This window comes from Balaenoptera physalus, assembly GCF_965194825.1.
Source record: "Balaenoptera physalus genome assembly, chromosome: 4".
Classification (NCBI taxonomy): Eukaryota; Metazoa; Chordata; class Mammalia; order Artiodactyla; family Balaenopteridae; genus Balaenoptera; species Balaenoptera physalus.
Window position 1 is genome coordinate 109541470 of NC_138891.1, and position 1153433 is coordinate 110694902.

Here is a 1153433-nt window from a genome sequence, read left to right on the forward strand (position 1 = left end):
AATTTATTCTTTTTAAAAGTCCGTTCCAGTAGTTTACAAATAATAATGAAAAGAGTAACATTAATACTACTGCATTAATCATAGTAGGTTAAATGGGTTGTTTGCAGGAGTGTGGTTTGCCATAGATTTTTTGTTTCATATTCATATGTTCATTCAAAATTTTTCCAACAGGTATTTTTTGAGAACCTACTACATGCCAGACACTGCCCTAAGAATTAGATATTGAGGAATGAACAACAGAAGAAACTATTCTGCCATCATGAAGTTTACATTCAGGTGAGAGACGACATATTTTTGTGTGTTTGTTTTTCAAAGACTATATAGGTTTTCACAGATTCTTAACAAAGTCACTAAATGGATATAGATTCTGCTTTTTCTTTTCCTTTTTTTAATCTGCTGCATTCACTCCCACAAATTTTTTATCACCTTAGTGTAATTTAGAATATGATTTCACTTTCATAACCTCCAAAATTTTTATAATAACTGGTCATCTTTTAATATCTTCGTTGAATTAATTTGTACTTAAGACTTTATCCTTCAGTTATTTCTTTTTTTGTCCCATGCTCTCCACGTTCTGAAAATAACTGGACTCCTTTTGAAATTCAAAATAGTTCACATATTCTAAAAACTATCCAAATGAAACAAACAACAATAAATGTAGATCAATGGAAGTTTTATAAGTTGGCTTTAAAAATGCCTTGTAGTGTATCTTTGGTAGAATTTTCTAGACAAAAAAAGCGTCTTCCTTGTTCTGCATATATATTAATATGTATTATTTGAAAGCCCTCATGAAGATCTCTCTCAGACAACACAAGAATGTAGTTGAATAATGAACTCTTGTCCCTGGGTACATTCTAAGTCCCCTTCTTGAGTCAAAGACAAAGAAGACATAACAGTAAGTTTACTCCTCAGACATGGTTTTCATTTTACAAGTCCTGTGTAGTCACTGAAGTCAAATGTCTTAGGATATACAGAAAATGAGGTTTTCTCACACTGAAGTGTTTTGTTATACATAGAGGGAAAAAACATATGGCTGTTTCTGGAAAATCCAATTTTAGAACATCAAGTAAGGATGCTTTGGGCATTACTTTTCTTTTTACAATATTCTGCAATCAATATAAATAGATTTTGCTTTGTTATATATGAGCAGAAATTTCAACAATGGTGCAATGAGTTGGACACACCAGTGTAGCTGATTTATTCCATCACAGAGGAAGATTTGAAAATGGATATGTGACATGTCATTGACACCAATGTTATGTTTTTGTGACTGAAGAAAACTAAATCCTCCCAAGTCAGTAAGATTTTTGCTTCTAATTGCTTATTTGAATGTAATCCCAAAAGTCACTACATAGTGTCAATTATTATGGAAAATGACCACAAATTCTTTGACATTTCTGCCATTGAGAGAGAATTTATGTCACTTCACTTTGAAATCAAGCAAATTTCATGACTGCTCAATGCAACAGAATATTGAGGTAACCATCTGCATGTATCTGTCCAAATTCTTAAGAGAGTGGCAGCTATGTGTCCCTTAGAATACTTACTTTGTGACAATCCCTTTTAGAACAGCTGCCATATTGTCAATAAACAAAATCCCATGGAGAAGTCATATAAGTGCTCTGGTAGACAGCACCATAATGGTTTCCAGACAATAATAAGCATCAACTGCTACCATATTAATTAGTAAGTTCTCTTTAGTGTCTACTCCTGAGAACCCGTCAGATGACTACTGTCTCTGGCCACAACCACTTGATGTAACCCAAGGGAGAACCATGTAGTTGAGTTCAGTTAACACACAGAAGGATGAAAGATAACACATTATTGTTTTAAGCCACTCTATTTAGTGGGATTTCTTTGCAGAACAAGATAACCAAAACTGATCCCTTCATATTTTAAAATCTTCCCAGTAAGAATCTCTACTGTGTTGCTGAAACTATTAAATTGTCACAATAAAGCAAGAAACAGGAGAGTTTTCTTCTTTTCTGGTGCTTTTTAGTTTCACTTTTCTAAGGTTCTAGGGCAGTTGTTTTTTGTTTTGTTTTGTTTTTTTATTGGTTGCACTGCGCAGCATGCTGGATATTAGTTCCCCGACCAGGGGACTTAGTCCCCCTCAAGTGGAAGCACGGAGTCTTAACCACTGGACCACCAGGGAAGTCCCTCTGGGACAGTATTTATATCCAGCAGCAATTTTTCAAATATGAGAAATTTGTTATTGCACATTTAATTCTTCAGAATAACAAAAGGCAGTTGATCTTTTCTCATATTCTTTAGTGCTATGGCTCTAATTTCCCAAGGTTAAAAGAAGTAAAAAAAAAAAAAAGAAACATAGGCAACACCTTGGATTTCACCATTAAATTGTATGATTGCTCATCAAATTCTTCCACATTCTCATTTTGAATATCCAACCTAAGCATAGAATATTTACCAGATTGCCTTTGCTTCTCTGTAACTAGTGTTCATAGATTATTTTTTTTCAACATTGAATAATTGAAAATAGGACCTTTTCCATTAACTCTAAAGTTTCACTATATTTGCTCACCTTGTAAAAGTCTTCTTCTAAACCACAGTCCCCATGGCCCAAAATCATTTATCCCTTAGTCATTGTTTTTGTTGTTCCATTTTTTTCCCCCAAGCTGTGAACATTACTGGAGACCTTTTCACCTTCATTTGGATTAGTAGTTAGGAATTTGATATGGAGCTCATCCATGCTCTCTACTTTCCCTGCACAGAAAATGAAAACCTCAAGCTGTCATGTACTGTGGCCAAAGAATTATCACGTCTTGAACCACAGAGCACATCAAATGCTTGGCCCTTGAAATCATCCAGCAGCTGCCTATGTCATTCTGTATTGACACTGTTATAGCTGTAATATTAAAGAGGATTAATTCAGCCAGTTTTTAAATGTTTCTCCACTGATATGGGGAAAATAACCATACACAAATTTATTTTCAGTATTAGCATTTTATACTCTTCAAACTTGTGCAAAACATGAATTTGCGTACCGGGGGATATCATACTCTTTAAGAAATGAGAAACACCCTCATCCTCTATAAAGCTCTAGAAAATCTTTCATAATTCTCCTTTATTTCTGGAATGGAAGAAAAGTTTTAAACTTTTTAAGTTTCAGGCAAGTGATCTAGTCTCATGATTTCTAAAAGGTGAAGCATCATGCATTCATCTAATCACAAATAATTTATGAGAATGTGTTATATACCATGTACCATCTACATTGGGACCAAAAAAAGCTACAACACTCATGTCATTATCAGGTCAAGCAATAAACAAGTAAATACAGAAACAAACAAAATAATTTTATGTTATGAAAAGAGCTAACCGGAAAATAAACAGGGAGTTTTACCTATAGCAATGCAATGATAAAGGGGTGAGCAGAGAATCCTAAATGTTGAGAAGGAGGCAAACGTATAAGGGGTAAGAGGAAGTGCATTTTAGTAAGAACGAAAACAAGCTTTACCTATCTGAGCACTGAAATAGTGGATAGTATGGGTGTAGTTTAGTGTAAAAAGGGGAGAGTGTTTTGAAAGCTGAAGTACAAAGAAGTTCAGCCATATCAGGGATTATATTCCATGAGGATATATTTATATTTCATTCTCTAGGCATCTTGATAATTTAAGAAAATAGGCATTTTTTAAAACAAGTCTCACAAGTACATCTAGATCTTATTGTGTATATATGTCAGGCTGGAGCATCCCCTTTGTTTCCTTTATGTAGATAATGGATAGAGATTATGATGATAGATGATAGATATTTACAGAGATAGATAGAAAGATAGATAGGGAACTAATGTCACCCTTTTATAGTCAACAAGATAGTAGGATTACTTAGGTAAGAGCCAAAATTTTATATTGCTGGTATGGTCCCTAGAGTACTAGCACAGTGCTGAATATCTAATTTGTGCTTAATGTTATTGACCAATTGACTAAATTGTATACATTTTTGCCAGTTTTATAAACATCTTTATTTAAAAAAAATATTTTTGACTGTCAGGCATTTAACTCTTCTTCCAATTAACTAAAGATGTATTTTGTAGAAAATTCCTTGTTGGTATATTCTTGGAAAACGTTTTATGCTGCCTTTTCCCACATAGGTAGAACCAGCTAATAGTCATGTGATTTGGGTTCAGCCAATTGGATGCTCTCTTCAAAATCTTTAAGGACTCTAGCATATGAAACAGTGAATAGGGACAGTAGGGCTCAAATTCATAACACCAACAGCTTTGGCATGCTGGCCATTTCTGCCCTTCATTTTGGCTTACATTCGGTCACTCCTAGGAGTGCTACCTGTCTTTCCTGTAGCATTGATTTTGCAGTATTGTGATTCCCCAATATCCTAACAATAAATGTCCTTGTTGCTTAAGATAGCAAGTCGCTTTCTATGATACTGGTTTACATCCATAAAGAGACTAAATATATTTATATTTTTATATAATATTATATATTATATTAATATTTATATTAATATATAAAAATATTACATATTGTATTTACACAGGGGATCGTTTCCAATGTTTCTGAGGAAAAATACCAATTTCAGTATTGCAGTATATTGGCAAAATAGGTTAATTAATGGCTCCTAGTATATTTTTACCAATACAGAATTCTGTAGTTCTAAAAAGATATATGTTAATTGTATAAAAGAAAACTGTTGAATAGGCATTTAAGCTAAACATTTACTTAAATAGATATTTCAAAAATTTAAAGAAACAAACCTAGATCCTAAATTAATAAAATATATATTTCTAGTTAAATATTTGCATGTATTTTGTTTATATTTATACTTAGTGAAGTGTATAGGAACCATCAGTTGTTTGTTAGTCAACTAAAAGACTGCATATCAATGGTGAGATAGAGAAAGTATGGGCCTCTCATTCCATCCATACTGATCTAATTCTTTTCTCTGACATAACGTATTTTTCACCCTATGAATTTCTTCATGCAAATTTCTATCTCTCCTGTCTCTACAATTCCTCTTAAAACCAGCTAGGAGCAGATGAATTCTCATCTTCTCCTGTAGAATTTCTTTGACAGTTAGAAGTGAGCACTCTACAGTCAGAACTCATTTGGCACTTTTAATTTTGCATGTCAATTTGCAAGTATGATAAGCCTGGTGTTTCTGAGTCACCAGATAGAATACAAGCCCAATTGAAGGAGACATTATGCCTAATATTTTTTGGTTTCCATTGCATAGTTTTATCAAAAATTTAACATGACTGTTGGAAACATGCCTACAGACCTAGAAAAACAATAAGACATAAGGCTAGGTGGAGAATATGAAATATATTGGGTGATGTTGTTATATAAAGCAGGACACACCATTCACAAGACCCATTTTCTCTGACCTTCAAGTCTCCACAGATTTGCCCAGGGCTTCTAATAATCCCTGAGCAGAAAGAGAATCTTGTTATGTCCATTAAGAAGTTTGCTTTTATTCTCCTCCCAGGGATTTTTATACAGTTCTCTCCCTCTCCTCGCTGTTTCAAATACTGACAACATACTTGCACATTTCTAAGTTTAAGTAACTGATCACCGGTCCTGTTCAGTCCTGATTAATTACTTAAAAACTGAGTGAATCAAAGGTAATTTCACTGGTTTTCCAGGCTTCAGTAGAACCAAGTTTCAGCCTTGCCTGAGGCCATTTCTAGACAAGGAAAATTTAGCACAGTATCTTTTCCATATTAGGAGCTGAAATATTTGTAGGCTAGTTCAAAGATAATATGTATTGACAGTGATTTCTGAAAGTTTGTTTCACAGTGTATTACTGCATACTTTCCAATTTACCTTGACAATATCAAGTTGGTTTTCCACAACATAATAAGAAGCAGACTGCAAATTAGGGTCCCCATTTTTCACTTCCTACCTTTTTTCACTCCTGAGCAGAACTTAACTTTCTCTGGTTAGGCTCTGAATTTTTATTGTAGATAATAATTTTAAAAATGTGTATGTATGTGCAAGTGGCAAGGACCTGACTATGCTGTGGTGGACTTTAGGTAATAAATAGCTCCAAAGATGCAAAAAATATGTGTATTATTTTCCTAGGCTTCTGTAACAAATTACCATATATTGGCTGGTTTTAAAACAACATAAGTTTGTTTTCTCACAGTTCAGGAGACTATAAAGCTGAAATTAAGGTGTTGGTGGGGCCATGTTCTCTCTAAAGGCTCTAAGGGAGGCTTTTTCCTTGCCTCTTCTCAGGTTCTGGTAATCGCCAACAACTGGCATTCCTTAGTTTATAGACACAACACTCCAATCTCTGCCTTCCTTGTCACATGATGCTCCTCCCAGTGTGTCTCTTTGCCTCTTTTTATGAGGACATAGTCATATTAGACTTAAGGACTACCCTAATCCAGTATGATCTCATCTTAACTAAATCCATCTACAAAGACTCTATGCCCAAATAAGGTCACATTAACAGGTAGAGGGGTTGGGATTTAACATATGCTTTTTGGGGACACAATTCAACAAGGAATGATAAGAAAGAAAGGAAGGAAGGAAGGGGGCGGAGGGAAAAATTACTGCAGAAGAAAAATGTAGACGAAAATGTACTAGCCTTAGAGTTTCAATTGTTGGGAATAGTTTTTAGCTTGAATTGGTTTTGTTTGATGTTTTGGAGTGGGAGAAGTCTTTTTAAGCAGTTAGGGTATATTACAGATTCAGAAAAAGGAGGTTGTAAATTCCTATCCTGATGGTGCTCTTCTAGAGAACTCTTCTTGAGTTTTCACTGCTCAATCCCTCAGGACCTTGATTATCACCAAGATCATACTTAGATTTCAGAAAATATATTTTAAATAACAAAAATTCATGAGTTAACTAATACACAGTTTATGAATATGTGCTATATGTTATAAGTGGTATTCTCTGAGTAAAACTGGATTTTTTTTCAATTTTCAGAAATAAATTATTTCTTTTAATGTTAACTTCATAAAATATTAGATTGGAAAACACCAAGAATTTTTTAAAAATTATATTAGCTTGATGGTAGTAGAGAAAATTTCCACAATAGAGAATTAAAATAATACCATCTGCATTTCTATCACTTAAACACAAATACTGTCTCCATTATATGATATTTGGTATCATTTCATGAAGTATACACAAATTTTAAAGTAGTGGTCTCAAGCTTATTATTTTGTTGATTTCTGAGTGTAACTATAAATTTTAAATTAAATGTCAGATTATTTTATGGCCATACATATAATTTTATGTTTATACTGTTAAAATCTAGGGAAAAAAACAGATTGGACTTCAAATTTATTCAGTTTGCTTCTATTCTGGTTTTAAAAGTTTCCAATTTTCAAGATTTTTCTGTATCATATTTATGTTTTAGTCATCAAATGAAGGAATGACATTTGTAAGTAATTTGAAATTCTGATATTTTGTTCTCCCTTATAGGGCATTTCCACAACAAAGATATTTACTTTCTTTAACCATATGGCATTCTATTTTTTATCTTCTTATATAAAACAAGTAAGTTAAGAATGCTCAACTGATCTTATTTTCATGTTGAAAAATATTTCTACTTTTATAGTTTTCAATAGATGACATCTTACTCTCTACTTCAAACATTCAGTTGTTCTTGAAATTAAACTGTTTATTTGAGATAATAGATCATCATGCAGTTTCAAGAAATAATACAGAGAGATCCCTTGCACTTTTTACCTAGTTCCCTCCAATGGTATTATCTTGCAAAACTATAGTGCAATATCACAACCAGGATAATGATATTGCGATAAATCAAGACACAAAATATTTCTATCACCAAAAGGATCTCTCATGTCCCCCTTTATAACCACACTCACTTCCCACCTAACCCCACTCACTCTAAACACTGGAACCACTAACAAGTTTTCCACTTCTATAATTTTTTCAAGTCAACAATATTCTATAAATAGAATTATACACAATGAAACCTTTAAGGATTGTCTTTTATCATTCAGTAAAATTCCCTGACGCTCTGTCAGGTTATCAAAACACGAGCTGTATTTTCCCCATGGAAGGGGGAAAATGTTTGTAAATAACTTATTTGATAAGGATTGATATCCAGAAAATATTAAGAACTCCTATTACTAAAAAAAAAAAAAAAATCCCAGTAAAAAATTAGGCAAAGAATTTGAATAGACATTTCTACAAAGAAGATATGTAAATGACCAACAATGACATGAAATGATACTCAACATCACTGATCATTAGGGCAATGCAAATCAAAACCACAAGGAGATACCACTTAACATCATTAAGGTGGTTATTATTAAAATAAAAAAGAAAAGAAAAGAAAGAAAAATAAAATGTTAACAAGGATGTGGAGAAATTGGAACTCTCATGTATTGTTGATAGGAAGATAAAATGGTACAGATCCTACGGAAAACAATATGGTAGTTCCTCAAAAAGTTAAAATGAAAGTTACCAATGACCCAGGAGTTCCATACCTGGGTGTATATCCAAGAGAATTGAAATCAGGTACTCAAGCAGATGTGTACACCCATCACTATAGCAGCATTATTTACATTAGCCAAAAAAGGGGAAGCAACTCAAATCACTTCCATTCATTAAAGGATGAACAGATAAAAGGTGTTACATACATGCAATGGAATATCACTCAGTCTTAAAAAGGAAGGAAATTCTGACACAGGCTACAACATGGATGAACCTTGAAGAGATTATGCTAAGAGAATTAAACAGTTACAAAAGGACAAATTTCATATGATTCTATTTATATGATGTATTACTCAGGATTTTCCAGAAACACATAACAATAGAATGTCTGGTAGTCTGAAGACTCAGGGAAGAGCTTATATTGCAGCTCAAATCAAAAGGCAGTCTGGAAGGCAGAATCCCCTCTCCCTGGGGGGAACTCAGTCTTTTTTCTCTTACAGCCTTCGACTGATTGGATTAGTCCCATCCCCATTATGAAGAGTAATCAGCTTTACTCAAAGTCTAATGATTTAAATGTTAATCTCATCTAAAAAATACCTTCAGAGAGGTATTTAGACTATTATTTGATCTGGATACTGTGCCTTAGCCACACTGACACATAAAATTAACCATAAAAAATTCATCACTTGTCAATTTGACATCCATATACAGCTCCTTGTAATAATCTCCAAATAAAGACAATAACAAGGTCATGCTTCCACCTAAGATGATACAACTATCCTGCATATAACTAAAGCACATTAAGACTTTCCCCAGAAGAGAATGCGAGTGATTTTTTTCACTCTTTATCCTGATGTCTGGTAACTTAAATTCAATGAAATAAAATTTAAAATATTTAACAATATTTAATAAAATTAACAATATTTAACAATATTTAACTATGATGCAAAGTAGTGGTTCTTTACCTGGTAATATGACCCAAACCTTCATTCCTGAAGAGTCTGGGCCATTAGTAATTCTGCTTGTATTTGTTTGTTTTATTTTTCCATTGCCTTTATTCACAGGGCTTAGTGATACTAAGAGACAGCACAAGGTATCTCCTGTATCCATGGATAGTTTTCCTTACCTCCATTGCAGAGTAGCAGTCTATTTTCCAGTGGTAATCAGGATCAAGTCGCCTAGCCAGCATAGTAACTTGCATCTTTGCCTGTTGTTTCAGAGTTATGAGGAGCCCAAAGTGACCAGGTAGGATTCTTAACATACAGTTCAATGGAATTCTTGTGTTTCCAACTGGAAGTGTCCCTCCCTTTCGAACTAAGACCTCTAGACCAGTAGAGCATAAAGTCATGAATACAGGAGGCTAAATATTTTCTAGGGGGTTATTAGGGGAATAGGAGTGGTGCCATTCCCATTCTACCCCTTAATTCCTGGACCCATGAGTCCTAGATATTACAGAAACAGTACCATGTATTGGAAGCTTATTCAAAGCATTTACCATCTCCTGGAGAACCTTGCCCCAGCCTCACAAGATTTGCCACTTAGCTGGCACTGTAATTGAGTCTTCAAAAGGCCATTCCATAGTTCTGTCAAGCCAGCTGCTTCAGGATACTTTGGAACATGGTAAGGCCAGTTAATTCCATGAGCATGGGCCCATTATTGCACTTCATTTGCTATGAACAGAATTTCTTCTTTTTTTTCTTCAATTTTTATTTTATATTGGAGTATAGTTGTTTAACAGTGCTGTATTAGTTTCAGGTGTACAGCAAAGTGTTTCAATTATACATATATACATGTATAATGTATTATTATACATGTATATATGTATAATTATACATTATACATGTATCTATTCTTGTTCAAATTCTTTTCCTTTTTAGGTTATTACAGAATATTGAGCAGAGTTCCCTGTGCTATACAGTAGGTCCTTCTTGGTTATCTTTTTAAAATATAGTATTCTGTATATGAACAGAATTCCTTGATCAGAAGCAATGCTGAGTGGAACACCATGACAGTGATAAGGCATTCTGTAAGTACACAGATGGTAGCTTTTGCAGAAACATTGCTTGCAGGAAATGCAAATCTCTATTCAGATTAAGTGTTTATTCCATTAAAAACAAAGTTCTGCCCATTCCATAATTGAAGTAGTCCAATGTAGTCAACCTCCTTAGGTTCTTGAATCTGTAGCTTTATGACTCTTGTCAAAATAGGAAATTCTCAGTTCTCAGTTACTTTTTCTTCAAATACTTTTGATCCCACCATCTTTTTCACTTTCTGGAACTCTAACTTTCTACATGTTCTGTTTTTATTTTTATTTTGTTGTTGTTGCTGTTATAACCCCACATGTTCCTGAGTCTCTGTTCATTATTTAAATTTAATTTTCTCTCTGTTGTTTACATTGGTTAATTTCTGTTTCTCTATCTTTCAGTTTATCGATTCTCTCCTCTTTCCTTCTTCCTTCTCTTGTTAAGGCCATCACTGAGCTTTTTATCTTTGCTGTTATATTTTCCAGTTCTAAAATATGCATTTGGTTCTCCTTTATATCTTCCTTTTTCTGATGAAACTTTCTGTTTTTACATTTGTTTCAAACATGTTCGTAATTACTGAAGCATTTTTAATCATGGCTGCTTTAAAATAGAGGTGAAGTAATTATAGCATTTCAGTCACTTCAATGGTGGCATCTATTGATTGTCTTTTTTGCATTCAGTTTGAGATCTTCCTGTTTCTTCATATAACAGGTTATTTTTTATTGAAATCAGGTCATTTTGGATATTATAAGACTGTATTTTATCTAATTTTTTTCTGTGTTATTTTAGTTAGCTATTTGACACTAATTCAGCAGGAGGGAGGGTAACACCACCTTGATATTTTCAGGTGGACGTAGAAGTCCAGGTTCACTGCTTGGCCTCTGCTAATACCCCAAATGGTAGATCTCCTCATTGCTGCTTGGCAGGAATGGAATTTCTGTCTTCCCATGTATTCTCCACTGATACCACATAGGGGTTGTCATTGTTACCTCTGGGTAATGATGAAAGAGCATACTCTCACTGAGCCTTCTCTGACACCATCCTGGTGGGGGAGTTCAGGTACCTCATTATATCCCTGTAAGGGTGGAAATCTAAGCTCCCCATTTGGCCTTTGCTGGAATGGGTGGTGGGGGTATCTGGTTTTATGGTGTTCAGCAGGAGTATATTGTTTATTGTCTAAAAGTTTTCTTTCTTGCTAAGCTGCCCTTTTCTTCATCCTTTGGTTATAGAGAACAGGCTTTCATTGGGGATTTTTTTCTAGGTCCATTAGTATTTCTAAATTGCTGGTTTCTTTAGCTCCATGCCTGGGGTATATGAGGCAAAAATAACATCCAAGGAACTCCTTATTATGTTGTTTTTCTGGTCTCAGAATCCTTAGTTGATCTGGCTGCTTTTCTCCACTTTCAGAATCTTCTTCTGTTTGTTTTGTAGGTAATATTAAGGATTTTTTGTGGTCCTTGGTGTAAAAAATAGAGGGAAGTGTGTCTATGCCATCTTGTTAGAAGCAAAAGTCCTCCAACTGATTTAAGCTTTTACATTTAATGGTATCCTCAGTTATATTATAAATATTTCTTTGTAATTTCTTTGTTTTTCTTGTAATAGCTTGTTATGTAAATAATAATACCATTTTCTTTAATAAGTTAAAATCTTTGCAAATATTAATATTATATATTTCAAAGTCATGATGATATATATGGTTAAATTTACTTCATTTTAACAAGGAGATTCTAATAAAATCACATTAATGAATTTTTATTTATATCAAAATAGCCAGCTTAACAGTTGGAGTAATTAAAATTTAAATATGTCATCTGCTTGTTTTGTTTATTTGTTATAATTTGACCAACTAAACATTTTTTTTAGTTAGATTAATTTTATATTTGACTGAATTTACAGGCTGTTTTGATTTTTAAAATTTTACAGTCTATCAGAAAAAAAGGTTATATGTCCTAGTTTTTCTTTTTTATAAGAGAACTTTTACCTGTTATATGCTGCATGTTTGTTGTGAAATAATAAAGACAAGGGCCACAAAAACAGACCAAAGCCTACTCACTTTCTAATGGATATTGGTGACAATATGAAGATTACCAATCTGTACTTATTTTCCAGACCCAAAAACTAACATAAGAAAAATTCATATTTGATTATGGTCTTGGTGTGCTCAACTTTGTCATAAAAACCTGAGGTTTTAAAATTTTCTTGGAAAATAATTAGGACTTCTATTTCCAGTGACCACATCTCAGGAAGGTTGCAGGAGTTTTAAAAGACATTCTACAACAAAAAAAGGGTATAAATGCCATGAAAAAATATCTGTTTAAAGGGATAAAAAACGGGAGGATGTCTCAAGAGCATCAAAGTGATTGTTAAGTGCTGCTGTACAGATAGGCATAGAATTGGAGAAGGAAGTTTCCAGGTGTTACATCTTGGAAACAACAGTGTTTATAAAGTGTTAGTGTTTGAGCTTTGACATTTTAAACAGCAGGTATGTTGGTTCCATCTTTTTCTTCTATGACCTGAAGTCTCTATGGACTTTTAGATGCCTATTATTTCTAAAAGAACTGAGTCTGAGATGGTTATCTCCTTTGCGTGCCCCATATCTGCTGTGTAGTTTGTACTCAAAACATATGCTAGGAAAACTATGAATGAGAACGACATGTCATTCTTTTATTCATTATTTTATCCCATTACTTCTACCCTTATCTTTTCCCTAATTAACTCTGATATATTGTTAACTTATTTTGTTTACTGTTGCCAAATTCATCTTGTAAAAACCCAATTTTTGTTGTCACATTTCTATTGAAAACATTTTAATGCCTACCCAATTACCTTTAAAAGATAATTTAAATTAATTAATTTGTTATTCCAGTCCCTCTATTAAGTTAAAATATATCTTCTGATTTTACTTTCACAAATTAGCTATTTGTAATAATCGTGATGATTATGATGATGATGATGATAGTAATAATAATGTCCAACCATGTATAACAGATAACATTTGTCAGGCATTATTGTGAGCTCCTTACACATATTTAAATTTTAATCCTCATTTAAATTTAATCCTCATTCAAACAATTTAATTCTCATTTAATTTAATCCTTATTCAAATACACATAGGCAGATACTATTTATATCCTCCATTTCATGCAAGAGGAAACTGAGGCAAAGATTAGTTAAGTAACTTGCTCAAAGTCACAGAGATAACATTTCATTGAGTTGGATTTGAAGAGAGTGTCTCTTCAGAATCTGTGCTACTAACTTCTACATTCAAATGTCTGTCTAAACATTTGCTGCATCCTATTACTATTTTAAAATTTACTATTTTTTTAATCATGGATTCTCAGTCTTTAATGTTTTAAAGTGAAAAGTCCTATGAAATTTTCAAAGTCTTGTTAAATTTCATATTTTCCATAAAACTTTCGATGGTCCAAGTTTGAAGTAGTCTCTCCTTGCCAGTGATCATGTATCCTTTACCATATGAGACATATTGCTTTCTAGCTTGTATTTTAGTGATTTATAAATATATATTCAATAGATTGTAATCTATTTAAAAGTTGATATGTTGTGTTGTATGCATTAATTTTCTTAGCCCTACACAACTAGCAGTTACTAATTCTCCATCCCTATCCTAAATCTACCTTTTTTATCTTGTTGATGGGTTAGCACATTATTGTGATAAAATTTTGTCCCTATTTTTAATATTATATATATATTTTCCATATTCTATAAACTATAAAATATTATTTCTTAATAAAAATTTTTAATGTTGGTAGGAATGCAATTAATTTGATGAAGGGACTATAAACTGGTAACACTTACTAGGAAAGTATTTTAGCAATATGCATTGCCTCCCCCCCATGTGTTATGCCCTTTATCTTGCTAATTTTAAATTTTGGTAATGTTCTTAATCCTATTCTGGAACATTAACACAAAGAAATGGGATATTCAGAAGAGTTTATGCATAGACATATAAATTATAGTATTATTTCTTAGTGGAAAATTGAAAACAATCAGAATATTGAGCTGAAAACAAATAACTGAGGTACTCCTCATTCTTGTTAATATTCTGCCATTAAAAACATTGCTAACAAAGCATCATTAATATACAGAAATTAACTGTGCTTTCTAAATGAAATTATGCAAAAACGATGTACTCAAATTTTTTCCACTGTTCACAAATACTTATGCAACAATTATTAAAGCCAAACTCACAATAAATTGTGTTTTCTTCAGGATTCTAGCTCTTGACTTGAATCTTGACTTGATGCTCTCTGAATGAGGTGATATACCTTTTCCTTGTGGATGCATGCTGTAGTATTTATAGAAATATATTGTATTTTTTAAAAATTCATTTCTCAAGCTTCTCTTAAATATTATCTGTGATACTGGGGGAAGGGAGAAGGAATCATTGTTTTTCATTGATATCTTTGGTTCCCAGTAAGAATTCTTCATACGAAAGTTATCAAATGAATATATTTTGAATGAAATTAATTTAGTTATCTGCTATAGGACTTCGGTAAAGAGATATCTCGGGCTGCCTCAGGTTTCTGGAAAGTGTTGAACATTTCTCATGATAACTAATCTAATAACCACCAACAATAGAATGAAAAATTTCTTCACAACCTATTAGTTCCCCTTCCTTTCACACATTTATTCTGCTCAAAGTTATAAAAGGTAGCTATCAGATAGGTATATCTCTCAAAAATAACAGTAAATACAAAATACAGGACAATGTATAATGCAGACTACAGTTAATACTTCTAAATGTGTCTTATTACAACAAATATCAGAAAAATACCTGCTTCTAAAACCATGATAAGATATTTCATTTAAGCAGAAACATCATGTTCATCATCTCACATGCTTATTCTTATTCTTTGTGGATGAAAAGGACACAGTTGTATTTGTAATAAACTTCTGATCCTTCCCCTTCTATATCCTGAAAGAGCTTTTATAAAATTTGAACTATTTCTCCCTTAAAAATTTGATATAGTTTATAACCATCTGGATCAGTTATTTTCTTTGTGGGAAAATTTTGGTTATGAATTCATTTTTTAATGTATATAGCTATATAGATTTTCCATTTCTTAAATTTTAGTAAACTGTGTTTTGTAGGAATTGTCTGTTTTATTCGTTATTGAATTTATTTGCAGAAAGGTGTTCATAATATTTCTCACTGTATCTTTTTAATGTCTGTAGGGTCTAAAGTAATATCTACCCCCTCATACATTTTCTATTTTCTCTTTCCCTGAGTCTCTTTAACAAGTTATTTTTGTTAAACTTTCAAATTACTACAATTTTTGTTCTTACACATTCTCTTCAACAGTTGGTATCATCAGGTTCTAGAAAATTTTAGCCATACTAGTGAGTAACAGTAACTAATTGTACTGAACAATTTTTATATGTTTGTTTGCAATCTGTACGTCTTATTAGCAACAAGTAATGTTCAGTTAGAAGACAACAGGAGTACACAAGCATGCTGATTTATTTAAACACAAGAAATTATTTATTTTAAAAAGTAGAAGGACAAATATTTAATACAGAAATATTATTTTTAAAAATTATCAACAGTTAAAGCAATGAATTGCATTATTTGAGAGAGGGAGAGAGAGAGAGGAAGAAAGAGAAAGATTAGATATGTAATAGATTTGTTGCTTTATTTAATGCTAAAGAGAGGCTGTCTAAATTACCTTGATATGTTTTATTTGTATATTTATATGCTAAGATATATTTTATTAATGGTTTTATACATTTCCATGACTAATTTACTATTTTTCTACTTTTCAGAATATTTCACCTGTGAAATCTTGACTATAATGAGAATACACTGACCTTGTTAATTTTTTTCTCCCCCCTTCCAAATTGTTTCTTGTGCATATCTGTTTCTTTATAAATTACTTCCCTAAAACTCTTAATTCATTTATTTATAAAATATCACACTTTTTACAACTGAAGTGAATTTCAGATGCTTGTAACTTAAAAACACTAGTGTTTGTGTGTATGTGAAAGACAAGGTTAATTAAGGCATTTTTTCCTCTTTGGCCAGGATTGATTGTTCAGCAAACTACTTTTAGAGTTTTACCTTAGAATAGACATTTTCAGGACCACTGACAACTGCATTCCCTGTGGAGGTGAGAGGTAAGTCTCTGAATCCAGAAAATATGGCTTCATCTCTGAACTGTGCTTCTGAGCCAAGGTGAGGAAGATGACCCACTGACTGGCCATGTGCCTTGTTGCTAGTAGGACTCACTTGGTCTTCCATTGTTCTCCACTGAGCTCTTAAATCTCATTTATTCTGAAAGAATGAGGAGAAATGATTAAGCCTGGCTGAGAGTAGCAGTGATAATCAAAGGGCAAAAGAGAAAAGTCATGTATTCTTGCATTGTTCATACTTATTTCCTGAAATATTGATGAATTGACTCAAATTAATTGACTAATAAATATATTTTCTTATGTCTTTAGACCTTATACCTTCTTGATACATTTTCTCATTCGATTCACTGTCTGCTCAGTTCCTAGGCTGTCCATAGATCTAATTAGATCTTAGATAATAGGTTGTCCTCTCCTTCCTCTAAAATGTAATTGTATGTTGATATTAATGTCTCATCTATTACCCTCTAAAGCAACAGAAAATAAGTCTAGTCTCTTATTCATGTTGAACACCATGTAATGATCAAATTGCCCTCTAGGTCTTCTTTTCAGACTAAGTATGACCAGTTCCTTCAAATCTGCTTACCTGGACATGATTTCCTACAATCAGGGTTACCTTACCTGGGAGTATGCCACTTGGACACTGTCTCAAAGTATATTTGAAAGGTCTCTTTTCACCACATTTTTGCCAACACTTGCTATCTCTTGTTTTTTTGACGACAGCCATTTTAACAGGTGTGAGATAGTATCTCACTGTGGTTTTGATTTGCATTTCCCCAATGATTAGTGATGTTGAGCATCTTTTCATGTGCTTCTTGGCCATTTGTATGCCTCCTTTGGAAAAATGTTTATTCAGTTCCTCTGCTTATTTTTTATTTATCAGATTGTTTGGGTTCTTTTATTGATTTGTATGAGTTCTTTACATATTTTGAATATTAGCCCCTTATCAAACTATACACTTTGGAAATATTTCTACTATTCTATTGTTTACATTTTTTAAAACTTTTTTTTTTTTTATTTTTGGCTGTGTTGGGTTTTTGTTGCTGCACACAGGCTTTTCCTAGTTGTGGCGAGTGGGGGTTATTCTTCGTTGTGGTGCGTGGGCGTCTCATTGTGGTGGCTTCTTTTGTTGTGGAGCAGGGGCTCTAGGCATGCGGGTTTCAGTAGTTGTGGCATGTGGGCTCCGTAGTTGTGGCTCGTGGGCTCTAGAGCAAGGCTCAGTAGCTGTGGCACACGGGCTTCGTTGCTCCATGGCATGTGGGATCTTCCCAGACCAGGGATCGAACCTGTGTCCCCTGCATTGGCAGGCTGATTCTTAACCACTGTGCCACCAGGGAAGTCCTTGTTTTCATTTTGTTGATTGTTTCTTTTGCTCTGTAGAAGTATTTGAATTTGATGTGTACCACCTAGTGAGTTTTGCTTCTGTTGCTTGTGCTTTTGGTGTCATATTCAAAAAAATCATTGCCAAGACCAAAGTCAAGATTTTTCCCTATGCTTTCTTCAGGAGTTTTACAGTTTCAAATTTTATTTTTAAATCTTTAATCCACTTTAAGTTAATTTTTGTGACTGGTGTAAGATAGGGGTCCAATAGCATTTTTCGGCATGTGGTTACCCAGTTTTCCTAATACTATATGTTGATAAGACTATCCTTTCCCCATTGAGTATTCTTGGGCCCTTGTCAAATATAAGTTAACTGTGTATGTGGGGGGTTATTTCTGGGCTTTCTATTCTGTTCCATTGACCAATGTGTCTATTTATATGCTAGTCCTGTACTCTTTTGAATTACTATAAATTTGTAGTATAGTTAGAAATCAGTAAGTGTGATACTTCCAGCTTTATTCTTTTTTCTCAGGTGGTTCCATACAAATTTTAGTGCACTGTTGGTGGGAATGTAATTTGGTATAGCCACTATGGAAAACAGTATGGACGTTTCTCAAAACATTAAAAATAGAACTATCATATGATTCAGTAATTCCACTTTTGGGTATATATCCAAAGGGAATGAAAACAGGATCTCAAAGAAATATCTGCATTTCCATGTTTATTGCTCCATTATTCACTTAGCCAAGATATGGAATAACCTTAGTGACTATCAACAGGTGAGTGTATAATGAAGATGTGAGATATAGATAAATTTATATTTACATAGATTTATATAAAATAGAATATTATTCAGCCATGAGAAAAAAGGAAATCCTGACATTTAAAAGAACATGGATGAAACTTGAGGGCATTATGTTAAACGAAATAAGTCAGGGAAAGAAAAACACTCTGATATCATTTATGTGCAGCATCTTTAAACAGCTGAATTTGTAGAAGCAGAGAGTAGAATGATGGTTACCAGGGGCTGTGGGGTGAAGGAAATGAACAGATATTAGTCAAAAGTTACAAACTGCCATTTAGAAGACTAATAAATTCTGGGGATCTAATTAATGCACAGTATGGTGACTATAATTAACAATATTGTTTATATACCTGAAAGTTACTGAGAGACTAGATTTTAAATATTCTCACCACAAAAAAGAAATGGTAATTATGTGATGAATGAAGGTGTTAGCTAAGCCTAAGGCAGTAATCATTTTGCAATATACATGTGTATCAAATCAACACGTTGTACACCCTAAACTTACACAATATATGTCAATTATATCTCAATAAAACTGGAAAAAAGTGTATGTGAAGTAGTCAAGAAACACTTCAGATAAGTTCTTCAAAATACCAGATAAAAAGAACTGATATGACCAGAGTCAACATTTTAGAATTAAACAATCAAAAAAGACACCGAAGGACAATTAAGGATTGACACATATGGAGGGCTTACTGATTCTTGAAAACATTGCATTTCTGAGAAAGGAAACCTGAATAGGGATTATCAATATCTGGGAATGCTCCGTCAAGAAAGTGGGAGATGAGCTAAAGCTAGAAATCTGAGTAGGTTTTATAAATGACTTACAATGCTGTTAAGTCATAAGGAAATTATTCCAAATGAAATCATCCTACTCAATGTCCCTTCTGTGTGATGTTTGTGCAAGTGAAGGGTGATGACGAGAGCATGGATTGGCATGTGGCAGCACAGCAGTTGCTAAAATAACACAACACATTGTACTCTTGCACTAAATATCATGAAAAAAACACCTTCTCCTACTTCCCATATGCATACGAATGTATTAAATTATAGATTAGCTCCTTAAACAATATAATAAATTAAGTCTTCATTTACAAGTATAAGTATACATACATATCTACATACATGTATAGATTTATATTTTTAATAAAATGGTTAACGTGGAATTCACAGGCTTGTAGGAGATTTTATAGTAGGTTTTAGAGTAGTTAGGCAGTTAGACAAACCTTCAAAGTTATTGTATACTATAAAGTTTCCTGTGAAACAAAAAAGTGAAAGAAGATATATCAATGAATACTTGAATTTTCAAAGAATAGATGTAGTATATACAATATACAAAAATGCTAGCATTTTACTCAAGAAAAATCAATGAACCCAAGAAAATTTAATGATAAAATATAAAAATAGTTTTCACTATTCTTGAATTAGGACAAAAGTTTGAGAGACATAACTTACTGGTTAAGTGATAAGGAAACTCTTTGGCTTATTTGGGAAATCTTGGAATGAAAGGAGTGTACTACACATAATACAAGCAGTCATCTTTTGTCTACAGAGAAGCTAACTAATGTTCTTAATATGTAAGGTTGAATTATCCACATAAAAACTATCAGAATGATCCAAGAAAACTCTTTAAATTATTCCTATGAATTAATGCTGGAGTTTATTTTGTTTAAGACACTGCTTGAAACACATTGAGGATTTCATATCTCTGGAATGAAAGAAGCCTCTAGCACTTTAATCCTCTATTGCTAGTTCATGTGTGCACACATTTCCAGAAGAAAAGTGCCAAAATCTGGTCAAACGGCTGAAAGTGATGGAGACAAGAATGAAAGTGCATGATCACTATCCCAAAGAGTTAAATCTCTTCCTCACTGACATTTAGTCAATATGAACTTCAATATACTCTGTGGAAAAAAAATGACAGTTTCTTGATTGATGAGAAATGTGGTGATGTGGATTATAATATTGGTATAATAATACCAATAACCAAATATATTGGTATTATTGGCGATCTCTGGCCAATAATACCGATATATTTTTTTCACAGCTAATAAAACTTCAAAATTTGAGATGTCATAGTAAAGCAGTTGTAGCATGCTTCTTGGGTGATGGGAAGAACTTTAGTGAATATCTTTTAATATGTGCATTTTTTTTTGCCAAATTTCTTTGTCTTTTAACTTATGGATATTCGCTGATAAGTAAAATGCAATATCCCTTCATTCTTTAATGGTTTATGGATTGACTCATCCTCCTCACTAGTTGTATTTTAATGATTTATGTTATTTGTTGTGTTATTTTCAGTAAATTAAATATAGACATCATAGAAAATCTGGTTAAATTGTTTCGGTGTTTCAGATTTTCCCCTTCAATATTTTAGCCAATACTCATACAATAATATTTGATGTATTTCATTCTTCCTGTGTTTTTTTTTTAATTAAAAAAAATTTTTAACATCTTTATTGGAGTATAATTGCTTTACAATGGTGTGTTAGTTTCTGCTTTATAACAAAGTTAATCAGCTATACATATACATATATCCCTATATCTCCTCCCTCTCACCCTCCCTATCCCACCCCTCTAGGTGGTCATAAAGCACTGAGCTGATCTCACTGTGCTATGTGGCTGCTTCCCACTAGCTATCTATTTTACATTTGGTAGTATATATAAGTCCATGCCACTCTCTCACTCCGTCTCAGCTTACCCTTCCCCCTCCCCATGTCCTCAAGTCCATTCTCTACGGCTGCGTCTTTATTCCTATCCTGCATCTAGGTTCTTCAGAACCGTTTTTTTTTTAGATTCCATATATATGTGTTAGCATACAGTATTTGTTTTTCTCTTTCTGACTTACTTCACTCTGTATGACAGACTCTAGGTCCATCCACCTCATTACAAATAACTCAATTTTGTTTCTTTTTATGACTGAGTAATATTCGACTGTATATATGTGCCACATCTTCTTTATCCATTCATCTGTCGATGGACACAGGTTGCTTCCATGTCCTGGTTATTGTAAATAGTTCTGCAATGAACATTGTGGTACATGACTCTTTTTGAATTATGGTTTTCTTAGGGTATATGCCCAGTAGTGGGATTGCTGGGTCATATGGTAATTCTATTTTTAGTTTTTTAAGGAACCTCCATACTGTTCTCCATAGTGGCTGTATGAATTTACATTCCTACCAACAGTGCAAGAGGGTTCCCTTTTCTCCACACCCTCTCCAGCATTTATTCTTTGTAGATTTTTTGATGATGGCCATTCTGACTGGTGTGAGGTGATACCTCATTGTAGTTTTGATTTGCATTTTTCTAATAATTAGTGATGTTGAACATTCTTTCATGTGTTTGTTGGCAATCTGTATATCTTCTTTGGAGAGGGACTAATCAGAAATTAAAAGCTGTTGTAAACACTCAGGCTCAATAATTTTCTCAGTTACTGAATTCAGTGCAGTTAAAGCTAACAAATAGTTTACTGCATTGTGGTCAATATTATACTGTGGTGAAAACTTCTAATTATTGCATGTAAATTTAGAAATATTCCCTGACTTACATTTTTGCTATATTCCAAAAGCTGCAGCCTAAGAAGTTTAATGCTTTTAAATGCAGATTTTCTTTTTCATTCCTCTTAGAAATCACACCATAAAAGGTGATTTGTTCTCAAGGTTTGTTCACAAATACTATTTACCATCATGTTAAAAAGAATATTATTGATTGCAACATTTGCATTATTATTAACCACGGCTCATAAAACTGGTTTCTATGGAAAGTATATTATGAATCCTAACAGGGAATGTAAGTCTATTTTCCCCAGTGAAGCAGTGGGAATGGGAACCCCATGGGTTGCTTTGGCAGTAGGAAAGGGATTCCAAAATGAGCTTCCCCAAGGTGACACCTTTAGGTAAACAGAGATTGGCCAGCATAGTATTGGGGCTGCAAGAAACTAATATAGCTTATTCATTAATTACACTTTTAAAAAGGAAAATAAATGTCTAAATGAGAAATTCTTAAATGTTAATATGTATTGATGCTTCCTGCTGCTCTCTGGCTACCTGGAACCACACTGATGGGACTCAGCCTATGCTAGAAAATGCCTCACACTCAAAATATTTATTCATTATCCATCTTATTATAATAAAGGCTGTCATTCTTTTAGATAAGATGCTTTAGGATAATGTTTTGAGAAAAGATTGGTAAAATAAACTCACAAAAATATTTGAAGACCTCTAGGTATAATACACTTTAGGTTCTATCTGCATCATAATTTTTTCACAGTGGAGTTCTTACTTGTAGAAGGACTTTTATAAACACCACTAAAATTGTATCATTAATATATGTAGCTTAGTTATGTACAGGGTGCCTTCTGATCCCAAAGTAATATTGGGTTATTTCTTATAAAATAAAGAATGAGAAAGAATTCAACACTATTATTTTAATGGAAATTGATAGAAATCTATATATCCTTTAGTTACAGGATACCATTGTAGTTTGCTTATCTTGAATAAGAATGCAACCAATTATAAAAATTATAGAAATAAATTGCTTATGTTTATTTTCTAAACAAGGTGATGGAATTGATGAAAATTAAAAACTTTTTATTTATTATAGTGTATTTATAGCATGGAATCCTTACTGACATTGTGTACTTAACTTTTTTTGATAACAATTCTGCATATAGAATTCCATCATATCCTCTAGCTTTTGGGTGGAAAGTAATATCTATTGCTTCATTTAACAATCATTTTGAGTTTATTCATGAATTAATTAACTTATTAATTATAGATATATTCTTTAACATATAACAATTTAGCATAAACTCTAAGAAATACTGTCTTAGGTAATGATGAGTAAAAAAACTTTTGTTTTCATATACTACTTAAGAAATAATAGCTATTATTGATATAGTGCTTAATGTGCTTCTGGCACTATTCTATGTGCTTTAACATATTATTGTATGCAATCTTTAATCTACCTTAAGAAGGTAGTGTATCTTAAGGGATCATTTTCTTAAATACCTAAACAAACACAGAGAAAATAAATATACAAAGACAATGTTTTTCATAAGTTACATGGTGAATTAAATAAGATGTCAGTGGAGCAAATAAAAGAAATGTGGTAATTTGGTAAGAATGACATTGTTGAATATTTTCAAGGAGGGGGAATGACATAATTTGACTAAAAGGTAGAGAACAGTGGCTTGTCAGGCAACAATGATAACTCGCAGAAATTCAGAGAAGAATTAATGATAGCATGACCAAATTAGTGGCAATTGGTAGGAGAAAAATTAGGAGGCATTTAAAAAATAGAATCCATATGTGGTTTCTGGGAGCGAGGGAGGGAATGGGGCAGTGAATAATGACACAGAATCTAGAGTGGGCAGTAGGGTAGTTGCTGTTTGTAATCACTCATTTAGATAAACTGATGGGAAAAACACGAGCACTAGCAATTTTGGGTTGACTTCAGATAAAGGCACACTGTTTTGAATTATAATGTAGGGGATTTTGTATATGTGAAGGCGTGGAGATCGGTTGGGTTTCACTATGAATACTATACTATAATTCATTATTTAATTAAATTGGAATTTTAAAAAATCTGAATTTAAATTAAAGTATTAAAGGTATACGTAATTTTATGAAACACATGATTTATATAACAAAATGATGGTTTATTGGTTATGAAGTTCAAAGATAAGTCTATTTTTAAATATTTTTAAAAATGAATGTGTAGTGTGTGGTATTTTTAAAAACAAAAATACCTCCACCTATTTAACTGTATTAAGCAGTCATATTTATGGAAAATAGCCATGCAAATAAATTAATATATTAGAAAATAGAGATTAGAGTTAGAAATTAGAAAATAAAGCATTTTCTCCTGCTGTGTTATTCACTGATTACTTGTTGCTAATAAGAATTTTCCCTGCTATTGAATCAGCCTGATTGTGCCTGTACAGATTATACAAACGAATACATCAGTGCCCTTTCCCCCTAAAAAATAAGAGTAAAAATCTCTGAGATGACGAACATGCTATTGCTACTTAAATCAAATTTCTTCTCATGGTTTTAAAATTATGTACTTTTCTGATATGTATGCAACACATGTAGAAATATCAACTGTGGTCTGCATTTTACTTTGGCCTGTATTTTGTATTTACTGTTAGCTTAAGAAAGGATAGAGACTTACGCATATCTGATAGTTGTCCCTTGATAACTGTGAACAGAATGAATTGTGGTAAAGGAAGGGGAACTAATAGGTTATGATGAGATATTTCATTCTATTATTGGGTGGTTATTAGATTAGTTATGAGAAATGTTTAACACTTTCCAGTAGCCTGAGGCAGCTCATAGATATCTCTTTAGTGAAGTCCTGTAACATATATCTAAATTAATTTTATTCAACACCTTTTTTATGACCAATTTTTATCAGGAGCTAAAAATATCCTTGAAAAAGAGTGTTTCCCTCCCTTCGAGATAAATATTCAACACAATACTCTTTTAAAAATAGACTTTGGCTTAATAATCAGAAATTATAGTTTATGAGTTTAGCCAAAGAATTTGGGCACACAACGACCTCTGGGTAATATTCGCTCCTGGGAGACATGTTATGAGACACCTCTGAAAAATAAATGTATTTTAAATGGATGTTCAATGTGCAAAATAGAAAATATAAAATAAAGTGTGCATTATTTACTATGAATCTGTTAATAAAAAATGGGAAAGTTGATTAATGACATTATAAATATGACCTCAATGAAACTTGTATTAAATAAAATATCCAATTAGTTGGATTTCATTAGCTTGCCCAAAGAAATTTTCTTGTGTGCTATAGAAAATGTTACAAAAAATTGGAAACCTTTGAATGATGTATTATGTTCTCTTATAGGTTTAAATTTTAGTGGTGGAAGAGGGAGAGCGTAATCTGATTTGTGTGTTTGGTCAGATCAGTCTATTGATCTTGTACATGATAACATTCTACTTGGGAGATGAAATTGAAAATGAATGTCCAAAAATGATGCATTTTATTTTCAGTGCAGGTAGTCATTATAACTAGAAGTCAGAATGCCAGCAGCTACTATATCCTAATAGCTGTACTGCAAATTTTGAAAGGTAATTCCACATTACCACATTCTGAATAGTGTCCAAAACAAAGTATCTGATTTACGCATGTTCATACTATAACACAAATAGGCATATTTCTTTACTGATACATGGAGTTTACCATGTTTAGTTCAGCGTAGTAAGCTTATTTAAAGGTATATTTACTTTTCAATTTCAACTCATAAAGCCAGGGAACAAATATTTATGTAAAGTATTTCAAATTGTGCCAAACAGTTTAGCTACACTGCACTGTAGGTTCCCTACTTCGTCATTCTTGTACCTTGTGTTGACTACAAAGTAAGGGTTTATACTTGTCCTTTACAACTTTCTGAATGTCTTGGCAATAAGAGTTTGATTCATAATTAGGGAAAAGTATAATTTCCCAAGACATGAAATTGCAGCATACTTAGTTGTTACTGTATTTTAGGCTATGTCTTTCTTAGAAATTTCTTACATCCATGACAAGAGGGGAACAAATTATAATAAACATTTTCAGTATGTATTTCCTTACCAAAGATATTTTCCATTTGTCAGGTGAAGGAAAATATGCAGGATACTTTTGAAGTCATATAATAATAATTTGAAAGGGATTTTAGTGTGCCATTTAGAGAAGTAGCATATTTGGATAAGATGGAATGTACAACTAGATATATTTTTGTGTTTATCATTTAGTTACAGTACAATTTCCTTTAATAAATATCTGAAAAAGGTATTTTCTCTGTACCTTCCATATTTATGTGAACATAAAGAGCTCAATCAAGGTAAAGTAAAGCTATAGACTAGTGTACTTAAAGAATTAACTTTACTCAAAAAGAGTTTTGGTCTTTGCCTTCATTTTCTGGGAGCTAATCTCTAATCCCTTGGAATATCCTACCTGAAAAAATGACTTTGTTTTCCAGGGGGCCTTGGGACATGCCTGATAGTCTATACTGACAATACTTTATCATGGGAGCTTTGAACCAGATGGTATCAGCTAGATCTCTGCAGAGGCTAGAGGCTGAGGTCAGCCACATGGGCAGTCAGCCATGTCCACATGACCAAACCCCACTAAAATTCTGGATACCAGGGCTTGGGTGACTTCTCTGGTTGCCCATACTCTATGTATATTGTTATAAATTATTGCTGAGAACTATCAGTGTTGTTCACAGTTCCACTGGAAGAGTACACTGGAATCTTCAAATTTGGAAATCTTCTAGACTCTACCCCAGGCATCTGTTCCTGTGGATGATTTTAATCCATATCTTTTTACTCTATTAAACAGTGACTGTGATATTACAGCTTTCAGTGAGTTCTGTGAGTCTTGAGTGAATTATTGAACTGAAAGGTGGTCCTGGGGACCCCTGGACTTGTAGTTTGTGTGAGAAGTGGGGATGGTCTTAGGGACCTCTAAACTTTGTAGAACTCAATATTTTCTCTTTAAAATTTGCTTTTGTGGTAGAACAGGAGTTAAGAACAGGTTTCTAGGACAGTTAATGTGAGTCTGTGGATATAGAGAAGCTATCTTGTGAAGATTACATAAATTAATGTTTTAAAGCACTTAAAACAGTGCCTGAAGCAGATTGAGCACTACATAAACATTAGTTCTTATTGTCTTCTTTATTTGATGTACAGGTAAGATCTTAAGAATGACTTTAATATAGCAAGTACTAGTTAAAGAAATGTGTGTACAGTCAGTCATTGCTATGATCTTAAGTGATTTTTGGTTGACTTGTGGCCAATTTCTATAGTTTCTACTCACCAGTTTTCATTCACTCTCTTAATGAAGGGACTGCGTTTTCAGTCCAGGATTCTTTGTTCTAGGATCTCCCTTCCTGTTGATGTGATAAAGTTTCTGTCCTTGTACCTGCCAAGCACAGATATTAATTCATCTATTTTCCCAGATCTTTTCCTGACATAATTAGCCAAACATTTGTTTCTTCAACAGTTATTTCTGTCCTACTTTTGGACAGTCTCAGGAACATTTTATCCTTTACTCATACAAAATGATACATTGATTTAATTTGTAATTGATTTGCATATAACTTGTGCATTGGACTCTCTCTCTTAATACCTTTAAAATACTTGATAATATTTATGTGATGATTAAATTCAGTGCCTAGAAATCTAGTGATGCCTCCTGAATTCTTATTTATAAGAATATCTTATGTATTTTCACTTTGATTTATTTTGAAACAATACCTTGCATAATTTTTTTTAGTGATAGGATCATTAATGCCCATTAGCTTTTGCTTTAGGAAAAGTATTTTTATAAATCTTTTATATATATTTACTATATAACCAAAATTTAATTTTTAATGGGCATTAGTCCAGATAATAGACTAGTGACAAGTATTAGTATATTCCCTGACTTCTTGTCAGGTTATTATAAAATATATTTTTTCTTCTTTAAGCAACAATGAGAACTTATGAATTTCACTAGATTGATTTTCAATTAATTACTATGTCATTAGTATCAGTGATGATTTTCTTTACATATATGAAAAAAATGTTGCTAATATGTTTTGTATTCAAAACCAGATAATGAATAAATCATTCTTTGCTTCTCAGTGGGGACATATTTATTCATTAGATATGTTATTAATGAATTATCCACAAAAGATTCTCACAAAAATGGCTTATAACTTGCTACTAATAATAAAACCTAATCTCTTAAGTTCATTAATATAGAGATATTTTGCTGTATTTTTTAAATTATCTACATTCAATATCAGGAGTTTAATTTGCTACTACTAATAAAACCTAATCTCTTAAGCTCATTAATATAGAGATATTTTGCTGTATTTTTAAGTTATCTATATTCAATATCAGGAGTTCTCAAACTTATTCTTTAAAAGTCCAGATAGTCATATTTTAGACATCTGGTTCTTATGATATCTGTTGCAATTACTTAATTCTGGTATTGTAGTACAAAAGAAGTCTTAGAAAATATGTAAATAAAAGGAAGTATCTGTAAGCCAGTAAAAATTTATTTAGAAAAACAGATGACCAGAGCATGGGCCACAGTTTACCAACCTCTGTTGTAGATTATTGACATATAAATGGATAAATCAGTAGGCAGGATGAAGCTATTTGAATATACTAACACACTATAATAAACTTCACCATTTTTATTGCTAAATCTTAACGTTTAAAACATAATACTGTCCTACCAAAAACGACATTTGATTCTTTAATACTTACTTACATAAACCTAGACTAATAAAGTATTTTTCTGTGCAAATTCAAGAAGAGATAAAAGATTGAACAATAAAGGAACAGATCTTTAGGGTCATGTGGAACAATACCAAAAACTCTAAGATATCTGCAATTGGAGTCTCAAAAAGAGACACAATATTTGAAGAAATAATGGCTGAAATTTTTGCAAACGTAGTGGTAGATACAAATTTACAGATTCAAGAAGCTCAGCAAAACCCACATAGGATAAGAACAAAGAAAATTACCAAGACTTCTCATCAAGCCACTGAAGACAAAAAATAAAGGGAAAATCAACATTAATCTTATAAGAACAGCCAAGAGAAAACAGCATGTTAAGCACAGAGGAATAATGATTTAAATGATCATGGACTTCTTTTCAGAAACAATGGAGGTCTGAAGACAATGGAACACAGTATTTTTAAAGTGTGACCAAAATTAATTTCTACATCCACTAAGAATATATTTTAAAAATGAAATTGATATAAAGATGTTTTCAGAAAAAAGAAACAAAGAGAATCTTTTGCCAGAAAACCCGAACTTTAAGAAATGCAGAAAGAATTTCTTTGAAGTGAAGGATAATGTTATGAAATGGTATTAGAAGATATTAAATTTGGAAGAGGAATCAAAGAAAAGAAAAAAATGATGAATAAAAGGATATTTTCCTTTTTAATATTCTTAACAATGTATAATTATTTTAAAGGAAAATTATATCATTGTCTCTGGGGTTTTAAAACATATGTAGTCATAATGTAGTATCTATGGCAACTATAGTATGAAGGACTTGCGGTGGACAAATTGTTATATGCAGTCACAAGGTTTCTACGTTTTATGTCAGGTGTAAATATGTTATTTTTAGAAGACTATGAAAACTTATGGAGGTGTATTTTAATCTCTAGAGCAAGCAATGAGAATGTGTACAAATAGTCTTATTGAAAATGTCATTAAATAAACTAAAATAAAAGTCTAGAAATATTCCAGTAATCCAAAAGAGACAAGAAAAGAGAGACAGAAAAAAAAAGAGAAAGATAAACAATAAATTAAAATAAAATTCTAGAATTCAATTTTAAAAATAATTGCACTAGATATTAATCATTGCACTAAATATGCCAATTAAATGAACGATATTGACAGAATGGAGAAAACTAATTCTAAAAATGATATTTTTAAATAAAGTGTTATGTTGAAAGTAATTGAACAGAAAAATACCAACTCAAAGCATAAGAAGCATAAGTGGACTGTGTGTGGTAAATTTATATGGGAAAAAAGTAAATTTTAAGACAAATATAAATGCAAGAGATGAAGGGTAGTATTTCATAATTATGAAAGATGAATTATTCAGAAAAATCAAACAATCGAAAATATATATGTTAAAAAATATATGTTCATTTTTTGAACATATATTAAAAACATATGTAAAATTTATATATGATCAAATAACAGCTTCTAAATTTATGAAACAAGAATTGATAGACATAAAGAAATAGACTATATCATAAGCTGAATGTGTAACATTAAACTTGTCTTTCAGAAATTGATAAAAACAACTAGGAAAAAAGTTAGTAAATATATAGATGTTCTAAAAAACACTGTCAATCACCTGGAATTGATTATGATGTATAAAACACTGAACCTAAAAACTTCACAATATGCATTCTTTTCAATTGCACATGGGACATTCAGCAAGATAAAGCATTTGATGAAATTTAAACAAATGTCAAATAATTTAAAAGACTCAAACAAACCCACAGCTAACATTATACTCAGGAATTCTAAATTCAGGAAGAAGACAAGGATATCCATTTTCACCACTTCTATTTAACATAGTATTGGAAGTCCTAGTCACAACAATCAGACAAGGAAAGGGAATAAAAAGAATCCAAATTTGAAGGAAGAAGTAAAACTGCCACTATTTGCAGATGACATGATACTTTATGTAGAAAACACTGAAGTCTCCACTAAAAAACTATTCAAACTAGTAAGCGAATTCAGTAAAATTGCAGGATAGTAGATTAATATATAGAAATGTGTTGCTTTTCTATACACTAATAATGAACTATTCAGAAAAAGAAAGTTAAAAACATGTTTAAGATCATATCAAAAATAGTGAAATACCTAGGAAAAAATGTAACCAAGGAGGTGAAATACCTATATTCTGAAAGATATAAAACACTGATGAAGAAAATTTAAGGTGATACAAAGAAATGAAAGCTATCTCATACTATTGGGTTGGAAGAATTAATATTGTTAAAATGGCCATGATACCCAAAACAATCTACAGATTTAAGGCAATCCCTATCAAAATAACCATGACATTTTTCACAGAACTAGAACAAATAATTCTAAAATTTATATGGAACCACAAAAGCCCCTAATTTCCAAAGCAATCTTGAGAAAAATCAACAAAGCTGGAGGTATCACCTTCCCAAATTTCAGACTATGCTACAAAGCTACAGTAATCAAAACAGCATCGTACTGGCACAAAAACAGACACAGATCAATGGAACAGAATAGATGCCCCAGAAAAAAACCCACACAACTATGGTCAATTAATCTATGACAAAGGAGGAAAGAATGGAGAAAAGGCAGTCTCTTCAATAAGTGGTACTGGGAAAACTAGACAGCTACATGTGAAAGAATGAGATTAGAACATTTCCTCACACCATATACAAAAAATAAACTCAAAATGGATTAAAGACCTAAATTTAAGACCTGAAACCATAAAACCCCTAGAAGAGAACATAGGCAGAACACTCTTTCACATAAATTGCAGCAGCATTTTTTTTTTGGATCTGTCTCCTAAGGCAAAATAAATAAATCAAAAATAAACAAATGGGAACTAATTAAACTTAAAAACTTTTGCATAGCAAAGGAAACCACTGACAAAAGGAAAAGACAACCTACTGAGTGAGAGAAAATATTTGCAAATGATATGACCAACAAGGGGTTAATATCCAAAAAAATATAAACAGCTAATACAACTCAATATCAAAAAAAAAACCCAGATCAAAACATGGGCAGAAGACCTGAATAGACATTTTTGCAAAGAAGACATACTGATGGCTAACAGGCACATGAAAAGATGCTCAACATCACTAATTATTAGAGAAATGCAAATCAAAGCAACAAAGAAATATCTCACAACCGTCAAAAGAGCTTTCATCAAAAAGTCTACAAATCAGAAAAAACCACAGTTACAGAAAGATAGACAAGATGAAAAGGCAGAGGGCTATGTACCAGATGAAGGAACAAGAAAAAACCCCAGAAAAACAACTAAATGAAGTGGAGATAGGCAACCTTCCAGAAAAAGAATTCAGAATAATGATAGTGAAGATGATCCAGGACCTCGGAATAAGAATGGAGGCAAAGATTGAGAAGATGCAAGAAATGATTAACAAAGACCTAGAAGAATTAAAGAACAAACAAACAGAGATGACCAATACAATAACTGAAATGAAAACTACACTAGAAGGAATCAATAGCAGAATAACTGAGGCAGAAGAACGGATAAGTGACCTGGAAGACAGAATGGTGGAATTCACTGCTGCGGAACAGACTAAAGAAAAAAGAATGAAAAGAAATGAAGACAGCCTAAGAGACCTCTGGGACAACATTAAACGCAACAACATTCGCATTATAGGGGTCCCAGAAGGAGAAGAGAGAGAGAAAGGACCAGAGAAAATATTTGAAGAGATTATAGTCGAAAACTTCCCTAACATGGGAAAGGAAATAGCCACCCAAGTCCAGGAAGCGCAGAGAGTCCCATACAGAATAAACCCAAGGAGAAACACGCCGAGACACATAGTAATCAAAGTGGCAAAAATTAAAGACAAAGAAAAATTATTGAAAAAGTCTACAAATCAATATTGGCAAGGATGTGGAGAAAAGGGAACACTTGTACATTGTCGGTGGGAAGGTAAATTGGTGCAGCCACTGTGGAAAACAGTATGGAGGTTCCTCAAAAAACTAAAAATAAAACTACCATATGATCTAGCAATTCCACTCCTGGGTATATATCCAGAAAAAGCAGAAACAATAATTTGAAAAGATAACATGCATCACAATGTTCATAGTAACATGATTTACAATATCCAAGATACAGAAGCAACCCAAGTGTCCATCAACAGATGAAAGGATAAAGAAGATGTGATATTATATATATATATATATATATATATATATATATATATATATATATACAATGGAATATTACTCAGCCATAAAAAATAATGAAATTCTGCTATTTGCAACAAAGTGGATTGACCTAGAGAATATTAGGCTTAGTGAAATAAATCAGACAGAGAAAGACAAATACTGCATGATGTCATTTACATGTGGAATCTAAAAACTAAAACAAACTAATGTATATAGCAAAACAGAAACAGACTCAGGGATGCAGAAAACATATTATTGTTTACCAGTAGGGAGAGGGAAGGGAGGATGGGAAAGATAGGTACATGGGATTAAGAGATATAAACTACTATGTATAAAATAGATAAGCAAAAAAATATGTTACACAGCACAGGGAGTTATGGTGGTTATTTTACTATAACTTGGAATGTAGTCTGTAAAATTACTGAATCACCATGCTGTACACCTGAAACTAATATAATATTGTAAATCGACTATACTTAAGTAAATACATGAATGAATAATTAAAAGACTCAGTATTATACAGAGTTAGATTTTTGATTAAAATATAATTATGGTAATAAATTATGTATCTCTGAAACCATAAATTCTGTGAAGATTAACAATACACATAAATAATTCAGAGATCAAGGGAGAATCTCTTTCTCATACACACACATACACACCATATGCACACACATGCACAACATGAAAATATTTTGAACTAGAAAGAATAACATATCAAACAATGTGATACAGCTATAAAAATAGTTGGGGGATAAATTTATAGTCTTAAATTTTATATTAGAAAAAAATGGAAGGTAATTGTATCCTTAAACGAAAGACTCTTCCTGTCCGATTCATTTAGGTGAATTTCTAAAAGAAGCTTGATTAACATGTGCTGGAAAATAATTAGAATTGTTGTTTTCTCTAGGTAAATGAGTGAAATAATTAAAAAAGGAGGAACCATGAAGGAAATTTCTGTAAGGATGATGTTCTCTCTTGTTTGGGAACTTGATTACAAGTGGCATATGCATGAAGCTTGACTACCCCTAGGGCAACCAAAAAAGATTCATAGTAATAATTTAAAAATATTAAAAAGAGCATTCTCTGACCAAAATACAATAAAATTAGAACTCCATGACAAAATCAATAATTAAAAACACATTCTTCTTGGAAATTTCAAAATTTTATTAATCAACTATTGGGTCTAAGGGAAACTACAGACTGAAATTTCAGAACATCTTGGAAATAATAATGAAAACAAAACAACTGGAATTATGGAATAATAGTTAAGAGAAAGATTTATAGTAAATAAATTTATACTAAAGAGATCAACAAAAACACAAAATATTATTTATACATTTTTATCTTGCATATTTTAGTCATATTAAAGATATAAATAACAAAAAATGAAAAGAAATTAAATATATAATGAATAATGCTAGAAAAAGCAACAATTTAAACCAATAGTCAGACTGTTTTTAATCCAGATATCCTTCAATTAATCAAGGGGTTAGTAAATATGAGTAAACTATAATACATGCACTCAGTGTGACACTATGGAGCTTAAAAAGGAACAAAGACATGCTATATACACTGATATTCATAGCTTCCTTGGATATATTCTTAAGTAAAAAATAAGTTGGATGATACTGTGAGTAGTATGCTTCTGTTTAAGAAAGACTGGATTATACAGGCACAAACGTGCGGATATATTTTATATTAAAAAACAAACACACAAACATGAAATAAACCAGTAAATTAAAATGGTATGGTTATCTATGTATATATATATATATGTATATATATATAGAGAGAGAGAGAGAGAAAGAGAGAGAGAGAGAGAGAGAGAGAGAGAGAAACAGGGTAGAGAGCACATGAAGAAAAGTCACAGTTCTCTGTTTTGTACAATTAGCTTTGGATGCATGTTTTTGTAATTATAAAACAAAGTTATATTAGAAAAGCAAATCTGAAAAAATGAAAGTAAGATAAAACAAATGAATATAATTATATTAAGCTGCTTGCATAGCTCATATAGAGCAAATATCTTAATTGATTTTAAAATGTAGTAATATGACTGATGGGATATGTCTTAAAGAGAAAAAAAACTGCAAAGAAAAAAATGAACTTTTCACTATTCAATTGTTGATAGTAATATTGGTATTTTTTTTCAGAAAATGGCCTACAGGATAAAGCAAATTATTAATTATGACAATGTATTTATGAATCAAGTTTTTAAGATAAACACATTAGTATAAAATCAAAGAAGTAAAAATCCAGAATCCTACAAATGATTTGGAAATATCAGAATGAACTTATGATTTATTTTCTTATTAATATATATATATATATATATATATATATATATATATATATATATATATATATATATATATATATATATATATAATGTGTGTATATGTACTTTCTGGCTTTATCCCTTGAAAAGGAAAAGATAAGACCAATGAATATCACTACTGACAGATTATTGTCTCAATATCATTCTCACTAATATGAATGAGGAGAAATAACTGATTCCAGTTCTATGACAAGAAATACGCAAATACTTTGTCAGGAAAGAAGGAAACTGTTAAAGACAGAGGTAATGTCAAGAAGGTGTAGAAGTTGTCCTGAATTTGCTCCCACTGGCCAAAGATATGACAATTTTGAGCATCAATAAGCATGATAATTGTGAAGTATTGAAACATATCCAATAATTTGAATCCAGAATATTATGTTACTCAGAAATGTATATTAATAACACATAGGTCACCTTTGAATGATTCTGGAAAGCAACTCCATATTCTGAATATTGGCAAATGAAGAGAAATAAACTTTTAATCTCTCTACCAGGGACAAGCTCTGCCTCAGAGTAGCAAACAAACTTTAAGGGAAAATTGTTCTGTGTAGTATTACAGCTAAACGTGAAGAAGGGCTGATAGAATCTGAACATTTTGCAATCCATGTCAAAATAATGGAACTGGGTAGATAAATTTTTCATTCATTATGGAATAGGAAAAATAGTGATTATCATTTATATGTTTCCTGCTGGAAGAGTATACCACCTATGAAGTATTCTTGGAAAAAACAAAGTAAACAAGCAAACAAAACAGAATCAGACCAAGATTCTAGAATTAACATTCAGTTGAAGGAAAATACAAGTGACACAGCAATATGTTCAAAGACACTGCATGGAGATATTCAGCAAAATCATAAAACAAGATGAATGGCCCCGTTTCTTAAAAAAAATTGTTAAGTAATCAATATAGAGGCAGGGACAATTATAAATTAAGGGACTTTCAAAAGAAATATAAATGACAAGTTACTGGCTTTCTTGTTGTGTTTCCTGATTGAAACAAATTGTAAAAGCAATTATAAGGCATAAGAAATCTGAGAAAATGCAAACACTGACAGGTTATTTAATATTAGAATTATTATTAATTTTTAGTTGTTACAGTGGCTTGGGGTATGTGCATATTTTAATGAAAGAACTTCTGTCTTAGAAATAAAGTAGTAACTGATGATACACACTGATGCATAATTTTGACAGCTTCCAGTCAAGTCCCATATTTAAGCAAATTTCCAACTTAAAGTGGAAATCAGCTTTGATTTATTAACCAAGGTTTCTGATGATGCTGTACTGAAATAATAATTTCCAGATATATATAGATTAGATGGATAGATAGATGATAGATATATATATATATAAATACATATGTGTGTATGTGTGTATGTATATATATATATATACATACATACATATGCGGATGGATGGATGGATTGGAAGGAGAGAGAGTGTGTCAGATGAGGTGGAGGAAAGGAAGGCAGGGGAAAGGAGAGAAGGGAAAAGGAGGGGAGAGGAAGGAAGAGGAAAGGAGGGGAGAAGAGAAAAGAGCATGTGCACTATGTGAGTGCAATTGCACAAACACTGTCTCATAAACTTGCTAGTCATCACAAGATATTTTCCTATTTTACTGTGATTTAATTCCTCTCAACCCCTTTATTCCTTTCCAGTATTTCTACAAACATAATCCCAAAGGGGAAACTGCAAAAACTTAGATCTCTAGTAAAATTGTTCTTGCATTATTATCTAAGTTAAATGATTGTAGAGGCTTTATGAATAATCAAGCATTTATGTGTAAGTATATTTGATAGGCAAATAGAATGATCTTTATTGAATTTGAAACAATGCACAGATGAATAGCTATTTAACATAGAAATTTTAAAAAAATTATATGGGATATTGTTAATTGAATGATGGGGAATAGTGGCAAAATATTACTTATATAAAATATATTCAAAACCAGTTAGAGCTAGGCAATTAATTTAATAAGAACATAGCTGTTGTGTGCTCTGAGAGGATTCTCTGGAATCATTAAATGAGGTAATCTAACTTCACTGCTACGTAAAAATGTACCAGAATTATCATTAGTCACTTCTACATTTGGTTTATTACATGTAGTATATTATCTTGGAACAACAAAATTCAATCAAGAATTCCTTAAGTAAAATGATTTAAGCAACATATAATTTATTTGGTCATTTTGTTCAGCTAAATATTAAATCTGGCAGGAAATTCTGCCTTGGCTATCATTAAGTTATTGGCAAAAGAATTATGCAAAATAAATTAGTTCTTAAAAAGCAAAACCTGAAAATTATTTAATGAACAACAACAAAAGGAGTGTGTATTACTTTGCTGTATTAAAAATCACTCTTTGTAAGAATTGTGATGATATGGTTCAAGAAAAGATACAAGGTTCAAGAATAAATCCTTTCTTTATACCTATTTTTGCTCTTCAGCTACCCAGCATGTGTTTCAACTTAAAAAAAATGTATCCACCAAGTATATATAATAGCTGTAGACTCCTATGATCCTGTTTAACAAAATAAAACAATAAGTGCAAATTCAATTAAATATCATTTGTTGATTTTTTAAATATCCAACACTGTAATACCCTTTCTCTGTTTATATACACTGTCCTGCTGCCTTCTAAAAAATGCATCATAATGTATTATTTCTTTCAATTAAAATGAATTATATTTTGAGAATTTTTGGCATCTTCATGGCACCTCATAGCTAACTATTCATGTAGAGTGAAAGCCATAGGCCAATTTATTATTCCTTTTATAATTCTTATTGCCATTTTCTCTGAAGAAAACTTAGTTGTACCTCAGTGAGTTAATTCTGCTATTCATCCTTTATATAATGTAAATAAATGTCTATAATTTTTCCCTTTTTCAAATCTAAAGGGTGTTCAAACTGCTTATAATTAGAATCATGTATCAAGATTATGTTTTACTTTGTATAACATTTCCAGTATGAAATGTGGAATCTGTGCAATTTAATCTTTATCCTTACATTATTTATTCTATTGTGGAAAATAGCAATTTTTTAAGGTTTATAGAAGTTAGCACTCTAAGCTTGATTCCACTGCAAAATAAATAGTAACTCTTACTGAAAAACATTGTACTTTAATTTTTTTTCATCTTTATTGGAGTAAAATTGCTTTACAATGTTATGTTAAGTTTCTGCTGTACAACAAAGTGAATCAGCTATATGTATACATATATTCCCATATCTCCTCCCTCTTGAGCCTCCCTCCCACCCTTCCCATCCTACCCCTCTAGGTCATCACAAAGCATTGAGCTGATCTTCCTGTGCTTTGGAGCAGCTTCCGCTAGACATCCATTTTACATTTGGCAGTGTATACATGTCAATGCTACTCTCTCACTTCATCTCAGCTTCCCCTTCCCCTTCCGGCTGTGTCCTCAAGTCTGTTCTCTATGTCTGTGTCTTTATTCCTGCCCTGCCACTAGGTTCATTAGTACTGCTTTTCTTAGATTCCACATATATGTGTTAGCATACGGTATTTGTTTTTCTCTTTCTGACTTACTTTACTCTGTATGACAGGCTCTAGGTCCATCCACCTCATTACAAATAACTCAGTTTCGTTCCTTTTCATGGCTGAGTAATATTCCATTGTATATATGTGCCATATCTTCTTTATCCATTCATCTGTCGATGGACATTTAGGTTGCTTCCATATCCTGGCTATTGTAAATAGTTCTGCAATGAACACTGTGGTACATGACTCTTTTTGAATTATGGTTTTCTCAGGTTATATGCCCAGTAGTGGGATTGCTGGGTCATATGGTAATTCTATTTTTAGGGTTAGCTTTTGCACAACAAAAGAAACCATAAACAAGACGAAAAGACCACCCTCAGAACGGGAGAAAATATTTGCAAATGAAGCAACTGGCAAAGGATTAATCTCCAAAATATACAAGCAGCTCATGCAGCTCAATATCTAAAAATCAAACAACCCAATCCAAAAATGGGCAGAAGACCTAAATAGACATTTCTCCACAGAAGACATACAGATGGTCAAGAAGCACATGAAAGGATGCTCAATATCACTAATCATTAGAGAAATGCAAATCAAAACCACAATGAGGATCACCTCACACACCGGTCAGAATGGCCATCATCAAAAATTCTAGGAACAATAAATGCTGGAGAGGGTTTGCAGAAAAGGGAGCCCTCCTGCACTATTGGTAGGAATGTAAATTGATTCAGCCACTATGGAGAACAGTATGGAGGTTCCTTAAAAAACTAAAAATAGATGTACCTTAATTTTTGTTGAATATTCATGACAAAACAATACTTATGGACTGGATAAGTTGGAAATTTAAACTGGCCACTCTTAAAATACTAAAATATGCCTGTAGAATAAGTTTGAGAGAATATAAGAATACTTTTTAAATTTTATACTATTAATATCCTTTTTGAAGTACAGATTTTTATTTGTAGGAGATCTGCCATATTACTTTCTGCTCATCACCAGATACCCATATCAATCTCTGATGATATCCTCTCTCTCTCTCTCTCTCTCTCACACACACACACACACACATACACACACACACACACACACTCACACACACATATTCTTTTTCAATGCCAAGTGTAAATCTTCAACTTTTTAAACAATGGGAATTCTGTAAATTTAGAAAAGGGATGCATTCTTTTATACTTTTTAAAGTAGAGACAGACAATATTCCCTAGAGTTTTACTAAATCTTATCTCTGCATGTCTATCTTTATCCACCTACATTAAAATAGGTCTGTTTTTATAGATTCCCTAGTGGTTCCTAGTCTGAATTTTTCAAATAAATGGATCATACAATTTAGATATTTCAATCATGTTCCTTTAGTGTTGCAAAAATCATGCCTTGCTTGTTTGTTTTTGTTCTTATTTTCCATTTTTTAGGTTCCATGAATTTCAAGGCATTGTTAGGCCTGGGAAAGGAGCAGGATATAATATTTATCGATTAGAAAGAGCTTCTTACTAGTTTGGAATTTCAAGAGTGTGGTTTGCCTTTCAATCCTATAGAGTATTACTATGTAGCTCTAATTATGAAATAAATCTTGGTATAGCTGTAAGAACCTTCCTCAGCCTCAGTAGTTTTGTTTTTTTCTAGAAGACTTAGCTTAATAAAGTGGCTCTTTCTTTCTACTTAACTATTTAAACATTAGTGTTCTAAGAAAACTTCCAAGGTGGTAAGTTGGGTCAGTGTGCAGTAGAGAGATCTTTCAGACTGTTTTATCTCTGTTTTATGAACATTTCCACATTTGGCAGTCTTATGCCCTCTGGGAGATCAACCAACCTCAGAGTATTTTCTTAAAGCTGTTTCTGAACTTCTTCTACCTTTATTATGAGAATCGTGAAGTCTTTTCTCTGAACCTTTTCCAGTTGATTAATGTGGTCAGTGCTGTGTCTTTGTGTGAGCCACTTTGATTCCTCTCCCTGGGACTGTATTCACAATATTTTACACTTTTTTGTTCCTTATTGATTCTCCTGCTAAGAACTTCTCTTTTTTTCCCCAGGATATTGAGAGTCCACATTGCACATCCAGTTCTTTTAGCTTTTAAGGTTCTTACTGAGTTGTTCATTCTACAGTAGGACTGGGAGAAACCAGTAGAGCAGAGAGGATTCCATGTCTTCAGGCACTTTCAAAAGGAAACCAAAACTAAAATAAAAATCAATAAATAAATGAACCCCAATAAATTATTTAAATCCAAGTATGGAATGTTGAGAGAAATTTCATGCTATGGAATGTTGGAGACATAGATGTTTGTATTTGTAAATATCAGTGAGTCCAGCACTTCATTTTACAAATTTTGTGCTATAGAATGTTGGAGACATAAATGTTTGTAAATATCACTGAGTCCAACACTTCATTTTCACAATGCCAAGCAATGTGCTAAATACGATCTGAAATAGGAAGGTAATTCTGGTAACAAAGTCAAAGGAAATAGATCACAATCTCTCCTTTCCAAACTTTTGCAAACTTTCAGACTTCAAATGTAATTCTAGGGTCTTTGATATGCGTTAAGTTAAATGGTTAACTATTCCAATTCATTCAACAAATGTATATCAAATGCCTACTACATATCTGACTATAATCTTTGAAATGAGTATACAATTTTGAATGAGACATGCTCCTATCATTTATTGAATTACAGTAAAAAGTATGGGGTACATAAAAAGATACAACACAAAGTTGTGCATGCATTGATTCAAGAATGAGAGATCTATTGCTTGAATATTAGTGTCAGCCAATGTCTTTGGTGATAAAGTTAATAATAAAGCATTATTTTAATTGCCATCATGTTTTAAACTTCAGATTTTCTTTTGGCAGACACCAGAACTTTCTGTGAAATAGACAAAAGAAATCCTTATATATTTTAATAAGCTGGGATTTTTGATATTAATTTTGTAAAATATTCAGCTCATCACACATTTAAAAGCATTAATATTTTTTCACATACATAGAATATATAGAAATCCTTGAGATGTCTGCTTAAAGCAACATCTAATAAGAATTATTAATCTGTATATTCAAATGCATCTTATGCATAGAACATGTAAAATGTTTGAAGAGATTTGAGAATAGTTTAAGTAATTTAACTACTTTTTCTTAACATGCATTGAAACAGTAGAGAGTATCTTAGTGAATGTCCACCTAACACTTTTCTGGATTAGCTAATGTTCTTCTTTCCTAGGTAAATTATACACTTATGTCTCTGACAACATAAATATTTGTCATTAGGAAGCTTTTCTCATGTGTACTTTGATTCTTATCAGGTGAAAAGCATGTTGTTCTCAAACTCTATCTTGGGTTCCTGGATGCATATCCAAAGTGTGTGTTGGGAGGAGAGGCTCCCCACACCAAAAAGCAATTATTGGACACCAGCAGGGTGTCTGGGAATTCAAATCAATTATGACACTGTCTACCCAGAGTAAGCATCAGATTCCACATGTTTAGGGTCCAGTCCCGCAAGACTGTCCAAACATATATATGAAGTGAAATAAATAAAATATTGAAGTATGTATGTACTGTGATTTTGCTTGAAGACCTTTATTCCACATGTATGATGTGTGTTAAATTTCCGTACAGCCAATGACTTTCATTTCTGTTTAAGTCCATTTGTTTGTTTAGAGACAATAGCAAAGACTATGTTGCTATTGCTAAGAGCAAGAAACTTGGCTTTTTATTTCCTATAATTTTCTAAAAGCTTAAGTAGTTTTTGAAATTCACTATCACTCTCCTTCCAATAATTATGACTTTAACAAACTTTTGTGGAACCAAAAGTAAAGGGTAAAAAAAAAATTACACTCTTGTCTCTACTTTTACTAGGAAGATCAATCTCTGCGTCAATTGATTTCTTTTGTGGAATTCAGGATAATTTTACATTAACTATTGCTAGTGCCAAATGTAGTTAGAAAAAATAATATTCTCATCAAAAAATAAAAAACCAGAAAGAAAGTAAGTGTGCCAAAGACATCTTTTTTTTTTTTTTTTTAATTTTATAGCTACTTTATTTATTTATTTATTATTTATTTTTGGCTGTGTTGGGTCTTCGGTTCGCGCGAGGGCCTTCTCTATTGCGGCAAGCGGGGGCCACTCTTCATCGCAGTGTGCGGGCCTCTCACTATCGTGGCCTCTCGTTGCGGAGCACAGGCTCCAGACGCGCAGGCTCAGTAGTTGTGGCTCACGGGCCCAGCTGCTCTGTGGCATGTGGGATCCTCCCAGACCAGGACTCGAACCCGTGTCCCCTGCATTAACAGGCAGACTCTCAACCACTGCACCACCAGGGAAGCCCCAAAGACATCTTTTTTATATTTCAAATTTTGGATAATGTTTTCAGTGACCATAAAAAATCTCTCCTATACTTTAGAGACAACACTCTTGAAGGGAAAAATCTCTGATGATTTTCCTCCAAATTTTCCCTTTTTTATAATATAGGTTTATATATTTATGTTTCAAAAAGAAAGGAAAATGATGTGAGCAAAATAAAAGAGCTATGATCCCTGATTATCATTAACTCAGAAAATATCAAAGATTAATGATGATTGATGAGTGTGAAGGCAGAACAATACTCAGATACATTATCCTCTATTTCAATGTTACATTGAACAGATAGGTTAAGTCAGGAAATTAAAAGTATAATTACTGTATATCCCTCCATGAAACGTGTTAACCATAGGTTGGAATAAAGATGAAAATAATTTCATTAAAACATTCTAACTTCTTACTAATATTAAGTTAACTTTATTAACTACACATACTACAGGTCAAATTCAGTTCTGGATATGAAATGCAAAGGCATAAATATTATGGGTTCTCAATGAGCTTCCAGATTAATTGGGGAGAGAGACCTGTTATGGTAATTCTTCCTTCCACAAATAGAAGGGAGTAACTTCTAAACTGAGCTATGAATGATGAATCAGAATATCCACAGAGTTTGGAGGAGGGGTGGGACAATAAAACAAGGGTAACAGCAGTGAAGTATTCTAAGACAGTGTAACTCATGAGCTAATTCTCTGAGGCAAAAGAAAGAATGTCACATTAGGAGAAATAAAATAATTATATTATAGTTGGAGCGTGGGGTGGTAGTGTGTATGTGCACACACAGGTGCACCATCATTTATATTGGAGGTCTCACCGGATGGACGGGTTTAGGAGCAGCAATCTGTTTAGAAGGAGAAGCTTGAGAATGCATTCGTTTCACCCTTTTCATAAAATGAGTAAATGCCAGTTTTCTATATCAGAGTGTTGGCTCCGTTAGGATGATGATGTAGAGCCTTTCCAGCTTGCCTTCTTCCAAATCTGTTGATAAATAGGCTGGGCCAAGGCACTGAGGAGGCTTCTAATCTTTGTTAAGGAGGTTGGCCTTCGTGCTGAAGGCAGAGAAATGTCATTGAATGGGTTATGAGCAGAGACATGTTCACAATGGTTTTTTTTTAGATCACTATAAATACTGGATGAGGAAAGAGTAAAATTAAAAGCAGAAAATAAGTTAGGAGACTGACAATGGAGAGGGATATATAAATTGTTGAGAGAAATTTTATGCACATTAGTAAGAAAGATAAAAGCAATCTCTGACATCTGGGGACAGACAGTTAGGTCTTGTTCTTCTGTTGAACATAAACAATTTCATAGAATATCAACATCAGTAAAGTCATTCTGACCAGCATCGTTCAAAATAAAAACAAGACCACTTTGTACTCAGGTCTGAATACAGACATTGAACATTGGCTAAAGCTTAAAAATGACCAAACATCTCGCTATCCTTACTAAAATAAATTACTACTGCCTCTTTACCAATTATGGTTTAACCCTCACTCTAGTCTTCCGTCTTCTTAAATAAGAAGGTACAGTCACAGAATTACCTCCACTTCCTGACAGTAAAACCAATCCAGTCCAAGAGCAAAGCCCCACCAGATAAACTGTCCCTAAAATCACAGAACACAAGTCTAAAACCTATAATGAGGCCTTTCTAATACGTTCTTTCTAGGGTGTCCAACAGTTGCTCCTATGCTGTGTGTGTCTTTCCTTATTGTAAACCAAGTATGTTCCTAGCAGAATTTGCTAGACACAATAGTGAGGTAAGGTAGTTATGAAAATATTCAATTACTTGTTTGGTTTCTAAATTCAGGTTTAATACATGAACAAATATCTTATTTGTACTCTCTTAGAGCAAAAGTAAAGGGATAATTTATGACATGGAAATTAGGAAGTTCTTTATATGAATCATTAGTCTCTTTCTCTCTACTTCTTTTAAAAGGATTGCATCTCATAATGGCAGATATTTGATTAAAAATCAAAATGATTTCTATTATGTTAATCACCATGAATGCTACAGCACTCTTAGTTTATAAGTACTTTCCAACTATCTTACTCATTAGGCTCTTTCAAGAATGTCCTCTAAAAGAACAAATTTTTCTTTCAACATATTTGGTTATATATATTGTGAGTCCTGTTAAATTTCCATAGTAGTACTAAGAAACATAATTTTTAAAAATTATTCTTTTTTTATTCTTTAATACCAATAATTTTTATGCTTTAAATAGTAAAGAGATGCATCTCCCTATCAAATTGTGCTTGAGACTAGGTAACTGGTGTGAAATACAATTTAAAAATTTTTCATATTTATTAAATACAAATGCAGTTTCATTCATTGATAGTTAATACTGACATAAGTTTTGCAGTTCATCATAGATAAATAACCGTATTATATTTTTGAAATATAAAGATAGAAAAACTTGTATAGTTTTTAATTAGTTCTGAATTTATGAATGTATCTGTTAATATTCTTCTACCTCAAAAAAAAAAAAACTGAGAAAATACCAGGTTTGTTGTTTATTTTGTTGAATTCCTATGGCTAAATATTCATTGTTTTATTATATTTTTATGTAGCAAAGTATATGGATGTTGTGTCACATCAAAGTGAGTAATATACAACAATTTGATATAGAAGAGTATCTAAAAATATTTAAGCCATAAAATACATAACTGATATGAAAAATAATAATGGGGATTTTTTTGAATTTATCATTTGAAATGCTTATCTAGACCTCTGATTTTTATTTTACTATTTTTTGAATTTTGAATTTACCAGATGAATTTCTTGGGCATAACGTGCGAGGGTATTTGTGTTTTAGAGTTCTTCAGAGAAACAGGGCCAATAGAATGTGTGTATATACATAAAAGATTTATTGTGAAGAATTGACTCACATGAATAAGGAGACTGGCAAATGCAAAATCTTCAGGGTAAGGCTGAAGGGTTGATGGAGACCTAGGGAAGGGTTGATGTTGGAGCTCAAACCTGAAGGCCATCTAGAGGCAGAACTGCCTCTTCCTCAAGGGACTTCATTCTTTTCTGCTGATTGGATGAGACACACCAACATTATGGAGGGTAATCTGCTTTACTCAAAGTCTACCAATTTAAGTGTTAATCTCATCTAAAAATAACTTCATAACAACATCTAGACTGGTGTTTGAAATATATGAGTATTGTAACCTAAGTAAGTTGACACATAAAATTAGCCATTCACAATTTCTAATATCATTTATATGTCATTGGCATGTTGAATATTTACTCCTCAAACTATAAGTGGAGTTGCAGTACATTACTCATGCTTTCCCACAGAACTTTACTAGCTTTAGAAAAGAAAGGAATATTCTCTTCCATCTTGAGGCAAACCCTGAGTTAATTACATTAGAGTAGTACCATGAATTTCTTGTGAGAAGGATGTGATAGAAATATGTTTTACCATGAATATTTGTTAGTTGGGCTGGTAGTGTGACTGTGTGTGTTAAGCAGGTAGGAGTTTAAAAAATCCTGAGGCATTTAAACCATAAATACCTGATTACAGGCTAAATAATGAAAGATTAAGCCGTTCTCAATCTAATACTTGTTTTCTTGAATGAATACAAATTTTAAAGTGAAAAAAAATGAAAAGACTTGGAAAAATAAAAACTGTTTTCTTCATGAAAATCTATTATAGCAAAAAATGCAAATACTTGTTTTCTAAATAGTTGCATATTCATAAAAGAAACCATTAATTTTGAGGAAAAGTCTAAACATCCTGAATCTTTGAACGTAATGATCTTCCGTGGGACATCAACTAACTGGTAGAATTAAGGCCTGACCTATTTTGTCCCCTGTTTTCTTCTTTTTTCCACCCTCCCTCCCTCCCTCCCTTCCTTCCTTCTTGTCTCCTCCTTCTTTTTTCAAGCACTGTGTATTAATTTTCATTTAAGGAGATACAGAAAGGTAAATTAAAAAAGAATGTTCAAAATTTTAAATGAGGATTTTTTTTCATTATACCTATGCATATGTGGGGAGAGTATCTAATACTTTTAACAAGGTTTTATTGCATTCATAACTGAGTGAAATATTTAAGCACTTTGAATTGTTTCAGAGGCATGATCTGCTTTATGAGCAGTACATTTTATTTTATTCCTAAATGCTTATGATCTAAAGAATGAAAACAATTTAATTGTTTAAATGTTTAGGTGACTTTGAATTTAGCGTTTAATTAGTTAGAAATCGCTCTGTTGCTATGACATATACAATTAGTAGCATAGCATACATATAATGAAAGTTCCAACTTTGGCTAGCTTTAACTCAGGAAGCATCTACTCTGTTATTGCTGATGTTGGTAAGTCCAACACAGAAAATAGCACAACAGAAACTTCAAATACAAGGCAATGGCACTTTCATAACTCATTACATTTAATGGGAAGCTTGCACACATGTAACAAAAAGCAGAAAATTTAGCTAATAAATCTCTAAGACATTTTCTTTTTTTTTTTCTCTACACAGACATTATTCTATATTTCAGCATCTTAGATTGTTAATAGATGGAGGTAAAAAAAAAAATCTGCAAAAGTTGTTGTTATCCAAACACACATACACACACACAAATACAGAGTGAGAAAGGGACCATAGCTCATTAAAATTACTTATTAAAAAAGCTTTTACTGTTTTTCCCAGCAGTATTGGTGCTATGAAGATATTTTGCTAAGAATTCCTTGAATCTTTCAATGTTCTAGTGGATCCAAATGTTTGTGGATATTTTGTGATAGTTTCATACTTTAGATTGGCTTTGTGTGTGTATGTTAATGTTTGAGGGTATAAAAAAGGAACAGAAACAGCAAAAATATTTTCAGTCATATAAAAAACTTCATATAAAATAGTGAAGACAGATATATATTTTTATTCTCACAAAGTCTCTATTTCTAGATAGACCTATAGTACTGAAACTTACCTTGAGGTCCATACATAAACATCAAGAATATTTTAATTCCTAAATCTATGTAGAAAATTTTGTTTTGTTTTGATGCATATTTTTAATTTTTTTCTGGGGTTTGAGAATAAAAAGCTTATATTCAGATGAGGCACCTAGTTTTGTGTCTAGCCAAGCCAGGTACCCTTTATGATTTGGTGAAGGTTTTTACATATATCAAATATCACCCTGACATTTCCAAGAATCATAGTTCTAACTATATTCTTAAGGAGAAGTCAAGTCCCCCTCAAAAAGTTATCACTAATTCATTTGGCGTTTTCTGGAGGATATCTGATTTTTATTTTTTTGAGACAGCAAATTGCTGATATTTACATCATTTCCACAAAAATATAGAAGACCCAGTAGTAATATAAATCATCCCAGATGCTTAATATAACATTATTTCAACACAAGACAATGGCATCTCCTGAAATTCAATTCTTAAAGTCTAGGCTTTGAATAAAACAAATCTCTTTAATAGTAAACAATGCTGTTTCCTTCCTTCCTTCCTTCCTTCCTGATGCACAAAGTAGATCAATTTGTCACTTTTAATAAACATACAAAAGTGATCACCATACTCCTTTATGCCAAAACAAAAATATCATGACCAACTCAATAAAATATGTCCAGAAAATAGGGCAAGAGGAACTATGTTAAATATCATTAATTGTTTTCCAAAATCCCCAAGAATACAAGACTTACAGTGAAGCATCATACTAAGAATTTGATACTGCAGACTGAGCTTCTAACTTTGTTTTAGTGAGAAATACTAAATCTTGACAGACAGCTTTGCCCAGACAGCTTCATAAGAAATTGAATACAAGGAATGTGCAATATGAAAAATGTATAATATATTCCAATAAAATAGAGGTCCAAACAATCAAGCAGCACATGTCATTCTAAAGTGATCTGTATTGTTCAGTTAGGGTATGACTCCCTCCCTTGATTTAGGACAAAATATTCGCAGAGGATATTTACAAAAAATTCAAGAACCAAAACTTAGTTAGAACCACATTCCATGGCGGAAGTAGAGGAAGAATAACATACATTGTATTTGTGATCATGTGGGAGAAGAGGCATGAAACATATTAAGACTCTTTGGCAGCATCACTAAATAGAAGACTGGAGGTGGAATGATCATTAAATTTTGGATAAAAAGGTGGGGAAATATTTTCCCTCAACTTTTTATTACTGTGACACTATGCCTTGTTATGAAGCTTGTTTGTTTTGTTTTTATATTTTCTTATAGACATTTTCCTGATTTCCCCACAAAAGCATTATAAATTCAACAGACAGTTTTCCTTTCCATTCCTCTCTGCTCTGAAGTCTCTAACTCAGTCTTTCTCATAAAATCAAGACTAGAAGTTACTAGACAGTGTAGAGAATAAGAGAGTTGAAAAAAAGAATCAAATAAGCAAGGAGGAAATAGCATCCTTCCTCTCAGAGGTAGACTAAGACTCATTCTGAAACTCAGAATCATGCTGTTATTTAGTCTCTCTCTATGTCCAGGAAATAATAATGAGAGAAAGGTCTGCATTTGCCAAGTTGTGGGATATTTTTTAGGCAGTGTTTCCTACACTGTGTCTGCTGATGCCACTTGAATTTTACTCCCTGTTGTGTATTAAAAGTTTGTGTCTGTCCCGCCAGATTCATATGTTGAAGCCCTTACCCCCAGTGTGACTGTATTTGGAGGTGGAGTCTCGAAGTAAGTAATTAAGGTTAAATAAGGTCATAATGAGGGACCCTGATACCATAGGATTAGTGTTTTATAAGAGATACCAGAGAGCTTGCGCTCTCTCTACATGTATATGTGCCTAGGAAAGGTCACTTGGGAGAAAACAGCCGCTGGCAAACCAGGAAAAGAGCATTTTTCAGAAGCCAAACCCTGCTGGAACCTTGATCTTTGACTTTCCAGCCTCCTGAAGTTTGAGAAAATAAATTTCTTTTGTTTAAGCCACCCAGTCTATGGTATTTTGTTACGGCAGGCTGAGCAGACTAATACACTCCCCCTACTCCAGACTGCAACTCCAAAAACTCCCTTAATATGTAGATTTACTGCAGCTTACTGAGTTTCCTGGCTAAGTTTTATTACTACTGAGGCAGCCCTTCTACATCAGATCATTTACAGTTCTATTCCTACTTCTTCAATTGTCCAGATATCTACTGCCCACTCTGTACACGTACTAACTACCACCATGAACTGTTATATTCAAAAGGGGAACTATAAAAGCTGGGGACTAACTCTGGTGATATAGCAAAAAATTCTTGCCCCACAGAGATGGATAAGGGGAACAATGACCAAAGATAAGAAATAGTAGAGCGCTTTTATTCTGTGGGGCAATAGGCAAAAGAGAGGGCTGTGGGAGGGCTAATATCTCCTTTATATGTACATGTATGAATCCTACCATATGCATTTTTTTGCTCTTTTTGTAAATGTTTTCTCTCCTGCAGTGAATATGATGGCATTTAACAGCAGAGTTCAGTATCCCTTTTACCTTGTGAACAATGAAGCCCTGAAGAAAGCAAATTTATTTTAATTCTGAATATCTGGTGCATTTAAAACAACAGTGGACTTTGATAGCATTTATTTTAAGGCACTCTGAATTCTGACCCAATTCTGTCACTCGGTTATTTGTTTTGTATGTTTGCTTTATATTTACAATTTTACATATTTAGAGATTGTATCAAAGTTTATTTTCGTTCCTTTAACATCTTTATTATATTACAAATTTAAATTATTGTCATCTAAACTAGAATGTTCACACAATTCCTCCTTTTTTTTCTACAGAGTGGTAACTTTATTGCTTAATAAAAATAACAATACAACATAATGAGGTTTCTAGAAGTCCACTGCAATCTGGGAGCCCTGAGTTTTCTTTTTTTCTTTTTTTTTAACATCTTTATTGGAGTATAACTGCTCTACATTGCTGTGTTTGTTGCTGCTGTATAATAAAGTGAATCAGCTATATGTATACATATATCACCATATCCCCTCTCTGTTGCATCTCCCTCTCACTCTTCCTATCCCACTTCTCTAGGTGGTCACAAAGCACCATGCTGATCTCCCTGTGCTATGCGGCTGCTTCCCACTAGATATTTATTTTACATTTGGTAGTGTATATATGTCAATGTCACTCTCTCACTTCGTCTCAGCTTACCCTTCCCCCTCCCCTTGTCCTCAAGTCCATTCTCTAGGTCTGCGTCTTTATTCCTGTCCTGCCCCTAGGTTATTCAGAACCATTTTGGTTTTTTTTAGATTCCATATATATGCATTAGAATACGGTATTTGTTTTTCTCTTTTGGACTTACTTCACTCTGTATGACAGACTCTAGGTCCATCCACCTCACTACAAATAACTCAATTTCATTTCTTTTTATGGCTGATTAATATTCCATTGTATTATGTGCCTCATCTTCTTTATCCATTCGTCTGTCGATGGACACTTAGGTTGCTTCCATGTCCTGACTATTGTAAATAGTGCTGCAATGAACATCATTGTACATGACTTTTTTTGAATTATAGTTTTCTCAGGGTATATGCCCAACAGTGGGATTGCTCTGTCATATGGTAGTTCTGTTTTTTAGTTTTTTAAGGAACCTCCATACTGTTCTTCATAGTGGCTGTATCAATTTACATTCCCACCAACCGTGCAAGAAGGTTCCCTTTTCTCCTTTTCTCCACACCCTCTCCAGCATTTATTGTTTGTAGATTTTTTGATGATGGCCATTTTGACTGGTGTGAGATGATACCTCATTGTAGTTTTGATTTGCATTTCTCTAATGATTAGTGATGTTGAGCATCCTTTCACGTGTTTGTTGGCAATCTGCATATCTTCTTTGGAGAAATCTCTATTTAGGTCTTCTGCCCATTTTTTGATTTTTTTGTTTTTTGTTTTTTTGATATTGAACTGCATTAGCTGCTTATATATTTTGGAGATTAATCCTTTGTCAGTTGTTTCATTTGCAAATATTGTCTCCCATTCTGAGGGTTGGGTTTTTGTCTGGGTAATGGTTTCCTTTGTTGTGAAAAAGCTTTTAAGTTTCATTAGGTCCTATTTGTTTATTTTTGGTTTTATTTCCATTTCTCTAGGAGGTGGATGAAAGAGGATCTTGCTGTGATTTATGTCATAGTGTATTCTGCCTGCTTTCCTCTACGAGTATTATAGTGTCTGGCCTTACATTTAGGTCTTTAATCCATTTTGAGATTATTTTTGTGTATGGTCTTAGGTAGTGTTCTAATTTCATTCTTTTACATGTAACTGTCCAGTTTTCTCAGCACCACTTATTGAAGACACTGTCTTTTCTGCATTGTATATTCTTACCTCCTTTATCAAAGTTAAGGTGACCATATGTGCGTGGGTTTACCTCTGGGCTTTCTATCCTGTTCCATTGATCTATATTTCTGTTTTTGTACCAGTACCATACTGTCTTGAATACTGTAGCTTTGTAGTATATTCTGAAGCCCAGGAGCCTTATTCCTCCAGCTCCTTTTTTCTTTCTCAAGATTGCTTTGGCTCTTCTGGGTCTTTTGTGTTTCCATACAAATTGTGAAATGTTTGTTCTAGTTCTGTGAAAAATGCCATTGGTAGTTTGATAGGGATTGCATTGAATCTGTAGATTGCTTTGGGTAGTATAGTCATTTTCACAATGTTGATTCTTCCAGTCCAAGAACATGGTATATCTCTCCATCTGATTGTATCATCTTTAATTTCTTTCATCAGTGTCTTATAGTTTTCTGCATATAGGTCTTTTGTCTCCTTAGGTAGGTTTATTCCTAGGCATTTTATTCCTTCTGTTGCAATGGTAAATAGGAGTGTTTCTTTAATTTCTCTTTCAGATTTTTCATCATTAGTGTATAAGAATGCAAGAGATTTCTGTGCATTAATTTTGTATCCTGCTACTTTACCAAATTCATTGATTAGCTCTAGTAGATTTCTGGAAGCATCTTTAGGATTCTCTATGTATAGTATCATGTCATCTTCAAACAATGACAGTTTTACTTCTTCTTTTCCAATTTGGATTCCTTTTATTTCTCTTTCTTCTCTGATTGCTGTGGCTAAAACTTCCAAAACTATGTTGAAGAACAGTGGTGAGAGTGGGCAACCTTGTCTTATTCCTGATCTTAGTGGAAATGACTTCAGTTTTTAACCATTGAGAACGAGGTTGGCTGTTGATTTGTCATATATGGCCTTTATTATGTTGAGGTAAGTTCCCTCCATGCATACTTTCTGTAGGGTTTTTGTCATAAATGGGTGTTGAATTTTGTCAAAAGCTTTTTCTGCATCTATTGATATTATCATATGCTTTTTATCCTTCAGTTTGTTAATATGGTATATCACATTGATTGATTTACGTATATTAAAGAATCCTTGCATTCTTGGGATAAACCCAACTTGATCATGGTGTACGATCCCTTTAATGTGCTGCTGGATTCTTTTGGCTAGTCTTTTGCTGAGCAGTTTTGCATCTAAGTTCATCACTGATATGGGCCTGTAGTTTTCTTTTTTGTGACATCTTTGTCAGGTTTTGGTATCAGGGTGATGTTGGCCTTGTAGAATGAGTTTGGGAGTTTTCCTCCCTCTCCTGTATTTTTGAAGAGTTTGAGAAGGATAAGTGTTACTTCTTCTCTAAATGTCTGATAGGATTTGCCTGTGAAACCATCTAGTCCTGCACTTTTGTTTGTTGGAAGATTTTTAATCACAGTCTCAATTTCAGTGTTTGTGATTGGTCTGTTTATATTTTCTATTTCTTCCTGGTTCAGTCTCAGAAGGTTGTGCTTTTCTAAGAATTTGTCTATTTCTTCCAGGTTGTCCATTTTATTGGCATATAGTTACTTGTAGTAAACTCTCATAATCCTTTGTATTTCTTGAGTGTCAGTTGTTACTTCTCCTTTTACATTTCTAATTCTGTTGATTTAAGTTTTCTCCTTTTTTTTTTTTTTTTGATGAGTCTGGCTAATGGTTTATTAATTTTGTTTATCTTCTCAAAGAACCACATTTTAGTTTTATTTATTTTTGCTATTGTTTCCTTCATTTCTTTTTCATTTATTTCTGATGTGATCTTTATGATTTATCTCCTTCTGCTAACTTTGGTGTTTTTTTGTTCTTCCTTCTCTGATTGCTTTAGGTGTAAGGTTAAGTTGTTTATTTGAGATGTTTCTTGTTTCTTGAAGTAGGATTGTTTGCTATATACTTCCCTTTTAGAACTGGTTTTGCTGCATCCCATAGGTTTCGGGTCGTTGTGTTTTCATTGTCATTTGTTTCTAGGTATTTTTTGATTTCCTCTTTGATTTCTTCAGTGATCTCTTGGTTATTTAGTAATGTATTGTTTAACCTCCATGTGTTTGTATTTTTTACAGTTTCTTTCCTGTAATTGATATCTAGTCTCATAGTGTTGTGGTTGGAAAAGATACTTGATATGATTTCAATTTTCTTAAATTTATCAAGGCTTGATTTGTGACCCAAGTTATGATCTATCCTGGAGAATGTGCCATGAGCACTTGAGAAAAAAGTGTATTCTGTTGTTTTTGTATGGAATGTCCTATAAATATCAATTAAGTCCATCTTGTTTAGTGTATCATTTAAAGCTTGTGTTTCCTTATTTATTTTCATTTTTGTTGATCTGTCCATTGGTGAAAGTGGGGTCTTAAAGTCCCTTACTATGATTGTGTTGCTGTCGATTTCCTCTTTTATGGCTGTTAGCATTTGCCTTATGTATTGAGGTGCTTGTATTTTGGGTGCATAAATATTTACAATTGCTATATCTTCTTCTTGGATTGACCCTTTGATCATTATGTAGTGCCCTTCTTTGTCTCTTGTAATAGTCTTTATTTTAAAGTCTATTTTGTCTGATATGAGAATTGTTACTCCAGCTTTCTTTTGATTTCCATTTGCATGGAATATCTTTTTCCATCCCCTCACTTTCAGTCTGTATGTGTCCCTATGTCTGACATGGGTCTTTTTTTGACAGCATATATATGGGTCTTGTTTTTGTGCCCATTCATCCAGTCTATGTATTTTGATTGGAGCATTTAATCCATTTACATTTAAGGTAATTATCAATGTGTATGTTCTTATCACCATTTTCTTACTTGTTTTTGGTTTGTTTTTGTAGGTCTCTTCTTTGTCTTGTGTTTCCTGCCTAGAGAAGATCCTATAGTGTTTGTTGTAAAGCTGGTTTGCTGGTGCTGTATTCTCTTAACTTTTGCTTTTCTGTAAGGGTTTTAATTTCTCTGTTGAATCTGAACAAGATCCTCGCTGGGTAAAGTAATCTTGGTTGTAGGTTTTTCCCCTTCTTCACTTTAAATATGTCCTGCCATTCCCTTCTGGCTTGCAGAGTTTCTGCTGAAAGATCAGCTGTTAAACTTTTGGGGGTTCCCTTGTAGGTTATCTGTTGCTTTTCCCTTGTTGCTTTTAATATTTTTTCTTTGTATTTAATTTTTGATTGTTTGACTAATGTGTGTCTTGGCATGTTTCTCCTTGGATTTATCCTGTATGGTACTCTCTGCACTTCCTGGACTTCACTGAATATATCCTTTCCCATATTATGGAAGTTTTCAACTATAATCTCTTCAGATATTTTCTCAGTCCCTTTCTTTTTCTCTTTTTCTTCTGGGACCCCTATAATTCGAATGTTAGTGCGCTTAATGTTGTCCCAGAATTCTCTGAGACTGTCCTCATTTCTTTTCATTCTTTTTTCTTTATTCTGCTCTGCAATGGTTATTTTCACTGTTTTGTCTTCCAGGTCACTTACCCATTTTTCTGCCTCAGTTATTCTGCTATTGATTCTTTCTAGAGAATTTTTAATTTCATTTATTGTGTTGTTCATCATTGTTTGTTTGCTCTTCAGTTCTTCCAGGCCTTTGTTAAACATTTACTTTATTTTCTCCATTCTATTTCCAAGATTTTGGGTCATGTTTACTATCATTACTCTGAATTCTTTTTCAAGTAGATTGCTTATTTCTTCTTCATTTGTTTGGTGTGGTGGATTTTTACCTTGTTCCTTCATCTGCTGCATGTTTCTCTGTCATCTCATTTTGCTTAGCTTACTGTGTTTGTGGTCTGCTTTTCGCAGGCTACATGTTTGTAGTTCCCATTGTTTTTGGTGTCTTCCTCCAGTGGGTAAGGTTGGCTCAGTGGGTCGTGTAGGCTTCCTAGTGGAGGGGACAGGTGCCTGTGTTCTGGTGGATGAAGCTGATCTTGTCTTTCTGGTGGGCAGGACTGCGTTGGTAGTGTGTTTTAGGGTGTCTATGAATTTAGTATTATTTTAGTCAGCTTCTCTTCTAATGGGTGGGGTTGTGTTCTTGTTTGTTAGTTGTTTGGCATGGGGTTTCCAGCACTGGAGCTTAGTGGTCATTGAATGGAGCTGGGTCTTAGTGTTGAGATGGAGATCTCTGGGAGAACTCTTGCTGATTAATATTACGTGGAGTCAGGAGATCTCTGGTGGTCCAGTGTCCTGAACTCGGCTCTCCCACCTCATAGGCTCAGTCCTGATACCCAGCCAGAGCACCAAGACCCTGTCAGCCACATGGCCAGGTACCTGGGGAGTTTCTTTCCTTTTGGGAAGTCTGAGGTTTTCTGCCAGCGTTCAGTGGGGGTTCTGTAGAAGTTGTTCCACATGTAGATGTATTTTTGATGTATTTATGGGGAGGAAGGTGATCTCCATGTCTTACTCCTTCACCATCTTGAAGGTCCTCCCACTCAATTCCTCTTTAAGTGATCTTGGAGAAGCCCAAAACAAAGCCATTGATAATTTCAGTGATGTATACTTCCTTTGAAATTTAATGAATATTTGAATGATAAGTTAAAGAGAAGTTACATAATGTGTTGGTTTTGTGAAGTGGAAAATTACAGTAGAAATTTCTACTTTAGTTTTGTTTTAACTCTGACTTTGGCATCAGCCACTCCTCTACTTGTCTATATGTGGTTGTATAGGTGACAAGTGTCTGGACATAAACATTTAATATAAATGATCACATTAAATTGGTTTGCATGACTACTTTAAAAATTCAGACTCTTTGTACTTTTCACAGTTAAAAAACAAAAACAAAACCAAAAGAATAGCTGACACATCTAGCCTGTCTCAGCAGTAAATAATTATTTTTGGTTGAGAAAACTATAAACATATTTTTCAGGACGGAAAGAGTCTGATAAACTTAGGATTTAGGAAAGTAGAGAGTGCCCTGTTGTAACTCTGTAAGGGGATAAATCTGCAAGAGAAGCAGCCTTCAGTGTGTACTCTGAATCTTACTCTACAACTTCATGTTACTCCAAAGATCTGTTTGACACAACTATATATGTGATCAAATTAATTTTACATTCATTTAGTAATTTACTTTGTAGTTAATTTTTATTATATTGTCTTAAAATTAGGCATATCTTTTGGGCAGATTGGTGAATAAAATGCAGTTTGATTGAACTGTGTTTTCTAATATTATCCTTCAGTTTGCTTTTCAAGTCACTTTTACCAAAGAAAATAGTGCAACTAATGAAATAAGACAGTATAAATCTATACTGGATACTTCTATTCAAGTCACCATCAGCCCAGAATTATGAGTCTTAAAAGACTGTGAAATTTCACTCCTTACATATGCCACCCTGTTTTACATAGTGATTGAAGGGATGAAGTATATTTGTTGGACTAAATTTATTTACCTCATTCCCTGAGAAATTACACCATACTGAATCCAGGTTTATATCACATTTTAGAAAAGAGTACCTTAGGGTTAATCTTGTGTAATTTCTGTAAGACCTGAAGATACAAAAAACTAAAACAATCATCTATCTGACATCTATAAAGGTGAATGACATTTTTCTCAAAAGTACTCACTGAAGATAATGTCTGGGACTGTTTGCTGTTTCCTAGTCCTGAGACATACACATATAGCTTTGTAGAGTTGTTCATGCCATTCTTTATTAAAAATTGCAGTTTTAATTTTTTCCCAGTGCGCAGCAGAAGATAAGAGACTAACCTTTATGTTTTTCTTAAATTCACTTGGGCGCATATCGTATTATATATTTTCTGCTGTTTCTGTTTTGCTGAAAACTTAGAATCCTACTTTGTCCTTTGAGACCATTTTTCATCACATGTTCTGCAAACAGACAATGTAAAAAAATAGGCATCCTATGCAATTATTACAGTTCTTGCCTGTCTCCTATGTTTCTCTTAACTGTGAATTATTTGGGTTCCTAAGAATATTTCCAGTTCTTTCCTTTAGGGAATCTCACCCCATTTTTAATTGTGATGAAGCAATGACCATATATATCATTTTTGACAGCTGAGATGAAATTGGCTTGTCAACATCACAACTAATATACTTTTGGCCTTCTGAAACTACACAGATCTATCACAGGAATTAAGTAAAATTTTGCCTTAATTATAGCACAATATTCAATTCAAAACAAAAGGAAAAGTAATTTGAAGTCAATCAACTTGTGTGTTGATAAATTCAACTAAAAAAATATTTTATAGGAAAAGAGAAAAATCAGTTCTATCAATTTGAAAAAACTCTAAGCAAAACATCTTGGATTTCATAGCATTTTAGACTAAGAACAATAATGTGAGCTAATAACTTTTGAATATTCTAGATAACAGACATTTTTGTACAACAATATTGATTATAATAAACTTCCACAAATGGACTTAGACTGTACACAGATAACCTATTTTCTTCTTTAGAGTATGAATGAATTTTTAAATATTTCTCTAGTACTTTGCCTTGGGCTTTCTTTTGAAAGAAAGCTAAGCAGACATTTCCTGAATAGTTTTATAGTGAGATGGAAGAATGGAAACGACACTGAATAAAGCTAATGCAAACAAAACTTTGATCCACTATTTAAAGCTTCATGGAATCTAACCTTTTAAACTTGTATTTTGCAAGCACACAAATGACCTTTAAAACTAAGTGGTAAAGTCTGTTGTTAGATTCATTGTGGTTTGCTAGTGGTGGTGGGTGTTGGATTTTTTTTTCTTGACATATCTTTAGAAATGCTTCTGTGTTCCAATAAATAGTGATTAAGTAGCATAAAAAGGAAAAGAAAACCTGGTCAGAAGAAAATTTCCTGTCTATGCACATCTTAATTTAAGGAGAAGATTGGAGGAATTTTCCAGGGATGCATTAACAAAGTTTGTCGAAGCAGTGGTTCACCTCTTGCTATTTAGGCTGTTTAGCATAGAAGTTAAGGGGGCAAGAGCTAAACTCTGAGATTATATGTGCCTCTTTCCCAACATGTGGCCTTGAAAAATTTAATTAGCCTTTCTAAATATTTTTTGTAATCTAGAAAGTGAAGCTAAAACCTGACATTCCTCATAGGGTCTCACTGAGGATCAAATGAGGCAGTGTTTGTAAATCAATTATTCTGGTACCTGGTTTATGCTCAGAACTCAATATATTTGAGTAATTATTACGGTATTATCCAGAAAAACTCTTATATACATTGTTTTATAATTTAAAATTTTATAATTTCTGATATTTATGAAATTGTTGACATTTTTACGTTTCTGTATTTTCTTCTTTAAGTATATTGTGAACATTGCCTCTGGACTGCAGTCCTTTTGAGTGGACCAACATAATGCACATAGTATATATTCATTTTTTGACAAATATCATAACTTTGATAATAATGAAAATCATTGCTAGTAAACAATTCAGTTAATGGTTACAAACAACATGAATTTCCCAGTACTCTTACTGATGTATTTTTTTGTCTTTTTTTCCCATAGTCTGGTTATTCATAAGAAGAAGCTGAGCTCTTGATGTCTGTCTTCCAATTCATGTGGTAAGTAATTTTTCAGAATTTTTTCTCTCCTGCCATTTCCCCTTTGTTTCTAAAAGCTAACTTTATTCTGATAGAAGTACTTTTACTATTATTCTTCTTTACTGACATCCTGGGATGATTGTACCAATGCTACTCTTTGCTCTGTGCTTAAACTCAGTGACTTTCTCCCACAGAAATAAAAACTATTTTAGAAGAAAAATTATATGAGGTGCATTACTACATTATATAGTTTATTTTATTTGGAGTCAACCCTTTTGAAGTGGAGTTCTCACATAGTGTAACTTATTAACCTCTAGAATTTCAAAGAAATTATACATAAGCATTTTTCTTTCTCCATTGTCAAATATTATTTATCCATGGTCATAACAACATTCATATAGGATTATCGAATTTTGTATATTTTAATCATATCCTATATCTTCCAAAGACTGTTACATAAAGCAATATATAAATATGTGTATGCACATATATAGTACGTGTGTGTATATATATGTATGTATTTATATGCCAAAATAATGTTTTGAATGAATATTCTTGAAAGAATCAGATAGAGTTTAAACAATCAAATATGAGTAGGCCATATTGGACACCCATGGCTGTATTTAGGGATTGGTAGATGTAAAATTTCCGAAAAGAACTATTTAATTTAGTAATGGAAGTGAATGCTTCCCGTATTGTGAATCACAGGACAATGATAAGAAGTATATTGATTTCTACTTTAATATGATCTCTGCTTTACTGGAAATTTGAAAAACAATGGAACCAGACAAAGTATGCAAGGTAGGGGAACTAATTATAGTTATGGTTGGGAAGGATCTTCAGATGTTGTAGCTCAAGAATAACAAGAGAGGAAATTAACATGGGCGAGCACAGACACGTATTTTGGGGACTGCAGGAAGAGGAGGTCAGGAGAACTGAAATTCCAAAAGGTAAAAATTAGTAAGCAAAACCTGAAGATTCACAGAGGAAAATTTAGATATCATGTATATATATTGAATGGAGGAGCAAAGTAAGTCTATTAACACAGATATTGCACAATTTTGAGAAAATAGTTCCTAACATTGAAGTATTTGATTATGTCCTATATCTGTGATCCTCACTGGGCATGGGGAGTTCTGAATAAAAAGATATTAATTATAGCTGAAAAGAAACATAAAAATATTAGTATGTTCTTCTGGATAAAGAAAATTAGAGCTTCTTCCTGTGTCTCACGTGTTTCTTCAGAGACAAAAGATCATGAGTTAGAAATTGACAGCCACAGCACATGAGATGTATTTCTCATGGGCTTGTCCATAACAAGAAGAATATCCTAGATAACACTGTGAAGTAAAGGGTTAGGATAAGACCTGAATTATACACTTCATGAGAAACAGGAAGGAACACAGAAACTTTTCAATAGACATACTGTATTTCCCACATACAATCTACTGAAAAGTCAGAATAGCTTACGGCTATTTTATCACCAAAGCTATTTGTTTCTTCAGGAGTTATTTGAACTGCAGAGGATATATAACTCTAAAGTTCATTAGAAAGTTTGGACTCAAAGGAAAGGAGAAGGATTGTGTCAAGTTTACAGATAACACAGCATTTATTAATAAAGCATGTTTAATATTCCATGGGGACTAACGGAGAAAATATTAGCAAGAATGTGTACAGAATATTAATGGTACTCTTTTGAAGCAAATGTCATTATAATTACTTTGAGAATATTCTAAAATGTTGTTTCTTTTTAAAATATTTTGAGGAAAAAATTTAAAGATTAAAAAATTGAAATTTTCTTAAATGGTAATTTAATGATTATAATAAACTATTATGCACATGTGGCAAAATATGAATTAATGGAACTTCTTAAAAGTTTGCAGAAATATTAAGGCTTATGAGTTCAATGTCATCCAGATTCTCTCAGGATCAACACTACTTGGAAACTTAATAGAAATCCAAATTCTTGAGTTTCTCCCCAAATTTAGTGCATCAGATACTCTAGGGGTGGGTCTCAGCAATCTGTGTTTTATCAAGCTCTGCAGGTCATTCTTATACATGCTAAATTTGTAGAGCCACTAATCTACTACTATTGTACTTGAATTAGGGTTGCAAGAAAAAAATAATAACTGAGAACATAGCAACAATAACAAAAAACACTTAGATTAGATTTTCAGAATAACAGCAAATAATGTTCAACATAAGCATGTCCCACATAGGGCATGGGTGATGTTAATACTAAAGCTCATTAATTATTTATCTGAAATTCAAATTTAACTGAGTGTCTTATGTTTTATCTGGCAACCCTTACTTGAATGGCTAAGACTAGTGATAGGTCAGATAATGTAACCCTTTCATTTTGAACATGGAAATACTAAGGTTTAAAAAGATGTTATAAATGACTATGTTCCAGAGTTGGTTTATTTCAAAGGGTGGTCTGTGTGCAAGAAATATGTCGAATCCTTGCTCAGTGCTCTTTCCACTACTTCTTCCACTACTTCTTCTATATACCTTAAACTCAATGAACAGTTGTCTTAGTCTGATTGGGCTACCATTAAAAAAATACTATAGGTTGGGTGACTTAAACAGAAGTTGGTTTCTTCACAATTCTGGAGACTGAAAGTCTGTGATCAGGTTTCCAATATGGTCAGTTTGTGGTGAAATATCTCCTCTTGATTGGCACAAGGCCTTCTTGCTATGTTCCCATGTGGCAGAGAGAGAGAAAACAATCTCTCTAGGGTCTCTTCTCATCATGAGAGTTCCACTTTCATGATCTCCTCTAAGCCTCTAAACTTGATTACATCCCAGAAGTCCCATCTCCAAATACCATCTCATTGAGGGTCAGGGCTTCAACATATAAATTTTTGAGGGACACAGTTTAGTCCACAGCAAGTGTTAATCTGTATCTTATAAATGTATAAGAATTTCAACTTTGCCTTAAAACATTATATCTAGAAATTTGATATAAAGAAAATAAGTGCAGAAATAGCTAATAAAATATAGTATTTCTGAGAAAAATTCTGGAGTGTTTTTGATCTGAATTGCCCACATTCATGAAGTTCTAAACTGTACAACAGTCAATGAAGCCACATAATCCAGAGTATATATTGAATCTGCCTGTATCGTGTAGACCAAAGTGCATATCAACTAACAAGGATTAATTTTTTAAATTAATAGGCTTTATTTTTTTGAGCAGTTTTAGGTTTGCAGAAAGTAGAGTTCCAGTATACCACCCTCTATTTTCCCAGTATTATTAACATCTTTTTAAATCAATGGACATATTTGTTACAATTGATAAGACAATATTGATACATAATTATTAACTAAGGTTCCTGGTTTATTAATGTTCAGTCTTTGCAGTTTATATTCTATGAGTTTTGGCAAATGTATAATGCCACATATCCATCATTATGTTATTGCTCTAAACTCCCCTGTGCTCAAGGATTCATTTCTAAACTAGATGTTTTCAGTGATTGCAAAGTGAAGTCTTTACTGCAGATATCTAAAAAGAGTTACTTGAATAGAGGAAGAGAAACAGCTTTAATTCTTATTCCCACAGAAACAATTTCTAGAGTTGTACATTTGTTACTGCATTCTTATTTCCTTTTTATTTTCAGTAAGTTCATGGTCCTAAATTATATGAACTTTAGAGATGAAATTTTTCATCTCCCAAAATTCACCCTGAGTACCACCAAATAAAATCAAACACAGAAAATAAGAATAATTAAAAGGACTCAAGTAAAATCAGAATCTTTCTCTCTGAGTCTCTTGGCTGTACTAAGTGACGTAGAGGAGAAATTTATGCTACCTTTCTAATAGTAAAGCAATCTTTTTTATTTGCTGTATTCAAGCACTAGCATCTGGTTGGTTACATTTCAGCTAAATTTCATGTTGTTAATAGTCTGTTCAAAACAGCCACTTCAAAGATTTCTTTCTGCAGCCGTGTTTGATATTGGTACTTGTTCTTAGTCCTTTGTGGGGTGCATTAATTGGATCATTTTACACTAATCGAAACTGTTTGCCAAACAGTTACTTTGACAATTTGGAATGGAGTTTCTATGTTTGCCTTGCATGCAGGTTCAGTCTGGATCAGGGTAGATACCAGAAAACTGATAGATATGCATTCTTCTCTTACCACTCTTCAACATTTTAACTTCATGGTTAATTATGTTCAATCTGCATACCTTTGTAGATAATGGGAAATTTTAATTACAAAACTTCTTTTTATTTTTGTACCTTTCTAGTTCTGCTGGCTAGAAAACTATACCTATTTGGGTCACTGTACTTTTTTCTTTTACATTTTATTGGTTATTTAAGTTCTAAAAGAAAAAAAAAACAAAAAAAACAAAAAAAACTCATCTCTTCTGTTTAATAAAAACATTGTCAAATAAAACTGAGCTAACTTTGAGACACACTAATTACTTTCAAACATTGAAATCTAACATATATTTTCGAAGGAAAATTTGAGCTGTGATTTAGATTATTTAAAAGCATTCTAGTTAAGCTACATACAAGCTGATATTGAGGAAACAATTCACGGACATTCAACAAAGAAAAAGTATATAGTCATAGAATATTAAATATTACAAAACATAACATGTTAAAAATTCATTAGGGTTGCTTTTAGGGGAGTACATTGTGAAATTTGAGAGTTCAGGATATTAGCATTGAAGGGGACTATTATTATTTTTAAATGACACTCTCTTAAATCACATTAGTTTTATTTATTTATTTATTTATTTATTTATTTATTGCTGTGTTGGGTCTTCGTTTCTGTGCTCCAGTTGCAGCAAGCGGGGGCCACGTTCATCGCGGTGCGCGGGCCTCTCACTATCGCGGCCTCTCTTGTTGCGGAGCAGAGGCTCCAGACGCGCAGGCTCAGTAATTGTGGCTCACAGGGCTAGTTGCTTCGCGGCATGTGGGATCTTCCCAGACCAGGGCTCGAACCCGTGTCCCCTGCATTGGCAGGCAGATTCTCAACCACTGCGCCACCAGGGAAGCCCCTCACATTAGTTTTTACTCACCAATATACAGTTAGTATTATATAAGTTTTGCTTGACAAATGAGGTTAACCTTTGACAAAATTAACAGACAGGGAAATTTGTCAGCAACAATTACAGGTGCTTTTAATTAGATTTTAGATCTATATTTATTTTGAATGTCTCTTTGCTTATCACCAGTGCACTCATTTCTTCTATCTGACTAATTTTAATCAATGTAGAATGCTTATAATACACAGACATTTTCTCAAATAACTTACCAGTTTGGTTGATATGATTGAGTCAGCTGTCTTCTCTCTCAATGCACAGACATTATATATTTCTCTATACCATTAAGTATCACAGTCTAATCCGGAAATCAGACCATCATGGCTATACTGTCTTCGATTTTCACTCTCACTTTTTAAATTTATTTTAAAATCTAATTTGTATTTGTTCATTTCAAACCCAAAAAAATTCCTGCTTTCTTTGGAACATGACTTATACCACATTTATTTTTAGAATAGAAGAAGGAATGGGTCTACCCTTTTCTCTAAAACAGCATGTCCCTAGTGTATTCAGTAGAATGTGGTCAAACATACTATGGACACATATCATGTGTTTTTCATCTCTTCCATGTCCACTGTTAACATAGTAAAGATTCTGATTAAAATGCAAAAAAAGAAATTGTGATTAGTACGTAATTTACGGAACACATTTACTTTCCAACATTCCTCTGTCCCATCTCTTTAAGGAGACATTAACATTATGCAGCATCCATGGATCATGCTGCTATTAATATTGACAGAGTAGAGAGTAAAGAACACAGGATTCTGCTTTCTAACTGGATGTTGATATTCTTAAGTCATTAAACTACCTAGTTAACATGAAACATGGTTTAATCTTTCTTAGGGTGCTCTGCAAACCAAAGTATGCCTATATGCTTTGTAAGTAATTAATTCTGAAAAACACTGAATAAAAACCATGGGATAAGTTCAGTGGACAACCACTGCCCCCCACCCTAACATCTATTTAAACACTCACCTATTGCTTTCATAAAGATAAAAGCACTTTCCCTAAAGCCCTTAATATTTAAAATAGAACAATACTAAATGAAACACTAAAAACATAAGAATAAAATTACTCTTAGACACAAAGACTAGAAGATAAGAAAGATGAATACATATACCCAATTCCCAGAAAAACTGTGAACTTCTTAAAAGTACTCCACTCAGAAATGAGTAAACAAAAGCTAGAGAACCGGCAGGAGAAATCCTAAATCCAAAATCCAGCTCTAAAACTTGATAGTTTGTTTCCATTGGATAACTAGCTGACACCTCTAACTTTGAGCTGTAAAATGCGCACACAAATAGAAATCAAATCATCAGTTAATTTGGACTTTAGCTGAGATTATTGATGTAAAATCTTAGCACAGTACCTGGCACATGGTAATCACACATATTATTAGTTATCATAATGAAAATCCATTGTAGCAGTATGTCAGCAATATAAATATTCTTTGCTCTTAAGGAGGCAGGTTTCCAAGACTCTCTCTGGCAAGAAATTGGAAGAGAGAGATAATTCTTTCAAATACTTGAGAAGTTTTTCTGCACATTTGCTGTTTGCTATTGGAGGCTTGGGTAAATTTTATAAGTGATAATTTGCCAATAATGAAATGATTGTGCCACACCCTACACTAAATATACTTCTTAAGAGCAGAAAATAGGTGCTCAAGTCACATCTCTCTAGAACCAAGGCAACCTAAACCTAGGGTGGTTTCTGTGGCACTTATTAAAATGAAATTACCAAGGGAAGTACAAAAAGACAGCTATTGGTTTCATTTTTGTACACTACCTAAGAGCTGTAGGGGTCACTTTGGACTAAAATATGTTTGTAAAGTATGGCTTCTAAAGAGAAATAAGAAGTTATGAATTCCGATAATTAAAGTGTTCTCTATGCTCACACAGAATATGAAAAAGCTCTGAAATATGTTTTACCAGAGAGAATAAAGTGTTGCAAAACAGAATGAAAAAAAATGAAAAAGGTACCACAGTTATATATTAATAAAGTATACAGTTATAAAAAGTATTAATAAATTACTGATCAGAAAGAAAGGAAATTTTATTGATTTGAGTCCTCCCCCTTTTTTTCTTGATGAGTCTGGCTAAAGGTTTATCAATTTTGTTTATCTTCTCAAAGAAGCAGCTTTTAGTTTTATTGATCTTTCATATTGTTTTCTTCATCTCTATTTCATTTATTATTGCCCTGATCTTTATGATTTCTTTCCTTCTACTAACTGTGGGTTTTATTTGTTCTTCTTTCTCTAGTTGCTTTCGGGGTAAGTTTAAGTTGCTTATTTGAGAGTTTTCTTGTTTCTTGAGGTAAGATTGTATTGCTATAAACTTCCTTCTTAGAACAGTTTTTGTTGAATCCCATAGGTTTTGGGTCATTGTGTTTTTGTTGTCATTTGTTTCTATGTATTTTTTTATTTCCACTTTGATTTATTCAGTGATCCATTGGTTATTTAGTAGCCTATTGTTTTGTCTCATGTGTTTGTGTTTTTTACAGTTTTTTTTTTTTTTTTTTTTTTTTCCGTAATTGGTTTCTAATCTCATAGTGTTGTGGTTGGAAACGATGCTTGACATGATTTCAATTTTCTTAAATTTACCGAGGATTGATTTGTGACACAAGATGTGATCTGTCCTGGAGAATGTTCCATGTGCACTTGAGAAGAAAGTGTATTCTGCTGCTTTTGGATGGAATGTCTTATAAGTATCAATTAAGTATATCTGGTCTAATGTGTCATGTAAGGCTTGTGTTTCTTTCTTAATTTTCTGTCTGGATGATCTGTCCATTGGTGTAAGTGGGATGTTAAAGTCCCCCACTATTATTGTGCTACTGTTGCTTTCCCCTGTTATGGCTGTTAGCATTTGCCTTATGTATTGAGGTGCTTCTATGTTGCTATGCACCTGAAAATAACACAACATTGTAAATCAATTATACTCCAATAAATTTTTTTTAAAAAGATAGAGAGGAAAAAGAAATATGAAATATTTAAAATGTACAATAATTATAAGCATGTAACAGTATTTCAAGTTCTTTGAATCAGTGATGACATAGCCAGAGAGAATCAAAACCATGAATTGATGACTAATGTGTGTAATAGAGAAAAGAGCAAATATAAAACAATCATGGGCTCCTAGAGACACATGAATGCTCCAGTGCCTCATAGTAAAGGACCAGGCTATGATAAAACACTGAACAATGAGTAGAATCCAAGTTCTAGTGGATTGAAAAATCATGGAACTGACTTTAGGAAGAAAAAAGAAAAGTGAATCTAGCCACTATCCTTCTGGATGAGAAAGGTATGTTGGTATAGAGTTTTAACCCATTCCATTAGGAGGAAAATGTTTAATAACTTGGTAAAAGTCTGTGCCCTTTCCCCTCCCCTGTTCCACATTTTACCAATAATTCATTAAAGACATACAAAGCACACTCATGATTTTTTACATAGTTATTGACTATATTACCCACTGTGTACATTTCACACCCATGACTCATTTATTTTGAAACTTCAAGTTTGTATCTCTTAATCTCCTCACCTATTTCTTTTTTCCTCCACCCCCATCCCTTCTGGCAACCACCTATTCGTTCTTTGTATCTATAAGTCTGTTTCTGTTTTGTTATGTTTGTTCATTTGTTTTGTTTGTTAGATTCCACATGTATGTGAAGTCATGCAATATTTGTGTTTCTCTCACTTATTTCACATATCATAATTCCCTCTAGATCCATTCTTGTTGTTATAAATGGCAGGATTTTATTCTTTTTATGGCTAATATTCCATTGTGCGTGTGTGTGTGTGTGTGTGTGTGTGTGTGTGTGTATGATATGTTCTTTATCCATTCATCTGTTGATGGACCCTTAGGTTACTTCCATATCTTGGGTATTGTAAATAATGCTGCAATGAACAGAGAGGTTCATTGCATATATCTGTTCACTGCATATATCTCTTCTAATTAGTGTTTTCATTTTCTTTGGATAAATATCCAGGTGTGGAAATGCTGGGTCATATGGTAGTTCTATTTTTAATTTTTTGAGAAATATCCATACCTTTTTTTCCATTGTGGCCACACCAGTTTACATTCCCACCAACAGTGCATGAGGGTCCCCTTTTCTCAATGCTTCTTATTTGTTGTCGTTTTGATAATAGCCATTCTGACAAGTGTGGTTTTGATCTGCCTTTCCCTGATGATGAGCGATGGTGAGCATCTTTGTCTGTGCCTGTTGACCATTTATATGTCTTCCTTGGAAAAATGCCTATTCAGATTCTCTGCCCATTTTTTAAATTGGGTTGATTGTTTTTTTGCTGATGAGTTGTATGAGTTCTTTGTGTGTTTTGGGTATTAACCCCTTATCAGAGATATCATTTGCAAATATATTCTTCCATTCAGTAGGTGATCTTTTTGTTTTATTGATAATTCCCTTCACTGTGCAAAAGCTTTTTAGTTTGATGTAGTCCCATTTGTTTATTTTGTTTTTGTTTCTCCTGACTGAAGAGACATATCCAAAAAAATATTACTAAGACCAACACCAATCAGCTTACTGCCCATGTTTTCTTCTAGATGTTTTATGGTTTCAGGTCTTAAATTTATGTCTTTAATCCATTTTGAATATATTTTTGTTTATAGTGTGAGAGCTGAGTACAGTTTGATTCCTTTTCATGTAGCTGTTCATTTTTCCAAGCACCATTTATTGAAGAGGCTGTCTTTTCCCCGCTGTTTATTTTTGCCTCCTTTGTCATAGATTAATTGGCCATATCATTAATTGGGCTGTCTGTTCTGTTCCATTAATCTATGTGTCTGTTTTGGTGCCAATACCATATTGTTTTGGTTACTGTAGCTTTGTAGTATAGTTTGATATCAGGGCACATGATACATCCAGGTTTGTTCTTTTTCAGATTGTTTTGGCTATTTGAGGTCTTATGTGTTTCCATACAAATTTTAGAATTATTTGTTTTAGTTCTGTGGACAAAGCCATTGGCATTTTTGAATTATGCTAATCAAGAATGGGAGAAATGCATTAATATCAGTACCAATAACCAAAAGATCATAACTAATTAGAAACAATGGTCAAAATATAACAAGATTAAATTTCACAAAGATAAGTACAATTTTTCCTACTTGAGGAGGAGGGAAGCTGTTCTTCATTTATAGTAGCTATTTGTAGCAAACTTTCAATTAATCATAAATTTTGTGTGATTTAAAAGTGAAATATAACCATGAAATAAGCTATTTTTATCTACCTTGACATATATATCCTGAATGAGAAAGCTGATAGGCCTGCCTTCTGAGAATGCCATTAACCTTATTTGAAGAATTATGTTACATTTTTGGTAGGAAATTTTAAGAAGAATGTAGAAAATTCAAATGCATTCACACAGTAACAAGGGTGGTAATGCAACTCAAAAGCATGCCTTATTAATAAAAATAAACTAAAGGTAAGATTTGGGGAAGGAAAGCCAACACAGGAATACTCAGATATTGAGGAATGTCAAGTAAAATTATTACATTTGTTTTCCTTTACCAAGGATAGGAAGTAGAAATGACAAATGGAATGTAGAAACAAATTGTCACTCAACATCAAAAATAGTTCTCTATTACAGTTGTGTAAATGGGGAATTTTCTACTTAGAAGATACCCAAGAGTAGTTTGTAAAACAATTCTGCAATTAAATAGAGAAGATAGAAGGTGGTGAGAGAAGATAATCTGCATTTTTCCTTCTTGTCCTAAAAGTCTATGAGTCTGTGTTAATCCGATAAAGTAGACCAGAAGATGCTGAAAGATTTAGCTCAGGACCTTACACTAGGAAGGTAAACCCTGAAGAAAGACATTATAAAATGTCTTCACTGAAAACAATAGCCTGTGTCTGAGAATAAATGAATTACTATAATTTCTGAGAAGAAAAATTTGTCATACTAAATCAAAACTTTTAATAGGTGTGAAATAAAAAATGCTGAGTGAAAAATTTACTTGATTGTAATGAATGTTACTAAGTTCAGTAGGTATGGAGATATTAAAATCACAATCCTTTATGTCCAAAGTAGACACTGCATTTCCCTAGTGGTCTTTTAAATTTACACTATGAATCAATGATCTCTGAAGGCCTTGTCATTTTTAATGTTTTATGCTTCTGTGATCTGTTGTCATTCTGTAATGTAATGACTTAAAATAGACTTAACTTAGAAGAGTTCTTTTCTCAGTTATGGTTTATCGAAGACTTTCTTGTTCCCTACCTGTTACTGATGACCCAACATAACAACCAACTGAACATTTTGACTTCTCATGTTTCAAGCAAATATTTGACATCGTACTGGTAAAGTTTTAATCCCTTTGAATTAGTTTTCTTATCTTTAAGATTGCTGTTACCTATATGTCTTTTGGAAAGTTTCTAAGTACTAAAAAATATCTCTTATGAAGTCTTTTGGAACAAGGAAGCATATAGAAGATTCTATTAATGACTTTTTTATTAATCCTCATACTTCTGTGAGAAGTATACCCTTGATATGCAGGTGAAAGAGGATTATATAGCCAAGTAGTAAGCCAGAGTATTTCAATATAGCTTAGGAAACTACAGCAAGAGTTTCTTCTCTGATTAGGTTTACTATTTGCTGAGAACTGCTCTTGTTAGAAATAATCTCACAAACAGTTTTAAGAATTCTTTTTAGGAAATATAATAATAAAAAAAAATAAAAGTAAAAATAAGGTAGTCCTCACATAAACCTATGAAACCAAGTTACAGAGAATCAACATCCATGTAATAGACTAGCCTTAAATAATATTTGATTGGAAAAATGGGATACAAATAATTTTAACTTTTGAATGATTAGTTTTAATTTGATGTATATATCATGAATATTGACTAAAATATTCTAGGCAGCCATATGCCTTTTTAATATAAAATTAATATAAATTTACCATTAGATATTTGCAATTATTTTTGAAGATAATTTTTCATTCACGTTTTTTTTCTCTATGCTTATTTAACATAAATGATGTGTATAACACTTCTAGAGTTTTGAGACCAGCATAAAATTTATTGGTCATCCTCAAAGTGCTTCATATTTATTGAGAAATAAATTTGAACTCTGAAATATTTAAAATGAAGGAATTGATTATGTTCACAGTGCCTGACGTATATATACTTAGGTGTTCAGGTTGAACATCATGCATTATGTAGTAATTTGATTTATAAGAATATCAATTTTCTTTGTTAAGGAATCTTACTTAAAACAGAATTGATAATATAATAATATTTTTAGTAAATTTTACATTTTAAATTATCCCATTGTTTTACTTGACATTAGTGAATAATACTATGAGATATTGCATTTAAATCTAAAATTAGAAAATCATTTTAAAAGAATTTAAGTGGCTTGTCAATATTCACATAGGTAACAAATACCCAATTCAGTATTTTTTATTCCAAATACAGTGTTTCATCCTCATATCTAACTCTCTGTGCTTTCTTCTTTGCTACAGCAGCACTGAGTGAAGTCATAACATTTGTACAGTTTTACAAACGGACACATAAGGGGGACCAGACAGATGAATGATGGCAGATAACTTCAAACCACAACTAATTGTGGAAGTAAGTCAGTAGTTATGCCTTAATAATGATGGCCGCTGCTGTATTTCTTCAAATAATTTTTGGCTTCTTAGATTATATTTCTTTTTTAAAAAATTTTATTGAAATGTAGTTGAATTACAATGCTGTGTTATTTTTCTGCTGTACAGCAAAGTGATTCAGTTATACACACACACACATATATATACTTTTTCATATTCTTTCCCATTATGGTTTATCACAGGATATTGAATATTCTTCATTGTGCTATATAGTAGGACCTTATTGTTTATCCATATATATATATTATAAACTATATATAATATATATAAACTATATTATATTTTAATATATTATATATTATATTATATAAACTATATATATTATATATATATATATATATATATATATATATATATATATATATATATATATATATATACTATATATAATAGTTTGCATCTGCTAATCCCAAACTCCCAATCCTTCTCTCTCCCACCCTTCTTTCCACTTGGCAATCAGAAATCTGTTCTCTACGTCTGTGAGTTTGATTAGGTCCATTTATTTATTTTTGCTTTTACTTCTATTGCCTTGGGAGATTGACCTAAGAAAACACTGGTATGATTTATGTCATAGAATGTTTTGCCTATGTTCTCTTATAGGAGTTTTATAGTGTCATGTTTTCTATTTAAGTCTTTAAGCCATTTTGAGTTTATTTTTGTGTATGGTGTGAGGGTGTGTTCTAACTTTATTGATTTGCACGAGACTGTCCAACTTTCCCAACATCATTTGCTGAAGAGACTGTCCTTTCCCCATTGTATGTTCTTGCCTCCTTTGTCGAAGATTAATTGACCATAAGTGTATGGTTTATTTCTGGGCTCTCTCTTCTGTTCCACTGATCCATATGTCTGTTTTTGTGCCAATACCACAGTCTTTTGATTACTGTAGCTTTGTAGTACTGTCTGAAGTCTGGGAGGGTTAGATTATATTTCTTAATAAATTTTCTTTTCCAGCTTTCATTTACATTTTTAAGTTGGAAAGCCATCCTTGAAGAAGTTGCCTTGAATTTGACGGGAAAAGAAAACTGCCTGGATTTAGTTTAACCATGCATGTACTGTGCCCCTAGTCTGAAGCCCTTAAATAATTATCCCATAAAACATGAAAATAATTTTAAACATTAGTTAAAAAAAGTATTTAAATAAAGTTTTTGCAGAATCTTTAATACAGGTTATATATATCACTATAAATATAAATCCATAACTATAGACTGATTTCACAATATAACACAAATATTTCTTTATTGTTAATTCTTGCTGTCTGAATTGTTTTATAATTCTCTTTTTACAAGTTATGCTAGAGATCTCTCCCTGTATATTCTATTCTCATCCCAGGATCTATATTCAGAACACCAAACTTTCTGCTTCAGTACATTTGGCATGTGTCTATCAGTCTTATGGTCTTAATTATCAAATGTCAAGAACATACACAGTTTCAATATTGTTTTTAGAGGGAGTTTTTGGCCAGTATTCCAGATGCCTTTAGCAATCTGAGTACTATTCTATGGGAGAAAGAAGACAAGCTTCTGATTAATACCTACCATTTCAAAGTAGTATCCTAGGAATATTTGCTTAAATTAACTGAATATTCTCAATGCTACAAGTTAGGTAAGCTGAAGAATCAGGCTTTATATGTTAGAAAATAAATTGAGGCCTTTTTTTTTTTTTTTTTACCAATTCTTCACTCCCAATAATACCATGGCCTTCTTTTCTCTTTCCACAACTTTCCTTGTAACCAGGATGCTTTATAAGTCTTCTAAATATTCAAATCATGTCTCTACTTCACAGTTTGGCTTATATCCCATTTGTTCCATAAGATGTTAATAATACAAAAAAAAGAGCAAATTTATTATCTGAAATTATATTAAAATTAAAATTTAAACTTTATAAAGATTTATAAAAACTTTATAAAATTAAAACTTTATAAAATGTAAGTAAGGTGTTTTGTTTCCAGAAGTGTCAAATTATGCTCTGAGACTGAGATTGTCTTTGTCAATTAATCTGTTTAATGCAGGTTCACTGTGAGAATTATAATAATTTCACAAGCCAATAGCATACATGATAATGTCTCTTATAAACCAATAAAGAAATAACATATTCCAAACCAGTAATAGATTAATTACACCATTGTTCCAGGCAAGGAGATGAAAAGAATAAAGTACAAATTTAGTTGAGATGAACCTTTCTATGAGTTGGTTGTCTGGAGATTTGGCTTAGCCACCGAGAAGCTGATGTCCAGCTGCTGGGGTAAAAGTTCTTTGTTGCTAGAGCATGTTGCTAGGGAAGGAGGACACAGGTGTTAGCCAGCAAGATGAGCTTCTCTGGGCAGCTGCATGGTTTTCACCACTACCTTGCAGAGTCGCTTTGCCCAGGCAGGAGCTAATGTCCTAAGGTCTCTGGAGAGCTATTTAGATCAACAAACAGTCTTCTTCCCCAGACCCAACACTCTTAAGTTGTAGGTCAAACCTATTGGTATTTAAAACTTAAACATCCCCTAACCATAGTTGCTCCTCCACACATTCTTATCAGTAACCCCAGCAGTGTTCATCAATATCTGAGCTACTGAGTGCTTATTGACAACCACAGATGTGGATGAGGGCATCCTGACACAGCTTCCTCAAGGTAAACAACTTCACCCTTAGAACAAAACAACTTCATTCTTAGATTAAAGCAATGGCAACAAAAAAGTGGATTTGAAATCATATCAGACCAATACAAAACATAAGGTGAGGACATGTAAATTGTTGTGTTCTTTATTGAATCTCTCAATCCTAGTACATAGTTGGTATGTGAAGAGTGAGTAATGAACATGTGCTGATGAAAGAGTTATTGTGCTTATAACATTCCGGCATTCCTATAAGTGTTAATAATCTTTGCAAAACATATATCATACATCATGATAGTATCATGTTTTAGTGTCATGTTTCTAAATATAATAAAGTAAACCTAACTTAGGAGGCAACCCAAATGCTGAGAGATAATGAACAGAACGTGACATATGTGGTAAATCAACCTTTTCTCCACTCAGAAGTGCATCTTAAGCAAATACTAGGAAAGACATAGACAGGTTTCACTTTCTTTTAATATTTTGTTCTTGTTTCTATTTTTATTTTTCTAAAAGTATCCCATATCTTCTTACTCAGAACTTGAAGAAAAGGCCATTTAAGGCAGGGATGATACCATTGCTTTATTTATTATTGAATAAAGTGTCCCATCAGTTTATTGGTGAGAACTGATATATATATATATATATATATATATATATATATATAATCTGAATTTCCTAATTATTGAATATGAGTACAATGAAAAACTGCTTCTGAGATTTATATACTTGGATTAATGCACATATACATGTAAAGTTTAGTCATTCCTTTGAACCTATGTTAAAGAATCCTTGGAAGACAACATTTTAAATGGATATCTGAACAGGCTGGATCTTCATAAATGATAGTTTTAAAATTCTCATATTATTCTCCTGACAAAATTCTGTACAAGTAAGGTTTATTTTTGTTTAGTTGAACAATATATTAATGTTATCCCTATTTCCAGTTCTTTCAAATTTTCTTACAAGTTTAATTGTTCATACTCAACTCTGAAATTTCTTTTCATTTCTAAAAGCCAGGAGCTTCTACAGTTTTGTAGAAATCAGGATGTAGCACACTCAGAGAATTATGTTGGGTCATTTCAGCAAAGTGGTAAAGGCCATGAGTTTTGGATTCAAGTAAATCAGGTTTGAGGTGATTTCACAATGTATCAATAATATAACCATGGGCACATTAGTTAACCTTTCTGATTATCAATTTTGGTACAATTATTTTAAAATGCCTTTTTGTTTAAAAAATTGAGTACAGTACCTAATATCTTATTATGGAGAGTAAAAGAGGTAATTAATTTAAAGTAGTGACTAGGACCCAATTAGTGTTTATTAATATTAGATTTAGTATATTATTTGCTATAACATCTTGTGCAAGAAAAGGTTTTAATACATGCAAATTTGAGACCATTCCATTTATTTTCAATTTTCTCATAATTGTTACTATTTCCTTAGAATATTAAATTACCGTTGATACAAAAGCCAAAATACTTGCCCATCATTTACATTTCTATTTACAAATTATTTTGAGCATTACTATTATTTTGACATTCACAATATATTCAAAATCTAGATTCTTAAATGTAAGTTTTATATAATTTAAAAAATGAATTTCTAACTAGTTTCTCAGAGAAACACACATCAAGTGATAGAAAAACAGGGGGGAAATAAGATCCTATATTCAGAAGTTGGTTTTACAAAAATATTTTAGATATATATCAAGTGAAATACATGTCAAGTGATACAATGAAACTGGTGGGAAAATGAGATTCTATATTCTAAAATTGATTTTCAAAAATATTTTAGGGATACATCAGTTTCTTAAAAATATTCAACTCTATTAAAGGCATGCATACATGTAAAAGTCTGCACAAAATATCCAATTTTATGAGATTTAATGTTCTCAAAAATTTAAAATACACAGATAGCCAAAGTACACATGATCTTTGGGAAGTCTTGCTCCCTAATGCCTCTGGGTGTGCTGTGCTTTGTTTGTCAAAACGGTGTCAAGTCTGTTAGGACAGCTTGGCCAGTTTTGACAGAATTCCTTCCTAAATTAAAGATAGCAAGATGAAGCTTATAAATTAATGGGGGAAACTTGAGTTCTATCACCAGCTCTCCATGAACAAAACTTATTTCTCACTTCACAATTTATACTTCCTTTTTTATTTGAAAGAATGTAATTAATTCAGTGTTTCATTTACAACCTTAACCATGCATTTTATTTAACTTTTTAAAAAGTTGTATCATAAACATACAGTAAAAACAATGTGACTAAATTTAGTATTTCATCAGACATAGGCTTGACATCAGAGAAAAGTAGATTTGAATTTTGCTTATCACTTCACACCTGCATGACTATATTTTTTGGAAATAGTTTTCAATTAAAATCAAAATATTATGAGATTTTTGTCAATATTGCATAACACAACTAAAAATATTTAACAGAGTACTTGGCAGGTGCTTGACAAGTGTGCCTCTGTTTGGACGAGTTGTTGTTGTTTCTGTTATTGTCATCATGGATAAGCTGAAGCCTTGAATGAGATTCCTATGTATTGTATTTTGTTCATAGAGAACTGATGATGGCCTGGATATTATACAGGAAAAAAAATAATAATAACAATGTTATATTAAATCGATACTAAAAGAAAATCTACTATATGCACACTCAGTGTTAACCATTGTGTACATATTGCATCATCAAAATGGTCACCTTTTTACATATGGGAACCATAAGCTGAAAAATTAAATGTCTTTTTGAATTTTTATACTCATAGAAAATAGTTGACCGAACATTTAAAACTAGGTCTATCTGTGTCCAAAACCCTTGCTCATGCTCTTGTATAAGGCTGCCTCCCATTGTATTTGGATTCAGAATTGTATCAAGACTTCTGTATTTTGGGAAATTTTACTCCAAGAGCATATCAGATATGATTAATTTTTAGTCAAAATTAATTTCTTGAAAATGTCAATAGTTGACATTTTTGTTCTTAGGTCAATACTATAGGAGGGATTAATTCTCCTAGCATTAATGACTTTGGTGCTATGATTATTTACTGATAAATTTATCTCCTATATAACCTTGTATGAGACATTTTTTTTCACATATTGTTAATCATTTTACCAAGTTTGTTTCATAATTAAATGTAAATCACATTTAAATCTCTGTTTTTATGATAAACGGTAGTTTGAATAATTCCCAAGACATATAAATTACTAAAAATACAACAATAATACAATTACTAAAATAATATGCAACTGACACTAGTGATTTCAAGTCATTTGTGTGAAATAGTTGATTTTCTAAATCTGATACTTAATAAAAAGTGATACTTTATGTATAATAACATGGCATTATGTATAATAAAACAAGTGACATCAGTTTCCTATTTTATATCCACTAATGAGAATTAAGAATAAAAAATATGCTATGAAAAATTCCATACTATGCTATATTCTTACCTTATGAGTAAATGATCCATAGATCAGATAAGATAAAAAATTAAGTTAATTAACTTTTGCAGTCATCAGTTAATTAAGCTAGGTAATGAAGAACCACATGCCAAGCAAAGAAATCATTGATCCAGAATCAAAGAATAAAATAAAGGCTTTTAGAATCTATGTATTTATTCAGTATTTTACATTCTTCTTGTATCTTAAAGCACACTTATTTTTTAGCTTGTGTGTGTGTGCAGCTGTAAAATAGGTTAAGAATATCCCTATACTCTCATTATTAATGCTACTTTTTATTCATTTTGTATATGGCTTTTGCATTCCATACAAAGTATCTAGTTATATGGATACAATTTGCAGGAGTTTTACAATGTTTAAAGTTAACATGCAACAGTGTAAATAAACTTGTCTGATGAAATCACATTGTAAGTGAACATATCTGGATTTTCCTTAAAAGGAAACTATTTATATGGTGTCCTAGATTTTTTACAAACCAAAAGATACTTTAAATGAATGGGAGGGAAAGGGCAAAAATTCTTAAGTTTTTGCTGCCTCAACTGAATTTGCTCCACACTGAATGGGAGTTCCCTGGTCTTTTTTTGCACCTAGCTGTGAGCAGTTAGGAAAAACAGAGTCAGGAGATGAGGCATAGATTAATATATTATATATCCTTATTTTGCCTTGTTTGAAATTCATAAGATTTAAGTCACTTTGGGTATATAACTATAACCGTCTAGAAAAATCTTTATTCATTTCAACTAACTCATGATCACATTCACTTATGATCATATTAAAGACAACCCAGGAGTAGGAATCAAGATACCTGCTAAGCAGAACCAGTGCTACACACAGGGCTTCAGTCAAGTTGAGGGATATGTTTCCATTGAGAGGAAAGAACAAGAAAGAGAAACAGGGAAAAAGTGGCACAGAAACAGGAACCAGAAAGAAGATGGCATTGACACTTAAGGAATTCCTATGGTGACGTCCATCTCTTTCATGGTTCTTTTCTAAGGCTGATCCTGGTTATAACACCACTTATGACTTCGATCAATGTAAGAAGAAAAGGATGAATTTTTCAGACAGAGACTTTTTTTTAACTTATCTGGGTGACTGACACATGCTTTTGTTTTCTTTTATGAATGATATGTTGATTTGAAGATATTTTTTTTTCTTTCCCCAGTGATTTCACTAACAATTTTGTTCAAGGATCTCATATTAGACTTGTAGATAAGGTGAAGGAATATAAAATTTTCTTTGCCAGAAAGAACAGGAACTTCATATTTCTTTTTTTTAATGAAAGGGACACTGAAATAGGATTGAAGTAATTGAAAAATGATCTTTGTGAGTAGGATGAGCATACTGAGAAAGGAGATGGTACTTGTGTCATAAAAGAATGGCCTGTTAGGACTCTCAACCAGATAATGCTATTATTAAAGAATAAGCTTGTCTGAATTCTCTGTGTGTATGTATTTTCTAGCCAAAATCACACTATTGAAGTTTTTGAAACAGTTGACAGTTTTCTACTGCCTTTGTCAAAGGAATGAAGCTCTGGCATAAACATTTGGCCACTGTTTCAAATCCTTACATGAGAGGGAAGTCTTAAATAACTGAAGGACTAATGTAGTAATGAATGGTGCAAAAACAATGTTCCTGTGCAATTGAAGGCAGTTATTAATTTGTTTCAGTTGGATGCATATGCCAGAAAGCTCAATTTATGCAGGCCATTCAAGGAGAGAGAGAAAGAGATCGCTCAGCCTGAGGGAACATAACAGTGAAACATTTCTTAAACAAGATCTGTTCTTGCGTACAACACAATGTCACTTCACAAACTGATATTCAGGAAAAAAAGAAGAAAATTGTAACAAATTTCCTTAAGCTTTTCTCCAAGTATTTTAAATTAGAGAGTAGCAATGAGAGAAAGTTTCCACCTCCCCACCTTATTTCTCCTCGTGTCCGCAAAGTACTTGGAAATATGTATCACTGCTACACAAGGTGGCATTTATACTTCCATGCTGAGACTCCTTATATGACTTTGAGCTTTTAAGTACTGAATAATTAAAATATGCATTGCCATTTTCTGACATTTAAATGTCTATTTAAAACTCATAGCTTTATTGGTTTTCAATTGTCTAGATAAGAATCATTCGTGATTAAAGAATTATTCTACCCCTGATCTGCCCTATTTTACTCTAATTTGAATATAGGGAAACTTATTTTCTGTGCCATAAACTGTTTTCAAGTAAAGTTACATATTTAGAATAACATTTTGGAAAACTACTGTACTTTTACTGTAATTGAATAATGAATCATACCTAAATCTGTGTCTTAACCATGCCAATTTTACAGTCTCTCATGCTGTTTTGGCTTTTTGTTTTATTTTGTTTTGTTTTTAAGTATTCACAGTGAATTTAGGCAAAATTCTCAGAGATGTTACATTATTATATATCAATGTTTTTATTTCCATATTGGTTATATTACATCTTGGATATGTATCTCTTCTAATTGAGAGATGATGGTGATATTTTCAAGAAAATTTGAAAATTGCATAAATTTTTCAGAGTATTCTTCAGAGGAATATGTGTTTCATTATGCATTACTATATATTCTTAATTTTTTCATGTTAGGTTCCATAGAATTAATAGTCACAAAATTCTGTTGCAGTAAAATCTATATGAGCAAATCTATCGATATGTGTTAAGATAATACGATTATAAAAAAGTCAAGCTTATCCTATTTACAATGGAAAAACACTGAGTCATTGGAAATCAACTGAAAATCATTTTTTTTCAAAGTTCTAAATCTAATAAAATGTGAGAATATTAGTTGCAACTTGCCATAAGTTGTAATCATCTAAAAACCATTAGATCACTTTTACAATTTTGCTTTAAATAATTAGGAATAACTAGGAAAATCCCAAACCAGTTTCTACATGCACAAAAGCATTTGTATTCTAGCTATTGGAGCAATGGCATATGTTTTTAATGAGATGTAATTTCTACATGTGGGTCAAAATGTAAATAATGTTGAAATTTTACATATAGCGCTTGATGTAACTAATTAAAATTCAACAGAATTGCCTTAGGGCAGATGGTTTGCTTTGTGTTGAGCAGGAATACCCTCTAAAATTGATCCAGGTAAAAGAATTTGTCCCCTAATAAATAAAGTTATCTGAAATGTGAGCCAAGTGAAATAACTTGTTGATTCACAGTAATTTGATTTGAAAAGGCAAACTTTCTTTCAAAATTGATAACTAGCAGAAACTTAATTAAAATATTAGTTTTAAGGACTTTTAAAATTCAACAAGGACAAAATGATCTGAGAAAATTAAGGAATCTAATTTCCAAGAAGGGGGAAGTGGAAGAAATGATGTGAAGAGTATGAACATAACAAAGAGTAAGATTGAATATTGGAAGGATAAGGTAGCAAACGAGGCAGTGTTTTAAGGAAGAGAGGCAGGTATTGATGCCCCCTAAAAGTTGCATATTATTTTCCCATTTTTCTCCTTGATAATCAATCCCTTAAGCTTAAGTCCTTCCTTCTGGACCATTTTACCAGTAAATTAAGTTCTCTGTGACTTTAAAAAAATTTTTGAGGACATTCCTGTGGGAAAGGAAGGGACTTGGAAGCAGAAAAAGTTCTGCTGGTAACAACAGTGTACCTGGAGCCAGAAAAAGAAGGGCAAGGGAAGTTGAGAGAGCATAAAACCCAGCAGAGACAAGGAGGCGAGCCATTTGCATAATCTTCCCAGTGCTTTCCATTTTAGAGTGAACATATCATGAGACAACCAAAGAGTCTGTAATTGGATACAGTGAGGAGACATTTCGAAGTACGTGTGTTACCTGAAGCTATATTGCTATTATTTTACTCAAGCTTAAGAGGTTCATTCAAGTTAGTAGCAGTGTAGGAAAGGTGTTGAAGAGTTGATCTTAGGAGGAAAAAGGGGAAAATCGGCATGACTGAAACTGAGGCTGTGGCTGATCACACACACTGCTGCTGTGGCTGTTGGGGGATTATGTCTCCTATGCCGCAGGTGATGGAATTTGGCTATATTTAAAGATCAAACATAAGGCATTGCTTTAAAATTTGTCCTTAAGAAGGACCTTATTTCCAAGTTGCATGCTAAAATGGCTCTATTGGCAAGGCAGAACAGAATATAAGATTCAAAAAAATCTTAAGTCACATTTGTATTTGCATGTTTTTTCAACAAAGTTATGTAAAACACTCTGTGAAACCCTCCTGCATTAGCTCAGTAAGGAATTAAGAAAAATTTGAACATACAGAAAATATCGTGGATTGAAATACTTTTTGCCTCTGGTGTACAAATGTAATAAATACAAAAATTACAGAGCCAACATAATGCTAGCTTTTTTCTCTCAGAATGTGAGAAGGCAAGTTTCTAAAAAAATACTTTTGTTCTAATCCCACTCAGTCAGGTCAGGTCAAGGTGAGATAAAAAGTAATGAAACTATTTTTTACATTTAATTTTAATGTGCTCTATCTTTTATTTCTCTTTTTTTTCCTTTTGGCTATTTCTTTGTCCTTGTAGAGGTCTTCTTGGTCAGGTAATGAATTTTTAGTACTAGTATTTTCACAAAGGTGTAAAGTTCTTTGCTTTGTTCTCTCTGATCTCTGAATGCTCACCTTGCATTAAAAATCTGCCCTATTTATTTGGAGTCAATAATGCAACTCCATGAGTTGTGAGCACAAGAATATTACCTTTGTGCACTAATTAATTGAATATGGTAATGAGGGCATGCCTACAAAGTCAAAGCAGGAGAAAATGAGAAATAAGGTAATTTATTTACCTATGCAGAAACAGTGAAAGCAGGTTTTACTGTCCCTAAAACAATAGTTTTAAGTTATATTTTACACATGTAGTTCTGTGTTCATATTTGAACAGATATATCAGAAGAGTCCATTTTATTTTAGCTTTCTAAAATTTAAAAATAGTCACAATGCCTTAAATCTCAGATATCAAGCTAGACTATTAAAACTACTGTGTTAATTCTTCTTTCAAATTACAGTTAAAAATGCTTAGTTTCTCCCTTATATTTTTAAGCTTACATTTTTTTCTTGAACATATATTGCTGTATATTTTATATCCAAATCGTTATATTATAAACTAGAGTTTCTTGATCACTTGCATTTTAATTTAAAAGCAAAAATAAAATTTTATTATTAAGAAATAGTTGTTAATAATTATTACAATTAATGTAATAATTTATTACAATGATTTTAGCAGACAACAGCAATGTTTCCAAAAATGCTCTTAAACAATAGTCAGTTGCAAATGAAACATTTTATTTTTATTTTTCATGAAATAGATATTGTCTGCTTAACTAGCAAGGTCAGTGCTCACCCTACCCAACCCACAACAATAAAATTGGTGACACTTTAATTAAAAATAAATAAATGAATAAATTTTAATTTATCTTTGTTTGATGCTTAAAGTATTTCCCTCATATTTTAGGACATTCTTCATGCAAAAGCTCATAAGATACATAAACTATTTGTGAATGTATCTATATGTATATGTCACTATATTGACAAAATATGCATCATTAGTGTCTCTGAACAAAATAGATTAAGAAAGAAAGGTTAGAGTTTACAGAGTTAGAGTTCACTACCAGTGTCACATCTAAAAAAAACTGCTATAGTTTTCAAAGATGTGATCATGCAGGGTAACTACCATGCTTGTCTATAAAATGTCACTTCGGTCACTGTCAAGGAGAGAATATTACATTAGCTAGACAACTGAACTGAGGAAGTGTGGCATTTTCTCTGGGGTATTGTTAACAGAATTTGTTGGCATTTGCATGTCAATTTGTAGAGTTTTATCTATAAAGACAATATTCTTTCATCAAGGGTAGCTATTCCCAATGTAAGGAGGGAAAATTGAATAAATTTATATTTAAATTTAATTCCCTGATAATTCTTGATAAGATCATAATGGGAACAGTAGTTAAATCTAGAAATATCCCTGTGAGAGGTAAATATATTATATCATTTTGTGTTCTCGCCAAAAATACTTGTTATATAATGATGAATCTATCTGTCCAACCCCTTTACGATACCACACAATCAATATACTTCTCTACTTTTCTAAATATAGCTATTGCTGAAAATAATCTCTTGTGTAACTTAAGTATCTTTAAGTACATTGATTAATATGACTCATTTTCTCTATTTTCTTATTTATTTTTCTCCCAAATATTGGCCAACTCAGGTTACTTTCCATTTCAAAATTCATCCGTGATTATTGTCAATCTCATTGTTGTGATTTAAAATGCAAGTGGCAATCACTGTGGCAAGGTTTTTTGTTTTAATAACCAATATATTTTAAAAAAACAGTTAATTTTTACTTTTTCTTAACTCAGATGTACCTGATATTAAGAAGAAATAATCTAAGAATGTTTTCTTTATGTATTTTTCTTAGTCAAAAGTGTGTAAAATAACTTTTCAGAAAATCAGTTCATAATATTAATATTTCAGAGCAAGCTTAGCCTAATGCAGTAACTTGGGGATTCTCCATCTAAAGCAGTGATTCATAAAATGTAATGTACATCTGAATCACCTGGGGGTGCTTGTTAAACATGCAGATTCTTGGACCACCTCCACATCCATTGAAGCAGAATTTCTGGGGAGAAATTTTTATGCAGATAAATATGGATCATGCTCTGGCAAAGTCTTAACTTGCTGAATGAAACTAGCTAGTGTCTTAAAAACTACAGATTTAAACTCCTTCTGTGCTCTTTGCAACTCATCTTAAAATTCACAGAGTGCAACAAAATTAACCAGTTTTCTCTTTTATAAAAAGGGAACTAACATTTGTCAAGAAGCTGGAAATTGGAAGAGTAAGATTCAAATGCAGATCTCTCTGGCTCCCAAATTTGTGCACTTTCTCCAACAATATGGACATCAATTCTAGTTTAAGAGTTTCTTGCATGAATATATGAATTACTTTGGTATGTTGTTGTATAATCATGTAGGGAAAAATGTGGAGTTACATTTTGCCTCTGTTTAAGTTGCAGCTCTCACAGGAACATTAGTTTACAATTTTGAAACTAATGTGAATGAAAATCTTACCTTCTAAACCTCCAAAACCTCTATGACTTTTATATTTCAATTTTCTTTACTTATTATTTTCCACTAATTAATCCATTACCCATTTTTCTTAATGTTTTACTGTTTAAAACTCATTTTGGGCTTTAAATCCTGTATTGATTTTGCATGCTTTTGTTCTCGAACTTTCATCTCTTATCTCTATGACCCTCTGCTTCAAAAAAAATGAATAGAAAGAAATAAAATTGAAAAAAATATTGCAATGCACTTTTAAAATTTTTATTTTGAAGTACATATTTTACAGAAGAGTTGTGAAAAAAATATGAAAACTTCCCATATGACCTTAACCTACATTTCACATATGTTAGCATTTTTATTACATTGGCTTTAACATTCTCTGTCTCCCTCTTTCGTTCTTCATCTCACCATGTATGCTTTGGAATGAGTAAGTTACACATGCCTTATACAGTCACAGTGTAATTGTCAACTCAGAAAATTAATATCAATACAAAATAATTATGTTATCTATTGACAATTTCATCAGTTGTCCCACTAGAAATGAACTAATTTACTAGAATCCAATCATGGGTCACCTGATGTATTAGTTATATATTTTTCAGCTCCCTAATATGGAAACATTTCTTGTTTTTTCTTTGCCTTTTAGGAGCTTGGTATTTCAAGGAGGAAAGGACAATTATTACACAGAATGTCCCATAATATGTATTTATCTGGTAATCCATCATGCTTATACATTCATCATATGATTTTCTGGCAGGAATTCCATAGAATTACTGTTGTTTACAAAGATTCATTAAAAAACATCATGATGAAGATTTGTTCTATTACTGATGATGTTAACCTTCATAACTTGGGTTAGGTAGATTTCTGCTAGATTTCTCCATTGTAAAGTTATTATTTTTCCCTTTAGGTATCTTGTTGGGAGATAATTTGTGACAATATATTCTCATGTTTATCATTCTTTTGCCCACAATACACAGATGATTAATGCTTGAAATATTTATGAATATTCATTATGATATTGCCTAAAAAATTATTATGACAGTTGCCAAATGGTAATTTAATAATTCCATATTTTTTTTACATTTATTACTGGAAATTAGTCATAAGTTAGTCTTTCCTTCTATCCTACCCAACTATTTATCTATCTAATATATCTATCAACAATTTATTATTCATAATAGTATGATTACATTTGTTCTTATTTTAGTCAGTGGGTTATAAAATATTTTGAGTCATATAGTAAGACTATAGAAGAACTCATTGAATTTTCTCTTTATTTAATATTTCACTTTTTACATTAGGTACCTCATACATTTGGAATATATTCTTATAGACGGTGAGATATATGGTTTTTTTTTTTGAGATATATGGTTTTATTAATTATCTCCTATTTGTCCAGAACACTGTCCAGTTGTCTCAGCATCAATATTTAAAAGTTTATGTTTCTCACAGTGATTATATATTCCACTTTTAAGGTACTTTCTCTGTTATGAAAGCATAATATTGTCTCTATATTCATAAGACCTGACATTATTTATGTTGTGTATGTCTTCTATGTTTTATTTATATTTTGTCTACTTAAGCAGTCTTGTAGTGAGAGTCCTTGAATTTCCTTTTGCTTAGTAGAGGTGGATTCTGTGTCATTTGGTGGAAGGATATCCATCTAAATTGTGAATTATTACTCTTAGCATTAAAATACCTATCCTAAAAAAAAAAAAAATACCTATCCTTTGCATGAGTAAGCTATTTCCATTTGAATTACACTTTGTCTGGCACAAGATAACTAACCCTGCATCTTTATTGTTTCCATTTCCATGGTATGTCTTTGGCAGTCTTTTTGTTCTTAGCCTTCTCTTAATCACTTTAAGTGTATCTCTTGTATAAAGCAGATAGTTGCATCTTTTTTCTCAACCAAATTTGAAATATTTGTCTTAAAATGGATGACTTGCACATTTATTATGTCTGCTATGTTTAGTCTCAATTTTGTCATATAATTTTCTTTTACTAATTGAATTGTAGTTGATTTACAATGTTGTGTTAGTTTCAGGTATACAGCAAAGTGATTCAGATATGTATATATGTAACGTATATATTCTTTTTCAGATCCTCTTCCATTATAGATTATTACAAGATATTGAATATAGTTCCCTGTGCTATACAGTAGGTCCTTGTTGTTTATCTATTTATATATAGTAGTTTGTATCTGCTAATCCCAAACTCCTAATTTATCCTTCCCCCTCTTTCTCCTTTGGTAACCATAAGTATGTTTTCTATGTCTGTGGATCTGTTTCTGTTTTGTATATAAGTTATATAAGTTTATCTGTATCATTTTTTAGATCCCACATATAAGTGATATCATATGACATTTGTCTTTGTCTGACTTACTTTGCTTAGTATGATAATCTCTAGGTCCATCCATATTGCTGCAAATGGCATTATTTCATTCTTTGTATGGCTGAGTAATATTCCATTGTATATATGTACCACATCTTCTTTATCCATTCATCTGTCAATGGACATTTAAGTTGCTTCCATGTCTTGGCTATTGTAAACAGTGCTGTTATGAGCATTGGGGTCCATGTATCTTCTCAAATTAGAGTTTTCTCTAGATATATGTCCAGGAGTGGGATTGAAGAATCACAGGATAACTCTATTTTTAGTTTTTTAAGGAACCTCCATACTGTTTTCCATAGTGGCTGCAGCAATTTACATTCCCACCAACAGTGTATGAGGGTTCCTTTTTCTCTAAACCCTCTCCGGCATTTATTATTTGTAGACTTTTTGGTGATGGCCATTCTGACTGGTGTGAGGTGATACTTCATTGTAGTTTTGATCTGCATCTCTCTAATAATTAGTGATATTGAGTACCTTTTTCATGTACCTCTTGGCCATCTGTATGTATTCTTTGGAGAAATGTCTATTTAGATCTTCAGTTCATTTTTTGAATGGGTGGTTTATGTTTTTGATATTATAAGCTGTATGAACTGTTAGTGTATTTTGGAAATTAATCCTTTGTTGGTAGTTTCATTTGCAAATATTTTCTTCCATTCTGTAGGTTGTCTCTTCATTTTGTTTATGGTTTCCTAAAGCAAAAGCTTTTAAGTTTAAGTCCCATTTCTTTGTTTTTGTTTTTATTTCCATTACTCTAGGAGATGGATCCCAAAGATATTGCTGCAACTTGTATCAAAGAGTGTTCTGCCTATGTTTTCCTCTAAGACACTTAGGGTATCAGGTGTTACATTTAGGTCTTTAATCCATTCTGAGTTTACTTTTGTGCATGGTGTTAGAGAATGTTCTAATTTCATTCTTTTACATGTAGCTGCCCAGTTTTCTCAGAACCACTTATTGAAGAGACTGTCTTTTCTCCATTGTATATTCTTGCCTCCTTTGTCAAGATTAATTGACCACAAGTGCTTGAGTTTATTTGTTACCTTTCTCTCCTCTTCTGTTGATCTATGTGTCTGGTTTTTGTGCCGTACCATACTGTTTTGATTACTGTAGCTTTGTAGTATAGTCTGAAGTCAGGGAACATGATTCTTCCAGCTCTGTTCTTCTTTCTCAAGATTGTTTTTGCTGTTCATGGTCTTTTGTGTTTCCATACAAATTTAAGAATTTTTTGTTCTTGTTCTGTGAAAAATGCCATTGGTGATTTGATAGGGATTGCAATGAATCAGTAGACTGTCTTGTGTGGGATGGCCATTTTAACAATATTGATTCTTCCAATCCAAGAACACGATATATCTTTCCATCTGTTTGGTTTGTCTTCTATTTATTTAATCAGTGTCTTACAGTTTTCTGAGTACAGGTCTTTTACCTTCTTAGGTAGGTTTATTCCTAGGTATTTTATTCCAACAATACATTAAAAGGATCATACACTATGATCAAGTGAGATTTATCCCAGGGATGCAAGGATTTTTCAATATTTGCAAATCAATCAATATGTTAACCAACATTCACAAATTGAAGAATAAAAACCATATAATCATCCCAATAGATGCAGAAAAAGCTTTTGATAAAATTCAACATCCATTTATGGTAGAAACTCCCCAGAGAGTGGGCATAGAGGGAACATACCTCAACATAATAAAGGCCATATATGACACACTCACAGCTAACATCATACTCAATGAATGGAGAAAAGCTGAAGGCTTTCCTCTAAGATCTAAGAGGATCTTAGATCCTAAGATCCTAAAGCTTTCCTCTTAGATCTAAGAGGATGCCCACTCTCTCCACTTTTACTCAACATAATTTTGGAAGGCCTAGACACAACAATCAGAGAAGAAAAAAGAAATAAAAGGAATACAAACTGGAAAAGAAGTAAAACTGTCACTGTTTGCATGATACTATACACAGAAAGTCCTAAAAATGCTACCAGAAAACTATTAGAGATCAATGAATTCAGTAAAGTTACAGGATCAAAATTAATATACAGAAATATGTTGCATTTCTATATACTAACAATGAAATATCAGAAAAAGTAATGAAGGAAACAATCTCATTTACTATTACATCAAAAAGAATAAAATATCTAGGAGTTAACCTGCCATATAATTTTAATCATATGTGATATATTATATTTTCTACTTTTTCTTGCCCCCATGATGTATTTTCATTTTTCTTTAGCTTTATTTTACTTTTTTTTACTGCAATAATTACCTTTATTTTTTTCATTTTTTAAGTTGAAGTATGGTTGATTTACAACTGTATTTTACTTTGTAAGGAGTACTTGCATTTTATTTTACTATTTACCTTTGTACTCATTCCTTTTTCTGTGCAATTACTTTCCTATTTTCTTGTTTAACATTTTACTATCTGGTTTACTAGCTTTCTGTGGTATCATCTGACTCCCATATTTTACCTATTCAACAGTCAGTAAATGAATTCTACTTTCCCATTTCCTTCTCCCATCTGTTCTCATATCTAATTAAATTTTCTACTTTGTCAGAATATACAAATTTTTTTTTTTAATAAATTTATTTATTTATTTATTTATTTATTTATTTATTTATTTATTTATTTTTGGCTGTGTTGGGTCTTCGTTTCTGTGCAAGGGCTTTCTCCAGTTGCGGCGAGCGGGGGCCACCCTTCATCGCGGTGCGCGGGCCCCCCACCGTCGTGGCCTCTCCCGTTGCGGAGCACAGGCTCCAGATGCGCAGGCCCAGTAGCTGTGGCTCACGGGCCCAGCCGCTCCGCGGCATGTGGGATCCTCCCAGACCAGGGCACGAACCCGCGTCCCCTGCATTGGCAGGCGGACTCCCAACCACTGCGCCACCAGGGAAGCCCCAGAATATACAAATTTGCATACCATTCTTCCACTTGTGTCCTCAGTTTGTTTAGTCTTAGGTAGAAAATTAAAAATATTAAATGGTCCCCATAATTTATTTACTCATATTTCCCCTGTCATTTTCTTTTTGGATGAAGAGTGTCCTCTAGTGAACTCCTCAAGGAGGACTCAAAAGTAGTGAATTTCTGGAGAACTTATATGTTTAACATTGTTTTCCTATAGCTTTGATACTTAATGAACAGCTTGGAGGGATATAAAATCTTTGTTTCACACTTCCTTTTTTTGAATCTTTTGAAAATGCTATTCAACTTTTTCTTGTTTTTTATGTTGTTTTTGAGAACTCTGATATTAGTGAAATTCTTCTATCCCTATAAAATACTGTTTCTTTTTTGCCTGGAAGCAAATTAAGGAATTTCTTTCTCTTTGAAGCAAAATAATTTTACTAGAATTTGTCTTACATTTGGTCATTCTGTGTCAAAGTCAAGAACCTTTTGTTTAGCTTCAATATATAGATTTTCTGCCTTTTACTTAGAGAAAGCTTTTAAAATATATATATTTTAAAATTAATTGTTTCATACTTTTAAAAATATTTTTCAGGAGCTCAAAGTTTTTCACTTATTTCCTCTTTGCCTATCTTCTCTTTCAGCAGTTTTCTTTCTGATACATTTTCAATGTTATCTCATTGTCATTGCCTTCATTCTTTTTCTGCTTTTTCTTTTCTTTAATGCTCCTTACTAAATAACATTCTTGTTAGTAAAACCCTGAGAACTTTGTAAGTCAGTCTTCATTTCTGAGAAAACATTGTAATATTTTTCACTTATTTTCTCATTTCAATAAAATCCCTTTTCATTTTATATTTTTGTCCATTTGTTTCAATTTTAGAGCATATGCAACACTTTTTTTTTTACTATCTATCTCCACTTGTGTGAATGAGGTTATGTATTTTATTTTGGAATATCGTATTACATTTTTCTTTTAATTCATTATTTTGAAGTGAAAAGAAATATCATCAGCTAATGTGTTTTCAGTGTTATATTCTGTCTTCTTATAGTAGCATTGTATAAACTTATTGTGTGTGGGTGTGTGTGTATGTGTGGCATTACAGCAGTTGATCACATTCCTAGTTGAATGGCACTCTGTTCTTTGAGTAGCAAGATACAATGTCTTCAGTGCCTCAGTGTGTATGTATGTTGTTTGTTTTTTGTTTTTTTTTCTGTGGAGGGAGAGGCTTTGTGTCCTCTGACTTTTTGAATCCTATTTCTTACAAAGGGAATATCTTTTTTCATTTGCTACTTAATTTCTAAAGGTAGTCTCATCCTTCCTGGTTAAAGTCTACTCTTACAGAAGTAATGGCTTTAGAAGATGCAACCTTGGACTGTGCTTAGCTTTAAGTTACTTCAGTGTGGTCAGTATATGTACCATAATGTTTTTTGGTATGGACTTTCTCTTTTGGGAAATAACTTTAAAGTAATTTTTCAAAGGCTACTGTCTTCCTTCTGCTCTCTTCTGTGCATTTTTCCCCAAAACTATCCTTACTTGGCACTCACTACAAATGTTTGTCATGGAAATGTAATAGAGAGCTCACTAATATTTGTTCTTTATAGATTTCAATATATTTTAATTTTTACTTAAAGGTAATTTGAAGTATGGGCATTTTCTATGTTCAGGTTATGATGAGGAAATGTTTTTGTATGATTTCATTGTTTTTCTTTTTTCTTATTTTTCTCTATTGTTTTTAGAGTTTATATGGGTATAAATGATTTTAGGCAGCAATCATTTTCCTCAGCTATGTGGAAGATCTTGGCACTGCATTTTTACTCTCTAATCTTTATCTTGGTCATGGTGCTTGAAATTATCCAAGACTCCTCTTTTAACCTGAGCAATCATCCATGGCCTTATTTTATATAGTTTTATTATTTCAATCACATTGTTTCATTTTAAAATATTTTATATAATGGTGTTTTATAATGACTTATGAGACATTTTCATGAAAGACAATGGTTCAAATATACAAATAAGTATTTGAAGAAGTAAAATATATCTCAGTGAACATGTTTTTGATATGTGATTTAATATGTATTTTCTGCTAAAGTAATAAAATATTATGAGTACATATTTGACTATTTTATCTCTGAACATTTAAATAATAGTTAGCTAAAGGTGTCTCTCAGTGGGTATTCACCTTAGTAAAATGGAAGATTATCTTCTCTTCAGGCTTTCGGAATATTTACTATGTATGATACATATGATTCTCATGTATAGCTAAAAAGAACTGACATGGTACATAAGTTGCAATCCTACTGTAACCATTCTTAAAGACTATTACATTTTTTCCTAGTATACATTTGCTTTATTATCAATGACTGTGTTTGAATACGTGATGTTTTTTAGGAAGAGAGAATTTATGTAAGAAAAAGCCAGTCCATTCCAGTGGTTGAGAATTTCAGAAATATGTCATTGGAATGAATAATTCTTGAGTGAAATGGGATAGTTTAGTACTTTGGTGACAACTATTTAAAATAAATGAAAAGAGAATGGATAAATACATACAGAAGACAGAGGATAAAATGTTGATGGGAATTACAGCCCTGTTATTGGAAGTGAAGGATCTGAGGAGGGATCATAGCTGGTAGCTACACAGTCATGTCTATATACCCACAGGACTGTCATGTTGAACATTAGATTAGGTACATATGCGAGTAAAGGTTGTAAAAGGTTAATTGGTGAAGACCTAAAAGAAAATCACTGTCTAATTAAAAAACAAACTCAAAATGTGATAGATTCAAAAACAAGGCTACAGTATTTTGTAGTTCCTTATGAAGTGTTGAACTCTGTTTCCCAACACTATGAAACTATGCTGGCCTTGTGATTTACATTGACCATAGTATATAGTAGAGATTATGTTGTGCAAGTTCCAGAGCTTAGGTTTAAGAAGGCCTTATAGCTTCCACACCTGATTTTCATGTGATATTGTCCTGAGACTGACAAAGTAAAGGAGCTAGTCTTGTTTACTGCAGATTAAGAGGTCACTGGGGATTTGGATTAGAACAAACATGTCACAACTGACAGCCACTCTCTCTGCACATTTATGAGTGGGGCCATCTCAGATATTCTAGACCAGCTGTTCCTCTTGCTGACTGCAGCCACATGAGTGAGTCTAAGCACATTCAATAGTGGATCCAGCCAGCCAGCCAACCCACAGAATTTTGAGAAATATTTCACTGTTCTTGTTTTAAGACACCAGTTTTGAGGGAATCTGTATGTCAGCAATAGTTAATTCATGCAAAAAATTTGAGATAGTCACAGACAAAATGAAGCATTAAACATTCAAATAATATTCTCTAGTCTTAAATTAGATACATGCATAGAGAATATAGTTGGATTAAATTACTGTAAGATCACTTCCAAATCTGTAATTCTTTCATAGTGTGAAGAATAGCTTCAAATCATAAGGATTACTTTCTGTAAGTGTTAGCATCAGCTGAAACTGAAAACATTAAGATTTTACCCCAAATAATACTTTTTTTGGTCTCAAACACCTCGCTTGTCAGAGGGAAGTCTACCTTAGTGATATGAGTAGTGGCCAGTATGGAAAGTGCCAACTTGTGAAGTAATTAAAACCATGTGCTACTCAGGCCAGAACTTTTCTGCAAATATTGTTTCTTTGACAGGAATTGTCTCTCTGGCATAAACTGCAGCCTAAAATGCATTATTTCTTGATTTCTAGTTTAGGTTTCTTTAAAGTGGAGGTAGGTCTTCATGGTTCTTGACACTTACAAAGCAAATTTAGTGGAAAAAATATCTGAATTATAATATTTACCTTCCCAAACACTTAGTGTTTGCACTCACACTCAGTATGTCAGAATATTATCCAACTTCTCAACTTTGTAAATCATTTCTAAGAACTCAACTAAGTTTGCATAAAACCAATGTTCTCCTTCTTTTCACACTCATATTTAATGGATTTACATAATATTTATTTGAATTAAGTAATTACAGTAACAGTATGCCTGATAAAATCATTTTTTTGGAATAGATACAACTATTAGTATGTAACAACTAATAGGTGTGAGTAGAAGTGTGGATTATAGTACAGCGTAGTCTAACTCCCATCAGTGTGTTTAGCTTACATTTCAGTTAGTAGTTTAAATAGGGAATGTAATAATCAGTTAACAGGAGGGCTTCCCTGGTGGCGCAGTGGTTAAGAATCCGCTTGCCAATGCAGAGGACACGGGTTCGAGCCCTGGTCTGGGAAGATCTCACATGCCGCAGAGCAACTAAGCCTGGGCGCCAGAACAACTAAGCCTGTGCGCCACAGCTACTGAGGCTGCGTGCCACAACTACTGAAGTCCACACGCTTAGAGCCCGTGATCTGCAACAAGAGAAGTCTCAGTGATGAGAAGCCTGTGCACCGCAACGAAGAGTAACCCCTGCTTGCCGCAACTGGAGAAAGCTCGCACACAGCAACGAAGACCCAAAGCAGCCAAAAATAAATAAATTAAATAAATAAATTAAAAACCAATTCAGTTAATAGGGCAAAACATTTAAGTGGAGGCCAGGTAAGAAACCTATTGTATTTTTGTGAAATAGAATAATGTAATTTTTAAAATATAATGTTAATGCTTATAAAGATATAATGTTAAGAACTAAAAAATTGGAGGGAGAACTTAGTGTAAATAGTAATTACATACTAACAAGATTCTTACGTTGACTTAAACTACAAGAAACTTAAAAAATTGACTCCAAATCAGCAAAACACTTTATTTTAATAAAGGAAACTATTATAAATGTAGTTAAATAGAAATTGAAAGAACAGTATTTAAAACACTCTGCAAATTGATCAAAGGGAATCTGCCATGGAACATATTAAATTATTGGTTCAATAACTTCTTAAAATTCATTTAGGAAAAAATATTTGAAAATTAATATGCATTATTCTAAAACTTGACTGGGGGAATGCATAAGAACTAACAATAGATATATCTCTAAACAATAGGTTCGGATCATTTATAGATGATATTGTATTAACACTTTACTAATTATATAGTTTAAAAGCTAAATGGGATGTTAATGAAATGTATAGTTGTAACAAAACCTGGAAAATGTTTTATTTTAAAAAGATAGAGCAATAAATTTTAATATAATTGAAAAACACAAAATTACCTTCTTGGAAGGAAAAAAAGAAATGAAAGCCATTCAAAAATATATAATCTTGAAGTAGATGTGTTTAATCATGTGGGGAGTTTAGATTGAGATTAGGCACAAATCAAGTCAGTATTTACAATTCTTCTGTTTGATGAGACCCACCACCACAATCACACACACACACACACACAAACACACACTTACACACACATCACAGATGTCACAAATTTCCATTTAACATACTGGTATTAGGACACTGAAAGACAAACCCAATTATCTGCATTACTACATTTTCCTAAACTTAGGAACTATAAAATTCTACTATTTTTTCACAAATTTTATTATCTTGCACCCTTAAATATATTATCACAAGATTCCTTTAAAAGAGTATTTTTATTTTAATTATAGCTACAATTTAGAGATTATGTAACATGTGAAATCTCAATAATACACTTAAACAGTGTAGAAATAGAAAAATTAACTGACATGATGATGGGTATAGGAAGAAATCTAAGAGATATGAAATGAAATGGAACGAATAAAATTAAAGGCAAAGTACCAAACAGCATTAAAACTTATCACTAATCTATTATTAAAGTTCTCCTTTGAGAAGAAATAGAACTTTTATTACTGGCTAGATATCTAAAGGCTGACAGGTATAAAGAAATGTACTGACAGGACTAGGTTGTCTCTGGTCCAATCATTTGCAGTAAAAAGGGAACTTTATAATCTGAAGCATATTTTGCATTTCTGATTTGGGCAATTATTGGCTACAAATGACTTGATTACAATTTTCATATAAAATGTAATATGATATACAAATGCAGGCATGCTGTGACAAAGTGTCTTAAATATCTGAATATGTCAGAAGGTAGGCTGAGTCATTTTGTGAGAAAAGAATTCCACATTATTCATCTGTTAAAGAAAACCATGTATTACAAAAATTTATAGGGCTTCTTGATTATGATACTCCCTTACTTATATATCACCATAATATATATTATTTGTATCCAGTTTAACATAAGAACAAACTCAAAGAATGGAAACATGGCAAATTCAGGTAATAAAAAATACAGCTTGAACAAAAAAGTTATCCTCAAAGGAATTATACAAATTAATTTACCTGGAATATCATAGTGAGCAGATAAAGAACTTAGTCTTTAAGTAAAAAATAAATTATAAAACTTCTAGAGAGAAAAAGAACTACAAAGATCTGAATGAAAATTATGAAAATTACAGAGTTAAAAAGATAAGGAACAATGCTCTAAAACTGAACCAGTGATGTTTTATAAAAAAAAAAATTATTGAACAAGGTTATTTTGTGAAGATGTCACCTCTTTAGAAGTCAAATTTTTTACCATATTTAAATGTCAGTTAAAATATATACTTTAAGGAATGAAACAGAAGATGAAAACTTCATCACAACATCCAAAATATAGCCTGTTAATGAATCCATTTGAAATACTGATGATGAATTTTTACTGATAAAAATAAATTCAAATTTGAATCTCCCATGGCATCTGACACTAGCATATGCTGTTAATGATGTTCCTTTCTAACAACTCACTCCTCTTTTTGTTGTTTACTATATTTAGTTCTGTGACTCTGAATCTAATTACTTATTGACCCGATCTAGCTATTCAATCTTTTGTATGTACCACTTTTCACTCTTCCTCGTGCTCCTCAAATCCCTGCTTTTTTTCTTAACTGGTTTAGATTCCACTGTCCATCATTATAATCACCCAATCAACAGCTTTTTTGTCTGTTAGTCCAAACATTTTACTTAACTGTCAAAAAACCCAACCTAATTAAATAAATTACTCCTCTTAATCCAAGTCTAGAGAAAAAATATAAATCCCTATTGACTGTCTACTAGAAATTTATGCTTATATATCCCCAAGTAGGCTAAGAGAGTAGAAGTCTGTGCATATTTCTACTTCCTAGGCTCTTTTACTCCTTTATCTGACTCTTGAACAAGTCCTCATTCTCCTTCAGCCTCCAATATATATCCTCCCTGATAATTCTCAAGTATTTACCTTTATTCTTGATTCACTAAAAGAGTAGAAAGAATAAAGCATAAAAGAGTAGAAATGATCATTATTCCTATATTGTCATCATTTTAAGTCTACCAACATACCTGTGCCTGCCACCCATATACTTGTCTTATGTTAAAGCAATGAATGTTCCTTATTTTAACCAAAACCTACTCCTCAGTGTTTCCCCCTTTTCTGTACTATTCCCATAAGCTTATACAACATGGTATCAGTCACATTTAAACAAAAACATTCCTTGAAACTACTTCCTCCCCCAAAATCTGTCCTCTTCCTCTGTTCAACTTAGCACTAAAATTCTTCAAAAGAATAGTATCAACAGATGATTGTTCTCTCCATTTTCTTTATTCTCATTCTTTTATCAATGAATACCCATCAGGCTTTCACCCCACCATTCTATCAAAACAGCTTTTGTCAATATCACTAGTGAACTTCAGAAGCTAAATTTATGATAAAATCTTCATTTGTTGGCAGCATTTGATACTGTTGACGTACCTTAAAAAAATATCTCTTCTTTCTTTGAATGCTGAGATTGTCACTCAATCTTGTACCTCCTTCAACCTCATTTGCCTCTTCTTCTCAGATATATGGCTTATTTATAGTCAAATCTTTATGTGTCAAAGCCGTCATGCAGCCCGTGACTCAATACTTTGTTCTCTTCTGTATCTAAATACACTCTCTAAATGATATCATCTAGCTTTGTGGCATTAAATGAACTCTATATGAATGGCTCTTGCACTTTTATCTCCAGCTCAGACCTCTCCACTGAACTCCTAACTTATATGTTTAAACCCCTACTCAACATTTTATCTAGGTGTTGTATAATTTTGAATAAAGGCCAAACTTTTGTAATAGTTGATACCTCAAAATGGAGTTGTGTAAGTATATAAAGTTTATTGTTACTCACATTGCAGTCTAAAGGTGAACAATCAGACTATGCTCCACAATTAAATAAGGACCCTGTTTCCTTCAAAATCATCTGGAGTGTAATTCCCATATGCATGGTCAAAGCTCTGTTTCTGCCGTGTATAACTTCCAGCATGCAAGATATAAAAAAAGGAAGGACTATGATGAGAACATCTGTATTTTAATACACAGCCTGGAAGTCCCACAAATCATTTCTTCATACATCTCTGTGCTTATGTGATATCACCTATACTGAAGAGAGGATGGGAAAATTAGCTAAAGTATGTGTGTTTCAGGAATTCTGTTACCTCATAATCGTATTAGTTAATTTGAATAAAACTCCCACTGACAACAACTGGAAAAACTAATAAAGATTTTGAAAATATCTAACCAAAGGAATCAGAAAGTCAAGAAGGCAGTGAAGAATATTATGTCAGGATTTGGAAAAAATATATAGGCTCACAAAGGTGAATTTGTAACATTGAGTGTGTGTTTCTTATATGGGGGTATAACAATTCAAAAATAAGGTGACCAGATGCTAAGAAGATATTTGAAACTTTTGAGAGTCTTGTAGGAATAGGAGGAATACAATTAACTGGAATACAGTAACAGCAAATGTAGAAAATTATGAAACTCTCCATGTCTAGTAGAGAACTTAAGTCTAAAACTTAGTATCAAGGGCAAAGAAAACGTAGAGAAGTTCATGGAGAGACCAATACCTCGTTTCAATTAATTTCAATCCTGAAACTGCTTTCACGTGATGTTGAATACCAGTGCTTAAGCAACTTGCAACATAAAAATGTAAATTTTTAAAATAAAAATATCATAAAAACCTCTATTTTATCTGTAATTTTAACACCATAACTGGTAAGGATCAAACCAGGCCCAAGAAGAGAAAGATCATATGAATAAAAAACAGAGAGATTTCACAGATAAAAGAGATTCAGAGACAGAGGCTTTAGGAAATGGTGTTAGTATGTTCAAGGATATAAAAGATTGAGAAAGTTGGTAGAGTACTAAAATCTATGAAAGAGTAAAACAGAATTCTAGAACTGAAAATATAAGAATTCAGTGAACATGTTTGACAGCCAGGCAGAGCTGGCTGAAAAGAATATTGTTGAACTCGACAAAATCAGGAGGAAATAATCATAATAAAATCTAGAAACACAAAAAGATGAAAAGTACAAATCAGAATATAATAAATGGAAAATATGTGAATAATAGACTCAGAGAACATGTGGACTAAAAGAAAGATGAGAGAATAAAACTGTTCAAAGACATAATAGTTGAGAATTTTCAAAAAAATATGAAAAACTTAAAGCCATAAACTCAGAGGCACAGTGAGGAAATAAAATGAGAATTAGAAAATATTTTGGCCTAATGAAAGTTAAATATTTTCTTAAAGGCTGATGTTACCTTCTAAAGTTAAGCTTGGAGGAAAATTGATACCCTTAAATGTACATATTTTTTTTTAAAATGTTGAAAGAATGAAATAAACTAATGATTCTCTCAAGAAGAATTAAACGCAAATTTAACCTAAATAAAAAATAGTAGAATAATATAAGAAAGAGAATAATACAAAAAGTTAATGAAAGAGAATATGACAATATAATAAAGTCAAAAAACCCCAAAAGTTAGTACTTTCAAAACGCTAATAAAATTGGTGAGTGAGACTGCCGACAAACAGAGTGGGAATAAATGAAAAACATCAAAAACAAAAAAGGTGACTTTCTACACATTTTTCTGATATTAAGAAGACCACATGAAAATACTAAAGGAAAATTGTGTAAATATCAATGAAAATTCAGATTAAATGAATGTATTACTGGAGAAATACCAAAACCAACACAAAAGTATAAATATGTCTGTGTATTTCAAAATTTCAAAATGAAACATTAAATTGAAAATATTTCACAAAGAAAACATAAGGCCTAGGTGGTTTCACTGATGAATTCTATAAAGGAGTAAAAATTCATTATTGTCAATGTTATGCAAATATATCCAAATAAGGAAAAAAATATGGAACCCTCCCCTGTTTCCTTTATGAGGCCAGAACAGCATTGATTTAAAAAATTGACAGGAATATTTGGAAAAAAGAATTATATATGAGTCTCATGAAAAAATAGTAGATAATATTTAATACATTATAATTTTTATAATATTTAACTATATGTCTATAATACCTCATGACTAGGTTGGATTTATTCTATTAAAATATTTTAAATTATCAATAGATCTAATTTATCACATTTACAGAATAAAGCAAAAATAGCATATATTCATGTTTATTTTTAAAAATTATATATAGGAAAGATGGACGTGAACTGGGATTAAATAAGGACAAACTGGAATCAATGGTGGCAAACTGGAACTCACCATGGTCTCCCACCACATGAAATATCCAATTTTGACAATATGAGTAACCTTCAGGAGATAGTGGTGCTCTTCATCATGGAGCTAAAAATGCACTGGACAAAAAAGTAAGGCTTGTTATATGCCATGGTGCTCATTTGCACCTGAGGTCAATATCCACATACTAGAGCTGTCATTGACTATTGCTTTTGAATTCATATATTCCATTTTTATTTTCTCTAATGGTACTTAATCCCAGACTCATCATCTTCCCTAGTTTCCACACTAAGTTTGGTTATCAAAGCATTCTTGGTTTTTAGTAGAATTTATTGAAGATGAGAAGGATATACTGGGAGGACATATGCGGAACAAATTGATTTAGAGTTGTACCGTCTTATACTTAATTTTAAAATAAGGAGATTAAAATGATAAAACCTACCTGGAAAAGACAACAGGAACATATATTAACAACCTAATGTAAAATAGAAAACAGAAGGAGTAGGTAAAAGTTGAAATAGGATTGAGAAATCTACAGCTCAGCATATACTGAGATAAAAATACTATTAAACATGAAGTTATTCTGACTGATGTATCTGAACTAAAATACCAACTATGAGGAGTGATACATGGGAATGAAAAAAGTAGAATTAATTTAAAATCTACATTAATATCAGTCAAACCCCAAACTGCTTTCTCTCCTCTACACACAGTGCAACTATATATTTTTCTCCAAGCCAGAACTTTTAAAAAATTTTATTTGTTCAAGAGAAAAGCCTGCACTGTGCTGAAAACCAGGGGCTCTCCAGTGTTAAGAATAATTTCCTGTCTCGTCACTTGAAAGAGATTTCAGAACAAGGTTAGGGCTCGACTGAGGCAATGAAGCACCTAAGGTACAAAATTTAGTAAGATAATCACTTTCAGGTTCACACAAGTGCAACTTTCTTATGATTAGTATTTACATGTTATTACTTTTTACATCCTTTTGTTTATGTCATATGCTTGGGTGTTCCTTATTTATTCAGTATTACTGTCTCTCCCTTTTATTATTATTATTATTTTAATTAATTAATTAATTAATTTTTGGCTGCATCGGGTCTTCGCTGCTGTGCACAAGCTTTCTCTAGTTGCAGTGAGCAGGGGCTACTCTTCATTGTGGTGTGTGGACTTCTCATTGTGGAGTAAAGACTCTAGGCGCATGGGCTTCAGTAGTTGTGATGCACGGGCTTCACTAGTTGTGGTGCATAGGCCTAGTTGCTCCGTGGCATGTGGCATCTTGCCAGACCAGGGGTCAAACCTGTGTCCCCTGCACTTGCAGGCGGATTCTTAACCACTGCACCAACAGGGAAGCCCTGTCTCTCCCTTTTAATTGAAGTATTTAGTATGTAATTATTGATGGTTGGATTTAATATACAATTGCTCTCTTCTGTCTTTTGTTGTTTTTTTGTGCTTTCTCTCCTTCTTTTGACTAATAGAATATTTTTAAAGTATCCAATATATATTCATAGGTTGTTAAAATTCTGACAGGCATTTTTCTGGATAAGTAGAAAGGGAAATATAGTCAAAATATGGTCTCTACAATTGAAAAGTTTTCAGACTATATCAGCAGTGTAATTCATAGAGTGGTATGCCACTATAGGAAGGAGGCATGTTTGCATGGAAGGAGTGAAATGTAAGAAGAACAAAAACAAAACAAACAGAAAAATGTTGCAGAGTGATGTCTGACGGGAATCTTGAAGTTGAATGCAAATAGTTAGAAAAAGATCCTTAAAAGTATAACAACCCACATGAGTAAGCATTGCTTATTTTTTGTCCTTCTTTATGCTTTCAGAGGTTTTTTTTTTTCTGAATGAGTTTCCATGGTTTTAATATTGAATATTTTCTGATCTCAGGCACATAAACCATGCACCTTGTAATTTATCATTTGACCAATCTCTTATACTTTCTAATTATTAAGGTAAAATCCATCATTCTTTTTCTTCTTGTTGGAATTCTGTGCCTATTTAGACTTATTTTTTAGAGAAGTTTTAGATTCACAGCAAAACTGAGCAGAAGATACAGGGATTTTCCATATGCCCTCTGCCTCCACATATGTATAACTTTCTATATGATCAACATCCTCCACCAGAATGGTACATTTGTTTCAATTCATGAACCTGTATCAGCATATCATTATCACCCAAAATCCATAGTTTACATTAGTGTTCACTCTCTGTGTTGTACTTTCTATAAGTTTGGACAGATTTATAATATGTATCCACCATTATAGAAAAATATAGAGTAGTTTCCTTGCTCCCACTTAAAAATCTTTATTTGCCAATTACTTTGTTCTCAGTTTATACCCTTTGTACTTGCCATTCTTTCTCCCTAAAATATCATTTTACTAGATCTGGACAGTCAGGTCTCAGCTTAAATGTGAATATAAGCTGTGAATTTAAATACTGTTTAATCCGGCCATTCTTTTTTCAAATTACCTTCAGTGCATATGTTATTATTCAATATCCTTGTCTTTGGTTTGCTTCTTTACTGTCTATCTCTGCACACACACACACACACACAAACACACACACAAGAGGTCCATAACAGCAGGTACATTGCACGAATTGTTCAGTGCATCTATTCAAACCTTAGATCCCTGACGCCCCCCAGGATCTGAAAGAATGCTCTATTCAATTATATATATTGTTAGTCCAAAGACTTGGCTTAAATTTTCTGAACTTTATCCATTGGAAATAAATCTAAAAATTATTCTATAATTTGGCTTGCATTTGCTTAGCTCCAAACAAAATTTCCAATAATTTTATATGTAAATATAATTATTGTGTTAATATTTTCTGAGAGCTTATGCTATACATGACACTATACCCCAGTTCTAGCAAGCATATATAGTACATACTACTCTTAGCTCTTACATAACTGCTTTTGAAAAGATTTGCATTATAATGGCATTTAAAGAAACAAAACAGAATTATTTGAATATGTATGTATATAAGAAAATATTTCTCAGGAACTGTACAACATACTACTTCATAGTTCCACACAAAATGTTTCCAGTCATTATAATATATTATATTTATACAATTTCAACTTCATAAAGATTACAATGAAGCAGAGACTCATCACCACAGAACATATTGGAGGTATGTACTCTCCTCATCACTGGGAAGATACTACATATGTTAAAGCACAGGGAACCAATGTGCTTCTTCACAGACTTTTTAAAACCTATTTTTATAAAGTTAAGAAAGATTAGAGAAAATTTTAATTAAGTTATGTAGGTTTGTGAATTGCCATTTTAAAAACAGTTTTTCTCATTGGGCTGGTGTTTTCTATTTCTGATAACTTTAATTACAAGAAGACTTCTTGTTTTTCTTTAATTTTATATAATTTATAATTTTATACAGCCGGTTCTTATTAGTTATCCATTTTATACACATTAGTATATATATGTCAATCCCAATCTCCCAGTTCATCACACCACCCATCCCCCCACCACTTTCCCTCCTTGGTGTCCATACGTTTGTTCTCTACATCTGTGTCTCTAATTCTGCCCTGCAAACTGGTTCATCTGTACCATTTTTCTAGGTTCCACATAAATGCATTACTATACGATATTTGTTTTTCTCTTTCTGACATACTTCACTCTATATGACAGTCTCTAGATCCAACCACATCTCTACAAATAACCCAATTTCGTTCCATTTTACGGCTGAGTAATATTCCATTGTATATATGTACCACTACTTCTTTATCCATTCGTCTGTCGATGGGCATTTAGGTTGTTTCCATGACCTCGCTATTGTAAATAGTGTTGCAATGAACATTGGGTGCATGTGTCTTTTTTTTTTTTTTTTTTTTAATTTTACTTGTTTATTTATTTATTTATTTATTTTTGGCTGTGTTGGGTCTTCGTTTCTGTACGAGGGCTTTCTCTAGTTGCGGCGAGTGGGGGCCACTCTTCATCACTGTGCGCAGGCCTCTCACTGTCGCGGCCTCTCGTGTTGCGGAGCGCAGGCTCCAGACGTGCAGGCTCAGTAGTTGTGGCTCACGGGCCCAGTTGCTCCGCGGCATGTGGGATCCTCCCAGACCAGGGCTCGAACCCATGTCCCCTGCATTAGCAGGCAGACTCCCAACCACTGTGCCACCAGGGAAGCCCGCATGTGTCTTTTTGAATTATGGTTTTCTCTGGGTATATGCCCAGTAGTGGGATTGCTGGGTCATATGGTAATTCTATATTTAGTTTTTTAAGGAACCTCCATTCTGTTCTCCATAGTGGCTGTATCAATTTACATTTCCACGAACAGTGCAAGAGGGTTCCCTTTTCTCCACACCCTCTCCAGCATTTGTTGTTTTTAGATTTTTTGATGATGTCTATTCTAACTGGTTTGAGGCGATACCTCATTGTAGTTTTGATTTGCATTTCTCTAATAATTAGTGATGTTGAGCAGCTTTTCATGTGCTTCTTGGCCATCTGTATGTCTTCTTTGGAAAAATGTCTATTTAGGTCTTCTGCCCATTTTTTGATTGGGTTGTTTGTTTTTTTAATATTGAGCTGCATGAGCTGTTTATATATTTTGGAGATTAATCCTTTGTCCATTGATTCATTTGCAAATATTTTCTCCCATTCTGAGGGTTGTCTTTTCGTCTTGTTTATGGTTTCCTTTGCTGTGCAAAAGCTTTTAAGTTTCATTAGGTCCCATTTGTTAATTTTTGTTTTTATTTCCATTACTCTAGGAGGTGGATCAAAAAAGATCTTGCTGTGATTTATGTCAGAGTGTTCTTCCTAGGTTTTCCACTAAGAGATTTTTAGTGTCTGGTCTTACATTTAGGTCTTTAATCCATTTTGCGTTTATTTTTTGTGTATGGTGTTAGGGAGAGTTCTAATTTCATTCTTTTACATGTATCTGTCCAGTTTTCCCAGCACCACTTATTGAAGAGACTGTCTTTTCTCCACTGTATATCCTTGCCTCCTTTGTCATAGATTAGTTGACCATGGTGCGTGGGTTTATCTCTGGACTTCCTATCCTGTTCCATTGATCTATATTTCTGTTTTTGTGCTAATACCATATTGTCTTCATTACTGCAACTTTGTAGTATAGTCTGAAGTCAGGGAGTCTGATTCCTCCTTCTCTGTTTTTTTCCCTCAAGACTGCTTTGGCTCTTCAGAGTCTTTTGTGTCTCCATAAAAATTTTAAGATTTTTTGTTCTAGTTCTGTAAAATATGTCATTGGTAATTTGATAGGGATTACATTGAATCTGTAGATTGCTTTGGGTACTATAGTCATTCTCACAATATTGATTCTTCCAATCCAAGAACATGGTATATCTCTCCATATGTTGGTATCATCTTTAATTTCTTTCATTAGTATCTTATAGTTTTCTGCATACAGGTCTTTTGTCTCCCTAGGTAGGTTTATTCTTAGGTATTTTATTCTTTTTGTTGCAATGGTAAATGGGAGTGTTTCCTTAATTTCTCTTTCAGATTTTTCATCATTAGTGTATAGGAATGCAAGAGATTTCTGTGCATTAATTTCATATCCTGCTACTTTACCAAATTCATTGATTAGCTCTAGTGTTTTCTTGTGGCGTCTTTAGGATTCTCTATGTATAGTATCATGTCATCTTCAAAGTGATGATACTTCTGATGATAAAAGTGACAGTTTTACTTCTTCTATTCCAATTTGAATTCTTTTTATTTCTTTTTATTTTCTGATCGCTGTGACTAGGACTTCCAAAACTATGTTGAATAATAGTGGTGAGAGTGGACATCCTTGTCTTGTTCCTGATCTTAGAGGAAATGCTTTCAGTTTTTCACCATTGAGAATGATGTTTGCTGTGGGTTTGTCGTATATGACCTTTATTATGTTCAGGTAGGTTCCCTCTATGCCCACTTTCTGGAGGGCTTTTATCATAAATCGGTGTTGAATTTTGTCAAAAGCTTTTTCTGCATCTATTGAGATGATCATATGGTTTTTATTCTTCAATTTGTTAATGTGGTGTGTCACATTAATTGCTTTCAATATATTGAAGAATCCTTGCATCCCTGGGATAAATTCCACTTGATCATGTGTATGATCCTTTTAATGTATTGTTGGATTCTGATTGCTAGTATTTTGTTGAGGAATTTTGCATCTATATTCATCAGTGATATTGGTTTGTAATTTTCTTTTTTTTGTAGTATCTTTGTCTCGTTTTGGTATCAAGGTGATGGTGGCCTCATAGAATGAGTTTGGGGGTGTTCCTTCCTCTGCAATTCTTTGGAAGAGTTTGAGAAAGGTGGGTGTTGGCTCTTCTCTAAATGTGTGATAGAATTCGCCTGTGAAGCCATCTGGTCCTAGACTTCTGTTTGTTGGAAGATTATTAATCACAGTTTCAATTTCATTAGTTGCAATTTGTCTGTTCATATTTTCTATTTCTTCCTGGTTCAGTCTTGGAAGGTTACACCTTTCTAAGAATTTGTCCATTTCTTCCAGGTTGTCCATTTTATTGGCACAGAGGTGCTTGTAGCAGTCTCTTAGGATGCTTTGTATTTCTGAGGTGTCTGCTGTAACTTCTCCTTTTTCATTAATAATTTTTTGATTTGTGTCCTCTCCCTCTTTTTCTTGATGAGTCTGGCTAAAGGTTTATCTCTTTTGTTTATCTTCTCAAAGAACCAGCTTTTAGATTTATTGATATTTGCTATTGTTTTCTTTGTTTCTGTTTCATTTATTTCTGCTCTTATCTTTATGATTTCTTTCCTCCTACTAACTTTGGGTTTTGTTTGTTCTTCTTTCTCTAGTTCCTTTAGGTTTAAGGTTAGATTGTTTATTTGAAATTTTTCTTTTTACTTGAGGTAGACTCGTATTGCTATAAACCTCCCTCTTAGACCTGCTTTTGCTGCATCCCATAGGTTTTAGATCATCATGTTTTCATTGTCATTTGTCTCTAGGTATTTTTTGATTTCTTCAGTGATCTCTTGGTTATTTAGTAACGTATTGTTTAGCCTCCATGTGTTTGTATTTTTTACGGTTTTTTCCTGTAATTGATTTCAAATCTCATAACGTTGTTGTCGGAAAAGATGCTTGATATGATTTCAATTTTCTTAAATTTACTAAGGCTTGATTTGTGACCCAGGATGTGATCTATCCTGGAGAATGGTCCATGTGCACTTGAGAAGAAAGTGTAATCTGCTGTTTTCGGATGGAATGCCCTATAAATATCAATTAAATCTCTCTGGTCTATTGTGTCATTTCAAGCTTGTGTTTCCTTATTAATGTTCTTTCTGGATGATCTGTCCATTGGTGTACGTGAGGTGTTAAAATCCCCCATTATTATTGTCTAACTGTCGATTTCCTATTTTATAGCTGCTGGTATTTGTTTTATGTAGTGTCATGCTCCTATGTTCTGTGCATATATATTTATAATTGTTACATCTTCTTCTTGGATTGATCCCTTGATCATTATGTAGTGTCCTTCCTTGTCTCTTGTAACATCCTTTATTTTAAAGTCTATTTTATCTGATATGAGTATTGCTACTCCAGCTTTCTCTTGTTTTCCATTTGCATGGAAAATCTTTCTCCATCCCCTCACTTTCAGTCTCTATGTGTCCCTAGGTCTGCAGTGTGTCTCTTGTAGACAGCATATATATGGGTCTTGTTTTTGTATCCATTCAGCAAGCCTGTGTCTTTTGGTTGGAGCAAATGGTTTAATCCATTCACATTTAAGGTAATTATCAATATGTATGTTCCTGTTACCATTTTTTAAATTGTTATGGGTTTCTTTTTGTAGGTCCTTTTCTTCTCTTGTGTTTCCCACTTAGAGAAGTTCCTTTAGCTATTTTTGGAGAGCTGGTTTGGTGGTGCTGAATTCTCTAAGCTTTTGCTTGTCTGTAAAGCTTTTGATTTCTCTGTCAAATCTGAATGAGATCCTTGCCGGGTAGAGTAATCTTGGTTGTAGGTTCTTCCCTTTCATTACTTTGAATATATCATGCCATCATATCTCTACTGGCTTGTAGAGTTTCTGTTGAGAAATCAGCTGTTAACCTTGTGGGAGTTTCATTGTATGGTATTTGTCATTTTTCCCTTGTTGCTTTCAATAATTTTTCTTTGTCTTTAATTTTTGTCAATTTGATTACTATGTGTCTCGGCATGTTTCTTCTTGGGTTTATCCTGCCTGGGACTCTCTGCACTTCCTCGACTTGGGTGGCTATTTCCTCTCCCATGTTAGGGAAGTTTTTAACTATAATCTCTTCAAATATTTTCTCGGATCCTTTCTCTCTCTCTTCTCCTTCTGGAACCCCTATAATGAGAATGTTGCTGCCTTTAATGTTGTCCCAGAGGTCTCTTAGGCTGTCTTCGTTTCTTTTCATTCTTTTTTCTTTATTCAGTTCCATGGCAGTGAATTCCACCTTTCTGTCTTCCAGGTCACTTATCCGTTTTCCTGCATCAATTATTCTACTATTGATTCCTCCTAGTGTATTTTTCATTTCAGTTATTGTACTGTTCATCTCTGTTTGTTTGTTCTTTAATTCTTCTAGGTGTTTGTTCTTTAATTTGTCTAGGTCTTTGTTAAACATTTCTTGTATCTTCTCAGTCTTTGCCTCAATTCTTTTTCCAAGCTCCTGGATCATCTTCTCTATCATTATTCTGAATTCTTTTTCTGGAGCGTTACCTATCTCCACTTCATTTAGTTGTTTCTCTGGGGTTTTATCTTGTTCCTTCATCTGGTATATAGCCCTCTGCCTTTTCATCGTGTCTATCTTTCTGTGAATGTAGTTTTTGTTCCACAGGGTGCAGGATTATAGTTTTCCTTGCTTCTGATGTCTGTCCTCTGGTGGATGAAGCTATCTAAGAGGCTTGTGCATGTTTCCTGATTTGAGGGACTGGTGGAGGGTAGAGCATGGTGTTGCTCTAGTGGGCAGAGCTCAGTAAAAGTTTAATCCACTTGTGTGCTGATGGGTGGGGCTGGGTTCCCTCCCTGTTGGTTGTTCGGCCTGAGGTGACCAACACTGGAGCCTACCTGGCTCTTTGCTGGGGCTAATGGTGGACTGTGGGAGGACTCACACCAAGGAGTACTTCCCAGAACTTCTGCTGCCAGTGTCCTTGTCCTCATGGTGAGACACAGCCACCCTCTGCTTCTGCAGGAGACCCTCCAACACTAGCAGGTAGGTCTGGTTCAGTCTCCTATGGGGTCACTGCTCCTTCCCCTGGGTCCCGATGCACACACTACTTTGTGTGTGCCCTCCAAGAGTGGTGTCTCTGTTTCCCCCAGTCCTGTCGAAGTCCTGCAATCAAACCCCACTAGCCTTCAAAGTCTGACTCTGTAGAAATTCCTCCTCCTATTGCCAGACCCCCAGGTTGGGAAGCCTGATGTGGGGCTCAGAACCTTCACTCCAGTGGGTGGACTTCTGTGGTATAAGTGTTCTCCAGTTTTGTGAGTCACCCACCCAGCAGTTATGGGATTTGATTTTATTGTGATTGCGCCCCTCCTACCATCTCATTGTGGCTTCTTCTTTGTCTTTGGATGTGGGGCATCTTTTTTGGTGATTTCCAGTGTCTTCCTGTTGATAACTGTTCAGCAGTTAGGTGTGATTCTGGTGCTCTCGCAAGAGGGAGTCAGGATCACTTCTAAGCACCGAACATTTTCATTACAATACTCTAAAGAGATGTTTTTAATGGCACATTAATTAGAAAAGTATTCACCTAACTTGAATTTGGAGATGAAATATAATATCCTCAAGGAATACAAATTTTTAAAATATATGGTATTCTCATTTATGACTATGAAACTTTCTAAACACTGAAATCAATATATGCCTGCTTAATGAAATATTTTATGTTTACCAAAATCAATTTGAAGAAAGAGTGAGAAATACAAAAGTATCTCCATATTTCAATCTAAAAATTTGAGTACGCCCTTTAAAAGATTTATCTAAGATATAAATCTTATTCCACAGAGTTCTAACTTACTGCCCAAATATTAAATGCTCGCTTATCTTTGTAATAACCAAAAACTATAAGTAACCAAAATCATGCCACCTATTGAATGGATGAACCAATTTTTTTAAATGTCCATACACTGAAATAGTACTCAGCAAGGAAAAGAAACAGACAACTGATATAGGCAACAATGTAAATGAATATCTGCACCTTTGTACCTCTGAAAGAAACCATCAATAGTAGAATACCTACTAGATGACTACATTTAAATCAATCTCTAGAAAAGAAAAATTTTATCTGTAGTGATACAAAGCAGATCAGACATTGCCTGGCCCTGAGATTTGGGTGTAAGAATTGATTGGAATGCATCATGAGAAAACTTTGCAGATACCCGAAATATACAAAATCTTTCTTGTGAGAGTAATTACATGGATATATGCATTTTTTCAAAACTAATTCAACTAGAAAATTAAAATTGTGCATTTTATTGTATATAAATCAAAAAGTTGATTAAAAAAGCATAATAACATAACATACACACACATCAAAATAGTTAAATAGAATTAAAATACCAGACAAATGAGATTCTTGCAGATTGATGGTGAGAGTATAAATTAATACAGCCACCGTAGAACTATTTGGCTATGTGTAAAGCTGAATATGACTTAAAATTTACATTCCTTAATATATGCCTAATAAGATTGAGTTCATATGTTCACCAAAGGACATGTAAAAGGATGTTTACTGCACCACTAATTTGCCAAAATGTAGATATACAGACCAAATCTACATGAACTTTGAATGAATAAATGCATTGTGATATAGTCAATGGAAATTAATATCATATTACAATTAGAATAAACAAACTGCAATGCTACCCAACAGGATATAAGAATATCACAAACATAATGGGGACTGATAAAAGTCAGATACAAAGTTATAAGTAGCATATTGAATATGTTCAACTTATATAAAGCTCAAAAACTATTTCATAGTCTTTTGAATCATTGTTATGCACAGTACAGAGCTAGTGACTAAAGGTGGTCACAAGAGCAGTTGCTGGATGTTGTTCTGAGTAGAATTAAACAATGCATTTATTTTGTGAAGATTCATAGATATGTACATGTATTAACTATACACTTTTATATGTATGTTATACTTCATACTTCAATAAAAAGTTTACTATACAATGGAATATTACTCAGCCATAAAAAAGAATGAAATTGGGTCATTTGTAGAGACGTGGATGAACCTAGAGACTGTCATACATAGCAAAGTAAGTGAGAAAGAGAAAAGCAAATATCATATATCAATGCATATATGTGGAATCTAAAAATATGGTATAGATTATCTTATTTGCAAAGCAGAAATAGAGACACAGATGTAGAGAACAAACATATGGACACCAAGGGGGGGAAGGGGGGTTGGGATGAATTGGGAGACTGTGATTGACATATATACACTATTGATACTATGTATAAAATAGATAACTAATGAGAAAAAAAATTACTTCAAACAGCAGTGCTTCAAATATTCAAAACAAAGTCACTTTACTTCACTGTGTTTTAGAAAGATAATCTTAGAATGTGCTAAGTCCACTAGAATGTGCTAAGTCCACATTCTAGTGGACTTTATTTTCCGAAGTATTTGAAGAAAAATTAGTAAATGTCACTCCAGAAAATTATTTTATTGCATATTATTTGGGAACATTCTAAGTTAAACTTACATTTGTTTATTTACTGCAGAATTTTAACATGCTTAATCGTTAATATCCATTTAGATATTAAGTAGGAAATGCATTTATTCATGAAAAATATTTTCTAAAGAAGCCTTCAATTAGTGTAAATATACACTATACATTGCTGTTCTAGTCTTTTTCTATATCTGGTCTTAAATGACTTAAATAGATATAACACTATAAATTTAATTTAAAATTTAGTCTGTCACATAATTCTCCAAATTCAGTGATAAATTTTGTTTTATTATTATTATTGTTGACAATAATGAGAGCTAAATAACCTTTTATACACATTGTTTGCATTAGCTATCAGAAAACTCTATGTTAAAGAAATCACAAATCATTAAAATTTAAAAATTTAAAAATACATTTTAAAAAAGGGCTTAATCCTTGCATGGACAAGTAAGGGATACAAGCATTTTTCTAATTATTTACTGTTGAAAATATATGATATTTTAGATAGAACACTTGTACCATGAGCAGTCCCTTGGAATTTTACTGCTGTGTTAAATGTTAACTGTATCTGATAAGGTATTTTTGGACTATAGTTGATTTACAACGTTGTGTTAGTTTCAGGTGTACAACAAAGTGAATCAGTTATACATATACATATATCCACTTTTGTTTTAGATTCTGTTCCCATATAGTTCATTACAGATTATTAAGTAGAGTTCCGTGTGCTATATAGTAGGTTCTTATTAGTTATCTATTTTTTATATAGTAGTGTGTGTATATCAATCCCAATCTCCTAATTTATCCCTCCCCCCCTTTCCCTCTTGGTAACCATAAGTTTGTTTTCTACATCTGTGACTCTATTTCTGTTTTGTAAATAAGTTCATTTGTACCATTTTTTATACCATTTTTTAGATTCTACATATAAGCGATATCATATGATATTTGTCTTTCTCTGTCTGACTTACTTCACTCAGTATGAGACAATCTCTAGGTTCATCCATGTCTCTGCAAATGGCATTATTTCGTTCTTTTTTATGGCTAAGTAATAAATGAGTTTCAAATGTAGACTTCCCCAGTAACCTGTTTCTAAGATCACACAGAAAATGATGATGTTTCTGGCAAAGGAAGGTCAAATATTCCTGTTGGTTATAATACTGAACAGCTCTAACTAAATTTTTTTTCTTGTATAGAATAAGGAATGAAGAAACTGGAATCTTTTATTCAGTTACAATGGAAATTTAATCTGTAAGAATCTAGTAAAATGTTATCTTGGAAACCTTCAGGGCCATTTGGTTTATGCTATTAAATGAGCAACAATTGTTTCTAACTGAAAAGAATTTGAAAGCTGGAAACAAAATCAATGTGTTAACCATCATTATGCCAGTTTTTGCCACAAACCTCTTCTAAAACTGAAAAAACACATAATTATTGAAACAATTTCTATCAGTAAAAGTACTTTGAATAACAAACCATATCTATTTCAATATATCAGGTAATTTTCATAATTTTCACAAAAAGTATCCTCATAATAGTTTGGAGATAATTGAAATCTGGAGAATTCCAAACAAACTTAATTGTTTCTATTACTTTTTTGCATAGGGTGAGGTGATAAATATTTTATGTTACTCAATTACTTTCCAGAAAACCTGAATGTATTTTGAAAGTAAATGAGATTTTAACTGTTTTGTCAGAATTCAGATTTAAATCTGAAAAGACAAATTAAATACAAATCATTAGAATAGACTTTTTAAAGGAATAACAAAGATTAGTTACCTTGGCTACTTCATAGTCAATGTGGCAGTGTAACATTCAACAGAAATAAAGAGAAGATAACACAATAATCATTAAGAATTTTTTCCTTCCTGAAGTAAATAATCCTGGTAATTTTATTTCAAACATTGTAAAAGACAAACATTAAACAATGACATGAGAATTGAAAATATTTATCTAGACAAATAGCATTTTTGTTCTTTGAACTGTTTTTCAGAACTCTAAAGATTAACACTAAAATACTCTAATTTATAATAGCATCAAAAATAATTAAATTTGACTTGAATAAATTTAACAAAAGATTTGCAAGGCAAGTATACTGAAAAACACAAAACATTATTGAACAAAATTAAAGATCTAAGTGAGTGGAAAGATATCTTGAATGGAAAACTTAATATTGTTTAAATGGAAATATTCCTCTTCTTACATAAAACACAATTTATATATCATATCTGAAAGTGTGAAAAAATAAGAGTAAGTATGTCTTAGCTTTTTTAGTTACAAAACTATCAGCGAAATCTAATTTGTCCAGTGATTATATTAAGTAGGACTAGAACCCCTCAGTTTTCTCTTTATCTGTAAACTCAATTTTAAAGACTTAAACTTTTTTAAAGAAGTGCTGAGATTGCTGTTCTCCTTTTTATTTTGTAACTTAGTAACCAAAACCACAAACTTAACTTAGAGATTCAGCTACAACAGAAGATTTTTTTGGAAGAGCCAAATCATTTAACACATATTGGGTGTTGCTGCAACCTGGTGGTATTTTTGATTTTTTAATTTAAAATTTATGGAAATGCAGCCTCTATGAAAAACAGCATGGAATTTCCTCAAAACATTAAAAATAGAACTACCATATAATCCAGCAATTCCACTTCTGGGTGTTTTTGCAAAGAAAATAAAAACACTAATTGAAAAAGATATGTGCACCCTTATGTTCATTGCAGCATTATTTACAATAGCCAAGATATGGAAGCAGTCTAAATACCCATCAAGAGATAAACGGATAAAGAAGATGTGAGATACATACATCTCACAGCCGTAAAAAAGAATGAAATTTTACCATTTGTAACAACATGGATGAACTAAGTGAAATGAGTCAGACAGAGAAAGACAGATACCATATGATTTCACTTATATGTGGAATGTAAAAAACAAAACAAATAAACAAACATAACAAAATGGAAACAGCGTCATAGATACAGAACAAACAGGTGGTTGCCAGAGGGGAAGGGGATGGAGAGATGAGCTAAATATGTGAAAGAGATTAAAAGGTATAAACTTTTGGTTACAGAATAAAAGAGTCATGGGGATGAAATGTCCAGAGTAGGAAATATGGTCAATAATCATGTTATATCTTTGTATGGTAACTAGAATTATTTTACTGATCATTTTGTAATGTATGGAAATATCTAATAACTGTTGTGCACCAGGAGTTTACATAGTGTTGTAGGTCAGTTATACTTCAAAAAAAAAAAAAAAAAAAAAGAGAGAGAGAGAGAGAGAAGGAAACAAAGGAACAAACTATAGAAAAATAGATTTGTGATTACTAGAGGCAGGGATAGGGAGGGTGGGGGTTCAAAAGGTACAAACTTCCAGCTATAAGGTAAATATGTACTAGGGATGTAATGTACAACATGATTAATATAATTACCACTGTGTATGTTATATATAAAATTTGTTAAGAGAGTAAATCCTAAGAGCTCTCATAATAAGGAAAATATGTTTTTAAATTTTATTTTGTATCTATATGGGATGAAGGATGCTCACTAAACTTACTGTGGTAAACATTTCATGTTGTATGTAAATCAAATCATTATGTTGCATACCTTAAACCCATACACTGCTCTATGTCAATTATATCTCAATAAAACTAGAAGGAAAATTCTTTTTAAATAAAATAAAATTTAGGGAAATGCTTGTTAATAGTTACTATATATAAACTAGCACATAATCTGACTACCTTAAGATATTTTTATAATGTGAAAGATTATTTTATGTTGGGTATAATTATCTTGACTAGATATTGCTATATGGGCACATGACGACATATATATTTCTTATAAGCAATTACTCTCCAAGTTTCCAAAGAGAAAGAGTAACAGAGGAAGCTGGTTATAAACAGATTTTCAAAAAGCCAAAGCCCACTGTATAGACCATCCCCAACTTAAGATGAGTTGACTTATAGTTTTTGGACGTCATGACAGTGTGAAAACAATATGAATTCACTAGAAACTGTACTTTGAATCTTGAATATTGATCTTTTCCTGGGCTATGGATTTGCAGTTGAATACTTTCTCTTGATGCTGGACAGCAGCAGCTGAGCTGCATCTCAGGAAATCACAAGGGTAAGCAACCAATACACTTACAATCATTCTGTACCCATACGACTATTCTGTCACTTTCAGTACAGCATTCAATAAATTACATGAAGTGTTTAACACTTTATTATAAAATAAGCTTTGTGTTAGATGCCTTTGCCCAACTGCAGACTAATATAAGTGTTCTATGCATGTCTGGGGTAGGCTAGGCTAAGCTATGATATTTGATAGGTTAGATGTATTAAATGCATTTTTGACCTAGGGTATTTTCAACTTTGGATGGGTTTATCAAGAGGTCACCCTATTGTAAGTCGAGGAAGATCTGTAAAAGGCTAATTATATTTCCTTTGCAAGAAGGGGAGAAAGCTTAGCTGCAGAAAATTTTTTTACACAAAGTTGAGAGTCACTGTAGCCAGTTTCTAGTGGCACTTGACACTAGAAGAGTGTCTTAGGCTCTTGACAATTCCATAAAAGCCAACAAATAACCCTAACTATATTAACCACTGAAATATGGAAACAAAGATTTCCTATGTTAGTCACACTAACGGTCTCTCTTTTAGGCAGTCAGAATAGAATTGTCCACATGGACTCAGGGTAAAGTGGTTGCCTCAGACAGTACATGCTACTCTCACAAAACCCATATACCTGCTATATCACTGAGAATAGCAGAATGGTGATATAGATTTAATGGTATTGTCTAAGCCCTATTAAGATTATGACAATCAGGACAAAAAATAGAACAAAAAGATACTTAATAGTATAAAATGAACATAAAGGAAGATAAAAAGTGTTAGTAAAGCAGAAGCTCATCTATTGAGCTCTCTAAAGAGTCAAATCAGAGAAATAATCTCAGAAGTGTCTTCTTAATTCTCAGTGAACAAAATTAGTTCTGCTAAATTTAGTATTTGGAGGTGTAAATATTGATTGGTATTCAAATTATTTGACATGAAGGGACAAAGGGAAGTTGAACCATGAATAAAAAAGGCTTCTAGAATATACACCATCATGTAGGAGGTCCCAAGGTTCTATTTGGCAAAGATTTCCAAGTTAATATCTACATAGACTCTTCAAACTGTCAATTCATAAGTCAACCCACTCTTAAAAACAAAAACTGGATTGAATTCTTTTTTTTTTTAATAAATTTTATTTATTTATTTTTGGCTGTGTTGGGTCTTCGTTTCTGTGCGAGGGCTTTCTCTAGTTGCGGCAAGCGGGGGCCACTCTTCATCGCGGTGCGCGGGCCTCTCACTGTCGCGGCCTCTCTTGTTGCGGAGCACAGGCTCTAGAGCGCAGGCTCAGTAGTTGTGGCTCACGGGCCCAGTTGTTCCGCGGCATGTGGGATCTTCCCAGACCAGGGCTCGAACCCGTGTCCCCTGCATTGGCAGGCAGATTCTCAACCACTGTGCCACCAGGGAAGCCCTGGATTGAATTCTTGCTTGGACAAGGGAGAGACACAAACAAAAGTGCAGCCTCTACCCAAACAAAGGAAGAAACAAGATTTTGGATTTGGGAAAAAGGGGGGTTTAGGCAAAATTGAAATGAAGCAGTGTTTTAATTGGGTCAAAGCAAAGCAGGACTGTGTATAAAGAGGGTAGTCTTCGTCCTGGGCTATGAAGTGTACTGGAATCCTAATTATTGGAACCATGGAGTTAAGATAAATGTGGGTCTCATGTTGAGTTTCAAAATTCCTTATCTGAATCTTTTCACCTGCTTGGATTCAAAGTTCCTTCCCTGTAATCAAAGTGATTGATTTTAGATCAGAAGGTTTTTAGGACTAGGTCCATGATGTTAATTAATCAAAGTCATTTTTACTGGTTGACATATGCTTATTCTAAGTTCAATGATTGGAACTAAGTTCATCAAAATCTTTGTATTTTGTTGGCATGTTTTCTTGATGTACTGCTTGATACTGACCTCTTGCTGTGTGTTTGAACATTTTCATAACATCTGCAGAAATTCTGAGGGTACCTGTGCTCAGGGGCAGTCATTTAGATTGCCATTGGATACATAATGATCTTACCTACCTACGTTTTTTTCTCCGCAAAGGCAGATCTCAAGGAAAATTCAATACAAATAAGATTTTAACATTTTAGGGTTGTTTACACTGCAGCAATGACCACCTTGAGTCTGGACAGTGAAGTATCATTTTCCACAGCAGCTCAGGTTTGTAGGCATAATTTTTTATTTTTTATCTGTTTGATCATCATTTTATTAAAATGTCCTTAGCAGGTAAACAATCCTTTCTCCTCCTCCCTTTTTCTGCCTTCTGTATCACACTTTCTTTTTTTCTCTTGAAAGGCTCATACTTATTTAGTATTAGCTCATTGTAGGGAGGTCTTTCTCATTAAAATTATTATTTATTTATCGCAATGGAAACCTTTTCTTTGATGGGACATGATAACATTTGCTTACTGAATCAATAAAATAGAAATATTTGGATCCAGTTCAGTGAGCATCTGCTCTATCCCTAAGAGCTATTAAAGAAATTATCGATTATAATCCTGTTTAACTCCTGCTGTTTTTTAATCGGTGAAAGAATGTAGAGGTAAGTCAAAAGGGGCCCATAGCAACTCATTAGTGAGAAAAGTTCCATCATTTATTTCTTCAAGTTTTTATTATTTTAGATACTTACTTTCATAAATCATCATCATCATCATTCCACACGCTTGTCTTCCTCACTGAGTCCCTTTTCATTCCATTTACTTCCATTTTTCAAGTGGTTTTTTATTCTTTTATTTGTTCATTTGTGTCTCTTTGTTTACTGTTATATGCTGAGAGTTTAGGACCATTTGAAACACTTGGTAGGTGTTTGTTATTCAAAAGACAGTTATGTATTTTAATAGAACCAATAAGGAATATGTGGTAAATAAAGGAAAGGTAAAAGCACCAGAGATGAAGAGTAGAAAAGGCATGGGTTTTGAAGTTAGATAAATGTAAGATTAAAATATTTTTCAATCCTTCTGTTTCTCATTTTCAAAACAGGGAATGATATATATCATGCATGGAATTTATGAAAATCAAATGAAATTATTTTCAAAAATAGCTGACAAACTGGTATACTGTTCTTAGTAAATCTGGTAATGAACAACACAAGAATTACAATAACAGCAAGATACAATGTGATTTACCATAATTCCAGTACTTAGATATGACATTTGAATATTTCCGTTTCTATTACTTTTTTCTCTATCTATATTTTTTGGCTTGGCAAAGAGCATTCCATAAGCAAATATATTCTTCACTTAAAATTTTAAGTATAGACTCAAGATTTTTTTTTTTTAAGCTTTTTTTTTTTTTTAATTTTTATTTATTTATATTTATTTTTGGCTGTGTTGGGTCTTCGTTTCTGTGCGAGGGCTTTCTCTAGTTGCGGCAAGCGGGGGCCACTCTTCATCGCGGTGCACGGGCCTCTCACTGTCGTGGCCTCTCTTGTTGCGGAACACAAGCTCCAGACGCGCAGGCTCACTAATTGTGGCTCACGGGCCTAGTTGCTCCGCGGCATGTGGGATCTTCCCAGCCCAGGGCTCGAACCCGTGTCCCCTGCATTGGCAGGCAGATTCTCAACCGCTGCGCCACCAGGGAAGCCCAAGATATTTTTTAATACTCAAGATATGTACTATAAAATCTTGTTGAAAATCTTGGAGATTTCTAATTTTTATTATGAAAGAGGAAATACTTTTATGAAATGTTTTATTCTGACAGAAATATACAAGAATGCCTGTTTTGTGCAATATGTACAGTTTTAACTATCAGTTGAAAAAGTTTTCCTAATAAGCAAACTTGCATTACTATTTTTTTTAGTATTTTGAATATATTTCAAATATTATTACTCATCTATATTGTTTTTTTAGTTAATAGGCTGTTCATGACTTTTGCCGAAATGCTTTTTCTAATTTATTTGTATGTACCCATTGTATTAAAAATATCAACCTTTTATCTTAATTTGATTAAAATAATTTTTTATTTTATTGGATGTAGTTTAATTATATTTTCAATATTTAGAAAAAAATTATATGCAGTTTCATCTATTCATAATTGTTATTCTTCTTTGTTATGTATCCCATGGCATTAAATGTCCAAAGCTCATACCAATTCAAAAAAAGTTCAGGTTTACTGATGTGTAACATGAAGAAAAGATCTGATTGGTTTACCTACTTTTTTCTTTAAAAATACTTTCATGTCAATGTTGATGCATCATATGTCAAATGTCATTCCTTTTATTACAGTTTTCTGTAATAGTTTGAAGTTTAATTTTATATTACAATTAAATGTTTAATCATAGGATTTATTTTGATTGTTAGAATAAGGTGAGGACTTATTTTTGTTATCTTTATAATCAGTTTTTCCATGTCACCATGTTATTCATTCTTTTTTTTTAAATCATATGTGGAAAATGATATAGATATTTCATGCATTTTTATATTCACTTTTTAGTTCAGTATTCAGAGATTGTAACTAATAATTAAAATAACTAAGCAGTGTGGGATAATAACAGTTTTGCCTACTTCAACTGGGAAAATGTCTAATTAGACTCCCTAGAAAATATACAGCCATTATCCTAATCAGAAAGGCTCAAAATGTAGGGGACACTTTTGACTCATATTTTTTGCTCATTATCTACATTCACACAGTTTAAAATTTTTTAAGTCCTTCATAAGCAATATTTTTCAAACTGATCAATAAATTCCATCCATTCTCTTTGTCACCTCTGATTTAGATTTCCTTATGTTTTACCAGAATAGGGATAATATAGCCTCTTACTATTTTCCTGATATCTTTTCCCTCCATACTCCCATCTTTTATTCTCAATGCTGCTACCTTTTGCTTTTAACATAGATTTCTGATTATATTCTTTCTTCACTGAAATGTACGTACCAGTGCTGCATTGTTCATTGAATTTATTTGAAGTTTTAAAAGTTGGACCATACACACCTCAATCCCCATTCTAGATGGCTACATAATATTGATCCATTTTTAACTTCCATTGTGCCCTAGGTCAAACTGATTTTTTTCTCTTTTTGTTCTTCATTTTTCTAAAATGTTTATACCTTCCCATTTTCCTCTTCTATGAAATCCCTTTCTAAACTCTCATTATCTGTTTAATCACAGTTTGACATCTCCTATAATTTTTCCTAACTCAGTTATAATAATCTCTCTTAGCTTCCTCCAGAGCACATATTTTTAAAAATTTTATTGTGACACTGTTATTTCAGCTTGTTTTATGGGCACTTGATATTTTCTTTTTGTTTATCTTCAATTGTAAGTAATTTGGGTATAATGCTGAACATTAGCTTTTTATTCTAAAACTTTTTTATAATTTCATTATAATATGTTTAGCAAAAAATAAATATTGAATGTATGCATTCCATAATCATATTTTTCTTGTTTAAATTTAATTAGAATCTTTATTTTTCCTAAAAATCAAAATTTTGAAAATTCCGTTACACTCCTAGTGTTCTAATTTTAAGAAAAAAAATCAAATAAATGAAATAGTAATGATTACAAAATTTTTAAATTTATACTAATGCAGCAAAAATGTTTATACAAATAAATAAGGAAAAGTAAACAGTAGGTCAAAGTGTTCTAATAAATATTTAATAAAATGTGTAACCTATCTGAGGATTATTTGAACTCATAGTATAAAAGTTGCATGCACATTTTCAGGATAAAGAGCAAAGCATTTGATTGTTTTAGCCCTTATTAGTTGTAGTAGAGCTCATTTAAACAAAGCCGTTTCAATAAGGAAAATGAAGACGATAATTAAAGAACAGGGACTTTTAAAGATATGTCAGGGGAGGGGAGAGATAAATCAGCAGAGCATACAGGATTTTTAGGGGAGTGAAAATACTCTTTATGTTATTATAATGATGGATATATGTCATTATAACATTTGTCCAAACCCATAGAATGTACAACACCAGGAGTTAACCCTAAGGTAAACTATGAGCTTTGAGTGATTATGATGTGTCAATGTAGGTTCATCCATGCTAAAAAAAACAATCTACTAATTCTGGTGAGTGATGCTGATAATAGGGGAGGTTATGTATGTGCAGGGGCAGGGAATATATGGGAAATTTCTGTCCCTCCCTCTCAATTTTGTTGTAAACCTAAAACTGCTCTCAAAAAAACTTTAATGACGGGCTTCCCTGGTGGTGCAGTGGTTGAGAATCTGCCTGCCAATGCAGGGGACATGGGTTCGAGCCCTGGTCTGGGAAGATCCCACATGCCGCGGAGCAACTAGTCCCGTGAGCCACAACTACTGAGCCTGCGCATCTAGAGCCTGTGCTCCGCAACGAGAGGCCGCGATAGTGAGAGGCCCGTGCACCGCGATGAAGAGTGGCCCCCGCTTGCCCCAACTAGAGAAAGCCCTGGCGCAGAAACGAAGACCCAACACAGCCATAAATAAATAAATAAAAATTAAAAAAAAAAAATTTAGTGAAAAAAACAAGTATGCCATAATAAAGCATTTCAAAAGCCAAATATCTCGCAAGCTCTCTTAGTAAAATATTATTAATTACAGTGAATCAGAGAAGAAACATTTATTTATAAATATATAAACATTTGTAAATTGCATTGGAATTTTAATTAATAAAACTAATTTTTTTTATAATTTACATATGGTCAAATATATTTTTGAAATTTTCTACTATGAATATTCTCATTCTGATTTTCCCAAAAGTTGAGATAAATAAGCAAATAAATCTTGATATTATTTCAACTTAATTACAAGGTCATCATCAAATATGTGTATTGCTACCCTTCTAGGTCTATACATTTAAAGTAGTTTCTGCTTCACTTTTGTTAGAAATGTTATATGCATCACATATGCTATCAACATCTGGTTTTCAAATCTCAAATAGTTCAAGTATGTTTACCATGCAATATATCAAGGAAAACTGATTCATACACATGATTATTCATTTCCATTTAATAGTGCTGTGGTTATATAAAATATGTGGTTCAAGTTAAATGTCATATATTTTTCAGCTTCTTATCTCTAAAACAATTCTATTGAAATAATAGTGAAAAGGAATTATGTTTTCAAAAGCTCAGAGTAAGAAATTTATATCAATACAACGATTTTCAATAATTCAATATCCACACAAAAAGAGAGTCTTGGGCTGCAACCTAGAGAGGAAGGCATTATAATCCAGATATGTCCCTGGAGTGTTTGCAATGGAAATGAAAGCAGAGTCATAGAGAGACTGAGTACAGAGTCTTGAGGAAGAAATCATGAAAAGTAAGACAGATATAAAGGTGAGTAATCGAAGATGAACTGAATAAAACAACCTCTTCAATCCTCATCTAGTTTTTTACCCTGAAACTCACACCATGTATCCACTGACTCTTCTAAAACTAATTCATCAATATTCCTCAGAAGGGTCAACATTTCCATTGTTTGCTGATATCCTACAATTCAAGACCCCTTATTTAGGCTTCTATCTGTCAACACAACCTAAAGTCAAGTGTGTTCATTAATATTGCCCAGTTCGTGGCACAGATACCTCTGCAATTCAGTGAAAAATTATTGCTCTTGAAATACATTGATGCTGTATTACTTAGACATAAGCAAGTTAAAAGCAAAAACAAAAAAACATGACCCCTACATTAAACTACACATGCAAATAAGTAGTTTGAGATTATTGATAAGTCTAGTATAAATGTTGAGATAACAAAGCTAGAGAAAGAAAAGAAAGAATAATATCTTTATGACTTGTGTCTTCAACAAGACACAAAAATCACTATTGATTCATTGACCTATATTACAATTATGGAGTTCTGTTCATCAAAAGATACATTAAGAGTGTGAAACTATAAGCAGTGCACTGGGAGAAGGTATGTGTAATATTAATAACCAATCAAAACTCACATCCAGAGTACACATTGTATACATGTTTCTTTATCTTATGCCAAAACCATATTGTCTTAATTGTTGTATCTTTATATTATGTATTGATCTCTGATACCATGAGTTCTCAAATTTGTTTTTCTTTATGATTGTTAGGCTTTTATGGGTCTTTTATATTTTCCACATTAATTTTAGGATCAACTTATTTCTAAAAAACATTCTGAGATTCTACTTGGACTTATATTAACTCTGTATAGCAATCTGAGGTGAGTTGACATCTTGTTACTGAGAGTGGTACTAGAGGAACAGAATCTTAGGATGAGTTTTCTGAATTGATTCTGGGTCCCTGGAATTGTTCTCTAATCTGTTTAGACTTAAATTCAGTAATGACTCTATTTCCACTATTAAGGAGAGTACTGATAGTCCATGATGTCGTGTGCAATAGAAAAATGCAAAATATTACCATTGGACACTCCTAATCAAATCTTATAAGAGGAAATTCTCCCTCCAGACTGCCATCAGACTTGAGCTGCGGCATCATCTCTTCTTGGATCTCTAGCCTGCCGAACTGCTCTGCAGATTTCAGACTTGCCAATTCCCATAATCATGTGAGTCAGTTCCTTAAAATCTCTCTCTCTCTCTCAAATTGTGTATAACATATACAAATATACATATTATGTATCATATATAAATTCATATATCTTATTGTTTCGATTTCTCTGGAGAACCCTTATTAATAGAGATTTTTAATCTTCCAGTGCATAAATATATAAATCCAATATCTCTCCATTTCTGTAGGCCTTCTTTAATTTTTCTCCAATACTTTGTAGTTTTAATGTAGAGATCTAGCACATTTTTGTTAGTTTTATAAATTAATGATCCTTTTCTAATTGTTAGCTCTTAATATAAAGAAAGGCAAATATTTTTGTATATTACTCAGTGACTTAGCTAAATTGACATTAATTTTAAAAGTTTGTAGATTCTATTGAATTCTTTTATTACAAAATCATTTCATTTGTAATGGAAGCTTAAATACTCATTCTTCTTTTACAGTTTTTATACGTGTTTTTCTTCTTCCTTTATGGAATTCAGTATAATTTGAATAGAAGTAATAATAATCAACATCTTGTCTTGTTCATGAACTCAGGGGGATAGTGTTCAGTATTTCACAACTAAGTATGATATTTGCTATAAGCTACTTTTATATTTATTCTCTTTATTAAATTAAGGATGTACCACTTTATTCTTACATTTTCTTTATGAACAAGTGTTTACTTTGGTCAGCTGTTTATCTGCCTATTGAAATGTGCATTTTTTTTCATTTATCTATTGATGGGATTAATTGCCTTGATTCATTTTTATTATTATTCTGCATGTCTGCATTTAATTTTTAAATTATTTTGTTCTGAACTTTTATGACTCATTTATGGAAGATATTGCCCTATAATTTTACTTTTTTGTAATGTCCTTTTTCAAGTTTGATTTATGAGGCCTGAATTATGTGTGGTCTCATAAGATAAAGTAGAAACTACTCTCTTTTTATTTATTATCTAGAAGAGATTGTATAAAATTGATAATATTTAGTCCTCAAAGGTTAAGGAAAAATTGCCCCTTCTGTGCCTGTAATTGCTTTGCAGAAAGTTTTTACATGTAGATAAAATTTTTATAAAAGATATGTAACAATTCAGTTTTTCTATTTCTTTACGTGCTATTTTGGTAAGTTGGAATTTTAAGGACTTAGTTCTTTTCATGTAAAATGTGAAATTTATTGGACGGAGTTGCTTATCAGATATTCTTACCATCTTTTTAACATGAGACTCTATTTTGATGGTTCTTTTTTCATTCCTGATATTGATAGCCTGTGTTTTCTTTCTTTTTTTTAACTTGAACAATCTTCTAGGGGTTTATTATTTTATTAATTTTTTTAAGAACAAACTTTTTAATTTCTGAGATTTTTCTTATAGGTTTACTTTCCTTTTCTTCCTCCTACCTTCTTTGATTTTAACGTGCTATTTTATTTCACCTTTTTACATTGATTTTCTACTGGAAATCTTGTATTTTAAATACTGGAATCAAAGCTCTAAATTTACTTATAAATACTTCTTTAGCTACATTGCACTAGTTGAAACTATTTTCTCATTTCCATTGCAAATCCTTCTTTATTCTTATATCATTTATGTTCCCAGGAAATAAATATTAAATGATTATTGGGCAGTGTTCACATTTTATACACACACACACACACACACACACACACACACACACTTAAATATAGTGCTGCTGTTTAGGAGTTTGCAATTTTAGAACAGTCAAAATCATATCCTGGATTAGTTCCACAGAGTAAATAAAGACATATATTTACACTTATACTTGCATTATAGGGAAACAGAATTATATGTATATTGAGAAGACGTTACAATAGATATAAAAAACACTTTTTCATAACAATCATTATCAATTTTTCTTAATACTTAATTCACACTAAAAGAAATGTGCTTTTTTCCCCATTTAAAAATATTAGGAACAGTTTTAGTGTCTTAAATTAATAAAAAAGTCTGTGTAATAAGGGATTTAAAATGTTGTTTTACCATTGACTGGAATTGTCGATCACTTCTGGTAAATTGAGACAACTATAAGTTGATTTCTCCTCTCCCCTACCTTTGTTTTCTGGATATTTAGAGACCAGAACAGATTGACAGGTGTGCCACTGTACTGAGAAAAACTGTGATATTTGTGCAGTAAGTTTTGGAACCCAGGAAGTATGACTATGCAAATACTAGCAGATGGCTATGTAAATGTAAATGTAGTTGTTCTACTAAAGCTTGACAAAGTGACACATTTAATTAATTTTAAGTATATTAATAATTTTTCCTGAAAATTTATATTAAGAAATGTTTTAGAGACTTTTCATCCATTGCAGAATTCTTCTTACCTGTTAGTTGGGCTGATAGGCATTGTGAAATCTTGGCAGAACATTTTATAGTTGAAAGATTTCAATCTCTGAGAGGATTACATGACAGATGGCAATGTAAAGGAACTACTCAACTATCTGAGTGCTGTGTTTACATAGCCATCTGCTGGATATTCCTTCCCCTGGACTTCACAATTTACTTGGAGGCTAGGAAGGATGCTTACAGATTCAAAGTGTTTTAGGATCCAAGTACTAATAGATATATATATATGATATATATATATATATATATATATATATATATATATATATATATATATGAAATATTTAGGAAAGTATTTTTGTTGCTATGTAGCTGGTTCCTAATTTTAAATGGTTGCATAAGACATTTTATTGAATTTTCTAAATACATGTCCAGTGTCTCATTTAGTCTTTCAACTGAAAAACTTGAACTGGAATCTACCATTATTAAATCTTAGTCCAGTAAATTTCCCTGCAATGTATTTAAGATTACATTTGGAAAATTAATGTTTTATAGATGAATATATTAGATGCATATTTTGTAGAGGAGTATATTTAATTAATAAAATAATAAAAATAATTTATAAGGAGAAATTAAACCAATAGGTTGAGACATAATTGAAATATTGTTTCAGAAATTTTTTTGATTTACCATATGCTTATTTTCTTTTTCTGTATCTCCTTCTCTTATTGAGTTTTTGAGTAAAATACAAATTCAGTTATCAATCACTCACATGGGAACTGTTACTTAAATTGGAAAATATTTATTCAAATACACATATTCTTGGAAATAGAAAATCCATAACTGTGTATTGACCTTATACTAAAATAATACTCTAAAATACCTTTGACCTTTTTAAAAAGTTTACAAACTCTTATCTGTGGTAATTGAGTTAGCGTTTTCTGTTATTACTGTAGTGATTAAAAGTTTTTGATATATAATTTTCCCTTCTTCATGATTGAAAGTTTTCTGATATTAATAAAATTCTGGAAAATTACTTCAAACTGTAAAAATTACTTTAAAAGTTTTATGTCTTAAATTATCATATTACTAAAGTAAAACAGAATTTTGTGGGATATATTTGAGATAGACATTTTCACCAATAATAAATATGGAGAACAACAAACACTCACTGAAGAAAAGACAGTATGTTTTCTGTAAAGTTCAGGATGGTACTCCTCCAAATCTCCAGGGTCATGGTCAATTGAGATGCCCAAGGAATTAGTCCAGCCTTATTTCTAGGGCAATAGATGACTTATTTAAAGGGGAGCATGTAAGATTAATAGTTTGTAGGAAAGTTAATTTGTAAATGTGAAAGTAGCCTGCTCCTCTGTAGACCAGTTTGAGAAATACCATCGTAGAAAATTTTTACTTGAATACTTTGTGTTAGCAATTATTGATGTACTCAATGTCTAAGGTTGTTTTCTGATAGAGAATCATCTTACTGAAGCTCCTGAAATGCTTTGATGGGTTTAATTCCCAGGACATCTCTGAAGACTGAAATCCTCTAGTTTAGACATTTTTGCCAAGTAATTAATACTCTTCTGATCTTTGGTAAAGAATTAGTTCCAGTTAGGAACTTGAGGCATCCAAAAGGAATGTCTTAATATTAATTTGTCTGATTTCATAAAGTAATGCTGCTTGGGGAAATAAGATTGTTTATGTGCCATAAGAAAAAAAAAACAGTAAATATTTTAACAAGTAACAAATGTAAATAGTCTTCTTTATTCCAGCTGTACTTGAAATTCAGGTAATAAATGTGCTTTAAAATAGAGTAAATAGTCTTATTGTTCATTAAATTGTGAAGTAAGAAAGACATGAAGATGTCATTCTTAATTAGATATCTAGTGTGTTCATTTAGAAAACTCTATTGGTCTTTAGCATTCCTTGGTTAGTATATGTGATCAATGCTTCAGAAATGTTTTCTGGGAAATTTATGTGTTTCTCACCTTATATAAGCTGCACTGTGTTTAAATAGTTTTGTAATACATTTTATGCAATATTATTTATAGGTGTCCTAATCAACTCAAGTGACTTCTTTAGTTATTCCACTGGAAAGTTGCAACTGGAAATCAGCAATATTTAACCTTAGTTAATTTCCCTGCAAGTGCATTTAAATGTTTGAATGTGCATTTTGAAAAGGGGCATTTCAGAGATGAATATATGTAAATTATATATATATTTATATATATAATAATAATTTAGAAGATAACATTAAGCCAGAAGAGATGAAGCACATAATATTGTCTCAACTTTTTGTTCACTTCTTTAATTTTTGGTTCTTTTTATTTTACCCCCATCTCAGGTTGATTTTTTCCAATAACTCAAAGTGTTGTTGTCATCTACTCAGATGCTAACTACATTATGAATATTGTGTATGCTCATATTATTAGTATTGTGTGTTAATATTTTAATATTGTATATAGTTTATTAATAATAATGATATACTTCACTTTCTTGGCTACAGTCAAAACTTCTAGAGATGCCCACTCAATGTTTTTTCTTAATCTTCACTGCACATCTAGAGATACAGTATGTGTTTAATAATGTATTTATTGAATTGAACTGTTTGAGATGGTAAGTAATACAAGGTTTCTTCATTAGCCATTCCCCACAAGAATTTGAAAATTCCACAGTTGCTTAAGCAATTATATCAAGGAAGAAAACAACAACAAAAACCAGGTTTAACAGTACAGTCATAATTATAGCTAATCTTAGTCAGGGGGATGTTCGAGACTACAGGTACTCTAAGTAATACACACTGTTCCAGTGGCATCCATGAGGTGAAAATTTCCTACATCCCTGTTCATTCTATTTATTTTCATCAAATGTTGAAATACCCAGGGACCCTATGAGGGTATCCTCCTTTTTTTGGTAATTTTTTGGCTAATCTGAATATATAGTGATTCCTGAGTATCAAAATAACTGTCTTAATTGAAAGATGACACTATAAATATGCAATGTTTTGGGAAGGCAAATAAAGTAAAGGAACTAAGTTACTGAGGACCCACAGACATCAGACGCTACCTCCTTATTTTCTAGGACTCCGTTAGAGGAAGCAAAGGAGACCCCTGATTTAAGTGAACTAACAATCCATTAATTTCCTAACATCCTAATTCAATATTAAAACAGAAAAATGATTACAGTTTGTCGTAGAACTCTTAGATAAACAATGACTGACAGTTTGCTGTTAATCTCAAATTCAAATTGTTGTGTAGTCAGTCGTTTTTATACTTAATTTTCAACCGAAAGTTTATATTAAAGAAGAAAAAACATGTCCATGTATTTTAAATGATGATTCTCTGAATAAATTTCTCCCATATTGATGAATTCCATGTATTGTCTTTCTATGTTATTCTTCTGAAATTTATACAGTATTATATGCCTTTTCAGTGATGATTTAAAAACCAGAACTGTTTATAATTCTATTATGTGAATTTCACTACTATAGATTGCCAGTTTATCGAAATCTCTTTTCAGAGATAATTGAACCTAACTTTGATATTTGACATTTTCATTTCTGAGAGGATATAACCTTTATCCTTTATGCTAAGGCAGGTTGAAGGTGATATATATGACAGCCCTATTCCTTATCTTAGATGAAATAGGAAACTACAGGTTCAATTTCAAGGTGACTGTGCATTAAGAGATATTGCATTCTGTTGGGAAACAGAGAGATTAAAAAGATATTGAATAAAATATAATGTGTCCATCTGGCCTTGTTTACTGATATTTGACTCGGGTTAACAAAGAGAAGTTTTGTTAAATGCAAATTAGAAACAATTTTAGCTATAGATGTACTGAAATCATTATTTTTAAAACTCTTCAATAACAGGGAAAACCCGTTTTGGGGAGGTTCTCTTTAAGAAAAATAAATACAGAATTTAAATTACAAAAGTATATATAAATATGAATATTTAAAATGAAGTGACATAAATTACAAATGGTAAAAAGGTAACAAATACCACAAACCTCACAAAATCCCTAAAAGTAAGATATATGGATTATTTAATAGCTTTCTATATCTCTAAAATACTTTTTTACTATTTTGACAAAATGTTATTAGATATTATATTATCTATAGAGAAAAGAGACACATAACTTATATTTTCCTCTAGCATGGATGATCAAAAAAAATTTTTTTATTAGTAGTAAATTAGAAAAGTATTTTTCATCCTCACAACACGTTATTAATAATTTAATGCAAATTGTTAAGACTTATGCAGGTTTGGAAAAAAATCTATAAAGTTTCTTTCATACATAGACTGTAATATTTGGAAAAAATTCCCAATTCTATTTTCTGACTCCCTCTATTTCAAATCTCATCTATCTTTCACAACCTGCATTATCTGTGTCCTGGGTAGTAACATCTACTGATTTTATGTTTTACTGAGTGATAAGGATTAATTTCTCTAAAATTCATCCTCTGTAGGAAAGGAGCAAGTCGCTTAAAAACACCAAGGCAACCATCTAGTCCTTGCCAACCATGACACATGAATGTTGGTACCTCTACCATACACTTTATCTCTAACTTTACCAGGAGATAAGGAGATGTGGCAAATTCTACCACTATATTGTCAGAATATCTGCAAGGCACCAGCCCCTGATCACAACACAAGAGTGGTGTTATTGCAAATCACGTACTGAGTAGGCAGGGTGGGGGAAAACCAAGTTTCTATCAGGCCATATTTCTCTTGCATTCTTACCCATGCTCTCAACAGCAAGAAAAGCCAATGCTTCCCAATCACGCCACTTAAGATGCATATATCTCAATGTTTGAGATCACTCTCCCAGAGTCCTATTTTGATTTGCCAGATTGTTATGGTCGAGAGTGGGTTAACTGCTACTGATCCTGTGTCCATAAGTTTTCTCCAGTGAATGCCACTCCAATTGGCAAGGTGTGTGCGCTGCTTGGCCATCTGTTTTATTTGGGTCATACCTATTATTTCAGCATTGTCTTTGATGACTTGGAAAGGGAAAAGAATCTTCAAAGTTAGCAGTAAATAACAGTTTTACATAAAAAATTAACTTTTGGGGCTTCCCTGGTGGAGCAGTGGTTGGGAATCTGCCTGTCAATGCAGGGGACACGGGTTCGAGCCCTGGTCTGGGAAGATCCCACATGCTGCAGAGCAACTAGGCCCGTGAGCCACAACTACTGAGCCTGCGTGTCTGGAGCCTGTGCTCTGCAACGAGAGAGGCCGCGACAGTGAGAGGCCCGCGCACCGCGATGAAGAGTGGCCCCCGCTCGCCACAGCTGGAGAAAGCCCTCGCACAGAAACGAAGACCCAACACAGCCAAAAATAAATAAATAAATTAATTAATTTAAAAAATTAACTTTAAAAATAAAGAGCCCATCATTTTTGTACAAAAGTAATATAATATGAAATAATTGTAATACTGACTTCTGAATGAATTGCTTCCACCAGAGAATCTATATATTCATTCAAATATTATTATTCCCAGGGCACCATGATACACACAGTAATTATCAACAAATTGCCTGCTTTCTTGAACTTTGATTCTATTGGAGGGATACAGAAAATAAATATATGTAATGTAATATATGTTGATATGAAGTTAAATGAAGCAGGATAAGGAGATATAGCAGGGCAGAATAGGTAATGGAGTATATATGAACTGACAGTGATATTGAAGGTAACTCATATGTTAAAGTGAATAGTCAAATGGTAAATAAATAATTTACAGTTCCGTTCAAAGTTGCTAGTTTTTCTGCTGGCAAAATTAGAGTGTTTCATGAGGTAAACCTTTACTTTCCTAAATTGTGTTTTTGTTTTATTTTTTACATGCCTTCTGTTTTATTTTTTATTGAGGTATAATTGACAAATTACATTAGTTACAGTTGTACAACATAATGTTTTGATCGCCAAAAAATGTCTAGTTAACAGTACTGCAGTCTAATAGTTAACAATGTCTTGTTAACATCTGTCAGTGAACATATTTACAATTTTTTGGCCTAATTTGTTTGTTTGTTTGTTTATAAATTTTATTTATTTATTTATTTATTTGGCTGTGTTGGGTCTTCGTTTCTGTGCGAGGGCTTTCTCTAGTTGCGGCGAGCGGGGGCCACTCTTCATCACGGTGCGCGGGCCTCTCACTATTGCGGCCTCTCTTGTTGCAGAGCACAGGCTCCAGACGCGCAGGCTCAGTAGTTGTGGCTCACGGGCCTAGTTGCTCCGCGGCATGTGGGATCTGCCCAGACCAGGGCTCGAATCCGTGTCCCCTGCATTGGCAGGCAGATTCTCAACCACTGCGCCACCATGGAAGCCCCGCCTAATTTGTTTTTAATTGTATATTCAGACCAGCAGCTTTGGAAGATAGAAATACATTTTTGGAAATGCACCTTTGATATTAAGAATAGGAAGTATGATTCCATATATATTTGTTTGCTAAACACACTTCTAAATAATAATTCATATATAATTTTAAAATATCTGTAAAGAAGCAGTGAAAATATCAGAATACTTTTGAAAGGTATTTCAAAGTCCATAATAGAAGACTTCTATTATTTGGTCTTTTTCTATTTTATCCCAAAGTGGCTTCAAGTAGTTTCTGCATACTCTATGTCTTTCTCACATCATTAGTCTAGAGCTACTGCTGAGAAGTAGCATTATAATATCAGTTTCCACTGAGAGGCTATTTACACCACTGGAAATTATGGAAATTTGGAAGTAGTGACAGGTGTTTCTAAAAACTCTTCTGAATTATCATGTTTTCCTGCTTGGTGATGTTGTTCAAAGTTAGTGCCGTTAGTTTTCATAATATGTTAAGAACAGTATTTATTGGTTTATTAGACACATGATATCAATTCAAATATAGTCTACCAAATGTCAATATAAGTAAATACTAAGATAAGAGTAGAGGAATAAGTATTGGGAGAAAATGTGGGGAATGGGTACAGGAGAATGAGTTTCTAACACATTAAAATTGCAGTTTCAGAAATGAGGTTGATGAAACAGTGAGGGTAATAACCTGAGAATTCCTATAAAAGTTTAAAAAAAAAAGGAAAAAAAAAGCATAGTTAAAAACGAGTCTTTGAAAAACAAGTGCCCAATGACTCAGAAACATTGCTTTTTGTATATCTGCCTGGGGTCGTAATTATAAAACTCTCGTATGTATCAGTGAGTGCTATGGTACTATTTTAATTGGAAAATGGTCTGTTTACTTCACTTTAGATTATTAATTTCAAGTCCTTATATATCTATTCTAGAAGAAGGTAAACAGCAATAATTATAGCTGAATAAAAGTAATTCTTAGAAGCAACTGTCTATTATCACAAAGATAAAAATCCCCTCAATAGAAATGAATTTGGCCAATGTGAGGAATATCAATCTATTTAAAGGCCCTTGGGAGGTCACAGAAAGAAGACTGCACCCTAATGATTTTTATTTTGACTAAATAAACAGAATATAAAAACATGACCAGTATAAAGCTCAAACCACTGACATGTTAATTACAATATGCAGATCACAAACACAGCTAAGGTCCTATTTCACTAAGAATTGTAATATTTGTTATATTGTTCAATGTGGGTAAAAAACTTATAAAAACCCACAAGAGAGTGTAAGTGGCTTAAACTTCACAATCTATACAAGTGGGGGTGTTGCTACATAAATTATAATCCTCTGCAATTTGTCCTTTTTAAAAATTACATCATGAAATGACTAATATGTAAAATGCTTGGCAAAACTTTGTAATCAGTAATACCTAGTTGTCCAAATGTGACATTTTCAGTGTTGCATGAATTGAAGCATAAGCCCTCAAAGTTCCTGAGATCATGAGATTTATCAAATGGGTAAACTGAGTCAGCATTATCGAGATGCTCTGTACAGAAATTACACAGGTCAGCTTAGATATCAAGCTCAAAAGGGTCGAATCAACCTATATTTTCCCAGATTCATAGATTCTCCACATTCAGTAAGAGAACACGAATGACCTTGAGAGGCTTAGTAGTTCCAAACTGATTAGGATGAAGTCCAGGAATTACTGTAAAAGTTCTTAGGATCTTACATCAGCTGTGCTTGAGTATTCACCTCTGGGACAAGGAGATTGTTAAATTGGATTTGAAAATTCAAAAATTAATCAGATAAATTTAGGCTAATGGTAGTCTATCTAATTTCCTGTGCTGTTTGGTTTTGTTGAGGGAGGCATTGGCTTTTTGACCTCGACAAACTTTCTTATATTTCATCATATGCTTGTCAGAAAAAATTTGTCAGGCTCTGCAAATGTTTATTTGCCTCTCAGGCTGTATTGCAGATGCCCTAATTCCCTAGGAGAATATGTATTCATTTCTCTTTTGTTATCAATCTTATGTCTAACAAATGCTATATTTCTAGAAGATGTTATACTGGACATTCTGTGACTTGCACTTAGCATGAAGCAAAGTAATACACTGTTCAGAACACTATCCTTTGCACACTTTGACAGAAACATAATTATTGCAACTCTAAGTATATTAGATTCCTTGATGGAAGAACTTTTCCAAAGTCAACAGCAGCATATTTAAAATTGAATAAGAAAAACTGCTTAAATGCCTGAATATGTGAAAAACTTCAGTTTTTTTCTAAGGAAGTCTTGAATTTAACTAAAATTTTTATTTTAAGTGTTTATATTTTTAGAAAACCAAAATTGATTGACTAGTCCTACATTTCACAATGAATATCTTAGGGATGTGCATTCTTTTATTGCTTATTAGGTTTTATTTTTAGACTTTAACAGCTCTCGCTCCCTTGTTTTTCAGAGTTACAATTAACTCTCATTTGTATCAGCAAACCTGCTCTCTCATTGGCCTTATACTTCATTCTTTCCAAATATGATCATGATCTATCTAATCATGGGATGCTACAGAGACCTGTGAGAATATCCTTAAACTCTGTGTCTGAAAATACTGGTCAGTTGATTTATTATTGTCCCTTTGTGCTAGGAATAGAAGAGATTATATGAAGAGCTGAGTTAAAATATGGTTTTTGGCTATCCATGCTTTCACCTGAAATTTGTATGAAAATCTCCCTTCTTGACAGTGGTAGATAATGTATGTAAAGTTAAAGTGGACTGTGCCCTGTCCTTTGGGTCATTATATTTAAATCTTTTTTCCTTAAAAATATCCAAAAGCATACAATTAATATTTCTTGCTTTTGAAAGCTCCTTGGCACAAAACAGAAACAACTTTGGAAAAGTGTTGCCAGTGCTTAGACTATGGCGATAAAGATGAGTTCAAGGACTAACTCACAAGGACTACCTTCTAAATACAGTTACCTGCTCCCCAAGCTCAAGCCTTCATAATAGCATCACAAATTTAAATGGTACTCTTTTATTTTTCAAAGAACTCAAGGAATTTTTACAAAGATTATTGAGAATATTCTTATTCAATCTCCCAGCATCTCTATGGGTATGAGTTCTCTTATTATTCCTATTTTGCAAATAGCTAAGGTGGTTGTAGCCTGTATGTTTAAATAAAGTCTTTCTCTGAGCTTTTAGGAATGTTCGAGGGATAACTATACAATGGAGACCTTAGAGTTTAGTTTCCTGGGGTCTTGTCCTTCCTATGCATTCCTCATTTCTTTTTGAAGAATTGAGTAGATTCTATTACAAAAGCATTTGAAAATAGAATGTTTCTACCACAATACAGCCTTCTTGAGTGCAACATATTATTCAACCTTATTCAATAAAATACAACATAATATGGGACTGTTGTGAAACCAGTAACTATGCTAAGAATAGCTTTTAGGGGGGGAAAAAAAGAGAAAATTTTCCTCAACTTAAACCTGCTTAAAAAATAACAATAAAAAACCCAACCACCTTGAAAGCTAGTGTCAGAGCCTGCATTTAAGAAACTAAAAGGCAGCTTATTTCATTGATAAAGAACAATAGCAATTTATATCTGTCACGCAGCATTCAATAGACAGGAAGGTTGGCTTCCAGACAGTGGAGTTATAGATCTTAGCAACATAGTCGCATGAAGTAAAAGGGACCATAAAGGGACTTTAATGTCATTTATATAAAGCTGTGACTACTGTCAACTCTACTGAAAGATGCTCAGATTCTCTCAGATACAAGTGGCTTTTTAGCAACATTGACAAATTTTTATTCACCTCTTTGACAAAGATGGTAAATTGTTTAGTGTGATGAAGAGCACAGTATACCCATTGCTACCATTCCTGTTATTCTTTACAAATAATTTCATGATGAAATAAAGCAGTTGTAAGGGGAGGGAAGTAAGCTTAGGCTAGAGTGATGCTACCAAGCTAGTTCATTCTGACTAAAAATTTCAAGCTGGACAAAAGGAGTGTATTACCTGAGGAAAATACATAATATTCTAATATATTAATTTTAAACTGAGGCTTTTCACAAAAAAAAGTGAAAGTGTTTTTGCTTTTTCCTACCTTACAAAGGGATTCTGACTATTATAACATTCAAGTGAGAAAGCAACAAATACAAACACATCCACACTCATGAAGTTGAAATATTTAATTTTTTGCAATTTGTCAAACATAACAGTGTGTAGTATCTGAAAAATAAGTAAAATTTAAGACCCAGATCAAATAATTTTAGTTAATTAAACCAAGTTCAAAGACATATACTTTAAATTAAGGTCAGGCTTTGGAAAGAGACAGATAAACACACACACACACTCGTGCACATATTCACAGGTACACATATGTAAACACACAGAAAAATATTTCAGAACTAGAATAAAAATAAAGACTGACAAAATAAATAGGGCCACAGATTGAAAGAAGCCTGTAATATCAACTCCAGAAGAGCAGGGTCTTTGTTCTGTTCTTTGCTATATGCCCGGAATCTAAAACAAGCACATATTTAATATACATTTGGTGAATGAAAGAAAAAGGGTAGAAAGCAGAAACCAGCCCATATTTCTATACAATGAGATAATGCCTGTAAATACTGCCAGTAACGGGGCTCAGTACTATGCATGGTCCATATTACTCTTGTTTTGAGAAATCATAGAAAATACTACAGGTTTTCAGAAAGAAATAAGGAAATGCAATACCTCAGAAAACTAAACTCTGAACTTTACATGATAGGCAGTTCTGAAAACCTTCAGAAAGGTTTTACTTAAATACACCAACCACAGCAACCTTAAACATTTGCAAAACAAAAATAATCAACAATACTACAATTTTTAATGAAATAAATAATGAATATTTTATTAATTTATTTTGTTTTCAAACGAACAGGCAAGCAAAAAGTCTTTCATTTATCAGGTTTGTTAATGTCCTCAACATACACATGACATTATAATATTAACAAAGATATTAGGGAATTTTTAAATTTGAAACTATGTCATTAGATTCAACATGTGGGTAACACTTTGCTAAGTTGAGATGGAGGAAAAGTTTATTTTTATCAATTTATGTGTCATGCATTAATAGTAAAATAAGTATCATGGAATTCTGTGTAGATTGTATAGCAGTAAAAGACTTCTTTTGCTTGTTCTTGTAAAACATTTCCTTGAATATTTGCTTTATAAAAATTCCTACTTGTATGAATTGATTAAAGCAAATATTCAAATTTGTATAATCAATTATTTTTGGATTTGAGATATCCTATGTTAACTTAATTAGTGACCTGTAACTTTGTTGCATTCTCCCACTCTGACTCCAGGTCTAATCTTGAGACTTGCTTTGGAAATTGAATATTAGCAGACTCAATGTCAGAAAAGTCTTGGAAGAGTACTTGCACGGTCCTGCTTGCTCTCTTGTGCCTCTGCAGTCACCTTGAGAACACACTCAGTCTAGTCTGCTGGAGGGCAAGGTAGAAAATATCAGAGTCAAGCTGCCCCAGTTGTCCCAGCCAATGCCAGCTTAGATCCACTGACAGCCAGACACATTGTTCAATCACAGCTAAGACTAGCACCTAGATAACTGCACTAGATAAGTAGCCAATTTATTGTTTATGCCACTGTGGTCTTACGAGGGCTTGTTTTTGCTGTTCTTGTTATTTTTACGTTGCTCTGTAGTGTCAACTGATAATGGATATCAAAGTAATCACACAGAAAAAGTTTGGTGTTGATTTTATTTTATTTGTATGTTCCTTCTATTTTATTTGCATGTTTCTTCCTTCTTTCAGGAATTTGCTAACCTTACACTATTAAATTATGAATACAGCATTTTTCGAAAGAACTTGGCAATAATTAATTCAAGCTCGATTCACCTCTATTAAACTATCTGAAAAAAACACTGGCTATGAGAGAATCGGTAGTGTCCTTTCTGTGTGTCCTCATTGTGAACCAAAATTTGACCTCATCAGCTATTCTGTTGATATCCCAGATGAATTCTCTGAAGTATTTTCCCTATGGCTTTCTCTTCAGTTTGTTCTCGAAGAGTTTTTAGGAATTCATTAGCAAAGAATAGAGAAAAATCTGCCTATTTTCACTTGTGGTCCCTGACTTTATCCTGGTAATTCCTGACCCCTCAAACTTGAAATTCATTGAAAAAATAAAAAAACATAAATAAAAGCTTCCCCCCTCCTTTTCCAAGGTTGTGTAATATAAAAATGTATCTGCTAGCTCTAGCAGTATGCTAGGTCACTATAATTTCCTCCTAAAATATATACACATCTTTCTGAATTTCATGATTAATGCCATTTTCTAATCTTGAAATTTTGAAAATATGTATGCATTTTTCCTCAAAAAGTCAGGTTCAATGCAATGGCCTAGTAAGTAATATAACTAAATTCTGAAATTGCAACAAGTTATTAAATTATATGAACTTGAGAATCTGCTAGTGTATATATGCTTGTTCTATATACTGGGGTGTTGCAGGCAGTGGAAAAATGGTCACAAAATATGTGCACATCATAATCCCGTGAACCTGTGAGTGTTATCTATTATGGCATGAAAAGGACTTTGCAAATGTGATTAAGGCAAGCATCTTGAAATAAGGAGATAATCTATTACTGATGTAATCACAAAGGTCCATTTTGGAGCGAGGCAAGAGAGTCAAGAGTCAGAGGTGAAAGTATGCAATGTCAGAAACAGAGATTAGACTGATGCACTTCGAAGATGGAAGATGGGACTACCAGCCAAGGAATACAGAGAGTGACTAGAAGCTAAAAAAAAGCAAGGAAACAGCTTCTCTAATTAAAGCCTCCAGCACAAACCAACCTTGTTGACCCTTGGATTTTACCCCAATAAAACCAATTTGGTACTTCTGACCTATAGTACAGTAAGAGAATACATTTGTGATGTTTTAGTTCACTAAATTTGTAGTACTTTAATTTGTTACAGCATCAATAAAGAAGTAATACATGGATCTAGTGAGTTTATAAGTGTATCACCTGCTGTTTTAAGGCAGTGTTTAATTTTGTTTCTTTATTATTCTTCCAGGCCTTGTTTGCCTCTGCATCTAACATTCCATGTTGAGTTCACAAATGTTTGGACTTGAAATCGATTCTTTTTTAATCCTTATGTTTATAAACTGATAAATATAATTTAGCATCTCCTCACATGGCTGGATCATGGAGTTGTAACAATTGAGTCTGATCTAAATATGGTTCTTGAATCTGCAAATAGTATTGCTGTAGCAGAAACTACCCTCATTATGTTAGCCCTTATTCAGCCCATTCAACTGGTATTCTTTCCACCCATTCAACTGGTCTCCTATAGATGTTTCCCCCCCCACCCCTGCTCTTTCTTGCTTAATTGCACTCTGAAAATGATTGCCCTCTAGTTAAAGTTGTACTATGCACCTGATATTTACGTCTCCAAGACAACACTTCCTAACACTCATTTCCTTTGTGAGCATTCTTCATTCCAGAAAGAAGATCATGGAACGATAACCTTGAGGACCACCAGAACCTGTTCCGGAACCACCTAATGCCAGCCCTAATGATCTCAATGTCTCTAGGAGGAAAGAAGAATGCAAGACTATATCAGTCTGGATCCTTACCTACAGCTCTATTTTCCATCGTGAAACTATAAGACCCCTTCCTATTTCCCAGGAAGGGAGGCAAAGTCTTGAGGGTGTTAGCCTGCTGTGGCCTCCTTTGCTTGGCAAGGTAATAAAGCTACTCTGTTCTGCTCCTCCAAAACTCTGTTTCCACGTTTCTATTCAGCACCAGTGAACAGAGGCCGGGTTTTCAGTAACTATTTCTTAGAGTTCTCCTAAGAAGCAGGGTGATGGAGCTTCGTTAGCCTCCTTGGAAGTAACCTTAAGGTTTAGGTTTGTTACATATTATAGTAGTTAAAAGATTATTGCCCTATTATTCATAGTTTTATTCCAATTCTTTGATGTAAAAGAAATTTCCTGTCCACATTTGCCATGAATTTGCTATTCCTACACATTTTATGCAGCAAAATTTTCTTTTGTCTTGAATGTACTTTAATCTTTCTTCAGATCACTCATCTTGATGTTATTATGCTGTTATTTAGCAAAGAAGACGTGTTCTTCTACAGTATAAAATATTTTATGCATATTGACCATTTGTCTTCTCATCCTTATCTTTACTAAACCAGAGTTATAAGATTTCTGACTGAAATCATAAGCTTCTGTTTTTCCATACTTTTGTAGAGCCCTTTGTCACAAAACTTTCAAACTTGATTGCTTCCTTTTTTTGAGCAGAGCAAATTTTGGACAAAATGTTTTTATCAGCTTTCCAGCAAGATATGAGTTGATCTTCTAAAAAACTATGCTATTGGCAGAAAACCAGAGGGGGTCTCCCAGGGAGTCATTAGAGTTTAAAAAGAAATATTCAGTCATAAACTTTTTCAAATTTGAAATAATAAAACTTCACAACTAATCACATGTGATAAAGAGGTTATTTTGGGTAAATTTTCCCAGTCTCAAAACCTTAAACCTCTTCAAAAGTTCATATAACTGAAATTGTTCCTTTTTTGGTAGCCTAAAATAATTTGAGTCCATGGAAATTCTCCAAGAATTAGCTGCATGTATATAGTGAAAGAAGATTTTCACCACACACAATGATTAATTCAAAGTCACTGCATGAAAATGCCTTTAGGTGAAAACAAAACATCGTCCTTTATTTTATGTGTAGTACTAAACATGAATGCAGAAAGAAATGCCCTGCTTATACACTTATTTTATATGTTTTCCCTTGAATTATCTTTTAGTGCTTTGTTAACTTTCTAATTCAATGAATGCAGATAAATTTATCAGTGTTTCTAATATTCTTATTAATTATTCACACAAATATTCCAGATAAAGGTTAAAATTAATAACTAGTATTGCCACTTTGCATTTTTGAAGTGTTTTATAATTTCTAACAAGACACTACCACCCCTTGGTTACCATGAATGTCAATATCACCACATTTCAAGTTTGCTGATGGAGTGGGGAAACCATTCTTGACACATTCTAGTTCTTAAAACAACGATACTGTGTCTCACTATCTGTTTTTCTGGGGCTTTCCATTTCTTGATATTAGTTAACTAGATTTTGCTGCCAGTCAAATCACATAGGTGATGACATCAACAGAGTAGCAGTTCTCAGAGATACTACAGTTCCAACTTTGGCAGACATAAAGAACATTGATGTTCTGAATCAGAAAATTTTCTATGGTTAGAAATCAACAGTCAAATTCTAATAAAACAGGAGTTTAGAGATTGTATGTAACACATTCTAAGTTGCATTTAAAATTTGCTCAGAAGATATATGCATGGCATGAATATATGTGTGTGTGTATGTGTATATATATGCATTTTTTTCATGATATGTCTTGTCCCACCACACTTATTATCCTAAAATGTAAGCATTTATGTTTATGTAACTTATATGCAAGGTTGACATTTCATGAAGCTTGGAATATTCTCTTATATGTACTGACATCCAATAACTACTTCTGTTTATCAATTCCTCTAAGCCTTTGTTTTGCTTAAACAAGTGTAATCTTTTAACAGTTTGTTTACAGTTCCATCATTTGGAGCAAAGGTCCTTACAACAGGATGGCTTTTCAAAAAGGCAAAGAAGAAAGGGGAAATTGTAGATAGAGTAAGGATCTAGTTTTCATTGTTGTTGTTTCTGTTATTCTTGTTATTGTTAAAGAAATATTAAGTTGGTTCAATGGAGTAGAGAGAAAAGATTTATGACTAAAAATAAAATCCAGATATCTCTTAGGCCATCCCTCTTTTGTTTTCTTTTGGCCCAAATTCCTACAGGATGTGATATTGCTAGTCAGAGGTCTTCCTGCTGAATGTGGAGTTAGGTGAAACTGGAAATGAATAAAGTTAGGGTCAATAATAAAGGTGAGTTAAAGAGGAAGTATATTATTGTGGGTGGGGATTACTGAGAGGGAGACTTGGAACTATATTTTATTTATTGCAGAATAATGTTTCACAGTTTAGCAATGTGTAATTCTTCTTCCATATTAAATGATTCTGAAGTGCATACACTTTCAAAGATACATCAAAATGTGTCTTTGGCCTTTTGATATATTAATGTTATAATAATGTAAATTAGAACATTGTAAATTCATGGCCCTATGGCTTTAAACTTTATAAGTAAGCAACTATCTACCTTTTCAGACACTCATGTAATCATGCAGTCTTAGGCAATAAATTACACATATTTTTACTTTGAAAATTCCTACTGACAATTATTCTTCATTGCTCTTATCAATTTGCACATTCTTAGTGTGCTTAGAATTTAATAGTCATACACATAGAATATTCTCAATATATTATTGCTCATAAAATACATTAAAATTATAGATCATTCATAATATATGCATTGACTGATAATGGCACCTAAAGAGTAAATTATGTTTATTTATATTGGAATAAATTACCTAATCTTATCTAATGAAATATCCTTAAGGATATCCTTTAAGATATCTTGTTAAAACAACTTAACGTGTAAAATATATGACCTAGAAAATCTGTGTTTTACATTGCTTCAGTTTCCAAAGCTACGTAATAACTGCTGGCTTAATAATTAACACTTACATATTTCTTTTTCACAAAGCGTTAAATAAAACAGAAATTTGCACTAACTCTACTTAACATATATTGAACTGATTACCTATGTGAATATTTCACATATAATCCTAGAAACATGACACAAAGAAGCAATTTAGTGTCATAGTTTAAAGCACCATCTTTGACACCAGGCTACTTGGGTTGAAGTCCTGGTACTGTCACTTACTACTAGCATGACTTTGTAAATGTGGATAATAATGTAACCTAAGCCAAAGTTTATTACAAGAAAGGGATTATATGTAAAGTTCTTGGAAATAGTGATCAAGGAAAAAACTCAGAGTGTTTACTATTATTTTGCACTACTTTATTTGTAACATTTTTTTGTCCTGTTTTCATTTTTATGTTTTCTTTCCGTGTTTTTATTTTAAATTTTCATCTTAGATTACCTGAAGATCTTACCTATGTTGCTGAGATATGTTGTTAACTATTGCTTGTTAACAATTCTCAAAACTCAAATAATACCAGTTGAGATTGTAATGTGTCACCACTGGCTGGCTAGAGAGCTGTCTGAATGGAGCATTTAAAATACCATTGCTCATGAACAATTGTTCATAAACATAAACAGTAGCACCCTACTCTAGCTTCAGCTGTTAACATACCAAGACTGAATTATCTCTCACATTAACAGACCATGAATGCTTACTGATCCATTATAATGAAGGCTCTACCTTCATTATTTCAAATAGAAAACGGATAAGACATAATAGCATCCATAGCTTAAGATTACATTTTAAATTCTTGATAAATCTAATTATTATCAATGAAAACTATATTGATTTGTTGAATATAACTAGACGATACATGAGTATGACATGGATTATAAACCTCAAAAGCCCATTTGTTTCTCTTTTTGTTCCTTTTTAATAACCATTATATTATTTCTACTGTCATGTATTTTTTTATGTTTCCATTTCTTTTCAGTTTTATTTTAATTTTTATATTGGCGTATAGTTGGTTAACAACATTGTGTTAGTTTTAGGTGTACAGCAAAGTGATTCAGCTATACATAAACATGTATCTATTCTTTTTCAAATTCTTTTCTTATTGTTACTATACATATATTAAATCTTAATGGGTCATTTATATACAGTTAAAAAGAGACACTGCTTTCCAATTAAAGTGTCACGTTGGATGGAGAGCAGAATACTATTATAGATTTTGTTTTGTATATTTCCATCCATGATAATTGGTAAAAATAACTTGTAGGTTTTTAAATAGCCCATTTAACTTTTACTAAAATTCTATCGGTCCAATTACTGTGATCTTTGCTTTGTTATTCATGCTTATAGATTTTTTAAATTGTATTTGTTCCTCGTTTTCTAGTAAAACATTTTAAGATCAGGTGGCTTATTTGTGTGCCCTAAGATTTAACATAAAATGATGTCTTAGAGATAATCTTATACTAGTCCTCTCCCCAAATGAGAAAAAACACCACATAATAGTAGATTTTTATAATACTATTTTTAAATCTATATATTTGTTTCATCAGTGTCTTATAGTTTTTGGAGTACGGGTCTTTTGTCTCCATAGGTAGGTTTATTCCTAGGTATTTTATTCTTTTTGAAGCAATGGTAAATGGGATTGTTTCCTTAATTTCTTTCTGATAGTTTGTTGTTAGTGTATAGAAATGCAACATATTTCTGTACATTAATTTTGTATCCTGCAACTTTACTGTATCCATTGATGTGTAGTATCATGTCATCTGCAAACAGCGACAGTTTGACTTTTTCCTTTCCAATTTGGATTCCTTTTATTTCTTTTTCTTCTCTGATTGCTGTGGCTAGGACTTCCAAAACTATGTTGAGTGAAAGTGGAAAGAGTGGGCATCTTTGTCTTTTTCCTGATCTTAGAGGAAATGCTTTCAAATTTTCAGCATTGAGTATGATGTTAGCTGTGTGTTTGTCATATATGGCCTTTATTATGTTGAAGTATGTTCCCTCTATGCTGCTTACAGGAGAATTTTTATCATAAATGGATGTTGAATTTTATTAAAAGTTTTTTCTGCATCTATTGAGATGATCATATGATTTTTATTCTTCCATTTGTTAAATTTGCAGCAACATGGATGGTTGGTATTATGCTGAGTGAAAGAAGTCAGGAAGAGAAAGCAAATACTGTATGATATCACTTATATGTGGAAGCTAAAAAATACAACAAACTAGTGAATATAACAAAAAAGAAACAGACTGACTGATATAGAGAATAAACTAGTGGTTACCAGTGGGGAGGAGGGGCAATATAGGGGTGGGGCAGGTGGAGGTACAAACTATTGGGTGTGAGATAGGCTACAAGGTTGTATTGAACAACGTGGGGAATATCGCCAATTTTTTTAATAACTGTAAATGGACTGTGACCTTTAAAAATTGTATAAAAATAAAAGGTAAAATAAAATTTGGCATATATTTTAAAAAGCTATACATTTAGTTCACAGATGTGTCCTTTATTCTTAGATTATATCTATACTTTTATTGTTGTAGTAAATGTGACATGAGACATTAGATAATAAATAAAAACAAAAGCCCTAACAATTATACAGGTAAGTTTTCTCATTTTTTTATTTGTACAAATTTATCATTGCTCTAGATGAAGTAGAAAATTATGAAGTCTTTGCATGTTGTGAATATTCTCAGTTGGTGCTAAAGTTCACTCACGTATCAAAACAATTCCCTGGCGTCCAACAGCTTTTACTATTATGGTGACATCTGAAAAACAGAATATTAAACTGAGGAAACCAAGACGTGCATTTGTAGTGATATTTTAAAATTGTTCCAAGTATGAGTCTAGAGGTGCATAATCACCAGAAGCTGGCTCCAAATAATTACCAGGTCTCTTTAGTATGTGTGCAATAGCAATGCATCATGAGCACATGTTGGAATGTGTGATCAAGGCAGTAAACCATTCAATTCTAGTAGTGACTTAATATTGAAGTGATCAAATAAAGAGTGCAATATCTGTAGAATATTTATAAAAACTGAAAGATATTGCTATAATGAGTCATCAATTAAATTATAATAATTTTTGGCTTCTTGTACATTAATTCCTCCAAAAATACCTAATTCCTATAGTGATTTAAAAATCTCAAAAGGTGTCAGTTATACAAAAGATTTAGGTGCCACTTCTCTAGTCCATGGTGTGTGCATGTGAACGTGTTTATTAAGCCAACTGCAGGGTAACTCTAAACACAACACACAAACACACACATATAGACTAATTACTATAAATATATTAGGGGACTGAAACACAGATATGCAGGAAGTTAGGTGAAAAGATAAGTACTGGTCAGAAAGCATGATACCATAAGGCACTCACCTTGTTCTGTAGGTATTGATGGACACAATAAAAATATTGCTGGGTGTGCATTAAAGAGATTATAGTTTTTTTTCAAAACATGGGCAAAGGTCATTCTCTAGCTTGGGAGAAGAGATATAAATCACCCATTGAAATATGTCAGGTTCTAACTGTCATGGGAAAATAGAGGAAATGATAACTTTTGTTTTGCTTTTAAAGTAAATAAATAAGTAAATAAATCTGTCTGTAATCCTATGTATAAAATAGGTTATAAATAAATATGTATGAAGAAGCAGAATCTGGCAGTTTTACTTTCCATTCTCTACTATTCCCCCAAACACACACACATACACACGTGCACTTGAAAAGATAGACAAACAGAAAAATCCATGAAAACTGGTCCAGAACTGTATAAAGAGTCTCAAAGCTATGAGACGAGAAAGAGTTGGAAGGTAAGTGGAAAAGATCCTGGTGAAGATCATTGTGAAATAGACATACAATTCCTACCCCAGTCCCTGGATTAAAATCCACAAAGGTATTAAATAATTCTTTAGGAAGTTTGGGGATTTGGGGACTGAGGAGACTTGTTATCTTATTTCTTTTCTGGAATTCTGGACAAAAGCAGCCTCCCAGGCCTTCCTCACATCGCTATGGTTTGGAATCAATAGAGGAAGTACGGCTGTGTGGCATGTAATTGTGACAGAGTGGCAATTCCTCCCTCTGAGGAAGCACTACTGAGTTTCTGGTATTTCCCTAAGGAGAGAAGAGAGTGACCATATTTTCATGTGCTACCATGGGTAGCACCCAAAAATAACTTGGGAGAGATAGCTTGCTGATTTGACAGGTATTCAGACTGTGTAAGCATGTGCTGCCAGGAGATGCAGAATGGAAGGTAAAATTTGATGATAAGATGAGGATAAGATTTTTTCAGTGCTTGATTGTGCAGTGAGGTGAGGAGAGATAAGAATTATAAATAATCTTGTGTTTAGCTCTGGTGATGTAAGTTTGTAAATTTGTTGACTTTCCAAAGACCAGACACATCTGCCTGATCTTATAATGCCATCTCAGACAGAAGGATGAGAAGGAAAAAAGCCGTAGACTTTGAACTTCAGATTGATTGTTTCACATTGAGGAAAAGTTCTGTTGTTTCTATTTAAGGAATCATACCTAGGAGAATTCAATTTAATTTAATTTAATTTTTTTTTTTTTTTACATCTTTATTGGAGTAAAATTGCTTTACAATGGTGTGTTAGTTTCTGTTTTATAACAAATTTAATCAGCTATACATATACATATATCCTCATATCTCTTCCCTCTTGCATCTCCCTCCCTCCCACCCTCCCTATCCCACCGCTCTAGGTGGTCACAAAGCACCGAGCTGATCTCCCTGTGCTATGCGGCTGCTTCCCACTAGCTATTGGTTTTACTTTTGGTAGTGTATATATGTCCATGCTATTCTCTCACTTTGTCCCAGCTTACCCTTCCCCCTCCCCGTGTCCTCAAGTCCATTCTCTAGTAGGTCTGCGTCTTTATTCCCGTCCTGCCCCTAGGTTCTTCATGACCTTTTTTTTTTAGATTCCATATATATGTGTTAGCATACAGTATTTGTTTTCCTCTTTCTGACTTACTTCACTCTGTATGACAGACTCTAGGTCCATCCACTTCACTACAAATAACTCAATTTCATTTCTTTTTATGGCTGAGTGATATTGCATTGTATATATGTACCACATCTTCTTTCTACACTCATCTGTTGATGGACACTTAGGTTGCTTCCATGTCCTGGCTATTGTAAATAGAGCTGCAATGAACATTTTGGTACATGACTCTTCTTGAATTATGGTTTTCTCAGGGTATAGGCCCAGTAGTGGGATTGCTGGGTCGTATGGTAGTTCTATTTTTAGTTTTTTAAGGAACCTCCATAGTGGCCGTATCAATTTACATTCCCACGAACAGTGCAAGAGGGTTCCCTTTTCTCCACACCCTCTCCAGCATTTATTCTTGGTAGATTTTTTTGATGATGGCCATTCTGACTGGTGTGAGGTGATATCTCATTGTAGTTTTGATTTGCATTTCTCTAATGATTAATGATGTTGAGCATTCTTTCATGAGTTTGTTGATGATCTGTACATCTTCTTTGGAGAAATGTCTATTTAGGTCTCTGCCCATTTTTGGATTGGGTTTTTTTTTTTGTTTTGTTTTGATATTGAGCTGCATGAGCTGCTTGTAAATTTTGGAGATTAATCCTTTGTCAGTTGCTTCATTTGCAAATATTTTCTCCCATTTTGAGGGTTGTCTTTTTGTCTTGTTTATGGTTTCCTTTGCTGTGCATAACCTTTTAAGTTTCATTAGGTCCCATTTGTTTATTTTTATTTCCATTTCTCTAGGAGGTGGGTCAAAAAGGATCTTGCTGTGATTTATGTCATAGACTGTTCTGCCTATGTTTTCCTCTAAGAGTTTGATAGTTTCTGGCCTTACAGTTAGGTCTTTAACCCATTTTGAGTTTATTTTTGTGTATGGTGTTAGGGAGTGATCTAATTTCATTCTTTTACATGTAGCTGTCCAGTTTTCCCAGCACCACGTATTGAAGAGGCTGTCTTTTCTCAATTGTATATTCTTGCCTCCTTTATCAAAAATAAGGTGACCATATGTGCACAGGTTTATCTCTGGGCTTTCTGTCCTGTTCCATTGATCTATATTTCTGTTTTTGTGCCAGTACCATACTGTCTTGATTACTGCAGCTTTGTAGTAGAGTCTGAAGTCAGGGAGCCTGATTCCTCCAGCTCCGTTTCTCATTCTCAAGATTGCTTTGGCTACTCGGGGTCTTTTGTGTTTCCATACAAATTATGAAAGTTTTTGGTCTAGTTCTGCAAAAAATGCCAGTGGTAGTTTGATAGGGATTGCATTGAATCTGTAGATTGCTTTGGGTAATAGAGTCATTTTCACAATGTTGATTCTTCAAATCCAAGAACATGGTATATCTCTCCATCTATTTGTAACATCTTTAATTTCTTTCATCAGTGTCATAGTTTTCTGCATACAAGTCTTTTGTCTCCTTAGGTAGTTTTATTCCTAGGTATTTTATTCTTTTTGTTGCAGTGGTAAATGGAAGTGTTTCCTTAATTTCACTTTCAGATTTTTCATCATTCGTGTATAGGAATGCAAGAGATTTCTGTGCATTAATTTCGTATCCTGCTACATTGCCAAATTCATTGATTAGCTCTAGTAGTTTTCTGGTAGCATCTTTAGGATTCCCTACGTATAGTATCATGTCATCTGCAAACAGTGACAGCTTTACATCTTCTTTTCCGATTTGGACTCCTTTTATTAATTTTTCTTCTCTGATTGCTGTGGCTAAGACTTCCAAAACTATGTTGAATAATAGTGGTGAGAGTGGGCAACCTTGTCTTGTTCCTGACCTTAGTGGAAATGGTTTCAGTTTTTCACCATTGAGGACGATGTTGGCTGTGGTTTTGTCATATATGGCCTTTATTATGTTGAGTTACGTTCCCTCTATGCCTACTTTCTCGAGGGTTTTTATCATAAATGGGTGTTGAATTTTGTCGAAAGCTTTTTCTGTGTCTATTGAGATGATCATATAGTTTTTATTCTTCAATTTGTTAATATGGTGTATCACATTGACTGATTTGCATATATTGAAGAATCCTTGCACTCCTGAGATAAACCCCACTTGATCATGGTGTATGATCCTTTTAATGTGCTGTTGGATTCTGCTTGCTAGTATTTTGTTGAGGATTTTTACATCTATTTTCATCAGTGATATTGGTCTATAGTATTCTTTCTTTGTGACATCTTTGTCTGGTTTTGGTATCAGGGTGTTAGTAGTCTCGTAGAATGAGTTTGGGAGTGTTCCTCCCTCTGCTATATTTTGGAAGAGTTTGAGAAGGATAGTTGTTAGCACTTCTCTAAATTTTTGATAGAATTCGCCTGTGAAGCCATCTGGTCATGGGCTTTTGTTTGTTGGAAGATTTTTAATCACAGTTTCAATTTCAGTGCTTCTGATTGGTCTGCTTATATTTTTTATTTCTTCCTTGTTCAGTCTGAGAAGGTTGTGCTTTTCTAAGAATTTGTCCATTTCTTCCAGGTTGTCCATTTTATTGGCATAGTGTTGCTTGTAGCAGTCTCTCAGGATCCTTTGCATTTGTGCAGTGTCAGTTGTTACTTCTCCTTTTTCATTTCTAATTCTATTGATTTGAGTCTTCTCTCTTTTTTTCTTGATGAGCCTGGTTAATGGTTTATCAATTTTGTTTATCTTCTCAAAGGACCAGCTTTTAGTTTTATTGATCTTTGCTATTGTTTCCTTCATTTCTTTTTCATTTATTTCTGATCTGATCTTTATGATTTCTTTCCTTCTGCTAACTTTGTGGTTTTTTTGTTCTTCTTTCTCTAATTGCTATAGATGTAAGTTTAGTTTGTTTATTTGAGATGTTTCTTGTTTCTTAAGGTAAGATTGTATTGCTATAAATTTCCCTCTTAGAACTGGTTTTGTTGTATCCCATAGGTTTTGGGTCATAGTGTTTTCCTTGTCATTTGTTTCTAGGTATTTTTTGACTTCCTCTTTGATTTCTTCAGTGCTCTTAGTTATTAAGTAGTGTATTGTTAGCCTCCATGTGTTTGTATTTTTTACAGATTTTTTTCCTGTAATTGATATCTAGTCTCACAGTGCTGTGGTCAGAAAAGATACTTGATATGATTTCAATTTTCTTAAATTTATCAAGGCTTGATTTGTGACCTATGATATGATATATTCTTGAGAGTGTTCAATGAGCACTTGAGAAGAAACTGTGTTCTGTTGTTTTTGGATGGAATGTCCTATAAATATCAATTAAGTCCATCTTGTTTAATGTATCATTTAAAGCTTATGTTTCCTTATTTATTTACATTTTGGATGATCTGTCCATTGGTGAAAGTGGGGTGTTAAAGTCCCCTACTATGATTGTATTACTGTCGATTTCCCCTTTTATGGCTGTTAGTATTTGCCTTATGTATTGAGGTACTCCTATGTTGGGTGCATAAATATTTACAATTGTTATATCTTCTTCTTGGATTGATCCCTTGATCATTATGTAGTGTCCTCTGTCTCATGTAATAGTCTTTGTTTTAAAATCTATTTTGTCTGATATGAGAATTGCCACTCCAGCTTTCTTTTGATGTCCATTTGCATGGAATATCTTTTTCCATCCCCTCACTCTCAGTCTGTATGTGTCCATAGGTCTCAAGTGGGTCTCTTGTAGACAGTATATGTAGAGGTCTTGTTTTTATATCCATTCAGCCAGTCTATGTCTTTTGGTTGGAGCATTTAATCCACTTACATTTAAGGTAATTATTGATGTGTTTGTTCCTATTACCATTTTCTAAATTTTGGGGGTTTGTAATTGTAGGTTTTTTCCTTCTCTTGTGTTTCCTCACTAGAGAAGTTCCTTTAGCATTTGTTGTAAAGCTGGTTTAGTGGTGCTGAATTCTCTTAGGTTTTGTTTGTCTGTAAAGGTTTTAATTTCTCCGTCAAGTCTGAATGAGATCTTTGCTGGGTAGAGTAATCTTGGTTGTAGGTTTTTCCCTTTCATCACTTTAAATATGTCCTGCCACTCCCTTCTGGCTTGCAGGGTTTCTGCTGACATATCAGCTGGTAACCTTATGGGGATTCCTGTGTATGTTATTTGTTGTTTTTCCCTTGCTGCTTTTAATATTTTTTCTTTGTATTTAACTTTTGATAGTTTGATCAATATGTGACTTGGCATGTTTCTCCTTGGATTTATCCTGTATGGGACTCTCTGCACTTCCTGAACTTAATTAACTATTTCCTGTCCCATATTAGGGAACTTTTCAACTATAATCTCTTCAAATATTTTCTCAGTCCCTTTCTTTTTCTCTTCTTCTTCTGGGACCCCTATAATTCGAATGTTGGTGTGTTTAGTGTTGTCCCAGAGGTCTCTGAGACTGTCCTCAATTCTTTTCATTCTTTTTTCTTTATTCTGCTCTGCAGTAGTTATTTCCACTCTTTTATCTTCCAGGTCACTTATCCGTTCTTCTGCCTCAGTTATTCTGCTACTGATTCCTTCTAAAGAATTTTTAATTTCATTTATTGTGTTGTTCATCATTGTTTCTTTGCTCTTTAGTTCTTCTAGGTCCTAGGTCTAGGTGTAACGTTTCTTGTATTTTCTCCATTCTATTTCCAAGATTTTGGATCATCTTTACTAGCATTATTCTGAATTCTTTTTCAAGTAGACTGCCTATTTCCTCTTCATTTGTTTGGTCTGGTGGGTTTTTACCTTGCTCCTTCATCTGCTGTGTGGTTCTCTGTCTTCTCATTTTGCTTAACTTACTGTGTCTGAGGTCTCCTTTTTGCACGTTGCAGGTTCGTAGTTTCCGTTGTTTTTGGTGTCTGCCCCCAGTGGGTAAGTTTGGTTCAGTGGGTTGTGTAGGCCTCCTGGTGGAGGGGACTAGTGTCTGTGTTCTGGTGGATGAGGCTGGATCTTGTCTTTCTGGTGGGCAGGTCCGTGTTTGGTGGTGTGTTTTGGGGTGTGTATGACCTTATTATGATTTTAGGCAGCCTGTCTGCTAATGGGTGGGGTTGTGTTCCTGTCTTGCTAGTTGTTTGGCATAGGGTGTACATCACTGTAGTTTGTTGGTCATTGAGTGGAGCTGGGTCTTGGCATTGAGATGGAGAACTCTGGGAGATTTTTGCCATTTGATATTATGTGGAGCTGGGAGGCCTCTGGTGGACCAGTATTCTGAACTCAGCTCTCCCACCTCAGAGGCACAGGCCTGACACCCAGCTGGAGCACCACGACCCTGTCATCCACACAGCTCAGAATAAAAGGAGAAAAGGAAAGAAAGAAAGAAAGAAAGAAAGAAAGAAAGAAAGAAAGAAAGAAAAAAGAAGGAAAGAAAGAAAGGAAATAAAGTTATTGAAATAAAAAATAATTATTAAAAATAAAAAAATTAAGTATTAAAAAAAAAAAAGAAATAAAGAAAAGAGCAACCAAACCAAAAAACAAATCCACCAATGATAACAGGCTCTAAAAACTATACTAAAAAAAAATGGACAGACAGAGCCCTAGGACAAGTGGTAAAAGAAAAGCTATACAGTCAAAATCACACACAGAAGTATACACATACACTCACAAAAAGAGAAAAAGGAAAAAAATATATATATCGTTGCTCCCAAAGTCCACCCCCTCAATTTGGGATGATTCGTTGTCTACTCAGGTATTCCACAGATGCATGTACATCAAGTTGATTGAGGATATTTAATCCGCCGCTCCTGAGGCTGCTGGGAGAGATTTCCCTTTCTCTTCTTTGTTTGCACAGCTCCCAGGGTTCTGCTTTGGATTTGGCCCTGCCTTTGTGTGTAGGTCACCTGAGAGTGTCTGTTCTTTGCTTAGACAGGATGGGGTTAAAGGAGCAGTTGATTCGGGGGCTCTGGCTCACTCAGGCCGGGGGGAGGGAGGGGTACGGATGCTGGGCAAGCCTGCGGCATCAGAGGCCGGTGTGACGTTGCAGCAGCCTGAGGCGTGCCGTGCGTTCTCCCGGTGAAGTTGTTCCTGGATCATGGGAGCCTGGCGGTGGCGGGCTGCACAGGCTCCCCGGAGGGGCGGTGTGGAGAGTGACCTGTGCTCGCACACAGGCTTCTTGGTGGCGGCAGCAGCAGCCTTAGCGTCTCCTGCCCGTCTCTGGGGTCCGTGCTGACAGCCGTGGCTCACGCTCGTCTCTGGAGCTCCTTGAAGCAGCGCTCTTAATCCCCTCTCTTTGCGCACCGTGAAACAAAGAGGCAAGAAAAAATCTCTTGCCTCTTTGGCAGCTCTGGACTTTTTCCCAGACTCTCTCCCAGCTAGCTGTGGCGCAATAGCCCCCCTCAGGCTGTGTTCACGCATCCAACCCCAGTTCTCTCCCTGGGATCCAACCTCCGAAGCCCGAGCCTCAGCTCCCAGCCCCCGCCCGCCCCGGCGGGGGAGCAGACAAGCCTCTTGGGCTGGTGAGTGCTGGTCGGCGCCGAGCCTCTGTGCGGGAATCTCTCTGCTTTGCCCTCCGCACCCCTGTGGCTGCGCTCTCCTCCGTGGCTCCGAAGCTTCCCCCCTCTGCCACCCGCAGTCTCCGCCCGCGAAGGGGCTTCCTGGTGTGTGGAAACCTTTCCTCCTTCACAGCTCCTTCCCACTGGTGCAGGTCCCGTCCCTATTCTTTTGTCTCTGTTTTTTCTTTTTTCTTTTGCCCTACCCAGGTAGTGGGGAGTTTCTTGCCTTTTGGGAGATCTGAGGTCTTCTGCCAGCGTCCAGCAGGTGTTCTGTAGCGGTTGTTCCACATGTAGATGTATTTCTGATGTATTTGTGGGGAGGAAGGTGATCTCCAGGTCTTACTCTTCCGCCATCTTGAGGTTCAAGGTCAATTTAATTCTAAAATATAGAAGAGAAATCAAAAGATGTTATTTTTTAGATATTTAAGTTTTTTAAGGAGAACTGGAATTGGGAGAAAAAGTCAATATTATAGCTCTTAAAAAAGGTTACTCAGCAAAAAACCTGTAAGAGTATAAGTTAAATATATTTAAATGCAGATGGGTCTAGTTAATAGTTAATTGTTATATCTCATGCTGTTTCACTTATAAATCATAAGCAAAACAATATTAATAGAGCCATTAGAAATCAAGTACAAATAACACGACAATATTTATTTTAACATTATCTTATTGAAAATTAACTTGTATGGCCTGCATAATATGGAAAAGATATGAGTCTAGAAGCTATTCTATTGGACTCTATTCTTAATTCTCATATTCCCTTTTAGTAATTTTCTACAGGGGTTACAGAATATACTATTTATTTCCATGATCCATCCACCCTACTCTTGTTTTAGTTGTTACTTATCACATTGATAATTATTTGAGTTTCAACATGTACTATGTCTTCTAATTTTTCTACTGCATGATTGTTTTTGTGACTTTTAGTCAGAGACCAGCTACCGAGCAGGATATAAAACTCTGGAGATCCTATGTTTGAGCATTGTAGGAATAGGATTATCTCCAGACTTTTGTCACCCACTGCTAAACAAGGAGCTAAGCATGCGTAGATTATGTCAAGAGAAAAGCTGCCAATCCTCACTTGAAGAGCTTGAAGAACCAGATATAGGGATTATAACTGAATAATCTGTTTTTTCCATGATATTTTTCATCATATAAAAGGCAGAAGATATATATATATAAGCAATATATTCTTTTTTGAGAAGGGAATATGTGAATCCAGTGATATTCCTTATAGTCTGACTATAGTTACAGTGGTCAGTAAGACATAATAAGGCTTTTTCCATCATGGTTCAAGAGCTAATTTCGTCTGGTCTTACAGGAGAACAAAGAACAGTTATCCAGATTATAGCTCATGAAGTGGTTGCTTGAGCAGATGTTACAGAAAAGATACTACATACACATTGATAATAAGCCCAACTGTATGATTCAGTCTCTTGCAGTCATAACCTATATCTGCTTATAACAGATTCTGAGACTGATTTGATGTCTCTCAATTAATAGGAAAGTCATCACTATCTCCGAAAAGGAGAGTCTGTGGACCCCACATGGGGAAGAAAATAAAGCCAGAGGAGAATCTTTTGTTCAAGGTAGTACAAATATATCTGAAGTTTAGCTAGTTTTAAAATTAGAATCCTATTGGTTTTCCCATCTTCCTAGAAGATTTAAGATAATATCAGCAGTGACGGGCATGTATGTATGATAAGGCAGAGTAAAAAAAGGAGATTTTTGGTATAATCATGCAACAAAGTTATTTTATAAAAAGCAGTCAAATTTAGTGAAGGAAAATTTTATTTCCTTGATTTTTCACTTTGAAAATTAGAATTATTCTATCACTAAGCTATGAATACACTTTTGCCTCCCCAGATTGGGATAATAGTTTGTGATACTGCCACAATTCACTCCTTGGTATTTGCAAGGCTTCCATTAACAGAGGACTGTCACCTTGTTGGAAGTTCAGAAGTAGAGGAACAAATTTATATCACCCTAATGACAAGACTCGTAGGGAGTATTGTGTGGTTGTATAATGATTATACTGCAAAATAGCAAAATGAATAGCTCTGGAGGTCTAACAAAGAGTCAGGTGGTTACAATCAAGATGAAAACTTAATTTGGAAGCATTTACTGCTTTGAGCATTAAAGAGACTGTGGTGTCCTGGCCATCATAAGTACTAAGTCTTTCTGGTACCAAAGGTAAAGGAGAAAAAATTAGGTGGCAAGCATATTATCTATTGGACTTCTTTATTCCAGTAAGTGAATTCTGTTATAAGATTCTTTTTGTCAGAAGTGCTAAATATTATTTATAAGTCAGGGATGAAAAGTGGAAGTTTTAAGGGTTTTATGTTCTATGATTTAGAACTACCGTGCTTTACAACTTCAAATTTAAAAAGTTAATTTTGTAAGAGTATATATCTGCTTGTTTTAGGAATAATTATACATCTGCTGAAAATAAATCATACACACATAATAACTAAGCTTGTTGCCATAGTAAATACAGTAAAACTGACAGTTGCTTTTAGAAACAGTTGATATTCTTCTAATAGAGGATAAAATAAAATGTTTTTCCTCCAATATTTAGAAATAAGTCATTAAATTGAACTTAATATCATAAGTAAAATTTAGATTACCACAAATAATTATTTATCATTCTAATATGAGAAGGTATTACAGATATTTTATTGGAGTAATTATAAAAATCAAGGTGAATAAAACCTTGTTGTAGGGACTTCCCTGGCAGTCCAGTGGTTAGCACTCCGTGCTTCCAATGCAGGGGGCATGGGTTCGATCCCTGGTCGGGGAAGTAGGAGCCCACATGCTGCACGGGGCAGCGAAAAAATAATAAAGAAAAAAAAAAGAAACCTTGTTGTAAACAGGAAGATAGTACTCCTGGTATACATGAAGCATAATTTTTCTAATTTGAGAATTACTTTTTGGACAATCACTAAACCTAGTTAAAATAAAGTGCATTGCATTGGGCTTATTTTATCTTTTTTTTTTCTCATTTAAAAACATGATTTTAATTTACAAAAGACAAAGTAGGTATATATTTGTAAACATTTATTCTCTTGAACTGAAAAAGGCTTGCATCAGCACACATTGTACAGCCTTGTAAATTGAAAAACAGGTTCCTTGTTCATAAGTGCAATGAATCTTTGATGTCCAGTGATCTGCTGCAAACAATGAAAACACATTTTAAACCACTTAAGAAGTTTCCAGCACTCATCAAATGCATTTCCTCAGGTGACAAAAAAATCCACAAGGAAGGGAATGAAAATAAGTGGCATTTAATTATTGGAGGGAGACTTAAAAAAAAAAATGGAAGTATTTTCCTGCTAGAATGATTCCTATTCCCCTTTGAACCTAAGTGGTTTGATTAAGATGTGTTAAGAACATAATTTACTTTACGCTTAATGTTTATACGACCTAAGTGAATAAGGAAAAGACCCTATGAGGGAGTTCTATATTTTCTGGAAATTGTTTCTGTGTCTAGAGATACAGGGGAAGAGTAGTCTTCTATTTGTGGGGTCTCCTTAGTTACCCTTCAGCCCCCCAAAGACAGTATATGGCTGTGACTTGGTTATTACACTCTTGCATTCTTTTTCCCCCAAATTCTATGTTGTGTCACACTGTGCTGGCTGCAAAAAAAGAAATACAGGTTGCAACTGGTTGTAATCATTTTGAAGAAAAATTTGCAGTACAATAGAGCTGATACAAGAATTCAGAAATATAAAATAAAATAACTATAAAAGTTAGGAGGCAGTTGAACAGCATTTCGTCAGAAAAATCTGCTAACTCTGTATCATTCCGATGTGGATTCCTACAGTCATCTGGGATGAAATGTGTATTTTCCGCCCCTTTGCTGGATCACTGGCCTGTCTTCAGAAGTTGTAATGCCACGACCACACACCCTAGGAGTCTCATGTTAACAGAAGCTCCAAATACCAAGCCAGTTAAAGATGGGTGAGGACAGGGGAATCACAAAGGCCATGGGTCCAAAGTGGCTGTTACTGAGAACTTGCCCTTTCCAAAATGTGAAAGTCATAGTGCTTCTTGCTCGTTCTCAGCTTAAACTCGTTGACTGAGTTAATTTGTTTCTTCAGAGCATTTTGTGCAGTGGAGATGGAAGGGAATGTGGCTAAGACAGTGTACGTGGAGGCCAAGTCACTAGGTTTAGAGCTTTCGGGGTTGACAGTACTGTCCCCGCTGCTACAGCAGAGGGGGTGACAACGCAGCTGGGGCTGGGACTGGGGGTTCTGGAGCCACCAGATCTTGGCGCCAATTTTAAAGAATTCCCCCAAAAGCTTCTCAGCTTCCACACGAGTTATTCCATCTAGTAGTTCAGTAATTTCCAAGACCTTCCCAACAACTGCTTCTCCTGCATCAAGGTCGGTAGATGCAGCTTTTTTAGCTTGCTTCCTTCCTCGGTTTCCATGCCTGTTGCCAGGCTGAACCTGTTGGGCTGGAATGTGTCCGTGCAGAACAGCAGGAGGGTTGTACTGCAGTGGCTGAACAAGTAACGGGTATCTGGCATCTCCTGAACAATATTGTCTCTACTGTTAAATCCCACATACTTCTGTCCTCTCTGGTGATCACCGTAATATTTGTTTTGTTGCCACTGTGGGGGTGAATGGGCACGAGATTGTGGATTGTTTCATACACTGAGCTGCATCGTCACCATTCCACCACCAGGTGGTGGAGGTGGCACAGCCGCACACTGGTGGCCTTGGAGCTGCTGGGAATTGCATGGGGAAGTAGTTCGAGGCAACTGTACTTGTTCTGATCCTGGATGTTGCAAGTAACCTACTGAGGAGCTTAAATTATTTTGTTGGCCAGGTGGAATGATGCTGTAATAAACTGGCATTCCTGCTGTAGGCATAGATCCTTGATTAGACTGATTAGGGAACATAGCAAGCTGTTGATAAGTCTGATGGGCATTCCTTGAGAACCTTGAGGCAGTGAAACCTGATATGATGGCACTGAAGGATAGGCAATGACCACTCCTTGAATCTGATTTCCAATGCTGTTGGGCTGGCCACCAACTAGGCTCTGACTCTGGGGTTGCTGAACTCCAACTGTCCCCTGGTAGTTTTGCTGCTGGTTGGGCATAACTTGATAACCTGTCCACCGGGCAGGCTGGGGTAGTGGCTGGTTTAGATGTGAATTGTAATGTACAGAAGGGACGGGGCGATACTGAGGTTGACTGGAGTGGTCGTGGCCTGGAGCACAGTAACAGGCTGGCATCTGTGGAGAGGGCTGCTGTATATATCCTTGCTGCTGGAGCACAGGCTGGCTGACAGGATGACCAGAGGCAGAATAGCCAGCAGTAGGGACTTGCTGCCCAGGTGGTAGGGGAGGAAGAGGAGGCGGTGGTGGTGGTGGGGCTGCTGTCGTGATGTAACCAGACTGCTGTACTGAAGAACAACAGAGGACTGAAACATGGTGGCGAGAGGATCAGAGCCATCCGCCGATGGCCGGCGGGCAAGACTCAGGCGGCTACACTGAGACCCATGGTTGTCCTGCTGGGAGAAAATGTGCTGAGCTGCTTGCTGTTGAGGTGATGGGGGTGGCAGAGGTGGCTGTGGAGGTCCAGACCCTTGGGTTCTAACTGGTTGTTGAGTCATAGGAGGATTATACACAACTGGACTCCCATCTGGTTTTATGAAGGGCTGACCTGTTTTTGAAAGCCTGCCTATGCTTTTGCTGCTTCCAGAACTATCACCTCTTGTCAGAACTGAAATTCCCCTGAAGCGGCTGGCTTTGGTTTACAGCAGGCTTGAAGTTTCAGAGAGAGCTGTCTGAATCTGTGCTGCTCCAGGGTCGTGATTCAGAGTACTTCAACTTGTTCTCACTGCTGCTTTGATGACTATTTGTTGATCTCCCTGATGAATCTTTATTAACTCTAAATATCTAGCACCTCTGCTGGGTGCTACTGGCACCTCTGCTGGGTGCTACTACTGGGTCTTGGATTCTTTTGTCAATAATATAATTCTCTTGGGAACACAGGGGATCTTGGGAAAATACTTGGTCTCTAGCTCTCTGGTACTCTTCTTCTCTTTCTTCTATAGATTTGCTTCTTCTGTCAGCTTTCAAACGTATTCTCATCTGGTTATCATCTTTGTCAAAGGTAGAGTTATCTCTCTTGAGGATATATCATTTCTGAAAGTCTTCACCTTTATCATCCTTAATATGTTCATTAAATTTCTGATCAGGTATTCTTGTATTGCTAGTTTTGTTTACTCTGACAGACTTCTCACTCTGATCAACATTGTGGTTTAATCCAAAGTAAGCAGCGACTCTGTGTAATAGCATCCTATGGTAAGATGTCACTGGGTGGAATTTTTTACGTGGAGACTCATTATTACCAATGAAATCTAAAATTTCTTGTTCCGATTTCAACGGCATCATACTGTCCCTGGGATTGTTTTTTAATGTATTTACTAAAAATTCATGTAGACCTATGCCAGTTGAATCAGTGTATTTTTGACCTACAATCTCTTGATAACATTTTTCTGGGCAACTTATCACTGGCCTTTTCTTCTTCTGCTTCCTCTTTTGAGGGCTTCTCCTCTTTTTCAAATGATTGTGTTACCTGGATCTGAATTTTCTCCTGCAAATCAATATTGTTGTCAATGCAGTGTTCATTCTTCTCTGCCAAAATCTTCCCATAGTTTTCTGATTTGATAAGATTTACAACTCCGGTTGTATCTTTCACTTCTGCCTCCAAATCCTTCATTGCTTCAGTTTCATTTTTTACCGTAACAGTATCAGACATCCTCATTAACAAAGGTTATTTTAGAATTCTACAGGGAACTTGAAGCCTGATGTGTCCTATGGATGTGGAATTGTGGTGTCCCAAAAAAATAAAATATAATCCAAGGTTCTTTCTCACAGTTGTCAGCCAGGATGTCAATTGTCTTGACCAATTTGGAATCTGGCAGGAGGAGTCCCATGTCCTTGTCACCACTGTAGATTCCTGGACTGAAATGGACTGTCTTGGATCAAATATATCATACTTTCAGGGGCCCGTGTTACTGAGGAGGAGGAGACGGTTGGAGCGCGGCGCAGCAGGGCGACGGAGGGGCTGGGTGGGTGCAAGTTAAGAGTCTTATGAAAGGGAATTAGGGAATCTAAGGAAAAAAAAAAAAAAAAGGTCATGAAGAACCTAGTGGCAAGACGGGAATAAAGACACAGACCTACTAGAGAATGGACTTGAGGCTATGGGGAGGGGGAAGGGTAAGATGTGACAAAGTGAGAGAGTGGCATGGACATTATACACTACCAAATGTAAAATAGATAGCTAGTGGGAAGCAACCGCATAGCACAGGGAGATCAGCTCTGTGCTTTGTGACCACCTAGAGGGGTGGGATAGGGAGGGAGATGCAAGAGGGAAGAGATATAGGAACATATGTATATGTATAACTGATTCACTTTGTTATAAAGCAGAAACTAACACACCATTGTAAAGCAATTATACTCCAATAAAGATGTTAAAAAAAAAAAAAAAAGAAAGAAAGGGAATTAACCCCATCACCAGCCTGGACACCGGCTCCAGCGGCAGCCACGGCTGGCAAAATCCCGCCCCTTCCCACCACCACGCTTATTTTATCTTGAACACAGGCTTTGATTACTTATTATAAGAATATCATTATATTTTAAAATATCTTATTGCCAATCTTTACATTTTTATTTATTGAATACATCAATATTAGACATTAGTTTGAACATTTTATGTAATACTAATCTATAATATAAAATCCCTTTTATTCATGTAAAATAATTATCTTGGTCTTATATAATGTGGTGATTAATGAGTCAAAGTATAACAGTTTAAACAGAATTAAAACGCATGTTTTGTATACTTTCAAGTAGTTCTTTTTATTCAGTTTTTTAAAAATTGAAGAATTACTTAATATTACATTTTAAGAGTGAATGTATAATTCTCTTGTTTTGTTTTGTTTTTACAGAGAAGCACTGTCCTTTCTGTTCCCAGAATTTAGACCTCCCTTAGCTCACTGTTATGGACTGAATGCTGGGTCTCCCCCAAAATCATATGTTAATATTTCAGACCACCATGTGATAGTATTAGGAAGTGGGGTCTTTGGGAAGTAATTAGGTCATAAGGGTGGAGCCCTCATGAATATGATGAGTGTCCTCATAAGAGAAGACCAGAGCGCTTTCTTTCCCTCTTTCTTGCTCTCTGCCATGTGAGGACACACCTAGAAGTCAGCTGATTGCAAACCAAGAAGAGTGCCCTCACTATAATACTGGATCTACTGTCCCCTTGATCTCGGACTTACCAATCTGTAGAACTGTGAGAAATAAATTCTTGCTGTTTAAGCCGCCTATCTATGGTATTCTGTTAGAGCAGCCTAAACTGACTTAGACACCGACATAATAGAATTTACATTTGTACAGATCAATGGGGTGGAAAAGTTTTGTTCAGCCTTCTAGAATATCTTCAATATGAAAGAGATTATTATTTTTTTCATTTTATAAAATCATATCACATAAAACCTACCCTTTTAAGTTATACTCAAGCACTATTAAAACCACTAATCAAGAATATGACTTTGAACATTTTCTTATATAAAGTGAAAGTTTACATTTGATATTGGACAGATGGATCTTTATAATTAGGAGTTTAAAATTGTATGTGTGTGTATGTGTGTGTGTGTGTGTGTGTGTGTGTGTTTTCTAGATTTCTTTGATAGAGCAGAAGTACACAATCCTGGCTATTTCTTAGGACCACCTGGTGGTCTTACAAAAAAAATTACCTTTGCTGGCAACCTACCTCCAGAGATTTGATGGGGAGAGATGGGGGTTGAGAACTGATGTAATTTACTAGGACTCCAAAAGAGTTTATTGTGCAGTGAGGGTTAAGAACCGCTTGCCTAAGTACAGGTAGATAGTAGCACAGGATTCCTCAATAATTCCTGCTGCCTCTGGTAAGGAGAGAGAGAAACAGAGAGAGAGAGAGAGGGGAAATTGGTATTCATTGAGGAAAACTGATCTCCCTCCTTTGACAAAATGGCAAAAACATATTTGCTCTTTGCCCTAGTCAGTAAACAAATGTTGAGAGTGAGGAAAATCATTTGGGAGCCCAAACTTATTGTTGGCATCCTTTTCTTCCTATCTATGTAAAACCTTGTGACCTATCACTTCCAAAATCTTTTGGTAACTTTGAGGTGCTTTAAACAAGGGGCTGCCACACTTGTTTTATATAATCTCTGTTTCCAGTGTGAACACATTTAGATTCTTTCTTCAAGTCCTTCTGCCGTTAGCCAGAAAAGTAATAAAGATTTGGCATCTGCAATAAATTGTGTTTCTCTTTACAGGGAGTGCTAACATGTTTGTTTTAAAGTATCGTAATAGTTGTTGAGCCATTTTATTTAATGTGAAATTCATGACCATGCAATACTAGGACAAAAGTGAACAATCAGAAATATGCAATTATTAAGTATGCCACAGTGAGACTGTATTTATTTTTTATACGTGTTCCACATTATTACTTTATACAGATGCTCTGACAAGATTCATCAGTATTTACATGTACAATTCAATACTAGCTTCAAATTTGTATATACTGCATTTGAAGGCGTGAAAATGTACTTGATGGATCTTTCAACAAATATTGATATCATCTATCAACAAATACCAGTACCAACAATATATCTAATCATAACCTATCACTAAAAACAAAGTCTTAATAACTATTTTAACAAATTCATCTTGCTCCTAGATGGAGAATATGTGATTCTTGTTTTGATTTAATACATCTTACTTTGGGGAAGATGGTATGTATATATCGTGGCCCTTAAGAATAAATGAATCAGACTGGGCTGTCATTTTCCTTTTTCTAAGTTTTCTTTTAGGAAAAGAGAATAACTTTAATTCTGTAGGAGTTGTTCCTCAAGCAAACATATTTAGAGAAACAGAGCTGAGTAATGACATAGGTGGAATGTGGTAGACATGGGGATGTATCTCCCAAATCTTCTTTTCAGGAGAGGTTGGCTACCCTGCTATATGTGTGCTTGTGGGAGGGATGCTCATCAGACAGCCTCCAACATTTTCACCTCCTCCCATATTGATGCTAGCAGGGACCTAAACTATAGCTAAAAAGGGAGAAGAGTAAAAGAGCTGACTTGAGAAAGAGAGAGGAGTGCTAATGACTGATTTTGATCTGCCAAAGTCTTTTATTTATGGAGGGGACAAGATGCCAGCATCTGCCCTCGGATGGTACACGATTCTGAGCTTAAATGTCATTTCTGTGGGTAAGGAGAAGTTTTACAATTGAATATGTTGGAAAGGTTGAATAGAAAAATGATGCTATATTTGTAATCTAAATAGTTTTATAAACTTATATGTAAAAGACTACCAGAATAAGTCATGCACCTGAGAAATCTTTATTTAGTGAAAGGGAAAAAACACTCCCTACTGAATATATTTCAAAAGGATGGTAGGAAAGAAAAGTACATGTGTGCTTTGATTATGTCATGAATCATGCTTCAATATATTCATTATTTGTATTATACAGATTATATATAAAGGTAAACTTTATATATGAGCCCATGTTACCTTTTGGTAATTGTAAAGTTTTACATAAATGTCAAATATGGAAACAGCTTGAAGGCTAGGGCTTTTCACTGTTCCATTCAATGATATAAAGCTGGTGTCTGAAACAGTGTCTAACACATATTAGACATTTAATAGCTATTATTTTGAGTGACTGAATGAGTGAACCAAATAATTATTATTGACAGGCTACCTAGCAATCTTTCTACCTTAAAATCAAAACACTATTTTCCATCCAGTATATTCTTCTTAGCTATTGCAAAACATGCTATAATATGTATAATCATAGTTTTTAAAATTTTGCTTGTATTGTTTTCTCTATCTTCACAAACCTTTCTTCTTTTTGTCTATCCAAACTCTTTTTTGCCAGTCTATAGGTCTGCAACTCAACCTACATTTCAGACCAAACTCATTGCTCCTCTAACTCCATTTTAAAAATACTTTCTTGCAATAATGTATATTTGTTTCAAACCATGTAATGCATTATTATGCATTATTGCTCTCTATTTCAACCGTGTAGTTTCATATACTACATTATATTGCAAGACTTTTGAATGCCTTGGGTGTGTCCTGTAATGTCTTATTATTGTTGCCATCTGGACCAGATACTATTGTTGTTTTAAAAATTATCTGGTCAACCTCCTCAGTTCCCAGTGTACTCATGAAGAGCTGACATCCTCCCACATCAAGCACCATTGCTTCTCCTCTTCTGGTTTCTCTGCTATTCTGCCTAAAAGTTTTCTTGATAATTTTGTGAGCTTGCTTAGCCATTGTGCTCAGCAGCATAGTAGGGATTTCATGTCCCTCAACTGATGAGAGATTCGAATGTCAGGCACAACTCCCAGGCTTTCCATGTCCCATTGGTACAGGTTTGATACGTGCTGCTCAAAGAGTACCCGGGAAGATTAAGCTCCAGTTACTCATATTTATAATTTTTTTCATTAGCACATCCTTTATCAGCTAGTTTCTCTTCACTGTTTCAATTCTCTATTCTCACTTGTACTTCCTGGTATCACTTCCCAAATAAACCACCTGCCCTCAAGTACTAGACTGAGCATGTGCTCTCCAAGGAATCCAAACTAGGACAAGGTCTTTTCCAGTTTTTGTGTCACTGACTGATTTTCCTTCAGAATTCAGCTTAAATATTAGGCTTAATAATGATCCCTCAAAAAAGTCCATGTCCTAATTCCTGGAATCTGTGAATGTTGCCTTACACGGTGAAAGGGACTTTTCACACTCAACTAACTTCAGGTTCTTGAGATGAGATTATCCTAGCATACTTAGGCTGGTCCAATGTAATTACAGGATCCTTATAAAAATTCAGAGAGAGAATAAGAGAGAATGGAAACAGAAGTCAGAGAGGAGAAAATATGGTACACTACTGGTTCCAAAGATGGAAGAAGGACCACAAAACAAGGAAGCTAGGCAACATCTAGAAGCTGGAAAGAGGCAAGGAAACAGATTCTCCCATAAATCCTCCAGAAGGAATACAACCTTGCAGACCTATTTTTAGACTTCTGATCTCCAGACTTCTAACATAAATTTGTGTTTTAGCCACTGAATTTGTGGTAATGGGTTATAGCAGCAGTAAGAAACTAATACAAATATCACTTCTTCAAAAGCTTTCCATGGGGGCTTCCCTGGTGGCGCAGTGGTTGAGAATCTGCCGGCCAGTGCAGGGGACATGGGTTCGAGCCCTGGTCTGGGAAGATCCCACATGCCGCGGAGCAACTAGGCCCGTGAGCCACAATTACTGAGCCTGCGCGTCTGGAGCGTGTGCTCCGCAACAAGAGAGGCCGCAGTAATGAAAGGCCCGCGCACCGCGATGAAGAGTGGCCCCTACTTGCCGCAACTAGAGAAAGCCCTCGCACAGAAACGAAGACCCAACACAGCCATAAATAAATAAATAAATAATAAAAATTGTATAACTTAAAAAAAAAAAAAAAAAAGGTTTCCATGGTCATATTATCTATGGGAAGTTTCCCTTAAACAAACATATGGAAAATATGACATGGTTTTGTTTTCACATAGTAAGTGCTCCACATTTAGTCAAAAACAAGGATCTGTGCACTCTTTTTAAATATTATTATCTTTATAGTATTATTGTTACTCAATATTACATAAAAATGTATGTTCCCTTTTCTAACTTATAAGTTAAAGATCTTTTCCAAGATGGTGTCCTACCACTAAGAACTCTTTCTTGGGGTTTGTTTCCTCAGTCTATTAGAGTGGAAAGCCACACTTGTTATTTCTCTGCTTCCTCACTCCATGGGACTGTCATATGCTTTATAGTTCAGAGATGTGTGACTTGCCAGGCCTACAGTGATTTTGCACTTGGGTTGTTTAACTAAAGTGTTTAAGCTTCACAACTAATAATAAAAGTGAATATCTTCCTATTATAATGCTTTATTAGACATGTCTCTAATCTCTTGACAAATAGAATGCTTATTTGATATGTCTTCTTGTCTCCCAATGTACATAAAACACCCTTGATCTCCTGAGTCAAAACAAAACAAAACCATTAACAAAGGACACAAAAATCTCAACCTGAAATACCCAGGTTGCCAGGTGAGGCAACCATTGCTGCTTGTTCGTCATCATCATGCTTTAGACTATACACGAAACCCTACTTTTTCCTAGTAGCAGAGGCTCAAATTTGTGGAGCTTATTAATAACGAGTTCATAAGTTGTTTTACGGATCTGTATTATAACTTCAAGTGTTTTTATTATTTTAATGTACTCGTACATACCTTCCTATCTTCATAATTGATTTTGGATATTATGCTATTAGTTATATTTTATAATATTTTTCATTAGCTCAATATTTTAGCTTACTATATTCCACATTTAGTTGATTGCAAAATGTCATGATTAGTAGAAACCCCAAATATTTTATTTAAATAAGATCTCTGAAAGCAAAGAAGATTTTGAGGGCTAGATATGAACCAGAAAAATATACAGTCTATTAGATTGTTTGGTTTCAGTATTAATCACTAGAAAAGTGCCTCAGGGTTGATGCTTCTCAAATTATCAATAAATTAAGGCATACATTCAATCATTCACTCTAGAAATATTTATTGAGTACTGAAGATACTGTATTACTAGCTAGAATACAGCAAATAAAACATGTATGGTCCTGCACTCAGGAAGCAACCTAGTGAAGCATAGATAAAAAAAAAATTAAGCAAACAAACAAACAAAAAAACCCCTTAATTGTGGTGAGTTCTCTAAAAGAAAATGATAGTAGGGTGTAAGAGAAAAAATGAGAGGGGGTATCCTCTTTTTATGTAGTTCAAACAGTGAGAATCTCTTAGAGGAATGTAATGTATAAATTGAGAGTGATAACTGAATAAATGAAAAGATCAAGCCTATGGAGGAGGAAGGAAGAGGCCTCCCAGAAAGAAGGCACACCATATGTAACTTTCCTTACTCAGGAAAACGTGTGTTCACAAAACAAAAGTAAACTAGGACAAAGTGTAGGGAGAATGGGGATGGCAGGATTAGATAAAGTCTGACAGGTGGTGTGAACTTGTACATTTTTTTGAGGTTGTCATAGAATCTGGATTCTCTTACCATGTCGGAGGAGGTCATTGAATGGAGGTGACAGCTGGTTGAACTGCAAGCTGGCCCCAGGGAATCAAAGACTCCGCACCTCCTCCCCATCCTTGGAATATACATTCTGCCCACCGGTCCCACAGTGGGGGCCATTTTTAAAGACACAGCCTTGAGAAAACAATGTGACGTTGAGACCATCTGGATGGTATATGTGACTGAATCCAGTTAAGGCCTCTACATAAACTTTTAAGGTTCTGGCAGGTGGGCCTATTGGCCACCCAAGACAAGCTTAATGTGTAAGTTCCCTTGCTTATTAAAACTGCCACCTAACACTCTGGAGTGATCTGCTTCTTTCTTCAGTCTCTCCTTGTCCTGCATGAGCATGGGGGCCAGTTTGTGAACCAACACACCAATGCAATGTGATGTAATTTTTTAACAGAGAATGAAGCAACCTAATTTATCTTCTTAGAGATCTACGATCTCTTAGAAGTTAGTTCTTAATATGTTAGTTCTCTTAGAGAACTAGGATGGGAAAATAGATTGCAGCCAGGTATTCCCATTTTAGTGCCAAAAGAGCAGCACTGATGTTGTCATTTCATTCTTATAGTTAATAAAGTTGATAATTTAAATTTAAGCCTGTAACTATTTTTCATGGAATCAATAGTAAGTTTTTTTTTTTTTCAAATTTGGATGATAACAATACCACCCAAATATTTTGACTTGTCTTCAATTGACTTTTTCATAAAATATTACTTAACCCCAAGTAATGAAAGCATGTAAAACATCATTTCTCAATTATACTGTTTCCCCTTTTAGGAACGTTGTTTGGTTATTTTCAATATAGAATATTCTCAGTAGAGATTACTTTATTTTTCTCTTTTATATTTTTCCTTTTATAAAATTTCCTTTTTAGCCTCAGTCTTAAATTGATGATTTTTCTATGGGTAATGTGTTTCTTAACAGAAAAAAGGATCTCATTTCAGTTACTTTGACTTCTATGTGGCCCCTCCCCTCATCACATGAATTTAACCATAAAAATTAAAATACGTAAGTGTGATTCTTCTTTAATCGAGATGTTAACACTATCTACATCTAATATGAGGACCCTAGAGAGCTAGATTTAAGAGGAGAGATAGGACTCTAGATAAATAGATATCTCCAATGTAATGATTAGAGCTGATTAAGATAATGAACATCATCTTGTTTAATATAAATAAATAATCCAAAGCCAGTTAGCAAGTAATACTCAACACAAGGATCAGCATACTCTATGCAGATAGATCTGAAACATGAATTGTTTGCTAAGACTCTGCAGTAGCAGTAATTACAATATCTCTAGCAGCAACAACACTAATATGAAGAGTAGCAATACCATCAGGAGGAAGAGGATAAAGTAGAAAAGGAAGAGGTAGATGGGCATGAGTGGGAATAATAGCAACAGAAGCATTGTTAATCGTAATTTAATTCAAGTAAAATGTGAGCACAAGTGGAATTCTAGCCAAAAGTCATAGCTGATCGGTCTTAATTAGCTTGGATACTACATGGGTAATTTCTTTAATTCCTTTTATTGGCTTCACTTTGGTTTCATCAATTTGGATAATTCAAAATAGTTATTGCTAAGAAGGCTTGTACTGGCCACTTGTAAATTCAGTCGGAATTACTCTCGGTGACAGCTTCAGTGGTTTTATTCGGGTCGGAGGCAGCGAAGTTTAAATAAGTGATTAATTCATTAAAATTATATCATGAGAAATACAGTAACAAGTTGAATACATTTCTCACCTATAAAATTAATTAATCTGAAGTAGATTTGTCTTGTAAACACTGTCATAAAATAAAATTGACTTAAAGAATGAGAGCAGATGGTATTTTTGGTTGCCTAATAATCTTTTTAGTGGAATGACTTATTAATGGAGGACCATGAAACAGTTGCAACCAAACTTTGTTGTGTTTACATAAAGTGATATGCAGATTTGTGTAAATTATCTTCATTTCAGTTGAATAGACTCTTTTTGGCTAAAAGTATTATGTAACCATGGACATAATGTAATTTTTCTTTGGATTTACTGGGTAAATGTTATATAAGATGCAGTGTTAATTATTTAAGGAAGTAAGCAGATGGTATCCCCATTTTACAGAGTTCTTCCAAGAAATTATGCACTGTTGCTCCAAGTATTAATTCCAGGTATGAAAGCTGAACAAACATCAACATACCAATCATGTAGTTTCTTTAATATTTATTAGGGTCTATCAAAATATAATTGTATGTTTAGTTTTCTTTAAGTTGCCTGGCATTAATTTGAGAGCACTACTCTTGCAATTTTCATATTGATTTTCATTATCAAAATAAAAGGATATTTTTATGGTTGTTTCCTCCTCTTGCATTTGTTGCTAAAAATCACAATACTTTAATTATACTTTTGTGTTAATGGGTTTAGGACTAGTTTCCACCTCAATAAATCAGAACTACCAAATCTGTTCAGTTACTCAAACTGCAATCAATGCTAATTTCCTTTTGGTTCAGCAGTTTCATTTACTTGTGTATTGGAAGTTCAATTATTTGCAATTACAGTTTCAATGTATTGAGATAAATGTGATATAACATCTAAATTGTAAATTACAGAAGCTCAATTTTTATTATTTTGTGTATTGGAACCTATTTAGAAATAATCTTAGAGAGTAACTGTTATTAATTCTAATATTTGTGTGTTTTCCTGGACATTATTTACGCAAGTATACACATAAACACATTCACTGTCAACATACACATTTTAAATGATGAAACAGCAAAATTACCTAGCAAAAGTTGGAGTGATTCCAACCATCCAAGAACTCTTCTGTAGCATGAGTATTGTAACAGTTGTTATTCTATGCTCCATTTCCAATAACTTATTTCATAATATTTTAGATTTCAAACTGCATTAATGTTGAAGGACAATCAGCAATTTTATTTAATGCCAATACATTTTCCACAATTGTATAAGATTGACTCACATCTTGGCTGTATATCTAAAGTAAACTTGATTTTCACATTTTATTTTCATAAGAAAAATCTGTATTTTTGGTCACATTTATTATACCAAAAAATGCTTATATGTAAGTAAGAAATTTAAAATTCCAGGTTTTCTGAAAAAAATTAAAATGTTATAGAGTAAGAGTAACAAAAACTTTAGAGTGCTATTGTAGTAAATATTTTAAAGATTGCATATATTTTTTTTTCTACTATAAAGTATATTATTTATGAGAAGCAACTAACCCTGAATATTCTGAATAATTTTATACTAAACACTTAGGTATATTTTCTTCCATATGGAGTGAAAAATATATGCTGGCCTTACCTTTAAAATCAGTGAAATCCTTTTCTAATGTGTGTTTAATATACTGATGAAATTATTAAGAGCTCCTAAAATAATTTGATTAAGAAATTCTTGCCATAGAAAGATAATTTTTAAATATTATTTTCTTTTACAAGCTCCCTTTTTTTCTTATATTTCTAAAGAAAAATTTTCAATCTCTTGAGATTTTGGTTAAAAAACCCCATAAAATTTAGGTTTCTGTTAAGAAACCAGATCTTTGTAATAGGAAGTATAGCCAATTCTGAAAATAATACTTGGGAAGATTTTTAATATATTCTGATGCTCTGTATTGTCTTCTAATATTTTCACATTTATTTTAAAACCTTCAAGCTTGTTATGCTTCTAACATTCAAAAATTTGACCAAGTATTTATATTCACACGATTCACAATTTTAACCCCTGTGAGATTTGTTACCCACACAATAAGTGGTTAAAATAATAAATACGTAACTTCAAGGACATGTAAATATGAATTCTAATATCTGTGCCAATTTTTTTGGAAAAAAAACTCACTATATCCCACGTTGAATCGATCGAAAGCCAGAGAACTCAAGAAGAAAATTTCTACTAATGTTTTTTTAAGGGAATTGTAACATTTGGGCACTTGAACTACTGGTAAACTGAAAGTTTGCTGGTTAACAGTAATTAATTCACTTATCTTAAAGCTCTATCTTGGCCTCTGTTTAAATGCACATTAATGTGAAAAATATTTGTCATACTCTATCTAATGTTACAAAAAATTCACTCAGATTTGTATTTTCCTTCAAGACAGTTTCCCACACAATCTTAATTTAGATATTTTAAAAAATACTGGAAAACCTAAATGTAACATGAAGTTTACAGTTGTTATTAGTTTTAAGATGTAATATTTATAAATAATTAAGATATTTAATTTATTAACCTTAATATGTTATGAATAGAAAAAAATTCTTTTTTGTTGTAAGGGGCATTTTTAAAATCCCTAGGCATTTTATAAGTACTCAACTTAAAGATAAACTTATTTTATTTTGAAGGAAATACCCATTAATAATTATCTAAGAGATTATGATTACACTTGAAAATATTCAGCAAGATAGCTGGATGTAATGTAAAGCATAAATGAAGAATGCCCAGGGTTAATTAAATTGCATTTCTTGAGCAAAGCAGAAAGTATGCAATCAGATATGAGGTTCCTACTCTATCTCCTTGCTAAGCAGTTAAAACTTTGAAAAAAATCAAGGAATAAGTTGGGTTTAGCACTGTTATAGATGTGAGCCACATCACTAAGAGATAATACCATATTATTTTTCTGGAATGACAATGAGGACATTCACCTTAAGAACTTCTTTTTGATGCAGTATTGAAAATCTCAAGTGAGGAATGAATTAGGAATAAAATAGAACTACAGGTGGTGTTTTGGTTCTCAAGTCCCTAATGCTTCAAATAGAAAGAGTGAATTAACAGATGAAATACAGAATCTGTATGAAGTCTGGAAGAAACTGTTCAAATATTTAATTTGCCTGTTTAGATCTTATTAATAACAACAAAACACTTCATCACAAAAGCAAGCAGAGTTCAGATAATTACTAGTTAGTGAATCATTATCATTTGTGTGCTATTATTTTAAATCTGAGTTTTGTTTTATAGGATGAGTAATTTGTTTTTCTTGAGAATTTACCAGTGAATGTATTTAAAATGCTTTTAATCATACTTTCTCTAGACTTTTTTTTTTAATCCACCACTAGGGGAAAACTCAACTATGAAAGGGATATTTTTGTTTCTCTTTTCCTCACTGTATAAGCTAATGTAGCTCCTGTTATGTACAAAAGACTACTGTTCAGTTTCCTAAGATTTGCAAAAATCACTTTTTTTTTCTTAAAGATTACCTCGCCTTTGAATGGGACACTGCCTACCTATACATGAGAAATACCGTAACTTATAGAAAAGTGGTCTGAGAGTTTAGAAGAGAGATCATAGTGTTTTGTGCACACTGAAAAAGTTTCCCTGAAAGAGGTAGAATTTGAATTTGAACTTGAATATTTAACATGAATATAGCATTTGAACTTGAATAGTCTCTTTTATTTTAGATAAACAATTTAGCTTTAACTAATACTACGGCATAATTAAAATAAATGGTTTAATGCTAATAATATTGGAGCAAGATTCATACTTTTGTTTTTTAGTTAGTGGTAAGACTGTTAGAGTGTGAATATTTATAAATTATTATTTTGAGGTATACTAGCTTGAGCACTGATTATTTCTATTAAGCATTTGTACGTATTCAAATTTCTCACATGCTGCTTCTTCTATTCACTAAATGTTATCCTAGCCTCGCAAATTCTAATGAATTTTTAATTGTGAAATGATGATATGGCTTTCTGCTAACACTCAAAAGCCATCCATCATCATATATATTTTACAAATCGATTCCCTTCAGCTCCTGATCACCTGAAGCTTACCTACTCTTTTGACAACTTATCATTTGACTTGTTTGAAATAAAACAATATGTTATTTTGCTTTTGGATTTCTTCCTTTTTGTGGTAACTTAAATAACAATTTCTCATTTACATACAGTAACGACTTAATTAGATTCTTTGTTTCTCCCGGGAAATCCTCTCTGCATAAGAAACTACATTTTAGACTCAGTCATGTTGATCCTGTTTATTTGCAAACATATATCTATTTATTATTCATTGAAAAAATGTTCATATTTTGCAGACTCTCATCTTTTAAGCTAAGAGAATCTTTGCAAATCATTTAAATATGTTTAAGATTCTGTCACTTTCCCAATTAAAAGTTGCTGTTAGCTTATCTAAAAGATACCATAAGATTATGAATATAATTTTCCCACTTCTACATTTGAATAGTCTGCTTTATAAATGAGCATAGCTAGCAATGAAATCTACTTTGACAATCAGAGAATATATGCAGTGTATAACTAAGATCAAAGTATTTTATTAATATGGTGTTTTGGAGCACGTGATTCTCAGATTTTAATTTAGAACATTATTATAGGAAAAGAAAAAAGGGTGATTTAAGAAAAGGTAAAAAGTGAGAGAAATATTAAAATGAGAACGGTTTCAGGCATTGAAAGAGGCACAAGTAGAGGTTCCTAAATTCAATAAATTGCTCTGCATCTTGGAGTTAGATGACTCAGCTTTTTAATGTAAATTTCAGTTTAACAAATAACTACTCCTTAGAAATAATTTCAATTAAAATTAACAAATTTTTGTATATCTTTAACCCTAAAAATGTATTAAATCTTAAATATATAATTAAAGTGGACAACAGAATTTTCCTATTTCATGTGGATATTTATTAATCTCTTACTTTAGTTAGATATGACCCTTATTCAGGCACTGCACTAGAGACAGGAAGTACTCCATAGAGCAATTACTCTGAAAATAGGTGTAAACAGCACAAAACAAGAAAAAGTCTTACCCTTTTATTTTATCTATACTTTCAACTCTGTTTCAAAGCTAATCCTGTGGACATCTTTACCACTGTTTTGCAGTAAAAGCTTCTTCATGAGTTGAGACCATGATCCATCCTGAATAATCATTTACTGTCTCCAGACCGAAGTTAGACTTCTGATTATATAGTTTCTGAGTCTCTATAATTTCTCCCCCATATGCTTGCCAAAGTACTGGAAATTCTAACAATCCTATATCCATTCCTCTGGGTTAAGACTTTGCCTACTGTTAGAGAGCAAATTAAGCCATATTAGTCATTAGTGCGAATTAGTGCCAATTCCTACAGCTTGAGTTATGATTCCCAAGCATGTGTCGGTTCCACTATCATTTCAAAAAATAATGTAGAAAACATTAAATCAGTAGAAAATAATATAACCTAGTATTTTAGAAAGCCACAAGTTTTGGGGGAGAAGGATGTATTTAATTTTAACTATCAGGTCTCCTATCTATGTGTAACTTACTTAACTATCTAACCATCAGCGACTCATCTGTAAATCTAGGAGTGCTACAGCAGCGGTTCCCAAACATTCTGGCACCAGGGACCGGTTTCGTGAAAGACAATTTTGCCATGGACAGGGTGGGGGAGGGGGAGGGTTGGTTCAGGCGGTAATGCGAGCGATGGGGAGCAGCAAATGAAGCTTCGCTAGCTAGCCCGCCGCTCACCTCCTGCTGTGCCCCGTTCCTAACAGGTCAATCTGGCCCCGGGGGTTGGCGACCCCTGTGCTAGAGGATTGTGGAACTGAAATGGAACTGAAATGGAACAGTATAGCCATCATGGGATCTGTCCTAAATCAGTCGTCTCTCTGATTACTGATGTTGAAGGAAAAGCTTAGGCCATGTAGAGAACAGCGGATATGGTGTGGAAATGGAAGGAGGTATGAATACAGGCAAAAAAAAGGCAGACCTAATAAGTACGGCAGATAAGTATGTAGAGATAAGATCATTTCTATCTTTTTCTACCTTCAATATTCTATTGCACTGGAAATGGAAATCTATCCTCCATTCTCTGATATTCTTTAGCAATGTGTCTATTCTTTCCTTATAAAAGTAATACTGCCTAAAATTTTAAATCTTTCCTAAAATTTTAATCTTTCCTAAATATTTGTAACATAACAAAATAGAGGAGACATATTACTAATTTCCCAAGTATCCATTCTCAAAGAAAATGAAGGCTGAACACCACATGAAAAATTACTTTGGAGGTGTTTTTATGTGGCCACAAATACCTTGGCCACAAATATCCCCAAATGTATATTAATAAAACAAGTAATTTGCCCAAAGGAGAAGGAGATAAAAACTTACTGGGTTCTAGGCTACAAAATTCATAGTATTCAAGGAAAGAAGCTGTTTTATAATAAGCACGGTCCTTTTTTGTCCTGGGCTCATCAGCCAATTATTTAAAGTCTGTGACCTTCAGTAACTCAAAGAGTGGTTTAAAAGTGATAATGCCGTAAAATACTTATGGTAGAGTTGAGCATATGAAATAGTTAATATTGACTGAGTGCTTACTTCATACCACTCAAAGTTTTAAATGCTTTCATGGATTAGCTCATTCAATCCCCCACCAATCCTATGAAGCACTTTTTATAATTATGCCCAGTTTTCAGATTAAAATATTATGACATAGGCAGATAAAAGAACCTGCCTAAGATCACAGTGACAGGAAGGGGTGAACAAAGGATTCAAATCTGGGTAGTCTAATTTCAGAGTTTGCTTTCTTAATGATTGAACTATACATTTTCTTACTCAGGAAGCCATAAGGGTTTTTATTATTATCAGTAATATTTATTTTATCACAATGTTATTTTTATCTGAATAAAAGGGGTTTTAACATTACCAATATATATCGATTTTAGACACAAGATGACAATACATGCTTATTTGAGTTTACTGCATGTCATGTGGCCTGGGACAAAATTCAGCATACCAAAAGATGTTCTACTTTTCATATTTGTTTAAGTGCATAAGTGCATGATTAATTTTTGTGGTAATACTTCAGCAAAATAAAGTTGTGTCTTTTCAAGTTAAAACATTCATATATTGTTGAATAACCAAAACATTGTTTGCTGTTAAGATCTGAGATCTGTTCATATGCAAATATGAACAAATAGGTTGTCCTAAACCTAATAAATGAATAGATTCTCTGAATTTTTCATTGAATGGGATTGTTCTTGAGTTAACAATTTCTCTACTCATGCATGGATCAGTTGTTTACAAGGAAGGTCTCTATTGTTGGCACTAAACCAGGTGGCTTCTACCCATAATTCTAGTAAAAATGACTCATGTCTCTTAAACACAATAAAGATATTTTTAGTCATTATTTTATTTAACCACTGGGAACATGAAAATGTACTATGCTTTGCTTCACTAAACTTTTCTCCTCATTTGGAGTCACGCTATTAATTTCCTTAGCCTCTCTCTGCTTCTGTCGCCAGCTCATCCTCCTCCATCTACCTTGATACATTTCATTTCATCAAAGCCAGGCTCTTGGCTATTTTCCCTGTTCAGTGTCTCTCTCCCCATGAAGGATTTCATTCATGCCTAGTTTCAGAAGCTATTGAATGGTCTATATATTTCCATTTATATTTCTTAAAAATACTGGAAAACCATGACAAAACCAGTTTTCCTTATGTTTTCTTTTCTTACTTGGGTTATTCCTAAAGCAGAGCCTAAGACAGGGATTTGAGTGCAAATAGTTTATTGGGAGTTGGCTTCAAGCAGCAGAGTGAAGAACTAGAGAGAGTGAAATGGAGAACAAAAGACGTTGAAGCATATGCTATTGGGCTGGTCCTGAGTGGGCATATAGGACTTAGTTCCCCTGGTGACCCTCTTAGGCACTGTGTAGAACTCATCAGAATAGTTCCTGTGCAGGATGAGGTGTTGAAAAGGGGATAGAAAAAATTTCTGAAATGAAGTTATAATTCCATCTTTTTAAAAAACCATGAAAAACTAAAGAATAGGAAAAAAATTAAGGACTAAATAATTGGTTGTTTTTTCATCAGGTTGGCTGATGAAGGATTACACGACTTCTTCTGGGGTAGATTTATGCTTGTGGCCCCATGGAGGCTCCTTTCAACCTTGAAAATATACCTTATGGCAATTCACCTCTGTAAACATTGGGTGATAATGTGCTTGCCACAGTGGCTTTGACAAGTGGCCATCATCTTCCCTTGTGCACAAACAAAATATTCATAGTTGCTTGATCAGTGAATAATGAAAAATTGTTGAACATTAGGTCATGATCCCCTGTGTTATGTAATAATTTGCTTATTCTTTTATTATGAGAGGGAGATATTATTTTCTCATATCTCTCTTTTGTAAACCCATTAATAAATTAAAAATGAAACAAGGTTATATTTATTTATTTATTTATTTATTTTTAATTCTTTTTTTAACATCTTTATTAGAGTATAATTGCTTTACATTGTTGTGTTAGTTTCTGCTGTATAACAAAGCAAATCAGCTATAAGTACACATATATCCCCATATCCCCTCCCTCTTGCATCTCCCTCCCACCCTCCCTATCCCACCCCTCTAGGTGGTCACAAAGCACCAAGCTGTTCACCCTGTGCTATGCGGCTGCTTCCCACTAGCTATCTATTTTACATTTGGTAGTGTATATATGTCAGTGCCACTCTTTTGCTTCTTCCCAACTAAAAAACTAAAAATAGAACTACCATATGACCCAGCAATCCCACTACTGGGCATATACCCTGAGAAAACCATAATTCAAAAAGAGTCATGTACCACAGTGTTCATTGCAGCTCTATTTACAATAGCCAGGACATGGAAGCAACCCAAGTGTCCATCAACAGATGAATGGATAAAGAAGATGTGGCACATATGTACAATGGAATGTTACTCAGCCATAAAAAGAAACGAAATTGAGTTATTTGTAGTAAGGTGGATAGACCTAGAGTCTGTCATACAGAGTGAAGTAAGTCAGAAAGAGAAAAATACTGTTTGCTAACACATATATATGGAATCTAAAAAAATTACTGTTTACTAACACATATGTATGGAATCTAAGAAAAAAAAAAAGGTCATGATGAACCTAGGGGCAGGACAAGAATAAAGACACAGACATAGAGAATGGACTTGAGGATACAGGGGGTGTTATATTTATTTAGATGCAGAAAAGTGTTTCTTAAAACTACTTTTTGATTCACCATTTCCCTAAAAACATTGCTGCTCCAAAAAATAACCTTCTCCATGATTAATTCTTATTGATGCACTTTTTAATGTTAAAATAAATAGAATGTAAAAATAAAGTCAAACATTTTATTATTTTTGCTAAAACAGAAAATATCTGATGTGATTAGAATCAAACTTATTAAAATGAATTAAAGTGAATATAATAGTTCTTACTTCATGTCTTTTTTAACATCACTGATTTAAAATAAAAGAGGCGATAAGTCTTTTTGACTTAGTGGAGAATATTCAGTACCTTTGGCATCAAAAATCTATAGAAACGAGTTTTAAAGCTACATATCTATAGCTTTCTATTAACTAATATCCTCATTTTATAGGATGCTACATATACCTCTGATGAAATTAAAACAAACAAAAAATAGGTCATGCAAATTCATCTTCTCTATTACATATAATAATAATAAATAATAATAATATAAAAAGATACAGAGAAGTCTTAGATTCTTAATAAAGAAAGCAGAAAGTGTGTATTCAAGCAAAACAGAAGGCCTCAGCAGGAATATTTTCCAGTATGGAGATGAGTTTCTTAATGCAATACTTATCTTGTATGACATTTTTAGACATAATTATTAACAAAACTTACCAAAAGAAAGCACAACCAGGCATTTGTGTATATTATTAGAATGAATACATAATGTTGTATAAGGGAAGTATGATCATTATTGGTCAGATATTTGAACCCTGTTAGGTTTGCCCTTTAACTTCTCTTCCCATGAAGGAGTGATTTTGACCAAACAAGATCACAATTGCACTTACGGATATATATTCAAAAGAATTGAAGTCAGGATCTTGAAGAGATATCTGCACTCCCAGGTTCATTTCAGGTTTATTCATAAGAGCCAAGATATGGAAACAACCCAAAAGCCCATCAATAAATAAATGGATGAAGATAACATATTTTTTTCAGCCTCAAAAAAGAAGGAAATTCTGCAGTTTGTGACAACATGAATGACCCTGAAGGACATTATATTAAGTGAGATAAGCCAGTCACATAAGCACAAATACTGCATAATTCTACTTATATAAAATATCTAAAATAGTCAAACTCATAGAAGATGAAAATATAATATAAAGTTTCAGTTATGCTAAAGATTTTCTGTACAACATAGTCTCTATAGTTAGCAAGACAATATTGTCCAATTAAAAAATTTTAAGAGGGTAGAGCTCATGCTAAGTGATCATATCACATAAAAGCAAACAAAATAAAGGGACACAGGAAACTGTGGAAGGTGTTGGATATGTCTATTATCTTGATTGTGGTGATGGTATCATGGGTGTTTGCATATGTCCAAGCTCATCTTATTGTACACATTAAATATGTGCAGTTCTTATTTATTTATTTATTTATTTTTTGGTCACTCCACATGACTTGTGGGATCGTAGATCCCTGACTAGGGATTGAAACTGTGCCCTTGGTAGTAAACGTGCGGAGTCTTAACCACTGGACCACCAGGGAATTCCCTGTGCAGTTCTTAATGTATCAATTTTACCTTAACAAATATGTTGAAATTTTTTGAGATAAATGGAAGATGAAGATCAGATTTGTGTGTCTCCACTTTATTACAATGGATAATGTAGGTAGTGTCCCTACATCATATTTCCAATATTTTAGGTAAATTATTTTTTATAATATTTATTACTGTATTGCATATGTACAGTACAATAAAACCATCCTGGTCAGCATGGTTCAATGAACTTTCTGTGATGATAGAAATATTCTATACCTGTGCTATCCAATAAGGTAGCCACTAGCCAAATATGATATTGAGTACTTGAAATAAAGCTAGAACAACAGAGGTACTTAATTTTTAATTTTTAATTTAATTTAATTAATTTATATTTAAATATCCACATGTGCTAGAGTATACTGTATTGGATAGCACAGATCTACACCCTTCTTTTCATCAGTATAAAATAGGCTTAGGTCGCCAATAAATGCCTCTATTGTTGTAAATTATATCTTTTATGTGAATAAGCAATAAAAATTTACAAACTGAAAAAGTTAGAATGGGATGATTTGAATTACATCTATTTTGAGAGATTATACATTTGTAGTTTTCTTGGAAAATAGAAATATTAAGACACTCTAACAAAATACTTGTTGAAAGAGATATTTTAACATCTTATAAAGAGTAAGAAATTATTAATAATTTATAGAAAATTATATTTTCATACTCTTCAAGATTGATTGTTAACTGACAAATTCTCATGTCTACTAAAATACTTTATATTAATCCTTTTCTTAGAAAATAGTTTTATGAAAGAGATAGCTATTACTTTGACAATTTCATGCCAAGTTTTAAATGAGAAAATCAAAAGTATGATGATAATAATTAACGATACTGTACTGTATATTTGAAAGTTACTAAGAGAGTAGATATTGAAAGTTTGCACCACAAGGGGAAAAAAATGTAACTATGTGAGGTGATGGATGTTAAGGAAACGTATTGTGGTAATCGTTTGACAATATATACATACATCAAATCATTATGTTGTACACTTTAAACTTATGCAATGCACTATGTCAATAAAACTGGAAAAAAGTAAGAAATCATGTTAGACAAAATGTTTAAAGTTTTAAAGTCATTCTATTATCATTAGGTATTACAATAAATGAAATACATCTTTCAACAATATCTATTTTAAAAATTCAGGATCACTATTATTTGAGAATTTTGTATGGCATAATTACTTTTTTCTTGTTTTAATTGTTTCATTCACAGTACAGTTAGTCTAATACGAGTCTTAGTTGTTGTTGTGATTAATAATTTGAAGCTTGTTTGTTACATTTTTAGAGTAGTAGGTAGTTGAAATGTTACGTGCTCTCTTGAAGAAATTATTTTATCCAGTGAGGCATAGCATCTGTGAATCTAGATCTACATCTGGTTTCCTGTTTAAAATAAAATTCATCTTATTATATATTCTTGTAACAATATAGGGATAAAATCAAAGGACATTAAATCTACATAACAACATACTGATGCATTAAATTGCACCTTAGAAATGTTTTAGGGACCTTTGAAATGATAACATAAAAAGGGGTGTCACTTTGAGCAGAGTCTATTTTCCAAATTCAATTAAAATTAAAAATAATTCTGCATGTAGTACAATATATGATGCATAGGAATATTTCTCTAACCTCTCCTTTTTTTTTTCTTAACAATTTCTTGAATCTCCAGTTATTCATTCTGTAACTGTAAAATGTAAGTCCTGACAAGACAGAATGTCCAGTGCCCATCTGTGTCTGGTGCTATAAAGTGTCCACTTATTTTTTGTTTTTTTGCTTTTGTTTTTTTATTTTTATTTATTTTTTTAATTATTTTTTTAAGTTCTTATATTTTCCTTTTTTCAGTTTAAACATAGTTTTTTTTTTTATTTACCTACTTTAAAAGTAGGTTACTGATATTTTGTCGTTCCATCTGACAAAGGGAATTTTTTAATGAGAATATAAATTTGCTTTTCCTTTCATATTAAGTGATGGTTCTGAGTGATTTCTCAACTGACACTGAGGTGACAATGTCAAAGAAAATGTGGCTTGTTGGAAGTAATAGTGGCCTGGCAAGTCATTCTAACATCACAATAAACAATATATGTAAGATTTAGTGAGCTATTAAAATTTTCTGAGTTTAGTTTATCACCCATAAATGGAGATAATTGTCACTATGCCTATCTTATAGGATTGTTATAACGATGATACAGATGAACGCAGAAAATTTTTTTCTATATTATTAACTATTATGAAAATATAAGGAAAGGAACAGATTAAGAAAATCCCACTTCAAAATGTTTATGAAGAACCTAGGGGCAGGACAGGAATAAAGACGCAGACGGAGAGAGTGGACTTGAGGACACGGGGAGGGGGAAGGGTAAGCTGGGACGAAGTGAGAGAGTGGCATGGACTTATATATACCACCAAATGTAAAATAGATAGCTAGTGGGAAGCAGCCGCATAGCACAGGGAGATCAGCGCAGTGCTTTGTGACCACTTAGAGGGGTGGGATAGGGAGGGTTGGAGGGAGACGCAAGAGGGAGGAGATATGGGGATATATGTATATGTATAGCTGGTTCACTTTGTTATAAAGCAGAAACTAACCCACCATAAATCACTTATACTCCAGTAAAGATGCTAAAAAAAAAAAAAAAAGAAAATCTCACTACACTGAGACTCAGTTTGCTCATTAAAATATTAAATTTATCATTAATATTTAACAGTTAACAATTATTATCTTAAAATTATATTGCTAATCATTTAACTAAACTTTGTGTCACTATTAAATCATTTAATCAAACTATTAATTTAAATTTAATATTATGAAATTATTAAAGTAATCAATATATTAATTAATTAATATTTATAAATAACATTATTAAAGTATTTATTTAAACTAGTTGTCACTATTAAAAATCTGAGAATAAAATATTAGGTTTATTATTATTCATCTAAATGCAAAATGTGTAAAAGTAGTAATATATTAATTGTGAATCAAAACAAAACAATTTAACTTCTAAAATATAAATAACACTTCAGTATTGAACAGAAGGCTAACGTATATTGAAGGTTCATGGAAAGATAAAATAGAATGGATAAATTTATTTTACAGATATTAAAATATCTGAATTTCAATGAGTATCATCTATATGAATTATATATATGTAACAAAATATTTTTTAAAGATTTAATTGAAATTTTAGTAGTAGTGGTTTTAGCTTTCTTTAATGTTATTTTAAGGTTTTCAATTTTGTTTCTATTGATGCTTTTTTTTTTAGTCACAATTCGATGGTTTAAATTCTATGTTCAAATATCCTAGACTCCAGTTCTTAGAATTAAATCATAGGGCATCAATTTTAGGGAGTTATAGCTTTCAATTCTCATAGACGCCTAAACTCCCTTGATGCTGAACATGTACTCAGTAGTTTGCGCTCCCTCAGTTAAACCAAATATGAAGAGAAGTTCTAGGAAAAGCAAAGCAATCAGTCCAACATTGTGGGCAAAATTGGTGTTCATGGAAATTTCTGCTTTAAGATATTCTGAGAAATAAAATTAGACACTGCTATATATTTCCAAGTCTCTATAAGATAAAGTATATTACAAAATATAATTGTAATGAGTTAATCACAATATATGTCTTAATATATCATGCATCAAATGAAAATTTGCATTCATAGTTGTTTTTGTTATTAAGTCTTGTTTTTCCACAAATATTATTTAAAGCATAAAATGCCTTATTTTGCTTTTTATTTTTTTTCCTTCTTGGCTTTACTTAAACTACTTTCTTTTCCCAAGTAACAACGTTAATACCTTATAAAGTGTTACTATGTTATTAACATCTCCTCTCTTTTCTTGGGAATCTTGATGCTTCTGTTCCCTAAGGTTTTCCATCACTTCTGTTAATTGTCTGCACTTCTAACTTGAAGAAATAAATTGCCACATAGTCTTCTCTGTATAATTCTACTATTTTTGGTTTCTTACACAGTAGAATCAAAAACAGCAATTCTGTCTTCAGACTATAAATTTTGTCAGTCTTAGAAAGGATAATTTTCTGGTATAGAACAAACTTATGAGGTTTCCACTTTTTCTTTGGGGCAACATGCTTTAGCTTACAACAAAGGACTGAAAAGACTAACGTGTTGAACCAAATTCATTGGTAATATAAAGTATATTGATTATTGTTTTTAAAGAAATTTTAATAAAATCATAATTTTCAATAGCCACCTTAATTTGTTCCATCCTAGGAGACTTCAATTCCCAGAGCTACACTATGCGTTGACAAGATTAACCTAATTTATCTTGACCAAGACTCTGGGGAAGTGGTTCATGGAGTGAGGTAACTTAGTGGGGATTGAGCTAGAAGAGAGAAATCTTATATACCAAGAAAAATAAAAGAGGGCTTCCCTGGTGGCGCAGTGGTTGAGAATCTGCCTGCCAAAGCAGGGCACATGGGTTCGAGCCCTGGTCTGGGAGGACCCCACATGCCACGGAGCAACTGGGCCCGTGAGCCACAACTACTGAGCCTGCGCGTCTGGAGCCTGTGCTCCGCAACAAGAGAGGCCACGATAGTGAGAGGCCCGCGCACCACGATGAAGAGTGGTCCCCGCTCGCCGCAACTAGAGAAAGCCCTCGCACAGAAACGAAGACCCAACACAGCCAAAAATAAATATAAATAAATTTATTTAAAAAAAGAAAGAAAAAGAAAAGAGAAGGGGTCACCTGTAGTCTAATAAAACAAAATATATGTAAACAAAAGGAATATTTTCTCATAGTATTTCTCCATCTTTATTCGTACATATACATCTTTTTCTAAAACAATTCCATATATTACCCTGATTTCTACCACCATACATGATTAAATACTTCCCGTGCTCCATTCATTCTTATAAAACATGGTTTTTAATGATGATAGTTACAAAGGTTACTTAATTAAACAATTGTGTATAACACATTTAGCTTGTTTCAAAATACCTGCTATCACAGAAAATACTATAAGGAACTACCGTTCATGTTTATTTTGGAAACATTTAAAATAATTTACTTAGTAAAATTGCCTTGCTTTAGAATTATAGACTCAAAGGGCAAATATACATTTAAGGATGTTGATAACTTACCATATTGACTCTGTGGAGTTTGTAGTAGGAGTGGAGATTAACTGGTAGAGTGAAAGAGGGAATTTAAGATGTAATGGAAATGTTCTATATCTCTGCATAATTTTGGTGCACACAGATGTATACATTTGTAACAACTCAGTATACACTCAATATTTTGCATTTCATTTTATGTAAACTTTGCCTCAAATATACAAGTTTAAACAAATGTTGAAATATAGCTAATGATATGCATGATTAAGAATTTAGGGGGAAGTATGTTGACATTTACTGAAATTCTTCCCAAAATATATTAATGGATAAATAGAAGAATGACTCCTTTAACAGATATGTGATAAAGCAAGTACAGTATGGTGATATATTAATGACAGAATTTAATGTGTTGTTCACTGTACAATTCCATAACTTATATAGGTTGGTGTGATAATTAATTTTATGTGTCCGTTGGGCTGGGCTACCGTACCCAGAGATTTGATCAAACATGGGTGTTGCTATGAAGGTATTTTTTAAAATAAGATTAATATTTAACACAGTAGACTTTGAGTAAAGCAGATTACCCTCCTTAAAATGGATGGACTTCATCCAATAAGTTGAAGACATTAAGAAAAAGACTGACCTCCCTTGAGGAAGAGGGGATTCTGCAAGCCCACTGCCTTCAGACGTGAACTGCAACAAATCTCTTTCCAGACTGTACAGTCTGCAGACTTAACCTGCAGATTTTAGACTTGCCAGCCTCCACAATCATGTGGGCCAATTCCTTAAAAGTAAATCTCTCTCTCTCTCCCCACTCCTCACCCTTAGAACTATATAGTTCCCGGGCAACCCTCTGAGAATAAGGTGCATTGCTCACAGCTCTGAGTTTTCTAATTTTAGTGGTGAGATATTGACATAATTTATTGTTTGTTTTAATTTTTACTAAAATATTTTACAGAAATTACCCAACAGAAATTTCTGCACAGTCATTGGTCATCAATGTATTTATGAAGTTTGGTCCATAGTAACAAATTCACATATTGTTAGTTTGTAAAGTAATATAAGATTAAAATAAAGAAAATAATAAAATGAAATGTTACTAAAATGCAATTTAAAATTCCTATTGCTGGAAAGGAAGGGAATTCTCCTGGATCTCTGCAAAAAAAGCTGCAGGAAAATTCAAAGCCCAAGAACAAAACACGCCCTATGGAAAAGTTTCCATCAGGAAACAGATGTAAATACCACAGGAAGTTTGTTCAACATGTCCAGAAATTTAAGACAAGTATTAGATATTTGAATCTTGAAGAACTGATAAATATAAAAAGGAGTTGAAAAGACTTAGGGACATATATATCAAGCAGTGGAGATGTTGCTTCCAAAGTTTGCATAAATTCAATTCTGCAAGATACTGTAAGAGTTTACAAAATCTGTATAACCAATTTACATTCCCACCAGCAGTGTATGAGGGCTCCTCATTATGGTATGAATTTGGATTTGTGTGAAGACTAAAAACGTACAGCATCTTATCATATACTTATAGTCTGCTTGGGTATCTTTTTTCACATAGTGACTCCCTACTTGGTCACTGACTGGAACAAGCAGGCCAAGGATTATCAGCTGGTCTATGGGCCACATTTTAAGTAGAAATGTTCTAAGGACTAAGTGATCCCAAATGCTAGCCTCACTTGTCTCCTTTCTCTTCTCTCAGGTACTGACTCTGTCATTCTTCACTGCTTTGTAATTTCTCTGATACCATCAAAAAGTTTTTTTTAATCACTTGACAAGTTTTTCTAATTTTTAGTAGGAGTGTGTTAGTCCAATTTATGTAGACTTCCTTTAATAGAAACAGAACATATAATTCACTTTTCAAGAGTGTCCAGTATTTTTGTTATTTCTAGAATCAATTATCTAGCCTAAAATTTTCACTCATCAACTTGCATGACTTGGCAGGGAAGAAACATGTCTTGGAAATTATTTTCTAATCTCCAGATTTCAGGATTCTGGACCTAGCATCATCTCTGTTTTACTCATGCAGTAGAATAATGTTTTTCCATCATTTTAAAATTTATAATTTTTGTTTATTCCTTAGAGAAAGATAGAGTTAAATCAAATTTTAATTTATCAAGATGTAGTTTTCTTTAATATTAACTTAGAAATGTTAATGCTTTTAGACTAACTCCAACAACTAGAAAAGTTAATCAGTTTAGGAGGTTAAATAAGAACAAAAACAAAATGAAATATTGATTATTGATTGGGCTAGAATTTTATCAGATAAATTAACCATGACAATAAACCATATTCTGTGCTAAGAAGAAAATATCAGTCTAAACAAGTATTGACACTAGATTTTATATCATAGTAGTACAGAATTTGTTTCATTACACTATAATCATAGAACATTATTGAACAAAGAGTAGATTAATTATCCAGAATGAACATATACATTGTTTGCAAGAAAGATCTCTGAATAACTTCTAGCTATCTTCAAATATCAAAAAGACTATCAGAGAATGACCAAATGCCATTTTTAACTAAAGTAAACGAGTAATAGGCATTCTTACAGAGTATTGGAGTAATTAATTGTAATAAGTATTCCATATTTATGATTTTTAAAAATCTCATAAACTAATGAAATACTAGCCAAACTGACATAATTGTTATGAGCATCAGAGTAGTAATTAACTGTTTGCTACTTTTGTTACAGCGTTCTCATTTGATTATGCATGGTTTGAGAATTGATTTAATGTTTTCCTCCTGTTTGTAATTTATGTCATAACATTATTCTCTATACATTCAACACTGGGTTAAAATTTTATTTTCTAAATGGGAAATAATCTTTCCATCAATTGGAAGTTCAGGTTGAACTCTTATTTTAGCTATGGTTGCATAATTTAAAAGGTTCTAAGATCTAGTCCACAGAGCATATTACTTAGCATAATATTTTTGCCTATTATCTCTTTAGTACAGACTGATTTATAAACTTTATTATTTCCCTTATTAGTATAATGCTTTGCTGCAGTACTTTATAAAAGTGTCACTTACACATTATTAGCAGATTTCATCCATTATAAAAATAATTCACACTATAATGAACATACACATTTTTAAATGTTTTCATCTTTGACAACAATTCCTAAAATATTGATTTGTTTTTAAAACACTTAAATATACTGGCATTTTTCAAACCTTTAGTTTCTTTTGCTTTGAACTGTCCCATTTATGTGACCTTCTGTTAGCCTTTGAAAATACCTGTTGACACTCAGTTCACCACTGAGTTCCAATTTGTGATACACAGAGAGAACTCTAGGAGTCCATTTAGATGACAGATAGAAACATGTTCCTTTTTTTTTTCATTGAATGTCACTTTAAGAACATAATAGGAGGAATGTAGTTTTCACAATGTCCCTGGGTTCTTAAGAATTCTGTGTTCAGCTAAATCTATCGAAAATCATAAGACTGTAGATAGCTCATTTCTCCAACTTTACTCGAATGTACCAAGTAAATTTTGCATATTACATTTCTTCAGTACAAACTGGTAGCTTTCTAAAGTGTGCAATTATTGAGTGCATGTGTTTTAGATAAACTGTAATTAACCTCTTTTAAGATCCCTATTTTCTTATTTTTATTTCCATAATAGTCTATTGAAATAAAGTCTGTAGTTAGAGATAGCTTTTTAACCTAACCAAAATAATTAAGAAACAATCACATATATACACTTCATTCCTCAAGAACCAACTATATGTTGAAATGTTTGGCCAAGAAAATATTTTAAATAATCTTCATGCTTTCTATAATTAATGAAGTTAATTGAACCTCTCTTCTCCAGTTTGGGCCAGTTTGCAATCACAGTGGACTTAAAACAGCCTTCTATAATCAACCACTTTATAGTATCTGACCTAAAGTGTCCTTGTGAATAAAGTGCTTATGAACAACAGTTTTGAGATTACATCTGGTCAATATGCAATCTTTGTAGCACTAAGAGAAAGGTTCTTCCTCAGCAGTGAACTGGTGAGGTGAATAATTCAAATAAGAATTGACATTGCTGGAGGCCAAATTGCTGAAATATTTCTCGATTAGAATTATAAGAACATGAGATATTTTTGGAGAGAGAATAAAGGTCATTTGGTCCATCAAGGCATATCCTTTTTAGTACTCCATTTCCCCAAGGATGGCATCTAATTGTTTCTTGAATGACATTCCTGCTTTTTGACTCAACAACTTTGCCTGCAGGCTCTTCTAAGCATTTATCATTCTGTATGTGAAAAGGTGCTTTCTGAAATATGTGCTGAGTTTATTTTTTGATTTCCATTTATGTCTTCCTGTCCTATAATCTGTGTTGAAATGGAAATAATAATTCGGGGTGACATTATCTGTGACAGTTAAGACTTTATATGCTTCAAATCAGACAGCTCCAACCCTGTCCTTAATATTATATGCCAAGACTTATGGTCCTAACAACCAGCACTGCATAGCAAAGAGTGGTAGGGGTTCCAGTTAGAGCATTTAATATGTCTAAAATTCATAATCCCTCAAGTATATATTTTTTCTCTGCAAAATAGAGACTGACACTTACTGAAAATGACTAAAAAGTAATGAATTCATTGGTGTGTATTCCCTGTCACTTGCTTATATATATTAATATGTATATGCATACACATATATATATGCATACCTACACATATACATATGTTTGTGTGTATATGTGTGCATGATATACACATACATATATATACATAATTGTGTGTATATATATACATAATTTTGTGTGTGTGTGTGTGTGTGTGTGTATATATATATATATGTATATTTTTTTACCCAAGATCTATAATGATTTTATTGCCTTTGACTAAATATTTACAAAATATAAATTATAGTAATTAAAACTCCCACAATTTTAGAAATACACATGTAAAATGCATTATACTTTAAAGTAAATTAAGTGTAAATTACAGTAATAACTATTTTATAGGCACAAAGAAGTTAAATCTGAAAACTCACATTTAGTGTGTTTCTAAACATTAACTAACACCCTTTTTGTTTTTGTTTTTGTAAATGTTAGGGAGAGAAAATCATCACTTACCCAATATACACCTCCCTCTTCACATTAACCAAATTTTAGAAAATCAACCATTCTGTTCCACTGATACTATTAGTTAGGTCAAGCATTATAAATCAAACCTCCATTACAATGATGGTTATATCTGGAGTGAGCAGTAATCCAGGTTAAGTCATTTAATTAAACCAATCATCTCCTGATATTACACTGGCTGCAATGATTGGTTTCAGTTGATCGAATAAGATCAAGGTTCAGGATTTTGTTCTGACTTGTAGAAAACAATTATTTGTTTGCCCATAGGCATGAAGGAGGAAGCATGTAGCTTGTAACTGGTGACAGCATATTGCCAATCCTTAAGGAACCCAGGACACAGCTCAAATTTGAGTGAGACAGAGACTCTCTCAAAGTGGGAACTGGAGCCCTGAAGCCCAATCTAAATGTCCATTTTCAGTTACATGACCAGTAAAACTTTATATTGTTTAAAAAAGTTTAGTTGGGGTTTTGTTAACTGCAAAGGAAAGCATTGGAGCTGATAATTTAAATTTTATCTTTAAATTAAACTATGCCACTTTTGCCCCTCTGGTTTTCACATATTTTTTATGTACTTCCTATCTGTGTGTGCCTGGATATCATTAGGTGCCATCGCTCTATTCATGAAATGTTTTTAAAGTTCACTATAAAATCATTAGGAATAATTAAGATACTACACTTACAATGATCTATAGGTAGGCAAAACACACACACACACACACACACACACACACTCACACACAAATCATGCACTAAAAAAGAGGTAGTTGGACTAAGGAGTCAATGAACACGGTCTACTGGCTGTGCCTGGCAGCACATTGCCCTCAACAACAGTTAGTAGAAACATCAAATCTAATCTTGGCCAAGTTTTTTAAATTGTACAGGATGTTCAATATCAGCCTAGTTACCCCAAATAAACTTATCTGTGGGATTGACAGTTCTTTTAGAACATACTGAAACAGAATGTCGGTTTAGACTTATCACTTATGTGTTAACTTCTGAAGAAGGACGTAGGTGAAGAAAAATTTTCTCTTTTTATTATCAGGGAACTTGTCATTAGTTTTTATTGTCACAAGGGGAGGAGAAACTTTTCTATGATCATAAGAGATGCTTTAATCACAAAGGAAGAGGAAAGTTATGAAAAGTTTTTTTTTTTCTTTTATCACAAGAGCAGCAGGATTCTCCCTTTATCGTGAGCAATGTGAATTTCTTTTCCCATATGTCCTTTTGAAACAACTTTTGGAATAAGAAGGTCATGAAATTTAGGAAGGAAGACTATGATTCTGAGAATATTTAGAACTTCTAGGCCTATTTTCTAAGATGGAAAAGTGGTTTGAATCTCTAAGATTGCTTTTTTCAACTATAAAAATCTACTTAATGTCTTAATCCCCAATGGTCAAGTCATTAAAAGAAATAAAATAAAAAAGACAGTGATTCATAAATTCATTTATCCACTCCTGTATTCCTTGAGTTCAGCAGGGTACTCTAAGGAGACTTGGATACTGGAGATAAGACATTAAAAGTATGTGATATGTGCAATGTAAACTAATGTAGGGCATCAGAGTAAAGGGAGGTGCTTTTGAAATTTAATCAACAGTCATTGGTCTGAAATGACAAGCAAAAATTGACTACCTCGGAGATAAACTATAATTTTTATCACACTACACACACTTTGCAAACTATCCAACTGCAATTAATTTTACTCTGCCCCTTGATATGGTGCATCAATATTTTTTTCAAAACTAAAAATAACTAAAAATAAATAAATAAATAAATACTAATATGACTTGTTTGAGTACATTGTCAAACTTGCATACTCCACCTTTTCATAATAAATTATACTATTTTTCTAAATGAATTTAATAAGAAAAGAACTGTGAATTCAGTAAATTTTCATCATGCCAATTATTCTAACACATAATAGCTTTAACCTTCCACTTTCAAAATATTTTAAAATACATTTTTGCTGTAGAAATAAAGCATAGAGTAGGAATAAACATGCACACTTCTAAACGTTTAAATATTGCATATATTATTCAGCCATTTTTCAATGGCTAACAATTTCATATACTTAATAGAGTATCACCAGAAAGGCACTTTATTTGCTAATATGTTTGTAAATGCCCCAAATCAGAGAATTATATAAATCCCTGCTTTTAATAATTCAATCTAAACAGTAAGTTTATATTATTTGAAGTAAATGAAGATATATTTGCTCTTTAGGTGTTGATTAGTTCTCACAGTTACAAATTCCTAGTTTACAGTGAAATATAAAGAACACTGTTATAACATGAGGTTTCTGCTCACCACATACCACAGTTATTCTCATAAATGACACTGGATTTCTAAAGCAAATAATTATCTGTGAACAAATTGCATATTGACTTGACACTGCCTTCCACAGAAGCTGGCATATCTCTAGCCAATCTCTTTCTTTTCCCTGGTCTATCGCTTTTCAGCAAACACATTTAACAGCTGTGGATACAAACAAGGCACATTTGGCAAAAGTAGGAACCAGATGCCAAAGTCTGAATGTATGTTCGATTCAAAGCATCGGGGCCCATGGCTAACTCCTTGGTGTCACCTCTGTTGGCTCCCTTTCTCAATTGAATACTGGCAGGCAGCAGAGGTGCATCTGGAGATATTGTTGAGGTCATGCAACTGTGGCCTGGTCTTGGCTACCTTATGAGATTGCAACCATTTTGAGGTGGTTTCCTATTTCTAAGAATCGGTTGGTAGAAAGTCCTTTTCAGATCAGTATATACACTGTTTTGAAATATTACCAGTGCTCATTGAAAATAAAATCCCCACATTTAAGAATTTCAAAATCTTGCTGAGAATTGACTTGAGGACATGGGGAGGGGGAAGCGTAAGCTGGGACAAAGTGAGAGAGTGGCATGTACATATATACACTACCAAATGTAAAACCGATAGCTAGTGGGAAGCAACCACATAGCACAGGGAGATCAGCTCAGTGGGTGCTTTGTGACCCCCTAGAGGGGTGGGATAGGGAGGGTGGGAGGGAGGGAGACGCAAGAGATATGGGGATATATGTATATGTATAGCTGATTCACTTTGTTATAAAGCAGAAACTAACACACCATTGTAAAGCAATTATACTCCAATAAAGATGCTAAAAAAAAAAATCTTGCTGAGAACAAAACATTGCTATCTGAAACATTAAAACATCATTACAAAGGGTGTTTAAATAGTGTAAGGTACAAATTAATATTAGAATCTGTACGATAAATTATTTCAGTTACCTAGGCAGGGGTTTAGCAGCTTGTCATAGCTCAGATTTACTTACACCTAAGGCCATCTTGCATGTATAGAGTTTATTTGGAGGTTGATCCCAGAGAGCAGAAGGGAGGACCAAGAGTTGTGTGTGTAGGTGCCAGGGATAGTAAAATAAGGAAGGTGGGAAATCCAACAATAGGGTAGGCAACTCCTGACTAGTGCTGGATCCCACTAATTCCCAGTAATTTCTGGGGACCTTTTTGAAATATTTATTTCAGAGGTGCTTATCTGAGAGGGGAAAGGGAGAAGCATTGGTTTTCATTCCCCAGTGACCAAAAGTTATTTCCCACCCTCCCCTAGCATCCTGGAACTTAGGGGTTTGCATGTGAGAGTGTTGATCAGATTCTTACGGCCTTCCCTATTTTGTGGAATAAAAGAAGAAAGCAGTATTTCACATGGCATGGACTTACATGAAGGCACTGTCAAATCACAACCAAAAGAAAAGTACCTGGATTCTGGACTCAAAAGCGGGGTGTATGGGATTTAAAGTGGTAAATAAGCAGTAAAACACACAGCTCTTAATTTAATGTTCATTTGGGGAAAAATAGGCACCAGAAATTATACAGAAATAGTTAATTGTTGAAAAAAATATTTCTTTAAAAATGTTATTGGGGCTTCCCTGGTGGCGCAGTGGTTGGGAGTCTGCCTGCCAATGCGGGGGACACGGGTTCAAGCCCTGGTCTGGGAGGATCCCACGTGCCACGGAGCAACTGGGCCCGTGAGCCACAATTGCTGAGCCTGCGCGTCTGGAGCCTGTGCTCCGCAACAACAGAGGCCGCTATGGTGAGAGGCTCGCGCACCGTGATGAAGAGTGGTCCCCACTTGCCGCGGCTGGAGAGAGCCCTCGCGCAGAAACGAAGACTCAACACAGTCATAAATAAATAAATAAATAAATAAATAAATAAATAAATAAATAAATAAATAAATAAATAAAAGAACGTGAATTTCTAAAAAAAAAAAAGTAATTAATCAAAGCACATTTAGATTGCCTTAATTTATTTAAGACTGTGTATCAAGAATTTACCTTAGCTCTTTAAGTATATCATCACTTTATTTCTCACAATAACTCTAAGAGTAGACATTCTTATCATTATTGTTCTATTTTACAGTTGAGGAAACTAAGAATACAGAAAAGTAAGGCAATTTTCTCAGGATCATTCAGATAGGCCCCAAACTAGAATTTGACTTTTCCTGTATGATGCACCAAATTCAGTCCCTTTTAAGGAGCCCTAATCCATCAGTGACTTAAATATCTGTTCCTCAGGGCAGATAAAATAGGCTGTTTATTTCAGTGGATAGGTGGTCCACCAGGGTTGCTCCACACACAAGCAACTCCCTTCTGCTGGTCTTAGATGGTGTTCATCCCTCACGTTCATTTCCTCCCCCCATCCCACCGCACTGCAGTAGGTGGCCTTCACATGGTCTCTCCTAGCTCCTGCCTCCCCACCCTTGCAAATATCCACTCACACGATCAATTTCTTATGGTTTTCCAAAGAAGACTTGGAAAATAAACAAACAGAAAAGATTAAATATTCATTTGTTTTTACATTACTGATATAAAATCTTACTTCTCTTTAAAGGAATGATGGGTGCTGCTAACTCATTGGAAAAGGAAGAGTGAAGAAAAAACAGACAAAAATAAAGGAATTAGATCATCAATATTACAACCTGCCATAATTTTATATGTAAGAGAATAACCAATTTCTACAAATTATATCTTTAGTGTTTCACTACATGTATGTTTGGAAGCAAGAAAAGAACACGAGTGAAATTAAATGTTATTGGTTTAATGTAAATAATTTGATTTATCTAGTGGGGTGGCATGTAATATAAATTAAATTAAGGAGGAGTATATAGAAGAGGGCTAACAGTTATCTTGAGTCCAAGAGAAAAAAGAATTTGCAGAGAGGAAATCAATCTAGCTCCTCAAGGGAAAGTGAGGGAGTACATAGCATTTGAGAAAGAAAATCCTAGCTAGCTATATTAGGGTTTGGTGTGAAATGAAAAATTAAATGATAGAAATAAGAGAAACAAGATAGCTAATGTCAAATATGAGTTGCTGAGAGATCAAGATTTATCAAAGACATGATTGCTAAGATTTATTGATGGAAGAACTTATAAAATATATGAATATACATGATTCTAGGACAAATCTTAGAGAGCCAAGACTTATTTAGAATTATAGAGACAATATATGAGAGTGAAAATTTCAGAGAAAATATGTGATGCAGACTACTTTTATTATTTTAAATTTGCATTGCTCTAATTCAATTCATTTTGGATTTGTAAATGAATGAATAAATGAATTAACAAAACAATTAATGGGGAAAAAATGAATGACTCTTAGAAGACAGGGGAGGATATTGTGTATTAACTAAGCCCCCTATCCCCTGAAAAAAAGATAATAAAAAGGGTTCAGAATAATGTTCACTATACTACAAGCCTTCTGATGCTTTTCAAGTTAATGGTTAAAGAAACAATAGTAATGCTGAAAGAGACGATATGTAGCCAGAAATGGCATAGGAGAATCAGAGAAGATGTTATTGATATAGAAAAAATAATGGCATTGATATGTAATCCTGCAGAAAACATCCAAAAAATTATGGAAAAAATTTCTTGGTGTGAAGTATCTTGACCTTGTAAAATGATTCCAGTGACACAGAAAGAAGGAGCACTGGAATGTAAGAGATGAAGCAGGCATACTGACAAATATAATGGCATGCTATATCAAGTTGATTTTATGCTAACTTAGGAAAGGTGTTTTGCATGATTCATCTTCGAGTCTCCCCAAATTAACTGCAGGGATACTTGAATAAAGCAAATTCTTAATTAAAGCAAAATACGTTTACTGCAACATTATAAAGTGAGAAAAATAAATGAAACATTTAGATGTACTTCTGAGAGATGACCATAAAATAGTAACACACTGAGACAAAGAATAAACTTAAATAAGATTAATATACAATACTAAATTATAAAACAATCTGTTAAGAACTTGTGGAAGTTTGCCAGGTAAAACATGCAAAGTCCTTCAGTTGTGAACTTCAAAATTTTAATTTCTAAACCAATAAAGATAAGACATATAATCACTCGTGTAATCCATTCTGCTAGGTAACATGACTACATGCATTTCAGTAGAGTTTTATTCAGTTAAGGGGTTAATAAAGAGGCAGATATTCTGTCTCCTGTTGGAAAAATGGTTTCGATGTTCTAAGATGTATTTTTTCAATGTTGTTCAGTCAGAACTTAAAAATACTAAGGATTCCAGGCCTCTGAGAAGTGTTAATAGGGAGGCAGGAGTTATTATTTTATTTGAAACAACTAATAAAAATGTTTATCCTAAACTTGCTTTCGGGTTAATTAATATGCTGATAATGGCAGTACTAAGTCATCATTTCTACTTTTTGATCATGAAAGAATTATTTTGAATATGAAGCTACATTTTATTGATTGAGAAAGTTAATATGTGGAAATTAAAGATGTTGTTACATGTAAAAAATAAGATTGTTCATCAGTTCAAACCAATTATTCTTATAATATGCTTAAAATTCCATTTTTTATACATGTAGGTAATATACTGAATAAGCATGGCATTCAAAAAATGTTTCCACACTAAATACCTTATTTAAGACTTGAATTATAACCATGAAATGCCGTTGTTATTTTAAAAAGTAAAGTTATTCAAACACTAGTGCATAATGGAGCAATGTCTTCTGGTTGAACAGTTTTTTATATTTTAATGATAAAGTTGTAGGTGGTTGCAAGCAATATTTTGGCAATTTTAAAATATAAAACTTTTATGAATACTAAATGGTCAAGAACTAAACACGAAGGGATGAAAAAAGGGGCAGCAGATGGGGAGGATGTGAAGCCAACCATATTTAAAGAGCTAAAACCAATTAGAGAGGTATCACTGTTATTCTACAGCAGACCTAAAATGGAGAGCAGGTATAATAATAAAATGCCATGGTCAATAGCTCCGAAGGCCTCTGGAATATGAGGAAGCAGTAACAGTGTAATGTTAGCACCTTAATAAGCAATTTATGAGTAATTCAGTGCAAGACTGTTTCTGTTTTGGACTCTAGAACACTGGTTGAAATGGAAAACAGTTGGGCAATGCTATTAATCTGTGCACTAACTACATGTTCAGATGGCTTCTGCAGGGCTGATAATTGGCAACAGGTTAAAAATGGAAGATCATTACATCTTAAAGACTTAGAAAATATAATGGTGTCTTCCTCCAGGGAAAGGAAAAAATGAACCTGTGGATAAACTAAAGATTGCTGAACAAGTAGTGTATCATTTCCACACTTTCTCTATCAGTTTACTGTGTTAGACTTTGGATTTGTATTCAAAATTAAAGAATCAAATATATAGTTGTGTACTTTACAAGATACTTTGAAGGAAAGGAAATAAATTTCATCTAATAAAAACCCCAAAACCACATTCCAAATAATTTCTCAGTATTTATGTCTGATGTAAAATTGTTCATATATTGTTTCAGTTTTAAAATATGCATAACGTGATTTGCTTTCAATTTGAGTTCTAGTGTATTTTTGAGGATGATATGGTAGCTTATGCAGTGGTTTCAGTTATATGATATGGCTGATCTCATTGTTTAAGATAATCTTTTAAATAGGTAACAATTCAAATATTTCTCTTTGTTAATTATTTGAAATAATTTTAGCATATTTAATATAATAGCATTCACTTTAAGTTCTTCTGGGAAAAAAATCATTCTAAAGTCATTCATTATTCAAACTGGTTACACATCAGATGTTTTGAAGTACATTTTTTCAAGCTATTTAAAATAATGTTACACATTCATATTCATCTACATAGATTGAACATTCATATATGGAAATAAAACAATGTAATTAAAATTTAAACATCGTGATTGAAATAAACTTTGGGGAAAGTTAATTAGGAAAGCGTGTTCTGCCTTCTTTGACTTCATACGTGCTAAACCTACAATATGTTAACTAAAGATTCTCTTGCAGTGGAATATTTGTCTGTATATGAAGATTTAAAACCCTAAGTTTATCTGGTCACTCTTTTCATGTTGAGTACAAAAGTAATCACAAATGAATGTCAATTTTAAGCCTGGAAACTTGTCAATACTTTTAGGTTAATCAGAAACTGTATAATATTTTTAAACATTCTAGATTATAATGAAAATAAAATGATCACTATCTCCTAAGTAAATATTGATATGTGAGAACATCTATGTTTCTGAAACCTGTATTGAATATTGTCTATGAAATATGAAAATTTTCTAGTTTCCTGTACATTCTTTAGAATTGTAGTTAAATATTGGAAAATATCTATGTATGACCTGTAAGGTTATGAACAATGTTATCTTCACCATATTAATCCAAACATTACTATTAATGCTTTCAATAGGAGAAAAAAAAAAATGGGTGCAAATAACAGAGTTTCATATATAGTCTTTCCAGTCCTCCGTAGTTTTTCCTCACAGAGGAAAAAATAAGTAGAGACAAAAAGTCCATTATTTGTCTTGGTTCTGTTAATAATATGCAGTATCTACGTATGAGAATTTAGATAGCCTCATTGGACCTCACTTTTCCCATTGGATTATCTAGATTTTTGAAAAATTTGTAAAGCATAGACAAACTGGTTAACCAGCTATGCTGGAGACAACTGCACGAATCTTAAAGGGGCACTATAGTATCACAGGAATTTAAATGAGATAGAGAAAGTTCTTTTTAGTTAACCGCCTATCAGAAAAAATGGAACATGTAGCTAGAAGTAAAGTTTTGTTCTCTCTTTTACTATTTAACATAAAAGTGTAAAAAATAATCCCTCATTTATGAGTGCTAATTCCCATGCTACTCTGCATATTCCCTTGAATTACTAGCACTAAATATGTACTTGTCCCTTCTTCAGAAACTGTATTTTTCTTTTCACAATGATTGTGGAGAGCAGGTACTAGTGGTATTTAATGGTCTGCATTTAGAAACAACAGGTATAATTTGACTTCATAGCTACCTGTGACATTCAAGATATCCATAAATTTGTACCTTAACTATCTTTCACATATAAATATAAGGAACTTTGTATGTTTTCAATATCCTATAATTTGTTTTGCAGGATTTAACCATGCAAATCAAGGGAAGACTGCATTTTTAAAAACATGGAATTTCACCACAACTGTTCACCATATTGGAAAATTGGTTCAGCAATTGCCTGTCATGGTGTTTGAGTTGTCAGTGCAGTGTACCACTAGCCGTCCGCATTTTCATTCTCTTCAGGATAATTCTAAGTAGAAATGCAAGCTTCTGACTATGTTAATATATCTCTCAGTAGTCATGTTTGAATATATATTGACACACATTATTTAATATATATCATTTCCTTTTATTTATCCATATTAAACCTAGGACACTGCCTTGATTTTTTTAAAGTGTGTTTTAAGTTGTTTATATTTTCTTTGAATTTCATTTCACAATATTAAAATGGAGTTATGTAATATTTATTATAAATGGGACTTTGACACTAATATGAATTATGGGAAACATTGCCCTGAATTGGTCCCATTCCCATTTCTCCCCAACTTCCAAATTGTTCCACTGTATCATTTCTAAATAAACTCTCCTTCTGCTGCCCAATAATGTTTTTGCTCTAATTTAAATCTAGTTCTCCCTGAATACGCTATTTCTTCTACAACATTCTTAAGTAGAGACTGTTAATTTCTTCCTCTCATATGTACCAAATGACATTAAGGAAATATAAATAAAACCCTTGTTTCACATTGCTGCTTGCCAGTTGCCTCACTTCCTTCCTTCTTAATGTATAGTCCATGTTAAGCGAAGGTCATTGAAGTTCACTGCATTTCATCCCTTTATTGTCATTTACTGACTTTCACTGATAACTTCACTACATCACTCAGCTTGTCTTTCTCCTCCACTACTCTTCTCAGTATAATTGATGATTTAAACCATCACATGGATGATCCATCTAACCTCCTAACTTCCTGTTTCTTTACCTCCTTATCCAGGACAATGATCTTTCTTTAATAAAGTCATAAACCCCTAAAACACTTGTTCATATTTATGATTTATCATTACTATGAATGTCCAAAATTATTGATTTTGAATATTTCTTTTTCTATCCATAGTAGTCAAAAAGTGGAACTAGCCCAAATATCCATCAGCTGGTAGATGGATAAACAAAATTTGGTATATCCATACAATGGAATACTATTTAACATATAAAAGAAATAAAGTACTGTTACATGCTACAACCTGGTGGAACTTTGAAAGCATTATGCTAAGTTAAAATAGCAAGACCCCAAAGACCACAGATTATATTATTTCATTTATAAGAAAAGTTCAAAAGAAGTAAATCTTTAGATATGGATATCAGATTAGTGGTTGCCTGGGGATGGAGGTGGGAATGAGGATTAACTGTAAAGGGGCAGTTAGAATCTTATTGGAGTTATAGGAATGTTCTAAAACTGGTGGTGATGGTTGCACAAATTGGTAAATTTACAAAAAATTATTGAATTGTACACTTAGAGTGGGTGAATCTGTGTTATGTAAAGTATACTTCACCAGCATTATGTGCCCCTTCCTTCTGGACCCAGCATCGATCTAATTTTCATCCTCTATAACTGACTGGAAAATAAAGTTAACTCCATTACCCTTCTCCTCTCTGACATATTAATCTGTCTTTTTAAAGCCATGGAATGTTCTTGGAGACAATCACACAAAGTGTTAAGTATTTAAAAATTATGATGAAAATGTCAAATAGTTATTACCACTGCCAGACAATCATACTATATACTTCTTTCGTAAAATCACTTTCTGAATTTCTGTTTTGTAACATCCCCTGTGGGTCACATCTCCTCCAAGTCAACTCCCCCATTACTCTCTGCTGTTACCCTTGTCAATTCACTTACCTTCCTGTATGTACCTGAAATGACACACTATGCTTTCACTCCTAGTAGGATACAATAATAAGTGCTTGTCCCAATTTGAAGAAAACCTCTCTCTTTATACGCTAGATCCCATCCCATATGGCCAGTAAAAGGAAAATAAAACAAAAGCAAAAGCAATCAAACAAAAATTCCTCAATCCCACACTTGTATCAATTTTCTCCTTTAGCACCACTTTCTTTCCTTCTACAGAATCATTACCATCATTATTGCCATAAAATTACCATTTCATATAACATTCTTTAGTGACCTTCACCCACCTAAGGAAAATTCTATAACCCCACATACTCATTTCTATTCCTCTCCCCAGGGCCTCAAAAAGTTGTGCCTGCCGATTGTCTCCATTTCAGTTTCTAATTTTAATTCAGTACTCTATAATTAGGTTGCCAGGACATTCTAAATCATCTAACATTGAAATGTACAGCTCTTATGAAGGCCACCATTAACCCATTTTTTGGTCAAATCAGTGGCTGGTTTTCTGTCTTCTTCTTATTTAGCTTCTCAACAGTATTTGACATTATTGGAAATTCCCTGCTCTATGAAATTCTGCATTTGGCTTTCAGAATACCACATGCACTTTATTTTACTCTTATATCTCTAGTGCCCTATTTGAAATTCCAGTGCTGGTTCCTCCTTTTCTTCTTAAATCATCTACAAATTTGTTGATGTGATAATTTTAAAAGTTACAAAATAAATAGCACTTTACTTTATTTTAAATTTTTATTGATATATAGTTGATTTACAATATGTTAGTTTCAGGTGTATAGTAAAGTGATTCAGGTATAAATATATATAAATATATATATTCTTTTTTTACATTCTTTTCCATTATAGGTTATTATAAGATACTGAGTATAGTTCCCTGTGCTATATATATAGGACCTTGTTGGTTGTCTATTTTAAATATAGAAGTGTGTATATTTTAATCCCAAACTCCTAATTTATCCCTCCCCAGCTCTCCCCTTTGGTAATCATAAGTTTGTTTTCTATGTCTGTGAGTCTATTTCTATTTTGTTAATAAGTTCATTCATATCCTTTTTTTAGATTCCACATATAAGTGATATCATATGATATTTGCCTTTCTCTGTCTGGCTTACGTCACTTAGTATGATCATCTCTAGGTCCATCTGTGTTGCTGCAAATGACATCATTTCATTCTTGTTTATGGCTGAGTAATACTCCATTGTATAGTAAATAGTATGTTAAATATTAACCTTTAAAAATAATCTAGTACTTCAAAAATATATCCTTTGGAGTCTAAATGCCATACACATTCAATATTTACCATCATCCCTTGAAAAAATACATCACTAAACATTTTTTTTACAAGTAAAAAGTAATTAAATGTTTTTCTCCTCTTTCTTTCTATTCCACTTCCTGAACAAAATTTTATCCTAATCTAATATATTACTTACTTACTTACTCTGGAAAGTCTTTTATTGATTATCCTATTATAATTCTCAGCCATAGATATGTAGATAAATTAAAAATCATTTTTGAAAGTTTAAGTTAAACATAAGTTCCTACATATTAAAATATTTTTCTGGAAAAATTATTAGAGTTACTCAAAACAATATAAATATATTTCATACTTTGATATGCAGTTTTGAAGTATAAAGTCTTGTATTTAAAATCACTTCTTAATGAGATGATGAATCTCTTTACTACATTGTCTCATCTATCCATGGATTAATTTCAATTATGACAGAGTGACATAGGATACTATTTCTATGTTCATCTTATTGATTTAAACACTGGGAAATTTTTATTTTATTAAAAAGTATATGGGAATTTGAAGAGTTTTTAATAGGACACTCAATATTTTGGATTTCCTCAGAATTATGATAAAAGTCACATCATGACCAATATTAAAAATAACTTTCAATCATTTGTGCTAACAATATATTTAGGCATTATTTTAGCTTTGTCAAAATTAAAGAATTGGAAACCAAATAAATCACAAAATATTTGAAAACACAATCATTTGAGTCACTCGCTTTCACAGTTTCTGGGAAGTATAACAAAACAGGCTTTACTTAGACTTATCAAGTGACTATTAATTTTGTTTGTTACCCTTTCATTTACAGGCACATTTTTAAAGCTGTCATACACAAGAAGGTTTCTGCAAATTGAAAAAAAAATTGTTGATTTTAAAATATCTTTAAGAATATCATGTTTGATGAAAATATGTTTATCTTTTTATGTCCTTTCTGTATATTTTTGACTAAATTCAGAAAAGCAGATTTAGCTCTTTCGAGTTATGGAAAGTGTTTGTCATATAACCTAATTTGCATTAATAAGTAAACAAACCAGACTTATTTTTGCTATTTTTCCCCTTGAAATATACCCATTTAGGTATAATTAGGGAAGATGATTTGATCACACATTACATTATTTACAACTGAAACTACATTTCTAGATTACTAGGTCTTCAGATTCCTTTTTTAATACTATACAGGATAATTGTTATTTTGTTTTTTTAATCTTGTATCATTAGGACACAAAAGGCAAGGTGAGAATCTTAACTTCCAATTTAATAGAAAATTTCTTATACCCCCTGGTAGAGGGATTATTCCCTTGGTTACCAGTAAAACCTCTTAAACTAAGAAAGCTCAGATTCGAGGTCAGACTTCTTAAACGCACAGAGCCTCTTAAACCAGCAGAGTCCAGTCTTTGAGGTCAGAGAATAAGCATTTTACAAGTAGTTTTTGGTTGCAATAGTGATATAGACCACCTCCAATTCTACTCTTTAGTTCCTGGACTCATGTATTCTGGCTCTGGGGGAAACAGCATATCATCCACTGGTTCTTAGGATATAGGACTGAAAATCCAACTCCTGAGGTTATGCCCACAGTAAGCACAGTAACTAAGTACTGAATAGGCTATTGAATAACTCTATAACATAGTTTCTATGGAAAACATCCAATGAAATCACTATACCACTAGATGTAATCCTGGAGACGCTAGTTACTGTATTATTTCTAATGCACAACATTGCTCACTGTTGCTGTCAAGAAAGGCACCCAGTGATGGTGGTAACCATGACAGAGATCTGGTGAAAAGAGACTATGTTCTTGAATTCTTGCCTAACCTATACGCTTGTCACCATGGCTACTTTGTCCTTGAATTCATAGCTGCATGTTTTGAGCTAATTTGTGTCTCCCCAAAACTTATATGTTGAAGTCCTACCTCACAGCATCCTCAGAATGTGACTTTATTTGGAGATAGGACCTACAGAGAGGTAATTAACGTAAAAGAAGGTCATATAGGTAGGCCGTAATCTAATATGATGAGTCCTTATAAGAAAAGGAGATTTGGATATAGATAAGCACAGAGAGAAAACCACAGGAAGACAGAGAAAACAGCCATTTCCAAGCCAAGGAAAAGCCCTAAGAAGAAATGAACCCTGCTGACATCTTGATCTTGGACTTCCAGCGTCCAGAATTTTGAGAAAATGAATTTCTGCTGTTACTCCTCCAAGTCTGTGGTACTTTGTTATGTCAGCCCTAGATGACTATTACACTGTGGGAAGAGGTGACTGATATCCACAGGTCAAGTCATTGTCCATTTGACTTTAAAAGCCATCTCCTTAGGGGGCTTCTCTTGTATGCCACCACATTCTCATACTCCGGGCTTGTTTTCAAAGGTCTATCATTGTATCAGAACCTCTGAGTCCATAAACAGAGATTGTTTTTTAGTTTCTTTGTTTCCTCTACCAGGGCACAGTAGTGAATCAAGATTTATTTGACATAAAAGGAAGGGTCTTGCTCTGGAGTCCTAGGGAACATTAATTTTCCTATTCATCATTTATTTTGGTTATACAGGTAAATCACACATCTGACTCATTCCTAGAGAAAGGATGATCAATAAGCCACTGGATCAGACCTTTCTGAACACCATTCTGACCTGATACATATTAGAGTAACCCTGCCCTTCTTGCTCTTGTTAAATTAGCTTCTGCCTTCATAAGAGCTTATTCCAATGGCTGCATCTCTCATTTTATTACTAACATATGGAAAAGATCCATTACAGTGGTTTTCCAGAAATACTTGTACAATCCTAACCAATATATTTCTCCAGTATATTTATCCTAATGAAGTGAAGTATTTTCTCTAAACTTTATTTGAATACATGTGTGATGCTATATATTTTATGGGATAAAAACATGACTGTATTTATATTGTCTGAAGTCTTTAAACTTTTTCTGCTACATCACGCCAAGACAGGATCAGTTTCAGAAAAACTTGACTTGTGTAATCACACAGGGACATGTACTCAGAAGGCCCCCACAATTGGCTTAATGTTCTGCTGCCCAAGAAACAATGCAGCATACACATAAGCAAAGGATATATGTACCATATTCATATTCTCTGTTCCTTGCCTCCCCATTTGCATATAGCATTTACAATGGTCCATGAGCACAGAATTCCAGGTGACCCACAATCCATGGGATTCTACAAGACGCAAAGCAAGTATAAGGTAAGTTTGCTACATCTGTGATTAAGTAAGCAGAGGTTCTGACAGCCCTGAGAGGTAATCCTTTCTGTTCAAACTAGAACTTAATCCAAATGTAGAAAGAAGGCAGTGGCATTCTAAAAAGTAGGAATGACCAAAGAGCCTTACCCCTTCCTTCCTTACGTGTGTTACTTCCCTGTGTTTGCCAACCACTCACACTGAAAATTATGTCATTAAAGAAAAGGGAAATATAGTACCATTCAGTCTTTCCTTACCCATCAGTAATCTAAAGGTAGAGAGTGTTGGTAGAATGTGCAAGTGTCAAGAAATGAAATAAAAGCAGTTGAGTTAGTATTGTACAGTATATCCATTGTTGTGGGAAAAGGAAATGCATATGCATGATGAACTAAGAAATATAAATTTCAATGATTCTGCATGAGTTGAGTACCCTTATATTTGCATTTAAAGCTGGCATTTCACAATAAAAATAAACTGTAAAGTCTATGCTAATAATTAAAAATTTCAAATAGCAAAAAAAAAAACCAAACAAACAAAAGCAAAAAACAAAACAAAGCAAAAAAACCACTACAAGTTGAGAGCCCACAGAGAAAGGGAAAAGTTTTATATTTTAGTGCCCTTAACAGGACAGTTTTCCTAATTTTTGAACAAGGGGAATTCACATTTTAATTTTGTACTGTGTTCCACAAATTGTGTAGCCGGCACTGCCTTGAGGCATTGCTGGGATCTCAACCCTAATAGGCCATTTTTGGGTCCAGGTTTCAGTCAGCCAACCAGCAACTAATTAGAAACACACTCAGGCAGTTGCAAAAAGCATATGAAGGGGTTCCGAGCATGACACCCCAAACTGTGTCACTTTGACATAAAAATTATTTTGAGCTGAAGGTAAGTGGGAAGATGCAGACACAGGATGAACTCTCTGCCCTGTCCTTATCTGCATGAAAGCAGAACATGCATTTCTCCTGTGAAGCTGTCCCTCCCCCATTTCTCTACCAGGATGGAGATAACATCCTTATCACCAGAGAAATGGTGGAACTGAGAAAAAGTCTACACAAACAAACCTTACTAACTAGCCCTTATCTTCCATTAGTTTCCCCATATATTTAACGTCCCGCAGTTTACTGCCCCTGAAAGCCTAAAATCCCTTTTCCTTTGTCTTGTCCCTTCTGTACAAATTTATTGTCCTTTGTTAAAATGCCATTATAAGCCCATGTTATAACCACCCTTTTTAGTTACTCGTCACTGAGGTTTTTCCACTAATGAGCACTGCATAAGTTAATAAAGTGTTTGCTTTTATTTTGTTGACCTGTCTCTTGTCAGTCTAATTTGCAGTCCTATCTGGAGAACCTAGGAGGGCAGAGTGAAGAAGTATGTCCTCCCCTACGCATGTGAGTAAGATTAACTGTTAAATATATCACAATTTTAAGTTCAAAATAGTCATGTTTTCCTTTCTTGGTATAATAGAGTTAGTATTTATTTCCACATTTATTTCCTAGAATTTTATTGGTGGTTATAGATATAGATATAGATACTGATATCTATATAGATATCTGTATGTCATATCTATCTACCTATCTGTCAAGTTTTTGATGCAGTTTTCCTGGATTTGACTTTGTGATCAACTATTCAAAGAATGATAAAATCTGGTTCTAGTTCTAAATCTAAACATTTCAGTGAAGTCATTACAATGTGTTCCCCCAAAAGACCAAAATAACTTCATCAGATTGAAAAGAGCTGCTTCCCTCAACATGAAGGGTGTTTGGGAGTTTGAGATACTAGAGTCATTTGGATCTTCCTTATATGACCATTCCAATTCTACTGTCCAGATGTTTCTCAGTCAATACTCTACTTCTACTGCCTTCACATCTTGGCCTCCACATTCAGGAGATTGTCAGTGAGTTACCATAGTGACATGGGTTATTAATCCTGACCATCATGAAGATGTAGGGCTACTACTATATAACAGAGGCAGGAAAGAATATGTTTAATTAATTAATTAATTAATTTAGGCCAGGCTGTGCAGCTTGTGAGATCTTAGTTCCCTGACCTAGACCTTACCGGGCCCTCGGCAGTAGAGCTCAGAGCCTTAACCACTGGACCACCAGGGAATTCCCAAGAATATGTTTTAAATACAGGTGATCCACTGGAGTTTCTCTTGGCCAGCTGTAAGTGCAAACGGTCTCACAGTAGCCATGGCCTGTGGCCTGCTAAAAATTTAGGAATTAGTGTATGGTAGGTATGTTGCTGTGGCACCAAGTTCTCCCTTTAAGGAAGGATGTTCTGCCGGGTTTTAGAAGATGTAGTTAACAGACAGCCTTTAGTTGTCAGTTCCTTCAGTGCTGGCTCAAAAGTGTAGTCACTTCTCTTAAGGTTCCACTCTTCCGGGGGAAAGCCTTTCTCTGATGGTATGAGGCACATGTATAGAGGCCTGGCCAATTTGTCCTGACAAATAATAACTCCAACAGGCAACCTTTGCCCCAGAATGCATTACAGGATTGGCCAAGACTTTATCAAGCTTATATAGTGCTCTCCCTCTGCTTAATCCTGCTTCTTCTTCCTTCTTTCACAAGTATTGATCCTTAATATAAATCCTAGACCCCAAACTCTTTAACTTCTTTTCTGAAGAACTTAACCTGTGACACAGAATCCCCGATCCTTTGTTGATGAGAGGCTGGGTCACTCCAACAGGCAAGTTACTTAGACCAGAGGAATTACTAGCTGGGGGTCTAGAATGGGTGGTTTAGGAAGACAATGATGAATGTCAGTTATGGCCTTGGGACCAACTGCAGCATTAAAAGGACTTCAGATCATCTCACTAACGCTCCTCTTATGCTGTTTGTTTTCCACTATTGTAAAAAAAAGGTGACAATAAAATTCCTTTTATACATATTCCCTCATGTGATCATTGATGAGAAAAATAAAATCCAAGAAAAATTATTGGGTCAACTTGAAAACTATTTATAACAGCTTAACATTATGAGAGGAAAAACCAGTGGGTTTTTCACTGTACTTAACCATGACATTTTTGTAGTTTATAAATATTTAGTTTCATTTTGTAGTACATTTATTAAATCAGTTTTATTTTTTACAAGTTAATGCAGTTTGAATGGCTCTAGAAATTAAATTTCTCAAATGGTGCCCAAAGTCATTTGTAACACTAGAGAAAATGGAAGAATGAAAAACGTTTGGCAAATTAATAGAGTCTTGATAGGAGGGTTCTTGTGGACAATTCTCAAATTAGTAAGGTATTTCCAACTTTATGCTGAGAAATAATTTTTATTTTTTTTAAATTGCTGTTTAGAAAGAACAAAAGAGACATAACATGTGCATTTGTTTCTGAAGAGAAAACACATTCGGTAATTTCCTAGTGTTAACACATGTCCAGAGAACACATTGATTATCTTTCAAGGGTGTTACACTTCAAATGGCATGACCTTTAGCCTCCGAACCTGAAATAATCACTCTTTTGAGCAGCATGGGCATCGATATCATGCTCTCCCACTTGGAGGCATATTAACCAGCATGATTCATCCATTCATTTGGTTTTTATTTATGCATGCATGTATTCAAGCATTTGTCAATTGTTTGCTTACCTTTGACTATGACCTGGGCAATGTTGTCAGTGTGGAAATATTTTGGTGAACCAAACAAAACGAAATAAAATCATTTTGTTTCTGTTTTAAATAAAGTCATTCTTGGCTTTCTTTTGTTATTTTGTCAATAAAATGATTAAATATGGGATTTACAAACAGGAAATTGATCCAATATCTTCATGGATTAATTCTGTACAAGAGCCTGTTTCAGTCTCAACCCATGCTTATCCAAACATTAAACTCTAAGTCTCTGTACTTATCACTATGAATCATGAAATTATTTCATACTATAAACATCAGGAGGATGAAACCAGAAAACAACAGGTGCATTTGTACATCTAGTACACAGCCAGGGCAGTAAATCCAGATACACATGTAGGAAGAAAGAGCACCCAAAGACAAAGACAGAAAGCAGGAGTGTGACAGACAGACTTTAAAATGGCCCCATGATCTCTACCTCTTGCTGTTAATGCTCTTATATAATCACCACCTCTCCCAATGCCACCCTTGACCTCCAATTTGGACAGGACTGTGATTAACCAATACTATGGCAAAGGGGATGGGACTTTCATAATTAGGCTACCTTAAATAAGATTCTGTCTTGCTAGCAGGCTCTTTCTAGTTCCCCCCCTCTTCCTTTATTGGAAAGAAGAAAGCTGCCATGAATCTTAAAATCACAATGAACTGAATGCTGTCAAGAGCCACAAGTGTGGCAAAGCAGAAGCTTTCCTAGTCAACCCTCCAGATGAGAAGCTAGACCTTGATGACACCTCCATTTCAGTCATGTGAGATCCTCTGCAGAGAACACAGCTAAGCCATGCCTGAACACTGACCCAAAGAAACTGTGAGATAATATATGTTATTTTAAGCTGCTAATTTTGTGGTAGTTTGTTACACAGTATAGAAAACTAAGATAACATATATGACAGTTTCTGCTCTCTCACCAGACTAGCCACAAGGAAGAGAGAAAGGAAAGAATGAATGAGACCTATTAAATGCACTGAAATCTGAAATATAAATAATGATTGGTAATAAGAAATAAACAAGTTCCTACTCTCCAGGTCAATGGTTTGCCCAAGGAAGCAGTCTCTCATGATTATAAACCTAAGTAGGCCATTCATATTACTTCAAATGCTTCGATGGTTTTCCCTGTATGGAGCTCTCATCCTACCTTATCAAGCACCCTTTGTGCTTCAGCCACATTTCTGAGAAAAAAATATTACTCATCTCTCCACAAGCTCTCACGCTTCTAACATCTTGAACTGGGTTCTCTTCACTTTGCCTAATACATTTTTACTCACTTTCTATACCTTTATAACCAACCATGGCTTTCTCATGGATACTTTTTTGACTCTTAAGACTAGGTCAGATCCTCTATTTTAACTCTTATTACCTCATATATCTCTACATGTCTCTACATGAGATTTTGCTCTATAAAGTATATATTTCATCACACATCACAGAGGGTGAGTATGTGAGTGGAGAAGTTTGAAAACATAAAAAAGAAGTAAGGGTTTGAAGACTATTTGCTTACAGAATTTAAGTATCCACGTATGATTGTTCATATTGGCTAAATATTCATTCTCAAGTACTAAATAATGACAAGGAGACTGCTTTTCAGAATGACAAACACATCTGAAGTCATTGGGAGATTTGTAAAAGGTAAACTTCCAAAGACTTCTGTTGGCAACTCAAATATATTGATGCTTCACAGTTCATTTAATGTGGCAATCCATATAGGCATGTCTGCAGAAAAACTTCTTACCTAAGTCATTCAAAATATTTAGGGTTGTTTTAACATATGTCAAGGACATTAAATTCAAGGAAATATAAAACACATATTACAATAGGCTGATTTTCTTCTAGCACAGTGAATTACATGCTTAATATACAGCATTTTTAGATAGTTGCAGATTAGAATGATTCAATGAAACAGTCTTTCTCTGAGACTTGTGTTTTTCTTTTTTTTAATATTTAATTAATTAATTAATTAATTAACTTTGTTGCACAGGGTCTTAGTTGCAGCAGACGGGATCCTTAGTTGTGGCTTACCAGCTCCTTAGTTGAGGCACGTGTGCTCCTTAGTTGCAGCTTGCTGGCTCCTTAGTAATGGCGTGCAAACTCTTAGTTGTGGAATGCGTGTGGAATCTAGTTCCCTGACCAGGGATCGAACCTGGGCCGCCTGCATTGGGAGCTCGGAGTTTTAATCACTGCACCACCAGGGAAGTCCTTTCTTTTGTTTTTCTTAAATGTATTTAATAAAAATTGCTCTCTCCTTCATCTCCCAAATATTTTTCAATAGGTACTATGTTCAAAGAATTGTGTTTTTAATTTAATTTTGGGTAATGTTTTCACAATAATAGTATACCTGCTGCGGTGAATGCCAAGTGTTAAGAAAACTCACTGACAACTGTGACTTAAGAATATCACCACTGACAAGTCCTATTTCTCTGGACAGTGTATTCATTTTATAAAACCTATTGACTAGCTACTATTTGCTATCTTTTTATACTGGAAAGAGTAGCTATTCCAACAGTTGTGCCTTAAATAATTCTCTTTCCTTTTATACTCAGTTTAGGCTGAACCGTATCGTTCTTCCTGACTTGATCTTGAAATATGCTGAAACAGCAGAAGTCAGCATTTATTGAACATTTTCTCATCTGACCATGCAAGAAAAGCATTCTTTTTAAATGGACTACTATATGTATTATTGATTTTTATATTTTATACTACCTTCCCAGAAAATAAAAATCCCCAAACATTTGTACATGAAATTTTAAACAGGTAAAATACAAAAACAGCAAGTAAAAACCAAGATGGGATGACGAATAAGAAAAACGTAGGTACTCAGGGAGAAAAATGGAGAAGAAATAAGATTAAAAGGAGAAAAAAGTAATCTTGAAAGAAATGAGTGAATAATGCTTAGATTTTGTTCAAAAGCACTTGTTAATTTAGCCCACAATTTGGCATTTTAGCAGAGCAAGTATATGACTATTCTTAGATAATATATATATATTAAAATTCCAAACTAATCAGCATTTTTATAGGCTATTCAAAAATCCTTCCAAGACTTTGTAATACTTCTTCTCTTTAGATTTATATTGTCCACATTTAAAAAATGTGTGTACCGTTCCCAAAGTTCATAATCAGTTATGCTGCCTTAGGCAGTCATAGAATCTTACAATCCCTGAAGTTTTAAGTTCATGATAAGAAAACAGAGATTAAGAATGTCATAACTGTATTTATAAGTGCTATAAAAATATTTGGCTCTAAATCTAAAAGATGTTTTCTATTGCTGCCATAACAAATTACCACAGGTTTAGTGGCTTAAACAACACCCTTTTAGTATCTCACAGTTTTCAGAAGTCCAGTGAACTCAAGCTGGGACCTGGCTTAGAGTCTCCCAAGACTGAAATGAAGGGATCCACAGGGCTGTGTTCCTTTCTGGAGGGTCTGGGGAAGAAAACGCTTCCAGGTTAATGAAGGTTATTGACAGATTTCAGTTCTATGCAGTTGTAAGACCGAGGTTCTCTTTCCTTACTGGCCATTGGCTGGGTCTCCTCAGTTTCTGGAGGCTGCTTGCATTCCCTGTGTGACAGCCCTCTTCATCTCAGAACTGCAAAGGTGTGTCAGGTGCTTTTATACCAGCCATCCCCAACCTTTATGGCACCAGGGACCGGTTTCGTGGAAGACAATTTTTCCACGGACCAGGGGGTTGGGGGCAAGGGATGGTTTCAGGATGATACAAGCATATTACATTTATTGTGAACTTTATCTCTACTATTCTTACATTGTAATATATAATGAAATAATTATACAACTCATCATAATGCTTACAGGGGGCGGAGTTCAGGCGGTAATGCGAGCGATGGGGAGCGGCTGTAAATACAGATGAAGCTTAGCTTGCTCACCTCTCACCCACTGCTCACCTCCTGCTGTGCGGCCCGGGAGCCGTCTGCGGGCCGGGGTTGGGGACCCCTGTTTTATACTTCACATTTAACTGACCTTCCTTTCAGTTTCATCCGACCTCTGTCTCCTCTCCTGTAGCATCTCTCACACTGACTCTTCTGCCTCTCTTCCATCTTTTAAGGACCCCTGTGATTACTTAGGGACTATGGAAAATCCAAAATAACCTATTTAAAGGTCAGCTGATTTGCAAATTTTATTCCAAATGCAAAATCCCTTTTGTCATGTAACTAACTTGTTCCAGGGATTAGGGTGTGAAATCTTCAAGGTGGGGCATTATTTGGCCTACACACATAAACAAATTACACACATAAACAAATTATCCACATGTATACCATCTGTGTATATAGTATCAATATATCTATACAGATTTATAGGTATATATAATATTTTACACATCAGGCAAACTTAGTCAACATTATTAGGCTTTATTTTTAAACAATGAGCAAATGTCACTGATTTTAATGAAAATATTTTAAAATGAAAATAGTTGCCGTTTTTAAAAATTACTTAGCTATTATTTATTATAGTTTACTCCTGATCTTAAATCTAATTTTAGTTCAGTGCTTTCCTTTGCAGCTATGCAGAATCTTAATTATTGTGCCAAATATCTTAGACTACTTGTATCAGCAACATGACTCCTTCCCAGAAAAATTTGCACCTGTTCTCTAATAGCTACTTTATTCACTTTTAAATAATTTCACATTGAATTTCTTGAAAATATTACTCTAGATTACTAGACCGGTATGCAATCTAGTTAATGTTATAGTCAATTTAATTTTAATAAACATTTAATATTCAAAAATTTAATCATTGAATGTAAACAAAGTACACATAAAATATACATTTGTGATACTAAGTATTGGAGACAACACAATAAAAAAATCCTCTCGATGAGCTTACATTTTAGAATTACTATCAAAAACTATAAATTAAAATACTAACAAAGGTTAATGGCTGAGAATTTTCAGAAACATTAATGAATATAATGTTATCTGATATAGGTCTTAAATAATAGATACAAGGAAAAATACACAAATGATACAAATGGACATTCTTGAGGGAAGAAAAATCATAATCTAAAATGAGGAGCTGCCAGATTGAGATGTCTAAATTTGCTAAAGATTAGAAAGTAGATTCAAGTAATATTTGAAGATTGAAGTTTTAACCTCAGATCAGAGCATATAAACATTCTCTGTACATTGTCACTGTCACTCCTCTTCATAAAGTCTACCTACCAAGTGGAAATATCTCCTCTGCCTCAGAAACTTATCTCTGTGTTCTTCCTTCTACCCTTACTGTTACATTCAAGACCTTGGTCTTACAACTTGCCCTCCTTTTTATCTGGGTCATTGATTATTCTCTGCACAATACTCTTTTCCCTTTGTTTTTCAAAAATTTGGGAATCCAGTATCTACTTGTACCATCATTATCATCTGCATATAAAAAAACCTTATTCTTCACTGAGATCAAGACTATTTGATTTAAATTCTTTGATTCTCCTAATTTCCATCACAATTTTAATTGGTCACTCTCTAATCTTTCTATACATTTAATTGTTTCAATCCCATACTGCAGTAATTTCTACAAATCTAGAATGACACTTGAAATCATTGCAACTCACTTTTGAACAATAAGCCAAGGGTGCAAGGGTGCAAATTCAACTGATAGAAAATATCTTTGCCTAAACCATCCAACACAGCATGGTTTGCAGGTGTGATATTGCCCATAAAGGAGGCTTGCAAGTGGAGGCAAGTGGTTGAAATTTACGATATAACAAATAAACATTTCACCAGCTTGGCAATTAACAGTGTACTTGATAAATGTTTAGTGATGATGACTATTGGGATCTAGATTTTTTTTTTCACTATCCATCACTACACTGAATTGTTTGAGAGTGGAGCAGAGAAATTTTTTTCAAGAGTGGGAAGAAAACAGTTGAAAATAATAACATCCCTTTTTCAAAGGAGCCTCTTCTGACTAACCAGACTGGAATTAATTCCACACCAAGTAACGAGTGATGAGATAATTTTTTAAATATAATTTCACTTTTATATGATGGGTCTATGATATGTCAGACTTACTTACGGATTTTAATTTCTGAAACTGATCCTTCCCAGAACTGAGGTTTTTATATTTGCATTCACAGTAGTACCTGACCCATTGTGCTATATATATGATATATTAACCTGATCTGTTTTTTTAAATGCTTTATTATAATTAGAAATATCATCTAGGCTCTCCTAGGGAATTGGAGCTTATCTGTGGAGTTATCTTTCTTCTAGGCACTGGTTATTTTATTATTTTTAACTATTTATTGGACTCTCTCTGCTTCTTCCTACATAGTAATGATACGTGGTCACCAAAGCCAATGGAAGCTGCAGATCTTGGCACATTACCTTTTTATTTAAGAGCTTACTAGGCTTACTAATATTTAACACTGTTCCTCTTTCATGTTTGCAAAGTCTAAAATCCATAGATATATTTAAGCAGGTTCTTCAGTCATTTAGAGCTCTCTCTTGATGTTCTTACAGGAATACTTGCTTTCTGGCAACAACAAGATGTCCCAGATACATCTAGTGTCTTTTCTGCCTCAAGTCATGGAACTACTCTCCAAAGATTAGCATTAGTGGTTTACAAATTGACATTGACTGATTTTTTTAAGGTTTTATTCCTAGCTCATAGTAAGGGCAAAAATAATGTTTGCCAACTTATATAATAATTATTATAGTTATAAGCAAGAAAAATATAAGTATTCCTTTCAGTGTTCTTATTGTGCATTAGGCACTATCTAAATGCTTTTAAGATACCTTCATATTTAGATCTCAAAACAACCAATGAGGTAGTTTAAAAAAGAAGCTCAAGAACAACCAGAAAAAAATTATTCAGGTTAATTAAGGAAGAAACATCACAATATTTATTGACCAGAATTTCTGAAATTCCTAAAGTTTAGGAAGACTAAAGTTAGTAATTACATTAAAAAAAAAAACAATTTTAAAAAAAGAATTTAAAATTCTACATTGGTTGTGTTTGAATGGGTTTGGAGAAGCTGATTCATTTAGGGCCTGAAATTAATTAAATGTTGATATTTGAAAATTAAGAGACTTGCAACTGTTTTTCCCTTTGCAAGTCTCCAAACACCCCACAAGTTATCATTACTTCATCAACTAAATTATTATTTTTACCTGAATACCATTTACACTTTTCAAAATATGAGCTACTATTGGCAATTTTAGTCAACCCACCATACACAACACAAACACATCTATATACACAGGGTTCCAAATTTTACTCTTCCTTCATATTGAGAAGAAGAAAAAACTACTAGATTCAGAAAGAAAGAAAGGAGGGAGGGGCAGAATTTGATATTAATGTCAACTGTGGGAGAAAAAAAAGAACAAAATAGTTAGATGTGGTAAAACATATACTCCATACGTTGTAAAGTTCACCCAGAGAAGTCTTTGGATGACTAGCATCATACCAATTCAGACAAAATATGAGAGATAGCGAGAGAGAGGGAGAGAGAGAGAAAAAAAAAGGAATAGGAGGAGGACTAAATTTTTGTATAAAGCAAGTGGAAAGCTGCCGATAATGAACAAGATAAGAAGAAAGAATAAAAGGTCACTGTGGTGCTGGCAGCAGCCGAGATTATTAGTGACAATAGAATGAGAAACAACAAACACTATGACAGAGTAGAAGATAGTTCAGAATGATGAGACAATACTCGAAACAGTTTCTCCGCCTGGGGATGAGGACACAGTGCTGTTTTCTCAAGAGCACCCAGAGCCCATCCTGTCAATCAGAGGAGAGGGATGAGGGAGGGACCAGCAGTTACTTGAGCCTTAACATTCAGTTAGGGTGCAAACTTTTCTTACTAGATAGATGTTGTTTAGTGATGCCCAGTCAGGAGTCATTTCCTGTGCAAATTATCTCAATGGCCAGCAGATTATTCTATTCTATATTACATATCATCTCCATCTATCTTAATATTACATTGACAAATGTGGCACAAGACAAAATGAGGCCAATGCACTATAGTTTTGATTAATATTTTAGTGTGAAATATTAAAATATTTTAAAAGTTTTAGAAAATAACATGCTAACACTCAAAGTTGTCAACTTCTAAAATTTTGTAAATTGTCAAATTTTTCTTTTTTTGAAGCTACTTTTAATTGAAACATTGTATTCACACAGGAAAGTACATCAGACAGAAGAATGCAGCTCCAAGAAATTTTACACAGTTGAGTAACACCTGCATCTTGTCCCATACACTGTGCCCCCAAAGGTAAAAACCATCCTGACTTCTAAAATCATAGGTTAGTTTGAATTGCTTATGAATATCAAAAAATGCAATCACATAGTGTAGACAATTTTCTCTCGCTTACTTTGCTCAACATGTTTGAGGGATCACCCTTGCTGTTGAACCTATCAATACTTTGCTCATTCTCATTGTTGTATTGAAATTTGATAGTCTTATTTAAGCTTCCCCATATGTGGTGATAATAGCTGAATCTAGTACCACGGATGTGGTTCTATAATGTGAAAGTATAGTTATACCGTTGCCCACTGGCAAATTTATATAATACATTTTTCAATCGAATGGAAGATTTTGGAAATATCCCTTTATAGTTCATGTATTTTAAAATAAGCCTTGGGTCTCATATTATTAGTTGTTTATTCAATATATCTTTAACTTAAAAAATGTGTAAAATTTTTGAGAAGAGAAACAGATGAACAGAATAATTAGTATACTTTTTATGAGTAAGATATTTGGATCTGAAATAGATCCAATGAACCCGTATTCTATAACATGTCTTTGGAATGGTTGCTGTAAAAAATGGAAACAGTTGAAGCAGGATTATGGAGAATGGACTGCAAAACCTAGATTGGCCTGATGAGTGTGGAGAGGCCAAGGGATTTAGCAATTTATAATGGTTAAAAAGAGTAGAATTTAACTAAAAAATGAGGAAGCATTAAACAATCAGAGGCTGAAGTCATAATAGAGAAGAAGAAATCAAACAGTTAAGGATGCACATAGTAAACTCATTGAAGTCAGAGATGGGTAAATAACACAAAATCGTTCCTAAATATTGAAATTTCCCATGGTAACTGAAATGGTCTCAGAGGATGAATACATACACACTCACATACACACATATGTGCATATGTGTACACGTGAATACCTACGCACATACGCTCTTATATGCAGTGATTCAGGAGGTGAGATCTGGAATTGGAACAGGGTTGAATCCCAGCACAACCACTTTAGCAACAATACTTCTAACCTCATCCTGCTTGATCTGCTTAAAACATAATAAACAGTCAATAAACGGTTAACGATTTTTGTTTTGTTATCATTTATTATTTCATAATTAGCAAAATTATAAATAATTATATCAAGGAATTTTGATTCTAGGATTTTTAAAAAATGAAAACCTTGGTGTTAATGTCATTAGTGATGACAGCCCGGGTGAGGGTGGAGACTAAAATTCATCTGATAACCATGGCAAAGTTAAAACGCTTTGCTGCACAAATATAGTCCAGAACCAGCAGCAAGGGCATCAGTTAGAAGTTTGCTAGAAATGCAGAATCTCAGGACCACGCTATATTCAGAATATGCACTCAGAATCTGCATTATGACAAGAATTCCAAGTAACTCTTTTGCACATTAGATTGAGAAGTACTGGAATAGGTTACTCAGTATATTTAACTTTGTAACATGTAAAGTTCCCTAAAAAATTACAAAGCATAGAGTTTATAATGAAAAAGATCCATAGAGATCTTTAATTCAAAGACTATGTAACACATTATGAGAAAATTGTGGCCCAGAAGTGTTAAGCTATTGCTCCAAAGCCACATGGCTATTTAGTTATAACTGCTTTAATAATAATGTGTTGTCCCAAGGTAGTTTCAGAATTTTAGCTTTTAACATTTGGAAGGCATTGTAATATTAGGCATAAAACTTAGTTTTACACTAATTATATGTCATCTCACTTACATATAAATAGAAAAGAGAAGCCATGTCAAAATTTATAACATAGAGGAAACCAGAAGAAACACTGACTAATATTTTTAAACTAATATACAAATGTATTAAATATATATATCTAGATGAATTAGTTTTCTAGGTCTGCCATAACAAACTGGGTAGAATAAACAAGAGAAATGCATTGTCTCACAACTCTGGAGGCTAGAAGTCTGAGATCAAAGTGTCAGCAGGGTTGGCTTGTTCTGAGACTCTGAGGAAGAGTGTATTCCATACCTCACTGCTAGGTTCTGGTGGTTTACTGGCAGTTTTTTGTGCTCCTTGACTTATAGAAGTATCAGCTCCATTTCTGGCTTCATGTTCACATGGTTCTCCCTGTGTATGTATGTCTCTGTCTCTAAATTTCCTCTTTTTATAAGGACACCAGTCACAGAGGATAAGGATCCACCTTAAAGACCTTATCTTAACTAATTAAGTCTGCAACAATGTTATTTCCAAATAAGGTTACATTCTGTGGTACTCAGGGTTAGGCTTCAACATGTGAATTTCAAGGGGACTCAACCCATAACACCAGGTTTTAAATCTCCTTAAGAAAATGAGAGGACCTGTAACTGAACTTAAAATTTGAAATAGTTTATCAGTGGCTGCTAAATTAAACTGGAATCATGAAAATTTTTTAAAATGACTATCTTTCATTCTTATTTAAAAATAAATATATTCAGAATAAGAAAATTATTATTATGGCAACTTTTGAAAATATGTCTCTTAATTTTCCCTTAAAATATCTTTATTTATGTATGTAAAAGAACAATATATAATCAAGCAAGTGAAAAGCAATTGTCACATAATTATTTAAAATTCAAGTTTTTATAATAATTTTAGCATATTTTTAATCTGAAACCTCAAAACTGATTACTCTATAATGTCTTCTTTCTACAATAAATATGATTGTAAGGACATTCATTTCTCTGGCTTATACTTTACTAAATCAAAGTTCATATATTTGGGGAGGAGCAGAGGAAAACACCTGCTAACTAATAATCGATGAATAGATTGTATTATGATGTACACATTTTCTGAAGGGATTTTAAAAGGCCAAACCCACTCTCTTCTCTCTTCCTCTCCACCAATGTCTAATCAGTATCTAAATCCATATTAATTCTACTTCTTCCCTAATTCTCCACACAACCACTCCTTCAAGGGTCTATGGCACACCTTTAAGAATGTAGGCTATGACATGGAACTGCCATTATTGGAATCTCGGCTTTAATGATAATTAGTTGAGTGAACCTGACTTCATAGAAATTTATTTATATTTATCATGTATCAATTTCCTCACCTGTGAAGCAGTGATAATTAAAAGGGTCACCTTCTGGATGGGTTTATTATTGGGGGTAAAACATGTAATATATATGAAAAACATTAAAGAACTACATAAATGCCATCAGTCATTATTGTCATTACTGAAATCTTCATGTAAAAGTTGCCTAAAAAAAGGATGTAATCAAGGAATTTTTGGCTCTTAAAGCAACAAATTTAACATCACACCTGGTTCTGAGGGTACAATTTCCCTATTTATTGAAGATGGTCCTAGAATCACCATTCTTTAGTCCTAATTATTACTAACACCCACTTTCACTCTAAAAGTGTTCCAGTTTGGGCAATAAGGCATATGGTGACCTTATCTACATACTCAATTGTTCTTTCCACAAGGATTTAATATACATGTATTTAAGTATTTAAACACAAAACTCATTAGATAGGGATGATATATGATAAACAGTTTTAAAGCGAGTCCACTTCTTCTACTCTGTTCATCCTCAGATCCATCCCCGTACTCCAGTACGGAGTACTGCTACTGATCTCCGTACTCCACATACTGTTTTTGCAGATGTCAATTAATTTAATTATCATGATAATCCTAAGACGTGATAGTACTATTTTTATCTCCAACTTACAGAAAAGAGCACTGAGAGTTTAAATAACTTAGGTCTCCCCAGTAGTCTTTTGCAAAGTCAGCATCTGATCTCAGACAGTTAACTTCTGAGTCCATGAAGACAGTATTCTACTTCACTACACTGCCTCTGAAAATAGCATACCAGTTAATGTTCTGTACCTAAAAGTGGTGGTCATGGATGTCAGGATAGATGCTCTACAGTGACCTTGGCCTCTCCAAGCTTTTCTCTTTCTTGACCTTAGTTCAAAAGATTTACTCAGGTGTCAAGTAAATTCTGGAAGATTTATCTCTTCAGTTGCTAGAAATTGTTTATTTTCATCCTCTTTTTAAAATTTAGGAATTACTTTTAAAATTCCTTAGCAATATAAAATAAGCATATAATGTAATGACATTAATAAATGTCGCTTTTCTATGTTTCTCTGTAAATGACTCATCTGGTACGTGTGTCATCTCTTTGACTGCTTTAGAATATCTAAGACCTGATTGTCCTTGCCAACTTGCATCATGCATAGCTTTTTCCAGAAGCAAGAAAAGGTCTATAAACCAGTAAACTGAGACTAAAATGCAAACTATTTACATGATTTCCACAATCATTTTTGTCCTGTTCCTGCTTACACGTTCACCGTCTTTTCTCACAACTACTTCTCTGCATGTCCCCACAGAGATTTCTTTTCAGTTCCTTGATGGTGATGCTCTTTCTCTAGCCTCTGACAGCTTGAACCTCCTGTTTTCTATCCCAGCAAAACTTCCACCTTCTTTGCCTGGCTAACTCCTTTTTTATCTTAAGAGTTTAGTGTATGTGTAATTTATTTTGTGAATCCTTTAGGTGACTGCGAACTGCATCCTTCCCTGCTATGTAAGTGAAAGGGTCCACAGGACATGACTCTTCTATGTGATCTCTACTTCCCGGACACTTAGAGTAATTGCCTACTAACTTGTTTTACCCTCTTTTATGCATGCTATGCTTCACTGGGAAATAACCATGCCATGTTTACCACTGAAATAACTCCTTTTGGTATATTAACTAGTGGTCAACAAATATATACATCGCTTATTCTAATTCTTTATCTGTCATACAGAAATATAGGCCAATGATCCCTGTATTTATTAAGTTATTTATACACAACAATATAGTATAACAATAATCAATGGAAAAGATATTCAAGTGAAATTTGAGGGTAAGATAAAATACAATATTAATTTAAGCTAAAATATCACCATGAAAATGATTAATAGTGTGACTCATGATGGTCATGCTAACATAAAAAGGGTCGATAGCTGTTACTTTCATTTAGCTATAGAAAGGGGAGAAGATAGCTGATTAAGAAGATGTTCTGAAGATTCCTAGTTTACTTATTCCATCTCACGGGTCCTCCCCTAATCTAAAACTGCCAGTTTTGTTTGGCTTACAATTAAGACAACTCAAAAAGTGGCACTGAGGAATAGAAGTAAGAAACACATTATTCTAAATCTAGGAAGAATTAGAAAAGAAAACTGTGATGTAGAAACAGCAGGGAATAGCTCAAGAATCAGCTTCTTGTGATATCTGTGCTTTTAATCCAGTTTTAATTTTAATCAAAAAGTGAACATTCAGAGAATTGGAGTGGATAGGAAGAAAGAAGTAAGGCTTTTGCTTTTGGACAAAACTAATTCATATTACAAGAATGACAAATTGATAGTAAATAATCTCTGTTTGAAAAATATAATGTAATAAAATATAATCTTCTACTTCCTAATTTTATACAGCTTGGAAAATATTTGTTATATAATTAGTTTGAAAGCCATTATACAATAATAATAATAATAATTAATTATCTCATTAATTACACATAATAACTCTACTTGTTATTCATTAATATCAACATTATAATGTTTTTTATATTATATAAAAATATCTACTAATCTCACTCTTAAAAAGAAGCACAATCCTTGCGGTTTAAGTCATTCTCTGGACAGGTTTAGAAATAGATAATAAATATTATCTATTTGTTTTATTCTTATTAGTGTTATCTTTTTAAAATTGAGTATTCTGAGGCTTAGGGTAATTATGTAAAAGGTAAAAAACAAAAACAGATAGTATAGTCAAGATTTAAATTCTCTGTTCTCTTAACCATTAAATTATAAGGTTTTTGGAGTTCTTCAAAACTGAATTAAAAAATGGATGCATAAATATTTCCTTTAGCATATTTCTTACTAACAAGGCTTCCCATTTTACTTATCACAATATGTACAGATTAGACGACATTTTTTTCTCACCAATTAATTACAGTAATTTGGCTTACTCTATGTTTTTTCAAATATAAAATATTAAATGCAAAGGTAAAATATAAGGTCTATCAGGCAATATTGAAATGATTTATCTCATAAGATAAAATTAATGTTGAGACGTAGAATCATAGCAATATTAAATATCTGGGACCTTTATTTTCAGTAATTGTTTAAAGTGTAACACCTACTTTTGAAATATTTTAAAAAGTAGATCAATACATCAGGTTATGATAATACCCCACACCCAGCTGTGACAAGAGGACAAAGGGGAAGTCCTTTGTGGCTATCTTATTTTCTTGAAGAAACTTTCAAATTTCCAAAGACAAATAAAAATTAAATCAAAATAAATGATTACTGGAGAAGTTCATAATAAAATTCTTAAACAAAGATTTCCTTTTCAATCAGACTTCAAGTTTAGTGATAAGCATATATGATGCACTATAGAAAAGTTCAACCTATTCTTATTAATATCTACATAATTTTTTGATGACTGCAACTTTACTGGTGTGTTCCCAACAGTAGAAATATTTAATAATGGTTTTGGTATTTAAATTCAAATGCTTCCAAAATAAGAATATTAGCCACTGGCACAAAATTAAATTATTTTAACATTACTTAATTACAGATTACACATATCCCCAGCCCCCATCTCACTTTCCTCTAGAATAATATGTAAAGAAAGATTTGCCTTACTAGTTCCTAGCTCAGTTGTAGAGAAAGGGATTGGTTTCTATTGTGAGAATATCCTCAAGCAAGTCTCTTTTGATCTTCTCACTAAAGGAATAGCTGTGAGACAAAACCAACCCAGAGGAGCACAGTCTCTAGGGATTATGATCACTTCTGCCAATCTGCTCTAACTCTGAGTTATCATTCAATTATGTATATATCGATTGTCACAAATTAACTTGCAAAGCCAGAAAAAAAAAAAAAAGAAAAGAAAGAGAGGAAAAAGGAATATATTCATCAACTTTTCACTTTCTTTTTTTCTGTCTCCCTTCCTTCTTTCCTTTTTCCTTTTCTAATTTTTTCTTCTTTCATTTTCCCTTCTCTCTTTCTCTTTCCTCTTACAGTTATCTTTGGCCTGTAAGTGGCCAGTTTCTCTTGTTGCTTTACATTGGTTGGTCAGAGATCTAATTATGAACTACATTTCTACTAGATATTATGTCAAATGAGAGGAGAAAGAAAATGGAGATTTAAACTAAAACACACATACACACACATACACACACACACACAGTCGCTGCATTTGGTTTTTTTTTTCTTTCTTTTCCACATATGTATTCCCATACTGCAAACAGACCAAAAAAATCAATGTTTTGGTCATGAGGCATATAGAGCCTCTATTAATCTTTCTATCATGCTAATCACAGAACCGACTCTGAGGCCACAGAATTTTGGGGTGCCTCCCCCCCAAAATACAAAAGATAATATTGTTGACATTCTAGGTTTTGTGACCAGAATGTGTATTGTTATTTTAAAATTATTTGAAATTGGTAGATCAAGTTTAATTTACATATGATTAAAAATATTTTTTTTAATTCATGGGTTACAAGTAACAATAAAATAGATATTAAGTGAACTTCTATAGAATGTCTTTTATTTCAATTCATCAGTTAATAGGGTGATACATATGCTTTCCAATAATATTTTATTATTATCTTTATGCTGAAAAGTGCATTTCTTTATAAGATAGTGCTGTTTTTCTAGTAAATGTGTTGAGATTAATATAATGCACTCTGGGAGAAGCCTTATACAAATCTATTTCTTAGAAAAATATTCTAGGTACACTGCAAAGGGTGTTTTTCAGTGAAGAAATGAAGAAGCAAATCTGTTCCTGTACCTACCTGAGAACAGATTTTTTTTGTTATTGTTTTGGTTTTAATGTAGGTCCTTGCACTCATTAAAAAAAAAAAAATCTTGAGAGACAGAGAAAGAGAGCACATAATATATTAAAAAATAACTCAATACAAAAAGACATTGGTTTTTAATTCACACAGGAGACAGCATTTTTGCCAAATAAAAGTGTAACATCAAATGCCTTCTATAGCTCTTTTCAGAAATTTCTTCTACCAGGACATTGAAACAAAATATTCATAATGGCAAAGTTAAAGTGAATGTAGATGAATCTTTATAATAATTAGAAAATAAATACAATCTCTTTTAGAGGGTTGCCAAAAATTTGTGATATGCTTTATTTGTGAAACTTTTAGAGATAATTTTTTATTAATACCTTTCTAAATACTATATTATACATATTTCAAATTTTGAAAATACTGTAGTAGATCTTTTTCAAAAAAGGATCTAGCCTGAAATTATAATTATAGATGAATGTCTCTACAATCTTAATTTAATAAAAAATAACTCTCCCTTTCTGGTTTTAAACAATTTAAAATCAATTTCCTCTAGTATTTACTGACTCATTTTTTAAAAATATATTGCTTTGTTTTACTAGCTTAATTTTTCAAATAATTTCATTATCATTTCCATATGGTAACAAAGTCATCTTTTAGAAGCTATGGATTTAGTCTACTGACTCCTAAATAATGAGCATACATTTATTTTATTCTTGGAAAAAAAATAAAATCAAACTGAGTTTCTATTTTAACAATATTAGCTTAGTCAAGAGTATTAAACAAATTGATAGTGTTTTAGGAGGTTATGATCTAAAATTTATAATTAACTGAGATCTTGTAGAAAAGAATTATTAAATTTTATTGCTTTAGTAATTAGGCCTTTATGTAAAGTAATTACATATATGATATGATATATGGGCTATGTATATGTGTATTATATCCTCAGATCTTTTTCATCTTATTGCTGAAAGTTCGTATGCTTTAACCAACTTCTCTCTATTTTCCCAAAACCTCTGGCAACAACTTTTCTACTCTCTGTTTCTATGCATTTGACATTAAAAAAAAAAAAAAATTCCATGTATAAGCAATACCAAGAAGTAATTGTCTTTTAGGTTCTGATAATTCTGTAGGGTTCCCTCAGCCCTAGAATGTTAGATGCTTCCTACAGTTATCTTTCTGTTACCCCAGTGTTCCATGCTAATATTAATCTTCTAACAAACACTTAAAGTCTAAGGAATTTAATTTCCTATAATTAATGTCCCTCAGTTAAAATAGCATAGCTTCTGTTTTCCTGAGTAACTCTGACACAGTCAATGTGCTTTAAGTTATATTCTACTATTGTCCACTTGTATAAAATGTTTAGTAATAAATTAAAGGTAAACATTTCTACATACATTTTGATATAAACATATCAGAGAAAACATTTAAAGTGGCCATGTCACACAATGGAGATAACTTTCAATGATGGAAGAATCTCTGTAGAGGTTATACATTTTACAGTTATTTAGAATCATAGTGCCAATCAATCACTCATTACATTAGACATTAGAGTTGCATTAAACTTATACTTTGTGAAGGTTTCACTAAATACTCTCTTATCTATTGAAAGAGAAAACGTCTTTTACTTTTGTGTCTCTGTTTTCTACTGGATCAGAGGTACGAGATTAGGGAGACATATATGCTGCCATGATATGTTAAATGTGGACTGAACTAAATGCCTTTAGTTTCTCTTTCTGTAAGTCATTTGCATTTATGCCACTAAAATGAATCTTCACCATGTCATTTTCTATTCCCAAATCTAGTTAATAAATATAGTTCAAAGGGTATTTGATTACATATTTCTAGAGGCCAAGGGGTTTATTAGTTTGCTAGGGCTGCCATAACAAAATACCACAGACTGCGTGCCTTAAACACAGAAATTTATTTCCCCACAGTTCTAGAGGCTAGAACTGCAAGACCCAGGTGTCAACAGGTATGATTTCTTCTGAGTTCCCTCTCCTTGTCTTCCAGATGCTCCCTTCTTGTGGTATGGTCACACATTTTTCTCTCTGCATACATGTGTCTGGCTTCTCTCTGTCTCTTTCTTTCCTTCTCCCCCTGCTAATCTCCTCTTCTCATAAAGACACCAGTCATATTGGATTAGGACCCACTCTAATGACTCATTTCATCTTAGTTCACTCTTTAAATGCCTTGTCTCCAAACACAGTCACACTGTGAAATACTGAGGGTTAGGGCACGGGCATATGAATTTTGAGGAAATACAATTCAGGCTATAATCAGAGAAATTATCCATGAAATGGTTTGACCAATTTTTAAAGATGAAGAACCTATGAGATTAAGTGACTTGCTTAAATTCACTGAGATCATTAGTGACAGATCTCAGCCCAGAACACAGATTCCCCACACACCAATTTCAAGATCCTTTCCATCTCACCAGTCTTCAGCCATCATTGTATCAAATGCACTACTGTGAATTAGGAAATTATACATAATATACATGGTTGGTGCCCTAAAATTCTTTTCTTTTTTTTTTTCTATTATTTTCCTTGTTATTGTTTACCATTATTGTCAACTTTGTAAAATTCCACTTTTATTGGAGATTTATTGAACTGGTATAAGCTTATGATGACACTAACATATCGGTGTTCAATAAACATTTTATCCTCCATGATTCCTAAAGATTCCTGTGCATTCTCAAAGAATTCCACAGGTATTCTAGAAACTTTCACATTAGAATATTGCCCAAAGTCTCTAGAACTGTATCTATGATCAGGTAACATGAAAAATAAGAAAACTCATCTATATTTTACAAGCATATTTATAAACCATTTACAGTTCACACCATATTTGTAATATTATAAGTATGGAGCAGAAAACAAGTGTGATTTCTTTAAAAAGTGGTTATATGAGATAGAGTCTAAATCATGCTATTTTCTAGTAAATCATGCAAATGACAAACTACTTAAATATAAATACAATCAAGAGTAAATTAAAAGTGCTTAAAGCCAAAATGGAGGGAGCCAATAAATACGAATCCAAATTAACTACGTATGTTTTTGGTCTTGCGTTGGAAATGGTAGCGTGCTGTGATTCAGAATATTTATGAATAATGTCATCCCACATCACAGTAAATTATGCTAGTCATGTTCTTAGTTGTCCTTTCTTTTGATCACAGATGCCATTTTAATATCCTGGTAATCTCTACAATACAGACTTCCTGATCTACAAACCAATCTCTTTCCAATTTAATGTTACTGAATCTGTGGTGCTATTATTCTGTAAATGGGTAAGTAGTCCTCTCAGTAAACACATGCTGAAACAAAGATATATAAACCAATTACTTGCCTAGTTTTCTACAGATCCTTCATCTTTCATGAAATGTTTGTCTCTTCACTTGGAACAGCCTCTTGAATTAATAAACATTAGGAAACCATATGTCAAATCTGCTTGAATATAAAGCACAAGGTTTTATGGCAGTTGGCAGATGGAGTAAAACAGGAATGAGTGTATAACCAGGGGTCTGATTTGGGAATAGGGTCAAGGCTTTAGCAGCAGGTAGGGGAGCATGCTTCCAAATAGAGTTTTGGGACTAAAAGTGATTTACAGGTATAAAAACAGACCTGCCATTATTACCATAAGTGAATGTTCCAAACCAAAATCAAATACCCATATGTCTTTATGACCAGGGACATGGAAGGCAAGCAGGAAAAGTCTAAAAGATTGAGTAATAATTCCAGAATGTCAACTAGCATCACAGAAGTCAGGTAATCTGTATTGTGGTGTGGTTAAAGTGAGAATGGAATTTCAATGGAGAAACATAAACAGTAAAACTTAAGGACAGATAAATGTTTTTTCAGGACTTGAGTGTCAAGACAGAGCTCAGTTACAATCAGAACTATGATATGTTCGTTTATTATCTGACAATGTGAAATTGTGTCTCATTGAATGTGCATGGTTTTATTGCACACAGACCTTCTTGGGCACTCTGCTGACGAGATGTCACAGATTCTCTAAAGGTTCAGAAATTTGACCATGGACATTGATCTTTTAATAAGTTCTTTTGACCTTATCACCATGAAGGGAACCAAACAAATTATCTCTCTTGTTTGTGAGACCAAAAGTGGTATTAAACCAAGCTGTTACAGGGTCAGAAATTTCTTTCCAACAAGGAATACTTTGAAGGTATACTTTTAGGTTTTCTTAACTTTTCAAAGATGATTAAAAAGAGCATATCAGAACAATGCAGGACAATGGCCAGCCACTTCCAGTTAGTATATCCAGATATGTCTACCTCCTGCATAATCCTGATCACATGACTAAATCTCTTTGTTATAGATTCCATAGCTGGGGAATTAAGTGTATCTAGTTGTTCTCTAAGTTAAATTCTTATTCTAGCAAATCCTGATACCACACAATTCTCCTATTGCCTACACATGTAGATAACTGAAGTAAGGATTAAATTCTGATCTATAATTTATTGAGATTCCTAACTATACACATTGCTATAACTTCTGTAGACTGTAAAATATAAGTAAAGCAAAACCCTTGATTTCACAAAGTTTAAGCTCTAGTGAATAATAAGATAGGCATTCTTCACAGGGGAACTAAGGAAACACATGAGGGATTCAAGCATCGAGAAAAATAAACATGTGAGATATCAGAAAGGGTTATTTCTAGCTGTCTCCTTTATCCCCTACCACTTAATCCTCACTTTTTTTTTTTTAATTTTTATTTATTTATTTATTTATTTGGCTGTGTTGGGTCTTCGTTTCTGCGTGAGGGCTTTCTCTAGTTGCGGCAAGCGGGAGTCACTCTTCATCACGGTGAGCGGGCCTCTCACCATCGCGGCCTCTCTTGTTGCGGAGCACAGGCTCCAGACGCGCAGGCTCAGTAGTTGTGGCTCACGAGCCTAGTTGCTCTGCGGCATGTGGGATCTTCCCAGACCAAGGCTCGAACCTGTGTCCCCTGCATTAGCAGGCAGATTCTCAACCACTGCGCCACCAGGGAAGCCCAATCCTCACTTTTTTCAATTCAATCTATATGTTTTCTTCGACCAGTTTGTGTTACACAATTTTAGGAAAGTGGGAAGAATCAGAGATGGAAAACTTTATTTTGAGCTCTTGCTAGACATCTTTACTCAAATGAAACATAAATACAAATTCAGTGTGTCCCAAACTGAATTAATCACTACGTTTTCTTTCCATTCCTCAAATCAGTTTTTCTTCTTACATTCTCCCATCTCAGTCAATTCCATATGTCTTTCCACTTGAAACCTTCGCGGCACCTTAGATACATCCAGGTGCCTCATTTTTCAAATATTGCCACCCAGATTTTTTTTCCATTTAAAATGTTGTTCTGTTCATTCTCTATTCTACATCTTTTGTTTTCTAAAATGCAATATTCTTCCAGAATTTCTCATTTATAAACATATAAAGTCCTTCATATATGATTCATTGTGATATAGCTTGGTCCAGCTGTCCAATCTGATCTATCCCAATACCTCCATTATATTTATTTGGCAATATTTAACCACAAACTTGTCCTGAGCTCATACATTGTCAGGCCTTTGCATATTCCCTTTGTCTAGAATATGCTCAGACTTTGTGTTCAGTCACCAAATTTACTCTTCTCTGCAAAGTTTTCCTTAACTCCCTCAAGCAGGGATGTGATTTCTTTCTGTCTGCTTTCACTCTTTTTGTATGTATTTCCACTAATTCAATGATCATACTGTATTGAACCGATTCATTTGTATTTCTGTCTGCCTTCTCTCTAGAACATATCTTCCTGTAGAACAAGGACCAATCTTATCATTATTGTGAATAAATAACTTAGGAGTAAGCCTGTTACTTAAATGGTATTTACCAAAGCACTAAATGCAGCTAAATGTTTCTGATAGATTTTAAATGAATGCCTTTTATATCTCTTCTCTATAGAAATAGAATACTTTTAAACATGTGAAGTTCGTGGAGTGGGCTACTCAGTTGTGGGAATTGGGAAAAGAAAATTATATGAATCAGGATAAGCTAGGTTATAAGGTTATACGATGCTGACAACCCCCGCCCTCCAATTTCTGTAGTTTAATAATTAATGTTTACATTTCAGTCCTCAAGTTAGCTGTGAACATGAGTGTCCTTCTAGGGCAACTCTCCTCTGTGAAACAACTCAGCAATCCATATTGATGGAACCTCCACTATACAGAACTCTCTATTTCCACAATCAGCATGACGAAGAAAAGAGCATGGAGAATTGCCTATTAATTCTTTTGTATTTCTGCCAAGAACTGATTCACTTTTCATTGCCTTATTTTTCATCAGCAAAAGTAAGTCCTATAACTACCCTAAACTTCAAGGGGACAGAGAAATGTAATCATCCCGTATGCCTAGGAGGAGAGAAAGCAAGAAATATTGATACAGGAGCTAAGTAAGCGACAACAGTTATTTTTTAAAGAGGCTTTAATATTAAATATTTGCATGCCAATTTCATGTATTACAGTGAAACCATTTCAAAATCGACCAAATATCAGCAGTGGTACAATGAAAAAAAATATGGTTGACTCTTTTGTGCTTCTAATTAGATAATATCTGTTAAGGCTAGCTAAGATTAAAGATGAAATATTGTGATTTAACATGACAGGAGAGCTGCCTTTTTAAAGATGGTAGTAAAAATATGTGACTGTGCACCCTAAAACATCTGAGCATTATGAAAACTATGTCTGAACATTATAAAATGTATTAAATATTTGTATCAGTTTATACAATCATTAAGTATACAATTACATATACATTATTTTTTTTTCCAATTTCTAAAACTGAGTTTGAATATGTACCTGTACAGTTGGATCATATAATTGTTATTTAGAAGGGAGGGTTTAATCATTGTAAAATATTAAGCCTTGCAAACATCATTTTATTCTACAAACCTTATATGGATGTTTCTATACTAAAGATACTGGATTTTAAAGCAGTTATTATTGCTACATAAATGAATATGCAAATAGTGTATAATTTCTCATAAGTGGAGTTCTGTTTTTTTTTTTATAAATTTATTTATTTATTTTTGGCTGCATTGGGTCTTCATTGCAGTGAGTGGGCTTCTCATTGTGGTGGCTTCTCTTGTTGCAGAGCACAGACTCTAGGTATGTGGGCTTCAGTAGTTGTGTCATGTGGGCTCAGTAGTTGTGGCTCCCTGTCTCTGAGCACAGGCTCAGTAATTGTGGTGCATGCCACCAGGGAAGCCCTCTATCTATTTTTTTTGTGTGTGCTCTTAGTGATTATGCCTTAAGAACTGCTTCAACCCTCTTTGTGACTATAATGAAACTGCCCTTTTGTATCACCAATAAAAAAAACAAACAAAAAACCAATGTTCTTTTTGTCAATATCACTCTAGATTGCCCAGCAGTCAATCTTTTGGTGATTTTCTATTTGGTATTAATTCATTTGAATAACTACTAAACCATCCATGTCCCCAAATACTTTGATTTGTTAGGATGATAGCAGATCTCCTGTTGAGTAGAAAATCCCTCCAGTTTTGTTTCTGCCTTTCCTCCCTTTATCAGTCACACATCAAATACTCACGACAGTTAACCTGCTTTCTCGGAAGGTGACTTGAGTTTTCTCTTGCCAGCTGCTTTTAAACAATTCTTTATTTCTTCCTAAAGATGAGGGGATTAACAATTTTCTCTTTCTCTGCTCTCTATCTTCCAATTCAGGATATTCATAGGTAAGTGCCATCATACATCATAATTCAACTCTGCATTTCAAGCTGAGGGAGAACTAAAGTAAGAGTTGGAAGAATCTCTCCTTTAGGGCTACTGAGAATTTGAAGAGTCTTTAGAGACACAAGATCATAAAATTATTTTGGAGGGATTCTCTGCATGCTTTCTTATACTGCCTATTATTTATCTTTTGCAATTTTCTCCTTAGTTAGCATTTAATTATGAACATGTTACTAGGCTACAAAGTGATAACTTTATAGGCCCGTAGCCAGCCCTAAATTTAGTAAAATCTTTAATGTGTGATAGATCTAGCTCCTATCTAATATTGGTAGACTCTAGTGGCACCTTGGAGACATCTGAGGGAGATGTGCAATGTGGACTCTTAACAGATTCCATCATGGCGTTTTCACATGGCATTGTAGAAGGATCTCTTGTTTTGAAACATTGTTATTTTTAAAAAAAACAAAAGCTTAGAGCCATAAAATACCTGCTTAGAGATTTATTTAATTTGTAATAATTTTCCTTTTATTTCATGTGTTGCCTAAGCATGCATTAGATATAAGTTGCTTATTCTTAAATTTGCCCTGATACTTTAAAAGGAGATGCTGCAATATTTCTGTATGCTCACTTTTTCATTAAATACGTTTACATATATATTAGAAGATACAGAGTAGAAATAGATTTTATTTGAAAAAATTAATATGAACATGAGTACATTGTATATACTTTTGTATTCATAAATTTATTATCTTTATTGAAGATATGATTTTTTTCTATTTTTTTGTTAATATTTTCCAAGAAAAATGTTCAAATCATGGGTGCCATGACTATCCTCCAAATTAATATTAAATTCTCTCAAGTGAATTTCCGAAGGGATGCTGGAAAACGTAGACCTAATTATTAAAAGTATCAACAGAAAAATTGCCATCAATAATATCTGCCTAATGATGTAATTTTACTTATTGCAAGCTATCATGTCAATGATTATTGTAAAACACTAGTAAAAGGAAAACCAAAGGGGGAATATGCTTACATATGTATAAATAAAATTTAAAATTTTCATTTACCATTCAGAAAATCTTCCAGATTCCCACTTTACCTGTGAATTTTGAGTGGTTAAGGTGACCTGGATTAAATTTTACACCAGTGATCTGTGTTCACTATCAAAAGTTGATATCTCACTGCAACCAATTTAACTAGTGAAAGAAAACATTCATTTTAATGAAGTTCAATGGTAATTTTAGAAATATTAACAATAATTACAATTTATTCAACATTTACTCTGAACCACAACATATGCTAACACTTTATTTACATTAACTTTATATGATAATTACAGTTATACACAATTTTTATATACAGAAATATTTAAAAATTAATTTCACATTGTCTGTCTGAAAAGGGCTATGAATAAATACTTCAGTATAGACAAAATTCAATAATTAAGTCTCCACTGAGAGCAGAGGAGGGGATGCATTCTCTTCTGTAATAATTTCTTTCTTTTATCATCACAGCACACTAATAGCTAACATGGCACAATGTGAGTAGTATAATACTTGGCATTTTTCAATTCTGAAATATTTCATGCTTACTACAGAATCAAATTTATATTTTGATTTTCTATTTTCTTCATGGTTAACTTTTTAAACTTTTGAAGTATTCTTTCAATTAAAGTTTTCAACTTTATTTTTGTGTTGTTGGTAGTGATAACATCAGACTATGGATAGTACACTTTTTGTGATGAATGCTGGTTCTATTTTTATAGTTTGTTCATTTTCCCAAGAAATCTATCATGATGTGGATGGCAATGATTGCAAGTAAAGTTTTCTTATGATTACTTCAAGACAAGACACATTTTATAAGGCACCCACAGAGTATCTTTGTTGTTGTTGATCTTTTGACTTTCATTGTGATCTCCTTAAATTTATTTAGGAAATCACAAGATCTAATATATCATGGGCTTTAATTTATTACACTTACTATGTATTCTGACACTTGCTACAATTCTCATTGAAGCTGCATCTATATAGATCACTGGCTTGACTGGGATGACTGAATTCAGTGACTATTATTCAGCTAATAATTGTTCAATAACTCAGAATGTTTGTATTGCTTGCATGTGTGCAAATTAAGCTACTATGCACTGTAGTCTTTTGCCAAAAAAAGTTTGATAAATAATTATGTTTGAATGGATGAGATCCAATTTTCCAGACATTATGAGATTTTTGTAGTCTGGAAGCTGCAAAATGGCAAATATGATTTCAGAAACGACACTCATTTTGTGATTCTTATTCTAGACAGTTTATATTATTTCAAAAGTGATATTATAAAGAAAAAGAAGAAAGGAATGTATGGTTTTCTTCCTAAAATAAAAATGTACTGATTTTAGAGTTTTTAAAAACAATTCCAACTGGATCTGAGTCAGCATCAGGCAACTCCCCCAGAGACTGGCACAGGCCAGCAGAGTTGGCACCCTGTGTGCTGCTAAGGCCCAGAGCTTGACAAGTGGTTTTGGACAGAGGTGTAGTGGCACAGCTGTTTAGGGGGACCTGATGGGGACTGTGTCTAAAATATTTTTCGAGCCAATATTAGCTACTACTTCTCTTTTTCTTTTTCATAAATATTTATCAAATTAGAAACACATATAAAACAATAAAGTGATATTGCTGGAATTAATTACATTTATTATCATTACAATTAAAAAATACTGTTATACATATCAATATCAGAAAAAGGATAAAATGTGATATCAATACGAAATCATGTAAAATAAAGAGAAAGGTGTGTGTGTGTGTGTATATGTGTGTGTGTGTTTGAAACATTAATTACTTTTTCTAGCATTCAATTTTTTCACCTGCATTCCTGGTTAAAGTTAAGGTCACTCTCAAAATATTTCTATTCACTTTGTACAAAACCAAAGTAAAATGGCTGAGTAATGCTCACTCTATACTCACCATTCCAGAGTTACTAAAAGAGTTGAAAACAATCAAACCAGTTACAACATATTAATCATTTTTAACAGGAGTATCAGGTACCTGAACATATTTGTTCAACAATAGGTAAATGTTTAAATGGATATACGTGAGCAAAAATAACTTTATAGTGTTTTCAACCTGTTTCCTAAAGTTTCTTGGGAAAATAAATTGAAGAATGATAGAAAATATAAACTGAAAAGAAAATTTTAATATTAGTAATTTTGTCCAGTTTGAATATAATCACATGGCAATTAGTGCTGCCTTACTTTTTAAATGGTAGTTAAAATTTTTCCACTTTGATTTTAACACATTTCACACACATTTATCACATCCCAGCATTCCCAAATGTCATAATTGATTACAACATCAAGTCAATTTCAAAATCTCTCAAAATATCATCAGTTCAAAAGTCTCAAATCTCATGATCTGTATCATTTAAATCATATATGTGTGAGACTGTGTATGATTCATCAAGGAGAAAAATCCCTCCCTATCTGTGGACATGTGAAACTAGAAAACAAATTGATGTTCCAAAATACAAAGTGAGAGGAGCAGGCGTAGGATAAAAATTATAGACATTTCTATTCCAAAAGGGAGAAAATGGAAGGAAGAAGGAGATCACCAATCCCGAGAAACTTAAATTTGCTAGCAGGGCAAATTCCATTAGGTTCAAGGCCTCAGAATAAACTTCTGAGGCTGGGTGTTCCAGCCTCTGGCTCAAGGCTCTGCCCCGCCAGGCCTATGGCTCTGCCTTCTCTTTTATAAGGACATATAAGATTACATTTTAGGCCCACCCAGATAATCCAGGATGATCCCCCCATCTCAAGATTCTTAGTCATATCAAGATCCTTAACTTAATTGTATTTGCAAAGACTCTCTTTCTTAATACAATGATTTACAAATGTCAGGGATTAGGACCTGATATTTTGGGGGGGGGGGTCATTTTTCAGTCCACCATATGCAGTCATCTCAGCCAAGGCCAGTGTAGATCAATAAGTGTATCCAACTAAGACCAGCCTAAATCACAGACTCACAGACTCAAGCACCAAAGAAATGTTTAGCATGGAGACCATAAAGAGTTGTTTTCTCAGTTGCTCTACTGGCTGCTCAGAAAGAAAAGTTAAAACACTGTGATGATCTGTGCAGTGTGGAGTTCTCAGTCTGCAAACTACAGTCCCTCAGGCGCTACCCTGTGACTTCTCTGTTTGACTTCAGAAGGATACCAAGTACTTGTTTTTCTAGAGCTATGAGTCTGTGAGATTTGGCTAGTGTTGAATCCAATCTGGTTTGTGCAAGGACATCTGAATGCTTCTTCTGCTTCAAATGCCTCAATGCTTTCCCATTGTCCTTGTAATAATTATAAATTTTAAATGCCTTAACATGACTGAACTGAGAAACAAATTTCCTTCAGAAAGCAGTGCTTTTGGTGGGAAGAAGAAATCTTTTCATACTTGAACATTTTCTAATTACTTATTTATTGTATACTGAGGTATGGCATAATTACAAGGAAGTCAGCATCTCAAATGACAGCTTTTAAAAGTTTTTTTTTTTTTTTTTTGCCCCCTCAGCATCGCGAGGAAAAATATGTTTTCAGCATTCATGAAAAGGCCAAGGCATCTGACGAAATAAACCTTGAGTGAGATCTATAGGCGGTCTGGATAATGTTAACTGAAAGGAGTGCAGAGATTGTATGGCTGGCCGTGGCTGGTGTGGTACAGACAAGCCAGTTTTTTACATGCTTACTCCATGACTGCTTGCCTGAAGAAGAAGATGCCTTTCAGGATCTATTTTTGAGGGTTTTTTTTGTTTTTGTTTTTGTTTTAACTTGTCTCACTCTCAGTTTCAACAGTTTAATGAAGATCTAATAAAATGATAGGTTTTAACTTAAAAAAAAACAGAAACTGATGGGACAAAAATGATTCAAGTTAGGGAAACCAATTTGCAGGGTTTTGAAATAATACAGGTCAGGCACATTGGAGGCCATAAAGAAGGGTATATTAGATGGATTCAAGTATTTTTTAGGCTATCGAGTTAACAACATTAAAAGGAAATTATAGAGAAATATCTTCATTTCAAAATCAAAATAACCTAATCCATGGAATGCACTATTAAAGAGGAGAGGAACAAATTTTTCAAAACAAGACAAAAAAAAAAAAAAAACACAACAAAGAGTTAAATTTTGTGTATGCTGGGTTTGGGGCACCTATGAGATTTCTAAGTCAGAACTGATCAATAGACTACTAGTTATATAGCCATATGTTTGAGAAAGAGACTTGGGATGCAAAGAGTTTGGGAATTCATCAGTAGATGGAGGGTAAGTGATATATAGGAATAGATGAGTCTATTCAAGAAAATGTGTGAAGTGAATCCAGACGGATTCTAATAAACATTAAATTTAACAGGATAAGGAAAAGAAAATGGATTATTGGAAGAGAGTGAAAAGAAGTATGAGACAGATGGAAAGAAAGCCATACATATGTTTCCAAAATAGCTGAGAGAAGATATTTTTAAAAAAAGAAGTGTCCACAGTTGTCTTGATCTATGACCCGTTTTTGGTTGCCAAGCCAGCCCAGTGATTCTTCTGTTTTCTTAGACTATTCTTAGCCCCTTTTTTCCCTAACAACTAGTTCAAACATTTACTACCATTTTGAACTTATTATTTCTATACCTATATGCATGTCATACCTCATTCTCAAAAAGGCATTGTCTCCTAACAGGAAAAAATTTATCAGAGAACTGTTTTCAGTTTTCTGTCACCTATTAGGTTCTTAGTGTCAGTTTGTCTTGCTGGGTATTTATTAGAGATCAACATCTGTTGAAGGAAGGGGTTGAAAGCAGGACTGAGCAGAGAGAGAATTAGAACTGTCATTTTAGACAATCCCGTGGAGAACTCTGGAACATATATGCCACATCAGAGTATGTTGAGGGAATATATCTCAGCCTCAGTCAGTCATTGATGTGGGCTGTCCAGGGAAGGCCACTCCCTTGAGCAAGGTGAGGTGGCTCTCTGTAGCTGAGACCAACGCGGAACCAGAAAGCTATGTCAATCAATGCTGCCTTGAAGACAGATCTGCATCTTCAAGTGCATATTAACAAACATACCATAACTGTTGCATATACATCCCTCTTTCTTTTCTTCGCATTATATAGACCTCCTCTCCTAGGCTAATTTACTTTTTGTCAACTTTGAACTTTCAAGTTTCTTTAAGCTCTCCTTTTGTATAGGCTCTTTCCTAAACATATTTAGTAGGTGTCATATATGAAAAAAATTAAAAAGAAAACCTCACTTTTCTACATTTCCTATCCTAGTCACACCCCTCCATTTTACCTAGAATAAAATACAAAACCCTTACATGACTCACAAAATTGTATGTGATCATTTTTCAGGGTTCTCTCTCCAACCCTACCTTCCCCTTTTACTAGTGCTCATCTATGTGCTGAAAAATGATGACTCTTAAACTTCATTTTTTGAAAATAATATGCATTAAAATTTATTGAAATCACATTTCCATTTCATTTTAAGATTTTTATTTATTTATTTATTTATTTATTTATTTTTGGCTGTGTTGGGTCTTCGTTTCTGTGTGTGGGCTTTCTCAAGTTGTGGCAAGTGGGGGCCACTCTTCATCGCAGTGCGCGGGCCTCTCACTGTCGCGGCCTCTCTTGTTGAGGAGCACAAGCTCCAGACGCGCAGGCTCAGTGGTTGTGGCTCACGGGCCCAGCTGCTCCGCAGCACGCGGGATCCTCCCAGACCAGGGCTCGAACCCGTGTCCCCTGCATTGGCAGGCAGACTCTCAACCACTGCGCCACCAGGGAAGCCCCCATTTCATTTTAAAACATTTTGCCATAAAGCTAAAACATGTTGATTAGCAACTGTTACAGATATTTACTCAAGCCTCTTCAACTTGGGCAAATGAATAAGTCCCTCGTGGAAGTGTGAACTTTTCTAATAAAGCTGCTTTTCTTCTATTCTACCCTGGTTGCTTAAGAATCATTCTTATGATTTGACCTCCAAGACCACAGAAGAATATTTCTTTATACATCCTTATAAATAACTTGTAAAAATGATTTTAATTTTGCACTTAATGTTAGAAATCATTAAAAAGGAAAATACAGGAAGAAATCACATTTTATAGAAATCCAGACAGAATAAGGTATAATAATTCCTCTAACCTACCTTCCAAAATTCAAGTCATAACAACCTATAATAACTGACAATGATAGCCAGATGTGCTATTTGAGAATTAGATACCAAAATATAAAGTAGAAAACACTTACTCTTAAAAACCTGTTCAGAAGAATGTTAGGAACCTTTGAAAAATGAAAACTAAAAGTTTGAGGCAAGAGAAATTGAACAGCTGGGAACAGGCCAGAGAACAGTACATGGAATTAGCAGCATGGAGAAACATTTGCCTAGACAGCAGCCCAAGATTGCCTGAAGGCTTGGTTGTCAAAATGCAAATGAACAATTGCGATGAATATTTCTGAGGAAGATGAGGGAAAAAAATAGTTTATCAGTCTATAGCAGTACAACTTTAAATGATATATATTTGTGAAACATGATATATCTTCCATCCAATATCTGACACCAACTATACCTACATCCAAATAAAAGAGCAAGGCAGTAAAAACAGCAAAGCAAAACAAATAAAATAGCACATATTTTAATGTGTCAAAGTTCTTAAACACTGAAACACATTTTCTTGAGCTATGTTTCTACTTTTCAAGGCATTTTTGGTTCCAAAGTTGTCATACTTTCTTTCATCTTTTTCAGGAAAATCTTTTTCAAATGAAACTTAGCAGGAGTGATAAAAGGAAAAAAAAAAAAAGGCTTTGCTACATGTTGGCTTTCTGTGAAAGATTTTCACTCTGTTCTTGAGCTGAAAGAACAATTTTGAATAACCCAGGGTTCATAAAAAAGGTAAAAAAAAAAAATCTTGGAACTATCAGTATGGTTCTATATTCAAATATGTGAAAGGAAAGAAAAGAATATGGCCATGACTGAAAGACCTCAGAGTAGAGCACTTAAGGAAATCAGCATGAAAAATAAAGTGCCCATTACCAAATGATGATTTACTGTATAATTTATGGGAGGGTAGAGTAAGCTTGAAACTGCACTTAGCACCTGGATGCCATGAAATATAAATTGAGATGAAATGTGTTCATGAAAGTCCATTAATAAGAGGTATGATGTTGGTTTCCTTTCTATTTTGTTTCTAGTTTAACAGAGAGCAGCGGTAAGCCTAGGCAAAATTCAATGGCTTCTACTTGGTTGTTTCTTAGACTCATAAGATCTTGGCTTATCTGGTATAATCTCTCTCTCTTTTTTTCTATGTGCATATTTGTAGCTCTCTCTTTCTGTTTCTATCTCTATTTGTTGTCTGTCTCTCTCATCATTCAACATTCTTGACAGATGCAAACCTCAGGCACCAAACTGTACATTTTAGAAAGATTGATGCCTCATTTATTCAACAATTCTACATTGTCTACCTACTATGTGCCAAGCATAAGTTTTGGCACTTGAGATATGTCAGTAACTGACCCAAAGCCTTCCTTCATGGAGCTTACATTCCAAAATGGCAAGTTGTAGGGTGGTTGCTTCAGTGTATTAATCAAGGTTCTCCAGGGAAACAGAATCAATAGCATGTGTACACATATAGAGAGATTTATTTTATGGAATTGGCTCATGTGCTTATGGAGGCTGGCAAGCCCAGAATCATCAGAGTAGGCTGGCCCTGAAAACCCTGGGAAGAGTCAGTGTTGCAGTTCAAGTCTGAACGTTGTCTACTGGCAGAATTCTTTCTTGCTGCGGGAGGTGAGTTTTTGTTCTATTAAAGCCTTAAACTAATTGGATGAGGCCCACCCATATTATGGAGAGTAATCTGCTTCACTTGAGGTCCACCAATTTTAATTTTAACTTTATTCAAAAAACACCCTCACAGATATATCCAAAATAATATTTGACCAAATATCCAGGCACTGTGGACCAGCCACACTGACACATGAAGTTAACCATCATATTCAGAAAGCAAGGGGATTTGGGGTGAGAATACTGTAGAAATAAAGTAAGAACCAAATGAGACAAAGACTATTTATTCAGAGCTTGCTCATGGCAAGGGTCAGCCACTGTCCCCTGTGTTTTAACAGAAACTCAATGGCAGGCAAAAGAGTGGGGAAGTATTATAGTGGAAAAAAGGGAAGTCTTCACACATGCCCTGATTTGAGGCTGTTGGGATGGGGGAGCTGTAGAAGTGGAGCATCCTATGTAATTGGTTAGGGCTGCGTATTTGGTTTTCTTTAGTTGGCTCTAAGTTGGAAAGAGGGACAAAAATTAAGGAAGTTGTCTGCTACTAATCAAGTCTTGACCATTTGGGGCCAATTGTAACAGATGTTGTTGTTTGGTTTTCTGGAGATGGAAGTTACAGTCTGACTTCCTACAAGCCTAACTTACAGAAGGCTGGCTTCTGGGCTGTTTATTGTAAATATGGGGGTTGGTTTCCTGGACAGGTTGCTGCAGGTTGTAAGTCAGATGTATTTTTATTACGGTCTTGTCGTTGTCTGTTTGTATTTTTGGCCTCCCAGTACAGATCATAAACAATATAACAAGTAAGTAAACTGCATAGTGGGTAAGAAGGTGATAAATATTGTGGAGGAAATTTAGAACCATGTATGAAAGTTTGGAATACAAAATGGGGGAAGGTATGGGAAAGTTTGCTTTATTAAATTGACTATTAGAGCAATATTCATTTAGAAGGTGAGATTTAAGCAAAAACTTGAAGAAGACAGTGGATTAACCAACAAATTTCTAAAGGAAGATAATCTGAAACATATAGAACAGCTGATGCTGAGCCCCTCTAGTGGGTTGATACCCAGTGTTTATATATATAAGATAATCACAGTGCCTCTCTCCAATTTTCTTGAATTTATCCTCTTGGCTTATCTTTCACAATAAGACAGCTACACATTGAATCGTTCATTATCTTAGGAAGGGGATATTAGAAGAAAAAGCAGGAAAATAAAAAAAGAAGAAAGAGAGAAAGAGAACCAGCATAGAAGTAAAGTCATCACTAGAGATCACTGGTTTACACGCAAATAAAGCTCGTCTTTGAAATCTAAGTCATTTTAACTTAAAAATAATAGAGGGATACTTTTTAGATATTTTGAGTATCTCCCACATCATGAGATTAAGGCAGTGGATATCTCCACCCAAACCAAATATGTTAGGATAAAGTGGTTTTCATAGATGTTTTGATCTGGGCTTCAAAATGAATAAATAGTACATGAGTAGACTTAATGCACAATTTCATAAAACTTTCTTCCATGTACACTAAAGAAATTGAGTCTGTAAAATAGTCCAGAATGGGAAAAGGGAGAGGAGACTCTGTGGAGACTTTGGAGGGTGTCTATAGCATGTTGTCAATCCAAGCAAGATTAATCTCCCAAAGGGTAGAAATGGTTTTTTACTCTTTCCCTCAAGTCCAGCAAGGGGTGCTTCAAGATACTTACTCAGAGCACTTCAGAAGTTTTCTCTGGGGTCTGAGTTCCATTCAGGATGTCTGAAGGGCAACATCAGAAAGATGAACAGTTTTCCCATTAAAGAAATAACTACATTCATCTTATAAGATAATAGGCGAAAGAATGTGTGTGAGTTTCGTGTGGAATAGATTTGGACCATACAAGACAGGGAGCTGGTCTGAGCTATTTTAAGTCCTACACAAGAGGCTTTCATGGGAGAGTTGATGGGACTCCTTTGGGGAGATCATACCAGCTTTAATAAGAGACAGAGTCAGACTTTTCTCCCCATCTTGCAACAGGGCTGGTTCAGGAAAGAACATCTCTTCTTTCATACCATTCAACCTTACTGAGCTCCAACTGCAAATGGATGGGTAACAACAGCTAATAATCAGAGAAGGGGATATGATAGTAAGAAAGGCTTTTTTGTCCACATCTACCTCCCCCTACCCCAGATGCCACAGCAAGCAAACTGCACTGGCCGCTAACTAAGGAAGAGAAAAAGATCCTGTTTGCCATTTAAGGTTAATGTAAAACCATCTATGACTTAGAAGTTATCTGAAAAGTCATGGAGACTGACCAGGTTTTTAGCCACAGGAAGATTAATGCAACCCTCTAAGGGATAAATTTTAAAGGGATAATGGGAAATAAAAGTAAGCTTATATTTTGACTAGGATTCATAAGTTGTGCTCATTGATTTTACTAAGTATTTTTGCTTTTTTAAATTGCTTCCGCCTGAACACCTCAGGGTTAGTGGCTTAGAATCATTTTCTGTTTCAGTGATGTCTGTTGGCTGGAACAGACACAGATAATTCCAGTTTAGGTCTCATATCTGTCCAGAACAATGAAAAAGGTTGGGGTCTGTGTTGGTCAGCCCCCAAGATGGCCCATGAAGGTCCTTGCCCCTTTTCATTTCCATTGCACCCTTGTGTAAATCTCCTCCCACCCTGAATAGGGCTCACCCTGAATAATGCCCAAAAGGATATTGTGGGAAAGAGTGTGTGTGACCTCCAATGATAGGTCATAAAGTACATTCTGGCTTCTACTTTTTTATATTCTTGTTTCACTTGCTTGGGAGGAAAATGGCCACCATGTCAAAAGGCCTGGGTGAGAGAGTGGCATGGACATATATACACTACTAAATGTAAAATAGATAGCTAGTGGGAAGCAGTCGCATAGCACAGGGAGATCAGGTCAGTGCTTTGTGACCACCTAGAGGGGTGGGATAGGGAGGGTGGGAGGGAGGGAGACGCAAGAGGGAAGAGATATGGGAACATATGTATATGTATAACTGATTCACTTTGTTATAAAGCAGAAACTAACACACCATTGTAAAGCAATTATACTCCAATAAAGATGTTAAAAAAAAGAAAAAAAATAAGGCCTATGGAGACATCCACAATGTAAGGAAGTGAGGCTTCCTGCCAGTAACCAGCTCAGCTTGCCAGGCATGTGTGTGAGCCACACTGGAATGGATTGTTTTGCCCCAGTCATGCCTTGGGATGACTGCCCCCTGTACAATATCTGAGTTTTACTTACCACATGTGATGTTTAGTTTCACGTGTCACTTGACTGAGCTAAGCAATACCCAAATAGCTGGTAAAACGTTATTTCTAAGTGTGTCTTTGAGAGTGTTTCCAGAAGAAATTAGCATTCAAATTGGTGAACTGAGTGAAGCAGATTGTCCTCCCCAATGCAGGTGACATCATCTACTCCGTTGAGGGTCCAAATAGAACAAAAAGGTAGAAGAGGGGTGAATTCATTCACTCTCTGTTTGAGTTGAGGCATACATTTATCCTACCCTCAGACATTGGTGCTTTTGGTTTTTGGGCTTTTGGACTCAGTTCAGGACCTACACCATCAGTTACAACCCTCTCCTCCCAAGCCCCCACTCTGATTATCAGGCCTTTGGTCTCAAGCTGAATTGTCCCATTAACTTTCCTAGTTCCCCAGCTTGTAGATGGCAGATCATGGGACTTGTTAGATTCCGTAACCACATGAGCCAGTTCCTATAATAAATATTTCTATTTATTTAGTTATCTCTTATTGGTTCTGTTTCTGGAGAGCCTTAATACATTGGCATAAGAAACCTAGGGCCAGTATCACCCACCTAAACTACTTGTAAGTTCCTGACCCTCAGAAGCTGTGAGATGTTTAAGCCACTAAGTTTTGAGGTAATTTATTACACAGCTATAGAAAAATAATATAGGTTTTAATCTTATCTTTCAAGTTTTACAGTCAAAGATGGGTTCCCATTTACAGATGATGGAGCAATGTATTTCAAATCCTTGCTTTATGCAAATAAACTTCCCTAGTTCCCTGCCTCATGTTAAACCTATGTTCTCATCCCTTGTTTGCATGGGTTTTTAAAATCTAGTCCCTATGATCTAGAACTTCTAGTAGTTCATGCTTGCTTCATTAACAGCAGTTTCCTTTTTATTTCTGGAATGCAGTAATATTCCATTTTTGTACAAAACAAAACAGTCTGGCATCCTGGGAAAAGAGGTTATATTTTATCAGAGTATTATAAAATTTTTAATTTTCCCATCAGGCCAAACATAAGCAGAGGATTAAAACTATGAATCCACTTTCTGTTAATACAAATCTTACACGTTTGAATCTTTTTAGTGACAAAGGAATGTCACCTAACATCACATATAACATTCTACCAACACCAGCCTTATCACTTCATGAAGGCCACTTTCCAAAATTACTTTTTCATTTCCAAATTTAAGATTCTGATTCTGTCAGTCTTCCTGATTGTAACAGAGGGTGTTAGGAAAGTGTCTGCGGAAAGAATAACTCCATTAAAATAAGTGAATGTTTGTTTGTAATGCAGGTTCATGGGGCTCCAGTCCAGGTCTACTAGATGAGTTATTAAATTTCTGTGTGTCAAAATCAATGGGGTTTTAGCTAAAATTTTAATATATTCTGTGTGTATTCTTAGAGAATCTAATTTAATAGACTTAAGAGACTGGAAATCTGTGTTTCAATAATCAAGAGAGAAATTTTTGATAAAAGTGGAGCTAATGTCCACTCTTTGAGAAATATTGTCAATATTGTTTCTCATATTCATTGACATATTTTCCTTTCACTTCTTACCACTGATTCTTTAAAAGTCTCTTTTTTGTGTGTGTGGTTGGTTTTTCTTTGCTCATTAGTTTGGTCTGCTTCTATATGGCTTCCATGATTGTGATAGAAGGTGCTATTGTCTTGAAGAGTATAGAGAAGGATAAGAGACAGCAGCAATGATTTATGGATTTATGGGTCAATAGAGACATTTGTAAATCATGTTTTTGTAAGTCAGAAGCAGCTATATAGTATTTCTGTGAAAATGCAATTAAAATAAATAAGGAACAAGAATGCAAATATATTCTAATGTAAATAGTAATATAAACAGTAGCAGACTTTTATTCTTGTCTTTGATTAACTACCAAATGCTAACTTTATTATAAATATTAACATTAGAAAATTGATATCAGGATTGGGAGTATTGGGAATGTTTCAGGTAAAGATGAAGTTTTTTTTTTTTAATTAATTTATTTATTTTTGGCTGTGTTGGGTCTTCGTTTCTGTGCGAGGGCTTTCTCTAGTTGTGGCAAGCGGGGGCCAGTCTTCATCGCGGTGCGCGGGCCTCTCACTATCGCGGCCTCTCTTGTGGCGGAGCACAGGCTCCAGACGCGCAGGCTCAGTAGTTGTGGCTCACGGGCCTAGTTGCTCCGCGGCATGTGGGATCTTCCCAGACCAGGGCTCGAACCCGTGTCCCCTGCATTAGCAGGCAGATTCTCAACCACTGTGCCACCAGGGAAGCCCAAGATGAAGATTTTTGATTGAGGCTTGGAGTTGGAAATATCTGTTACTTTATAAAAGCAATTATGCTTCTTACTGCACAGCAGGTACATCACGTTCATTGTAAGAAACCTACCTGTTTGATAGGCAACCACAAGTCCATTGCAGCCAATTTGATATGAAGCTCTTAAAGAGACATATGGTTTTGTTTTTGTTTTATCTTATCCATATAAATCAGTTTATGGTCATCATAAAAAGAGAGAAGACTTATATTCAGGGTAAGAGAATGTCTATGCTTGTTTCCAGAGAAATATTCAGAAAAAAATAAGAAAAGGATACACACTCTCACATGTATATTTTTAAAAAATATATTTGAATACCTTGATATAGGTAAATCTTAGGGAAAATTATAATAGAAGAAAACAATGAATATATTGATGTTCTTGTCATTTTTATATGAAATACAATGAAATTCTTAATATTAGTTTTGATATTGGATAGTCTGCTTGTGCATTAATATTTTGAGATACCAAATAATTAATAAAATTAGATTGCTTATTATACTGAGAAGATAGAATTTGGAATGTAAGATTGTCATTTCAAGTTTGCACAATTATAGTTTCAGCTATCTGTGGGTAACCTGGAAGGTTTCTGAGTTTTCGTAGCGGTTTGTAATTTTGCTGAGGTGAGGTAAAAAAACTTGATTGCCTGTGTTTCAAAGCTGATGTACAGGAGAAAACCTCATAGGAAGTGAGCAAACATATTCCGCAGGGTCTGTCACCATCTGCATCCACTCTTTTGGCCTCTATTAATTGTGAAGTATACATTACATTGAGGTAATGAATTTGAATAGTCTCAAAGGTTTTAAGAACCTATCTTATTCTGTAAGAATCTGTCTGAGACTCAGTTTCTTGTTATGAAACAATCTGAATATTAGTAAGATCTAACTTCAGAATATTCATGTCAGCTGAAAAAAGATAATACATATGAAATAATAACCCATAATCTCTAATTGCTTTACAAATCCTTATAACTGTATCATATAATATCACTTATATGTGGAATCTAGAAAAATGGTACAGATGAACTCATTTGCAAAGCAGAAATAGAGACACAGATGTAGAGAACAAACATATGGATACCAAGGGAGAAAGGGAAGGTTGGGTGAATGGGGAGATTGGGATTGACATATATACACTACTATGTATAAAATAGATAACTAATGAGAACCTACTGTATAGCACAGGGAACTCTACTCCATACTCTGTGGTGACCTAAATGGGAAGGAAATCCAAAAAAAAAAGGAATATAGCGGATTCACTTTGCTGTACAGCAGAAAGTCACACAACATTGTAAAGCAACTATACTCTAATAAAATTAATGAAAAATCTTTATAATCATACTATGATTTAGAAACATCATAATAACTTACCAGTAATGCAATTGCAAAATACATCTTAAATTCTTTTATAAAGTATTTGTAAATAAATGTTGATTCTAAGTAATAGAAAAAAAATTTTAATTAATTAAAATGTCCTTATAGAGTACTAATGCAGTAGCAAGGTGGGAAGTTGAAATTAGATAAAATAAGACTGTATAATAAAGTGTTATTTTATTAAAGCTAGACTCTATTATAAATATGCTTTGGAAATATTTTTCCATATAAGCCTGATTTAAGATGCCAGTAGCAATAATGTCTCAATTATCTTACAAATTAACACATTTATAATTTTATAGAATAAAATCTTCAAAGTAGTAGTTACAAATATAAATCAATCTCAGAGTAGCAAACACCTTTTTTTTTTTTTTTTTTTTACTTACAGATTATTTATTTATTATTGGTGTTCATCACACGTATAGTGACATCCTTTCCCCTCACTTGGCGGCACTATATCATGTTTCTATGCAAAAAATCAATTAATATGTAAGATCAATGAAGACAGGGACTCAGAAATTAGGATAATACTTGCCATATAATATTCATTCAATGACTATTTGTTGACTGATTGAATGAATCTGTGGGTTTGAACAGTGGCTATATTGCTAACTAGGGATAATAGTATCCGTCTTGTCAGAATGCTTTAAGAAGATCTTGATTAACAAATGTGGGTTTAAAGGAATGAGTTTGAGGCTGGTGGCAGAAGTATAAGTTAACAAGCTGTGGCTAGAAAACATGGGAGAAATATAGAGTGCAATGTGGATGAAAGGGAGGGGATAACTTCCAGAAAAATATGAGAATTGGTGCTCAATCAGATTGGGCTGATAAAAAAGAGGGAGAATGTTAGGATGAACTGCAGGTTTAGGGTTTGAAGTATAAGACCCCCTAGTCAACCATTAATGCCTGAAGTCTCATCCACATATATACATTTCTCAGTGAAACTCATTCTCCAGTCCTTGTTGTCTTTTCAAATCCTCGTGCAGTGGCTCTGAAACTCCTGGTATGTGAGCAACTAATTTTCTTGTATCTTAAATCTTTTAACCTCTTCACCTTAATTAATTTTGATTGCTCCCTAAAGTCACTGCTTCCTTTTCAGACAAATCAAGTAGATGATCTTCTTTTTCTTACACTTTATGTTGTTTGGGACCAGAGACTGGATGACGATCCTTCTCGCTTCATCTCCCACCATCATCGATAATCACCTGTAGGTCACAGCTATTTAAACCTATTTCAGAGACCCTTGCTCACACATTCAGAGGTCATGCCATCCAGACATATCCCCAAGCCCACCTTCTCACTTTTGTCTTCCTATGACTCTTTGGACATTTATTCATTCATTGGAGACTTTGGCTGTTGGTTCTCTGTCTCCTCCTCCAACCCATTTCCCGTCAACATTCATGATGATGCCAATCTTACATTTTGTCCTTCCAGTTTCTTGACCTCAATTCCAGTGTATTTTCCTTCCATGGTCATGCACTTGGCTTTTTTTTTTTTTTATTAACATCTTTATTGAAGTATAATTGCCTTACAATGGTGTGTTAGCTTCTGCTTTATAACAAAGTGAATCAGTTATACATATACAATATGTTCCCATTTCTCTTCCCTCTTGCATCTCCCTCCCTCCCACCTTCCCCATCCCACCCCTCTAGGTGGTCACAAAGCACCGAGCTGATCTCCCTGTGCTATGCGGCTGCTTCCCACTAGTTATCTATTTTACATTTGGTAGTGTATATATGTCCACGACACTCTCTTACCCTGTCACATCTCACCCCACCCCCTCCCCATATCCTCAAGTCCATTCTCTAGTAGGTCTGTGTCTTTATTCCCGTCTTGCCACTAGGTTCTTCATGGCCTTTTTTTTTTTTTTTTCCCTTAGATTCCGTATATATGTGTTAGCATACTGTATTTGTTTTTCTCTTTCTGACTTACTTCACTCTGTATGACAGACTCTAACTCCATCCACCTCATTACAAATACCTCCATTTCATTTCTTTTTATGGCTGAGTAATATTCCATTGTATATATGTGCCACATCTTCTTTATCCATTCATCTGTCGATGGACATTTAGGTTGCTTCCATGTCCTGGCTATTGTAAATAGAGCTGCAATGAACATTTTGGTACATGACTCTTTTTGACCTATGGTTTTCTCAGGGTATATGCCCAGTATTGGGATTGCTGGGCCGTATGGTAGTTCTATTTGTAGTTTTTTAAGGAACCTCCATACTGTTCTCCATAGTGGCTGTATCAATTTACATTCCCACCAACAGTGCAAGAGTGTTCCCTTTCCTCCACACCCTCTCCAGCATTTATTGTTTCTAGATTTTTTGATGATGGCCATTCTGACCAGTGTGAGATGATATCTCATTGTAGTTTTGATTTGCATTTCTCTAATGATTAATGATGTTGAGCATTCTTTCATGTGTCTGTAGGCCATCTGTATATCTTCTTTGGAGAAATGTCTATTTAGGTCTTCGGCCCATTTTTGGATTGGGTTGTTCGTTTTTTTGTTATTGAGCTGCATGAGGTGCTTGTAAATCTTGGAGATTAATCCTTTGTCAGTTGCTTCATTTGCAAATATTTTCTCCCATTCTGATGGTTGTCTTTTGGTCTTGTTTATGGTTTCCTTTGCTGTGCAAAAACTTTTAAGTTTCATTAGGTCCCACTTGTTTATTTGTGTTCTTATTTCCATTTCTCTGGGAGCTGGGTCAAAAAGAATCTTGCTGTGATGTATGTCATAGAGTGTTCTGCCTATGTTTTCCTCTAAGAGTTTGATAGTGTCTGCCCTTACACTTAGGTCTTTAATCCATTTTGAGTTTATTTTTGTGCATGGTGTCAGGGAGTGTTCTAATTTCATACTTTTACATGTACCTGTCCAATTTTCCCAGCACCACTTATTGAAGAGGCTCTCTTTTCTCCACTGTATATGCTTGCCTCCTTTATCAAAGATAAGGTGACCATATGTGTGTGGGTTTATCTCTGGGCTTTCTATCCTGTTCCATTGATCTATATTTCTGTTTTTGTGCCAGTACCAAACTGTCTTGATTACTGAAGCTTTGTAATATAGTCTGAAGTCAGGGAGCCTGATTCCCCCAGCTCCATTTTTCGTTCTCAAGATTGCTTTGGCTATTCGGGGTCTTTTGTGTTTCCATACAAATTGTGAAATTTTTTGTTCTAGTTCTGTGAAAAATGCCATTGGTAGTTTTATAGGGATTTCATTGAATCTGTAGATTGCTTTGGGTAGTAGAGTCATTTTCACAATGTTGATTCTTCCAATCCAGGAACATGGTATATCTCTCCATCTATTTGTATCATCTTTAATTTCTTTCATCAGTGTCTTATAATTTTCTGCATACAGGTCTTTTGTCTCCTTAGGTAGGTTTATTCCTAGATATTTTATTCTTTTTGTTGCAATGGTAAATGGGAGTGTTTTCTTAATTTCACTTTCAGATTTTTCGTCATTAGTGTATAGAAATGCAAGAGATTTCTGTGCATTAATTTTGTATCCTGCTACTTTACTAAATTCATTGATTAGCTCTAGGAGTTTTCTGGTAGCATCTTTAGGATTCTCTATGTATAGTATCATGTCATCTGCAAATAGTGACAGCTTTACTTCTTCTTTTCCGATTTGGATTCCTTTTATTTCTTTGTCTTCTCTGATTGCTGTGGCTAACACTTCCAAATCTATGTTGAATAATAGTGGTGAGAGTGGGCAACCTTGTCTTGTTCCTGATCTTAGTGGAAATGGTTTCAGTTTTTCACCATTGAGGACAATGTTGCCTGTGGGTTTGTCATATATGGCCTTTATTATGTGGAGGAAAGTTCCTTCTATGCCTACTTTCTGCAGGGCTTTTATCATAAATGGGTGTTGAATTTTGTCGAAAGCTTTCTCTGCATCTATTGAGATGATCATATGGTTTTTCTCCTTCAATTTGTTAATATGGTGTATCACATTGATTGATTTGCGTATATTGAAGAATCCTTGCATTCCTGGGGTAAACCCCACTTGATCATGGTGTATGATCCTTTTAATGTGCTGTTGGATTCTGTTTGCTAGTATTTTGTTGAGGATTTTTGCATCTATGTTCATCAGTGATATTGGCCTGTAGTTTTCTTTCTTTGTGACATCTTTGTCTGGTTTTGGTATCAGGGTGATGGTGGCCTCGTAGAATGAGTTTGGGAGTGTTCCTCCCTCTGCAATATTTTGGAAGAGTTTGAGAAGGATAGGTGTTAGCTCTTGTCTAAATGTTTCATAGAATTCACCTGTGAAGCCATCTGGTCCTGGGCTTTTGTTTGTTGGGAGGTTTTTAATCACAGTTTCAATTTCAGTGCTTGTGATTGGTCTGTTCATATTTTCTATTTCTTCCTGGTTCAGTCTCGGCAGTTTGTGCATTTCTAAGAATCTGTCCATTTCTTCCAGGTTGTCCATTTTATTGGCATAGAGTTGCTTGTAGTAATCTCTCATGATCTTTTGTATTTCTGCAGTGTCAGTGGTTACTTCTCCTTTTTCATTTCTAATTCTATTGATCTGAGTCTTCTCCCTTTTTCTCTTGATGAGTCTGGCTAATGGTTTATCAATTTTGTTTATCTTCTCAAAGAACCAGCTTTTAGTTTCATTGATTTTTGCTATTGTTTCCTTCATTTCTTTTTCATTTATTTCTGACCTGATCTTTATAATTTCTTTCCTTCTGCTGGCTTTGGGGTTTTTTTGTTCTTCTTTCTCTAATTGCTTTAGGTGCAAGGTTAGGTTGTTTATTCGAGATGTTTCCCTTGAGGTAGGCTTGTATTGCTATAAACTTCCCTCTTAGCACTGCTTTTGCTGCGTCCCATAGGTTTTGGGCCGTCGTATCTCCATTGTCATTTGTTTCTAGGTATTTTTTGATTTCCCCTTTGATTTCTTCAGTAATCACTTCGTTATTAAGTAATGTATTGGCAAACACCTTTTAACATATATTTTTGGCTTCTATCCATTTCTTAGAAAACTGTTGTTATATCTGGAACAAATCAAGTATTTTTTAAAAACTTCAGATTAATACATATCAGTACCTTTCTGAGTAAAATCAACATTTTTGAAGTACATACTATGTGTTAAATGCTAAACAGATAATGGAGATATTGTGAACAACTTTACCAAATAATCTCAGATGGAAAAAAATTTTCATATATAAACACAATTTACCAAATCTGACACAATAATAAATAGAAATCCAGTATAATGCTATACCCAATACAGAAAAAAATAAACTTTAGTTGAAAAAATTCTCACATAGCAATTGCCAAACCCAGATGGTTTTGTTGGTTGAACTTATCCCTTCACGTAGGAAAGAAAGTATACTTGTTTGTAATAATTCTTCCATATATTAACATTTCTTAACTATTTTATGAGATCAGCACAATCTTGATACCAAACCCTAATAAGAGCACAGCAAGGAAGAATGATTGCAGGATCATCTCGCTTGTAAACATAAAATATGAAAATTAAAAAATAATAATAAAGATTCAAATCTAGCACATTATAAAATTTCTAATACTTCATAAACAAGTTGGACTTATTTGAGAAATGCAATATTCTTTTCAGTAAAATCAATCAAGTAAATCTAAACATCCGTAGAATAAATGAAAAACTCTCTCTCAATAGATGCTGCAGGGACTTCCCTGGTGGTCCAGTGGTTTAGACTTCATGCTTCCTCTGCAGAGGGTGCAGGTTCCATCCCTGGTTGGGGAACTAAGATCCCTGCATGCCATGTGGCGCAGCCAAAAAATAGAAATAAATAAAAATAAAAAAGTAACTATTAAAAATGCTGCAAAAGCATTTTTATAAAGTTCATAAGAGAACTATATGTTATATAATATATGCATATATATTATGTTATACATAATATGTGTTGTAAAATTCGTAACATAAAATTTGAAGACCAAGATAATGTATATACAAACTAGGAAGTGAAGTGGGCATTCTTAATCTGATAAAAATCTATTTAATCCTTCCCTCCTAAGAATAGGGATGAGACAAAGATACGTTCTCTCATTATTTCAATGCAAAATTTTACTTGAGATCTTAAAGGATACAGAAGGCAAAAAAAAAAAAAAAAAAAAGAAGAAAGAAAGGTAAAACTTATAAGACTGGAAAGAATGTAATCAGTTTGTCATTATTTATGGTCAAATGATTTTGCATTTATACAATCCAGAAAACCTGGGAGAAATCTTAGAAGAAATATAATTAAAAAGGGAATTCAACAACTTCCCTTGATATAACTTAAAATCAACGGCATTCTTAAATAGCATTCGCATTAAGTAAGTAAAAAAAAAATTTTAATGATATAATTTAAAGTAACATCAGACACACCAAATAGACTTTTGATTTCCAGCTATAGTAGAGTGAAGAGTTTAGCAAATTATCTCTTCTAAATACAAGAATAAAAGTTAAAAACTGAAAATATGCCCCATAATATCCCATCTCTGGAAATTGAACAAGGTAAAACTATAATAAGTGTTTTTTCGAGAAAAACTACTAAATGATGGGTAAGAACAGTGGAAGTCTGTAGCCTTCTTTCCTGGAGACTTACACAACCTCTGCCCTGTCAAGCTTGATTTTGTAATATTACTATATTTGGGCTGGAAAAGGGAAAAAAATGCCAGCTTCACTGCCTAGGGGCAGACTTGATTTGGAGCAGAAGACGAATACCCAGGCTTGACTGTATGTATCACCAGTAGATGTAGCAAACTCTGTAGGCAACAATGGGGAAAACTTACGACTCTGTTACTCTGGGATTAGCATCCCTGTTGATTCAGTGAATAATCTAGCCAGAAATTTAGTGTGGAATCTTTGAAATTAGAGAGATATAGAAGGCTATGTATGTGTTTCACACATTCGTGGCTGATTGGGAAGCTATGTACATGTGCAGGGGAGATCGGAGATGGTCCAGGGAAAAGTAAATGCTGAGCAAGTGTTGAAAATGTCCTCCACTTTGAATATGGTTTTTAACTCACACACAGATTTATTGGCAGAGATTAGAAGCCTTATAAATTCAAGTTGTTTAGGTACACCTTCTTTCCAGTTCTGAATTAACCACTAAGCTGTGTAGACAAAGCAGACACACCAAGGAAGTCAGGATAAAAAATACAAAAAGAGAAAACAGAAACGATATCACCAGCCATACACAGCAGGGAGACAAATTCCACAGATTAAGTCCAAGCACGTTACTGAAATAGATAAATAAACACATAAATAAACTAATAAAATAAAACTAAACAAAAATTTAAAAAGCAGCAACAACTACCCTCAAGGGAGAGGGGTAGCAAAATTCAGAGTTGCTACAAAGTAATATATGAAGTGTCCAGTTTTCAATAAAGCATAAGATATGTAAAGAAATAAAAATTATGGCACATACTCAGGAGAAATGTATTGAATAAGAACTCTGAGTGGATCCATATGTTAGATTTATCAAACAAAGCCTGAGACTCAGATATTGTAAATAAATTCAAAAAATTTAAAAAAACTGTTTAAGTAAATAATGAAAATTAAGATTATAATACTTCAAAATAAGATATATTAAGAGAAAAATAGAAACTATAGAAAATAACCAAATGAAACATATAGAATTTAAAAGTACGTGTAATAATAACAATGTATAATGAGGTTTATAAAATATGTAGAATTAGAATGTATTAAAAATTCAAAGCACTGGAAGAAATGGAAGTACACTTAAAATGAAAGTAGATTCTAATTAGCTAAAGTTGAGTAAGTAAAATGAAACAAAAGATGCACTTTGTAAAATTAGACATATACACCTAGTAAGCCAATCTAAGAGACAAAATGGAATACTACAAAGTATACATTTAATCAAAGAAAAAGGGAAGAAAACTCACACACACAAGAAACAGAAGGATGGTAAGCCTAAAACCAAATGATATTAGTTTCCTAGAGCTGCTGGAACAAATTAGAGCAAAATAGGTAGCTTAAAACAACAGAAATTTATTCTTCAACAATTACAGTTCTAGACACTTGGAAGTCCAATATCAAGCAGGGCCATGCTCCCTCCAAAGTCTCTAGGGAAGCATCCTTCCTTGCCTCTCCTGGGTTCTGGTGGTTGCCAGCAATTCCTGGCATTCACTGGCTTGTGGAAGAATAACTACGATCTCCTTCTGCATCTGCACAAGGCAGTTTTCCCTTTGTGTGTCCTGTCTCTGTGTCCAAATTTCCCTCTTCTTATAAGAACATCAGTCATACTAGATTTAGGGCCACCCTAACCCTGTATGAATTCATCTTAACACAATTACATCTGCAAAGACTCTATTTCCAAAACAGTTATATACATAGGTTGCAGGTGGGTATTAATTTTGGAGGGAAACTATTCAGCCCAGCACACCAACTATACCTATAATTACATTACATAAAAATGATTCAAATACTCCAAGTAGAAAACTAAAAATGCAAGAAAGGGTAAAAAAGCAAAGCCTAACTTCCAGCTGTCCTTAGGTAACACAGTATAAAATTATATTAAAATACTAATCATAAGAAAACTGAATTAGCTTTGTTAATATTAGACAAAGTTGACTTCAGAATAAGGAATATTACTAAAGATAAAAGGAACATTTTTAATAATAAAAGTTTTAATTCATTAAGCAGACATAGTAATTCAAAATGTATATGTTCATAACAACAAACCTTAAAAATATATGAATCAAAAGATGACAGATCTGAAAGGAGAAATGGACAAGCCCACAAACATAACTGGATATTTTGGTACTCTTCTATTAGCATTGATAGAAAAAGCAACATACAAAATTCACTAAGGGTATAGAAAACTTGAACAATATTAATGACACTTGACTTAATTGATATTTTAGAGCATTAAAAACCAAAATGCTATAATACACATTCTTTTGAAATGCACATGCAATATTCATCAACATAGTCAATAGAAGGCCATGAAACCAATCTGCAAAAATGTAAGTGCATTGAAATCAAAGAATATGCTTCCTGACCACCAAATAATTAAATTAGAAATCCATAAAAATCATATAAAAAACCACAAATATTGGGAAATTAAGCCAAAGACCTAAAACAACTCATGTGTTGCAGTAGGCAAAGATACCTTAGGAGATAAAAAGCTTAAATTACTTTAAAAAAGTGCTTTTTAAAATTTAATAAAATAAAAATGCTTTTTAAAAATGTTAAGAAAGTGATAAAATATGCTTCAGACTGGCTGAAAATATTTGTGAAACAAATATATGAAAAGGGAGCTGTTTGTAAAAATAATATGAAAACCCCTTAAAATACAATAATGAGAAGATAAACATTTCCCTTTAAAAACATGCAAAAGACTTGAACAGGCACTTCATGAAAGATACATGAATAGTCACTAGGCACATGAAAGATGGTAAATGTCATTACACATCAAGAAAATTAAAACGATAATAATATGCAACTACACCCCAACTAGAATTTCTAAAATTATCAAGTATTGCTGAGCGTGTGGAGAAACTGGAAATCTCATATAATGTTGGTGTGAATGTGAAATGATGGGACTACTTGGAGAACTTTATGGTAATTTCTATAAATATAAAAATACATTTATTGCATTTTCCATCTCTTCCATTCCTTCGTTAACCAAGAGTAATGAAATATATGCCCATCCCAATATTTGCTGACATATTTATAGCAGGCTTATTTTTAATAATAATAATAGCAGGTTTATTACTAACAGCTATGAATTTACAACTACCTCCACCACTCCTTTTTGTTTTGTTTTGTTTTCTTATTGTGCTTATTTATAGTAAGTATTGTCAACACAAATAATAAATAATCTATATTAGGAATAGAAAAGAGTCTTATTTGAGCTAAACTGAGGATTATAGCCTGGGAGACAAAGTTTCAAGAAGCACTTGAATTGTATTCTGCCAGACTACAAAATGGAGGAGGCTTATATAGACAAAACCCACAAAGTTACATAAATTGTTTGTCAAGAATTAGTACTGGAGCTGGCAAGAAGTAAGGGTGCTTGTTAAACAAGAATTGATTAGCGTCTGAAATGGTTGCATGGTTACAAGACTTTAAGACCACAGGTTGCAGCTGGCAGCTGCTAGCAGATATTGTTTTGAGAATGGCTCATGCTGTCCTTGAGTCTCATACAGTTCAGAAGATTCAAGTTCTCAGTGATGCAATAACGTGTCTGAAACCACAACCACAATGGCCACCTGGTTCCATTTTGAATGCTTGAACCACAGTTACTCCATTTTGATTTTTAAATGCATTCTTTTCTTTAATGGTCAAAGCAGATATACAATGCATGTTTGACAGGCCATAAGACAGGTTTTTCAAGTTAGCATAAAGTTCAATACAAATCATGTATAAGCCAGAATGACTTCCCCATACCTCAACATGTGACAATTTCTTTCATCAGCACCCTCAGAATTTTTAATTGTATTATGCATGGATTTATCTTTTTCTGTGAAGACCATAAACTCCTTATGGGAAAAATAAATAAATAAAACCAAACAAATGTTTGTTCCTCATTGTTTATAGAGTTAAAAAAAGTAAATGCCTATATTTGTTGAAAAAATGCTTCTATGTATGAATAAGTACACTTTAGGACATATTTGTATAATACTATCTAATTAACAAAGATTTGGTTCAACAAAGAGCAAATGAATTAATAGATTATTAATCCACCTCGTTTAACAGGACATACAAAGCTGACTATAGGATCAGTTTGCAATAGGGATGAGGGAGTAAGTAGTTTTCATTGTGCTAAGTTCAAGATACTGTTAGTCATTCAGATGATGCTACAAAAAATCATCTTCTTTGAAGCATCTTATCTCTGTTTCTCTGTTTCCCTTCATGCACTTATCTTTTTACTTCTTTAAAAAATGTTTTTTCCATATCTTCATTGCTTTCTAATCACAATTCCTGAGGCTACAAAGTTATAGATTAAGTTTTCCATTTCCGATAATGTATTACTTAGTAACTCATCAAAGAGTATCTTTCAAGCAATGAGTAAAATGAGTTTCAACAAATACACAAATAGCATAAGATCATCACCCTAAATCTAGATGAATTACATGAATAAGGATGATGTGCTTGTATTATAGACAGAGTATAGAAACACTGAGAAGCATATTTCAATGGATATTATGACTATGACACTTAAATACAGGAAGCTGAATGTCATTTTAGAATGAGCATAGATTTTGATGATCATTGGAAAATAATATCAAGCATTTACTGAGGAATTAAGAAACACTAAATATTTTTCTAAGCAATCAATAGAGAAGTCTTATTTGAATATTAAATCTCTGTCATGTGAGCACCGGCTATGTTTTGCAGATGAGGAAACAAAGGCACAAAAAAAATTGATAAAACTTGTCCAATTTCTCTTGGCTGGGAAGTGGTCGGGACAAATTTTGAAACCAAGTCTCAGGATCCCAGAGGCCACATTTTTCATCCCTGTGTTTTAATTGCTGCTTCACTTCACATTATCAGATTTTTCCCCCCACAACCACTCATTTACTAGATGACTGAAGGTACGTTATTTATAAACTCCACAATTATGCCTGATGTTTTGGGAAATTAAATGAAAGTATGTGTTTAACACACTCTGGTTTATCAGAGACACTCAGAATTCTTAGTCCCCTCTCCTCTTTCTTAAACTCAAGGATGAGAGCTCCTGTTATTTCACATTCAGTTTCTGTCTGGATCAAGTTTCCTGTGGGCTGTCAGAGCTGCTAAATCAGATATCCCTTTATACATGCCACTTAGAAGAGGCAGGAACACTGTCTTCCTGCAGCTCTCGGGCCCTTTAAATACAGAGTGAGAGCCTCTCACTGGTCTCTCTGTGCAGCAGCTCACTGTCAGCATTTCTCTGTGGTCTGACCGGCACAGGAGCCTGGAGCTCAGGGATAATACAAAGAGAGAAATGTCTGCTCCCTGACAGACACTGATGGCAGGGGCTGCCACTCCCAGCGGGCTGTGACTTGGGCCACAACTAAACACAGCATGCCACAGGCTGAATCCACTTTGATGAAATAGGATTCTTTCCTCCATAGGAGGGTTCATCGGACTCATTTAAATTAGGTTGTAATTCTCACTGGAACAGACAGATCTTGGTAACTAACGATAATTTACATTATTCTTTTGAAATGTAGGAGGTTGTATAGGAATCTTATCCACAGCTACTACTGCAATGTGACTTCAGTCAGAACTGCATTCTGCAGTATTTTATTCTGGTTTCTAAAACCATTGTTTTACCTGGAGTCGTATTGCTAATTAAAAGAACTATTTCAAAATCTCAGTCTCTTCGTTATCTTATCATTTCATACTTCTCTATACTGAGCTTCCGTAAAGAGACTTTGGTTTCACCAACATGTAATTCTATTGATTTTTTTTTTTTTTTCTTTTTTCCTTAGAAGCTCTAGGTCGGTTTAGGGATACACAGAGCACATGGAACAGAAATATACAAATCATATTTGATGTGGTAGCTCATTTTGTATATAAGAAAATGGAGAGTAGCACTAGTTAGCCCTCTTTGTTAGTTAAGGGTGAAAACAAGAACTTAAAATTCTTTCCTTCCAGTCTAGCACACTTAGAAATTTGTCACACACTCACATTCAAGTGAAATGAAAGGTAGAATTTCTGAAGGTAAATTAGCATATTAAACTCTACTTATGTAGTATCATACATATTTATGTAATCATAACTTTTTATAATATACTGGTCAGGTTTTGTAATAGATTTAAAAATTAATATTCACTAAGCTTTGTGTAACAGGAATTTATTCTCTTTCATTAAAGGAAATGTTGAATTATGGAGCCAAAGAAAAATAGGATAGATATGTATTATCAATATCTTTCATTTTAATTTCAAAGTTTTTTTTTTCATTTTCAAATATGTAATGGAGCTTGTGAAATGCTATTTTAACATGTATCAAGATATAAACTGATATTATAAGTTGGAGGGTAGTTTCCCAGGTAAGCAAAGTGAAACTTCAAAAGTAAATATATTAATTTCTGTGCAGTGAAGTGAACAATTAATGATTTCATGTAGTATTATAATGAAAAAAGTTCAAACATCTATATTTGCCTTTAAAACCTTGTGTCTAAATTTACATATTTCATATCCCTTTTAATCAATAAGCTAAGTTCACACTGTACATCATTACTTATCTGAGGATCTTGGAATAGATCTCAAGTCACTATAAACCTTATAATATTGGCTTTTCCACTATGAAATTTAATCTAAGAATTATGATAACTGCCATAATATTCAAGAATAAAATTATCATGTAAGAGGCAGTGTAGTATTAAAATATTTGAAGAATTGGAGACATGAGAAGATGTTAGATTCCTTTTATATTCTTTAGATTCAAATGAATTCCCCCTATTTTCACTGAAATTTTTCTAGGTTCCTACCATAAATCTCTAAGATTAGATATGCCTGATAAAAATAAAATAATGGAGATATCTTTTAATATATGAAAATCAATCAAGACAAAAATGTAGCTTAGATATATATTTAAGAATCTTTCTAAGGTGTCAGTTGAGAATTACTAAAAAACTGCATTCTAGGCAGTCTGTGAAATAAAGTCATATCTTAGATTTTAGATTCTGCTCATGTCATTATTTAAATTTCAGGCTTTTCATATAAACTTTAGCAAAACCCAAAACTTTTTTATGTGTTAGTAGTAGAAGCTCTCTAACATAACATAATCATGACTTACAGTACACAGTCCTTCAAAATTTGGCTGAAGAATAATGCTATGAAAATGATACCAAAAAATTCTCACACAAAAGGATCAGCAATTTCAAATCCTGCCATACTCTGTTTGTTCTAAATCCACATAAATAAAAATGCATAGTTAGGTTAAAAAAGAATTCAAACATCAGTGTAGACCTGAGAAAACTGTCAATGCGAAAAACACAAAAACAAATAGCAGAAGACAAACCAACAGCAATACCATAGGGGCAGTTGTGTTGAAACTTCTAGGTCTAGAAGCAGGGACTGTGGCCTTGGACTTCAGCTCTTTTTGGACATTGGGCCACCATGTGTTTCATGAAAGATGGGTTGCTGAAACCAGGCTTGAGTCTTAGAGCCCGATTAAGGGGTAAGACTTTCCTGCTTATGAAAGGAGGTAGGGCTACAGCTTATAGCAAATGCTGGCCCAGATGAGAGGAAGCAGAAACTCAGGCTTCTGACCAGAAGCTGAGACACACTGCCTTCTGCTATGGTGTCCCAACACCATATCTCAGTATTCCTGCAAAGGACGGGAACTCCCACTAACAGATGTTGTCATAAACAGAGGACATGGAGGAGATGGAAGCCTGGATTGTAGGGACCCTCAAAATTATAGAGAGGGAGGAATGAGGAAGAAGCAAAGGGAGATTTGAAACAAACTCTAAACATAAAATAAGAGAGCGCACAAAAATTTCCCTTCAAAATCAATGTAAATTTCTGAATACAGGGAGGAGTTTGCTCAATAAATCATTGTTGAATGAATGCTAAAATTGTCATCAAAGAAAATAAAATTGGGCACATGAATTCTCAACAGATATATGCACATGAAATAGTTTAAATAATCACTAAACTTTTTGAAATGATCAAAAAGTAAATTATTAAAGAGTACATATAGTACAGCTCACATATTCTGATTAGAATACCATTACTTTTAATTAATGACAAATATAGTGTAGAGAAAATCCTCTATACTTGAGAATTTAGAATACAATGTTTCATTATTTCTGGGTTGTAAAAAACATTTCAGCTAAAAGACTGAGGATGCTACATATCAAAAATAGTGGGATGTAGCTAAATCAGTACTAATTGGGGTTTACACTTTGTATAGTTTCCACTCTTAAACAGTGGAAACAAAATTCTGAGAATACAATATATGCATGGTGTGGAAAGCTGCTCAACCTTATCAATTTTCAAAAAAGTTCATATTGAATCAAGGAGATGACATTTTATATACAACAGACTAGCCAGGCATTAAAATATCAATATTGGCAAGGATGTGGAAAAACCCAAACTCTTTGTCATTCGTGTAAGCACCCTGGTAAGCAACTTAGCATCAAGTAATTTGTTTTATGTTAAGCACACATGGCCATGGAAATTTGTATCAGAGCATTAATTAAGTATACTGTGTTCAAAAAATGAAGTTGGAGTTTCAGCAACACTTTCCTTAGGGAAACACATATACCTACCGAATGCCCTCTAATTTTATTCCTTATTCCTATCTGGAAATGTGGGATCGCCTAGCATGATGAAGTTGATGATTATTAATAATAGGCATAAAATGATAATAAGCTAAATGCAAACATTCTCTTGTATTTTAAAAACATTCACTTTCTTTTAAAATACAGAAAAAAATGGGGAATGTAAGAAGTATTATCTGTACTTTTACAAGTCAAAAGAATGCCAACTATTTTTTCATTTGTATTAAACTGACATCTTTTCAATATCAAAAACTTTGAGATATATAGCACTGTTCTTAAATGTTCATAAATTTTGAGTGAGGTATTGTGTTTGTAAAATCAATTGCATCTGGTCCAGAACTCCTTCCTCTCCTTTATTAAACGTAGAAATAGGTTGAATTTCCTCTTTATCCTGAAAGATTATCTATCAGATATATGGTTATAATAGTTGTGGGAAAATATGTTTTAGAATTTCATTTAACACGTAACATCTTACCATTTTAGGAATTTTAAATTGTTCTTCCATTTAAGCTCAATAATTTTTTCTTGAAAATCAGATGTTCCTTTGAAAATACAAATGGAAGAAGTATAATTTTGTGTTTTGTATTAACCTCAAATATTAAACATTTCCTAAAACATGATCAAAACCTAGTAAAACACCTATATGTTATAATAAAGAATCATATTAAGATTATTAAAATCTCACCTTTATAATTATAAAATTACTGTGCTTAGTAAAGTACGCATGTTTTGTAACAAGACTCAGCCTAGTAAGATCTGAGAGATACATTGCTTTGTTAACAGTTGGCAAACTTTTCAAAATATCTGATTCCTACTAGTTATGTCTGAAATATAATTTGAAAATTTTCTCACATAATATTTTGTTAAAAATTTTGTACTATATTTTTATGTATGTAAATACTGCATACAGTTTTTTTCTATGTAAACAACAGGGAAACACATTATATTGATAATGGTCTGCTATTGGCAGATTTCCTTTCGATGATACTGTCTATACACTGGAATTTTGCTTTAGAATCCAAAATGCTTTTGAATGTATTATTCAGTAGTTCTGCAAGAAGAATTAGTTCTAGAAATCTGCTGTACAACGTAGTGACTCTAGTCAACAATACTGTACTATGCACTTAATTTATTAAAAGGATTTAGGTCTCATGTTAAGTCTTGTTATCTCTCTCTCTCTCTCACATACACACACAAACACACACACACAAGGTTCACAAAGACACAAGAAAACTTTTGAGATGATGCATATGTCTCTTACCTTGATTGAAGTAATGGTTTTATCAACTTGGATACATTAAATAAACACAGTTTTTGTCTATCACTTATACCTCAGAGAAGCCGTTTTTAAAAAAAGACTTAGAAAAAACTGTGTATGCATATGAGTGTTTTAGACTTTTCATTAGGAGATGTTTTAATAACATTTAAAAACTTTAGAACGTACATGAACTTCCTGTGATACTGTGTAAGTGGACTAAAGTAAGAATATAAAGTTTATCTTCATTATTAAAATTAGAAAAATATTTAGTTACAGTAAGCAGTGATAAAGTCAGCTTCTTCAAATTTATATACAATATTTTAATTACTATTATTTAATCCAAATGACTATCCTTTAAAAAGTATGTTATATGCTCAGTGCAGTGCTAAGTTATCAAAATAGATTACCTATTTTAATCCACACAACAACCATATGAATTAATACTCAACTATTCTTGCTTTACAGATAAAGAAATTGGGATTTAAAGACGTTTGTATCTTTCCCAGTTCACACAGTCAAAAATTCAACAGCCATTCTTGCCACAAAACACTCTGCTCTGCCTGAGCTTTTAACTACCAGGCTGCATCTTTACTGGTGAAAGAACAGGTGATGTAGATCTACTGTTTCACATAGTTATTAAGAAGTAAAGTGTGTCATACAACATCTTTGAAAATGCTCGAAACATTATATTTAATTCCACAGTTTTACAAAGTCAGCTAAAAAGCAAATGATATGTAAATTTAGAAATGTAACATGCAACAATCTGGAAAAATATATAATATTTTTGTAGATTATTAGCATAAATGACATAGAACATTTGGTATTGATAACATTTAGAAAGTCCTTTTAAACAAAGGTAACCAAAAAAAAAAAAAAAAAACGGCAGCATTTCATCCATAACCAGATGGCCAGGCATAGCAAATCAGTAGTATGTAAATAACTGCACTGCAAGGACACATAAAAAATGACTAGCTACTCCACATCTACTTTATACATAGGCGATCCCCATGTAGACAAGACAAAAATATGTACTTTTTATTGTGACTAATGCAGTCCCCAGAGTTGCTAGTATCATTTTGAAGTTCATTTATATACAGGTACGAAAAAAGATGTGTCAGGAACATCTGGATCCTGTGCTAAAATCAACTGTGAAGTATAGTGCATATGCAATTCAAAATGCACATAAAATAAAATGGAAAAATATAGTCAACAGTTAAGGTACTGAAAAGTCAGCACCATTATTCTCCATCTTGATGTATATAGTAAACATCTTTTCCTGTAATACTGTATTAGCAAACATTACATAGAAAATAATTTATATCCTCCAAGTCAGCCAATGTCATATAACAACAAACAAATACTTTTGGAAAGAATACAAGAACATGTTCTGATATGGACATAAGTTTATTAGTGACAGTTATATCTATCCTAAGAAAAATTTTATCAAAATATTTGCTTCAATATAACCCTTCTGATGTATTGCAGAGAGGTTACCAGCCAAAACAGGTCATCCACAGCTAATGATATGGCTTTTATCTTTGTGCATACATTATGATTGGCAAGCTTCCAGTAGATATGTGTAAATAATGAACAAAGTGATGAATTTAAAAATTCTAAACCATTGGACCAGGCTGCTGTCTTAACGGCAGAATATTAACTTCCATACCTGGTCCCCATTCTGATAATCCTGAAGTACCTTCATCACATTTATTTACATTGACTGCTCTCAAATATTAACATGAGTAATATAAAAGAGGATTACAATCTTTTGGAAAAAATAAAAAGGTTACTTTGCCTGAAGAGTTATTTGCTTTAATAAATTTCTGCTTTTTTAAATTGCTGCTAGTATTGCTCACTTTAACCTATGTTTTTGAAGCACTTTATCTCAACCCTCACTCATGCCATCTATGTCTAGTTTATTTCCACTGGCTTATCCTACCTTTAGCTCCTCCATTTTTAAGTTAGGAGCCATGTTGTCTCTTCCTTTGTATGATCCCTAAAAGCAGCTAGTTTAGTGGTATGCTCACAGTGAGTATTCAGATATCTCCTTTATTTGATCACCTGGTTATTGCATAACTTAAGACAGAAACAACTGTTCAATATTCCTTCTGTAATAACCTTTCATGCACTTTTAAGTCATCAACTCACTCTGTAGAATTCTTTTTTTTCCAAGATGAGTAATTTTACTCAAATTAGTTGTGCTTTTAAAATGTAATTTAAAGACAGGTGTAGTTGCATTTTGCCAACATTTATTAATTCTAGGAGTTAATTCCTTGCCAAAAAGTCACATTTCTATTTTTCTATTAAAAAAGAACTTCTAAATACTGAAGGAATTTAATTTTCATAGTTTCTTGTATTATTCAAAAAATATCCCCTATTATTTAACCTCTATTATATTCTTGATCTTTTTTCTTCTTATGTATAATAAAACTTTAGATACATTTGACATTTATAGAATATTTGGTTTAGCTTTTGCTATAAATGATCACAATAGATTTCAAACTTGTAAAATTTACTTTTAAGTAAACTTTAAAAAACTTGAAAGACAAATCATATTCAGTTAGAGGAGCATATTGCAGATATGAATATTATACCTCTCCTTTTTTAAAGTTTTAACAAGGATGACACACAAATGCCATATCTGCCATCACTCTAACTTTTTATGTCCATACTAGGGTCTCCTGCTCAGGTACAGTACATTCAAGATAGAGTCAAGCTTGGTCTTAAAATCTTTCCTATAATGTGACTAAAAACGACTACCAATGAATTGGATTTTGTGTTTTAAACCAACTGTTTTTACATTGGTTTTCTTAATCATTCAGGGAACTTTGTCATAATATATGCTTCTAGGTCTGCTCCCTGAAGATTTTGATCCAGCGAATCTGGGATCTGCATTTTGATAAAAATCCCCAATTAATCCTTAAAGAGTCAGATTGACACACGTTTAAGGTCAACATTTAGGAATATATGGCTTAAGACACTCAATTCAATGATCTTCTCTTTGAATTTTTACTTATTTACTTATTTATTTATACATTTGTTTGGTTTATCATTTGTTTTTATTTGCTTAAGTAACATTATGGACTGAATGTTTGTTTACCAACAAAATCCATATGTTGAAGCCCTAATCTCCAGTGTGGTTTATTTGGAGATGGGGATTCAAAGGAAATAAGTTGGGGACCTGATATGATCGTTGTAGTGTTCTTATAGGAAGATTACCCGAATGCTCACTCTCTTTCTCAGGGTGTATGCACCTAGAAAAGACCAAGCGAGGACATGACAATAAGATGGTCATTTGCAACCAGGAAGAGAATGCTCACCAGAAACAAATTATGCTGGCACCTTGATCTTGGACTTCCAGTCTCAGGCACTGTGAGAAAATAAATTTCTGTTACTTAAATCACCTAGTATGTGGTATTTTATTATGGCAGACTAATACAAGTAACAAATGAGATGGTGATTTCTATTATCTTTTGTTTTTTAATCATCCTACTTGTAGTAAAGCTTTTTCTCATTTCCAAAAAGAAGGCTTCCCTTTTCCTTCATTTAGTAATCTAGAGGGGTGAAGCATAAAAAATGAAAAAAAACAAAACATATCTTGCAGATGTCAACCAAACAAATGGCTATTGGACAAAGGTGGTCAAAAGTTATAAATAGATAGTGTGGATGTAATGTGCAACATGATGGCTATAATTAACAATGCTATGGTATATTTAAAGTTGCTAAGAGGGTAGATTCTAAGAATTTTCATCACAAGGAAAAAAATTGTAACTATATGAGGCAATAGAGGTTAACTGAACTTACTGTGGTAATCATTTCACAATATAATATCAAGTCATTGAGCTGTACACATTTAACTTATACAGTGTTGTATGTCACTTATGTCTCAATAAAACTGGAAGAAAAAAAAGAAAATAAATGTATTAAGAAGTATGAAAATCAGAGATTTGTTATATGAATTAGATCTCATCCAAATCGACAGGAGTTGGGAGATGATAGTATGAGGAAAAAAAAAAAATGTCTGGAATCGAGAAGTCAGTGAATCAAAGAAAAAGTCTGTACTGATGAACAACTCAGAGCTACAAGAAATCAAGCATATCTGGCAACTGAAGAAAAATGGAGGGGGAGGGAAGGAATGTCTGAGCAAGGTCTATGGAAATTTCCAGCTCTTGGAAAGCTTTTTTTTTTTTTTTTTAACCTTCCATATCTCATGTAAGTTTTACTCTTGGCCATTTATAATCCAAAACCCTGGGGAGGGGATTCATGGAAACAACACACAGCCTTAGCTAAATTGACAAAACATAAACCAGCACAGGAACAAACAAAGAAAATTACAATTCAGGATTCTTTCCAGGTACAGGTTAATTTTCTCTTCTGATTCTTCACAGTAAAATAGAGTATAATAATAAAGCACTGACTTGGGAGTCAGAAAAATGGGGGATAATGCTATTTATTCCTTGAATAGCTGTATACCACAATGCAAGTCTTTCAACATTTTCAAATTAAACATTTTCTTATATGAAATGAAGTTATTAAATTAATGATGGCTGAGGTTCTTTCCTGGGCTAAAATTGTATTATTCTCTTTATCATCGTTCTTTGTCTCTTTGTTGACCATAGCAAAGGAAATCTAAAAATACGGTTAGCTGTTGGAGTCTTCAATAGATTAAGGAGGCCTGAGTCAATCAAATGCAATGTGCGTTGTTTATCCTTGACACTTGTGTATTACATGCTCATCAAAGCCTTACATTATCCTGCTTTATCCCGGAGAAGGTTTGCTTTACTAACTCATTCAGGCTTGTGCTTCTTCCTCTGCAATATCTAGATCATTCCTAATTGTGATATTTCATTAGTACACACCCAGTTTTAAAAGCCACATTTGTAAAAGGTGTTACAGGGTATGAGAATTTAGAAAGTAATATTTTACTTCCATTAGAATAAAAACAAAAATACTCTACTTACTTTTAAAATGTCATATTATGTTAAAATGCTTTCTCATTAATTTTTTATTAAAATTATTTTAATTAAAATTTTATTGTTATGACGAGAATAGACAAATCTTTTACAAGTGAATCCAAGATAATTCATGAAGACACCCCACCCTCAAGAAGGTGGAACTGTTCTTCCTCTTTTGAATGTTGGTTCTACTTTGTGACTTGTTTTGAAACTGTAGATTGTAAAATAGGGGGCAGGGGGTAACTTTCCAGTGGAGAAAACTGGCAAACACTGCTTCCGGCGAGTAATTGTTAACATCATCAACGATGAGCCCTTTTGGTAGCTTGTACTTCCAGGATATGTGGTGAGCATGGTACTTTACCTCTGTGGTCTTCCTCCCAATCATACAACCCTAGTTTAAACCCCATTGGGAAACATCAGGTGAACCCTGATTAAACCACGTGTACAGAATACCTTACCAGTACAGCTTAAAACTGTTGAGTTATAAAAAAACAAGAAAACTCTGAGAAATGTCACAGCCAGAAAAAGCCGAAGGAGACATATGATTAAATATAATCTGTCCTGGGTGAGATCCTGGAACAAAATAAGAACATTAGAGAAAAACTAGTGAAGTCTGAATTAATTGTGGAGTTTAGTTAATAGCAATATACCAACTTTGACTCCAGAGTTGTAACAAATATATCATGAAAATATAAAATGTTAAAAATAAAAGTGATTAAGGGCATGTGAGAATTCTGTACTGTCTTTGTAATTTAAAACTAAAGTTTATGAAAACAGATTATTAGATAAGATGTGTAATTATTTTATTTTTATTCACTGAACAAACATTAAAGGCTTGCACTTATACCTCTACACACATTTAGATTTGATTCTTAAAACAAACAAACAAATAAAACTCATCACTTGCAAGTATCGGGTCCATATTGTTTTACAGTAGTAGTTAATTGAAGAGGATTGTGTTTTTCCTTTATTTATTTATTTTTTTAACATCTTTATTGGAGTATAATTGCTTTACAACGTTGTGTTAGTTTCTGCTGTATAACAAAGTGCATCAGCTATATGTATACATATATCCCCATATTCCCTCCCTCTTGCGCCTCCCTCCCATCCTGTATTTTTCCTTTAGACATGACATAGGCCATGCAGTTCACCAGAGTTTCCATCCAACACATCCATCTCATTTAGTTTGTCTTCCTAGTCCTTGAGGCATTTACATTTTAGCTATAATCAGGGTAGAGAGATTGTATGTTATACCAAAGTTGGAATATAGTTTCATAAAAACTGTAAAAGTGTTTTATATCATGTGAAGAAAAAAGTAATTAACTCCTTCAAATTCTAATTTTTTGATTGTGCTGAATTATGCTTCACAGAAATATCATTCTTACATATAAATGAGAGTGTGTCAGGAAGAAATGTAGGACTAGAGCAGGATAGGCTGAGATGATAGAAGATAAAAAATGTTGGTTATAAAGAGCTTACCTAGAGCTCTGTCATAGAATAATGCTTCCTAATTTTAGCTAATCACCATATCACCTGAGAATTTGTTAAAAACACAGATTCCCTAGAACAGTATTTCTCAAAATGAAGTCCAATTAATAGTATAGCATTACTGGGAATTTTTGAGAAATTCAAATTCTTGAGCCCTACCTCAATCAACTGAATCACCAACTCTGGAGACAAAACTCAGAAATCTGTCTTCCCAAATCCTTCAGGTAATTCTGATTTCTGGCTTAAGTTTGAGAACCACTTCCCAAAAGATTTGACTTAGTTATCTTAGGCAGAATAACATTTTATCTAGCATTTATTTAGGGTAAATGTGATAAAGAGTGTGGGAAATATTGCCTGTGTAAAGATGCAAATTCTGTGGAGAGAGAACTGTGGATCCGTCATCCTATTGGTTAACTCATAGAATACAATAAATTTACTTTGGCACAGAATAGTGAAAGATTAATGATTAAAGAACAAGAAAATATATCTACATATAGTGCTTATCAGTTGATATTCAATCTAGATTACTCTAGTCAGCAGCTACTTCTATATCATCTTTTTAAAACTACCTTCGAGCCATTATACAGTAAGTGTGAAGAAGTATCTGTCCATTTCTTATGTCATCTTATGTCTGTGAACAGAAAAAAATGTATTTGGGCAAATTTACACAGAAGTTTTGGAAAATCTGTATTGTCATTAATATGTACCTTTTAAATTTACAGATATTCAGCTGCTGTATTTATGACAGGATAATCGATATATATTAAGCCTAGAACTACATCATGAATTCTGACCTAGGAGCATTGTACAAAGTTAATTCCTCCTTCTAATGAGTATGATTTCAACAACTAAAATATTCATTAACAATTTATGATGGAGTACAATTTAAATCTATTCTAAATTTAAGTATAATTGTAGTTGTAATTTAAAAAAATCAAAATTAAGAATATTTTTTGTTCTTTAGAAATTTTGTAATAATTACATGGATTGTTTTAAAAGAGTGATTTGAATTAAGTGATTTCTGTTAAATGATAGATTTTTCTGGAATAATTTAACTTATAGTGGTGGTTTGATTTATTCATTTTTCTCTATTTAGAGATGAAAATAGATCTTTGAGATACTACCATGGGCAGCTGCATTTGGATGCTGCTGATGCAAACTTTGGCAGCTGGAGAAGCCGTGGTTGCAGTGGGCTTCCCAGCGCTGTCTCCTCCCTGTCCTGGTATTTCAAAGGAGACTTAAACCACTTTACATTAGACTGTACAGGAGACACAAGCCAAGATGCTTTGGGCAAAGCTGTGAGGTGACAAGGAAGATGAGACAACTTTCTGCTAATGAGGATCTGGGTCTAATGCAATTCCTTAATAAAAATTAAAAGACAGAGGGGTGACAATATATTTTACTTAAAGCTAAAGGGAAGAGTTATTCTGGTTGTAATTCTACTACACAAGTGCTGTTTGCTCAACATGGAACTTAAGGAACAAGGTGGGTTTTCTCTACCTTTTTAAAAATAATACCTCCCGCTCCCACACATGTACACAAACACTTAATTTAGGATCAAAATATAATTAAATTAGTAGTGTTCTTTGTATTTGTTTATATCTTTTTGGTGGTAAAATCCTGGTATATTTATTATCCAAACAGAATATACTTTTAAAAACTAATCTGAAAAGTATCCTGTCCATGGATTTTTATTTGGGGAATAATAATCATTCCTGTTTTCAAAATAAGGAAAGCAGTTTAATTGACAATATAACCATATATGGGAGACAAACAGTATCAGACAGCACCATGCAGGATTATCAATCACTTCATATCCATAGCCTTAGTATCTTCTTTGACCCTCAGTTTTTTTGAGTTTTTCTTTATTTCTTTCAGACCAAAACTGCATTTGTTTTCATCCTCCCTGTATTGATAAACATTTTCCCTTTTTTCTTTTTTTGGAGGTCCTACAGATTGTCTTGTTACAATGTTTAACAGCAGTGGAGCTTTTTTGCATTCGTCTTTGCCTTTGTGTCATTGTGAAGGTCAAAATCTGTTGGGCTACAGCACGTGTACTCTTAATAAGGCTTTCTTTTACTTCTTTCACCCTCAGGCGCAGCGCATAATTCCTCATGAATGTCTTCTGTCACAAAGAAATACCAGGTCTCAAAAGTACTTTAAATGAGAAGTTTGGTGGCTTAGTGGATAAAACCCGTGACCCTTTACCTCAGAGAACATGGCTTAAATTCAAACTTTCAGTGTCAGTGAAAAGAGATTTATGGAGTTACTGATATTACCTGTGCAGAATGTTCTAGAGTAAGACACAAAACATCTGTAATAAAAAATCTCAAGACTAAATTTTCTTGAATCACCACTCATCTCTAGAACATATAGCTTCGGAATTTAAAATTAGGGTTGCTTTGTAATCCTGAGTTATTTCTTATTGATTCTGCTTTTCAGAGTCTTCATCTCTGCGCCCTTGTTAATTTCTTCAGTCTCACTAGAAAATATGAGATCTGTAATTAAAACCAAGGTCTCTATGTATTTTAAAAAGGAAACCACCTTTTCAGAGAACAGTATTTGTCAAGCGTGCCACTCTTAGAGTGCTCTCTTTTGTCCAAGGTAAAGAGAAGAGGTGCATTCCTCATAGGAACTGGACATCTGCCAGGTCCTATGAGGAATACATGTTTTCTCACAGGAATATGTAAAAGTTTTCCTGTGAGAGAAGCATCTATAACTGATTTGTTTGGTGGTGCCTGGGTTTTCTCAATTTCATCTAGGCTATGCACGTGTTAAGATAGAGATGAAAAATAATTATATTAGAGTACAATGCATAGTGCAACCTCTTCAGTTCTGTGTGAAAGAATCTATATGTAGGCATTTGCAGATCCTGAACATAATACAGCAAAGAGGACATTTGCATATGCAATCTGTAGTGGAGCCTTGAAAATAGGTCAGACCTCTCTTTACATGAGAATGATAACAAAGAAACCAGGAATGATGTTAAAAGGTAGGTTAAAATGGTGATGTCATGTGCTGTATTAAAAACCAAGTATTCATCACATTATTTTCTTGTGACTGTATTAATGCTATCATACTAATGTTATATGTTGGCTACAAATGAAGTATATACATTCTATTACTGAATAATTGGTGTAAAATTTTATGACATATAATTGTGTAAATAATTTTTGAAAATTAAGGTCTCACAGAGCTTGGAGTCACCTTCATGAGATTAAGCAAAAGATTTTTGTCTTGTAGTTTCTCACTTAAAGCCTCTTGTTTTAGCATGAAAAAAGCAAGACATAGCCATGAAGATGGAAATATGTATTTTATTTACCTTTCTTTTTGAGGGAGAAATGTTATATTTATCCAGAAAATACTTAGCTGAAAACTGGGGACTTGGTAAAGAGGGAAATAATAAAAATAGAAAATGTTTTTAATAGGCAATGTTGTAAGAAACAGTTTCATAGGTTAATAAATTAATAATATTGAAAAACATATTTCAAGTTGGAAGAACACATTCATTGAAAAAGTCACTCAGGTAAGTTGAAGGTTATTTGATGCAAATCATCCCAAATTAGAACTCTCTTATAATCAATTCTACATCTGTCTATTAAAAGCAACAACCATCATCCTTTGAAACTTTCACTTTATTTTTTTCAGTTGTGGGCATAATGTTTTCACGTGTGTTTCACTGATGGTGTGCTAGACAGAGCTGGCTTACACTTTCTAAAAAGTTTGCATTTTATGATGTTACACTGCTACATGAAACAACCTTGGTGGAAGTTTTAACACCATGGAAATTGGCAAAAACTTCAAACCAGCCCCTTTACATTCTTTGGAGAGCTGGATGTTAAACATTTACCAGCACACCATTTCTTTGACTTCAACATCTGTGTCAAATATTTTTTATATCTGTGTGTCATTTTTAGGAAACTGCAGACTTTGTAGAATGAATGCATTTTTCACATGCTGAAATACTCTGAATAAGGTGGGGAGTACAGATGGCTCACATGATTCTGGAGTCTTAGAAGTCCCAAGATTTGTATTCAAAAAGCTAGAGACCCAGAAAAGCCTGTGGTGTAGTTCCCATCTGAGTCCAAAGGCCTGAGAACCAGGAGAGTTGATGGTGTAACTTCTAGTTTGAGGGTAGAAGACCAATGCCCTAGCTCAAGCACTTAGGCAGGAGGGGTTCCCTCTTACCCATCCATTTGTTCTATTAAGGACCTCAGTTGGTTGAATGAGACTCATCCATGCTAAGGAGAGCAACTTGCTTTACTCAGTCTACCTATTCAATTATAAATCTTGTCTAGAAACATCCTCATGGACACACCCAGAATAATATTTAACAAAATGTCTGAGCATCCAACAGTTCAGTCAAGGTGACACAGAAAATTAAGTATCAAGAGAATTTATAAATAATAATGTTTCCCTCACACATTTGATTTGGTAATTATGAACTAATTTTCACTATGAGATGATGAATGTCTTTCCACAAGTTCAAATTCCTTTTTCTCAGAGATCTATATGTTCTTTCCCTAGAATTTTGCTTAAATCCAGAGTCAGTTAAAATACTATGTATTTTTCATTATTGGCAAATATTAATGCAGATAGTCTTTCTCCTTATAAGAATAAAATTTCATTAATATCTCAACCTCTTTAAAGATTCAATAAAAAAACCCAGCAAACTCAAATCATTTATTGCTAATAGAGAAACAATGAGATTAAAAAATAGTTTCATAAAATTGGTAATGTATTGCTCTATAGCTATTCTCTTTTCTGACATCCCTTTTTATCTACATAACTGTTTTAAAATGATTGAATATGTTATAATTTTCTGCATCTTGATTATATGTAAGTCATTGTATCTGTCTGGATATCACCTGCTTCAGCACAGCTAACCACTGCTTCCACTATTTTCCTATAGATCTTCTTAGTACATTTTCCACATGGAGAAACAATTGATTGTTTTCTCATTTAAAGCCATAACTTCTGAGTGAATTTCATGCTATATTTTCCCATCCATGTCTTGTATCAAGTAGAGCACTGGTAACTAGAATGTTCTTAATTGACATTTGAAGAGAAAAACAAAGGGATGAGTTTTTAAATTTGAAAAAATGATTTATTTTAAGTTAATTCAGTAGTTATCATATTCTTTTCAAAGTAACACTGCTGCTTAATCAATTAATAAGTAGGATACTGCTGAGACAGGAGGGAAGGGAGCAGAGCACAACTGTTAAAAGACTGACACAACCGTTGAGAAAAACAGGATATGACAAAAACTGGTTGGAACCAACTAGACTCAAAATGATAGAAGATTGGACTTCCCATAGACCTTGAGCCTCATTATATGCTCATTGTAATACATTAGCATGCTAAATGACACTCCCACAGGTGCCATGACAGTTCAGAGGCTGACCATAGTAGGTCAAAAAGTGGGTGGTGGCCCAATTCCTTGAAATTTCCATCCCTTTCCTAAAATAGTTGGAATAATCCTCCCATTTGTTAGCCTATGAAATTACCCAGCCCATAAAAACCAAAAACTCCCACGCCCCAGGGCAGCTCTCACCTCCTGAGACAGTCCTGATTCTGCTATGAAATGTGTATCTCTCTAAATAAACTTGCTTTCCCTTTAATTTGGCTTGCTCTTGAATTCTTTCCTGCTCAAAGCCAAGGATCTTCACTTGGCAGCCGGTCTTGGGAACTCGCCCAAGACCTGGGACATGACCATTCTCTCACTGCCTCCTTCTCCTGCAATATTACTGCTGAGATCACATATTTGAGGTCTGTAACATGTATACCGTGTAAGAAAACAATCAGCTACTCCATGGAATTTTTTTAGTTTTTTTTTTGCTTTACTTGTGTTTGTTATAACATTGTATTAAAGTTTATGTATACTTGAAAAATGATCACAGTTTTCTGCTAAAAAAAATACTTCTTATTTATATTTTGGAATTAACTATATATTTTAACTGACACGGAGCAACACCCTGTAGGGCCTTCCTGGGTACAAAAGCCTCTCAGTGTCCCCTGTTTCTACTTTGCAGGAAAAAGGCTTTATCCTCCTAGGCCTTCCATGAGTACCAAAGGGAAGATTCAAACAGTTGCTAATCAGAGAAATGAAGGAATGTTTGAGAAACAAAAGAGGAGTAGCCAAGAAACAACAGTGCAGCTGTGGGCCAGGGTCCTGGCTCCTTCTCTGGGAATATACACAGCAATATACCTTTGAGTTCTATAGAAACTAAGGCTTCCCTCAGTGGAAGTTGAACACAGGAGTCCTGGAACACCACCCTGTTACTTTACCACCAATCAGAAGAAAGTCACACACCCTGTAGTACTTAACCCAAATGTTGCCTAATCTTCTCCTCAGGGAGTTTGGGTCTTTTGAGCATAAGCCACTTGTTCTCCATTCTTGGCCCTGCAATAAACTTTTCTCTGCTCCAAACTCCAATTTTTTGGTTTGTTTGGCCTCACAGTGCATCGGGCACAGGAACTTGCATTCAATAACATAGCTTCAAAGTATTCTGAAGGATTAGTTGATTCTCTGAGAAACTGGCTTCACAGTATTTTCCCTATGTTAATAGAAGTCCAGAGTTTCCTACACAAAGCCATTTCCCACTACAACTTTATCAAAACATTCTACCATATTTAATCACTTGAGATTCTAATTCTCACATTTTCTAAAAATAATTTGCTTCCCAATGCTGTCTATCAATGTTTTTTAGATTATTTCTCTCTCTCTCTCTCTCTCCCTCCCCCTTGGGGCTTTTTCATAACATCTGGCTGAATCCCAAATCTTGATTCTTCCCTGAACATTGCTTTGCAGATTCCCCAGGGTTCTTTGGATGGGTGTCAAGACACACTGCCCAGGAACTCCTTTCAGGATCAAGGCACTCCTCCCAGCTGCTGAAAGTGTGCTTGCTGCTAATGACTGTCAAGAACTATGATGGATCTGAGACTTTACTTGCAAGCTACCAAGTTAGCCTGTCAAAGTGTCATGGATACTAGTAGAAGACACAAGACTCCTGATTCAGATCCAAAGGATATTTTATTATTCAGTGCAATTGTAGTAGTTAACATATCAACACCATTTCCCAGAGCATGGCATAAAGAGAGAAAGATGATATGTATAAATGTGTTGAGTTGCATCACATAAGAGGGACCCTTAACAAAGTGAAGTTGAATCTTTTCTAATATGCAGTAACATGCCTGCCCTTCGCTCTAGCTAGAGGCATTGTCTTTCTTCTACTGAACAGTAAGCATTCCTTTGCTCCAGAAGGACATACTCTCTGGATCTTCCAAGGGTGTTCACTATGGAAACACCCTTGCAAAGATAGTCAGGAACAAAGAAGAATTAGTGCGTCACTCACCAACATATGCAGAAACACCAATGACCAATAGAATGTTGAATTGCACATAGAGGAAAATAGCTGCTTCACCCACCATTACACTCCTCACCAGGGGCAGCCTGCGCTCAAAGTGTGGTGATGTGGGAATTCAAAGACATAGCTCTGGCTCTCTTAACTCCAATTGGAACAATTCTGCAGTGATCCCAAGAGGATTTCCTGAACCCTCAGTTGCTGCTACAGCAAGGTAAACTTTCTCTCTGCCTAATCCCTATTCCACAAATCCCTTACACGTTTTCCCCCAGAGAGCACTCCCCCCATTAACTTCCTGCATGAAAATCTCCATTTTAAAGTATATTTTCTACCTAAGATAGTTTCTCACTTTGCAGCTCATGAACTATCCCTACCCTACTCATGCAGAGGCATGGCTCTCAGAATCACAGTGGGAAGGGTTGTAAGCATTCAGCTTCCCCAGAACTAATGTTTGAACTTGAATTATTTCAGAAAATATTTTTATTTTGTTTTAACAGCACTTTTAGGTTTGGAAGTTACAGAAATATTCCAGATACCTTGTGCTCACGTGTGCATAGCCTTCCTTACTTATAAACATTGCCCACCAGAGTGATATTTGTTATAATTAATGAACCTATATTGACACACCATTATCATCCGAAGTCCATAGATTAAATTAGGCTTTACTCTTAGTGTTGTACATTCAGTGGGTTTAGACAAATTTATAATGGCATGTATCCCTTATTACTGTATCATACAGAGCATTTTCACTGCCTTAAAATCCTTTGTGCTCCATTAATTCATCCTTTCGTTCCCCACCTCTAGCAACCATAATTTTAGTGTCTCCAAAATTTTGTCTTTTACAGAATGATGTATAGTTGAAATCACACAGTATGTAGTCTTTTCAGATTGGCTTCTTTCACTTAGTAATATGTGTTTAAGAGTCTTCCATGGCTTTTCATAGCTTGAAGTCACTTCTTTTTAGTGCTGAATAAAATTCCATTGTCTGGAGGTACTACAATTTATCCATTCATATTCATTCAAGATAAAGGACATCTTTTCTGCTTCCAAGTTTTGATAATTATGAATAGAGTTGGTAAAACTATCCACGTGCAGGTTTTTGTGTGGACATAATTTTCAGCTCCCATGGCTGGATCTTATAAAAAGAGTAGGTTTAGTTTTGTAAGAAACCACCAAACTGACTTCCAAAGTGGCTGAACCATTTTGTACTCCCACCAGTAATGAAAGAGAGTTCCCATTGTTCAACATCTTCTCCAGCATTTGATGTCAGTGTTCTGGATTTTGGTTATTCTAATAAGTGTGTAGTGGTATCTCACTGTTGTTTTAATCTGCATTTCCCTAATGATACATTATGTGGATTATCTTTTCATGGGCTTATTTGCCATCTGTATATCTTCTTAGGTGAAGTGTCTGTTAGGTCTTTGGCCTATTTTTAATCGAGTTCTTTGCTTTCCTATTTTTGTGTTTTAAGTGCTTTTTTTTTTTTGTTACATTATGTATAACAGTTTTTATCAAATATGTCTCTTGCACATTTTTTTCTCTGTCTACGGGTCATTTTTTCATTCTCTTGAAAATGTATTTTGCAGACTAAAAATTTGCAATTTTAATGAAGCCCAGTTTATCAATTCTTTCTTTCATGGATCATGCCTTTGATGTCATATCTAAAAGGTAATTATCAAATTCAAGATGATCTAGATTTTCTCTTATGTTATCATCTAGGAGTTTTATAGTTTTGTGTTTTACATTTAGGTCTATGATCCATTTTGAGTTAATTTTTGTGAATGATGTGAAGTCTGTAAGCAGATCCATTGTTTTGCACATAGATGTCTTGTTGTTCTGGTGCCATTTATTGAAAAGGCTACCTTTGCTTCAGTGTATTGTCTTTCTCTTTTGTCAAAGATCAGTTCATATATTTACATGGGTCTATTTCTGAGCTTTCAATTCTTTTCCATTGGTCTCTTTGTCTGTTCTTTCACAATTAACACACCGTCTGGACTATTGTAGCTTTATAGTAAGTCTTGAATTCAGGTAGTGTCAGTCCTCCAACTTTGTTCTTCAATATCATTGGCTATTCTTGGTCTTCTGCTTCTCCATGTAAACTTGGGATGAGTTGATCAAAATCTGCAAAATAACTTTCTAGAATTTTGATTAGAATTGCATTGAATCTATGGATCAAATTAGGAAGATCTGACATCTTGACAATATTGAGTCTTCTTGTCCATGAACATGGATTATTTCTCCATCTATTTGGTTCTTTGATTTCTTTAAATATATCAGTTTTTTTTCATATAGATTTTGTACATATTTTGTTTAATTTAACCTATTTCATTTTGGTATGTGCTAATATAAATGGTACTGTGTTTTCAATTTCAAATTCTACTTGTTCATTGATGGTATATAGGAAAATAAATGACTTTTGTATATTAATCTTTTGCAATATTGCTATAATTTCATATAAGTTCCTGGATTCTTTGGTCGATTCTTTCTGATTTTATACATAATAAATCATGTCATTTGCAAAGAAAGACTGTTTCATTACTTTCTTTCTAATTAATATATTTTTATTTTATTTTTTCTCTTATTGAATTATCTAGATCTTCCAGTATGATTTGGAATAGGAGTAGTGAAAGGGGACATCATTGCTGTGTCCTTATCTTAGTGGGAAATTTTAATATTGTCTCACAACAAAGTTTGATATTAGCCATTAGGTGTTTTTTAAATCTTTTTTTTTAACGTCTTTATTGGAGTATAATTTCTTTACAATGTTGTGTTAGTTTCTGCTATATAACAAAGTGAATCAGCTACATGTATACATATATCCACATATCCCCTCCTTCTTGCACCTCCCTGCCACCCTCCCTATCCCACCCCTCTAGGTGGTCACAAAGCACCGAGCTGATCTCCCTGTGCTATGCAGCTGCTTCCCACTAGCTATCTATTTAACATTTGGTAGTGTATATATGTCAATGCCACTCTCTCACTTCATCCCAGCTTACCCGTCCCCCTCCCCATGTCCTCAAGTCCATTCTCTATGTCTGTGTCTTTATTTCTGTCCTGCCCTTAGGTTCATCAGAACCATTTTTTTTTTAGATTCCATATATATGTGTTAGCATACGGGATTTGTTTTTCTCTTTCTGACTTACACCTCCTGGAGAACTGGAAATAAAAACAAAAATAAACAAATGGGACCTAATGAAACTTAAAAGCTTTTGCACAGCAAAGGAAACCATAAACAAGACAAAAAGACAACCCTCAGAATGGGAGAAAATATTTGCAAACGAAGCAACTGACAAGTATTAATCTCTGAAATATACAAGGAGCTCATGCAGCTCAATATCAGAAAAACAAACAACCCAATCCAAAAATAGCCATTAGTTTTTGTAAACATTCTTTATCAGTTGAGATAGTTTTGTACTATTTCTTGTTTACTGAGAGTCTTTATCATAAATGGTAGTTGGATTTTGTAAAATGATTTTCTGGCTTCTATTTATATGATTGTATGATTATTCTTTTTTAGCCAGTTGATGTGGTGGATTACATTAATTGATTTTTGAATGTACCAACCTTGCATAACTGGGATAAATCCCACTGTCATGGTGTATAATTCTTTTTATATATTGTTGGATTCAATTTGCTAATATTTTATTGAGGATTTGGCATCTAGGTTCATTAGAGATATTATTCTATAGTTTTCTTTTCTTGAAATACCTTTGGTTTTGTTATCAGCAGATGATGCTGCTTGATAGAATGAGTTAGGAAGGACTCCCTTCTGTATTCTCTGGAACAGATTGTAGAGAATTAGCATAATTTCATTCTTAAATGTTTGTTAGAACTCACCAGTGAACCCATCTAAACCTGTTGTTTTCTGTTTTGGAAGGTTATTGACTGTTGATTTGATTACTTGAATAGATATAAACCTATTCAGATTGTCTATTTTTCTGTGAGTTTGGGGGTGTTCTGTCTTTCAAGGAATTGGTCTATTTCATCAAAGTTATCAAATATGTGGGCATAGAGTTGTTATTTATAATTACTTATTATTCTTTTAATGTCCATGAGATCTGTAGTCATGTCTCCTTTTTCATTTCTGATATTAGTTGTTTATACCCTCTCTCTGTTCTCTTAGAATGGCTAGAGACTTACTGATTTTATTGAACTTTTCAAAGAACTTTTGAAAACAGCTTCTGGTTTCATTGATTTTCTCTATTGATTTCCTGGTTTCAATATTGTTGATTTATGCTCTAATTTTTATTATTTCTTTTATTCTGCTTACTTTGCATTTAATTTGCTCTTGTTTTTTTAGTTTCCTAAGGTAGAAACTTAGATAATTGGTTTCAGGTCTTTTCTTTTGTAATATTTGCATTCAGTGCTAAAAATTTCCCACAATACTGATTTTTCTGTATCCCACACATTTTGAAAAGTTTTATTTTCATTTAGTGCAAAACATTTTAAGATTTTTCTTAATGATTCTTCTTTGACCCATGTGTTATTTAAAGTGAGTTGCTTAAAATTCATGTATTTGGGGATTTTCCAGGTATCTTTCTCTTATTGTTTTCTAGTTTAATTCCATGTGGTCTGAGAGCAGACATTGTATGATTTCTATTCTTGAAAAATGTTTGCAGTGTATTTATGGCCCAGAATTTGATATACATTGGTGAATGTTCCAAATGATCTTGAGGAGAATGTATATTCTGCTGTTGGATGAAGTAGTCTATAGATGTCAATTTTATCCAGTTCATTGATCATGTTCTTGAGTTATTCTATTTTTTTACTGATTTTCTGCCTATGGAATTATCCCTTTCTGAAAGATGGGTGCTGAAGTATCCAACTATAATAGTAGATTCATCTATTTCTACTTTCAATTTTTCACAACATGTAGTTTGACTCTCTGTTTTTAGGCACATGCTGTTTAATAGTTGGTATATCCTCTAGGAGAATTAACCCCTTTATTATTATGTAATGTCCCTCTGTATCCCTGATAATTTTCCTCATTTTCAGTCTGTTCTGTCTCAAATCAATATAGTTACTCCTGGTTTTTTGTTTGTTTGTTTGTTTTTGTTTTGTTTTCTAATTAGTGTTAACATGGTATATTTTTCTCCATCTTTTTACCTTTAACCTATATTTATCTTTATATTTAAAGTAGGTTTTTTGTATACGATACATATTTGGGTTTTGTCTCTTCATCCACTTTGACATTCTGTCTTTTAATTGATGTTTATTGATGTTCAAAATGATTGATGAACATTGATGTTCAAAATGATTATTTATATACTCGGATTAATATTTGCCGTATTTGTTACTGTTTCCTAATTTGTTGCATTGTTCTTTACTCCTATTTTTGTCTTCCTCTCTTTCTGCTTTTTGTGATTTTAATGGAGGATTTTATATAATCCCATTTTCTATGCTTTCTTGGCATACCAGTTATGTTACTTTGTTTTACCTTTTTTAGTGGTTCTTTTAGATTTTGGAATACATTTACAAGTATTCCAAGCCCATTTTCAAATAATACTATACTGCTTCACAGTTACTGTGAGTACTTTATAATTACAAAATAATTCTAATTCTTTCCTCCCAACCCTTATATTGTTGCTGACTTTTATTTCACTTATATATAAACATATATGTGGGGCTTCCCTGGTGGCACAGTGGTTAAGAATCTGCCTGCCAATGCAGGGGACACGGGTTCGAGCCCTGGTGCGGGAAGATCCCACATGCCACGGAGCAACTAAGCCCGTGTGCCACAGCTACTGAGCCTGTGCTCTAGAGCCTGCGAGCCACAACTACTGAGCCCACGTGCTACAACCGCAGAAGCCCGCGTGCCTAGAGCCCATGCTCCACAACAAGAGAAGCCACCACAATGAGAAGCCTGCACGCCGCAACGAAGAGTGGCCCCTGCTCGCCACAACTAGAGAAAGCCTGTGCACAGCAACGAAGACCCAACACAGCCAAAATAAATAAATAAATAAATTTATTTTAAAAAAAACCATATATGTGTATATATACACATAATTGAACACAGTTAGTATTGTTATTTTGAAGAAACTGTTGTTTGTTAGGTGAATTATAAATAAGAAAAATAAAGTTTTTATTTTACTTTCACTTATTCCTTTTTTGATGTTTCTCCATTCTTTATGTAATCTGAGTTTCTGACCTATGCTATTTTCCCACAGTCTGAAAAACTTTTTTTTAACATTTCTTTCAAGGCAGCTCTTCTGGCAAAAAATCCCCTTAGTTTTTCTTTGCCTGAGTAAGTCTTTATTTCTCCTTCACTTTTGAAGGATAATTATACAGGGTACAGAATTCTAAGCTGGTGGTTTTTCTCTCTCAGAAGTTTAAACATTTCACTCCATTCTTTTCTTGTTTGCATGGTTTCTGAGGGGAAGTCATGTAATTCTTATCTTTGATTTTCTATAGGTGTTACCCTCTCCCTGGGTTGTTTCAGATTTTCTTTCCTATAGTTTCAAAACTGTATACCTAGGTAAATTTTTGTTTGTTTGTTTGTCTTGCTTGGTGCCTTCTGAGTTTTCTGGATCTGTGGTTTCATGGCTGACATTAATTTGGGAAAATTATAAGTCATGGTTATTTCAAATATTTTTTCTGTTTGTTTCTCTCTTCTCTTTCTAGTATTTCCATTACATGTATGTTATATGTTTTGTAGTTGTAGTGTAGTTCTTGGATATTCTTTTCTGTTTTTCAAAAATTTAAAAGAAAATTTTTTACAGTCTTTCTTGTTCTTGTTTTCCAGTCTTGGAAGTTTCTATGCTATACACTCAAGCTCAGAAATTGAAAGAAAGGTTTTCAAAAATCTCCTTTCAAGCTTATAATAAGGTGGTGGAAATACTGGGGTTAGCCCATCACACCACTTTTCCTCCCTTACCAAATATTTATCCTTCCTAGTTAAGAAGATAGTCTTGAGAATATGAATCATGAGATACTGTAAAATAAATGCTTTTTAATTGTTAGGAAAATACATATAAATGTTACATTATTCTGAGGAGAAATTTTAAAAACTTCTATTTTCAAAAATATTTATTTTAAAATCCAAAACATTTCATAGGAAAATCACACCTAATGTAATTATGTGATTACTCTAATGCATAGATGATTAAATTTTGTTTAATTTACCTTATATACTTACATAATTCATTTTATGTTTGTGTAAAATAAATTTTAAGTTCTAAAGATGTGTATATATGTGTATATACACATTAAATAATTAAGTGCTTAAAAATGTTTAATTCAAGCCTGTCTAATTATAAACTGCTTCTGAATTTTCATTAAACACATAAAGATAAAACAAAAGATTTACAGTTTTAAATTGATTTTGTCTGATAGAAAATATTGATGTGCTTTTGAAAAGTGAAGGTTTTATCTCAGAGTAGCTACAAGGAAAAAATAATGAGATAAAGTGCAGAAATTTTCCAACTCTACACAAATTGATAGCATGTCATGTTTATCAGATAAGAGAATATTAGAACCACCATATTCCAATGAAATCACACCTTGTATTTCAACCTCAGAGGAAAATCTAAGGAGTAGGAAGTTACTAGTAAAGCTGTTCATATTTAATGACTTTACAGATAGTACTGGACACATTTCTAACTTAAAAAATGTTTTGGCTGATATTGCCAAATATCACTGTCTCCATGGAAATAGTCACTTTAAAAAATGATTTAAAATAAGAATGGTAAAAGAGAAAGCAATCCTCCAACATGTAAAATATGAATTTCATAAAATCTTCTGCTGGTTTATTGAAGAAAAAGTTTACAGCTAAAAACACTTTTCTAAAATTAGATCTAACAGAATCCTGAACACTTCAAATTCAGTTTAATCAAATATGTGACAAATTTAATGCTTGGTGTTCAGAAGCATGTTATTGATTAAATGTATGTTAAATTATCTTCATGTGTGAGAGGAGCTTTATTCATGAAGTAATTTTCAGATGAAATTCTTCATATTGCTAAACTAAAACTCCAGAGTAGAAGTTGTATTTCTTTTACTTAAAAAAAAACCCCACTATTTTGTCCCCTGGAAAATTGCAAATGATGTGATGAGGAGATGTCATGATAAGTGAAGAAGAAAGTATTAATTTAGTTTAAATGTAGGGTGCATTGCTTTCATTTTATTGAAAAAACTTGAGGAAAGCTTGCTCAGCTAGGTAGCCAAGAGGAGCAACCTTCAGCAGTTACATTCAAATGAGGTCAGGTTCTGTCCACTTGGTGGCTTGTGCACTCTTGTCCACTGAATGAAGTTTTAGGCCTGCGTGTTGGTGAGTATGGAAAATCCCACAACAAACTTGCTCCTGTTAAGTGTCAGGTGAAACCCTTAAGCATGTATTTCTCATACTTCATTGAATCTCTAGGAACCTTGAGCATTTGTACACTGCACAGTAAGAATGAATCAAAAGAAATGCAATCTAGCAATAATAGTACAAAATATTAACCAGAATTTCTTTGTTTCATTTTATAAATAAAAAATCTGAATGCATATGTAATAATGGACAGTTAATCCCAAGAATTATGTCAGTTGGCTTCATTTGTTTGTGTTTTTTATTAAACACAAATGCCCAATTTTTAATGTCTCAGTGTATCCCTACTTCATTAAGGCCCATTAGCTACTATCAGGTAAACTTTTTTTTTATGTCTTTGTTTTTAATATTTCTGTTGAAAATTAAATTTTTTCACACTTTATATAATTTTTTATGTGTCAAGATTTTATTTTCATAGCTATATTTTAGGATACTTATGAGAAAATTTATAGTTTCTATTTATTAGGTACTGCCATAGGTGCTTGGTATAATATTTGGGATATAATAGATGATTAGCCAATATCTGTTGGATCATTTATTTGGGTTTTATCCTGTAGTCTACATATTTTTCTAAAATGGATAACCACTAAAGCTAAATAAGTCTAAGTTTACTATTATAAGTTTAAAAATCTTGTTGCTTAAAAAATGCATATAGTTAGTATTTCAGTAACATATACTATAATTATTAAAATAAACTTTCAAGACTTTGGGGTCATTTAAGAATATTAAACACTAAAATTCTTAACTAAAAATGTGTTTTTGTAAAAAAACCTATGGAACAAAATATATATGTTAGATAAGAATTATACTACTGCTGATGTCACATGATTAACATCAAACTAATAATTTTAGACACAGATTTTCTATTGAAAATGAGAGACAAGTTAAATAATTTCACCAAAGTTATATAAATTACAGTGTTACTTTAAATTATTTTTTTGAAATTATCGTTTGCTAAAAAATGATTAAAGAAAACAATTTAGGTTATATAAACAAATTTTAACACTTCACGAAGGGGACAGTGTCCTTTGGGAGAACTGCAAAATGGGGCAGAAGGCAGGAAGCTATTATAGGATACAGAATAAATGCCAAGGAAGAGGAAAGTATAAAATATTTGATTGGCTGTGGCCACATAGTCAATCTTGTTGGGGGTGAAAAAAGAGAAGGAAATAAAGATACGGCCCAGGGATGGCTTGTGGTTTGGGGATTATCTGACTGTATATGCTGCATTTCTGGTCAAGTAGAGCATTTACAGGGAAAGGAAAATTATCTAAGTTTCTGCTGACATGGCCCCTGGGCAGAATCGACTCCATCTTGGGCCTAGAAATTATTTCAACACATTTGTAAGAAATTTTTTTCATTCTGTACCTTATTACATATTTTTTAAAGTATTTTTAAAAGTATATTTCTAAAGTGAAATTACTACATGTAAAGTTAGGAAATGCATTGCTGTGACAAATACGGGAATATTTATAGTTTTACAATGAAAGACATAACAATAGAACAAAAATAAACCAGGAATTTTTTGTTTTTAGCCAAAAGGTAACATTCCACTGATAAAATAACATGTATCCAAAAAAATGTAGAAAAAAAATTTCACTCAGAATGTGAGATTGTATCACTGCCTAATAATTGTCCTCTTCACAGTCATTAGAATGCCTACATTAGGTCTGATTTGTTCTTTTTTTTTCCATTTTTATCCTTATTTTTAAATTTTGCTAATACATGTATATTACATTTTTACTTATGGGTTATCATACAATTGAAAACATTTATATATTTTTTTTATTTTTAAATGTATGTATATAACTTTTTCTGTGGTCTTTCTTAATTATGCCTCATACAAAATATTGTACTTGAGATAAATTAACATTCCACTAATATAGAGTATAATAATGAAGTTTAATAGATATGTTATTGTGAATTTTTCTATATGTTTTCACAATTTCCCATATATGTGAATGAGAAAGATATTCTGGTTTGGAGTTAATAAAACACAGTAGAGGGACTTCCCTGGTGGTCCAGTGGTAAAGAATCCGCCTTGCAATGCAAGGGATGCGGGTGCAATCCCTGGTCAGGGAACTAAGATCCCACATGCCACGGGGCAACTAAGCCCTCGTGCCACAACTACTGTGCTCGCGTGCCTCAACTAGAGCCCACATGACACAGACTACAGAGCCTGCATGCTCTGGAACCCGTGCACCACAACTACAGAGCCCAGGCGCCCTGGAGCCTGTGCACCACAGCTAGAGAGAAGCCCGCGCACCACAACAAAGAGCGCACACGCCACCGGGAAAGATCCCGCATGCCTCAACAAAGATCCCACGTGCCGCAACTAAGACCTAACGCAGCCAAAACTAAAACACAGTAGAGTAAAATGTTAATCATATTTAACTAGTCTTTTTCAAGTTTTAAGTATTTTCCCTACATTTTATGGCTTTGGTATTTATGCTTCGTGTTGAGATAGAGATGAATATAGTTTACGGATATTTACCATCCCTTCACACTACTTTTTATATTCCTTCCCTTATAATGGGACAAATATATTAAAAATTCACATTTGTTATATCCCTATGTAGCTAAGAGTAATCTAAGTTAAATTAAGTTTTGAAAATGAGAAGCACTGAAATGAATTATGAAAAGTGAAAGTGATGTAGAGGCCATCTTCCCATGGCTTTCAAGACTGGAATGAAAGATGTCAGATCTAGTTGTTTGTGGCTGCCAGCCTCCATATGCCAGGACCTGGTTTCCAGATTCCTGGCTATCAGGCAGCTGAAGGTGAGAGACGTGGTTGTAAAAGTAATGACAGATGCTTTCTGACCTTTGGAATTCAGCTACAGTAGATTTATCTTGAAATTAATAGTCACACATTAGTTCACAGACTTCCATTCCTTGTAGCCTGTTCATGATATAAGAAGCTTATGATCTGTATTAAATAATTTCCTGCCTAAAACACCAAGACTTATTTCTGTTTCTTTTACTGAACCTCAGCTCATGCAGACATTGTCTGGCATCATTTATACCTAAGATACAGTCTCCTGATGATAGAGTCAAACTTTTCTTTAACTAGAGTCTGAATTATTATTTTTTCCAACCAAGATTTATTTCCACTTGATGTTGAATCACTTTTTCTTTCTGTAATCAAGTTATCTATACTGAGCAAGAGTCTCTAGGGAGTTTTACATTGAAAATATGTGATTATGTAAGAAGTCAATACTGTAAAGAATATTGAAGCTAAAATATCAAATTTTTGCTCCTAGTCATTTCTTCAATTAAGTATGACTTAAACATATCTTCCCCTGTATTGGCTTCTAGCTCCTCACATACAAATAAAATGACTAGAATAGTTACTGCTTATGGTCATGGTTTGCTCTAGCATTCCATATACTGTCTAGCTTCTGGTTGAAAGATATAAGGCTTAAGGTTAAAGAGATTACAGGTTCAGATAACAATTGGACAAAGAAAGGAAATATACTTCTCTCATGTTTTGTTTCTTTTATTATAAATTTATTCAACTCCAATCCAACATTACCCCTAACAATTTAAGTGTGGGTGAACTATTACAAAATTTGCTATATAAGATTACTATAAAATCATCATCAAATGATGAAATCAACATTAAATGAAAGGTGACTTTAAAATGTTTTAAAAGCAAAGAACTTTTTAAATGTATATATATTGTTAATCAAAATATGTTAAAATGATGAAAGAACTTGTCAGAATTTTTTGTGTTAGTAATGTTGGTATAGGTATGGAATAGATGAAGAGGGTTAGCATTTAGAAGATCTAGGTAGCAGAGATTAAAAATCACTGATTTAGTGAAGAAAGCATAGACACAGCTACATTTGAATTACAGTTTTAGCCCCAGTGTTTAATTAGCTGTTTAATTTTGGGTATATTACTTAATCCTTCTGAATCTGTTTCTTCATGTAAAAACTGGCACTAATAAAATCATCTTGCAGGTATGTTGTGAAAGTCAAATGAAAAAAAAGTACATTGGTATATGCTACAAACATTAAAGTATTATAATATTAAGATGATGCAGTTTTATCTATGTTGTGATTATTTCATTTTTCAAAAATATTCAGTAAAGATTTACTGTTATCAGAAATTCTATTTTGAGTTCTCCTGTAAATAGAGTCAGACTGTGAGCCATTGGTAAAAGGCAACACTTTCTGTCCCACAGAATGGAGATTTGCTAGTTTACTGGAAAAGATGTCTAATATATATTGCTGATTAAGTATTGAGGATCTTCTCACTTAAAATGATAGATCGCACTCACATCTTTCATCCCTCTCTTGGGATACTAATAGGAGAGGTTGAGAACAAGTATGCTCTTGATCTACCACCTTTAAACTAGATTTTTAAAAAAAAGCAGAGAAAGCTTAACCACAGAATTATGTAGGAGGAGCCTACACCTGAGAAGAGATCAATTATGCAAAGAAGAGATGCAGAAACGCTTGCTGTTAGGAGACACCAAGAATATAAATAAGAATTTGATCAAAATCAGTAGGCAATGAAGGGACATTTATTAGTTTTCTATTGCCACATAACAAGTTAGCACAAACTAAGTGGCTTAAAACAACACAGATGTCACAGTTTCTTTGGGTCATGAGTCAGCTATGACTTAGTTTGGTTCTTTCTTTCAAGGTCACATCAAGCTGCAGTAAACTTGTCAGTTAGCCAGGCTGCATTCTCATCTGCGGATTTAACAAGAGGAGAATCCACTCCAAAGGCATTCAAGTCATTGAAGAATTCAGTTCTTTTTCAGGCTGTTGGCCCAATTAGGGCCTCAGTTCCTGGGCTCAGCCCACATTCCCTGCCATGCAATCTCTACCATAAGTGGTTCACACAACAGCAGCTTGTTTCTCTGGGGCCAGTAGGGAAGCAAGAGAGACTCCAGGGTGAGTCTGCTCTAAATTTAATTTTCCTTAACCTTCTTATTCTTATTAATATATTTTTATTCTTGTATGTTATGGATAATTCTGTATGATGAAGACTTTCAAAATTTAATCAGGTATAATAAAGAAAACAACTAATAAAATAAAACTATACCTGTGTGTTCATTGAATATGTTGTCATATACCAATATTTCAATAATTTTATCCTAAATACTGCAATTTATATCTTTATATTAAAAATTACTTAGTAAATACCTATTAGATAGCAATCATTCAGTTAAATATTTTATAGATGCTATTTCATATGTGTTATTTTATTTAATTCTCATAGCCACTCTATGATTTAAGGTTTTTTTTTTCCCACTTAGAACACATTAGAAAACAGGCTCAAGGCACTAATCAAATTAGTTCAGACAAAAGCTCTTGGTAAGTGAAAGATCTTGGATTCAAACTCACATGTTTCTTTCCAAGGTTTATTCTTATAATGACTTTGTGGCCCTTCTAACTCTATGAATATTCAAACAACTGATTGTTTTAATCAAATTTACTTTATTTAATAAATAATTGCAAAGGCCTTTTCTACCAATTCTTGCAATTTCTCTTGTGTCAAATTGCTTCAAAAACAGCAGTGTCATCGAAACATTACTTTAAATTCCACTCTACCTCACCACATGCCACCTATCAACATACATCTCCCATTATTGGAGCCACCACAATGAGCAGAAACTCTAAATTCTGGACATATATTTTGTTCACAGAAACATTGAGGTATGGGCCTTTTCTTAGTACTCAACACTCTACCAACCCTATTAAGCATATCCAGTGGCTAGAATTTGCTATTCTCTTTTGCCAGAAGAAAAACCAGAATCAATTTTTAAAAACAGGCCTATAAACAACTGAAGGGGTTGAGAAAGATTCCTAACAACAGAAGCTCCAGTACTGCACATTTTGACACGGCAATATTACGTCCATGTGTAGATTATCATATCTTTTCCTATAGTGCTAATTTTTCTTGAAAACCTTGCCTTTTAATTTCCTTTTTCTAACAGTTTATTCTCTTTGATACCAGGCATCCACTTTATGATCTTTGTCAATTTCCATGTTTATGGCAAGTCAATTCAAAGTTGATATTATTTTCTACATCTGTGACTCTATTTCTGTTTTGTAAATAAGTTCATTTGGACCATTTTTTAAAGATTCTACATATAAGCGATATCATGTGATATTTGTCTTTCTCTAACTTACTTCACTCAGTATGACAATCCCTAGGTCTATCCATGTTGCTGCAAATGGCATTATTTTGTTCTTTTTCATGGCTGAGTAATATTCCATAGTATATATGTGCCACTCTTCTTTATCCATTCCTCTGTTAAAATAGATAACTAAAAAGGACATACTGTATAGCACAGGGAATTCTATTCAATACTCTGTAATGACCTATATGAGAAAAGAATCTAAAAAAGAATGGATATATGTATATATATAACTGATTCACTTTGCTATACACCTGAAACTAGCACAACATTGTAAATCAACTATACTCTAATAAAAAATCTTTAAAAATCCAAAATAATAAAAATGTTGATATTGTTATTATTATTGCCCTTTGTTGAAAATTTGGGGGAAGATCAGCTTTCTGATACAACACTTTATAAAGACTAGAAAATAGTTCTCAATTGATAAGTTAAAAAAGAGAAATGTTTATGAAAGTTAGGACAGAGACTGAGGCAGTCAAGCTCTATTAATTAATGAGAAAGTATTGTTTCTATTATTATTGATTGAAAGGAGAAAAAAATTCTTTCTTTTTCTCCTTTTGAATATATTCTCTGGTATAGTGAAACCATACAGATATGAATATGAACATCTACTTTGAATATTTTTATTTATAGAGTGCAGAAACATTTTCTCCAGTCAAATCATTGTTATATTTATTTTAATGAGAGTAGTACCTGTTCTTTGAAAGAGAAATAATTATCAGCTATAATTTTTAAATGTGCTGCTTCTTATTTAAAATGTGACAGGCACATTGGTCCATGTTATCTGCAGAAGATTCTTAAAGTAGTTACAAATATTTTTTCTTTCCCACGTATCACCTGGGTATGCATACAGAATTTTCACTCAGTAATAGTAATTAGTAAAACAATATTTTGGAATATGTGCTATATTTCAGGAACATTATGAAGTGCTTTATAATCTATATATGGAAATATATATTTCAATAAACAACAAATAGTCTCTATGGATGACAATCAATATCTATTCAAAAATAAATATCTAAACCTCAATTCTTTATTATTGTTGTTGTTTATATTCTAGTTTTACATTAGTTCTCTATGAGATATTTTTTTACCTTAGGCAAATTTATGTTGTTTATATAAAAGCCACAGATGTTTTTCTAGTATGCATGTAAATATGAAATATGAATTGTTCACAGTGTAGTTATTTGTAGTACAAACAACTATTTATAATTTATGTTTGATCACAGTCCTTTTTCTATTGAATGGAATATTGCAACAGTTTAACATTGCTAGTCTTTGGGTACAAAAGATTTCCTGTATTATTCATTCTAGTAATATTCCTAAGCAAGCTGGAAATGTTGGGAAAGATGGAAATTGGCTGATAAACATAATGGTCACTGTAGAAACATGATACAATCTATCTTCTTGCAGTCCTAATGAATATGGAAGCCTGCCCAGTGTGATTGGACTAAAAGGTCAGAGGTTTTGTAAGGTACAAATCTTCTAGCAAGGTCACTAGTGGAAACTAGAATACAGATCTAAAGGAAAAAAAAAAAATACAGCAACAAAACACTGTGTATGTATGTTATGTGTGTCTGTATATACATACATTTATATGGAAAATACAAAGTAAACTGTTAATAGAATATTGCAATATTACATTCAAAACTAAGTATGAACTCTAAGTCCCTATGCATTAGCTTTCACTATGCATAACACAAGAACTGTAAATTAGATGGCTATGTAACATGCAGGAACTGTTTGGTTATAATAGGCTGTTAGGTTATACAAAACCTTGCATTGCCATTGTATAAACCATTCCTTTTAATCAAAGTACACTCAAAGCATATATCCATTGAAAAAGAACAGGAGAAATTATCTGGTCCAAATTATTTTGGTGCCTCCAAAAAACGTGCTAGTACTAGGTAAACAAATGTGTTAAAAACTCATCAAATTAAAAATGAGGGATTGTTAGTTACACTCTTTTTTAGTGCATGGGCCATGTTCAGTTGTAGAATATTAGGGATCTCATATATTTTTTCATTTACTCAGCATTTATTCTCAAATGAAATTTGACTTATTATTTGTTTTTTCACGAATATGTAAGGAAAACAAATAATATGTTAATTAAAAGAAAGGTAGAATTTAAAAATACGTCCTATTCTAAATTTTATGATTTAGGAAAAAAATCATTCACTGAGAATTCAACAAGACATATTGGCTGTGCTGTTTTATTTAGTCTTCGTTCATCTCTCTAGTACATGAATTCTTTAAGAAGCTTGCATCTTTAATTTTCATGATGCTATTTACATTAAGAAAATGACTTGGTGTTTAATGGAAAGAAGACAGGTCAGTGTTAAATAGTAATTATCTAATTACTAGAGTAAGAGAACTTGATAGTTGTTTTCTGCAAATAGTGTTGAATGGAAATAACATTTTAAATGATAAACTAAACTGGATATACAACACTAGAATAGTACCAAAAAATTCTGCAAAATAATATTCTAATGTTTCATAACTAAAAATGCATAGACAGCATATTCAGAAAATAATCCTGATCCATGAAACCCAGTCAGTATATGTTCTTTTATATTTTATTAAAAAGTAGTTTGTAGATAAAATGATTATTCAATTCCCATTTTATATCCCAAATCCTTTTAACTTTTAATGTTTTAGAGAATCTACAACTAAGATAAAAACACATCAAGTAAACACCTATATTTAAATAAGGAAAAAAAGTATTAAACTATATAAGAGATGAAAAAGAAGACAGCCTCTTGAACTTTAATTTTATTAATTAATGGCCACTTATAACTTATTGAATGCATGTGTAATATTTGTATTCAATATCATTTTTATACATAACTACTAAAACTTCTTCCAAAAGTATTATATTATGAATATGAGTTTCCAGCATCTCTTTCAATATTTGGCAAAATGCATAAAGATAAACATGTATGAGAGGGAAATATCACACTTGCATCAGCCCTGAAGTGATGGGAGGAAGCCAAAGTCATGATATCAATTTTGAAGAACTTTCACCAGGAAAAAAAAAAAAGACTGATGAAATGTGGTTGAAGGAAGCACCCCAGAGAGAAGTGTCTTCCAGAGAAGGCAGGTAGAAGACATCCTGGCAAAATCTACACAAAAACCCTTAATCTGGAGGGATAAGAGTTGGAAGGTAAATTGGCCCATGTAAAAGAAAGGAACCAAGTCAACAACAGTCATTTTTGTCTGTGATCAAACTCATTACTGGTGCAGAAAGGGAATCTGTAGAGCCAATGGAAACACACCAAAAGGAAAGTCTGTGGATAACAGAGTGTTCCTCTGACTTAAAATCTTACCTATATTGAAGATTTTACATTAATGCATTTGCAAAGTGGGTGAAATGGGTAATGTGTACAATAATATGTTATGAAATTGATCAACAAAAATAGAATTGAACCTGTGGAAAAACTGGTGAAAAAAAATAACATACATAAGCACTCAATCTGTTGGTGTGGAGATTTTCTTTTAACATTTCACATGGGAGTATATTCTAATTTTATATAAAAGCTTGCCCATTTTAAAAGGAGCAAATATTCAATTAAATATATAGAGAGCAGCCCAAATAATACTTTAATTTATTTTATGAATATACTATAAATTATGTTTTTTTAAACAGGAAATACATAAAAATTGTTTTTTAAGTAAGAAACAAAATTAATGTGGCATATAAGATTATTACTAGTGGTAACTATAACTAAATAGAAGGTAGTACCTCAACTCAATAAACAAAAGGATGGGTTATTCAATAAATGATTTAAAAAAAATGACATTAAAATGGAAAATGGACTTGGTTAATTTCCTTAATATCAAAATATGTTCCAAATGGATTTGATATATAATTATCAAAGAATCCCTAAAATATCAAATAAAAGGTAAATATGCATAATTTAGGATGAGTGAAACTTTTCTGAGAAAAATATCACAGACAAAACACTTAAAGGTAAATATTGATCTTCTACTATAATGAAAGTAATAAATTCTGTTTTCAATAAATGCAATAAAATTTAAATGATAATTGAGATATACCAAGCTATAGAAACAAGTTTAATTTGATTGACTTGAATAAATTAAAGACGGACAAAATGTCGTAAGTGGACACTGCAAAACATGTAATACAATTGATCGATTTGAAATCAATGAATCAATCAACCTCATTATTTCAATCAGAGAGTATAATCGATTGTTTTGGTTTTAAAACAATCAAATGGTTATTTGAGGGTTCAAATAATTTACATATGTTAATTCTTTCATTCTTACTGTGCAAATGAAGAAACAAAAACACAAGAACTTCAATTCTATGTATTTAAACACTGGTACATTAAAATGGAGTGGAATATTATAGATTTAGGTAAGACATCCCTTCTTTTATTGGCTAGAGGAAAAAAAAAAGCAGTTATTTTTATGCATAAGGTAAATCTGGACCTGGGATGCCTTGCCAAACAATTCCAAAACATTTGTTCACAAACTTATTCTCTTTATCTCTTTGGATTTCTTTATCTCTTGTTTAGTTTCACAGTTTCTCACTTGTTTCTTCCTAAAATGCTAAAAGAAAAAAAGGTCTTATTTATCCTGAAATACAAATATTCTCTATTCTATCCCTGATGAAAATAACATTACTGTTTCTTCCTGAATGCACAGGTCAGGTTTATTTTTATCAAAACCTGTTTTTTGTTTTTTGTTTTTTTCTTAATTCTGGAGAAGTTAGTAACTTCTTCTGTAAAACTAAGGGGATCTGGTAAGTTAATTTTCTAAACATGAGAATAGTAAATGCTCTTCTTGGAAAGTCACAATCCACAAAAGTATGAAAATACTGGAAGTAACTACTGGGAAAAAAGGGCACCTAAATAACAGAAGGTCCTAAAACTCTTCCAACATTGTAAGCTTAGGATGGGCATGAAACTCAACCAGAGCGTATGGAAGTCGAATTGTTTGCTGAAATATCTGATAAATTTGTTTGATACTTTAAATCTCTTTCTCCTTACACCACATTATATCACTTGTTCAGCTCAAATTCTGTTTTCTAAACATCTCCCTAACTAGTGTGTTCACTAGTTGTAGCATTTTATTGTTTAAACACTGCTTGATTGCACACCCGTGAAAGATACTGCAGTTGATCACTATTGCTCTTAACTGTAATTTAGCTTTGAAATGTTTGCTCTGCAGTATGTCCCATAAATTGGGGGTTATTTCATCAATATTGTCAATTAGTATGTAATATCTTCTTGAATGTTTTCATTTAAAAACAGTGTATCTAGATTTCTTTTCCTTTACATATTTATGCAAAAGTAAAAATTGAGTTGATAGTGAAAATTAATATCATGAGAGAGTCTCTAATCTTTCATGTTCTGTAATCTAGGGATTTTTAGAAATTTACATGGAGGAAGTGACAGTTATAAGTAAAAATGTTTTGTTTAAATGAATGAAAATAACTATCCAAACACATTTAATTTCATTTGTAATTACGTTTTATGTTCTTATTAGTAGAAGAGACATTGAAACATTATTGTTAGGAGGAAAAATAGACTCCTATCTGTTTTTTCTCACATCAAGGATCATGATCTTGCATATGGTAGAAGGATCCAGGTTTAAGCGTGGAGTACATATTAACTCCAACATCCCAGGTTATTTCAATTCCCACATCTCATTTCAAATTATTAGCATAAACTAGAACATCAAGCTTTTTAATTTACTAACAACAAATCTAGGGACTTGGGTCTTTTTATTATAACTCTGAATATGCAATAGCAAAAAGCCTGCTAATATTAAAGATATGGTCCTTTATGTTTAACTCATCAACTGTTTCTCACCAGATAAATAAAATAATTTTGGCAGTCAAACAGTTTTTACAATAAAAAAAGTTATATATTTCATATTATTCTGTTTAATTTGCATAAGTTTTGTGTCAACCTAAAAAACAAGAGTACAGTTCCAAAGAGAAGCCTTTACTTGGGATCAAAGAATTGCAATTCGGGATACACAAATTTAGGTAGAAACCCAAACCCAACCTCTCCATTACAGGAGATGGGCTGAGGGTTTTTATGGAAAAAAGAGAGGAAGATGAAGTGACTTGTTTTTTTAAGAAGAATAAATTGGTGCAAGATGAGGTAATCCATCAGATGAAGTGTTCATTGGTAAAAGATGAGGTAAAGCTAGATTTGTACTTCACTGATTGGTCAGGTGAAGTGGTCACTAGGTAAATGTTCATTTATCAGTCCTTTCAACAGGATATTGTAGTGGAATGTAAGTGGTCTGGTCCAGTTCAAAGGTACAGAAAACAGGACATGCAAGGCAGTTCCTCTGGAATGGCTGCTCTGGCTCTATTTTAAATGGCTCCACTCACCTCATCTTTCACATTTGCTTTGAATTTATATATTTTTTCATATTTCCTTTAAACACTAGACAAATAGGATTACTCTGAAGATAAGACTTTAATAAGCTTCTAGTTATATCTACCTTTCCTTTCATTTAATTCTTAGAAGTACTGAAAACACACCTTATGGGGAAAAGAGAAAGGGTAAAATTCTCAGTTAATTTCTGTCGATTTTCATAAGTGAAGCAAAGAGGATTTTCAAAAAAATGAATTATTTCTTTATTCCACCCACAACTTGTAAATAATTGTTGGAGTAGCACTGTAGGTAACTTTATCATAGACTGTTATGACTTGCTTTGTACTACATTATTAACTTTTTGTTAAATTTTAGATTTGTAGGAAATAGATTAATATTTCTGCTTATATGGTAATAGTACCCATATATACTTATATTCTTATTGTTGGGGGTATAATCCCAACAATGGATTTGAGATGGAAAGGAGCCTTGTCAACTTCTTCCCAATTTTAACAGCACCACTTCTATTTTTTTTTTTTGAAATTGAAGTGTAGTTGATTTACAATATTAGTTTCAGAAGTACAACATAGTGACGCAATATTTTTTATAGTTTATACTCCATTTAAAGTTATTATAAAATAATTGCTATATTTCCCTGTGCTGTACAACATTTCATTGTTGCTTATTTATTATATATATATATATAGTAGTTTGTATCTGTTAATTCCATAACCTTATCTCACCCTTCTCCCCTCCCTTCTCCCCATTGGTAACCACTAGCTTGGTCTCTATATCTATGAATCTGTTTCTGTTATTTTATATACCTTCATTTGTTTTACTTTTTAGATTCCACCTATTAGTGATAACATAGATGTTTGATGAGAACCATTGACAACAGCTCTCAATAGTTCATAAAATGCTTGGCAAACTCAGGTTAACACCCTCCTCTGATTTTGCAACCTGATTGCTTCTCCTAAATTCCACTTAAATAACAATCTGCCAACCACCCAAAATATTTTTTCCCAGAATTATACATTAGAATCAAGGCAAATTCTAGAGACATTTACACCTGCAAAGGGTATTCTGAGTATAATCACATGGATGCATTAAAAAGGACAGTTTTAATTTATATATATGTAAAACATATACATTTTGTTTTCACTGTCAATTGGGAAAAAATAATCCTGGTTACCTCAGTATATACTATGTAATTAATGAAATATTTTTATTACAGAAGACAAGAAGCAGATGCTGTCATAAATTGACAGACTGTTAAAATAATTTTGTATAGTGCATGAATCTAGCCAATAGAAAACTAACAACAGGCAAAAACACTACTCATAAGAATTGTATTTTCATATTTTTAAGAAGTTACAGTTTATAATATCATTGATTTGATAATAGTTTTTATTAGCTTTATTAACATGAGGTGTGAAGAAGATAATGCTAAGACAGTAAACCAATTTTAAATAAATACATTGATTGCACAATACCTTCTAATTCTTGAGAAATTAATAAGTGAAAAAAATATGTATATAAGAGACAATCTGTTATCCCAAACTCAATGTAGGGGCTCATCATAATATTTGTTAAAAAATCCATCTGTCATTTAAAGAAATATTGAAGTAGATATTTGTATGAATATGAGAACACAATGAAGAGGAAGTGATAATAAATAATAAACTTATTCCCTTTAGCAGACACTGAGTTATATTTTTATTATTAATAATCATCATTACTAATAATCAACAGTAAATACTACTCTAAATGTGGCCTAGTCATTGATAAAAGCAGGGAAATGAGAATTATAAAGCTAGGCTTTCAGCTCTAGACAGTTTGATACACAAGGAAGTCATTACCATTTTCTCATTCTTAGTCTGCAGATCTCAAAATTAGTGCAATGGTACCTGTGTGATCTATCCGAGGCTGTTGTTAACATTAAATAATAATGACAAACATGCTTTACAATGTAAAATTTTTATCCAAATAATGTTTTATGCTATCATTATACCATTAAAAAAAGAAACAATAATACATACTTCATCAAGTTATTGAAACACAAAAAAGAGGCAACGCTTGTGAAATTTCTAGCACAATGACTCATATAAGTATTCAATAAGTATCCTAAGCCCGTATGTTTGTGCTTTTGTTGTGATTTTAAATGTAGAACAACTTCATATATTGGACTATTTGATCTGCAAGGGCATTTCTAGACAAGAGCTATATTTTATTATTCCTTTAACAAAAGTATTTTACAGTGCTATACTATTTAATTGCTTAGGTTTTTAGTTGTGTCATATTATCCCTGTGCCTTTCACTTTGCAAGCAATAAAATAAATTATAAAATTATCAACTAATGTATTAACTTTGCATAAACAAAGTACTGTTTACTTAATATTTGTAAAGTTGACATACTTCTTGAGCTTCAAATGAGTAACTTTTCAAATTTTAGTCCAAATATTTTTAAGCTCCAGGCTGCTAGAGGACATCTTTTTTTAAATGCTACATTCAAAATTGCAAGTAATTTTTCTACCCCTTTGAGCACATTTAAGTCTGAATTTGTTACTTTAATTAAACTGAATAATTCAAATATTAAATGAAACTGTGTAACATCAACTAATTGAAAAACGAGTGGGCTGATTACTGAATCTGATGACAGACTTGAGAGTGTAGAGCTCCATATTAAATTCATATTTATTTTAAAATATCCTTAAATAGTACATCCTTATGAATCTTAACTAAAAGGGAAAATCTCACTTTTGCGGTAGGGGTGTGTGTGTGTGTGTGTGTGTGTGTGTGTGTGTGTGTGTGCGTGTTAAACAAAGTTAGAATATTCTGTCAGGTTACTTTCACGGATCTCCAATAAAAATATTCCTCTGATATATTCTACTCTTCTTGGTCAAAATTTATAATTTTCAGTCTTGATAAGCATCATTGATTAAAATATTTTAATAATAAAGCCAAATTTGATTAAGTTAGGACTTTTGCATTTGACAAATCTTAACTGAATTAAATGAACATATACAGAGGAGGAAGATGCCAGGAAAATATCTCTATTGTTTTTGTTTTTAATTTTATTATAATAGTTTGCCTAAATATGAATATCTCTAATTGAGAAACTGTTTTCTAAAGTAGATATATATATAAATATATAGAGGGAGAGAGAGAAAGAGAGAGAGAGAGAGAAAGAACAATAGACACAGATAATTATTATAGTTCCAGTAATATAAAGACTTTAAATAATACAAAAGCATTTGCTTTTTAGCCTTCTTAATAAGCAAAGCAATACATGTTAATTACTTACAATTTCAATAACAACAACATAGGGAATCTTGTTCTCAATGAAAGTAGACCTTACTTTAATTTTTTTTAACTTACTTGTAACTAGCAATATATCACCTTAACTAGTTCTTTTTCTAAAAAAAATTATTGGAGTATAGTTGATTTACAATGTTGTGTAAATTTCAGGTGTACAGAAAGTGATTCAGTTATACATATACATATATTCATTCTTTTTCAGATTCTTTTCCCATATCGGTTATTACAGAATATTGAGTAGAGTTCCCTGTGCTATACAGTAGGTACTTGTTCGTTATCTATTTTATATATAGTAGTGTGTATATGTTAACCCCAAGCTCCTAAATTATCCCTCCCTCCCCCCTTAGCTAGTTCTATTAATATTTATTTGTTCCTCTGTCAGATTAAAATGATTTGTTTTAATACAAACTCATCTTTAAATGACCAAGTCCATTTGAAGACTACCTGAGAATTTTTAAATTCCTTTTTGTTCCGTTATGTTTCCAATTCCTTTTCATGTTACTAATTAGATCAAAGGGAGAAGTATCCATGTACTATGCCTATTTGTAGAACTACTATAGGTCTTATAAAGCTCAATTATTTACCACTTTTACATTTTGATGATTGTTCAAATCTAATTATAAATGCAAGCCAGCTGTTCCTGAGTATGATTTTTGAGTACTGTGTACCTTTCTCTATGCATCAGAATTACCTTGTAATCTCCAGCAAAATTCACCCATCTTACAAGTTTTTCTTAATTATTGGGACAATACTAATGGATGGCCAAATATCAACTCTTCATTTTGGTCCTATAATCAGTGAAAGCCAGTCAGTCCTTAATAGTAATATGACAACTGTTTTTCATGCTCTACTGAAAAAGGAAAAAGAAAAATTAAATGACCTGAATAGAATTAGTATGCTCTATTAATTTAAGGAGTCTTTAATAAAACATTGAATAGGAGATTTTTTTTTTTAATTTTATTTATTTATTTATTTTTATTTTTTTGGCTGTGCTGGGTCTTCGTTTCTGTGCGTGGGCTTTCTCCAGTTGTGGCAAGTGGGGGCCACTCTTCATCGCGGTGCGTGGGCCTCTCACTGTCGCGGCCTCTCTTGTTGTGGAGCACAGGCTCCAGACGCGCAGGCTCAGTAGTTGTGGCTCACGGGCCCAGTTGTTCCGCGGCATGTGGGATCTTCCCAGACCAGGGCTCGAACCCGTGTCCCTTGCATTGGCAGGCAGATTCTCAACCACTGCGCCGCCAGGGAAGCCCGAATAGGAGATTATTGAAGACCACTTTAAACAATGGGAAAATAAATTTTTATTCAGATTGATGAAATCTATTAATTAGCACCTCGATATTAGTTTTTTTAAATGTTACACAGCACTTTCCAAAATTTTTCATGTTTTTCTTTTTTTAAATATTTATTTATTTATTTATTTATTTATTTAATTTTTTGGCTGCGTTGGGTCTTCGTTGCTGCTCACGGGCTTTCTCTAATTGCGGTGAGTGGGGCTACTCTTCACTGCTGTGCAAGGGCTTCTCCTTGCGGTGGCTTCTCTTGTTGCAGAGCATGGGCTCTAGGCGCACGGGCTTCAGTAGCTGTGGCACGTGGGCTCAATAGTTGTGGCTCACGGGCTCTAGAGCAGTAGTTGTGGCACACGGCCTTATTTGCTTTGCAGAATATGGGATCTTCCTGATCCAGAGCTCGAACCCATGTCCCCTGCATTGGCAGGCGGATTCTTAACCACTGTGTCACCAGGGAGGTTCACATTTATTTTCTTAATTGAAAAATCTTGACACTCTCTTGATATAGCTAAAAACAGATATTATTGGCATAGAGATTAGAAAACTAAGAAGATATGCTTAAGATTACTAAATAGTATCTAACAGGGAAAAATTCATTCTAAATTTCCAGACCTAAAATCTAATGTTTCCTGAACTATGTACATGGCAATTAAAGTTATCCTCAAGGCATTAATAAAATACAAAGTATCCCATTGTCACACTAAGAGATAATATGAATTATCAATAATACCTAAAGGTACAATTTATACACAGAGACAGGATCTCATCTTAAGGCATTATTTTTGTGTGAACCCTTGTCCAGTTTCTGGTCTTTAGCTTTTCACATGTAAAAAATTCAACATTTTGGGTAAAATTAGACATAATCTGTCTGTTATGTCCTTACCCATTCTTAATGAGCACAATTTTCACTCTTCCACATCTTTCCCCCGATAAAATAATTGAAAGAAATATAAATTTATACTTAGGAGGTTGTTGATGAGCATTGAATCACATCAAGGGAAATCAGTTGGATGATATTGATGTCTCGTGGTGAACAATTATGATGGCTTCATGTAATCATCTCCAATTTTCAGAGAGCTTTGGAAGGTATTAAAATCTTTCTTTATGGAATTATCTTCCCAACCAGTGCCGGCCAAACACAGGTGCATTCTGCTTCTCCATGTTTTCTCTTAGTAATTTTATTATCCTAACATTAGTAGTCTCTTTAATCATTTAACAACAAAATTGTTTGATTTATAATTCTGCCTCATTTCTATCTTCATGAAAGTTCATCTCTGTTACTTTCATTGAATTTTACAATACATGCATAACAAGTTTATACATATTGTCTTGGTCTGTTCTCATAGTGAGCTAATAATTTTAGCCATTTTTTGTTAGATTTTTCTATAATACCACAATAATGGTATTTCTACCACAAAGGGGAAATCAGTTATTTCACTAATATTTCCTTTGCAGTATCATGGAGTGGGTTGTAACATTGCAGAAATGAAGTAGTAAATTGTTCCAAAAGAAATAGCATGTCATTGTGACTATATATGTTTTGAAATAGCAGTGATTAAAGAATTACAATATTTTGCCTTTTAAAATAATGTAATTCATTTTATATCCTATTTTTAAATCTTTCATATTTTAGAGACAACCAATATGCCTCTTGAGATTTTATTACTATTGTTTTCCATAATAATTATCAATCAAATAGAGATTAATTTCAGTGGCTGAGAGCCTGAGAACTCTCCAGAAAGGAAAACTTAACGTCATTGGGTTTTCACTTTTAATTACCTAGAAGTTCAATTCTAACTTTGATAAAATACAATAAGAGTTTATTTTGATGAACAAAAATGACTGAGAGTTCACCATGTGCAAGTACTTCACAAAACACTAAAGTTGAAGCAAGAAATTAGAGAGAAAACTGCTTTTAAGCAGTTTAAAATATAAGAGAGGGTTGATACATGAAGGTACATTTCAACTTTATTTATAGCAGTTTTAGCTTGAATTGACTAAAAGCTAGTGATGTATAGTTGACTTCACAAAATATTTCTTTGAAGGTTTATGAAAACAAAATTAGAGATGCAAAGATCCAATAGTCCTAAAAGAAAGAAATTTTAACTATCTGCTTGTCAATATGAGGAATTCTCAGGAGTAACCACAGAAATCTATGTCAGTTCACCGGGGGGAAAATCAGTATGCAATTTCTGTCAATTCATGCATTTCTTCTTGTAAAGACTATCTCACAGAAAGGATAAAGCTGAGAAAGAAAATACCCTTGTATGTGCTTTCCCAATTAGTCAGGAGTAGTTCACTCTCAAATCTGGTGCATTAATATCTTTTTACTTGAACCAATTCTTACACTATATTTCCATCTATTCAATGTATATTATAGCAAAACTGATTTAAAGAAAGTTATATTTCTGAAGAAAATAAAGTGTTAAGGAGAAAATGTTGGGCCTATAAGAACTATGGATAGGACTTACTGGCTAAAAAAATTATTCAGAGTTCCTTACAAAGTATTGTTTTGCATGTTCTCAGAATATCCTCATAAATATATTAACAGATTATGTTAATTGATGGTAATTAACATCTGTTAATAATCTATCTCTTATGAGGGACAAAGATATTCCCTCTTAAGCCAATAGAATGTTTAAAATTTAGGACTACAAAATATCAAAGGGATAGATGGAAGCTATATATACCAATGAGACTTCTGACTTAAAACAATGGAATATCTAGCAGCAATCAGGAGCCTAGAAAATAAAAACAAGAGCAATCTAAATTACATGTGCTTCCCACTTACAAAAATATGGATTATTTAGTTATCTTCTCATTTAAATATGAATAAACAGGAAAAAACTACCAAAAAGCAGCTATGAAGATATTCTATAACTCAAAAAACAAAAAGCATAATATTAAGAATGCAAAGGAAAGATATACTTTAGATGAAGAAAATCTATAAAACATATAAATTAATTTTATATAGAACTACTTTATAATACTATTTATGATTAAGAAGGATTCACTTTTTAAAAAGACATAAGATGAGACAAAGAAATAGCAAAAGGAAAAGAGTTAGTGGACACTACAATTGTCCTGGACCAAAAAAATAATAATCTAAATCGACTTATAAAAAAGCCCATCAAGTACCAGGTAAAACTTATGTAAAGATTTACCTCCGTGTACATCAAGATGAAATTTTTGAATTTTAGCTTTAAAGAATGAATTTTGTACCCCTTGGGACAATACAAAAGGCAACATTCTATGCACTAAACAGAGTTAGTGCCACAGTCCTCCACAATATAATAGCTATTAATATAATTAAGCAACATATAAAGAATTTTGGAGAGAAAAAAACTGTGACAATTATTCTCTACTAAGCCAAGTTGTCAGTTTTTATTTGTGAAGGAAAGATGGTCATTTTCAAAAACTCAAAGATTCAGGATATATACATCACAAAAGTCCATTCTTTTGTTCTTTTCATTTAAAATGAATAAACAGATATTTAACATATAAAATTTTGGAAAAAAATGTAGACATCCACATAATCACTGTTTAGTTGAAACAAATCTTACACATTTGCCATATATGTAAGCAAAAACTGTAAAATCAAATTCAAATTCTATCATCAACTCTGCCTTTTCCAGATAACCTTACTGCTCACAAACAAAAGTCATCCTGTTTTGCTTTCTGTTAGTCCCATGAACTTATTTGTAATAAATAAGGCATATTATTTTTTGCATTGTTTTAAATTTTATTTAACTATTATCAATTTACGTATCTCTTTGCAATTTTTTCTTCACTTTTTGAGTTTTATCCATGATGACTTATGTAGAATTATTTCATTACTTTTAATTCTGTCTAATACATAGTTTATTCGTTTTCCTATGAGGAACAGTTCAGTTTTCACATGCTTTTTTGAAATATAAACAGTTGCTACAATGAACAATCTTTTATATAAATTTCCCAATGGGCATATGCAAGAAGGTATCTCAGATATATAGCTAGGAGTGAAATTTTTGCAGTAATACAGTATTAACATTTGTCATACAGTATGATGGTTATTGCAAAACAGTTCTGCATACTTGTTCATGTATATCATGATTTCCTTTTAAAAATCTTTGAGTGTTTTTAAAATTCAAAAAAAAAGTATTCTTTACTTCTTGTCATTTATTTCAGTATGAGTACACTACAAAGAACTTATATTCTCTAACTTTTAGATTACTAATGTATAGGCATCACTGTGTCCAGCTTGTTAATGATTTTCTTTAAATCCTCCCTATCTGTATTAATCTCTCTGCTTGATATAGACTTTACACATCAATTTTTTAGTGACATGCTTAAAATTTATAAGTACGATTGTCATGTTTTCTTGTAATTTTTACAACTATTATTCCACGTATGTTTAGACTGTTTTGCTAAGTGCATTCAAGTTCAATTTCCTTCTTCTTGTCATTATAATGGTATCTTCTTTATCCTAACTAATGTCTTTAGACCTTACAATTTACTTTTCTTGAGGTTAACATAACTATAAAATTGTATCTTAATTTTTGATTGCCTGAAATGTATTTCCATCACTTTACATTCAAGCTGTCTCTTTCATATTTTACTATGAAAATATGTTCTTTAATAACCATAAGTGCTATTTCATTTCATTAGAATGTTCCAGTAAGCACAGGGAATTGGAATGGATGATAGGAGTACATAAGCAATGAATTAAATCTATTAAAATATTTTAGTATTCCACTGATTTGGAAATGCAATTAAGTATAAATTGGAACTCTTTCCAATTTTTCCTCCACATGAAAAACTTAAATAACAAATAAAAAAGAGTATATGGCTACTGTAACAAAATTACCATGAATCAAATGGCTTAAAACAGCAGATGTCTTTCTTTACAGTTCTGGAGCTGAGAAGTCTAAATACAATGTGTCAATAGGCCATACACCTACCAGAGACTTTGGAGGAGAGTTTGTTTCATGATGTTTTCCTAGCTTCTTGTGGCAGCAGGAAATCTTTGGTGTTTCATAGCTGGTAGCTGCATGACTCCAATCTCCACCTCTTGCTTCATATCACTTTCTCCTGCATGGATGTGTCCTTTCCTCTAATCTCCCTCTGCTTCACTCTTATGAAGACACATGTCATTCGATTTAAGAGTCCATCAACATAATTCAAGATTATCTCATTGTGTCCAAATCCTTAACTAATTACAGATATAAATACTTTTGTTCACATGATATAACATTCATAGGTCACAGATATGAGGACTTGGGCATACCTTTTGTGGCCCAGCATTCAACTTACTACAAAGTTTATGTCATAAACCCTTAAAAACACTGTTAGTCTGTTTTTTGTTAAGAATGTTTATGATGTCATCTTTATATTAAAATTTGAAAGTAATGTTTCAGTAGGATTTACACAGAAATATAAAGTCAATACTACTGAGAAATATTGTAGATGTCATAGGAAAAATTAGCTAGCAAAATTTTCATGGAATTTTCTTCCTAAAAATAGCCAATTTTTATTGAACTTTTTTATTTAAGTAATTTAATAAATATATTTAATCTATCCTTCATTTTAATTACAAATCTATTTATGAAGATTACTACTTTTAATTCATATATAATTTGATAGATGAGTATTTCATATTTCACCATATTCTTTAAGCAACATAAATACACCGTAAGATCAACTGCACTTCTTTTGCTGAAAATACATATCTATCTTCCAATGCTGAACTTCTGCAGATAGACTATCACTGGAATTTAACCAATTTCTTGATAAAGCAAGCATTATATCAGAATGGCCTTTTACTGAAACTCTCTTGCTTATATTTCCCATATATGCCATTCCCCTTAGTATTTATTTCTTCTAGTCAGGTGGTACATTCAGTTTAAGTGTTGCAATTTATGTTCTGTACACTGTGCTACTGGCTTTGGGCAATGTGTACATTTTAAATAAACTAAATAAATAAAACAGTTTTGCTGTTCTAACTGCCTCTTACCTCCAGTATTTCTCAGAAAACACATTGCCTAAAGGAATATCTGAAGTCCTATTTAGCAATTTTTAGTAAACAATGGGAGGCAATTGCAAAATATTTATGATATATAAATATTTAGATTTAAAGTACTTGTCATAATTTATTTTACATTTACTGACATTTCAAATATATAAAGCTGAGGCACTATATAAGGGGAAAAAAAAGAATACAACTCTGAAAGCCAGTATGCCTGGAACAGGAGTTAAGACAAAATGTAATAATTTGTAGAAAAAAATTTCTTTCCTTTATATTTCGTGTCACTATAACTGTTTGAAGTACAGCTATGGAGAATCAGGAAGTTAAGATACCTTAAAGATTGCAGCTAAAAATCTTATTGCATTATATTTTATCCATTGTTTTCAACATAATAAAAATTAAGTAATTTTTATAAAAGTTAATTTAGACATTAATAGCATTCCAGTAACATATTATTCCCAAAACATTATTTTCTTATGGCTTATAAATTATTTTCCTTATTATTTGATTATAATTAAGAGTTTTAAGGTAGCTATCAGTCCATTTATCAAATGGCTATTGAAGATCTCCAAAATGAAAGACACTGAATGCACAGTTGGAAAAGGTAGAGTCCTGCTTTCTTTTTCAGTTACATAATATATTTAAGGATACAAAAAGATTTTTTTTCTTTTGGTGGGGGGATTCTTATGTTTTGTTGGTTTTTAATCATGGAAGCAAATGTGATTAATTCTGAATTAAATATTACAGAGGTATTCAAAGGAAAGGTATCATCTGACTTGGGTCATCAAGAATTTCTGTCCTCAATCTTTTAGCAAAAACAATGAACTGAATGCTGTTATAATATGGCAAACGGACACAAATACAGTGGTAGTGAAACATGAGATTATTATTGCATTAGCAGATATTATTCATATAAATGTGCCACAGCTTATTTATCCATTCTCTTGTTGAAGTGCAGTTTTTAATTGTTAAAAAAAACTTCCATAATCATTCAGTTATGGGTTTTAGTGTGAACATACATTTTGAATTCACTTGGGTAAACACCTAAAAATGCTATTTCTGAGTCATATAACAAGTCTGTGTGTAACTTTAAGAGGAAATGATAAACTTCCTTCCTAAGTGCCTTTACCATCAGGAGCTTCAAACTTTCATGCTAGCCCAGCAATTTGTCAACATTAGTTCTCTAATACTGTATCAGATTATATTGTGTCTGGTGACATTTGTCTCATTTAAGTAAATGTTCATGTTCTATGTCTCTAGATTTTAGTATGACTCTATCGTGGGCCTTGAATTTTCTGATGAGTTCATGAATAGCCATTAATTTGTAATTTCCTACTTTTTTTTTTTTTTTTCTCCTGTAGGGATAGGAGCTACTTCTTTCCAGCTCTTTCATCTGTGAACTAAAACTTGAAGTCGTTTTGTTTTTTTGTTTTGTTGAGGTTTTTTTGTTTTAAATGCAGAGACAATCTTTTGTATATTTACACATTCCTGGAGCCTTGTAAAAAAGGTTCACAAAATTAGATGCACATCAGAACAGGTGATGTATATTACGCATTTGGTGATGTGGCCTAAAATAATGCCCAAATCTGATGGATTTATAAATTTTGTGTTTTGATACATGCAAAGACACAACTGAGTGGATCACTGTTAGAGTAAGTAATAATAAGAAAATGTATCTCTTAAAATAGATAATAATTGCTGCTAAAATTCAATGACTAAACTTTTTTTTTTAAGGCAGGTATGTACTATGCAAGGTGGTGCAAGGCAAGAGCTATAATTTGAACATTATTTCTGATTTCTTTTGAAAATGCTACCATTGTAAAGATCTTCATTTTTTTCCTGACAGTTTGAGAAATATAAATAACAAGGGATTGTAGGACTAGTTCATGGTTTTTAGAACCTAATCCCAGAGATCTACTTGTGAATGGAGTTTAGATACCAGGATGAAGACGTTGTAATATTGGCACAATTTGCATTAAAGTGTGATAATTTTAAAATCCCTTTATCTTTTTTTTTGTAGTAATTTTTAATCTGTTGCCTATTATTTTTTCAAGGTTGTACATTTTAGAGTAAATAAAAGTTATTAATTATAGGCTTGATTAATTTTTAAGTAATAAAGCATTTGAATCATCATATTATAATATATAATTCTAACCTATATATATTTGTGTTTGTGAATCCTTTTGTTAAAGGGGGAACCATTAACTATCAGCAGGTTCTAACACTCATTAAAATCTTTCTCTCCATATTGTTTATAATGCAAACACATTGCAAAGATCTGTTTGAAAATAAAAGCCCACTACAAGATCAAGATAAAGTGTTGAACACTTGACTTAATTTATTCTTGTTGCTGTTAATACCAGGTAATGTTTTAAACAAAGATATCATGTATATTTTGTTAAGACATCCCCTTGGTTTCAAAGAGAATTATTCTTTATTCTTTTATGCACTTTATTATGTTTATCATTTGATTACAGAAAAACAGTACTAAAAACAAAAACTCTAAAATTCCAATCTAGGAACATAAAAAAAAAAATCATCTTCAAAGCCAACATTTTGTGAAGCAGATTTGAAAACAAACTATCATCCCTATGGAGCCATTAAACATGCCTCCTTTTTTTCATGCTTAAAGAGCAAAGAAAATCTTTTCCTTGGTAAGCACTATTGAGAGTAATGACCGTCTGGCAACTTATTTCATTAAAAAATCTGTAATTCATTTTTCTTTAATTTTACAGATGCCCAAGCAGCTTCAACGAACTATAGCACTTAGATATGTTGATGTGAGAAATTAAGGTTTATTTTTATTTCAAAAATATAAAAGACATTTTAATTTTAATTTTAGAAGGTAGAGATTTCTTTTTCTCTTCCTTTTATGCCATTTCATTTAGTGGTCAAACTTCTACCCCGGTCACCATTCTTTTTGAATTAAAACTAAGAGATATAGGTAGGTAGTTTTACATTATTATCTTTTGTGTTCACTGGATTAGTTGCATTTGCTGCTTTTGCCTCAGACATGAAAGTTTCTTGTTCTGAAACTTCACATTTCCATTACATAATTTTAAACCCTCTATATTAACTTGCTTTTAAATTTAAAAATAGTGATTATTTCTCACATAATATATATGCATGTATGTACATATATATACAAATATAAATACATATGCAATCAATTATATATATTCATTTTACATACATACATGTACATATATGAATACATATGGAATCATACTGGAAGCAGTGACTTGAGTTGCCACTGTTAACTCTTGTAGTAATTCAAATTTTTTGCAATACCTTATGAACCTTCTAAGCAACTCTGAAATTAAAGATACTTTTTACTAGCTAATTAGAATTTGTTTCTTTTTTTTTTTTGAAGGAGTTTTTTTTTTTCAATAGGCAGTTGTGTTTTTGTTTGTTAGGATTTTTAAAAAGAATGTTAAAAGAACTAAAACATTTATTTACACTCCTTTATTTAGAGATATAAAGAGTTTTCCAAGTCAGGGAATTGATTTTCATTAAGTTTAATGAAAACAAATACCTGAATGCATAACCATAACACTAAAATCATTTTAAAACACATTTTTACAGGTTATTATTTTTATAAAATATTTCCAGTTAGCTTATTTATTTTTTCCAAAACAGTGCAGAATATCCAAAATTCAGAAGAGATACATATACTTAAAATTTATAGCAAAACATTCAGTTAATGTAGCTGATGAGTGCACTTCATTAAAAATTAGTCTAGACAGAAAAGAAAAACCCTGGGTTATTATATTTTTCATGCATTTTTCATTTGCTAACTTTCTCACCCTGTCTCTGTCCAGGGCTCTTCTGAGAAACAAGGGCTTTATTCTCCTTGAAGCAGACCTCATTGTCCACCAAGATGCATCTCCAGTGTACCTGCACTGGCATTGGTTGTTTTCTCCTTGTGTACTATTGGCTCTCATGTTGCTCACAGCTACTTTCAGGTATCCAGTACTTAACCTATAATGAAGGTTAATATGTCCCCAGGTCAAAATCATGTGAAATATGACAAAGGAGGGGAATGGTATTTACTTAAATCTATTCAGGTAAATGAAGAGAGGTATTGGAAACCCTTTGGAATAGTGTGAGAACAATGCCTAACGCCCATCAAGGTCTGGGCTTCAGTATGGTTAGATGGTCTCTAAACTGCCTTCTAAAGAGAAAGGATCTGGGTAATGGTAAATTTATGATTATCTGAGTGTGATAGTCAATTTAGGATCAGCCCTGACATCAGTCATTTTCTTTCCCTTGGTGTCTTCCATTAATTAATTACTAGTATTAATTTCTTCTCTTACAAGTAAACAAATATGCAAGGAACACATTCATGAAGGGGAGAAAAATCACATATACTGTACACTAGCATGTTCTGCCTGACACGTTCCCAAGAACCCCCAGAAGAAAGAGCATTGGCACTTATAATCTCTTCCAAGAAGTATTTATTCTTAGCCTTCCCTTCTCACAATATCTACTGAAGAAAATAAAATGACTTCAGATTCATATGTGCCTATAGTACTATAGAACTTAACAGTCTCTATTGACTGATGCAATGTATCCTACATTAAATGTACATATGCCAGTTGGTGTCACAATTACACAAATGGAAGAGAACACAGAGGAAAAAAACATGTTTTATAGTTCTATATATTAAATGCTTTTTTCTGAAATAAGAACTGTATTGCTACTAAGGAGTCAACATTTACCTTATGAATATATTTATAATTAAATATTTCTCTTTTTGTTAATGTGATGGCTACTCTAGCTCTATTTTTCTTTTTAAATTATAGACTTTGTTAATTTCACTTCTCATTTTATACATAGTCTTTAATGTTAACATTTTGATAATATAAAAAATTTCTTTAGAAGAACTACATATTCATGGCACTTATTATTTGTATAGTACAATTAATAATATGTAGAGTTAATAGTTCTTGGTGCTAAATTTGAAAAAAAAGTGCAAAGAAATTTTTAAAAAGTAAAATGCTATGACTCATTCAGAAATCAGATTTAAAATAAATTTTTGTTCCTTTGTAGAACACTAGATATTGAATGTCCTTTTTCCCAATTGTTCATTTAATTTTGTTTTCATTCTTTTAAAATGCAATAGCATAAATACTTAGTCAAAAGTCTGACATATATTCTGTTAATGTATATCAGCTGTTATTTAAATAACATTATTATAATTATTAAACATGATTAAATATTATTCATAATATTGTAAGCATATTTCAAATATGTATTTATATTAATATTGTACTTAACATTATATTTTAAATATTTCTTATTAATCTCATCCAATTATATCATTTTATTGAATACAAAACACTCTATTGTATTGGATACAAAACACTCTATTGTATTGACATACACTATATTGTATACTCTATGTACAGTTACTATTAAAAATATATTAAAATTGAGGAAATGTTTTTTATTTTATGTGACAAAAAAATATACATACCTATAAAAATACATGTAAAAGATGTTTTGGCAGAATTATCTTTGGAATTCCCTCTTATTTGTTTCATAAATATTTCCACAAACTATCATTTACCCCCAAGTATCCAGATAGTTCTCTCTTGGCTCATATAAAGTTCCATGCTTATTTTGGTAGAACTCAGTTGAATTCTCTATGCTTCAATTATGTATACATTAGCACTACATTATTCCTCAACTATGAGAATAAGCAAGCTTTTCATGTTTAAACCTGAAAAACACTTTATGATGAATATAGGCAGAGTGTGACTATAGGAAAGAAATTTCCAAGCAAATAGGTGTTGTTTCCAATTTCATTTCTCCTTTTGTATGCGTTCTAAAATATAAGTAAGGCAAATCTGAAATAAGCATATCAAACTTAATTTTGAAGGAGTGAGGTATTTGAATTTACACTAAAGTCACACTTAATAACTTTCATGGAGCTACATGCCTTTTTGGAATGTATTTTAAAGAGGTCATTCAATACTTTTAGATTACAATTTGTTTGATATGGATCCCAGAAACTCAAACTATTAAGTAAAAACATTTTGGATACTTGCAAGATCTTTAAGAATATTAGATATAAAATAATTGCAAATGACATACTAAATATCCAAATCAGATCACCACCGTTAACATTTTTTATTTACTTCCTAACATTCCTCTGAATTCACCATACCAGTCAGTAGATTTTAACCTATTACTTCTTCACTCTATTGAATAATATTTTGTTCAATATCTTTAAGAGTGATGAGTTGCATAATACTTTGGTAAAATTTAAGGTATTTAAAATTTTCTATTTTAGATATGACACTCTGAAAGTATAGGACTAAATTTTTCTTAAAATTCTGTTGACTATTTTTGCTTCGTGACTGAGGAGCGCAATTAATTTGTTTATTTGTACATTTGATAACTATTAATAAATATTAACAAACTACTTATAATTTGCCATCACACTAGACATTCTTCTGCAAAATGACCTTGGGTAGCTTTCTTTATAGCAGGGGGAAATACATGATTAAATAAACACCAGCAGAACAACATAATTGCTGATGTAAGACATCTATGATATGCTCTAGGAAAAAAAAAAATAAGAGGAGTATCAAGTCTGGAATGGGAGTGAGTTGTGGGGAAGAAAGTTCTCAAAGAGGAAATGACATTTCAGATTAAAAAGAGGTAGGAGCAGTAGGTGTTACCAGATATGGATAATTACTATTCACTGTGACTTGGTAATTTAGCCTCCTCTTCCAGCATAAACAGGGATGATACTGTTCTGCCTTTTGGCCAATGGATTTTGAGAAGAGTTATATGTTTCTTCCCAGTACATGTATATAAATGCCAGGACTTATCTCTCTATGCCTTTCTTCCCCTGCCCCGGCAATCATGGCAGCACATGCTGATGTGAAGACTTTCAGCACATGGAGGCTGGTCTACCTGGGAAGTTTCCTCAACCAGCAGTACAATTAGCATGAGAATATTTTAAACCTCCGGTGTTTTAAGATACTCTAAATGGAGGGTTGTCTGTTCACACATTATAATCCAGAATATCTTAAATAATATACCATGCTAATAAAATATGAGGGATTGTATGAAGAGGAGACAGGGATAAGAGAGAACTTTATGTTCAAATGTCAGGGATGAAAGAGGAAACATGGTATACTGTTGGAAAAGAGAGAAGTTCAATATAGCTTGATTTTATAGAAAATATGAAGGTGGAGCTGAAAAATTAGGTTTACGTGTCTTGTACACTACATTAAGAAATGAAAGTTGTTGAGAGAGTAAATCCTAGGAGCTCTCATCACAAGGACATTTTTTTTTTTCCTTTTTCTTTTACTTTGTACCTGTATGTTCACTAAACTTATTGTGGTAATCATTTTGTCATGTATGTAAGTCAAATCATTATGTTGTACACCTTAAACTTATACAGTGCTGTGAAAATGATGTTTAGATTTTATCATCAGGAAAAATGGCAGCTAGTGAATAATTAGAAACAAGGGTGTCATTTACATATTAGAAAGCATCTTCTCCTATAGATACACCAAATCCATGGCTACATATGGAGCAAGTTCCTCTGAAAAAGCCCTAAAAATTGAGCACTCCTATGCATCTGACAAATGAGAGAAGGCCCACAGCAAGTGGGTATAAGAAGCTGGGCCACAGTCTCACCAGAAACCCCACCCTCATAGTCAGAAATAAACTCAAAACCCAGAGCTTCTCTCTGAGGAGCAAAGGGTTGGAACACACCAGGCATCCCCAACTTTTAAGACCTGCACCTGAGAGAAGTCCCAGGTGAAGTCCCAGAGAAGTCCCCAAAACATCTAGCTTTGAAAACCAACAGGTTTTGTGTCCACAGGACTCACAAGGGTTATAAGATCTGAGAAATGGTTCTCAAATGGCTTGTGCACTGACACTCACCTGCATCAGGGCCCAGGGAGGAAGCAGCCAATTGAGGGCACTTGGACTTTGTGCGGAAGAGGCTCATTTGCTTGTCTTGAAATGTCAGGCTGAGAGGCAGGTATCTGATGTGATCAACATTTGGGGGAGTGCTAAGTAGTTCTCTGGGGATAGAGACTGGTGGGCGCCATCTTTTTTTCCTTTTTTCTTTCCTGGTAAGCGCCATCTTCCTGCTCTCCCTCTGCCTCCCTACAGCTTGCTGGTATCTCCCGGACGCTTATACACTAGTCTGGAGTCTGGATTTTTGCAATTGCCACCCAAGGGACAACGCTAGATCACCTGGCACTGCTGATCAGTAGGGCTTACACTTGGTGTTGCCACAGGACTATATATATTTGCACACTTTAAAAGCTTCTGTTTGAGGGTGTGGCTCCCAATCAGCAAGAATCTAAGTGCTGACTAAGATCCCTCTCTTTGGGACCCTGACAGGTCTCAGCAAACCCTCAACTACTGGAAGCCGTTAAAAATACGATAGGCTGCTTATAGAATCACAAAATTTTGAGAGATGACAAAGAGTCAAGGCAGGGTTGAAAGATAAGCTTCATCTCCTATAGGACTGGGAGAGGTAGCTGCTTTATCTAATGAAGAGAAACCAACACAGAGAGTCAAGCAAAATGAAGAAACAGAGGAATACGTTCCAAATGAAAGAATGAGATAAAACCTCAGAAAAATCAACATCATGTTCAACCTTGTCATAAAAAAGGCCTTGTCAAGTAGAATATATGTATTTGTTCTTCTTTCTTCTATAAAATTGTATCGTGTTTGTTTTTGGTTTTTAAAAAGAAAGCATCTTGGCTCTACTAAGGAAAATGTATTGGATTAATCAATTAAGTACATGAGGGAATTAGTAAGGAATCTGAGTTGATGGAGGAAAGTGTTTTATTTTGTTTTCCCTCTTCAGCATTTTAAAACTGTAAAACCATTATCTCTATTCTCCATTGTCTTTGAAGAATAATCAGCCAATCTGCATATTTGGTTTCCTCTCTATGTTATATCTTGTCACTGTGACAGCTTTTAACATTTTCTCTTTATCTTCAGTTTTTATGAATTTTATTATGATTTGAGTAGGTATGGTTTTCTTTGCATTTATCCTGCTAAGGGACAACTAAATTCTTGAATCTGTATATTAGTGGTTTTTCTCCCTAATTTTAGAAAAACTCAACTATTTTATCTTCAAATATTTTTTCTACTTTACTCTCATTTTATTCTCCTTCTAAGATTCCAGTTAAAGTTATGTTTGACATATGGTATCGTATCACAGTTTCCCTGAGTCTCTGCTAATTTTCTTCATTTTTTTTCTCTGTTCCTCAGATTTGAGCTTTTCTGTTGTTAACTCCTCAAGTTCTCTAAGTCTGTATTCTGTCAATATTTATCCAGTGAATTGTTCATTTACATTACTATACCCTTCAATTATAGAATGTCCATTTGGTTCTTTATTTATAGTATCTGCTCCTTTGCTGAGTTCACCTATCTGTTCATTCATTAAGATATTATTTTTAAAGTTTGTGAACATGTTTATAAACAGCTGCTTTTAAATCATTGTCTTCTAAGTTCAATATTTGTGTCATCTCAAAGCCTTTTTTTCAACTGCTTGAATTTTTTTTTTTCTGGATATTTCTTCATGAAATGTATTCAGTATAAATGCTAAGCTGTACACCTGAAACCAACACAATGTTGTAAATCAACTATACTTCAATTTAAGAAAATTGACTTCTTGAACTCTTGATTTTGGATCACCTTTTTATGTTTCTTCACATGTCTAATAATTTTTATTAAATGCTTTATGTTACAGATTACCTATAGTAAAGACTCTGGGTTCTGCTATCTTCCTGTGACATGTGTTGATTTTAGTTCTAGCAGATAGTTAAATTACTGGCTAATCATCTTGATCTTGTGTATATTTAAATTTAGGATGTGTTAGGGTAGATGCGTAAAAAAACCCAAGGTGTTTCCAAGGCCCTTCTAGCTTGGCATGACTTAAACTCTAATGTCTGTATATGTGAAGATCTTGTAAGGCCTTGGTTTTTGGTTTTGTTAAGCAGTTCTGGAAGATAAATTCTTGTCATGTGTGGTCATTGTGATTCTTACATATAATCCTGGTGTTTCAGCCAGATGCCTTTTATGATGAACATATTATTCTGATATTATGATGAACTGAAAATTTAAAATCTCCCAGTACTGACTTGCTTGCTTCTCAAACCTGTAGTAGGTTTGATAAATGGGTGCACTCTCTGACAAGCCTTGAGCTTTTGCTCTGGGCATATACAGCCCAGCTGTCATATAAGGATTCATCGGGGAAATTCTCACAATGATTTCTGAGGTCCCGCACTTGCACAGCTACTTTCCCTCTAAGGATTTGTCCTGTAGATTCCAAATTCTTCAGCTGATCTGATCATTTTGCTCAGGGAACCGCCATGATTTTTTGGACTCTAGCTCAGTGAAGCTTGTAGCAAGGCTGATCACGTGGTTCACCTCAAGAGTTTCCCTTCTATCATGAATTATAAACTTGAACTTCCTGCTGTCCAGCGCCTGAAAAGAACTGTCTCATATATTTTGTCTATTTTAAGTATTGTTTACAATGGTAGAACCGATCAAATAGCACTTAATATGTTATAGCTAGAAGTGGAGTTCTACATATTTTATTTTTGAAAAACAGATTAAGTAAGAAAACAATAGTCTATTAAAGTAGACTACTAATTTTCCCCCTAATTAACTCATCACTATTATATTTCAGCAATGACTCTCTGTATGCCCAGACAGTTCACAGATGGGATTGAAACAGCTAAGGTCCATTTATAGGTAGAGGAACTCATAACAAATTTTGTTAACAACCTCTAAGCTTTCCCTAGAGTTCTTGCTCTTTTTTTGAACACAGCACTGTTCTCCGTTAGCTTAGCTGGGCTTCTAACCTCGCTGAGTCTTGTCTCAGCATCATTTTGTTTGGCTCCAATGCTTGCCCAGCTCAGTTTATTTCCTTTAGTGCTCTCCAAGCTTAGCTCTCTTCTCTGACCTTTCTGAATTTGTGCATTTATGCTAAAGACATGATTTAATGTTACTTTTTCAGTAGATTTTGTTTAAGGTACTTAAGCTGACCTGGAAAATGGCTTAGCCCACCAGATTGTTGAGACAAATGTCGTCATTAAACTAAGGAATTGTGGCAAATGTACAAAATTAAGCTTTATAATTTCTTTAGTAATCTGTACAACTGATAATTTAGTTTTGGAAATATAATGCTGAATGGAATATGAGAATAAGTGTTTCTAATAGTATAGGGAATAATAACGATTTAGGTGAACATTATGGGAATGTAAATTCTAAGCAATTGCTGTGAACTACTTTGAATATGATCTCACAAAATAATTTGTACACATTTTACTCACTGAATACTACTTTACAGTGAAATACTCTCTTCTGGTCAGTTTTACTGATGCATAAGGGGTTATAAATGTGAGGTATTGTGGGAGTAGATTAGAATCATCTACTGATTCATGATATCCTAGCAACAGATGATAATCCTCACAGCAGGAATATGCTAGCAAAGAAGCATATGGAGAACAGTAGGTCCAAAGAAAACATCTATCCAGGCTACCTATTCACACTGCTCAGGCGCAATAAAAGGCTCTCAGATGTAAATTCTCATTTGAGGTTTTTAAGATCAAACTGGTAATTCTGATTTGAGCAGGAAACTATGAAGAATCAAGAATGTACACTATTACTCCTATATGGTTTTGGTAACCTACTTTGAAGACATTGATTATTTATTTGAAGTAAACTAATATTTAATGCATATAATAGTGAAATTAACTTTACCTTATTAACATGAATATTCTGGCTTTTCAAAAAATATTTATGAGCAAAATGAAGATATTTATAAACTTTTTGAAACATACTTTTTACTGTGTGAAACAATTCTTTCACTTCAAACAGTAAAGTCTTACATGTTATAAATCTCTCAATCACACACTTTCAAAAAAAATACTTTTTTTCCTCTATTTCAGGTTATAAATCAAGTTCAAAGTAAATAAAGGCTCAATTTATTCTTCAGTTTGCTTTAGAAATGTTTTCTTTGTATTTTAAATCCGTGTCTATCTGGGATTTTCAGTGCTAGCCAGGCCCATAGTAAAAGTAGTAATGGGTATACGACTACAACTGTTATCTTACTGTCTGGCATAATGAAAAACATGAACAGTGGAAACAAACAAAAAAAAATAATTCTGGCCTGGGTCTGTTACTAACTAGATTATATTATATTTTTTTATTTGCAGAAAATTAGGTGTATGATTGCATATTAAAATTGTTTCTATAAGTTATACAGTACCACCAAATATTGGCCCAGTATGACACCAAAAAGATGTGTTACAATTATACAGCGTTTGAAGAATTCATAATTCCAGATGAAAGTGATGAATCTCTACCACTGAAATCATTCAATCAGGCAAATACAGTGGTATCCATTTATCAGAAATACTGCAAAGGAGTTTCCCACGTAGTATGGAATCCCTGCTGTTCACAAACTACTAATTAAACAGAACTGAATGTATTTATTCCCCTGAATAAATTCATTATGGACATTTTCTGTTGTCAAATGCTAAAGTACAATAAATGCCCTTTATTAATTTATCTCTAAATATAATAACTGGTCTGCTTTCCAAAATACCATCATGGACCCACTATTAACATCATTTCCTTCTTAAGCCTAAGTCTACTAGGATGAAATTCTCAGGAGAATGCAGAAAGGATAACTAAAATTAAACTGCTTTCCATCTAGACATAAATATCTTATGTTTTAAGAAAAAAATAACATTTTAAAATTTTCCAAAAGTGGGCAGTGGGATGGCGACCCAAAATGAAACTTTAGATGAGTTATAGAATTCTGTAAAGTTATATTTCTGCCACACTCAAGCGTAAATTAAGATTAATACTTTCTGGAGAAGGATATTATATCTAAATTAGATTTTAGTTTATGAAGCTGAAGGAAGAATTTCATGGGGTTCTACATTTATATTTTTGTGCTTGAAAATAATTGTTTTTAAACAATGAAGGTGAAAATATGTCTCTAAGGCAAGAGTGGTAGATGCTGCTACTCACACAGGTTTGGACAGCAGATTTACATCTTTATCCTTCTGCTATAGGATTACTATGTACAGTTAGAGCTATAGATTTAGTTATAAATCCTACCCAGCTTTCTCCCTCTTATGCCCCTTGTAGAAGACCCCCAGTTGTGGTTTTACCATTCTAAGGCATTTTTGATCATGGTTATACTTTTTCAATATTGATGTCAAACACAGAAAAGTGATGGTCTGAAAAGAACTTTTCTGTGTTTGTGCTTGTATAAGTGCACACCGTCGGGAAAATAGAGACAGTGGTTCCCACTGAAGCAGATTTACTTACATTCCAAGATAGCAAAGACAGAGACATTTCCCTCTTTTCCCAAGGAAGGTTCAATTGCATTCCAGGATATTAAGATAACATCTTTCTCTAGAGTAGGATAAATAGTCAAGTTTATGGGCAGCCCCCATATAAAATCAGGGTTTCTTAATCTCAAGGTTCAACTTTTGTAATACTCTGACTGTATACACAGGCAATTCACAGTCTTTAATGTGTCACATGAGAGAATTGGGACTTGAGGAATTGATGCAATATGTTATTCACACCTGTTGCTATGATTAATACTGTCCTTTGTCTCTAACCCAAAAGCCTTGTGTTTATCTGCCAGGGTATGTGCAACCATGAGAGGCTAACTAAGTTTCGAGTGTACAATTAGGGTAAAATCTCAGACCCTTCAAAACTCCTAACTTGACATTTTAACATGTGAAAATATTACATACCAAAAATGGTCTATTTTAAAAAGAATGATATTAATGGGCATTATCTCATAATTATAACATACATATATATGTATATGTGTGTATACATGTATACACACACACATATCCTGGATAATTTATATATATTTTTAACGTAATGATGAAATATAAAATGTAAATTATCCACAATGATATAATGTTTGATTTAAATGTGTAAGAAAATATATTTCTCCTTATATTTTTTAAAAGGCACAACATATTACAGATATCTAGGGAACATGGTAAATTTCCATTTTCTTCTATTCTTTCACCTATTTCTACTAACCTTTGTTATTTTTTGGTGTCATTTGATTGAGGTATGAATGGCCACAGATTCCCAATGACTGATAGTTACTATGCAGTTCATATACAAATATTCCTAACAAAATATTTGGCTAAAGTTGAAGCTATAAAAATGAATATCATAATTCTTTAATATCCATGATAAAATCTGATAATAATTTCCAGTGTAGTATTTCCTAACAGACTAGTGTAATATTGATCAAAAATGCCTTAGAATGGTAAAACCACAACTGGGGGTCTTCTAGAAGGGGCATAAGAGGGAGAAAGCTGGGTAGGGTTTATAACTAAATCTATAACTCTAACTGTACATAGTAATCCTATAGCAGAAGGATAAAGATGTAAATCTGCTGTCCAAACCTGTGAGTAGCAGCATCTACCACTCCTGCCTTAGAGACATATTTTCACCTTCATTGTTTAAAAACAAATATTTTCAAGCACAAAAATATAAATGTAGAATCCCATGAAATTCTTCCTTCAGCTTCATAAACTAAAATCTAATTTAGATATAATATACTTCTCCAGAAAGTATTAATCTTAATTTACACTTGAGTGTGGCAGAAATATAATTTTACAGAATTCTATAACTCATCTAAAGTTTCATTTTGGGTCACCATCCCACTGAACTGGTGAAAAGCCTTAACCTGAACCTTACTTGTCTTTTCATAGGTCCCCAAGGGTGGTTTTAAGGTTACAAGAAACTCATGTAGTGTAAAAACTTTGGGAAAGGAAGTACGGTTGCTTCTTCTTCTTGAATAATCTTTAAAACTTTAAAATACCTTAAGTTATCATAAAACTTTAGCTTCAGTGACTTGCTGCCCATACTCCCATCCACCTATGGGAATCTGCATGCATCTCTTATTAGTTTCTCCTGGTGTATTACTGTCACCAGTTATTCTGTCTGAGAAGTGGGTTGGTCCTTCTATGTTCAGGGAACCACAAAACACTCTATTCTCATCCATTCTCCCTAAATGGGAGACTCATTGATACAAATAATAGTTTTAATCATAAAATAGTTAAGTTATGAATTAACTAATTTATTAAAAGGATTTTTTTGAGATAAATGACTTCAAATAATTGACGCATCCCCATTCAACAGCTGAGTACGATTTAGAAAAATTTCTTAAATCCCCTCCCCTCATATTATACTCTTCCTTCTGTTGCTGGAGCTGTAAGACTAGGAACTGTGTTTCCTAGACTCCCTTGCATACAGAGCCACTTCATTTCTGTTACATCAATGAGATGAAATCATGTGAGATCTTGAAGTTAGAAGAGAGATAAAAGAAATATTCTTCTTCTGCCAGCATCATCAGACAGATGGATGAGCTTGGGAATTTCTGCAATGGTTTCTAAGCATTCCCTTCTGATTCATCTACCTGAATATGGCAGGAAGTTGTACACATCAGTAGTGAAATCCTGAAATTCCTTACCTGAATGAGAGGAACACCTTTCTCATTCTCTGAAAGCTATAGTTAAAGCTGAGAGTTAGTGGCTTCCATGTTTGACTTTGCTCCTCCAGCCTGTTCAATAATTTTAAAGCACAACATTCCTATGCTAAATCTCACACTAATTAAAAAGAAAGGAATTCTATAATGGTCTCTGTGTTCCTCATGAAACCTTAACTATGTATCTGGTATCTGGTACCATGTCCATGATCAAAAATAATTGTATCTGGTACCATGTTCATGGTAAAAAATTATTTATAATCTACTTGGGGAGACATTATTTATACACACAAACTGCAGAAAAAAATAAAATAATCCTGAACAAATGCTGATATGATAAGTGTGCCAAATTTATACTAATAACATTAGGGAACATGGCAGTAAGCTACAATTCACATTCCAGATAGTCATTTAATAGGGTTGCTCATTATAGGGAACCATCATTAGGGAAACATTCCTGAGGAAGTCAGACTTGAAGAAATGCTGAATGAGGCTAAACAGAGAAAAAGACATTGTACAGAGTAGAGGTAGCTTCTTCTACATGTGAGCAAAGCAAAATAAATGAACAAAAATTCGATTAGTTGTAATAGAAATTTCACTTTAGAGTTTAGTGAAAGATATAACTGAACACACAAAATAATACCAGATTTTGAAAAAATATACAAACCTCATAATGTAATTTATATTTAATGTTATCGCTTTAAGTTTCTGAAGTGCCATTTCTGCACTGTGATGTGGTACCATCACTGCAAGAAGACTCTCCTATAATTATACTAAATCACTGGAATGTGGAAATTATACTTTATTAAGTTATATAGCTTATATCTTTCTCTGGTATTTTTAATTTCCACCATTCGGTTGACCACATTTCCTCCAATTATTCTTTGTATGTTATCTACTACTAAGGATAGCTACAGCACCTTTTTTGAAAAGCATTTTTCAATTACCCAGTGAAAATTATGGTAGAGTAAATCAGGATCATGAATTCTACTTTTATTAATACCTGCCATGATTAACACCAACTAAAGTGTGAAGACGAACAAACCAAATCATCACACTTGCATCAACAGCATGCGTGAGACACAGCTCTCAGCAAAAATTCCTCCTTTTCAAACAATATTGATTTGTGTGTTGGAAGACAGCTTGGTTTTCATCCAAGTGTTATTTTTACAGTGTTAGTTTACTTCTTAAAGTACAGCAGACTAAAGAATGCAGCAGTGGGGCTTCCAACCTAGATTATCAACTCTAACTTCCCTTTGACTCCAATTTCTCTCTTAGCTATCTGTACTTCATGGGGAATGACCACTCAGGTCCTTTGTTTATATCTCTTGTCACAGTTGGAAACCTTTCTCTTTTTTAGTGGACTCTCCCCACTGATATCACACCACTGATTTTCCCACCAGTCATTCACTGCTCTAACACTTGTGTACCAGATGGTTTAAATGGCTAAGCATGTATTTGCTGAGTGAACATAAGGAAAGCTGTCACTTGGCTTATTTCTCTTTTATCACTAACATTCTGCTATTAATGATTAGACAAGGCTATGCTTGATGGAAATAAAAAGTCCTGAACCTTTTGTGCTTTCTAATATAAGGTAATTAACTTTTTGTTCCTGTTTTTTGGAAAGACTTTTTAAAGAAATCAGTAATTTAGTAATAGTGACATCTTTGCATTCTCTTTTTAAAATTTTTTATTAAGCTAATAATACTCAGGTTTCTTTTGTTCATCAGGTTTACCTGTCTCTCTCCCTCCCTCCTTCCCTCCTTCCTTCCTTTCTTCCTTCCCTCCTTCCTTCTTTCCTTCCTTCCTTCCTTCTTTCCTTCCTTCCTTCCTTTTTTCCCTTTCCTGACTTTGTGCATAATAATTATACAATTTTAGTGATCGTTATCACCACAAAATATTTTGGTAATTTCCTAGTTATCTTGCATATAATTGGTGAAGGGAAATTTCTCTTTATCTTGTCAATAAAAAATGTGCCAGGATGCTTGTCAGAACTGAAAAAGTAAGGAGCAAATGTGATTTTCAAAAATGTCCCCTGAGTAAATGGATTATTGCTTTCTACAACCAAACCTCCTACATTTAAGTTCCAACCACAATGCTGTAGAGGCTCCATTAAAAGCCAGAGATAATATACATACTTCTTCACTATCAAATTTCTTCACCAGTAAATTTACATGTTCTCTAAATGACTGCACTTCTGTTTCTCAGACCTGCTATTATTAAAATAGTTTATGTTTGATGTGTTTTCCTATGTATCTTATACTCTTTTCAGATCATTTAGTTCAGAGAATTAGTTTTTTTTTTAATGTTCTAGCTCCTCATTAGAGTGGTCAACCAGAAAAAGTATTTACATTTAACCTGTAAGAATATCAACAAAAAGACAAGAAAACAAAATGTTATATTACAGGAGCTTATTGATAGCATACTGAGGTAGCTGAAGTATCAGTGTTGTAGCAGAAAAAGTGTTTAAGTGAAATATGAGTACAATGTGAACAGGCAATAATTTTTCCTAAAAAACATATTTTCTTGGGATATTATGTGCTGAATGGAAATAAAATGTTGTTTTCATGAACAGTTGGAAAAGAAAATATAAATTAAGTGTTCCCTTAAAACTTTACTCTGAATTATCATCTCATTATTTTTTAAATGACATTTATTTAAATTCTTTGAAGTGAAAATTTGTTTAAAATTATTTTTCCTTTCTTTAGTGCATTGACACTTGAGGAAGGGTTGTGTCCAAAGATAGTAGTGTGCCTTTTTTTTCAGTGCTTTCTCCCAACTCTGCCTTGTAATACTGGAACTAATAAAAACTTCCCAAAGGTTCTCTCTCAGGCTTTCATTTAGTGAACTGCCTTCTCTTGGCTAGTTCAGCCTCTGCCTTACCTTTGTCAGCTCCATCTCTAAGGAAGGTACTCTTTCCAATTTCCGGGTCCGTTTTCCCCTGGGGTAGTACTCTTCTCTAATTTTAAACTACTGAGTTGGTTCTGTTGACATTTTCCCACAACTCATTCTTGTCAGTTATCAATAACTTTGGCTAAATCTTTTGTTTATTGTGTTTGTTGTTAAATTTGGTTGTTATTGAGGATGACATTTTAAAGTTATTATAATCTCAACTATAAATCAAATGTTTTTAACCCTCCTAAAGTTTGTGACTATATCAGTTTTTAACTCTACATCGTATGTATAAGTTATCAAACACATATAAACAATTTGGTAAATGTGTGTGCAATTTAATAGCTTGTTAGTTATAATTGACTTATTTTATTTAAGGTGTGTGCTCCTGCTTAAGATTGTAAAGAAGAATACTAAAGAAAACAAAAATTGTTTATGACATATTCTAAGATAAATACACAATATTATAAATGCTGCACTTATAAAATTAAACCGATAAGAAACATATCTATCTTGCATACATTTAAACCACTAAAGAGGAGATGATCATATCAGTAATTGTTAAAAATCATTCAGGACTAATAATTTGAGAGTGGAGATACTGTCATTCAGCATACAACAATTTTTATTTTTTATTTGTCTGATTCATCTTGGCTTTTATTGCTTTTACTCATGTCTTCCTGCTTTTTCTTTGTGCCCAGTGTTCATTGCCTTGAATTTATTTTCCATCATAATGTTGTTAGTTGACATAACCAGTGTGATTAGGAAATATAGTTATATTACTTCAGTTGCTGTTTTTTTCTTCCAGTTTTATGAAGATGCAATTGGCATACAGCACTGTATATGTTTAAAGTATACAGCATATTTAAAGTATACAGCATAATGATTTGACTTACATACATCAGGAAATGGTTATCACAGTAAGTCTAGTGAATATTCAGCATCTCATATAGACACAAAATTAAAGAAAAAGAAATAAAACAAGCTTTCCTTGTGATGAGAACACATAGAATTTACTCTCCGAACTTTCATATATAACATACAGCAATGTTATCATATTGTACATTACATTCCTAGTATTTATTTATCTCACAACTGGAAGTTTGTACCTTTTGACTGCCTTCATTCAAGTCCCGTCTCCCACCCTCATCTCTGATAACCACAAATCTGATCACTTTTTCTCTGTTTGTTTGTTTATTTTTAAAATACAATTGACCTACAATACTACGTTAGCTCTTGTTATACATTACTGTGATTCAATATTTCTATACATTTCGAAACGATCACCACAATAAGTCTACTTATGATACCAAAGATATTACATAGTTATTGACTATATTCCCCAGGCTGTACTATTCAAAACCATGACATTTATTTTGCACCTGGAAGTTTGTACTTCTTAAATTCCTTTACCTATTTCCTTCCACCCCATGCCCACTTCCCCTCTGGCAACCATCTGTTTGTTCTCTGTTTGTATAACTCTGTTTCTGTTTTATTATGTTTGTTAATTTCTTATGTTTTTTTAGATTCCACATATAAGTGAAGTCATATGGTATTTGTTTTTCTCTGTCTGACTAATTTCATTTAGCATGATACCCTCTAGGTACATCATTTTGCTGCAAGTGGCAAGATTTCATTCTTTTTATGGCTGGTTAATATTCATTGCATATATATATACATATATATATACCACATCTTCTTTATGCATTCATCTATTGATGGCCATTTAGATTGCTTCCATATTTTGGCTATTGTAAATGATGTTACAAAGAACATATGGGTGCATATATCTTTTCTAATTAGTGTTTTTGTTTTCTTTGTATAAATGCCCAGGAATGAAATTGCTGGATCATATGATAGTTCAACCTCTAATTTTTTGAGGAATCTTCCTACTGTTTTCCATAGTGCCTGTACCAATGTACATTCCTGCCAACACTGCAAGAGGGTTCCCTTTTCTCTACATCCTCCCTCACACTTGTTGTTTGTTGTCTTTTTGATAATAGGCATTGTGACAGGTGTGAGATGATATTTCATTGTGGTTTTGTTTGCATTTCCCTGATGATTAGTGATGTTGAGCATCATTTCATGTGCCTGTTGGTAATCTGAATATCTTCTTTGGAAAAATGTCTATTCAGATTCTCTGTCCTTTTTTTAATTTGGTGGGTTTTTTGATGCTGAGTTGCTTGCGTTCTTTGTATATTTTGACTATCAACTCACTATCAGAAATATCCTTTGCAAATATCTTCTCCCATTCAGTAGGTGGTCTTTTGGTTTTGTAGATAGTTTCCTTCACTGTGCAAAAACATTTTAGTTTGATGCAGTCCCATTTTTTGCTTTTGTTTCCCTTGCCTGAGAAGACATATCCAAAAAATATGTCACTAAGACTGATGTCAAAGAGCTTACTCCCTTCACCTAGAAGTCTTATGGTTCCAGGTTTTACATTTAAGTCTTTAATCCATTTTCAATTTATTTTTGTGTATGATGTGAAAGAGTAGTCCAGTTTGATTATTTTGCATGTAGCTGTCCAGTTTTCCCAACACCATATATTGGCTGTCTTTTGGGGCTGTCTTTTCCCCATTGTATATTTTGGCCTCTTCTGTCATAGATTAATAGTCATGTAAGTGTGCGTTCATTTCTGAGCTCTATATTCCGTTCCATTGGTCTATGTTTCTGTTTTTGTGTGAGTAGCATAGTTTTGTCTTTTAACCTTCCTACTAGCTTTGTGCATGGATGATTTCCTGCCTTTACTATATGTTTGCCTTTATTGATGAGCTTTTTCCTTTTATAATCTTCATTTTCCAGTTGTGGCCTTTTCTTTTTTGCTTAGAGAAGTTCCTCTAATGTTTCTTATAAAGCTGGTTTTGTGGTGCTGAACTCTTTTAGCTTTGTGTTGTATGTAAAGCTTTTGATCTCTCCATTGAATCTGAACAAGAGCCATGCTGGGTAGAATATTCTTGTTTGTAGGTGTTTCCTTTTCATCACTTTAGATATATTGTGCTACTCCCTTCTGGCCTGCAGGGTTTCTTCTGAAAAGTCAGCTGATAGCCTTATGGGAGTTCCTTTGTATATAACATGTTTCTTTTCCCTTGCTGCTTTTAATATTCTCTCTTTATCTTTAATTTTTGCCATTTTAATTACAATGTGTCTTGGTGTGCTTCTCTTTAGGTTGATCCAGTTTGGGACACTCTGTTTCTTGGACCTATATGTCTGTTTCCTTTCCCACATTAGGGAAGTTTTCAGCTATTATGTCTTTAAATATGTTCTTTGCCCCTTTCTGTTTCTCTTTTCTTTCTGGGACCCTAAAATGCAAATATTAGTACACTTGATGTTGTTTTAAAGGTCTCTTAACCTTTCCTCATTTCTTCTTCTTCTTTTTTTTTTGTTCAGTTTCAGTGATTTCCACTACTCTGTTTTCCAGTTTGCTGATCCATTCCTCTGTATCATCCAGTCTACTGTTGATTCCTTCTAGTGTATTTTTAAAATTTTGGTTATTGTATTCTTCATCTCTGTTTGATTCATCTTTATATTTTTAAATTCTTTGTTAAAAACTGTTAACTTCTCACTCTATTCATCCACTCTCCTCCCATGAATTTTGAGCATCTTTAGGATGATTACCTTGAATTCTTTCTTAGGTAGGTTGCTTATGTCCACTTCACTTAGTTTTTCTTTTGGAGTTTTATCTTGTTTCTTCATTTGAAACATATTTCTTTGTTGCCTCACTTTGCCTAATTTGCTGTTTTTATTTCTATGTATTTGGTAGGTTGGTTATATTTCCCAACCTTGGAGAAATGACCTTTTGTAGGAGATGTCCTGTGCATTCCAGCAGTCCACTCCCCTCTGGTCACTGGAGCTACATGCTCTAGGGATGCCCCTATGTAGGCTGTGTGCATTCTTCCATTGAGGTGGGCTGACTGTGGGTGGCCTGGTAGATGTGGCTAGACCCTATTCAGGTTGATTGTCAGGCTCTTGTGCAGAGGCTGCTGGCCACTGCTGGGTGGGGCTGGGTCATGAGACAGATGGCTAAGGAGTCCCAGGGGGTCCTGGGACTAATGCTAGCCCAATGGTGGATGGAGTCAGGTTCTGGGGCGAGTGATTGTGGGGCTAGGGGTCTTGGATCTAGTTTTGGCCTGCTGTGTGTAGGCTCATTCCTGACATGGCTGGGTGTAGTGTCTGGGCCATCCCCAAGGTGATGCTGACCCACTGGTGGGCGGGGCTGGATCCCATGGCAGCTGGCTAAGGGCGTTCAAGTTGTCTCATAGCTGGTGTTGTCCTGCTGGTGGTAGCAGCTGGGGCACAGGTGGTCTGGCTACAGGGCCCTAGGAGTTCCAGGGCTCATGTCAGCCCACTGGTGCATGGGGTCAGTTCTGACGAGGCTGGCTGTGGGTCCCAGTATCACAAAGCTGGTGTCTGCCTGCTGGTAGGTGGGGCCAGATCCTGGGGAAGCTGGCTGAGAGCCCCAAGGACTCCCAGCGCTAGTATTGGCCTGCTGATGGTCAGGACTGGTTCTCTGGGGGTCCCAGAGCTGTTGCCAGCTGCTAGTGGGTGGTACCTATAACAATTTTAAAATATTATTATTCATTACTTTAAGAACATTAGTTTATAACTAAAAAATATTAGCTATAATAACTAATATTTTCTGAGTACTTAATTAGAGTCTGGTGTTAAGTGTTTTATATAAGTTTTCAAATTTTTGCTTATAAAAATATTCGTGAGATGGAAAATTAATATTTATTTTACAGATGAGTAAGTTGAGGTTTAGAGAGTTCACCTAGGAAAGGGCTTGTAATGATAACTACTACAATACACTGGGTTTTTTACTTCAATCAAATAGAAAATAGTGTACTCCCAAAACAGGTAAGGCTGAAAGTTCTAGGAATTTTGTTTGATAATTAAAGCCACATTTAACAGACACTATACTCTTATTTACCAACTGTAGGTAATGTTATGCACAATTTCCTATAATGGCTCAAGAATAAATATGTCTACAGTCAAAAGAAGCATTATTATAATACAAAAAAATGTCAACAGTATAGTATTTCTAAGAGACAAAACAATTTCCTTTGGATTATTTCTGATTTTCCAAGGTAAATCAGTGGGATTCAGTCAATTAGTATAAGAGTTTAACTTATTTCAAAAGTAAACACAAAATCTTGTCAGTGTAAAATTCTTTGAAAGCTATAGATCCTTCATGGAGGTTTGAAGACACTGAATTCTCCTGGGGGCTTAGAATAAGAGAGAACAACTGAAGGGATGGTAGGACATTGGCAGAGAAGCTGTGGTCTGTGAAATTACCTAGTGTACTACTTTGCTTAGGTCTGGCCATATTCAAGACTGTGTGATGAAAATAAGATTAGGACCCTGCATTTATCTTCTCTTCCTCTTTAGAGTGTAACCATCACATAAACAGTTTCCAACTTCTGTTGGCTGTATGTTAACAAAGATTTTTTTTTTTTCCTGAATATTGTCCTCAATATGACAGAACAGACTGGTTCAAAGCAAAGTTTTGATGAAATGTTTTCTCAGGAAAATCTGTTTCTGCTGCTAGGAGACTGCCACCTACAACCATCTGTGGTTTTGTGTTCCCTGCCAAACTTTTCTGTTGTCTTTATGTAGATACCGCCTTTGTCGTTTTTGTGGTATCCAAACATGGCAAGCCCTTCTATCAGCTGCATTCTTTTGTTAAAAGTGTTTTACTGTCCTACTAAATATTATAAGGCACATTCACACACATATAAATACATTACATACTTTAATATATTAGTCACTATATCACTCTAGCTAACTTATCCAAATAGAAGCATAAACGTGTCTCAAGTGTTCTTATCCCCAACATTGGCAACAGTGATTTATATAAGCATTATGGATCATAAAAGAAATTAAGAAGCATAAACAAGAGATTGATAAACTATACAATTGGTCCAAATATAGTTCTAATGGAACAAAATACATAACATAACAGATAAGAAATACTGGAAATGATAATTACTAAGTTTCCAGGACTGAAGAAAGACATGTGTTCTTCAGTAACAAGCACATGCTGATTTCCAAGCAAGATAAATAAAAATAAATTCTCATCTTGATGCACTGTAGTGAAAAGACAGTACATTTAGAAAAAGTGACAAAAACCTTTAGCCACGGGAAGGGAGTAAAGATTACCTAAAAAAAAAAAAAATACTGTTTTCAGATATAATAAGGTAGCTCATATCAAACTAATACTTCTGCTCAGAACAGCTAAAGAGCTAGATTTATTGTTGTTATTATTATTATTTTTGTCACAACAGCAAGAAGAACCCTCTTTGAGGTATTGGAGGGTAACAAAATCAGAGAGAACTTAAGAGACCAAAATATAAAGAAAATTAAATGAGATGAGCCTTACATTTTTCTGCTGATTTTTTCTTTTTTGAGGTTGCTGATTATTGGTGTAGACCACACTGTCTAAATTTAAAAAACAATCTAAATTTAAGGCAGTTACAAAGGCCTGGGGAGACATAAATTGAAATTTAGAACTATCACGATAGCCAGGGATTGGAGGACCAAGATCCTAGAGGAAAGAGAGCTGCAGGCCAACGGATCCATCACTCAGAACACAATTTTCCTGAGGCATTTGTCATCTCCAAGGCTGTGTCTGTTTGTGTGTGTGTGTTTGGGGGGGCGAGGGGCAGTGCTAAAAGAAATCCAGAATAAAGAAACAGTTGTAAATTAAGAAGAGAGAGAGAAGGATAGGGAGAGAGAGCTTGTTTTTTGTTTGTTTTTGTTTTGTTTTTTCTTGGCAAGAAGACAACAATTAGCTAGGTATAATGAGCCTTAAGAAAAATATATAGCTTTCAGATAAGATTGTGAAATATTATAATTTAAAAGTGCTGGATTGAGGTAATATACCCATTCTCTATCAGCCTTCCAAAAGAAACATAAATACTCTGTAGAGAAAGTTAACAGTTTGGAGTTACTATTATTATTTTTTTCTTACATATGCTTGCTGCAATAGCCAGCTATTGCTATCACAAGATTGTATAATAAAGCACACTAAAATTTACTGCTTGAAATAATCACTTATTCTTATATTCATAGGTTCCAATGTTTATACTTTTGTCTTCTATAGGCTTGGTTCAGCTGGGCCTGACTCCTGATCACTGTTGGGATCAAGTCTGATCCACATTCTTTTGTGGCTAGTGGCCCTTTTAGGGTGCATTCATAATAATGGTAGAAGCAAAAGATGGTGAATTACATGCAAAATGACTTTAAACTTGTACTTGTGCCATATCCACTAATGTTTCTCAGCCAAATTAGTAACATGATTAATTCCAATTTCAATGTCAGAGAAATACGCTCTGCCTCTAGTGGGAGGAACTAAAAGCCATTTATATATGCTGAAAAATAATGTAATTTACCAATTCTTACACTTATTTAATACTTTAAAGCATGCAGGGAAACAGAACCATATGTTAGAAAACCAAAAAACACATTTAAGTGATCCAAAATATAGAGTTAACAGATATTGACAAAATATAATTATGATTAATATTTTGAGAAAATAAAAAAGAGAAAAAGATGAAGAATATCACAGGGATATCCCAGCACTGACAAAAAAACACTGAAATTAGCATTCAAGTAGTATTAATAGCATACTGTACAAAGCAAAAGGGAAGACAAGTGAATATGCTGTATTCAAACAGAAGTAAAAAGAAAAAGAAAAAGGTACAAATAGAAGCATGGAAGGGACATGTGGGACATGGTCTAACTTATATTTAATTAGCACACAGAAAACAAACAAACAAAATATGAGAAGGTATGGAAGTAAAATTTAAAGACATAATAACTGCAAATTTTCAAAAAATGATGAAAGATATAAAGCCACAAATACAGGAATATCAACCATCTCTAAGCAAAATAAATACAAAGAAAATTAATCATAGGTACATCACAGTAACATTGAAATTTAAAGGCAAAGAGAAAGCTTACAATAAGTCAGAGCTTATTCCACTTCTGTTTAGGGTTTATAAAACTTGAAAGGGTGATGCTCCCACCATAATAAAAGAAAAATATGAATAAAGTAAATCATAATTTTTCTTGAATACATCAGAGTTGCAGGGCAATTAAGTAGACTGAAATCTAAGGAATGACAAGCCCTTCTATAAGAAACAGGACACAAGCAGTTATTCACCTGTAGCAAAACATAGAGGGAAGAGGTACTGGGTGCTATAAAAATGGGTCAAAATAATCCAGTTAAAATTTTTATAAATTGCTATAGGCCAAGTGTAGGCTAGAATAAGTGTATGGAAGGACTTGGAACCAGAGATACAGTCATCCATCTTCTGTGTGAACTTCCATGTGATGCACAAAAGAACAGGAGAACAGGGTGTAGATTGGGGAGGTTTTCCAAGGTAGTGCAATCCTAAAGAAAGGAATCAACTTTTTTTTTTTTAACATCTTTATTGGAGTATAATTGCTTTACAATGGTGTGTTAGTTTCTACTTTATAACAAAGTAAATCAGCTATACATATACATATATCCTCATATCTCCTCCCTCTTGGGTCTCCCTCCCAACCTCCCTATTCCACCTCTCTAGGTGGTCACAAAGCACAGAATCAACTTTTACTACAGGAAATACACAGAGCCCCACACAAACCCTTATCCATTATGAATTAAAAGCTTTATGCCACTGGAGAAGGGCGAGAAATACTGTCACTGCCAGAGCCAGGAAGAAGACAAACTGTAGCTAGAAAAGTTCCTGGAAAACAAACTTCTACTCATAGAAGTGAGCTAAGAAAGAATACTGGACCAGAGATCCTATGTTAATAGCATTCAAAGTCTCTTACCACTGAGGGAGGAGCAGGAAATACTTTCTCTTATAATAACTACCAAAGCTACAAAATTAGATGTTAGCTGCCAGTAGAAAAAAGAGATAGTACCACTGAGAATGGCCCTCTCCTGAGACCTGAGCACAAGTTTGAACCCAGTATATAGAGAAAACATGCCTTAGGCTCATCAGTAGATCTAATTTACATTTACAGAAAAACCTACCCAACGACAGCAGAACACACATTTTCTTTAAGTGTGTATGATTCGCCCAGGTAGATCATATTCAATGTGAGAAACACATCTCAACAAATTTAAAAGACTTTAAATTATGCAGAGAATTGTCCTTGTCTACATGGAATTAAGCTAGAAAACAATACTAAAAAGATAACTTTGATAATCACAAATATTTGGAAATTAATTATACTTTCATATGACCTTTGGGTCAAATACAAAGTTACAAATGAAATGTAAAAGTATTTTCAATTGAATGACAATGAAAAAAAATCAGTATTTGGGAGACACTTGTAAAAAGCAATAGATGCAGAAAAAGCCCTTGCAAGACTCAGCATTCATAGTCACTTAAAAAGGTGCAGCAAATTCAGAATTAAATGAAACTTTAATAAAATGAGGCATTTACAAACAATCAATCTCTACAGATAACATTATGTATGTATGATGAAAGACTAATTATTTGTCCCTAAATTAGGAACAAAGCCAGAATGTCCATTGTTAGTCCTCAAAATCAATAGCTTTATATCCCCATGAATACAATAAGGTAAACAAAGAAAAGAGATGTAGAGAATTAAAAAAAACAAAAAAAAAGAGCTGCAATGGAAGAAAAATCTACATTTAAAATTTCCAATGAATATACACAACTTTTTAAAATTAGTAAGTGAATTTAGCAATGTCAGAGAATATGTCAATACATAAAAGGTGATTTCATTTCACAATACTAATAATGAATAATTGGGAATTAAAATTGAAAATGTATCATTTATTAAGCTCAAAAAATCATTTAAAAGCTAGGTATAAAGCTAAAAAACATATGCAAGTTCTGTATGCTAAAAAGTAAAAAAAGAAAACTGATGAGAGTAGTCAAGAAGATATAAATTAATGGAACTTAGAATTTTTAAAATGTCAATTATCTCCAAAGAGATTTACAAATTCAATACAACATTAATCAAAACTCCAGCAAGATATTTTGTAGAAACCAGGTTAAGGTATTAGTTTAACTGTAAATTAATTCATACAAATGAACTCAAAATAAATTACGTAAGAAGCGTATTTTTATTATGGTACTTATTTTCCATTTACTTATCCTGAAAAGACCCATCTATGCTCATATACTACACTATACATGTAGATTTTAATATTTTTGTATATTTAATACATTTTAGGAGAATATAATATCCTTATACAGTTCCAAAAATCTATACTTATATTTTAATATTCTAAAATTGCATATTTTGTTTCTTGAATAAAATTTTTAGACATCAGTAAGACTTGATAATCAGATAATATCCTTGAAGCTTGTGCTTTAAGAGTGGCTAGCAAGTACAGTTGCTTTATTTTTGGAATTTTTTCTTGATAATTCATAAAGAAAATATGTTCAGTTAGAATGTGTGTAATATTGAAGTCCAGTGAGTAAAGGACAGTGAAATACATACATACAAAATATTCACTGTAAGCCAGTGAAAACCTGACCAAAAGAGCTAAACATTAGGTAATTCTTCTTGCTTGTTAGTGCATTAGATATTTCATAAAGCCCAGAGATGAAAGAGAAACATTTCATTTCCTCCATTGGGTTTATTGAAGATAAGTATCTTCTTTACTTACAGGGAAGTTTATGAAGCAGAAGAGTAAGGAATCAGTGGCCAGTGTGCTTTGGCTGTATACTGCAACATTGTACCATCCTAACAGCCACTATTTAATAGTATCATAGGCAATTCTGAAAGAGGGATTAGGAAAATCTATGAAACCAAAACCATTCCTATTATTTAACATGAAAGCAGTATATCACCAATCTATGCTAACATTTATGTAAGAAAAAGTATATTTTAAAGGCAAGAGTTATGATTTTTGTATCTGTATTTGTAAAACTCAGTTGATCATTTAGGATAGTGTCTCTCAACTAGTCTGAGTCCTATGGGGAGCCTCTACACATCAGGATTGATTGAATGTACAGAGGTGTGTGAGAGTTCAAAATGCTTGCCATGTGATTTTAAAGATATATCTGAATGACATCTACAAAAGACTCTTTCAGAAAGTGTAGTGCTTATGGTGGAAAGCATAGAAACTGTTGGACTAAATAAATCCATTTCATGATAACATATTTAATGAGCTCTAGAAATATCACTTGCTTTACATGAAATTTGATGTCAGGTATGGTAATGAATTGTTGTCTTGCTAATTTACAACTAATGATGAACTCTTGATCATATAAACATGATTTGCTGATGTATTTTTAATATGTCCACATTGATTTTTAAAAATTAATTAAGGACATATGTTATTTTTTTTTTGTTCTCTCATAATATTCACATATTTGTTGAAAGTCCTAATTTGGCTCCTCAAAAAGGATGGTAGTCATCATCCAGCTGAAACTGAGGATCTAAGAATGGACTGAAAGACTCTTCGTGGCAAGTGACATATCACCTGTATTCTGTTGCCAAGGCAAGAAGATATACATATTAGTTTCAAAATGAGCCTTAGTCAGAAGAGGATAGAGCCTTTCTTTATAAAAGATATTTGCTTATCAGTTGGTTCTAAACCTGGCAAAACAAAGCACTGTGGTCTTAGGGCAGGAATGTTTTATGCCATAATGATTATATGATTGTGACAAGCAACCCAAAAGATCGAGCTGTTAGTATTATGTGATTGCTGATATACATCAAGTTTTCTTAAATGTATTTAATATAAAAAGTGTATGTACTAAAAATATAATGTAATAGTAAAATACTAAAAGATAAATTAAGCCTTAAAAATATGTTTATATATAAGATGTAAAAGAAATAATAGCTATAATATCTTTATGACATTTCTATGTGAATAGAAATAAATGTTCTCCTATAAAATAATGAAATAATTGAGAAATTAAATATACGACACATAAAGAGCAAAAAGTACAATATTAATTTTTATCAAAAATGGTAAGGTGAAGAATGTTTTAAAGACTAAAAAATATTTTAAAAATTATTTTAAAGACGTGAAACCTAAAACTCAGAAGAGAACATAGAGCCCTTTTTGACATAAACTGTAGCAATATGTTTTTTGGCTCTGTTTCCTAAGACAAGAGAAAAAAAAACAAAAATAAACAAATGAGAGCTAATTAAAGTTAAAAGCATTTGCATAGCAGAGGAAACCATTGACAAAATGAAAAGACAACCTACTGAATGGGAGAAAATATTTGCAAATGATACAACCAATAAGGGATTAATATCCAAAACATATAAACAGCTCATGTAACTCGATATCTAAAAAACAAACAACCCAGCTCACATGATAATGTACTTACCACGCAGATTCTTATTGGTCTTAGGCATCTGGGATTTCATCTGGGAAGACTGGAGGCAGGTGGCAAGCTTCTTCTTGTGGTTCAAAAGCATATGGAACAAAAAAAAAAAAAAAAAAAAAAAAAAAAAAAAAAAAAGCATATGGAACAGCTCCTGCAAACTGATATCAGTTTTGGCAAATGTCTTCACGAAGGTGCAATTTTATTCCATTGCACAAACAGCACCATCCCTCAGTGCCAGCTCCTTGTGGTTCTCATGGCACATTTTACTTACCAGCATGATAGGGTACTTATGCAGGTTGTTGCCTTTGGTCTCACACATCAGCTTATAGACAGGCTCCAGCTCCTCCAGGGTTTGCTTCTTGGTTCACATATTTATTGAGTAAAGAGTAAACCAGGATGAGTAAATCAGGATGAAGATGTGGCCCCTGGCAATGGCAAGGTGCTGCAGGGCACCCAGTGGTGTCAGTGATGTGCAGGGTGTCCAGACTCTGGTTGCAGCTCAACACTTGGTGGTAGGTATCTTCAATAGTTAGCAGGTGTGCATCACAGAAAGGGCCAGTACACCTGCCTCTGCACCAATGTGTTCTTGCCCAGGCCAGCCAGACTTGAGCGTCACTGTGAGGTAGTCTTTGGTCCTCTTCTGAGGCATGAAGGCAGATATGATAATCAGGGTGGGCAGAGGCCAGAGCCATTGCATCAACTGTTTCTTAAAGCCAGAGCAAGCAGGAGTTGCCCATTGTTGGGAACTGACAAGGAGACCTGTGCACAGCTCTCTGGCACTTAGCCATCACTAAGGGAAGCCTAGTGAAGAAAGAATACTACCAGACAAAATTCTAACAGTTCCTGGATCACACACATCCTGCAGCATTTTCTCTTTCCTCCATCATCAGCAATTAATTTCTTTCTGTCTGTGCTTCAAAAATGTGTGCACAGAAAACTACATTTAATACGATTTGTCTTATTGTAGAATGGGTTTTACTTCATTAGTTAACAAATAGTTTATGTCAGTTACTGTTTCAGGTGCTAAGAATACAAATTATAAACAAAATAGACACAGAGCCCTGCTCCCTCTTAGAACTTACATTCCAATGTTATGAGCTACAAAATTTTTTTAAAAATTACAGAAATCTATGTATTGTACCATCAGATGCTATGAGAAAGATGAAGCTATCTTGATAATGGCAATTTGGGGACAGATCTAAATCTCCCGTAGATGTGCAAACCTCCTCTTTTTCTTTACTTCTGTTGAAAAGTTTGAGAAGCACTTCTATGTGACACTTAATGGAACAAAGAGTTCTGTTGCATTTTACTACTTTGATGGATTAGTTTCCTATATAAGTCACTCCATCATTAAGGAGTAACTTACTCCATATCATTTTCTAAGTTTTATATTCAAAATCATCTAATTTATAGTTCAAACAGTTTGAAGTAATTGTTTTATACATAAATATCCAAATAAATTCACATGCATTGCCTAGTATTATGAGAATGACAAGATTTATAGAAGGTGAGACATAGTTAACTTTAGATGGTACAAGGTTTATATATTTTTTAAAAAGGTCAAGGAGACTTCCAATATTAGTAACGTTTTATAACCAAACATTTTCTGTTAGAAAAAAAAAAACCTAAAAGCGACAAGAAAAATGAAATCAAAACAAAGCAAAAATCCATGTAAAATCCATTTGTAATAAACTCTAGAACAGACAAAAAGATCTGAAGTGTTAGTAGTGCTATACCACTCAAATCAAATGGAGGCAATCTTCTCTAGCTTCTTAGAGTGTTGGCTGCTCAGCCAACAACTCAGCCTTCCTAGAATTGGCTTCTGCCAAAGGGAGTTGCCTTACCCAAGTTTTTAATTCACTTTATGGCAGTTCAACTTTTCTGTCTGCCAAATCCTGCTACTCTGACATCTTTACAGATCTTATTCCCCAAAGCACTTTATATTTCCTGCATACAAATCTATGTATTTCAGAGTGTGCTACCCAGGGAACAAAACTAAGACAGTTGGAACAAAAGGTAGCCCTATGATGCAGGTTTTAAAAATGAGATTCAGGAACTTCACTGTAAGTTTCCTACTTGGTAATGGTGTAGATCCTCACCACTGATGGATGGTCGAATCCTGATAGCCTATGGCAAGCTATAGTGGTACAATTGCTATACTTTAGCCTGGAGTGACCTGAGACAGGATACTGATGAAAGGAAATGCTGTGGAAGGTACAATATCTCGGGCATTTGAGAGGTTTATGGGAAGAAATAATGGCTGTGAAATTGGATGACTATTGCTGAAGGTTATTAAATCATTGGCAAAGGAAAATATAAGGCTGAGGGAGATTTAATACCTATTTTAAGTAAAATATAAAAACCAGAGGATTTCCTTGGTATCATATAAAGAATCATTCATCTCCATCAGGAAGAAGTCTGTTCATGCTGATGATCAGGATTAAGATTTAAGTTTTTTGAAGAAAAGCTCCAGAGAAAGTTGAATGATCAACCTCAGCAAATGTGCTATGTTGATTGGGGAGGAATGGGACACTGAAATTTAGGATTGGTTTCTTCGAAGTCTATGAGAAAAAAATTGTTCACTGTTGTTCACCTAGCTTCTGGCAGTCTGCTAGAAATCTTTGGCATTCCTTAGTTTGTAGAAGCACGACTCCAATTTCTACCTTCTTCTTCATATGTAATTCCCGTTGTATGCATGCCTATTTCCAAATTTCTCTTTTTTATAAGAATACCAGTTATATTGGATTAGAGGGCCACCCTTCTCCTATATGACCTTATTTTAGCATAACTAATTATTTGTGCAACAACCCATTTTAAATGAGGTCACATTCTGAGGTACGTGGGGTGAAGAATTCAACATATGCACTTTGGGGGGACATAATTCAACCCATAACACCTACTATCTGACTGTATACACTGTGGGAGGACCTGAAAAACCATTTTGAATGTGATAAGAGAGATATTGTAGAACAGGGCTTCCCTTATTCAATGGAGATCATAGGTTCCCAACATAATAAAGATCAAGCTGGAGCACTTAACCATTAGAATCAAGGTAGACACAAATATTGTACTGAATTTCAAAGTCAGAGTGTCAGCCAAGGTGCGCTAACTCCTGTAGAGCTTTGTAGATAATTAATATATCTCATAATTTTTAGGAACAATATTGATGGATAGTCAACAAGTCCATTGGTTTATTTATTTAACTAATCAAGGAAAGAGTATCAGAAGGCTGTGGGCAACATCCGCAATTCAATAGTTCACAATCCTTGGCCTAGTTTTAGGACATAAGAAAATTTTCAGACTTGTTATTCTTTGAAAGGGATGCCCATTCTCCATGAAGAAAGACCTTATAGCACCATAGCAGATTTATATGCTTCCTCGAAGCACACTAGAGACATTTATTCCAATAGCCATACATTGGGAAAGGGATAATACACAGATATTTTAGGATAATTTTACACATGGTTAAAATTGACATCAAGACTCAGGTGTGTAAATTGTCCCATTGGCTGCTCTGGGAGCACATAGAGTTCTAGTCAAGATTCAGTTTATAAAACACAAATCTACCCAGTGATCACTTCCCTTGCCCGGAAAACACAATTAGAATGGATATACTTAGTAGTTGGCAGAACACACACGTTTGTTCCTAATCTTGTAAGAAAAGAAAACAATCTACAGAGAAGGCCAAATAGAGGACTTTGAACACTTTCCTCACCCCCATCCCCACCCAAGATAATACATCAAAAACAATGCCATATACAAAGAATGGCAGGGATTAGTGAATGGCAGAGGTTAGTTAAAAACCTAAAGAATTCCAGGGTGGTGGTCCCCATCTTAACCCAAGTAATTTACCAGACTGGCCCTTGCAAAAAACTAGTGGATCCTAGATATTGACAGCAGATTACTGCAAACTAAACCGAGTAGTAACCTCAATTGAAACTCATGTGACATCTTACTCAATTGAAACAGATGTGATATCTTACAAAAACCTTACAACACAGATTGTGATATCTTACTAGAGTATATTAACATAAATCCAGGTACAATATTTATATATATTACTTTTTAGTATCATTTCTAATTTGCACTGATGTAGGATGGGTAACAGTATACATTTAGGGTTTTGTACTAGGGCTATGTCCACCTTCATGACCTCTGTTATAACTCTAAAGAATGTGGACCATCTGGACAATCCACAGAATATCACATTGTCCAACTATGTTGATAGCGTCATGTTAATCATACTGAATGAGCAAGAATTGGTAAGTATTTTGATAGAGCATGTTGGACAGTCTAAGGTAAAGGGCAAATTATTGCCTCTTGCAATTTTCATTACTAAAAAAGGAAGCACATTGCCTGGTAAGCCCCTTTAGGTTCCAGAAGTAGCATATCCATATTTGATAACTGTCAAGAGTTTAGCTAAGCTACTCCTTGGTATTTCTGCCTCAGCAACATTTTGTTTGGCCAAGCAGACTACATTGATTTTACACTGACACTAGTCCCCTCATGCAAGCTCAGTGCCCTAGAGAGCAGCCTGCAGTCACAAGCAAATATGAATTCCTGATATGACTCCCTCAACAACCCTTGATCAAAAGTCTCCCCTGTCTCCCAGTTCCTTCCCTTTCTCTTCCCCTTAGATACAGCCCACATGTGGTTTAGCGAAACCCAGCTCTTTTGATTTGAATTGACCAATCCAGCCTTGGTCTGAGAACCCTAAAGCACTCCACGCACAGACTCTAATAAGGGTGTGTGCCCCAGTTCCTGTCTATGACTGAACTCTGTTTTGACCTTCCCTGTGTAGTCCCTTGAGGCATGCCATGTACTTCCTCCAGGATCTGTGAGTAATAAACTTCTCTATTTCTGTTCTTCTTGTGGTCTGTTGTTGAACCATGGCTCACCATCTGGCACCATGTGCTTCACTTAATAAGTATTAATTTGACCAATTCATAACAATAATATTGCTAAGTCCTATTTACTGAATGGTATAAAAGTCTCTCAGAGTTGAGTGGAATCAAAAATAGGAAAGAACTCTGCATCAGATATAGCCCTGTCAATGGAGACATGTGAGCCTGCAGACCACATATCATTAGAGATGTCTATGGTAGCAAAACACAGGCTGTGCAGAGTTTTTATCAGGTCCAACAGAAGAAGCAGGAGGTAGACCCCTAGAGGTATAGAGGAAAGCCATACTACGTATAGCAGAAAAATATACATCTTTCTAAATTTAGCAGCTAGCCTGCTATTAGGTCCTGGCAGATATGGCACCTAAACATGAAACCAGAAAGGCCCACATGGCCAGAGCTGCCCTCATGAGCTAGAGCTTCTGAGTCACGCTATGTTAAAAAGTTGAGTTTTTTTCAATAGCAATCTGTATGGAAGCTATACATCCAGGTTCAGTCATGAATAGAATCAGAGATCATAGATAAATTTCTTATATATATCTCCACTACCTCCTAAGAAAGATGTTGATGCTTACCAGAATTAAGAGTTGAGATAGGTTCTGTCAGAGCAATGATAATATGAATTCTGCAGTCAAACTGAATGGGATAAATTCCTGATAACTTCAAGCTTTGTAAGTAACTTGGTTTCTTATGTTACCTAATTTAACCTTAATTTCTTTGTGTGTAAAATGAATATTTAAATTGCCAACTCACATATTATGAAGATAAAATAACATAATCCAAGCAAAGTATGGTGCCTAACATAAATAAATCACACATTAAATACTATTAGTAGTTTATAATAGTAAATTAGACTGAGAGATTAAAATCATTTACATTTGCTTTAATTAGACTTCTCAACTCTTAAGAATTCTAGATAATTGGGTAATTAGGGAGAAAAAAATAAGGAAAACAAAACTTTCAAGTAGCTAGAATGTTGCCGATGTAATAAAATATATTCTTTCTCTTTTTCTCTCTCTCTGCAAAGCAATATTTAGCAAGAACAGTGTCTCTAGTCTTTTTATGAAATATTTACTTTATAAAAAAAGTCAATGGACTTGAGGATATGGGGTGGGGGAAGGGTAAGATGTGACAAAGTGAAAGAGTGGCATGGACATATGTACACTACCAAATGTAAAATAGATAGCTAGTGGAAAGCAGCCGCATAGCACAGGAAGATCAGCTCGGTGCTTTGTGACCACCTAGAGGGGTGGGATAGGGAGGGTGGGAGGGAGGGAGATGCAAGAGGGAAGAGATATGGGAACATATGTATATGTATAACTGATTCACTTTGTTATAAAGCAGAAACTAACACACCATTGTAAAGCAATTATACTCCAATAAAGATGTTTAAAAAAGAAAAAAAAAAAGAATTATTATGGAAACAACCCTGAAAGCATTAAATAGAGAGAAACTAAAAAAAAAAAAAGTCAACATACTCTCCTTCATTAAAAATTTCAAGCACAAAAATTTCCATTAATTTTAAGTACTAATTTATGTCTGACTCTCACTCCTTTATTTTTCTATTTTATATATTTATTTTGTTTTTTATTTATATATTAATTTTGTATTCATTTTTATAGTATAACTTACACTCATGAACCTACCACCTACACAAGAAGAACTAGAACATTCATTGCCAAAATCCTTCAGTTCTCAATTTCTATGCTCCTCTCCAATTTACTTTCCTGCCTCCCTTCCAGAGGTAACCACCAGCCAGGATTAGATGTGTGTTTCTTCTATGATTCTAAAGTATGTTTCTTTTTTGGTTGCTGCTTTTTGCGTTGTTGTTGTTGTTTAAATGGTTAACATCTTTAATGTGATTTTTTTCTTCCTGTTTCAGGGTTGTTTGAAGGACGTTAAACCCTAGTCAAGTTTCTTTGGAATCATCTAAAGGTATGTATCTATTTGGAGAGTTTAGCTGGGATTTCTATGCACTAATTAATGAGTACTGAAACACCTTAGGATGTTGTTTTTGGGATTATTTATTGTACGATTGTGGACTTCAGGTACATTAAAGAATGGGAGCACAGTACACACCCCTCCAGGTGCTAGTGACTGGCAAGTTTAGCAGAGGAAACCTGTAATTTTCAGCTTCCTTGTGCTCCTGATTTTTGTGTCAGCTCTTGTCATCATCCTGCTCAAGAGCATCTTGAGCAACAAAGGGCATCTCATGTGTCTGGGGACATCAGAAGTTATAACTGCGTAATTAAAGCTTCCAAGATCCTGCTTCTGTGAATGATGCTCTATCCCTTCCTAAAGATAACTATAAACTTTGTGCTGGGTCACCTACTGTCTCTAGTTTTTTATTAACAATCTAATCTAGAAACTCACTCTAGTGACCATGTAATTCCTTACATTATTATTATTATTATTATCATTATTATTATTTTGACTGCTGTTAAACATTAGAAAAATAATTTACATTGTTCTGTCAGAATTTTATTACTACAACTTATATAGGTTAATACATATTCTACAATACATTCATTCCTATTGTTTTATAATACCAGCGCGTGCACATGCGCGCATGTGTGTGTGTGTGTGTGTGTGTGTGTGTGTGTGTGTGTGTGTGTATATAAATAAATAATTAATTACTTAATATATATAGACATACGTATGTGTATATTATATATGTATTACATTCTAACCAGCATTGTATGAGAGTTACAATTCCTCCAAATCCTTGCCAATAATACAATCAGTGTTGTTTGTTTGTTTGTTTGTTCGTTTGTTTTAGTTTTAGGCATTCTAATAGGTAAAAAGGGATATCTCATTATGTCTTTAGTGTGCATTAATGTCCATTTTTCTATTACTAAAAATAGCATATTTTCTTGTGAATATTCACATTCATATATCTTTTATAGTAAAGTGTCTATTCAAGTCTTTTGTTCAATTTTTTACTTGGGTGATTTACTTCTTTTCACTGAGTAGAATCAGGTGTTTATATATTTTAAGTCCATGTCCGTTATCAGATATATAATTTACAAACATATTCTCCCAGTTTGTAGCTTGCTTTTCATTGTCTTAACAGATTTTTGAGGAGCCAAGATTTTATTTATGTTTTTATGAAGTGTATTTTATCAATTTGGTCTTTTACAAATTATGCTTTTGTTGTCATATCTGAAAGCTTTGCCTAGCTAAAATCACAAAGGTTTTTCTCTATGTTTTGTTCTAGAAGTTTTATAGTTTTAAGTTTTTCATTTAGATATATGATAAAATTTCAGGCAGTATCTATGTATGATACAACATGTGGATCCAGGCTTCATTTATTTTGCATATGGATATCCAGTTCTCACAAAACCATTTATTAAAAAAAAATTATCCAATCTCCACTGAATTGGCTTTGCACCTTGTTAAAAAATCAGTTTTCCATTATGTGTTTTTCTATTACCTGATTCTCTGTTCTATTCCATTGGACTATTTGTCTAACTTGACAGCGGTACCACAGTATTTTGATTACTTAGGTTTTATAATAAGTCTTAAAATTAGATAGTGTTGGTGCTCCAACTTTGTTAAATCAATGTGTAATAGGAAATACGTACCTAGAATAGTCAAAACAACTTTTTTCTGTTGCTGCTTTTAAAACTCATGTTTTACCTTTGACTTTTAAGAGCTTGACTCTTAAATTTTGAGTTGGCACAGCTTTTAAAAATGTTTATCTTTCTTGGTGTTTATTGAACATCTAAATATATAAATTTATACCTTATATCAAATTTGTTAATTTTTCAGTATTTAATAAATGATTATCTTCCTTATTCTCTTTCTTCTTTTCTTCTAAAACTCTAATAACATTTGTTTCACTCTTTCATAATACCTAACACTTCTGTGATTCTGTTTATATTTTTCAATTCTTTTTCTCTATTTCTCAGATTGGGTAGCATCTATTGAAATATTGTTATGCCCATTAGCCATCCTTAAATCGCAATGCTATTGTTAAGTCTATGCAATATTTTTTTTCATATATTTTATTTCAAGAATTCTCATTTGGTTAGTTTTGTAGTTTTGTTTTTCTATCTTTTCACTCTTTAAGAGCAAAATTTTAAAAATATTTTTATTTTATATTATACTTCTCATTTAGATCATCATCAGGTTGTTCATATTAACTGTCTTTTCTCTTTAGGAAAGACTCTATTTACCTCATTCTTTAAATGCCAAATTATTTTGGATTGTATCGCCAACATTTAAAATTTTATGTTGTGGAGACTCCAAATTCTGTTATTTTCTTCTAATTAGTGATGTTTCTTTTGTTTTAGTAGCAATTAACTTAGTTGGACATGAACTACAAACTGTTTCTTGAGAAGGAAGATCAAGCTTCAGATTGTTTACTTTTACCTGAGGTTTACTGAGTCTTTTTTGCACATGTGTACTTCAGGGATTAGCCAACATGTTGGCAGACAGTACTTAAGATCTCCTCTTTAACTCTTTCTATTTTTGTATGCTCTTCCATTGCCAGTGGCCATTAATGCTCTAAATCAGTACTCTGATTGACATGGACAGAAAGCTTGTCGTTGCTTTTTTTTTTTTTAATCCCATCACTTTGCAATTTCTTCAACTTCTCCCATCCTACAAGTGATGAAAAGGGGCACTTCCTTTTTATAGATCTCCTGCTCTGAAAGTGAAATCTCTATAGAATAAAACTCCTCCTCTTCATTCTCTACTACTTTCAGATAGTTGCTTTTTCTATTATGTTTAGATGTTACAGATGATATTTTCCATAACAGGAAAGTCACAGTATCCTACCATAGATATTTAACTTACAAAAGTGACTAAACTCCAATCCCTCCCACCCCCCAACACATACACACACACACACACACACACACACTAGTGGAATCTTATGATTTTGACCTTTTTTTCTTTTTTTTACCATCAACAGTTAGATTACTTTCATCAGTAAGTTACCCTCAACTCCTAATACAATTTAAAAACAAAAATTAAAAAACAACCAAGAAACAACCAAATAAATACATTTAAAATTTCAACTTTTTGAATATTACACCATTTGGGGACTATTTCTTTTTTCTTGATGTATGTCCTTTAACAGTCCATTTAGAGCAGAATTTTCAGTGGTAAGCTTTATGTATTATAAATATTTTATATTACATTTATTTTTATTGTGATAAGAACACAACATTAGCTTTATCCTCTTAACAAATTTTTAAATGGACAGTACAATATTGTTAACTATAGCTACAATGTTGTATAATAGATTTCTAGATCTTATTCATCTTATATAACTGAATATTTCTATCTATCCACAATGAAATATCAATACAGTTATTTTTGAAAGATGATTTTGCTGGATACACAAAACAACATTTTAAACTTTTTTTTTAACGTTTTATTTTATATTGGAGTATAACTGATTAACAATGTTGTGATAGTTTCATATGCATAGCAAAACGACTCAACCATACATGTACGTGTATCCATTCTCCCCCAAACTCCCCTCCCATCCAGGTTTCCACATAATATTGAGAAGAGTTCCCTGTGCTATACAGTAGGTCTTTATGGTTATCCATTTTAAATATAGCAGTGTGTACATGTCAATCCCAAACTCCCTAACTCCCTTTCCCCCCACCCTTCCCTACAATGAGGTATCACCTCACACCAGTCGAAATGACTATCATTGGACTTCCCTGGTGACACAGTGGTTAATAATCCACTTGCCAATGCAGGGGACACGGGTTCAATCCCTGGTCAAGGAAGATCCCACATGCCGAGGAGAAACTAAGCCTGGGCGCCACAACTACTGAACCTGTTCTCTAGAGCCCACAAACCACAACTACTGAGACCGCATGCCTAGAGTCCATGCTCTGCAACAAGAGAAGCCACCGCAATGAGAAGCCTGCACACCGCAATGAAGAGTAGCCCCCACTCACCACAACTAGAGAAAACCTCAACGCAGCCAAAAATAATAAACAAATAAATTACTTAATTAATTAAAAAAAAAAAGAAATGACTATTGTCAAAAAAATCCACAAACAATAAATGCTGGAGAGGGTGTGGAGAGAAGAGAACCCTCCTACACTGTTGGTGGGAATGTAAATTGGTACAGGCACTATGGAGAACAGTATGGAGGTTCCTTAAAAAAACTAAAAATAAAGCTACCATATGACCCTGCAATCCCACTTCTGGACATATATCCAAAAACAAAACATGGTCCAAAAGGATACATGCACCCCAATGTTCATTGCAGCACTGTTTACAATAGCCAAGACATGGAACAAACTAAATGTCCATCAACAGAGGAATTGATAAAGAAGATGGGTACATATATACAGTGGAATATTACTCAGCCATACAAAGAATGAAATAATGCCATTTGCAGCAACATGGATGGACCTACAGATTGTCATACTGAGTGAAGAAAGTCCGACAGAGAAAGAGAAATATCATATGATATCACTTATACGTAGAATCTAAAAAGAAATGACACAAATGAACTTATTTACAAAACAGAAACAGACTCACAGACTTAGAGAATGAACTTATGGATACACAATTATAAGTTAAATGTTTTTATGTTCTCACTGTGTAAATATTATTCCACTACCTTTTGGCTTCCATTTGTTGTTTTAGTTGTTATTGCCACACATTCTGTTACTGTAGTGATAATTTTTCTAATTGTGTCTTTCCCTCTGATTGATTTCAAAATCTTTTCTGTCTCAAATGAGCTTTAGTTTCAGAAGACTCAGAAAACAGGGATATACAATGATTATTTATTTGATTCTGCCTTTGATATGATATTTTCCTTGGATCAGTAGAGTCATGTCTTTTTTTAATCAGTTCTGGAAAATCCATAACTGTTTTTTCTTTAGTTTTTCTTACCATTTTCTCACCATTTTTACCTTTGGGCCCCCAGTCAGATATTTGATGAAACTTCTAATTTTTTCTTTATTTTTAACTTCTCTTTTTTGTTTTTGATATTCTCATATCTTTATGCTGCTTTATGAATGAATTTTTCATATATTTCTCCAGGTCATTAATTCTCTTTTCAGCGTTTTCACCCATACATCAACTTTTTTTTTTTTTTTTTGGCTGTGTCATGTGGCCTGTGGGATCTTTGTTCCCCGACCAGGGATCGAACCTGTGTCCTCTGCAGTGGTAGTGCAGAGTTCCAACCATTGGACCACCAGGGAAGTCCCTGCATCCATCAACTTTTTCAACAGCTATATAATACACTTCTAGAAATTTGTTTGATTTTTCAAGTCTGACTCTTCATTGGAGACCGTTTACCAACTTGGATTTGTAATTTCATTCATTATTTTTAAAAACATTTTATAAATAACAATTCTACTTTATGCAACTGACACCTACAGCATCCATCTACTGTCTTTGGAGTTTAGATTTCTTGTAACTGCTTCTGTGTCTCTTATTCATAGTGGCTTGATTTCACTAAAGTCTGTTGGTATTTGGCAAATTATAGGTGGTAGATTGCATTTTTATACCAATTCTTTCCCTGTGTTTAAGTTATTTTTCATGTGATCACAGTGCCTTTTATATGACACAGAATGTGTATCCTTATATCTTTGTTATAAAGCTTGGCCATTTGTCTTACTTTGTCCAGTTGCCTGTGGGTGAAGTGACAGAGTATTAGTTCTGAGCTATGTCTTTAAAGATCATCTTATGTTTCTATTTGTTTCTTACATGTTAACATTACCATGATAAGAACATTCCTCCTATATTGTACTGATTCCAGAGAGTGAGAGTCACACAGAACAAGGATGCCCCAACTTATTATCAGAACTGATGCTCATGGCAAAGCCATGCTTGTGAACATGTAGACCCAAATTCTGAAGTAGAGATTTATCAGTTGTTCTACTTTCCAGTAAGCATAATAATAAATGTCTATTGTTATGCTGAGATTTGGATTGCCTTTGCTTGCATCATTAGTAACTGATACTCATGATACCCAAAATAATGTCTTCTCTATAGTGACCTCAATCTTTTTTCCTAAAACAATGGCCACCAAATCTATAATAAGGATTATCATGTGCACTTAAGGTGGTCTCTGATATGTGATGCACTTCTCATAGGCACTGGTGGAATAAAAATATTTTTCCCAACTTGACTGTAGTTTAACACCTAACCTCATCTTTGAAATTTAGGAAATACTACTTTTTTCCCCCTGAGATTATATATATTAATTCATATGGTATTTTTATACAAGAGTAAATTTGAGGATCATTTGTGTTTTTAGCATGTAGTTGTCTTTCTCAAGTTTTCTGGAGGGATTGGATTTCATTAATCATTCCTCGTCTTTTTAATATTCCTTCTTGCAAGTTAAGTAGAAATAGGGGAGCTAGGAAAAATGCAGATAAGCTTCTCCACTAAAGTTGCCTTGCCTTCTTACCTGAGTGTTGCTCAGTAGTACTATTTTAAAAGAACTTTGTGATGACTTGAATAAAAATATAACTCCAAAATATCTGACAAAAAGAATGTATTTGAATGGCTATGTATATACACACAGATATATAATTTTATTTTCTTCTTATTTACATATACTTTCATAATTATTTACTTGAGCTTACAAAAACAGAAATAATTTACTTTATTTTAACATAAATGGTAGTGTAAAGTTTTTGTTGTCTTCAGAATTTTATGTTTGATAACATCTTTTTATAAGTACACATCAACTTTAATTCCAAGATATTATTCTGATATGAGTATTCTAATTTCACAGTTTGCATGTTGAGGAGAGTCCATCTTTATCATAGCAGGAATCATCTCAGTTTTATTCTTTATTTATATTTAATTTAGTATGCTCTTACCAGGAGTCTTGATTTTATTTCAACATTTTCAAATGCAACAATACTAAGTACCACAGCTAATGACTTGAAATGGATGGAACTTTATCTTTCTTATACATGATTTGAAGGCAATTCAGTCACTTAAGACAGAATTTCTTTATGAAAAAAAAATGCTACAATAAAAAGTTTGTAGAAAGTGTTTTAGTTTTCTTCACCAAAATTAATTTTGATATTCAATTTAAAGTCCCCTGACAGTTAATAGAATTATAATCAATGAGAAAAGATAATAAAAAGAAAGCTGTACTGTGTTTTACTTAACTATAACAATGGGACAATCAAATTGTAAATATTTCTCTATGGTTATGTCAAAAATCTAAATGTCCCATTTAGAAAATAGGCATGTGTAATATTCTAATGAGCTTAGGATAACACCAAACATACCTAGTTGTATGTAGATCTTCCTAATTACTTAGGAGGAGATTGTCTTCATCATGAACATAAACATTCAGAATCCACAAATTATAATACCAATGCCATTTAAATATACGTGTCTCTGTAACATGCCTGTGGGTTAATTTTTGCTGATTAGTTTATTACTCTGATTTCATTGCATTGCAATGAATTCCTATAGGCAAGCACCTGGAAGTAATTACCTGAAAAAAATTAACTATATGCACAGGTATGGCTTAGGAGAGCAAAAATATGCTTTAGCTCATGCAAAATTCATTAGCTTGCCTACTGCGTTACATTTCTGAGTTAAGTGAAAATCATCACGCTGAACTTTTAGGATCTAACTAAGGCAGATCTATAAAATTCAAGCTGGTTTCCTTGCCCATATTTTAGTCTTCATGGCTCTGTCTATATAACTAAGACCAGTTTAGAAGATGAAGCATTATTTTAGAAAGGGGAAATAAGGACCTCTACCCTGTGTTGTGGAATTAAATTCTGGTAAGACTTTATGATTTTCTGGCCTGTGTTTAATTTCTCCAAAAAATGGATTTCCATCTTGTAGCAATTTTACAATAATTAAATAATATTAAACACAGAAATGACTTAGAAGAGTTCAAGTACATTGTTAAAACTGTCAATAATTTCAACAAAAGTCATCATGGCCATCATTCGCATCATTATATATCCACCATAAACATTATTATCATCAAAGTTCTTCTTACTCTAGGATAGGTTTCTATCCATGAAATGCATTCTCCTCACTTAAACCTACACGTGTAGTCTACTTTCCAGATTTGTTTAGAATATAAGAACATTAATTCTTTAAAAAATGCTATTGAAATAATTCAAATTGTAAATCACCTTGCAGTTCTTTTAAGTGTTATATACCAACATTGTGTTTGAGAAAAAAAAATTATTTTATGAGATAACCTTCATTTGATGAAGCTGATGCCAATATTTCAACATTATTATGGCATGTTGATAACTGTATGTCAATGGTTTATTCATTTTTTTAAAAAAAATTTTATTTATTTTTTTATTGGGGTATAGTTTTTTTACAATGTTGTGTTAGTTTCTACTGTACAGTGAAGTGGAGTTCCCTGTGCTGTACAGCAGGTTCTCATTAGTTATCTATTTTATATACAGAGTGAAGTAAGTCAGAAAGAGAAAAAAACAAATACTGTATATTAATGCTTATATGTGGAATCTAGAAAAATGGTACAGATGAACCTGTTTGCAAGGCAGAAATAGAGACACAGATGTAGATAACAAATGCATGGACACCAAGGGGGGAAACGGGGGTGGGATGAATTGGGTGATTGTGTTTACTCATTTTTAATCACAGTTTTTGAGCTCTGATTTGGCTTACTTTGAAATCAGGTATGAAAATTGTACACATAAATATAAAAATAATATATTAGGAGTTATAATAAAAGATGACTACAATCTCAGTTAATATTTTAACTGTAGAAATTTCTCTCTATTCCTGAACCTTTGTTGTGATTATAGTTCATTAACCCTTATTTAATGTTCAATAAAATATAATATTAAATCTGTGCTTCCATGAAAATCTATATTTTATTTTTCCTTATTATTTTTCTCTTTAGGTTTATGTTACCAGGATTCTTCAATCTCAAACAACAAAAATGTTTGCTCACTAAATGAAACATGAATAAGTAGTTTATCAAAAGGACATTGAATAGCAAAGAGAGTTGAATAAAGATCTGGTATATATCTCTTCTCAGGAAGAGTGGGAACTAAGACAGGTCCATTGATCTCAGCCAAAAATATGTGTGGAAAGTCTTTTTAGTGCTGTGCCATCAGAAAGCCCAGTATTAGTTGACTACTGTTTTTGAAGTCTTAACACATGGTTAAAGTTTTCAGGAAAGAGGATGTAATTGTACTATCTTGTATCACATGTTACTTCCTATGGTCAGTGAGTTGATGATATTTAGATAAGATCTTGGACTTAAAGTTGATGCTGGAATGATTAAGACTTTTGCTGATTCTTATGAGTTAAATTGTTTTCTCCCAAAATTATATGTTGGAGTCCTGACCCCCAGTACCTTAGAGTGTAACCTTCTTTAGAAATAGGGTTATTTTGTATTTAATTAATTAGGATGGGGTCATTCTGGAGTAGCGTGAGCCCCTTATCCAATATGACTACTGTCCTTATACAAAGCAGAAATTTGGGTCAGACTTGCACACAGGGAAAATGTCATGTGAAGATGAAAGCAGAAGTGGGGATGATGCTTTTGTATGACATAGAACACCTAAGATTCCTAAAAATAAGCTACATGAAAAGCATGGAAAAGATTCTTTCTCCCTGACCTCAGAAAGAACCAAACTTGCCAATACCTTCAAGTGGCACGAGTAGCCTCCAGAACTGTAAGACAATAGACTTCTATTGTATTAGCCACCCAGTTTATGGTACTTTTGTTATGGAAGTCATAGCATCTACTACAATTACGACTTTGCCTGTTAGAAAGTAATTCCAGTGACAATTCAGAAAATCTCATCCTTGAATATGATGTTAGCTGTGAGGTTTTTTAAAAAGCTTTTATTATGTTAAGGAAGATCCCTTCCACTCCTAGTTTTCTGAGCATTTTTATCTTGAAAGTAGATTTTCGTCAAATGACTTTTTGGTATCAACTGAGATGATGTAGGTCTTTTTTTTTCTTTTTTTTTTTGTATTCTATTAATTGATTTTCTTATGTTGAACTACTATTCTATTCCTGTAATAAATTTCATGTTATAATGATGCAAAATCCTTTTAATATAGTATTGGACTCAGTTTGCTGAATTTTGTTGATGATTTTTGCATCTATATTCATTAGGGATAAGGTCTGTAATTTTTTTCTTGTGTTGTCTTTCCTCACAGAATGTGTTAAGAAGTGGTCCACTCTTTTCACTTTTTTTGGAAGAGTTTGAGAGATATTCGGATTAACTAACATTTAATGTTTGAAAAAATTCACCAGGGAGGGCCTCTAATACTGAAGTTTTCATTGTTGGGAGTTTTTTGTTTACTAATCCAATCTCTTTATTTGTTATAATTCTGCTGAGAGATTTCTTCTTAAGTCAGTTTAGTAACTTGTGTATTTCAAGGGATTTGTACATTTCTTATGAATTATCTAATTTGTTATTGCACAATTGTTTAGTGACTGTTCTAAACTATTTTATCAGAGATTATATTTCTTATTGAATGTGGTCTCTGAAGTGTCTATTCCTTAGCTTGTGTTCAGTTACTGTTTTGACAAAGATTTCCTTGAACACCAGGGACTAAACAAACAAACTTATCTCAGTCTTTGCAAATTGAGTCTGCACTGGAGATCTCCTTCAACACTTAGCCAGGCTTGCCCCCAGCCTAAGGATCAGCTTGAGGTGAAAAATTAGGGTCTTAGGACTTTTCTGTACATGTGTCTTGCTCTGAGAATGTGTGTGGTTTTCTCTATTCTTCCATAAGCATGGGTTCTTTTGAATGCTCTAATTTCCCAAATAAACTCTCTCTAGTTGTTCCTTCCAGATCTTAGGGTATCTATTGTATGTCTCATGTGTTTGTATGTGATCTTTTACTCCAGGTCTCTTCAGGTTGACCATCTGCCTTATGTTGTGTTTGAGTAATGCTCACTGTTTCTCTGGGTTGAGTGAGTTCTGCGGTAAGCAAAACATAAATGAACATCTGTAATCAATCCTTCAGGCAGACCGTAGATAGGTTAAAATAGACATACACAATAATATGGGAATAAGGTTTACTTTGCTTTCTCCAGAAGCAGGGATCTTGTTCCCATACTGGAAACATGAGTTGCCATCTTCAAGACTTCCAACAAGCCAAGGAAGTGGGTGGGCAGAGAGCATCTAAATATGCCACAAAGCTTTCTTACAGTACTTAAGTTGACTTTCTTTTGATGACCTATAACCTTTGACATTAAATCTTTGATTGTTTTCCAAAGTTCTGATAAAGTTGGTTCCAACAGTTTGCACTAGTTTTTCAATGTTTCTGTGGAGGAATATAAACTTGTTGCAGCCTATTCTCTTTTCTAGCTGATATCACTTCCAGATATAGTCATTTTTGAAGGTCTTTGCCTATGTGAAAGTTTAAATTGATAGTTTTAACATTTTTGTCAAATTGTATTTTAGTTTTTTGCATTTTATTCTTAATTAGTGCTTATGTCCCTAAATATTTTGCTCCATCACCTCATTGTTTAAACTCTATTAACAATTCACATTTTCTTGAACTTTATTGGTGCAAATGATGTCAAAAATATAGTTCAAGAATCAAGTAAATTTTTTAGATATGCTTTTTCTCTAACTTCTGAGTAGAAATTTAATATTATATTTGAACATAAAACTTTGTGTAAGCTTATATTGTTGTGGATTTAAGGGGGCTCCATTCATAAGATAACATAAATTGTGATTTTTTCTGTCTTAAGTTTCATGATGTTATTAAATCATTATCACAATGATAGCATAATAGGTTCTATTATTTTAATTTAGAGATTAAGAAACTATGAATATTTGGACCATGGTCACACAGCAACAATGTGACCACACTAGAACTCAACACAAGCCTGTATTTCAAAATCAAATCTGATTAAACCAGAAGCTATACCGTCTCTCAATTTTTTTGTTTCTATTTCTTTACTTATCTTTGAATGAATATTGGTTTATTCATTTGTGACATTTGCTCAAAAATCCTATGCATATATATTTCTTGTCTTCTAATATAGTATTTAAATCCTTTTTCTGGAACATAAGTTGGATGGCTGGTTGATGTGAGTTTATATTAACACTTTATTGATTTGTATGCCTAAGGGATTTGGAGAAAAGTAAAGAATCATAGACAAATCCAGTTCTATGTGGAGTTTCTTCAGATTTCATGAAGTCAACATATTCAAAGCCAAATTTCTATGTCAAGTAGTGTGTTTGACCCTCACTCCAGTACTTCTTAGGTCTGTGTCAGTTCTCCTTCCCATACTACCATTCATTATTTCATAACTGAGCCCTCTCCTAATAGCAGAAGTTCTGCAGATTTCTATTCTATTGTGGATATGCTTCTGAATCATTTGAATGGTCTCATGAATGCGCTGTCAAGTGGAATGTTCTGTTGCACAGTCACCCTTGATTCTAGAGCTCAAGCCTTGTTTCTGCTACTTATGTCATTGCTACACTGAGTTGCCTTCTCTGGAGGGAGAATTGCTGTGGACCTTCTACATTATTCTAGCAAGACTTAAAATTTCTCAATAGTGGTAGATGACTTTTCCTAATTTTTATCCGGGATGCATGTCTCTCCACATTTTTATATTTCTCTGGTGTTTTCAGTAAAGTTTTGTTGGAAGGTAGTGGTCAAATTTGCCCTATATCCCATAATTCTACATTTTATTTAAAAAATAACTTAATGGAATGAACTATTTGCATGTATGTGACTGCTGTTTCCCCATATGTTTCAGAATTAAACACAGCCCCAGTTATTTATGTATATACTTTCTAAGAAATTTTATCTACATATAGACTTTAATAAGCTGTGAATATTCAGTGAATTTCCAATATATTTCTTGTGATATTTACCTGTTCACCATCATAAATTAAGCTGATAGTCTCTGAATTTATTAATTTCTTTCAGTCATTACACTTTACATGTAAGAAGAACACCTCTTTTCAAGTGTTTCACAGAGTAGTAGAAAAATTAAACAAATATGTATGACTGCAAATATATAAACATATAAAACATATGTATATGATGCAAAGTAAGATATACCATAATAAAATTATCACATTTCTGTCAACAATAATGAAAAATTTAAAAATTTCCTTTATAACTACTGAGACTTATTGTCTGAGGAAAAATGTAGCAGGTACAGATTGTAAAATTTAATTTTTTTCAGAAGGAATATCAGCAACCATTGGGAAATTTAGTGGCCTTTGTAGTAGACAATTCATTTTAATCAAACTAACCCTCTAAACTTTACTCAATTCACTCATCCAATACAGTTTCCCTATATGGTTATGTTTGAGGCTGGCTTGAGCTGACTCTAGGGCTTATGAGCCATTCAGTCCCAATTGAAATCAGGTGGCTTTATGGTACATTGGACTTTTGTGCCTTAAAGACCTACATAATTTTAATAATAAAAACTTTTTTAAGAAAAAATTCTTAAGGTAAAAATTGCAATAATAATAAGAACCATAATATAATGATTTTAAAATAATTTATAGTGGTAAATGGAATTTGAGTTTAATAAGAAGTTTTAAAAATGTCTAGTGTGAAAATCATTTATTGCACTTGAGGAGAAAAATAAACCCAAGCATTAGTTGTATTGTAAAATTTAAAATATTTTATGTTGCATACTTACAATTTGAATAATTTAATCCTTTAAATTATATTCTTAGTAATACATACATTTTAGCCATTGTAAGGTGGACATATTAGGGATTTTTGATTCAGATAAATGCTATGGTCAGACTGAGGTTAATTTTTAATGCTTTTCTTTGGTGCTCCCTGAAATGGAAGTTCTAAGTTTCTATTTGTAATATATGAAAGTTAGAAAAAGCTGCAGGAATAAATTTTATATTTGGTAGTATAAGTTTATTTTCAAATGCATAAACATATGACACCTAAATATCATGTAGAATTTATAAATGACTATTATTAAATTGCATTATTAGAACTTTTATATTAATCAATAGCTACTTTCAAAAATGATTCAGAATTTTTAAAAAGTATCACCAGAACACACTATAGAACTCAAATGGGAACATGACTTTATGTGAATAAATGAATCTCTAAGAAATATGTATATGTATATATATTATATATATTCCATATTGTATATAAAGCAGTCCAATTTCAAATATATACATACATGTCTTTCCAGACTTATATATTCATTCAGTCACATATATAAGTGTGATATATAATTGGAAAATTTAATAAATAACATCAATAACTAATCACCATTAAAACAAAATGGTATTAGTATACTAGCTATATCTTTAATTCTCTAGCTTTAAATTAACATATAGCGCAATTATATATTTTTACTTATGCATTTTACCTGCTATTGATATGACATCCTTTAACTCATACATTACTTTTAAAATCATTAATTTTATTATGTACATTTAATGTGGAATATATTGGAATATCAAAATATATATGAACTTACGATCTTTTCAAGTTAGTTGGGTAAAGCATGCAATTCTATATTTATAATAAATCTGTTTATTAGATGGTATACATTATTTGTAAGCTTTTGGACGCATGAATACGCATGAATATGAATATAGGTGAATATTTTTATTTACAAAAAGTAAATAAGATGCTTAATACTTTACTTAGAATAGTTATTGGTCATGTTTCACATTCTCCTAACTGTAGATTTGAGAACTGAAATCAATTCCCTAGACCCTAAATAGTCATAAGATCTACCATACCATCACTTGTTATTTCCAGCCTCAAATATATTTCTCCTCTGTGGCAAAAATCATTTAAATTATCTTTTAATCTCATTGTAGGAAATCTTTTATCATGCTCCAAACTTTTATTAGTATCAGGACAGCAGATTTTTCAGGATTAAACAATTTTTTATCCAGGGCTTAGTGTCAACAAAATATGGCAAATACACATAATATTACCTGCTAATGAATTACTAAGATTTAATAACCACTTAATTTTTCCATGTTACACAAATACCCCATGAATACATACCTAGTAGAAATAAAGGAAACTTTACAATATCATTAGTATATTTTAAAATAAACTCCTTTTAAAGTCCCTTACAATGTATTAAAAGCAATTATTTTTTCCTGTAAAGGCCACCATCATTAAGAGTATAGTTACAACCCTTTCATGTTATTTATACACATTTATGTACTTGTGCCAGTGTTTTTAAATTGATACACTTGTAATTATTCTCTACATATTTTAAGCATTATTTTTTTTCTTTATTTTAAAAAATTTTTATTGGAGTATAGTTGCTTTACAATGTTGTGTTAGTTTCTGCTGTACAGCAAAGTGAATCAGTTATACATTTACACATATCCACTCTTTTTTAGGTTCTTTTCCTATATAGGCCATTACAGAGTATTGACTAGAGCTCCCTGTGCTATACAGCAGGTCCTTATTTGCTATCTTTTTTTTTTTTACTCCTATACACCAACAAAGAAAAATCAGAAAGAGAAATTAAGGAAACACTCCCATTTACCATTGCAAAAAAAAGAATAAAATACCTAGGGATAAACCGGCCTAAGGAGATGAAAGACTTGTACTCAGAAAACTATAGAACACTGATGAAAGAAATCAAAGATGACATAAACAGGTAGAGAAATATACCATGTTCTTGAACTGGAAGAATCAATATTATGCATCATGTTTAACAGTATTTCCACTGTTAGTATTGTAGATACACATCATGATTTTTACCTGATATATAATATATCATAATACCAGTACCTCATACTATAACATGTGAAGAATTTCCCATTTCTTACCATTAGAAATATTATGTAATTAATATATTTTGACAAATTACTTTATTGACTTGCACAGATTAGCACATAGAATTGCAATTATCCACTAACTTGTGCACTAAGTTTATTTAGGAAATTTAAATTTTAGTTGGTAATTCAGGTTTTGTTTTCACATTACAGAATTTCAGGTTACACATGTTTCTTTTTTTTTTTTTTTTGTAACATCTTTATTGAAGTATAATTGCCTTACAATGGTGTGTTAGCTTCTGCTTTATAACAAAGTGAATCAGTTATACATATACAATATGTTCCCATTTCTCTTCCCTCTTGCATCTCCCTCCCTCCCACCCTCCCCATCCCACCCCTCTAGGTGGTCACAAAGCACCGAGCTAATCTCCCTGTGCTATGCGGCTGCTTCCCACTAGTTATCTATTTTACATTTGGTAGTGTATATATGTCCATGACACTCTCTTACCCTGTCACATCTCACCCCACCCCCTCCCCTTATCCTCAAGTCCATTCTCTAGTAGGTCTGTGTCTTTATTCCCGTCTTGCCACTAGCTTCTTCATGGCCTTTTTTTTTTTTTTTTCCCTTAGATTCCATATATATGTGTTAGCATACTGTATTTGTTTTGCTCTTTCTGACTTACTTCACTCTGTATGACAGACTCTAACTCCATCCATCTCATTACAAATACCTCCATTTCATTTCTTTTTATGGCTGAGTAATAGTCCATTGTATATATGTGCCACATCTTCTTTATCCATTCATCTGTCGATGGACATTTAGGTTGCTTCCATGTCCTGGCTATTGTAAATAGAGCTGCAATGAACATTTTGGTACATGACTCTTTTTGACCTATGGTTTTCTCAGGGTATATGCCCAGTATTGGGATTGCTGGGTCATATGGTAGTTCTATTTGTAGTTTTTTAAGGAACCTCCATACTGTTCTCCATAGTGGCTGTATCAATTTACATTCCCACCAACAGTGCAAGAGTGTTCCCTTTCCTCCACACCCTCTCCAGCATTTATTGTTTCTAGATTTTTTGATGATGGCCATTCTGACCGGCGTGAGATGATATCTCATTGTAGTTTTGATTTGCATTTCTCAAATGATTAATGATGTTGAGCATTCTTTCATGTGTCTGTAGGCCATCTGTATATCTTCTTTGGAGAAATGTCTATTTAGGTCTTCGGCCCACTTTTGGATTGGGTTGTTCTTTTTTTTGTTATTGAGCTGCATGAGCTGCTTATAAATCTTGGAGATTAATCCTCTGTCAGTTGCTTCATTTGCAAATATTTTCTCCCATTCTGATGGTTGTCTTTTGGTCTTGTTAATGGTTTCCTTTGCTGTGCAAAAGCTTTTAAGTTTCATTAGGTCCCATTTGTTTATTTGTGTTCTTATTTCCATTTCTCGGGGAGCTGGGTCAAAAAGAATCTTGCTGTGTTGTATGTCATAGAGTGTTCTGCCTATGTTTTCCTCTAAGAGTTTGATAGTGTCTGCCCTTACACTTAGGTCTTTAATCCATTTTGAGTTTATTTTTGTGCATGGTGTCAGGGAGTGTTCTAATTTCATACTTTTACATGTACCTGTCCAATTTTCCCAGCACCACTTATTGAAGAGGCTGTCTTTTCTCCACTGTATATGCTTGCCTCCTTTATCAAAGATAAGGTGACCATATGTGTGTGGGTTTATCTCTGGGCTTTCTATCCTGTTCCATTGATCTATATTTCTGTTTTTGTGCCAGTACCAAACTGTCTTGATTATTGAAGCTTTGTAATATAGTCTGAAGTCAGGGAGCCTGATTCCCCCAGCTCCATTTTTCGTTCTCAAGATTGCTTTGGCTATTCGGGGTCTTTTGTGTTTCCATACAAATTGTGACATTGTTTGTTCTAGTTCTGTGAAAAATGCCATTGGTAGTTTGATAGGGATTGCATTGAATCTGTAGATTGCTTTGGGTAGTAGAGTCATTTTCACAATGTTGATTCTTCCAATCCAGGAACATGGTATATCTCTCCATCTATTTGTATCATCTTTAATTTCTTTCATCAGTGTCTTATAATTTTCTGCATACAGGTCTTTTGTCTCCTTAGGTAGGTTTATTCCTAGATATTTTATTCTTTTTGTTGCAATGGTAAATGGGAGTGTTTTCTTAATTTCACTTTCAGATTTTTCGTCATTAGTGTATAGAAATGCAAGAGATTTCTGTGCATTAATTTTGTATCCTGCTACTTTACCAAATTCATTGATTAGCTCTAGGAGTTTTCTGGTAGCATCTTTAGGATTCTCTATGTATAGTATCATGTCATCTGCAAATAGTGACAGCTTTACTTCTTCTTTTCCGATTTGGATTCCTTTTATTTCTTTGTCTTCTCTGATTGCTGTGGCTAACATTTCCAAATCTATGTTGAATAATAGTGGTGAGAGTGGGCAACCTTGTCTTGTTCCTGATCTTAGTGGAAATGGTTTCAGTTTTTCACCATTGAGGACAATGTTGCCTGTGGGTTTGTCATATATGGCCTTTATTATGTTGAGGAAAGTTCCCTCTATGCCTACTTTCTGCAGGGCTTTTATCATAAATGGGTGTTGAATTTTGTCGAAAGCTTTCTCTGCATCTATTGAGATGATCATATGGTTTTTCTCCTTCAGTTTGTTAATATGATGTATCACATTGATTGATTTGCGTATATTGAAGAATCCTTGCATTCCTGGGATAAACCCCACTTGATCATGGTGTATGATCCTTTTAATGTGCTGTTGGATTCTGTTTGCTAGTATTTTGTTGAGGATTTTTGCATCTATGTTCATCAGTGATATTGGCCTGTAGTTTTCTTTCTTTGTGACATCTTTGTCTGGTTTTGGTATCAGGGTGATGGTGGCCTCGTAGAATGAGTTTGGGAGTGTTCCTCCCTCTGCAATATTTTGGAAGAGTTTGAGAAGGATAGGTGTTAGCTCTTCTCTAAATGTTTGATAGAATTCACCTGTGAAGCCATCTGGTCCTGGGCTTTTGTTTGTTGGAAGGTTTTTAATCACAGTTTCAATTTCAGTGCTTGTGATTGGTCTGTTCATATTTTCTATTTCTTCCTGGTTCAGTCTCGGCAGTTTGTGCATTTCTAAGAATCTGTCCATTTCTTCCAGGTTGTCCATTTTATTGGCATAGAGTTGCTTGTAGTAATCTCTCATGATCTTTTGTATTTCTGCAGTGTCAGTGGTTACTTCTCCTTTTTCATTTCTAATTCTATTGATCTGAGTCTTCTCCCTTTTTCTCTTGATGAGTCTGGCTAATGGTTTATCAATTTTGTTTATCTTCTCAAAGAACCAGCTTTTAGTTTCATTGATTTTTGCTATTGTTTCCTTCATTTCTTTTTCATTTATTTCTGACCTGATCTTTATAATTTCTTTCCTTCTGCTGGCTTTGGGGTTTTTTTGTTCTTCTTTCTCTAATTGCTTTAGGTGCAAGGTTAGGTTGTTTATTCGAGATGTTTCCTGGTTCTTGAGGTAGGTTTTTATTGCTATAAACTTCCCTCTTAGCACTGCTTTTGCTGAGTCCCATAGGTTTTGGGTCGTCGTATCTCCATTGTCATTTGTTTCTAGGTATTTTTTGATTTCCCCTTTGATTTCTTCAGTAATCACTTCGTTATTAAGTAATGTATTGTGTAGCCTCCATGTGTTTGTATTTTTTACAGATCTTTTCCTGTAATTGTTATCTAGTCTCATAGCGTTGTGGTCGGAAAAGATACTTGATACGATTTCAATTTTCTTAAATTTACCAAGGCTTGATTTGTGACCCAAGATATGATCTATCCTGGAGAATGTTCCATGAGCACTTGAGAAAAATGTGTATTCTGTTGTTTTGGGGTGGAATGTCCTATAAATATCAATTAAGTCCATATTGTTTAATGTATCATTTAAAGCTTGTGTTTCCTTATTTATTTTCATTTTGGATGATCTGTCCATTGGTGAAAGTGGGGTGTTAAAGTCCCCTACTATGATTGTGTTGCTGTCGATTTCCCCTTTTATGGCTGTTAGTATTTGCCTTATGTATTGAGGTGCTCCTATGTTGGGTGCATAAATATTTACAATTGTTATATCTTCCTCCTGGATCGATCCCTTGATCATTATATAGTGTCCTTCTTTGTCTCTTGTAATAGTCTTTATTTTAAAGTCTATTTTGTCTGATATGAGAATTGCTACTCCAGCTTTCTTTTGATGTCCATTTGCATGGAATATCTTTTTCCATCCCCTCACTTTCAGTCTGTATGTGTCTCTAGGTCTGAAGTGGGTCTCTTGTAGACAGCATATATATGGGTCTTGTTTTTGTATCCATTCAGCCAGCCTGTGTCTTTTGGTGGGAGCATTTAATCCATTTACATTCAAGGTAATTATCGATATGTATGTTCCTATTCCCATTTTCTTAAATGTTTTGGGTTTGTTATTGTAGGTGTTTTCCTTCTCTTGTGTTTCTTGCCTAGAGAAGTTCCTTTAGCATTTGTTGTAAAGCTGGTTTGGTGGTGCTGAACTCTCTCAGCTTTTGCTTGTCTGTAAAGGTTTTAATTTCTCCATCGAATCTGAATGAGATCCCTGCTGGGTAGTGTAATCTTGGTTGTAGGTTTTTCTCCTTCATCACTTTAAGTATATCCTGCCACTCCTTTCTGGCTTGCAGAGTTTCTGCTGAAAGATCAGATGTTAACCTTATGGGGATTCCCTTGTGTGTTATTTGTTGTTTTTCCCTTGCTGCCTTTAATATGTTTTCCTTATATTTAATTTTTGACAGTTTGATTAATATTTGTCTTGGCGTGTTTCTCCTTGGGTTTATCCTGTATGGGACTCTCTGTGCTTCCAGGACTTGATTAACTATTTCCTTTCCCATATTAGGGAAGTTTTCAACTATAATCTCTTCAAATATTTTCTCAGTCCCTTTCTTTTTCTCTTCTTCTTCTGGGACCCCTATAATTCGAATGTTGGTGCGTTTAATGTTGTCCCAGAGGTCTCTGAGACTGTCCTCAGTTCTTTTCATTCTTTTTTCTTTATCCTGCTCTGTAGTAGTTATTTCCACCATTTTATCTTCCAGGTCACTTATCCTTTCTTCTGCCTCAGTTATTCTGCTATTGATCCCATCTAGAGTATTTTTAATTTCATTTATTGTGTTTTTCATCATTGCTTGGTTCCTCTTTAGTTCTTCTACGTCCTTGTTAAATGTTTCTTGCAGTTTGTCTATTCTATTTCCAAGATTTTGGATCATCCTTACTATCATTATTCTGAATTCTTTTTCAGGTAGACTTCCTATTTCCTCTTCATTTGTTAAGTCTGGTGTGTTTTGACCCTGCTCCTTCATCTGCTGTGTGTTTTTCTGTCGTCTCATTTTGCTTATCTTACTGTGTTTGGGGTCTCCTTTTCACAGGCTGCAGGTTTGTAGTTCCCGTTGTTTTTGGTATCTGTCCCCAGTGGCTAAGGTTGGTTCAGTGGGTTGTGTAGGCTTCCTGGTGTAGGGAACTAGTGCCTGAGCTCTGGTGGATGAGGCTGGATCTTGTCTTTCTGGTGGGCACGTCCATGTCTGGTGGTGTATTTTGGGGTGTCTGTGGCCTTATTATGATTTTAGGCAGCCTCTCTGCTACTGGATGGGGCTGTGTTCCTGTCTTGCTAGTTGTTTGGCATAGGGTGTCCAGCACTGTAGCTTGCTGGTCATTGAGTGAAGCTGGGTCTTGATGTTGAGATGGAGATCTCTGAGAGATTTTTGCCGTTTGGTATTACGTGGAGCTGGGAGGTCTCTTGTGGACCAGTGTCCTGAAGTTGGCTCTCCCACCTCAGAGGCACGGCCCTGATGCCTGGCTGGAGCACCAAGAGCCTTTCGTCCACATGGCTCAGAGTAAAAGGGAGAAAAAATAGAAAGAAAGAAAGAAAGAGGCTATATAATATAGTGAAGTAAAATAAAGCTATTGTAAAGCAAAGCTATACAGACAAAATCTCACCCAGAAGCATATACATATACACTCACAAAAAAAAGGAAAAGGGGAAAAATTAATATATCCTGCTCCCAAAGTCCACCTCCTGAATTTGGGATGATTCGTTGTCTATTTAGGTATTCAACAGAAGTAGGCACATCAAGTTGTTTGTGGAGTTTTAATCCGCTGCTTCTGAGGCTGTTGGGAGAGATTTCCCCTTCTCTTCCCTGTTCGCACAGCTCCTGGGGTTCAGCTTTGGATTTGGACCCGCCTCTGCGTGTAGGTCGCCTGAGGGCGTCTATTCCCCGCCCAGACAGGACGGGGTTAAAGGAGCAGCTGCTTTGGGGGCTCTGGCTCACTCAGGCCGCGGGGAGGGAGGGGTACAGCGGAGGCGGGGCGAGCCTGCGGCGGCCGAGGCCAGCGTGACGTTGCAGCAGCCTGAGGCACGCCGTGCGTTCTCCCGGGGAAGTTGTCCCCGGACCACAGGACCCTGGCAGTGGCGGGCTGCACAGGCTCCCGGGAGGGGCGGTGTGGAGAGTGACCTGTGCTCACACACAGGCTTTTTGGAGGCGGCAGCAGCAGCCCCAGCGTCTCATGCCCGTCTCTGGGGTCCGCGCTGATCGCCGCGACTCGCGCCCTTCTCTGGAGTTCATTTAGGCGGCGCTCTGAATCCCCTCTCCTTGCGCGCCGTGAAACAAAGAGGCAAGAAAAAGTCTCTTGCCTCTTCGGCAGCTGCAGACTTTTTCCCGGTCTCCCTCCCAGACAGCTGTGGTGCACTAACCCCTTCAGGCTGTGTTCACGCCGCCAGCCCCAGTCCTCTCCCTGCGATCCAACCGAAGCCGAGCCTCAGCTCCCAGCCCCGCCCGCCCCGGCGGGGGAGCAGACAAGCCTCTCGGGCTGCTGAGTGCTGCTCGGCGCCGAGCCTCTGTGTGGGAATCTCTCCGTTTTTCCCTCTGCGCCCCTGTTGCTGTGGGATCCCCGCTGATAGCTGCGGCTCGCGCCAGTCTCTGAAGTTCGTTTAGGCGGCGCTCTGAATCCCCTCTCCTCGCGCACCAGGAAACAAAGAGGGAAGAAAAAGTCTCTTGCCTCTTCGGCAGCTGCAGACTTCTTCCCCGGACTCCCTCCCGGCTAGCTGTGGTGCACTAACCCCTTCAGGCTGTGTTCACGCCGCCAACCCCAGTCCTCTCCCTGTGATCCCACCGAAGCCCAAGCCTCAGCTCCCAGCCCCGCCCGCCCCGGCGGGGGAGCAGACAAGCCTCTCGGGCTGGTGAGTGCTGCTCGGCACTGATCCTCCGTGCGGGAATCTCCCCGCTTTGTCCTCCGCACCCCTGTGGCTGCGCTCTCTTCCGTGGCTCCGAAGCTTCCCCCCTCTGCCACCCGCAGTCTCCGCCCACGAAGGGGCTTCCTAGTGCGTGGAAATCTTTCCTCCTTCACAGCTCCCTCCCACTGGTGCAGGTGCCGTCCCTATTCTTTTGTCTCTGTTATTTCTTTTTTCTTTTGCCCTACCCAAGTACGGGGGCAGTTTCTTGCCTTTTTGGAGGTCGGACGTTTTCTGCCAGAGTTCAGTGGGTGTTCTGTAGGAGCAGTTCCACGTGTAGATGTATTTCTACTGTATCTGTGGGAAGAAAGGTGATCTCCGCGTCTTACTCTTCCGCCATCTTCTCTCCTGCCTCACACATGTTTCTTAGATGGTAAAAAGAAATAGTGTTTATAGTTCTATATTAGGCAGAAGCCTTACAAATATTTAATTCAAACTTGAAGCAGTAACAAAAGCTATTTGTGTAAATATTAGACAAAACCAGCATTTGGTTATTCGTCTAACAAATGGTATGTAATATTTTCAAATATCCAGATATTTCAATGATTTTTCTTTCATTTTTAAAAATTGGTATCTGATGATTAAGATATTGTAAGTTAAAAAAAATATTATGGGGGGGCTTCCCTGGTGGCGCAGTGGTTGGGAATCCGCCTGCTAGTGCAGGGAACACGGGTTCGATCCCTGACCCGGGAAGATCCCACATGCTGCGGAGCAACTAAGCTCGTGCACCACAACTACTGAGCCTGTGCTCTACAGCCCGTGAGCCACAACTACTGAGCCCACATGCTGCAACTACTGAAGCCCACATGCCTAGAGCCCGTGCTATGCAGCAAGAGAAGCCACCGCAATGAGAAGCCTGCGCACAGCAATGAAGAGTAGCTCCCGCTTGCCACAATTAGAGAAAGCCTGCACGCAGCAACAAAGACCCAACACAGCCAAAATAAATAAATAAAATAAATTTAAAATATATATATATATTATGGGTAAAAGCAAAATGATATCCAAAGTAGGTATTTTCTTATTATGGAATTATATAACAAATTTCATTTAACCTCTCATTTTAAAGGTAAAATGAAACTACATTTTGTGATTATACAAAGTTACAAACATGATGTACTTTCTATAATACTTTGTTAAATATTAAAGGGAATATTAGTTTTATATGTTCCAAAATTCTAATGACATCAGAGATAAAGTGATGGTGACAGTAATAGCCAATAGTTTATATTGTTATACTATTAAGCTACAAAAGATGAAAATTATGAATACAAGTCTGTCTTATATAAAGTAAAATTATTTTCCAATTATTTCCAATATGACAAAATTTATCAGTATCAACATATAAATTTTGCAGTGATAAATATTTTCAAAAATAATCAATGAAAGTTTAAACAAATACATAAACACATACAATACTCTATAAATAAGAATTTTTCCCCAAATCTTCTCTTTAGCTTATATCATCTGACAGTATTTGGCATATATGAATATTGCTTACAATCGTATTTCTAGTGACCAGTTAGAAGAACCAGGGCACCATTTTTGGAGACAAGATAGGAAAAAAAACATACAAACAAACAAAACTGTCTGTGTATGAACAATAATACTCTTACTGCCTAATAGGAGATGCAGATCCTGTCTGAAAGCTGTGCTAGTCATTACTTCATGAAGTTGCAAAAGAAGAGCATTGTTTTCTACTCCATTTACAGTCTTCTCTGAATCTAAGATCAGGCTGTTGTGGTTTAATGAGAAAGAATTTGGGGAGATGTCCATATGCAAACAAATATTATTTGAAAATGTGCACATATGTCATCTAGAAAAGGTCAGATTACAGCTTGAGAAGGATTCACTTTTAGACTAAGACAAAGAGAAAATCTGCTTTCAGATATATAACCATGAATGAGAGAAAAGTGAAGTTTGCTCTTTATTTTATGGCCAATACCTCTCAGAACAATAAAGATTGCCTAATGAGATTTCTTAACTGTCAATTGCATATTTGCATTACTTTATAATCACCTTCATGTATATTAGAATTTTTAATATTTTGTGGAAATTGTTCTCTAATTACACTAAAATAAGATGAAATATTATCAACTTGACTAGAAAGAAAGACTACTGTGTCATTTCCACAAGAGATATTGCAAATTCTTTCAAAAAGACTGGTTAAGTATACAGTAAAAAATGAGCTTTTATACCAGTTGGATATTGAATTGTTTTGAAGGCATTGAGCTGTTGCATCATCTTCATTTCCACACATTTAATCTAAGCATATTGCAAGCAATTAATCATGTACTTGTTTATTGTTTTGTATTAAATATATTTTACACAATTTTTTTTTAGAATTTAATTTAATTATAAATAATTCCTATGTGAGTCAGTCATTAACTTACCAAGCTTAGAAAAAGGAAGAGAACAGAAAGAGAGAAAAGGAATGGTTTCCTGTTAAAAGGAGAACTACACTTTGTATGTCTATTTATATTTGATGAAAGAAATGGGATGTTATTGTTAATTTTATCTGAAACTGAGTGGTATTGACAAAGATTACATTTACTCTTTTATGCTTTAGAGAAATACAGAACATCCAAATAGCCTTATTCATATTGCTATTTCAAAATAGCATTTTAAGGATGACCATGGTAAAAGACTCTGTAGTTAAATTTTCAAGTTTTGAAACTAATTTATGTGATTAAAATCTGTCTGTTGACACAGGAAAACATATTTTTAAAATCTTTCAAGTAATTGAGAGCTAAATTTAGAGATATTGTATTTCATTGTTTATTTCCAATGAAACTTCAAAAATAAATATTATTCATGAGTTTCTTATTGTTCATTAGTCTGGCTATTTTTAGACAATTATTTTTTAGTTGTTCTTTTAGATACACTTTCACAAATCTAACTTAAGTTTCAAGGTGGAAAAGATAAATGATTTTGGAGCATTCTATTTTTCTAATGTTATTTTATATAAACTGGGTGTGTAAATAGATTATTATGAAATAGCAAAGTCTGTTTATGGCAACTCATTGTAGTAATGCCTTTCTCAAGTAAGTATTCTTAATAGGAATGATAATTAAATCTTCAAATTTTAGCAAATTAGTAACTTACAAAATAGAGTAGTTTGTGGCATAAGTGTTTTAGTAATTGCGAATTATGAAGACAATTCACAATAGCAAATGGTACTTCTGTTTGCAATGGAAACTTCACTATATATTTTTTTAAAATTTCTATTTATTTATTTATGGCTGCGTTGGGTCTTCCTTGTCGCGTGCAGGCTTTCTCCAGTTACAGCGAACGGGGGCTACTCTTCATCGTGGTGTGCGAGCTTCTCATTGTGGTTGCTTCTCTTGCTGCGGAGCGCAGGCTCTAGGCACACAGGCTTCAGTACCTGTGGCACGAGGGCTCAGTAGTTGTGGCTCGCAGGCTCTAGAACGCAGGCTCAATAGTTGTGGCACACGGGCTTAGTTGTTCCGCAGCATGTGGGATCTTCCCCACCAGGGATCGAATGCGTGGCTCCTGCACCGGCAGGCGGATTCTTTCCCTGGTGACACTGCATCACCAGGGAAATCCCTATTTTTTAATTTAATATTAGTTTTTTGGGTTGATATGAAATATTTATTCAATACCTGATACTATTTTTTTGTGTAAACTGCACTTCATTTTCACTGCTTGAGTTCTTACTGTTCAAAGATTTTTGAAGATGTTGCACTGTTTGCCCTATTTGGTCATAACTCTGCTTTTTCCAGATTTAACGGGATTTATTGTTTTCTGTTAATAGTGATATTTCATTGGTTTGGTTGCTCTAGAGCCATTACTGTATAACCATTGTCTCAGGGGGTCAGGGATAGGTAGGGAGGGATTTACTCATGTCTTGTCCACTAGGGAAACTAAAGGGGAGGATAGATGGAGAAGCCAATCCTATTTCATGGTTTTGCTAAAACATAACAGTACTGTAGGACTTTCTTGACTCCGTAATGTTTATTGTTCTAATAGACATGATTCATTAGTCTCTTTGAATTGTGGTGCTTCATTCAATGAGGTATCATTTACCAAATTATCCCCTTTTTGTCACTGTATTCATTAAATATTCTATTCCTGAAGTGTCAAAATAAAGAAACTTTAGATATTTCTATCTATTGTTTACATTCATATCAGTCCAAAGTCAGTAATGTTCCATTTTGAATCTCTAAAATTTCTGAAATCTAAATTATAATGAGAAAAGTACAATATTACCTTGCATTTTCAACTTAGTTTTAATATTATCAATGGGGTTTAGAACTTTGAAATGCCATAATATGTTAATATTATGCTTTCTATCAATTATTTTGCAAATATATTTGATTGATATAAGTGCCATAGATTACTCTGTTAATAAAGTTTAACTATTGTACATAGGAATTGTAATTGCCAGCAGATATTTTTAATGATCTCAATTAATTAATTTGGGTGTCTATGTTGAATAAATTAATCCCCATATTGACATTTTATTTTTAATACTGCTCTAAGATTCTATGTGTTTTATACTGCAGTAGACTTAAGTAAATTAAACCAGATGTGTGAGCAAGACAATGATGGAGGAAAAAGAAGGAAAAAGAAATTGGAAAGAATAAGAGATAAACTGACAGCCTTCTAAAAGTTCCATTTTCCTTTATTCTGGACTTATGCATAGTTTATTAAACTCCAGTGAAGACTAAACATGTACTGAGCACTGAAACTGAAGTGTTACTTTTAGTGGAAACAATAGAGACTTCAATTATATAGTACTTTCATATATATCTTTGACATCTTGTCTGAAATTGCTTCAAAAAATAAAAATAACGAATCACAGATAATAATTATCAGATGACTCAGTTAAATGTGATGATAAATTCTAGCTTTGACAGAGCAATTAAAGTTTCTATTTTATAGATTAAAAAAGAATTCCTTTTCATTTTGTAAATTAGCACAAAATGCTCCAAATTCATGTTATCAGACACCACTTAATTCAGCATACTAAAGAAAAAAAGGTGTTATAAAGGATAGCAGTAGTAAAATAGCCACTTAAAACTCTAGAATTCATAAAAATGCCTTGTTGGCCATATATTCTTTGAGAATAAATGCTGCAATGATTCAAACTACAGCAATTAATATTTATTTGATTCAGAGTCATATTGCTTGATTTTAATATGGGTTTTGAAATGAAATAGCACATAAATGAATGTGTATGGGTGTGTGTACACCCATAACATGATCATTTTTATCGTTAAAAGATAAAATGTAACATTATAGAATGATATATTTTTTAGGAAAGTATATCAAAGAAAATGTTAAATTTCAATTAGGCACATAATGGTATTCAAACATTTTATTCTCTCTTTTCAATATTCTTCTAAAGATGTACACATTTGTGTGTTTTTTAAAATCCATTTTGAAAAATTTGATCGCTGTGTTCAGAGTGAAAAATATAGCTTTGAATTTCCCTAAAGACATTTCAATATCTTCTTAATTGTTTTAATTTCATAAGTTTCAAACATAAATTATCTTTGAAAATCAGCAGTGTTTTAGAAGTATCTCAATTTTCCAAATGACTTTCTCTAGCAATCTCACTTCAATTTCTCTCTCTCTCTCTCTTTTTTTTTTCTTTTCCCCCAAATTCTCTTTCTTCTTAGATCTTCATTTCGGAAGATTATGTGAGAGGAGGTATGGGTTATAAAATCATTTCAACCTCTTATTTCTGCAACTATCAAAACAGAAGCATATATTTATCAGTCTTTTTATTTTCTTGGGCCATTTTCTCTACAAATGTACAAGATGGGTTCAAAAACTTTATCGAATTTGCATTGATTGAAAGGGTGGGAATTGTTGATAAAGATTCTGGTTAAGATAAGACTGAGAAAAGCCTTGGGGTTGGTGGGAAACTGGACTGTACTGCCCACAGTACTATCAATAACAGGCACTGCTTACATTTTAAGATGGAAAGTTTTAATAAATATAGATACATAATGTTAAACATTTATATACAAGGAATGAGATTTTAAGCAAAATTAAGACAAGACACCAACTGATGAAGCTATTTACAACATACATAACAGAAAAAGCATTAGTAGTCAGAATGTATGGGATATTCTCCATGTCAATAAGAACATTTAAAAAAAAAATCCAACTACAAGGGGAAAGGTGGGGGGGAGGGATAAATCAGGAGTTTGGTATTAACATATACACACTACTATATATAAAATATTTAGACAATCAACAGGAACCTACTGTATAGCACAGGGAACTCTACTTAATATTCTATAATAACCTATATGAGAAAAGAATCTGAAAAAAAATGGATATATACATATATGTATAATTGAACCACTTTGCTGTACACCTGAAACTAACACAACATTGTAAATCAACTATACCCCAATAAAAATAAAAATTAAATTAAAGAAATCCAACGACAAAAATTTAAAAAGATATGAATAGGCAATTTATAGAGAGGGACCAAGGATTCATTGCACATATATGCCTATTTTGACTTGCAAAAGTTTAAATGTTAACTGGGTTGGCGAGATGGGAAGTCATTAGCAACTTATATGCCTCTGGTAGAAATTTAAACTGATAAAAACATTTTTAAGGAATAATTAGGTGATATCTATTAAAGGTTAAAACATATATTCCAAAAGACAGTGGGCACAGCTAATAACTGACTATGGAAAGACTTTTAGTGCTTGTTCTCATCCTATTCTTCCATTTTTCCCAACATATGGTGGATTATATTTCCTACCCTCCTTGAATTTAGGTTGGGCCACATGACATTTTCCGGCCAATAGGTTGTGAGTAGGAATGTCATTTGTTTTTTCAATCCAAAGCATTTAATTGCTCGTATGCAGATCCAGTTTTTTCTTCCCTGACCCTGTAGATAAAAGTTGCATATTCCAGCCCTAATATTCAGCTATGGAGATATCTTGAATCACTAGTGACCACATTGTTTCAAATGCATTGTGAATTTTCTGAAACTATACTGGGCTTAGCATAAATATGTATTGTTTTAAATCAGTGATATTTGCGGTTCGTTATCATAGCACAACATGAACATTCCTGACTAATACTACTTCTTAAAACTGTCATACATATGTCAAAGCAAAACACACACTGTAACAACCTCTATAATTTTAACTAAGTAAACATCTAAATCACTTAATGGAAAACTATGCAGCAAGTAAACGAACAACCTATTTTCCACATATAAAAACATTAATTTATTGAATAATGTGGACTCACAGGCATACAAACTAGAAAAAATTTTTTTTTTCTCTTCACAGACTTCGCACATGTTCCCCTGAGCATTCAGGATCCCCTATACCTAATGACAATATGAGCGGATCTCATGCCTTGTCAGTTATTCTCAAGTAAAAGGATGGTTTCTGTTTAAAATTCTAGTCCAACCTAATGAATACTTAAAAAAATATATACAATTCAAAGCTCATGACCTGCTCCCAGCCTAGGCCTTACCAGTGAATTGAGGACTAATATTTCTTAGTTTCTGTTCCCTCGGGAACATTCCACATAGTTCTTTGCCAATGAACACTGGGAAATAGCCTGCATAGGAATGGCCTCAGTGCTGTTATTTACCTGCTAAATATTGGCAGCGCTAGTTCCATTCTGATTGGCCATTGCATTGTCAATATTTGTTAAATATTTTAAAAAATTTACCCCATCAGTGTCCCCTTTAAGAAGTGCAAGCCCAGGTGCCTTTTCTGCAAATTGTCTTTAAGAAAAATCAATTAACATTGCCACACCCAATGTTGGATATACAGCTTGACTACCTATAGCGTTAAGTACTCTATGCTTGCTTTTTCAGGCTGCTCCAACCACACACCAAATTTTAGGTGTCTCAGGTTTGGACATAGGGACATCTAGGTTGACACAGGTAGCTTTCACTGAGCAGGAAGCTAGTCTACTGCAATTATGTTTAAATATCAAATACTTTAAAATCTATATACCTGTGCAGAAAGAGTATTTCATATTTGACTCTAAAAAATTAGTATATAGAAAGATGTAATCTTGCAGGAAAACATTCTTAATATTCATCACTATTCCACACTACTCCAGACTCATGAAATACTTAGAAAAGAATATTCTTCTGTCACCTTTACCAGCAACTCTTTATGTTCTCCTTTAAACAACCAGTTTCTCCAAATCTTTTTAGAAGTTTCACTCTTCTGCATCAATGTACTGTTTTTATGTCATTAAAGTTTCACAGCATTGAACATCTGTTCTGTGTTGTTAACTAATCCTAAATTTAATCATCTCTAGCATTCATTTTGTAAACTACTCCTGATTAGTTTACCATGTTCTTTCCGTTATCTATCTACTATCTATGTATCTATCTATCTATCTATCTATGTATCTATCTATCTATCTCTCATCTACCTACCTACCTACTTACCTATCTTTATTTTTATATTGTTTTCCTGAAAGACAATGAAAATACTTTGGAGGCAAGATGTGTGTGTCCATCTTCATGTGAAGAATACCAAATGTTTATTCTTATAAAAATTTATAAAATAAAGTTATAATAAAATTGAGAGACAGAGAGTAAGACAGAAAGAATACACATTATTAACAATGAGTGCTAGGTACATAGCTACATTAAATAAATATTTGCTAAATTAAAAATTTAAAAAAAAAATTGTGAACATACTTGAAAACTTAGATGACAAATGGTATATAATTCCCAGAAAAATACTACTTATCAAAATTCCCTTAAATAGACTATGGAAAACCAATTAGTTCTAAGAACAGGAAAGACATTAAATCATATTTTAAAAAATTTCCCTTAGAAGCTATTACGTAAAAACATGCAAGTTTTTCAAACCTCAATTTGCAAATAATTCCTAGTTCCTACAAACTGTTTCAGAAAATGAAAAAAGAGTAAAACCTATTTAACTCAGTTCATAAGGCTACTAAAATCTTATGAGTAAAACTGCATAGGATATCATTAAAAAGAGATATAAAACAATTTCCCTTGACAATGTAGAAATAAAATTTCTGAGATAATTGTTAAAAAATAAATTCACTCACATGTTAAAATGTTTAAACCATCATAATCAAGAAGAACTCATACCAAGTAAGCAAAGATATCTCATTTTTGAAAACTCTCTTAATTTATTTACCTACATTAACCTATTTAAGGAGAAGAAACACGATTATTTCAATAGATGTAAACCAAAAAAATGAAATTCAAAATCGGTACATGGTATTATAACTTTAAAAATTAATAAAGGATGAGAAATTCCTTGATTTTTAGCGAACAACATAACTAATTTTCTCTCTACCTTCCCATTTCCTAATCATTACATATGTTTAGGACAAATTGTAGACTTTATATTTATTCTGTCTCAATAATCTATCTATTCTAGGACATAACGATATGTAGATATTTGATATATGGGGGTGGGTAGAGAAATAGATACTTTTCATATAACTTACAATAAAATAAATTGCTAATGAATGAGAAACCAATAGTGAAATTGGAAGTTGAAAAATAATTTGAAGTTACATAGTATTTTTTAGTAAAATAAAAAACTCAGAACTCAGAAAACAAAATAGCAATAGTACTGCATTAAATTATTAAACATACAAATGGCAGAGAAACATAAATTATATTCAAAGAAAAGATACAAAGTGGATGGAGATATTTTCAGCATTATCAATAAGGCAATAAAATTCAGAATATATATAAAGAAATTTCTATAAACTAGAAAAAATAAGAAGTGAACAATAATCAAAGGTAATGCATATGAAATTCAGGCAATGTGATACGAAAACAAAAATTTGTATATAATTGCTAGTGACATATTCATTAATGCAATTTCTTGGTAAAAATAATTGACATTTTTCAAAAAAATTGTTGGTGTATAACACACACTTAGCAATTTCTATAGAGAGATGATGAGAATCAGGGTCAAGTATTCACTGAACGTCAAATACTGAATAAGTACATGATCTCCAGAGTGAGACTGTCTGTATTTGGATCTTGAGACCATTAGTTATTAGTTCTCTGATCTTCAGGAAGTTTTTTAAACCTTCTGTACCTAAATTTTCAAATGTCCTCATCTATAAACATATTATATCTCTGTGGATACATAAATATGCATGCATGCATGCACACACATATGTGTATATGTATGCTTGAATAGATGTATGGGTGTGTGTGTATGTATGAAAATTATAGGAATATGCCCTGGTTACGTGACTAATACATAAAGGTAGTTGGTATTGGAGAAGTGGGTGATAAGTGGGATCTTAGAAGGAAAACAGAAGCAGTTTGAGATATCAACTTTATTTGTTACTTTAGGTAAAATATATAAAGCAAGTATAAATATACACAATAATATTGCGGAATGTAAAGAAAGGCATGCCCATTACATTATTTTTTTTATAGTTTATGTACACTTTTGTCAATCAAAAAAAATATTTAAATACAGAAAAAGGAAAGAAAAATGGGAGGTGTGGAAATGAAGATAATATACACAGTGGGTTTGAGTAGCATAGATCTGCTTTACTAAAGATGGGAGAATGTCTGAATGCCAAGGGAAAGAATTCACTGGAAAAGCAGCTGATGATGTAGCAGTAAGAGGATATGATTTCCAGGAATAAGCTCTTGAGTAGAGTCTGCTTGTGATTGAACACCTAGACAGAAGTGTTGGCTTTTGAATGCTGCATAACTCAACAGGCATAACGGATACGACCTTAGACACTGAAGCTAGAGGATTAAGGTGCATTTTTGCTTAACTAGCTTTGAAGGGAAAGGCATCTCTCTTGAATCATCTTTCCTTCAACAAAGTATAGGTGTTCTTTGTTTTTTTACTTATTCTTGGCATAATTGTTAAATTGATAGTAGCATCTCTGTGTATGTGTACGTATGTAAAAAGGCATATTCATTCTAACCACGAAGGAATCAAAATTATGCCTTTAATTACTTTATCATGTCCTAGGAGAATTTATCCAAAGGGCAACTTTGTGACTATGTGCAATTTAGAGTCCCTATATGAGACTTATTTGCTAACCTATATTAAAAATAGCCTCGTATCTGTGGTAGAAAACTATTCTGTCCTTTGTAATAAAGCTCAATTATTTGATCTACTTTACATTTAGTGTATTGATTTGCTGATTTGATATTAAAGGTTCAATGAATTAAATTTCACTGACTTATTTTTCTTATTCTCTTTGGTTCAGTTCGTTACATAGTCACCAACATCTTGAAATGTTTTGTGTATAAATTCCATCCTAATGTGTTAGTTTATGTTTTAAAAGCCATAAGTCCAAAATATTAAGAAAAATAAGCACACTGGTTGATGAAATGGTCTCTGATATATTACAAAAAGCAATGTTTCATTTCATGTATATATATACATATAACAAAACAGTTCCAAAAATGTTCTGGTTCTCTTATCCTTTTCATCATTAAAGTCACCCAATACAAAATAATTTGATTTCTTTCTGGTTTTTGGGGAATTACAAAATTAAAATAGTCAAACTAAAGCATTGTAGGCAGCAAGTGAGCCTAAAAGAGACCTTTGAGTACATGATAAATTAAGCATGGCTTCACCCAGAAATACTGCTTCTCAATTGCATGCAACAATCAGAATCAAGATTTCTCTAAGGGAACTAATTAAATCTTCTAATGCTAAATCATATTTCAAAATTTCTTCTTCCTTGGACCACTTAAAGGGAAATTATTTTTCAGTATCAGTAATGTAAATATGGCAATGAAAAATCCTATATTAGAGTTTTCAAAAATAGTAAGTATAGAGGTTTAAGACAAAATAAATTGTTGGTTACTATTAATGTGATCAATTTGTATTTTTCTCATTTTTTCTAGATTTCTTTCACCCTGGTTAAGGAGTCTATTTAACAGATCAGTATTTTCTCACCTACATCCTATTATTAACCTTAATTTAATTCATATTTAAGATAAAATATTAGATCTAGGTTTGCTATTTCAACTAATTAAATAAGACTCAGAATATCAATTCTTCATTATCCTCTGCAAATGCAGAGTTAAGAAATTACTTTGAAGAATTCCATGCAGTACATTCAGTGAGCATTGAAGTAATCAATAAAACTATTGTTTTTATCCATTAATTAGAATATTGTATATACATTAATGTACTTATGATTTGCACAGTATTTAAAATCATGCTTTTAAAAATGTTTAGAATTTGTAACTACTTCAGAGTATACCTGCTTAGAGGTGGATGGACAACATTAATCTCTGTATGTGCACATTTGTCAGAATTTTTAACCTGATATTAAAGTTAGTGATACAAAGCAATTTTTACTAATTTTTTTTTCTGAAGGCTTCACTGTGCTAAAGATATCATTTTAGATCTTAGATCCAAAGGTATTCATTTGAAAGGGTACTCAATATACAATATTTCTCTGTGGTCACCGCATTTTGTTCAGGTTAACCAAACGGCATCCCACTTTAAGTACTTTTTATGATATTGCCCACAATAAAAACGAACAAGATAATCTTACAAGAGCTTGAAACATGTAAATATAATTTAGTGAATTACATTACTGACTTTAATTCCAATACAAAACTAAAAATTTAGAAATATAAATGTATTTTTCATGTTTAGACTGGACTTTTGATGTTTCTAAATTAAATTTTAAAGTAATTAAATTAGAAAACTATAGTCTCATAATTAAATATTATAGCCAGGCAAATATGCAAAATGCCCCAAGGCTTGGAGAAAAACTGGATTAGTGGTTTTAATAAGGATGTGCTTCACAGAAACGTTATTATGAGTTATTTTCTTGGATTGTAACCATGCATCTAGAAAATGATTTAAATAAGATGGTAGAGACATAGCTTTCTGTAGTACCACATTATCTTGCATTATTTGTAGGTTTTTTTTTTTTTACCATTTAGAAAATAATTTCACCATCATTATTTTATCTTGGTACAGATGATCAACATGTGTAAACAATGTTCAGGAATAATTTGAGAGATATTCAAGGCAGTAGTTGACACAATATTATGCCAAAGAAGACTTTCTCTCTCTCTCTTTTTCTCTCTCTCTCTATGTAAAGCACCATTATCTCAATGTATCTAATCAATTAATATGTCGGAATGTAATAATGTCTGCCTTGAAATATTACACAAACATGTTTTGCAAATCATACAATGTTTCCCTTATTTTGAACTTAGCTGTGGCTTTTGGCTAAAGACCAATTTCTTGAGTAAGACAAATTTAATATTCTTTTCTTTAAAATTGCTGAGCATGAAATAGTATTCTAAGCCACTACTTGCATTTCAGGACAACTACAAACAAGCTTTCTAGCATGACAAAATAGTTTCCTACATTGAGAATCACCTTTGATCTTCCTCACAGACCTTTGCTATAATGTGCACAGAATTATGAAAAGGAGCTTAAAATGTCACCTTCTTTTCATAGAATAATTTTATTATAGAAAGATGTGTACTACAAAAGAGCTTTTAGAAAATTATGTAGATTCATTTTACTAAATGTTAGATGGTTACTGACATTTTTTTCCAGAGTGTATCTTTTTCAGATTTTTTTGAAACAATCACCAGTTTACGGAAACAGGTATGCAATGTTTTAACAATTATATTTTCTATAGAGTGAAATAATAATGGGCTCATGGATAAACTTAATGCACCTAATAATGGCTGTAGAGATATGATAAAAAGAAAATATTCTGTCTATACAATGTTTCCTTGGATTCCCATGACCAAATCTAGAAACATAAGTGATTGTCTCCAAAAAATAGATGTAATCTAAAACTTAAGTCTAAACTTTTGAAATAGCACAAACCATCAACATAAAGACCAAAGAACTTAATAAAATATTATGTCTAGTAACTTATAAATAAATAAATATTCAATAGATGACACAAAATTAGGATATATCTGTGACCTGAATTAATACAGATTCTTCATGTACTTCTAAAGTAAACATTTTAATAGGATTGTGGAACGAGTTATCAGAATGCTTAATAGAAGATATTCTCATCTTTGGTAAAACTTTGTGCATGGGTGTAGAGTTTCAAGAAAAGTTGTCACTTACTCAGAAAGATTTATGGACAAAATATTTCAGTATCTGTATCAATGTCTATTTTCTCTGTTATTCATATGTTTCAAAGATGTACCTTCTGTAAAAATGTTCTGCTTTTTGAAATTAGTATATACTTATGCCATATGCTCAGATAATTTTTAGAGTAAAACAGTCTTTGCATTTATTAATCAATCAGCTTGATCAAAGTATTATTCATTTAGTCAAAACTCACCCAAATCAGTTGATTAACCCAAACAGTGAACACATACTTATCGTGTTCAATCTCAAATGGGAAAATGAACTCCCTAGCTTCTGCTATGTTTCCTGGGTAACTTATTTCTTTCATGTTAATTAGATTCAATACGATTTTTCTTTCATATAAAATCTTTCTACAATTACCTACAAACTTTCTACTTTAAATCTTATGAATCAATAATAACAGTAATAATAACAAGTTGCTACTTTGCACTAGGAAAATCCTAAGCAATTCACTAAGAGCAATTTCATTTAGCCTCACAACAACCTATGAGATAGGGCCTATGTTCATCACCATTTACCTTATGTAGAAACTGAAGCATGTTCAATTCAGGGGCTTCTTAATATCACAGAGAATAAGTGGCAGTGATGAGATTTGAATTCAAGCAATCTATGTGTAAAGCCTATGTATTTAAACACTATACTTACATTTCTCCTATTTCCTATGTAATAGAAGCCTTATATTTGAAATCCATCTGTTTCCTTCCACCACAGGATAAATTTTTACCATCTGCATTTAAATTTTCCTAATTTTTCTTGTTTGAATAGAGAAGATGTTGATCTTCTAAAGCTAATTTCCCCACTTACCAGCCAGAGCTTATCCTTTCCACTCTTCTCATGGCATCTTCCATCCACTATTTTCATTCACCCCTGATCAGTGAATCTCTTCTTCATTACTAGTTTATTTTCATAAAAATTTAATCATGATCAAGTGTCTCTAAGCTTAAAACAAAGAACAGTGAAACAACAAAATCCACAAATAGAGATGTCTCTCCAGCTTCTACTCTTCTCTTTTTGCTATCAAAGCTTAATATTATACAATAATCAAAAGTGACTCTTCTCACTTTGCCTTCTATTTACTCTGAAGGCCACTGTTCTGTTGAATATCTCCTGAAAATAATTTGTCTTCCACACTCTGTGTAAAATCCATGAGACAATTTCAATTTCTTTTCACTTCTTCATTTAGCAATATTTGACTTTGTCATTAATAATTTCCTTCTTGAAATATTATTTCAAATGTGTTCATATTGCCACACTATCTGATTTCCAATACCTCTTCCTCAGATGCTTTCTCACTGAGCACCTATTTTTTTCCCTTTCTATACTCCCCTCCATATAGTCATTCCTTAAGGATCACTCTTCACCTCTCTTCTCTAGCTATATGTTATCCCTAAGCAAACACATCATGTTCTATCTCTTTATCCATTAAGCTACCCTAATATTTGTACATGGAATTCTGATCTAGACATACACTGAAGTCTAGTTGTCTTTAATACATAACATCAATTTTCCCCACACATAACCAGTTGCAATATCCTTTCGAGAAGATTTCCTAATTGTTCCTAATTTGTCTATTTGTTACCCCATTCACTGTTTTCACGTAAATAAAGGACACATCTATTTTTGTTTGAATTATTATGACTGTATTAATTTTTACACTTATAAAATTTGGCCTTCTCCAATTCCTTTAGTCACGTAAATGTAGAGTTACCTTTCTATAGCTTAAACCTGATTATGATCACTCCTTTGATCAAAACATTTCACTGAGTCTCCATTACATTTAGAATCAAGTCCACACTCATTAACATGACTCCTACATTTTCTGGTTCTTATGAGCTCTTTAGTCATATCTCATCAGCTTTGCAAATGCTAAACGCTTCTTAATGAATTTTCCTTAATACTCAGAGATGGTGTAATACATTTTAGTCAACCATTTTGTTGTTTCTGCCAGGAGCACCTTTTTCTCGCTTTACCTCACTCACATGTGAATGTATATCTAAGCTTTGCCTGGAAGGCCTTGTTCAAGTCTCCAAGACTGGGTTAGGTGTTCATCCTGCATATTTCTAGTATGTTCTCTTAACACTTAACAATATGTTTTGTAATTTCCTGTTTGCTTGTCTCTGTTATCCACTATGTTTAAGTTTCACAAAGCAGGGTCAATATCTGACTTACTATCTCCTCAATGATTAACATTTAATAGTTTCTCAATAAACATATGTAAATTAATACATTATTTAAAATATACATTAGTTTTCTCAAAATAATAAAATTGTGTTATGTATCTATTTTCATTTTGCTATAGCCCACCTTCTACTCTAGATTTCTTTCACATTATTTTCTTTTGCACATGTTCAGTTGTATCCCCAAAATTACAATATTGCCAGAATTCAACCCTATGTGGTTGAGAGAATGATGGTGATACTTATAGAAACCTGAAAGTTGAAGGGAATAAAGATTGAGACAAATGTTAGAGATGACTGAAATTGTCTCACAATTTTGAGTTTGTGGAACTAGCAAAGTATTTGGAAAGCAATTCCTGGTAGGTAATAGAATTTGAAAGCCTGAAGCTTAGGAGAGAAGCCAGAGCTGAAGATCTGAAATTAATCTGCATAGAGTTAATATATAAACCTGGGGTTTTGATGATATGGTTAAGTAAGATGACTGAGAGAAATGAGAACTGTGAACCATAACCTGAGTTTTTTTCCACCATATTTAATTATGGAAACAAGAATAGAAGCAATGGAAGCAGGTAAAAAGAAGTCACAAAATTCAAGGGAGAACTGGAAATACAGAAAACAAAAAAGGAACATTAAAAAAAAAAAAACAGTGAGTTTTTTCCCCAGTATTATGATGAAGAACTATCAGAATGGTAGTGTCTGACAAATAACTTTTGGTTGTCAGGAGGGACATCATTGACTTTCTGGCCAGAAAATATGGTTTGCAAAACAACAATTTATCTTAAATAAATAAATATGTATTTATTTATTGAGCAATGACTATTTGAAAAAAGCCTATTGAAGCACAATAAAGAAGGTTAAAAGGAAGACTTATTTTAAGTCTTATTTCCTAATTTTAAGACTTACTTCCTAATTTCTAAGGGTTTAAAATCTACTGAGAAAGGTAGGTATAATAGTGCTAAGGTTTACTGAACTATATGCCATGTACTAGGTATTGTATTGAGCACTTCCTGTATTATGTATTCTTATAACAAGCCTATGAGATAGGTACTATTTTATCCATACTTTACAGAAATATAAACTTCATAAATACTAAATACGTTTCCCAAAGTCACAAAGGTAATTAATGATAGAGGCTCTATTTGAAAATTTATTTGATTTCAACTCGATTCTTTCCATCACACTTAATTACAGAAACTATAATACATGACAGATTGCAATAAGTGTTATAACAAGGGTGTCTTCTATATTAAAAAAATTGGCCTAAGATAACTTCTATGTGTATTTGAAAAAAAAAAAAAAAAAAGTGTGTGAATACTGAGTATTTAAGAGGTTAAATATAACCAGCTATTCGTTGTTGACCTGTTATGATACAATGTCCTACCAAAACAACTATGCATGTGTTACCAGAGATGTTATTTGGTAGCCAATCTAAACAATATCAGTCTTTTTCTAGACCTTGGTCTACAGAGATAATATTATCTTATCTTAGTTAATGATACCATTCCTTACAAATTTAAACTTGGGTCTAACAAATCTCTTTCTAATCTTGTCTTTTTAATAGTGGCTATGTAAACTTTGGTGCTTTGGATAACAATTTTATTCCACATGAACAGTGAAGCAAAGAAAGCTCATTTGTAGTAAGAAAAATGAAGCAGATGTTCAGAGAAGAGAAAATACATGGAGAAAATGAGAGTCCTGAATATAAGCTCCTTAAATATTCCACTCCATTTCTTAATTATGGATGCATTCCGGATATTTTATTATATGAAACAACCTGTAACTTAGAGGAAATTTATTCTACCTATTTACATTAATGCCAGTGTGTTTGCCACGTGTAATTAACGAGTCTTAATTACTAAAATTTTAGATGTGAAATACATTGCAAAGAAAGAATCAACAATATTTGAAAATTTGTTGGCATTTGGGACTGTGAGAGATAGATAATATTTTGATTTTAGAGATTTTAATCAGATCAAGGGAAGAGAAAATATTGTGAAATGAATAAAATAGGACTATGGAATAGGGGAAAGAGATAATGATTTTGGAATCAAAGTTTTATGTTTGATTTTCTGGTAGACTACAGAAGTGGAAATTTTCAGCAAAAACCTGTATATTGGGTCCAATAACTAAAGAGTGAAATCAAGGTTAAAGACAGATTTATACATGTGATTTAATGAATGAGTGATATCTACATAGGCAGATAATATAAGGAGGGAAGACAAGAAGACTGAAGAGAAAATTTTAACCAAAATTTAACAGATGTTATCTGGTTCCAGAAGGGACAAAGTAGTGAGTATCAACATTATCCTCACACCAGAAATAATTATAAAACTTGATAGACTATATTAAATAAATTCTTCATATATTCAATGCCAAAAAGTGAAGACGCTACCATTCAAATAAGGGTAACATATGATGTCAGTTCCACAATTACCCTGGCTTTCCACCTATGGTCATTTTTCAAACCATAGTACAGGGAAGTCCATTTAAAACAGAACAAAATGAAAAAGGAGAGAGCTGCATTATAAACTGCTAATGTATCTAGAATTTTCAGGATAGAGTACCAGCAATGAGGGAACTATAAAAAGAAAGAGGTCCAGAAGTTTAAATAGGTTCCCTTGACTCTCTGTCAGATTATTAAGCTGCACATGCTCAAGGTGAGACTCCCTGAGATTTGGCAGAGAATAAATACCAGCTTGGTGGAAAACAGCCTACCGAGAGGTTGTGAGGTACATGGAAATTCTAGAGCTCTAAAAGTGATCAGAGAAATTACATTTACACCTAGTTTGAGAAGAACAAACTCACTCATTGCCCAGACAATCAGTTGAGACCCCAGAAAGATCACACCTTAATAGGAAATGCTCTACCCATTAAGGTAGTGCTCTAAAAACAGCATTATCGGAACTAAACATAAGCTTTTATAGGACAAAGTGAATCCACCAGTAAAATAATTGTGTGTCTACTAGAACAAAGCTCAAAATCTTTGGAAGAATAAAAGGAAATCCAGACTTTCAACAATTTAATATTCCCAATGCCAACATACAAGGAAAATTTTAGATATGGAAGACAACAGGAAAATGTAACACATAGCCAAGAGAAAAAAATAGTCAATAGAAGCAAATATAACAGTGAAACAGAGCACTGAAAATGTTAAGTATGTTGTTAAATGGAAATATATATTACATACCATAGATATATACATACATATGTATATATGTATACACACAAGCACACATGCTTATGTATTTTTCATTTTTTTATTTAAATGTAAAGACAGTAAGAAGATGAAAGTAAAAGGATAGAAGGATATAGTTTTAAGTATTAAGCATATTAAGCGTAAGGAAGCTGGACTGGCTTAATAATATCAGAAAAAGTAGATGTCAAGACAAAGACATTTGTGAGCAAGAAAGATACTTTATAATGACTTAATAGTCAAAGTATTTAAAATAAATAAAAATTTTAACTTCTCTGTTCTTCAAAAAACAAAATGCAAAACTGGAAAGAACCAGAGAGAGAAATAAATATAATTTTAGGTAGAGATTTAATACTTCTCAGAAACTGGTATAATCAATTATAAAAATCAGTGACTGTTCAGGAAAATTGAAATGCTCTATAAACAAAATGAACATTACACACTGCATTCCTATCAAATATAGAATAAATTTTTTTTCCCCAGAGGTACACAGAACATTCCGAGTAAGACCATGAGTCATAAGAAGCCCCTAATAGGTTTCAAAGTATTGAAATAATACAGAGAATAGTCTCTGACAACAATGGGATTAGATTGAAAATCAATAACAAAAAATTATATGGAACATCTCCACATATTGTAGATTGAGCAAAATATTTTAAATAATGGAGTCAAAGAAAAATTACGAAGAAAATTACAAAAAATATTGCACGTGGAGTAATAATGAAAACACAATATGTCACATCCAGTAAATTATTCTCCCTCTTTGCCCTCTCTTCTCTTCTGAAACTGAACAATTTACTATTAAAATTATTGGGTGCTTTACATCAAGGTAAGCATCCATGACAAAGACTGTAGGAGGAGTTAGATTGGCCAAGAGTGTGGTGTTGGAGCAGGAGCAAAGTGAGATGGGCGACTGTAGAATGGCTCTCTCGGGGTGTCAGAAAATGATCATGATTAGGAGGGTACTTGAATGATCAAGTAGGTTTAGAAGAGTGTCAAACATAAACTCATCTTGGTGAAGGATGTCAGAGTCCATAAGGAAATATTTAATCCTCATATCAGGCTTTGAAATATTTTCTCCATTTTGTGGTGAAGAAAATAAGAAACTGGAAGTTTAAATAGCTTTTCCAAGTTCATACAAAGAGTAAATGGAGGGGGCTGGAATACATGGTGGATATACTATGTGTACATAACAATACATTAATATTTATAGAAGATGTCTGAAAATCATTGTTTGCAAGATGAGGGAGATGTTTCCTTTTGTGTTGACATCAGAAAAGAAAATGTCAATGTAAGTTCAGAAATAAGCATATTTCCATGGCTAAAATTCCTTTAAAAAATCTTTTTAAGAGAAGGAGAGAAAGGTAATTATTAAAGTACAAACTGGTGAGTCATCCAAATAAATCCATGATACTAAAACAATGTGTTGAAAGAGATGAGAGAAAAACATTTAATTTAAAGCTTCTGCCAGTTCTTTGTGTTTCTAATAGTGGAAACTAAAGGTAGATGACCTTTCTGTTTAATACAATACATTAATCACCCCTTGGTTATTAAAGGAAAAGCATTGTCTGCAATGAAAAGTTTGAGATAAAAAGGAACTGGGCTACTTTGCATTAAAAAAATAAAATGGTGGATACAATATTACTAGAACCTTACATGATTGTTGGACTTCCTGTACGTGGTTTTAGAAATATTTTTTTCAAGGTTCTGAGACTCAAAAGGGAAGAGAACTTAGAAGGTACATATGGTAAAGGGTCTATCTTGCAACAGAAGAAAGAGATAGGAAGTAAGAAATGTTAAAAAAAAAATCTACTACATTTTAATAGTCTGATGTTAATAGACTAATATTCGTTTTTAATTTTTTTATTCTAAGATCCTTTTTATTCCCTTTTATTAAACATGAGTACCTCCTCCCCACTATCACTACCACCACTCTACTCCCTCCTCTTTTTCCCCTCCCATATTAAATAGTTTTAAGTAAGCACTGTCCTTACCTGTATTTGTCTCAGTGTTACCTTGGGAAATAAAAAGAAGATCATGTCCTTCCTGGAGAAAAAGAATAGAAGTAAGCAGGAAGATGAGAATACTGGCACAGATTACTACAATTTGAACCATGGATATAACTTAGTTTTTCAAATAAGGAATATATTAATAAGGCTTATAATTTTAAAAACATAAAAAGAATAATGAAAAATGTCCTTCCCAATTCTGATTGTTCTTGCCATTCTTCCACACAAGGGAACCACTCATATTTTCTGGTGTATCACCCCAGAGTTTTTCACTCACATTTATACAAATACAAATTTAGGAATTTCTAATTTCCTACAGTTAAAAACATTCCTATGCACACTGTTCTACCCTATACTTTCTAAATATAAAGATACATTTTAAGAACACTCTCTGTAACAGTATAAAGAGCTTTCTTAGAGCTTCATAATATTTGCATATAGATATATTATTTAAATCTTAATTAATATTTAGACTATCTCCAATCATTTGCTCTAAAATAAATGATGCAATGACTGATACTATAAGCATATTTCTATATAAATCTGCAAATACATCATTTGGAAAAACACTCAGAATTAGAATTGCTAGATCAAAAATTATGTGAATATTGCTACAATGCTTTTCATAGGGTTTGTGCTAGTTTATCCTCCTACCAGCAAAGTATGAGTTGCTCCTTCCCAAAAGACTTGCCAAGTGTGATCAAAGGTACCCAGATATACCAACCAGATAGAAGAAAAGAGTATATTTCATGAGGGAGGTTAAACATCTTTTCATATGTTTAAACGGTCTTTTTAAAAATTTTATCACAGTTTATGTTCTTTCCAATTTTTTGTTGGGTTTTGTTTTCTAGGATTCTTCATGTATTAAAAAGTATAGCCCATTAATCTGAGATATGAGATTAAATTTCTTTCCTGGTTGGCTTTTGTATTGTGATTTTGCTTATGATATGCATGTCTGTGTGTGTGTCTGTGTTAATACAGAAGTTTTTTATTAAAAAGTTAATTTTATTAATCTTTTATTTTATCATATTATATTTAGTTTTGTATTTGGAACCAGAGTTAGAAAGGCCTTTTTTTCCTGTGTTTTCAAAGAAATATTCCAATCTTTTATATTTTTTTATTGTTTTCTTTTTTTAACTTAAAGCTTAAACCAATTTGCAATTTATCATGGCATATGGTATGATGATCGAAGTTTACCCTTTGTTTATGGCTAGAAAGAATATGTTATGCCTATTCCACGTGCCAACTCTTATTTCGTGTCTATGGTAGTATTTTAAGTTATTTTTGGTTTATTATTATACAAGTCTTCAACATTTCTCTTTAAATTTATTCATAAGAATATTATATTTTATTTATGATTGTGATATTTCCTACATATTGGTCTTCATATGTATGAACATAGTTGTGACATATACAATTGACTTGTTATAGTTTCCTTGTAGTTTTTAATAGTTCTTTGCTTTTTCCTTTCAGATATACTGGTATATTATTTATGTGAATGATATTTTTATCTCCTCCCTTCATTCTTTATAACTATCGCACCCTTCTCTTCTATTACTGCATTGGCGAATGCATTTGTCTTGTTTCTAGCTTCAGTAAAAATTCCAGTAGTGTTTTCCCATTAAACGTGATACTCATTTTAGAATTGAGGTAGAACTATGTTATCATATAAAGAATATTTCTATCCAATCAAATAATAATTCTGATAAATGGTTTTTCAATGACTTTGTTAATGCTTTTTCATCATCTATGTAGATTACCAGGTTTTTTTATCTTTTGATCTCAAAATAAGGTGTTCAGTTAACAAATATTTATTAAGCATGCATTATTTATATCAATAGTTTTATAAATGTTTACCTAAATTTGCATTCCTAGCATAAATCCTACTTTGTCAAAATATATTTTACTTTTGATGTGTCCATATCATTAATTTACTAACTGTAGTAGTCAGTGATGATGTTCAACAAAATATCTGGCTTTCTTTCTTCTGGGCATATTGTACAAATGTATTTTCCTAGCCCTTTTGAAGTTAGTTGTCTTAACAGAGCTTGAGTGATGGGTTTACATGTAGATATTTTACTTGGGGAAGTAATTTCAGGGAATAGGAATGAGGAAACTGGGAAGAATAAAACAAACAACGATGGGAAAGTCAATCCAAGATGAATTATTGAGCTATTATTACAGTGGAAACTCGAACTCAATCTCTCTCCAAATCCTCTGAGAAGTCATGCAGGATCAAACATGGAACTGACTTCCTGGAAAGAAAAAGAGGGTTATTTTAATCGCCTATTGGTTAAAGATTGATCCAGGGGATATTACCCTTTTGCAGACATGTGTTTTTGTGTACCCTTGGATGACTGCATGAGCTCTCCTACAAATTCATTTCAATGGCTGGGTAAGAAACCTTTATGCAGAAAGAAAGATATACATCATGCCACTAAACCATGGTACTGTAAGGCCATAAGTACATAGTTGGTTCAATACAGCAAAAGTCAAAGCCAAAAGGAGGGCTAAGCCGTTTTGAGATGAGGCATAAAAGATGTCCAACACTTGAAGTGTGGTTGAGTGACTTTCTCTAGAAAATAAAATGAGTGGAGATGAAGTATGCCACTTCTAGGTGGAAACATTAAAAGCCACTGTGCAATTTTTTATATCCCTTTCCTTCTCTCAATGACTAACGATATTCTCAATGATAACTTCTTCTATAGCTTGTGTCCACAGGTGAGACAGACTTGAAAAAAACAACTGTTCCTTGATGATCATGCAGAGTAAGTGAAAAATAAACTTTTGTTGTGTTAAACTATTGAATTTGAAGGATTTATTTATTTTTATTTTCATTTTTACTTCAAGATAGTTTATTTTAGAAACATGGTCCTACTCTGTATTTCAATGTAATCACTTTCTAACTCAACACATTTGTTACAGTGATGGACAAGCTTTCTTTTGATATAAAGGAAAAATACATATAAAATCATTAAATGGGTAAAAGAGAGAGAGAAGAAATAATAGAGCCTCTATATGCTTAAAGAAAGAAGACTTCTGGCTGTGTCCAAAACTGCCACGGTTTACATCTTGAAGTGCGGCCCTGGAGCAGTATTATTGTCATCACCTGGAAACTCATCAGAAATGTAAATTCTTAGACCTCATTCAGACCTAAGAATCACAAACTCTGGTGGTGGGGCTCAGCAATCAGGTTTAACAAGCCTCCCAGGTTGTTCTAGTATACAATCAAGCTTGAAAACAGCCGTGAATGATCCCATTACAAAAGCTCGAATCTCAGACGCCAGAACTAATGCTGCAGATGTACCGAAACGGCTAGATCTTTCTGTTCCAAGAGGTTACTTCCAGATGGTAAGTCTGTGATTCCAAGATTTTACCTGTTTTTGTACAATACTTCTTGCATTTATGTATCAATTTATCACTTACTGCCTGTAGATATCAAACGTCCATTTACTTTTCAGAATGCAGCAATGCCACAAAAAACAAACGAACAAACAAACTTTCAGCAGTAATACCAAACTAGAGCTCTAGTTTTAAATCCAGAAAAGCAGTGTTTGTAGTATGAGTGTTCAGTAAGTTAGTATCACCACTGAAAAATGAATGTTCATGTGACTATTGTTGAAAAATAAAGACAATTTAGATGATACAAACAAACTTTGCTTAACACTTCATGAAATGGACAGTTTCCTGTTGGAGAACTGCAAAGTGGGGCAGAAGGCAGGCAGATTTTATAGGATAAGGAAAAAGAAAGAGAAAAATATAAAATATCTGATTGGCTGGGGCCACATAGTCAACCTTGTTTTGGGGGAGAGGAATGGAGGAAAGAAGTATAGAGTCCAGAGCTAGCATGGCACTTGGGGATTGTCGGGCTGTATGTGCTGCCTTTCTGGTCAGGCAGAGTGTTAACAAGGACACAAATGTTGATTCTAAGTTTTGGCTTGCTGACTTAGCACCCTGGACAGGAGCAGCTCCATCTTGAGCCTCGAAATTTATTTCAACATTATCAACTCCTTTGTGTGGTCTTGGACTTCTCTGGTCTCACCACCATGGAGGCAGCAGTATTGCTGAATGGTGAATTTTAAAAAACCGCCACGTAACTCATCCTTTCCTATACGCTGACATTCTACTTAAGATTTTTCTGAACATACCCATCAGTGAATTTGTTCTGTGTGTGTGTGTGTGTGTGTGTGTGTGTGTGCACACACAAGAGGTAGATATGAAGATAGAATCAGGATTGGGATTGAGGGAGAGGGGTGGAGGGAACCAGATGGAGTTTATTAAGAACATTCTTCTTTTTTTTTTAACATCTTTATTGGAGTATAATTGCTTTACAATGGTGTGTTAGTTTCTGCTTTATAACAAAGTGAATCAGCTATACGTATACATATATCCCCATATCTCTTTCCTCTTGCATCTCCCTCCCTCCCACCCTCCCTATTCCACCCCTCTAGGTGGTCACAAAGCACAGAGCTGATCTCCCTGTGCTATGCAGTTGCTTCCCACTAGCTATCTATTTTACATTTGGTAGTGTATATATGTCCATGCCACTCTCTCACTTTGTCACAGCTTACCCTTCCCCCTCCCCATATCCTCAAGTCCATTCTCTAGTAGGTCTGTGTCTTTATTCCTGTTTTGCCACTAGGTTCTTCATGACCTTTTTTTTTTTTTTCCTTAGATTCCATATATATGTGTTAGCATGCTGTATTTGTTTTTCTCTTTCTGACTTACTTCACTCTGTATGACAGACTCTAACTCCATCCACCTCACTACAAATAACTCAATTTCGTTTCTTTTTATGGCTGAGTAATATTCCATTGTATATATGTGCCACATCTTCTTTATCCATTCATCCAATGATGGACACTTAGGTTGCTTCCGTGTCCTGGCTATTGTAAATAGGGCTGCAATGAACATTTTGGTACATGACTCTCTTTTTATGATACCTTAAATAAATTAGATTTATCTTTAAACATTTGGTAGTGTTCATCTGCCAAACCATCTAAATCTACTATCTTAATTGAAATTAATCTTTAAAAAATTGTATTCATTTATTTATTAGTTGAAGAATTCTGCATTCCATCTATAGAAAGTCATTTTTTTAGTCAGTTTCTCTTTTTCTAAATTTGCTTAGATAAACTGTGTTTTCCTAGAAAATAATTTTTTAGGTTTTCAAGTATTTTTCAGAGTATTAAAAAATTTAAATGATAATACTCATAATTCCCTGTTTGTGCCAATTTTAACCTTATCATTTTTATATGCATTTTCACCTTAAATTTTTCTTGAAATAATTTGATTTAAAAAGATTTTTTAAAAGCCAAAATGTTCAGATTTTTTTCCCCTTTGAATTTTTTGTTTAGATTTCTAGTATTTTCTAGATAACATGATTTCTAATTTTAGTCTTATTAATTATGTGTTTGACCTTTCTATTATTTGTTTTGATATTTTTCTCATCTTTTAGTAGGGTGCTTAATTTAGTTGTCATTCATTCTTTTATAAATCTAAGTATTAATTCTATCACTTTGTTTCTATTTACCTCTGAGCAATACTTTATCACACAGGTTTTGGTATGTTTTGTTTGTGTTTTTAATTTGTAACTTCAAATCCCATTGTCTTTGATACAAGGAATTTTTAGCAATACTTTTTAATTAGCAGAAGTTAAAGTCTTTTTTTCATTTTATAAATTCAGGTTTCACTGCAGTGAAAGCATAAAGTAATATCTATATTTCATCTGTGTTAGTGAAATTACTGAATATAGTGAGATTAGCTTTATGGTCAATTATCGTGAATATTCTATCAACACTTTAAAAGATGATGCATTCACTATTTTAAAGAGAGACTACAACTCAACTAAATCTGAATTAATAATTTCTAACTTTTCTGTATATTTAAATATTTTTCATTAATTTGTTTAGTTAGGTATAGAGAAAGGTAAATTAAGATCTCATATTTGTCCCTAAATGGAAAGAATCTGAATATATACCAAAAGATGAATAGGCAAATAAAATATATATTTCATATAATGGAATATTATTCAGCAATTTAAAAATGTGATTTACTGATCATGTTACCACATGGATAAATCTTGAAAATATTTAAGTGAAAGAAGTAAATTGCAAAAGACCACATATTTTGTGATTCCATTTATGAAAAATGTCAAGAATAAGCAACTCCATAGAGACAGAAATTAGATTAGGGAAATGACTAGGAAAACTGCTAGAGTAGGAAGGGGGGAGTGACTACTAATGGGTGCAGAATTTCTTTTGGGGGTAATCAAAATGTTAAAAAAATTGATTATGATGATGACTACAAAACATTGTGAATCTAGAAAAAGCCATTGAACTTTATAACTTAAATAGGTCAATTATATGGTATGTCAATTATATCTCAATAAAGGTGTTAAGAAAAATATCTTGTACCATCCTATTGTGTTTCTTTTTTAATTGCCGTATAACAACATATATCATTGTACAAATTTAAGGTATACAACATTTTGATTTGCTATATTTATATATTGTTATATGATTGCAATTATAGCAATAATTAATACCTCTATCATATCACATAATTATCATTTGTTTCTAGTGATTGGAATAATTAAGATCTAATTTTCTAGCAAGTTTGATGCTTATAATAATGTTGTCTATATTCACTAAACTGTGCATTATATCTCTAGGGCTGATTTATTACTTGTTGCAAGTGCCATCTTTTGTATCCCCTCACCCTCTATCCCCTGGTAACAATCATTGTACTCTCTGATTTCATAAGTTTGCCTTTTTTATAGTCCACATATAAGTGATATCATACAGTATTTGTTTTTGTCTGACTTAAATATTTCACTAAGCATAATGTCCTCAACATCCATATATGTTGTTGTAAATGGCAGGATATCTTTCTTTCTCATGGCTAAATAATATTCCACTTTATATATACACACACACATATATATATCACATTTTCTTTATCTGTTCATCTGTTGATGGGCACTTAAGTTGTTTCCATACCTTGGCTCTTGTGAATAATAATGCAGTAAACATGGGAGTGCATATATCTCTTTGATATCCTGTTTTCATTTCCTTTGGTATATACCCAGAAGTGGAAATTCTGGATCATATAGTAGATCAATTTTCAACTTTTTGAAGAAACTCCATATTGTTTTCCATACTGGCTGAACCAATCTACATTACCTTCAACAGTGTACAAGGGTTTCTTTTTCTCCACATCCTTGCCAGTACTTGTTATCTCCTGTCTTCTTGATGATAGCCATTCTAACAAGTTTGAGGTGACATCTCATTGTGGTTTTGATTTGTATTTCCCTAATGATTAACAATGTTCCACAGTGTTTTATGTACCTGTTGGACATCTATATATCTTTTTTTGGAAAAATGTCCATTTAATTCCTCTGCCAATTTTTTCATTGTTTTTATGTTATTGAATTTTATAAGTTCTTTATATATCTTGGATCTTATATATGGTTTGCAAATATTTTCTCCCATTCTGTTGGTCACCTTTATATTTTATTGTTTCTCTTGCTGTGCAGAAGATTTTAAGTTTTTTTAATTTTAAGTAGTCCTATTTGTTTATTTGTGCTTTTTGTTGCTTGTGCTTTAGGTGTAACATCCAAAAAGTCATTACCAAGACCAATATTGAGGACTTTCTTTCCTATGTTTTCTTCTAGGAGTTTAATGGTATCAGGCCTTATGTTTAAATTTTTGATAAACTGAGGTAAATTTTGTTAATGGTGTAAGATGGAGGACCAATTTGTTTTGCATGTGTTTATTCAGTTTTCACAACACCATTTGTTGAAAAGGTTATTCTTTCTCCATTGGATGTTCTTGGCTCCCTTGTCCAATATTAGTTTACTGTGTATACATGGGCTTATTTCTGGGCTGTCTATTCTGTTTCATTGATCTCTGTGTCTGTATTCATGCCCATACCATACTGTCTTAGTTACTATAACTTTGTAATAGAGTTTGAAATCAGAACATGTAATACCTTTAGCTTTGTTCTTTCTCAAGAATATTTTGGCTATTCAGGGTCCTTGGGATTCCATGTGAATTTTAGAATTGTTTTTTCTCTTTCTGTATAGAATGCCATTGAAGTTTTGATAAGGAATGCATTGAATCTATAGATGACCTTAGGTAGTATGGACATTTTAGCAATATTATTTCTTCCAATCCATGTGCACAAGATGTCTTTCCATTTGTCTGTATCTTCTTCAATTTCTTTGATCAAAGTCTTGGAGTTCTCACTGCCAGATCTTTCTGTACAAATCTTTCACTGTACAGATATTTCACTGCATTGGTTAAGTTTATTCCTAGATATTTTAGTGCTTTTTATGCTATTGTGAATAGGATAGTTGTTGTTTTTTTTTATTTCTTGTTCAGATGTTTCATTATTAGTATGTAGAAATGCAACTGATTTCTGTATGTTGATTTTATATCTTGCAACTTTACTGAATTCATTAATTAGTTCCAACAATTTTTTGATTGAGTCTTTGGGATTCTCTATATACAAAATCATATCATCTGCAAATAATGCAATTAACTTCTTCTTTTCCAGCTCGGATGCTTTTTATTTGTCTTGCCTAATTTTTCTAACTAGGACTTCCAGTACTATATTGAATAACAGTGGTGAGAGTGGGCATCCTTGTTTTTTTCCCCAATTTTAGAGGAAATACTTTCAATTTTTCACCATCAAGTATAATGTTAACTGTGGGTTTCTCCTATAAAACCTTTACTATACTGAGGTATGTTTCTTCTATACCTGATCTGTTGAGGGTTTTTATCATGAAAGGATGTTCTTTGTCACATGCTTTTTCTACATCTATTGAGATAATATTGTGATTTTAATTTTTATTCTATTAATGTGAAGTATTATATTTATTGATTTGTGTATGTTGAACCATCCTTGCATCCCAAGAATAAATCCCACTTAGTCATGATGTACAATCCTCTTAATGTGTCCTTGAATTCAGGTTGCTAATATATTATGATTTTTGCATCTATATTCATCAGAGATATTGGTCTAGAGTTTTCTTTTCTTGCAGTGTCCTTATCTGGCTTTGGTATCAGGGTAATGTTGGCTTTGTAGAACTGAATTTGGAAGTCTTCCTTCCTCTCCAGTTTTTTTGGAAAAGTTTAAGAATGGCATTAATGCTTCTTTAAATGTTTGATAGAATTATTCTATGACGCCATTTGGTCTTGGGGTTTTCTTTGTTGGGAGGTTTTTGATTACTGACTCAGTCTCCTGTCATTGGTCTGTTTAGATTTTCTGATTCTTCCTCATTCGGTATTGGTGTGTTTTTTGTTTCTAGGAATTTACCCATTTCTTCTGAGTTATCCAGTTTCTTGGCACATATAGTTGTTCATAGTAGTCTTTTATGATCTTATGTATTTCTGTAGAATCCATTGTAAAGTTTCCTCTTTAATTTGTAATTTTAGTCTTTTTTTTTTATTAGTCTAAAGGTTTGTCAATTTTTATCTTTTAAAAATCAGTTTTTAGTTTGTTGATTATTTCTACTGCTTTTCTAGTCTCTATTTTATTTATTTCCACTCTAATCATTATTATTTGCTTCCTTCTACAGTTGGGATTAATTTGTTCTTTTTCTAGCTCCTTGAGGTATGAGGTTAGGTTTTTATTTGAGATCTTTTTCATTCTTAGTTTACAGCAAAAAATGCATATATGTTCATGACTGCTTTTTCAGCATCCTATAGGATTTGTTATGCTCTGTTTCCATTTTCATTTGTCTTGAGATACTTAAAATTTCCCATTTGATTTCTTCTTTGATGCATTGGTTGCTCAGAAGTGTGTTGTTCAGCTTCCACATATTTGTAGAATTTCCAACTTTCCTCTTGTTGATTTCTAGTGCCATACCCTTGTGATCAGAAAAGATAGTTGATATGATTTCAGCCTTCTTAAATTTGCTAAGACTTGTTTTGTGTCCTATCATATAATCTATTCTGGAGAATGTGCTATGTGCACTAGAGAAGAAAATGTATTCTATAATTGTTGGTTGGGATGTTACATATATATCTGTTAAGTCAATTTCATCTAAAGTGTGGTTCAAATCCAATGTTTCCTTGCTGTTTTTTTGTCTGGATGATCTATTCATTGCTGAAAGTGGAGTATTGAAATCCCCTACTATTTTTGTACTGTTGCTATTTTTTCCTTCAGATCTGTTAGTATTTTCTTATTATATATAGATGCTCCAGTGTCACATGTATATATATTGACAATTGTTATCTCTTCTTAAGTATTGACCCCTTTGTAATTATTTAATAATCTTCTCTGTCTCTTGTTATTATTTTTGGCTTAAGTCTATTTATCTGATATAAGTAGGGCTTCTCTACTTTATTTTGGTTTCCACTTGCATTGAATATCTTCTTCCATTCCTTTCACTTTAGACCTATAATTGTCTTTGGAGCTAAAATGAGTCTCCTGTAAACAGCACATAATTGGGTTGTATGTGTGTGTGTACGTGTGTGTATGTGTTTTGTTTGATACATTCAGCCACTCTGCCTTTTGATTAGTGAATTAGATCTATTTACATTTAGAGTGATAATTGATTTGTATGTACTTACTGCCATCTTATCATTTGCCTTCTAGTTATTTTGTATCTTCATTATTTCTGCTTAGCTCTGTTTCTGCCTACCTTTGCAAATGGGTGGCTTTCCACAATAGTATGCTCTATTTCCCCTTTATGTTTTGTGAATCTGGATTTTTGCTTTGTGGTTATGATGAAGCTTATATATAACATCTTATAAAAAAATACAATCCATTTTATGCTGATAACAGCTTATCCTCATTCACCTACAAAGGCTCTATCCTTTTATTCCTCCCCTTTTATATTTTTGATGTCATGATTTACCTCTTTTTATGCCATGTGTTCCTTAAAAAAATTATAATAGCTATAATTATTTTTAATATTCTTTTCCTTAAACCATTATACTGTGGTTATGTGGTTAACACACCATCCTAATATAAAGTTACAGTTTTCTAATTCTGACTGTCTATTATTCATCTTTATCAGTGTGTTATGTACATTCATTTATTTTCATGTAACTTATTAGCATATTTTCATCTCGGCTTGGAGAATTCCTTTCAACATTTCTTTCAAGGCTGGTCTAGTGGTGGTGAACTCCCTTAGCTTTTGTTTGTCTGAGAATGCTTTTATTCCCCCTTGATATCTGAAGGTTCACTTTGTCAGATGAAGTATTCTTGGCTGGAAATTTTTATCTTTCAACACTTCGAATGTGCCATCCACTCACTACTGGCCTGCATTTGAATGTGCCATCCACTCACTACTGGCCTGCATTATTTCTGCTGAGAAGTCTGCTGATGGCCTAATGGAGGTTCCTTTTGTAAGTTACTTTCTTTTTTTCTCTGACTGCCTTTCAGATTCTTTCTTTGTAATTGATTTTTAAATAGTTTCACTGTAACGTGTCTTGGAGAAAGTATTTGGTGTTAAGATAATAGAATGCTCAATTAGCTTCATGAAATTTTGTGTACAAGTCCTTCCTCAGGTTTGGGAAGTTCTCGGCTATTTTCTTTAAATAAACTCTGTGCCTTCTTTTCCTTCTCTTTTCCTTTTCCTTTCCTTTCCCAATTATTCTAATATTTGCCTTTCTGATTACATCCAATAGCTCTCATAGGATTTCCTAAATTTCTTAAAAGCTTAGTTTTCAAACCTCTTCTAACTGCATTATTTCCATATTCCTATTATCCAAGTTACTTATTTTTTCTTCTGTCTGCCTTGCCCTGTTACTGATGTTCTCTACTGCATTCTTAATCATGCACTGAATTCTTCAGTTCCAGAATGTTTTTTAAATTAAATTTTCAATCTCTTTGGTAAAGAACTTCTGTTTATTAATTTTATTCATGATTTCATTGACTTGGCTGAGTTTTCTTGAAGCTTGTTGGATTTCTTTATAACAGCTAGTCTGAATTCTTTTTAAGTTAGATCACACTATTCCATGCCTCTGAGTTAATTGCTAGAGAATGATCATTTTCCTTTTTGTAATAAATATTATATACCTTGTTTTTTTAAAATTGTTTATAAGTATATGCTTCTGCTTTCATATTTGAAGTAGTAGATACCTCTTTAACTGAGCCTTTATGGTGTCTTTGATTCTTACAATTCAACAGGTTGGCTATTAGAAACCTTTCTTTCATATTCCAGAAGGTGTTATTATAGCTCAAGTTTATGGGTTTTCCCTTGCCCACTGACCTTGGCTATTTTCTGATCATGCTCCCTGTCTACCTGTACTTGTTCTTGTGGATGCACTAGGGAGGACACACAAGGAACCAGCAGTAAACCAGGTGATGTGTAGATTTACCACTTGGGTCTTTGAAGGTGCCTGGGGGCCCAGTGGAGCGATCCTCTAGTGGGGTACTACCAGGGTCTTGTGGGTGGACATCCTGCTGATGTCCTGAAACAGAGAGCAGAAATATATTCCTTTAATCATCTTGGGTAATTTTATCTGCCTCTTCCTTTCTCATCCCTTCACCCAGTCATGGATATCCCTCCTTAGAAATGTAGCTACTACTGAAAAGAAACAGATTTCTCCAGCTGCAACTCACACAACTGAGATAGCTGGACAATCACCACTTTCTCTTTCTACGTCCTCTGTGGGAGGTCACAACTGCTGCTGTCAGATAGCTTAACCCCAGTGCAGTGTTTTCCTGGGAACAGAGGTGGCTCTGGTGATTTTTTCCCTCTCCTATATGTCCAAACTTATCTCTATCTTGCCCCAGTGGTGTGCTGGAATCTCAGGAAGGCTTGTCTTCTACAAATTCTCTCTAACCCTTGGGTATCTGCCTGGTTTTGTACTCTCTAAGTTGTTTTTTCCCTCAATCACAGCCAGTGGGGGTGGGGAAGTTTCACCAGCTCCCTTGGATATGACGTCTTTACTGAGATCTTGTTTGTTTATTTCCAGACACATAGGTGGGCTAGAATCCTTCCAGATTTGTTGGTGTAAGGGCCAGAGGCACTTTTGTTCGCTTATGACTGCCTAATTAGTAGTTTAGAAGAAAAGGGAGAGAAAAGAGAAACTAATTATATTGCTGTGATGCTGATGTTACTCTCCCCTATTGTATTTATATATCATCCTGTTTCTTCTCTAAATTTTGTTGTTTATATGATACATACATATTATAAATGTACTGTATTGATATAGTATAACATATTTTCTCTAATATTTTATTAACTATGTGTTACATTTTAATTTTGTGTAGTTCTTTCAACATTTAGGAAAGTTTCAATTTTTTACTCTGCCTTTTATGAAAATTACAACTTTATATAATGCTTTAGTAATCCATTATTTGGATAATATTTATTTCCTTCATAAAAAGCAAAGAAAACAGAAGAAGGTAATAAACAAATCAATTAGTGTTTTTTTCCTTCTTCCTTCACCCAAATTCTCTCCTCCAATAACAATAGCCAAAGCTGTTACATTTTCAGTGTTTGTGTAATCAAAAATTTCACTAAACTTTTTAGCTGTAAAATATTCCATGACCTTCAGCTATTATACATGAGGAAATAATCAATAAATTTACTTTATCCCCAAACTTCTTTAATTTATAAGCTACTACCAATTTTTCTTAAGGGTATTATTTTACATTGTGAAGGCTAAAATATTTAGGGTCTCTCCTCTCAGCCCAGGCTTCACATTTGTTTCTGTTTTAGTTCTTTGGTTAAACATATTCAATATTTCCTAACAATATTTTATTATTTCCTCAGAGCCTCTTAACTGTTAGTTTATTATTTAGTGGTTTATATTAAAAAGGGCTCCTATAACATTATTTTTTTGAGATTTGTATGTTAAAAACCCATTTTCATAACTTTTATAATTGAAGTTTAGTTTGCTGTGTATATATTTTATTTCTTGACAGTTTTACAAAAGTGTTTCTAGTGTTCTGAAGTTCAGTGTTTTGCATGATCTTTTTCCATTACTATCCTCATTTTCTTTATATTTAAATCTCATTAATTTTTAAGACTATATCACAGTTTAGCTAAATTTTGGATCAATTTTATTTAGTGTACAGTGGATTTTTGTCACTATCTATTTAATTTTGCTCAATCATAAATCAGACACTTATTGAATATCATCAGAATTCCAGGCTTATTGTAGGTGCTACAAAGTTGTCTTGAATCACACCTTAAATACTTTCATTTGGTTTTCTTTACCATCTCAAATCTTATTAACTCCTTTCTGTTTGCATTTCATTTTGCTTGCTTTTTTGTTGCAATCCTTGTTCCAAATTACTTTGTTTCTACAGCAGGTACTTTTCCTTGGGACTTTCCAATTTTGTCTTAATTTCCATGTTTTTTTTCTTCTACCATTTTTCTGAATCCTCCAGTTAATGAATCATCTCCTTTCATTGTCTTTCCATTTCTTTTTGTGTTTCCATTTCTAGCATTTGTTCTTTCTACACAGAAGTAAGACTTCATTCAGTAACTATATGGGGCACAATTTCTAGCTAAACTGGTGCAAATATTTTTCTGATGAATGCCTTCACCAACTTTATAATTTGTTTTTATTTTCAATATATTTTAAAATTTTATTTCTTGGCCAGTTCTGTTTTATGTTCACGGTCTTTGAATGGAGTTAAATTCCTTGGTCAACTATTTGTAGGATTCTTTGGCATGAGGAGACACATTGGAACCCAAGATATTCTCCTGCTGTATTATTACAGAAGGACTCTTTCTGCAAACATAATTTTTCTATGGATTTCTTTGTGTGGCCCTAGCTATTCTGTTTCTCTGATCCAAAAGAGATCCAGAAGTACTTCAGTCAACAAGCTTTCTTAATCCTTGTTCTAACAAGCCTTATTGCAACTACAGGATAGTTTTGCATTTCATAATAGGCTGCACTCCTTTAGTGGTTTGGCTGTTGTTTTCTGGGGACTTCAGTGGTTGATCTTTCTTGGCACTGGTGAATTTTTTTCTTATTTCCTTAAAAGCTTCTACCCAATTTCAATTCAAAAATCAATTCTGCACAACTTGCTTTTGCAAATACTGACTAAAATATGAAATCTAGATAATATCTGTCAGATTTTGTACTGATCATGTAACTTTTGGGGGTTTTCCCTATTCATTTTGAATTTTTATGATTTCCAAGAGAAAGGGAAAGATGATTCCATGCAGTTATGCTTGTACATTTGGATAAAGACTTGGATCAAGATGTTTAATTCTCCTCACTCTGTAATCCAAATAAAATATTAGAGAGATTGTTATAGTCACTACTATTGAATGAGATATTATCTGCTTTAATTATTTGTTATATAAAAATACAGACAAGTAAAAGTGACAAAATTTAGGTGTGTTTAGGTTAGAGGACAGTGGCTGAGGCACAACAGATGATATATGGTATACTAAAGGGTGAAAATGTAGATTCCAAAACTTCCAGATTTATTAAATGTTTACTGCTGAAAAAATTTTAGGTCAGCTAATATAAAAGATGATGTGGTAGCACTTTGGAAGGAAAATAATGACATCTAGAAGTCAAACAGCAAATTTAAATTCACATAATGCCAAGATTTTATTTCATTTGTATGTTTATTAGATTGTCTGATTCAGGAAATATTTCATAATATATCACTCTAGGGGGATAGATGATAGTTCATTTATGTGTAATAGTTACTGGTTGAATAATTATACCTAGAGGGCTGATAAATGGATTGTTTTAAACCTGGAGAGAGAACCCTGAGGTTATACCAAATTTAATTATTGATTTTATACTACTTAATATGTTTTTTAACGATTTGGCAGAATATAAAGAAAGTGTGCTTACTTAATTTATACAGAACAAATGATTCTGTACAGTAGATAATACATTGTTTGTTAAAAATGGAGTTCCAAATTGTTATGAAAAGCCAAGTCATGCAACATATGTTTTAAAGTGATATATAATAAATTAAAACATTTAAGTTTAAAATTCTTTCCAATTGTTATAAAGCTGAAAAACAGGTTTGAAAAAGATTTATTGTGTCAAAAATACCTGGAAACACTACTTGAAACTAAGCTCCCTACTGAATGACAAGATTTAATAATTGTTAGTGTAAAATTAGATTTAATTTTAGCGTATCCAATCTTGGTGCCCTGTGATGATACAAAGTAGCAACCTGTAAGTGGGGTATCAGCTGAATGGGAATAATCCCACAGTACCTGTGATTTATCAGACCATACTTACAGCAGTATTCAAGCATCTATGGGGGAAACATGTATATTTATTAAGAGAGAATACAGGCTTTGGATCCAGATTCCCAGGGGCTGAAACCCGGTTCTGTTTCTTCCTAACTGAGTGACTCTAGACCATTTTTTGAGCTTTGTCACTCAAATCCTCAAATGTAAACTTAAATGAATGATGATGCTATCTCAAAGAGTCGTTGTGAGAGTTAAACTAAATAATAGTACAAAAGAAATTAGACTAATCCCTTATACTTAGTAAATGCTTAATAAATGTTAGTTGCATTAATGTCTTCTTGTACCATATTTATGAGATTTGAAATCAGGAAGAATAAATATAAAGCTAACTAGTTTGGTGAGAAATCTACAAATGCCCTCATGTAGAAATCAAATATTACTAATCTTGGAAGACTGATTTTATGTTTATTGTTCAATTTATCTGATAATTTTAATAATGCTAGCGAGAATAACAACATAAGTTCATATATTCTAAAAAGTGTGAATTATAAATTTGAAGTGAAAAGACAGTTATATACTACCTATATATTATTGAAGAAGTTATTCTCTTTGGAATAAGCATGGAATTACATATAGGTCAGGCTTCATTGAAAACAAATATGTAGATACTTTGTAAGAACATTTATAATTCAGCATATTTGCTTTCTGTGTCCTACATAAAAAAAGCGATGGGCAAAATTTTTAAATTCCTTAAGTTACGGACCTATAGAAATCTAACTTTACCCATCTCCACTTTCCCTATTTATTCACTTGTGGATTTTGGTTCCCTTCTGTATTTTCTTTCTTTAACAGCTAAGTAAAAGGTTGGGGGGTATAGTTATTGTGATTAGGGAAAGGAGTTTGGGCTGAAGTTATTTGTTGTTGTTGTTCACTTAAACTGCAGTTTTGCATTGGAAGATTATATTTTATGCCATAAGGAGTTCAAATTTCTGGCGACTTTTATTGTAATGTTTCATGCACACTGTCAGCCCTCTGTATTTACAGATCCTACACTCACAAAACTCCGTTTTTTATAAGGAACTTCAGCATCCATGGAGTTTCATTCTAGGACCTCCTGTGGATACCAATCTCCTGTGGAAACCAAGGGAAGACTATATTTTCCATATGTAGGTCATTTAGTTTTTGTGTCTACAGTCATTTTTTTCCCCTTCTACTTCCCTGAACAAGAATTTATGACTCCCTCACCAAGTAGAATTAAGTTATTTAGACATTTAGTTATAGAATATATTGTAAAGCAACATCATATTTGATAATTTTTCCCCTTTAAATACATTTAAATAAAATTTGTTGCAATATTTTTGACCCAATTCACCAGTAGAAAATATTTATTTACAAAGCAAGATTTTGCCAAGGTTTAGACAAATTTTCTTGCTTTCAATAAACAGATGGTGGCTATTGTTGTTCTGTTAAGTCATGCTAATATAGCATCTTTTATTATTCAGGTGCCAGATATGTTTCTGACAGATGGAACATCAGTGTAGCTAATGTTGGGTGATATGAGCATTGCAAGCATGTTACTAATGTGTTAGCTGTGGCTTTGCCATTTGGAACCATAGAAGTCATCTTGGCAGCACCAGAGAGGCTGTAATAATGGGCTGGATGTCTATGGCCAACCAAGCACATAGCTGTCAGTCATATTATTTGAAAGGAAGGTATATTCAAAACTTTAAAACTGGCCACTGTATGTTTCTATTTAAACCCAACTCTGAATTTTGTCAAGTCCATATGCTTTATTCAGTTTGCCTTGTTGTTCATGTAACATTGAAGATAAGAGGACATCTGCTAACTTTGGCTCAGAATGCTACATGGACTTATCCTCATTCTGCTCTTGAAACAATTTTCTAACAAAAAAAAGGTTTTCAGGAAGCTGCAGGCAGAGTCAGTCATTTAATATAATTCAGTGTGTCTAAAAGATCTTTTTTTTTTTTTTTAATGATTTTTAGTGGGCTTTTCAGAATTACAATTGCAGGTTGTTTCCTCTCTGAAATCTCTGAACAAAATGGCCTTAAGCATGCTCCAAGAACAAGCTGCTCTTTGGCATAAGCCATTTGACATTCATCCTACTTCCTGAAACTTGATTCATCTGGACTGTGACATCTCACTGAATTTAGCCAGAAGCTAGAGAATTTGCCTTCTAGCATTTTTTATGCACCTCCTGGACCTGGATATAGGTTTCTTTACATTCTGACCTTCAGCTTCTGCAGAGGTCTTGTAGACTTTCTTCTGTTCCTGAGGCATATAAGAGCCATCTAACATTGTGCTGTTGAATATGCTTTGTGCTTAAGTAATATTGATTCCAACTGACATTCATAGAAAAATACTAAGTCGTGCATGCTTTATCCTGTTTAGTATGTTCATTCTATTTTTGTAAGATTAAAAGTTCAGATTACAAAAGAGGAGCTGGCATTTAAAGTTGGGAAACAAAACAAGTCCTACTTCAGCTACCATATTGAATTGTGCTGAATTCTATGCCCTATAGTGAATAGATAAATATGTTGTATTTTCATTGTCATATAGGGAAAGTTTCTTTTCAGATTTATGCTGGCTAGTCCTTTAGCAGTTTCTGGTTTAGTCTTCAATCAATGTGCTGAAAAACCCAAAGGAAAAAAAAAAAAATACACTCAGTGTTTAAGATATCAGACCTGGTTTTCTGGTGAAGTTATCTTTTTATTAGGAGGATGAAAATCTAGCAAGATGTAATGGTCATTAAATTTTCACTAATAAACCACTATTTTAAGTACTCTAGAAATTTTCCATACTATAAAAGGTTAAAAATGTTCCAAATTGGATTGGTATATATTTCATAAACCTGTTGCCTTTTATACGTATAACTAATTTTTAGATTATGTTATTGAAATATATGGTTATATATTATTTTATAGCATCTTTAGAAATTTGCTTAATTTCTTTACATTACAAAAAATATCAGCAATTTTTATTAGCAAATGTAATTTATGTCAACCCTCACTTTAGAGACGTGATAATCTGTTCTGTTCAATCTAAGTTTTCTGGAAAAGCATGCCGACAATTGTTATTTTTGGTAAACATTTGCTTGAAATAGCACAGTATCTGATTTGCGATAGGTGAAGCAGCTGTTTTAGCTTCACAGAAAATGTTGCCAGAAAGAAATTGTATCCCTAAGGCATGGACTGGGTTACAGCTTTAAAAAATTAAATTAGCCCAGCCCAAGTTTGGATCCCCAGTTACTTGACTTCCTTGTACCATGGCCCTCCACCATGGCTTCCTATTTGTTTGACCCAAACTCTTCTGTAGTTTATTGACAGTAGCATGATAAATCACAGTTTCTATGGGCACCACACCTGCTCACATGATCTTAGTCTCTGTAAGGGGGCCAATAGTCATGCCTTCTCATGTAGGATTGTGAAATTGCTCTTTTAAAAGCTTAGAAATTGATGTTCTATGAAACAAGTTGTTCTTAATCCAGGCAGTAATTCCTAGGGAGTTGTGACTTTTCTCTCAAAAATGACTACAGTTCTGAATATGAGGTTGCATCTGTTCATCTTCTTGTTAGACTCACATAGTCATAAATAATACATGCATGGAGGAGATGATAAGTATAACTATGGAAAGGTGGGATAGACTTTCTGATTTTTATTTATTAAAAATATTTTAGGAGAATGTTAATTTCTTAGACTTACATATCAATTCTTAAATGGCAACAGAAAATAACCTTTTAATCTGAAGCAATTTAATTAAATCTCATTTGATTTTCATTTATGTCATAAATTTACCTCAATTGTGAGAGGAAAAAAAATTGTTACTTGAATTATATGTCCCAATCCTTTTACATACCTTAGGCTACTGTCCAATTAAATTTTAATTATAACGTGTCTTGAATTTATGGATAAATGAAAAAAACTCTATTATTTGAGACATAACACAGTCATAGGATAAAATTAAAGTCACTGTGGCTATTTGGAGAGGAATGTCATTATATCATAATGGAATATTAATCAAAATTTGATATAAAGCAAAAGGAGAAAATGAATAATGAGATGTCTGCTAAATTGGCTTAAGTGAAAAGCCTGTGCTGTGATAAAAAATCATTATTCTATATTAACTAAGTAGAAAATATCTTGTATGTTTTTATATCTTACCTATTACTTAGTAGAAAAAGAGAATTCACCTTTGACTCCTCAAAGTATTGCTTAAGAATTGGATGCTCAAATTACATAAGCTGCATTGTTTCAAAACAGTAAGTTTTCTACTAGTTTGTGTCATATTTATTGATTCAACCTTGTTTTTAATAAGTAAAAATAGAATTGCATTTCATAGTGACAAAGGTATGATAAATATATTAAACTAAAATTTTTAGAGTTTTGTAAGGTAAGAGGTCAAATGAATTGAGTGAGGTTCATGGCTACTTTCAATGTACTTCTGTGCCTCGTGATTTTACCCAGGGCTAATAATGTTATCCAAAGGACATTTTTAGAGTGCATTTTTTGCTATTTCTTGGGTAGCTTGATTTGTTTTTTCAGTGCTGTCACTAACATAGTAAATCAATGTTACATGACACTTTTCCAGTGGTATATAACATAACTCTTCTTACTTTGTCTGGATTCAGAAGAAAGCTTATAGTAGATGAATCCCTTGCAGCCTGATTCATTTCTAGTATTGATTTTCAAAAGTCTAGAATAGAATGGCAGCATTTCAAGTTATTGAGCACTTAAAGAGTAATCTGCTTGAGTTATTTTTTTATTCAGCCTAAAACTTGTTATTGAGGCGATCTTAACTGATTTTTAGGTTATAAAGGGTTTATAAAAGCAAGAGTTAATTTTTTTCCCCAGCTTTTGGTCCTTCAGTTTGCTTAAGAACTAATGATAATTTTCTGCCTTGTATGTGGATATGGGCAATAAAAATATAATTGTGTATCTGTTGTCACAAAATGTATCCTCAAAAAAAAACTACATTAAATAAAACAAAACTTCTTAAGCCCGTTTTATTTTCATTTTGCAATGAGAGAAGGAATTCTAAGCCATTTTGCTTTGTACTGTGTAGTTTCTTTTTCTTTAAAAAAATTTAATGGCATCCTTCTCTTAATATTTATTTAACGAATATTAAAGTGTAGTAGATGTTCTTAGAATTTTAGTTTTTATAAGGGTTTTCTATATATAATCTAAGACTCAAAGGACAAAATTTTAAGAATAACAACTGGGATTAAAAATTTTTTTTCAGGTTTCTATTTGTACCATGTTTACCTTACTGATCATATTGCTTAGCTTGACATTATATTTTGAAAATATAGGTAAAATGATAATATAGCAGGGTAGTTAAATAGTTCATGCAGATCTTAAGATAAATAATTTTTCTGATCTTTTAGAGTAAATAATAAATTAAAAGTTTCATGTCCTCCACCCCGCACCCAGGAAAGCTTTTTGTTTAAAGATCAGATTGGAGTATATCATTGACATTTATTGAATGCTCACAATGGGCCAGTCTCTGTTCAGTTATTCCAAATTCCTAATTTTATTCAATTCCTGATAATTCTGTAGGGGAAGTATTATTAACCTTATTGAGCAGATGAAGAAATAGCAGTCCAGAAAGTTAACTTCACTTGCCCAAACAGTAGTATACAGCTAGTTAGTGGTAGAACTGTAATCTGAACTGTGATGTTTAGGACATTAAATTCCAAACTTTCCATTTTACCGCACAATGGAAAAAATAGATTTTCAAATTAGTTTGTTGCTGTTTTTACTTTCAAATTTTGTTGCTTATGCTCAAAAATTAAATTACTGATATTCATCTCCGTATGTATTGTCTGAAAGAAAACTGCCAGCAACATAAGGCCTATAAGTTGCATTCTGTTTTATTTTTTCCCCAATAATCTCTATGCATTGGAAAAGAAGATATTTCTGTAATGTGACTAATCATAAAATCATTAACATTAAATAAAAGCAAGACTTTTGATGACAGATGAAGAATTCATTTTTTGGAATCAGTTTAAAATATACTATTTGGGGTATTGGGTGACCTGTAATACAAATTATTGTAGTAGTTAGCAACATGGCATCCGGAGCCATGTTCGTGAGGTTTGAATCTCAGCTCTTTCACTTAATTCTTGACATTAGGCATGTGGCTTACATTTTCTATGCTTCAGTTCCCTCATTTGTAAAGTGGGGATCAAAATGTAATCTCTCTCATAGGTTTGTTTGTTTGAGTACTATCAATAAATATCTTTATAGAATTTGTATGTGAAAAAACCCTTTTCATATTGCCTCAGTAGTTGATAGCTATAATTAACTTTCAATGCTATTCTCAGGTCAATTGATCCAACTGAAATTACTTTGTATAATGTATCAGTGTGTCCATATTGGCTATATTGGATGAAATATACTTACATAAGAGATTAAATGATATGAATATATTATTATTTGATTTTATTTTAAGAAATAAAAAAAAAAAAATTTAAATAACAGAATTCTTCTTAACCTCAGTTGGAGAAATTTAGTTTCCATATGTATGACTGTATGCATCCTCAGGAATATGAAACATATTTATTCAGATATAGTTAAAGCAAACCAAGGAACAGAACAAGAATAAGGTTAAAACAAGATTTAAAAAAATCTATTCTCTGAGGTCTCAGCAGAAAACATGCATAGTTAACAATATTCTCATACAAATAAATAATTGTGCCTGACAATATTCTTGTCTTTCAAGAATGTAGAATTTAAATGCAATATATTAAGAATATGCATTGTCCCAGCATATTAAAGTATCTGGAACACTTGAAAGTAATATTTCTCAGTGCATATTAATTAATTGATGACTTCGTTTATACAGTTGTCTCTTGGTTTACATGAATCCCACCATTCTCTCGAGGACACTAAGGAGATCAGGATGAGCAAAGTAATAGTATTTCCACTCTAAATATCAACACCTTCGCTCTGGTTCTATTCTCACTTATGTTTTCCTATGAACACTTAGACTTTAGTCTTTTGAAAAACAAATTATTTCCTATCATTTTTCCTACTTTTATAATCAACTGCAGATGTCATTGTTACTCAACCTCTTAATTAAAATATTCCTGTCATAATATTTGATCATTTCAATATTTATGTTGAGATACCTGTGTCTCAAATTTTCTCAGTCCTTGAGTTTTTCAGGGGGCTTTTCCTCTACACTGCCTCACCAGTGATTTTTGTCAATACCAAGAACTGTACCAATATGCTAGCCTCAGTTTTATGCATCCCACTTTCCAAGTAACTACCTTTCCATTTCTCTCTCACAAACACCCTGACTCCAAATTTTTTAGAACTTACTAGATCTGAAAATCTATTGATCCTAACCACATTCGTACTGTTTTTTGTTACCCGATTCACATGTTCAATTCCCTTTCTCTCTCCTTCTGAAGTACATATCTGAAAAAATATCACCCTTATTAAATCCATGTTTCTACCTCTTCAATGGCTGAATATGTGGCCAGAGAAGAAGGAAACACTACATTAACTCATCTTTAAATCCATTACTACCAGTAACTGCTGGGTCCTTAATGCTGCCTGATAATCTTACTATATTTTCTCATTTTCCTAAAGACTTTGATAAACTTACATATTATACAAATTATTTTTTAAGAAACTAAGTCTTTTGGGTTTCTTATGCAGATAATCTTTCCATCTCAAAATAAAGGTAGTTTTATTTTTATTTATTTCTTTATTATTCCTTTTGGTTAACTTGATGTACTATCTAGGATCTCTAGTCCCCTGTTGCACAGAAGTGGTGAGAGAGGACATCCTTGCTTTGTACTCAATCTTAGGATCCCATCCTTTAACTAACTCACTATAATTATCTTTCCCCCATACCATTCTGCTCAAACTGTTACTCAAGATAAACCATGACCCCTATTGTCCTACTTCTAATGGTCAATGCTCGACCTTTTATTTGACCGATTTGTAGTACTTGAACACTTTAGGTACCCATTCCTCCTTTGACTTCACAATATCACACACTCCTGATTTTATTCCTTCCTTACAAGCTGCTGCTTTTTAATTCCTTTAGTTTTTCCTTCTTATCCCTTCAAATTTTTAATTTGACTTGCTTCAACACTCAGGCCTCATGATTCTTCTGTTCTCTATCTGGACCAGTTCTGTACATTTTCTCTTCTAGTTTCATGGTTTATATATCATGTAAATACCATAAAATTTTTCCTAATTTATATATCTATGGAAGATCAGTCTTGTAATGTGTAAATTAGTATATTTAACTTGCATTTTCTTTGATTTCTGTTAGGTATATCAAACTTAACAAGTCAAATTTAATCTCATAATCTTCCTTCCAAAACTGGCTATTTTGCATTCTTCTCTTCATAATAAATAGAAACTCCACTCTTCCAGTTGCTCAGACCAACAAACTTGGAGTCATTTTTTATTTTGTCCATCATATCTCATAGCAAGCTCCTCAACAAATCCTGTTTACTTTATCTTCAAAACATACCAGCATCCAATACTTTTAAACACATCTGTCTTAATAAGCTGGTCCAAGCTACCATTAACTCTTGGCCAAATTGTCCTATAGCCTGAAAATGTTATCCATATTTCTGCCTTTGATTTTCCTCCCCAATCCATTCCAAACATAGCAGCTAAGGAGATCCTTTTCAAAAGTCATTTTTCTAATCATATTTCTCAAATGGCTTCTTAGTTTCTTCAAATTGGAATTAAAAATCTCATATAAGGTTTTCAAATACTCTGGCCTCCCTCTCAAGTCTCTGCTTTCATTTCCTATTACTTCTCCCTTTGCTCATTAAATCCAGAAACACGAGTGTCCTCTCTATCCCTCTAGTGTGGCAAATACATTGCAACTTCAGTACTTTGTACTTGCTATTTCTGAGCTTAGAACATTCTTCCCTCTGATATCCATGTAGTTTGGTGTCTCATGCTTTAGGCATTTTTGTCAAATATTAGCTTATATTTGAGACCCTTCCTGATTATCCTCTTTAAAAGAGTATGCCTTTAAAATATATGCCAAACATATATTATCATCTAGAGTGCTAATTTTTAAAATTGTTGTCAAAGATCATAATTCAACTGAGTTGATTTTAAAGATCTTATTGGCTTTGTTCAGTGATTCATGAATCAAGCAGTATACAGTCTAGCAGATACAAAGAATCTCCAAGGGAGATTCTTGCAGAAGGGAGCAAGAACAAGGAAGTTATACTAGGCAAAAAGTAGATTTGTTATTGCAAAATTTCTTTATAGGTGATAAAGCATTTGGGGGGGGGGTTGGTTACCAGGTAGATTACCTAACTATTTTTGATGAGGTGATTCCTGATTGGCTGGCTAAGATTCCATTTTTGTGAGAGCCAAAACTGTAACTAAGTTAAGTTTTGGTTTGGTGACCTGGGGCTTTACATAAACAACTCCATTCTGGGCCTGTTTTCTTAACAATATTCTTCCTTCACAAGAACTGCAGCTAAGTAGGATAGCTTTTTATTGGCTCAATACTGTGTCCCAAGTGTATAGAGGTTTTAATGGCACAAAAAAAGTACCTAGCATGTGTCTTTGAATGTGTGGATGACTGAAAGAGAAACATTTTCCATTTTATTTTAAAAGCATTTTCTCTGTTATCTGAAATATCTTGTTTATAACAGATCAATGATTATTGTTATAGAAAAAGGTAACCAGACCAAAACGTAAACAATTCCAATTGTATCAGAGTGAGAAAATCTTAAAGTTTGAGAGAACTTTTATTGTGAGATGCATCACCAGATTTTTCCTTCTATTTCTAAATGGGAAATTTTCAAATGTGTAAAAATGATGATAGTAAAAGTGAGTCATTAGTCAAGAAATGCATGAATATATAAATACATAATCATGTAATATCTTTCAAGTTTTAAAAAATACATTTGAAATTGTATTGTCTTACTAAAAAAGAAAACAACTATAAATCATTGTGCTCCTATATTACTAATAGCTTGGTCAAACTTTTATGTGGATGAGTGCATGCATGGCAAAACAATTTTATTTGGACTTTGATAGCAACCATATCTTTTAAATTTTACTATGAATCTTTAATGCTAGAAACTACTACCTCAAGGTGCATAAGCCAAAAGCATGCATAATTTCTGCTGAAGTTATATGCATCCTCCTGATAGTTGAATTCACAGCCACTTTTTCAGATCTAACCCATAATGTCCTTGAGTTGTTAGTTATAAAATATTAATGGTCTTGAAGGGACCTCCAAGATGGCAGAGGAGTAAGACGTGGAGATCTCCTTCTTCTCCACAAATACATCAAAAATACATCTACATATAGAACAACTCCTACAAAACACCTACTGAGTGCTGGCAGAAGACCTCAGACTTTCCAAAAGACGCCCTCAGGCGACCTACAAGCAGAGTTGGGGCCAAAACCAAAGCTGAACAACAGGAGTTGTGCAAACAAAGAAGAGAAAGGGAAATTTCTCTGTGCACCCTCAGGAGCAGTGGATTTAATCCCCACAATCAACATGATGTACCTGTTTCTGTGGAATACCTGAGTAGACAACAAATCGTCCCAAAATTGAGGTAGTGGACTTTGGGAGCAACAGTAGACTTAGGGTTTGCTGTCTGCAACTGATTTGTTTCTGATTTTTATGTTTATCTTAGTTTAGTTTTTGGCACTTGTTATCACTGGTAGATTTGTTTATTGGTTTGGTAGCTCTCTTCTTTTATTTTTTTATTATTATTATTTTTTTTTATTTTAATAATTTGTTTTCTTTTTTTATTTGCTCCCTTTTCTTCTGAGCTATGTGGCTGAAAGGGTCTTGGTGCTTCAGCCTGGTGTCAGGCCTGAGCCTCTGAGGTGGGAGAACTGAGTTCAGGACATTGGACCACCAGAGACTTCCTGGCCCTGTGTAATATCAATTGGAGAGAGAGCTCCCAGACATCTCTGTATCAATGCTAAGACCCAGCTCTACCCAACGGTCAGCCTGCAGCAGTGTTGGATGCCCAATGCCACACAACTAACAAGACAGGAACACAACACCACCCATTAGCAGAGAGGCTGCCTAAAATCATAATAAGGTCACAGACACCCCAAAACACACCACCAGACATGGTCCTACCCAGCACAAAGACAAGATCCAGCCCCACCCACCAGAACACAGGCAAAAGTCTCCTCCACCAAGAAACGTACACAACCCACTGAACCAAACTTACCAACTTGGGGCAGACACCAAAAACAATGGGAACTACTAACCTGCAGCCTGTGAAAGGAGAACCCAAACACAGTAAGTTAAACAAAATGAGAAGAAAGAGCGAGAAATATGTGGCAGAAGAAGGAGCAAGGTAAAAACCCACCAGACCAAACAAATGAAGAGGAAATAAGCAGACTATGTGAAAAAGAATTCAGAGTAATGATAGTAAAGATGATCCAAAATCTTGGAAATAGAATGGAGAAAACTAAAAGGAATGTATAACAAAGACCTAGAAGAACTAAAGAGCAAACAAACAATCATGAACAACACAATAAATGTAATTAACAATTCTCTAGAAGGAATCAATAGCTGAATAACTGAGGCAGAAGAACGGATAAGTGACCTGGAAGATAAAAGAGTGAAAATAACTACCTCCGAGTAGAATAAACAAAAAAGGATGAAAAGAATGGAGGACAGGCTCCAAGGCGTTGGGGACAACATTAAACCCACCAACATTTGAATTATAGGGGTCCAAGAAGAAGAAGAGAAAAAGAAAGGGTCTGAGAAAATATTTGAAGACATTATAGTTGAAAACTTCGTAACATGGGAAAGAAAATAGGCAATCAAGTCCAGGAAGCACAGAGAGTCCCATACAGGATAAATCCAAGGAGAAACATGCCAAGACACATATTAATCAAACTATCAAAACTTAAATACAAGGAAAAAACATTAAAAGCAGCAAGGGAAAAACAACTAATAACATACAATGGAATCCCCATACAGTTAACAGCTAATCTTTCAGCAGAAGCTCTGAAAACCAGAAGGGAGTGGCAGGACATATTTAAAGTGATGAAAGGGAAAAACCTACAACCAAGATTACTCTACCCAGCAAGGATCTCATTCAGATTAGACGGAGAAATTAAAACCTTTACAAACAAGCAAAAGCTAAGAGAGTTCAACACCACCAAACCAGCTTTACAACAAATGCTAAAGGAACTTCTCTAGGCAGGAAACACAAGAGAAAGAAAAGACCTACAAAAACAAACCCAAAACAAGTAAGAAAATGGTAATAGGAATACACATATCAATAATTACCTTAAATGTAAATGGATCAAATGCTCCAACCAAAAGACCTAGACTGGCTGAATGGATACAAAAACAAGATACATACATATGCTGTCTAAGAGAGACACACTTCAAACCTAGGGACATATACAGACTGAAAGTGAGGGGATGGAAAAAGATATTCCATGCAAAAGAAAATCAAAAGAAAGGTGGAGTAGCAATTCTCATATCAGACAAAATAGACTTTAAAATAAAGACTATTACAAGAGACAAAGAAGGACACTACCTAATGATAAAGGGATCAATCCCAGAGAAGATATAATAATTGCAAATATTTCTGCACCAAACATAGGAGCACCTCAATACATAAGGCAAATGCTAACAGCCATAAAGGGGAAATCGACAGTAACACAATCATAGTAGGGGACTTTAACACTCCACATATACCAATGGACAGATCATCCAAAATGAAAACAAATAAGGAGACACAAACTTTAAATGGCACATTAAACAAGGATATTCCATCCAAAAACAACAGAATACACTTTCTTAAGTGCTCATGGAACTTTCTCCAGGATAGATCATACTTTGGGTCACAAATCAAGCCTTGGTAAATTTAAGAAAATTGAAATCCTATCAAGTATCTTTTCTGACAACAATGCTATGAGATGAGATATCAATTACAGGAAAAAAATCTGTATAAAATACAAAGACATGGAGGCTAAACAATACACTACTTAATAACCAAGAGATCACTGAATAAATCAAAGAGGAAATCAAAAATACCTAGAAACAAATGACAATGAACACGATGACCCAAAACCTATGGGATGCAGCAAAAACATTTCTAAGAGAGAAATTTATAACAATACAATCCTACCTCAAGAAACAAGAAAAATCTCAAATAAACAACCTAACTTTACACCTAAAGCAATTAGAGAAAGAAGAACCAAAAAAACCCCAAAGTTAACAAAAGGAAAGAAATCATAAAGATCAGATCAGATATAAATGAAAAAGAAATGAAGGAAACAATAGCAAAGATCAATAAAACTAAAAGCTGATTCTTGGAGAAGATAAACAAAATTGATAAACCTTTAGTCACACTCATCAAAAAAAAAAAAAGGGAGAAGACTCAAATCAACAGAATTACAAATGAAAAATGAGAAGTAACAACTGACACTGCAAAAATACAAAGGATCATGACAGATTACTGCAAGCAACTATATGCCAATAAAATGGACAACCTGGAAGAAATAGACAAATTCTTAAAAAACCACAACCTGCTGAGACTGAACCACGAAGAAATAGAAAATATAAACAGACCAAATTACAAGCACTGAAATTGAAACTGGGATTAAAAATCTTGCAACAAACAAAAACCCATGACCAGATGGCTTCACAGGTGAATTCTATAAAACATTTAGAGAAGAGCTAACACCTATCCTTCTCAAACTCTTCCAAAATATAGCAGAGGGAGAAACACTCACAAACTCATTCTATGAGGCCACCATGACCCTGATACCAAAAACAGACTAAGGTGTTACAAAAAAAGAAAACTATAGGCCAATATCACTGATAAACATAGATGTTAAAATCCTCAACAAAATACTAGCAAAGAGAATCCAACAGCACATTAAAAGGATCATACACCATGATCAAGTGGGGTTTATCCCAGGAATGCAAAGATTCTTCAATATATGCAAATCAATTAGTGTGATACAACATATTAACAAATTTTAGGATAAAAATCATATGATCATCACAATAGATGCAGAAAAAGATTTGACAAAATTCAACACTGATTTATGATAAAAACGCTCCAGAAAGTGGGCATAGAAGGAACCTACCTAAACATAATAAAGGCCATATATGACAAACCCACAGCCAAAATCACTCTCAATGGTGAAAAACTGAAACCATTTCCTCTAAGATCAGGAACAAGACAGTGTTGCCCACTCTCACCACTATTATTCAACATAGTTTTGGAATTTTTAGCCACAGCAATCAGAGAGGAAAAAGAAATAAGAGGAATCCAAAGCAGAAAAGAAGTAAAACTGTCACTGTTTGCAGATGAGATGATACTATACATAGAGTATCCTAAAGATGCTACTAGAAAACTACTAGAGCTAATCAATGAATTTAGTAAAGTAGCAGGATACAAAATTAATGCACAGAAATCTCTTGTGTTCCTATACACTAATGATGAAAAACCTAAAAGAGTAATTAAGGAACCACACCCATTTACCAATGCAACAAAAAGAATAAAATACCTACGAATAAACCTACCTAAGGAGACAAAAACCTATATGGGGAAAACTATCAGACACTGATGAAAGAAATTAAAGATGATACAAACAGATGGAGAGATATACCATGTTCTTGGATTGGAAGAATCAATATTGTGAAAATGACTATACTACCCAAAGCAATCTACAGATTCAATGCAATCCCTATCAATCTACCAATTGCATTTTTCACAGAACTAGAACAAAAAATTCCACAATTTGTATGGAAACACAAAAGACCAAGAATAGCCAAAGCAATCTTGAGAAAGGAAAATGGAATTGGAGGAATCAGGCTCCCTGACTTCAGACTATACTACAAAGCTACAGTAATCAAGACAATATGATACTGGCACAAAAACAGAAATATAGTTCAAAGGAACAGGATAAAAAGCCCAGAGATAAACCCACGTGCATATGGTCACCTTACTTTTGATAAAGGATGCAAGAATATACAATGGATTATAGACAGCCTCTTCAATAAGTGGTGCTAGGAAAACTGCACAGCTATATGTAAAAGAATGAAATTAGAATACTCCCTAAGACCATACACAAAAATAAACTCAAAATGGATTAAAGGGCTTCCCTGGTGGCGCAGTGGTTGAGAATCTGCCTGCTAATGCAGGGGACGTGGGTTCGAGCCCTGGTCTGGGAGGATCCCACATGCCGCAGAGCAACTGGGCCTGTGAGCCACAACTACTGAGCCTGCGTGTCTGGAGCCTGTGCTCCGCAACAAGAGACACCACGATAGTGAAGAGGCCTGTGCACCGCGATGAAGAGTGGCCCCCGCTTGAGGCCCGTGCACTGCAATGAAGAGTGGCCCCCGCTTGCCACAACTAGAGAAAGCCCTCTCACAGAAAAGAAGACCCAACACAGCCAAAAATAAAAAAAAAAATTAAAAAAAATGGATTAAAGACATAAATTTAAGGCAGACACTATAAAATTCTTATAGGAAAACATAGGCAGAACACTCTATGAGATAAATCACAGCAAGATCCTTTTTGACACATCTCCCAGAGAAATGGAAATAAAACCAAAAATAAACAAATGGGACCTAATGAAACTTAAAAGCTTTTGCACAGCAAACGAAGCCCTAAACAAGATGAAAAGACAACACTCAGAATGGGAGAAAATATTTGCAAATGAAGCAACTGACAAAGGATTAGTCTCCAAAATATATAAGCAGCTGGTTCAGCTCAATATCAAGAAAACTAAACAACCTAATCCAAAAACAGGCAGAAGACCTAAATATACGTTTCTCCATAGAAGATATACAGATTGGCAACAAACACATGAAAGGATGCTCAACATCATTAATCATTACAGAAATGTTAATCAAAGTACAATGAGGTTTCACCTCACACCGGTCAGAATGGCCATCATCGAAAATCTACAAACAATAAATGCTAGAGATGGTGTGGAGAAAAGGGAACCCTCTTGCACTGTTGATGGGAATGTAAATTGATACAGCCACTATAGGGAAAAGTATGGCGGTTCCTTAAAAAACTAAAAGTAGAACTACCATATGACCCAGCAATCCCACTACTGGGCATATACAATGAGAAAACCATAATTCAAAAAGACACATGAACCCCAATGTTCATTGCAGCGCTATTTTCAATAGCCAGGACATGGAAGCAAACTAAGTGTCCATCAACAGATGAATGGATAAAGAAGATATGGCACATATATACAATGGAATATTACTCATCCATAAAAAGAAACGAAATTGAGTTATTTGCAGTGAGGTGGATGGACCTAGAGTCTGTCATACAGAGTGAAGTAAGTCCGAAAGAGAAAAACAAATATCGTATGCTAACACATATATATGGAATCTTAAAAAAAAAATGGTTCTTATGAACCTAGGGACAGGACAGGAATAAAGACACAGATGGAGACAATGGACTTGAGGACACAGGGAGTGGGAAGTGTAAGCTGGGACGAAGTGAGAGAGTAGCATTGACATATAGACACTACCAAAAGTAAAATAGACAGCTAGTGGGAAGCAGCTGCATAGCACAGGGAGATCAGCTCAGTGCTTTGTGACCAAGAGGTCACAAAGAGAGGTGAGATAGGCTGGGTGGGAGTGAGACAGAAGAGGGAGGGGATATGGAGATTTATGTATACATATACCTGATTCACTTTGTTATACAGCAGAAACTAACATAACATTGTAAAGCAGTTATACTCCAATAAAGACATTAAAAAATATATTAATGGTCTCAATAAAAATGGAAACCAAAGACAGTTGAAAACATAAATTGTCAAATTAGAAAAGCCAATGAAAATATAAATGCTTCCATACTCCAGGTATACAATGTCTGAACATAATCTGTAGACCTTGAACAATTCATTTAACAATAAATTATTTAAAATATAGAAAATATTATTGAATTTTTATTTTTTCTTCAAATGTAAAGCACTGGACTATATATTTTCTGCTTTGTTTGCTACTCAAATGTGTTTACCTCATAAAACTTTTACGTGTTACCTTCTAGCATCTAAATTACTGTACTCACCAAAATCAACTTATAAATAGAGAGAGAAGAATTTCTAGTGTTTTTTAGGTCCTGTCCTTTAAGTAGCTTTACATTTCTGGAATGGTGATAAAACAGGGTATCTGGCAAACTATTTTGCTGTATAGGCTACTGTCATGTGGCTAATCCTGTATAAAATATTATAGAAAGAATAGCAGTGTGATTTCAGAATTTTAAAATATATTATAAACATTAGAAGACATTTGTAAGCATGATCCATAGATGGTCTTTGGTAGCAACTTGTAAAAGATTTATTTTAAGAATTTCTTTGTAGCAAAATATAAAATCTCTTATAAGTTACTTGATTTACTTGTATTTGGATTCTTGGGTTGAGTGCCATTACATGACTTATTAAAATGCTTTTTTTATCCATCATTAGTGATAGACTCACAGCACTTATTTGCTGCTCAATGTAGAAAAAGCACCCCAGGATATGGCACCTGTTATCTTGAATGGCATTTCTTACTTTCTTAGTAATTATGTGTGCACATCATATTTGCATAAGTGTCTTGATGACTTCTTCACTAATCATCAGGTTTAGATTGTTGGCCTGCTTGAGTTGTATTTCATCTTTTACCCAGAAAACTGAACACTTTATTCACAAAATGAACTTTAAAAGAAAAGCAATGTGATAGTTCTTTCTGTGCTGATCAACCAACTATTGTATAATTTCCTCAAATATTTATAGAAACCATCTGAGGAAAATCTTTAACTCAGAAATAAATGAAGGCGTAATAAGTGTAGTTCTATTTATTCCCCCTTTTTGTTATTGTTTAGAACATCAGTAAATGGCATTTTGCTCTTATGAAATACAGTCCATGGTATTGGTATTGTTAGTTTGAACACATTCACTCAAATATAATATGTCCCTTTGTCTCAAGAAAAAATAAGAAATTCTTATATGGAATATAATTTTAGCATAGCATCTCTCATGCAGTCTCTCAATATGCTGTTACTTTCTTTATCATATTATGGAAAAGAAAAGCACATTAAGAGATACCATCAAATATAATGATAGTTCAACAGATATTGATAACTAGAGTAGTGTCTGAATAAGTCTTTAGGGTGTGTCCATTTTCAGTGTGCTTTCTTTTATATTATTAATTCTTCTTGGAAAATCAGAAATTGGAGTCTTCAAGTGGTGTTTCAATGACAGTATGAAGGTCTTCTGATCTTCAATTCTAATAAGAGAATGGTCATTTTAAATCAGATCACTCAAAAACAATTATTATAATATTTATAACTATTTTACACTAGGTAATTAGCAAATGGTATCACTTAAATTTTAAGGCACAACTTTTTATAGTCATATTTATGATAAAGACACAAAGATTCAGAGAGTCTTAGAAACTTTGACAAGGTCATAGAAATCAATTCAGTAATGTGAACTCTGTTTGATATCACTATAGTTCTTACTATGAGAAATTCAGTGTCATTTTGGATATTTTTAATTTTTTTAATTTTTATTTTATATTGGAGTATAGCTGATTAACAGTACTGTGTTAGATTCCAGTGTACAGCAAAGTGATTCGATTATACATATACATGTATCTGTTCTTTCTCAAATTCTTTTCCAATTTAGGTTATTACAGAATATTGAGCAGAGTTCCCTGTGCTGTATAGTAGGTCCTTGTTATCTGTTTTAAACATAGCAGTGTGTACATGTCAATCCAAAGAATGGCAAAATAACATGTGTTAAGTACTTTTGTATGTGTAATATAATGTGTTTAGTCATGATAAACCTGAAAGTTAGGAATTATTTTTTAAATTGCATAAAGTGATATTCCAAAATATTGTTCAAATTGCACAGGATCACACTTTGATAAATGGTTGACCCAGAAATAGTACTTAGTTATTTCTGATCCCACAACAAAATCTTTTTCCTGTTCTTTACTGTCTAATTTGTAGTGTGTTGGTGCTCAAAATGGTTTACACACTAAAAGATTTTCAAGGAACATAAAATGCCTATACTCTTCTATCTTTGATTAAATAGTGAAAATTTAGCAATTTACCTTAACCATTGTTTACAGATGTTACTACAATGTAATGTAATTTTATAGAGGCTTTGTGCTCTCTTCACAAAGTATATTTGAAGTCCAAAATAGCTTAAGAAGAACAAAAGAAACTTCTGAGCTCTCTACCATGTCATTGCCAAATTAGTGGGGTACACTTAATTCTAAATTTTGACTGTTCACAACACTCATTCAGTGTGAGTAAATTAATAAAAATAATAGGGTGAGTTTTATTAGTATAAATTATCAGCATTTATATTAATACACAATGCTGAAAAACAGAGATTGGTGTTGGTGTAGGTGTTATTATATTAATATCCAGTGTACCATTTGGTAATAAAATGAATGTCTTTCTAAGTTTCCTCCATATTTTAATGGTGAATAATATATCAAATAGGTTTCTTAAGGTCAAATCAAAGAGAAATAGCTACTTTGGATACCTAAATAGGAAGGATCTGGTCTTAACAGCAATAGGTTATAAACAGAAATGGCACATTTTTTCACAATTACATGAACCATATTTATAATTATACATATATAATTTCCTTATTAACTATATCTCAGAGTGTTTTTTATAAAACTTAAAATTATCTTGAATTTTAAATCATTTTTCAACTCCTATATTAAAGAATTAAAATTAAATACTCTTTTAGTTAATTATAGTTAATTAAGGGTGACAGATCAAAAACAAGGCATCTGTTCCTAAATACTGTGTTTTCTTTAATATTTTTGTATGTCATTATCAAGAAAAGGTTACATGGAAAATGACTTAATTAGTTTAAACATTATATAAGCAAATTCATAACTGTAAATTAGAAGAAAATACTCTCATTTATATTAACATTGTATTTTCAAGTTGATTTTATAATATCTCACCACAAATCTGTTTTCAATAGGGTATTCATTTTTATGATAGTGTAAAATTGTAGCTTGGCAGCTTGGCCTCTTATGGAGCCAATCTGTGACACTTTGGGGTTTGGATGGCCTAGAACATCAAAATACACCTTGCATAAAAAGCAGATTTTCATATGTCAGAGAAAATAATATTTTTTATTGTAGAATTTTGAATGTAAATTACTTTTGTATACTGGCAAAACACAATATTTGGGACCATTTTGTTGCCCAAGTTAAGATGGTTATTTTGTTTTTCAGTGGTATATTGGCAAGGGGATGGAGATTTTTGCTTACTTGTACAATCTTTCAGATAGTAAGGTAAAGGGAAGTAAAAGAGGTTTATATAGAAAAGTGAGTATCTTTTTTTTTGTAACAAACTGGAACTTTATCAATGGCAACCTTATAATCGTTATTTGATAGCCCCAATCTGACAGTGTGTTTTAATGCACTTGATTTTTAATGGTCTCATTGATTTATGAAGACAAAGTACAGAGTGCATTGCTTACCTAATCTTTCTCTGAACCCATTCCAGACTGTTGTTCCTTAAGGAAATGGTATTTTTAACTTTACAATGAGCAGGTCTCAATTATCTGCTACCATTAAGGAAGCATTAAGTGGAATATGATTTTTGTTTGATGTAAATCTTTATATCTTCTATGATGTAACATTTTTATTAATTGTATATTTCACTAGCACATTCTTCAGAACACTGTGAAATTATAGTTAAGTACTGGAGTGTGCTTAACAAGATCCTTCAAATGTTCTTCTATATGCTTGAAGACAAGTATGAAAAAGATCATTTCAATTAATATGTAAGAGATGAAGGTGACCTCAATAAGTTGTAAAAATTCCACTTCAAACTTTTAAATGGAGTTATTTTTGAGCAATTAAAATGAGACCTTCCCACCTGCACCCCATATTTTAGACAGTCCAGCCCATGATATCTTGGTATTCAGATGAAGTTTTCTCCAGGGACAGAGGTATTATTGGTTTCCTAAGAGACAGATGTCCTTCATATATTTCATGTTAATGAGTAGGGTGAGTTGAGTGGAATCATTTTAGAAAGGGGATCAATTTTTATAAAAATTGAAGCATTATCATAAAAGCTACGTTTCCCTGACTGCAATGTGGAATATCCTTATTTGAAATACATATTTGATTTAGCTAGCAGTTGCTCTTTGCCTTCCAATATGAATGACTCCAACTTAAAGGTTAAAGCAAACTTTAAACACATTAAAATACCACATATTACATCATGATGAGAATATTGGTCAAATTCCATTATAATTTTATAACAAAATTAGTCATTTACATCAGAAAAAAGTAATATAGCTTTATTGAATTCTTACCTGTATGATACATGATGTATTCATACCAGTTTTTCATTTACAGTCAAATATATTATAATTTATAAGGAAAATAAATAAATAGTCAACATGAAATGGCCATAATTCTAAAGGATAGTAATTATGTATATTTGAAAGCAAAACTCAAAAGTTCAGCATTTTGATGTTATGGATTAGAGTAAAAAGAGTAAAATAATATAGGGTACAATAATACAAATTAGGCATTGTAAGAAATGCAAGACCAATATTGGGAAGTGTGTGGAATATTCAAAAAAATGATTTGCTAAGAGAAAACAAATTGGTTATGAGAACTTTAAAAGCTTGACATTTAAATGGTTACATCTGACTACTATTCTTCCTTCTGGGAAATTTTGTATTTTCTCTTGAATGTATCTGAGATATAAGTAAATTAGTGAAAACTTAGTTAATGGATACAGTTATCAAATTATAGAACATTAACTCCTTAGCATTCTCATGGATAAAATAATTAGCAGACAATAAAAATCATTTTATTTTTAAGCTGTACTCTATACAAAATAGAGCTAGGAAAGGGCATTCATATATTTTATATAAATTTTCCACTCACACACATTCCCATACATGTGTGTTTACAAGGATAATTTTGATGATACTACTAGAGGAAATGCAAAATTTGCCTCTTTAATAGAGGAAGATTGATTAGATTACACAGCTTCATTTTAATAGAATGATGGTTTTATAAAGTCAAATTACTGAATAGTGGAATCAGCCCTACAAATAATTAAAATATTCAAATAGATTGATATAATTATTAATTAGTCAGGTTATAATCATTCACACCTGATCAAAATTGTACAATATGTAACTAAGTCCAAGCTACATGATTCAATTCCAATGACAATAATTATAAAGCTAATCTTTTTCTGTTTTTATACACTAATACTTAACTTTTTGAAATCTTTAATTTGTGCCAAGTAGTGTTAAAAATATTTCAATAAATTCCCTCAACCTGTCTCAATATTCCTATAGATAACTTGACTAGTATCTCACAATCAGGAAATAACAGAGCTGGAATTTAATTTCAGTCTGTATTTTCAAACACTCTCATTGAATAGTATGCAACTATAATTTATATCATATTTTCTAGTCAGGTCAACAGTGACAAAAGTGTTTATAAACCTCAAGATCTACTTTAAGTGTGCACCAGGAAAGAAGCTGGATGTTTAGAAGGCCCATTCTCATTATGAGTATGAATAGAGTGCCTGTCACTAAGTTTCCCAGAGAAAATAGCCTGAAACACCTCAAAGATTTTTCTACATAGTTGGGGCACTATTTAGGGTCATAGTATAAATACTTAAATACTACATATAGAATAGCTCCCAAATATGGTGTGTAAAGAAGAACTCTACATGTAGTGAACCATATTTTTGAAATTAGCATACTAAATTAAACTGCTTTGCAACTTATTGTAAAAGAAGAGTTGTATTTAAAGAATATATATCATCATCAAATATTAGTCAAATTATCAAGAAATCATCATATTTTTGTGGAGGAAATATTAATATTTTTCACTAATTCATTTGCTATATAAACAGTTAGTGCCTAATATGCTTCAGTCATTTACTAAATATTACAGATATATACAGTGCCCCTAAAATACCCACATTTCTGCATATTCCTCCAGCCTCTTTGAAATTGGGCAGGGCCATGTATCACTTCTGAGTGAAATTACTTACAGCCACAAAGTGACAACTCTTTCATTATATTCCCTTTTGGGAGATCTAAAAGCAACCATTGATCTTACAGGACTGCAAAATGAAAGCAGTCTAGATTCATGAGTAATTGATTGGAATAATGTAGTTCTAAAGATCCTTCTAATTCTCAGAAGACCTTCATGAGTATAAAATATTTGTTATATTTAACCACTGAGTTTCACAGTCAATTTGATACTGTAGCATATTGACTAATGTTAAGTGATTAAGTGATATACATTTGGTAAGGGAAAAGACAGATATGATTTCTCCCCACATGGATCTCATAATTGGCTGTAGAAGAAAGACAATAATGAGAAAAATAAAGGATTCAAGTTATTCTTGCCCTGTGATTATATCAATCAAGTTTTGGCATAGTAGGATAAGCTATGTATGCCTGTAAAAATATTACATACACATATGGTATCTATGCACAAACATATTTAACTTTTATAAATATATATAATCCATATATATTTAAATCATTAGACGTGTTGGCTTATACAATTGTAGGGGCTGGCTAAGCAGGTCTGAAATCTATAGGTCAAGCAGTCAGAAGGAGATTACAGGGAGGCTCAAATGCCAGTCATGAGCTGAATTTGTTGTGCACAGGATTTCTTGTCTATCTCAGGGTAGCCTCAGTTTTAAGGCCTTCCAACTGATTAAGTCAGGCCCACTCAGACTGTTCTGGATAATCTCTTACTTAAATTCAACTCAGGGCCTTTAATTACATCTGAAAAATCCCTTCACGGCAACACCTAGATTTGTGTTTGATTGAATAAATGGGGAATGAAGCCTATCCAAGGTGACAAATCAAAAGTCATCACATTGATTGTGAAATTGACAGTGACTGAAATATTTAGAGGGTTTCCTGTACTAGGGTATTCAGGAAAGGTCTTTTTGTTAATTCAGTCATAGTGATCTTTCATTCTAGTCCCAAAAGATATGGTTAAATCCTAAGGCCCTGGAAATTATCTGCCAATGTTCAAAAGCTCATTATATACATGTTTCTATGTTCTCACCTTGTAGTGAGTAACAAACTTCATGAAATTAAAAAAAGCCCAGTCAAGACAGAGTACAGTGAGTGATGTCAGAATGGGAGGGGATGTATTTGGAGAGGTAGCTGGATAGGAGAAGCAGATCATTTAGGTTTTTAAAAAGTAACTGAAAGAAATTTGCCCTTTTTTCTGTAGTGTAAAATGCTGTTGGTCAGTTCTATAGGGTTTTATGAGCTGACTTGTTTTAAAATGATGGCTCTAGAAAACGTGGAGAATAGTCTGTTTGAAACAAAGATGTAGGTAGGGAGATCATTTAGGAGTGTATTCCAATATTCTAGGTAAGACACTATCATCATGGCTTGGTCTAGGATGATAATGTGGAATAGTAATAATTAGTTGCATTTTAAATATATTTTGAAGGTAGAACATATGGAATTCACTTATATTTGGATATTGTACATGAGAGAAAGAAGAGCCAACTATAACTCCAAGATTTCAATTTTAATGACTCTAGGCAAATTATTTTCAAAGATGATATTAGAGGTCAGGTCCCAGAGTGACACTATTTTTTGCTGTTTATCTGGACAAATGACTTTTTTCTAGCCTTAAACCCTGGATCATATGAGTGAGGTATGCAGTCTCTATCTAGCTTTGTTCAGCAAACTTGGTTCCAGCTTTCTGCAATGCGGTTGTGGCTCCTCTTTCTGGCCAGGCATTAACATCACATTTCAGCAACCCACATCCATACCAGGTTTCTACTCTAATTTCTTAATGTTATTGTGCACATGTGTTTTAAGGAAGAACTTTGCATTTCTGGCCTACAGTTTTTCTTTCCCTTTCTTGTTTTCAAATGAGGTTGTAACTTTTGTAATTGTTTCTATATTTTATTTACATATAACTAGAAATCAAACAGAAGGGCTTAATCAACTCCCAGGTCTTAGGATGACAAAGTTTTTTTTCCCCCCTTTAAAATTCTTTATAACTCTGAAGAGCACTTATTCTTTCCATGTTGCACTAAGGAAACTTAGGCTTTAGGAAAACAACCAGGACTATAACAATTAACTGCAAGTTTTATGTTCTACTAAGCAATGATGAGGTACACTCTTAACTTTCATCCATTCTGGTAACTGGCTGTGCTTTAGCTTTTAATGTAAACACTAAGACCATTTCATGATAGTAAAGAGAAATGAACAATTTATTCCTGGTTGCATATAGCACAATGTAAGATCATGATCTCTAAAGATCTAATAGTAAAACATGCAGAAAGATATAGTCTGCCTTATGTATTAATGATATGTTCCAACCAATATAAAAACTGTTTTATACACTTAGAAAAAAATTAAAACTTGGATTTAAAATCCTCAAAAATGTTGCATATTATTAATTTTTCACTATTCAGTTTTTTACTTAAAATATATTTTGATATTTTATGTACAAAATTTACTTACATTTATCATTATTTTATAAAATAATCATATAATATGCATATTTTTAACAAACATACCTAATTACCATGCTTATAACTGAATATACATTATTATTTTGTAACCATTATCCTATTATTGAATCAGTCTCTTCAATATTTTATATTCAAACAATACTGTGATGCAGATACCATAATATACTACAATTGACTCTTGAAAAACATGGGGGTTAATCTGAGTATATTTTATAGTCGTCCTTCTGCATCAACATCAACGGTTCCTCCACATCTTCAGATTTAACCAACCATGAACGGTGTAGTACTGTAGTATTTACTGTTGAAAAATTTCCCCATTTAAGTGATCTATTTAAGTGAATCTAGGTATTTCAAACTCACATTTTTAAGGGTCAAATATATATTCCATGAGGGAAATGGTGAGAGAATATAGAATTAAATAAATGAGATTGCTTTCAGAAAAAGAAACAAAAAACCAAATATCAGAAATAAACAAAATCAATGTGGCTTGCCATCTATAGATGTAGTCAAAGTATTACAAGAACAGTACTGAACTGCCAAAAAAAATCTTCAGGAAAAAGAAATTAGAAATGCCATGATCCCAGACTTCAAGCTATACTTAAAGCTACAGTAATCAAAACAGTGTGTTACTGGCACAAAAACAGACCCATAGATCAATGGAACAGAATAGAAAGACCAGAAATAAACCCATGTACCTGTGGCCAATTAATTATGACAAAGGAGGCAAGAATATACAATTGGGAAAAGATAGTCTCTTCAATAAGCAGTACTGGGAAAATTGAACAGCTACATGTAAAAGAATGAGATTAGGACATTTCTTCACACCATATACAAAAATAAGCTCAAAATGAATTAAAGACCTAAATGTAAGACCTGAAACCATAAAACTCCTAGAAGAGAACATATGCAGAACACTCTTTGATATAAATCATAACAATATATTTTTGGATCTGTCTTCTAAGTCAAAAGAAATAAAAACAAAAATAAACAAATGGGACCTAATTAAACTTAAAAGATTTTTCACAGGAAGGGAAAACATCAACTAGATTAAAAGACAACCTACAGAGTAGTGAAAATATTTGCAAATTATGTGACCAACAAGGAATGCTTGCATACTGTTAGTGGAAATGTAAATTGGTATAGGCACTATAGAAAACAGTATGGAGGTTCTTGAAAACATAAATATAGAAACTACCACATGATCCAGCAATTCCATTCCTGGGTATATATTTGGAAAAAACAAAAACACTAATTTGACAGTATATATGTGCCCTAGTGTTCATAGCAGCACTATTTACAATAACCAAGATAGGGAAGCAACTCAAGATTCTATCAACAGACAAATGAATAAACATGTGAAATTATCTATCTATCTATCTATCTATCTATCTATCTATCTATCTATCTATCTACCTACCTATCTAAAATGGAATATTATACCACCATAAAAAGCATGGAATTCTACCATTTACAGCAACATAGATGGACCTACAGGTTATTATGCTTAGTGAAATAAGTCAGTCAGAAAGATAAATACTGAACGGCATCACTTATAGGTGGAATCTAAAAAAATAATACAAACAAGTGTATATAAAAAAAGAAACAGAATCACAGGTATAGAAAACAAACTAGTGGCTATCAAAGGGGAGAGGGAAGTGGGGATGGGCAAATTAAGGGTATGAGATTAAGAGAATCAAACTACTATGTATAAAATATGTAAGCAACAAGGATATATTGCATAGCACAGGAAATTATAGCCATTATCTTGTAATAACTTTCAATATTGTCTTAATAAAATATGGGTAGCTTATACAAATTATTTTGTGAATGTAGTTTTAATTATTTAATTTATGTTTATTTTATAAATTAGAGTTTAATTTCTCATGTAATTCTCAGTGAATATGACTTAATTTACATTACTTTGGATTTTATTTCATGTGGTCTGAATTTCACCTTGTTGAATGTTACACAAAATAGTTCATTTTACCATTGTAGTCTTCCAAACTGTAGCCAGAATTCTCAATTTTCAACTTAAAATGCCATTTGGCCAATAAGGAACAGTTACCCTCTTCCAAAGTTGACAGGCTCAGTTTTTCCAGGACCAATATATAGAAGATGGGAGAAATTGAAAATCCAAAGAGGATTCTTTACTCTGACAACTGCTTCTCAAATAGAAGTAGATTGATGGGGGAAACTTATATTCACCCTCTGATAAGATAGTCCATCTGTCATCACAATTGGTTTATAACTATTCAGAAAGTAGTACAGAACACAGAGCTAGATGTAAATTCATCTACTATGTGATATATTTTTTATTATTTTTTGAATATGTAAAGCCTAGCATACAAGGCATTTCCTAATTAAGAAATGTAATAGCATTAAGGTAAGCCAAGTAGAGATCTTCTCTATTTCAAACGTATTTAAATGAAAACAGCATTGCAATATCAATATCAAACTAATAATATGACGTAATTTTTTGTTAACAGACTGAAGTAGGTGATCGAAAAAATAAGGCAGGAACTTTATTGTCTTTTCTTTCTTCAGTCTTCAGTAGTACTCAGTCTATTTGATTCTCCATCTATTGATTTTTCCTCTACTGTCTCTGACTCGATGAATCTTCTGATGTTGTCTCTATCTCTGGAGAATCACAGGGTTTGCATTTTTGGCCTTAGCAACTAATTCATACTAAAACTACAGTGATAATGATAAGTAGAATCTTTTGTGTTGTTCTGATTCTGATCCTAATGATGATATCAGGATAACACATAATTTTATGGTAGCATAAAATGCCAGATAACTGGGGATAAGAATATATTAATATATATTTATCTAACTTGTTCAGTTTTTAGGAAGAAAACTATTATGTTCTTCATCGAATTTTTCTTTCTCAAGTTACCTGTAAATTGAGAACCATAATTTCCAATTTGGATGATTGTGTTATACTGAAAAAAAAGGAAAGAAAGATAGAAAAGAAAAAATAGAACTAGACAATTTCAATAAAATATTGTGTTTAAATAAACTCTTGTTCCCTAGCACAGTAGGGATAGATCCAAAGAATTGAGTAAACTGGGTTATGAAAAGCATTAGCTATTTTCTGTGTGTGTGTGAAAATTATTATAGAAAATACAGTTTAGATCTACAGCCAGAGAAGTCACTAATTCTGTGATTTCTGAAGTAAATTTAATACCATCTCTTCCCCCCAAACCTCTCTCCACCTCCCCCCTATTACAATTCTTATTTGCAGACAGGGAGAACTAAAAGATAGAACTCTGAATAAGCTGATCCAGGCAAGTTCAGTTTCTTCAAACCAAAGGCACCAGCTAAACAAATCAGTTCTCTTGTCCTGGGAAAGACTGACCAAGACACTGTTCTTGTGGAGTTTATAACATAATGGAATTAAACTTCGAAAATGATGGTTAATTCTCTCTCATTCCTCATTCTGTGATTGCTTACACATGCTGGAACATTGCAATAACAATTATAGAAAGAGATGAAATAAAAGGGTTTTAAGTAAATTCCTTTTTTTTTTTTTACATCAATGAACAATATTAGTTTCTAAGTTTGGGGAATGTATTTGTTGAGTAACGTGTGAAACACGCCACAGGATTTTGTATTCTTTACTCAACATGTATCACACAATGTATTATTTTAAATAATCAATCTCCTTTTATAAACCACATGTTTTCTGCACAGGATTTGTAATCTCCCCAACAAACCTAAACAAAACTCTTGCTTTCCCCAATCTACTAATGAGATAAGGTAGGCTCCAGCAGATAAGTTATTTATTAAGAATCATCAGGCTCCATGGATCACCTGGTAGTTCTGTTTTTATTTTTTCTGGAACCTCTAAACTGTTTCCACAGTGGCTGAACCAATTTACCTTCTCACCAGCAGTGTATGAGGGTTTGCTTTTCTCCACATCCTCGCCAACATTTGTTATTTGTGTTCTTTTTTGATGATAGCCTTTTGACAGGTGTGAGGTGATATCTCATTGTGGTTTTGATTTGCATTTCCCTGATGATTAGTTATGTTGAGCACCACCTTTTCATGTGCCTGTTGGCCATCTGTATGTCCTCTTTGGAGAAATGTCTATTCAGGTCTTCTGCCTATTATTTAATCAGGATGTTTGTTTTTCATTGTTGAGCTGTTTATATATCTTGAATATTAATCCCTTATCAGTCATATCATTTGCAAATATTTTCTCCCATTCAGTAGGTTGTCTTTTTGTATTGTCAATAGTTTCCTTTGCTGTGCAAACACTTTTAAGTTTAATTAGGTTCCATTTGTTTATTTTTGCTTTTATTTCCTTTGCTTTAGGAAACAGATCCAAAAAAAGATTGCTACAATTTATGTCAAAAGTGTCTTGCCTATGTTTCCTTCCAGGAATTTTATGGTTTCAGGTCTTACATTTAGAGCTTTAATCCATTTTGAGTTTATTTTTGTGTATGGTGTTAGAGAATGTTCTAATTTCATTCTTTGACATGTAACTGTCCAGTTTTCCGAGCACCACTTATTGAAGAGGTTATCTCTTCCCTATTGTATATTCTTGCCTCCTTTGTCATAGATGAATTGACCATAAGTGCATGGGTTAATTTCTGTGCTCTCTGTCCTGTCTTTTTTTGTGCCAGTACCATAATGTTTTGATTACTGTAGCTTTGTAGTATAGTCTGAAGTCAGGGAGCATGATTCCTCCAGCTCTGTTCTTCTTTATCAAGATTGTTTTGACTATTTGCAGTCGTTTGTGTTTCCATACAAATTTTAAATTATTTGTTCTAGTTCTGTGAAAAATGCAATTGGTATTTTGTTAGGGATTGCATTGAAGCTGTCAATTGGGTAGTGTGGTCATTTTAATAATACTGATTCTTCCAGTCCAAGAACACAGTATATCTTTCCATCTGTTTGTGTTGTCTTCAATTTCTTTCATCAGTGTCCTATATTTTTTTGGAGTACAGATCTTTTGTCTCATTAGGTAGGTTTATTCCTATCCAAAATAATTTTAATTTTTTTGATGTGATGGTAAATGGGATTATTTATTTAATTTTCTTAATGATCAAAGACCAATGGTTGACAAAATTTTAAGAAAATTATTGTTTTGTTTTTACTATCAATGATTTCCAATGTGACTGTCCAGGCTAGGAGAAAAAATTTTTAAGAAAATACCAAAAATACATGAAAAACAGTAGTAACAAAACCAAACCAAAATGTAAATGAAAGTCAGGTTTTTCTGGCACTTTTGTCTTTGTACTGATAAGGCTATTATTATTCTCCTGCATACTTGATTTTGATTGGCTATTAAAAAAATTGACCTATAACAGAAATTATCTATAATAAATCATAATCATAAGGGCTAGGTTCACATAGATTAAACTCTGTTATTTTTGGAAGCCTTATCTGGAAGTCTGGGCTATCATAAGTCTTCCTCATTAGGTCGTTTTGAGAATCAAATAAGATGATTGTGCTGGTGCCATGTAAACTATGGAGCACTTACATCTCTGGGCTAACATAACAAGGGATCGGGGGGGAAATGGTGGTACTACAGTAATCATGGCCTGGAGTCTAACATTCTGGTTTATCTTTTGTCTGATATCAAATAAATCCTATAATCTAGGTGACCTCATAATAATAAATCATAGAATTTCTTCCAGTGATTTTTTTTACCATGAAGTCATATTATTTATGAGCAAGTTTGAATTCAAAGGATTAATCAGATGTGAATTGTATCTGGCAGATTTTGGCAGATATCTGGACTTGAAAATACATGCTGCAGGTGATGTACATCTACATCTAGAGAAATCATTTTTTACATCTTATATCTAATCAGTGAAAAAGAGCAGAATCATTAGTAAAATATCCTCCCGTTATAGGATAATTATTTAATTTTGGGGGGAGGCAACATGAGTTCTTTAAAGTTGGTAAGAATGAAATTACATTATTTATTAAAACTTTAAATGAATAGATATATTAATCTAATTTATTTAATATCTTTAATTTAGAATTAAAATAAATTGCCACCAAAAGAGTACCTTGCTATTGTCTCCCCTCTCGCCTCACTCTAGGCTGTTAACCAGCTATGCATGTATTTCAAAATAATCAGTTTTCTTCTAGTAACAAATAGTTACAAAATTTATTATCCTAATTAAACGAAGAACACATAAATATATATATAGTGATTTTTTTCTGAATTCCAAACTTCAAGTAACACTAAAGAGTCCTGAATTAGTTACTTACAAATAAAAATGCATTTTATTTTTGCAATATAAAGACAACTAAATTGTTGTCATTCTTTCACTTTATTCAATAAGATATTCTCTTTACTCTGAATCACATATTTAAGGTCCTATAAATAGGAGATCAATTATGTTTACCAAGAATCATCCACTAAAAATTGATAGACTTTCAAATAAATAGAAAAAGACAAATTCTTTACTATAGGAAAAAACATGATTAAAGGGAGATAAATGACAAAAATAGTTGCATTAGAGTAAGGGCAAGACCCATATTCTACTTAATCCCACCTGGAAGAGAAACATCCAAAACCAAAAGGTAATTCTTATAAGTTCCTGAACTAATATTTTCTTGTTTTGAAGACCTAACATTATGAATATTGGTACATATGTGGTTAGTATTAAAATACCCAAGTTTTATTATTAAAATCTGGAAATTAGTTACATCTAAATTTTACTGAATTTAGGCATCCACAAATACAGTAGAAAAATGTTCTTTAATAAAGTGAATAAATGATTAATTGGGTATTACAAATTAGAAAAATAAAGTTTACTTCAATAGCCAGTTTAAATTATTTTGTCATCTAAATATAGTGAGCAATTACAATAAATATAAGCACCGATGAAAAAAATTGTATTTGCAAAGTGCTCATTTGCTTAATGTGATTTTTAAATGTATGTTGTTTATATGTGCACACAGATTATACAGTGAAGACTAATTGGCAAAAGAAGATAGTAACTAAACCGTTCCTTAAAATCCACACACACAAAGATACACTCCTTAAATGGCTCTGTATCATAAGACATATCTTGAAAGTTCAATGTAGGCGTAGTATCAACTAGAGCATACTTTAAAAGCTGTAGTTGGACTTTATCTGAGAAAAGGTTAAATAAATTGAAATATGTTCTGTATAATTATGCATATTCTTCTGTGATAAAATAACCTTATATTTCTTAGAAACATGAAAAATTGTCCAACAAGGGAATATTCAAAAAAGAGGGAAAAGAGCAATCAAAAGAGAAAGGGGAAGAATTTTAGCATCCTTTAGCAAAGAAAGCAATAAATGACTTGTGTGAATAATTTCAAAGCCTTGAATAAGCTGCTTGTACCTCCCAGAAGACTTGTGGAAAAAATTAAAGAAATATTTTAAACCCTTGAAGACGACATATAAGACAATTTTCATGTTTGTTTTTTTTTTTATCTAGAACATAAAAATGTGAGAAGTACAGTATTTGCCGTACAAAGCCTTATCTGAGAAACCATTAAAAGAATATGGAAATAGCTTAATATCACAAGTCTATAGCCCGTGAAATTTCTCCAGTAAACAAAAGATCCTCCCTAACGCGTAAATTCATTTTGGTGGTGTTCAATGAAGAAATTACCTTACTATTTCTCTAAAAATTTTGTAAAGAGCTATATTTACACATTACAAAGGAGGTGGGATCTACAATTTGGCATTGTTTTCATGTTTGCTGAAGGTGAAATATGGGGTTCTACCACAGTTATGGGCTTTCAATTCCTAAATTATAAGTGCTTAACCATTCGGAGACAAAATAATGTGAATATACCATTACTGGGATCTATATGATTTTTACATCTTGTAGTATTTCTGTGTATAGGCTTAAAATAATAAACTGTAATCAGATTGATCCCAAACTTCCAACACAATATATAGGTAGAAATATTTACTTAATTACATATGGACAGTTTATATATTTGAAAATAATTTTAACATTTTGAATACTTTAAATCTCACTATTATTAAGATTTCCTTACTATAATGAATCATATTCCACTTTTTATCTTCCCATTTTCTAAACCCATTTCTTAACATTCTAACTCCAAAAGAGTGAAAATTATCTTTCTTGAGTGGATTTACAGTTTCTATTAATCAAGCGAAAGGAATAGTTGAAAGTAATTCTCTTAATCTTAGAAAAGGCTGAGTCAGAGGATTATAGAATAACTTTGAAAAATAGATCTCCCTTTTGTTTATAGAGATCTCGTCAGATCTACTGCAGCCTCATAAGTCTGTAATCTTCAAATCACTTGTGTTTTACCCTTTTCACAATTACCACTAACTCCTTGATTTCTTTGGTCACTAAGTTGTGCCCATTTTTTTTTTTTTCTTTTTATTTCTTCCTTTTTTATTTCTTTGATTTTTCTTTTTATAGTTATTGAATGAGTTTATCATTATACCTAATGTTGAATTATTAAAGTTTTTTTTTTTCCTTTGGTTGTTTGCTTCTTTTACATGTGTGGTAGTGGCCCTTGCCTCTAAGCTCCTGTTACAATAGTTTCTTCACACAAATGCAAAACTTATTTTATGCAAACACTCAATAGACATTACATTATTCTCCAGATCAAGAACATGTAATATATCTTGCTGCCAGTAATTTCATAACAAAGCTTTTCCACCTACTACATGCATATTTGGTTATAACATATGAATATACCACTTACAGAAGAATACAAGGCAACATCTAAAATAAGTAATTTAAAATAATTGTCTTTAGAAACAAAACAGATTTCATACCAATGAATTTTGGGGAAATTTAATTCAGTTTCTCAAAGTTTAGTTTAAAAAGAACATAGATTTCATTAAATTGAAATGGTTGCCTTACAAAATAAATCAGAAAATTTGAAAAGTTTTTTTAAAGCTTTTTTAAACAAAATTTGCAGAGGAATTTATCATATTATAGAAATATCCCTTCACAGTCACTTCATAAGAGAGTCATTGTAATTCTCAGAAGGCTAAAAAGTCAAAGTGCATCTGAATTAATTGTGTTGCTTGTTTTCAAAGCAGGTTCCTTGACAGATCCCAGATACTTTCATTTTTAATAATTGTCTATGTTTTTGATGAAGTCGTTTTATATTTTGCATTTTCAGAAATTTTATTATAAATGCTTAAAATCTTATGATTTTGTAAGTGAGTGAGTCCAGTTATTCCCCTTCTCATTGATGATAGGAGTTAGAGATCCTTTTGGACCAATAGTTTAGGGGAATGATTGTCCTTCACAAGATTTCCTGTGTGTTAAACCTTAGCAGAATTACTGGCTGATCCTGATTCAAGTGGCCCTAATTCACGATAACGTATATAATGTTGATAAGATGATTATATGAATTATAGACCCTTGGTTTTTTATATTTAAATTATTAGGAGTTATGAGAGGGTGTGTATTATTCAGAGACTAAAACAATTGAAAGTGTATAGAATCTGGAAGTTACATTCTCTGACTTCTACTAACTGAGGGTTATAGAAAAAAAAGTAAGTAAACCAAATACAGTCTCTTGAATATAATTATTTCTATATAAATATTTTTCTTAAATTCTTCTTGAACTTAGCATTTTGCTTCATATAATTGTTACAATTCATAGTATAATAATTAATGTAATGATAAAAATTCTGCCCTTTTATTAGACCCTGAGTCAATGAGTCTTTAGCTTAGCTCTCCATATGATTTTATATGCTTCTTCTACTTCCATTATGAAGTAAAAGTTTTCCTAATCTGTTTTGCCATTCCTTTTGGTAGTGAGGACTTGCTTATATTTTATCAACTTTTTTCAGGCAACTGAAAGGCATGCCAGATAATATACATAAATGGATGATAATTGAAGATAGTATATGCTATACTTTCCTTACTCAAAATAACTTAAAAATGCCATAACCTGAACAGAAAATGTAGTTTGAGAGAGAAAAAACAAAATGAAGTTATCATTAACTACTTTCTGCAAGTTTTCCCTTATTTGTAGATAACAATTTTTGTTTGGACTGCAATAGAGAGAACATTCAAAAGTGTTGCCTGGATATGCTTATAGCATTGCAGCTGGGCTTAAAAGAAGCAATAGCTTCCAATCCTCATAAGACCTACACACAAAAGTCCAGGAAGACTGATTTTGCTGAAGTTTGTTATCCAAAGCAAGTTGTGGTGGGCCCAGATGTAAGAAGAGTAGAAATAGCCCCCAATTCTTGATATGAGAAGCAGCATTCAGGAATAAGAATAAGAGGGACGGCTGTTGTACTATTTGAAGATTATGCATTACTTCAATCCTATAAAAATGGACCACATGTATATGGGAATTTTATGATCAAAATTTGGAAAATGTTTTATATTAAATTTCTATAATAAGTATACCTATATATGTATATATATAGGTAGATATTGATAAACCTTGTTTTTAAAACTTAAAGTAATATTTTCCAGTCTTATTTGATCAAGGTGAATTGTGGTTGAAAAAACAACTAACAACTTGCAAAACTATATCAATCACATGGTAGATATATAGTTTTGCTGTCCTAAAAATTGTAATGAATATATTGGATATTTCCGCTTCCATTATTTTAATTAACCATTGTATATTCATGAAATTTTAGCCTAGATTCAGGTGAAGATGGACTCTTGACTGCTTATAATGTAAGGAAAAGTAAAAATTTAAAAGGACTCAGGATATAGATCATAAATTATTTGATTTAGATTATAGAGAATAGCTATATTGGACACTATGGGAATATGGCATTTATTAATATATTTATTCTTCAATGAGTATTGAGATCCAAGTGGTATCAGACTCTGTATAAGACAACTAAAACTATATAAGTAGACAAAATATTCTTCTTACCTATTTCCACAAAGTTGACAATCTAATTAAATATAAACAAAAGTTTATTATAATAAAAGTAAAAAAGGATATCATAGAGGTTTAAATTGAAGGAGTACCCATGGGGTTGAGGGGAGGTGAAGAGAGGTATAGAAGGCACATAAGATAAAGTATAATAAAAACTAAATTTTGGAAAATGAATGTGAATAATTAACCAAAGAATCACTAAAGAATGACCTAAAAGGAACAATTCAAGCAAAGGTCTTGGAGTCAAGAGAAAACATTAGAAGTACTGAAATAAATTCATGCTAGTTTATAAAGTCTGAGGAAAGAGAGAATCAAAGATGCTATTGCAGAACTAATTACATCATGCTTTTAATACCTGTAAATAAATGTTCCTTTTAGTGTTAGGTTCATAAGAAAGCATTATATATGTTTTCTTGTCTGCTAGCTTCCTTATTTATGTTAATCTGGAAGTCACAATGTTGAAAACATATTTTTAGAAAAATCCTTTGTGATGTTGTAGTGAGTGGTCTGGAGGGATTCAGGTCAATCTTGGGCACAGATTATACATTTACTTTTTTGCAATATATGAAAGGACTGACAGTTAATTTTGTCACAGTACCATGAAAAAATGTCCTTATGGCTAACAACAAAGATGTGTATAAACCTCACCTTTACATTGAATTGTGATCGGATTGTTGATCTTTAAATTGTGATTTAACATCAGGCTGCACATCAACTGCAGGTATGTCCATGTGTTTTCTTCAATACAAGGTGTAGGTTGAAGGTGCAGCCCACATATAGAATAGCCAATTTATAAGAGAAGGAAAAGTGCAATAGTGCTGGTGGAATTTTGTGATATTCTTGAAGCTTCCAGTTAGTCACTTCCACTTATGTTTCATTGTCCAGAGAAAATCCATGACCAAGTATAAGTTCAATCAGCTAGAAATTACTCTTCCTCAGGAAAAGCCTTCAAATTACATGATAGTGAGTAAGGATGTATAACCCATTTTATGGTGTAAAAGGAAAAAATTAATTGATAAAAATGTACGTGGTTACTGAAAATAAGGCTTCGATGAGATTGCCCAGGGATAGATGGTAAGTAGAATAGAGGGGAACCTGACCTAGAAGAAATCCTGGAATGACACTAAGAAATAAGAGAATGGGAAAAGGGAGAGGAACCCTTGAAAGAAACAGAGTAAGTAGCCAAAGGTTTGGCTATCTCAAGAAATCATGACATCTCAGGAACCAAGGTAACACACACAACACACAAACACACAGAAATTTTCATTAGTGTCAAATTCTACTGAGTGTAGGATCAGAAAAGTATTGAGTGTCTATTAAAGTAGGCACATCTAGGCTCTATGGGAATAATTGGTTGTGACTATAACAGGGAGGGAGGATGTTATGCAGTTTTACTGCCTTAAGTCCAATTGTCACTGCTGGAATGGCAGTTTCTTTGTTCTTGTCATCTCTTGAAGAGAAAGAATTCAATCGAGAGACATAGAGCAGTTTCAAGCAGCAGGAGTTTTATTAAGCAAAGCAAGAGTATAATTCTGAGAAAGGATGAGAGTGGGCTGCCTGAAAACCAAGAGCAGCCCCACAATGGGGGGTAGGGCTGGGTTTTTTAGAGTGGTCGTCCCTCCCCATTTCCTATGTCATTTGACTGACAAGTTGATCGACAGCTTTAGGTTATATAACTTTTTATTTAGTGTGCAGGCACTTACCCATAAGCACCCAAGAGAAACCCATGGGGTGAGGGGGAGAAAAACTGCAATGCTAATTTATTATAATCATGGTATAATGAACCCCAGGTCACTCTGAGTCACCTTTTAGGTCTTGGTGCACCTGCACCAACCTGTACTGGTAGTTTTTATCTTGCTTGGTCCTGATAAGGCTAGAAGTTTAGCAGTCCTTGACCACAAAAGGGAGGATCCCTGGGCGTGTTCTGATCATGAGTGTCCAGGTGGGGGAGGGAAAGAGACCCAGTCATGTCTACCTAACACAATGAGAGGAGATTCCGAGAGAGTAACTGCAAAATACTCGGGGAGCTTGCCTAAAAAGAAAGTAGCCTCTAAACCTCAGTTAATTAAGCCCAGTTAATGTTTGCATTGTCAGTAGGCTAACTGATCTCTTCCTGTACCTATTGAGCAAGTGAAAAGCAAATTTGGAAAGATGGTAGGAGAATGAAAATATAATAATGGAGCAGACTGCACACTCACCATCTAAAGTGGTGAAGACGTGTGAGTTTTCCAAGAATCACAGTATTATTTCAGAAAATGATGGTATTTAAATTATCTTCCTTATACTCCAACCAAGGTGGAAAAGGGATCCCTTATAATAGGGAAACACAAATGGAAAAACAAATTGGAACTATGTTGAACTTGAGGCATATCTGCACATTAGAACATATGTATTCTGATCCACATGAGAAGTCAGCCGCTTTGGACCACTGTTACACACAGCACTAATTGCTGACTACTGCCTATGAAAATAGTGAATAGTTACAGAGGGTGAACTACCACACTTAAGATACTTAAGTAAAGAGTTATGTGTCCTTTTTTCTCTTCATTTTGCTAATTCTAGCACTGGAAGAACAAGATCTAGAAAAGAATAAGAAGAGGTATCTCAGAGCATGATTTAATTCTCCCTAACTTTATACCGTGGAGGAAGGAAACTAAAAATTCAGTGTGAGAATTTCAAATTACAGTGTGTTGTATTTTAATATTCAAAGTAAATATAAATGTATGGAATCTTCCACAAGTGTCATTAAGAATTAAAAACATTTAGAGAGTGCAGTTGAAAGCAGTACAAAAAATGACTTCTTGTTTATGACCCACCGCTTAGGAGCAACACATTTGTAACTCCATGGGCCTTCAATAATGGAGACTCAGGTTGTTAGGGGATTGGAGGACCTGTGAGAATACCAAGAGGACCCCAACAACTCACTATTTGGAAAACAAAACTCAAATAGGTTCACTAGGACATCCATTCTAGAGACAGGGGAAGCAGGGCCCTGTAGATCCATGAAGAAGTATTGTCCACTTAAAGTAACAATGAAGCAGACAAATATTAGTATTTTTGGTTTTTGACAGAAGCACATGATGATCTCAAATACAAAATTATCACAGAAGTCTGATTGTGCTAAATGACAGTAGGTAAAACTCAGGTCTTGATCACCTGTTTTTCTGCTTGGTTGATGATAAAGTGGTTATCTGACTAATTTGGAGAACTTCAAGACTTTGAGTCAAGAAAGGCTATGAGGGGATGTTTCGTATCATGACGTTAGACCTGAAGTACCAAATTATTCAAACTTTCATCCAAGTTGGGGTAACATATTTACACTACTTTCATACTGCTCTGTTTGGACAAAGATTATGGCACTTTCAAATACATTTTTTTTTGGACTATAGATATATAAGTTTATTTCTGAACTCTCAATTTTATTCCATTGAATATATTCTATATGTCTGTCTTTATGCCAATACAACACTGTATTGATTAATTTATTTTTGTGATAAGTTTTGAAAGTGGGAAACATGAGTCTTCCAACTTTGCTCTTTTTTTTTTTTTTTTTTAAACAACAGGTTCTTATTAGTTATATGCTTTATATATATTAGTGTATATAGGTCAATCCCAACCTCCCATTAATACCACCACCCTACCCCCATTTACCCCCCCTGGTGTCCATACGTTTGTTCTCTACATCTATATCTCTATTTCTGCCTTGCAGACTGGTTCATCTGGACCATTTTTCTAAATTCCACATATATGCATTAATATACGATATTTGTCTTTCTCTTTCTGACTTAACTCTCTGTGACAGTCTCTAGGTCCATCTACGTCTCTACAAATGACCCAATTTCATTCCTTTTTATGGCTCAGTAATATTCCATTGTATAAATGTACCACATCTTCTTTATCCATTCATCTGTCAATGGGCAATTAGGTTGCTTCCATGACCTGGCTATTGTAAGTAGTGCTGCAATGAACATAAGGGTGCATGTATATTTTTGAATTATGGTTGTCTCTGGGTATATGCCCAGTAGTGGGATTTCTGGGTCATATGGTAATTCTATTTTTAGCTTTTTAAGGACACTCCATACTATTTCCACAGTGGCTGTATCAATGTACATTCCCACCAACAATGCAAGAGGGTTCCCTTTTCTCCACACCCTCTCCAGCATTTGTTGTTTGTAGATTTTCTGATGATGCCCATTCTAACTGGTGTGAGGTGATACCTCATTGTAGTTTTGATTTGCATCTCTCTAATAATTAGTGATGTTGAGCAGATTTCCATGTGCTTCTTGGCCAACTGTATGTCTTCTTTAGAGAAATGTCTATTTAGGTTTTCAGTCCATTTTTTGATTGGGTGGTTTCTTTTTTTAATATTGAGCTGCATGAGCTGTTTTTATATTTTAAAGATTAATCCTTTGGCCATTGATTCATTTGTAAATATTTTCTCCCATTCTGAGGGTTGTTTTTTCATCTTGTTTATAGTTTCCTTTGTTGTACAAAAAACTTTTAAGTTTCATTAGGTCCCATTTGTTTATTTTTGTTTTTATTTCCACTACTCTAAGAGGTGGGTCAAAAAAGACGTGCTGTGATTTATGTCAAAGAGTGTTCTTCCTATGTTTCCTCTGAGAGTTTTATAATGTCCAGTATTACATTTCAGTCGTTAATCCATTTTGAGTTTATTTTTGTGTATGGTGTTAAGGAATGTTCTAATTTCATTCTTTTACATGTAGCTGTCCAGTTTTCCCAGCACCACTTATTGAAGACTCTGTTTTTTCACCATTGTATAACCTTGACTCCTTTGTCATAGATTAGTTGAACATATAATCTATGTGTGGGTTTATCTCTGGCTTTCTATCCTGTTCCATTGATCTATATTTCTGTATTTGTGCGAGTACCATATTGTCTTGATTACTGTAGCTTTGTAGAATAGTCTGAAGTTAGGGAGTCTGATTCATCCAGCTCTGTTTTCTTCCCCTCAAGATTGCTTTGGATATTCGGCGTCTTTTGTGTCTCCATACAAATTTTAAGATTTTTTGTTCTAGTACTGTAAAAAATGTCATTGGTAATTTGATAGGGATTGCATTGAATCTATAGATTGCTTTGGGTAAAATAGTCATTTTCACAATATTGATTCTTCCAATCCAAGAACATGGTATATCTCTCCATCTGTTTGTGTCATCTTTGATTTATTACATCAGTGTCTTATAGTTTTCTGAGTACAGGTGGTTTTTTACCTCCTTAGGTAGGTTTATTCCTAGGTATTTTATTCTTTTTGTTGCAATGGTGAATGGGATTGTTTCCTTAATTTCTCTTTCTGATGTTTTGTTGATGGTGTATAGGAATGCAAGAGATTTCTGTGCATTAATTTAGTATCCTGCAACTTTACCAAATTCATTGATTAGGTCTAGTAGTTTTCTGGTGGCATTTTTAGGATTCTCTATGTATAGTATCATGTCATCTGCAAACAGTGACACTTTTTCTTTTCCAATTTGGATTCCTTTTATTTCTTTTTCTTCTCTGATCACTGTGGCTAGCACTTCCAAAACTATATTGAATAAGAGTGGTGAGAGTGGACATCCTTGTCTTGTTCCTGATCTTAGAGGAAATGCTTTCAGTTTTTCACCATTGAGAATGATGTTTGCTGTGGGTTTGTCATATATGGCCTTTATTGTGTTGAAGTAGGTTCCCTCTATGCCTGCTTTCTGGAGAGTTTTTATCATAAATGGGTGTTGAATTTTGTCAAAAGCTTTTTCTGCATCTATTGAGATGATCATATGGTTTTTCTTCATCTTGTTAACATGATGTATCACAATGATTGATTTGCATATATTGAAGAATCCTTGCATCCCTGGGATAAATCCCACTTGATCATGGTGTATGATCCATTAAATGTGTTGTTGGATTCTGTTTGCTAGTATTTTGCTGAGGATTTTTGCATCTATATTCATCAGAGATAATGGTCTGTAATTTTCTTTTTTTGTAATATCTTTGTCTGGTGTTGGTATCAGGGTGATTGTGGCCTTGCAGAATGAGTTTGGGAGTGTTCCTTCCTCTGCAATTTATTGGAAGAGTTTGCAAAAGATGAGTGTTAGTTCTTCTCTAAATGTTTGATTGAATCCACCTGTGAAGCCATCTGGTCCTGGACTTTTGTTTGTTGGAAGATTTTTAATCACAGTTTCAATTTCATTACTTGTGATTGGTCTGTTCATATTTTCTATTATATTTTCTTTTTGGTTCAGTCTTGGAAGGTTATAATTTTCTAAGAATTTGTCCATTTCTTCCAGATTGTCCATTTTATTGACATAGAGTTGCTCATAGTAGTCTCTTATCATGCTTTGTATTTTATGGTGTCCATTGTAACTTCTCCTTTTTCATTTCTAATTTTGTTCATTTGAGTCCTCTCCCTCTTTTTCTTGATGAGTCTGGCTAAAGGTTTATCAATTTTGTTTATCTTCTTAAAGAACCAACTTTTAGTTTTATTGATCTTTGCTATTGTTGTCTTTGTTTCTATTTTATTTATTTCTGCTCTGATCTTTATGATTTCTTTTCTTCTACTAACTTTGGGTTTTGTTTGTTCTTCGTTCTCTAGTTCCTTTAGGTGTAAGGTTAGATTGTATTTGAGATGTTTCTTGTTTCTTGAGGTAGGATTGTATTGCTATAAAATTCCCTCTTAGAACAGCTTTTGCTCCATCCCATAGGTTTTGGAAAATGGTGTTTTCATTGTCATTTGTCTCTAGGTATTTTTTTTATTTCTTCAGTGATCTCTTGGTTATTTAGTAATGTATTGTTCAGCCTCCATGTGTTTGTGTTTTTTTTTTTTTTTCCTGTAATTTATTTCTAATCTCATAGCATTGTGGTTGGAAAAGATGCTTGATATGGTTTCAGTTTTCTTAAATTTACCAAGGCATGATTTATGACCCAAGATATGATCTATCATGGAGAATGTACTGTGTGCACTTGAGAAGAAAGTATAATCTGCTGTTTTTGGATGGAATGTCTTATAAACATCAATTAAATCTATCTGGTCTAATGTGTCATTTAAAGTTTGTGTTTCCTTATTAATTTTCTTTCTGAATGATCTGTCCATTGGTGTAAGTGAGGTAATAAAGTCCCACACTAATATTGTGTTACTATCAATTTCCCCTTTTATATCTGTTAGTATTTGCCTTATGTATTGAGGTTCTCCTATGTTGGGTGTATATTTATTTATTATTTATTTATTCATTTATTTTTTTTTTCCACAGACCATTTAATAAATAACCTTTTCAATCATTTTAGATAAAAAGTCAATAAAATATTCCAGGAAATAGAAAATATTGGTTTTTTTCTGTGTTAATTTTATAAATCTTTCTTACCACTGATAAACACATCTATCAGAGACCAAAATCTATCTATCTCTATAGAGATATCCAGTACCAAATAAAATATCCAGCAGTATAGTAAAAAAAAAAAAAAAAAAATCCTTTGACTAAGTAGGATTATTTATCATACATTTAAAGACTGCTTATGTTTTATGAAATGTGTCAGATTATAATTCCTGACATTCTCCCATGTGTCTTGTCTAGTCACTTTTATTTGTCTTTATTTTTTATTTTTTTAACATCTTTATTGGAGCATAATTGCTGTACAATGGTGTGTTAGTTTCTGCTTTATAAAAAAGTGAATCAGCTATACATATACATATATCCCCATATTTCCTCCCTCTTGTGTCTCTCTCCCACACTCCCTATCCCACTCCTCTACAGGGTCACAAAGCACTGAGCTGATCTCCCTGTGCTATGCAGCTGCTTCCCACTAGCTATCTATTTTACATTTGGTAGTATATATAAGTCCATGCCACTCTTTCACTTCCTCCCAGCTTACCCTTCCCCCTCCCCATGTCCTCAAGTCCATTCTGTATTCATCTTTATTCCTGTCCTGCCCCTACGTTCTTCATAATCTTTTTTTTTTCTTTTTAAGATTCCATATATATGTGTTAGCATACGGTATTTGTTTTTCTCTTTCTGACTTACTTCACTCTGTATGACAGACTCTAGGTCCATCCACCTCACTACAAATAACTCAATTTCAATTCTTTTTATGGCTGAGTAATATTCCATTGTATATACGTGCCACATCTTCTTGATTCATTCATCTGTCAATAGACACTTAGGTTGCTTCCATGTCCTGGTTATTGTAAATAGAGCTGCAATGAACATTGTGGTACATGACTCTTTTGAATTATAGTTTTCTCAGGGTATATGCCCAGTAGTGGGATTGATGGTCATATGGTAGTTCTACTTTTAGTTTTTCAAGAAACTTCCATACTGTTCTCCCTAGCAGCTGTATCAATTTACATTCCCTCCAACAATGCAAGAGAGTTCCCTTTTCTCCACAACCTCTTTAGCATTTATTGTTTGTAGATTTTTTTATGATGGCCATTCTGACTGGTGTGAGGTGATACCTCACTGTAGTTTTGATTTGCATTTCTCTAATGATTAGTGATGTTGAGTATCCTTTCATGTGTTTGTTGGCAATCTGTATCTTCTTTGGAGGAATGTCTATTTAGATCTCCTGCCCATTTTTGTATTGGGTTGTCTGTTTTTTTTAATATTGAGCTGCATGTGCTGCTTATAAATTTTGGAGATTAAAACTTTGTCAATTGCTTCTTTTGCAAATATTTTCTCCCATTCCGAGTGTTGTCTTTTCGTCTTGTCTATGGTTTACTTTGCTATGCAAAAGCTTTTAAGTTTCATTAGTTTCCATTTGTTTATTTTTGTCTTTATTTCCATCTCAAGGAGGTGGGTCAAAAAGAATCTTGTTTTGATTTATGTCATAGAGTAGTTTGCCTATGTTTTCCCCTAAGAGTTTTATAGTGTCTAGCCTTACATTTAGATCTTTAATCCATTTTGAGTTTATTTTTGTGTATGATGTTAGGGAAATTTCTAATTTCATTCTTTTACATGTATCTGTCCAGTTTTCCCTGCACCTCTTATTGAACAGACTGTTTTTTCTCCATTGCATATTCAAAGATAAGGTGACTGCATGTGTGTGGGTTTATCTCTGGGCTTTCTATCCTGTTCCTTTGATCTATATAACTGTTTTTCTGCCAGTACTGTACTCTCTTGATTACTGTAGCTTTGTAGTATAGTCTGAAGTCAGGGAGCCTGATTCCTCCAGTTCTGTTTTTCTTTCTCAAGATTGCTTTGGCTATTCTTGGTCTTTTGTGTTTCCATACAAATTTTGAAATTTTTTGTTCTAGTTCTGTGAAAAATGCCATTGGTAGTTTGATAGGGATTGCACTGAATCTGTAGATTGCTTTGGGTACTATAGTCTTTTTCACAATGTTGATTCTTCCAATCCAATAATATGGTATATCTCTCCATCTGTTTGTATCATCTTTAATTTCTTTCATCAGTGTCTTATAATTTTCTGTGTACAGGTCTTGTGTCTCCTTAGGTAGGTTTATTCCTAGGCATTTCGTTCTTATTTTTGCAGTGGTAAATGGGAGTGTTTCCTAAATTTCTCTTTCAGATTTTTCATCATTAGTGCATAGGAATGCAAGAGATTTCTGCATATTAATTTTGTATCCTGCTAATTTACCAAATTCTTTGTTTAGCTCTAGTGGTTTTCTGGTAGAGTACTTAGGATTCTCTAAGTATAGTATCATGTCATCTGCAAAGAGTGACAGCTTTACATCTTCTTTTCCATATGGATTCCTTTTCATCCCTGATTCCTGTGGCTAAAACTTCCAAAACTATGTTGCATAATAGTGGTGAGAGTGGGCAACCTTGTCTTGTTCCCGGTCTTAGTGGAAATGTTTTCATTTTTTCACCACTGAGAACAATGTTAGCTGTGGGTTTGTCATATATGGCTTTTATTATGTTGAGGTAAGTTCCCTCTGTGCCTACTTTCTGGAGGTTTTTTATCATAAATTGGTGTTGAATTTTGTCGAAAGTGTTTTCTGCATCTATTCAGATGATCATATGGTTTTCATCCTTCAATTTGTTAATATGGTTTATCATATTGATTGATTTGCATATATTGAGGAATCCTTGCATTCTTGGGATTAACCCCACTTGATCATGGTGTATGATCCTTTAATGTGCTGCTGGATTTTGTTGAGGATTTTTGCATCTATGTTCATCAGTGATATTGGCCTGTAGCTTTCTTTCTTTGTGACAACTTTGTCTTGTTTTGGTATCAGGGTGATGTTGGCCTCATAGAGTGAGATTGGGAGTGTTCCTCCCTCTGCTATATTTTGGAAGAGTTTGAGAAGGATAAGCGTTAGCTCTTCTCTAAATGATAGAATTTCCTGTGAAGCCGTCTGGTCCTGGGCTTCTGTATGCTAGAAGATTTTTAATCACAGTCTCAATTTCAGTGCTTGTGATTGGTCTGTTTATATTTTCTATTTCTTCCTCTTTCAGTCTTGGAAGGTTGTACTTTTCAAAGAATTTGTCCATTTCTTTCAGGTTGTCCATTTTATTGGCATAGTGTTGCCTGTAGTAGTCTCTTATGATGCTTTGTATTTCTGTGGTGTCCATTGTAACTTCTTTCTCATTTCTAATTTTATTGATTTGAGTCCGCTCCCTCTTTTTCTTTATGAGTATGGCTAAAGTTTTATCAATCTTGTTTATCTGCTCAAAAAATCAGCTTTTAGTTTTATTGATCTTTGCTATTGTTTCCTTCATTTCTGTTTCATTTGTTTCTGATCTGATCTTTATGATTTCTTTCCTTCTGCTAACTTAGTGGTTTTTTTGTTCTTCTTTTTCTAATTGCTTTAGATGTAAGGTTAGGTTGTTTATTTGAGATGTTTCTTGTTTCTTGAGGGCGGACTGTATTGCTATATACTTCCCTCTTAGGACTGCTTTTGCTCATCCCATAGTTTTTCGGTCATCGTGTTTTCATTGTCACTTGTTTCTAGGTATATTTTGATTTCCTCTTTGATTTCTTCAGTGATCTCTTGGTTATTAAGTAGTGTATTGTTTAACCTGCATGTGTTTGTAATTTTTACAGATTTTTTGCTGTAATTGATATCTAGTCTCATAGCATTGCGGTTGGAAAAGATACTTGATACAATTTCAGTTTTCTTAAATTTACCAAGGCTTGATTTGTGACGCAAGATATCATCTATCCTGGAAAATGCTCCATGAGCACTTGAGAAGAAAGTGTATTCTGTTGTTTCTGGATGTAATATCCTATAAATAGCAATTAAATCCATCTTGTTTAATATATCATTTAAAGCTTGTGTTTTCTTATTTATTTTCATTTTGAGTGATCTATCCCTTGGTGAATTTAGAACGTTAAAGGCCCTACTATGATTGTGTTACTGTCGATTTCCCCTTTTATGGCTGTTAGCATTTGCCTTATATTTTGAGGTACTTCTATGGTGGGTTTATATATATTTACAGCTGTTATATCTTCTTTGTGGATTGATCCCTTGATCATTATGTACTGTCCCTCTTTGTCTCTTATAATAGTCTTTATTTTAAAGTCTATTTTGTCTGATATGAGAATTGTTACTCCAGCTTTTTTTTGGTATCCATTTGCATGGAATATCTTTTTCCATCCCCTCACTTTCGGTCTATATGTGTCCCTATGTCTGAAGTGGGTCTCTTCTAGACAGCATACATATGGGTCTTGTTTTTGTATCCTTTCAGCCAGTGTATGTCTTTTGGTTGGAGCATTTAATCCATTTTCATTTAGGGTAGTTATTGATATGTTTGTTTCTATTACCATTTTCTTAATCGTTTTGGGTTTGTTTTTGTAGGCCTTTTCCTTCTCTTGTGTTTTCTGCCTAGAGAATTTCCTTTAGCATTTGTTGTAAAGCTGGTTTGGCAGTGCTGAATTCTCTTAGCTTTTGCTTGTCTGTAAGGTTTTAAATTTCTCCATCTACTGTGAATGAGATCCTTGCTGGGTGGAGTAATCTTGGTTGTAGGTTTTTCCCTTTCATCACTTTAAATATGTCCTGCCACTCCCTTCTGGTTTGAAGAATTTCTGCTGAAAGATCAGCTGTTAACCTTATGGGGATTCGGTTTTATGTTATTTGTTGTCTTTCCCTTGCCGCTTTTAATATTTTTTCTTTGTATTTAATTTTTGAGTGTTTGATTAATATGTGTCTTGGCATGTTCCTCCTTGGATTTATTCTGTATGGGACTCTCTGTGCTTCCTGGACTTGACTGACTAATTCCTTTCTCATATTAGGGAAGTTATCAACTATAATCTCTTCAAATATTTTCTTAGTCCCTTTCTTTTTCTCTGCTTCTGGGACCCCTATAATTCGAATGTTGGTGTTTTTAATGTTGTCCCTGAGGTCTCTGAGACTGTCCTCCATTCTTTTCATTCTTTTTTCTTTATTCTGCTCTGTAGTAGTTATTTCCACTCTTTTAATTTCCAGGTCACTTATCTATTCTTCCACCTCAGTTATTCTGCTATTTATTCCTTCTAGAGAATTTTTAGTTTTATTTATTATGTTGTTCATCATTGTTTGTTTGCTCTTTATTTCTTCTAGATCCTTGTTAAGTTTCTTGTATTTTCTCCATTCTATTTTGAAGATTTTGGATCAGCTTTACTGTCATTACTCTCAATTCTTTTTCAGGTAGACTACCTATTTCCTCTTCATTTGTTTGTTCTGGTGGGTTTTTACCTTGCTCCTTCATCTGCTCTGTGTTTCTCTGTCTTCTCATTCTGCTTAACTTACTGTGTTTGGTGTCTCCTTTTTGCAGGTTGCAGGTTCGTAGTTCCTGTTGTTTTTGGTGTCTGTCCCAGTGGCTAAGGATGGTTCAGTGGGTTGTAGGCTTCCTGGTGGAGGGGACTAGTGCCTGTGTTCTAGTGGATGAGGCTGGATCTTCTCTTTCTGATGGGCAGGACCGCATATGGTGGTGTGTTTTGGGGTGTCTGTGACCTTATTATGATTTTAGGCAGCTTCTCTACTAATGGGTGGGGTTGTGTTCCTGTCTTGCTAGTTGTTTTTCATAGGGTGTGCAGCAAGCACTGTTGCTTGCTGGTCATTGAACTGAGCTGGGTCTTAGTGTTGAGATGGAGATCTCTGGGAGAGTTTTTGCCATTTGATATTATATGGAACCAGGAGGTCTCTGGTGAGCCAATGTCCAGAAATTGGCTCTCCCACCTCAGAGGCACAGGCCTGATACCCGTCCAGAGCACCAAGACCTTGTCAGCCACACGGCTCTGAAGAAAAGGGAGAAAGAAAAGAAAGAAAGAAAGAGAGAGAGAGAAATAAATAAATAAATAAATAAATAAATAAATAAATAAATAAAATTACTAAAATAAAAAAAATTATTAAAAACAAAAAAAAAAAAATTAAAAAAAGAAAAGAAAGAAAGAAGAGCACAACCAAACCAAAAAACAAATCCACCAATGATAACAAGCGCTAAAACTATACTTAAAAAAAAAAAAGACAGAACACTAGGAAAATGGTAAAAGCAAAGCTATACAGACAAAATCACACAAAGAAGCATATACATACACAATCCCAAAAAGAGAAAAAGGAAAAAAATATATATATCATCGCTCCCAAAGTCCACTGCCTCAATTTTCAGATGATTCGTTGTCTATTCAGGTATTCCACAGATTCAGGGTACCTCAAGTTGATTGTGGAGATTTAATCCACTTCTCCTGAGGCTGCTGGGAGAGATTTTCCTTTCCCTTCTTTGTTCACAGAGCTCCAAGAATTCAGCTTTGGATTTGGCCTTGCCTCCGCATGTAGGTAGCCTGAGGGCGTCTGTTCTTCACTCAGACAGGACGGGGTTAAAGTCATAGCTGATTAGGGGGCTCTGACTTAATCAGGCCTGTGGGAAGGAGGGGGACGGAATGTTGGGTGAGCCTGCAACAGCAGAGGTCAGCATGATGTTGCAACAGCCTGAGGCATGCCGTGTTTCTCCTGAGGAAGTTGTCCCTGGATCACGGGACCCTGGCAGTGGTGGGCTGCACAGGTTCCTGGGCGGGGAGGTATGGATAGTGACCTATGCTTGCACACAGGCTTCTTGGTGGCTGCAGCAGCAACCTTAGCATTTCATGCCCGTCTCTGGTGTCCGTGCTGATAATAGCGGCTCTCACCCTTCTCTGGAGCTCGTTTAGGCAGTTCTCTGAATCCTCATTCCTCGTGCACCCTGAAACAATGGTCTCTTGCCTCTTACGCAGGTCCAGACTATTCCCCAGACTCCCTCCTGGCTAGCTGTGGCACACTAGCCCCCTTCAGGCTGTCTTCACGCAGCCAACCCTAGTCCTCTTTCTGGGATCTGATTTGTGAAGCCCGAGCCCCCACTCCCAGCCCCCACCCATCCCGGCAGGTGCACAGACAAGCCTCTCAGATTGGTGAGTGCTGGTCAGTACCAATCCTCTGTTCGGGAATCTCTCCGCTTTGCCCTCTGCACCCCTGTTGCTGCACTCTCCTCCGTGGCTTTGAAGCTTCCCCCCTGCCACCTCCCATCTCTGCCAATGAAGGAGCTTCCTAGGGTGTGGAAACTTTTCCTCCTTCACAGCTCCCTCCCTGAGGTGCAGGTCCTGTCCCTATTCTTTTGCCTTTTTTCTTTTGCCCTACTCAGATACGTGTGGAGTTTCTTGCTTTTTGGGAAGTCTGAGGTCTTCTGCCAGCACTTAGAAGGTGTTCTGTAGGAGTTGTTCCACATGTAGACGTATTCCTGATGTATTTGTGGGGAGGAAGGTGATCTCCACACCTTACTCTTCTGCCATCTTGAAGGTCTCTCTGCATATATATTTAAAATTGTTATATCTTCTTCTTGGATTGATCCCTTGATCATTATGTAGTGTCATTCCTTGTCTCTTGCAATATTCTTTATTTTAAAGTCTATTTTATCTGATATGAGTATTGCTACTCCAGCTTTCTTTTGATTTCCATTTGCAGAGAAAATCTTTTTCCATCCCCTCACTTTCAGTCTGTGTGTGTCTCTAGGTCTGAAGTGGGTCTCTTGTAGACAGCATATAGACGGGTCTTGTTTTGTATCCATTCAGCGAGCCTGTGTCTTTTGGTTGGAGCATTTGATCCGTTCACATTTAAGGTAATTATTGATATGTATGTTCCTAGTACCATTTTTTAAATTGATTTGTGTTTGTTTTTGCAGTCCTTTTCTTCTCTTGTGTTTCCCACTTAGAGAAGTTCCTTTAGCTATTGTTGGAGAGCTGGTTTGATGGTGTGAATTCTCTTAGCTTTTGCTTGTCTGTAAAGTTTTTGATTCCTCCATCGAATCTGAATGAAATCCTTGCTGGTTAGAGTAATCTTGGTTTAGTTTCTTCCCTTTCATCACTTTAAATATATTGTGCCCCTCTCTTCTGGCTTGTAGAATTTCTGCTGAGAAAGCATCTGTTAACCTTATGGGAGTTCCCTTGTATGTTATTTGTCATTTTCCCCTATTGCTTTTAATAATTTGTCTTTGTCTTTTATTTTTGTCAGTTTGATTACTATGTGTTTCTCCATGTTTCTCCTTGGGTTTATCCTGCCTGGGACTCTCTGTGATTCCTGGACTTGTGTGGTTATTTCCATTCCTATGATAGGGAAGTTTTTGACTATAATCTCTTCAAATATTTTCTCCAGTCCTTTCTCTCTCTCTTCTCCTTCTGGGACCCCTATAAGGTGAATGTTATTGTGTTTAATGTTGTCCTAGAGGTATCTTAGGCTGTCTTCATTTCTTTTCATTCTTTTTTCATTATTCTGTTCCACAGCAGTGAATTCCACCATTCTGTCTTCCAGGTCACTTATCCATTCTTCTGCCTCAGTTATTCTGCTATTGATTCCTTTTAGTGTATTTTTCATTTCAGTTATTTTATTGTTCATATTTGTTTGTTTGTTCTTTAATTCTTCTGTGTCTTTGTTAAACATTTCTTTCATCTTCTCGATCTTTGCCTCCATTCTTTTTCTGAGGTCCTGAATCATCTTCACTATCATTATTCTGAACTCTTTTTCTGTAAAGTTGCCTTTCTCTACTTCATTTAGTTATTTTTCTGTGGTTTTATCTTTTTCCTTCATCTGGTACATAGTCCTCTGCCTTTTCATTTTGTCTGTCTTTCTGTGAATGTGCTTTTCATTCCACAGGCTGCCGGATTGTAGTTCTTCTTGCTTCTGCTGTCTGCCCTCTGGTAGATGAGGGTATCTAAGAAGCTTGTGCAAGCTTCCTGATGGGAGGGACTTGTGGTGGGTAGAGCTTGGTGTTGCTCTGGTGGACAGAGCTCAGTAAAAATTTAATCCACTTGTCTGCTGATGGGTGGAGCTGAGTTCCCTCCCTTTTGTTTGTTTGGCTTGAGGCAACCCAGCATTGGAGCCTACAGGCTCTCTGGTGGGGCTAAAGGCAGACTCAGGGAAGGCTCATGCCAGGGAGTACTTCCCAGAACTTCTGCTGCCAGTGTCCTTTTCCCCATGGTGAGCCACAGCGACACCCTGCCTCTGCAGGAGACCCTCTGACACTAGCAGGTAGGTCTGGTTCTGTCTCCTTTGGGGTCACTGTTCCTTATCCCTGCATCCTGATGCACACACTATTCTGTGTGCCCTCCAAGAGTGGAGTCTCTGTTTCCCCCAGTCCCGTCGAAGTCTTGCAATCAAATCCTACTAGCCTTCAAAATCTGATTCTCTGGGAATTCCTCCTCCTGTTACCAGACCCCCAGGTTGAGAAGCCTGACGTGGGGCTCAGAACCTTCACTCCAGTGGGTGGACTTCTGTGGTATAGTTGTTCTCCAGTTTGTGAGTCACCCACCCTGTGGTTATAGCATTTGATTTTTTTGAGATTGTGCCCCTCCTACCATCTCATTGTGCCTTCTCCTTTGTCTTTGTATGTGGAGTATCTTTTTTGGTGAGTTCCAGTGTCTTCCTGTCAATGATTGTTCAGCAGTTAGTTGTGATACCAGTGCCCTCACAAGAGGGAGTGAGCACACATCCTTCTACTCCACCATCTTGAACCAGTCTGTTCAAATACATTTTTGGGGGAATTTACAGAAGAAATAAAATGAGCTGGAGGAACTTACAGCATTAGTTGAAGATGAAAAGATTATTATAAGTAAAACTTTAGGAAAGCTAAGTGAGAAAGGTAATTTTGCTTTAGATGATAATTGGGATAAAATTATATTTAATATAATTAGGCTAAAGACTTTTATAAGAGGACAGTTGTAAATATTGAAGCTCAAAATATTTGATGAATGATTATATATGTTATATTATTAACTCACATTGAAATATACTTGAAATATATAAATATAAATATATAAATACACAATTAAGTTTTATGATGTTTATACATGTCTGTCACTGGTTTTAATTTTCTATTATAGACCCATAGATGTTTTGGTAGAGCTACTAAAATCCTCTAATGGTAATATTATTTTTTTTAATTATAATGTTTTGGTCAACTATTAAGAACTTATTTTGCAACAAGAAGTCTTTAAAGCATAAAGTGACAAATTAAGTGTCAAAGTACTATCTGTAAAAATTTTGGAAATAGTCTTCCCGGACTATAATGAACCTTAAAAATCAGAACATTGTACAAATATCATGTCACATTGCAAAGACACTGTGACTTTTTTACTATTAAATGTGCTTTTGACATTGCTGAATCCTTATAAATTATTATTATTTTTAAACTGGATGGTGTCCAGATTGGGGGGAATCATACTGAAATATTGTAGCCAAAAAATCCTCTATGTGACTCACAGTTACATCATACAGAAGAAATGATTAAAGGAAAAAATATCACCTCCAGGTATGAAGCAATTTCCACAAGAAAATACATGAGATGCAATTACTCTCTGGTACCAGACCTGAAAAGAACTGACAGGTAGACATTAGTGCTGTAATTGTAGTCCAGAATCTTTCAGTGAAGAGGGTTGATTAAGTTGCCTTAAATTAGAGGTGTTCAAACAGTGAAATATCCTTTATTCATTTATTGCCATAGGGATCAGTACACATGAGAAAAGAAATTATCTGAAATCTAGATTAAGTATTCAGTGGCCAAATTAAATCTATACCAAATTTAGCAAACTAGTTGCTTGACTGATACTGTGAAAGACCCCAAGAAATAAATCTGTTTTAGCCATGTGATACTACTCTCTTAGAATTTTACTTGGTGCACTGTATAGGGAATGTATTCAGTATCAGGTTTTAGTAATTAAGATTATTTTAATAATATATTCTTTCCTTAGATACTGAGATAACTGAAAAATTTTCTGAGACAGTCATTTAAGCATTGTTTATACCCTACTATGGCCATTTATTTTGCTTGTAATATTCCACTTCAAATACTTCCTTTAATTTGATTTTATCCCATGTTTATTGAGATATAATTGTTAGACAATAAAATTCAACTCATTTAAGTGTATACATTAGGAAATTTGACATTCATAACCCACTTTGTAACTACCTCAAAATCAAGATATAAACATTTTACTTCTTCCAAAAATCTTTTTTCATGCTACTTTGGGGTCAATCCATTCCCCCAAATCTAGGAAGCACTGCTCTGTTTTCTGTCTCTATAAATTTATATTTTATTGAATTTCAAATAAATAGAATCATACAAGATATATACTTTTGCATTTCACTCCTTTAATATAACACAATGCTTGTGATATTTGCCCATGTTTTTGGACCTGTCAGCAATTTATTCATTTTTATTACTGAGCAGTATTCCAGACTACAGATAGATCATAATTTGGTTATCTATTGACCAGGTGATGGACATTAGGGTTGTTTCCACTTTTTGTTTATTATGAACAAAGGTGCTATGAACAACACCTTTTTTGAAACTTTTTAGAAAATTGAAGTACAGTTAATTTGCAATGTTCTGTTAGTTTCAGGTGTACAGCAAAATGATTCAGTTATATATATATGTATATATAAAACTGAATATATATATATTCTTTTTCAGATTCTTTTCCCTTACAGGTTATTATAAGATGCTTCATAGAGTTTCCTGTGCTATACAGTAGGTTCTTCTTGTTTATCTATCTTACATTGAATATATAATAGTGTGAATATGTTAATCCCAAATTCCTAATTTACCTCTCCCTGCACCCACCACTGTCCCCGTTGGTAACCACACGTTTGTTTTCTATGTCTGTGAATATTTCTGTTTTGTAATTAAGTTTATTTTTACATTTTTTTAGATTCCACTTATAAATTATATCATGATATTTGTCATTCTCTGACATTTCACTTAGTATGAACATCTCTAGGTCCATTGATATTGCTGAAATGGCATTATTTCATTCTTTTTTATGTCTGAGTAATATTTCATTGTATAAATATATAGCATATATTCTTTATCCACTCATCTGTCCATGGACATTTTGGTTGCTTCCATGTCTTGGCTATTGTAAATAGAACTGCTATGAAAAATGAGGCATATGTATCTTTTCAAATTAGAGTTTTCTCCAGATATATGCCCAGGAGTGGATTGCAGGATCATATGATAACTCTATTTTTAGTTTCTTAATGAACCTCCATACTGTTCTCCACATTGGCTGTATCAATTTACATTCCTGCCAACAGTGTATAAGGGTTCCTTTCCAGCATTTTCCACACCCTTTCCAACATTTATTATTTGTAGACTTTTTGATGATGGCCATTCTGACTGGTGTGAAGTGATACCTCATTGTAGTTTTGATTTGCATTTCTCTATTAATGATGTTGAGCATCTTTTTCTGTGCCTGTTGGCTATCTGTATGTCTTCTATGGAGAAATGTCTATTTAGATCTTCTGCCCATTTTTTGATTGGGTTGGTATTTTTGGTTGTTGTTGTTATTAAGCTGTTATTAAGGGTTTTTTTGTGTGTGAGCTGTTTTGTACATTTTGGAAATTAATCTCTTGTTGGTAGCATCATTTGCAAATATTTTCTTCCAGTCCACAGACTGTCTTTTCATGTTGTTTATATTTTCCTTTGTTGTGCAAAAGCTTTTAAGTTTAATTAGGTCTCACTTGTTTATTTTTGTTTCTATTTCCATTATTCTAGGAGATGGATCCAAAAAGTATTGCTGCGATTTATGTTCAACAGTTTTCTGCCTGTGTTTTCCTCTAAGAGTTTTATAGTATCCAGTCTTACATTCAGGGTTTTAATCCATTGTGAGTTTATTTTTATATATGGTGTTAGAGAATTTTCTAATTTCATTCTTTACATGTAGCTGTCCAGTTTTCCCAGCACCACTTATTGAAGAGACTCTTTTCTCCATTGTATATTATTGCCTCTTTTTTTTGTAGATTAACTGACCATAAATGTGAGGGTATATATCTGTTCCTTCTATCCTGTTCCAATGACCTACATGTCTGTTTTTGCGCCGGTACCATAATGTTTTGATGACTGTAGCTTTGTAGTGTAGACTGAAGTCAGGGAGTTTGATTCCTTCAGCTCCATTCTTCTTTCTCAGGATTGCTTTGGCTATCCAGGGTCTTTTGTGTATCCATACAAATTAAAATTATTTTTTGTTCTAGTTCTGTGAAAAGTGTCATTGGTAATTTGATAAAGATTGCATTGAATCTGTAGATAGCCTTGGGTAGTATGTTCATTTTAACAATGTTGATTCTTCCAAACGAAGAACATGGTATGTCTTTCCATCCATTTTATATCATCTTCAGTTTCTTTCATCTGCATCTGATAGTTTTTGGAGTACAGGTCTTTTGCCTCCTTACAAGGGTTTACTCCTAGGCATTTTAATATTTTTATGCAATGGTATGAATAACACCTTCCGATGTAGCATACAGTTTATTTCTCATGGTTAAATACCTATGATTTGGATTGCTGCGTATGTTTTACTTTTTAAAACACTGGCAACCTGGTTTTCTAAAGTGATTGTAGCATTTTTTACTCCTATCAACTATCTCTGAGAACTTCAGTTGTACCACATAATTACCAACACATGTTATTTCAGTCTTCTTAATTTTAGCCATTCTGGTATGAATGTCATGGTATCTTATTGTGATTTAAATTCCCATTTTCTTAATCATTAATGATCTTGCAGCTTAATGTGCTTACTGTCCATTCATATATCTTTGAAGTGTCAGGTCAGTTTTTCCCATTTTTAAATGATTTTGGTTTTCCTGTTTTTTGAATTTTAAAAGACCTTTGTAAATGCTGCATACAAACTTTTCCTCAGATTATGAATTCTGAATATTTTTCCTATTTTTTACTTATATTTTCATTTCCTTAATTGTATCTTTGGAAGAGGAAAAGAGTTGTTAATTTTGATGAAGTACTTTATATAACTTTTAATTTTATAACCCGTGCTTTTGTGCCTTCTTCAATTAATCTTTGTCTATTGCAAGGTAACAAATATTTTCCCCTCTTTCCTTATAGAATTATTATAATTTAGGCTTTTATATTTAGGTCTATATTGTATGATGTAAATTTCAGCATTATTAAAAAAAAAGAAAATTTAGATATCCAGTTGTTCCAGCACTTTGTGTTTAAAAAAATCTATATTTAGTCCTTTGAATTATGCTGTTAATTTCAAACATTAATTTGCCAAATAAGTTTTGCTTTATTTCTGAATTCATTTCATTGGTCTTATATGGCTACTCTCATGTCAATGCTACTGTCTTGATTATTCTAACTTAAAAATTAGTCTAAATATAAGGTCTTTCAATTGGAACTTCAATTTACTTTTTAATATTATAAATCCTTTTTTTATATAAATTTTAGAAAAACTTTATATAGGTCTTTGACATGCCTGCTAGGATTGTAATTGAAACTTCTTTGAATCTATAAATAAAACTGGGAATAATTACAATCTTAGAAATATTGAATCTTCTAATCCATAAATACAGGATATATCTCCATTTATTTAGGTATATGTTAACTTCCATTAACAATGTTTTGTCACTTACAATATAGAGGTCTTGCATATCTTCTGTAAAATTAATCCTATTAATATAGCCATTAAAATTTTTCAGAATTTTAAAATTTTAAAGTTTTTCATAACTAATGTTATAGAAAAAAATCTGACCTGACCTGACCAAATTAGATAAAAAATCTGACATGAAGTGATGTGAGCATATTTAGGGTTATTACTTATATCATGTAATATGAATATTTTTTGTTACATAAATTTTAATTAGTCTCATACAAAGTGTTGCCCTTGACCATATTGGGGATGCAGTGTAATACAGAGTATACCTACAGTATTTCCTTAATAAATTCTGTGAAATTCAGAATTTTGGAACACATTTAACCTCAAGAAAACTAAGGGGAAAGTCAATTTTATTGACATTAAATTTTTTCTCAGGAATAATAGATTAATTGAAGCAGATACACAGATAAATTGAAACTTGGTATTTACCAACTATTTACAAATCAATGATTAAAGGACTAACGCTTCACAAATAGTCCTGGGACATTCAGTTATTGTCATGTAATAAAATTAATAGTAGACCTCTACATTACATCATCTATAAAAATAAAAAAGAACTTAAATGTATTAAACAAAATAATTAAATGTTTACAAGGAAATATTAGACAATAATACCATAACCTTGGTGTTTTGTGGGATTGCCTAAATAACACTGAAACTGTACATCATAAAGCAAAATATTGGTAAATTTGGCTTTATTGAAGTTAACATTCAATACAATAAAGAACATAACCTAAGTAAAAAGAAGTTTTGGTAGTTACAAGGAGATATTTCCAAATTATTCAACCATTTGGTGTCCAGAGTATATAATAACTTTTACAAATCAATGTGTAAAAGACTACAAAAATGAATGTGACAAAGAAATGTATTTACAAAAGATGAGTTTAGAAGAGAAAACACAAAAATTGTTGTTCACCCTCACCTGGAATCTAAAAATTATAATGAAAATATCAATAGGGAAGCATTTCTAGAGAAGGAGAAAGTCTCATTCTCTTAGTGTAGGCATGAAAATATTTTGCAAAACAATTTAGAACTATCTACTAAATTTTTACTTGTGATTTCCTATCAATAGCAACTTACTGTATAAAGATGCATGATGTGGAAATGGCCATATTGTCTGTATAATAACCACATTAAAGTAGCACAGGATAAGTTGTTTAAACAGTGACATACACCTCGCTGGTTAGTTAGCATTACAAGTGCTTCAAATACTGTTACTGTTATATCTTCTAAAAGCTTTTATTTCAGCATTATATATGTAAAAAGTATTTTCCATTGATGATTAAGGTATGTGGAATTGGTTAAAAAAAAATCTTAGTAATTATGCTGCCTTCACATGAATGAGACAAAAATATCTAGCCAACCCAGTAGTCACACATATCTTGATGTGTAGCCAACAACCTTATTAGGTGATCTAGTCCCCTATTTAATAGTGAACACTCTGTCCTGAGCCAGAAAGAATGTAATTTGATCCTGCTCTCAGGATATATTGCATCTACTTCAGAAAGACCTTTGTCTGCAAGATTTATTTTAGATTATCCAATATTAGATAATGATTTCTTGGAGTTTACTACAATGACTGTATTTTATGTGATTGCCAAGAATGAAACTGCATCTTTATTTAAAAAAAAACAAACCAAATAAAATATACAAAGTAAAAAAAAAAAAAAAACCAGAATGTTAAGATTTTCATAAATTAATAGTAAGATACATTGTTTTTCATTTATAATTATCTGAGTTTTTCCTCTATATGCAAAATAATACCAAATTAAAACCCAAAAGTGTTTGTGCCAGTTTCCATTTCCACATGGAAGGAGCTTAGAAATCATGAAGGCATTCTTAAACAAGTAAAAAATTGAACAGATTGAAAAAAAAATAACTCTTCTTTGATCTGTAAGAGAGGGGAGGACACAGGGCAAACTGCTTCCCCAAGATTGGAGAGACAGAAGAATATAGGGAGTCACTGCTTACCTGAGTAGAAAATCATAAACAGAAACCTCTATGGGAACAAGTGCTTGGGTAGGAAACCATGAACTGTAATTTACAAATTGCTGGAAATTCGGTGTAAACAGTGTGAGAGTTAAAACTTGAGAAAGACCCAGTCATAGGGTGGCTCCCACAATATTGTGAGATAGGTAAAGGAGGTCTGCCAGTTTCCCACAATAAATATCAGAGAAAAATCCCCTCCAGCTTCTGGCAGGGGAGAGCAAAGTGAACCCTTTCAAAATATACAAAAGAACTCTATTCTTAACAAGGACTGCTTTCAGGGGAAACTACTTAACCACAATCTAACTTACTGGGATATTATCAGAGCCAAAGTGATCTGGGGAAAAGGAAATACCTAACTCCAGTCACTCTAACCATCCTGTCCAACCTATGGGGAAAGAAAAAAAAAAAAAAAATGCAATGCTCACAGTTCAGAGGCATAAGCTCACTAAAAGACAGATAAAATAATAGTACTACAGAACACTTTCCCTTACCCCATACTTCACCATCACTTTACTAAAGGCCTATTTATAGCAGTTTCTTTTACCTGGTAAGTTATGTCTCATTATGAAGAAAAACTTACAAGGCTTATCAAAAGAAATTTGATACTGCTTTTGGAGACAAAGATCAGGCACCAAAACCAGATATGGCAGGGGTGTTGGAATTAGTAGACTGTGAGTTTAAAATAGCTATAATTAATATGCTAAGGACTCTAATGAAGAAGGTATACAGCATGTAAAAACAGATGGTCAGTGTAAGCAGAGACATGGAAATCCTAGAAAAAAGAACAAAAGAGAAATACTAGAGGTCAAAAGCATTGTAGCAGAAATTAAGAATGTTTTTTATTTGCTTATTAGTGGACTGGAAAAGGATGGGGAAAGAATTTCTGAACTAGAGAATATACCAATAAAATCCTTGAAAACTGAAAGGCAAAGAGAACAAAGAATAAAAACAGAAAAGGATGTCTAAGGATTGTGGGACAACTGTAAAAGATGTAACATACACTTAATGAGAATATCAAGTGGAGAAAAAAGAACAGATATGGTGTTTGAAAAAATATTAGCTAATAATTTCCCCAAATTTATGTCAGACACCAAACCACAGGTCTAGGAAGCTCAGAGAAGCCAAGTTTAATAAATGTCCAGAAAGCTACATCTAGGAATATTATTTTTGAACTACAGAAAACCAAAAATACAGGAAAATTCCTGTAAAAAGGGGGATAAAACACCTTACCTATAGAAGAACAAGATAAGAATTGTTTCCAACTTCTCAGAAAATATGCAAAAGAGAGAGTAGAGTGAAATATTAAAAGTATTGACAGAAAAGAGAACCGTGAACCTAGAAATTCTGTAAAAAGCAAAATTATCTTCAAAAGTAAAGGAGACATAAAGACTTTTTCAGACAAACAAAAATTGAGGGAGTTTGTTACCAGTAGATGTGCCTTGCAAGAAATGTTAAAAGAAGTTCTTTAGAAAGAAGGAAAATAATATAGTTCAAAAACCTGACTATATATATATATATATATATATATAAGCAAAGCATTAAAGAAGGAATAAGTGAAGATTACATCTATTATTCTTACTCTTAATAAATAAGTAAGACTTAGTACAAATAGCAATACCAATAATGTATTTGATTATGTAACTTATGTATATATTTTATGTATTACACATACGATTATATATATTATATATGTGGTATATATAATAATTTATTGATATATATATGCACTTATGTATGCTTATATATAAGTGAAATGAATGGTGACAATGATACAAGGGATGGAAAGGAGGAATTAGAATTATTTTGTTATTATGAGGTACTCTCACTACCCACGAAGAAGTATAGTGTTATGGGAAGTGGATTTTGATTACATATAAGTGTATGTTAATAACCCTCGGAAAACCACTATTTTTTTTTTTTAAAGAACTAAACTGCTATGCTATAAAAGGAGAGAAATTCGAGCTATATAAAATGCTCAGTTAAAATCACAAAAGGCAGAAAACGAGTGGAAGGCAAAATAGGAACAAAGACTAAGGACACAAAAAGAAAACGTTAAGAAATATGGTAGATATTAATCGAGTTATTTCAATAATCACTTTGAATGTCAGTGGTCTAAATGCACCAATTAAAAGATAGAGATTGTCAGAGTTTGTCCAAAAAAGTACTCAACTATATTTTGTCTTTAAGAAACCCATTTTAAATATAAAGACATGTAGATTAAAAGTGAATGGATGTAGGAAAATGTATTAATACTAATCAATACTGTACTAAGACTCATCAAAAGAAATAAGGAATAGCTCTATTAATTTCAGGTTGAACTGACTTCAAAGGAAGGAAAGTTATCAGGAATAATGAAGTGTGTTAGATAACTATAAAGAGATCAGTTATCCAAAAACATAACAATGAAAAGGATATTTGCCTAACAATAGAGCATCAACTAAAGGAGATGGGAACTAACAGAACTACAAAGATAAATAGATCCACTGTCATAGTTGGAGGCTTAAACACTCCTCTATCATAAGTGGACAAATATACAACAGGAAAAATTCAGCAAGGACATATTTGACTTCAACAACACCATCAATCAACTGGAGATAATTGACATCTATAGACTACTTCATCCAATACAGCAGAATACAAATTTTTCTGAAGCTCACATGAAACTTTCACGAAAATGGATCACATTATGGGCTATAAAACTCACCTTAACAAACTGAAAATAATAGAAATCACCTGATGTTTGCTCTCAGAGCACAATGAAATTAAACTATAAATCAATGACAGAAAGATAAATGGAAAATTCCAACATACATGCAGAGTAAATGACACACATCTAAACAATATATAGATCAAAGAAGATATCTCAAGAGAAATAAAAAATATTTTGAACTAAATTAAAATAAAAACACAATTTATCAAAATATGTGAAATTAATGAAGAGCACTGATTACAGGGACACTTATAGCATTAAATGCATATGTTAGAAAAGGAGAAAGATCTAAAATCATTGTTTCCATATAGGAAACAGGAAGAACAAGAGCAAATTAAATCCAAGTAAATAGAAGAAAATAAATAAGAATTAGAACAGAAATCAATCAAATTGAAACTAGAAAATCAATATAGAAAGTAAAACAAAAAGTTTGTTCTTTAAGAGAATATGTCATTTAAAAGAGTGACAGAGGAATGGATAAAGAAGGTGTGGTACATATATGCAATGGAATATTACTCAGCCATCAAAAAATGAAATAATGCCATTTGCAGTAACATGGATGTACCTAGAGATTATCATACTAAGTGAAGTAAGTCAGACAGAGAAAGACAAATATCATATGATATCACTTATATGTAGAATCTAAAAAGGTGATGCAAATGAACTTATTTACAAAACAGACTCACAGACTTCAAAAACAACTTTATGGTTACCAAAGAGGAAAGTTGGGGGGGGGGGATATATTAGGAGTTTGGGATTAACATATACACACTACTATATATAAAACAGATAATCAACAAGGACCTACTGTATAGCACAGGGAACTCTACTCAATATTCTGTAATAAGCTACATGAGAAAAGAATCTGAAAAAGAATGGATATATGTATATGTATAACTGAACCATTTTACTGTACACCTGAAACTAACACAATATTGTAAATCATCTACACCTCAATATAAAATAAAAATAAAAATAAAGATCAATAAAATTATGTCTCTAGACAGGCTAACTAAGAAGAAAAGAGAGAGGACCCATGATAGTAATATCAGAAAGGAAAGAGAAGAAACCACTGTGGATCCTATGGACATTAAAACAATAATCAAGGAACACTATGAACTAATCTAAGCTCACAAATTTAATAACCTAGATGAAATGGCTCAATTCCTTAAAAGACACAATTTGCCAAAGTTCACACAGCAACAATTAGACAACTAATAGGACTGTATCTATTTAAAATTTAATCAATAATTAATTACCTTCCAAAACTAAAAAACAGCCACAGGTGGATAAACTAGGGAATTCTACCAAACATTTAAGGAGAAAATTATACCAATTCTCTACAATCTCTTTCAGAAGATAGAAACAGAGGGATACTTCCTAACTGATTCTATGAGGACATCACTACACTAATGGAACCAGACAAAGATATTAAAAGGAAACAAAACAAACTACAGACCAGTATCTCTCATGAACACAGATACAAAAAACTCTCGACAAAATAATAACAAATCAAATCCAACAATATACAAAACAATTATATACCATAAACACCTGGGATTTAGTCCAGGTATGCAAGGCTTGTTCAATATTCAAAAATCAATGTAATTCATCACAACAGGCTAAAGGAAAAAAAAATCATGTTCATATTAATTGATGCAAAAAAGCATTTGACATTTGACAAAATTCAACACTCATTCATGATAAAAATTATCAGCAAAGTAGGAATAAAGGGGAACTTCCTCAATTTAATGTAGAATATCTACAAAAATCCTAGTGTTAACATCATAATTAATGGTGAAAAACTTGAAGTTTTCCCACTAAAATCAGTTACAAAACAAAGATGTTCCTTCACACCATTCTTTCTCAACATCATACTGGAAGTTCTAGGTAATACAACTAGACAAGGAAAGGAAATAATAGATAAACAGATGAGAAGAAAGAAATAAAATTGTCTTATTTACAAATGACATGATCATCTATGTAGAAAGTCCAACGGAATAGACCAAAAATCTCCTTAAGCTACAAGCAATTATAGTAAGGTTGCAGGATACGAAATTAATATATAAAAGTCAATTGCTTTACTGTAAAGCAACGAGCAAGTGGAATTTGAAATTAAAGAAAAAACAATACCATTTACATTAGCGTGCTCTCAAAATGAAAAACTTATATATAAATCTAATAAAATATGTGTAAGATAAATATGAAAAAAGCTACAAAAGTCTGATGAACAAGGACAAAAATCTAAATAATGTCCCATGTTTATGGACAGGAAATCTCAATATTGTAAAGATGTCATTTCTTCCAAAATTGATGTATAGCTTCAATGTAATCTCAATCAAAATTCCAGCAAGTTATTTTGGTATATCCACAAACTCAATTCTAAAGTTTATACAGAGAGACAAAAGACCCAGTATAAATGAAAAAATATTGAAGGGAAGAACAAAGTAGGAGGAGTGATACTACCTGACTTCAAGACTTACTATAAAGCTACAGTAATCAAAATAGTGTGATACTGAAAGAATAGACAAAAATTAATGGGACAGAATAGAAAGCCTAGAAATAGATGAATATAAATATAAATGAAATTCACTGATCTTTGACGAAACAAAGGCAATACAGTGGAGCAAGGATAGTCTCTTCAACAAATGGTGCTAGAACAACTAGGGATCCACATGCTAAAATATAAATCTAGACAAATCTTATAAGTAAAATGGATCACAGATCTAAATGTAAAATGCAAAGCTAGTAAACTCCTAGAAGACAATAAGAGAGTAAAACTAGACAACCTTGGGAATGGTGATCACTTTTTTAGATACAATACCAAAAGAATGGTCCATGAAATAAATGACAATGTGGACTTCACTAAAATTAGAAATTTATGCTCTGCAAAATACAATGTCAAGAGAACAAGACAAACCACAGACTAGGAGAAAATGTTGAAAAAGACACATGTGATAAAGGACTGTTAATTCAAAATACACAAAAATCTTTTTATCTCAACAATAAAGACATACAAATGTGATTAAAACTGGGCCTAAGACCTTAACAGATACCTCACTGAAGAGGATATACAAATGGCACATAAGCATATGAAAAGATGCTCCACATCATATGTCATCAGAGAAAGGCAAATTAAAACAACAATGGGATACCACTATACACCTCTTAGAATAGCCCAAATCTAGAACACTGACAATACTAAATGCTGGTAAGATGTAGAGCAACAGAAACTCTTACACATTTCTGGCATGAAAGCAAAATTGTGTAGCAACTTTAGAAGACAGTCTGCTGGTTACTTATAAAACTAAACATAATATTATCATAGAATCCAGCAGTGATGTTTTTGGTTATTATCCAAAGGAATTGAAAAACTTATATGTTTACACAGAAACCTGTACCTGGATGTGTATATCAGCTTTATTCATAATGCTAAAAGTTGGAAGCAACAAAGATGTCCTTCAGTAGGTAAATGGATAAATAAACTGTAGTACATTCAAACAATATAATATTATTCACTAAAAATAAATGAGCAATCAAACCATGAGAAGACATGTAGGAACCCTAAATCCATAATGCTTAGTGAAAGAAGCTAGTTTGAAAAGAATACATGATTTATAATTCCAATTTATAATTCTGGAAAAGGCAAAACTGTGGAGACAGTTAAAAAATCAGTAGTTGCCAGGGCTTAGGGGGTCAGGAATGAATAGACAGAAGCAGAGGATATTTAGAGCAGTAAAGATACAGTGTATGACACCATAATGATAGATACATGTCATAGATTTATTCAAACCCGTAGAACCATAAAATGTACAACACAAACAGTGAACCATAAATGTAAACTATGGACTTCAGGTAATCTAGTTGTGTCAATGTAGGTTCATCAGTGGTAACAAATGTACCACCTCATGGTAGTCTGTTGATAATAAGGGAGACTATTAACGAGTGGGACAGAGAATATATGGGAAATCACTATATGTAATTTTCTCTCAATTTTGCTTAAAAAAATACTTAAGATATTTTTTAGAAAACAGTGTAATTAAACAAACAACATTAAATCAATAATTACCAGTGATCTAAGGATGGCCACAATTTAAAAAATTGGCTCCTAAATCACTGTTCTTTTAGAAAAGCTAAGTTATGAAAATGCTTCATATGTTACAGTTTTTATCAATTAGTTTGAATACTTGTATTGCATTAGAAATATACAAGGAACTTAAAATGGTAAAGTGAGATTTCTCTAGTTCCCCTTTCACAGTGTAGCATTTCTATTCCACACATTTCTTTATCATGCATTTCTGCGGAGGTAGGGGGATGTGGTTCTTGACAGGAAGATAAAGATAAGAAGGTCTGTTATTTAAACTTAACACAAAATATAATTTCCTCTGTTGTTATTTAAACTTAACACAAAATAACCAGCTTTTGAAGGCCTGAGAATCCTACTGTATCATGGAAATGACATTTTTAACAATTTATTGCTTTTCTGAGACCAAGTCTCTTTCTTTCCATTCAGGGAGAAATGGGTCTCAAGGTCTTTTCAGAAAGCAAGGTTAAAATGTTACTCTTAGATGCTTTCTTGTCAACTCTCACAATGTTCACTTGCAGTTCTTAGAAATGCAAGGTTGTCTAAGATGTATAAGGGCAAAAGAGAAGAAATTTTACTCCCACATCTTCCAACTCCCTAGCTCTTTTGTACATTTAAAGACCTTGCAACATTTACTGACAGCTTTGTTGCCTGATCTCCACAACAGCATATTCACTTTGGGGATATTTGGGAGGTCTAAGACCCGTCTCTGATTTTCACAGGTGCTGTAATGGAAACATGAATTCATTACCATTGTAGAAACTTGCTTCTTCCTTATTCTTTCCAGAAAGGCTTGCAAGGGTTAAACATACATGCAACTGATTAGTCAATAGAGAAAGATATGATTTATCCATAAGAAAACAGGCCTGTATTTCTTCTGCTAGACTGGTCATGGCTGTATACTTCAATCTATTGCTTTTATTCTCATACTGTCCCTTTATCTCTGAGCCCCACTCCAAGGGCATTTGAAAATATGTATGGGCATTTCTGATAGTCAGGAAAATTAAAGAGAATTATTGTGTTTAATAAGTAAATAGTTGGTTCACCAGAATGTCAATAGTCTTCCTAGTGAGAAACATTACTGAGATGGGTTATTAGGGGTTTGTATTTTAGGGGTTTGTGTTTTTCAGAGGACACATGAGTACAATTGATGACCATATGATAGAAAATAAATTTCATAAAATTTCCATTTCCTTTTCATCTTCCACAAAATTTCTATGTATAAATGTCAATTGACATTCGTTAATCTTCATATAATTTACTCCAGGATACTGTAAAAGTTATAGAAAAAAATGAAATAAAGTACGTTTTTTTTTTTTTAGTTTTCTTGAGATATAATAGACATACAGCACTTTATAAAGATAAGGTGTACAGCATAATGACTTGAAACATGTATGTTATAAAATGATTACAACAATGTTTAGTTAACAACCATCCACTCATATAGTTAACAAAAAAATGTTTTCCTTATGATGAGAATTTTAGGATTTATTCTTTCAGCAAATTTCAAATATTCAGAAGCATTAACTATAGTCATGACGTTGTACATTATATCCCCAGTATTTATTTATCTTATAACTGGTATTTTGTACCTTTTTATTCCTTCCTTCAGTTCTACCAACCTCCACTCTCACACCTCTGGTAATCACAAATATAATTTCTTTTTCTATGAGTTTGGGTTTTTCTTTGTTGTTTTTTTTTAGATTACACATATAAGTGAGATTATATAGTATATGTCTTTCTCTGTATGACTTACTTCACTTAGGACAATGCCTTTTCTTTCCTTTTAATGTTTTTCCAGAAATGGAATTGCTGGATCACATGATAGTTCTACTTTTAAAGTTTTGAGAATCTTCTATATTATTTTCCATAGTGATTGTACCAATTATAATCCCACCAACAGTGCACAAGTGTTCCCTTTTCTCCATATCATTGCCAGCATGTCTTATCTCTTGACTTTTTGATGATGGCCTTTCTAAGAGGCATGAAGTGATATCTCGTGGTTTTGATTTGCATTTCCCTCATGATTAGTGATGAACTTCTTTTCATGTACCTGCTGGCCATTTGTGTACTTTCCTTTAAAAAACTGTCCATTTAGCTCCTTTGCCTATTTTTTAATTGGATTATTTGTTTTTGTTGCTATTTGTCTTTATATTTTGTATATTAACCCTTTATCAGATATATGCTTTGAAAATATATTTCCATTCTATAGGTTGCATTTTTACTTTAATTTTTTTTTCTGTGCAGACTTTTTTAGTTGATATAGTACCACTTGTTTATTTTCTAGTTTGTTGCTTGTGCTTTAAGTGTCATATCCAAAAAATCATTGCCGAGGCCCATGTCAAGGAGTAATTTTTCTGTTTTCTTCTAACAGTTTTATGGTTTCCGGTCTTACATTTAAGTCCTTAGTTTATTTCAAGTTAATTTTTGTGAGTGGTGTAAGATAGTGGTCTTGTTTTATTCTTTTACCTGTGAATATCCAATTTTCCCAGCACCATGTATTAAAGATACTGTCTTTTCTATATTGATTATTCTTGGATCCCTTGTCAAAAATTAGTTCACCGTATATGCTTGGGTTTATTTCTCAGCTCTCAGTTCTGTCCAGTTGGTTTATCTGTCTGCTTTTATGCCAATATTGCACAGTTTTTATTACTGTAGCTTGATATAACTATTATATAGATTTAAATGAGGTAGTGCGATGTCTGATGTGTTCTTTTCTCTCAGGATTTCTTCAGCTATTCAAGGTCTTTTGTGATTGCATATAAATTTTAGAATTTTTTGTACTTCTATACAAAATGCCATTTCTATCTTGATAGGGAGTGCACTGAATCTATAGATGGCTTTTGGTAGCATTCACATTTTAACAATATTAATTCTTCCCATCTATGAACACTGGATACTTTTCCATTTTTCTTGTGTTTTCTTTGATTTTTTTAAATCAATTTCTGATAGTTTTCACAGTAAAGATTTTTAGCCTCCTTGGTTAAATTTATTCCTAAATATTTTTGGTTTTGATATTGATATTTATTTTTAATATATTCTTAATATTGCAAGTGGCATAATTTTTATTTACAAGTAATTCATTGTTGGTGTATAGAAACACTACTGGCTTTTTGGGGTTTTTTTTGTTTTTTTAAATCTTGCTTATACTGTGTCATCTATTTATTTATTTATTTATTTATTTATTTATTTATTTTTGGCTGTGTTGGGTCTTCGTTTCATGCGAGGGCTTTCTCTAGTTACGGCAAGCGGGGGCCACTCTTCATCGCGGTGCGCGGGCCTTTCACTATCGCGACCTCTCTTGTTGTGGGGCACAGGCTCCAGACGCACAGGCTCAGTAGTTGTGGCTCACTGGCCTAGTTGCTCCGTGGCATGTGGGATCCTCCTAGACCAGGGCTCGAACCCGTGTCCCCTGCATTGGCAGGCAGATTCTCAACCACTGCGCCACCAGGGAAGCCCCACACTACTGGTTTTTGTATGTTAATTTTGTGTCATACAACTTTACTGAATTTGTTGATTGGATCTAACAGTTTTTTGGTGGAGTCTTTAGCATTTTCTATGTATAAATTCATGTCATATGCAAATAGAGACAATTTTACTTCTTCCTTTCTAATTCTGATGCCTTTTTAAAAGTTATTTTATTTTTAATTTTTTTGCCTCACTGCTCTAGCTAGAACTTTCAGTAAGTGGTAAGAGTGGGCACCATTTTCTTGTTCCTGATCCTAGAGGGTAAGCTTCCAAACTTTCACCACTGAGTATGATGTTAGCTGTGGGCTTGTCATATATGACCTTTATTTTATGGAAGTACATTCCGTCTATGCCTTAATTTGTTCAGAGCTTTTATCATAAACAGATGCTGAGTTTTGTCAGATGCTTTTTCTGCATCTATTTATCTCATCATATGATTTTTTTTCTTTCATATTATTAATGTTATGTATCACATTGATTGATTTGTGTATGTTGAAGGATCCTTGCAGCCCAGGGATAAATTCCACTTGATAATGGTGAATGATCTTTCTAATGTCTTGCTAAATTTGGTTTGCTAGTATTTTATTGAGAATTTTTGCATCTATATTCATTACGGACATCAACCTGGAGTTTTCTTTTCTGGTATTGTTCTTTTCTGACTTTGGCATCAGGGTAATGCTGGCTTTGTAAAATGAGTTTGGGAATGTTCCCTCCTCTTCAATTTTTTTGAAGAATTTGGGAAGGATTGACCTTAATTCTCCTTTAAAAGTTTCACTGGTAAAATTCACCAGTGAAGTCATCTGGTCTGGGGCTTATCTTCATTGGGAGATTTTTGATTACTGATTCAGTCTACTTATTAGTAATTAGTTTTTTCAAATTTTCTGTTTCTTTCTGAGTCAATCTTGGTAGGTTATATGTTTCTAAGACTTTTTCCATTACTTCTAGGTTGTCAAGTTTGTTGGCATTTAGTTGTTCTTAGCTGTCAGTTATGAATCTTAGTATTTCTGTGGTATGAATAGAAATGTCTTCTTTTCCTTTTATTATTTGAATTAGATCCTCTCCTTTTTTTCTTGGTTAGTCTAGGTAACAGTTTGTCAATTTTGTTTACCCTTTCAAAGAACCAGTTCAGTTTGGTTACCATTTCTATTGTTTTCTTATTCTCTATTTTATTTATTTCTGCTTAAATCTTTATTTCCTTCCTTCTGATAAATTTGAGCTAAGTTTATTGGTTTTTTTCTAGGTTTTTAAGGCATAGAGTTAGGGTGTTTATTTGGAATTTTTATTGTTTCTTAATATATGATTTACTGCTTAGAACTGCTTTTGCTGCATCTCATAAGTTTTGGTATGTTGTGTTTCCATTTTTGTTCATCCCAAGATATTTTTTATTCCCCCTTTAATTTCTTCTTTGATCTATTGGCTTTTCAGGAGAGTGTTGTTTAATTTCTATATATTCATGAATTTTCCAATTTTCCTCCTGTTATTGATTTCTAGTTTCATACAGTTGTGGTCAGAAGAGATACTTGGTATGTTTCAATCTTCTTGAATTTGCTAGGTCTTGTTTTGTGGCCTAATATATTGTCTATCCTAGAAAATGGTCCCAGTGTGATTGAGAAGAATATGTATTATGCTATTGACAGATAGAATGTTCTACATATGTCTGTAGTTTGATTTGGTCTATAGCGTTTTTCAAACAGATGTTTCTTTATTGATTCTCTGTCTGGGATGATACATTTATTGTTGAGAATGGGTTATTGAAGTTCCCAACTATTATTTAGTTACTGTTATTTTCTCCTTTAGCTCTATCAATTTTTTCTTTATGTATTTAGGTGCTCTGATGTGAGGCACATAAATATTTGCAAAAGTAGGGTTTTATAATCTTAAGATGTTTTATATAAGCCTCATGGTAATCACAAGAGAAAACCCTATTATTATAACATCCTATTTTAAGCTGATAATAACTTAACTTCAATAAAATCCCTAAATTTTACACTTTTCATGTCTCCTTCCCTTCACATTGTAGGTTATTATGTTACAGTTTTCATATTTTTTTATATTATGTAACTAATAACAGATTATCATAGTTATTGTTATTTTTACAACCTTTGTTTTTTATCTTTTAAACTAGAGTTGTAAGTGAATTATTCATCACCATTACCATATTATGGAATCTAACTTTGACTATATATTTACTTTTATCAGCAAGTTTTACACTACTTTCTTATGTTTTATGATTGTTAATTAGAGTCCTTTTTTACTTCTACTCAAAGAACTCCATCATTTCTTGTAAGGCAAGTCTAGTGGTGTTGAACTTCCTCAGCTTTTGTTTGTTCAAGAAGGTCTTTATCCCTCCTTCATTTCTGAAAGACAGCTTTGCTGGGTATAGAATTTTTGCTTCACAATTCTTTCTTTTAATATTTAATATATCATGACTTTCTACACTGACCTGAACAGTTTCTATTGAGAAATCCACCAATAGTTTTATGGGGGTTATCCTATATAATTTCTCTCTTTTGCTGTTTTAAAAATTATTTTTTTGTCTTTGTCTTTTGACAATTTAATTATAATGTGTCTCAGTGTAGCCCTATTCAGGATCAAATTATTTGGTGGTCTTTGGGCCTCATGAATCTGGATGTCTATTTTTTTCCCCACATTATGTAATTTTTCAGCCAGTATTACCTTAAATATACTTTCTGTCCCTTTCTCTTTCGTTTTTCCATTTTGGAATTTCCATAACATGAATACTCTTTCTTTTAATTGTGTCCCATAAGTCCTGTAGGCTTTCTTCATTCTTTTTCATTCTTTTTGCTTTTTTCTCCTCTGACTGGGTAATTTCAAATGTCCTATCTTTCAGATCACTGATTCTTCTTCATGGTCAAGAATGCTTTTGAAGCTCTCTATTGAATTCTTCAATTCATTGTATTTTTCAACTCTAGGATTTCTGTTCATTTGTTTGGGATTTTTTTCTTTGGATGGTTTCTCTTTCTTTGTTGAACTTATTTTGTTTATGCATTGCTTTCCTAATTTTGTTGAATATTTGTCTGTATGTTCATGTAATTCACTAAACTTCTTTAAGCAGATTATTCTGAATTCTTTGTCAGACATTTCATAGATGTTGTTTTCTTTAGTATCAGTTCACGGTGTCATATTTACATGATTTTTCATGATCCTTGATTCCTTCCATTCATATATTGGCATTTGGGTATGCAGTTTCCTCTTCTCCAGACTTCATAGGTTTGCTTTGACAGATAGAATTCTCCACCAGTCAGCTCAGTTTGGGTTTCTGTATGTGTCTGCTGGTAATGTCCTTGGGCAGGTGGAGCCTGTTATCAGGGTATATTTTAGGGTGAGGCAACTGCCCAAGCCCTGAGGTTGTGGGGGGATGCCACTGGGGACTCTTGGATGGGACTTCTGGCTTGGTTCCCTGTCCAAGTAAGACTGTAAAATGGTCTCCACAGTTGCCTGGATGTTCTGGTCAGGCTTTTTATTAGCCAATCAGGACTGGATACTCTACTCAGCAGTAGGTGGGACTATGAATTATCTTCCCTGCCATGGCAGAGCAGCAGGATATGGCCCAGGGCTTGTACAGCTCATTGTTTGGGGACTTGAATCAGGCAAGAGTGTGTACCAAATTCCTTGGCAAGGTGAGGCCACCAGTTTTGCTCTGCAGATAGGGAAAGCCGTGGACTGTGCTCTCTGTTTAATTGCCATGGTAAGTTGAGCTGTTGGATGGGCTATGCAGCTTCTTGTGTACTCTGGTTAGGTTCCCAAATTAGGTGGGTTAAAGGCTGTATTCAGTAATAAACAGGGCGATGAATTAGTTTTCCTGCCCACCAGGCCCAGCATTAGAAGCAGCTCTAGGACCAGTAAGGCCCTTTGTTTGTGGTCTTGACTCAAGCTGACCCATACCCCATGTTCCCTGGCTTACAGAGTTACTGGCTTTCAGAGAGGATGGTTTGTCCTCTCTGGAAAGGATTTTGTGAACTGTTAGCTCTTCCTCCTCACCTCTCTGCTGGAGCTTGCTGGGCTATGTAGTCTCCAGGCATTCCTACCATCCTCTCATCCTCTCTGTCCAGACAGGCCAGAAGTTACATGCACAAGTGGGTAGGGCTATGGGTCAGCTCCCCTATCTGTAACATGGGAATGCCCCCTCCAGGCACCTCCAAAATTTCCCCCCAAATGCTTTCTCAGTAGGTGCTGAGAGCTACATTCAGCAACACGTGGAGCTATGAATTAACTTCCCTTCCCAGTCATTGCAAGGTAAACCTCCATGCTCAGTATTGGCTTTGCTCTGGAGATGATCAGCTCTGCTTACCATTCTGTCAGCTTGAACATTGCTGGGCTATGCAGTTTCCAGGTGTTCTTGCCAGCCCTTCTGGTCAGATGGGACCCAGAACCATGTTTAGTATTGGATGGGGTTATGGCTCAGCTCCCCTGCCTGGGCAGTGGGAACGGACAGGGCTCCAGCATTGGTGTATCTTCTTGTTTGAGGACCCAAATCAGGCAAACCTCTACTCTGCCAATTTCCCTGGTTAGACTGTACCACTTAACTTGGTTCTGCAGATGATCAAAGCCTCTGGTTTGGACTACTGCTTGTGCTCTGAAGGTAGGAACTTGGTCTGCTAAGGTCTGAATGAGGGATGTTATAAGCCCCTCTCCCTTTCTCCATCACAACCAGATTCTCAGTAGTCAAGGACCATAGACTCCCTGTAATACTCATGGGGCGAAACCAGAGTTGGGAACCAGACAAAGTGACCCACAATACTGGGGGTCTGGATGGACCCTATAGACTCTGTTTCCCCAGTGAAGGAACCATAGGTTCAGGGAAGACCTCTTTGCATGATGGTGTGTCAACCAAGAAGAGGGGTAATGTGGTCAGCAGGTAGCTGCTCTTCTTACCCCTCTAATGCAATCTGTCTTGTTCTCTGTGATGTAGGGGGTGCTTCAGCCTCACCCTCATGTTATAACATTCTTTCAGTGGTGTCTTGTCCATGAATAGTTATCAGTTATTCTTCTTATGATGGGGATCAAATCAGTAATGACTTATGTTGCCATGTTGGTGACATCCTTTTTGTAGGAGTTAAATAAATCTCAACACTTAGAACATACCTAAAGAGACAGTATTGACCAAATACCTTGACCTATTAAAAAAAAATATATATATATATGTATTTGTGTCTGTGTATATGAGTGTGTGTGTGTGTATATATGTATATATTTGTATGTATACCTATTTGTATATATATGATTACCTTTATAGAAATATTGACGTATACTAATCTCAATGTTATGGATTATCTTAAATATAAAAATGTTTTCTCAAGGACACTACTACTGTGAAAATTTCTAATAAAATAATTTGCTAAAAATAAATTACTTTGTTTAAATATTCTAAAATAGTAAAGTATGAATAGGAGTATAGAGTTGTTAGAAAAGTATAAACTGGAAAAACATGGTTTTTGGCTTATTTCCAGTAACTTGGTCATTATTTTTTTTTATAAATAATAGTGAAGGAATTACTATCACTATAAATGGTGGTGTAAGAATTTTTAGCAGATTTTTAAATGCATCTCAAGATTACTTATTATCTTTACTTGTTTTTAAAAGTTCTTACGGCTTTTTTTTTTTTGGTATCTGTTCCATTTCTACTCCAAGTAGTGTACTGCATACAATTCTGATGATAATGATATTAACTGCTATAACAATATACCCCAAACTGGGTAGCTTAAACAACACTTTATTTTCTCATAGTTTTGGAAACTGGGAGTCCAAGATCAAGTTTTGGAAACTGGTGGCAGAGTGGGGTTTCTCTGAGGCCTCTCTCCTTGGCTTTCAGACTGTTATCCTCTTCTTCCTCTTCAGATGGTATTTCCTCTGTACATACATACCTCTGGTGTATCTTCCTCTTCTAAGAACATTAGTCATATTGAATCAGTGCATCACTATAATGACTTCATTTTAACTTAATAACCTCTTTAAAGATCTTATCTTTAAGAATGGTTACATTCTGAGGTATTTGGGTTGGGGTTTCAACATATGAATTTTGTGGGGACACACTTCAGCCCATAACATTCCACCCTTTGGAATTCAATGTCCTTCTCACATGCAAAGTCTATTTCCCCCATCCCAACATCCTAAAGGTCTTAACACATTTCAACAGTAATTCTAAGTCCAAATTATCATCTAAATATTATCTAAATCAATTGTGGGTGGAACTCAGGTGTGATTCGTCCTGAAGCAAAATTCCTCTCTAGCTGAGAACCTGTAAAACTAGACAAGTTATAGGCTTCCAAAATATTACTGCGGAACAGGAACAGGACAGACATTCCCACCCAAAAAAGGAGAAATTAGAAAGAAGAAAGGGGCTGTGGGCAGGACAAATTTCATTAGATTGTAAAGCTTGAGGATAATACTCTTTGACTGGATGCTCTGTGTTGAGCCCCACATGGTTCTTGCTCCCACTTCCCTCCCACTTGAGTGGTAGCTTTGTCCAAGCATCCCTGGATGGCAATCTCACTCTTGAGGCCCCCAACAATGGCAACCTGGTCTCCTGAAAAACAAGAAGTCCTCACCCTCTGAAACCAAAGAGACAGTCTTGAGCCCAGAACTGTGATGGGAGTGGCAGCACCTGAACAGCTTTTTAGGGCCTTCTTTCTTTTTCTTGAAGGATGACGTGTTTACAGGATAGCTCTATTGACTTGTAAAATTTCAGAAATCACATCCTTCATTTTGTCCCATCTCTAGCCCCTTTATTCCAAGCTGGCAATATTTCTGCTGGTATAATCCTATCTTTATTCCTGGCTTTAGCTGAGATAGCTGATTAAATCTGTGGATGATCTCTCTATGCAGTGATAATTCAGCCATACCCTGTGTTCTCTCTAGAGCATACTTCTTCATTTTTTGCTGTACAAATAGGCTGAGAATTTTCCAAATCTTCATTTCTGGTTTCTTTTGCTTAATAATTCCTTCAAGTTATCTCTCTCATCTTGTACTTTACTATAAGTGATAAGGGGAAATCTGGCCATGCCTTCAACATGTTGCTTAAAAGTCTCCTCTCCTAAATATCAAGGTAGTCATTCACAAGCCTTCCACGTGCAAAACACTAGAACACAATTCAGCCCAGCTCTTTAGCACTTTATAACAGGGATTATATTTTCTCCTGTTTATAATAATGTGTTCCTCATTTCTGTCTGAGACCAGAAACACGTTTAACATTCCTATTTCTATCAATATTCAGTTCATTATGACATATGTATTCTCTAAGATGATACTTTCTCTACAATTCTCATCTTTTCTTTCTAAACCCTCACCAGACTTATCTTTACCATCCATATTTCTACAAACACTCCCTTCAAGACAATCTAAAATGTTCTAGTATGTGCCTCAAAGCTCTTCCAGCCTCTACTCATCACCCAGTTCCAAAGTCACTTCTACATTTGGGGGTATTTGTTATAGCAGCACCCCAGATCATGGTACCAAAATGTATATTTGTTAGCTTAAGCTTTTGTAACAAAATACCAGAGACTGGTTGGCTTAAACAACAGAAATTTGTTTAAGCCAACAAATTTGTTAAAATTCTCACAGTTCTGAAGGCTAAAAGTGCAAGGTCAAGGTCCAGCAGGGTTAGTTTCTATAAAATTCTCCTCAGTCTGCAGACAGTACCTTCTAGCTCTGTCCTCCCATGGGTGCATAGGGGTGGGGGAGATGAGGGGTGGGGAGAGAGAGAGGGTGGGGAGAGAGAGAGAGTGTGCATAAACACTCCTCTGGTATCTCTTCTAAGATATACTAGCCCTATCTAATTAGAGACCCACCATTACAACCTCATTTAACCTTAATTACCTCATTAAAGACCCTATTTTTAAACAGAATCACTTTGGGGTTAGAGCCTTCAATATATGAATTTTGGAAGGAAAACAATTTGGTCCATAACAATCAGATAAACAGCGCTTGGCATATAGTTATTGCAGATGCTGAATGGATCTTATGAATAAACACAGTTGCATTCTGTTATCAAAAGAGAAGCATGAGTCAGAAATAATTATTGCTAGAAAATTACCAGTTGCTTTTTCCATAAATTACTTTGAAATTTGACTATTATGGAGAAAAAATAATTGTATTAGTTTGCTATGGCTGCCACCACAAAATGCTACAGATTGGGTGGCTTAAACAACAGAAATTTATTTTTTCACAATTCTGGTAGCTAGAAGTGCAAAATCAAGGTACTGGCAGGTTTGGTTTCTTCTGAGGCCACTCTACTTGGTTTGGTGATGACTGCCTTTTTACTGTGTCCTCACATGGATTTTCCTTGGTGCCTGAAAACCCCTGGTGTCTCGCTATGAGTCCAAATTTCCTTTTCTTATAAAGATACCACTCACATTATATTAGAGCCCACCCATATGACCTCAGTTAACATTAATTATTCCTTTAAAGGCCTTATCTCCAAATAGTCACATTATGATGAACCAAACGTTAGGGCTTCAACACATGAATTTTGGGGAAACAATTCATCCCATAACAACTATCATTATATTTTACTGCACTGTGTTGAAAAGAAATGTTACAAATTTTAAGAAAACTATGCTATCTGCCTACTTTAAACTATGCATAGATTTTTAGGCAAAAAATCTAGTCTTGAAAAATTTGGTGTCAGAGTTTTATATGTACTTAAAAATCTCTTAGCAAAGGGAGATACATTTATAAATAATTTCTCATTTTTGAGATAAATTAGCCATTAATAAAAATGCTAATCATTGAAGAAAGGGGTGTTGGCATGAACAGCAAGGACAAAAACTAGGTAAGAACAATGTCTTTTCCATTCTGTATGGGGAAGTTGAAGAGATGTCATTATTATTGCTCTGAATTTCAGAGATGAAAAACAGAAAGAACAGCTGAAGAAGATTTAGTGATCAGTACATCTCTCCAGATACCAACTTAGGTGGTAGTCATGTGTTTAACAATTCACTGAATGTTAGTCTTTAGTTATTGGCTAAATTAGTAGAAACTAACTTATCAGGAGCAAGACTTTGTTTTAAATTTCAACATCTTTAATGGTAAAAGGCAATGATTTTTTTTTAATTAATGAATGGATTCCAAGGGTCTACAGCAGCGCCTGGCAAAAGGCACTTGATAAATATTGTTTGCATAAATATTGCCATTGCTTCATTCATTCAGAGAAATGTTCTTACAGTCAAAGCCTTCCCAAGCATAAACTTTATTCTAAGTCTAAGGTCCCACTTTGTTGTAGTTGGGAACACATGAAAAATAAGTAACAAAGAGATATGTTAAAAGGCGAGAAGTGCAGGTTAAGAGAGATAAGGAATGATCAATGCGGAAGGGAGAAGGAAATAGATTATAGTATAAAATTTTGTAGTCAGGAGAGGTCACCCTAAGAAGATGTCTGAGCAAGGACTTGAATCAGGATAAGGAGTTAACAAGAAGAAAGTTTAGAGAAAAAAACCATAAAATGAGAATATATCCAGCTTCCTGAATATCCTCAAGTCCATCAACCAGGAATAAGATGGTACATATACACATGGAGTAAGATCTTGACTTCAAGATGTATCAACATTATACTGGACCAAAGATTGAGACCATGACTCCCTGAAGACATCCAAACTATTAGCATTTAATAAGCAAAGACTTAAACAACAATCTCAGCCATCATAACTTGTGTTTTAGCAGAGTTGCAAAGGTAAACAGAAAAGTAGGAAAGCTTTAGAGTGGAGAAAAGTGAAGATTTCACATAGACCCTGATTACACGTTGTTGGTATGGGAAAGCTGTAGGCAGTCAAACTAGAAACAGGGCATCCTGTGTGATTGGTTATGGGTGCATGTTTGGTTTTCTCTGGTAGACATAGGACAAAAATTGCAGAAGCTGTTGCTTATTAATCAAGTGCTAACCATTTGAGGCCAATTATTACAGGGCTTATGGTTTGGCTTCCTAAATTGTTACTTGAGATAGTAGTCTGAATTCCTATAAGTCTGACATATAGCAGATGGCTTCCTGGGCTATTTACCATAGATAAGAGGGTTGGTTTCCTGGGAAAGTAGTTACAGGTTGTGAATCAGAATTCTACTTTTATATAGAATCTGTCCATTGTCTGCCTGTCTCACTAAAAACTAAAACCTATGCCTTCCAATCCCCTCATATTTAAACCTTTGTCACACTATCTGCCTTGAATCTACTGGAATTAGGATCAATTTACCTTTTATGCATGATTATGGTAGCCATACCAAGAACAACAAAGGCCCAAGTCGACTCTCATCTTATAGACTATAAAGACTTGTATTATACTTTCCTCATTCTTTCCCCTTCTCTCACTTTTCCCCCCTGCTCTATTATACTCTGGAATTTGTGATCCATTATCAGCAAAATCCCACATATATTTAATTTTATCCATATATTTCTTCCATCTTTACTTTCTTGTTCTAATGAGAACACTAATTCCCCTCAAGCCTTCTCCAGTGGCAACTCCAAGTAGCTCTTTTCAGGCCACTTTTTTCTCCCTCTTGAGAAAACACAGACACAGAGAGAGAGAGACACACACACACACGTAATTAGTTTGAATCTCATATAAGATTATATTACTAACTCTTGTTATTACATTCATCCATCCACCCTTGCATATTTCCCAATTTTTTTCAACATTTTTAACTCCTCGATCAATCTACTCTCTCCAATACTACTACTGTCTTGGGTGCCTTGGTAGTATAATATTCATGTGTACAATCCTTCCAAAGTCCAGCCTCTCAGTACTTTGTTAGATTTTACTATTAATTCTACAACTCTGACCATTCTTGTAATTATTATTTTTTGTCATTACCATCCTTATTAACAGAAGGACAGAAGGATCTGGAATATTCAACAAAAAACTTGAGATGGTTTGTGTTTTAGTTTGATAGAGCTGATGTAACAGAATACCACAGACTGAGTGACTTAAACAACAGAAATTTATTTTCTCACAATTCTAAAGGTCAGAAGTCCAATATCAAGGTATTGGCAGGTTTGGTTTCTTCTGAGGCCTCTCTCTTTGACTTGTAGATTGCTGTCTTCTAGCTGTGTCCTCACATGGTCCTTCCTTTGTGCACTTGCATCACTGAAGTCCCTTTGTGTGTCCAAAATTCCTTTTCTTATAAAGATGCCATCATATTGGATTAGGGCCCACCTTAACAGCCTCATAGTACCTTAATCACCCTTTTAAAGTCTATCTCCAAACACAGCAGTATTCTGCAGTTCTGGGGGTTAGGGCCTCAACGTATGAATTTCCAACTCAGCCATAACAGTTTGTATCATGCATCTCCTCAGAGCATTGTCTTCTTTAAAAATCCCAAGTAGAGTGCATACTTACTACCTTAAGCCTGATTCTTCATAAGCAGGACTGTCCTTTGTAAAAAATACCCTCATTCAAGGACACCTGAGACAGATCCTTGTCCTCTGCCCAACCAAATTCTGAAAACCTATTTGCCTACCTTACTTCTGTACACTCTAAAAATGCATCATTCCCATCATTTGTTTTTAAAGATGTCCCCTACCTTATTCTCTGGATCAGAATGTCTCTGGATCTAGGCCAATTATGCAAGGTCCCCACTGGGTCCTTTTCTGTTTATCACCACATCCTGCTTGCATTAACATATTTATTCAAATTTTCCCATCACTGTGGTAATTCTCAATGTACTTTGTACTCTGCAGTAACATGAAATTTGGTATCAACTTGCTCTGCTCTAACATCATGAAATCGAGGGTGATAACCTCCCAGTGAGACTTTTTAGAATAATATATAAAATTAGAGAATGTTAATCTTTGTTTCCCCAAAAAACAATGACTTCTTTCATTAAAATTATGACAACTAATTTTTAGAGCCTGTAAAGTATTCAAAGGAGATATGATTCATAAATACAACCCAAAATAAAATGACTGGACATATCCCAAACTTAATATTTCAGATATTTCTTGATAAATTATTTTTGAAGCAATCTGTCAAATATATACATGCTCCTGACCTCCAAATTTTCCTCTTCTTTAGAATTACTTAGCCTTATATTCCTCCTATTCAGAGGAGACACTGACCTACTTTCTAAGGCTTTGTCACATTGTTCTTGACTTTATTTGGTCTCCAATGCTGTTCCTATTGCCTGTTCAGTTTCTCCCTCAGTGTTTTTCCCTTAATCAATCCACACATTGCTCTTTCCTATGCTAAATAAATAAATAAATAAATCAATAAAAAGAAAGAAAACAGGAAAAGAAAATCCTTCCTTTGAAACTGTCTTATCCACAATGTCATGCCCTAGTTCTTTCCTTTCATGATAAAACTCATTGACTGAAAGAGTTAATGTCAATGTCTCTATTTCTACCTCATTCCCCAATGCATTAAAAACTGGTGCCTATCTCTATGACTACATAGAAAGAGCTTTTGCTACAATGACTAATGAATTCCTCATCAATAAATTCAGTCCCTGGGATTTGTTCTCATCCTACTTAATCCTACTACAGTATTTTGCACTGTTGAATACACTCTTCTTTAAATCTTCTCTTTCACTTTAGAGAATTTAATATCTATGATTCTTTTTTTTTCTTGACTGTACTTTCTTTAACTTTTAATATGGATTATGTGTTTCTAACTCCCTGAAAACTTTATATTTCCCATGGGTATGTTTTGATATTTAGGAATTTTTTACTATGCATCCTTCCAACTAGGTAATCTCATTTATTACAAAGAATTTATCATCAGTAGAAAGTCTCAATGTAAGTTCAAGCAGGTCATAGTCTCACTACTTTTACTCACTTTTATACTCCCAGTAACTACTTTGAGCCTATTAAATGGAATATTTTATTTAGTGAATAATATGTTGCTGCAAAAGGCATTATTTTGTTCTTTTTATGGTTGAGTAATATTGCACTGTATATATGTACCACATCTTCTTCATACATTCCTCTGTTGATGGGCATTTAGGTTGCTTCCATGCCCTGGCTATTGTAAATTGTGCTGCAATAAATATAGTGGTGCATGTAGCTTTTCAAATTATGGTTTTCTCCAGTTATATGCCCAGGAGTGGGATTGCTGTGTTATATGGTAGTTCTATTTTTAGTTTTCTAAGGAACCTCCATACTGTTCTCCATAGTAGCTGTACCAATTTACACTCCCACCAACAGTGTATGAGGGTTCCCTTTTCTCCACACCCTCTCCAGCATTTATTGTTTGTAGATTTTTTGATGATGGCTATTCTGACCAGTGTGAGGTGATACCTCATTGTAGTTTTGATTTGCATTTCTCTAATAAATTAGTAATGTTGAGAATCTTTTCATGTGTTTTTGTCCATCTGTATGTCTTCTTTGGAGAACTGTCTATTTAGATCTTCTGCCCATTTTTTGATTGGGTTATTTGTTTTTTGTTTTTTGTTTTTGAAATTGAGCTGTATGAGTTGTTTGTAAATTTTGGAGATTAACCCCTTGTCAGTTGCTTCATTTGCAAATATTTTCTCCCATTCTGCAGGTTGTCTTTTTGTTTTGTTTATGGTTTCCTTTGTTGTGCAAAAGCATTTAAGTTTAATTAGGTCCCATTTGTTTATTTTTGTTTTTATTTTCATTACTTTATGAGGTGGATCAAAAAAGATATTGCTGTGATTTATGTCAAAGAGTGTTCTGACTATGTTTTCCTCTAAGAGTTTTATAGTGTCCAGCCTTACATGTAGGTCTTTAATCTAAACATTTTGAGTTTATTTTTGTGTATGGTGTTAGGGAGTGTTCTAATTTCATTCTTTTACAAAACTATTGCAATGTAAGATACTGATGAAAGAAATCAAAGATGACACAAACAGATGGAGAGATATACCATGTTCATGGATTGGAAGAATCAGTATTGTGAAAATGACTCTACTACCCAAAGCAATCTACAGATTCAATGAAATCTCTATCAAACTACCAATGGCATTTTTCAAAGAACTAGAACAAAAAATTTTACAATTTGTATGGAGACAGAAAAGCCCCTGAACAGTCAAAATAATCTTGAGAAAGAAAAATGGAGATGGAGGAATCAGGCTCCCTGTCTTCAGACTATACTACAAAGCTACAGTAATCAAAACAGTATGGTACTGGCACAAAACCAGAAATATAGATCAGTGGAACACGATAGAAAACCCAGAGATAAACCCATGCACCAGTGGTCACCTAATCTATGACAAAAGATGCAAGAATATACAATGAAGAAAAGACAGTCTCTTCAATAAGTGGTGCTGGGAAAACTGGACAGTTATTATCATTATTGAAACATAATTTTTCCCATCATTGACTAGTGGTACTTTCTTCAAGTTGGCTTCAAAGACCTTTCAGCATGAACTGTATAGTCGTTCTGGATATCTTTCATGAAAAGAAGTATTTTGTCTAGGCTCATCTTTAACACCTACCCCAATTCTGGAATCAGCCATTTCTCCAAAAGCCCTTTGTTGTAAATGGTATTACAAGACCACACCAGCTACTTGGTTCTATTGGTTCCATTGTTTTGTCATGTTCAATGGATACTGTTGGGAGGATAAAAGTGTGTGTGTGTGTTTGTGTTTGAATTGGAATTACCATATATGTGTATGTATGTATCATATTCAATGAATTTATATTGATAATTCTAATCAAATTCAATAATACATGCTTACTTAAGTTTCTTTACTACATCTCTATCTCCTTTCTTCCATACTGAAAATTATGGTGGTCAAGGACATTCAATGTGATAGAATTTTTTAAAAATCCCAAATTACTTATTTACTCTGTCCTAAGGCACCCACATAAAAGTCTCAGAATAATAATAGTAACACTATCACCAATATGATTTCTTAAAACAATGAAAAAAAACTGTGCATATGCACTAACCATTCTCTCACTATTATTTTTATGACTGAACTTTTTCTATATTGTCACAGCATGTAGCCATTACAACCCATACTTTGCCTCTGTCCCTCTTATTCCATATTTTCTCTTAATTATATGGATAAGAATATATTTAATGCTCCCAAATACTTGACACCTATGTCTCTCTAGCCATGTTTATTGTCTTAAGCTCACTCCAAAGACAGTTACTGAAACAATGTTCCCCACAACCTAACATGTTGGTTAGCTTGTCTGTGCTCTTTATTTATCCTTATGCTCAGATTTGCTAGGTACAAAACGCTTGTTTCACACTTTCTGTATAGGTATATACAGAATATGTACACCTTTTATTCATCTGTTTTCTCTTTCCTGATTAATTTGAACCCACCTGTGACAGTTTCTCATTATCATGGGGCAATGTCAAAGAAAGGAGCCCAGGCATGTAAACTTTGAGAGTTAATAAGGATAGAATTCTCCAGCCCTCAGTCCTTTTTACCACGTCTCTTGAAGTCACCTGGTATTGGCCCTTTCTCATGTTTAGCTGTTGTTTTCAAATTTACCTGCTATGTTCCTTTCAGTGAATATCCTTTATTTATATTGGTGTTTTCCTGCTCACAAATCCATCAGAGTTTATCTTACATTTCTTCCCACAAAAATATTAACACAATGCAGATTTTATGATCAGTAGTAACTTATTCTCATCTTTTTGAATTTTTGGGTAGTGTATGTACTTTGCCACCTAGTTTATTGGAAATGTGTCAATACATTTCTGATTTTTCTATCTAGTTGCTCTGTCTAAAAAATTATACTGCCGTAACCATCATCTTACCATAACTCTTGTCAATGGAATTACATTTGATTCTGAGCCTCCACTTTAACTGTATTGAGTCAGCTTTTGGCATCTGAGGGCAAATTTGGAAACTCAAAAAAGTATTTGAAGTAACTTGGGTATTCAAATCATATTCAAATTTTAAAGCACCACATTTAAAATTTAGTTCCTATATAATGCATTTAATATTATCTCAAAAATCTTCACATTTTAATTAGTAAACCAATAATTTTATAAAAGAGAAATAATTGTTTTCATATGGAATTTTATTAATGCTGCTTCTAGGTGAAACATACAGACTAAATAATCCTTAAATAGATCTATTTTCAATCTTAGTCAATAAAATTTTTTAAACAGCTGGAACCATATATACAGAATTTTAATATTAATATAATTCTTGTTAATACTATAGATATCCAACTGAGCAATCTTATATACAAATAATCTACCTATACAAATAATGAACAACTCATAAATTTCCTGGGGAGATTTAAAATTCAAATAAATCAAAAAAAAAAAAAATTCAAATAAATCTAATTAAGTTATATGTAGAAACATTACAAAATTTTTCAGATGTGCTTCAAACTTAAATTATCAGATATATTTCTACATAAAACCCAGGTTTAGAATTAAACTATATTTCTTCAACTATAATCAAAATAAATATTTCTCTTTCATATATTTAATATGCCAACTTCCCTTCAAAATCATAATCATTTTAATATTAAACATATTCCTGGGATGAATTGGGAGATTGGGATTGATATATATACACTAATATGTATAAAATAGATAACTAATAAACTGCTGTATAAAAAATAAAATAAAATTCAAAAATTCAAAAAATATTAATAATAAAAAACATATTCCTAATTTTAAAACAAAATTATAAATATTAACAGACAATTTGCTTTATTTCATCTATTTTAATAATATGTCATTATAGGGTTGGAAAGATAGGTGTCTATTAAGGGAAAGATCAAAATTTGGTGTCTTAAAAGAGTTTCATTATTGAGTCAACAATTCATGACCACAAAACCTCAGGTAGGCTGAGGATGTATATTGATAAGAATTTTTTATTATAATTATCAGAATTTGAGCTAGTATATAACCAGCATGATCCATTCTGATTGAAAATATTAAATAATTTTTGCAGTCATTACTGCAAAATCTCATTACTTTATAGACTGTTAAAGAAGTTAGTTTCACAACTGGGTCTTCTGCATTCTGGTTATAACTGTATGTTAGCCTTTCTTATTTAAGTCAAAAGAAACCTAATTGTCCATCTAGGTTGCAGCTAACTATTTTACTTAGAACTTTATTACAATCATCATTTGTTTCAATAGTCTTAAAAGTATTTTCTCATTGGTTTTCTTTTCTTAGCTTCAGTTTGGCATAATTTGCATAAAGTAAAATGCCACATTTAAAATGTATAATTTAATGAGTTGACAAAAGGATGCGTATATATACATACACGCATACATCTGGGGAACCAGAGTCATCATCCAGACATAAAATGTTTCCATCAAGCACAGAATCTCCTAATGAGACATTGCAGTCAATTTTTTCCTCTAGGCCAGAGCCAGGTGACAACTGCTCAGCTCTCTGTTCTTATATATGTTTGAGTTTTTAATTATTTTATATAAATCTTATCATACAGTATATGTTCTTTTGTATCTGCTTAACTGAGCATGTTTCCGAGGGCTATCCATCTCATAGAATATGCCATTGGTTCATTCTTCTTCACCACTGTGTAGTGTCCCACTGTATACATACAACACAATGTGATTATCTATTTAACTGTTCATAGACAATTCAATTATTTGCAATTTGGGGCTATTATTTTTGTCTTTTTTTTAATTAAATTAATTTATTTTTACAACAGGTTCTTATTAGTTATCTATTTTACACATATCAGTGTATATATATATATCAATCCCAATCTCCCAATTCATCCCACCACCAATCCCCCGCCCACTGCCGCATTACCCCTTCGTGGCCATACATGTTTTCTCTACATCTGTGTCTCTATTTCTGCCTTGCAAACTGGTTCATCTGTACCATTTTTCTAGATTCCACATATATGCGTTAATATACAATATTTATTTTTCTCTTTCTGACTTACTTTACTCTGTATGACAGTCTCTAGGTCCATCCACGTCTCTACAAATGACCAAATTTTGTTCCTTTATATGGCTCAGTAATATTCCATTGTATATTAGTACCACATCTTCTTTATCCATTCGTCTGTCGATAAGCACTTAGGTTGCTTCCATGACTTGGCTATTGTAAATAGTGCTACAGTGAACATTGGGGTGCATGTGTCTTTTTGAATTATGGTTTTCTCTGGGTATATGCCCAGGAGTGGGATTGCTGGGTCATATGGTAATTTTATTTTTAGTTTTTTAAGGAAACTCCATACTATTTTCCAAGGTGGCTGTATCAATTTACATTCCCACCAACAGTGCAAGAGAGTTCCCTTTTCTCCACACCCTCTCCAGCATATGTTGTTTGTAGATTTTCTGATGATGCCCATTCTAACTGGTGTGAGGTGATACCTCATTGTAGTTTTGATTTGTATTTCTCTAATAATTGGTGATGTTGAGCAGCTTTTCATCTACCTCTTGGCCATTGGTATGTCTTCTTTGGAGAAATGTCTTTTAGGTCTTCTGCCAATTTTTTGTTTGGGTTGTTTGTTTTTTTAATATTGAGCTGCATGGGCTGTTTATATATTTTGGAGATTAATCCTTTGTCCATTGATTCATTTGCAAATATTTCCTCCCATTCTGAGGATTGTCTTTTTGTCTTGTTTACAGTTTCCTTTGCTGTGCAAAAACTTTTAAGTTTCATTAGGTAACATTTGTTTTTTTTGTTTTTTTTTTCCCATTACTCTAGAAAGTGGGTCAAAAAAGATCTTGCCGTGATTTATGTCAAAAACTGTTCTTCCTATGCTTTCCTCTAAGAGTTTTATAGTGTCTGGCCTTACATTTAGGTTTTTAATCCATTTTGAGTTTATTTTTGTGTATGGTGATAGGGAGTGTTCTAATTTCATTCTTTTACATGTAGCTGTCCAGTTTTCCCACCACCACTTATTGAACAGACTGTTTATCTCCACTGTATATCCTTGCTCATTTGTCATAAATTATTTGACATAGGTGCATGGGTTTATTTCTGGGCTCTCTATCCTGTTCCATTGAATTATATTTCAATATTTCTGTTTTTGTGCCAGTACCATATTGTCTTGATTATTGTAGCATTGTAGTATAGTCTGAAGTCAGAGGGTCTGATTCTTCCAGCACCATTTTTTTCCTTCAATATTGCTTTGGCTATTAGGGGTCTTTTGTGTATCTATACAAATTTTAAGATTTTTTTGTTCCAGTACTGTAAAAAATGCCATTAGTAGTTTGATAGGGATTGCATTGAATCTGTAGATTGCTTTGGGTATAATACTCATTTTCACAATATTGATTCTGACAATCCAAGAACATGGTATATCTCTCCATCTGTTTGTGTCATCTTTGATTTCTTTCAACTGTGTCTTATAGTTTTCTGAGTACAGGTTTTTTACCTCCTTAGGTAGGTTTATTCTTAGGTATTTTATTCTTTTTGTTACAATGGTGAATGGGATTGTTTCCTTAATTTCTCTTTCTGATCTTTTGTTGCTAGTGTATAGGAATGCAAGAGATTTCTGCGCATTAATTTAGTATCCTGCAACTTTACCAAATTCATTGATTAGGTCTAGTAGTTTTCTGGTGGCATCTTTAGGATTCTCTATGTATAGTATCATGATATCTGCAAACAGTGACAGTTTTACTTCTTTCCAATTTGGATTCCTTTTATTTCTTTTTCTTCTCTGATCACTGTGGCTAGGACTTCCAAAACTATGTTGAATAATAGTGGTGAGAGTGGACATCCTTGTCTTGTGCAAAATCTTAGAGGAAATGCTTTCAGTTTTTCACCATTGAGAATGACGTTTGCTGTGGGTTTGTCATATATGGCCTTTATTGTGTTGAGGTAGGTTCCCTCTGTGCCCACTTTCTGTAGCGTTTTTATCATAGATGGGTTTTGAATTTTGTCAAAAGCTTTTTCTGCATCTATTAAGAGCATCATATGGTTTTTATTCTTCAAATTGTTAATATGGAGTATCACAATGACTGGTTTGCATATACTGAAGAATTCTTGCATCCCTGGGATAAATCCCACTTGATCATGGTGTTTGATCCTTTTAATGTGCTGTTGGATTCTGTTTACTAGTATTATGTTGAGGATTTTTGCATCTATATTCATCAGTGCTATTGGTCTGTAATTTTCTTTTTTTGTAGTATCTTTGTCTGGTTTTGGTATCAGTGTGATGGTGGCCTTGTAGAATGAGTTTGGGTGTCTTCCTTCCTCTGCAATTTTTTGGAAGGGTTTGAGAAGGATGAGTATTAGCTCTTCTCTAAATGTTTGATAGAATTCACCTGTGAAGCCGTCTGGTCCTGGACTTTTGTTTTTTGGAAGATTTTTAATCACAGTTTCAATTTCAGTGCTTGTGATTGGTCTGTTCATATTTTCTATTTCTTCCTGGTTCAGTCTTGGAAGGTTATACCTTTCTAAGAATTTGTCCATTTCTTCCATGTTGTCCATTTTATTGGCAAAGTGTTGCTTATAGTAGTCTCTTATGATGCTTTGTATTTCTGTGGTGTCCGTTGTAACTTCTACTTTCTCATTTCTATTTTTATAGATTTGAGTCTTCTCCCTATTTTTCTTGATGAGTCTGGCTAAAGTTTCATCAATTTTGTTTATCTTCTCAAAGAACCAGCTTTTAGTTTTATTGATCTTTGCTATTGTTTTGTTTCTATTTCATTTAATTCTGCTCTGATTTTTATGATTTCTTTCCTTCTACTAACTTTGGTTTTGTTTGTTCTTATTTCTCTAGTTCCTTTACATGTAATGTTAGATTGTTTATTTGAGATTTTTCATGTTTCTTGAGGTAGGATTGCATTGCTATAAACTTCCCTCTTAGAACTGCTTTTGCTGCATGCCATAGGTTTTGGATCATTGTCTTTTTGTTGTTATTTGTCTCAAGGTGTTTCTGTTTTCCTCTTTAATTTCTTCAGTGATGTCTTGGTTATTTAGTAATGTATTGTTTAGCCTCCATGTGTTTGTGTTTTTTACTCTTTTTCCATGTATTTGATTTCTAATCTCATAGCATTGTGGTTGGAAAAGATGCTTGATATGATTTCAATTTTCTTAAATTTACCGAGGTTCAATATATGACCCAAGATGTAATCTATCCTGGAGAATGTTCTGTGTGCACTTGAGAAGAAAGTGTAATCTGCAGTTTTCAGATGGAATGTCCTATAAATATCAATTAACTCTATCTGCTCTATTGTGTCATTTCAAGCTTGTGTTTCCTTATTAATTTTCTGTCTGGATGATCTGTCTATTGGTGTACGTGAGGTGTTAAAAGTCTCCCCCTATTATTGTGTTACTGTCGATTTCCTATTTTATACCTCTTAGTATTTGTTTTATGTATTGATGTGCTCCTATGTTGGGTGCATATATATTTATAATTGTTATATCTTCTTCTTGGATTGATCCCTTGATCATTATGTAGTGTCCTTCCTTGTCTCTTCTAACATCCTTTATTTTAAAGTCTATTTTATCTGATATGAGTATTGCTACTCCAGCTTTCTTTTGATTTCCATTTGCATGGAAAATCTTTTTCCATCCCTTCACTTTCAGTCTGTATGTGTCCCTAGGTCTGAAGTGGGTCTCTCTTAGACAGCATATATGTGGGTCTTGTTTTTTATCCGTTCAGCAAGCCTGTGTCTTTTGGTTGGAGCATTTAATCCATTCACGTTTAAGGTAATTATAGACATGTATGTTCCTTTGACCATTTTCTTAATTGTTTTGGGTTTGTTTTTGTAGGTCCTTTTCTTCTCTTGTGTTTCCCACTTAGAGAAGTTCCTTTAGCATTTGTTGTAGAGCTGGTTTGGTGGTGCTGAATTCTCTTAACTTTTGCTTGTCTGTAAAGCTTTTGATTTCTCCATCAAATCTGAATGAGATCGTTGCTGGGTAGAGTAATCTATTTTGTAGGTTCTTCCCTTTCATCACTTTAAGTATATCATGCCACTCCCTTCTGGCTTGTAGAGTTTCTGCTGAGAAATCAGCTGTTAACCTTATGGGAGTTCCCTTGTATGTTATTTGTCATTTTTCCCTTGCTGCTTTCAATAATTTTTCTTTGTCTTTAACTTTTGCCAGTTTGATTACTATGTGTCTTGGCGTGTTTCTCCTTGGGTTTATCCTGTATGGGACTCTCTGCACTTCCTGGACTTGGGTGGCTATTTCCTTTCCCATGTTAGGGAAGTTTTTGACTATAATGTCTTCAAATATTTTCTCAGGTTCTTTCTCTCTCTCTTCTCCTTCTGGGACCCCTATAATGTGAATGTTGGTGTGTTTAATGTTGTCCCAGAGGTCTGTTATGCTGTCTTCATATCTTTTCATTCTTTTGTCTTTATTCTGTTCTGCAGCAGTGAATTCCACTGTTTTGTCTTCTAGGTCACTTATCCGTTCTTCTGCCTCAGTTATTCTGCTATTGATTCCATCTAGTGTATTTTTCATTTCAGTTATTTTATTGTTCATTTCTGTTTGTTTGTTCTTTAATTCTTCTAGGTGTTTGTTCTTTAATTCTTCTATGTGTTTTTTAAACATTTCCTTTATCTTCTCAATCTTTGCCTCCATTCTTTTTCTGAGGTCCTGAATCATCTTCACTATCATTATTCTGAACTCTTTTTCTGGAGGGTTGCCTATCTCCCCTTCATTTAATTGTTTTTCTGTGGTTTTATCTTGTTCCTTCATCTGGTACATAGTCCTCTGCCTTTTCATTTTGTCTATCTTTCTGTGAATGTGATTTTCGTTCCACAGGCTGCAGGACTGTAGTTCTTCTTGCTTCTGCTGTCTGCCCTCTGGTGGTTGAGACTATCTATGAGGCTTGTGCAAACTTCCTGATAGGAGGGACTGGTGGTGGGTAGAGCTGGGTTTTGCTCTGGTGGACAGAGCTCAGTAAAACTTTAATTCACTTGTCTGCTGATGTGTGGGCCTGAGTCCCCTCTCTGTCTTTTGTTTGGCCTGTGGCGACCCAGCACTGGAACCTACAGGCTCTTTGGTGGGGCTAATGGCGGACTCCAGGAGGGCTCATGCCAAGGAGTACTTCCCAGAACTTCTGCTGCCAGTGTCCTTTTCCCCATGGTGAGCCACAGTGACCCCCTGCCTCTGCAGGAGACCCTCTGACACTAGCAGGTAGGTCTGGTGGTCTGGTTCTGTCTCCTTTGGGGTCACTGTTCCTTCTCCCTGCATCTTGATGCACACACTATTCTGTGTGCCCTCCAAGAGTGGAGTCTCTGTTTCCCCAGTCCCGTTGAAGTCTTGCAATCAAATCCTACTAGCCTTCAAGTTCTGATTCTCTGGGAATTCCTCCTCCCGTTACCAGACCCCCAGGTTGAGAAGCCTGATGTGGGGCTCAGGACCTTCACTCCAGTGGGTGGACTTCTGTGGTATAATTGTTCTCCAGTTTGTGAGTTACCCACCTTGCAGTTATAGCATTTGATTTTATTGAGGTTGTGCCCCTCCTACCATCTCACTGTGCCTTCTCCTTTGTCTTTGTATGTGGGGTATCTTTTTTGGTGAGTTCCAGTGTCTTCCTGTTGATGATTGTTCAGCAGTTAGTTGTGATTCTGGTTCTCTCATAATAGGGAGTGAGTGCATGTCCTTCTACTCCGCCATCTTGAACCTGGGCTATTATAAATAAGGTTGTTATGAACATTCATGTACAAGTCCTTATGTTGATATATATTTTTTCCTTTCTTTTGGGTAAGTACATAGGAGTGAATTGTTGGGTAAATACATGGGAGTGAATTGTTGCATAGAAGGTACTATTTTGTTGCATAGTAAATGTCTTTCATACATTATGACTAAGTGGTTACAACTTGTAAGTTGTGCTCATGATTTAGCTTCTTAGATGAATATCCAAGTATGTGTCATCATTGGGACAATATACGTGCTGCTATTTAAGGGAATGCTGCCAAAATGAGACTTCTGTTGGCTGGGTACTTTTGTTTGACTAGTGAAACATAAATACCTTCAAAAAGAAATAGTAAGGCTTCTGTAAAATGTAGGGCTTTGGAAAGAGCATTTTACTTATTTATATATATACTTTTTCTGTAGCTTATGGGAGCAAACTATAAAATATCTAAAAGTTTTTCATGTTACCCTAGTGAAGTACAATAAAATATGGTTTGATAAAATAGTTATTAAATAGTGATATGCCTAAATTTAAACCTCTGTCATGAGTTAAAATTCAATCTGAATTACAGTGTATCTGAAAATTGAAGCTTGCAGGTATTTCCCTAAAGACAAAAATGACAGAAGAGTCAGTGGCCTGATAATTGCACCCCATGAAGATCAAAGACCTAAAAGATAAAAGGGATCCTCTCACAGAGCCTAACCTGGTCCTTCCGGACAATGACTGACAAAATCATTCCTCAACTCATACACACATTGGGAAGATAATGAGGTCACCAGAGAGGACTGGGCATGCTTCTTGGATTTTGTATAAAGTGTTCTGAGAATAGGATTTTCTGGGAACACTTAATCCAAACGCTTACCTAAACTGTAGTGGCTGATCATTTCACTAATAAAACTATTCTGAATTGAATATAGTTATTTTGAGATTTCTAGGTAAGTTATTTGTATATGAATAAGATCAAATATATTGCTAATTGTAGTCTTTTGCTGTCTTGAGCCTTTATACTCTGATGAAGAAACTACCATGTATCCCTAAGAAATGCATTCAGGATGTTGAGTTTAATAGTGTGAAAGGATAAGGAACTGGATAATTTTAAGTGGTGAGAGGGTCAGTGTGTGTGTGTGAAAGGACTGTGAACCAAATATTTAATGATGAGAAGTATGAAACAAAGCCAATAGTACTTTCCCCAGATATTTTCAAATCTCCCTAATCACTTTAAGGATTGAACTTCTCTGACACTTGAAGTTATATGTGACATGTTGACTTCCTTTGTAGAATACATCATGAGCATAAATGATATATATTATTTCTAGGTGGAAGTTAGAATAGGCATTTCATAATTTGCACCATTTAGGATGTAGCCTGTAGATGGCTTTTACCTCCCATTGAAATACTGAGAAAAAGAAAATCACAGCAAGTCAGCCTTCTACCAACCAATCTAATATTAAATTATAGCAGTATGGTGTGAAATCCAGAAGCCCTCTGAGGCAACATTTAAAGATAACTTCGTCTCCTGGAGGGCATAGCATGCTAAAAAATTAGCACAAGATCTTATTATAAGAATAGTGAAATTCACACCCTGGCAAGTCTTTGGGAAAAGAAAAATGTAGTACTCTATTAGAGAAGGAATGAAATTATGAAATACAGTGTGGAGATGTTTAAGTAGATGCTCTTAAAAACTTAAAAAATCCAGATTGTCTGAACTATCTGGGCGGAAAGAGTTGTTTGCTTCTATCTGGTTATAGGTAAGCAGATTCTCTTCTCTTATGACCATGAAGAAGATGCCTTTAAAAATATTACTTGCGTTCCTCCAAACCTGTGCCCACCTTCATTCCTTTTAATCAGGCAGTCCATAAAATAGACCAGCAGCAACAAATTCACCTGGAAATAAATTGGAAATGCCAATTCTTAGGTCGGTCCCAAAAGTAGTAATGGGGGAAGGGTCATCAATCTATATTTTAATAAGCCTTCTAAGTCTTTCTGTTGTATGACACAGTTTGAGAACCTCTGCTTTATTTTACTTTATTTTTAAAAAATTTTTATTGGAGTATAGTTGATTTACAATGTTGTTTTAGTTTCAGGTGTACAGCAAAGTGAATCAGTTATACATATACATATATCCACTCTTTTTTTTTTTTTTTTTAGATTCTTTTCCCATATAGGCCATTACAGAGGATTAGGTAGAGTTCCCTGTGCTATATAGCAGGTTCTTATTAGTTATCTATTTTATACATAGTAGTGTGTATATGTCAACGCCAATGTCCCATTTTATCCCCTCCCCACCCACTTATCCCCTGGTAACCATAAGTTTGTTTTCTACATCCATGACTCTACTTCTGTTTTGTAAATAAGTTCATTTGTACAGAACCTCTGTTTGAAATAGAGTAGTATTTTCCATGCTTTGAAGGAGAAGGCATTATTCCTTTAAGGATATTTAGAACCTTGCTAATATGACCTAGCAGAAAATGGGAGAAATGCCTGGGAATGAATCTTTATGGTGCTGAACTGGAGTTGAGACAGAGAATATAAAGCTGGATAGTGGATCTTTTTTTTAATATGAGGACTCTTTTATGATTTAGAAAGCCTGAAATGAGTCCTAATATTCTTCTGGAATAGTTCCTAAAAACTTGAAAAAAATGGCTTATAGTAACAGGGTGGAAATTTTGGACCTGCCTGGAATAAAGACTGAGGGAGGGTCTAAACATGCATATAGCAGAACATTTTTTTAACATAAAACCGGATAATCTACCACCTGACTATATTCCACAGGTAAGACCTATCAAAAAGAATCAGAGCTGGACAGTAGTTAAAGCATCAAAGACAGATTTTGTTTAGTAATTATTGTAACAGGGGAAAGAGATTTCAGTATAGAACTGAGCTCAATTTCAAATACAGAAAAGACATCAGGGAATTTATAGCTAAGGAACAGAGTGATGGCGTCATTGGATGGAAAATTACTAAGAGGAGACACAAGGGTAGGAGTATTTATGCTAAACCAACTTAATAGGATTCTTGCTGAAGACAGACCAAGTTGATCATATATAAAGCATGAGGGAATGACTTAGTTTGATTCTTTGCTAAGACTGGGCTGGGGAGGTCACAGACAGTACAGGGACCAAGGGTGAGATCTAGTAGAGAAGAGAGCTCAGAGGAACCTCACTAAAGTTTGGTCAGGGAGAGTATTAGTCCAGAGTATCTCTTTTTACCTAAGTGATAAAGAATTCAAAGATAGCTGTCTCTTGCAGTTCAAGGTTGATGGAATTGGGAGTGCAAACATGAAGCTGGACCCCTTCTGTCAATGGAATGGCAAGGTTCTAGAATAAAAGTAGTCACATGGTGGCACTGAACTCTTAGATACAAGGTAGAAATAATTATCATAATAGGCAGAAGGCTAGAAGAGCAATCAAGAAAGATCTGTAGTTTTTTTGTGTGTGGTGTTAGGGGGTGTTCTAATTTCATTCTTTTACATGCAGCTGTCCAGTTTTCCCAGCACCACTTATTGAAGAGACTGTCTTTTCTCCATTGTATATTCTTGCTTCCTTTATCAAACATAAGGTGACCATATGTGTGTGGGTTTATCTCTGGGCTTTCTATCCTGTTCCATTGATCTATATTTCTGTTTTTGTGCCAGTACCATACTGTCTTGATTACTGTAGCTTTGTAGTATAGTCTGAAGTCGGGGAACCTGATTCCTCCAGCTCCGTTTTTCTTTCTTAAGATTGCCTTGGCTATTAGGGGTCTTTTGTGTTTCCATACAAATTATGAAATTTTTGTTCTAGTTCTTTGAAAAATGCCATTGGTAGTTTGATAGGGATTACATTGTATCTGTAGATTGCTTTGGGTAGTATAGTCATTTTCAGAATGTTGATTCTTCCAATCCAAGAACATGGCATATCTCTCCATCTGTTTGTATCATCTTTAATTTCTTTCCTCAGTGTCCTATAGTTTTCTGCATACAGGTCTTTTATCTCCTTAGGTAGGTTTATTCCTAGGTATTTTATTCTTTTTGTTGCAATGGTAAATGGGAGTGTTTCCTTAATTTCTCTTTCAGATTTTTCATCACTACTGTATAGGAATGCAAGAGATTTCTGTGCATTAATTTTGTATCCTGCTACTTTACCAAATTCATTGATTAAGTCTAGCAGTTTTCTGGTAGCATCTTTAGGATTCTCTGTGTATAGTAACATGTCATCTGCAAACAGTGATAGTTTTACTTCTCCTTTTCTGATTTGGATTCCTTTTATTTCTTTTTCTTCTCAGATGGCTATGGCTAAAACTTCCAAAACTATGTTGAATAATAGTGGTGAGAGTGGGCAACCTTTTCTTGTTCCTGATCTTAGTGGAAATGGTTTCAGTTTTTCACCATTGAGAAGGATGTTAGCTGTGGGTTTATCATATATGACCTTTATTATGTTGAGGTGGCCAGCATTAAAAAATCTATAAACAATAAATGCTGGAGAGGGTGTGGAGAGAAGGGAACCCTCTTACACTGCTTGTGGGAATGTAAATTGACACAGCCACTATGGAGAACAGTATGGATGTTCCCTAAAAAACTAAAAATAGAACTACCATATGACCATCAATACCACTACTGGGCATATACACTGAGAAAACCATAACTCAAAAATATGTACCACAATGTTGATTGCAGCTCTATTTACAATAGCCAGTACATGGAAGCAAACTCAGTGTCCATTGACAGATGAATGGATCAAGAAGATATGGCACATATATACAATGGAATATTACTCAGCCATAAAAAGAAACGAAATTGAGTTATTTTGAGTGAGGTGGATGGATCTAGAGACTGTCATATGAGTGACGTAAGTCAGAAAGAGAAAAACAAATACTGTATGCTAACACATATATATGGAATCTAAAAAAATATATAAAGTTCTGAAGAATCTAGAGGCAGGACAGGAATAAAATACAGATGTAGAGAATGGACTCGAGGACACAGGGAAGGGGAAGGGTGAACTGGGACGAAGTGAGAGAGTGGTATGGACGTATATACACTACCAAATGTAAAATAGATAGTTAGTGGGAAGCAGCCACATAGCACAGGGAGATCAGCTCGGTGCTTTGTGTCCACCTAGAGGGGCGGGATAGGGAGGGTGGGAGGGAGACTCAAGAGGGAGGGGATAAGGGGATATATGTTTATGTATAGCTGATTCACTTTGTTATACAGCAGAAACTAACACACCATTGTAAAACAATTATGCTCCAATAAAGATGTTAAAAAAAAAAAAAAAAAAGATCTGTAGTGACGGTTAATATATCTTGGTGTGCCAAGGGACAAAATAAGTATTCAGACAATAAGAACGTTTCTTGACTTCTACAATTTAAAAAGATCAGAATTCAGCACTCAAGACTACAAGGGAAAATAAGAACTCACTTACTTTCCAAACGTGAGCCAGTCCTTAGCCATTAACTTTCACTGTGATGTTATTGATCCCAGAACTATGTCTTTAATCTTCATCAGAGATGAGCATCAGAAGCTGTCCTCATGCACTTAAATGGACAGCAGTATACCCACGTTTACCATGACTTTATTATCTTCTGCTTTCTGTCATAATATAGCATGAAGGAATATTCATTTTCTGGAAATTCTGAAGAACCTCACGCTAGGTCACTATATTGATGACATCATGTTGAGTGGACCTGAAAAATAGGGAGTTGACTGTCCTGTAGCTGGATGCCATTAGACATATTGACATCAGAGGATGAGAGAAACATCTGACAGGTCTTTACTATAATTGTAAAATTTATAGCCACCATTCGTAATGCATTATACTGGAATAATCACCCTAAGGTAAAGGAAAAGGTATTGCATTTTGACCTATCACTATGAAAGAGGAAGTGCAATTTGTAAGCCTTCTTCAGCTTGCTCAGGCTTTCTGCAGGCCAAGCAGGAATTATTAGAGAGTTAATGTTCCCAGAAGCAGCTCTCAACAAATGTCAGACATTGATTTAGTTGATAAATATCCCAGCTTCCTTGACTTTTTGGTGGAATTACTCAAAGCATATTCTATTCTATTTCCCCACACTTGTACAGTGGAATTAAGCTTTATTTTCCCACAGTGGTAACTTGGTTAATAATGTATTCCTTTAGGACTTTCCTCTCCTCCCTATCTCACATCCGCAACCTCCCATCAGTGTTGCTTGGGATTACATCCCAAATACATTGCTTGTACTCTAATGTTTGTCCCAGTGTCTGATTCTGTGGAATCCTGTATTAGACAAACTTTAGTACAGAATTTTAGCCCTGATTATGGGAAAAATATCTATATAGCAACACTAGAATTTTTAACATTTGCCTTTAGTAAAATTTATAAGGCAACTTTGTTAAAATTGTAATGATCAGTTGCTGACATCCTTTCTCCATCCCTACCTAAATACTATATTCAGTTGAAATCTCCTTGCATCTTCTCTTATTTAATTTCTCTTATATGTCCTGTTATTCCCTTTTGTACTTAACATTTAGTCTCTGCATGATAATACACTTCTTGAAGACAAAGATGTTTTCATTATTATCTTTATATTTCTCCACTACTTAGCACAATGTCTCCTACATTCTGGGGCTCTGTAGATTGGTTAAATTATAATAAGTACCTTGATTTTAATATTACTATACCAATAATGCTAACAAAAATATATTTAATATAATTTTCCCAAAAGGCATTTCTTATTTTTGTGAACATGTAACAGGAAGACAGGAATTAATTTACAAATGTCTCTATAATTGTCTCCATCTCCTCTGCCTGGATAAATGATATTGCTTTAGACAAAAGTAAAGAAATTAAAAGTCACAGTTACATGAAAAGATGATGACTATAACCAAACGTTTGGGAAATTGGGAGTGTGACATTGTACTGAGCCATGGATATGACCAAAACTAGAGTGCTGGGAGTGTGTCGGTGGCATACTTTGGATAAAAATCTAGAGGCAGGGTTATTATTGTCAAATAGTCAAATGGGGTTTGAACTAAAATTGCCTGATCTTGTTATTTATTTGCTGGAGGCCATGAACAAGTCACTTAGCACTTCAAAGCTCAATTTCTTTATTTGCCTTGATGATAATAGTGATATCTATACTTGAGGGTTTTTTTAGGAATTAAGTAAATTGTTTAAGTTATTGGAAAGGAGCAATTTAGGTCAAGAGATGATTATTTCAATTTATAATTACATAACCACTTAAGATATTATTTCATGTCCTTTTCAAAATTATTCAGAATTTACTATGATAGTCTCTAACTCATTATTTTTTAATTATTATGCAAATATTCTTTTAACAGAAGTTGCTACCACTAAAAGAGAGCTTTCCCCTATGTATTTCTGGCTTACTTATAAGCCTGGTAGGTAAATTTTTTAATGAATGACCATTACATTAAATCTTAAATCATCATATTATTTACAACTTCCATTACATCAATTTACACATTTTATTAATATAATAATAATTGGAAGGTAGTATTTTAAAAATAATTGTAATATCTAAAGTAAATGTTATATACTATGCTGATCTGGTTTTTTCCCAATGCCTTTATTCTCTTCCTAGTTATTCTTTTATACATTTAAATACATTTAAAGAAACTTCTTAACTGAGCAAAACTGCAAAGAAAAGTGCTTTTACAATATGTATGTAATGTCAAGAATAAACTAATGGTGTCTCTGGTAGTAAGATGACAAAATTTGCTTCTTAGAACCCAAAAGACATGAAAGATACTTCTTAAATATAAGCTTTAAATTTGAGTTATCACTTCTTTCTCATTCTATCTGAATGTTATATTTTAAAAATCAATTATAGTATAACATACATATTGAAAAATGCATAGATGTTAAGAAAACTATTATATAAACAACTTAATAAATTTATACATAGTCATAATTGCTCAAAATTAAGAACAATCAAATGTCCATTAATACTAGAATAAATAAAATGTGTTATGTATATATGGACTCCTAAATAGCAGTAATATTGATCTACTGCCATGCTTAAAAACCCATATTACGACAGATAAAAGTATAATAATAAGTGGAAAAAAACCACATCAAGTACTACATAATGCATAATTTCATTTATATATGCAGTTCAAATTCAGGCAAAATTACTCTATATTTCATAAAAATCAGAATAGTTATTAGCTTTACATGTGGATTATTGACTGTAAAGCAACATGAGAACTTCATATTATATGAATAGAACTATTCATAGATTAGTTCCATGGCTAATTAGATATTATGTTATTTAAATAGATGTCTTCCAATATGGGTCTCAGTATACATATTTGCAATGGTTAATGTTTACATAAGTTAATTTTTATATCCAAAAATTCAAAGAGATGTTTTTAAAAACATGGCAGAATCATAAATTATTCAATTCCATTTGTAAACTTGGGTATATTTATACCTAGCTCTAGCTAATAATGCTATAAAATTACACTGTTGATTCTAAAAAGGTATCAAAATATTTTAGTCATAACAGATTTTATTGACAGAATTTTAGGTTACATGTCCTGGTAAAAATGGACAAATAACTCTGCTTAGAGGAGGAAAAAGCTCTTCTATTTTCCAAAATTCTATTTCTAAGATCATAGGGCTGTGATGATTCAGAGAAGTAAAGTTACTATCTTAGTTTTAAAGCCAACCAGGGAGATGGAAACTGGAAATTAACATCATAATTCACAAGCAAATTCTTGTGAAATTCAGAGAAAGGTAGAATATATATGAGATTTTGTAGGACATAAATTTGGTTCAGTATTGAAAAGGCATGAAATATATTTTAGATAGTTCAATCAATATGAACAATAACATGGAAGCAAATATTCTAATGATATTAATAGATGTTCTTAATTGAGCTTAGTTACAGTTATAGATTAAGTAATCCACATTATCAGACCTTCATATTTTCATTCAAAATATTCCTTCAGTCTAAAATTCTAATCAACAAATGCATGCTTGTACAAGATACTGTGTTTTTGGCAGGTGATATGAAAATTAATATGAGTGTAAATCAAAATGTGATATCATATAATATAGCCAGCATTTCTAAGCAATAGCTAATGGATCTGCAATAAATAATGATGAAATACTTCATAAATAAAATCAAAGTAAATTCCAAATTCATATACAAAATAAATTCCAGGTTGATTATATATAGAAAATATAATTATAGACATTGTAGAAGAAAACAGAAGAGAATAATTTTATAATATGTAAGTGAAAATTACCTTCCTAAGCATATAAAAATCAAGACTATCAAGAAAAAAATGTACATATATGAATACATAATAACTAATAAATTGTGTAAAATGAAACACCATGCAAAGGTGTAAAACAATTGAGTTATTAACAAATTTCATACATTAATAACAAGAAATGGAATTCCTGGCTCATATGGTAGTTCTATTTTTTAGTTTTTTTGAGACCCTTCCATACTGTTTTCCTTAGTGACTGCACCAATTTACATCTCAACCAACAGTGTACCAGTGTTCCCTTTACATCCTTGCCAACATTTGTTATTTGTAGACTTTTTGATGATAGCCATTTTGAGAGGTGTAAGGTGATATCTCATTGTTGTTTTGATTTGCATTTCTCTAATAATTAGCGATACTGAGTATCTTTTCATGTGCCTGTTAGCCATTTTTATGTCTTCTTTGGAAAAATGTCTATTCAGGTCTTATGCCAATTTTTTGATTGGGTTGCTTGCTTTTTTCTTATTGAGTTGTATGAGCTGCTTATATATATTTTTAGTCATATTATTTGCAAATATTTTCTCCCATTCAGTAGCAAAAGCTTTTAAGTTTAATTAGGTCCCATTTATTTATTTTTGCTTTTATTCCTTTTGCCTTAGGACACAGATCCAAAAACAACCAAACAAACAAACAAACCAAAAACAAAACATTGCTGCAATTTATGTCCCAGTGTTCTGCCTGTGTTCTGTTCTAGGAGTTTTGTGGTTTCAGGTTAAGGTCTTTAATCCATTTTGAATTTATTTTTGTATATGGTGTGAGGAAATGTTCTAATCTCATTGTTTTACATGTAGCTGTCCAGTTTTCCCAGCACCACTTATTGAAGAGACTGTCTTTTCTCCATTGTATATTCTTGCCTCATTTTCTTAGAGTAAACCTATGGTCTTACCTCATTGACCATAGGTTTATTGATTTATTTCTGGGCTGTCTATTCTGTTTCATTGATCTTTGTGTCTTTTTTAGTGTTTGCCAGTACCATGCTCTTTTGAGTACTGTAGCTTTGTAGTACTATATGATCCAGCAGTTACACTCTTGAGTATATATCTGGGAAAAACAAAAACACTAATTCAGAAAGATACATGCACTCCAATGTTCAGAGCAGTACTATTTATAATAGCCAAGATATGGAATCAAACTAAGTGTCCATCAACAGATGAATGGATAACAATGTGGCACACACGCACACACACACACATACACACACACACTGGAATATTATTCAGCTATAAAAAGGAATGAAATCCTACCATTTGTAGCAAAGTGGATTGACCTAGAAATATTATGCTAAGTGAAATAAGTCAGACAGAGAAAGATAAATACTGTACAATATCACTTCTATGTGGAATCTAAAAATTAAAACAAATGAATACATATAGCAAAACAGAAACAGACTCACAGATATTCAAAACAAACTAGTAGCTATGAGTGGGAAAGGGAAAGGGGGAGGAGGTACAAGATTGGGATATGGGATTAAGAGATACAAACTACTTTGTATAAGTTAGATAAGCACAAGGATATATTGTACAGCACAGGGAATCATAACCATTTTGTAAAGCTTTTAATGGAGTATAATCTATAAAAATACTGAATCACTATGCTGTACATCTGAAACAAATATAATATTGTAAATCAAATGTACTTCAATAAAAATTAAAGAATAAAAAAAACAAGAAATGGATTACCATGCTACCATTCAATAAATAAAATAATCCCATGACAAATGGGAAAAGACATAAACTAAAAAAATTTAAAAATGACTACTAATGATATAAATTACATAGAGAATAGAGTAGGAATTAAGGAGAAGGAAATTGCAACAAAAGTAGATATTAATTTGTGAATAAACATAAAAATTATCATTATGATAATATCTTCTATTATAAGGACAGGTTTATATTTACAGTAATGGTCATTGTAGCAGTTTTTTGTTATACAGGAAAACTGGAGACAATCTTCTATTTTAATAATTTGGGCATTATTAAATAAAAGAAGGTCCAGCATTACAGTGTTCTATGGAATACTATGCCCAATGGCAAGTTGTGAGGGAAAAAGTGTTACTGAGAAAAAGAAAATGAAAATTTAAAGGGAGAAAGAAATTTCTGATATATTTTGTTAAATGCATTGTGAAAAATAGCAAATCACAAATACGAAATATAGACTATGATCTTATTTACATAAACGAAGCAACATATTTACTGTGTGTGTGTGTGTGTGTGTGTGTGTGTGAGAGAGAGTGCATGCGCACATGCCTGTGTGTAAGATACTCAAAGTAGGTTACCTACAAGTTGTAAGCATTTTTCTGGGGAGTAATTTGCTTATGAGAATGTTTCTGATGTGGCCTTTTTCATGTTACTTACACACTAATAAACAGCTACAACTGTGAAATTTGTAGGAAAGAAGGAAGGAAAGAAATTGAGGGAGTGAGCAAAGGCAGAAAGAAGAAAGGCTATTGTGAGGTGATCTGGGTTTTTATGTCTCTACCTTATTTTCCCCTTGGAATAGACAGATATAGATGAGACTATCCTGAGATTATGACTGCTATGGTACCACAACTTGATTCCTCTGGGTTCTTATCAACGTTCCTAGAAGTTGAACCTGGGTGAGCTGACAAACTCAATAGTATTATAAACTCAGAATCACATGAGTCAAATATCTTACTCAATATCAAGTTTTACTAATAATTTCATGAAGACAAGCAATTAAGAAACAGAGGAAAAGCAGAGAGAATGTCTGGGATAGTGAAGGCTGTTCCCAAAGTCTCTTGTTCTTAAACCAAACACAGGTCTCTAGACGAGAGTACTGTCATGGAATGTTTAGTTTATAAAATGTCTCTATTTTGTACATCAAATAGTAGCATAGATTATGTGGCATTTTATAGGGAATCATATCTTATAAATCAATATTTTCTAGGTTTGTTTGAAATAACTGATGTTAAACCAGTACTAAAAGCATTACATAGAAAAGCATCCTTTCTTGTACATATCATTGGTCTACTTTTCAGAAGTTCCAGTGATCATGTTTATAAAAAATGAGATCAAACCTCTCCTGGTCCTCTCTCTGAAGCCACAGTATTGAGAAGTAAATAGGTCACAGGTCAGCTGCTTTAACTTCTTTTCCCTCACTGGGTATAGGGCATGATCCAAACAAGATCCATGTCCTGGGAATAGAGAGATAAGGGTATCTCTTTTCCTGAAATTTTAACAATGTTTCATAGGAAAGTAGTATTCATGGGCCATATGATATACTGTGGTGTGGCACAGTAATTTAAATACTTTCAAACTTCAAAATTAATAAATGATTGTTCTATTATTTCAGAATGTTGCAAATGCATGCATTATCATTGGTCCATGTCAAATATTATTAGTCTATTAATATAAGTATGTCAAAATGGACAGAAAGATAAGTTCTATCAATTATTATGCCTTTTCTTTGTGTTATCACAAAACTAAGTCAAAAAAGAGTGCTTGTGTTCTTGGATGCTAGGAGAGCATTCATGTTAATTTAAATACAATTTCAATCTTTAGGTGTTTATAAAAATCATATTTGAATATAGTTCAAGATAGGAATTTATATTTACATCTTCAGTGTGACACAGATAAGATTTTTTAATGCATGAAACAGTAATAATTCACAACTCATGTCCTAAAAATAATTCTAATACAAATATGCAAATAACACAGAGGACATAATTTAAAAGATAACCTTGTGGAAAATCATAATTTACTTGAACAAGATCAAATGAATCTTTTATAATCACATAAAATTCACTGGGATAAATAAAAGAACAAATAATTAATTCAGTACCAGAGCTTACATGATGTTAGAAATGAATGCAATAAATGAAAACACTCTATGAACAACAGTCAAATAACAAGAAAGATATTTTAAACTATAGTAGAATCAAACTCAACTATTTCTTTGTCAACTCTCTCAAAATTGGGTCCTGGTCTAATAAATTTGAAGTAACTTTTTGAGCAGTGTACATAGTATTTGTAAACATATTAGAGTTTAAAAAAACAAACTTTAAATGCAGTAATATTTTTCTGAGTGCTACTTTAAAATTATTAATAACAAAGACAGCATGAAAATTCAAGGTTATAGAACAAAATACAGTATAATGGAAAACACTGATAAATCTGAATATAGAATTGTCTTTTCAAACTAGGCTAAGAAGGGCCTAGTTCAAAGGAAGAATAAAAATCTAGTAGTTTTTCTTTTAAATTCACCAATTCTTACAGTATTTACTGAGCACCTATTATGGGCCATGATATATTCTAGGTACTGGGGTATAGTGAGAAATGAGATAGAGAATGTTCCTACTCTTTCAATTTAAATTCCATTAGGGGATTATGCAAAAAAAAAAAAAAAAGAACAAAAAAACAACACTCTCAAAAATTAAAAAAAAAATCACTAAAAGTGTTTATGCAGAGATGAAACAGAGAATGATAGACGGTGATTTTAGGACTATTTTGAATAAGGAGAGGAGAAAGCCATTCTGAGATGGTAACTTAAGCTGAGGTTTGAATGCCATGAAGCTGGCAACAAAAAAAATTCCAACCAGAGGGGATACAAAAGCCCTGAGTAGAGAACACTATTAACATGTTCAAGGTGCTAAAATGAAACTAGTATGGTAGGAGCAAGGGAGACTATTTTAAAGGGACAGAAGATGAGCTCAGAAAAGTCATTAGGTTCTTCATAAGCTAGGAAGAGAATAATATTTCACTATATTCTTTAAGTGCATGAATCGTAAATATTTGTGAGGTAGTGATAGATTTTTTTAAAGATAATTCATAATTATTAATGTATTTGTTTTTCCTGATTTATTTGTCCCTTCTCAATTTTCTTTCTCTTTTAGGTATATGACTACCTATCTTGCTATATAGATGTGATGTGCATTTTTCGACTGGAAGGCTTATATTGTGTTATTTATGTTTAAGATATAATAATTGTATATAGTGAGAAACAAAAGTTGATAAGACACAATTAAAATGACATTGAGTGCCTACCTACCAGTCAGGATAAGGAAATACATTTTCTAGAGTAATTATATTGTATCCATTTCCTATTACAGCTAACAAATTAGCACACATTCAGCAGCTTAAGACTTAAAAAAACAAACATTTTTTATCTTTCAGTTTTTGAAGGTCAGAAGTTGGGGCAGAGCTTATCTGGGTTTGCTACTGAGGGTTACAGAAGGCTCTGAAGAAGGTATTTATTGGGTTGTGCTTTCACCTAGGGTCTTGACTGGGGAAGGATACCCTTCCAAGCTCCTTCAGATTATTGACAGAATTCATTTCCCTATAGTTGTAGGGACGAGTACAGGTTTTCTTGCTGGATTTCAGATGGAGGGCTTTCTCAGTCTCTGAGGACAAACACACAGCTCTTTGCTATATGACCTTCTCATGACATAGAAGCTTACTCCCTCAAAGACAGAAAGAATCCCTTGAATTCTGTTTTCTAAGATAGAGTCTTATATAACAATAATGCTAGAAACATCCCATCACCATTGTCTTAAAATATAACCTAATCAAGGGAGTAATGTCTCATTTGTCTCTGCCATAAAAATAGCTTAATCAAAGAGGGACATCCATTACTGTCACTATATTCTATTGATTAGAAGCAAGTCGCAGACCCCACCCACACTTATGGATTATAAGGGGTATAATACCAGGGTGCTATCATGGGACCATCTTAGAAATCTGCCTAGCATACTTATTTGATACTCCCAACAATTATATGTAATAGGCTCTAATATTTTCAAGGTACTGGGGATTCAAAGTCAGTATGACTACTCTCTATATAAACTATAATACACATGTTATAGGTTATCTAAAGAAAAATGTCCTTATTAGTTACTGAGAGAAGTGTGTTAATATCAACTCTGATTTGCCTATTTATTCCCTTTTAATTTTGTAAAATTTTGACTTATAGATTTTGAAATTTTATTAGGTACATACAAATTTAGAACTGCTTCACCATCTAATTGAATTGACAAGAGTCACTATAAAGCATTCTTTTTCTCTAGTAGTATGTCTTGCCTTAAGATTTAATTTGCCTGATTTTAAGGGACCTACACAAACATTTTAGAATTAGTATTTTTACGGTGTATGTTCCTCCATATTTTTACATTTCATCATTTTGTATCTTTATATTGGAAATATTTCAGATACAAATAACATAGAGATGCATTGTTATTTTATTACAGTTGATAATCTTTTCCTTCAATTGGAGTGTTTATTCCATTTACACGTAATTTAATTTCTGATGTAGTTTGGCTTATGTCTGTCATGTTTCTATTTATATTCTGTTGCCTAATATTTATTTTTTAATTCTGTTTTATTCTATTCTTTTGGCATAATTAAGCATTTTTAATTCTCCAGTTATTTTGAAATCACATTTTAAATTTTATATTTTTGTATGGTTCCTAATTGGTCACACCAGGTATTTGAATATGTATCTTGACTTACTACAGTCTGTCTTCAGTTAGTACTTAAATTGTTTTCTCCAAAAGTAAGAACTTTAAAACAGTTTTAAAACCTAATTGTATTTTTAAAGCTCCAATCTTGGCTTTGGTTATTTGTCTTTTGGTCAGTTATTTTACTTCTACATCTCACAAGATGTTTTATCGTATTTGTTTTAAATAGTCAATATCTTTCATATTTGTTCACATATTTATCCATGACACTGACTTCTTTTCTTTCTATAGTTTAATGTTTCTATCTGAGATTATCTTCTTACAGTCTGAAGACCTCCTCTAGTAATTCTTACAGTGAATGTCTACTGACAATGGATTTTCTCATCTTTTGTTTTTGGAAAACCTATTTATTTCACCTTTATTTTTAAATAATTTCCTCTGTTTAAGAATTTTTTGAGATAAAATTGTCATGATATAAAATTCACCAATTTAACAATTTCCAAGTGTACAATTTAGTGATTTTTGTATGTTCACAGCGTTGTGCAACCATCATCACTACCAAATTCAAGAACATTTCCACAACCCCAAAAAGAAACCCCAGACCTATTAACAGTCAGTTGCAATTCTCTCCTTCCTCTGTCCCTTGGAAACCTCTAGTCTATTTTTTGTCTCTGTGGTTTTTCCTATTCTGGACATTTTATATAAATGCAGTCATACCATGTGTGGCTTTTTGTGTCTGGTTTCTTTCAGTTAGCATAATGTTTTGAAGGTGCATTCATGCTATTATATGTATCATTACTTAATTTCTTTTTAAGGGTAAATATTCTATTGTATGGATATACTAGACTTGTTTATACTTTCATCAGTTGATAGACATTTTGATTTTTCCGCTTGTAGAAATAATGTTTCTATGAACATTCATGCACAATTTTTTGTATAAACATGTTTTCACTTCTCTTTGATATATACCTTGGAGTGAACATGTTGGGTCATATGGTTACTCTATGTTTAATTATGTGAGGAATAGCCAAACTATTTTTCAAAATAGCTGCACCATTTTACATTCCTGTCATTTGTAGATGAAGATTCCAATTTCTCTATATCTTCTCCAATACGATTTTTCTTTTTTTCTCTTTTTTCTTTTTTTCTTATTTTTATTTAAAATAATATTTTAAATATTATTATAGCCAAACTAGTGGATGTGAAGTGGTATCTTATTGTGGTTTTGATTTGCATTTCCCCAGTAGTAATGATATTGAGCATTTCTTCATGCGTTTACTGACCATTTGTATATCTTCTTTGAAGAAAAGTTCTATGTCCATTTATTAAATGAGTTACTGATGTTTTTATTACTGAGTTTTAAGGATTCATTATACATCCTAGATACTAAACTCTTACCTGGTAAAATATTTTTTAATAGTTTTTCTTATTAGGAGGTCCATCTTCTTTCTTGATAATGTACTTTGATATGGAAAAATTTTAATTGTGAGGAACTTCAGTTTACCAACTTTTTATTATTGCTTATGCTTTTATTTTCATATTTAAAAAACAAGTACCTACTCCAAGGTCACGAAGATTTACACCTATGTTCATGTCAAAGAACTTTATCGTTCTAACCTTTACATTTAGATACTTGATCTATTTTGACTTACCTTTTAAATGTGGTATAAAGTAGGATTCTGTCTTCATTACTTTGCATGCAAATATCTAGTTGTTGCATTGCCATTGCTGAAAAGACCATCCCAGTTGAATTGTTTTGACACCCTAGGCAAAAAGCAATTGACCAGAAATCTATGAGTTCACATCTAAAGTCTGAATTCTATTCCATTGATCAATATGTCTATCTTTACACTGGCCAAACACAGTTTTGATTATTATAGCTTTGTAGTAAATTTTGAAATTAAGTGTGAGTTCTCCAACTCTGTTCTATTTCAAGATGGCATTGGCTTTTAGGGGTTCCTTGTACATTTATTAAAATAGGCAAATGGGACTTTGATAGGAATTACAGTATGTGAATCAATCTGGGAGTATTGCTATCTTAACAACATTGTTTTCCAATCCATGAACACAGGGTACCTTTTCATTTTCAGATCTTCTTTAATTTCTTTTGACAATGTATTATAATTTTTGGTGTATAACCCATGCACTTCTTTGGTTATATTTCTTCCAAAGTATTTTATTTTTTAGATGTTATTATAAATTGAATTAATATCTTAATTTCATTTTGAACCACACATTGTTACTGTATAGAGATACAAATGATTTTCTGTATATTGTTCTTATATCCTCAGTTCAATTGTTGAACTCATTCAACATTTATTGAACTAATTTGTTAGCTACAATAGTATTTTGGAGATTCATTAGTGTTTTCTATATATAAGATGTTTTCAAAAGTGAATAGAGGTACTTTACCTTCTTCCTTTCAAATCTGGGTGATGCCTTTTCTTCCTTTTTCTTGTCTTCTTGATCTTACTAGAAATTCTAGTACGATGAACAATAGTAATAGCAAAAGTGACATTCTTGTCTTCTTCCTGTTTTTAGGGGGACATTATTCAGTCTTGCATCATTGAGTATAATGTTAACTGTGGGTTTATGATAGATGCCTTTATTGAGTTAAACATTTATTTCTTCTACCCCAAGAGTGATTTTATCATAAGAAAGTTTTGGATTTGGTCAAATGCTTTTCCTTCTTCTATTGAGATAATCATATGCCTTTATTTTTTAAATTATATTATGATGTTATATTACATTTATTGCACTTTGTATATTGAACTAACCTTTCATTCCTGGGATAAATGCCACTTCGTCATAGCGTATAATCTTTTAACTATGCTGGTGATTTCGTTTTCTAGTATATATCTTTAAGATTTTTGTATCAGTACTCATAAAGCTTTTTGGTCTGTAGTTTTGTTTTCTTGTGGTGTCTTTATCAGAGTTTGGCTTCAGGGTAATACTGGCCTCACAAAATAGTTAGGAAGTATTTTATTCTCTAGTATTTTTTTGGAAAAGTTAGAGAAGAATTAGATGGTTATTAATTCTCCATTAAGTGTTTAGTGCAATTCATAAATGAAGCCATCTTGTATTGGGGTTTTCTTTGTTGGAAGTTTTTTTGATTACTGACTAAATATTAACTTGTTATAGGTCTTTTCAGATTCTCTATTTCTTCTTGAGTCAGTTTGTTAGTTGATATGTTTAGGACTTTTCACATTTTTCATTTCATCTAGATCATCCAGTTTGTGGCATACAATTGCTCATTATAATCTCTTATAGTCCTTTGTATCTCTGTAATGTGGTGGCTTTTTCTCTTAATTTTAGTAATTTGAGTCTTCCTTCATTCTTTTTTATCAAACTAAAGGTTTGTTAATTTTGTTGATTTTTCAAAAAACAAAAACAAAACTCACAACTCCTTGTTTCATTTAGTTGTTTCTATTTTTTTTTTATTCAATATTTCACTTTCGTCCACTATAATCTTTATTATTTTCTTCTTATTGCTTTTTGTTTAGTTTTTTATTTTTCTAGTTCCTTAAGATAAAATTTTAGGTTATTGATTTGATTTATTTCTTCTTGTAAAATTAAAACTGTTTATTCCTTTGTATCTAACATGTGTCTTATGTGGGCACCACAGAGTTAGATCAAGTGATATTTTAATCCACTCTGCCAATACCTTTCTTTTAATTGGATATTTTAATCTATTAACATTTAATATAATTACAAATAAGAAAGGGCTTAATTCTAACTTTTTGTTATTTGTTTTCTAAATGTTTTATATATTTTTTGTTCCTCAATTCCTCTATTACTGCCTTCTCTTGTGTTAAAAATGTTTTTTCTACCATACCATTTGTCATTTCTTTTACTATATAGATATTTCATTATATTCTTAGTGGTTGCCTTGAGAGTTTAATTAACCTCAAAATAAAAAAAAATGAATTTGGATTAATACCATCTTAATCTCAATAGTACACAAAAACATTCTCCTATATATCGCCTTCCCCCTCCCTTTTGTGCTGTTACTGTCACAAATTACAAATTTACACATTATGTGTCCATCAATATAGATTTGTAATTTTGTTTTTTGCAGTTGGCTTTTAAATCATACAGAAAAAAAAGGAGTTACAAATAAATATGTAATTTTTTTTAGGTTTACTGAGGTTGTTACCTTTATCAATGTTTATTTATCACTGTAGAAAGGTAATTCATGGTTGAATGTTTATTATGTGGATTCGTGTTAATATCTATTGTCCTTTCTTTTCAGGTTGAATTTTCTTTTTTTTTTTTTTAACCATTTTTTTGTAGAGAAGCTCTGCTAGCAATTAACTCTCAGTTTTTGTTTATCTGGGAATGTCTTAATTTCTCCTTCATTTTTAGAAATATAAATTTGCTGGATATGGAATTGTTGTTTGACAGTTTTTATTTTTCTTTCAACCCATCAAATATGTCACTCCAGTGCCTTCTGGCCTCTATGGTTTTGATGAGAATCAGCTGTTAATCTAATTGAGGAATCCATGTATATGATGATTGCGTCTTTGTTGCTGTTTTCAAGAGTCTCTCTGTCCTTGGTTTTGAGAACTTGGTTATAATATAACTTCCTGTGGATCTCTGTAATTGCCACATTAACAAAATAAAAAGGAAAAAAATAATATGATAATCTCAAAGTAGGCAAAAAAAGCTTTTGATAAAATTAGATATGATAAAAAATTTAACCACCTACAAATATTAAGAAGCTTCCATAATCTGATAAAGAATAACTACCTTAAAATCATTTGTAAAGAGGAGATATTGAAAACTTTTTCCTTAAGGTTAGGAATGAAATAAAAATGTATGCTCTACTTGCTTGTATTCAACTATGTAGTAGAGGATTTATGTAATATAATGAGGAAGTAAAAAGCAATAAAATATATAAAAACTAGAAAGGAAGAACTATTTGCAGGTGACACAATTATAAAACAAAATGTAAAAGAAATTTATAGATAAATATGTAACTAAGAATTAAATTCAGCAATGTTGTAGTATACAAGGTCAATATAGAAAAACAATTATTTCAATATCTGGCAACAAGAAATTAGAAAATGGCATTTCAAAAAGACTTCATTTACATTAGCATTACATAATATATAACGAGGAATAATCCCAATGAAATATTTACCTCTATATTTACTCCTGGCAAGAAAACATACAAAATATTACTGAAAAAATGTTGACATGTAATTGGAGGAATATACTATGTATATAAGACTCATTATTGCAAAGATGGTAATTCTCCCCAAATTGATATAGATTGGAAACAATACTAATAAAATTTCCAGGTATTTTTTTTTCTAGCAAAAGTTGACAAGCATATACTAATATATATATATATATATATATTATATATATATATATATATATATATATAAATATATATATTTATATAGAAATGCAGAAGTACAAGAAGAGTCAAGGACATCTTGAAGAAGATGAGGTCTTAACACTGTAAAATATAAGGAACACACTAGTCTGGTATTTGTATAAATTGACCATCAAAACTGAATAGGAAGTTTAAAAATTTACCTGCATCTGTGTTGTTATATGCATGCCACTGCAGTGCCCTTAAGAAATGAAGGATTTTTTCATAAAGATGCTTAATTACTTGAAAAGTAATGTAAAAGTATACTTAAACTCCTACCTCATAGCATACATCAAAATCAAGCCCAGGAACATCATATAGCTAAATTTGAAAGGTTAAAAGAAAAAAAGAGGAGATAGATTATCTACATGACTTGAGATAGAAAATGATTTCTTCAGAAGAGAAGAAAAGCACTAATCAAAAAGAAAATGATTGACACAATAAACTTCATTAAAAGCAAAGTCTTTAGCTTCTCAAAACAAATCAGGGGTTTGAAAGAAGACATTTATGAGAAAGGAATCAGGGGTTTGAAAGAAGACATTTATGAGAAAGGAATCAGGTGTTTGAAAGAAGACATTTATGAGAAAGGAATTATTTCAGAATATATAAAGAATACATGATTCAGTAAGTAAAAAAGCAAAACCCTCATATAAAAATAGTCAAATGATTTGCCTGGGTCACACACACACACACACACACACACACACACCTACACCTCTATTTACCGATTTGGCTAATTTTCTTATCCAAAGTTTAAAACACAAAAATATAAACTCAAAACTGTCAGAAGCATAACATTTTAAAATGAAAAGACTTGTAGGTTTTTGGTTTAAGCACTTTAAAATTAATAACTAAAGTAAGCTTTTGCTGGGAAAAATGATTTTTTATTTTATTTTTTGGAAAACTGATTTTTAGAAATTTAATTTTGAGTCAAGATCCTTTTTCCAATTTATATATATCACTTAGGTGTGAGATCTAAAATTTAAATAATAATCTGAAAACTAATATTAATCTGATAATTTAAAAAATTTGAACTCAGAACCAGAGAATATAATGGTGGTTGCCAGGACTTGGGATGTGGGAGAAATGGGGAGAGAAAAGGTACAAACTTTCATTTAGAAATTGAGTATGTTCTAAGGATCTAATGTACAGCATGGTGATCATAGCTAACAATATTGTATACCTGAAATTTGTTAAGAGACTAGATCCTTAAGCGTTCTTAGCACATACACATACAAAAAATCCCACGTTCTTATTAAAAAAAAAAAAAAAAAAATCCCTGCACAGCTTAGAAAATAAGATGTTTAGATAATATTGTGAAGGGTTAGAAGTTCAAATCCTGGTATGTCTGTACTTTCTGGGTATTTAAATTTTTTACAGTGTCAAGTGAATAATAGCAGTCTCATCCCTTAGTTATTTTTATCATCCAAAAATGTTGGCATTAAAGGAAATATTTAAATAAATTAATTTATGAAGCAATATAACTGAGTATAAGTCTAAAACTCATCCCTGACATTTCACATGCAGGAAACTTACCACATAAACCAGGGCTTTCAGTTGATTTTTTATATCCCTGAGGTTGAGTTCACATATTTCATTTTTTATAAACTAGATTTTATTGCATTCTGGGAAAAAACAAGGTTTAGATTTATAACATTTTGCTCTGGTGATCTTGGCCAAATCACCCTATGAGTAATTCATTACCAATATATGCCATTGTTCTAATCACCGAGTTAAGAAAATGCCATTAAAAAATACCAGAATACCTGCAAAGACTTGCAAGAAACCTCTAGTTCCTATTTTCTATGGAGTGAAAATACCTCTTTAAGTATAGAAATTAAAATCATGTTAAAATTCAATACAAAAATTTTAGCACCACTAACCATAAGAACAATTGAAATAAAATTTAAAAAAATCAGAACTGTTAGAAGATTAGCTATTTTTAAATACCAGAGTTGCAGTTCACTTTTTCCATTCCTTTGCTGAGGGTCAAAATAACTCATTAACCACTGAATGGTTGGTGTTTTTCTAATTCAATTGATTTTTAAAGTATCTTATCATGTTATTTGATGACTATAACATAGGAGTATTTACAGATATAAAAAGTGACTTTTTAATCCTGAATAAATATTTTAGATCACATTACATAACACTTTCTAAAAATAACTAATTCATGAAGTTAGGACCTGAACCACATGGTTCAGATGATACATAAAATTAAAACCGAGAAAGTAGGAAAAGTGACATAATTATTAGTATAAAATGAGTCTGTGAGTTAAAGAAGAACAGCATATGTTTAAAAGCCTTAAAAACTGGCAGCATGTAGGTAGAATAGGCAGAATTTATCCTACAGAAATTTGTTTTTTATTTTTTGAACTAGCAGAGTGTTAAATTGAAAACAACAGGTTTAAAACAGGATACACATTCTCTAATAATTTGCTGTAGTCTTTAGTCTTCACCAAACCATATTAATTATGTGAGTTTTCCAGTTTCCTTAACTCAGTGGTTTGCAGTCCTGATCATGCATCAGTAGCATTGGAACTTCTTATTAAACCACAGATTGTTGGGTCCCACACCCACACTTTATCATTAAATAGATGAGGATGAGGAAGGAGGAGGGCATTTGTTGGGATAAGGCAGTCAGACAAGTTACTGTTCTAAAAAGTTCTCAGGTGATACTGAGTCAACTCACCCGGAGACTCAACTTTGAGAACCACTGACCTTACTAGGGCTGGAAGGTGTTTTGGTTTGCAGTCTTTTCTTTTACTTTTAACATCTTTATTGGAGTATAATTGCTTTACAACGTTGTGTTAGTTTCTGCTGTATAACAAAGTGAATAAGTTATACATATACCTATATCTGCATATCCTTTCCCTCTTGCGTCTTCCTCCCATCTTCCCTATACCACCCATCTAGGTGGTCACAAAGCACTGAGCTGATCTCCCTGTGCTATGCGTCTGCTTCCCACTAGTTATCTATTTTACATTTGGTAGTATATATATGTCCATGCCACTCTTTCACTTCGTCGTCCCAGCTTACCCTTTCCCCTCCCTGTGTCCTCAAGTCCATTCTCTATGTCTGCGTCTTTATTCCTGTCCTGCCCCTAGGGCAAATTAATCAACTCAGTTGCAGGAAGTGACAGAAGACTAATACATCTCCAGATGAAAAGACCAACCAACACAACTTACTTAGGCCTTTTAAAATTCAGTTTTTCTGTGTAACCAAAAATCATTCTATTTACCCAGTTTGAAGCCTATCATTGTTCATTTAAAGCCAAGGCTAGGACCTAAAGCTTAAATATACACACATACTTTCAGAACAGTATAAAAATCATACCTAAAATTTAAAAATAACCCACGTATTGCCAGGAAAAAAATGAAGGGAACAAAATGTTCCAAACTTATTTTTTTCACGTCTGACTGATCATCTGATTATACCTTTGAAACATTCCATATCTGAAACATATCTATTTTCATCTCACATGATTTTAAAAGATTATTTTGACAGCACACCAATTAGACATATTGCAAAAAAAATGTTCAAAATTTCTTAGAATTTCAAGTTGCTGGATACCTGAATCTCATTATATTTATACTTTTTTAAGCTTGTCTTTTTGTTGGAGAGATTGGGGGCGTCTCAACAATATGAACTATTTTATTTTTCTGACAGAGTATAGATGATTAAGCATTTAGTAGTAATTTTAAAATCATTGCTCATTTCATCATATGCCCTTTTTACATGCAATATGTTGACTATGGTGACCAAAAAAAACATCATGAAGAAGCCAAGGTTGAAAACCCAGTTTTTCAACATATGAAATAGATGTGTCCAGGCATGTTTGGGAGGTTCACTGACAGGCAGGTATACTGTGGGCACCATAAGAGAGGAATCACTCAGGCAAACTTTTCTTAGTAATAAATTCTTATTTGGAGGGAAATGTGATTTTAGTGAAAATATTTTTCACTCAGATTTGTTCCATGGATTAACCCCATATAATGATACTCAAATTCTATAGCAGCGGTTCTGAACTAGTAGTTCTCATTTTTGACACTCAGGAAATATTTGACAATGTCTGGAGATATCTTTGTTTGCTATAAATGATGAGGATATTATCTACATCCAGAGAGTAGTAGTCAGAGATGCTGTTAAACATCTATAATGCAAAGGAAGCTCCCCCACCCCAGTAAGAGTTATGCCTAAAATATCAGTAGTACCAACTTCAGTAAATCCTATTCTAGAGAGATGGGGTTTCAAAGACAAATAAATAGAGCTTTTTATGTGAAAGAATCTATCTCATTATACTTCGCTAACTCTCTAAGAGCCTTAAATGCAAATAGAGATGGAGACATTTCCTTCCTTATCATGTATTACAAATTTCAAAGGGCACACAAGGCATTTTTGGCTTCTTGAAACCTCAAGAAAGATACTTGATGGTAAAGTCTGTCATGTCAGAGGTCTTCTTGATTATAAGGCTTCCTTGGGTAGTAGATGTAACCAGTTGGGGTGGACCAACTTGGTATATGTGACAGATAAACTAAGAGGGAAAGGGAAGAATAGCAGCAGAAATGGCAGCATTGACTTTTAGAGACACAATCCTTAGCACCAATTTCAACATTCTCAAGCAGGAAGATACTATAAAATAATAATTTTTAAAAGTTTTGAATTGAATGTATATACCAAGGAAGTAAGGGAGCCCTACTGAAACAGGAAGAAGGTGGTTAGATTCGCCAGTGAGTTAGAACAGGATATGAAGAAAGTGGTTGACAACACCAAAAATAAAGTTATCTTTTTGTTAACAGTCACAATAACATACCGGTGAACAAAAGCTTACTATTTGGAAATTGTCTTTCTATTTTAACAGAGATAAGACTGTCATTTAGAGGTAATTTTTTTTTTTTTTTAACTAGACTACACTAAAACCAGATGACCATATATTTAACATTTGAAAGTTATTTTTGTTGTTTCTTACTAAAGAGGCAGATTGCACCTTCAGAAAACTGTTCCTGATGAGATTTATGTACAGACTGTGAGAAGGTAATCATTGTCCAGAGTGTATAAAAGGCATGTCCCTAACACTTCCACCTTCTTTTCTTGTAAGTGTGGTGTTGATTCAATGCCTGTGACAAATTATCATGATGGGGAGGGAGGAGAATACACCAACTGCTTTTACTCTTTGTCCTTGATACTATGAAGACTTGAAGTTTTGTTAACCAATTGTAGAAACAGTTCTATCTGTGCTGTTATCTCTTTGGTGACAGTGACAATCTCAGGCTGGAGAAAGGTGTGGTACAAAGACAACAAGCCATTTTATCATAGAATAATACTGAATAATACAATGAGGCTAAAATCTTGCCTTGCTGAAAGCATGGGGTTTAAAATATCAAACTGTACACCAGGTCACACAAAGGTTCAGACTCTTCTTTGATGCCTGTTTTACAAGAGCATGACTAAATCACCTGCCAGTTCTGCTTTCTCACTAAGGGGACGTTTCAAGAAGGCATCCTCAGAGATAGTAGAAGCCACCAATGGCCTCATCTCTTCTACCTGAAAAAATTAGAAGCATGCAGCATCAAAATAATATTAATAAATGGATCATTTAAATTTTTGATAAATAATAGTTGCTTCATCTGATAAAACTACTTTCTCCCGAATAAAGTCGGAATTAGCATTCTCATGATAGATCAGGCCCCTGGATTGAGGAAAGAAAAACACATGGAAATAATTGGAAGTGTCTCTACTCACTGGCAATAGCAGTTCATGAAGAAAGGGCCATGGACTTTATAAAATGTTTGCCTCATAATCATCTGGGAACCAAAACAAAAGTTAATTTTTCATTAGGCCTGGGTGGGGTCCTAATAGAAGACAGTCACAGTTATGTCTTTTTTTCATGATGTGGAGAGATTTAGAATACGCAAACACTTTTTCCAAATTAGCCTTAGTCTATCTATGGTATTTCCAGAAGTTTTCTAGGATCATCGATAAGTACCAACCCATAAAATGTTCACCTTGAATTACACAATGGGTAGCATCTAGGTAATCTGTTATTATGTCCTTCACAATCAGTGATTTAACTTATTTATTTTTTTTAAAGATAGTGGCTTTGTAACCATCTTTTCCTAATTGATAACCCCCTCAGCTTGAAGCAGAGCATTTGATTATGTCTCTTATTTGCAGTTTTCATTGAAAAACTAAGAAATCAATGTGCAAGTCTGAAGTAGAGTTACTCTACCTAAAGCTGCTTGGCCAGTTTGTTAGATTTTGTCCACTTTACATGCTAGGAATAAAATATAATCTCTAACAAACTGGCCAAGTAGCTTTAGTGGTATAGTAATTCTCAGACAGTTTTTTTCCCTGAAACACAGAGTCAATGGAGAAGTAACCAGATGTTAATATTAAAAGTCATAATTTTATTCTTTTGCATGCTCAGGTTCTTGTTAACAATGAGACTCCAGACTGTCACTGTACATTAGATTGTTCAACTCTGACTTCAAATCTTGTCTGATATTTTTTATTTTATAATAATCAAAGAAACAAATAATAATTATATAGCCTTTTTTGAGCTAAATATCTCCTAAATATATTTTATAATCACCTAGTAGACACTAGGCTCTTTAAGGAAAGTGATTGTACGTTTGTACCTTCATTACCGAAAATGAATTCTTGCGTATAGTAGTGACATAGTAGTTACTTCTAAGACAAAATTGACTGATTTTATCACTAAACTTTTTGACATATTGCACTACACAACTTGTTCATATTTTCATACTGACTTTATCTCTCATAAAATTGCTTCAAATCTAAAAATCCCTTAGAAAATAATTTTTAAATGTTCAATGTCCATGTAATTGGTTAATCTGTACTGTTATCCTACAAGTTCCACACCTTATGGTATGCAACTATCTTATTAAAATGTATCTCCCTTTCAGTGTGAAAATCTGAAATAATTATTTCCTTTCTCTATTTTCTTCTACTGATTCTATTTTATTATTCTTCATCTTATCAATATTAATATAATACAAGGGTATCCTATAAAATGATTTGTGTTTTCAGGTCAATTGCATTGGATTAATCTGTATTATCTAGTTCAAAATATATTATGAAACATGTCCAGTTATTTCTGTCAGTTACCTTTGGCTTACAACAAAACACTCTGAAAAATACAGGCTCTTAAAAATCATTCATTTATCTCAAGATTCTGTGGGTTGAGTTATTGATACTTCATGTTTGAACTGGCTCAGCCGAACTTGCTTGAACTTGCTGATGTGACTGAAACAATCTATTATGTCAGCAGATAGCTAGATAATGTAGGATGGATTTATTCACTTATCTGGAAGTTGGCAGGCTGTTGTTGGATGACATAACAGATGAAATTGAGTTACATATTGAGTTACAATTACAGATGAAATTGAGTCTCTTATCATACAGCAGACTAGTTGAAAATTCTTCATATACCAGTCATATGATACCAAAAACAGCAAAAGGGGGCAAGCCCATATGTATAAATATTTTTAAAAATTCACTGGCTTGACTTTTCTTGTATTCCATTGGCCAAAGAAGTCTGAAGACATATTGTATAAGTGTCATTGTGGCAGGAAACTATCAAGGTATATACACATAAAAAGGAGTATTATTACTTATACTCTAATAAAAAGGAGAACATATTAATGTGAGCAATCTACAGTAATTTTCTTCCAGTTGATTTATATCCTCTCCAACATAAAAAATACATATATTAACTCCCAACACTCCCAAATGTCTCATTCAATCATGACATCAGATAATGAGTTCAGAATCTCATGCTTTAAAATTGTATGCGGAGATGGTTTCTCAGATGAGTCTGTCATTGATTTATAATGCAACCAACATACAATGATTATGTAAGGACAGAGTAACAGTCATATAAATACTCACATTTGAAAATGGCAAAAATGGTAGGTACATGGAAATCACTGTCCCATAGCAATGTGGCAGCCAAAAACTTCTCCCAAATCTGAAGTTATCAAATATTTCTTGATTTGGCCTGTATTCTGCCCTAAAGTAGTGTCTGGTCCATTGTTATCTGTGGATATCTGCCCTATGATCTAACTTTTTTTTCTATAAAAAATGTCATGTGTGTAGCTTAGTGTCTTTCTTAACCTCCTTCTTGTTCATAGCATGGTAGGGGCTGAAAGACCCTTTTTAAAAAAGTTTTGCATTTGAACCTTTTTCGTCCAAGTTAGCATCATTTTCACCAATACAACTTTCTTAAAGGTCCTGTGGATTTCCCCTAAACATGACTGGTTCCTTTGCTTTCCTCAATCATCACACTCATAATTGGGGCAGGTATCTATAAACTTTGGAAATTTCAGGCTGCTGTGAGACAATGTTCTTAAGATTCTTAGAAGCCATTTTGTATAGTTGAGGGAGTGTACTTGGCATCAATTTAAGTTACTCAGTAGTCTTAATCATTGGTTGTTGCCTACATCTTAAATTTTCTTTGACCTTGAGGCTATCTCTTGGTCTAAAAATCTTTTGAAACTTGAGAGCCTGGAATTGACAACAAGTGTTATTTTCTAAATCAGAAAGTTTTGGATCATTTATATTCTCTCTAAATTATTTCTGCAAACTCTAATATTTGAGTTTAGTTAATATCTTTCTTGTATATTACCATTGATAGTTTAAAAAAGCCAATGATACTTCTAAATTTTTACCTGGTAATAATCTTCTACTGTTCACAAGAATATTATATGCATTTTTTTATGTTCCAAGTCATCACAGACAACATTTTCAATTATTTCACTATTACAAATGTAAGTTGTCATTTTCCAAGCTTTTCTAATAGTTTCTGCATTGCATTACCAGACTGAGCTTGTTGCCTTATATCAAATTCAACCCACATAGTTTAAATTTTGGTTATGGCAGCAGCCCATTTCTGCATTAGTTCATCTGTTTATGCAGCAGTTATCTATTATCACATAACAAGCCATCCCAAAACTTAGTGTCTTAACACAAAAATATATATACTTTTCTCACAGTTCTGTGGGTTGGCTACCATATTATTTATTTTAATTAATTGGGGGTACATATGCAGTTAAAAACTTAAGAGAAGGTTCAAATAGAAAAAATGTTATACAATGGATTTGAAAAGCCATCAAGTTATGGTTTAATCATTTCAATATTTTTAAAGTTCATCAGATTACTTGTGAATGAGTATAATGGATATTTGGGAATAATCCATAGAAATATAGGCAGGCAAAAAGTTGGCACCAGACAAGTCTTTCAGCTAACATAAAGACCCTAAGCCCAGGTTTTGAGATTAAATAGAAGACTATTTTCTAGAAGATAATTATAAGAGAAATAGTAGAAAAATAGGCTGGTCCTACTTTAGGCTATGAATTTATCAATAACTCAAGCATATGATTAAAAGAGATATGTTTAAAGCTGAGAACCAAGGGTAATTTATAATTAGCTCTAGTATTTTTAGTTTAAAAGAACATCAGGCTTGGAGACCAGGTCCAGGATTTGACAGATCTGGGGACTGGAGTCAGATAGCATCAACTTTAGGAAGAGGTTTAGATTCCATAAACCAAAAACAACATGGCAGTTCATGTTAGATGAAGGTAAGTCAGAGAGTTGGTTGTCATCTATATATTCAGGCTATAATTGTCATGTTGTAATTTTTGACTAGGTGCATCAAGAATGGTCACCCATTCGTTGCTTTATTTTATTTAAATTTTTTTTTAAAAAATTGAAGTATAGTTGATTTATAATATTTCAGGTGTACAGAAAAGTGAATCAATTTATATATTTTTATTGTTTTTCACATTCTTTTCTATTATAGGTTATTACAAAATATTTAATGTAGTTCCCTGTGCTATACAGTAGGTCCTTGTTGTTTATTTTATATATAGTAGTGTATATCTGTTAATCCCCAATTCCTAATTTATCCCGACACCCTTTTCCCTTTAGTAATCATAAGTTTGTTTTCTATGTCTGTGAGTCTATTTCTGTTTTGTAAGTAAATTCATTTGTATCATTTTTAAAGATTCCACATAAAAGTGATATCATATGATATTTGTCTTTCTCAGTCTGACTTAATCTATGACAAAGGAGGCAAAAATATGCAAGGGAGAAAATACAGTCGCTTCAATAAGTGGTACTGGGTACTGGACAGCTACATGTAAAAGAATGAAGTTAGAACATTCTGTAACACCATATACAAAAATAAACTCAAAATGGATTAAAGACCTAAATATAAGACCAGATAATATAAAATTCCTAGAGGAAAATATAGGCAGAACACTCTTTGACATATATCACAGGAATATTTTTTTTTGGATCTGTCCCCTAGACTAATGAAAACAAAAGCAAAAATAAACAAATGGAACCTAATTAAACTTAAAAGCTTTTGCACATCGAAGGAAAACATAAACAAAACAAAAAGACAAACTATGGAATGGGAGAAAATATTTGCAAATGATGTGACCTGTGACCCACAAGGAATTAATTTCCAAAATATACAAACAGCTTATACAGCTCAATAACAAAAATCCAAAAAACACAAGTAAAAAACAGGCAGAAGACCTAAGTAGACATTTCTTCAAAGAAGACATACAGATGGCCAACAGGCACATGAAAAGATGCTCAACATCGTTAATTATTAGAGAAATGCAAATAAAGACTACAGTGAGGTACTACCTCACACAGGTTAGAATGGCCATCATCAAAAAGTCTACAAATAATAAGTGCTGGAGAGGGTGTGGAGAAAAGGGAACCCTCCTACACTGTTGGTGGGAATGTCACTGTTGGTGCAGTGACTATGGAAAACAGTATGGAGGTTCCCTAAAAAAACTGAAAATAAACATATGATCCAGCAATCCCACTCCTGGGCATATATATGGAAAATATGAAAACTCTAATTCAAAAAGATACATGCACTCCAGTGTTCATAGCAGCACTGGAAGCAAGATATGGAAGCAACCTAAATGTCCATCAACAGATGAATGGATGAAGATGTGGTACATATATACAACGGAGTATCACTCCAACATAAAAAGCAATGAAATAATGCCATTTGCAGCAACATGGATGCAACTAGAGATTATCATACTAAGTGAAGTAAGTCAGACAGTAACCTTTATTTCTGATGAAAGGTTTTTTCTGCTTTCTCTCTACTTGAAAATATTAAGGCCATAAGTCTAAATATGTCCTTTTCTTTTACTCCTGCATCTCTTTATAATATTTGTTTAGTCAAGTCTTTTTCCAATTCTCCCTGACTTCTTGAATTCTTTCAGCTATGCACTCTGTTTTGTTTCTCTTCTGAGCTAGGGGTTTTTGTTGTCCAAGTCTGGAGATAATTTTTATAAATTAAAAAAAATCTCACTCATAAATGCCCATGGATTCTTCTAATTACTCAATAATCCATAACTTCATGACAAAGGCTACCTACGTTCACGGAATGAAAAGTTTCTTTACTTGACTAAATTAATCATTTTACATTTCCTAAACAAATGAGTAAAATTATTCACATTTATGTACCTCTCCTTACCACCCATAACGTCATGAAAACTGCAGAAGCATGCCTGTAAAGGTTCCAGAACATCTTATGGTTATTTTCAGCCATTTAGCACTTTTATCACATACTGCTAAGTTCTATTTCCTCCTTTAAGACTCAGCAAATCTGATCAAATCTCATCCTCACCCCGTTTGTTTTTATCAAAATGAAATATTGATAAATCCAGTGGGGGTACACGTTGAACTTGAAAAGGATGGGACACATCTGTGATATTTTCTTCTGAGATATATTGACAAACCGTGTCTATGTTATTTCTTCCTAGACTCAGACAACATGAGTTACTTAAGAAAGAAAGAGTAATATTTACCACTGCAGTCTGAGAAGAGTATTCTTTTGAATACAAACAACTGACACTTTCTACACCCCTAGGGATTCATTCTTACCACAAAACTGTTGTTTAAAGGAAAAAAATGAGTGCCAAACTTCCTGAGATATGGGTGCTAGCCATATAATGACCAGAGAAATTTTTAAAGTCCCTGTGGATCCACGTTAAAGAGGTGTCCATTAATCTATGTCCAAATGACTCTCCAGTCTTCTCTTAGTTTCTCAGCAATTCTAAAGAAGAAAAACCCCAGGCATTGAGAAATCAATATTCACAGCTCCAGTTTTTCTACTTCTCATGGGAGGACATCAACAGAGAGAATTATTAAAACCAACATTAAGTTAGCCACACTAATATCCTATACTTATTCCTTTCATGTATCTGATACATGGCATGATAAATATCTTTTTTTTCCTTCAAAGATTACCAGAAGCTTGAAAGCAGACCCTGTGCCTTATGTATACTTTTATCCTCAGAGCTGGTATTCAGTAGATTCTTGTTAATTCTTTCATAGAATAAATAGCTGGATAAATGAATCAATGTTTGAAAGAACAATTGAATAGATATATTACTCCAGCATCATAAAAACACTGATTTTACAAAAATCTGTAATATCATTAGAACAAAAGGATTACAATGGCCTTAACTTTACTGTTTTGATTTTTATTTTTAAACAAAATCATGATTAAGCAGAATTAGAAAAAAAATCCTTGTTTAAAAGTGATAGGGCTTCCCTGGTGGCGCAGTGGTTGAGAATCTGCCTGCCAATGCAGGGGACACGGGTTCGAGCCCTGGTCTGGGAAGATCCCACATGCCACGGAGCAACTGGGCCCGTGAGCCACAATTACTGAGCCTGCGCGTCTGGAGCCTGTGCTCCGCAACAAGAGAGGCCGCGACGGTGAGAGGCCCGCGCAGCGCGATGAAGAGTGGTCCCCACTTGCCACAACTAGAGAAAGCCCTCGCACAGAAACGAAGACTCAACACAGTCATAAATAAATAAACAAATAAATAAAAGAACATGAATTTCTTTAAAAAAAAAAAAGTGATAAAGGTCTTAAGCTATTTGATATTTTGTCTAAATAACTGAGAAACTTCTAGGACTCTCCCACGTGTCAGTATATCATGTAGATCGTTGATTTGTAAATGTACCTTAAAATTTTATATTTCCTTAATTAATGGAAGTGAAATATGTTCATAATTAATTGGAAAGTCATGCCAGATAATTGGTAGCATGGAAAAAATATCATTGAAAAATAATTTTATTTGAGAATGAGTTAGTGGGCCATTCTATGTAAGTAGAAAGATTTGTATAGAACATAGAAAGGCACATTGTAATCAGCCACCAGAGTTTATCTAAAACAACTGTATTATTTGCCTGTTAGTAATAAAAAGCCTAATATAATAGTGACTTAATCAACATAGAAACATCTTTCTTCCTCAAGCAAATTCAATATGATAGCAGTCTAAAGCTTTTATAAAGGAAGCCAGTTTACTAGTATCTACCTGGTCTGCCATACTTAGCATGTTAATTTACTCCAGATTCAATTGTGATAAAAGAAAACTGAAGAACACACCCATTCCTATTAAAGATACATCTTGGAAAAGACAGCTGATAAATATTCTTTCATTCCATTGGCTAGATCTTAGTCACATGACTACAACTATTTCCAAGTAAGTCTTGGAAATACAGTGTTTATTCCAAATGGTCATGTATCCAAATAATTCCAGGATTCTATTTCTAAGAAAGAAGGGAAGAAAATAGTCTTTACTTGGGGGGAAAACTAGTGGTTTCAGCTACAAAATTAGTTAAATGTAAAATGTCTGTTTTTGATTTAACACAGCATTTTGACAGTACTAGGTCTCAGTTTCCTTGTGTGTAGGAAGATGAAATCATATACATAGTTGTTGTGGTTAAACTTAGTTGTCAACCTGGCTCTCCACTGTACTCAGATAGTTGGTCAAATATTATTCCAGATATTTCTGTGAAGTATTGTTTAGATGAGATTAACATTTAAATCAGTAGATTTTGGGTAAAGCAGATTATACTTCATAATGTGAATGGACCTCATCAAATTAGTTGAAGTACTTAATAGAAAAAGACTGACCTCCTCTGAAGAAAAGAGAATTCTACCAGCATACTTCCTTGCAACTCAGACTGTTGCATCAACTCTTCCCTAGGTCCCCAGCCTGCTAGCCTACACTGCAGATTCTGGACTTGCTGAACTTCACAATAGCATAAACCAGTTTCTTAAACTCTCCCTCCGTCTCTGTCTCTGTCTCTGTCTCTGTCTCTGTTTGTTTGTCTATCTCTCTCTCCCTGCTCCCCACCCTGCCAGCAAAGGCTAATAGAGTAAAGTTCAATTGGTGCTTTAGGACAAGAATGCAAACCAGCAACAATGGGTGTTAGCTACCAAGCGGTTGCTCTATTTGCAAAGTAGAGAAATTAAAATTTAGTAAAGTTGCTAAATTGTTTCACCACCATCAGACTTTCACAGGTATATGTAGGGTGCTTTTATTCATTGTTAAGGCAAATGCAAATTGTACCACAATATCAAAATTTAGAGATGTATTTGCTCTTTTATTCGTCAAGCCTGCTCCTGTGATTTAAAAAAAATGAAATAGAAGCATTAATGGATATACATGTGTGCTGGAACACTGTAATGGCGAAAGAAGGCAACAATGTGAATTGAGACAAATTTTGGCATAATTGATTTTGCATACTTTATAAAAGCATTCAGAAGAAGCAATTAAAATTATGTCAAATGACTTTAAAGTATTTACATAATGATTGAGTGCCAAAAAGTTTAATTTCTACAATAACACATTTCTGAAAGCATGTGGTTACAAATTGTATATTTTATAATTTTCTATATGTTTATGATGACATATAAATATGAAACATAGCCTTATGTCTACTATTCAGTGTATGTGTGGTTTAGGACAATATTTTTGGAGAATAAGAAAAGGAAAGGAAAAAAAATAAAAAGAAAAGAAACTTCTCAGAAACCTCCTACATATATCTATGATGTCATATATGTGAAATTTGTATGTGTGTGTGTGTGTGCTTAGGTGATAAGTAAATTAAGAAAATCGTTAATATTGTTAAACTGTGTATACTACCCAAAGCAATCTACAGATTTAACACAATCCCCATCAAAATATCCATGACATTTTTCACAGAACTAGAACAAATAATCTTAAAATTGATATGGAACCACAAAAGACCCAGAATTGCCAAAGCAATCTTGAAAAAAAAAGAACAAAGCTGGAGGTATCAAGTTCCCTGACTTAAGACTATACTACAAAGCTACAGTAATCAAAACAATATAGTACTGGCACAAAAACAGACTCATAGATCGAGGGAACTGAATAGAGAGTCCAGAAAAAAACTCATGCACCTATGGTCAGTTAATTTACTACAAAGGAGGCAAGAATATACAATGGAGAGGGACTTCCCTGGCACAGTGGTTAAGAATCCACCTGCCAATGCAGGGGACACGGGTTCAAGCCCTGGTCTGGAAAGATCCCACATGCCACAGAGCAACTAAGCCCATGCGCCAAAACTACTGAGCCCATGTGCTACAACTACTGAAGCCCACGTGCCTAGAGCCCATGCTCTGTAGCAAGAGAAGCCACCATAATGAGAAGCCCGTGCACTGCAATGAAAAGTAGCTCCCACTCGCCACGACTAGAGAAAGCCTGCGCACAACAACGAAAACCCAATGCAGACAAAAATAAATAAATAAAAGAAAATAATATATAATGGAGAAAAGACAGTCTCTTCAATAAGTGGTACTGGAAAAACTGAACAGATACATGTAAACGAATTAGGCCATTTCCTCACACCATATACAAAAATAAGCTCAGAATGGATTAAAGACTTAACTGTAAGACCTGAAACCATAAAACTCCTAGAAGAGAACATAGGCAGAACACTCATTAATATAAATCATAACAATGTTTTTTTTAATCAAAAGAAATAACAGCAAAAATAAATAAATGGGGCCTAATTAAACTTAAAAGCTTTTACACAGCAGAAGAAACCATTGACAAAATGAAAAGACAGCCTTCTGAATGGGAGAAAATATTTGCAAATGATATTACTGATAAGGGGTTCATATCCAAAATATATAAACAGCTCATAGAACTGTATGTATATATAAAAAAAAAAATTAAAAATGGGCAGAGGACCTGAATAGACATTTTTCCAAAGAAGACATACAGATGACCAACAGGCACATGAAAAGATGCTTAACATCATTAATCATCAGAGAAACGCAAATCAAAACTGCAGTGAGATATCACCTCACACCTATCAGAATGGCTATCATCAAAAATCTACAAATAAATGTTGGTTAGGATGTAGAGAAAAGGGAACCCTTGTACACTGTTGGTGGGAATGTAAATTGGTGCAGCCGCTATGGAAAACAGTATGGAGATTCCTCAAACTAAAAATAGTACTACCACTCTTCTTCGCAGTGACTTGGAGGCCATCAGCTGCTTCAGGACGAAGGTGAATATCTCTTTCCCAGCACCTGGCTGTCAGAAACTCATTGAAGTGGACGATGAATGAAAACTTTGTACGTTTTATGAGAAAGGTATGGCCACAGAAGTTGCTACTGATGTTCTGGGTGAAGAATGGAAGGGTTATGTGGTTTGAATCAGTGGTGGGAATGACAAACAAGGTTTCACCAGGAAGCAGGTGTCTTGATCCATGGCCAAGTCCGCCTGCTACTGAGTAATGGGCATTTCTGTTATAGACCAAGGAGGACTGAAGAAAGAAAGTGCAAATCTGTACGGGGTTGCATTGTGGATGCCAATCTGAGTGTTCAATTGGGTCACCATAAAAAAAGGGGAGAAGGATATTCCTGGACTCACTGATACTACTGTGCCTCGTCATCTGGGGCCCAAAAGAGCTAGAAGAATCTGCAAACTTTTCAATCTCTCTAAAGAAGACAATGTCTGCCAGTATGTTGTGAGAAAGCCCCTAAACAAAGAAGGTAAGAAACCTAGGACCAAAGTACCCAGGATTCAGCATCTTGTTACTCCACGTGTTCTGCAACACAAACGTTGGCATATTGCTCTGAAGGAACAGCATACTAAGAAAAATAAGGAAAAGGCTGCAGAATATGCTAAACTTTTGGCCAAGGGAATGAAGGAGGCCAAAGAAAAATGCCAGGAACAGACTGCCAAGAGTCGAGGCTGTCCTCTCTGAGAGCTTCTACCTCTAAGTCTGAGTCTAGTCAAAAATGAGATGTTCTAAAGTAACAAATAATAAGATTAGACATCAAAAAAACAATAAATAAATAAATAAAATAAAAATAGGACTACCATATGATCTAGCAATTCTACTCCTGGGTATATATCTGGAAAAAAAATGAAAACACTGTTTTGAAAATATATATGCACCCCAATGTTCACAGCATTATTTACAATGGCCAAGATATGGAAGCATCCTAATGTCCATCAACAGATGAGTGGATAAAGAAGATGTGGTGTGTGTGTGTGTGTGTGTGTGTGTGTTTATGTGTGTGTCTATATCTATATCTATATCTATATATAATGGGATATTTACTCAGCCATAAAAAAGAATGAGATTCTCTCATTTGCAAAAACTTGGATGGACCTAGGGAGTATTATGCTTAGTGAAATATCAGATAAAGACCAGTTCTCTATGTTATCACTTATATATGAAATCTAAAAACTGAAACAAATGAATGTATGTAACAAAACAGAAACAGACTCACAGACACAGAGAATAAACTAGTGGTTATCACTGGGGAGGGAGAAAGGGGGAGGGACAAGATAAGGGTATGGGATTAAGAGGTACAAACTACTATGTACAAAATAGATAAGCAAGTAGGATATATTGTACAGCATAGGTAAATATAGCCAGTTTTGTAATAACTCTAAATGAAGTATAATCTATAAAAAATATCACATCAGTCTATTGTACACCAGAAACTAATATAATATTGTAAATCAGCTATTTTTTAATAAAAAATAAATAAACATTTCTTTTTAAAAAAGGGAAAAAGAAGATAGTGTTGGATCACTGATCACTCTAGCTACAGATTTGGAGGTATATCCATGATTTAACAAAAGAAAAGAAAAACAAGTTGAAGGTTATATTTAGAGTATTTTTCTTTAGAAAATAAAGCTATAAAAGAGAGCTTTATTAGGATATAGTCATGCATGTAAGTACATAAACAAGGGAAATTGAAACCACAATTTTGCTTATTCTAGTTAGTCTAAGGAGAATGTGTTAAGAAAGTGTGAGGGTAATATTAGAAAATTATGAAAAAATATTATTTTAACTCATTTTGGAAGTGTCATTATTTCTAATTTTCAACCAAGTGTTTTAATGCATATTTTAATCTCATGTTTCTTATTTAATTATTTAATAACTAAAGTTTCCATTAATTTAACTAGACATTTAAGCACAGAAAATGTACAATAATAGCTCAGGTACCAGATCTTTAGAAACTCAGAGAAGGAAATAAATTGTAAAAATATTGAAAAAATTATATAACAATTTAATACACACATTATATATTACTTTAGAGAAGGAAGAGAAAATGCCTAACTGTCCAGAGAGAACAGGCAATGTTTTACCAAGCAGATGATGTTTGATCAGAATCCCAAAGAATGGGTTGGAGTTCAGTCATTAACAGGGCTACTGGGATACAATTAGGGTGAGTTTAAACTACTCATGGAAGTTTGAGGAATATTAGTTTGAAAATGTAGTCAAGGTTTCAAATATCAAGGGTTTTGTATAACTTACTAATGATAATGAAAATAGTTACCATTTCTTGAGCAGTTACATGCCAGTCATTGGTCTAAGTAGCTTGTGTCAATTGTTTTCTAATTTTATATTTTGAATGGCATTAAAACATTGGTAAATTAACTTCATTTTACAAATGATGAAAGAGAAGTTAAATATCTTAGTTATGGATTTTATTTTCAAACAGTGTGACCAAAAGCAATGAGAAAATCAGAATTAAGAAATAGTGACATGGTCATTGTTTTAGAATGCCAAGGTAAGACTACTATAGACATTCAAGGAAGAAATATTAAAAACACAAATTAATGCAGTAGCATTAGAAAATGGAGATAGCATACATGATTTATGTGATATTTGGGATCCTTAGCTGACAGAATATGGTAATCTGCTGGATCTTTAAAATCAGGAAAAAAATACAGTCACATTTGACCATGTGTTGAGGTGCCTGAATAAATAAAACTGCTATTAACTAAAATTGTGAAAGCAGTGAAAAGAACGTGTCTCATTCTTATCTTGAGGAAATCATAAATTCAGATTTTTAAAAATTTTTATTTTTATTTGGCCACCGCGCAGCATGTGAGATCTTAGTTTCCCCACCAGGGATCGAACCCACAACCCCTGCATTGGAAGCACAGAGTCTTTAACCACTGGACCATCAGGGAATCCCCATAAATTCAGATTTAAATGTAAAGATATTGAGTTTTCTGGATATTTAATTGAAGAATATTTAGGAAAAATTGGAAATATATATTTTGGCTCCATACAGAGATGTGGCAGGTCTTGAAGACCATCATCTTGTAGACAGAAATTGAGATCATGCATATGGATATTATTTCCTTGATTAACAGTGAATTCTGATTGAGTCAGTCATACTGTACTGATGTGATATTTCCCGATTATCGAACAATTCTAAATAATAGAATCAGGACAGGAAGTATAGTCTTTGAGAGGCCGGTTTGTCCTATTTTCTTAGCTTAAATGCAAGTTGATTATCTGCCTTTATTTCTATTTTTTTTTTTTCTGAGTGATATAATGCCATAGAGATATCTTCATAAAAAATAGCTTAAGAACACAGAAATATTTCCACATAAATATGCCCATTTAATTTTTGACAAAGAAGCAAAAACAATTCAATTGAGGAGGGTTAGCTTTTTCAACAAATGATGCTGGATAAACTGGGCATTCATAGACAAACAGATGAAACTTAACTAAACCTTACCCTATATACAAAATTTAACTCAAATGGATCATGAATTTAGATGTACAACACAAAACTATAAAACTTATAGGAAAAAAATAGAAAATATTTGGGAACTAGGACTAGGAAAAGAATTCTTAGACTTGACACCAAAAATACAATACATTAAAAAAAAATTGATAAATTTGACCTCATCAAATTAAAAACATTTGCTCTGTGAAAGACTGTGTTAAGAGGATAAAAAGGCAAATTATAGACTGGAAGAAAACATTTGCCAAAAAAAATAGCAAAACAAAAAAACCCCTAAACCTCAACGGCAATATAGTTAGAAAACGGTTAAGGTGCATAAACAGAAATTTTACTACAGAGGATAAATAGATGACAAATAAACAAATGAGAAAAGGTCAACATCTAGAAATGCAAGTTAAAAAATACCATGAGATATCACTACACACCTATCAGAATGGCTAAATATAAAATTAATGATCCCACCAAATGCTGGTGAGTATGCAGAGAAACTGGATCACTGACACGTTGGTGGAAATGTAAAAATGTAGAGCCACTCAGCAAAATAGTTTGGCAAATTCTTTTAAAAAATAAAAATGGACTTACCATATGTCCCAGCAATTGCATTCTTGAGAAAATATCCTAGAGAAATTAAAAGTTATTTTCATTTTAAAATTTGTTAATGAATATTCATAAAAGTTTTATTAATAATAGCCAGAAACTGGAAACTACCCAAATGTCCTTCAGTGCTGAACTGTTAAGCAATCTGTGGTACATCCATATCATGGGATACTAATCAGCAATACAAGGTAACAAACTATTGATACACACAAATTGTGTGAATCTCAAATCATGCTGAATGGGAAAAAAAAAAAAAACTTATCTAAAAGAATACATACTGCATGATTGCACTTATATAACATTCGTGAGTATATATGTAATATATGTGAATATATATAACATCATTATAAAGCTGAAAAACAGATTAATGGTCGTTAGGGGTTCGAGATGGTGAAGGGTAGGATATGGCGCTACAAGGGTAACATGTTGGAGTCTTGCGATCAAGGTGCAATAGTAATTTGATTTTGGTGGTGAAGCCTCCATCAAGTGAAGTCCCAATTGTGATAAGATTGCGTAGAGCTACACACACTCAAAACTATGTGCAAAGTTATATGTACAAACGTGTGCAGGTATAACTGGTGAAATCTGCATAATAGCTATGGTTTGCATCAATGTCTATTCCCTGGTTTAGACATTGTGCTACAGTTATGCAAGATGTTAACACTAGGTTAAGCTGGAGGAAGCATCCATGAAATAACATTCTGTGAAATCTAAATTATCTAAAACTAAAGGTTTTAATTTTTTTCTCTTCCTGGATCCTTAAAATATTATTGAATTATTGAATTCCTATGTAGTATTGAATGACTCTATTTAAGAAGGACTGTATTTGTTTTGCCAGTTTCCTATAAATTTCCACAATATGGATGTTCAGTTTTTAACATCTATATGTATTAATATTGTCATGAATGCCAACACAAGGTGCATGGAGAGAGGCAAAGGAAATACTATTTATATATAGCTAATAACAAATGTGTCTTTGCCTTTGCCCCAATATTTCACCCTGGGGTAAAACAAGGAGAACTAGAAGATGTCATTTTATATATAATGTAGTCTAATGTAAAGGAGAAATCCAAAAAAAGTGAATGTGGATATTTATATAGGAAAGAGTCTCCCTTCCCACTCTGAGTCTCCTCAGAAATATAATGGGAAAGATCTTGTGTTCTTATCCTAGTCTTTTGGAATGTAAGTACAATTTTTCAGGGGAAAGATGATACTAGTATCTGCAGATTTTTAATCTGGGGGTATACCCACAGAAGGGGTGATTTATTTGCTCTTGAAATGTAAACATAAAACTCCAGGGATATTTATCTCACTGGCTAATTAGTCATAATTTAACTTTTAGGCTTTTATTTTAGTAAATAAAATTTAGTTTTAGTAAAATTTACTCAGAAAGCCCTAACTGTGAAGAAACATAATATTTTTTTTCTCCAGCCTCACAGAAGATAAACTTTCCTGTTCTTCTATCTTTTTTAGAAATAATTTCTGTTATGCTTCTTTAATATCATGTTAAATTCAACATCTATATATCACCATTTTCAGTGAACTTGATAAGTTACTAAAATTATTTATAGACAGTATTTTGTCCCACTGGTAGATCATTACAATGGGGATGAGAACATCAAGATTTTACTTATCTTCCCCCAAGGAACTGAAAGAGAATTAGAAATATTATGTGGGCCACTTTTCCAACTGTTCAGTTGATTAGTTTTGAAAATAAGTGACCTATGCAAATGTATCTCCTCTCTTTTGAAAGTGCTTTTCTGAATTGTGTATGTGTTTTCTCTCCTTATGCTCCCTCTATACAAATTTGCGACTTATTCTCAATTAGTATTATATTTCACACCTATTTTAATATTTCCCATTAACATTTATTGTCTTTATGCTTAATGAACATTAAGATAAAATATATCCATATATATATTTAAACTTGTTCATAAATATTTGTTTAACATATTAGGAATATTAAGAATATCAGCCATTAGTTTACATTTCAATTTCAAAAACACTAAGAAATTTGAGTCCCATAGTAGACCTCAGTAAATGTTAGAAAAGTCTTACTGAGTATGTCATTGGCTTACCAAAGTTCACTGAAGCATTTTCTTCCGCAATACATGCAGAATTTAAATGTGAATAATGGTAACTCTCTTGGATTTTGGTTAGAAAAGTTTTCTAATGACTCTATAAACTGAATCTATAGCATGCTTATTTTATTTTGCAGTATCTACCTTAACTTCAAAAGGAAAACAATTGATAGGTGCCTGTAGCCTTAATTGTGAGGAGTTCTTAATGGCAGGGATTTTTTTTTAAGGTGGAAGAGGTAGTTATTTAAGCAGAAATGCTATTCAGAACCTCTTGAAGAGTAACTGAAATGACCAACATTAATGTTTCAGGCAGCTGTTGTATACATTGACAATCACCGTCTACAAATTCAAGGTCTAAAATTTTTGAGTATGTGTATAACATAATAAACCTTTTTTCCCCATGAGATTTTACAATATTGATCCAGTGTCACTGACTATATACCTAGCACCCAAAATATGTTTGTGTGAAGTAGGTTTAGGAGCAACCATAGAAAGTTTGTTAAATGATTTATACAGCCTGAAATCTGTGTGTATTAATATGTTATTGAATATGCATAAATATCATTTTGCAACTGATAAACACAATTATTGATAAAACCCAAGAAAGACAACATAAAGACAAACTGTCTGTGTAAAATGCCTCTTAAATAGAATCTCCAGAAAGGAAAAAAAAATTCCATGAAGAAAAGAAATGTATATTTTTTGTACTTTCCTATATTATCATTCATAGTGCAAAAGAAGGAAAATCTGTACTGGTGCCATATTAATCTGAGCATCATTAATAGTAAAAATGTAGAAAACAACTGCAATAAACACTGTAAATGAATAGAAAAGCTTCAAATAATTGATTATGAGTGCTTTTTTTCTTTATACAGTTTACAACTTTCTTATGATGATCAGATATTACTTTTAAAAATATGAAAGCGTTCTTAGCATACATAAATATAGGGAGAATAGCATCGTGAATTTCTTTGAACCCATCATGAAACTTCAACACTACCTCTTTTAAAATACTATTTTGTGTATATGCTTGCTAGGGCCCACCTACATATTATTTAAAAGTAATCACAGACACCATATCATTTTTTTCAGTAAAGTCCCACTATGTAACATGAACACATACAGATCTTTAAATATAACCAATTCTCTAATAATATCCAATATCTGGTTTCCGTTCAAATTTCTCTGCTTATCTGAAAATGTGTTTAAGTTAATTCATTCAAATTTGATTACAAATGGGTCTCACCTATTATTATTGGTATATATATACCTACTATGATCGATTATGTGTCCCTTAACTTTCTTTTTATCTGTAATTTGTTCATCATTCCCACCTTGTCACCTTTTTAATTCTAGCTTTTTGAATAAAAAGAAAAAAAAGTCATATATATTACATTTTAACAAATGTGTGCTATTAAAGATAATCAATACTTCTGCCTAAGATGTACTACTTAAAAGGAATGTCATTCTGTATTTTAGGTAAGCTTTTTACTCAAATCATCTTTTTTTTTTTTTTTTTTTTTTAGATTTGTCAAGTTGTAATCATACAATGAAGCATCTAAGAACAAGCTCAAAGAATATTTTTTCCCAGTAAGTACATTTTCCATAGCAGAGTAAGTACATATTTATGATAGTTTGAAGTAGACATGCAAGGTTTCAGACTATTTTTAGAGTTGACTATATTTAAAATTAAATTGTTATAATATTAGTTTTGAAAAGTATAAATAATTTTGAATTTCTCGTATATTCAGTTATAATTTTTAAATATATTCAAAGACATTTCTAATTTTTGGAAGGCATGTGTCAATAAGAATAACCGGAGTTTATTTTCCTTTTATTTTATAAACTAGATTTTCAATAAAAATTTTATCACCATATTTCGTAGGTTCAGTACACTGCACACAGAACAGAGTATAAATTTCAGTACCTTGTTTTTAGAGGACCACGTTATCCTGCATGAATATAAAAGGTGGTTAAGTTCAGCAGAAACTTGCATTGGTACATTAACATAATCCATTTGTAAATTTCAGGGTGCTCTTCTGCAGTATTTCTGCCTATAGACCACTACCTGACATTTCTGTACACAACTATAAAACTATACAAACAATTTAATGCTGTCTAAAACTGCACCTCAGACTTTAATATACTTTTGATATGTACAGAATCATAAAGTATTAGAAGCTAGAGAAGGTAAAGACTTCTAGGTCATCTTATCTCTCTCTGTTCCAATATGAGATTGTTCCAGGAAATATATGCTTAAATATTCTGTCTAAGAAAGATTTTAAATGATTCCAGTAAAAGAGCTTCTGCTACTTCCCATGGGATCCCACTCTGCAATCTAATGTACTTCAATAGAAACCTATTTCACTTTCTCACTTAGGTTTTTATCTCTGTCCTTTTGCTACACTTTGTTGAGTCTGGTGTTGGAATGCTGCTTTGTCATGTTGTCCTTCAGATATCATGAGCTTCTCTGCTGTCACACACTTTTTAACTGCATGGGAAGGAAAAACATTAGGGTAATAAAGAAAGCTTGCTGTATCATAATGTATATAATAATACGGTAGAAAAAAAATGTTAAAATGTAATTGCAGTTGAACTTCAGTAGAGAAGTTGAGTGCTTTAGTGACATACTTCTAATATGCATTTCCTAATCTAATGTAACATGCTTGATTTAGAGAAGTGACATGAAAACCATGCTGAGCCAGTCTAATTTTTAAAACAGAGTGGTAGTTTGTCCAAAACCAGTTGAAGCCAATATTCCATTGATTTCATAATTCAGCATTTTTAAACCTCTGAAAAATGACAACATTGGTAGAAATAAACAGGCAATGAAAGGGGGCTCAGTGAACAAGAATCCTTTTGCTGAGAAAAATCTGGACTAGTCCCCACTGTAGAGTAGAAGCACAATGGTGAATGTTTTGTGCATGTGCACAAACATCCCAAATACTAAATTATTCTTTTAGTGAAACCTAAAGTGACCCTTCGCATTAGTAAATATTTTGTCCTAAGGAGAACCCATTTTAATCTAGTCTGGCTTAGCCAACATATATACAAGAAGCTAATCAGGAGAAAAACATACTTCTATTATTTTTAAATACTGTGGACATAATCACGTTAGATATATTTTCATTAGAATTTAGACTAATTGCAGTTTTTTTTTAAAGATTATCAACCCATTGCAAACATTTAAATGTTTTGATCTTAGAAGACTTCAGTGAAAAAGTAATTTTCTCCCCACCCCTTTTTAAATGAAAATGTTTAATATCAACATTTCAAAGCCTTTTTTTTTTTCAGGTGCTCAGTTCCAGCTAATAAAAATCTGGTGGAGAGGGAGAGAGAGAGAGGGAGGGATGGAGGGAGAGAGAGAAAGAGAGAGATGTCACAGAACATTTCATTGAACCACATTTTTTTAAAGAAAAAAAATCACAGTCCTTTTTAATAATGTCATTGATGATATTGTGTGTTTTTAAAAATACATTAAAATTAGAATTTTAATTGTTTTATCTCTTATTCTATCTAAATTCAAATATATTTTGCCCAGAAAATATTGAATTGGAAACTGGAATGATCAGGTTTAAGTTATAATTCTGCTGGTAAATAGCAAGGTAACAAAGTTCAAGATGTTTGTTACTCTGTGATTTTATATTCAGTACAAGATATTTAAGTTGAATATCCATTAAATTTTCTGTAATTTGAATTGCCTGTTTAAAAATATATTTGTTGTTATTGTTTTTAAATATATACAATTTTGGTGGGTGTTATAGTAACTGAATTTTTGATTTAGAGGTGTTTGAGGTATTTTGTTTTTTACTATTCTCTAGGAAGAATTTTGTTTCTAACATAATTTCTGTTAATAACTGTTGACTTCCTGTTCACTAATCTATAACAACCTATCTTTCAGTCAATTATTTGTATTTATATAACACTTCTTATTCACAGTTTAAAATGCTTTACAAATCAGAGCAAATTAAGAAACACCAACTCCAATAAAAGTTTTTAATTTGGATTTTTTTTAAATAGTAATTTTGGTCCTATAGTCATAATTTTAGAATTCTTAAGCAGCACACTGAGTGAATGTGAATGCAGTCTCTTTTTTAAAATTTTTATTATAGTTGCTTTACAATTTTGTGTTAATTTCTGATGTACAGCAAAGTGAATCAGTTATACATATACATGTATCCACTCTTTTTTAGATTTTTTTCCCATATAGGCCATTACAGAGTATTGAGTAGAGGTCCCTGTGCTATACAGTAGGTCCTTATTAGTTATCTATTTTATATATAGTAGTGTGTATATGTCAATCCTAATCTCCCAATTTATCCCTCTCCCCCTCCTTTCTCCCCTGGTAACCATAAGTTTATTTTTTACATCTGTGACTCTATTTCTGTTTTGTAAATAAGTTCATTTGGACCATTTTTTTTAAGATTCCACATATAAGCAATATCATATGATATATGTCTTTCTCTGTCTGACTTACTTCACTCAGTATGATAATCTCCAGGTCTATCCCTGTTGCTGCAAATGACATAATTTCATTCTTTTTTATGGCTCAGTAATGTTCCATTGTATAATGTATCACTTCTTCTTTATCCATTCCTCTGTCAATGGACATTTAGGTTGCTTCCATGTCCTCTCTATAATAAATAGTGTTACAATGAACATTGCAGTGGATATACCTTTTTTAATTATGGTTTTCTCCAGATATATGCCCAGGAGTGGAATTGCTGGGTCATATCATAGCTCTATTTTTAGTTTTTTAAGGAACCTCCATACTGTTCTCCATAGTGGCTATACCAATTTACATTCTCACCAACAGTATAGGACAGTTCCCTTTTCTCCACACTCTCTCCAGCATTTATTGTTTGTAGATTGTTTAATGATGGCCATTCTGACTGGTGTGAGTTGATACCTCATTGTACTTTTGATTTTCATTTCTCTGATAATTGGTAATATTGAGCATCTTTTCATGTGCCTCTTGCCCATCTGTATGCCTTCTTTGGAGAAATGTCTATTTAGATCTTCTGCCCATTTTTTGATTGTGTTGTTTGTTTTTTTGATATTAAGTTGCTTGAGTTGTTTGTATATTTTGGAGATTAATCCCTTGCCAGTTGATTCGTTTGCAAATATTTTCTCCCATTATGTGGGTCGTGTTTTAATTTTGTTTATGGTTTCTTTGTTTTGCAAAAGCTTTTAAGTTTAATTAGGTCGCATTTGTTTATTTCTGTTTTTATTTTCATAACTCTAGGAGGTGGACCAAAAAAGGTATTGTTGTGATTTATGTCAGAGAGTGTTCTGCCTATGTTTTCCTCTAAGAGTTTTATAGTGTCTAGCCTTACATTTAGATCTTTAGTCCATTTTGAGTTTATTTTTGTGTATGGTATTAGGGAGTGTTCTAATTTTATTCTCTTACATGTAGCTGTCTAGTCTTCCCAGCACCACTTATTGAAGAGACTGTCTTTTATCCATTGTATATTCTTGCCTCCTTTGTCATAGACTAGGTGGCCATACGTGCATGGGTTTATCTCTGGACTTTCTATACTGTTCCTTTTATCTATATTTCTGTTTTTGTGCCAGTACCATGCTGTTTTGATTACTGTAGCTCTGTAGTAAAGTCTGAAGTCAGGGAGCCTGATTCCTCCAGTTCCTTTTTTCTTTCTCAGGATTGCATTGTCTATTCAGGGGTTCTGTGTTTCCATGAAAATTAAAAAAAAAAATTGTTCTAATTCTATGAAAAGTGCTATTTGTAATTTGATAGGGATTGTATTGAATCTGTATATTGCTTTGGGTGGTATAGTCATTTTGGCAATATTGATTCTTCCAATCCAAGAAAATGTATATCTCTCTGTCTGTGTTATATTTGATTTCTTCCATGATTATCTTATATTTATCTGGGTATAGGTCTTTTGTCTCCTTAGGTAGGCTTATTCCTAGGTATTTTACTCTTTTTGTTTCAATGGTAAATAGGATTGTTTCCTTAATTTCTCTCTCTTTTTTTTTTAAGATGTTAGCTATGAGTTTTTCTTTTTTTAAAAAAAATTAATTAATTAATTTATTTATTTTTGGCTGTGTTGGGTCTTCGTTTCTGTGTGAGGGCTCTCTCTAGTTGCGGCGAGCAGGGGCCACTCCTCATCACGGCGCACGGGCCTCTCACTATCGTGGCCTCTCTTGTTGCGGAGCACAGGCTCCAGACGCGCAGGCTCAGTAGTTGTGGCTCACGGGCCTAGTTGCTCCACGGCATGTGGGATCTTCCCAGACCAGGGCTCGAACCCGTGTCCCCTGCATTGGCAGGCAGACTCTCAACCACTGCACCACCAGGGAAGCCCTTAATTTCTCTTTTTGATCTTTCATTGTTAGTGTATAGAAATGCAAGAGATGTCTGTGTATTAATTTTGTATCCTGCATCTTTAAAACATTCATTGATGAACTCTAGTAGTTTTCTGGTAACATCTTTAGAATTTTTTATGTATAGTAACTTTTGATGTAAAGATGACTGTTTGTTATCTGCAAACAGTAACTGTTTTACTTCTTCTTTTCCGAATTGGATTCCTTTTGTTTCTTTTTCTTCTCTTATTGCTGTGGCTAAAACTTCCAAAACTATATTGAACAATAGTGGCGAGAGTGGACATACTTGTCTTGTTCCTGATCTTAGAGGAAATGCTTTCAGTTTTTCACCATTGAGAATGATGTTTTCTGTGGCTTTGTCATATATGGCTTTTATTATATTGAAATAGGTTCCCTCTGTGCCCACTCTCTGGATAGTTTTTATCATAAATGGGTGTTGAATTTTGTCAAAAGCCTTTTCTGCATCTATTGAGATGATCATATGGTTTTTATTCTTTGGTTTGTTAATGTGGAGTATCATACTGATTGATTTGTGAATATTGAAGAATCCTTGCATTTCTAAGAATTTGCCCATTTCTTCTAGTTGGTCTATTTTATTGGCATATAGTTGCTTGTAGTAGTCTCTTATGATCCTTTGTATTTCTGTGGTGTCCATTGTAACTTCTCCTTTTTCATTTTTAATTTTATTGATTTGAGTCCTCTCCCTTTTTTACTCAATGAGTCTGGCTGAAAGTTTTGTGTTTTTTTGTTTTTTTGTTTTTTGTTTTTTTATCTTCTCAAAGAACCAGCTTTTATTTTCATTCATCTTTGCTATTGTTTTCTTCATGTCTATTTCTTGTATTTCTGCTCTGATCTTTATGATTTCTTTCCTTCTACTAACTTTGGGTTTTGTTTGTTCTTCTTTCTCTACTTGCTTTAGGTGTATGGTTAGGTTGTTTATTTGATATTTTTCTTGTTCCCTGAGGTGAGATTGTATTGCTATAAAGTACCTTCTTAGAACTGCTTTTGCTGCATCCCATAGGTTTTGGTTCATTGTGTGTTTTTTTTTTTTTTTTAACATCTTTATTGAAGTATATTTGCCTTACAATGGTGTGTTAGCTTCTGCTTTATAACAAAGTGAATCAGTTATACATATACAATATGTTCCCATTTCTCTTCTCTCTTGCATCTCCCTCCCTCCCACCCTCCCCATCCCATCCCTCTAGGTGGTCACAAAGCACCGAGCTGATCTCCCTGTGCTACGCAGCTGCTTCGCACTAGTTATCTATTTTACATTTGGTAGTGTATATATGTCCATGACACTCTCTTACCCTGTCACATCTCACCCCACCCCCTCCCCATATCCTCAAGTCCATTCTCTAGTAGGTCTGTGTCTTTATTCCCGTCTTGCCACTAGGTTCTTCATGGCTTTTTTTTTTTTTTTTTCCCTTAGATTCCATATATATGTGTTAGCATACTGTATTTGTTTTTCTCTTTCTGACTTACTTCACTCTGTATGACAGACTCTAACTCCATCCACCTCATTACAAATACCTCCATTTCATTTCTTTTTATGGCTGAGTAATAGTCCATTGTATATATGTGCCACATCTTCTTTATCCATTCATCTGTCGATGGACATTTAGATCGCTTCCATGTCCAGGCTATTGTAAATAGAGCTGCAATGAACATTTTGGTACATGACTCTTTTTGACCTATGGTTTTCTCAAGGTATATGCCCAGTAGTGGGATTGCTGGGTCGTATGGTAGTTCTATTTGTACTTTTTTAAGGAACCTCCATACTGTTCTCCATAGTGGCTGTATCAATTTACATTCCCACCAACAGTGCAAGAGTGTTCCCTTTCCTCCACACCCTCTCCAGTATTTATTGTTTCTAGATTTTTTGATGATGGCCATTCTGACCAGTGTGAGATGATATCTCATTGTAGTTTTGATTTGCATTTCTCTAATGATTAATGATGTTGAGCATTCTTTCATGTGTCTGTAGGCCATCTGTATATCTTCTTTGGAGAAATGTCTATTTAGGTCTTCAGCCCATTTTTGGATTGGGTTGTTCGTTTTTTTGTTATTGAGCTGCATGAGCTGCTTGTAAATCTTGGAGATTAATCCTTTGTCAGTTGCTTCATTTGCAAATATTTTCTCCCATTCTGATGGTTGTCTTTTGGTCTTGTTTATGGTTTCCTTTGCTGTGCAAAAGCTTTTAAGTTTCATTAGGTCCCATTTGTTTATTTGTGTTCTTATTTCCATTTCTCTGGGAGCTGGGTCAAAAAGAATCTTGCTGTGTTGTATGTCATAGAGTGTTCTGCCTATGTTTTCCTCTAAGAGTTTGATAGTGTCTGCCCTTACACTTAGGTCTTTAATCCATTTTGAGTTTATTTTTGTGCATGGTGTCAGGGAGTGTTCTAATTTCATACTTTTACATGTACCTGTCCAATTTTCCCAGCACCACTTATTGAAGAGGCTGTCTTTTCTCCACTGTATATGCTTGCCTCCTTTATCAAAAATAAGGTGACCATATGTGTGTGGGTTTATCTCTGGGCTTTCTATCCTGTTCCATTGATCTATATTTCTGTTTTTGTGCCAGTACCAAACTGTCTTGATTACTGAAGCTTTGTAATATAGTCTGAAGTCGGGGAGCCTGATTCTCCCAGCTCCATTTTTCGTTCTCAAGATTGCTTTGGCTATTCGGGGTCTTTTGTGTTTCCATACAAATTGTGAAATTTTTTGTTCTAGTTCTGTGAAAAATGCCAGTGGTAGTTTGATAGGGATTGCATTGAATCTGTAGATTGCTTTGGGTAGTACAGTCATTTTCACAATGTTGATTCTTCCAATCCAGGAACATGGTATATCTCTCCATCTATTTGTATCATCTTTAATTTCTTTCATCAGTGTCTTATAATTTTCTGCATACAGGTCTTTTGTCTCCTTAGGTAGGTTTATTCCTAGATATTTTATTCTTTTTGTTGCAATGGTAAACGGGAGTGTTTTCTTAATTTCACTTTCAGATTTTTCGTCATTAGTGTATAGAAATGCAAGAGATTTCTGTGCATTAATTTTGTATCCTGCTACTTTACCAAATTCATTGATTAGCTCTAGGAGTTTTCTGGTAGCATCTTTAGGATTCTCTATGTATAGTATCATGTCATCTGCAAACAGTGACAGCTTTACATCTTCTTTTCTGATTTGGATTCCTTTTATTAATTTTTCTTCTCTGATTGCTGTGGCTAAGACTTCCAAAACTATGTTGAATAATAGTGGTGAGAGTGGGCAACCTTGTCTTGTTCCTGATCTTAGTGGAAATGGTTTCAGTTTTCCACCATTGAGGACAATGTTGCCTGTGGGTTTGTCATATATGGCCTTTATTATGTTGAGGAAAGTTCCCTCTATGCCTACTTTCTGCAGGGCTTTTATCATAAATGGGTGTTGAATTTTGTCGAAAGCTTTCTCTGCATCTATTGAGATGATCATATGGTTTTTCTCCTTCAATTTGTTAATATGGTGTATCACATTGATTGATTTGCGTATATTGAAGAATCCTTGCATTCCTGGGATAAACCCCACTTGATCATGGTGTATGATCCTTTTAATGTGCTGTTGGATTCTGTTTGCTAGTATTTTGTTGAGGATTTTTGCATCTATGTTCATCAGTGATATTGGCCTGTAGTTTTCTTTCTTTGTGACATCTTTGTCTGGTTTTGGTATCAGGGTGATGGTGGCCTCGTAGAATGAGTTTGGGAGTGTTCCTCCCTCTGCAATATTTTGGAAGAGTTTGAGAAGGATAGGTGTTAGCTCTTGTCTAAATGTTTGATAGAATTCACCTGTGAAGCCATCTGGTCCTGGGCTTTTGTTTGTTGGAAGGTTTTTAATCACAGTTTCAATTTCAGTGCTTGTGATTGGTCTGTTCATATTTTCTATTTCTTCCTGGTTCAGTCTCGGCAGTTTGTGCATTTCTAAGAATCTGTCCATTTCTTGCAGGTTGTCCGTTTTATTGGCATAGAGTTGCTTGTAGTAATCTCTCATGATCTTTTGTATTTCTGCAGTGTCAGTGGTTACTTCTCCTTTTTCATTTCTAATTCTATTGATCTGAGTCTTCTCCCTTTTTCTCTTGATGAGTCTGGCTAATGGTTTATCAATTTTGTTTATCTTCTCAAAGAACCAGCTTTTAGTTTCATTGATTTTTGCTATTGTTTCCTTCATTTCTTTTTCATTTATTTCTGACCTGATCTTTATAATTTCTTTCCTTCTGCTGGCTTTGGGGTTTTTTTGTTCTTCTTTCTCTAATTGCTTTAGGTGCAAGGTTAGGTTGTTTATTCGAGATGTTTCCTGTTTCTTGAGGTAGGCTTGTATTGCTATAAACTTCCCTCTTAGCACTGCTTTTGCTGCGTCCCATAGGTTTTGGGTCGTCGTATCTCCATTGTCATTTGTTTCTAGGTGTTTTTTGATTTCCCCTTTGATTTCTTCAGTGATCACTTCGTTATTAAGTAATGTATTGTGTAGCCTCCATGTGTTTGTATTTTTTACAGATCTTTTCCTGTAATTGATATCTAGTCTCATAGCGTTGTTGTCGGAAAAGATACTTGATACGATTTCAATTTTCTTAAATTTACCAAGGCTTGATTTGTGACCCAAGATATGATCTATCCTGGAGACTGTTCCATGCACACTTGAGAAAAATGTGTATTCTGTTGTTTTTGGGTGGAATGTCCTATAAATATCAATTAAGTCCATCTTGTTTAATGTATCATTTAAAACTTGTGTTTCCTTATTTATTTTCATTTTGGATGATCTGTCCATTGGTGAGAGTGGGGTGTTAAAGTCCCCTACTATGATTGTGTTGCTGTCGATTTCCCCTTTTATGGCTGTTAGTATTTGCCTTATGTATTGAGGTGCTCCTATGTTGGGTGCATAAATATTTACAATTGTTATACCTTCCTCTTGGATCGATCCCTTGATTATTATATAGTGTCCTTCTTTGTCTCTTGTAATAGTCTTTATTTTAAAGTCTATTTTGTCTGATATGAGAATTGCTACTCCAGCTTTCTTTTGATTTCCATTTGCATGGAATATCTTTTTCCATCCCCTCACTTTCAGTCTATATGTGTCTCTAGGTCTGAAGTGGGTCTCTTGTAGACAGCATATATATGGGTCTTGTTTTTGTATCCATTCAGCCAGCCTGTGTCTTTTGGTGGGAGCATTTAATCCATTTACATTCAAGGTAATTATCGATATGTATGTTCCTATTCCCATTTTCTTAAATGTTTTGGGTTTGTTATTGTAGGTGTTTTCCTTCTCTTGTGTTTCTTGCCTAGAGAAGTTCCTTTAGCATTTGTTGTAAAGCTGGTTTGGTGGTGCTGAACTCTCTCAGCTTTTGCTTGTCTGTAAAGGTTTTAATTTCTCCATCGAATCTGAATGAGATCCTTGCTGGGTAGAGTAATCTTGGTTGTAGGTTTTTCTCCTTCATCACTTTAAGTATATCCTGCCACTCCCTTCTGGCTTGCAGAGTTTCTGCTGAAAGATCAGATGTTAACCTTATGGGGATTCCCTTGTGTGTTATTTGTTTTTTTTTCCCTTGCTGCCTTTAATATGTTTTCCTTATATTTAATTTTTGACAGTTTGATTAATATGTGTCTTGGTGTGTTTCTCCTTGGGTTTATCCTGTATGGGACTCTCTGTGCTTCCAGGACTTGATTAACTATTTCCTTTCCCATATTAGGGAAGTTTTCAACTGTAATCTCTTCAAATATCTTCTCAGTCCCTTTCTTTTTCTCTTCTTCTTCTGGGACCCCTATAATTCGAATGTTGGTGCGTTTAATGTTGTCCCAGAGGTCTCTGAGACTGTCCTCAGTTCTTTTCATTCTTTTTTCTTTATCCTGCTCTGCAGTAGTTATTTCCACCATTTTATCTTCCAGGTCACTTATCCTTTCTTCTGCCTCAGTTATTCTGCTATTGATCCCATCTAGAGTATTTTTAATTTCATTTATTGTGGTTTTCATCATTGCTTGGTTCCTCTTTAGTTCTTCTACGTCCTTGTTAAATGTTTCTTGCATTTTGTCTATTCTATTTCCAAGATTTTGGATCATCCTTACTATCATTATTCTGAATTCTTTTTCAGGTAGACTACCTATTTCCTCTTCATTTGTTAAGTCTGGTATGTTCTGACCCTGCTCCTTCATCTGCTGTGTGTTTTTCTGTCGTCTCATTTTGCTTATCTTACTGTGTTTGGGGTCTCCTTTTCACAGGCTGCAGGTTCGTAGTTCCTGTTGTTTTTGGTATCTGTCCCCAGTGGCTAAGGTTGGTTCAGTGGGTTGTGTAGGCTTCCTGGTGGAGGGAACTAGTGCCTGAGCTCTGGTGGATGAGGTTGGATCTTGTCTTTCTGGTGGGCACGTCCACGTCTGGTGGTGTATTTTGGGGTGTCTGTGGCCTTATTATGATTTTAGGCAGCCTCTCTGCTAATGGATGTGGCTGTGTTCCTGTCTTGCTAGTTGTTTGGCATAGGGTGTCCAGCACTGTAGCTTGCTGGTCGTTGAGTGAAGCTGGGTCTTGATGTTGAGATGGAGATCTCTGAGAGATTTTTGCCGTTTGGTATTACGTGGAGCTGGGAGGTCTCTTGTGGACCAGTGTCCTGAAGTTGGCTCTCCCACCTCAGAGGCACGGCCCTGATGCCTGGCTGGAGCACCAAGAGCCTTTCGTCCACACGGCTCAGAGTAAAAGGGAGAAAAAATAGAAAGAAAGAAAGAGGCTATAATATAGTGAAGTAAAATAAAGCTATTGTAAAGCAAAGCTATACAGACAAAATCGCACCCAGAAGCATATACATATACACTCACAAATAAAAGGAAAAGGGGAAAAATTAATATATCCTGCTCCCAAAGTCCACCTCCTGAATTTGGGATGATTCGTTGTCTATTCAGGTATTCAACAGATGCAGGCACATCAAGTTGTTTGTGGAGTTTTAATCCGCTGCTTCTAAGGCTGCTGGGAGAGATTTCCCCTTATCTTCCCTGTTCGAACAGCTCCTGGGGTTCAGCTTTGGATTTGGACCCGCCTCTGCGAGTAGGTCGCCTGAGGGCGTCTATTCCCTGCCCAGACAGGACGGGGTTAAAGGAGCAGCTGCTTCGGGGGCTCTGGCTCACTCAGGCCGCGGGGAGGGAGGTGTACAGAGGAGGCGGGGTGAGCCTGTGGCGGCCGAGGCCGGCGTGACGTTGCACCTGCCTGAGGCGGGCAGTGCGTTCTCCCGGGGAACTTGTCCCCGGATCACGGGACCCTGGAAGTGGCGGGCTGCACAGGCTCCCGGGAGGGGCGATGTGGAGAGTGACCTGTGCTCACACACAGGCTTTTTGGAGGCGGCAGCAGCAGCCCCAGCGTCTCACGCCCGTCTCTGGGGTCCGTGCTGATCGCCGCGGCTCGCGCCTTTCTCTGGAGTTCGTTTTGGCGGCACTCTGAATACCCTCTCCTTGCGCTCAGCGAAACAAAGAGGCAAGAAAAAGTCTCTTGCCTCTTCGGCAGCTGCAGACCTTTTCCCGGTCTCCCTCCCAGCCAGCTGTGGTGCGCTAACCCCTTCAGGCTGTGTTCACGCCGCCAGCCCCAGTCCTCTCCCTGCGATCCTAGGGAAGCCCGAGCCTCAGCTCCCAGCCCCGCCTGCCGAGCAGACAAGCCTCTGGGGCTGGTGAGTGCTGCTTGGCGCCGAGCCTCTGTGCGGGTGTCTCTCCATTTTTTCCTCTGCGCCCCTGTTGCTGTGGGGTCTGCGCTGATCGCCGCGGCTCACGCCCTTCTCTGGAGTTCGTTTAGGCGGCGCTCTGAATCCCCTCTCCTTGCGTGCCGTGAAACAAAGAGGCAAGAAAAAGTCTCTTGCCTCTTCGGCAGCTGCAGACTTTTTCCCGGTCTCCCTCCCAGCCAGCTGCTGTGCGCTAACCCCTTCAGGCTGTTTTCATGCCGCCAACCCCAGTCCTCTCCCTGTGATCTGATCTGACCAAAGCCCGAGCCTCAGCTCCCAGCCCTGCCCGCTCCGGCGGGTGAGCAGACAAGCCTCTCGGGCTGGAGAGTGCTGGTCGGCACCGCTCCTCTGTGCGGGAACCTCTCCGCTTTGCCCTCCGCACCCCTGTGGCTGCGCTCTCCTCCGTGGCTCCAAAGCTTCCCCCCTCTGCCACCCACAGTCTCTGCCCGCGAAGGGGCTTCCTGGTGCGTGGAAATCTTTCCTCCTTCACGGCTCCCTCCCACTGGTGCAGGTGCCGTCCCTATTCTTTTGTCTCTGTTATTTCTTTTTTCTTTTGCCCTACCCAAGTACGGGGGGAGTTTCTTGCCTTTTTGGAGGTCGGACGTTTTCTGCCAGCGTTCAGTGGGTGTTCTGTAGGAGCAGTTCCACGTGTAGATGTATTTCTACTGTATCTGTGGGAAGGAAGGTGATCTCCGCGTCTTACTCTTCCGCCATCTTCCCGAGGCCGCCCCCATTGTGTTTTCATTGTCATTTGTCCTTGTGTATGTTTTTTTTTTTTTTTCTTTAAATAGATCTCTACAGGAGTATAATTGCTTCACAATACTTTGTTACTTTCTGTTGTACACTAAAGTGAATCAACCATATGCATACATATATCCCCATATCCCCTCCCTCTTGAGCCTCCCTCCCAACCTCCCTATCCCACCCCTGTAGGTTATCGCAAAGCACTGAGATGATCTCCCTGTGCTATGCTGCTGCTTCCCACTAGCTATTTTACATTCAGTAGTGTATATATGTCGTCGCTCTCACTTCACCCCAGCTTCCCCCTCCCACCCCATGTCCTCAAGTCCATTCTCTATGTCTACATCTTTATTCCTGCTCTGGCCTAGGTTCATCAGAACGATTTTTTTTTTTTTTTTTTTTTTTAGATTCCTTATATATGTGTTAGCATACGGTATTTCTTTTTCTCTTTCTGACTTACTTCACTCTGTATGACAGACTCTAGGTCCATCCACCTCACTACAAATAATTCAATTTCATTTCTTTTTATGGCTGAGTAATATTCCATTGTATATATGTGCCACATCTTCTTTATCCATTCATCTCTCGATGGACATTTTGGTTGGTTCCATATCCTACCATTGTAAATAGTGCTGTAATGAACACTGTGGCATGTCTATTTTTGGGTTTTGGTTTTCTCAGGGTATATGCTGGGTCATATATTAGTGGGATTGCTGGGTCATATGGTAGTTTTATTTTTCATATTTTAAGGAACTTCCTTATTTTTTCCCATAGTGGTTGTATCAATTTACATTCCCACCAGCAGTGCAGGAGAGTTCCCTTTTCACCACACCCTTTCCAGCATTTATGGTTTCTAGATATTTTGATAATGGCCATTCTGACTGGAATGAGGTGATAAGTCATTGTAGTTTTGATTTGCACTTCTCTAATAATTAGTAATGTTGAGCATCTTTTCCTGTGCCTCTTGGCCATCTGTATGTGTTCCTTGGTGAAATGTCTATTTAGGTCTTCTGCCCATTTTTTAACCTGTTTGTTTTTTTTGATGTTGAAGTCCATGAGCTGTTTGTATAATTTGGAGATTAATCCTTTGTCTGTTATTTCATTTGCAAATATTTTCTCCCATTCTGAGGGTTGTCTTTTTGTCTTGTTTATGGTTTCCTTTGCTGTGCAAAAGCTTTTGAGTTTAAGTCCAATTTGTTTATTTTTGTTTTTATTTCCATTACTCTAGGAGATGGGTCAAAAAGGATCTTGCTGTGGCTTATGTCAAAGAGTGCTTGTCCTATGTTTTCCTCTAAGAGTTTTATAGTGTCTGGTCTTACATTTAGGTCTTTAATCCATTTTGAGTTTATTTTTGTGTATGATGTTAGGTAGAGTTCTAGTTTCATTCTTTTACATGTAGCTGTCCAGTTTTCCCCACACCATTTATTAAAGAGACTGCCTTTTCTCCATTGTATGTTCTTGCCTCCTTTGTCATAAATTAAGTGGCCATATGTGCGTGGGTTTATCTCTGGGCATTCCATCCTATACCATTGGTCTATATCTCTGTTTTTGTGCCAGTACCATACTGTCTTGATTATTGAGCTTTGTGGTATAGTATGAAGTTGGGGAGCCTGATTACTCCAATTCCATTTTTCTTTCTCAAGATTGCTTTTGCTATTCAGGGTCTTTTGTGTTTCCACATGAATTGTAAAAATTTTGTTCTAATTCTGTGAAGAATGCCATTGGTTGTTCTATTTGCATTGAATCATAGATTGCTTTCGATAGTACAGTCATTTTCACAATATTGATTCTTCCAATCCAAGAACATGGTATATTTCTCCATCTGTTTATGTCATCTTTTTTTTTCCACACACACACACTGTATTTTATTTTTACGAGAGATAAATAAACTGACAACAAGCCTTGTAAATGTATGACCACAACAAAAGCAACAATGATTGCAATTACCAAACACGAAACACACTCATACTATGTCATAATATTGACATTCAGTCCAGTAATCCTCCACTGTAACAGCTCCTTTAATTTGCAGTGAAAATTGATTTGTATATTTTTTGCCTCTGAGTCCTTGTGGGATTTTTTTTTTCTTTATTAAAACAGAAAGTCACAAAAATTATAATCATCCTCATCAGTTTACTCAGTCCCATGTAATTAATTTTTTTTTCATCTTGATCTTTTGTTAGCACTTTTAAGAATTCATCAGTTTTCCATTAGAGTTCTGAAAATGCTTATTCATTCAGTTCAGCAGTATAGTCAGTTACCAGAAACCTGTACTTGTCAGAGTCTTTTCCATGAATTCCTTGAAGATGAAACCCTTTTATAGGAACTTTTTTGCAAAAGCATCAGAGTACACCCAGAACTGTCTGTAAATGACAAAAGACTTAAAAATGACCATGGTTAAAGATTTGATGAAAGTTCATAATAATGCAATTGACAAGGAAATTTAGTTATTTCTGAGATATACACTTTAAAGTAATAACTAGAATTATGACTTATAACATTATACCAGAATGTATAATATTTTTAGAAATTTCATGTAATGTCTGAAACATTTATATTAACATATTTCCATACAAATAACCCAAAGAAAGTTTAGTATTAGTTGTTTTGTTTGTTTGATTTTTTACACTGCAGGTTCTTATTAGTCATCAGTTTTATACACATCAGTGTATACATGTCAATCCCAATTGACCAATTCAGCACACCACCATCCCCATCCCACTGCGGTTTTCTCCGCTTGGTGTCCATATGTTTATTCTCTACATCTGTGTCTCAAATTCCGCCCTGCAAACCTGTTCATCTGTACCATTATTCTAGGTTCCACATACATGCGTTAATATACGATATTTGTTCTTCTCTTTCTGACTTACTTCACTATGTATGACAGTCTCTAGATCCATCCATGTCACAAAAAATGACTCAATTTCGTTCCTTTTTAGGGTTGAGTAATATTCCATTGTATATATGTACCACATCTTCTTTAGCCATTCGTCTGTCGATGGGCATTTAGGTTGCTTCCATGACCTGGCTATTGTAAAGAGTGCTGCACTGATCATTGGGGTGCATATATCTTTTAGAATTATGGTTTTCTCTGGGTATATGCCCAGTAGTGGGATTGCTGGATCATATGGTAATTCTATTTTTAGTTTTCATGGAACCTCCATACTGTTCTCCGTAGTGGCTGTATCAATTTACATTCCCACCAACAGTGCAAGAGGGTTCCCTCTTCTCCACACCCTCTCCAGCATTTGTTGTTTGTAGATTTTCTGATGATGCCCATTCTAACTGGTGTGAGGTGATACCTCATTGTAGTTTTGATTTGCATTTCTCTAATAATTAGTGATGTTGAGCAGCTTTTCATGTGCTTCTTGGCCATCTGTATGTCTTCTTAGGAGAAATGTCTATTTAGGTCTTCTGCCCATTTATGGATTGGGTTGTTTGTTTCTTTAATATTGAGCTGCATGAGCTGTTTATATATTTTGGAGATTAATACTTTGTCCATTGATTCATTTGCAAATATTTTCTCCCATTCTGAGGGTTGTCTTTTCGTCTTGTTTATGGTTTCCTTTGCTGTGCAAAAGCTTTTAAGTTTCATTAGGTCCCATTTGTTTATTTTTGTTTTTATTTCTATTACTCTAGGAGGTGGATCAAAAAATATCTTGCTGTGATTTATGTCAAAGATTGTTCTTCCTATGTTTTCCTCTAAGAGTTTTATAGTGTCCAGTCTTACATTTAGGTCTCGAATCCATTTTGAGTTTATTTTTGTGTATGGTGTTAGGGAGTGTTCTAATTTCATTCTTTTACATGTAGGTGTCCAGTTTTCCCAGCACTACTTATTGAAGAGACTGTCTTTTCACCATTGTATATCCTTTCCTCCTTTGTCATAGATTATTTTACCTTAGGTGCGTGGGTTTATCTCTGGGCTTTCTATCTTGTTCCATTGATCTATGTTTCTGTTTTTGTGCCAGTACCATATTGTCTTGATTACTGTAGCTTTGTAGTATAGTCTGAAATCAGGGAATCTGATTCCTCCAGCTACGTTCTTTTCCCTCAAGACTGCTTTGGCTATTTGGGGTCTTTTGTGTCTCCATACAAATTTTAAGATGATTTGTTCTAGTTCCATAAAAAATGACATTGGTAATTTGATAAGGATTGCATTGGATTTGTAGATTGCTTTGGGTAGTATAGTCATTTTCACAATATTGATTCTTACAATCCAAGAACATGGTATATCTCTCCATCTGTTGGTATCATCTTTAATTTCTTTCAACACTGTCTTATAGTTTTCTGCATACAGGTCTTTTGTCTTCTTAGGTAGATTTATTCCTAGGTATTTTATTCTTTTTGTTGCAATAGTAAATGGGAGTGTTTCCATAATTTCTCTTTCAGTTTTTTCATCATTAGTGTATAGGAATGTAAGAGATTTCTGTGCATTAATTTTGTATCCTGCAACTTTACCAAATTCATTGATTAGGTCTAGTAGTTTTCTGGTGGCATTTTTAGTATTCTCTATGTATAGTATCATGTCATCTGCAAACAGTGACAGTTTTACTTTTTATTTTCCAATTTGTATTGCTTTTATTTCTTTTTCTTCTCTGATTGCCGTGGCTAAGACTTCCAAAACTATGTTGAATAATAGTGGTGAGAGTGGATATCCTTGTCTCCTTCCTGATCTTAGAGGAAATGCTTTCAGTTCTTAACCATTGAGAATGATGTTTGTTGTGGGTTTGTCATATATGGCCTTTAATATGTTGATGTAGGTTCCCTCTACGCCCACTTTCTGGAGAGTTTTTAATCATAGATGGGTGTTGAATTTTGTCAAAAGCTATTTCTGCATGTATTGAGATGATCATATGGTTTTTATTCTTCAATTTGTTAATATGCTGTATCACATTGATTGATTTGCATATACTGAAGAATCCTTGCATCCCTGGGATAAATCCCACTTGATTGTGGTGTATGATCCTTTTAATGTGTTGTTGGATTCTGTTTGCTAGTATTTTGTTAGGATTTTTGCATCTCTATTCATTAGTGATATAGGTCTGTAATTTTCTTTTTGTGTAGAATCTTTTTCTGGTTTTGGTATCAGGGTGATGGTGGCCTCATAGAATGAGTTTGGGAGTCTTCCTTCCTCTGCAATTTTTTGGAAGAGTTTGAGAAGGATGGGTGTTAGCTCTTCTATAAATGTTTGATAGAATTCACCTGTGAAGCCATCTGGTCCTGGACTTTTGTTTGTTGGAGGATTTTTCATCACAGTTTCAATTTCATTACTTGTGATTGGTCTGTTCATATTTTCTGTTTCTTCCTGATTCAGTCTTGGAAGGTTATACCTTTCTAAGAATTTGTCCATTTCTTCCAGGTTGTCCATTTTATTGGCACAGGGTTGCTAGTAGTAGTCTCTTAGGATGCTTTGTATTTCTGCGGTGTCTGTTGTAACTTCTACTTTTTCATTTCTAATTTTATTGATTTGAGTCCTCTCCCTCTTTTTCTTGATGAGTCTGGCTAATGGTTTATCAACTTTGTTTATCTTCTCAAAGAACCAGCTTTTAGTTTTATTGATCTTTGCTATTGTTTTCTCTGTTTCTATTTCACTTATTTCTGCTCTGATCTTTATGATTTCTTTCCTTCTGCCCACTTTGGGTTTGTTTATTCTTATTTCTCTAGTTCCTTTAGGTGTAAGGTTAGATTGTTTACTTCAGATTTTTCTTGTTTCTTGAGGTAGGCTTGTGTAACTATAAACTTCCCTCTTAGAACTCTTTTTGCTGCATCCCATAGGTTTTGGATCATCGTGTTTTCATTGTCATTTGTCTCTAGATATTTTTTGATTTCCTCTTTGATTTCTTCATGGATCTCTTTGTTATTTAGTAACATATTGTTTAGCCTCCATGTGGTTTTTTTTTTTTTTTTTTTTACGTTTTTTTCCTGTAATTCATTTCTAACCTCATAGCATTGTGGTCAGAAAAGATGCTTGATATGATTTCAATTTTCTGAAATTTACTGAGGCTTGGCTTCCCTGGTGGTGCAGTGGTTGAGAATCTGCCTGCTAATGCAGGGGACATGGGTTCAAGCCCTGGTCTGGGAAGATCCCACATGCCGCAGAGCAACTAGGCCTGTGAGCCACAACTACTGAGCCTGCGCATCTGGAGCCTGTGCCCTGCAACAAGAGAGGCCGTGATGAAGAGTGACCTCCGCTTGCCACAACTAGAGAAAGCCCTTGCACAGAAACGAAGACCCAACACAGCCAAAAAAATAAATAAATACATTATTTTTTAAAAAATATTTACTGAGGCTTGATTTGTGACCTAAGATATGATCTATCCTGGAGAATGTTCCATGCATACCTGAGAAGAAAGTGTAATCTGCTGTTTTTGGATGGAATGTCCTATAAATATCAATTAAATCTATCTGGTCTATTGTGTCACTTAAAGCTTCTGTTTCCTTATTTATTTTCATTTTGGATGATCTGTCCATTGGCGTAAATGAGGTATTAAAGTCTCCCACTATTATTGTGTTACTGTCGATTTCCTCTTTTATAGCTGTTAGCACTTGCCTATGTATTGAGGTGCTCCTATTTTGGGTGCATATATATTTGCATATATATTTGATATAATTGTTATATCTTCTTCTTGGATTGATCCCTTGATCATTATGTAGTGTCCTTCCTTGTCTCTTGTAACACTCTTTATTTTAAAGTCTATTTTATCTGATATGAATATAGCTACTCCAGCTTTCTTTTGATTTCCATTTGCATGGAATATGTTTTTCCATCCCCTCACTTTCAGTCTGTATGTGTCCCTAGGTCTGAAGTGGGTCTCTTGTAGACAGCATATATATGGGTCTTGCTTTTGTATCCATTCAGCAAGCCTGTGTCTTTTGGTTGGAACATTTAATCCATTCACATTTAAAGTAATTATTGATAAGTATGTTCCTATTACCATTTTCTTAATAGTTTTTGGTTTGTTATTGTAGGTCCTTTTCTACTCTTGTATTTCCCACTTAGAGAAGTTCCTTTAGTATTTGTTGTAGAGCTGGTTTGGTGGTGCTGAATTCTCTTAGCTTTTGCTTGTCTGTAAAGCTTTTGATTTCTCCATTGAATCTGAATGAGATCCTTGCTGGGTAGAGTAATCTTGCTTATAGGTTCTTCCCTTTCATCACTTTAAGTATTTCATGCCACTCCCTTCTGGCTTGTAGAGTTTCTGCTGAGAAATCAGCTGTTAACCTTATGGGAGTTCCCTTGTATGTTATTTGTCATTTTTTCCCTTGCTGCTTTCAATAAATTGTCTTTAATTTTTGCCAATTTGATTACTATGTGTCTCGGCATGTTTCTCCTTGGGTTTATCCTGTATGGGACTCTCTGCTCTTCCTGGACTTGGGTAGCTATTTCCTTTCCCATGTTAGGGAAGTTTTTGACTATAATCTCTTCAAATATTTTCTCTGGTCCTTTCTCTCTCTCTTCTCCTTCTGGGACCCCTATAATGCAAATGATGTTGCGTTTAATGTTGTCCCAGAGGCTGTCTTCATTTTTTTTCATTCTTTTTTCTTTAGTCTATTCTGCAGCAGTGAATTCCACCATTCTGTCTTCCAGGTCACTTATCCGTTCTTCTGCCTCAGTTATTCTGCTATTGATTCCTTCTAGTGTAGTTTTTATTTCAGTTATTGTATTGTTCATCTCTGTTTGTTTGTTCTTTAATTCTTCTAGGTCTTTGTTAAACATTTCTTGCATCTTCTCGATCTTTGCCTTCATTCTTTTTCCGAAGTTTTTGATCATCTTCACTATCATTATTCTGAATTCTTTTTCTGGAAGGTTGCCTATATCCACTTCATTTAGTTGTTTTTCTGGGGTTTTATCTTGTTCCTTCATCTGGTATATAGCCCTCTGCCTTTTCATCTTGTCTATCTTTCTGTGAATGTGGTTTTTGTTCCACAGGCTGTGGGATTGTAGTTCTTGCTTCTGCTGTCTGCCCTCTGGTGGATGAGGCTATCTAAGAGGCTTGATGGGAGAGACTGGTGGTGGGTAGAGCTGACTGTTGCTCTGGTGGTTAGAGCTCAGTAAAACTTTAATCCACTTGACTGTTGATGGGTAGGGCTAGGTTCCCTCCCTATTGGTTTTTTGGCCTTAGGCAACCCAACACTGGAGCCTACCTGGGCTCTTTGGTGGGGCTCGTGAAAGACTCTGGGAGGGCTCAGACCTAGGAGTACTTCCCAGAACTTCTGCTGCCAGTGTCCTTGTCCCCATGGTGAAAGAGAGCCACCACTCGCTTCTGCAGGAGACCTTCTAGCACTAACAGGTAGGTCTGGTTCAGTCTCCTCCAGGGTCACTGCTCCTTCCCCTGGATCCCAATGTGCACACTACTTTGTGTGTGCCCTCCAAGAGTGGAGTCTCTGTTTCCCCCAGTCCTGTCGAAGTCCTGCAATCAATTCCCACTAGGCTTCAAAATCTGATTCTCTAGGAATTCCTCCTGCTGTTGCCGGACCCCCAGGTTGTGAAGCCTGACATGGGGCTCAGAACCTTCACTCCAGTGGATGGACTTCTGTGGTATAAGTGTTCGCCAGTCTGTGAGTCACCCACCCAGCAGTTATGGGATTTGATTTTACTGTGATTGCACCCCTCCTACCATCTCATTGTGGCTTCTCCTTTGTCTTTGGATGTGGGGTATCTTTTTTGGTGAGTTCCAGTGTCTTCCTGTCGATGATTGTCCAGCAGCTAGTTGTGATTCTGGTGTGCTTGCAAGAGGGAGTGAGAGCACGTCCTTCTACTCTACCATATTGGTTCCTTCTCTCCCTGTTTATGTCATCTTTGATTTCTTTCTTCAGTGTTTTAGAGTTCTGAGTACAAATCTTTTGCCTCCTTAGGCAGGTTTTTTCCTAGGTATTTTATTCTTTTTGTTGTGATGGTAAGTGAGATTGTTTCCCTAATTTCTCTTTCTGATTTTTCATTGTTGGTGTGTAGGAATACCAGAGATTTCTGTGCATTAATTTTTTGTCCTGCTGCCTTATCAAATTCATTGATTAGTTCTAGTAGTTTTCTGGTGGCATCTTTAGCATTTTCTATGTATAGTATCATGTCATCTGCAAACAGTGACAGTTTTACTTCTTCTTTGCCAATTTGTATTCCTTTTATTACTTTTCCCTGTTTGATTGCTGTGGTTAGGACTTCCAAAACTATGTCGAATAAGAGTGGCACAAGTGGACATCCTTGTCTTGTTCCTGATCTTATTGGAAATGCTTTCAATTTTTCGCTACTGAGTATGATGCTTGCTGTGGGTTTTTCATATGCAGCTTTTATTATGTTAAGGTAGGTTTCCTCTATGCCCATTTTCTGGAGAGTTTTTATCATAAATATGTGTTGAATTTTGTCAAAAGCTTTTTCTGCATCTATTGAGATGATTTTTGTTCCTTAATTTGTTAATGTGGTGTATCACATTGTTTGATTTGCTTATATTGAAGAATCCTTGCATCCCAGGGATAAATCCCACTTGATCATGGTGTATGATCAATTGGGATTGATCATACACCATGTGTTGTTGAATTCTGCTTATTAGTACTTTGTTCAGGATTTGATGTCCTCTTTGATTTCTTCTGTGATCAATTAGTCATCTAATAACATATTGTTTAATCTCCATGTGTTTGTGTTTTTTAACGCTTTTTTTTTTGTAATTGGTTTCTAATCTAATAGCGTCATAATCAAGACCACAAGCATTTAATCCTCAGAGGAATAAAATGAAGGGACTTGAATACTGGCATACTGTTGATGATTATACAAACACTAGTCCATTTTACAGCTAACCTATTTATAAACATGAGACATTTAAAATTAAAATAAAGGAAAAATGGACAGTTATATGTCAACAGTATTCTGAAGAACTGAAAACATGCCAATTTTCAGTCACATTGTGAATATTCCATAAAGAAGCAGTGTCAAATGAAAAATTTGAGGCATGGCAGGCAAAAGACTAGAGTTATATGACAAATTATACTAGTATCAAATTGGAATAAGGACTTCTGCCGTCAGTATTACATCAAATCTCTGTAAAGTACATTCTGTGCTAAACACAGCAAAGCATTCTGAAAAATTTTTGGACAGTGTTTAGCTTCATTTTTACATATGTAGATTTTCTTTATGTGGGCTGTGAGGTTTTATAGCTCTGTAAGTGGAGCTGGGTGAAAAAAACACAATGGAGAGTGATAATAACGTAGTATATATCTACATTTGTAGGAACTAATAAAGTACAGCATAGAAGAAGATAGGAATCAGTGATGTTGATAACATAGCTGTTCATTTTGAATTTCTGTCTGTTATTTTATATTATTCTTATTAATAGCTATATTGATATCCTTATCTTGGTTACCAAGGTAATCAATTAAAAATATTCATGTAAATTTTATCTGACTTAGAGATGGTATATATGATCTTTTGAAAACCAATAAGTAAATTAAACTTGCCTAATCAACCCCTGAGGAAAAAAATACCATTTACTTGACCTTTTTTGGGGGGAGGGTCATTCTCCTCTGCCCATCTACATGTCTACAGCAGACAGTTCACTTGTTAACTTGTTTTACAAAGATAGCATCGTCTGCTATTCACCCATCTGCCTCTATTTCTGTGCTATGTAAACTGAACGTATTCCTTAGTCATTGAATCTTCTTTTGCAACATGGCTACAATACTTAATCTCTTCATACAATTCTATTATAAGCAGATATACTAAAATAATACATTATTATCTATTACAGTTCATTTAATCCATATTAGCATTTTTTTTAAATTAAGAATTGATGCCCAGCTTTTAGAATATTTTACTTATGTAGCATAAATTCCTAGAAAATAACTTTATTGCAAGTAATTTAAATATATTTTAGAATTTGGAAAATAAATAAAATACATTTCCAGAGAAAATGTTAACACACATATGTAAATAGAACCAATACATATTTAGAATTGTTAATTTTTATTGTAATTTTCCTATGAACAGATGATATGATAAATTATATTAAAACTTATATGATCTTAAATAATTCTGTTACTATAGTAAATTCTCTTTGACCAGATAATTATTGATTAATTACTTCTATTTCATTTATCATTTTGTATTAATGCTAATATTTGAAGAAGATCTGTAACTTTTTTTTTTTTCAGTAGAGCACAAAATTCTAGGCTATTATTGCATTATCATATACTTTAGGTACTTTTCCTCTTTCAAGTTTTAAAAAATATAGGATAGAATTTATCAGAAGTATTTTAACTTACATAAATGGAACATAATAGGAAAATGGACCTTTGATTACACTGAAAGCTTTTTTTCTAAATCTTTGATGATTATTGCTCTAATCAAATTTTTACCATTCTCCTTTCAGTCCACTTTAACTTACATTTTCCAAGAAAATAATTTGTTTTATAAAAAAAAATATTATTATAGAGTTGCATAAATATCATCTAGTTTAAAGAATAATTACAGACAAAAATAAATACAAGCAAAATCCTTTCTACCTTTTTTGTATATTCCATTTTTCCTTCTCAAGTTTGTGTTTGTAAACTCTCTCATTCTTTATCAAACTTCCCAGTTTTTTTTACTTTTTGTTATTTTTACCCCCTCTCCCTGAGATCAGAGTTTGGATTTATTAAGTAAGAAAGAAATGCTAAGATTGATTCCCTAATTTCTTAGTTTGATTTTAATCTTAATTTATTCAGTTTATTTCTTAGGTTTATGGTCTTTTTTTTTTTTCTGCTTTATTATTTTACATAAATTTCTACATTAATTCTTTTAGTCTACAATTCAGAGGTTTCAGACTATAGTTATGTTTCTAATTGCAGCTTTGACTGCAATTGATTTGATTTGATGCATATATTTTCATAATCAATTTTCTATATGAACTATGAATGCTATTATGAGTACCACTTTAAATTCATGAATGATAAAGATTTTTTTCCTTCAAATTTTCAGTTGGTTTATTTATCTTTGTGATCTCTTTAAGACTACTGTTTTGATTATTTTATTAAAATAAGAGAATTGCTTTTTATTTTTAGGAAACAAATGGGTTTTTTTGGTGGCATAGCTGTAATGAATTTTCTATTTATAAGGCATAGTATTTGATATGTATTGTCAAAAATTGTAAATATCATATAGAATCATTTTGTTCATTTATTTGTTTTGTCAAAGAGATGTCTATTAAAATCTGCAATTTAAGCTGTTACTATCAGTTTTCTCTCATATTTCAATTTTTTTAAATGTATTTATGTGTCTTCTACGCATAGAAATACTTGCCCCTTATATTCTTTGTCAGTTGAAACTCTTACTAATATAAAATTGCCTTTACATTGTTTAGGCCTTTTTTGTTCTGATATTAAATTTTCTTTATATTGCCTTTAAAAAAATTACTGTATATTATCTTTTCATTTCTCACACATTCTAAGCTGTGTATTTTGTTAGCAGAAGGACAGTGTGTTTAAATTTCCTTGTAAAGAAACTCTCTGATTTATGTAGTTTGGATGAGGAGTGTTTTATAACTGAAAATAGATGCCTATGTTATATTAAGGAATGATATACTAGAGAGATATACTCAACTTCTAGAGAGTAAGAAAAATTTTCCCACTAACTGTGCACATTTCTATCCCATTGCACAAGGATCAAAATAGGACACATTCTTGAGGTCATAAACACTTATATCTGCAGAATTCTTTACTGGAAATGAAAGGAATTTTTTATTTCTGAGCAAAAACACAGAAAGTATTTTTCTACCAGAAAGTATGTTTAAATGATTAGTTCTTAGACTTCTGACATTTCAAATGGAAAGAGAGATAGATGTCTGAGACAGAGAAGAGGGAGAATTTAATAGACTTCACAATTTATGGGCAAAAGGGAAACTCGAGAAGGGAAGAGAAAGATGATGTTTATTCATCCAACGTTTAAAACTTGAAAACCTGAGATGAAGGCCAAGTCAGTTTTCTAAAACTTAAGGTGTCTTTAAAATAATCTGATTTTACTGGTTAAGGAATGAAGGGTGGTAGGGGCATCATTTTCTTTTAAATATTACTAGATTAAGAAGAATGTTCCAATAGATGCTGAAATTTTCTTTAGGATAAATCAAATGTTGTTCAACTTTTGAATAAACAGAATGTCACAAATCCATACAATGGAATACCATTTGGCAATATAAAGGAGCAAACTTCTGATACACTCCTTGGCATGGTAAACCTCAAAAATACACCATTCTAATTGTAAAAGCTAGATGAAAAATATTAAATATTCTATGAGTCCATTTCATTTGAAGTGTCTAGAAAAGATACATATAGATACAATAATTAGATCAGTGTTTGCCTGGGACTAGGAGGGTGTGATTGGGGATTGAGTAAAAATGAATTTTGAGAGATATTTTAAGGATAATAAAAATGTTCTTACACTGGATTATATTTGCACACATCTATAAATTTACTTTAAAAAACACTGAATTGTATACTCACAGTGGTTAAGTTGTATGAGCTATAAGTTATAATAAAGCTATAAAATATTTTTAAATTTTACATTTTCTTTCTCTGACTTATTGGTCAAATGGTATTGGATTCATTCCTTATATTTTAAAGGGTTTAAATTTGGTGTCATTTTTGTTGATCATCCTTTCTATATATAAGACATTTACATAGTGTTTTATCTTTTGAAATGAGAGCTCTGTAAAGAGAAACTTATCCTTTTTATCTACTTGACTAGGAGCAGTTGTTTTTTTGATAGATTTTATGGAAGATTCTATCTTTTCTTATGATTTCCATATACTTAATATGCTGATAATTCCAAAAATTTCAACTCCTGTTTAACTCTTCTTCTGAAACTCCATGTACTTATCCCTTCCTCCTAGTCAGGTTTATTTAGATAAGTCATAAGTATCTTACATTCATCATGTCCCAAACTGATCTCAGATCTTTTCACCCTAAATGTCTTGATTTTCTGTTCTCCCATTTCTTATTTACTGGCATTATTCCCTAAGCCTTTAAGATAGAAACTTGGATGTTAGGATTGACTCCAACTACTCAATTGCACTGATATCTAATTGATAACTAATGTCAACTAAACTAGCCAATAGATTGAGAGCCTATATCACAACTTCCAGTGTTAAGCTTTTTAAACAGTCCAAGTAATTGACTTTGTGAATATGAAAATTTTGCCCCTTCTATATAAAATTAAAGATCTTTATTGTCAGTACTTGGAGTTCCATATCATTTTTGATATCAAATAACTACTGGTAAGTTTTTCCATTTAGTAGAAATAGTTTCACGCAAACACAATTTCAAATTCTTATAAATTTTTTTGAGCACTTTATTTTTCAATATACATGGAGAGAGGTTTTCTAAGTATGACATTCAGTAAAACTACTTGTTGTCTACTTCATAGATATATTAGTTGAAACATATAGAATTGATGTTTTTATGGGTCAAAATGGTAAAATGTTGGCAGGTAAGTTTTTATGTGACAGAATACAGTATATTTCATTCTCTATGATATTAATTATGCAGTAATAATTTCCAAATATAAATATTTCGTTCTGTAAGCTAGGAACCCATGATAAAAATTAATGAATTAATATAATGAATGCTTTTCAAATACTAAACTCATAGTATGATTTATAATTTATCTAAAATTATCCCCTTCTAAAAACTTCTCAAAGTATTTATAGATATAAGCACCACCAAACTTGGTATGGTTTTATTAAAACTCAATTCTACACTTCTTAAATATTTGAAGGGAGTTGGATTATACGGTTATATTCCAATTTATCTCTTCAGAATAATTAGAAAATTTTGTATAATATATGCATTCTTTTCTAATCAGTGAAATAAGCCTGTTTGTTTAATGCTAGAAAGTACAGGAAAGAGTTTTCCAAAACACAATATATTTTCTGTAATAAGCCAGGTATGATAAAAAGAAAGAAAGAATTGAAAACTACTGTCTAGGCTTAAGAAATTACTGACATAAGCCTTGACCAGAAGATTGTTGCCATTCATGATTAGAAAGTAATCATTCATTTTAGCACATTATTTACTTTTGGAAAGACAAAGTTTCTTGTGCAGGAATTACAAAGTTCCAGCATATTTAGTAAATAATGGACAATTCATCCTCCTGTTACAGAATATTCGTGTTAAATTTTGTGTTTTTTGTTTAAAAGCATATATTCAATATGTTATATATATTTCATGTTTTATTTTGCTTATTTCAAATAGAAAATATTCTTGAAATGTTGTTCAATGAAAATTACCTAGTATATGTTCTTGTCTTTAATTTTTACTTTGCTTTTGATTGGTATATAATATTTCATCATCTTGGAGCATTCAAAAATGTTAGATTTATTTTCTTTGATAGGAAATATGATACCTGAAAGGGGAATGGTATCTTATATGTTACATTATAACTTCCCTTTTCATCACATAGTCTTCATAAAGTATTTCATAGCATTTTAAATTTTCTTGAAAAATTAATATACAAAATATCTGTTATAAATACTGAAAAAAAATTTTTAAATATTGTCTTCAAAGCGAAAGTATATCAGATTTAGAGAAAGCTTTGCTATAAAATGTTATATAAGTCAATGAAATATATATGGTGTCTTGGTGTCTTAGCATTAGTATATTTAAACATACGTTGATATGATCAAGTATTTTGCTTATTATTTTACATAGTCTATAACACTAGACTTTAAATGTTTTAGATGTTTGCTCTAGATTATGTGGTTTTATTTTTTCCATTTTTATTAAGATATAATTAACATAACATTGTGTACGCTTAAGATACACAATATAAAGATTTGATGTATGTTTACATTGCAAAATAATTACCAATTAAGGGTAATTAACACATCCAATCACCTCACATAATTACAAGTTTTTTTTTGTGTGTGGTGAGAACCTTAAGGATCTGTTCTCTTAGTAAATTTCAAATATGCAATCCAGTATTGTAAACTACAGTCACCATGCTGTACGTTACATCCCCACAAATCATTTATCTTATAATTTTGTCAAGTTTCTACCCTCTGACAACATTCACCCATTTCCCTCAAACGTCACTGTCCATCCCTGGCAACAACCAATCTGCTTTCTATTTCAGTGTGTTTGTTTGTCTTTAGATTACACATAAAAGTGAGATCATACAGTATTTGTCTTTCTCTGACTTACTTTGCTTAGTATAATGCCCTCAAGGTTTATCCATTGTTTGTTTTTGCAAACGGCAGATTTCCTTCTTTACTATGGCTGAATAATATTTTGCTATATGTATATCTCACATTTTCTTTAGCCATGCACCCATTGAGGAACACTTAGGTTGTTTCCATGTCTTGGCCATGGCAAATAATGCTGCAGTGGACATGGGAGTGTAGATATCTCTTTGAGATAACATTTAATTTCCTTCAGATATATATCCAGAATGTAATTGCTGGGTCACACGGTAGGTCTAGCTGTTTTGTTTTGTTTTAAGAGCTGCCCACTGTTTTCCATAGAGACTGTACCAATTACAATCATACCAGCAGTGCACAGGATTTTCTGCTTCCTTTTCGCCACATTCTCTCCAGAACTTGTTATCTAGTCTTTTTGCTAATAGACATTCTTACAGGTGTGAGGTGATTTCTCATTGTGGTTTCGATTTGAATTTCCTTGATGATTAGTGATGTTGAGCAATTTTTCATGTACCTATTGCCCATTTGAATACCTTCTTTGGAAAAATGTCTATTCAGATACTTTGCTCATTTTTTAATCAGTTTATATACTCATTTATTTTTTTGCTACTGAGTTGTATGAGTTTCTTATATATTTTGGATATTAACCCCTTGTCAGATATGTGGTTTGCAAATATTTTCTCCCATTCTCTATGTTGCCTTTTCATTTTGTTAATATTTCTTTTGCTGTGCAGAAGCTTTTAAGTTTGATATAGTCCCACTTGCTTATTTTTGCTTTTGTTGCTTGAGCTTTTGGTGTCATATCCATAAAATGATTGTCACCTGCCTTCTTAGTCCCTATTGGATCCCCTGTTGTCAAGCCTTCCAGGTTCCCCCGGTAATCTCTGTGAGGCAAGACCTGAATGGGATTTGGGGAAGCATCCTGCAATACTGGGGATTCTGGATGTTCACCTTCTGGTTTCTTTTTCCCACTGGAGAAACCTTAGGCCCAGGGAAGCCTCCTTGGTGACACATTGTGCCTGCCTACAAGAGGGGAGATGCAGTCAGAGCAGAGCCACTTCTCTTTCCCTTCTAATGTGGTCCTCCTTGATTTCTGTGGTCCATGAGAGTGCTTCAGCCCACTCCACTGGGCTCTAGGAATTTTCACAATGGTGTCTTGTCTATGGATAGTTGCTAGTTGGTCTTCTTGTGAGCGGGACTGAAGTTGGGGAAGACCTATATCACCATCTTGACAGACTTTAAAGGAAAAAAATGCAAATCACATCTCTTCAGAAATATATAGTGTGTATAACTTGTACTCTTTTGGTTAAATGTTCACTCTCTTATTGGTGTTTTATAAAACTACAAGTTCTTAGTATTAATATGGGTTCAAGTCATCAGCATTCTAACAGGTGTGAGGTGATTTCTCATAGTGATTTTGATTTGCATTTGCCGGACAATTAGTGATGTTGGGCATCCTTAATGTTATGTTTAATGAAACATATGTTTAATGAAATGTTAAAAAATATTTTCAAACTTCTATATTTTCTGCAATCTCCATAAATTTAAACTAGTATTATCATCTTCTTTTCCTTAGTGACTTCATAGAGGACCTAAGGGAGATACTGCAAAACTTCCTGGTCTTGATTTTTTTGTTATTATTATAACATATTGATTAATCTTCAGCTGTTGTATTACAGTTGTTCTGTGATCTTGAGTCAGTTTTATTATTCATAAAATATAAATTGAATCCATTAAATCCAATTTGTGATATATACATATTTTTTGTGTATAAGAAAAGTGATTGCTTACTCATCTAATATTATTCACATGTGTAATTCAATGTTTTTTTCTTTTCAAAATAAGAGTAGCTTGAATTTATATTTTTAAATTTAAATTTTTTCCATAAAGGAAAGACCTCTGATTTTTAAGTAATTCAGTTTGTTAATTTGTGGGTTTTCCATATGAAATCTTTCTCTCTCTATGCCTGTGATTTCTTCCCCCTTTGGTAGTTTTCTTGCTTTTTGAGCTAATTACTCATAGTGTATTTTCATTCTTTCTTATTCAGTGAAGAGTTCAGTCCATTAATTTTTTCTTTGGGCACTTTTTTAGCAATATGTAGTGTATGATTATTTTTATAGATGGGGGTGTCTTTTCTCTAGAATTTTCTTAGAAAACAAGAAGATAAACAGGTTTACAATTTTTCTACCCATGTTTTTATTAAACAGTGCCACTCTCTTCTCCCTAGGAGGAAGGAAACTAAAGTGACAATTTTAATTAGCTTCTCTTTCTATTTTCCTTTTCTTGCCCAATGAGGGTCATAGCATCCCTTCACAATATTATGGAAACTATTATGCTAAAGAATGAGAGCCATTTACTACAAGTGAGTTGCACTGAAAACACAATTTATCACTAAAACACACTGTCCATTTCAGAATTTTTCTCCATAACTGCATTGATGGTATGTAGACAAGGAGAGAGGCATGAAGGTGAAAAGTCCCACTAACAATCTGATTTTTTATTAATGTAATTCCATGTGCTTTAAATAATCATAACACTTAGAAATTATATTCTCTAATTCTAAGCTTTATATATATATATATGAATACACAAGGAAAGACATAAAAACAAAATTTCTTTAGCTACTGTGTTTTTATTATTTGTGATTATTTTTTTCATTATTTGTATAAAGTGAGAGAGACTAGCAGGGGTCAATTTCTACCATTGTTTCTAGTTATTTTCCTTGTAAGGAAAGACAGTTTATTATTTGTTTATTTTCTTTAATTTTAACTCTTTACTTTTTTAGAGAATTTTTAGTTTTACAGTAAAATTGAGAGGAAGGTACTGAGATTTCCCATATATCTTCTACCCCCACACATGCATAGCCTCCCCCATTATCTATATCACTCACCAGAGTGGTAGATTTGTTACCAAGGATGAATATCTAATACATTGACACATGATAATTACTCAAAGTTCATTTATCTTAGGGTTCACTCTTGGCATTATGCATATATCCTAGGGTTTGGACAAATGTATACTGATATATCCTTATCATTATAATATCATGAAGAATGTTTTCACTGCCCTAAAAGCCCTCTGTGCTCTGCCTATTAATTTCTCCACTTCTCAGCCCCTAGCACACACTGATCTTTTTATTGTCTCCATAGTTTTGCCTTTTCCAGAATGTCATATAATTGGAATCACACAGCAACCTTCTCAGATTAACTTCCTTTACTTAGTAATATGTATTTAAGATTTCTCAATGTCTATTCATGGTGTGATAGCTCATTTATTTCTAACACTGATAATATCTCAGTGTCTGGAAGTACCACCATTTATTTATCCATTCACCTACTAAAGAATGTCTTGGTTGCTTTCAGATTTGACAATTATGGATAAAGCTGCTATAAACATCCATGTGCAGGTTTTTGTGTGGACATAGGTTTTAAGTTCTATTGAGTAAATACCAAGGAGTGCAATTGCTGATTGTATACTAAGACTATGTTTAGTTTTTAAGAAACCACCAAGCTGTCTTCCAAAGTGGCTACTCCATTTTGCATTCTCACCAGCAATGTATTCCTGCCAACAATGTATGATTGTTGTTCCATGTTCTCACCAGCTTTCAGCATTGTTAGTGTTCTGGATTTTGGCCATTACAATAGTTATGTAATGGTATCTCATTTTTGTTTTTATTTGCATTTCTCTGATGACAAATTATATGGAGCAACTTTTCACATGATATTTGCCATCTGGATATCTTCTTCGATGAGGTGTCTGTTAAGCTATTTGACCCATTTTGTAATGGGGATGTTTGTCTTCTTACTGTTGAGTTTTAAAAGTTCTTTGTATATTTTGGATTATGGTCTTTTTTTTTTTTAAATTTATTATTTATTTATTTATTTATTTGGCTGTGTTGGGTCTTCGTTTCTGTGCGAGGGCTGTCTCCAGTTGCGGAGAGCGGGGGCCACTCTTCATCGCGGTGCGTGGGCCTCTCACTGTCGCGGCCTCTCTTGTTGTGGAGCACAGGCTCCAGACGCGCAGGCTCAGTAGTTGTGGCTCACGGGCCTAGCCGCTCCGCGGCATGTGGGATCCTCCCAGACCAGGGCTTGAACGCGCGTCCCCTGCATTGGCAGGCAGACTCTCAACCACTGCGCCACCAGGGAAGCCCCTGAATTATGGTCTTTTATCAGATATGTCTTTTACAAATATATTCTCCAAGTCCATCTTGCCTTCTCATTCTCTTCATATTGTCTTTCACAGAACAGAAGTCTTAATTTTAATGGAGTTCAGCTTTCAGTTATTCCTTTTGTTGATTGTCCCTTTGGTGTTGTTTATAAAAGCATCACCATACCCAAGGTTATCTAGGTTTTCTCTTATGTTATCTTCTAGGAGTTTCATAGTTTTTCATTTTGCATTTAGGTTTATGATCAGTTTTGAGTTACTTTTGTGGAGAGTAAACGAGTGTAGCGGTTTATTATTTTTCATGTGGAAGTCCAGGTGTTCCAGTACAATTTGTTGAAAAGACTATCTTTGCTCCATTTTATTCTCTTTGCTCCTTTGTCAAATGTCCCTTGACGATATTTGCAGGGTGGGGATGTATTTCCGGGCTTTCTATTTTTTTCCATTGGTCTAATTGTCTATTCTTTTGCCAGCATTATACTGTCCTGATTACTGTAGCTTAAAGTAAGTGTTGAAGTTGGGTATTGCCAGTCCTCTAACTTAGTTTTTCTCCTTCAGTATTGTGTTAGTTATCCTATAAGGTATATATAATTTTAGTTAAAATTTCATTACAATTTAATAATTATAAGGTGGCATTCTTTATCTTGTTCAATGCATTTACTTTGTCTTCAACTCTTAATACCATGTCATCATATTTTGTTTCATGTTGACTTAAAGAGCTTTTTTCCCCTGTGATCTAAACAATGAAACATTTATTTTCATAAATAGATCTTTATATTTATTGTAAAATCATATTTATTCTCGATTATGTCATCTTCTATTTGTCACAATATCTCTTTCAAATGCTTCCTTTGATTTCCCCCATTATATGATTTGTGGTTATTTTGGTATTGTGGTGGTGAATATATTTAGAATCTGTATGTTTGCTTTGAGGTCTTATAGGATTTACTTTTATTATTTTGATTAATAGCTAATCTATTTATTCTCTAAATGCAAGGTCCATTGATTCTCAATAAAGAAATTGTACTTTCATTTTCACACCTATTTATACCATCTACTTTTGTATATTTTAGTTGTATCATTGATTTTACAGAATGAACAGTCATAAAATTTGTAGTCTACAGGCATACCTTGTTTTATTGCACTTTGCTTTATTATGCTTTGCAAGTATTAAATTTTTTTACAAACTGAAAGTTTGTGGCAACACTTCATCAAGCAAGTATATTGGCACCAGTTTTCCAACAGCAATTGCTCAATCCTTCCTTGTCTCTGGGTCACATTTTGGTAATTCTCTCAATATTTCAAATTTTTTCATTATTATTGTATTTGCTATGGTGATCTGTGACCACTGATTTTTGATATTACCTTTGGAGAACTACAATCTTCACCCTTATGAAATGACAAACTTGATTGATGAATGTTGTGTGTGTTGTGATTGCTCCACCAACCCGCCATCCCCCCATTTTTCTCCCTCTCCTCAGGTCTCCCTATTCCCTGAGACATAATGATATTGAAATTAGGCCAAATAGTAACCTTACAATGGACTCTAAATCTTCAAGTGAAAGGAAGAATCCTATGTCTCTCACTTTAAATCAAAAGCTAGAAATGATTATTCTTAGTAAGGAAGGCATGTTGTAAGGTGAGAGAGGCAGAAAACTAGGCCTCTTGAGCCAGTTAGTCAAGTTGTGAATGCAAAGGTAAAGTTCTTAAGGAAAATTAAAAGTGCTACTTCAGTAACAATAATAAGATTGATAAAAAGTGAATGATAGAAAGTGAAACAGGTTTAATGATGATATGGAGACAGTTTTAGTGGTCTGGATATGAGATCAATCCAGATACAACATTCCTTTAAGCTAAAACCTACTCCAGAGAAAGGCTGTAACTCTATTCAGTTCTATGAAAACTGAGAGAGGTGAGGAAGCTTCAGAGAAAAAGTTTGAAGCTACAAGTTTTCATAAGGTTTTAGGAAAGAAGCCATCTCCATAACATAAAAGTGAAAGGTGAAGCAGCAAGTGTTGATGTAGAAGCTGCAGCAAGTTATTCAGAAGATCTAGCTAAGATGATTAATAAAGATGGCTACACTAAACAACAGATTTTTAATGTTAACAGAACAGCCTTATTTTGGAAGAAGATACCATCTAGGATTTTCCTAGCCAGAGAGGAAAATTCAGTGACTGACTTTAAAGTCTCAAAGGACATGCTGACACTCTTGTTAGGGGCAAATGCAACTGGTAACTTTAAGTTGAAGCCAATGCTCCTTTACCATTCCTAAAATCCTAGGGTCTTTAAGAATTATGCTAAATTAACTCTGCCTGTTCTATAAATGTAACAACAAAGCACAGATGACAGGGCAATTGTTTACAGTATAGTTCACTGAATACTTTAAGCCCTCTGTGTAGACCTACTGCTAAGAAAAAAAAAAGAATTTCTTTCAAAACATGACTGCTCATTGACAATACACCTGGTCACCTAAGAGCTCTGATGGAGATGTACAATGAGATGAATATTCTTTTCATACCTCCTATCACAACATCCATTCTGGATAGATCAAGGAATAATTTTGACTTTTGAGTTTTATTATTTAAGAAATAAATTTCTTAAGACTATAGCTGCCGTAGAGATTTATTCCTCTGATGGATCTGGGAAAAGTAAATTGAAAACCTCTGGAAAGGATTCACCATTCTAGATTCCATTAAAAACATTTCTGGGCTTCCCTGGTGGCGCAGTGGTTGAGAATCTGCCTGCCAATGCAGGGAACACGGGTTCGAGCCCTGGTCTGGGAAGATCCCACATGCCGCGGAGCAACTAGACCCGTGAGCCACAAGTACTGAGCCTGCGCGTTTGGAGCCTGTGCTCCGCAACAAGAGAGGCCGCGATAGTCAAAGGCCCACGCACCGCGATGAAGAGCGGCCCCCACTTGCCGCAACTAGAGAAAGCCCTCGCATGAAACGAAGACCCAACACAGCCAAAAATAAATAAATTAAAAAAAAATCCTTCCCTCTACTTTAAAAAAAAAAAAAAAATTTCTAATTCATGGGAAGAGGTTAAAATATTGGCATTAACAAGAATTTGGAAAAAGTTGATTCCAGCCCTCATCGATGCCTTTAAGGGGTTCAGGATTTCAGTGGAGGAAATAATTACAAATGTGGTTGAAATAACAGAACTAGGTTTAGATGTGGAGCTTGAAGATATGACTGAATAGCTGCAATCTCATTATAAAACTTGAATGGATGAGGAGTTGCTTCTTATGGAAGAGCAAAGAAAATGGCTTTCTGACGTGGAATATACTCCTGATGAAGATGCTGTGAAGATTGTTGTAATGACAAAGATTTAGAATATTATGTAAACTTAGTTGATAAAGCAGAGGCAGGGTTTGAGAGGATTGGCTCCAAGTTTGAAAAGTTTTACTGTAAGTAGAATGCTATTAAACAGTATTGCATGCTACAGAGAAATTGTCCGTGAAAGGAAGACTCAGTTGACATGGCAAGTGTTATTGTTGTTTTGTTTTAAGCAATTGCCACAGCCACCCCAGCCTTCAGCAACCACCACTCTGATCAGTCAGCAGCCAACGACATTGATGTAGAACCATCCACCAACAAAAAGTTTATGACTCACTGAAAGCTCAGATGACAGTTATCATTTTTTAGCAACAAAGTATTTTTGAATTAAGGTATATACATTGCTTTTTTAGACATAATGCTATTGCATAGTTAATAGACTATAATATAGTGTAAACACAAATTTTTATGCACTGGGAAACCAAGCAATTCATGTGACTGGTTTTGTTGGGGTATTTTCTTTATTGCAGTGGCCTGGAACCAAACCCACAATATCTCTGAGGTATACCTATATTCTTAATGAGAATTTTCCAAATTTATTAATTTCATATTTTACATGATTCAGTTCTTATATTTAGACATTTTCAAATTGGTTTTTACTTAATGTAATTCATTGGTCATTAAGTTTTTATTATTGTTGAAGTTTTGAGAGATACTCTATTCCATATCTCCTCACAGTTTCAGACACTACTATGTAGTATCAAAGATTCTTGGGTTAGCCTTGTCTTTCCTCATACTTCTAAGCACTTAGGCTCTTATGTGTAATAATTATTTCTGATGTTTTTGAAATAAAGATACCATCTTTAATCAATCTATTTCATTTTCATGAGATAGTCTCTGTTACTCTTGCACTGTTTATTCCTTTAGTCATTTTAACCTCATATAACAGATTGTTGGTTGAGTTTATCAGGTATTTGTTACTTTTAATAGAGGGATTGAAATTATGTGCTTGGTCTAAAGGGGTGAGTACCAACTCTATGATTAGTATCCTCCCTGTATTACATCTATTTTCTGTGTGTCTTTACAATACATATAAATCTGTGGTTAAGGGTTGTAGCCATTCCTTTATTTGAATAGAGATGGAATTCTATTGTCTTTTTTACTAAAATTTTCTTATAGACAATTCAGGTTTCAGGGTAAAATTAAAATAGCTGTACTCCATTCATTTTTTATTATAAATTCTATTAATTTGTCTGAACACATTCTTTGACAAAATATGAAAATAAAAATAAAATCCAGATTAAAAAACTGGTTTCTAATCTTTGCATATGGACAGAAAGGAAAACAAAGTTAAATGTTTTAATGCACATATGTTCCTAGTGCAAATATTTAAGACTGTACAAATGTTCTCAGTTTGCAAATATTGAAAATATGATTTCCTATTTTGCAGGTTTTAATTCACAAAATCTCTAGGTTAACTTATTCTTAATTGAGCACAATTACTTTAACATTTATTAAGACTTAGAAATTTGTAATTTGTTATTATTAAAAATTTAAAGAGGTACAGTATAGGGAAATTTTCTACAAAAATAAGCCAAAGAGAAGTCTGCGAAATTAAAACCAAAGCACTATCTTTATAAGGATTATAGATAAATAGTCCAAGAATTAATGAAAGAAAATTAATTTAACTATTCAGGAAATTTCAAGTTTTTATTGTTCAACTACATGAATTGTCTATTCACAATGATTCAGATCATGGTGTAACTTCCTCTAAGTTTCTTTGAGTTTATCTGAGAAGAAGTAGTTTTTTCTCTATAGTCAAGTGAATTCCTATCTAAGCAAGCAAAAATAAGCCAAAAGCAAAAGAGATATTTTTAAAAGTAGTGTCATGAATTACTCATTTGAAGAGGCACCCAACTGAGAACACAACATTTTTTTATTTAAAGTTTCAGACATGTTCTATCTTTAAGAAGGGCATGTATATAGATTTTTCTTGTCTTAAAATTTCAGTTGATTTTTGATCTTCTATAAGTCTCAGATTTTTTAAAAACAATGTTTTTTTTTTTTTTTTACCACTTTAGATTACCATAATGTGAAACAAATTTTTCACTCAGTGTGACAAATAATACCCACCACTGAGGACTAGAAGACTATATCTTACTTGTAAGAATGAAATAGCATAAAGACATATTTCTTCAATTTATTTCAGAACAGGAAACATATTGCAGCCTAACTTTATTTCTTTGTCTTTGTGAAAGTGTCAGTAATTCAGTTGATTTCCAACAACCTTTATTAAGTAACTATAACATTATGGGGGGAAAGTTTCATTAAAAGAAAGTAGAATGGCATCTGGCTTCTTTTTACACATACAAATTCTGAATTGAACTATTCAAAATTACTATATGTTATTTGTCTCCTTTCTATGAGAGCTTGAAATAAAAATTAAGGTTGAAAACATCCAATTATTTTAATACTTTGCCTTATTTCTAATGACTGCTTCCTTATCTCCTACCAATTATGCTTGAAAACAATATATTTTTAAATTTAGAACATTGATTATGGTATATGTTTAAATTCTCTTTTAAGTAATGTCACATGATTTTAAAATGTGTGATATATAGTTATTACCAACTCAAATTATAATATGTAAGTTCACATTTGAAAAAAAAAATCCCTCCAAAAAAACTTGCCAAGAAAAAGAATATTTAGTAGAACACATTTCTTGTGAGAGTCCTAATATGAATGGAAAAGTGATTAACATTATTCCACTGATTAGGTATTTTGTGAAATTTTACCATTTACTTTTTCTCAAAAGTCAGACTTTCATTACTGCCTACCTGCCTAATCCAAGGAGATAAATAGAAAATGGGGATTCTAGAAATGTGTTGTATCTTATAACTGGAAATTCATTGCCTGAGTTTTCTTGATTCCTTGAATAACATTAAATTGAATATTATTATTTTAAATCTCTATGCCTGGTCTCTAATTTTCTCACTTTCATATGCTGAAAACCTAGATTGTATAATTAAGGTTGCTTGAATTTAGAAATGAAAAAATTATGATGATATCATATTTTCTTCACTGGCCTCTGAAGGTCACTATGGGTATTGGTGATAGTTAATAATAGCTGAAATATAGGCCAAAAATCATTTATGAAAAGTATTACACTATAGATAATTAAAAATGGAAAAGTTAGTGTAGCCATTTAGTGTATTAGAAAATTTTGAAAGGAAATAGTGCCATGTTATATTTTAGATGCAAAATCATCTAGAGTAAATTAAATATTTTAATAATGTTTGCTTTTTATTATTATGAAATAATTTATATTTTAGAGCAAAACATTTGTACAATACATACAGCTATCATGAATTTAAAACTTGCTAATAATTCTTCTACCATAGAAAAACACTCTTAAAATTATGATATGTGAAACTGGAATCTTATTGTACACACATGTACTTTTCTTTTGTAAAATGTATCATACTGTGACAAGTATATACTACTTAAAAACACGATTCTAATGGTTCCATATTAAGTATACTTTTTTCATTGTACTCAATTTATTTAGGCATTATTTTATTATTAAGTTACTATTATTTAGTCAGTTATTAATTGATATTCAGTCTGTTTACTTAGACAATATGCCAAATAATATATTAACACAGAGGACTTGTACATTTCTACTTTTTAAAATTTTACTCTTAAAACTTGAAGATTTTAACAAACTGAAGGCATTTAATACATATTGGTATGATGTATTGCATTTCAAAAATTTTAAATTATGAAATTCAAAGTATATTATTTTTCTTTTCAGTGTATTTATTTGATTATATCTTTTATGTTATATGTTAAGTAATCTCAATTTGTTGTTTACAATTTCCATGAAGTAAAAACAACCTCAAATAAGCAGCTGAACTCTCAAGATTTCTCTGCTACTGTGAAATGCAAATTTCACAAATGAATGAAATATCCACACAGATTTGAAACTTTTCTTAGATCTTTGCAAACTGTACATTGATTAACTTGTGTTCTCTGGTACTATACACTCTTTAGTTTTAGATTATTTTATTGAAAAAAAATAATGCTTATTCAAGTACAACTCAGTGTAGTACTTAAAAATTTTATAAATGACACTAATTTTACTAGTGTCATTTATGATTAGACATTTAAAATATCATCTCAGTAATATGATCATGATTGAATTAAACTTATCAGCTAATTGTGGATTGTGGCATTGTAATAACCAGCATACTTCAATAATGCTGCTTAACAAAAATCACAAAAATCTCAGGGACTTACAATAAGAGCAACAACACTTAATTTGTCTTTACTTTCACCATTTACAAAGTCTTGCTTAACTTCTATGTACATTTTTGATTGGTTTGTTTGCTATTTCTTTCTTTAACTCACCAAGGGTATTTCTTTCTGTCTTTTTTGTTGTTGTTGTTTTTCTCTTTTATTCTTCAGTAATTGTTTTTCCATTCTTGAGGAAGGATGTATCTATTGGGTGAGACATTTATAGGTCCTTCTTGAAATATTCTAGTTCAGATAAAATGAGATAAAAGAGGTAAGATAAGATTTTTAACAGCTCTACTCTGCCAATTCAGGAATATAGCAAACTGGCAGTATTAAGGACAGAGAAAAAGTAGTAACCGAAGTTATTATTCTTTTATTCTGAAGAGTATCATTCTTACTGCATTTACTCTTTTTAAAAAATGTTTATATTTAAGGTGTACAACATGATGTTTTGATATACACATGCTTTGTGAAATGATGACTATAGCCAAGCTAATTAACACAAATCCAAATCCTCACATAGTCATGTTTTTGTGTGTGGGTGGAGAGAAAACTTATGATCTACTCTGTTAGCAAATTTCACGTATACAATACAATGTCATTAAGTATAGTAACCATTGGCTATGTAGAATTTATTCATCATACAAAACTGAAACTTTGTATCATTTGGCAATATCTTACCATTTCTCACACCCTCTGACCCTGGTAACCACCGTTCCAATCTCTGTTTCTATAAATTTAATAAAATCTATAAATTTTTTAGATTCTACATATATGTGAGATCATAGAGTACTTTTCTTTCTATGTCTGGTTTATTTCACTGAACATAATGCCCTCCAGGTTAATCCATAATTTTGCAAATGGTAGATCTCCTTTTAAAAGACTGAATAACATTTTGTGTGTGTGTGCATGTATATACATATGTATATACATTTATCCACCAACAGAAACTTAGGTTGTTTCCATATCCATTGCTTTTGCTGCATTCTGTAAGTTTTGGTGTGTTATATTTTTGTTTTAATTTCTTTTGAGAGATTTTCAAATTCCCTATTGACTTCCCCTTTGACTCAATGGTTATTAAAAAATTAGTTTTTCAGTTTCCACATATTTGTTAATTTTCTCACTATTATTAATTTCTAAACTCATTACATTGTGGTCTGAATAAGTACTTGGAATGATTTCAGTCTTCTTAAATTGTTGAGACTTGTTTGGTGACCTAATATATGATCTATTCTGGAAAGTATTCTGTGTGCACGTGAGAAGAATATGTACTCTTCCTTTTTATGGAAAGTTCTAAATATGTCTGTTAGGTCTGTTTGGCCTATAGTGTTGTTCAAAACTACTGTTTATTGAGTTTCTGTTTTGATGTCCTATCCATCATTGAACATGGGGTATTGAAGCCTCCTATTATTGTATTGCTGTTAATTTCTCTCTTCAGATCTGTCAATATATGCTATACATATTTAGGTATTTTGATGTTGGCCATATATATATATATATATATACATATATTATACATATATGTAATATATATAAATACTTGTATCTTCCTGTTGAATTGACTCTTTCATCATTATATAAGGACCTACTTCTTTTTTAGAGAGAATTTTTGATTTAAAGTCTATCTTGTTTGATGTAAGCATAGCTACTCCTGGTTTCTTTTGGTTACAATTTGTCCTTTCAGTTTTAGCCTACATATGTCCTTAAATCTGAAGTGAGTCTCTTCTAGACAACAAATCACTGTAGCTTGTTTCTTTAAACTCCATTCAGCCACCCTACGTCTTTTGACTAGGGAGTTTAATCTATTTATATTTAGAGTAATTATTGATAGATTAGAATTCACTACTACCATTTTGTTAATAATTTTCTGTCTGTTTTGCTGCTGTTAAGTTCCCCTCTGCCTCTCTTGATGTATTCCTTTGTTATGTGATCATTTTTATAATCATTTTAGTTGATGCTCTTGATTTTATTTTTTTGACATCTGCATAGTTTTTTTTCTATGCAGTTACTATGAGACTTGCATAAAGTATCTTATAGTTAAAATTGTCTCTTTTAAGTTGATAGTAACTTGACTTCAGGTGCATATAAAATCTCTACACTTTTACTCCACACACACATACATACACACGCACTTTGTTTTCTTGTAGTCATAGTTTACTTTTTTTTATATTGTATCCCTTAACAAACTTTTGTGATTATAGTTATTCTTAATATCTTTGTCTTGTAATTTTTATATCAGGGTAAAAAATAATTTATGCACCATCATTATTGAATTGTTCTATGTTGATTATGTATTTAACTTTAGCCTTATTTATGTCTTCACTGGCTTTCATGCTGCTGTTTAGCTTGTTTTTAGTTCAATTTGAATAATCCTTTAAGCATTTCTTGTAAGAAATTGGTTACAAAGTCTCTCAGTTTTTGTTTGTTTGGGAAAGACTATCTGTCCTTCATTTTAAAGGATTTTTTCCAGGTATATTTTTGGTTGGCAGGCTTTTTCTTTCAGAACTTTGAATATTTCATCCAACTCTCCTGTCCTGCAAAGTTTCTGCTGTGATATCTGATTATGGTCTTATGGGGCTTCCCTTATATGTCACTTTTGCTGCTTTCAAAATTCTCTTTGTCCTTGACTTTCAACAAATTGATTATTATGTGTATTGGCATAATCTTATTGGGGTTGATACTGTACAGGGACTTTTAAACTTCAAGGAACTGGATGCTGATTGGCTTGTTATTTTGTCACAGAATCGGGTTAGAGGTAGTCTTCACCATCTGAGTCCTGGACAGTTGTTGGTGTCTTTCAGGTGCTTTTCAGGTATGACCCCAAAATTTATTCACAAGATCTGGTCTCGATTTGTTTTCCCTTTTATCACTTATTATCTGAAATCTGTATGAACCAACACTTTTCTGTATTCTAGTATGATCTTAGGTTTCATTTTTTTTTCTTCTATTTTATTACTTTCCCCTTTCAAGGGGAATATTGGTGTTTTGGCAGTTTCTGTATGTGTACAAAAGTCTTCATTTTATTTCAGAAATTCAGGTGGCATAAGGAAGATTGAGGAAAATGTTATCTGACATTCTTAGTAATATTAAGTTAGGAGACTATTAGTGAATTTGTCATTCTTTTTCTAAAATTTTTGAATCTTTGGGGACATTTATTTTTTTCAGGCCTGGTTTTTAGCATCTCTAATCTACTGATTTTTTTCTAGGGAGATACTGACCCCAAGTAAAATAAATTTAAGGGACTCTCTGTTAACCTTCTTGGACTGAGTATTAAATCAACTTAATGTTTATTGGTCTGAGCTGGCACATTTAACGGCCACATCTGGCCTACCTCCTTCTAAAATAAATGTGACTGACTTCAAGATCACACTTCTTTGCAGTGGTCACAACTGACTCCAAGTCTCCTAGTCTACACTTTCTCCAGCAGTGAAACAGACCGTGCTTAGGCAATTGACAGAAAATATTATCAACCTATGTATAAGTCACAATCATTTTAGAAACTGAAGTAGCACATTATAGCTATTATTATAATAGTATCTTTACTGATATTCAAATCATACCACCACTATCACCACCAGAAAAGAAGCTGTCAATTACATTCCTTACAAAAGATTTAAAAAATAGTTTTCTATTGTTTATAGCACTTTGAAGCTTGAAAATACAATTTCATTGACTATTGATTTTATTTTGTGCTATTTAACAAGCAGTGATATGCATGGAGATTTATAGAGCTAACTTCTCATGTAATAAGATGAGAAAATAAAAAATCCTGCCATTCTACTGTTTATCATCCAAAAGTAAAAAATAAGTTGGTTCCTTGTGTTTCTTTCCTAAATTATTTAATGGACTTATTCATATTAGTGTTGATTATTTTATAAATCAGTGTTTTAAGAACAAGTGAAAGTAAGCAGGTATATGCTCTCACAACCAAACATTGATTCTTAAACCCATCTAAATTAGTAAGCATAATTATTAATATAAATTCAAACATAGGTTGAGTCTAAGCTACCAGAAAAAGACACATAAACATATACTTATAAAAACAATATACTCCAGCCACCAATGATTTTGAGAACACATTATTTTTTTTTTTTTCTAACTATCTCCATGTATTTTTAAAGCTTTTTACAATATGTAAATGTGTACAATAAATGCCAGCATTGGGAAGGCTTACTTAATCTAAGTAAGTATGTTCCCTGCTTCTCTTTGAATGACAATACTTCCTGCAGCATATAATTTACAATATATTTATGCCTCCACAACTGAACAGTTAAGGTTATACAGGAATAAAGAAAGTGCCTATAATCAGCATGTAACTTCACTGCAACAATAAAAGAAATATCAGAAATGTGTTTTAAAGTATACTTCTCTGTTATTTTATGAATGAACAGGATTATCCAAAGTCCCTATGTGCCCTTCAAGTTTCCTGGATGGATTCAATGAGAGAAACATTTGCCCCAACAAAGCTTCAACAAGAGCTGAAGCATTCATTTATTCCTGAGTAAACATAGTGGAGATGGATGGGAGTTTTTCTCACTGCCAATCTATGACATAGCATTCTATGGCACAACAATGAAGATTAAAATGTTTAATATTAATAACTCTTATCAAGCCTAAAAAATCAAAGTAGACTCACTCATTAACAGATTATAGAAAAGAAAATAATGTGTGTCAATGAATGGTACACTAGTTATGATAACATATTATGTAGAAAGTGTGAAAGATGAGTTTTATGCAGTTAAATAAAATTTTCTTACAATGTTAAATTTTTAATAAAAATAACTTTTAATTAATATGTTGGCAGATTCATGGCTTTTAGGTATTTAGTTGTCAAAAACCAACCAGACAAACAAAACCCACCATATTGTTATTAACCAGGGAACATTTGTGAAATGAGGGAAATAAATGAAAAGCTAATAATAAAGGAAGTCAAGCATATCAGATCATAATCTGGAGGAAGGTAAAATTTTTAAATGACAGATTTATAACACATTAGAGAAAAACAAATATTACCTGATTCCATAATATTCTAAAAAAATCAAATCAGGGGGAACTGCAACATTTCAAATAGTGTTACGGGTTGAGTTATATTCCTTTAAAATTCATATGTTGAAGTCCTAATACCCAGTACCTCAAAATGTGACTTTATTCTTACTGTACTAATGCAACTCTTGCCTAGAATCACATCTGGGTGATTATTTGGAAATAAGGTTGTTGTAGAGGTAATTAGTTAAGCTGAAATAATTACAGTGGGACCTAATCCGATATGACTGGTCTCCTTATAAAAAGGGGGAAGTTGTACACAGAGATGCATATAGTGAGAACACGACATGAACATGAAAACAGCCACATACAAGCCAAGGACAGAGGCTTGGAACAGATCCTTCCCTCATGGTCCTCAAAATAAACAAACCCTGGCAACATCTTGATTTCAGACTTCTAGCTTCCAAAATTGTGAAATATAAATTTGTTGTTGTTTATGCCACACAGTTTGTAATACTATGTTATGACAACCTTAGCAAACTGATACACATGGCATATTCTAACATTCAAATAGTGACTGTAGTCATCATTGAACTCCAAACTTAGGTAATCAATAAGTTAGAGAGTAATTTCAACATGTGTGTGTGTCTCTCTCTCACACACACACACCCATACACACACACACACACACACATATACATACACACACACAGAATTGAGAGAGAGATTTTTAAGGAATTGCATCATTGTGAAGGGTGATGAGTCTGAAATCTGAAAGGCAGACTGGCAGCAAGGAAACTCAGACAAGGGTTGGAGTTGCAGTCTTCAGAACAAAAATTAGTAAGTGAAAGTCAGACAAGATTTCTATGTTACGGTCTTGAGGTTGAATTCTTCCTTCTATGGGAGACCTCAGTTTTCGTTCTTAAGATCTTCAACTGATTTGATGATGCACATACATATCTTTGAAAGCAATCCCCTTTATTTAAAGTCAATTGATTATAAATGTTAATCACATTTACAAAATATCTTCATAGCACCTTCTACACTAGTGTTTGACCAAACTATTAGGCAGCATAGGCGAACCAAGTCAACATATACAGTTAACCATCACACAGATTTATTGTGCCCTCCTCTTGGGATAAAATCTCAAGAGGGGTCATTAGTCAAAGTCACTCTCAGATAACAAAAATTTAGGTAACTGTTCTAAAAACAATCTTAGTTCAATTATTAAAATGTCCAATTTATTAATAAATTCTTCAAAACTCAACTGTTAATGCTTACAGGCATCCATTTATAGATTAAGGAATCATTATCCTTTATCTCCCTCCCTCTCAAAGGTCCACTCAAATAACAGTAAATAGATTTTAGAATATATACAGTCCAGAAACAAATCCACAGATGTTGTCATTTTATTTAAAGCAAAGGTGAAGAAAAAATGTAATTTTTAAAACACTACAGGTGAACTTAAAATTCAGATAGAAAAAATTATTCCCAACTCCTATCTTACACTATACAAAAATATAAATCTTATCCAGGTGTATTGTTCATATAATTGTGTATGGTAGCATAAAAGAGCTTGTAGAAGAATATATTCATGGATTTACATGTGCATTCGAGAAAATTGCATTCATGATATTGAAGTAGGCAAATATGTCTTAAACAAGGCACAGAAAGTACACCATGAGAGAAAATATTGATAATTAGGCTGGAATAAAATCAAGAAGTTTTTTTCTTCAAAAGACATTATTTGGAAAATAAAAAGGGAAACAGATTACATTTTAATACATATTAAGTGACAGGGCTAATATATAAAACATATAACTTCAGCAAATAAATCTAAAAGACAACCCAATAGAATAATCTGACAAATACTTGAACAGAAACATCAAAAAGAGGATATCCACATAGCTATTAAGAATGTGAAAGGGTACTAACATTAATTAATCATGGAGAAATGGAAATTAAAGCATGATATGAAACCTCTAAACATACCCCAGACTGCCCCAAATGTAAAAAGACTGATCATATTAAGTGTTTGATTGTGGAGCAACTGGAACATCCATCTTTTTCTATTCAAAGTAAAAATTAATACAGATACTTTTAAAAACAGTTTGGTAATCTGATAAAGCTGTACATAAGCCTTTTCTATAACTCAGAAGTTCTACACCCAAGAGTAATAAGTCTACCAACACATGTGGCAGAATGTTCATAATGGCTTTATTGATAATACCAAGCTAATAATTTTTCATCATTAAAGAGAATACATAAAATTGGTTTACTCATTACTAACCTTAAATGAATACAGAACATACTGAAAGGATGAACAAACTTAGATACCTAGACACTTAAAAGTATTTACAATTTGATTTCATTTATGGAACAATCAAAAATGGGCAACATTAACTGTGATAGTTAAGAATAAGGGCAATGATTGAAAGGGGTTAAGATGCTGGTGTTGTTAAATTCATTAATCTCCATTGTTTTAAATTTCTTCCAGTTTATCCAGCTGTGAATTTATGGTTTGTGCAATTTTCTGGTTGAATTATACTTCAAAAGCAATTGTAAAAGACACAAATTCACAAGGACAAAGGGAATGGGAGAAAAGAGAATAGTAATTTTAGAACCTGGAAAGCAGATGGATGAACAGTAAATATGGGTCCTATGTACTGGCTCCTTATCAAAAGAATCATTTTAGTAGGATATACCCATATTCTCTGAATTTTTGTTGTGCTAGAGAACATTGGCTAGAAGGATTTTGTGGTCAGCCATGTGTAAAAACGAATAGATCCCAGCACTAAGTGGTTTCTCTGGGTTACTCTGTAATGCACACATAATGCAAAGTATTTGACATAGTAATTATAGACACAATAAAACCAAAATGCATCCAATGGCAAATACTCCGAATACATAGGGAATGAAAGAGTGCCATCCTCGTTTTTTCTTAGAAACACACTTTAAACCAATCCTTTCACCTTCACTTTCATATATATAACAATTCCTTATACTTTGGGAATTCCTGTGCGGTCAGATTGCCTCTCAAATTTTTTCCACAGTCAGTTTAGGATTGTGCTATCTTGAGTTTCTATCTAACATATTATTAGTTGATTTACCTTCTTCTAACTAATACATTTATCTACTAACTAATAAACTACAGCATTTTGTTAAAAAGGATGTTCCATATAAGTCAAAACTTTCTTAGATGATTCTGAGTTACCTACCTGTTGTTAACCTTTCATTCCTAGATAACAACCTGTATAAAGGAAATTAAATTTAAGTTGAGCTAATGAATTAATGTCATGATTTTTCCTCAACTCAGTTCCTAGAATACTGTCAGGTCAGAGTGTCACCCCCAGGGTTTAGATTTGATTAGTCCAAGAATAAAGTCATAACTGTACTGACTTCAGGGGGTTCCAAATATTGTGACTGTATGTATTATTAATTTTCAATTCCCCCCACATTTGGTTCTAAGCACAATGTATGCTTCTTACTGAGAACACAGTGTCATATAAAAGTCTTTGACTTAGAGCACAATCTACATCAGAGCGTAAACCTCATCCTCACAAAATATTATCTCTGAGAAAGGACATCACCTATGACTTTAGCACTCAGCCTCTTTGTCATCCATAAGGATTAGTTCTCCTGATATAAACTCACTTGCACCCTTGCTAAATACCAATATACTTGTCCCTAGGGATGCTGTGTTCTCATAACCATCTCCATATTTCCATGTTGATCTCCCCTATCCCACCCTCATGATGCCATTCTAACATTATCATTCACTAGAATAATTGTATTACTCTAGTTTGTTACATTTAAGCACCATTACTTGGACTCTGTTGTTTAAGGGGAGGCTATCATCTCTATTTCTATCAGCAAATATAAGTTCTATAGCAGTCCATTCTATCATCAGCCTAGTCCACAGAAGACAGTCACCGGTTGACTTTTTAATGATGCCAGTGTCCCTCTCAACAGCACAGACTGAGTCCTGATTGCCTCTGTGAATGATGTCTTCTTTGGGCTTTTCTGAGGAATATAATCAACCAGTGAGTCATCCAGCCATATGCAGAAGGCCCATTTCCTCAAATTTTTAGTCCCTTTCTGACTACCTATACTAAAAATACTGTCATTCCTCCTTCCTTTCTTCCTTTTTCTTTTGAAAATTGAGGTATAATTGACAAATAACATTACATTAGTTTCAGGTGTACAACATAATGATTTGATAATTGTATATATTGCAAAATGTTCACCTCAATAAGTCTGGTTAACATCTATCACCATACTTAGTTACAAAATTTCTTTATTTTGTGATGAAAACTTTTAATACCTACTTTTTTAGCAACTTTCAAATATGCAATACAGTGTTACTAACTATAGTCACCATGCTGTACATTACATTCCCACAACCTTTATTTTATAACTGCAAGCGTGTAACTTTTGATCCCTTTCACCCACTTTACCCACCTGTCATCCCCCACTACTGGCAACCACTAATCTGTTCTATCTATGAGCTTAGTTTTTTGTTGGTTGTTGTTGTTTTCTATTCTACATGTAAGTTAGATCATATGGTATTTGTCTTTTTCTATCTGACATTTCACTTAGCGTTAATGTCCTCAAGTTACATCCAAGCTGTCACAAATAGCAAGATTTCCTTACTTTTTATGGCTGAATAATATTCAATCATATCTATATAGGCAATTTTCTTTATCCATTCATCCATTAGTAGACACTTAGATTGTTTCCATATCTTGGCTATTGTAAATAATGCTTCTATAAGCATGAGGGGGATATATCTTTTCAAGACAGTGTTTTTATTTTCTTCAGATAAATACCCAGAAGTGGAATTGCTGGATCATATATTATAGTTCTATTGGTAATTTTAGAGGGAATCTCAATACTATTTTCTGTAGTGACTACACCAATTTACTTACCCATCAACAGTGCCCAAGTGTTCTCTTTTCTCCACGTTCTCACCAACACTTGTAATTTTTTGTCTTTTTCATAATAATCAGTCTAACCGGTGTGAGGTGATATCTTATTGTGGTTCTGGTTTGCATTTTCTTGATGGCTGAGAACCTTTTCATGTACCCATTGACCATCTGTATGTTTTCTTTGGAAAAATGTCTGTCAGATCTTCTGCCCAGTTTTTAATCAACTTGTTTGTTTTTTTACTATTGAGTTGTGTGGGTTCTTTATATATTTTAAATATTAACCCTTTACTGTTCATATCATTTGCAAATATTTTCTCCCATTCAGTAAATTGTCTTTTCATTTTGAAGGTGAGCTCCTTTGCTGTGCAGAATATTTTTAGATTGATGTAATTCCCTTTTTTTTTTTTTTTTTTCCTGCTTTAGTTTCCATTGTCTTGGGAGGCAGATCCACAAAAATATCAATAAGATTGATGTCAGTGAGGTTACTACCTATGTTTTCTTCTAGGAGTTTTATGGTTTCAGGTCTTACATCCAAGTCTTTAGTCTGCTTTGTGTTAAATTTTGTATAGGGTGTAAGATAGTAATCTAGTTGCATCATTTTGCATGTGACTGTTTTCCCAACACCATTTATTGAAGAGACTATCCTTCCCCCTTTATATGCTCTTGGCTTCTTTTCCCTAATTAAATGACCATATATGTGTGGGTTTATTTCTGGGTTCTCTGTCTTGTTACATTGATCTATTGTATGATTTATGCCAATACCATACTGTTTTGATTGCTATAGCTCTCTAATAATTTTGATGTTAGCAAGAGTGAGTGTATGATCTTTGTCATGCTGAGGTAATTTCCCTCTGTATCTACTGTGTTGAGAGGTTTTATTAGAAATGGATCTTGAATTTTGTCAAGTGCTTTCTCTATATGTATTAAGACCAGTGTTTACTTATTGATTTTCTGTCTGAATAATCTATCCATTGATGAAAGTGGGGTATTAAAATCCCCTACTATTGTTATATTGCTGTATTTTTCTCCCTTTAGGTCTGTTAATGTTCACTTTATATATTTAGGTGTTCATGTGTTTAGTGCATAAATCTTTACAAATGTTATAGCCTAGCCTCTTGTTGGATTGATTATCACTATGTAATTCTCTTCTTTGTCTTTTAATACAGTCTTTGTTCTATAGTCTATTTTGTCTGATGTGAATGTAAGTCTATTTTAACATATATTTTGTCTGATATATGCTTCAGACTCTCAGGTTGAATATTTTGGACAAGCAAATAGGTTTCTTTCACAGAAAAACTAAGGGTGTATCAGTCTGCTACCTGTGAAATGCCCTTGGGTGGTAACCTGCTGAGAACTTTCTCTCCAATTGTTAAAGTCCCATTGGATCCAGAATCACAAGCTTTCCTAGTCACCAGACCCAGGCAATCAAGAGGCATCCCTTGTGGCAGCTTCAAAATCCATGGCACCAGACATAAAATCTGGGGCACCAGACACATGTAAAAGCTCCTCTCTAGGAGATACTGGCACTCTGGAATGAAGCAATGGGAGAGCATGAAGATAGTGCCCACCCTCCAAGGTCTCTAGAAAGATTAGCGTCATCCCTTAGATGAGTGTTTAATTAGAACGCTGCCCCTCGGGTCACAGCTATGAAGATAAGCTAATAGGCCTCTTTCACAGAAAGTCTTGGCTTCTGGAAGGATTTCCTCTTGCTATCACCTGCGGGTATAGCTGTTTAAGAACTATTTCTCTATTGGTTGTAGTCCTGTGTGACCCTTGAGTGTTAGCCCTGGTGACAACCAGAGCCAGGCAATCTAGAGGTGTCCCCTGGGTGACAGCCACAAAAATGGCTGTGCTAGAGGAGGGTACAAGCTTCTTTCTGAGAGATACAAGTGAGCTGGACTGTGGCAGAGAAGACCACAAATGTGGTGCCCACCAACCGGAGCAAGGCAGAGGGAGAACACGCCAAAGATGGTGCCCCCAAGCCTGCATCTTCAGAAAATATCCCAGGAAGCCCCTAGATGTGTGTTAAATTTGACGCCTACCCCTCAAGCTGATACCTTAAGACAAAAAATAAGCTCTTTCACCTAAAGTCTGGGTACCTCTCAATCTGTTGTCTCTGTTCTGGTCCCAGGGCCAAGTGAGTCTTGGCATGTGTGCCCTTTAAGAACTATTTCTCAGTTTACTATGGCCTCTTGATTCTGGTGGATGTGAGCACCATTAGCTTTCAAAGGTAGATGTTTTGGGGACTCGTCCCTCAAGTGCAGGTCTTAAAAGTTGAGGTGTCATAACTAGTGTTCAAACTCTTCATTCCTCAGGGAGAAGCTCCATGTTTTGAGTTCTTTTCCAATTGTGGGTTACTTTGCCAAGAGTAGGGTTTATGGCAAGATTGTATCTCAGCCTCTCCTACCTGATTTGATGTGTTTTTATTTTCTTTCTCATTTGCCTGACGTGTAGTAGTTGTTCAGCTAGTTTTCAGGAGATTTTTTTTTAGAGAAAATTGTTCCATACGTAGCTGAAGATTCAGTTCCATAGATGGAGGTGGGTTAAGGAAGTTTTACATTACCATCTTGAACCAGAAAACTAGAGGCTTTAATTTCTGAAGGCTGAGGAAAGCTTGAGTACATTGTTGAGATATAGAAACAGGGGCTGTACTAAGGGTCTGTAAAACCCAAGACTAATTATATTTACAGTGTTGCTATGGACTGAATGTTTGTGTCCCACTTGAGTTCATACGTTGAACCTAATTCCCAATGTCATATTTGGAGATGGGACCTTTGGGAGATAATTAGATCATGAGGGAATTATGATCATAAGGCCCCTATAATGGAATTAGAATTAGAGCAATTATAGGCATATTTTGGATATATTGAATGTTTGATTCCAGACCACTACAACAAAGCAAATATCAAAATAAAGTGAGTCACTTAATTTTTTTTGGTTTCCCAGTGCATATAAAAGTTATGTTTATATTATACTGTAGTCTATAAGTGTTCAGTAACATTATATCTTGAAAAAAAAGTACATAACTAAAAAAATATTTCTAAAAAATTACTAACCATTTTCTGAGCCCTCAGCAAGTCATAATCTTGTTGCAATTGTAATATCAAAGATCACTGATCACAGAGCACCATAACAAATATAATAACAATAGAAAAGTTTGAAGTATTATGAGAATTACCAAAATGTGACACACAGACATGAAGTGAACAAATGCTGTTGGAAAAACGGCACCGATGGAATTGTTGTATGCAGAATTGCCACAAGCCTTCAATTTGTAAAAAATGCAGTATATGTGAAGCTGAATAAAATGAAGCACAATAAAATGAGGTAGGCTTATTTAAGAAAAAAATACGAGAGAGCTTGCTTCCTCTCTCTCTGCTCTCTGTCATGTGCAGTAGCAGGAAGATGAGCAACTGCAAATCAGGAAGAGAATTCTCAGCAGAACATGGTCATGTCAGTACGCTGATCTCAAACTTTCCAAGCTCCGGAACTGTGATAAATTTCTGTTGTTTAAGCCAACTAGTCTAGGTAATTTTTACAGTGTCTCAAACTGATTAAACCAAATGTTATTAATATTCATTTATTAATGGATACTAAGTTCCTACTGTATGTTGTACCAACTATAAGGTGCTGGAGACAAAAAGTTACAGAGAAAAACAGCAAGAACCACCATCAGCCAACCTAGTAATAACCAGTCAACCAATGAAACAAGCCAAAAACTCACAAATTCAAACCATAACGTCTTTACTTATGAAACTTACAATTTAGTGGCAGAAATAAACATTGAATAAATAATCAAACAAATGCAAATTTCCAGTGCAATATGTCTGCAAAAATGAAACATATCAATAGTAGAACGTGACAGAAGGTAATGTTGATGTGCAGAAAAAACCCAGAGAATGCTGGTGTGGCTAAGATGCAGAGGAGAGTTCCTTTTGGTAAAAAATAAAGCTGGGGAGGAATACAGAATTAGAGAAATGAGAAGATCCTAAAAGATTTTACCCAATAATAAATATGTACTGATTGGCATTTTCACAAATTCCCCTGATGACTTCTTGTCAAAGTAGCAGTAAAATTCACACTTTCCTTTAGCACTGGAAAATAATGTGTAGAAAAATAATTTATATCATCAACTTGGCAGTGGTATAAATAATGTAAATAACTACAATAAACATTAAGAAAATGGAAACATAAGTTTAGTGAGCTCTCACAGAAACAAAAGGCATTATCTGAAAGTCAAGGTTTTGGAGCAAGGATTATGAAAGGATGGTTGAAAATTTTATATTTTAGGCTAAGATTATTTCTCTTTTTAAATTGAGATATCATCTACATACAGTAAAAACCACAAGTCCTAAGCATAGAGCTAAAGGCATTTAAAATATGTAAAAACCTTTTAATCACATTAAAAATAATATTATAGAATATCTCTATCATTCTTTTCCAGCAAATAACCTGGAGAAGTAACTGCAAATCTGACTTCTGTTGATATGAATAACACCTGCCTAATCCAAAATACACTCTTTCTTTCATGACTGGCTTCTTTCTCTCACCAGAATAGCTTTGAGAGTAAATTATTTTAATGCACATATGAATAATTAGATCTTTTTTTATTGCTGTAAAGTACTGTGTATATACTACAAAGTGTGTTCATTCTCTTCTTGGTGAACACTTGAAATGTTTCCAATGTGGGTTATTTTATATAAATATTTACTGAATATTCTTGAACAAGTCATTTTTATAGATATAAACACACATTTCTCTTATAAAAACTTAAAGTAGAATCACTGCATTATAGGGAAAGTATATGGTTATCTATAACAAATACTACCAAATAATTTCCAACTTAATTGTACAATTTTACAATTACACTATAATGAATGAAAATCTAGTCACTGCATATTCTCAATAAACATGTATTTCCTTAATTTTAGCCATTTTAGTCAATGTGTATGTATATCCCATTGTGATTTTAATTTGAACTGAGTAATAATGCAGAACAACTTTTCCTATGTTTATTGGCAACTTAGATATCATTTCTTTTGAAGTACTTGTTCAAATATTTTGTCCATTTTAAATTGTTTTGATATTTTTATATATCTGTAAAAGTTGTAATATTGTTAGTCTGAGTCACTATTCAGATTTGTGAAATGTGAGTACCTTTTTCCCAGTATCTAACTTATCACTTGCTTAATGTTTTTTTTTGTTTAAGATAAGTTTTGAAAATTTTAACTTCTATTTCTCCTGTAGTCCAATTTATCTTTTGTCTTCTGTTATAATATGTTTGTTACTGACATGAAAAAAGTCTTTCCCTAACACCATGAAGATATTTAATCTATCTTTTTAATATATTTAGATGTATGTAATCCACCACGTATTTGTGTGTGTGTGTGTGTGTGTGTGTGTATGGTGTGAGATATTGATAAAGGTTTACTTTCCCCATATTGTAACCCAGTCATTTCAGCACCACCCAGAATACCTCCTCCTAGTTTGCTGATAATTTATTTTTTCATTTATTTAAATCATAGAGCCATTAATTTTAGCACTTTTTAATTATTTAGTCTCTTAATGTGGTTAGTTGAATTGATTACCTTTAACTTTGTATCCTTTGCGTACACTTGCCTTGTCATGAAGTTAATATATTTTATAATTTTTTATTCAGTTTATTAAAATATTAAAAACACTGTATTTATGAGGGATACTGATTATAAGACTCATTTATTTTAATATCCTTATAAGGATGTGTTATTTTCATTGGGCTGACTTCATTGAACAAATGCTAGATGTTCTGTTCTACTGTCTGTTCAAAATAGATAGTATACTTTTTTTCATATATCTTTTGTAGGCTTTACCAATGAAGTCATCAGAGCTTGAAAACTCCTTCATGGTAAGATTATTAAAGTTTTGACAGATATTGAACTATTTGAATCATCTATTTCTTCTTGTATCTGTTTCAATAAGTTTCATTTTTCAAAGAATATTTCAACTTCCTCATTGATGTCTAATTTATTTGTATGAATTTTTTAATAATATTCTCTTATTGTCATTTTATTGTCTGTACACTATCTAGTGATTTTTATTTTGTTTTTGATCTTGATGAATTTTATTTTTTTTCTGGATCAATTTTGCTTGGGATCTAAGCAAAATTTCATTTGTTTTTATCAGCTCTTTTCATTTGTTTTTAATAAAAGATGACTGCATCCACTTTTCTTAGCATTTGTGGTATCCAAAATGGAGAAAGAGACAGAAATATGCAGTGTTTCTCATATGTAGATGTAAAAAGACTAATTTCTTTTTAAGCCTCAATTTAGCTAGAGCCTACAAGTTTTGCTGTTTTATTTTTATCATATTTTTAATTTTTTTGATACTTTGTCTTGTGAACTATTTTGAAGTACATGATTTAATTTTTAATTATTTTGGTATCTTTGGTTTCCTTGTTTTATTCATTTCTAGTTTTATTTTATCATAGTAGATAGCATACTCTGTATGATTTCAATCTTTTGAAATTTGTTGAAATTTGTTCTAAGGAACTACACATGGTCTATTTGGGTGTATTTTGCATCTGCATTTGAAAATAACTTCTATTATTCAGTTGTTTCAGTTTTCTATAACAGACAATTAAGATACACTTGAGGACTGTTAATAATGCAGTTAGTTGTAACATAGAAACCCATAGGGGAGAAACAGAAGATTGCAATATGAGCCCTAATCATGCCACTGGGGTTGAGGAGGATTGATTAGTTTTAGAAATACAAAATTTCATGTCTTTTAAAAATAAATTTCCATGTATGGTTTTCTCAGTCAGGATCCTGCTATTATGAAATGTTCTCATTCACATGGAGATGAATTTTATATAATAACTTAATGTTAGTCAAACAGTTACTATGTAAGACATATTCAATCTTGTTTACCTTATATTGGTTGTATCCCATATTCTTCATCTCAGTCTCAGGTAGGCCCTCCTCACTGTTTTGCAGCCATTGCTTATTATCACAATCATCTCATGATAGCATCCATATGGTTTCTGCCATTTAATGACTTTTAAGTAGGACAATTTACTCTGCAATATCTAACTGCAGTGTCATTGCAACACACAATATCTTTCTTTTATATTCAAAGCAAGAAACCAATGAAAATTGTTTTTCCTCAAAGAAATGAAAAATTATGATTAATATTTTTCCCCAGACAATAAAAGAAAACTTAGATGTAGGCAAATTAAAGGTTTGTTTTAACATACTAATAAAATTTAAAATATTGTGTTGGAGCCTACTATCAAATGTTAAAATAATTTTTGTGAGTCTAGCAAAATTGACTGGTATTTTGACTATATACTGTTTCATAATTAGATTTTCCTTTAATTCATTGAAATATTCACCATTGTAATTCTCATGTGATGGTACAAATGCACTAATTCACTTACTCCTTAAGTATTATGAGCAAAGCATCCTAATAAGCACATTTATTAGCAGTTCTTGACTTATAACCAGGGAAAGTAAATTATATTCAAATACAGTGCTTACTGCTCTGGTAAATAAGTGGAAAAAAAAACATATATCAATGAAAGTTTCTTGAACTTTTTATTATTTACCTAATACTATGTTACAAAGTATCCCCAAATTTGGCAACATAAAAGAACAAACATTTATTCTTTCATAGTTTCTTTACAGTAAGAACTCAACAACAGCTTAGATTACTGGTTCTGGCTAGGGTCTCTCATAGACTGTGGTCAGGCTAGGGTCTCTCATAGACTTCCAACCAGCACTGTAGCTATCTGACAGTCTAAATAAAGCTGAAGAAGCAGCCCTTCCCAAGATGGCTTACTAGCATGGTTGTTGGCTGCGTGCCTCAGTTTCTCATTAGTTATTGGCAGGAAGTTTCAGTTCCTCACCAGTGGACTCTTCTTAGGGATACTTTGGTTTCCTTTTCACATGGCAGCTGACGTTACCCAAGGTGAGTGTTCTAAGAGAGAGCCATGTCTTATAGGATTTAGCCTTAGAAGTCATATATCATCATATGTGCCATAACCTATTACTCATGGAAACAAACTCTGATATAAAGGGGAGAGGAGATAGATAAAATAAGAGCATGAAAACCAGGAAATAGCATCACTGAGGACCATCTTGGTGGCTGTCTTTTACAGATTATCATTCTTACTTGAAAATATGATCCTCCACTCCCTGTCCCAAAGAATTCCGTGACTTTCCAAGGTTCAGTGATAAAATCCAAATTATTTTGTAAGATAGATATAAAAGGCCATTCTTGATCAGGATCCTTTATAATGGGTCCCATTTCCTGCCCAATCAATGGCAGTTCCCACCCCATCACCTCTCTACTTTCTTGTCAAGATGATGATAATGATATGTGTTCATATAACTTAATAATTGTCTGGCATTTTGTGTTAGATATTGATGTAATCATTTTTCCTACATGAACTCATTTAGTCCTCAGAAAATCTTTATGATATTTGCACTATTATTATCCCCATTTTAAAGTTGAAAAAAATAAGACAATGGTTAGATTCACCTAGATATTAGGTAAGTATTAGAAGAAAATTAAGGAGATTAAATAAATTATATTTAGTTGCAGTTTTAGTCAACTAATCATGCCAAGTATTCTTTTTCATAAGCAATTCCTTATTTCTGGAATGATCGTGTCAGTTTCTCACAACTTGGAATGCTCTAATAACTTGGACATGTTCTATTCATTTACTCATCAAACTTCAATTTAAACATTCTTTTCTGTGATTCCCAAATACAAGCTTATATTCTCTATTATGTCCTTCTGAATTTCATGCATATCTAATTAATTTACTGAATTTTGTTTTTACTTGTAAGGTTCACTACAAGATTATAAGTTCCTTTCATGTATTTATAAGGGATAAAACATACTCCATCATTAATAAATATTTATTGACTACTTGGAATTATTATTAGAGGAATTGACATTAAGCTGGTAAGATTGATAGTATAAGAAAAGATTGAGATATAAAACAGGAACATATGTAAGGAACAGAAAGGCATTGGGAATGATACTACTACTAGTAATAGGTGATATATGTTGAATGCTTACAAGTAATAAGCATAGTTCCAAGCAGTTTTCAAATATATCATTTTTTATTTTCCCTATTATCCTATGGAATATACAATGTTACTGTCACTATTTTACAGATGTTGAAATTGAGACATATATCTAATAAGTGTTAGAAAAGGATTCGAAACCAGGACTCTAAATCAAAATCTATATTCTTAGACCAGTGATTTGACAAGTTTTACTAGTTTTGGCCTAGATCTCATTTGATAGATAACAAGGGGCCATGGAAGACATTTTAATGTGGGAGTTATATGTTCAAATGACATATTATGAAAATTATTATTTTTGCTGTGAAGAATGGACTGAGTTAAGAAGAACCTTGAGGCACAGAGAGGATGCAGTTTATAGGTCAAAAACTTATTATATTGTTATTAATATGTATATAAGAAAAGGCCATTTTAAATTCTGTTTCTCAACAGACTTATACTTCACTGTTCTATGAATCAAGAAGCATACGATAAAGATAACAGACTAAAATATAAAACAATAATAAATATTAGTTCATGTAGTTCAAACAAGTTGAGAAAATTGAGGCCCAGATCTTGCTTGAGGTTGTATGGCGATTTTAATGAAAAAGCCTACATAAGGAGAACCCAGTTTTCTCAGTGCTAGTATATTTCTTCTAATTAAAACACCAGAAGTCATTAGTAAGAAAGTTCTTGCTGCAGAAAGAAAAGTTTAACTTCCAGATCTATGAAAATATGGAATCATCAAGAAAAGCTGGTGTTTAGAAAACATCTCCAGTGAATAATTAGTACCATGTCAATTTAGAGATCATTCTTCAGACTGAAAAGTGAATGTCAGTGCATATTAAATATGCACGTTCATAGACAGTAGATAGGTGATCTTCAATTTTTTGTTTTGTTTTTAGCACTTGGGTCAGTATTTCTCATGTTGAGTTTCTAAATTTTAAAAGCTTTTAAAATTATTGTTATTATCCTTACACTCTCTGGAGCAGAGATGACAATTTTGCATTTTATTTATTTAAGTGTAAAATATCTCAAGTCCATCATGCTAAAATTGCAGTACATCATGTAAGGAATATTTTAATAATTTTCTAACACATATTCTAGCAAGCCATTTATTATAATAATGAATCTTATACAGGAAAACCCAAACCCCAAGTGTAGACAAGATTAAATGTGCTTTCTCCTCTCTCAAGATGCAGAAAATGAAAGTTATCAGTGACATTTGAACTCTTATGCTATCTCTCATTTCTAAGTTGTATGTTAGTAATACTAAAAAATCCTATGCCACAAAAGTAATCTTTTACAAGATTCATGGACTTTTCTAGTGATCCTTTCACCTTTCAGACTCTTTCAAATGTGGTTCATATCAATTGTGACACAAAATCATTATGGAATAACCTTGGTTCATGGGAAGTGAACGGCTGGTCTCTGTTAAGTGTCCCCACATAGCTGACTATACAATAAGTACCACGATGGCTTCTTTCAACACCAAAGTCAAAGGTTGAGTCTGGATAGAGATGAAATTCTATTACATAACTTTGAGGGAAAATCAAATTCCCCCAACTGGAAGTAATATTTTCTTCATCAGAGCTCTCACAGTAATTTACCTGCCTAGGTTTTATAGTGCTTCACACTTCCTACCTTGTATTTTAGGTACTCATAAACATATTTTCACACAAATCTTTGAGGGCAGAATTTTTGTTTTATTTAACTTTGCATTTCAACAAGCACATACATAGTTGACCAAAACATATTTATAACTCTACCAAACTTTGTTAAACATGTAAGTGAATTAATTTTATTAAAATGAAGTTTTGCTATTAGAGACAGAGGATATTTTCAAATAATACATATGACCTTTTGCTTAAAATAAAATTATTGTTTTCCAAGTTGAATCAGTCAGAAATCAATGAGAGAAACAAAATCATAGGGATACATGTTAAGAGAATCATTGCATGGGATTGATATATGCAAATGTGAGAGAGGTAAGGTATGTCCAAAATCTGTAGGCCACAACATCAGGAATCACAGACCGGGACTCTCAGTCATAAGCTGGAGCTACTATCCACAGGGGGAATTTCTTCTTCTGCAGGGAAGCTTCAGCTCTGCTTTTTAAGGCTGTTAAACTAATTGAATCAGACCCATCCAGAATACCTGGAATAATCTCCTTTAAAGTCAGTTGACTGTGAAGTTTAATCACATCAACAGAATACCTTCACAGCAAAATCTAGATTAGTTTTTGATTGAATAACTGGAGATTATAGCTTAGGTAAGTTGATACATAACATTGACCATTACACAGGTTGATGAAAGTGATGGTGTTCATGTCAAATAGTACACAGTGATTAGGAAATGTAAATCAGTTATTTGACATGACTAATCAGAATGCCAAATCATATATAGAACCATCAAATAAATATCTCTTCCAACTAAGATATTATCCAGGTTTAGACAAACCCTTAGTTTTCATTTCGCCAGACTGCCAAGTCTGCCTAAGACTTCTGATACCAACTGCAAGTTGAGAGGTCCATAGGGCCACACTCACTTTGGAGCAACATATTGTTGAGATTTGTTTTTCTCTTAAGCACGTAGGTAGGTCAGCAACCCATTTCCCACTTGATTTCCCTACCTGTAATGATATCCAACTGGAAGCTCCTAATTATGTCCTGAGACTACTTGGGCATGTGACGAGTAAAATTTACCTGATGTCATAGGGTGTCTCGAAGTTTTGTTTTGAAACTTTCTGTGACAAATTTCTAACTAAGCAATACTGAACATTCCTGGTTGTCAATAAGAAGGTCTTCTTTGAATTAACCTTTTTGTTTTGAAAACTTTGTAAACTGTCTTCCTCAACTATGGACATATTACTATCCTTAAATATTTTGATTTATTCAGCCTTGGTGACCTTTAAACAGGATCAAGTGACTACAAATCTTGTAATTCTTTTCTACTAGGAATTGACTAGACCATTTTTACAGCAGAAAATAAGTTGTAATAGAAGTTGAAAAAGAGTGCCCTTCCCTTCTCTACCATTAATGAAAAAGGTAGGATTTGCAGAGTAATCAGCAGAGTATGTCAGCAAACAAGCACTACAAGACCATTAATCCTGTACTATCCCAATGGAACTTTCAGGTCTGGTCATTGAACCTCACTCATAAGATGAATAAGATTCAATATTGGAGATTGTGTACGGCTGATGCACTTAGAAAATGATAGACCTGTGAATAGTTATTTTCTCTTCTCCTTTCTTTACAAATTCACAGATATTATACAATATACTATTGTGACTTTATTATTATTTGACAAGACTTTAAAAATTCCAGAGGTTAGGTTTGCTTTCACATACCACACAACATTATCATCTTAGGGGAAAGGTCATAGCATGTGGATATCTTTCTAAATATTCTGGGTATTGTGTTCATCTAACCTTTCATAATTGACATTTTTCTATTTGACCCCAGTGGGAAATATGTCTTCTGCCTTTATACACTAATGTACCTGGAATTAATGTGCTTTGTCAATGACTGAACTGTGTTGTTGGTGATCAGTGTTTGTAAACATAGGCAGCATTAAGATTGCATTTTTTAAAACATATAATGCCACTTTATTTCTGGGTTAACGAGTATAGTACAGAAGTATAGTGGATGACAAAGTGATACTGCTTACAGAATGTATGTTTTCATCTTATAGGAGGTAACAATTATATTGAAGAAAATTACCCAATACATAATTGAGACTGTAGAAAGAAAGGAAAGAACATGTTCATATTAAAATAGTGCATTGTTAGAGACCACAAGATAATTGTCAGACAAAAAAGTACATGCCCTATATTCATTTCTTTGAACATCTTTATTGGAGTATAATTGCTTTACGATGGTGTGTTAGTTTCTGCTTTATAACAAAGTGAATCAGCTATATGTATACATATATCCTCTCCCTCTTGGACTTCCCTGTCTCCCATCCCACCCATCTAGGTCATCACAGAGCACCGAGCTGAGCCCCCTATACAGCAGGTTCCCACTAGCTAGCTATTTTACACATGGTAGTGTATTTACGTCTAATTTTAAAATTATGTCCTGCTTGACTCTCACCAATAAGATTCCAGAGCTTGGATTCCACAATTCTATCCCCTCTATTATAACAGGTAGTAAAAATAAACCCAGAAGAATTAAAAAGTAGAAAGTGACCTGTATTACGCTACTGCTACTGTTGCGAAAAGGCTGGCGATGTTGATCATAATTATCCTTATTCTGATGAAGTGGCAAATGGTGACTTTCATAAAAATATCAATCTTATTCTCCATTTTAATGTGAACATACGTAATCTGCTGTTTTCTGTTCTTTATAATTGTTGTTATATTGTTCTCCAGGACTTGGATTTTCATCTTATTAATGATCACTTTCAATGACCAAAAGTCTAATGTGTTCATTATTTCTTTTCTATCGTTGTTCATACTTTTTGTATTCCATCAAAGAAAATTATGCCCAACCCAAGTTTACCAAGATTTTCTCCTAGATATTTTAGAGTTTCAGCCATTGCATGTAGATATTTTATCAAGATTTAGTTAATTTCTGGGCATAGCCTCTGTTGAGGATCAAGGTATTTATCTCTATTACAAACTATAGTTGTTTCAGAGCCATTTGTTGAAAAGAATTTTATTCCCCACTGCATTACATCAGTAACTTTGTCAAAGTCAATCTATCATATATGCATGGGTTTGATTTTGAACTCTTATTATTTCATTGATTTTTATATGTTCTTAAAGTAAGCCTTGAAATCAGATAGTGAAATCTTACATCTTTTTTTCTATATCAATTTTGTTTCAGCTATTATAGTTTACTTACATTTTCATAAATATTTTTGAGTCAGTTATCTATTACATCTCCCTGATGAAATTTGATTGGGAATATGTTGAATCAACAAATCCACTGTAAAAAATTGATATCTTAGTCATATTGAATTTTCTGTTCTTTGAAAATTACCTATCTCTATTTATTTGGATCCTCTGTAATTTCAACCTGAATGTTGTAGTTTTAGTATTCAGCTCTTAAATGTATTTTGTTCAATTTATCTTTAAATACTAAACATTATTATTTTTAGAACTTCATATTCCAAGCATCTATTGCTAATTTATAGATTTAATTAATTTTGGTAAATTGGCCTTGTATCCTGTGATCATGCTAATTTAAAATATTAGTTGATGGAGTTTTCTTGAAGTCTTTTTGGATTTTTCTTTACACATAATTATATGACCTGTGAATTAAAACATATTCTTTCTTTCCAATCTATATACACTTTATTTGTTGTTTTTGTCTTATTGCAATGGCAAGGAATTCCACAAAATGTTGAATAGAAGTGAAGAGAGTGGAAATGCATAGCTTAATCACTATCTTATAGGGAACATCTAAGTAACTTTTTTAAGCATGATATAAAGAATAGGCAGATTCAATAATTTTATTTATTGGGATGAGGAAGATTTTTTTTTAATTGTAATAAGCTTTTGGCATCGTATCTTACATCATATCATTATGCAAGAACTTTTTGCATAATTGAAGTTTAAGAAGATTTTCTTCTACGTTTTCTTCCAAAAGTTTCATAGATATACCTTTTCCACTTAGGTCTATATTAAATCTTAAATGAATTTTTATGTATGTATGTTTTTATATGTATGTATACAATTATTAAATGTATTTGTTTAAAATATTACCATTTTTCCATTCATGTTATTCATACCTTTGTCCAAAATCTGTTATATTCTGAGGATATATTTCTGGACTCTCAATTCTGTTCCATGTATCTATATGTCTGTTGTTATAACAGTACCACACAGTATTGATTACTATAGTTTTACACTTTATAGTAAGTTTTGAAATCAGGAAGTGTAAGTCTGAAAAAAACCTGCTGATATGTTGATAGGGATTTCATTGAACATGTAGATCAAACTGGGGAGAATTTCATCTTAACAATATTGAGTTTTCTAATCCATGAACATGGAATATGTCTCCATTTATTGAGATTTTAAGTTCTGTTAGTAATATTTTATAGTTTTTAGTATGCCAGTCTTATACTTCTTTGGTTAAAGTTATTCTTAAGTATCTTATTCTTTGTGATACTCTTATGACTGGAATTAATTTCTTAAATTCATTTTTAGATTTTATTGCTATTATATAAAAACATAAATTCTATATATTAATCTTATATGTGGTAACATTGCTGAATTTGTTTAGTAGTTCTAGTACAGAATACCTTAGGATTTGCTTCATCTAGGATCAAGTTGTCTGTAAACAATGGCATTTTTGCTTCTTTCTTCCCAATATGGATGCTTTTAATTCTTTCTTTCTTTTCCTTTTACCTTCACTCCCCTTTCTTACTACCAATTCCCTTGGCTATAGCCTTCTGTACAATGTTGAAGAGGAGTGACAAGCACAGACATCCTTGAATAGCTCCTCACCTTAGGGGACAAGCATTCAGTCTTTACTTTTAAGTATGATGTTACCTGTAGAATCTTCATAGATGTCCACTATAAGGTTGAAAAACATCATCTGAATTACTATATTGTTGAGAGCTTTTCTTAAGAGTAGTTTTAGGTGTACAGCAAAATTGATGGAAAGGTACAGAGATTTCCCATTACCGCCCCCCCCCCCCACCCAACACACACACACATGCATAACCTCCCTTAATATCAACATTCTCCACCGGAGTAATACATTCGTTACAATTGATGAGCCTACATTGACACATCATTACCACCCAGAGTCCTTTGTTTACATTATGGTTCACTCTTGGTGTTGTACATTCTATGGGTTTGAGCAAATGTATAATGACATGCACCCACCATTATAGTGTCATACAGAGTAGTTTCACTGCTCTACAAATTCTTGGGCTCCACCTATTCAGCCCTCCTTAACCTCTAACCCCTGGATTTTATTGTCTCCATAGTTTTTCCTTTTCTAGAATGTCATCTGGTTGGAATCATATGGTATGTTGCTTTTTCAGACTGTCTTCTTTCATTTAATATGTATTTAAGATTCCCCCATATTTTTTCATGACTTGATAGCTTTTTTTTTAAGTGCTGAATAATATTCCATTGTGCAGATGTACCACCATTTATTTATCCATTTACCTAATGAAGGACATCTTGGTTGCTTCCAACTTTTAGAAATCATCAATAAAACTGCTATAGTCATCTGTGTGCAGGTTTTCATGTGGACATAAGTTTTCACTCTTCGGGTAAATACCAAGGAGCAAGATTGCTTCTTCGTACAGTAAGAATATTTTAATTTTGTAAGAAACCACTAAATTATCTTCCATAGTGGCAGAATACAATTTTGCATTCTCACTAGCCATGAATGAGAGTTTCTATTGCTCCACATACTCACCAGCATTTGGTTGTGATATGGATTTTGGCTATTCTAACAGTTTTTGGAGTGGTGAAGGGAGGGCATTTTTTGTATTTTATTCCATTACATTTTTTATTAATTGATTTTTGGATGTATACCAACCTTTCATTCTTATGACAAAGTATATTTCTGCATGCTGTATAACAACCTTTACAGGTTGTTGAAATGATTTAATACTCCTTTGTTCAGGATTTTTACATCTATAATCATGAGAAATATGAGTTTGTGTTTTTTGTTATTGTTATTTTCTTTTGTTTTTCCTTCTGTTTCTTTGTCTGACTTTGATCTCAGAGTAATACTTGTCTCCTAAAAGGTGTTTACAAGTGATTCATTTTCTTTTTTTTTTTGTTTCTTTAAGTATTGTCATTATTTCTACTTTAAATGTCTGATATAATCCATGTGTGAGCCCATCTGGGCCTAGACATTTCTTTGTGGAAATTCTCAAGTTACTAGTGCATTTTTAGTTTGTTATCAGTCTATTTATATTTTCTGCTTCTTCAGTTTTAGTTATTTGTGACTCTCCATGAAATTGTCTATCTCATTTAATTTTTCTAATGTTAGCACATAATTGTTAACAGTATTTCCTTAAAATATTTTTAATCTCTGTAGTGATTATAATGATATCCAATTTTCAGTTCTTTAATTTGTTAATTTTAATCCTCTCTTTTTCCTTTTTAGATTTATTTACAGGTCAATATTATTCAAAAAATAACTCAGTTTTATTGATTTTTCCATTTATTTAATTGATTTCTATTACAATCTTTAATTTTTTTTAATTGAAGTATAGTTGATTTACAGTGTTTCAGCTGCACAGCAAAGTGATTCAGTTATACATATACATATATATTATTTTTCAGATTCTTTTACATTATAGGTTATTATAAGATATTGAACATAGTTCCCTGTACTGTATAGTAGGTCATTGTTATTTATCTATTTTATATACAGTAGTGTGTATATGTTAATCCCAAACTTCTAATTTATCACTCCTCCCTCCCCTTTGGTAACCATAAGTTTGTTTTCTATGTCTATGAGTCTATTTCTGTTTTGTAAATAAATTCATTTGTATCATTGTTTTAGATTCCATATATAAGTGATACCATACGATATTTTTCTTTCTCTGTCTGACTTCTTTCACTTAGTATGATAATCTCTATTACAATCTTGTTATTTCCTTATGCCTCCTTTGGGTAGTTCCCTAAGATGGAATTTTGGTTAGTGAATTTAGATCTTTCCTATATTTTAAAAAGGGCTGAAAATTAAAGTTTCCCTCTAAGTACTGTTTTATGTGCATTTCATAAATGTTGATATGCTGTGTTTTCATTATCCTTTAATTTTTTTCTATATTCCTTCCTTGTGATTTCTTCCTTGACCCATGGTTTACTTAGAAGTGTTTCTTATTTTTCCTCAAAATGTGTGTGTGCATTTTCCTAATTTTGTAATGCCGTTAATTTCTGATTGAATTCTGTTTTGATTAGAAAACATATTTTGTATGATTCCCATCCTTTTGAATTTACTAATACTTGTTTTATGGCAGAGCATATGTTTTATCCTGGAGAATATTCTATGTGACCTTAGAAAGAATGTTTATTCTTCTATTGTTTGGAGGAGTATTCTATGGATATCAGTTAGGTGAAGTGGGCTAATTACGTTGGGCAAGTATTCTGTATCCTTGCTTATTTTCTGACAAATTCTTCTATCCATTATTAAGAGTGAGGTATTGAGGGCTCCAACTACTATTTTTTGAATTATCTATTTTCCGTTTGGTTCTTTTAGTATGTATTTCATATAAAATTTGGGGCTCTGTTGTTACATACGTACATGATTATAACGGTTATTTCTTTTTGATATATTGATCCTTTTATTATAAAATATGTCTCTGTGTATCTAATAACATATTTTGTCTTAAAGTTCATTTTATCTAATATTAGCATAGCCATTTTAGCCCTCTTTGCTACTCTTTTGAATGCTTTATCTTTTTCTACCTCCTTTCTTTCAAACTATTTTTGTTTGACTCTAAAACATATAGTTGGATGTTGGGAGGTTGGTTAGTATTTTTTTAATTATTAGTCAGAAAATCCCTGCCTTTTCATTGGGATGTTAATCCATTTATAACTAAAATTATTAATACTATAGAATTCATTTCTGTCATTTTGTGATTAGTTTCCTATATGACTGATGCTGATTTTGTTCCTCACCTGTGCCTACTTTTATGTTTAATAGATATTTTGTGGTGTACCTACTCAATTCTTCTGTTTTTTTAAAATCATTATTAAGTTATTTTTTTCTTGGTTGCTCTACAGATTACAATATGCATCATAACTTACACAATTTTCTTCAGAATAATACCAACTTAATTCAATAAATTATAGAAACTGCTATAGCTCTAATATCTGTAGTCTGGTTTGACAGAGGTTAGTTTTTTATTTTTTATTTTTTTACTCTTTCATAACTTTAAATATGTTGTCCTGTTGTCTTCTGGCTTGCATATTTAGTCAAGAACACTTTAATCATTCTCTTTTGGTAATTTAGTCTTGCAATGTATTTTGGACTGTGAGAGAGTATGTGTTTCTGTGTGTCTGTGTTTGTGTATGTATTATGTTCTACTTGGAATTCATTAAATTTTCTGGATTTATATGGTTACCATGTTCATCAATTTTATACAATTTTGGCCATTTTTCTCAAATGCTTATTCTTCCATTTCCTGGAATTCAAATTATGTGCACATGTGATTATAAACATATATATATATGTATTCTTTTCAGATTCTTTTCCATTATAGGTTATAACAAACTATTGAATATAGTTCCCTATACTATACTGTAGGTTCTTGTTTATCTATTTTACATATAGTAATGTGTACCTGTTAATACCAAATTCCCAATTCATCCCTCTCCTCTTTCACCTTTGGTAACCATAAGTTTGTTTTCTATGTCTGTGAGACTACTTCTGTTTTGTCAATAAGTTCATTTGTATCATATTTTTAGATTCCACATATAAGTGATATCATATGATATTTGTCTTTGTCTAACTTACTTCACTTAGTATAATAACCTCTAGGTCCATCCATGTTCCTATAAATGACATTACTTTATTCTTTTCTTATGGCTGAATAATATTCCATTGTGTATGTGTGTAGGTATGTGTATATATAGATATTTATAACATCTTCTTCATCTATTCATCTGTGGATGGACATTTAGGTTGCTTCCATGTCTTGGCTATTGTAAATAGTGCTGCTATGAACATTAGGGTGCATGTATCTTTTCAAATTAGAGTTTTCATCTTTGCTGGATATATGCCCAGGAGTGGGATAGCTGGAGCATATGGTGACTCTATTTTTAGTTTTTGAAGGAAACTCCATACTGTTTCCCATAGTGGCTGCACCAATATACATTCCCAGCAACAGTGTAGGAGGGTTCCCAGTTCTCCACACCCACTCCAGCACTTATTATTTACAAACTTTTTGATGATGGCCATTCAGACTGGTGTAAGGTGGTACCTCATGGTAGTTTTGATTTGTATTTCTCTAATACTTAGTGATGTTGAACATATTTTCATGTGCCTGTTGGCCATCTGCCTGTTTTCTTTGGAGAAATGTGTTTTTAGGTCTTCTGCTCATTTTTTAATTGGGTTGTTTGGGGATTTTTTTTATATTGAGCTGTATAAGCTGTTTGTATATTTTGGAAATTAAGCCCTTGTTGGTCATATCATTTGCAAATATTTTCTCCCATTCTATAGGTTGTCTTTGTTTTGTTTATGGTTTCCTTTGCTGTGAAAACACTTTTAAGTTTAATTAGTTACCATTCATTTATTTTTGCTTTTTTTCCCTTTACTCTAGGAGACTGATTAAAAAAAATAATGCTGCAATTTATGTCAAAGAGTGTTTTGCCTATGTTTTCCTCTAGGAATTTTATAGTATCAGGTATTACATTTAGGTCTTTAATCCATTTTGAGTTTATTTTTGTATGTGGTGTTAGAGAATGTTCTAATTTCATTCTTTTACATGTAGCTGTCCAATTTTCCCAGAACTATTTATTCGAGAGACTGTCTTTTCTGTATTGCATAGTCTTGCCTCCTTTGTGGTAGATTAATTGACCATAAGTACATGAGTTGATTTCTGGCCTTTCTATCCTGTTGCACTTATCTATCTTTGTCTTTTTGTGCAAGTTCCAAACTGGTTTGATGACTGTAGCTTCGTAGTATAGCCTGAGGTCAGGGAGCATGATTCCTCCAGCTCCATCCTTCTTTCTTAAGATTGTTTTGGCTATTCATGGTATTTTGTCTTTCCATACAAATTTTTTAAACTTTTGTTCCAGTTTTGTGAAAAATACCATTGGGAAATTGATAAGGGTTGCACTGAATCTGTAGATTGCCTTGGGTAGTATGATTATTTTAACAATATTTATTCTTCGAATCCAAGAACATGGTATATGTTTCCATCTGTTTGTGTGGTCTTTAAATTCTTTCATCAGTGTCTTCTAGTTTTTGGAGTACAGGTATTTTGCCTCCTTAGGTAGGTAGGTTTATTTCTAGGTATTTTATTTCTTTTGATGCAATGGTAAATGGGATAGTGTCCTTAATTTCTCTTTCTGGTATTTTGTTGTTGGTGTTTAGAAATGTAATAGATTTCTGTTTATTAACTTTGCATCCTGCAACGTTACCAAATTCATTGATGAACTCTAGTAGTTTTCTGGTAGCATCATTAGGATTTTCTATGTATAGTATGTCATCTGCAAACAGTGACAGTTTTTACTTCTTCTTTTCCAGTTTGGATTCCCTTTATTTCTTTTTCTTCTCTGATTGTCATGGCTAGGCTTTCCAAAACTATGTTGAATAAAAGTGGTGGGAGTACACGTCCTTGTCTTGTTCCTGATCTTAGAGGAAATGCTTTCAGCTTTTCACCATTGACTATGATGTTAGCTGTGAGTTTCTCATATGTGGCCTTTGTTATGTTCAGGTAAGTTCCCTCTATGCCCACTTTCTGGAGGGTTTGTATCATAAATGGATGTTGAATTTTATCAAAATATTTTTCTGAATATATTGGGATGATCATATGGTTCTTATTCTTCAGTTTGTTAATGTGGTCTCTCACATTGATTGACTTGCATATATTGAAAAATTCTTGAATACCTGGGATAAATTCCATTGACCATGGTATATGATCCTTTTAATGTATTGTTGGCTTTGGTTTGCTAGTATTTTTTTGAGGATTTTTGCGTCTGTGTTCATCAGTGTTATTGGCATGTAATTTTCTTTTTTGTGGTATCTTTGTCTGGTTTTGGTATCAGGGTGATGGTGGCCTCATAGAATGAGTTTGGAAATGTTCCTTTCACAGCAGTTTTTTGAATAGTTTCATATGGATAGTGTTAGCTCTTCTCTAAATGTTTGGTAGAATTCACCTATAAAACCATCTGGTCTTGGACATTTGTTGGTTTGGAGTTTTTAAATTACAGATTCAGTTTCATTCTTTATAATTGGTTTGCTCGTATTTTCTATTTTTTCCCAGTTTTGTCATGGGAGGTTGTACTTTTCTAAGAATTTGTCCATTTCTTTTAGGATGTCCATTGCTGTATAACTGCTCATAGTAGTCTCTTATGATCCTTTGTATTTCTGTGGTGTCAGTTGTAACTTCTTTTTCATTTCTGATTTTATTGATTTGGAGGTCTCCTTTTTTTTCTTGATGAATCTGGCTAAAGGTTTATCAATTTTGTTTATTTTTTCAAAGAACCAGCTTTTTCATTTATCTTTTCTATTGTTTTTTTAGGCTCTATTTCATTTATTTCTTCTCTGATCTTTATGATTTCTTTCCTTCTATTAACTTTGAATTGTATTTGTTCTTCTTTCTCTAGTTGCTTTAGATGTAAAGTTAGGCTGTTTATTTGAGATTTTTCTTATTTCCTGAGGTAAGTTTCTATTGCTGTAAGCTTCCCTCTTGGAACCACTTTTGCTGTGTCCCATAGGTTTTGGGTTGTCATACTTTCATTTTCATTTGTCTCTAGGTATTTTTTGATTTCCTCTTTGATATCTTAAGTGATCCATTGGTTGTTTAGTAACATTTTTTCATTCTTATGTGAGTCTCAAAAATATTGATGATTTGTATACCATTATAGTTTAACCCTTCAAAAAATTTATTACTTTCTACCTAATTTTTATTCTTTTCATATGTAGATTTTTTATATTTAGCAATGTTAAAAATCTATTGATATTTTTCTTTACACATGTTTAATTGTTTTATAACTGTGTGACCTTAATTCATAAATTTGAAATTGATGTCTATTTCTCTTTAGTTTTATGATTATCTTTGTACCAGTATGTCTTTTAAATTTTTAATTTAAAATTGGAGTATAGTTGATTAAAAATGTTGTGCTAGTTTCAGGTATACAGCAAAGTGATTCAGTTATACATATACACATATCTATCCTTTTTCAAATGTTTTTCCCATTTATGTTATTACAGAGTACTGAGTAGAGTTCCCTGTGCTATACCATATGTCCTTGTGGGTTATCTGTTTTCAATATAGCAGTGTGTACATGTCAATTCCAAACTCCCAGTCTATCCCTCCTCCCCATTTTTCCCCTGGTAACCATAAGTTGTCTAAGTTCTCTAAGTCTATATGTCTGTTTCTCTTTTGTAAATAAGTTCATTTATATCATTTTAATTTAGATTCAACATATAAGTGATATCATATGATATTTGTCTTTCTCTGTGTGACTTACTTCACTTAGGATGATAACCTCCAGGTCCTTCAGTGTTTTGGCAAATGACATTACTTCATTCTTTTTAATGACTGAGTAATATTCCATTGCATATATATGTACCGCATCTTTATCCATTCATTTTTTGATGGACATTTCGGTTCCTTCCATGTCTTGGCTATTGTAAACAGCAATGCAATGAACATTGAGTGCATGTATCCTTTTGAACCATATTTTTCTATGGATATGTGCACAGGAGTGGGAAAGCTGGATCATCTGGTAGCTCTATTTTTAGTTTCTTAAGGAAACTCCATAGTGGCTATATCAATTTACATTCCCACCAACAGTGTAGGAGGATTCACTTTTCTCCATACCCTCTTCAGCATTTAGTGTTTGTTGACTTTTTGATCACGGCTATTCTGGCTGGTGTGAGGTGATAACTCATTGTAGTTTTGATTTGTTGTGCAAACTTTTGAGTTTAATTAGGTCTCATTTGTTTGTTTTTGTTTTTATTTCCATTACTCTAGAGGATGGATTATAAAAGTTATTGCTGAAATTTATGTCAAAGGGTCTTCAAAAGTTTTCCTCTAAAAGTTTTATAGTATCAGGACTTACATTTAGAACTTTAATCCACTTTGAGTTTATTTTCATGTATTTTGTTAGAGTGTTCTAATTTCATATTTTTTACATGTAACTGTCCAGTTTTCCCAGCACCATTTATTGAAGAGACTGTCTTTTCTCGGTTTTATAATCTTGCCTTCTTTGTCATAGATTAATTGACCATAGGTGTGTGTGTTTATTTCTGGACTTTCTATCCTGCTCCACTGATGCATATTTCTGCATTTATGTCAGTATCATAATATTCTGATGACTGTAGATTTTTAGTATATTCTGAAGTCAGGGAACCTCATTCTTCCAGCTCAGTTTTTCTTTCTCAAGCTTGCCTTGGCTACTCATGGTCTTTTGTGTCTCCATACAAATTTTAAGATTTTTGTTCTAGTTCTGTGAAAAATGCCATTGGTAATTTGATAGGGATTGTATTGAATCTGTAGATTGCCTTGGTTAGTACAGTCATTTTGACAATACTAATTTTTTCAATCCAACAACATGGTATAACTTTCCATCTGTTTGTGTCATCTTTGATTTCTTTCATCAGCATCTTAAAATTTTCAGAGGACAGGTCTTTTGCCTCCTTAAGTGTGTTTATTCCTAGGTATTTTATTTTATTGATGTGATGGTAAATGGAATTGTTTCTTTAATTTCTCTTTCTGATCTTTCATTGTTAGGGTATAGAAATGCAAAAGATTTCTGTGTATTAATTTTGTGTCCTACAACTATACCAAATTCATTGATGAGCTCTAATAGTTTTCTGGTAGCATCTTTAGGATTTTCTATGCATAGTACCATGTCATCTGCAAACAATGAAAGTTTTACTTCTTCTTTTCCAATTTGCATTTCTTTTATTTCTTTTTCTTCTCTGATTACCGTGGCTAGACCTTCCAAAACTATGCTGAATAAAAGTGGCAGGAGTGCACATCCTCTCTTGTTCCTGATCTTGGAGGAAATGCTTGCAGCTTTTCAATGTTGACTATGATGCTAGCTGTAGGTTTGTCATATATGGCCTGCATTATGTTGAACTTTCCTCTATGCCTACTTTCTGGAGAGTTTGTATGATAAATGTATATTGGATTTTATCAAAATATTTTTCTGAATATATTGAGATGATCATATGGTTCTTATTCTTCAGTTTGTTAATGTGGTCTCTCACATTGATTGACTTGCATATATTGAAAAATTCTTGAATACCTGGGATAAATTCCATTGACCATGGTGTATGATCCTTTTAATGTATTGTTGGCTTTGGTTTGCTAGTATTTTTTTGAGGACTTTTGCGTCTGTGTTCATCAGTGTTATTGGCATGTAATTTTCTTTTTTGTGGTATCTTTGTCTGGTTTTGGTATCAGGGTGATGGTGGTCTCATAGAATGAGTTTGGGAGTATTCCTTCCTCTGCAAATTTCTGGAATAGTTTCAGAAGGATAGGTGTTAACTCTTCTCTAAATATTTGATAGAATTCACCTGTGGAACCATCTGGTCCTGGAGTTCTTTTGTTTGGAGTTTTTTAATCACAGTCTCAATTTCAGTAGTTGTGATTGATCTGTTCATATTGTCCATTTCTTCCTGGTTCAGTCTTGGGGGATTGTACCTGTCTAAGAATTTTCCCATTTCTTCCAGTTCGTCCATTTTATTGGTATATAGTTGCTTGTAGTATTCTTACGATGCTTTGTATTTCTGTGGTATCCATTGTAAGTTCTCCTTTTTCATTTATAACATTACTGATTATAGTCCTCTCCCTCTTTTTCTTGATGAGTCTCATTAAAGCTTTATCAATTTTTTTTTTTATCTTTTCACAGAACCAGCTTTTAGTTTCATTGATCTTTTCTATTGTTTCCTTCATCTCTATTTCATTTATTTCTGCTCTGATCTTTGATTTCTTTCCTTCTAATAACTATCGGTTTTGTTTATTCTTCTTTCTGTAGTTGCTTTTGGTGTATGGTTAGTTTATTTGAGATTTTTCTTGTTTCCTGAGTAAGATTTTATTGCTATGAACTGTTCTCTTAGAACTGCTTTTGTCCCATAGGTTTTGGATCGTCCTGCTTTCATGTTCATTTGTCTCTAGGTATTTTTTTATTTCCTCTTTGATTTCTTCAGTGATCCCTCAGTTATTTAGTAGCATATTGTTTAGCTTTCATGTGTTTGTATTTTTTACAGTTTTTTTTTCCTGTAATTGATATCTAGTCTCATAGCATTGTGGTCGGAAAAGATACTTGATACGATTTCAATTTTCCTAAATTTACCAAGGCTCACTTTGTGGCCCAACATGTTATCAATCCTGGAGAATGTTCCACGTGCACTTGAGAAGGATGTGTATTCTGCTGTTTTTGGATGGGATACTCTATAAATATCAATTAAGTCCATTTGGTCTAATGTGTTATTAAAGGCCTGAGTTTCCTTCTTGATTTTCTATCTGGATGATCTCTCCATTGATGAAAGTGGGGTGTTTAAATTCCCCATTATTACTGTGTTACTATCAACTTCTTTTATGGATCTTAAATTTGCCATATATATTGAGGTGCTCCTATGTTGGGTGTATATATATTTATAATTCTTATATCTTTTTTTCAGCTTGATCCCTTTGCTACTCCAACTTTCTTTTGATTTCCATTTGCATGGAATATCTTTTTTCATTCCCTCACTTTCAGGCTGTACGTGTTCCTAGATCTTAAGTTGTCTCTTATAGATAGCTTACATACAGGTCTTGTTTTTGTATACATTCAGCCAGTCTACGTCTTTTGGTTGGAGGATTTAATCCATTTACATTTAAGGTAATTATCAACATGTATGTTCTTATTGCCATTTTGTTAATTGTTTTGGATTTGTTTTTATAGTTGTTTTTTCTGCCCTTCCTCTTTTGTTCTATTCACTTGTGATTTGATGACTAACTTTAGTGTTGTTTTTGGATTCCTTTTTCTTTTTTGTGTGTGTACCTATTGTAGATTTTTGGTTTGTGCTTACCATGACATTTTGATATAGCAGTCTATATATAAACGATTGTTTTAAGTTGTTGGTCTTTTAATTTCAAAAACATTTCCAATATCCTGCATTTGTGACTCCTCTTCCCACAATTGCTGGTTTTGATATCATATTTGTGTGCAGATCATTTCCTACCTTTACTATATGTTTGCCTTTACCAGTGCACTTTTTCATTCATAATTTTCTTGTTTCTAGTTTTGGCCTTTTCTTTTCCTCCTAGAGAAGTTCCTTTAGTATTTGTTGCAAAGCTGGTCTGGTGGTGCTGTATTCTCTTAGCTTATGCTTGTCTGTAAAGCTTTTAGGTTTCCCATTGAATGTGAATTAGAGCCTTGCTGGTAGAGTATTCTTGGTTTTTGGTTCTTCCCTTTCATCACTTTAAATATATTGTGCCACTCCCTCCTGGCCTGCAGAGTTTCTGCGAGAAATCAGCTGATAACCTTATGGGAGTTCCCTTGTACATTATTTGTTGCTTTTCCCTTGTTGCTTTTAATATTTTTTCTTTGTCTTTAGTTTTTTCAATTTGATTACTATGTATCTCTGTGTCTTCCTCCTTGGTTTTACGCTTCCTGGCTCTCTGTACTTCCTTTCTGGACTTGGGTGACTGTTTCCTTTCCCATTTTAGGGAAGTTTTCAGCTATTATCTCTTCAAATATTTTCTCAGGTCCTTTCTCTCTCTCTCCTCCTTCTGGAACCCCAATAAGGTGAATGTTGGTGTGTTTAATGTTGTCCCAGAGGTCTCTAAGACTGTCCTCATTTCTTTTCATTCTTTTTTCTTTATTCTGCTCTGTGGCAGTGATTTCCACCATTCTGTCTTCCAACTCAGTTATCTGTTCTGCCTCAGTTATTCTCATATTAATTCCTTCTAGTGTATGTTTCACTTCAGTCATTGTATTGTTCAGCTTTGTTTGTTTCTTCTTTAGTTCTTCTCCTCTCAATCTGTGCCTCCATTCTTTTTCTGAGATCTTAGATCATCCTTACTATAATTACTCTGAATTATTTTTCAGGTAGACTGCTTATCTCCACCTCATTTGGTTATTCTTCTGGGGTTTTGTCTTGTTCCTTTAACTGGGACATATTCCTCTGCTGTCTCATTTTGTCTAACTAACTAACTTTCTGTGATTGCAGTTTCCATTCCACAGGCTGCAGGGTTGTAGTTATTCTTGCTTCTGCTCTCTGTCCCCTGGTGGTTGAGGCTGTCAAAGAGGCTTGTGCAAGCTTCCTGTTGGGAAGGACTGGTACCTGCCCACTGGTGGGTGTAGCTGGGTCTTGTCCATCTGGTAGGCAGTGCCATGTCAGGGGGTGTTTATTGGGCAGCTGTGTGCTTAGGAAGACTTTAAGCAGCCTGTCTGCTGATTGATGGGGCTGAGTTCCTGCCCTGTTGGTTGTTTGGCCTGAGGTGTCCCAGTACTGGAGCCTACAGGTTGTTGGGTGGGTCTTGGTCTTGGTAAGAAAATGGCAGCCTCCAACAGGGCTTACACCAATGAATACCCCAAGAACTACCGCTCTAGTGTCCTTGTCCCTGCAGTGAGCCATAGCTTCCCCCCCACCCCACCTCTGCAGGACACCCTCCAATACTAGCAGGTAATTCTGGCCCAGTCTTTTATGGGGTCACTGCTTTTATTCCCTTTATCCTGGTGCACATGAGACCCTGTGTATGCCCTCCAAGAGTGCAGTTCCTGTATCTCCCAGTCTTGTGGAATTCCTGCAGTCAAACCACATTGGCCTTCAAAGCCATATTCTCTGGGGGCTACTCCTCCCATCTGGGGAGCCTGATGTGGAGCTCAGAACTTTTATTCCTACAGGAGAACTTCTGTGGTATAATTATTTTCCAGTTTTTGGGTAGCCCACCTGGTGTGTATAGGATTTTATTTTATTGTGATTGTGCCTCTCCTACCATCTTGTTGTGGCTTCTTTGTCTTTGGATGTAGGGTATCTTTTTTTGGTAGGTTCCAGCATTTTTTTGTTGATGGTTGTTCAGCAGTTAGTTGTGATTTTGGTGTTTCCATAATAAGAGGTGAGCTCATGTTCTTCTACTCCACCATCTTGTCTAATTGATTATTTAAATTTGATTTTGCTTTATTCCAAATGCATAGAAAACTATATAGCACAATTTACTGCACAACTCTTTATTAATTTAAAATGTTTGCTTCTATTTACCTGAAAGAAAAATTATATGATATATATTCTTATAAATGTATAACTGCAGCCTGCTACTATTTTAATTGTCTAGTAATGAATTTACTGAAATTCTTTCTACTACTTTAGACCCAACATAAAGTAGCAGCAGTAGACCCTTCATATCACATTGTTATTTAATATTATAGCTGGAATTTACCTAGCTCATACAATCTTAGTTGTTAATCATGACATATTTTGCCTTTTATGGAATTGAATGTAGGTTTTTCAATGCCACTTGCAGCATATAGTTATTTTACTTCCTTAAATAATTTTTGATCTTGACTGTCAAGAATTTTTTACCCTGGAGAAATACATATTAATATTTTTCCTATGGTTTGTCCTGAATAATCACAATAATTTTGAACATTTATTCAATGCTAGCTGAGGTATTTCCTGCTTGCCCTGTCCATATTAAAGTATCTCAAAAAAGAGAATTCTATTACAAATGTTGATACTTGAAACACCAATTTGTTGGTCAAAGTTGACCTTTATTTAAGGAATGTATATGAAAATATATGAACTATTTTCTTTGATACAGATAAACAAACCCAGATTGTAATAGGATCAAGTTATTTTTCTAACTTTCTAAGCCTAGGCATCAACTTTCTAAAGATGGCTTCCAAGTACCATGTAAAAATTATTTGGTCATGATGACCGGATAACATGTTTAAAATCACGAGCTCCATAAAATCTTCAAAAAATATTTTGCCTTACAAATGGAAGATTTGCATGGTAAAAACAATTACACACAGAAATGTGAATGTACTTTAGCACATATCTTTAGGAGATTAAGGAACCTGTCATGAGCCTATTTGGGACAGAATTAATTTCTTATTTTAATATAAAACAACAATTGACTTTTATTTAGGATCTCTATAACAATAATCAGTGATTCAGTAAGGTATAAAATAGTTTGTTGGTGTTACACTGAAATCCTACTAAATCAGATTACTTGGAGAACCCTAATAGGAGGGAACCACTTGTGTAGCTTATAAGGAAGAATGCACTACTAATGATATGACAGATATTGTCTATAACAGATATTGTCTTGGAAAATTTTGAATATATCTTATAATTCTATAATATACATTATATATAAAATACTGAGGATTCAGGGATTCTTTTTATGATAAAATGTTGGCAATGCTTTCACCTCTTCCATGCTATTAATTGGACATGGTGAAAATCAGAAATGATAAACAAGAATAGGGTAAATAGTCTATAGAACCTTACTGTTTGATTAATATCATATATTGAGTGGGAGTGTGATTTAGTTCAGTGTATGTAGACACTCATCCAGGAGTATAACAGGGTTCTGAAAGATTGGTATGGACTCCTGTTGAGTTTATAATCTGTAAATGTTAAGTGTTCAAGGCACACTACCTAGCTGTTTGTAACCAAAGTCAGACTGCTACTAGAATTTAGTTCATTGTACATCACTGAAATTCAGTAAACATTTAGTAAGTGCATTATGTTGCAAATATTATGCTAATGGAAAGATACAAAATTATTGTCATAATCAATTTGTGACTTTTTAGAATTTATAGGCTTCTTGATTATTATCCCTGGAAATGCAGTATATTTTATTAAGGACCAGACTGTTATCAATGCTTTCTTTTGCTACTTTGTTCACCTATATGCCATGATAAATCCTTATCAATGTAAGGAATGGAAAAAGTGTAAGTATTCCCTGGGATATATATATTGTGCAAAGAACATTTACATGTGTAAAGCCAATATATTTGCATGTTTGATAGATTTATCCTTTAAAAAGTATACAGAAAGCACTTCATGTTTTAAATAACTTTTCTCCTCTCCCTACTTTTGGGAGACAACTTATTTTTTATTGTATTAGGTACTAAAATGAATCAATTTTTCAGGTATAAATACACAAAATTTCCTTGTTATGATATAAAAGAAATACCAGTTGCTGAATAAAAAATATAATTTTCTAAGAAATATAATAGCTAACTAATCTGTTGACTTAAATCTGATATAAAAAATCTTAAGGTGAGACAAATCATACTTAGATGATTGCTTTGGTATTCCTAGAATTAGAACAAGAACTCTTTACATAATGTATATTGGAGTTATACATTCAATGACCTTGAGTAAGGATAACCTATTTTCATTAAAATATGAAAGGTTGAGTCCTCTGGGTAGGGCTAATTCTACAAAAGATACTGTTTTGATGGGTTTTTCTTAGATCTTCTTTTATTCTTTTTTCATATTATTTTTATGATTTTCCTTTATTAGAATGGGTACTTTCTGCTTTATATATGTTTACACTTGTATTGCCAATAACCAAATCTTGCCCTGGCCTACTATTTATGTATGTATTGTTATGTTTTTTCCAAACTTTGTGCTACTTAGACATCCTTCTATGAATGTATTGCAAGTAGGCTGTTTACCCTTTATTAAAAACTATATGTCTATTGAAATACCAAATTTATACCATGATACAATAATAGAGAAAAAACTTACCTTTACCCTTCTTCTATTAAGTGTACAGAAATCTGTAAAACAAACATGAAATAATAATTTTAAGAATGGAGAACAGACAGCTCGGAATGAGTCTGAGTAAAGCAAAACAAAGGGGGGGGTGAGTCCTATGATTGTTCCAGTATACTGCCTAGAGCGAGATTCCAGGCTACAAGGAAACAGAACCCAGTCAGAGCCCAGTGGTCTCCCTGAATTGAGGAGACAGAGTCCATGCATTAGAGAGCCCAAAGCAGCTAGAATTTGTAGGACAAAGATTACCAGAGATAAAAGAGCCACAGAATGATGAAGCTCAAAAAGGAGTGCAGAAGAAGTCACTAAAGTCTTTAAGAATTGATCAGTATTTGTGTGAGGATGAACTATCTAATACCAGTGAAGGACTACCTGAAAGTTGTAGGTAGAACAATCCCCAGACCTCAAACATGGTTGGTGATTGTTTGTATTCCAAACAGCAAGACCTCTTAATGTATACAATGATGAGTAGTGTTTGCAGAATGGTGTTGTCTTATTAGTGAGACTGAATTGCTCTTGATGCAGGCTGTCCTAAACCTACTCCATAAAATTTAAAGGCAACTTCTGGAAGAATCAAAGGAATTTCATAGCTTCATCAAAGAAAAAAAATCCCAATGTTGTTTAAAGGAATGAAACCAAATCCACGAAAAATTCAGAAAGCACACGATCCAATTTTTAAAAATATGGTGGAAAAGGAGTCAACAAAGAAAACTACCTATAGTCAGAAGAAAAAGCAGCCAATAGAAATAATCCCCAAATGACACAAATGATAAAATTGGCAGACAATGATATTGACTACTGTTATAAATATACTGAAAACTATTACCTATAAATATATGCTAAAACTCTCTTATTCATATCATTAGCCTAGGCAACTTCCCTGAGAGCAAAATGTATAATCAGCTGTTACTCAGAATTTCCACTTAGATGTTTAATAGGCATCCAATTTTAATATGTTAATATTCAATTCATGATTTCTCAACATCAATCCTGTTCCTGATCTCCATCTTAAAAACCAGCAATTATATTTTTCTCTACAAAATTTTGAGTCAGTGTTAACTACTCTCTTGCACCCCTATTTTAATCTATCAGGAAATTCTGTCAGGTCTAACTTCAAGTTACATGCTGAACCCTTTTTGTATCATTCCTATTACTATAGCATAAGCTACATTAGTGTCTTGCCTTATTTATTAAACATTTTAATAAAATATAAATGCAAATCAAAACTACACATATTGTGTTGAACTTTTTACAGAGAGAACAATCTGTATAACCACTTTTATGACACAATAATATTACCAGCACCTTGAAGGCTCTCTTTTTCCCTTTCACAGTCAGTATTGCTCCTTCTTCATTCCTCAAAGATACACCTTAGCAATGAAGAATTTTCACTATAATAAACTTTATACACAAATGGAATCATACAGAATGTACTACTGTGTCTGGATTATTTTCCTTATTATGACATTTGTGAGGGCCATCCATGTTATTTTGTACAGTTGTATAGTTCATTGTTATTGTTGTCTGTATATTGTTCTATGGTCTAAGAATACTACAATATTTTTATTCGTTACATAGATATATCATTTTGAGTTGTTTCTAACTTTGACTATTACCAGTAGTGCTGCTATGATCAGTTATATACACATAAATCTTTGTAGCACATATTTTGTCAGAGATATAACCAGAAGAATTAGCATGTCTTGGGAAATGCCTGTGATGAACTTATCACATTTTGCCTCAAATTTTTAAAAGTGGTATAATCTAAAAATCCACCAGCTGTTTATTAGAGCTTGTGATGCTCTATATCCTTGTCTAAACTTGGTATTAACATTATTTTTATTTTAGCTATTCTAATGGGTATATATTTGCATCATACTGTTTTAATTTGTATTTCTCATAATACTAATAAGGTTATTCTTTTCACAGCTATTGACTATTTGATTTGTAATATTTCTGTCTGGGTCTTTTGAACTCATTTTCACAGTTGTTTATTTTTTGGGTGTTTTCTAGTTGACTTACAGGTGTTCTCATTTGAATAATATAATTTTTGATAAAAGTGCTGCAAATATCTTTCCTATTTATTCCTTTAATTTTTTCAGAGCTGTTTTGATTCACAGCAAAATTAAGATGAAGGTACAGAGATTTCTCATATACTTCCTACCCTCACACATGCATGGCTTTCCCCATTATCACCATCTCCCAACAGAGTAGCATATTTATTACAAATGATGAACCTCCATTGATATATCATAATTACCCAAAGTCCATCATTTAAAGTACTTTCTTGATGCTGTACATTCTATGGATTTAGACAAATTTATAATGAGATGTATCTACCATTATAGTACCATATAGAGTAGTTCCACTGCCCTATGAATCCTCTGTGCTTCACCTATTTCTCTCTCCCTCTCCTCTAACCCCTAGCAACCTCTTTAGACATTTTTAGCATCTCCTTAGTTTTGCCTTTTCCAGAACATCCTATAGTTGGAATCATATAGTATGTAGCCTCTTCAGACTGGCTTCTTTCACTTAGTAATATGAATTTATGGTTCTTTCATATATTTTCATTCCTTCAAAGTGCTTTTTTAGCACTGAATAATATTCCATTGTCTGGATATACCATAGTTTATCCAATCCATTTACCAATCACAGAACATCTAGTTTGCTTCCAAGTTTTGACAATTATGAATTAATATGTGATAAACATCTGTGTGCAAGTTTTTGTGTGAACATAATCTTTAAACCTATTGGATAAGCTCCAAAGAAGAGGATGGTATCATAAGAGTATGTTTAGTTTTGTAAGAAACCATCAAACTCTCTTCCAAAGTGGCTGTACCATTTTGCAATCCCGCCAGCAAAAAATGAGAGTTCCTGTTGTTCCACGTCCTTGTCACCATTTGGTGTTTTTACTGTTTCGGATTTTGGCCATTCTAACAGCTATGTAATGGCATCTCATTTTTGCCTTATTTGGCATTTTTTTGATGATATATGATGTGGAGCATCTTTTCATATCCTTATTTGCCATTTGCATATCTTCTTTGGTAAGGTGTCTGTTAAGGTCTTTGGCCCATTTTTGATGGGGTTGTTTGTTTTGTTACTGTTGATTTATAAGTGTTCTTTGTATATTTTGGATAACAGTCTTTTATCAGATGTGTCTTTTGCAAATATTTTTTCCCAGGTTTTGGTTTGTCTTCTCATTCTCTTGAAATTGTCTTTCACAGAGCAGCAGTTTTTAATTTTAATGTAGTCCAGCATACCAATTACTTCTTTTATGGAGTATGCCATTGCATTGTATCTAAAAAAATCATCATACCTTAGGAGTTTCATAGTTTTGCATCTTACGTTTAGGTCTGTATTCCATTTTGTATTACTTTTTGTGAAGGATATGAGGTCTGTGTCTAGATTCATTTTCTTTGCATGTGGATGTCCAGTTGTTCTACACCATTGTTGATAAGATTGTATATGCCCAATTGTATTGCCTTTGCTCCTTTGCAAAGAACAGTTGACTATATATGTGGGTCAATTTCTGGGATCTCTACATTTCATTGGTCTTTCTGTCTGTTCTTTCACCCTAACTATATAGTCTTTATTACTGCAGCTTTACAGTAACTCTTATAGTTAGGCAGTATCAATCCTCCAACTCTATTCTTCTTAAACATTATATTCGTTATTCTGGGTCTTTCTTTATCCATATAAACTTTAGAAACACTTGTCGATATCCACAAAGTAACTTGCTGATATTTTGATTGGGACTGCATTGAATCTATAGATCTAGTTGGAAAAAACTGTTGCCTTGACAATATTGATGATATAGGGCAGTCTTCTTATCCATGAGCATGGAATATCTCTCCATTTATTTATTTCTTTGATTTCATTCACCAGAGTTTTGTAGGTTTCTTCATAACAACCTCATACATTTTTTGTCAGATATGCTTAAGTATTTAATTTTTGTAGGTGCTAATGTAAATAGTATTGTTTTAACTTTCAAATTTCACTAGTTTATTTCTGGTATATAGGAAATCAATTGACTTTTGTACATTAACCTCGTATCCTGCAACCTTGCTATAATAGTTTATTAGTTCTGGGAGTTTTTTTGTTGTTGTTGATTCTTTAAGATTTTCTACATAGCAATTCATGTCATATGTAAATGAAGACAGTTTTATGCCTTTCTTTCTAATCTTTATACCTTTAATTTCCTTTTCTTCCCTTATTGCTTTACAAGCACTTCCAATGCAATGTTGAAAAGAAGGGATGAGTTTCTCAACATTAAGTATGATGTCAGCTGTAGGGTTTTTTTTTATAGCTATTCTTTATAAGCTAAGGGAGTTCCTTTCTATTCATAGTTTACTGAGAGTTTCTATCATGATTGGGTGTTGGATTTTGTCAAATGTTTTCTCTGCATCTAGTGATATGATCACGTACTTTTTCTTTTTTAGCCTGTTGATGTCATAGATTACATTAATTAATGTTCAAATGTTGTCCAAGCCCTGCAAATCTAATATAAATCTCTCTCGTTGGTGGTTTATAATTCTTTTTGTACATTGTTGGATTTCATTTACTAATTTTTGAGAAATTTTACATCTATGTTCATGAGAGATTTTGGTGTATAGTTTTCTTTTCTGTTAATGTCTTTTTCTGATTTTGATATTAGGATAATACTTGCCTCATAGAAAGAGAAAGTATCTCTCTACTTTCTTCAGAAAAAGATTGTGGAGACTTCGTATAATTTCTTTCTTAAATGTTTGGTAGAATTTACCAGTGAACACATCTGGTCCTGGTGCTTTCTGTTTTAGAAGGTTATAAATTATTATTATTATTATTATTTTATAAATGTATTTATTTATTTATTTTTGGCTGCATTGGGTCTTTGTTGCTGTGCGCAGGCTTTCTCTAGTTGCGGTGAGCAGGGGATACTGTTCATTGTGGTGCACAGGCTTCTCATTTTGGTGGCTTTTCTTGTTGTGGAGCATGGGGTCTAGGTGTGCAGGCTCAGTAGTTGTGCATACAGGCTTAGTTGCTCCGTGGCATGTGGGATCTTCCCAGACCAGGTCTCGAACCCGTGTCCCCTGCATTGGCAAGAGGATTCTTAACCACTGTGCCACTAGGGAAGCCCCAGGTTATAAATTATTGATTTAATTTGTTAGATATAGGCCTATTTCAATTGTCTATTTCTTCTTGTATGAGTTTTGGCAAATTGTGTCTTTCAAGGAGCTGGTTTATTTCATCTGGGTTATCAAAGTTGTGGGAATAGAGTTGATCATAGTACCTCCCTTATTATCCTTAAATGGCCAAATAATCTGTGTTGATGTATCCTCTCTGCTTTCTGACATGTTTCTGACATTTTTGGTAATTATATACTCTCTCTTTTTTTGTTATCCTGGCTAGAGGTTTACTGATTTTATTGATCTTTTTAAAGAAGCTGTATTTATTCAGGTTGAATCCCTGTATTTATTTCCTATTTATTTTCAATTTCATTGACTTCTCTAAGTCTTGTTTTTTCTTTTTTATCTTCAATTTGGAGTTATTCTTGTTTTTCTAGTTTTCTATGATGTAAATTTAGATATTTTTAGGTATTTCTTCCTTTCTAACACACACATTCAATCTATAATTTTCCCTGTAAGAAAGACTGCTTCTGCATCTCACAAATTTTGATAAATTATGTTTTCATTTAGTTTAAAATATTTTATTTTGAGATTTCTTCTTTGATCCATGTGTTATTTAAAAATATGCTTTTAATCTCCATGTATTTGGGGAGTTTCCAGTTATTCTTTTGTTATTGGTTTGTGCTTTAATTAATTCCATGGTGACCTGAGAGCAGATATTATATTATTTATATTCTTCTAAATTTGTTAAGGTATATTTTGTGGACCAGAGAACATGGTCTGTTTTGTTGAATGTTCTTCATGAACTTCAAAAAAAATGTGTATTCTGCTGGTTGGATGAAGTAGTCTGTAGATGTCAATTGTATCCAGTTTGTTGTGGTGGTTTTGCAGTCAAATGCTCTAGCTCTGAACTATACCCCTTTGGTGGTTGTTTTAAATACAACTTTATAAATATATTCTTGTTAGAGTGAAATATATCTTCATTGACATGTGCTCGCTTTTTTTGACAAAATCTGTATCCATTTAAAGTGTGTGCTGTATATACTTACACACACATTTATATGTGTCTATAAACATATATATTTGTTCTTGATTTATTACACTACCTTGGACCTAAAGTACAATATTGACTAGAAGCAACTCTGGCAGTCATCATTGTCTCATTCCTATTTTATGGCAAATACTACTAACATTTCACTGCTAAGTATGTTGTTAACCTGATATCCTCTGTAAATATTATCATATCCAGAAGTTTCTTCTATTCCTCATTTGCCAGAGTTTTTATCTTTTGTAAATGCATTTGTATATTATCATATTTCCAGAAAAACACTTTTATAGCCAGACAAATAATGCTAAAATCAGTTTTAATCTGTGAATCAAATAAAACTTCCCTAAAGTTAATTGATCAATGAAAAACTTACTTCAGTACACATGAATCTAAAAGCCAACCAATCAATGCCAGGCTCGAAATTTTGAAGGCAAACGAATCAACAGTGGACTCATTCCTGTGAACAACCTTCTGAAACTAGTAAATAATAACAGTCTCACCAAACGACAACTCTGCCTAGGCTAACATCAGTTTCCTCCTGCCACAGCACAACCAGCCTGAAAGCAATTGTTAACCAAAATATTCATAAAAAATTAGAAGTCTACTCTTTTTTAAAGGGCTGTGCTTAACCATTATAGTTTTCCTTTATTTTAAATAACATATTAATCTTATTGTATTAAGCATTGTGTGGTAATCTCTGTCTACAGCTATGTTTATTTAAATAATCACAAGATTGTCTTTCCTTTATTGACTGATTTTCAAGTGTTAATTTTCCATTCCTTTGTAATTACTGTAACCAGAAAGTTATGCAGTTTTTTCTTAATGTTGCATCTACTGTTAGCCACCACACAGTCTATTCTTCACTTAGAAAACAGAGTATCCTTTCTCTTCACCTTGTCTTGCCTCACTTTACCTCTCCCTCTCCCCTTCTCTCTCTGTCAGTAACTTACATCAAAGACAAACTGAGCTATTAGAGTGAAATTCAGATATGGATTTCCATAATACCCCAAGGAAAATGATAAATATATAGACATAACAATGCTTACCTATTGTATAATATAAATATAAATTTACATTCACAAATCTGAAACAATTAGGAAGAAGTAACATTGTTTCAAAGAAAATGCTCCAGCCAATTCCCAAATCAAAAGAAATATCGTAAAATATTATGTGAATCAATATTATATATATAAGAAATGCAGAAAATTATTACAAATCAAAAGGGCTTTAAGAATCTGTTTTTATTTTTAATTTTTTGCAAAATATATAGCAGTACTACATGATATGTATCTTATTTCAGTGTCTGCACTTATTTTAGATTTTATGAGGATGTTTTGAATATTAGTTTCTGAGGTTATAAAACAATGCTTTAGAAGGTATTCTTATCAAACACACATTCTTGTTAGTCTGAAATATATCTTACTTCATTGATGTGTACTTGGTTTTTTTTTTTTTTTTTAACAAAGAGAATCCATATCCACTGAATGTGTGTGCTGCTCTAAAACTTTATTATTTTTCTCATTTTTCATTATGATTTATCAAATTTGGGAAAGAAGTGTCTTTGTTTTAACAATTTATATTAACATGTTCCTTTTGGAGGATATGAAAGAAAGCATGTAGAATGATTGTATCAACTCACTCAGCAAACAAAATTACCTTGTAGACCATGGCATTATGTACAGAAAAACATCTAATATTTACTATGTGTACTAAAGTGAAGGTATAATTAAAATACCTGATAACCAGATATTAAAGTACAACAGAGCCACAGAAAAATAAATAATATGGTTACAAAGGACAATTGATAGTATCACTTTCTTACAAATTATGAGAATGTGGTTCTTTAACGGACATGAGAAAAGTTCCTACATTAGACTATTGATCAAATAAACAAACACGTGGTAGTTTTCATTAAAAAGGAAGGCAGAGTAAGTAAACTGTGATATACAATCGGACAGTATGCATTTTCAGAAAGATTTCTAGATGAGCTTGATTAATTTATATATGGTATGTTTTAATTCTTCCTAGATAAAGTATTATCTGCATAAAGTGGGTTTTTTTAATTAAAAAAACTTCTAAAAAGAAATGAATCACATGTTATCTTATATTGTATGATGTTATGGAATATGCATCTATGATTTCTCTAAAGTTTGGGTGCACTTCAATCACTCTTACAGTCAAGCTTTCTTTCTTACAGGGTGGTTGTAACTTATAGCAGGGGTACTACTAAAAGCTCCAATTTGCCAGTGCTACTTGAGTACCCTTGATTATTTATTTGATAAATAAGGAGGAGTAGAGATAACCCCTCTCATCCAAACAGAGTGGCTATAACATAAATTTAATCTTTAAAATTAATTAGCATGTGACTTGAGATCAGATTATTTATAGCACATCTCCCTCAGCTCTTGACCATCAGAGAAGGGCTTCATCTTCATGGATCCTATACTTAGGGCTACAACATTAGAAATGAAGGTATAATTCCAAAATTTTGGATCCCTTCTAAGTATATTGTAGTTATCTTGTGGGTTTAAGCATTTAATTTAGCATATATAAGATTTCATATGAATAAATTGATATTAACCAATTTCTAATGTCTCTAAGCATTACTTGGATAAATTACATCTACATCTCAAGATGATTTTTAAAAGAATAATGTATTTATAGCAACATCATCTATACGATATAATGCATTAAGTAAAGGAATAGAAACCACATACACATTCTACTTTGGGGTAATAATAAATAGTGTTCCTCAAAGTAATGTGGCATCCACATATTTCAAAGTAGAGATATGTTGCCATTGTGAATGCTAAGACACAGAAGTCTCTTTCTTCTCAAAGAGAATTATAATCATGCACAGTCCATATTGCTTTGAATATGAGCAAAGAATATGCATTAATGAGGACCACAGCTCTTCTCTTAGTCATACTAGTCAACAAATCATTGAATTCTTAGCTAAAATAATTGCAAATTGACATCAGAAATTATTCACTATATTACAGGATTGGTTGCAATTAAGGGTATGTTATCTACATACTACGTTTTATATAATGGGGATCTTAAAAAGCCAACAATCTTTTGCTGTCTTATAGAGTCCTAAATTAAAGGATTTTTTTCAAATAGAATCCTACTTCACTCAGAGTGAAGTAATTCAGAAAGAGAGAAACAAATACCATATGCTAACACATATATATGGAATCTAAAAAAAAAAAAAAAATGGTTCTGATAAACCTAGGGGCAGGACAGGAATAAAGATGCAGATGTAGAGAATGGACTTGAGGACACGGGGAGGGGGAAGGGTAAGCTGGGACGAAGTGAGAGAGTGGCATGGACATATATACACTACCAAATGTAGAATAGATAGCTAGTGGGAAACAGCCGCATAGCACAGGGAGAGGAGCTCGGTGCTTTGTGACCACCTAGAAGGGTGAGATAAGGAGGATGGGAGGGAGGCATAACAGGGAGGGGATATGGGGATATATGTATACGTGTAGCTGATTCACTCTGTTATACAGCAGAAACTAACACAACATTGTAAAGCAATTATATTCCAATAAAGATGTTTAAAAAAGATAGATTCCTAGATGGAGACTAGAACTGTTAAACTGTTAACTAGTTCTCATGTCAAGATTTTGTTGCTTAAACTGGGAAAAAAGTAGATTTTAAAAATGATAAAAAAAACTTATATAAAACTTTCCATATAGCATATATTGTTTAAGACATGAGATTGATCTTATTATTTCCCTGACCATTTTAGAGTGAATGATTCTAAACACAAGTCATAAAAGTTAATTGCTCAAGGTCACCGACTTTATAAGTAGCAGAGCTAGGAGTTGAATCTAAGCGTTCTACCTCATTGTGTGATCATACTCATTACATGAGGCAAATAGCATAGCATTTCAATGAAATATTTTTATCTTGCAGATATAATATGGGCAGAAGGTGAGGGGGTGAAGATTCTCTGAAAGATAATGAGGATCCATAGGTATAAAAATTGACTTATGGAAAGGAATAACATTTTCTTATGGAGCCATGAGCTTACCTATCATGAGGGGAAGAAAGTTTTTAAAATCTGGGCAAGAAAAGTCAATGCCTCTTGAGGGAAGATATAGTTGCTAAGAGTTCAGAGAACGCTAAGCTCTAGTTTATAACATTTATAAGAATAATAAATAAGCCCTGGTCATATAAGTAGAATTTAAGGCATTAGCAAAATAGAGAAATACATATGGGTATCAAATCGAAAAATTAAGGCAATAGAATTATACTCTGTCTATCTCCAGGTGTGTTCCTCAGCAAGCGGCAACAGAATTAATTCTGGTTTATTGCAAATGTAAATTCTCAAGCCCACTGCAAACCTGCTGAATCAGAATCTTAAGGGTATGATCAAGGAATCTGTGGTTTCAGAATCTTTCCAAGTGATTCTATGAAGTCTTAGGCAAAAGTGTTGCTTTGAAGAAAAGTAAGGTCTTCCTCAAATAGAAAGCACTTTATATATTTCTTGGGGTAAAAAACAGAAGCTGCCTTATGTGAGAGTTCTTGACAGGTGTTATAAGCAAGAATTTCTCCATTAACTTTTGAAATACCTAAACACATGCACAGACACAGACACACACCTATAAGTGAATGCCAATAATCTTAGATATAAAAGTTTCGAAGGGAAATGTTCATAACAACTATTAGACACTACGAGAGTTCTTATGAAACCCCATATTGCCTCCAAACTATAAAAAACACTCTGTAGTTTGCTTATTTTAAGTTATTGCTCACTAAATAGGATCTTCTGATAAAATCATATGCTGCGTGTAAGCAGATTTTAAAAACTAAAAAGCATAATATGAATGAAGTCTGGTTGCTGTTAAGTTTTTGTATTATATGTGAATGAAACTATATAAACATCTAGGAGAAGCAATGAAGGTTTTAACGAAGATCAAATATTTCTCTAAAGTACATTAATTCAGAGACCTAAAAGAAATTTTAGTATGCTTTAAACTTTCAGTTTCTTTTGTTTTACCATTATGTTCATGAAAAGATTTGTGTTACTACAAGTGAACTCAATATATTTGCTGTAGGCAATAGTTTGTGCACTTTAAAATATTGATGCAGAAAGCCAATAATAGGTGATAGTGAAAACTATGTCAGGGTTTATCAGGTGTTATTGGGACCAAATTAGAACAATTCTTAATATTAAAAAATTTCAGCTGCCCATATGTGAATAAGGACATTTCCTCAATGTTAAAATATTAGCACCCTCACCAATGTCTTATGTGCACCAATAGATATACAAAGAATATGTAATATGGAATGAATATCAGCTAAATGTATAATTAAACCAGATGGGTTATCAGTCTGAATCTAAATTGAAATAATTATGAGTTTAATTATATGTAATAAAACATTTTAGGTTTAGCTTTTCAGTCCGTAGTCAGTTTAGGTATAAAGTATTGTTAAGAGTTTGTGAAACATATTTTGATATTGCCAACATTGTGTGCCTTTAGATATTAACCTCCCTAAAGTAGAGAAGACACATGATATCCACAATAGTTTTCTACAAAATAGCTTATATTTTACTTTATTAAAAGGCAAAATATACATATAGCTGATTCACTTTGTTATACAGCAGAAACTAACACAACACTGTAAAGCAGTTATACTCCAATAAAGATGTTTAAAAAAAGGCAAAATTACTTTGAAAACATCAAATTTGTTCATAGTTCTAATACTGCTAAAGTAGAAATTAGTTCCCCTTTTTATTTGCTCTATACACTGTCTTTCATAATATGTCTTTCCACATTAAGTGAAAAATTCTTTGGTAGTATTTAATAAGATAAGCTATGATAACATAATTGATATTCTTTGTTCATGAATAATAGAGATAGGGATAGTCTTTTCTTGAAAGAATAGTTTGATACTCTTTGAAAACACGTGCCCCACAACTTCTTAAATTTATTTCTTAAATATTGTATTCAATGGAATGAAAAATAGACATTTGAGTATTTTTCATTTTGGAAAATTTACCTAATGATTATTTGTTACTGAATTTTAAAAAGCATTTTAAAATAGTTACTAATGATTTTCCATTACTTTCACTTCTTGCTATAAAGAGGCCCTGTAAAAAATACAAATGTGGGTACTACACAGATTTGATGGATTTTCTGAAATTAGAAATATGTGTTTCTACACATCTGAGACATTCATGTGCAGTGGCAGGTTTTATATTATTCTCATTGTTTAAACTCTTTGATTTATTGTACACCTATGTACAAGTTTCCTCAACATTAAAAGTATGTCAGTGTTATCAAAACAAACACCTATATTATTAGGTTGGAATTTGTTTAAAGGAATAGCTTCTTGGCATAGTTTAATATTTTAGTAATGTCATGATTTATTTTCATACTCTATATGCAATAGGCATCTTTAAAATGTCAAATTTACAAAAACCCCTAATAATTAATCTATCAACTGGTCAGCAATAAATCCTTGAGTCTATCCATATTCCAAAAGTATAGTGGTTCTTCCCTGGTGGCACAGTGGTTAAGAATCCACCTGCCAATGCAGGGAACACAGGTTCGAGCCCTGGTCCGGGAAGATCCCACATGCCACGGAGCCACTAAGCCTGAGCGCCACAATTACTGAGCCTGCACTATAGAGCCCGCGAGCCACAACTATTAACCCCGTGCACCTAGAGCCCATGCACTGCAACAAGAGAAGCCACTGCGGTGAGAAGCCCGCGCACCTCAACAAAGAGTAGTCCCCGCTCGCCGCAACTAGAGAAAGCCCTTGCACAGCAATGAAGACCCAATGCAGCCATAAATAAATAAATTTACAAAAGTATAGTGACTATTTCTTTCTAATAATATATGTTTTGGATGTGAATAGGTGGACTGGTCTGGACATCAGCAAGAAAGAAGAAATGCTATAGTGTGTAACTTGTTTGGGATCACCTGAGAGTATCAGCCATTCAGCTCACTGTAAGTGCTCACTGAAGCACAACATCTGACAATCTGGGACAGTCACCCACTGCTGAGAATCAACAAAAGCAGCAATGTCAGAACTCACCAGTGCAACTGGCAAATCTTTCAGATTGTCATACTCTTTACCCCTCAGGGAGAGCCCTTAGAGATGGTACATGTTGTCACTTGTAAAATTAGAATTTTCTTATAGAAGTTCATCCTGATGCCATGTCTTTAAGTCAATGTGAAAAAAGAAAAGAAACCAGAAAAAAAATAACTAATATAAAAACATACGGTATTCCAGGAGAACAGACAGACACAATTATGAGAGAAAGAAAAACTAAACAAATATAAGAATATTGTATTGATCTGAGGAAAGACCTGACTGAGTATGCATTGAAAGGGCTCAGTAAGTTTCAAGAGTAGATTAATAAGAAAAGATATACCTGGGCATTTTTGTTAAAGTTTTATGAACTCTAAGCATAAAGAGTAAATCATATGTTTCTAGAGAGAAAGTAGAAAATTTCTGCAAAGTAAAAGGCTTATTTTATCATTAGACTTCCACCCACAACATTGGGAGGTGAAATTGAAGGAAATGACTTCTGTATTCTAAGATACAGTAACTCGCTCTAAAAATTATAAGACTAGCTAAGGTACAGTTATTTTGTTAGAAAGAAAACCATCATAGACAAAAATTCAGATTTTCTGTCACCCAAGTACCTGAACTGAGGCATACATTTCTGAAATAGCTAATAAAACAACAAATGACCTCAAAAGAAATGAAGAACAAAGCATGGAGATAAATGAATCTTGATATACATACATTTGCATATCTCTAGCTCTACAGTTGTAAGATAGATATAGATATAAGTGAATTTAAAGATATGTCAGAATTACATAAATAGAAGGGACATAGTAAAAATAAAATGATAATAACTGCATAACTGACTTAGCAAAATTTAGGAGGTGAGGAGGGAGGGTTACAGGAAAGCTTTCAAGAACCTCATTGAGTAAACAATAAAGGAGGGAAACAGAGGAAGGAAGGTAAATGTCACCTAATCTTTTTATGTGTACATAGTATGTGGGAGCTTGAATAGTGTATTGTGTGAAGCAAAGCACCTGAAAGGAAGAAACAGTTCTATCTTGTTTACAAATAATATTAGAATCATCTGTAACTGTTCAAGGGTACAGAGAAAATTATTGTATTCATGAGGAAACAAGGTACAAGGATGGAGAAACAACAGGAAAATACATCTTAAATTTTGCAGATTTCATAGTTATTCTAAATATAACCATGATATCCTGCTAAATAAATAAGAACAGGCCTAAGGGTACTGGTCATGAATTTAAAGGGAGGCTACTCAGCAGGCCTGACTTTCTCTAGTTACATTCAGCTGCAGAGGTACAGATATGGAATAGACAAGGTTCAGAGTTTACCAAAGGCTAAATTTCCAGGCAAACAAAATAGTCAAAAGAGCTGAAAATATATGTATGGGAGAGATTATAATAGGTTGGCTATAAAACAAGAGATGTAAAAGGCGAGAGAAAGAAGGATAAAGTGGTAGAATCACTGAATTTTAAGTCTTGGTAAAGTATAAGTATTAATGGAGTTGAGGTACTGAAGGATGTGAGCTGGAAAAAACTAGAATATGATCATTAGAGACAGGAGGACCTGAGACAGATTTTTGAGAGTGTTGCTGTTGGTATAAACACAGGTTTGAGGATGACCATAAGAGGTAATGACTAAGGTAAGATGGAAAGATGATTGAAGAAGAGAGGTTCAATAAAGTGAAAGTGGATGATTGTAAGCTTTATCTTCATGGACACTAAAGTAACCAGAATATAAGAAAATAAATAGGCACTTGAAATTAATAGCAGACATTAATATATACTAGAATTTTAAAAAGGTAAAAGAAATATGACATAAAAACCTAACTAGAAATTTATATACTGCTATTTTAAGCCAGATACACCAAATATACAAAGTATGACCAAGTAAATAGAGGAACTGGGTGATAGTCATTCAATTTAATTTACACATATATTAACATACATATATAGCTCATAGAATATATACACAATTTTGCATGTTTGATAGACTATTACAAAAATGATTATAGAAAAGTGACTATTGAATGCTTTTTTAAAAAATAGTTTTTCAATATTGAGGATTTTCAAAGGAAAATAACATGTTCTGGGGAAATTTTTTTAAAACTGCCTGTTAATATGTATCGTTTTTGTACTTTTCCTCTTGCCTACTTTTATTGTGCACCACTTTTAAAACAAAGCCAATTTAAAAAAAATCCAAACTGGAAAATAAGAAATAAAACTGTCACTGTTTGCAGATGACATGATTCTATACATAGAAAATCCTAAAGATGCTACCAGAACGCTACTAGAACTCATCAATGAATTTGGTAAAGAGGCAGGATACAACATTAATACACAGAAATCTCTTGCATTTCTATACACTAACAGTGAAAGGTCAGAAAGAGAAATTAAGGAAACAATCCCATTTACCATTGTATCAAAAAGAATAAACCTACTTAAGGAAGCAAAAGACCTGTACTCAGAAAACTATAAGATACTGATGAAAGAAATCAAAGATGACACAAACAGATGGAAATATATACCATGTTCTTGGATTGGAAGAATCAATATTGTCAAATATTGTCAAATACTACCTAAGGCAATCTACAGATTCAATGCAATCCCTATCAAATTACCAATGGCATTTTTCACAGAACTAGAACAAATATTTTTTAACTTTGTATGGAAAGACAAAAGACCCAATAGCTAAAGCAGTCCTGAGAAAGAAAAATGGAGCTGGAGGGATCAGGCTCCCTGACTTCAGACTATACTACAAATCTACAGAAACCAAAACAGTATGGTACTGGCACAAAAACAGAAAGATAGATCAATGGAACAGGATAGAAAGTCCAGAAATAAACCCACACATCTATAGTCAACCAATCTATGACAAGGAGGCAAGTATATACAATAGAGAAAAGACAGTCTCTTTAATAAGTGGTGCTGGGAAAACTGGACAGCTACATGTAAAAGAATAAAATTAGAACATTCTCTAACACCGTATACAAAAATAAACTCAAAATGGATTAAAGACCTAAATGTAAGGCCATATACTATAAAACTCTTAGACGCAAACATAGGCAGAACACTCTTTGGATTCACCTCCTAGAGTAATGAAAATAAAAACAAAAATAAACTCAGCCATAAGAAAGAACAAAATAATGACATTTTCAGCAACATGGATGGATCTAGACATTATCATACTAAGTGAAGTAAGTCAGATAGACAAAAACAAATATATGATATTACTTATTTGTGGAAACTAAAAAAATGATACAAAAGAACTTATTTACAAAACAGAAATAGACTCACAGACTTCAAAAACAAACTTATGGTTACCAAAGGAAAAAGGTGGAGGGAGGGATAAATTGGGAGCTTGAGATTAACATATACACACTACTATATATAAAATAGATAATCAACAAGTATCTACTGTATAGCACAGGGGACTCTACTCAATATTCTGTTATAACATTTATGGGAATAGAATCTGAAAAAGAATGGATATATGTATATTCATAACTTAATCACTTTGTTGTACACCTGAAACTAACACAAAATTGTAAATCAACTATACTCCAATATTAAATAAAAATTAAATTAAAACCAAAAAATCCCTGTAGCTATAAATTTCTATTTTCTTTATATTTCTTGTATTATCTGCAATCACTTTACTTTTCCATGCTTTTCACTCAATCCAGAGTAAATTTTCTCTAGCCACCTGGCTTCTCTTTTTACTTTAGTATACAAATTATTAAAGTCCTTACTTATATTGCTTTATTAACAGTTTCTTCTAACGTAAGTAATTTACTCATTAATGTCATATCTCTGATGATTGTCTGTCATTTTATTTTGTAGTTCTAGGTACCCTGTTCAAATTTAAAATTAAGATTTCATCCCAGAAGTGGCTGCCTGTATTCATTGTTTTCTTTTTCTTTTTTTTTTTTGAAGTACAATAGCTCTACAGCTCTAGATTACAGTTCCTCCAGTTATTGCTGCTTTAACTCTTAAGCAACAATATCTAGGAAATAGATATACTCTTGACGGTGAGAAGTATAATTTACAAATTTACCATTTTCATTTAACTCGTACATAAAAATTTTGTTGCAGTTTCCTTCTCCATTTTTCCTGATTTTCTGAAAATCAGGAGTTCTTCTTCCTGATCTTTTCTCTCTCTACTCAGTACATGATGTGTTAGCTTTTAATTCCCTATACTATATCCCTTCCTTCTAGAGTATTTTCTGTTTCATTGAGAAAATTATTACTAATATGGTATTTAAGTCATCTCATTAGCTTACACTCATCTAATCACCTTCTTTTATCTGAGGTACATGTCACTTAAAGCTCACAGTCTCCTTTGTCATTTAAAGGTGTGGAATAAGGGATATTAATACATGGTTGCTCTTGGAATAAAAGGAAGAGAAAGTTAATTCACCTAGACATGGAACAGTCTAAAATGGCTTAAAGACAAAAAGGTTACCAGGTTACAAAATCACAAAATACTTTATATATAAACCTATTATTTGCACTGATGGGTGAAAAACATGTTTGATGACCTAATGTACTTATATGCTTAATAAATGTATTTGTTGCTACTTAATTATAATCATTTCTAAGGCACCAGCTAAAAACACTATCCTAGATAATGTAAATTATAATAAACAAACATTAATCCAAGCTGGGCATGATGCCCAGAGAACCAGCTTAGTGAAAACGGTCAATGAGCTCCAAAAAAGGGAAGCTAGTGAAAAAAGCCTGCTAAATATGAAATAAAAACAGGTATACACACAATCTTTCCATTTTACTAATAATCAAGAAGCATTTTTGCACACTATGGAGCCCAGCAATTACTTGTTTAAAACTGGCTTTGTCCTTGACTAAGTTTATAAACCCTTTATAAGAATGAAAGCTAAAATTTAAATTACTATAAATCTGGGGAGATAAAAGTACAATTTTACAAGAACTGCAGTTTCTATTGAAAGCTTATAATAGTGGAAAACAGGACTTTATAGGGAACCATAGCTAGCACTATTAGCAACCAGTAGCAAAGAATATCATAGAGAAATTTAATTTCCCTCCAGAATCTTAAGGTATCAGGGTGATCTCGTCATTGCTTTTCTTCCCTCACACACTTTGAGTGATAGTAGCCTTATTATCAGTGAAATATCTTCCAGAAACCACTTGAGAACAAAGGTTAATATGAAATGTAATATAAAGGGGGAAATTACAAGAGAGAGACATGAAGTTACTATTATTCATTCTACATGGAGCTGAATACTCTCGTATCAAAAACAATGTTTTTAAACTTAGTGCATTGTAAAAATCATAAAAATCTGATGTAATGCACAAATGAAGACTTTCTGATATAAACCGTAACTCTAATATGTTTTCAATATGCGAAAAAAGAAAGGTGGAGAGAGAAAAGAATGGGGAGGAGGAGGGGAAGGGAGAATGGTAAAGTAAAAAGAAAAAGATGATAGAAGGAAAAAGGAAGGAAGGGAGGGAGAGAGGGAAGGAAGGAGGGAGGAAGCAAGAAGGGAGGGGAGAGAGAGAGAAATTAAACAGTTTAAAAGTACTGAAGACTAGAAATACTAACTATAGGAAGTAACTCTAATAAAAGGCAGAGACTAGGAAAGGACTATAAGATCAAAATTGCCACCAATAATCCCACTGGTTACTAGTGAAAAGAATAACCTGATTTATGATTTCACAATTTTTAAACAAAAAACTTAATACAGATGCAGGATAAAATTATATCCATATATGCCTGAAGCTGCTACAGATTCTTCAGAGTGAGAGAATTTGTACAAGTTAGTATGTCATGTATAGGGTTATATCCTTGTAGATATTAAACTTAAGTAACCAATGAAAGGCTTTATAGCAAATGCCATGTGAATAATTTTAAATATGTTATTCTCGTTATTCATTTTATTAGTGAAACAATAATTTTCTTATTAAATTATATTTTTATTATATTTTTCACTAAAATAAAGCAAACCACGATAAGTAAAAGTTTCAAAAATAAAAGCACACCCACAAAACTGTGAATTGTTTATATGTGAGACTGTTTTAATGAGGTATTAAATATCTCATAGTGATGTAGCAAACTATGCTAAAATTCCATTGGATCTTTCAGGCTTCACCAGCCTTTATTCCATTAGTGATTTACAGACACTAGTGCCTGATAACTCTGTGTCCATTCCTCTATATGATCGCATAGGAACATGTCTAGCTATGCAAATTTGAGAATAATCTATCTGAAATGTCTGCAATCATCGAATAAACTAATGATATTCTAATATTTTTAGATTACGTGAGCATCTATGGGATTGTGATTAAGAAAAATATATTGCTAAAATAATCAATACAAGACAAAATAGTTTTGACACAAAGTTTTACTTTGTATAGAACCTGTAATACCAACGATTTTTTTTAAATTGAAATATAGTTGATTTATAACATCATGTTTGTTTCAGGTATACAACATAGCAATTCAACATTTTTTTAGATTGTATGTCATTTAAAGTCACCACAAAATAATGGCTATATTTCCCTGTGCTGTATAATTCATCCCTGTAACCTATCCATTTTATATATAGTAGTTTATACCTCTCAACCCCCTACCCTCATTCTGTGTCTTCCTCTCTTCTCTCTTCCTACTAGTAACCATGAGTCTGTTCTCTATTATACTCGTGAGTCTCTTTTTGTTTTGCTATAGTCATTTGTTTTATTTTTTAGATTTTACAAATAAGTGATAACATATAGTATTTGTCTTTCTCTGTCTGGCTTATTTCACTAAGCATAAAAGTCTCTAGGTCCATCCATGTTGTTTCATTCTTATGGCTGAGTAATATACCACTGTGATATATATATATATATATATATATATATATATATATATATATGTATATATATGTATGTGTATATATATATATATATATATATATATATACACACACACACACACACCTCATAATGATGTAGTAAACTGCTAAAATTATATACTGGAATTATATATATATATATATATATATATATACAAAATATATATGTGATATATGTATATATATCACATATTCTTTATTCAGCTGTTGATGGGCACTTAGGTTGCTTCCGTATCTTGGCTATTTAAGCAATGCTACTATGAACATTGGGGTGCATGTATTTTTATTTTATTTTATTTTATTGGAGTATAGTTGATTTACAATGTTGTTACTTTCTGCTGTACAGCAAAGTGAATCAGTTATACATATACATATACCCAGTCTTTTTTGGATTCTTTTCTCACATAGGTCATTACAAAGTATTGAGTAGAGTTCCCTGTGCTATACAGTAGTCTTTATTAGTTATCTATTTTATATGTAGTAGTGTGTATATGTCAATCCCAATCTCCCAATTTATCCCTTCCCCCCTTCCCCCCAGTAACCATAAGATTGCTTTCTATGTCCATAACTCTGTTTCTGTTTTGTAAATAAGTTCATTTTTACCATTTTTTTAGATTCCACATATAAGTGGTATCATATGATATTTGTCCTTCTCTGACTGACTTTCGTGTATCTTTTTGAATTAGTGTTTTCATTTTCTTTGGATATATACCCAGGAGTGGAACTGTCAGGTCATATGGTAGATTTATTTTTGTTTTTTTGAGGAACCTCCATACTGTTTTCCACAGTGGCTGCACCAATTTACATTTCCACCAACTGTGTAGTAGAGTTTACTTTTCTTCACATCCTCACCAACATTTGTTATTTGTAAACTTTTTCATGCTAGCTATTCTGACAGGTGTGAGGTAATATCTCATTATGGTTTTGATTTGCATTTCTCTGATGATTAGGTATGTTGAGAATTTTTTATGTGCCCCTTGGCCATCTGTATGTCTTCTTTGGAAAAATGTCTATTCAGGTATTCTGTCTGTTTTTTAATTGGGTTGCTTGTTTTTTTGATATTGAGCTGTATAAGCTGTTTATATATTTTTGGATAGTAACCCCTTATCAGTCATATCATTTGCAATGACAAATTTCTTTATTTCTCCTTATATCGAATCTCTAAATAGTTGAAGCTTTTAAGCATTACTTCATATCAGTGGCTTTTTCTAAATAAAATTAGTTGTAGATTTTATTTTTTTATAATAACAAGCATTATATAGGTGATAAACATATATTTAGTGAATTAATAGTAAATCCTAACTAAAACATGTATTTTATGCAGTTTTTCTGACAAATTAGGAAAAACCATATCCAAATTGATAACCTAATTCTTTTCAGAATTATTTTCCTCCAAAAATTAAAATATTCGATTGGAAATATATAGAATTTAAAAAAAAAATTAATTGACTGTGCACAAAATACATTTGAAATATATTCTCCAGAAAATAAATACACTGATTATTTCTTCTATCTACTAGAGAAGCAATATTTTGGACTGGTTACAAGGATGAGTGGTAAAATCTTATTTCTGGGGTTCATCTCTCAGCATTGCCATTTATTAACCATGGAAATTTAAACAAGTGATTTATCCACATTAAGCCTCATTTTCTTCATCTGTAAAATGGAACAAATAACAATGCTTATCTCATAAAATTATTGTGGATACTGAGTCAGAAAGCTCATATCAGTTCTTATCACACTATGGGACATGTAGAAGCATTCTCCTACTGTTAGCCATACTCATAATCCATATTGAATAATGCTAGTTTAGTAATAGTAGTTACAGTTTTTTAAGTATTACTTTCTGAAACACTAGATATTTGAAAAACATAAACTTCAAGTTTGGAAACCAATTTTGATAAAACCATTTGAATCCTTGACTGCCTGTGATTTTGAGTAATCATTTGATAGAACTTCCAATCTCAAAATAACCTTCAGGAGCTCACCTATCATCATTAATAGTGCACATTGATGTATTGGCTAACACTTTTAAAAATCAACTACATCATTTTCTTCATACTATTCCTTTCTGAGCTTAGTGATATTTCTAAAATGTTCCACTCAATCTAAAATGCATGAACAACACATACAATAAAAGGACAAACTACTTCAGAAATCTTTCACTTTCTCACAAAATAATTAAATCCAAAAAAAGGACATAAATGTCCTGTCTCACCCCAAATTTTACTGCAGCTACATCAAATTTTCCATGAGTTTCAGCTTCACCCTTAATACAAATCAAAGGAGATTCTATTCAGGGAATTTTTTAAAATGATGGTGAAATTAGACTTAGTTCTGGTTTAAATATCAAAGAAAACCAAGGATCCATCTTAAGTTTAGACAACTGTCCAAGTTATCTGTTCTTTAATTGCCTTCACATATGCAAAGTTTCCCACACCAATGTGATAAATTACCACAGATTTAGAGGCTTAAACATTAATTTATTACCAAATAGTATCAGAGTTTAGAAGTCAGAAATTATCACACTGGGCTTCAAAATCAAGGTTTCATCATGATGTGCTCCTTCTAGATGCTCTGAGGTGGGGGGGGAACCCATTCCTTGACTCTTCCACCCTTTAGAGGCTGCCTGCACTCCTTGGCTTATGCCCCCCTTCCATCTTCCAAGTTAGCTATTTTCATCCCTCCATCCTCTGCTTCCCTGTCACATCTTCCCTGCCTCTGATCCTCCTGCCTTCCTCTTCCACCTGTAAGGACACTTGTGATTATACTGGGCCCACCCAGGTCATCCAGAATAATCTCTTCATCTCAGATTTCTTAATTTAACTACATTTGCAAATTTCCTTTTTCCATGTAAGTCAAAAGACTAACTGTATTCCAGTGTTTGTTAGGATATGGACACTTTTGGAGGGCCATTCTGCCTAACAGGATTGTTTTCCAGCTATTAAGTTTAAACTTTGTAACTATTGATGCAAATTAACTCATAATATTGATTCCTGAAAGATATATACTCCTTTATTTTCTGATTACAAACTATTTTTTTGTTCACAAGTAAAACTGATTAACCCTGTCTTATAACAGAAAACAGTGTATTATAAGAAATTTAAAATTTTATTTGGTATTATCTATGAATTTAATATTTTCAACTCATTTCAAATAAGCAAATTCATCAGCCAGTTCATGGGGAAATCAATATTCATACCATATTTTCAACTATTTAAAATGCAATTTTTTTCTTTCTGAATTTTACCAGATTTTTTTGCAAATAGAAATTTCTTGAGCTATTAAAGTCTTTGCAATAACTAAACTTTGATTTATTACCTTCCATATGAATTCAAGTGTTTCATCATTTATAACAGTATACTCCAGCCATATATTTTATGTACTTAGAAGGTTGATATTGTTTGATAGTCACTTATATTCACAAATTTAAAAGGGGTCAGAATTCTGGCTTTGAACTGTATCATATGCTATATCTAAATTGGGGATAAAACTATACTGATTAATTTTTCATAATAATAAAAAATTTCAGCTTCTGCATTCAAATACCATAATGTTTAGGAAACTCATGGGCATCCTGTGACAAAACATCATAATACAGATGTTTATTATAACATAATTTTGAATAACTGTTGTTATCAATGCAATGGAAACATTAATAGCATGATAAGTAGGAAATGACTAAAATGGAGTAGTAATTTTAGTATCAAATGATAAAGAGACTGCTATTGTCTGAATGCTTGTGTCCCCCAAAATTCATATGTTGGAACCCTAACACCCCATGTGATGGTGTTAGGAGGTAGGTGCTTTGTGTGGTGATTAGGTCAGGAGGGTGGAGTCTTCATGAATGGGATTAGTGCTCTTATAAAAGAGAACCCCCAAAGCTCCCTAGCCCCTTCTGTCATGTGAGGTTACAATGAGATATCTGCAACCTGGGAGAATACCTTCACTCAACCATGCTGGCACCCTGATCTCAGACTTCCAGCCTCCAGAACTGTGAGAAATAAATTTCTGCTGCATATAAGCTACCCAGTTTGTGGTATTTTGTTATAGCAGCCTGAACTAAGACAGACATACTTACATGAACAAACAAGACAGGAGAGGAGACAAAACAATATCAAGCAAATATATCATAAATGAACAGTTACTTTCAAATAAGTTATACCAATGAACTCAGGGTTTTCTTTAAAGTTTGAAGTTCCATATTTGAAAGCTTGCTATATTTACCTTGTTACACAATCAAGAATTATAGCTTATATTTTCCAATTTACATAAATGATTTCATACATTCTTTGACAACTTTACTGCATTGTTTCTTCACACAGGACATTTCCTCCTATTTGGGAATTGAGGGGCAGGATGCCTTCTGTTCCTACACTAAGACTATAGTCATGATGATGGATTGTATAAATTCCTTTTAAATCCTGAAGCACCAGACACTTGTCAGAGCCTGAAGGATATGGTCCTTACAAGACTATGTAATGGTATGTATGAAATCAGTTCATAGCCACAGACAGCGAGAGGACATTTAGCTAATTCAAGGGTGGCCCAATGCAGAACTGCCCAATAAGCATGAACATGAAAAACCCAGAGGGGAAACATATTTCTGGCCAGAGCACTGTGGAAAGCAGCTTGTACAAGGAAGAGAGTATAAGGGGAAGCTCGCCCGCCCCTTTTTCTCTTTTTCTCTTTTATCCACACATGCTTAAAGTATTCTTGACAAAAATGTCACAGTGACTTACCTAAAATACTTTATTTTAAACTCTAATAATTATAATAAAACCATCCCAAAAGTTCAGCCATGCAGTTGGCATGCTTTTATTGTTCCAAACTATGAGATTGGCTAAAGTAATGAGTAACTTTTCTGACATAATTCTTTAGGGTGTCAGCCCTCTGAACAACTGGAATATGGTAACATGGATTCTGTCAGCTAGCTATTGCTGTGTAACAAACCTGTCCATAACTCAGTGACTGGCTTAAAGTAACACTTGTTTTATTTTAATTACTGAGCTGCCAAAGGCCAAAGCTAGAATAATTTCGACAAGAACAAAATAATGTATCAGAATCTAATCTAAAAAGTAAAATAAGAATCTGTGACCCCCATGCTGGTATATCATGGTTACTTTTAAGCAAAAATATTCTCAGTCTTTCTTTAAGCTATACTAAAGGGGAGCATTTTGTGTAATTTTATTATTTTTCTTCTTGTTATGTATTGTTTTTTGAGAAAATGGACACTAGGGAAGAGAACAGCTGCTATAAATAAAGTGTGATTCTTCTGGACCAAGATGGCAAATGTTGTTAAAGCTAATGTGACATTTGTGTTCAATGATTTTAATAGGAAACATTGTTTTCAAGTGCAGCTTCTTAAGATACTGTTCAAATCAGCACAGCCCCCCAAATCATATGCTTAGAACTTTTGCAAATAGACTTATAAAGTGAGAATTTATGAAACATACTCTGGCTTCTCTCTCTTCTCATTATGTCAAGTGTTACCCACTAGTGGCTGTCACACCTATATGCCCACCCTTATATGGGCATCATGAAAAAAAAAATCCTCTGTTTATGGGTTTCCTGCCTACATTGATTCATATCAAGGGAGAGAATTTGAAAGTCGGTTGCTAAATGAATTACTTCAATTTTCAGGGAAAATTGATTTATAATGAGGTCCGTAACCAGAGAGATTTAACAGAACTATATTACACATGCTGAGAACTCTACATTTTGATTGAAAGGGGCAATGCAACCAACACAATTTCCTTCTGATCCATGTCTAAAATGCCCCCAAGAATAATGACACTAGGTTTCTTTTTATTTTACTTTTTTTTTCAAAGAAGTGATATGTACACGTGGGCAAAAGATCATTTTTATCTTTATTTTATATTTTTCTGAGAATAAAGGAAAAAATACTAAAACTATTCCTCTTTATCCTCTAGCAGTTTCCCCTAAATATACCTCTGATAACAGATTTTTTTTTAGATTCTTCCTGCAATATGTATACACACGTACACATGTGTGCACCTAGTTAAACATAAACATACTTTAAATATGGTTCTTCATGTTCTTTTTTTTAAACTTTTTAATATATCTTGGAGATTCTTCCATATGAACACATACATATTCATTGATAGAATGTAATTTTTAACATCTAAAACTAAATGAAACCTCACAGATTTCTTGGTATAGTTTTGTGATCACTATGAATAGAATGTTGACAGTTCAATTGCAGTATCAAAGGGCAAGCATGGAGCGCCACTGTAGAGATGGTGGTACAAATCAACATATTGGATTTATAAATCATATCAGGGCAACAAAGAGTATGAGAAACAAAAATAAAATCTTCGTTACAAGTGAGAAACGTGGCAGTCAAATCTTAAATGATAAAATAGTCAGAAGCATTTATGAAAGGAATGAAGATTGAGCAACTGTGTTTTGGAGGCAACAGGTAGAGGCTGCTGTGCCTCTGGATCTCATAAAGAGCCTATAAAGTCCATCTTTTTTAGCTAAAACTCATATCCTAAAGTGCAACACCTATATCCCATGTTAACAACAGTGGGAATGAGACACATGGGCAGCCAATGGAGATTCCCTAGACTTGCTTTGGGTCTGACAATCAGAAGAGGAGTTAAACGAGGAATCATGAAAACAAAGCACATATTCTAGAAACAATATTTCTCTGTAGTGGTAGGAAAAATATATATTTTTTTTATGGGAAACCTCTCAACTGCTTGTCTCGGTTTGCTGGGAAGAAGCTAAAGCAAATGAACTCAAACATTAATTCCTAGTTTATAAGAAAAATATTACATAGCCATCTTGACCCTCTCTCTATAAACTTTCTTGAGTTAGGCAAAAAAAAAAAAAAAAAAATGGCCATCCAAAAATATCCACACCCTAAACCCTAGGACCTGTGAATACATTACTTTACATGGCAGCAGGAACACTGCAGATATGATTAGTGTTACAGATATTGAGATGGGAATATATGAATTAACCAAAGTGGGCCCAATTTAGTCACATGGGCTCTTTAAAGTGGAGAACATTTCTTTTCAGTGAGAGATGTGATATAGCAGAAGAATTTAAGAAAAGTTATGATAGAGGACTCAACCAGCCATTTCTGGCTTTGAAGATGGAGAAGGGACACAAGCCAAAGAATATGGCGTCCTCTAGTACCATAAAATGCAAGGAAGATTTCCCCTTTAAGCCTCTAGAAAGGCCTACTGACACTATGCTTTTTGTCCAATGAGATCTGACTTCTAACTTGTAAATCTATACAATAAGAAACAAATTTGCATTGTTTTAAGCCACTAACTTTGTGGTCATTTGTTACATCAGCAATAGGAAACCAAACAGTCTGCAAGAGCTGAATCATACTGAACCTATATTGGATCCCACAAATCACTGCTTCCTTTTCTAGTAGTTCACAATTCCATAAGCCTTTAAGATTTTGGAACAAAACTATGCCAACTTCTATAGGTGATTAGTCTACTTTTGAGAAACAACTTTTAGCTAGTAATTGAGGGTTAGTAGATTGAGTATGTGGTCATTAACTGCCAAGTTACTATACAACTTTAGTTGCCCATTGTAAACTGTGCGTGCTTTCACCTACTAAGCCATAAAGATGGACATGCAGAGCAGCCATGCAGAACAAACTTCCATGAAATGGAAGTGGTGTATACAAAGTCAGGCTTAAGCAGGTCCTGACATCATGAGTAAGTTACTTGAACAAGTGGTGCTAATCCATGACACTTATTCTTAATATGTTGCTTTTCTTTCTCAACCTGAATGTATTGCTTTAAGGGAATTTACTATAAACAAATTATGGAAGAGGAAATAGTTTAAACCTAATTTCTTAATGGCCTTGAACAATATGGTGAAACTAACAAAAAGATCCACTGTAGCACTACAATCTTACTCCATGGTGACCCTTAAAGGTAGTAGTGAAGGAAAATCCACTTCGTGGGCAGATGTTTTTCCATTTAACCTGAAAATTCAGATCTATAATTATTCATGGACAGTAGCTAATTGTATGGCTGGATGAGGGACTTTAAAGGAAAATAATTGGAAGTTTGGTGGGATGACATATGTGGTTAGACAGCAAAATGTTGAATATTAGGTGAATGATTAACAAAAAGCACCTCAGCAGAAGAGAATCTACAGAACCAGGTAGATCAGATAATCTACTATGTGGACATCAATCCACCTTTTTCCCTAACCACCCATTCTCGTCAATAAATTCATTAAAAATGGCAGAAATACAGAGCCTGGGCTCAAATACATGGACATCCATTCACTAAGGGCTACTTTCTGGCTACAGTCACTGTTGAATGTCCATTACTGATTACCTGATAGGCACTGTTCTCTAGTGAGATCAACCAACCACCTGGAAGCAGCTGTACTACATTAAGATTATATTGAAGTAACCTAAGTTTTGCTTTTATAAGGATTGCTTTAACACTAGTGAGAAGATGAATTGAAGGCATATAGGATTTTCAGAGATGAAACTGTAATATATGCTATATGTTTACTGTCATTTGGTAAATGTTCTATAACCACCACTTTCACCGCTTGTTCATTCACAAAGTTGACTTTTCCAACGAAAATTAAAATGTGTATTTCCATTCTAATTAATACAGTTGTTTGCACTTGTTTGACACTTGACTCAATTAGTTATTTACCATTGACTTTTAAAAGGAATTAATGTCAATCATTTAGCCAACAATATTTCTGAAGAATCCCTCATTTTATTTCTCATTCACTTTACTTTCCTTAATCCTCTTCTATTCTGCCTTCTATGAATATTTTAACAACGTGAAAAATGGTCAGCGGTTAAAAATGAAGGACTGAATGATAGCCATCATCTGGAAGACAATGTAAAGCAGATAAATCAAAATGAAGAACTAGATAAATGGGAATGGTAAGGCAGATTAGTAAAGTATAAGCAGGAGAGTAAAAAGAAAAAACTCAAAGATACTCAATTTGAACAATAAACAAAGACACAATCTAGCAGTAGATAGTCATGAGAAAGACTTGCTTAGGTTTTAGTTAAAGGCAGAGAATAGAAAACACTGAAGAAAAATAGAAGGGGACTTAAATACATTCAGAGAAAGAGTGTAGAAAGACTAGGATTATGTATTCTGATCTAAAGACTATGTTATATAAGGAAGTAAGGAAGGCATTGATGAAATTATTCTCTTAGCAAACAGGGTAGTCTAACAACAACAGCAGCAAAGTGTTAAAAGAGAAAGCATGGACAATTTTAATTTATAATATAGTTCTTTGATATTTGAACTTCAGAATTTCTCTTTCAATTGAACAACAGTCACAAAGATGTGGCCGTCATCTGCCCTTGTACATATTCACAGGACAAATCATCAAAATTATCAATCTCAGAATTTCCTGGGTTTGGTAATTTATATTTGGTTTTCTTATGTTTCCCTTTCCATTATTTTCTTTCACAGATTTGCATTACTTGGGATGGAGGATGGATCTATTTCTCTTTATTAGTTTTGTACTTGAGTAGCTATTAGTGAATAATTGTTCACCACAATTAAAAACTGATCTACAGATGGCCAATAGGCACATGAAAAAATACTCATCATAGCTAATTATTATAGAAATGAAAATCAAAACTACAATGAGGTACCGCCTCACACCAATCAGAATGGTCATCATTAAAAAGTTTACATATAATAAATGTTGGAGAGGGTGTGAAGAAAAAGGAACCATCCTACACTGTTGGTGGGAATGTAAATTGGTGCAGTCACTATGGAGAACAGTATGGAGGTTCCTCAAAAAACTAAAAATAGAGCTGTCATATGATCCAGCAATCCCACTCCTGGGCATATACCCAGACAAAACTGTAATTGGAAAAGATACATACATCCCTATGTTCATAACAGCACTGTTTACAATAGCCAAGACATGGAAGCAACCTAAATGTCCATCAGTGGGTGAATGGATAAAGAAGATGTGGTATGTATATACAAAGGAATATTACTCAGCCATAAAAAAGAATGAAATAATACTTACCTGGCAGGGGAGATACCATGATCACGAAGGTGGTTTTCCCAGGGCGAGGCTTATCCATTGCACTCCGGATGTGCTGAAAAAAAAAAAAAAAGAATTAAATAATGCCATTTGCAGCAACATGGATGGAGATAGAGATTATCATACTAAGTGAAGTAAGTCAGAAAGAGAAGACAAATACCATATGATATCACTTATATGTGGAATCTAAAATATGACACAAATCAACATATCTATGAAAAAAAACAGACTCACAGATATAGAGAACAGAATTGTGGTTGCCAAAGGGGGGAGAGAGTGGGGGAGGGAAGAACTGGGAGTTTGGGGTTAGCAGAGGCAAACTATTATATACAGGATGTATAAAGACAAGGTCCTACTGTATAGCACAGAGGAGTATATTCAATATCCTGTGATAAACCATAATAGAAAAGAATATGAACAAATATATATATATATAAAACTGAGTCACTTTGCTGTACAGCAAAAATTAACACAACATTGTAAATCAACCATACTTCAATAAAATTTTAAAAAAGGCATGTTGTTTGAAGTTTATATACTTTTTCATGTGAATATGTTACCTACAATATTTCAAAGATTGCTTAGAAGAGAAATTAAACTCAGCTATCATAAAGGCTGTGTTCTGAAATGCATTTATTTTTATAGAAAAAAGTTGTTAGTCTCAAAAGCTAAATTATAATGCAATATTCTATTTCTTGACCTGGGTGATGGTTATATGGGGGTTCAATTCAAAATAATGCATTAAGCTATTCATCAATTTTTAGAAAAATTCTTCATGCTTGTTACATTATATGGTAATTTAAAATATGTTATAACATTACTTGCTTATAACATAGTATCATTTAAATATAGAAATTACTGAAATTTTCTCATTGTTAGTGGTGTTTTCAACTTAGAGATACAGATAAATATATTCTAAAGTCTCTTTATGATCATGACTGAATGCAGGCAAAAATCAATTTGAAGGAACATAAAGAAGTGTAGAAATATATTAAAAATGTCTTGATATTAAAATATTTTAGTAACATTCTTCTTTTGCAGTATTGTATTTTGCTTATTAAATTATGAGAGGAATTCACATCAGCATTCAATTGACCATGATCTTTTAAAACATATGAGAATGTGAATTTTATATATTAAAGAAATACACAAATAATTAAAAGCACATAAAATAACTTAATTCCTGATTTTATAGAATCCAAATTAAAAAAAAAAAACAAAACACATGTACAAGTTTGAATGTTCTCCCTTTTGAAGTTCTATTTCTGAAAAGTGAGAATAAAGACACATATTTAAAAAAAATAGAGGAATCAAGTTTAAAGACAAATGAGAGGTCGCATTGAGGAGTAGCCAAGGAGTTGCAAGGACAATTTGGAGATGTTGATTATGTAATGAAACAAACTTTTCAAAACAACAGATCAAATATTAGAGATATGTCTTCAGGGTTTTTCATTTTTTTTAATTCTTTGATTTATAAAAGTTGATGGTTTATTTAAGTAAACAATGACACCCAAGATACTTCTGATTTGCTTTTTGAAATTTCGTGAACATATAACCTAACCCCCTCATTTTTTAACAGAAATTTTCAAGTTGCTCAATCTTCTAAGTTTATGTCTTTTAACATAAAATGTTTTTAGAGAAGTTTAGATCACATAATTGAAAAAGTCATTGTTGAATTGCCATCACCATATATTTTCTTAATTTCTATAAAGAGTTAACTAAGAAGCTTCTGCATAGCAAAGAAAACAATCAACAAAATGAAAAGGCAACCTACCAAATGGGAGAGAAGATTTGCAAATCATATATATATAAGTGATTAATATCAAAAATATATTAACAACTCATACAACTCAATAGCAACAAAACAAAAAGAAACAATCTGATTAAAAAAAATGGATAGAAGTTCTGAATAGACACTTTTTCAAAGAAGACACACAGATGGCCAACATGTACCTTAAAAAAGTACTCAACAACATTAATCATCAGGGAAATGCAAATCAAAGCCACAGCAAGATCATATCTCATACTTGTTAGAATGGCTATTGTCAAAATGACAAAAAATAGTAAGTCTTGGAAAAGATATAGAGAAAAGGAAACTCTGTGCATTTTGGTGCATCCACTATGGAAAACAGTATGGAGGTTACTCAAAAAATTAAAAATACAGCTACCAAATTACCCAGCAATTCCACTTCTGGGTATTTATCCAAAGAAAACAAAACCACTAAATCAAAAAGATATATACACCCCCATAATCATTGCAGCACTGTTTACAGTAGACAAGATATTGAAGCAGCCTAACTGCCATCGATAGAAGAATGGTAAAGAAGTTGTGATATATGCTAATTTTTAGATAAATGCAAATCAAAACTACAATGAGGTATCGCCTCTCACCAATCAGAATGGCCTTCATTAAAATATCTATAAATAATAAGTGCTGTAGAGGGTGTAGAGATAAAGGACCCCTCCTACACTGTTGGTAGGAATGTTATAGGTGCAGCCACTATAGAAAACAGTATGGAAGTTCCTTAAAAAACTAAAAGTAGAGCTACCATATGATACTGCAATCCCACTCCTGGGCATATATCCAGAGAAAACTATAATTTGAAACTATACACGCACCCCAATATTCATAGTAGCACTATTTACAATAGCCAAGACATTGAAGCAATCTAAATGTCCATTGACAGATGAATGGATAAAGAAGATGTGGTATATATATATATATATGCAATGGAATATTACTCAGCCATAAAAAACAATGAAATAATGCCATTTGCAGCAACACGGATGGACCTAGAGATTATTATACTATGTTAAGTAAGTCAGAGAAAGACAAATATCATATGATATCACTTTATGTAGAATCTAAAAAAATGATACAAATGAACATATTTACAAAACAGAAATAGACTCACAGACATAGGAAACAAACTTATGATTACCAAAGGGAATAGCAGTAGGGGGAGATAAATTAGGATTTTGGGGTTAACAGATACATACTACTATATATGAAATAGATAAACAACAAGGACCTAGTATATAGCATAGGATACTATATTCAATATCTTGTAATAACCTATAATGGAAAAGAATCTGAAAAAGTATATACGTATATGTATATTTATATGTATATAAGTATGTAAAACTGAATTACTTTACTGTACATACACCTGAAACTAACACAACATAGTAAATTAACTATACTTCAATAAAAATGGTTAAAAAAAGAAATTGTGAATATATATATCACACATACAAACACATACACACACACATGCAGTATAATATTATTCAGCCAATTTCACCATTTGTGACAACATGGATGGACCTTGAGGGCATTATGCTAAGTGAAATAAGTCAGATGAGGACAAATACCTTATGATCTGACTTATATGTGAAATCCAGAAAAGAAAAAAAAAACCAAAATGAACAAGCTCATAAATACAGAGAACTGACTGGTGGTTGTCAGAGGTGATGGTGGGGGTTGAGGTATAAGCAAAAGGGATCAAAGGGAACAAACTTCCAGTTATAAAATAAGTTAGTCACGGGGATATAATGTATAGCCTGGTGACTATAGTTAATAATACTGTATTGCATATTTGAAAGTTTCTAAGAGAGTAGATCTTCAAAGTTCCCATCACAAGAAAAAAAAATTACAACCAAATAAAAAAATTAGTCATTCCCCCCATTAGCATTCTTTTTACATGGAAGAGGAGGGCCATTGAAATTTGTTAACTCATGCTTATTTATTTACAAAATCAAAAATGTCAAGCAGTTGAGTTCCTGATTGAGAAAAAAAATGCCAAAATGCCTATTCTCTACAATTAAAGTTATTACACCAAATGATTTACACAAGGTTTAATTATGATCAGTATTCTTCTTTAGAGTTAAAATTATAAAGGCAGTGACTCAATGTATAGCCCTTTGTTTCAATATTATTTTTACCTTAAAGCCATCTTAGATAAGCAAATTCACAAATTGAGACAATAACTACAAAGGAAAATATTTTTCACATACTTTCCTCCCATTCACGTACAACCACTAATAATAAGATGTCAAAATAATGTCAGAAATTGAGAACAAATTGTGAATAAAGAAGCTTTTTTCAACCTTGTCTAAAAATGCAAGGGTTAATAATATCAATATTAAAAACAATGACTTTTGAGCTATGATTTATACATATATTTACATAGAATAAAGTTTTTTATTGATTTATTATTTCTTCTTTTGTTTTCTACTCAGGTTGTATAGACCCAAAAAAGTAAAATTTCTGTATTTATACATCTTAGGACATGCTGGGGAGTAGGCCTAGCTAGAGTTTCTTTCCAAAATTTTACACACACCAGTTAAGAACAAAGTTTAAGGAGAAAGGCATTAGAGGCAGACTGAGTTTGCATAAAAGACATTTCCCTTAAATTAGAAATCTTTATTTCCCTGGGTTTGGGGTCAGACAAGTACTCCTTGGCACCTAAAGTTGGGGACCCTGAGTCCTGCTCTCAGGCAGTATCATGATGATGGGGCATGAACTCAGAATCACCCTGCTTTGTATCAGGAATGCTGGATTTAGCTACAAAAGATTCTTGTGACCCATGCATAGCTCAAAATGAAGAGACACCTGTATAAAAGAACTTAGGTAATGTAAGAAGTCTGTTGACTTAACAAGGCCAAAGTCCAGGGCACTTGAAAGAAATCCTGGGTACACAGCTTAAGGCTGAATTTATCATAAGAGTGGTATGGAAAGAAGCTCAAAGCCAACATTACAATAGATTTAGTTGTAAGAAATAAAAACAAAATCTTTCATTCACTCCTAACTTTCTGGACTGAGATCAAGCACACATAAAAACGGTGCTTCAGAAAAAAAAAAGAAATATTTGTCAATCAGATGTATTGGATTATCTAATGCCCCCACAAATATTAGAAACAGATCTATAGTGATGATTAAGTTAGAAAATGCATAAGAATTATTTATCAAAATTCAAGCATTACTTGTCAGCCTCCTTTTCTTTCTTCTTGCCTTGGCTATGTAGGTAGGCAGAATTGGAAAACCCACCTCCACCATCCACCCCAAGACTTCCTCTTCTTAACCTCACAACCTTGAATACAATGAAATGTCACCCCTTGATTATGCTACAATATATTACATGTGAAAGTGGATTTGGGGGGAAGAAATTAAGATCACTAATCAGTTCACCTTAAAATGGGAAGATTATCAGGGTGGGCCCAATCCAATAACATGAACACTGTAAAAGCAAAGAGTTTTCTCTGGCTGATAACAGAAGGAGAATTCAGAGAGATTTGAAGCAGGAGTATAATGTACCACTAGCTTGAAGGTGGAAACAGCCATGTGCAAGGACTGGAAATCAGCGTATAGGAGCTGAGAAAGGCCTCCAGATAACAGCCAGAAAGGAAACTAGAACCTTCGTCTTACAGCAGAACAGAAATGTATTCTGCCAACAACCTGAATGAGCATGGAAGTGAATTCTCCCCCAAAATCTCCAGATACGAGGTCAGTTCAGTTGACACCATGATTTTAGCTTTTTGAGACCATGGGTAGTGGACTCAGTCAAATCCCCCCAGACTTCTGACCTATAGAACCATGAGATAATAAATGGATGTTGTTTTAGGTTGCTAAATCTGTGATAATTTGTTACACACTAATAGAAAACTAATACAAATATTGCCAGATATTTTCAGATACCATCTGCTTTTTCCATTCTGATGAAATCAGTTTATGAGTGCAGTTCCAGTATGATTGAACCCAGTATTAATGAACTATCCTACTTAACTTGTATTTTCAATGATGCAGCATAATCCTAGTATTCATACACACTGACTTTTTGTTCCATTTATTGGCTGCTTTAAAAAAATTGTTAAAAAAATAAAACACATAACATAAAATTTTCCATCTTACCCTTTTTAGGTGTACATTTCAGTATCGTTAAGTATATTCACATTGTTGTGTTACCAATCTCCAGAACTTTTTCATCTTGCAAAACTGAAACTCTATATCCATTAAACAACAATTCCCCATTTCCCCCTCCCTGCAGCCCCTGACAACCACCATTCTACTTTCTATTTCTATGACTACTCTAAATACCTCATATGACTACTCTAAATGGAATCATGCAGTATTTGTCCTTCTGTGACTGGTTTATTTTACTTAACATAATGTCCTCAAGATTCATCCATGTTGTAGCTTATGTCAGAGTTTCCTTCCTGTTAAAGAATGAATTATATTCCTTTGTATGGATATAACACATTTCATTTATTTGTTCATCCATCAATGGACATATTTAGTGCTTTCATGCTTCTACCTCTTGGCTCTTGTGAATAGCGCTGCTATGAACATGGGTATGCAAAGATCTCTTCAAGATTCTGCTTTCGGTTCTTTTGGATATATACCAAGAAGTGGAATTGGTAAATCATATAGTAATTCTATTTTTAAATTTTTGAGGAGCCATCATACTGTTTTTCATAGCAGCTGTACCATTTTACATTCTCACCAACAGTGAATAAGGGTTCCAAACAATTTCTCCATATCCTCACCAACAGTTGTTATCTGCCTTTTTCTTTTTTCTAATAGCCATCCTAATGGGTATGAGGTGATGTCTCATTCTGGTTTTGATTTGCATTTCCCTAATGCTTAATGATGCTGGGCGTAATTTCATGGGTTCATTGGCCATTTGTATATCATTGGAGATGGCTCTTTTTTAAGACCTTTCCTTTGAATGCATAAAGTCTTCCTCTACCATAATCACTCTCAGCGATGGCATTACATCTTTAGTCTCTACCTAAAAATCTTTCTGTGGTCTTATTCTCTCATTCGCTCATTCATTCGATACTTGAGGAAAAAAAAAAAAAAATATATATATATATATATATACCTCATTTTTATAAATAAGTATCCTCACCTTTATAAATAATTATCTTATACTTTCAATCCTATTTTCATTTTATCTTTGTTGCTACTTTTCCTTTACCAAGCTCATGTACTCCAAAGGCATCAGATAAAATCTATATCATAATATCTTTGCAGACCCATTTTTCAAGCTCTAAATTTCAGCAGCATAATGGTTAAGATATTTTGGAGCTTGACAGCCTAACTTCAAATCCTAGTTTTGCTCCTTACTATTTACATAATCTTGGGCACTTTACTGTTCTCTACCTAATATACAGTTACTATGAGAATACTATGAGATTGTACCTATTTTATAGCGGTGCTATGAGGATAAGATGACTTAGTTGTATAATTATTAGAACATAGCACACCTGAACAGAGAAAGATTCATACATATGTTTTTGAAAGTAAATAATATTTAGCTACTCTTTCTCTTCTCCTAAGTATTTATGAGTCATATCAAACTCAATTCAAACCAATTTCATTATTTGTTCACAAACTAGGAACATTATTTAGGACTCTTAATTTCAACTATTTTTACACCTTTTTCTTCTACCACACACTGTAAGTTCTTTATAAAAGCCAAAGTGGACCTGGCACTGTTTAATAAAATATTTAATCAACTTCTACTTTTATGCCTTTGAACATGAATTTTCCCTGTCCAAAATCATATTGAAACCACATACATCCAAGACTTTACGAAGACATTTCTACTTTAAAGTCTGTACTACTTTCTACATTTAGATGAACAAATTTGTTCATTTTGAAATCCAATTATGCTTTGTTTAATTATTAAAATAAACTATATTATGCTCTTTTGTTATTATACATATGCTTAGTTTAGAAGTTTTAAGAATACTGAAAAGCATAAGAAAATAAATAAAAGTCATCTTTATTTCAACCAGACAGATTTAATCACTGTTAATATTTTATTTGTTTCCAGATTTTTCTCTGCATGTTGAAGTTTTGGCAGAGGTAGTAATGCACACCAAATATTCCACTTCCTATCCTGTATTTCCCGGACCCCTCACAATTACGAGAGGTCATGTAACTATCCCTGACCAATGATATACAATGGGGGGAAGGGAAGATGGGGAGACGTTAGTCAAGGGTTCAAAGTTTCAGTTATGTAAGATGAATACATTCTGGACATCTAATGTAGAGAAAATACCAAATTGTATACTTGAAATCTGCTAAGTAGAGAGATCTTAAGTATTATCAATGGCACACACACACACACATACACACACACACACAAACAAGAAAATGGTAACTATGGGAAGTTATGGATATGTTAATTAGCTTGATTATAGAGATTATTTCACAATGTATACATATATCAAAACATCTAGTTGTACATCATACGTATATACAATTTTCATTTGTCAATTATACCTCAATAAAGCTGTATAAAAATGTACCACCTGTAACTACTGGACTGAGAAATTGTAAAGCCCATAAGTTTTTATCCACTATATTCCTGTGTTGTTAAATGTGAAGCCTTTGTATTCCAGAGTATATGAATACAAAGATACTTTATGAGTTTCTGTGTGAAGCAAAGTGTCCCACCCCCATTCATATTCAATGCACTAACAGTAAAAATATAAATATTTACTTGGGATACTTTGTTCTGGTGTGTGTGTGTGTGTGTGTGTGTGTGTGTGTGTGTGTAGTTTTGTGACATTGTTTACTTTAACATTTTATTTAAAATTTCTATATCATGAATTATTTCTTAAAAGCATACTTTCATGATTTCTACTGCAAATACCACCAGTTGAATTAAAGTGAATTTACATAATTCAGAGCTATATATTATTACATGTTTCATTAAGTCATTCTCTCATGAGTTAAAATATATCCAGATAAAGTAAGAAGGTACAAGAAATATATTTGATGTCTAGTGGTCTCTTATGCAAGAGGGAGAATTATATTGCTCTTATGTATAGACATAGGGCTCTGTGTCCCTCCTAGCTTTACTTATGTCCCTCAGAAGTAAAACCATTTTTCAACCTTCTTGACATACAGTGGAAAATTTGACAGTACATTTACATTTTAAAATATATATTTTTTTCTTGTGTTTTCTCCACATTAAAAAATAAGGAACTGATCCTGCAACTTTACTGAATTCTTGATGAGCTCTAGTAGTTTTCCAGTAGCATCTTTAGGATTTTCTATGTATAGTGTCATGTCATCTGCAGACAGTGACAGATTTACCTCTTCCTTTCCAATTTGGATTCCTTTTATTTCTTTTTCTTCTCTGATTGCAGTGGCTAGGCCTTCAAAAATTATGTTGAATTAAAGGAGCAAGAGTAGGCATCCTTGTCTTGTTCCTGATCTTAGAGGAAATGATTTCAGCTTTTCACCATTGAGTATGATGTTAGCTATGGGTGTGTCATATATGGCCTTTATTATGTTGAGTTATGTTCGCTCTATGCCCACTTTCTGGAGAGTTTTTATCATAAATGGATGTTGAATTTGTCAAAAGTTTTTTCTGCATCTATTGAAATGCTCATATGGTTTTTTATTCTTCAATTTTTTAATATGTGTATTACATTGATTGATTTGTGGATATTGAAAAATCCTTGCATCCCTGGGATAAATCCCACTTTATCATGGTGAATGATCATTTTAATATATTTTTGGATTTGGTTTGCTGGTATTCTGTTGAGAATTTTTGCATCTATGTTCATCAGTGGTATTGACCTCTAATCTTCTTTTTTTGTGACATCTTTGTTTGGTTTTGGTATCAGGGTGATGCTGGCCAATTAGAATGAGTTTGGAAGTGTTCCTTCCTCTGCAATTTTTCAGAATAGTTTCAGAAGGATAGGTGTTAACTCTTTTCTAAATGTTTGGTAGAATTCACCTGTGAAGCCATCTGGTCCTGGACTTCTGTTTTTTGGGAGTTTTAAAATCAGAGTTTTAAAATCACTGATACAATTTCATTACTGGTAATTGATATGTTCATACTTTCTATTTCTTCCTGGTTCATTCTTGGGATATTGTACCTTTTTAAAAATTTGTCTATTTCTTCTAGATTATCCATTTTATTGGCATATAGTTTTTGTAGTAGTCTCTTATGATCCTTTGTATTTTTGTGATGTCAATTGTAACTTCCACTTTTTCATTCTGATTTTATTGACTTGGGCTCTCTCCCTTTTTTTCTTGAAGAGTGTGGCTAAAGGTTTATCAATTTTGTTTATCTTTTCAAAGAACCAGGTTTTAGTTTCATTGATCTATTCTATTATTTTCTTAGCCTCTATTTCATTTATTTCTGTTCTGATATTTATCATTTCTTTCCTTCTCTAACTTTGGGTTTAGTTTGTTCTTCTTTCTTTAGTTGCTTTAGGTCTAAGGCTAGGTTGTTTATTTGAGCTTTTTCTTGTTTCCTGAGGTAAGCTTGTATCACTATAAACTGCCCTCTTAGAACTGCTTTTGGTGCATCCCATAGGTTTTGGATTATTTTCTTTTCACTTTCATTTTCCTTTAGGTATTTCTTTTATATCCTCTTTGATTTCTTCAGTGATCCATTGGTTATTTAGTAGCATATTCTTTAGCCTCCACATGTTTTTGTCTTTTGCAGGTTTTTTTTTTTCTTGTAGTTGATTTCTAGTCTTATAGATTTGTGGTCGGAAAAGATGCTTGATGTGATTTCAATTTTCTTAAATTTACCAAGGCTTGTTTTGTGGCCTAGGATCTGATCTAACCTGGAGAGTATTCTATGTGCACTTGAAAATAATGTGTATATTGCTGCTTTCTGATGGACTGCTCTCTCTATATATATTTCAATTATACAGAAATCTGCTGTATTTCTATACACTAAAAATGAGGTATCAGAAAGATAAATTAAGGAAACAATCTTATTTACCATCTCATCAAGAAGAATAAAATACCTAGGAATAAACCTACCTAAGGAGGCAAAGGTCTGTACTCCCAAAACTATAATACTCTGATGAAAGTAATTGAAGGTGACACAAACAGATGGAAAGATATACTGTGTTCTTCGATTGGAGGAATCAATATTGTTAAAATGGTCACAGTAGCCAAGGCAATCTACAGATTCAATGCAATCCCTATCAAATTACCCATGGCATTTTTCACAGAACTAGAACAAATTTTAAAATAATTTAAAAATTTGTATGGAAACACAAAGCCAAAACAACTTGAAATAAAGAACAAACCTGGAGGAATCACACTCCCTGTCTTCAGACTATACTACAAAGCTACAGTAACCAAAAGAGTATGGTACTAACACAAAAACAGACATGTATATTAGTGGAAGAGGATCAAGAGCCCAGAAATAAATTCAAGCACTTATGGTAAATTAGTCTACAACAAAGGAGGCAAGAATATACAATGGAGAAAAGCAGTCTCTTCAATAAGTTGTGCTGGGAAAACTGGACAACTACATGAAAAAGAATTAAATTAGAACATTGTCTAACACTATATACAAAAATAAACTCAAAATGGATTAAAGAGCATGTAAGATCAGATACTATAACATTCCTAGAGGAAAACATAGGCAGAAAACTCTTTGACATAAATCACAATATTATTTTTTTAGATCCATCTCTTAAAGTAAAGGAAATAAAAGCAAAAATAAACAAATGGGACCTAATTAAACTTAAAAACTTTTGCACCACAAAGGAAACTATCGACAAAATGAAAAGACAGTCTACTGAATGGGAGAAAATATTAGCAAATGATATAACCCATAGGGATTAATATCCAACATATATAAACAGCCCATACAATTCAACATCAAAAAAATCAAACATCCCAAATTAAAAATAAGAAATGATTAGACATTCTTCTAAAGAAGGCATGCAGGTGGATAGCAGACACATGAAAAGATGCTCATCACTAATCATCAGGGAAATAAAAATCAAAACCACAATGGGATCCCACCTCACACCTGTCAGAATGTCTATCATCAAAAAGAACACAAATAACAACTATTGGCAAGGATGTGGAGAAAAGGGAACCTTCCTACACTGTTGGTGGGAATGTAAATTAGTGCAGCCACTGTGGAAAATGTTATGGAAATGTCACAAAAAAACTAAATTAGAACTGCCATATGACCCAGCAATTCTACTCTTGGGTATATATCCAAAAAAAAAAACAAAAACACTAATTTGAAAAGGTACATGCTCCCCAATGTTCATAGTAGCACTGTTTACAATTGCCAAGGTATGAACGCAACCTAAATGTCCATCAACAGAAGAATAGATAAGGAAGATGTGGTATGTATATACAATGGAATACTACTCATCCGTAAAAAAGAATGAAATTTTGCTATTTGTGGCAACATTGATGAACTTGGAGGACATTATGCTAAGTAAAATACATCAGAGAAATACAAATACTGTATGATATCACTTACATATGGAATCTAAAAAATACAACAAACTAGTGAATATATCAAAGAAGAAGCAGACTCATGTATATGGAGAACAAATTACTGGTTACCAGTAGAGAGGTGAGTAGCAATATAGGAGTGGGGTAGTGGGAGTTACAAACTATAGTGTGTAAGACAGGCTACAAGGATTATTTTACAACATGGTGAATATAGCCAATATTTTGTAATAACCATAAATGGAGTGCAAACTTTAAAAATTGTGTAAAATAAAATTTAAAAATCACAGAAAAAATAAATAAAATAGAATTTCCTGGCAAACAATGAAATTATAATTGGTAAAGGTATGTAGCACCCAAGACTAAAGAATACTAACTAGCTTTCTCCCTTACTGAGTACCTTTCATTCTTCCTAGGAAGTGAGAAAAAATGAGAGACTTGTGTGTTTATCTGCCTAGGGATTTGTAAAGAATGGGAGATGAAGCCAAACATAGAAGTAGTTCTCATATCTCAGGAGAAGGAGAGAGAGATAGAGAGAGGGGGTGAGGAGGAAGTGGAGAGTAGTGGAGAGGTAGCTATTGGAAATATCTCTATGAATGAAAGAGTTAATTAATTTGCTCTTAAAACTTTGCTTTTGAAAAAGTTAGGGAACTGAGTAACTGATTTTCAGCAAGTACAGAGATTTTGGAAGTAATGACAATTTCTTTGAAATTTGACATTTTAATGAGTTCTGGAAATCTCAAACTGTAGACCCCAAAGATTGACAATAGATGACAGATATCTCCATATGTTCTTAGAAATTTGAACTCTGATACATCTCTTGAAGCCAGGTGTCATAATATTATAAGTCCTTTTTTTCTCTTTCACACTTTTTGAAACAGGAAAATCAAGTTTGTAAGATGGATATAATTAATTTAAACACAATTCACCACATAAAAAAACGATTCTAGGGCTTCCCTGGTGGCGCAGTGGTTGAGAATCTGCCTGCCAGTGCAGGGGACACGGGTTCAAGCCCTGGTCTGGGAAGATCCCACATGCCACGGAGCAACTGGGCCCGTGAGCCACAATTACTGAGCCTGCGCGTCTGGAGCCTGTGCTCCGCAACAAGAGAGGCCACGATAATGAGAGGCCCGCGCACCGCGATGAAGAGTGGTCCCCACTTGCCGCAACTAGAGAAAGCCCTCGCACAGAAACGAAGACCCAACACAGCAATAAATAAATAAATAAATAAATAAATAAACAAACAAACAAACCCAAAGTTAAAAAAAAAAACCAAAAACCCAATTCCTTTAAAAAACAAACAAACAAAAAAAAACAAACTATTCTACAATGCCACCTTGCTTATTGGTGAGGATGGGGACATAAGCTTTACTCAGAAATGGTCCTCTTCCAAGATAATTTTACCTCCGTGAAATCTCTGAAACTTATTTATACCTCAGATAACAATTATATTTACAGCAATGAATTTGTTCTTTGATCCCTTCTATTGAGATTAACGAAATACCAATGGAACATTCTCTGTATTCTTGTCACTTTGTAAGACTCTGGCTGTAGATTATATCTGGACTAGTCATTATTATGGTCCTACCTTAATTATTATTATGTTTTTCTCCAATGAAATACGTATTTTTTTAAGTGCAAGAAGCACTGTTTTCACATTGGCAGTTTGGGTAAAATTTCAGTATTATGCTCAAGTTCTAAATTTAACAATCTATTAGTAATACAATAACCATTATCAATAATAACTTTATCAACATCACTTACTGACTATATACTTTGTAGAACTTAGCTATAAGTAATGTAAAGCAGGACCATGACTTGAAAGCACTTACAATCTAATAAGAGAACAAGGAAAAAATTTAAAAAACAAAAAAGATCAATTATAGTAAATATTATAAAACATAATAGAAATATAAGGATATGTTTTTATTTTATAACAATTCATTTATAATCATATTGTTATTGTATAAATTTGTTCTTTCACAAATAACTTATATTCATAAATTACAACTTTACTTATCTGTTTTTTCGTATAATTCAAAAATACTGTTATTCATGATACAGAGAAATATTGATAAATTCTTCAAATCAGCAAATAAATATTGCCTTATGTCCAGAATGAGTAAATAATTATTTTCATTAACAAAGCATAGTTTGTATAAGTTATTTATTTATTAATCCCAAAACTATCAGAAAAATCTGAAAGCAAATTACCTTATACCTCAAACAACTGCTGTGAATAATATAATCCATTTCCCTTATGAAGGCATTTTTAATAGCTATAAAGTCAAAATTCAAATAATGAGAATCTTGCCCTGTACTTGGCAGTTCTTCAAGGCTGTGAGTCAGAATATATTATGTGTCTTTATTACTTTTACATTAAGCCACTGTAACTGCACATGCACAGTAGTTATGACTGCTGTACCATATAGGTAGAGCAGCTGGTTGCCTGGGGCAGCAAAATATTAGAAGAGTAAAGTGTTTTGTGACTGTTTATTATGTGAGTGATTACTTGCTAGAAGGAGGAGACATTTTTCAGATTGCCTGGGGCAGTAAAAATCCTCAAGTTGACATTAGTTTTGTTCCTTTAGTAAGAGACACAAGGCATACAATACATAAATGAACATCTCAATTTGACATTAACCATTAGTATTGTATGTATGTTAACTCTAGGTCTTCCTGGGTGTGATAAATGGCCCCTGCATAGTCTTAATTTTTTTAAATTTATCTAGGTACCACGTGATTAGTTAATGTTAATGTAAGAAGTATTACTGTAAAATATAGGACTTCCATGATGTCTTTCAGGGTCACATTACTTAATAAGTTGACTCACAGTGATGTCACTTTTGAAACTCTGCTCTAATATACTGTAAAACCCATACAGCAACATGAATTTAAAATTTGTCCATAAAAGCACTACAAAGAGAATATGCTTGAGACTGATTTTTAAGCATCTTCTATGTAAGAATTAATCTTCATATTTATAATCCCCATGAACAGTGCCCAGATTTGTTTCTTACAGTGAAACATGCTGACTCATGAGTAAAAAGTCATTGGCATCAAAGCCTGCTTCAAAAGGTGGAAATAACTGCAAGTGAATGTTTTTGATTACTACTTTGGAGCTAAAAGATCACTTTCCCACAAAAACAAGATGATTGGACAAGAAACATTTCCTGAGAATAGCTTACAGTAAGAAAAAGATGACTGTCCACAAATGAAATGCAAGAGGAAAACCTAGTTCAGGCCATGACTCTCTTAACATAGAATGAATTTAAATCTCCAGTGGAAAGATATTATGTAAGAGTACAGTGTTCACGTCAGTTAGGTAACTATGGAAAGTGTTGAGAAATTATATTTGAAAAAAGGAATTTAAGAAATTTGGTTTCACCTTTCATTTTATTATATATAAATATAAACACATTAATGCCAGTATTATTAACTAAACAACAACAAAAAAAAACCTTAGATTTTATTTTGAAAAATGTCTTTTGGCACCTACCAATAAAAAAGAGCCAAAGTGCTATACAGGCGATAGACATATGCAGAAGACATTGAAATATATATAGAATTATAATCCTAATGATTTTAGTGAGCTTATATAAAATATTTTACCTATCTTGCAGGGTGTATAATTAATAAGGACAAAATACAAGTTACCTTTCAAATATGCATTTTGAAAATGCAGATTAATGAGAAGACTGACAATAGTTCATATGCATAGGTCAACAAAAACTGAAGAAAACAACCACTGAAATTCCTACTATGACAGATGCTGGACTGACTGTACATTCTATTTCTGATGAGTACCATGATGATGTTGATAGACAATCAATTCTGTCAGTCATCATGGAAGTGATTGCTGATAGATTTTATTGTCTTGGACTCAGAGACCTCATCTTGAAAGAAACGTTTCTCCAGACTGAAATTCTTGACATGCAATCAAAGTTGTGAGAACACCTAAGACTACTGAAAGAACTGTCACTAAAGAACAATTGGTACAGAGCAATCCACAGGATTTGTGAAATGTTTACACGAGATGAAATGTCAGGGTTCTAAAAGTATTTATTTGTAGCTGAGAAATTTTATTCCCCAAGTACCATTTATGTTTGTGTTGAGATAGAAATTAAAATTCTGAATTTTGTTTGTCAATATCTATCATTTAAATAAAATATTACCATAATAAGTTCAAAGTTCATCAATGCTATGACATATTAGTGATTATTTGTTTAATAACTATGCTAGGTATTTGAGAGCAAAATAAGTACTGCATAATTTATATATTCAAATTGGCTAATTATCTAATTATAGAGAAATGATATATATACATATATAAAACATACATAAATATAAATATAAAATGTAAACAGATATTCCTGAAGCCCTTGACAATATGCTGGACACACTACTAGATAATTGGAATATGGATATGCATAAGACATATTCCCTGTCATAAAAAAACTGATGTTATAGCTTATAGATATTTAATAAAATAATTTTGATATATTGTTATAAGTATTTGATAATTAACTGGAGATATACACTGGGGCAATTGATTTCATACCTTAGAGGCTTGAGGGCTCATGGCTAACTTAAAGACTGCTGGGTCATACACAGGTAATATTTATTTAGCATACATGTGGGGACAGGATATTTTTCAGATATCCCATGTTAATCTGATGCAATTGGTTCCTACAATGAATTTGCCAAACTTAAGGTTAAGGGCATAGTCTTCTAAAAGACTGCCCTCACTTCAAATACCAGCCACAGGTTTGAATGTCCCTAGGGCCACTCTCACTTCTGACCAGCTGGCTACAAATTTGAGGGTCCTCATGGACTATATCAAGTTTTGTAATTCACTAGAACAACTCATAGAACTCAGGAAAGTGGCTATAATTATGGCTATAGTTATAGCAAAGGATACAAATCAAATCCTATCAAAGTGAGAGATAGAGGATGAGGCCTGAGAAGGTTTTAACTGTGAAGTTCCCATCCTCCTAAGAGATGTGTTATCCTCCCAGTACACTGATATGTGACAATACACAAGGATTGCCAACCAAGGAAATTCATCCAAGTTTCAGTGTTCATAATTTTTATTGGGGCTTCATCACTAGGCATGAATGATCGAATCTTCACTATGTGGTTTAACTCAGTCTCTGCCTAGTGCCCTCACATGGCTCAAAGCTCCAACCCTCTATTAACATGAATAGTCTCTCTGTTGTTGCCTGCCCCATCCTGAGTCATCTCTTTAGCATAAACCATCTAGGTGCCCATCATGACCCACTTTTTTGGTGTAGACCATCTTGTGTGGTTTGGTCTAAGGGGGCCCACCATGACTAATAAAGAGACTCACTACTCTGTAAATTTGAAAGTTTTGGAGGTTACCTTCTAGAAACCAGAGACAAAGGCCAGGCAAGTTCTTTATTATACCATCTACAAACCAAATTTTGAGAAGCAGAGGTCCCATTATAAGGATGACATAAACGAAGGGATTTCTCTTATACAGGCCTTATATAGGCAATATTTAATGTGGCTCTTGGTTTATGAGTAAGAATTCAGTAGTTGTATTTAGAGAGATTCCAATGAACTGAAAGTAATTTGGACCGAGATAAAGTGTTTCTGTTTGTAACTAGAGAATAGAGACAATGGAGGAAGAATAGTAAAAAAAATAATAGAATGTTATGTAGGTCCGAATTCATGTACAATTCTACAAGACAAAATAAAAATGGAAATATGCTTACATAACAAATCTGTGTTAGCCATCTGTTTTCACTATGTTGCTGTGAAAACCATCGTAGGCCATAAGCTTTGATTTTTACAAAAGAAAGCTAATTATCAGGGTTTACATTTCTACATTTTTCTCCCTTATGATTAACATTGTGTTCTTCTGTTTGTTTCATACTTGTCACAGGAAGACTCACAAAGGTTTAGATGTTCCAAAAACATCCTATCGTGCAATAGGAGGTGTTTCACAGTCTCCAAATTCTGAAACAACTGTTACCTCCCAAACTTCCTAGAAGACAGAGCTTCTAATATTTGTTAGGCAGTAGAGCATCATTAAGTTTGAGGGAGATAAGATGTGTTAAATATTTTGAAACCAATCTTTTCAGATTCAGATGTGGATGAAATAATTTTTTTTTAAAGGGAACAGCAAAAATAGTACCCACACATAAACATGACTGGGATACGAGGTTAAAAAAAAAAAAAAAGAGGCAAAAAAGTGACAGTAGGAGAGTAGTACAGGGGGTTAGTAGATAGGCAAATATTTTGGAGTTTATATGACGTACTGCTTGTGGAAGGAAAGGGAAAATGAGATCCTGTATGTTTTGCCAGAAATATAGGAGTAACTTATTTGGGGAAGATACTTGTTCAATTTTGAAATCATCTTCTAAAGATATTTGTATGATGTCAAAGTAGAGAGGCCAAGTAAAACAGTAAAGCATGATGGCTAAGGATGCAGTCACTAGAGTGAGAATTATTTGAAATTAAATTCTGCCTGCATTCACTTAATGGCTATATGACCTAAGATAAGTTACTGCTTTTCTACAGTCTCCATTTTCTCATCTATAAAATGGGAATTTTATTAATATTTATTGGGTCATTTTAAGGAAAAAATTGAAATCATGTATTTCAAATGCTTAGCAGAGTACATTATGCTATCCAAAACACTATCTGCTGTAATATAGTCCAAAAGTAATTTTTTAATAGTAGGATATGATAAACAGTGTCAAGTTTATCATAAATTCAAGTTCTTTGAATTGGTCTTAGTTTTGCATTTGTAGCAAGACTTATTTCAGGCAAATATCTCAGGAAGTATTGTGTTCAAGGCCAGCCTAGAGTATGATAAAGTGTGAATAGATCATATTAGAAAATTATTAATAATGGGGGCTGAAGAGATAACATAGTGATTGCATCCACATTAAGGTGAAGAGGACCATAGTATCTACTACTGTTCACTGTGTATTTCTGATACAATCAGAAAGTCATTAATTTTGAAATCCCCATTATAAGAATTAATTCAAGCAGGGAGTATTAATAGATTTTCAAATAAAATGGGTGAAAGCCTTTTGAATAACAAGATATTCAGAAAGTTTCAAAGCACTACTATATAGATTATTATACTCTTCACAAAGTGAAAAAAAGAAACATACTGGAGAATTGGTGGTAATCATTTAACCAAATGATCAAACTTAGAATTATCAGTATTGGAGCATCCTGGCATTATGTGCATCCTGATTAACATGAAACTTACATCACCTATAAAGTATCCCTGCCAAAATTAAGAGATACAATGAGAAAAATTTCAGAAAGTGGAATATTCTACAAGAAAATTGTCCTAGATTCTTGAAGTGTCAGTGAAATAAAATATGTAAGGGATGGGAATGTTCTAGATTAAAAGCAACTATGAAGACATTACCCCTCAAAAATGCAACTCTTGAACCTTGACCAAATCCTGAATTAGGGGAAATAAACACTTCACAGACTTTTGGGGAAAAACAGTTGCTAAAATGTCAATATAAAATGGATATTACATGAGATTATATAATTATTTTAAATTTTCCTATGTGTGAAAATGGCATGGTAGGTATGTATGCCTGTTCATATGGGGTGTGTGCTAAATTATCTAGTGGTAGATTATCATGATTTCTATAACTCATTTTCAAATAATTCAGAAAAACAAAAAGAGGAAAAAAAATAGCAAATATTAACAATTGTTAATCTATTAGTGTTTGTTTTACTATTTTTAAATTTCAATTACCTATATTTTTGAACAGGATGAATTTTGGAAAAAATAATATCCAGAATCCCTAAAATTAACATACCACAAGATGGAAGAGGTCACTTAAGGAAGAATGATCAGGACCAAACCCTGGGTTGTTCTTACTTTCCTGACATTTAAGATTCAAGGAGAGGATGAGGATTCACACACACACACACACACACACGCACAATTTTAAAGACTAAAGGAGACACAGACAGTGAGGAATGTGATGGCACTCAGGCGATGAGAAGAAAATATCAAATACTACTGTGAGGATAAAAGGCAAGAAAACGTAAAAGGAAAATAATTTTAGGATTTTTGAAGAGTGTCCTACTAGGATATTTGTTAAATATATAGATTTAATTATCAGCCAAATTATGAGAACCTTCTGATTTACTAGGTTTAGTCTAAAACTGAAAAATCTGTGTGTGTCAAAAAGCTGCAGGTACTTCTTATCTTCAGAGAAATTTAAGAGGCTTTTTTCCAAGATGGTGATTTTCAAAGTAGGTTCCCTGGACCAACAACAGCAGTATCAAATGAAAACTTTTAGAAATGAACATTTATGATCCCACTCTACACAGTCAGAACAATCTGCTCTTACAAGCCTGACAAGTGATACTCATGGATACCAAACTTTAAGAAATTTCTTAAGGTAGTGGAATTTGAATTAAAACTTACAGAAAGATAAAAATTATATAAGTAGGAAGCACAAGAAAAGCATACATGTCTGCAAGATTAGGCCAGAATCCAGATGCTGAACCAGAAATCACACTGATTAAATCAATCCCATTCAGACTGATCTAATTTAATATTTTCTTTCTCTGAAGTTCTAAAGAATTTGTAGTCCACATCACATCCCTTGCAATGTAGTGTGTATTACATCTGCCTACATTATCTTTACTCCCACTGTCAATCACCTTATCCCACCATACACACACACATACACACACACACACACACACAGATATACACAGACACAGCCACACACATGAAGCCTGTGGTAGGTTGCTGTTCCTTTTCCCAAAGCAGCATCTGGGATCAACTATTATAATTCATAGTAGTCCCATAAAACTATGAGCTTTTTCAGGGTTGCAATATGTCTTGTTCATCAATACTATTACAACACATAGCAGAGCACCTAAGGCATAACTGTATAAAATAAATGCTTGATGAAAGAAGGGAAGCCATATAATTTATCAATTAAGTGTATATTGACTTGCATGATAATTTTTATATTGATTCCTCCCACCCTCTGATCATTTGTGTAACTTGAGGGTTTTTGATTAGAGAGATACTAAGTAAAAATGAATTTATTTTGCATTTATTTATTTTAAACTATTTAGTTCCTCAGCCTACTATCTATCAAGAAAGTGTAGATGGATAGAAGATTTCAGCTCTTGATTCACTGATTGTTATTGAACTTCAACCAAACACAGCATGACCTATGACCTATGAAGAATAAGGAAGTTATTTAAGAAAACAGCAATCATAAGAATATCAAAATTTAAGTTGTTACTTTATCACCAAGTTTCAAGGTCATATGCTTGGTTCTGACTGAGGTGATATGGCATAGAGACAGGAGAAAAAGTCATACTAGAGGCAGTATGGTCAAGGAGAGAGATTACTAAATATTCACTTTGTAAATTCATTCCTCCTTACTTTTTCTAAGACAGCAGTTGAAATATCATTAACAGTGATGGTGGTAGTGAGAGAGAGTTTAGAATGGAGAGTGTTAGGGCTAACATTCTTCTCTTCCATGCCTTGAAGGGATCAACTAGTGACTCAATGACTGCAGAGAGAAAACTAAAACCCTTGAAATAGTAGGACAGTTCTGAATATCTAACGTAAAGTCATGTAGTTGAATTAATCTGCTGAAGCCATTTGTTTAGTTTGGAGAAACTGCATGAAGCATTCAAATTAAACAATTGAATGACTTATATGGGCTATCCCTGATTTAAAATTTTATGCATTGTAAGGGTTTTTTGACCTTTTCTGTTCTCTTTTTCTGACCTTGATTGACTGAAGTTAAAAATTATACTATCGGAATATTTTCTCATGATTGTAATCACAGAAACTATTATTCTGCAATTTTAAAACAGACCTATTTTGATTTTAATATTTTATATTTATTGTCCACTTACTGAATATAAAAATATAAAATCAATATAAAATCACCCTTAATATAAAATCAATCTCCTCACCACCCTACCTTTGTATATAATCAAGTTCCTCTTAGTAATTTTCCATCCACTGACCCCCTCATTCTGCCCATTTGCTGCAAATCCCCACCTGTCCTGGCCATAATCAGAGTTGAGCTATGTTCTATACTGAAGTTTCTCTCTCCCACTGCAGTATCTCAAACAAAATCTGTCTTGCCATTTTTAACAAGTGTGGTACAATTTCTCTTTGACTTCAAACCAATTTAGCTTTGTACATGTTATTTTTTTCTCTTTTAACCCACACAGGTTAAATGCCATAGAAATGTTCAGCTTTATAAGGAGATAGTAAAGTTATTTAGGAATCAAATTTAAAAAAGAAGACATCCTTCTCTGATCCAGATAGAAGAAATGAAGGAGGTTCATCAGTTACTGATTAGTCTGTAAAGACATGGTATAGAAATAACAGGAATAATTTAAGAGAAAGAAGAAAGAATTAATTAAATAGAGCAGACAAATGCAGTGACTTAACCTGGTAGAACATTTGCGTGGTTCTCTGAAATGACCCCTACAGCAGTTTCATGTAGCTTTTATCCTGACTCAAGTAAGATTACATGATTATCACCTGCAATAAGTTTTAGTCTTAAAAGAAGATTTCACTTAATTCACTGTAATAAAAGAAAGAAATGCAAAATTTTGGGATAAACTTGATTTTTAAACTTTTAAGACTCAATTTTATATTATTTTATTCTTTTTTTATTAACATCTTTATTGGAATATAATTGCTTTACAATGGTGTGTTAGTTTTTGTTGTATAACAAAGTGAATCAGCTATACATATACATACATCCCCATATCTCCTCCCTCTTGCATCTCCCTCCCACCCTCCCTATCCTACCCCTCTAGGTGGTCACAAAGCACTGAGCTGATCTCCCTGTGCTATGTAGCTGCTTCCCACTAGCTATCTATTTTACATTTGGTAGTGTATATATGTCCATGCCACTCTCTCACTTCGTCCCAGCTTACCCTTCCCCCACCCTGTGACCTCAAGTCCATTCTCTATGTAAGACACAATTTTAAAATAGAGTATCTGATATACCATTTTTAAGATAAAATATCTTAGGAACAGTTTTAGAGTAAATTCCTTACCTTTTCCTATTTTTCCTGTTTTGACTGCTCATTAAGATATTTACTTTTTCAGCTGCTTTTTACTTTCTAATTTTTGCTTCTCTACACACCTGTCTCTCTCCTTCCTTTTGTTAAACAAAACTTGAAACCACAAAAGAAGCTGCTGAAATGCAAATGGATAAAATGTTCTAGGCAGGTGTTTTTATTTATCCCACTAACTGCATTGAATGTCTAAGACGAAAAAATGCCACCTTGTATCCTAGATACAGTGATGTTATGTAATATGTAACGCTACTTATAATTTGAAAGAAATTGCCCAGCTATTATGCAGTAAGTCCTTTTGAAATTGTGGTAATTATGAAGTACAGGAACTTTCACTATTACTTCACTATATAAGGCAGATTTACCATAGTATATTTAGATAATAGTTGTCACACATTTACCTGTGTAGTCATGTTTACCCTCATGAGATAATAGTGATTATTGAAAATGTTTACATCAAAGTTACTATCTAATTTCTCTATAATTTTATGTTTTTCAGTACTTTGTGCTGAATATCTCCATATAATGAACATATGAGAATATGGCTAAAATACTGAAAATATTTTATTTTGAAATTATGAATTATGATGTCAAAATTAATCATAAAGCATACAAGATCAATGTTTATATTTAGACTCAATAAGAATATGGACAAAGATGCCATCTATTATATTTCTTTATATACTATTATCTTCTCCCTTCTCTCACCTTGTATTAACATCCTTTGCTGACTTTTTAATCTACTCTCATTATAAACATAGGAGACTCAGGACTCAGTCTTAGGCCTCCATTCTTCTTTCTCCTACATGCCCTCTGTAATGACTTTCATTCATTCCATTGACCTCAATTACCATGCATATGATTATCACTCCCAAATTTTAATCTCTGGCTCAGGCTTCTTTTAGCTCCATTACTGTATATCCTATTACCTTCCTAACATCTCTACTTAGAAGTTTTACAGGCACTTCATCCACATTCAAAATTAAATGCATTGATAAATTGTTTCCCCTGAATACTCTTCCTCCTTGTGCTTCCCATCTCAGTAAAGAAGGTGTTAGCTGACTGCTGGGTACACAGTAGACAGATACTCAGTAAAAATCTGTAGACTGAATGAATTATTGCATTGGACCTGCTTCCCATTATCCAAAGTCTGATTGACTTGAAATCATTCCTATTTAAAAAATGGTCTTATTGTTGTTAGATAAGAGAAAAAAATAGCTTTTCAAAGAGTCAGGCGGCATCCATGTAAGAGGCAAGAGTGTTAGAATTTTTTGTGTGTATTTTCTACAAGAAGCAAACTCCTATGACATTTATCATTTGAAATGGTAAGACCATTTCTACTCTTTTACACACTTTACTGCTCATGTATCTGAGTCTGCTGGTCTCAGCGTAAAAATTTGGGGCATGGAATATATTATAAAACATAGATGAGGAATGGTTTCCTATTCCAGCCTAGTGAGAAGTTGATAGACTTTAGAATCAGATAAATTTTTCTTTGAATTTGTCTTCACATTACTAATTTTATTATGTTGAACAAGTAACTATGCTTCTGAACATTACTTTTCCTACTTCAAAAACCTCCTACCTCATAGCTTAATTGAGAGGTACTATAAGATTCAATAAGTAATTTCATAAGCATAAATATAATATTGCAAAAAATATGGTCAATGAAAGTACTTCTGGAGCCCAAATATATTAACAACAACAACAAGTAATTTTAGGATAGAGAGCCTCTAAGAATAACAGTCCTTTGTTGTTAAAATTGGTTTTAAACTTTCTAATGACTACACTTTGCAGAGGTGTTTATGGAAATTATGAAAGTTAAGATACCACACTCAGCAGAACACTCTTTATAAAAGGCACAAATTAAAGTGAACCAGAAGAATTATAAAACATCTTTAAAAATCAAAATGGTATATTCAGAGTGGAAAAGCTGAATGTCTGGATTTTCATGACTAAGTGACAAGATTTAGTGGGATTCACTCAAAGTGCATTTTCTAGTCTGCTCCTGGTCTAGAAAATTTCAAACAGACTAATTGGGAAGCATATAAAGCATTTATGCAGACTGCTCAGGTAATCTGAACATATAACACCAGTGTCATTGTACCACTGTTATCATGCTTAAGAAAATAGAAAACAGACTACAATGGAGTAAGAAATGTTATATATTTTTAAAAATATATTTTCACATTTTTAAGTTGAGCTTTTGATTGTTTTTGATTTTGGTTTGTTTTATTTTTAATTCTCTTTCTTTCTTTTAATAACTTGCTATCCTTATGACATTTTTCCATGTATTAAAAAAGCAAACTACATTTTAAAACTCGCACTACGAGAAACATTATTCAGGAGAACAGAGTGAGAGGTTTTGCTTTTTAAACAAAACAAAACCCTGCAGGCAGTCCCAGGCATGCAACCAATTACTTACCTGCTTTTCCATATATCTTTTGTTATATGAATATTTTTCACAGTGTGAATATCTTTAAGACTCACAAAGATGCTTTTGGCAGATCATCAAATATCTGTTCCATTTTTTAAAAAGTGATAGCTACTTATAATAGGGGCATTGCAATGTCTATCACTGTACAGGACCCACTGTGCAGTACAAAAGGGGATAGGTGGATATCTATGGCAATTATTTCTGCTTTAAGTATAATAAACTTTAGGATAATCTGGAGAAAGCATGTGCAGAGTGCATTTGAGTCTCCTCATTTTAGCCATGTGCTCTGTAAACTAAGCAGAAAGCACAGGTCCCAAGTGGCAAGGCGCGAAAAGAATTTACTTAGACCACTAGAGGAAAAATCTCGACATTAAAGGAAAAAAGCATAATTAATAATACCTATTTCTTCAATTAATATGAGTGACATATTTTCATCTTGTTTGTACTCCAATCTAGTTGTCTAAGAGATACACTTCTCTGTCTAGTCTCTGTTTGTACTCCAATCTAGTTGTCTAAGAGATACACTTCTCTATCTAGTCTCTGTCAAAATTATCTTTTAGGTGAATAAATTCAAGTACTTTTTTTTCTCCTTTTATAGAGTTTCTCTCTCTCTGTATCTCTGTCTCAACACACACACACACACAAACATACAAACACACAGAGCCATTGGACAGGCTGATAAAATCTTGTCTTGTTTTAATGGCTACAAGAGAGATAAGTCTTTAAAAATATGACTATTCATGATGTTTTCAGATTCTTCTGCATAGATTCGGTCCTAGTTCTCATATTCACCTCTGGTCATTTGTTATAGTAGACTTAGCACTTTTAAAAATAATAATGGGGTCACTGGAGCATTTCCCAATAGCTTAATAGAATCATATTCTCTCCCTTTCCCTTCTTTTATCAAATAATTTAGACCTAATACCCATATCTTGGGTTTTACCTGTACATGATCCTTTCTAAAATATGCAAATAATCCTTTCTTCAAAAGCAGGTTGTCTGATTATGCTGTATTGCCAAGGGCAAAATAAAAAGAAAGGCTAAAGTAGTTTAAGCGATTTTTAACTAATTCTGTAACTTTTGCTCAGGTTGAAATTATTCAGTTTTCTCAAATTACTGAAATAGCTTAACTCATTTTTCATAGGGAACTAATTCAGGAAAGAATTTTCTTAGACAGCTTAACTTTGCAATCAAAAAGGCTGGTGGTGGTAAATATCTTTCCTTGTCTCTGATGCCAGGCCATGGTCTCCTATAATGTATCAAATGTAGAGTGGAGATTTAACTAATCTCAAGATGCTTTTAAAAATCTGTTTTTTTAAATCAATTTGCATTGTGTTAAAATATATATAGCATATAACTTACTATCTAACACTTTTTAAGTGTGCAGTTCAGTGGCATTAAGTACATTCATATTGTTGTGCAACCATAACCATGATCCATCTTCAGAACTTTTTTCATCTCCCTGAACTGAAACTTTGTATCCATTAAAAAATAAATCCTCTATGACTCCCTCCCCCCTAGACACTGGCAGTCACCATTCTCTTTCTGTCTCTATGAATTTTGCTACTCTAGGTGATTCACATAAGTAGAGACATACAGTATTTGTTCTTTTGTAACTGTCTTATTACACTTAGCATAATGTCCTCAAGTTTCATTCATCTTGTAGCATTTGTTAGAATTTCTTTCCTTTTTAAAGCTGAATAATATTCTGTTATATTTATATATTACATTTGGCTTATGCATTCATCTGTCAAATGGATATGCTATTGTATTTCAAACTCAGTTTCAGGATTATAAACTTGAAATCTTGCAAAATGTATAGCATTCCTGTCCCCCACATGCACTGTGTCCAAATTGTTTTAACTTTGAAGCATTTCTACTTTTTTAAAGTATAATTTTTATATGCAAATCAAGGATATAAGTAGGTAATTAGAAATTATAGGTCACATTAGTTTGTAATAAGGACAATCAGAAATCTTATATACAAAACAGCAAGATTCATGTGGCAGCAAATAATATGTATTAAATGAACACCTAGTTCTTGTTTTTATTAGGCAAATTAAACTGACTTGTCCCTCTTCTGTAGGAATTTTCATATTGCAGCAGAATTTACACACTATATTCGGATGTGTAAAATAGGTGATGTGATCTGCCTAAGGAAACTTCAATCAAGCTAGAGGGACAGAGTGGGGGAGGGGTGTTGGATTTAGTCCAGTCTGATAAATTCAGACCAATCCAGTGATTTGCGTGAACAGTCTCTTTAGAGAATACTTTTTTTTTATTGGCGCAAAATTGCTTCACAAGGTGTTTTTTCAGGCTATGTGTATGTGTTTTTTTAAATACTTTTTATATGTTAGGCTTAGGCTATTAGCACAATGACCTCATTGCTCCCCAATGATATTTCCAGATCATACCTTCTGTTCTTTTTTCAAATACCCTTCTTCAAGAATGATTCTTCTATTTCTATTATCCCCTTCTTCCTCTCTTATTCTGTCAATGACTGACATCTCACTGAGGACATTAGAGTATGGTTCCATTTCTCTTTTTCCATTCTTATTCCTGTCATCCTTGTCTGGGTTTGTTCTAGCTTCTTTCTATTTTGCACTACAGGATTTCATGATGGTGATCAATTGCTTTCATTGAACGTTGAGGCATGCCCAGGAGCTTGTGACTGGTGTATCTTGTGGTGATCTGGTCAGCAATGATCTTTCCTCTTTTTATAAGAGGATACTAGTATGTCAGAGCATTTCATTCGGGTCTTTCAGTTTTTAGGCCAACAATCCTCCATTTGTCCGAACAGGCTATATTTGGATGTCGATACATTAGCAGCTGAGCCGAAGAAATTGAAAGTTTGGCTCACCACTGCCCTCAGGGACCCAGCAGCCCCTCCACACTCACAGGAGACATTGAGCTGGATGGTTCTCTCCATGGTCACCTGAGCTCCTTAGAGTTTCACCTAACACGTGAGGTTGGTGCCTTGGTCCTAGGGCCTCAGGGTGAGGGTGAGCACCGAGGAATGGAGGGTCTCTGGGTCCATGGTGTCAAGGGCATCCCCACCCAGGAGAACACGAGAGGTTGTCCCTCATGAGAGACTAGTGACAGGCAGCAGGTCAAGTTTGTGGGGCAATTGGACTCCAGAGGCTCCAGAAAGTGCACATCGGGTTTCTCTGCTGGGGCTGAGGAGGAGAGAGAGAGATGCCTGGGCCCCGGGGGGGGGGAATGGGGGCCCAGAGTGGGACCCTGAAAGGGACAAAAAAAAAAAAAAGAAAGTTTGGCTCGTTGGCATGCATTTTTTATTTGGTCTTCCAGCTCTCACCCCTGACCTCTGCTCTGCCTGGCTGTCTCATTCGAGAGTCTCTCTGAGTCTGTGTTAATGAAGACTTGCATCCAGTTTTCTTGAAGAGAATGGGAAGCCTCAATTTTGTGGCTTCACATACTGAAGGAGGAAACTTGGTGTTATAGTGATTTTACATGTAGACGGTTACTCAGACTCATCGTTTTAGCCCCATGAGTCATCCCAATTTTCCATGATGATTAGTGATTTCAGACTCTCATGGCTCCATGAAGTGAGTCCACACACTTCTTATTTCAGCAAGTACTTTATGTTTTAGCCCCTCTGCCCTTCCAATCAGTTATAGCCTCTTGGCTTTCCTTCCTCGAAATACATTTTGTTGTCATTTAACCACACACTTTTTTGTTCATATGTATTTACAGGAACTTAATTCATGTGTGATTTATTTAGTGTGGATGGGGAGATGAGAATGATATTTGATTAATCTGTCATATTTACTAAGAGCCTGGTCAATGGTTGGCCAATGGTTCAGTAAGATTTTAATTTGAGGAAATAGAATAGTTTCATACTTTCTAGTACCTTATTATATCACCAGAGAAGTCCAATATATGGATCATCAAGAACTATTTATGGAAATATTGTTGTATTAATAATGCCATTATTAAAGAAAATTTCTCCACATTAATAATTCTTGAGACATTTAATATACAATTTGACTTTCTGTAATTTTTTTCAGTTTTTTTGTTATTTGCTGAAAATTTTCCCCAAAATTCAGATGCAGATATTTAAATATCATTTCCCTGCTTCAAAAATAAAATGTAATGAAAACAGAGGCATTTTATTCCTTTAAAATTTAATAAAATGTATTTCTTCACCTTTTGCACCCACACCATTGTTGATAGTAGAAATTATAGTTTTCAATTATTTGGAAGCAAATTACAAACAAGAAGTACCAAAGAAATTTTAACCCTGAGTGTGGAGGACAGAAAGCACATTTACTTTGGATTAAATTAATGAATAAATATTATCACTAAATATTTATCACTAAAATACTTCCTACAACTGGTGATTTCAATAACTCTAGTTTTGGATTCATTTCTTACTAAAATCATGACTCAGCTCTTACACTTTAAGATGCCTTATATCAAATGAAGCATTATTTCACTTACTCATCAATTCCAGAGCTAAAGATGCCACTTGTAATGAAAATAAAAAATAAAACTTTACTATCTTGATTATTTCTTTCATTTCATAAAACAGACATCATCTGAAACCCAAAGCTATATGTATATTTTACAAAGGATCATATAAAGTATATTTTATATATCCAAACAATCTCTAAACTACTCTCTTTGGACACATTTCTCATTAAAATGATTTAAATATAAAGTGTATTATATAAACGATATCAGGGTCCTCTCACTTTCAATATTTGTAAAACAGGAAAGTAAAAATTTCCAAATCTGGCATGTGGATTGTTAAGGATTATATTGCTCTGTGTCTGTTCTCAGGTCCCGTCAACATTAAACTTTTGGATCTGTAATTTTATAGCCAGAAGCCAACTTTAGCAATAAATCAAGTTTAGAATCCAGCAGCCCCCAAAACAATTCCAAATGACAAATTCATCAGAAAAAAAAGATCAAGATATGGTTTTGTTACAGCCTTGGGGAACAAGAGAAAAGCAAGTTCTCAAGCCCAGAAGAAAGATAAAGCAACATGTTCACCGTGGATATTCTGTCAGTTTCCCTTAGGAAACAGTAATGACTCTAAGCTACCCCTTTCTCGAAGACTTTTATGGGAAGAAGTACAAATAGAGTATATCCAGGAAAGGCCTGTATAAAATGACAGAAATTGAACTTATGTTACACTTAGGGCACTCTCATTCCTCACTTAGGGCACTTCAAGTGAAAAACTGACAGGTAAGAGCAGGTATTGTTAGGATATAAAAATTGAATGTAATCACAAAAAAGAAACTATTTACCTTACTTGAAGCAGAAATTCTCAAACACAAAATATGAAAATTCTAGCTAATATCTGGATACTTAAATATTCTTGGAGACTGTAAAATGTGAGATAAAGTTATTCCATGCAGTGCCTAGCTTAATGAAACAAAGAGCTTCTAAGGAAACTTTAAGGACAGTAAAGTATGAGCATAATTGATAATCTCCCAGATGTCAATGTAGATAGTGGTCTAAGGTTTTAATAATTTTAGAGAATGTAATACAAAGATTGTCAAGCATTAAAAAAATTAACTAGGGTACCTCTCCCCTTAGGTTAGGATTACAAAAGACAACAAGGGGGAATATATTTGCTAATGAATATTTTCCATATATTTTATATATAAGCAGTGTGTGAAAGCAGGAATGGCAGATACATAGTTGTGCGTGCAGGAAGAGAGAAGAGGGCAGATATATACCTATGACTCCAAATCTTGTGCCTTAAATGAAAAGTATTCCAAGACAATATAATGGATCCCTTGAATAGATCATTTTTCTGTCTAGGAGCTCATGTAGTAGAAAAGAGATGACAATACCATCAACATTTATATGACCCAAAAGTTTTAAATCACAACAGTGAGTTTAAAAAAATAAATTCTTACCATACACCCCATTTATAACATTTTTATTTCTAAGGCAAAATAGCTCCCTCAGTTAGGGATGACATTATAAGCAAAGAGAGATTAGAGAATTAAGAAATTCTTAAGTATGTTAGTGAAGGTATCCTAAGCATTTAGTACTTTTATAACGTTGCAAAAAAAAACCCAGACATTCAAAATTTGCCTTAACAATAACCTGATGATAAAGGCAATGTTAATATGATTAAATTAAATGAATACTTAACCATTTATAGTAAAATCTGAACATAATATAAAGCTGTCCCAAAGGATAATCAAGCATTTTTTCCGGAGATAATCGGGCAATAACTTAAAGTAGAAATGATAAAAGAGCAGTTGCAGAAATATTATTTAATTCCACCTGCTTATGAATAAAAGAAAATAAACAAATTTCCTTATGACCTTTGTCTTAGGCAGATATGTTATAGCTGTAGTTGCAGTGTAGGTTTAATTTAGTTTACATATTTTAAAAGTGTAACATGACTACAGAGAAATTCCCACTGGTTCTTACAGAATTACCAAAATAATGCTTCCTTCCAAATACACTTGAATCCCTGCGTGAGTCAACTACCATACGTTGAAAAAAGTAAATTACTTGCTTGGATATTATTTAGCCTACCCTCATGTAGTGTTCAATAATTACATAATAAAACCAAGTCTGTGTATGTGTACATGGGTATTTCTCACAATTTTACAGATTATATTTAAAGTCAGATAACATCTGAATGACAAATTAAATTTTTTACCCAGTAATATATAGCTATATGAGTCAAAAAGATAATGGTTTCACACCCGAGAGAATTTGTTTATAAATATATTATCTTTACTCAATTCTTATTTGTTCCTATATCTTTTTTTCTGTATCTTCCTGTATATTAATTCAGGCCTCTGAGGACCCAGCCCCAGGCAAGAGCTAGCCAGCTTTTTCTATACTTCATTAAGCTCCCTATTTCTCAGTACTATTTTCTAAATTTGGCTCAGTATCAGTCAGTTCTCTTCCACTTACTGAAGAATTCTACCTGTTTCCTCCATCTCTGAGGGGAAAAGGCATTTCTATCATTGCTGGGAAAAAGTTCACAACACAGGGGACAGAACCACTGGGAAAAGCCCAGAGGGACTTTCAAAAGACTAGTGGAAGTTTACTTTGCTCATATTTCAAAATATAGAAAAAATGAGGTTACAATTTGAATTTGGAAAAGCATTTTAACTTCTGGCTCTTAGAAGGCATGAAGATATTTTTATTTCTTCCCATTGTATTGGCTTGTTCTATGGTAGGGGATATATGGGTTAATAAAAGAAATATCCTCATTTACTATGGTGCGGGACTGTCTGTGGTCAGACTTGTCATCAGTGATGATAATTTTCTACACTAGTACACCATGTACACTAGCACTTTCTAGATTAGCAGTTTTTCTTATGCCAGTACTTAGTATGTTTAGAGAATTTGCAGAAGACTCTAATTCAGCATTGTAAATTGTAACTCACTAAATTCTCCCATAGGTTTATGGTCTATTCTAATCTGTGTTTCTATAAATGCTGGTCACAAATTGAGGAAAGGTGAATCCATTTAAGTTGTTCCTAAAGTCTGAAATGTTAATGGATGAAGAAAATTATTTTATATATGGATTTATATCAAGTGCTTATTATTTTTTAATATCCCTGTGCTGCACTAAGGCAAATGCTTCTAATATCCTTTTTGAATTCAATATAATTGCATGAAAGATTGTATATATAATTGTTTATATTTTATATTTTCACAGAATTTATTGGCAGTGGCACCCATCCAAAATATCTAAGAATATTTTTATATCATAGTTTGAGTTATTATAATTATGATTTAATTCAAAAAACTGAAGAAGAGGAGATTTGTTGAACATCTACCTTGTGCCTGACACTTGACATGCATTATCTTATATAACCTTCATAACACAATATTGAGGTGGGTAATATTATTTTTTATTTTGCATATTAGTAAACAGAAGCTCACAGATATTAAACAATATATATATTTGTACAGAGATTACATGGGAGCTGTGGAATTCAAACAACCAGTCAGTTATAACTACCACATCAAACTTTACCATTCACACAGTGTCATTGATCAATCGATGTCATGAAATCTTTCTTCCTTCTTGAGGGGATGGGGAATATTTGTCTTGGTTGAAGTAAAAAGTCAGTTTATTAATCACAAACTATGCCTTTGACCTAGATATTGTCATGTTGATACTTAAGACAGAAACCTCAAGTTATTTAGATACTGTTGAGAGCAGCCTCTAAATCCAAACAAATTTTTACTTGATGTTATTATCAGAACTGGTCAGGGAAATATGTACTTAGCATACTCTTACTGTCACTTCGTCTTTCATCATTCCTCCTTGGCTGAGTCTTCACGTGGCCTTTTAAGATCATCTCTAAGTATTTTCCCCATTCAACACCCTTTAACCCAATGTCTGTGCTAAAGATGTAAAAGGCTTACTGATCTGTTTTTCTTGTTTTAAGTCTTTAATAGAGTGGTTTATCTGTTTTTCAATTGCTTTTTGAGTATATTTCATATCACAGATATAATACAACCTTTTAACTAAACTATGATAAGGCCTTTTTGAAAAGCCTTCAACTTGGTGATGAGCTCTAATTTCAGCTTGACCATAGCAGCCTCAGATATCTGAAAAGATGCTCACTTAAGAATTATGTTATTTCTTCCACTAGTGAATTAAATTATTTCAGACAGTTATTTTCTTTATCTTTGTCTGTTGATACCCATGCTATTGTGGTATTGGTGGGGAAGACCAAAAATTCAAAGGGATAGCAAAAGGTAGTTTAGCCAAAGGACTATTTATGAAACATTTAAACAAACGATGAGGGAATGGGGAAGCATGCAAATGACTAGCAAGAATAGAGAGCTATTATTAACCCCAGGCTGAAGGGGAAAATGGGGGGAAAAATAGTGTCATTAGATCCTTGGATAACTGGAACAATAGAAGAGGAGCACCCCAAAAGTAGCTTTGGCAGTGGAGGCTGGAAGCCAATGTCTGAGAAACGTCCAGGCTCTCTGCCATTCTGAAAGCCTCTGCTTTCCATTGGCTGAAGGAAGCTTGGAGTCAGAGGCAGGAGCCCAGGAAACATTGTCTATAAAACTTAGTCTCGAAAAAAAAAATCCAGAGGAACCAAGATGGCAGAGTAGAAGGACGTGCTTTCACTCCCTCTTGCGAGAACACCAGAATCACAACTAGCTGCTGGACAATCATCGACAGGAAGACACTGGAACTCACCAAAAAAGATACCCCACATCCAAAGACAAAGGAGAAGACACAATGAGACGGTAGGAGGGGCGCAATCAGAGTAAAATCAAATCCCGTAACTGGTGGTTGGGTGACTCACAGGCTGGCAAACACTTATACCACAGAAGTCCACCCACTGGAGTGAAGGTTCTGAGCCCCACATCAGGCTTCCCAACCTGGGGGTCTGGCAACAGGAGGAGGAATTCATAGAGAATCAGACGTTGAAGCCTAGTGGGAATTGATTGCAGGACTTTGACAGGACTGGGGGAAACAGAGACCCCACTCTTGGAGGGTGCACACAAAATAGTATGTGCATCAGCAACCAAGGGAAGGAGCAGTGACCCTGGGGGAGACTGAACCAGACCTACCTGCTAGTGTTGGAAGGTCTCCTGCAGAGGCGGGGGGTGGCTCTGTTTCACTGTGGGGACAAGGACACTGGCAGCAGAAGTTCAGGGAAGTACTCCTTGGCATGAGCCCTCCCAGAGTCTGTCATTAGCCCCACCAAAGAGCCCAGGTAGGCTCCAGTGTTGGGTTGCCTCAGGCAAAACAACCAACAGGGCTGGAAACCAGCCCCAGCAATCAACAGTCAAGTGGATTAAAGTTTTACTGAGCTCTACCCACCACCAGTCTCTCCCATCAAGCCTCTTAGATAGCCTCAACCACCAGAGGGCAGACAGCAGAAGCAAGAAAAACTACAATGCTGCAGCCTGTGGAACAAAAACCACATTCACAGAAAGATAGACAAGATGAAAAGGCAGAGGGCTATATACCAGATGAAGGAACAAGAAAAAAACCCAGAAAAACAACTAAATGAAGTGGAGATAGGCAACCTCCCAGAAAAAGAATTCAGAATAATGATAGTGAAGATGATCCAGGACCTCGGAATAAGAATGGAGGCAAAGATTGAGAAGATGCAAGAAATGATTAACAAAGACCTAGAAGAATTAAAGAACAAACAAACAGAGATGAACAATACAATAACTGAAACGAAAAATACACTAGATGGAATCAATAGCAGCATAACTGAGGCAGAAGAATGGATAAGTGACCTGGAAGACAGAATGGTGGAATTCACTGCTGCAGAACAGACTAAAGAAAAAAGAATGAAAAGAAATGAAGACAGACTAATAGACGTCTGGGACAACATTAAACACAACAACATTCGCATTATAGGGGTCCCAGAAGGAGAAGAGAGAGAGAAAGGACCAGAGAAAATATTTGAAGAGATTATAGTCGAAAATTTCCCTAACATGGGAAAGGAAATAGCCACCCAAGTCCAGGAAGTGCAGAGAGTCCCATACAGGATAAACCCAAGGAGAAACATGCCGAGACACACAGTAATCAAATTGGCAAAAATTAAAGACAAAGAAAAATTATTGAAAGCAGCAAGGGAAAAATGACAAATAACATACAAGGGAACTCCCATAAGGTTAACAGATGATTTCTCAGCAGAAACTCTACAAGCCACAAGGGAGTGGCATGATATACTTAAAGTGATGAAAGGGAAGAACCTACAACAAAGATTACTCTACCTGGCAAGGATCACATTTAGATTTGATGGAGAAATCAAAAGCTTTACAGACAAGCAAAAGCTAAGAGAATTCAGCACCACCAAACCAGCTCTACAACAAATGCTAAAGGAATTTCTCTAAGTGGGAAATACAACAGAAAAAAAGGACCTACAAAAACAAACCCAAAACAATTAAGAAAATGGTCAAAGGAACATACATGTCGATAATTACCTTAAACATGAATGGATTAAATGCTCCAACCAAAAGACACAGGCTTGCTGAATGGATACAAAAACAAGACCCATCTATATGCTGTCTACAAGAGACCCACTTTAGACCTAGGGACACACACAGACTGAAAGTGAGGGCATGGAAAAAGATATTCCATGCAAATGGAAATCAAAAGAAAGCTGGAGTAACTATACTCATATCAGATAAAATAGACTTTAAAATAAAGAATGTTACAAGAGACAAGGAAGGACACTACATAATGATCAAGGGATCAATCCAAGAAGAAGATATAACAATTATAAATATATATGCACCCAACATAGGAGCACCTCAATACATAAGGCAACTGCTAACAGCTATAAAAGAGGAATCGACAGTAACACAATAATAGTGGGGGACTTTAACACCTCACTTACACCAATGGACAGATCATCCAAAATGAAAACAAATAAGGAAACAGAAGCTTTAAATGACACATTAGACCAGATAGATTTAATTGATATTTATAGGACATTCCATCCAAAAACAGCAGATTACACGTTCTTCTCAAGTGTGCATGGAACATTCTCCAGGACAGATCACATCTTAGGTCACAAATCAAGCCTCAGTAAATTTACAAAAATTGAAATCATATCAAGCCATCTTTTCTGACCAGAACACTATGAGATTAGAAATGAATTACAGGGAAAAAAACGTAAAAAGCACAAACACATGGAGGCTAAACGATACGTTACTAAATAACCAAGATATCACTGAAGAAATCAAAGAGGAAATCAGAAAATACCTAGAGACAAATGACAATGAAAATATGATGACCCAAAACCTATGGGATGCAGCAAAAGCGGTTCTAAGAGGGAAGTTTATAGCTATACAAGCCTACCTAAAGAAACAAGAAAAATCTCAAGTAAACAATCTAACCTTACACTTAAAGAAACTAGAGAAAGAAGAACAAACAAAACCCAAAGTTGGCAGAAGGAAAGAAATCATAAAGATCAGAGCGGAAATAAATGAAATAGAAACAAAGAAAACAGTAGCAAAGATCAATAAAACTAAAAGCTGGTTCTTTGAGAAGATAAACAAAATTGGTAAGCCATTAGCCAGACTCATCAAGAAAAAGAGGGAGAGGACTCAAATCAATAAAATCAGAAATGAAAAAGGAGAAGTTACAACAGACACCACAGAAATACAAAGCACCCTAAGAGACTACTACAAGCAACTCTAGGCCAATAAAATGGACAACCTGGAAGAAATGGACAAATTCTTAGAAATGCACAACCTTCCAAGACTGAACCAGGAAGAAATAGAAAATATGAACAGACCAATCACAAGTAATGAAATTGAAACTGTGATTAAAAATCTTCCAACAAACAAAAGTCCAGGACCAGATGGCTTCACAGGTGAATTCTATCAAACATTTAGAGAAGAGTTAACACCCATCCTTCTCAAACTCTTCCAAAACATTGCAGAGGAAGGAACACTCCCAAACTCATTCTGCAAGGCCACAATCACCCTGATACCAAAACCAGACAAAGATACTACAAAAAAAGAAAATTACAGACCAATATCACTGATGAATATAGATGCAAAAATCCTCAACAAAATACTAGCAAAAATAATCCAACAACACATTAAAAGGATCATACACCACGATCAAGTGGGATTTTTCCCAGGGATGCAAGGATTCTTCAATATACGCAAATCAATCAATGTGATACACCATATTAACAAATTGAAGAATAAAAACCATATGATCATCTCAATAGATGCAGAAAAAGCTTTTGACAAAATTCAACACCTATTTATGATAAAAACTCTCCAGAAAGTGGGCATAGAGGGAACCAACCTCAACATAATAAAGGCCATATACGACAAACCCACAGCAAACATCATTCTCAATGGTGAAAAACTGAAAGCATTTCTTCTAAGATCAGGAACGAGACAAGGATGTCCACTCTCACCACTATTATTCAACACAGTTTTGGAAGTCCTTGCCATGGCAATCAGACAAGAAAAAGAAATAAAAGGAATACAAATTGGAAAAGAAGAAGTAAAACTGTCACTGTTTGCAGATGACATGATACTATACATAGAGAATCCTAAAACTGCCACCAGAAAACTACTAGAGCTAATTAATGAATTTGGTAAAGTTGCAGGATACAAAATTAATGCACAGAAATCTCTTGCATTCCTATACACTAATGATGAAAAATCTGAAAGAGAAATTATGGAAACACTGCCATTTACCATTGCAACAAAAAGAATAAAATACTTAGGAATAAACCTACATAGGGAGACAAAAGACCTGTACGCAGAAACCTATAAGACACTGATGAAAGAAATTAAAGATGATACCAACAGATGGAGAGATATACCATGTTCTTGGATTGGAAGAATCAATATTGTGAAAATGACTATACTACCCAAAGCAATCTACAGATTCAATGCAATCCCTATCAAATTACCAATGGCATTTTTTATGGAGCTAGAACAAATCATCTTAAAATTTGTATGGAGACACAAAAGACCCTGAATAGCCAAAGTAGTCTTGAGGGAAAATACGGAGCTGGAGGAGTCAGACTCCCTGACTTCAGACTATACTACAGAGCTACAGTAATCAAGACAATATGGTATAGCCACAAAAACAGAAACATAAATCAATGGAACAAGGTAGAAAGCCCAGAGATAAACCCACGCACCTATGGTCAACTAATCTATGACAAAGGAGGCAAAGATATACAATGGAGAAAAGACAGTCTCTTCAATAAGTAGTGCTGGGAAAACTGGACAGCAACATGTAAAAGAATGAAATTAGAATACTCCCTAACACCATACACAAAAATAAACTCACAATGGATTAGGGACCTAAATGTCAGACTGGACACTATAAAACTCTTAGAGGAAAACATAGGAAGAACACTCTTTGACATAAATTATAGCAAGATCTTTTTTGATCCACCTCCTAGAGTAATGGAAATAAAAACAAAAATAAACAAATGGGACCTAATGAAACTTCAAAGCTTTTGCACAGCAAAGGAAACCATAAACAAGACAAAAAGACAACCCTCAGAATGGGAGAAAATATTTGCAAATGAATCAATGGACAAAGGATTAATCTCCAAAATATATAAACAGCTCATGCAGCTCAATATTAAAGAAACAAACAACCCAATCCAAAAATGGGCAGAAGACCTAAATAGACATTTCTCCAAAGAAGACATACAGACAGCCACAAAACACATGTAAAGATGCTCAACATCACTAATTATTAGAGAAATGCAAATCAAAACTACAATGAGGTATCACCTCACACCAGTTAGAATGGGCATCATCAGAAAATCTGCAAACAACAAATGCTGGAGAGGGTGTGGAGAAAAGGGAACCCTCTTGCACTGTTGGTAGGAATGTAAATTGATACAGCCACTATGGAGAACAATATGGAGGTTCCTTAAAAACCTAAAAATAGAATTACCATATGACCCAGCAATCCCACTACTGGGCATATACCCAGAGAAAACCATAATTCAAAAAGACACATGCACCCCAATGTTCATTGCAGCACTATTTACAATAGCCAGGTCATGGAAGCAACCGAAATGCCCATCAACAGATGAATGGATAAAGAAGATGTGGTACATATATACAATGGAATATTACTCAGATATAAAAAGGAATGAAGTTGAGTCATTTGTTGAGACGTGGATGGATCTAGAGACTGTCATACAGAGTGAAGTAAGTCAGAAAGAGAAAAACAAATATCGTATATTAATGCATGTATGTGGAACCTAGAAAAATGGTACAGATGAACCGGGTTGCAGGGCAGAAGTTGAGACACAGATGTAGAGAACAAACGTATGGACACCAAGGGGGGAAAACTGCGGTGGGGTGGGGATGGTGGTGTGCTGAATTGGGCGATTGGGATTGACATGTATACAGTGATGTGTATAAAATTGATGACTGATTAAACAAAAAAAAGTTAGTCTCCTGTGGTACAGAACAGGACAGCAAAGATGAGAATACAAATAGGAGGAGAGGGTAGTAAGTGCAAAAGAGTCAGTGTAACTTTCAAATGTGTATCTCCAACTCGGATCTCCCCTCTGAATTTCAGACATCTATATTTAACTATTTACTTGATGCTTCCACTCAGATACCAAATAGGTCTCTGTGGTACACAGAATTCTAAGATGGTCCCCAAGTTTCCTGCTGTCTGGTGTATTTGACCTGAATAATCCCCTCCTCTTGACTGTGGAGGGTCCTAGCAATGTGATGTGATAGTTGCTCCATTGATTAGGCTATGATATATTATCAAGATGATGGGGTAGTCACTCCATGATTATGTTACTTCACAGAGGATTGCCTGGTAGCTGACTTAGGGGGATTCTCCTACTGGTCTTGAACAAGCAATTGCTTTGTCATTCAGAGGACCACCTGGCATGGAATGGCACGTGGATTCTAGGTGCTGAGAATGGCCTTGGGTTCACAGACAACAAGAGCAGCACATGGGCCTAGAGTTCAAGGAACTGAATTCTGCCTGAATAAACTTAAGAGTGTGCTGTGCTCTAGATGAGAATCCCAGAGTGGCGGACACTTTGATTTCAGCCTTATGAGACCCTGAGCAGAGAATCCTGCCAAGTCAAGCCCAAAGTTCTGACCTACAGTAACTGTAGGATAATGAATGGTTGGTGTTCTTAGATGCTAAGTCTGTAGCAATTTGTTACACAGAGCTAAAAATCTAATAATATGTAAAAGGTTGAAAATAAACTCTTGACTCTCCACCCTTAAATGTCAAATCTGCTCCTCCCCCACTTTTCCTCAGGTAACTCCATATTTCAACATACTAAGATCCCAAAGTCTTTATTCAACTTTAATTTTACTCAATATTTCATATTTTACGAAGTTCATCTGTAAACCTGTTGGCTCTATCTTCTAAATATGTCCGTAATTCCAGCATATCTTACCCCTTCTAAATATGTCCATAATTCCAGCATATCTTACCCTTTAGACCACCACTTGGGTTATTGCCGCCTTCATTCCTTCTTTGGATTCTTTCAGTAATTTCCAAACTGCTTTGGCTGCTATTATATGTGCCTACAAAAATCTATTGTCCACAGATAGAATAATACTTATAAAACACAAATTGAAAAGCGTCTCTGTTCAAAACCTTACAGTGGTTTCCAGCATCACTCAGAAAAAAAGAAGTTTCCTTAAATGGTCCATAGACATCAGAGCAATTCAAAGTGGGGTCTGTAGTCCACAAATTATTGTTTACTGTTCATGCCATTTTCATTAACAGAATATGGATTTTGTAACTTTTTTCTTTTTTCCTATGTTATGTTTGTTATATTTATTAAAATTTATTTTTTATGTTGACTCCAAAATTTGGGTTGCATTTTATAGATCTACACTTACTTTAAATTTATGTTTCTAGCAAATCATTTTAATTATATTTTACAAAAGAAGTATCAGCTTGTGACAAAAACTCCAATTGAACAATTTTTTAACCACAGAGAGTTTGAGAAGCTCTCAGATTTCCTACCACCCTGTTTCTTGCTTGCTCTACTTGAGTCTCACTGGCCCCTGGATAGTCTTCAAACTCCTCAAGGGCATTCTTATCTCAGGTACCTCTGACTGAAATAGTCTTGTCCCAGATATCCTTAAGGCTTAATCTTTCACCTCACTTAGGTCTCTACTCAAATGTCACCTCATCAAAGAGCTTTTAAAAATCACCTTTTCTTTTATCATTACCCTTTAAATATAACAATTCCTTTCCCCTCTACAATCCCTATTTCCCTTATCTAACTTTATTTTTCTCATTTAAAGATATATTTATTAACATTATATAGATGTGTGTGTTCATATATATGTAAATAAACAAATGAATTTCTAGGAATATATATACATGTATACATGTATATTAGTATTTTTTATTGATGTGTAACAAATTACCACAAATATAGTAGCTTAAAATAAGTTATTTTAATATGTTAAGCTAAGGCTTAGGACATATACATCTTTAGGTAGCTATTATTCTATTAAAATATGCACATATATAAATAAAACTATTGCTTATTTTTCACCTAAAAGATTATAATTATTTATTATAACTGGAACTTTGTGTAATCAGTGCCTAGGACATTTCCTGGCATGTTTTGCTACTATATAAAATAGTTTTACACATATATATAGTCAGTGATTTGATGAGAATATTATATTTTACATGTATTTCCTAGGTATGTGTATGTGAGTATACATATATATATATGAAATATAGATACACACACACAATTCTTTTAAACTATCATCTCATATTGATTCTAAATATTTATTTATCATTGATTCTACATTTCCATTTTATAAACAATAAAAAAGAGGTCAACTGATGATTTAATGTCTTTTCAGATAGCTTCAGCCTATTCAGAGGATTAATTTACTTCTAATTTTAAACCATTTATGCAAAAATGGTTTTTACCTAGGCTAACCAATAAATCTTAACTTTTGTGGTAATGTTAAAAATTATTAGCCACACAGTAATTTAAAAGGCATAGTATAAAGTGTCAGTATCAGTGTTGTAGAGATTACACTTCTTTCTTTGTATTAGTAGTTACTTAATCTTACAGGGGAGGAGTAGTAAGTTATATCTTTTCCAGTAAACATAATATGGCCTTTCTTTTAGGAAGATTGTTACATGTACACAAGCAATTCAAAAATCTTGTTAATTAATAATGCACTAATAATTCATATATTTGTAAACACTTTGCTTTTTATGTATCTTTTAATTTCATTTTCCTGTAATTTTGCTTTTTTATTAAGGAGAATAAGGTGATATGCTAATAATCAAATGTCAAATTTTCCAATTTTTAGTGCATAATACTCAGGCTGTTGCTTTGTGATTAACCAATAAAAAAAAAAGTGTTGAATTTTGGTTAATACCAAAAATATTCAAAATATATTTTTCTCTACTGTTTGAAATTCTATCATTTAAGCCTCTGCCTTAGGTATTAAAAATTTTGTTGGTATTGATATTCATTTAGAAATTCTAATAAAATACACATAGTACTGGACCAATTTAATGGAATAAGTAATACCTCAAACTTAATACAGGGAACCCTTAGGCAAACATGTCCTCTGAACACAGAGGAAAGGAGGAATTCCATTCATTTGTTCAACAAAGGTCAGACACTGTGCTTGTACAGCAGAACAACCATGAATCAAAACAGACAAATACTTTGTTTTTATGGAGCTTATGTCCAAGTGGGGCAGACACCATAAACAAGAAATACGCCTATGTCAAGTGGGGATAAGTGCCGTGAGGAAGAACAAAGGAAGGTAAAGAAATTGAAAGTGACAGTAATGGTAGAATGTCCTTTCCTATGAAAAAGAGAAGGTCTGTTTTAGAAAGTGAGATGTAGGCAGAGGTCAGAAAGGAGTGAGATGCATAGGTATGTGGGCCAAGAGCTTTCCAGGAAGAAGAAAATTTTTTTAAAAAGTTTTTGGATGGATAATAAAGATAATTTTCCATCTTTATGTTTTGCTTTCTGGAAAAGTATTTCCAGGGTATAAATAAGACTAGGAGTATTTGTGGTAATACATGATGAGTACACGAAGATGATTTTTACAGAGGTATATACCTGAAGGTATGTCACAACAGAAATGAACTTTCTTGGCAAAGATTAGCCTCCACTGAGTATACACTAAGTCTTGTCAGAGGAAAGTCAGAGAACTTGGGTATGTTCTCAGATAATTTTCCAAAGAGGATGGATGTGAACACTAAAACTGCATTAGTCTCAAACTAGTTTCTCAGACCCTTTATGGCAACCGTTACCCCCATTCCTCAGTGCATTGGAATGCACTTCTAATTCTGTCAATGCAGGACAAAGTTCTTACACATCTTCTTTAAAATGCTGTATTTTTCTTGAATTATTTTATCTTTATGCCCACTTCGAGAGACTAACTATTAGTGGCCCAATTTCTTTATTTTATATAGCAAGACAAGTTTGTTAAATCAAACTCATTCTCCTGAGTCAAGTCATGTTACTCAGGACAGCACTATCTCAGATTTAATGTATATCTTAAATTTAAATACATTCAATTCCTATAGCTCTCCATTTGCCTTTTCCTCTTCTAAAGAAAAAAAAAATATGAAAATATGCTATACAAAAATTTCCAGCTTGCTGACTGACATATACTTTTTTCCTGTCCCCTACCTTTTATATAAAATGTTAGAGTTACATTCAGTCTAGCAGAATTAATTTTCTTTATCCTCAGACTATGTTCCAATCCATTCAATAAATTATCTGGAAACTAACACATGTGAATTAACATGTAATTAACAAATATTCAAGGCACTTTGTTGGGTGCATACTCTAAAGCATGTATTATACAGAAATGCTCCATTGAGAGTCATCATTCTACCTGTCTCTGAATATTGGAAGTCAAATAAAATTTTCTGCCTGCCTGATTCTGCCTGCCTGATTGAAAGAAAAATGTATAGATAATCAAAATCCAAGGTAATGTCTGTTTTTCTATGTTAAAAGAAATTACAAACAAACAGTGTTGATCATGGGATCCTAGACTTCAAGACAAGAATTGTGAGAAAGTCATATTTGGGGGCAAGTTCAAGATGGCAGCATAAAAATATCTCAAACTACCTTCCTCCCAGAGACACACTGAATGTACTGCTACATATGGAACAATTTCCTCTGAAAAAACCCAAAAACTAGCTGAGCAACTGCTACACATTAAAAGAACAAGAAAAACCTACACTGAAATGATTAGGAAAGGCTGAGACATAATATCATCATAAACACTGCCCCCAGCTTGGAGACCCACAATCTGGAAGGGACTCAAAACCTGGAGCTCCTCCCTGAGCAGCAAACTTTTAAGACCTGCACTCCAACTTTTAAGACCTGCCCCTGAGAGATGAGCACTCAGAACATCTACCGTTGAAAACCAGTGAGGCTCACATACATGAGACTCACAAGGCTATAGTGAACTGAGATGTGGTTCTCAACCCACCCCAGGTCCCAGTACAGAAGCAGTTATTTGAAAAGCACTCAGATACTCTGTGAAATAGGTTTATTTGCTTACCATAAAGTGTTGGCCCAAGGGGCAGGCATCTAACTTAACACACATCTAGAGGACTGCTGGGATAACATCCAGGAACAGGGGCTGGCAGGAGCCATTTTTGCACTGTCTACCTCACTTCAGAAGTGGGTCCCTTTTTTTTTTTTTTTTTAATCATAGGCTTTATCACCTTCAGGAGTGCCATCTTTACACTCTCCCTCTGACGTGCTCCAGAGCACCAGTATCTCCCTAGGGGTGCTTTTACGTGTGTCTGGTTCCCCATTTTTTGTGGTTGCCACCTAGGGGAGACCTCTTGATCACCTGGCTCTAGTGGCCAGCCTGGCCTGCAAACCTGGGTCTCATGGGATTACAACAATCGGAGAGACAATTCTTGGCTGGCTACCAAAATCAGGGCACAGACAACTGACTGAAACACACCTTCCGTCTCTCTGGTCCTATTGGTCCTGGACCTTCTGCCTAAGGCACAGGCTTTGGGTTTGACACAGACCAAGGAGCCTACAGCGGGGCCCTCAGGGAACAGAGGCCAGTGGACATCAACTTTGTGCTCTTTATTTGCCTTGCTCCAGCTTGCTGTTATCTACCAGAATAAAGTTTATACCCTTGTCAGTCACCTTGATTATCATAGTTGCTGCCAGGGGACACCTCTAGATTGCCTGGTTATAGTGGCCAGTGGGGCGTATGCTCATGGGTCCCAGAGGACTGTAACCAACAGAGGAATCGTTCTTAAATGACTATCACCCCTCAGGGGACCAGCAAGAGGCAACAGTCCAAGGAAGCCAGTCTTTCTGTGTAAGAGGCCTATTAGCATATCTACATAGCTGCCGTCTTAAGAGTAATCTTCTAATAAAACACATATCTAAGGGTTGACTGTAATCTGTTTCAGACACCTCAGAAGACAGGTTCTACCTTTTCAGTCTCCCTATGCTGCACTCAAGAGTGCCAATATCTTTCAGAAGGAAGCATTTACATGTATCTGGTGTCCTGGTTTTTATGTCTGATGCTCCATTTTTTTCATGGCTACTTCCCAGGGGAGACCCCATGACCACCTGGCTCTGGTGTCCAGCTGGGCTTGTGGTCCTGGGTCCCATGGGACTGTAACAAATGGAGAGACAGCTCTTAGCTAGTTACCAACCCAGGACATAGCACAGACAGCAGGCTGAAACATACCCAAAACAAAGAACAAGATAAAACCTCAGAAACAGTCCTTAATGAAATGGAGATAAGTAATTTAATTGATAAAGAGAGAAAAAAAAGTCACGAAGAGCTCACCCAGCTTGGAAGATGAATGGATGAACACAGTAAGAACATTAATAAAGAGAGATGAAATATACAAAAGTACTGAATAGAAGTTGCAGAGCTGAAGGATACAATATCTGACCTGAAAAATACACTGGAGGGTTCAAAAATAAATGAGATGAAACAGAAGAAAGGATCAGTGAACTTGAAGACACGACAGTGGAATTCACCTAATCAGAGCAAAAAAAAAAAAAAAAAAAAAGAATAGGAAAGAAAAAGAATGAAAAAAAATGAATATAGCTTAAGGGACTTATGGGACAACATCAAGTGGATCAACATTAGCATTATAGAGACCTCAGAAGAAGAAAAAAGAAAGGGACAGCAAATTATTTGAATATATTAATGGCTGAAAATTCCCTAACCCAAGAAAGGAAACAGATATCCAGATCTAAGAAACCCAGGAAGCTCCAAATAAGAGGAATCCAAAGAGACTCACATCAAGACATATTATAATTAAAATGTAAAAATATAAAAACAAAGACAGAATCTTAAAAGCAGCAAGAAAAAAAAAACAACTTGTTATGTACAAGGGAACCCCCATAAGATTATCAGCAGATTTTTCAGCAGGCCAGAAGGAAGTGGCATGATACAGTCAAAATGCTGAAAAAAAAAAACAAAAAAAAACCCAAAAACCTCCCAACAAAGAATATTCTACCCTGCAAAGTTGTCATTCAGAATTGAAAGAGAGATAGAATTTTCCAAACAAGCAAAAGCCAAAGGAGCTCGTTCTTGTAGACTGGCCTTACAAGAAATGTTAAACGGGTTTGTTTAAGCTGAAATGATAGGACTCTACTTAGTAACAGAAAAACATGAAAATATAAATCTTACTGGTAGAGGTAAATGTATAGTAAAATTCAGAATAATCTAATGTGATAAAGGAGGTGGATTACTCACTTAAAAAGCTAGTGTGAAGATTGAAAGACAAAAGTAACAAATTTAACTATAACTCAACTATACCACTTTTTTCATATATGAGATGAAAAGATCTAAGTTGTGACATCAGAAACACAATATATTGTGGGGGGAGTAAAATTGTAGAGCTTTAGAATGTGATCAAACTTAAGCAATCATCAACTAAAACAGATTGTTTTAAATACAAGTTGTTATATGTAAGCCTCACAGTAATCACAAAGCAAAAATATATAGTAGATACACAAAATATGGAGAGAAAGAAATCAAAGCACATGACTATGGAAAATCATAAAATCAGAAAGGAAGAGAGAAAGAAAAGAGGCAGAGGATTGGGGAAATGGGCGAAATTGTAAAGAGGGTTAAAAAATAAAAACTTCCAGCTATAAAATAGATGTCATAGGGATGTAATATACAGCATGGTGACTATAGTTAATAATACTGTATGTGTATATTTGAAAGTTGCTAAGAGAGTAGGTCTTAAAAGTTTTCATCACAAGAAAAAAAATTTGTAACTGTACATGGTGATGGTTGTTAACTAGACTAACTAGACTTACATTTCACAATATATACAAATATCAAATCACTATGTTGTACATCTGAAACTAATGTCATGTCAATTATATCTCAATGAACAAAAAACTAATATTTTGATTGGATGACAACTCTGATGGTTATTGAGAAGGGGGTGATGCATTTTGTAATATGAGAGATGTGACTAAGTGTAACAAAGAGGGCAGATTGTGGAAAATAAAATTATTGTTCTCAAATATTCATTTATCATTAATCTACATTCTTTGCCATGTGAGTTTACAATTTCTCTCATTAGAGGCAGACGGTACTTCCCCATGACTGAATTTCATGTTGGCCATATGATTTTCTTTAGCAGATGGGTGATAAGTGGACTTTGCTAATGAATAGGGACTTTGGAATAAGATGAACTTGAGAGCACTGATTACAAAATGGGACAAAATGTACTCAAGAAATTTTTTTTCTCACCCAGACAGCTACACAATATAAAAGATATATTTATTAAATATATAGATATAAAATATATTTTTATATATCTACATAGATATAAAATATGTAAACATGTATTTTAAGCAGAGGCTTGAAATATGCATGCATAATGGGGCTCATCATCTTGTACTTTTATCATCACATTGAAAAAAACAAAGAATGTTGCTCTGCCCGGCCTGCTGGTCCAAAGAGCATGAGAGACATGTGAAGACCTAGATTGAACCTGTAGCTTGGAGCCATCCTAGTCAATCCTACCAAAAATTTACCAAACCACACAGACTGCACATTCATGAGTGAGAATAATCTTTGCCCTTTTTTTTGGTCACTAACTTTTCAGATGGTTAGTTAAGCAGCATTATTGGTATAATAATTAACTGATACAAAAATATGTAGAATAATTTGGAACATGGTAGGAGCCCAATAAATGCTTCTTTCATTTTATTATATTCATTGATTAAGCAAAGTTACCTAATTATAACAATATGGTATAAATGAAAAAATATTCTCTAAAAAAATCAATACATTGATTGAGCAAAATTTACATTGCTAGTTGTTTTGTAAACTACATTTATTTGTTTCCCCAAAATATGTTGCTTGTGTATTTTGTCCATGGTTGTATACTTTAATGGCTGAGAATTTTTTTAATATAACAGGATTTAGAAAAACACAATTATATATATATATATATATATATATATATATATATATATATATAATATTGTGTGGCTGGGTGAGAAAAATATTCTCTTAAGTGAACTTTGTTTCAGCATGCCTTATTCCAAAGTCCGTATCCATTGTTAAATTCTAATGAGTAAGGTTTATCCTTTAAGATACTATAGATAATTTTAGATACCTTCTAAGTTATTCAATTCAATCTTTATTAAGATCTTACCATGTTTAATATATTATGTATGATTTATATTTATGTATGCATTTATTTACTATTTATATCATGTATTATTCTGGTAAAGGATTTGAGGCAGCTTCCAGCTATGCACATGCAAAAATATATTTAAAAAAATAAACATGAGGAAAGGGAGATAGAGGGCCAGTAAATAGAGAAAAATTAAGTCATATGGTATGTTTATTAAAAATGCATATGTTAAGTACTGTATCATTGAGATAAGCCATGGATTTGTTTTGAACTTCTTAGTAGCCAGAATGAAGATAAATTATGGAATGTTATATGATTGACAGAAGGATTTATAATATCCATCAATTTTATTAGGAGAAACACAGCTTTTCTGATAATGAGAAGTGAGAAGGGTCTCCAGTGAGCCCTTTTAAATAGGTCATTCTACACTAATGTGAGCAGTGATCTTGAAATTATCCTTATTACAAACGCAATAGTGATTTCTTATGGCTTAATGCTATTATAAGCCATAATGCAATACAAAGCAATAGTCAGCACATTTGATTCTGTTAGAAATTAATTTGGTTTAAATATAGAAATATCTTTATTTCTGGATACATCAAATTAATAAAATTCAGAATTGATAGAATGCACAGATTTCAGAAGACTATCATTGATATTATTTTTCATGTTTGCAATTTAATGAAAATTTATTAGCAAAAAAAAAGTTAAGTTCCTTGTGCAAATCTTAGGTGAGGGAAATACATACTGCTGATCTGTTCATTCAACAAATATTTGTTAAATATCGTATTAACGTCTTTAAAACAAATACCCGTCTTAGAATGTATTGACCCTGTGGCACGAATATGCATGTCCAGTTACTATACTATTAAAGTGTACTTTATATACATCTTAAGTACACTGACCATTTATCAAAAACATTCACATTTGTAATGCATACCTTTCTATCTAATATTTACTTTCCTTCCACATATACACAAAAAATGTCTTTCATCTTTCAGAAGTAGGTAGTTCTTGTATGTAACAAAAGGCAACAGGAAGAAAAATAACTACATCTAGATTTGTGGGCAAGTGAATGTGTTTAATTGTGTTTTTTTAGTTCAACCACTAGAAACAGAGCCAGGTTGTTAGACATGGAATATTGCTTAATACCAGCTTTGTCCCCAACAGGGGACTCAAAAGACTTTGTTGCCAGGAAACACAGAGCCAAGTGTAGCAAAACAGGCACAGAATGGGTACGGCTGCTTTCAGTGGAACTCTCCACATCTTTAATTGCTCCAAGAAGTCTATGTTACATGTTTATCTATTCCCATCTATGTAGCCTTTGCTTGTTTTCTCTTTATTTTCATAGTTACATGATGCATTTTGCTGCTCTGCTGGGCGTTTTCTAATCTATTCTATCATTTCTATTGTCCTATATTAATTCACACACTGTAGTCAGTTAATCTTCACCCTACTAAAATGCCTTAAAACTTTCATTCACATTGAATTTTGTTTTTTCTATTATTTAGAGAGATTATTTACATCCTAAACTAATTTTTAAATGTCTAAGTCGAAATACATATATTCCATTGACTAAATCTTCTTTCCCACAGTAATTGAAATACTGTATAGTGGAATCATCCACAGATTTTTTGACAGCTTGAGTATATTTGCAGATGGTCGATAATTACTATTCATTTTAAAATCTGATTTTATAATGATGATAACTAAGAATTATTTTCCTAGCTTTAAATAGAGTATATATGGTAACTGCAGATTAGTCAAGAAAATGAAGGCAGAAAAAGGTGAGGAGGATCAATCTGTAGCTGTAAGATAGTGACAAGAAAAAATTACCTACAGCAATAATAGTATAATGTTAATTGGTTGTTTTAGAAAATAAATTTGATTTAGATGTATCACTGAGTAAAAGAGACTATGTTTTTTTGTGTTCAAGTAAATCATTTATTAGACAGAGTGCTAGACCTGCCAAAATGCTATTTCAACAACAAAGTGACCCACATTGTATGTAAGAGACTAAAAAATGAACTATACAAAAGCTTCTCAAGCTAAAAGTGAGCTTTTTTATGCTCTTGAGGATTACTATACTTAAAAAAATTAGAGTTATAAGAGAAAAAAATGTTTTACCCAATTTTCACAATGTGCATTTATCTTCCTCTATAATTATTATTATATTTAATTATATATTGATATAATTAAATATAATAATAAATCCAAAATAGTTGACTAATATAAACCAATTAAAATTCAAATTTCATTAATAAATTAGAGTTTATTGCCTAAAGATTAAATTATCTTAATACTATACATTATATTGATATTAACTAAGGGCACTATCATACAAAAACTAAAATATAATGTCTATTTAGAAACTAAAAATTATTAAATACAATATGACATTCATCTTATAAAATCTGATGGTTACCATAGAAAGATACAATAAAGGGGTTTTAGAAGTAAAATATTTGTATACTTGATTTATTTTTGCAGGTTAATGACCAAAAAGACATCTTTCTTTCAGGAAAAAGCCATCAATTACTACATGCCTACACTTACAATCCATCTTTATCAAACCATATGAGTTGAAAAATGATTTTATTTTTATTGTATTAGTTTTATAAAATTTAACGAGTTTGATAAATCCACCAGAAAATGGCACATGTACTGAGTTGATGTAGAAATCACGGTGATCCTTCAAAAGATTTAATGGCTTTTGACAGCTAAAACTTTTAAATTAAAATGAATATTTTCATGTGTTCCAGTAAATAAATGTTTGTTAGCAAGGAAATGTACATAGGTTAGGTACATGAAACACAATACCTAACGAACTTTGGTCAAGAAGTTCAAGTCATATAATGTGATTTATCTGACATTAGGAAAAAACAAATCTGGATGACCAGAGCTAATTCTATGTAAGTGTTTGCTGTCATTGGTATACAAGTAGAACATCTCAGAGTCACACAGATCGTTACATGATGCCTTTGCCCAATCAGTCTATTAATCAATCAATAAACACACACACACACACACACACATACACACACACAGTCAGACTAGGAAGCAAAGGTCATTCTTATTGACTAGGAAGCAAAGGTCATACTTCACTGTATAGGAAGCATCCCACTGTCACTCTTATTGAATAACCAGGTAATTTATGTTATGACAGCACTGATCTGTACCTTGTTTCTTAGTAATTTAAGATTTTTTCTTTGGATAATATTTCTCAAGTTTCTTTATGTTTTCTAATTATTTTATTATTTTCCTAGACCACAACTTTCTGATATACGCAGTACTCATACGTGCAATGTCAATTCTGCAATGTCACACAATTTGGGGTCTTTCATTCAGCAAGAAAATCTTCTTTAGCCTCTTGGCTTCTGATAGAGGAACAGATGGCTTAGAATCAGAAAAAAAAATCCACACACACACACACAATGGAATAAAGGAGACGCAGAAGTAGACAAAAACGTTAACTACATGTCAACATGTCAATCCTGGCCCTTTAAGGAAGCCTGCTGTCAAGTTCATGATTGGCTTAATCTCCAGCTGTACATTATTAGGGTAGTAATCTCAGATTTAAATGATTGTAGCTGAGAATGGAGATGTTCAGTTTTAGATAAGCAATCACTTAAAGTTCTACATTTCTCTACTGTTACTCATTCCTGCCATCCTCTCCTGTTGTAGTCCTCAAGTTTCATGAATAAAGAAGTCTTAAAGGGCATTCCTCAAATCCAGCAAAATTGGACAAATTGAAATTCATGCTAATGAGTGAAACATAAAGGAGTTTTGGGAAGTCTTCAATTACTTTTGTTTCTAGAGACAGAGGGGTTTGATAAAAGAAGATTTAGAGAAATTTAAAGACTCCTATGTAGGTGTTCCTCATATTAAATAAAATTGATCCTCATAGTTCTTAAACCTGAAACACTGAAAACACAGCCATTAGTTCTACTTGGTCCCAACATTTATTAGGTAATTCTATTAGAGTGAAACAGATTTGGATAAAATGTTATGATTTATTGTAGCTCTACTAGAAAATGCAGACACTGAGAGCATTCAAACAAGATGAAAAATCACCATATTCTTTAAAGATACCAAAATTCCAGAAAATTCCCAGGCATAGTCTAGAATAAATTAAAGCATAATGGTCCCTGGTAAAAGAAGAAATAAGAGCAGAAGAATATGTCAAGTTTCAAAAGAGCTGAAAGTCAGGGAAAGACATTGATTCTAATCCCATTGCATCCAATGGGAAGCACCATGTATGCAATCCACCATGTCAAACCACAGATTGATTAATTGGCATTGCTTTTTAGATCTTGGGATCTGCATATATCTCAACTGTGCTATCTTTTCCTACTTAAAATATTACACAAAGTATTGACTATCTAGAAATTTAACTCAAATATTAGGAGTTTTTATAGTCTGCTGAACCTCAAACTTCAATAAACCCAAATACTGTGAATTAGTTCAACTTTTTAAAAATTATCAGGATAAAATTGAGAAATATTAGTGGTTAGTTTCCCATACCACCTTTCCACATGTCCTTTTAAACCTTTGGCACGTCTCTGAACAGTAATATATAAGGCTGTAATTTCCCTTAAAATGAGTTTTCCACCAAACAAAACAGTAATGGCATTCTTAGCTTTAAGATAAAACCCATAATCCAAGTATAAGACAAAGAGATTTGGGTAGAATGTCTTATTAAGAAAACCCATTTCTCCCTCCCCCAGTCCATTTTACTTAAGTAGACACTTCTATTTTTCTCCATCCTAGATACTGACCTTTTTTGTTGGAGGAAGAGACAAAGTCAGATATTGAGAAGGGTCTCTAAAAGCATTTCTTTGCCTTTTCCATATACCTATACCAAGTGATATCCAAAAGTGTGGTGATATTGAACATCTGGATACAACTAGTAATTTGACAGTGATATAACCTGTAATGAACTTCCCATCTGGTACTCTGAGAAGTGTGTGCACTCAGAATTTCCCACAATGGTATGGCATACAAGCAGGAGAATAGGCATAACTGAGGGGTACGTCAGGGGCAGAGCAGCCTTGCTTCCAGTGGCCCTGGAATATCCTGTGAGACATGACAGAGATAGACAAAAGACCCAAACGGGTCTTACATTCATGCCTAGGGGTAAATTCTGAATTGTCAGTTTAAATCTGAAGTGGCTGAGGAAACAAGAGAGTTGCTCATAAGAATATTTACTGTCAACAGGCAAAGGAGAATTCAGAATAGATTCAGAAACCAAGATAAATTATAGAAAACATGTATTTCACATCTGAATACGTGATTTGAAATTGTATACTAGAGTTTATTCCCATTGTATTTTTGATGTCTTTGCTTATGTTAAATGAGTCTTCTATTTTTTATCTCTTGTTAATGGTTTATTTACACAAGAAGTATAAAGGAGCAATACTAGTGGGCCAGTTAAGAGGATGACCTAGTCCTCAAAGAAGGCTGGAAATCCTTCTTTCCCTGGTTAAGTATGCATTGGTCTCTATGCATTTCAAAGTTTATCTCCTATCACACATTAAATTATTTAATCAAAGCCTTCACTGAGAAGGAAACTATATAATATGAAGAGTAAATATTACTCTTCTTGGCAACTCTGGAAAACCAGACGTTAAATTGCTTTCTCAGAATAAAAACAAATGTGATTCTAGGGAGAGTTTAGGGAAATCATTGGAAAAATAGAGCTGTGTTTATAGAATAGTTTATAAATTCTATGCAAAAAGTAAAATTTTTCTTCCAAGTACATAATCATATTATATTATCCAATCTCCCTGAACTACAAATGGAGCAGGATATACATGGTGAAATTTATCAGTTGAAGATCCTCCACAGTAATTTAATATTGAAAATGATAGAAAAGATAGTTTTGAATATCCCTTTAAGTTTTTGCTTTTTTAACTATGTGACAAATAGAAGTTTTTTGAACTGTCTCAACAACAATAACAGGTAAACTGCTTCATTGACTTTCTCTTTTTTTTTTTTAAATTGAAGTATAGTTGGTTTACAATATTGTGTTTATTTCAGGTGTACAACAAAGTGATCCAGTTATATATATAAAATATATATAAATATATATATATTAGACTATTTTCCATTATAGCTTCTTATAAGATAATGAATATAGTTCCCTTTGTTATACAGTAAATTCTTGTTACTTATCTATTTTATGTATAGTAGCTTGTATCTGATCCCAACCTCCTAATTTTTCCCTCCTGCACTCCCTTTCCCCTTTGAAAACCATAAGTTTGTTTTCTATGTCTGTGAGTCCGTTTCTGTTTTATATATAGATTCAATTGTATTATTTTTTTAGATTCCACATATTAACTTATTTTCAAATACAAAAAAGAGAAGGAACGTTACTGATATTTCATTGATAACTTCCTTATTTGTATAGATATTGGGAAAGTATGTGATTATTTTGAGTTTACAGATATGATATATCTTTGATTTACCATATCTTCTTGATCAACAGTGTTATCTTCTCTATCAAGCAACATAATATCAGTGTTCATGTAAATAATAAAATTATAAATGGTTAGAAAAATATTAGATGATATTAACTGAGACTGTGCTAATTATCAGTCTTTGTTTATAACTTTCCCTAGAACTAAACAAATAATTTCAAGGATGATCTCGAATTTCAGTACTATCCAAAGTTTTGTGTAAATTCTAGCATTTTAATCCTTATGATGAGCCAATGTAATACAGTATACCAAGTTTTAAAAATAAAAAGATGAATAAAATGGGCAAATATCACCTGCCCACAAGTCCATGAAAGGAGTGACTGAATATTTCTTGATCACTGCCATGTCTCCTGTTCTTAGTATTGGTCTGATAAAAATGAGATATTCAATAAAACATTTTGAATTACACAACTAAGACTGCATTTACTCAATTATGAACTGTGTGTTTTCTTTCATATTTTAATAACTTGAAATCAATCATCATTAATATCCTTGAAGGTATAGAGCTCTTTTAATGATAAACATTGATAACTGAGCAGAAAAGAGATTTGACAAACTGAGACCTCAGACTTTTGAAAGTTTGAGCTTTGTTCAACCCTATTTATTTCACTTGTACTATCATTCCTATGTATATATTCCTATATATACATGCATACACGATTAAAACAATCTAAAAAAGGTGTAAAAGTTATCCTTCAATAACAATAAAGATAAAAATTCTAAATGAAAAACAAGACTTTACTCTTAAAATGCAGTCTCATAGATTCATTAAGCGACAGTAATAAATAATTGTACTACCTTGTATAATATAACAGAATACCAAATAGGGATGATGACTGCAACAGAACTAAAACCAGGAAATAAAGATAAACTTAAAACGTGGGAAAAGTGAATAAAAATTTCTGCCAATAACATTAACATTGCAGATAAATTATCAAGTTTTTTCCTGTAAGCCCTAAACCAATGCCAAACCTCAGAAGGGGAACATTGAATCATGTCCTTATCTGTTTCTAGCTCTTGGAAAAGAATAATATACCAGATATCATCACTCAACTCTGAACATTCCAGAGCCAGTCAGAGACACAGCTGTACTACCCTCTTCTTTTTTCTTTCTGTGTGTACTCAGACAGTATGATTTTCATATTCCAAATTACAAGAAGAGCATGTAACATTTTAAAATGCTTTCTCATGTAAATAAAATGTCTGCAAAATAAGAAGTTTGGTATTTATACCATAGGTAGAAGTAAAATGTATGACAACAAAAGCAAGAAAGCCTAGAGGCGATAATTAAATGAATACTACTTCAAGATTCTTACACAATGCTTGAAATAGACTGTGATAAGTGAAAGACCTATACTATCACCCAAAAGCAACTACTAAAATAACAAAACATATCTTCTTGATCAACAGTGTTAGCTTTAGCTAATGAGCCAACAAAAAATTAAGTTGAATTTTAAAATGTAGTAAATTAACCGAAAAGAAGTCAGAAAAATATGGAAAAAGGGACAAAGAATGGAATTAATAGAAACCAGATAGAAGTATTTAATATTTAAACATAATTATATCAATAATCACATTAAATATATGTGATATAATACTTCATTAAATATCAGAGATTATCAGATGAATAAGAAAGCAAAACCCAACTATCTTTTTACATATAAAGAATAACATAGGTTAAAAGTAAAATAATGAAGAAAGATATACTAACACTAATCAAAAGAAAGCTGGAATAGTTATATTTATATTAGAAAAATTAGATTTCAGAGCAAAGAATAATGACAGTGATAAGATAGGTCACTTTATGATGATAAAAAGGTAATTTCATGATGAGAACACAATAATCCAAAATATGTATGCACCTATTAATAGAGCTTCAAAATACACATAGCAAAAATTAGTAGTACTTCAAATAGAAAAATCCACAAATATAGTTGAAGATTTCAATACTATTCTCTGAATAATTGATATGACAAACAGACAAAAATGCAGTGAGGATACCGAAGACTTGAACAACATTCTCAATCATCTCATGTAACTGATAGAACAACTTTATGTCTAACAGCCAAAACTATAAAGAAAGCAAAGTCCATCAAGATGTGAAGAATAAAGGAATTTCTGTATATTTTACAATGGAATATTGCTTAACAATAAAAAGGAATATATTATCTGTACACACAATAACATGTTGAATTCAAAATAATTACTCTGAATGAAAGAAGCCAGACAAAAATAAAGAACAAATACTATATATTTATAAAACTATATAATATGCAATCTAATATGCAAGGACAGAAAGCAGATAAATGATTGCCTGGAGATGAAGGTATGGGGAAGGTCAACAGAGAGAGATTACAAAGAGGCATGAGGAAAATTTTGAGGGTGATGGATATGTTTATTATTTTGACTGTGCTGATATTTTTATGATGTATACATATATCAAAATTTATCACATATTGTACATTAAATATATGCAGTTTATTGTATGTTAGTTATACAATATCAATACATGTACTAAGTTGTTAAATTGTTATTTTAGTTATTATAAGAGTGTTCTCATGGATATTAGTCAATCTTTATACAATATTGCTGAGAATGATGATAATTTTCTGGATCTGATTTTGGAAATGGATGTATAAACTGAAGAACTGTTGACACCAAGAGGCTTTGAAGCTAATATTTTTATAAGGCCATTGTTATGAGCATTAAAGTGATGTAAAATGATGATGGGACTTTTAGTAACACAGGGGAGTATGTTGCCAAAATTCTCAATGAATATATGATTGAGAAATGAAGAGGGCACCATATGACTGCCACAAACAGAGAAGAGAATGGTATAGTGAAATTTCATGAATTTTGACTAAAGAAAAATCTGCATGAAATAGTACAAGTAACTATCTGGAAACAGTAACAGGGAATAAACTATTTATAAAATGTTATGCCTTGTGCAGAGTGGGGAAGAATGAGAAACCTCCACTTCGGGTATTTCAAGTAAAGCAATGTCTTTGTTAGAGATAAGAATACAAAAGTGTACATTTTGAAGATGTTTGAGAATATATGAGAATGTCTTTGCTTCTAGCCCCATATTCAGTTATACCTATAAGCAAGTTGTCCTCCCATATCAAGGATTTAAAGTCTCACTCAGAATTCCTGGACTTATCCAATACCCTCTCACTTTAGTTGACAACTTAATCCTGGTATAGAGCTTCAAAAGCTTACCTCAAACACCCTTTCAGTAATTTCTATCATATTTAAGTTTTTATGTAACACATACAACTTATTCTAATTTAACAATGTAAAGTGTTTTTTTTCCCCACTTTGATCTCATTGTATATGTTTGATTATTGACGGTCTTCCTATCTCTTATTAGTTCTTCTTCTACAGACTGCAAGACATCCCCTGAAAAATGCCTATTTGGTCAAATCATCTGGAATAATACCTGCTATCCGAATTCTTTATAATCTGTCCCATCCACCTGGATACATGCCAAATATGTAAGAAGTCTGCTCTACCAGCTCAGACACTGCCTGGGTGGCCCAGCTGTTCTGTTTCATTCTAAATCATGTTACTCTGTCAATGTCCCTAGCACTACTATGCCCTTGCCTTTAGTACTCTAGTGACATTTTTTTCATCCTGTCTCAGGATGAAGACATCCACTTCCTCTAAAAAGATTTTAAAAGAGACAGTTAAGAAGAACAATTCTGAAAAGAGCTTTGAAAAAATTAAACTATCAGATCATCTTTCTGTTATTGGAACAATATACAAGTTCGAATAATTAATCAATCCTATAGGTCAATGAGTAAAAGGAAATGATAAACATTAAAAGTTGGCAAATGATTTTTTAAATGCTTTAAATTAATGCTGATTTCATGTGTATGAAAATCAATGTAATTTCCATGGAAAAGGAAGAAGATCAACGCAACAGAATTAAGGTATGCTGAAATTTTTTTTTTTAATATGTAGCAAAATCAAAAATAGAGAAAGGATAATTTAATAGCTTGCACCCATACAGTGAATTAGTGGTAAATCAGGAAATAGACCACGGTTTTCTGATTCCTACAATATCTGTGAACAGGTTTATAAAGTTCTTATTTAACAGTATAGGTGAGAATGAGTATCAATATACATATTTATTTAACAACATAATTCTTCTAATCATATCTTTTCTTGTTCCCAGGCTTTGTCATATCATTGATTTAGAGACCATAGCTAGGTTAAAAATGGCTTACATTTTCAGATAAATTTAGAGAAGTCTAAAAACTCAGACCCCACAGCAGGGCTAATATCCTTAAAAAGAAGAATATTAAGGCAGGTCAGTGGTCAAGAATATCTTGAGGAAAAGTTAACTGAAGTATCAATATAAGTGTCTGAGCCCATTTTCTATTTCTGCTGTTTTGCTAAATGCCATTTGTGTGTAGGTTGAGTGACGTCTGTTTATTAATTTTATCCTCACTATAATCCTATGAGGTAATTTTTACATCCTCCATTTTAGCGAATAGAAAACTAAGATCTGAGATTTAGATTGAAAGTTAATTTTTAGGAATTCTAATGTGAACCTCTTTTATATCAGAGCCCATATTCTTTTAATTACATCCTGCTCTACCTAAAGTGCCCCTTAAAAAAAAAAAAAGAAAAACACCTCTTCATTAATACTAATCCATGTACTTATAATATCATTTCTCACCTCAGTTATGCTTAAAATGTCTTTAAGCAAAGTATGATTACCTTTGAATTTGAGGATGGGTTTCTTGGTCAGTCGGTAAAGTCTACAATTCTATTCAGCTCTTCAGGTTTCTATATGTGACACGATCAAGTTCCTTAACATCTTAGAACCTCAGTTCATGTATCTGAAAAATAGAAATTAAAATAAGTGGTTTACACACATACACATACCTCAGGTCTTCAAGGTAAATGATAACAGTTTCCCTTGCTCAATCTTACCTAAATGTACTTGCTTAATATATCAATGCCCATATCTTCATAGGTGTTTAGAAATATTATTAATCATAATGTAAGTAATAACTTCACACTCCTGAGAAAGGTACTAAATTAAAGGATTGTAATATGATGAAAAGAATCTCCTCACCAGATGGCTGTTCTCTCAGGGAGTAAAGACCTGTCTACAAAATTAGCAAGGCTGACAATTTCTCTTTTCTTTGACCTCAGTTAATATACTCTCATTCCAACCTACTTTAAAAGATAAAAAGCTTCCCAAATATTTCCCTTCCATTACTCTTCAATCCACGGAGTCTATTCATACTAAATTAGATTCTTTCATCTAATGGTAAGAATAAATCAGCTTATTTGCTCATCCCAGCTTTATTGCTACAATTTCAATAGCTTTAATCTCTTGAAATATACAAAACTCAATACACACTTCTCCTCCTGATTGCCATCTCCTGTGGCATTAGCAGAGATGCCTTTAAACTTCTACTTATTGGCCAGAATCTTAGAAATGGATTTATCTAATATATTAATACTTTTCACTTTAACAAAGCTCATTTTTTTGGCCTATAATTACATACAGAATTTTAACCAAAGTTCCCTTGGTACCAACGTGTATTACATAAAAATATTTCCATAAATTCACAAGTAAATATTTTGGGGGAATTTTTTCAATGTTATTCCTTAAAATGATAAATTTTTAAATACAGAAAAATATAAAAAATAACCAAAAAGATATTTATTCATTATTTATAATTTTTACTTGTTATCTACTATTTATACTTGTTATCTACTATTTTCTTTATACCTGTAAAATAAACTATTCAGTTAAATTTAAAGTTTGCTTTGGGGGAATTTCCTGGTGGTCCAGTGGTTAGGACTCTGTGCTTCCACTGCAGGGGGCACGGGTTCAATCCCTGGCTGGGGAACTAAGATCCCGCATGCCATGTGGCACAGCCAAAAAATAAGTTAATTAATTAATTTAAAAAAAAAGTTTGCTTTGGCACTCATCCCAGCACCATTCCCAAATTCATCTACATAAGTCAGGTAACCAGGATAATATTTATTTTACATATATAAATATTGTAATTAACTATTTTTAAAATGTACATAATAGTATGTTTTTTCATGAATCATTCAGCAACTGCTTTTGAGTAAACTTTGTAAGATGTTTACATGTTGACATATATAAATTTAAGCCATAAGTTTTATCTTCAATGTGGTACTGCATTATATGAACAAATATAAATATGAATGAAACAAATATGAAAACAACATTTCAGTTATCCATTCTCTGAGGGATGGCCACTAATTTCCTAAAACGTATTTAGGGAAATTACTAATGCCAATGGTCAGTAATTTCTGTTTAATTTTTAACTTAGTAAAATTTGGGGTTTCTTGGCTGTTAAGCAAGTACTATAAATATCAATAGCCAATATCTAAGTCCTCTCATGTACTGGAATCTGGAATATTTCACTGAGATATACTTATATATAAAATATCTGAAAACATTTTTACACTCAGTTATTTTACTAGATATTTCTTGAAACATACGTAAATTAAAGAGGAAAGAAGTACTTCAACATCTGGGAAAATTCCAGTAAAGTTCATATATAATGAATCAAAATGGCAATACAATTATGTTGAAAGCAATAACAACAAAAAGCAAACAATGACTCGTTCTCAGTATATATGCTCCAGATCCAAAGAAGATCACATTGCAAAGAGTAGCTGGCACTTCTTTTTGAGTTGTATTGTTCTGGTTCATTCATTCGTCCCAAATAAGACCATAATATATACCTTGGATAATTTTGATACATGTGGCTGGATTAGTGCATTGCCTACTCAGTGGACTTTCAGAAGGTTCCTTGTATCTATGCTATGACCAGTTTTTCTCCCCATATTTCAGCTATATTTGCATTGCATAGTTGAATTACTAATATTTGTAGAGTGATCAGTATTTCAAATTGGTTGAGGATAAAACTACCAAATAATTGGAGGTATGTTAAATAATTATTCTTTTGTTACTATGATAACAGTGTGTATAAAATAAATTTTTAAAAATTGAAGGTACTTATCAATGTTACCAAAATATTAAGTTGCAATGGAAACACTGTGTTTCAAATCTGTGTTATAGTTTTCTTTCTGGACACACAAGAAGATAATTTCCAGCCTCACTTACACTAAGATTAAAGTCATGTGTCTGGGTTCTGGCCAATGTGACTGGAGGAAGTGAAACATATTATTCTCAGGCTTCATCACAAAACCCTATGCAAAACTGTCCTTATTGTTTTTAATGCAAGTGTCACAAGATAAAACCTGGATAACTGAGTCAACACTTAAAGAGCATCTTGACCCATATCTGATTTTGATGTGATGGAGAAATGAACTTTATGTTCATCTATGGAAATAATATATTATTTATTTATTACCACAATAACAGAATCACCTAGGTTATTCTAATATAAATTTGCAGTTGATTAGCCCTTATTGTTAAATGCCTAAATTGAAATTTGTTTAATTGTGTGAGGCAGGGAAAAGTAAAACTTAGCTATAACTATCAAATTTTAACTCTTAAAAATGTATGACAAACTTTACCTAAGAATTTGTATTTAAATTTATCATTAAAATTACTTAGTAGTAGTAAAAATATGTTTTTAGAATTGGAGTAACTAAATTTCAAATATTTTCTTGTAAAATGAAAAATCACATTTGTAAAGTTGAGCAATTAGATTTGTATTTATCCTTGCAATGAACAGGATAACTGTTCAATGGAAGTAGAAACTATCATAATGCAGTGGTTAGAGCATGGGGTCTGGAATGAGACAGACTGGCTTTCTCTATTCACTCAGCAACTTCCTAAATGTGTACTTTGGGGAGATTTCTTTACAATCCGTAAGGCTTAGCTATTTTTTTTTATCATTATTTCATTAATTTCTGTCTAGTTCATTATAATGATGACTCTAATGGGGCAGAGACCAAGTCAGGTTTTGTTCACTGTTGTATTACTACCTCTAAATAGGTCTGGACCATAAAAATCACACATCAAATTCTTCAAATACATTATAAGGTTTGGTAAAAATGAGAGACTAAAATATCTTTAACAGCTAGCCTGGTATATGGCATTAAATTAGAACCACAAGGTATTTAAATAATGAACTATAGATAAGTTATAACTCTGGTTAAAACAAATGTTGCAAATAGAGAATCACACATATACACATGGTAATATGTATAGTTACTGCTCTTTTAAACCAAAATTGCTTGCATGATTGCATGTTCTATGATGGTCCAACTTGAATTTTTAAGAGTTTCTTCAGAATTTCCATTTTTGTGATATTACAGTCTCAAAAATTTATTATTAAAATACATCAGGCAGTTAATCCAATCAATCATAAATATATCTATCACCAATATTAAACTAACACAAATCTTTAGTTTGGAAGGATCTAGACCAGATTACCACTGAGTAAAATGACCGAGCATAGAACATGAGTATTTTTGCCCAGATTCGTTATTGATCTTATGTCTTATAACATCCCATCTTACTCTGCCATGCTCTTCATGAAGAAAAATGCTGCCAGTGAAGAGCTTATAGTAGTTATTAGTGGATTTTTCACATCTAGCTGACCTCTTTAATTTGTGTTTGGCACAAAATTTTATATGAAAATTACTATGCTGTATCTCATTGCTAGGTAGAGTTGGCCTATGATACTCCAATCTTGCTGACCTTGCCTCCAACTGCTGCTTCCCATATCACATTAGCTCATGTTCACAATGAAAAAACAAAATGTGCACCTCTTACTTCTCCAATAGTCGTCACCATTTTTAACCTATTTTGTGGTTTTCTTAAGCATTTAAGCAAACAGCTTCATTAATTTTGGCAAGTAACATTAACACAGAAAACTCTCAATGCCAGTAGTCTTTAAATCTAAATACTAACAGGCTTAAATTTATCACAAAGTAAGTAGAATTATTTTATTCCATTGATATAAACAGCAAAAACTGTATCTTCTTCTCTAAAATAAAATAACCCTAAAAATAAGATATAACAAAATTAATTTGTGATTTGTCCATTAGTTCTACTCTTAAAAATAGTTGAAAAAGAGGTATAGAAATAATTAAGAAATGATACATGAATTAAACTTCATCAGTTTGAACCAACCTTTAATTTTATTCACAAGCTTCGTGGAACTTGATTCCTTTGGTGTTCAACATGCCACAGGCACTATATACTAAAGATAGGGAAGAAGTTTCACTACCCATTTATTATTTTTACAGTCCAATATTTCTGTCAAGTGCCTAACTTCCATAGTGAGAGGCACTGCAGAGAAACATAGATCAGTGCCATAGACAGGAATATGACCCAACAATACCAACCAGATTTGCTCTGTTTTGTTTTTTGTAATTTTTACCTGGGTAAAGCACCCCTTCTACCTACAAAATTTTATTTGATTTATTTAAAAGACAAATAAATCTTGCTTATTACTAGGTGAAATTCATAAGTTTTATGCATGATGAAAATGGAAACTGTGAAAGATAGTTGAAGAGAACTGGAATTTGACAAATGATACTGTTAGGTTTATATTTTTGTCACCATTTCTAATCACAATAAAGAAGCCATAAAGCAAGTTACCAGTTATCTAACCACCTAAAAAATATCTAATAAAAAAAGATGCCTATGAAGCTTGAAAATATTTCCTTCTGCCACACAGCAAAAAAGGAAAAGAAAAAAATATTAGTTTAGCAAATTAAATATAGAAATAAATTACAAGGAGGATTCATGGTGAAAGAGTTAGCAGTATATTATGTGAAGTTATAAAATAACAAATGCGGCTTTATGACTAATATTATGTTTTCCATTTGCTTCCAGTCAAATGAAGGAATAATGTTAATTCTGGAGATCATGAGGAAAGATGATTATTTCTAAGTTCTTATCCTATTTGACAAAATTTTAACAGAGTTGATAATGCATTTTTATTGAAACTCTTTTAATTCTTGGTTCTCAGAACAATATTTTCTCTTGGTTATCACCAACTTGAGTGCTTAGGACACTCCTAGGTCTACTTTAATTGTTCTTCCATATCTCACGACCACTGAATTTTGGAAAGTGTAAGGGCTTATTCCATTGTACCCTTTATGCACACTCACTTCTGTGATGATCTTAATGAATACTGGGGTTCTAAATGTGTTCTATAAAACTGTTTTTGTCAAAATGCAGATCTCCTTACATTAGTGGATTGTGAAACCAATTTAATAAATTAAAATAAGCAAGCTTTAATGAAATTTTAAAAAATCAGAAAAATAGACAAATTGAACTTCATCAAAATTAAAACCATACCTCAAAGGAAAAGTAGCTGACAAAACAGGAGAAAATATTTGAAAATCATATATCTGATAAAGAACTAATGTCCAGAATATATAAAGAACCTTCAAAACAAAAACAAGAAAAAGTCAAATAAACAATTAAAAATAGGCAGTGAGATGTCAGCAACAGGAGGCATGAGTTTCTTTTTATTTCCCCTTGAATTTACACTAATTGGACGTCCATAACTGAAAAAAAGCAGCTCTGTATAGCATACCAGGACACTAGAGATATCCATCCATCTGTGTACCTGAAAGTGGGTAGATTAGAACCCAGAGGAGGCAGTTGAGTGGGAGAAGTGGTAGCAGAAGCAGCCTCTGCAGAGAAGGTGGTGGCAGGTCTGGCACCTGTCCAAAACGACCTTTCTGACAGAGGAGGTGGTGAGTGAAAGAGGAAGTGGGGGTCTGCCTGGCCCCATGTGCTGTAGCTGGAGGGACCCATTGCTCTCCCTGAGGAAAAAAACCACAGTGACTGGGAGGAAGAAAAGGAAAGAGAGTTAGGCAGACCAAGAAAAGTGAAGGAAAGTGTGTTCTGCTGTTTGGCCTTAGATTCTGGCAAGAGGACCACCCATAGAACTCTGGAATCCCCTCAAGTTGAGGATACCCTTACTAGGTCATTGGCACTCCAAAAACTCCAAGTGCTAAGTACACACTTAGCTCCTCTATACCACTACACCCCCTTTTTTCCCCCTCCACCAGCTTTTTCTTTTTTATGCACATACTTCAATGTTAACATCAAGTCAGCTCCAGCAAGAGAAACCAAAAACTTGTGTATATCACCACTTTCTGGAAAGGCTCTAATTACCAACATGTTGAACTGTTAGAACCAAAGTAAAGAAAGTCTTGCCTAAATAAGAAAGGATTTTGTTACTTCAAATGTGGCAGCAGAGACACTTTTTATCAAATACCATGAAAAAATCATGGTAATAGAATATCAAAAAAAGAAAATAACAATTTTCCAGCAACCAAACCCAAAAGACTCTGAATACTGTGATCTGACAAAGAATTAAAAATAGCTGTTATAAAGAAAGTCAGCAAGCAACTCAGAAAGGCAAAATAATTATCTCATGAATAAAACTAACAAATGGAATGAGTACTCTACCAAAATTATAAAAAAAAAGAACCAAGCAGAAATTGTGGAGCTGAATAGCTCATATAAATAATTAAGAAGAAGACTGCATTCAAATGCATTAGAAGTAGAGCAGATCAGATGGAAGAGAAAATAACTAAGCTCAAGGATAGGATTATAAAAATGATTCAGTTTTAAGAGGCGAGACAGCTAAGATTTTAAAAAGCTAAGAAACCCTACAAGATCTATCTGACTCCATTAGGAAAGCCAACATAAAATAATGGATTTAGTAGAAAAAGAAGAAGGGCTAAGAAAAGAGAGAACATATTTAAAGGAATATTAGGTGAGAACTCCCCAAACATGAAGAAGGAACTTGACATATAAGTGCACAAAGCAATAGAACACATTATCTCCATGTAAAAGACCTTCTCCAAGACATATTATATTTTAAAAAACTGTCAAAAATCAATAATAAATAAAATATTTTAAAGACAACCATGGAGGAAAGGACAGTAATTTACAAAGGAACCCCCCCTTAGGCTATCAGCAGATTTCTCAACAGAAACTCTACAGGCTAGGAGAAAAACTGCCAGCCAAGAATACTCTATCAGTCAAAGTTATCCTTCAGATATAAAGGAGAAATAAAGGCTTTCTCAGACTAACAAAAACTGAGGGAGTTCACCAACACTGGACCTGCCTTACAAGAAATGTTGAAAGGAGTTTTTCAAGCTGAAACAAAAAGCTGAAATTACACAAAACTCTGATTAAAGTGATAGTCAGAATTTTAAAAATGTAACTGTTTTTTAGAATAGTATATTAAACTCTTAACTATAGCATAAATTTTAAAGGAAAAGAACATTAAAAATAAGTATAGTTACTACAAATTGACAATAAAATCACAGCATGAAGAGAAAACTGGTGACATCAAAAACATAAAAGGGGAAGAATAAAAGGATGGAACCTTTATAGACAAGTAAAGATAAATTGCTATCAGCAGGAAAAGAGCTATTTTACCCATGAGTTGCTTTATATAAACCTCATGATAACCACAAAGCAAAATTCTAGAGGAGAGACAAAACAACAACAAAAAACAAAACAAAAAGGAAGACTGACCAAATTATCATGGAAAGCCACCAACTTGCAAAGGTAGACAGAAACAGAAGGAAAAAGAAACAATGGAGAGACAAAATAATCATAAGGCAAAAGATAAAATGGCAGTAGTAAATTCTTACATAACAATAATCACCCTAAATGTAAATGGTTTGAACTCACCAATCAAAAGGCACAGAGTGGCTAGATGGATAAAAACAAGACCCAAGTATATGCTGCCCACAAGAGACTCATTTAAGCTCTAAGGACACACACAGGCACAAAGTGAAAGCATGGAAGATAAAATTCCAAGCCAACAGAAACCAAAAGAAGTCAGGTGTAGCCTTATATCAGACCAAATAGCCTTCAAGCCAAAAATATAACAAGAGACAAAGAAGGACATTATATACTGATAAAGGGGTCAGTACATCAAGAAGAAATAGCAATTGTAAATATATATGCTCCCAAAACTTGAGCGTTGAAATATATTATTCAAAAATAAAAGAACTTAAAAGAGAAATAGACACCAATACAATAATTATAGGAGACTTCAGTATCCCACTGTCAGCAATGGATAGTTTGACCAGACAGAAAATCAACAAGGCAAAGTTGGACTGAACCACACTTTAGAAGAAATGGACTTAATAGACATACACAGAGCATTCCACCCAATAGCAGCATAATACACATTCTTCTCAAGTGCACATGGAACATTCTCCAGGATACACCATATGATAGGCAACAAAACAAATCTTAGCAAATTTAAGAAGACTGTAATCATACCAACTATCTTCTCTGTCCACAGTGGTGTGAAACCAGAAATCAACAACAAGAATAAAGTGAGATCTACAAATATTTGGAAAATGAACAACACACTTCTATACAACCATTCAGTCAAAAAAAATCCAATAAATTTTTTAAAATATCAAGACAATGAAATGAAATGAAAATAGAAATACAGCATATCAACCATCATGGGATGCAGCAAATGCAGTTCTGAGAGCAGAGTTTATAGCAATAATCTGATATATTAAGAAATTAGAAGGATATCAAATAAACAACCTAACTTTACACTTGAAGGATCTAGAAAAAGGAGAAAAAATTAAGTGCAAATTAACAAAAGGATGGAAATGATAAAGTTCAGAGAAATGGTAAAATAGATAACAGAAAAACAATAGAAAAAATCAACAAAATTAAAAACAGTTTCTTTGAAAAGATAAACAAAATTTGCCAATCTTTAACTAGACTAATTAAGAAAAAGAGAGAGATGATTCAAATAAAATTGGAAATGAAAGAGGAGATAGTACAACTGATACCATGGAAAGACATAGGATCATATAGACTATGGACAATTATGTGTCAATAAATTACATAACCTAGAAAGAATGTATACATTTTTAGAAACACAAAACCTACCAAGACTGAATCAGGAATAAATAGAAAATTTGAACTGACCAATAATGAGTAAAACGATTGAACCTGTAATCAAAAATCTCCCAACACAGAAAACTCCAGAACTGAATGGCTTCACTGGAAAATTCTACCAAACATTTAAAGAAGAATTAAGACCAATCCTCCCCAAACTCTTCCAAAGTATTGATAAGGGAACACTTTCAAACTCATTTTTCAAAGCTAAGATTACTTTGATACCAAAACCAGATAAAGATGCCACAATTAAAGAAACTATAGAAAAATATCCCCTATAAGTATAGATGCAAAAGTTCTCAACAAAATATTTGTGCACCAAATCCAAGAACACACATTAAAAAGATTACAGACCAAAACGAAGTTGGATTTATCCCTGAGATACAAGGATGGTTTATGTACATGTATAGCTGATTCACTTTGTTATAAAGCAGAAACTAACATCATTGTAAAGCAATTATACTCCAATAACAATGTTAAAGTAAATAAATAAATAAAAATAAAACCTCACAACATTGGGAAAAAAATAAGTATAATATATCACATCAATAAAATTAAAAACAAAAATTACATGATCATTTTAGTAAATGCAGAAAAAAACGTTTGACAAAATACAACATCCTTTCATAATAAAAACCCTTTAACAGACTGGGTATAGAAGGAACATACCTCAACATAATAATGGCCATATATAACAAATCTACAGCTAACATCATACTAAATGGAGAAAAATAGAAAGGGTTTCATGTAAGATCAGAAACAAGAAAACCATGGCCACTCTCATGACTCTTATTCAATATAGTACTGACTAGTGGTAGCTAGGGCAATTAGGTAAGATAAAGAAATAAAAGGCATCCAAGTCAGAAAGGATGATGTAAAATTATCACTATTTCCCGATAATATGATCTTATACATAGAAAATCCCAGAGTTAGTCAAAAATAAACATTTTCAGTAAAGTGGCAGGATATAAAGTCAAGATACATAAATCAATTGCATTCCTTTACACTAATGACGAAGCAATTGAAAAAGAAATGAGAACTATCCCATTCACAATAGCATCAAGAAAATATATAATACTTAGGAATAAATTTAACCAAGGAAGTGAAGATCTGTGCAATGAAAACTACAAGTCTCTGCTGAAAGAAATTGAAGACACAAACAAATGGAAAGACATCTTATGTTCTTAGATTATAATAATTATTATTGTTAAAATGGCCATATTACCCAAAGCCATCTACAGGTTCAATGTAATCCCCATCAAAATACCAAAAGCATTCTTCACAGAAATAGAAGAAATAATCTTAAAATTTGTGTGGAACCACAAAAAACCCTGAATAGCCAAAGCAACCCTGAGAAGAAAGAATAAATTCAGAAGTATTATGCTTCATGATTTCAAACTATATTAAAAAGCCATAGTAATCAAAATAGTATGGTACTGGAAAAAATAGACATATTGACTAATAGAACAGAATAGATATCCCAGGATTAAATCCCAGCATATACAGTCAACAATACTTGACAAGGGAGCCAAGAATACCCATGCAGTGAGAGGACAGTCTCTTCAACAAATGGTGCTGGGAAAATTGGAGAAATACAGGCAGAACAATGAAATTGGACCCTTATATCAAATCACTCACAAAAATTAACTCAAAATGAATCAAAGACTTAAACATAAAACCTGATACCATAAAATCCCTAGAGAAAAACTTAGGGAAGAAGTTCTTTGATATTGGCTGTGGTAATGATTTTTGAACATGGTGCCAAAAGCACAAACAATGAAAGCAAAAATCAACAAATAAAACTATGTCAAACTCAAATTTTCTGCACAGCAAAATAAATAATTAACAAAATAAAAAGACAACCTACAGAATGGGAGAAAATTTTTGCAAACCATGTATAGGATAAGAAGTTAATATTCAAAATATATAAAGAACTCAGTCAACTTAGTAACAGCAACAACAAAAGAAATAATCCAGTTAAAAAAATAGAAGAAGTAAATTGGTATTTTTCCAAAGAGTATATCAAAATGGCCAATAGACACATGAAAAGATGGTCAACATCATTAACCATCAGGGAAATGCAAACCAAAACCACAGTAAGATATTATTTCACAACAGTTAGAATGGCTATTTCAAGAAGACAAGACACAACAGGCACTGGAAAAATGTAGTATAAAGGGAACATTTATACATTGTAGGTGAGAATGTAAATTGGTCAATCATTCTAGTAAACAATATGGAGCGGTCCTCGGGAAGATGGCGGAAGAGTAAGACGCGGAGATCACCTTCCTTCCCACAGATACAGTAGAAATACATCTACACGTGGAACTGCTCCCACAGAACACCCACTGAACGCTGGCAGAAAACGTCCGACCTCCAAAAAGGCAAGAAACTCCCCCCCGTACTTGGGTAGGGCAAAAGAAAAAAGAAATAACAGAGACAAAAGAATAGGGACGGCACCTGCACCAGTGGGAGGGAGCCGTGAAGGAGGAAAGATTTCCACGCACTAGGAAGCCCCTTAGCGGGCGGAGACTGCGGGTGGCAGAGGGGGGAAGCTTCGGAGCCACGGAGGAGAGCGCAGCCACAGGGGTGCGGAGGGCAAAGCGGAGAGGTTCCCGCACGGAGGCTCGGCGCCGAGCAGCACTCTCCAGCCCGAGAGGCTTGTCTGCTCACCCGCCGGGGCGGGCGGGGCTGGGAGCTGAGGCTCGGGCTTCGGTTGGATCGCAGGGAGAGGACTGGGGTTGGCGGCGTGAACACAGCCTGAAGGGGTTAGTGCACCACAGCTAGCCGAGAGGGAGTCCCGGAAAAAGTCTGCAGCTGCCGAAGAGGCAAGAGACTTTTTCTTCCCTCTTTGTTTCCTGGTGCGCGAGGAGAGGGGATTCAGAGCGCTGCCTAAACGAACTTCAGAGACGGGCGCGAGCCGCAGCTACCAACGCGGATCCCACAGCAACAGGGGCGCAGAGGGAAAAACGGAGAGATTCCCGCACAGAGGCTCGGCGCCGAGCAGCACTCTCCAGCCCGAGAGGCTTGTCTGCTCACCCGCCGGGGCGGGCGGGGCTGGGAGCTGAGGCTCCGGTTTCGGTTTCGGTTGGATCGCAGGGAGAGGACTGGGGCTGGCAGCGTGAACACAGCCTGAAGGGATTAGCGCACAACAGCTGGCTGGGAGGGAGACCGGGAAAAAGTCTGCAGCTGCCGAAGAGGCAAGGGACTTTTTCTTGCCTCTTTGTTTCGCGGCGCGCAAGGAGAGGGGATTCAGAGCGCCGCCTAAACGAACTCCAGAGAAGGGCGCGAGCCGCGGCGATCACCGCAGACCCCACAGCAACAGGGGCGCAGAGAAAAAAAAAACGGAGAGACTCCCGCACAGAGGCTCGGCGCGGAGCAGCACTCACCAGCCCGAGAGGCTTGTCTGCTCGGCGGGCGGGGCTGGGAGCTGAGGCTCGGGTTTCGGTTTCGGTTGGATCGCAGGGAGAGGACTGGGGCTGGCGGCGTGAACACAGCCTGAAGGGGTTAGCGCACCACAGCTGGCTGGTAGGGAGTCCGGGAAAAAGTCTGCAGCTGCCGAAGAGGCAAGAGACTTTTTCTTGCCTCTTTGTTTCGCGGCGCGCAAGGAGAGGGGATTCAGAGTGCCGCCTAAACGAACTCCAGAGAAAGGCGTGAGCCGCGGCGATCAGCACGGACCCCAGAGACGGGCGTGAGACGCTGGGGCTGCTGCTGCCGCCTCCAAAAAGCCTGTGTGTGAGCACAAGTCACTCTCCACATCGCCCCTCCCGGGAGCCTGTGCAGCCCGCCACTGCCAGGGTCCCGTGATCCGGGGACAAGTTCCCCGGGAGAACGCACTGCCCGCCTCAGGCTGGTGCAACGTCACGCCGGCCTCGGCCGCCGCAGGCTCACCCCGCCTCCTCTGTACACCTCCCTACCCGCGGCCTGAGTGAGCCAGAGCCCCCGAAGCAGCTGCTCCTTTAACCCCGTCCTGTCTGTGCGGGGAATAGACGCCCTCAGGCGACCTACACGCAGAGGCGGGTCCAAATCCAAAGCTGAACCCCAGGAACTGTGCGAACAGGGAAGATAAGGGGAAATCTCTCCCAGCAACCTTAGAAGCAGCGGATTAAAACTCCACAAACAACTTGATGTGCCTGCATCTGGTGAATACCTGAATAGACAACGAATCATCCCAAATTCAGGAGGTGGACTTTGGGAGCAGGATATATTAATTTTTCCCCTTTTCCTTTATTTGTGAGTGTATATGTATATGCTTCTGGGTGCGATTTTGTCTGTATAGCTTTGCTTTACAATAGCTTTATTTTACTTCACTATATTATAGCCTCTTTCTTTCTTTCTTTCTTTCTTTCTATTTTTTCTCCCTTCTACTCTGAGCCGTGTGGACGAAAGGCTCTTGGTGCTCCAGCCAGGCATCAGGGCCGTGCCTCTGAGGTGGGAGAGCCAACTTCAGGACACTGGTCCACAAGAGACCTCCCAGCTTCACGTAATACCAAAAGGCAAAAATCTCTCAGAGATCTCCATCTCAACATCAAGACCCAGCTTCACTCAACGACCAACAAGCTACAGTGCTGGACACCCTATGCCAAACAACTAGCAAGACAGGAACACAGCCCCATCCATTAGCAGAGAGGCTGCCTAAAATCATAATAAGGCCACAGACACCCCAAAACACACCACCAGACGTGGACGTGCCCACCAGAAAGACAAGAGCCAACCTCATCCACCAGAGCTCAGGCACTAGTTCCCTCCACCAGGAAGCCTACACAACCCACTGAACCAACCTTAGCCACTGGGGACAGATACCAAAAACAACAGGAACTACGAACCTGCAGCCTGTGAAAAGGAGACCCCAAACACAGTAAGATAAGCAAAATGAGACGACAGAAAAACACACAGCAGATGAAGGAGCAGGGTCAGAACATACCAGACTTAACAAATGAAGAGGAAATAGGTAGTCTACCTGAAAAAGAATTCAGAATAATGATAGTAAGGATGATCCAAAATCTTGGAAATAGAATAGACAAAATGCAAGAAACATTTAACAAGGACGTAGAAGAACTAAAGAGGAACCAAGCAATGATGAAAACCACAATAAATGAAATTAAAAATACTCTAGATGGGATCAATAGCAGAATAACTGAGGCAGAAGAAAGGATAAGTGACCTGGAAGATAAAATGGTGGAAATAACTACTGCAGAGCAGGATAAAGAAAAAAGAATGAAAAGAACTGAGGACAGTCTCAGAGACCTCTGGGACAACATTAAACGTGCCAACATTCGAATTATAGGGGTCCCAGAAGAAGAAGAGAAAAAGAAAGGGACTGAGAAGATATTTGAAGAGATTATAGTTGAAAACTTCCCTAATATGGGAAAGGAAATAGTTAATCAAGTCCTGGAAGCACAGAGAGTCCCATACAGGATAAACCCAAGGAGAAACACACCAAGACACATATTAATCAAACTGTCAAAAATTAAATATAAGGAAAACATATTAAAGGCAGCAAGGGAAAAAAAACAAATAACACACAAGGGAATCCCCATAAGGTTAACATCTGATCTTTCAGCAGAAACTCTGCAAGCCAGAAGGGAGTGGCAGGATATACTTAAAGTGATGAAGGAGAAAAACCTGCAACCAAGATTACACTACCCAGCAAGGATCTCATTCAGATTCGATGGAGAAATTAAAACCTTTACAGACAAGCAAAAGCTGAGAGAGTTCAGCACCACCAAACCAGCTTTACAACAAATGCTAAAGGAACTTCTCTAGGCAAGAAACACAAGAGAAGGAAAACACCTACAATAACAAACCCAAAACATTTAAGAAAATGGGAATAGGAACATACATATCGATAATTACCTTGAATGTAAATGGATTAAATGCTCCCACCAAAAGACACAGGCTGGCTGAATGGATACAAAAACAAGACCCATATATATGCTGTCTACAAGAGACCCACTTCAGACCTAGAGACACATATAGACTGAAAGTGAGGGGATGGAAAAAGATATTCCATGCAAATGGAAATCAAAAGAAAGCTGGAGTAGCAATTCTCATATCAGACAAAATAGACTTTAAAATAAAGACTATTACAAGAGACAAAGAAGGACACTATATAATGATCAAGGGATCGATACAAGAGGAAGGTATAACAATTGTAAATATTTATGCACCCAACATAGGAGCACCTCAATACATAAGGCAAATACTAACAGCCATAAAAGGGGACATCGACAGCAACACAATCATAGTAGGGGACTTTAACACCCCACTCTCACCAATGGACAGATCATCCAAAATGAAAATAAATAAGGAAACACAAGCTTTAAATGATACATTAAACAAGATAGACTTAATTGATATTTATAGGACATTCCATCCAAAAACAACAGAATACACATTTTTCTCAAGTGCTCATGGAACATTCTCCAGGATAGATCATATCTTGGGTCACAAATCAAGCCTTGGTAAATTTAAGAAAATTGAAATAGTATCAAGTATCTTTTCCGACCACAACGCTATGAGACTAGATATCAATTACAGGAAAAGACCTGTAAAAAATACAAACACATGGAGGCTACACAATACATTACTTAATAACGAAGTGATCACTGAAGAAATCAAAGGGGAAATCAAAAAATACCTAGAAACAAATGACAATGGAGATACGACGACCCAAAACCTATGGGACGCAGCAAAAGCAGTGCTAAGAGGGAAGTTTATAGCAATACAAGCCTACCTCAAGAAACAGGAAACATCTCGAATAAACAACCTAACCTTGCACCTAAAGCAATTAGAGAAAGAAGAACAAAAAAACCCCAAAGCCAGCAGAAGGAAAGAAATTATAAAGATCAGGTCAGAAATAAATGAAAAAGAAATGAAGGAAACAATAGCAAAAATCAATGAAACTAAAAGCTGGTTCTTTGAGAAGATAAACAAAATTGATAAACCATTAGCCAGACTCATCAAGAGAAAAAGGGAGAAGACTCAGATCAATAGAATTAGAAATGAAAAAGGAGAAGTAACCACTGACACTGCAGAAATACAAAAGATCATGAGAGATTACTACAAGCAACTCTATGCCAATAAAATGGACAACCTGGAAGAAATGGACAGATTCTTAGAAAGGCACAAACTGCCGAGACTGAACCAGGAAGAAATAGAAAATATGAACAGACCAATCACAAGCACTGAAATTGAAACTGTGATTAAAAACCTTCCAACAAACAAAAGCCCAGGACCAGATGGCTTCACAGGTGAATTCTATCAAACATTTAGAGAAGAGCTAACACCTATCCTTCTCAAACTCTTCCAAAATATTGCAGAGGGAGGAACACTCCCAAACTCATTCTACGAGGCCACCATCACCCTGATACCAAAACCAGACAAAGATGTCACAAAGAAAGAAAACTACAGGCCAATATCACTGATGAACATAGATGCAAAAATCCTCAACAAAATACTAGCAAACAGAATCCAACAGCACATTAAAAGGATCATACACCATGATCAAGTGGGGTTTATCCCAGGAATGCAAGGATTCTTCAATATACGCAAATCAATCAATGTGATACATCATATTAACAAACTGAAGGAGAAAAACCATATGATCATCTCAATAGATGCAGAGAAAGCTTTCGACAAAATTCAACACCCATTTATGATAAAAGCCCTGCAGAAAGTAGGCATAGAGGGAACTTTCCTCAACATAATAAAGGCCATATATGACAAACCCACAGCCAACATTGTCCTCAATGGTGAAAAACTGAAACCATTTCCACTAAGATCAGGAACAAGACAAGGTTGCCCACTCTCACCACTATTATTCAACATAGTTTTGGAAGTGTTAGCCACAGCAATCAGAGAAGACAAAGAAATAAAAGGAATCCAAATCGGAAAAGAAGAAGTAAAGCTGTCACTATTTGCAGATGACATGATACTATACATAGAGAATCCTAAAGATGCTACCAGAAAACTCCTAGAGCTAATCAATGAATTTGGTAAAGTAGCAGGATACAAAATTAATGCACAGAAATCTCTTGCATTTCTATACACTAATGACGAAAAATCTGAAAGTGAAATTAAGAAAACACTCCCATTTACCATTGCAACAAAAAGAATAAAATATCTAGGAATAAACCTACCTAAGGAGACAAAAGACCTGTATGCAGAAAATTATAAGACACTGATGAAAGAAATTAAAGATGATACAAATAGATGGAGAGATATACCATGTTCCTGGATTGGAAGAATCAACATTGTGAAAATGACTCTACTACCCAAAGCAATCTACAGATTCAATGCAATCCCTATCAAACTACCACTGGCATTTTTCACAGAACTAGAACAAAAAATTTCACAATTTGTATGGAAACACAAAAGACCCCGAATAGCCAAAGCAATCTTGAGAACGAAAAATGGAGCTGGGGGAATCAGGCTCCCTGACTTCAGACTATATTACAAAGCTTCAGTAATCAAGACAGTTTGGTACTGGCACAAAAACAGAAATATAGATCAATGGAACAGGATAGAAAGCCCAGAGATAAACCCACACACATATGGGCACCTTATTTTTGATAAAGGAGGCAAGCATATACAGTGGAGAAAAGACAGCCTCTTCAATAAGTGGTGCTGGGAAAATTGGACAGGTACATGTAAAAGTATGAAAATAGAACACTCCCTGACACCATGCACAAAAATAAACTCAAAATGGATTAAAGACCTAAGTGTAAGGGCAGACACTATCAAACTCTTAGAGGAAAACATAGGCAGAACACTCTATGACATACATCACAGCAAGATTCTTTTTGACCCAGCTCCCAGAGAAATGGAAATAAGAACACAAATAAACAAATGGGACCTAATGAAACTTAAAAGCTTTTGCACAGCAAAGGAAACCATAAACAAGACCAAAAGACAACCATCAGAATGGGAGAAAATATTTGCAAATGAAGTAACTGACAAAGGATTAATCTCCAAGATTTACAAGCAGCTCATGCAGCTCAATAACAAAAAAACGAACAACCCAATCCAAAAATGGGCCGAAGACCTAAATAGACATTTCTCCAAAGAAGATATACAGATGGCCTACAGACACATGAAAGAATGCTCAACATCATTAATCATTAGAGAAATGCAAATCAAAACTACAATGAGATATCATCTCACACCGGTCAGAATGGCCATCATCAAAAAATCTAGAAACAATAAATGCTGGAGAGGGTGTGGAGGAAAGGGAACACTCTTGCACTGTTGGTGGGAATGTAAATTGATACAGCCACTATGGAGAACAGTATGGAGGTTCCTTAAAAAACTACAAATAGAACTACCATACGACCCAGCAATCCCACTACTGGGCATATACCCTGAGAAAACCATAGGTCAAAAAGAGTCATGTACCAAAATGTTCATTGCAGCTCTATTTACAATAGCCAGGACATGGAAGCAATCTAAATGTCCATCGACAGATGAATGGATAAAGAAGATGTGGCACATATATACAATGGAATATTACTCAGCCATAAAAAGAAATGAAATGGAGGTATTTGTAATGAGGTGGATGGAGTTAGAGTCTGTCATACAGAGTGAAGTAAGTCAGAAAGAGAAAAACAAATACAGTATGCTAACACATATATACGGAATCTAAGGGGAAAAAAAAAAAAAAAAGGCCATGAAGAACCTAGTGGCAAGACGGGAATAAAGACACAGACCTACTAGAGAATGGACTTGAGGATATGGGGAGGGGGTGGGGTGAGATGTGACAGGGTAAGAGAGTGTCATGGACATATATACACTACCAAATGTAAAATAGATAACTAGTGGGAAGCAGCCGCATAGCACAGGGAGATCAGCTCGGTGCTTTGTGACCATCTAGAGGGATGGGATGGGGAGGGTGGGAGGGAGGGAGATGCAAGAGGGAAGAGAAATGGGAACATATTGTATATGTATAACTGATTCACTTTGTTATAAAGCAGAAGCTAACACACCATTGTAAGGCAATTATACTTCAATAAAGATGTTAAAAAAAAAAAAAACAAAAAAAAAAAAAAAAAAACATACAGTAAATTGTATGAGACTGGATAAACATTTAAGTTACTGTAAATGAAAACTAGAGAATTATACATCAAAATACAGGTGTAAAAAAAAAAAAAAAAAAAAAAAAAAAAAAAAAAAAAAAAAAAACAATATGGAGCTTTCACAAAAAATTACAAATCAATCTACCATATGATCTCGAGATTTCACTTCTGGGTATATATGCAAAGGAAATTAAAACAGGATTTGGGGACTTCCCTGGTGGCACAGTGGTTGAGAATCTGCCTGCTAATGCAGGGTACGTGGGTTCGAGCCCTGGTCTGGGAGGATCCCACATGCCACGGAGCAACTAGGCCCGTGAGCCACAACTACTGAGCCTGTGCGTCTGGAGCCTGTGCTCCTCAACAAGAGAGGCCGCAACAGTGAGAGGCCCGCGCACCGCGATGAAGAGTGGTCCCTGCTTGCCGCAACTAGAGAAAGCCCTAGCACAGAAACGAAGACCCAACATAGCAATCAATCAATCAATCAATAAATAAATCTTTAAAAAAAAAAACAAAACAGGATTTGGATGAGATATATGCACTCCCGCGTTTATTGCATGATTATTCACAATTGCCAAGACGTGGAAACAACCCACATACTCATCAACATATGAATGGATAAAAAAGATGTGGTACATATTCACAATAAATATTATTCAGTTATGAGAAAGGAGACTGTCCTTCCATTTGTGACAACATGGGTTGACCTTGAGCACCTTACGTTAAGCAGGGTAAGTCAGACAGAGAAAGACAAATACTGTATTATATCACTCATATGTGGAATCTAAAAATGTTAAACTTGGAAAAAACAGAGAGTAAAATTGTGGTCACCAGGAGATGGAAGGGAGTGGATAAGAGTGATGGTGTTTAGGATACAAACTTGTAACAAGCAGTAAATAAGCCATAGAGATCTAAGGCACAATGCAATGAATGTAGATAATGATACTGTACTATAATTATGTAATGTGATAAATCACTACTTTGGCAATAATATTATAATATATAAATGTATCAAACATGTTGTATACCTTAAATTTACATAATGTCACATATTGTTTATTTTATTAAAAATGGTCAAATAAATTGAAAACATATTTATATATATGTAAATACATGTATATGGTCTTTAATAAATATATATATTATACATGTTAATATAATTATGTTAATATATATGTACATGGCCAAATAGGACAAAAAGTTGCTTAACATAAGTGTCATTAGACAAATGTAAGTTAAAACCAGAATGAGACACCACTTCACACCCACTAGGATGGCTTTATTCAAAAAGACAGAAAATAGAAAGTGTTAGAAAACATGTGGGAGTTGGAAGCCTCAGATATTGCTGGTAGGAATGTAAAATGATTCAGTTGCTTTGGAAAACAGTTGAGCAGTTCCTCAAAAAGATAAACATGAAGTACCATATGGCCCAGCAATTCTATTTCTAGGTACATACCCAGGAGAACTGAAAATGTAAGTCTATGCAAAAACTTGTACACAAATATTTATAACGGCAATATTCATAATGGCCAAAAAGTAAAGATTGATAAATATATACTTATATATAATATATTCATACAACAGAATATATATTTCAGCTATAAAAAGGAATACCTACTGGAACATGGACAAATCTTGAAAACACTATACTAAGTGAAAGAATCCAAAAACAAAAGACCATATATTATATGATTACATTAATATGAAATGTCCAGAACAGGTAAGTCCATAGGGGCAGATAGTACATTAATAGTGAAAAAAGGCTGGGGAAGGGAGGTTGAAATGGACAGTGATTATTAGTGGGTATTCGGTCTCTTTAATTGGCCAAGAAAAATGTTCTGGAATTACATAACAGTGATGGTGGTGCAACTTTGTGAAAATAATAAAAATCATTGAATCATAGATTTATTATCAAGGTGATTTTTATAGTATACAAATAATATCCCAATTAAAAATTAAATAAAATAACTATCAAATTCACCTACTTGTCATCCACTGGATTAATAGGCAAATCAAATTTGAAACTGATTTTTGTCTGCAAAAATAAATATATAAATAATAAAAATAATAACAATGTTAATACTCCTTCCAGTTTTTCTAAATTTAATAAATGACAAGTCTATTTGCCAGTTGTTCAAGTTGAAATCTTGAACTATTACTTGCTTCTATCCCTATCATATCCTAATAGTAAGTTCCAGAAATTTTAACTTTTGAAAATATCCATTTTAAAAAATTGAGATATAATCCACATACCATAAAGTTCATTTTTTTCAAGTTATACAATTTAGTGGTTTTTAGTATATTCAAAAGTTGTACAACCATCATCACTATCTAATTATAGAACATTTCCAACAGTAAAATAAACAAAAACAAAATGAAAAACTCAGTACCAGAGAGGACTTGCTTGTCTTGTTCCTGACTTAGAGGAAAAGCTTCAGTCTTGCTCCATGAAGTATACCTTAGTCTGTGAGTTTTTCTTGGATGCACTTTTTCAGGTTGAAAAATTTTCATTTTATTTCTAGTATGTTGGGTGTTTTATCAAGAAATAGTGCTGTGTTTTATCAAATATTTTTGCACCTATTGAGATGATCATGTGTTTTCCCCCCCAAATACCCATATTCTAACTACTATTAACTATGACTCAGCAACTTCACAATTACTACCTGGATCAAACTTTTATCATCTCCATGTTGTCTATGACAATATCCCACTAAATGAACTTTCTTCTGTTCTCTTGCTCCACTATTATGTATTCCTCAAACTACATCCAATGTTCTTCTAAAACATAAATCACATGTCACTCTTTTTCTTTCATTTTCCAATGGCTTCTGTTTCCCAAGGAGTTAAAATCTAAATCCCTTACCATAACTGAAAGACCTTCTATATCTTGCCTCTTTCATCCTCATACCTCACATCCTACAAATCTTCATCTCTTAAACACGGTTTTACAAATATATTTGTTGCTTTATTATTCAGGAGTCATTTGTTGGACATATAATAAATGCCAAACATCCATGAGAACTATTATGAAAGATACAAAGAAGTCCCAGACTCTAAGCTTAGAGTATCTTCGATTTTCAAGGTAAAGAACTAGATACAAAAATAACTGTAGTTAAAAATAAAAATCAATGTGCTACAAAAGCAAGGCAAATATTTATTTTAAATACCCTAGGAGTTCCATATAGTGAGAGATTTCCCTAATGGGTAAAATCAAGAAAATGTTATAGGTAATATGGAATTTTCAGTTGGAATGGAAGAACAGGTTGGATGAAAAAAATATTAGCACATCTCAAATGTATGGAAAATAAGAAATGGATTTTCTTTTTCCTTAACTCTTTATGTTCCCCAGATATTCTTAGGGGTATAAGAGATAGCCTTTGCATAATTTTAAGTAGTGTTTCAAATAGCAAGATTAAGTAAGAATATCACTCTGAGAAAATATACTTGCATAAAATTATTTAATATATATTGTTATACAGACAAATCAAAGGTCACTGGTGATGCTATTCATTGACCACTCTCTATGTGGCATATGCAATAAGAAAAGAATTTTAGTGTAATAATGAAATGAATTTATACTGTGCTTTCAGGGCAATATTTCAATATTTAGAAAATGTTCATATTTTGGCTTAATAGATTATAATGGGCAGAGTTGTAATAGCAGCATAAATGAAAGGGAACATTCATTTATATGTAATTTCTACACTGTAATTTTGGCTAACATGAATGTTACTTGGGCTGAATTGAAATGTGGATTGAAATTTATTAACTGATCTCATGAATGTGAATGATTGTAAGGAAGAGTAAGATGTCTTGAATAAGACAATTGGAGAAAATTAGCCAAGTAAGAATTGTGTGGTTTAAACAAAGTACCTAAGGTTGACAAAAATGGCCATTCTCAAGATTATGTATAGTTATGGAGGAATTACCAGGACAATCAAAATGTATTTCAGATAATTATTTGTACCAAGGTTTTGCTTATTTGCACATGAATAGGTCTTTTTCTAGACTTGCCTTGGCAAAACAAAGTTGATTCTTACAAACAAAAATGAGGGTATGGGGCCAGTCCAGGTCATAGACTTTATAGAATGCAGATGGGCATTGCCATGTTGATGAACAATGAAGGGTTAACTATATAAGTATCACTGCAATGATCTCTTCTAGAGCCATCTGGCATTGTTTTTCATATATACCTCTGAGGACTCATCAGAACCTCAAAGAAGTAACTGTTCACTGTCACAACTACTGTAATAGAATCTGCTATTATTTCTACACCAATAGTCTTTAGAAAGTTGCCCTTTAAAAATTATATATACACACATTATACATCACATCCTTAGAGCAATAGAAATTGTATTAGAAATTTTTATTGTTGAGGATAACTGAGCTGGTTCCTTGAAGAAAAATACAGTCTAACTGCTAAAACTGAAATCCCACAAAATACAAGTAATGCTATGATAATTTTTTTGAATAGCTGGATAAAAAAGACATTAAGTTAAATCATGCAAACAAAATAAAGTTGAAAACATTACAAATATATAACTACCCTCTCTGTAAAGCAACATTATAATCTTATAGGTATAATATTAAATTGTAATCACAGATTTTTAAAGCTTATATTTCAAAATGAGTTGGTAAGATTTTTAGGTATAATCAGTTTTGAGGTATTCAACCATACTTCTGAGAGACACTAAATTTACTGGCTATCAAAATAAAATGCAAAGAAACAAGGAAACCAACATATCATTGCCTAATTTTAACCTTGAATAGTCATTTTTCCCCCTGGCAGTTACATGACGTATTTCCAACTCTTTAAAGGATAGATAATAATGTGAATAAATTACTTAGATTAGACAATGAGACAATTCTGGGATTACCTAGTTCAACATTTCTGCAGGAAAAAAAAATCAACTTCATTGAACTTTATACATAAATGGAAGAGAGTTTAAGCACAAAAAGAACTAGAAAATGACAACTCCTAAATTAAGACCTTAGAAGCTGTTTCAAGAAAGTTTGAAAAGAAAATAACTTAGACTCTAAGACGATGTCAATAGCATCTGGAATAAAATATTTGTTTTTAACTGCTCCCTCTTGCATCTCCCTCCTACCCTCCTTATCCCACGCCCCTAGGTGGACACAAAGCACCGAGGTGGTCTCCCTGTGCTATGCGATTGCTTCCCACTAGCTATCTATTTTACATTTGGTAGTGTATATATGTCAATGCAACTCCCTCACTTCGTCCCAGCTTACCCTTCCCCCTCCCCGTGTCCTCAAGTCCATTCCTACTTCTGCATGTTTATTCCTGTCCTGCCCCTAGGTTCTTCAAAACCATTTTTTTCTTTTTCTTTTTTAGATTCCATATATATGTGTTAGCATACGGTATTTGTTTTTCTCTTTCTGACTTACTTCACTTTGTATGACAGACTTTAGGTCCATCCACCTCACTACAAATAAATCAATTTCATTTCTTTTTATGGCTGAGTAATATTCCATTGTATATATGTGCCACATCTTCTGTACCCATTCATCTGTTGATGGGCACTTAGGTTGCTTCCATGTCCTGGCTATTGTAAATAGTGCTGCAATGAACACTGTAGTACATGCCTCTTTGAATTACGGTTTTCTCAGGGTATATGCCCTGCAGTGGGATTGCTGGGTCATATGGTAATACTATTTTTTGTTTTTTAAGGAAACTCCATACTGTTCTCCATAATGACTGTATCAATTTACATACTCACCAATAGTGCAAGACAGTTCCCTTTTCTCCACATCCTCTCCAGCATATATTGTTTGTAGATTTTTTGATGATGGCCATTCTGACCGGTGTGAGGTGATACCTCACTACAGTTTTGCTTTGCATTTCTCTAATGATTAGTGACGTTGAGCATCCTTTCATGTATTTGTTGGCAATCTGTATATCTTCTTTGGAGAAACGTCTATTTAGGTCTTCTGCCCATTTTTGGATTGGGTTTTTTGTTTTTTTGACATTGCACTGCATGGGCTGCTTGTATATTTTGGAGATTAATCCTTTGTCAGTTGCTTCATTTGCAAATATTTTGTCCAATTCTGAGGGTTGCCTTTTAGTCTTGTTTATGGATTCTTTGCTATGCAAAAGCTTTTAAGTTTCATTAGGTCTCATTTGTTTATTTTTGTTTTATTTCCATTTCTCTAGGAGGTGGGTCAAAAAGGATCTTGTTGCGATTTATGTCATAGGGTCATAGAGTATTCTGCCTATGTTTTCCTCTAAGAGTTTGAGTGTCTGGCCTTACATTTAGGTCTTTAATCCATTTTGAGTTGATCTTGTATATGGTGTTAGGGAGTGTTCTAATTTCATTCCTTTACATGTAGCTGTCCAGTTTTCCCAGCACCACTTATTGAAGAGGCTGTCTTTTCTCCATTGAATACTCTTGCCTCCTTTATCAAAGACAAGGTGACCATATGTGCATGGGTTTATCTTTGGGCTTTCTATCCTGTTCCATTGATCTATATTTCTGTTTTTGTGCCACTACCATACTGTCTTGATTACTGTAGCTTTATAGTATAGTCTGAAGTCCAGGAGCCTGATTCCTCCACCTTTGTTTCTCTTTCTCAAGACTGCTTTGGCTATTTGGGTTCTTTTGTGTTTCCAAACAAATTGTAAAATTTTCTGTTCTACTTCTGTGAAAAATGCCATTGGTTGTTTGATAGGATTGCATTGAATCTGTAGATTGCTTTGGGTAGTATAGTCATTTTCACAATGTTGATTCTTTCTATCCAAGAACATGGTATATCTCTCCATCTGGTTGTATCATATTTAATTACATTCATCAGTGTCTTAGAGTATTCTGCATACAGGTCTTTTGTCTCCTTAGGTTTATTCCTAGGTATTTTACTCTGTTTGTTGCAATGTCAAATGGGACTGTTTCCTTAACTTCTCTTTCAAATTTTTCATCATTAGTGTATAGGCATGCAAGAGATTTCTGTGCACTAATTTCGTATCCTGCTATGTTACCAAATTCATTGATTAGCTCTAGTAGTTTTCTGGTAGCATCTTTAGGATTCTCTATGTGTAGTATCATGTCATCTGCAAAGAGTGACAGCTTTACTTCTTCTTTCTGATTTGGATTCCTTTTATTTCTTTTTCTTCTCTGATTGCTTTGGCTCAAACTTCCGAAACTATGTTGAATAATAGTGGTGAGAGTGAGTAACCTTGTCTTGTTCCTGATCTTAGTGGAAATGGTTTCAGTTTTTCACCATTGAGAATGATGTTGGCTGTGGGTTTGTCATATATGGGCTTTATTATGTTGAGGTAAGTTCCCTCTATGCCTACTTTCTGGAGAGTTTTTATCATAAATAGGTGTTGAATTTTGTCAAAACATTTTTTCTGCATCTATTGAGATTATCATATTTTTTTATCCTTCAGTTTGTTAATACAGTGTATCACATTGATTGATTTGCGTGTATTGAAGAATCCTTGCATTCCTGGAATAAACCCCACTTGGTCATGGTGTATGATCTGTTTAATGTGCTGTTGGATTCTGTTTGCTAGTATTTTGGTGAGGATTTTTGCATCTATTTTCATCAGTGATATTGGCCTGTAGTTTTCTTTCTTTGTGACATCTTTGTCTGGTTTTGGTGTCAGGGTGATGGTGGCCTCATAGAATGAGTTTGGGAGTGTTCCTCCCTCTGATATATTTGGAAGATTTTGAGAAGGATCGGTGTTAACTCTTCTCTAAATATTTGATAGAATTTGCCTGTGAAGCCATCTGGTCCTGGGCTTTCATTTGTTGGAATATTTTTAATCACAGTCTCAATTTCAGTGCTTGTGATTGGTCTGTTTATATTTTCTATTTCTTCCTGATTCAGTCTCGGAAGGTTGTGCTTTTCTAAGAATTTGTCCATTTCTTCCAGGTTGTCCATTTTACTGGCACATAGTTGCTGGTAGTAATCTCTCATGATCCTTTGTATTTCTGCAGGGTCAGTTGTTACTTCTTTTTCATTTCTAATCCTGTTGATTTGAGTCTTCTCCTTCTCTTTCTTGATGAGTCTGGCTATTGGTTTAGCAATTTTCTTTATCTTCTCAAAGAACCAACTTTTACTTTTACTGACCTTTGCTATTGTTTCCTTCATTTCTATTTCATTTATTTCTGATCTTTTTGATTTCTTTCCTTCTGCTAACTATGGAGTATTTTTTTTTTCCTTTCTCTAATTGCTTTAGGTGTAAAGTTAGGTTTTTTATTTGAGATTTTTCTTTTCTCATGAGGTAGGAATGTATTGTTATAAACTTCCCTCTTAGAACTACTTTAGCTGCATCCCATAGATTTTGGGTCATCGTGTTTTCATTGTCATTTGTTTCTAGGCATTTTTAGATTTCTTCTTTGATTTCTTCAGTGATATCTTGGTTATTTAGTAGCATATTGTTTAGCTTCCCTGTGTATGTATTTTTTACAGTTTTTTTCCTGTATTTGCTATCTAGTCTCATAGCATTGTAGTTGGAAAAGATACATGATATGGTTTTAATTTTCTTAAATTTCCCAAGTCTTGATTTTTGACTCAAGATATGATCTATCCTGGAGAATGTTCCATGAGCACTTGAGAAGAAAGTATATTCTGTTGTTTTTGGATGGAATGTCCTATAAATATCAATTAAGTCCATCTTGTTTAATGTGTCATTTAAAGCTTGTCTTTCCTTGTTTATTTTCATTTTGATTGATCTCACCATTGCTGAAAGTGGGGTGGGGTACTGTTATTGTGTTACTGTCAATTTCCCATTTTATGGATGTTAATATTTGCCTTATGTACTTAGGTGCTCCTATGTTGGGTGCATAAATATTTACAATTGTTATATCTTCTTCTTGGATTGATCCCTTGATCATTATGTAATGTCCTTCTTTTTCTCTTGTAATAGTCTTTATTTTAAAGTCTATTTTGTCTCATATGATAATTGCTACTCCATCTTTCTTTTGATTTCCATTTGTGTGGAATATCTTTTTCCATTCCCTCACTTTCAATCTGTATGTGTCCTTAGATCTGAAGTGCGTCTCTTGTAGACAGCATATGTATGGGTCTTGTTTTTTTATCCATTCAGCCAGTCTATGTGTTTTGGTTGGAGCATTTAATCCATTTACATTTAAGGTTATCATCAATATGTATGTTTCTATTACCTTTTTCTTAATTGCTTTGGGTTTGTTTTTGTAGGTCTTTTCCTTCTCTTGTGTTTCCTGCCTAGAGAAGTTCCTTTAGCATTTTTTGTAAAGCTGGTTTGGTGGTGCTGAATTCTCTTAAGTTTTGCTTGTCTGTAAAATGTTAATTTCTCTGTGGAATCTGAATGAGATCGTTGCTGGGTAAAGGAACCTTGGTTTTAGATTTTTCCCTTTCATCACTTTAAATATGTCCTGCCACTGCCTTCTGGCTTGCAGACTTTCTGCTGAAAGATCAGATGTTAACTTTATGAGGATTCCTTTGCAAGTTATATGTTGCTTTTCCCTTGCTGCTTTCAATGTTTTTTCTTTGTCTTTAACTTTCTATAGTTTGAATAATATATGTCTTGGTGTGTTTCTCCTAGGATTTATCGGGTATGGGACTCTCTTTGCTTCCTGGACTTGATTGACCGTTTCCTTTCCCATGTTAGGGAAGTTTTCAACTATAATCTCTTCAAATATTTTCTCAGTCCCTTTCTGTTTCTCTTCTTCTTCTGGGAGCCCTGTAATTCGAATGTTGGTGCGTTTAATGTTGTCCCAGAGGTCTCTGAGACTGTCCTCATTCTTTTTTCTTTATTCTGCTCTGCAGTAGTTATTTCCACTATTTTATCTTCCAGGTCACTTATCCATTCTTCTGCCTCAGTTATTCTGCTATTTAGTCCTTCTAGAGAATTTTTAATTTCACTTATTGTTTTGTCCATCACTGTTTTTTGGCTCTTCAGTTCTTCTTGGTCCTTGTTAAATGTTTCTTGTATTTTCTCCATTCTATTTCCAAGATTTTGGAACATCTTTACACTCATTACTCTGAATTCTTTTTCAGGTAGACTGCCTATTTCAAGTTCATTTGTTTGTTCTGGTGCATTTTTACCTTGCTCCTTCATCTGCTGCGTTTTTCTGTGTCTTCTTATTTTCCTTAACTTACTGTGTTTGGGGTCTCCTTTTTGCAGGCTGCAGATTTGTAGTTATCTTTGTTTTTGGTGTCTGCCTCCAGTTGGTGAAGTTGTTTCAGTGGGTTGTGTAGGCTTCTTGGTGCAAGCGACTGTTTCCTGTGTTCTGGTGTGTGAGGTTTTATCTTGTCTTTCTGGTAGGCAGGACTGCATCCGGTGGTCTGTTTTGGAGTGTCTGTGAACTTAGTGTGATTTTAGACAGCCTCTCTCCTAATGGGTGGGGTTGTGTTCCTGTATTGCTAGTTGTTTGGCATGGGGTGTCCAGCACTGGAGCTTGCTGGTCATTGTGTGGATCTGGGTCTTTGCATTGAGACAGCGATCTCTGGGAGAGCGCACGCTGATTGATATTACATGGGGCCGGGAGTTCTCTGCTGGTCCAATGTCCTGAACTCGGGTCTCCCATCTCAGAAGCTCAGGCCTGATCCCCGGCTGAAGCACCAAGACCCTGTCAGCCACACAGCATGGAAGAAACAATGCTGGCAATTTGTAGCATCAGTGCCAGTGTTGGTGAACCAAATGATTCTCAATAGCAGTGCTCCAGAGCTGAGACAACTCTCCTGGGTCTCAGGGTCTCCTGAACGTATGTCATTAGTAGTACAAGACAACATCAGGAAGTGAATCGGCTGGCACTTTTCATCTTAGACTTCCCAGCCTCCAGAACATTTCCTCGCAAAATAGAAGGGAAGATCCTTGAGGAGAGGGAATATCCTTGTTTCTCTAGTGCCTATTACAATGCCTGATCCATCACAGAAACTCAATGTGTAATCGGGAAGAACAAATCTGACTCCATACTGGATCAGTTTCTTTTACTTCAACCTTTGTATTTGATTGCTTTTGCTTAGTCATACTAGCCCAAGGAGGCATGAAACTGAGCAGCTTGTTGTTTACTTTTTTAAAGCTAAAGTGAAGCTTAAAAGCAAAAACAGAGAGGGAAGCAACCATTTTTATTGTGGCAAAGTTGATATAAAGAAAGCCATTTTAAAAAGTGATAGCAGTATCCAAACAATAAAACATGAAAAATATATTGCACTGAGTGTTCCAAAAGGATTTAAGTTAAAATTCTAAATTAATATTTAGTGAAACAATTAATGATTCTAAATAAACAGTCATTGGAGTCATAATTGAAAAATAATTTTCTGGGCATGAGATTTTTAAATCTCCTAAAATTACTTTAAAATAAATAAAATATAAACAATCTTGAGAAAGAAGAACAAAGATAGAGGTAACGTGCCCCCTAATTCAAACTATACTACAAAGCATGGTACTGGCGGAAAAGCAGATACATAGATCAATGAAACAGAAGAGATCCCAGAAATGAACCAACATTTATATGGTCAATTAATCTACAACAAAGGAGGCAAGAATATTCAGTGGGTAAAAGACAACTTCTTCAATAAATGGTGTTGGGAAAACTGGATAGCTACATGCAAAGAATCAGACTGGACTAATTTCTCATATCAGATACAGAAATAAACTCAAAATGGATTAAATGTAGGATGTGAAACAGTACAACTCCTAGAAGAAAACATAGGCAGTAAGCTCTCTGATATAGGTCTTAGCAATATTTTTTGGATATGTTTCCTCAGGCAAACAAGAAAAACAGATGCAAAAGAAAATAAAAAGGATATCAAACTAAAAAGTGTTTGCACATCAAAGAAAACTACCAACAAAACAAAAAGGCTGCCTAGTAGATGGGAAAATTTTTTACAAACAATATATCTGATAAGGGGATAATATCTAAAATATACAAATTATTCATGCAACTCAACATCAAAAAAAAGAAACAACTTGATTAAAAAATGAGCAGAGGACCTGAATAGACATTTTTCCAAAGAAGAGATACAGATAGCCAACAAATACATGAAAAGATTCTCAACATCACTAATCATCAGGGAAATAAAATCAAAACCTCAATGAGATACCACCTCACACCTCTCAGAATGGTTATTATCAAAAAGACAAGAAATAACAAGTGTTGGCAAGGATGTGGAGAAAAGGGAATCCTTATGCACTGTTGGTGAGAATGTAAATTGGTGCAGCCTCTATGGAGTTTCCTCAAAAATTAAAAAGAACACTACCATATAATTAAGCAATTCTATTTCTGGGTATTCTTCAAAAAAAAAACAACCCAAAATGCTAATTTTCAAAGATATATGCACCATATGTTCATTACAGAATTATTCACAATAGCCAAGATATGGAAACAACCTAACTGCCAACTGATAGAAGAATGAATAAAGAAGATGTGGCATACATATATCACACACATACACACAATGGAATATTAATCAGCCATAGATAAGAGTGAAATTTTGCCATTTGCGATAACATGGATGGACCTATGTTATGTATTATGTTAAATGAAATTACTCATAAAAAGGCAAATAGAAAAAATGATTTCACTTATATGTGGGATCTAAAGAACAAAATATTCTCCCCAAGGAACAACGTGTCTGAGTCCCACATCAGGCTACTTAGCCTGGAAGTCCTTCACTGGGAAGTCGAGCTCCCAGAAATTTGAATTTAAAGGCCAGCAGGGCTAACTTTCAGGAGCCCCAGGGTCTGTGGGAGATAGATTCCTTTCTTAAAGGGCACACACAAAATTTCATATGCTCTGGGACCCAGAGCAGAAGCAGTAATTTAAAAGGAGCCTGAGTCAGACCCACCTCCTGATCTTGGAGACTCACTGGAGAGGCAGGAAACAACTGGAGCTCACCCCAAAGACACATAGATTTGTGGCATCCCTTTTGGGGAACTCATTCTACCACAAGAACACTGACGATAGAAAGTGCCATTTTGGAATCTTCCCTCTAGCTTATTAGCAACTGAACTCATCCCCACCCTCCAGCTTGTCTGCACTAGTACTTGGACACTTCAGGCCAAGCAACAATCTGGATGGTGACACATCTCCACCCATGAGCAGTCATGCTGCCCCTGAGCCCACAGCTGCCCTAGGACATGGCACTGTCCACAAGTGGTCCCAGAACCAAGCACCACACACTAATAAGCAGACACTAGTCTTAGGACCCCCAGGGCCCTGTAGCAAGAGACCCTGAGCCCCAGCTCTGCTCAGCAGTGGACAGGAACAAGTCCCAAGAAAACCGAGGCCCCAGCCCTTCTACCAGTGAGCAGACACACCAACTACAGATTACCCAGGGCAGTGCAACCAGAGATCCTGGGACATGGCTCTGCCCATTGGTGAGCTGGCACTAGCCCCAGGACCCCCTGGACCTTGGCTCCACCCTCCAGCAGGTGGACTCCATAACCAGGACACTGCATTCCCAAAGCCTGCCTTGTCAGACCCCAGCCAACACACCAGCAAGCTGGCATCAGCCCTGGGACTACCTGGGCCCAGGCCCTGCCCACCAGCAAGCCATGACAGCTCAGGGACACCTTGGGCCCCAAAGCCAGTGGTTGTGGGATCCAGCCCCACACACCAAAAGGCTAACAAGAGATTCAAGATCCCCAAGGCCCTGTAGCCAGCAACCCCAGGATGAGGCTCTGCCTACCATTGAGCTGGCACTGGCCCTGGGACCCACTGGGGTTCCCCAGCTATTTGTATTATGACCTGGCCCCACCAACCAGCAGCCAGCGACCTCCACAAAATTCAGGGCCTGGCAACCAAACAAACCAGGGGCCAGTCATGCTTGCCAGATTGCCTACAGTAATCAGCCAGCCACAATAAAAGGACACATGCAGTCCATATATGGTACACCTCTAGCTTTGGTGACTAGAGGGAATCATGCACTTGGAAACATAGGACATATCTTACAAAAAGTCAGTTCTCCAAGACTGGGAAACTTAATCAACCTACCTGATACATAGAAATAAAAACAGCAAATTAGGTAAAATGAGGCAACAGAGGGATATACTCCAAATGAAGGAAGAAGATAAAATCCCAGAAGAACTAATGAAGTGGAAATAGGCAATCTACCCAATAAAGAATTCAAGGTAACGATCATAAAGATGACTGAAGAACTCAGGAGAAGAAAGGATGAAGAGGGTGAGAAGATAACATTTTTAACAAAGAGTTGGAAAATATGAAGAAAAACCAAATAGAACTGAAGAATAAAATAACTGAAATGAAAATATACTAGTGGGAAACAACAGTAGTTAAAAGATACAGAGGAACAATTCAATGAGCTGGAAAAAAGAGTCATGGAAATCACTGAAGCCAAACAGATAAAAGAAAAAAAAAAAAAAAAAGAAATTAAGACAGTTCAAGAGATCTCTATGACAACATCAAGCATACTATATTTGCATTATGAAGCTCCCAAAAGGAGAAGAGAGACAGATAAAGTGGCAGAAAATATATTTGAAAATGTAATAGCTGAAAACTTCCCTAACCTGGGAAAGGAAACAGATATACAGGTACAGAAAGTGCAGAGAGTCCCAAACAGGATCAACCCAAAGAGGACCATACAAAGACACACTGTAATTAAAATGGAACAAATTAAAGATAAAAAAAAAATATTAAAATCAGCAAGAGAAAAACAAGTTACATACAAGGGAACTCCCATAAGGCCATCAGCTGACTTTTCAGTAGAAATTCTAGAGGTGAGAAAGGAGTAGCACAATAAACTTAAAGTGATGAAAGGGAAAAACCTACAACAAAGAATATTCTTCTTAGCAAAGCTTTCATTCAGGTTTTGTGGAAAGATCAAAAGATTTAAGACAAGCAAATGATAAATGAGTTTTGCACCACCACACAAGGTTTACAAGAAAGGTTAAAAGGAATTCTCTAAGCAAAAAAGAAAAGGCCACAACTAGAAACATAAAAATTGTGAAAAAATGCACACTAATTGGTAATGCCAAACATACAGCAAAGGTAGTAGATAACCATGTACAAAGCTTGAAGAAAGATTAATAGACAAAAGTAGTACAATTATCTATATCAGAAATAATTAGTTAAGGGACACATAAAACAAAAAGATGTAAAATATGATATCAAAAACAGTTATTATGGGGGAGGGGAGTAAAAATCAGGGTTATTAAAATATACTTTAAATAAAGAAATCAACAACTTAAAATAATCATGTGTGTATGTATATATATATATATATATATATATATATACACACACATACATATATATACTCATATATACATACTCATAGATATATATTGCTACATACAAACCTCATGGTAACCACAAAAGAAAATCTATTCTAGGTACATACACACAAAGAGAAAGGAATCCGAACATAACACTGAAGAGAATCATCAAATGACATGAAAGGAGAACAAAAGAAGAAAGGAACAAAAAAGAATTACAAAAACAACCCCAAAACAATGTAACAAAATGACAGTAAGTACATACTTATCAATAATTACTTTAAATGTAAATGGACTAAATGATCAGTCAAAAGACAGAGTGGGTGAATAGATACAAAAATAATACCCATATCTATGTGGCTTACAAGAGACTCACATCAGATCTAAAGACACACACAGACTGAAAGTGAGGGATGGAAAACGTATTCCATGCAAAAGGAAATCAAAGAAAGCTGGGGTAGCAATACTCATATCAGAAAGTAGACTTTAAAACAAAGACTGTAATAAGAGACAAATGATGTTACATAATGTTCAAGTGATCAATCAAAGAAGATGTAACAACTGTAAATATATATGTACATAACATAGGAGCCCCTAAGAACATAAAGCTAATATTAAAAGACATAAAGGGAGAAACTGAGTAACACAACAATAATAGTGGGATTTAACACATCACTTACATTAATAAACAGAACATCCAGATAGTAAATCAATAAGGAATTACTGGTCAAAGTAACACATTAGAACAAATAGACTTAATACAAATATATAGAAGATTCCATCCAAAAGCAGCAGAATACACATTCTGTTCACGTGCACATGGACCATTCTCTAGGATAGATCAAATGCTAGGCCACAAAACAAGTCCCAGGAAATTTTTTAAAAAGTGAAATCATATCAACTATTTTTTCTGACCATAATGCTATAGATTAGAAATCAACTACAGGAAAAAAAGCTGCAAAAAACACAAACGTGGAAGCTAAACAGTATGCTACTAAACAACTAATGGATCACTTAAGAAATCAAAGAAAAAATTAAAAAATACCTGGAGATGAATGAAAATGAAAACACAATGATCAAAAATCTATGGGTAAACAGCAAAAGCAGTTCTAAGAGAGTTTATAGCCATATAAATCTCAAACAACCTAAGCTAACACCTAAAGGAATTAGAAGAAACAAGCAAAACCCAAAGTTTGTAGAAGGAAAGAAATCATAAAGATCAGAGCAGAAATAAATGAGAGATTAAAAAACAATAGAAAACATTAATGAAACAGTTGTTTCTTTGAAAATATAAGCAAAACTGATAATTCTTTAGACTCAAGAAGACTCCAGAAGGAAAAAGAGAGAGGGACTAAATCAATAATATCAGTAATGAAGAAGGAGAAGTTACAATTGACACTACAGAAATACAAAGTATCATAAGAGACTTATGAGAGACTTATCATAAGAGACTATCATATGAACAGCTATATATCAATAAAATGGACAACCTAGGAGAAATGGACAAATTCATAACAATATAGAAATGTACAATCTTCTAGGACTGAACCAGGAAGAAATAGAAAATATAAATAGACCAACTACCAGTAATAAAATTTAAATAATAACTTTAAAACTCCCCAACAAACAAAAATTTTGGAATAGATGGCTTCACAGGTGAATTCTATCAAACATTTAGAGAATAGGTAACACCTATTCTTCTCTAATGATTCCAAAAAATTGCAGAGGAGGGAACACTTCAGAACTCATTCTACAAGGCCAACATCACCCTAATACCTAAATCAGACAAAGATACTACAAAAAAAGAGAAAATTACAGGCCATTATCACTGATGAACATAGGGGCAAAATTCCTCAACAACATATGAGCAAACTGAATTCAACAATACATATAAAGGATCATACACCATGAAGAAGTGTAATTTATCCTAGAGATGCAAGGATTGTTCAGTATTTGAAAATCAATCAATGTGATACCCTACATTAACAAAACGAGAAAAACCATATGATCAACTCAATAGATGAAAAAAAGTTTGACAAAATTCAACATCCATTTATCATTAAAAACTCTTCAGAAGGTAGGCATAGAGGAACATACCTCAACATAATAAAGTCCATATATGACAAGCCCAAAACTAACAACATACTCAGTGGTGAAAAGCTGAAAGCATATACTGTAAGATCAGGAACAAGACACTCTCATTACTTTCACTGACACAATATTGGTAGTCCTACACACAGCAATCAGACAACAAAAAGAAATAAAAGGAATCCAAATTGGAAAGGAAGAAGTAAAACTGTCACTATTCGCAGAAGACATGATATTATACTTAGAAAATCCTAAAGATGCCACAAAAAAACTACTAGAGTTCATCAATGAATCTGGTAAAGCTGTAGGATATAAAATTAATATACAGAAGTGTGTTTCATCTCTATACGCTAATAACAAACTATGAGAAAAAGGAATTTAGAAAACAATCACACTTATCATCTCATCAAAAAGAATAAAATACCTGGCAATAAATCTAACTAATGAGGTAAAAAATGTGTACTTGGAAAAATATAAGACAATGCTGAAAGAAACTGAAGATGACACAAACACATAGAAAGATATACCATGTTCCTGGACTGGAAGAATTAATATTGTTAAAATGACCATACTACTCAAGGCTATCTAAGGATTCAATGCAATTCCTCTCAAAATACTGAATGCACTTTTCTCACAATTAGAAAAAATAGTTCTAAAATTTGTTTGGAAACACAAAATACCACGAATAACCAAAGCAATCTTGAGAAAGAAACACAGAGCTGGAGGTTTCACACTCCCTGACTTTACACTATACTACAAAACTAAAGTAATCAAAACTGTATGGTACTGGCACCAAAACAGAAACATATCAATAGAATAGAATAGGGAGCCCAGAAATAAACCCATACAGTTATGGTAAATTAATTATGACAAAGGGGAAAAGAATATACAATGGGGAAAAGGCAATCTCTTCAATAAATGGTGGTGGAAAAACTGGAGAGCTACATATAAAACAACAAAATTAGAACATTTTCTCACACCATATACAAAAATAAACTCAAAATGGACTAAAGACCTAATTATAAAACAAAAAAATCATAAAGCTCCTAGAAGAAAACATAGGCAGAACACTCTTTGACAGAAAAAGTAGCAATATTTTTTTTGTATCTGTCTCCTAAGGCAAAGGAAACAAAAGAGAAAAATGAACAAATGGGATGTAATTAAACTTAAATGACACAGCAAAGAAATCCATCAACAAATGAAAAGATAACATACTGAATGGTAGAAAATATTTGCAAATAACATGACCAATAAGAGATTAATATTCAAAATATATATACAGTTCATGCAACTCAATACCAAAAAAAAGCAAACAGTTAAAAAATGGGCAGAAGACATAAAGAGACATTTTTCTTAAGAAGATATACAGATGGCCAACAAGCACATGATAAATGCTCAACACCATTAATTATTAGGGAAATGCAGATTGAAACCACAATGAAATATCATCTCACATCTGTCAGATGGCTATCATCAAAAAGACTACAAATAAAAAATATTGGCAAGGATGTGGAAAAAGGGGAATCCCTGTACATTGTTGGTGTGAATGTAAATTGGTGAACTTAAGGAAAACAGTATGGAGGTTCCTTAAAAAACTAAAAATAGAAATATAATCCAACAGTTCAAACCCTGGGTATAAATCTAAAGAATACAAAAATATTAATTTGAACAAATACATGTACCTCAGTATTCATAGCAGCATTACTTACAACTGTCAAGGTAGGAAAACAACTGAGTGTTTATCAACAGATGAATGGATAAAGAAGATGTGGTATATATATATATATATATATATATATATATATATATATATATATACATACACACACACACACACACATACACACAATGCAATAGCAGTTCATCTGTAAAAAAAGAATGAAATTCTGTCATTTACAACAATATGGCTGGATGTGGAGGATATAATTCTTAGTGAAATAAGTCAGACAGAGAAAGATAACAGTATGTTATCATTTTTATGTGGAATCCAAAAAGTAAAACAAACAAATGAATGTAACAAAAAATTATGGTTTTCTCCAGGTATATGCCCAGGAGTGGTTTTGTTGCATCATATGGTATCTCTATTTTTAGTTTTTTAAGGTACCTCTATACTGTTCTCCATAGTAGCTCTATCAATTTACATTCCCACCAACAGTGTAGGAGGGTTCCCTTTTCTCCACACGCTCTCCAGCATTTACTGTTTGTAGATTTTTTGATGGTGGCCATTCTGACTGGTGTGAGGCGATACCTCATCAAAGTTTTGATTTGCATTTCTCTAATAATTAGTGATGTTGAGCATCTTTTCATGTGTTTTTTGGCCATCTGTGTGTCTTCTTTGGAGAAATGTCTGTTTAGATCTTCCACCCATTTTTTGATTGGGTTGTTTGTTTTTTTGTTTTTTTTTTTGATATTGAGATGCATGAGCTGTTTGTATTTTGGAGGTTAATCCCTTGTCAGAAACAGACTCACACATACAGAGAACAAACTAGTGGTTTGTTACCAGCAGGGAGAGCGGTAGGGGATTAAGAGGTACAAACTACTATGTATAAAAGAAATAAGATATAAGTATATATTGTACAGCACAGGGAATATAGTCAGTATTTTATAATAACTTTAAATGGATTATAATCTATAAAAATATTGAATGACTATGTTGTACACCTGAAACTAATATAATACTGTTAACCAATTATACCTCAATAAAAGAAACAAAACAAAAAAACTGAACAAACCAGAAACAGAGTCATAGATATAGAGAACTTAAAACTTGTTTCCAGAGGGGAGGTGGATGGGGGATGAGGGAAATAAAAATTAATAATAAAATATATTTAAATTATTTTATATGGGTCATTAGTAAATCTAAAATAATGCCTATCTTTTGACTTTGGAAACAAATACAAAACAATATTTTGAAAGAAAGTTTGAATACAAACTTTGATTATAATACATTGTTTTAATAAGACACCATTTATGCATAATTTATGATGCATCAATGATTCCTGCTTGTTAGTTTCAAATATTTTACATAATGTATACCTGTGTTTCTCATCAAGCAACTGGCACAACTCTCGATTTCCCAGGAAAGGGAATTGACAATGTAATAAAATTTCTTTATTTCTTACTATAAAATTATGAAAACATATCATTTGTACGTGTACACACTGCCAATATATTAATATGTAGATTTTTGTAGTGTGGTTTTGTGTCATATTTTTATATAGAGAATTAGATAGGGAAGACTGAAAGACTGAAAAAAATAAATGATAAGTTGAGTGCAGGTTTATTTCTGGCCTTTTAAACTTAATAACATGCAGTGAGCATTTTATCATGTATTTAAATATATCATTAATCATTTAGTTTATTACCAATTTTTCATGAGTATCTAGAACTAACTTTTTTAAGATAAATTAAAATATAAATGTTTATATTTTACGAAAGAAAATGTCTTTGAACTAGAATTTGAAGCAGACAAAATGGATTGGAAAAAAATTTATAACAAAGAACTTCCATTTGGTAAAAAGACAATTAGTTTTTCATAAGGAAATATTCTTAATAGGGACTCCTATGCTAAGAAATAATAGGGCATAATTAGTTTAGCAAGTAATATCAAATTAGCAAAATCAATGAAAGAAAGAGAAAGTCATATTACACTATTTAGGAAAGTGTCAATTAAAATGTATTTATTTGTATAACAAGAATGATTGGGAGTTGCTCTAAGGTGTGATGGATCTGAAAACCAGAGTAGCAAGCAACAGTTTTAAAGGTATTGGCTTTCTGTAGATGGAGATAAAGGAATAGATTTTTGGCAGTGCTAAAGAGAAGTTGGCTCTTTATAGCCACAAATTTAGCACTAGTACACACACACACACACACACACACACACAAACACACACACACACACCAAACTGTATCAGTTACAAAAATGTGAAGAATTAGCAATCTTGACTGGTACAAAACTACAGTGATATCTTTGAAGTGTACATTCCAAAAGGCCATTACCTTCACCAACCTATGATTACAAGAGTGATATGAACCCATGTACTCAGCATGCTTGGACAGAAGTCCAAGTCATAAACTCTACTGTAACCATGTGCATACAAACACATAATAACAGGAATAACAACAAACAGCCAATGAACACAGAATTCGGAAGCTGAAATTCTCCTGTGTGGAGAGAAGCAGATCTGAGAGAAACTGAAGAAAAGAGGCTGCCTGATTCCTGACAATCTTCCTGTCCTGAGTTTCAGTCCTTTCAACGTCTAGCTAAATTTCCCCCTTTTTCTTAATTTGGATCCTTAAGAAAGGTACTCTTTGGTAAATGTTCATCTCTGCTTGGGGCTATTTGCAGTGGGCTTATCATACTTGCAACCAAAAGAGTCTTTATTCAAACTTTCAATTAGTACCGAAAAATATGTCTCCGTTGTCTTAATTTGAGGATAAAAATGAATTTATCCTAAATACAGAATGTAGAAAAATAAATTTAATATTCCTAAGTCCAACCAATTAGCCAGGAGAATACAATAGAATTATAATTTGAAAGTATAGACAGTGAATATATTTTCCAGTGAAGCTGAGAACAGTGATTAATAAACAGAACAAGTGAATTGTTCTATCAAACATACAAGAAATGTATCTGACATTTGATCTTAAAGCAGGGTTTGCTCCAAATCTCTTACTTGTGTTTTTCTGAGTATTGTTTGGATAAAAATAAGTAGCAACAAATGTTGCTTCTTAGCATGAAGTACAATTCTGCAAGTGTGGGTGGTTTCAACAAGTCTCAGATCTCCTAAGGGGTTCATGAGGGTTTAAAAATGACTCCTGGAGACACTGCAATGATAATAGGAGCTAATATTGAACCACTTGATATTATGTAATGAGTTACATATGAGAGTTTGGCATATAAAGTTAATTTAATTTTCACAAAAAAATCTATAAATCAATTTTTATTATTAGTCACCTTCAGCAGAAGACATTGAGGCACAAGGAAGTTCGATAAGTTGATCAGCTAAACAGAGGTAGCAAATCGTTCAGTCTGAATTCAAAATTAGATCCCCTGTCTCCCAAGTCTATCTTTTAAAACCTTTAGGCTATATCTCCTCCTTGATATAGAACACGGTGTGACAGAAAGATCACTGAGCCTAGAGTTAGAACACTTAATTTCTGTTCTTAATTCTGCTAATTACTGTCTCTTGATCTTTAACAGATCACTTAATCTCTCTGTTTCAATTTTCTTAATCTGTACACTAGGAACAAGACTTGGTCTCTTGAGAATCAAAATGTGATGATATAAGTGTAAAGTGTTTTATAAAAAACAAAGTTTAATAAAAAGAGTCTTGTGTTTTCTTTGGATTATCCTACTTTTGCCACAGTGGTTAAAATATATAATCTTAATAAATACTGAATTGATTATAAAGATTGTGTTGAAGCAGAGGAAACATACAGTTTTAGTGCAGTAGACAGGAAAAAATTTTGTGCCACTAACAAAAAGAGAAAACTAAAAGAGAAAAAAGTCATAAAGAGCTACTATATTGGACAATTTAAAATACAGGGCAAAAGAAGAAATTATACCAATCCTTCTCAAACTTTTCCAAAAGATTGAAGAGGAGGGAACACTCCCAAAGTCATACTATGAGCCACCATCACCCAGATACCAAAAGCAGATAAAGACAATACCAAAAAAGGAAATTACAAGCCAATATGGTGCAGCCACTATGGAAAACAGTATGGAGGTTCTTCAAAAAACTAAAAATAGAGTTGCCATATTATCCAGCAAACCCACTCCTGGGTATATATCTGAAGAAAATTCTAATTAGAAAAGACACATGCACCCCATTTTTCATAGTGGAGCTATTTACAACAGCCAAGACATGGAAGCAACCTAAATGTCCATCAACAGATGAATGGATAAATATGTTGTCTATATACACACCATGGAATATGACTCAGCCTTAAAAAAGAAGGAAATGCCATTTACAGAAACATCGATAGACCTGGAGATTAGCCTAATAGATGAAGTAAGTCAGAAAGAGAAAGACAAACACCATATGATATCACTTATTCGCAGAATCTAATATATGACACAAATGAACTTATTTACGAAACAGAAACTGACTCACAGACATAGAAAACAAACTTATGGCTACCAAAGAGGAAGAGGGGTGGGGGAGGGATAAATTAGGAGTTTGGGATTAGCAGATACAAAGTACTATATATAAAATAGATAAACAACAAGGTCTATATTTAATATCCTGTAACAAACCATAATGGATAAGAATACAAAAAAGAACATTTTTATATATGTATAACTGAATCACTTTGCTGTACATCAGAAACTAGTACAGCATTGTAAATCAACTATACTTCAATAAAAATAAAAATAAATAAATAATAAAATAAAATATAGGGGCACACATATGTAGTTTAAAGGAACTTTAATTTGAGATGCTTGCAAAATATGACTGGAGCTTCTTGGAGAGGTTGAGACTGGAGATGGATTTGAAGGCATCAGTGTATAACTAGAATATATTTGTCAAAACCTTTATTTGTTTTCTATTGCTGTGGAATAAATTTCCACAAGCTTTATGGTATTAAAAAAATGCTCATTTATTATCTCAAAGTTTCCTGGATCAGGATTCTGAGTATGAGTTTAATTGAGTCTTATGATCAGGGTATCACCACGCTGAACTAAAGTTATTGGCCAGGGCTGCAGTCTGAACTGAGGTTGGAGTCCTATTTCATGCTTAGTGGTTGTCTGTTGAATTTCATTCCTTAAATCTATAGAACTGGGAATCTCATAACTAGAGGTTGCCCTGCCATAAGACCCTCTCTACAACATGGGAATTTCCTTCTTCAAGGACAACAGCAGAGCTCTGCTGATGCTCCTTTCCACTTTAAGGGTTTATCTGACTAAGTCAAGCCTATCTAGGATTATTTCCCTTTTGATTAACACGAAGCCCACTGATTAGGGAATTTAACTACCTCTGAAAAATATTGTTTTACCATATAATGTAACATAATCATGAGAGTGATATCCCATCATATTCATGGGTTCCACATTCATCTAAGGGAAAAGGAATACACAAGGAAATCAGGGATCAGGATTCATCTTAGCAGTCTGTCTATCACAGGAGAAATATATTATTCTTTCAACCTTTCTTTTCTGATTTCTCTAAAAAGACAAGATAATAAATCATGAACAAAGAAATCAAATTATTTCAGTAAATAAGTCTTCTGTATTTTATATGAGGCCTATATAATGAGACAATTATAAAATCACAAATAAGTAGTTTTAATTTTGTTTGATGATCTATCTATAGTATGGTATTAGAATACATTTTATTTGCAAAGACATAATACAATTTTCAATGCATTATCAGTATTACATAAGTAAAAATAAGTCTTTGGTTTCTGACATTTCCAATATATTAAAAATATGGTTTAAAAAGACCTTGAACTGATAATTGGAAAACATTCTATGAAATATGGCTTATGCTTTCAAAGAGGAAACTCAATCAACTAAATTAGAAATAGGTGAATTCATATCATTTTAAATATTTTTGTAACTTGAATGAAAATTTCAGAAGTCATTAAATAAATGCTCTGAATTAAGTTATGAGTTTTTAAAATTTATAAACTGGCTCTAGAAGTATATTTATAAAGATGACACTTTGAGTTTATAAAATATCAAAGCAAAGTTAGATAGTAGACCTCTTGATAAAAGAAAAAATAAATAAATAAAGCAAAAAAAAATCACACACATATAAACAAATGAATAGAACTATTAAAGAAAGGAAGAGGCAAAATACTTTGATGCCTTATGTTCTTAACATGGTTGCTAGGAAAATATACAGCATTCTAGGGAAAAAATGCAGCACTTAATACCCACCAAATAAGGTTATATAGAAAAATACAGTTGTACAAAATCCTATCTCACCATTATCACCAATTTGGACAAAGGAAAAAAACATGGAAACAGATAAATAGTACCCTAAAATTTTCTCCTAGCCACCATGAACATAAGAACTAAAAGATAATTGTTATTATTGCATATGACTACAATATATTGTATACTATTATAATAATGCAATGATTGGATTATTCTATTTAATACAATTTTCTATTTTTCTAGAAAAAAGGTACTTTTTAAAGGTCAGTGCTCCAATTTATCCTTATGAATCAAAATTCTATTACTTTCAATAATAAATAGATTTATAAGAACTAAAACCTAAAGGAAAAATAAATATGACGTATCTAATAGGAAAGGTGATAGTCTGAGGAAAAAGAAAGCTGTCATTTCCTTGCTCCATTATGGCTTAATAGACAGTGGCCCCAAACCAAAGTGTTAGTCATCATTTACCTGCTGTGCTTTTAAGTGGGGTATAGTTCCTAGGGAGAGACATAGTGATAAAGGAAAAATAATTCATTGAAATTGACAGTATTTCTAAATCAGAGATACCAGGAATTCCCAGTGAAGTAGGAAAATAATCTAACTGAATATAGATATAAAATATCCCTGAATACATTGAGTAAAACCTGGTATAGGAATTTAAACAAAATTGCATAAAAGAGAATAACATTCCTATCTAACAAAAATGACTATCCACATATTTCCTCTCACATCAAAAATATTTATCTATCAAGAATCCAGTAAATTAGCTTTTTTATCTGTGCTGTTGGACAATAGAAAAACAAATCAGAAATCAGTACTCTGCTCTCAGGTAAAGAGCTGAAGGGGAAAATACCAAATTTTAGATACGATGGACATGTGTTCTAAAGGAATTCTCCAACTTTAGATCAGTGTAAGTCAAGAGAGAGGGCTTCTTGTTAAATATGAGTAAAAGTAAAAACAAATATGGTAAACGTGAACTACTGAGGGTAAGAGAGATCAGCAATGATGTGAATACACATACACACACACACACACACACACACAATAAAAGAGAAATTTTCCAAAACTCTTTTTCACCATAGAAATTTTTAAATGACAAAATAAATAAATAAAGTAAAACATAAATGTTAAGACAACTGAATAGAGATTCAATGGAGATTTTAAGGTCAAAAACACAAAAGGTATCCAAAGGGCAACAATATAGAATTATTAAAGAAAATATAAATAATAAAAATTAACCAAACATAGCTGAAAATCAAATTAATAACATGGAGAAAATAGTTCAAATTGCCTTATAAATTTAGAGAAAAAATAGAGACGTTTGTAAATATGAAAGGTAACACAAATAATTCAATAAATGAAAAGTAGACTTTTACTGTGTTAGAGAACTTGGAAATAGAACAGATTTTTCTTTTTTAAATGGAGAAATCGTTTCTTAACCAAAAGAAGAAATTATCTTCAAGTTGAAAGAATTGATGAAATCTATTAATACCAGGCAAAATTATTCAACATCAAACATAATACAAGGGAACTTTGATTCAGGTCATGAAAGAATAAGTAATACAAGAGTAAATGATAGCTTTTCTGTATAAACAATTATAATAATTACATGAGATAACATTTCATAGACATTGGCTGTTAATACGAGACTGACATTTCTAAAATAAGTGCCTTAAGACAGTTCAGCACTGTCTGGGACAATTTTCCAACTGCAGTAGAGGGAAGTTGGGTACAAGTAAAGCATTGCTGGTTTGTTTTTTTTTAACTGAAGAGTCAGATATCAGAGTGTGGGAGTTCTAAATCAACTGGAATTTGTGAGGCAGGACATTAGAGGAGAGGAAAACTCATAAATGTAGGCTTTACAAGTCTGTGTGGCAGCACCTTATGGGTCTCTGGCTAAGGGTTTGGTTATGAATGCAAATGGCAAGACATCATGAGGCAAATCAGATGCAGATGTCATGGGTGTGAGAGGAAATAGAGGTACTAGAGTGCTGAAAATACACAAACCCAAACTGAGCAAACTGAAAAGAGAAATAGACAAAATTATAATTGTAGATTTTGATAACACTGAGAGTAAATTACCAAACAAATAAATTAATTAATAATTAATGCTATAAAATGCAAGTAATGCCGTCACATGATTTTTATATAATTGACAGAATAATAGTACATACAACAACTTCAGAATGTGCATTCTTTTCAAGTGCACATGGAATTTTCACCAAGATAGACCATTTTGGGGACCATAAAAATGTATCAATACAAATTTTAGAAGGTTGAAATTATGCAAATCATATTATCTACCACAGATAATTCAATCCAGTAACATTAAGGTATTTTATAAAGCTCTCAAATTTGGGGGAGTTAAGAAAACATACTCCTAAATAACCAAAGGTCAAAAAATAAGTCACAGTAGACATATATTGTAAATTGAATGGTATTACAACATAGTATATCAAAATTTGTGAGACAGAGTTAACCAGGGAAAAGTAAATTTATGGGTTTAAATGCTTATAGGAAAAAGAAGAGTTTAGAAAAAAAACCCTTACTTCAAGTTCTGGTAATATTGCTGTTACTTTTACTAATTATTTTCTCCACTAAAAAATTGGATGAGACACATGAAACTGTTATTTTCTTACTTGGACTGCAGGCAGTACATGAATGTGACGCATGGAAGAAGGGAAGCAAACGAACTGCGTCCAATGATTGTCTCAGTATTTTCCTGGCGTCATCTTACAGAATTAAGCACAGGAGAAAGGAACCCAAATAAAGCATAGTGGTCTTGCTGAGTTGGGAAGGAAGGGAATAGAATGTGTTAAGGCTTAGTTAGCTGGAATTGGTGGAGCAGAGAAACAACAGGAGGAAATTATGCAGATACAGAGCTCCAGAAATAGGCATGAGATATCCTAGTGTCTTCGCTGAATACAAGCTGATCATGGGCTTGGTGAAACTCCATAAGACTTTGTAGGGATGTACTAGGAAGTTATAAACTAAGCAATTTCCAGATTTCACACGTTACAATCAAAATTCAAATTCCAACAAGCCAGAGTCAAGAGTCCTGATTTAATATCCAGGGTGTTCAGTAGAAACTACGCAATGTTCATGCATCAATAACTGGGCTAAACTAGCTTTATAGGGCAATAAAGTGCCACCTTAAGAAAACTTTTAAAAGGGAATTGAAAATAAAGCTGATGTGCAAGTTTCTTATATACCTGCCTCAAAACAAATTTCAACATTTGGTTAAAGGAAGATAACAAAATCAAATACTCAACAGTGAAACTTCCCTAATATCCAATAACAAGTCAAAGATTACTCGACATGCAAAGAAACTGAAAAAACTCATCCACAGACAGTAGAAATATCTATCATTAGGAAAAGATAGACCTAGAAATGACAAGAAAGATGTTCTCTGACAAAGCTTTTTAAAGCCACTATTGTACATAGCTGAAAGATTTAAGAGAAAACATGAACAAAATGTGGAGAGAAGCAGAAGATATAAAAATAGAAAATCTAGAGGTGAAAATTGAATATGTACTGTTAAAAAAAAATAATTAAATGAGCCTAACACCAGATTAGGCACATGCAGAAGGGATGAATGCTTATATATACAAACAGAAGCACATATGAAAAAAATAACCAGAAAAAAGTCTCAGTGATCCTAGAGAAGTACATGTAATTGGAGTGGCAGAGGGGGAGTAAGAAAAATACGTGAATAAATAATGACAAAATTTTTTTCCCAATTTCATAAAAACTGTAAGCCCAGAAATCCAGGAATTTCAATAAAGACCAAACAAGATAACCACAAGAAACATGACATCAAGGCCTATAATGGTAAAATTACTGAAGATAAGTAACTTAAAGAAAAAAACAACAGTGTGGGGAGCTGTTTGATTCCTTACAATAGGTAAGTGAATCAAAAGGTAAGAACAGAGCAGATTTCTCATAAGAAAAGATACATTATAAAGAAGAACAAAAAGTAAAAAAGTAAAAAAACACATATGAACAATACTGGAGATAAAACATGTAGGACATGGGTGATAAAAATTTGTGCTCTTTATTTTTAATACACAGAGAAAATATATTCACTTGGAGACTGCAGTGCAAAAAATACTCTATCAGGTAATGTTTTCATAATTATTTTTAAATATTTAAATATAGAAATTTTAATACATGTGATTATATTTTTTACATTTAAGTTAAATTATATATATCTTATGTATCCCAGTAAATATGCATAGTATTCATCTAAAACCATTTCATCTGTCTGCCTGTATATTCCTCTTTCTCTCTCTGTCTATATATATCCATCCAGCTTTGTATAACTGTTTATTTTTCTATCACTTCCACTCATTCATCCACATTTGTATTCATTCCTCTAGCTGTATATCCATACAACTATAAAAAGATATATACACACATATATATATATATGAATCTGCAATGATTTTTTTCATTATTTTTCTATTTTTATTTATTTTATTAACATCTTTATTGGAGTATAATTGCTTTACATATTTGTGTTAGTTTCTGCTGCATAACACAGTGAATCACCTATACGTATACATGTATCCCCATATCCCCTCCCTCTTGCACCTGCCCCCTACCCTCCCTATCCCACCCCTCTAAGTGGTCACAAAGCACCGAGCTGATCTCCCTGTGCTATGTAGCTGCTTCCCACTAGCTATCTATTTTACATTTGGTAGTCTATGTATTTCAATGCCACTCTCTCACTTCATCTCAAGCTTAACCTTCCCCCTCCCTTGTCCTCAAGTCCATACTCTATGTCTGCATCTTTATTCTTGTCCTGCCCCTAGGTTCTTCAGAACAATTTTTTTTTTTTTTTAGGTTCCATATATATGTGTCAGCATATGGTATTTGTTTTTCTCTTTGTGACTTACTTCATTCTGTATGACAGACTCTAAGTCCATCCACCTCACTACAAATAACTCAATTTCGTTTATTTTTATGGCTCAGTAATATTCCATTGTTATATGTGCCACATCTTTATCCATTAATCTGTCGATGGACACGTAGGTTGCTTCCATATCCTGGCTATTGCAAATACTGCTGCAATGAACATTGCGGTACATGGCTTTTTTTGAATTATGGTTTTCTCAGGGTGTATACCCAGGAGTGGGATTGCTGGGTCATATGGTAGTTCTATTTTTAGTTTTTTGAGGCACCTCCATACTGTTCTCCATAGTGACTGTATCAATTTACATTCCTACAAACAGTACAAGACAGTTCCCTTTTCTCCACAATCTCTCCAGCATTTATTGTTTGTAGATTTTTTGATGATGGCCATTCTGAACAGTGTGAGGTGATACCTCATTATAGTTTTGATTTGCATTTCTCTAATGATTAGTGATATTGAGCATCCTTTCATGTGTTTGTTGGCAATCTGTATATCTTCTTTAGAGAAATGTCTATTTAGGTCTTCTGCCCATTTTTGGATTGGATTGTTTGTTTTATTGATATTGAGCTGCATGAACTGCTTGTATATTGTCAACATTAAACCCTTGTCAGTTGCTTCATTTGCAAATATTTTCTCCCATTTTGAGGGTTGTCTTTTCATCTTGTTTATGGTTTCCTTTGCCGTGCAAAAGCTTTTAAGTTTCATTAGGTCCCATTTGTTTATTTTTGTTTTTACTTCCATTTCTCTAGGAGGTGGGTCAAAAAGGATCTTGCTGTGATTTATGTCATGGAGTGTTCTGCTTATATTTTCCTCTAAGAGTTTTATAGTGTCGGGCCTTACCTTTAGGTCTTTAATCCATTTTGAGTTCATTTTTGTGTATGGTGTTAGGGAGTGTTCTAATTTCATTTTTTTATATCTAGTTGTCCAGTTTTCCCAGCACCACTTATGGAAGAGGCTGTCTTTTCTCCATTGTATATTCTTCCCTCCTTTACCAAAGATAAGGTGACCATATGTGCATAGGTTTATCTCTGGGCTTTCTATCCTGTTCCATTGATCTATATTTCTGTTTTTGTGCCAGTACCATATTGTCTTGATTACTGTAGCTTTGTAGTATAGTCTGAAGTCGGGGAGCCTGATTCCTCCAGCGCTATTTTTCTTTTTCAAGATTGCTTTGGCTATTTGAGGTCTTTTGTGTTTCCATACAAATGGTGAAATTTTTTGTTCTAATTCTGTGAAAAATGCCATTGGTAGTTTGATAGGGATTGCATTGAATCTGTAGATTGCTTTGGGAAGTATAGTCACAGTGCTGATTCTTCCAACCCAACACATTTTCACAGTGTTGATTCTTCCAATCCAAGAATATGGTATATCTCTCCATCTGTTTGTATCATCTTTAATTTCTTTCATCAGTGTCTTATAGTTTTCTGAATACAGGTCTTTTGTCTTCTTAGGTAGGTTTATTCCTAGGCATTTTATTCTTTTTGTTGCAATGGTAAATGGGAGTGATTCCTTAATTTATCTTTCAGATTTTTCATCATTACAGTATAGGAATGCAAGAGATTTCTGTGCATTAATTTTGTATCCTGCTACTTTACCAAATTCATTGATTAGCTCTACTAGTTTTCTGGTAGCATCTTTAGGAATCTCTATGTATAGTATCATGTCATCTGCAAACAGTGAAAGTTTTATTTCTTCTTTTCTGATTTGAATTCCTTGTATTTCTTTTTCTTCTCTAATTGCTGTGGCTAAAACTTCCAAAACTATGTTAAATAACAGTGGTGAGAGTGGGCAACCTTGTCTTATTCCTGATCTTAGTGGAAAAGTTTTCAGTTTTTCACCATTGAGAACAATGTTAGCTCTGGGTTTGTCATATATGGCCTATATTATGTTGAGGTCAGTTCCCTCTATGACTACTTTCTGGAGGGTTTTTATCATAAATTGCTGTTGAATTTTGTCAAAGGATTTTTCTGCATCTATTGAGATGATCATATGGGTTTTTTTCCTTCAATTTTTTAATATGGTTTATCACATTGATTGATTTGCATATATTGAAGAATCCTTGCCTTCCTGGGATAAACCCCACTTGATCATGGTGTATGATCCATTTAATATGTTGTTGGATTCTGTTTGCTAGTATTTTGTTGAGGATTTTTGAATCTATGTTCATCAGTGATATTGGCTTATAGTTTTCTTTTTTTGGGACATCTTTGTCTGGTTTTGGTACCAGGGTGATGGTGGCCTCGTAGAATGAGTTTGGGAGTGTTCCTCCCTCTGGTATATTTTGGAAGAGTTTGAGAAGGACAGGTGTTAGTTCTTCTCTAAATGTTTGATAGAATTCGCCTGTGAAGCCATCTGGTCCTGGGCTTTTGTTTGTTAGAAGATTTTTAATCACAGTCTCAATTTCAGTGCTTGTGATTGGTCTGTTTATATTTTCTATTTCTTCCTGATTCAGTCTCCGAAGGTTGAGTTTTTCTAAGAATTTGTCCATTTCTTCCAGGTTGTCCATTTTACTGGCATATAGTTGCTGGTAGTAATCTCTCATTATTTTTCATACTTCTGCAGTGTAAGTTGTTACTTCTTTTTCATTTCTAATTCTATTGATTTGAATCTTCTCTCTTTTTTTCTTCATGAGTCTGGCTAATGGTTTATCAACTTGTTTATCTTCTCAAAGAACCAGCTTTTAGTTTTATTGATCTTTGCTATCACTGCCTTCATTTCTTTTTCATTTATTTCTGATCTGATTTTATTATTTCTTTCCCTCTGCTAACTTTACAGTTTTTTTGTTCTTCTTTCTCTAATTGCTTTAGGTGTAAGGTTAGGTTGTTTATTTGTGATGTTTCTTGTTATTTGAATTAGGTTTGTATTGCTATAAACTTCCCTCTTATAACTGATTTTGCTGCATCCCATAGGTTTTGGGTCATCGTGATTTCATTGTCATTTGTTTCTAGGTATTTTTTTATTCCCTCTTTGATTTCTTCAGTTATCTCTTGGCTTTTTAGCAGTGTATTGTGTAGCCTCCTTGTGTTTGTATTTTTTACAGTTATTTTCCTGTAATTGGTATCTATTCTAATGGTGTTATGGTCAGAAAAGATACTTGATATGATTTCAATTTTCTTAAATTTACAAAGGCTTGATTTGTGACCCAAGATATGATCTATCCTGAAGAATGTTCCATGAGTACTTCAGAAGAAAGTGTATTCTGCTGATTTTGGATGGAATGTCCTATAAATATCAAATAAGTCCATCTTTTTTAATGTGTCATTTAAAGCTTGTGTTTCCTTATTTATTTCCATTTTGGTTGATCTGTCCATTGGTGAAAGTGGGGTGTTAAAGTCCCCTATTATGATTGTGTTACTGTTGATTTCCCATTTTATGGCTGTTAGCAGTTGCCTTATGTATTCAGGTGCTCCTATGTTGGGTGCATAAATATGTAGAATTGTTATACCTTCTTCCTGGATTGATCCCTTGATCATTATGTAGTCTCCTTCTTTGTCTCTTGTAATAGTATTTATTTTAAACTCTATTTTGTCTGATATGAGAAATGCTACTCCAGCTTTCTTTTGATTTCCATTTTCATGGAATATTTTTTCCATCTCCTCACTTTCAGTCTGTATGTGTCCCTAGGTCAGAAGTGGGTCTCTTGTAGACAGCATATATATGGGTCTTGTTTTTGTATCCATTCAGCCAGTCTGTGTCTTTTGGTTGGAGCATTTAATTCATTTACATTTAAGGTAATTATTTATATGTATGTTCCTATTACCATTTTCTTACTTGTTTTGGGTTTGTTATCGTAGGTCTTTTCCTTCTCTTGTGTTTCCTGCCTAGAGAAGTTCCTTTAGCATTTGTTATAAAGCTGGTTTGGTGATGTTGAATTCTCTTAGCTTTTGCTTGTCTGTAAAGGTCTGAATTTCTCTATTGAATCTGAATGAGATCCTTGCTACGTAGAATAACCTTGGTTGTAGGTTTTTCCCTTTCATCACTTTAAATATATCCTGCCACTCCATTCTGGCTTTTAGAGTTTCTGCTGAAAGTTCAGCTGTTTACCTTATGGGGATTCCCTTGTATGTTATTTGTTGCTTTTCCCTTGCTGCTTTTAATACTTTTTCTTTGTATTTAATTTTTGATAGTTTGATTAATATGTGTCTTGGTCTTTCTCCTAGGATTTATCCAGTATGGGACTCTCTGCGCTCCCCGAACTTGATTGATCATTTGCTTTCCCATGTTAGGGAAGTTTTCAACTATTATCTCTTCAAATATTTTCTCAGTCCCTTTCTTTTTCTCTTCTTCTTCTGGGAGCCCTATAACTCGAATGGTGGTGCATTTAATGTTGTCCCAGAAGTCTCTGAAATTGTACTAAATTATTTTCATTCATTTTTCTTTATTCTGTTCTGTGGTAGTTATTTCCACTATTTTATCTTCCAGGTCACTTATCCGTTCTTCTGCCTCAGTTATTCTGCTATTGATTCCTTCTAGAGAATTTTTATTTTCATTTATTGTGTTGTTCATCATTGTTTGTTTGCTCTTTAGTTCTTCTAGGTCCTTACTAAACATTTCTTGTGTTTTCTCCATTCTATGTTCAAGATTTTGGATCATCTTTGCTATCATTACCCTGAATTCTTTTTCAGGTAGACTCTTATGTCTTCTTCATTTGTTTGGTCTGGTGGGTTTTTACCTTACTCCTTCATCTGCTGTGTATTTTTCTGTCTTCTCATTTTCCTTAATTTACTGTGTTTGGGGTCTCCTTTTTACAGGCCACATGTTCATAGTTCCCATTGTTTTAGGTGTCTGCCCCCAATGGATAAGGTTGGTTCAGTGGCTCATGTAGGCTTCCTGCTGGAGGGGACTGGTATTCTGGTGGATGAGGCTGGATCTTGTCTTTCTGTTGGGCAGGACCTCATCCAGTGGTGTGTTTTGGTGTGTCTCTGAACTTATTTTAGGAAGCCTCTCTGCTATTGGGTGGGTTGTGTTCCTTTCTTGCTAGTTGTTTGGCATGGGGTGGCTAGCACTGGAGCTTGCTGGTCACTGAGTGGAGCTGGGTCTTAGCATTGAAACAGAGATCTCTGGGAGAGCTTTCACCAATTGATGTTACATTGAGCTGGGAGGTCTCTGGTGGCCCAATGTCCTGAACTCGGCTCTCTCACCTCAGAGGCTCAGGCCTGACACCCAGCCAGAACACCAAGACCCTGTCAGCCATATAGCAAATGTAAAATGGATGGCTAGTGAGAAACTGCTGCATAGCACTGGGAAATCAGTTTGACGCAATGATGTTTCTATGATTTTAAAATGTTTACATCTGCATGGTGATATTTTGGAGATTAAATCTTTTCACAAAATAGTTTTCATCTTTTTTATTGTTTTTACTTAAGTATGTTAGTCATTAAAATTATGGTATTATTAAAATGATTACATACTAAATCATAAAAAGGAAAACAGTACATACATTCATTTTCAAATACAATTTTTATTGCCATTGGTGCATGCCTCACAGAGAAGGGTTACTTTCTGCTTAGTATATGGAACAGCATGTGTCAATATTCCTGTTACGCACATAGTAATTCCTTGTAAATGCGAAATGTGTTTTTAGTAAATGTTGCTCAGAGAAAAAATGCATTAACCAAACCCAGTAAGCGGTTAGAAGAAATAGCTGTGATGAGACTGTGCTTCTGAATATTTCTGCCATCACTCTTCATATGCTTAGCATCCCATGCTGTTCAGCATCTTCGCTTAGATAGTACTTTATTTTTACCTGCTCTGGAATTACAAACAAATGAACTTATTCAGCTGCCTGAAATAAATACCTTTAGATTCTGAGAAGTTTTAATTCTACACTGAAGACAAAAATTAAAGATGCTGCTACTGATAAATATGCCTCATGCTTGCTATTTATTGATGTGTAACTTGAATTTGGTTAGTAAGACTTTTTTTCCCCTAAGGAATTAAATCTATCTTAACCCTGTTGACCTTGGTAAAATGTCTAAAGTATGCTGTTTACGAGAAGCTAGCACTGCCATTTCTTGTAATTATACCATTTGACCAAGCAAGTTTAACTTAGAGGATGGTTGCTTATGTGAAAATTTAGACTGCAGCTCTAATTTATTTCTAGGGATATTTATAATACTTCAAATATGGTGAAAGACTACACCACATGGCCATCTCTTTAGTATAATTTGCCACTGGCTGTGGGCCTTATGCAGGGAAGCTTGATGAAAACCTTATATAGTCTTTACAAATGATTTTTAGTTAAGGATTTTTACAGTCTTCCCCAAATGACTTGTAGTGCTCTTATTTTCATCTAACTTCAGCAATTTGCAGCCCTGAACTAATTATGTTCAACACATACTTTGCCTGGCACTATTATTTTAGACAATGAGGTCGGATTTCCTATTTATTTCTGTGGTGTTTAAGGATATTGTTGAAAGAAGCCTCATCTATCCTGTCAGGAGGAAAATCTATGCCCAGTAAAATAACATCCTAAACAGATTACTGATGGTGACTAGACAGCATGACTAGATATTTTACTTCTCAGCACATTACTCATGCTTAGCAACAGTATATATTTTTAAACTTATAAATAAAGTAAGCTTGCCATTAATTTTCTACTCAGATTTAATGACAACCACTTCAATGTCGTTTAAAACATGTAGGCATTGTAATCAAACTGACTAAATTTGGAATCTGACTTCATCTTATCTTCCTTGTGTGGCTTTAGACACCTAACTTAGCCTTTTTTTGTGTTTCAGTTTCCTCATCTTTAAACTGGAGGTAAATTTACCTTTTAGATATATGTTATGGTGATTAGATATATTAATTCATTTTAAAGGTCTAGGTCTATATATCTCTGTGTTAATGAAAAATAAGTTCTAAGATTGATTTATCTGTCACTTATTTTTACCAAGTATGCTAACCTATGCTAGAAATTACAAAACTAAACCAAGATTTATTCCCTATAATTACAGAAATGAGGACTGTTACCCAAATATAGATTCACTCTCATAATTCCATCTGAATAAGTACAAAGAAAATTCTTTTATAGCACATGAAAAATATAAAGCCATGAGACATGCCTGTATAGAGCTCACTGAAAATTATTTGAACTAGTAAAGATGATCCTACTATTATTTCAATATCCACTGATATAACTCAGATATCTTTGAAAAATGATTCTCTTTGCATTTAAATAGATGGGGGAAATAAAAAAATATATATTTTTATTAATAGAACTTTATTTTGTTTTGGTTGGTATTTTTTTTTTCTGCTTTTGAAGCTCTGTAACTCTGTGGCTGCAGTAATTTAGAAAACTGTGTGTAATACAAATGTTGCAGAAAGCCTACACATTCTCAATATGTTTACTGACTTTTGACAAAAATAGCATCTAATTCCTGAGAAACTTATGTATTTTTGAGGGATTTAAAGGCAATCTTAAACACCTTTATGAAAATTTTATTCCTTGAAACTTATAATAATTAAATATTTGCTATGAAAAAAATTTATACATAAAAAGAACTCATAAAATTGTATTAATTTAGGTCAAGAAAACCATTAGCTACCTTCACAAGACACATAGTTAAATAGATTGTGAAAATACATTTTGTAAACACCCTATTTCCAAATAATCTTTTCTAAACCCACTGCCTCTGCAAAGTAACTTTTATCATACTCTTCTCAAGGAGCACAATTAATAAATGGTAAACCTCCAAAATTCTAAATTTTAAGTACCTTGTGGTTTGTTGACATTATATTAAAGCTCTTTGTTGTAGTTGGTAGTGATTGTACCTAATGATACTTCATGTTTTAATCAATTGTCCGAACTAAATATTTTAGAAGTCCTAATCTGACATGATTTGCAATGAATCAGAGTAAATAATTGTGACAAATGGCATATTCATACTTTAAACATCTAATTTTACCTTAAAACTTGCATTTATTAGTGACTTTTCCAATGTTAGTGAAAAGATACTTTTTTAAAAATGTGGATGTCCTATTTATATATTGACTTTGTTGTTTTTGCCTAGACCATTATCAACATACAGACATGTCTACTTCATGTAGAGAAAAACAGAAATTTGTGAGCCTTTTGAATACAATTATATTTTACATTTTTAATATTCAAAAATCACTTAAAGTTGTTTTCATATCTTATTCCTAACTTAATAGCTTATTAAAAACTATTTTTCACACTTCAATGCACTCTGTGATTTCTAGAAAATCTATATGATTTCTATCATTCCAAAGCATTCTGTGTGATTTCTATAAATATGGTCACATATTTTATTTGTATAATATTTAATAGAACTATATAATAATAACAACTGCATCAGGAATAAATAGATTTGGAAATAAAAACAAATAACTCTTGGCAAACATACAATTCAGCTACTGGGATCAGAAGTAAGTGTAATTGAGAGAGAGTCATCTACCAGGTCTAATTATTAATCCTGACATAGACATTGGATTATGTCTATTGATGTATGTTCAGTTTATATTTTCTTTTGTCATGTCCATTTCACTAAGTAGATCCAGGGAATATATTTTTCAAAAATTTCAATTTACAGCTCTAGAATCCGTTTGATTCTTTTTATTGCTTCTATCTTTGTTGAAAGTTTCTTCTTTTTTTTTTTTTTAACTGAGATCTCATGCATTAAAAATATATATTGCGTTAATTAACTGAATATAGTTATAATAGCCACTTGAATCTCTTAGTTCTAATGGCTGTTTCTTCTCATGGCCAGTCCTGACTGCTCTTCATTTCATCCTAGTATGTATTCCATAGTCTTGGTTCTTCATATCTTGAGCAATTCTGGATTTAATATTAGACATTTTGAATGACCATTATTTAGTTTTAGTTGTAGAGATTTTATTATTACTGTTATTATTATATTTTATTCAATGAATATTCTTTATTTTAACATGTAATTTTGTGGACTGAGTTTGAACTATGTGCTCTTTTTCTTATATGCCATCTCCTCTGTCATGCATACCTTTTGTCTTTAGTTGGGCTGCTTGGGTCTGTTGGAAAAATACATGACTACTGGGTCAGACAGATATGTGGGTGAACAGAGCTTGTGGATTTTTGCTTTATTTTTTTCTCTTAAAATATTTTCCCTACTCGCTTTAGTGTCATGCTGTTTTTATCTCCTTCATTCTCCAAGCCAGAAAAAACTGAGCTTTTGACATGTGCCCTCATTTGAAGCTGTGTGAGATGTGTGTACTGTCCATGGTCACAGGCTAAAAGCCAAGGATATGGGAACTTTCATGTACAGCTCCATATCTCCCCTCCTTCAAACAAGTGTGCATTCCCACTAGAGTCTGTCTGCCTTTGTTCACTCTCCAGTACCTTTTAACAGTCACTTTTGCCCTGCAGGTGAAGGGGTCTTTTAGTAGAGTCTTAGTCTTTCAGATGGAGAAACTGAACCAGCCTCATAAAACATTCTGTGCATTTTTAAAGTCCATACTGTAGGCTATTAGTTAGCTTTACATAGTTAAAATATAGATCACAAGGTTGTTATGTGCATAAAATTAGATGATAATGCATTCATATTGTAGAAAAAATAAAGTACCATATGTAAACTGAAGAGATAATGGTCATTAATCATTATAACACATGAAGGTAACAATTTTGAGATTTTGGTGTTCCATTCTAGTTTTTCTTATGAGTTATGTCATATTTTCTATTTATTGTAATATTATTTTAATAGTATGAATATCCTATTTTCCCTTTAACTGAATTATAGCAAATAGCAAATTAGGCTTAAATATCAACATTAATTTCAACTGCAATGCATTACTCTATTTACCATAAATACATATATGCTTACATAGGTTTCATAAGATATGTGGAAATGCCAAATTCCTATCTTTGACATTAAATGCTCAAACTGATTAGTGTGAAATTTGTTGTGCTAATTAGCCTGAGAAGAGGGGAGCATGAAATTGACTTGACATGTTAATATCATATTTTACAGTGAGTCACATTATAATTAAATGGGAAGTCTATTGTAACTTCATATGGTGCCTATGCCTTCAGAAAATACTCTATTTTAAACAATTCTGTGGGAATATTATTGGTCTCCAAAGGAGATATGCTTATTTGAAACCTTCTGAAGTTTCTGAGATTTACATATGTCCAAAGTTAGAGAAGACCCTTAGTGTCTAAATATTCAGAGTGTGAATGGAAACTAAACTAATGAGAAAATCAGAAGATGTGTTTAAATAAACCAGTGATACCTGTATTTTTAAACTGAAGCTGGTAATATTTTATGTCTGATCCAGGAAACTTACCTGTGCCAAAATAAATGCTAAAGTGATATCTAAAGTCAATATCCAAACTGAAACCACCAGCCATTAATGAAAAGAAAAGTTTATACCATTTTAACAATGAGGGAATTGTCCAGTTGCCTAGAAATATTATCTATATCTTTGCTCCCTCTCTAGTCAAATTTGAATCAACATTTTTTAATATTTGCAAAACTAGGCTTACTATCTCACTTGTATAGGACTGTATATACATATATTTTTTACATAAGAATCGGATGACATTTTTTAGTTACATTCTGGATCATCATAAAAAGGGTTACATTTATTACAACAATTCCTCTGCTCATAATTAGAAGCATGCAAATAATGTTGACAGCTGGGTTTAATGCCTTTTTATTTGATTTTAATGGGTTTATCCCTAAGAACAAAGTGACGATCAAAGAAGTTTTAATTTTGTCAAGGTCACAAATTGATTTGCACATGGTTTTGGTGTCAAGAAATAAGTTCAATCCCAATTTTTTTCCCATCTCTCCAGACCCTTAAAAAATTTTACTTGTAACTGTTCCCAGTAATATTACATCTTCCTCAAAATTCATATAAATTTTGGCTTATTTCTTCATATGAATGCCATGTCAGAGTAGCATGTTTTAAATTGAATATTTTCATGACAGAATTTATAACAGTTGGCCACAAGTTCAATGTAAACAAACAGTAGCTGCATATTTTTGTTTTTGCAAAGTCAGCTAATGGTTTGTTCATTGTGGAGGAACAATATAATGTGGTGGTTAGAGCATGGTCTCTGGAGCAGAACTATCTGGATTTACAACTTGGATCTGTGAATTAATATCAGTTTGACACCAGGCAACTTACTCTGTGCTCAATTTCCCTACCTTTAAAATAACAGTAATATATACACTTCAAAAAATTATGTAGGTTTTTGTCAAATTAATATTTAGAAAACACAGAGAATTGTAACTGGTGCTATTCCTATTAAGTAAACACTGTATGACAAATATGAAAATAGCATTAGCTGTCTTGTTTGCTCTTTTAACCCCTGTATATGCCCAGAGATTTTACAAAATCCCCAATGAGCAAATTAGCATTTACATTAATAAATTATTTGTTTAAAGCACACAACACTGGCTAAATATTTGATGATTCTATTCTGCTTTTATATCCAAAAGTCTCTGTTCCTTAGTGTGCTTTTTTTAAAAATAAATAACACCCTTAAATTTGACAGATGAAATAGCTTAATTCAGTAGATTCTGAATAACAGAAGTCAGAAAATTGAAAATATTGTACCAAAGAAATATGAGGAAAAAAAGGGACTACCTTTCAACACTATTAGATGGAGCTCTGTGGATGTGTTTGTGGGTGTGGAAAGCTAGTCAATACTTCTGTATTCATTCAAGAACTCTGGCATTACAGTGGCTGCATGCCTTGATAACAATGTCTGGGAACACTTGGACTTAGAGCTTCAAGGCTACTTCTAGTTTGCAATAAACTGAAGTCACCAAAAACAAAACAAAACAAATCAACAAAAGAACTTGTTTGGCAATGACAAAATATCAAGGCACAGGAAATTATGTGAAAGAAGATGTAAGAGACTGTATGGATTAAACTACTAAATTCAAGACAGTATTTTGTGCCTAGTTTTTTTTTTTTTTTTTGACTTCTTATTTAGGTAGTCAAAAACAGTCATTCAGCATTTTTGAGGACGTGCAGAGCCAAAAATTTCAAAAGTTGACTTAAAACAGTTACTTGGAAAATATTATACTGAGCAAAACCTGGGGAATACACCATTTTATTTCTTGCTTTAAGAGACTCACTATTAAATATTATTCATAAAATGGAGATTGAAGATTCAGTATAAACATCAATTTGGACATTGAAGATACTTGTCCCTCAGTCACAACAAGGAACTCCTGCTTTGATGGAAGGTCTATTTAATTAATGAAATAATTCTGCTACTTTGAATTTTTTTAGCCATTTGAAAGTCTGGTTGAATTTCTATGTTGAATGTTTTAAATACATGAATATAAACTCAAAATAGGCTTTTAAAATAATTATATTTGGTATTTGAAGATCTATAATTTGTAGGTTTATGTTTATATTTTTCAAAGAAAATTGTTATTTTAAAATTATTAACCTGCTTTTCTATAAATAAGAAACTACTTGAATCTAAATTTTAGAAATTTATTAAAATTATCCAATTATTGTTTCAGATAACTTCTGTATATAATGCATTGTTGTCAGCATTGGGAATAAGCAGAAAGATTCTGATTCTATCCTGTGGATCTTCCCATATGTAACACTTGGGGAGTTTTGTAATGCAGACATGAGTGCTCTCTAAATTTTTGAAAATTCTAAAATTTGAAAATTCATTATTTTAACGTGTGAGTCAAGATTTTTTTCTTTCTGAGTTCAAGTTCTTTTACTTTAACTACAAATTACATTGTAATCATAATATTGTGGAAATGCCAAAACTATATCTGCTTAGAAAAGTATTAAATTCATCATAAACAGTTAATGTCTGAAAGTCCTAGAGAGACTATTTAAATCAATAGAACTGACCAATGGCCTATATTTCAAGCTAGAGTAAAAATGTTTACAAATAGAAGCATGTCCAAAATGGGAGCTTAGTATAGTAAAATAAAGGTAATAGTGGATGGAAAACATTAGAGAATAAGGAATAAAAAGTGAAATTAGGAGCCCCTTGGGTCACACCTCATTCATTCATTTATATATTAATTCAGCAAATATTTATGAAGAGCTAATTGCATGCCAAAAACTTTGCTAGGCACTGAAGGCATGGGATGAAGTATATATGTGTATGGTTACCTCTTCTTAATGAAATGCTTAATGGGGAAGTGTTTGGAGAATGGCAAAAACATGTGACAGAAATAGATGCCATGCTTTATACTTATGTGGTTATATGTTTCATTCACTGGCTTGTTTTCTGATTTTTAAATGGACAGAATTTTTTAAAATAAATTCTAAAAGTCCCTTCCAACCTAGAAAACATATAACTCAAGTTTGGAATCATAAAGAAAACTTTGCTTCTCTAGAGAAAATTGTTTACAATTTTTAAGATCAATATTAGTTATAATTCTTATTATCACAAATTAGTTTGTGTATTTTGGATTGGCCTTTAGTAGATTCAATGACAATTATATGAAATAATTTTCCAGGACCCTTTGTAGCATGTATTTTCTACCTACAATCTCCCAAGCTTCATCTTACTATATTTTTTTCTTTGCTTTTCTTATTTATGTATTTTATTTAAAAGTTATTGTGTTAAATGTATACATTTATATAAACCTTTTTATTTCAGAGTTGCTTTAAAATTTGAGAATAATTGTGAGGCTAATATAGAGAATTTCCATATACTTCATATGCAGTTTCTCTTACATCTCACATCTCACTATAATATATATCTCACAATTGATGAGCCAGTACTGATACCTTATTACTTATAAAGTCCATGGTTTATTCACATTTTCTTAGTTTTAATCTATTATCTTTTATCTGTTCCAGAATCTCATGCAGGATCCCCCTTTACATTTAGTCATATTGCCTCCTTAGTTTCCTTTTGGCTGTGACAATTTCTCAGACATTCCTTGTTTTGATGTTCTTGACAATTCTGAGATATTTTGGTCAGGGTTTTTTTTTTTTTTTAACATCTTTATTGGAGTATAATTGTTATAAAATGTTGTGTTAGTATCTTCTGTATAACAAAGTAAATCAGCTATATGTATACCTATAACTCCGTGTCCCTTCCATCTTGCGTCTCCCTCCCACCCTCCCTATCCCACACCTCTAGGTGGTCATAAAGCACCAAGCTGATCTCCCTGTGCTATGTAGCTGCTTCTCACCAGCTATCTATTTTATATTTGGTAGTGTATATGTGTTAATGCTACTCTCTCACCTAGAGCTTACCCTTCACCCTCCCTGTGTCCTCAAGTCCATTCTCTATGTCTGCGTCTTTATTCCTGTCCTGCCCCTAGGTTCATAAGAACCATTTTTTTTTATTCCATATATGTGTGTTAGCATATGGATTTGTTTTTCTCTTTCTGACTTACTTCACTCTGTATGACAGACTCTAGGTCCATCCACCTCACTACAGATAACTCAATTTCATTTCCTTTTATGGCTGAGTAATATTCCATTGTATATATGTGTCACATCTTCTTTATCCATTCATCTGTCATCGGACACCTAGGCTACTTCCATGTCCTGACTATTGTAAATAGTTCTGCAATGAACATTGTGGTACATGACTCTTTTTGAATTATGGTTTTCTCAAGGTATATGCCCAGAGGTAGGATTGCTAGGTCATAGAGTAGTTATATTTTTAGATTTTAAGGAAACTCCATACTGTTCTCCTTAGTGGCTGTATCAATTTACATTCCCACCAACAGTGCAAGAGGGATCCCTTTTCTCCAAACCCTCTCCAGCACTTATTGTTTGCAGATTTTTTGATGATGGCCATTCTGACTGGTGTGAGGTGATACCTCATTGTAGTTTTGAGTTGCATTCCTCTAATGATTAGTGATGTTGAGCATCCTTTCATGTATTTGTTGGCAATCTACATATCTTCTTTGGAGAAATGTCTGTTTAGATATTTTGCCCATTTTTAGATTGGGTTGTTTGTTTTTTTTGATATTGAGCTGCATGAGCTGCTTGTATATTTTGGAGATTAATCCTTTGTCTCTTGCTTCATTTGCAAATATTTTCTCCCAGTCTGAGGGTTGTCTTTTTGTCTTGTTTACATTTTCCTTTGCTGTACAAAAGATTTGAGGTGCATTAGGTCCAATTTGTTTATTTTTGTTTTTATTTCCATTTCTCTAGGAGGTGGGTCAAAAAGGATCTTGCTGTGATTTATGTCATAGAGTGTTCTGCCTATGTTTTCCTCTAAGAGTTTTATAGTGTTTGGCTTTACATTTACGTCTTTTCTTGAGTTCACTTTTGTGTATGGTGTTAGGGAGTGTTCTAATTTCATTCTTTACATGTAGCTCTCCAGTTTTCCCAGCACCACTTATTGAAGAGGCTGTCTTGTCTCCATTGTATATTCTTACCTCCTTTATCAAAGTTAAGGTGATTGTATGTGTGTGGGTTTATCTCCAGGCTTTCTTTCCTGTTCCATTGATCTATATTTCTGCTTTTGTGCCACTATCATACTGTCTTGATTACTGTAGCTTTGTAGTATAGTCTGAAGTCAGGGAGCCTGATTTCTCCAGCTCCGTTTTTCTTTCTCAAGATTGCTTTGGCTATTCGGGGTCTTTCATGCTTCCATACAAATTGTGAAATTTTTTGTTTTAGTTCTGTGAAAAATGCCATTGGTAGTTTGATAGGGATTGCATTGAATCTGTAGATTACTTTGGGTATTATAGTCATGTTCACCATGTTGATTCTTCCAATCCAAGAACATGGTATATCTCTCCAACTGTTTGTATCATCTTTAATTTTTCATCAGTGTCTTATAGTTCTGCATACAGGTCTTTTGTCTCCTTAGGTAGGTTTATTCCTAAGCATTTTATTCTTTTTGCTGCAATGGTAAATGGGAGTGTTTCCTTAATTTCTCTTTCAGAATTTTCATCACTAGTGCAAAGGAATGCAAGAGATTTCTGTGCATTAATTATGTATCCTGCTACTTTACCAAATTCATTGATTAGCTCTACTAGTTTTCTGGTAGCATCTTTAGGATTCCCTATGTATAGTATCATGTCATCTGCAAACAGTGACAGTTTTATTTCTTCTTTTCCGATTTGGATTCCTTTTATTTCTTTTCCTTTTCTGATTGCTGTGGCTAAAATTTCCAAAACTATGTTGAATAACAGTGGGGAGTGTGGGCAATCTTTTTTCTTCCTGCTCTTAGTGGAAATGGTTTCAGTTTTTCACCATTGAGAATGATGTTGGCTGTGGGTCTGTCATATATGGCCTTTATTATGTTGAGGTCAGTTCCATCTATGCCTTCTTTCTGGATAATTTTTGTCATAAATGGGTCCTGAATTTTGTCAAAAGCTTTTTCTGCATCAATTGAGATTATTGTATCATTTCTATCCTTTAGTTTGTTAATATGGTGTATCAAATTAATTGATTTGCATATATTGAAGAATCCTTTCCTGGGATAAACCCCACTTGATCATGGTGTATGATCCTTTTAATGTGCTATTGGATTCGGTTTGCTAGTATTTTGTTGAGGATTTCTGCGTCTATGTTCATCAGTGATATTGGTCTGTAGTTTTCTTTTTTGTGACACCTTTTTCTGGTTTTTGTATCAGAGTGATGGTGGCCTCGTAGAAAGAGTTTGGGAGTGTTCCTCCCTCTGCTATATGTTGGAAGAATTTGAGAAGGATAGGTGTTAGCTCTTCTCTAAATGTTTGATAGAAGTCACCTGTGAAGCCATCTGGTTCTGGGCTTTTGTTTGTTGGAAGATTTTTAATCACAGCTTCAATTTCAGTGCTTGTGATTCATCTGTTTATATTTTCTCTTTCTTACTGGTTAAGTCTCAGAAGATTGTGCTTTTCTAGGAATTTGTTCATTTCTTCCAGGTTGTCTATTTTATTGGCATATAGTTTACTTGTAGTATGCCCTCATGATTCTTTGTATTTCTGCAGGGTCAGTTGTTACTTCTCCCTTTTCAATTCTAATTCTGTTGATTTGAGTCTTCTCCCTTCTTTCCTTGATGAGTCTGGCTAGTGGTTTATCAATTTTGTTTATCTTCTCCAAGAACCAGGTTTAGTTTTATTGATCTTTGCTATCATTTCCTTCATTTCTTTTTCATTTATTTCTAATTTGATCTTTATGATTTCTTTCCTTCTGCTAACTTTGGTTTTGTTGTTGTTGTTGATCTTCTTCTTTCTCTAATTGCTTTAGGTATAAAGTTAGGTTGTTTATTTGAGATGTTTCTTCTTTCTTACAGTAGGACTGTATTGCTGTAAACTTCCCTCTTAGAAATGTTTTTGCTCCATCCCATAGGTTTTGGGTCATCGTGTTTTCATTGTCATTTGTTTCTAGGTTTTTTTTGATTCCCTCTTTGATTTCATCAGTGATCTCTTGGTTATTTTGTAGCATATTTTTCACCCTCCATGTGTTTGTATTTTTTACAGTATTTTTCCTGTGATTGATATCTAGTCTCATGGCATTGTGGTCAGAAAAGATACTTGATACGATTTCAAGTTTCTTAAATTTACCAAGACTTGATTTGTGACCCAAGATATGATCTATCGTGGAGAATGTCCATGAGCACTTGAGAAGAAAGTGTATTCTGTTGTTTTTGGAAGGAATGTCTTATAAATATCAATTAAGTCCATCTTGTTTAATGTGTCATTTAAAGCTTGTGTTTTCTTATTTATTTTCATTTTGGTTGACCCGTCCATTGGTGAAAGTGGGGTGTTAAAGTCCCTTACTATTATTGTGTTACTGTCGATGTCCCCTTTTATGGCTGTTAGCATTTGCCTTATGTATTGAGGTGCTCCTATATTGGGTGCATAAATATTTACAATTGTTATATCTTCTTCTTGGTTGATCCCTTCATCATTACGTAGTGTCCTTCTTTGTCTCTTGTAATAGTCTTTATTTTAAAGTCTGTTTTGTCTGATATGAGAACTGCTACTCCAACTTTCTTTTGATTTCCATTTGCATGGACTATCTTTTTCCATCCCCTCATTTTCACTCTGTATGTGTCCCTAGGTCTGAAGTGGGTTTCTTGTAGACAGCATATATACAGGTTTTGTTTTTGTATTCATTCAGCCAGTCTATGTCTTTTGGTTGGAGCATTTAATCCATTTACATTTAAGGTAATTATCGATATGTATGTTCCTTTTACCATTTTCTTAATTGTTTTGGGTTTGTTTTTGCACATCTTTTCTTCTCTTGTGTTTCCTGCCTAGAAAAGTTCCTTTAGCATTTGTTGTAAAGCTGGTTTTGTGGTGCTGAATTCTCTTAGCTTTTGCTTGTCTGTAAAGGTTTTAATTTCTCCATCGAATCTGAATGAGATCCTTGCTGGGTAGAATAATCTTGGTTGTAGTTTTTTCCCTTTCATCACTTTAAATATATCTTGCCACTCCCTTCTGCCTTGCAGAGTTTCTGCTGAAAGAGCAGATGTTAACCTTATGTGGTTTCCCTTGTATGTTATTTGTTGCTTTTCCCTCGCTGCTTTTAATATTTTTTCTATGTATTTAGTTTTGGTAGTTTGGTTAACATGTGTCTTGGTGTGTTTCTTCTTGGATTTATCCTGTATGGGACTCTCTGCACTTCCTGAACTTGATTGAATGTTTCCTCTCTCATGTTGGGGAAGTTTTCAACTATAATCTCTTCAAATATTTTCAAGTCCCTTTCTTTTTCTCTTCTCCTGCTGGGATCCATGTAATTCGAACGTTGGTGCATTTAGTGTTGTCTCAGAGGTCTCTGAGACTGTTCTCAGTTATTTTCATTCTTTTTTCTTTATTCTGCTCTGCGGTAGTTATTTCCACTATTTTATCTTCCAGGTCACTTATCCATTCTTCTGCCTCAGTTATTCTGCTATTGAGTACTTCTAGAGAATTTTTAAATTCATTTACTGTGTTGTTCATCACTGTTTGTTTGCTCTTTAGTTCTGCTTGGTACTTGTTAAATGTTTCTTGTATTTTCTCTATTCTATTTCCAAGATTTTGGATCATTTTTACTATCATTACTCTGAATTCTTTTTGAGGTAGACTTCCTATTTCCTCTTCATTTGTTTGGTCTGGTGGGTTTTTACCTTGCTTCTTCATCTGCTGTGTATTTCTCTGTCTTCTCATTTTGTTTAACTTACTATGTTTGTGGTCTCCTTTTTTCAGGCTGCAGGTTTGTGGTTCCCATTGTTTTTGGTGTATGCCCCCAGTCAGTGAGCTTGGTTCAGTGGGTTGTGTAGGCTTCCTGGTGGAGGGGACTGGTGCCTGTGTTCTGTTGGGTGGGGCTGGATCTTATCTTTCTGGTGGGCAAGGTGGCGTCTGGTGGTCTGTTTTGGGGTGTCTGTGAACTTAGTATGATTTTAGGCAGCCTCTCTGCTAATTGTGGGGTTTTGTTCCTGTCTTGGTAGTTGTTTGACATGGGGCATCAACCCTGGAGCTTGATGGCTGTTGGGTGGATCTGGGTCTTAGCGTTGAGATGGAGATCTCTGGGAGAGCTCTCGCTGATTGATATTGCATGGCGCTGGGAGGTCTCTGGTGGTCCAATGTCCTGAACTTGGCTCTCCCATCTCAGAGGCTCAGGCCTGAAACCAGGCTGGAGGACCAAGACCCTGTCAGCCACATGGCTTAGAATAAAAGGTAGAAACAAAGAAAGAAAAACACATTTTTTAAATAAAATAAAATAATTAAAATTAAAAAATAATAATAAAAAAGAGAGAGCAACCAAACCAATAAACAAATTCACCAATGATAAGAAACACTAAAAACCAGACTGAGATAAACATAAAAAGCAGAAATAAGTCAGTCGCAGAGAGCAACCCCAAGTCTACAGTTGCTACCAAAGTCCACTGCCTCAAATTTGGGTTGATTCTTTGTCTCTTCAGGTATTCCACAGATGCAGGGTACTTCAAGTTGACTGTGGGGATTTAATCCGCTGCTCCTGAGGCTGCACGGAGAAATTTCCTCTTCTCATCTTTGTTCCCACAGCTCCTGAGTTTCAGCTTTGGTTTTGGTCCCATCCCTGCGTGTAGGTTGCCCTCAGCCTTCTGTTCCCACCCAGACAGGACAGGGTTAAAGCAGCAGCTGCTTAGGGGGCTCTGGCTCACTCAGGCCGTGAGAGGGAAGGGTACGGTAGTTATAATTGGAATGTGGGGTGAGCCTGTGGTGACAGAGGCAGTGGGACATTGCAATAGACTGAGGTGTGCTGTGTGTTCTCCTGGGGAAGTTGCCCCTGGATCATGGGACCCTGGCAGTGGTGGGCTGCACAGGCTTCTGGGGGGTGGCGTGTGGGTAGTGACATGTGCTTGCACACAGGATTCTTGGTGGCTGCAGCAGCAGCATTAGCATTTCATGCCCATCTCTGGTGTCTGAGCTGATAGCCATGGTTTGTCCCTGTCTCTGGAGCTCTTTTAGGCAGTGCTCTGCCTTCTGTAGGCAGACAGGGAAAGAATCCCCTCCTCGCACATCCCAAAACAATGGTCTCTTGCCTCTTAGGCAGGTCCAGAGTTTTTCTGGGAGTCCTTCCCGGCTAGCTGTGGTGCTCTAGCCCCCTTTAGGCTATGTTCACGCAGCCAACTCCAGTCCTCTCCCTGGGATCTGACTTCCGAAGCCCGAGCCTCAGCCCCCAGTCCCCACCTGCCCAGGCAGGTGAGCAGACAAGCCTCTCAGGCTGGTGAGTGCTGGTTGGCACTGATCCTTTGTGATGGAATCTCTCCGCTTTGCCTTCTGTACCCCTGTTGCTGTGCTCTTCTCCACTGTTCTGAAGCTTCTCCCGCCCACCCCCATCTCCACCAGTGAAGGGGCTTCCTAGTGTGTGGAAACTTTTCTTCCTTCACACCTCCCTTGCAGAAGTGCAGGTCCTGTCCCTATTCTTTTGTCTCTGTTTTTTTTCTTTTTTCTTTTGCCTTACCCAGGTATGTGCTGAGTGTCTTGCCCTTTGGGAAGTCTGAGGTCTTCTGCCAGCATTCAGTAGGTGTTCTGTAGGAGTTATTCCACATGTAGAAGTATTTTTGATGTATTTGTGGGGAGGAAGGTGATCTCCACGTCTTACTCCTCTGCCATCTTGAAGGTCTCCCTGGTCAGGACTTTAGAATATCCCTCGATTGGAAATTCTCTGATTTTTTTTTTTTTTTTTTTTGCATGATTAAACTGGGTTTTTGTGAGGAAAGCCATAGAGAGATAAAGGGCTGTTCTTGTGACATCCTATGAAGGGTACATACTGTCAATGTGAATTATCACTGTTGTTGTTAAATTCGGTCACCTGGCTGAGGTAGTATTTGTTAGATTTCGTCACTCTAAACTTTCCATGTTCTCACACTGTACTCTTTGGATAGAAGGCACTATGAGCATCTCGTACTTGAGGAATGGAGGATTATGCTTCATCTCCTTAAGAGTGAAATATCTACACCAATCATTTGGAATTCTTTTGCAGAAGAGATATGTCTATTCCCTTCCATTTATTTATTTATTCAATCATTTATTTATTTATTAATATGGACTATTCCTTTTTATGCTTTGGGTTACAATCCAACTTAGTTTCTCTCTCTCTTCTCTCTTTTCTCTTCTTCTCTCTCTATTTTGTTCAAACTGTTCCAGCCTTAGCCATTTAAACTCTTCCATGTGACTACAGTATGCTTTTAACATTATCTCCCCACCCCTTTTTATCTGAACACTTTATTACTTTCTGGTACAAGATGATCTAGATTCATCTTGCTCATTTGCTGCCCCAGTCCTAGAATCTGCCATTTTTCCAAGGAGCTCTGGTTCATTTAATGAGAGAATAGCACTAGAAACCAATAGCTGAATGTTCATTGTACTCATTACTACTGGGGTGCCATTGTCTTTATGTCCTCTCAGCTGGCCAAGCAGGAGGCTATATGTATGAAGTCTAACCTGTGTATAGACACATATCTATAAACACTTCTATATGTAATCATCTGTGTCTATATTAAGCTACACTTAAGTTCATACTGATATCTCTAATTCTGATCCATTACCATGTGGAACATTCTAGCCTCCTTCCCTTGCTTATCTGTAACTTCCCACATCTACAGTGATACTCCTGGCTCCAGCCATTCATGAGTCATTTAATTAAGTGCTCAATTGCAGTATACCTGTATAGTATTTCCAGAATTGTTAACCTGTGCCCTATGGGACACAACTTCATCAACTAGAAATCAGTGTTTATGCACAGTTCCTTTTGCGATTAGTCTTACAGATTCCATTCATTTCCCTTCAAAGAGGTCAGCACCTTATTTCTCTGCTACCTTCACTAAGTGTGTTTCATATAATTTTAATACATTTAGATCCTTTGCCACATGCTGAATTCCATTCTTGGATCTTCTGACCTCATAAATGAATTTTTTAAAATTTGCTTTTGTGAATGATTACTCTTTGTTCTGTAAAGTTCTATGGATTTTGACAAATATATGTCTCATATTCACCATCAAAAAGAACAATCCCACCGCCCTTATAAAATCCCTTCTACTTCACCTATTCCATCCTCCTGCCCTCTACAATCCCAACCCCCACTACATGCACACACAGGTATGCCTGACAACCAGTGACCTAATATCTCTACAGTTATGCATTTTCCAGAATGGTATATATGGCAGTCACACAGTGTGTAGGTATATCAGAATTTATTCTCTTACTCAGAAATATAAATTTTAGATTCATCCATGCATTTTTGTGGCTTGATAACTCGTTTCTTTTAATCACTTCATAATATTTTATTCTCTAAATGTTCCATAGCTTATCCATTCACCTATTGAAGGAAATTTTAATTGTTTCCAGTTTTGGGCAATTATGAATAAGCTGCTGTGAATATTTGTGTGCATATTTTTATGCACAGACATTTTTTAATCAGTTGGTAAATACTTAGAATTCTGATTGCTGAATCAGACTATGTTTAGTTTTGTAAGAAACTGCAAAATTGTCTTTCAAAATAACAGTACTATGTTGTACCTCACCAACAACAAATGAGAGTTTCTTAACCATGTTTGGTATTGTCAGATTATTTGAACTTTAGTTATTCTAATGAGTGTGTACTGGCATTTGCCTAATGACATTATCCTCAACATCTTTTTATGTGCTGATTTGTCATTTGTACATCTCCTTTGGTGAGGTGTCTGTTAAGATAATTTGTTCATTTTTAATTATTTTTTTAGAGTTGAGTTTTAAAAGATCTTTATATATTTTGGATATAATTCCTTTATTAGATATGTGTTTTACACAAATTTTCTCCCAAGGTCTCTCCTGTTATTTCATTCTCTTAAGAGTATCTTGTGCACATTGGAAGCTTCTAATTGTAATAGAGTCCATTTTTCATTTTTTTTCTTCTATGTTTTGTATTTATGTATCTGATATGTCATCATCAAAACCAAGATCATGTAGATATTCGTGTGATTTCTTCTGGAAATTTTATCTGTCTGTAGTTTACATTTAGGTCTATGATCCATTTTGAGTTGAATTTTTGAAAAGGGTAAGGTCTGTGTCCAGAGTTTTTTTTGTTTTTTGTTTTTTGGTGTTTTTTGATATGGATATGCAGTTGTTCCAGCACCATTTGTTAAAAAGACTATTATTTCACCATTGATTTACCTTTGCATTTTTGCCCAAAATATCAGTTGACTATATTTGTATCAGTCTATTCTGGACTTTCTATTCTGTTTCATTCACCTATGTGTCTATTTTTTCCCCAATATCAATCTGTCTTGATTAATGTAGCTTTATATTATGTCTTGAAATCAAGCATGTCAGACCAACTTTCTTCTTCTTCAATATTGTGCTGGCTATTCTGAGATTTTTTTTCCATATAAACTTTAGAATTAGTTTGTCAATAGCCATAAGGTAACTTCCTGAGATTTTGTTTGAGATTACATTGAATTTATAAAACAAGTTGGCAAAACTTGACAGCATAACAATTTTAAATCTTCCTATCAATAAACATGGACTAGCTATTCATTTATACTGATCTTTTGTCTCTATCATCAGTGTTTTGCTGTTTTCTGAATAAGATCCTATACATATTTCCTTAGATTTACACCTACATAATTTTTGTATTATTATAAATGGTATTATTTTATTCATTTCTAAATTCAATTGCTCATTACTGATATGTTGAAAATAAATTTTAAAAAATACAGGCATTCTGCTACATTGCTTTGTCATTTATTAATTTCAGGAATATTTTTGCAGATTCTTTCCACTTTTCAGATAGACAATGATGTCATCTATGAATAAATTCATTTTTATGTCTTCCTTTTTACTCTCTGTACCTCTTATTTATTTTGTATTAAGAGTGGGGTGCTGAAGTCTTCAACTATAACTGCCAATTTGTCTATTTCTTATTTCAGTTCTATTTATTTTGTCTCATGTATTATTGTACTCTCCTGTTAGTGCATATCTAGTTAAAATTATTATGTATTCTTAGAGAACTGACACTTTTATCATTACTGAATGTCTCTTTCATCCCTAATAATTTTCCTTCTTCTGAAGTCTGCTTTGTCTGAAATTAATATTGCAACTCCAGCTTTCTTTTAATTAATATTTGCATGTACATCTTTTACCATTCCTTAATGTTTAATGTATCTGAGACTTAATATTTAAAGTGGGTATTTTGTAGAGGGGACATGAAGATGGTGGAGTATGAGGACACTGAGCTCATCCCCCCCCAATAAACACATCAAAATACATCTACACTAAAACAACTCTTGCTAAAAACAACTTGGAGACTGCCATAAATGCTTTTTTTTTACAACCAAGACTATAAAGAAAGATCTACATGGAGTCAAGTAGGAAGGGAGGAAAAGCAATAGGGTCAGGACCTGTGGCCATAGCAGGAGACACAGATGAGGAGGGGGATATCATGGGCTTGAGGATCTTCTATGAAGAATGAGGGGTTGAGTCACATATTGGGTATGCCAGCCCTAGGGTCTGACACCAGGAAGATGAGTCCCCTGAGGTGGTTTGAAAACCAGTGGGACTTACCAAAGAGCTACAAGAAACCAAGACTCCATTTGTGAAGAGTGCATGCACATGCTTAATTCCTCCCAGGAACAGAATGGAGGAAGCATACTGAAAACTGCAGGGGGCGCTGGGCAGTTTCCCGTGACAATCTCAGAAAGCATCCAGCTCACACCGGTTGCCTGACTAGCCCCTTTGCTCTGGCACTGCTCTCCACTAGGGAAGAAGTGCTGTTGCCAAGGAGAGTGTGCACTGTTAGAGGGAACTGAGCTGGCTTGGACCCAACCCTGCCTCTGAACAAGGTGAAGGAAAACATCAGCATGCACAGAGGCAGCAGTTTGAAAATTGTCTGTGGCTCTGAGTGGCTTGATGAACCATCCCAGCACACATCCTAGCCTGAAAAGGATGCCCCTCTTAACCCAGCTCTGCTCTCCACTAGGGTGGAGGCTGCTGTTGCCAAGGAGAGTACATATACTTAGAGGGAACAAAACCAGCTTAGACCAAAACCTAAGAGCTTCTGCTTCAGCACCCTGAGCTCTGAACTCACACCTAATAGGGTGATGACTGACACTGAGCACAGTAGAAGCCTTGGATCACACCTGGCTCTGGCTCTAGGTCCTCCATCTCCAGTCCACCTCTGACTAAGGACAGTATCTGCCAGCATACCCCAGGGGAAGATGTGACTCATGCTCACTTCAGTTCCAGCTTTCCCACCAAAACCACTGAGCATACACTGACTGCATAGGGATGATCCCACCCAATGACACTCCTTAAAGACTAGGATAGGTAACTGTTTCACCTGATTTCATAGAGACAGATAAAGTTAAATAATAAGAGATACAGAGGAATATGTTTCAAATTAAAGAACAAGAAAAAACTTTGAAAAAAGCCCTAATAAAACAGAGGTAAATGATTTATCACATAATGAGTTCAAAGCAATAGTAATAATAATACTAACTGAATGTGGGAAAAGAATAGATGAACACAGTGAGAATTTTAACAAGAAAAAGGAGAAAGTAGAGGCAGAGAGTTGAAGAATACAATAACTGAAATGAAAAATACACTAGAAGGTATTAACAGCAGACTAGGTGACTCAGAAGAATGCATGTGACCTACAAAATAGAATAATGAAAATCACCCAATCAGAACAGCAAAAAGGTTAAAAATGAGGATATTTTAAAGGACCTCTGAGACAACATACAATCTTCCAAAACTGAATCAGGAAAAATAGATAATCTTAACAGACCAATCCTTGTAGTAAAACTGAATCAGTAATCAAAAAACTCCCAGCAAACCAAAGTCCAGGGCTAGATGACTTCACAGGGAAATTCTACCAAACATATAAAGAAGAGCTAATACCTATTTTTTTAAACTATTACAAAAAATGGAAGACAACGGAACACTCCAAATTCATTTTATGAAGCCACAATTGCCTTGATAAAACTAGGCCTAGACACTTAAAAAAACAAAAAGAACAAAAAAACAAAAAAACAAAAAAAGGAAAATTACAGGCCAATATCTCTGATGAATATAGAAGCAAAACTCTTTAACAAAATATTAGCAAACAATACAACTGTATATAAAAAGGATCATACACCATGATCAAGTGGGATTTATTCCTGGGATGCAAGGATGGTTCAATACCTGCAGATCAATCAATGCAATACACCACATTAACAAAATGAAGGATAGAAATCAAATGATCATCTCAACAGATGCAGGAAAAAAAGTGACAATGTATGTATAGAGGGAACATATCTCAAAATAATAGGCCATTTAAGACAAACCCACAGCTAACCTTATACTCAATGGTAAAAAACTAAAAGCTTTTCCTGTAAAATCAGGAAAAAGACAAGGATGCCCACTCTCACTACTTCTATTTAGCATAACTGGAAGTCCAAGCCACAGCAATCAGACACGAATAAAATGATAAAATGATTTTAAAAAAAAAGACCTATATGTAAGACCTAAAACCATAAAACTCCAAATTGGAAGGGAAGAAGTGAAACTGTCACTGTTTGCAGATGACATGATAGTATATATAGAAAAATTTAAAGTGTCCACACAAAAACTATTAGAACTAATAAATGAATTCAACAAAGCTACAGGATACAAGATTACTATTTAGAAATATGTAGCTTTTCTATAGACAAATAATGAACTATCAGAAAGAAAAAGCAAGAAAGCAATCCCATTTAAAATCACATCAAAAAGAATAAGATACCAGGAATAAACCTAACCAAGGAGTTGAAAGACGTTAACTTTGAAAAATATGAAACACTGATGAAGGACACTGAAGATGATACAAAGAAATGGAAAGATATTCTGTTTTCATGGATTGGAAGAATTAATATTTTAAAATGCACCTACAACTCAAAGGAATATACAGTTTTAATGCAATCCCCATCAACATTCTCATTATGTTTTCACAGAACTAGAACAAATAATCCTAACATTTATATGGAACCACAAAAGACCCCAAATAGCCAAAGAATTCTTGAGAAAAAAAAGAGCAAAGCTGGTGGTATCACTCTCCCTTACCTCAGACTACACTGCAGAGCTATAGTCATCTAAACAACATGGTACTGGCACAAAAACAGATAAAGTGATCAATGGAACAGAATAGAGAGCCCAGAAATAAATGTATGCACATATGGTCAATTAATCTATGATGAAGGAGGAAAAATTATACAATAGGAAAAAGACAGTGTCTTCAATAAGTGGTGCTGGGAAAACTGAAAAGCTACATAAAAAAGAATGAAATCAGAAGATTTTCTCACACCACATACAGAAATGAATTAAATATTGTAAAACAACTATACTCCAATTTAAAAAAATGAAACCAGATCCTCAAGGGTTTTATAGATATGTGTGCAGTGGCACAGAAGAGAGGAGGGGGGAGATAAAGAGAGAAGAAGGAAAGACAAAAGTAGGAGGAGAATGAAGCTCTAATTCTGCTTTTCTCTGGACTGTTACCAGCATCTTCTGAATTAGCAAGTTTGTTTACCATCCGTCCTTCCCCCATCTGAAGATAAACTCACTTCTGCTTTACATGAAGCTGGAATGCTAATGGCACAGTGTAAGTGGACATTTCTCTCTGTATAACATTCTACTGTCTAATTAAAGTCAAAATTACAATGCATTCTGCTATGTGAATAAAGCCAAATTGATCTTCCAAAAAAAAAAAAAAAAAAAAAAAAGACCTATATGTAAGACCTAAAACCATAAAACTCCTAGAAGAAAACATAGGCAGAATATTCTTTGACATAAATCATAGCAATTTGGGAGGGGGAATTACCTATCTGCTCAGGCTATGGTAACAAACATAAAAATAAACAAATGGGACCTAATTTAACTCAAAAGCTCTTGCACGGCAAAAGAAACCACTTACAAAATGAAAAGAAAACCAGTTGAAGGAGAGAAAATATTTGCAAGTGATATATCCAATAAGGGGTTACTGTCCAAAGTATATGAAGAGCTCATATAACTCACATACAAAAAACAACCCAATTAAAAATGGGCAAAAGACTGGAATAGACATTTTTCCAAAGAAGATGTACAGATGGCCAACAGGCACATGAAAAGATGCTCAACATTGCTAATCATCAGACAAATGCAAGTAAAAAACACAAGATATCACCTCACATCTGTCAAAATGGCTACTGTCAAAAAGACCACAAATAACACATTTTTAGGAGGATGTGGAGAAAAGGGTATCCTAGTACACTTTTGGTGGGAATGTAAATGTAAATTGACATCCATCATGGAAAACAGTATGGAGCTTCCTAAAAAAAAACTAAAAATAGAATGACCATATGATACAGCAATTCCACTCCTGGAAATACAGCTGAAGAAAATGAAAACACTAATTTGAAAATATAGATGTACCCCAATGTTCATAGCAGCATTATTTATGATTGCCTAGATATGGAAGCAACCTAAGTGTCCATCAACAGATGAATGGATAAAGAAGAATTGGTATACACACACACACACAATGGAATATTAGTCATAAAAAAGAATGAAATTTTGCTATTTGCAACATCATGGGTGGCCCTGGAGGGTATTATGCTTAGTGAAATAAGTCACACAAAGAAAGACAAATACTGTATGTATCCCTTAAATGTGGAATCTAAAAAATAAAACAAAGGAATGAATATTACAGAACAGACTCATAGAATAATCTAGTGGTTACCAATGGGGAGCAGGATATGGGAAGGGGCAAGATAAGGGTAAGATATTAAGAGGTAAAGCTACTATGTATAAATTAAATAAGATACCATCATATATTATACAGTACAGGGAACATAGCCAATATTTTATAAACCTTTAAATGGAGTATAATCTATAAAAATATCCAATTACTATGTTATACACCTGAAATGAATAATATAAATCAACTATACTACAATAACAAATTAAAAACAAAATAAATAAATGGGTATCATTGGCTTGCTCTGTCACCCATGCCAACAATCACTATTTTTTATTTGATGTATGTAGGCGGGTCACATTTAAATTGATTGTTAATATAGTTGGATTAATGTCTATCATGTTTGTAACTATTTTCTATTTGTAAAATGATTTTCTTCTTTGCTCTCTTTTTCAGACTTCAATGGTCTCAAATGAACATTTTATGTGATTTCATTTTATCTTCTCTCTTAGCACATGAATTATACTCATTTTTTGTACTTTGGTGCTGTTTTCCCTAGTATTTTCAATATGCATTTTTAACGAATAAAAGTGTACTTTCTCATAACACTATTTTACTTTATATGCAGTGCAGGACCTTATAACAGTTTTCCAAATTTCTTCTTCCATCCCTTTTGATCTTGATACCACTCCTTTCACTTACCCAATATAATGTTAATATTACTACCTGGAAAAGACTTTTTTCTTTTACTTCAACTGTAAATAAAAATACTTAAAAGATATTTTGCTACTAATGTTTTTTCTTTCTTTATGTAAGCATAAACTTCTGACCTATATCTCTGTATCATTTACCTTCTACCTGAAGAACTTTAACATTTCTTGTAGAAAAGAACCACTGGCAATGAATTCCCTCAGTGTTTGAGAACAACTTTATTTCCCTTCACTTTTGAAGAATAATATTGTTGGATATAGAATTCTAGTTTGGTTGACTTTACTTTTCACTCAGGATGTTGGCTTGCCTTGAAATATAATTTCTCTGAGGAGTCCAAGAAAAGTCATTGATTTTCAGTTTGTTCAGAATGGTCTTATTTAAAGACCTAGTGATGAGTTCTAATCTCTACATGTTGGAATGAAAATCAGAAGTCACAGGTATTTTTTTAAAGAAATTAGTGTTGCTATCAACAGTCATAAAATGGAGTGCATTATCTAAGGCAAAATGATAATCAAATCACATATGACCTGTCTGTCTAATTATAACCAGTAGTGACACTAACAGGTTATACTCACAGCTTCATTGGCTTCTTATGCCAGAGTATACCCATGACCCAACCTCACATTTTTCTCTATCTTTGGAGAGGTCCTTTATACTTTTTGTCATTCTTATGTCATTATTATTTTTAAAGTCCTTATATGGTCTAATCAGGAATTCATGACCTGTTATCCACAAAATTCCCTATAAGCTTTATCTGAAACTTGACTTTCCCTGAAGACTTTCTTCTGTATCTATTCAATTGTGACTATTTTCTTTATCATGTTTGTCTGACTTTGGTGTGTAGGTAAAGAAGATGCTCTTATTTCTTATTGATGCTTCCAGATTGATATTCATTCTTCCTATCAAAATACCACTCTTCCCATGAAGTTTGTAATATTAGAGTATATCTTACTCCTTCCAGTTGTTGTCATCTATAGAACTCTTTGCCATTCCTTGAAGAGTCACCCTTATCTCTAACATTATCCTCATCTAAGTCTTGGTAATTTTAATATACCCCTGTTCAGTCCTTTAAGTGCCATGGCTTTTCATTTCTTTGATCTATTTCTCTACAATGCTCTAGTCTTCATCCCTCTTCAACCATATACTTCATCCTTTTTCACCATCCTGACTTTGCCATTAAGTGTTACACATTAGTTCTAATGTCAGTTATAATTCCACATTTTGATATCCACTTTACTTTCTCTTTTTCTTTAATGTTGTCAACCCCAACAAGTTTTGACTTCTAATTTATTGACCATAACACTCTTCCATTTTTTTTTTCATTCCTTTAATGGTCTTGCTTTCTTCTTAGTCAGGTTAGATTGATGTCATATGATGAATACGCTTTCAAAATTTATGACCTCACCAACTGTATCACACTTGTCTGGCACAAACACAATCATGGTCTGCAATCTATCCCACTATTAGTGTGGAAAGTAAAAATGCAGGAAAAAAGACAAGTTCACAATGTTCTGAGTGGGTGAAAGTTGATGAAATGGAGGGCATAAATAATTAGAAGTGATGTCCTTACAAAGAAACAGTTCATATAGACCAACAGGAGGGGAGGGAGAATAGATGGGCACAAATTCAGGGACTGAAGGAAAAAAAAGTATTTCATAAAATTTGTGAGAAGTGTGATTTGGAGGTAAATTTCTAATATTTAGGATTACACTGGAATTAAAAAGTAAATATATATAGTGGAGCTAATTGGCATTGCTATGTACTAATTATCCATAATGTTTGCTGGCCTGGGAACAGAAAAAAATCTAACAAATTGTTGTGACTACCTTTAGTTTTTGGACTGGAAAAAATATGACCAAAATTACAAAATGTAAGCTCTGTATAGTGTAGGTAAAAAGCATACTCTGCTGTTTGACCCATGAAATTCAATCTTAATTGAAAGGAAAATAAAATCAAATATGGGTAGTTTGACAGAAATAACAACAAAAAATGAACAATTCAGAAGATTAAAGGTCAAGAGAGTGTACAATTGCGATGATCTAAATTAATTTTGTCTCCACCTCTCACTCTATTATATTTACCTAAGCTCTGTCAAACCTTTAAGACATGGACATTGCACTCTGAACCAGTTTCAGTCAATTTGCTGCTTGCCTAGCAACCTGAGTTTGTGAACTACCATTCTTTGAATGGAGACCATATTTTATACAATGAAGCAAATTACAATTTTTCTGTCTGGTAATACTGGCACTCTATAGAAACAAAACCACATAGTTCATAATTTGACCCTAAACTATCTCAAATATGTACATCTAATATAAGCTCAAGTTCAGAATTAGATAAAGCATGATTCATCCACATACCTCACTTAATAAATAAAGACTTTATGTAACTGACACATGAAAAGATGCTCAACATCACTAATCATCAGGGTAATGCAAATCAAAACTATAATGAGATCCCACCTCAAACCTATCAGAATAGCTATCATCAAAAAGCACACAAATAACAAATACTGGCGAGGATGAGAAGAAAAGGGAACCCTCATACACTGCTAGTGGGAATGTAAATTGGTGCAGTCACTGTGGAAAACAGTAGGGAGTTTTCTCAAAAAAACTAAAAATAGAACTACCATATGACCCAACAATTCCACTCCTTGGAATATATCTGAAAAAACCAAAAACACTAATTTGAAAAGTTACATGGACCCCAGTGTTCCTAGCAGCATTATTTACAATTGCCAAGATATGGAAGCAACCTAAGTATCCATCAACAGATGAATGTATAAAGGTGATATATATATATATATATATATATATATATATATATATATATAAAATGGAATACTACTCAGCCATAAAAAAGAATGAAATTTTGCCATTTGCAGAAACATGGATGTACTTTGAGGGTATTATGTTAAGCAAAGTAAGTCAAAGTAAAACATATGATATCACTTATATGTGGAGTCTAAAAAATACAACAAACTAGTGAATATAACATAAAAGAAGCAGACTCACAGATATAAAGAACAAACTAGTGGTTGCCAGTGGAGAGAGGGAAGAGGGAGGGGCAATATAGGTATAGGGGGATTAAAAGGTACAAACTATTATGTATAAAATAAGCTACAAAGATATATTGTACAACACATGGAATATACCCAATATTTTATAATAATTATACATGGAGCATAATCTTTAAAAATTATGAATCAATATATTGTACACCTGTAACATATATTATACATGTAGTATACAACTACATTATACATGTAGTTGTAGTATACAACACATTTCAATTTAAAAAAGACTTTATGGATATCATCAAGTATATTCAATATTATAATGTCACTCATATATGAACTATCAAATTCATTATGAACCTAGTTGAATTCACAGTTGTTTCACTTAGCACATTTAGAATACCAATAACCTTAAAGAGAGAGAGAAAAGTTCACAAAGGCACTCACAAAACTCTTTAAAACGTCATATTTTCTAACAAGTTATTTTTTTACGTTGAATACACTTGAAAAATTAGCACACTGAAATGTAGGCTTCATCAAAGCCAGCTTCCCTAGATCTGCTTTACATTAGTCCAAGTTCCAGTGGTAATTATTAGAGTTGGGTCATTTAACTGGCCTGTAATAAGAATACCAATGAGCCAGTTCTCTTAGAAAATTTCCCTATTGTAGATAGCTACCTCTTCAGTTTGAATATTTTAGTCATAAAAAACGGCTCTCTATACAAAACATATTATTTTCAATCTTGAAAAAGGAAAATGTGTATGCAGGCCATCCTTAATAGCCCCACAGGAAAACTGCCCAAGGTATTCTAATGAATTATTCAGCCATTAGATAGAACTGATACCCTGAACTTACACGAAGATGGACCAAACTTTTCTAAGCAGTTTGATTTTAAGGAGTCAGTAGAAGGGTGATTATGATACACTGTATCATTATTCACTGGAGCTAGGATTTAGGGTAATTGATATGATGGAATGGCAGTTCTTGTGGGATTGGTGGGAAAAGAAGTTTGGCGAGTAATAATTAAATTAATCTAGCTTGAAAATCAGATTTGAAAAATACTTGAGTTATATCCCAGTAAATGTATTTTTCTAAACATTTAATACTTTGGAGTTATGAGTTCTTGAAGAAATGGTATATTGAAATGAAAATGTGTATACTTTGCTCCAAATGATGTCTCACAGCAACAGTTTTCAGGCTGATTTCTTTACACGTTCTCTTTCTCTAGTTCCAGTCCTCCTTCTGTGTGTGTGTGTGTGTGTGTGTGTGTGTGTGTGTGTGTGTGTGTGTTTTGCTCTTTTGCTTCAATCTTTTGCTTTTTTTTTTTTTAAATATTCCTTAGTAAGAACTTTTTTTTTTTAAATAGCTACTTTGTTTATTTATTTATTTATTTATTTATTTATTTATTTATTTAATTTTTTGGCTGTCTTGGTCCTCGTTTTTCGTGCAAGGGCTTTCTCCAGTTGCGGCAAGCGGGGGCCACTCTTCATTGCGGTGCACGGGCCTCTCACTATCGTGGCCTCTCTTGTTGCAGGGCACAGGCTCCAGACGCGCAGGCTCAGTAGTTGTGGCTCACGGGCTTAGTTGCTCCGCGGCATGTGGGATCTTCCCAGACCAGGGCTCGAACCCGTGTCCCCTGCATTAGCAGGCAGACTCTCAACCACTGCGCCACCAGGGAAGCCCTGCTTCAATCTTAAATACAGTGAAGCAGGGATAGAAGAAAAATGGTTAGAGTCCACTGACTCTGGAGGTGGCATCCAATTCAATTTATACAGACTATGTTGTGACCTGGTTCCTCTCATATCCAAATCTAGGTTTTACCTTTCCATTTGTTTCTGAGACCCTCTCCTACCACCACCACCACAACGGCCACCACCACTACTACCATCTTTAATAGATTTCCCTATTGCATAAGTTAATTGGAGCCACACTCTTCCTAACAACCAAATAATCTGAGTGACACTAAGGTCTCTGGCTGGTTGGTTATATACATTTTTAATACCATGTAAAATGAATACATATATATGTCCACCTTTAAGGCATGAGTGTTGTAAATCTTTTCTCAAGAAATCTTTCTGTAATTTGAATTTCTGTATATAGAATGAGACATTCTATGCTATAGCATAGGGGTAGGTTGTATAACAAAATCAACATCTCATTTTTTTTATTATGTTCTAACATAATCATGGTCACTCAGTTTATTTGCCATACATAACACTTGCTATTCCATTTGCTTAAGAATTTATCACTGCCTTTGAAAAACCGACCAAGATAGTTTAATTTATTTAAATTTTAATGCAAAATACATCTTTTTTACAAAAAAGAGATTTATAATTTTCTAACTGAAAAGAGTTAGGAAATTATATTATTTTAAAGTATTCCAGTGACTTCCCTGGTGGTGCAGTGGTTGAGAGTCCACCTGCCAGTGCAGTGGACACGCGTTCGACCCCTGGTCCAGGAGGATCCCACATGCAGCAGAACAACTAAGCTTTCGTACCACAACTACTGAGCTCACATGTCACACCTACTGAAGCCCGTACACCTAGAGCCCGTGTTCCACAACAAGAGAAGCCACCACAATGAGAAGCACACACACCGCAACGAAGAGTAGCCCCGCTCGCCACTAGAGAAAGCCTGCATGCAGCAACGAAGTCCAAACGCAGCCAAAAATAAATTTAAAAATAAAAAGTATTCCAGAAATCAGAAAGCCAAAAAAAGCCCCAAAAAAAAAAAAAAAACCCCAGAAAACAAAAAACCTAATGTCTAACTGTAGAAACCAGAGCAGCAGCTCTAGAAACTGCTAGGGGAAAATATATCTGAACAAGATTTATAAAGATGCATTCCTAGTAAAATCTTGTATAATTATCATCTATTTCAATGAGTTATTCTTTTTCCCTAGTGGTTATTTTGCCAGGGTGTATACAATTCTAAAAGGACACCTTTTCTGCCTATGTACTACCTAGTTCTTCTGACGACAACTCAGAAAAGGTGACTGCAGGGATTCTCTCGGCAATATTCCCTGTTTGAAACTTTTACTTTAAATCAAATCCCTTATGGTGAATGTCAGACATATGCCCTCATTTTGTCTCCAGTAGGAGAAAAATTCTTAAAGTATATTTTTTCAAGGACAATTGTAATATTGTAGTGGTTAATAGCACCAGTTTCTAGAGTCAGAACCTTACCTCTGTCTCATATTATCTTTGTGATTTTATGCAATCTGTTTCACCTATTGAAGCTTCCATTTCTCATACGTAAGACAAGAATATTAAAGGCACCTACTACATCCAGGGATTACTGTTATGATCAACTGAATAATATGTGTAAAATTATCAGCACACTGCCTGGCATTAGTATGTACTCAATAAGTGTTTGCTATAAATTAACTGTATTTATGTAGCCTGTAAACAGATGAATCAGCATATTTTTTATTATCCTAAAAAATCATATTCATTGAAAAGATAATCTAAGTAAAATGTGTTATTCTTTCAAATATTTATTAAGTATCTCCTGTGTGATAAACATTGCTAAAAACTAATGAGATTTCATAGAGGAAGTATAGATCATAGGTGAAAATATCTAACAATTGTTTGCTGTGTGATTTTTAAGAGGAGTAGTTATTAATATCAACTAGGTCTATTTGGTTTTCAATTCTCAAACAAGTTTTGAATAGATAGTAATTGAACAAGAACAGCATAAATTCCTAACCCAATATTTTCTTCTAAGCCAAAGGACATCACAGATTTTAGCTGCTATAATACTATAAAGCCTTTTGAATACAAAGCCTCTAGTGCATGAAATGATTGATGATGATACTCCTGATGTTGTAAAGTTGTAATCTGTCTCTTGTTCAAATGGGATGCCAAGACAGCTAATAAATTTCCCAACACTGAAGAGACAGGCCTATGGCATGTAGAGGGTCAGTTGAAAGAGAATAGATCTTTTTCTGAGCTTGCTGAAGTACAGATCCAAAATCCCTAACCCCCAATAGTGTTTTTCTTAAGTCTGTTGCAGTCTTACTTGGCAGACAGACCTGATGTGAAGGATGGGAGGATGTTATAGTCTTTAGTCTACAGTCCTTGTGATAAATAGCATATTGATATTTTTTATTAGAGTGTGCTGCTATAGGCTCCACTGAGAGTGCTACACAATATCCAGTCTATACATTGCATTGCCTTTAAAAATTGAAAAATGTTTAATTCTGGAGTATAACTGGACTCAGGGGTTCTAAATAAGTAATTGTGGACTTTTTTTGAGAAACTAGAAGTGTTGTTTTCTTCTTCTAAATTGTACTTTCCCATATTTGTCAGTCACTACGTGTGTGTGTTCATGTTTTAAACATATTTCGTATATAGATATACAAATATATGTTAAACATGTTTTAATATGTGAATAAATATATCTTTTACATTCTCATAAAATGAGCACAAAAATGCAGATAATTTTATAGTGCATGAAAACCAGTAATAAACTGTTTTTCAGAAAATTCATATCACCCTTTATTTTCTTTTGATTATTTTAAATGTGATTGATATATTTTCACATATATTTCTAGGATTTTTATTAAAATAGGAATATTTTTATACCCTGATAATTTACATTTTGTCTTTTGTGCCTAATTTGCTCATATAATTTGCCCTATTTTAGGTCGACAGCCATTTCTCATTCTTATTATTTTACAGTTATATTACTTCAATATGTGTTACAATTTTAAAATAATATTTTTGAATACAGATATTCACTAAAAATACTTAGATAGAAAAAACATTTTAAAAATTTTGTTAATTCTTCCTGTAAAGTTACATTTTGAAGTTCTTACACAAATTTCAGGTAGTTACCAACAGATTTTCTTATGTCAAAAATTGCAAATTTTAGCGGTTTTAACAATATTTTTATAGTATTGATATTTACTTGTGTAAAGTGTGAAGTGAAAGAATTATATTTTCCCAAAATAATTAATTCATTTCCCAGGAGTCTTAATTTAGTTTTCATTTAGAGTATTCATTTAATTGAATCACTATCTTTTCAAAATTAGGACAGGCAATGCTAATGGGCTTTATCTTGAGTGCCAATTTTGATGAAATGACTGTGAATATGCAATATGGTGAGAGTAACTGGAGTTCATGTTAAGACTTAGTGGCAGAGAGTGTCAGGATGGGTTATACAAACCTCTCTTTGATGAAGGACAGGAAACTACTGGCACAGTTGCCTGTATTTAAGCATATAAGTTTAAGGTTTTCATTTCTGCCTCATTTTTTTCTGAATATTTGATTAGTATCAAATCTCTTGCCAGCACTACCATATTAATTGTTAAATTTTCCATTTTATTTTAATATCTAGCATTAAAATTATCATATTGTTTTTTTCTTTTTCCCAACATTTCTTTTCAGTTCTCACATTTCATACTTTCAAATAAACCTTAGAATAATAATATGTATTGCAATATATTTTTAATAACGCATAACAGAGAATTTGATTGAAATGTCTTTAAATCTGTTAACTAATTCATGGAAAACTGAATTTCCTACAAGATTTAGTATACAAATATTGATAGTATTTTGTTTCTCAGGAAGTGGTAATAGGTGTTATACAGATGCTATTAATTTTATTTCACTTATTATTCTTTGCATAATGAATAAGAACATCTTATTATTTTTTAACTAATAAACATAGAGAAGTTATGATTTTTTTTTTTCCTACCAGCATATCTAGGAAAACTACAAAATCTTTTGCTTGGTTACTTTATGTCTAATGAATTTACTGAGTGTTTTATATTTCAGTTGAATATATTTGGTTAACAAGGTAAATATTCATATTTTTGTGAAATGCCATTGTACCACAAAAATAGTTGTTTATTTTTTCTTTGTATTCCTGATTATTAGCACTAAAAAGTCCCTAATTATCTTTGTTAAATAAAAATAATACTATAATAATAAATAAATAATAATACAATAATGGTGGCTATGTTTGCCTCCCTCCTGATTTGAGAAGACTAAAATGATTTACGGCAAAACATACTAAGTTTAAGAATGGAATATTTTATTCTACTAAAAAAATCAGTAGAGAAGCTTTAGTAGACTGCATCAAAAGATGTTACAGATTATATATCATGATGCTGTCATTCTTTTTCCCTTAGCTTAGTACTGCTCTTTATATACATCTACTACTCTTTATACATAAACACACACAGTAATCAACAAAAATGCATACACAAATTTTATCTCTCTCTCTGTCTCTGTCTATTTATCGCTCTGTATATGTATCTGCTATCCTATCTGCTTTTCTGTTAACCACCTCTTCCTCTAATGCTCTGCCAAACTAGAAACAGTTTGTATGTCTGTCTCTCCTCAGAGGTGTTGAACATTCCTTGGAATTCAATCCTCTTAGTTGCATTGTGGCCTTAACTCTTTGATGGGTTAGAATAAGTTATGATTTTGTAGATTATTTGGATTTTTTCTCATTATTAGAATAGATACAATGTTTTTTTCTGTATTTGAAGCAGAATTCTACAGATTTATAATATATCATTTCTCATCAAAATTTTGTGCAAAATATTCTCTAATTTTCATTGGGATTTGTTATTACCCATGGTCAAGCTATTTAGGTAATTGTTATTTAATACCAAAATATATGAAGATTTTAAAATTATATTTGGGTTTCTGTTGTTGTTTCTGGCTTAATTCCACCATGCATTTCAGTGCTTTTATATTTGTTGAAATCAGCTTTTTGTAACAATATTTGTTGAGATTAGCTTTTTGTAACAATGGCTAAATTTTGTAACTGTTTAGTTGTGTTTAGACAGTCATTCTCTATATATGTGTATATACACATATACACATGTTCAATTACATACACAAAGAAGAGAGAGAAAGATTGGGAGAGATTGCCATCATAATCCAAAAATCAGGTAAATTTTTATATGTGAATGATTATTATGTTACTTGCATGGCTTTTCTTTCTAGATAACCAAGTCTAGATGTCACACCATTTAATGAATTAAACTGCCAAACTGCTTTTTATAATATGTGAGTACACTTATAAATTGAGTAAAACAATGCCATAATTATGATTTGTAAGGTCTCTGATAAAAGTTGAAAAAAGACTGACAATGAAATTTCAATTTATACTTAGAACACAAATTTTAAAATACTACAATATGGATTTGTCCTTGAAACCAATTGTACTCTTTAGTTTCTTGTGGTTCCAACAAGAGCCAAGAAAATTTCTTTTTCCTAAGCTAATTTGAGTTTGTTATTTGCAAGTAAAGCTTTTCTTAGTCAAGTGGCTATACAACACATGAAAATCCCTTTATATTTAAGGTAACCGTATAATTTATCATCTAGGTTGGGACACTTATGAGAATGAAAGGGAATGCTATTGATAATTTACACTTGGAAATAGGCATAAACCCAAGCTGTTCAGGGGAAACTTGAAAGTCTGTCCACTTTACCTTACACCACTTTAAGTTTGATTGTAATCAAACTTACAATCAGCTCTAACAGTGGCAATGATATATTTTGCCACCAACATTAATAATATTACTGTTTTACTAAAGAAACACACTTAGGTACAAACTGAAGTTAGCTAACAATAAATCTTAATTCAAATTAACTCACAAATGAGACATTTATTTTTTCTGCTTTCTATTTCCTCTTCCTCCACCTTTAAAATTCATGTCAACATTCTTTCTAGTAAGCTCCCTTAATTACTATAATTCAAGATGACCAAGACTTTATAGGCATACTAGTGTTCAAGTAGATCCTTGTTTTGTATGGAGGTATGATAGGATACCATTCAGATCCGTTCTAATTCTGAAAATCTTAATAAAATTTTTATTAAGGTGGTTGAGTTATTCTTAAATTATACAAATAGAAACTAAACAATAGAATCAACAAAGTGATAGTTAATTATATGCACAGTCAAGCCAGTCTTTAAACTAAGTATGAAGTGCCATAATAACTGAATAATTGAAAGTTTGCTATGTGCCAGTCACCGTTTTAAGTACTTTATATATAAATCAATTTGTCTCAGACTGCCATATTTTAAAACTCCAGGGGACATCATTTACACAGATACATGAGAATGGTAATTTTAGAGTGATGCAATTGTGTGGTCTTATTTAACCTTCTTAAAACCCTGTAAGTTGGTACTCCTGTTGTTCTCACTTTATGAATTAGTACAATGAGAAAAATTTAAATAACTTTTTCCAAGTATTTCAGCTAGTAAGTAGGGGAGCTGGTTTCAAAGCCTTCACTGTAAATACATTCACTCATCAAAAAACTGTTTATTGAGCACCTCCTCTGCTCAAGGCACTGTACTAAGCACTGAGAATATGATTAGGATTTGTGGTTAGAATGGGATCTCTCTTTCACTCTCTCTCTCTACTCCAGCAGAAATTGTGTTACTGGTGTATAAAAGGAATCTTCTTGAATATGTTTAGTAATCTCATTTAAAAGTATTCACTGTACTGAGTCCTTGATTCCAATTTAAAATATAAATATATGATATTTAAGAATTGTATATGCAAAGGATATAAAATGTATACCTACATGAGCAGTCTCCCATTTCTTTTAGTTTTTTCACTTCTGACATTTCTACTTTAATGGAAAGCATTAAATATTACTTAGAGAAAAAAAATACATGCTGAGAAACTATCAGTGTAATTGAGGGGGGGGCAGAAAATAATGCAGGTAAATTTGTTTGGTTTTAGTTTGTGTTTAGGGATTTGGTAATGGCTTTATCGAAATGTAAAGTGGGATTCCAAGATCATTTATTTAGTAAAAAGAAATGTCATACAAATTATTATTTGTCACAAATGACATATTATTCTGAAAAATTTGTTTCTTGAACCTGTAATTTGAACAAATCAATGACTTCTAAATAATGAATAGTTGAAGGGAACAATTGCTAAATATTTCCACTACGTTTTGCCATAGACATATTTTTTCTAATTTATACGGTGTTTTCCTATAAAAATATGAGAAAACAAGGCTTTTCTATTTTTTTGTAATAATTGCAAGACTCTTTTGGTAGCGTTTGATACAGAGTTATATAAAAGCTCTGGTAAATGGCATTATCCTTTTCTTCCTTAAAATCTTTACATAATAAGAATTTATTTCAGATTCAAAATGTGATAAATTGCCTGAAACAATATGCTACATTATTATTAGTATTTGAAAATCTTCCTATAAAATTCATACAGATTTTCTTCATCTTCTTAAACATGTATTATTAATCTTTGAATTATTCAGTGCCTGAAAGCTGGTTAGCCACAATACACACCAACTGCAATTCATTTTTAAATACATTCAATGACTCAGCTCATTTTTCTTTTCTAATACAAATTAGAAACAGATTATTGGCAATTTCCAGTTATTGCGCTTTGTCAAATCCCTCATTGACTACAATTTGTTAAATTTTCACTTTAAATGCAGACAGAGTAGGCCTGGGAAAAGTATACCAATAGTTATTTTTCATGACAATTATAGAAAAAGTGTAGTTAATAGAAATGTTATGCCTTGCTAGGCTAAATTCTTGTATAGAAATATCACTTTAGGTAATTTATTAAATACCAATTTAGAAAAAAATAACTTAAACTCTGTTATAATATTTCCTAATGCTTTTAAAACTTTATTCAATATTTTTAATATATTTATTTTGGAGACATAGAAATACCCAAAAGCTTCCAAAAATTATTGTTACTATGTGGAATGCATGCTACTACTTAACTTTCTTACTTTCAGATGTTCCATTTTGTAAAACGCTACTTATAAAAAATTAATTTCATGATGAATGCCTATAACAGTTACAGCTACTACCAAAAATGTACTAGTCCTTTGATAAATGTATGTGGAATTGAATTGAATTGAATTATGGATGTTGAAACATTTTTTCATTTCCCATAGCAAAAATATTAATAGTATTTTCTTCCCAACCCTTAATTTTTAAAATTCATTTATTCGTATATTAGCCCCAGATATGTTTATTAAATCTAATATCTAGAGAGAAAGCAGATAGAAATTTGAGGTTTGTGAGGATATATAAGATAGTATCATTACACAAAATGAGTTAATAACTTTAAAAGAGTAAGAAGGACATGAAGTATGAAAAGATAAATAACAACAAAAGGAAATATGCTTGAAATATTTATTTTCTATGAGTGTATAGGCCACTGAGGAATATGATTGCAATATTTTAATTCAAGGGAAAGAAATTAGTTAGATCTGTTGTCATAAAAATAGTTACAGTTGAAAAAAGGTAGGTGCTAGAGCCATTCAATATTCAAGGAATATTTACTGATATTTACTGATCACCTAAAAAAAGCTTATAATCCCTATTGTATTGATTCACTACATTAATTCTACTTAAACAGCCAAATATTGTTTAGTGAGTCAATTTACTCTACTGTTAACTAAGATACTTTTTTTTTTCCTTTAAGTAAATGCTCCTGGTTTAGGTTAATTTAGTTTCCTAATTATCGAAAAGTTTGTGGTAATATTTCTGCAATGAATGATATTAATGTTGAAAACTTCTGTACATTTAACTAATAAATAATCTATAAAGTTAGAAATATTTTTAAATATGAAATAAGATATATTTGTATTGTTTTATTATTTTACCTGACATCTTCTACCTCTGTATTCAATTCTGCTTTTTTTAATGAAGATAGTGGCCTTACAGATTATAACATAGTGTGGCAATTTCATTAGTGTAAGAGCATAAAAATTCTTAGATCATCAACACATTCAGTGAATAATATAATTGGCTTATTTCTAAAGCCATTGGTTCCATGGATGATTTAACCTCAAATCTCAAACTCTCTGTGGAAGTTCCAGTCATATTGCAAAATCTAATTGGTCTCATGTTAATTTAGCTTGTAAATTATCTTCCTATTTTCCTTCTTGTCTAGTTTTGAATGATTTCCCCTTTGAAAATATTTAGAGCACCTTCAATACACATGCTTTCTCTGTTTCTTCGAACTGTCCTGTTATGATTGCTTTTGAAATCACATTTACCTAGGCCAATTATGAACCTGAGATATACTCTCGGGATCAGAGGATGGAATAAACTCTGGAAGAGGGGAAATTGATAGCAATCAAAATCTAATGGTTTAAGACACCCAGACTTAGTTATATATCCAGGGGAAAAGTATGCAAAAGTATGAAAAAAAATTGGTTTAGGGAACAGAAAGCTACAAGCCAAGGACATGAAAAAATGTGAGAAGACTATTGGAAATAATATTTGTTGACACTCAGAGACTCTCTCAATAAAAACTAGTTACTTCTAATCTTTTCTTCCGTTCTATAAATGCCTTATAATAAGACTTCAACTTCTTTAACAAGTCTACAAAACAGACTTCATTACAATAAAATAACTTAAAGATATCCCCATAATGATTCTTATTTACTATGGGTCATCAAGCAATACGAATTTATTTAAAAATATGGAGTTATATTGAACCAGTTCTACTTACAGATTAAAAATATTAATTTTTCATACGGACGTTTCCCTAGCTCTGAAACTATAAAAGGATATAAAATGCTTTAAGCTTTTAAATAAGGTAGATGTTACAAATTTATATTGTTCATGGTTACAGTTTTTAAAATGTTTTTACTTTCAAAAGGCTTCAATTAAATTCCCCTTTCATATACTCCTTCAAAATTATGAAATAAATACAAAAATAGTATGAAATGTGTTACATGTACGCACAAGGAAGGGAAGCTCAAATTTATTTTTGAAAAATATTCTAAGAATTGAAACACATGGGATTGGAATTAAGAAAAAAAATATGTCAATTAGTCTGTGATTTGGCACAAATTAAGGAAGGCCCATATTGGACACCAGAAAAGATTTTAATACATGGAGGATTAAAAATATAATTTTGAGGGGGGAAGATAGAGGAGAGCTAAAGGGAAAGGAATTTCCTTAATTAAGGAAATTTTAGAATAAACATACCTAAACATATACTGGTGACAACATTTTTAAGATGGTAATTCCATCTATACTATACATATATACATATATAAAATATGAGATCATCTGTTACACTACCCACCAAGGTTTTACTTTTATGCAATATGGAGCCAAAAGTAACTGAGGCAGAGTACCCAGATGCAGTATTCAGTAAAGACAAAATTCTTAAACACGGAAGCCTACCTCTCTCACCTTCTCAAATTTAGGCAATTCAGAGCTAGTGACAATATAGGAAAGCCCAATCAACATAGAAATGTTTAGTATACTTTTTCCCTTACCAAGGTTCCTGAGAGCCTCAAGGCACAGACAGTTACCTCCCAACACAACAGGCAGTGTCGTGTCAAACCACCTTATGGTGTATCCCTCCTGGATAACTTAGTTCTCTCCTACACCTCATTGGTAACCATGGTCCTGAAAGTGGTGATAATAATGTCCTGGCTTTCCTTATGTTTTACAACTGTATATGTGATACTTAACAAATTTATTTAATCTAGTTAGTTCAGTTTCACTCGTTTTTATCTTATAAGAATCTTTGTGTATTATTTGGTCATTTGCTTTTCTTGCATAACATTTTGTAGAGAGACTGATTTGTGTAGTTGTATGTGTGGCTCATTCATTATCTTTGTTGTGTTACATTCCTTTGTCAGAATATGTCACATTTTATTTTCTATTCTCATGTAGTTGGATTATTTCTATCTTGAGACTATTGCAAATTTTGCTGTGATGAATATACTTATATGTGTATGGGAATAATTGAGATTTTTTTCTTTGTCAGACACACACACACACAAATCAGGGCCTTTCAGAAGTTGCAAAGACACAATATTCAATAGAAGAACAAAATTAGAGGACGGACACTACCTGACTCTAAGACTTACTGTAAAGCTATCAAGACTGTGGTATTGGAGAAAGAACAGACAAGTATATCAATGGAACAAAATAGAGAGCTCAGAAATAGATTCTCATAAATATAATCAACTGACCTTTGGCAAAAGAACAAAGGCAATACAATGGAGGAAAGATAGTCTTTTCAACAAACGATACTGGAAAAACTATACATCCACATGCAAAAACATGAATCTCAAGGCAAAACTTACACATCTCTCAAAAATTAACAAATTGGATCACAGCCTAAATGTAAAATGGATAACTGTAAAACGCCCAGGAAATAACATAGGAGAAAATCTAGATGCCCTTGGGTATGGTGATGACTTTTAGATATAACGCCAAAGGCGCAATCCATGAAGGAAATAATTGATAAGCTAGACTTCATTAATATTAAAAATTTCTATTCTATAAAAGGCACTGTTAAGAGAATGAAAAAAACAAATCACAGACTAAGAGAGAAACTATTTACAAACTTTTCACTTATCTGATCAAAGACTGTTATCCAAAATATACGAAGAACACTTAAACCCCCCAAAATAAGAAAACAACAAGATTTTTAAAAAATGGGCCAAAAACCTTAACAGTCAGTACATCACATAAGATATACAGATGGGAAATAAGTATATGAAAAGATGCTCCATATTATATGTCATCAGAGAAATGAAAATTAAAACAACAATGCAATACTACTACACACCTATTAGAATGGCCAAAGTCCAGAACACTGACATTAAATGCTGGTGAGGATGTGGTGTAACAGGAATTTTCATTCATTTACAGTGGGAATGCAAAATGGAATAGTTTCTTTGGAAGACTATTTGGACATTTCTTACAAAATTAAAATACTCTTAACATACGATTCACAAATTTTGATCCTTGGTATTTTCCCAAAGGAGTTGAAAACATACCTCCATACAAAAGCAGGCATACAGATGTCTTCAGCAGCTTTATTCATTGTTGCTAAAACGTGGAAGCAACCAAGATGTTCTTCAGCAGATGAATGGGTAAATAAACTGTGGTACCTTCAAAAAGTGGCATATCACTCAGCACTAAAAATAAATGAGCTAACAAATCATGAAAAAACACAAAGAAAGCTTAAATATTAGTAAGTGAAAGAAGATCATCTGAAAAGATTACATACTGTATGATTCCAATTATACATTTCAGAAAAGGCAAAACTATCTAGACAATAAAAATATCAGTGGTTTCCAGGTGTTATGGGGGAGGGAGAGATGAACAGGCAGAGCAGAGAGGATTTTTTGGACAGTGAAACTACTCTATGATACTATAACAGTGGGCACATGTCATTATATGTTTGTCCAAACCCATAGAATGTACAACACCTGAGTGAACCCTAATGTAAACTGTACATTTTGAGTGATAATCATGTGTCAAGGTAGATTCACCAATTATAATAAATGTACCACTCTGCTGGAGATATTGAAAATGGGGTAGGCTATGCATGTATAGATGTAGGGGGCATATGGGAAATCTCTGTACTTTATACTTGATAATGATTGCTGTAATCTTAAAACTGCTTTAAAAATAAACTCTATTTTAAAAAGTTGCAAAGACTTCATACTATCTCCATTTTTTGAGGGTACCCTCATATAGAAAATTTTTAAACTACCAAAAGAAAAATTAAAAACCTGCAACACCCTCCATTGAGAGATGATGTTCCTTCCTCTCAAACTTCAATAAAATGAGTAATGTTTTGGTCAACAGAATGTGGTAGAAGACGAGCAATAGAAAGTGATGTAAATTCCACTTGGCTCTCTCTTAGAACACACACTTTGGAAGCCCTGATCCTAAATATGAGAATTCTGGCCACCCTAACCATGACGGCTAGATCACAAGGAGAGAAAGAGATTCCTGAAGAATTTCAGTTGTTCCAGCTCTGAGCTGTTCAAGTCTTCCCATCCCAATTACCAGATTTGCAAATGTAGAACCCTTTGAGATAACCCAAGCCCCAGACAGTATTGTACTGCAACAGCTTGATGGACCCTAAGCTAGAATGGCCCAGCTGAGCCACTCCAATTCTTGATCCGCAGATATCATGAGAGATAATAATTACTATTGTTTTAAGCCATTTAAATGTCATTTAATTTGGGGTGACTAAACAAAAATAGTAACTGATAGAGAAATGTCTCATTATTCTGCAATTATTATTGCTATCTTTATTTTTAACTATCATTTTAGATATACATTTAATCCAAGTTTAAAATTGATATTTTATTTTTTATTTCAAAGAAATCTTAGAGCAATTTGATTATATTTACCATCTCCTGCACACACACAAACACACATACACCTATATGTTTATAATTTTTAGTATGCAAAAACTCATTATAATTGTTTTGAAATGTCAATGTCTGTTGACATTAACCCATACATTTACTGTTTCTGGAGGAATAAACAATCTTAGCCATTATAGCTTCTATTATTTCCTGTGTTATGTTCTCCTCTCTGTTTTTATCTGTCTGTCTCTCAAAATTCTGAACTCCCAAAACTTATTGATTAAAACATAGGGCTCTCTCCCCCATATATCTGAGCTTCTCTTTTATGTATTCCACCATTTTATTCCTCTTTGTTGAGTTCTGCGTAATTTCTTCTCAACTTTATGTCAGTTTATTAATTTCCTCTCAACTATCTCTAAACCATTGTTTTAAAAATACATTATATTTCTATGCATTTTACATATGTATAAATTTTATTTTACAGTTCTATAAGTTCTACTTGTTTCTAAAACTATCAAAATACATAATTTAAAATTTTACCTAAATTTTTTGTTCTATAGTGATCCACATGTTTTAGAAATATAAATTTTTAGAGATCAATATTTTTATGTATTTTATATATTCTTAAATGTATAAAAGATATTGTTTAATAAAAATAGTATAAATTAGAATATATTGGGCAGTGGGATACTAAGTATAAATAATACTGTGTAATTGCTCTCAAAAAGTTTGCTATAATGTAAAAGAAAAGCAAAGGAAACAGAATTATTTCCAATGATACAATTCATGGGCTCCAAACTAAATCTAAGCTTGTAAGTACTAAGCTTGAATATCAGTATTGCCCCTAAAATATATAGTAAATGCCTTGACAGCTTAATTCATGTACAGATTAGTTTTGTCAATAATTTTTAATAATACATGATCTTCAAGATTATATATTATTAATTAAAAATATATTGGATAAATAAATTATAAGGCATATTTGGGGTAAGTATTTAGGTCCTATTGTTCTTTTTGCCCACTTGTATGAGTTACTTATATATGATATATTTGAGAGAAATGTCAGGTGGATTACTCTTCATTGCCAAGTGTGTTTCACTGCCCAATTTTTGGATTAGTAGTAGAACTAATGCTAAAGTAAGCTGTATCTAGATGTAACTGGAATAACAGAACAAGCAAATGAAAGGCTAATGCTGAGAAGTACAGGGAAAAGTGGTTCCTGTTGCTCAGGATAGCCAAGAGGAAGATAGCTCCTAGAGATCTGCCTGTCACTGCCCCATCGCCCAGATGTCAAGGGACTATCTGGCACTGTATCTCAGATAAGGCACTCACTTAGTATCACTTGGGTGAAAAGAGTCAAGAATAGCTAAGTTATTTGTTAATTAGAGGTAGAATTTTGAAATTAATATTCTCCTCTCTTTGATGTGCAATAATATATGTGATATTTTATGATATGATATGATATAAAATATTGTTGTATTTCACATGCCTTCTATAGAAATTACCTTCTCCACAAAACATTCTTAGAAGACTTTCAGGAAATATTCTGAATTTTGTAAACTAGAATGGAACACTGAGAGGAATAGATTGTGTCAAGTTAAAATGAAGAGAAAAATAGGCATTATAGGCAGAATCAGAGGGAAGAGAAGGCTGAAATTAAATTTATGTTTAGAACGTGTTCCAAATGGCCATGTTAAAAATTGTAATGCAATATTATAAAATAAACTCAGATACCTCTAAAAATTCAGAGATACCAAAAACACGGGATATATGTATACATATAGCTGATTCACTTTGTTGTACAGCAGAAACTAACACAACATTGTAAAGCAATTATAATCCAATAAAGATGTAAAAAAATAAATAAATAAAATAAAACAATGGCTGCTTTCAATATTTTCCTGTGGTCCACAATTTAATTTTTGATTTTGCAAGCTTTCTTTTAAATATATAGCTGATAAACACAGCCTCAGATTCCTAAATTTATACTAATCACTAGGAAACTAATTCTTATATATTTCCTTTTTCAGTGATATTTTTCTTTACCCTTATCAGAGATAGTCAGCACATATTCATGTGACCTAAAGTGTAATATATTCAGCTTTATTACTGCCAGAATGACATACATTTTTTCAGTGGGATAGTGTTGTACAAAATTAAATCTCTCTTAATGGTGATCATTGTATAGGTGTAAGCCTGACCATGAAGTATTATTAAGTGCTATTGACCTATATATTTTCTGAATCATAATGTCCCTGAGTTTTAGTAATCAACTATATGCTAACTAGAAAAATAAAAACATTTTTAAACATTAAATAAACAGTTTTAAAAGGATATGTATTTTCAAGACTGATGAAAAAACTGTCATATTGCTAGTATTAGGACTAAGCAATAGAAATCTTTAGAAAGCAATATGAAAATATGTATCCATAAAAATGATAATATTTGTACTTATTTCTAGTAATCTGCCATTGGAAAATAATGAAAAAATATGCATAAATATGTTTGTCAGAATTTTAATATGTATAAAATCTTTATTATATATACATATATGTATTCTACTCTAATTTTTAAAAGCATATATTTTGAGAGAGTAGAAGATATGAGAGAGAAAGAGAATATATAGAATATATATTTTCTTTAAAACACTGTTACAATATATTTACTTAATTTTAAGTATAAATAATCTGCAGAAATAATGATATGTTAGCTGAGAAAGAACATTCTATAAATATGAATTGACATATGGACTCAGATTGGAAGACATGGACATAATATATGTTAGTGTGTTAGAATTTTTGTAATAGTTTCTTCCTATTTCCAGATATTCTAAAAAATAATTAAAGAATTGAATTTTCAACTATTTTAAATATCCCAAATTCTTTAAAATAAAGAAAATTTATATGATAAAAATAGAAATGTTTCTTACTGTATTGGTTGCCAAAAAATGGATGGTTTAAAATAACAGAAATTAATTATCTTGTAAATCCGGAGGTTGGAAGTCCAAAGTCAAGTTGTTAGCAGGGTTGGTTTGTTCTAAAAGTTATGAGGGAAAGATCTGTTTTAAGCCTCTCTCCTTGGCTTATAGATAGGATTCTTTATCTTCATACCATCTTCCCTCTATTCATGCCTGTATCTGTATCCAAACCTCCTCTTTTACAAGGATATAATATTGGATTAGGGTCCACCCTATTGACCTCATGTTAATTACAATGACCCATTTCCAAACAATGTCACATTCCTAGGTATTGGGGATTAGGACTTTGTCATATGAATTTGGGGTAAGACACTATTCAACTCATAGCCCTATGCCTTCTTGCCCCCAAACAGTCATGCCCTTCTAACATGCAAACTGCATTCACCTCATCCCAACATTCCCCAAAGTCTTAACCCATTCTAGATCAGCTCCAAATCCAAAATCTCATCTAAATAGCATGTAAATCAGATATGGATGAGACCCCAGATATGAATCATCTTGAGGTTAAATTCCACTTTAGCTGTGAACCTATGAAACAGACAAGTTATTTGCTTTGAAAATGCAAAGGTAAGACAGGCATAGGATAGACATTCCAATTCCAAAAGGGAGAAATCAGAAGAAAGAATGTGGTCATGGGCCTAAGTAAGTTTAAAATCTAGCAGGCACATTCCATTTGATTATAAGGCTTGAAACTAATCCTTTTTGGCTTGATGCTCTGTTCTCCAGATCCAAAAGCATGGCAATCAAGTGGCCTAAGCTCACTTGAACTTAGAGGGAGATGGCCCAGTCCTCCAGGCTGTCTCCAGACTCTTTGGGCCTCTGGTGGCAGTGGCAACTGCTCCCCACTCTGGTTTCTGAATTATCTTTGTGGTCATTCTTTCCTTTTCTTAAAGGATAACATGTGTTCATAACTGAATAACTCCATTAATCCATTTTCTGTCTGTAGAGTGCCAGAAATTCAATGCCCTTCTTTCATTCTGTTCCACCTTGTTTCCCTTCAGTCCAAGCTAGAAGTATTTCTGCTAAGATGGTTGATTAGATCCTCAAGTCATGCACCAAATCTCTTCAGCAAACTCAACCAGTCACACCTTTGGCATTCTCCCCCAAAACATACTTTTTGCTTAACAGTTTCTTCTTCAATTTATCTCTGTCCTCTGGTGTTTTACTATAAGTAGCATGAGAAAATAGGGCTCCGCCTTTTAACATTTTCCTCAGAAATCTTCTCAGCTAGATATGTAAGTTCATTGCTTATAAATTTTACTTTCCATCCAACAGAACATTATTCAGTCAAATCCACTGCCACCTTATGACAACATTTATTTAAGAAAATACTCTTTTCCAAGGAAGGTACAAAGCAAGTTGTATAATATTTCCTGCAAGTGCAATGAAGTTTCAGCTGTTTTTTCTTTAGGAGCTCCAAACACTCTTTCCATGAAAGATGCTCTCAAAGAAAACGCTCGGATAGATCAGAGGCAGGAGACTATTAGTCTTATAGATAACACTGTCACAAGAAGTCTTTCAAATGAAAGGATAGACTGGACACAAGCTCATTTAGGAAGTAAGGCTTGGACACCATTAATAAATGAATGGAGTACAGTCTTCATCAGATTCTTATTTCATATTCATGAAAATTCACACTCTCTAAAACATTCTGGTCAACCCACATATTATCAATATTCAATTTCAATGAGTACCTATTTCTAATATTCATTATAATAATCAATGAATCATTAATTTTAATTTCATCAATTCTCACACATTACAGATATTTACTAAACTAATAACTAATCACCTTATTTGATCAGAATTAAAGGAAGCTGAAGTGTTTATAGTACCAGTGTCTAAATTCTATCCTTTTTGATAAAATGCTAGATGGCATCCTCTGATATGAATTTGTGATGAGATAGTAACTGCACCAGGGCATAATTTTAAGTACTACCCATATACATAGTATCACAATATTTTGAAGTGTTTTTAAATAAATTATTGTCATCATGAAAAATTGAAATTCTTAAAATTTTGAGCAATAATGTAAGAGTAGGTGATGCTAGGGAAAATGTATTGAAAATAATGCATTTTATAAGAAAGGAATAGAGCAGTAACAACAACAAAATATGGAGATGATAAATCTAAAATAAATTTTAACAGATGATTTATTAGTCTCTATATATGTATGCCCTGGGATAACACTTGAGAGCTAGCCACAAAATAAATTTTTATAACATCTTATATGATCCAACCCCTTCTTTATCAAGCTTTGATATACCGCTTTTGGCAGCAGGGAGATTGGTTGTTTTGAGGTGGTAGTGCAACCTTTCACCTGCCAAGACATTTCATTATATCCTGTCTTCTGTAAAGTTAAGCCTCTACTTCTGAAGATGAGTATAATTTAATCCCGAGACAGGGGCAAATCTAAAACTATTTTTAAAGTTTAAAGTGTGCCGTATTTCAAATCTATGCTTCCCTAAATATTGGCATGCTTTTGCTTGCAGTCTTCAAGCTTATTTTGTAGCATTTTGAAATTCTTTTTCTGGAAACAAGGTTATTGATAATTTCCACTGTGTCTGTCATTTTATGTTTTGTTTGTTTTCTTTGATCCCCACACCATGGAAATGAGCATTTTATTTATAAATATGCTGTATTTCAAAACAAGTTGCATAAATGTCTGTTTATTCAATTAAGACTAAATGATTCCTTTAGAAGAACTGAAAACTTGTGGAATATATTAACAAAAGGAAACTTGATGTAAATTAACCTATGTATCTATAGAGTCTTCTATGAATCTTGCAAAAAATTAGATGAAAAAATACATCTAAAATGATTAAACACATCCTTACAAAAATCAGTATCATATGACAAGCTTTGTATTTTTATGATATAAGCATATTATAAGGTGACTAGAATCTAATAATATACTTTGATCCTCATAATTACTTGACTTTAATAAAACTGTAAATGTGGCATGTGATTGTTAACTGAAATCAGTATAGTTGCAGAAGCTATTGTAGGCATGTATTAATAAATACTCAAGTATGCACAACAATATGAGCAAATTGTTTTGTGGTATTCATGATAACAGTATTCTTTGTTAAAATGATACTCTGAGCATAGTGTTGACCCAATTTTTGGCTAGAAATACAGAATTTTATTCTGTAAAAAATTTGTATTATATAAATATATTTTTTCTTAACTTTTACAACTACTAGGTTCAACTATAATTTTGATTTCATATCTCTAATAAACTTGTGGCCATCCACTACAAATGTCATAGCTTGGGAGTGTTTTTGGAAACATGTTATCTATTTATCTATCTATCTATCCATCCATAATCTATCTATCCATCCATCCATCAAAAATGTATCTTGTTACATATAATGCATCAATGTTACAATTGATAATCTGAATTTTAAATACAGAAAGGAGTAGAATCAAATTAAATTACTACAGTTTGGAGCTGACCTTTCATTAGCAAGCAAAACTTTCAGGATGTAAACCATCCCTGTTACATTCTTTATTAAACAGAATTTAAACTAGTTAATATAGCATATTTATAAAAGATCATATATAAAATTCAATATTGTTATAATTACTTCAGAGCATTTCTGCAAAATTAAAAAAGTAAAATCTGTATTGTGTATTATTTGATTTTAAGATGACTATATGAGAAAAATCCTGATTATGCTTCAGAATTCTTTTGGGAGATGTAGTTTTATGCTAGTTTACATTGGCTTTCTCTTTTAGTACATTACTTTAGAGCTATGTTCCCATCCAATGCAGCCTGAGGATTGAAAAAATCCCTAGATGCCAGCTTCTTGATTACAAGGAAGAAATTAGTAATAGAATCTATATTTGCATTCCTTAGATGGAGAGATAAAAATCTCATGAGAGTAATTCAGTGAGCTGCATTTCTAAGAGAGTCATACCTAGAAGAGCAAAATGCATGTTGGAAAAATAAAAAAAGGTGTAATACCATCTATGTATTTAGATGTATTTATTTAAATTTATCTCAACTTTACTTTTCCATGATAGTCTAATATAACATATTAGAACAATTAAGATTGAATTCCAGTCTAAACCATAGTACAGATTATTTGACTGTATATATTCCACTATTTTGAAGAATGTTCTGTCTTTGTGAAGTGTTACCCTTTTCATGTTTATTTTCAAAATGTAGATTAAGAATTTCTACAAAGAAAGAAGAGAATATCTGCAAAACATAAAGAAACAAAGTAAGAATCTCTAATCAACTCTCTGCTAATTAAAGAATATTCATTTGCTCACACACACTTTAATAATGGTATATTAAGGATTTAATTCACAAGAATTTAAAAAAAAGAAAAACATTCTACAAGATCAGTGGAATATATACCTCACTAAATATATCACTATATTACATATAGCATATTTAAATAATGAAAATTCATTTCATGCAAAAATGATTGCACATATTTTATCTTAAAAGTCTTTTTGTGAGTACCAATTTACAATAAAAAATGTCAAATTGATTAGTCCAACATAAGTTATTGTTCATAGCTGAGGAGGCATTTTATCTATATATGCATCAAGTTGCCTACTTTATAAATGTAAGTAGACATCCTTTCAGATTATCATGACCATTTTATGGGTGAGCAAATAAAATTGTTTAGCTAATTATTCAGTCAATAAGGGGCACAATGAGATTCAAGCAATTTGCACACAAACGGTAAGGCTGAGAACTTGCCTTGCTCCACCTCTTTCCTGGATCCTACCAATAAATGTCTAACATATTGGCCTCCATTTGATGTCCTCCTTTCTCAACCACTTGTTCACACTTCAAACCACTGTGATCTAGATTTGCCCAATCACCCTTCTGAAACTATTTGTATTGAAGTTAGTTAGCTCCTCAAACATGGATCACCCAACAGACAAATTATTTTTTCAACTTTTAAGTTACTTAATCTCATTGCTAAACTTTAATAATTTTGGCTACTCCCTCTTTATTAAGGAAAACAAATACCCCTTCTGATGTTTTTATAATACCTCTCTTGATTCTCAATCTGAATTTACAGCTAAGTCTCCCTTGTGGACTACATTCTTTAATGTCAAATGCTTAAGTGGTTAGCATTCCCTACATTTCTCTGATCAGTCCTGGCACTTCCAGCAGTGAAATATTCCAAACAAGGACACAATTAATAATTTACATTATGATAACTTTTAATTTTTTATGGCCAGTGGAGAGTATCTCACTGGAACCCATACACATGTATTTATTTTTCCCCTAATTGGATCTACTACATGGCCAAAAGGAGACTCAATATCATATTCCAAATTGAATTTCATATTTGTCCTGATAATTCTAAAGCCTACTCTGTTCTCTCTGACTTGTTGGGTTATACTGCCATCTACCTAATCCTAACCCATGAAAGCTGAGATGATATTATTACATGCATATTTATTGTAACAGATATACATCATCCAGAAATCTTGAAACACCCTTATAATAGTTGTATAGCTCTCAATTAATTACTGTCATAATATTCACCTATATATTTGGTATTTTATACAACCTATAAAAGATCAAATGAAACTAAAATTTAGTGGATTACAAAATAGGAAGTAAAACTTGGCTTTTAGTATTATATCTGCAAGATAGGAATGCATAGACTTTATATTAATTTATATAAGCAAAACAATTCTATAGCACAGACTGTACCATTACCTGGTGAAAATCTATTTGCATAATTTTGGCCTTTGCACAAATTTTTGCCTTTTACCTAAAACACAGGGAATTAAGAAATATGTCAACTTGATTTAATGGTTAGGGCAGTCCGTTTTTGCAGATGTGAATACTGCTGCAAAAATGCTGCTTTTCTATCCCTGAAAAGTCACATTTTTTGACAAGCTTGACATTTCTTATGGTGGGTTTTGCATTTCTTCAGACAGTATCAAATATTCAAAGATTTGATATAAACCTACTTGCATATCTTTAAACCAAGTTTAATTCAAATGTGTGAAAAAAGCAATCCCTAAAAAATAGATGCTTCTCCCTGGCTTTTGGCATCTGATGAAAAAAGACTGTGCATATCTCAAATAAATAAACACAAAGAGACAAATTTTAAAATGAATCAATCAAAGGCATCAGGACATGTGACATAATTTTTTACTCAGAGAAAGCCATGTGTAGAGATAAAATGATTGGGTTTGTGAAAAGTTAGACAACAGTAATGTCCCTTTCTCCTGGCTACCTCACAAGTTTTCTCTTAGTCAGAGTTCCAAGAGGCTAGCAGATAAGTTTAAACTTATTACTATTCAATAAACTGTTCAAGCCATAGAAGTAGCAGTCGTGTTTTACAGCTCACTTTTCCTAGCTGTCCCTCTCCAATCCATCAACGTGTTTGATTATCTCTACCTGTGAAGCAACCACAAAGCTGCCCTCTTCTCATCAGTTTCACCATTACCTTGCTTGTTCAAGCCACCACTATCTCTCCCTTGAAAAACCCTGCTGCTACTTATAAATTCCTAAAGTCCATTCTCCACACAGCAGCCAGTGTGATCTTGAAAATAATCAGATACTATCACTTCCTGGTCATGGTTTCTACCATGACCAACATAAACAGTGATAGGGTAGGGTCCAGTGCAAAAGTATATATGGTGGCAAATATACCATGTATTGAAATTTGCCTGGATATTTTAAAGTTATACGTAGTGCTAATAAAATGTTAAATAAACTATATTGTCTGTGTAGTTTGACAATATGTCATTATAAAAATTTGATTTTGGAGCTTATGGATTCCTCAGAATTCTGAATGTGGTCTCACAGGGCAAGCTGTTCACCAGGCACCAAGACCCTGACCCAAATTCTGCCCCACTTCTCACCCACAACCTTACTTTGTTTCAGAGCTCAAGGTATATCTTGTGCATGAATTTGGACATCCCAACCCTTATATCCAAGCTTTGTCCATACTCCTCAAAGGTAGCCAAAGGGCTACTATTTTGGCCACTCTTTGAGACTTGAGTAAGCACACTGTCTATATGGTACACCTTCTGAAGAATGGACCTAAGTAGACCTTTGAAGCCAACTACAGGGACAGAAAATTCTGGAGCCTCAGGCACCTGAAGCATCTTATGGGTAGGGCAGGAAGAGTGTCTGAGGGGAGGGCTCCTCACCATTTAGCAAGTAGCACAGCTGGGGGAGGCAGGAGAGACCTTTCTAAATAACAAGGAAAGGACAAGGGCCCTCTTTGCCTTGGACTAAGAGTAACACCTAGAATAAAATCCAAACGTTTATCATGGTCTACAACACCATACTTGCTATGACTCTTCTCCATCTCTCAAGGTTCACTTTCTATCACTTTTTATTGCTTACTTGCTTACAGTATCTGTGAATCAGGAGTCTGGGCATGACTAACCTGGGTAATTTGCTTAGATCTCACAAGGCTGCAAAAAATGTATCAGTCAGGCTGCATTTTCATCTAGAGATGACAATTTGTGAATTTAATGGTGTAAGTGGACAACATGGCAAGGGACTGTGGGAAGTCTGTAAGATGTGGGGGCAGTTTCTGATTGAAAGCCAGCAAAGAAATTAATTCTGTCAATAACCTGAATGAGCTCGTAAGCGGATCCTTCCAAAGTCGAGCCTCCCAGTGAGAATGCAGTTTGGCCAACATCTTGATTGTAGTCTCATGAGACTCTGAGCAAAGACCCAGGTAAGAGGTGCCAGAGCCCTTACCCAGGATTGTGAAAAAATAATTGTGTTTATTTTAAACTGCTAAATGTGTAGTAATTTATTATGAAGGAATAGAAAATGAACATAGACAGTGCTACTGTTTCTCTCTTCTGTGTACTTTCATTCCTCCTTTCATTCCTTTCCTTCTTCTTTCCAAAAACATTACTAAGTATTCTTTATGTGCCTGCCTAATTTTAGGTCCTGGAGGTGCTGAGAGTTGGACCAGGTACTGGGAATTTTCTAACAAATTTAGACTCAGTAATCTACTTATATTCTACCTACTTCTAAAAGGATTTAAGGAAATTAACAACAGAAATGCATATTTCAGTGTGAGTACAATAACCACAGTCAAAATAATAGCTAAGTCAGGAATATTACTGAGAAGTATACAGTTATTAATCTACTTAGAGAGATTTATTCTATGAGTTGTATTGGTTTGAAAATTCTACAACTATATGGATTTTTAGGTTTCCAAGTCTTTGGAAAGTTATCCATTTATGCTTCTGTAATGATCTACTAGCATTTTAAGACTTTAATTTGTCTTTGTTTTTCTTCTTTGGTACTAAATTTCAAACATTTTGATGTAAGAAATTTTCACGAGTGTGTGCCATTCTAGGCCTTAAAACAAAATTGGGGTAACTTCTCCTTAGTAATGAATCAATAACCCTCTTATGGAGTTTTATTTTAGTCAAAACAAAAGATTCCCTTCAGGGATATTCTAATTCATGTGGAATTCTAAACTGAGCTTAAAATCCACTGAGTCTATATAATTCAAAGAGGCAGCATGGAATACTAAAAAAGGTAGGAGATTCATTGTCATAAGGTTTGCATTCTGTCTCAGTATCAGTCACTTATTAGCACTGTAACTTTGGATAAATATTTTAATTCACTGGAGACTTGATTTTCCATCTATAAAAGATTAAAGGTAACATGTCAGTAAAATTGCTTTAAATTTGTATGGAAATTCAAAATATAAGTAGTAAAATACTGAACTAACCATATTACCTATAAATCAGTATATTGTTCAAAAATGCTATTTAGGGGCTTACCTGGTGGTGCAGTGGTTGAGAATCTGCCTGCCAATGCAGGGGACACGGGTTCGAGCCCTGGTCTGGGAAGATCCCACATGCCGCGGAGCAACTAGGCCCGTGAGCCACAATTACTGAGCCTGCGCGTCTGGAGCCTGTGCTCCGCAACAAGAGAGGCCGCGATAATGAGAGGCCCGCGCACCGCGATGAAGAGTGGCCCCCACTTGCCACAACTAGAGAAAGCCCTCGCACAGAAACTAAGACCCAACACAGCCATAAATAAATAAATAAATAAATAAACAAACAAACAAACCCAAAAAGTTTTTTTAAAAAATGCTATTTAAATGCCTCCAAATTTGTCATCTCCTTAGAAGTAAAAGACTTAGTGTGAATCTTACTCTGGCTACTTAAGAAATGTCAATAGGGATGAAATTAGGAAATGGTTAAAGCCTGCAGAATAGTGCACATCTATGAATCTAGAAAAAAGGGAGTGATCCTTCTTTTATTTAATCTGCTACCTAGTTACTTAGTATGGAAATCTGGACTGACAAGAGAACTACGCCATTCAAATTAGGAGAGTGAACTCTTGAGAGATAATAGACTTAGAACTTGGGTTTTGATGGGGTTACTAGAAAAACAGATATGGCAGTTCTCAAAGCTACTAGCAATTTCAGTTGATTTTTCTGGTTGAAAGGCTGTAGCTGATGACCACAAATCAATTACAGTTAACTTATTTTTCCTCACTGTTCAAAAATTAGACTTGAACAACAAGGGACTTGTTTCTATGAATGGAGGGTATGATGAACAATTGGGAAAATTACTCTCTCACTAGGGAGTATTGGTAAATTGAAATAGTACAGGAAAAAAAAATTCTTAAAAAAACTTGGGGAAAATTCTGGACACTTTATTTCAAGAAATACCCAAGCATTTCTCTGGAAGTATTTGTGAAAGTAATCTCAGTAAATAAAGCAATCTCAAATTCCATCTTTCTCAGTATCTGTATATCTGAATGTATTAAGCATAAGAAAGCCACATTTTTAAAAACGTATGCCCTGTAAGGAATAGCTTGTCTGCCAAAACATTTCTAAAATAATACAGTCATGGCATTGCACATTTAGAATTTAAAAAATAGTACTTTCAGACATTGGATAACATGGTATTAGCCAAATGTCATAAAGTAAAATATTTGGTATTTTATTTATTTATTCCTATGTTTAGATATTTTTTAAAATGAAATATTCAGAATTATGTTGAGATCTGAATTCAAAGTGCATGCATGATATAGTAGAATGTGGATACAGATTGGGAGGAAAAATAGATTTAAAGTAAGAAGATTTAGGTAACCAGAGTATTCATCTTATTCAATATTTGCCTATGTAACAGCCATTGTACATTTCCAAATCTCAGCTATCTATCAGATAAAGATGCAGACAATTATTTTCCAACAGAATTATAACATTACAATAGTAGTATAAGGTCATTGTTAACTAGAAAATGTATCATAAATACTAAGTTTCAAAGGCTTTATATTTTATGTAAGCATTTATGAAGTGGTTTATATATAGTTGTCTTTAAGTTTTTATCTGGGTATATCTTTAAGTTTTTATCTGTTTGGGTATGATAATTAATGATTGGGATTTTCAGGCTCTTTTCTCTTAGTGTATGTTTTTCTGATCATCTCATTGGTCATTATACCTATCAGAATAATTGGTGTTCAGGAAAAGAGAGTCAGAATTTATAAAACAATTATATAACTTTGGTAACTGTAATAACAAAATTTCATATGAGGTTTGAGAATAGACAAAGGTGTTCATGTAGTCCACTTTTATATCAATAACCTGTGTAACATTATAACTGTGCCTATAACGAAAAGAGATGCATTTTCCTTTTCTCATATTGGTTGACAAAATACAACCTTAAAAAATCTACTTCTAAGGGAATGAAAATAAACAATATTATTTGTATATACACTTTTAGAATACTCCTTGATATGTAATTGGAACAAAATGAAAAATTACATTTCAAATAAGATTATTTTTTGTTTTCGTTCAAAATATGATTTTGCCATAAGTAGTATCTTCAGGGAATATATAAAGAGAACTGTTAATGACTTTTGTCATGTATTGGATTTTACAAAACAACATTTAGATATATAGTTGTATCTAGATATAATTTGGTATTGCTTTTTTTTTTTTTTTTTTTAATGATTGGAGAAATAAATGAAATGCAAACATAGGCATTTTATTTTTATCTTAAAATATTCCCAGAAGTAACAAGGTAGCACTTTAAGTAAGTGTAACAAAAATAAAAATGGAGAAAAAGAAAGGTTGCTCTCAAAATTGGTAATTACTCCTCTACTGATATGTTATATTATTCAAGTGGCAATTTTTAGTAGACAACTGATACAATATTATCTTAGCAAATGCACCTGTAATATTCAATATGAAGGATTTGTTTTTATAACAGATGTTACCAGAATAAAAAAAATCTAAGTAATTATATTAATGGACTGTATCCAACTCTGCCTTACATCCTCATCACTGTTAAGCTTCACATTCTTACAGTATTTCTCTGTTGTAAGAAGATAACATGATGATTTATAACTGATTACCACATCTATAATAAATTGGTAAAAAAAAAACTGTTAACAACAATTTTAATATTTTAAATTAACCATTTATAATTGCAGGGTAATATAAATATAGATGATAGAGTTAAAGATAGAGATAGATGCATTGTTTCTCAGAATTTTTCTTCCATACTAAATAATAAATTTTTGGCCAAGGAATATAGAAATAATATGTAATATTATACATTTGACTGATTATAACCTACTTGTATAAGGTCCTTTCCCTGAATACAATCCACTTGTAAAGCAACGTTGGAATTTGTAGTTTTAAGATATGACTGATATTTAGGAGATTTATAGAATCAGTATTTAACTTATAATCACAATTTTTTGAGGTAGATGATACAAGACACTTAAAAATATTTCATATAATCTACTGTACCATTATCGATTCTGATTCTAATAAAAATGGCATTTTAAGAGGTCTTAATATATTTCTCAGTGCTTTCAGATAAATTAGTTACTACTTTTATATTTAAGTTTCTGCCATTTAAGATCACAGTAGAAAATAATCTAGAAAAGTAAAGTGATCTAGAAGGTGAAGGATCTTATTTATAACAATAAGAAAATTAGTTACACCTAGTAGACTTATTCAGCATGCATGACAGTTGTTATTAAACATTCAAGACCCTGTTATTTTGATAACAGGAATAATATGAACAATGGGCAGTGTTCTATTCAAATGTCAAGGGTGAAGATGGTTAATTAAGCTGTTCAGATGTCTACAGAGCAAATGAAGTGAAATAAAAGATAGGTGCAAACAATAGAACATATTCCAGGGAGCTGTTCATGTAATTATTGTTCATAAATGCAAGCCAAGGATAATATTGTCAATTATTCCTTTGGGGAATAATCTTTAAAAATGACACCATAAATAGTTAAAAAAGCAGATATCTATTCATTAAATCCATAGTGAAAACCTCAAGGAATATTTACTGATGTTCTCAAAATAAATAAGAAGGAATGTGTGATAATAATGTTAATAATAGAAGAGTAAAATCTTAAAAACTCATTTTCCAATGCAGAAACCATTTTATTTAAGTATCATTAATTCCAAAGTAAGGGTTTAAGAAACTAATCATTACCAAAGGGAATATGTGGATAGCCTTTTTATTTTTAAAAAATGGCAATAATACAAACTTATAGGATGTTTAGAATTTAGAGCAAAGAAATTATAGGGAAATTGAATTAACTATTGAAACACGATGTACTTAGAATTAATGTACACTTTTAATAGGTCTTTAAAGTTAGAGTTGGAGTCTATAGATAGAAAAATCTGAGAATAAGAGAAAAAAAACTACTTACCTAAAATCACAGCTAGTCAATCATAGAACCAAGACAGAAACCCATATTAGAAATTCATTAAAGAAACTTAACAGTTACTGAGTACCTAATGAAAAAAGAAGCACTAGGGACTTGGGACAGAAAAAATGACTAAGATAAAAGAAAAAGCCTCAAGAATTCCTCTGGCAAGTAGCATCAAACAAAGTATTATAAAATGATATACGAATGGACTTCCACTTCTGAAAATACAGTATATAGTAAATTTTTCCTATTCTTCACAACAAGTACAACTTAAAACTCTGAAAATTACAACATACACATATACAGACAAGAAGACTCTGAAAAGCAGAAAAAAAGAATATAGAATGACTAGGAACTTTAAAACACAAAGAAAAGCATGATTTTTGAGTTCCCTACATTTTCTTTTTGCTTCATTTATCCCAGAATAGGTACTGGAGAAGCCAGGAACCTATAAATGTCAATGAGCACAGACCTAAAAAAGTTAAAACAAAAGTCTACTCTCTCAAATCAAAGAACCTAAAAAGGAGATCCTAGCAATGAGACAATATCTCATTATGACCTTGATTTGCGTTTCCCTGATGACTGGTAATGTTAAGCAACTTTTCATTTGCTTGTTGGTCAGTTGTATATCTCTGGAAATTTTTCTTTTGAGGTTCTTTGCTCATTTTTTAATTGGATTTTTGTCTTGTCCTTGTTAAGTGGTAGGAGTTCCTTATATACTGTAGATATAAAACTCTTATATTTACGGTTTGCAAATATTTTCTCTCATTTCATTGGTTGCCTTTTCACTCTGTTGACTGTTTCTTTTGCTGCACAGAAGTTTTTAAGTTTGATGTACTCCCATTTGTCTATTTATTCCTTCGTTGACTGTGTTTCTGGTGTCATAACCAAGAAATCTTCCTTGGTTAAGTTTAGTCCTAAGTATTTTCTTCTTTTTGATGCAATCATAAAGGGGATTGTTTTATTAATCTTTTTTTTTAGATCGTTCATTGTTAGTATGTAGAAACAGAACTGATTTATGTGTGTTGATTTTATATCCTGCAACTTCACTGAATTTGTTTATTATTTCTACCAGTTTTGGGTGGAATCAAGTGTTTTCTACATTTAAGATCATGTCATTTTTGGATAGAGATAATTGTATTTCATTGTTTCCAATTTAGAGGTCTTTCATTTATTTTTCTTGCCTCATTGCTCTACCTAGGACTTCCAATACTATACTGAGAAGTACTGAGAGTGGGCATTCTTTCCTTGTTCCTGATTTTAGAGAGAAAGCTTTCAGGTTTTCACCACTGAATACAATGTTAGCTGTCGGCTTTTTTGCTGACTTGTTAAAAAAAATTATTGAAGTATAGTTGATTTACAATGTTGTGTTAGTTTCAGGTGTACAGCAAAGTGAATCAGTTATACATTTACATATATCCACACTTTTTTTTAGATTTTTTCATATAGGCCATTATAGAAAATTGAGTAGAGTTCCCTGTGCTATACAATAGGTTCTTATTAGTTATTTATTTTATATATAGTAGTGTGTATATGTCAATCCCAATCTCTCAAATTATCCCTTCCCCCCTTTCCCCCAGTAACCATAGTTTGTTTTCTACATCTGTGACTCTACATCTGTTTTGTAAATAAGTTAATTTGTACCCATTTTTTTTTATTTTAGATTCCACATATAAGTGACATCATATGATATTTGTCTTTCCGTGTCTGACTTACTTCACTTAGTATGACAATCTCTAGGTCCATCCATATTGCTGCAAATGGCATCATTAGCTCTTTTTCATTGCTGAGTAATATTCCATTGTATATATGTACCACATCTTTTTTTTTAACATCTTTATTGGAGTATAATTGCTTTACAATGGTGTGTTAGTTTCTGCTTTATAACAAAGTGAATCAGTTATACATATACATATGTTCCCATATCTCTTCCCTCTTGCATCTCCCTCCCTCCCACCCTCCCTATCCCACCCCTCTAGGTGGTCACAAAGCACTGAGCTGATCTCCCTGTGCTATGCAGCTGCTTCCCACTAGCTATCTATTTTACATTTGGTAGTGTATATATGTCCATGACACTCTCTCACCCTGTCACATCTCACCCCTCCCCCTCCCCATATCCTCAAGTCCATTCTCTAGTAGGTCAGTGTCTTTATTCCTGTCTTGCCACTAGGTTCTTCATGACCTTTTTTTTTTTTCCTTACATTCCATATATATGTGTTAGCATACTGTAGAATGAGTTTGGGAGTGTTCCTCCCTCTGCAATATTTTGGAAGAGTTTGAGAAGGATAGGTGTTAGCTCTTCTCTAAATGTTTGATAGAATTCGCCTGTGAAGCCAACTGGTCCTGGGCTTTTGTTTGTTGGAAGATTTTTAATCACAGTTTCAATTTCAGTGCTTGTGATTGGTCTGTTCATATTTTCTATTTCTTCCTGGTTCAGTCTCAGCAGGTTGTGCATTTCTAAGAATCTGTCCATTTCTTCCAGGTTGTCCATTCTATTGGCATAGAGTTGCTTGTAGTAATCTCTCATGATCATTTGTATTTCTGCAGTGTCAGTGGTTACTTCTCCTTTTTCATTTCTAATTCTATTGATTTGAGTCTTCTCCTTTTTACTCTTGATGAGTCTGGCTAATGGTTTATCAATTTTGTTTATCTTCTCGAAGAAACAGCTTTTAGTTTCATTGATTTTTGCTATTGTTTCCTTCATTTCTTTTTCATTTATTTCTGATCTGATCTTTATGATTTCTTTCCTTCTGCTAGCTTTGGGGTTTTTTTGCTCTTCTTTCTCTAATTGCTTTAGGTGCAACGTTAGGTTGTTTATTCGAAATGTTTCCTGTTTCTTGATGTAGACTTGTATTGCTATAAACTTCCCTCTTAGAACTGCTTTTGCTGCATCCCATAGGTTTTGGGTCGTCGTGTCTCCATTGTCATTTGTTTCTAGGTATTTTTTGATTTCCCCTTTGATTTCTTCAGTGATCACTTCGTTATTAAGTAGTGTATTGTGTAGCCTCCATGTGTTTGTATTTTTTACAGATCTTTTCCTGTAATTGATATCTAGTCTCATAGCGTTGTGGTCGGAAAAGATACTTGATACTATTTCAATTTTCTTAAATTTACCAAGGCTTGATTTGTGACCCAAGATATGATCTATCCTGGAGGATGTTCTATGAGCACTTGAGAAAAATGTGTATTCTGTTGTTTTTGAGTGGAATGTCCTATAAATATCAATTAAGTCCATCTTGTTTAATGTATCATTTAAAGCTTGTGTTTCCTTATTTATTTTCATTTTGGATGATCTGTCCATTGGTGAAAGTGGGGTGTTAAAGTCCCCTACTATGATTGTGTTACTGTCGATTTCCCCTTTTATGGCTACCACATCTTCTTTATCCATTCTTCTGTTGATGGGCATTTAGGTTGCTTCCATGTCCTTGCTATTGTAAACAGCACCTCAATGAACATTGGGGTGCATGTCTTTTCGAATTACAGTTTTCTCCAGGTATATGCCTAGGAGTGGGACTGCTGGGTGATATGGTATTTTTAGTTTTTTAGGGAACCTCCATACTGTTCTCCATAGTGACTGTACCAATTTACATTCCCACCAACAGGGCAAGAGGGTTCCCTTTTCTCCACATCCTCTCCAGCATTTATTATTTGTAGATTTTTTTGATGATGGCCATTCTGACCAGTGTGAGGTGATACCTCATTGTAGTTTTGATTTGCATTTCTCTAATAATTAGTGATGTTGAGTATCTTTTCATGTGCTTTTTGGCCATCTGTATGTCTTCTTTGGAGAAATGTCTATTTAGATCTTCCACCCATTTGATTATGTTGAATTACTTTCCTTCTACTTTGTTTGTTCATTTTTTAATCAGGAAAGGATGTTGAATTTTCAAGTATTTTTTCTGTATTACTTGAGATGATCATGTGGCTTTGCTCATTGTTAATATCATATATTATAGTCATTGTTTATCAGATGTTGAAAATCCTTGCATTCCAAATAACAAATCTCACTGGTCATGGTGTATAATCCTTTTAATTTATTGTTGAATTTCATTTTCTAGTGTTTTGTTGAGGATTTTGGCATCAGTATTCATCAGGGATATTGATCTGTGGTATTCTTGTAATATTTTTGTCCAGTTTTGGCACTAGAGTAATGCTGGCCTAACAAAAAGAGTTTGGAAGTATTCCTTTTATTTAATTTTTTGGAAGAATTTGAGAAAGTTTGGTGCTAATTCTTTAAATGTTTGGTAGAATTCCCCATGTGATACCATCTGGCCCTGGGCTTATTTTTGGGGACTTTTTTTTTTTTTTTTTTGATTACTGATTCAATCTCCTTATTTGGTATAAGTCTATTTAGATTTTTTTATTTCTTCAGGATCCACTCTTGGTAGATTATGTGTTTCTAGAAATTTTTTTTTTGTATATTATCTAATTTGTTGATAACTGTTCATGGTAGTCTATTATAATCCTTTTCTTCGCTGTGGAATCCATTGTACTGTCTCCTGCTTTATTTCTAATTTTTGCTATCTGAGTCTTTTCCTTTTATTATTAGTTAAGAATTTGTCAATTTTATTGATTTTTAAAGTAATCAACTATTATTTTGTTCATATTTTCTATTGTTTTTCTATTCTCTATTTCATTTATTTCTGCTCCAATATTTATTATTGCCCTTTTCCTGCTAACTTTACATTTATTTTGTTATTCTTTTAGTTCCTTGAGGTATAAAGTTAGCTCACTGATGAGGTTCTACAAGTCCCTTAGGGTTTCTTTGCTTTTCTTCATTCTCTTTTCTTTTTCTTCCTCCAATTCTGTAATTTCAAATGACCTATCTTTGAGTTCACTGATATTTTTTCTTCTGCTTGATCATGTCTGATGTTGAAACCCTCCAGTGAACTTTTCAATTCTGTTATTGTAATTTGAAGCTCCAGAATTTCTCTTTGGTTCTTTTTATAGTTTCTATCTCTTTGTTGATGTTCTCATTTTGTTCATGCCTAATTTTCCAGATTTTATTTAGTTATGTATCTGTGTTCTCTAGTGGCACACTGAGAATCTTTAACATGATTATTTTGAATTCTTTATCACATACCTCATAGACGTTCATTTCTTTAGGGCTGGTTTCTACAGATCGTTATTGTTGTTTTTGTTGTTTTGATTGGGCCATGATTTCCTGTTTCCTTCTGTGCCTTGTTATATTTGTGGTAATTTGTGAATTTGAAAAAACAAAACAAAACAAAACTGTCATCTCTCCCAGGCTTTACAGACGGTCTTCATACAAAGAACGAACTTCACCAACTATCTCATCTAGAGATTCTGGCAGCTTATCAAACCTTTAATCCAGATGTATCTTTTCTGGGCTTATGTTTGTAATTTCCCAATTAGAGAAATTTGCCAGTTTTGTTTTTTCTTTTTTTTCCCCATGTGCTTGTCAGCTCTTACTCTAATGAGCAAAGTCTCTGGGCTGCAATAAGCCACAAAGGTACATTTTTGTTCTCAGCAGCCCCCAGGAATCCAAAGTAAACTGATTCCCTGTCAGTGCTCTGAGTCAGGCAAGACAGTAACCAGTCCTCTGGCAGCTCCTAGAAAAGCTGGAATGTTTGATATGCATTCCACACTTACCTTTGTCTCCTAAGGGAGAAGCTACAAGCTGGATAATGTCTCCTGATTGCTCTGAGCTATGCCAGTGTGGAGGAAGGACTGACATAGTTGAAATGAAACACTTTTATTTACCCATTTAACTTTGGAATGTCTTGGCTTTGAGCTTGGCTAAGACGTTACTTCTTAAAAGTTTTCTGTAGTTCTTATTGGATTTTGGATCATATATCATTAAGTCAGTTTCTCTGTGGGGGAATGAGCTCTGGATCTTCCTGCCCCACCATCTTGCCGACATCACTTTCCACTTACAACTGACTTTTGACAAATGTGCAAAATTAATTCAAGGGAAGAAAAATGACCCTTTTAACAAATGTTGCTGGAGAAACTAGACAACTTCAAAACAGTAAACCTAAACTTAAGTCTCACACCATATATAAAAATACATCATTGTTATGAACTGAATGTTTTTGTCCCTCCAAAATTCATATTTTGAAATCCCACCTCACAATGTGATGGTATTAGGAAGTGATATCTTTGGGAGGTAGTTTGATTAGATGAGGTCACAAGGAAAGATCTCTAATGAATGTGATTAGTGCCTTAATAAGAGACATGAGAAAGCTTGTTGCCCTCTGCTTTCTGCCATGTGAGGATATAATGAAAAGTGAGCAGTTTGCAACCTGAAAGAGAGCCTTCATCAGAACTAGACGTTGCTGGTCCCTTGGATTTCCAGAATCCAGAACTGTGAGAACTAATTTCTGTTGTTATAAGCCACCCAGTTTATGGCATTTCTGATACAGCAGCTCAAACAGATGGAGACAATCATGTAATTAAATAAAATGTAAAATTAAAACAGAGAAAAATTATAGGCTGAAATCTTCCATATCTAGGATTAAGCTAAGAATTCTTAGATATGAACCAAAAACATGATGAATAGAAGAAAAAATTGATAATTTAGACTTTCTCAAAATTAAAGAAAAAAGTTTTGTTCTGTGAAAGACAAAAATACAAGCTACTTATTGAATTTGCAAACCACATATCTAACAATGGACAAGTATCTTGAGTAGATCAATAACTATCAAATTCAATGGTAAAAATAAATCAAGGAATCCAATTAGAAAATGAGCAGAAAATATGAAGGGGTTTTTTTGTTTGTTTGTTTGTTTTTTTTTTTTTACAGAAAAGGATATATAGATGGCAAATAAGCACATGAAAACATGTTCAACATTTGCTATTAGGGAAATGCAGATGTAAACCACAATGGAATATTACTACACACTTATCAGAATGGCTCAAGTGAAAAATAGTGACAATACCAAATACTGACAAGGATGTGGAGAAACTGGATTACTCATACATTGCTGTTGGGAATGTAAAATGCTATAGCTACTCTGTAAAAATTTGGCAAGTATACAGTTTTTCCAATACCATTTGTTGTAATGATTATCCTTCCCTCAATAAGTTGCTTGGAATATTTATTGAAAAATCTGTTGACTATACAGGCATGGGTCTGTTCCTATACCTTCTATTCTGTTCCATTGATCTGTGTGGCTATATTATTGCTAATGATATCCTATCTTACTTAAAATTTAGAGTAAAATTTGAAATTCAATTGTATAGTTTTCTGCAAGTTTGCTCTTCTTTTGAAAGATTGTTCTTTATTTTTCTAGGTTGATTGAATTTGCATTAAACGCTAGAATTTTGATTGGACTGTATTGAATCTATAGATCGACTTGTGGAGAACTGACATTTTAACAACACTGAGTTTCCTATTGCATTACAAGATATATTTCTTCATTTATTAAGTTCTTTATTTTATCTAATAGTGGTTTGTAATTTTCAACATGGAGGAAACACAGCTCTGTATTCTTTCAAAATTTTTGCCATGTGTTCCATTTTTTATATTACTGTAAATCAATTTTTTTAAATTTGTATTTACAATTGTATCTCTTTTATTTTTTTACCAATAAACTTACTACTTCCATAACTTTCAACTGTGTATTGCAGTTTGCGCTCCACGTCATATCTCTTCAGCCAGAGAAAACTGGCTTTTCTTGTAGTACAGGCAGCAAATTCTCTAAATTATTTTCGTTATGTAAAAATAGTATCCTTTTGCTTTTAGAGGATAATTTTACCAGTAATAATTGACAGTAATAATTATTATTACTATTATTATTACCTATTGTTCTTTTCAGCATATTGAATATGTCTTTTTTATGTCTTCTGCACTCGATAGTTTCTGCTAAAAGCTCAATCATTAATTGTAATATTTTCCCCAATTTACATAGAAAAAACATACTGTTTGTTTTTACATAAATGTTTAAGATTTTCTCTTTATCTTAGGCTTTTAGTAGATTTATTATCATGGGTTAGATATTGCATTTTTGTGTTTTTATCCTACTTGTGACTTACTGAGCTTTTGGGATCTGTAAATCAGTAAATCTTGTACTCTGGCAAATTCGCAAAAATTTTGGCCATTGTTTATTCAGTAAATTTTTGTACACCTTTTTAAACTCCCTTCCCTTTCTGGGACTCTAGTTATATAAATTAGACACTTGATATTTTTTCACATGTCTCTGAGGCACTTTCAATTTTTTCCTTTAACCTTTTTTCTCTCTATTCTTTAGATTATATAATTTTTCTTGATCTATTTTTCAGTTTGCTGATTCTCTATCCTATTAACTCAAATCTGATATTAAGCCAATCTTGTTACTTTTTCCTTTACAGCTACAATTACTTTTTAGCACTCAATTTATTTCTGTATAGTTTCCACTTCTCTGTTGAGATTTCCCATCTGTTCACACATTAAGATCAGTTTCCATTAATTTTGTAATATGTCTCTATAATTATTGAGGATATTTATGTAATAGTTGCTCTAAAATTTTGTCTTGAAATGAATTCAATCTGGGTCCATTCAGTTTCTATTGGTTGTCTTTCTTCCTTGTTATGAGTGACACTTTACCTTTTCTTTGATGTAGATTTTTTTTTATTGAAAACTGGACATTATAGAGCATGCATTTTTGTGGCTCTAGGTTCTGTTTTGTACTCTCTGTAATTTTCCTGCTCTTAGGGGATTTACCCTAGATTCTTAGTTGTTCTACCAACCTCAGGATCTGTCTTCTGACATCTCAAACTAGTAAGGCTTCTACTGACAATTGCCTGGGTAGTGCAAAATTGGGAACTAATTAAAAAAACAATACAAAGCAACAAAATCCCAGATTTTGCCCCATGCACCTCTGTCTTTAGAAAGTAATGTCTTTGTTTTCCTTTGGCTAAAATTTGCTGTCCCTCCTGCTGTCTTTACCATGATTCTGAAGTTTAGATGACAGCCAAGAATATGGGCAAACTTACACACCAATTTTGGATCTTACTCTTTCTGCCATTCTCTAGCTGCCACACTTTGTCTTTAATTTCTCAATTACTCTTTTAGCACTAACCCCTGTTTACTGGCATCTTCAGTTGATAAAAATGAAGTTTTCTCTGCTTATTTTTTAAATAGCCTTGGGTGTTGGGGAGAGCACTCAGGCCAGAAAGCCAAAGACTTGCAATTCTCACCCAGCATTTTAAAGAATAAACTCTCCTCTAACTCTATTTTTCTTTTCACTCCTTTTTTTTTTTTTGAGTTTTATATGTGGGAGGAGTCACACTATCAATGTTACTAGAAGTTGTCCAGGTATATATTTTTATGCAAATTTTTAAAAAATCCTCCTTTATATTGATTTAGCAAATATTAGGATAAATTTTGCTTAATAGTAGTCTTCTGGAAATGAAGAGAGGGGAAAATGGTTATGGTCTAGAACAATTTATTGTTAAAAGTTACTGAGAAAAATAAAAAGAATTTACATATTAACCTAGCACAGTGAATTTTTAGGTTCCCTGCCTGAAAGAGACACACTTGCAACTGAAAAGCCGGAGCTTCCCTATAGATATAATGTGGAGGTATCCACTCTTCTCCCTGTGTTTCTGCAGGGTGGAGTCTGGAAATGTTAACTTATGCCTGTTGCTACTGACACATCAAGATCTAAAGAGAAAGGTGTTATATTGAAGTAAGTATATATTGATAAATAGGAGAAGATAAGGAAATAAAACATTTAGGCATTCTTCTCTAATGCTGCCTCCCCTTCACCACCATCCCTTTCCCAAATCTACTGTCAATCTTTTCACAAGTGCCCAAAGCCCTCTTCACATACTAAATTTGCAGAACTTATACTGCTCATTCCTCAAAATATCTTGTGAAAGTCATAAGAATGCATATATCAGGTTCCTAAGTTCAGGATGTGCAATTGAGTGATGATCCCAGCTAATGCACTTTAATAACCATCACTATGTTCACACAAAAGCCACGCTTCCTGCGGCCAACTCTTAGCCAATGATTGAGCACACAAGAGATATTAAGGCAGCCCAATTCCTAGGAAACACAGGATTTTGCTGATGGGCAGCTTTGATTTGAGGACTCTCTAATCATTTTGCTGAGTTCTTTTACACCTACACTGCAGGCTAAGGTATCGGCAGCCCCTCCTTCCTTCCTTCCTGTTCTCCGTCATACAGAGTCAGACCAGCCATAGTTTAATGGCTCTCATAGCCTAACCTGGATCCCACCCTACTGTCTCTAATACATACGTTGCAGAGCTAACCTTGTCTTGGTGTCTGTTTCTTTAAGGATTCAAATACAGATCTTAATCTATACCAGTCACCTTGGAAAAATTCCCCGGATAGGTACATTTTATTTTTTCTGTTAACTCTTTTTCCTCTCTCATTCCCCAAATACAGGACAAAAAAGTAGAATATAAAGGAGAGAATTGATGGAGCGATTAAGTACAAGGGAAAACATTGTTTACATTTCCAAAATATTGATGGTAAACTTCTCAGACTGCTGTGTATTTGTTTAATTTTAGAAAAACATGGAAAAAAAATCTCTCTTTGGCAGTGAATGAAATTTGCAGGAAATTGACCAGTTACTAAAGTCTAAATAACAAAAAAGGGAGAAGCTTGGGACACTTGCAATGAACTAAGATATACCTTATTCCTTAGATCTTTCACAATTACATAATTTCTTCATCGGGTATTTATTTTGAGGAAAGAGTCTTTACTATTTCTTTAGTAACCTGTCAAAATTAAAGTACCATCAAAAACCAACATGACTATGAATGCTGATAAAAACATTGCACCCAAATTCTGCTTCTGTTTGGTTAAAAATGGTAGCCCCTAGATTATCCAGGCTCTATTAGTATACTTTAAGGGTAAAATAATTACATAGATAACTCAAAATAAACAAGAATATAATTGCAGACCTATAGGTACACAGGGAACATAATTTGAAACCAATGGCTTACAACTGAGGACATTTTTCAATCCAAACTTCATGATATGGCTATCACTTCCTTTTCTAACCTTATATTCTACTTGAATGAGGGAAATGTTTAAGAAAATCATAGTACATGAACAATTACATAGCCACTGAAATTATATTATAAAAATGTTCCTGACACATGAATGTAATTTTTGCTGAAAAATTGAACTAAAATCTGTTTAGTTATATTATCTTAAATATGTAAAATACTGAAACAATAGTAATCACTGTTGATGGGAGTAAGAGGTTTTTCCCATTTTCAGAGTACAGGTCTTTCACCTCCTTGGTTAAGTTTATTCCTAGGTATTTTATTCTTTTTGATGCAATTTTAAATGTGATATTTTAAACTTTCTGTTTATGATAGTTCATTATTAGTGTATTGAAAAGCAATAAATTTCTGTGTATTAATTTTGTATCCTGCAACTTTGCTGAATTCATTTATTAGTTCTAGTAGTTTTTGGGTGGAGGCTTTAGGGTTTTCTATAGGGTTTTCTATATAAAGTATCAAGTCGTCTGCAAAGAGTGACAGCTTTACTTCTTGCCTTCCAATTTAGATGTCTTTTATTTTTTTCTTGTCTGATGGCTGTGGCTAGAACTTCCAATACCATGTTAAATAGAACTGGCAAGAGTGGGCATCTTTGTCTTGTTCCTGATTTTAGGGGAAAAGCTATCAGCTTTTCACCTTTGTGTACAATGTTAGCTGTGGGTTTGTCATAAATGGTCTTTATTACATTGAAATATGTTCCCTCTATACCCACTTTGTTGAGAGTTTTTATCATGAATGTATGTTAAATTCTGTCAAATGTTTTTTCTGTGTCTATTGAGATGATCATGTGATCTTTATCTTTCCTTCTGTTAATGTGCTGTATCACTTTGATTGATTTGCAAATGTTGAACCATCCTTGTGACCCTGAAATAAACCCAACTTGTTCATGGTGTATGATCCTTTTTGTGTGTTGTTGGATTCAGTTTGCTAATATTTTGTTGAAGCTTTTTGTATCTATATTCATCAAATATATAGGCTTATAATTTTCTTTTTTGTAGGTCTTTGTCTGGTTTTGGTATCAGGGTAATGGTGGCCTTGCAGAATGAATTTGGGACTCTTCCACCCTCCTTAATTTTTTGGAATAGTTTGAGACGGAGAGGTATTAGTTTTTCTTTATATGTTTGGTAGAATTCCTCTGTGGAGCCATCAAGTCCTGGATTTTGTTTGTCGGGAGGTTTTTTTTGTTTGTTTTTTGTTTTATATTACAAATTCAATTTCACTACTAGTGATTCGTCTTTTCAAATTGTCTGTTTCTTCTTGAGTCAGTCTTGGCAGGTTATATGTTTTTAGAAATTTGTCCATTTCTTCAAGGTTATCTGATTTGTTGACATAACTGATCATAGTGTTCTCTTTTGATTTTTTGTATCTATGTGGTATAAGTTGTTATTTCTCTTCTTTCATTTCTTCCCTTATTTGGATTCTCTCTCTTTTCTTGATGGGTCTGACTAAAGGTTAATTTTGTTTATCTTTTCTAAAAACCAGTTCTTGGTTTCACTGATCTTTTCTATTGTTTTTCTTGATTTTTTTTTTTCCTCTCTGATCTTTAATATTTCCTATCTCTGCTCACTTTGGACTTTGTTTGCTCTTCCTTTTCTAATTCTTTTAGCTGTTAGGTTGTTTACTTGAGATTTTTCTTGCTTGAGGAAGGCTTATATCACTGTAAACTTCCCTCATGGAACTGCCTTTGCTGCATCTCATGATTTTGGAGTATTGTGTTTTGATTTCCATTTGCCTTAAGGTGTTTTCTGATTTCCTCCTTGATTTCTTCATTGACCCATTGGTTTTTTAGTAGCATGTTGTTTATTCTCCATATGCTTGTTCTTTTCCCGTTTTTCCTTCTGTAGTTGGTATCTGGTTTCATACTTTTATTGTCTCAAAAAAAATGTTTGATATAATTTCTAACCTCTTAAATTTGTTGAGGCTTGTTTTGTGGCCTAGCATGTGCTCTATCCTGGAGAATGTTCTATGCACTTCAAAAAAGGTGTTTTCGTTATAATATCCTATAGATATCTCTTAAGTCCGAGTGGTTTATTGCATCATTTAAGACATTTTCTCATGTTTTAAATTGTTTTCCAAGCTGAAAAAATATTTTAAAATTTTACTGATCAAATATCAGTCTTCCAGAAATGTTAAAGAACAGAATACCAATGTGCTTCATGTAATCAAGAATTTTTTAAACCAGTGATCACACTTCAAGAAAATGCATATAAGTAATTCATGTCATTTATTCAGCAGGAAAAAAAAAAATTTCTAATATGAGAATGGTTAGGATTTTATAAGATAAGTTAATTGTGAATGCATTTTTTTTTAACATCTTTATTGGAGTATAATTGCTTTACAATAGTGTGTTAGTTTCTGCTTTATAACAAAGTGAATCAGTTATACATATACATATGTTCCCATATCTCTTCCCTCTTGTGTCTCCCTCCCTCCCACCCTCCCTATCCCACCCCTCTAGGTGGTCACAAAGCACCAAGCTGATCTCCCTGTGCTATGCGGCTGCTTCCTGCTAGCTATCTATTTTACATTTGGTAGTGTATATATGTCCATGCCACTCTCTCACCCTGTCACATCTCACCCCTCCCCCTCCCCATATCCTCAAGTCCATTCTCTACTAGGTCTGTGTCTTTATTCCCATCTTGCCACTAGGTTCTTCATGACCTTTTTTTTTTTTTTTCCTTAGATTCCATATATATGTGTTAGCATACTGTATTTGTTTTTCTCTTTCTGACTTACTTCACTCTGTATGACAGTCTCTAGGTCCATCCACCTCACTACAAATACCTCCATTTCATTTCTTTTTATGGCTGAGTAATATTCCATTGTATATATGTGCCACATCTTCTTTATCCATTCATCTGATGATGGACACTTAGGTTGCTTCCATGTCCTGGCTATTGTAAATAGAGCTGCAATGAACATTTTGGTACATGACTCTTTTTGACCTATGGTTTTCTCAGGGTATATGCCCAGTAGTGGGATTGCTGGGTCGTATGGTAGTTCTATTTGTAGTTTTTTAAGGAACCTCCATACTGTTCTCCATAGTGGCTGTATCTATTTACATTCCTACCAACAGTGCAAGAGGGTTCGCTTTTCTCCACACCCTCTCCAGCATTTATTGTTTATAGATTTCTTGATGATGGCCATTCTGACCAGTGTGAGATGATATCTCATTGTAGTTTTGATTTGCATTTCTCTAATGATTAATGATGTTGAGCATTCTTTCATGTGTCTGTTGGCCATCTGTATATCTTCTTTGGAGAAATGTCTATTCAGGTCTTCTGCCCATTTTTGGATTGGGTTGTTTTTTTGTTTGTGAATGCATTTTTGAATGTCACGACACAAGTTTCTTTCACTCGTAAACAGTGTAAACACAGAGAAGTGTAATTTCTCACAGAAAAAAATATTTTCTCAAATCTAAATAGTATTATCCATTGTTCAAACAGTAAAAAGGGGGAAAACACATCAGGCCAAGTAAACCTTTATGAAAAATATTTAATTATCAGAAGTGGAAACTAGTTAATTATCTTATGAAAATATATCATGTTATACTTTATCTTGGTGGCAAAACATATATGGTAGTATCGAAGAATGACAATCCTAACTGAGACATTAATTACTGGCATTTTACTGTATTTCACATAACACTGCTACAATAAAACAAATGTCTTGTTTTGGTTTGGTTTTGTTTTTATCTTGGTTTCTTTACTTATTTTGAAGATATTTTAACTGAGAGGGAAAATATATTTTAATATTTGGACAGATAGTCTTTACACAAGTACTCCTGGGCAATTTACACTTTGCAGATGTGGATCACTGAGCAAGAAAATAAATAGCTAAGACATTAATAAAAATAATTGGATGGCTTTTCTTGAAGTCTTATTCAGCTGTAGATATGACACATCATTTCATTTGGTGCAAACATAGCCTGCAGTGGTGGCTGTATTACAAGGTCTGATTCAGATTGATAACTCAAAGTATCTCAGACAGTTCAACATTTACTTTAGAAATATCAAAAGCAATTAGGTCAAGAGTTTAGCATTTCATTAAAGCATAGTCTATCTGAACCTTTTACAGACATAAGAAAAGGATCTGCAATCAATAGATATCTATTTTATTAAGCTTTGGAAATTCCTACTGATTATCTCTGAGAAATAATCAGAAAAGAAGATCAGTTAGAAAGTAGAAAATAAATTATAAGAACATATTTTAAAATACAGAGTTTTCTACTCATTTCACCTTTATTTTCTTTTCTGTGAAGAACTGATTAAAGAGAATGAGATAAAATCAGATATAGGAATGTATGTTTCTATAACACAAAATGATTATCAATACTAATGTTATTCTCACAACATCCTACTCTGAAGTACTTAAAAAACTTAAATGCTATGCCTTAGAGGACTATAAGAATCAGAAAACTGCCTTCCTACCAACGTCTTCAAAAGGAAGCCTGGAGCAGAGTTCCAAGATATGACCATGTAGAATGCTGTGATAGAAACATGCAGAATCCTAGCAAAATGGAGCTGCAAAGTCAAAGGAAGGCAGAGGGTTAAGAACAGGGAAGAACTCTAGAATAGAAAGATATCTAGGACAAACTTCCAAAGCCACTAAAAACTAAAGTCTTCTTAATGGATAAAGCAAATCCTCATCAATTATGTTCATTTTCAGCTATAAGTTACAAGTGGAATTTATGGTAAATGACTCTACTTGTATGCCCTTGTATTCCCTCAAGATGATGCAGGGCACAAGAACTGAGTTATATCTGTAGAGTATTATCCTATCCCACAAGGAGATTGACCAGGCCTGAATGAAAATGAGCCAGTGTTGCTCTACTATATCATGTAAGCTTAGCAGAAAAGTACAGAGGCATAGAATTAGATCCAACACCAGCAATCACAGTATAGAGTGCAATTACCAGGAGACAGATAGTGCTGGAGATATTGGGACAGTAAAATGTTCAGGAAGGTTCTTTCATCAGAAGCCTGGAACTATCCTTTCCTGGTGGAGATATTATGCCCTTAACCTTGTGAGCTGGGACAAGTGTTGTACATAACTGTATGCACTTCTGTGGAATTACTAAAGAAAGTTTGACTGTTTATTTAAAAAATAAAGGAAGTCCAGTAAGAAATAGATGGAATGGAAGGGAGAACACAGACAATACAAGTTTCAGTCCCACTTACTTTGCAACTTTCATTTAAGGTCTTGGATAAATAACAGGATAAGCAATGTAGCCTGGGCTGGACACTACTGCTGAATATAAGTACAAGACATTCACAGGGGGTGTCAAGTAAAGTCCAGAGGAAGATGAATGGAATTAAACACCATAGGGACATGTTACAGGAATTAAATGATCAGAAAAATGCAGGTGAGCTTTAGAAACCCTATAGTGTCCATCCTTGAGAAGCTGCATCAAGCAAAAAAAAGGGAAAGAAATTTACCTGGTCTTCATGAGTTCCTGGCCCTTGAGCAGAGTAGAAACACCGAGGAAACAATATGTTCCTGAACAGCCTGAGGAATGATGATGCTTCTACTTTGGAAGTGAAGCTGGGAATCTTTATTATGGATACTAGAGAAGAATTGCTAGAGCAGGTTTAGTAAAATATCAAACAAATACTACTGGACTCACCTATGCTAGGCTTGACTAGCAAATATCTTATGTTAGAAACCTAAGACCCACACACTATCCTCCTCTTCCCCATTCACACACAGAGGTATGTGCACCTTGCCGTGCGAATAGCATCTTGTTAAAATTAAGAAAGGCTGTGAAGCAGATATGGAAATATTCAGAGTATAAGTCAAGTTTGGCAGATTTTGGCTTGTGGAGTAAATGTATCCCACTACATGTTTTTGGAAGTAAAATTATATTGGAACACAGCCATGCTCTATTATTACATATTGTCTATGGACACATTTGTGCTGCAAAGGCAGAGTTGAATAGTTGTGACAGAACTGCATAGATCCAAAAATTCTAAAATATTTATTATCTGTCTTTTTACAGACAAAGTTTGCCAATTCTTGTAAGATGGTAGGGTCAAGCAATAGGTTAAGGGTCCAAGGACAAAGCTCAAACTGGAAAAAATTTAATACTCATGAGCTACTTAATCCAAAAGGCAGTGGATCTCTAATGTGGGCTTCTTGGTCTAGGATAAGATGTTGCTAAGGATACTATGGTTTTACTTCCTAATTTTTAATGACTAGGAGTGAATCTCAGCTGCTGTTGACCTATTTGGGATGGGACACAAGGAAGCAGATGGGGAACATCTCACCTTGCACAGCTAAGTTAGGGAGTAATATACAATCAGCAGATAATATCTACATCAGCAGGTAATAAGAACAATGTAACACCCCATTTTGAATCTGCTATCAATAGCTATATGACAAACTAAATCCAAACTTAGTGGTTTAAAAATTGTGACCATTAATTTTAATCATGATTTTTGGATTTGCGATTTGCACTAGACTCAGCTAGACAATCCTGCAGCTCTCATCCATGTGTCTGTGGATGAGTGAGAGTCAATGGCCTCATTCTATGTCTGATGGTTATCTGGGATGACTGGGTTAACAGGGATACATGCTCTTATCCTTCTGCAGGTTAACCTGGGCTTATTCATATACTTAGGATCACAGGGTTTCAGAGAGAGAGCAAATCTCAAAGCTAAAGCACTTATAAGTCTTTGCTTCCATCAAGTTTGCTACAGTTTTATGGATCAAAAACCAGACAAATGGCCAGACCAAGGGTAAGTATGGGTTAGGACCACCCAAAGGCATGAATTATTTCAACAATTTAGCACATAGTGACTGTTTAATAAGGTACCAAAAGTTGTAGACTAATGATAGGAACCTGTTTTAAGATGAATAAAAGTTAGTGCTATTTATCCATTGAGGAACAGAGATGGGGGATCCACACAAGTGCAACATGGTAAGCGTCATGTTCTGATTACCAGGTAGTACTTCAACAGCCCAGAGAGAAGCCTCTCCCTCACACCGACAAATGGTAATGACCTGGAAGGAAGCGCTAAATGTGTCTATGGAGGGTTTGGGACACTATCTTAGTACTGGGAGGCAGAGTTCCCTCTTAAATTCCTTAATCCAGAGGCCTCAGAATTTGGCTAGTTCAGAAACTCTGTAAGGAGAACAGAGTGTCATAAAAATAGAAATGAATATTTCTGAGTAAATGGAAACGATGAAATTGGAGGTAGAAGTGAAAGGGCAAAGGATACACAAAGAATCCACCATTATCACAACAAATAATACTATGTTGAATGTTCTAGGACATCTTCTTTTACCCAGGTCATAGATGGTTTATGACACAGTTATTACTCTTATTCTGATTCCATGGATTTTAAACCGAATACTCAAGGGAATTTTGTATCTCCATTCTAGAGATCCTGAAAGAGTTAAAATACGCTCCCATGGGAAGAAGCATATGAATGATTATCCCTTCTGGTTTAGTTGTACAGGCCACACAAAATGGAGGAAATAATCCAGGGTATGGGCAGGGGAGTAGAAAAAGAAAGAGGGTTACAGGACAATTCAGAGTATCAGGTTCTCCTCCAACACCTACTTGGTAGTATCTGAAAGAAATAACTACTAGTTGTAGTTATTTTCTGCTTGCATGTATTACTGATGCTATTGTGCTGAAGTTCAGAAATAAATTTGTTCTAGGAATACACAAGTAATTATAAAATATCATAAGCACTTACCAGTCACTATTCTCATCTCCTTATTAGCATTATCTAGGCCCCCATCTTTAGAGATTCTGATCTAGTTGTTGTGGAATGGGGTCTGAAAGCCTGTGATTGTTTTTAAAAATCAACCCAGATGATTCTAACTTGCAGTCATCTAAATTAATCCACATCATACTTTATTCAGGAGGCACTAATATATTCCATTTTAAAGATGTGAAAACTGAAACAGAATGAGCTAATCAGTGTACCCAGACGTACTAGTTCATTATAGAATATCCCCCATCACAGAATTAGTACATGTCAGCTTCAGGATTTGAACCTAGGCAACCTGATTCCAGAGCCTTTGCCACTACTCTCTCCTGGTCAGAAACATTTATCTCAAAACTATTAGCTCCTTTGATAGCACCACTTTATCAAAATCAAGGCCTAGTCAATTCGAACATTTTATAATACAACTCTAAGTAAAAAGTTGTCAGTTTCCCCTCTGGCCAGTGCAGGAATAGGCACTGGAAACTTGGAAATTTTCAGCCTACAGCTTCAGTCATCTGGTCTCTATGGCAGTACCATGGAAAGCCTGCTGATACAGTAGCATCCTCAATAGCAAAGAGGCTTTGGATATCAAAGTGTTGCCCAATTCATAGATTATCAGTGTGTGGCATAGACTCTGAATAGGATTTTTTTTTCCCCTCAGGAGGATGACCTTAGGAGTTGTAATCCCAAGCTAGACAAAGATTTGGAAAACATACAGAATCCAGTTGCATACTATCTTAACATTCATAAGACTTTTAAAGGTAAAATGACAAAACAATGAATGAAGCATAAACACATTATTTAAATCTAATTAAGCATTAGAGACAATAGGGTTGGGTTTACAGACCCCAATTTGCTTTGACAATTAAGTAATGATGACTCAAATACAGGGATATGACCACTTATTTCTTTATATATTTTAGTCCATGATATGATGAATATACTACACTCAGCATGGCAGCTGGGGTCATGAGAAAAATTGTCTTGATGTTCCTAATAACAAATTATGGTATAGATTGACTCTCTGAGCAATAAACAATCTCAGGAGCCCCCAAAATTTGCTTGAGGAGGCCAACATTTTTTAGGATCATATTTTTTTTTAGTGAGTCAGTATTATTAACTTCTGGGAAATTTAGAGTAGAAATGCATTAAAACAAACCTATAATGTTAGTAATTTTTGTGTTAAGTTTAGAAATCATGTATATTTGTTACTTAAGCACTTGTGATTTATTTTAAAATGTGACATTTTAGCAGTCAAACTAATGAATCTTATAATTCCAATTTTAATAAGTATAATTGAGAAATTAATATAGATTTCCTAATTTTATATTCAGTACTGTAACATTTAAGAGAACTTATGGTTTAGTTTACCACATTAAATTTACATGAGTTATTTAAGTATTCAGGAAGGTTTTATTTGTTAGACAATTGGAGTACTTAAAAAGAAATTGAATATATTAAATTTATGAATGCTGTTTAAAATGTTGAAGGTATTTAATTAACTAGGATTGTAAATGGGGCCAAACACTAACCAAAACCCATTAAAATAGGTGGTAAAATTTAACCTTACAGAAATATAATTTTCATATGGAGAGCTTAAAAGCTTAAGGAAGAACTAGTTTTGGGATTTGTAAATTTAATAAATTGAATATTGGTTTTTGAAAATTAAGTAAACTCTAATCTTCTTAACATAAAAACCTCCTTTGAAAACATAATGAATTTTATAATGATACTTAATTTTGCAGTATTTTTGGGTAATGCATGACATGGCAGCTTTGTCCTGTGGCTAGTTTTTCCCTCTGGTTGCTAGTATGTACTCCTGTTCCATCAATGCAAAACCCTGTGCTAAGCTCAGCACTGGGCTTCAAACCCTATGTCAATCTTTTAACCATTTTTCCTGAAGCACCTGATGGCTCCTGTACTCTCCAGAGGGTTACTGACTCCCTGCTTCAAAGTGAATAAACCTAATGGAATCAGAACTTTCCCACCTATTCATGCCTTGATTTCTACATGCTTGAAGGCATACGCTGTCCAGCGCATCCATCGTGCTAGACGTAATTGGTTTCCTGAGTCCGGAGGGAACCCAATCAGTTGCAGTGGACCATCATTTGTAACCCACTTGGCTCTTCTCACCAGTTCTTTATGCCTTCTGCTTTGACTCCTCCTCCCCCACAGCACATTCAAGTGTTCTATGGTTGAGGCTTTGGTATTATCAATAACTGTGATCATAACAGAAAAAAGTAATATATTTCCAGAAATGTTAATATAAATGAAAAATCGGCCATCATATCAGGCTTTGTATAATTTCTGTGCCTGGGTTTGAGAGAAGTAACCCATCTCCAGTGTCACCAGCCTAGTCCAAGTGATCTCTACCTTGATCTAGAATATATTAATGGTGTCCTAGTTGGATTTAACTAGTTTTCTCATTGTCATTTTTTGATCAATTCAACACAAAATCAGTTCTTCATATAGCTGAAGTATACTATTTTAATAACTCTTATCTGTTCGAAATATCCTCACATTTAAAATCACTTGATGATTCTCCTGTTTTTTTTAACAGTAACTCCAAAATCTTTTGAGGGCCTAAAATGGCCTATGGTATTAGGCATACACCAACACCTCTAACCTCACTACTTATCACCTTACCCCTTGTTGCTTTTGCATACCTTGAATGACTATGCTTCCAACCCCTCTGACTAAACCCTCAGGCATGAGACATTACTGATATTCCTCCCTCTAGATGACTTGACAGGTGTTAGAAATATACCTGCTTCCAGGAGGTAAGCTGAATGTCATCATACACATACTGATACCTATGGAAAAATTAAAAGTGATGCAAAGGGAAGAAATAAAGGGAGCAGGGAATTTTTAGACCTATTGTCATCTATTTTCATTTGTCAATAGAGAAAAATGTATCAACATTGTCCATTGACCTGAGACCTGGTGATATAATAAAAATAAGAATTTGACTTCATATAGAATACTTTAATTAAAAAATTACTGTGATCCAATAAACCTATTTTTAATAAATTATCTTAGTTTCAGAAGCATATTTGCCCTCAAAACATTGAAATTTAAAGATTATACTAACTAGTAGGTAATAATTACTTTGGGATAGCATATATGAGTGAGACAGACATATACAGATATAGATATATATTTTTTCTTCTTTCTTTTTTATTTTTTAAAAAATTTATTGAAGTATAGTTGATTTATAATGTTGTGTTAATTTCTACTGTACAGCAAAGTGATTCAGTTATACATATATATATAAATTCTTCTTTATATTATTTTCCATTATAGTTTATCACAGGATATTGAATATATTTAGCTCCCTGTGTTATAGAGTAGGACCTTGTTGATTATCCATCCTATGTATAATAGTTTGCATCTGTTAATCCCAGACTCCAGATATATTTTTAAATTATTAAAAATGAAGAAAATAAAGATTATATTTCTGCCTTAAATGGAAACTGAACTTTGTAGTCAAAACTATTTCCTGCAAGCCATCATAAACCTCATTATGAGTTAGGAATTATTTAATCTTATTGAAAATTTATTTAGATTTATTTTTACCCAGCTATCAATCCCTGGATAAATTTGTATAATTTGATGAGAGGAGTGATTTCATTAAAAGTTACTCTGAACTAAAATCAGAGGACAAGGATAAATCCCCAACTGATTTGGATTCCATAAATTAAAGATAGGTGATAATATAAACAGTTTGAATATGCATAAATAAAAATAAAGTGTGCTTAAAAAATTAATGTATATGATATAGCAGGAGAAATAATTAAACTAGGAAAGGGACAAATTTTCTAGTTCTTGGTGATGTTCATTTGTATATGAGTAATGTGTTATTTTACATAACTATTTAGTGTTCACTAAAGTTGGATATCTGGCAAAATGTCTTTGTGTCAAGAAGCCATTAGCCATTTGTTCTCTCGTTATTTGAAATAAGGGAACAATACTGCTTTTAACATATTGCATACTTTAAACTTATGTTTACCCCAATTACCTAAATTGTCTGTGAGATTTAATTGCTGGTCTGATGATAGTCCAATCAAGTGTCACTTAATGTTTTGACTTTAAGAAGTAACTTCAAGTTACACGGCACCAGTAAAATCATACAAGCATAATACATTTATTTGTAAAACATCGATACTATTTAAACACTGTTTGAATTCAAAAGTGTATTAATAATTTTAAACTGTGTAAACACAATTTTAACACACTATATTAAATGTACTCTATTTTTTAAATTTGGTGTTTCATATTTGTTTACTTTAATTAACATTTGCAGTCTTCCCTCAGTATTTGTGAGGGGGATTGGTTCCAGGAACTCCTGCCCCTATACTGAAATCTGTGGTGCTCAAGTCCCTTATATAAAATGATGTAATACGCTCAGCCTTCTGGATCCAGGGATTTTGCCCGTGCAGATTCAGCCAACTGCAGATGGAAATTTTAATCTTTGGTTGGTTGAATATGCAGATGTGAAACTCAAGAATACAGAGTGCTGACTGTATAGTTATTGAAAAAAGATCCAAGTATCAAAGGACCCACGCAGTTTGAACCCTTATTTTTCAAGGGCCAGCTGGATTTAGTTTTACTATCAAGAAAATAAGAAATTGGCATAAGAATTAATTCTAAATTTTTCTATAAAATAAAGAGAAGAAATTATATTTTCAAAGTTTCTTTAGGAAATGGGTTCCTTGAAAATTCTCATGTATCTCTAAATTACCTCTGCCAAATATACTAAGAGCTAATCCATAGTACGGTATTTTCCAAGAGCTTCTGTGAATATATCTTGCTGGAAAATAGAGCAGGAAAGAGCATGTTGTTATAATTATCTTTAAAATTAAATTATTGAGAGTTTAACTCCTAATTGCCATATATTTAGGAATAAAATGAATTCTGGGTAAGTAAATTAGAATTTATAAAGTATCATTTTCAACTAAACACTAATGCTGAGAAATAGCCATAGTGAATGAAGATCAATTAGTGTAATAAATAGATTATTTAAGTTTAGCCCTTAAATGTGAAAATGAGTTGCTCATTTTTGAAATTTAAGGGTCTATGCAGGAAAGAATCTCAGGAGGGAGTTATTGGAATTTTTAATAAGAATCAAAATAAAAAAGATACAATCTTCCCCATATCTGGAATTTATGGACATTTTACAATTTATTAAATTAGAATAATATAACACTAGCGTAAGAAGAATAAGCAAGAAAAGATGACATTTATAGGAAATGGAAAGCCTAGTTTTTGGGATTGATTGTATCTGGACTTGAATCACTACCACTTATTATTCAATACAAGCAAATTATTTAACCTAAAGAGTTTTGTTTTGATAAATAACCTGCAACTTTAGTATAATGAATCAGAGATGATCTTAAGACAAATAAAAGATTCTAAGCCAACCTTTAAATATGGAAACATTTTTTAAAGAAAAAAAAGGTTTCTTTTTCAAAGAGGTAGAGCAGAAAAACAGAAAAAAAATTGAGTCATGGGGGACACTTTGGCAGTGTCCAGCCAGTGTCTGATGTGTCCAACAAAGAGTAATGTATTCATTCCAACTCTACATATTAACCATGTAAACTTGACGCTTTAACATCTACCCTACATGCATAATTTGTACATGCCTTCTTCTGAACAACCCAGTAATATGCCTGAGTGCCTTGTCTTGGTGTCACTCCCTTCCGCAGGAAGTGTCCTCCTCCTGGGGTAATGCTTTTCAAATACAAACCAACAAATCCAGGGCCCATACCTCCACCCATTTCCCTTGTTGGGCTCTCACACTCTGAGCCACTATACTGTAACTGCCCTGATCATCGCAGGACCAAGTGCCAGACAACTAGGGACAGTCCCTAGTCCCAAAGCCCACTGAAATCGTTCACACTAGCCAATCCTAAACCTGTTTATTCTGCCTCACCTTTTCATTCCTGTGGAAAGCACAATAAATACTCTTTCCTACATTCCCCCCGCCCTGTGCCTACCACCACCCTCTGTGTTTTCCTAAGTGGCCCTACTTACTGTGGTGTGCCCTCTCCTTGCAGGAACTCTGAGTAATAAACTGTCTTTTCAAAGGCAAGTGTCTTCTGATCTGGTAGCCTTACTGTACCTCAAATGTTCTAATAATACACTAGCTTTTAAAACAATGATGTATTTTTATCGATTGCTCTACATCAAAGTGTAAAAAAAAACCTGAAACCAACCCTCATAATCCAAATTTTTTCTTCAACTTTGTTTTTAATTTAACCTATCATTTATTTTGATGATAGTTAGAGGAAGAGCTAACTAGATTTCTAGTCGTCTAAAGTCTTTTTACTTATAATATACTAATATATTAGCTTTTAATTTTTAAGTCTATATGAGTTAAGCTATATATGAGTTAAGCTATATATAAGTCTGCCCACAGGAGACTGACTTATCCTGATAGTTAAGAGTTCATTCTTTAGGGTAATTTGGACAGAGGAAAATTAACTATTATTGCCACCTTGGGGGACCTGTCTGGTAGCCAGCTACATTTCTCTCACTTTGCTGCAAGAGCTTCATTTATCCAAAATGTTTCAGAAGTAATTGAGACAAAATTAGTATTATCATTGCCCAGAATAAGCATTCAATATTATGATTATCATTATTATTTTTGTTGTTGTTATTATCTATGTGAAATTATCATTGATCATCATATCAGTTTAATCTTTAATTCTGATTGATATATGTGATTATTCACTAAGTAATTTCTGTACAATCAGATTGGTTATTCTGTTCTATACTGTCATTATCCCTAAATACTTTATTTTTTATTTATTTATTTTTTGAATTTTATTTTATTTATTTTTTTATACAGCAGGTTCTTATTAGTTTATCCCTAAATACTTTATACAGATAGTTTTTCCAATATATCTTGTAATGTATTCACTACATATGAATAGAATACATTCCAATTTGTTTACAAACATTACAACAAACAATATCAGTGCAAGTCATAATCAATAAAAGACAATATTAGTATCATGGGTTTTAATGTTAAAGAGTGCCATGGAATCTGATCCTCAGTAGTAGAAACTATAATATCTGAAATGATTTAACATGTTTTTCATTGAAAGTTAACCTCTGAAAGTCTCAATAAGACAACTGAATAAGAGCTTTCTGAGAATAAAGATCTGTCAATATTCACTGAAGAATTCTACCAAACATATAAAGAAAAACTTATACCAATCCTTCTCAAACTCTTCCAAAACACTGACACCTAGGGAACACTCCCAAAGTCATTCTATGAAGCCACTGTCACTCTGATACCCAAACCAGACAAAAACACTACCAAGAAAGAAAATTACAGGTCAATATCTTTGATGAATATAGACGCAAAAATCCTCAACAAAATATTTGCAAACCAAATCCAACAACACATAAAGAGGATCATACACCATGATCAAGCTGGATTCATCCCAGGGTCACAAGGACGGTTCAACAGATGCAAAACAACGTGACACACCACATCAACAAAAGAAAAGACAAAAACCACATCATCATCTCAATAGATGCAGAAAAAGCATTTGAAAAAAATCAATACCCATTTATGATTAAAACTCTTACCACAATTGGTATAGAGGGAACATGTCTCAACATAATACAAGCTATTTATGACAAACCCACAGCCAACACAATACTCAATGGTGAAAAGCTGAAAGCCTTTCTGCTAAAATCTGGAACAAATAAAGGATGCCCACTCTCACCGCTTCTATTCAACATAGTATTGGAAGTCCTAGACACAGCAGTCAGACAAGAAAAAGAAACAAAAAGGTATCCAAAATGGAAGGAAAGAGGTAAAATTGTCATTATATGTAGATGACATGATACTATATATAGAAAACCCTATAGACTCCACACAATAACTATTAGAACTAATATTCAAATTCAGCAAGGTAGCAGGATACAACGTTAACATATGGAAATCTTTGGCATTTCTTTACACTCACAATAAAATATCAGAAGGGGAAAGTAAAAATAATCCTTTTTAAAACTGCATTAAAAAAAAAAAACCTGACCAAGGAGGTGAAAGACTTATATGCTGAGAAGCATAAAACATTGATAAAGGAAACTGAAAATAATTCAAAAAAATGGAGGTATCCTATGCTCCTGGATTGGAAGAATTAATATTGTTAGCATTGCCATACTACCCAAAGCAATCTACAGATTTCATGTGATCCCTATCAAATTACCCATGACACTTTTCACAGAACTAGAACAAATAATCCTAAACTTTATATGGAACCAAAAAAACCCAGAATTGCCAAAGCAACCCTGAGGAAAAAGAACAAAGCAGGAGGCATAACCTTCCCAGACTTCACAGAATACTACAAAGCCACAGAAATCAAAACAGCATGGCACTGGAACAAAAACAGACATAGGGATCAAGGGAACAGAATAGAGATCCCAGAAATAAACCCACACACCTATGGTCAATTGATCTTTGACAAAGGAGGCAAGAATATACAATGGAGAAAAGACAGTCTCTTCAGCAAGTGATGTTGGGGAAGCTGGACAGCCACATGTAAATCAACGAAGTTAGAAAACTCCCTCACACCATGCACAAAAATAAACTCAAATGGCTTAGAGACTCAAATATAAGACATGGCACCATAAAACTACTAGAAGAGAACATGGGCAAAACATTCTGTGACATAAATTGTACCAATGTTTTCTTAGGTTAGTCTCCCAAGAAAATAGAAATAAAAGCAAAATAAACAAATGGGACCTAATCAAACTTATACGCTTTTTTCTTTTTTGAGATTTTAGAAGGAGAGTGTTGTGTATTTTATTTTTTAAATATCTTTATTGGAGTATAATTGCTTTACAATATTGAGTTAGTTTCTGCTGTACAACAAAGTAAATCAGCTATATGTATACATATATCCCCATATTCCCTCCCTCTTGAGCCTCCCTCCCACGCTCCCTATCCCACCCCTCTAGATCGTCACAAAGCATCAAGCTGATCTCCCTGTGCTATGCAGAAGCTTCCCACTAGCCATCCATTTTACATTTGGTAGTGTATATGTGTCAGTGCTACTCTCTCACTTCGTCCCAGCTTCCCCTTCCCCTCTGTGTCCTCAAATCCATTCTCTACATCTGCATCTTTATTCCTACCCTGCCACTAGGTTCATCAGTACCATGTTTTTGGATTCCATATATGTGTGTTAGCATAAGGAAACCATAAACAAAACAAAAACATAACCTATGGACTGGGAGGAAATATTTGCAAACAATGAAACTGACAAGGGCTTAATTTCCAAAATATACAAACAGCTCATACAACTCAATAACAAAAACAAACAAACAGCCTAATCAATAAAAATGGGCTGAAGACCTAAATAGACATTCTTGAAAGAAGACCTGCAGTTGGCAAAGAGGCACATGAAAAGATGCTCAACATCGCTAATCATTAGAAAAATGCAAATCAAAACTACAATGAAATATCATCTCATACCAGTCAGAATGGCTATCACCAAAAAGTCTACAAATAATAAATGCTGGAGAGGGTGTGGAGAAAAGGGAACACTCCTAAACTGCTGGTGGGAATATAAATTGGTGCAGCCACTATGGAGAACAATATGGAGGTTCCTTTAAAAACTAAAAATAGAGTTACCATATGATACAGCAATCCAATTCCTACACATATAACTGGAGAAAATTATAATTTGAAAAAATACATGCACCCCATTGTTCATAGCAGTCCTATTTACAATAGCCAAGACATGGAAACAGCCTAAATGTTCACTGACAGAGGAATGGATAAAGACGATACAGTATATATATACAATAGAATGTTTCTCAGCCATAAAAAAAGAATGAAATAATGCCATTTGCTGCAACATGGATGGAACTAGAGATTATCATACTAAGTGAAGTCAGTAAGAGAAAGACAAAACCATACGATATCTCTCATATGTGGAATATCAAAAAATGATACAAATGAACTTATTTACAAAGCAGAAATAGACTTACAGACATAGAGAACAAATTTATAGTTACCAAAGGGGAAAGGGTGTGGATAAATTAGGAGTCTGGGATTAGCATACATAAACTACTATATATAAAATAAAAAACAAGGTCCTACTTTGTAGCACAAGGAACTATATTCAATATCTTGTAATGAACTATAATGTAAAAGAACCTGAAAAAGAATATATGCATTATGTGTATATATAAAACCAAATCACTTTGCTGTTCACCAGAAAATTACACAACATTGTAAATAAACTATACTTAAAAAAAAGAACTGCCAATATTGTAAAAATTCATAATATAATTGTATATCAAATATCTAAAATCACAATAAAATTATATTGATAAAATTAGAAATAATTTATGAGAAACAGGCATATAATTTGACCATGAATATTCACTTGTGTTCATATATTTAAAGCATTAAATATATAAAGAAACATATAAAGCTGTATTTAAAAAATACATGTATATTTTGATGAGAAAAATACATTGAAGCATCTTACAGATATAAGTATTTCATTTTACTAGCAAATAGTGAAGTGTTACAGGTAGAATTATATTGTGCAGATACTACCTTAAAAAGTACATGTTTTGGGCCTTTATACCTGACATTTCTAAAGGTAACATATACATAATTGTATAATAAACCTTGAATATGTTCATGCTATTCTGGCTAAGAGATTTAAAGAGCATGATGCTCTTATGCTGGAATAACATTCTTTAATTACTTTTTGTTGAATTTATCATTTTATCTTTTTTCATTATTTTCTACCATATCCTTTTAAATTGCTTTCAGAGGTACATATTTTTCCTCATATCCTAAATAATATATATATATATTTTTTCAGTTGTGATACATAACATTCTTAACAAAAACACTTGAAACAAATATGTCGAATTTGATGTATATCTACAAGTCTATTTAACTACCACCCAGATGAAGAAACAAAACATTTTTTCACACCAGATGTCCCCTTCCATGAGATTTATCACATACAGCTAATACGGTGCTTTCAAAATCAACACTGAAATAACAACTCCTTGGTATAGCAGCTCCATCCCCAAAACTGCTTCTCTTATGTATTCAGGCAGATGGAATTTTGACTTAACACAGGTATCTCCAAGTATCTCTAAACCGAAACAGTCAGAATGAAATAATCCCTTGATGACTCTTAAAAACTATGTCCACTAACACTTATGAGTATTAGTGTTAAAATCCCTGTTCTCTCAGGTGATCTGTCTTAATGTCAAATTAGATTCATAAGTTAGTAAAAATTCACTCTGTAGAGTATCTCCCTATTTTTAATTAAAAACTTCACAAAGATACACACAATTTGGCAAAATTAGGATAATGCACACCACACTGAATATTGACAAGGATGAGTAAAGTGAAAAAAAAGTCTCTATTGAAGGATTAGTGCTCCACCCCCAAAAAAGTAAAAAACAAAGATGCCATTCTGAGAAACTGGATTAAATATTTCAATCTAAAATAGAACTGATTTTAATAATTTATTTTACTTTATTCCCAATTTTTATAAGAAATATCACATTTTAAATGAATTTCTTCTGATTAAAAAAATTAATGACTCTAGTAGAAGTTTTAATTTGTAGAATTACATTTTTTGATGGAATATTGTCTGTCTAAATCACTTTTACAGTAAGGAAAGTAATAGATAATAGCTATATGTATAGTAGACAGACAGTAGGACATATCTACTTCTTAACTACCTCTCTGTTTCATAATGCTTGGTATGACATATCAGTGTCTATTTATAGCATTCCCCTCCACTTGCAGTCTACAATTTTCCTCACAGTAATAAAGAAGAAATTTCAAATGCAAAGTACATATGTAAGTCTATCAAATAAAATGTCCGAAGCTGTGTATGCTTGTATTGGATAGTGGATAGAATCTTTGATTTGATCTTTGTCAGTTGCATATCCTTGGTTTAATTAATTATTCTGAACCTCAATTTCTTCATTTATGAAAGAGAGATTGTTATATTTATCCATTTAGGCTGGATGTGTGGTTAGGAAAAAAATATTTCATAAAAAATGAAGCTTATTGGATAGCTATAGAAAACAAAGTATTCTCCCCACTTTTCATTCAATTTTCGCTCTATATCTTCCTTTGTGTGAAAACTAGGACACGTGACATAGCTTCTCATAACTCAGTTATTTAGTTCCTTGAGTCTTAAAAAACACCTTAGTTCAATAGTTAATGTATCTACCTAGTAAATATTTTAAAACTTCAATCTTCATTTCAAGTAAAGTTTCTCTCTTTCCCCTACTTAGACTGTTCCTAGTAAGTTGCCTACTGTGGGGAAGGGACACATGAATGTTTTTTCTCTATATTTCTACCTTGTATTTTTCCTAATTTGGGGATGATTCAGGTGCCTTTAATATTGAAGTGGAGAAACAAAACTTAAGGGGCAACAAAGTCTATACTTAATTAGAAATATCGTGTGATGGTACTGACATTCCTTGTGCTTGGCAGATGGTTAAAGATTCTTTTTCTTGTGAGATACCATCATGAATCCTTCCCTATCACCACTAGTGGTCTCTCACAAGCAGTTCCACTAATTCAGGATACCGACCAAATAGATCTCTTTCACACTTGGAAGTCAAAAAGACTACATCCTTTTTGGGACAGTAGTCCCTTCCCTGCAAGTAATCCTCTTGGAGGGAATATAGGACAATCCCAGGCCAGTTCTCTTTCACACACATGGCCCACATATGGTACATCGAAAGTACTAATATGTTTTAATCTAAACGAGCTCTTAGAGAAAATACCACCCTAAATCCTTTGTCTCAAAGAAGGTATGCTGCCACATCTACACAGATTTTTTAAGCATGTCTGACATCAGCCTGTTAGCCCAAGATCCAGGAAGCAATGTCACACTCATTGAGTGGTTTTATTGAAGACCCTTCTCTAGGCTTGAGACAAGGGTGAAGGATTCCCACGACATTTTATTTTATTTTTTTGGCTAAGAAATGCCTATATATGGTTTTGGTAAAATTTAGCCTCTTATCAAAGTTAAAATCCTAAAAGTTTAAGTAGTGTGATATGAGAAAAGACAATATTTAGAGTGTGGTGAGACTCTTTACCTTTTTACACTTTTAGTTTGGCAAATATCTCACTTCACTTTAATATGCTAATATTAAAATGCTATTATGCTAATAATTACCCTCTCTGTCTTGGTGCCTCAGGTGAAACTTTAAAGTTCTGAGTTGGGTGTCTAGCACATAATATTTAGAAATTAATCATTGTTTTTGCCCATATAAATAAAATAATATCTATTATGATTTTAGACTAAAGATGTCTAAGGGAACCACATTCAGAAAAAGAGTTCCATGGAAAGGGCAATGATTTTATTTTGCCACTTCAGTGTTATGGTAAATAGATTTTATTGAATTGAAATAGACATTTCACCCTTAAAGAACACATGGTTGTTTTCCTATGATGTTGAGTTACATAGAGCCCTAGGAAATAGAAATGAATCAAGTTCTATTTCTTAGAGTGATGAACATACAGATGTTATCTATATTGGTTCTGTAGAGCTAGTAGTTTTGTGTTTTTAAAATAATATTTGTTTGAGTCATTAATACGACTCTACATTACTATAATATTGACTACATACATATATATGTATATACATACACATACATATATAAAGTTTCTCAAATCATGTACATATTTTTGTTAAAACTAGGAAAGTACTCAGGTTTTAAGAGCACCTTAACCCTAAAAAATAAGTTTTAAAATTATTATTATTGGACTAAAATGGAAAATTTACTCTTCTTAGCAATAAAAGGCTACTCTAATAAATCAATTTGTGAAAGAAGGTAATTTTCCATGGCAAAGATTTTAATTCCATTGGAAACATAGTCTTGAATACAAGTTTGGTAATTTTCTGGAAGAAAGAATAGGAAAACACACAGGAACCAAAACCAAAATCTGCCCACATAGACTAAATTTTACAATATAAAAATTGCCATCTTCAAATATTGCAAACCACCTTTTAGATGTCCACCTAACCAATAGAGAAACACCAATGCTTTTATTTATAAAATCTGAAAATGGCATACTCCTAGATGGAAGGATTTTTATCTGCACAAAAATTAAGCAAGCAGATCTTAATAAAATGTAATTGTAATATGAGTATGTAGTAAGATTTAGTTGTACATATTAGGTCTATCTAAAGAGTCTCATAATTTACTCCATTGAAAAGCAAGTGCTAGTAAGATATTGGTGTTAAAATATCTTTAATAAGATGTTAACTAAAGAGTATGCAAAGCATCTTCACAATTCTTTTGTGTAGTAGTTTGATATGCAAGCTTGCATGTGTCTATGTTGTTTTATATTATATCGCAGCATGTAAATCATGAACATATAATTAGATCATTAAATATTACTAATAATATTTTAATGAGCATGCCAGAATCCATCATATATGATTGGTTTTATCAAAGGTAATATAAATAATACCACTGTAAATGATATAAATAAAATATTTATTCATTTCTCATTTTCTCCTCATAGGAATGATTCTATAAATCGGAGAAATACTGTGTCATAGAATATAAACTTTTACATGCCTACTCTGTATTGCCAAATTGCTTTTCAGAAAGGCTGTACCAATCTAGATGTCCAAATGTAAAAGTTAATATTTTGTTATACCACAGGGACATAGAACATCAATATGTATGAAAGTTAACATGTGCACCTCTTTGAGCATTGAACACATGAGAACAAATGAGAATTTTATTTAAATTTCTTCTACAAATTATCCTGTGTTCATTAGTGTTCTTGATTGTACTATTTTTATTATTTATCACTGGATTTTAAGAATGTCTAAACTTTTGTTATAATTGCTGAAAAATTAGAGAATATTTTTAATATGACTTTCAGATATATAATTTAGAAGGGAATTAAACAAAATTTAACAAGACATAAGAACAAAGAAAATGGCTTTTTAAAAATGAGTATGATTAGTTTTCTTTGTTTTAGCAATAAACTGTTAGAATTCATTATGGAAAATTATTCCCTTCAAAATAGCAGTAACAACAAAAATAAAATAAAATAAATATATGTGTTAATAAATAAGCAGAAATTACCAGACTCATATTATAGAAATTGGAAAAGTAGTAACAATTGTTTTTTTAATATTTTGAGAAAATTTAAACATGAGAAAGAATAATAGACCCCCTTATTACTCAATGTCTAGATTTGACAATTGCACCTCTACCTCACTAAATGACTTAAATTTGTTCTGAAGATCCCTGTTGTTAACTTGAAAGTTACTAAATGCACAAAACCAAAAAAAAAAAAAAAAAAGAAAGAAAAAATAACTTTAATTGGAAGAATTATGATGAGTACTATCTCAACTATGATAGTCAAACAATATCACACATTGAAAAGAAGAATTAAACAATATACTTTACATAAGTAGTAAGCAACATTTGGAAAGCAAATTTAAAGACTTTGTAGATAAAATATAATGTAGGAAAGGTTTACTTAACAGAGGAAACAGACTAGATAATGGGTGATAGTGAGCAAAGTTATGAGGAATCATTATTTAAAAGATGAATTATTTTATTATGCACCATTTTCTACATTGATTTTTTTTAACCAAGTGCAGACTTATTTGCACTTAAAATAAACTCAAGAATAAATTTAGCACAGAAAATCTACCTTCAGGGCAAAAATAAGGTTAAACAGCAAGAATACTTTGTAATGCATGGAAATGGTACATGTGGAAAATGGACTGGAAATTCATAATAAAAATGCCTTCTGTTCATTTCTTTTAATTGGTGTATGTATGAAAAGCAGAACATTTTGTCTTCATGCTAATATGGTGCACAATACAAATTTTTTCTATGTGATATATGAGAAACTGCTATGTTGAGTAAATTGGAGCTTGTGTCTTTCAAAAGCTGAACTGTTGAAATGTGACTCCTTTAGTTTAATGCTTTTGGTAAAAAAAAAAATATATATATATATATATATATATACTAATATATATATATTAGTCCTAAAAAGGGACTAATAAGGGATAATAAAAGAAATTTCTGTCCAACAGTATAAGAAAAAGGCTTTTTGATGAAGAAACAAGTTTTGTCTTTATTTTGCTGATTATTTTAAAGCTAATAGCACATATGAAACTTCGCCACTAAGGAATTTACCATGCATCTCTAAAAAAAGGAGAGACATTTTCTAATATAAACAAAATACAATTATATCCTTATAATTTGAAAAATATACTGTTATCTAATATGCAGTTTATATTAAGTTTTCCCCCAATTACCCTTCAAATATCTTTTTAACCATTAACTTCAGTGGTGATTTTTTGACTATTAGAACATCTGTTTAGTAGAAATGGATTAGACTTCACTGGAATTCCACGTGTAAGATCTAAGACTAGTTGGCAGAAGTTATAGACAGACATATATCTGCTTATTTTAAGGAGTTTTCTATAACTACAGTGACCTGCCTAGTGAAAAAATAAGTTTGTAGACATTGAAAGTATTTAAACAAAAGCTGGCTGGCCACATGTAAGGGATAAAGTAGTGAGTATTAATACACTGAGAAGTTGAACTAAATTACCTTCACTTCCACTCTAAGAGTCAATAATTTCATGGAAAATGTCATTGCTATATCACTTAAAATCTTTCCCATGATTAAAATAATTTTAAAATAAGTAAGGTATGTGAACTGTGAAGTTTATATTTAATAAGTAAATGTTATAGGAAATAAATACCATGCTATTGTTTCACTTATGTTTCACTAGTTTAAATACTCTTCTTCACTGAATCATTTCTTATAATAGATCTATAAAATTTCTTTAAGAAAATGCTTAATCCTTTGGCTTGAAACCACCAGAACAAACAAACAAACAAATTTTTTTTTTTTGAGCCTGGTTGACCAAGACAGTGGATAGTATTGAAATAACAAAGTATAAGAAAAAAAAAAAAAAAAGAGAGAGCTGCATAGATACAGAATTCTGGAGATTGGCAAAGAATCACCTTCACATGACCATCTGAGTACTACTCAATAAATATGTGAATAAACTACCAAGATTCACATGAATAATTCAGATAAAGGGTCAACACTCCCACAGGGCTGGGAGTAGATCCTGCTTCATCAGCCAGACTGGAAAAACTAATGATTCATCAGGCATGAGGTAGAGTACACAAGAGAGTGTCTTAGTATTAGGGAATACATAAGCTATAAAGAGAATTGTTCTAGTCCTTCCTAACTTTTCTTAACAGCAAGATCTCACAGGATCAAACATTCCAGGAAAATTAAATTGACTAGAAATAAAGCCAAATATATTATAAAAATATAAAAACACCCAGCATCTAACAAGGCAAAATTCACACTCTTTGTAGTCCAATACTTTAGCAGGTATATAATGGAGCATAGAAATACAAAACATAATGAAGAGATATATCACTTAGATGAACCTGTTCAAAACTGAAAAAGATAATAGAATTTTCAGAGAAACATATTAAAAGTTACCATAACTTTATTCTATGTGTTTAAACAGTTGAGAGACATAAATATATCTGGTAGGCCCAAAAGGGCCCAAATTAAACTTCTTGAGATGAAAACTATACTGCAAATGACAAAGAATACTCTGAAGGAAATAACTAATTATAATAAATTATTGAAAAAGCTAATAAACTTGAAGACATAGAAATATTTTTCCAATTGAAACACAGAGATAAAAGAGACTCAAAATTCATGAACAAAGCACCAGTGAGCTGTGGGACTATTAAAGTGGTCAAATATATGTCTAACTGGAATCCATGAATGAATAGAAAAAGAGGTGGAAGTGAAAAGAAAAAAAATTTTGAAAAAAATAGATTAGTGTGATTTGAGTACATTCTAAATCTCAATGTACTCAAATAACTATAATCAAGAAGAAAACTACATGGCACATCTTAATCAAATTGCTTAAAAATAGTGATAGAGACAAAGAGTATTAAAAAAAATGTTATGTGTCAAGGAAGAAATATAGGAATGACAATTTCTCACTGAAAAATAAGAAAGGTAAGAGAAAAGCAGACTAAAAAATTTAAACACTTAAAGAAAACAAAAGCCATCTAGAATTCTAAATGCAGCAAAAATATTTTTCCAACTTGAAGGTTAAAAAAATAGACGTTTTAGGCACACAAAAGCTAATATATATATCATATATATTATATATATATCATATGTATATCATATATCATATATATATACACACACATATATATAAATATAGTAAAAGAGGACTCACACTATAATATTAAAGGAAGTCTTTTAGGGAGAATGAAAATCATAACAGAAAAGAATCTGAATCAATACCGTCAAAAGAAGAGCATAGGCAATAGTAATTAAACAGATAAATCTATGAGTTTTTTAAAATAATTTAAATCTCATTAAATACAATTGATAGTTTAAATGCAAATAGTAATAATGTACTGTAAGCCTATAAAATAAACATTAAATAGATGACAGCAATAACTCAAAAGTTTAGTGATAGAAATAGAAGTATACTATTGCAAATACAACTATTGTTTTTACACAACACATGGAATGAGATAGTATAATGTGCATGTAAACTAAGGTAAGCTAATGCTGTATACTGTATACTGCAAACCATAAAACAATCATTAAAATAAAAAAAGTAAATAGCTAATAATCCAACAGAATAAATAATATGTTATTAATTTTATATAATTAATACTAAACTAGGAATAAAATGGAATTATAAAAAAACATAGAGGCCTGATGGAAAACAAAGAAAAAATGATATAATAAAATCTAAGTATCTGAATAATCACATTTAATATAATAGTCTAAACCCCCAATTAAATGGCAGAGAATGCCAGATTTGATTCTTTTAGAAAGCAAGACCCAACTATATGCTACCCAAGGGAAGATACAAATAAGTTGAAAATGAAAGGATGGGAAAACAAATATCATACTAATCAAAAGAAAGCTAGAATGAGAGAGTCCATTTCTGAGAAAAGAATATTACCACTGTTAATGAAGGTCACTTCATAAGGATAAAGGGATCAATTTATTTAGTGCAAATAATAATCCTAAATATTTATCCATCCAGTAACATCTTCAAAATACATGAAGCCAAACTAATAAAATAGCAAGGAGAAATAGACAAATACTATAGCTGGACATTTCAGTAGCCCTCTCTTAGTTAACTAAAGAAGTAGAGCATAAATCTATGAGATTATAGAAGATATAGAATGTTGAATAACACTATCAAACTGAGCTAAATGACATTAATAGAACACTACACTCAACAACAGCACAATGCACATTCTTTTTAAAAAACATCATATTTTGTACTAAAAAGAAGTTACATTAAATTTAAATGGATTCAACTCATATAAAGAATGTTCTTCGGCCAAAATGATATTAAGTTAGACATCAATAATAGACATACTAGACCTTGAATTTGACCATATATTTAGAAACTAAGTAATAAAATTCAAAATCACACATGGGTCAAAGAAGAAAAATTTTTAAAACATGAAATTAAAGATACCACAATTTAGGAGGTGTCTTCAGAACATTATATAGCAAATATGTGTAACACAAAATAACTATGAAAGGAATAAAGGTTTCTAATCAATGAATTCTATTTTAATAATTTGAATAAGAAGAGCAAATTTAATTTAAAGAAAGTAGAAGAAAGAAAATAATAAAGATCAGAGTCAAAAATGAAATAGAGCACAGAGTAACAATTAAAAAATAAAATCAAGACCTAGTTTGCTGAAAATATCAATAAAATTCTATACATCTCCACAGACTATTAGAGAGGAAAAAAAAAGAAGACAAATCAAACTATAAGGAATAAAACAGGTTACATCACTGAAACATCACTGATATTAAAAGAATAGTAAAGGCATATTTATGCCAATAAATTTAACGACTTAGACTAAATATACAAATTTCTTGAAAGAAACAAATTGCCAAAGCTCATTCAAGAACAAACGATTATCCTGAATAGTCCCATATGTACAAAACCATTTGAGTATGTAGATAAAACTATTCTCACATAGAAATACCAGGTTTACATAGCTTTACTCTCAAAATCTACCAAATGTTTAAAGAAAATACAGTAATGATAACAAATCCACAAAAACTTATCCAGAATGTAAAAGATAATTTCCAACTAATTTACCATTACCATGTTACCAAAACGATATAGAGACAGTATAAGAAAAGAAATCATAGACAAGTGATTTTTATAAATATAAATATAATAACTTACAATAATAACAAGTCAAGTACAAAAATATAAAAAGATGGTTAATGAACATGACCAAGTGGATCATGACCAAGAGGATGTGAATTACTTATGTCAGAAATGAAGAGAGACATAACTACAGATCTCAAGGATTTTAAAATAATAATAAGAGAATACTATGAACAATTCTACTGGGTGAAATAAACCAGTACCTTGAAAAATACATTCTACCAAGATTCTCACAAGAAGAAATAGATGAGCTGAACAGGCCTCTATCTATTAAAGAAATTGAATCAATAATTAATAACCTCCCAAAACAGAGAGCACCAGGCCCAGATGTGTTCACCAAAGAATTCCACCAAACATTTAAGGAAGAAATATGCCAATTTACTACAATCATTTTCAGAGGATAAAAGCAGAGGGAATATTTTCTGACTCATTTAATGAGGCAAGCATTATTCTAATACCAATACCAGAAAGACATTACAAGAAAACTACAAATCAATATCTCTCATGAACATAGATGCAAAAAATATTCAACAAAATATTAGCAAATTAAACCCAAGAAAGTACAAAAGTGTTTATATACCATGACCAAGTGGGATTTATCCCATTTATGCAAGGATGGTTCAACATTCAAAAATTAATGTAATGTTTCATATCAACAGACTAAAAGGAAAATTCACACTATTATATCAATAGATGCAAAAAAAAGCATTTGAAAAAATCCAACACTCATTTATGATAAAAACTCTTAGAAAACTAGAACTAGAGAGGAACTTTCTCAACTTGTTAAAGATTGTCTAAGAAAAACCTGTAGCTAAGATTGTAGTTAATGGTGAGAAGCTTGAGGCATATCCACTAAGATCAGGACAAGTCAAGGATGTCAACTCTCATCACTCCTTTTCAACATCACAGTGGAACTCCTTACTACTGCAATAAGGCAATAAAGGGAAATAAAAGGTATAGAGGTTGGAAAAGAAGACATAAAATATATATATTTTTTGCAGATGGCATGATCATCTATGTACAAAATTTGAAAGAAGTGACCAAAAAAACCACCTGGTATTAGTAAGTGATTATAGCAAGGTTGCAGAATACAAAGTTAATACAGTTAAGTCAATTACATTCCTATATAATAGCAATGAATAAGTTGAATTTTGAATTAAAACATTATCATTTACATGAGCACCCCTCAAAATAAAACATTTAGGTATAAATCTAACAAAATATGGAAAAATCTGTATGAGAAAAACTACGTAACTCTGATGAATGAAACAAAAGTATAAATAGAGAGATATTTCATGTTCATTGATAGAAACATTCAATATTGTCAAAAATGTTAGTTCTTCACAACTTGATCTACAGATTCAATGCAATCTCAATCAAAATCCCAACAAACTATTTCATGGATATGGTGATTCTAAAGTTGACATGGAGAGGCAAAAGACCAGAATGGACAATACAATATTGAAGGACAAGAACAAGACACCAAGTCTTCCTATAAAGCTATAGTAATCAGGACAGTGTAGTGTTAAACAAACTGAGCAATGTAAAATAGAGACCACAGAAAAAGACCCCATAAATATAGTCATCTGGTCTTTGACAAAGAAGCAAAAACAGTACAATAGAGTACATATATTCCCTTCAACAATTGGTACTGGAGCAATTGGACATACACATGCAAAAGAAATGAATCTGGACACAAACCTTATACCCTTCACAAAAATTAACACAAAATGTATTAGAGACCTAAATGTAAAATGCAAAACTATAAAACTTCTATAATATATTATAGATGACTTTTGATATGGTGATACCTTTTTTAGATAAAATACCAAGGATACAATCTATGAAAGAAATAATTGATAAGCTAGAATTTATTAAAATTAAAAATGTCTGCTCTCTGAATGTCAAGAAAATAAGATAAGCCAAGAACTGGGAGAAAATATTTGCAAAAGTCATATCTGATAAAGGAATGAAATATATACAAACACACAAAACCAAAACTCTTAATAAAAAAATAATAATAATTTCATTAAAAAATGGGCCAAAGACCTTAACAGACACCTAACCAGAAAAGATGTATAGATGACAAGTAAACATATGAAAAGGTGTTCCACATTATCTGCAATCAGAGAAATGCAAGCAAAAACGAGATGTCACTACACATCTATTAGAATTGCCAAAATCCAGAAGACTGACAAAAGCAAATGCTGACAAGGATATGGTACAATACAAACTCTTATTCATTGCTGGTGGGAATGCTAAATGGTATAGACACTTTGAAGGACAGTTTGGCAGTTTCTAAAGAAACTAAATATACTCTTATCATACAATCCAGCAATCACACTCTTTGACATTTACCCAAAGGAGCTGAAAACATGTCTACACAAAATATCTCCACATGGATGTTTATAGTGGCTCTATTAATAATTGCCCAAACTTGGAAGCAAACAAGATGTCCTTCCATAGGTGAATGGATAAATAAACTGTGGTACATCCAGAAAATGGAATATTATTCAGCAGTAAAACGAAATGAGCTTTCAAACCGTGAAAAGACATGGAGAAAACTTAAATGCATATTACTAAGTGAAAGAAGCCAGTTTTAAAAGCTCTACATGTGTATGAGTCTAAATGTATGACATTCTGTAAAACGCAAAACTAGGAAGACAGTAAAAAATATCAGTGGTTGCCAGGAGTTAGAGAATAGGAAAGATGAATATACAAAGTACAGAGTCTTTTTAGGGCAGTGAAAATACTCTTTATGTTATGATGATGGATATATGTCATTTACATTTGTCCAAAACTATAGAACATAGAACATCAAAGTCCAAGGGAAACTATGGACTTTGGGTAATTATGATGTGTCAATAGAGGCTCAGCTTTGGTTTTTAAAAAAACCCCATTTTGGTGAGTGATATTGATAATGGGTGAGGGTATGCCTGTTGGTGGCAAAGGGTATATGGGAAATTTCTGTACCTCCCTCTCAATATTGTTGTAAACATAAAACTGCTCTAAAAATTAAAGCCTTAAAAATTAATCATGTAATTCAGTATCTGTATTAGTTCACTAGGAGTGCCATATCAAAATACCACAGACTGGGTGGTTTAAGTACAGAAATTTGTTTCCTCCCCCAGTTCTGATGAATGGATGTCCAAGATTGAAGTGTCAGCTGATTTGGCTTCCTCCGAGGTCTTTCTCCTTGGCTTGCAGATAGCTGCCTTCTCGCTGTGTGTTCACAAGGTCTTTCCTCTCTGCATGTGTACTCTAGTGTTTTCTCTGGTTTCTATTTCCCCTTCTTATAAGGACACTAATCAGATTGGGTGAGGGCCTATCTTAATAGCCACATTTTAACTTAATTACCTCTTTAAAAGGCTCTATCACTGAATAAAGCTGCATTTGAAGGTACTGAGAGTTAGAACCCCTACTTATGAGTTTTGAAGGGAAAAAAATTTCAGTGTTTACAATAAAAAAATACCACAATGTTTACAATAAAAAAAGTACCACATCATCTCAACAGACAGAAAACAATGTCAGAATTCAAGTTCCAGTTCTCATAAAACCTCTCAGCAAACTAAAATAGAAGGAAGTTCCCTAACATATGGAAACCTATAGCTAATACCATGTTTAACCATGAAAAACTGATTATTTTCTCCCTTAGATCAGCAACATGACTAACATGTTTACTCTCCTTAATTCTATTTAACATTGTACTAGAAGCTCTAGAAAGGGCATTGAGAGGAAGAAATAAGTTAAATGCATCCAGATTGAAAAGGGAAAAATAAAACTGCCCTTATTCACAAATTACATAATTATTTCAGTAGAAAATCCACTGAAATCTATAACAAAAGGTAATAGAGTAAGTCATTTAAAACAGTTGCTGGGTACAAGATCAATATGCAAAAATCAGCTGTATTTCTATATGCTAGTGACAATCAATTGGAAATTAAAATTTTAAAAAGCACCATTTTAATAGCATTAAAAATAGAAAATAAAGAAAAAATATTACAAAAGATGTGAAAACCTCTACAGTGTAAACTATAAACCATTGCTTACAGAAATTAAAGCAGAGCTAAATGAAAGGAGAGAGATATATTCTCAAGAGTTAGAACACTCAATATTTGTACAATATTTAAATCTCCCCCAACTAGCAATTAGATGTAACGTCATTCTATTTAAAGTCCAAATAGGCATTTTTAAAAGAAATTGACAGTTATTATAAAATTAATTAGAAAATTCAAGTGATCTAGCATAGCTAAAACAACTTTGAAAGAGAAGAACAAATTTGGAGTACTAACTACCTGATTTCAAGTTTTATTATAAAGCTACAGTAATCAGTAGAGTGTGGTATAAAGGTAAGCAAATAGAACAATGAAACAGAATTCAGTGTCCAGAATAGTCCCACACATATGGGAAACTGATTTCTGATAGAGGTGCAAAGGCAATGCAATTCAACAAATTGTCCGATACATTTGGATAACCATATGCAGAAAAGTAAACTTGTATCTATATTTCACAACATACACAAAAATTAACTCAAAATATCATAGGCCTAAATACAAAACTAAAATTATTTAATATCTAGAAGTAAACATGAGAGAACATCTTTGTGACCATGATTTACACAGAAATTGTTTTAAAAATTCTGACACCAAAAGCATTATTCATAAATGGACAAGTTATTAAATTGGACCTCATCAAATTAAAAACTTCTGCTCTTTGAAAGACACTGATAAGACTAAAGATAAACCACACATTGAGAGAAAATATTTGCAAAGCATATATCTGAAAAAGGTCTTCTATTAAAAATATTAAAGTATACTTCAAACTTAATAATAAAAAACAGATAATCTAATAAAATATGGCCAAAATATCTGACTAGTCATTTTACTAAGGAAGATGGACAGATGGAAAAATGTGGGAAAAATCTCAATATCATTAGGGAAAGGAAAAAATTAATTTATAATGTGATACTGCTACAGACCTATTAGAATGGCTAAAATTCAAGAAGACTATACCTGCAGTCAACATAACATGGGGGAATTGGAATTCTTGTGCATAGTGGTAGAAATGTAAAATAGCACAACTGATTTGAAAAATTGTTTGACAGTGTCTTAAAAGTTATACACTTACCTATCATATGATCCAGGCAATCCACTCCTAGGTATTATCCATTGAAAATAAAGGCATGTGTCCATACAAATTCTTGAACACAAATGTTCACTGAAGCTCGTTTATAAAATCTGGAAAAAATTCAGATGTCTTTCATCAAGTAAATGAGTAAACAAAATGTGGTAAACCCATAGAATGTATTACTAACTCATAAATAAAAAGTCATGAACCACTGATACATACTGCAATGTGGAAGAATTTCAAAATCATTTTGTTAATGAAAGAGAGACAAAAGAGTACACATTTTTTATTCCATTTATATAAACTTCTAACATACGCTGATAAAAATCCTATCAGTGCTTGCCTGGAAGAGCACTGCACTATAGCTTCAGGTGTTCCCAGTAACTAGAAAGGAGCAGAAGCAGCTGTGAGAGAACTGCTACTATCTGAAAAGCTTCTCGTGAGTCAGTTTAGGATTAGATTTTTGCTTTCTTTTCTATCACCACCACAAAAGAATAGAAATAGCTTTTACTACTGTTTGAATTGCCACTGCTTCCATGACTGTCAAAACTTACCTAGCCACAAAGATTTTGGCAAGTTGTAATCCAAATAAGCAATAAAACAAAACAAGGTTGAGCACTTAAGGGGACATGGTAACTGGAAAATAGAAGCCTAAACTAAGCTTAGTGGGTTGGAGTGGTGTATCATTAGCATGTTTTTGCTGATTTAACCCCAGCACCAAAATAAGGGAAATTCAGAATATATTTAGACATCATTTAAACATCTTTAAGAGTCCCAAACCAAAAAGAGGGAGAGAGAGAGATAAGAAAATAATCCAATTCAATCAGAAAGTATTTGTCTTAAAATATATTTTTAAAAGAAATCTGTGAAATAATACAGGACAAACAATGGGGAAATGGTAACGAAATAAAGGTAAAACAAGAATAGAAGTGTATCCATAATTGAAACTGGGTGATGTATACATGATTTTTAAAAGTAATATTCACATTAAATAGTTTTTTTTTTAAATAATTAAAGTGGTAATTAAGAGTTAAGTGAAGGAATTAGTCATGATTTGGGAGTGAAGTTTTAGATATAGCAGTCAGAAGAAACAGGTAATGATACAAACTGAATTCAGAAAGGAGATTTTGAAGCCAATCCTTTTTGAAAATACCTGCTTGAAATATCCATGCACATCTAGGAAAAGTTAGAATAACTGAAAAAATATGTATTTTTGAGGTCCAATATGTGCATCTCAGCTTTCTGGCCAGTTAGTTAATTAACAAACTCCTTTGTTTAGGATGACAATCTCTACTCCCTTGAAATTATTAAGCTCTTTTTTAAGTACGATTAATCTCAAGAAGCTTTATGATTAAATATGATAAAACAAATCATGCACATGGTGTTAGCAATTTTGTATTAAACTAAGGGAAATCTGTTTAAATTTGTTATGTAACATTTTCATAACAGTAAATTTGGAGGACTTGATACATTAGGTTTCAGATTTTAATGTAATATGTGGAATTCTGTAAGTTTTTAAAGATTTGAATTAGGAATGTATATGATAATTTTTTTGATTTAGTCCATTAACACCATTGGACTATTTGAGCAAACTCAAAAAAAAAAGTTCATTGTATTTATAAATTAAACATATTAAATTTAAAAGATGTTTAATCACTACAAAATTTTTCTTACTATGTCATATGAAATTAAACTGAAAGAAAATGGAATATATTATATTTTAAAGTCTGAATATGAGGAAATTTAAGTTGTAAACTGAAAATGATTATATAAAGGAATTTAATCTGCTTCACTTGAGGTAAACAAGTGAATAAAACAAAATGTAATTTTCTTTATTAGATTTATAAATCTAATAGCATTAATTATAAGCTGAATTTAAATGCTTTAAGAATACTAGATTCCAGGGAAGAATCTACTATTTAAGAATACTAGAGCAGAAAAAGTATGGAATTAGAGAGGTCACTAAATCTGAGAGATCATTAGGAAAAAAATCAATAGTCTATGTGATGAATTAGATATAAAGTTTATGGGGTAGGAAGGTTAAACTGTGATTCCTAGGTGTCTGGCCCCTTGGGACTGTTTGGAAATGTTGTCATTTACTGGGATAAGGAACTCTAAAGGAAGGCCATTTTAAGGGGTAGGGGTGCCTGGGTTTAGTTTCCCAGTATTGACTTTCGGGTTAATACATGTTTAGGATTCAGAGAAGATATCAGACCTAGGGATATAGATTTGGGAGTCATTTAGATATAGGTGTTTACCCAGGCCACCTAGGAAAATTTGTATAGAGAAGAAGAAATTTCAAGACAAAGTGTCAAAGAATCCCAACACTAACACTTGAGTAAATGAAGATGTGATGACAAAAAAAAAAAAAAAGAGTGACCAAAGTGGTAGGAGAAAAACCAGCATAGTTTTGCCAGGGAATCCAATAGAAGAGAGATTTTTTTAGCGCAAATAATCCTAAGAAGTTAAGCAAGATAAAACATAAAATATCCACTAAATGTAAAGACACAGAGGTACTGGAAATCTGGAATCTTAGTCATTGGGAATCTTAGTAAGACTGGGAGTGTAAGGTTAAAATTGAATAAGGGGGTGTCAGGAAAGTTAATGAAAGAAGAAAGTCATGTATAATGGGAAGGAGACTGATAGGCTAGGCAACAGGAGGTGATGTGTGATCAGTATTGTGTGTTTAGTATTTTCCTTTAAGATAAGAGATACTGTAGCATGGGGGACATGGAGATATTGAACATACAAGGGAAAGTAGTTGAATTTTCAATTCTTGAGGTGAAAATAAGAACTGTAATCTACTGCACAGTTTAAAGTAGTCACCTAAAATATTTGGAGGAACACCTCCTTCACTGTACAAGAAGATAAACTGTAGACACAGAAAGATTGGTAGAAGGCATCCCTGTCTTAAACCTTCTGTGTGGAGAAGATTCAGGGGAAGAAGGTCAGGTATTTATAAATAATGGGAAAGTTTTACAAATCATTGTTTTAGCAATTAGGGCATTGAATTTGAACATAGAAATTTAGTAGTATGCATCTATAGAAGTAAAGTGTCAAACTCCATTGCAGTCACATTTGAGGTTCTTGGGCCTGCATTTATGTCTGCAACATGCCGTTTATTAAGACTATCTAACAAAGCACAAAAATAACTTATAGATTATTTCCCTGTTAGTGTCTTTGCCGTGCAAGGTAAGGTAATTTAGGATGAATGTACTGTGAACATTTTGCTGGATCAGAAAGGAAACGAAGAAAGGATTGGCAGAATGAAGAAGGATCTGGGAACTGGGTGTCCTAATGAGAAGAAAAAACTTATTTATAGTTTTTTTCTTTGACTAAGAAAGTCTTTTTTTTTTTTTTTTTTCCCTAGAGAGAAGAGACATATGTTTGAATTGGTAATTTTAGAGATTAGAATCAGGGGAACCAAAAGTTTCTGTTGTTGAGAAGGCATTTTATTAAAAGTCTCAAACAAAAAAAAAACAGTCTGTAAATCAGGAGGGTAAGAAACTGTGGGACAAAGTCATCAGAAAAAAAGTTATCTATATAGTGTATGAAGCCATTCAAAGAACTGACCAATTTCTTTTGTGATAAGAGTAACAGCTTCCAAGAATTTAACAGATGTCAACTACTAGGAGTGAGGGAAAGATTGGTGGGAAGAGGGTTTAAACAATGGCTGGTATCACAAAACCTCATATGTGTTTTACTTTTGTGGTGTTGTTTGTTGACTGGTTTTCCGAGAAAGTGGTAAAGAATTGGGCTAGAAACAATAATAAGGGTATCAACTGCCTGGCTGGAGGGGAGGTGCTGAAGAGGAAATTGTGTCTTTAGGGAAGAATAAGATTTCATTATCAAGAGAAGAAACAGGAAATTCTTTCATGAGGCGGTGATAAAGTCACCGAAAATGTTGTGTGAATTCCTGTAAGCAGAGTAGAATTTAAGAGATGGTGGATGAACCAAGGTCATAATTGAGATTTAGGACAGTTGGAGAGATTTGGCCTAGGAACTTACGTTTTGTGTATTTATGAAAACAAACAGGCCTAGGGATCTTGTTTAAAGAATTTTTGAGGTCTATATTAGTTTTCTATTGTTGAGTGACAGATTACCACTAATTTAGTGGCTTAAAACAATACCCGTTTAACTCACATTTTTGTAGGTCAGAGGTCCGGACAGGCTTGAGAGTCTTCTGCTTAGAATTTCATAAGACCAAAATCAGGGTCTCAACCAGTCTGGGTTCTTATCTGGAGTATTGGAGAATTTGCTTCCAAACTCATTCAAGTTGTTGCAGGATCCAGTTCTTTGAGGTTGACTGAGGGCCCCGTTTTCTTAGTGGCTCTTAGTCGGGGGGCGGGGGTGGTGGTGCTCCTAGCTTCTAAAAGCTGTCAGTCCCAGTTCTTTTTCAGGAAGTATCCTCCATCTTTAAAGCCAAACAACAGCACATTAAATCACTCTCGTGGCCTGAATCTATTTAACCTTTCCTCTCTGCTTATAAGAGCTCATGTGATCAGATCAAGCCTACCAGATACTCTGTTTTTCTTAAGGTCAGCTGTGCCATATAACATAATCAGCAAAGTAATAGCTCCTCATATTATCAGTTTCTAGGGATTAGGGTTTGATATCTTCGGGAGACATTTTACAAATTCTGCCTACCATAAGGTTTTTGAGGAAGGTAGGAATTGGGCTTGGAGGCTGAACTAGTATCGCTCATCTACACCAACATCTTAACCTGGAGCACACATTAGAATCAATCGTTACTCAGGCTTGGAGTCTTCCCCAGAACAATCAAATTAGAATTTCTGAAGGTGGAGACTAGGGATCAGTGCAAAGCTTTCCAATCACCCTAATGTGTATCATCTGCTGTCTCTGCAGTTACAGGTTAACTCACTTAGGGCTATATATGTGGTAGCAACAACAGAAACAGTTCGAATTAACACTAGATTTTCTCAATCTCATTTGACTCTGAGAATTTCCCAGTGTCTCTTTCTAATTTCAAAGATTGAGAGGTCTAATTAAGTTGAATATTTGTGTGCACATTATGGTCCACATGTGAACAGTGCACACGTGCACATAGGAATCAATCTACAGATGGATGACAAGTAGGCCTTGCCAAATTTGGAGAATGACTTAAAAACATTCAAAACCTGCTGAAGCATTAAATACTTTCAAAGGTGGTTTATGCAATAGGAATATCAGATTTCTGAGTGAAACAGTGGACCCATTAAATATACCTATGGAGCATGAAAGCATTAGGAATATTATTTGATATTTTGGAAAGGCATATACAAGCCTTTGTAAAACTGGAAGCCTTTCTAGTGTAAATTTTTCTGGAATTATATTTACATCAAGTCAGAGCTTACTACTGTAATAACTAAATAATTCCAAATTATTCCCTAAATTTGAATTAAGCTTGATCATTCATAAATAATACATTTATTTCAAACTGACAAATTTCTAAGAAAACAACTAAAAGCACCACTAAGAATGGCCATACATTAAAAAATTAATTAAATATATTGACTATATGAAAATATTTGTATCCTTATTATATTTGAATCCGGATGTATGTTGCATATAACAAATATATAACTGACCTGTTTAAATTGTGAAATATTATTCTAATCTTCTGAAAAATTAAAAGACAATTATTGTCCTCAAAGACCTCAACAATCCAATGTGAGAGGCAGAAATAATAATTAATAATGACAATAATAGTAAGAACACTTGGTGAGTGATCTTGGTTGAAAGGTTCAAAAGCATTGACTAATTTAATCCTCACATCCACGGTGGCATTGGCACTTTTGTTTTTTAAGTCTCATTTCCCAGATGAGAAAATGAAGCCCAAAGAACTCCAGTAACTTGGCTCAGATTGCACAGCTTTTTAGTTACTGTGGGAGTAAGATTGTAATTCAGGCAGTAAAGCTGCAGAAAGCATACTTTTAGCCACTTTGCTCTACCGACTTTGCAGCGGTAGGACTACTCTGACAAAACTACAATGTGGAACAAAATGCTTGAAGGTTTACATGCAAATGTAAATTATTTATTTAGATTTGAGAGGTGACATTTGAATTGAAGGTAGAATTTCACCAGTTACAAAATTTGCGAGGGCAGAGGATTCAAGACACTAGCAGTGTCATGAACTGAAGTCATAATGAGTAGTTTAAAACACTGAGACTGCATTATTATCTTTATTTTAGAAATCTCAAAGGGGTATTCATTACCTGCTCCCTTCATTATATCATCTCTTACCTATTCTTAAAATATTTTAATTTGACTTTTAACCATTCCATAGAAATATTTTCTCTGCGTTATCTTTCTCCACTTTATTGAGATTATTGGGTAAAATTGTATAAAATTTTGTTGTCAAATTATTTGACACAAAAAATTGTATATATTTGTATATCTACCATAAGCATACAAGGAAACCAAATGTCAGAATTTTAAAACTATTTCATTATTTAGAGTTACAAATTATTACCTCATTTTGATGACTTTTCTTATAACAATGGAAGTATCTAGATGTAATAAAGGGCATACATATAAACTACAACTAACAACATGCCTAATGATGAATTACTGAACACTTGCCATTATAATTGGAAACAGTATTTTAAGTTTTATCACTTCTATTCAAAATTTTACTGGAGTATGTAGTCAGTGTAATGACAAAAAAATGCATGAAGATTCAATGAGGTATTTTCTGGCCTCTCCCATTTAAACAAGTGTGTTTTGAACTGAGCTCTTGCTTCCTCTAGAACAAGACTGCACCATGCTGGGAAGGGGGGTTGGGGCAAGTGTGAGTAAAAGTGACATGAAATTTCCCACTATTTTGAATGTGGCTTTTTCTTGAGTAGGTGTTCACTTGGTTACTGTAGACCTTTGATTGTTTTCCAGAGCTCTTATAAAGTTACTTTAGCTAGTCTCTAGTTTAGTAGTTTTTGTTTATTTGTTTGGATTTTAATATTTCTGTGTATGATGAGGGCTTAGAGCTTCCTAATCCACCATTTTGCTAATGTAACTCTGGAAACAGAGAACTTCTTGATATGGTTTGTTTCTCAGCAAATGTTGAAAATTATTTCAATGAATTAATACTAATAATCATTTATTTAATGTATCTCAGGGCCTGTACCAACATCACCAGTTTTTTTTAATCTTTCAATTCTCAGATTAAGAAAAGGTGGAGGTACAAATAATTAAAGCAATTTTTTTCTAACATTAACCTTCTCTGTTACTAACTCTGCAATACTGGGATTATTCTTTATATATATTTCATAGGATCGTTATATTAATGCCATGATTTTTGAAATGAATTTTAAGTTCAGTGCATAAGGTATTGCAATTATTCAATAATTTGAAATTGCTATTGTTATCTTTATGTGGCTATATAGTAAAAGATCCATATTTTATTTATTTTTTTTAATTTAATGTTTTATTGAAGTATAGTTGATTTACAATATTGTGCCACTCTCTGCTATACAGCAAAGTGATTCATTTATACACATATAGACATTCTTATTTTATATTCTTTTCCATTATGGTTTATCAAGGATACTGAAAATAGTTCCCTGTACTATTCAGTAAGACTTGTTTATCCATCCTATATATAATAGTTTTCATCTGCTAATCCCAATCTCCCAGTCCTTTCCTCTCCTGCCCCTCTTCCCCTTGGCAACCACAAGTCTGTTCTCTATTTCTGTGAGTCTCTTTCTGTTTTGTAGATAGGTTCATTTGTGCCACATTTTAGATTCCACATATAAATGATATCATATGGTATTTGTCTTTCTCTTTCTGACTTACTTAGCTTGGTATGATAATCTCTAGTTTTATCAATGTTGCTACAAATGACATTACCTCATTCCTTTTTTATGGCTGAGTAGTATTCCATTGTATATATGTACTACATCTTCTTTATCCATTGATCTGTCAATGGACATTTAGGTTGTTTTCACGTTTTGGCTATTGTGAATAATGCTGCTATGAAAATACGTGTGCATGTATCTATTTGAATTATAGTTTTGTCCAGGTATTGTGCCCAGGAGTGGGATTGCTGGATAATATGGTAATTCTATTTTTAGTTTTCTGAGGAATCTCTGCACTTTTCCAGTGTGGTTGCACCAAATTACATTCCCACCAACAGTGTAGGAGGGTTCCCCTTTCTCCACACCCTCTCCAGCATTTGTTATTTGTAGACTTTTAATGATGGCCATTCTGACTGATGTGAGGAGGCAGTACCTCTTTGTAGTTTTGATTTGCATTTCTCTAATAATTAGTGATGTTGAGCATCTTCTCATGTGCCTACTGGCCATCTTCTTTTGAGAAATGTCTATTGAGGTCTTCTGCCCATTTTTCGATTGTGTTGTTTACTTTTTTGTTGTTGAGTTGTATGAGCCGTTTGTATATTTTGAAATTTTGGGGATTAAGGCCTTGTCTGTTGCATTATTTGCAAAATTGTCTCTCATTCTGTAGGTTATCTTTTCTTTTCTTATGGTTTCCTTTGCTGTGCAAAAGCTTGTAAGTTTGATTAGGTCCCACTTATTTATTTTTGTTTTTATTTCTATTGCCTTGGGAGAGTGATCAAAGAAAACGTTGGTACAATTAATGTCAGAGAATATTTTTCCTATGCTCTCTTTCTGAGATTATTTTTGAACATGGCATGAGGGTATGTTCTAATTTCATTGATTTACATGCAACTGTCCAACTTTTCCAGCACCACTTGCTGAAGATACTGTCTTTTTCCCATTTTAGATTCTTGTCTCCTTTATCAAAGTCTAATTGACCGTAGGTGTGTGGGTTTATTTCTTGGCTCTCTATTCTGTTCCATTGATCTGTATGTCTGTTTTTATACCAACACCACACCATTTTGATTACTGTAGCTTTGTTGTATTGTCTGAAGTCTGGGAGAGTAATGTCTTCTGCTTTGTTTTTATCCTCAGGATTGCTTTGGCAATTCTGGATCGCTTATGGTTCCATATAAATTTTCGGATTATTTGTTCTAGTTCTGTGAAAAATGTCATGGGTATTTTGATAGGGATCACATTAAATCTGTAGATTGTTTTGGGTAGTATTGCCTTTTTAACAATATTCATTATTCTAATCCAAGAGCATGGAATATCTTTCCATTTCTTTGCATCCCCTTCAATTTCCTTTATTAATGTTTCATAGTTCTCAGTATATAAGTCTTTCACCTCCTTGGTCAGGTTTATTCCTAGGTTTTTTGGGGGTTTTTTGGTGCTTTTTTAAAAGGTATTTTTTAAAAGGTATTTTTTTTAAACATTCCCTTTCTGATATTTCATTGTTAGTGTAAAGAAATGCAACTGATTTTTGAGTGTTAATCTTGTATCCTGCTACTTTGTTTAATTCATTTTTTAGATCTAGTAGTTTTTGTGTGGAGCCCTTAGGGTTTTCTATATATAGTCTCATGTCATCTGCATATAGTAACAATTTTACCTCTTCCCTTCCAAGTGGGATATATTTTATTTCTTTTTCTTGTCTAATTGCTGGGGCTAGAATTTCCAATACTATGTTGAAGAAAAGCGATGAGAGTGGGCATCCTCGTCTTGTTCCAGATTTTAGTGGGAAGGCTTTTAGCTTTTCACCATTGAGTATTATATTGGCTGTGGGTTTGTCATAAATAGCTTCTATTACATTTAGATATGTTCCCTCTATTCTCACTTTGGTAAGAGTTTTTATCATGAATGGATGTTGAATTTTTTCAAATGCTTTTTCTACATCTATTGAGGTGATCATGTGTTTTTTTCACTTTTCTTTTGTTAATGTGGTGTTTACATTGATTGATTTGCAAATGTTGAACCATCCTCTGAACTTTGGATGAATCCCACTTGACCATGGTATATGATCTTTTTTATGTGTTGTTGGACTTAGTTTGGTAATATTTTGTTTAGAATTTTTATTCATTGAAGTTATTGGCCTGTAATGTCTTTTTTTTTGGTGGTGTCTTTGTTTGGTTTTGGTATCATGGTGATGGTGGTTTCATACAATGTCTTTGGGAGTGTTCTGCCCTCTTCAATCTTTTGGAAGAGTTTGAGAAGAATCAATAAAAATTCTTCTTTGTATGTTTGGTAGAATTTGCTTGTGAAGCCATCTGGTCCTGAACATTTGTTTGTGGGGAGTTTTTTGTTTGTTTGTTTTAAATAGAATGTTGTTTAGTCAACACGGAGTCAGTTTTTTCTCATTTCTTTTCCTGTGGTTGTTTCATGCCATTGTGGTCAGAGAAGATGCTTGATATAATTTCTATACTCAAATTTGTTGAGGTCAGTTTTGTGCCCTAGTATGTAGTCAATTCTAGAGAATGTTCTGTGTGTGCTTGAAAAGAATGTATATTCTGTTTTGTTTTGGGATTTTCTGGATGTAATGTCCTGAAAATGTCAATTACATGTAACTGTTCTATTGTATCATTCAGGATCCCTATTGCCTTTTTGATTCTCTATCATCAGGAAGCTCTGTCCATTGATGTGAGTGGGGTGTTAAAGTCTCCTACTATTATTGTGTTCCCAATGATTTCTCCCTATATGCCTGTTAGTATTTATTTTATGAACTTGGGTGCTCCTATATAAGGTGCATATAAGTTGATGATTGTAGTATCCTCTTCTTGTATTGATCCTTTTATCATTGTAGAGTGTCCTTCTTTCTCTTTCTTTATATTCTTTAAAGTCTATTTTGTCTGATGTGAGTATTTCAACTCCCACTCTCTTCTCATTTCTATTTGCCTGAAATATCTTTTTCCATCCCCTCACTTTCAATCTATGTGTGTCCTTTGCCCTAAGGAGGGTCTCTTGTAGGCAGCATATCGTAGGCTCTTGTTTTTATCCAGTCTGCCACTCTATGACTTTTTAAAATATTTTATTTTATTTATTTATTTTTTACATAGCAGGTTCTTATTAGTTATCTATTTTACACATATTTGTGTATATATATCAATCCCAATCTCCCAATTCATCCCACCACCACCACCGTCTCCCCCTCTGCCCCTGCTTTCCCCCCTTGGTGTCCATACGTTTGTCCTCTACAACTGTGTTTCTATTTCTGCCTTGTAAACCGGTTCATCTGTACCATTTTTCTAGATTCCACATATATGCATTAATATACGATGTTTGTTTTTCTCTTTCCGACTTACTTCACTCTGCATGACAGTCTCTAGGTCCATCGATGTCTCTACAAATGACCCAATTTTGTTCTTTTCATGGTTGAGTAATATTCCATTGTATATATGTACCACATCTTCTTTATCCATTCATCTATACTGTTGTCCATAGTGGCTGTATCAATTTACAATCCCACCAACAGTGCAACAGGGTTCCATTTTCTCCACATCCTCTCCAGCATTTGTTGTTTGTAGATTTTCTGATGATGCCCATTCTAACCAGTGTGAGGTGATATTTCATTGTAGTTTTGATTTGTATTTCTCTAATTATTGGTGACATTGAACAGCTTTTCATGTGTCTCTTGGCCATCTGTTTATCTTCTTTGGAGAAATGTCTATTTAGGTCTTCTGCCCATTTTTTGATATTTTTTTTTTTTAATATTGAGCTGCATGAGCTGTTTATATATTTCAGAGATTAATCCTTTGTCTATTGATTCATTTGCAAATATTTTCTCCCATTCTGAGGGTTGTCTTTTCATCTTGTTTGTAGTTTGCTTTGCAAAAGATTTTAAGTTTCATTAGGTCCTGTTTATTTTTGTTTTTATTTACATTCCTCTAGGAGGTGTGTCAAAAAAGATTTTGCTGTGATTTATGTCAAAGAGAGTTCTTCCTATGTTTTCCTCTAAGAGTTTTACAGTGTCCAGTCTTACATTTAGGTCTTTAATCCATTTTGAGTTTATTTTTGTGTATGGTGTTAGGGAGTGTTCTAGTTTCATTCTTTTACATGTAGCTGTCCAGTTTACCCAGAACCACTTATCGAAGAGACTGTCTTTTCTCCATTCTATATCCTTGCCTCCTTTGTCATAGATTAGTTGACCATAGGTGCATGGGTTTATCTCTGAGCTTTCTATCCTGTTCCATTGATCTATATTTCTGTTTTTGTGCCTGTACCATATTGTCTTGATTACTGTAGGTTTGTAGTATAGTCTGAATTCAGGAAGTCTGATTCCTCCAGCTCCATTTTTTTCCCCTCAAGATTGCTTTGGCTAGTCAGGGTCTTTTGTGTCTCCATACAAATTTTAAGATTTTTTGTTCTAGTTCTGTAAAAAATGCGATTGGTAGTTTGATAGGGATTGCACTGAATCTGTAGATTGCTTTGGGTAGTATAGTCATTTTCACAATGTTGATTCTTCCAACCCAAGAATATGATATATCTCTACATCTGTTTGTGTCATCTTTGATTTCTTTCATCAGTGTCTTATAGTTTTCTGAGTACAGGTCTTTTACCTCCTTAGGTAGATTTATTCCTAGGTATTTTATTTTTCTTGTTGCAATGGTGAATGGGATTGATTCCTTAATTTCTTTTTCTGATCTTTTGTTGTTAATGTATAGGAATGCAAGAGATTCTATGCTTTAATTTTGTTTCCTGCTACTTTACCAAATTTATTGATTAGCTCTAGTAGATTTCTGGTGACCTCTTTCAGATTCTCTATGTATAGTATCATGTCATCTGCAAACAATGACAGCTTCACTTCTTCCTTTCCGATTTCGATTCCTTTTATTTCTTTTTCTTCTCTGATTGCCATGGCTAAGACTTCCAAAACTATGTTGAATAATAGTGGCAAGGGTGAACATCCTTGTCTTGTTCTTGATCTTAGAGGAAATGTTTTCAGTTTTTCACCATTGAGAATGATGTTTGGTGTGGGTTTGTTGTATATGGCCTTTATTATGGTGAGGTAGCTTCCCTCTATGCTCACTTTCTGGAGAGGTTCTATCATAAATTGGTGCTGAATTTTGTCAAAAGCTTCTTCTGCATCTATTGAAATGATCATATGATTTTTATTCTTCAATTTATTAATATGGTGTATCACAATTGATTTGCATATATTGAAGAAGCCTTGCATCCTTGGGATAAATTCCACTTGATCTTGGTGAATGATCCTTTTAATACGTTGTTGGACTCTGTTAATATTTTGTTCAGGATTTTTTCATCTATGTTCACCAGTGATATTGGTCTGTAATTTTCTTTTTTTTGTAGTATCTTTGTCTGGTTTTTCTATCAGGGTTATGGTCACCTCGTTGAATGAGTTTGGGAGTGTTCTTTCCTCTGCAGGTTTTTGGAAGAGGCTGAGAATGATGGGTGTTAGCTCTTCTTTTAATGTTTGATAGAATTCACCTGTGAAGCCATCTGGACCTGGACTTTTGTTTGTTGGGAGATTTTTAATCACAGTTTCAATTTCATTACTTGTGATTTGTCTGTTCATATTTTCTGTTTCTTCCTGGTTCAGCCTTGGAAGTTTACACCTTTTTAAGAATTTGTCCATTTCTTCCAGGTTGTCCATTTTATTGGCATAGAGTTGCTTGTAGTAGTTTCTTATGACACTTTGTATTTCTGCAGTGTTCATTGTAACTTCTCCTTTTTCATTTCTAATTTTATTGATTCGAGTCCTCTCTCTCCTGATGAGTCTGGCTAAAGGTTTATCAATTTTGTTTATCTTCCTAAAGAACCTGCTTTTAGTTTTATTGAGCTTTGCTGTTGTTTCCTTCATTTCTTTTTCATTTATTTCTGATCTGATTTTTATGATTTCTTTCCTTTTGCTAACTTTGGGGTTTTTTTTGTTCTTCTTTCTCTAATTGCTTTAGATGTAAGGTTAGGTTGTTTATTTGAGATTTTTCTTGTTTCTTGAGGTAGGATTGTCTTGCTATAAACTTCCCTCTTGCTATAAACTTCCCTCTTAGAAATGCTTTTGCTGCATCCCATAGGTTTTGGATCATCGTGTTTTCATTGTCATTTGTCTCTAGGTATTTTTTGATTTCCTCTTTGATTTCTTCAGTGACCTCTTGGTTATTTAGTAACGTATTGTTTAGTCTCCATGTATTTGTGTTTTTTACGTTGCTTTGCCTGTAATTTTTTTCTAATCTCATAGTGTTGTGGTCAGAAAAGATGCTTGATATGATTTCAATTTTCTTAAATTTACCAAGGCTTGATCTGTGACCCAAGATGTGATCTATCCTGGAAAATGTCTTGTGTGCTCTTGAGAAGAAAGTGTAATCTGCTGTTTTCAGATGTAATGTCCTATAAATATCAATTAAATCTATCTGGTCTATTGTGTCATGTAAAGCTTGTGTTTTCTTATTAATTTTCTGTCTGGATGATGTATCCATTGGTGTAAGTGAGGTGTTTAAGTCCCCCACTATTATTGTGTTACTGTTGATTTTCTCTTTTATAGCTGTTAGCATTTTCCCTATGTATTGGCATGTGCTTATGTTGGGTGCATATGTAATTTTTATATCTTCTTAGATTGATCTCTTGATCATTATGTAGTGTCGTTCCCTGTCTCTTGTTACATTCTTTATTTTAAAGTCTACTTTGTCTGATATGAGAATTGCTACTCCAGCTTTCTTTTGATTTCCATTTGCATGGAATGTATTTTTCCACCCCCTCAATTTCAGTCTGTATGTTTCCCTAGGTCTGAAGTTGTTCTCTGTAGACAGCATATATATAGGTCTTGTTTTTGTATCCATTCAGTGAGCCTGTGTCTCTTGGTTGGAGCATTTAATCCATTCACATTTAAGGTGATTATCGATAAGTATGTTCCTATTACCATTTAATTAATTGTTTTTGGTTTGTTTTTGTAGGTTCTTTTCTTTTCTTGTGTCTCCCACTTAGAGAAGTTCCTTTAGCATTTGTTGTAGAGCTGGTTTGGTGGTGCTGAATTCTCTTACCCTTTGCTTGTCAGTAAAGCTTTTCATTTCTCTGTTGAACAAACGATCCATATTTTAAAGTTGATTGGCTCCAAAGTATGAGATTTTACTACACTATATTTTGGGCCAGTATTCAATATAATGTTAGAACACCTAATATTTCTCTCTATGTTAGTAAAACAATATTAATGTAGTATGATCTAGCAGCCATGCTGATGCCAAACAAACACTGGTAAACATAAACCTCAATTTTTAATTTCTTCTTGTATAGCTTTAACAAGAAATTACAATGAAAGACGTTACAAAAGCACTTTTTTTAATGGGGGAGAAGCTGGAAAGAAGGGTAGTAATTTATTTAGAGTATTATGATTTCTATAGGTATATTTTCTGAGAACTTCCTAGCAATGAGAAGAAATATTATGATCAACATTGTCATTTTAAATTTTTCTAAGACACATTTCTTCTTGTAAGCAAGCTTTAATTCTGTCAGACAGAAGAGAAAATATGTTGAATAGTTTTATTATATTTTATATGAATATACACCATGTCTTTTCCAACTCTCTGTGCATTTAAAATGCTACAAAAATTTTTAAAAAGGTAAAACAAACAAATACAAACATATTTAATTAATACTCTCTTGATATGCAAAGACTTCAGATAAATGAGCAAACTATACTTCATGCTACTACTCTCATCTATTTTGGCATATTTTGAAATTCTAAAATTAAATGTTTTCTATATTCTAGACATGTAAATATTTGAATAAAATATACAAACACAAATCTTTTAAAAATCGTTTTATAGGCAATACTACACATTTGTCATTTAAAACTAAAATAATTCACATAATTAAGTTCTAATTAACACAAATAATACCTCTATTTTTTTGTGTCGGAAACGTTTGTTAAATAAATGGTTGCTTAAAATTGTTTAGATAAACAGAGAACACCATTTTTATGTTGGCTGAACTTTACGAGTGTTATTAAAATTAATTCAGATACTAAATTGAATTAATTATGAAACAAGTCATAATGGCTTTTCTTTTTGTTAGATGGCAGAGAAGAGATGTTGTTAATTATAGGGAAGTGGAAGATTGGACAGTAGTTGTTAAGAGTTAGAATTGACCTTTAAAACTATGGTCCAGTTTTCTCTGGGCTCATAATTTTAAGTGACTCTCCTAAACTTCTCAAGATGTCATCAAATACTGGTTTGGAGTCCAGAATGTGAATCTTCTTGTAAAGATTTTTTTCCCCACCAAAAAACTGTATCCTTAAGTGATGTGTTTCTTTTACTTCCTCCAAATATTTTTTATGAAATTATCAGCAAATGAACATACTTGATATGTAAGTAAACAGCAAAAGATTAGCAACTCACCAGATTTACTTATTTGTTTTTCCTTCTCTCTTACAACCAGCCAAAGAAGAAATTTTTCCCATGAGTCTATCCAGTCTATATATGGCAAGGTGACAAAATATCCCTAAGTGACAATGATCAATTCTAGATTTTCATTTTACCATCTCACTGGCTTTTCAGTGGTAGTTGAAACAACTGATCACTCCTACTTTCTTTAAATGTCTTTTCACATATACTCCACTAGAATACATATACTCCACTAGATTTCCTTTTACTTCACTGGTCATTCCTTATGTTTCCAATTTTCTGAATCTTCCTCCATGTCTCAAACCCTGAATGTGAGAATATTTCATAGCTTATCTTTCTAGCACTTTTCCTTTTCATCTATAGTCTACTGAAGTATTCACTTCAAGTCCCTTGAGTTTAATTAGCACATATTCACTAATTCCCAAATCTTTTTCTCAACCCTCGATTACCAGTTTTAGGTGTGTTTGTGTAATTACCTATGAAACACGGCTTATATTAATAATACAGATGACTCTACCCTTAAAATATAACTTGAATGTAACTATACATCACCATGCATGGGTATAATTCTTGTCCAATCACTCATCTCTTTTTGTCTCGAGTCCTTCTCTCCTCTTGCCTATTCAATATCCTCCTAACTAGTCTCCTTGCTTAAACTAATAACTCCATGTAGTCAATTCTCCATTAATCAGCTAGAATAATATAAATCAGCAAAGCATATTGTATTATTTTCCTGCTTAATGTGTTCCAGTGTGTTCCTACAAAGTTAGAACAAAATTCAAAGTATTATCAGGGCCTAGATGATATGGCTTCACAGTTTCCTATTACTGCTGTAACAAAATACCACAAATTTAGTGGCTTAAAACAATACAAATGTATTATTTTGTAGTCCTGGAGATTAGAAGTCTAAAATGGGTGGCACTGGGCTAAAATCAAGGTGTCTGGAGGATTTTGTTCCTTCTGGAAGCTCTAGGTGAGAATTCATATTTTCACTTTTTCTACTTTCTCTCACCTGCCCACATTCCTTGGCTTATGGCCTCCTTCCATCTTTAAAGCCAACAATGGCTGGTTGAGTATTTTTTATTTGTATTAGTCTGACACTGACGTTCCTGCCTTACTCTTTTACTTATAAGAACCTTAGTGATTACAGGGGGCCAACCCAGATAATCTGGCAGAATTATCTCATCTCAAAATTAGCTGAAAGGTAAACATAATTTCATCTGTAATCTTAACTCTCCTTCGCCATTTAACATAACATATTCACAGAATACCAGAATTAGGATATGGACAATTTTGTGGGGCCATTATTCTGACTAGCCCATGGCCCTTGGCTACATCTTTACCGACCTATTCTAAAATTTCCTGCTTCATTCCCTGTGTTAATACTAGTGACCTTGATTTTCTTCCAACATAAATCAAACTTCTTCCAATGTCAAGGAATATAAATGTCTGCTTCTTTCTACTTCGAATAGTCTTCTCACATGTTTTCAAATGACTTTTTTCTTCTTTTATTCAGATTCTGTCCAAATTCACACCTCAAGAAGTTTTCCTTCATCATTCTACTCATAATTCGTTTTGACTCCTTAAATCTTTTTCCAATTAACCATCTTCATTACTTATAAATATAGCCTGTATCTACCAGTATCTATCAATCATTACATTGTATTTTTATATAGTACTGCATCTATATGTGTGTATATATAAATTTTTCTGAGTCCCAAATTAGAATATAAACTCATTGAAGCTGAAATATAGTTCCATATTATTTATCAACTTATTGTCAGCAACTGAAACAGTGCTTGGTACATTGTAGGTGCTCCATAAACATTTACTGAATAAAGAAAAATACCTTTAAAGAATACTTTGTAATTACAGACTGCCATCTGTTAATCTACACTATCCATTTTAGACCCTTTGAGAAAAAAAATTCAAAGATAAAATATGACAAGCTTCTTGAAGTATTAGAATTGGGATACTAATATTTTGAATTGTTGTTTAAATTTATATCAATTCATCTCTGGGATATAACTAGTATTCTTCACTTTTGGCATTTCAGAAAAATTTAAATATAATATAATACATATTATAATTGGAGCACTGTTAATGCTGACTTCTATTCAATATGGCAGATTTAAGTTTGTGTGAGAGAGTCTCACTTCTCATTTTGTCTCTCAAAAGATATAGCAATTAATATAGAATCATTTTAGAAAAAAACTTAGTTCAAACCAGAAAGGAAAACATTACAAAATCAGAAAGATAAAACAGAAATCATAGCATCATAGTTAATATTTGTGAGTCAGACTTAAATGCAGATAAATCACAGGTAAATCAGAATTATATAAATACTTGAACAACTAGAAATTTGGATGTTAACATCTACATAGGGACAAGAAACAAGCACTTTACCTTTTGCTATAAAATCTAGATCTGTATTATCACATAAAGACAGTAGTTAAAACTGGCACATCACCAAAATGAAATTTAGAACTTCTTGTTTTATTCTGGAACCCTGCTGACCATTCAGGATCATAAGTAAAGAGACACTGAGAAATCAGAGCCCTAAATATGCATCATTCTTGGAAATGGGTTCTAAATTTATATTATCAAAAGGGTGGAGAAAGTCCAGATAAATCTGCATGACAACATGTTGTGACCTTGCATACTAATCTATAGTAAGTTCAAATGTGAACTCAGGGAACTGGATAAATAAAAAGTACATCACAGTAAACTTGAACTCAAAAAAAGAAAATAAAAATTACAGCATAGAATCAGGTTATTCCAGAAACAAACAAAAAAAAATGTATTTCGTCAAATGAATGAGCAGTAATGGAAATTTTAAAGAGTCATTGAAATAAATATTTTCAAAATATTCACAGATATAGTATCACTTATAAGTCAAGAATTTATTATGAAAATTGATCTCTAATTTTTGAAGAAGTATATTTGAATAAGACCAAAATTACAGAAGTTAACAATGTATTCACTGAAAGGAGAATTCTGAGAAGAAGGAAAAGTAGGAAGCGTGAGGAAACTGTCTCCCCACTAGACAAAAATTGCAATGACAAAATCTCTCTGCTGTAACTATTTTGGAACCCTGGAGTCTATTGAAGGTTTACAACTTCCAGGAAAAGCCTTGGATGGTAAACTGCAGTTAATTTTGGTCAATTTTAGCTCTTAGCATAGTAGAAATTACCCATGCCCCACCCCCAGACGTGTGACAAGCAGCTGTTCATTGGTTTCTGGAGCGATCAACATACAGCTTACAGGAGCTAAGGCAGGCAAAAAAGGGCCTTGTCCTCCAAATATCAAGAATCAATGCTCTAATAACTAATTACTGCTTCTGATCACAGAGGTACAGACAAAACGCCTAGCAGTCATTGTTTTGCTTCCCCACATTGTGGCAGGTTCCTCTTCCTCTAGCTGAAATGATTTTCAGGGGATTAAATGGTCAGTGTTCTTTCCCTCCCTTCATTTTTCTCTTTTCTTCTTTCAGGGAGCCAGAGATTCAGAAGCAACTGCATATACTGGGAAAATAAAAAGTGACCATACATGCCCAGGAAAAGGTGAAGACTCAGCAAAGACCAGAGAATACCTTAAGTTTACATCTCAGGTTGATTCTTGGACTAGAGACAGCCTATAACAATAAAATATAATAATAATAAAAAAGCACCAGAAAATCCTGAGGAGAGAGTCTGATTTCCAGAGTTATCATATTATTAGACTTAAATGTCCAGTTTTTAACAATAACATCAACAAAAATCACAAGAAATACAAAGAAATGAGAAAGCACGATCCATTCAAAAAAATTAAATCAACCGAAACTGCCCCTGGGAAAGACCTGGTAACAGATTTACTAGACAAAAATTTTAAAATGACTGTCTTAAAGATGCTGAAAGAACAAAAGGAAGTTGAAGAGAAAGTTACAAAAACAATGTTTGAACAAAATGAGAATAACAATAAAGAAATAGAAAATGAAAAAAAGAAAAAGAAATTCTGGAGCTGAAAATTACAATAAATGAAATAAAAATTACTAGAAGAATTCAAAGACTGAGTTGAGCAGGAAGAAGGAAGAATTCACAAACTTGAAGATAGGACAATAGAAATTACTGAGTCCGAGGAACAGGAAAAAAAAAAATTAAGAAAAGTGAACAGAACCTAAGGTATCAGTGGGACACCAGCAAAAAGATAAGCATGTTCATTGTGGGAGTACAGAAGGAGACAAGAGAAAGAAAGGGGCAGATAAAATTTCAGAAAAAATAGTCACTGAAAACTTCCCAAATTTGATGAAAGACATTAATATAAGCATTCAAAAATTCAATAATCTCCAAGTAAGATGAACTCAAAGAGGCCCACACTGAAACACACAATCAAACTTTTGAAATCCAAAGAGAAATAATCTTGAAAGCAGAGGGAAACAACTCATCATATCACATACAAAGTCTCCTCAATAAGATCATCAGAAGATTTCTCCTCAGTAACTTTGAAGGCCAGAAGACAGTGGGCTGATACAAAGTGCTAAAAGAAAAAAAATTAATTAAACTGTCAACCACAAATCCTATATCCAGCAAAACGATCCTTCAGAAGTGAGGGAGAAATTAAGATATTCCCAAATAAACAAAATCTGAGGGAGTTTGTTGCTACTAAACCTGCCCAGCAAAAATTGCTCAAGGGAGTACTGCAGCATGAAATGAAAGGACACTAGTCAGTAACGTGAAAGAGTATGAAAAAATGAATATCTCAATAAATTAATATCTCAATAAAGGTAAATAGATGGGTGATTATACAAGTTAGTATTATTGTAAGAACAGTTTGTAACTCCATTATTCGTTTTCTACATGATTTAAGAGATGAACACATCTTAAAAGACAATAATTACTCTAAAAGCTAGTATTACTGTAAATTTGTCTGGTAATTCCATATTTTGTTTTCTACATAATTTAAAAGCCTAATGAATTTAAAATAATTATTAGTTTATGTTTTCCAGCACACAACGTAGAAAGACACAACAACAACCAAAAGGAGTATGGATAGTACTCTTAAAGAGTAGACTTTCATATGTTATTAAAGTTAAGCTGCTATAATTTAAATTAGAGTGTTATAACTTAGGATATTAAATGTATCTCATAATAACCACAAAGAAAATAGCTATAGAATATATGCAAAAAGAAATGAGAAAATAATTTAAACCTTTTGTTACAAAAAAAAAAAAAAAAATCAACTAAACACACACCAGAAAGAGAGGAATGCAGGAAATGAGGAACAAATAATTATCACGTGTATAGAAAACAAATAGCAAAATGACAGAAGTGAGTTCCTCTTTTTCTGTAATTATTTTTAACTGTAAATAGATTAAACTCTCCCATCAAAAGACAGATATTGGCAGAATGGATAAGATAAGAAGAACCAGTTATATGCTATCTGCAAGGGGCTCATTTTAGATCCCAAAAAACAAATATACTGAAAGTGAAAGGATGAAAAAAAGTTTTTCCATGCAAATGGTAACTAAAAGAGAGCAGGGGTAGCTATACTAATTTTAGACAAAATAAACTTTAAGTGAAAAAAGACTACTTGGTCATTTAATAAGAAATGTGTGTAAAAAAAAGAAAAAAGACTACTTGAGACAAAGAAGGATATCATATATTAATAAAAGATTCAAACGGGTGAAATGATACAGTAATTATACATATCTTTGCACGTAAAAGAAACCATCAAAATATATGAAGCAAAAATTGACAGAATTGAAGAGTGAAAAAGACAGTGAAAAGACAGCTTATAATAGTTGGATATTTTAATACCCCGCTGTCAATAATGGATAGAACATATAGACAGAAGATGAACAAGGAAATAGAGGACTTAAACAACATAAGAAACAAACTAGATCTAATAGACATATAGAAAACACAATATCCAAATACAACAACATACACATTCTTCTCAAGTACACATGGGACATTTTCCAGGATAGATTATATGTTAGGTCACAAATTAAATCTAAATAGATTAAAAATACTCAGATATCATATCTAACCACAATGGGATAAAGTTAGAAATTAATAACACAAGTAAAACTAGAAAATTCAAAAAAGTGTGGAAATTAAGCCACACATTTGTAAACAACAAATAGATCAAGGAAGGAATCACAAGGAAAATTAAAATCACTTAGAGACAAATGAAAATGAAATACAACGTACCAAAACATATGAGACACAATGAGAGCAATACTAAGGGAAAAATGTATAGCTGTAAAGACTCATATTGAAAGGGAAGAAATATCTCAAATTAACAACCTGACTTTACAAATAAAGGAACTAGAAAAATATGAACAAATTAAACCCAAACCTAGCAAAAGGAAGAAAATAATAAAGATCAGAGCAGAAGTAAATGAAATAGAGAATGGAAACACAAATGAGAAAATCAAAGCAATCTAAAATTCATTCGTTGTATGTATAACTGATTCACTTTGCTGTAACCTGAAACTAACACAACATTGTAAATCAACTCTACTCCAATAAAAATTTTTAAAAATTCATTCTTTGAAATCAAAAATCAACAAACCTTTAGCTGATGGACTAAGAAAAAAGACAGAAGAGTCAAGTTACTAAAGTCAGAAATTAAAGTGGAAACATTACTACTGATACTACATTAATAAAAAGGATTAGAAAGATATACTGTTAACAATTATGACAACCAATTGGATAACTTAGGTGAAATGAACAAATATCTAGAAACACAAAACCTAACAAGAGTAAATCACAAAAAAATAGAAAATCTGAATTGACATAACAAAGATATTGATTGAGTAATCAAAAATCTCCCCCAAAAAGCCCTAAACATAATTAATTCACTGGTGAATTCTACCAGATAATTTGTAAATATTAAGCATATATTGAGAACCCCTAAAACTCAACAACAACAAAAACCTAATTCAAATATGAGCAAAGGACATGAATAGATATTTCTCCAGAGAAGAAATACAAATGACCAGTAAGCAAGTGAAGAGATGCTTAACATTGCTAATCATTAGGGAAATGAATATTAAAACTATAGTGACATACCATTTCACTCCTATTAGGATGGCTACTATCAAAAAAAAAAAAAAAAGAAATTACAAGTGTTGATGAGTATGTAGAGAAATTGGAACCCTTGTGCACTGTTAGTGGAAATGCAAAATCGTACAACTACTGTGGAAAACAGTATTGCTGTTCCTCAAGAAAAATTTTTTAAATTAAAACAGAACTAACAAATGATCCAACAATTCCACTTCTGGGTATAAAACCAAAAGAATTGGAAGCAGGGTCTCAAAGAGATATTTGTACACCCACGTTCATAGCAGTAGTAGTCACAATAGCTACAATGTGGCAGTAACCCAGTGTTCATTGATGGATGAATGGACAGGCAAAATGTGGTATATACATACAATGGAATATTAGTCATTCTTAGCAAGAAAGGAAATTCTGACATATGCTATTACATGGATGAACCCTGAGGACATTCTGAGATAAGACAGTCACAAAAAGATAAATACTGTATGATTCTATCTATATGAAGTATTTAGAGTGGTCAAAAATCATAGAGACAGAAAGCAGAATGGTGGTTGCTAGGGTCTGGAGTGAGGGAGCAAAGGAGACTTACCATTTACTAGTTTCAGTTTTACAATATGAATGTTTTACAATATGAAAAGAATTATGGAGATGAGTAGTGGTAATGGTTACACAACATTTTGAATGTATTTAATACTACTGAAGTATATACTTAAAAATGTTTAAAATGGTAAATTTTATGCTTGTGTATTTTACCATAGGTAAAAAATACATATATGTAAATATTCATTGATATTAAAAAGTCACTGGATAAGTTAAAACATACAAGTGAATACATACTTATGCTTCCCTTGCTAACCAAAACTTCCTTACATGCCATCCATAGATTATGACATTCTTTACCTGGATTAATGGTTCTGGCTGGCCTTACCTCAGGAATTTGCATATCAAGAGAAAGCCAAACCTCAAGCCCCACTCTCATTATCCCTTAGATTGGAGTTTCATTCTAGCATGCTTCAGGAGACCAATAAAGCCTGAGGAGATATAGACCACCAAAAATATTTCAAGACATGACTAATTTATACAAGCTCATTTGTGGAGAATATATGTGGATATGTATTCTGACAATGCTGGACCACAAGGTAAAAAAAAATCTTGGCTGAATGGATTGATTCATTCAGTAGTTCTCATTCAGAGGTGATTTTGCTCTCAAGGGGACATTTCATAAATTCTGCAAACATTTTTGCTTGTCAGCACTGGAAGAGGTATAATTGGTATCCAATGGTTGGAAGCCAAGCATGCTGCTAAATATCTTACAATGAACAAGGATAATACCCTACAATAAAGAATTTTAGCCAAGTGTCAAATGTGACCAGATTAAGGAACCATGATATAGATGCATTTACCACACAGTCTAGATTTAATATGTTAACCTATGCAACTAGTTCTCATTGTTTATTTGGTTGGTTCAATGTGAGAAGATGAAACAAAATTGAGTTATCATAAAATCCTTAGAATTATGTGGTAAATATCAATAAATGACTATTGGAATAGATTACAATATATGGCATAACTATTCCACTATTATATTGTTCACCTTAGAGACTGAGAAGATTGTCTTACCATCAAGGCATTGAGAAATTAAAAGTGTGGCAATTTCTTAAGGACATCGGTAGATGTGGCGGTAGAAATGGAAAATATTTCAATGGAGATGGCTCAATCCCAGAGTGTCAGAGACATAATAGAACATTTATCTGACAGAGTTAAAATATTGGACAGAAAGGTCAAAATAATGATCAAAGAGTCTAACCTATAAGGATACTTGGTAGGAGGAAATTGACCAGGGCGTCCCTAGGACCAAAATATATGGATACCCCCTTTAAATTCCTATTTTATTTTCTATAGCCAAAAGAATACTCTAGAGTCTGATGATTAAAGAGGTCAGACTGGAGTTACCAAGGTTTTTGAAATGATTTTACCCAAATTCCAGTTCTGAGTCATTTCACAGCTTCAGGGTTATTCAAATGAAAGGGGAAAGAAGTACTGAAAAAGAAATCTGAAATGATATCACTGGTATGTATAATGCATTTTCAACCTATTTCACAGCTGCAAAGAGACCTGCAGCAATTTAGCAGTTTGCATGGCAAAACAAAAGGGGAATAGTTTTGTCCTTTTTGAAATAAAATCCTGCCATGTGGAGCAGATTCGAAATAATCCTTAGAATATAATGACTTGTATAATGATGTCAGTCATCCAACTTCCCCTACAGCCTTGGGCTTGCTGATGTTTTGAGACAAATAAAACAAAGTGAATCTGATGCTACAATGGAGGCTATTCAGGAACTGATCAAAAGAGACTTCACCTCACCAAGACTGATCACATCCACCATTGAAGGCACAACATACCTCATCTTCAAGTTTCTCCAATGGAACATAACCCAGGATTTGGTGACAGATGAATATATTTGACCCATTTTTCAAATCACACATGAAATTCATTTATTTATTCCATAAATATTTATTAAGTCCCTATTATGTATAAAAGATAGTTCTGGTTTGGGGTACATTACAGACAAAAAATACAATAAAAATAACCAAAATCTTTCCTTTGTAGAGCTTACATTCTCATCGGGAGCAAGGCAAAAGTAACCAGTGAATATCATAAGAAAGTAAGCTATATAATATACTGTATGCTGATAAATATGATGGAGGACAAAAGTGAAACTGAGTTACAGGATCCAGCATGTCTGGTTGTCGAGGTAGGGTAGTGAATGTAGTCCACTCTAAGATCATATTTGAATAAAGATTTGAAGGAGGCTGGTACTGAGTCAAGTGGATAACTGGGAAAACATTGTTTTGAGCAGAGAAAACTTTGCACATAGTCAGTGTAATGAATAAGAATGACAAGGAGGTCATCGTGACGGGGTAAGGGTGAGGAGACAAGGGGGACAGTAATAGGATAAGTCAGAGAAGTAAAATAAACATATGGCAGGGACCTGTATTCCTACTATAGTTCTGAAACATTGGATGCCAGAAATATTCAGCAAGCAGTACTGGTGACTACCACTATGTGGTCTTCTGTTCTCCCAATACTTGACTCATTCTTCTCCATGTTACATACTCTTACCCCCTCACAAAGGAAAAATCCTAGAAGTTATAGCTAGCTATGGCATTAGTCGCAAAGTCCACGACCTATGTGTATTGTGTAGTAGTATCATTACCCAGTCTAGGTGCAGCTCTCTTTGATCCTGTGACCAGGAATTGAAAGGACAAGTTATGCCCCCATACATCCCAAACACAATGGTGGAACAAGGACAAGGTAGCCATAATATGCAGTCCCCATAATAAAGAGGAGGGTAAGACATAGCCAATGATGTGCTAGTGTCAGAATATACTGGCTTGCAAGGCCCAACTATTAAATTTTCAGGAAATTTGTAAATCAGTTAACATTATATTGGTAGTTTGAAATTAGCCATGGTGGGGATATGTCTACCAGGGAAATCAGCAAATACTACAAATCAGGATTATTTTTCCCCAGGTAGCTGGTTGTCAAATATTTATCAATAAAAAACTGAGACGTATCACAGTCATTTTTTAAATTTAACAGGACAGATGTTGGGGAGGTTCGTTACCCTGGGGTTGGGAATGATCATTGTTAATCTTTGATTCTGCTTCTGGAAATTAGAGAAGACCAGGCTCTCCTTGACAGCAGATTACTCAGCCTGCTTTCTGGACATTCAGGGGCATAAGGGATAGTTTCTGGCCTTAAACTGTCCAGACTACTGGTTCTTTTGAAAGCACAATGCTTTCAAAAATCCAAAGGCATTGTACTTCTTTAATTCCAATATATTCCATGTGCCACAAACAAAACACAATATTATTTTTGAGATACAGATCTCACACCTATTTCTTTGATTGCTAACTCATGTGTCTTTTTCTCTATTTCTTTCCAGTTATGTTGAAACTCTTATGCTTTAGTGAGAAAGTTACATACCTATTCTTTTTTCCCTAAGGCATTTTGTACATTTGAAAGGATATAAATTCAAGTAGGTGCTACATTCTTAACTCGATCTTTGCTCTGAAACACTTTAATCCATTCATTGGTTTTAAAAGTGACAGAAAGCAGTTCAGCAGTTGCCTGTTGAGGCTGTAGAGGAGGGCTGGATTACAAAAAGCACAAGAAAACCTTACGGAGTGGTGGCATTGTTCCTATTCTTGTTTGTGGCAGTGGTTTCTTGGATTTTGTACATATGTTAAATCTGATCTTCATATACACTTTGAAAATATGCAGGTTGTCGTGTTTCTTAGAAATAAATGTGAAGTCCATACTTTCATCTGATCTTTACAAACCAGCTTTTAAGGTTTCATCTTTTTTCTACTGGTGAGGAGGTTGAAGGGTAGAGAGGAAAAAATGGCCACTTCTTAGTGTGCTTGTCCCCTTTATACTTAGTGGATGAGCTGATCATTTTTGTCTTGTCAGTGTCAATAGAACACAATACATACTATTAACATTCTATTTTTTAAAATCTTCACCTAAAGCTAATACATTAGATTAAGTCAAATATTTAACTATTGACTAACATTCTGCAAGGCTCTAGTATCTTCATTGCTTGTCACCAGGCCTATAAGCCACAGCCACGCATGTTAAGATTTTGTAACAAAAGCTCTCCAAATAGAATTTTGTGATGTTTAAAATAATTGATATCTCACTAACTTTTGCAATTAGTGCAATGGCCTTAGAGTAGTAATTTACCTGGCAGATATCAAAACGACAAGGAGGGCATATGCACATACATCAACAGGTTGGCAGGGACTTAACTACTTGTCCTTACTCTGAGATTCAACTTACCAGACCAACTGCTATCTGGAACTATGTTGGTAGCTCCCTGTACAGGCAAGTAGTAGAAATAGATTTGCTGCAAGAGGAAGTGACCAAGAAATAATCAATTGTGTTTGAGGAGTAGAGTGCTTGTAACTGAGATTATGGAAGACTTATGAATATTGGTAATGACAAGGTCTAGAGTATGACCATGGGATTGAGGGGACATTAGAGCAATTGGAGGACAAGATCATTAGTCAAGAGAATTTCAAACAACTGAGAAGCTAAGGCATCAGACTTATCATCTAGGTGTATATTGACATTGCTAAAAATTAGTATTGGAGTAGAACTGAGGACAGTAACATAACCATGAGTTAAAATTACTGAGACATGAAGTGAAATGAGTTGAGCTCATAAATATTCACTGTTGCCTTGAGAGAAAAAGTAGTAAGCACAAAAGTGATAGCCACCCATATTTTTATCTACGGCGTGTTACGACTACAGCTATATTTTAATACATTTTACATTTATATTAAAATTTTCTCTTCACTAATTTTTACACAATTTAGGTGATGGTTAAATTTGCATTTTAGTTCATAGATTACAGTATATTGATATGCGATCATAAAGTGGCATGAGGGAAAATGGAGAATTGTAGAGAAAATATCTGATAAACTTTAGAGTTGAAGAGAGAGTGCATTTTTGTTTGTACTAGGTAATGGTATAATATGTTTAGAAATATTTCTTGAAGAAAAATGTCTAAAGTGTTGAATTATAGTGACTCTATTACTTAGGGACCTGAAGGTCTGACATTACTTTTTATTAAGTAATGTTTCATAATATTGGAATTTGTGGAAGGCAGCAGTTATATCCCCCTATAGACATGGAAAAGGACAGATACCTTTTATCCTTTCTTGCACATTGGACAGTATGGGATACTATGTTTCCATTAAGAAGGAACAGTATAGCATCTTTTCAGATGGATATAGCAATATTCAGTCTCTAGAATTCAGTGGAAGTGGTTGTAAAGCCAGTATCCAGTGTCCTGCATTAATGGTGTTGGCTAAGAAGCTAACAAAATGTCATGGTCAGCAGCGGTGGCAGTGTTCTCTCTGGACTCCTTTTGTGGTATGCTCTTGTTTGTGCCGATTGCTTTGCTTTCCTGTACTTATGCTCATTTACTGATTTCCATTCTTCTGCCCCTGTAAGTCAGGATTTGTTTTCTCCTTAAACCAGGCAGTTTATTTGTTTTGCTTGCAATCAAGAACACTGACTGTAAGGTGTCTCAGAGATATAATAAACAGAATGGGGGACGAGAAAACCTTCGTACAAATAAAGTCTGAACACTGTCTGGAATAGGAGTCCTCAAATTAAAAGATCACATCAAGTTTCAAGCAAGAAATACAAAAAACAATTTCACCAGAGACTCATCAGACTGAAATTGCATAATATCAAAGAGAAAAAAAAAAAAAAAAAGTAAAGCCTTCTTTAAAAAGACTGAAAGACTGACAGATTTCTCATTTGTAACAATAGATTCCAGAGACAGTAGAATAATGCATTCAAAATAATATATTCAAAATAACTGTCAATCTAGAATTTGATTCTTGTTTTACCAACCATTCAAGAATGAGAGGAATCCAAGCTTTTTTTAGACCAAAATTATGTTACTCCTTATAGGCCTTTACTAAGAAAAATGCCACAATACAAACTTCAGAAAGAAGAAAATTAATACAGAAAGGATGATGATCTTTTAAAAATGATGATAAATGAAAATTGATAACATAATGTGGTAAATAAGTATTCATTGCAAAAATTAAAAATCAAAAAATTTAAAGCAGTAACCCACCTCTGCTTTTAAAAAAATAACATTTAAGTATAGTTTACAATCTAAAGTGCATCTACTTTAAGTGTATATTTAATGCAGTTTGAAATATGTATGATGGTTTTGTAACCTCCAGAACAGTCAAGACATAAAGTTTTGCCATCAACCCAAAAGTTCCTTTGTGTCCCTTCCCAGTCAATTCCTGTGTAGTGACATAGAAGTTCACTGCTCAGCTCCTTCAAGAGAACACGTTATAGGGAGAGTGGTTGTCTCCTTTCTGGATCCACAAATGCATTCATGGCTGCCTCTTCTAAATCCATAATGCATTCATGACAAGACTATGCTTCCAGCAGGCTTCTCCCAGCAAAGGATTTAGCACTGCAGAAGTACTAATGCTGGCCCCTTCCTCAAGGCTGTGGGGCTCTCCCTACATTATCCACACTAGCCTGGCCACAAAGGAAAACAGAGCTGTAGTCATCTCTGACTCTTCCTACCCACCCAGCCCACAACTCCTCCCTCCCCTTAGTCTTCACAGGCATTTCCCCAGTAAATCTCCTGCACATTGAATCCCACTTGGTGTGTGATGCTCAGAGGACTCAAACTGACATAGATGCTAAGGAAAGTGGCCCAAGAAACCATTTGTAAAATGAGGTTTTGAAACTGGCTCATATATCAGGCCAGAAGACCATGTTTAGATTTGCTTTCTATAGTTTAGATTTTTATACAGATATAAAATTTATATTATTGAATATGCTTCTCTAAAATTATGCATGCCCCATAACGTCAACATCTCAGATTCTGATCGACCCACATACTGCTCCCCAACAAACTTGGAGGGGGTACTCTTCCCCCCGTGCATTTGACTGTTAAGAATTATTCTGTTAAGAAATTTCCTCCAATGAAAGTAGTGACTAACTACATAAATGCCACTTTTAGTGTAACAATAATGCCTGAAAGAATTTTATGACAATTAATGTAAAATGAGTAAACTATATTTTTGTTTTGTTTTTTTCTCACTTGGCTTTTAAAAGATAGACTATTTTGTCATGCTTTTTCTCCTCTATTGTTGGTTACTACTGTAATGGACAATGAATCCCTAAAGAGGTAATCACTGGGAACCCATGTCCAAAGCTCGTTGTATATGTAGATGTTAGATAAGCAGTTGATTTGGTATAAATATTGAATAATTCTGGAGAGCAATTTATTCAGGAGTTTTTCTTGCCAGTCCATATTGACACTTGAGTTTTAGGGTTTTATTCTTTTTGTTTAAGGTTCATTTTTCTTTGTATAAGAAGTAAACTGGAAGTCAAAGCAACATAAGTCATTCTAAATATTTACACCTTAGAACAGAGTAGAGCCTAGAGAAAGCAAAAAAGCACGATTTGCTGAACAGGAAGGAACTTAAATAAGGTAGAAAAAGGAGTTTAGAAGTAAGACAACAACGAACCACTATTAACAGAAACAAGGGAAATATCACTAGTCTGCTTAGTACTGACCCTTTTTGTACTTTGTCAAAAGAAAATCTGTGATTTCTAAAAAATGTTTTGAAGATTGTTTTTGTTTTATAAGAATCAACTTTGTTTCCATTTAAGCATCTTTTTTTGGTTGAAAAACATGCCTTCGTAATCACTAAAAAAAGCTACTAGAATAAAAGTCTCTACTTCTTAAATTAAGTACAAAAATATATTCTAAAATAGCTAGTAAATACCGGTATTCATTTTATAGTCAGACATAGTATATTGCTTTTTGTAAAAGAGTTAGGGTCCCTGATGATAAATGCTGCAAAAATAGTTCATGTTCAGTCTAAAACAAAATTGGCAGTAAAGATTAAACTCACATTATACTAGAAAGGCACGGGGTTTCAACTTGAGCCTCAAGCAACTAGAAGTTCTAGTTAGAAATGTGTCAGTAAGATTAAATAGTTCAGGCTTTCCTCTGGGTAACGTGGACAAGACTGAATTTTCAAACATACTTTATTGTTAAAGAATGGTAGTTGATATTGGAAAGTAGCTTTTGTTCAGTAAATATTAATAAGGCTTTATTATGTGCCAGGAACAGTTCTAGGTTCTAAGTTTACAGCAGTAAACAAAACAAACAAAACCTGTACATTATGAAGCTTATATTTTAGTAAGTCAACTTCTAAGTCAAGATATAAAAATTTCCAGTGTAAGGAACTTCATATACTGTTTTTCAAATATTTGTAGTTAAATTTGGATAACTTTAAAACATATTCCCTAGGCTGTGGTGAAAACATAACTCTTGTATTTTTTATTATAAAACTAAAAATATCCCTCATGTCTAAACATAATTAGGTACCACTCAAACAGAAAGTAAAATTCCCTCGGAAATGTTTTATCATTTGTGTGTGTGTGTTTCTGTGTAATTGACTAAATTACAACTTAGTGTTTTAAAAAATTACTATAAAATGTAGAACTAAAAAGGAATTCAGTATGAACAATATATAATTCAAAATTCCTGTATCACCTAATGAATATTTTGAGGTAATCAGTTCATTTTTATGTCCCCAATATATTATTTTTATTGTAAAGTGCTATAAACTTAATTTTCTGAACAATCAACTGCTATGTTCCATGCAAATCATCTAAATTAGTACTAAAAATTAGCAACTTTAAAAGATTTCATTCACATAGCAGATTGTTTATGAGTAATAGTAAAATTATTGATTAAATTATTTCATTGCTGGTTGTACAGATATTTTTTCAAATAGAAAATTAAACCTCAGAATTATAATAAATTTTATTTATAGACCTTAGGATAATATTCCATTCTAGGTAACTCTGCAGTACTTGAGTTTGTAAACTGACTTTCACAGGACTTTATTCGGCTAAGGAATCTGATCCAACCAATTCATGAGAAGAAAAACCATACTATTTACAACTGTCTTTACTAGCTCCTGATTAATAATAGGTCATATTCATTTGAATCTAAGTTTATTAAAATAAATAATCAAGTGAATATTTTAAAAAATAATTTTAAACTATAGAAATATAGGCAAATAATGAATGAGCATGTCTCACTGCAGAAATATTGCTCCAGTGTAGATACTGATTTTGAGATAATTTATACACTACCTAAAAGCTTTTCTAAGTTGGCTGGTATGGTTAATCATGGAGTTTAGACTTTACTCAACATTTCCTTGCTTCTCTGGTTTCCATTTAGACATTTAACATCATTTCAGCACTATTGTTTTGGTTCAGTACCTTCTTGCTAAACAGCTCAGAATTTCCGCCAGGGTCCCTATGGGCTCAATGCTGGACCCACTAAAACTTTCTTTGACAAATAACCTTCTGGTAAGTGTGACTTGTGTGGCAAAAGCACACTTATTCATGGCTGATATAGTCTTGTGGCAAAAGAACATAAAATTGAAGTTATAGTTAATAACCTGTCACTTGGTATTATGCCTGAATTTTTGCTCTTTTACAGCTAAGGTTGTACGAGTATTTCCATTAAAAATTGATTTTCAGTGGTTTGTAACTTAAGTGCAAATGATCTGTCCATGAGAGATGAAAACTGATACATGAGTGCATCCCTTAGGAGCCAATGCATAATTAAATTTGCATGGTTGTTTTAAAGTTAAATCACAGTAAGTTAAGGGTGATATAAAAAAGCCATGCGTTTAGGGGAATATTGTAAATTAAATTTAGGTTAGATTCCTTTAATTTTTAATTAACAAATGCTATTAATTTAAATAATCATTTTGATTTCATAGAAATTATAAAAATATCAAAGTACATAACATTTTTGCCTTTAAGAATGTGTAGGTTCAACCACTTTTTAGCTATCAATATTAGGAACATTCTACAAAAAACATGCTTTGGATTTTGTTGATATTCACTTTATATAAATGAATCTTATTATTTGTAACCTTAAAAATCATTTAATTATTTGAACCAATAGAAAATTATCAATTACTTTCTCTTCACAAGATACTGTACCAGGTGCTGAGGGTTCAAAAATAAATGATACTGTATATCTGCCTGGAGGAGTTAACAGTCTATCATGGTGGAAAAGAAAATAGCACATAACATTATATAAGTGGCATACAGAAATGGTCTCAGAAGAAGAAGGCAGGGCTGAAAGTTGGGAGTGGAGGATTTCAACTATTGTCCACAAAACAAGTGAATTTGGAGAGAATAGCTTCACCAAAGCCATAGAAAGGAATGCAATCATGTTTTTGAATGATCTAGGGACACACTACAGGAAAGGAAGAATCAGGATAAAAATCAGGCCTAAGTAGTGTATATATGTCCATGCCACTCTCTCACTTCGTCCCAGCTTACCCTTCCCCCTCCCCGTGTCCTCAAGTCCATTCATTATGACTGTGTCTTTATTCCTGTCCTGATTCACTTTGCTATAAAGCAGAAACTAACATACCACTGTAAAGCAATTACACTCCAATAAAGATGTTAAAAAAAAAAAAAAAATCAGGCCTAGGGCCACAATTTCATCACTAGGCAATAGGATATCACTGACTGTTTTTAAGCAGAACTTTGTCAATGTCAGAAGGCTATTTGTAGAAGATTAATCTGGAAAAACTGCAAATTGGAGTTATTGTATTTTCTTTGAGAGCATGGACTCAGGTCAGATTCCTGGGTTTCAATCCCAACAGCACTATTCCCTTGCTTTGTGAATTTGGGAATGCCTTTCATCTCTCTGGTTTACAAGTGGTTTAACATGGAAATGCAGATAAAAGATGATAAATACAATACCTCTTGTGTGCAGTTGTAAAAATTAAATGAGAGAATACACATAAGCACATGGCACTATGCTTAAATACAATGGTAAGTACTAGCTGTTATCGTTATTAAGGTGAATGAACAGAGAGAAAGAAAATATATTAAAAAAATTGAAAATAAAGGCAATTGTTCAAGATGGAATTACTGATGAGCCTGAATGAGGGCTTTAATCAGCAGGAATCAAAATAAAATTATGCATTAAATATATAAAGTGTGAAGGTGAAATAAGCAAGACTAGGAAGTAGATTGGATTTGAGTGGTGAGAGAATTGTGAGGAAAATAATTATTTCCAGATTTCAAGCCTGGATGACTGGGAGTATGAAGGTAGTTTCTTGATCATAAAAGGGACACCATTAATCATAATGATATGGTTAAGGGATGAGTTTAAATATAAATGTTAAAGCTCCATGTGTTCATTGGATATATAACTATCCAGAAGGTAGTTGTAAATACGACGAGGAACTTTAGTATAAAGTTTCCTTTAAAATGTATAAGAACAAAATTTAAGTTTACAACTGCAATATATGGAGATGCACAACCACCGTTCTAATTCTTCATTGCCCGTGTTCATAATCCTTGCATTATAACACACATAAATAAAAGTAATATGCATACTTAAAAAGTGTTTTAAAAATATACATGTATAATACCAAAGATTACTCTGTAAACTATCACGTGTTTAGTCAACTGGAAATATGTAAATAACTCTACAAAATCTGGGAGAAGATGACAATGTAAATTACAAAGATGAAATACAAGTGTAAACAATACACAGCTAAAAAAATCTTTGACTTTCCTAGAAACAAAAAATGCAAAGCAAGATGATATATTTACATATGCAAAACTTAAAAATTATTGTCTTCAATAAATAATATCTAGAGTATCAAGATTATAGGAAAAATAATATTCTCCTCCAACACAATATTCTGAATATATCAGTGATGTTCCTACAGTATTAGTTCCTGAATCTTCTTTTATCCTTTTGGATATAGTGTTGCTGTTACTGAACCAAACTTGGTTCCACTCACCCACAAGCAGTAAAGCCAACCTACTGACACTGGGTAGTGGTGAAGGAAAGTGCAGCCTTTATTGTAGGTGCCAGACAAGTACTGCAGGGCTGCTAATGCTCAAAAAACCTGAGCTCCTTGATGGGTTTCAGGGAAGACATTTTTAAGGGCAAGGTGAGAGAGGGGAGTGACAAGTTGTGTGATCAGCTCATGTACAATTCTATGATTGGTTGATGGTGAGTTAACAGGTTGGTGTCACAGCGGTTAACATCAATTCTCAGGTTCCTGCCCATCTTGGGGCTACATGCTCATGGTCATCATGCAGTTAACTTCCTTCATTTAGTGCAGGTTTTAGTAAAACAACTCAGGAGTATGCATCACATACTGTTATCTATGTACTTCAGGGAGAAACTAAAGATTCTGTGACTGCCATATGGCTGATTTACTGCTTAAATGGTTACCAGTTCTCCTGGCCAAACTATTATTTTTGTCAGTGCATGTTCACATCCTTTTAATAATTAATTCTTGAGCCAGGATTTTGTGACTCCGGGGAGGGCTGGGAGACTACAGCTTTTCTACAAACAAGAGGCAGGCAGAGTACATGGGGGAGGGTCTGTCCGGGGAAGGCCCCATAGGATCTGACTTGGTTACACTGCTACCTTTTATTTAAGCAGCAAATGTGAGTCCTCTAAATTATTTTCTGTGATCTTAATTTATTTCCCGGCACCAGTTTTTGGAGAATATTTTCTTTAAGATATATCTTGAATTTATCCCTTAGTTTCTATTATGAATCCTACCACCAAATCTAGGTATTTTAGACTAATGGATAATTACAAGTACTTTTAAGTTTTTCTTCATCTCTCTAAAATGTCCCTTATCCAACATATTCTTTATTCTGTTCTGAGAACAATATTTCAAAAAATTCACAATGCTTAAATAATCCATTCTTCATTATAACATGTGTGTTGTAAAGGGAGGAACCAAGAAGCATCAAAAAAGGAAAGACTCATTCTTTGGTGTATTTATTACCCTTGAGAATAATAATTATTATAATAATGGTTAATAATAATAATAATATTACTGAAGGAAATATTTAGCCCTTTCTTCCTGTAGAAAGTAACAATAAGAAAGATGTGGCCATTGACTAAAAAATTATGGCTAAGGAACCCAAACACATAGATAAGTTTCTCTTGCTATTATCAACTGCAATCTTGCAGTACATACTGATTGACCTAAATCTATTCACTTCTTTGGATGGCAGATAGTGGTGAAGCAGGGAGAAAAGTCAATTACCAATGAGAGAACATGTGCAAAGAATAAAACCTCAATGAGCAAAATAAAACAAAATAAAAACAATTTACAACCATCAAACACACACACACAAACTGAGGAATTAAATGAAACTCAATTTGTGGAATAAATTCCACATCAATATTTCTTAAATATTGCCCATCTAACAAAATATAATATAGTGAAATGCCTGCAGAAGGTAAAAATATGCAAGAAGTGTAGTGAAATGCATTAAACAATAAAATAATTCAGAGATAAGAAATATATGGAATTGCTATCATTTTTTTAATAGAAATTGTGGTGAATGGACATTAAATAAATGTAAGGGGGTTAATGAACCATGATTATAAAAATAGAAGACAGAAAATAGAATAAGTCAAAGTAACAGAACAGAGATGGGTGGTATAGAAAGAATACAATTTGAGAAACAAGAAAATCTGACTTTGAGTTTCTGCTTCATTGCATATTCACTGTATAAGCCTGGGGAATTCACATTCCCTCTTTGAATATCTATTTCCAAACCTATAAGATAGAATGTAAAAAAAAAATTGTTTTATCTATCTGGAAGATACATACGGGGGTTTGGAGTTAACTCCAAGTGCCACAGCAATATCACAGCAAGGTGTTCATTTTATTACTGTAAGGCACAATGACTAAAGCAGAAAGAAGGAAAAGTTTACATGAAAAATGCATAGATCTAAGTGGACATTACTGTTCACTTGGCCACTGGCCAAGGTGTCCAGGTATTCATTTTTTAGTTTACTCACTAAACATTTATGAAATCACTACTGTAAACCAAACATCATGTCAAATATCAGTGGGGGAATCTGGTGACCCTCAGGTACTGAATGAAAGAGGTCCCTGATCAGTATGTTGTAAGACAGTGGTCACAGAAATGACACATAAAAGGGATGCCTAGTCTGAGATTAGAGGTGACAGCATTGGAAATGAAGGGTGATAAGGACTATGACAATTTTAGTGGAAGTTTTGAATTCTTTTAAAGGCATCTTGGGAAGTAACTGGGATTATGTGTTACTGACAGTTGTCCTCTTTGGATTCTTAATGTACATTTATCAAGCAAATATTACTTTTGTGCTTATGATAAAATATTGAAATTTTGAGAAAAACTATTGTGCTTAAATTTTGCCTAGTTTTAATTATTTTTATTTTATGAAAAACATAAAAATAAACAGAAAAAGACGCCAGATGTTAAAGAAACTGTGTCTTGTAAAGAGAGCAGGTTTCTGATAAAATAAGCAACAAGCATAAATAAAAGTTTATCAGTATCAGTCTTCAGAAAATCATAATATAAATGCTATCAAGGAGAATATGTTATAGATAAGTTATATTCTAAATAGAAGATTCATGTAGTGATTTATTAGAATTTATTCAGGTCTTCCAAGCCTAAATTTTTTTGATGTTATCAACATTAATGTTTTTGCAATTCAAGGGCTTATAGTTGGAAATTGCAATGCTAATAAATATGTTTCAGCTAGGCCTGGCATGATATCTACATTCTTCCTGTTAATTTATAATATCACATTACTCTTTAAGTATTTTACATATGAAAGCTTATACATATCATACCTCATTATTCTCTATAAACTTGTTATTGTTTTTGTCCTTCCTACCACAGTATTTTTTTTTTTTGTATGTATGACTAATCTTTTCAATGGATTGAGGAAATTTCCATGCAACTAAACTTTATATGGAGTGAAAGTCATATGTGGAATTACTTGACTTTAATCAGTTTGGTTTAGCCGTAAGTCCCATTTTAATTATTGTCATTTTCTTTCAGTCCTAAACCTGTCAATTCTAAGTAAGACCTGGATTGTAATATTATACTTCTTCTTGACATTTAAGTCTTTTTCCAGCATTCTAATTTTTTATTAACCTTTATGTCTACATTTAACACTTTACTCTTTGCATTTTAAGCACATTTTTTTTTTCTTAGATGGGCACAGAGTAATGTCAACATGTTTCCCTTCACACCATCTTAGCTGCCATCTCCCTATTTTTTTTTTTTAGAAATTCACGTTCTTTTATTTATTTATTTATTTATTTATTTATTTATGGCTGTGTTGGGTCTTCGTTTCTGTGCGAGGGCTTTCTCTAGTTGTGGCAAGTGGGGACCACTCTTCATCGCGGTGCGCGGGCCTCTCACCATCGCGGCCTCTCTTGTTGCAGAGCACAGGCTCCAGACGCGCAGGCTCAGCAACTGTGGCTCACGGGCCCGGTTGCTCCGTGGCATGTGGGATCTTTCCAGACCAGGGCTCGAACCCGTGTCCCCTGCATTGGCAGGCAGACTCTCAACCACTGCGCCACCAGGGAAGCCCCATCTCCCTATTTTATGTTAAAAAAAAGAACAATTTTTCTATGGCTAACTCTGAACCATGGCATAAGCCCTATAACCAGGATGCTCCAATGATTAAAATATTCTAGAAATAAAATTTGTAGTGTGTCCCTAATATTTTTTCTCTGATATTACTTCATCTAGAAAGAAATGATATCAAGTCATGTTATTTTCCAACCTCAAAGCATTTAGTTTCTCCCTCTTTCAGTTTCTCATTGTATTATTTTTCTAGTCATTTGCCCTTTGGACATAATCTGATGTGGCTAAAATTTGCAACTGGTAAAGGATAGTTTGCTTTGGGATAATCTTCAAAATTTCCTGTATATTGATTTACCTTCGTTTAAAATAGATAATAATACTTGACTAACTTGCATGGCCAGCAGGCTTCTTTGACTTTACAAATGTCATTGAGGCACCTGAATGCAAAAAAGAAATTGAAATCCAGGACATTATTACTGTTGTTATGTAGAAAAATGATATTAAAATACAACTGTATCTTTACGCTTCCCCTGGGCCATTGTCCTTTATGTGTTCACTTTATTCACTCTTCCTAGTGTTAGACTGCCATGAATATAAATTTCATAGGAGATTAAAGGCTACTAAACACAGTATGTATGCTTGAAACACCCCCTGTAAGGCAAGAATTAGTTAAGCTTTTTGGTCTCCTCCTCCTAAATTTATATAAAGGTCTATGCCTTTAGTAAGTATATTTTATTTTCATGGGAATATGACTTAGTTGGCATATGTATAACTACATGGAGATACTGAATGTGTTGGAAAGATAAAATATGTTCACTTAAAATCTAATTTTTCACATGAATTACTTGCCTTAGTAGAGTGGACGGTGCATTCTTAAATCATGCATGGCAGAATTTTATTGTCTCTTTTCAGTCATTTACAATAAATGTTTTGTCTTGTAATGGTTTTAATGTCAGTCTTTCTAAGTGTAAAATGCAAGTTTAAAAATACATCTGAGGGAAGAAAGTTTATGGATGTGCATATTTTTAGGTTACATTTTGACCCACATTTTCCAGAGATAGTACATGAGGTTTTGTTATTCCCCTGGTTTCCTTTCAGAGCAATGGGTCCTGATTACTTGGAACAAAGTGATATGGTTTCGTGTAAAATCAGTTGCCATGTTGCTTGGATAAGGACAGCAATCTCTTCAGCCTCCTGAGACTTTCCAATGAGGTTAAAATGTGCCTACAGATGTCAGAAGCATGTATACAAATTAGTTAGGGAAGGAAGAGAGTGAAAAAAAAATGTGCAAAGAGCTTCATATGGTGATAGACACTGGAATTTAACATTAGCAATTGTTTTGAGTGCTACAAGTTTCATAAATTTCAGAGGAAATAAAATAATGATAAATATTGAAAATTAACACAAAGGCTTGCAGTTTGTAATTGATTTCCCTTTCATTTGACATTCAATAATTTGAGGTCAGAAAGAAGTGTTCATCCTTTCGGGAAGGAAAAAAGCAATTGCTATAAATGTATTTTTTTTTCTCTTAAGTATTATTTTGACATAATTTCAAATTCATAGAAAAGTTGCAAGAATAGTACAAAGCATTCCATTAATTTCCTTCCCCAAATGTTAACATTTTAATATACGTGAGAATAAGTTGCAGGTATAGTGTTCCTTCACCCCTAAATGTTTCAGTATATTTCCTAAGAACCTGGACTACTAACACAAAGCTCTTTTCCATTATCACAGCACAAGCAACAATTTCGGGAAATGAACCTCAATATGGTGCTATTATCTAATATACAGACATTATTCGCATTTCAACAATTGTCCCATTGATGCCCTTTAGAGCAAAATACAATGCGGGATCATGTATTGCCATCAACTGTCATGTCTCTTTAGTCTTTTAATCTGAAATAGTTCCTCAGTTCTTAATTCTGTTTCATGCATTGATATTTTTAAAGTTCATAGTCCATACATTTTGTACAGTGTCCCTCAATCTGGTTTATCTTTTATTTTATCATGATTAGATTCAGGGCATACAGTTTTGTCAGGAATACTTAGAAACATTATTGTGCTTTTCTCTCAGGAGGCCTATGAAATTGTTTTGTCCCATTTCTGGAACATCAGTGATGTTACCACTGATCGCTGGGGTAAGATGGTGTCAGGTTTCTCCGGATGTAAAGTTAAATGTAAACATCTTTGCACACAGACTGTTTGTTTGTAAGTTTTGCCACTTTTCCTTTATAACTCCCGCTAAAGTCTTACCTGTTTTTTCCCAAAGTGTATGTAAAGGTAAGGTACAACAAACACATTTTTAAGGGTACTAGTGTGAAGTACAAAAGGAAAAAAAAAAATGAGAGAAGGAAGGAGGAAAGAGAGAGAGGAAAGGAGAAAGAAAAGCAAAAACAGCTTTGGCCTCAGGAAGATCTGTGCTTAGAATTTTGTTTTGCTATTTATTCTGAGTTTTGTTTTGTCTTCTGAAATATGAAGACAATAAATAAATAATAGACAATAAATAAAATAATATATTTTACCTTCCTTCGTTGTTTCAGATAAAAAATCAAATATATATGGGCATGGGAAGAGCAAGTGCGCATCGTTATACGTTAGCTTTCATATATATTGTGAGCTCCGATCAGTTACCAAAAATAATTAGGAGAAGTTAGTGTGAATTTCTATTGGAATCCAGAAAAGGCAAAGTGAACTGCAAATTTATTATCTGGTAAAGCTCATATTAGTTGTGCCATCCTTGGCCCTGATCATTCAAACTGGAAAATGTATGTGTCTTGAGCAGAGTCTACTGACCATTACTTCAAAAAAAGTCTTCTGCTGGATCTGAGCTGTTGAAATACACCAAAATATGCAACTTGTTCCATATTTCATGTTATTACATTGTCAAATTCTCAGGATAAATATCTTCCAGTCATGAAAGATGGTAACACTCAGTACATTCCCTCACTTTAATTTTCACCTTGGCACTTCAGAAAAAAAGAGATGGCACACAACTCTGAAAGTATTCTCATTGTCTATTATAAAAATATTGACAATATAAATATTATTCCAAAAGTAATAGAATAGCAGATCAAAGTAGTAAAGTTGAAGATCATGCAGGTGGGCTCTATTTTAGATTTCAAAGAAAAAATATATAGAACATATACATTGTTTGGTGATAAGTAAGAGAAATGCATTCTGTTCTCAAGAAATCATTTTTATTATATTAACTAAAATTAACAAATTCATTATACCTCTTCATTATGGTTTAGATAATCCAATATTTTTATTTCATTGCATTTAATTTATACAGGAGAATCCATTTTGTTTCAGATTAAATGCTTTATTTAAAAAAAAATGGAATGGGCTTCCCTGGTGGCGCAGTGGTTGAGAATCTGCCTGCCAATGCAGGGGACACGGGTTCGAGCCCTGGTCTGGGAAGATCCCACATGCCGCGGAGCAACTAGGCCCGTGAGCCACAACTACTGAGCCTGCGTGTCTGGAGCCTGTGCTCCGCAACGAGAGAGGCCGCGATAGTGAGAGGCCCGCGCACCGTGATGAAGAGTGGCCCCCGCTTGCTGCAACTAGAGAAAGCCCTCGCATAGAAACGAAGACCCAACACAGCCAAAAATAAATAAATAATAAATAAATAAATAAAAAATGGAACATATGATTATTATTGTAATGTTTACTCTAGAATTCCTCTGAAGCAAAATGACAACTCTCTGCTGAATTACATGCAGTAGAAAAAGTTATTGTAAAATTTATCAAAATGATAGAATTTCACATAAATGTTTCAGTGTTTACTTGAGGATATTCTGTAGCACACATTGTTGGTAGCTTTCTGAGCATCCTCCACCCTTTTTCTTCCTCGTTAGCAAAAATCTATTTTATATGCCAGGTGGCCATATCTTTCAAGACAACTTTCTGGCCCCAGGAAGTAAATTTTATCAATCTAAACAAAAACAGATAAATTAGGAATAGGAGTATGCTACAAGAATGAGGATATGGTGCATTTCTCAACAGTGGGTCAGGAGAAGACATCTGCTAAGGCCTTCTAGAAAACAAATAGAAGGAATGATGTTTGATTATGACCCTACGTCCAGTGCTGAAATTTTTTGTGATGAGGAGAGCAAGCTAGATCATAAAATCTACATGCTAAGGATGACAGAACAGAAAGATTAGAAAACAAAAAACAAAAGAAATCTGAATACTTGATAACATTGTAAAACTGTTCAATTAACCAATCCTGGAATTGCAGACTTTTTCTTATCTGAGAAGTAATGTAGCTTTATTAAGTCATTTATGGTTTGTATTTATGTTAACTGCAGCCCAAACAATCCTATTTCAGGTGCTCTGACAGGAAAGTAAAGCGATAAATAACATTATTCATTAAAAAATTATTTTGAGCATTTACTCTAACTGCAAATCACTGTGCTGGGTGCTAAGGATGCATTTAGATAAAGACATGCTTCTAGTCATCAGTTGATTTTCATAATAATTAAAAATATTTAAAGAAAAAATGAGTATGCCTTAAAAATTAAAACACATACACTTCAATGAACAAATATAACATTAACTGCACATTGTATTAACTAGTTCTAAGGGGAATCAAGTGAGATAATCCTGCAAAATTCCAGACAAATCCTGGCACATGGTAAGCCCTAATGACTTAACTAATAGTAGTAATATTTAAATATAAATATTACTAGAACAAAGCTTTGTAATATAATGACATATTCTGAATTGTGATAAAAAAGCTTTTTTTAATGTAAAGAAAAGTTATGTAAAATGGTAAACAATTGTTTAAACTTCATTTCAAATCAAATGCTGCTTTAGAAAGAAAAAAAAAGTCACCTGAAATTGCACTTAAAAATGGGTATTAACTATTTAAACTTAAGCTATTTAAAACTTAAGCACTGTAAACAAATGTACAACTTCTTAAATTAGGGTGGTCTCATGCTACTACATGAAGTCCTGGGAATTTGAAGATTATAGAACTCTGTGCCTTTACAAAAGAACCCATGCATCTGTGGTTACTCCCAGGGAGCCCTGCTTTGAATAAGCAGTATATTAGCCTTCTTCAAAATGTTTTTCCAAAATCTTGCTTAAGCAAGTGAAATTAAGACACTCTCTGATCCTAGCAAAAGAAGTGTCATGAAAATGGTAATATCAATGAATATTAATAAAATGTTAATAAATCGCTAGCCCATGGGTGGAAAGGTAATCCTACCACATACTCTTAAATCCTTCATCAGAACAGTCCAAACATCAGAATTTCCATTTCTGTTTACATTTCCCTCCATCATAATGGTTAGTTTGTCACTATTTCTTTACTTGCTTGGAGGCATTATTCTAACTGAATACATTTTGCGTGTAGAGAAGAATCCCCACTCATCAAGACTGTCAATTTCACCACTTCTCCTTTTAGTTTTTCTCGTTAGTTACTCTCCTTCTGCTTTTACTTACTTAAGACATGTCACTCATTCAGGAGATGCACTGACAGATACTTGACTGACATGTAAATTTATTCACAGAAAAGAACGTTTTTGTTCTAACATTTTATTTTTATCTGTGTGCCATTTTTATTTTACAGATTATAAAGCCATATTCATATTAAAAAGCATCTTTAAATAAAGAGCAATTTGCCATATCAATATTGTCTTCCCACTTCTTTTATTTCCATGGCCTTAGAAGGCTTACTGAAAATAACATTTCTCACATGCAGAGATGGTAATCCAAGTAATGGTGAATAGCCACCCTTCCTCTCTCTCTTTTTTTAATAATTATTTCTGGTTTATTCAATGTACACAAGGAAAAATGTATCATCTTTATATATCATGGAGACAAGTGGATTGACATATACTCTGCTTGTCCTTTTCTGAACTGCTTGAAGAGATTATAATTTATGGGCAATAGGAAATAAAATAGTCAAATTCAGTAAACTAGGAACAGGAATCAAGAAGAAAATCTGTCTTATATTTTATTTAAGAAAGACCCTATATAAAAATGACAAATTCTCCTTTGCATGTCAGTGAAATGAGAAAAAGGGCTTCTTAAAATTATTGTTTTTAATCCCTTTAACAGTTTAGATATTGAAATCTAATAGTTCTTTTGTAAAATGGTGTCCAAATATATATTTTTTCTTTATATGAAAAAGTATGTATATCAAGTATAATTTTTTGAGGAAAAAAAAATAACACAGACCAACATACCCATAGAACCAGTCATCCCAGATGTTAGAAATGAACCATTAGCTATGCTCACTGAGCACATGTCAAGTCAAAAGCAACCCACACACAGCACTCATCGACAGCCTAGTAGTCTTGGACATAATTGGAGTAGATAATATGAATGTCTATCAGATGCTGTACATGACACTTTATCTCATTAAGCTAGTTCTTTCTGTGACTATTACTGCTCAAGTAGTCCTCAAAAGCTAGAAGGTCTCCATTTGTAAGGTCACTTGATCGTTTTCAAATAACTTAGGGGATACTCATGTCAATATAATAACTGGGGTGAATAAATGGGAACTCTCCCTGCAGTAGGCTATTAGTATTTGTTAGGTATGTCACAATAGTTCACCACTTATGAAACCTTTCTCAGAGATATTGACTCTTGCAGCATATTTATTGTAAGTCTAGAATCTATATACTAGAATCAAGAGTAGTTCAAAATTTCAAAGAAATACTTTATATCACAATGTGGATTTTGGAGAGAGGAGTCAAAAAGAAAAATATGTGAGAATAATTAATAGGATAAATATAAGAGTTTGAAATTGAATAAAAATAGACTAATGGAGTGTTTTCTTATAAACTGTATGAAGGTTAAAATTCAATGTTTTGCTTAGCATTTGATCTTGAGTGTCTAGTGCAGATGTTGCTAGCACATAGTGAGTACTTAATTAACAATTGCTGAATGAATGAACAAATAAATGAATGAATACCCAAGAGCTACATTTTGAAAAGACCCATATGAGCCACTACTTAGGCTAAATTCTTAATACTTTCATCTTTTCAATTTGCAACTGTGCATTGCTTTTAAACCTAAGTTTAAAAAAATCATTAGTTTATTAATTTCAACTGGGTGTTTCAGAAACAAGAAAATGTGTACTCTTTTCAGAGTTCTGTTATCTCTGGTACTCGTAACATAAAGTTAAAATCATTGCTCCAATAACTACTCATCCGCATTTCGTATACCTAGTTTACCTATTTATAAGAATTCTTGAAAACAAAGGACCGAGCAAACAACAAACATAATTACTTGGACATTATTCTTTGAATACATGTTGAGTTATTGAAATTTGTCTTCAGTGGGTCCAAATATACACTAACATGAGGCAAGGAAAACATGTTGTTAATGATACACAAAGTTAGTTTTTCTAGCTCTGAGGTCATAAAATAATTTTCATCTCAGTTTTTAATTGACTCATTTTTTTTCTATTACCTGGAGGACACCATTATGAGCCGACACCTGTTGGAAGAAGTTTGCTTGACACTTTCAGCTCATTCTTCTGTTGTATTTGTAGCCACTCGCCAGATGTGCTCACTGGACAACTGATTCCCTGGGCATGGCTGTAAATGCTTCATGATGTACTTGGATATGAGTTTTACCTACAAAATACTGAGGCAGTCATTTCTTTGGCATGAAAAAGTATGAGTCCAAAACTTCACTGCTTCATGATAAACCAAGATGACTGATGAATCGTAATTTCTCAGAAAAGCTGACTTTTAACAAAATAAATGTACCTCAGGACACTTATACATCCCCAGTTCCTTGGTATTTACAGCCTTTCCGTTCCAAATGCCTGGGATAAATCCATTTCATTTGTGGCTATTTCCATAGACAAGAGCCCTAGATAGAGCCTAATTTCCTTTTATCAACATTGTTTAATACTATTTGTTCACTGTGACTTTAGTATTGACATTTCTGTTTAATGTTTCTACAAGAGTTCTTCCTCAGGAAGCTATTCTCTGAATAATCTAAGAAATATTTTTAAAAAAATAATGGCCTTATAGAAAAAGAAAACACTGTTTTATAAAGGAGTTGAATGATTTATGTGGGTTAATGTGGCTTTTTAAACTTTTATTACCGAATATTTGTTCATTATAGAATATGAAAATAATGAAGAAAAGTAGTAAGGAAAAGAACCTGTGTATTCAACATATTTGTTCTATTTTCCTTTTATGTATAGATTTTTAAAAAATATACCTGTGTAAATGTGTAAGTGGGTACATATGACATGAAATGTATTATCATATTCCCATGTTATTACATATTTCCATTAGTGCCTATTTTAACAATTTTATAGTATTTTTGCTATGCAAGCTGCAAACATTTTTCTGGCCTTACTCAATGTCCAACAACTTGTCCATTTCTTTTGTAATGAGAACTATGACTTTTTTCTTATATTTTGTACATTTATTCCTAGCAATTCCACTCTCAATTATATTTCTCTTATTTTTGTGATAATTTAAAATATTTAATTAGTAAATGCATGTGAAATGTATTCAACTATATGGTGTCAATAAAAATTCTAGGTGAGTCAATATACGTGACATGCATTTTTGTTTTTCCTTACACTGGATTATGTGGCTATTACTCTTTGGAAAATAATGTTTAACATAGTATATTCTCACTGGTAACATAATGTATGTAAAAATTATTTGCTTTGTGTTTATTATCTTTGAATTTATCTTATTAGATTCATATTTCACTTGATTATTATGGATATTTTGGACATAAAGTCACAATGTACAAATAATATTAAAATTCCTCATTTTTTATACAGTATTTATCAGCATTCAAAAGACAACCTTTAGCTTTTACTGCATAAGTCCACACTTAATATTATTCCTATGTTCTGTGCCTGCTTATTTTGTGAATAATTCCACTGGGAATTTGAAATGCTTCTCTGTGCCTGGAATGTGAGTATTCCACCTCTCAAAATCGAGAATTGTAGTGTAATTTAATGAGCAAAGGTACCCATCTTTGTAAATAAGCTTGTAAAATGAAACAGAAATGAGAGCATTTATTCATAAAGTTCCACGTAGAGGACAAGCATCATTTCGCCAGCCCAGTCAGTATGCCTTTACCCTTTTCTTGCTATCTGCACCACAATATTCCTTCAGGAGCTATTATAAACATGCTCCATCACACACAGGTCTGTCGAGAATGCCAGTAAAGGTACCCATCCCACTCTGGCAAAATGATGGGCACAGGACACGGGCAAGAACAATCAGTGTCTCTTCACCCTGAGAATCGGGATCTTCTAGCTACATAAGGCTGGAAAATGATGGGTTTGTTTAAACAATCTGGGAGGTTCCTAGAAACATTTCCTGCTAACTATAGTCCCTTTCCTGAGCATCATTGTTCATAACATGTGTTTGAATCCTCCGAGCCATTTTTTTTTATTTTTTTTTTTATTTTTTTTTATTTATGGCTGTGTTGGGTCTTAGTTCCTGTGCAAGAGCTTTCTCCAGTTGCGGCAAGCGGGGGCCACTCTTCATCGCGGTGCACGGGCCTCTCACTATCGCAGCCTCTCTCGTTGCGGAGCATAGGCTCCAGACGCGCAGTCTCAGTAGTTGTGGCTCACGGGCCTAGTTGCTCCACGGCAGGTGGGATCTTCCCAGACCAGGGCTCGAACCCGTGTCCCCTGCATTGGCAGGCAGATTCTCAACCACTGCGCCACCAGGGAAGCCCCTCTGAGGCATTTTTTACTTTCCAATAATTTATTTTTCTTTTTCCTTTTTTTCTTAAGTTTTATGTCACACTTAGCCAGATATGGCATCTGGTGCTTAAACACAGAGGACCCTGAAATATTTCTTAAGAAAAAAATTAGGAAAAAATGTAATAATGTTAATCTTTCAAAGTTAACTTCATACTTCATACACGGTAATAATTTGATACGTATTTTGAAAAGAATTTAAAGAAGAAAATATTGATTGCTAAATTACTGGATTCTATTTTTAATTTTTAAGATTTTAAAATATTTCTTTCTAAATGTGCATATACACACATACTTGTGTGTATATGTGTGTGTGTAATATGTATAGACAGGTCTATTTTGTCAAATGTGCTTGAGTATTAAATAATAATGTTAAATATAATTCTATAAGTTTTATATGTCATATATTATACACTATAAAATTATATATATGATTATATATTATATATTACATATATTATTATATGCAGACACACAGACACACATGTATGTATTATTGTACATGCAATTTTGTAGGCTATTCTTTTAATAATGTATAATTTAACCTTTTAATATTGTTTTTATAGGTACATATTGTTCAAAATTTTATGTGTATTATAATGTAATTAACTATTTCCTACCTGGAAACATTTAGAATATTTAAAAGTATACTTACATTTTATTTTCTACTAATACCATAATTAATATTAAATGATAAAAATTAATATTAAATATCTATGTTTCACAATTTTCTTTGAGAATTTACTAGAAAGTGAATTGTTTAGTTTATGAGAAAATAGACTTTTTTTATTTAAATAATGAATGTTAGATTCTGATCCCACACATGAAGGAGCGATGCTAGGTAATTTGTAGGTGAGTTATTTTACATTTCTGTATATTGGGACAAATAATATAAAGAGGCAGAGGAAACAAATATTCTTTATATTTTTAAAGTCCCTTTAAGAACTTATTCAAACAATCAAATCCTTTGAAGAACTTCAAAACAGATATTTGTGTAAACAAACATGCTTTTAGTTTGTGACTTTACAACATTATAAAAAAAAAAAAAACTTTGTGAGCAGGAATTGAGTTCAAAGTAGCTTTTCCATCAGTCTAGAGGGAATAAAAACACTAGGTTTGACTTTGCCAATCATTATCCAGCTGCTCTATATGTGGCTCTATGCATTTTTACCAACTCATATCATTTTTAAATTAGTTTAATTAAATATATGTTTAGACACACTCTCTGGGCATTTTAATATAGGGTATTCTCAAAAATATTAAATGTTCCATAAACTTAATAACAACAGTCAGAAATTATATTTTCACAAAAAGAGATGAACAATAGATACCACCAAGTAAATCATAAACTGTCTTCAACCAGTGCCTCAGGCTATAGGGTCTTTTGAAAATTTTATTTTTAGATTCTTTTCAGAAATTTTGAATCTGGATTCCATAGTTAGCTTCCATATATGCATTCATATTCTTCTCCATATGTCTCAAATCTCTATATTTACAAGTATCTTTTTCAGAAAGCATGATTTTTTAAGTAATATGTTGCAGATAGTGTGTTCCTGTCTGTCTAGTGGTTCTGCCTCAGGGCTGCATATTAAGCCAACAATTTCCACACTGAAAAGGCTTTCCCATGATGAAATGTTATTGCTTCAGGTATGCTAATGACTTTTCTTGAAGGGCAACATATACAAATAAAAATGAGCTACCCATTCCTGGTATATATATGTATAAAGGCTTCCCAATTATATGTCTTCTCCAAATGTCTCCTGTGTAATTTACTGAGTGATATTTTCTGATCAGATTCAGCCTTTACATTGATTTGATCCCTCAGTATGAAATAAAACTAGCCTTTGACCAAACCAAAACTTGAAGAAAATAAGAAGAGTTCTATAATCCCGCAGCCAGAGTGTGTGTCTGTATAAAGGTTTGACAAAGGATTGATACTGTCAGTCGGCTTTCTAATTAAGGAATATAACAATGTGGAAAAAAAAAAGTTTTCTAAGTTTTTTTTTTTCTTTCAAAGTTTTCTATATGGCTTCTTGTTATGGGGTGATGTGAAAGACAGAGAAAGAGATGATTATGAAAAATCGTTCAACCTTTCCACCCAAGAGTTCAAGTCTTTGGACAACAGCTGTCAGTTAAAATCCATATACTTACATTTTAGTCTTGAAAAAATCTTTCACATGGAAGTATCAATTATTTTTAATTTTATAGAAAATATTGAATTATATTGATTTAGCATCTGGTAAAATACTTGATTAAAATAAAACTTTATAAATATACCAAGCTAGCTCATTAATGTGAGATGTAGTGTTTGTTTCCTCCATTTTAGCATTTTGTTTTAAATTATGAGGATACACTTCTAATATTTTCTTATCTGTTACCATAAAACAAAAGTCTGAAAAGAGAGAACTCTCACCTTAATATTAAGGAGAACATATGTAATATTTCTAAAATCACTGCTATTGAAATACATTTACTGTGCAAGAATGTTAGCTTTGAAATTGATATTATAAAGCTACTGTTGTGCACTGTTGTGACTAAATAGGAAAACATATATGTTGCTTATCAGTAAATAATTAATGAGGTTAACCTAATTATTATAGTATTTGATAAACTGCAGTAAAAGATTATAATATGATTTTGGTGCTTATTATTCAAGATTCTGTTATTAATGTTTAAATATATTTTTCTGATTTGATGGTATCAAGATACCAGATGAACCTACCTAAACTACTACTTTTTAGAAACCACTCACTTCTTTATCAAATATTAATTGAAAACCTAATATTTACCAGTGACCATCTAAGGCTCTGGAGATATACGAATAAATGGCATAAACAAAGCAGGAAACACATAGAGTAAATTTTCTACCAGGATCATATAGCAAATAAGAGAAACAAAAGGAAAAATGTGGCAATTTTAGATAATAAGAGTGATATTAAAGAAATACATTTTAGGAGTTATAGGATGAGAACTAATTTACAGAGCCTGGTAACAAAACTCCTGTCTGAATAGAACTGAAACAAATGGTAAAAGACAAGAGGTGAAAATTGTTCTAGCAGAAAGAATTGCAAGTTCAAAGACCCTGAAGTAGATTTATGTGCAGTGTATTTAAGGCACAGACACAAGAAGGGTTTGGCTGGAATTTCATGAACAAGGGAGAAGAGTGATAGCAACTGACATTGGATATATAGTCAGGGATCAGATCAGGTGAGGCATCTTAGGCTTTGGTCTGGAGTTTGGACTTAATTCTATGTTAAAGACGGTCAGTTTGAGAAGTTGATTAGACATACAAATGGAGATGCTTGAGAAAAGCTCGAAAGAGAAAAGAGGGCTGGAGATACATTAGTCATCTGCATACGGTTGCTATTTAAAGTTTTGGAAATACCTGAAAAATGCTGGAGAAGGTCGCAAGAGAACCAGGAGGCAGAAGAAAACCTGAGGGTGTGGTTTCACAGAAATCTAGGGAAAGTGGTCAACAGCTAAACAGGGAGGGAGAATGTATAGGATAAGAACAGAAAGCAGACTACTGGACTTCACAAAAGGAGGTCTTTGATGCTTAAATGGAGTGATAAGGAATGACCCCCAACTGAAGTGCGTTTAGGATGGAAGGGGGGTGAATAGGAGGAATATTAACCGTGTTGTGAAATTGGGCCATAATTGGGGAGGAAGGGAATAAGGTCAGAGTGGAACACAGGGAATCATGGGATCGAGACAAGTTTATTTTTTTCAAAGTGAGTAGGATTAATGCACGTTTTCACGTAGATGAGAATTTTTTGTTAGCAATAGAAGGTGAAGCAGGTTATACACAACGTTTGCAGTCCAGTCCATGTGAAATACAGAGCTCAGGTCGAGGGTGTGCTCCCAGAAGGAATCAGAAAACTGCTTTTGTTGTGCTAGCAGGAAATGCAGACTAGGGAGGTGTAAACCAGCAAGGTAGTGACTGCAACGGTCAGAAGATGAGTAGTCCTCGTCTCATGATATATATATATTCTAACAGACAGAGCTACAACATTTGAGGATTGTAGAGTGAATTATTAAAAAAAAAAAAAAAAAAAAAAAACTTAGGGAAAAAAATACACATACATACTTTATAACATAAAGCCTGTTTCTTCATCTCATCTTTTAGTCTGGTTCAGAGAATTCTCTTTGGAGCTTTCAAAACACTTCTATCTCAAAGCAAACTACCGTGCACTTTAATTGTTATTCTATTTATGCAGAGTAAGTATAATCTAGTATTCTCTTTATATCCTGAGTTAAGCCATTAGCCTTTGGAAATTTTAGTGTGCAAAAAATTGTGTCTCTGGAATTTTGGACAAATCACTGTTTACCCTATAGCCTCTAAATAAATTGTTTTTTTTTTTTTTTTTTGGTAACTCATATGGAAAAATATAAGTAGCATGTGTGTTTTTGTATCTTTGACAAGTCACTTTACTTTTCTGGGTTTCAATACGTTTGACAAACTTAAAAAGAACTTTAGAAAGTACTCCAATTAAGATTACAGTCATCTGTCATTTGTGGAGTTTTATCATCTAATGCTTCTTTTGACTAACAAATTATATACAAAATAGTCGACTTTCAAATAATATTGTTCAAATTTATGGTGATAGAAAATCAGAATCTAAGGTGTTATGTTCCACTGAGTGAAGTTATGGTGTTTAAATACTGAAAGATTTTAATTAATGAATGTCAGATTCTATTGATGTTTTAATTTGTTAGAAAATATCTTCTAGAGGTGTATTGTATCAATGGTGATCTTAATTGAAGAGACTTGCAAGTCACTCTATAATGTTTTCTTTAATTGGTCTGAAATACATTAGGGGGTCCTCTGAAATCAAATCCATATTTATAATAGGAAGATGTTTATAGAATATCTAGCTTATGTGACTTTAATCTATACCTATTAAAATCCATATAATATTGAGACAAAGGAGATTCATGTTTACCTCATATCACACAAAATTGTCATGATTTATTAGAATTTGAAAGAAGTTACAAAAGGCATGTGTCGAGGCAAAAGCCTGAGAAAATTCATGATGCTAAATTTTACTTTTCTATTTGATATAAAAGAGATGATATTTTTTCTTGAAATTCCAATGAGAATGATTCATAGTATTTAAATACTGAAATTAATTTAGCAATATTATGATTATGTATATCACTGTTTAGTTTTTCAGAGAAATGAGACATTTTTTAATCTGATATTTTGAAAAATTAAACTCATTCTGGAAGCATTTTTTTTCAAAAAGATCTTTACAGTTGCATGAATTAATGATCAATTTTAAATGTTATCCAATCTTATAAGGGAAATAAATTAAGGAATATATGTGTTTTTAATAGTCATACATGGTTAAAATTACCATTTATTTAACGTCAGCACATTAAGGTGAATGAAATTATAAGTGTGTAATCTGCTAACTTACCCTTCCTAGTTATGAGTGGTGGTTTTGTTCTATTATTTATGGCTATAGATGTAGGCAGTCTCTCAATGTACACTGCCCATTTTTCTATGTCACTCCACTGGCAATGCTTGCTGACTAAATAAATTTTTCTGCCTAGAAGTCACTGGACATTTCACAACATCACTTGGAATATTTCTTATATTCACTTTGTTCATATTCAGTTTATGTTGGCATTTTAATAGAAAGCACATACTTAAATACTATGTGCCTCAATAGCTTTTGACTTGGTTCTACCTAGAAACACTGAGGTCTGGCAAGAATTGCTGTGTGATATTATTAGATGAATATTTGGGAGGTCTTGTTTTAATTCATCTTCTCCCATAATTGATTTTGAAAATATATAGTAGAGAGTAGAAACCACTTAAGTGCCTAGAAATAACTTCTATGCCAGATTAAAATATCACAGATATAATATACATTTATAGACATATTCTAACTTTCCTTTTGGTAAATCAGCATATGGAAAGAAGTACATTCTTTCTTCAACTATTTTCTCATTTGTATCTTAGAATTTTACTCATATGAAACTATGCTGCAAAGTTAGACGATCTCTTGGCAGGCCCTTCCTTCAAAATCAAATCCAAGCTCAGGGCTTCCAGAGAGTTCTTCATTATTAATTATACAGTGTATTCTTCACTCCTGTACTGATTGCGAATTTAGTCTACATCATTCTGTAGCTGTGCTTTTTTTTTGCCACTGCATTATTATTACTCAGAAAGCAATTTGTGTGGGATCATCTTTCCAAGTATTTTGAAGTCATGTCACGTAAAGCACAACTGGTTTATTAGCTTTGTAAGAAAAATTATCAGGCCTCCTCTAATTTTATACATTAACTATTTAATGTAGCATTTACAATAATAACTTGTACATAACTGAGGATAAATCAGTATTGATTAGTTGATTGATCTGTGTTTAATTTGGTAACTCCCCTAATATGCATTTTTCTCATTTGTGATACTTTATGTACTTTTAAAAAATACCTCCTCATCTTCAAGGAAAATCTATAGATTTACATATACATCTAATTTAATTAATTTTATATGAAGGGAAAACATTATATAATTTACTGTTATATACTTAAGACTCTAGGAATGACAATTCTAATATTAATAAATTTTAAAACATCTTTACTTTTTCCGTTGTTGAGTTACATACAAATGTATGGTTATGAATAGGACTATGACTATGTTTGTTCAAGGATTTTTCTTATTTTATGTTTTCTTAACAAAAACTTATTAAATAATTTTTGAAGTCAATTATCAATAAAAGTGATCAAGTTGAGTCTTATCTAGATTCTAAAATTAAGAAAAAATGACAACAATTTTGTATGTACTGTTTCGAAAATTTGGATGAAAGATGATAAACGAACTTGCCATCAGAGTAGCTAATAAAGAATAGGATATAGATATATATTTAGTATCTTTTCCCTTTTTACTCAAGAATGCAGAGATTTCATACCCAAGCAATTTCATCAAGTAGTTTATGTTTCATATGACTACATGTTTTTAATCATTTAGTTCTCTTGTTTGGGCATAAAAACCACACAATAAATTCTTAATGGTCACTTATTAATAAATGGTAACAGCGGTCGAGATACAGGAAAAAAAATAATTTGTAAATAGCAAATATTTTCATCTGGACAAGGAAACAAAGCATTATTTTTCCCCCAGAAAACTACCCTAAGTTTTTAAGAACGATAAGGCTGTGCTTCAATTTTTAAGTAATTTACTCTCCAGTGAAAAGCATAATTGTCTTCATCCTAGACATATACACAAAGAAAAAAAATCAGCTGGTGGCATGTAGGCCAAGTAAAGTGACTGGGCAGAGGAACTACAAAGTGAGTGGGTATTCAGAAGAAACAGAGTCCCAGAGAGAAGAAGCTGCAGCCTAGAATTGAGATAACTCCCCTCTTTTCCAAAGAGACAATAGGAATTTGTTCTCTGAAAAGGTAGAGGATCAATATCTGGATTAGATCTTATAATCATATCTAGACTATCACTTTGTTTAGATCATTATTGTATAGAAATTATATTGTTATCATTTACTTTAGTTGAATCTCCATTACTAATTTAGAACATCTAGCCCATAATTCCAATTCCAGCACTGCGCACCATGGGGATTTGGTGTCTCATCTTTGAGGTATGGTTTCTGGTTTAGTCAGCATTACCACAGGGTTCTCATTAAGAACAAATGAGGCTAACATATATATGAAAACTATAAAGTGAATAGTTGAAGGACAATATACTATAGTATTCATCATCTCTAATGGAGAGATATCAATGACTTGAAATTTTGAGTGGAATCTAAACCTTGATCATTACACTTAACCTTATTGCTGTTTTTATTAGCATTTAATTGTTCCATTTATTGGCATAACTCCTTTCATTTTGTGTAAAAATATTCAATCTAGATCAGATTTGAATCCTATTAGACTTTTTATGATCTTTTCTTTCTTATCATTAATCATTAGTGTTCAACACGTTCTAGTTAGTCTAATTAACATAATTCCACATAATTACAGGTGTGGAACTGACACAAGTTATTTCCAAGTTACTTTACTCATAACATATCGAAGGAAATCCTAAAATAATGTCATATCTCAATTTGGCTATATAAGAATATTTGAATTTTTAAATTGTGATTTTTTTGATTATATAATTTTTCTTATAGGCAGGAAATTGGAACACTCATTTTACATATAAGAAAATAAATATTAAATAATTTTCCTCAAATTTTAAGGAGTCAGTTTTATATGACATAAGGATAAGAACTTTTCTTCTACTCATCCAGATACATTTATTTTTTTTCCACACACATATACAGCATTTTGTCTATCAGTTAAAATTTCAAAATATAAGGTCATAGCAGAAATGGTTTAGTGCAACCTACTGCAATTCTGTTCAAGCTCTGATATTTAGGAGGAATTGAAGAGGGATTTCCAATGGTAATAATTTTTCAAACTACTATTTCCCAGACTGTTAAATGAAAGAAAAGAAAAAAAGAAAAAAAAAAAAAAAAACAACTGCAATTTTGTAGACATGGTACAGACTGGAAAAGAGAAAACTAAATGTTATTTGCTGATTTTATTTTAGGCTAACTTGTTTATATTAATGGACTGAAAGCATTTTAGTCATTTTTAAAGTTTTCCTCAGCTTAAATAGCCCATCGCCCAAAAAGGAAACAATAAACCACATAACTCAATTATAAAATGTCAAAGCTTAAGAGCTAGTGTTCACAAAGCACCATTATGAGATTTCAATAGCACTGAGACCTGCTCAGGTTAACCTGCCAACTGTGTCCTATTTGCAAGTAAAATGTGCCCTCTTTCCTAATCAACTGCTCTAGAGCTGATTATTTCCCATTTATTTAATGCTATCTGCCAGGCCTCCCAAATGTTTTAGTCCTTATTTTAGACCATCTCAGACTCATTAGCCTTTTGCCTGACAGTGCCAATGTGACTGTCTGACAGCCTGAAACTTGGAGATGTTACGCCATTGAGTGTCAAGAGCTTTCCAGGAAAAAAGTGTTTTTTAAAAAATGAACATATACTTAAATAATGCCAATTTATGCAGCAAGGTAACAAAGCCAAATATTTTAAATTATGTCTGGTATGCCAGAATATTATTTTTTTCAAATACAACTAGAATAAAATGTTTTTTCCATGATTCTGAAAGCAATATCCCTTCTAAAATTTTCCATGACCATGTGTTCCTTTTGCAATAAGCTATATGTTTGTAGAATAATTATCTTTGATTAGATTTAAACATTAAATCACCATTTTTGATCTTGTCCAAAAATAATCAAATAGCAGCACTTTTATATGGTTTAATATAATATATAAAAAGTGTTATGTTATAGAAACACATTTTTCACATTTATAGATAAACTTTAAATTCACAAGGCAAATTAAATCTCCTATTTGCCAACTAATTATTTTACATTTCTCAAAGAATCAAAATTAATTCATCAGTGATTTAAATTAACAAGGACTAAACTAGTACAACAGGAAAAAAGAAAGGCTTCTCTATCTAATTGTGAAAACATACTAAGTGACCAAAAAGTAATTTTAATATTAATCCAAATCTGTAGAAATTAGCCATGTGCTCAGTGAATTTAGATTAGGTTTTCATGCTGTTTTGGGTGCCACCAACATTTAGCTTGGATTGCCAACCTAAACTGGCTAGGTCACCTTAGGGAAAACCTAAACCCTCCAGGACTACTGTGATCTGGAGGAAAACAAATCAACTGAAGGAAGATAAAGAGGATCTAATGTTATAAATTTACATAAAAGAACCATAAAAATCCCATTACCTTATAACTTTGTGCTAGGCACTTTGAACACAATTACGTAAAGCTTCAGAAATGGTAAAGAACCTATCAGAGGTCGCACAGGTCATCTTGACAGCTGAAGAATCTAGTGATCCCAAAGCCTTGGATCCCTCCTTTATCTCACTCTGTTCTCTTAAAATCCCATTGCATGCGTTTGCTGAGTGTTTAGCTAAGCTTCTTCTTGGGATTGGATCGTTGTGTCCGTTTTGTTTGACCAGTGGGCTGGCAGGGATCTTAAATTGACATTTGCCCCCTCATGCAAGCTCATACCCTAGATACAAGCAAAGATTTGTCCCTGAGATACTTCATTCCACAGCCCTTTTGTCAACAGTCTCTCTTGCCTCCTAGCACCCGTATGCCCTATGTGACCCTTGCGGGATTTACTAAAACCCCAGTCTTTTGGTTTGAATTGACCAATCAGGCCATAGCCACAGAATTCCAATGCCTCCCCCCCCATCTATGGTCACTAATAAAGACTTGTGCCCCAAGTCCTGTCTCTGTCTGCATTCTGCCTTGACCTTGCCATGTGGCCCCTCAAGGTGTGTCTTTAATTCTTCCACAACTGAAGAACTGCGAATAATAAACTTCTCTATTTCAATTTCTCTTTTAATCTGTTTACTGAACCGTGTTTCACCATCAGACACCCTGTGCTCCACTTAAATGTTTATTTAATAAAGTCATAACAGCATCTTCTTCTTCTTATTATTATATTAAAGGGGGAAAATCAACTGACCTGACAACCACTATATATATATAAACATATTAAAAATTATTTCAAAAACACAGGCCAAAAAAACCAAGTTACACATCAGACTGTGAATTCTCAAGGTTCATTTTTAAGGCTTTTCAAATGAAGCATACTCATATTCATTTTTAGTTTATTAAATACTTTTAGACCAAGATTTATGCTTGTTATATAAATTAAAGATCATGTGCCAATGATATATTAGTATATAATTTCAGTGACTAGATAAAAGTCATTGGTTAAAACATGTTCCCCAAAAAATCACTTTATATGGGAAAATAAATTTCAAGTGAAAAACTTGAGTATAATTATCAGGCAACTAGAATAAAAATAAATCTTAATACATAACAGGGAAACAAAGCAAGACTAGTATAAATTCAGGATGTCATAGTTAACAGTGTTAAGAAGCTTATAAGAGAATGATTCCAAAACAGCTGTTCCAATATGGTTCCAAGATGGCTGACACATAAATGTCACCATACACCAGTGAAAGCACTCTTGTAATTTTAACTGCAGAAAAGTTAAACTTTAATTTATGAACAAGATCAAATATTTAAATAGGTAAAACAAGCTTAAGGAATGGAAGAACGTAGGCAAGGTTAAACTATTAAAAGTTTTTGAACAGTAAAAGTAATCACCAATTGCAAAGTATTGATAGTTCATAAGTAGAGTGTAAAAAAGTGAAAGATGTCAACATATTTCAAATTTATTTTAATACACATATATTTATATACTTATCTACATATTAATATCTATATAAATCTGTATCTATATATTTATATATAATCTCTGAAGTAAAGGGAAAAATAATGATCAAAACTTATTTTAAAGACAGATAAATACCTAAGTCTCCTTCAAAGAGAAAGCCATCCAATGTCATTAACACATATATGGATTGCATAAACATTAATCGGTGTCGTACTAATAGTATTTGGCAATATAATCACAATGTGTAAACTATAAAACTGACAGAAAAAAGTCATGGACCTCACCTTTAACATGTTTTAGAGGCAGTAACCAAGAGGAATTGGCTCCAATATTATAGACTCTTAAAAATATGGCCCCTTTTCTACAAGGTTTTTGTGCTTGCATTCTACTGCATTTCCATTTCCCCTTTCCCTTCACATTTCATGCCATTGTTTAGAATTCTGTCATGGTTTTATTTTCCTTACGTAAAAATTATGTACCAATCCTGGATAGGATTTTGGTGTCCCCTGTCCTTCAGCCTTTCTTTTGGAAAAGAAGCTAGACTTATGCTGCCGAGTCATGAGGGGGAATAAAAGGTTAGAGCCAAACTGACCTTTCTGCTCCCTGCATAGGCATCATAGATGGGCGTACAGCAAGTTCAGCCTAGAGAGCTGTGACCACCCTGCTCTCACACTGAGAACAAAGTCACCTTCACAGTATGCAGAAAACTTCTGCCACTCTTTTTTTCCCCTCTCTGTGGGGAGAAACCTCACTAGTGAGACTTCTGAACCTGACCTTCCAGCATGACAAGACAATCTTCAGGATACCATGCTGCTTATATGGCTAAAGCCACTGCTTCACACTGTTTAGAATTTCACCCTTTGACATACTACTATCTTTAAAGTTTAGAAATTTAGTCTTATAACGGTCTTGGCTTTCTTCAAATTAGTTCTAGTTATGCCTTTTGCCTTTCTTAACCTTAGTGGTAACCAAAATATTTCACATCTCAGAAGCATGGTTCTAACCTACTAGCTCATAAGAAGATATATGACTGTGGCAAATAACATATTTCCTTGTCTTTCTTCCTTTATTATTTACTTTAATTCTTAAAACTAAAATAATACTATTAAATAGATTTCTGATTCCAATGAAAATAGAATAACAGGGGTTATATTAACACTTCTTCCTATAACAAAAACATAAACAATAAAATGGGCAAAAATATGGCCAAGAAGTACATGAAAATCTGCTCAACATCACTAATCTTAGAGAAATGCAAATCATAACTACAATGAGCTATCATCTCACACCAGTTAGAAAGGGCATCATCAGAAAATCCACAAACAACAAATGCTGGAGAGGGTGTGGAGAAAAAGGGAACCCTCTTGCACTGTTGGTAGGAATGTAAATTGATACAGCCACTATGGAAAACAGTATGGATGTTCCTTAAAAAACTAAAAATAGAACTACCATACGACCCAGCAATCCCACTACTGGGCATATACCCAGAGAAAACCATAATCCAAAAAGACACATGCACCCCGATGTTCATTGCAGCACTATTTACAATAGCCAGGTCATGGAAGCAACCTAAATGCCCATCAACAAACAAATGGATAAAGAAGTTGTGGTACATATATACAATGGAATATTACTCAGCCATAAAAAGGAATGAAATTGGGTCATTTGTAGAGATGTGGATGGATCTAGAGACTGTCAGACAGAGTGAAGTAAGTCAGAAAGAGTAAAACAAATATCGTATATTAATGCATACATGTGGAACCTAGAAAAATGGTATAGATGAACTGGTTTGCAGGGCAGAAATAGAGACATCAATGTAGAGAACAAACGTATGGACACCAAGGGGGGAAAGTGGTGGTAGGGGGTGTGGTGTGATGAATTGGGAGATTGGGATTGACATATATACACTAATATGTATAAAATGGATAACTAATAAGAACCTGCTGTATAAAAAAATAAATAAAAAATAAAAAACCAGGCAAAAATATGTAATTCAATGGTTTTCAAGACAATGGACATCAAACAATAGAAGACATTAAACCCTTGGATACTGGAAAGAGGTGAGGTAAGCCCTATTATTGCTTTCTGTTTGGGGAGAGTTTTAGAAATGACACCAGGAGAAGGAATCTAAGCAGAACCCAGAAATCACAATATTTGAAGACACAGAGTTAAGAGTGCAGCAAACCAAAGTAGATAGAGTTGCAGGATATAGTACCAATTATTAAAAGTGATACAGAGAAAGAAACCCAGAAATCTGCAGATACTCAGCAGAATGTATTTCTTGAGTATTCGGTAGAATATTGATCATCATATTGCATACAATAAAACTACCTGAAAACATGTAATTATGAATATTTTTGTCTCCAAAATATTGATGTTGAAATTTAGTCCCCAATGTGACAGTATTAGGTGCCTTTGGAAGGTAACTGAGTCATGAGGGTAGAGCCCTCACAAAAGGGATTAGTGCACTTATAAGAAGAGCCCAGAGAGCTAGCTTGCTCTCTTTTCTCCATGTAAGACTATAAGAAGTCTGCAGTCTACAAACTGGAAGTGGGTACTCACCAAAATCATACCATTCCAGCACACTGATTTTGGACTTCAAGCCTTCAGAACTGTGAGAAATAAATATTTATTGTTTAAGCCACCCAGTCTATGGTAATTTGTTATTACAGTCCAAACTAAGACAGAAATTGGTACTGAGAAATAAGGTGTTGATGTAAAACACTACATCAGTGTAAAACACTTCCACTAAAAATGTGGAAGCAGCTTTGGAACTGGGTAGTGGGAAGAGGTTGGAAAAGTATTGAAAAACACTCTAGAAAAAGCCAAGATTGTCAAAAAGGGATTTTTAAAGGCAAATCTGATGAGGTCTCAGAAATGTAAAGAAACCTTTGTTTTCTTAGAGAATATATAAATAATGTACAGAATGTTGGTCGAAATACAGACAGTAAAGTCTATTTTGATGAGGTCTCAGGCAGAAATGAGGAACTGCTATTGGACAATAAAGAAAAGGCAATCCTTGCTATAAAGTGGCTAAGAAATTGGCTAAACTGTGTTCCTGTTCTAGTGTTGAGTGGAAGGTAAAACTTGCAAACAATAGAATTAGACATTTAGGGGAGAAGAAGATTACTGAATCAACATTTTGGTCCACCTGACTTCTTATGGTAAAACACAAGAAGAGGGAAATGACTGGAAGACTGAATTATTAAGCAAAAAGGAACTAGAACTTAAATTTGGAAAATTCTCAGCCTATCCATATTGCAAAAAATGAGGAAGCATGCTCAGAAGAGAATACTAAGGGTATGGCTAAGCAACCACTTGATAAGGATATTAGTATGCTTATGAACTCTGGACTTAATCAACTACCCCAACAAGAAAACTACAGTTTGAACTCAAGAGGAAAGAGACAGGACGGAATTAAGAAATGTTGTCAGACTTCATAGATTTACAGGATGGGACCATGGGGCTATTTGGTTGTGAATGTACTCTAGTTTTTAACATAAGGGAAGAATGATCCCCTAAGATGATTCAAAGATTATCAGGACTGCTTCCTCAATTTCAAAAGTGGGGGCCATTGTTTCATTTTTAATAGGGCAGTCAATATCTACCCAAAGGCATGGAGGCTTGATCTCTACCCAGCAGAGGTCTGGGGACAGGAACCTCTCCTGTTCTTCTGTAGCAGTAGGACCACTACCCTAGTGGGCCTGAAGGTCAGAACAGGGGGCCCAAAGTGTTTATTATCAATACTTAAGATCTCTTGCCTTCCTAGGATTTGGACTTGTTTGGGACCCATCATCATTTTCTTCTTCCCTTTTCCTTCCTTTGGAATGGGAATGTCTAACCTATTCCTGTCCCATCAATGTATTTTGGAAACATATAACTTGTTTGGTTTTACAAGTTGACAGCTGGGGAGAAATTCTGCCTCCGGATGAATCATACCTTGAGATTCACCCATATCTAATTTAGATTATATTTTGATGAGACTTTAGATTTTAGAGTTAGTGCTGGAATGAGTCAAGATTTTGGGGGATGTTGGGCCGGAATAAATGTAATTTTTATATAAGAGGGACATGAATTTTGGTGGCTAGGGGCAGAATGTTATGGGCTGAATATTTATGTCCCTTTAAAATGAATGTATTGACATTTAATCCCCAACATGGTGATATTATGAAGAGGAGCCTTTGAAACATAATTAGATCATGATGGTAGAGTCCTCATGGATGGGATGAATGCCTTTATAAGAAAAGGCCAGAGAACTAGCTTACTCTCTTTCTACCATGTGAAGATACAAGAATAAGTCTGCAATCTGCAAAGTCAAAGAGAGCTCTTACTAGAACCTGACCATGCTGACACCTAGTTTCACACTTCTAGCCTCCAGAACTATGAGAAACAAATTTCTGGGCTTTTGTTTTTTTTTTTTTGCTGTTGTTTTAATAAGCCACCCACTCTCTGGTACTTTGTCATTGCAGCCAGACTGACTAAGACACAAGGAAATAACTATCCAAAAGGATAAAAAGGAACAGTACCTGACACTCACAGAAGAAGCCTTCAAACTTCACAGGATACTGGGAAAACTACCCAGAATGGTTTTGCCTCAGTTGGGGGGCGGGGGTTTAATTAACCCTAGACTAAGTTCTCTTCTTGTCCCATCTAACAACTGCTAAAAGCAAGAAATAATTAAGTGTAACTACATTCCAGAACAAAGCTCAATAATAGGTGTAGGACTACAAAATATCCAGCACAAAAAGAGTAAAATGCACAATGTCTGGTGTATTAGTTAGGGTTCTCCTGAGAAACAGAACAGAATGTGTGTATATCTGTCTGTCTATTTATCTATGTATCTATCTATGCATCGAGAGATTTTTAAGGGATTGGCTAAAGTCATTGTAGAAGGGCTTGGTAAGTTCAAAATCTGCCAGCCTAGAATCGCAGGGAAGAGTTTCAACTGGAATCAGAGGCATTTTCCTGGCAGAACTCCTTCTTGCTTGAGGGAGATCAGTCTTTGTTCTACTAAGGTCTTCAACTGATTGGATGGGACTCATCAATATGATATAGGGTAATCTACCTTACTTAAAGTCCACTAATTTAAATGTTAATCCCATCCAAAGAAACACTTTCATAGAGGCATCCAAAATAATATATGTCCAAATATCTTGACACTGTTGCCTAGCTAATTTGAACCATAAAATTAACCATCACATCAGGCAATCAATTAAATACTATTCAAAATGCAAAGAAGCAGGAAAATGTGATGTCATAAGGCAAAAAGAAATTAATCAATTGAAATCATCCCAGAAGTGACACGGATACTAAAATCAACCATCAAGAATATTAAAAGAGTGTATATATCAATTTTATATTTTTTTAACAAGTATATTTTTGAAAAGATAAATAAAATTGATAAGCCTCTAGCTCAGTTAAGAAAAAAAGAGGATATCAGTTGCTAATATCAGAAAATGGGAAGTCATCATTACAGATCCCTGGGCATTAAAAGGATAATACAAGAACAGTTTGAACAATTCTACGCCCATAAATTTGATAACATAGATTACAAAAAAACCCCACAGCTATTGTCATACTTAATTGTGAGAAACTGGAAGCTTTCCCACTAAGATCAAGAGCAAGGCAAGGATATATTCTCTCAACACTGCTTTTCAACATTTTATGGAAGTACTGGCTAATGTAATCAGGCAAAAGAAAGAAATAAAAGGTATACAGATTGGAAAGGAATAAATAAAACTATCTTTGCTCGCAGACGTCTATGTAGAAAATCAGAAAGAACTGACCTAAACACCCCTGGAACTAATAAACAATTATAGCAAGGTTGAAAGACACAAAGTTAACAAACAAAATCAATTATATACAGATCTCTATAAGGACAACAAACTCCAATGAACAAAATCAAAGAACTAAATAAATGGAGTGACATTACATATTCATGGATAGGAAGATTCAATATTGTCAAGATGTCAGTTCTTCCCAACTTGATCTATAGATTCAATGCAATGCTAATCAAAATCCCAGCAATTTATTTTATGGATATCTATATAAATTTTTTTCTGAAGTTTATACGGAATGGAAAAATACTCAGTATAGCAAAGACAATATTGAAGGAGATGAGCAAATTTGGAGGAGAGACACTAACTGACTTCAAGACTGTAAAGCTACAGTTATCAAGATAGTGTGGCATTGGAGAGGTAATAGACAAATAGACCAATGGAACAAAATAGAGAGTCCAGGAATAGAGTCCCATAAACATAGTCAACTGATGTTTGATATAGGAGCAAAGGCAATACAATGGAGCAAATGTGTTTCCAACAAATGTTGCTGTAACAACTGGATATCCACATGCAAAAAGTGTATCTAGACACATATCTTAAACCCTTCATAAAAATTAACTCAAAATGAATGAAAACACTAAATGTAAAACTAACTATAAAACTCGTAGAAGATAACATAGGAAAAAACCTAGATGATCTTGGGTATGACAATGGCTTTTTAGATACAACAAAAAAAAGGCATGTTCCATGAAAGAAATAATTGATAATCTGGACTTTATTAAAATAAAAAACTTCTGCTTGAGAAAGATAATGTCAAGAGAATGAAAAGATAAACAGCAGAATGAGAGGAAGTATTTGCTAAAGATATATACGATAAAGGATTATCATCCAAAATACACAAATAACTCTTAAAACTCAAAAATATGAAAACATCTGGATTAAAAATTGGCAAAAGACTTGAATAGACACTTCACCAAAGAAGATATACAAATGGCAAATAAGCATATTAAAATTTTTGTCTACATTTTATGCCTTCAGGGAAATGCAAATTAAAACAAAGATGAGGACCACTACACACCTGCTAGAATGGCCAAGATCACAAACTCTGACAACATCAAATGTTGACGAGGGTGTGGAGCAAACAGAAACTCTCATTCATTGCTGGTGATAATGCAAAATGGCACAGCCTCCTTGGAAGACAGTTTGACACTTTCTCACAAAACTAAACATAATCTTACCACATAGTCCAGTTATCACACACCTTGGTATTTACCCAGCAGCTGAAAGCTTATGTCCATACAAAAACCAGCACAAAAATGTTTATAATAGCTTTATTCATAATTGGCCAAACTCAGAAGCAACCAAGATTTTTTCTATAGGTTAATGGTTAAATACACTGTGGTATGTCCAGATAATGGAACACTATTCAGAGTTAAAAAGAGATGAGCTATCAAGTCGTGAAAAGACATAGAGAAACCTGAAATTCATATCGTTAAGTGAAAGAAGCCAATCTGAAAAGGCTACATACTGTATGATTCCAACTATATGACATTTTGGAAAAGGTAAAACAATGGAGAAAATAAAAAGATCAGTGGTTGTCACAGGTTGGAGCAAGGTGGGATGAATAGGTGGAACACAGGATTTTCAGGGCATTGAAAGTAGTCTTTGTTATACTATAATGATGGATACATGTGATCATACAGTAGTCCAAACCTATAGAATGTACAGCACCTAGAGTGAACCCTAATGTAGACTATGGACTTCAGTTGATTATGATGTGTCAATGTAGGTTCATCAATTGTAACAAATGTACCTCTCTGGTGGGGGATGTTGATAATGGGGGAAGCTATGCATATGTGGGAGCAGGGTCTATATGGGAAATATCTGCACCTTCCCCTCAGTTTTGCTCTGAACCTAAAACTGCTCAAAAAAAGATCAACTCTTAAATAAGAACTACTCATATGAAGTCATTCATACGTATAGAAGGAAGGAACTTCTTTAACCTAAAAAAAAAATGTATGAAATAATAAGAGAATGTCATATTTTATAATTAATGAAGACTTTCTAAGTTCTATAACAAAATAAACATCACTGCTCTCATCACGCGTATCCAAACTTTATTGCCGATATTAACCAGTGCAATAAATCAAGAAAATAAGTAAAAGCACACATGTTTGAAAGTAAGAAGAAAATTGTCTTCTTCACAGGTGATGTCGTCAATAGAATATACAAAAAAGCTCTAGAACTGAATTTAGCATGGATGAAGTATACTAGACCAACACAAAATAATCAAATGTAGTTCTACATGTTTATTAGCATATTTCAATAAGTTGTCAAAAACTGAATAAAAATCTTTTAATAATAGCATAAAAATATAAAATAATTTGTGGGAAATCAAGACTAAAGGTGTTTAGGATCTGTACTATGAAAACTATAAAATATTGCTAAGAGAAGAAGACATAGATAAAAGGAGATATATACTGGGTATAATCAAAGTTGTTAGGATTTCAATTCCTCCTTAAAATGGTCTATAGATTCATGCATATCCCAATCAAAATTCCAGTACACTCTTTGTGGAAATAGAAAATCTGATTGATTCTAAAATTCAAAAACAGAATAACAACAACAACAAAAAACTGAAAAATAACAAAGTTGAAGGGTTAATTGTATTTACTTTTGTTTTCTTATAAAACTGCATATGAGATTGTGTGATATTGGCAAGAAGAGAAAAAAAATTCACCAGTGGAACAGAGAATCTAGATGTATATCAAAAATATATGGACAAAATTTTTAGTCTTTCATTTAGACTTTATTATGAACTTATAATAAATTGCAAAAATAGAGTACCTCGGGGCTTCCCTGGTGGATCAGTGGTTAAGAATCTGCCTGCCAATGCATGGGACACGGGTTCGAGCCCTGGCCCAGGAAAATCCCACATGCCGCGGAGCAACTAAGCCCATGAGCCACAACTACTGAGCCTGTGCTCTAGAGCCCATGAGCCACAACTACTGAAGCCCACACGCCTAGAGCCTGTGCTCTGCAACAATAGAAGCCACTGCAATGAGAAGCCTGCACACCGCAACGAAGAGCAGCCCCCCGCTCACCGCAACTAGAGAAAGCCCGCACGCAGCAACGAAGACCCAATGCAGCCAAAAATAAATAAATAAAATAAATGAATTAAAAAAAAAATAGAGTACGTCAAATCCTTCACCTAGCTCCCCACAATGGTGACATCTTACACAACTGTAGTACAATCATAACCACAAAATTGACATTGATTCAATACTGTTAATTAGAACACAGACCTTACTCAGTTTTTACCAGTTTTAGACAATTTTTGACAAAAGTAAAAAGGTAATTTAGTGGAGAAAAAATAATTATTTTCAACAAATATTGCAAGAACAATTGGGTATCCTTATACAAATATACAAAAACTAACTAAAATGGATGGTAGAGCTAAAAATGAAACCTAAATCTATAAAACATCTAGGAAAAAATATAAGTGAAAACCTTTGTGATGTTAGGTTCTTTGTGACCTATTTCTTACATACAAGGATAAGGAACATTCCATTTAATCAAAATTTTTAAAATGTGTTCTTCAGAAGATCCTATTAATAAAAGACAAGCCATGAAGTGGGTGAAAATATCCACAAAACATGTATCTGATTAAAAATTTTATCCAGTATTTCTTATCCAAACTTGTTAATAAGAAAACAAAATATATAAATATTAGAAATTATTTAAACAGATCCTTTACTAAGAAGATATATGGATGACATAATATCATGAAAAGATGTTCCATATCGTTAGTTATTAGGGAAATGAAAAATTACCCCACAAATGATATACATTTGGACATCTATTAAAATGACTAAAAGTAAAGATTGAAGATATCTAGAATTTGCAAGAATGTGGAAGAATTGTAACTGTCATGCACTTAGTGGGAATGTTTACTGGCACAAACTTGAAAAACAGTTTGGCAGTTTCTTAAAAATTATACATATACCTACCACACAAGAGATCCGTTCTACTCCTGGGTATTTACTCAAGGGAAAAGAGTATATACTTTCTCACAGAGTTGTACACAAATGTCTATAGTAACTTCATTGTGATAGCCAGAGCTGGAAACAACTTAAATGCCCATCAATGGGTGACTGAAAAATAATGTTTGGTAAATCCATGTAACGGAGTACTACTCTGTAATGTAAATTAACCAGCTACATGAAACGACATGGAAAGATCACAAAAGAATTATGTTGATATAGAAGCCAGTCCAAAAAAAGTACATTTGGTTTGATTTCATTAATATGAATATACGAAAATGCAAATTAACCTATAATGACAGAGAGCAGATCAATTTTTTTTTTTAATTTATTTATTTTTGGCTGTGTTGGGTCTTCGTTGCTGTGCATGGGCTTTCTCTAGTTGCGGCGAGTGGGGGCTACTCTTCGCTGTGGTGCGTGGACTTCTCATTGTGGTGGCTTCTCTTGTTTCAAAGCACAAGCTCTAGGTGCACAGGCTTCAGTAGTTGTGGCTCACAGGCTCTAGAACGCAGGCTCAGTAGTTGTGGTGCATGGGCTTAGTTGCTCTGTGGCAGGTGGGATCTTCCCGGACCAGAGCTCGAACCCATGCCCCCCGCATTGGCAGGCAGATTCTCAACCTCTGCATCACCAGGGAAGCCTGAAGATCAATTCTTGTTTGGAGAGAGGAACAGGGGAGATGGGAGTGATTACAAAGGGCATGAGAAAACTTCTGGGGGTGAAGATAAGTTCCCTCTATTGATTGTTATGATGGTTTCATCACATATGTCAAAACTCATCAATTGGTACAATTTAAAAATAATGCATTTTGTTGAATGTTAATGATACTTCACAAAATATCATTAATAAATTGAGCACTTGTTTGTAGCAAGAATCACTTAAATTGCTGTTTGACTTTCCCCAACAAACTTATCTAATTTATTTATCTTATACAAAGTTATTTATATATGCTAATATCAATCATTCTTTTACAGTTTAAGATTTTTTTTGTCTCATCAATATATCAAAATAATACATGCTGAACCATAGTATAATTAATAATTGATCCTTTGCATGGTCTAAAAGGGAAAATGAATATTTATTTTCATGACTTTGGAAGGTATTTTCTTTTAAAGGCCAATGTATAATAAACACATTTTGTAATAGCTGCATGATTTCTGTTGTTTAAATAAAATCTTGAACAAATGATTATTTTTTGTGTCTGCATCTTAATATAGTAAATGAAAGGACATGAAAATTTGGTTGTAACATTTATTATAAAACACATAAACAAACCAAGACAATGATTTCTAGTTTCATGAGAAAATATTCAATTCACTGACCCACCAATAGAATAGTAAGAGTCATTAAACATATACATCTTCTTCATAATTCATTGATTCATTGCTAGTTTATGATTTTAAATTTTAATACCTAATATAATACCATGGACAAATGGAATTAAATTTGATAAAGCCCTAAGGTATCTTAGACAAAGATAACAAGGATGCTAACATTATTTGTTATCAAACAACAACAAAAAAAAACTGGTATGAAACATAGGTACACTGTCAAAAGTACTATTTGAAAATTAAAGAAAAACTTCACAAAAGGAAAAAAAAGCACTTACTTAAAGTTTAAATACACACAGAGACACACAAACACATACATTTCTGTTAAATATGAATATTTTTATGGGAATTAACATACAAGTATAATTATAATACACAAATAGAAACACATTTCTGGATAGCCAGTTTCTGTCATTCTATGTAAAGGGATCACTATTTTCATTTCATATATTTTCCAAGTTTATATATTCAGTAGGATTGGGAGGATTGGACCATTTTGTGTTGAAAATTGACATCCTCAATTGTGCTTAAAAACAAATATAATGATTTTCTTTTCTCTACATATCATGTACATTTCTTCAAATACTCATTATTGTTTTCATATAACATTTTCAGTTCTGTAATTCCAGATATGTTATAGTGTTCTCACTTATCATTGAAATATTTTCACATCTTTAAAACATATCCAATGAATGACATTTTATTTGAGGCACCAAAATTTTAGTGTTTACAATCAGAAGTTCTAAACTAGGAGGATGAGATATGAGAAATATTTTTAAGGAAGAGGAGAGATATTCTAAAGTGAAATAGCAACTAAATATTACATGTGTTTATGGGTGTGTGCCTTCATAATTTCTAATTCCTTCAGAGGTCTGAGTAAAATAATAATTGCTTGATATTTCTGTACATTTTTTATTGTAGTCCTAGTTTTAGGTCTTCATTAAAATTCACAAAAACTTTGATGTTTTACAGTGAAAATAATGAAACTTAACAAATAGCTTCCTTGATACAAGGCAAAGTTTATGGACATGAAAATAAAATTTATATTTAAAATAGACTTAATGGATAATTTTAGAAGAGAAAATAGATGGATACATGTATCTTTTTGTCTATTCTGCATTGTACTTTTTGATCTGTGTATCGTTACTTTGGTTGACTGTTATTGAAGAATTAAAAGCAAAAAACTCAAAACTGTTCTCAAGAGTTCTGTAGGAAGCACTGAACTGATCCTGTTGGAGCATCATCTGCCATGACCCAGAAATTAAGCAACAGAAAGAAAATCAAATCCTTTTATTGACATGTGCTTCACATTATCTGATATGCAATCTGAATCCCATATTGAGATATACCATAGGTGTGACATTTTCTGCTTTTTGTCCTTTTAAAGTCTTCTAAACGCTAATCAAAATATCAGGATTATGCAAAGGATTGTCAGCTGTGAGAAAATGCATTTCAGTTGAGTTCATATTCCCTTAGGGGAAAAATAATCATCTGAATCACATTATGTATATTTGTAACCAAAGCCAGTATGAGGATTTCTACTGGTGATGATTATTAACACCCTATCTATGAGCTGGAAATTAAGCCGTTAGAGAGGATTTTTTTTCTAGATCCACAACTGTCAGACGTTTAAGAAGAAAAGACTTATGTTTTTTAATATGTTTCTTTAGATTTTTGAAATAAATAAATCCATATCAATTGAGACAGTTTAATTTTTTTTTTTTAAGTTTTCTGCTTAAATGGGACAATTTACACTTTAAGGTGAAACTTCTAAACCTAAATGTTTTGAGTAAAATTTTCCATTTGAAGTGAGCTTGTTTTCCGTTAGTTTAGCATTCACACTCTGCTATTCAACCCCTCCCAGCCCAGAAAAAGTGGGAAGCAAATGTGAAAGCTTTGTCTCTTTTCCTGTCTTTCTTCAAATCTGAATGACCTGGAATAGTCCATATTAAATGAGAAGTCACAAACTATTTAATCAAATAAATGAAACAGTAATGATTCAATAACATGTGAAAAGAAAAAGGAAAAAAAAAAAGCTGCATGGGCTGGTAAGTGAGGAGTCTGTGTTCCTGGCTAAATAGCCTGTGTCTGATTTTTCAAGCCTGACCAGAAGCAATTACAAAGGCTGTACCTGTTAGGCTTCAGGGGGCACCAGAGTTGCACACAGCCTTTGCCTTGCAGTCTCCCAAGGGAGTTGCAGTCAAGGATTCAGGGTCCTCAGCTGGCCATGCTTTTATACATATCTGCATTCCTCCCCCAGGCACTTCTGCTGAGAACATTTTATAGAGGGAACTGGGGGGAAACTTAAAGACATTTTTCTCCATTCTGACTCGGCATTCAGCACTTTTCTAGTCCTAACCCTTACCCCTGTCTTTCCCCACTGACCCTCAGATGTCCCTTGGAAGTGAAAAGATCCCTGTGTCTGTGCTGACCAGGCCTGGAGCTGTTCTCATGTTGAAAAATTGATGTTGGGAGAGCCAATTTCTTAGGTTTGGCCTCTTGCTTACACCATGGGAGTAAGTGATTAAAAACTGGAGGGTTATTTTCATTTTAGTTTGTTGTTATAATTAACTATTCCTATATCTGGCAGCTCAGTTCTCCAGCTCAGTTCTAAAATTTCCACTTTGGTCTTCGTTATGTATTTTATCGCTTTGCTGAGACTCTCTCTGTTTTTTTCTGAGACTGGGTATTTTTTCATTCATTTCTGGCATATTCATAATCGCTGGTCAAAGCAACTTTATAATATCTTTTAAAAAATCTTTGTCAGATAATTTTAACATCTTTATCATCTTGGGGGTTTGGCAACTATTGATTGTCTTTTGTGTTCAGTTTGAGGTCTTCCTGGTTCATAGTATGATGAGTGATTTTTCTGTTGAAACCTTAACATGTCATATGACTCTGGGTCTTATTTAAACCTTCTATTTTAGGTAGCTTTCTTTGACCCTGCACAGGAGTGGCATCTAGTTATAGCCCAGTGGGGATAGAAGACCAAGTTTCCCAATCAGCCAGAGGAAGGAGGACTCCTCATCCTTGCTGGGTGGGAATAGGAGTTTCAGCTCCCATGTAGCCATCCACTGATAACGTCCTTGGCCGAGAGTGCTAGGGGTTCCTTGTTACTACTCCCCAACATGGGCTTCTGACACCAATGTGAAGGAGAGGTGTGCCAGGATGGGGTGAAAGTCCAGGTTCCTTATTTAGTTTTCTCTGATCCTACCCTGATGGGATGAGAGATTGGCAGAAGGTGGGGGCACTTCTTTATTGACAACAAGAAGAGAAGTTTGTGTTCCCACTTAGCCATTGGTGATTTGGGCCTGGGTGGCCCACAGTTGCTGCTTTTTATTTGTTTGTTTTTGTTTTCATATGTTTTTTGGGTATTTGGCTGCAATGGTGCAGTCATTTTCTAAAGGTTTTCAGCCTAGCTAAGTTCCACATTTCCTGGTCCTTTGGCTATAATGAGCAGGCTTTTGTTGGGTCTCTTATTGTCTGTGTCCATTGGTATTTCCAAGTTCCTGGATTCTCTGGCACCCATTTTGGTTAATTGAGGCAAAAAGAAAAGCTAGAGAATTCAAAACCATGTAGGTCGTTGTGTAGAGATCACTAGTTTTTCTACCTTCTTCTCTCCAATTTTCTGAGTCTTCTTATGTATGTTTTACACATAATACCCAAGATTTTTATACTAGCAGGCAGGGTTGTTGGGTTTCTTTTTTGTTTTGTTTTTAATTTCCTAACAGGCAGAATAGGGAGAAATGTATCTACTCAACCTTCCTGGAAGAAAGAGCCAACACATATTTTAGTCAAAATTATTAATAGCATGCAACTGTATTTAAATATAATAATTTACTCTTTTAGATGAAAAGTTCAATATCATCATTTCATACATGTTTGAAAGACTCCAAAGTCTTTAGGGTTATTCCAAATGAATATAGTGAAAACTAACAATTTTCAGAAGTATTTTATTTCTGATATGATATATATAAAATATATTTATATATATAAATTTATATAAATTAATAAAATATTTTAAATTCCTTTATTAGCTCTGTGTGCTTCACATGAGAGACAAAAAAATACTTTTTCTACATGAGAGAAAAAAAAGAAAATACTTTTTCTTCCCTATTTGCATTGATATTGGTAATGAGAACAAAGGATTTCATCAATATTTTCTGGTCTATTTTAGAAGGTGAAGCACTCCTTACTTCCATTTAGAATTATCTCACAACTAATCAGGTAAAAAATTGGAAATCTATTATGGAACTGAGCCAGCTTTTTTTATTCATAGTTTCTCTCTTGCTTGAGACTACATAAATCTTCTCCCTAGTTTCTGCTGCCACTATTGAATTATAAGTGTAGTGACTTTCACCTTTTGAAATAAGAAATAAGTAAAACACTGCCACTTTAACAAAAAAGAAATGTTACTATTGCTTTAATTCAGCAACATGATCTAAATAGCAGGTGTATCTGATTTGGTTTAATTTATAATAAGTATAACAACATTGAAAGATAAACTGAAGTTTTAGAAATCAAATCCAAATGAAACGATAATATATGGAAAACAATTTTACCCTTTATGTATGAACACATAATTTCCACTTTTGTTTGGTATTTACTTGATACTTCAGTCTTTTGATCAGAACGCAGAAATGTGTATTTAACTTGATCACATTGAAAATCATTTCCAACTTGTTTTATGTGTGACTAGTGGAGTTTATTATGTACTTCTGAATGTAAATCAAAGGCTTTAAAGCTAATAACTTTAATAACAATTATTATGTGTTTGACTTATCATAGTAATCATTGGCATTTTTGGTATTACCAGCACATAATATAAAGCAGAAAAAAAATATACAAATGCATAAAGACCTACTGTAGTGAAACATCTGACTGTAGAATCTGGGGCAGTGGTGTATATTATACATAACTCCATCTAGGCAAGTTTTCCCACCCCAGTTCCTCATTATTGAAACAAATTTCTGATCTACATGGCTTTCATGTGTCTAAATTGAAAATGCTTTACTTTTAAGAGATATTTTCTACTCCCATTATTATCCTAATTTTTATGTCACCATTGGAAAGAAATTTAATCATTCTAGGACTCAGAATCCTCTGTAAATGAAGAGGGTTTTAGGAACAGCTGATCCCTTCTTACTCTGTCTAGCAGTTTCTGATACCTATGGAATGCAACAGAGGGAAATTTTGACCTCTTCACATGTAGCACTTTTCAACCTTGTAAAACCTTTCACTCCCTTTGTATAAAAAATATTTTGTAACATTCCTTTCCTATCTTGGAATGAAAGTCATAGATACCATAACCAACCTGCACAAATCATTAAAAATAATCCATATCAGTATAACACTCTACCAATAAAATAAAAAGATAAAGAAGAAAGGTAATTAAAAGTAAAACAATATAAATTCCAATAAGCAAATGTCCAATGTTATTGTACAATAGAAAATACGATGACAGAGTGAAATGTTTACACCTAATTCTACAGCTACCAATGCAGAAAGATGTGCTGTTCTCATAATTCAGATATCATGAACATTGCTGCTGTTAATGACATGACTCTACAAAATAGTGATAAACGCAAAGGAAAATCTGAACAAAATCAAATACAAGCTAACCTTGATTTTAGTTCTATTCTTGGACAATTCCATTTATTTATTAAAATTGTGCAAAAATATTTGACTTTCAAGTATAAATTATCTTCTAGTCTTATTAAGCAACATTTCACACACATGATTGACAATCATTTCTTAAGATAGGCCACCATGATCATTGCAAGGTGTCCAGCAATATGTCCTCCAAATGATGATAATCAAAAATATGCTCACAAAACTCTAAAAGGTCCTTTAGGTAGCTGCACTAGCCCGTTCTGAAGCTATTGTTCTAATGGTACACACAGTCTTTGCAGTTCAGAGAAATTCTGGACAAATGTATTTTTAAAAAAAAGCAAAACAAACAGAGTAGTCAGGAAATTTTACATGAAACTGAACATTCAGGAAAGTAGTGTTTTTATTTTCCATCTTGTATGTGTTATCCTTTTTTGGGGTAGACTTCTATGTATCAGTACTTCCTAAATTGAATATCTAAAGTCTTCACTATATATGGTAGTTGTTTATATACTATTTTACATGAGTCTCTGGCCATCCAAATGTTCAAATCTCTTATAAGATTTCTCCAAACCACTGAGGACTCTTCTGCATTGGTCATACCTCTAGGATGGAATTTAAAATAGCCCCATTTATCCAACATGCTTTTCTATCCTCCAACACAAGAGAAGCATCTACTTTGAAACACACTGCTTGGAAAAAAAATTAAATAAAAAAAAAGAGAATAAGAAGGAGGAAGAGAAGGAGAAGAAAAAGAACAGGAGTCATCATTAAAGGAGAAGGAGATGGAGAAGGAGAAATAACACATGCATAAGTGTATATGCATATATATGGATATATCTTGTTATCATTTTCAAAATTGTTTCTGAAAAACACTGATAGTGGAAGATTACCCTTCCCTATAAAGACTTATGGATAAACAAGTTTAAGAACTGCAGACCACGAAATGTTTTCTTAGGTGCCGCACCAAGTTTATAATCATGAATCTGAATACTCCCACATTCAATCCACACTCATATTTCTCCCTTACTCTCTTTCAACAAACTGGCTGTCTCAGTTTTATGCATGCCTCTTTGCTGCACTGTATCATGCCAGCATATGAGGCCAGGGATCCTATTTGATTCATCTTACTCATACACCAGCCCATGGGATTTTGTTTCATATTCAGCAAGTAAGTAAAATATACTAGATTTAAAGTGATTCTGAAAATGACAAATTCAGTGTCTTCTACTTTGCTAAGAACATAGGAGCCCTATGCCAATTGTTTGCTCTCACCATATACCCTACTCCTGACAATGGTCAAAATGAAAACTTAACAATACCTCTAGGGCCAACATATCTGATGAACGAAGCTCCTAATCTATGCATCCTGACCTTTTAAAAATATGCCTATTTTAAATGTTTTAACCGGATTAAGTTGCTTAACAGAGTTAATTAATCATAGTATGCCTTATATAAATAAAGTAGTTGAGGGACAGAGTAAGCCAGTTTAAAAAATCTTATAATGTAAAAAGCGTGGGAAGAAGGTAGTGGGATGTGTTAAATTTCTGTAGCAAATATTAGAAAATACTGCATTTGAAAGAGACTGCAGATCTCCTAAGTACAGAGATACTCTCAACAAAATCTGTCTTTTTCTCTACGTTCTTACATACGTTTATATATAAGAGAACCTACTTACCTTGACTTGCCAAGGGTGAGTGGCTGAGAGAAGGGAAGTAATAAGAAACTTGAAAGATTTTGAGCACTTTCGGCTTTGTGTTGCAATTTCTTTCTTTCACTAACTTTCCAATTCTAAGAAAACTAAAACTCTCAATGATTATAGAGCAATATTTTCTTTCTGTTAGAACTAACCCACATTTTTTTTCCCTGAGATTTCTGTTTTTGCATTTTTGCAACACCTTTCCTTTAGGGAACTCAAGGTATTATATAAAATGTCAGTAAGTCTAATAAACTGTGTAATATATGCTGGTGGTGGCATGTGTGTATGTCTGTGCTTTCCAGATTTTTCTCCTTACAATCTCTTGGCATTATTTTTGTCTCTAAATCTCTGTATCCTCTCTCTCTCTCTCTCTCTCTCAGTCTGTCTATCTTTCTCTCAATCTCTATTTCTCTCAATCTATTTTGAATATAAGAAGGGAGAATGTAGGTTCTAAAAATGTACTCAATCCCCAAATAGCCTCCCCAGATCCTTAATCTTGCTAATGTTTCACCCTTGATTATATTCTTTCTTGCGGCCACCAAGTTTTAACCCCATGATTCCCACTGTAGTTTCAGCAGAATTATGCTTGTCACATAACTGATTCAACATAGAAGACCTGGCCTTAGCCACTTCAATTAATTACTACTACCCAAGTGATTCTGGGTTTCCAAGTCCTTTGTGGAGGTATGTACCTTATTAAATTGCCAGGGAAAGTCCTTATGCCTGTATGAAGAATTGGATTTTTTCCATGCTTCACTTGTCTGTCCACATTTGATTTACTTACATTATTGCTTGAGGAAAGCAAGATACTGGTGATCTAAAAAGCCTCTTGAATAGGTAGTATCCCTTTTGCCAAGTAAGCAAAAATAATTTATTTTTATTAATCACATTGAAAGCCAAATTGACACGTTACAGATTTTACTTATTAGTCTTTTTCTCATACATTCTCCTTGTACAAGGATTCAAGTCTCTGGTCCCCTTTCTCAACAATATCTTACTAATTCACACAGCTTTGTCAAAAATTCTCATATCAGTGTTGCTTATTCATACAATTTCTAATTATAAACGTAAATGTGTTTCTTCATTATTTCTGTCCTAGGGCAATTCACGCACTTAAAAATAATAATGCTACCCAAATAGGGGAAAGGGTAAATATGTATACAAATTGCTTTAAGGGCTGTGTGAAAGTTCAGAGTTACTCAGATTTAGTTATAGTTAACTATACATATAGAGTTAAAAATGTACATTAAGATATGAGTAAAAATTTGTAATGAGAGTCTGTTGCCTATTTGATACTAGCATTTAAATGCATAATTTTATATGTCCTTCCAGTCAAAGAAGTTTAGGAAGTGCAGAATACTAATCAATTTATCTGACATCACTATTTTGAAAAATCATTTAGTTAATTTGACAGACCTTACGACATCATCTAAATGGAGCCGGGTGTATAAGTAGTCTATTGTATCATATAGTGGTAAGTGGAAAAGAAAATCAGATATGGGTTCCATCGCATTATGTACTCTTTTTTTTTTTTTTTTTCACACACACACACACACACACACACACACACACACTGTATTTTATTTTTACAAGAGATAAATAGACTGACATCAATCACTGTACATGGATGACCACAACAAAAGCAACAATGATTGCAATTACCAAACATGAAACACCCTCATACTATGTCATAATATTGAAATCGAAGCTCTTATGTAGGCACTTACATAACAAGAGATCCAAAAACAAATTTCTTTTTCTTTCCAAAAAATGTTTACACTACTTATTTATTCTGAAAAATTAGCATTTACAACTTTTTTGCCCTTTACCATTATATTAAATATCCCTCCACTCCAATATAGATGGGCTTGTGTATATTTATTTATAATTCTGTGGTTTGTCTTCATACATGAGGACTGAAGAAGAAAAAATAAATCAATATTTTTATTTACAGCTGATAGCTCTTTTTCTCTAACTTTAGTTACTAGTGCCAGGGTTCTTTATATTATAGTTCTGTTAGACCACAAGAGAGCAATCAGTTACAGTAAGTGCTATTTTAATAATAGATATTATTAGAAAATATCTTATGAAAATTTTTAATAATCACTCTAAGATTAACTTTTAAAAATATATTTTGTTGGGGCTTCCCTGGTGGCGCAGTGGTTGAGAATCTGCCTACCAATGCAGGGGACACGGGTTCGAGCCCTGGTCTGGGAAGATCCCACATGCCGCGGAGCAACTAGGCCCGTGAGCCACAATTACTGAGCCTGCACGTCTGGAGCCTGTGCTCCGCAACAAGAGAGGCCGCGATAATGAGGGGCCCGCGTACCGCGATGAAGAGTGGCCCCCACTTGCCGCAACTAGAGAAAGCCCTCGCACAGAAACGAAGACCCAACACAGCCATAAATAAATAAATAAAATAAATAAAATAAACCCAAAAGTTAAAAATATATTATATATTTTTTTGTATCTCATCTGTATTAAAAGAAATAACTAGATCTTAGTACTGAAATGATTATCTGCATTTGATTTGCTCAAATATTTTTGATACTCTGAAACCTAATCTTTAGAGGGTATCATTTCATTGCGGTTGAGGTTTGCTATACTTCTTGTTCACTTAAATAACATGAAAGACTTAGAATAGATTTATTCTATGACCCAAATTCAAAATCACTTAAATTTGCCAGTTGAATGATCTTCAGAGTTTTAACATGCTTTATTCCATGCAGTTGTCTTAATTAAACTTGAACTTATATAGTAAGTGAATAGATAACTTTTTAAAGCATTCAAATTATTTTTAAAAGCAGACATTGTAAGATTAACTGCTTGGGTACCATTGTGGACAACTGGCCTTTCTAAATAACATAGTTTTCTTTCCAGAAATATTTTTGAATTACTGGAATAAATTTCTTGAAAATAATTTAAGTGAAATTATAATTCAAAAAATTAATTTTGTTTTGGTCCAACAGATGCTACCACAAGGAGGAAAAGTGTTTATGACTAGGATCTTCCTAACTCAGAAATTTCGACACCCTGTTTGCCTTTTACAGTATGTGTTCTTTCTACATTTTGAAGTATTTTTTACACAGTGCCTCAAATGTATGGACAGAGAGTTTTAATTTTTTTTTTTTTTTTTAAGAATTTCACATTTATTTATTTATTATTTATTTATTTATTTTTGGCTGTGTTGGGTCTTCGGTTCTGTGCAAGGGCTTTCTCCAGTTGCGGCAAGCGGGGGCCACTCTTCATCGCGGTGCGCGGGCCTCTCACTATCGCGGCCTCTCTCGTTGCGGAGCACAGGCTCCAGACGCGCAGGCTCAGTAGTTGTGGCTCACGGGCTTAGTTGCTCCGCGGCATGTGGGATCTTCCCAGACCAGGGCTCGAACCCGTGTACCATGCATTGGCAGGTGGATTCTCAACCACTGCGCCACCAGGGAAGCCCGGACAGAGAGTTTTAAATGGCCATAGGTAAATGCCAACAAAAAACATAAATTGTGAAGGTCCCACCTAGTTATTGGTGATAATAATAAATTACAAATTTCCAAGTAAAAATAAAATATTTTTTTATTTCAGGTCCATTTTAAAATACTGCCTTCCTGAAGTTTTAGTTTAAATAAAATAATCCCCTCTAATCTTTACAATTCCAAACATCTTTTATATTTTTAATAGACTATGGGACTCTTAAAAACATATGTTTGTATTTGTTTGTTCCTGATTTTGATTGGTTTTCTAGAAAGCATAATACCTCATACTCTCCAGCCTCTTCTTCCTTTCTGGAATGTTAGGGGGTTCTTTCTCACAATTTCTGAAAAACCAGCCTTCTTGTTGGTGTCTGCAACCCTCATCCTGCTAGGGTTTGTAAAAAAGGAGTGTCCAACACACAGAAAGGTCTTAATACATTATTTATTGTGGGAGCAGGAAGCTGAATGAATGAATGAATGAATGATGAAAATTAAATTTCAAAATAAAGTAAAAACTGTGCAGAGAGGAGGCAATATTTGGCAGAAATATAAATAAGATGTTGCTGCAGAAAATATTATATCATTTCTTGTTTTATTTGGGCAACTCAGCATCTTTCCAGGAAAATGGGAAGAGAAGGTGATAAAGATACAGGTTGCTCAATTAGTCTCTGGGGAGAGAAACCTGTGGTGTGTACTGTGAATTCCTTGGCCTACCCTCTAGGATTTACTCTTTATTCTGCTCACACCTACACCTCATTCCCAGACTGAACTCCCATCACAGCTGGGCTCCTGAAATTACGCAGTCTCTAGTAGGGATATTTCTAATGCATCTTGTATACTTGGTTTTCCAGTTAACATCTTCACTTGGATATCTAGAGGGCATTTCAAGTTTCATATCCTAATAACTACATTCTTGGTACCCCACTCCGATTGCAAGCGTACTCCTTCTTGTTCTGCCACATGCCAGTTGTTAGCAATTTCGTTTTTCAGTTATTGGATCAAAAACATCACATATGTCTTTGACACTGAATACCTATTCAATCAGCAAATCTTTTATTTGCTCTAACATTTATCTTAGATCTGACTACTCTTCATTTCCACTACCACCTCCTGAGGCTACAATATTTTTATGGGCTGAACTCTGTCCTCTCCAAATTCCTTTGTTGAAGCCCGAACACCAAGTACTTCAGAATGTGACTCTATTTGGAAATAGGACCTTTAAAGATTTGGTGAAATTAAATTGAGACCATTAGAGTGGGCCCTGATTCAACTGGACTGGTGTCCCTATAAGAAGAAAAGATAGAACACACAGAGGGACACCAGGGATGTATGAGCACAAAGGAAAAGCCATGGGAAGACACAGCTAGAAGGTGGCCGTCTGCAAACCAAGGAGAAAGTCTTCAGAGGAAACCAAACATGACAACACCTTGATCTTAGACTTCTAACCTTTGGAACTGCGAGAAAATCAATTTTTGTCATATAAACCAACTACAACCTGTGGTATTTTGTTATAGCAGCCCTAGCAAACTAATACAGACACCGTTATCTCCCACCCACACTCTTACAATGGTGCCTGATGCTTCTGTTTTTACTGGAACTCTCTATATCACTCACCACACAATACCTAATATTACTCTTTCAGAACAAATTTTAATACATGACTTTTCGGCTCAAGGCAGTCCAAGTATTTCCCATCTCACTCAGAATAAAATACACAATTTATTCCTTTGAACTGCTGGCATGTATTATCTTTCCCAGAGCTACTTCTCTGGCCTAGGCTCCTTCCAGGACCCTCTCCCCTCCCCACACTAATGACAGTGGATCTCTAACAAAACCAAGCAGGACCCTATGGGGCCTTCTCAGGACAGACCCCCCCCATGTCCTCCACCTGCCTCTCATTTGCAGAAAAACTTTAGTTTCCTAGGCCTTCCCCGAGTTCCAAAGAATAAATTTAATCAGAGAAGGGAGAAAATGCAGAAATAAAGGAAAAGAGTCAAGCAAGATAGAATAGTTTAGCCCTTAAACAAAGTCAAGGGCCTTTAGTTCCTCCTCAAGGGCTGTAGATAATACTCTGAGCCAAATCCTTTGAGCTGTTTTACAGATACTGAAACCCCCAGCAGGTGGAAGAAGTTAACTGTATGCTGCCCACAAGCACATAGACCCCAGACCGGTTGGAACCAGAAGGTTGATGATGTTGATTCCCAATTACCTCACCACCAGTTAATCAGAAGAATGTCCACAAGCTGATCACACACACCACTACCCCCCTCCCTCACCTCATCTTTAAAAACATTTCCCTGAAAGCCATCGGGGAGTTTGGGTCTTTTAAGCACTAGCTGCTTGGACTACTTGCTTGGCATCCTGTAGTAAATGCTGCATTTTCCTTAACCAAAATCCCATGTCAGTAGATTGACTTTACTGTGAGAGGGTAAAGGTTTGGTTCAGTAACACTAGCTATTCTTTTAACACATCTGGCATGCTTTTGCCTCAGGGCCTTTTTTGCACATATGGTTTATCTGTTTTCAACTCTTTCTCACAGTTTTCCATACCGTGCACCTTAACCTTCTTTCATATTTCTGTTCTAATACAAACTTATCTGAGAGGGCTTTCCTGACAACTCTCTTTAAAAGAATAACTGCCTTCCTATAAGTTCATATTCTGTAATCTTTTTTTTTCTGCTTCATTCCCTTCATAGCAAAACTATTTACATGTTTACATGTGTCTGGACTCTTCCATCAGCAAACGTAAGCTGCATTCCCAATGTTTAGCTGCTTCCCAAATAGTTTATAGCACATATTTGATAATAAATATTATTAAATACATAAATTATCCAAATAATTTCTTAAGAATAGGTATCAATATAGATCACCAGGCCAATTGTTTGGCCTGCCCTTACTTTTGTAGTCTGATTAGGTAGCTTTTTTCCCTCCTATTTCTAATTTTTCTAGAGTTGTTTCATGGTTTTACCTATTCTTTTCTTTTTTCCACTGTACCAATTTAGAATCTGTTCCTGGTATGGCTTGTCTCCTTGGTTAAAATTATTTGTAATTGTAAAATATAATCTTAATTCTCATTCATTTAATTATCTAAAATTTATTTTGTGACAATGTTTAACATCAAAATAGTTTTTCTAGTTATTTTTTTTTCTTTTTTGCTATTTTGGTTGTTGCTATTGTTGCCTGTTACTTTTGTTTTCTTCCAAAGATACCAAGTATTTAATTGGAAAGAAAGTGTAGAGAGACTGGAGATAGCTAAGATACAATATACCCCTTTTCTCTCTTTTCATCCCATATAACCTAATTTCAAACATTTCTATTTCCTCATGCTGTTTCCTAGCTCAAGATTCTTTCCACCATACATCACTTTTGGCATATGTCTCCTCACTCATATATAGTATCCCTAAAAGGAAATACAAAAGTGCTGCACATACAAAAGTTGTGTCTAGTCCTAAGAAGAAATCAGGGATTGAGTTATTTGTAGTGAGGTGGATGGACTTAGAATCTGTCATACAGAGTGAAGGAAGTCAGAAAGAGAAAACCAAATACCGTATGCTAACACATATATGGAATCTAAAAAAAAAAAAAAAAAAGGTCATGAAGAACCTAAGGGCAGGACAGGAATAAAGATGCAGACCTACTAGAGAATGGACTTGAGGACACGGGGAGGGGGAAGGGTAAGCTGGGACAAAGTGAGAGAGCAGCATGGACATATATACACTACCAAATATTAAAAAAAAAAAGAAATCAGGGAGATGATTATTTAGTTTAAAGATAACAATTGTGAAATACTTGGTGTAAATAAGTATACTGTGTGATGTAGATCTGATCTGAGGTTGCAACCTATCTCCTGTTTACATTTCAATATCTCCTGAAATTGAGATTTTATTACAAAACAAAAGGGAAACTTGGGAATGCACTTTTGCTGAAAATTAAATTCTTAGCCTGTCAAAAGTAGCAAATGTTTTGCTGGAATTACTATATTCTGATCTTATGCTTTCATATTAACAAATATGAATCATTTCTATCTAATTTATTTGGTTTCACATTTCAAATAATGTCACATCCTTGTAACTGCATTATATCACTGAGTTTTACACATGGATGAGAAAAAATAAAATAGCTTATGCAAGCGGCATGTTAAAAATATATCCCTCAAAAGTTAAAATTTAAATTTTCAGAATGAAAGCTCAGCCACGTCAAACACAATGTGACAAATGAGTTCCATAATTAATCACCCACAAAATTATGACAACAACAGGAGCCAAAATATTTATACAGCTCCTAGGAAAAAGACTCCTAGGTAATGCAGGGCATGACTTACTTTACATATTGTGTCAGTTTCTTAGTGCTACTGTAACAAACTACCTCAAATTTAATGACTTTAAACAACACAAATTTGTTTTCTTACGGTTCTGAAGGTCAGAAGTTTCCATTCATGGTGTCAATAGGGCAGCATTCTCTCTTGAGACTTCAGCGAAAATTTGTTTCTTTGTCTTTTTCAGCTCTTCCAGGCTGCCTGTATTCCTTGGCTCCTAGTTCCTTCTTACAACCACTCCAACTTTGAGTCCCAGCTCCTACTACCAACTGACCCACCTGCCTCCTTCTTATAAGAACGTTAGTGATTACATTGGGTCCACCTGGATAACCTAGGCAAATCTTCTTATCTCAAATCCTATGTTAATCACACCTGCAAAGTCCCTTTAACCATTGAGGTAACATAGTCACAGGCTCCATGCAGTGGAAAGTAGCTGTCGTTGGGAGGAGTATATTCAACCCACCACACATGCAAATAAAATTTGAATACACACACACACATGCATATGTGTAACTGTTTATGTATATGTATCAAATTGTTTAAATAAAGCATTGGATATATTCAGTTGATTCAGTTTCATTATGTAGTACTAGCAGATAAAAATGCCAAACATAGATAATCTTTTTTGGGAGTTCTGTATAAAACATTCTGCATTCTTCTCAGAATCAGCTTGTCTGTAACTGATTTTCTGTTTTCCCTTTTCTTGCCTCTGACAGTCTCATTGACAATGTTCTTATTTGTGCTGGGAGAATATTAGTGTTGCCTGCTAGGCACATTGGGCAGTCAGGCACATTGGTCACTGTCTAGTATTGATTAAATTTCACTATATCAAAATTCGCAGTATATCTCAGCCCCTAGATTTCAGCACATCATCATGTTAAAGCTACTTCAACAATCTTGCCATTTCAATTTTTCATGCTTTTTCATTTGTTTGTTATTTTGACAATCATATACCACAACACATACCAATAGGTAATACTGTAGAAAAATATGAAAAACTTCAGTATCAAAATTGTCCAATTTCATGTCATAGATAAAGTCACTTTAACATAACAGTGACCCAGGAATATTTCAAAATCATGTATTTGATAAACTTCTCCTAATTTATCATACTAAGTTTCTACTACTCTATTGTTAGTGGAGAGGGGCACTTTAGACCCCGATACCAATGTTTCTTCCTTCCAGTCTGTCCCATGTTTATTTAAAGGTTTTACAGTTTGGCAGGCTACAGTTAGGCCAATTCTGCCCATGACCACTTGTTTAAATATCAACCATGGCTGCTTTTACACTATAGAGACAGAGTTAAGTAATTGCAACAGAGACCCTCTACCTATAAAGCTGAAAATAGTTTCTATCTTCCTCTTTACAGAAAATTTTGCTGACCCTTTTGTAAAAGGATTGGACCTCATCAGTGCATAGAAGGTGATGTTTATAAGGTACCTAAACTATATTTATTGCATACACACATATATATGAGTGTGTATATATATGTATATACACATATATATGTCTTATATTTGATGCCAAGTTATAATGTATTATACAACACCAAGTAGTAAAAACAGTTTAATGTAGTTGAATATGCTAAGTCCAAGTTATCAGTCAAGCAGGTGGCAAATTTTTATCTATTCCTATCTGTACCACTGTACTATATCATCATTTCAATTCTCAAAATCTGCCCTGATCCTCTATGGTTGATTGGGAAACAGAATAACTTTTGACAAGATATAAATATAGATATGGATATAGATGATATATATTCTCCGTGACCCTCTATTTCCTCTACTAAGAATCAGGTTCAAACCAACATTGTCTTTCAGTTGTACTGTTACACATCCACTTTGTGCTCCTAACCCCTGACTGTTGCGGTAGAAAGCCAATACATGCTTTGTAAAACTTAAGGCTGATGTTTTCTCTTTGCTTAAAACCCTGGACTGGTTCTCGTTGCTCTTAGGATAAAAGAAAAATGATGAGGATGACCTACAAGCCTCTGACTCTGAAACCTGTTTATTCTGCCTCCTCACAGTTCACTCCTTGCTCACTATGGTCAAGGTACACTGTCCATCTATTACTTCCCAGAATGATCGAATCTCTTTTTACTCCTTAGAGCCTTCTTTCCCCTAGTGCTTCAGGTCTCAGCTTAAATTTCAGTGAGGGAAAAGTGCTTTCTTTTATTGCTCAAAATACATTAAATCACTCCATTGATTTTTCTCATAACATTCTATTCTTTTCCTTCACAGCACTTAAGATAATTTATAATATTGTTTATATGTGTGTGTTTCTTTATTAAATGTCAATATCCCCCAGTAGACATGCCCCAGTAGACTATAAACTTAACATGGAAAGAAACGAAGTCTGGTCTACTTTATCCCCCACTCCATGCCAAGACCTAGCATAAGGCACAGCAGCTGACTGACATTAAATAAATCATTCTTGAATATTTCTTTGTTATAGTTATCTAGTGTTTTTCTGATTTTACTACTTTATACTTGATATTTTGGAAATTATTTTCATTCCTCAGCAAAATTCTCCTTTCTGTTTTGCGGCTTTGTCTTCCACTTAGCTTTCAGCATGGTCTTCTCATACCATGGGAACCACTGGCTACATTGGAGACCCCACCACTATTTGTTACCTGTATCTATGTTTGTCAGGTGACCTAGTACGAGTTAGTTTGAAATAAATCTGTTCTAACAGAGATATATCACACAGAGATATATTTCCACTTTCTTCTCACTGAAGCAACTGAAATCACACCCAAATAGCACAAGTGAAATTATTTTTCAGTTCACTTCTTGTTAGAAAGACAAAAACAAAAACAGGCAGTCTGTTAGAGTCCAGAACAGACAGATCAGACATTTCTCATGCTGGTTCATCCACTGAGCTAGTCACTTATAAAAGAGAAGAGAGATGAGCAGGAAGGACATGTATTACTCTGGACCTACTAACTTTGGTATAATTAGCCAGACCAAAAAATTGTTACTCTAATTAATACCTGTAGATAGGGCAACATGCATTTAATAATTGCAACACTCCAAAGTAAATCTCTATAGTTAACAAATAATAAACCATAGATTTTTATATGTTCCATATAATGAGTAATGGAATTTTATGATTCATATTTATTTACATTATGCCAGAGAGCAAGCTCTAATAAAGTAAGGATTTTTATTTATTTTGTGTACTTTTATTTTTTTAACATCTTTATTGGAGTATAATTGCTTTACAATGGCGTGTTAGTTTCTGCTGTATAACAAAGTGAATCAGCTATACATAAACATATATCCCCATATCTTCTCCCTCTTGCATCTGCCTCCCACCCTCCCTATCCCACCCCTCTAGGTGGACACAAAGCACCTAGCTGATTTCCCTGTGCTATGCGGCTGCTTCCCACCAGCTATCTATTTTACATTTGGTAGTATATAATATCTAAGGTGAGTAGAACAATGACTGGTACATAGTGAATATTCAATAAGTTTTTGTTGAATTATTGAATTAGTACTCTTTTTGTCACATTTAATATTTTACCTGTTTCATAGGAAGACTCTTTTTAGCTAGGAGAAAAATTAAGCCTCACAAAAGTCAACAAACGAATAAATAAACCCCTTTTTTCATAACTCTATTTATCACACTTTATTCTCATACAAATTAATTTCAATTTTAGGGAACCTTGAAATAAATTGCAAATGTGATTAATGAACCTGTGACACTAAGGATTCCTTTCTTTCCACAAAGTAAAATATTCCTGAAATCTATCAGTATGAATTAAAGTTTCAATAATCTGAAAAGAATGCCAATTTTCTAGAAACCATGGACTTCGAGGAGTATTGTGATTCCCCCCTTTTCACAGAGCTCTGGTGACTTCATCTAGATCTGGGAGACCTGAGGACAAAGAGGAGTATTTTCACACCTTCTATTTAAAATGTTTCCCTGAATCCCCATTAAGCAATGGCATTTTAAGTGAAATTCTTACCCACACAAGGTCTATAAATAAACTATGCCTATAAAGTGCCAATATGACTTGTTGAACAGTAAAAAGATGATTTTTTTGTATGACACCTATCTCACCAGTTTTGCAAAGTGGAAAAAAAACAAATGCTTTGCAGTCCTCAGACATGTTAATTCTCTATTAATCCAGAAAGCACTCAAATGATAGAATCGATTAAAAAGTGGCCTCTTTTTGCCAAGTTAGGGATTGGAGAGAATTTTAATAGTCAAACATGAACAAGGAAAATGTATCAATATATGAAAATATAAGAAGATAAAGACCTATCAGACTTAAGAATAAGTACCCTGAGATGAGTAGGTAGAACAGGTACTCCTGAGTTGCTGCCCTAGATGCTGGTGTGAGACAAAACACCACAGGAGCAGCCACATGGGCTTCTACTCGTGGCCAAATTTGGAAGGCAGAAATTAGGCAGCTAAATCCCCTTCAATTGGAAATTCTGTTACTAATTATTTCAGGAACTTTGCTACAAGGTAATCCACTAATCATATTATACTTGATCTAGGTATAGCCTCAGATTTACTTTTCTCTTCATATATTTACATTGTTAATACAAACTGAAACAATTCCATGCATAATGGTTTGTAAGGATTCAAACTATAGTGGTTTTGTTTTGTTTTCTGAAGGACAAAGAAATACTGGCTGGGAATGGAGAAGTGAAACAGAAAAGGGCTGGAAGCAAACAAAGCAAGATTTAGAAAGACAACATTGGGAATTCCCTGGTGGTCCAGTGGTTGGGACTATGTCTTTCATTGCTGAGGGACCAGGTTCAATCCCTGGTCAGGGATGGCCAAAAAAAAAAAAAAAAATGATAACTACTACTGGGGGTGACTGAAGCAGTGTAGAACTCACTCTTCTATTACATCACCAGGGGAATATTTATATTCCACCTCCCATCAATAGTTAATCAAGCATTGCTCACAGAAGGTGTTAATTTCCCACCTCTCTGGCCTAACTCCTGCGCAGGCAAAGATCCCCCTCTGGCTTCAGAGAGACCCTTCAGACAGTGATGTGGATACTGGTGATAGAAAATTGGTAAAGCCTGAGGGAGTGAGTGATGCACTAGAGTCTGCTACTCTATGTTATTAGATATTCTTATTTTAAAAAAATGTTTTAATGAATGCATAGTATTTCATTATTTGATTAAACCCTAAGTATATTAAACCTATGCCTTATTTCATTTCTGAAAGACCAAGAATATCTGCAAAAGTGTTAATATTCAGTTTTATTATGTAAAAAGGTCTTACACTGGAATTAATGAATCAATAGTTGAAAGAAATGACTATTCTTAAATATTTGATATATACTGCAAAATTATCTTTCAGAATATTTGTACCAATCTCTATACATCCAGTTGTGACATGAGAGAGAGAGCCCTTCCAATGCACACAGTGGGCTATTATTTTTTTTACCCTTGTCAAAGTGGGAAGAGAAAATTTATCTAATAAATGTTTTAATTTGATGTTATTTGATTACTAGTGTTTTCTATAGCTGCTCTAACAAATTACCACAAACTTGGTAACATAAAACAATAGAAATGTATTATCATCTAATTCTGGAAGTCAAAAGTTTGAAATGGGCCTCATTGGTCTTAAATAAAGGTGTTACAGAGCTGCATTTTTTCTGGAGGTTCCAGGTAGAAGAGATCCATTTCTTTGCCTTTTCCAGCTTCTAGAGGCTGCCCACTTTGCTGGCCTCATGTCTGTTGCCATTTTCAAAGCCCTTGCAGTTTTTCTCACCACACATTGATCTGATTCTTTTGTCTTTCTCTTCTATATTTTAAGGACCCTCAGGGTTGTATTGGGCCCACCCACAGAATCCAGGATTATCTCCTTATTTTAAGGGAAGTTAGCAACCTTAATTCCATCAGCAACCTTAATTTCCCCTTGCCATTGCAAGGGAGGCAAAAAGGTACCCCTACTCTCTTAGCATCTTTGGCTGGACCTGAGAATTAACTTGATGTAATATAATTTAACAGGAGAAAAGCATGTAAATTTATTTAATATAAGTTTTACATGACATGGGAGCCTTCATAAGGAAATGAAGACTCAAAAAGTGGGAAAACCCAAGAGTTTACATAATATATTAGATTGAACAAAGAGAGGCAATTGCAGAAAAGTAATTAAACATATGGGGAGATTAAAGCAACATAAAAGTTATTTTAACAACGTGTGTTTGTACAGAATATTGTGGGCCTCGACTCCCATCTCTGGTGATAAGAATCTGTCTTTCTGATATGAAGAGGGCACCTTTCTCACAAGACTTTTATCTTCTGCTTTCAGGAAAACAAAGGAGAGGTCAGAGAACCCTTCTTGCACCTGCTGCTCTCTAAGTATCTTTAGCTCAAAATAATCTTTATGCCAAAGTGGCATATTTTGGGGTGGCAAATTCCATCACCTTTCACCCTGTAGCACAACATGTTCACAGGTCCCAGAGATGACAATGTGGGCATCTTTGGGGAGAGCAATTATTCTTTTTACCAACACTAGTAAAGCTGAATATTTAGCATATTTTACTCTCAATTTGTACTTTTTCTGTGAATGCTTTATTTATGGTTTTTGCTATTAGAGAGTTGATATTTTTCTTCTTGATTTCTTTTTTTAAAATAATACATCTTATAAAGTCTGGCACATTATTTATTTATTTATTTATTTATTTATTTATTTATTTATATTTTGGCTGCTCTGTGTCTTAGTTGTGGCACGTGGGATCTTCGTTGAAGATTTCTTAGTTGTGGCATGTGGACTTCTTAGTTGCAGCATGCAGACTTCTTAGTTGCGGCATGCAAACTCTTAGTTGTGGCATGCATGCAGGACCTAGTTCCCGGACCAGGGATCGAGCCCCAGCCCCTTGCATTGGGAACATGGAGTCTTACCCACTGGACCACCAGGGAAGTCCCATTCTTCTTGATTTCTAAATGTATCTTTTTAAATATATGTTAACCCTGCTATACACCTTTTTCTCCAAGTTTTTCATTTACCTCTTAATTCTGTCCCATTTTCACTCTTATAAATATAATTCTATATATTGATGCCCCATGCTTTTAATTACACTTTTGGTTACTTGTGTTTATTTTTCCCTTTATTCCCACACATAGTATTATAATCATTCTTATTTTCATCCTATTTTTTATCATTTCCTTTTAATTTCTATTAATTCTATCTGTAAAGTCTTCATCTAGAACACATAGTTATTGTATGCTTCCAGAGGTCACACAACGTTTTCTTTATGAATAAAGCATTTGTAGATGTAGATCATATTCATTTTGAGAATATATTGCTTCAATTTTTGTTATGTTCTTTGTGTTTGATACAAAACTTTATTCTTTCAATTAGTTTGTAAGCTCATTAGGGATATAAGATGTATCTTTAACTTTGTCCTTATTACTTCTGCTTCTTGAAAACCATTGGTCATGTAAAAATTGTATTGACATATTGAAAAATATAAGCAGATTCACAGAATTTTTTAGCTAAAATGTGGTAACAAATTTCACAGCTACTGTCAGAAGTAATAGCAAATCACACAGCAACAGTGTGGTGTGATATCTTTGTGTCTGTCGTGATTATGTAAATAAGACACAGTGAGAGTAAATTTGAATAACATTTATTTAAGATTTAAGCTGAGAAATTGAAATGCAAATGAATTATACATTTTCAGATGTAGGTGGTCTTTTGAAGTGAATATTGTTATTTGTAGCTGATTGATTGTATTATAATTTGGAATTAATTTAGTTCAATGAGAACTTATTTTAGGAATTATAAAAGTTAGCATATTAATTTAATATATATGCATTTTAAGTTTAGAATTTGACTTTTGGGAAGTAGTCTGTTGTGTAAAGAGCCGTCATATTAAAAATACAACTTTATTGAAATCACATCACTTCCCAAGCTTATATGTTATTAATCTAGCTTCTTCCCAGTTGTTTCCAGTATGACTCATATGTTCCATTAATAAAATTGCCCAGGTTCTCTTCATGGCTAGTTAGTATAATCAATTAGATTGATCAAGAGTATAAAGCTACACTACAGCTATCCTCTAATTTTTAACACCTCTTGAGTTCATTTTTAACTTTGTTAATGTCAGCATATTTGTTCTCTGTGTGCTTCAAAGGAATAGTCATGATTATCCTCTGACTTGAAAATGAAGAGATGGGAGAATTATTTTCAGCCCAAAGTACTAAATTTTGATCAGTACTGCAGCATACTCAAAACACAATCCATGTAATATTTATTATATTTGGAATATGTAAATGGCAGATGTTTCAGAAAATTTCCCTGAATGAGAATTTAAATATGATTTTAATCAGGTTGGTGTGTGTGTGTGTGTGTGTGTGTGCACTCACGCAAAAAAATCTATATATACATATAACGAATTTCATGAAAAATTTAAAACCATGAATGGATAAATTCATTTAACGAATATTTATTTATTGTACCAATGACGTAGTTTGCATTCTAGTGAAAAGAGCAACATAAATATTTAGAATACAATTTGGGAAAAGAATAGCATTAGACACAAAATTCTATGAGTATGAGGACTGTTTGATTTTTAAAAAAGGCTTTTGTGTTAGTCTGGGACCTCAATGAAGTAAATACCAAGAAGGAGTTAAGTTAGAAGTGCAAGAGATTTATTGGGGATAACACCAGTGAAGAGTTAGTGAGTAGAAAGGGCAGGATTGTCAGACAGAACTTCCGACTGTGATGAAGATCTGACCCCTGTGAAGTAGAGGGGGGAAAAAGGAAAATTGGATAGGAAGAGCTTCAGACTTGAGTGGAGCTCTTAAAAAACCCTAACCACCATGATAGTTTGCTCCAGTGCAAAGATTGTCCATGAGTGAGTGTCCTGTGATGGGAAAAAACGGCCCAGCACTAGAACCTCTGCTGTGTACAATCATTCAATGGAAACTGGGGAGAGGGTGGCCTCACGTCAAATGCTGTGGTGAATCCACAAAGTACTACAGCTGAAGACTGTTGGCTAACTGCACTCTATGTAGCAGGTTATCGCTCTCTCTCTCTCTCTCTCTTTTTTTTTGCCACACCATGTGGCATGTGGCATCTTAGTTCCCCGACCAGGGATCAAATCCATGCCCCCTGTAGTGGAAATGCAGAGTCTTAAACACTGGACCACCAGGGAAATCCTGGCAGGTTATCTCTAGAAGAGAGTTCTGTGCGATGCATCTTCATGGCTGCCAGAGATTTATAGAAGATATGGCTCTAAATTTAATCTTCCCACATCAGCAATTATTTGTTGAATGTCTACCTTGTGTCAGATAACAGAAATTTTTTTTTCTAAGTAGTTCTTCGTCTGTTTTACAAGAGGTATAAAAGTGCTCATGAACGGGAAATATATGCATCATCAGTGTTATTGAAGGCCTGGTACCATGTTGTGTGGTCTATAACTTTGTGTGGCTGGATAAATCATGGGATAAGAAGTTATAAACATAGGTTAACTCTAGATGATGGGGTGCCTCATATTCTGCCTTTTTATTCCAAAGGCAATTGTAAACCATTTTACCAATAAATGTGACAAAGCCAGGTTTGGTTTTAATAATAATTTAGTGGATGTCTAGAGAATTGAGCAGAGAGAGGAAAAGGGTAGTTGTGTGAAAATCAATTAAAAGGTATTATTTCAGGAACAATAAAGACAGGGCATTAATAAGCAAACAACTGAGGGAAAAAAGGAAAAGGCAAGGACTAGAGAAATATGCAGGACTTAGCAAATGGATATATGATAACACTTCTAATTAAAGAGGAGATAGAGAAGGAATAGCAGGTCTGTTTTGAATCTTTGTCAATCAGCAACTGCATCTTCATCATCATCATCATCATCATCATCAATGATGTTTGACTGAGGATTGAGCAAGATGGAAGAAATTAGTATTCTAACGCACTGAGTTTGAATGACCAGCTATACGTTTAGGGGGAGATGCAAGTAGGCAGATGAAAATACAGTCTGTGTCTTAAAGTAGGCATCTAATAATATATTTGGCAAAATTTTGTGTATAATAATAACATAGCATTTTGGGAATGGGTATAATTATCTAGGGAATCTAGAGAAAAGAGATGAATGTTAGAAACAGAACTCTTAAGAGTTTTTGTATATGCAGAGAACCAAGAAGCGGGTGGTAATTAAGGAGAGTATTGGTGAGCCCTTTAGAGTACTCTCATTAGAATCATAGTGGTAGGTATTGTACATCAGCAATTGAAAGATGAAGAAAGCAAAGTATATGATCTTTTTTGAAATTTAGCAGTAAGAGTTTAAAAAAAATGATAGTTCTTTGTATATTGGTGTAGAGACAAATGTAAGGTTTGTTATTTTTACTATTGTTGTTATCATTATTGTTGTTGAGGGTGAAAGTTTCTTGAGTATATGAGTAACGTGAGAAGGAGGAATTAGTGGAGGACAGATTGTAGATACAAAAGAGAGAGGGATGATTAATTAATCAAGCTCCAGAAGAGATAACAACGAAGTAATCAAAATTTATCTTCCAGTTTCACAAATATAAATAAAATTTGTCCTCACATTTTAAAAACGTCCTTTTTCCCCAATGATCATGTCACATAAAGAAAAGATTTGGATTTCTGTTCTCAGTAACAACCAATATTAGGTTATATCATAGCATCTTGAAATTTCATTATGTGTGTTTATACTATTGTAATCTATGTATAATACCAAGCAATTCTGTGAAGAAACTGTGTTCCAGATTCCTCAGGTACAAAATAGGGATAAAAAATACAAAAATAGATAAATTATTAAAATATCTTATAACTTTATTGTATATATGTATGTTAAATGCATATTTCAAATCATTCCTATTTGGATTTTGTGCCCCAGGCTGTGTGAGGTTTATATGAATTAGTACGTATAAAGAGATTAAAACAATGCCTACATAGTAGGCAAAGTAAATAGCAAATAGTTACTGTTATTATATTATATTGTATTGACAAGTAAACTTATCATAGTCTTACATACAAATGTTCAGGGGTTTATTTATAAAATCCCAAACTAAAACCAACCCAAATGTTCTTCAACAAGAAAATGGATAAACAAATGTGGCATACCCATCAATGTAATACTACTGTTCACCAACAAAAAAGCAACAGACTGGCAATGTACACGATATGGATGAATCTCAAACACATTATACTGAACAAAAGAAGCTGGAAACAAGAGTGCACCCACTACGATGTGATGCATATGCCATTCAAGAAAGCACAAATCCAGTCTGTAATGTAAGGAAGAAGATCAGTGATTGCCTGGGGAGAAGTGAGTGTGTGACCCAGGGAACTATTTCGGGAGATATTCCATATCATTTATATAACAGCATTATTGAGTTATAGTTTACATCTCTTACAATTCACACATTTGAAGTGTATAATTCAATGTTTTTTAGTATATTCACAGATATGAGCAATCATCATCATAGTCAATTTTAGAGGGAGGGAGAGTGCAATCTTGGTTTAGATAACACAGACTCTTACAGTTCCTCCTGAGTTTTAGTAGATTTTCTGGAATGAATTTTTCTTCATTTGTTGTATGCCTTTACAGCCATTTCCAGAGACTTTAAAAACAATTTTCACCAGTTTCTCTGGGGAGCATATTAGCTAAGTTCTCATGTTCTCATGGTGTTAGTGGTTCTCCTCCATATCTTGAATGTAAACGTGGTTACACCAGTATATTGTGCTGGCCAAAAATTCATTCGTTTTTTTTCCTTAAGGTGTTACGGAAAAACCAGAACGAACTTTCTGGCCAACCCAATATAAATTAGTCAAAAATCATGGGAATATACTCAAATGTGGAAGCATTTTATTTTATTTAATTTATACTTTAACAAATTTTACTTGAAATCTTTTTCTAATTGTCAATTTAAGAGGAAAAGCAAGGATATTATTGAAAAAGCACCAAAGTGCACTGCATTAGTAGTTTAAATAGTGACATAATTTAAGGATTTCAAATCATTTTATTGTGAGGTTGAATGGATGAGCTTTAATGCCTCGTACACGGCTGAGAGTGTATGATGTTGTTGCTGTATTACTGGAACATGTTATTTTCATATTCCAGATTATATGTTAAGGAATCAAGTGTGGAACCAGAATCTGGGGGGCTAGATTTTGTACAATTTCAGAGTACTCTTTAAGAAAACGATCCAAAAGTATCATACATTGCAAATTTTGCCAATGTATTTTTGCCAGATATTTGTTAGCAATATATGATCCTGTAAACACAACTGAAGCTTGAGCTTTGTTAACTCCATGTCATGTCTGCCTCTGTGAGGAATCATTTCTTTTGTCCCAAGACTCCTTTTCTCAAGCTATGTATTTTCCCAAAACTCTGATTGCTTGGGAACAGATTATAATGTGGTTTCCAGTGTTGCTCTTGGTAAAGATAGAAACAAGGAACATAATTCTGTGACATCTTTAATTTACTACTATTCCAGTGTTGGTTTTGCTAAGGATATAAATGAGGAACTTATTTACATGACATCTTCAATTTACCACCATTTAAGTGAGTTCATTTGAAGAATATTATTAGTATATATACAGTAAATAATTTTCAATTTTACCAAGGTGTTAGGGATGTCATTTAACTTGACTTCTTTTTAACTAACCTGGTGTGTTATATTTCTCCAGGGTAAATGAAATTTTATTAAATGTTTAGAATTTTTCAGTGTGATATATCCTTTTTTAATATGAAGAAAATGACATATAAAATATTTAACATTTAAAACTGATAACATTAGACATTTAGTCTGATAACACTGCTGAGTGTTATCAGACTAAAACCAAAACATAAGAATGTTTAGAGAATGGGAAGTAATGGAGAGGTAGAATTACCTATAGAACACAAGAAAAGAGTTTCATGAATGCAAAATAAGCAGTTTGAAGAATTCTAAAGAGGAAAAATAGGGTTCATTGTTTCTCCATATCCCAGGGCAATAGAGAAAAGAAAACTTAAAAGGACAATTTAAAAATTGTTAAAAGGACAATTCCTTCATATCTAATGACACACAAAAATCAGATGCTGTCAAGCAAATACTGTTCATATATCACCTGAGACAACAAATAAATAAATTGAACACATGAAATAAAGTAAAACTCTATTTATAAATATATTACTATTTATTGTCTGCCAGATTCTCTGCTAGTTGTGGTTGGGCTACAGTAAAATCCTATAGGGCAAGGGTTAACCATTTCCTCTGACAGGAACTTAAGGATATTGTTCTATTCTGAAAGATTCATGAGTGATATCTTAAAAAAACTAATGAATGACTTTTACAGAAATATCAGTAGGCAATTATATTGATCCTATTTACTTTTTATTTCTGTTTCAACTTTTGCCTTTTTAACTGAAGAGCATAAAATAAAACAGCAATGGTTTTCCATTATAAAAATCATAGGTCATATTTTACCACTGGACCTGCTATTAGATTATTAAATCTATACACTCTGTAGGGCAAGGTAGTTTAAATAGATAATTTGATTACACTTCCCCTTGTCTTTTTTTAATCAAATGCCCCCAGCAGGAGAGATACATTTAAATAGCGTGTATTATAAATTATAATATTCACTGTTAGATATGTTTAAATTACTTTTATATTTTCTTTTAAGTTTTGCCGGTCGCTGGCTGTGTGACCTTAGGCAAGATAATTTTTCCTTAAATAAGAAAAAAACCTATATATTTGCCAATGTACTTGAGCACAATTTTTTTTTTTTGATGGAATACAATGCAGTGCTTTAGTGTAAATGGTATTTATTTCTGTGAAATGATGGAGTTGCACTATTACATAAGATCTTGAGTGACTAGAAAGCATGGTAATGAGTACAGAATTTTATGTCCAGTTGCCTTGGGTTTGAAATTTAGCTTCAATATTTATTAAATCTGTGATTTTGGAAAAGCTTATTAACCTAAATGAAGAATATGTTTTCTATGAACTACAGGCATAATAACAGGTGTCATAAGGATTAAATAAGCTTAAGCGTGAGAGTTCAGTTCATTTAAAAGTCATTAGATCTCATTGTTATGAAATCCTATACTCTCTATAAAATATGCTTTATAAAGAAAAAATATTGATTTTTTTAAAATTTTAAACTATATTGATTATAGAGAAGAACAAAGAGTTGGAGAATAAAATGGTCATTTTCTCCCAGAAGTTTCTATCCCGTCTTTCTCAGGTTGAAGGTTTTGCTTGGGATATTTTCTTGGTACAACAAACAAGCCTGCTAAGACACCTCAGAGTATATTTATAGGCTCCCGAATTCAATGTATCTTTGGGAGCAAAAGTGACTTATCAGATAATCACCTATTATTTAGGAGAGAGATGCTACATAGATTTTTTTCTCTCCTCTTGTTGTTTTGTTTTGTTTTTTTCCTATAAGATGTTCTGTAAAAACTCATCTTTTTCCTGCAAGTAAATGCTATTAGAAATAATAAAACACAATCTATAGGATCACTAACTTACTTAAAGATAAGTGCTAAAAATTAGAATGTATTTGTCATCATTAACTTAATAGTATCTGCCTCCATAATTCCCTAGTGTTCACCATGGAAATTTACTAGCTTGGAACCATAGGAAACTGTTTTTAGCTTTGGAAATATAATAACTATTCTTAGAATTTTAAAGAAAGATGTCACTCAATTCTGTATGCCAAATTTGTTCTCAGGCACAGAATTCTTTAGTAACTTAAATCTGGCTTGTCCTGCTTCTACTTCACATCTCGCATATTTACTTTAATTTTAAACTCGAATGCAAAGCAATGTTACATCAATATTTAGAGTGCTGATGATTGGTGATGGCCATAACTCAATCGTATGTCAAGAAGATATGGCATTTTATGGGGACCAATTAAGATCAACGTCAACACTTGGCTTTCCAGTAAATGACATGGTAAACACTTGGCAGAATAATAAACAATGCTTCCCATTCATCACTGAAAAGACATGTATTTCCTTGCAAGCTCTTTTGGGTACGAATCTAATAACATGTTGTCTAAGTCCATTTTTAGTTAATTGTTAGCCAATGACAAGAGAGATAGTTAAAAAGAATGTGGTATTTCCTGAATTATATGATTAACCTTATTTCTATATTCTAAACTAATTTGAACTCATAAAGAAACATAATATTGTATGCTAAAAAAATTAAGTTTATTGAACTAATCCACCATATTTATGAACACAATTATGAAAAAGCAGCAATGACATCAAAACATATTGAGATTAAAGAAATTTTTACTGAGCAGGATATTTTACAGGAGTGGTGGCTGAAGACAGTTATGAAAGAGAGAAGAAAAGGAAGAAATCTTTCTGAAAATATTGGAAGTAAGAAATCTGAAAGATTTCTTTCTGAAAATAAGGCCAGGTAACCAACTCCATTTCACTAGGAATCCCTTTCTTCATTCAATCCAATATTCATGTAACATACTTGTACCCTTACTCCTTTTATAACTTACTTCTAAGGTTCAAAGAATTGGAGCAGTAAAAAGAAATGAGATGTATGAAAATGCATATAGAAATAAGGAGTGCTAAAGGGTAAAGAAATTAAGTCATTTAAAGGCTTATTCCATTTTTAAAGCCAGGTAAAATTATCTCTCTGGACTCTTTTTCTGCTCTTTGCCTTTCCTATTAGAAAGCCTAAAGTTTTCATAGTAATTTAAAATATTTTCCTTTAACATTAAAAAAAATGCTGTTTATTAAAATGGATTTTTTCTCTAAGTATTCCTCTCATATTTGTTATCTTTAATTCTGCACTGTATGTTTAATTTTACCTTTTATATTTAGGATTATTTTTTCCACAATGCAGGAAAAATTATACAACTGTTGAAAATAGTAGTAATATCACTGTACTATTAGTAGACTTCAATTTGTAAGTGAAATTATTAAGTAATTATTATTAAGTATTATCTGTGCTTTTCTGCTACCACTTAAAGTTGTGTATTAAAATTTTAATTTTCCAGAAGTAAACAAGAGGGTTACTATTACATGACACCTATTTGAGATACATTTACCATATTAATATACTGTTCTCAAAAATGTTTTTCTCTCATACAAAGACAAATCCATGGCAATATATAATTTCAGCAAAATGAACAGTGAATGATGTAGCTTAATTTGGTAAGTGGTTAGAAGGTGAACCAAAACATACAATACCTGCCTTAAGATTAGAACTAGACTCCTATGCTTTGTTTTCATGAAATTATGTGAAGATAGCATTGAGAAACCTAAAATAAATTTGTGCTAAAAATTTAAGGGCTGGTGAATATGAAAAAAATATATGATATTGGTACACAAGTCACTTTTGTCACATATAATAAATTTTATTACAAAAAGTTTACATAAAATATGATTAAGTGATTTGTGAACCAGGCATGTGATATATTAAAATATTATTAAGGTGAATTACTTATTTGGTTGTCTGACAATTATAGGACAGTATTTTTCTACTGGGATTCATTGTAGGTTCTTATCTAAGCATGTTTGCAATCAAGTAGTATAGTTTTATATGCAGCCCACACTCTAATTGGCACATTCTAATTTCCAGCTTAAAAGAAAACCATAAGTAGCATATGGCTTAAAACATTTTATTGTTTACAGCTAAGCTGCATGCCTCACTGTAAGATGAAAATTAAATCTTTCTTTGCTTTGATTGAGCCGTGCTCCTTGACTTTTTATTTTCATCGGATAATTAAATGACTAAACAAGATGAAATGAGTTACCTAATTTTGTTAGGAATTAGAGGTAATTTAGGTTTGAGAAAATACTTTTCTGAGTAGCAGAATGTTTTCCTCATGTCAACTATCCTGAACTTGATAGTACTTAATTTTTCATTTCTGACATTTATATCAAATATATATTATAGTGAATATGTTTATAATAAATGAATGCATTTGTGTTTAGATTGTCTTTTAAAAATATATTTAATATCCTAGGACTGTCTCACTTTTAAAATAATCATCAAATATGAAGAATAGCCTGCAATATATTTCATTTTTATAGCATGCCTTAGGAAAAACAAAAACATTTCAAAACAATAATTCTATATATTGTTGTTAGATAAATATAGGCATGCCATGAGGCCCTAGAGTCACTGAGAGGGTGTGCTGATGCAGGTATAACCTATGACCTGAAAAAAACAACCTGTACTGAGAGTCAACCATGAAACCATGGAAATCCTTGGTCTCCCTCCCAATTCCTTTTCTACTTTTCCATGCTCTGCCTAGATTACTTCTTCTTTATTCTCTCACCTATTCAGACCATGGAGAGATCAGACCTATTCTCTTTTCCAGTGGTGGACTATTCCATTGTTTCAGCCTGGAGTGTCTATAAGAATAACCAACTTTTCACTTGCTAATATTGATCACTAATCCTACATTATTAAAGAAGCAGTCTCCTTCCCACCAGAGCTGAAGGTGTTAAGGAAAAGAGTGCAAAAAATTTTTTTTTCACCACACTTTCTCTTTGGTGGAATAATTCAAACCATAGCAAAGGAGAGTGACGTTTCCTACCTTCTTTGTGAATACAGAAGTCAGGAGTATGATATTACTGTGTTCTCCACACAAGACCATTTTTAGCTATATAGGTGTGACTTCTGTGGACACAGTTGGTTTTAGGTGATGGTGAATCTCATGGAATCTCCAGTTGTTTCTGCATAAGTAGTGTTCTGTGGTCTCTGGACACCAATATTCTATCCACACTCTCACCCTCATATCATTACCTTGTAAAATCTGAAGTCTTCTGATTAACGTTAAGGGAAAGACACTGACACTCCATCCAGTATAATAGCACAAGTGAACCAAATTCCCATAAACTTGAGAACATTGTCATTGTGTTTATCCCAGCCCACTTGCTCTCTCCACTAAACATGGTTTGCTAATCCTTTTGCTATCCAGTGGTTAGGTGGGTTCTATTTTTCCCTTTAGTTCTCTAAGGGAAAGGTTGTGCAATGCAATATCTTATCAGCTATGTATAGCTGGACTTTATATACTGAAAATAGATATTGTGCTTCCTTTCAATAACCCACTATCATATATCTACTTATTGCCTAGAGCATGAGTCTGCTGTAGAGATTCTTCCTGTGTCAACCTAGCTGAAATCACAGAGTGTTTGTCTTTGTGCTCCTATAGCAAGCTGTTAGAGCCATCAGTGAATAAAGATTGACCCTCATTTCACTGAAGATCATTAGTTAAAGTTCTTCAAGTCTTCATCCTTAATACTAACACCAAAAAGTAAGATTAGTAAGCAACCAGGATCTTCTCCAGCATTAAGTACCGTAGAGGAAGAGCTTCTATTACCAGAAACAAAAGGCTAGAGTATTTGAGCCACCTCTTCTACTGAAAACAATGAGAAATGCTGGATAAAATTTTTCTAAATTATTTAAGAATATTTAAGAAATGTAGGATATAAAGAAACTATTTGTCAAAAAAATAAGAAAAGTACAAGCATGGAGATTGTATGAAAAGACCTGAATAATTAGTTAAATGCTTTTGTCTTGAGAGCATCTGTTGAACAGGCTGTCTTGAGCTTGATATGATGCATACATGAGAAAAGGAGGTGGAATAAAGACTATGCAACTTCCCAAAGAGGTGAGTTTAATAGAAGACTACAGCATATTAAAATGGGATCTTAATGTATATTCTCAAGGTAATGATAAAAGAGAAACAAACCTGATCTCTGACACCCAAACATAAATTTGCCTTGTCACTGAGAAAAACAAGGGCCATAAAAGGAAAGGAAAAAGGATTGTGAGATGCCGTAGAAATAACTGGCTTTGTCTCATATTAGCAGTTTTGATTTTCCTCACCAGGGGGGTCCAGGTGACACTAAGCTGTGAGCTTTGTTGAAGACCCAAATGAATTGGGTTGCTTGGTAGAAGCAAGTAAAAATCCACTCTAGAGAAAAGTACTTCTGACATAGGTTTCAAATTATTGTTCAAAGGTAATAAGTGTAGTACAACAAAAAATAACATATCATACATGGTAACAAAGTGCCAGGAATCAAAATAAGCAGAAACATTATAGGGAAAGACTTTAGATATTACAATTATCAGACACATCTTCTAAACTATTGCATTGAATATGGCAAAAGAAACAATATGAAAACTTCATAATATCAATAAGGAATCTAAAAGGATAAAAGGCAATAGTAGAAGGACAAAGAATCAAATAGACCTTCTATAAATGAAAAATACAATTTTCAAAATTAAACATTCAAACGTTGGATTTAACAAGGGGTTAGATGCAGTTGAAGAAGAATATTTACACTAGGGTTTACATCAGAAACAGGTAGAGAACAAAAAAATAGAGAATAGTTTTAATGGACATTCCAAAAAAATGAGAGAGATAATCAGGAAAGAATTAATAGCTGAAATGATAATGGCTGAGTTTTTCCATGGCTAATAAAAACACCAATCTTGAGAGCAGGCAAGAAAAAAAGATAGATTATCTTCAAAGGAGACACAAGCAGACTGACAATTAATTCTCAAGATCAACAAAAAAGTGAGTAAAAAAAAATTAAGTACTCAAAAATGAATTAACTGCCAACCTCTAGAAAAGTACCTTTCATGAATTAAAGCAAAATAGAAAATTTGCCAAGAAAACCTGAGATTTCTCCACAAAGAAATCTCCATAAGAAGAAATTCTGATAGACTGATTTTAGACAATATTTCAGATAAAAAATTTAAGAGGCAAAAATAAATAATCCACATGCAAAATAATGAATTTGCACCCCTACCTTATACAACATACAAAAAGTGACTCAAAATGAATCAGAGACCTAGATGTGAGAGGAAAGGAAACACAATAGAGCAAAGAGTCTCTTCAACAAATTGTGTTGGAACAACCAGACATACAAAAAGAAAAAGAAAAAGAAAAAAAAATCTAGATACAGATATTATACCCCTCACAAAAAGTAACTCAAGATGGATCATAGACCTAAATATAAAATGCAAAACTATAAACTCCTAGAAGATAACATTGGATAAAATATTTATATGACCTTGAGTATGGCAATGACTTTTTAAATACAATACCAAATGTACCATGAAAGGAATAATTGATAAGCTGGACTTGATAAAAATTAAAAACTTCTGCTTTGCAAAAGACAATGCCAAGTGAATAAAGACAAATCATAGATTGGGAGAAGATATTTGCAAAAGACACGGCTGATAAAAGACTGGTGTCCAAAACATACAAAGAACTCTTAAAACTCAACAATAAGAAAACAACAAACCTGATTAATAAATAAAAGAATATGAGTGGACATCTCTCCAAAGAAGATATATAGAAGACAAGTAAACTTATGTTATTAGGGAATCACAAATTAAAACAATTAGATACCACTGAACACCTATTAGAAAGGCTAAAATCCAAAAACACTGACAACATCAAATGCTGTCAAGGATTTGAACTAACAGGAACACTCAATTCTCCGATGGTGGTAATGCAAAAGGTACTGCCACTTTGTTAGACAGACTGGTAGATTCTGACAAAACTAAATATACTCTTACCATACAATCATGATCACCGGTATCTATCTAAATGAATTGGAAACATATACACATGAAAACCTGCCCCATGGATGTTTATAGCAGCTTTACTGCCAAAACTTGAAAGTGACCAACATGTCCTTCAGTAGGTGAATGGATAAATAAACTGTGATACATCAAGACAATGGAATATTATTCAGCACTAAAAGAAATGAGCTATCAAGTCATAAAAAGACATGGAGGAACCTTAAATGCATATTACTAAGTCAAAGAAACCAATTTGAAAATGCTATGTACCTCATGATTCCAACTATATGACATTTTGGAAAAGGCAAAACTATAGAAGCAATAAAAGAATCAGTGGTTGCTAGGGGTTAAGGGGGAGAAAAAGATTAACTGTCAGAGCGCAGAGGATTTTTAAGACAGTGAAACTATTCTGTATCAGTGGTGAACGCATGTCATTATACATTTGTCCAAACCCCTAGCATATAAAAAACCAAGAGTGAACCTTAATATAAACTATGGACTTTGTGTGATAAAGATTCATCAATATAGGTTCGTCAATTATAACAAATGTATCAACAGTGAGGGATATCAATAGTGAGGGAGATTGTGCATCTGTTGGACTAGGAATATATGGAAGGGGATATGGGAATTCTGTGTACTTTCTGCTCAGTTGTTTTTTTTTTTAACATTTGTATTGGAGTATAATTGCTTTACATTGTTGTGTTAGTTTCTGCTGTATCACAAAGTGAATCAGCTATATGTATACATATATACCCATATACCCTCCCTCTTGCATCTCCCTCCCACCTTCCCTATCCCACTCATCTAGGTGATCACAAAGCACCGAGCTGATCTCCCTGTGTTATTCGGCTGCTCAGTTTTACTGTGAAGCTAAACCTGCTCTAAAAAATAAAGTTTATTAAGTTTAAAAAAAATAAATGAACTAATTGTACACAAAACAACATGGATGAATCTCAAAATAACTAGGCCGAGTGGAAGAATTCAGACAAAAAAGAGTACACACATAAGATTTCATTTATATAAAGCTCTAGAAGAAAAAATTAATCTATTGCTTAGAGATGAGGGAGGCAGGAAGAAGTGTATTCCTATATGCACCTTATAAGCATCTTGCCAATTTCTTCAACATGCCTCTGTAATTTTAATTAGAATTGCATTTAACCTATAGTCTTATTTAAAGAAATTTGGCATTTTAACTGTATTGACTACAAGGTGATTTAAATTTGAAAAACAATTACTGTAATTCAATGAATTAGCAGATTCAAATAATGAAATTATTATATTGATAGCATCAGGAAAGAGTTAGATAAATTCAATATATTTAAGATAAAAATCCACAGAGAATTTAGAAGAGAAAATTATCTGAATAAGAGTATTTATGGAAAACTTACAGCAAACATCATACTTGTGATGGATCATTGAAAGAATCAGTAGTGCAACAAGAAGGGCTACTTCCACTACTTCTATTTAGAACTTCACTGAAAATTCGAAGCAGTAAAGTAAAGCAAGAAAATAAAATTGGAAGTATAAGAAATAGCAGGAAATAAATAAAACTGTCATTATTTGCAGATGATATGATTGTGTTCAGAGAAAAATCCAAAGGTCTGTAAATTATTAGAATAAGAAAGTTTATCAAGGACGCTGGATACAAAATCAATAGGAATATCTATTTATTTTCTACACCTATGAGCAATAAGCAGTTAACAAATGAAATTTTGAAAGATACTATTTACAATATTATAGAAAATATGAATTATCTGGAAAGAAATCTCACAATGTATGCAGGAATCCTCTATGGGAAAAATTATAAAACTTTATTGAGAAATATTTTAAAAGACCTAATTATATAGACAAACACAGCATGTTTATGTATTGTAAAGTATAATATCATGAAGATAAAACTCTTTCCAAACTGATCTATAGATTCAATGCAATCACAGACAAAATATAAAGTTTTTTTGTTTTTTTTTTTTGTTGTTGTTTTTTAGGAGAGAATATCCAACATTCTCTCTTGAAGAACAACATGGAACACTCACTTTCTTTACCAGCTGAAAGATTTAGTATTAAGCTATAATAATTAAAATACCATGGTGTTGGTTTAGGAAAACATAAGTAGAATAGAACAGATTTAAAAGCCCAGTTACAGACACCCAGGGATATGAAAACAACATATGATAGAGATGACACCACAAACCAGTGAAGAAATGACAAATTTTTCAATAAATGAAATGATGGAATTGGTTCTCCTTATGTGATAATATTTAACTTCAATATTGCCTTACACCACAAACAGCAAAAACAATTAAAGATAAAGACACAAATATCTCCCACAGCATTCTGTAAGATTTGGCCGTGGTTTTGTTTGTTCATTTGTTTTTTTCTGTTTCAAGGCCATTAACAAACATTGGGTTTTCAATCCATTAACAGTAGTTGACTAACTAAACAGTCCTTGGAGAGATACTGCATAACTCAGTACCCACTTTCCTTAGTACCTCATCCCAATCCATCATATGTGAAAATATTGATAACTCTACTACTATCGGATGCTAGGAATTATCACTGCCTTAGTCCATTCAGGTTGCTGTAATAAAATGCCACAGATTGGGTGGCTTATAAGGAATGGAAATTTATTTCTCATAGTTCTGGAGGCTGGAAGTCTGAGATCAGGCTGCAGGTATGGTCAGATGAGTGCTCTCTTCCAGGTTGCAGACGTCTTATATCCTAACATGACAGAGGTGAGAGGGATCTCTCTGGGGCCTCTTTTATTGATATAACGGCACTAATCCCATTCATGAGGTTTCTGCCTTCATGACCTAATCACTTCCCAAAGGCATCACCTTGGGCATTAGGTTATCAGCATACAAATTTTAGGGGAATATAAACCCTCAGTTGCTGTTTCCCAGTGAACTATCTGGTTCTAGAATGCCATTCTGAGGGTGCCCTTTCTATAGTTACATTTTATGGTTTCTCTCAAAGTAAACAAGCTCTGTGTGTTGTTGCTTTACTTTGAGAACTGATAGCTAGGTAGAGGAATGAGAAACTGGCTAGCATAAAACAAGAAAGAAGGGAAGCCAATTGAAAGGTGGGCTATCGAGCTGGTCACCGCTACAGGCAACGAGGGCTCTTCTCCCACAGAGGATACTCTAAGGAGCCATTCAGAAGGCATCTTAGAATTTTTCTCTCAAGCAGGATTGGGAGACAAAATACAGAACACTCAGGTAAGTTTAAATTTCAGATAAACAGCAACAATTTAAAATAAATCCCGAATATTACATGGGAGTTATTTATAGTAAAATTTCCTTTTTATATAAAATTTAAATTTAATTGGTTTCTGGTTTTTTGTTTGCTAAATCTGGCAAACTTGCTTACAAGAAACACAAAAGAGTATTTATACATCAGCTTTTCCTCTCAATTGGTCAATGGTTGTCCCTTATGGTGTCAATTCCCTGGAATGTCCAGGCTAACGAATGAGTCGGAATACTTGAATTAGGTTCTCACAGGTGTTCCATCTAGACAAGCCCCAGAGCCAAAAGTAAGAGGCATCTAACAAAGCTGAAGCCAAGTGCAGTCAAGTCCTTCCTGAACACAACTGACACAACTACCCTGGTAGTAACAATGGGAACCAAAACCATGTGAGCTTGAGTACTAGGCTTTACCATCCACAGGCATTTAAAATTCAAACCATTCATTGCAAACAGCATAGTTATGTGGGTCAGATTTCTAGCAAGAGACGTTTTCTTCTCATGGCCCAGCTAGGTGGCATACTTCTGTGATATATTCCCAGACACAGTCATAGAATTTTCTAGGTCCATTGATTGACTATACAACTTTTTACAGTTCCCAGCTTTATAAAGGGACCTCTGTTCTAACTCCCTGAGCATCTGGGACTGCTTTCTGTACTCCCAATGACCTGTAACCCTGAGGTCATAGTTAAAGGTTTGTCAGTTCTGTGTGCCTGCTGACTTCAATTCTCCCCTACTGTTATGACTTGGAGTTAACCTTTTGTTTCTTTCACCTGAGGTTTTTATTTCTTGCTATGGAGATTGACTAAATATTTGTGTATATGTAGTATTTTCCTGGTAGTGACATTTTTCTATTAATTCTGTGTGGTTGAAATGCGAAGGTAGCCTTTCCATTTTGGATCAGTCTTTCATACTAACAAAAACACTCATTTTTGTTCCTAGTCTATCTTTGTTGTGATCCAAGACTCCAAGAGAAAGTCCTTGAGTTGCCAGGTGGTGCTTTGTTGGAGTAGTTTTGGTAACAGGCATGAATTGAGCCTGTTGTGTCTGTTGGCCCAGCTGCCTTGATCCTGGAGCCCAAGCCTATTTCCTGATAGCTTCAGCTCTCTCAATTTTCTCTCAACATTACAGAGGAATCTCTAAAGACAGAATAGATCCCTCTTGCCTCTTCTGGCTAAAATGTTTGGGTGCAATTGCCAAGGATATTCATTTCATCTAATAGTGTCGAAGCAAGGAAAATAAGTGCCTGCTTGTGAGGAAGTTCTGAAAACGATGAAATAACACCTTTCACTTCACAGAAAGAGAGCCTCACATGAGGCGTCTGAAATTTCTTTTCCCCGGGCCTCCTTTCGTGCTTCCTTTACTCTCATCTTTTAGAGTATCATTGTTAATCCTGTTACAGGCAGTTTGGAGAGGTAACTGGATTACATTCTTTAGAGTGACTACCCAAAGACAGTAAATTTATCTTGCCAGTACTAGTAATCTTTCATGATATAATGTTGGTGATTATCTTGCTAAAATCCATTCTCTGCCAAAGGATATTGGGAAGGCACAAAAGCTCTAATAGGGACAAGTATTTCAGACTGCTCTGTGTAAGCATATGTTTGTGTATGTGTGTGTGTATGTAACTAATACATGTATAAATGATATAGAGACAGTCTTTTGAAAGGTATTGTCTTTATCACTATGAATTTTCCATCTCTGTATCATTGAAGCTTAGAAATAATATTTAAAATTCTTAAATGCATTCTTTTCTCATAAAATCCTATTTTACCCCAATTATTGATGAAATTTAGAAATTCTAGGACTTTATCTTTACATGTAATATAATCTTAATGTGAGAAAAAGTTCTAAGATCCTAATACCTGAAAAGAAGGAAGGGCCTGCTCTTTTCTAGCGCTTGGTCTGGGACCTGTACCAGGAACTTGAGTGATGCCAGTGGCTGGAATAATACTTGAAATAAGAGTTGCAGAGAGTAGATTTTTTTATAGTCTTCCTTGTGTCATAATTGTTAATCACTCTCAGGTTTTTCAGAATCAAGGAATGGCAGCCTTTATGGGACATTAGAGATGACAGACAGCAAGAGCTTCTATCTTTTAAAATGTAGCATGCACAAAGTTAGGAATATATTTATGTCATTTTTCTTTAGTCTCATACACACACACATACACTCTAGAGGAGGCAAATTAGACGGCTTTCTCCATATCTCAGGCCATAGAAAATAAGATGTGAACTATAGAAATAGAAGTGGGATTGGGTCTAAAAGTGCGGGGTTTGGAGTTGGAATTGAAAGAATTGTTAACAAATTGGAAATCATTTTAAGGGAAGAAGAAGAATTGAAGATAAATTCTGTATTTGAGTTTGGGAAGATGCAATCTAGTTATGTTTTTGTCCATGTGTATCAAAGGAAGAATGTCGGGGGAATTGACAAGCTTAGTTTTGAATAGGCTATATAAAAATGACTCAGAAATAAACATATGTACTATAAAAGCAAGCACAAAAATTTAGGCAACTAGAAGAAACTCTGCTCCCATTTGGTCATTAATCTGAGTCTGTGTACTCATACTTTAAAAAAATATATGGAGATAGATAGAAAGAAAGATAGACAGATAGTTATAAAATACAATTATGTTGTTTCTACTACAAGTAAATGTTTTAGGAGATGGAAGTACTGCTAAATATACACAACCAAAATTAGTAATAACTAATTTATTAATAGTTATAAATAATAGCAGGTTTGAATGGTTAATACTAGACAATACTTATTGGTGTTTAATATAAAACTACACAGATCAAAGTGCTTACGTATATTAATTAATTTAATTCTTACACATCTATGAAGTAGTTAACCCTATCTCCACTTTACAAAAAGGAAAATGAGGTAATGAGATGCTAAATAACTTGGTCAAAATTTTATGGACAAGACAATGTTTAATGCCTTGTTTCAAACACAAAACAAAACAAATCCAAAAATCACTTTAAAAAATCACAGATTTTTTGTTCTAGTACCTGTAGTAGCTTTTGAAAGAACTGCATTTCTATAAAAGATAAACACTATTTATGCATAATAAATAAATTCCTAAATGAATAATTTTTGTTAGAATATTGTTTAACAAGTGAAAAATAAAATCATAACAATTAGAGAGTAGACAAATAGACTACAAAAAATTGCCATAAAGGAGAAATAATAATTCAAGAAAATCTAGCAACCTAGGGCCACTTGGTGTAGGGACCAAAAGCTCTATCAGCATCTACAGTCCCAGGCAAATCATTATCTTTGCAAAATACAAAAGTAAAGTTTATTCAGAGTTCAGAAAATAGTCTAAATTACAACCACGATATTCTATTTAAGAAAATAGAGGCAAGGTTTATATATTCAAAACATATTTGATGAAAACCTCTGCCACTCACTTCGTATGGAGGAAAACTATTCTTAGTTTTTGTGTGAATTTCCTACAGTTACTGTAACAAACTATCACAGTTTTGGTTTGTCTCATGGTTCTGGACCAGAAGTTCAAACTCAAGCTGTCAGCAGGGCTGCACTCCTTCAAAGGCTCTAGGGAAGAATATTTTGTACCTCTTCCAGGTTCTGGTTGACTCAAAACATTTCTTGCAGCTGTATCACTCTAAGCTCTGTCTCTGTCTCCACATGCCCTTCTCCTGTGTCTGTGTCTTCATTTCTGTCTCTCATAAAAACACCTGTCATTGGATTTGGGGTCCACCAGGACAATGTAGGTTCATCTCATCTTGAGATCTTTAACTTCATTCATCTGCAAAGAACCTTTTCCCAAATAAGTTCACATGCACAGTTTCCATGGACAAATCTTTCTTGGGGCCGTTATCTAAGCTATTGCATGTTTAAAGATAAAGTTTAGATAGAACATTTTTGATTGCAAAGCACAGAGAGTGGACAAACTAAATCAAGTAGGAAGATATTATAATGATACATGTGAAGCTATGAGAGTTTTTCCATGAAGATTTATGAAAATAGAATACATAATAGGGTAGGCCAAAGAGAAGCTGGAGCAGGAGGGCAGCTCTAGATTCACACTGGCTCAAGGCACCCTAGAGGGAGAAGGTCACCAATCTTTGCTCTAGTCCTTTGCAGATAATATGTTTCTACTGACAATGTATATGTCTGCTTTATTCTTCACACTATAAATTGACTTATGCTGTTGGCTCACAAGCTCTGCTCTCGCATTAGTTTGTCTTCTAAATGACATATCGTAGTCTGCCCAATCATGCGTTTATACATATTATTTTCTCCTCTTACTTCTAAAATAGATGACTCATTCTTAGATTTTAAATTTAAATTTCTGAATTAGAGAATCTGATTGTCTCAACTTACCTTTACTTGTCAGGTGGCAATGAGGTGTCTAGATGATACGTCAGGTTTTTCCCTCTAGTCCAATTAGCTGTGGCTGGGAGTGAAGAGGTGGCAGTTGATGACTTTATGGTACAAAACCTTTCTATTGCAGAAGCAAGACGTGTGGATCAGGAATTGGAATATGGTCAGGGCAAGTAGCAATGCTTTGACACCTATAATAAAAAGGAAATTCATCAGTTCTTTGAACATTATATGAAACCTCAAATTTCTTTATGACATTACATAGATAGTAATTCATTTTGGCATGATGGAAATGATATTTTCCACCATAATAGTAACTTTTACCTTTTTAGAATTTGATAGAGGAAAGAAAAAATGGAATTACTAATACATGACTCAATTTCAAATTTTTAAATATAAGATAAAATACATGTATTAGAGACCATTAGGAAAATATTTAACATATTTTCTTAAGAGTTTGAGCTTATCTTTAAAGGAAAAATAGTAATACCAACAACAACAACACAAATTTGGTCTCAAAATTATGTCTTAAATTGAAAGTAATATTAAAATACATGCTAGTGCTTACCTTTAGCTTTTAAGTTATAACAGGTTTTTTTTTTTTAACATCTTTATTGGAGTATAATTGCTTTACTATGGTGTGTTAGTTTCTGCTTTATAACAAAGTGAATCAGCTATACATATACATATATCCCTATATCTCCTCCCTCTTGCGTCTCCCTCCAACCCTCCCTATCCTACCCTTCTAAGTGGTCACAAAGCACTGCGCTGATCTCCCTGTGCTATGCGGCTGCTTCCCACTAGCTAGCTATTTTACATTTGGTAGTATATATAAGTCCATGCCATTCTCTCACGTTGTCCCATCTTACCCTTAAAAGGAAGGTATTTTAATCCTATTGATTAATGTTACTGCTAAAACTTTGTTCCCAATGCAATTTTGATAGTTGATCATTTATTAAAAGTTAACAAAAAGCTTAATGCAGAGCATGTTGGTAGGGATTTAAGAAAAGACACCATAAATGAGATTTAATTGACATATTCTGTGAGGTTTTAGTTTATCATTGAGAAAGAGGGTGGTCAATAGCAGAGCATTCTGGATTCTCATACCAGTCTTGTTTGCTAAATTAAACTTAAGTTAGTATTTCTAGATCACCAAACACTCTAAGGTCATTGACAAGACAAAGTTTTTGTAAGTGAAATTTTGAGAGTCAGCCTGTGGACTCTAGGTAACACTCATCTGCAGTGCTACGTAAAGTTTGGTAAGTGGGACTTCAGCCTGGGCAATAACTTGGAATTCATTTGACATGTAGCATTTCAGGTGCTATCCTAGACCTTCTGAAACATATTCTGTTTTTTTATCAAGATTTCCAGGGGATTCTTTGGCACATTGCGTTTTAGAAGTCCTGCTCTGAGATAGTTCTACTCTTTGAAATCTTTCAGCAGGCATCCAGTTTTTGTGGGAAGACAGCTTATCACAAAAATCTCAAAAACATGGGACTGGTTTATTGAGGTACCGCAACACCATACCACACTCTGATCCTCCCATAATGTATTTTTAAATTTTTTCTAATCATGCTTAAGCCAGGTGGCAGTGTCAGAATAAAACTGAATGTTCTGTCACTAAGCAAGTAGCCAGCCAGGAAACAAGATGCCTATCATTCAGGTTACCATATTTAGTTTGCCATGTTTAGCCAATTAAAATGCAGGATGCCTAGGTAAACCTGAATTTTAGATGAATAATAACTATTTTTTATTGTAAGCATGTCCCAAATATTGCATAGGACAGTTTTACGATACAAAAATTTTGTTGTTTATCTGAAAGCTATATTTAACTAGGCTTTCTGTATTTTATCTGACAACCCTACTATCATCTTTTCTCCAGGCCTTTCTAATTTCTTCAAATAATGTTCTTGGATCCTACATCACTTGGCTCTGGATAGAAAAAACAAAACAAAACAAAACAAAACAAACAAAAAAACCCCACACACACACAAGAGAAGGGAATAATGTATGTTGTGTGATATCAACATTCTACAAAAAACAACCACATGGTTTGTTTTCACTTCTTATTTCCTGGGGAGAGCTTAGGGATCTGGCTAATAATAGGGCTATTTCTGTCAACTCTCAATAAGGCCTGTAAGAGGGTTACTGACTCCAACTGTTGGTGGCTTTTTTGGAAAAAGGGCCCTTCAAGACATTTGTCCTCAGTACTGCGCTTTAGTTGTGATTACTGGACAACATACACAATATCCCACTGCATATACAATATCTCCCCATCTTGAAACATTCATTATTTTACAAAATATTCCCAGTCCTTAATTCAGACAGACAACAGATACCTACAAGATATAGTCACAATGTGAGCATTTGTTGTTCCGTCACTTTCATAGAGTAAAGGATGGTTCTTTCACTAACAATCAAATAGTTTTCCATGTAACTAAAAGAAAATCTATCATCAAGGAATATTCCAGTGCTCTCTTTTCATTCTCACTGAAAAGAAGTAAGGCAAATATTAACCAATTCCAATTTGATTATTTTAGTCAATATATTTGGTAGATAATTATCCATAATAGTATTACCTGGGTAAGAAAAAGATTTATTTTAATATGGCTGTTTCTTTCTACAATTATACATTATACCAGATCATAGATAAAATATGCAGAAATGGTCCCCCTACTGAGAACACTGGTGGACTCAGGTATTCTAGTTCCCTGATTTTCCAGGCAATAGAAGCTGACTGATTTAAGTCCCAATTGGTTTTTACGTGTTAAATGTATTAAGTATGGAGGTTGCTCTAAAATACATTAGACACAACCCTGCTTTATTACATTTAATGTATTAGAAATAGTTTTGTGTTTTTGTATTTTCATGAGTTGAGCATATTATTTTAGATCTCAATTATTACCTTCTGTGGAAATATATAAATCACCACAGGGTCTACATAACAGATGTGTAAGACTGTGAGTCCCTTCACTAAAAGTTGATACACTGGCATGACTTTTTGGTATTTGCAACAGCTTTTTATTTTTCCCCAGTCTTCTCTATTTTTTTCAGCTTTTACTCATTTTTTTTTTAGTACATCTACCTCTGGAATTATTACCATCACACTTTTTATCTCACTATTACACATGTAAAATGAATAAACTCTGATTCTAATTTTTGGCCTGAGGAGATAGCTGGTAAGTCTGCACAATAATTGAATTCATAACATTCTCAGATGGCTTTTTTTAGGGATGGAAAGTGGCTTATCTGCATTAGTCAGGAAAGTCTAGTCCAGGTGCTTCCTTAATATTGCATAAGAACTTCTAGTTTCAGCTGCAACATGTAAAGTCAACTTGAAAGTCATCACTTCTGTCCTTACAACAACAACAGAAAAGCTAACAAACTATAAATCAACTACTTTTCTTGGATCCATCAAACTGTCAAACAGCCACCCCAAAATCTGGAGTGTCAGGTGAATATGGAGAATCACAACTGAGATCTGCTTACCTGGAGAGGAAGTTGCTGAAGCAGTTTAAATGTAGGAACACTTAAATGTTAATTTTGACAATTTGCTGAAGGCTGAGTCTGAACTACTATGAGAATGAAAAAATCCCGGGGGCCTCAGTCTTAGGAGGACCTCCATGTATTCATGAGTCCTATCTCCAGGAACCCCATCAGATTCTCATGGTGATGAGTCACGAAAAAAATCCTCATATTTCTGGAAGGGGTAGGGAAACCATTTTAAAATACACCCAGAGTGTTATCCACAACAAAGCTCTACTTTTCAGGGGAACAGATTTTATTAGAGCCTTATTCATCTGGAAACAAGTGATGTCACTAAGAACAAAGGTTACAGGAGTAGCACACAAGCACTGTACTCTAGTAGATAAAATTGTTTTCCACAGAGCAAATGGTTGACAATCCTCATACAGATACATAAGTGTACTGGAAGTTCAGACTCAAGTAAATGGATGGCAGATTACAGGAACCAGGTTCTCAGTGTTGCTGTGGGAATTTATAGATAAATAAAGGTAGTAGGCTAGAATGATCCATGTGGTAGTGTATTAGTGTTGGAGGCATCCATCAATAAGAACTCATGTTTAGCTTAATATAGACATAGAAGTTACATATAAAAATATGTATAGATATATAAACATACACAGGTTAGTACACACACATATTTCCTCACTCTGTCAGCTGAGAGGCCTAAAGGGAACACATACTCAGTAGCAATGATCACACCTAGCATCCAAATCTTGGTCTTTGATACCATTCAGCAGTGAAAGGAACCAGGCTCCTTGAAGAAATGGCTGATTCTAGGACTGATGTAAGAAATATACAAGATGAGCCTGGACATCTTATAATGCCAGAAAATCAAGAAGTAACTAAAAACAAACAAAAACCCCAACACACATACATTCATACAATAACACACGATAATGGGAGTATGTCTAAGTAGCACAGGATCCAACTGAAAGCTCCCAGTGGTCAAAGCTGGAACAATATGAACAATGAAAAAAAGTAGTAATGGATTATAACCAATACGAACATAAATACCTATGAGCCCACAAAGATATAAGTAATGATTAAACAAATTAATAAATGAGGGAGAAGAGGCAAATTTTCCATAGGGAGGAATTCCAAATAATTTATATAGATAATCTGCCCTTAAGGAAGTAGCATAACTCCTCACTTCTTAAGTGTGGGCTGAAGACAATTAATTTCTTCAAAAAAAGCACAGTATGGAAAGGTGAGGGTAACTTTACAGTGGAGAACCTTGGTAAATGCTACCTCAGCCAGGTGATCAAGGTCAACATCAATAGTCATAAATCATGTTGACATTACTTACACTGATACCACGTAAGGAGATGATACTTCACGTCTCTGATCTTCCACCCAATAACCCACAACCTAGTCTTATCATGAGAAAATTTCCAGACAAAATCAAATAATGGATCATCCTATAAAATAGCAATAAGTACTGTCAAGGTCATAAAAACAAGGAAATTCTGAAAAACTGTTCAAGAGAAGCCTAAGGAGACATGACTAAACTAAACTAAATGTAATATTGTATCTTGGATAGGATTCTAAAACAGAAAAAGAAAATTGGGAAAAAGCTAAGGAAATCTAAACTGTGAACTTTAAAAATAATGTATGAATACCAGTTCATTAATTGTAACAAATTTACTAAAGTAAGATGTTAATAATAAGATACACTGGATTTTCTGTTTATGGAAACTCTACTATTTTCTCTATTTTCCTGTGAATTTAAAACTGTACTAAACAAAGTTTACCAGAAAGGTGAAGATGTTCTTTTGGTTAAGGGCTTCATAAAGTAGTAGAAATACTGGATTCACACTGAGAATGAACTGTATATGATTTATTGGAATATTAACTAAATGAAAAACTGTATGCTTAAACATACATATGTATGCATATAGGTATATGTTCTATATGTATACATGCATACATATGTATTCATATGTGTATATGTGTGTGTATATGTATATAAGTGAATATTCTTGGTAGGGTGAAGGGTTCATCTTGGTAGGGTGAAGGGTTCATCTTGGTAGGGTGAAGGGTGAAGGGTTCATCTAACTTAACATGCTATTGAAATAAATCAATAGGTATATTGAAAGAAATAGTAAACATAAGGTGTTTTGGGAACAACTGGAAGGGGCACTTGACTACAGTTGAATGGAGGTTGGCGGATCAGGATATCAAAGCTACGAAATGATCACAGTCTGAGTAGAATTCATCAGAGTATGTGATAAGTGCATAGTTAAGATGGAGAAGGCATTAAATTTGTACAATATATATTTTGAGTGAGAGAGACCACATTCATGTAACTTTTATTATAGTATACTGTTATAATTGTTCTATTTTTAGTTATTGTTGCTAATCTCTTACTCTGCCTAATTTATGAATTAAGCTTTATCATAGATATGTATAAGAAAAAAAACATAGTATATATAGGGTTCAGAACTATCAGACATCCACTGGGAGTCTTGAAATGTATCCCCTGTGGATAAGAGGGGACTACTCTATTTCTTATTAAAAATCACAATAACGCAGATAAGTTTATTATTTCAGAGGTATAATAGTTTGAGAAAAATGACAAAATCCTAGTTTGTGGGAATAGAAAGATGTGGCAGAAGTACAGTAGAGGGCGGAATATCTACTTAAGTAGATGACTATGGTATTTTGCAGATCATCCAAGCGGAAAATAATGTCACCAAGGTGATACAGGTGTTGCGATAATAAGAAGACAGTTAGGAGGTTAGTATATTACACTCAGTAGGAGAGGGAGCCTACACGGTGGTAGAGCTGGATATGAAACTCAGAAGAAACGGGACCTTATATGAAGATGGTAGAGTAATGAAGTGGAAGGGAAAACTGGAGGAACACCCAATTCAAAACACATGGATTTAGACGAATGTACATCCCTCATCTCTCCAGAGGAAGTGATGGATCCCAGGGGAAACTAGGAAGACAGAGAAAATACTCTGTGAATGTAGAGAGCACCAACTAAAAACTAGCACTTGCTGACTGCCTCTACAATGATTAAGTCACAAGCTACTCCAGTCACTGACCTTCAACACACCCTGAAAGGAGTGTAGGGTGGAGATCAGGAATGAGGCACTGTGTACACTTGGAAAAAAACTGGCAGAACAGGCCTTCAGATAGTGGATATTTTCATGAGATTTTATGAGCCCAGTTCTTGCATCTCCTCATATCTAGAAAAGCACTAAAATCATAAGTTGTGACACCTGTTCCTTGTGACTAGTAGTAACCTTCAAGAGACTGGCAGCAACCTTCTGCAAAAATATGTGCTTGATTGTATGTACCCCCCTTCACCAAAATCACACATATACTGACCTCTCCCACCTACCTCTCGGGAGCAGTTCCTCAGAGCTATCTGAGATGCTGTCTCTTATGTTATAGTCCTCATTTTTCTCCAAATAAAACTTAACTAACAACTCTCACATTGTGTGGGGATTTTTTTTCAGTTGACAAGGAGCTACAAAGTAGATATTTTTCTGGGTTTGTGTGTGGGGGGGTGTCTCACTATCTACCTTTTCTATCTATTTATTTTTCACAAATACATTAATTGTATGTAAAATATTTTTTAAAATGTAATGCACTTTTTTTTTCCAGTAATAGGTCACACTTTATTTTTTTTAATTAATTAATTTATTTATTTTTGACTCAGTTGGGTCATTGTTGCTGCGTGCGGGCTTTTTCTAGTTGCCGCGAGCTGGGGCTACTCTTCATTGCAGTGTGCTGGCTTCGGGCTTCTCATTGCGGTGGCTTCTCTTTGTTGCGGAGCACGGGCTCTAGGTGTGCAGCCTTCAGTAGTTGCGGCGCACGGGCTTAGTTGCTTCGCGGCATGTTTGATCTTCCTGGACCAGGACTCAAACCAGTGTCCCCTGCATTGACAGGTGGATTCTTCACCACTGCGCCACCAGGGAAGTCCCAATAGGTCATACTTTATTTTTATTTTTATTTTTTTTTTTCACACACACACACTGTATTTTATTTTTACAAGAGATAAATAGACTGACACCAAGCATTGTACATGGATGACCACAACAAAAACAACAATGATTGCAATTACCAAACATGAAACACACTCATACTATGTCATAATATTGACATTCAGTCCAGTAATCCTCCACTGTAACAGCTCCTTTACTTTGCAGTGAAAATTGATTTGTATATTCTTTGCCTCTGAGTCCTTGTGGGATTTTTTTTTTTTTTTAATTCAGACAGAAAGTCACAAAAATTATACTCATCCTCATCAGTTCACTCAGTCCCATGTAATTAATTGTTTTTTTTCATCTTGATCTTTTGTTAGCACTTTTATGAGTTCATCAGTTTTTCATCAGAGTTCTGAAAATGCTTATTCATTCAGTTCAGCAGTACAGTCAGTTACCAGAAACCTGTACTTGTCAGAGTCTTTTCCATGAATTTCTTGAAGATGAAACCCTTTTATAGGAACATATTTGCAAAATCATCAGAGTACACCCAGAACTGTCTGTAAATGACAAAAGACTTAAAAATGACCATGGTAAAAGATTTGATGAAAGTTCATAATAATGCAGTTGACAAGAAAATTAGTTATTTCTGAGATATACATTTTAAAGTAATAACTAGGATTATTACTTATAACATTATACCAGAACATATAAGATTTTTAGAAATTTCATGTAATGTCTGAAACATTTATATTAACATATTTCCATACATATTTCCATACAAATACAAATATAAGATTTTTAGAAATTTCATGTAATGTCTGAAACATTTATATTAACATATTTCCATACATATTTCCATACAAATACAAATATAAGATTTTTAGGAATTTCATGTAATGTCTGAAACATTTATATTAACATATTTCCATACAAATAACCCAATGAAAGTTTAGTATTAGTGAAACTTCAAAGCTTTTGCACAGCAAAGGAAACCATAAACAAGACGAAAAGACAACCCTCAGAATGGGAGAAAATATTTGCAAATGAATCAACGGACAAAGGATTAATCTCCAAAATATATAAACAGCTCATTCAGCTCAATATCAAAGAAACAAACACCCCAATCCAAAAATGGGCAGAAGACCTAAATAGACATTTCTCCAAAGAAGACATACAGACGGCCACGAAGCACATGAAAAGCTGCTCAACATCACTAATTATTAGAGAAATGCAAATCAAAACTACAATGAGGTATCACCTCACTCCTGTTAGAATGAGGATCATCAGAAAATCTACAAACAACAAATGCTGGAGAGGGTGTGGAGAAAAGGGAACCCTCTTGCACTGTTGGTGGGAATGTAAATTGATACAGCCACTCTGGAGAACAATATGGAGGTTCCTTAAAAAACTAAAAATAGAATTACCATATGACCCAGCAATCCCACTACTGGGCATATACCCAGAGAAAACTGTAATTCAAAAAGACACATGCACCCGAATGTTCATTGCAGCACTATTTACAATAGCCAGGTCATGGAAGCAACCTAAATGCCCATCAACAGACGAATGGATAAAGAAGATGTGGTACATATATACAATGGAATATTACTCAGCCATAAAAAGGAACGAAATTGAGTCATTTGTTGAGACGTGGATGGATCTAGAAACTGTCATACAGAGTGAAGTAAGTCAGAAAGAGAAAAACAAATATCATATATTAATGCATGTATGTGGAACCTAGAAAAATGGTACAGATGAGCCAGTTTGCAGGGCAGAAGTTGAGACACAGATGTAGAGAATGGACATATGGACACCAAGGGGGGAAAACTGCGGTGAGGTGGGGATGGTGGTGTGCTGAATTGGGCGATTGGGATTGACATGTGTACACTGATATGTATAAAATTGATGCCTAATAAGAACCTGCAGTATAAAAAAACAAACAAAACAACTAATACTAAACTTTCATTGGGTTATTTGTATGGAAATAGGTCATACTTTAAATAGAGAAGATGAGTGCCAGAAGGGACTTCTTCAAATCAGAGTGGCAGAACTAATTACTGATGAAAGGAAAAGTCAAAAAGAAGATGGATCTGTCCCACCACTAGAATTCAAACAAACAGCAACTTCTGTAAGTTACTGATAAAGACGAGGAAGTGATGGGAGAGCAAAGCTGTCAACAGGGACTGGGGAGGTAAGCGAGTAGGAGGGTGGGACTGGATAAATGTTGGAAAGAGGAGAGGGAAACTGAGACCACACCTAAGAAAATGTCCACTGCAAAGGATACCAACAGAAAATTCACAAAAGAAGAGGTAAAAATGGAGAAATATATTTGGAAAGTTAAGCTTTACCAGTAAGCAAAGGAAAGCAAATTAAAAGATATATTTTCAAAAGCGATTAATTTGGCAAAGATTAAATAATAATGGCAAGAGTGTGAGTGAAGGGGCAGGAATTCAGAGTCCCTGCTGGAAAGCAGAGAAGCAAAACTTTCTAGAAAGAAAGCTGAAATACTCTTTGACTAACAATTCCACTTCTGAGAATTTATTCCTAGTAAGTAGACATGTGCACAAAGATTTATGTACAGATATTCATCACATTTATAACAGTGAAAAACTGGAAACAACCTAAATAGCCATCGGTAGGGGACTGAGGAAATAAATGGTAGTATAGCTTTGCAACGTACTAGCACACTGTCCTTATATACTGTTAGAGATGAATAATTGAAAAATCCTCATGATAAAGAAAAAAAATTTATAAAACAATAGTATATATAGTGTGAACCCACTTTTGTACAAAACCTAACTATAATGCATATGTACATATTTACATAGAAAAATACCTAGAAATGAATATCCCCAACATCATCAGAGGTTATCTCTTCATTTGAAAAGATGAGTGACTTTTACTGACACTGGGGTGCACGTCTTTATTTTCCCCAAATATCCGACATACATACTTTTTTTTAACATCTTTATTGGAGTATAATTGCTTTACAATGTTGTCAGTTTCTGCTGTATAACAAAGTGAATAAGCTGTATGTATACATATATCCCCATATGCCCTCCCTCTTGTGTCTCTCTCCAACCATCTCTATCCCACCCCTCTAGGTGGTCACAAAGCACTGAGCTGATCTCCCTGTGCTAAGCAGCTGCTATCTATTTTACATTTGGCAGTGTATATATGTCAGTGCTACTCTCTCACTTCGGCCCAGGTTACCCTTCTCCCTACCCGTGTCCTCAAGTCCATTCTCTATGTCTGCGTCTTTATTCTTGTCCTGCCCCTAGTTTCTTCAGAACCATTTTTCTTTTTTTTTTTAGATTCCATATATATGCCGGAGCATACAGTATTTGTTTTTCTCTTTCTGACTTACTTAACTCTGTATGACAGACTCCAGGTCCACCCAACTCATTACAATTAACTCGTTTCTTTTTATGGCTGAGTAATATTCCATTGTATATATGTGTCACATCTTCTTTATCCATTCATCTGTTGATGGACACTTAGGTTGCTTGCATGTCCTGGCTATTGTAAATAGTGCTGCAATGAACATTGTGGTACATGACTCTGTTTGAGTTATGGCTGTTTTCAGGATATATGCCCAATAGTGGGATTGCTGGGTCACATGGTAGTTCTATTTTTAGTTTTTTAAGGAACCCCCATACTGTTCTCCATAGTGGCTGTATCAATTTACATTCCCACTAACAGAGCAAGAGGGTTCCCTTTTCTCCACACCCTCTCCAGCATTTATTTTTCTAGATCTTCTGATGATGCCCATTCTAACTGGTGTAAGGTGATACCTCTTTGTAGTTTTGATTTGCATTTCTCTAATAATTAGTGATGTTGAGCATCCTTTCATGTGTTTGTTGGTAATCTGTATATCTTCTTTGGAGAAACGTCTATTTATCGCTTCTGCCCATTTTGGATTGGGTTTTTCTTTTTTTGATATTCAGCCACATGAGCTGCTTGTATATTTTGGAGATTAATCAGTTGCTTCATTTCCAAATATTTTCTCCCATTCTTAGGGTTATATTTTTGTCTTGTTTATAGTTTCCTTTGCTATACAAAAGCTTTTAAGTTTCATTTGATCCCATTTGTTTATTTTTGTTTTTATTTCCATTCTTCTAGGAGGTGGGTCAAAAAAGATCTTGATGTGATTTATGTCATAGAGTGTTCTGCCTATGTTTTCCTCTAAGAGTTATACACTCTCTGGCCTTACATTTAGGTCTTTAGTCCATATGAGTTTATTTTTGAATATGGAGTTTGGAAGGATTCTAATTTTATTCTTTTACATGTAGCTGCCCAGTTTTCCCAGCACCACTTATTGAAGAGGCTGTCTTTTCTCCACTGTATATTCTTGCCTCCTTTATTAAAGATAAGGTAACCATATGTGCATGGGTTTATCTCTGGGCTTTCTATCCTGTTCCATTGATCTATATTTCTGTTTTTGTGCCAGTACCATACTGTCTTGATTACTGCAGCTTTGTAGTATAGTGTGAAGTGAGGGCGCCTTATTCCTCCTGCTCCATTTTCTTTCTCAAGATTGCTTTGGCTATTTGGGGTCTTTTGTGTTTCCATACAAATGGTGAAATTTTTTGTTCTAGTTCTGTGAAAAATGCCATTGGTAGTTTGATAGGGATTGCATTGAATCTGTAGTTTGCTTTGGGTAGTAGAGTCATTTTCACAATGTTGAGTCTTCCAATTCAAGAACATGGTATATCTCTCCATCTGTTTATATCATCTTTAATTTCTTTCATCAGTGTCTTATAGTTTTCTGCATACAGGTCTTTTGTCACCTTAGGTAAGTTTATTCCTAAGTATTTTATTCTTTTAGTTGCAATGGTAAATGGGAGTGTTTCCTTAATTTATCTTTCAGATTTTTCATCATTAGTGTATAGGAATGCAAGAAATGTCTGAGCATTAATTTTGTATCCTGCTACTTTACCAAATTCATTGATTAGCTCTAGTAGTTTTCTGGTAGCATCTTTAGGATTCCCTATTAATAAGATCATGTCATCTTCAGAGAGTGACAGTTTAACTTCTTCTTTTCCGGTTTGGATTCCTTTTATTTCTTTTTCGTCTCTGATTGCTGTGGCTAAAACTTCCAAAACTACGTTGAATAATAGTGGAGAGAGTGGGTAAGCTTCTCTTGTTCCTGATCTTAGTGGAAATGGTTTCAGTTTTTCACCATTGAGAATGATGTTGGCTGTGGGTTTGTCATATATGGCCTTTATTATGTTGAGGTAGGTTCCCTCTATGTCTAGTTTCTGCAGAGTTTTTACATAAACGGGTGCTGAATTTTGTCAAAAGCTTTTTCTGCATCTATTGAGATGATTGTATGTTTTTATCCTTCAATTTGTTAATATGGTGTATCACATTTATTGATTTGCGTATATTGAAGAATCCTTGCATTCCTGGGATAAACGCCACTTGATCATGGTGTACGATCCTTTTAATGTGCTCTTGAATTCTGTTTGATAGTATTTTGTTAAGGATTTTTGCATCTGTCTTCATCAGTGATATTAACCTGTAGTTTTCTTTTTTTGTGGCATCTTTGTCTGGTTTTGGTATCAGGGTGATGGTGGCCTTGTAGAATATGTTTGGGAGTGTTCCTCCCTCTGGTATATTTTTGAAGAGTTTGAGAAGGATAGGTGTTAGCTCTTCTCTAAATGTTTCATAGAATTTGCCTGTGAAGCCATCTGGTCTTGGGCTTTTGTTTGTTGGAAGATTTTTCATCACAGTTTTAATTTCAGTGCTTGTGATTGGTCTGTTTATATTTTCTGTTTCTTCCTGGTTCAGTCTCAGAAGTTTCTGCTTTTCTAAGAATTTGTCCATTTCTTCTAGGTTGTCCATTTTATTGGCATAGAGTTGCTTGTAGTAATCCTCATGATCCTTTGTATTTCTGCTGTGTCAGTTGTTACTTCTCCTTTTTCATTTCTAATTCTGTTGATTTGAGTCTTCTCGTTTTTTTTCTTCATGAGTCTGGTTAATGGTTTATCAATTTTGTTTATCTTCTCAAAGAACCAGCTCCTAGTTTTATTGATCTTTGCTATCGTTTCCTTCATTTCTTTTTCATTTATTTCAGATCTGTTCTTTAAGATTTCTTCTGCTAACTTTGGGGGGTTTTTTTGTTCGTCTTTCTCTAATTGCTTTAGGTGTAAAGTTAGGCTGTGTATTTGAGATTTTCCCTGTTTCTTGAGGTAGGATTGTATTGCTATAAACTTCCCTCTTAAAATTACTTTGCTGCATCCCATAGGTTTTGTACCATTGTGTTTTCATTGTCATTTTTTTCTAGGTATTTTTTTATTTCCTCTTTGATTTCTTCAGTGACCCCTTGATTATTTAGTAGTGTATTGTTTAGCCTCCATGTGTTTGTATTTTTTACAGTTTTTTTTCCTGTAACTGATATCTAGTGTCATAGCATTGTGGTCGGAAAAGATACTTGATACAATTTCAGTTTTCTTAAATTTACCAAGGCTTGATTTGTGAACCAAGATATGATCTATCCTGGAGAATGTTCCATGAGCACTTGAAAAGAAAGTGTATTCTGTTGTTTTTAGATGGAATGTCCTATAAATATCAATTAACTCCATCTTGTTTAATGTATCATTTAAAGCTTGTGTTTCCTTATTTATTTTCATTTTTGATGATCCGTCCATTGGTGAAAGTGGGGTGTTAAAGTCCCCTACTATGATTGTGTTACTGTCGATTTCCCCTTTTATGGCTGTTAGCATTTGCCTTATGTATGGAGGTGCTCCTATGTTGGGAACATAAATGTTTACAAGTGTTATGTCTTCTTCATGGATTGATCCCTTGATCATTATGTAATGTCCTTCTTTGTCTCTTGTAATATTTTAAAGTCTATTTTGTCTGATATGAGAATTGCTACTCCAGCTTTCTTTTGATTTCCATTTGCATGGAATATCTTTTTCCATCCCCTCACTTTCAGTCTGTAAGTGTCCCTAGGTCTGAATTGGTCTCTTGTAAACAGCATATATATGGGTCTTGGTTTTGTATCCATTCAGCCAGTCTATGTCTTTTGGCTGGAGCATTTAATCCATTTACATTTAAGGTAATTATCGATACGTATGTTCCTATTACTATTTTCTTAATTGTTTTGGGTTTGTTTTTGTAGGTCTTTTCCTTCTCTTGTGTTTCCTGTCTGGAGAAGTTCCTTTGGTGTTTGTTGTGAAGCTGGTTTAGTGGTTCTGAATTCTGTTAACTTTTGCTTGTCTGTAAAGATTTCAATTTCTTCATCAAATCTGAATAAGTTCCTTGCTGTGTAGGGTAATCTTGGTTGTAGGTTTTTCTCTTTCATCACTTTAAATATGTCCTGCCACTCCCTTCTGGCTTGCAGAATTTCTGCTGAAAGATCAACTGTTAACCTTATGAGGATTCCCTTGAATGTTATTTGTTGCTTTTCCTTTGCTGCTTTTAATATTTTTTCTTTGTATTTAATTTTTGATGTTCTGATTAATATGTGTCTTGGCGTGTTTCTTCTTGGATTTATCCTGTATGGGACTCTCTGCCCTTCCTGCACTCGATTGACTATTTCTTTTCCCATATTAGGGAAGTTTTCAACTATAATCTCTTCAAATATTTTCTCAGTCCCTTTCTTTTTCTCTTCTTCTTCTGGGGTCCCTATAATTCGAATGTTGTTACGTTTAATGTTGTCCCTGATGTCTCTGAGACTGTCCTCAATTCTTTTCATTCTTTTTTCTTTGTTCTGCTCTGCAGAATTTTTTTCCACTATTTTATCTTCCAGGTCACTTCTCCGTTCTTCTGCCTCAGGTATTCTCCTATTGATTCCTTTAGAGAATTTTTAATTTCATTTATTGTGTTTTTCATCATTGCTTTTTTTGCTCGTTAGTTCTTCTTGGTCCTTGTTAAACCTTCTATTTTCTCCATTCTATTTCCAAGATTTTGGTTCATCTTTACTATCACTACTCTGAGTTCTTTTTCAGGTAGACTGCTTATTTCCTCTTCATTTGTTTGCTCTGGAGGGTTTTTACTTTACTCCTTCATCTGCTGTGTATTTCTCTGTCTTCTCTTTTTGTTTAACTTACTGGTTTGGGGTCTTCTTTTCGTGGGCTGCAGGTTCGTAGTTCCCATTGTTTTTGGTGTCTACCCCCAGTGGGTGAGGCTGGTTCAGTGGCTTGTGTAAGCTTCCTGGTCGAGGGGACTGGTGCCTGTTTTTTTTGTGGGTGGGGTTCAATCTTGTCTTTCTGATGGGTAGGTCCATGTCTGATGGTGTGTTTTGGGGTGTCTGTGAACTTAGTATGATTTTAGGCAGCCTCTCTGTTAGTGGGTAGTGTTGTGTTCCTGTCTTGCTAGTTATTTGGCATGGGGTGTCCAACATTGGAGTTTCCTGGCCGTTGGGTGGAGTTGGGTCTTAGTGTTGATACAGAGATTTCTGGGAGAGTGCTCTTTGATTGATATTATGTGGGGTTGGGTGGTCTCTTCTGGTCCTTTGTCCTGAACTCGGCTCTCCCACTTCAGAGGCTCATACCTGAGCAAGACCCTGTCAGCCACATGGTTATTTGTACACATCAGCTCCCTCTCTTCCACTTCATGGTTGTCGGCAACCCTGACCCTTTCTCCAAAAAGTAGACTCAGAAGGCTCTTTCCTTCTGCCCCAACAAAGTAACCCATGGGCTAGAAGAGTTGCCTAGCAACTCTTCTAATGCACTTTTAACATTCTAGGTGTTTAGTATTCCTAAAAGGTAATAGGAAAACTGGGGAAACATTATATTTTGTGTTTATCTTTAGCACATTGTCAAATATGCTAAAGCCAAATTATGTACATAAGCTGCTTGTGCCATGCTTACATAAGTTAACATGAAGTTATAATTTTGGGTGATTTATATCATGATTAAATTATTTTCCAAACTCTTTAAATAAGTTGAAAATGGCCATAGGCTTTGTTTCTCAGTAACATTGCCAGTTGTCCAGTTGCATAAAGGATGTCATTGAAAGCAAATGCAGAGACTCATCAGAATGGATAGCTTCTTCCAATCTTATCCATCATAGAGTCAGTGTGACTTTTATAGTAATATTAATTTTTTTAGCAGCAGTGAACAAAGATCATAAGTTTTAAAAAAATTAAAGAAAGATGACTTTGTGTAATTAGAAATTCAGTAAGTATGCAAATACCTACAGAGCTGGCAAGCTCTTTCTCTTCTTGTTTTACCATACTTCATAGAAAAGTTCCCAAGATGTTTTAAGCTATTACCTTAGTTCTTGACTTGGTAAACTGGCATGTCAACTAGATTTAAAAATAAATCTTTCACACTCTCCTCTTTGACTTACACAGCCTTGTTTCTTAAGCATTTTGACTTTTCTGGTGGTTAATAATTCTGCAAAGTTAAACCAGCTTGTCTTCATCGATTCTTTTCCCTATCAGCTGCTTTTGTTGCTCTCCTGTGCTTTTTGGGTTGTTTCTGTGAACCATTATGGCCTTAAGGTGATCAACTTAAAAGGAAGGGGAAACGAATGCTTGAATTTTCTACTAAATAAAAATGAATCTGGCTTTTCTCCTGTGTTGTGCCCGCTTTTTGTTTTGCACAGGGTTTTATTACTTTCCTTGGTCTTTCATCCTTCACCAGGTTTCAGGTTTTATTTTTTCCTTCTCCTCCGATATGTTTTATCTGTTCCAAGAAGAATTGTACGGTGATCTGACTGACATGCATAGCTTTCCTTCAATGAAATGCTGAGCCAGGTCAACCATTTATTTTATGTTTGTCTTTTTGCTTTCAATAGCTTGCAGCCAGTGCAGCCTTGTTTGATTTGACAACTGCTTTCAGATGTATATCTAGCAGAGAGCAATTTTGCAAAGTCAGCCCAGACTCCAGACTCTTGAGAGCTCCGTGTTGTTGAATTCTATTTAGTCACTGAAAGAGTCACTTTGCAATGAGAGTTTTGCAAGCTGAAGCTAAAAATATCAGGTGTATGATATCTGAATATTTTAAAAATCAGTCCAGAAACTGCCATCCTTGCCAGAACAAAGAAACTCTTTCTTGTTAATGCATAGATACCAAGTTTCCCTCATGGTGAGTTATTTCCCTTTTTATGGTTGTTACTGATGTTAATTTTAACTAGATCTTACTCATATTGAATATAGGGTAGGAGGAATGCTCAGGAAAGGGTCACATTGTGATTTGCTCCAGTTTATTTTATTCTTAGAGCTGATACTTAGTGCTAGCTATACTATTGTTTTCCTGTTAGTTAAGTGTTTTCATTTTCTCTATTTCCATTATTAGTACTTCTGTATATAACATCATCACCTTTAACATAAATAGGTACCACAAATTCATAGCTAGTTTCCCCAATTCTAATTTCTCTTTTCATCATTTTTAGACTATTTCTTTAAAAAAACAGCAAAACAATTCAGAAAAATTCTTACATAATTTCATTGCTCAAAAGCTTTTATTTAATTTGTATTTCCCATCCCGGTAATTTCAGTATGTCTTTACTTTTTAAATCTTGTCTGACCTGATTTCACCTTACCTACCCAAAGATATTTCAAAGATTTATTTTTTGTTCATAACAGCTTAATATCCTTCTTGCTCTAGACATATACCTCCTTATTATGCATTCATGAATGGTACTCCATTTACCTGTGAGTTTCTCTGTCCAACCCTCTGCCTATCTAAATCCTATATATTCCCACGCTTCCCAGAAAATCTCTAGGTAACCCTCCCTACTAGTTCAGCATTTATTAACCTTCACCTCCCTGAATACCTAGTTACAATAATTGAGCCACAGAATTTAGCAAATTTATGTCTGTGTATTCTGTTCTTGAAATGTGTAAGTGGTTGTCGGATCCACGATTATATTTTATGCTCTTTAATATAATAGCTTAATGTCTTACTTTTTTGTCTGAATATCTGTCTGTATGCATTCTACAGATCTTGCTGAAGGTGAAACATATACCAATTATAATGTAGTCTACTCATTTAAAACATATTTTCCTGCATATTATTTCAATTATTACTCTTCGCAGAATTTGGGTCAGGTTAGTATTATCAGCTCCATTTTGCAACTTAGAGGAAGGAGTCTGGAAGAAGTTGAGTGAATTACCCAAAGCCCAGTGTTAGAATTTAGCCAATAAGTAATTAAATTCCAAGTAATCATCTTGGAAAAGGAAAAACCATTGTGTTCACCGGAACAAAACAATAAACCATGGCTACTTTTACATAGGACTTAATTTTAGGCACTTTAATTGTTAATATCAAATTCTTAAAAAGTTGAATGTATCAAGTCTAAAACATATTATTCCTTTTCCTCTATATCCCCTACCTTAAGGCAAATTCTGAATCCTTTTTTTCTCTTTGTTTTCTACAATGCCTGACCTAATAAAATGGAATGACAAATGTGAAATGTTAAAGAAAGACAGTGTCCCAGTAAGATTTGAACATTTCTGGTTGTCTGATATGTGTGCCAGAATTTTAGCCCTGGATATAGGCAGTGAGAGCACAGGTGGCAACATCTCAGCATCAGTGAGCAAACTAGCAATGAAAGTTATAAGGAAACTTGAGGAGATGTTCAGGTGACACAGAGTTCAATGGGAGTTTGACATTGAACTGAAAAGGTATGTGTATCAACTCAGCTGGAGAGAGTTGTGTGGGAAGAGCTTTTGATAGCCTGCTACTCCCTTAGGGAATGACATGGGTATTATCCATTTTTGCAGTATAAAGCTACAAATGCAGGAGATTTCCTATACCCTGTAACATCTGACTAAATAAAGTATACAGTAGAGTTTCTGAAAAATGACTGTAAATGCCATAGGAATGCTTAAGTTTGGAAGACATGACCTCAACAGTTCTCAGTTCCTCAGAAAAGTGTCTCTTCTTTATTTGTACTTTACAGAATGCATTTTTAACAGCATGCTACATTTGTCTATTGATTCATGGTCTACCAAATGTTTTCATAGGTACTTTCCACTGTGAGGTAGGTAGGGCAGGGATTCTTAGTTATGTTTCTTATATACTGGAAAAGAATATAGGAGGGTGATTAAATTTGTTTCAGAGTCACAAAGAGAAATAATTTAACCCATATCCTTTGGTTTCCAAATTCAATATTTCTCTCCCATGAATGGAACATTTCTGATGAAACTCTGCCACTTAACTCTTGCCTGGGCAAAATTCTAGCTTGAATATAGTAAAAAGTATTTAAAATTTTCACTTATTGGGAATTCATTTTGATGAGAAATCCCATTGTGTCACTAAATTGAATGTGAAAGTATGCCTAGAAGCTCAATAATTGTTTGTTGATTTAAAAAACTATGTACAAAACAGAGAATTTAAAGTCAGGTGGAAAAGCTGAAAAGTCTAATCAGTAGACTTGTGTAGTTTTACTGTAGAAAGGCCAGAAATAGAGAGGAAATGTCCCTAACAGAGTCCATAAAAATTACCTGCCCTTCCAAAAAGTAAAAGTATGTGAGTATATTAGCAAAAAAGGAGAATCAGAGGAAATTACCTTACTTTGACAGGTAAGGAGAAGCACTGATAATAGCCAGCAAAAAAAGCTTTTAATGTTGGAAGAAAGTTGTTATCTGGAGCATGGAATGAGAATAAGGCTGAAATGAGAAAATATCTCTTGGAAAAAATTGGAAGAATTCAAATCAGAACATCCTCATGTCATGTGTCCTGAGGGTAATTAAGGAAATGTCAGATGTCATTGATGAACCATTTGCCATTATCTTGAGGAAACCATGCAGGACAAGGAGTCCCTGAGGACTGGAGAAAGGAAAATGTTGTGTCCGTTCTTATTTTTCTTTAATGACCCTATTATATACTGGTCAGCTGAAAATCCATTCCACAATAAATCATTAATCCCAAAGAGTCACTGTCAAACCTTCCTAGAAAACCATATGTAGCATGTCTAACAAGATAAATACTAAAAAACAAAACAAAAAGAACAAAAAACTATTATTTGATATTCTGTGTGAGAGCATGGTTTGCAAAACAAATGCTTTTAAAAGTAATTTTTGAAAATAACTTGAGAGACACATATCTCTAGTAAGTATTCTGACTCTAAAATAATTTGAACTTTAATATAAAATTCATCAAAAGGTTTTATAGGTTGATTAATAAGCAGACAATTCTTATATCATGGAAAACATTTTAAAAACACAGATGTTTTAGTCATAAATTATATTAACTGAAATCCAACTGCAAATCATAGGAAAATAAAAATAAACTAAGAAACATGTCTGAACCTAATTGCTGCAATCATTAAAATAAATTTTTAAATTTATGGGAGCTGCTAAAGATAATTAAATACATTTATATAAGGGAAATTAAAGTGAAATATGTTCTGTGAATCCCTACATTATCTAGGTATGTGTGTACAGATATACATACAATGACAGTAATATAAATGTGTAATATCTTCATGTATATTAGAAACTGCAGTAAAATAATATGGCCTTGGAAATACATATCATACAAAATAATATTTCCTTAAAATGGATATAGAAATCAAAATGAATCTAAAAGAAAAAACTAAATTCGGATAATACTGATAGAGTAAATTAAAGGAACTACAAGTATAGGTTGACTTTCTAAGTTAAAAAAAGCAATCTATTTATTATAATCATGATTTTCATTATTGAATGAAATAATATACGTAAAAGCCCTAAAGATTTCATTGAGCATAGTAAGGCATACCTTGAAGGTATCATGGGTTTTGTTTTAAACCACCACAATAAGGCAAATATTACAGTAAACTGAGTCACATAAATTTTTGGTTTCCCAGTGGATACAGAAGTTATGCTTATACTGTAGTCTATTAAGTGTGCAATAGCATTATGTCTAAAAGTACATACTTTAATTAAAAAGTGCTTTATTGCTAAAAATTCTAACCATCACCTGAGACCTTATCAAGTCATAATATCTTTGCAAGAGTACATTCAAGATCACTGATCACAGATCACCATAACAAATATACTAATAATGAAAAAGTTTGAAATATTTTGAGAATTACCAAAATGTGACACAGAGACATGAAGTGGGCAAATGCTGTTGGAAAAATTGTGCCAAAAGACTTGTTTGAGTCAGGGCTACCCCAAACCTTCAATTTGTAAAAAACACAATATCGGCAAAGCACAATAAAGTGAAGTGCAATAAAACGAGGTATGCCTGTACTTACTAAATGGTGGTGATTTGTATTATTATTCATTTTCCTTTATGATAACTGTCAGATACCATAGACAAGAGCAAAGGAATCAATTTAATTCTAGAAATTTGAATAGGTGCTTATTTTGATGCTCTTAGTAGCTTTCATATTGACTTTTGTTTCAAATTATGTTTATTTGATCAACAGGCTTTTGCCCTAACTCCTAAATCTGCTCACAAAGAATGTGGGGACACTTGATGATGAATATGATGCATTGTTGCCTCTGAGATTGCTCTGACACACACTCTTATGCTTCCTTCATAAAGAGAAAGAGAATTATACACTTACATACACCATTCACGTTCACACAATATTTCAGGCCCTGTTAGAATCCCCATATGGTTTTAGGCCCTTACTTGGAAGGCTACCAGGATTTTTGTGTGGCTAATCAGAAATCAATGTGTAAATCTGTGCCCTGTTACAATGAAATTGTTAACAACTCTGCTCATTCAGATTCTGGACAATATCTTTCATCTGGATCTCTACTTCTTGTTAGTTCTGAGTATAGTGACTCTGGTGACTAGTAATGGTCCTTAGGGCTCAACTGCAAGAGTGGTTGCCAGTAGCTAGGCATCACCCACGGTGGAATATTGTGTAGTATCCAACAGGAAACATTATTTCTTTTCATTCAATAAAAATATCTAGATATTTGGATAAAGGAATTGCCAATATGCTAAATTCACAGGTAATAATAATATATTAGGTAGCTAATATTGCTAAAGGTTAAAGAAAAATAACTTACATTATCTTTAAGATTTAGTACACTGTCCAAAAGAAAATAATAAAATCCATTAAAAGTAAATTCAAGGTCATCTATTTAAAAGTAGAGTGTAATATTGCCTAGACAAAGACAGGTGAGCATAGTACAGAATAAAACAGGAAAGTTTCAAACTGATTACAAATTATAAACAATGTAATATTTTTATAACTTGTAAACATAATATTCAGAAAAATACAGAGAATAAAATAAATAATGGTGTAATTTGATTAAAGAGTAATAAAAACTAAAATTTTGTCATAATTGCTTTATGTCATTTTAACAATAAAAAGTAAAACATTACTTTTGAAATCAAATTTGTAATTATCCCAATTTCTTTTTTCTCTCTCCTTTCATCACCACAGTCTATCACTGTTATGAATTTGGCATGTGAAGTCTATGTTTTGTGTAATATATTGCACACATACATACACAAATCTCAAAAGAATTTATGACTATCTATATTATACAAATTTTACATAAATGTAATCATACCATACATGTCTCTCTGAAAGTTGCTTTTTCACTCATGTTATGATTTTGAGATTTATCAGTATTATTCATACAATTATAGTTAATTTTAAGAGCAATATTTCTTTACGAACAAGCCATATTTTTCCTAATGTTTTCTATGTTGCTTAAGGTTTTTTCTGTTTTCTTTATTACTATAAAAATTAATAAAGAGAAACCTCCATTAAAAAGAGTCAAGAGACTATCATACACTACAATGATAGCAGAGCCCACCAGGAGGAAGACTTCCTCTTCATTCCTGGTAAGATCTCAGCCAATGAGAAGTCATGAACTCTTTGTTTGCTATAGTACTCCCAACATCCTTTTCCCCCTCTATAAAAGAGTTCTCCTCCCCAGTTTTGAAGGGAGTTTGTAGGTGGCTCACCATGGTTGCAGACCCCATATTGCAAATCTCTGCTGATCTCCAAAACACCTATTCTTACTGAATAAATAAGTGGCAGGCTATTTGTGTTTTTTGGGGGGGGGTTTGGTTTTTTAAAATTAATTAATTAATTGATTGATTTTATTTTTGGCTGTGCTGGGTCTTCGCTGCTGTGTGTGGGCCTTCTCCTGTTGTGGTGAGCGGGGGCCTTCGCTGGGGTGCATGGGTCTCATTGTCGTGGCTTCTCTTGTTGTGGAGCACGGGCTCCAGTCACACAGGCCTCCATAGTTGTGGCACATGGGTTCAGTAGTTGTGGCACACAGGCTTAGTTGCTCTGCGGCATGTGGGACCTTCCCGGTCCAGGGCTCGAACCCGTGTCCCTTGCATTGGTAGGCAGATTCCCAACCACTTCGCCACCAGGGAAGCCCCAGGCTATTTGTTTTATGTCAACATTTTGGTGGCCCCTACAGGATCCAGAGGTGACCCCTGACAACTCTGAGGTTGGTAAGCAAAGAGGTGCAGTATCCACTTTGAGTCTATTGTTGCTCACTGCTTTTCTCTCTGACTCAGGAGTTTGAGGGTAAGCTTTTCTCCTGGATCTGAGCTTCTTCTCCCCCCACTGCCCCCCACACACACTTTGCATTTGGAAGCTCTCCAGGCTTTATTTCCAATCTATTTTAAGGTTTATGTTCTTTCTCATTAAGGCCCTGTTCTGTTTGTGAGTACTCATTAGGCACTTAGGCCCGATTTTGAAATCAGGCAGTTCCAACTGGAACTGGCTAGCCTTCAGCCCATTCCTTTAGGAACAGGGACTGTTCCATTGGAACTGTGCCAGTTCAGCCTTCAGCCCAATTTACTTTGGAATAAGAGAGGTTCTATTGGAACTGTGCTGAGTAACTTCTGGCCTGGCTACTCTGGGACCAGACTATTCTCTTCAAACTCACTGGTATTGATATTAGACCTGTAGGCTATTAGGGCTGTTTGAACTGTTTGAGCTGTTTAAACTGTTTGAGATGTTTAGGCTGTTTGAAAATTACTCTCTTACTGTAGAAAAAACAAAAACAGAAAGAAAAAAAAAAACCCTCTGAGAAATGGGATCCCAATTATCTAAATATTTTGAGGCTTCCTCCTTACAGGGACCCCAGCAGATTTTATTTTTGAAAACCACAGTCCTTCCTCTTGTGCATTTCTAACTAAGGGGACTGGTCTGATCAAAGGCAATTTAGAATATCAATGACCACTATGGAGAACTTTTGATATTCCCTAACTTACTTTTCTTAAAACTGAATTGGACAACCTAGCTCTAAAATTTCCCAAACTGAATAGAAAGCTTATTTAAACAGGTACTTTGAGGCTTCGTAAACATTATTAGGAGCTTAAAAATTGCCTCTCTGCAAAATAAGGCATTAAGATTAACTGAGGAGAACTAAGGATTAAAGAAAGAGAAAATGGCTTCCAAAGCCTCATGTTCTTCTTTCCTGGCTTCTTTGTCTCAGGTCTCACCTCCAGAGGCATCTTTCTTTTTTCTTTCTGTGCTGCCTATACCTCTTCTGTACCCTCAGTTCCCCATAATAATTCTCTTGCTGAACTTCCCTTCTTCTCTGAAACTCTCCCCACTCATTTTTCCTCTGAACTTATAAGAACCTGTCACTTTAAAGTTACGCCTTCTGAGAATCCATAGTCTAAATTCTTAATTTCTTATACTACCTTAACTAAAGCTGTACTGTAAGCCATAGTCAAATGTTTTCTCAAAGGAACCAAAGATCTTCACAGATTTAGTGAAGAATTTAATGTAGTCATTCAAACTTATCAACCTGGCTTCTCTGACTTATGTCAGCTAGTTCATATGTTTGTTAGGGAAGGCCAGGCTCAGCATTGGTTGAAAACTGTTAATTAGAAAAATTCTAAAAGGTATCTAGGATTACAATTCTAAAAGGAGACCGCTAAGTTATATGATTAGGCTCAGGCAATCACTAGGCAACATCATCCAGCAATGCCTAAGACTTTCTCAAAGCCTGTTGATTGAAGCAAAATTCAGGCTTGCACAGAAAAATCTGATGAATCTGGTCATGACTATTATAATCAACTTCAGATTATTAAAAAAAAAAAATCTAGTCTTCCTTTAGATGTTGATTTCACCAAAGTAGCTTTTAACTCTATATTTATTAATGGGTTGAACCAGGACATTTCCCTTCTAGTGAAAAGGACCAGGATGGAATGGGAAACTATGTATGCCCACTCCAGATTTAGTTAATCTGGCAATCCATTTCTCTCACACTCTAGATGAGTCACCTAAAAGGAAGACTGACAAAATTCTTAATCTTCAACTCCAGCAATTGAAGGCCCCTAAACAAAACCAAACCCCACCTAGTTTCTGTTGTTATTGCAAAAATCCAGAATATCTGAAAAGAGATTGTTACAAATTTAAGCACTTTAGGCACTTTCAGTCCTCTAACCAGAGGGCTTTCCATCATCCTCCCATCCTCCCAATTCTCAGAGATGGGGCTCTGAGGAACTACAGGACCTCTCCCCAGTCCTCCCTCTTAATTGGTTTGGAGAAATATTTCTCCAGATTGAGAATGGATCTCCTCCAGTCCTAACTGACACTGAAGACACACTCTCAGTGCTCAAGCCCACTACTATAAAATAGCCCCTGCCTCAGAGTTTAAATAGTGGAGATCTCTAATAAACCTGAAGAGTTCCCTGTCTCTGAACCCATTCTCTGTTGTTTAGGCCCTTTGAAAAATGCACACTCTTTTCTCCTTGGTTTTTCTGCTCCTATCCATTTATTAGGCAGAGACTTTTCGGGAATTTCTCTCTTTCTAAAGGGGGAAATACTTCTAGAAATTGACAATAGTCATCAAAGTAACCAACTAGGTGATTTAAATGAACTTTGACATCTTTTATTTGCTTTGTTTTTCACCGTACTAAAGCTGACTCTGGAAACACTAATGATTTGTCCCTATTGAATCAGCTACTACCCTCCTTAAGGGCAAAATCTCCAGTTGGTATTTGCAAAATTCACAGTGCAGCTCCCACCAAGATTCAAATAGATCATTCAAAACCTCTTCCCATAATTAATCAACATCTTACATGTAAAGAAAGCCTTCAAGGCATAAAGCCCATAATAGAAGATTACAAGGCTCATGGACTCATTTTCCCTTGTATTAGTCCCTGTAACACTCCTATTTCACTGATGAGAAAACCAAAAGGCTGATGGTGGAGGTTCATTCAAGACCTCTGAGAAATAAACAACATTGTTATCACTCAACACCTCCTTGTTCCTAATCCTCATCTGTTACTAACATCTTTTTCCACCAGAAACAAATTTTTTACTGTAATTGATGTATGCAGTTTATTTTTTAGTATTCAAATTGATGAATTTTAGCCAATACCTTTTTGCTTTCACTTAGGAAGAAAAAAAATTTACCTGGACAGTTATGCCTCAGGTTTTTACTGAGAGTCCTTCTTATTTCTCCCAAATCCCCAAAACTGATCTGGATGACATAAAGTTCCCTAGAGGTTCTACTTTGTTGCAATAGGTGATTTGCTTCTTTGCTTTCCTTCTCAAGCCTCCTCACAGAAAGACAGCATCCACATGCTAAAGCTTTTAGCCTTAAAGGGACATAGGGTCACCAAGGCAAAGTTGCAGTTCTGATATGAGAACAAGGGCTACACCTAGATTCAGATAGGCTTCATGGTGTTATAAGTTTCCCCAAACCCCAAACTAAGTGCCAACTGTAGGATTTTCTTGGGCTTTAATTGTTGCCACATTTGGAATCCAAATTTATTTCTTATGGCCAAAACTCTGTAAGTTTTTTGCTAAAGAAAAACCTGGTCCAATTTTGTAAGAACTGGAGGACATAGCCTTTAAGGCCTTAAAGGAGAGTGTGATGAATCCATCTGCTCTTGGGCATTTCAATGATCAGATTCCCTTTTTCCTCTTCGTCTATGAAAAAGAAGGAAATGCCCTTTGGGTACTAACCAAAAACACAGGACCATCTTAGCCACATGGGTTATTATAGCCCGCAATTTGACCCTGTGCCATAGGGATACACACTTGTCTTGAAGCCATTACTGCTACTGCCCTTTTGGTTAAGGTTACTGAGAAGACCATTGTGGGATCCACTTTAACCATTTTTTTTTAATGCAGTAAAAGCTCTCCTGAATTCTCATCACACTCAACATTTCTCAGTCAGCCATCTCACCTCCTATAAAGTTCTTTTGTTAATTGCTCCTCACATAACTCTTTTCCACTGTTATAAGCTTAACTGTGTTACTCTTCTCCCCTTCATCACCGACAAAGTCCCTTATGACTGCTTAATGCTGAAGGTTCACCTCCTGACTCCTTGTGATGAGGTGGAGGAAATTCCTTGCGGTAACACTGACTTCTCATGGTTCACTGATGATAGTTATTTTAAAAATGACAATGACAAATATTGTGTTGGATATGCTATTGCAACTTCTTTTGATGTTGTTGAGGCAGCACCTTTACCTATGGCTAGTTTGGCCTAATTGGCTGAATTATACATCTTTACATGGGCTTGTAATTTAGACAAGGGCAAAATAGCCAATATTTATACTGATAGTAGATATGCTTTTGGAGTAGTTGGTGATTTTGGAATGTTGTGGAAGCAACATGGCTTCCTTACTTCCAGGAAAAATAAAATTTAAAATGGACTCTATGCTCAGGAATTATTGAATGAAACACTTTTACCTGCCATTTTAGCTATTATTAAGATGCTGGGGCATTCTAAACTTGACTCTCCGGAAACTAAGGGAAATCACCTGCCTGACATTTCCACAAGGAATACTGCCTTTAAAGGAACCAACAGCAGTCAAACCTCTGTCATGGTCCAAAGGGATATTTCTACAAATGATACCTTAGAAAAACTGTCTATAGAAGCCCACCAATTGGCCTGAAAAAAAGGAAAAAAAAAAGATTGGAAATTCAATAACTGTTGGCTTGATAAAAAGAGGAAGCCCTTGTTGGAACCAAATAAACAACCCAGTCGACTGGAGACTCTAAAATTCCCAATACTCAGTAAGGCCACAAAAAGTGCCTATGTCACTTGTCCCACTTGTTTGAAATACAACCCAGAGAACCTTGTTTGTACTGTTCCTGGACATTTAAAACAGCCTAATGAACCATTTGAGATCTGGAAAATGAATTTTATGAAACTTCCATCTCATGGATATAAATATGTTTTAGTCATAGTTTGTATGTTTTCACACTGGACTGAAGCCTTCCTTTGCAGACAGGCTACAGCCTCTTCTGTGGCTAAAGTCCTTTTGGAAAAGATTACACCTACCTGGTGAACTCCTTTTGATCATCAGATTGATTGAGGAACCCATTTACCAGTCAGGTACATTGACAAGTCTGTACTGTTTGGCCGGTTTCACAACACTTCCACCATGCTTACCAACCTCAAACCTCTGGTTTAGTCCAATACACTAATGGCATTATTAAGACTCAGCTGACAAAATTTGTAGCATCCCTTCAAATACCTTGGCTAAAAGCATTGTTATTGGTCCTTCTGAATCTCAGACCCATCCCTTTTCGAACTCATAAACTCTCACACTTTGAAATAGTCACAGGATGCCCAATGCACTTGGCTTCTGCCTCACTGGACCCACAACTGATAAAAGGAGAGATACTCCAATATCCCAAAGGCCTAATTGCTTCTATTAAAAATAGGTATGGTTTGGTAGAGCAATCTTTTCACAGTGCACTTTAGGGAGATAAAGACCTTAAGCATCACATGCTGCAATGCAGAGATTTCATCTATTGAAAAAGACACCTCCAGAAAGACTCTCTATAACCTCACTGAAATGACCCCTATAAGATACCACTAACCAAACTTTGTGCTGCCAAACTCCAAACCCCGAATTCCAATTCTTTGTCAATTCCAAATAAACTCATTTTTTTGCTAAAGAAATAACTGGCAGTCTATTTTTTTAGGTCAATATTTTTTTAAAAAATTGTAAGAAGCACTCTTATTTTATTGTGCACATGTGCACAATTCCTCTAGAATACATATTTAGAAGAAAATTTTCTGGGTCTCAAGAAAATTAGTATCTGTACCAATTTAAACTCATATTATCAGCACATGAGAGATTCTTTTTCTCCACATTCATTTTAATGCTTGACACATATTTATAAATGAATTTCTATATAGTACAGATTATATAATAGCACTTTATTTTAGTTTGGTAATACATTCTTATTAGAACATTAGTTTCAATATTGATCATATTTTGAGATAGATGTAGGAAATTTTAAAAATTCCAGAAAAACGTAAAATAGGTGGTTGATTTCCACTAATAAATAGATATTTTAAGAACAGGCTGTTAATGCTGGAATATTTAATTAAAATATTTTATAAGACATGTTGAATTTTAAGGCATGCATTTAGTCATATTCCTTAACATTCACGAAGAAACAAAACAGGTAGAAGATTGGAGGTACCATTGACCCTCTCCCTGTGTTCAATTAATTTGTTACAGTGGCTCACAGAAACATTTTACCTACTAGATTACCAGTTTGTTATAAAAGGATATAACTCAGGAACAGCCAAATAGAAGAGATGCATAGAGCAAAGCATGGGAAAAGGGTTTGGAGCTTTCATGCTTTCTGAGTAAGCTACTCTCCCTGAATCTGCACATGTTCACCAACTGGGAAGCCCTCTGAACCTCTTCTTTTTGAGTTTTTATGGAGGCTTCATGACATAGGCATGATTGACTAAATCACTGGCTATTGGCCATCAGTTCAACCTCCAGCCCCTTTCCTCTCCTCAGAGATCAGAGGATGGGATTGATAGTTCCAACTCTCCAATTAGATAATTGGTTCTCCTGGTAACCACTCCCAGTCTTCAAGTGCTTTCCAAAAATCACCTCATTAACATAAACTGAGTTGTGGTTAAAATGGGTTTGTTATGTATATCAAGACACCTTTATAGCTTTTATCACTTAGGAAATTCCAAGGGTTTTAGGAGCTCTGTGCCAGAAACTAAGACAAATACTTTCTAATTTTCATTTTAATTTCATCTGTTATTTAGGAATATACTATTTACTTTCTAAATATTTGGAGATTTTCCAGATATAATTATATTATGGAATTCCAATTTAATTTCATTGGGGTTAGAGAGCATACTTTGCATAATGAATAATATTAAATTTATTTAGACTTATTTTATGTGCCAGAGTATGGCTTATCTTTGCAAATGTTCCACGTCTAATTGAAAAGAACAAATATTCTCTTGTTGTTCAGTAGAGTGTTCTATAAATTTCAGTTAGGGTAAGTTAGTTGGTGTTGTCTTCTAGATCCTTACAGATTTTTCTCTTTACTTTTTCTACTAATAGTTCAGAGAGAAATACTGAACATTCTAGCTATAGTTGTGGCTATGGTTATTTCTTCTTGATTCTATTTTGAATATCTGTTATTAGGTAACATATTTTTGTTTTAGGGTTGCTATGTCCTCTTGAAGGATTTAATCCTTTATCATTGTGAACTGAACCTCTTTACTATTAGTAATATGTTTTGTCTGAAATCTGCTTTATCTGATATTAATAAAGTCATTCCAGCTTCTTTTGATTAGTGTTAGCATTGTGTATTGTTTTGTATACTTTTGCTTTTATTGTTTCTTTGTATTTAAAGCATGTTTCTTATTGGCAGCATACAGTTGTGTTGTGTTTTTATTATGATAATCTCAGCTTTTAAATTGGGGTGTTTAGATCATTTATGTTTAATGTGATTATTAATATAATTGAATTAAAATATATCATTTTGTTATTTCTTTTCTGTTTGTACCATCTATTCTTTGGTCCATTTTTCACTTTTCCTACTTTCTTCATATAATTGGCTTATTAATTTTATTATTTATTATTCCATTTTATCTTCTTTTTTTGATTATCAACTATAACTTTCTATTATAATTTTTAGTAGTGCTTTAGATTCCAAACCGTATATCTTTTTAAAAACCTTACAAAATTGGTTCTTATTTTTCTTCTCCTGTCCTTATACAATTGTTGTTATATATTTTACTTCTACATATGCTAAATAATCAGAAGTACTTTGCTAACATTTTAATAATTATCTTTTTAAAATATATCCTTTATATTTACTGCATTTCTGATTCTATTTATTCTTTGTGTAGATACAAATTTTCTTATGTATCATATTTCTTCTGCCTAAAGGATTATCTTAACATTTTTTGTATGGCAAGTCAGTCAGTGATCAATTCTTTCAGTTTTATATGTCTGTAAAAGCATTTATTCTATGTTTTTGAGGAATAGTTTCACTATATATAGAACTCTGACTTATCTTTCTTTTTTCTTTCAATTCTTTAAAGATGCTGCTCATTGCCCTTTGACTTGCATTGCTTTTAACAATAAAAAGTTACTGCCATTCTTATCTTTGTTATGTATGTGATTTATATTTTTTCCTGTGGATGGTTTTAAGATTTTCTGTAAATTACTGTTTTTAAGCAATTTGATTATAAGATGACTACACGTTGCTTTTTTTATGTTCCTTGAGTTCATTGAGCTACTTGAAGTTCATTAAACTACTTGACACTGAGGGTATATTTTATATAAAATTTGGATAATTTTCTGCTATAGTTCCTCGTCTCCTTTCATAATTTCATTTACTTATACAGCTGGCCCCCAATTTATGATGATTCAACTTATAATTTTTCAACTTTATGTAGGTGTGAAAGTGATTTGCATTCAGTAGAAACCATACTTTGAATTTTGATCTTTTATTGGGCTAGCAATATATAGCACAATACTCTCTTGTGATGCTGGATATCAGCAGGGAGCCTCAGCTCCCAGTCAATTATGCAATCAAGAGGGTAAACAACCGATACACTTACAACCCTTCTGTACCCAGACAACAATTTGTTTTTCACTTTCAGTACAATATTCAATAAATTACCTGAGTTATTCAACTCTTTTTTATGAAATAGGCTTTGTGTTAGATGAATTTGCCCAACTGTAGGATAATATAAGTGTTGTAAGAATATTTAAGGTAGGCTAGGCTAAGCTATGATGTTTGGTAGGTTAGATGTATTAAAGGCATTTTTGTCTTATGATATTTTTAACTTATGATGGGTTTACTGGGACATAACCCCATTGTAAATTAAGGAATATTTGTATTAGGTTGCTTGAGGTTATTTCATAACACATTTATGCTCTATTTTTTAAGACATTTTAAAAGTTTTATTTAAAACAGTTTCTACTTCTGTGTTTTTATATTCATTGCCCTGTTTCTTTTCAGTGGTTATTATACTGTTAATCATATTTAGTATATAGTATATTTTGTATCAGATGTTACATTAAATTGAATCTGGTTTAAACATTTATGATACATATTATGCTATATATCTTTGATATAAAATATTTATAATATAGTCTGTGTCTCCACTTAATCAGCTCAAACTTTTCTCACCTTCTTACATGGAATATAATTGTATTAACTATTTTAATGCTCTCATCTACTGATTCTATCATATGTGTCCTCTGGATCTATTTCTATTGTTTGCTTTGTCTTCATTATGGGTTGTATTCTCCTGCTTCTTTGCATACCCAGTAATTTTTGACTGACAGATATTGTAATTTTTAACCTTGTAATTGAGTATTTTTATATTTTTATGCATCTCTTTGAGCTTTGTTCTGGAATGCAATCGGCTTTGCTATTTTTGAAGCTTCCTTTTACAGTTTTGTTAGATGGAGCAGAAGAACTTTAGTCTAAGGTTCAGTTTGCCCCACTACTTAGGCAATACATCTAAGTACTGTGTCCAATGCCTTGTGAATTATAAGAATAGTGAGTACATAAACTATTCCTGTTCCTGTGTGAGCCAGGTGATTCCATCTGCTGCTTTTGGGTGCTTATTTCTCCAGCATTTGTTCATGTCCTGACCTACATGTGGTGATACTGTTCAGCTGAATATTAAGAGAGGACCCCTGAAGAGCTCTTGAACTCTTTGTGGAGCTCTCTGCTTCTGGTTCACTGTTTTGCAAACATTATCTGTGCGTCCTCCGTGAATTTCTCAGTTCCATCCCCTCAATACATAAATCCTGACAGGTTCCTCCTGGCTTTCACCTCCCTGTGCTGTGACCTGGAACTCTCTGCAGTCAGTATTCTGGGGCAATCATGGACTCATTTTATTTGTTTTGCCTCTGTCATGGGTTAGAGTCCTGCACTGCCTGATAACCAGTATCTAAAAATCATTGTTTCCTATATTTTTTTCCAAATTTTAAGTTGTTTCATGCAAAAAGTAAATGTGGTCCCTCTTACTCTGTCTTGACCAGAAGAAGAAATCAAACAATTGTGAATTTTTCCATAGGTAAATCAACTCAACAAACCTAACTTTAAAAAATAAATAAGTACATCAGTTTTTAATTGAAAGAAAGGAAGGCATTAGCTCCTTTTGTTGTTGCTATAAAAAAGAATTTCTTGAACACTTGGGCGAAAACTCTTTGGAAATAAGAAAATGTATGTTTTACTGAGGAGAGATCTATGTGAAAAACTCATAAGAACTAGATGGTTGACTTAGCTGTGCTTAGCTTTCAAAAATGAATTTTAATAGCACAAAAGAAAATGCTTAGAGTATAATCTCAGGGACATAGAAATTACCCAGATTCAATAAAAGATTATTTGGTCCAGAAATAATGTTTCTCATTAAATAAGCAAACGTATCCTAGATATTTAAACCTATCATTTCTTGCCACTTAAATGATAATTAATTACTTATTGCACATAAAAAATATTGACTTTTCTGGGAATTAATTTAATGTAGTATTAAATGAAGTGAGTTTTGTCAAGGAGAGAGGCAATGAAAAGTGGGTTGTTTTGCAAGCAACCAAAGTAGTGGGCTTGGCCAGGTAGAGGGCAGATTTAGAGAGGTTAGACAGAGATGCATTAAAGGTGTTAAAGTCTGCTTTAAACCCCTACAATTTTTCCAGGAGCTTTGACAGGAAGAGTATGTCTACCGAGTTGTATTTCTCAAACAATCTGCAGCATTATCCACAAATTGTTTACCAGAACAGGGTTTTGAACTCCTGGAGTCAGTATCTGTGCCCTGACCCTCTCATATATCTCCTTTTAAAAATGTAGTAAATCACAGCTGCAGTCCCTTCCCTCTGGCTATACAAGGAAGACATGCTCGTTATTAATCATAACGAGCACTTCCTATATCATAGGAAGTGTATAAATGAAAAAAAAATTAGTCACCAACAATCTCCTCCCTTTGCCAGCACAGAAATAACTATTATTTTGTCTCTCTATTCTAGCATAAATGATTGTTGCACTTATATTGTACATTCAGTTCATATCCTGATTTTTACATATCCTGATTTTTATTATAACAATTTCTAACAGCATGTATATGTTTCATAAATATTTTAATGATTGCATAATTATCCATCTTCTATTTCTGGACATTTAGAGTGTTTTCATTTTTCAGTGTTATTAATAAACCTGTGATAACCTGTAAATCTTCATTTCCTTATCCCTTTCTTAATAGGAAAATTTGTACATGCCGTTTCAAAGTTAGAATCTGATAGAATTTCTGAGGTAATTTCCAGGTTATCATTATACTCTCTTCAAGTATTTTTATAATTTGTGATTATATATGAGTTTACCTTTGTGTATTTAATGAGGTTATTTTTAAAATAATTTGCATGGACCTTTCATATAAATTAAGACTTCTACAACACTAAATAATAACTTGCCTTTTGTGTCTTGGATCACTTTTATTACAATGTTAATGTCACTGCTCTTGAGATTTTCTACAATCATTGACAATTAACATTTGGGAGAATTTCTGATACACACAAGTAAACAGACAAACAAACAAACACTTCCAAAGACCAGTCTCAAAAATAGTTTAATAAAGTTAGCATACTTATAGCTCCCATAGCAATTACTTGAAGGGGAAAAAAATGTTTCCAAGAAGGTATGGAATTTTGTGTGTTTGTTCACACCACTCATTTATAATATTATAATGTTTAACAATATTACAAACTAGAAGAATTTACGTGACTTAGGTTAAGTACATTTGACTCAATCTCTTGAAAATTGTAGTTGTCTGATTAAGTAGAGAAGGTAGATACTTGCAATATTCTAAATTGCTTGAGCGCCTATTTGTAGAGATATTTCACCCTGGACCTCATTAAATAAATTACCATTTTTTAGCCTATTCATTGTTTCTCTGTGCTTACCCAGCTGCCTTTAGAGAGACAAGTCCCAAAGAAAGCAGGACAATTGTGTAGTTCACTGAGTGGTGAGAATAAATAACTCCCAGTGAATCGCTTTACACAGCATCATTACACATCTCTAATTTGGCTATCGGAGAAGAAGGAAAAAATCCATGTTGGATATCTAATTTTCCCCACTCTTATTTTGCTCATAGTTTTCTGTTTGTTTTTCCTAAAATATAAACATCGATATATTCACATATCTTAATAAAACATTTTAATATATTTAATGAACTCTGCTTTTAAAAATTGTCATAAATCTTATAAACTCAGGGAAAACTCTTCAACATAATTAGCAACAGGGAATGAGGAAACAAAAAGACTTTGTGACACTTTTCAGCATGTGAAATTGTTCTTTTTCCCTCATTTTTCAAAAAGGGGAATAGATGTCTATCAATCATTTACAGGCATAAAACCAACATGTATTCATATTTCTAGCAAGAAAAAGAGACAAACAGACATGCTTCTGCAAATTTTTCTGTAGCTGATTATTTATTATTCCATATTTAATAATATAATAATATTATTTCCACTTTTATGTCTAAATTGTTAAGTCCTGTGACAGGTGGTATTTTTTACATCTAGTAACAATAACTTTAATTTGAAATTGTGTTTCAAATTGTCTTATGTCAAGAGATTTCTCATGTACACATAAAGTAACATCTTCACATGCTCTGCTTACCATAAAATCTTACCCCTGTCACCTTCCCAAATTTGAGGACCTAGGGTAGTACCATGTTAGAAAACTTCAGAGAAATTAGAAATGGTCCTTATAGCATTCTAGTTGATGATTTAAATCTGCAAAGTGAATCTATTTCATCTGGGTAATTTCTTTCTGTCCTTTAATAAAGCAAAATAAAATCATGCCTAATACATAAATACTGTCATATCAACAAATATTTTTGATATAAATATAACATGGACATTACATACAAATACGTATTTACAAAATAAGAACTTACATATAGAAACTTACATTGAATGAAGTATTTTCTATAGACTAAACACAGCTGACCCTTAAGACCACAACTGGCAAGCCATAGTACTTCTTCAGGCTTTCTCTTCAAGCTGAAGTCACCTATTCATTTACTTGATTATCTGTTTGAACTCTACTCTGTCACTTGCTATTCCCAAAGAAACTGAAAAATAGGAGCACAGTTTTGGTTTAACCCTCACCTCATGTGACTCTTCTGTACCCCACCCTGTATAACAAATGATCATTGTGAAATATGGAATCCCCTCTTCATTTATTTGATCTGCATTTTTGCTCCTGTCAGCTTTCGTGACACATCATGATGTAGCTGGAAGAAGCCTGGGATTGGAATCCTGGTTCCAGCACTAGTATGACTTGGGGGTGTGTTTATCTACATTTCAGTTGTAATGTCCTCATCTAAAATATGAAAGAATGCAATAAATGTTCCCTAAGCTTCCTCTCAGTTCTAGTTTTCTAAAATATGGTCTTCTCTCCTATAAAACCATGGAAATTCCTATGGAATTTCAGGGAACTGCAGTTGAAATCGTTTCCCAAATTGTACTGTCTTTGTAATGGGACAGATTTAAGCATAGGAACACAGGCTTCTTTTTTTTTTTTTAACATATTTATTGGAGTATAATTGCTTTACAATGGTGTGTTAGTTTCTGCTTTATAACAAAGTGAATCAGCTATACATATACATATATCCCCATATCTCTTCCCTCTTGCATGCTTCTTTTATTTGATAGCCTTTTATAGGAAATATCATAACAGCTACTTTGAGGGTGAGCATTACAAAATTTCCCAAAAGGTGTTTCATCTTTTTAAAAAGTATAATTAACATACATGAAGTGCAATCAAATATTTTGGCTGTGGTTCCTGTGGGTTAAGGATTAAGGGTTAGAATGACCATATAATTTATTGTACCAACTAGAACCCTTTTAAAAGTGAAAAGAATTGTTGGTACAATAAATTATATGGTCATCCTAACTCTTAACCCACAGATTCCTAAAATTATAAAAATTTCTAGAACCTTAAGATATGTCTTAGCCCTAGTGGAAAATATCATTTAAAACCTATCTAGCTTCATTTTGACTATCTTCATCTAACAAAGCCATTCCAGGAAATAACACATTGGAGGGAAAAAGAAAAGAAATTTACAAAATGTTTCTATGGAAGGGAAACTCTTCCTAATAGCTGAAGCTTTCTAAAGGTGATAACAACATCAGCAGTAGCAACAATGGCAGTGACAACAACTAACCATTGATCTACACCTATGCTATTTTAAGCACTTTCCAATTATTATATCATTTAACCTAAAAATAGCTATACAGTAGGCACTCTTACTACATTTTTTAAGAGAGAGAGGAACTCAGTCTTGAAGAACTTAAGAAACTCTTTCAAACTTGTCAAGCCAGCAAAGATAGAACCTGAGTTTGAAGCCAAGCAATCTGTCTCCTTAATGTGGACTCAAATACACTGAAAGTTTTCAAGAAAACTGTACACATTTTCTAAGATAATTATCAATATTAATGAATTCTAATGTTATTATTAACTCTTGAGTTTGTTTGGGAAATAGAACCTTAGTTGTGGTGAGAGATCATGGCTGTCTCAGTTTTCTCTCACATGCATATAGGGCATTTCTAGATGTTAAATTACACTTGCCTATACTAGAAAAACAGTAAACTCAATTCATGTTTAAACTGAGCAGTTATATATGAACTAGTGACCACTGAAATGTAAACTTAAGGAGAACTAGGCTTCACAGTTAATCCAGAAGCATTTAAGATATAAAACGATAAAATAATCATAGGAAGCAACAGTGCACATTATTAAATACACTCGTTCTATTCTCTATTTTCTCTTGGAATTAACTGGAATCTTAAGAAATTTTAATACGAACATATATAATAGTCATAAAATATTAAATGGTAATAGTAACATTATCCCTTGGAATGTCAAGTGTCACATGAATATGATTGGAAAGAGGACAATAATAAAGTTTTCTTTTGAGTAGTATTAAGGGCAGGGAGTTTCCCATATAGGATGCTGGAAATTTTTCCAATAGGTCCCCAGTACCCTCTATGCACAAGTTTTGTCAGGTCACCAGAATCAAGAGAAACTAACCAATTTCCAATATCTACAACCAAAGAAACAGAAGACTTAAAGCTCTTTTATCAAGTCCACCAAGTAAGGCCATTTTAATTTATGCTTTTTGATCATCCATGACACTTCTATCCTCTGAAAAGATAGGAAAGAAAGTAATAGGAGAGATTTAGCATATACAACACACTCACACATGTGCACACACCTGTGCATATAAACACTGCATAACTATTCATAAAATTATTTTAAAAATTATTCTTAATTTGGTTGAGCTCATGCACATGAAGGAGGAAAATGGAAATCTGACCTGGTGCTAAGATTTGTGCTTTTATCATCATGACTTATCCAAAGAGGCCCATGAATATCAGAAAGAAAAATACATTTTTGACTTTCATTAACAAATTTTTTTTGTTTCTTTGTTTTAAACATGTGACTTCAGAATTTCTTACATTGCTACCAATAAAAGCCAAAAAATAATTTATTTTCCTATCAGTAAACACAAATAAACTAGATTTGAGGCTATATTTAATAGGAAGTTAATGACTAGGAAGTTAATAACTGATAAAGTCAATGAAGATGGTAATAATTTGTGAAAATAAAAACAGCTTAGGAGAATGGTGCCTAAGCCTTTGATTCCCTAATTTATTTTGGGTAAAGATCCATTTGATCTCACTGGATTTCAAATTCATTTTTGTGTGGAAGATAAATGACAAGTTTGAGGATCCAGTCTGAATGTCTGCAGAGTCAGTTCAGTGTTTAAACTATCTTATTCACTGAAGGATGGTTTGCTTATGAATTTTTTTGCCAAAATGGTTCTTGAAAACATATCATTTTTTCATAGAGTGATTTCATTTTTTGCCCCCAAGTTTACCAAATAATTATGTTCCAAGATGTGGTGTTTTGACCTGAAAGTTTCATGTGAATATGCATATTCAAATTTTATTTGATTCAATTGTTTCTAGTCAGAGACTATCATAAATAATAAACTGAACTTTGCGTCATATTTATATGGACCCCAAATGGTTTCTTTTGTGTGCCTAATCCCAGCAAGTGAGGTAGCATTTTCTATGCATCTTGAATCTGGTTTTCCCATGTGCGATTTCCATATATTTTGATGTACACTTGTGTTTAGTCTTTTCCCACCCCACACAACCCTTCATTAAAGGTGTTTTAGCACTTCTAAGTGCAGTTTGAGTGCAAGAGATACATCAGCTTCAAATCACAAAAGTTGTCTGCCTGAAAATGTATCACCTAATTCTCTAACAGCTTCCAAAGAATGCTTCTCTCACATCCCTCCTTCATCAAACCAATATTAAGTTCTTCCTTCTTTGGTTCCAAATACCATAAATACTCATTATATTACATTTTTACAATGGTTTGTTTATTTTCAATGTATTTATTGCTTATTTAAAACTTGTTTTTATTGTTCAACTGATTTTTATTTCTCTTGGTGAAAATCGTTTGATTATTCTGAGTTGGATCATAATTTCTTCCTCCAAAATTCATGAAAATATTTTACACATTTAATGGATTTTTAATTTGTAGCAGATATTTCAGAAACAAAGTCATAAAAGTTAGAGATAGTCATCATTTTAGCAAAATGCAAAAAGTAAAACTAGCAATGAACTTAAGTTGCCTAGAAAAAGTTATGTTCATGCTAAGCAGGCTTGGGAGGAAACAATGTTTTATTCTTGAGGGCAAAAATCCAGAAAAATTAACACAAATATAACTTTGATGTTTGTAGAATAAATGTTCAGTTCCATTCAGTATTCAATAAATAAAAAGTCAATTTCCCTAATATAATGAACTACTGAAGTCTTCAGTTTATAAAATTCAAAATCCATTGCTATGTACACAATGCCTTGGGTACATATTGAAATTCATAGCACTATTTGTTATATCCTGCACCAACCACAAGGCTTCTAATTATTCCTTGAACATGTTAGTTGGGAGGTACACTCTTGCTTTGGCATCTTTATTTATATGTTCCTTCTTCTATCAAATATCCATTTGATTTACTCCATTACTTCCATCAGGTCTTTGCTCAGATATTAAATCCTAAAATAAGGCCCATGAAGACCATCAGTTGATACTTCAACTTGTACTTCCCTCATCCTGTCTAGCATTCCTAGATCCTTTTTCCTGTTCTACATTTTATTTTTCAATAGAATGTATCACTATCTAATGTACTATATAAATTATAGTTAATTATAATATGGCTTATACAAAAATACTTATTGTGGTTAATAAGGTCTATTGTTTAATACCTGTCTTCTCCATTGGAATGTAATCTCACTGAGAGTAGAAATACTTACCTTTTTATTAACTCACATAGTTCAGGCATTCAATGAATATTTGTTGACTAAATGAATGCATGGACTATTCAGATTATTGGGCAATTAGATTTTGTTTACCTATATTTGTCAAGTTCATCTCTATTGTTTAAGACCTAGTAAATAATAGAATAAACACTGACATTAAAAATAAAGCTTAATATAGAATCCAGGATGATAGTAGACAAAAAATGTTTGTTTAATTTGAACCAAAAAATAAACTTGAATTTCCAAATTAACAATGAATTGAATACCTCTTTTTATATATTACCTTGTGATACTTAAGTTGAGGGAAAAAAATCCAACCTTCCTCCCCAGCAAAAAGTGTGAGATGATACAAGAATAGACAAATAATATTTGGGGGGATGATAATGATATAAAGAAATTAGCAGGAAAAAATAACCTGAACACCAAACCAGAACAAATGAAGTCTAATAAGAAGCAACTTTAGTCTCTTTATAGAAGTTCCCTAGTTGTCAGGCTTTGTATGTTCCTGATAACTAAGAAGGACAAAGGGAGATATGACTGAAACAGGGAATTTGTAAGAAAGTCTATGTAAGGAAGTTAAATCTCAGGATGTCTTTTAAATATGGAGCCAGTTGAGTACTTACTCTTTTTGTCAGGTTTATTCTATGAAGAAACTTAACTAGAAAGGTTCAGGCTCAGGATCCTCAGTCAAAGAGTAACACAGGGAAAAGGCAAGTACTGAAAGAGTGGGATTAAATGAAAATCTTTAAATTGAAAAAATTAAAATCTCCAACTTCTCGGGCTGTTCAGTTTTAGAACAATGGTAGTCACATGTAAACATTTACTCTCTTCCATCACTCCACCCCAGTCAGAAACTGAATAGTCCTAGAGAAAAGACTATTGCATACTGATATTTAGGGATCCCCTTCCTGGAAATCCTAACAGTTGGCAAGTTCCCAGTCCATGCTCATATTCCCAGAAAGTTTAACCTGCTATGTAATACCTCAGAAATATATACGAATGGACATTTAAGAATCATTGGAGATTTGAAGAAAGACAGTGAGAGATAACAATCAAACTACAAAGAAAAAAAATCCTTGGGTAAAAAGCTAGAGATAATCTCTGAAGATATAATATTTTCAAAATGGTGAGATATTTTTATCCATGAAACAGAAATTAGCTATAAAAACAGAGAGGACATGAAATATATTTTTGGAACTAAAATGTGAGTCAAAATATATAAATCTTGTTCTTTTTAATATGGCTAAGAATATTAGATGTAAGTAATCATGCAGATATTTTAGCAACACCAACAGTAACAAAAACAGAGGGAAAAAAGGGCATGTTAAATTGGAAAGAAAAACAAGAAAACTAGAGTCTGGTCCAATATACAACTAATACAAATCCCACAAGGAGAGAGCAGAGAAAAAGGAGGAAAGAGAACCACTGAAAGCTAATACAAGTAAGTATCCTAGACTTAAGGGAAAGGATTTTTAGATTGAGGGTATGTAGAACAAATGATGAATAAATCACACACTTTGAAACTGTTGTTGTACCTGAAGTTGGGAAGGTCTAGATTTTAGTCTACTTACATGTTAATCTGTGTACAGATCTCCAGATGAGAGATTGAACCTTTTATTACACATGACAGAGTAGTATCATAATAGTAGTCCCCCACACCCCAATTTCCCAAAGAGTTAGGACAGAGCCTGCTCTAGCCTGCATGTGCTGTAAGGTTTGTACCACAAAAGAGGAACTTCCAAATTCTCATAGCCATACAGAAAGGATGGTACATCTGGCCCTCTCACCTCTGGGAGAGGGAACCTTTGCTCTGGAAGAGGAGAAAATCTCTACCTTTTCTTCATCTCTCCGTAATCTGAATAAATAGCTTCAGGAAAGAGAAAACATTAAATTCCCCCAGAGAAATAGACAATCTCTAATGTCCAAAGCATGTTTGCTCTTCAAGCACACCTTTAACCTAGGTTGTCAGTAATCTTTGCTCAGTAAGTCATAAAAATGCAGAAATGTGAGAATATTCATGGAGCATTGTCTCCCAAAACATAGTTTCAAACCTCTGAAGAATGAAAATAAAGTGAAGATGCTAATAAAGATAGAAAAAAAAAAAAAAAAAAGACAAACATGGCATTTGATTTCCCAACAAAACCAGAAGGAAGAAGACAAAAGTGCAATGCCTTCAAAATTCTAAAGAGAGATAATTTTCAACTGGGATTCATAAAACCTTAATTAACAATGATGATAAAATAAGAAAATTTTCAAGCTTAAATATCTCAAAAATGTACCATTTATACAAATCATTATCAATACTTTTCTGGAAACCACATTCTAGCAAAATGAAGAAAAAAAAAACTGATACAAAGAAGAAGATAAGCAAGAGGAAGAGCCAGCTGTGCCACTGGCCTAGAGAATTAGGGTACAAATAGGGGCAAAAGAATGGAGGGGCCAAAAGGATTGAATTCAGTAAAGAAAATTAATTGGAACTGATACATCACCTGATGTGCTTCACCATGTGGGAAATTGTATTCTGATAGAACGTTTGGAAGTATTATGAATAGCAATATAAAATTAGGAAAGAAATGAAAACTTGAAGTAAATAACTCTAGGAAAAAAATGTACAGAAAGAAAAGATTGTCGTAGTACACTACTTGACACAACTCTGAAAGTTTATACAGCCCCAATTAAGTAGAAAGAGAATATTTAAATAACTAAATAGTATGACATATCCACATTGGTAAGGCAATGTAAGAAAATAACATTGAAACACATTATTTATAAACATGAAGGCAATAACCACAAGAAATAACTAAAATGTTGAAAATCTTTCTCTCCAGGGAGTGGAAATAGAGTGGGATGGACAAAATGTACAAGTGCTCATAAATACTATTTGAATTTTTAAATCACTGTGTATTTTCCTTGGTAAAATAATGAAAATGTAACCGTTAAGGCAGAACAAAAGAAGAAATATTGTACCTTAAAATTACAGGACTATAATAAATTTCAAGATTTACACTAAACAATTTTTCAAAATATTAGTTAATTAGCAGCAATAGCAGAAGTCGTTGAACTAGTAGTTAATTTTTACTGGAACCAAGATTCTCTCCTTTTTTTTTTTTTTTTTTCAGTATGAGAACAGTCAATTGAAATTAACTCCAGTGATATAGCTAATGAATTGAAGATGCTTTGACAGAAATATATTGCCATTTCCTTATTTACAAGAAAGGCCACAATTATGATGTCTATGATATTTAGTTGATGATGACAATGATCATATAGCAAAGTGTTCATGGTTTTGTCCAAATTATTTATGTAAAAAATGTAGAAATTATTCATATTTCTATAATTGATCACTTCCCTTTTGTTAGCAATACCATTAATTCTCCAGTATAGTCATCAATTGTGCTGTTTATCATAATGTAATAAAGCTCAATCGGTAACTCTGAAGACTTTGGTGAATAGAGATGATATTTTTAATGTGCTGGAGACATTAAATTAATCTGAGGAGAATTACATGTCTAATGTTTTTGAATTTGAGAATTTTTTTTTTTCCTACATATGACTCAGCATAGCATTTCATTCCCTTCAGAACCTCAGTAATGGTAGTTCCAGCCATTCAAACTCCTCTTTTAAGACTATTTCCTTTAAGGGACTTCTTCCAATCAAGCATTATGGAAAGACTAAACACATTGTTTTTATAAATGTAAGTATGAAACAAATCACCTCCTTGTGAAGTCTATAACACATTTTAATTGGATACAAAACAATGAAGCATATATATGCATCACGATCATGAAGATGAACTGTTCTTGCCTCCAGGGAAGGCATGAATATAGATTGATGCATAAAGTGCAACGTTATGGACTCACCCCTAGAGGATAAAAATGCATCTTATTTTGATTGTTTTCCAGTGGATTTGGCAAGATTAAATTAACAAAGTTTAGAGAATGCACTTGGATCATTCAGACCAAAATAGTTGCAGTGTAGTGCAGTGAACATTGTAACTGATATATTTAATGCATTTTGAAACTCCTCTCATAATATTCTGCTCTCTGCACTAAAATAATTAATTAACTTTTAGGGTGACATTAACATCATCTACCTTAATAATGTACACTAATTTTTCATTGTGAATGACAAAAGACAGAGTAGGAAATAGGATGATACTGATTTTTTTACCAAGTGATTTTCTAGATTCAGCTTCTAGGGACCAGGAAGAAGGAGCAGTCACTCAAAAAAGTCTCCTTTAGCTGGAATTCAAGGGTTAGCATATTATTTAGTGCTCTGGTTTAAATGTAGGTACACTAAGTTCCCAAACAGAATTTTGTATAACTTTATCAACATTTCTATTTTTGCACTTATGAAGCAGTATTTTATAGTTTGTTATAGACTTTTCAATTTCTTCTACTTTATTTTCTGAGATTAAGAAATATATCCCTAACTTCTTCTAATTCATAAAAATTAGACCAGTGATTTTATGTAATAGGTGCTAAATAAATGCTTGGCAAATGAAGAGAAGTTAATAGGGAATGATATTTTGGAGATGGGTAGGTCAATCCATTTTTATATATTAGAGACTTTCTAGTATTTGAATCCCCAAGAAATATCTATATAAACATTATTTAAACAAACCCAGATTTCAGTCACAAAGTATCTGAGGATTGTGTTTAAATTTTTCACTTAATACCTTTGAAGGACTCTTCTTCTCAAGGTGAACAAAGACCCCATTTAGCCGAGTCAAACAAATAAATTCCTGTCTTAAATCTGTTCTAAGTCTCACCAATGTGTTAGAATATAGATGATCAGTCATCTGGTCTTTTCTAAACATTTTTCTATCTTAGCATCTTTGATTTAACATTTTAGGCTCTTCTCACTCTCTGTTGCTGATTCTTACTCCATTAAATGTTGAATTGCACCAGGACTTACCATGAACCTTTTGATTTTCTCTATATAAATTATTTTTCTTTCTGGTATCATCCCCAGCCTTGCTCTAAACAGCATTTTCATTGATGACTCTCAGCCTCCTCTCTCAGATGAGAACCAAATGTTGATTTGACCTCTCTATTCCTAAATCTAACAGGCCTCTCAAATTTAACATGCCAAAATAAAGATCATTTGATTACCAATCTCATCCCTGAGTTTTTCCTTATACATTTTTTCATCTTAGGAGATGCCATCACTGTATACTCAGTTGCTTGAGTCTAAAACTAGGAGGCATTCTTAATTTCTCCCTTTTCTCATTCCTCATACCAAGTCTTCTAGATTCCATCTTAAATGCCAAACTCAAATCCATCCACTTCTCTATGCCTGCCACCACCAGTAAGCTCAAGTTAAGATTTTCTCATCTGGACCTTAGAAATTGTCTCCTAATCACATTCCCTGCTCCAATTTTTGCCCCACCCTTCAACCTATTTACTATGTAGAAGCCAGAGGATTTATTTTAAAAGCATAAGTCAGACAGTGTCTTTACAGCTTACAACCTCTTAAGAGATATATGATATACTCAGAATATAGTCCACACTCCTTACTTGGAGGGCTCTATACTGGCATATCTCATTTTATTGCACTTTGCTTTATTGCACTTCACAGATAGGTATTTTTTATAAACTGAAGGCAACTCGGCATTGAGCAAGCCTATTGGTGACATTTTTCTAACAGCACTTGCTCACATTATGTCTCTGTGTCACATTTTGGTAATTCTTTCAATATTTCAAACTTCTTCATTATGATTATATTTGTTATGGTGATCTGCAATCAGTGATCATTGATGTTACTATTATAATTGTTTTGAGGCACCACAAACCACACCCATATAATATGGTGAATTTGATCAATAGATGTTGTGTTGTGTGTGTTCTGACTACTCTACTGACTAACCATTCCCCCATCTCTCTTTCTTCTCAAGCCTCCCTATTCCCTGAGACACAACAATATTGAAATTAGGCCAATTAATAACTTCAGTGGCCTCTAAGTTGTTCAAGTAAAAGGAAGAGTCACACATCGCTCAATTTAAATCAAAGGTTAGAAATGATTAAGCTTAGTGAGGAAGGTGTGTCCAAAGCAGAGAGAGGTTAAAAGCTAGGCCTCTTGTGCCAAACAGATAGTCAAGTTGTTAAGGCAAAATAAAACTTGAAGGAAATTAAAAGTGCTACTCCAGTGAACACACAAATGGTAACAAAGTGAAACAGCCTTATTGCTGATAAAGACAAAGTCTTAGTGGTCTGGATAAAAGATCAAATCAGCCACAATATTCTCTTAAGCCAAAGTCTAATCCAGAACAAGGCCTTAACATCCTTTAGTTCTATGAAGGCTGAGAGAGCCAAGATAGGCACAGAAGAAAAGTTTGAAGATATCTGAGATTGGTTTGTGAGGTTTAAGAAAAGAAAGCCCTTTCCATAACACAAAAGTGCAAGGTGAAACAGCAAGTGCTAATAAAGAAGATCTAGCAAGTTATCCAGAAGAACTAGCTAAGATAATTAATAAAGATGGCTAAACTAAAAAACAGATTTCCAGTGTAGACAAAACAGCCTTATATTGGGAGAAGATGCCATACAGGACTTCCATAGCTAGAGAGGAGAAGTCAATGCCTGACTTCAAAGGACAGGCTGACTCTCTTGTTAGGGGCTAATGAAGCTAGTGACTTGAAGTTGAAGCCAATGTTTATTTACCATTCTGAAAATCTTAGGGCTCTTAAGAATTATGCTAAATCTACTCTGCCTGTGCTCTACAAATGGAAAAACAAAGCCTGGATGACAGCACATATGCTCAAAAGATTATTTACTGAATGTTTCAAGCTCATTGCTGAGAACTACTGCTGAGAAAAAAAAAAATCTTTCAAAATACGATTGCTCATTTACAATGCATCTCTTCTCCCAAGAGCTCTGATGGAGATGTACAATAAGATTCATGTTGTTTTCATGTCTGCTAACACAACAACCATTTTGCAGCCCATGAATTAAGGAGTAATTTTGACTTTGAAGTCTTATTATTTAAGAAACACATGTCATAAGGCTCCAACTGCCACAAATAGTGATTCCTCTGATGAATTGGGCAAAGTGAATTGAAAACCTCTAGAAAGGAGTCACCATCTGTCATTAAGAACATTCATGATTCATGGAAAGAGGTCAAAACATGAACATTAACAGGAGTTTAAAGAGGTTGATTCTAATTCTCATGGATGCCTTTGAGGGGTTCAAGACTTCAGTGGATGGACTTCCCTAGTGGCACAGTGGTTAAGAATCTGCCTCCCAATGCAGGGGACATGGGTTTGAGCCCTGGTCCGGGAAGATTCCACATGTCGCAGAGCAACTAAGCCCGTGCGCCACAACTACTGAGCCTGCGCTCTAGAGCCCATGAGCCACAACTACTGAAGCCCTCAGGCCACAACTACTGAAGCCCATGTGCCTAGAGCCCATGCCCCACAACAAGAGAAGTCACTGCAATAAGAAGCCCGTGCACCATAATGAAGACCCAATGCAGCCAAAAATAAATAAATAAATAAATAAATTTTAAAAATATAAAGTATCTTTATAAAAAATAAAAAAGACTTCAGTGGAGGAAGTAACTGCAGATGTGGTGGATGTAGCAAGAGAAGTAGAATTAGACTTGGAGTCTGAAGATGTGACTGAATTGCTCCAATCTCATGATAAAACTTGAATTGATGAAGGGTTGCTTCTTACAGATGAGCCAAGAAAGTGTTTTGTTGAGATGGAATCTACTCCTGGTGAAGATGTTGGGGAGATTGTAAAAATGACAAAAAAAGATTTAGAATGTTACATAAACTTAGTTGATGAGGCAGTGGCAGGGTTTTAGAGGATTGACTCCAATTTTTTTTTTTTTTTTAATTAATTTATTTATTTATTTATTTATTTTTGGCTCTGTTGGGTCTTCGTTTCTGTGCGAGGGCTTTCTCTAGTTGCGGCAAGCGGGGGCCACTCTTCATCGCGGTGGGCGGGCCTCTCACTGTCGCGGCCTCTCTTGTTGCGGAGCACAGGCTCCAGACGCGCAGGCTCAGTAATTGTGGCTCATGGGCCCAGTTGCTCCACGGCATGTGGGATCTTCCCAGACCAGGGCTCGAACCCGTGTCCCCTGCATTGGCAGGCAGATTCTCAACCACTGCGCCACCAAGGAAGCCCTTGACTCCAATTTTGAAAGAAGTACTACTCTGGGTAAAATGCCATCAAACAGCATTGCATGCTAAAGAGAAATTATTTGTGAAAGAAGAGTCAATCCATGCAGCAAACTTCACTGTTGTCTTATTTTAAGAAATTACCACGGCCACCCCAACCTTCAGCAACCATCACCCTGATCAGTCAGCAGCCATCAACATTCAGGCAAGTCCCTTCAACCAGCAAAAAGATTATGACTCACTGAAGGCTCAGATGATGGTTAGCATTTTTAGCAATAATATATTTTTTTAAGTAAGGCATGTACATTGCTTTTTTAGTCATAATGTTATTTCATGCTTAATAGACTATAGTATAGTGTAAATATAACTTTTATATACACTTGGAAACCAAAAATTCCTGGGACTCAATTTATTGTGGTGGTCTGGAATAAAACCTGCAATATCTCCAAGGTTCACCTGTACTTTCTGGCTCTGCTTGTCTCTCTAACATCATCTTGAACAATTATTATCCTCACTCACCAAGATCAAAGCACACTGGTGTATTTATTTAGTCAGCTAAGTGCTTGAATCAAGAATTTTCTGGATTCAAACACTTAGCTGATCCTATATTGGATGTTTTTTGTCTGTATTGTTGTATAGTTGGCACTTTCATTTCATTCAGGTCTTAGTTCCAAAGTCACCTCCGAAGCAGAACTGGCAGATAAATACAGGATGCCCAGTTAAATTTGAGCTTCAGACTAACAATATTTTTTAGTGTAGGAATGTTGCATAGGACACAAATATACAAATAAAAAATATGTTGGCTATCTTAAATTTAGATTCAAATGGTATTTGCTCAATTTGGTAATCCAACTCCCAGAGGCCTCCTCTGGCCTACTGTATCTCACCCTGCATAATGTTTTATTGCACTAAACACATATTGTGATTGCTTTGTTATTTATATATTTACTTCATTAGATTACAAAGTCCCAGGAGGACAGTGACCTTTTCTATCATTTTTAGTAGAATAACTTTCTTGACACATAGTAGGTACTCAATACATAATTCACTAATGAGTGAATTAAATCAATCTATTATTTTGAAAAGTATGCCAAATTAGAGCCAGAGGCCTGAGTTCTAGCCTGGCCTCTTACCCTCACCTTCCAATGAGTTTATGCAAACTGCATAATTTTCTGAGGGTCAGATTTTTCATCTCTATATTGGGAAAATCAATACCAGTTCTTCTTACTTCACAGAATGGTTAAAAACACTAAATCCTATGTTTATAGTATTTTTACATTTTCTAAAGTGCTAAAATTTAAAAAAATTAACACTATGAAAAACACAATGAAAATAAATATTGTTAAAATGGCCATACTACCCAAAGCAATATACAGATTCAATGCAATTCATATCAAAATTCTTATGTCATTTTTCACAGAAATAGAAAAAACAATCTTAAAATTCTTTTATGGAACCATAAAAGACCCAGACCAGACAAAGCATCTTGAGAAAGAAGAACAAAGCCAGAGGTATTGTGCTTCTTTATTTCAAAATATACTAAAAGACAAAGTAATTAAAACAGCATCTCCAAAATATATAAACAGCCCATGCAGCTCAGTATTAGAAAAACAAACAACGCAATCCAAAAATGGGCAGAAGACTTAAATAGACATTTCTCCAAAGAAGACATACAGATGGCCAACAAACATATGAAAAAATGCTCAACATCACTAATTATTAGAGAAATGCAAATCAAAATTACAATGAAGTATCACCTCACACCAGTTAGAATGAGCATCATCAGAAAGTCTACAAACAATAAATGCTGGAGAGGGTGTGGAGAAAAGGGAACCCTCTTGCACTGTTGGTGGGAATGTAAGTTGATAGAGCCACTATGGAGAACAATATGGAGGCTCCTTAAAAAACTAAAAATAGAATTACCATATGATCCAGGAATCCCACTACTGGGCATATACCCAGAGAAAACCATAATTCAAAAAGACACACATACCCCAATGTTCATTGCAGCACTATTTACAACAGCCAGGTCATGGAAGCAACCTAAATGTCCATTGACAGACGAATGGATAAAGAAGGCGTGGTACATACATACAATGGAATATTACTCAGCCATAAAAGGAATGAAATTGGGTCATTTGTAGAGACGTGGATGGACCTAGAGACTGTCATACAGAGTGAAGTAAGTTAGAAAGAGAAAAACAAATATTGTATATTAACACATATGTGTGGAATCTAGAAAAATGGTACAGATGAACCAGTTTGCAAGGCAGAAATAGAGACACAGATGTAGAGAACAAACGTACGGACACCAAGGGGGAAAATTCGGAGGTGGAGGGTTGGGATGAATTGGAAGATTGGGATTGACATATATACATTAAAATGTTTAAAATAGCTAACTAATAAGAACCTGCTGTATGGCAAAGGGAATTCCACTTCTCTGTACAGTAGCAACTAACACAACATTGTAAAACAACTATACCCCAATAAAAAAAGAAATTAAAAAAAAAGGAAAAAAGAAACAAAAGAGCATGGTATTGGTATAAAAACAGACACATAGATCAATGGAACAGAATAGAGAGCCCATAAATAAACTTACATATATATGGTCATTCTTTAATGACAAAGGGGCCAAGAATTTACAATGTGGGAAGGACAGGCTCTTTAATGAATGGCATTAGAGAAACTGGACAGCCACATGCAAAGAATGAAACTGGACCACTATCTTACACCAGACACAAAAATTAACTCAAAATGGATTAAAGACTCTAATGTTAAGACATGAAATCATAAAACTCCTAGAAGAAAACATAGGCACTATGCTCCTTGACACAGGCCTTGGAAATAATATTTTGAAACTGACACCAAAAGCAAAAGCAACAAAAGCAAAAATAAACAAGTGGGACTACATCAAACTAAAAAGCCTCTGAACAGCAAAGGAAATCATCAACAAAATGGAAAGGCAACCCACTGAATGGGAAAAAATGTTTGCAAATTTTATGTCTGTTAAGGGGCTAATATCCAAAACATGAAGAACTCATACAATTCAATAGCAATAAAACAATCCAATTAAAAAATAGGTAGAAGATCTGAATAGATATTTTTCCATAGAAGACATATAGATGGGCAACAGGTACATGAAAAGATGCCCTACATCACTAATCATTAAGGAAATGCAAATCGAAACCACAATGAGATATCATGTCATACCTCTTAGAACGGCTATTATAAAGACAAGAGAAAACAAGTGTTGGCAAGGATGTGGAGAAAAGGAAACGCTTGTGCACTGTTTCTGGGAATGTAAATTCGTACAGCCACCATGAAAAATAGTATGGAGGTTCTGCAAAAAATTAAAAATAGAACTACCATATGATCCAGCAATTCCATTTCTGGGTACCTATCCAAAGAAAATGAAACATTAACTTGAAAAACATCTATATATATAAATATATAGCCTGCATATTCATTGCAACATTATTTACCTAGCCACAAGATATGGAAACAACCTAAGCATCCATTGATGGATGAATGCATAAATAAAATGTGATACATATACATAAATTAAATATTATTCAATCATAAAATAGAATGAAATCTTGCCATTAAGGACAACATGGATGGACCTTTAGGGCATTATGCTAAGTGAAACAAGTGAGACAGAGAAAGACAAATACCATATGGTCTGTCTTATATGTGGAATAGAATAAATAAAGAAATAACAAGCTAAATAGACACAGAGAACAGACTGGTGGTTTCCAAAGGGGGAGGAGGGTAGAAGGCAGAGAAATGAGTAAACTGTTGTTGTGGTGTTTGTTTTTTCTTTTTTCGTTTAAGCAAATTAAATTTTATAATAACCTCTTATTACCAAATCCAATGTCAAATTTTCAGATTCTGTTTTGCTTTTTTCCCGAGTTTTATTGAGATATAATTGACATATATCACTATATTGTGAAATGATTACCACAATAAGTTTAGTTAGCATTCATCATCTCATATAGATACAATAAAAAGAGAAAGCACAAAAAGAATTATTTTTCTTTGTGATGAGAAGTCTTACAATTTTCTCTTTTAACAATTTTCTTTTGTATCACACATCAGTGCTAAATATAGTCACCATGCTGTATATTACATCCCTACTACTTATATATCTGTACCTGGAAGTTTGTACCTTTTGACCACCTTCCTCCAATTTCCCCTCACCCACCCCCAGATACTGTTTTCCTTGAATTCCTAGGAGTATTCAACAATGTTAACCACAAAAAGAACACCTATAATGAACATATAATAATTTTAAAAATTCCAGTTTGCCTGATGATATCTGATACATGAGAAGATGTAAGTTGCACCTTAATGCAATTCAAGACTAAAGATATAGCTTTACTAGGTGAAAAGAATCTGTAAAATACTGTTTAAAGGAAAGGTAGACTATGTCTTTCATTTTCTTTAACTTCTCTGCTATCACCTCAAATATAAGCAGCTAAGGTTGTGTGGAACTGAATTGAATGTGGTATACATTTTTCAGACTCTTCATTAGTCATTGGGGGGATGAGTGTTACAATAAAATTTTAGTTCAGTAAGTAGAAAAACTAACTGCTGTCAATGTGTGAGCATCACAGATCTGCAGTGAAGAGGAAAGGTGCTGTTGTAAAACCCCCTGGAGCCCAGAAGAGATGAGTCTATAGGAAAGATGTACAGTCACATATTCCCATATTCTCTGGGCTATTTTCCAACTAAACTTGTGGAACGAGACAGCTGTGCCCTTTAATCTGTTCCCTATTGCCTCTTTATATGGTTAGTTCCAAATGAGATATTTTGCCTGGTGCTTGGATTGTCACTTTATGAATTCATGTCTAGTTTTGTGGAAGCACAATGTGTTGGTTTAATATTTATTGATCTCTCACAATATGTTAGGAGTGATACAGAAAATACACACAACTTGGTCCTTAATTTCTAGAAATTTAAAGTAAATATTACACATATTGGTTACAAGTAAATATTATAGACACAAACACACTCTACTCTTTTTGTCAGTGACTATTTGTAAAATGTACTTGTCTGATATGACAAATCAGCATAAGTAATTTGGAAGAAAGGGGTGATCAATAGTTTTAATGAAACCAATCTCTTCAGCCAATGGAGTTAGACTTTCTGATGACTTGTTTAGAATATTTTTGATTTGTCATTGGATGGCATTCATTTGGTAAACGTTTTATTAAAAAGAAATAAACCAAATGTGTTTCCTTCAATATCTTTGGATGCTAGACAATTTTCTTCTTAAGAAATTTATTCCCAACGTACAGCATTTACAAAGAAAAGCAGGAACTATTTCTTAATTGATGTCATTAACAAATTAAAATGTAAGTGAATAGAAAATTAAATTACAATGGGAAAGAAAGGCAAATGTCCATGTCTCAGCATTATGGCTAGTACTCTAAGACATTAATTAATGTATGTATGCTTTACTCTCTGAGGTAATTATGATTATCACCTTTTTACAGAAAAGGTAACTAAAGTTTTTCAAAATTAAGTAAATTATCAAAATTCTCAGGTCAAACAAGTTGCACAGCCAGAAATCAAAACCCAAATCTTTCTGAATCCAACCTGAAATTGTTCATGAGTACTCTCCTAAACAAACATAAGAGAAAAGATCTGATGACATTGTGGAATGAAAGCTAGAATTGAATGAGTAACGTACTACTGTAGTTTAAAAAGCAACTGAACAGTTGGAGAAAAATGACCATTCAATTGTGTTCATAAATTTCCTCAAATCCCCTTATAGAAACAAACAGAGCCATTAGGATGGCAATAAAAAAAAAAAATTCAATAAAACTAGTGGCATAATATGCCCAAGTACCCCAGAATGTAAGTGGGTCTTCTAAATCACTTATAACAAGGAGATCTGTAAGATCCACAGTGGTGCAGAGGATAATGAAGGGAAGATGAATAAGAGCCCTGCATTCAGGCAGTGGGGAAAATGACATCAAAATGGTGGACACTGGTTTAGGGCCACACCCCAGCCACACTTAAAACTGTCTCCTGGCTGGTGCCATCACTGAGTTTTTAACAGACTATTTCATTAATCTGTCAAGACAGTGGTTTCTGGATGATGAAGCATGTGGTAGGATCAGTGAATTCCACAGGCTCGATTGATTGCTGCCCTTTCTTTTTGTAAAATGTGTTATTCAGTCAGAGGCAATGTTATGGGACACCACGGTTATGAATAAGGCATTTCTGTAAGTCTATAGATAATGCTGGAAAAAGAATTGAGAACCACAGGAAAAAACCGTATCTGGAATAAGCTCCTAATCCCATATGGAAAAAACCCTCTATCCGCACCAGGATAATGATTTCTAAAGGAATCCATTTTGCACAGTAACTAAAAGTCAGAAGTAAATTGATACCAATGAATGTAACTTTTAAATCAAATTGGTGTCATAACAACACAAATAAATTATTTCATGATTGTATATTTTTATTGGGATTTACACTAAATCAATAGTTTAAAAAAATCTTAAATTGCATCATGTTCTTAATTTTAGTAAGGACAATGGTATTTTGAAATATTATTAAATATAATTTTAAGTTAAACCAAACAAGGAATAATCTAAAAGTCATTAGGAGAAAAGATTTTGTATGTACAAAAAATAAATACAAATATAAAATAGAAGAAATTAATTAGACTCAAATTAGAAAAGTATAAACTTTTTTTTATTTTTCTAAATAATAATTATTTTTTAGCTCTGTCTTTCTAAAAGTTCTAGAATCATGACAAACCAATAACAATGAGCACATGGAGCATTTAGATTGTGATCTCTAAATATGATTTTTCACTGAAAGAATAAGAGCTCTTCAGAAATAGGTGATTCTAGATCTGGGTCAGGAAATATACAAGATCAGCCTGGAGCAATTAATTTTGTCAGAAAGCATGGACAATATCATTATCCTTAAAAGAATATAGAAGCCAAGTTTAAGGGGAAATCACTGGCCAAGGCTGACAATTGGACCATCAAACAAAATAAGGACTGTAACTCACTGAAACATATGCAATTAGTTATTCTGAAAATGATAAATGCATGAATGTAATCAAGCATTGATACTGCATTTCCTGTACAACACAATTTCAGGGTAACTACAGCTGATGGGCGAGATTTCTTAAATAAAGGACTCCAGGTAATAATTGCAGAAGCAGTGATAGAATTAGAAAATCATCATTTCCAATCCCTAGCAAAATAATTAATCTAGACAAAACACATAAAAACTAGCTGGAAAAATAGTGATAGGAGACAATGGATGAATCAGGATAACAACATCAGAAATTATTGATCAAACTTGACTAGATATCAGAAAATCAGACATGATGACCTGATTTGCTGAAACACAATATACACAGATATGCTAAAGTATTTTACCCCCAAAATTATTAATAAAAATATTAATCAGGCCTCTATAAAGAACAACTGGTCTATAAGAAATATAGAAAATACAGGTATATGTTAGAAAACACCACAAAGTTGAAATCAGCCAAATACTACACAACAGATTATCTAACCTGTTCAACCAATAAATAGAATAAGAATGAGAGGAGGGGAATATGTTACAGAATATAAGAGACAAGAAATATACCAGACCCATTCAACGAAGACATTCAAATGGCCAATAGGTACATGAAAAGGTGCTTGATACCACTAATCATCAAAGAAATGCAGATAAAAATCACATTGAGATGTCACCTCACGGTTGTCAGAATGGCTATTATCAAAAAGACAAAAGATAAAAATGCTGAGGGGATGTGGAGAAAAGGGAACAATTGTACACTGATGGTGGGAATGTAAATTGGTTCAGCCACTATGGAAAACAGTATGGACATCCTTCAAGAAATTAAAAATAGAACTACAATATGACCCAGAAATTCCACTTCTGGGTATATATCCGAAGGAAACAAAACCAGATCTCTAAGATATATCTGTACTCTCGTGTTCACTGCAGTATTTTTCAAAATAGTCAAGGTCTAGAAACAACCTACGTGTTCATCAATAGATGAATATATCAAGAAAATGTAAAATATGTATATAAATGAAAATGTTTATATATGAATATGGAAACAGCTATATATAAATATAGAAATATTTATATAAATGTATGTAAATATATTTATAGAAACATGCATGGAATATTTTTCAGCCTCATAAAAGAAGGGAGAGGACCTTCAAGATGAAGGAGGAGTAAGACGTAGAGATCACCTTCCTCCCCACAAATACATCAAAAATACACCTATATGTGGAACAACTCCTACAGAACACCTACTGAATGCTGGCAGAAGACCTCAGACTTCCCAAAAGGCAAGAAACTCCCAACGTACCTGGGTAGGGCAAAAGAAAAAAGAAAAAACAGAGACAAAAGAATAGGGATGGGACCTGCACTTCTGGGATGGAGTTGTGAAGGAGGAAAAGTTTCCACACACTAGGAAGTCCCTTCACTGGGGGAGACGGGGTTAGACAAAGTGGGGGAAGCTTCAGAGTCACGGAAGAGAGTGCAGTAACAGAGGTGCAGAGGGCAAAGCTGAGAGGTTCCAGTAGAGAGGATCAGTGCTGACAATGATTCACCAACCTAAGAGGCTTGTCTGCTCACCCACCAGGGGGGTGGGGGCTGGGAGCTGAGGCTCGGGCTTCAGAGGTCAGATCCCAGGGAGGGACTGGGGTTGGATGTGTGAACCTAGCCTGAAGGGGGTTAGTGAGCCACAGGTAGCTGGGAAGGAATCTGGGAAAAAGTCTGGAACTGCCTAAGAGTCAAGAGACCATTGTTTCAGGATGTGCGAGGAGAGGGGATTCAGAGCACCGACTAAACGAGCTTCAGAGACAGGTGTGAGTCACGACTATCAGCACAGACACCAGAGACAGGCATGAAACACTAAGGCTGCTGCTGTAGCCACTACGAATCCTGTGTGCAAGCACAGGTCACTGTCTACACCTCCCCTCCTGGGAGCCTGTGCAGCCCACCACTGCCAGGGTCCCGTGATCCAGGGAAAACTTCCCCAGGAGAACACATGGCATGCCTCAGGCTGTTGCAACATCACGCCAACCTCTGCTGCTGCAGACTCTTCCCGCATTTGATACACCTCCCTCCCCCCGGCCTGAGTGAGCCAGAGCCCCCAAATCAGCCACTCCTTTAACCCCTTCCTGTCTGGGGGACAGACGTCAGAGGGTGACCGACACACAAAGGCAGGACCAAATCCAAAGTTGAACCCCAGGAGCTGTGCGAACGAAGAAGAGAAAGGGAAATTTCTTTGTGCAGCCTCAGGAGGAGCAGATTAAATCTCCACAATCAACTTGATGTATCCTGCATCTGTGGAATACCTGAAGAGACAATGAATCATCCCAAAATGGAGGCAATGGACTTTGGGAACAACGGTATAATTGGGGTTTGCTGTATGCAACTGACTAGTTTCTGAGTTATATGGTTATCTTAGTTTAGTTTTTACTGCTTGTTATGATTGGTGTATTTGTTTATTGGTTTGGTTGCCCTTGTCTTTATTTTTAATTACTTTTTTAATTTTAAAAATGTTTTTAATATTTGATTTTAATAACTTTATATTATTTTATTTGCTTTTCTTTCTTTTTTTTTCTCACTTTTCTTCTGAGCCGTGTAGCTGACAGAGTCTTAGTGATCTGACTGTGTGTCAGGCCTGAGGCTCTGAGGTGGGAGAGCTGACTTCAGGCCATTGGATCACCAGAGCCATCCTGGCCCCACATAATATCAATCAGCGAGAGCTCTCCCAGAGATCTCCATCTCAATGCTAAGACCCAGCTACACTCAACGACCAGCAATCTCCAATGCTGGACACCCCATGCCAAACAACTAGCAAGACAGGAACACAACCACACCCATTAGAAGAGAGGCTGCCTAAAATCATAATAAGGTCACAGACACCACAAAACACACCACCGGACGTGGTCCTGCCCACCAGAAATACAAGTTCCAGCCTTATCCACCAGAACACAGGAACCAGTCCCCTCCACCAGGAAGCCTACACAACCCACTGAACCAACATTACTCACTGGTGGTATACACCAAAAACAACAGGAACTACAAACCTGCAGCCTGCAAAAAGGAGACCCCAAACACAGTAAGTTAAGCAAAATGAGAAGACAAATACACAGCAGATGAAGGAGCAAGGTAAAAACCCACCAGACCAAACAAATGAAGGGGAAATAGGCAGTCTACCTGAAAAAGAATTCAAATAATGATAGTAAAGATGATCAAAAATCTTGGAAATAGAATGGAGAAAATACAAAAAACGTTTAAAAAAGACCTAGAAGAACTAAAGAGCCAACAAACAATGATGAACAACACAATAAAAACAATTAAAAATTATCTAGAAGGAATCAATAGCAGAATAACTGAGGCAGAAGAATGGATAAGTGACCTGGAAGATAAAATAGTGGAAGTAACTACTGCAGAATAAAGAAATAAGAAATGAAAAGAATAAAGAAAAAAGAATGAAAAGAATTGAGGACAGTCTCAGAGACCTCTGGGACAACATTAAACACACTCACATTCGAATTATAGGGGTCCCAGAAGAAGAAGAGAAAAAGAAAGGGACTGAGAAAATATTTAGAGATTATAGTTGAAAACTTCCATAATATGGGAAACGAAATAGTCAATCAAGTCCAGGAAGTGCAGAGAGTCCCATACAGGATAAATCCAAGGAGAAACATGCCAAGACACATATTAATTAAACCATCAAAAATTAAATACAAAGAAAAAATATTAAAAGCAGCAAGGGGAAACAACAAATAACATGCAAGGGAATCCCCATCCGGTTAACAGCTGATCTTTCAGCAGAAACTCTGCAAGCCAGAAGGGAGTGACAGGACATATTTAAAGTGATGAAAGGGAAAAACCTACAATCAATATTACTCTACCCAGTAAGGATCTCATTCAGATTTGATGGAGAAATTAAAACCTTTACAAACAAGCAAAAGCTAAGAGAATTAAGGACCACCAAACCAGCTTTACAACAAATGCTAAAGGAACTTCTCTAGGCAGGAAACACAAGACAAGGAAAAGACCTACAATAACAAACCCCAAACAACTAAGAAAACGTTAATAGGAACATACATATCAATGGATTAAATGCTCCAACCGAAAGACATAGACTGGCTGAATGGATACAAAAACAAGACCCATATAAATGCTGTCTACAAGAGACCCACTTCAGACCTAGGGACACATACAGACTGAAAGTGAGGGCATGGAAAAAGATATTCTATGGATATCAAAAAAAAGCTGGAGTAGCAATTCTCATATCAGACAAAACAGACTTTAAAGTAAAGACTATTAAAATGGACAAAGAAGGACACTACATAATGATCAAGGGATCAATCTAAGAAGAAGATATAACAATTATAAATATGCAATCAACATAGGAGCACCTCAATACATAAGGCAAATGATAACAGCCATAAAAGGGGAAGTTGACAATAACATAATCATAGTAGGGGACTTTAACACCCTACTTTCACCAATGGACAGATCATCCAAAATGAAATTAAATAAGGAAACCCAAGCTTTAAATCACACATTAAACAACATGGACTTAATTGATATTTATAAGACTTTCCATCTAAAAACAGCAGGATACACTTTCCTCTCAAGTGCTCATGTAACATTCTCCAGGATAGATCATAACTTGGGTCACAAATCAAGCCTTGGTAAGTTTAAGAAAGTTGAAATCGTATCATGTATCTTTTCTGACCACCACACTATGAGACTAGATATGAATTACAGGAATAAAACTATAAAGAATACAAACTCATGGAGGCTAAACAATATGCTACTGAATAACCAAGAGATCACTGAGGAAATCAAAGAGGACACCATAAAATACCTAGAAACAAATGACAATGAAAACATGATGACCCAAAACCTATGGGATGCAGCAAAAGCAGTACTAAGAGGGAAGTTTATAGCAATACAATCCTACCTCAAGAAACAAGAAACATCTCAAATAAACAACCTAACCTTACACCTAAAGCAATTAGAGAAAGAAGAACAAAAAATCCCCAAAGTTAGCAGAAGGAAAGAAATCATAAAGATCAGATCAGAAATAAATGAAAAAGAAATGAAGAAAACAATAGCAAAGATCAATAAAACTAAAAGCTGGTTCTTTGAGAAGATAAACAAAATTGATAAACAATTAGCCAAACTCATAAAGAAAAAAAGGGATAAGACTCAAATCAATAGATTTAGAAATAAAAAAGGAGGAGTAACAACTGATACTGCAGAAATACAGAGGATCATGAGAGATTACTACAAGCAACGATATGCCAATAAAATGGACAACCTAGAAGAAACGGACAAATTCTTAGAAAACCACAATCTTCCGAGACTGAACCAGGAAGAAATAGAAAATATAAACAGACCAATCACAAGCACTGAAATTGAAACTATGATTAAGAATCTTCCAACAAACAAATGCCCTGGACCAGAGGGCTTCACAGGCGAATTCTACCAAACATTTAGAGAAGAGCTAAAGCCTATCCTTCTCAAACTCCTCCAAAATATAATAGAGGGAGGAACACTCCCAACCTCATTCTATGAGGCCACTATCACCCTGACACCAAAACCAGACAAAGATGCCACAAAAAAAGAAAACTACATGCCAATATCACTGATGAACGTAGAGGCAAAAATCCTCAACAAAATACAAGCAAACAGAATACAACAACATATTAAAAGGATCATACACCATGATCAAGTTGGGTTTATCCCAGGAATGCAAGGATTCTTCAATATATGCAAATCAATCAATGTGATACACCATATTAACAAATGGAAGGCTACAAACCATATGATAATCTCCATAGAAGCAGAAAAAGCTTTTGACAAAAGTCAACATCGATTTATGATAAAAACTCTCCAGAAAGTAGGCAGAGAGAGGACTTATTTCAACATAATAAAGGCCATATATGACAAACCCACAGTCAATACCATTCCCAATGGTGAAAAACTGAAACCATTTCCACTAAGATCAGGAACAAGACAAGGTTGTCCACTATCACCACTATTATTCAAAATAATTTTGGAAGTTTTAGCCACAGCAATCAGAGACTAAAAAGAAATAAATGGAATCCAAATCAGAAAAAAAGAAGTTAAGCTGTCACTCTTTGCAAATGGCATGATACTATACATAGAGATTCCTAAAAATGCTACCAGAAAACTACTAGAGCTAATGAATGAATTTGGTAAAGTAGCAGAATAGAAAATTAATGCACAGAAATCTCTTGCATTCCTATACACTAATGATGAAAAATCGGAAAGAGGAATTAAGGAAACATGCCCATTTACCATTGCAACAAAAAGAATAAAATATCTAAGAATAAACCTACCTAAGGAGACAAAAGATCTGTATGCAGAAAACTATAAGACACTGGTGAAATAAATTAAAGATGATACAAACAGATGGAGAGATATACCCTGTTCTTGGATTGGAAGAATCAACATGGTGAAAATGACTATACTACCCAAAGCAAACTACAGATTCAATGCAATCCCTACTGAACTACCAATGGCATTTTTCACAGAACTGGAACAAAAAATTGCACAATGTGTATGGAAACAACAAAAGACCCCGAATAGCCAAAGCAATCTTGAGAAAAAAAAACAGAGCTGGAGGAATCAGGGTCCCTGAGTTCAGACTATACTACAAAGTTACAGTAATCAAGATAGTATGGTACTGGCAAAAAACAGAAATATAGGTCAATGGAACAGGATAGAAAGCCCAGAGGTAAACCCACGCACATAAGGTCACCTTATCTTTGGTAAAGGAGGCAAGAATATACAATGGAGAAAAGACAGCCTCTTCAATAAGTGGTGCTGGGAAAACTGGACATCTACATCTAAAAGAATGTAATTAGAACACTCCCTAACACCATACACAAAAATAAACTCAAAATGGCTTAAAGACCTAAATTTAAGGCCAGCCATTATAAAACTCTTAGAGGAAAACATAGGCAGAACACCCTATGACATAAGTCACAGCAAGATCCTTTCTGACCCACCTCCTAGAGAAATGGAAATAAAAACTAAAATAAAAAAATGGGACCTAATGAAACTTAAAAGCTTTTGCATAGCAAAGGAAACCATAAACAAGTCAAAAAAAAAGCCCTTAGAATGGGAGAAAATATTTGCAAATGAAGCAAGTGACACAGGATTAATCTCCAAAATATACAAGCAGCTCATGCAGCTCAATATAAAACAAGCAAACCACCCAATCCAAAAATGGCCAGAAGATCTAAATGGACATTTCTCCAAAGAAGATATACAGATTGCCAACAAACACATGAAAGGATGCTCAACATCACTAATCCTTGGAGAAATGCAAATCAAAAGTACCGTGAGGTGTCACCTGACACTGGTTAGAATGGCCATCATCAAAAATCTACAAACAAATTCTGGTGAGGGTGTGAAGAAAAGGGAACCCTTTTGCACTGTTGGTGGGAATGTAAATTGATGCAGCCACTATGGAGAACAGTATGGAGGTTCCTTAAAAAACTAAAAATAGAACTGCCATATGACCTAGCAATCCCACTACTGGGCATATACCCTGAGAAAACCATAAGTTGAAAAGAGTCATGTACCACAATATTTATTGTAGCACTATTTACAATAGCGAGGACATGGAAGCAACCGAAGTGTCCATCGACAGATGAATGGATAAAGAAGATGTGGCACAAATTTCCAATGAAATATTACTCAGCCATAAATAGAAATGAAACTGAGTTATTTGTAGTGAGGTGGATGGAATTAGAGACTGTCATACAGAGTGAAGTTAAGTCAGAAAGAGAAAAACAAATACCGTATGCTAACACATATATATGGAATCTAAAAAAAAGTTTTTAAAAATGGTTCTGAAGAACGTAGGGGCTGGACAGAAATAGAGACGCAGACATAGAGAATGGACCTGAGGACACGGGGAACGTGAAGGGTAAGCTGGACGAAGTGAGAGAGTGGCATGGACATATATACACTACCAAATGTAAAATAGATAGCTAGTGGGAAGCAGCTGCATAGCACAGGGAGGTCAGCTCGGTGCTTTGTGACCACATAGAGGGGTGGGATAGGAAGGGTGGGAGGGAGACACAAGAGGAAGTGGATATGGGAATATATGTATACATATAGCTAATTCACTTTGTTATGCAGAAGAAACCGACACAACTATGTAAAGCAATTATACTCCAATAAAGATGTTAAAAAAAAAAAGGGAATTTTGTCACTTGTGACAAAAATTATGAACCCAGAGTGCATTATGCTAAGTAAAATAAGCCAGACAGAAAAAAACAAATAATGCATGGTATCACTTATATATGGAATTTAAAAATTAAAAAAAAAAAAAATATGATGAACTCATAGAAACAGAGAGTAGAAAAGTAGTCACCAGGGAGTAGAGGGATGGGGAATAGGAATAGGTTGGTAAAAAGTTTCAAACTTTCACTTATAAGATGGGTAATTTCTTAGGATCTAATATAACATGGTTACTATAGTTGATAACACTGTATTGTGTAAGTGAACTTTGCTGAGAGTAGAATTTAAATGTTCTCACCAAAAAGAAAAGAAAGTTAATATGTGAGATGATGGATGTGGTAATTAACTCGACGGGCAGGGGACACTGCCACAATGTATATGTGTATCGTTTCCATGATATATGTTTAAATATCTTACAATTTTATTTGCCAATTATACCTCAATAAACTGAAAAGAAAATAATATGTCAAGCAAACACAAACTCATTTAGCTCTTGATTCAAATATCTAGTGCAAAATAAATTTTTACAAATAAAAGTAATACAGAAATTTGAACAGAAACAAGGCCTTAGATAGAGTTGAGTAAATATTAACTCATTCAGTGAAATAGCTTTGTTGATACCGTTTTTATAAAATCCGTTTGTTGGAGGTAAATGTTGCAATATGCATGGGCAAAATAAAATCATATCGAGTATTTGTTTTAGGACCAAAACATCAAAATAATAATAATAATTGAAACAATTGAAGATTTTTAAAATAATGGTAACTGTGAAAGTGTGAGTGATGAGGGTTTACAATACTCCTCTCTAGTTTACAGTTTTATAAAATATACAAAATATAATGGAAATTTTAAAAATATAGAAAATAAGAATCAGGTTGCTCCTCTCTATGGGCGAGTCTTTCTGAAGCTACACCTTGATAATGTTATTCAATTTAACATGGAACTACCACATTTCAGGATTAGATAGAGTTTAGGCAAGAAAATGAATATTTAGGGAAATTTATAGAGAAAGCTTGTAGTAATTAGATTTTATAAAAATAAAAACTATAATGTGAAGGAAATAGGGAAACAATATCTTTCCATGTATACATTTTTATTATTTGCTCTGAAATTATTAGTGGTCATATAATTTGTGAATAGAGAACTAGTGAAACTACTCCTGACTCTGCCACATTGCTGATGCACCTTGGTGTGTTAGTTTTCGTTATTGGCAGACATGCTGTGACCTCACTCTTACTCATAAAGTGAATTTCTTCTCCTCACTATCTTTATACACACCCTGCACTTCTTCAAGTTTAAGACTCACCACCTCCATGAAGTATTTCCTGACCAGCACAGTTACCATTATTCTCCATTTTCTTTGACCTCCTTATACATAATTATGTCACTATTTACCATGTAACTACATATTGCGTTGTCTTATTTTAATAGTTTGTGCATTCTACTTCTTTCTTACTATCGAACCATAAATTCAGTGTTTAATCTTGTAATGCTTATTTTGTATTAAAATTGTGACCACTGTAAAGCAATTATACTCCAATAAAGATGTTAAAATAAAAGAACATAACTATTGATAAAAAAATAATAATAAATAAAATTTGTGTGTACATTAATTTTTTCTCTATACTAGAGCCTCCGTACATGTATTTGAATTTGTCTTCTTTATTATCTAGCTTCATATTAGTTTTCCAATAAAGTTTATTCAGGGAATAATTTTTAACAATTTGGAAGAAAGGAAACCAAAATATACTGAACCCTAGTATGCCAAGTACCATGCTAGGTTCTTAATAAATGTTAAGTACTATTACGTTATTTTCCCAGGTTTAGAGAAGACTAAGCTAATGATCAGAAAATATGTAATTTTCTAAGTTGCTAATAAATGGTGTAGCTGAGATCTGAACCCAACTTCTGAATTACTAAAAGGTTTTTTAAAATTGTTTTTATTGTCTCTGTATGTGTGGAAGTAAAAAGTAACACAAAAATAGAGGGATAATAATAACATGAACACTTTCGTGGTATGAAATTGTTTTCCTGTTTAAGAAAGAATGTTTTGTTCTATTTTCACACAAAATTCTTTTTTCTCTTCAAGAATTTTACTTCCTTCTTAGTGGCTTTCTTTCTAAAACGTGGTTTCCACCTTATCCATGTACATTTCTTTAGCCTTGTGTGAGGATCAGTGACACACCACAGAAATGTATGGGTGTAAGCTCTTTTAATTCTTAATTAAAAATTGTAATTGCAACCAAGCCCTAAGAGATTAACACTCTCATGCTAAGACCCAGAACAGTGTGATTATCACCAGTATCTTCTGGTTAGTTAATGAGTCCACTAAGTTGTCTGTAACATCATCACTCATTTCAAAGTGTTTCTGTAAGAAAGTACCCCTGGTTTCCTTACCAGCAGGAAAATGAATGTGTAGCAAGAAAAAACAAAAATTGTTTCATGAAAAAGACACTCAGGAACACCTAGATTTTCCTCTGGGATTGTCTAATAATCAGAATAAGGAACTCTGCTTATGCCATCCAAGAAATGTATTCAACCCACCTTTGCTCCCCTCCTGTCAAACCCATTTTACCTTAGACAGAAAGGCATGCTATCCTACTGCACTACTGTCCCCTTACTTGGTTCAGTGGGGAAGTGCTATTGTTACTCCCACTGATCTTTTTTGCCTTCCGCTATGCTCAGTATGGCTGGCTCTACGTAGTGCAGGATTATTGCCAGTAAATGTTCTATGAGACCAGACCAGGAGGAATGACAGCACATGACTGGGAAAAAAAGAGACAATGTTCCTCCATTCATATCTTTGTATTTTGTGTTGAGAAGCTTCAAAAGCGTGGTTACTGTTTATTTTCTCCCATGTTTTGTTCACTATTTTCTATAGCTGCTCCATTATGTTTGTTTCCCTCCACCCCAATCTTTTTTGGTATTTTTTTGCCTGCAATTATTGGAAACATTAGAAGCATGCAATTTTCCTTCACCTTTTGTAATGTATCAAACCAAAACATTGATATGAAAAGACTCATTATGCCATTTTAAATCGGTTTATACTAAATTAATATCATCAGGCTATTGTAGGAGAGCCACAGAAGAATCAAATATAACTAATACGTAGCTTTGATTATCAGTATAACAATGGTTTTTAAAATTCATCTGACAAACTGAACAGTTTTTAATGATCTAGCCCTCCCCCAGCATCAGAATTTATGGAGTTCCCTCTTTGTTTTCCACAAATTATTAAACTTCTGAATTTTCAGGGAAGATAGAATACAGGATCAATTTCAATCTTTATACTTCTGTAAGTAATTCTTTAAGTCTATTTACAAAAAGAAAAATCTCTATGTTCCACCCTAACACCTTACTCAGACTCAGGACCACCCTTCTTCATCATCCCCATCACATCAAGGCTTGACATGTGTGGGTTTTTACTTGAAGCAGGTGCAATGAGTAAGGTCTCCCCCACTACTCACAACATGTAGAAAATACCTAAAACATAGTAGAGTTTAGTAACTATTAAATTAATGCACAATACCCATGCTTTAAATGTCTGTCCATTGATAAGAAAATCAATTTGGCTGTATTTGCAATTCATTATATAGTGGGAAATTATACATTAAATCTGAAAAATGAAGACTTGGGAAATTAGCACTTTTAGGACATTCCTTGCATCATGATGTTTTGATATTAAATATGTAATCCATTTCTGTTTTCTGTACTATGACTGTGACACTGACGAACTGAAAACATTTGCTCCCAACGGTAATGAAGACATTATTCCCAGCATAGATTCTGTCCTAGCTATTTAATGCATTTTGACCTTTGTGTTTTTGTCTTTTTTATGAGATTTTTGTGTCTGTGAACAGGTAACAGTTCTAACTCATATTTGTACTCTCTCCATCACGCAGCTTCATGGACAAAGAAGACACTCAATATTTATTGATAGAATACATGAGTTTAAATATTCTAGTAAATATCAGTTATCAAATTTTCTGTTAATTGAAAAAATCTTTAATACAGTTGGATGTTTAATATTGTATTATATTACAGTAAAAGTCTCTAACATACTTAGTTGATGAAAGGTATACAATTTATATCTGAAATATTAGTGCTCCAAATGGTCCCCTGATGCCTAGCGTTCTGCTCTACCATCAAAATTCAAGCTATCTACAAAAGGAATCTATTTTGTGTATTTATAATCCTGTAATACTACTTTCAATATTACCTAAACTTTTTAAGGGTCACTCTTATGCACATATTTCATCTTTGCAGCATGGAAAAGCAAATATAAGAGTTGCTTTTGGGTATTGTTATTTATTAAAATATCTGTATGGGAAAACAAGAGACTTTTCCTGTACAATCATAGCACAAATTTCACGTTTTGATTTCAAAGTTATTTAATGATATCTACAAAGACATATATGCCTATGTAACATACTATCTTGTTTTACTCACTCTGGCATCATAAATTTTGGTACTTCTTCCTAGAGTTATAAAATAACATTTTCAGTTCAAGATTCACTTCTCTTCATAAACTCTCATTTTAGAAAATATCATAATAAGCTATAATAACTGAAGTTTTAAACAAGCTTACAATACATAGTGTTAATATTTTGCATTTCAAGAGTACAAATACAATATATCTATGATATTGATAAGTTTGGAGAAACTTAAGTGCAAGAACAAAATTTTCTATGTGAATTTAAAACCAGCTCCAAAGGATATTTTGACTATGGTCTCTTTATTAGATAATATTGTATCAATGATAAATTTTCTGGGCCTGTTTATAAAATAGCATATAATTTTTTAATTAATTTTATTGGAGCATAGTTAACTTCACAATGTTTAGTTTCTGCTGTAAGCAAACTGAATCAGTTATACATATACATATATCCATTCTTTTTTAGATTCTTTTCTCACATAGGTCATTACAGAGTATTGAGTAGAGTCCCCTGTGCTATACAGCAGGTTCTTATTAGTTACCTATTTTATATGTAGTAGTGTATATGTCAATCCCAATCTCCCAATTTATCCCTCTCCCCGCTTCCCCCCTTAAGTAGTATATAATTTAAATGCTAAAGTATTTAGGAGTGAAGTCTTAAGATGTTTGCAAATGGTTTGAAATGATTCAGCAAAAAATAAGAGAGAAATAAAGAGAGCAAGAGAAAAAAATGTGTGAATGTGAGTGAAGGTATACCTATACATTTTTTCCCACCTTTTTGCAGGTTTGAAAAGTTTCAAAGTAAAATTCTGGAAAAGCTTAAATTATATATCTAGAATAATGTGTGAAAGTGAGGGCCACTGTTATATTAATTTTTCCATTTGCTTGGTAACATTCACTAATTGCACATCAAAATTTGTCAATGAAGAGTGCCACTGAGATTTTTTTATGATATATATTGAATTAGCACAATATAGTTATTGCAAACAATAAGCAGCAGGTTTTTCTACAAGCTCTGGGTATGGATATCTTGCACTTTGTAAATATTCTTTTCTGATATTGAGGAACTACTGCTAAAGAAATCGCTCTTCATAATTCCCCACTGTGTTTCACACAAGTCAGTCTAAATAAACTTGGGAGTCTATTATTTGTATTGTTATACATTACATTATATGCAGATGGATATTTGACATGTGGCCACATTATAATGAAAGCATGCAAATCTAGGTAATAAATAAGTCAGATTTTCTTGAAGTATGACATTGGAATAAGGAGAGACTGAAATAACAGGCTGGTAATATTCTCTTATGTTTTGATGGAGACTAGGACCTAATATTCCAAAAAGCATTGCAACACCTGTTGGTTCTTTATAGGGCACTCTGAACACAGTGTACATTTTCGAAAGGAATATCAGAGGTCTGCTGTTGAATCTCAATGTTTGCATTTGTAAATTAAAGACATTAGACCAAATGATTCCTTACTTGAAACAAAAAAGAAAACCTCTATTTCTAATATATTTAATCCTATGAACTATAGTAATCATAGTAGGCATATACTTGCTGTTATGGGAAAATCTTTATTCAAGATAAACTGAGCATATATTTTTGAAATCCTACTATGTGCTACACTTTAAAGCATTTTTCTTATTTCTTCTTTATAAGAGCTCTGTGAGTTCCGTTTTATTCTCCCCATTTTCCAGTTGAGAAAGCTTAATCTCAAAGAGAAAGACTAGTTCACAGAAAATCTCACAGTATGTTAGTGGAGTGCTTGGAATTTAAACCTAGATTTATCTGGTGGCAAAGGAACAAAGGAACAAAGCCATAAATTCCCATAGTTTCTATAACACAAAACTGTCCTTCCCTTTAGGTCCTGGTTGCATCCGCTGTATTTACATCACAATCAGAAATTCATTCTTTTCTATCTAGTTCTGGAAGCATTTAATGTGTTTACTCAGAAATTAGTAGTTTAACTTCCTTTCCAGCCCATAGCACCTAACACAGATTTGAGCTGAGAGCAGCCATTAAATAAACAATTGATGATTAAAGTAATTGTTTCTATTTCTATTTCAACACAGGAGGCAGTGGCCAATTGCCAATCAACAAGTATATGTTGAGTGATCTCAGTGTGCATTACCAGAATCTCCAACAGTAATTTCCATAAAAAGGTAAGTTTCTCCAAAAATAGATGTAACTAAATTTCCTTACTGGTCTAAACTTGCCTTTCCCAACAGATCAGCATTTTTCATATGTACTTATGTAGATGTTTATTTGAAATAACTGCATCACTTCTAAATCATGTTACCCCAATTCTCTGCATGTCCTTGAAATTCCTTTATCATCCTCATCATGGTGTTGCACGTTCAGCCCTATTAGTTTTGAGCTTAATGCTGTGCAGTTTAGCTTGCTGATAAAAGTCTTATTGTAGTGTTTTTAATACCTACAGTGCCTCTGTGATTTAGCACAAATTAATTGTTCTTTTGTAGCTATTTTAGCTTTTTAGTACTTTGAAGCTGTTACTGAGGAGATAGACAAGGGGGAACTGTGGCTTACAGCACGACAGCTTAATTTACATAGGCAATGTGAAGTGGAATGATGAGGAAATTAAATCAAGGAAGAAAAAAAAAACTGCAGGATTGAAAAATATTTGTATTTGACTTGAATGTTCCAGCTTGAAAAACTACCTAAAGAGAACTACCCAGATGACTGCTGTGGCCTTTGCTTAAGTTTATCTGAACAATAGACTGAAAGACTAAAAGCTCATATTTCTTTAAAAAGCCGAAACAAATAAGGTTTATGATCTTAAGCAACACTCAGTTTGAAGTAGAGGATAGGGAGATAATTTATCATATATGAATATTTTCCAGAAAGTGATAAAAGAATTATCCCAGCCCGGGTGTCATCCATGTATGAGAGGAAATAGAAAGGGCATCTTTTCAATCACCTCTTTTATTTAATGACTCTGATGAATACCTCACACTCTCACTCCCTGTGTATATGACTCTGAAGCAATCCTTTTCAGATTTTACCATTTGTGCTTTCACATATCTTATACTCCCATAAGGGACTAAATAGTCAATCATGTGGAATGTTTTAATACTCTTTATACCACTAAAAATTCTTTTTTAAAATTTATTTATTTATTTATTTATCTATGGCTGTGTTGGGTCTTCGTTGCTGTGCATGGGCTTTCTCTAGCTGTGGCGAGCAAGGGCTAATCTTTGTTGCGGTGTGTGGGCTTCTCATTGCAGTGGCTTCCCTTGTTGTGGAGCAGAGCTCTAGGTACGCAGGCTTCAGTAGTCTTGGCACGCAGGCCCAGTAGTTGTGGCTCGCGGGCTCTAGAGTGCAGTCTCAGTAGCTGTGGCACATGGGCTTAGTTGCTCCGTGGCATGTGGGATCTTCCCGGACCAGGGCTCGAACCCGTGTCCCCTGCATTGGATACTTAACCACTGTGCCACCAGGGAAGTCCCCCATTAAAAATTCTTGCAATGCGTTCTTTAATTAAAAAAACAAATAATTTAGGTGTTTAAACTTGGTGCTAGGGATAAAGGAATGAGCAGAAGCAGCACAGCACCTACCTTAAGGGAGCTTATACACTACATAAATATAAAATCAAAGTATGAATACACAGTTGCAAATTAAAGCAGACAAAAGTTATAAATATTAATACTAAGCAATGCGATTCAATATTGTAAAAGGCTATGCCTGTGCAGATTATGGAATCAAGGAAGAAGTTAGGGTAAGAGTGAACTTAATGGATGAGGTTGTGATATCCTATGTATGATTTGGTGGTAGATGGGATTAGAGAGGTGGCCAGGCTATGGGTATGTTTCAGTGTAAATCATTTTCCATTCTCTTACTTAAATGTTTTGTATGATTTTTCTAGTTTTTTGGGGGGATCTTAATATACGAGAAATGGCTGGGATCAGAGTGTAATTCATATTTAGAGTCATCATCATGAGGATGAAGCTCTGAAACATGATTGCTCCTTAGTCATCGTTTATTTCTAGAACATAGGGCCCCCTATGAAACTGGTTCATTTACTTCCAGGATTGGAAAGATGGTGAAGAAAGAGATGGTGTCAGAAGGAGAAGGAAAAGGTAGAAACACAGAGAAGGAAAGAAAGAGAAGAGGGAGACAGAAAGAGAAGTAGAAGGAGGAGAGATGGATGGATGGGTGAAAAGAAGAGAGAGAAGGAGAGATGGAGAGAATTTATGGGAAATATTGGTAGTGAATAAGGATTAGGGCAAAGCTGACATGACAATTCTGATATGGAGGAAGCTGTGTTACCTGATACATAGGTTTTTCCAGTTTAATTTTAAGTGATACTATTACTGCTTAATATTTTCTTGTCTCTGATTTCCCAGGGTACATCACTCTAAAGAACAGTTAGCAGCACAGCAGGTTCACTGAGACGAATATGAAATTAAAGAAAGAATAGCTGACAACATCTGTGACTATCAAAAACATTAGTTTTAATGAACATTTGTTCTTAGGAAAAAAATTCTTTTGATAGTATTAGTGGTTATGCACTCAGTTTTTCTAGATCTGGACATGGGACGAGTCTGCTAAATACTATGAAGCAGTTAATGTATTGATTTAAAAATGGGTCTTGGTTCTGGTGTGAATATGATTTTTTTTAAACTATACGATATGTTTTAGTAGCAGAACTCCCCAAACATCCTAATGTGAAATTCCTACATTTATTTTCACAACTTTTAAAAAGTTTTGAGCTCTCTAATATTCTGTGTGTCACAGCGATTATACTTACACATAATTTTATTTCTGTGAATTAATGGCTAAGATCAAATTAATGAAACAAGATCAGGAATAGGTCAACTTTTTCTGTAATGGGCCAAAGAGTAAATATTTGAAGCTTTGCACATCATAAGGTCTCTGTCATAAGTAATCAACTCATGATTATAGCACAAAGTAGCCACAGGCAATACCACAACAAATGGGTCTGTCTGTGTTTTATTATGAGTTTATTTACAAAAACAGAAGACCTATTGGATTTAGCCCACAGGCCTAGTTTGGCAACTTCTTTAACAGCTACCTGCAAAATTTTATGAAAATTTTAAATAGCAGTAAATGCATGTATTCATTTACCTTTATATTATAGCTCATTATTTGAGAGATGCTAGAGATTATCATGTAGATATCAGGTGATAAAGAGAAAGAAATAAACAGCACATTTTTAAGTGGACAGTCTTGAATAACTAAAAACGGAAAACAGTTGGAAACATGCAAAAACTAAGCAGTTTTGTTCATTAACTCAAACTATCAGTATTCCTGATATTTTATTTGCAACGTTTTTATGTGACAAATCTTTTTTCATTCATTACTCTGTAGTACTTATACATCTTTCATGTATTAATACTTTTTAGGATATTATGTTAATAAAGTATTTCATACCTGCTTTGAAATTACATTGACTTCTTGTAACAAAAAAGATAACTCTACCTTTGATGTCTCACCTTACATAGGCTCCTTGGTTGCCTCTCTGCTTCTTTTTTTTTTTTTTTAATTTAATTTTATTTATTTCTTTTTATACAGCAGGCTCTTTATTTTTAATTTACTCTTTCTTCCTTCCTTCCTTTCTTTCTTTCTTTCCTTCTTTCTTTCTTTCTTCCTTTTTCTTTTTCTTTTTCTTTCTTTCTTTCTTTCTTTCTTTCTTTCTTTCTTTCTTTGTTTCTTTGTTTCTTTCTTTCTTTCCTTCCTTCCTTCCTTCCTCCCTCCCTCCTTCCTTACTTTCTTTCTTTCTTTCTTTCTTTCTTTCTTTCTTTCTTTCTTTCTTTCTTTCTTTCTTTCTTTCGTCTTTCTTTCTTTCTTTCTATCTTTCTTTCTTTCTTTCTTTCTTTCATCTTTCTGTCTTTCTTTTTTAAACATCTTTATTGGAGTATAATTGGTTTACAATGGCATGTAAGTTTCTGTTTATAACAAAGTGAATCAGCTATACATATACATACATCCTGGTATCTCCTCCCTTTTGTGTCTCCCTCCCACCCTCCCTATCCACCCCTCTATGTGGACACAAAGCACTGACTGATCTCCTTGTGCTGTGCAGGTATTTCCCACTAGCTATCTATTTTACATTTGGTAGTGCATATATGTACATGCCACTCTTTTACTTCGTCCCAGATTAACATTCCCCTTCCCCGTGTCCTCAAGTCCATTCTCTATGTCTGTGCCTCTATTCCTGTCCAGGCCATAGGTTCCTCAGAACCATTTTTTTTTTCTCTTTTTTTTTTAGATTCCATATATATATACATGTGTTAGCATACGGTATTTGTTTTTCTCTTTCTGACTTACTTCACTCTGTATGACAGTCTCGGGGTCCATCCACCTCACTACAAATAACTCAGTTTCACTTCTTTTTATGGCTGAATAATATTCCATTGTATAAATGTGCCACACCTTCTTTATCCATTCATCTGTCGATGGACACTTAGGTTGCTTCCATGTCCTGGCTAATGTAAATAGAGTTTCAGTGAACATTGTGGTACATGACCTTTTCTGAATTATGGTTTTCTCAGGGTATATGGCCAGTAGTGGGATGGCTGGGTCATATGGTAGTTCTATATTCAGTTGTTGCAGGAACCACCATACTGTTCTCCATTGTGGCTGTATCAATTTACATTCCCACCAACAGTACAAGAGGGTTCCCTTTTTTCCACACCCTCTCCAGGATTTACTGTTTGTAGAATTTTTGATGATGGCCATTCTGATGGGTGTGAGTTGATACCTCATTGTAGTTTTGATTTGCATTTCTCCAAAGATTAGTGATACTGAGCATCCTTTCATGTGTCTGTTGGCAATCTGTATATCTTCTTTGTAGAAATGTCTATTTAGGTCTTCTGCCCATTTTTGGATTGGGTTGTTGGTTTTTTGGATATTGAGCTGAATGAGCTGCTTGTATATTTTGGAGATTAATCCTTTGTCAGTTGCTTCGTTTGCAAATATTTTCTCCCATTCTGAGGGTTGTCTTTTGGTCTTGTTTATAGTTTCCTTTTCTGTGTAAAAGCTTTTAAGTTTCATTAGGTCCCATTTGTTTATTTTTGTTTTTATTTCCATTTGTCTAGGAGGTAGGTCAAAAAGGATCTTGCTATGATTTATGTCATAGAATGTTCTGCCTATGTTTTCCTCTAAGAGTTTTATAGTATCTGGCCTTACATTTAGGTCTTTAATCCATTTTGAGTTTACTTTTGTGCATGGTGTTAGGGAGTGTTCTAATTTCATTCTTTTACATGTAGCTGTCCAGTTTTCCCAGCACCACTGTCTTATCTTGCATCCTTTATCAAAGATAAGGTGACCATATATGTGTGGGTTTATCTCTGGGCTTTCTATCCTGTTCCATTGACCTATATTTCTGTTTTGGCACCCGTACCATACTGTCTTGATTACTGTAGGTTTATAATATAGTCTGAAGTCCAGGAGCCTGATTCCTCCAGTTCCATTTTTCTTTCTCAAGATTGCTTTGTCTATTCGGGGTCTTTTGTGTTTCCATACACATTGTGCAATTTTTTGTTCTAGTTCTGTGAAAAATGCCATTGGTAGCTTGATAGGGATTGCATTGAATCTGTAGATTGCTTTGGGTAGTATAGTCATTTTCACAATGTTGACTCTTCCAATGCAAGAACATGGTATGTCTCTCCATCTGTTTGTATTGTATTTAAATTCTTTCGTCAGTGTCTTATAGTTTTCTACATACAGGTCTTTTGTCTCCTTAGGTAAGTTTATTCCTAGGTATTTTATTCTTTTAGTTGCAATGGTAAATGGGAGTGTTTCCATAATTTCTCTTTCAAATTTTTCATCATCAGTGTATAGGAATGCAAGAGATTTCTGTGCATTAATTTTGGATCCTGCTACTTTACCAGATTCATTGATTAGCTCTAGTAGTTTTCTGGTAGCATCTTTAGGATTCTCTATGTATAGTATCATGTCATCTGCAAACAGTGACAGTCTTACTTCTTCTTTTCTGATTTGGATTGCTTTTATTTCTTTTTCCTCTATGATTGCTGTGGCTAAAACTCCCAAAATTATGTTGAATAATAATGGTGAGAGTGGGTAACCTTGTCTTGCTCCTGATCTTAGTGGAAATGGTTTCAGTTTTTCACCATTGAGAATGAAGTTGGCTATGGGTTTGTCGTATATGGCCTTTATTATGTTGAGGTAAGTTCCTTCTATGCCTACTTTCTGGAGAGTATTTATCATAAATCAATGTTGAAATTTTCAAAACATTTTTCTGCATCTACTGAGATGATCGTATGTTTTTATCCTTCAATTTGTTAATATGGTGTATCACATTGATTGATTTGTGTATATTGAAGAATCCTTGCATTCCTGGGATAAACCCCACTTGATCATGTTGTATGATCTTTTTAATGTGCTGCTGGATTCTGTTTGCTAGTACTTTGTTGAGGATTTTTGCATTTATGTTCATCAGTGATATTGGACTGTCATTTTCTTTTTTTGTGGCATCTTTGTCTGGTTTTGGTGTCAGGGTGATAGTGGCCTCATAGAATGAATTTGAGAGTTTTCCTCACTCTGCTATATTTTGGAAGAGTTTGAGAAGGTTATGTGTTAGCTCTTCTCTAAATGTTTCATAGAATCCACCTGTGAAGCCATCTGGTCCTGGGCTTTTGTTTGTTGGAAGATTTTTAATCAGTTTCAATATCAGTGTTTGTGACTGGTCTCTTTATATTTTCTATTTCTTCCTGATTCAGTCTCAGAAGGTGGTGTTTTTCTAAGAATTTGTCCATTTCTTTCAGGTTGTCCATTTTATTGGAATACAGTTGCTTGCAGTAATCTCTCATGATCCTTTGTATTTCTGCAGTATCAAATGTTACTTCTCCTTTTCCATTTCTAATTCTATTGATTTGTGTCTTCTCCCTTTTTTTCTTGATGAGTCTGGCTAATGGTTTGTCAATTTTGTTTATCTTCTCAAAGAACCAGCTTTTAGTTTTATTGATCTTTGCTATTGTTTCCTTCATTTCTTTTTCATTTATTTCTGATATGATCTTTATGATTTCTTTCCTTCTGCTAAGTTTGGAGAGTTTTTGTTCTTCTTTCTCTAATTGCTTTAGGTGTAAGGTTAGGTTGTTTATTTGAGATGTTTCTTGTTTCTCGAGGTAGGATTGTATTGCTATAAACTTCCTTCCTAGAACTGCTTTTGCTGCATCACATAGGTTTTGGGTCAACGTGTTTTCATTGTCATTTGTTTCTAGGTATTTTTTGATTTCCCCTTTGATTTCTTCAGTGATCTCTTGGTTATTTAATAGTGTATTGTTTAGCCTCCATGTGTTTGTATTTTTTACAGATTTTTTCCTGTAATTGCTATCTAGTCTCATAGCACTGTGGTTAGAAAAGATACTTGATATGATTTCAATTTTCTTAAATTTATCAAGGCTTTCTTTGTGACCCAAGATATGATCTGTCCTGGAGAATGTGCCAGGAGCACTTGAGAAGAAAGTGTATTCTGTTTTTTTCAGATGGATTATCCTATAAATATCAATTAAGTCCATCTTGTTTAACGTATCATTTAAAGCTTGTGTTTCCTTATTTATTTTCATTTTGGATGATCTGTCCATTGGTGAAAGTAGGTGTTAAAGTCCCCTACTATACTGTGTTACTGTCGATTTCCCCTTTTAAAATGGCTGTTAGCACTTTCCTTATGTATTGAGGTGCTCCTATGTGGGTGCATAAATATTTACAATATTTATATCTTCTTCTTGGATTGATCCCTTCATCATTATGTAGTGTCCTTCTTTGTCTCTTGTAATAGTCTTTATCTTAAAGTCTATTTTGTCTGATATGAGAATTGCTACTCCAGCTTTCTTGTGATTTCCTTTTGCACGGAATATCTTTTTCCATCCCCTCACTTTCAGTCTGTATGTGTCCTTATGTCTCAACTGGGTCTCTTTTAGACAGCATATGTACAGGTCTTGTTTTTGTATCTATTCAGCCAGTCTATGTCTTTTGTTTGGAGCATTTAATCCATTTACATTTAAGGTAGTTATTGATATGTATGTTCCTATTACCATTTTCTTCATTGTTTTGGGTTTGTTATTGTACGTCTTTTCCTTCTCTTGTGCTTCCTGCCTAGAGAAGTTCCTTTAGCATTTGTTGTAAAGCTGGTTTGGTGGTGCTGAATTCTCTTAGCTTTTGTTTGTCTGTAAATGTTTTGATTTCTCCATCCAATCTGAATGAGATCCTTGTTGCGTAGAGTAATCTTGGTTGTAGGTTCTTCCCTTTCATCACTTTAAATATGTCCTGCCACTCCCTTCTGGCTTGCAGAGCTTCTGCTGAAAGATCAGCTGTTACCCTTATGGGGATTCCCTTTATATTTATTGTTGCTTTTTCTCTGCTGTTTTATTATTTTTTCCTTGTGTTTAATTTTTGATAGTTTGATTAATATGTGTCTTCCCGTGTTTCTCCTTGAATTTATCCTGTATGGTACTCTCTGCTCTTCCTGGTCTTGATTGACTATTTTCTTACTTATTTAAGGAAGTTTTCAACTATAATCTCTTCAAATATTTTCTCAGTTCTTTTTTTTTTCTCTTCTTCTTCTGCCACTGTATAATTCAAATATTGGTGCATTTAATGTTGTCCCAGAGCTCTCTGAGACTGTCCTGAATTCTTTTCATTCTTTTTCTTTATTCTCCTCCGTGGTAGTTGTTTCCACTATTTTATCTTCCAGGTCCCTTATCTGTTCTTCTACCCCATTTATTCTGCTATTGATTCCTTCTAGAGAATTTTTAATTTCATTTAATATGTTGTTCATCATTGCCTGTTTGCTGGTTAGTTTTTCTAGGTCTTTGTTAAACATTTCTTGTATTTTCTCCATTCTATTTCCAAGATTTTGGATCATCTTTACTATCATTACTCTGAGTTCTTTTTCAGATAGACTGCCTATGTCCTTTTCATTTGTTTGGTCTGGTGGGTTTTTACCTTGCTCCTTCATGTGCTGTGTATTTCTCTGTCTTCTCATTTTGCTTAACTTACTATGTTTGGAGTCTCATTTTGCAGGCTGCAAGTTCATAGTTCCCGTTGTTTTTGGTGTCTGCTACCAGTGGATAAATTAGTTCAGTTGGTTGTGTAGGCTTCCTGGTGGAAGGGACTGCTGCCTGTGTTCTGGTGGATGAGACTGGATCTTGTCTTTCTGGTGGGCAGGACCACGCCTGGTGGTGTGTTTTGGTGTGTCTGTGAACTTATTAAGATTTTAGGCAGCCTCTCTGTTAATGGGTGGTGTTGTGGTTCTTGTCTTGCTAGTTGTTTGGTATGGGGTGTCCAGCACTGTAGTTTGCTGGTTTTGAGTGGATCTGGGTCTTAGCGTTGAGATGGAGATCTCTGGGAGAGCTTTCACCATTTTATATTATGTGGGGCTGGGATGTCTCTGGTGGACCAATGTCCTGAACTCAGCTCTCCCACCTCAGAGGCTCAGGCTTGACACCCGGACAGAGCACCAAGACCCTGTCAGCCACACGGCTTTATCTTGTTCTTCACAACCTAAAGGAGCATGTTGCCTTGCAGTACACCTCAGCATAGGCCAGCACACCACACAGGACAGGACAGGTAGGGGCTGGGGCCAGGTGGGGGAGGAGGAACTTGGGGGCCAAGGGCAGTGGTCATTTGCCCAGCACTGAGCAAAGGCTACCTCCAGGGCTACCTTTTGCCCTCCTCAGACCTGCTTCTGCTGCTGGTGGCCAGGCGGCCCTGGAACCTCAGGTCCTCACAGGCTCACCAAGCCAAGAAAGCTAGTTATCTATTTTATACGTATTATTGTATATATGTCAATCCCAATCTCCCAGTTCATCCCACCACCACCACCCCCCACCCCGATTTCCCCCCTTGGTGTCTATGTTTTTTCTTTACATCTGTATCTCTATTTCTGCCTTGCAAACTGTTTCATCAGTACCATTTTTCTAGATTCCACATATATGTGTTAATATACGATATTTGTTTTTCTTTTTCTGACTTACTTCATTCTGTATAACAGTCTCTAGGTCCATCCACATCTCTACAAATGACCCCATTTCGTTCCTTTTTATGTCTGAGTAATATTCCATTGTATATATGTACCACATCTTCTTTATCCATTCATCTGTCAGTGGGAATTTAGGTTGCTTCCATTACCTGGTTATTGTAAATAGTGCCTGCAATGAACATTGGAGTGCATGTGTCTTTTTGAATTATGGTTTTCTCTGGGTATATCCCCAGTAGTGGGATTGCTGGCTCATATGGTAATTCTATTTTTAGTTTTTTAAGGCACCTCCATACTGTTCTGCATAGTGACTGCCCTTTCTGCTTCTTACACACCTGCTTCCTCACCACCTTTTTGACTTGTAAGAAAGACTGCTCATGCATGCTCTCTGCATCTGCAAGTTGGTGGGAAGTTCAGACAGCACAGCTTCTAGCCCACATGAGAATTGCCATTTTAGTTTCCAACCCCTCGCCACAATCAAAAGCTGAAGCCACTCCTTTCTTGCTTTTTTCTTCAGACTCCAGAGTAAGCTTTCCCCTCCTGGGAATCCTCAACTTGATATGAGCACTAAATGCACTTCATTTTTATTTACTGTTGATTAATTTGTATCATCTCTGTTTACATCTAAATAAATTACAGGGTGGGTGACCATGTCAGCCTCTGGGCTGATTTATCAAAACATCCCCTTATATTAAAGGATCTCCTTATTTCCAACTCTTTGCACCTGATCTTCCATCTGCCTGGGACACTTTTGCATCTGAGAGTCAAATTATCTTCTTCCTCTTACTGCAGGTCTCTGCTCAATTGTCACATTATTAGAAAACATTCCTGACCACCTTCCATAAAATAGTAACTCCCAAAGAGTTCTCTTTCCCCTTAGTCTTTTTTTCTTTTTCACGAGCGCTCTTATCATTGTCTAATATACACCTTACATTTATTTATTTGTTTTTTGACCCTTTTAGAATACATGCTTCATAATAACAGACATTTTCGGTTTTATTGGTTGTCAAAACTCTAGCACCTATAACATAATACATGACAAATGTTTATATGTCCTTTGTAAGTTAATAATTCTGTATATGAGAGCATTGAGGTTATATTTAATTTTTGTTATATATCTCTCCAGTCTCCTTGTGGTAATCTAATATTATTCTGTATATTTAAAAAATAAATATAAGGAATGAAACATGAGATATCTTTTAGATTTATGAGATATTAAATTTAGAAATTCCCATCAATAACACATCTATTTATTCCCTATTTGTTGGTGCAGCCAAATTTTTAAAAATTTTGGTCCCATAAATTATTTTCTTATCATTTTCTTTTTTGGGATGTAATAACATTCAACTACTCCCCACATACCCTGTTCACACAAATACCCTGCTTCCTCTTCATACTTAAAATTATATAGCTTATTATTTTGCTTTCTGAAAGTTACTGAAGCAAAATACTGTTATAAATAATTCCTAGGCTTTTTCCATATATTGCCTTAATTTATAAAATAATTCAATTGTATTTAATGAAATCAAAAATGCTATCAATTGTAAAATATATCATTATTATACATATTATTAAAAAAGAAAAAAATTACAATTAAAACAACATAATGTTTTCATTAGAATGTAATTATAAGTACTTATAATATTTTATATTGTCAAGAGAGCCATTTTAGTTTTATTTACATAAATTTAGACATAGATGTAAATAAATATAATTAATATAGATAGATATCAAATAAACTGGATAGGGTATCCCTAAAACATCTTTTGAATCTTATTCTTCCAAATACTTTTCTACTTAGAGTCATCAAATTTATATTTCTTCAGAAGATATTCTCTGTGCATCAAGATGCGGAATTCATACAAAGTTTTTCATTATTGTCAACAGGAATTTTTTTTCCAAGCTGTAACTCTCATTCTGCAAATTTTGGGAGATCATACTTTATCATGCCAGAAATTTTTGTCACATGTATTCAAACAACAATCAGGATTCATGTTACTTCTTCAAATCATGCTTAAATTATGTGTTGACTGAAACTATAAGAGTGTGCATTTATCCATTTGGGAAAAGTACCCTAGTTTATGCAATTACAAGCAACAACAATTATAAAATGGCTGCCCCTGGACAAGAGCGAGGGGAATTCAGAGATGTTAATATGAGAGGTCTTCAAATGGACCACATATGTCATACCACAAGTCATTAATTTTAAGAACCCAAAAGATTATATGCTAAAACCCAAGCAGATGAGGGAATTCAGGCCTGCCCAAATTAATTTGGTTAGTAAGCAACTGACCTAGGACTAATTTTAAATCCCATATTCCTGCCTGATAATTTGGAATAAATTATGAATATACTTAAATTATTTGAGTTATAAATATTATGCAAAGATTTGTTTGTATTTAAAGTTTTTTCTCATGTTAGAATTGTAAAAATATGCAGTCCCAATGATATTTCTTACCTCTTTAAAATTTTACTTTTCTTACTGTTTTAGGTCTTTTAAAAATCACTGATTAGATTATGAAATAGAAGTGGAACTTTCTTTTTATGTTTTATATCTCAGTTAAAAATATATATTTGACTTGGACAATTGGAAAGTCCTTACTTTTTATTAATCTAGATGTTTGATTTAGTGGCAAAACACAATCTTAATGAGAATAATCAAACTTTGTTAAAATTATTATTTAAGCAGAGACAACTTTGTATACTTTCATTCATGGATAAAATTAAAGAATTTTACAAATAGAAAGTATTTTCCAGATCTATGATATCTAGAATAATTTACCATTGTTCCAGTGAAGAATGTGTGAACTAGAAGGTCAGTAACTCAGTGTCACACTGCTGGTTAGTGTCTGCATCCAAACAAAATCCAAGTCCTTGACACAAAGTTTGCTTTTCTTCCTAGTACTTTACGTGGGATGGATTATATTTGTGGATTATTTTTCTCATGAGTGAAAGTATTTTATATTCTTCCTCTGTATATACCTTTGCCTAGCACAGTGCACTGTTATGCAATAGGTATTCCTTAGATTGCCAGATGAATGAATATCTTAACCATCTGATCCAAAAAAAAGAGAGTTTAAATGGGATAAATACTTTAGAAATACCAACAAATTTTGCCTAAATAAAATAGCATTTTTATATTTTTAAACACAGACTTTAGGGATGTTTTTGTCATTGCCTAACTATAATGATAGTCTCATCAGTTATATACTTATATGTGATATATATCTGTCTCTATCTATCTATCTATCTATCTATCCTTCTACATAGTGTATATGTGTATAAACACACACAAGCACACAAACACACACACAATGAAATGTGGTGTAAAAGAGGCAAGACTGTCTCCTAGAATATAAAAGTTCCTACACAATCTTCCAGATGCCCTATAACAGTGGATGGAGTCTGGGACCTATATATAAGATATACAAGACAGCTATACAGATAGATTGGTAGATAGATATAGATATACATAGTTATGCTATCTATATAGATATGTTATAACATATATATGTATATAACTAGGCTGACTATTACTATTGTTAGGTTACTTTAAAAAATAGAATCAATAAAATAATATAAATATGCTGTTCTGATTTTTGAGGGTATGGTCTTAGTGGTTGCAGCGGCTAATCTAGACTGATATATGCTTATGTATCTATAATATATGTATACATACACACAAACACACTCACAGAATTGGCTATCATTTCTTTATGCTATTATTGGCTCATCAATTTGAGAATTGAGAATGCTATATGTTTTACTAAAAAGAAAGTAAAAAGTGATTATTTTCTCTGAAATAATATTCAGTCAAGACCATGTTTTAATTTTGTGAACTGTGGTTATGCACTATCCAGTTTCCAGAGTTGTTATCAATGTGCTTAGCCCTTATCAGTTAAGGAAACGAATCTCACTGCACAAGTATATTTTTAATGTTTTTCTGCAATATAGATTTAAAATTGTAATGTCTTTCAATCAGTCCATAAGCAACGCTCAGGATTCCTCTGTCCAGATTCCAAAATTTAATTGAGGATTTCCTCCTTCCTTTAGGTTTTTTGACCTCATTGTGAGTGAGAAAAACATTTCCAGAACTTCTCCTAGGGGACATTCATCAGCGTCTAATTCTGTCTGATTCTTGCCCTCTGCTTTCATCTTATAGAATCTGATCTCATCTGTGGAAGCAAAAGCTTGCCTTTTGTTTAGACCTTGTGAAAGTCAAAAACCAACATTACCTTTTATTTTTCTCTGCAAAGTATGATGTAACAACAGAGAGCAGTGAGCATGGGACACTCTCTCCTCTCATCTTCCTAAATGGGAAAAGGGTCTGTAATCAGAACATTTCTGAGGCAAACGGAAATGTTAATAGTTTAAAATAGTATCAGACCACAGAAAAAAGAATCTATGGGGCTTCCCTGGTGGCGCAGTGGTTGGGAGTCTGCCTGCCAATGCAGGGGACATGGGTTCAGACCCTGGTCTGGGAAGATCCCACATGCCACGGAGCAGCTGGGCCTGTGAGCCACAACTACTGAGCCTGCGTTTCTGGAGCCTGTGCTCCGCCACGAGAGGCCACGATAGTGAGAGGCCCATGCACCACAATGAAGAGTGGCCCCCGCTTGCCGCAACTGGAGAGAGCCCTCGCGCAGAGACAAAGACCCAACACAGCCAAAAATAAATAAATAAATAAAATAAGCTACCAGAACATATTGTACAACATGGGGAATATAGCAATATTAAAAAAAAAAAAAAAAGAATCTATAGCGTTCATCCAACTGATATGAAAATCTTATCCATTAGGAGACAATTGGAAGTAACCTTAGTCTGAATTGTTCAGTATTTTAAGAACATAAGAACAAAAAATAACTCTAAATGACTTCCATAAGCCTTTTGTGTATATACATCAATATATATATAAATGACAAAGGTCACTGTGAATATGAAGTAGAAATCATAGGGAGCAAACAATTACAAAGCTATCAGGCCCTTAACTAGCACTTTTATATAGGACATCATCTACCCCTTAAAACCATCCTATGCAGTAGATTCTCTTGTCCTTGTATTACATGTAAGAATGGAGTAAAAGATGGATTTGGGATTCCAACCAGGCCTGCCTGAAAGTAAACACTGAGCCTGTGCTGCCTTCAAATGTTCAACTAAAAATTGATCAAAAATGACAAATTTTGTCCAATGTAATTTCTTAAAACTATAAAGGAACATTAAATGTCAAGTCTGAGATCAAATAAAAAACAATACTTTTATTTTGGAGGAATACATTGATATTGCTCATGTTAAATGGAAATAGAGTATTAAAGTTATGAACTTCGTCCCAACTGGTCCAAATTCTTACTTTACAGCTTATTATTTGTGTGACCTTGGAAAATAACCCACACTCTAAAATGTACTCTCCTTTCTGATATATGGGAATAATAATTTTGATATATATGCATGAGATACTGAATGTACATTTTTAAGGTGTCTGGATCATAGGAAGTACTCTATCAATGTAATTACTGATATTATTAACTCAAAAATTTATCCTGCTATATCAGCTCTTTAATTTTTTACTCTGTCCAGTGATACATCCAACCATCTAACACCTTTAACAGGCAGATGCTTCATCTCTAGGTGGTGGTAACAACGGTGACATGGTGAGTATGAACAAGGACATCACCTCATTTCATGTATTTCTTCAGGGCTCTCCTCTCATCCTGAGTCAGCTTCCACTAATTATATATTCAGCACTGTGACCTTTATTACCAACAGCTGGCATTTTGTTTACATTGTTTTTTTTTTTTTCACTTCAGAATATTTCCTAGACACTTGTTTACTATAGGTAAATATGAAAGCATACTATCATCTACATCAGTTCAGTATGCCTTTTCCCACTCTCTAGGATACTTGCTTGGTACTTGGTCTAATTTCTGCAACATATAGAATATTCTCATAATAAGTAAAATTTTTAAAAATTATTTTAATCAATACTTTTCATTTAATGAGTGGAATCTCTTTCTTCTCAGGATACCTCCATCAGATAAAAGCAACACTGTTGGTAGGGACCTTCAAGATGTGGAGGAGTAAGATGTAGAGATCACCTTCCTCCCCATGATACATCAAAAATACATCTACATGTGGAAGAACTCCTATAGAACACCTACTGAATGCTGGCAGAAGACCTCAGACTTACCAAAAGGCAAGAAACTCCTCACGTACCTGGGTAGGGCAAAAGCAAAAACAGAGACAAAAGAATAGGGATGGAACCTCACCTCTGGGAGGGAGCTGTGAAGGAGGAAAAGTTTCTACACAGTAGGAAGCCCCTTCACTGGTAGAGACAGGGAGTGGTCGGGATGGGGGAAGTTTCAGAGCCACAGAAGAGAGAGCAGCAACAGGGGTGCAGAGGGAAAAGAGGAGAGATTCCAGCACAGAGGATCAGTGCTGACCAGCACTCACCAGCCTGAGACACTTCTCTGCACACCCGCTGGGGCAGGCGGGGGCTGGGAGCTGAGACTCGGGCTTTGGAGGTCAGATCCCCAGAAAAGGACTGGGGTTGGATGCGTGAACACAGCCTGAAGGGGGATAGTGTGCCACAGCTAACAGGGAGGGAATCTGGGAAAAAGTCTGGAACTGCCTAAGAGTCAAGAGACCATTGTTTCAGGGTGCGTGAGGAGAGGGGATTCAGAGCACCACCTAAAGGAGCTTCACAGATGGGTGTGAGCCACCACTATCAGCGCAGACACGAGAGACAGGCATGAAATGCAAACACTGCTGCTGCATCCAACAAGAATCCTGTGCGCAAGCACAGGTCGCTATCCACACCTCCCCTCCCAGGAGCCTGTGCAGCCTGCCACAGCCAGGGTCCAGTGATTTAGGGACAACTTCCCAAGGAGAACACATGGCACACCTCAGGCTGTTGCAACGTCATACTGGCCTCTGCTGCCGCAGGCTCATCCCGCAATTCCATACCCCTCCCTCCCCCCAGCCTGAGTGAACCAGAGCCACCTAATCAGCCACTCCTTTAACCCCCTCCTGTCTGGGTGAAGAATAGATGCCAGAGGGTGAACTACATGCAGAGGCAGGGCCAAATCCAAAGCTGAACCCCAGCAGTTGTGTGAACAAAGAAGAGAAAGGGAAATTTCTCCATGCAGCCTCAGGAGGAGCAGATTAAATCTCCACAATCAACTTCATGTACCCTGCATCTGAGGTAAACCTGGATAGACAACGAATCTTCCCAAAATTGAGGTGGTGGACTTTGGGAGCAGCTGTAGACTTGGAGTTTGCTTTATGCATCTAAATAGTTTCTAATTTTATGTTTATCATAGGTAGTATTTAGAGCTTATTATCATTGGTAGATTTGTTTATTGATTTGGTTGCTCTCTTCTTTCTTTCTTTTTTTTTTTAATTATTTTTTTACTTCAACAATTTTTTAAATTTTTATTTTAATAACTTTATTTTATTTTATTTTTTCTTTCTTTATTTTTTCTTTTTCTCACTTTTCTTCTGAGCCATGTCACTGACAGGGTTATGGTGCTCCAGCTGGAGGTCAGGCCTGAGCCTCTGAGATGGGAGAGCCGACTTCAGTACATTGGCCCACCAGAGCCCTCCTAGCCCTATGTAATATCAATCAGCAAGAGCTCTCCCAGAGATCTCTGTCTCAAAGCTAAGATCCAGCTCCACTCAAGGACCAGAAAGCTCCAGTGCTGGACACCCTATGCCAAACAACTAGCAAGACAGGAACACAACCCCACCCATTACCAGAGAGGTTGCCTAAAATCATAATAAGTTCACAGAAACACCAAAACCCACCACCAGATGCGGGCCTGCCCACCAGAAAGACAAGATATAGTCTCATTCACCATAACACAGCAACAGTCCCCTCCACCAGGAAGCATACACAACCCACTGAACCAGCGTTACCCAATGGGGTCAGACACCAAAAACAATGGGAACTACGAACCTGCAGCCTGAAAAAAGGAGACCCTGCAGCCTGAGAAAAGGAGACCCCAAACACAGTAAGTTAAGCAAAATGAGAAGACAGAGAAATATGCAGCAGATGAAGGAGCAAGGTAAAAACCCACCAGACAAAACAAATGAAGGAGAAATAGGCAGTCTACCTTAAAAAGAATTCAGAATAATAATAGTAAAGATGATCCAAAATCTTGGAAATAGAATGGAGAAAATACAAGAAACATTTAACAAAGACCTAGAAGAACAAAGAGCAAACAAACAATGATGAACAACACAATAAATGAAATTAAAAATTCTCTAGAAGGATTCAATAGCAGAATAACTGAGGCAGAAGAACGGTAAGTGACCTGGAAGATAAAATAGTAGAAATAACTACAACAGAGCAGAATAAAGAAAAAGAATGAAAGGAATTTAGGACAGTCTCAGAGACCTCTGGGACAACATTAAACACACCAACATTCAAATTATAAGGGTCCCAGAAGAAGAAGAGAAAAAGAAAGGGACTGAGAAAATATATGAAGAGACTACAGTTGAAAACTTCCCTAACATGGGAAAGGAAATAGTCTATCAAGTCCAGGAAGCACAGAGAGTCCCATACAGGATAAATCCAAGCAGAAACATGGGAAGACACATACTAATCAAACTTTCAAAAATTAAATACAAAGAAAAATATTAAAAGCAGCAAGAGAAAAGCAACAAATAACATACAAGGGAATCCCCCTCAGGTTAAAAGCTGATTTTTGAGCAGAAACTGCAAGCAAGTAGGGTGTGGCAGGACATATTTAAAGTGATGAAGGGGAAAAACCTACAACCAAGATTACTCGACCCAGCAAGAAATTCATTCAGATTCAATGGAGAAATTAAAACCTTTACAGAGAAGCAAAAGCTAAGAGAATTCAGAACCACAAAACCAGTTTTACAACAAATGCTGAAGGAACTTCTCTAGGCAGGAACACAAGACAAGGAAAAGACCTACAATAACAAACCCAAAACAATTAAGAAAACGTTAATAGGAACATACATATTGATAATTACCTTAAATGTAAATGGATTAAATGCTCCAACCAAAAGATATACACTGGCTGAATGGACACAAAAACAACACCCATATATATGTTGTCTTCAAGAGACCCACTTCAGACCTATGGACACATACAGACTGAAAGTGAGGGGATGGAAAAATATATTCCATGCAAATGGATATCAAAAGAAAGCTGGAGTAGCAATTCTCATATCAGAAAAAATAGACTTTAAAATAAAGACTATTACAAGAGACAAAGAAGGACACTACATTATGATCAAGGGATCAATCCAAGAAGAAGATAGAACAATTGTAAATATTAATGCACCCAACATAGGAGCACCACAATACATAAGGTAAATGCTAACAGCCATAAAAAGGGAAATCAACAGTAACACAATCATAGTAGGAGACTTTAACACCCCACCTTCACCAATAGACAGATCATCCAAAATGAAAATTAATAAGGAAACACAAGCTTTAAATGATACATTAAACAAGATGGACTTACTTGGTATTTATAGGACATTCCATCCAAAAACAACAGAATACACATTCTTCTCAAGTGCTCATGGAACATTCTCCAGGATAGATCATATCTTGGATCACAAAGAAAGCCTTGATAAATTTAAGAAAATTGAAATCATAACAAATATCTTTTCCGACCACAACGCTATGAGACTAGATATCAATTACAGGAAAAACCCTGTAAAAAATACAAACACATGGAGGCTAAACAATACACTACTAAATAACAAAGAGATCACTGAAGAAATCAAAGAGGATATCAAAAAATACCTAGAAACAAATGACAATGAAAATACGACGATCCAAAACCTATGGGATGGGGCAAAAGCGGTTCTAAGAGGGATGTATATAGCAATACAATCCTACCTCAAGAAACAAGAAACATCTCAAATAAACAACATAACTTTACACCAAAAGCAATTAGAGAAACAGAGCTAAAAAAAAACCCAAAATTAGCAGAAGGAAAGAAATCATAAAGGTCAGAAATAAATGAAAAAGAAGTGAAGAAAACAATAGCAAAGATCAATAAAACTAAAAGCTGGTTCTTTGAGAAGATAAATAAAATTAATAAACCATTAGCCACACTCATCAAGAAAAAAAAGGAGAAGACTTAAATCAATATAATTAGAAATGGAAAAGGAGAAGCAACAACTGACACTGCAGAAATACAAAGGATCACGAGAGATTGCTACAAGCAACTCTATGCCAATACAGTGCACAACATGGAAGAAATGGACAAATTCTTAGAAAACCACAAGCTTCCGAGACTGAACCAGGAAGAAATAGAAAATATAAACAGACGAATCACAAGCACTGAAATTAAAACTGTATTTAAAAATCTTCCAACAAACAAAAGCCCAGGACCAGATGGCTTCACAGGCTAATTTTATCAAACATATAGAGAAGAGTTAACAACTATCCTTCTCAAACTCCTGCAAAATATAGCAGAGGGAGGAACACTCCCAAACTCATTCTATGAGGCCTCCATCACCCTGATACCGAAACCAGAGAAGGATGCAACCAAAAAAGAAAACTACAGGCCAAAATCACTGATGAACATAGATGTAAAAATTCTCAACCAAATACTATCTAACAGAATTCAACAGCACATTAAAAGGATCATACGCCATGATCAAGTGGGAGTTATCCCAGGAATGCAAGGATTCTTCAATATATGCAAATCAATCAACGTGTTATGGCATATTAACAAATTGAAGGATAAAAACCATGTGATCATCTCAACAGATGCAGATAAAGCTTTTGACAGAAGTCAACACCGATTTACGATAAAAATTCTCCAGAAAGTAGAGATAGAGGGAACTTACCTCAACATAATAAAGGCCATATATGACAAACCCACAGCCAACATCATTCCCAATGTTGAAAAACTGAAACCATTTCCACTAAGATCAGGAGGAAGACAAAGTTGCCCACTCTCACCAATATTATTCAACATAATTCTGGAAGTTTTAGCCACAGCAATCAGAGACTAAAAAGAAATAAAAGTAATCCAAATCAGAAAAGAAGAAGCAAAACTGTCACTCTTTGCAGATGACATGATTCTGTACATAGAGAATGCTAAAGATGCTACCAGAAAACTACTAGAGCTAATCAATGAATTTGGTAAACTAGCAGGATACAAAATTAATGCGCAGAAATTTCTTGCATTCCTTTACACTGATGATGAAAAATCTGAAAGAGAAATTAAGGAAACACTCCCATTTAACATTGCAACAAAAAGAATCAGATACCTAGGAATAAACCTACCTAAGGAGACAAAAGACCTGTATGCAGAAAACTATAAGACACTGATGAAAGAAATTAAAGATGATACAAACAGATGGAGAGATATACCATGTTCTTGTATTGGAAGAGTCAACATTGTGAAAATGACTATACTACCCAAAGCAATGTACAGGTTCAGTGCAATCCCTATCAAACTACCACTGGCATTTTTCACAGAACTAGAACAAAAAATTGCACAATGTGTATGGAAACACAAAAGACCCTGAAGAGCCAAAGCAATCTTGAGAAAGAAAAACAGAGCTGGAGGAATCAGGCTCCCAGACTTCAGACTATACTACAAAGCTGCAGTAATCAAGACAGTATGATCCTGGCAGAAAAACAGAAATATAGATCAATGGAACAGGATAGAAAGCTCAGAGATAAACCCACGCACACATGGTCACCTTATCTTTGATAAAGGAGGCAAGAATATACAATGGAGAAAAGACAGCCTCTTCAATAAGTGGTGTTGGGAAAACTGGACAGCTACATGTAAAAGAATGAAATTAGAACACTCCCTAACACCATACACAAAAATAAACTCAAAATGGATTAAAGACATAAATGTAAGCCCAGACACTATAAAAATCTTAGAGGAAAACATAGGCAGTACACTCTATGACATAAATCACAGCAAGATCCTTCTTAACCCACCTCCTAGAGAAATGGAAATAAAAACTAAAATAAACAAATGGGACCTAATGTAACTTAAAAGGTTTTGCACAGCAAAGGATACCATAAACAATACAAAAAGAGAACCCTTAGAATGGGAGAAAATATTTGCAAATGATTCATTGACAAAGGATTAATCTCCAAAATATAGAAGCAGCTCATGCAGCTCAATATCAAATAAACAAATAACCCAATCCAAAAATGGCCAGAAGACCTAAATAGACATTTCTCCAAAGAAGATATACAGATTGCCAACAAACACATGAAAGGATGCTCAACATCACTAATAATTAGAGAAATGAAAATGAAAACTACAGTGAGGTGTCACCTCACATTTCTCAGAATGGTCATCCTCAAAAAATCTGCAAACAATAAATGCTAGACAGTGTGTGGTGCATGGGAACCCTCTTGCACTGTTGGTGGGAATGTAAATTGATACAGCCACTATGGAGAACAGTATGGAGGTTCCTTAAAAAACTAAAAATAGAACTACCATATGACCCAGCAATCCCACTCCTGGCCATATATCCTGAGAAAACCATAATTCAAAAAGAGTCATGTACCACAATGTTCATTGCAGCTCTATTTGCGATAGCCAGGACATGGAAGCAACCGAAGTATCCATCAACAGATGAATGGATAAAGAAGATGTGGCACATATATAAAGTGGAATATTATTCAGCCATAAAAAGAAGGCAAATTGAGTTATTTGTAGTGAGGTGGATGGACTTCAAGACTGTCATACAGAGTGAAGTAAGTCAGAAAGAGAAAAATAAATACTGTATGCTAACACATATATATGGAATCTAAAAATAATAATAATAATCGTTTTGAAGAACCTAGGGGCAGGACAGGAATAAAGATGCAGATGTAGAGAATGGACTTGAGGACATGGGGAGTGAGAAGGATAAGCTGGCATGAAGTGAGAGAGTGGCATGGACATATATACACTACCAAATGTAAAATAGACAGCTAGTGGGAATAGTGGCATAGCACAGGGAGGTCAGCTTGGTGCTCTGTGACCACCTAGAGGGGTGGGATAGGGAGGGTGGGAGGGAGACGCAAGAGGGAGGGGATATGGGGATATATGTATATGTATAGCTGATTCACTTTGTTATACAGCAGAAACTAACACACAATTGTAAAGCAATTATACTCCAATAAAGATGTTGAAAAAGAAAGCAGCAACTTTGCTGTGGTTGAAATAGAAGGGCAGAGCTTGAGCCTGTCTGCTCTGTTTCCCCTTTATTTCTCTGCCTGGCAGCTGAGGCATTCTGAATTGCTCAAGAGACATAGCTTAAAAACCAGTGCTCTAAGTCTTCCCCCGCCTTTCCTAATAGCCTTCTGCTATCTGTTCCTTCAATTTCCTTTATATTATCACAAAAGACAAAGAACTCTTAAAGTGTTTCTGTTTAATTCAAATGTAAAGGGACTAAGACATAAAAATGCTTATCTTACGTATTGACTAAAATCTATTCTTTGGTTTAAATTATCATCATTAATTATATATCCATATGTATATTTATCTTAACACTTTTTCTGTAGGCTAGGTGATTTTATATTGCATAGACAAATCTATCATTTTGAGCAATTTTTCTCAATTGGTCACCACCTTATAGTTTTTTAAGTATGTATTATGTCTGGAGGCAACTTGTAAAATATCTCAACATAACTTTCTCTGTCAGTATGCAGAAAAGTAATGTTTTTCCAAGATTGGAAAAGATTATTCCCTCCATTCTGAGGTGTTCTTCTTAGGAAATAATAAAGTCCCCAGCAACATAAGGATTCATTATTTATTTTCATCTACAATGAGGAGGGAATGCTAACAAACAGGGAAGTCTGAAACTTGCATTCCATCATAGCTTTAAAATTCAAGCATGGTGCTTTACACAGCCCCATAAGTAGACATCTTGGTTTAGGAGAGCAAATGTTCTCATAACACTTTACCATTCATAAGTGCTCTGTTTACATTGTCCAATTTTACCTTAAACATAACCTTTTGATATAAATTGGAAAGACATTAATATTTCAATCTGAGGGATAATGAAATTGAAGTCCAGACAGTTTAAGTGACATGCTTAAAACCATTTACCTGCTAAGGGATAACACTTAGGTGACCTAAATCCTCCTTATTCTTTTTACTACAGCATCCTGCCAATTATGTGTCACACATTCAGCTAAAATTAGGTGAGCTTTCAAAGTCACAAAAGGAGAAGGTGATTAAGTATAATTTTGAATAGACCATGTAAGGAAAAGACATTTTCTTACTTTGTTAAAAACAAGGCTAGCTGATTGAGACTAAGAATGTGCACATAAGAATAGAAAGCTGACTTCATTAATAATATCAAGTAATTATATTAGATAAATATTTTTCTTGAAGAAAGACTTTTTACCAGAGCTTTGTACAAAAAGCCATGTATCTAGAAAACAAACTTATGGTTACCAAAGGGGAAAGGTGGGGAGGGATAAATTAGGAGGTTTGGATTAACAGATAAAAACTACTATATATAAAACAGATAACCAACAAGGACCTACCATATAGCACAAGAAACTATACTCAATTTTTTTTTTTAATTGAAGTACAGTTGATTTACAATGTTGTATTAATTTCAGGTGTACAGCAAAGTGATTCAGTTACATATATATATCTTTTTCAGATTCTTTTTCATTACAGGTTATTACAAGATATTGAATATAGTTCCCTGTGCTATACAGCAGGACCTTGTTGGTTATCTGTTTTGTATATAGTAGTTTGTATCTGTTAATCCCAAACTCCTTATTCATCCCTCCCCCATTTTCTCCTTAGGTAACTATGAGTTTGTTTTCTATGTCTGTGGGTCTATTTCTGTTTTGTAATTAAGTTCAGTTGCATCATTTTTTTAGATTCCACATGTAAGTGATATCAGATAATATTTGTCTTTGTCTGACTTATTTCACTTAGTATGATAATCTCTAGGTCCATCTATGATGCTGCAAATGGCATTGTTTCATTCTTTTTTATGGCTGAGTAATATTCCATTATATATATATATATGTTCATCTATTGATGGACATTTAGGCTGCTTCCATGTTTTGGTTATTGTAAATAGTGTGGCTATGAACATTGGGGTGCATGTATCTTTTCAAATTAGAGTTTTAATCTTTTCCAGATATATACCCAGGAGTGGGGTTGCTGGATCATATGGTAGCTCTATTTTTAGTTTTTAAAGGAACCTCATAGCGGCTGCACAAATTTACATTGCCACCAACAGTGTAGGAGGGTTCCCTTTTCTCCATGCCTCCTCCAGCATTTATTATTTGTAGACTTTTTGATGATGGCCATTCTGACCAGTGTGAGGTGATACCTCATTGTAGTTTTGATTTGTATTTCTCTAATAATTAGTGATGTTGAGCATATTTTTATGTGCCTGTTGGCCATCTCTATGTCTTTTTTGGAGAAATGTCTATTTAGTCCTTCTGACCATTTTTTGATTGGGTTGTTTGTTTTTTTGATATTGAGTTCTGTGAGCTGTTTGTATATTTTGGAAATTAACCCTTTGTCAGTTGCATCAATTGCAAATATTTTCTCCCATTCTGTTGGTTGTCTTTTCATTTTGTTTATGGTTTTCTTTGCTGTGCAAAAGTTTATAAGTTGGATTAGGTCCCATTTGTTTATTTTTGCTTTTATTTCTTTTGCCTTGAGAGACTGACCTAAAAAAACATTTGTACAATTTATGTCAGAAAATATTTTGTCTGTTTGCTTCTAGGAATTTTATGGTATCATGTCTTATATTTGTCTTTTTTTTTTTAATTCATCTTTATTAGGTTATAATTGCTTCACAATGCTGTGTTAGTTTCTGTTGTACTACAAAGTGAATCAGCCATATGCATATATATATGCCCATATCTCCTCCCTCTTGAGCCTCCTTCTCACACTCCCTATCCCACCCCTCTAGGTGATCGCAAAGCCCTGAGCTGCTCTCCCTGTACTATGCTGCTGCTTCCCACTAGCTATCTATTTTATATTTTGTAATAACCTCCAAGAGAAAAGAATCTGAAAAAGGATATATATATATATATATATATACACACACATATATTTATATATATATATTTATATTTATATATATATATCTGAATCATTGTGCTGGATACCTAAAACTAATATGATGTTGTAAATCAACTATAATAATTAAAAAAAAAAGCCATGTAGCTGTTCAGACTTGACTTTTTTTAAGTTAAAAGGAGAAATAAAATAGTTGCACCATTGTGCAGAAAAGGGAATCCTCTTGCACTGTTGGTGGGAATGTAAATTGATACAGCCACTATGGGGAACAGTATGGAGGTTCCTTAAAAAACTAAAAATAGAACTACCATACGACCCAGCAATCCCACTACTGGGCATGTACCCTGAGAAAACTGTAATTCAAAGAGTCATGTACCACAATGTTCATTCCAGCTCTATTTACAATAGCCAGGACATGGAAGCAACCTAAGTGTCCATCAACAGATGAATGGATAAAGAAGATGTGGCACATATGTACAATGGCATATTACTCAGCCATAAAAAAAACGAAATTGAGTTATTTGTAGTGAGGTGGATGGACCTAGAGTCTGTCATACAGAGTGAAGTAAGTCAGAAAGAGAAAAACAAATACCATATGCTAACACATATATATGGAATCTAAAAAAAAACAAACAAAAAAATTGGCTCTGAAGAACCTAGGGGCAGGACAGGAATAAAGACACAGACGTGCCTGTGGACTTGAGGACATGGGGAGATGGAAAGGTAAGCTGGGACAAAGTGAGAGAGTGGCATGGACATATATACATTACCAAATGTAAAATAGCTAGCTAGTGGGAAGAAGCCACATAGCACAGAGATCAGCTCAGTGCTTTTTGTCCACCTAGAGGGGTGGGATAGGGAGGGTAGGAGGGAGATGCAAGAGGAAATATGGGGAAATATGTTTATGTATAGCTGATTCACTTTGTTATACAGCAGAAACTAACACACCATTGTAAAGCAATTATACTCCAATAAAGATGTTTTTAAAAAAATAGTTACACCATTAATTTTATTTCATCCACATTTATTTACATCCTACTCTAAGCCAAGTAGTAAACAGTAAACTAGAGGCTTTGGTTTAAAGATTAATAAAACAAAGTCCTTGGTGGAGCACATTGCCAGCAGTCCAACAAATTTCTAATCCTTTTCCCTCTGTTAACCACAGAGCTAGGTGTGTCTGAGTTTTCTTGCTTTTAGGTGTAGACATGTGGTTAAGTTTTCCACAATGGAATGTAAATGGAGATCAGATGAGTAACCATTTTTGTTTATAACTAAGGGGATTTCCAGGACTTGGGAATTTTAGTGCTAAAATCAGGAAAGACCCAGGGAAACTGAGTTAGGGCCAGATAAAAGAAAAAGAGACCACAGATTTCTCATTCTTGAGGTTAAGGAGACCTCCCCGACTACACATGTGCAAAAAGACTCCTTGGGGGTCAAAAAGGAGAGGGCACCACCCTATAATAGGTGATGCTAAGCCTCTCATAGGCCTCTGGGCTGGAATCCGTCTTGGGAAAAAAAAGTCACTCACCCATTTTGGGGAGGGTCCTAGGGCAGGGCAGGTGTGGAAAAAGAAACAAGATAATTGTCCAAAGGTAAACAAAGACCTGAAAGAACTGCCCTATATAAATGATTTAACCACCTCTGCTCACATCCTTTCTCTCTGGGTGTGTATCTCTGCCTTGTTTCTGTCTTAAATAAACAAACTGTTTAGTGTGCTCTCACATGTTGTGCTGTGTCTCTAATAATAAACTTTGTACCTGTTTAGGAGTTTTTGCCTCCTTGAAACATTCTTTCCCTGGCAAGAGCCAGGGAAACTTTGCTTCTAGCCTCTAAGACTTGCTGGTCTAGTGGCTAGGATTCCGCCTGGTTTTCATCCAGGCTACCCAGGTTCAATTCCTGGGCAGGGAACTAAGATCACGCTTCAAGCCACTGCTCACTGCTGTCTTCTCGAGATCAGGGATAGTCACCTTAATTGGAAATGATGTTTCCTGCTTTCTGGCCTGGTCTCTAAGGACCTCCTATATGATCTTCTCTATGCTCTTTCCCCTTTCCAGCAGATGAGCATGGAGATAACTGTGGTGACCTCAACAGCCACAACTTAACAAAGTCCAAGACTTTGTCAGCCTGGGTCCCTGTGTGACCACATGGAGGAAAGCCACCACAGACGAGGAGCCTCAAACCTAGAATCCCCAGTCTAGACTTCTTATAAATAATGGCAATAAACTTACTTTCTGAAAAGCCACTACATTTTGTGTCTACTTTTTAACCACACCTTATCTTTTCAAAATAAGAGTTCTTGAAATTAAATTACCAAAAGTCATAATATAAAAAAACAAAAGCAAAACAAATAGAGAATACTTTATTATTAAAAAAAAGAATTGAGCTTCCCTGGTGGCGCAGTGGTTAAGAATCTGCCTGCCAATGCAGGGGACACGGGTTCGAGCCCTGGTCCGGGAAGATCCCACATGCCCCGGAGCAATTAAGCCCGTGTGCCACAGCTACTGAGCCTGACCTCTAGAGCCGTGAGCCACAACTACTGAGCCTGTGAGCCACAACTACTGAAGCCCATGTGCCTAGAGCCCATGCTCTGCTACAAGAGAAGCCACCACAATGAGAAGCCCGCGCACCACAAGCAAGTATATCCCCTGCTCACCGCAACTAGAGAAAGCCTGTGTGCAGCAATGAAGACCCAATGCAGCCAAAAATAAATAAATAAAATAAATAAATTTATTAAAAAAAATAATTAAAACAGTAACTTTGCATTTAGGGATATCTAAAATTGAAATGGAAATTTATTACGGTATATTAAAATGTATTTTTAAAAGGACATTTCTAGAGACACAGGATTACTTAAATAGATGATGGATGTAGCTAATGACTACTCCTTGGCCCAATAAATCGGTAAGATTATTACAAAAAAAGTACAATTTTGTCTGGATTTTTTAAAATAATAATAAAGAATGCAAATAGAGGAGTTATAAAGACCATCTACAGTAGAGTTATGTTACTTTGTTCCTACAATTAAAGCACTGCTAAAACAAAAAGGAAAAATAATGTTTTGATTTAAACAAGGACTCATTTTACAAAACTCCTCTTCATTGTGATCTATGGTTCTTTTATTGGCAGCATAAATAAAAGGAGAGTTCTACTGCTTTGAAAAAGTCATTAATCTTTCAGGGTTTTTTTCAACAAATTATGCAATTATTTTGTTAGAGCAACTTCCTTTGCCTAATGCTATCTATCCTCCTCACAGTAAGAACTATACAATTCTCATATTAGTTGCCTCATAAAGCAAAAGCTATGTCTGAATATGATGGATATCAGGATGTGCTTCTTAGGATTACAAAGATTGAGCAACTTTAATTCTTCCAATTATTTTCATAACCATGGGAATTTGAATTATCTATTTTCAAACAATATGGGTATTGTCACTGAAATGTTGGATTTCTGTTCTGTGGCCAGATACAACCCTACAGAATTTGATTTTGTTTATTTAGAAGGGACTTTCATAAGGACTTATCACCAAAGAATAATTAAAAGTGAACTAAGAATGAGATTACATGGACTTCTGGTGATTCAAAACACTTATTAAGAATTGATCCACAATTATACCTCATATAGTCACTTTCAGATCATTTTTGATCAAAATTCAACAAATAAAGTTGATATCTCTTAAGCAGTGTACTATTAATGGTTGATTTCCTCTGTCAAACTCCAGATATTTAGCTTTTCTCATAATGAGTAACTATGGACTATTGAGCTATTCATGTATGAGTGTTTTCTTGAAATGCTAAATGCATTAGAGATACATCCAAAAACAAGACAAACAAAACTGTGTATGGAGAAATCTTTTGGAGCAATCAAATAGTCACTGGTATACGTTTCTTTTCATCAACACACTAAATAGAATCCTTTAGTGAATATTAATGTATAAAATACGTTTGCTCCTCAAACATACTTTATCTCAGGATATACTGATGGAAATTGGACAAGCATGAGTCCAGGTAACACATGAGAGTTGAGCCAGGTTTTTACGTGTATGATTCATGACCCTGGTGGATTTTCTCTGAATTGATTATGTCCATGTACTTGTTGCACATTTATCCGAATATAAATAATACAATAAAAAGCTTTGAACAATTTTCAAGTTGTAGAAATTATTTAAGAAGCAGAGGCAAAAATTAAGGATGGTACATCAAGGTATGTGAAAGCTTAAAATTTTAAAAAGAGTAACACTGCTAACCTGAAAAATAAACCACTATGTTATCAATTAAAATGCCAGGAAAATATAAAAAATGTATTAAGTTACAATCATAAGTTCAATGTAAAAAAAATCATCTATATAGATCAAGACATTAAAGTCTACTTAGTTTGGGACTGATAAAAAGAGTCTAATATAACAACTGGATCCATAAAATATATTTACCAAAATAAAACAAATCTTAGCATTAGCAAATATAAAAGTAAAAATTATAATTTTATATTGAAGACAAATTTCTCTCTCTCTCTCTCTCTCTATATATATATATATATAAACAAACCATGATGAGAATGTAAAGTTCAAAAAGATTAACTAGAAATAAAGAGCTCCCAGCTAGCAAACACATATCAGCACATATTTGAAAAGAAGTATTTTTTATTTGCTAAGGGATTATAGATGTTTTAGGTAGAAAGTCTTAATTTCATCTAAAACTAATGTAAAGTTAGAGACAACAACAAAGTAATAATCTGAGAAATTATAATTTTATTATAGATCTTTCTTGTAATATAAACTGTGCTTATAAATTTCATTTTCCTTTTTGTTATTTAATTCTCATTAACAACGTCAAACAACAGAGGTGTAAAAACATTTCTCTACAACCTGAAAAGTTGAAGGGCCTCTGAAGTAACTTGTAAAAGTTTATGTGCATATTTACATTATAATATGACTGATCACAGTAATTTATATTATGGATACCATTTGGGTGCAATATCACTAATTAAATCTCATCTTAAGCTCTAACAAATACATCCTATTGGGTTTAGCTTCATTATGTCTATCTAAGTTGATCCTCCATAAATTAAAATACAACCAAATTACAGATAATTCTACTGGTATATATGATAATTAAGATCAAATATTAAAATCTTATAATTAAACATCTAAATAATAATATTTTGAGAAAAGAAAAACTGACCGCTGGGGCGGCCGACTCACTCCTGGAGCATGTGCAGGAGGACATTTTTTTTTTAAATTTATTTTTGGCTGCATTGGGTCTTTGTTGCTGCGTGCAGGCTATCTCTAGTTGCAGCAAGTGGGGGCTACTCTTCGTTGCATGGGCAGGGGTTTCTCATTGCAGTGGCTTCTCTTGTTGCAGAGCACAGGCTCTAGGCATGTGAGCCCTAGAGCGTGTGGGCTTCAGTACTTGTGGCCCGCAGTCTCTAGAGTGAAGGCTCAGTAGTAGAGTACACGGGCTTAGTTGCTCTGCAGCATGTGGGATCTTCCTGGACCAGGGATCGAACCCATGTCCCCTGTATTGGCAGGCGGATTCCTAACTACTGTGCCACCAGGGAAGTCCCAATAATATTTTGAGAAAAGAAAACTTTTCTATTATAAAGAGATGCTTCTGTAAGTTAACTGGTTAGATTGTATGTAAACTTAATGTAGCTTGTTTTCATGGTTGAGGTGTGAAATATTAGCATAAGCTTGTTACTTAACAATGTGAATTTACACACTTTCTCTCTTAACACACTGTCATATTTCACTACAAGAAAATTGCCTTTAAATATAAAACAGCTACATAAATATTGAAAGAGAGGAAAGGTGTAGGCAGTTTTCTGGAAACTTTATATATAGATAGTTAAGCTGGGTAACAGAAATCTAAGGAACCATTTTCTTCCAAAAAAGCAATGTGTTTTCCTGAATTAATCTGGATAATTGTCTTAATTGCCTCTGATTTTGTAGAAATACTACAGAATTTTTGTGAACCATTTATGCACAGAAGGGAAAAAAACTGACCTTTTAAAATTCAGTGTATCTCTTTAACTCAGAGTATATCTAAATATTTTAACTTTCCAAATGTGTTTGGGAGGAAGAAAATTATTTTTATTGAAACACAATTTTCAATCAAAACAGTCAATAAGAATGTGACAGCCCTAAAATGTTGGACATTATATTTTTGGAAAATAAGTGGTTATGATTGCTAAAAGATTATTTTTAGGGGATGGGAGCATTGCATTATGGCTCTCATTTATATTAACTATTTTCTTTAAAATGTTTTTGATAGAACCACAATTCTTCAACATTGGTTAATACTCTCTTAAGATGAAACAAAATAAAACATTTTTCCTGAACCTAAACCAGGCACCAGGCACTGTGCCAGGGACCGGAGCGTGAGGGAGTGTATGTGGATGGGAGAAGGGTAAGAGAGAGAGCAATTAGAAACATAAAAGTTTTCTCAGCAAAAGATCACAGTGGTGTTTATTGCTTACATAGCTTGTACTTAGAAAATAGTAGCTAGGGTATTTTGGCTTTATTTTCAAAGAGTGGATGAGTAGCTTTATTTGAAGGCAAGCTTATTTGATCACAAAATGATTCATTTGGATAATATGATGGTGATAGTTACCAAATTAAATATGCTGTAATGGAATAATTCCCTGTCTTCTGCCAGAAAGACTTTACGGAAGTAGTATGAAACTTCATGCTTCCAAATGAATATTCCCTTTATATATTGTTGAATTATATTAAATAATCACATGTATGTCAATGAATTTAATTAAAGTAGAAATTTTTCATACTTTCCTCTCTCCTCCACTTACTTCAAAACATAAAGAATTTAGGTAGCTCTTCAACTATAAAAGTATTTGTCTTTGTTTTTTTGTCTCAAATAAATACATGAGAAATACTTCTGCATCTAAACTTCAGAATCAGTTACTGTTCTCCTGTAAATAAAGCCATCTGTGGATAAAAAAGCAACCAGATAAAAGCTGTGAGTTGTTTTCTTTCTCTCTATGAAGTGCAATGGAGGAGAAAAACCTCAGGTAAAGCAATTGGCCACAATACAACAGGACAAATCCTAGACGGATTTATGAGATAAATGTTAAGAAATTAAATAAAAATTACTAAAACATGATGTAGGTAAATATTCATCCAGTCTCAGAAGAGGAAGGGAGCTTCTACATGTGGAATCAAGAAAAATACAATTCTGTTTGGGGCTACAAAAATATTAAACTCTACGTACACAAAAAAATTTGCTAATTAAATATATATAATAAATAGTTATTAATAAATAATAAGTTGTAAACCTCAATTGAAACAAAGCAAAGGCTGAAAAGAAAAAATGTCCACATTACCAGCAATGAAAAAAAATGTATTTTCTAGATACCTCATATTAAATCGACATATTTAAAACCAAGAAGAATGTTTTAAAATATAATATTCATGTTGGGAGCAATGGTAAAATAAAATAAATAAGCAACTAAATAGCATGAGTTTTTCATAAAACAAAAAAGGCCAGCTGAAAAGTACCTTGAAATGAGATCATCATTCAACCCGTTCTTCTACAGTTATGAGATACCTCCACACTTTCCCTTTGGTTTCTTAACCATTCATCTGTAAACAACATTGCTATTCCAGGCCTCAAGAGATATTACCAGTTGCTTAGAACTAGGAAATACTCTGTTCTCTCCACCACGAGCTGAAGAGATGAATAACAATAACAATAAAGAGATGACCCTCTGAAGGAGTTATCTTCTTGCTAAACGTGTTTTACTAACCAGCCTAACAAAATCCAGCAGTCTGTGTTTAGAGTATTTGCTTCTTTATGAAGAAATAGTTCTTCTGCCTCTTCTTAATAATAGTGGTATATACAAAGTCATATTTTTTTGGAAGGCAAAGAAGCTGTGCCTCTGAGGACTAGAAACTCAGGACAGGTATGTTTCAATGTCAGGCATACAAGAATGAAAATGACAAATCTTTAGTGTTGCAGCACAGCCAAGGTGGCAGTGAGGATGTCTAGATCCTGGATGATATAGTGCCTGAGATAAAGGATTAATGAGAGAGGTAGTGTGTTACAGCTTCAAGCGTGTAGTGAAAGGAAACACCAGTTTCACATCACACGACCTTAGGTATAGTGATTAATTTTCCTGGGTTTTTCTAGTCATGTGGAAAATATGTATAGTAACATTCAGCATTACATAGTGATTATGAGCACAAGCTCTCAAGCCAGACTGCCTGAGTTCAAATGCCAGCTCTACCTCTTACTACTAGAAGACTGTGGGCACCTTACTTAAACTCTTTGTACATAAGTTTCCTTCTCCACAATATGATATAATAATAAAGGTATTTCACAGGGTAGTTAGGAGGATTAAACAAGTTTATCCGTTTAAAATGCTGGGAGGAGTACCTGGCACCCATTAAGCACTCAATAAATATTAGCTATTTTATCAGTGGTCTTGGTCAGAAAATTTCTTGAGATTGCCTTCAATTCATAATCAATGTGTCTATGAGTCTGAGAAATTAATAAAATATCAGGATGCACTTCTGGGACAGTCAAAGGGAGAGATCATCAAGCAAGGAATTATCAATGAAGTTTGTCTTAGTTTTTTGTCTAGGCATAGTTTTGAAAATGATGGGACAGTGCACTGACTTAAATGCTATAATATTGCTTTACACAAACTGACTTTTACGCTCTGGAGATGAGAAATACTGCAGCTGAGCTTTGTTAAGCTACTATGTCAATGCAGTGCAGTTTCTTGGGTGGCTTCAGAAATCACAATACTATTCTGTCCAAAGTCTCAAGGTCAAATACATATGAAAGATGAGGTACAGAAATGTTATTTTATTCCCTGAAAAAATAAAACAACATAGGATATCAACATTGAATTGGTTTCTCAGCTTCAACTATAATATCATAGTGAGATTTTTAAGACATTGTTATTTAGATAACACAAGTTCATAATGTGCATAGGGTGTTTTATTTCCCAGTCAATAGACACAGTCAGTGACTACATAAAATGTAACAATCCTCAAGATATAATTCTTTAATGATAATACATGTATCTTTTCCTCACGGATTCTAGAAGATGTTTATTCAGTAGGTTTGTGGTGGGATCTATGTACATACATTTTTTTAGCAGTTCCTCAGAAATTTCCCATCTGTACTCCCGGTTGGAAACACTGACCTATTTGATTTGCTTCAAACCCACTGAGACCTTATTATAATTAACTGACCCATATCTCCATTAGAAATATCTTAACTATTCTTAGTTTTATTATACACACAACCACTTCGTGGGCAATCCCTATCACTTTTCTTCCCATGACTCCTCTCTATTTTCAAAGGAAACAGTGAGAAACCCTTTTTTCCCTTTTTCACTCTGCATGCTGTTGTTTTGATATTCTGCAGCTACAGTTGAAAGATATAATTGTATGTCAGTGGGCAGAAAAGCTACAAGTAACCATTGTTTGCTTTTTGTTTACAAGAAAAGCTCTATTTAGAGAAAAAAAACATTTCATATTTAAAATATATCATCAAGCTCTCTTCATGATAGAGACTTATCCTCTATAAGTTGACTATGTCAGAAATACACTTCAAAGACACTATGGGAGTGTATATAGCTTCAGAGGCAGCATCAATTTGAGATTAATTTCCAATAGAGTTGGCTAAACCAGTTAGCCAACACGGAGATGCAATAATAATAATCTCTTAAATTTGACACTGTATTGATGTAAATGTACTTTGAAAACTGTTAAAATGTTCCTAGAGCCAGAAATAGCAAAATACATATTACACATGTTAGATGAAAACAACTAACTTGACTTGATGGAAAACTATTAAGAGAGCATCCTGAAATGGTTCTGTGATATTAGAATTAGCTTTGAAATCCTTTTAGATTAACACTTTGTAAACATAACTTATTTAGTTAATAAATTTTCAAATAATATATGTAAATAATATTCCAAAAATGTTTCATAAAAAAGAAATTAGGAAATCACTACATATAATTTATAGTGTAGAACTTTTCTGAGATTGTATATGCTTTATCCACAAATCAGTCTCTTAAAAGAATATTAACTGAAGGAATATTTCCTACATTTCCATTATTTGATAAAACCCATTCTGTTTTTAAGGATTTTTGTGATAATACTATCCCAAGGAATGAAACTTTAGTACAGTTAGATGTATATAGAAAGATGACACAAAATAACCTAGGAGATCCATATACAAAAAACAAGAAAAAAATAAATTTCATTTACCATAATTGAAACTGTAGACTTTGAGACTGAGTGGAATGGAAACCTGTTTTACCATTTTGACAATGATCAAAACTGACTGACAAACAATATGGGGCAGCTCTTTTGTATAAAATCAAAACTGTTCTGCCATCTATTTTATAACAATTTGGTATTTCTTTACATCTTAATTATAATAAAATGACCTCTAAAATGCTTAATAGCATTTGTATATATAATTGATTGTGAAGCATCAGATGATAATGCTCAATAATAAAATTATATTTAGCTTCACATTTAAGAATACATACACTTCAAGGTATGAAAATAGATGCAAAACTCCTATCTTGTGCAGGTTAAATATTTCACAAAGCCTAAGTAAAATGTATTTAAATCAGAAGTCAGAATTTGATCTGTGGAACTTTAGGAAAACAATTTGATAGCCTCATAAATACACTAGGAATATTTGAAGAAAATGTCACATTTGATGAGAACTATATCATGACTATCATAAGTTAATATATGTTTGAAATTGAAAAATATTAAAAGGCAGAATGAAGGAATGATGAGGATTTCATTTTAATAGATGAACAAAATAAAATATTTATCTTATTGAAAACAGTTTTTCTGTTTTGGATTTTTGTTTTCTTTTTCTCACATTATACAGGTGGTGATACAATTACTCCAAACTTATGAATTTATGATCAATTCTTGAAAAAATAATGAAATCATTAAAATCTTTGTTCAGGCTTATTGTTTTACTTAACAGAATTTTAATAATTTCAGAGCAGATTATAAAAGTAAGTACTAAGAACATTTAATCTTTCATTCATTCACATAAAGAAGTATTATGTCAGACACAAATATCTTCAAGGAGTTTATATCTTTTTAAGAAAGATGAGATATTATTTTTTGAATAATTACTCTGTGTCTGACACTGTATAAGGTGTTGGAGATACAATGTTGCTTTTTTAAGTTAAAGGTACTAATGTTAAAGCATTTACACAGTTTTACTAAAAATTTGAGAGAAATCAGATTAGTTGCAATAAAAATGATAAATGACCAAAATGTTTGGGCTAAGATATTTGTGGTCCCAAGTACACATATATAATACGCACTTTTAATGACAAAACTACATAACTTTTTACTCTTCTCATACTCTGAAAATTTATAGCTGCTTTGCTTCATCATTTCATTTCCAGGAAGTGTGAAATTAAAATGAGCAACACATAGAGCTTTAAAATACTATGAGTTTTCATTACAGTTTCTATTCTGTCCTTTACTAGTTACGTGAAATTGAAGAAATGGCTTAACCTAAGCCCCAGTCAATTCATTTGTACAATGGGGTAAGAGTACTAATGGGGATCTAATTGCCATATGTCTGATTTAAAAGTAATAAGTCAAATTTAAAAACTGTTAAATAACATGTTTTATCCTTCTACCATCATAAATACAGTACATCTTCATCACAGTTTGCAAGGTCAGCTTTCAGTTTAAAATTCTGAGGACTCTCAAGTGTTCTATGCCATTTGTAGTAGGTCAGGGAAGCTGGTCGTCAGCCCATCTCACTTCCCTTTGGACACCTAGTTCTGTCTCAGACCATGTAGCTTCTTTCAAAACATGTGAGGATACCTCAGCCAGAAGCTCCAACCTCCATTCAAAGTTGCTTCAAGCAGCTGTCCCTTAACCATTATGTGCACCCCAAATCTGTCACCATAGTAAGCACTTGGGAGAATGGATGCCAGTAAGAGGCTCACACAAGCCTTAGAAGTGAACATGGGGCATTTTTGAGAGACAATTTCAGAGTCGAGGTTTACTCAGAACATAGTCTAGGATGGGAAACATGAGCTACGGGTAGCCACATATCACTGAGCCCTCAGACACCTTACCCCTTGGAGAGGGGTGTGTCCAGAAGAGGGACAGAGTGGAGCCTGGAAAAGCACAGGTCCCAGGGTATAGGTCCCCTGACAAAGCTGGTGATGACTGTACTTAACTCAAGGAAGTTTTGAAACAATAAATGAGATAATGGATGTAAAATGCTTGCTGTAACAGAATGACACATTTTAAATACTTATCAGATAGCAGCATATTTTAGCACCTGATTTATGTAGGTGTGTGTTCTTTTCTTATTTCTGGATAACCGTCTTTAAACATCCATATGTTTATCATAATATGGTTTATTTTTATCCTCCAGTTATAAGACTTAGGACATAATAGCATAAAACTTATAAGAAAATGTCTGGATTCGGATTTTATAAGAAAGAAGGCATAAAAATTCAATATTTGAGAGAATTTTGTGAGCAAAATATAGCTCTTTACATGTCATTAAAATGTTCTAATTGCCTGTTTAGAGAAAATAAACTGTTATTGTTCCTTCAAACTATACAACTAAGAGATCATATTTGAAATACTTTATCAGAGCATGAGAAAACTGCATACTCATTTTTATTTTATACCATTTTCAATTGACCAAATAGTTTTATTTTTTAATATTTTATTTTTTTAAAAATTTTATTGGAGTATAGTTGATTTACAATGCTGTGTTAGACCAAGTATTTTTATAACAAATTGTTTTATTATTGTCAATTCTGCTTTTTAAATATTTTGGAAAGAAAAATAAAACACTTATCTTACCAGTCATGATGGGCTAAGAACAACGATGGTTTATTTCTCATTTATGCCTGATGCTTATCTTGAATCTCTGGTGGTTTTGCTACAACTTGTCTGCACTCACAGACCCAAACTGATGGAGCCTCCTTTCTCCAGAACACTTCTGTTGTTATGACGCAGAGAGATTTGCAAATTGCATATCAGTTCCTAAAACTTCAATGGCAAAGCAAGACACATGGCCACAGCTAGATTTAAGAGGACAGAGACATGTCATTCTACTGTATCACTTAACTACAGCAAACAATAAGCTTATGTTTCTGTGTATTTACTGGGTAATGGCTGATTTAGACTGGGCTTGGCTGGATGTCTCTGCTGTTTATATTGGGCTCTTATACCTCAGGCGTCAGCTCTAACTCAGATATCTGTCTCCTTTTTCCTGAGGCACAGGCCTGTTCAGGCATGTTCTGCTCATAATAACGGTAGAAGTGCAAGAAGGCAAGCAGATATATGAAAGTCCTTGTAACACCTAAACTTGGAACTGGCACAATGGCATTTCCATTTAATTCAAATGTCCAAAGCAATTCACAAGGCTAAACACAAATCCAGGGACAGGAAAATATGTTCTGCCCCTTTAGTAGGAGAAACTGTGATATCACATGGCAAAGGTTGCAGATACATGGAGGGATGAAAAATGTCAGCCATTATTGCAATCTACCACATTACCATGTGACCAATGGAGGGAAGTAGAAATATTTGTCAATATCCCTTTACCTACCACAGAGTACTTTTTACACATTAATCATAAATATTAAAATTGATTCACCAAGTTTCAAGTAAAAAATATTTCCAATAAAATAAGAAATGTATCCTTAATTTAAAGAATGACTCTTTATATATTGATAAATAATGTAATTTTCACATAACTAATATAAGTACATAGAATGGGGGAAATTTTACCTCATTTAGTACTCCTTTGATTGAAAATGGCAGAAAACCTGACTCTCACAGGCTTCTGATCTGTAATAAATCATTGTTTCTTTTGTAATCCATGACATCTTCTAAAATGGATATTATAAAGAATGTCTCTTGTAGGACTTTTCTTTCAGGGTCTGCTCTTCTTTCATAGGTCATTGATTGTGGCCTGGTAATTTAAATCTGTCTAATAATGACTGCTCTGCCTACGTCTTGATCTCAGCTTTGTGACTTCTGCCCAGGGGTAATTTGAAATCATGGCCAGTGGGTGGTAGGCACCATTACTATCCCCTTGCCTATATGCTGTATTTCATTAGCATTCTTTTTGGTGATGAAGGCAAACTTTGTGTGATACATCAACCTTTATGGGCAGACAGCTAGCTGTGAAAGATACTCAGACCTTAGGATGGCATAATCTTCAATGTCTTCTTCAGATCTGGCCAAAGAAGGTAATGGAATAAAAAAAGAACCTTCCAGAGGGCAAAGCCAAGAACGAATCACAGGGAGTAAAATATGGGCATTATAAAACAATATTTTATACCACTAAGAGAGAGGGTCCTCAAAACACCTGCCCAGCAGTATTTTAGATTTGCTATGGATCTTTGACTATTGTCTACCCTTTTATGAAATAAATCATAGTATTTATGGCAGCTAGTTGAGCCTCTTGGGCCATTCTATATTCTCATATTTTAGTTCTTAGGTATGTGGATTGAGAGGAGCCACATCCAGTCCTGATGTATAGATTATCATGAAATCCTAGACTTTTAATCTGAGTCTTGATGGGGTGAAAATTTTAGTGTCTCCCCTGAATATGTGTAAATGTGTTTTGTATGCAGAAGAAGTGAATGTATGAAAGCAATAGACAGTAGGTTGTATTATTGTTTACAGTTATATACTTCCTTACCACAAAAGAGACTATATATTCCTAGCCATTCCTACCTCCATGTAACTAATGTACTTCCCTGCATCGTGGTCATGTAATTTGATTTTCTGTCCAATGGAAAAGAGAAAGTATAAGTAAAGTATGCCATATCCAATCAGTAGATTTAAGAGCCATTATATGGCTTATTCATTTCTCTTTTCCTTCTGCCACAAAAACAAGGTAAAAGCTATACCCTTAGCTTGAATCCCAAGTTAAAGGATAAGTGAATCAAAGCTACAAAGCTGCAGCCAACATACAGCCAACATGTCACATGAGTGAGCTACAAATATTTGTTAAGTGTATGACACTGAAATTTAGGGATTGCTACCATAGGCTTACTTAATAAAAACTGACTAATATCCCTTGCCTCTTTAAAAAATAAAATCATCTCTGTAATAAGTACTACTTTAAAGAGAATTGTCTCTTTTTATTAAAACTTTAAAAAATTCAAAAATTGAAACTAAATTAGTGGATAAGACTCCACGCTCCCAACACAGGGGGCCCGGGTTTGATCGCTGGTCAGGTAACTAGATCCCACATCCATCCGCAATTAAGAGTTCACATACCACAAATAAGGAGGCCATGTGCCACAACTAAGGAGGTGGCAAGCCAGAACTAAGGAGCCCTGGAGCCACGACTAAGACCCAGGGTAACCAAATAAATAAATAAATACATATATACATAAATACATAAATAAAAGAAATGAAGGCCAGGGACATGCAGCCCCCACTGCCAAAAAAACAAAGAAAGAAACTAAATTAGGCTAGAACAAACTAATATCCTGACTGTTTTTGACTGAGTATTCTAATGCTATAGATTCAGTAGGCACAGGAGTCTGAGCCCCAGGTACTATAGAAAATAGCAAAACAATTATTTTGTTAGTGGATGAAAATCATTTTCTGTCCTAGAAAGAATTTTGCTTCTTTAGCCCTACTTAATCTCAGCTAGTTTCACATTTTGGCACATGTTATTTACAATTAAAATAATGTTAACATATTTACTTGGAAAATTGATGTAAAAACACATAATAAGCAATATGGAGAACTTAGTGATAACTGAAAAAGCCAGATTAAAAGTTATCTTAAAATAATTTTGATTTAGATGTAATATTCCTTCCTATCTGCTAAAGTTCTTTCATTTTCTCATCTTTTGTAATTATACATATTTTATTATCTAAACCCCAGTCTATTTTTTGCCCTTATAGATTCTTTCTGTTATATTAGATCTTATATTACATTGTCCATTCCATTTTTATGTTTGTACTACTATATTAATTTTTATTATTGTGCTTATCTGAAATTATTTTTTTCGGCCTATGATGGAAATCTAAGCTCTGAAATTTAGAAGGAATGTTTCTATTTTAACTTGCTTACAAATTACTTCACTTTAAAATATATAGCTTGGGTTCAATTTCTACCTTGAATACTGAAAAAAAGAGTGAGACATTGACAGAAATTTTATTTGGAGTCGTTATTTCTTTAAAATGGAGGTATTAAAATCCAGTTCATATGGTAGTACTATGAGAAGCAAATGATAAAATATTTCTCAAAGAATTAGCTTGATGTCTGATACATGATGAGTCTTCACCTTTTGTAAGGACAAGACTGTTTCCATTAAAAACAATAATATTGTAGTTGTAGCTCAGTTTGTAATAGGAGGCCAACAATAGAGACTTGAAAGGGAAGTCTAACTTTCAAAAATGGTTCAAGAGTCTCAGGGAGACCTGTTCAGAAGTCAACACAAAGATATAAAACCAGGGAATTGATTCCAGGGAAGCCCAGCAACAAAGCAAGTGGGATGCAACCATCATCAACAGACTAACAATGCAGGAACTAAGTACTTGGGAGATACAGATTGGAAGGCAGTCATGATTGGTTTATAGAAATAGTGGGGAACTAAGCAGAACTCAAAGGTAAGGATGCCGGCAAAAGTTTGAAAACAAATAAACAACAAATGAAAAATAGGTTTGCACATAGAAATCAGAGTGCAAGGAATGGGTCTGGCATTGGGGATCTTTGCAAAAGTCTATGTGTAAGAACCAGGTAAAAAATGAAGGTCAAGCTTGTAGTAAGACAACTAGATGCTAACATTATAAGCTACTGATCTAAAGGTCCTTATATATTTCTCTGCTTAAAAAGAGTTTCAGTTTCAAGGATTAAGCAGTTCATTAAAATAATCTTTTCTGCATATACTTACTGTCATGTATAATCACTGGATAATGTGTCTTTGTTGACATGCTCTATCAGTAATGAGTTTTTCCCTCACCCCATTTCAAATAAAGATTGCTCCAAAGAATTCAGATATTTGTCTTTTCTATTTACATAGGCACATATAATGTGTGTGTGTGCATGTTTAAGTGTGTATTTGAATGGTGGGAAGATCTATGAGAGAGACTGAAAGAATGCATATTTGATATGTGTGTGTGTGTGTGTGTGTGTGTGTGTGTGTGTGTGTGTGTGTGAAAGAGAAACTGAGAAAGATGAGCTTTAGAAATAACATGAAGTCACCCAGTTCACTCACACACCCAGTGCACCAATCTACACTGCAACAATTCTGGTAGTTCACTTGCCACCTCTAAGATGAGGACAGTCAAAAAGAGTAAGTTTAAGAGAAGTTCCTTCAACTTCTGAATAGTTCTAGCTATTAGAAAGCAGCTTTTTGTGCTATAACAGAAATTTCCTTCCTGCAATGTTTCAAAGTATCTTACCTCTACACTTCCGAACTATCTGGATATTTTTTTTAATGTGGCAACTCTTCAAATATTTGAAGATTGCACTCATGTACCCATGTACTCACCACATTAATTTTTGCACATTAAACGGTCCCATTATTTTCCAAATATTTCAGTGTCATGATGTCATAAATCTTTATCCTGGATCCCATTTCTAGAATGGTCCTAGAGTTATTTTTAAAATGTAATAGCCAAAAGTGAGAAATGGTCCAGATATGGTCAAATTTTTAAACTGTATTGTAAAATGATTTTCTTCTTCATTTTGAGTCCTAAACATATACAAATCCAGGCTATGTTTTTTGTTTAATTTTTTGGCAGCCATCACACTGTTGACTCATATTGATCTTGTAATCAGTACATCACTCTGTCATCCAATGCATTAGATTTCCCTTTGAATCACTGACATATGCATCCATTATAGCACTTTTCACATTTTATGGTAGCTATTTATGTCTGTCTTCCCTACTAGACTGTGAGTTTCTCAAGGGTAGGAACTATGTCTTATTCATCTTTGACCTACTAATTTAATAAAGTAAAAAATGTTTGTTGAATAAAAAAAGAAATATAAAAATTTGCTAAGCATGCTTTCTACTTTTTAAAAATTCAAGACATTGAATACATTCGTCATGATAGCATACGGACATGTACCTAGAGATCTCCTTTCAGATTAATGTTCATCCTCAAAAACATTCCTTTTTTTAAAGCCTTTTAACAAGTTACAAGTATACTTAACTATTCATGAATATGTACAGTGTACATAATATACCCCAAAACATGAAGATTTTTGAAACAGTTGTCCTATATCTAAAACTTTCTCTTGAACTAAGAATCTGATAATGTACTGAACAATAAAAAAAGAGGAGATAAAAAGTTGCATGGCTTCTTTTGAGAAAGCATATGATCACTTATAGTTTTCCTATTTCTTTTCTATATCTCATTCTTTCCATGTCTCTCAATTGTCACATAACCTCTATGTAATAAACAATTCTAGAATTTTGCTAGAGAATAATGATAATTTACTGAATTCACCTTGTCCTTCTCTATGAAAATTGTAACATCTTTCCTTATTCTTCTTCTGGGTTCTTCACTATTACTTAAAAAAACACTATAGTTTGGCAGTTTGTACTTTTATCCTCCACGTATAGGATAAAAGTACAAAATGAAGCCAGATAATTTAGACTGTTTTCTTTTTTTTTTTTTAAATCAGGAAAGGATTTTGGTCTTTATATTGTAAGGAATCTCTAAGTTTCAACATCTTTCTGTGTCCATCTGCTCTAATATTTAAATCTAAGGATCATTTTTTAAAGTAACCCCCCAAACACCTCATATAGGTGTTCTGTTTCTGTCAGCCATCTCAGCATTTTATCTCATGTGCTTCTAAAGAAAGATGTTTCCCTGAGTAGTTCTTATTCATGTTCCAAACACAATTAACTTCCTCAGTAGTTGAACAGCATAATCACATTTATATTTCATTTGTATTTCAGTCTTATTTGGCATTATTTCAATGTTTTGTGATTTTTTTAACTATGCCAGTATATGCTGAACCACTGTCTAACAGGCAAGCATTTGATGTTAGCCATCACTGCTTTGTTCTCAAGGAAAATCTGCTTACCGTCATACTATGTTTAGAAGCTCCCTTGCCCCAACAAAGAGTGGGGAAAGCAAATCTCTGAGAGAAATGAATGAACTGTGATACTAGGCTTTTCAAATATCTACTGCAGAGGTTGGGGATGGCAGAGATTAAGAGCAGAGAAGTTTGGCTGCAATCTTGCAGAAGCCCATAGGTTACATGGTCAAGAGATTAATCAGAAGGTCTTTATAAAAACTGGACATAAAATCTGACATTTTAGTGGGAAACTGATCTTGAATAGGACCCAACTAGTGATGGAGTCTAGGGAATATTCAAGTTATACTTGAAGATATCTTTGGGGATGGGCAGGTGTGGTATTTCCTGCTAGTACCTGTATAGGTGTTGGGAGTATTGCTTATGATGCAGACATTCCTACAAATATGGAATATTTATCCTCACTGACAGGTGAAGCCCATGAGACATTAGTTATATACAAAATTATATAGTACTGCATTTTGGAGATCAGGCTGAAGTGCTAGAAGAGCATACCTGTGATCCATTCTTGTATAGCTTTTTATTCTTCTTCAACCATTTGCTATAGGTATTGAATGAACTTTGATCTTGATTACATGTCTATAGCAATACTGACCTTATTGCATAAATCTTATTTGAGATTTTACTATCATGGCTACTGTGAAAAAGAGCTAGAATGATCGGCTGCTTGAACTCCTGGACACTATTGACCATCATTTCTCTTCCTACTGGTCTGAAATAGAGCTGCCAGTTCTCCTTATATCTGTTGGCCACCTACAGTCAGTAGAGATGGGACTCTTCATCCTACCAAGATGATTTGTTACAATAAAAAAAAGGACCTTCAGCAATGTTTTGCTAGAAGATACATTCCCAAGCAAAAACAGACATCTTCATCTTTATAACTCTGATTAGCTACCTAACTCTCTTAATATGTAAAATAGGCATACTAATAATATCTACTTTATATGTTTGCTATTATGAGAATGTACTGATATTTAATAAGGGTGCAATAAATAGTAGCTATTGTTACTCCCCTATGATCTCTTGTGTTTCTTTTCAAAATTCAACATCTTCTTCCACAGCTGAGCAAGAAGGAACAAAATAATGTATTTAGTTTGGGTGAAATGATCTGTTTTAGAATCAAGGGTTGGAGGAAGGCTTTAAAAATATTTTAAAATTATTCTGCACTTTTCTACTCACATTGATTCTGAAATGTATATGCATATTTACTTAAACATTTCAAAGGTGTAAGAACATTCATAAAAGTACATTTTCTGTTTTAGAACACACAAGAATCTCACTTTGTATAAAGTATAATAACTTCATATGTCTCTAGATAAGCCATTTCTTTAATAAATATTTATTGAGTACCTACTATGTGCTGAACAAAATAAACATGGTCCTTACTTTCATGGATTGTGCTTTCTAATAGGGAAGACATAAAATAATCAAATAATCTCAAATAGAAACAAAATTACAAATTTATATAAATTATAGGGAGGGAATGATCAGGGTATTAATAAATTGCAGAAGTAAGAAGCAATCTAATTTGGACTTGGGAAGGCCAGGAGATGAAGAGGTGGAAGCTGAAAGATTATGAGCTACAGGTTTTGCTCCCTATGCCAATACTAGGTCTTATGAATAATTATTTTGTGATGAAAATACTATCTAATTATTTATTGTGAAAGTATATGTTTTTTAACATCTTCATTGGAGTATAATTGCTTTACAATGGTGTGTTAGTTTCTGCTGTATAACAAAGTGAATCAGCTATATGTATACATATATCCCCATATCCCCTCCCTCTTGCGTCTCCCTCCCACACTTCCTATCCCACCCCTCTAGGAGGTCACAAAGCACTGAGCTGATCTCCCTGTGCTATGTAACTCCTTCCCACTAGCTATCTATTTTACATTTGGTAGTGTATATATGACAAAGCTACTCCCTCACTTCGTCCCAGCTTACCCTTCCCCCTCCCCATGTCCTCAAGTCCATTCTCTACGTCTGCGTCTTTATTCCTGTCCTGTCCCTAGGTTCATCAGAACCATTTTTTCTTTTTTTTTTAGATTCTATATATATGTATTAGCTATGGTATTTGTTTTTCTCTTTCTGACTTACTTCACTCTGTATGACAGACTCTAGGTCCATCCACCTCACTACCAATAACTCAATTTCGTTTCTTTTTACAGATGAGTAATATTCCATTGTATATATGTGAAAGTATATTTTTTGAAGTCCAAGTGTATGTGCTTTTCTCACGTATGAAGATGTGAGAATGAAAAGGATAGGCTTTTAGTTTCCTAAAACTTAGAAACTTTGGAGATTTCATATTATGAGAGTTGTTTCTTTCTGTGCCTTGATAAATGAAAGCATTATTTATCAACAGTGCAAGGATTAATTAGCAAATGTTTAAAAAATGTTTTGAATAACTGATTAGTGCTAACACTACTATTTATAATGTAGTCTTGCTAAAATTAACTTGAAATTTTGTGCTTTGTTCCCAGCCGAGCTGCTAGAGGATCTAAAACTTTCTCAGTCTCTATGAACACACTGTATTTAGCTGACAGGTCACCTGTCATTTATAATTAATGTCAGAAAAGCAATAAAACAAAATGACAAGTTTTGCACCTGATATAACTTATCTTCTGTCAGGTCTCTCCTTAAATCTCTTATTGCTCTTTATCTTCACTGACATGTACTTTCTACATTTTGCTTCATATTGTATTGCTTTTTTAAAAAAAAATCTCTTTAGCCATTTGATTCTATTTCTTGCATTGTGCTTTGGTATCATGGAACAACATTTTCTTAATTAAGAAATAATTAAATTCAGATGTCACAAATATCTACTTCTTATCTCTTCTTGTACTTCACTGGAGAAGACAATCTGTTGGAACAGCTGCATGAACCACAAAATCGTCTTTGTACTTAGAGGCTAAACTATTTTAACTGCAATAAAATTTGCACTACAACTGCCGATACCCAGAAGGACATTTTGTTTCATGGTCTTATCTATTTTGTATCTCTCTGAGTAGCAGGAGATCTCAACACCCCTGTGCCAGACCTCATTTCCATATTGCCAGCATTTCTTAAAAGCTTTAGAAAATCAGCAAAGAAAGCTAAATTCAAAAAAAACAAGGTGAGAATTTAAAATAAAGGATAGGGGAAAGATGCCTGAGAAATAAAAGTGTCTGCTGAGGAGACAGTATATATCTGAAGAAAGCAGTGAATAATAAAGATGCTTAAGAACTGTTAGATAATATGGCAATCCCTTGATGCACTTTATGTAATTTTCATCTGTCAGTGGATATTCCACTTTCTCCAAATGGAATACAATTTGCAAAACTAAAAAGAAAAGAGAAAAGCAAGATGTCACAATCAGCAAAAATCAAATCCCAATCTCTAATTCAAGTAAAGATGAATAGAGAAGAAAATGTAAATATCTAGAAAGAAAATGTCATAAATATTAGCTTATTAAAATGAGATTTTATGCAAATAAAACCATACCTCACACCTGTTGGAAGACTATCATCAAAAAGACAAGAGATTTCAAGTGTTGTCAAGAGTACGGAGAAAAGAAATTTGTGCACTGTTGATGGGAATGTAAATTGGTGTAGCCATTACAAACATAAAACACCCGTATGGAGATTCCTCAAAAAAAATTACAAATAGAACTGTCATATGATTCATCAATCCCTCTTCAGGGTATATAGCCAAAGGAAACAAAATCATTATCTTGAAGTTGTGTCTGGACTCATGTTCATTGCAGCATTATCCATAATAGCCAAGGTATGGAAACAAACTAAATGTCTGTCAATGGATGAATGGACAAAGAAGATGTGAGACACATACATTCGATAGCATATTATTCAGCAATGAGAAAGAAGGAAATCCTGCCATTTGTGACAACCTGAATGGATCTTGAGGGCGTTATGCTAAGTGAAATAAGCCAGACAGAGAAAGACAAATACTGCATGGTATTACTTACACATGGAATCTGAAAAAAGTAAAACTTATAGCAACAGAGAGTAGAAAAGTAGTTACCAAGGGCTGGGGGTGGGGGAATTAGGTAGAGGTTGGTAAAAGGATATAAACTTTCAGCTATAAAATGAATCAGGTCTTCAGATCTTATGTATAACATGATGACTATAGTTGATAACACTATATTATACAATTGAAATTCGCTAAGGGAGTAGAATTTAAATGTTCTCACCAAAAAAAAAAAAGATAAATATGTGAGAAATGTGAGGTGATGGATGTATTAATTAACTAGATGGGAAATTCTTTTTCACTATGTATATCAAATTATCATGATGTACACTTTAAATATCTTATAATTTTGTCAATTATATTTCAATAAATTTTTTCAATGAAAAAATATTTTAACTTCTTGCAATAAGATCTAGTAGACTGGAGTTTATATTTTAACTTTAGCAAGATTTTATACAAGCTATTTGAAATAGGTAGATTTGGATAAAATATGTACTCAGTACTAAGAAAGAAAAGAGATGCAGTAAACTATATACATGATTTATATTTTTCTGTAAGATTAAAAAGGCCCAGAGCATACTGACTTTCTCTAAAGTTTTTAGTGAGAAGAGTAGGGATTAATGTAAAAAAAAAAAAAATTTCCTCTTTAATGAATCACAGTCATGTTGGTGCAATGGCTAAGTCCAGTGGTTTCTAAAATTCTATGTACAGGTCAGCATTTAATATAATATTTTTACATATTAAAATTATATCTAAAATTAAGCTTTCCATCCAGGAAAATCATGTCACAGTAGTATTCAGAAAAGAAAGTCATGACTATTCTTATGATTTTAAAGTTTATATTTTGATTATTTCACTCTTCATGTACTTCTCAAAAAACTGTTGCAGACAGTATTCAGTATATATTGAATATTACGATTTGAAATAATATATATACCCCTGAATTAATAATTCTCTAAATGAATTTAATTGCTTCCTTTCAAACACATATATTATGTATCCCTAATTTATCTGCAAGCATTTTAATATCAGTATCCTTAAAGTTTCTTCCTTTTGTATTACCTCCAAGAAAATATTTAGGAAATAGTATGTGTATAGCAAATACTATTGACTGAGTGAAATTACACACTAAATTTTTGAACATTTTCACAAACTCTCAGTACAAATTTTATTACTATTATATTGTTATTAGGGGGTAGGCAAGATCACCTAAAGCTCACATCAGTGTTAGTTCAATACAAAAAATGAATGTTCTATTTGAAAGAAACACTACAATTGTTTGAGGTTATTTCAACATGAATGTAATCCTTGTTTTTTGGAAAGAAAACATGGATGATTCTAATTAAGGGAGTAGAAAGAGAAGTTGTTTAGGACTAAGTTAAGTATTAAATTATAAAGTCATATCCTAAGTTCTAAACTTTCTTAGTTATTAACATCATATGGAAGACCCTATGTTATTTTTAACAGTCAATTAAAATATGCCTATTGTAGCAATATCTCAGCAGAGTGCCTAAGTTGGTCAGTGACCATCAATCTGAATTCTGCTATGTAGCCAACTGAATGTGTTCAGGGGTTACTCAGTACCAAGTGCCATCAACCCTTTGAGTTATATCTCTCAAGGCATAATTTCTCAAGGCATAATTCTTCTTCCAGAGCTCCAGATGGAAGTCCATTTAACCATAATGTATCTTATAATTATCGCAACTGACACTTTGACATTCCATTTTGGCCTGGAAGATTGACCCAGCTGTACAGTATATTACCTTTTCAGCATATCCGCTCTAATTTTTGTGGCATGGAAAAATAGTATCTCCAGATTCTCTAACTCACTGTGTGCTTGACAAATAATATTCTAACATCTGCAGTCTTGCTGTAAAAAGCAGGTACATGGATGACAGCAGTTTCAATCAAACCAGCTACCAATTACTCTCAGCTAGATGCTAGATTCTAGATCAGTTTTAGTGCTAATGAATGGGCACAGATTGACAAACCTGGAGGCTGAAGCTCTGCCCTATCCCCAGAATAACAAAAACCAAGCTTGCCCAGCACCAGGGTAAAGTGCAGAATATGTTCATTACAGATATGCTTTATTTTTGAGCAAGAGTTTGTGATGGGATACATTTTTACTATGGAGTTATTTGGCTACACTGTACTATAGAGTAAATTAATCACAGTTTCTTTTCATTAAAAAGGACAATTGACAACTTATCTACTATCCCCATTGCATGTCCACAAGATCCTCATTGAAACCTCCCCCAAAAGAGAAATAGACCTCAGTCAGAAACTGTGATGCTTTTGAGATTTTACCAAACTTGCAATCTAACAAGTTACTCTGCCACAGTGTCAGAGATGATGGCAGAGGACATGAGATTTCTGGGTCAGAGACAAACGACTTTATTACCTACAGCACAACAAATGGCTTAAGTTTTATGTTCACATTGGTCCCCCTTACCTCCTAAATCACATGGGGGGTGATGCAAAGAAAACGGGATGAATGCTATATAAACATCCTTAAAAAGATATTCTAGGGCAAAAGTTATCGCGAGATATGTAGAAATGCAATGAAGAATTGCCCCCACCCCATAACTTCTATATTAAAATTTTTCACTGGACATGAGATTTCAAAAAATTGTTCATACTATGCAAACATAGTAGATGATCTCTCACATGTCCTTAGAGACCTTAAAGAATTTTTTAAACTTTATTCTTTCCTTCCTTCTTTCCTTCCTTTTTTTCCTCCTTTCCTTCCTCCTTCCTTTCCTCCTCCCTCTCCCATCCCCTCCACCTCTTCCTCCTCCTTCTCCTCATCCTCCTCATCTTTCTCCTCCTCCTTCTTCTAATTCTTCTAAATCTTCTAATTCTTCTTGTGCGTGTGTGTGTGTGTGTGTGTATGATAATATATATAACATTAGCTACATTGTTTTGGATAAAATTGTTTGGATATATTAGAAAGAGTACTAGAAAGGAAATATAGATCTGTTAGACAGATGGACGGGTGGAGGATATATCTATCTATAGATATAGATACATAGGATATAATCATATTATTTTTTAAAAAATTAAGCTTTGCAGTACATGTATGTTCTTCAAAAGTTACAAACACTCTAGGCTTCATATTCTTTATCTATCACTTAAGATTGACCAGGTAACCTCTCAGATTTCTTCCAGTTTTAGAAATCTGAGAATTTTTTTCCTTCTGTTAAACAGAGAAACAGAGTAGTTGCTAACAGATATCTTTTAATGAAGGATATTTTCCTATCTCTCTTTGTTTCAGTTTTAGAATATTGCTGTGTATTTGAACAAACAGACAAAATTAATACAATGTGTTTAACCTAAGCATTAGAAGAATATAAAACAAGATTATTTCAACTAAAATTTCTCCATTTATCTTTTTCACTCCTCTTTGTCACTGTCTCGTTTTGTCATTAACAATTTCTCAAATTCTTCTAATTTTGATTGCTATATTTAAGAACTGCTTGTTTGCTAGCATATCGTTCTGGCTTCTTATTAAAATGAACTGAAAAGAGGAAAAACCTGGTTCACTTTTTTCCTTCATTTACCACTCTTCTACTTGATTCTCAACATTTATGAACTCTCAATAACATAAAATAACATTTTGAGAAAAATAACTTTTTAACACTTTGAAATATGAAAAATAGAAAAAAATTATGGCGATAAAGCAGTAAGAAGAAAATTGTCTACATAAAATAAGAAGAGAATATTTTATTTCATTTACAATGTTAATATATGGAAGCAGGAATATCTTTAAATTTGGAAGTGTAAGAATATAATCTACTGGATAAAAATGGATTAGAAGAAGGAAACAGAAGATATTCCTTTTAATGTTTATAATTTTGTTGTTTAATTCTGACTTTGGATGGAAGAAAGGGATATTGAATATTGGGTTGTACACTCAGGGGGTAAAGATGACAGCAATTTCAGACTATTGGTGTCTTTTTATACTAATCATAGGAATTCTTATAACCAATCTGGCAACATTCCAAGCTCATTTCAGACCAATGTTTTATGAAACAAAGTGAGGAAGTCATCATCTCACTTCTGAAATACTCTGGGCAAAATCATCTTTGTTTTCTTTCTTTGTTAGATAATTTAGTCATATCAGTTTCCTTATCTCTATAATCATACTAAGTTTTTCTCACATACCTTCACTCTATCTCTGAGATGCCCTTGCTTCTTCTCTTTATTCTAATCCTAACCATCCTACAGAGTCCATTTCCTTCATGAAGCCATTACTTAGCGCTCCTATGCTTCTCTGAGTAGCCTTTTACTTAAAGGTCTTACCCTTCACTGAGTAGTAGTATACTAATATATAGTAGTATATAATATTAACACAGTATTACCCTGTAGCAAAAATGAAGTTACTTGAATACACAATTTTAATGCATTTTTAATTTTCGTATCCTTTCTCTTCAGCTAGATTATAAATTATTGAGTAGGGGATACTATGTTGGTTCTAGGACAGTGCTGAGCATATTAGAATTAGTTGTAGAATAGTTTCTAATTTGAGTAGTTCTAATATTTTATGTGATATTTTATTCAGTAGATGTTAATTTTCCTAAACCTTTTACTTATTTTCTGAATTCTTTAATTTTTACTTAAATATAATTTATTAAAAGATTATTAAAAATTGAGTACACTGACATCTTTGACAGGATAAAAATAACTGATCAACAAGAATACTTAATTAAGAGAGTGATCCCTGCCTTTTCCAGCTCTTTTCTTATGAGCCCAATAAATAACATAGGGGTTCTTTGTAATATTTCTGCCTTATACCATGTATGATAAATTTTATTTCACCTAAAGATCAATTTCCCAGTGACATACAAAAATTAATTCAGGATCATCTGCCTCCTTACAGATAAGAAGCTTCTTTTATATCTCTGCATTATGAAAGTGTTGACTGGTAAAATGATATTATTTCTTAATATCAATTTAAATAGATGTGTTCTTTTAAAAATTATATTTCCTTTTCTACTTTATTCCAGCTTATTATGTTGGAATATTTCAGGGCAATTCTTTCAATTAATTTGAATTGAAGCTGAAAAATAATTTTGTAAGATTTGACCATTTGTCTAGAAGTTATTGAAAACTTTAACAGGTAGAACTTAGAGCAAATCAACATTATTATAGTTTCTTTAAGTTACATAATGTATAAATCAAAAGAAAAAAACAGAATAGTTTCACTGTGACAAAAGTGAAGAATTTTATAAATCACTTTTGGAAACATGCAATGTTATTGCTTCCATTTTTATAATACTTTTCTAAATTTGTCAGTGTATATTTGGAAACTGATTAGATATCAAAAAATGTGTTTTTTTGAATGAGCTTTCTCAATAGTGAATCCTTTGTTACCTGTTAAATACTGCCTTTTCAAGAAAGCAAAATCGGTAAGAAGTCCATACTTAAAATTTGTTTTAGTTCTTAATTTAGTTTTCATCTTCATGCAATGTATACAGTAAAATAAATATCTAATGAATAGGAAACAAGGAGCAAAAAGAGTAGATCAAACAATAAAAATACTTACAAAAAAATATAAAACAGTCTCTGAAGTGGTACTTCTAATTATTTTTAGGCTATCAATGTGAAATATATTTTTATTTTATTTTTTATAAATGAATATGATGAAAATAATAACAAATGTGTTTTTATTTAACTTATATTAATACACTGAAATACTAAAGAATGAAATGTCCTTAATTTGGGAAGTTTCCTATCACATGAGTGTTTCATTGAACTCATGGTGAAAGGCCAATGAGTAAAATGTAGCCCATTTAACCCTCTGAATCAAACTGCTCAGTCTAATAGTGATTTCTGTATATTTGGCATACCGGTCATTATGTGCCAAGTTTATGTTTCCAATCATCAAACCAAATTCAATCAGACAAAGGTGAAGCACTCTTTAAAAAAGTGAACTTGACCTTACACTAGGGATTTGGACACAAATGGGAAGCTTATGACCCTTTCAAGTGATCTCTACTAATTATTCCTCTTACAAGGAATGTTGCAGTGTGCTTCTCCACAGAGTAGGTGGCTGAGATACCTGTGTTCTGTACAGACAGCTGCTTACACTGACAGGGAGCAGTTCATCAGGCAACAGCCTGATGCTTGGATCTCGAATAGCGAAGAAGGGAAAGTAAATGTGCCAGTGGACTACTTGACAGAAACTGAACTAGTAATAGAGCCCTGTTGACAGATGCATATTTTCCCAGTCCCACCTGTTTTCAAGGTAGAACTGGGAAGTTTTCCAAAATATCGCTCAAGAAACGAGGTGTTAAAACTATCTCACAGAGCACGGCTCTTCAGTCTGAAACGCTGCCACCAGCCCCATCAAAATTGGATTCTAATACAAATGGTCATGACATACAAAAAAGGAAGTAAAGAGAGATACCATTTGGTCTGAGTACATCAGGTAAATATTGTAGTTTCCAAAAATATACTTATGAGCAAGTATCCATTCAATGACTAACATCGACTGAGTACTTTCTAGGTCTAGGAACGGCAAATGCAGAAATTAATAAGCAAATGAAACATGAAACACAAAACAGAGTTGGGATTAATTATATTTAAAATATTATATAATATGAAAACATGTACTAAGTTTTCACACTTTAGGATAATTATCCCCGAGTGGTCTATAAAGCTGATCTTAACTAATTGACATTATTCCCCTCTGTTCCATTGAGAAATTTCTTACATTGACTTCATGATACACTACCCCAAATAACCAGGCAGGTGTTAAGCATTTGGCAGCTTCTGCTAACACTTTCTTGCATTGTACTGGGATGTAGTGTTCCAATTTACAACTGCAGTTATTATGTTCTCATGTTGGCTATATATATATATAGCCAAAAATATATATATTTGGGAACTAGGGAGAAGGTAGTCATTGAAATATATGAAAATATTTGATTTAGATTTTATTATATAGGTATGTGTTAATAACTCCTGTATACCATTGACATATACTGTACAATTCATGTGCTTTTTGTCAAACATTCTAAAGTAAAATTTCTTGAAATGGTATAAGAATCACCTGTGTGATTGTTAAAAACATTGAAACACAGACCACATCTGGACTGATTAAATTTACACTTCCAGGTGTAAGTATTAGAGACCTTCATTTTGAACAATGCCTTGAGTAATGCTTAGGCTCTCTGAAGTATGAGATTAAACAGAGATTTAGTATCATAACAGAGAGTCATATGAGGTTACTTAACTAAGTTTTACATTTCTACTTCCTAATTTGAACCAAGAACATTTCATTAGCTGCCACAGAATTTCTCTCCTATATCAGAACAGAACTTATGTAACAGATTTCTTTATAAGGTAGAGCTAAATTGATTGGCTGTTTGAGGACAGATAGAGAAGGATTAGACATGGTAAGAAAAGGAGGTGATTAAAATTCAGATTACATCGTGCCTGTGGTAGAAATATGCCATTTCTGCAGTTTAAAACTGGTGCTGATGGATCGCTCTCTAGAGTGTCTGAAAGGGCTTTCTGAGAACTTGTGCAGAGCTGCAAGAAATATTTTTCCTTTGCCAAGTAATTTCAGAAACTCTCTGTAAAGCACATATATGCCTATCATTGAGCTTTTGGATTTCCTGTATTAGGATATGAAATGGGTGCAGCTATTAACATATTCTGACTGCCTGAATCTAACTGTTAAAGTGAGGATATGCAAATGAACAGCAGGCAGTGGGTTATTTCAGGTGAAGAGTTTTCTTTTTTATATGCAAGGTTCTCTAATTACCAGTTTTATATTCATACTGAAATGCATTTCTAAGTATATTTTACTCTAATGGCATCTAGATTAATTTTTCACTCAAGAAAAATCAGCTGAATGAATATTGCATAATTTTAAGAGCATTCCTGAGACTGAAGCAAAGACAGAAATCAATGCCCCTTGCTCCCAGACCGCCACCCTGAAGCATACAATAGTGGGAATTCACATGTTGGGAAGTCTAAGTTGAGACAAGAGCAGAGACCAACATCTTTCTTGGAAAGTGGCCCTCCTGAGTACCTAGGGAAACCAGCTCAGCCCTTCTGCATAAGCAAACCTGATAGTATAAGGGAATTAACACCCATAAGCATCCCCCGAGTAAAAGGGATAGAGATTTATAGATACAACATCTGTTTCTTGTGTAGACAATTTTTAAGTTTATGCCAAGTCTCTTTGGAAGGTCTGAACGGGAATGAACCCATTGACCCCAGCAGTGACCAGCTCTTTCACGTATCTTTGGTTTTCCCTACTTGCACCCTTCATTCTTATGGTCCCCTACTCTTTTCTCCTGGTATTATTTCCCCAAAGAAACTAGTTTCAAGCATGTTCTTGTTATTTTCAAGCCACAAAATACCTTTTATTATTACCCTTTTCAACTTTATACTTGGTACCTGTGTCTTAAAAATCTTTTCTTAAATCTATATTTTTCTCTTTACAATCCCTCCCAAAAGTGATAGTAACTGTTGTTTAAGTACAAGCACAGATTATTAGTGTGTGATATATGTCACAATTTGATGAAAATTATGTTCACAGTACTGTGGTAGTGTTCTACTAAGAATGCACAGATCAATGTTAGAGCAAAGAAATGTGCACACTATTATGAAGTATAGTAATTATTTTTAATACGATAGATTTGGTTAATTACAATGTCTTTGAATTTCTTGTCTTAGAATATAGACAATATAAGGGCAGAGAGTACATATACTCTTTTCTGAAGCATTGTTTTAATACTTCTTATGATGTTTAACATAGAGTTAGTGATGTTAAAATTTCAGACAGAAATGGTAGAAAAATTTGTATGTGTCTATTAACACTGCTGCCTTGCTAACTACTATAGAACCATGTAAAGATTGCTTTGTTTTATCAGTGTGGCAGTGTGGTTCCTGCCACACTTAGAGCCCATCTCAGTGACAAAGTCTCACATCAGCTTTCTTAGCCTACTGAAAAAAAGGATTATGGTATTTTCAGAGATGCTACCCCTTACCCCAATGAAATCTTTCTCAGTACCTTGATAAAGGGTCATCTGAGCCTCCACTCAGAATAGTTTGGATTAGTGAGTGGTTGGACAGATTGCATAAAATAAATCCATTCAACATTCCTGGCTCCTTAGATCTTAGCATTCCTTCATCTACATTATGTCACAAAATGTCTGATAATAACAATTTTGTTTTTCATAGGTCACCGAAGAGTCTATGCTTAATTCAACATACTGAGCTGAGGAAAAGAAAGAACAAGAAAGAAAAACTGAGAGTTGCAGTTGCTTGAGTTTAAACATTGGCTCTAGAATGTCTGGTAAATGTACATAAATGGATAAATTTAGCCGGAATTAAAATTAAATTATTAATTTTTCTCTGGTCTTCAGAATCCATTCATAGGTGCATATTTTCTGATTGTTTTAAAATCTCATCATTCTTTCTATGTGTAAGCCTTTATCCTCCAAAATTTGACCTGGTAATTGGCCTCCTGGGTCATGTAGACAATCATCTCTAGTTATGAGGTCAATAAAGGCATTGGGGTAAGAAGTGAGGAGTGGTTTTCCAAGCAGAATAACTATAACATGGGATGTCATGACAGGGTCATTAGACAATGGAGAATCAGCATCATGACCAAGGGAAGAGGCACTGCTTTTGCTGGCAGAGGAGAACCAAGGAAATTCAGGGGCTTAGGGTCCTCTGAATGAACTGTACACTCCCATATTCCCATTACAAAACAGAAAGCCCCACTCTTTTCCTACTAATGTCTCCTCTTTCATATACAAGATTTGGTGAGTGTGTGAATTCAAATCATCTTCTAATTAAAAAATAAAACATAGAACATTTTCAGGTTGACTTTTGACCATCTCACCTTCTCAATTTTAGTTTAGATTCTTTTACACTAATCATAGAAATTCTCTATTCTCTGACAGGTCCTTTGGCTAAGATTTTGGATTTTGAGGTCATAATTCTCAATCTTTAAGTTATACAGACAACTCTATGTCTTAATATTCTTCATACTGATCATTCTGCTCCCAAAACTTTTCATTCAATGGACACTTCTTTCCAGGTAAACTTGGAAATACTTTAATTAACTGATGCACCACTTCATTCTGTGGGCTGACAAAAGTCCAATTTTCTTTAATTGTAGCCAAAATCTCACTGCCCTTGGACCTAAACAGAACTAGTAATCAATTCCATATTCTTATTTTCTTTAGGATCTTTACTTAGAAAACCACTTTAACTATGAACTTCCATATCAGAAAGAGGTTTTAGTCAAAAAAAAGTCTATATTACAATACTAATTTCTTAGTAACTTACTCAGAGAAATAGTAAATTATAAGTTTCTAGATAACTTATAGAATAACTGTGTAGAACAAAGAACACTCTAGGGAAAAAATGCCAAATTATAACATATGGATTTACTTTAACAAAAAGTTTACCACTGCCACCTTTCGACACCCGCAGTTCTATTTCTATAGACGAGGAAGTGCCCACTTAGGTTCTTCAGGACTGAGGTCTAGAAGTTACACCACTGCTACCCTTGGGCATTTAGAAACCTGTCCCACCATATGTGACAAAAGATAAATGTACCCCCACTTCCTCCTCATGTTCTTCCTTTCAAATTGTAATTTTGCATGAATGATTCTAATTGGTGGAACTTAGAATAAATGCCTATACTCTAGCCATAAGGAAACCTGGACAAATGCATTTTAATTTTACCTTAATGTTAAAGGACTCATGTATTAGACTGAATAATGGCCTACAAAGATATCCATATTCTAATTCCTGGATCTGTGGATATGTTAGGTTAGGTTACATGGGCAAAAAAAGGGATTTTTATAGTTGTGAGTCAGAAAGAGAGAGAGAAAGAGAGAGAAAGATAAGAATGGGAGGAGAATTCAGAAAGGAGAGAAGATGCTATATTGCTCCCTTTGAAAATGGAGGAAGGAGCTATAAGTCAAAGCATACAGGGATATTCTAGAAACTAGAAAAGGCAAGGAAATAGATTCCCTCCTAGAGCCCCCAGTAGGAATGCAGCCCTGTGGATCCATTTTAGATCTCTGACCTCTAAAACAGCAAGAGAAAAAATGTGCCTTTAGCCACTACCTTTGTGTTAATGTGTTACAGCAGCAATAGGAAAAAAAATACAACTTATGGGAAACTCTATACAGCGTGTGTTCAAAAAAAACTTGGAAACACAGAAAATATCCACTTCAAATAAGAAAATAATGAAAGTCTTTCAACAGAAAACTGATACAATGTCCCTTTAAAAATCCTTAACTATTGATCTATGCACCAACATGGAGAATTCTTAAAATAATTATGTTGTGTGAAAGAGGTCAGAGTACATACTAACTCTGTGTATTATTCTACTTATGATTCAATTTATGATCCTTAGAGAAAGAAAATAGATCAGTAGCTGACTACGGGTAGAGCAAGAAGGGGAGAGGGGCAGAACAGGAAAAAGAACTTACAAATGGAACTCTCACAAATGGATGTGTTTGTTATCTTGATTTTGGTGATGGTTTCGTGGATGATTCCATGTCAGAACACCAAACTGTACACCTTAAATATGCAGTGTTAACAGTTAAAAGAACATTCTCACTACTATATAGAAAATAATTTACAGTGTGGGAGAGAAAAATAAGTTTTCCTCAGGGAAGCTTAGGGTCCTCAGCTGGATCTGAAAATTAAACTGATGAAGGCAGATTAACAGGAGAAAAGCATACAAATTTTATTAAAGTTTTACATGTACATGGGAGCCTTCATAAGAGAATGATGACCCAAAGAAGTGATCAGATCAGGAAGCTTTTACACTTTTTAGACAAAGAAATAATAGACTTGTGAAGAATTGACAAGACACAGCAGTTTGGACTGTGGGTAGTCTAACTAGGGCTAGTTGGTCCTTATCTTACTTAACTAGGAAGATAAGGGTTAGTTTAGTAAGGTTTGTTTCCTTGCAGATTCCTTTGATGCCTTCTCTGGCCTGACAAGCATCTGGGCCAATAAAAGAATTAATTTCCTGCCTTCAAGCAGAAAAGGGGAAGCTTTTTCTGTGTTTATTGTTGCTTAGTTGCGGTCAGCTCAAAATGGTTTTTATGTCAAAGAGGTATATTTTGGGGTGACATATTCTGGTTTCCTTTAATAGGGAGGCAAGAACATGAATGAGAACTGAATCAGTTAGAGGTATATCATGGTGATGGAGATGACGGATGATGGTCATGGATAAAATTGGTGATAGTAAAAATATAAAGCACGCATAGCTTCATGATATACTGGCAAATAGCCAACAGAACCTGCTGATATTTTGGCTAAGATGAAGGATATAGAAGCATCAAAAAAGACTTCTAAGTTTCCATCTTGAGCCCTGAGAGAAGGAAGACTAGATGAGAAACGTTTTGGGTAGTTGGGTGAAGTCAAGTATTCTGACTTAGTAAATTTGACATGCCTATGAAACATCTAAGTGGATATAACAAGCAAGTAGTATGGCCAAAAGTCTGGAGCTTAGAGGAGCAAACAGGCTGAAATTAAAAATTTGAAAGTCAATAATGGAGCTTCCCAGGTGGTACAGTGGTTAAGAATCCGCCTACCAATGCAGGGGACACGGGTTCGAGCCCCAGTCCGGGAAGATCCCATATGCCGTGGAGCAACTAAGCCCGTGTGCCACCACTACTGAGCCTGTGCTCTGGAGCCCGCAAGCCACAGCTACTGAGCCCATGTGCCACAACTACTGGAGCCCGCGTGCCTAGAGCCCATGCTCCACAACAAGAGAGGCCACCACAATGAGAAGCCCGTGTCCCACAAGGAAGAGTAGCCCCCACTCGCCGCAACTAGAGAAAGCCTGCGCACAGCAACGAAGACCCAACGTAGCCAAAAATAAATAAATAAATTTATTTTTTTTAAAAAGTCAATAATGCATAGAAAATACTTAAAGTTGTAGAATGGATATAATACAGAAGCAGAAGCAAAAAAGAAGACATCTCTGGAAGGAAAATATATGCAAAGATAAGCACTGCTCGGAACAACCAGCAATTTAAAACCTTTGAATTATTTCTGGAATTTTTCATTTAATATTATCAGACCTTGGTTGACCATTGGCAACTGAAACTGTGGAAAACAAAACTGCAGATAAGGGAGGACTGCTGCAAATTAAAGAGCAAATATAATACATAATGCTTAGTTTGATGTCTAACAATTGGCTATATAAATTATGATTCACCATATACCCACATATATGAGATGAATATACAGTTAGAAAAATCTTTCTAACAGTATCCTTCTCAAATATGTTAAATGTTTTTCTAATGCAGTACAATTAGTAACAAAAAAACTAGGCTATGGAAAAGTTAAGGGCTACATTTAACAAAATAGGAATACTTGTGACTAAACTTTTGTTCAAGTTCTGAGTTTACTTTGCATTTTAAGAACCAAAAAAATAGTACTTGTGTATCCGAATAACATCAGACAAATAAACATAACATGATTTTGAATATGTATGATCCAAGATCTGATTAAGCATATTTATTTTCAGTTCAACTTTTTTGTTGTTATTTTAAGGGAAAATCAAGATTTTAACACAGATTGCAAGTAAAACAATAAATAAATGTCACATACATTAAGTGAAGATTCAACAAAATCACTGTCTTTAATTTTACACGAAAAAAAAGTGCTTTCATCTGAAGCTGCATTTAAGTATTAATAATATCCTCATTACCTAATTTTTTATGGTAGTCACAAAACATTAAATTAATATATCCATTCAAATGTCACGATATTATTCCGAATTTCTTGGACTTGAATTGTGTTTTTCAGTTTAGGGTTTATAGCAGTTAAATATCTCCTGTTGGTCTACAAAATAATCCAGAAATTCTAGTCTTTCTGTGCATTCTCATAAGTAAATAAAAATTACCTGAATTTCAATTTTATGTATAACTAAAGTCTATTTCCTATTAGCCTATGAAGTGAGTTAGGGGATTCTAAAAGTTGTTATTCATAAACTAAAATGAGTGTGTTGCTACAGTTTCCTGAGACAGATTTTTTTTTTTTTGCTTTTTATCTCCTTGCTATATTTTTATATGCTCCATTTGAACATTCTGATAATTATGTTGATAATTTTCCAATATGTAGGATCTTCACTATTCTCTTTTTCACTACTTTTCAAGCAGAATGTATTGTCTTTGGGTTTCTTTTGCCCTCCTTAAGCAGGCCATGGTCAAAAGCTTCTCCTGAGTAAAAACAGAATTTGCAAAAGACACTGAGATTTCCCTGACCAACTATGACCTCTTATATATCATATAGCAAGATTTGGCACCTGGCAAGTCTGTGGTAGAATTGGACATAATATACAGCTTGCTGCTGGTTGCTGCTATTACCAAACCCAAAGTAAAATGCATTTCTTCATAGTCAAAGCTATTAGAATATAAACTATAGAAGAGTGTGCACTCCTTGCAGCTTTTTGAAGTGTGACTCAGGTTACATAACTCCTGTATTGCCCTACTCAAAGCCTTCCAACAGCTTTTTATTTTTTTCTTGTTTACAAATAGTATAATATCTAAAACCCTTGCCAGTGGCTTACAATGTTCCTCCTGACATGGAAATATGTCTCTTGGACTGACCTCGCACCTACCACTCTCCTCCTTTTTCCATCTGCTCCAGTCACACTGGGCTTCTACTTTCCACAAATAGGCAAAGCATCTCTCCAGCTCAATGTTGTTGACCTTGCTATGCCCTCTTCCACAAATGCTCTTCTCTATATATTTACCTGCTATGTCTCCAACTTCTTGGGTCACTGCTCCCACTGCTCCATTGTCTCTTCTTCTGAGAGAACTCTCCTGACTGACTCCTTGTCATATTTTACCCCCATATTCTTCTTTTGTTTTTCCTTCATAGCACTGCTTGCTACATGACATTAAATTTTGATTTATATTTTTATTGTCTTTTTCACTACATTGCAACCCCCTGAGGGCAGGCTCTTTCTTTCTGTATTCACAGTCATAGCACAGTGACCCCACAAAAAATGCACTCGTCAAACCTATGCTTAATGAAGGAAGAACTCCTCTACTGTTTAGAATTTGGCACATTCTTATGAATGTTCTTAAGAAATATTTATAGAATATTGAATGTCGTCAATGATTTGGTCATTATCTATGTTCGGGAAGCAGTCGCTCAACTCTTTCATTGTCCCCCATGCTTTATTTAAAAGGTTAGAAGCATCTTAGACAAGATCATCTTATCGAGCCCTCATTTATACCTGTCCCAGGTCTGTCGCTATTATTGAATGCAAATGTGCTCAATGAGTAGTATCTATGAGAAAAATTTTATCTACCCTCGCCCAGCTCCTCTTAAAAATATATTGTTTTATTTTTAAATGAATAAATCTATTGTTTCAAAATGATTTCATTTCTGGTTCATCTTATTCTGCACTGTCTTTTCTGAAGGTCAGGCTTTTTAAAAATATTCTCAATCCCTGATATTGATACTTTTAAGAGTGTGGTTCCATTTTAATATCAGCTCATGTGAATATCAAATGAGTGTGCATAAGCTTCTCCCACAGGAGAGTTTTGACATTAAGAAAATTAAAATATGCCTTAATCATAGAATGTTTTAACTGTTGTCTGACATTTTAAAGGATTTTCTCATGAATTTCAGAATAGATTATACTCCTGCTTGGCTTTTTGGGTATAAAAAATAATCTTCTAAGTGATTTAAACTTTATTTCTAATTTATAATAGAAAAAGTGCAAGAGGAAGGAGACAGAGACAGTGACAGAGACAGAGAATCTGTATGAAGAGGAGCTTTCTTTGTCTATGTGTCTTTTTGCCTAACAGGGAGCCAAGGATTTTTTTCTATTACAGAATCATATAGAGCTTGTTATTACAATTAACTTGAGTCCTGCAGGGATATAATAGACTTATTTTAACATGAATATACTTAGCTCTTTGCAAGGACTCCAAGGAGAAAATTTTTCTATTTTTTTTAACACTTCTGTAGGAGGCCAGACATTTAATTATCATTGGGGTATTCTTTCTTATAGGGAAAGGAATTCAGATTTTAAATATTTCTCTCTGACCATTGCCACACAAACTGAGGTTATTATATTTTCATGTGGCAGTTTTACATCTCTGAGTAACACTTGCTATTAATATTTGTCATTTGACATACATTTTTCATAGTTTAACGTGAAACTGGATTTTTCTCTTATTTATTTAAGATAAATGTATTCCTTATATTTGACATATGGAGTCAGAATGGCCTTTGCAGCATTTAAGAGTGATCTCTCTCCAATCCTGACACTCAAGCTCAAATATTGTACCAGTTCAAACCACTTCAAGTTTCCAGACTGTCACATGGCCACTGTTCTGCTGTATATTCAATAAATATTTACTGAACACTCATTATATGCTAGAGACTATTTTTGACATTTGGCATGCATGAGTAATAAAAACAGGAAAAAATTCCTTGCTTTCATGTAGTTTAAAATCTTGGGAGTAGGTTACATAGCAGACAAAAACTAACACTAATAAATATAATAAATAAGTAGTTTGTATATTATGTTAGTAGGTACTAAATGCGCTGTGGGAAAAAACAGAGTATGGTCAAAGGGAACAATAGTACCACAGGGGGAATTTTGTGACTTAAATTCAGGTGATCAAGTTGGGTAGCACTGAGAAGTTAACGTTTAAGTAAAGGTTGAAGAAAATGAGGAAAAATCATGTAAAGAAAAGCAGATAGAATATCAAGTCCAAAGGTCCTGAGAATAAACCTGCCTTTCATGTCTAAGGAAAAACAGATCATTCTGGATTCATGTGAACAGAAAAAGCAGTGAGGTAAGGGGGGTGGGGTGTTCACAGAGGTCCTTTTAAGAACTTTGGCTTTCAGGGGAATATTTTGTCATTAATGTTTAAAATGTCAATGTTATAAAGGAACTCTACAGAAATGTTCCTCTTTTTTCCCCCACCCTCTCTGTTGGACCATGATCTGGACTTTCCTAAATTAAATAGTTTTCCACTGGATTAAAGTAGAATATTCCTCTAAATAGCAAATGTCAAAATTCCCAGTGACTACACTCTGATTTCTCAAATGACATTTGCAATATTTTGTACAAAGTAAGGCATAATTATGTAGATAGATGACATTTGCACATGAATTTCTACCATGTGTATGACTTTGTTATTAAAACTTTCTATCCTTTAATCTGTAGAATGGGAATAATTTTATCTTCTATTTCACAGTTTTGTGCACTTCAAGTGAGAACTGAAAACAGCATCTGGAATATAAGAGTGTAGCAATGTAAGTAGTCAAATTTAACTACTAAATTTTCATTTTTTATAATAAGTTTCAGGCTGACTTCTAACATTTGAGGTAAAAATACATTTTTGTTTTCACATCAACTAAAATTTGAATATTTTGGATCAATTTTAGGCACACAAGCAACAGCTATATCAAACACTATAATTTATTTGAAACAAACAGAATTTGTAAAACTGAACCTAAAATATCTTAATGATTTTTCACTGGGCATTCTGTTTGTCATATATGTGACCAATAGTAACCTTAAGAACAGTCTTTTTCAGAATATATCAAATTTATAACAAGTGATCTTTTTTCTACTATTAACACAATTTTGACAGTATTTCTGAAGAAAACATTGTTAAAATGTTTTCTCATATGCTGAAAAATTTGGTAGATGAGAGTCCCTTTAAAATATTTATCTACTTCTGTCTAACCATACTGAAAGGGACTTGCAAAATATTTACCTGTGCAATGCCATGAACCTAACCAAACAGTGAAAACCTGGTTATAATTAATTTTTGAATTTCTGGCATCTAGATATTTTTACATCTTCTAAGATTTTAGAACATCATTTTGCTTCTCTCCTTGGAATCTATATGGTTGCTATGGGAAGAATCTAGTAGAAAAATTAGGCAAAAGGACTTTGAAGCCAGAGAAATGGAATTTAGATCTCTGATCCCTGTATTACTTTTATTTTGACTAAACCACAGTCCTAGTTAAATCTAACTGTACTTTTATCCCATAAGTGTGTTCACACATCTGAACATGGCTATAGGGAAAAGTGATGATACTGTGCTGACTTGCCTTTGTTTATATGCACTTATATCCATTATCATGGATTTCATGTAGGTCCTAATGCCAGGCAATCATAACATTATTAATATATGGAAATATACTGCATTTCTGTACACTAACAATGAAATATCAGGAAGAGAAATTAAGGAATCAATCCCATTTATCATCACATCAAAAAGAATAAGCTACTTAGGAATAAACCTGCCTAAGATCCTGTACTCAGAAAACTATAAGACACTGATGAAAGAAGTTGAAGACAACACAAACAGATGGAAAGATATACCATGTTCTTGGATTGGAAGAATTAATATTGTTAAAATGACCAAACTAACCAAGGCAATCTACAGATTCAATGTAATCCCTATCAAAATACTTATAGCATTTTTCACAAAACTAGAACAAATAATGTTAAAATTTGTATGGAGACACAAAAGACCCTTAATAGACAAAACAAAGAAGAAGAGAGCTGTAGGAATCACACTCACTGAATTTAGACTATACTACAAAACTATGGTCATCAAAACAGTATAGTTCAGGCAAAAAAACCAGACACATAGATCAATGGAAAAGAATAGAAAGCCCAGAAATAAACTCAGGCACTTATGGTCAATTAATCTATGACAAAGGAGCCAAGAATACACAATGGAGAAAAGACAGTCTCTTCAATAAGTGGTGCTGGGAAAACTGGACAACTACATGCAAAAGAATAAAATTAGAACAGTCTCTAACACCTTATAAAAAAGTAAACTCAAAATAAATTAAAGAATTAAATGTAAGACTGGATAGTATAAAACTCCTAAAGGAAAGCATAGGTAGAACACTCTTTGAAATAAATTGCAGCAATATTTTTTTTGTATCCATCTCTCAGAGTAATGGAAATAAAAAAATAAATAAATAAACAAATGGGACCTAATTAAACTTAAGAGTTTTTGCACAGCAAAGGAAATCATAAATAAGACGAAAAAACAACCTTCAGACTGGGAGAAAATATTTGCAAAAGAGGTTACCAACAAAGGATTAATTTCAAAAATATACAAACAGCTCATACACCTTAATATATATATAAAAAAAATCCTGATCTAAAAAATGGGCAGAAGACCTAAATAGACATTATTCGAAAGAGGAAATGTAGATGGCCAATAGGTATATGAAAAGATGTTCGATGTTGCTAATCATCAGGGAATTATAAATCAAAACCACAATTAGATATCACCTCAGGCCTGTCAGAATGGCTGTCATGAAAAAGAACACAAAAAACAAATAGTGGTGAGGATGTGGAGAAAAGTGAACCCTTGAACATTGTTGGTGAGTATGTAAATTGGTGCAGCCACTGTGGAAAACAGTATGGAGATGTCACAAAAAACTAAAATTAGACCTGCCTTATGACTCAGCAATTCCACTCCTGGGTATATATCTGAAAAAAACAAAAACACTAATTCAAAAGCCACATGCACCCCAATGTTCATAGCAGCATTATTTACAATTACCAAGATATGGAAGCAACCTAAGTGTCCATCAGATGACTGGATAAAGAAGAAGTGATACACACACACACACACACACACACACACACACACACAATGGAATACTTAGCCATTAAAAAAAAGAATGAAATTCTGTCATTTGCAGCAACATGGATAGGCCTGGAGGGCATTATGCTAAGTTAAATAAGTCAGACAGAAAAAGACAAATATTATATAATATCACTTATATGTGGAACCTAAAAAATACAGCAAACTAGTGAATATAACAAAAAAAGGAACAGACTCACGGATATAGAGGACAAATTAGTGGTTACCAGCTGGGAGATGGAAAAAGGAGGGGCAATAAAGTGTTAGGGGATTAAGAGATGAAAATTATTATGTATAAAATAAGCTACAAGGTTATATTGTACAATGCAGGGAATATAGCTAATATTTTATAATAAATATAAGTGGAATAGAACCTTTAAAAATTGTGAATCACTATATTGTATACCTGTAACTTATATAATATTGTATTAACTATACATCAATTAAAAAAAAATACATTCAGCACATGCTCACTTCTCAGTATCCTTGCTGCTATCATCTTGGTCCAAGGCACTGTGATCTCACAATTCTATTATTGAATGAGCCCAAAATAGGTCTCCCTGAATTTTCCTTGCCCCTGGGACACTCTATTCTCAACACTGAAGCCAGGTGGAATTTTTACCAGCTTTTATTGAAGCATAATTTGCATTTAAAAAAACTGCATACATTTAAAGGGTTCAACTGGGTAAGGTTTGACATGTGTATACACCCACGAAAACATCACAACAATCAACACACCACAATTAACATCAAATGTTTTCAACAATTTATGTTTAAAATATAAATCATATCATGTTCCTCATATGCTTTCCTCTTCACACAGAGTAAAAGTCAGAATCCTTTGACCTAGGAGGACTACATTATTTGACTTGTCACTTCTAAGAGTTCATGTCCCATCCTAAGTCTTCCTCCTCCACACACCTCTAACAAAATTGCCCACTATTCTTCCTCAAACATGCCCCATTACTCACAGCCCATTTGCTTGCTATCCATACACCCAGAATACTATTTTCCCATATCTTATATAGCCAGTCCCTCACTGCCCCCAGGTCTTTATTCAAAATGCACCTTCTTAGTGATACCGTCTAGAAACACCACACTAAATTTGGATCCCCATTCCCTTTCCCTACTTTATGTTTCTACTTAACACCTCTCACCATCTATATTACTATATATTTGCTGTATATAGTAACTCTATATAAATTTCTACTATAGATATTACTTCTATATGCTGTATAAATTACTATATATTTTCCTTAACTAACTTGTTCCTTGTCAGTCCTCCCTCTAGAATGTGAGGTCCATAAAAACACATATTTTGGTTTATTTTGCTCCCTGTCCTTTTTGAAGTGCCTAGAATAAGGTGTGGTCCATAGTAAGCATTCATTTAATATTTGTTGACTAATTAACCTAATAAACAATTCACAAGGTAAGTCATTTAGAGTGTTGGTCATGCATCCTTTATACATAATGGATGTATTCTTTATTTATTCCTTTATACATAGTTATTATTGTGTATTATTAACTATTTTTATAAAGTATTTTACTCTTCTGCTGTCACTTCCCAGGTAGCTGTTACAGAGACTGCAAGGAATCACACTCTTAGATTTTTTTGTAACTCTCCCCGTCTACGGGTATCCTTAGTGCCTCTCTTACCACTCTTCTTCCCTCTTCTCTTTTATTTTCATTTCATGCCCATCTGTGACTCCTGTTCTAGACTGTTGACAAAACAGAGTGGGCTGAGTCAGAAGTTCTATCATGTCTTGTGTATAAAGCAAACATCCTTAATATTACTTCCATAATTCCCAAAAAGAATAGGGAAATAATCTCAAAGATTTCTAAACTAATGACTTTGCCATAATTTTAACCACATTATTTTCCTTCAAAAATTTTTTTTATTATTTTGGCTGCATTGGGTCTTCATTGTTGTGTGTGGGCTTTCTCTAGTTGTGGCGAGCGGGGGCTTCTCTTTGCTGTGGTGCACAGGCTTCTCACTGTGGTGGCTTCTCTTGTTGTGGAGCATGGGCTCTAGGCACGTGGACTTCAGTAGTTGCGGTGCATGGGCTCAGTAGTTGTGGCTCGTGGGCTCTAGAGCACAGGCTCAGTAATTGTGCTGCTCGGCTTGTGGTATCTTCCTGGACCAGGGCTCAAACCCGTGTCCCCTGCATTGGCAGACGGATTCTTAACCACTGCACCACCAGGGAAGTCGCTCACATCATTTTCAAATTACTCACCTTATGCAGATTTCTTGTCAAATCAAAATTGCTAATATAATTTTAGAAAAATTTTTTTTTAATTTCATGATCTGCTTATCATGGTTTGCTTTGTGTGTTGTTTCCCTGAATTCAAACAAACACTGTTACTCAGAGCCTGTTTTATAATGTGTTCAAATTCTTCTTTCATAAATTAAATTCTAAATGTTTATTCTCTACATTCCGTGGGCATTAGAGGATCCCATGACAGCAAGCCTTCATTTGGAATTCTGGTCAAACGTGAAACTTTGTTATTTATTCCTAAACCATATCCTAATTCCACCCTACCTATCATTGGAATAAGGTGTGGATCGGCAGTAGAGATTGTCTGCCTCTCTTCCATATGGTGCTTCTGTGAAATAGCATAATCATGACTGAGGCACTTGGAAAATGGTAGGGCCATTCTTCAAGCTATTATTGTCCTTCTTTATTTTTATATTATTTACTTTTCTTGTTTATTTCCTTCTATATTTTATTTCCTTCTTTGTTTACATTTAACATTTTAAAGTTGGAGCTTTGCTTCAAATTATTAGTTTTTTCAGTAATCAGAGAATCAGATAGTTCCCTGAAAAATAATTCCAGCATAAAATAAAAGGAAAAGTACGTCTGAAATACTGGAATATTGACACTTGGTTATTGAGAAACTACATAAGAGATTGTAAAGTTCTAGATTTAAAAGGAAAGTACACTATAAACAATGTGACGAAGAGACTAATTTAAATAAATATTGTATATTACACATCATAATTTATTTGGTAGTTAAATATATCACCTTATTTTCCACCAAAAGTTTAGTAAAATGAGAATAACATATTTTTATTGTATGGTTTTGTTGATTCTAACTATGAGAAAGATGCACAAATAGAAGAACAGAGGAGACTATAGTTGATGGATAAATGCAAATGGAATTCCAAAAGCCTCCTGAAGTTAGAGAATCCCAGAAAAAACTTCTACAGGGAACATTGCCTTGTATTTACTTTATGGAGAAAGAAAAAAAGAAAGCTATAGGTTTCTGGAATAGAAATACTTATATCTGAAGTCTTTGTTTAAAATTTTTTTTAAAAAATTAATGGAAGCAATTTTTTAAACTTCTGGACCCCCCAAAATTAATATTTTTAAGATGATATGGATTCTATTTAATACTTATAGCTAGGTACACATAAATGCATACATACCATGTAGCACTTCCTTTAGAAATTAAAGAATACTGTATCTCTAGCAAACTTTCATCAAAAGATATAAAGATATTATATTAAAATCATTATAATAATAAATTATTTTATTAGAAATTAGCAGCAAAGTAATCCCTTTATCTTAAGTGGATGTAAAAGTTATAGGTAGGAATTGATTGGGGTCCAACCTCCTTCCCCCAGAAAAGGCAATAATTTTTATTTAAAAAAAAAAAAATTTTTTTTAATTAAAAGTATACTAGCACTTAGCTGAGTGTCTGGCTCATAAGAAACACTCAATAAATATTTGTGGATAGGATGAATAAACTGAGAAGACTTGGAGCAGTGAAAGTCTTGAGGCATTGAGAGGAAAACAAAGGAGTGAACCAAATAAAACTACCTTTATCATCTTATTTTCACACGGGTCAATTCTAAACAGAAATAAAATATATACAAAAAACTATTGATAGATCTGAGGAAGTCCATGGATTTCCATGACTTTAACCTGTTCTTAGTACCCAGGGCCTGATGACAACAGCCAGTCCCTTTGACCGAAGAGGTGGGACTGGAAGTAATGCGTGAAAACACAAAATAAATGAAATAGGGAAGTTTTCATTATGCATTAATTACAGGTATTCAAGACAATATGTATTCTTTATTAATATTGCTACTCCTTTACCAGTTGGAATTCACTTGCTATTGCCCCCTATATTTACTCCTAAAATACAGAAAATTTTTTCATAAACAACAATTTTGTGGAATTTCTGTAACTTTTAATGATAGCTAAGGATAGGTATGTGTTCATCACAGTCATAAACACAATTTCCCTCAATTGGTTTATTTATACTTCCTGTTAATTCATATTTGTACTGTTGTATATTCATATGCATATACATATATATATACATATGTGTGTATACATATATGTGTGTGTGTATCTCAAAAACCACAACTGACATAGTCAGACAAGCTTCCACAAGACATTTGGAGACTCCACACTTGTCATTTTATACATAGCAAACCAGAGAAAGCCCTGTCTCTTTTCAGCAGTTAAAAAGAAATCCCCTCTGATTTGCTCAAAGCAGTAGCTTTAGGAAACAAAAACCTTTGGTAAGCTTTCCACACCATTACAAAATAATAAGATTTCTCAGAGTTCTCCAATCATTTTATTCTTTTAACATTTTGACTCAACTATGGAGTATAAACTATACGAGAGCCAGCAAAATAAATATCATCTGAGGCAATAATCTTTCACTGGTGCCAAGCTGAAAGTCAGTCGTTTGGGGAGATTGAATCTGTCATAATACTGAACTGCTTTCTTATCAACAAGCCATTCCTTTTTAATAGGAGTAGAATCTTAAAAGGGATGTAAACAAATTAAATGAGGTTTATCAGTACTTCCTTCAAGATGTTATTGCACAATCTTCATTTGGGGACAATTTCAAAAGAGAAAGCAAACAGAATTTTGTGTCTGAGAGAAGTAATTAAATCCTCAATTTGCCTACAATCATTTATTTGTTAATGGTAGCAATTCCAAATTTGATTAATAACATGATCTCTTTCTGGTAATTAAACATTCTGCCAAATTTCCTAAAATTAAGATGTTCACAAAAAGCCACACAGACTGCCAAAGCTTTAAGAAGAATTTCTCAAGACTGAGGTTCTAATAAAGGGTTTCATAACTCTAATATCACTGTGCACTTCTAGAAAATAGCAAAATGATGGGAGTTTTCTATTGCACTGAAGTTGAGGGCTGATGTACATTTTTATTACTCCATGTGACTTTTCCCTCTGACTGCTACGTCATGCAGCCAGATATCAGGAGAACTAGTCTTGATAATATCATTGGGTTGAAAAATGCTCACATTATTAGCAGCATAGAAACATGTATAAAAATCTTACATTACAGTTGGCCTTAGAATTAGTGCTCACTTTCTTAGGCTCTGTAATGATTTTTAAATCATATTGTTCCACAAAATCTTTCAATATCATTAAGGAAGGTGATTTTGAAAAAGACATAAACATCTGACCTGAATCCATCTTTGCAGAGCAATATTGAATGGCAGGAAGAAAAAGCAGGACTATGAAGGCTCAGAAAACAAAAACAGAATAAAAGAGTTAAAAGAGAGTGTATTGAATGAAGAAAGCAAGAGATGAAGCACAAAAAAGAAGTAGAAAGGAAAAGAAAATATCAAGGTGTAAAGGCATATTGTTCCCAGAATTATCTCATGTTCCTTTCGAAAATACAAGAACTATATGTTGTCTACGCCTGACCTATATTACCTGATTGTTCCTGCTAATTATTAATTATAATAATATAATTTTTAAATGATAATATAATTATGTAGGGTTATAAATGCTTTAGGCTAGATATTTGTTAATGCACACCAACTCATGAATGATTCAGAAATCTTGCTGTACATCAAAACCTCCTGTTTAGGAAACTGCTCAGTTTGGGCAGGTTTAGTAGATCTCTTGAGAGGGTTGTGCCACTTAGCAAATATTCCTAAGGTGGAGGGTTGACTTTGGGGAAAGTATAATGTCTGTGAAAGAAGTTTACCCAATTTTCTCACTTCCCTAAAGAAACTGGAGAAGGTACTCCACAGGTACTCCCTTCCAAACCCAAGGAAGTAGACCTGTAAGAAAAACTTCTGAAATTTGTGTTTGCCTTTCAAAAGCTAGGATCAACATCTCACTCCTGTTGGATGTATGTTTATGTGCAGCATGGGTTGATCTGTCCTAGTATAGGAAAAGGACACTGTAGACAAAAGACTGTGTGCTGTAAGGAGGCAGAGAGAGGAAAAATATCAGTTCTGATTCACTTGTCTTGAAGAGGTAAGGAAAATGGATTGGCTGTGCTCTGAGTTAGAAACTTGGAAGATGGTTGAGATCAGGGACTATGGAATCTGTAGGGATTGAGTCTCTCTGAGTAATGTGGTGTGATGTCACCATGTGGAAAACAGTCAGATAATGCAGTCATATCTCTAAAAGAACCACCAAGGCCTAGGGAGATGCTCACAGGCAAAACCTGCTAAGACCTCCCGACACCACATCCAGCCATGGACTGAGCCATAAACTATGTCACCACTGGGACCAATACCAGAATTCAGCAACCTTGCCTTCATAGCTTTGTAATTACTCACAAAGTAAATAGCATTTATTACTGACATGGAGGATAACCTACTCACAAAGGGTGCTGGTATAAGAAATCTTCTTTTACTTTTCCCCCTCCTCTCACCAGTAGACAGGAGAAAACTCTGGGAAAATGCAAGGAATCAAAAGAGAATGAACAACTACATACCTTCAGTCCAGAGCTATGCTGGAGTAAGACGGATTATTTAAAAGATCAAAATTAGATTGAAATCAAATTGATTGCACTAAATTCCAGATCAAAGTTACCTTTCAAAAAGGGCATCAAACTGAAATTTTATCAAGGGCACTTGTTTCCTACCAGCAGAGGGAATTTGACATTGTATAGCTATTAGCAGCTATGAGAAAAAGTAAAGCATTTCTATATGTGTGCCTCCAATTGATTGAAACACCTCTGTGAAATCAATTACAAGAATTTACTGAGAGGTGATTCATTAATACTAACTGTCTTCACTCATCCTAATTGCAAACCCCTGTATTTATCAATTTTACAACTGGTATAAATGACATAATTATATATTGGGTAACAACCTTAAGATATATGGTTGAAGTCTTTCTGATAAAAATGAACTGACTTAAAAGAAAATAAGTTATTACAAAGAAAATGCAGTTTAAAAAGCCTTTACCTACTTATTGAGCAGAAACACAATTGCTCAGTAAGAGGACTTGAGGGTTACCATTTAGCCCTCTTGTGACAGGCAAATCCTTCTGCTCTTGAAAGACTGCGATTCAGTTTCTTATACTTCTCTCACATCAGTCACTAGAGGAACAATGGAAACAACTCCTAGCTCTAAAGGCCCAAGGAAGGAGGTAACATTTTTGAATGACTTCTTCTTTCAAAGAGTAAGCTGTAAAAGAAATGGGGAGGAGGAGGAGGGAGCCTTATAGGGGAGAGACATGCAGCACACACTGCTCTATCAGTAGGTTGGAATGCAAGAAAATCCATCTCACAGAAATATCAAAGATCCTCACTAGGGCAAGTCCCTGTTGAGCAGGCTTACTTCTTTCAGAAAGGACATGATCAAGAACTCATTAAGCGTGCAAAAATAAAACAAGTGCTCCAAGTGTTAAATGCAAACAGCATGAGGGAAATAATTGAAAAATTTTAAGTATTTTTAAGCATTTTTTAAAATACCCTGATAACGACCCATTCAATGTATGTGTTATTCTAATAATTTTTTTTTAAGATTTAAGAAAGAGAAGAAAGAAATTTAAGTACGGTACAAACACTGCAGTCAGAGAGCTGTAGCTGTGAAAATGAAGCCAATGGCTTAATGCATTTATTTTAGGATACGGAAATACTTAAGTATTAAGGAACTGTATCCCGCCATTTTGTAATGTATTTTTATAGTCTAGTTTTCCCTAAAGCACAATTAAATGTGTACAAATGCAATATGTCATCACAAATATTGTTTATATTTTAGTTGTGTAATCGGATTAGCAAATTCATCTGCTAATTAAGAATGTATGCATCTTTAACTTTCCTAAAATTTAAAACACTGTCAAACTTTCCATTGTTAATAATAATAATAATAAGGGTAATAATAAGAAGAAGAACGAAACTTGAATGAATTACTGTATGAAGTAACTTACAGTTTCTAACAAAAAGAAAGGATAAAGCCCTGGACAGTACAAAAATTTTAAATAAAAAATGAAGAGTGAGAAGTGATAGGAAAGATCATTGGGGAGAAAAATTTTAAGGCTGAATTGCTTTTCCGAATCCATTCAGATTCCTAGAGAAATTGTTTTCAAGGTAACCTTTGGGAAGTACTGCTGTAGTAATTTCTTCAGTGTCCTCTGTGACTACACTCTCCATGTAACAAGAAAATTTCACCTACTCCAGGTGATTTGGGTCAATTTGATGTTATAAATTATTTTCTTATTTTCCCAAAATGCCTCAATCCTTCTAACACCCAACCTTCGGTACCTCTTCTCTCACCAATTCTAGCTGATGAATTTCTTTTTTTCCAGTCCAGAGATCCCCAGGATTGAATGTGTAATGTATCCCCAATGCTTTTACTAGAATTTAGTAAAGAGGAACTATTACCTTCCTACACCCTGTTATGATTGCTCTACGTATGAAGTCTCAAATTGTATTAGATTTTGTTGCTGTATAACATTAGATTACAGTGCTTCCTGTGCCTTCTGTGTTCATACATACCTTATTTCAAATGTAGAATTTTCAGGGGCACTAGTTTTCAGCTAATTCATTTTATGGGTGTGTGCATCTGTGTGTGCTCCTTCATACTGTTAAAGCTTAAAGTGGCTTTATTATATGTGTTATACATAAATGTTTCTAAGAAATAGGTCTTCTCATGCTCTCAGATGTTCTTTCTAAAACAAAAATGGCAATTAATATACTGTCCACATCTCATTATGTGATGGCAGAGTCATATTAAGTGCATGATAATTTACCTTACTTGTTCTTTAATACATACACTCTCAATCTCTTTTGCTTAAACTTATATGTTGGCTAAAATACACACTATGGTTAAAGTATTATACTCAATCCTGCTATTTCCTCAGATCATCCCCCAAAATTTCTTTCTCTCTTTAGTAATTAAAGTTGTTAAAATAATGTTTGCTAACTTACCCATAAATTTATCCAACCAAAGACTTATGTCCTATTATTATGCAGATATAAGGCTAATACTGAGAATACAAAGACAACAAGACAAAATCTCTACCCTCAGAGAAATTACAATGAAATAAGAAAGGCTCATGGATACTATAGGGTAATTCTTTGAGATATTGTCTTTGTTTTCCAGCTCTTGTAAGAAATTTCTATGATAGTTTTATATAATGCATATCAAATTACCACAATCAGTGGTTTAAAAATTACCCATCTACTGTCTCACAATTTTTGTAGGTTGGATGTCTGGATGCCGTGTAACTAGGTTTTCTGGTCAGAATTTCACAAAACTAAAATCAGTGTCAAACAAGCCATGTTCTCATCTGGAGCTCAGGGTCCCCTTCTAAGCTCACTGACTGTTTTTAAAAATTATTTCTTTGAAGCTTTAGGATGAAAGTTCCTGTTTTACTGATACTTGTCAGCTGAGAGTCACTCTCAGATCCCAGAGACGGCCCACAGTTGCCTGCCACACAGCCCTCTTCACGATATGGCAAGTTGCTCATTTAAGGCCAGCAGAAGAGCATTTAATACACCTTTAAATTTCTCTGATCTTCCTTTTCTCTGACTTATAGACCTTCTTTTAGAATGTTTCGCCTGATTAGCTCAGGCCCTCTGACACTCAAGTGGAGAGAATTATACAAGTGTCCACACCAAGGAGAAGGAATCATGGAGCCATCTTAGAATTCTGCTTGCAACACCTCCATTCTAATAAGGTTGTTAAAGTTTTTGGTTTTGTTTTTTTCTCTCCTCCCCCAACGAGGAGGTTGTTAGCAAACTTTATGTTTAAGGAACAAAGGAAAATTTGGAAGGCATCTAAAATTTAACCCCTACCCAGATTCATAAAGCAGATGGAATTCAAAGGTCCTAGAAGGCGAACATGCTGAAGTTTAGAAGTGATGGAAGTATGTCAATTTGAAGAAAAAAAATTTTAAGTGATTTTCTTGAGGGGAGAGAGGGTGGCTATATGGTTTTGGTAATTGCTGGGAAGTGGGCCATACAAGCTATCAGGCAATCAAGGCTGACTGAATTGCTAAGAGAGAATGAATTTTAGGCATCAAGCTTCTGGATTCAGCTAAGACACCCCTGTCCAAGCTTGACAGAGACCAGTGGAGCCTCTCTCAATGAGAATGAGAGGAATTGTCCTTGAGTGTGTTGGATCTCATAGGAATCTTTCCTAGCTTTAAGGAGGAGGAAGTTCTTTAACAAGGAAGCTGTTTAACAAGCCTAGAGCTGTAGATCCCTGTGGACAGAAAGTTGCAGCCCTGGAACAGGTGATCGGGCTTAAAGACCAAATTTCAATAAACAAATAAATGAAATGCTTCTTACTGCTGCACATCACAGAGTAAAATTCATCCCCATTACATGGGAACCAAAGTATTATAACTCAATGTGATAATAGCTATAACACAGGTATGCATGAAAAACTGGGGAATACAGAAAGCTCTAAGAGTGAAGCTAGAACATATCCTCCCAAAGGAAAAAAATATATCTTAGTTTTAAAATGAAGAGAGAGTAAGGGATAGATAGAAGGAATCATGATGGAAATAGAGGTAATCATGTAGGGAAAGGAGATCTTAGCATCCAATTCTTTTATACTTACAGATATAGACATAAAATTTCAAAAAGGTGGGGTAAGAGTATTATGTGGCCAAATGGTGAAACGAGGATTGTCATCCCATGATTAAGAAGTTTTAGGAAAGAATTTGTCTGGAAATAACAACTTCTATAATCAGATGTTCCTTTTAACCACTTTTCTTTTTTATAAAGATTTTGAAAGGTTGAAGTGCTGTAGGCTTTCAAGTATTTCTTATTAATATGTACCAGTGGGAGATAAGTGTCTTATCAATAAACATGTTAATTGGGCTTAGTTGACAGTTGAGAGAGAAAGTTATATAATAGGGGTCACAGGGTCACAAGGTCCACAGGGGCTGTGCTGTTAATGTAAATTAGAGAAACAGCCTAAATTCAAGTATAATGCAAAAGAGGCGAGAGGAGCCTCTGTGAACTGGGGGCCACGTGACCTTTCTAGAGGGGCAGCTTCTAGTCGGTGCTCAACAATCGCTGTCAGGTGGAAAGGCAGAGTTAACAGACCCAAAGTTGCTAATTGCTTCTAAGAAAAGCTGTAAATCTAGATTTAAGTATTGGTATTGGCTGCTGATTTGTGTGTGTGTGTGTGTTTCTATAGTGCAAGCACCAGGCAAAACATCTAAGGGCTGTACAAAGCTTGGAGCCCACAGTTTATGACCTCTTTTAGAAAGCAGTAAAATATAATTTGCATGAGTTGGGGGGACTGATAGAAGAGTCTGGCATAGTGTAGGCAAAGGGCAAGTAGTCTCAGAGAAAAAAGAGAGAGAAATTGATAAGGGGAAAGGAGAATGCCAGAAGTAAACTTTACAGACTCTAGTGCTGCACCTACCAAGAATAAAATGAAAAGTTTATTACAGCCTTTATTGTAACCCAAATTTTCTATACCAAATTGTCAATGGAACACATTGCAATTCTGTCAGATAAGTGATGGTAAAATCTATTTAATCTCAGATCAAATCTAAACCTAGTATCTGGTGAAGTGTTTCACAATCACTATCTCTGCCCCTGAAAAGAACAGGATTGGGATGTTGGATCCACCAAATATGGTTAAATGCTTAACATTTAGTGTGCGTGTGTCCACATGCACACATGATTATCTACAATTCTCAATTCTCTTAGGAAAAACTTAAATCCTTGCTATGTATACAAAAATAAAATAAGTAGATTATAGCCTTATCTCTTACTCTGTTATGACTGCATAAGCTATGACGACGAAGCAAATAATTTCTGCTTTTAACTAGTCCATTTTGGCAGCCAGAGTAAAAGTGAACTTTGTTTGTTCTCTTCTCCCAAAATCACAGGGGCATTTGTTTGTCTGACCACAAATAATTCATTAAACTTTTGGCATTATTTGTTTCATAGGATTGCAAATTAGAGGAAGTATCAATATTAACTCAGATTTATTGAAAATACAAAGTACAGGGCTAAATAAGTAAGGCCTAGTTGGAAAATGGTGGTATTTGGATTAGGAAATCATGTAGTTTTCCTTCACAGAAAGTGATTTTTTTTTTTTTTTCCAGCATAAGTAGAGTTTTTAGGAAAGTCAGAGAAAGATGACTCTGGAACTTACAGTCTGGATCCTTAAGAATATAATGTTTGGAGAGTTCCATTTCTGTCAAAGATTAGTCTCTGTCTCAGCCTACTCAGACATTTTGCTTTCTACAGCACATTTATTGCCTCTGCTAGCTCAGATGATGTTCAAATCCTGCCTAGTTTATTGCTTTCTTTTCTCACATTGAATCAGTCATGTCTCTCAGTGGTAAGTAAGAAAGCCATCTATTTTTAACATACTTAGGTGATATTAATTTGATAAATGATATAGCTAGTAGAAGGAATAGTCTAACGCTACATATATTTTTAAAATAGTGACAGAAGTGACACATTAACATTAAAATCTTTTTAAAGAAACAAAGTATTTCTAAGAAAGTAAATTGCTTTGATTAGGTTATTAGAGTTTCTAAGATCAGTATTTTTCAAAACAGGATTCAAACCACTGAAGAGGGACAAAGATAGACAGGGAAGGTTCCAAGCAACTTAGAGAATGACTGTAAGAGGGGCTGGGGTTCTGGAGAAACTCTGGCACTCATCTATCTGTCTAGTGGTTTTCTTGTCACCTCCATGTTAGCTGTGGGATTCCCCAGTGTGGAAACAGAAAGGCTCAGGGCCCCTACCCCATAGTCCTATTGGGGATATTACAGATGACAGCAAAGTTAGCAGGCAATTTGACTAAACTTCTGGCTTTGAGACTCTGCCTACTTCTTGACACCCTAGGAAGACAGCTAGATAGGAATTGCAGCCCCAAGCAATGATTGCTCTCAGCAATTTTTCATCCATTTTACATGGACAGAAGATACAGGCTCTAGTTCCCAGTTCCACATGGTAAAATAGACTTTGGTCACCATAATCTCAAGTGGAACATTTTAGTTCCCAATTATGTCACAGAAAATGACCTCCTGGCCACTCTTTTCTCCCTCGAGACTCAGGCATTAGCCCTACCTTGTTGAGTTTCTATTTTATTACTAATCCATTAGGATGTTTAAATTATTTTGGCATGTGGTCTTGTCATACCTTTTTTCTTTCTTAAAAATAATTCATTTACTATTGATACATGCTGAAAGGAAGGGGAGATTTTAAAGCACATTTCAACAGCATCTGGACTAAAAGGTTAACATGCTTTTCTGATAGATAACTGCAAAAAGTTCATTTCCTTTCTTTGTTTATCTTAGAAGAATGCCTTTAAATTTGGAAGGACTATATCAGGTATATGTGCTTTTATTTTATTAATTACCTGTAAGATAGTTTCAGGGCAAAATGATTTGTTAAAACTGGGCTCAATCTATAAATAAAAGAAGCTGAATGTAGTGTGTATAAATAATGCTAAAAATACTAAATTTCTCTGTGAAGTGTGTTTCCACAATATTAATAGTATTAAGAGTCAGTGGTTAGCCATTTAAATATTTAGACATGCCCTGGGGCAAACACTGCAGGTTGCATACTGCTCTTCTTTAACAAAAGAATCTTGTCATAGTTTTGGGTACCAGTGTGCTCAGGTAGAAAACTACACCTACAGGTATCCTTGCAGGTAGTGGTGGCCATGTGACATGATTCTAAACAGCAAGATCTAAGCATAAATCTCCTGAGTAAGGCTTCTGGGAAGGCTTTTTTTTTTTTTCTCCTGATAAAAGAGTCATCAACCATCCTTACCATTTACCCTTTTCCCTTTGTGTTGGATACAGAATCTCACGGCTGTAGCATAGCTACCATTTTATAACCATGGGGATAAAAGACACAGGCTAAGAAGAGTGAAGAAGAAAGATAAAAGGAGGCTGGGACTTTGAGCAGCTATTCCAGACCTGTAATACCTACCTTCCAACTACTTGTAACATGAGACAGACAAACCTAAATTCCCATTTTTACCACAGTTTGCCTTTTTTGTCAGGTATTCAATATAGGCAGCTGAACTCTATCCTAAATCACCTATGCTTTTATTATGATCCAGTACACGTAGGACCAAGCTTTCATTCAATACCCTTTCTTTACATATAGTTTATGTATATCATTACTTTTTCTATGATGAGAGTGTCAGTTTTATGTAGAATCACAGTCATTATTAAAATGATCAGATGCATTTAACTCCTATAACTATTCTTATTCAGAATATAGGTACAAGTAACAATAGGGCAAAAAAATGATTTTTTAGATGTGTGTTCCCTGATAGCATGACATCAGAGAATGAGGTTGTATTAGACACAGAGCTGCACCTCTGGATCTCCTTTCAAGAAAGGACTAGCTATACAGTTGAGGAGAGCAATAAGCACATACTCTTCACCTATGAGATCCTCCTGGGACTACCTCAGCTGCAGAGATCTCACCATCCAGAGCAGCCCGCATCTTGTGACTGAGAAGAGTGATATAAGGGTCCAGCCTCCTTGGTTTGATGTAGGACAATCTAATGGCCTCCTAGTCAGATGGATCAGGAATTTGGGGGAGGGGGCAGAACTGAAGCTTAACTTCTTCCTCTGCCCAATAATGTTTCTTTCCTCTTCCTTCGATGGGTGTTGATCCCAAATAACCATCTTACACTTTAAATTCCATCTTAGTATCTGCTGCCAGAGAATGCAACTTGCAATATTTACACTGGGAGCAGTCCAAGAAAGCATATGATAAGATGAGGTTTTAGAATTGGATGATTCACCACCTGGTTGGCAGTAAGAACCCTATGACTGGTGATAGATGAAGCACAGGCAACCACTGGCACAGTGTGGCAGTCCAATTGTTAAAACTTTCACCAGTGATGAATTGTAAAGCTATTCTTGTGGAATAGACTACAGTAGCCCACGTGATATTAGACATTAAAAATGTATTGACGATATAGTGGCTATAAGGATAAGTGATTGAATGACTATTGCTAAGCACCCCTGGTGCTCTATTAAAAGACAATGAAGAACAGAGGGTGTGTGACAGGCAACTAAAAGCCAGGAATAAAAGCCAGAGTCCTCTTTACACACAAGGAAGCTTATTTCCTCTAGTGAGAGGGCAAAGGACGAGAATGCCAACCATAAAACTGTATACAAAATATTTTTTTGACTTGGGGGCACTCTCCCAAGAGAAAATATTTAACGTCATGGTAAAGACCCCAAGAAATGGTGTTAATTCATTACTAGGGTACCTCCTAGATACATGAAAAAGTGATGCTAAATTTCACTGAGTGAATTGAAATGCCAGAATTGCCATGCCAAACACTAAAGAATGGGATGAAAACCTTTGGGTAATGAGGCATGCTTCAAAGTATACCTCTTTTTTTTTCCTTCATCCCAGGAAACTCTTCAGTTTTAAAACACCCAAAAAATTGATATTAGACACTGTTATAGAATGTAGCTTAAAGGAAGCATGGGGATGGTAGAACCCAGAAACAATAGAGGTATTTAACTTCCAGAAGTCCCGGGGAGGGGTCACAATTATTGCAACAACCCGCAAGGTCTAAGTGGCCACCAAAAAGTTCTGACCTACAGAGCGTTATGGAGATGTCTAATAAAATATAGTGTCCCTTGAGGCAAAATAAATGGACAGCTGATAAGGATAATACTTAGCACGAAAAAATCAAGGATGAATGACTGGATAGCTGAGGCTGTATTCCCAATAAAAAGTTATGATTCCTTGTCTGGTCTCTACAATTGAGCCATTTGACTACTGTCAAGTGGAATCCATCAACTGAAGATGTGGCTAGGTACTCAGGAGGAAAGATCCTACAACAATATGGCAAGTGTACAAGATAATGGATCTTCCAGTAATTCCCCCAAAATTATCTATGGTCATTTACACAGGCACTAACTGTACATTGAGCAAAGAAGAATACTCAGACATTGTGAAGACTGATGGATACTGTATCTGAGAGGACATTCATAACCAGAAACTTGGCATTATCATGGAACCTTTGGAGTGGGAGTACATAGGGCTGGGACAATAAAGGTAGGCCTGACCAAAGTCTGACTGGCAGTATATACCCTCATTTTACAGAGACAACTGGTAGTCATTTCCCTGATCCCCAAGTATATAACGGGCACAATTCCTATATTGAGTTCTTAGTCTGTAGGGCACAGTCTATCATAATGAGTAAAGTCAAGCAGAAGTCTTTGAAATCATACACAACCAGCCAAGATAGTAAATAAATAAAACCATCTCATCCTGGCCAAAGACTTTGGCAAAAACTAGTGCTATCCTTAGAGAGCCAAAGGATTCAGGAGTGGTGGTTCCTGTCAATTCTTCATTTAATTCACCAGTGTGATCCCTGAAAAAGCAAGATGGACCCTGGAGAATGATTATAGACTATTTAAAGCTCAACAAAGTTGTATCCATGACTACAGCCAACATGCTATATGTGGTATTTTTGCTAGAGCATATTAAGACTCCTCAGACACATCGTATTAGCCATTGATTTGGCAACTGAACTCTTTTCTATCATTACAAGAAAGGAGAATTAGATACTGTAGCACTCATGTGAAGCAGATGACAGTAAACATTTTTCATTTTCTTCCCAAGGCTGTGTTAATTTTCTGTCCTGCCCTCTGTCATAATATAGTACAAAGTGACCTGGACTGTCTCAATATCTTACAGAATATCAAACTGATCTTATACTGATAACACTGTATTGGTTGGGTAGGCCGAGCGTGAATTGGACAGACTTGAGATCTTGGTAAGACACAGGCACTCCGGAGACCAGGAGATTAATCTTGTGAATACTCAAGGATCTGTCATATTCATAAAATCTGTAAGGGTCTAGTGGCATGCCAAGCCATAATCTCCAAAACAAAAGACAAATTATTGCACCTTGTACTTCCTATCACAAAGAGGGAAGCACAATTTCTGATGGACCTCTTCTGGTACTAGAAATAGCAAAGTTCATACCTAGGAATATGCTCTGGATATTTACCAGGTAATCAAAAGACTTCCAGTTTCACATAGGCAGAACACTCTATGACATAAATCACAGCAAGATATTTTTTGACCCACCTCCTAGAGAAATGGAAATAAAAACAAAAATAAACAGATGGGACCTAATGAAACTTAAAAGCTTTTGCACATCAAAGGAAACCATAAACAAGATGAAAAGACAACCTTCAGAATGGTAGAAAATATTTGCAAATGAAGCAACTGACAAAGGATTAATCTCCAAAATGTACAAGCAGCTCATGCAGCTCAATATCAAAAAAACAAACAACCCAATCCAAAAATGGGCAGAAGACCTAAATAGACATTTCTACAAAGAAGATATACAGATTGCCAACAGACACATGAAAGAATGCTCAACATCATTAATCATTAGAGAAATGCAAATCAAAACTACAATGAGATATCATCTCACACCGGTCAGAATGGCCATCATCAAAAAATCTACAAACAATAAATGCTGGAGAGGGTGTGGAGAAAAGGGAACCATCTTGCACTGTTGGTGGGAATGTAAATTGATACAGCCACTGGAGAACAGTATGGAAGTTCCTTTAAAAACTAAAAATAGAACTACCATATGACACAGCAATCCCAGTACTGGTCATATACCCTGAGAAAACCATAATTCAAAAGGAGTCATGTACCAAAATGTTCATGGCAGCTCTATTTACAATAGCCAGGACATGGAAGCAACCTAAGTGTCCATCGACAGATGAATGGATAAA

General features: G+C 33.6%; 3 long non-coding RNA genes and 2 pseudogenes across 5 annotated transcripts; 2 read left to right on the forward strand and 3 right to left on the reverse strand.

The window, feature by feature from the left end:
- Positions 1-156524: 156524 nt before the first annotated feature.
- On the reverse strand, positions 156525-163086 carry LOC309659110 (R3H domain-containing protein 1 pseudogene; annotated as a pseudogene). The gene has a single exon. The product of its transcript is annotated as a R3H domain-containing protein 1 pseudogene (transcript).
- An 87081-nt stretch (positions 163087-250167) lies between these two features.
- Positions 250168-279829, reverse strand: LOC309660166. The gene is made up of 2 exons (XR_014263227.1): positions 256814-279829; positions 250168-252230 (listed from the first exon to the last, which is right to left on the reverse strand). It is a non-coding gene; the product is annotated as an uncharacterized lncRNA (long non-coding RNA).
- Positions 279830-468088: 188259 nt separating this feature from the next.
- LOC309660155 lies at positions 468089-966720 on the reverse strand. Its single transcript, XR_014263215.1, has 3 exons — positions 963550-966720; positions 961677-963210; positions 468089-483431 (listed from the first exon to the last, which is right to left on the reverse strand). It is a non-coding gene; the product is annotated as an uncharacterized lncRNA (long non-coding RNA).
- LOC309660059 (small ribosomal subunit protein eS6 pseudogene) lies at positions 539683-556837 on the forward strand (annotated as a pseudogene). The gene has a single exon. The product of its transcript is annotated as a small ribosomal subunit protein eS6 pseudogene (transcript).
- A 22496-nt stretch (positions 966721-989216) lies between the features above and the next one.
- LOC309660147 lies at positions 989217-1008778 on the forward strand. The gene is made up of 2 exons (XR_014263206.1): positions 989217-1003452; positions 1005439-1008778. It is a non-coding gene; the product is annotated as an uncharacterized lncRNA (long non-coding RNA).
- The last annotated feature ends 144655 nt before the right edge of the window (positions 1008779-1153433 follow it).